Source organism: Microcaecilia unicolor, chromosome 8 (genome assembly GCF_901765095.1).
Source record: "Microcaecilia unicolor chromosome 8, aMicUni1.1, whole genome shotgun sequence".
Lineage (NCBI taxonomy): Eukaryota > Metazoa > Chordata > Amphibia > Gymnophiona > Siphonopidae > Microcaecilia > Microcaecilia unicolor.
Window position 1 is genome coordinate 165,650,372 of NC_044038.1, and position 1,112,090 is coordinate 166,762,461.

At 44.6% G+C, this 1,112,090-nt stretch overlaps 7 protein-coding genes across 22 annotated transcripts; 5 read left to right on the plus strand and 2 right to left on the minus strand.

Annotated features, from left to right (window-relative positions):
- Window positions 1-8,910: 8,910 nt before the first annotated feature.
- On the plus strand, window positions 8,911-50,804 carry CLK4 (CDC like kinase 4). Of its 2 annotated transcripts, none has more exons than XM_030212778.1 (13): window positions 8,911-9,052; window positions 13,717-13,877; window positions 23,836-24,037; window positions 24,949-25,039; window positions 25,369-25,435; window positions 34,984-35,100; window positions 35,229-35,395; window positions 35,476-35,570; window positions 42,636-42,765; window positions 43,462-43,544; window positions 43,753-43,832; window positions 44,336-44,426; window positions 50,453-50,804. In XM_030212778.1, the coding sequence occupies exons 2-13, from the start codon at window positions 13,717-13,719 to the stop codon at window positions 50,579-50,581; spliced, it is 1,413 nt and encodes a 470-aa protein (XP_030068638.1). In that variant the 5' UTR covers window positions 8,911-9,052; the 3' UTR covers window positions 50,582-50,804. The 2 variants fall into 2 exon arrangements, with proteins under 2 accessions (XP_030068638.1, XP_030068639.1); XM_030212779.1 differs by lacking the exon at window positions 8,911-9,052 and adding an exon at window positions 9,098-9,780.
- A 19,440-nt stretch (window positions 50,805-70,244) lies between these two features.
- COL23A1 (collagen type XXIII alpha 1 chain) lies at window positions 70,245-533,932 on the plus strand. Its single transcript, XM_030213109.1, has 31 exons — window positions 70,245-70,790; window positions 81,104-81,173; window positions 389,611-389,655; window positions 410,223-410,230; window positions 417,391-417,417; window positions 462,191-462,217; window positions 463,151-463,177; window positions 464,814-464,840; window positions 473,543-473,614; window positions 476,615-476,731; window positions 479,190-479,225; window positions 484,200-484,226; window positions 485,585-485,611; window positions 489,161-489,205; window positions 493,007-493,069; window positions 497,337-497,378; window positions 499,771-499,848; window positions 503,558-503,629; window positions 505,242-505,286; window positions 506,249-506,329; window positions 508,102-508,164; window positions 509,363-509,413; window positions 511,138-511,164; window positions 515,663-515,725; window positions 515,812-515,865; window positions 517,345-517,371; window positions 518,697-518,750; window positions 522,589-522,675; window positions 526,798-526,875; window positions 529,409-529,447; window positions 532,716-533,932. The coding sequence occupies exons 1-31, from the start codon at window positions 70,518-70,520 to the stop codon at window positions 532,767-532,769; spliced, it is 1,806 nt and encodes a 601-aa protein (XP_030068969.1). The 5' UTR covers window positions 70,245-70,517; the 3' UTR covers window positions 532,770-533,932.
- A 14,362-nt stretch (window positions 533,933-548,294) lies between these two features.
- On the plus strand, window positions 548,295-619,280 carry LOC115476954 (5-phosphohydroxy-L-lysine phospho-lyase-like). 6 transcript variants are annotated; one of them, XM_030213553.1, is made up of 14 exons: window positions 548,295-548,387; window positions 549,934-550,072; window positions 555,076-555,194; window positions 570,187-570,346; window positions 573,806-573,880; window positions 575,650-575,737; window positions 575,828-575,944; window positions 583,215-583,297; window positions 605,801-606,026; window positions 606,741-606,895; window positions 609,750-609,839; window positions 610,864-610,994; window positions 616,021-616,089; window positions 619,195-619,279. In XM_030213553.1, exons 2-13 carry the CDS (start codon window positions 550,014-550,016, stop codon window positions 616,059-616,061), a joined length of 1,344 nt encoding a protein of 447 aa, XP_030069413.1. In that variant the 5' UTR covers window positions 548,295-548,387; window positions 549,934-550,013; the 3' UTR covers window positions 616,062-616,089; window positions 619,195-619,279. The 6 variants fall into 6 exon arrangements, with proteins under 6 accessions (XP_030069413.1, XP_030069409.1, XP_030069414.1 ...); XM_030213551.1 differs by lacking the exon at window positions 616,021-616,089 and adding an exon at window positions 548,818-548,851 and having other exon boundaries at window positions 548,315-548,387; window positions 619,195-619,280; XM_030213549.1 differs by lacking the exon at window positions 616,021-616,089 and having other exon boundaries at window positions 619,195-619,280.
- On the minus strand, window positions 608,977-680,881 carry HNRNPAB (heterogeneous nuclear ribonucleoprotein A/B). 7 transcript variants are annotated; one of them, XR_003943247.1, is made up of 10 exons: window positions 635,713-635,814; window positions 635,146-635,320; window positions 632,792-632,960; window positions 632,548-632,706; window positions 630,258-630,389; window positions 621,220-621,352; window positions 620,925-621,080; window positions 620,761-620,846; window positions 610,604-610,690; window positions 608,977-609,068 (listed from the first exon to the last, which is right to left on the minus strand). XR_003943247.1 is itself a non-coding variant. In XM_030213557.1 (9 exons), the coding sequence occupies exons 2-8, from the start codon at window positions 635,295-635,297 to the stop codon at window positions 620,776-620,778; spliced, it is 972 nt and encodes a 323-aa protein (XP_030069417.1). In that variant the 5' UTR covers window positions 635,298-635,320; window positions 635,713-635,814; the 3' UTR covers window positions 610,284-610,690; window positions 620,761-620,775. The 7 variants fall into 7 exon arrangements, 6 of the variants coding, with proteins under 6 accessions (XP_030069417.1, XP_030069420.1, XP_030069421.1 ...); XM_030213557.1 differs by lacking the exon at window positions 608,977-609,068 and having other exon boundaries at window positions 610,284-610,690; XM_030213560.1 differs by lacking the exons at window positions 608,977-609,068; window positions 610,604-610,690 and adding an exon at window positions 614,866-615,208.
- A 6-nt stretch (window positions 680,882-680,887) lies between these two features.
- On the plus strand, window positions 680,888-698,173 carry NME5 (NME/NM23 family member 5). The gene is made up of 6 exons (XM_030213562.1): window positions 680,888-681,139; window positions 684,408-684,579; window positions 685,421-685,626; window positions 692,084-692,184; window positions 696,047-696,165; window positions 697,445-698,173. Exons 2-6 carry the CDS (start codon window positions 684,451-684,453, stop codon window positions 697,523-697,525), a joined length of 636 nt encoding a protein of 211 aa, XP_030069422.1. The 5' UTR covers window positions 680,888-681,139; window positions 684,408-684,450; the 3' UTR covers window positions 697,526-698,173.
- Window positions 698,174-757,478: 59,305 nt separating this feature from the next.
- On the minus strand, window positions 757,479-767,633 carry WNT8A (Wnt family member 8A). The gene is made up of 6 exons (XM_030212865.1): window positions 767,563-767,633; window positions 767,434-767,467; window positions 767,127-767,265; window positions 765,860-765,985; window positions 763,547-763,689; window positions 757,479-758,042 (listed from the first exon to the last, which is right to left on the minus strand). The coding sequence occupies exons 1-6, from the start codon at window positions 767,631-767,633 to the stop codon at window positions 757,479-757,481; spliced, it is 1,077 nt and encodes a 358-aa protein (XP_030068725.1).
- Window positions 767,634-841,584: 73,951 nt separating this feature from the next.
- Window positions 841,585-1,083,940, plus strand: FAM13B (family with sequence similarity 13 member B). 4 transcript variants are annotated; one of them, XM_030211346.1, is made up of 25 exons: window positions 841,585-841,869; window positions 857,741-857,906; window positions 873,028-873,138; window positions 873,708-873,767; window positions 881,880-882,071; window positions 896,945-897,157; window positions 913,588-913,765; window positions 933,915-934,056; window positions 953,033-953,196; window positions 963,862-963,903; window positions 967,012-967,167; window positions 971,548-971,695; window positions 985,453-985,538; window positions 989,329-989,380; window positions 997,816-997,960; window positions 1,019,470-1,019,674; window positions 1,019,959-1,020,088; window positions 1,020,745-1,020,826; window positions 1,023,321-1,023,541; window positions 1,024,718-1,024,801; window positions 1,034,230-1,034,325; window positions 1,037,546-1,037,629; window positions 1,041,826-1,041,998; window positions 1,067,269-1,067,370; window positions 1,082,200-1,083,940. In XM_030211346.1, the coding sequence occupies exons 5-25, from the start codon at window positions 881,915-881,917 to the stop codon at window positions 1,082,321-1,082,323; spliced, it is 2,784 nt and encodes a 927-aa protein (XP_030067206.1). In that variant the 5' UTR covers window positions 841,585-841,869; window positions 857,741-857,906; window positions 873,028-873,138; window positions 873,708-873,767; window positions 881,880-881,914; the 3' UTR covers window positions 1,082,324-1,083,940. The 4 variants fall into 4 exon arrangements, with proteins under 4 accessions (XP_030067206.1, XP_030067208.1, XP_030067209.1 ...); XM_030211348.1 differs by having other exon boundaries at window positions 873,031-873,138; XM_030211349.1 differs by having other exon boundaries at window positions 857,741-857,884.
- The last annotated feature ends 28,150 nt before the right edge of the window (window positions 1,083,941-1,112,090 follow it).

Genomic DNA, 1,112,090 nt, shown 5'->3' on the forward strand with positions numbered 1-1,112,090 from the left:
AGGACCAAAGTCCACCACCCTAACCATTAGGCCACTCCTCCACTCCATTACTAGCATTATTTAGGATTTACAGATCATCATATTCTATAATGATCCATGTGTAAATTTTTTTTGGGGGGGAGAACGTGGCTAGGTGTGTTTCGAGGGCATTCCAAAATTTTACATGCATAAATATAAAATTCAGCTGAACTGTGCCTAATTTAGGGTCAACATTTATATCATCTGTTTCACACAACCCACACATGTATCACCTACACACACAAATCCAAGATATCTCTCAAATACACACAGACCCACATCTGTAAATGCACATACAACACATAAAAACACAAACTTAGCCTCCTCATGTCACACACACATATATACTCACTAGGGAAGGGCATTTGTTTGCAGTAACATGGGATATGTCAACGACATGGTTGTTATCGAATGAAAACAAGCAGAAAAAACATGAATATTAATTATTAGCATTTGTATAGTGCTACCAGATGCACGCAGCGCTGAACACCTGATACAAAGAGACAGTCCCTGCTCGAAAGAGCTTACAATCTAAATAATACAGACAGACAAGACAGTTACGGGTGAGAGAAGTAATGGGTGAGAAGGGAGGAAGGGACAAGAGGAGTAGGGTTACCATTTTGTGTCCTCTGAAAAAGAGGACACGTCACGCCCCCCTACCCCGCCCCCGCCACGCCTCATGCCCCACCCCACCACGCCCCTTCGGGTCCTCATTCCGCCCTATTCCCCGCCCCCCATCACATAGTCTCCTCCCCCCCCCGTCACATTTCCCCCCCTCACTTACTATCTAGCCCTGGTGGTCTAGTAGCGTCTTCTCTTCGGGGCAGGAAAGAGCCCCCTCTTTCCTGCCCGGAGCGCTGCCTGCCCTTGCCTGCTGCATCCTCCTCGGTCTGGCTGGGGATTCAAAATGGCCACCAAGAGTTGAAGCGGCCTCGCGAGAGTTCAACTCTCGGCGGCCATTTTGAATCCCCAGCCAGACCGAGAAGGATGATAGACAGGGAAGGCAGCGCTCCGGGCAGGAAAGAGGGGGCTCTTTCCTACCCCGAAGACGCCACTAGACCACCAGGGAACATGGTAAGGAAGGGGAGGGGACAGGAGACCAGACCCATGGCGCCGATCGCCCGCCCACACGCCCACCGCACGCACGCGCCTGCCCGCACCCACGCCCACGTTTGTCCAGAAATCCGGACAAACGTGGATGCGGGCAAAATCCGCCGGACACCCCGGACATGCCCTCAAAAAGAGGACATGTCCGGGGAAATCCGGACGAATGGTAACCCTAAAGAGGAAGGCAATTGTGGCTAGGAGCTAAAAGCAGCAGTGAAAAGGTGGGTTTTTAGCATAGATTTGAAAACAGGTAGAGATGGAGCTAGACGTATAGGTCCAGGAAGTCTATTCCAGGCATAAGGTGCCGCGAGAGAAAAGGAGCGAAGCCTGGAGTTAGCAGTGGAGGAGAAGGAGGACGACAAGGTAGACTTGTCCAGTGAGCGGAGTTCACGGGGAGGAATGTAGGGAGAGATGAGAGCGGAGAGGTAATGGGGGGGCTGCAGAGTGGTCAGTACGAGAAGTTTAAACTGAATGCGGAAGCGGACAGGGAGCCAGTGTAATGACTTGAGGAGCGGGCTAGTGTGTTTTATCATTTGTCAATAATAGTGCACACTCTTTCAAGAGAGTGTGCGTGATTTGCAAAGACGGCACTCGCTGCACATGCAAACTACTTTGCATGCACACACTACTGAACATGCATGTATTGTGCGCCTTCTTTCAAAGGAGTGCATACTCAATGACTTTGCTTCCATGACGAAAAAAAGTGGCCAAACAAAAACAAATAAAATCAACATTCCCAGAAATATGGAAACCAAAACAAAAAGAAAACTTTCTTGCTGCCTGTCCCTAATACAATCATGTATACATTGGTGTGGCTACAGGTGGGCCTGAGTGGGCTGGGGCCCACACAATTTGGACTCAGGTCCATCAACAATTGTGGTACTCTTGCCAGCTAAACCCTGACAGCTATAAACTTCCTAGTTCCTCCTCCTCAGGCAGCCAGCATTCTTCCAAATGGCAGCTGACAGCACTTGCCTTGAGCTGAGGTCAACACTGGCCCAGAAACCTCCGACACCATCTACCTTAAACCAGCCCTCTCTGGAAACTAGGTCCAGAGCAAGAACAACGGTAAAGGATTTTCTGCAAGAAAGCAGGCTCACCAGCGTAATTACTACTAATATGTCCAAAGACAATACATGTTGAAAAGTATCTTTATTCTATTTTCATCTGTAAATAGCTATACTAAGAATGTGTGTGCTTCCCCTTTGTCATTCAAATTAAGTAAACCCCTTTGTTTGGAATTGCACCATCTGGATGGCCTTGATTCACTGGATGGACTGAGTGTGCTGTATAAGAGGACTTACTGTGCCTTCTGGCCTTCCAGCCCCACAAACCATTCCTTTAAAAAAAATCACGTAACCTGCCTGATGCTCACCAGACAAACCAGGGTTACTCTCATTTCTCTGAGGCTGGCCCTGGTGAGGGTTCTACAGCACCTCCTCATTTTGAGGCAGCTTTTAGTGTACTCTTGCTTTTTTAACCACAAATAACCACCGGACCAGCAGCATAGCTAGGTGGGTCGCCAGGGGAGCGACCTCTCCCCAAAACGGACTTCTGATGACACCGGTTCCTATTTTTAAAGCAAATTGTTGTGTGATAAATAAGCGCTGGCACCATTAGCTCCCTCCGACAACTCAACCTGGCTATGCTTCTGCACCGGACACCATGACATGTTTAGATGATAACATCATATGTCATCATTACATATCAAGCTATGTTGTACTCCACATTGGGTGAATCTCTTCCCAAATAAGTAAAGGACAGAAGGTAATATGCAGACAAAAACACATTTGCTGTTTATTGGAGATAAGCACAACCCTACATCCCCTGGATTCTATATAAGTGCCCAATGTAGTGCACCAAGATTTGGGCATGTGTAACTTAATTAATGAGCCCTTAACTAGCAATGATTGGGTACTAACAACCAATAATAGCAGGTAATTGGCATCAATTAGAATTTGCACGCTATTTTATAAGGCTCAGCGCATAACTCTCATCGCATATATCTGAAAAGGGAGTGTGACCATGGGAGTGCAAGGGACATCCAGAAATGTTGCGCACATAATTACAGAATAATGTCTTACCATGCCTAAATTGGTGCCATCATTTACACCAGGTTTGAGCATATGTAAATGCAGTGCCCAAAAGTTAGGCGCAGGATCTTTATAAGGCACACACTCTTTATAGAACTTACTTGCTATTTTGTTGGTGACAGCTATGTGGGTGGGGGATAGTGCCTAGTGGGTGAGGAAAATATCCTAAGGGGAGGTGCTGTCAGGGGTCTCAGGACTTCTCAAAGTGAGAAAGACCCCAAACAATGATAAGGACTGAGAAGAGCATAATGTGCCCCACCAGATAGAAACAACAATAAGAACTTTATTTCTTTATGTTTGGATGAGAATGGCAGAGCTCTGGAAAGCCCTGGACTGAACTGAGCACCAGAGGATCGGATTGCATTTTCCCTACTGCCTCATTTGCATATACTGTGTGTGTTACTCAAACCCTTAGATTATAGGTAGTATATCTGAGAGTAATCCAGACAGAATGGACATTATAGACTAATGCAAACTTCCTCCACGAAGCCATAGTGTATCTGGTGCTCTAATTTATGTGCCTGATTGTTCACTCTGAGTGAGAAGGATACCAAGAATTAGGACCTTGCAGGCTAAGAAGTAAGAGTGGAGGAGAGGCCTAGTGGTTAGGGTGGTGGACTTTGGTCCTGGGGAACTAATTCCCACTTCATGCGCAGGCAGCTCCTTGTGATTCTGGGCAAGTCACTTAACCCTCCATTGCCCCATGTAAGGCACGTTGAGCCTGCCAAGAGTGGGAAAGCGTGGGGTACAAATGTAACAAAAAAAAAAAAGAAGTAGGTTGTCATCACATAACCAGCATGGTCTCTTGGAGTTGAGAATTTATCTGTGAGAAGAATTCTCTATTTCTTGAGTACTGAAACTGATCCATGACATGCTAAAATAAGCATATAGGACTGGGGGGGGGGGGACCTCAGGATTTTACATATTTAGGAAAGAGTTCAATAAATATTACTGAAACTCATGAAAAAATTGAGTGCTGCTATTCCTATCTACAGCTGAGATTCAGCCTGTTCCTTTCAAATTTCCATACCTTGTGGTTCCAGCAGAGCTCCTGCATCAGTGCAGACCATATATGCAGGTTCCTCAAGCATTGCTAATTCTATACTCTCTTCAGGCTGTTCAGCATAGGCCGAGCAGGCATATAACCCTTGGGCCCTTCGAGGTCATCTCCAGCAACCTGGTAAGCAAACAGGGAATATTGCCGACTGATATAGTAGGACATATATAACATATACAAAGAGCCACATGGATTGGTCCCAGTGTTGCTGGTTGTATACAAGAGATTGTGTTTTTTTAATACTTTTGTGGAAGAAAGGTCAGTGGGAGATAAAAAAAATCAACAAAAAGATCAGCCTGGCTGCTGTTATTGTTATGTGATTCTGCTGTTAGCTGTGTAGCGAGAAGGAGCCCCATACCCCTTACTTTCTACAAAAGCCCTCTATGCAGCATTCTTCCCCCAAAACCTCTCATCTCACCCTCGATTCCTCCTGTTGACATGCCATCCTCGATCCACTTCAATCCGGCTTTTGCCCCCTACACTCAACAGGAACGGCACTATCTAAAGTCTGCAATGACCTGTTCCTTGCCAAATCCAAAGGCCACTACTCCATCCTCATCCTCCTCGACCTATCCGCCGCTTTTGACACTGTCAATCACAATTTACTTCTTGCCACACTGTCCTCATTTGGGTTCCAGGGCTCTGTCCTCTCCTGGTTTTCCTCTTATCTCTCCCACCGTACCTTCACAGTACATTCTCATGGTTCTTCCTCCACCCCCATCCCACTCTCTGTTGGAGTTCCTCAGAGATCTGTCCTTGGTCCCCTTCTTTTTCAATCTACACCTCTTCCCTGGGCTCCCTGATCTCATCTCACGGTTTCCAATATCATCTTTATGCCGACGACACCCAGCTTTATCTCTCCACACCAGACATCACTGCGGAAACCCAGGCCAAGGTATCAGCCTGCTTATCCGACATTGCTGCCTGGATGTCCAACTGCCACCTGAAACTGAACATGGCCAAGATCGAGCTTATTGTCTTCCCACCCAAACCCACTTCTCCTCTCCCTCCACTCTCTATCTCAGTTGATAACACCCTCATACTCCCCGTCTCATCTGCCCGCAACCTTGGAGTCATCTTCGACTCCTCCCTCTCCTTCTCTGCGCATATCCAGCAGATAGCCAAGACCTGTCGCTTCTTCCTCTACAACATCAAAATTCGCCCTTTCCTCTCTGAGCATGCCACCCGAACTCTCATCCACTCTCTCATTACCTCTCGCCTTGACTACTGCAACCTACTCCTCACTGGCCTCCCACTTAGCCATCTATCCCCCCTTCAGTCTGTTCAGAACTCTGCTGCACATCTTATCTTCCGCCTGGACCGATATACTCATATCACCCCTCTCCTCAAGTCACTGCACTGGCTTCCGAATAGGTACCGCATACAGTTCAAGCTTCTCCTACTAACCTACAAATGCACTCGATCTGCAGCCCCTCCCTACCTCTCTACCCTCATCTCCCCCTACGTTTCTACCCGTAACCTCCGCTCTCAAGACAAATCCCTCCTTTCAGTACCCTTCTCCACCATCGCCAACTCCAGGCTCCACCCTTTCTGCCTCACCTCACCCCATGCTTGGAATAAACTCCCTGAGACCATTCGCCAGGCCCCCTCCCTGCCCATCTTCAAATCCTTGCTCAAAGCCCACCTCTTCAATGTCGCCTTCAGCACCTAACCACCATACCATACCATATTCAGGAAATCTAGACTGCCCCAACTTGACATTTCGTCCTTTAGATTGTAAGCTCCTTTGAGCAGGGACTGTCCTTCTTTGTTAAACTGTACAGTGCTGCGTAACCCTAGTAGCGCTCTACAAATGTTAAGTAGTAGTAGTAGTAGTAGAGAAGTCGAAATCATGCAACAGCTCATGACCTCCGGTAAAACTTTCCTCCTGAAAGGTAGGCGGTCCTTTCTGCGCATCACTCGGAAACAGCTGTACATCCTTTGGAATGCACATTTGAATACAAGCTCATTTAAATAAATTTGCCTCTGATTCTCATTGTCTGCTGCCATGAATGATAAAAAGCTCGCAGTCCCTTTGTGCATTTCCCACTGAAGACTGTGCTTGCTAAACTGGCTGGAACTGGTCATAAACGCACGTTGCTGGCCCGGTAAGTTTTGTGCATCTCCCAGTGAATGGAAGGCTTGGGGGCTGTGGCTACACACTAGAGTTAAGAGGGAACAGTGTTGCACCCCCTTATGATCTGGACCTGGGGTGGGGCCACCTCCACCGCCCTGCCCTTGGTACACCACTGTCTGTGGGCCACATGACTCTTAGTACATGCTAATGTCCATTAATGTAGCTAAGCTTTAGTAAAGGCCCCCAAAGTTAACAAAAATAAAATATGCACAATCAAAAAACAAAGCAGCATACCGCATCCTAATCTAATCTGAGAGAGCCAATGGCCTTATATGCATATTGCGTATTGGATAGTTTTTTTAAATTATTAGAAATTAAATTATTTTTTTTTTCACGTGGTTTCTCCCTTCATTTCCTATTTTTGATACTTACATGTTGAAGTGGGGTTCCCTCCCTCCCTTTTAATTTTTGACTATTTAGGATTCTGTCAGGTACTTCTGACCTGAATTGGCCAGTTGGCAGGCAGCAGGAAACTGGGCTAGATGGATCATTGGTCTGACACAGTATGGCTATTCTTATGTTGTTACCACAGAAGCTTACTCTGGAGAGGGAAAAAAAGGAAAAGGGAAATGATATACCACCTTTCCAAGGTTTTTGCAACTACATTCAAAGCGGTTTACATATATTCAGGTACTTATTTTGTACCAGGGGCAATGGAGGGTTAAGTAACTTGCCCAGAGTGAGTCACAAGGAGCTGCAGTGGGAATTGAACTCAGTTCCCCAGGATCAAAGTCCACTGCACTAACCACTAGGCTACTCCTCCACTAGAAGGCTGAAAAAGCTTAATATGCATATGCAGGACTTTTTAGATACATGATGATTAGGGTTACCATATTTGCGGAGACAAAAAAAGAGGGCAGAAAAAATAAAAAATGGTTGCTACCTTTTCTAAAGATATATTTAATTGTAGTTAATGAACACAGATCAAACAGTGACTTACTTACAGTACAGCAGAAGACATTCTACTTTTCAAGAACTTCTGGATTTGAGTTTGACTGATTCTGAGCCTAAGCGCACATCAAAAGAGCACATATCCCTTTAGCTGGCTTCTGAGATACATGTGAAAGTCTTCGCATGACATATGCTTAAAATCATGCTGCACAAACAAAATTCCTTTGATAGATTCAACCAGCAGGGGAGCAGAGAGGGGATCAGCAATGCCCTTTTCTCTCTTTAGCACCCCCTTGTGTCCAGACTGAGATGGTTTCTCTCACTATGTGGGTAGGTGTGTTGGGCATCAAACATATAAATGGCAAGAGGCTACTCACTCGCAAATGCGCAGTAAAGACCCTCTCTTTCCCGCTCCCGTGTCAATACGTGATGACGGGGGCGTGACAGAGAGGGAACCTGTGCACCTGCGAGTTACGGAACCGCCGTCGCCACCGCTCCCCCCACCCACCCACCCACCCGAAGTCGCTGCCGCTGCCCCTCCACCCGGCCCGGGTACCTGGCTTCACTATTCAAACCGCTCGAACGCAGCACACAGCTCATCTGAGCTGCCGTTGGCCTTCCTTACCTGCCTGTGTCCCGCCCTCGCTGACGTTACATCACACGAGGGCGGAACCAGTGTTGCCAGGTGGGCGGTTTTACCGCCCAATTGGGCGGTTTTCCGCGACCCGCCGCGGGAAATTTTTGCCCGCGGCGGGTTGCGGTTTTTTGGGCGGCTTTTTGGGTTTCTGTGCGGTTTTTCGGGCGGCTTTTTGCCTTTTTCGGCCGCGGGGGGGGGGGTTAGTGACGTTTTTTGGGCGGGGTTAGTGACGTTTTGGGCGGGCCGATGACGTGGGAGGCGGGGCTGATGATGGGGAGGCGGGGCCGGTGACGTGGGAGGCGGGGCCGGTGACGGCGGGGGTGATGACGCGGGGGTGGGGGTGTCAGGGGCGGGGTTTGTGTTTGGGCGGGTTTTGGGCTGGTTTTTGGGCTGGAATGGGCTAGAAAAAAATTTTCCACCTGGCAACCCTGGGCGGAACACACGCAGAGAAGAAGGAAGGCCGACAGCAGCTCAGATGAGCTGTGTGCTGCGTTCCGGCGGTTTGAATAGTGAAGCCAGGTACCCAGCCCGGGTGAAGGGGTGGCAGAGGGGACTCCTGGGGAGAGGGGCAGCGGCGACCTATCCGGGGGGGGGGGGGGGCTTTCAACCCCCTTCCTTTACTAGCCTGTTTTTACGGGCTCAACAGCTAGTAGGCACATAAAAGAAAAAGAGGACATTTCCCTAAAAATTAAAAATCCTGTAGGACAAATCTGAAGATGTCCAAAAAGAGGCCATATGGTAACCCTAATGATGATGTACTAGAAAAAGACTTCTAGAAAGAGTTCATCAAACTGGAAACCTTCCCTTCTGAAACAGTAGATCACGCGCGCCGCAGCTCGCCTAGTCGCCTCCCCCTCATCATCAGGCGGACACGAGCTCACTGCGCGCGCCTTTTGTTTGCTAGTCGCCAGCGGTGACGACATCACGTAGCACAATCGCGACGTCGACGAGTATGCTGGTGGAAGAAAGTGCGAGCTGAGCGCCATTTTGTGTTGAGCCACGGACGGACGTAGTTGATCTGCTGCGTTTGGCGTCTTTGTTTTCCCCCCCTCTCTCGGTTGTAGCGAGGAGGGAAAATATTCATACCGATTGTGAAAGCGTGCTTTGAGGCGGTGAGTACTAATCGGTCGTCTTTATGAGGTGGGAGAGGGGGGTTTCTTATTTTTGTCTGCTTAGGGCGGATCCCGCTTTCTTTTGCTGCGTCGTCTATTTTTTTCAGTCTTTGTAGCCAGAGGCGTCTCTAGTGATTTAGAACGTGCGCGAAGACTTTTAGCGTTGTGTGAAAACTACAGGGCCGAGGCTTAATCTTGGTCCGTTTCTTATAACTTTTTGTTTCTGCTTAGATGCGTGACGCAGGCGTTTGAGAGCCGCTGGGCGCTGTAGTGGAGCGGGCGCCATGTTCTTGTTGTTTTCTGTTCTCGCCATCTTAAGTGCAGAAAATGGCTCCGGCTGGGAGAACCGGAGAAGCAGTTTCGGTACCAGCCAGAACAGGAAATCCGAATTGATTAAGCTTATTTTCTGGCACTAACGCCGCGGAATTTTAAATACAGCCACTTGTTCTTTCTGTCCGCACATGGTGTTTAATTTGGGATCATTTCCGGGGAAATGGTGACTAAACAAAAACACGAGGTTTGAATGAATTATGTTAGAGCGAGCGAATTTTAATAAAGTTCTCGCAAACTAAGTCGGGGCCGCTTTGAGTTCAAATGAGCTAAAGGAGAGCAACCAAATACCTTCCCATTTGGAGGGGGGGGGGGGTCAAAATTGCTTACCGACACGTAACGGTGACATTCATGTTTTATTCGCGGGAGGGGGTGGTATCCTCAAGGAGGTGTGAAAGGTGAACTTTTACAAACGCATTTTTCTTATAAGAAATGCCTTGTGCTTCAAATATGCAGCTCCCCCATCCACTTAACCTTTCTATGTGAGATCTGGAATTGAGATGGTGAAGCAAAAACAGGATGATTGGGATGGGGGGGGGGGTGTTCCAGGAGCTGCCATTCCCCTCCCCCCCCCCCCCCCCCCCCCCCGGTCTTACATTGAAGAACACTGGCTTTTGGACCTCTGATGTGAAAAATCAGTTATTTTTTGAATTTGCCATGTTGCCTTTTCCCTGAGAGGTCATATTTAACCTGCAGTTCAGTACGGATCTTGGGAGCTTGTTATGCAAGGCACAATACTTATAAAGACAACATGGGGGGGGGGGGGGGACTTTATACTATAGTGTATATTATTATTATAACCAAGAGCTTTGGAAAAGCCTGACTTTGGTTCAGGATCTAAAAATGGCAGAAAAGCTTATTTCTATTCCAACCCTCCTCCCTTAGAATCCATATCCCATCTTAGTCTTATATTCGGGCTTCTATAGTTTTTTAATTATTTTGTTATGCAGTTGAGCTTGACAATAGAAATTCAAGGATAATATAGTTCTGAAACAAATGTTTCCGAAAAGCTTACACTATGTCCTGCCTACATTTGGCTTTTATGTTTGGGAAAATGGTGTTCATTTATAACAGTATTATTCACTCCCAGACCTTAAACGATCATTTTCCATATAGCTGTATCTCTAATGTTGTTTTGTCTGAGAGAGATGTATGCTTATCTCTATTGTACATTCATTAGGGGTAGGGGTGTTGCAGGAATTACCACTATTGTTAGCAGAATCTGTGGTACTTCAGGAGTCAAACACCACACACCAGAATGAGAGAAAAGTCTTCTTTATTTGCCAGCAAACAAAGTAGGACATCAGCTCTAGCTCTCTCTGTGTCCTGTCCTTCTGTGTCTCTCTTCTCAGCTCCTTCTCGCCTCAGCTCCTTCTCTAACGTAAGCAGTGTTGCCAGGTGGAAAATTTTTTTCCCACCCAATCCAGCGTAAAAACAGCCCCAAAACCCGCCCAAACTCGAACCCCGCCCCTGACACCCCCGCCTCTGCCGTCACTAACCAAAACGTCACTAACCCCGCCCCCCCGCGGCCGAAAAAACCGCCTGAAAAACCACGGAAAAGAAAAAAAAGCCTAAAAAACCGCGACCCACCGCGGGCAAAAATTTCCCGCGGCGGGTCGCGGAAAACCGCCCAATTGGGCGGTAGAACCGCCCACCTGGCAACACTGAACGCTGCTTCTGCTCTCCTTTATCTAGGGTCCTAAACCCCTCTAGCCCCCCTTTCTCACCAGATGGCAAAGAATCTCTCTATATAAAACGCACCTCCAACGTTCGAATGAAGCCTCACTTACCCAACGTTCCAAAAGTGAAGGGGGTGAGATCGCTTTGTGTCTGCCCCGCCCACGCGTCAAACTTGACGTCAAGGGCGGAGCGTCAGGGAAGGAGGCGGCGCTCCTGACGTCTCTAGCCTTCCCTTCGCTGTGTTCCGCCTTCTTCTGACGTCAAGGATGACGTCATGGATGCGAAGGGGGGGGGGAGAAGAGGCCGGGCCAGGCTGGGACATGTGAGAGAGAGGAGCATGGATGCGAGGGGGGTCATGGAAGGGAGAGAGGGGACTTGCTGGAAAAGGATGAATGGAGGCGGCAGGGGACAGAGGAGCATGGATTGGGAGGGCAGGGCTCAGGGAGAGAGGGGAATCGCTGGAAAGGGATGAATGGAGGGGGCAGGGGACAGAGGAGCATGGATGGGCATGGATTGGGAAGGCAGGGCTCAGGGAGAGAGGGGAATTGCTGGATAGGGATGAATGGAGGGGACAGATGGGCATGGATGGATATGGATTGCAGGACAGGGCTCAGGGAGAGAGGGGAATTGCTGGATAGGGATGAATGGAGGGGCCAGGTGACAGAGGAGCATGGATGGGCATGGATTGGGAGGGCAGGGCTCAGGGAGAGAGGGGAATTGCTGCAAAGGGATGAATGGAGGGGGCAGGGGACATAGGAACATGGATGGCCATGGATTGGGAGGGCAGGGCTCAGGGAGAGAGGGGAATTGCTGGAAAGGGATGAATGGAGGGGGCAGGTGACAGAGGAGCATGGATGGGCATGGATTGGGAGGGCAGGGCTCACACTCTCTCTCATATACAATGTCTTTCTGGCTCACACTCTCACACACTCTGTCTCACACTGTATTACATTCACTCTCTATGTGCCACACAGTCACTCACACACTCGCTTGGTCTCATACACTCACTCTCACAGAGAATCTGTCTCACACACACACTCTCTCTCTCGCACACACACACACTCTCTCTCACACTGTCTCACACATACACACTTGCACACACTCTCATTCTCACACACACACACACTCACAAACACACTCACACCCAGACTCACTCTCTCTCTCACACACACACACTCACACTTTCACTCTGTCTCTCACACAGTCACTCTCACATACACTCTCCTAAACATACACACTCCGAGGAAAACCTTGCTAGCGCCCGTTTCATTTGTGTCAGAAACGGGCCTTTTTTACTAGTAGATTGATATTACCCTGTCTTGAACTAATTATCTCTATACATTTATTCAAAAATATCAGTTACATAGGTTTGAGATATTTCCTAAACTGACCTATGATCTGGGGCCTCTCAAACCAGACAATGTGGCACCTATCTCCTGCATTTTATTATTATTCACATAATCAGATTCCCAGTTAACTTCATAACTTGAGCTGGGTTCATTGAGGGGCTAAGGGGCCAGTCTTGCTTAATGGCACACAGACATGGTTTGTTGTTACTTTCAGAAGACCAGTCCTACACTTAGTTATAATCCATCAAGGAGAAGACTTGACTTTCCCTGACCTCTTTCACCTAGCTAGGACTGTGGATAATTCAAACCAGATGATGACCTCTTAAACTGCAGACAAAGCTCACTTGAAAGTCAGACAAAGATGTAACACTGAATTGAAAAGATATTCTACATAGAAATAGAACTTATTAATTAAACAGAATAAAACATATTTTAAAATAAGCAGAAATCAGAATTCCTTATAAGACAAAATCTAAATTATCAAGAATATCTATATCTAAACTATCTTCTTCTAAACAACATTCAGCCTAATCTTTTGAACTGCCTGCGAAACTGTCCAGTATGCCTTGCTCAGAATGGCATCCAGATGTGGTAAATAATACCTATGAACAATCCATCACTCAAAAAGGGACAAAGAAAGTTTTACTTCTCTCTGACCTTTCTAACCTCTAGTCTAGCAAAAGCTAGACATTTGAGCAATCAAAACCAGATGGCATTCCACCACTTTACAGGACTGAACCAAAATTAAACAGAATTAACAAATATGATTTCTCTGCCCAGGCTGCCTCAGGGGTATCCTGAAAACCTGTGCAGTTGACTCTTGAGAACTAGGATTCAATACCACTGGCTTACATGGATTTTGAAGTTCTGATAAAATATTCTGACTTGTGTAGGAAACCCAGATCTCTGGTCACATAGTTTATAAGTCATAAAATTATATTGCCTTATCTGATTGCCCATCCACCTCTTCCCCATGCTTACTTATCATTGGAGTGTCTTTGTTTTAGTTATATTTTATTTAATAGTGTTTTTCTTCTCATTGGCCTAGCCTAAGAAAGTAGATCCTGCCATTGAAAGCTAGTAAAAAAAAAAATGTACTGTTAGAATTTTTTTTAAATTAAACTTCCTTTTCTTTTGTTTCTACCACAACAGTTATGATACTATTATAGCCATGGGTTTTGTTGTAAGCTTTTCACCTTCTAGGAGCAAAAAAGTTTTTGTGGGGTGGGCAGACTGAAGTGTGGATGGGAAGAGATTTTGCATATCCCTGGTGTAACTCATGAAAATGCTGTTTCTTTTTGACAGATGCGTCACTCAAAACGAACCCATTTTCCTGTCTTGGAGGATAGGGACAGCTGGGATCACAAGAAGTATAGCAGTAGCCATAAAAGAAAGAGAAGATCACATAGCAGTGCTAGGGAGAACAAATACTGTAAACACAGTCATTACAGTAAACTTTCTGATGGGTAAGTGAAATATAATTCTGACTGCAGTTTCCTCATGTTCGTATTCTACATAGGGCTCAGAACAGGTGCCTTAAATTCTGTACTGAATTTTGTAATCTTTTTTGATAGATCTTTGTGCATGGACCATAGAGGAGAAGGCTATAAGGTTATATATTGTTGGTCTTCTGTAGACTTGATGAAGGAATTGGGGAGACACTGGGGCTTTTAGTAAACTAAAGGGTGGTGCTGAGTGACTAGACTTTGTACTATACTGCACAAATAATCATATCAGTTATTTTCTGCTAGTAACAGCAGCCAAGAAATTAAGAAATGTTGGTCACATTGGGGAGGGGGGCAACAGGGAGAGAAATGGCGGTCGCTACAGGTGGGTGGGTGAGAGGGTAAAAATGGTGGGTGAGAGGGTAAAAATGCTGCACACCAAGGGAGAAATGCATAACACCACAGGGGACAAATGAATATACTTGAATTTCCTTAGCCTCTTCACAAACTGGTCGGTTGTATCCACCTACCAGCAGGTGGAGATGGAGAAAACTGAAATAAAGGCAGTGACCCTGGACGTCTAGCTCCTCTGCTTTTCAGTATATCTCTTATCTCCAGCAGGTGGTGGACAGGTTCCCTCCAGCTTCTGGATTCTGCCTAGTGGGCAGCTTCTGGGCTTGCCCAGTTGAGCCAAGGTGAATGTGTGTCTGAAGGTGCCGCCTTTGAGGGCATACTTCCCTGCCTTACCCCACATTTCCCCCCCACTCCCAGTGGTCTTCCGTAGAGTTCCTGGCTTGATGCCTGAGTCTTCCTAAAAAAAAAAAAAACACCTGCAATGTTTAGCTGGCAAGAAAAGAAACAATAACGAACAAGGAAGGGAACCCTGTGTTTGCAGTGCCTAGTTGTGGGACAGTGGAGTTCTGTTTGGGCTCCTGGGAGTTGCTGCAGTGTTAGGTGAGTGCCTTGATTTTATTTTTTCTAATTCGGCGGTCTGTGCGCTCAAGCACCGAGGGAGGTTCCATGGCGGCAGAAACTGTCCAGGTGTTCATGTTGCGAGATAAAACGCATCACAGTGGGCATGTGTAGTGCTGGTTGTTTGAATGGCTTGGGGGCTGAAGGCACAGTGGTGCCTTCCAACGGGGGAGCCTCTAGCATGGAAGATTTTTATTGCTTGCTCCGTTTTAGCAGCTGTTCCAGCTTTGGATCCTTCTCTGTTGGAGGACATTGGGTGTCTTTCTGCCCTGTCTTGTGGGAGCGCTACCGGCACTGGGGTTTCCTTGGGGACTGTTCTGGGTGTGGATGCAGGAACACAACTGGCTGGGGATTTTGTTCTCCTCCAATTTTATTTTACTCATCAGGCGTATTTGTTGAAACGGGGCCCACCCTGTGTTGCAGTCTCAGCTAGTCCCAGCTCCAGGGGTTCGGGTTCCTGTTTCTATAGATGGTGATCAAAGTTCTCCTACCTTTTTGCAAGATCCCACACAGGAGGATGGCTTCTGTGTATGAGGTGGGGTTGTTGGGGCTCCATTCCCCTCCTCCCTCCCTTTTTGCAGGTTCAGGGGATCCTCAGAGGAGGTGGAGGAGGGTGAGCTCCTCCAAAGAACAGCAGGATGATCCTACAGCAATGCATTCATCGGGATGAGCTGTCGTCCCTGATTCGGGTGCGTTGGAGGTATTGAATATTGCAGATCCAGGAGCTCCAATGGCTTCTACAGTCAACTTGAAAATGACCAGCACTAGGAAGCCCTCTAAAGCCTTTCCAGTTAACAAGGCCTTTCAGGAACTCATTACTGCCCAGCGGTCTGATCCACATGGTGACCTTAAGGTGACGAGGGCAGTGTCCCGTTTCTATTTGGTAGGAACTGCTTGTCTTGACAATTTCTCCCTAAAGTAGATGTGATTGTGGTCACCAAAAAGACCACTCTCCCAATAGAGGGAGGAGTGGCGTTGAAAAATATGCAGAGCCAGTGTCTTGGAGGCTTCTTTGAAGCACTCGTCTGATGTTGGTGCTGGTGTTTACAGGCTTCCATTTGTGGCCAGGGCGTGCCTTTCCTGGTTCAGCAAGTGCTGGAGCAGGACCAGGAGTCAACACTCATGACGACGTAGTTCACCGCATGGAGTCTGGACTCGCCTCTTTAGCTGATGCTCTCTGTGACTTGGTACGGGCTTCTGCCAAGCAGGTGGGCAGTTGCTTCCCGTTGTTTGCTGTGGGTCTGTCGGTGGACATGGCATCTCAACATCACCTTGCTAAGTTACCGTTTCGGAGGAAGTTACTTTTAGGTGAGGATCTGGAGAAATTAGTGAAGGCTTTTGGGTTGCCTTCCAGAGGACAAGCCCAAGTCTACTTCTAGGGCTAACTTCTTGAGGCCTCAGTTTTGTGAGGCTTTAAGGTATTATCCTGGATGGATTGTTGCGGCCTTTTAGCTTCCAGATTCCAGCAATGTTCTTCCTTTTGTTCGGAGAAATGACCATTTGTAGCAGCTGTACGACAGGGTGCTCTGCGCGATGATGGAGCACCAGCTCACTCTTCCATGTCTCAGATAGGAAGTCGACTGACCCTTTTCTCCAGAAGAGTGGGTCAAGATTACTTCGGACCAGTGGGCCCTCGAGCTGCTCAGCGGGTACAGAATAGAATTTTCCTTTCATGTAGGAGACACCTTTTTTGAGTCTTGGTACTTACCAAACGAGTGGCAGTAAACGTCACACTGCAGTATTTGCTGGACAGTGAGGGCTATGGTACCTCGAAATGGGGACTCTTTCAGGTTGGTGCTCAACCTCCAGAAAGTGAACGAGCTTCTACAGGTTCAGCATTTCCACATGGAAGCCTTGAGGTCTGTGGTGGTGGCAGTGCAGCCGGGGGAGTTCACTGCGCTGGACCTGAGAGAGGCTTATTTGCACATCCCTATTTGGCCTCCACAACCGTTTTTGTTTTTTTGGTTCGCTGTTACTAGAATGGCATTTTCAGTTCTGGACCCTGCCATTTGGACTTGCTATGGCGCCATACGTGTTTTCTAAAGTGATTGTGGCGGTGGCATTCCTGAGAAAGGAGTCTGAGTGCATCCTTACCTCGATGATTGGCTGATCTGAGCATATTTGGAGCAGGAGAGTCATTTTTACCAACCAGGTCCTCTAGCTGTTAGTCTCTGGGTTGGGTGATCAACTTTCCAAAAAGTCAAAATGACTTCCTCCTAGACTCTGGAGTATCTGGGGGTCTATTTCAACACAGTGCAGGGGTGTATTTTCCTGCTGGAGGGCAGAATGGTCAAGCTCATGTCTCAGGTGTGTGGGCTGTTGCTTGTATCATGCCTAGGATTGTGTGCAGGTTTTGGGCTCGATGGCGGCAACTCTAGGGGTGGTGCCGTGGGCAAGAGCTCACGTGCTTCCTGTGCAGCATTCTCTTCTGGGCAGGTGGTCTCCCATGTCCCAGGAGTATAGATGTTGATTGTGTGTGCCGCAGGCGAGGCGCAAAATGAGCTGGTGGTTGTGCGAAGCTACCCTTTGGTGGTGGATGCCATTGGCATCACCACAGTGGGTGGTGATAATCATATGCCAGTCTCACAGGTTGGGGAGCTCATTTCCCCAACCAATATGCTCGGGGACAAAGAATGGTGTTGGCAGCGTGGCCCATCAATCGGCTGGAGCTGTGGGCAGTGCTGAAAGCTTTGGCCTTTCAGAGGTTACTGGAGGGTAAGGGGTCTGCATTCATGACTGCGGTGGCCTACATCAACTGCCAGGCGGCAGTCTTCCGCAGTGGACAGAGACCTGCGTTCTGCAGTTGGCATTTATTGCTGATGAGAGCAATGTGAAGGTGGATTTTCTGTCATCTCGATTTAGCGGAATGGGAGCTGTCTTAGGAAGCGTTCCTTCAGATCTGCTGCAAGTGGAGGCCTTTAGAGATCAATCTGATGGCGTCCAGGGCATATGCCAAGGTGGCCAAGTTCTTCACCAGAAAGATTGGGTCAACAGGGTTGGATGCCTTGTTGCAGCCTTGGCCAGAGACTGCACTGCTTTGTGTTTCCTCTATGACCCTTAATCGGGTGGGTTCTTCACAGAATAGGTCATCACCGGGGTCTGGTCATTCTGGTTGCTCAGGATTGACCGTGCTGCCCTTTTTATTTGGTGCGCCTCCTGGTGGAGGAACCCTTTTGAATTTTGGTATTGCCGAGTCTGGTGTTAAGGCAGGATCCCTCCTGCTTTGGTCTTAACGGCTTGGTTCTTGAGAGGTTGAGTGAGAGAAAAAAGGGCTATTCTGATGCGGTGATTACCACTTGGCTTCGGGCTTGGAAGCCCACTACTATGGTGTACACCTGCGTATGGCACACATTTGAGGCATGGTGCACAACTCATGCTTGTTCATCCTTGTGGGGCGTCTCTGGCAGCTGTTGGCCTTTGTGCAGCAAGGTCTGCAGAAGGGTTTGGCTTACAACTCACTCTGGGTTCAAGTTGCTTGTTTCCGGGGGTGGGGGGTGGCCGATACTTCCTTGACGGCTTATCTGGATGTAGTGTATTTTCTGCGATGGATGTTTCATCTTCGCCCTCCACTTCGTAGCCCTTGTCTGCCTTAGAATTTGAGCCTGGTGGTGCGGGGGCCCTACAGAAGGCACCCTTAGAGCCATTGAGCTTAGCGTTGGATAAAGATCTTAACCCTGAAGATGGCTTTTCCAGTGGTTATGGCTTTGGTGTGTCGCATCTTTGAGATCCAAGCGTTGTCTCGGGATCCCGTTCTGCAGTTTTCAGAGTTGGGCATTAACTCTGTGGACAGTACCTTAATTTCTGCCGGTCGTATCTGCTTTTCATCTAAATAAGCCTCTCTATCTTCATTTTGGAAGGAGGCCTTTCCGGACACCTTTGCACTGCTGCAGCTGTTGGATGTTCGTAGAGCTCTTGTGAGGTATTTGCAGATGTCTAGTGATTTCCGGATCATCTGTTCATGCTTTTTTTCTGGACCCAGAAGGGGCTATGCTGCATATAAGGCGACTATAGCTCAATGATTGAAGGAGGCGATTGTCATTGTACATCTTGGGGGGGGGGGGGGGGGGGTCGATCCCTGCTGGATATGCTTTGTGGGTGGAGATGAGTGCTCTTTCTTTAGGGGGCATTTATCAGGCTGCTACTTGGGCCTTACAACATTTGTTCTTGAATCATTATAGAATTGATGGTGGCTGTGTGGGATGATGTGTGGTTTGGAGCAGCTGTTCTCTTCTGTGGGAGCGATGGCTTCCCACCCAGTTTAGGGGATTGCTTTGGCACATCCCATCAGTTTCTGGATTCATCTGTAGATGGTAAGGAAGGAAAGATTATGATTTAACCCGGTAATTTTGGTTCCTTTAGTTGCAGCAGATGAATCCAGGATCTGCCGCAGTTCAGGTGCCTATGTTTCAGATGAGATGGTTCAGAATTACTTTGGTTGGATATTGAGGAAGTCTTGTACGTTTTGTTCTTTCAAGTTCTGCTTTGTGATGCAACACATAACTGAAGGGCTGAGGAGGAACTAGACATCCAGCACTGCCTTCCTTTCATTTGTTGTCTATCGCCACCTTCTGGTAGGCGGATACAAACTCACCAGTTTCTAAATTCATCTGCATCTAAAGGAAAGAAACTATCAGGTAAGTCATGATTTTCTGTACCCCCCCCCCCCCTTTTTTTTTAATTTTTTTCACAGAGAATCTTAAATCTGCGTATGTTGGAGTAGGTACACTATGTAGAATTTTAAAATATTATTTGCTGTTACTTTGAGCAAAATTTCTATAGCAGCGAAGACAGAACTAAAACAATTGAGTATTAAAAGAATCTAGATAGTTGGATGTTAGTGAGAGATGGATGGTTTCATTTTTTTTCAACCCCTAAACCTTGAAATTTGCCTTGCTCTGTATTGTATAGAGTAATAAGACTTCTGATGCCCCCATGCAATGGGGTAATTCTACTATGAAACCCAGTGTTTTGTCAGTCACCTATGGCATTAATTGGTGAAAGCTACCCCAGGAAAGGAGTCGTTTTTAAAATAAATGTTGGGAGATATGGTTATCTTGGGTTCTTTCCACTGTCCGTGTGGTTGAACATTCCACAACCTGCCAAGTCAGTAGTGGAGGAAATTTGGAACTGTTGGCCGAAGCAGTCCCAAGTTAGGCTATAGGCAGGTAGTATGTTTTTGGCCCATGTTCTAAGGTTGAGGGTCTAAGAGCCAGAGACCTTGAGCTAGTTCAGGAGTTTGCTGTGCCAATGTTAGGCTACAGGATAAAATGATGTATGACATGGGAGGGAACTCTTTAAAGTGTGTGTGGGGGGGGGGGGGGGGGGGGTGTTGAGCAAAAAGTTGAGTAGTGGAGATGGAAAGGAGTGGTAGCAGTGAGTTGAATATTTAGTAGCAGAGAAAAGCGGACACACCCATGCAAAAAAGATGGTAATTCTAATAGAGCAATTGGACCACTACATCCATTGCATGCATATGCATCATGCCTGACTGGTACTCTTCAAAAATTAGAGTTCAGAACTACTGCAGTAATGGAGGTTTTCAGCTCCACAAATGAATATTCCCAGATCAAATTTAGGGATTGTATATAAACATGCATGAAACATACTTTTTCTTATTGTTCCTCTGGACTGGCCCAGCATGACTAGTGGTTTGTGCACGTCTTCTAGCAGGTGGAGACTGAGAACATTGAAACTTGAGCCAATAAGAGCCCAGCTCAGCCTGTGAACGACATGGTGAACCCTTCAATCTTGGTGCTTATTTCTTTGTCTAGTTGTTTAAAAAAAAAAAAAAAGTAGCTTTCAGGGTGGGTCTTTTATTCCTACATGCATGAAACATACTTTTGCAAAACACAACTGCTATGATCATTCTGCAAGATGCATTGTTTGGACAAGCAGTCTTGCACTTTTCTAGTACTTCTGACCCTGAAGAAATGATAATCTGCCACAAAATGTTTTCTTGGATTGCCTGCATCCCCCTGCTTGTTTGCAGAGAAAGCACAGTTACTTACTACAGGGTTCTCTGTAGATGACAGGATTGTAGTAACTCACCCTCATCACTTCAAAATAAATAAATAAAAACGTACATAGTACCCTGGCTGAGATTCAAAGAGGTCCAAAAGACTTTGTGCCAAAAGAGTGCTCTGGCACATGGGCTTAGTGACATCACTCATGTGGTTGTGTATCGTGTTAAATATTTTAAAACTTTTAGGCAGTACAGCAGCCATTGTTGGCATAATTCCCTTCGCAAGACAACATGAGATGTTTCCGGTAGCAACAAAAATTCAAATGAGTAACACAAGCGGATATTCTTTAAACCATGTATTGGTAGTTAGAGCCTTTGAGAATCTTTCAGCTTGTGGATGCTTCCCTCAAATCTCAGTCAGGGAATACTATTCAGTCAACATACCACCATTTCATTATCACTACCGATTAATCCGGAACAGACTTGGGTGCTCATACTTCCATCTGTTCTTTCCGAGGACATTGGTCCAAATGAAAATCCACCCTTGACATCAACATTCTAAAAATTATAGCAATTAAAGTAGATATGGAGCAAGGTCATTTTTTATCTGCAGACGGCCAGTGACTATTTCTGCATCTACAAAAGCAGGAGGTATGGATTACATAAGAATGGTCAGACCAGTGGCAATGGGCTTCTTCAGGTGATACTGTCTAATATGGTCTCACCATGCTTCTGAGACCTCAGGTTTACTGGCAAAGATTTGCATGGTGATATCCCCTGAAGAATCCTGTGGCGATGAAACGGGTCCCTCTTGGGTTCAGGATGAAGTCTGAGCACAATGAAGTGTGACCTGACATCATAAATGCAATTATATTTATTATGCTTGCAAGATTTAGAAGAAATTAGTGTGTTGGGAGGTTTTTTGCCAATGATTGAGTTGGAAGGAGCTGTGGTTCTTGTGCCACGAGTTTCCTGGTTAGATGAACAGTGCCCAGTTCCCACAGTATCAACCTGCAATTGCTGAGGCTTTATCTCCTCTTTTTTTTTTTTTTGTTTTAGCTGAGCTTTTTTTTTTTTTTTTTTTATAAATTGCTGGCACAGTGTTCATGGGTATTTACTATTTGAGGAAAGCATTCAGCCATTCTCCAAGCAACCAGACAGGAACCTTGTTGCTAAGACCCGATTCTGTTGAAGTTCTGGGCTGCTTTGTCTTGCTATCCTTGTAGAGGCCTTACTTTTTTTGCAGGAGAAGAGATTCTTAAGCAATATTTGCTGCTTGCTGAGAATTTAAGAACTCAACTTTTTACCGGGTCGGTTGCTTCAACTGATCGAGTCCCACAGGGGTCTTGTAATCTTGGTGGCCAGACTGGACTGGCCTTTCAGACCTTGGTATGCCGATCTCATGCACCTTTGCGCTGGTACTCCACTCAAGTCGCCGATCTCCTGCAATCTCCTAGTTCAGGGTCCTGTGGTGCATCCAGACCCTACTCAGTTTTGTATTAGTTTGGCTTTTGAACGGGCATGGTTGACAGAGGGGTTTCTCCTCTAAGGTGATTGACACAATGATCCAGTCATGGCGCCATTCCACTTCTCTTAATTACATTAGGTCTGGCGTGTTTTTGGTGTTCAGAGTGGGACATTTCTCCATTTCGTGCTTCGGTGGCGCACATCTTGGATATTTTTGCATAGTGCTTTTGATAAGTCTGGCGCTTCTCAAGATCCAGCTTGCAGCTTTGTCTTGTTTTTGAGGACACGTTCAGGTTAAGGCATTAGCTTGTCATCCAGATTTATCTCTGTTCCTTTGTGGTGTCTTATACGTCCTTATAAAGCCATCTTTCTGGCTTGGGCTCTTCTGGTTCTCTTGGTGCTTTATAAGGTCTCTCTTTGAATTCTTGTCAGCCTGTTCGCTGAAAGATTTGACACTTAAGACTATTTTTGGTAGCCATTGCTTTCGGCTAGGAGGGTGTCAGAGTTGCAGCATTTTGCGCCTCGTCCCTTCTTTCCCTAAGGTCTTGACACAATTTCATTTATCCCAATCCGTCATTTTGCCTGTGTTGGGCTTTCTCTGGTTCAGAGAATCAGCTGTGTTTGCAGACTCTAGACCTTGGAGTTCTGAGAATGCAAGGATCGTCTATTTCTAATTGGTGATTCCCTTAAAGGCTTAGTAGCATCTAAACCCACTATTTTCCAGGTGGCTTAAAGAAATGATTGCTTCTGCTTACCTTCTGTCTGGGCCATCACTGACCAGAATAGGTTTTCCATTCTATCAGAGCGCATGTGGGTCATGGGCGGAGCGCTTCTTGTTGCCTCCTTTAGAAATTTGTAAAGCAGCATCGTGGTCCTCGCATTCGTTTTCTAAGCATTACAATCTGGATGTCTAATGTCATAAAGTGGGCAAACGTTCCCACTGTGGGTTTGCTCAGGGTTTTTTTTTTGTTCCTGAATTTTTTTGGTTGGAGCTGCTTTTGTGCATTTTGTGTACAATACAAAAAAAAATTGTGCAGCAAGTATTTTTGCTTGGCTTAAGGCACGTTCTGTATATGTCACATACTTGTTTAGTGCAAGAGAGAAGCAAGTGGAAACAACGTTTCAAGAGATCAAACCAGGATCAGGGTTGAGATGCTCCAAAAAACTTTATTGAGGACCCAACACGGTCCGTGTTTCGGTTTTTATAAAAACCTTCATCAGGGGTCTCTCTCGCGTAGTCGCATTGGCGCCTATATGCGCATGCGCCGCTGCTGGCTCTGGTTGCTGCCTTCCCGTGCGCAGCGCAGTTCAACTCTGGAGGACTTGTTTAGTGCACATACTTGTTTAGTGGCTGCTCACGTTTACAGTTTCACAGAATGTTTCTTCACTTCTCCTTTGGTAAGACAATTCTGGATCTTTCTCTAGCTAGACAGGGCTCTTATTGGCTCTCTATATAGTTGAAATTCTGTCTCCACTTGCTGGAAGGCATGCACATCCCATTGGTCACATCTGGGCCATTCCAGAGGGACTAAAGGAAAGCAAATTAGCAGGTATGAACTAATTTTTTTTTTCCCTTAGCCATTATTTGGAAGATAGATCCATGATTGAAAGGGATGACTATAACCGGAGATATATCGAGTATCGAAGCAATAAGTACGATGACGACTTTGAAAAAAGCCACCATAGTCATTGCAGCCAATCTTCTGGTCAAAGTGGAAGTAGTCTTAAAAAAAGGCATAGGAAGCATCATCACTCTCATTCCAGTTATAAATCACATACGGTAAGAAGTGTTTTGTTAAAATATTTTGTGAACTTTATATTTTTTGTACTGGCAGTTTGTGCCCACATGTGGTTTAATTTTTTTGAAAGCATTATATGACCAATAAGGGGTGAGAAGTCTAAACATATTTGCTCACAGAATCGGTGGCAACCATACCCTTACAACACCCCCTCCCCATATGATATTGGTGAATGGTGTATCAATATTAGTAATCATGAGCCTTCTAATTGGGTGTCATTCATCTCTGTCCAGATTTCTGCCATAAGTGCACAGCAGCTGATAATTTCTTGAAACAAACTTTTACACTGTAAATAACTATGACCAGTGTATGTGGGGTATCTGTTGAGTTTGTTAAATGTTGACTAGTATGTATGCTGTCGATCAGGAAGATGATTATGCTTTGTAGTATAAAGTTTAGAGTGGGTGACAGTTATAAACATAGACTGTAGTTAAAATTAATTTAGTTTTTCCTAGAAGATGCTTCCAGACATTTGATAGTTTTTAACAATGCTTACTGATCTGGTTTTCACCTGGCCAGTGAACTGTTACAAACATTTAAATATTTTTATTTAAATAACCCCCATCATATTTATATTGTAAAATTTCAGTTACATTTTTCTCGGGGAAAGAACAAAACTGTTGTGTGTATTCTGTTTTTTCCGTTTTGAAAGTATTTATCTCAAATTGTTCATTGCCATGTTTTTCTTCTGTAACATACAAACTATGTGCCCTGTGAATTTCTGGGGGCTGAATTTGAAATTGCTCCTGCCAACTGTTCGTGGCCTGGTGCGTAACTGAATGCCCGAATATCTCCCCGGTGAATGAATGAAATGCGTGTTCTGCCCTGAATTCACATTGAATTGAATTGAATTGGCTGGACGATCTTGGTGCCGCTCACTTCCTGTTTCCAGAAGAGTCACCGCAGGAAAAGATCCAGGAGTGTAGAGGATGATGAGGAGGGTCATCTGATCTGTCAAAGTGGAGACGTACTAAGAGCAAGATGTATAGAATATTTTTCAACATTTTATATTTAGACAGAATATACTGTTTTAGAATAAGGTGGTTAGAGAGGGGGGTTTTGGAAATTTTTTTAACTTTTTTTTTTTTTTTAAACTTTAAAAGAGTAATCATTAGCATCTAAAATGTTTATTTAGAAGCAAGATAGAATATTCAACTGTGATTATGAATTGGCAATTTTTAAATTACATTCTAGTGCTGGCATGTTGTGAATTGTAGTAATAAAGCCTAGAATTATCTACGTTAATAGCCTTTGTCTGTCTTGTATAAAACAGACTTAAATTCTAATGAGACTGTTCAAATTTTGTTTCTAGATGAAGTTGTACATACTGTGGGTGAAGGGGCTTTTGGAAAAGTTGTGGAATGTGTCGACCGCTTGGGGTAAGAGTTGAACATTTTCTACTGCCATGTTGGCAAGACTACTTTGAGAACTTGTTAACAGGACAAAATGTAATAGAATGTGGTTTAGCCTTGGTGATTATTCTCTGTGGCATCTGTCACAATTTTCCTTTTGTTGCAGAATCCTGGTAAACTGCTTTACTCTTGTAATGACTTCTCCCTGTTTAAGACCCCATCACTATTCTTTCCCAGTCTTTATTCTTGCTTGGTGCTGACTTTTTCTTGCCATGTTGCTTCTGTAACTGAAATGCTGGCAGTGATGAGAAGAAACAACTAGGGTGCAAGGTAAATGAGGTGGGAAAGATGTAGTTGAGTAAAAATCCTGAGAGGAAATAGAGGGTGAGAGGATATTTTGTTAAGAGGGAAAGGAAGTGACAAGTGGAGCAGTGGAAGAATAGCACCAAGTAAATGCAAACAGAAAAATCAGAAGCAGGTACAATGAGATTCTTTTAGCATCCCCCCAGACCAGTTTAGTTGCTTAGGTTTTTGCACTTCTACCAGCAGATGGAGACTGAGAACTGCTGGTTTCAAAGAGCTAGAAGTATCCAGTGCAGCCTACTTCTGCATTTCTCAATCTACAACAGATGATAGGTGTACTCTTGTGCAGCCTGGATCTGGTTGAGGTAGGCAAAAAAAGTGGGAAAGGGGTCGTGGGTTGTAATTTATTTTTTTAATTGGAGGCAGCTTCTCTTTACAAAAAAAAAAAAAAGTAAACTTCTGAGGCAAGGTTAGTTCTCCATCCTAAACCATTTCTTGGATGGGGGGGGGGGGGGGGGCACATCCCTGGTTAGTGACAGCACCAAGATTTTTTTTTTTAATACAAAGTAATGGTTCTGGGGTTGCAATGGAAGGAAATTCTGGTGCATCCCTAATTAGACAATTAGCTAATCTGAATGCAGTTTTTCCAGGAGAGTGAATGGGTCACGTGTGAGCGGTGCAGTTTCTCAGGAAGTTAGGTTGGGTGATTAACCCAAACGAGTAAATTTCCTTTCAGGTCTTGAATATTTAGGCATGTGCTTCGGCATAAGGCAGGGCTATTTTCAGCTGTTGGTCAATGACTGTGATCTTGGAGATATCCCTCTGCAGGGACTCGCCATAGTGGTTGCAGTTTTAGGAGTTGGATGCAAGGCTGCCTGTTGGCAAGCGATACGTAGCCTGTCATGATGGCTTAAGGTCGCAACTTGGAGAAGGGGATGGATGCCAGACTGAAGAGCTGCGGGGGGGGGGGGGGGGGGGTGCAATTATTTGGTTCAGATGCCCAGAGACTTTGGTAGAGGAAGTAGCACGTTCACGTAACACTTTGGAAGCATTGTAGGCCTTCTGGATGGTGGTTCATGGCAAGGTGGTAAATAGTCCTGTCAGACAACGTCACAGTGGCAGCCTATGTGGATTTCAAGGATGACACGGAGATGCCACAGGTGGCAACAAATAATGGAATGGGTGGAGCTACACCTGGCAGCTCTGTTGGTGTGCCATGTATCTAGTACAAGACTCCTCAACTGTTGTTGAAGTGCTAAGGACGGCCAGTAATAGTCCTCATGGTGACTGCAGCCAACATGAAAGTTCCCATTCTCTTCAGTTGCAGGAGTGGCTTGGTTGGAGGAGATCAATGCCCTGATTCAATTATGTTCTGTTTTGACCTTTATTAGGCAGGGTCATACAACAGGTCATGACATCCTGGTCCTTGTAACTTTGGATTTGGCAAGGAGACTGTGGTACAGGAATCTGATGCAGTTAGCAGTGGGCATGCCACTGGTATTTCAGGACCAGTGCAGATGCAGGACCCATCCCCTTCCGTCTTATGGCTTGGTTCTTCAGAGTGCTAGGTTTCAGAAGAGGATATTCAGTAAGATAATACACATTTTTAGGTTATAGATGACAGTACGCATCCATGGCATATGTAAGGGGGTGGAGAGTTTTTGACGGAATGTGTCGAGAATGTTAGATGATGCCTCTGTTGTTGTCCCTGGCTGAGAGTCTTGGAATTCTTACAGGATGGGTTCTTAAGGAGTTGGCTTGGTTCAGGGGTTAACCTTCAGTCTGGATGTGGTGTGTTCTGTGATGGGAATGAAGCTACTGAGGCTTCCAGTAACTCCCCTATCGTATTTGAATTTTGTATTGTCAGCTTAATGCAGCATCTTTGAACTCTGGAGGAGAGTGGTGATGGATGGTACTCCTTGTGGCCATCTGTTTGGCTAAGAGGATGTCCGCTGCAGGCCTTGTTGGGAGCCTTTCTGTGTGGATAAAGTAATGTCCTTGTTCGATGTTAAAAACTCCCACTGTTGGAGAATGCAGGAGAGAGCAAGGAAGATAGGTGTTTGCTTTAGTTGGTTATCAGCAGAACGTTATGTGGTTAGCTTAAGAGGAAGGTGGAATTATGCTCAGATCATTTGTACTCATTGGTGGTGGACAGAAGAAAGGTGAAGTACTAAAGATGTAAAAAGACTGGAAGTGGTGGAAAGAAAAGTACAAAAATGATACAGGATTTACGTTGTAAACCATACGAGGAGAGACTTGCCAACCTGAACATGTATACCTTGGAGGAAAGGAGAAACGGGCGACGTGATACAGACGTTCAAATATTTGAAAGGTATTAATCTGCAAACAAATCTTTTCCAAGACGGGAAGGTGTAGAACTAGAGGACATGAATTAAGGTTGAAGGGGGTCAGACTCGAGAGGGTGGTGGAGATGAGGAATGCCTGACCGCGGGAGGTGGTGGAGATGAAAACAGGAATGGAATCAAAACGTGTGTGGGATAAACACAAGGGAATCCTGTTTAGAAAGAATGGATCCACGGAATCTTGAAGGAGATTAGGTGGCAACGCTGGTAATTGGGAAGCAAAACCAGTGCTAGACAGATTTCTACGGTCAATGCCCTGATCGTGGCTGAATAGATAAGGATGTGCTTGAGTGTAAATTTTAAGGGGTTTTGACATTAGCTTCAGAACTTTTAGTACAAGAAGAGTGCTGGGCAGACTTATACAGTCTGTGCCCTGAGAGTGGCAAGGACAAATCAAACTCTGGCACACATATAAAGTATCACATACCATGTAAAATGAGTTTATCTTGTTGGGCAGACTGGATGGACCATACAGGTCTTTCTCCGAAGACAAGCAGGCTGCTTGTTCTCACATGTGGGTCAGCGGCCCAGGAAACGGCAAATTTTTCTACAGCAAAATTTAAAGTTTTGCCAGAGCCTTCTAGTGCGCGAACTGCGTGCACCGCGCATGCGCGGACGACTTCCTGCCTGTCGCATGAGTGTTCCCTCTGTTTTCATGTCTCTGGTGAGGTGAAGAGGTTTTTCCCTGTTTGCTTCGCTGGTCCCAGGAAAGAGAGTCTTATTTTTTATATTCTTTTCTTATTTCGTTTTGTTTTTGTTTTTTTTAAACCCCGGTATTTTTCTCTTTGTTTATTGGCACTTTCTTTTCGACGAGACCGGCCTTAGGCCGCATGGTCGGGTGTTTCCCCTTTTGTGCCCTTTACTTTTTTGGCACAATCGCATTGTTTAATTTCGCCAAAGCCGTTTTTCCTTCCATGTCATCAGACGCCCATCGGCTTCAAACATTGTACTCGGTGTATTAACTGGACCATCTCGGGTACCGATACCCATGCTTGGTGTATCCAGTGCTTTGGGCCCGACCATAGCCCAGCCGCTTGCAGTCTGTGTGTTCGCATGAAGAAACTGACCCAATCGTCTCAAAGCCCAACGAGAAGCTTTTTGGTGCTCAGTCTGGCCCTTTGACATTGACATCTGTACCGAGGTCGGCGGCGTCAACATCGAGGGATGCATCGACGTCGGGCGTGAAGGTAATGGCTACGGAACGACTAACTCGTGCTGGGAGCAGTGAGGCATTGAGTGGGTCTCCATCTGTCTCAAGGCCTTCTGTTATGCAGGCCCCCCGGGACCGACCGACCCAAGGAGACGTGAGAATTCCACGTTTTCCTCATCGCTACTGAGGAGTCTCGGGTGTCGAGCAAAGGAGAAGAAGCACCGTCATTGTTCTCCTTCGACACACGGTGCCAGGAGCTTCGGAGTGTCGAGAGATTCGGCGCCGAGAGGATCGCTCTCTCTCTATTCAGGAGGTGCCGATGCGTCAGTCTAGCAGCCAGGTACCAGCTCCCAATCCTCGACAGATTCTGCCACTGGCTCCTTACCGACCCCGCAGCCTTGTCCGGCAGCTCTCGACAAGAGCATCAGGCTCTGCTTCCAGAGCTTCTGGAAGGGTTTGCTGCGCTAGTCTGCTTCGGTGTCGGGGGTGCTTGCGCCTTCCTTACCATCTGCTGCAGCAGCATCTGGTCCTTCGCCTGTGGTGAGGTTCCCGAGCTCAGTGCCGCCTGCGGACAACCTTCTGTCCCGGGTGTTCATGGTTCGAGCGTCTCACCAGGTCACGGCTTGACAGATGTTGAGACTTCTGGGGCATATGGCCTCCACAGTTCATGTCACGCCCATGGCACGTCTACATATGCGATCAGCTCAATGGGACCCTAGCTTTCCAGTGGTTTCAAGCTGCGGGGGATCTGGAGGATGTAATCCAACTGTCCACCAGCTTTCGAAATTCTCTTCACTGGTGGGCGATTCGATCCAATTTGACCATGGGACGACCATTCCAAGTTCCTCAGCCACGAAAAGTGCTGACGACGGATGCATCTCTCCTGGGGTGGGGAGCTCATATAGATGGGCGCCACACTCAGGGAGCCTGGTCCTTTTGAGGAAAGAGGTCTGCAGATCAACCTCCTGGAATTAAGAGCCATCTGGAACGCTCTAAAGGCTTTCAGAGATCGGTTGGCCAACCAAGTAATCTTAATTCAATCAGGTTGCCATGTACTACACCAACAAGCAGGGAGCACCGGATCTCGCCCTCTGTCAGGAAGCTGTCCAGATGTGGCTTTGGGCTTGTCACGGCATGTTTCTCCAAGCCACGTATCTGGCAGGCGTAAACAGCCTGGCCAACAGGTTAAGCAGGATGATGCAACTTCACAAGTGGTCGCTGAACATGGGCGTAGTCTGCAAGATCTTCCGAGCGTGGGGCACCCCCTCGGTGGATCTTTTTGCCACTCAGATCGATCACAAGGTCCCTCAGTTCTGTTCCAGGCTTTAGGCCCACGACAGACTAGCGTCAGATGCCTATCTCCTGCATTGGGAAACAGGCATTCTGTATGCATATCCTCCCATACTCTAGTAGGGAAGACGTTGCTGAAACTCAAACAAGACTGCAGAACCATGATCCTGATTGCACCCTTCTGGCTGTTTCAGATCTGGTTCCCTCTTCTTCTGGAGTTGTCCTCTGAAGAACCGTGGAGATTGGACTGTTTTCCAACCCTCATCACTCAGAACGAAGGGTCGCTTCTACGTCCCAACCTCAAATCTCTGATTCTCGCGGCCTGGATGTTGAGAGCTTAGAATTTGCCTCCTTGGCTCTTTCAGAGGGTGTCTCCCGAGTCTTTCTTGCTTCCAGAAAAGATTCCACCAAGAAGTGTTACTTTTTCAAATGGAGGAGGTTTGCTGTCCGGTGTGACAGCAAGGACCTCGATCCTCTTTCTTGTCCTACACAGACCCTGCTTGAATACCTTCTACATTTGTCAGAGTCTGGTCTGAAGATCAACTCCGTAAGAGTTCACCTTAGTGCGATTAGTGCTTATCGCCGTGTAGAGGGTAAGCCTATCTCTGGACAGCCTTTAGTTGTTCGCATCATGAGAGGTTTGCTTTTGTCAAAGCCCCCTGTTAAACGTCCACCAGTGTCATGGGATCTCAACGTCGTTCTCACCCAGTTGATGAAAGCTCCTTTTGAGCCACTGAATTCTTGCCATCTGAATTACTTGACCTGGAAGGTCGTTTTCTTGATGGCTGTTATTTCAGCTCGTAGAGTCAGTGAGCTTCAGGCCTTAGTAATGCATGCACCTTATATCAAGTTCCATCACAACAGGAGTAGTCCTCCACATGCACCCTAAGGTCTTGCCGAAGGTGGTGTCGGAGTTCCATCTGAACCAGTCAGTTGTCTTGCCAACATTCTTTCCCCGTCCTCTTACCCGCCCTGGCGAAAGCAGTTTGCACACCTTGGACTGCAAGAGAGCATTGGCCTTGTACGTGGAGTGGACAAAGCCCTTTAGGCAGTCCGTCCAGTTTCTTTTGATCCCAACAGGAGAGGAGTTGCCATCGGAAAACGCACAATCTCCAATTGGCTAGCAGATTGCATATCCGTCGCTTACGCCCAAGCTGGGCTGACTCTGGAGGGCCATGTCACGGCTCACAATGTTAGAGCCATGGCTGCGTCAGTGGCTCATTTAGCCTCCATTGAGGAAATTTGCAAGACTGCAACGTGGTCATCAGTCCACACATTCACATCTTACTACTGCCTCCAGCATCGGGTGATGGCGACAGTCGGTTTGGGCAGTCGGTGCTGCAGAATATGTTCGGGGTTTAGAATCCAACTCCACCCCCTAGGCCCATTTTTGTTCTGTTCCAGGCTGCACTCTCTTAGTTTATGGTTTCAGGTCAATCTGTGTTATGTCCTCGCTGTTGTGAGGCCCAATTGACCATTGTTTATTATTTTGAGTGAGCCTGGTTGCTAGTGATACCCCACATGTGAGAACAAGCAGCCTGCTTGTCCTTGGAGAAAGCGAAGATACATACCTGTAGCAGGTATTCTCTGAGGAGAGCAGGCTGATATCACAAACCCGCCCACCTCCCCTTTAGAGTTGTTTATTTGCTTTTTGATTAAACTGAGCGGGAACACTCACGCGACGGGTGGGAAGTCATGCGCGGTTCGTGCGCTAGGAGGCTCTGGCAAAACTTTTTAAATTTTGCTGTAGAAAATTTTGCTGTTTCCTGGGCCACCATGGATGCCGGCCCACAGGTGAGAAGAATCAGCCTGCTGTCCTCCGAGAATAGCTGCTAAAGGTATGTATTTTCGCTTTATCTGTCATTTACTTTGGAAAGGCTGAAGCGACTAGGGCTCTTCAGCTTGGAGAAGAGACGGCTGAGGGGAGATATGATAGAGGTCTATGAAGTAATGTATGGAGTGGAACGGGGTAGACGTGAATCATTTGCTCTTTCCAAAAATACTAGGCCTGGGGGGCATGCAATGAAGCTACAAAGTAGTAAATTTAATACGAATCGAAGAAAAGTTTTCTTCACTTAAAGTGTAATTCAACTCTGGAATTCGTTGCCTGAGAATGTGGTAAAGGCAGTTAGCGGGGTTTAAAAAGGTCTGAATGGCTTCTTAAAGAAAAAGTCCATAGACCATTATTATATTGACATGGGAAACTCTACTGCTTATTTTTGGGATAAGCATCATAAAATGTATTGAGCTTTTCTGGGATCTTGCCAGGTATTTGTGACCTGGATTGGCCACTGTTAGAAACAGGATACTGGGCTTGATGGACCTTTTGGTCTGTCCCAGTGTGGCAGTACTTATGTTACTATGGTTTTAAAAGCAGTGGTGGACAGATTTGAGACCATAGCTTCTGAAGGCTTATTCTACTAAGAACAGACTACTAGTAGGTCAGTGTGTGGGTTTGTTTTCCTCCTCTGAACATCTGCAGGGCAGCCACTTGATCGTCTTTACATATCTTTTATTAACCACTACTGTACTAATGTTTGGACATACAAGCTCTACGAGATGCAACATTTGGGGCAAATGTGTTGACCATGGGCTTGTTCAGGGCCCTTCTGTGGATAATTGCTTTAGTACTTCCCAAGCATTGGTGCTGGTCTGGTGGGATTCTGAGGAAGGAAAAATTAGATATTGCCATTTTTTGCCTCTCCTGACCAGACCCCACCCAGGATCAGTTTTTATTATGAGGTGGTTTAGGAGTTTCAAGGACAGCACAGATCTGGCAAATAAGAGTAGTTGTTCTATGGTCGGGGCTCAGTTTTCTAATTTTGTGTTTTGCTGATTGTGCTCTAGTTAGTGTGGGGTTGTAAGTGTTGGTGTTCTCCATCATCTGGCTTTGGTAAAGACATACCGGCTGCATGGGGGCTGTACAGGATATTTATAGGAGCTCTTTCACTCCCATAGTTCCTAGCTGCAAGTAGAAGTGCTTAAACGTGTTGCCTGGTCTGGAGGGTCTAAAGGAAAAATTGGCAGATAATATTTCTCCTATGAGAGGTTAATTGCTTATTAATAAACTTATAACTAGCAAGATACTTAAACAGAAATAGCTTAACTAGCGAAATTAATTTACTCATGCAAATTTCTGTAAGTGTGCTAACAAAACTTTTTGAATTCTGTGGGTCTTGTCACAGGATCTAACAGTGATGTGCCACAAAAAAAACAATTTATCCCAAGTCAGATTTGACAACTTGATATAGTTGGTTGTAGCTAATATGTACATTCGACACAGCTTAAGTCTGCCCTTACTGCTAACACCTTTGTCAGATTCACAAATGGCGAAAATAAAATTAAACTTAAGACTTGCCAAATGATAACTTGCGAATTGGTAAGGTAACCCAAAAATGATATCAGACTAACAACAACTCTGACCTGGGAAAAGGGAAAACCAAATTAGCCTTAACTTGTCTTAACCATAATACTAAATAAATTTCATATAGAATCTTTTTTTGTATATAAATGTTTTACTGCATCCAAATGGCAAATGAAATTTAATGTGGACAAATGCAAGGTTATGTATGTTGGAAAAAATAATACGAATCCTAGTTATCTGATGCTAGGGTCCAACTTTGGGGGTCATTTCTCAAGAAGAAGATCTGGGTGTCGTAGATAATAGTGCGACGGCGGCCAAAAAAGCAAATAGGATGCTAGGAATTATTAGGAAAGGGATGGTAAAAGACCAAAAATACTTCGGCTCCATGTTGCGTCTGCACCTCGAGTAATGCATTCGGTTCTGGTCACCACATCTCAAAAAAAGGTAAGGTTAAAAGAAGAGCAATGATAAAGGGGGCGGAACTCCTATAATATGAGGAAAGGGCTCTTCAGCTTGGAAAACAGAGACGGATGAGGGGAGATATGATTGAGATCAACAAAATCCTGAGTGGTGTGGAACGAGTAGAAGTAATTTTTTCCCCCCCAAAAGTACAAAGACTAGGGGACACTAAAATACTTTTAAAACAAATAGGAGGAAATATTGTTTCACTCAATGATTAGTTAAGTTCTGCAACTCTTTGCCAGAAGATGTGGTAACAGCGCTTAACGTATCTGGGTTTAAAAAAGGTTCAGACAAATTCCTGGAAGAAAAGTCCATAGTCTGCTATTGAGACAATCATGGGAAACAATTGTTTGCACACCTGGGATTTGTAGTATGGAGTGTTGCCACAATTTGGGTTTCTGCCAGGTAGTTGTGACCTGCCTTGGCCACTGTTTGGAAAACAGGGTACTGGGCAAGATGGACCACTGATCCGATCCAATATGGCTACTCTTATGTTTATGCATTTTGTTAAATTTGAGGGTTTTTGTATTTCTCTTTTGCTATCAAGACTGTAAACATTGCATTTGGCTTCTATTTCTGTGTAGTGTGTTTTCATGTGAAATTAGTTTAAACCCAACAAAGTTATAAGATCTCTCTCTCCTAGGAGTGATGCACATGTAGCTGTAAAAATCATAAAAAATGTCGATAGGTACCGTGAAGCAGCAAAATCGGAAATTGAAGTATTAGAACACTTAAATACACAGGATCCAAAGAGTAAATAGTAAGTAGAAGATTAGCATGTAATTTGTTGTCTTAATGTTTATTTTTGGATGGTCAGTGCCTTGATTTGAAACTTTTTAGCAGAAGAAACAAAAACTATTACTAATTTGTGCCCTTTTTATTTTTAAGTTTGTGTGTCCGGATGCTGGAATGGTTTGATCATCATGGCCATATATGTATCGTTTTTGAGCTCTTGGGGCTTAGTACATATGACTTCATTAAAGAGAACAGCTTTTTGCCATTCAGGATGGATCAGATTAGGCACATAGCATTTCAAATTTGCAAGTCAATAAATTGTAAGTATATGTTTGTCAGTTTTACTGTCAGTCGAGTTGGGTGAAGAGTAGCAAGTTAACTTTCTATTTCTTTGTTGTAGTTTTGCATCAAAATAAACTGACACACACAGATCTGAAGCCTGAAAATATATTATTTGTGAAGTCGGACTACACAGTTGACTACAATCACAAAAAGGTAGTTTTGCATTTTGAAATATTTAAATGTGTACTCAATGTTATCCGAATCTGTTTGACATCTAAATCTGTGTGTAAAATCATCTTGTAGTTGCAAGGATTGTTGTGTAGCTTATTTTCTGTTTCCCATAACAGATCACACCAAATAATTCAGCTGTCTTTGCATGCTTGGTAGGATGCAGGCACACGTCTGGTCCTGTAATTCCAGCATGACCCCACTTTCCTAGCATATTTTGGTTCTCACTCTGTGATCAGATTTAATTTAAATTTGGTAGGAAATCTAGAACTTCTGCAAATCCATTCAGAGTTGGTCTAATGTGTGACTGTGGTGGTACCCCAGTAATGGGGAGAGAGGGTTTGCTTAAAATTGTAAAGAATCTTTTCAAGTGTAACTTGTTAGACTAGGCCAAACTAAGAGGTTATGCCTTCCTGCCAGCAGATGGAGACAATGTAGCTTTGCAGTGACATCACTTTTACTAAGAGGAGTTGTCAGTATTCTGTCTCTAGTAGATGTTGGTGCATGCTGGTTTAGTCGAACAATATAGGTGTGCAGGTGTACTGATTCCCCCTTCTCCCAGGACAGAATATGGTTTAAATGGTTAGTATTCTCAGTGGAGAAAGATAGTGGGGTTCCCCGGGGGTTTGTGCTGGGACTGCTGCTTTTTAACATTTCTAAATGATCTAGAGATGAGAATAACTAATGAGGTAATTTTCTGATAAGTTATTCAAAGCTGTTAAATCACAAGAGGATTGTGAAAAATTAAATCCATAAACCATTACTAATATGGACTTAAGAAAATATACTGCTTATTTGTAGGATAAGCAGCATAAAATCTTTGTTTTGGGATCTTGCCAGGTACTTATGATCAGGATTGACCACTGTTGGAAATCGGATACTGGGCCCAAGTAGCACTCATGCAAATCTGTAATGTTCACGCACAAGTGCTGGTATTCCTTAATCCAAACTCACAAATGGCACATAATACTCATAGAATGAGGGAGTATATTCTTTATATCGTTAAATGTTGACTTTTGCTATTATGGCATGATAGCCTAACGGTTCACAAGCATTTCATTCACCTCTTTAAAAAACAAAACAAATTGTCCATCTGCACCTACATGAAATGTTCTATTTGCAACTGCATATCACCTGTCTTAGAAATTAAAATGACCTTTCCATATCATCAAGCTGATCAATCCATAGACTGGTGGGTTGTGTCCATCTACCAGCAGGTGGAGATAGAGAGCAAACTTTTGCCTCCCTATATGTGGTCATGTGCTGCCGGAAACTCCTCAGTATGTTCTCTATCTCAGCAGGTGGTGGTCACACACAGCAGCAGCAGCTCTGGCTAGGCCTCCAAGCCTAATTTTTAGGTTTTGTTGAGTGCCTGGGGTTGAGGGCTCTTTTGAGCAAGTGCAAACCTGGTGGTGCCAGGTCCCTCCTTTTCTCCCCCCTCCCGCTGGCTCCGTTAAAAAAAAAAAAAAAAAAAAAAAATTTTAAACGTCCTTAAAGGCGTTTATTTCGACGTTTATTTAAGCTTCTATTGCAGCTACTCACTGGGACACCAGGTCGTTACAACTCGGAGCGGACAGCAGGTAATTTACCTTTTTATAGCGGGCGGGGGTTCCCCGATTCTTCTCCTCGTGGCACATGGCGTCGGAGGGCGAGGGCGCAAAGGGTCGCTCCCCGGGTCGCTTGAGCGCTTCTAGAGGGGATGCGGGGGTCTTAAAGCCTGATTCGCCCTTGTTGGGTGGCAGTTTCGTGACCGATGAATGTCCCGGTCCTTCCTCCGGCGTGGCGGTTTTTCCCGCCATAAACGCCCATCCCCCGCTCCTCGCCTCCGCCATTTTGGCCGGCCACGCGGCTCGGACGGCTTCTTCTTGGGCCGCCCTTGAGGTTGGAGACATTAATGCCATGAACGCCCTTAATTTGGGCGACGGCACAGAAGCGGCTAAAGTTAAGAGCCGTTCTTCCCGCGCGGCTCCTTCGCGGAGTTTCGCGCCGGACGCCATTTTGGATGCGCAGCAGGCATCTCCCCCGCTGTTGCGAGCGCCGGTTGAGAGTGCGCCTAGGGCTGTTGCCCAGGCTGCGGAAGTGCACAGTCTGGGGGGTTTCTCCCCCGAGTTTGTTTTGCTGCTGCATCAGGCCTTCCTCATGCACAACGCTGCCCCCGCTCCCTCGTCTGGTAAAGAGGTTGAGGTTCCCAGAGGTAAACGCCCTCGGGTTGATTCCCAGGCCTTGGAGGAATTTGTCTCCTCCGATGTAGATGAGGGCAGCGTGTCTGAGGTCTCCCAACGGTCCTTTGCGGATTCCTTGGAGGAGACGGATCCCCGCTCGGATGGAGCGGATGACCCCTCTGCAGCGCGGCTTTTTCGCCCAGAGGATTTGCCCAACCTGTTGTTACAGGCCATGGACACTTTGAAGATTTCCTCTCCGGAGGACGTCTCTCCCTCAGCCCCTGTTGGCTCTGCCATTATGCTGGGGACGAAGCGCCCGCCTAGAACCTTCCACGTGCATGATGCCATGCACACCTTAATTTCGGCTCAATGGGATGTCCCAGAAGCGAGCCTTAAAGTGGCTAGGGCTATGTCCCGCCTCTATCCTTTGGCTGTGAGTGAACGTGAGGCCTATCTGTGGCCTACCGTGGATTCTTTAATCACTGCGGTGACTAAGAAAACGGCATTGCCGGTGGAAGGTGGCACGGCCCTAAAGGACGCCCAAGACAGGAGATTGGAGGCGGCCTTAAGGTCGTCCTTTGAGGCGGCTGCTTTAAGTTTGCAGGCCTCAGTTTGCGGCTCCTATGTGGCCAGGGCGTGCCTGACTATGGTGCAGCGGGCTTCCCCCTCGGATCATTCCTTGAGGGATGATTGGCCAGCCCTGGAATCGGGCTTAGCCTATGTGGCAGACTTGCTGTATGATGTCTTGAGAGCCTCAGCTAAAGGCATGGCTCAGACAGTCTCTGCGCGGCGGTGGCTTTGGCTGAAACATTGGTCTGCGGACCACGCCTCTAAATCCCGCCTGGCTAGGTTGCCTTTTAAAGGCAAGCTGCTCTTTGGGGTCGAGCTGGACAAAATCGTGACCGATCTCGGCACATCTAAGGGCAAGAAGTTACCAGAGGTCAGGGCTCGGGCTAGTGCTCGTCCCGGTACCTCCAGAGGACGGTTTCAGGAAGCCCGTCGGTACCGCCCGGGCAGGTCGGGTTCTTCTGCCCCCTCTTCCTTTAAGAGGCATTTCTCCCCCAAGCAGCGTTCCTTTCGCAGAGACCGCCGTCCCGGAGGTGCTCCCTCCGGTCCTCCCCCAGGGTCTCGTACCCAATGACGGGGTCTTGGTCCACGCCCCAGTGCAGATTGGAGGACGGCTGTCCTCGTTTCTGGGCGAGTGGACCACAATAACTTCAGACGCTTGGGTGCTGGAAGTCATCAGAGACGGCTACAAGCTAGAGTTCTGCCGACCCTTAAGAGACGGGTTTGTACTCTCTCCCTGCAAGTCTCCGGTCAAAGCTGTGGCAGTGCAGCAGACTTTGGACAATCTGATCCGCCTGGGTGCGGTCGTTCCGGTGCCAGGAAGTCAGCTTGGCAAGGGGCGTTACTCCATTTACTTTGTGGTACCAAAGAAAGGAGGTTCTGTCCGGCCTATCCTCGACCTCAAAGGGGTCAATCGGGCCTTGAAAGTGCGGCACTTTCGCATGGAGACTCTCCGCTCTGTTATAGCGGCAGTGAAGGCAGGGGAGTACCTGGCTTCCTTGGACATCAAGGAAGCGTACCTGCATATTCCCATCTGGCCTCCTCATCAACGCTTTCTGCGTTTTGCAGTCCTGGGCCGACACTTCCAGTTCAGAGCCCTCCCGTTCGGGTTGGCTACTGCTCCGCGGACCTTTTCCAAAGTAATGGTGGTCATAGCGGCCTTCCTGCGAAAGGAAGGAGTACAAGTCCATCCTTATCTGGACGACTGGTTGATCCGAGCCCCCTCTTATGCAGAGTGCGGCAAAGCTGTGGACCGGGTAGTTGCTCTTTTGAGCTCCCTGGGATGGATCATCAACTGGGAGAAGAGCCAGCTGCGCCCGACTCAGTCCCTGGAGTATCTGGGAGTTCGATTCGACACCCAAGTGGGCAGAGTGTTCCTGCCAGACAATCGGATTGTCAAACTTCAGGCTCAGGTGGACCAGTTCCTGGTAGCCTCTCCTCTTCGGGCTTGGGACTATGTGCAGCTGTTGGGCTCTATGACGGCCACGATGGAAGTAGTGCCCTGGGCCAGGGCTCATATGAGACCACTACAACACTCTCTGCTGCAGCGCTGGACTCCGATGTCGGAGGGTTATGCGGTGCGTCTTCCCTTGGATCCAGCAGTGCGCAAGGCGCTGAGCTGGTGGATGCAGGCAGACAAGTTGTCTGCAGGAATGCCTCTGGTGACCCCAGAGTGGATTGTCGTCACGACGGACGCCTCATTGTCGGGCTGGGGAGCCCACTGCTTGGGAAGGACAGCGCAGGGGCTCTGGTCTCCTGCAGAGGCGAAGTGGTCTATCAACCTCCTGGAACTCAGAGCCATTCGGTTAGCGCTTTTGGAGTTCATCCCGGTACTGGTGCTGAAGCCTGTACGGGTACTGTCGGACAATGCCACGGCTGTGGCCTATGTCAACCGCCAGGGAGGTACCAAGAGCGCCCCTCTAGCCAAGGAGGCTATGAGTCTATGCCAGTGGGCGGAAGCGAACCTGGAACAGCTGTCAGCGGCCCACATTGCCGGAGTCATGAATGTCAAGGCGGACTTTCTCAGTCGCCATACCTTGGAGCCCGGAGAGTGGCAGCTATCTGCTCAGGCGTTCTTGGACATCACGAAGCGCTGGGGCCAGCCGAGCCTAGATCTGATGGCGTCATCGGCCAATTGCCAAGTGCCGCGCTTCTTCAGCAGAGGACGGGACCCTCGATCCCTGGGAGTAGATGCTCTTCTCCAACAATGGCCGACACAAGAGCTTCTCTATGTGTTCCCACCCTGGCCCATGTTGGGCAGGGTCCTAGACCGGGTGGCAAGACATCCCGGCAGGATAATCCTGGTGGGTCCGGATTGGCCCAGACGTCCCTGGTATGCGGACTTGATCAGGCTCTCAATCGACGATCCTCTGCGGCTGCCAGTGGAGCAGGGCCTGTTACATCAGGGTCCCGTGGTGATGGAGGATCCCTCCCCCTTTGGTCTTACGGCCTGGCTATTGAGCGGCAGCGTCTGAGGAAGAAGGGCTTCTCAGACAAGGTTATCGCCACTATGCTGAGAGCGAGGAAACGCTCTACTTCTACTGCTTACGCCAGGGTTTGGCGTATCTTTGCAGCGTGGTGTGAAGCAGGCTCACTTTCTCCCTTCACTGCTCCAATTTCTTCAGTGTTGGCGTTCCTGCAAGAAGGTCTGGACAAAGGCCTGTCGCTCAGTTCCCTTAAGGTCCAGGTAGCGGCTCTGGCTTGCTTCAGGGGCCGCCTGAAGGGTGCTTCCCTGGCTTCCCAGCCAGATGTGGTGCGCTTTCTCAGGGGAGTTAATCACCTGCGCCCTCCTCTGCACTCAGTGGTGCCTGCGTGGAATCTCAACCTGGTGCTAAGAGCATTGCAGAAGCCGCCGTTTGAACCCTTGTCGAGGGCATCTCTGAAAGACCTGACGTTGAAAGCAGTCTTTTTGGTGGCTATCACTTCAGCCAGAAGAGTTTCCGAGCTCCAGGCGCTCTCATGTCGAGAGCCTTTTCTGCAGTTCACTGAGGCAGGAGTGACTATTCGCACAGTGCCTTCCTTTCTGCCCAAGATTGTTTCTCGCTTCCATGTGAATCAGCAGCTCTGTCTCCCTTCCTTTCGTAGGGAGGACTACCCAGAGGAGTACTCTGCTCTTAAATATCTGGATGTGAGACGAGTCATCATCAGATACTTGGAAGTGACCAATGATTTCCGGAAATCGGATCATCTGTTTGTCCTGTTTGCAGGTCCTCGTAGGGGTCTGCAGGCTGCTAAGCCTACAGTGGCAAGATGGGTCAAGGAAGCCATTGCAGCGGCTTATGTGGCCGCAGGGAAGGTGCCGCCTATCCAGCTGAAGGCTCACTCCACAAGAGCTCAGGCGGCCTCGATGGCAGAGGCCGGTTCCGTCTCCTTGGAAGAGATATGCAAGGCGGCAACTTGGGCTTCGGCCCATACATTCTCCAAGCATTACCGCTTGACTGTGGCTGCTCGGGCGGAGGCCCGGTTTGGAGCTTCAGTGTTGCGGTCAGGGATTTCTATGTCCCGCCCTGGGTGAGTACTGCTTCGGTACATCCCACCAGTCTATGGATTGATCAGCTTGATGATATGGAAGGTAAAATTATGTATAATCATACCTGATAATTTTCTTTCCATTAATCATAGCTGATCAATCCATAGCCCCTCCCAGATATCTGTATTGTTTTATTCTGGTTGCATTTCAGGTTCAAGTTTACTCTTCAGTTACTTCAGAAAGACTTCGTGTTCAAGTTTTTTCACTTGGATTCTTCAAGAGTTAAGACGAGTTTGTGTTACAGTGAGCTGCTGCATTCCTCTCCCCTCCGTTTTACGGGGCTGGTTTGAGACTTATAATTCTGCCGGCACTCCCTCCCGCTTCGTGCGGCTGTAGGGCAGTTTTGTACCCCTCCCGCTTCGGCGGTGTTCGGGTCAGTCAGCTCCTCCCGCGGTTGCGGTTGCAGGATAAGCCAGATCCCCCCGCATCGGCGGGTGTGGTGTCCCTCCCCCGCTCCGCGGGGATGAGCTGGACGGATTCCCCTCCCCCACTTGTGTGGGGATGAGCTGGGTTAATTCCCCTCCCCCGTTTCGGCGGTGGTGAGCTGGGCAGAGTGTCCCTTCGTGGGTGTAATTCTCTAAGTGCTGAGTCCTGCGGATGGAGCTTTGATATCGACATACTGAGGAGTTTCCGGCAGCACATGACCACATATAGGGAGGCAAAAGTTTGCTCTCTATCTCCACCTGCTGGTAGATGGACACAACCCACCAGTCTATGGATTGATCAGCTATGATTAATGGAAAGAAAATTATCAGGTATGATTATACATAATTTTACCTTGTTCACTTTCAGAAACGTGATGAGCGAGCACTAAAACACAGTAGTATCAAAATTGTGGACTTTGGAAGTGCTACTTATGATGATGAGCATCATAGTTCATTAGTGTCTACAAGGCATTATAGAGCACCTGAAGTTATTTTAGGTCAGTATATTTGATCACTGGACTGTAACATCAAACTTGTACCTTAATGTTTTTGGTTTTAGTCACTGTTGTAGGATAAGCTGCATAAAATGTACTGTTTTGGGATCTTGCCAGGTACTTGTGACCTAAATTGACCACTGTTGGAAACAGGATACTGGGCTTGATGGACCTTTTGGTCTGTACTAGTACGGCAACGTTTAATTGCTTATGTACATTTTACCTAATTCTGACAAAAAAGTGGTCTGGTCAGCATTGAAAAAGCATGGGATTTTCTAGTTCCTCATAAAACACAAAGGTCAAATAACTGTGGGTCCAATGAAGAAAGTCACCTCATATGGAGGTGTGCTGGAGCGTTAGGTTCAGAATGCAGAAGGGTGGTTGAGTTTGTGAGTTAATACAGCTTGCGGCCATGTCTTCAGTGTGAATTACCATGTATGGTATTGAGCTCATTTTGAATATTTTGTGTAGTACAGAGGGCTTTGACATCCTCACAATGCTGAATAATTTGTTGAGCAAATATTCACTGGAATCCGACTGCTTACGGATAACTGATGGCACATGTATCTTGAGTCTTCAGGGTGGAATATATTTTGTAATTTGCACATAGTGGGTGCATTTTTTTTTTCCTATCAGGTTAAAAACTAGATATTGGTAGCTATGAAAACTGAAAATAACTTGTAATTTTTTTCCCTCCAGAGCTGGGATGGGCACAGCCTTGTGACGTTTGGAGTATAGGCTGTATCCTTATTGAGTACTACCATGGGTTAACTATATTCCAGGTAGGTAGCTGTGTATATATTTTACCGTTATTAAATGTTAATAGTGAGTGAAGGTTTAATCTGATAAACTAAACACAAAATTTAGGTCTACCTGGTATGATTTGCATATGGCTGCATCTTTTAAGGATAACCCTAGGAATGTTATCCTTCATTGCCAAAGCATTAATGCTTAAGAATGACTGTTTCCAATGTCTTTAATTTTTACTAGACACATGATAGTAAAGAACACCTGGCAATGATGGAGAGAATATTGGGGCCTATTCCAGTTCATATGGTCCAGAAAACCCGGTAAGTATAAGCAAGTATGCAACTTTGAATTATGGATTTATTCTTTTCTTTTGCTTACTATCAGAAGTGTAGGGTTTTTTTAAATTACATAAAATCTTAATATTTAATTGTTCTTCAAAATCAATGTGAATGTTTGAAGTCACTCTGCGTAGAAGATCCAGAAACACTAACTACTCCCTATGCCCCTTGCTCCATAACAAGATGAAAAACAGCTGAATTGCAGTTAAATTTGGGCAACTGATTAAGGGACAGTAATATGTGTTGGATAACTTAAAGTAAATGAAGTAATAATTTAAAAACTTAGGTTCTTTTTTTACTCTGGTTCCCTTTGACTAATACATTTGTTAAAAGATCAGAAACTGTTCGGTGTATCGTATATACAGTAATGAGGGAAATCAGGAAGGGGCAAGAACTTTCTTGTTGCTGGTTTGTTTTCTGATACCAGTTAGACTATGAAATTGATACAGTTTAGATGTCTGTTCAATATTTCTTTTACGTTTCAGGAAACACAAATATTTTCACCATGACCGGTTAGATTGGGATGAGCATACTACTGCAGGTCGTTATGTCAAAAAACGCTGTAAGCCATTGAAGGTAAGAGGAATTATTTCTTCATATAATGTTTTAGAAAGCGCCAAAAAATGTGTTTGCATATTCTGTTCATATCTTTGCATATATTCAGCCAAGAAGTTATATGGATATCTTTATGCAGTTCCTGTCTTGCTGAATATTGGCCTTTTTGATGTCTGTATGTTTACAGAATGGTTTTGTGAGATGTGGTTTTGGAGTGACCTTGAATTTGATACTAATTTAAGGGGGCTAGGTCCTGAAAAATAATAGATTGAGGGAGATAAGTAGCCTAAGCATATCTTCCCTCCTGACTGGCCCTGAAAGTGACTGATGGGCTATTCATACCTTCCAGCAGGTGGAGACTGAGAACTGACTCAGAGCCAATAAGAGCCCTGGCTAGCTAGAGTTAGATTCAGTATTCCCAGTCTCCAGCAGGTGGAAGGTGTTGAGCTCTTCAGTCTCTTATTTTTCTTCTTCAGTAACTTGGAGACAGGTTTTTTTTTTTTTTTTTAAATTCTTTAGGTCTTTTCTGTGCACCGCCCATGGGGATTCTCTGAATTCCTCGGGGGTGTCACACTCAGGTGGCTGATTCCTTCTCTCCCTCTCCCTCCTGCTTCCTCCTGTTAAAATTTAGTTCTGGCAAGAGCTTGCTTAGCTATGTGGTTTGCACTAAAAAAAAAAAAAAAATAGAGGCACGAACAAGCATGGCAGCTCTACTTCCACCTTCACTATTTGTTAGTATGGTATTGAATTCTTCAGCTCTGGGTAAGGGGCGGTGGTCTTTGCTGCTTTAAACAGGTGCTCGTTTAGGGGGTGGGGATACACCGATGCTCTATGCCTGCGCCTGGGGCTTATGCCAGCTGGTATGTGTAAATACTGCACTGTGGTGGAAACTTGTCGGTTGCAGTTTTCTTCTGAGTCCACGTTTTCAAAGTGTAAGTCGCAGGCTCCCATTTTGGCGGGAAACTGCCATTTTAGAACAGCCCATCTCGGGGGACCTGCCTGCTTCTCTTCCACTGCACTTGACTGATAACTACTTTGGTATCAGTGGCTGAGCAGTTGATAATTCCTGAGGGGAGGATTCTTCTGAATTTGTTCTCCAGATGTATAAGACTTTTCTTTGCATAAGTTAGGCCCAGTCTCAGCTTCTTCTGGGTTGTCAGAGCAGCCGTTGTCCTCGGCTAAAAGGCCTAGAGTGTCCTGGGATCTGGAAGAGGACTGTATTCCACACACAGATCCAGAGGTGCACCATTTTCTGAGGATGCTGGTACAGTGGACCAGGGCGTGGAGCTGCCACTCCCTGGGGAAGACCCTTCAGTGGTAAGTTTTCAGGAGCTCATATCTTTAGTGTCTTCTACCTTACATTTTGAGGAAGAATCCACGGCCGTGGAGGGCCATAAAGTAGATCTTCTAGTGAAGGGTATTAGAAAGCATTGCAAGACATTTGCTATTTACCCAAGGCATCAGAGCTATCTTTCAGGCACAGGTGGGATGTATCGGATTCTACGTCCTGTCTCTCAAGGTCCATGATTCATCTCTATCCAGTTCCCGATGAGGACAAATCTTTCCTCGGGCCTCCAGTGGTGGATGTGGTTGTCTCTGCTGTTAACAAAAGAAATACAGTACCTGTGGATGGAGGCACAGTCCTTACGGTTTTTCAGGGTCATTGTTTGGAGAGACTGTTTAATCGTACTTTTGATGTGTCTGCTCTGGCTGTTCAAGCAGCCATTTGTGGTTCATTGGTAGCTAGAGCTTGTTTTCGCTGGTCTGAGAGTTAGATTGGACTTCAGATGATTTAGCCTCCTATAGACGCTGAAGTTGCTAAGATTGAGAGAGGTTCTGCCTTCTTGGTGGACACCTTATATGATTTGCTGATGGCTTCTTCTATGGCCTTAGGTATGGCCGCAGGGCGCTCTTTGGCTTTGAGGTTGGTCAGCTTCTAAATCTAAGCTTAGGAAGTTTCCCTTTTGATGATCTTTTTTTGTTTGGAGAGGAGTTGGACAAGTTAGGAATCTAGGGGATACTAAGGTGCCTTGACTCCCGGATGATTGTCCTAGGTTGTCGGATTGCGGTCTTCCTCAGGGCCTTGTCTGAGATTTTCATCTGTTCAGAGCAAGCAAGGTAGATACTGCTCAGAGTCTTGATTCTTTCAGCAATTTCAATCCATTCATGGTGCCCAGTGTGGAGGCAGAGATGCAGGTCTTCCTCCTCTCCTGGAGTCTTCCTGTCATTCTCGCCTCAAGGCGGGCACAGTCAGGGTTTCAATCCATTCATGGTGCCTGGCGTGGAGGCAGATATGCGGGTTGGGTTCCTCCTTCCAGTCCCAAACCCATCCCTCCCAATGAAGGTTTCAAGGTCCAACCTCTAAGTCCTGTGGGAGCTCGCTTATTATAGTTTTATTGGAGGTGGGCCCAGATTACCTCTGATCAGTGGGTTTTCAAGGCTATTTGCAACAGGTATGCCTTAGAGTTTGCACGGAGGAGGTGATCCATCGAGGTGGACGAACACTGACTCCCACGAGAGCACGACGGTTAGTGGGAAGTACATAATGCCATACTGGGAAAAGAGCAAGGGTCCATGGAGCCCAGCATCCTGTCCCCAACAGCGGCCAATCCAGGCCAAGGGCACCTGGCAAGCTTCCCAAACGGACACACATTCTATACATGTTATTCCTGGAATTGTGGATTTTTCCCAAGCCCATTTAGTAGCGGTTTATGGACGTGTCCTTTAGGAAACCGTCCAACCCCTTTTTAAACTCTGCTAAGCTAACCGCCTTCACCACTTTCTCTGGCAACGAATTCCAGAGTTTAATTATACGTTGGGTGAAGAAAAATTTTCTCCGATTTGTTTTAAATTTACTACACTGTAGTTTCATCGCATGCCCCCCCTAGTCCTAGTATTTTTGGAAAGTGTGAACAGACGCTTCACATCCACCTGTTCCACTCCACTCATTATTTTATATACCTCTATCATGTCTCCCCTCAGCCATCTCTTCTCCAAGCTGAATAGCCCTAGCCTCCTTAATCTTTCTTCATAGGGAAGTCGTCCCATCCCCGCTATCATTTTAGTCGCCCTTCGCTGCACCTTTTCCAATTTTACTATGGACCAATAGTGGACCAATGACTCCAGGGAAACAGGATACTGATGTATAAAGTACCACTTTATTCACAGACTCGACACAGTACCGTGTTTCGGCCAACAGGCCTGCCTTAGGAGTCTTAAATTATTCTGGTACTGATTTCCCTTTAACCTTAGAGTTTGCACAGCATCTTCCTGATTCTCTCTTGGAGTCTGTCATTCTCACTCAAAGGCGGGCACAGTCAGGAATACTCTGGGAATGCTCTGTCCAGTTCCTCCCTCAAAAATCGGACAAGGTCGTTATTCCATTTACTTTGTGGTCCCAAAAAAAAAAGGCTTGGACCTCAAGGTGGTCAGTCGGACCCTCAAGGTCACCAGCTTTCATATGGAAACTTCGCTCAGTCTTCGTAGCCATGCGAACCGGGAAGTTTTTGACCACTTTGGACTTAACAGAAGCCTATCTGCACATTGTAATTCATCCAAGCCATCAGCGTTTTCTTTGTTTTGCAGTTTGGGGCAAGAATGATCAGTTTTGTGCTTTGCTTTTCGGCTCGCTATGGTTCCTCATACCTTCACGAAAATCAAGGTGGGGATGGCGGCAGCTCTCAGAAAAGAGGGTATTATAGTGCAGTGGAGTGGAGGAGTGGCCTAGTGGTTAGGGTGGTGGACTTTGGTCCTGGGGAACTGAGTTTGATTCCCACTTCAAGCACAGGCAGCTCCTTGTGACTCTGGGCAAGTCACTTAACCCTCCATTGCCTCATGTAAGCCACATTGAGCCTGCCATGAGTGGGAAAGCGCGGGGTACAAATGTAACAAAATAAATAAAATAAAAATTCTTACCTTGATGATTGGCTGATCAGAGCAAAGTCGTATTAGAAGAGTCTGCAGGTCACTGCTCAGGTGGTTCAGTTCCTTCAGTCCCTCTGTTGGGTAGTCAGCTCTCTCAAGAGCCGCTTAGTAATGACTGACGTTCGACTGTCTCTGAGTGTCTTTCAGTACGCTTCAGGGTTGCGTGTTCCTTCCCCAGAGCAGTTTTCAAGCTTCAGGATCAAATTCAAGCTCTCCTTTGGAAACAGGTACTGTGTGAGAAATTATGTTCAGGTTCTGGGATCCATGGTGGCACCTGTGGTAACTTGGGCCAGGGCACACATGAGATCTCTGCAGAAGTCACTCTTGTCCTGATGGTCCCCAGAGACAGATTTCCTGACTAAGATCACCGCTCTGGAGCTCGGCAGCCTCTGTTGGTGGCTGCAGATGGCCAGTCTGACCAATGGAGTTCCTCTGGATTTGCCTCGGTGGACAGTAGTCACAACCGATGCCAGCCTCGGGCTGCAGAGGTCTCTGTCTAGGGCGCTTTCTGAAGGGCCTTTGGTCCTGGCTGGAGTCGGGCTGCTCAATCATTCTCTTGGAAACCAGAACAATCCAGTTGGCATTAGAGGCGTTTCAGACCCTTCTCGACGGAAATCTTGTGCGCATTCTCTTGGACAATGCCACAGCGGTAGCTTATGTCCTTCGACAAGCAGTTGTTTGTTTGGAACAGGAATCTGCCATTCTTGTGGATTGGGCGGAATGTCACCTCTCAGCATCTCATGTGGGAACGGTGAACGTTCAAGCGGACTTTTCTCAGTCGCCACACTCTAGACCCAGGAGAATGGATGCTCAGTGTGTCAGCGTTTCAAGCCATCATTGATCGCTGGGGGCTTTTGGTCATGGATCCGATGGCTACATCTCTCATTTCCAAAGTTACAAGATCCTTCAGTCACAGGAAGGATCACAAAGCGGAGGACATAGATGCTCTTCTTCAGCGTTGGCTGTCAGAACTTCTTTATGCATTTCCTCTGTGGCCTCTTCTAGTGTGAAAGGATCGAGGTGCACAGGGGTCTCATAATCTTGGTAGCGCCAGATTGGCTCGCAGACCTTGGTATGCCAATCTTGCGCTTCTTCTATTGGACATTCTACTAGATGTCAGGAGAGTCCTTAAGCAGTATTTGCAGTCTATGGAGGAATTTAGACGATCGGATCATCTTTTCCTGCTCATTGGGGGTTCCTGCAAAGGGTTGGCTTAAGGAAATGATTGTCTACTTATCTTCTTTCCAGGAAACCTGTTCCAGAAGGAGTGAAAGTGCACTCTACCAGAGGGCAAGTTGTGTCATGGGCTGAATGCTTCTTGGTGCCTCCTTTGGAAATTAAGTGGTGGTGTGGTCTTGTATTCCTTTTCTAAGCATTACAGACTGGATGTACAATGTCAGGATGCAGCTTTTGGCATGAGCGTTTGGCCCCTCCAATAAATATATTGCTTTACTTCCCATCAGTCACTGTCTGGGCCAGTCCAGGGGGATACTAAGGAAGGAGAAATTAGACCTTACCTGCTAATCTTCTTTCTTTTAGTCCTTCCAGACCAGCCCAGATCCCTCCCTCTGCTTTGGTGTTATGTAGTTCGGTTTTCGGTTCCGCGTAGAGCTGCTTTGTACATTTGGGGTTTCCCTTTTAAAACAAAAAAAAAAACCCAAATAAAAAGTCAGTGTAAATATACATAAGAGGCACATACCTATTTGTTCGCCATCAGTGGCTTTTCAAGTTTCCCCGTTGTACAGAAAATAGTTCTTTACCTTTTCTTCTGCTTTGTTAGGATAACACTGAATCTAACTCTAGCTAGCCAGGGCTTTTATTGACTCACTTGAGAATTAGAGTTCAGTCTCCACCTGCTGGAAGGGCATGCAATCATTCACTTTCTGGGCTGGTCTGGAGGGACTAAAGGAAAGCAAAGGAGCAGTTAAGGTCTAATTTCTCCTTAGCCTTGCACCAATACATCAGACCTGATAGAATATGTTCATTAGCCTGCTTTTAAAACAATTAATTTGAGTATCTGTCATATACATTTATGAAACATTGAATCTTTTGTTTTTGTGCATTGCAATCGTGCGCTGTGAAGTGTAACCTACCTTCTAAATTTTTTTTCTCCCTTCCCATAGGAATTCATGTGGTGTCATGATCTGGAACATGAGCAGTTGTTTGACCTCATTCAAAGAATGTTGGAGTATGACCCAGAAAAAAGAATAACTCTTGTAGAGGCTTTGCAGCATCCATTTTTGACAAATTAAAGAAGGAATAAGCCTAGGTGCCATATTATATATTTGAATAATTCTCCAGGGAAGATTTTATATAGACTGTGTCAGTCCATAAAACAAGCATATTTTAAATTATTTTGTACAGCTGAGTTTGTAAATATTGTTTTGTATCACTCTGTTTCATGTATATAACATTTGTGTGAGTCTGGTGATTAAAATTATAAAATAAGTTTAATAAACTGTCATTGTTTTACCCGTGTATTTGTTCTTACATATTCTTAGATAACCAGTATGAGCTGAAAATAGAATCTGTATGAAATACTACTACTACTTAACATTTCTAGAGCGCTACTACTATGAATAGATGTGTGCATATAGATGGGGAAATCTTTTAATTTTTTTTTTTTTTTTAATCTATTACGCTTGCATTCCAGTTTTGGAGTCTTAAAACCAAATAAAAACAGGGGGAAGCAGTTTCACACTTATTCCATCAGTCCAGATGCTTGGGTACGCCTTCTGCCAGCAGATGGAGACTGAAAACCATGAACTGATGACATATGTATTCTGTGCTGTCCCTTACGAGTGTAGGCTGGGTCTTGGAGTTAGTGTAGGTTATTGATAAGTTAGTTTTCCCCCTCCCTAGACAATTTACAAAAGGTTTTTTAAAAGTCTTTGGTCCAGCTGTGCTTCACATAACCAGAGTTCTGTACCCATGGTGCTGGATCCTTCCCTTTGCCACCTCCCAATCAGAGGTCAGGTGGATCACATATAGAAAACCAGCTAGTCATTTGGGGGGGGGGGGGGGGGGATCCATCAACCAGTTAACATGCTCAAATCTTATATTCCTTAGCGTCCCTCCGGACCAGGATTGGACTGATGGGTTGTGCTCGCCTACCAGCAGGTGGAGACTGAGAAAAAACTGACTTAGAGAGCCAATAGGAGCCCTGGCCATGTGACCTTAGCCTCAGTATTTTCTCAGTCTCCCAGCAGGTAGGAAGTGATCCCATTAGTCTCTCTCCTTTTCTCTTTAGATATTACAGATATTTGTGATAATTCTTCTGTGCCTGGAATCTTATTTAGAGGCTTGACAGGGTTTCCTTTCTCTTCTTTCTTTGACAGCCTCGGGGGTGTTAAACTCGGGTGTCTCGAGTCCACCCCCCTTCCTCCCCATCTCCCTGGTTTAGCAGGGAAGGGCCGTCCCTTTCTCTGGAAAGGTGTACCGTCTTTGGGAGAGGCAGCCACTTTTAACAGGCAGCTGCTTTAAAAGAATTAAATCAAATAAAAGGAAATTCAAAGAAGCAGCCTTTCTTTCCCCAGACTTCTAACGAGCAGGCAGCTCCAGTGTTTTATTATGATTGAGGGGTTATAAAAAAAAAAAAAAAAACCAGAATAATTCAGTGTCTGTGACTTTAAACAGCGATTTTTCTCGTCAGATTTAATTTCCTCCATTTTCTTGCGTTTTGGCGGCGGCAGTTTAAACAAATGGAAAAAAAAAAAGAAAGGTGTGAACTGCGTAAGCGCAGCCACCTGTTTTTTACGATATGGCTTAAAAGTTCAAACAGCTGCTGTCGGTCAGCGTCGCGCAGTTCACGCAGCCGGAACGTGTAAATTTTGCTCTCCCTTCAAGGTTTCTTTGGGTCCGGTGCTGCCTCCGTTTTTTTCGGGGCCTTTTTTGCTGGCTGTTGTTTCTTCACCGTTCCACTGGGCTCCGCTAGTTCGGAGGTGTCGGGCGCGCTGTCGACGATCGCCACGGGGCCAGTGGCGCGAACGGCAGCCATTTTGTTTCTCCCTCCGTCTTATCAGTCTGGGATCTCTCTGCTGAAGGTAAGGCTGCAGTTCATAGAGCAGTTCGGCTCCAAGATGTATACACTTTTGTATGTGCTGAACGGCGTATTCTAAAATGCTCTTCACATCAGCAGGCAATATTTGGTTGAAAGGGGGCTCCTTTCATATATGGATATATAACAAGCTTTTCTTGTTTTAAATTTCTCTGTATCACGGGGCTGTTAACACTAGTTTTTTCTGGTGCTCAGTCATTTTTCATTGGTGGAAAATCTACATCTTATCATAATTCATTTCAAGCATTTTCCTCAATAGCTGTAGTATTATACAGTGTTTTAAGAACTTTAGAAACTTTCTCTATAGGCATAGAGTAAATTTCTGTGTTTCTCATTCCCCGGTGAATAGGACTACATTGTCCAAGAGTCAATTGATTGGTACTTTGCAATTCTGACCATAATATCTTAGTTCCTTTCAAGCATTTTACTCCATGCCTATGATGTTATAAAGTGTTTTAAGAACTTAACAGACAATCACTCTCAATGGCTGTAGTGTTATACAGTGTTTTCCTTTTCAGACTTTAACCCTAGAACGCATGACGTTAAAAATATACATATTAACGTCATGGGGGCCTTTTAGGCCCCCATGCACATAATGTAGAAAAACACACTTAAATAACTTTCACAAGTTTATTTCAAAATTGCTCAATAAATATGAATAGTGGACAACATTTTAATTATAATTTTTCACAGAAACACCAAAAAATCTTTTTTTTTCCCAAATTTCACGCAAAGACATGAAAACACACAAAATGCATAGAAATCTATAGCAAACTAGCTGCAGCTACATTTTTATTCTAACTTTCTTTTCTATTATATTAATCTTCCAAACAATTCTGACATGTTATTTTTTCAGAAGAGTGTTCTTTGCAAACAGTTTCCTTACAAGTGGAACAATATCGCTCAGTTTTCCTCTCTGTTTCTTGGACACATGAAACAACGCTTTCGTTTTCTTTCTCCTGGCTCTGGAGTAATCTGAAACTGTACGCCACACCGTTTCATTGCTTCTTTAGTTTTCTTTGGCAAGCATTTCAAGTCGCTTCGCTCTATCATGTGAGGTATTACAAGTTCATGACAAAGGTCCTTCAAGAATATGCGTCTCCTGTCCTTCCTCTGTGCATGAAATTCAGGATGAGTTTCTGTATAAATAATGAATGAATTTAGGGCTGCTACATCAAGCATATTTGAAAATAGTACTACAGGCCATCGTTTTGTTTGCCTCTTACACGAATATTCTCCCCCATCTCATCCATTTTATCTACACCTCCTTTTGTTGCATTGTAATGCAGGATGATTTCTGGTTTCAATTTTGGTTATTGCTGTCAACACTGCAATCGTGATGCATGGTACTGAGTAAAATTACAGATTTCTCCTTCTTTGCCTTGTAAGATACCAAAGTCGCTTTGTTATTGAATCCAAAGACACTCTCATAAAGTGCTCGCTGACGATTGTGTTGAGTGCTGCTGGAATTTCTCGTCTGTTTTGCTTTATAGTACCAACAAGTGTAATAGCTTTTGCAAGCAGAAAATTGCCTAGTTCAACATGGTGAAATAATTGTCCATGGTGATGTTTCTACCTGAATTGAATATTGGAACAGCAAGAGTTTTGACTATTTCAGACCCCAGATCCTTCTGTACTGGTGCACCAACCTCTTTGCCACAGTAGATTACACCATTTATGCCATAATAATTTGCAGAATCACACATCCAGAAGATTTTTATACTGTACTTGGCTGGCTTGCTGGGCATGTATTGTATGAATTTGCAGCGTCCTCTGAATGGTACAAGTTGCTCATCTACAGTAACATTAGTACTAGGATTGTAAAGTTTTGTGCAATTTTGATAAATATGTTCCAGATATAACTGATAGGGGCTAATTTGTCTGTTTCAAACCTCGCTGCACGAGTTCGCTTATCATCAAAGCGAATGATCCTTCTAATTTCCTCATATCTGCCCACTGACATTGTCGCCTTATAGTGTGGATCAGAAAGTGGGTCCAGAAATAATTCTCGTATTGGGACATCATACGATTTTTGACTCCCTGCCAGCAGGAAAAGTCCAATATATGCATAAAGTTCCTCTTTGAGATATTTTCCAGGACTTATTTTTTGCTGAAGCGATACGTCTTCCTTCTAGGTTTGAACATAATAGGACCTCTTCTGCAATATTGTCAGAAAAATAAGTACAGAATACATCTTTAGGGGTAAAGTAACTGGGACTTCCCACAGCTCCTTGAGCCTGTCTCACATATTGTGTATTGGAGTACGTCCGACTAATGTAGGATTACTGTCCCAAAAAACATTCGTTTTGGATGTTCTACTTATCACTTCTTGAGGATCCACTAGATTCACTTCTTCATCATCAGAAGAATCACTGGATGAGGATGTTTGATTAGCTGGTGGCAGATATTCTTCATCAGACAAAGATAGTTCACTTTCATCATCGCTTTGAAACATAATCGCTTCAATCTCTTGGTCAGTCAGACACTTGGAGGAAGACTGTGCCATTGCTGACTAGATGTTAGAAAATGAAACAGATTTCCTCTCAACAGCTTATCTTATCACAGGTCCTTCAGCAATTAGCTCACAGTGTATACTGTCCTCAGTGTTCAGAGGACCTGAGGTGATGTCATGGCCTTATCACTCCCTCCAAAAATCACATGACATCCTCACATGTTATTATCCACACCCTGGCCCCTCCACCAGCATTACTGAGTACAAATAAAGTAACTTGAGACACAAACACTTCTGAGAACATGATTCGTACAGATGTAGTTTTCACCAAACAAGCATTGTTACACCATAATGCCTATGAAAAAAAATTATATGAACAACTGGATATTATCAACAATGACATACTTGAGTAATACCTTGAGTTTCAAAATTCTAACTAAAGTAATTTTGCAGATAATAGCAAAAATGTAAGCATGGGGGCCTAAAAGGCCCCCAATATGCGTTCTAGGGTTAAGAAGTCTTCTCTAGAGGCATACAGTAGATTGTTCAGATGCCATGGGGATATATCAGCTCTTTCATATTCTCTGAGGGACAGTCCTGTCTACCAAGCTCCCAATCACTCAGCTGCCTTAGCAGGCATGCTTTATTCATGTCTTCCATTCTTTTCCAACTGCCTTGAAGCCTCTCATATTTCATTTTAGCTTTCTTCTGGGTTTTACAGGACATATGGTCACTTAGAGAATAAAGTCATCCTTTCATTTTGCATATTTCCCACTTAAAGATAGTGGAAGGTCCTCAAACCATCTACTCGTGTTTGTCTCTACTCTATCAGTTCAGCATTGGCAGATTATAAACATCCTGGTTTGGTCCAGTATGCCTATACATACCATCTGCTATCTTCCTCTTCCTTAGAGACCTGATGTTATATCAAGCTTTCTTGAATTCAGATACAGTCTTGTCTACACTGCTTCACCAAGTGGCTGTGGCACAACTTCACTTTTTTCGTTTACAGGTATTTTCCAAGTTTGTCCTTTTTCATTTTCATTCTATGCGCCTTCACTCCAGAGTGTTCTTTCAATTGGAAGGGGATTCACTCACTTCCTGTGATTTATGCCATAGGTACATAAGTATGGTTATGCTGGGTAAGGCCTAAAGTCCATCAAGTCCAGCATTCATACTAATGGGCTAGGTACATAAGTTTTGCCATTCTGGGAAAGCTCAAATGTCCACCTTTCTACAACCAGAACAGCATTAAAAAAAAAAAAAAAAACCTCTCACGAGAGTATTGAACAGAATATCTGCTCCAAAGCAAGGCTTTGCAGTAATTCTGCAAACTAACGCATACAATATTTGCCATGGCTGTTCACCACTAGGAACACCGGGGACCCCGGGCCTAGGTTCGGTGTTTTAACCTGAAACAAGCTCAACATTCATATCTATTGGGTGTGAGTCTGGTACTACTACTACTACTTAACATTTCTAGAGCGCTACTAGGGTTATGCAGCGCTGTACAAATTAACAAAGAAGGACGTTCCCTGCTCAAAGGAGCTTACATCTCAGTGAGGGGAGGACGCATGACCGTGGTACGTGGATTAGTGTATGTGGATTAGGGAGGATCCAAGAAATTAAAGGCCAGTGAATCAGACGTTCATACTGGGACAATTTTTTTCTGTCTGGAGCGTACTACCATAGCTGGTGGACTCCTATATTCAGAACTTACCCAACTATGGAACGCCATAGAGATAGGGTTGGAGTTTGTAGCCCTATTTAACTGGTGTCCTGGTCACCCTTCCTCTTCTCCTCAGGATCCAGAGAATGGCTAGTTTTTTGCTTATGCATTAACCGGTCATTTTCAGCAGTACTCTCTCTTCCGTTCTTGTATAGATCTAAGAGGATGTTCATTGCGTTCTTAGGGTCATTTCATTCTTACCTAGACGACTGCCTAATTGGAGAAAGTCTTATCAGCAGAGTTCTCAGGTCACGCACCGGGTGTTGCATTTCTTACAGTCTCTAGGTTGGGTGGTGATTGTAGCCAGGCCTCTCATTTGATCTCTCATACAGATATCTCTGATTTTCCTCTTTGTTTAGTCAGGTGGGCGCACAGTCTTTTGTCTCCTCTGCAAACATCCCAGTTTATATTTTTCTTGGTGACCTTGGGCCTTCGGCCATTTCCTCGCTCTATTCTGCAGAATGCAATTTTACTTTCTAATGCCCAAGAAGGAATTTTCCTTCATCCTATTGTGAATCTCAGGGTCATCAATCGCGCTATTTAAGTGTTATCTAGTTATCTCAAGAACCTTAGTTCCGTCATAGGGATGCTTCGTGCAGTACACTTTTTGGCAGAAGCCTGTTTGTATATATTTTTTTCTGGGGGACCACAGCAATTTTACCTTCGGGTGAATTTTGTTTTCCCTACTGTCAAACAAGGCGGAGAGAGCTATGTTGGTCCTTGCCATGGCAATGGGTTATGTCATCCGCCAAGGAGGAGTTAAGAGTATACTCTTGAGTTTGTAGTCATTTTTTCTTAGTTGTCTCACCCTACATTTAGGTGAATGGACTCTCATTTTTTCAGCCTTACTTCCTCACTGCGACACTTCAGGGCTATCTCTTTTTGCCTTCAGGCTCACGAACATTTCTTGCTTCTTCCGTTCAGCAACTGTCTTGACGGAGACAGGGACAGATGCCAACGTCCAGCAGGGGTTTTTCAACCTTCTATATGCGTTTCTTCTGTCATCTCACTAGGTGTTCATGCAGAACCAAGGCACCTTTCTACATCCGGACCCCCAGTCACTCAAACTTATGGCGTGGTTACTGGGTCCGCAACGTCTTTGATATTTTCGCAGGAAGTACTTCAAGTTTTAATTGCTTCCAGACAGAAATCTACATTAAAGTCCTATGAATCAAAGGGGCGACGGTTCACTCTGTGGTGCTCCTCTCGCCACTTCATTCCACAAACAGTATCCATTTCACATGTTTTGGAATATCTTCTGCATCTTGCGAAATCTGGTCTGTCTTACTCATCCATTAGAGTTCATTTGGCAGCTCTATCAGTGATGCATGATACTGTTGACAACCGCACGCTTATGCAGCATCCACTGTCAAAGTGGTTTTCTTAAAGGAGTCCTGCACCTGTACCTCCCGCTTCGTCCACCAGCTAGGTGAACTACGTGAACAGACTCTTAAAGTTCTGTTTTCTAGTAGCCATAACTTTTTCTATAAAGTTTTCCTCTTCAAGCAGTGTTCCCTAGTAGCCATTGCAGCAAGTAGATCTCTGTGTGGAATACTTCTACGGTTGGTAACTTCTTTTCGGTCTGCTGTAGTTTAAAGTTTTCACTTTCCCAATCGTTTTTTTCTTATTGGTTTTGTCCTTCTAGCCAGTAGGCGTAAAAGTTTTTCATTGTTTCTAACCCGCTATATCTCGAAGGATCATGGAAATGAGAGTGTCTATTTCTCTTCTCGCTGAGAGGGCAGTTCCACAGCGTATTACAACATATTCCACAACTTCAGAAGCGGGCTCTATTCTTACTGCAGCGATTTTTGGTGCTCTCGGTGCACATTGGTAAGTTGGCAACTTAGTCCTAGTTTCATTTTATTTTGCTCATTGGGACACACTACATGTTAGTTGTCGCCAGGTGGCCTATGCAGCATGAACATTTCTCTGCAGTTTTCATAGGGTCCCTCCCTTCAGATTACTGCTTTGGTACTTCCCATCAGTCCAATCCTGGTCCGGAGGGACGCTAAGGAAGGAGCAATTAGATCTTGCCTGCTAATTTGCTTTCCTTTAGTCCCTCCGGACCAGGCCCCTCCCATGTTCTCTCTACTCTTTAGCTTCTTTTAAGTAGGAAGTGTATTCATTCCTTTACGATTTGTGGAACAATACTATATATATGCAGAACTTGACGTGGTCTATACCACTTCTCTGGTGGTTGCTGGTGAGCTCAATTGCTGGAATCTATCTATAAAACCTTAAATACGCCATACCACTTCTCTGGTGAGAGTTGTGGCTGAGCTCAGTTGCTGGAATATCTATAAAACCTTAAATATGATTTACCACTTTTCTGGTGAGAGTTGCCGGTAAGCTCAGTTGATGGAATATATAAAATCTTAAGTGGGCCATACCACTTCTCTGGTGAGAGTTGCTGGTGAGCTATAAGACAAGTGAGCCATACCACTTCTCTGGGGGAGAGTTGCTGGTGAGCTATATTACATGTGAGCCATATCGCTTCTCTGGTGAGAGTTGCTGGTGAGCTATAGTACAAGTGAGCCATACCACTTCTCTGGTGAGAGTTGCTGGTGAGCTGTAATACATATCGGGCCATACCACTTCTCTGGTGAGAGTTGCTGGTGAGCTCTGATACTTGGCATTGCCGAGTGCTTTGTGGCTGCTAGGATTCCATACGGCACAGAAGGTCTTTCTTTTCTTCCTGCTTTGTTGTTCAAATACTGAGGCTAAGGTCACATGGCCAGGGCTCCTATTGGCTCTCTAGAGTCAGAGTTTTTTCTCAGTCTCCACCTGCTGGTAGGCGAGCACAACCCATCAGTCCAATCCTGGTCCGGTCCGGAGGGACTAAAGGAAAGCAAATTAGCAGGTAAGATCTAATTTCTCCATAGAACTCAAGAATATATAAGTCCTGAATAAAACTTATGCTACCCACAAGATAGAACATTTGCCTAATACACAAAGGTAGAGTTACAGAGAAGAGCAGCCTGATATGAAAAAAAAGTTGTAGGTTTTGTATCTCCTAATAGAAAGGAAATTAAGTAAAACACAATCTAAAGAGTGAGATCAGACCTTAGTAATTTGACAACTCGAGAGAGATCCTTGAATAACAAACTTTAAAATCAATACAAGCTCACAGCAACCAATGCAGCTGTATTAAAAAAAAGGGGGGAGGGGTGGTAATGCATTCCTATCCATAAGGATTCTATGTTACTATTTCCTTCTGAATTACTTGGGCTTCTTCAAACATATAGCAGCACCTTCCCCTCAATTTGGTTTATTCTCTGTAATATAATTTGTACCCTAGTATCACCATGTACAATAAGTTGTCCTCTCACCAGGTCTCTGAGATGCCTATTATATCTACACTTCATTTTGTGCTATTTACTCTCCTATTTTTTTTAAAGGCTTCTAGCATTTATATAGGTATATTTCAAATTGTGTGTTTGTATCCAGTTGATTGGTAATTTGCATATTAACTGTGTTGTGTCCTTGCCTTTGTTGCAACATCTCTGTTGGCATTACCTAGCTTCCCTGTTTTTGATAGTATTCTTCAAAATTACCTTACTCTGAACCATACACTCCTGAGTGTTGGCTTTCCCTTAGATTCTAGTTTAAACGCTGTTCTTTATTTTTTATTGTTTGCACCAGCATCCTGGTTCCATCACAGTAAAGGTGGAGATCATCTTTGTGGCACAAGCTCCCTTCCCCAGAATGTTGCACAGTTCCTAACAAATCTAATTCTCTTATCCCTGAACCATAATCACACCGTTCAACAGAGAGTACTTTTTGAAAATGCTACCCTGTATTTTGACTTCCTAAAACTAAATGGGACTTCAGAACCTTACATATTTTCCTCCAGGGGATGCAATATCCTCTCGCACTGAGGATGTGCGTCTAGGGTTAGGATGACCACTAGTTAGTGACTTCATCATTGGGCATGTAGATAGGTAGCTAATGAATGTGAGGATTGCTCACCTGCCTGCCTGGTACAAAGGTGGCAGACCTTGTACGTCACCTAGTTAAGCTGCCCTGGGAGGAGCTGGCTGTCTTGGTACATGGGGGTATTGGTGACAACAAAGGTGGGGAGGGTGCTTCTGGAAACCAAGTTTAGATTCCTAAGGTAATCAATAGAAATCAAACAAAACATGGAAAAGAAAATAAGATAATACCTTTTTTATTTGACATAACTTAATACATTTCTTGATTAGCTTTCAAAGGTTGCCCTTCGTCAGATTCCTAAGGTAGAAAGTTGAAATACAGATCCTCCAGGTTTGTATGTTCAGAAATGCCCCCTGTTCTACTCAAAGGACCCAAGAGACAGAGTTCCAAAGTTGCGATATGTGGTTGAGCCAGTGCAGGGATGAGGGGATTTACATTTTTTAAAAAAAATCAAAATTATTCCCTTTTTAAAAATAACAGTAAATTTCCAAAGATCAGGGCTGTAGTTTTCTCCTCATCTGTTGATTTTCCAGCTTAATTTGGAATGTTATAATGTGTAATTTGAATGTCTATTTTGCCTGACTTCAGCAAAATAGTGGAAAGTATTATAAATAAAATTAGACCACATACACAAACATTTAATGGGACAAAGTCAGCATGGGTTCAACTGAGAGAAGCCTTGCCTCACCAATTTGCTCCATTTCTTTGAAGGTGTGAATAAACATAGTTAAAGGTGGGCAGGTTGATATCTAGATTTTCAGAAAGCTTTTGTCAATGTTCCTCATGAGAGACTCCTGAGAAAATTAAAAAGTTATGAGATAGGAGGCAATGTCCTGTGTATGAGGAATACGTTATTGGACAGAAAACAGGGTAGGATTAAATGGCCATTTTTTTCAATGAAGGAGAGTGAATACTGGAGCGCTGCAAGGATCTGTACTGGGACCGGTGCTGTTCAAAGTTGTGAAACATTGCAAGAAGACCTTAGGAAACAAAGACTGGACATCCAAATGGCACATGAAATTTAATGTAGACAAATTCAAAGTGATGCATATTGGAAAAAATAATCTGAATCATAGTTACCTGATGCTAGGGTCCAACTTGGACGTCAGTACTCAAAATGATCTAGGTGTCTGTAGACGATACGCTAAAATCTTCTGCCCAATGTGCGACAGTGGCCAACAAAGCAAACAGGATGCTAAGAATTTATTTATTTAGATTTTTGCTCACCTTGTTCAGTAGTAGCTCAAGTTGAGTTACATTCAGGTACTCTGTGAGCCCTCCTGGCACAGAGAAATATCCAATCTAAGTTTGTACCTGAGGCAATGGAGAATTAAGTGACTTGCCCAAAATCACAAGGAGCAGCAGTGGGATTTGAACCGGCCACCTCTGGATTGCAAGACCGGTGCTTGAACCACTATAATGTTTCTGTATCGCTCGATGGTGTAACCTCAGCTTTAGTATTCAATTCTGGTCATATCTCAAAAAAAAAAAAAAAAAGTGGAATTAGAAAAGGGATGGAACTTCTCTCGTAGGAGAAAAGGCTAAAGAGATTAGAGCTCTTTAGCTTGGAAAAGAGACGACTGAGGAAGGATATGATTGAGGTCTACAAAATCCTGAGTGGTGTAGAGGTAAAATTTTTCATTCATTCAAAAAGTGCAAAGAGCAGGTGACAATGAAATTGCATGGAAATACTTTTTTACTCGATAAGCTTTAGAATTTGTTGCCAGAGGATATTGTAACAGCAGTTAGCGTATCTGAGTTTAAAAAAAGATTTGGATAAATTCCTGGAGGAAAAGTCCATAATCTGTTATTGAGATAGACATGAGGGAAGCTACTTCTTGTCCTGGGATTGGTACCATGGAATGTTGCTACTTACTGGGTTTCTGCCAGGTTCTTGTGACCTGGATTGGCCACTGCTGGAAGCAGGATATTGGGCTAGATGGACCATTGGTCTGACCCAGTATGGCTATTCTTATGTTCATCTTATGTAATTGGCTGTCACTGGTCTACAGTGTTAGGTTTTGTTCCAAAGATCCTTTTCTTTATCACATTAGCATAAGTGCAATAATGCAGCTATGAAACCAACAATTTGGTATTTGACTAGCTGGTATATTTACTTTATGGATCAGGCTTTGATTATTTATTTGTTACATTTGTACCCCACATTTTCCCACCTATTTGCAGGCTCAAAGTGGCTTACATAGTACCGTAATGGCATTCGCCAATTTGGTTTATAACAAATACTGCTTGTATTGTGGTCTAATGAGGTAGGTTTGTATCAGGCAACATGAGGGTCGAAGGGAATGTAGATTGTATATTGTCCAGTAAGATCATTGGTTATGCTGTGTTGCTGGGTGTGGGAATTTATGGTGGATCAATGGGGTAAGCCTTTTTGTAGAGGTTGGTTTGTAGTGATTTCCTGAAGTTTAAATGGTGATGGATTGTTTTCACAGCTTTTGGGAGTGCATTCTATAGTTGTGCACTTATGTAGGAGAAGTAGGATGCGTAAGTTGTATTTAAGTCCTTTGCAATTAGGGTAGTGTAGGTTTAGTTATGATCGTGATGATCGGATTCTGTTCCTGGTGGGTAGATCTATGAGGTCTATCATGTATAATTACAGGGAGAGTTTTTGTTTTAATAATGCATAGGTGTACACTCATAAGAATGCTTCGGCATTCTGAATGCCATTTTGCCTAATTTAACACACCTAACAGCAAAAATGGCCTGCATTAGTTTTGCTATCTGCATGCTCTAAATGCATGATAGCTTTTTTAGGGAGAGGATGTGTTGGGGTGGAATAGGCAGGGAACCATTAACCAAGTTAGTACCCTAACATTTACCACATACTAACTGGTTAACACGGACTTAACATAGGAGCCCTGTCTCCTAAATAGGAGGCAAGTAAGGGATCCCAAGTTAATTTTTTTTTTAATGGCAGCATGCTAATGGTAACGGTACAGTCGGAAATGGAAAAAAAAGACTAATTTTTGGCCATACTAGAAATGGGTGTAGTATGTGAAAAAGAACCACATAAGGATGCATTAAGCCTATTTACTAGCGCAGCTTGGTAGAAGTGCTCCTCTGTTCCTAATTCTATCTTTCCTCTTTCTCCTATTAGTGCTTGCCTAGCTAATTGGCTGGTGTTCTTTTCTACTTGTGATTTGTTTGTTAACCACCTTCATAAGTAGGCATTCCTAAATTTCAGTGCATGCTATTTGCACACTTTTTTTCTGATATGCACCTGCAAGAACCAGTAAACATGCAAAAACCAGTGCATACTGTCAGGAAAGAGTCACTCTAAGAATAATGCACACTATCCCCTGGTTTCTATATATGGCACTAAAAATTGTTCATGTGTGCAATTTGAGTAATAAGCCAAATAGCGTCAGTTAATTGGGTTCTAACAATTAGCATTAATTGGCAATTATTTGGATTTGCATGTGCATCTTGCTATGTGCTACTGTAAGAACAGTGCCCAACTCGGAGTGCTGTTTATAGAATAGCACTCGGCATGCATTTTTTTCAGTGCCCAAATTTCTGTGCCATTTACTGAATCTAGTCCTATGTGCACATCCATTGTTGAACAATATTTGAAACAACTGCCCATCCCTACTGATTTGCATACACTGGCTCCATTATATGCAAATATCTTTCATGCATATTCATTGTGGATATACTGAAAATCTAACTGCTAAGGGGGTACTCCAGGAACGGACTTGGGGAAACACTCTCCTAATGGGTAGCACAGCAGCCTGAAAACCAGCGGAACTAGGTTCAAGTCACTGCAGCTCCTTGAGACTCTGGGCAAGTCACTTAACTCTCTGTTGCCCCAGGTACAAAGTACCTGTACATAATATGTAAATGCCTTGACTGTAAGCACAGAAAGGCAGTATCCCATAGGCCTTGGTGAAGTAAAAGGTTATCTCACAAGAATTAATGAACTAGATAGAACTTTTTCTTTTATTAAAGAGGATGTGGGGACAACCTAGCAAATACAATTTAACAAAATGACATGAGGCTGAGGTGATCCAGGTAAATGGAGAGGTGCCACAGCTCTGAAATTTAATTTATTCCAGTATTTATACCTGCATAACCATCAAGTTCAAAGTAACAAAATTTTAAGATACAAAAATGATTGGCAATGCACTCAACTGCAGAAATGTATATATCATACCAATAATATTCATAAGTACATAAGTATTGCCATACTGGGAAAGACCAAAGGTCCATCGAGCCCAGCATCCTGTTTCCAACAGTGGTCAATCCAGGTCACAAATACCCGGCAAGATCCCAAAAATGTACAAAACATTTTATACTGCTTATCCCAGAAATAGTGGATTTTCCCCAAGTCCATTTAATAACGGTCTATGGATTTTTCCTTTAGGAAGCCGTTCAAACCTTTTTTAAACTCCGCTAAGCTAAACCCTTTACCACATTCTCTGGCAATGAATTCCAGCGTTTAATTACACGTTGAGTGATTAAACTCTGGAATTAGTTCTGCAAATATCCACAGCGTATAACCTGATATTCACATGTGCATGCAATGCACCTTCAGGTCCCATTATAATCTCTGTGCAACATATTGATTCTGCTGTGAATGCATCTCCAATCTCTGTCTCCATGACAATTAGCATGGTCTCCCATGTTTGTGCACATATGGTTTGTTTTACTGGGGACCCTTTTACTAAGCTGTGTTAGGTGCTAACACATGCCTAAGGCAGCAAAAATGACCTAACGAGCTGTATTAAAGCATTTCCGCATTAGTTTTGCCATCTGCAAGCCCTAACCATGCAGTAATTAAAACAAAAGGGGGCAGGGGAATGTCAAGGGTGGACAGTGGCCATGGATGTGCTATTCAGATAGTGTAATGTCATTAGTGTATGCTAACAATAACGCAGACTTAACACAGGACCCAAAATAGGTGGTAATAAGTACTTAGGGTGAACAGCTTGTCCGGAGCCCACCCTTAATGGGGGGGATGAGCCAACTAATTTTTTTCTAGTGCTTGAACTCAGGCCGGGCCTTCTGGTGATTAGGAAGGGAAGGTGAACCTTCATCTGGGCTGTGTTTTGTATGTGGGAGCATGGTTAGCCCTTATTGGGCTGTCATATGCAAGATCTTGCTGGTGGGAATCATTTACCAATGGGGATGTAAATCCATTAGGGGGAGGTGGGTTTAGGATTGCCAATACAAGGCCGGCCCCTCCAAGGACTAGGATCTTTCCCATCCTTTGTTTTCCTAGGAGCTGGCAAGAATGAAGGTTGTTTAGCTTTGTCACAACTTTAGGGGGAGGGGAGTACCTGAGCTAGAGCCTGTGCAGAAGGAGGTCCTTCTGAACAGGGCCTCAATGTCCACACGGCGGTGCACATTGGGCCACAGCGCAATACAGATGTGGAGGTCCACGTCCTGACGGTTTAGCCTAGCTGGCATGGTGGGTTAAGGCATTGCTCTTAAGGCAGGGCCTCAAGGTTCCCTCAGCGGTGTACATTGGGCCCCAACTCAATACGGACATGGCGGTCCATGTCTTGTGGGTTAAGTCTTGTTGATATGGTGGTTAAGGAATTGTGGGCTTTAATGCTTTTGCTATGGCTTCTAGCTGTTAGATGATGGGTAATCAAGTGTTGCTATGGAATAAATAATGTTATTTGTTCTTTATTAGCTCGGGTTCAGTATGTCACCAATAAACAAAGCTGTGGCCTGTTGTACCCAAGCAAATTTCTGGTCTTAATTATTGATATATTGGCATTATATTTAATTGCATGTGATAATTATATCTGAGGAAAAGATAGGTGATAGTTCTCGTATCCCTCCATTAGTGCTTCCATGTTAATTTTTAAAAATGTCCCTGCACTAATTCTGACATTACTACTGCATCTTAGTAAAAGGGTCCCTGGATCAGGAGTAAGATTTTTGTTGTTAAGTGGCATTAGAATATGCACTAAATGTCAGTGCACAGCTCTAAAGCAGGGCCTATTACATTGCCCCTGGTATGGTCAGATTAGGGCTGTACCGAATATTCATATTTGATTTGATTTGGCCCCAAATAGTTCCCTTAATACATTATTCATATTCAGCCAAATAGTGATTTATATTTGAACTAGCCGTTAAGCCCGTTAAAACGGGCAAGTATTGGTATGCTCCCGCCCTTCCTCCTTCCCTCCCTCCCAGCTCCAAGGCCCGATTCCCTCCCAGCTCCAAGGGCCCCCCCTCCGTCCCTCCCAGCCAGCTGCAAGGCCCCCCTCTGTACATCCCTCCCAGCTCCAAGGCTCCCCTACTTCTGACCTCCCATGTCCAGCATCCTCCCTCCTTCCCTGCCAGCTTCAAGGCCCCCAGTCTCTCCCTCCCTCCTAGCTCCAAGGCCCCATTCCCTCCCCTCCCAGCTCCAAGGCCCCCCGTCCAAGCCAGCTCCAAGGCCCCCCTCCGTCCCTCCCCTCCCTTGCAGCTCCAAGGCCCCCTCTCCTCCTTCTGAGCATTTCTCCTGCCTTCCCCTCCCCCCCCCGAGGTCACTGCTATCGCCCCTCCCCCCCGAGGTCGCCACCGGCCCCCCACCACCCGGGCCCTCCCTCCCAGCTCCAAGGCCCGATTCCCTCCCAGCTCCAAGGGCCCCCCTCCGTCCCTCCCAGCCAGCTGCAAGGCCCCCCTCTGTACATCCCTCCCAGCTCCAAGGCCCCCCTACTTCTGACCTCCCATGTCCAGCATCCTCCCTCCTTCCCTGCCAGCTTCAAGGCCCCCTGTCTCTCCCTCCCTCCTAGCTCCGAGGCCCCATTCCCTCCCCTCCCAGCTCCAAGACCCCCCTCCGTCCCTCCCCTCCCTCGCAGCTCCAAGGCCCCCCTCCTCCTTCTGAGCATTTCTCCTGCCTTCCCCTCCCCCCCCCGAGGTTGCTGCTGTCGCCGCTACCGCTCCCCCCCCCCCGAGGTTGCCACTGGCCCCCTCCACCCGGGCTCTCCCTCCCAGCTCCAAGGCCCGATTCCCTCCCAGCTCCAAGGGCCCCCCCTCCGTTCCTCCCAGCCAGCTGCAAGGCCCCCCTCTGTACATCCCTCCCAGCTCCAAGGCCCCCCTACTTCTGACCTCCCATGTCCAGCATCCTCCCTCCTTCCCTGCCAGCTTCAAGGCCCCCTCTCTCCCTCCCTCCTAGCTCCAAGGCCCCATTCCCTCCCCTCCCCGCTCCAAGCCCCCCCCCCCATCCAAGCCAGCTCCAAGGCCCCCCTCCGTCCCTCCCCTCCCTCGCAGCTCCAAGGCCCCCCTCCTCCTTCTGAGCATTTCTCCTGCCTTCCCCTCCCCCCGAGGTCGCTGCTATCGCCCCTCCCCCCCGAGGTCGCCGCTACCGCTCCCCCCCCCCGGGCCCTCTGTTCTACATTTAACTTACAGCACCGAAACCGCAGGCAGATCAGCTCCGTCGGCCTTCCTTCTCTGCCTGTGTCCCGCCCTCGTGTGACGTAACGTCAGCGAGGGCGGGGGACACAGGCTGGGAAGGAAGGCCGACGGGAGCTGATCTGCCTGCGGTTTCGGCGCTGTAAGTTAAATGTAGAAGAGAGGGCCTGGCCTGGTGGAGGGGGTTGGCTGCGGCGACCTGCAGGGGGGGAGAGCAGTAGCATTAGTGGCAGCGTCGACGTCCGTGTGGCAGTGACTGCACTCCTCCTCAGCGCAGAGTTTCCCTCTCTGTTCCGTCATCACGTCTTGACGTGGGGGCGGGACAGAGAGGGAAGTCTCTACTGCGCATTTGCAGGTGAGTCGGTCACTTGCCATTTATATGTATGATAATCTGGGGCTCTACTGTGATAAATCCTACTGAAATAAACACTTGGTCTCTGATTTCACATTCCTTCTTCTATTATTTGTTATGTTAAAGCTCAATGCCCAGTATTCGGACAAATAATATTTTTCATTATTAGTGTTCGGCTGAATAGTAAAATATGCTATTTGGTTCTGCTCTAGGTAAGACATTTCACATTAGGTAGGGAACAGATGACCTTAGTTCCCCACACAAGACAATAAAGGCAGCTCTGGTCAGTGTACAAAATCTTTTATTGCAGGCATGGCTCCTATTCAGTGTCATTTAACAACAACAACAAAATTATCTGTCAGTTTCTACAACTAAGCAGATATAAACAAACAGAGCCTGGGACACAGATTACACTTCCTCTGTGGTGAAGAGTCTTTTTACTCTTCCTAGGAAATTTACTAATTGAACTTCAAGGGCTCCATTCAGTACAGATTGCAGTCATATCATATAGAAAAAAAAATTGCATTGGGAAAAAGTATATTTGGAGGGGAGGGCTATTTTGCACATATAGACTATGAAAAAATGAATGAAGGGACTGGATTCTTCTGTTTCCTAAACCAAGCGATCAGAGTCACTCTGTTTTATCAGCGCCCTGGGGACTCACAAAGACAGTTACTCCTTGGGAGTTTTAAGGACCAGAACGGGTGTATCAGCCTTAAGGCACAAGATCCACCCCCCCCCCCCCCCCCCGTCCAGGCTCCCCAGCATAGTCCATGGACATAGGACCCCACCACCACCACCACTTCCCAGATTCTGTTCATGTGAACACCCCACTGTAAACTACAGCTATCAAAGATATACATGTAGACGTAGTACACAGTAGGGAATGCTGAACTACCGGCATTTAGCTAAGTATGTGCACGCATAATTCTGGACATGACACCTAAATGTGGGCAACCACTTTCTAGAATTGCCCCATCATACACCAGATCTAAAAAGTAAGGTAACTCCTCTATTTCTGCTCAGAACGGAGAGGATTTTAAATGGGAATCGGGGAGTGTGTTTGATTTCCTTCCAGCACTGATACTGCATCAGTTTCTAGATGACTGGAGACGAGACTTTACCATTGCTGAGCGGTGTTTCCCCCCCCCCCCCCCCCCCCCCCCCGCCCACTTTACATACACAGTAGATGTATTTTAGCCATTCATAGTAACATAGTAAATGACGGCAGAAAAAGACCTGCATGGTCCATCCAGTCTGCCCAACAAGACAAACTCATATGTGCTACTTTTTGTGTATACCCTACTTTGATTTGTACCTGTCCTCTTTAATCCTATATATTGTAATGTCGTCTTCCCCTATTAATCATTTCATAAAAAGTTACAGTTTCAAATACATACTTCCGATTCACTCTGTTGCTCTCCATTCATCTTTCCTGGGACCATTTCCACCAGCTTTTTGTTTGTGGGCCAGGACAGAACAGACAGGAAAGTTGGACCTGTACTTTTTCTTGAGCTCGTTGTCAGCACTGTGGGACCAACAGCACCAGATCGAAAACCACGTCCCACCCAGCTACATCCCTTCCCTGCCCTGGCTGCTCACCCGCGGCATTCTCCGGCCCATAGGAGCCGACTCTGTGGGTACACTTGAGCACCCCCAATATTGAGAATTTCCTTGTTTGTGTCAAGGGAAGGGTTATTTCCACTGGGCTTAGCACCCCATAATTTTGAAACGTTGGCTCCTGCTCCGGCCAGTCCGGCAGCAGCAGCTTCCTTCACCTGAAAGGGGGTAGAAGTGGGTAGAGGCACTGGCAGCACGTGTTTGGCACGGGGGGGGGGGGGGGGGACAAAAAAAAACAGTTGTCTACTCTGCAATTTAAGAAGCGGCTGGCGACACTGTGCGCCCGCCCACCTTTGACAGGGAGCCTCCGACCCCCCCCCCCCCCCGCCCCACGTGGTGCTGAGCAGCGGTGGGGGGCTCCGCGGTCCTTCGCCACCGTCCCCTACCCCCCATCAGTCCGATTTGCATAGAGAAGGAAATGTGCTGGGGAGGAGGTGGAATTTGCAGTGAGTTTTACGAGTTCCCTCTCTCTTGGGCTGGTCTTCTCAGACACCTCTCCCGATTAATTGACCGCCAGTAGGAGAAATTCGGATTCGCTCGCGACAGTCCAACAGCAGCGCGAGCGCAGCAGCCTCCCGCGCGAGCTCTTAGCGCCCGCGCAGCCGGGCTTTTCTTTTCCCCCCTCAGAAGCTGGTGGGCGGCCGAGGAAGTTTCTTCACTTTTACCGCGCCGTCATGAGCGTTAGGGAGCAGAGCAGAACGCGCAAAGGCAACGCGGCGGCCCCGGCCGAGCTGTGCCGCTCTCGGGCGAGCTGGGCGACCGCCGGGTGTCTCCTGCTGCTCTCGCTCGCCTCGCTGTTCGCCTGCTGGCTGCTGAACGGGAAGACGGCGGAGCTGCAGAGCAGGGTGAAGGCGCTGGAGGAGCGGGCGACGGGGCTCCCCCAGTCCATGCAGGAGGGCGCGCTGCTCGCCGCCTTGCAGCCCCACATCGAGCGGCTTCTGCAGGAGGTGAGTCCAATGCGGCTCCCCGGCCCTCCCTCTTCTTTTAGCTTGAACTTTTCCCCGGTGACACTGTGAGGACTCGCCTCCCGGGCTTTGGGTCTCCAGGACTAGGAGCCAGCTCAGTGGGTGCCTGCTGTGCACCCCCAATATGTAGCAACCTCCTTTATACCCAGGAAGGGGTCTTTTGTGTTGTGTTTAGCATCCTCAATCGTTTTTAAAAGTTGGCATCTATGTCTCCAGGGTGATTATTTTCAATTCCATATGTGCGTTCAGGGAGGGGTAATTGGGTCTGGGTGAAAAAACCGGGGTGATTTGAGTTGTGTTTGTGTTTAGCAACCCCCCCCCCCCCCCCTAATCTTTTTTTTTTTGAGCTAGCGCTTATATTCCAAGAAGTGGTTAGTTTTGTGCATGAGCCTCATTCCTGCACCAGGGCAATTTTGGAGATGAGCCCAATTGCTCATTTAATAGCAGTAATTCCTGTTAGCAGTTTCCTGCGTTGCTGCTGACATTATTGATTGATTGATTGATTAAGACTAATTTGATATACCGCCTTAAACTAAAATACAGTAAAAACACAATTAAGGGGGGAAAAAAGAGAGCGTGTCAGATGTTTGGAAAATTTAGTTACAGTAACAGAGTGCATGGCAGAAAAAGATCAATTGATCCGTCCAATTTGTTCCGTTATCCCTGTCAACATGGGAGATGTGTGTGCAAGCCAAAGTCCTCCTATATTAGGGATCATGTAATGAACCACTAGCTGCAACACGTAATAGGGAACTCAACTGATCGCCAACCAATTAGTTCACCATCCAACTGGTCCAGCACTAGGTGGAAGGTGAAGTTACCTGCATTTCCATATGTGTATGGATGTGTTTTAAAATAAAGCGTTTAATATTGAGGAGAACACCGTGAGTTGATAGATATATTCTTTCTGTGATGGTCCTTTCTTAGCACCATACAATATTATTATTATTATTATTATTTATTGCACTTGTATCCCACATTTTCCCACCTATTTGCAGGCTCAATGTGGCTTACAAAGACCTGTTATGGCATCGCCATTCCAGGGTAAAAGATACAATTGGTGTTACATAGAGATTAAGGATAATAAAGAAGAACTAAGCAAACAATTATAGAAAGAAGGCATTCAGAGTCAGGGTAGAGTGGTGAAGTGTTATAATAAGCTATGGATTCTCATGGTAGGCCTTGTGGAAAAGATAGGTTTTCAGAGATTTGCGAAAGTTCATTATTTCGTTAATTGTTTTCAAGTTTGTTGGTAGTGCATTCCACAATTGTGTGCTCATGTAGGAAAAGCTGGTTGCATGTGTTAGTTTGTATTTTAACCCTTTACAGCTGGGGAAGTGTAGATTAAGATATGTGCGGGGGGGGGGGGGGGGAATATGTAAGAAAATAGGAGATCAAGACACTATTTGTCTGAAAGTCTTATGTAATGTAGTGGTCCTGAACAGATCTGATTAGATAGACACAGTAGGTGAATTGCCTTTTTGGTTTGGAGTACCCATTAAAAGAAAATCCCAGCCAAAAACTGTGAACCCTTTTCACATTCCTGCTCTTCAAATTAACTGGGTGATTTTTTTTTTCTTACTACATGCGTTCTTCAGTACCATACTAGTACTGGGGATCACATAGCAGCTCGGATATCTTATTCAGCACTTTCTAGATTTTCTTTCCTAGAGATAAAATTGGAGAAATCCCTTAAGACCCTTAGCAGATTTTGGGAAAAAAAACCCAAGACACAGGCTGTTCCAGAATAGATCTTCTCAAGAACTAGCAAGGCAGAGAGCGCAAGTCAAAATTGGCAAACCAGGGGGTCCTTTTGCTAAGCTGCAGTGAAAAGGGCCCTTCGCTAGTGGAGGGGGCCATTTTTGCCATGCACTGTGGCCCTTTTTACCACAACAGGTAAAAATGCCTGAAAATAGCCATGGCCATGTAGTAAGATTGCTCTTACCGCGTGGCCATGCAAGGGGGGACCACTTACCGCCACCCACTGAGGTGGCAGTAAGGGCTCCTGCGCTAACCCTGCGGTAACCAGGTAGCGCGCAGTGCTGCCCGATTACTGCTGGGTTAGCACCACACTAGAAAATAGCCAGCTATTTTTCCCTAGCGTGGCAAGTGGCATGTGCTGGGGTTGGAACTACCACTGGTGCCCTCGTTGGGCGACCAGTAGTTCCAGATTAGCGTGCAGTAAGCTCGCTTTGTAAAAGGGCCCCCAAGAGAGCTTATGGATTAATATTGGAAAGGCAGGTTCTTTAAAGTTTATGTACCACATTTCAAAATCGAGCTGATGGTCAGGATTACCTACTTGATTTCACAAAGACTTTTACATCTCATGTGGAATTTGTGTTAACCCCCGCTTTTTTTTTTTTTTTTTGCGTGGATGTTCTGGATGTGTTCAACATTGTGCATTGTGGCAGGGCACTGGGGGAAGTCTTTTTTGCAGAAAAGTGAGCTGCGGAATTTGTCTTTGCAATTGTTCACAAGGAAACCCGTAGTGCATAATACCTAATAAGAACAGAATTATTAAAACGCAATGAGCCAACATTTGTAAATACTATGTGCTCTTATTCTAAATAAATCTGATCATCCTAAATATTTTTTTTGTCGTATGAAATGGGAAAGCAGGTTAGACTTCACTTTGCAACTAGTCAATCAATGAAAACTGATTTTCCCTAATGTATCAGGGTTTTTAATCTAAATACTAGACTATTGCACCTATGGCTAATTATTGATATTTATTCTGGGGTTTACATCATTTGGTGATACATGATCTGTTTTGTTTCATTGTTTGACCAGTTGTTTGTCTAATTAGTCTTTGGCTGTTGTGAATATTCTCTGTGAAATGATTGTTTATACTGTGAGATTTTACTTATAAATGTCAATTACTGCAGCCACAGTAAAGCACTTTCATGTTCTGGAAATGGTTAGTGGGATACTTATCCTGGATGTTTTATGTCAAAGAGCTAGTTGGCTTGTGTGCTGGCACAGGATATAGTCTGTGTTAGCTGAAGCTCTCTTACAGTAGTTGAGTTGTAGAACAGTTTTTCCTTTTAAGGATGTGCATTCATTAGCCTATATTACAAAGCTGCGTTACCAGTACTGCCCCCAATGCGCGGCTTTTCTGGCGTGTCTGATTTTTTGTGTGTGTGTTGGGGTTTACCCAGCGGTAATTGGGCAGCACCGCTTGAGGTACTGCGGGAGCCCTTATTGCCTCCTAACTAGGTGGCAGTAAGGACTCTTCCCCTCCTCCAAAATGGGCACGCGGCAAGTGTTTCACTTACTGCACGGCCATTTCTGTCCTCTGCTTGGAATTTCCTTTTTCCAGGTGATGGTAAAAGGGGCCTATAGTGCCTGTAACATTATTAAACATAAGGACCCTATAAACATAAATATGTGAACATTTAACAAATGAATGTGCACACAACTGATTTGTACATGATAAAAAGTTTTAATGCATGTAAAAAAAATGTTTTATGAAGAAACTGAAAACTCAACAATTGAGACAAGACCAAAAAACTGAGAAGAAACCAAAAGAGTTTTTTTTTTTCGCTTGGCACATACCCACATCCCATTATAAAATGTGTTTCATTTTATAAATGTGTAAAACAGTATCAATAACTCAAATTTGACATGTTACGTGGTTGAGGAGTGGGCTGGCTATTTTATTATTCCCCCTCCTTAATCACTTGTTTATCTCTTAAAACAACTACAAAGGCAAGTTTCAAACTGAATAGTTTTCATGCTGTAGAAACAATCTAAATCCATTTTCTGTTCAGGACAACAGAATGGGGGGGGGGGGGGGGGGGGAAGAAATCTAGTTCCAAATTGTGAGACGCTTTTTAAAATGCTCTTACATATATATTAATAAATGTAAAAAAAAAAGATGCGAAAAGCATGTGGAGCATGGTTTTAGTCCTCTGTTTATGTTGCGTGTGTGGTTTATTTATTTATTTATTTATTGCATTTGTATCCCACATTTTCCCACCTATTTGCGGGCTCAGTGTGGCTTACAATAAGACTTGAATAATAGAAATATATTTGTTACGACTAGGTTATGGATTACATTGAACAGAGTTGTGCGAGACATTCGAATATCATTGGGAGTATAACAATGGGACATCACCATAGAAACATTGGTTGTGGTGGGGCGGAATGATGTTGCCTGTGTGTGTGGTGGTGGTGGGGGGATGTTGTTGCCTGTGCATTTGGATATGTGTTTCTGTGTTGTCTGTGAGTCAGGGGAAGGGAGTCTGTGTTACCTGTGTGGGTGTATATGTGTGCATGTATATGAGTATCTGTATTTAATAGAGACATAGGAGTCATCTTACTAAAGGGTGTTCAGCCCTTCCCCCCCGATTCTATAAAGGTAGACAAAAATTGCTTGTGCAAATGTATGTGTTCTCACGATTTTGTTGCACAATTTAATAGAATAATGAACCAATTAGTGTCCATAATTGGCTTTTTAACAAGTAATTATTGACACTAATTAGATTTAATTGGGACTTACGCACATAAGGTTAGGTGTGGGATTCACACCTAAAATTTACACATGGCCCGATAAAGGGGGAGGGGCGCAGAAATGGAGGTCATGGGCATTTCGGGGTGGATTCAAATGTAAATTTAGGTGTGGGCATCTGCACCATATTTTGGGCCCTGTTTACTAAGCCACGCTGTAGGCACATAAACGTTTTCAGCGTGCACTAATGCTAGAGACAACCATAGGAATATAATGGGTGTCTCTATCATTAGCGTGTGCTAAAATGTTAGCACGCCTACAACGTATGCATTGTGGATTTCCTAAAAATCTGACTAACTAGGTATGTCCCAAAGACTGGGTTGAGAAGCACTATCCAAGAGGAGGTATCGGCAGCAGTTAATACAGCACCATAGATAGAACACCAAACCACCTGATCCCCCTAGCTGCAATCCCCCACCCTCTGATCCTCCTTCCCTGAGTCACATCAACAACTCTTCCCTTCAAAGAGGCAGCCAACTCTGCCTGACCTTCTCTGGTGCCAGTTGACCCCTAGCGATAGTCTTACAGTATTACCACTAGGGGTCATGCTACCAAAAAAGGAGCAAAAGTAGTACTGTGGGACTACTGCTAGGGGGTCAGTTGATGCCATTTTGAACTTGATGTTGGAGAGGGCAGGAGCAACTGGGTATCATTGCAGTCCTTTGCACCTAGATGCCAAGAAGCCTCAGGTAGGACCTGTGGGTCTTTGGGGGGGGCAGTTAATTCTTTGGGAGGGGAAGAAAGATGCTGTTTGCACAGGTAGAGGGAGGGGGTTTGCCAACTTGACTCAGGGAGTTGAAGGGAGAAAGATTGCTGATGTGACTTGGTGGGATCGGATGTGGAGGGCTGCCAAAAGGGGGATTGAGTTGGTTTGGTGTTCTGTCACAAAATGCATAGCCATCCGCCTGGGGCTACACCAAAAAAGAAGGACAAATTCTGTCACAAAACATCTAGCCACTTGCCTGGGGCTACCTCGTGGCCATTTAGAGGATCTATCCCCTGCACAGCTCAGGTTCACCTGCACCTGCCACTTGTACTCTACACTAGCATCCTCCTCCCACTGACTGGGTGCCACCTGCTTCTGGGCAAGTCTCCCACTCTCAAATTATCCCCAGTGATTCCTAGATTACTGGGGCCACACTCCTAGTTCTCCCACAGTTCCTAGTAAGCACTCACAGACCCAACACACAAACCACCAGGATTCTTAGCGTTTTTTTTTTTTTTTTTTACTAAAGCTTAGCTCAAGTTATCTGCAGCAGGGCCCATAGGAATAAAATGGGCCCTGCTGTAGATAACTCGAGCTAAGCTTTAGTAAAAGACCCCCTTAGTCAGCCCAGACAAGCAGAGGCAATAAACTAAAAATGTTTATTGTCATGAGAAAAAATTTGAACAACAAACAGAAAAGGTGCAATCAACAAAACAGTAACAAGTAAGTGAAATATGGCTCAATTATAACACTATTTAAACATTTGTATACTACCTAAATAGTATCTGGGGAGATCAGGATATATAGCTGCTCACAAGTTATTAAATATAACTGTTTACAGGGCTTCAGCAAAGAGATCTTTCTTTCTCTTCTTCCTGGAAGAAACTGAAGGCAAAACTAGTAACTCCTGGTTAACTTCAAACTCCAGGCCAATCAGAGCCCAGAACAACAGCATTTGAAAATAGCTGGCCACATCACTACAGGCACTTCCTCTCTGTGCTTAAACTAAAGAAGGAATCATTCACCACCTGCTGGCCAAACTAGAGAAATACATTGCAGGAAAATATCAAAACAATTATCACAGGCTTAAAACCCACTGTTTTGTCACATGTTCTAGCTATGGGGCTGTGGTAAATGCACTGATGCACCTGTACTATCTGCTGAAGCATTTAACAGAGATCTGTGCTCTAAGTGTCTACCTTGTATGGTAAATGCAGGCGAAATAATGGCCACATTGAATGTTGTGTAGTAAAATAAAGTAAACTTTTTGTCATTTTTACTTTTACTTTTATTGAAGTACTAGTAAAAAAGGCCCGTTTCTGAGACCAATGAAACGGGCGCTAGCAAGGTTTTCATCGGAACGTGTATGTTTGAGAGAGTGTGTGTGATAGTGACTGTGTGAGAGAGACAGAGTGAATGTGCGAGTGTGTGGGTGTGTGACATAGAGTGAGGCTGTGTGTGTGAGAATGAGAATGTTTGTGTGTGAGAAAGAATGAGAGTGTGCGGCAGGGGCCCTCCCTCCATCTCCCACCCTCTTTCCCCCTCCCCCTTGTCTTCCCTCCCCCCTTCCTTCCCCTTCCCCTCTCCTTTTTCCTCCCCTCCCCCTCCCAGTTTCAGTGTCGTGGCCCCCCTCCCTCTGCCTTTCAGTGTCGTGGCCCCCCTCCCTCTGCCTTTCAGGGTTGTGGCCCTCCCTCCCTCCCACTGCCACGTTCAAGCTGGCTCCCTCCCACTGCCACATTCAAGCTGGCTCCCTCCCTCGCTCCTTCCCACGTTCAAGCTGGCTGGTTCGTTCCCTCCCTTCCTCCGACATTCAGGCTGCCTGCCTGCCTGACTCCCTCCCTCCCACGTTCAGGCTGGCTCACTCCCTCGTTTCCTCCCATGTCAGTGCGCCTCCCTGGACGTCATCACGTTGTTACGCAAGTGCGGGGCGATGGTACTCCTCCATTATTTCTTGCAGGCGATGCGTGTGACGCCACGATCGGATGGGTGATGCGATTCGTTGACCTCCCCCCTCCCAGCTTCACTGTTGTGGCCCCCTCCCTCCACCTTGTAGGGTTGTGGCCCTCCCTCCCTCCCACTGCCACGTTCAGGCTGGCTCCCTCCTTCCCTTCCACGTACAGGCTGGCTTGCTGGCTGGCTCGTTCCCTCCCTCTCTGCGACGTTCAGGCTGCCTGCCAGCCTCCCTCCCTCCCACGTTCAGGCTGGCTCACTCCCTCCCTCCCACATTCATGCTGCTTTCCTCCATCGCTTCCTCCCGTGTCAGTGCTCCGCCCTTGACGTCATCACGTTTGACGCGAGGGCGGGGCAAACACTCATGGAGAAAAAGCGATCTACATCATGACATTTTAGAATGTTGGGAGACTTGAGGCTTCATTAGAACGTTGGAGGTGTGTTTTATATAGAGAGATTAGTTTCACCAATTTTTACTACTTTTACCTAGTTACTTCTGATGCAGTTAAAAGTAAAAAGTAAAAGTGGCAGACAGACCTAAATGATGATTCCTCAGTAAACCAAATGAAACAGCAAAACATGGAACAGGATTTTGCAATTGCAAAGCTCGTCACACTAACAGTGGATCATCTCATCTTAAATTTAGCTGTTCATGGAATATAACCTATGAGAACAGTGGAGTTGCCTGTGCTTGTTGAATTAGTTACTGGTCTCCAGCCGAAACAGAACAGTGATGAGCTGGGTCTCTTTGAAGTGGAGATGAAGCAGAAGCTGGTTGCAATTCCTGGTGATCAGATATATGTCTCTATCACAACAGATTGCTGGTCATTCCATGGAAAATTTTACATTGGGGTGATTGTCCACTGGATTGATAGAGTCTTTAGAGAGGAAGTCTGCTTGTCTGGCTTTAAGACTGAAGGGTTCCCACACATTTGATGTTCTTATATCAGTTCTTGAAGATGTTCAAATAGAGCTTGCCATTAGATGAAAAATCCCAACTTTGTGAATGTCCTTTCTGTAATTGGACAGCATGACAATGATAACGAAGATGAAGATATTGATTTCGAGGATGATAGTAAAGTACATTAGTGGTTCTGCACAACACAGTCTTAAGGAGAAATGAAATATGTATATTGGTATGACTGACTCTTGGGTGAGTGTTTTCAGGCTTTTATATAAATGGAGTTCCTCATGTTTTATTGTATGAATATTTACTGTAAACCTCTTTGATAAAAGTTAAGCAGTATATTAAATTTTAAAATAAACATAAACATAAAAAGATGAAGGTGCAAGTAATGAATTAGACAGCACTACTTCTAATGCAGATGATAATGGCACCACCGTGGGTGAATCTGTTCATAAAGGTGGATAATAAATCCCCATAAATAAATGGCAATGCTGATGATAAGGTATTTTTTGCTTTATGGAAGTCAGTGTTTCAGACAGAGACCTTGTCCCTAAATTCAGCACTATCAAATGGAAAAATGTTTTTGTGTATAAATCTAGACTTTAGATTAAATATACCTGTACTTTAGTTCTGCATACAAACAATTCTTATTATTCTAGCATTTTTATCTGGATCTTCTCCTTTATTTCACATGAAAAAAATCATAAACTGTTCATCTTGGAAGCTTTCACTTAGTCTAGAACACATTGCTAGCTGTCAGCCTCAGAAAAAAACTGCACAAATGTTATTGTTGTATTATAAGTGTTTAAAGCGTGTTGGGATCTTATTTGAATGAAAAACACTGCATAAATCTTTTTAGCATTCCAGGCTCTGCTGAACATAATAAGTTTCAGTGTGCAGCTCAAAACTCAAGCCCTGTCCTGCAGACAGAAATATGAAAATGTTGGCTGAATAAACTTGACATATCTTCTGAAAATATGAACAGAAGCTAAGACTTAAAATGCTGAACATGGTGGAGAAATGTATTAATTCAGTGTAAAAACAATACAGTTAAAAGACTATCAATAAAGAGGTCAGGTATAAAGGATATGCTTATGAAATTAACAAATGTTTTTAGAAATAAAAACTTTAAGGACCCTCTTATGCAGTCTTAGTGTGCTGATAAAGGTTTACCGCAAGATGCACTAATGTGTCCTGTGTGTAATTTCCCTCTTTGCGTGTGGTAATCGCATGGTATTAATTTTTTCCTATTTTTTTTTAGGAGGGGGCATGGCATGGGTGGGAAATAGGTGGAGTGGGTGTGGAAACGTTAACCAGCTAGAGCATTTACATTACCACATTCTATCTGGTTAACACGGACTTATCACGGATGCCCTTAGCACCTCCTAAATAGGAGATGGTAAGTGTTCCTGTTGCCAATACCGTGCAATAATGGAAAAATTAGTGCAGGACAGGTAAAAAAATATAAAAAGTCCTTATTTTACAGCCGCTGTAAAAATGGGCTCAGTGCGTTTGAAAGTTCAGCATTAGGACGCACTAAGCTGATTTATAAGCACAGCTTAGTAAAAAGTCCCCTAAGTCTGATAAACGCCTTTCTTTATAAAGTCGGATGGAAAGTGGGCTGAATGCTAAATGTAAAAAAAACACATTACATAGAAATAAAAGTAAATAAATACAAAACAAAATGAACAAAAGAATATAAGGTGATACCTTTTTCTTGGGTTAACTTAATACACTTTTTGAATAGTTTTCAGAAGATAAAACTCTTTTCCTGAACTCTGGACTACCATAGTGTTCACACTATTTGATCTATTACATATCACTACCCTCCATTTAACCTCTTTCTTCCCCTTCCCCCCCCCCCCCCCCCCCCCCCCCACCCCTACTCAGTGGCAATCTCAGGTTATAGTATCCTTGAATGCATTATATTCTCTCCTTTTCACATAAGCTATGTTATACCTTTTCTGAAGTCTTTCTTTTTCATGCTATATCTTTATAGTCTAGCAGTGACCAAAACTGTCAGCCATCCTTCTAGGTGGCTTCTTTCTATAAATTGTTATGCATTGGTTCTTAACATGTATGCTATTTTCTTCAGCACCTTTTTGAGTAAAAATGATCGTATGTGTTTTTGAGGATTTGAAAGATTAGCTGCTACATTCTAACTTTTCCCATGCTGGAGAGAGAGAAAAACTAAAGCCTCCCCATTTTTTCTTCTGGCATAGAAACTGAGGGAAGGACTGGCCAAGCTTCGGACAGTACGAGAAGCCCCTCCTGAATGTCTCTGCCCACCAGGTAGGTGGAACAGTCAATTTCTCATTCTGATTAGGCCCACCCATGTCTTTAATTACATATTGTCAGCAACTTATAACACTTTTACTGGATCTTGACATATGAGCCCTTCTCTCCCCCTCCTCTGCCTCATATTTATTGGCACACATGTTAAACAGAGCATTAGCATAAGAACTTACATTGACTGGAGTACATTTGTGTGGAGACTATGTGGATCTGGCAGAATTGTGTCTAGATATTTTTAAACGCTGGCTGATGCCTGCTGATTTGATACTCAGTGCCAGCACCTGTCCAAGTACTGGCATGGACTGTGCAAGCAGTTGGTGGTCTGCCAGGAGTTACCTGGGTACCACCAATATTCAATGGCAGCACCCAGGTATTTACCTGGTTAACATAGGACAAACATTTTGCTGCCCTAAGTTAACTGGATAGTTAGCCGCTTACTGCCACTGAATTTCGGTGGTGCCTGGGTAACTCCTGAATCCACTCCAGACCACCACAGCACTAACCATATAGGACTAGATTCCATATGTGGCGTCTGAAAAATCGGCACCCAAAAAATTTCCACCTAGGCGTATTCTCTAAACTGTGCCTAAATCTAGGCATGGTTTATAGAATATGCCTATTAGCCATGTCTACACCTAATTCTAGGTGCATCCATTGGTGTAAATATAGACAGGTGCATGTAGATTTTCAGCCACGTTAAAAGTGGCCTCAGTGTGCAGGGAAATCCATGTGCTAATCATAGCGCATGGCCCCTTTTCCCACAGCTTAATAAAAGTCCCCTTTATCTGCTGTTATATTCTATACTTTTTATGGGTTTGTGGATGGGCTGGGGTGAGCCATATAAGGCTATCTCAGTGGCTTAGCTGTAGTGCAATGTATAGTTATCCAGGGGATTTGAGTTCAATTCTTGGGTCAGGTCTTTGGGCCCTGGACTGATAGACGTAGGGATTTTACAGAGGCAGTGTTACCAACCCCTGAGAAGAGGGAGCCTTAATCTAGGCATAACAGTGACATCCAGTGGCTAGATTTAGATCCCAAAATTGCAGGGTTCCAGCAGAAGCCATGATGTATGGATTCTTGCTGAGGGCTCTCACTGCAATGATGACTGGGTTAAGTGAACTGGAAGGGGATATAAAATAAAAAAGTGAGTATTTGCAAAAGGAATGTTCATGTTGCTCTCAGCTCTGCTTCCATTTGAGCTAGAAGCCCACAGGAGCAGGAGGTAAGTGCTGAGCTCTTCCACCAAATTGTGGTGAAGTCCTTATATTGTTCCTACAGAGTTATTTACCATTTTCCCACTTATAGGTTCTTTCAGCAGACAGATTAGAAAGCCATTTAAACAATGCCTATTTATGCATTTAAGTTCAGCAGATGAAGTAGTATACATACATTTATGTAACATCTAATCCAAAAATTACAATGTATCCGTATTAGAACCATTGATCCTAAGTACTAAAGCATGGTGAGTTCAGACTTGGGAAACTTTTCACAACTCATATGGATTTGAGGTATTTGTTTTAATCATTTCTTGTTATTTTATAGATTTATATTATTTGTAATGTTATTTTATTGCATGTGTTTTATTTTTATGTCTTTACTTTTTTGTTTTTCATTTGTTTTGCTTATTATTTGTGATCCATTCTGTACCTTGTTAGATTGAAAGGACAGACTACAGATGCTGATATTAAATTAAATCATGGTTATATGTGTACAATATGTTATTTATTCATCAGTACTTGCTATGTACATAGTGCCAGTGAATAATAAATAACTTGAAACATCTAGATTAGACATTTCAAATTAATCCCTCATGTCCTGCTGTTTATTAAGCTCAGTATTTACAAAATTAGGAAGGAATTTCTCTTATTCCCCCTTACATTGGCAAAACTAAGCTAAAAATCTGCAATTACCTGTTTTCGATCAGGTGCATGCTATCTGGATGACATTTGCTGTCCCCTCCCTTTCTTCTGTGCTCTCATATTTTGACTTGCTCATATCATGTAACTTGAGTATGATAACTATCAGATTGCTTCATCCACACCTCTAGTTTTTACTGCTCATCTGCTTTTCATGGTCTCTGAAAGCAATAAATCATGTATATAGTCCTTGCGTTGCTTTGACATGGGTCTTTCTGGATTTTGACTGACAGGCAAGGGTGTTTTTCTCCTATCTGTGATGAAACAGCATACTGTTTTCATGGTGTAAATACGTAATGGGTTTGTGATGCATTGGATGTGTTTTTCAAAGTCTTTGAGTGAGACTATAGCTGATAGGTTAGATTCTGTGAACAGATCAAAGCTAATAATAGATCAAAGGATTTGCAAATAGACTCCTAAGCATAGCTTCTCAAATTACAAAAGGCAGATAGATGGAATTCAGTGGCAACTGCTTATATGTGTGTGTGCTTTTTTCACTATAGAACTTCAAATTGGCATTAATGATCGTTCAGATACATTTCCACATTTTAGCTGACACAGAAGACTTTTATGGGTCTGCACAGTGGCAGTGTTGCCTAGTAAGAGATTTTTCAGCCCTGCTTCTGCTTTTCTGGCTGAGCTGAGCTGGAGATACTGGATTTGGATTTAATTACATGCCTTTTCCAAAGCAGAGTTCAAGGTGACTTAACATTTGAAGTCCAGTAGGTATTTTCCTGCACCAGAGAGCTTACAATCCAAAGTTTCTAGGCCAAGCATTGACTTGTCCAAGGTCACAAGGAGTGTTACTGGAAGAAACCTAGGGGCCCTTTTACTAAGCTGTGTACTACTTACTACTACTTATCATTTCTATAGTGCTACCGGACTTACGCAGCGCTTCACACTTGAAAATGGAGAGACAGTCCCTGCTCAATAGAGCTTACAATCTAATTATGACAGACAGACAGGACAATTAAGGGATAAGGGTTAGGTCAGACAGGACATATCAGGGATAGGGGACAGTTGAAGGTTTAGGAGTTAAAAGCAGCCTACGCATGCCAAGTTGGAGTTACTGCCCAGTTACCGTGTGGCCCTTCCGGTAATTTCAATTTTGGCACGCATCCACTACACGCGTCTGAAAAATATTTTTTATTTTCTGGCGCACGGCAGCTACGCGCATCAAGTGGCATTTGACACGTGTAAACCATTACCACCCGGTTACCACATGCGAACTTACTGCTAGGTCAATGGCTTACAGTAAGGTCTCAGACCCAAAATGGACACACGTCAATTTTCATTTTGCCGCACGTCCGTTTTCGGCAAAAAAAAGGCATTTTTTTGTAGGTGTGCTAAAAAAATAATTCTGCGCGCACCTAAAACACGTGTCTACACTACCGCAGGCCATTTTTCAGCGCACCTTAGTAAATGGAACCCCTAGCTTCCCTGGTTCTTAGTCTACTACTCGAACTGCTTGGCTAGTGTTTCTCAACAAAGTCCTGCAGGCTTTCCTGATGGACATAATGAATATGCATGGCAGAGATTTGCATAGTCTGTTAAATATCTTCAAATAGATGAGCCCCCTAATTCTATGAAACTGGATGCCCAACAAGAAGCATTACCAACAATCTACAGTTCAAAAAAGAACTGAAAACCTATCTCTTTAGAAAATTCTACAATGAAATAACTTAGCTATCGATGTCCTTCACTTCCCAATTGTAAACCATCTTTGTAAATTCAGCCAGAATGTAAACTGTCAAACCATCACTGTAACTTTCAACTAGTATGTAAATTGTAAGCCACTTTCAACCGAAACCTGTTTTTGGAAAATACTGGGATACAAGAATGCATAAATAAATAAATAAACTTTACATTTAGGACTAGATTCTATATATCATACTTAAAAAATCGGCACCAAAATGAAATATACCTGTGAATTCTATAAAGTACACATAAATGTAGGCATACTTCATAGAATAAGCCTAAATCTCCTTGTGGTTTATAGAATATGCTGAATGCCCATCCACTCGACTAAATATAGTTACAGGTTTAAATGCCGAGCCTAAATTAGGCGTGGACCAGGTGTATTCTGTAACAACGTGTATAGATTTTAGAAATGCCCATGACCTGCCTGTTCCACGCCCCCTTTTCAACTATGTGACTTAGAATTTATGTGCATCATGTTATAGAATACACGTAGACAGTTCTGTGCATAAATTTTAAATAATACCATTTAGTGTCAATAATTGCTTATTAAGCAGCAATTATTAGTGCTGATTGTCTTGTTAACTAATTAAGTTGTGTGCACAAATCCAGAATATGACTAGATTTGCACGCGCAACATAAGTCAAACTATATAGAATCCGGTGGTTTGTGTGTAAAGTAGAATGCCCAATTTATTGAATGAGGTCAGTTGCGCTTGCAACTTAATTTAATAACTGGCTGTTATTTGGAGTTAACAGCCAATTATTAGCTTAAATTGGTATTAACAATATATGGATGTATATACTCATTACATTAATGCTTAAACCCTGCATTTTTTCAATGTAAGCTCTTATGTCCTGTGTTATTTGTTTTGACTTACACGTTTTTACAATATGTTTTTTATTTTCACAACATCTAGTCACTTTTACAATATTATTTTTACGTTTAATCGCTAGATGTAGATAACAATCAAGCTCATTTTCAAAGCACTTAGCCTCCCAAAGTTCCATAGAAACCTATGGAACTTAGCCTCCCAAAGTGCTTTGAAAATATGCCTCTTTGTGAGTTTGTTTGAGAACCTTTTTAGTGTGTCATTTATTTGTAAGGTTTTATTGAGTTCAATACTTTTATGTTACATTGCTATTATTTTGTATATTTTAACACCTATTCATGTAATTTTAATTCATTTTTTATGTATAGACTCCTGAGGCAGGCCATTTGGCCGAAACACGGCCGTGTCAAGTCGTACTTGCTGATTAATAAATCTTCTAGTCCATACAGCATCATTGTTTAATTTTGTCACCTTTGCTGTCTACTACTACTACTTATCATTTCTATAGCACTACTAGTCGTACGCAGCGCTGTACACTTGAACATGAAGAGACAGTCCCTGCTCAACAGAGCTTACAATCTAATTGGGACAAACAGGACAAATAAGAGATAAGGGAATTACTAAGGTGGGAATGATAAAAATAAGTGTACTGAAAAAGTGAGTAAGGGTAAGGAGCTGTCGTGTCCCCCCCCCCCCATGCCATGTTTATGTGGATTTTCAAAGACAAAGTATGCGCATGCTTTCTCTTTGAAAATTAGCATCAAGTGCCTGAGCTATATGCAAATTGCTCCCATAATGTGCATGGTAAATTCACTGCCTTGGTTGTCATAGCTATCCAGTGATGCTGAGTTTCTAGTTGTTTAGTACAGAATGTATCACATGACAGCATTTGGAAACAAAAGTATGAAAGCAATGTGTTCTGAGGTCTTCGCAACATGCTTGACATTAAAACCTTTTCGAGTCTGACTCCCTGCGGTCTTCCTGACTAACAAGTTAAATATTATGGTTGACAATTCTGATCTAAACATTTATTTTGATGTCTGCCAGTCTTAAATTAATGTTTTTTTTTATGCCATTTTTATTTTAAAGAAGCAGTGCTTCAGGTACATTTTTAGTCTCCATGCTGATTACGAACACAACGGCTTATGGAAATTCTACTGATAAGGTGTTTTTTTTTCTGTAATAAAACTGTCCTGCAGAAAAGAAACCTGAAGAGCCATTATAATTCATGGTGATTGCTAAAATTGGATGACAGAGTGCCTGCCTGCTCCTCTGCTCTGTGCCATGGTCACTACTTGAATGTTTTTTGCAGATATTTATGCCAGCACTTTTGAGTGGCAAGCATAAATATAGCAGGAGACCTTATGTGACGATACTGAATAATTTGTAGCCATTTAATGCCTCCTTTCTCGTTAAGTGTGTCTGGAACCTTTTGCAGGAAGGTCATCTTTCCACTCCTAGCTACTGAAGTTACCTTATGCATCTGAACACACATACAGGAGATCAGTTTTCACAGAATCGTACGTGAGTTCTCAAGGTTGTGTAAGTTACCCTGAGAAGCCATCCTTGTCATTTCAAAAGCTCATATGCTATCTCTGTACTACTGGACCATATCGCAGTGTGCTAAGAATTCCGGGTTTCTTCAAGACTACTGGAATTACTTTAGGTGCATGAATCTGAACACATGCACAAGGATATCAGGTTTCAGAGCTCTCAAGGTTGCATAAGTTGCCATCAGAAGGCACCCTTATCATTTCAAAAGTACTTGAGCTATTTGTAAATTGCTCCCATTAATATGAAATACAACAAAAGTAAATATAGCTTAATCATTTCTTTCTCATTTATTAGGGAGTCTCAAACTGCAAAAGCTTTTCTCACATTTACAAAACGTTTTACCATGTGCTAGGTTAGGAAAACTCAGTGTTATAAACCTTACAAAGTACTGTGTACATACCAACATAATAAAACTTGTTTTTGAAATGTTGTATTCAGAATGGAAGGAAATGTAGGAGTCTTTCTTTTCTTTTGTTTTAATACACAATTTAGATTTAGCTCACAGCAAGTTACCTTCAGGAGCTATAAGTAGTTCCCCATCTTAAATGGTTTACACTCTATAACATAGAAACATAGAAAAATGTAGGCGGATAAAGACCATATGGCCTAGTCTGTCCATCCATGCCATCTACTATCCCTATACATAGTAACATAGTAAATGACGGCAGATAAAGACCTGAACGGTCCATCCAGTCTGCCCAACAAGATAAACTCATTTTACATGATATGTAATACTTTATATCAATCCCTTAGAGATCCTATGTACTTGTCCCAAGCTCTCTTCAATTCAGTTACAGTTTTCTTGTTCACTACCTCCGTTGGGAGGCCGTTCCGCAAATTCACCACCCTTTCTGTGAAGAAATAGTTCTTCACAGGGCCGCCGAGAGACTGAGCCGGGCCCCCGCCCTCATCTGATGTAACTTTCTGTTTCCACGAGGGCGGGACACAGGGAGGGAAGGCCCGAAGGGAAGCGATCTCCTGCTGCACTTTCACATGGAAGTGAGGCGCTGCCGAATCGATTCGAATGCAGGGGGCCCGGTGGCGGATGTTCGACGGAGCCGAGGGCGGGCAGGTGAGACTGGGGACTGGGGTGCTGAGCCCCCCTTGGAGGCCCGGGCTCAGGGAATTTTGTCCCCCCTGCACCCCATCTCGGCTGCTCTGGTTCTTCAGGTTACTTCTGAGTCTGTCCCCTTTCACCTTCATCCTTTGTCCCTTAGTTCCAGAGCTTCCTTTCCATTGAAAGAGACTTGCCATCTGTGCATTTATGCCACTAGATATTTAAACTTCTCTATCATTTCTCCTTCTCCCCTTCTCTTTCAAAGTATATATATTGAGTCAATATTTAAACTCCATGTTCAGTGTTTCTTCTAAATGTTGGCTACCATATTTAAAATATATCTTCATTCTCAGCAGCAGCTCCTCTCTGGATATTGGCAGTAGCAGCATTTTGGACTAGATTCTGTATATGATGCCTAAAAAATCGGCACCAAAACAAAATACGCCTAGGCATATTAACTATAAACCGAGCATGCCCTGAGAGGAAAGCAGCCGCAGGGGCAGGCAGTCAGCACTGGAGGAAGATGTCTTCTGCTGGCGGGGCCTTGGGATTCCTGCCAGTCAAGGTATTTAGGAAGTGGCAGCCATCGGGGGAGCAGCAGCGGCCCTGCTTCAGCCCCAGTTCAGTCTCTTGGCGGCCCTGGCAGTTTATAGATTACATCAAGTATCCATTCATGCGATTAACTTTAGTCGTTGGCAGTTATACCAAGTAAAACATGGTGTAAATGCCAATGCCTAAATTATGCGCCGACCAAGTGTATTCTATAACCATGAGCAAAGATTTTAGAAATGCCCATGACCACGCCTCCTTTTCAACTATGTGACTTAGAAATTACGTGCATCACATTATAGAATACGCTTAGATGGTTCTGCTGACTTGTTAACTAATTAAGTGGTGCACACAATTCCAGATACGACTGGATTTGCGCACGCAACTTAAGTCACGCAATGTAAAATCCCAGGGTATGTGGATAACAGCATTATTTAGCATTGGTTCCTAGATAACTTGGGATAGCGCTTTTGCTGTAGTGCATTGTCCACATATTGGTATTATCTGTATATTCTCTGCCTCCAGATTGCCCTGGTACTATCTGGATAGTGCCAGGATGGTCTACAATGATTTTCAGTGATATTATACAGATAATGCCCTGAGAATCAGTAACTGGCACTGGTTACTGGCATTTATCCGGGTAGTAGATAGTGCTACCTGAACATAACAATAGCCATATTGGGCCAGACCAATGGTCAATCTAGCCCAGTATCCTGTTTTCAACAGTGGCCAATCCAGGTCACAAGTACTTGGCTAAGTCCCAAATAGTAGCAACATTTTGTGCTACCAATCCCACGGCAACCAGTGACTTCCCCATGTTTGTCTCAATAGTAGACTATGGACTTTTCTTCCAGGAACTTGTCCAAACCTTTTTTAAAACCCAGATACGCTAACCACTGTTACCACATCCTCCGGCAATAAGTTCCAGAGCTTAACTATTCAATGAGTAAAAGAATATTTCCTCCTATTTGTTTTAAAAGTATTTTCATGTAACTTCATTGAGTGTCCCCCTAGTATTTTTGAAAGAGTAAAAAATCGATTCACTTCTACTCGTTCTACACCACTCAGGATTTTATAGACCTCACTCACATCCCTTCTCAGCCGTCTCTTTTCCAAGATAAAGAGCCCTAACCTCTTTAGTCTTTCCTCATATGAGAGGAGTTCCATCCCCTGGATAAATGCTTTTAAATATTGAGCCTGTTTGCACATGGGGCAACTGAGGGTTATACGACCTGCCCAAGGTCACACATAGCAATCAGCAGGATTTGAACCCTGGTATCCCTGGTTCTCATTCTACTCCCTTAACACTAGGCTATGCCTCTACTATAGTGGATACCTGCAAGACTCTAGATCAAGGGTAGGCAACTTGCTGCTTGTGGGCTGAATGCTGCCCGACATTGAATTTTATGTGGCCTGTGTGACCATGGGAAGTATACACAGAAAACACTATTAGCTGGAGTTTTAGTGATTTTAAATACTGTATTTCACATTATTATCAGAATAGACATCTATAAGTTTGTTTCCATTGTTTTTAGTTACATTTTTATTTATTTGCTTATTTATCATAGGTTGTCTATAGAGCACTATGCATTTCTAGTTCCAATATTACATAATATTCCAGCCTGCTAGGGATAGTACTGATATTCATGTGGCCCTCTATGTATAAAGGCTGCCCTCCCTTCCCCTAGATTCATATGAGGTCCTCTGGTCATACTTGTTAATATAGCAGACAAAGTAGAGGCTGAACAAGGACGAATCCAACACTGGAGATGCTCTCCAACAATCCTTTATTGATGCAGATAAGAGGGGACCTGATACGGTCTGTGTTTCGGCGTATGCCAACGCCTACATCAGGGGTCAAATTACTACCTTTATGACTAGAAAAATTGAATAAAATAATATATTTAAGAACTAACTAAATAAATAATTACCAAATACCAACAAATAAATAAATAAAGATAATTGAAAATGATCTTTGCTAAATACTTTGACATATATAGTGAATGCTGATGTTGTAAGTGGCGGAAAGAATGAATATAAAGAATGCTTCTCCGAGGACAAGCAGGCTGCTTGTTCTCACTGATGGGTGACGTCCACGGCAGCCCCTCCAATCGGAATCTTCACTAGCAAAGGCCTTTGCTAGTCCTCGCGCGCCAATGCGCACCGCGCATGCGCGGCCTTCTTCCCGCCCGAAACTGGCTTGTGCCGGCCAGTCTTCTTTTCTCCGCGCTCGGTACGGTTGTGCTTTACCGTTCGTGCCCCGAAAAGTCGGCCTCGCGCGTCGTTTTTCGACTGCTTTCTGTGAGAAATCCCAGAAATTATTTGGATTAACCACTTTTGTTTTTTCCTCCCTCTACTTCGAGTTTTTTCGCCCCGTTAAGTTTTCTTTCGTCGTCGGGGTAGGCCTTACTTAGGCCCCGGTCGAAATTTCCCCTTTTTCTGTGCCAAATTTCGCCATTTCGTCTTTCGATTTCGCCGGCGTGATTTTTCCGCCCATGACATCGAAGCCTTCCAGCGGCTTCAAGAAGTGCACCCAGTGCGCCCGGGTAATCTCGCTCACTGACAGGCACGCGTCGTGTCTTCAGTGTCTGGGGGCTGGGCACCGCCCTCAGGCCTGTAGTCTGTGTTCCCTTTTGCAAAGGCGGACTCAGGTAGCGAGGTTAGCCCAGTGGAACATTTTGTTCTCGGGCTCTTCGTCGGCATCGGCACCGGGGGTATCGAGTGCATCGACGTCTTCAGCGTCCAGACCTTCAACCTCGGTGGCCAGTACATCGAGTGCATCGAGGCATCGGCCCTCTGCATCGGCGCCGAGACATCGGACAGCTGCATCGACGTCGGTGGTACCGGGACCTCGTCTGCTGATGTCGTCGGACGGTGGTGCTTCGTCTGGAGTGCAGGTGAGGGCTGTCCATTCCCCTGCTGGTGGCGGTGAGCCTTCGGGTGGGTCTCCCCCTACCCTGAGGGCTCCTGCGGTACAGCCCCCCCGAGACCGACCTCCTTCGATCTCGGCCCCGAGGAAGCGATGGCTGGATTCTACGTCCTCCTTGTCAGTACCGGGAAGCTCCGGTGACATGCTTCGTCCCAAGAAGTCGAAGAAGCATCGTCACCGGTCCCCTTCCCATGTCGGTACCGAGAGCTCTGGGTCGCCGAAGGAGTCGGCACCCAGCAGGCATCGGCACCGAGAGGACCGCTCACCCTCTGTTCAGGAGGTGTCGATGCGCTCCACTCTGGACAGCCCGGAACAGCCTCCACGCCCGGAACAGGTTCTGACGTCGACGCCTGCATCGACCTCCATGCCTTTCTCTGCAGCCGCTCTGAACGAGAGCCTCTCGGCCGTTCTCCCAGAGATTCTGGGAGAGCTGCTGCGCCCTACCCCTCCGGTACCGGCGGTGCTTGCGCCACCGGTACCGTACAGCGTGGCGCCGGCTGTCCCATCGCCCGAGGTGAGGTCTCCGGCGTCGGTGCCGCGTGCGGTACCGGCTGCCGTCGCCTCCCAGAAAGGCTCCCTGACTACGTCGGCGGAGGGAGCTTCGCCGATGCGGGCGAGGGAGTCTACCTCTCGACGCCCCCATCGTGGACGTGGCTCCACGGAGTCGAGTCGGGCACGGTTGCAGACACAGGTCCGTGAACTTGTGTCTGACACCGAGGGTGAGGCCTCGTGGGAAGAGGAAGAAGACCCCAGATATTTCTCTGACGAGGAGTCTGAGGGTCTTCCTTCCGATCCCACTCCCTCTCCTGAAAGACAGCTTTCCCCTCCTGAGAGTCTGTCTTTTGCTTCCTTTGTCCGGGAGATGTCTACGGCCATCCCCTTCCCGGTGGTTGTGGAGGACGAGCCCAGGGCTGAAATGTTTGAGCTCCTGGACTATCCTTCTCCACCTAAGGAAGCGTCCACTGTTCCCTTGCACCATGTCCTAAAAAAGACATTGCTTGCGAACTGGACCAAGCCTTTAACTAATCCCCACAACCCCAAGAAGATCGAGTCCCAGTACCGGATCCATGGGGACCCAGATCTGATGCGCACTCAGTTGCCTCATGATTCTGGAGTTGTGGATCTGGCCCTAAAGAAGGCTAAGAGTTCTAGGGAGCATGCTTCGGCGCCCCCGGGCAAGGACTCTAGAACCTTAGACTCCTTTGGGAGGAAGGCCTACCATTCTTCTATGCTCGTGGCCAAAATTCAGTCTTACCAGCTCTACACGAGCATACACATGCGGAACAATGTGCGGCAGTTGGCGGGCTTGGTTGATGCGCTCCCCCCTGAGCAAGCCAAGCCATTTCAGGAGGTGGTCAGGCAGCTGAAGGCGTGCAGAAAATTCCTGGCCAGAGGGGTGTATGACACCTTTGATGTTGCGTCCAGGGCCGCTGCTCAAGGTGTGGTGATGCGCAGGCTCTCATGGCTGCGTGCCTCCGACCTGGAGAATAGAATCCAGCAGTGGATTGCGGACTCGCCTTGCCGTGCGGATAACATTTTTGGAGAGAAAGTCGAACAGGTGGTAGAGCAGCTCCACCAGCGGGACACCGCATTCGACAAGTTCTCCCGCCGGCAGCCTTCAGCCTCTACCTCTGCAGGTAGAAGATTTTTTGGGGGAAGGAAGACTGTTCCCTACTCTTCTGGCAAGCGTAGGTACAATCCTCCTTCTCGACAGCCTGCGGCCCAGGCTAAGCCCCAGCGCGCTCGCTCTCGTCAGCAGCGTGCGCCTCAGCAAGGCCCCTCGGCTCCCCAGCAAAAGCAAGGGACGGGCTTTTGACTGGCTCCAGCAGAGCATAGCCGACATCCAAGTGTCAGTGCCGGGCGACCTGCCAGTCGGAGGGAGGTTGAAAGCTTTTCACCAAAGGTGGCCTCTCATAACCTCCGATCAGTGGGTTCTCCAAATAGTCCGGCAAGGATACACCCTCAATTTGGCCTCAAAACCTCCAAATTGTCCACCGGGAGCTCAGTCTTACAGCTTCCAGCACAAGCAGGTACTTGCAGAGGAACTCTCCGCCCTTCTCAGCGCCAATGCGGTCGAGCCCGTGCCATCCGGGCAAGAAGGGCTGGGATTCTATTCCAGGTACTTCCTTGTGGAAAAGAAAACAGGGGGGATGCGTCCCATCCTAGACCTAAGGGCCCTGAACAAATATCTGGTCAAAGAAAAGTTCAGGATGCTTTCCCTGGGCACCCTCCTCCCCATGATTCAGGAGAACGATTGGCTATGCTCTCTGGACTTGAAGGATGCCTACACACACATCCCGATACTGCCAGCTCACAGACAGTATCTGCGATTTCAGCTGGGCACATGTCACTTCCAGTACTGTGTGCTACCCTTTGGGCTCGCCTCTGCGCCCAGGGTGTTCACAAAGTGCTTGGCTGTAGTAGCAGCGGCACTTCGCAGTCTGGGGGTGCACGTGTTCCCATATCTCGACGATTGGCTGGTGAAGAACACATCCGAGGCAGGAGCCCTGCAGTCCATGCAGATGACTATTCGCCTCCTGGAGCTACTGGGGTTTGTGATAAATTATCCAAAGTCCCATCTTCTCCCAGTGCAGAGACTCGAATTCATAGGAGCTCTGCTGGATTCTCGGACGGCTCGCGCCTATCTCCCAGAGACGAGAGCCAACAACTTGTTGTCCCTCGTCTCGCGGGTGCGAGTGTCACAGCAGATCACAGCTCGGCAGATGTTGAGATTGCTAGGCCACATGGCCTCCACAGTCCATGTGACTCCCATGGCCCGCCTTCATATGAGAGCTGCTCAATGGACCCTAGCTTCCCAGTGGTTCCAGGCTGCTGGGGATCTAGAAGACGTAATCCACCTGTCCACGAGTTTTCTCGAATCCCTGTATTGGTGGACGATTTGGTCCAATTTGACTCTGGGACGTCCTTTCCAAATTCCTCAGCCACAAAAAGTGCTGACCACGGATGTGTCTCTCCTGGGGTGGGGAGCTCATGTCGATGGGCTTCATACCCAAGGAAGCTGGTCCCTCCAGGAACGCGATCTGCAGATCAATCTTCTGGAGTTGCGAGCGATCTGGAACGCTCTGAAGGCTTTCAGAGATCGGCTGTCCCACCAAATTATCCAAATTCAGACAGACAACCAGGTTGCCATGTACTACGTCAACAAGCAGGGGGGCACCGGATCTCGCCCCCTGTGTCAGGAAGCCGTCAGCATGTGGCTCTGGGCTCGCCGTCACGGCATGGTGCTCCAAGCCACATATCTGGCAGGCGTAAACAACAGTCTGGCCGACAGGTTGAGCAGGATTATGCAACCTCACGAGTGGTCGCTCAATTCCCGTGTAGTGCGACAGATCTTCCAGGTGTGGGGCACCCCCTTGGTAGACCTCTTCGCATCTCGAGCCAACCACAAAGTCCCTCAGTTCTGTTCCAGGCTTCAGGCCCACGGCAGACTGGCATCGGATGCCTTCCTCCTGGATTGGGGGGAGGGTCTGCTGTATGCTTATCCACCCATACCTTTGGTGGGGAAGACTTTGTTGAAACTCAAGCAAGACCGAGGCACCATGATTCTGATTGCTCCTTTTTGGCCGCGTCAGATCTGGTTCCCTCTTCTTCTGGAGTTGTCCTCCAAAGAACCGTGGAGATTGGAGTGTTTTCCGACCCTCATCACGCAGGACGAAGGGGCGCTTCTGCATCCCAGCCTCCGGTCCCTGGCTCTCACGGCCTGGATGTTGAGAGCGTAGACTTTGCCTCTTTGGGTCTGTCAGAGGGTGTCTCCCGTATCTTGCTTGCTTCCAGGAAAGATTCCACTAAGAGGAGTTACTTCTTTCTATGGAGGAGGTTTGCCGTCTGGTGTGACAGCAAGGCCCTAGATCCTCGCTCTTGTCCTACACAGACCCTGCTTGAATACCTTCTGCACCTGTCTGAGTCTGGTCTCAAGACCAACTCTGTAAGGGTTCACCTTAGTGCAATCAGTGCATACCATTACCGTGTGGAAGGTAAGCCGATCTCAGGACAGCCTTTAGTTGTTCGCTTCATGAGAGGTTTGCTTTTGTCAAAGCCCCCTGTCAAGCCTCCTACAGTGTCATGGGATCTCAATGTCGTTCTCACCCAGCTGATGAAACCTCCTTTTGAGCCACTGAATTCCTGCCATCTGAAGTACTTGACCTGGAAGGTCATTTTCTTGGTGGCAGTTACTTCAGCTCGTAGAGTCAGTGAGCTTCAGGCCCTGGTAGCCCAGGCCCCTTACACCAAATTTCATCGTAACAGAGTAGTCCTCCGCACTCACCCTAAGTTCTTGCCAAAGGTCGTGTCGGAGTTCCATCTGAACCAGTCAATTGTCTTGCCAACATTCTTTCCCCATCCTCATTCCTGCCCTGCTGAACGTCAGCTGCACACATTGGACTGCAAGAGAGCATTGGCCTTCTATCTGGAGCGGACACAGCCCAACAGACAGTCCGCCCAATTGTTTGTTTCTTTTGATCCCAACAGGAGGGGAGTGGCTGTGGGAAAACGCACCATATCCAATTGTCTAGCAGATTGCATTTCCTTCACTTACGCCCAGGCTGGGCTGGCTCTTGAGGGTCATGTCACGGCTCATAATGTTAGAGCCATGGCAGCGTTGGTAGCCCACTTGAAGTCAGCCACCATTGAAGAGATCTGCAAAGCTGCGACGTGGTCATCTGTCCACACATTCACATCTCATTACTGCCTACAGCAGGATACCCGACGCGACAGTCGGTTTGGGCAGTCAGTTCTTCAGAACCTGTTTGGGCTTTAGGATCCAACTCCACCCCCCGAGGGCCCTGTTTGTTCTGTTCCAGGCTGCACTCTCAGTTAGTTGGTAAATTTTTTAGGTCAATCTCAGTTATGTCCTCGCCGTTGCGAGGCCCAATTGACCATGGTTGTTGTTTTGAGTGAGCCTGGGGGCTAGGGATACCCCATCAGTGAGAACAAGCAGCCTGCTTGTCCTCGGAGAAAGCGAATGCTACATACCTGTAGAAGGTATTCTCCGAGGACAGCAGGCTGATTGTTCTCACAAACCCGCCCGCCTCCCCTTTGGAGTTGTGTCTTCCCTTGTCTTTGTTTTGCTACATATGAGACTGGCCGGCACAAGCCGGTTTCGGGCGGGAAGACAGCCGCGCATGCGCGGTGCGCATTGGCGCGGGAGGACTAGCAAAGGCCTTTGCTAGTGAAGATTCCGATTGGAGGGGCTGCCGTGGACGTCACCCATCAGTGAGAACAATCAGCCTGCTGTCCTCGGAGAATACCTTCTACAGGTATGTAGCATTCGCTATATATGGTGAATGCATTCACTATATATTTGTTTTCAATGTATTTTTTTACGGTTTTATGTCACAAGTCTGCCCGACTAATGGACCTTCAGAAACTTGTTCGGACTCAGTTAGGCTTGTAACCTTGACCGCATTTGATCAAGTCTCAATACCAAATATTCTTGTCTACTTCACCGTAAAATATTAATATTGTATCCTTTGGCTGCTGTAAGTGACCTGGCTGCTAATGGAAATATCCTTGCAATTGAAAATTTGTCCTGCTAGAGAAGAAATGTATACACCATATATTTTCCCCTTACCTCTGCTCCTCTCTACCCTATGCAGTCCTCCTGCTCTCCTCCACTTTCCCTCTTTCTCTGCTAGCAGTGTTTCTTGGATGCAGCAGAGCGAAGACAGGCTTTGAGTTGTGGATACGAGATATAAGTATAACCCCTGACGCAGCATTCGCGAAACGGGGGCTCCCTGTCGGGTTGAAGAGCGGAGACCATCGAAATGAGCGGAACACTACAGCAGTTGGAAAAAGCTAAGTGATTTCTTGCGGGGTCCCCGGCTTTATCTCATATAAGCACTACAATCATTTGTGGGAATTTGGAATTAGGAGTGTACAAGAAACTGCCTTATGTGTTGGTTGAGACACACACAATTGCCAGTTAGGAAGTGGTCAGTCACTTTGATGGAGTTTTTGTGAAGCTATATGATGGCACGCCATACTTAAGCCTTATAGCCTGCTGTGTTGGGCTGGCTGGGTGGCGAAACTGAAGTTTTTTCTCCATCTATAAGATTGACCAGAGGTACATAGAGTGTGTTGCCTCACAGGTTTTTTACACAGTCAGTGTGAGGTTGTGTTGGGATTTTCAGATTAAATTTTAGCTGCCAGACCCTTCTAACATTTGGAGATCTCTTCTCACGGTTTCTACTCCCTCCAGAGTTTCCACTCTATTGGCTATCTTCGTGTCATCCACAAAAAGGCAAACCTTTTCTTCTAATCCTTCAGCAATATCTCTCACAAATATATTAAACAGAATTGGCCCCAGCACCAACCTCTGAGTTGAATGACATTGTTTTACTGTGTTTTAGCTCAAACATTTTTAATGTGCAAGAATCGCAAGGCAGTAACGCTAAGATGTCAGTAACATCAACATATCTTAAGATAATTAAATGTTGTTTAATAGTAATATGTAAGTATGATGACTAAATAAGCACATGAAATTTCTCAATGAAATTCAAAGTAGTTGCTGACAAAACTGCAAAAAGCTGTAGGGGGTTACTTTTTTTTTTTTGCTTCACCCATATTCAGGCATTTATTTATTTTTTTCCAGTTAGTCTGCCTTCCACAAAAACCTTGGCTAGGTTAAGCACTTTAGTATTTCCTAGAGTTTAGCTTCTCATGCTTATAGTGTATTAGTGTCAAGCTGTTCCACAGGCCATGACCCCTGAAGTATTTCAATACCTCGGGTGCTGGGGCATCACATTAGTTGCACCCCAGCTGTTTTCTAAAATAAATGTTATTGAAACTGAGACTGAAATCTTCTGATTAGGTGTGTCAAAGGCTACCTGATTGATCTTGTTTTTCAGTGCCAGCTTCTGAGAGACAGGGACTGATTAATGATTGTTATGACATACATGTTAATTTGGAACATGCAAATGTTGGATTACTCATATATTTCAAGAAGTTCTGAAATTTACCTAATCTCTCTATATATAATGCACCTAGTGGCAGCTGTGATTTCTGTTTGAAGATGGCATAGAGGGGCATAATTGAACGTCGTCGGTGAAATAGATCGCCGGTGATCTATTTTGGCAGCGGCACAACAGCTGGCCGGAACCGTATTATCGAAAAAGATGGCCGGCCATCTTTTTTTTCGATAATACGGTTTAACCCGGCCAAATGCCAGAGTTCGCCAGGTTTCAGATCGCCGGTTTTGTTTTTCAGCGATACTGGAAAAAAATGCCGGCCATCTCAAACCCGACGAAATCCAAGGCATTTGGTCATGGGAGGAGCCAGCATTTGTAGTGCACTCGTCCCCCTGACATGCCAGGACACCAACCGGGCACTCTAGGGGGCACTTCTAAAAATGTTTAAAAAATACACAAATAGCTCCCAAGTGCATAGCTCCCTTAACTTGGGTGCTGAGCCCCCCCAAATCCCCCCCAAACCCAATCCCCACAACTCTACACCATTACCCAGTGGCATTCCTAGGGTGGCTGACACCCGGGGCGGATCGCCGATGTGCTCCCCCCCGGGTGCAGCGCGACCCCCCACCCCCGACGAAAGGACACTCCCCGGGTACAGCGTGACCCCCCCCACCCCGGTGAAAGGACACCCCCCGGGTGCATTTTTACCTGCTGGGGGGGTGCCGCGCGCCTGTCTGCTTCGCTCGTTCTATGCTCCCTCTGCCCCGGAACAGGAAGTAACCTGTTCCGGGGCAAAGGGAGCACGGAACAAGCAGAGCAGACAGGCGCGCGGCACCCCCCAGCAGCTTGCACCCAGGGCGGACCGCCCCCACCGTCCCCCCCTGGTACGCCACTGCCATTACCATAGCCCTTATGGGTGAAGGGGGGTACAGTGGGTTTTGGGGGGGGGGTTGGAGGGCTCAACACTTACCACCACAAGTGTAACAGGTGAGGGGGGGGATGGACCTGGGTCTGCCTGCCTGAAGTCCACTGCAACCAACAAAAACTGTTCCAGGGACCTGCTGTCAGGGAGCTGGGTATGACATTTGAGGCTGGCATACAGGTTGGTAAAAAAAGGTTTTTATTTTAATTTTTTTAGTGTGGGAGGGGCGTTGGTGAGCACTGGGGGGAGTACGGAGAGGTCATCCCCCATTCCCTCCGGTGGTCATCTGGTGAGTTGGGGCACCTTTTTGAGGCTTGGTCGTGAAAATAAAAGGACCAAGTAATCCTGGCGAAATACTGCTTATCGCCGCTTTTTTTTTTCCATTATCTGTGAAAGCCGGCCATCTGGTAGCCACACCCATGCCCGCCCATGTCCCGTCTTCGCTACACCGCCAACATGCCCCTTTGAACTGTTGCTGGCGTGGCGACGGGAAAGCGGTGATGGTGTAAAAAAAGCCGCTTTCGATTATACCGATTTCGCCGCTTTTGAGAGAGCGCCGGACATCTCCCGATTTATGTCGGAAGATCGCCGGCGATCACTTTTGAAAATAAGCCTGATAGTGAGCATACATATGTTAGTTACCACAGTAACTGGCAGATGTAGAGCCATTGGGGCCCAGGAGGAGAGTAGTCAGTCATGCCCAAATGATCGAAAACTCCGTGCTGTTCCAAACAGTGCTGTAAAAATAGCGCTGGAACAGCGCAAGGCTTTACCACTCCTATGATCAGAGATAATAGCATGCAAATTTATGTTCACTATTACCTCTGATCACAGGGTAACGTGTGGGAGGATTGTGCCTGAGCACAATGCTTCCGCACTTGTTTGACAGGTCTGGGCTAAACAGCATGGTCCTGGTGGCCTAGTATCCCCTCCACGCCGAGCCCGGGGTTCCTGCTCCTGCGGGGGTGGGGGGTGCATTGGATGGGGATGGGGGCCTGCTAGCATGCAAATGCGTGCTGGATAGGGCTCACCATTCCTCCCCAATGGTCTGCAAACCGGCATAGGGTTTGGCGTGCTGCTCGCTGATCATTGGGGAGGAATAAGTTTAGCATACATTTGCATGCTAGTTGTGTTCAGAGCCCACAAACGCATTGTTTCATGCACTTGGGGGCTCTGATCATGGGGCAGTAGCAATCGCAGGCGCTAGTACGGCGCTAATAGCCTCTATCGCCTGCGTTTGCTTCTGATCACCTGCCCATGAATGAGGCAGCAAGAGACTGGATATGAAAGGAAGGGAAGGATGGCAGTTCTGGGTGGGGTCACAGCCTGGAAAGGGGAGGGGAGCAGAATAGAAATGAAATGAGACTAGGCTAAACTGGTTGGAACTGGGCTAAGCTTCAGAGCTATCATCTAGTATATGTTTAAATAACAAAATAATCACAAAGAAATAAATACCACACTTTTACTATTGGTATTAGTTTGTGTTTTTTGCTGTGAACCAGAGAAGGAGCTCAGTTGAAATTAGCAAAAAAACAAACAAAAAAAAACCGATGGTATTACTTCTGTTCTTCCTTCTGCTGCAATTGCCCTGTACAATTCCACAGCTTGCACAGTGGGTTGCAGTTGCACCAGCCCAGTCTCCAGGAAGTACATCTCCTGGTCACACCCATGTCCCTCCTCAACCGTACAAGTCTCAAAATGTGCTTATTAAACAATCTACCTAGAATTCCCACAATATTAAAGCATTAACTAGTTTCTTCCATTAAGTATATGTTTATTTTTGGCTCAGACATTACCTCTCTGCGTTTTTAAAAATCTTTCTTTGGTAGCAATACAATATATATTTTTGCTCTCTTATCCTAGCCATATCTTATTTAAAAACTGTCTTACCCAAAATCCACACGCTCAGTGCCTCACCAGGGGCTGTGTGAGTGGCACAGCTGCACAGGGCTACAATAAAGATTGTAAGCTCTGCCGAGCAGGGACTGTCTCTTCATGTTCAAGTGTACAGCGCTGCATACGTCTAGTAGCACTATAAAAATGATTAGTAGTAGGAGGGGCACAAAAGTTGCTCCCTACCTTACATCTCCTCTCATTGGCAGTGGAAAAGCAGTGAGGGGAGGGCACCAGTCTGTGAGTCGCACATGGCCAAACCCACATGGCAAAGTGCATAGGAGCCAACTTTTCAAAATTATTGGGGGTGCTAAGCCCAGTGGAAATAACCCCTCCCTGGACACATACAAGAAATTTTCTCAATATTGAGGGTGCTCAAGCATCCACAGAGTTGGCTCCTATGGCAAAGTGTATAACTTCTACTGAGCATGGGTGAGCTTGTCTCCCCTCTCTGCTATTGTAGCAAAATAATTTTAAATATCAAACATATATTTTTTTCAATTGTGTTGTTGGGAAGTTGTTAATTTTAAGCTGTTAGATGTTCTTTTGTTCATTTACAAAATATGTTTCTTGTTAAATGAACTAACAGAATTGGTAAAAGAATGCCAGAAATATAATTTATATATTTAATCAGGAAATGGGAGTTTTTGCCTATTTGAAAAGATACTATCATCGAAGGACAGAGCCACTTCTAAATCCAGAAAATGAAAAGTAGAAAGCAACAGATAAAAACTTTCCCAGGAAAACTGGTATATCTGCAGAAGCTATGTTAATACAATATCTAAAGGAAATTTTGAAACTACCTGAAGATAAATTGCCATCACTGAATATGTTTTTAAAAATGTTCCTCCAGTGTCTAACGCTAATAGGTTGTTGTATTAATTTGCAGTAAGCTCTGGTACGCTTACCGCAACTTAAAAGGGCTTAGCTCAGGAGGTCCTTTGGTAAGTCTGAGGTTAGCGTGCATACAGCGGGCTAAAAGATATTTTCTGGTTTATCACAGAGGGGATGTGTCAGTGGGCGGAGATGTGGCAAGGGCTACACAAGAGAGGTGCAGACTGTTTTTGTTACTCCGACCTCAGGGTCTCCATTTCTTTTTATATTTAAATTATTAGATTTTGTATTTCTTTTAGTAAAGTGGGGGGGGGGGGGGGGGAGGGCAAAATACACTTATTTTGAATTGCTTTATATTTTTGATTTTCTGAGTTTTCACCTATTCCTATTTGCTATTGAATTATATACAAGATGGGATAATCTTGCAATGAGGCACCTATGTGAAAAGTCCTTAAAAGTACCTACTTTGGGCTTATTATTGTAAAATAGGGTCATACAGTGACCTCCAGCAGTGCATAAATTCTCTCACACAAATTTACATCTGCTCTGAAGATGCAGTAAATATGAACACAAATATAGCTTGGTATGTGGTCCTTATCCACACTATTGACCATTTTTAATGATGGTTGACTCTGGGGCCCTTTTACTAAGCTGTGGTAAAAACGGCCCTGCGCTAGTGGCGACAGCTGTTTTTGCTGCGTGTTGAGGCCCCTTTTACCATAGCGGGTAAAAAGGCTGAAAAAAGAAATGGCCATGCGGTAAGATTGCATGGTAATTGCTGTGTTAAAAAAAATAGGGTGTTCTTTTCCCTAGTGTTGGAAATGCCAAGTGCTAGGGGTGGAACTACCGCCAGCACCCACGTTGGGCAGGGGCCGGCGATAGTTCCAGATTGCCACTACTTAGAAAAAGGGCCCCTCTGATTTTTAATCAAGGGAGTGGCTTGGGTTAAGTCAGCCTTCAGAAGCCTTCATCACTAATATCGCTAATATGAAACCAAACATCAGAATAAAAAACAGAGTCTCCACAATGATGTTTCCTATTAAGTTGCCAATTGGGTTATCTAAAAATGTTGGGGGTCCCTTTACCAAGCTTCGCTAAAAAGTGGCCTGCAGAATGACTAGCGTGTGAGTTTCCCCGCATGCTGAGGCCACTTTTAGCATGGCATTTTCTATTTCCCCCATTAATGGCCATGTGCTAATTTCCCAATTAGTGTGGGAGCCATTAACACCACCTATTTACTAGACAGTAAGGGCTCACACACTAACCATGCACTAATCAGCATTCAGCAATACAGCTGGGCTAACCAATTAGTGCTGTGCATGCCTACTCTCCACCCCCAAACACACCCCTAGCGCTAAAAAAAATCATTTTTATTTTTTTAAGCGCATGAACAGCGCATCCTGAACACAAAACTACTACGTAACGCTTCAGTGCACCCTGTGGTAGTGGATTTTAACCTATGGTAATGCTTACCACCTCTTTAATGCTTACCACCTCTTAGTAAAAGGACTCTGTTATGAGCACTGTTGCTTTAATACAAGAAGTCTGGAATATCAAAGTCATGGCTTATCAGAAAATGTGGAACTCGCTGCCAATGACAATCAAGGGTCAGCCTGATTACTTGGTGTTTCGCAAAAGACTGAAAACTTTCCTCTTTGAGAGGTTTCTACCCATTGATGGAGTGTGTTACATTGTAACTGGCCATCAATGGTTTATTATTTAGTTCTTATTTGTATCTTATTTGTGCTACTCTGCTCTTACTGGATATTTTGTTTATGGTATTGTAAACCTTGCCTGTCATTTTATTTATTGTAAGCCACATTGAACTTGAGTATGTTCGGGATAATGTGGGGTATAAATGTCAAAATGAATAAAAATAAATAACATGTATTCTATTGCTAGGCTCAGAGCATTTATTTATATTATAATATGGCAGAGTTGCTGCTAAAGTTTTTCTATAGCAGAAACCATGTATAAAACAAGAGGAATTCTGAGATATTAGACTAGTATACAGTTTTTGTTTCTGAATGGCACAGAGCTCCTAGGTTTGTCCTTCATTACTATTTTTTCCATTAACCATGCTATTATAAATTTCTGGTGTAAATTTTAGGAGTTGCTGAAGTCCACTCAATGCAATTTTATTTTTTTTATTTCCTCTGTTGTCTAATTGTCCTAGATGGGCAGGGAAGATATTTTTTTATTCCAAAAGAGCGGCAGATACTTTTCTAGGCTGGCGTTGGAATACTTTGCCCTGCAAATGACCTTTTATGTGTTCCCTAATTAGAGAAGGGAATTTTGAGGACCTCTGTGGAGTGATATCTACCACCATGCGTGTAGAGTTCCTGTGTGAGTAAATGCTTGTTATGACTGGTTCCATACAGATGGTAAAGTAAGAGAATGGGGGTACCTTTTTAGCCATTGAAAGCAGAAAGGGTACTTTAATGATTAGGCATTGTGACAAGCCTTTGGTTTCCTGTGGGAACTTGAAGATAGATTCTATAGAAAGGCACACAAACTTCTTACCAAAGTTTTAAAAATCCATGGCCAATCTTTTGCATATCAGTGGTACAAATTAAGTCTTTCTCACTCTGCACATTAAGGCATTTGAGAAACTACTGCTCATGGAAGAAACATGGGGGGCCCTTTTACTAAGCTGTGTTAAGTTAAGCCCCTAATGCACAATTAGTTCAGAAAAATAGGGCTACTGCAAAATGTGTTAAAAGCATTTTGTGATATTTTGCCTGTTAGCACACTCTAACTCCTGCATTAAGGAGGTCTTTTACTAAGCCGTGGTAGCATTTTTAGCTCGTGGAAGAAGTCAACTGGTTTATATTCCTATCAGCGTTTACCACCAGCTGATTTATACCGCAAGCTAAAAACGCTACTGTGGCTTAGTTAAAAGACCTCCCAAGTATCTTTTTTAAATTCCTTTTTGAGGGGGTATGTCATTGATGGAGAATGGGCATGGAAGTGTTAACCAGCTAGCATGTTCACCAGAGGCATAGCTAGGTGGGTTACCAGGGGAGCGGCTGCTCCCCCAAACAGACTTCCAACAGCGACGGCGCCTATTTTGACACAATCTGTAGCATTTAAATTAAGCGCCGGAGCCCTCGGCAGTCTGCTCTCTGCTCCTCCCGCACCCTCAATCTAGCTACGCTTCTGATGTTCACATTAGCTCATGCTAACTGGCTAACACAGAGGTAATGCGGGAGCCTTGAGACGGTAAATGCTTCTGCATTAATTTTCCCCTGGTAATGCGAGCTGACAAATCACCCGTTTTACAAAGCCATCCTAGCGACTACCAGTGCGGTAATGCCGACAGCCTGAAGTCTGAACACTAACCTGTATAAATATATCAACATCAACCATTGATTGACAGCCCTCTCAACTTATCATAGTAACATAGTAGATGACGGCAGAAAAAGACCTGCACGGTCCATCCAGTCTGCCCAACAAGATAAACTCATATGTGCTACTTTTTGTGTATATCCTACCTTGATTTGTACCTGTCCTCTTCAGGGCATAGACCGTATAAGTCTGCCCAGCACTATCCCCACCTCCCACCACTGGCTCTGGCACAGACCGTATAAGTCTGCCCAGCATTATCCTCGCCTCCCAACCACCAGCTCCGCCTCCCACCACCGGCTTTGCCACCCAATCTCGGCTAAGCTCCTGAGGATCCGTTCCTTCTGAACAGGATTCCTTTATGTTTATCCCACGCATGTTTGAATTCCATTACCGTTTTCATTTCCACCACCTCCCGCAGAAGGGCATTCCAAGCATCCACCACTCTCTCCGTGAAGAAATACTTCCTGACATTTTTCTTGAGTCTGCCCCCCTTCAATCTCATTTCATGTCCTCTAGATCTACTGCCTTCCCCTCTCCGGAAAAGGTTCATTTGTGGATTAATACCTTTCAAATATTTGAACGTCTGTATCATATCACCCCTGTTTCTCCTTTCCTCCAGGGTATACATGTTCAGGTCAACAAGTCTCTCATACATCTTGTAACGCAAATCCCATACCATTCTCGTAGCTTTTCTTTGCACTGCTTCCATTTTTTTAACATCCTTTGCAAGATACGGCCTCCAAAACTGAACACAATACTCCAGGTGGGGCCTCACCAACGTCTTATACAGGGGTATTAAAACCTCTTTTCTTCTGCTGGTCACACCTCTCTCTATACAGCCTAGCAATCTTCTAGCTACGGCCACCGCTTTGTCACACTGTTTCATCACCTTCAGGTCCTCAGATACTATCACCCCAAGATCCCTCTCCCAGTCCGTACCTATCAGACTCTTCCCGCCTAACACATACGTCTCCCTTGGATTTCTACTCCCTAAATGCACCACTTTGCATTTTTTCACATTGAATTTTAATTGCCATACGTTAGACCATTCTTCTAGCTTCCACAGATCTTTTTTCATGTTTTCTGCTCCCTCCGGGGTGTCCACTCTGTTGCAAATCTTGGTGTCATCCGCAAAAAGGCAAACTTTATCTTGTAACCCTTCGGCAGTGTCACTCACAAATATATTGAATAGAATCGGCCCCAGCACCGATCCCTGAGGCACTCCACTATTCACCTTTCCCTCCTCTGAGCGAACTCCATTTACCACCACCCTCTGGCGTCTGCCCGTTAACCAGTTCCAAATCCAGTTCACCACTTCGGGTCCTATCTTTAGCCTGTCTAGTTTATTCAAGAGCCTCCTGTGGGGAACCGTGTCAAAAGCTTTGCTGAAATCTAAGTAGATGACTTCCATAGCACGTCTTTGATTTAATTCTCCGGTCACCCAGGCAAAGAATTCATTGAGATTCGTTTGGCACGATTTCCCTTTGGTGAAACCATGTTGTCTCGGATCTTGCAACTTATTTGCTTCTAGGAAATTTACTATCCTTTCCTTCAGCATCACTTCCATTACTTTTCCAATAATCGAAGTGAGGCTTACCGGCCTGTAGTTTCCGGCTTCTTCCCTATCACCACTTTTGTGAAGAGGGACCACCTCCACCGTTCTCCAATCCCACGGAACCTGTCCCGTCTCCAAGGATTTATTAAACAAATCTTTAAGAGGACCCGCCAGAACTGGCCTTACTTCCTAACTGTGGAGTGGCCCTTGAAGCGCCATTTAGAAGAGTTGACATTCAAAGTTCATGGCTCCCCTTTTGGAAGGAGGCTCCCGGGCTGAACGCCTGGACTCTGAGCCTATGGACTCGTTTTCCTTTCTGCCAGTCTCTGTCGACCCGCCTCTGCAGCGGCGGTGGCAGGGGGCGTCCGGGAACCGAGTTCCATGCCCCTCCACCACCACCGCCTCCGCGACATGCCAGTTATGCAAGAGACCACCAATCTATTTCTAAATTTAACCCACCAGGATATTTTGTATTGGGTTCGTATTAAATCTGAAGGTCAGTTACCTAACCAAATGTGGTGGGCTTATTTTATTTATTTATTACATTTTGGGAAAAGTCCTCAGTGGGAAGGTCAAGTTGCAGTGTCCCAAAGACCAGAGTGTGGTAAAGCCTGAGGACCCGGAAGATAATTCTTCTTCCCAAGTCTCAGGATCCTCTTGGGGATCCCTACAAGCAAATTATGCTACTTTGGTAAGTGTTTGTTTGTTTAAGTGACTGGGGAAAAGCAATGTGGCATTCCTTTCTGGTGAAATGATTGAGCCATTCTTTGTGACATCATGACAATGCTTCCTATAGTGCATCACTGACATTTTTATTTGAGCAGGAAGCAGCTGTTAAAATGCATCCTGTTAAGGATTTTGATCTGGCATTTTACTGTCTAGTGGGACTTCAGATAAACCATGTAATCTTTCAAATTCATTACCTGACACTGTTTAAAAAAATTAGCATCCTTTAGGCTGGGTGTTGGCTATATGTTATCCTGTAATTATACTGAAATTGTTGAACAGATGCATCATTTGTGCCCAGACTGCCAATTATGTAGGTAACAACCAGGTTATGTTTAGATCAAGAATGGCAGCTGGGTGAATCACTCATAAAACTGAGCACTTAACAGTCAAAGATGTGCATTACAGATAATCAGCATAGGGTTAATATACTTTCAAAATATTAAACTTGAATTGACTAAATAACAACTTGAAACTTGAATGGATTAAATGGAAAATGATGTGACCAAAGATATCCATGTACGGAAACCCCTTTTCCTCAATCAGTACCACAAATAATTGTACCACAGCCATGGATTTTTGGAGACAGCAAAGATGAGTGCAAATATGCGGAAGGGAAACCTCAGCTGTTGACCCAGGGACTTGCCTGGAGCTCAATTTTAGTCTTTTTTTCTGAGAGAGAGAAGGCTTTTGAGATCACAATGTGTTTGCATACCTCCCCTGCCCCAAATAACTGTTGTATTTAGGAGGGAAGTTAGCAAGCTGCGTTAGGGCTTTAAATCTCGTTATTTGCCCCTATAACACAACTTAAAGAGCCCTAATACAGTTTGATGTAATTTACTATGGTGATATTTAAGTTGCTACAGGTTAAAGCGGCATTTGCATGTTTTGCATGTCATTACTATGCAAATACCCTAACACGACTTGTAGTGATACACCACAGGTCGCGTTAGGGCCAAAAAAAATCACAGTAAAATAAACTCAGCTTTTTGCTGGGGTTATTTCACTACCTGGGAGTATTGGACTACAAAGCTGCAGCCTGATACTCCCGAGCCAGCAGAGCAGGGTCCTCCTATGGCTCCAGCCACCCTGACTCAAGCACCCCCCCCCCCAAAAGATCCAAACTCTCCCTCTCCCCACTTCCCAGATAGCCCTCCGGCCCCTGAAAGGGCTATCTTTTTTATCATTAATGATCCAGAGGGGGGTCTTCAGGCAGGAGCGATGCCCAGTCGCTCCTGCCAAGTCTGTCACCAACCTCAAAATGGCACCCCTAGTGGTTGGAACTTGCATTAAACTCTTCTCAATACTTCTCGACATCACTTCCTTGGCAATAGTATTTTGTTCTATTTTACACTTAACACCAAATCACCTGACAACAGAAAGAACAGATCAATTCATAGTGTTATTAGGCGGATCGCTTTCCTTTATAGATAGTCCATGCATATTGTATTATCGAGTGTGATGAGTTCCAGATAGGCAGCTTCTGCTTTGATTTGCAGCATCTGTATTCACCTTGATTTAAAAAAACTTTGGGTATATTAGGGGTAATTTTATAAAGTTATTTTTGTATGTGGCCACAAATGTGCGTAAATGGCCTCTATAAAATACCAAGTGTACAAAAGCACACAATTTGATGTGATGGTCCATACTTTGCATATACAGGGCAGAGTATGAAGATGGGAAGTGTGTATGAGCATAGATTATACAACTGAATGTGTCCAAAACCAAATTCTTATGGATTCGTAGAGGTAATAGTCAGTTTACTTGTCTATCTGTCTCATGCGTATTCATTAGGAATATCCTAAAAACCTGACTGGCTAGATGTGTCCTGAGGCCTGGGTTGAGAACCCCTGGAATAGCATGTCACTTGGTGCAACTAGGCGTGCCAACTTATGCCTGCCATTGTCATGGCAAGAGGACGCACCTACACACGGATGCACCAATGCCATCCTTATGCTGGTATTCTATAATGAAATCATGGTGTCAGGATGCTGTTATAGAATTGGCACTAAGGTCTAGATTCTATATATGGTGCCAAAACATTGGTGCTAAAGAAAGTGCTATTCTGTAAACCACCCTTAAAGTTAGGCATAGTTTATAGAATAGCACTTACGCCCAGGGGTCATGCATACATTTAGGCACTGCCATGTGCACCCATGAAAACATAGTAAAAATACCTGTGCCTAAATTTACACGCAAAAGTTCTAATTAAATCTAATTAGTGCCAATAATTGCTTTTTAAAAGGCAATTATTGGCACTAATTGACTCATGTAATTAAATTGCACACACAATGTTTTTTATAGAATTCAGGGGTAAGTGCACAGCATTTGGGTGCCCTACACTTAGACCCTGATTTATAGAATTCCCCTTGATAGTTGTGGACATTTACACATGCTTTGGGGTGGATATAAATGTCCATGCCTGGAAAATAGGCGCAATTTCTGTCACTTCCACTAGCACTTTATAAAGACAAGTAGGCGCCTACCTGTCATTTAAAAATTGACCTTAAGATAGGTGCCTAAAAATGCACTTGCACTTGGCATCCCCTCCACGAGTCAACCATCACGCTTCACGGCAGTGACAATCCTAGGTTGGCTGCCACCCAGGGCAGATCGCCGATGCGCACCCCTCCCCTGGGTGCAGCACGACACCCCCCCTGGTGCAATGACACCCCCCCCCTGGCGCATCAACCCCCCCAGGTGCATTCTTAGCTGCTGGGAGCAGCTGCGCAGCTCTCGGCTCCCTCTGCCCCAGACCTGTTCTGGGGCAGAGGGAGCAGGGAACCAGCGGAGCCGAGAGGCGCGTGGCTGCTCTCTGCATCCCTCCAGCAGTGTGCACTCGGGGTGGACCGCCCCCACCGCCCTGCCCTTGGTACGCCGCTGCTTCACGGTGGTGTCAGTGACTGTGCTTGCAAATGCTTCAGGGATGACTTCAGCAGGAGACATTTTTTCCTTAACTATGAAGTTGACATGTAGGCAGATGTGTGTCTGAATTTTCAAGACAAATTACTAGTTTTAGGAGAGGTTTGCTCAATAGCTCCCAGAAATTGATACTTCCTAGTACACTAATACTAGCCCACTGAGGTACAAAATTGCAGTGGTCTACTCTATAATGACAATAGTAACATGACATTAGCAAGGATGATAGTGCTCAAGGAGCTATTTTTCTTTAACAAATCTTGATTGTAGCCCCCTAAGGTGTGAGATCTATTTAAGTTCATTGACAGTTTGGGAAAGTTTTCCTTGATGAAGAATGCGTAGTGGGGCTGGCTAAGAGGCAGTGCTGTACACTGCCGTACAGAGGAAGCTGCATTGGATTCCAAAATCAAGGATATATATAGTTAAAAATGTATTTAATTTTTCTTGTATACCACAATTCCTGATATTTGCAATCAATGCAGTTTATAATAGACATTAAATAAAAAGAAAGCAAACACAATCTTCCCTACCCACTTAGGACTAGATTCTATATTGACCTGTCTGTTCAGAAAGGGTGGTACAGCAAATTTTAATAAACATAAATATAGTGCCTAAAAAAATCAGTGCCAAAATATTTCTGCCTAGGTGTATTCCGTAAAATGTGACTAGATTTAGGCACGGTTTATAAAATACACCTAGCTGGTTTATAGAATGTGCCTAGCGGCCATGCCTGAGCCTAACTCTAGGCACGTCCATTTATGCCAAGTATAATGGTGTAAATACCTGCGCCTAAGTTAGGCATGGAGTAGGTGCATTCTATAAGCGTGCACATTAGAATTTACACGCAACACTTTACAGAATACGCCTAGCAAGTTGTGTGTGTTAATGCCAATTAGTGTCAATAATTGTTTAAGTGGCAATTATCAGTGCTGATTGGCTTGTTAAGTAATGAAATTGCATGCACAAATCCACAATATGACCAAATTTGCACATGTAATTTCTGTTGCACTATATAGAATCCAGGAGTTGATTACTAAAAACAATATTATGAAAGGAAAACATTAAGATGGTAATTGTATAACAGAACAAAGCTGCTAGAATTGGGATAACCAGCTGGTACCCCATACCCTGAGTCTGGGTATGGAGTACTAGGTACCCCAGTGAAGGAAGGGAGTTAATAACAGGTCCATCCATGGCTTATTGAATCAAAGTTACTAGAAATAGGGTTGTGTACAGAGCAAAACATTTCAAGTTCATTTTCAATTCTTTTGGCCTCTTTTCTCAAATTGTGGATTTGTTTTTGTTTCCTACATTTGTTTTAATACAAACTTTTTAGCATGTTCAGGTCAATGTAACATGTTAATTTGTAAGTTAATTCATGTTAAATTGATTTTGCACACAGTAATTTTTTAAAGGTGTGATAACCCTAATGAATTTTTTAAAGGTGTGATAACCCTAATGATTGCTATCATAAGGGTTATCACACCTATCACAAGCTATCTGAGACAACCAGGACACTCAGATCCACAGGAACAGAGCATAACACAAGCATACAGAATCTTGGAGCTGTGCAGATGAAATAATGGACAGCTAATCCCCAAAACTAAGTGTAATCACTTGTCCATCTTCTCACTTAATATTCTGAGTCCTATCCACACCAGATTTTCAGGAAATGTTGGGGATGACATGTGACTTGGGCAGGAGAGTGTATATATTCTGGTTTAGGATATATGGTTTGTAATATGATGTCCCAGCTGGTCAGCAAGGTCCTTTAATCAACCCAAGGCCATGTCTCTCAGAACTCTCCTGTAAAAATACATATTTGATATATTTTTAAATATTGTACTGGCTTTCTGCCATCCTGACCCATATACAAAATTAAAGCAATTTTCAAGCAGCCATTTGGGTAAATGGTTTATTTACACGTGTCCTATATGGCTCTTGGAGTTAATGGGGCTGTCAGGAGCTAGATTTGCATACAACAGAGGTAGCACATGCAAATTTATTTCATGAATATTCATTGTGGGTATCCTGAAAACCTGACTGGCTAGGTGTGTCCTGATGATTGGGTTAAGAACCCCTGTCTTAGGGAATGGCTGCATTCTCAGGCTTGCACAGAAGGAGAAGTAAGTACTGGAAATTCCACAGTCTGACATTTAGGGGCCCTTTTACTAAGGCTCGTAGACGCCTACACATGTGCGTCAAATTGCAATTACCACCTGGCTACCGCTTGCCCAGGGCAATAATTCCATTTCTGATGTGCATCCAAAACACACAGTAGAAAATTTGTACCGCGTGGCGCTTACCTGGCAGTAATTGGCAGTGTACGTTTGCTGACGATTACTGACCGGTTAATGTGTGAGACCTTACCACTAAGTCAATGGGTGGCAGTAAGGTCTCATACCGAAAATGGATGTGCACTGGTTTTAATATTACCGCATGTCCATTTTTGCCCCCCCCCCCCACACAAGAAAGGCCTTTTTTTTCAGATGTGCTGAAAAATGGACATGTGCACGTCTCAAACATGTGCCTATATCAGCGCAGGCTGTTTTTTGGCGCGCCTTAGTAAAATGGCCCCTTAATGCCCCACCAGAGTAATTGAATAGCTTAATATGGTACTGTAAGATGGACCACCTCAACCAGGTAGGCAAAGTAGTGAGGAAAGCATGAGATTTGAGACTGGAGTGAATAGCTGGAAAGAATGAGCCCTCCTCCATACCCTAGAAGCAAATACTGAACATTATGACTGAGCTTTTCTCCCACAGGTCTGCTTCTTTCAGAGTTTAACTGTGTTCAGGAACATGTTTACATGAACTGCTGCTTTGAAATTCTATTTTAAACTTGCAAGATTGTATGCGTTCATTGTTTTGGAGGTTTTGTTCACTCAAAGTGTTCCAAATCAATTGCACGTGAGTATTTTGAAGTCATTAATGTATTGTATTGTTTTTTTGTTTTTTTTGTAATGGTTATGTTGGTCTTTTGTGTGTCTGCTTCCTTAGTAGTAATGCTTATCCTAACAATCTGCAAGTGCTCATTTTGTTCCCTGTGTGCTGCATGAATGGAGGCTTAGGAGCATTTAGCTACATCTCCCTGTGGGGCTCTGATTCTCAAGACCCTAATGGGTCTGAAGAGGCCTGTTGTCTGGTCATTTCTTTGCAAAGGGCTCATTTAGGTTTTCAGGAGCACATTTTTAAGGGCAACTTCTGTCCACAAATGAGGGCAGTTCAAAGCTTTTGAGGTTAGTGCAGTAGAGTTTGGATGGAAGACCTCATTAGGGACTGGGGAGCAGAGAAACTGAAATGGAAAAGATTCAGAAGAGGAAAATGAAATCATCCGGTGCTCTTCCACACTGAATGGAAGTGCATGTATTTCTTTTGTCTTAGGGCAACTTCTGTATGCTTTTGTGTAATTGTTGGTGGCATTTTGCTTGGAAGTCTAAAGTCATGAATGCTATTTTTTAAGGAGATGGGGCAAGTGTAGGAATGCATGATATCCTTAAAATAAAGTGAAGGTGAAAATGCTGCTTTTCTAAGGTAGAATAGATATAGCAACAGGTCTATCCTCTGTGAAATAATTTTGTATGTGCAACTGCTGGACATTGCATATCTGTGAAATTTGCTTCATGGTTATGGGTTGCTTCCTGGTGCTCTGAAATGCTGCATGTATTTCCCAAATAGCACAACTTCAAATTGCAAATATATACAGTAAATTCGAAAAGAGGTGTCCAGAGGTGGCCGGCTCAAATCCTACTGCTGCTTCTTGTGATCTTTGCCTCAGGTACAAAATTAGATTGTGAGCCCTCCATGGACAGAGAAATGCCCAGTGTACCTGGATATAACTTGCCTTGAGCTACTACTGAAAAAGGTATGAGCAAAATCTAAATAAATAAGAAAAGAGATGTTTCCTGTTTATCCAATATATCTAATGAATGCAAAATAATAATGCCATTATCACATATGCTCTTACCGTTGCTCATTTTGTAGGCGGTAAGGGCTCACGCTGTTCCTGCGCTAATCAGTTAGCTTGCAGTAATGTAGCTGCGCTAAGTGATTAGTGCAAGAATGCTCACTCTCCATCCCCAACGCAGCATACAGAGGGTATTTATTTATTTATTATTTTTATGTTTATTCTCATCTAGTATATTGGATATTATATTTGCATCTCTAATCTATCTATCTTACTAGTTTGATATTTCTTCATGTTTTATTTGTAGTTCATTATTACTTATTCATTATTGGTTACTTAATCGACACATTGTACCAGTTTTGTTTTTAATTATATTATTGTTTTTATTTGATATAGACCCCTGACACAGGCGCTGTGTGCCGAAACACGGCCCGTGTCAGGTCATTTTCTGAAGATTGCTTCCTAAGTTGTGTGAATAAAGGAATTGTGTCCTGTTTTTGAAGGTTCTTGGTGCTTTCTTGCACTAGTTGGACTTCACTCTCCATCCCCAGACATGCCCTCTCAAAAAAAAAAAAAAGTATGTATGTGTGTGTATATATATATATACACACACACACACACACCTTTGGCATTTACCTCAGGACATGTGAGTGTATCTCATAGTGCTCCATTTTCAGCTATATTAAAAAAAAAAAACATAAGAATAGTCATACTGGGTCAGACCAATGGTCCGTCTTAGTTTTAATTTTGTTTTGTTCCATTATGGTTGAAAAACGTCTAAGTCTTAGGAAAGCCCAAATCCCACCCTTAACACGCCCTGACATGCCCCCTTGAGATTTGGATGCACTGCAGACTAACAGCATAGAAAAATGTCTGAAAGGCAGGTTTCGAAAATACTGATTTGGATGTTTTTGTGAGAAAAAAGTCCAAATGCTGGTTTATGGCACTTTTTAGATGTTTTTCTCTTTCGAAAATGAGCCCCACAATGCATTAACTTTAATTACTGTGATGAAAATATAGGTGGATTACATTTTTGTCATCCAAAAATTATTTGAGAGTTTAATAGCCACTTGCAAGCGATAGTATTGGCCTTTGGAACATTATTTTATTGTCCTATTGAATGCTTCAGGAAGCCTGAAATTGGATTTTCTTCTCCTCTTACTTGGCTCATTACAGCAGCGTTGTCTGCCTATGGGCAGAATCAAGTTGTGACTAATGTTAGGAAGCAAAGCATTATTCATAAATGAAGGAATTTTGGCCACTGTGAAATTTTCCAAGCCGCACTGCCCAAACAGCCATTGTCCATTTCAAAATGGATACCTTTTGTGCAACACTTGTAAAGATTGTAAAAATGTGACCGATTTCTCTTTGGAAATATTTTTTCAGGGAATAAAATCTCCCATGTGCTCTGAAGAGGACACTTTGTTTGTTTCCATGTCTTCTGTTAGTGTTAAGAATGACAGTGCTCTGCATGTCTAGGCCTGTGTACTGAAGGCTCTGTCCACAAAAGAAGAGTGCAAATGTATTGAAATAAATAACTAAATAAAAATAAGAGCAAGGAATGGATAAGTGGCAGAGATAACTTCAGTAGTTTAATTCTAACAGATCAACTAATGGAAGGCCCTTTAGACAACATTCTAGCTGGATATCTGCTTGTGTTTTGTCTCAGGGTGCAGGTGTACTGTTAATTGTGACTCCTTGATTTACTTTGTAATGCTGACACTTGCGTATACTACATGTTCAATACCTTTGTACATTTCATTGGTTTAAAAAAACACAAATTTTCAAAGAACTTGGAGGTAATTTTACAGCTGAGTTCATGTACAAATAGTACACATGTTCATCTCCCCACCCCCGTGGGTAGAAATAAAATTTCAAAACAAAAAGTATTTCCAGTTTGAGAATTACGCCAGGGAATTTATATACTGATATTTGTACCTAATGGGTTATTTTTTACTCATACATCTGTGTTTTCCAACGTCTGCTTATAAATGCCATTCCTTCCCCAAACCTGCCCCTGGAAACACCTATGCTCAGTCCGGGTAAACTTATACTCATAGGGGTTCTTTTTTTTTTTTTTCTTTATTCGAACAATTTAAACAAGAACAGTCTTGTTATGGAATACAGCAAATAAAATATAAGCAAACAAACCTGTTAACAAAATAATTTTAAAGCTTCCTTAGACCACAACATTCTTTAGGGGGGGCCAAATGAAAAGAGAAGATTACATACTATATATATTTTAGTTAAACAAGGCCGTATACCTCCCATTATTAAAGTTTAATATATTATTTCAGTTGTCTCATTTCTAGGAATGATTTGAGCTGCTCTGGTGAATAAAATACATATTTCATCAGTCCCATTTTTATAATACATTTACAAGGGTAGGCTAAGAAAATGGAACCCCCAATCTGCAATGTCCCTTTTTTCAAAGCCAGAAATGCCTTCCTCTTTTGCTGGGTTTGCTTGCTGACATCGGGATAGATCCATACTTTTTCTCCTCCAAAGAGGGACCTAGCATTTTTGAAGCAGAGTCTCATAACAGAGTTTAAGTCTTGCTCGAATACAAAAGAGACTAAAAGTGTAGCTCTTTGTGTTGTATTTTCCAAAGATTGTTCCAGTAGAAGCGAGATATTACTCAAGTCCATTTGGCCATCACCTGCATCTCCAGTTCTTCCGGCTTCTCGTTTGGAATTTTCAATATATATTTTATTTATTGGGGGTATAGCTTCATTAGGAATTTTTAAAATTTTGTTAAGGTATCTTTTGAATAAATCCATCGGGGAATTTTCTAGGAGCTTAGGGAAATTCAGGAGGTGCAGATTTAGGCGTCTATTATAGTTTTCTATTTGCTCTACTTTTCGACGTAGCTCTGTATTATCTTTAATTGTTATCTTAGTCTTGCAATTGTTCAATATCTTTTTCTACTTTGGTTACTTTCGCTGTAAGTTCTTGTTTCACTACTCCCATCATATTTTTCATCTCTTCAAATTTCCTATTCAAAAGTTGTAACTCACCCGATGTCTTTTGTAGGGAACCTTCCATTTTATTCAGCATAGTCCAAATCATTTCAAGATTTACCTCCAAAGTTTTTCCTTGTGCTCTTGCCTCAATTCTTGGCGTTTCTTTTGGCAGCTCCAGTCCCTCGATCGACGGCTTTCCTACCGCACTTCTGGTGGCAGGTTGGGTCGTCTCCAGGGCTGTCGTCGATGCCGGACACGGAGGGAGTATCAACATTGGTGGTGAAAGGGAGATTTTCTCTTCCCGTGAAGTTTCCTCTTCTCCGGCTAACTCCACATTGGGATCCTTCCCCCGATTATTCTGAGAGGAGCCAGTAAAGAAATGCTCTATTCTCGGCTGCACTGGCGTAGAGGTCTTGGGGGGGCGAGGGAACCCGTCTCACCACTCCTTTCCGCTTAGTATGCGGCATATTTTAGAGGAAAAAATCAGAAAAATTGCCGAGTGAAGACGAGCGCTTTGCCACTGGTCGCTATGCGGCCATCTTGAAACGCCCCCTCCCCCACTATACTGTATCACTCATAGGGGTTCTACATTTATACATTTACCTATCGGGAGGGCAATATTTTAAAAGTATATTTTTGTGTGTAAAGAAATGCTTTTGAGAATTATCCTCTCAGTGGCTGAATCACTGAATATTTTGTCTCGTCTGTTTCTTTTAGAGGCCCGTTTACACTATAGTTATACTTTTCTTGATGTTTTCCTTTCCTTGAAAGATTGCGTCATTTCATTTTTCATTTATTGTGATTTGTATTCCACCCTTATCCAGAGTGGAGTACAAACAAACATATATAAACAAAACAAAATCATACATTATGCATATGGAACACTTAAGGTTCCTTATACTAAACTGTGGTATGCAAGGCCGACCCAAGGTAAGATGCCACCTGAGGTGGAGCTTACATGTGCCCCCCCCCCCCAGGTGTTTTACCTCCTCACGGTGATGCTCCAAACCCAGCAGTGGCAGCGATTCCCATACGCTGCCCTGCTGCCGCCAGCACCCGCCTCTTCCCTTTACTGAGGCTGCCAGAGCGAAACAGGAAGTTACTTCAGGCAACCACAGTAAAGGGAAAAACCCGGTGCTGGTGGCGGCAGGGCAGCGTATGGGAGTCGCTGCCAGGTTTGGAAAGTCACCATGATGAGGTAAAATGCCATGAAGCCGCCCCCCCCCCCCCGAGATGCCACTCCTGAAGAGTGTCACCTGAGGCCCTTGCCTCAGGTAGCCTAATGGTCAGGCCACACCCGGTGATATGCAATTACTGCATGAATTAGTGCATGAGTAACAGTAAATGAGTTGACATGACTGTGCATTCTAATTCACGTGCTAACTGCATATCCTGGAATGGGTGTGAACTGCCGCTTTCAGTCAGTGCATGGTAACTTAACGTGCACTGTTACCAATAACACAAATACACTTACTCTTCTTAAATAGGAGGTGGTGGATGCATCCATGCTGTCACTGCACTCACCATGTGGTATAGATAACTGCATGAGCAGGCGCTGGGAATGTCTCAACAGTTACTACATGGTAATTTGGTTACTTAAGCATGTGTAAATACAAAACTTGACTGTACTTTAGTAAAAGGCCCCTTAGCCTATAATCCCAGTTTTATGTAAGGTATGACTAGAGTGCTCTTTAAGAAAAAACATAGACAGTATTTTAGGGTTAAGTTTCTGCTTCAACACGGGCCCCTTTTGGAATTTCATACCATCTACATTTGGTTATTAACAACTTTGGCATATGGTGGCCACACTAAAAAAAAATTAAAAGACCCCATTCAATAAGTCTATTTCATGTTTGCTCAGGGCGGGCAAAATGTGTGTTTGCTTCTTTTAGGTCCAGAATAACGTTCTTTTTGACTTGGGATGGGGGGTGCAAAATATAGGACACAGCAACAAAAACTGGTGTGTGTCTTCAATGTAGGGGTGGTGTATGGTTGTTGGTGCAGGGAAACAGTTTGACTGAGGTCTCTAAGCGTGTAATGCTATCTTACTTCTTTTTCCACTGCACATGTGCTTCCGAGGGCCTTCAGACGTGCCTTTCAGCACCCCTTCTAATGAAAGTTTATTTTGAAACTCACACTACTTCCTAATTTGAACTAATTCATCAGCCTATAAACTTTGAGGTTTGTTTGTTACCCCTTGAAAGTCCTAAACCCAGTTAACATTGTGAGTTATTGAATAACTAGAGACAGAACAAAAGACGTATCCATGGTGTTGCCCGTCTCACTGCCAAAGTCTTCCATTTTTAATGAAAATAGAAATAGTTTAAATGGTGCAGAAACTCAGAATAGGAAGTGAATGGGGGAGGAAATATTTTCTAGTTATTGGCAGTTTATTCCAGGAGTGATGAACAAAATGAACTTCCTCTCCTTTGCTGGATGCTGTGGATGATCCAATCAGTTCAACATTTAATTCCATCAAGATGCGCTATAGGTCTTAGAGGTCCTTTTACTAAAGCTTAGCATGCACTAAGTTCCCATAGGTAGAAAATACAATCCCCAACTCTTAGCACAGGCTAAGCTTTAGTAAAAGGGCCTCTTATTGCATTCATTTGTCTTCTGTCGCCTGGATTATTGTAATGCCTTGTTTCTAGCTCCAAGGTTATCTGACAATTTAGCATTTTAAGCTTATCGAAAATATATGGGCCCTTTTACTAAGCCATGTAGGCACCTACGTGCACCAAATTGGAGTTACCACCTGGTTACCGCGTGGCCCTCGTGGTAATTTCAATTTTGGTGTGCATCCACTACGCGCGTCCGAAAAATATTTTAACATTTCTGGCACACGTCAAGTGGTATTTGACGCGTGTAGGTCATTACCACCTGGATACCGTGTGAAACCTTACCGCTAAGTCAATAGCTGGCGGTAAGGTCTCAGACCCAAAATGGATATGTGGCAATTTTCATTTTGCCGCATGTCCATTTTCAGCAAAAATATTTAAAAAAGGCAATTTTGTTTTGTAGGTGCACTGAAAAATAATTCGGCACGTGCCCAAAACATGCATCTACACTACCACAGGCCACTTTTCAGCTCACCTTAACAAAAGGACCCTATAGCAATTACACTTCTTTTTGGGGCAAAAAGATTTTGACCATGTAACACCACTATTTAGAGGTTCTCATTGGCTACCGTTATCTCATATAATAACATATTGGTATTGGTTTGTAAATTTTTTTCATACTGCCTGTCTAGACTGCTGATTCCATTTCTGCCTTCTTTAACCCTGCATTTTCTCAGTAGAGCCGATGGGTGATACTGTCTTTTCGGCAAATAGGGGGATCTTTTACTAAGGCATGCTCATGTTTTTAGTGTGCGCTAAAATTGGGCGTGCGCTAAATGTTAGAGATGCCCATAGGAATGCATTGGTGTCTGTAACGTTTAGTGCACACCTATTTTTAGCGCGCACTAAAAACGTGAGCGCGCCTTAGTAAAAGACCCCCTAGATTAGATGCAATCCAAAGCACAAACTTTTGCATCACTGGCCTCACATCTTAGAATGCTTTACCACTTTATCTATGCCTAGAAAAGTCATTTGATAAATGTAACATGGACCTTAAAACCTATTTATTTAGTGATGCCTTTGACTAATTGACTTTATTTTATTTAGAACTGGCTGCCTAGTTCATTTGTTGGCTCTTGGTGGTTTCCCGGGGAGTCTGCAAACATAGCCTTTTGCTTTCCTCTTCCTATTAGGAGCATATTTAATTTTCTTTAATTTTATGAATATATTTCATTATCTTTATTGTAAGCTGCCTAGACAGTCTCCAGTGGAAACCTGGAAACTTTATAATTCAATGGTTGGAATATCTCAATTACTTTTCTTTTTCTGTCTTTCACATTTCTAAGCTGGGTACAATTCACATACATAAAATCATATAAATTAGAACATTTAAGTAAAGGAATGCCTTTTTTTATGTGCTTGATGCAAAACTATGGACTTCAGCAAATGGGAAATAACTCCCCAGACTAGTCGGTGTGATTTTATTAATAGGAGCAGAACACCAGTGATTCAAGGAACCTTTAAATATGCTGGTTACATCTGTGCATGCCTGGAGTTTGATACTGGCAACAGGCAAATGCCTAGGGCTTCATATTTTGAAAGAATCAAATGTCTAGGTCAGGGGTTCTCAACCCAATCCTTAGGACACACCCAGCAAGTTAGGGTTTCAGGGTACCCACAATGAATATGCATGAGATAGATTTGCATGCCCTACCTCCATTGTATGCAAATTAATCTCATGCATATTCATTGTGGGTATCCTGAAAACCTGACTTAGGCACAGTTTATAGAATACGCCTAGCTGGTTTATAGAATGTACCTAGCGGCCATGCCTGTGCCTAATCCTAGGCACATCCATTTATGCCAAGTAAAACTTAGTGTAAATTCCAGCGCCTAAGTTAGGTGCGGAACAGGTGTATTCTATAACCGTGTGCATAGATTTTCAGAATGCCCACAGTCCGCCCATTCCACGCCCATGCCCCCTTTTTGGCAACGTGCATTAGAATTTACGTACATCACTTTAGAGAATACACCTAGCAAGTTGTGCGTGTAAATTCTGTTTAATGCCAATTAGTATCAGTAATTGCTTGTTAAGTGGCAATTATCAGTTCTGATTGGCATGTTAAATGCACAAATCCAGAATACAACCAGTTTTGCACGTGCTATTTCGGTTGCACTATATAGAATTCGGGGGACTGCACATACTGCAGCAGGACTTAACATTATCCACTCCTCTAGGTGAGATCATGTTTACAGGGCCACCAAGATACCAAAGCTGGGCCCAGGGCAAACAATCTTGAGGGCAGCCCCCCCACACACAGCCCCCTCCTCGCTGTCTCCCATACCTGGCAGCAGGTTACTCTTTGCTTGGTCTGTCTCTTGCGCCTGTGAGCCCCCCCACACACAGCCCCCTCCTCGCTGTCTCCCATACCTGGCAGCAGGTTACTCTTTGCTTGGTCTGTCTCTTGCGCCTGTGAGCCGAGTTGTCACGTTATCGCATTAACTGTATTCTGCCAGCCACAGGTTCTTTTTCCTGCCGTGTCCTCTCCTGTCTGTGTGGAAATAGGAAGTACTTAACATAGGAGGTGGGACTTGGCCAGCAGAGCAGAATTAACAGGAGCAGGAAACCAATCCAGTACCTGCCACCAGAAGCCTGAAGAAAGCGACTTTTCTATTGCTGGCGCTGGACCTCCCTTGGAGGCCAGGCCCAGGGAAATCTCCCCCCCCCCCCCCCCCACAGCGGCCCTGCATGTTCATGCACCCTTTGTGACTCCATGTGAAATTGTTCGTAGAGTTAGTCACCCCTTATGGGTGTTCCTGATTGGTTGGTTTAGAAGGCAAATGCAGAAATAAAGAAATAATCTCAGTTTGTTTGTTTTTCTATGATTTTTATGTTTTTAAATTTGTGCATGTTTTTGCTGTACCCCACCTAAGCAATAGGCCGGTTAAAAATGGATAACTAAATACACTTTTTAATTTTGTTATTATTGATTTGTATCTGTAGCACTGCCTGTAGAGATCTGTGATTATTCCAATTTAATTATTGACAGAGTCAGTTATTAACAATGGGGGTCTTTTACAAAGCATTGGTAAGTCCAATGTGGGGCTTACTGAATGTTAAATCGGGGCTACCGCCTGTCGAACACAGCCACCAACAGTCTTCCATCCTGAACATATGCCATTTCCAGGGAAAAAGAAAAACCCCTGGATATGGTTTGCACGACAATAACGCGTCGGTAATTGGGCATTGCCACCTGCTACTCGGTTACTGCCGGGTTAGCACAGGAGCCCTTATTGCCGCCTCAGTGGGTGACGGTAAGGGCTCCCCACCACATGGTCTTGTGGTAAGAGTTCTCTTACCGCGTGGCCATGATTGGGGGCTTTCTACCCGCTGCGGTAAAAAGGGTCCTGGCGCGTGGGAAAAACGTCCCCCACCAGTAGCTCAGGGCCCTTTTTCCCGCAGCTTGGTAAAAGGACCCCAATGCTTCCTAATGCCTTCAACATGCAGTATTGACTGCTGGGTGCGTTGCATAGAATGGGCCCTATGGCAAATAACGTGCTTTAACAGCAGTAGTTCATGCTGTTAGTAAACAATCCCCTAAATGCCAATTTGCAGTAAGGGGAACATTTGAGCCTATTCTATGGCCTCAGTGTAGAGTTAGGGGAGCCCACACTTTCAATATGGCAAGACATTTAGCAGTAGCAATTAGGGGCAACATCATTAGATATGGACATTGTAGGGCTTATACCCCAAGTCCATTTACCAATACCATGAATCTCCTCTTCCCCCTGGCCAGGTGCCTCCCTCATTTTCAGTTGCCACCCTCCTTCCTCCTCCTCTCCTTGTACTGGTGCCTTTAAATAGCTGACTGGACCTCCTCCAGCCAGTGTTGGTGCCTCTTTGGTCCTTTCTGTGGCCGTGTGGTTCAAACGTCAGTTGTATGAGCCATTTGGGGCTTCATAGCTTGATGTGGTTCAAACTGACTCTAGAATTGTTGGGGAAGGCTGAGGAAAAAAACAAGACTCAGGGATTTTGTTAGGGCAAGGGAGGAAGGAAGCAGAGGGATCCAGGGACTGGGGACAAGAACAGAGAAAATAAGGACTCAAAGACAGAGTGGGTGGGCAAAGCAAGAGCATGATGATGGGGGGGAGAGTTGACCCTTGGAAATGGAGGGGAGAAAATGTGTGGAGAGATTTACAGGAAATGTGAGGGAGGAAGACCATTTTGAAAGAGAGTGTTTCAGAACAAACTGGGCATTAAGGAGAGAGGTGAGACTGAACCTTAGATAGAAGAGAGATCAGGGGGTAGAGGGGAGAGGATGGACCTGAAATGCAGGAAGAGTGATAAAGGGAAAGACGATCAGGTATTGGGTCATGAGAGAGAGAGAACGTTAGAGAAAAAAGGGAAGAGAGGAGATTCTTGATTTGCAAAGTGGGGGTGGGGATAAGGAGTCCAGAGTGATAGTGTGTGAAACAAAAATGTGAGGAATGGGGTTGAGAACATAGGGAAAAGAAGAGGAGGATGGGAAAAAGGAAGCAGACAGGAGGGAGAGAATGGAGAGAAACTGAAGAAAGGGACAGAATAAGAGAAGGAAGAGAAAGTTTTATAAAAATATCTAGAGCTGAAGGAAATAAAAAGAAGAAAGAGAGAGAACTGGAAACAGAAGAATGAAGGGCACCATAGAGAGAGAGAGAGAGAGAGAGAGAGAGAGAGAGAGAGAGAAAAGGAAAATCAAAACCATATAATGAGAAAAGAGAGACACTGAGCCAGAAAATCAAGCCAGAGACATACAGTTTGGAAACTTTTATTGCTTCACAGAAAGTATTAACTCATCAGTGTAAAATATCTTGACCTGGACAAATCTCCTACACACACTACATATTCAGAATGGGAGGATTTTGTTGGCTATTGTGGCTTTTTTTCAGTGCATAATTCTTTTCTGTGTCAGTCTGAGGATTTTATATTAGAGCCAAGATATTTTATTTGTAAGTTAATGGATGTGCATTTAGATATATTTTGAGAGCAGGTTACTAAATTTTTTCCATGGGGACAGTCCAGTGGACTATAACCAGGTCTATGCAACATAATTTAAGTGCTCACATGTTGCTGGTACTGTGAGGAGCCAGTGTCCTAGACCTGTCCACCAAAAGTTTGGCTACTTTAATTCGTCTAGGGGCCCTTTTACTACGCTTCATTTGGTGCTTACGCAAATCTAACACAGCTTAAAATGGTGTATCGCTGGATGTACTAGGGCATCCTGCAGTAAGTGCCATATATGTATGCACTAAGGGAGTCTTTTACTAAGCTGTGGTAGCATTTTTAGCTCATGGTAGAAATCAGCTGGCGGTAAACGCCAAAAAGCCCATTATATTCATATGGGCAACTCTGCATCTACAGCCAACTGATTTCTTTTGTGAGCTAAGAAGGCTTAGTAAAAGCCCCCTAACTGCATAAAAAAAATTTCTAGGGGGGGTGGAGTTTGGGCATTCCTGTGCTTGAACCCTTACAGCCTACAAAATGGGTGGCAGTAAGTACACACATGCTAATGTTTTTTAATGGCCCCGCGTTAATGACAACATTAGCGCATGGCCATTAATACAACAAATGGAAAAAGGCCATTTTTTAATGCCTACATGAAAAACCTGCACAAGGCTGCAGCTTAGTAAAAGGACCCCTAATCTGCCATTCATTATGGAGCTCATTTTCAAAGCACATAGGTTAATATGGGGTTCATTTTCGAAAGAGAAAAACATCCAAAAAGTGTTATAAAGCAGCATTTGGATGTTTTTCTTCTCAAAATGTCCAAATTGGTATTTTCAAGACTATTTTGCAGATGTATGTTTATGCAATTCATCTGCAGTGCATCCAAATCACAAGGGGGAGCATCAAGGGCATTTTAGGGGTGGGATGAGGGTGGGATTAGGGCATTCCTATCACTTGGACTTTTTATAGCCATAATGAAGCAAAGCAAAAACATCTAGGGCTAAAACTTTAACATTTTGGACTAGACCTGTTTTTAGAATGCATAAACGTACCAAATTCCCACGCGCCAAATTTGAACTACCACCCGACTACTGCGTGCCCCAGGTTTTGATGCATGTCCAAAACATGTGATATAAATATTTTCTATTTTCTACCGCATGGCACTTACCTGGTGGTAATCAGTTTATGCACACTGGTCGCTTACTGCCCGGTTAGCTTGTAAGACCTTACCGCTAAGTCAATGGGTGGCGGTAAGGGCTCAGGCTGAAAATGGATGCGCGCTGGTTTTAATTTTGCTGTACATCCATTTTCGGCCACAAAAAATGCCTTTTTTCCAGGTGTTCTGAAATAATGACCTGCAAGCGTCCAAAACATTTGCCTACACCAGCGCAGGCCACTTTTAGGTGCACCTTAGTAAACGAGCCACCTATGTTTTTAGTGGATATAAAACCCCAGAAATTCAATGCTGGTCACCGGATACAGCTCAGGCATTGAATTTATGAGTTCACTGCTAACCACAGGAGTTAGGGCTCCCTCCCGCGGTCTCAATATTGGCCCCAGCGAAACCAAATATGTTTGGTACTGATCTAATCATGGACCCACTTTTTTGTGTTAGAACTTTAGGGGCACTTTCACTAAGCTGTGGTAAAAAGTGACCTCAGCGTGCCTTTATGTGGGTTTTACTTGCACACTAAGGCCATTTTACTGCTTTATTAATTTTTCTATTAATGGCCATGTGTTAATGTTGCCATTAGCATTCGGTCATTAAAAACATTTGTCTTGTGAGCGCTTGCTGCCACCCATTTAGAAGGTATCTGTGCTAACCAGTGAGTGCACACTAATGTAGCTGAAAAATGGGGTGCGCTAGTGTAGGCGTGTGTTTTGGGCACGTGCAGATCCACTTTTCAGCGCACCTGTAAAAAAGGCCTTTTTAAAATTTTTGCAGAAAATGGACTTGCGGCAAAATAAAAATTGGCGCACATCCATTTTGGGTTAGAGACCGGTAAGGTCTCATGCATTAACCATACGATAATCGTCTACACGCGTAGAAGGACGATTACCGCCCGGTTTATGCCGCGCATCAGAAAATAAAAATTATTTTCCAGCGTGTGCAGTGGACATGCGTCAAAAATGAAATTACCGCAAGGGCCACTCGGTAGCCAGGTGGTAACTCCAAATTGACGCAAGACAAGAGAGTTTAAACAGGACCCTGCCTTGCACAGGGAGCCAGTGAAGCTTCACGTAACAACAGGATACAGTATCAAACTTTATGCAGCTCTCAAAGTCTGAGTCTGGGAAACTGTGGCTTTAAACCAATAGTACTAAAGTTTTTTTTTTTTTGGATGAGGTGAGAAGATCCCTGGGAAAAGTTCCAAATACAGCAACAGATAATATGGAGAACAGAACGTAGCTTGATGTTTGTAGACCATTGAACTGTGGTGTTTTGCTGTAGATCTATTTTCAAGAGACCCCTGTGACACTGAGATCCAATAATGACCCATTTATTTCATTGGAAAGTGTTCAAATTGTGATTTATCTTGTATTTGGATTGGTAATGTCATCATTTACAAGTCATGTGGTTTTTATATGACGGACTTTAGAGAATCTTGTTCACAAGCCTAGAAATTAGTAACCGCTAAGCTAACTACTTTCCAGCTGTATAGAAGTCCAAGAATCCCTGTATTCATAGCTAATTCACATGGAAAGCAAGAGGCATGGCTAAAATCAATGCTTAAATTATTCAAACATTTTTTAAAATAAAAGATTCCTTTGGGGTAAAACATAATAACTTAGATAAACAAGCTATTATATGTGATATTCAATTACTGAATAACTTGGGAAATGCCTGTGGTTTCTATTATAGTGAAAATCATTTTATAACTTGGTACTTGTTTGACCAGAGGAATTTAAACTCCGGTATATACCCTTCACCTTTGCCCAGTTGAAATTTTCCTAGTAAGTGAATTAGAAACAGACTTGAAAATTCCCAAGAAAACGCTAGAAATTTCTCTCTTGCTTGATATAGAGATTTTAATTGCATTTCCTAGCATAATGGCAATCACATTTCACACAGGCAATTCATTTCTAATAAACTTTTGTTCTGAGGCTCATGAGAGATGGATTTTCAATTGGTATTGACTTGTGGCTTGGCAAGAATGTGTATGTTGAAAAGTCACTGAAGTTTAGCTTCATGTCAGCAGGCCCCTGTTGCTTTTAACAACTAGGGCAAAGACTTCCATTGGTAGCGTAGAATATTGCTACTCTTTGGGATTCTGGAATCTTGTTACTCTTTCGTGTTCTGGAATCTTGTCACTCTTTGGGATCCTGGAATGTTGCTATTGTTTGGGTTTCTACCAGGTACTTGTGACCTGGATTGGTCTATGTCCAACATTAAGGAGAACAGAGTACTTTGACTTTAGTGTTTAGGGGGAATTTAGATGTAGCTCATACTTTTTTCAGATTAGGGCTCTTCAGCTTGGAAAAGAGATGGATGAGGGGACATATGATTGATGTCTACAAAATCATGGGTGGTTTAGAATGAGAAGAAGTGAAACGATTTTTTACTTATTCCAAAAGTACAAAGGGGGACACTTTTGGGTTGGGAGGGTTTTTTTTGTTTTCGTCTGTGGTTTCAGCTGAAACCAAGCAGCCAATTTTGGTCACAGAGATGGTTTTGGCAGAAAGTGAAGATCTGGTTTCGGTGGGGCTCTTCTGCTTTTAGTGTGTTTCATCCTAACCCTTAGATTTAGGCGATCTATTGAGGGCAACTGGTAGGAGCCTATTTTATAAAAGAAAGTAGGTGCAAATATGCACTTAAGTGTGAGCATGCCTAGTTGTAGATTTCACCCATATGTTTGCCTACCTATGGCGGGGTGTATGTGTGTGTGTAAATAATACATATTTTATAAAATTACCCCCTTGTGACTGTCCAAGACTGCAAGGTATGTCAGTAGGATTTGAACACTTGTCTTCCCTGGTTCTTATCTCACTGCTCCAATCATTAGACTTAACGTTTGGGTTGGCATTCTATAAAATACATCAATAATATTTGGAATATCATCTCAAAAATGTGAGTAATTGTGGTTTAGAATATAGCTAGCAGATTTTTTAATTGCTGATAGTTATGCTATGGAAAGCAATTTCAGTTTGCTGAAAATCCTTTTCTTGTTTCAAAGCCCTGAGCCTTAAGTTGTAGATGGATGTAACAGCATAATTCTAATTCTATGGTTCAGTCATCAATGTTGCATAAGAAGCCTGGTTTGCATTTTCTAGAATAAACCACATACTTGTTATTGTATTTTCTTACCCAAATAGAATTTACAGCATAAATCCTATTGGGAATCTCAACTATGTTCCCAGACTAGTAGTGCAATAATATTGTATAGGGTGCTTTACCAATCTATGAGTGCTATGTGCATAAGTACAGTGGGCTGAGAACCTGGGGAACTGGATTCAGTTCTCACAGTGATTCCTTGTGATTCTGGGTGTCACCTAACTCTCCATTGGCCCAGGTACAAAAAAAAAATTCCTCAGATTGTGAGCCCTCTAGGGACAGACAAAGTATCTGCATATAATAAATGTAAACTGCTTTGGTTGTACCACAGAGAGGCAGTAGATCACATCTATGACACTTTATCAAAAGTCCTCTATTGCTGACAAGACCTTCATAGAAACCAGGGCTACTTCCTTTGAGACCCCAGAGCAGAGGGATGTTCTGTGCAGCCTCTCCCTTCCAGGCAGACTGTAGGGAAGGGAATCAGCCTAGAACAGATCAGGAACAGCCAATCCTGTTCAGAGAAGGGAGGAAGTGGCACATTAGCTGAGCCAAATAAGGCAATAAGCCAAGAAGAGACGGAAGGGGAAGGTGGTAATAGATGGAAAAAACTAAGAGGGAAAACAAAGTGCTACACAGAGAGGAGAAGAATAGGAATGAGGATTTATTTTGGTACAGGGAGGAGGCCTTTCCTCAAATTTTCAAAGGGGAGCTCTATAAATTGCTGTTACTGATACAGATTTAAGACATGCATACATTCAAAGCTGTTTCTGAATCACTTTAAAGTCCAAAGAAAGAGCAAGTCAGTCAGGACTGAGACTGCATTCAAGACAGATGTCTTTGATTGCTTTAAGTACTTTAGGTAGAAAAAGAACATATATATAATAAATGACATGCTAGCCTTTCCCTATGATGTGCATGTTAGCTGGGAAGGTTTCGGCTAACCCAAACAGCTGTTTTACATCAAGGAAAGACATGCCACTTGCACCCCTGCATAACTGACATGGTTTCCATAACTTGGTAGCAAATTGAAGGCCAGTTGGAAGAGTGATGTTGGTGGAATAAGTGGTTTGAGTATGAGGATAAGACCAAGAGGCACAATTTACAGGAATGTAGGTAGATTTTATATCAGGGCACCAATATGGAATGTCAGAAAAGGGGCCTACTGTAAATCTATTTTTGTAAAGGCAACTTAGGCACCAGAGCCAGACCCTCTAGTAAATAAATCCTCCAGCACAGAGAAGGCATGAATGTCTGTCTTCCTTATGCAATTCATCAATCACTATACACTATCACTGCATATATAAATTTAATGACTATTATATTAGACCTCAGAGGTGTTGTTAAAGTGAATTTCCACTTTGATGTTATTCACATCAGAAATCAATCTCATATGCCTCTCGTCATTGGTCAAATATCAATTTTTCTATGTTTTTCATTTTTTTTAAAACATATAATGATAAAAAGATTTACTTATCTTTTTGATAACTTCAGTTCTTATCGCTCCAAAAGCTCTCATCAATATAGCGTTAGTTGGTGGTTCTGCTTGTTAAGATGTTTATAACTCCAACACCTTCCAACTGCTCATATCTCAAACTGCAAATGATCTTGCGCTCTCAAAGCTCACGTTCAATTTAACGTCTATGTTTGTTTCTGTTTATGTGTTCTTTCTTATTCCTCCAAGCTTATTGAGGCGCGCATTCTGATTGTTGAGATATCTCTTACTCCAACGGCTCACACCAACTTTTTTTTACTGAAAATAATTCTTTCACTCTTAAGATTCACATCACATCGACACGTGTTTCGCCTTACGGCTTTTTCAAGATTATGTGCTCTCTCTCAAGATTATGTATTCTCTCTCGGTCCGAGTAGACTCTCCTTAGTCGCAGCTTATGCATACACTTGAATATTTTATAAAATGCACACACGTATCACAGCTCTGACCAAACTATAATTTTTTCTTTTCTGATATTTATGTTTTTATTTAGACTGTAATCCGCCTTTGGCTACAAGTTAGTAAAGGCGGTATAACTAGGGTTACCATTTTTGCCCTAAGGAAAAAGAGGACACATGCCTTGCCCCTGTCGCACCCCACCCACATGACTCCATTCACTACCCTTCCCCTCCCCTCCTGTTCCTTATTGCAGTGCCCTGGTGGTCTAATGGCTTCTTCAGGGCAGGAAAGAGCCCTCTCTTTCCTGCCCGGTGTGGCTGTAGACCTCTCATGCTCCCGGCACCAATTCAAAATGGCTGCCGAGAGTTCAAGCAGTGACCTTGCAAGGCTTCTGTGGAAGTCTTGCGAGGCCACTGCTTGAACTCTCAGCAGCTATTTTGAAGCATATGTGGGTGTCTCTAGCGCTAGCACATGCTAAATTTTAGCACAAACTAAAAACACTAGTGCACCTTAGTAAACAGGGTCCACAGTTGTTTAAAAAATTGTGCGTTCAATTTAATTGAATAATGAGCCAATTAGTACTGATAATTGGCTTAAGCAATTATTGATGCTAATTGGATTTAATTAAAATTTGCACTTATAAATGTAGGCACGGTATCCATGTGTAAATTTTAAATGTGGTTCCAAAAACGGGAGCACAGCCATGGGTGGGAGGGTCATGGGTGGATTGGGGGCATTCCCACAATTTCTGCATATTGTTATAGAATAACAGGGATCCACGCCTAATTTAGGCGTGAGAAGTTACACCAAGGTTTTGTTGGTGTAAATGTTGGTGCCTAAATATAGTCGCAATTCCGGCACAAAGTGCTATTCTATAAACAACCTCTAACTTTAAGCACCGTTTATAGAATAATGCTAAGTGACTTTTTTGTGGCGCCATTTATAGAATTTAGTCCTAAATGCTGCACATCCTATTTTGTACCCATAGGCCGCGTAGCACTTACTGCCAGATTCTATATAGCCTGCCTAGAAATCTGCATGGAAATCCAGGTGTATTCTGTAACTATGCGCATAACTTAATTGGCTTAACAAGCCAATCGGCATTTTTAACACCACTTAACAAGCAATAATGGGCACTAATTGGCAATAATTAGAATTTGCATGCACAACTTGCCAAGTGTATTCAGTAATGCAGTGCGCCTAACTTCTAACGTGCACAGGCAAAAAGGGGTGAGGTTATGGGTGGGGAAATGGGCATTTCATTGGCATTCCAAAATTTACAGGGTATTTATAGAATATACCCCAGTGCATGTAAATCTACGTGCAGGGATTTATGCCACATTTCCATTGGTGTAAATGGATTCGGGTAGTTTTAGGTGCTAGGATATCAACTAAGCAAATTCTATATACTGCACCTAAATCTAGTCGCAGCTGATAGAATACACTTAGGTGGAAATGTTTGCCACGTGGATTTTTTAGGTGCCATATATAGAATCTGACTCTTAGTGCATGCTAATGTCAATGCATGCTAAGTTTTAGTAAATGATATGCCTGGGAATGTCCACTTATGGTCCTTGTAAAAGTATGCACAATTTTGTTGAGCACCTGTTTTTTCTGTGTGTGTACCTACAAGCAATTTTTTTAAAGTTTTAGAAAATTATGCCCTTAATAATCCGAAAGAAAAATATCTCCAGACATGCCATGAATTACCTTGAATATTATCTCTTCGATACAGAGGTGCACTTATGTATTTTCAATTCATTTTCTAACAGTCCGTGCTATTTTGTTTAGTGTACTCCAAATACTGCATGCTATTCAGTAAGAGTGTGTGGCATTACAAAACAAAACAGCATGATATGAATTGAAAAACAAAATAAAGCAGAATGATATGGAAAATCAAACAAAGGAAAACAAGTTGAAGTAAATGTGTTGTGCCTGCACACCTGCATTATGCTCCTAAATAGGAGATGGAAAGGGATTCCCCAGGAAATGGCCGCACAGCAAGTTTGTACTTACTGCACAAATCCATGTGTCGATGCCACCACCGGGCCCCTTTTACCACAGCGGGGTTTTTATTTCAAAAAAGGAAATGGCTGAGCAGTAAAAGGGGGGCCAGGGCAGGTGTCGGCATGTGTTTTCCACACGTACCGAGACCCCCTTTTACCACAGCTGGTAAAAAGGAAGTCTCGCCTTCTTGCAGTAAAGCACTTGTCGCTTGGCCATTTTAAGGGGAGCCCTTACCACCACCCATTGAGGTGACGGTACCGCTGGGTACACTTTAGTGCCAGAAATGACAGTGCGCTAGGGGTGGAAAGTACTGCCGGGCTGCTACGGTAGCGCGGTGGTACTTACTGTATAGCGAGCGGTAAGACTGCATTGGGCTTACTGCCACTATGTAAAAAGAGCCAAGGCTGTGTTTTTGCCGGCTCCGTAAACCTGGAAATTCAATACCAGGGCCTGGCTTTGAATTTCTGGGGATAACGCTGGCCATGGTCAGCAAAAGAAAAAAAAACCTGGCCAAAGAAAATAAGGAACGAACAATGAAAATTGCAACAGCCAGTAGGAAGAAATGTAGGACCTCAGAGCAGACAGAGAGTATCCAAATATTCTGTCTGAAAACCTGAGTGAAGATGCTTGATACCCATGACCAGCTTTCTGGCGGCAGTATTGCTCCTGGAGAAATGATGTTTCTTAGACCAAGGATGTGGGGAGTTTTCTTGTCCCCTTAAATTATACAGGCACAGCAACAACTATGGGTAATTCTTAACTTGGTCCACTTAAAGTTCTCTCAGCCTACAAAGAATCTATTGGACCATAAATTAGGGTGATAAAATCAAGTCCTAAAGTGAAAGCATAAGATAAAAAGAACCTTTCCTTAAAGAAAGATAAGGAGACCCCCAGGTTAGACTGGGGGTTAATAACATTGTCTGAGACAGCCAGACAGGATTGTTTAGGGAAAGTTATAGGAGTGAGGGGGGGGGGGGGGAGGACCTTGTAGGTGAATGTGTGTGTGTGGGGGGGGGGGGGGGCTGGTAAAGTGAGGATGAGTGAGGTGAGGAAAGGTTAAAGGGTTCAAAAAAAAGTTGGAACGAGAGCAACAGTGAGTGGAATGTTGATTGGTGGAAATAGGAGACTTCTGATTGGTGGAGTGCAGTGAAGGGCTTGCAAAAGATACACAAGTTTTTGGCAGGCTTAGGGTCATTAGCAGGTGGGTAGGAGCAGGTGAGGATAGTTGTGGTAGTTTGGGAATTTTTCATATCCCTCCCTCCCCCACTACCCTCATTCTTCGTAGTGTTGTTTTTGTAATTTGTGTTGTTGCGGTTGTCTGGTTGTGTTTGTGGGATTGTGTTTTTTTCAAGGTCTTTGGGGTGGAGTGTTGCGGTTATTGGGGAGGTTGAGGGTGTAGGGTGGCGTGGGGGGGGAGTCGTTCACAGCTTTTGGGGTCGACCCGGCATATGGGGATAAAGAGGCACTACATTCGATTGATATAGGGGCCATTTTACTAAGGCATGTAGGCACCTATTCGTGTACAATGCGCGGAGAGTGGACATTCTTATACTAACCAGTTAGCACATCTACACTACCATATGCTAACTAGTTAGCGCACGGTTAACATGGGAGCTTTGCGGTAATTTTTTTTTTAATGGCCGCATGCTAATGCTAACATTAGCACATGACCATATAATGATAAAATAGAAAACAGTCATAGTAAAAATGGCCTTAGTGCGCAGGACAGACCCGTGTAAGGGCGCGCTAAGGCCATTTCTTACCACATCTTAGTAAAACGACACTTAGTGCGGTGTGAAATCACAAAAGAAAACTGACTTTCCTGCAGGACTCAGCCACTGAGCAAACTTAGGAGTCCTTTTACCAAGCAGCAGTGAAAAGTGGCCTGCGGTACTGTGGACACATGAAATTGGCGCACACTGGGCCATTTTTTTTACCGTGGCTGGAAAAAGGGCTTCTTTAATGGGGGGCAGTAAATGGTCGTGCGCTAAAATTAAAAGTAACGCATGGCTATTTACTGCCTGAGCCATTACGGCCACCCATTGACCTAGTGGTAAGGTCTCACACGCCACTTGTGCGGTAATCAGGCAGCATGCGCCGATGTGGCCACTTCCGATTACCACCTAGAGCGCCCCCCACAGTAGAAAATAGAAAAATATTTTCTACTGTGGGAAACAGCGTGTGCCAACTTCGAAACTACCGCAGGGTTCCTGCACTACCCCTGCGGTATTGCCGATTTGGCATGTGCTTACCCGCATGTTAGCCCTATCGCTGCTTAGGTAACATTACATGTGAAAGTGTCCAACTGTTTTAATGTGGGCTGCCTGACTCAGAACTGATGGCTTGCAAGTCTAAACAATGCTCAACTGTGTATATCGATGATGTGTTTTGTTTACTGGATAAAATTAGCTTTGTATATGGTCTACAGTATGTTTATGGTTGTGTTTGAGACTGATGTTTAATGTGGTTTTACAGATAACTGTTTCTGAAAACAACATTTTTAACGGATGTTTTGTGCACTTAACCTGAAATTAATTGAATCATATAAGTTCAGTATGGTCACATGTCTAGTACTTGCCAAAATGTGTTTTTTTCATTTGTAGTTTATAAAACAAATGATAACGAGGCACTGTTTGTAAAGGAGCTCTCTTGCTTTGGATCCGGCTATAGCTTCCCACAGTGATGAACAAAAATCGAGCACTACAGCTTGATTGTGTTGTGATGCATGTACAGTACTTCATGTCTCATAGGGGCCCTTTTACTAAGCCATGTAAGTGTCAACACGCGCACAATATGCGCCAAAATGGAGTTACCGCTTGGCTACCGCGTGGCTCTTGTGGTAATTTCATTTCTGGCACGTGTCCAATACGTGCATCCGAAAAATAATTTTTATTTTTGGCCGTGCATATCAGACACGCGCCAAATGGCATTTGACGCGCATAGGTCATTACCGCCCGGTTACTACATGATACTTTACCACTAGGTCAATGGCTGGTGGTAAGGTCTCAGACCCAAAATGGACACGCGCCAATTTTGATTTTGCCGCATGTTCATTTTCAGCAAAAATTTTAAAAAGGCATTTTTTTGCAGGCGCGCTGAAAAATAGATCTGCATGCGCCCAAAACACACGCCTACACTACCGCAGGCCATTTTTCAGCGCACCTTAGTAAAAGGACCCCATAATTTAAAAAGAAAATAGCTTGTTACACTACATAAAACTTGATTCTATTTTTGCTGCTCTTTTGTTCTGCTTTTTTTTGCTTTTTTTTTTTCTTAATCCACTTTTACAAATTACACCCCCTCTTTTTTTACATTATAAGTACATAAGTAGTGCCATACTGGGAAAGACCAAAGGTCCATCTAGCCCAGCATCCTGTCACCGACAGTGGCCAATCCAGGTCAAGGGCACCTGGCACGCTCCCCAAACGTAAAAACATTCCAGACAAGTTATACCTAAAAATGCGGAATTTTTCCAAGTCCATTTAATAGCGGTCTATGGACTTGTCCTTTAGGAATCTATCTAACCCCTTTTTAAACTCCGTCAAGCTAACCGCCCGTACCACGTTCTCCGGCAACGAATTCCAGAGTCTAATTACACGTTGGGTGAAGAAAAATTTTCTCCGATTCGTTTTAAATTTACCACACTGTAGCTTCAACTCATGCCCTCTAGTCCTAGTATTTTTGGATAGCGTGAACAGTCGCTTCACATCCACCCGATCCATTCCACTCATTATTTTATACACTTCTATCATATCTCCCCTCAGCCGTCTCTTCTCCAAGCTGAAAAGCCCTAGCCTTCTCAGCCTCTCTTCGTAGGAAAGTCGTCCCATCCCCACTATCATTTTCGTCGCCCTTCGCTGTACCTTTTCCAATTCTACTATATCTTTTTTGAGATACGGAGACCAGTACTGAACACAATACTCCAGGTGCGGTCGCACCATGGAGCGATACAACGGCATTATAACATCCGCACACCTGGACTCCATACCCTTCCTAATAACACCCAACATTCTATTCGCTTTCCTAGCCGCAGCAGCACACTGAGCAGAAGGTTTCAGCGTATCATCGACGACGACACCCAGATCCCTTTCTTGATCCGTAACTCCTAACGCGGAACCTTGCAAGACGTAGCTATAATTCGGGTTCCTCTTACCCACATGCATCACTTTGCACTTGTCAACATTGAACTTCATCTGCCACTTGCACGCCCATTCTCCCAGTCTCGCAAGGTCCTCCTGTAATCGTTCACATTCCTCCTGCGACTTGACGACCCTGAATAATTTTGTGTCATCGGCGAATTTAATTACCTCACTAGTTATTCCCATCTCTAGGTCATTTATAAATACATTAAAAAGCAACGGACCCAGCACAGACCCCTGCGGGACCCCACTAACTACCCTCCTCCACTGAGAATACTGGCCACGCAATCCTACTCTCTGCTTCCTATCTTTCAACCAGTTCTTAATCCATAATAATACCCTACCTCCGATTCCATGACTCTGCAATTTCTTCAGGAGTCTTTCGTGCGGCACTTTGTCAAACGCCTTCTGAAAATCCAGATATACAATATCAACCGGCTCCCCATTGTCCACATGTTTGCTTACCCCCTCAAAAAAATGCATTAGATTGGTGAGGCAAGACTTCCCTTCACTAAATCCGTGCTGACTTTGTCTCATCAGTCCATGTTTTTGTATATGCTCTGCAATTTTATTCTTAATAGCCTCCACCATCTTGACCTTGTTTACAAAGGCATGTTAGTGGCTGCCGTGCAGCAATTTCAAGACAGCTCATTCAAAGTGAATGGGCTGTGTCGGCGTTACCGTAACATCAGCCACTGGTGCGGCTTTGTAAACAGGGGTTAATATGTGTATTCTCCCTTGCAGTTTTGCCAGGAAATAAGACATTGCTCCGATGGTTTTCTTTGTAGTTTTTTTTTTTATGTGCTTTGTTTTGATATTATATTTCTGTTGAATTGCATTTATGTATGCTTTTAATGTGTAAGTTGCTTAGTTTTTTAGGTGGGCATAAATTTTAAAATAAATGCATAAATTACGGGTAAGGGTAAGAGCAATGCATTTGATATACTGCCTTTTTGTGGTACAACCAAAGCAGATTACACATATTATATGCAGGTAATTCCTCTGTCCCTAGTGGGTTCACAATCTAAGAGCCCTGTTTTTGCTAAGGTGCGCTAGAGACACCCATATATTCCTTTGGGTGTCTCTAGCATAAGCGCACACAAGAAACACTAGCACGGCTTAGTAAACAGGGCCCTGAGTTTTGTACTTGGGGCAATGGAGGGTTAAGTGATTTGCTCAAGATCCCATGGAGCAGCAGCACCTCAATAAAATTTTTATGTGCACGTTAAAATAAGCAAAATCTTTTACTGAGGATATCGTAAAACTTGCCCTCAGTACTGTGACCTCAGTACTAAAGTTGACATTAACATAAAAGAGTTTAGGAAGTAATTTTATAACCAACTGTATTGGTAAAAGTAAGTGCATATTTTTGTTAGGTTTTCAAAGTAAATGGGCTATCAAATTTTCACTGTTAAATAGGGCTGCATTTTGATTAAAAATTTAATCACAATTAATTACACAATTAAATGCATGTTATTTATTAATTTTCCCACTGCAGCTCCTTGTGATTCTGGGCAAGTCATTTCTCCGTTGCACAGAGTCACAAGGAGTTGCACTGGGAGAAAAAAATATCTTTAATCACGATTACAAATTTTTAATCGAAATGCAGCCTTAAAAAAATTTAAAGAATAAAAAGTAATGAAAAGATAAGAAATACAAATTGACACATTACAAATTAAAGAATCTAAAACAGCATGAAGAATAGCTATAAAGAGCCTTACAGTTTTCACAGCCTACTTCAGAAAAGCAAGCCTACTTTTAAAATGTATTCTAGGAGCAAGTGCCCACACACATTTATAATTGCTAATTTGTGCTTGTAAATTACGGAAGTCATTCTATAAATTAGCGCCTAGATGTACATGTCACTTATGCGTGTCATAGGCTGCAATAATCAGTTGCACTAGGCAGTATTCTATAAGGTAGTTGCCTCAGTGCTATAGCATTTAACTGTGGGGAGGCGTATGTGTATATATGTGGGTGGAGCATGGGTGGGCCATGGACGGAGCATGGGTGTATCTTCAAGTGATGAGCATAACATAAAATACTATCAGTTACGTGCATCAGTTGGTGCATGTAGGCTTGCCTATTTACACCTGCAATTGACATGGCATAAATGATCACGCCTAAACTTAGGTGTGCTCATGCCAACTTCCATTAGCATCTTGGCACACAGATGCTATTATAGAATTAGTGCACAGCACGTGGCATCAGCAAGCTGCATTATTCTATTTACATAGTAATGAGTCCCTCGGGCGTTCAACCTGGATAATCAGTGCCGGGCCATTTCTGGCAACTAGCATTGAATATCCAGGTTTTTCAGTGCCGGCTAGTGCATGACCGGTTAAGTTGATATTCAGACTTAACTGGCCGTGGCTTAGCGGGCAACGATAGGCCCGCTTTTTATGTGGCCTTATTTGGCCACTGAACCTGGCTGGTTAATTTCTGAATATTGAGACTTAACTGGTCACGCCCCTGAAATGTCCTCCAAATCGCCGGCTTTATTTTTGGTGCTAACCAAGCATTTTCAGCAGTGATAACTGGTTAAATGCCACTGAAAATGAGCAGTTATCCACTGGGATGAGACTTAATCAGTCAGTGACTGTTCCTGGCCAGATAACTCACACTGAATGTCGGGCCTGAGGTGTTTTGCATGTATTTAAATACTTTGCATCTCTTTAGTGTGCAACCCACAGTACCTTAGATTAGCATGCATTATTGATCTTTAACATGAATTAAGAGACCAGTAATACACCAGGGCCGTAATGCACCTTAAGAACTAAACCCCTAAATGTATGAGAGGCCTAATGGTTTAATCAATGGGATGAGAAGCCAGGGTTGAAATCCCACTCTTGCCCTCTTTCCCTCTACTTCTATAAACATTGCACATATTTCCATGCTTAGTGCATAAAGTTGTGCACACAAGTTTATGGAATAGTGTCAGTCACGCGCATGACTTAATTTAATAGTTAGAAGCTATTGGCTATAATTGTTGTTAATTGGCAATAATTAGTAGTTATGTGCGTAACGGCCCTTAATCGGGATTCTACAAGTAGTGCGCATAAAATCTATAGCATGCAACTACAAGGGGGGCGGAGCAGGGATGTGCCTAGCACTTATGCACATGGGTTATGCACCTTATTGGCAGCAGTTAGGCATGAGCATTTACACCAATATTAAGTGGCGGCCTTACCATTAGGCCACCTAAGGCAATGGCCTCAGGTGGCACTCCTCAGGGAGCAGCATCTCCCCCCCTTCCTTCTTCAATACCCTTCCCTGAGCCTACTTTTGATCATTAAAAGTCAGCAGCGGCAGTGATTCCCATGGGCTTCCCTGCCACTGGCACCAGCCTCTTCTCTCTACTGCGTCCCACCTCTGACATAGCTTCCTGTTTCCTCAGAGGTGGGCCGCAGAAGAGTCCGGTGCTGATGGCAGGGCAGCCCATGGGAATCGCTGCTGCCACTGCCTTTTGGGAAAAAAAGGTAGGCTCGGGGAAGGGGATTGAAGAAAGAAGGGCGGAGATGTGAAACCATGGCAGTGGGGGTGAGGCGCCATCTCAGCCCTCGCCTCAGGCAGCAAATTGCCTTGGGCCACCCCTGCCAATGTTAATATTCTATAATGGCATCTGTGTACGCGATTGTCATGATAGAAATTGTGCATTGTGTGCATCGTCCTGGTGGCTAACTTTAGGATTCTAGTAGAGAATTAGAGTTGCATATATCCAGTAGCAGTATAAAAATGATCAGGTCAATAATTAACAGTGCAGCTGGTTTTTCTCTTAAATATACCTGAATATTTAGAAATTATTTGGATAGTTATGCAGATAGGGGTGTTGAATATTGCTTCCATCCAAATAATCTGCTGCTCTGCCCAGCCTCCACACCCAGACTCAGCCAGTGCTATCTGAATAGTTCCTTTGTGCCCTAAAGAATTTGTATAAACCAGGGATGTCCAACCTCGGCCCTCACCAGCTCGGGTTTTCAGGATTTCCCCAATGAATATACATGAATCTATTTGCATATAATGGAAGCAGTTTATGCAAATAGATCTCATGAATATGCATGAGATCTATTTGCATACAATGGAGGCACTTTATGCAAATAGGTCTCATGCATATTCACTGGGGAAATCCTGAAAACCCAACTAGATTACAGTCCTCAGGGACCGAGGTTGGACAACCCTGGATTAAACTAATTAGAAATAGAATGATAATAGATATTTTTATTTTAAATCTTAACAGAAAGTAATAGCTGAATGAGGGTTGTGAGATGCTGCTTATTGCTCATTGACTTACTAATGTGCAAAAGATGAACATCTTTTAAGTATTATAAGAGCAAACATGGATGGGATTAATCTTTTTCGCAATTGTTGAAGGGGTTGTTTCACCCCTTCCCCTGCCACTACACATGCAAATGTATAGAAAACAATCTATTTGTGTGTTTTGGGGGGAAGTGGAGAACAGATGTGGTGATATAGAAGCATTTAGCCTGGGTGAATTAAGTCCATATGTAATTGAATCCCAGGGTCATCTTCACCAGTGTCCTTTTCTGAAAAAGTAAACACAAGGGTCAAATTAGCACAAGTTTCAAACTTGTGAGCAGTAGCGCCAATTATCAAGGGTTTCAACTTTCACCACTGACCAATCATGCATTTTTTAAATAGCGGTTCTGTTACATATCTTAAAAAAAAAAAACACAGTTATTTAAATCCTTACTGCAGCCTTAAAACTCAATCCCTCTTTTACCAATCCAAGCATGTGCTCAGTGATGGAAAGATTTACTTTTTCTTTTTTGATATTTTTATGGTATTTAAGGGAATTGAACTGTGACTGTTTATGAAAGATGCGCAAATGGTCAGTAGCTATGTTTGAAGGCTCGAGTGGCCCTTTAGATCAGAAGTTTAGCATATATTTTTATAGTCCAACGCATGTGGTTTTTTTTTAAAAGTAGAAATAAAGGTCAAGAAAAAAGCAGAAGTACATAAGTATGTAAGCATTGCTGTACCAGGACAGACCAAAGGTACATCAAGCCCAGTATCCTGTTTCTAACAGTGGTCAATTCGGGTCACAAGTACTTGGCAGAATCCCAAAAGAGTGAAATAGATTTCACAGGAATAAGCAGTGCATTTTCCCCAAGTCCACCTTAATAATGGTGCGATTTCTAGTTACTGAACCGAAAGAGGGCTTATGAGTTCACCATTCTGTGTATTATCTTTGTGTTCTCATGTCCTCTCCTCATAACGTTTCTCTTTGCTGTACTGCTGACACAAAATATGTCAGGGTGGAAGATTTGGATTCTGACTTGGGTGTTATTTCCCTGCATCAATACCTATATGTGGATCACAGATGTAGAACACCAATACGTGGTCATAAAGGTAATATAGAATAACCAGCTTTACACCAGTGGCGTAGCTAGGGTAGTTGACACCTGGGGCTGGTCATTTTTTAACATCCCCTTCCAAAATCCAGTGCTAGGCATACCGAGAATACAAAATACTCAGAACCTATAGAGCAATTCTAGCATACCATAAACAGTCATTTCTACAAGTTACACAAGGAAAAGGAAAGCATCTTAAACACTACAGTGAGCACTAGAACATCAATTCACCTATTGTAAAACGAAACCAGACAGAATAGTACAGATCGTCGATCCTGCACAGTCAATGCCAACTGAAAGCCATGTCTTTTTCACAAGCACAGATACATCCTAATCCACTATAGAATAAGTAATCATAAACTTTCTATTTAGACAAAAATTAAACTGAACCCCCAAGATGCCAGACTCTGCATACAATGCAACACCACAGAAACAGAAAATGTCCCCTAGTACTGTGCAAAATATAAAGACAGCAGATGTAAATTTGAAAAAACTAACAAATACCAATCACCACTTTACAAATTAACAAATAGAAATAAAACAAATATAGAAAATAAAATAATACCATTTTATTGGACTAATACATTTAGCTTTCAGAGGCCAAAACCTCCTTCCTCAGGTCAATACAGTATAGTGCTGTTACAGTATCCTATCTTGACCTGAGGAAGGGGATTTTGTTCTCCGAAAGTTAGTCAAAATGTATTAAAATTAGTCCATTAAAAAGATTACCTTATTTACATGTTCTATTTATAAATATTTATTAACACATCTACAATACTACCTTATCCTAAAGCAAAAAAATAAAAATATGTATTTTATTTACAGTTTGTTGTCTATGGTTTCTGCTTTTCTCATTTTCTTTTCACTGTCTTCCTTCCATCCAACATCTGTCTTCGCTCTCTCTCTGCCATCCAGTGTCTGCCCTCTCTGCTGTCCCCTCCATCCAGTGTCTGCCCTCTCTCTCCCTTCCATCCAAATCTGCCCTCTATTTCTGCCCTTCCATCCATCGTTTGCCCTCTCTCTCTCCACCCCTTCAATCCACTGTCTGCTCTTTCTATCCCTTCCATCCACTGTCTGCCCTTTCTCTCTGCCCCTTCAATCCACCATTTGCCCTCCCTCTCCCATCCATCTAGGGTCTGCTCTCCCTCTCGCTCCCCCTTCCATCCAGGGTCTGCGCTCCCTCTCGCTTCCCCTTCCATCCAGGATCTGTCCCCTCTCTCTCTGCCCCCTCTTTTCAACCCCATTATCCCACCTGCCCCTAGTTTCAGCCCCACTATCCCACCAGTCCCCAGTTTCAGCCCCAGCCCTTTTCTCCCACCAGTCCCAAGCTTCAGCCCCCAGCCACTTCTCCCTGTCCCCTTTTCAGTCCCCAGTTTCAACCCCAGCCCTTTTCTCCCACCAGTCTCGAGCTTCAGCCCCAGCCACTTCTCCCTGTCCCCTTTTCAGCCCCCAGTCCCCACAGTTTCAGCCCTTGCCCCTTTTCAGCCCCCAGTTCCAGTACTAGCCCCCTTATACCACCTACCCTCCTTTTCAGCCCCCAGTTCCATCCCCTTCATCCACATGCCTTGCATTAGGGCCCCCCTTTTTAGCCTCAGACCCATTCTCCCTCCTGCCTCCTTCTCAGACCCCAGTTCCAGCTCCAGGCCCCTTCTCCCATCTGAACCCCCCCAGACCCAGTCCCCTTTTTCACCTGAGCCCCTCCCCACCCCACCCCACCCAGACCCAGTCCCCTTCTCCCATCTGAGCCCCCCCCCAGACCCAGCCAGTCCCCTTCTCTCATCTGAGCCTCCCCCAGACCCCTTCGCCCATCTGAGCCCCCAGACCCAGTCCCCTTCTCCCATCTGAGCCTCCCCCTCCCCAGTCCCCACCTGCCTACCAGCTCTGTCGACAGACAACCCTCTTCTCCTGCCACCCGGTCGGCACCCAGCCTTTAAAAAGAAATCTGTGAAGCGCCTCGTGTCTGCTCTGCTGTAAATGAAGCAAATCGCCTCGTCGTGTCGGCCCTTCCCTCACTGTGTCCCGCCCTTGCGGAAATAGGAAGTTACATCAGAGGGCGGGACACAGTGAGGGAAGGGCCAATGTGATGAGGCGATTTGCTTCATTTACAACAGAGCAGATGCGCTGATTTTTTTAAAGGCTGGGTGCTGGCCGGGTGGCAGGAGAAGAGGGTTGTCTGTCGAAGGTGCTGGTGGTAGGCAGGTGGGGACTGCGGCACCAGCAGAGCAACCCCCCCACCTGCTGACACCCGGGGCGGACCGCCCCCACCACCCCCCGCCCTTGGTACGCCACTGCTTCACACAATATTTTCCAAAAAAAGTTATTTATAAACTATAGTCAAATATTTTTGTGGACCATCAGAATAGTGGGTGTAGTCGAGTGTGAGGCAGTACACCACACTTAAAATCCTCATCGGTCCTTTTGTACTTATATATATAAAATTTCAATATTCAAATAAGTCCATTTTAAACTCATTCTCAAAGCTGTACTTCAAAAACTTTTCAAATCCCTCTTATAGATAGTAGAAAACGTGTCTTAAATATATTTAGGCTAGAGCCGATCTTCAAATTCTTTTCACTGCCTCTTCCAGCCGGAACTCAAGGGGATTGCTCTCATATCCACAGGTCCTGACGTAGCACCATGTTTCGCTATCATAGCATAGCTGCTTCTGGGATTTCATTCTACAAAGGAGCAAAAAGTTGAAGGTCATCCTGAAGTTACACAAATAGAACGTAATGTCCACAAGCATTTTTTAATTTAGCAAAAGTTTGGCACTGCGTAAAATAAGACACAACTGAGCCGTGTTTGTTATATATTGTAACAGGAAGCAGTCAACTACACAGCATTAAGTGCTTGAAACAAAACAAGGATGTCAGTTTAGAAATGTGAAACAATAACAAAATCTACTGAACGTGCCACAGTATATTATAGCACCATCTGCTGGTGGGGGAATAAGAACATAAGAATAGTCTGTCCGATATTCAAAGGAAAATGGCCACTAAAACTGCACTTCAGCGGCTATCTAACTATATTCAGTGCTGGATAGCCGGCTATCTGGCACTGTTGCTGCTTAACAGCTTAAAGATAGTCAGTTATATTAGGCGATATAACCAGCTTATCCACCAATTTTTAAAGTGAGAGAGGCCAAGTTTGGCGCGGTAGAATAACTCTGGCTGGTCTCACTTTAAGTGGTCAGCAATAAATATCAGCATGGCCAGTTAAAATTGTACTGGCCAAAGTTAAACCAGATATTAAATGCCGGTCACCGGAAATGGACCAGCATTGAATATCCAGATTTATCCAGAAAGCTTTCACTGCCGGTGTCACATGAGTGGTGGACGCCATTTTGTAAGATATCGTGATTAGCCACCAGTTACTTGGCCCCCTGAGGAAGCTTACATTGTATAGTGAAACGGTGAGCCCCATTGGGCATTATTGATTAAGCTAAGTAACAACATTTTTTGGTTGAGAAATAGTTTAATATCACAATTTTGATTTTTTGCATATAGGGTAAAGTAACCCCCACTAGTAGCCTTTACATACATACAAGTGGAGTTTTTTGTCCAGTGATAAAAACGGAGTCAAAACTACGTTGGCATTTGAGTGCATTTTGCACATTGTTGCCTAACGGTGACTACTGAGGTCTTTTTCTCCACTATAAACCAAAAAAAGAAAAAAAGTAACGCTACGCCTTTGTTACCACACATTCTCTAACTCTTGGGTTAGTTTAGCTTTTTTCAGCTCATTACCAGTACTTTTGTTACTTTTGCTGAAAATTGTGTCCAGTATTTTCTGTACATCCCTGAATCTCTCCAGTGGTTATCTGGTCATTTAGGGCACCTTTTTGTGTCATATTTGTTAGAAAAACAAGTCTAGACCAAATATTGAGGTTTTCACCCTAGACGTTTTGGTTTTCCTCCATTATGGCTGTAAAACATCCAAATGTTAGATACACCCAAATGCCACCTGCGAAATGTCCCTGACATACCCCTGTGTGATTTGGACACACTGCAGATGAATTGCATCGATAAACGTCTGCAAAATAGGTTTCAAAATTACCAATTTGGACATTTTGAGAAGAAATTTGTCCAAATGCTGCTTTGACACTTTTTGGACATCTTTCTCTTTCGAAAATGAGCCCCATTCCAGCTTATTTTCGAAAGAGAAGGCCGGCCATCTTCCGACACAAATCGGGAGATGGCCGACCATCTGTCAAGCCTGGCGAAATCGGCATAATCGAAAGCTGATTTTGGCCAGCCTCAACTGCAGTCCGTCGCAGAGCCAGCCAAACTTCAAGGGGGCGTGTTGGCAGGGTACAGAAGGCGGGATGGGGGCGTGCTTAAGAGATGGCTGGCTTCGCCCGATAATGGAAAAAAGAAAGCTGGCCCTGATGAGCATTTGACCTACTTTACTTGGCCCCTTTTTTTCATGACCAAGCCTCGAAAAGGTGTCCCAACTGACCAGATGACCACCGGAGGGAATGGGGGATCACCTCCCCTTACTCCCCCAGTGGTCACCAAACCCCTCCCACCCAAAAAATAAAAAACATTTTTTTGCCAGCCTCTATGCCAGCCTCAAATGTCATACCCAGCTCCATGACAGCAGTATGCAGGTCCCTGGAGCAGTTTTAGTGGGTGCAGTGCACTTCAGGCAGGCGGACCCAGGCCATTCCCCCCCTACCTGTTACACTTGTGGTGGTAAATGGGAGCCCTCCAAAATCCACCCAAAACCCACATCTAGGTGCCCCCCGTTACCCTTTAAAGGCTACGGTAGTGTTGTACAGTTGTGGGGAGTGGGGTTTGGGGGGCTCAGCACCCAAGGTAAGGGAGCTATGCACCTGGGATCAATTTGTGAAGTCCACTGCAGTGCCCCTAGGGTGCCTGGTTGGTGTCCTGGCATGTGAGGGGGACCAGTGCACTACAAATGCTGGCTTCTCCCATGACCAAATGTCTTGGATTTGGCTGGGTTTGAGATGGCCGCCATTAGTTTCCATTATCGGCGAAAACCAATGGCAGACATCTCTAACGCTGGCGATCTCGAAGGGTGGCCCAAATGTTGAGATTTGGCCGGCCCCGACCGTATTATCGAAATGAAAGATGGCTGGTCATCTTGTTTCGATAATACGGTCGGGTACGCCGCTTAACGGGGCCGTCATTAGAGATGGTCGCCCCCGTTCGATTATGCCCCTCCACGTATTATACTGATTCCAACAAAGCCCTCCAACCCCCCCCAAAAACCCACTGTACCCACATGTAGGTGCCCCCCTTCACCCATAACGGCTATGGTAATGGTGTAGAGTTGTGGGGAGTGGGTTTTGGGGGGATTTGGGGAGCTCAGCACCCAAGGTAAGGGAGCTATGCACCTGGGAGCTATTTTTATTTTTAATTTTTAGAAGTGCCCCCTAGGGTGCCCGGTTGGTGTCCTGGCATGTCAGGGGGACCAGTGCACTAGAAATGCTGGCTCCTCCTATGACCAAATGCCTTGGATTTGGCTGGGTTTGAGATGGCCGGCCTCAGTTTCCATTATCGGCGAAAACCGATGCCGGCCATCTCAAACCCGGCCATCTCTGACATTTGGCTGGCCCCAACAGTATTATCAAAATGAAGGATGGCCGGCCATCTTTTTCGATAATATGGTTCGGGACCGCCTTTTGCGGCGCCAGCCATCTATATGGCCGGCGCCGTTCAATTATGCCCCTCATAGTAACCTATGAATGTGCTTTGAAAATGAGCCTCCATATGTATTTATTTATTGGAAACTTATTGTTTATTGGTTTCGAGCCAATAAAGACATTATATATAAAAGATAATCACAACATCCCAGCAACAAGATTGCTTCCCCCCCCTCAATTCCTCCCTCTCAATCATCCAACCCCCTACCCCATTCGGATCCACTACCATACATTAACTCCCACTTTAAGCAGGGTTTCAAGAACATTTGGAGATCTTCCCTCATTTATGTTCAGCGGGCCACACAGGTGCCCATAATTTCCTCACCTACCCCAACTTCCCCTTCACAAAAGCAGCCAGCAACTTCATTTCCATCACATTTACTCACTTCAGACCACCACTTCTCAATATCAGGTACAGCAGGCCCTCTCCGGCAAGCCAAACAATGCTCTTCTGGCAGCCTACGGCAGTCTCTTAGCCAGCTGCATCACATAGCCTTCCCTGCAGTTGGCTGGAACTATTGAAAACAGCTGAACTTGCGACTTCAGTAGGATTACTGGCTGAGTCAAAATTTTAATTTCCCTTTAAATCTGCAGCCATAGCCCTGAATAAAGGAGCACAAATCCAATCCAGGAAGCAGGGCTGAGTGGTTATTTTTAATGTCATTAACACCTTAGGAAAGAGGTACACAGATCATAATGTGTATAATGTTACTGCACATTGTTGGCAACGTATTGTAATGTGCATGCTCTAGATTCATCTGCTGTAATTCCAGGATTTACTTATTTAAGGACTGTAAAATAGGGAAACCTTTAACATTACCTTTAAATTTATGTAGTGGTAAGCAGAGGTCTGGAGATAATTTTTAGCAGACTGTAGTCTATACCTTCTTATAAACTAGCGGAACAATGCAAAAGTGCTTTGAGAGTTCCATTTCGTTTTGATAAAATTCCTTCAGTCCTAGGAGTGGGCTGGAGGATTTGTAATGTCATTAAAAATAGGCCATTGCCCTTCCATAACAACAATGTGTAACTTAAGTTGCTGAAGCTCTTTAAAAGCAATCTAATTAACTTCCTGTCTCCAAAGACAGTACTTAAAGTACAATGGGAAGACGACTAAGTCTTAACATACGAATAATTTTAGAAAATTACAATTTCAAAAACCAAACTATGTACATTGGGATAATTCAAAATACCAAAAGAAACAAAAAGGAGAAAAGCATGATAAAGTCCATATCAATGAGAAATTATGGGGCCCGTTTACTGAAGGGCATTAAGCCCTAACGTACGTGAGAAAAGGCTAACTGCAAAACGCATTGCCCAAGCCAACCTCCAATCACACAGTGAACCCCACAATGACAGTCTCAACCCCCTAATAAAAACCGGATGATTCTTAAATGTGAACATTATCACTTGGGATCTTGGTATAATTTCAAAATTGTATAATGATACCCAACCACTCTACAAATTCATATATGAAAGAAAAAATTTTTTTTGAACTTCAGCAGAGAGCCTTGATGGGAACCAATTCTTTTTTTACCCATCAAATGGTTTTCTCCTAAGTCACCATCGGTACTTATTATGTTTTTATATTTGTTTATACTTTTCTCTTATATGCATAAATCTTCATATCGTTCTAAAATTCATAACAATCTTGAAGCTTATAAGTTCAATAACTTAGCCTATGGTGTTGGTTGCGGGGGTTCACGTGGTCTGATATCAAGGGTTAGAGTCATTCCCAGAATTTAGGCTCGATGTTTATAAAATAGTGTCATTTACGCACTCAATTGCCATTAGTTAGGTGCCAGCATTTATACCAGTTTTTGGCAGGTATAAGTGCTCACGCCCAAAATTAGGAGTGAGATGCACACTAAAGAGGAAATTCTATATATGGCGCCTTAAAATTTGGTGCCATAAACCCTCACGGTTAGCATGATTCTGTAAACTACATTTAAAGTTAGGCGTAGTTTATAGAATATGCTCATGCACTGTTTCTTGCGCCTAAAATTTAGGCGCGCCCATTTAGGCCACCTAAAACCACCTAAAGCCTAAGTTAGGCACAGATCAGGTGTATTCTATAATAGTGCACATTGTTTTTGAAACGCACACAACCCACCCATTCCATGCTCATGGTCACACCCTCTTTTTGACTGTGCTCCTTAGAATTTACATGCACCGCGTTATAGAATATGCCTAGAAAGTTGTGCGCATAAATTCTCATTAAAACCAATTAGTGCCACTAATTGGTTAAGAAACAATTATCAGCACTGATTAGCTTGTTAATCAGTTAAGTTGTGCATGCAATGTAGACACGTGACCAAATTAGCATGCACAACTTAAGGTGCCGTATAGGGCCCTTTTACTAAGGCATGCCTAAAAGTGGCCTTCGCTGGTGTAGGCGTGTGTTGTGGACGCGCACAGGTCATTTTTTCAGCTTGCCTAGAAAAAAAAGGCATTTTTTTTGTGGCTGAAAATGGACGTGCGGCAAAATTAAAACCATCGTGCATCCATTTTCGACCTGAGACCTTACCGCCAGTCATTGATTTAGCGGTAAGGTCTCACATGCTAACCAGGCGGTAAGCGGCCAGCACGCATAAACTGCTGATTACTGCCAGGTAAGCACCATGCAGTAGAAAATAGAAAATATTTTCTACCACCTGTTTTGGACGCTCGTCTAAAATGGAGTTACCGCCCGGGGCACACGGTAGCCAGGCGGTAGTTCCAATAGGCGCCTATGCATCTTGGTAAAAGGGCCCCAGAATTTGAGGGATAAGCCAGTATTCTGTAAAGCACGTTCCATGCAGAATACTGGCTTAATGTGGATCTTCCCAGTGCCTGACTGTGGGCTTTACTGCCTCTACCCCTAAATGCTTTATTCTTTTAAAGTCTGCTGCTAATTCAGTAGAGATGTACAGTAGGGTCATGGAAGTGATGATGTGATCTGAGAATGAACACATAGGAGCAGTTACTGCTGTTGTCCAGTAAATAATGACTCAGTTGAACAAACTCTGTAAGGAATGAAAACTCTAGAACCCCTGAGGGACAGTTTCTTCCAAGCTCATATGTCTTGTTACACTGTTGCATGATACATGCTTTGTATGTTCTGCTAAGTGGTGAGATAATATCTAAAACTGGCTATTGTAAAATTCATTTTGTACATTTGGACCTAATAGAATATCAGATGGAAAATAACAGCAAAAGGTGACCTTGTGGGTTCATTACGGTCCTTGCAAGGAAGTGTTTTGGCTGAGGTTTTTTTTTTTCTGTTTCTTTTTATTCAGTAGACTCCAAGGTGTCTTAAGTTATACCAATCTATTTAAACCAATGACTTAATATTTTTGCACCAGAAATTTAATTATATTTTTTAGATAATGTAGGAATAAATTTAATTAGACATGACAAAAACCATCGCTAACTCCAGACTCTGTTCCTTTTATCTTGCTGTACCATATGCCTGGAATAGACTTCCTGACCCAGTGCATCAAGCTCCATCTCTGGCTGTCTTCATAGCTAGGCTAAAAGCCCACCTTTTTGATGCTGCTTTTAACTCCTAACCCTTATTCACTTGTTCAGTACCCTTATTTTATCACCCCACCTTAGTAATTCCCTTATCTCTTATTTGTCCTGTTTGTCTGTCCTAAGTAGCTTACCTGTCGAGCAGGGACTGTCTGTTCATGTTCAAGTGTACAGCACTGCGTATGTCTAGTAGCACTATAGAAATAAGTAGTAGTAGGAGTAGTAGGAGTAGTAATACTGCTACCTTGACAAAGAGCCATCGAAAGAGCATCCCAGTATGTTTATTATTGTTGAAATGCAACCTACAATTAGAACAACTGGATTATTTAACACAATTGTGGGTAAGTCGGTCCTCAAGATCTCTTCAGCTGGTTAGGTTTTCAGGTTATTCACAATGAATATGCATGAGATGTATTTCTATATAGCAGTAATGTAGCCACAGATTGGCCTAGGTGGCACACTTGTTATGGCTGATAGGGACCTCCACCAGCTGAAGAGGTCCTCCAGCAGTCAGAACAGGTCATTCCCTTTCTCACTGCAGCCAATGTACTTTCCATGCAATGTCACTGCTCTGGCATTCCCCCTCTGTGCAAAACCAAGCATGTGGGGGGGAGGGGTTTCAGCGGCGGCGGCATATGGACAGTGTTGTTGGCTGCAGAGAGAAAAGGAGTGACCTGTTCTGGCCACAGGAGGACCTCTTCAGTTGGCAGAGATTGAGATTATTTATTGGGGGAGGGGGCTGCTAGGGGTGGGGACAGAGGTGAGAGCAAGAGGAGAATTGGGTACCCACCCACCTTGAACTCAGGTCCACCCAAAGTGGCATGTCTGGCTATGCCAGTGCTATATAGTTGGAGACAGTGCATGCAAATATCTCATGCATATTCATTGTAGATACTCTGAAACTAGTCCTTGTGTCTTTGGAAGAAGGGGGAGAGAGAGTATATTCCTAAGGCTCAAGCTGAGGACTAATGAATTAGAGAACTAGCATCTTCTTAATGCACAGCTGGGAGTTCTCTTTACTATCATGGCAGTTTATTAGCAGATGTGTATATGTAACACTTACCCAAAATCCAGTGACTGGTCTTCATTTTTAATGTTTCCTATTCTAAAAGATTTCTAGGTGATATTTTGCCCTCAGCAATCAGCAGTTCTAACCTATTTTTGCTCAGTGTTCTAAAATTGGTTTAAAAATCTAGGGTGAAAATAAAAATTTGATAAAAATGAGTTAAAGTCACCGACAGCCATGGGCTGAATTAAACTTGAAGATATTCATTGCTGGGCCATGGCTGGGCACCAGCGTTGAATATTCAGGTCCTCAGGAGACCCAGAAGTTATCTAGGTGCCAGGCAATATTCAGTGCCCGGTACCCACATTCCTAACCAGGCAAAGATAGGATTACTTTTTGTGCAGGCATAAGAATAGCCATACTGGGTCAGACCAGTGATCCATCTAGCCCAGTATACTGTTTCCAACAGTGGCCAATCCAGGTCAAAAGTACCTGGCAGAAACCCAGAGTAACAAGATTCCGTAATCCCAAAGAGTAGCAAGATTCTGGAATCTCAAAGAGTAGCAAGATTCCATGCTACTGATCCCAGGGACAAGCAGTGGCTTCCCCATGTCTGTCTCAATAGCAGACTATGGACGTTTCCTCCAGCAGCTTATCCAAACCTTTTTTAAACCCAGATACATTAACTGCTGATACCACATTCTCTGGCAATGAGTTTCAGCTCTTAAGTATTCACTGAGTGAAAAAAACATGTAGGGACAACCCTGCAAGTGAGGGATTTAAACCCAGTAACCCTCTAACATAGAACAGGACCATTTCCCATGAGCCACCACTTACTCAGTGTAATCTGTCTGATTATTTATCTGGGCACTGGCACTGAATATCCCTGGAGCCTGCATATTATCCAAGTTTGTCCTGACTTAGCCCATGGACCACCCCAGCACTAACCAGACAGTGCCATGGTGGTCAGAAGGGATATTCATCAGCATAACCTGGTTAAGTGCCCTTGAAGATTCCCTCTCAGCCTGCTCATTTGGGTTAAAGCATGCAGAAGCCTCCTTTGCCTGCTGAAATCACTTTGAATATTTACCCTTTTAGTTCTTGGGCAGTGTCAATAGAGCACTTGAGGTCTGTTAAATAGGTTTTGGCTTCAGCCTGAGCTATTAAATTCAGTTTACAGGCACATCTGGTGATGGAGCCTTCTGTTTTTGGACTGAATAGAAAGGGGAGGCTATCTTTTTCTTTCTGAAATGGATAGCAGAACTTCTTTTGTTCTCCATTGTAGGAATCCAGATATTTATGTTTGTCCAGACCAAAATATTTCTGTGTAGGTTTACTAATCTTCCAGAGATGGTATGTTTTGCCAGAGCATTGAAAAATGTGACATCACTCAACAAAATACAATTCAAAATTACTGTTCCTTGTAGTCTTGTCTTTGCAATTTTCCAAATGCTTCACCACAGTAATTTTGTCGTGATGGATGTATTTTGCACAACTTCATGTTCACAATAAAATGTGACATGCATTTGCCCTGTATGCTGTGTAAATTCTTTATTTGCTGGTACAAATTGTTTATTCCTTTCACACATATGCTCAATTAGATCTCACCAAGTCATTTAAGAAGTTCACAATACTATTGCAGTGCCATTTTAATTTCATTTTACCTTGACTGTTCTGTTACATTTTATTATGAGATTTGGTCATGCTTTCACAGTTATGGCATATCTCCTTCACACTGCTTAAGAGTCAAACAAGTTCAAGTAAAGGATATTTCTCTTTTTTTTTTGCCGGCCAGCATGCTAGAGTCAGATTGTCAAATTCCATAGGAAATTGCCTAAATTAGGCTGAGTGCACAAAAATACTTTATGCTCTGGAACTCTTAATTCCAGATAACCAGAATCAGGGGCAACCCATGACAATCTGCTGCCTCTCTGCCTTCCCTGAAATTACCTTTTCTATTATTTTTTTCAAAAGAAGACGGTGACAGCAAATTCGATAGGCTGTCCTGCCGTCGGTCCAGGTCTATCTCTCCACTGCAGGCAGCCCGCCTCTCTGACATAATTTCCTGTTTCCTCAGAGGCGGGTGCCCACAGAGAGAAGGGAGCGGGACCAGTGGCAGGGCACCCTATGGGAATCACTTCTGCTACCTTCTTGACAAACAAGAAAAGAAATGAAAAAGGTAATTTTGGGGAAGGGGGTTGGGGAGGGATGGGCAAGGGGCAATGCTGCCTCACAAGAGTGGCACCTGAGGCCCCCGCCTCAAGTGGCCTAATGGTAGAGCCACCACTGACCAGAATTCATCAATTGTTGTGCATTATTTTCAGAATACATTAGGCCCGATATTCAAAGTGATTTAAGGGGGCAGAAGAAGCTCTTGTCCACTTAAATTGTGCTTAGCAGGCTGGCTGCTGATATTCACCAGGAATTAACCGTGGAGTGCCACTGAAGATTGACTTTAATCGGCCATTTTGAAAGTGTGAAGGAGAGGGGAGTTCTGGAGGTGGAGTTGGAAAGGAGCCAGGAGTTGTGTAGATGCTGGCAATATTTAGTACCAGTATCTGTATAGCTAACTGGCATGAAGGACTGGATAAATATTGGCTGGTAGCCACATAACTACTTGGTTGCAGCCTGATAAGTTGTAGTACTAGTGAAGCTGATTCCCCTCCCTCCTCCCCCCCCCCCCACAGCAATGTCCAATCCCCCTCTCTCCTGCCCCCCCCCCCCCACAAGATCTGACACCCCTCTTGATTCCTCCTCCAATAGCAAATCCCCCTCCCAGTACCCACCCCCCCAATTGTAGACTTCCTTCATGGCACCTCTGTTACCCACCCACCTGTAGCCCTTCTGGGCCTACCTTACACTTCCTCATGCTCTAATGGGGTAGGCTGAGCATGAACAAATGCCACTGATTCCTGCCTCTGTCGGCTTTAGCTGTAAAATGGCCACCAGCATCTCTAGTGGTAGTCTCGCAGTACTACCACTAGAGGTCAGCCTTCCATATGCCTCCAGATGTCTAGCTAACTGCATTCCATATTAGTGTTTGTACAACTAACGTGGCAGAATTGCCTACCCTGCATTAGTGGCATGGAGGCCTTCCACAGGACTGGTGCAACCTGGTAAGTGCAGTATGCATAGCAAAGGGGATGCCGATGTGTGTGAGGTGCCAAAGCCTCCACTGAATGGAAATCCATCTTATTGTGGATATACTGAAAACCTGACTAGCTGGGGTGCCTCCAGGACCAGTTTTGTGAACCACTGCCTTAATGTGTGGGAAAAACCCGCAAGAGTGCAGTAAGGCCATTTTCTACCACACCTTTGTAAAAGGACCCTATAGTATCTGAGGCAATATAGGGCTAAGTGAAATGCCCAAATCACAAGGAAGCAGTATCAGGATTTGAATCGGGCTTCCTTGGTTGTCCACCTGCATGCTTGAACCATTAGGCTACTCCTCCATTCTACCATTGCCTGTACTTGACTCTCTCAGTTGGTTTCCTTCTTTATTCTGTATTGCAAAGGTTAGTGCATAGAAAAAATAATGAAGTCTCATGCCACAGTGGATTATAGAACTAAGTGAAATGGAATGGAATTGACTGAGGGTTAAGAATAGATCTCCTGTTAGACTGGCTGTCAACGAGATGCCTACAAGCTGCTAACCTTGAGTATCGAATATCCTTTGCAGTACACATGTTCATGGACCAGCAACAGTAAGGAACAGTAAACACCAGCTTGCCAATGTGTTCAGCAACAATAATGAACATGCCATTTAGTTAGGATTTTGAACTAAGTGGCATTTTATTACATTTGTAATATTTTTAGGTCTGGTTTCCACAATGCTAAATCTTACCGAATGGCCATTTATTTTTTCAGCCTTTTTATATACTGTGGTAAAAAAGGGCCTCAGCACACAGCAAAAACAGCCCCCGCCATTAGCACAGGGCCCCTTATTACTGCAGCTTGATAAAAGGATCCTTAAATGTACCTTGTGGTAAGGCTAGTGTTAAGTTGTCTGTATAAGCTAATTTCAAAGAAAAGACGCCTTGCTATGAAAAAGCAAGCAATAATATTTCTGGTGCAATTTCTCCAAATGGGTTAGTTTTGCACATGCCATGGCAGGAGTGAACCTGACTCCTAAGCCAGGGTATGTGGAGTATTGTCTCATCCCCAAATTCTCTAAATCAGTGTGCCTAATTTTATGCTTAGGGGTTATTTCTATATATGGTGCAAAAAAAAAACCCTATTCTATAAGTAGCACTTAAAGATAGGCGCATTTTATAGAATAGTGCTTATGCCCGGGACTTGCACCTAACTTTAGGCGTGGCCATTTGCACCAACTGAAACCTGGTGCAAATGTACACACTTAAGTTAGACCGCATATCCCCGTTATTCTATAGCAACATGCGTAAATGCTAGGAACGCCCCTGTTCCGCCCATGACCCTCCCATTTCCACGCTCTTTTTTTCCTTACGTGTAAAATTTAGACATGAATCCCATGCCTAAATTTATGCTCAAGTTCCAATTAAATCTAATTAGTGCCAATAATTGTTAAAAAGCCAATAGGCACTAATTAGCTTGTTCAACTAAACTGCATGTGCAAATTGGGCGCATGCTCAAATTTGCATACGCAATTTTTGGCAACTTTTATAGAAGTAGGGGGTTAGCCTGCAAAGTTGTGCAAGCAAGATATAGAATAAGGTCAGTTCTGTTTGTAATTTTAATATTATAATGAACTAGTAATTGATGTTAACTAGCAATAATTGGCACTGTGATGGTAATTGGTGCTAATTGGCACCACTTAGCAGTTACGCACACAACTGACTTTAGTCTCTAACATGGGTGTGCAAAATCCGTAGCATGTGTACTGCTATGAATTTACAGCCTGTCTCACTGACACAGACTACTCAATAATTACCGTGGATTCTTTTGGATTCGTATTAGATAAATGAAACCTTTATTAGAGGTGCTAAATTCTACAATAATTAAGGTATATACAATGATTAGCTATATAAACACAATGAATAGCTATATAAACAATCATTACATCACTGGTCTCTACATCTAAGCAATGCTAAGAGTTCTTAGACCAGGAAAGGAAGCAATGGAGAAAAAACACTGTAGCAAAAAAAATGGAAGAGTGTACTGCACCGTTTCGATCCTGCCTCAGGGGGAGTTCACGGTAATGTCCACCTGCCCATGCCTCACCCATGTGCACGCCTCCAATTCTATATATGGCACCTAAAATTAGCATGTGGTATTTGAATAGGTGTAGTTCATAAACGTGTAGTTTCATAAACGTAAATCTATGTGCATCCATTTATGCCAACAAAAAGCTGGTGTAAATCCCCGCACATTGATTTACGCACACTGGCCCATATTTTATAACAACACATGTAGATTTTGGAACATCCACGAAACGCCCATTTTCATGCCTCTAAACATGCCAATTTTTCCCTTCGCACATTGGAATTTAGGTGCAGTACATTACAGAATACGCTTAGCAATGAACGCACATAAATTCTAATTTTTACCAATTAGTGCTCGTTAATTAGATTGTAAGCTCTGTCGAGCAGGGACTGTCTCTTCATGTTCAAGTGTACAGTGCTGCGTATGTCTAGTAGCGCTATAGAAATGATAAGTAGTAGTAGTAGTTACTGCTTGTTAAGAGCACATTCAAATATTTGAAAGGTATTAATCCGCAAACCAACCTTTTTCGTAGACGGGAAGGCAGTAGAACTAGAGGACATGAATTGAGGTTGATGTTGGATTATTTGTAGTAAATAATTAGCAGATTTTAGTACACACAGCTTCAGCTTTAGAAATGTTAATTTCTTTCTTCATCTCTCTCTCATTCACCCCTGAATAATTCACTGCTGAGTCACTTTAAAGTTGAAGTAACAAAACATCTGTTTACTCACAGTTTGTAGTTAGATTATAATCAGACAGGCTTATATATACATATTACTATACATTTGTATTATCAGCTCCTTCCATGTGCTTAGATGGTAATGGATGCTCACACCACCATAGATCCTCTCAGGTTAGGAGAGATCATGAGCTCCATGTGCTCCATGTGCTGCATGTGCTGCATCTAAACCCCCACAGGAAGTTGCATAGCAGTGTGACCTCTCTAAGTAATTCACATCAGAGGTCACAGAGTAATCACAGAGAAATAATAGGTGACAGGCAATGCATGTAAAATACAATTACATTCCAACAAACCCCTTCTCATGCATAACTGTCATGCAATTATTTATTCATACAAAGTCCAAGCTTTATACGCAGATTCACAAAATGTTCTCTGTGTAACGGTTTGGTCATGATGTCAGCTGTCATCTCACTGGTGTGACAATAGTGTAGACTGATGACCCCTTCTTTCACCAACTCTCGCACGTTGTGGTATTTCGTTGCGATGTGCTTGGTGCGTGACTGAACCTTGTCATTCTGTGACAGTCGGATGCAGCTCTGATTATCTTCCATTATCTGGATTGGTCTCTGTTCAGCTATTCCGAAATCCAGCAAAAGTTTTTCAATCCACATCAGTTCTCTGCACGCTTCCGATACGGCCACATATTCAGCTTCTGTAGAAGACAAACTCACAATACTTTGTTTATGACTGGCCCATGAAATGTGTACATTTCCATACATAAACACATATCCACTTGTGGATTTATAATCAGAATGATCCCCTGCCCAATCTGAATCACAGTAACATATTAGTTTTGGATTACTATTGGCTGAAATCTTTAATTTACAATCAATGGTACCCTTTAAATACCTTACCATCCTTTTAACTGCAGTCCAATCTGATTTGGTAGGTGAGCTGACCCTTCTGCTCAAAATTCCTACTGCATTTGCTATATCAGCCCTGTATGTGGTAGCTAGATATAAAAGCTTACCTATGGCTGATCTATATTGGATGTTATCTGGTAAAGGTTCTCTTACTGTTTCATCCTTCAGAAAATCAGTGATCATGGGAGTGCTTACAACTTGGGCATCTTGCATACCTAAACTTTCAATAAGCTCATTTATTTTCTGCTTCTGGCTTAGAAGATAAGAACCATCATTTTGTTTCTCAATTTCTATACCAAGATAGTATGACACATTACCAAGTTCTTTTATCTCAACATTGAGGTTTAAACACTTTACAATGTCCTTGTACTCTTGCTCACTTTTGCTTGCAATGAGCAGATCATCAACAAAAGCAAAAATGTATGCATATTGTCCATTTGTGCACCTAGTGTACAAACATTTATCTGCTTCACCTTGCTTAAATCCTAAACTTGTCAATATTTCATGCAATTTTTCATTCCAACATTTTGCACTTTGCTTTAATCCATAAAGACCTTTGTTTAATTTACACACTAGCTGTCTTTGTTTTGTATTTATGAAACCTGTTGGCTGTTCCATGTACAAGTCTTCAGTTATATCTCCGTGAAGAAACGCTGTTTTCACATCAACGTGGTTGACTTGCATGCCTTTTGAGACTGCAATGCTCAGAAGTGTTCTTATTGTCGTGTGTTTCACTACAGGTGCAAACACTTCATCAAAATCTTCTCCATAATTTTGAAGATATCCCTTTGCCACTAATCTGGCTTTATACCTTTCCACTTTTCCTTGTGCATTCCTTTTTAACTTGAATATCCATTTGCATCCTATAGCTTTCTTGCCAGGAGGTAATTTTGTAAGAATCCAAGTATTATTTTTATCCAATGCATCAATTTCTTCTTGTGCAGCTTTATGCCATTCAGCAGCTTCTTCTGCTGGCATTTTCTCAATCTCATCCCATGTTAAGGGCTCTTGAGCTTCTGCTGACTTTGTTAGGTAAGACAGTCTTGGGGGTGGAACACCTTTGTTTTCCCTGGATGAGCGTCTGACAACAGGTTGGTCTGACCTTTCCGCATCCTCTAAATCTGAGAGTTCTTCTCCAATTGATTCCCCTTCTCCAACTGTACTGTCTTCTTCAATGATCTTCTGTGTCTTTCCTCTGCCTGTTCCTCGTTAGATACAGATGAGTTGCTTTCAGACATCTGCCTTGGTATGGCATTTATATACACTGGCATGTCTATTATTGTTCTAGTTTCATATTCTGGATGATAAGGCTCATCTGGGATAATCCAGCCTTTATCAACCCTTTTGTTTTCATCAAAATATGTAACATGTCTTATGCCAACAATGCCAGTTTTCAGATTCAAAATTCTATATCCTTTGTGTCCTGGAGCATAGCCAACTAAAATGCCCCTTTCTGTTGTGGAATCCAGCTTATGCCTTCTTTGCTTTGGTACATGAGCATATGCTGTACTTCCAAATGTTCTTATGTGTGACAGGTTTGGCTTCCTACCATGCCATGTCTCATGTGGTGTGCGCTCAGCGCCTTTAGTTGGCATTCTGTTTTGTAGGTACACTGCTGTGAGAATGGCTTCCCCCCATAGTCTTTTAGGGAGATTGCTATCTGACAGCATACATCTGGTCATTTCCACAAGTGACCTAAATTTTCTCTCTGCAACAGAATTTTGCTCTGGTGTATAAGCTACTGTTGTGATATGTTGAATGCCTTCCTGTTCTAGAAATGTGCGCATGCTTTGTGAAGTGAACTCACCACCATTGTCGGTCTGAAGAACCTTTGGTTTTCTTTCAAATTTATTGCTCACCATGGCTACGTATTTCTTCAGCATGTCTGTGACTTGACTTTTCTCTTTCAGCAAATAGGCCGCACAATATCTAGAGAAATCATCCAAGAATATTAGCACAAATCTGTTATTTCCCAATGATGGGATATTAAACGGTCCACATAAGTCACTGTGTATTAAGTCCAGCACTTTATTACTCCTATTTCCTGTGTATGCAGGAAATGAGGGTCTCACACCTTTTTGAGTAACACAGTCTATGCATTTCTCCATTTTACCAGCATCTGCACTTATCTGAATGCCAGTGGCTAGTTGCTTACTGTAAAGATCCTGGATCACCTTAAAATCACGATGTCCCAGGCGGCGGTGCCAGATTTCCAGACTACATTTACCATCATTCTTCCTTACTTGCGCCATATGTGAGGCTTCACCTGAAATGTTCAGCTTATAAACATCATTATGCATAAAAGCTTCAGCATACACTTCATCATTTTTAGAGATTGTGCACTTACTGTTTTCAAAATGAATCACAAATCCCTTCTTATCTAATGTAGATACACTAAGCATATTGCAAACTGCTTGGGGAATATACAAGACATCACTTACAGGAATTTCTTTAACTTCATTAGACACTTTGCATTTTAAGAATCCAATACCTTTTGCTTGGATCTTAGCAGTCCCTGCGTTTGCAGTTTTAAGAATACCTTCCTCTGGACACATTTCCTGAAAGAAATCCTTACAATTGGTTAAATGGCATGTGCTCCCCGAATCCAAAATCCAAGTACTTTCATTTGAATTATTATTTACCATAGTCAAAGATTTTTCTGCCATTAGAAAGCCCTTGTGTTTATCTTTGTCCTTCATACATTTCCTGGTTTGAAAATTCTTTAGTTCCATTGGCTTAGGTGAGCTAGAGGGAGTGTTTTGTGTTTCCTTACACCATTTAGATACATGTCCCTCCTTTCCACATGAGTAGCAAATCAGCTTGCCCTTGGGTGGAGTTTTCCCATAGCTCCGCCTTCCTCTGTTCTTTGCCAAGAAATTTGTTTCATTTCTCTCTGACTTGCTTTGAGAACACATCTCCTCAGAATCATTTATTATGCATTCCTGCCTTAGTTTTGATGTTGCCTGTTCAAAAGATTGCCCTTCAATGGCCTCATTTACAGACCTAAAAACATCAAACTTCTTTGATAGTGAGGTAAAAAGAAATGCTCTTTTCAATGCATCACACATGGGAATTCCAGAAAGTTCTAGCTTTTGAAATGAAGACATAAGATGCATAATGTGATCATTACATTTACTTTTATCCCTTAATTTGGTTTCATTCAACTCTGCCAGCCAAATTGGTTGCTGCTTTGCATATGTAGTTGCATACATAGTTCTCAGTTTATATAAAATGTCCTTTGGTGTATCTTTTCCCTCCACTAATATGGCTTGTTTCTCTGAGAGAGCTTCCAAAAGCATGCACTTCACATAATAGTTTGCATTGTCCCATTCAGCCATATTTTCAGCTGTTCTGTCTTGGTCTAAGCATATATCTAATCTTTTTGCTCGAAGGAGACATATGAATCTTAGTTCCCACTGCCGATAATTAAACTCAGTTAATCTAGGCACCTTGAGAGAGTAGAACAATAGTGAATTTCTTCCCTCAGCCATTTTCTTAGCCTTCTGTCTGCTGTGTGGGGGGAGAGAGAGACAGACTGAATCTTTCCTTTAAAACTTAAGAGAAAAATGTGGCCTTTTTTTTTTTCTGCCTGGTAATATTTCTCTTCTTTTTCAATTCCTGGCCCTGGGCCCATAACCCTTTTGTTGGATTATTTGTAGTAAATAATTAGCAGATTTTAGTACACACAGCTTCAGCTTTAGAAATGTTAATTTCTTTCTTCATCTCTCTCTCATTCACCCCTGAATAATTCACTGCTGAGTCACTTTAAAGTTGAAGTAACAAAACATCTGTTTACTCACAGTTTGTAGTTAGATTATAATCAGACAGGCTTATATATACATATTACTATACATTTGTATTATCAGCTCCTTCCATGTGCTTAGATGGTAATGGATGCTCACACCACCATAGATCCTCTCAGGTTAGGAGAGATCATGAGCTCCATGTGCTCCATGTGCTGCATGTGCTGCATCTAAACCCCCACAGGAAGTTGCATAGCAGTGTGACCTCTCTAAGTAATTCACATCAGAGGTCACAGAGTAATCACAGAGAAATAATAGGTGACAGGCAATGCATGTAAAATACAATTACATTCCAACAGTTGAAGGGGGGGCAGACTCAGGAGTAATGGGTCAGGAAGTATTTTTTCACGGAGAGGGTGGTGGCTATGTGGAATGCCCTCCCACGGGAGGTGGTGGAGGTGAAAATGGTAATGGAATTCAAACATTCGTGGGATAAACACAAAAGAATCCTGTTTAGAAGGAATGGTTCTGCGGAATCTTAGCGGAGATTGGGTGGCGACGCCGGTAATTGGGAAACAAAACGGGAGCTGGGCAGACTTCTACGGTCTATGCCCTGATCGTGACTGAATAGATAGGGATGGGCTGGAGTGTAAATTTTAAGGGTCTTTGACGTTAGCTTTAGAACTTAGTACAAGAACAGTGCTGGGCAGACTTTTTACGGTCTGTGCCCTGAGAAAGGCAAGGACAAATCAAACTCGGGTATACATATAAAGTATCTTGTTGGGCAGACTGGATGGACTGTACAGGTCTTTATCTGCCGTCATTTACTATGTTACTATGTAATTGTTAAAACAATTAATTAGTGTGCGCTAATGCTAGAGACACCCATATACTTCCTATGGGTGTCTGTAGCATTAGCACATGCTAAAAACACTAGCGTAACTTAGTAAACAGGGCCCTATGTGTTTTTAGTATGTTATGTCATTCACCAGGATATTTTGGATGTTTAAATAATTTTATCTTTATTTATATTGTATGTATGTTCTTATGATTTGATTTATGTTTGCTTAACAGTCACTGTCCTTGAAGCTGCCTGCCTTAGGCGAAACATGTCCATGTTGTGCTATTTTAATAAAAGTTCATTCTTCATCTTGATCCATTGTCGTCTTCTGCTACTAAAGCTTGTGGTTCACACCTGCCTCTTTTGTGTCAATGCTACCTTCTTTTTACATGTAAGTGCAGCCAGAAAATTTAATAAAGCCCCTTTTCACATGTAAAACATAAGAAGAGCTGTATAAGATTGCCCATTGTCCCTCCCCCACTTATATTGTTAGGAGTGGAGGAGTAGCTTAGTGGTTAGAGCACCAGCCTTGACATTGAGAGGTGCCTGGTTCAAATCCCACTTCTACTCCTTGTGATCTTGGGCAAGTCATTTAACCCCCTATTGTCTCAGGTACAAACTTATGCCTATGTTTACAAAGGTGTGCTATAGGCGCATTAGCGGTTTTAATGTATATCAGGGGCGTAGCTACGGGGGGCCATGGTGGCCTGGGCCCCTGCAAATTTCATCCAGGCCCCTGGTTTGACTGGCGGGGGTCCCCAATGCTCGCCAGCGAAAACCTTCTTCAGCACCAGTCTCCAGCGCAGCCGCGTTCGCTGCCCTTCTCTTCTTTCTTCTTGCTCCTCCTGTGCACGCTGATGCTTCTTTACGTGAAACTGAGAAGGAGCGTCAGCGTACACAGGAGGAGCAAGAAGAAAGAAGAGCAGGGCAGTGAACGCAGCTGCTCCGGAGACCTGCGCTGAAGAAGGCTTCGGCTGACGGGGATTGGGGACCCCCGCCAGCAAAGGTATTTGTTTTTGTGGGGGAAGCGACGAGGAGGTGTGGCGGTGGGGGGCACTCAAAATGTGCCCCCAACCTCGGTCTCTGGCCCCCTCCTACTGTGAGTTCTGGCCACGCCCCTGATGCACATTAATGGTTTACACGCGTTAAATGCTGACATGCCCATAGAAATGTGTATATATATATATATATATATAAACATGTCCCAGACATCAATATGGAGCACAGGTCATGATAAATAACAATCTAATATCCAGAGAACATCAGATCTAACTGTCTCACACAACCATCAGAACAAACATTGTTTCATCACAGTAAGCGAAATGGTGTGGTGCAAATCCTCATGGGCTCTCCTCATTGTTTTACAAATATTTTTTCATTCTTATTTTGTTTTATAACAATATATAATTCTCATGAAAAATCTAGTGCTTCCAAGAACACTTATCTTAAAAGGCAGCAACTTAAAGATATCAGGGAACCCCCGCCGACATGGCCAAGTTTTGCGTGAAGCTTTTTCAAGGAAGAGGCTCACTGAAATATAAAACAGCCAAAATAAACCAACAATTTAACAACCCCATTATCAAAAATTCAATAAAACATTTTACACTAACTTTCTACTAACATACCTTTACATCCTGCAAGCGCTCCTGCATACTAAAGATGGCCGCAGCGTTTTCACGCGACCTTACCATTTAAATGAACCACAGCTGATCGTAAAAGAACTATACAGATTGGATACTCAGAAAAAAAACCAGCAGCCAATGAAACTACAAAAGAGACTACCAGTCTATTTCTGCATTTAAACCACCCGGAAACAATGTTTGCAACTGAAATATCCATCCATGCTCTTTCAAGTTTAATAAATGAGCAATGTTACCACCCTCCCATCCCATGTCCACTTGATCAATAATTCTCCATTTGAAGTCTGTTAACAAATGACCACAATCAGACCAATGTTGAACCAGAGGTGCAGAGAACGTTAAATTTTTGATACGCGATTTATGTTCATTCAGGCGTATCTTAATAGGTCTACTAGATCTTCCTACATACATTTTATGATAGGGACAGATTATCACATACACTACATTCTTAGAGAGACAGTTTGTATTTGACTTAGCATAAATAGGTCATGCCGTGTCTGAATATCTCCAAGCTGAACCTTCAATAGTAGATTCACACCACTGGCACGAGCCCCATTTGAAATGTCCCAAAGTAACAGAAATCGAATTCTCAATATCTAATCTTTTGTATGATAACAGTTCACCCAGCGTTTTACTATGCCTATAAGCTCCAATAGGCTGCTGTTCAAAACAATCATAAATCTGTAAAATATGCCAGTGTTGATGAATACTCGCCATAATTTTAGAGCTGAGTGGTGAGTATGGAAGTACAGCAGTCAACTTATCCTCTTGATCTTGAGATTGATATTGTAATAGCAAATCCCGGTTTGCAAATTTAGCTCTCAAGTAGGCTTTCTTGACTACCGATTTTGGGTAACCTCTCTCAAAGAATTTATGTATCATTTTTAGTGCTTGATCTTCAAACATACTTGTCTCTGAACAAATTCTCCTAATTCTTAAAAATTGACTGATCGGTAAGCTACTCTTCAAGTGGTATGGGTGAGAGCTAGAGAAATGTAGCAAAGTATTTCGAGAAGAGGATTTCTGAAACAAAGTAGTTTGTATCCAATTCGATGTTTTAAATACCCATACGTCCAAAAATTCCAATTCTTGATGATGGTAATGGAATGTGAACTTCAAATTTTGTTGTAAAGAATTTAGTTTCTCCATAAATTGCAAGAGTTCTCTCTCGGAGCCCTCCCAGATGAAAAATATGTCATCTAAATACTGTTTCCAGTATGAGACATTTCTGAATTCCTCTAATGTATATACCAAAACATCCTCAAATTTTGCCAGATACAACGTAGCAACCGAAGGGGCTAACGTTGCCCCCATTGCAATACCTATCTTTTGCTCATAAAATTGCTGCTGAAAGAAAAAATAGTTCTTGCCAATTACCAATTGAGCCAATTTCTAAGATATTCAGTTGATATACGATGGGGGGCAGGTCGTAAATCTAATATTTCTTTTATAACCATCAAAGCCTCCTCCTGCGGGATGACGGTATAAAGAGATGTAACATCAACCGTAACAAAGATTGAATTATCTGTGAGCCTCACATCTTGTAGACTACATAAAAAATGTGTATTGTCTTTCAAATAAGATTTTACATGCTGAGCCATAGGTTTCAAAAAAACATCCAGTAATATAGATAAAGGTTCCAATACCGTATTACACAATGCCACAATAGGGCGACCAGGTGGGTTAGAAATGTTCTTATGCACCTTTGGGTGCATAATGTTTAGGCATGTTAGCATTTAAAGCTACGTTAAAAACGCTAATGCACCTTAGTAAACATACCCCTTATATTGTGAGTCCTCCAGGGAGAGGGAAAGAACCCAGCCACACCTCCTAAAGGGAGGCTGTGCATAACCAGCCGATGGCCTGCGACGTTAGGGAGGGGTGGGGGGAGGGGAGGGTGCAGGGAGGATAGAAGAGTGAGATAGGCAGGCAAAGGGTTAGTGCGAGGAAGGGGAGGGGAGGGGCGGAGTGAAAGGAAAGTGAAAGGAAGGGAAAAGAAAGGGGAATTTCCTTTCAATCCGGACAGCAAGGAGAGAGCAGCGCTTTTGGTGTGGTGTTTGCGAGAGAGGCGGAGCAAGTGCCGAGTGCACGAGTTGATACCCAGTGTACCTGAATGTAGCTCATCTTGAGCTACTGCTGAAAAAGGTGTGAGCAAAATCCAAATAAGTAAATAAGAGGCCTTTTACAAAGGCATACTAGTGGTTTTAGTGCACGCTTAACGCTAGAGATGCCTATAGAAATATATAGGTGTCTCTAACATTTAGCGCGTGCTGAAAATGCTAGTGCGCCTTTGCAAAAGGACCCCTAAATATGGAAACCTCTTAAGATTCAGACCCTGCATAGGTCTCAGACGGGAGTCACGTGTTACCAGATAGATAAGCACAGATGCAAATGTTTATTTCTTTGTACCACCATTGCAGAGAAAGCAGTGCTCTAATTGATCTTCAAGAGTTGGAATACGGGGCTGGTGATCGTGTTCAGATGGAGTCCTTACTTTTTCTAATTGTGTTGAGAGAAAGAAAGAAGAGATGAAGTATTTTAAAAGAAGAAGAAAGGACGTTTTTCAAGAGAGCACCAGAAAAGGCCTGCATTGGACCATTTGTACAGAAAGAAATATCTGCAGCTTTCTTTGCACACAAGAAAACAGAATGACAAGAGGCTCCTTCTGCTTTCTGCTAGTGTCTACACTATTCTTCCCTATGTATAGAAGCAGACCTGGTGAGGTCCTTCAGAAAAAGAAATCCTAAAAACAATTTGAGTGCAAGGTGACCCAAGATAGAATTGCAATATGTGGGGGCGAGAGATTAAGGGCCTGTTTCTCTAAGTCTTTTCTACCTTATTGAGTCTGGGGGAGGGGGGAAGAAAGCTGAATGCGTTGAGCCCTGGAAGTTACAGTTCTTTGAAGGGTTTAAAACCAGCAGAAACAAATGACTGAGCTTAGTGAGTTCATAATAATAGTACTTTGTCATTGCAGGCACCATAATCCAAGGCTCCATACAAGAGTTAGCATATTCAGCAAAACAGAACACCAAATGTGGGTTCATGTTTACAGGAATTCTATGAGACACAATGAGCACACCAATAAATAACCTAAGGGGGCAGAAGAGTGGGTTGTAATCAGGTGCCAATTGATGGAGGAAGAAATGAAGTTTGAATAGAGTTTCTTCCAGTGAAAGGGAGACAAGCAGGTGAAGGCATAGTATGGGAATGCCCTCCCAGGGTGCACTGTAGCAGCCAAAAGGTAATGGGAGTTTAAGAGGGATAAGCACAAAGGATCCTTGGTTGCTAATAGAGGAAAGAGCACAACCCGTTAATATACCTTTAGATGTACATGCTCACTTGATTTATAAACTGGTGTTGGGGCTACCAGGCTATATCACAGAAAGGTTAATATGAAATCATACAAGCTCTAGTGGTAAACACACAGGGCCGCTGTGAGTCAAAGCTGAGCATGGGGCAAACAATCTTAAGGCCCCCCCCCCCCTGCTGGCATTGTCTCCCCCCTGCCGCATCCTCGGTCAAAAGTAAAGTAATTGGCTGGCAGACAGCAGCGATCGAGACAGCCTGCTCTGCCGATCATGGATCCTTCTTATTGCTGCGTCCTGCCTATGTGAAAACAGGACGTTACTTCATTGGAGTCATGGCTGGCAAAGCAGTCTCCATTGCTGCTACTTGCCAGCCAATCTCCAAGGCAAGTAGAGCACTGTGTGTATGTGGGGGGGGGGGGGGGGGGCAAGATGCTGGATCTGACGGAACAAGTCTGTCAGGCTGGCTGCAGCATCATTGAAAAAAAGCGGCTTTTCTATGGCCAGCAACAGGCCCTACTTGGAGATTGCGTCTGAGGAATTTTTCCTCCCGCCCCCTCTTGGCGGCCCTGGTAACACACAAAATCATGTGGCCAGTTGTCTGATTCTAGTATCACAGCCCACCAAATAAGAACTGGGGTTGCACAGGCATCCTTCAAAAAGGCGGTAAATAAATCCTAATAAATAAATAAATAAAATAAATAAACCTAGAAGGCTGGATATTTGAGCAATGGCCACATTATTGGTGGTGCTCAAATGTGTGCACATGAGCAAATGAATTACTTAACGAGCTCAATGACATCAATAATTGGGTGCTAACTATTGATGTTAATTGGAGCTCATTAATATTTGCATACACAGCTGGCTGCATGCTGTTCTATAAGGCAGTGCACCTAACTCCCATGGTGTGTAACTCAAAAGGGGGCGTGGCCACAGGAGGATCATGGGTGGGTCAAGGGCGTTCTGAACATTTGAGTGCATAGTTATAGAATACTGGGCCAGTGGATGTAATTTGGGCACCAGTATTTACACCAGGCTTCAGCAGACATAAGTCTGGTGCCGAAAGTTAGGCGTGAAATCTACGCTTTAGCGCTGTTCTATATTGGCCATGTGCCCTTTACAGAATAGCGCTTAGCACTGATTTTTTTTTCTGGCATTAATTTTGAGCACCATTTATAGAATCTGACCCAAAGTGTCCTCATTTGAAAGTTCTGCTGGATCATTTTCCTATCTAAGAACTGCAACAGTAACATTTTATACGTCAAAATATTTTTTATTGAGTTTTGAATACCATTGCAAAAGATACAGTAAGTGGCTGTAGAAAATAACAAACTATCATGCGCAAAAACATATCCCACGCATGAATGGAATTCAAACATGCGTGGGATAAACACAAAGGAATCTGGTTTAGAAGGAATGGTTCCATGGAATCTTAGCGGAGATTGGGTAGTGACGCCGGTAATTGGGGAAAAAAAAACGGGAGCTGGGCAGACTTCTACAGTCTATGCTCTGATCGTAACTGAATAGATATGGATGGGCTGGAGTGTTTAAGGGGCTTCAACGTTAGCTTCAGAACGTTTAGTACAAGAAGAATGCTGGGCAGACTTCTACGGTCTGAGCCCTGAGATATGCAAGGACAAATCAAACTCTAGTATACATATAAAGTAATACATATCATGTAAAATGAGTTTATCTTGTTGGGCAGACTGGATGGACCGTATAGATCTGCCGTCATTTACTATGTTACTATGTTACTATCAGGCTTATTTTTGAAAGAGAAGGGCACCCATCTTTTGACACAAATCGGGAGATGGGCGTCCTTCTCTCAGGGTCGCCCGAATCGGCATAATCGAAAGCCGATTTTGGGCATCCCCAGCTGCTGACCAAAATTCCCGGGGTCGTGTCGGCACCGTAGTGAAGGTGGGACTGGGGTGTGCCTAACAGATGGGCGTCCTCGAGCAATAATGGAAAAAAGAAGGGCGTCCCTGACGAGCACTTGGCCAACTTGGTCCTTTTTTTCTTACGACCAAGCCTCAAAAAGGTGCCCGACCTGACCAGATGACCACCGGAGGGAATTGGGGATGACCTCCCCTGACTCCCTCAGTGGTGACTAACCCCCTCCCACCCTGAAGAAAACAGCTTTAAAAACTTTTTTTGCCAGCCTCAAATATCATATTCAGGTCCATCGCAGCAGTATGCAGGTCCCTGGAGGGGGGGGAGGTGTGTGTGTGCCAGCGGAGGCATACGGAAGGCATGGACGCCCTTCTTTCAAACATTTTGGATGTCCTGAACTGCCCCCCCACAGGGACGGCCAAATTTCAAGGGAGTGGAGTGGAGGAGTGATCTAGTGGTTAGAGCACTGGTCTTGCAATCCAGAGGTGGCCGGTTCAAATCCCACTGCTGCTACTTGTGATCCAGAATCCAAATAAATAAATAAATAAATAAAAGGGGTGTCAGAGGCATAGCAAAGGCATGGACATCCTTCTCACAGAAATATCCACATTTTGGACATTCTTAACTGCCTGTCGCAGGGATGGAGGCAATTTATTTAAGGTTGTAGACGGCTATTATACACGCAGCTTGTCTGCGTGTTTGAAGCCGTCTTTGGCATGCGCAGAGCAGCCACTCATAATGCTTGGCTGCTCTGCCCTGGTTTCCCCTCCTTAGGAAGGAAATCGTATGCAACTGAGCTAACAGTGAGCACTCATTTGCATGCGATTTCCTTCATGCATGCCCGTTCCTTTTCGAATCGCTAAGGGATCGGTAAGGGAAGGGCTTTTTCTGTTCAGTTAGTGCATCGGTTAGTCCACTGCAGTGCCCTCTAGGGTGCCCAGTTGGTGTCCTGGCATGTCAGGGGGACCAGTGCACTATGAATGCTGGCTCCTCCCATGACCAAATGAGTTGGATTTGCTCAGTTTTGAGATGGGCGTCCTCGGTTTCCATCTCTAAGGTCGACCTAAATGTTGAGATTTTGGCGTCCTCGACTGTATTATCGAAACAAAAGATGGACGCCAATCTTGTTTCGATAATACGGGTTTCCCCGCCCCTTCGCGGGGATGTCCTGCGAGGACGCCCTCAGGAAAACTTGGGTGCCCCATTTGATTATGCCCCTCCACTTAATACAAGTCAGACAACCTTCAACTATTACACATTCTCTCTTGACTCATGCTACCCTCCTCCCAATCAACCCCCCTTTTTTTTGTTAACAAGACAGCACAAACAATCCTAAACATCCAAGTCATTGAGTATGATGGAACGCACATGTGGGGAACGTGTGTCCAAATACGGTGTCCAAAGGCGGAGGAACCTATGTTTCATCTTTATGCCTCTCGCCTCCACTGAGAGTCTCTCCATGCACAAGAGCTCATACATATGTTACTTCCACTGCATCAACATTGATGGATCTGGAGATATCCATTGAAGAAGCAGGCAACACTTGGCAATTAGAAATGCTTTTCTCAGGATTAATCTGGTACCTTTTTAAATCATTGTCACATTATCCAGCAAAGCTGCTTGTGGAGTGAGTCCGTGACAGCCGTACCTATGGGCCACAGTGTGCCATACAATCTGCAAGAAACGCTGAAACGGTGCACAGTCCCAGATACAGTGTTTATAGGAGATGTCTGGGATGCCACACTTCACACAGGTAGCATCAGATTGGAATCCCATTTTTCTAGCCCGAGAGGGATGACTATACATACGCATCAAGAATTTGTAATGAAGTTCATGCAATTGCATGCTCTCAATGATCAAAGGACAACAGTAATATTTTAATACATCTAAAATAATTAAACTGCATTCTTTATTTCAGACCTATCAAACTGGTTTTCAAGCCTTCTGGGAGTTAGACTGGGATTAAATTTGCCATCTGCAACAAGACATGTTAATATACTTAGGATCAAAAGAACAAAATAATGGACACGTTTAAGGGCTTAATTTAGGAAATCTGCCTGTGAAATGCTGACTATAGATATTTAAGTGGGCAGGCTGCCATAATATTTCATAGCATTTCCTGAAAATTCACCCCCTGCAGCTGGCAATGTTTTTTCCACAGCTTGACACATTTTACAGGATTTATCTAGGTTTCTTTTGAAATGGTTGTATGGTGTAAGTACTGTGGTCTGTTCACTTAGGGCCCCCTTTTACCAAGCTGCGGTAAAAGGGGGCCTGCGGTGGTGTAGGTGCATGGATTTGCCACTCACTGAGGCCCCCTTTACTGCTGCAAGTAAAAGGTTGTCTTCGGCCCCCCCCACACACACACACACAAAAAAAAGCAATGGCCTTGTGCTAATTACAGGGATTGGTGCACATCCATTTCCGGGAGGGGGGGGGGGCTTACCACCACCTATTTAGGTGATGGTAAGGGCTCTCACGCTAACCCAGTGGTAAACAGGCAGCACATGGCGCTGTCCGATTACTGCCAGGTAAGCCCTGACACTACAAAAATAAAAAATATTTCTATTGGGGGTGGGAACTACCGCTGGGTTCCTTCAGTAACCTGGTGGAAGTCCCGATTTGGCGCATGACAATGCCGCGGTAGCTCTACTGTGTTGTTAAATGGCCCCTTACTGCTTGTCTGTCTGGAGAAGGAAGAACAGTCTGAAATTTCTGCTATGTGTGAATCAAGTTGAAAATAAACTAGGACAACCCTGCTCTCAGCTCTTCAGATGGCTTGTAACTTTTGTCAGTGTTACTGAAGCATGTGGTATAAGGACAATGTTGGAAATCTAAGGGTCAAGTCCCATTCTCCATCTGCTTTTTTGTTTAACCTTTCACTGAATAAATGGTAAATTGTCAGGTTTTCTGGAATAGCAGCTGTTGTCATAGAGTCAATTAGAGCTGACAAAAAGATATTCTTGTAGTTTGAATAGATACATTCAGGTCAAACAGGAAGTGAAGTCATCATCCACACACACTATTATCTTCCTCTGCTCTGTCCTAATTCATTCTAAAAGTGCATAAGTACATAAATATTGCCCTACTGGATCAGATCAAAGGTCCGTCAAGCCCAGTATCCTCTTTCTAACAGTAGCTAAGCCAGGTCACAGGTATGTGGCAGAATCCCAAAAGGTGGCCCAATGTCATGCTGCTTACCCCTAGGGATAGAGTGACTTTCCTCAAGTCTACTTTCATAGTGGTTTATAGACTTTTCCTCTAGGAACATGATCAATCCTTTTTTTACCACATCCTCTGGCAATGAATTTCAGAGCTCAATTATGTGTTGAGTAAAACATATTTTCTAATATTTATTTTTAAATGTACTACTTAGTAACTTCATGGCATGTCTCATAGGCTTTGTACTTTAAAGATTAAGAATTGATTCATGTTTATCTATTTCACTCCACTCAGGATTTTGTAGACCTTTATCATATCTCCCCTCAGCCATCTCTTCTCCAAGCTGTATAGCACTAACCTCTTTAGCCTTTCTTCACAGGGGAGTCATTTCATCCCTTTTATCGTTTTGAATACCCTTCTGCCGTATCTTTTTTGAGATAGGGTGACCAGAACTGACACAATACTCAAGGTGCGGTCACACTGTAGAGCTATACATAGGCATTAAGATATTATTTGTCTTATTCTCTATTCCTTCCCTAATAATTCCTAACATTCTGTTTGCTTTTGGCTGCTGCTGCTGCTGCTGCACACTGAGCAGAAGTTTTCAACGTATTGTTCAAGAAGACACCTAGATCTTTTTCCTGGGTGGTGATTTATAATGTGAACCTAGCATCATGTAGCTGTAATTTGGGTTATTCTTCACTGTATGCATCAGTTTGCACTTGTTCACATCAAATTTCAAAAGCTGCCCAGTCTCTCAGTCTTGCAAGGTCCTCCTGCAGTGTCTCATAATCTGCATTTGATTTAATAACTTTGAGTAATTTTGTGTCATATGTAATTTTTATCACCTCACTTATTCCCATTTCTACATCATTTATAAAGATGTTAAAAACCACTGATATCAGTTCAAATCCCTATGGTACTCCACTATTTTCCTTTCTCCATTGAGAAAATCTTCATTTAACCGAACTCTGTTTTCTTTTTACCCGTTCCTAATCAGCAAGAAGCCATCACTTCCTATCTCATGACTTTTTAATTTTTCTTAGGTGTTTCTCATGAGGGACTCTGTTAAATGCTTTCTGAAAATCAAATACTCTCCAATCGTCAGCAGTAAAACCTTCCATTAAAATTTTTCTTAAACACTTAAGAAAATATTCTCATGGATCCAGAGAAATGTTTCAAAAGCCTTCAAAATCCAAAGTTACTTAAATCAGGAACAACTTATCTTTAGAGTTCTTGGCTTGATGAATTCTGACCTTAACTTGTGCATTAAATTCTCCACTTTTCCACAGCTGTCCAAGTCTGATGATGGCCAGTGTTTTGCCAGTCTGCTTCAAGGAGTCACATTCACGTATGAAGGACTACATTTATCTGAAAAGATATAAAAATATTCAATAAATACTCAAGTCAGAAACAAACAAGAAGGCCGTTCTCATCATGCTTTACTCACATATCAAATGTTGTGTATATAATTCCCATTACTCAGAACTCAACAATCATGATGACACTTTTAGTACTAGATGCCATCATTCAAATGATCCATTCAGAATTCAGTACTGAAAGTCAGCATAAAAAACTTCACTAGAGCAAACAAGAAAATGTTAGAACAAAATGTTGCCATTCAGTTTTACCATTCAGCCCAAAGGGCTCCAGAGAGTCCCATTGGAAACTGCATTTCTGTTCTCGTTGCAATAGAAGGTCTTTTCCGGTTCCCTCTTCTCATTGTAGGCAGTATGCAATCCAGCACAAAATATTGCAAAGATTGAAATGCATGTCCACTGCATATACAACGAGTAATTAGAGAGTTATCTTCATGGCAAGTTTTTAAGATACTTCAGTGCTCTTTCGTGAACTCTCTCTCTCTCTCTCTCTCTCTCTCTCTCTCTCTCTCTCTCTCTCTATATATATATATATATATATACTAGTAAAAAAAGACCCGTTTCTGACACAAATGAAATGGGCGCTAGCAAGATTTTCCTCGGAGTGTGTATGTTTGAGAGAGAATATGTGAGAGTGACTGTGAGAGAGAGAGAGAGAGTGAATGTGTGAGTGACTGTGTGACACATAGAGAGTGAATGTGATACGGTGTGAGACATAGAGTGTGTGAGAGACAGTGTGTGAGAGTGAGAGAAAGACATTGACTGTGTGAGAGAGAGAGTGTGTGTGTGACAGAGATACCTCCCCCCCCCTCTCTGGTGTCAGGCCCCCCTCCCTCCCTCTCTCTGATGTGAGCCCCCCCCCCCTCTCTCTCTGGTGTCTAAGCGTTACTGTGCAGGACGCTGAGCTCTGGCTGTGCTTCAAGGAACTGATCAATCCCATTTAATAGAATGCACCTCCAACATTCTGAAGCCGAGAAACCTCATGTGGTTGGTCACTTCTGCTTGTGACGAACCCAGAAGTACGTGATGTCAATTCAGGAGATGGATACAGAGAGCAGGAATGCCTCAGCCATGCAGTCAGCTTCAGAATGTTAGAGGTGCGTTTTATTATATAGGATGATATAATATAAATATATAGATATATATGCATGTGTTTGTGTGTGTGTGTACATGTCTATTACAAAACAAATCTGACTTGGATTGCAAGCAACAATGTACATCTTAGTATTTTTAACTAGATGCTGGTGGAAGAAGTTGTTCTTAGGTCAGTGATAGTGGTTCTTCAAAAGGATTTTCCTAACACTGCACTAGGCAGTGAAATGGAAATGAAACAAACCAGGCCTTGACCTGCACCTTTTTAAATCTTGCCTGGACCAGCAGAATTTATCATGATTGCTGAATTGTGTTCCTGCACTTCACTTGTTTATCTGAGCAGGAGCCAAATCAAACAAGACCAGAAAGTGTCTTTAGTCTTAAGTGATAAAAGATACCATTGAAAGGAAATGACATGGTGAAGCTTGAAGAGAGGGGCAATCTGAACACAGAGGGGGATGGTGGCAGCAGGTGGCTTGTTCCTCATTTTATTCCTTAACAAAGCAACACACTTTCTAGCATGCCTGATACATTAATAACATGGCATCCAGTGTTCACTGTTTAAAAATATTCATTCTTTTCTTTAGAACTCAGAAGAAATCTTTGCAGCTTATTTTTTAAATTATTGTATTATGGCCATACTCTGGGGCCAGTGACAGAAAGCCACCATGAGCAGAAGTGTGTGATAATAGACTAGTAATTCCACCACCACAAAAGGCTAGATGGGAATCTACTAGGAACTCAGCTTTTTTCTTTCTAGCTCCCTCTCATTTTTTTCTTTCTAGTTCCCTCTCATTGGAATTGCCTTCCTAAAATTATTAGCTTGGAAGAGTCCTATGTCCAGTTTCATAAACTTTTGAAAACATATCTGTTTCAAAATACTTTAGATAATAATCTTGGGATAAAAAAGGGGACAAATAGAATGAATACGCAGTAAAAATAATATGTTTGCTTATATAGTATGTTATGAATGGTTGTCCAATGTCTATTGGTATTAGTATCTTTTGGAATGGTTGTTTTAGTTTTTGCTGTGCTTTTCTATCAAATCAATGGATTTCTTATATGTTTTTAAAAATGATATTTTATTTTAAGATGTAAACTGTTCTGTTTTGTGAATGCAATTAGAAACTGTATAGTAAATAAATAAACGATAAACGATACTGCAAGGTGTACATGCATTTTACTGGCCACAGGGGTTCATTGTGGCAGTGAACTTGCATGGTGTACATGGATGCACCATATGGGGCCTTTTGATATTCCTCTACAATGCACAGAAGTAAACAGGGGATTTTAACATGATCACAAGGTGAGAAATTTATCGCCAGGTCAGAGAAGGGTTAGTCAAGAGGATTTAAAAATGCCATTAAAAAAAAATTATCTGTGACCATAGCAAGTACTTGCAACTTTAAAATACAAGAACAGAAGTAATGGCTGTGTGCAGAGGTATTAGCAGCTTCACTGTGCACATGTCCAAAGAAAGCAAAAGTACCAGTACACGTCTGCCTATGTTATTCTGCATATAACATATTAGCCTCGCAAAAATTTTATGTACAAGAAATTTTTGTAAGACTAATATTTAAGCGCAGATGTGCGCTGGCCCTTTCATTTTCATTGGACATGCAAACAGTGAAGCCACCCTTACCACAGAACCTGTGTCTGGCAGACTTTCCATGATTAGCATGCACGATCTGCGTCCTTTCAATTAGCATCTTATTAACTTGCTGTATTGCTGATGAATATTTTCTTGGTAATTTTACGGTAGAAGCCATATGCCCAGCCATCGTCGCATGGCTCTACCAAGTGGCTTTCTGCATCGGCCTCTCTGTTTTGCATGCTAGTCTCAGATGACAATCTCGCTTCATCCCCTGAGCTATGTGATAATAGCAGGCATGGTGCTGAGGTGTGAAAATGTCTGAAGCAAAAATGGCAAACGGTGGAAAAAGACAGTCTTTCTCGGAATTGTTTTTCCACAGGATTTTATGAGAATTTTATTTTGTGGCGCATGCAAAATAGAAGTCTAAGGGACCCTTTTATTAAGCTGCGCTAAAAGGGGCCATGCATTATGATTGGGTTTCCCTGTGCACCGAGGCCACTTTTAGTGAGGCTATTAAATGGCCCATTTCCATTTTTTTTCTATTAATGGCCATGTGCTAATTTTCAAATTAGTGCCTGTCCATTAGCACGTGAGCCCTTACTATTTAGTAGGTGGAAAGGATTCATGTGCTAACCATGCGCTAATTGGTTTGTGTGCGGCAATGTAACTGCACTAACCAATTAGCACTGGGGACGCCTACTCTCTGCCCTCCAAACATGCCCCCCGCGATAAGAAATACAAACTATTTTTTAGCACAAGGGAAGTATGCGCAGATACCTGACTACCTCAGGGTGCCTGAACGTACTTAAAACAAGTCCAGCTAAATTAAATAGCTTTCTCAGAAAAGTTGTTTACAGCTTTTTTCCCCCTCCATGGGTTACTGTGTGTGCTGAATTTGCATGATGCTAGTTTAACAACGTTGAAAAGATGCTTTTCTGGATATCTCCAGAGAAGACAAGTAAAGGACATAAAGCTGAATCATGGATTCTTTACTTTTCTTAAACTGTATCCTTCACCTCTATTTAGCTTAACAAGAAAGACATGCCTAATGCAGCTTGAAATGGGATGTGCTCAGGCATCCTGTGGTAACCGCCAAATCTGTGCACTCTAACAGCACACTAAAATTTTTTTGAAGGGGGTGTGTCTGGGGTGGAGACTGGGCCTTCCTGTTCTAACCACCTACAAAACAGGTGGCAGTAAGTGCTTCCGTGGTAAATTGTTTTAATGGCAACATTAGCGCATGGCTATTAATACAACAAATAGAAACAGGCCATTTTTATGGCTGTAGTAAAAATGGCCTTAGGGCTCCTTTTACTAAGCAGTGTAAACCCAATGCGGGCTTACCACTTTCTATACAGGAAGTACCGCCGGACTACCACAGCAGCCCAGCGGTAATTCCCACCACTAACACACCGTTATTTCTGGTGCTTCAATAATTTATTTATTTTTGTAGCGCCAGAGTGTACCCAGTGGTAATTGAGTAGGTGCTGCGCACTGCCTGGTTACTGCTGGGTTAACGAGGAAGCCCTTACCACACCCTCAATGGGTGGTGGTAAGGGCTCCCCCCCCCAAAATGGCCACATGGCAAGTGCTTTACTGGCCACCTGACCATTTGCTGTAGAAAAGCGAGACTTCCCTTTTACCAGCTGTGGTAAAAGGGGGCCTCGGCGAGCGTGTAAAACACATGCTGACAGCAGCGCCGGTCCCCCTTTGCCACAGCTTGGTAAAAGGTGTCCTAAGTGTGCAGGAAAAACCCGTACAAGGGCATGCTAAGGCCATTTTTCACCACAGCTCAGTAAAAGGACCCCAGAGTAACTTGGAGCAGTCCTTTAAATGAGTGGCGCCATCTGCTTAGGTTGAATGTTCACTTGGGAAAATAACTTTCAGAAGCGGATGACTTAAAAGATGACCTCAAAACTGAATCATGTACGATCTGCTGTAGGGTTGGAATGGGTGCTAGGTTCCTTAAATGAAAATGGAAAATAGCTCTTCAGCATTACTCCTGTTTATGTATTAAAATTTTTATAAGCCGCCTAGCAAAAAAAATACTAGGATCACTCAAAGCTGTGTGCAAACTTAAAAACCAGGAGTGGAGGAGTGGCCTAGTGGTTAGGGTGGTGGACTTTGGTCCTGGGGAACTGAGGAACTGAGTTCAATTCCCACTTCAGGCACAGGCAGCTCCTTGTGACTCTGGGCAAGTCACTTAACCCTCCATTGCCCTATGTAAGCCACATTGAGCCTGCCATGAGTGGGAAAGCGCGGGGTACAAATGTAACAAAAAAAACCCATAAAATGAACAATGACTTACAAATAACCCAGTTAGACCCCCACTGTACTAAACATTGATTAAGTTGTGCATCCTACCCACATAGGTAGAGAAAAGACAAATTTTAAGCTTTCTCTGAAACATCACGTAAGTCACTTCTTTTCACATATCAATGTTGGCAATCTAGAGCTGTAATTTCAGTCTTTAACCATTTACAACAAGCATAAAGCACACAAAAAAATATACTGCAATCCACCTCACCCAACATCACCCTGAATTCCAAAGAGACATTTAGAATGTTACATTTTTGAGAACCATTACTTTTGTACCATTTTAATAAGGCTTTTCTTCTGCTACATTACTTCTTTAGACATCAGTGCTAGATAAAATTATGTTGGTTGGAGAACCCCCATTAAGAATTCCAAGTCGACATGCGACTGTTAGGACTTTTTCTGTGTGTGTGGGCGCTGTGCTATTTTGTTTTGCATATTGCACAAATTATCCCAAAAGTTCACAATAAGAATAGCTCTTCACATCAAAAGAGAACAAAACAGATTTGTATCATCACAAAAATAAAATAACATTTCTTTAAAAACTTTAAAACTCTAGGACCTAAGAATGTGTGTGTATCTTTTGTAGACCTAAAGAGAGACAGAGATTATTCAGCTGCCTCCAACCCCATCACAGTACATTTTCATTAGTGTTCTGTCATCTTCGTTGTTGTTTTGTTTTGTTTGTTTTTATTTTAGAGATTTTCTCCACTGATGTCTTTACCAGAACTTCACACTGTACTCCTGGGCTCGTCACAGCAGGAAATTCTTGCTCAAATATTTTGGGTTTAGCAAATTAAATAAACCAATTGATGACCATTTATTGTTGCTAGTTATTAGGCATCTCTAAAGTCTTATGAAAACAGCAGACCAGTAACTGGATAAAAGTGGATATTCATGCAACATATGCTGTAGGGTACCGGCTGCACCTTGGCAATTCCTTCATCTGTTGGTTGCAGAGCAATATGCCTTTTGACTTTTAACAGGTGTCCGTACCTGTTGTATAGCAGGTTTCACAAGTAAAAAAAATAGGCGGGAGCTGATGAGGTACACCTCCATCTTGTGCAGGCTTCCTATTGCCCCTCCACATAGTTTAAAGAATGACCCAACCTAATCAGATGCTTATACTAGCTGGAGGGCAGTTCCTCTCTCCCTTTTCCTTCATTTCTGCTGGTTCAGTACTAATTAAGCAGTCATTAGATGATTCAGCTGTCTTGTATATGCCAGTGAGCATCTGTTGAATTAATACCACTTGTTTAATCAAATAAGTAAACAACCATCTATAGAAGCTGGGATTTTGCTTCCATTCTGCACGTAATATACAATTTCTGTATGTTGGCAATCACTTAAAAGTGAGGTCTACAATGTATTGTTTTTTCCCTTCTATTTAATATACACTGGGTGGCATCTAAATTAATTTCAATTGTTTTCCTGTAATTTCCTGCCTTGTACAACCTTGTTGTGGTCTGGTTGGATCATTTCCACAGTCATGCATGTATCCATTTTGGAATTCCTTATGTTGCCACTCTGAGATCTTTTCATTATGGGAGGGATTACAAAGAGGATCACGACATTTACAAAATCTGTATTTAGTTGAATTTTCTTATTTCTTCCATAAGCGTTATGGGTCAGCGCAGGGAGCAGCCTTTTCAGAGATTTTCCATCTGCTTCCTATCTACAAAAGTTGAATAGTCATTTTTTGAAAGCTTTCAATTGTACTGTTATATAGCTACTGTGTAAGTGTAATCAGATATTTAGCAGGGGCGTAGCTACAGGGGGGCTACAGAAGTCCAGGCCCCTCATTCTTGGCTCAGCCCCCCCCCCCCCAGTGTCCATGTGTATACTTGTCCAGCAGTCTCCCATCCCATAACCTGTGGGTATCATCTCTCTCCCTTCCCTCCTCCCCCCAAAGGCGCCCTGTAAAATGCATCTGTAACAACTTGAAGACAGCAGCTGTCATTGCATTGCCATTTATAGGCGATATAAAAAGTTTAATAAACAGAAACATAATAGATATGAAAGGTAATCTGAAAATTGTTGAGACTGCAGCCTCACCCCATGTCCTTTTAGCCATCTCCTTTTTTGTCCACTTTGCTGTATTTCATTAAAATATACCTCATTGCTTAATCCTTTCTGGGAATTGTATGTAGCCAAAGCCACCTCTAGGCAAGATAACCAAGCCAACAGCAACTTGGGTGACCTGCGCTCTCTGCTTGGATTCCCAGAAAAGTTTCATTTTATTTGGTGTCTGCAACCAGAGGGCAAACATATTTAGAAACAGTTTTTTTCAAAACGATCTTCTGTCTCCTCATGTGCATTGTTATAGCAATGGTCTTTGAGGACAGAGTTGACTATTCCTTAAACTTCTGATGCATTTGGATGCCTAGACGTGCATAGGACTTTCACTAACTACACCCTCTCCAAAAGACATTACACGATGTGATACCCGCAAGTAGGGTTACCATATGGCTCCAGAAAAAGGAGGACAGATTGAGCCAGTCTGGGTTTTACTTCCATTGCTTTCAATGGAAGCAAAACCTGGACTGGAACAATGTGTCCTCCTTTTTCTGGAGCCATATGGTAACCCTACCCACAAGCGAGCCTTCTCCGGAGTAGCCCCCACACTCTGGAATGCATTGCCTGAAAAGATCCGCTTAACACAAGACTACCTCTACTTCAGGAAGCAGGTGAAAGCTTGGCTCTTCAACCAAGCCTTTAATGGAAGAAGTAACTAACTTGTTAGTCTCACTCACACACACAAGGATTGACTCGGGCTGCACATACTGCAGTGGGACAAGTTTATCCACTCCTACCCTTGCTGAGATAATATTTAACCATCTCTCTGACCTCATGTGCAACTTTCTTCAAATCAGTCACCTTACTTTCAAATTCTTCCTACTTTCTTACTCATCTATATGTTACAACTTTGCCTTACCCCTCACTACCAATTATAATGTTCTAGTACATATTATTGTGTTGTCATTGCAAGTAGTATATCATGCCATATTTTGTATTGTTACTTGAATATTTTTACTGCTGTAATTGCCTATTGCTCATGTTTGATCTATTCTTACTGTACACTGCCTTGAGTGAATTCCTTCAAAATGGCGGTAAATAAATCCTAATCCTAAATAATAATTCTCACCTCCAATGTTCTATTGGTCTTGCTGCCTGTGTTTGTGACTTCTTCGGTGTTGGTCTGCTAGGCTCCATAGCACAGCCTGACATCAGCATACGCAGTATGACAGGAACAGAACCCTTGCAAAAGGGAAAAAAAAAACAACGCCTCACAGCTGATCTGCCCCCTCCCACAGGGAACGCCGGAGGCTAGCACAGGAGCTGCCGCCGCTGCCACATCCCCACACACACTTACACACCACCATCTGACACCTCAGACACCACATACACCGCCCTCACCCTCCTGCCAATGCCACACACCTTCTGAGGCCGCCACCACCGCCAATGCACCATACCTCCCACCCCGGCGACACCGACCAGCTTCCCAGGCCGCCGCACCATGAACAGCGGCTGTACCCAAACACAGGGCGAACCCAGAAATTGATGACACACTCCACAAACAGAAGCGCATAGAAGGGAGCGGCAGACGGCAGGAGCACAAGGCCGGTGGATATGGGATCGGGGGAGGGGGTCTGACCACGTGGCCATTGGACTGGTGGGCTCAGAGGCCTCGCCCGCAAACCCACACAGACAAGAGCATGGACAACTATAAATACGCTGCTACCCTCGCCCCCCAGACTGCCCCCGCAGAGCATCCACCGCTCCCCCTCCGTGCCCCTGGCCCCCCTCCAAAATTGTCTCCGCACACCCACCTCTCTCTCTCTCTCTCTCTCTCTCTCTCTCTCTCACACACACTCTCTCTGTATCTCACACATACACAGACACTCTCTGTGTCTCACACACACACACTCTCACTGTCTCTTTCTGTCACACAGGAACACACAGAGGAACGCATTGCACAACGTCAACATTCAAAAAAAAAAACCCATGAAGCTTGGGGGAGACACGAGGGTTGGTGAACATGGGGTGAGGGTACAAACACACAGACAAACCCATTGGGTGAATTACAGTTTAAAAATCAAAAAGGAGAAGGGCAGGGGAGAGAGGACGGTTGGTTGACGTGGGGAGGGGGTTGGTGCACATGAGGGTAGGACAGGGGAACACATGAATTACAATTAAAAAAAATATATTAACAACATGTCATACTCATGGACCATCTTCCTCATTATACACCCTTCACAATTATTCCTTCTCATTATAGCACTTTTCTATGAACTGTTTGGTTAACAACAATCAACATTTGAATATAACCTTGCTAGTGCCCGTTTCATTTCTTATAGAAACAGCCTTTTTTTACTAGTAAATAAATAAAATACTCAAAGCCAACTGCATGGGTAAAGATAAGAGTAAATTTATCACCCAGATTTTCAGCCATATTTACTTGATTAATTTTGCACCTAAATATCTAGCTACGAGGGGCATTTTCGATATGATGTCCAAATGGCAAAATAAACGTTTAAAAAACAAAGTCCATAATGGAAGAAAAACCCCCCAAAATGTTTCCGATATTCTGCTACTACTACTACTTATCATTTCTATAGCTCTACTAGACGTATGCAGCGCTGTACACTGAGCATGTAAGAGACAATTCCTGTACAACAGAGCTTACATTCTAATCAAGACAAACAAACAGGACAAATAAGGGATAAGGGAATTATTTAAGGTGGGAATTAAAAAACAGATATTGGTACAGAACAAGTGGATAGGAGTTAGAAGTTAAAAAGCAGACTCAAAAAGGTGGACATTTAGCCCAGATTTGAAGATGGCCAGTTGGAGCTTGACATACTTACTCAGGAAGTCTATTCCAGGCATATGCTTGCTTGCAGCAAGATAAAAGGAACAGAGTCTGGAGCTGGCAGTGGAGGAGAAGGGTACAGATAAGAAAGATTTACCCGAAGAATAGAGTTCCTGGGGAGGAGTGTAGGGAGAGATAAGAGTGGAGAAGTACTGAGGAGCTGCAGAGTGAATGCACTTGTAAGTCAATAACAGAATTTTGAACTGTATACAGAAATAGATAGGGAGCCAATGAAGTGACTTGAGGAGAGGGCTAATATGAGCATAGGGACACTGGCAGAATATAAGTCATGTAGCATAATTTTGAACAGATTGAAGAGGAGATAGATGGCTTAGTGGGAGTCCTGTGAGAAGCAAGCTGCAGTAGTCTAAGCGAGGGGTGATAAGTGTGGATAAGGGTTTTGGTAGTGAGCTCAGAAAGGAAGGGACAAATTTTGGTGATCTTATAGAGAAAGAAACAACAGGTTTTAGCAGTCTGTTGGATATGTGCAGAGAGAGGAGTCAAAGATGACCCCAAGATTACGAGCAGATGAGACAGGGAGGATGTGAATGTTATCCACAGAGATAGAGATTGAGGAAGAGGAGAGGTTGGTTTAGGGGGAAAGATAAGCTCAGTCTTGGCCGTGTTTAGTTTCAGATGGTGGTGAGACTTCCAGGCAGCAATGTCAGACAGGCAGGCTGAGATATGGGCCTGGATTCCTGCTGAAATTTCTGGTATAGATAGGTAGATTGGGAGTCATCAGCATAAAGGTGATACTGAAAGCTATGGGAGGAGATCAGAGCACCAAGGGAAGAAGTATAGATGGAGAGAAGAAGAGGTCCCAAGACAGAGTCCTGAGGTATACCAACTGACAGTGGGATAGAAGTGGAGGAAGATCCACCAGAGCATACACTAAAAGTGCAATGGGAGAGATAAGAAGAAAACCAGGAAAGAGCAGAGCCCTGAAATCCAAGTGAGGACAGTGTATCAAAGAGTAGGTGGTGAGCAACAGTGTCAAAAGCAGCAGATAGATCGAGAAGGATGAGGATAGAATAGATCTGGCCAGGAACAGGTCATTGGAAACTTTAGCAAGGACAGTTTTATTTGAATGTGGAAGGAGAAAGCCAGATTAAAGGGGATCAAGGATAGCTTGAGATGAAAGAAAGTCAAGACACTGACGGTGAACAGCATGTTCAAGAATCTTGGATGGGAAAGGGAGGAGGGAGATGGGATGATAATTGGAAGGGCAGCTAGGGTTCAATGAATGTTTTTTGAGGCATGGTATAATTATGGCATGTTTGAAGACATCATGAACAGTTGCAGTGGTAAATGAAAGGCTGAGGATTTGACAGATAGAAGGGATGACAGTAGGAGAGATAGTACTGAGTAGATGGGTGGGAATAGGATCAGAGGAACAGGTAGTCAGTTTGGCGGATGAAAAAAAAGTGCAGTTTCCTCTTCAGTGATTTCAGAAAAGGAAGGAAAGGAGGCATCACCACCACCTGCCTCCACACAATGTCTCCATGAGGGCATGGGGATCAATAAGGAGCAGCTTGGGAAGGTTTGGACGTTTTTCTGTTTTGAAAATGAGCTCCTAAATGTACCTGCTCAAAAGCTGAGCAAGTAGATTTTGAGCATCGATTGCCATGGCTGGACTTTTGCAAGTGAATTGAGCTAGTGCTGAATACCTGACTGAGGGCCCTGTTTACTAAGGCACGTTAGCATTTTTAATGCGCCTACAATTAGCACGCACGCTAACTGTGGAGGTGCCTATAGGGATATTGTAGGCACATACACAGTTAACACGCATACATGGTTAATGCATGTTAAATACGCTAATGCACCTATAATGCAGCTTAATAAACAGGGTCCTGAGAGAGTAACAAGGTGTTTAGGTTAATAGGGCATGAAGATGCCTACATTGTGGGGTGGTTATCAAGGTTCGGTGAAAGGCAGGCTTTTACTGCATCTCGATTGTGTGTTTCATTTGCCGATAATAGTGTGCAGCCTTTTGAAAGATATGTTTCTGATAAGCATACAGGCAGCAGAAGAGACGGTCCAAAAGTACACAAGTCCAATAAGCAACACAAACAAAGCGCAAAAGGGCCTCCAAGGTTGGAACAACGTAGCAACTTTATTTTATGACCTAGTTGTTGAATAAGTTTCCTCCCTCTGTGAGATCTTTTGGGATTTCATAAGGCTGTTAAAACTTACTTGTTTTAATCTAGCAATTTGATGAGTTGAAATGGAAATTGTCAGGCTGGAACTATTGTCTAACTATATTATGTTGTACTATTTTATTATATTATAAATGTAATTCTGAAACATTCTGGGTGCTGACGGGAGGACAATCTGAAAAATGGAATAAATAAATAAATATTTTTTCCATTACAAATATCTTAAACAAAATGTTGTACTTACCTTAGTAGATGAAGTATAAGTGAAGGCAGCCTCCTGACGGGATCATGTTTCGATTTATCTGCATCAGGGAAATGTACCTTAATACATCCTCAAACAATCTTCGTGAGTTGAATCAGCATATTAGTCAAACCCCACTACTTTGGGAGAATGGTGTTATGGGGGCACAACTTAATTTTTCCACCCAGGGCCCATTCAGACCTAGCTAAGCCACTGACCATAGAGAATGACTAGTGATGGATTTATAAGCTAAGATTGATTGCTTGTGGTCTCGCAACACTTTCATTAAAATCTGATGTGGTCATAAGGAGATCTTCCCCACGTACTTCTTAAATACAAATACATATATATGTATTTCATGGACATATATTGAGTGAACCGTTTACATTAAATCCCTATATAGATCTTATTGTTTACAGGTGAGTTTATTTTTAGAAGCTGGTGTTAGTTACTCCCTCTGGAGAGTTTTCAGTTTTTGAGATGTTATGTGATGCCATTTTTTCACTATAGCTACATATGGCACTTTTCAATTTATTTAAATATGGCACTAATTTTCAGCTCTCTGTAAAAGATCTTGACTTGTAAGACTTTGGGTGAGACTTTATAGTAAATCCATACCCCTCCCCCAATGACTCTGAGTGCTGTTTCTGCAGTATACTAGGGTCCAGCTGACCAGGGAGCAAAAGACCAGAGTCAGGAATCAAATCCAGATGGTTCTAAACTCAGCACTGCTACTGACCCATTGGGTTAGCCCCAGCATGCATTATTACTGTGAATAGATGCCCACTTGATTTTTATCTCAGGCATTTTTATCAAGGCTATCTTGAAAGCTACCCTTAACTTCCTCCTTTTAAAACTGATTTGTACACCACCTTGCTGTTCTACTGAAAAGTGGTTTATGAAATCTGCAAGTAAACTAAATTTGTTCCTACTTTCCCCACTTCCAAGCATTCTCCTTCTGTCCTTCCCCTCACTCTCACTCTTAGCTAGTATTTTCCCTTGGTCTAGCAACAGCACTCAAGCACTGAGGTGGTTCCCAACTCCCATCAGAAATATCAACTGAGTGTGTCCTGCTGGTAGCAGCTGCCACAGCATTCCACCACCTGACCCTCCTGGCATCTCTTCCAGTGGGCACCACGATCTGAGCTTTAGGTGCCTGCAATTTTTTTAGCCCTGCTGTGTTAGTCTCTATTGCTAGCCCATACCACACATGTAAAAGAAACTTTCTCTTGAACTCTGTCCTGGCCTTTATTGACCTTACCCTTCTAAACAACCCATGTGGCATAACCTGTCCAGACAAAGTAACCCTTACTGGTAACCTCTCGGGCGTAACCCTTGAGGATGTTCTTCTGAATACAGCAGAACATCTGTTTGCAATGAGACTTTCCCTAAAGACATTTGCTGGCCCATCATTCAATATGCAATTAGGCCTTTTCAATAAGCCTCTTAAACATGGGCTCTGTTTCAAAACAATCATACTATTCAACCTTTTCATAACATATACTAGCCTATTTTTGGCTATATTGCACCCTCTCTCAGTCTTATTCCTAATACATTTTATTTTTTATGCTTTGCAGGAATAATATGCTTTCTTGCTTTTCTTTATGGTGATGGTCTCTGTTTTGAAATATTTATTTCCTGAGTGTTTTCAGTTGCTAATGCTTTTTGCATGCATCGGTATGATACCTGAATAATGGTAAGCATAAAGATTCAATAAATTCATCATAAATCATACCTTACATAAGTACATAAGTATTGACATACTGGGAAAGACCAAAGGTCCATCAAGCCCAGCATCCTGTTTCCAACAGTGGCCAATCCAGGTCACAAATACCTAGCAAGATCCCCCCAAAAGTACAAAACATGTTATACTGCTTATCCCAGAAATAGTGGATTTTCCCCAACTCCATTTAATAACGGTCTATGGACTTTTCCTTTAGGAAGCTGTCCAAACCTTTTTTAAATTGTGCTAAGCTAACCGCCTTTACCACATTCTCTGGCAACGAATTCCAGAGTTTAATTACACATTGAGTGAAGAAAGATTTTCTCCGATTTGTTATAAATTTACTACATTGCCCCCTAGTCCTAGTATTTTTGGAAAGCGTAAACGGACGCTTCACATCTACCCGTTCAACACTCATTATTTTATAGAGCTCTATCATATCTCCCCTCAGCTGCCTTTTCTCCAAGCTGAAGAGCCCTAGCCACTTTAGCCTTTCCTCATAGGGAAGTCGTCCCATCCCCTTTACCATTTTCGTCGCCCTTCTCTGCACCTTTTCTAATTCCACTATATCTTTTTTGACATGCGGCAACCAGAATTGAACACAATATTCGAGGTGCGGTCGCACCATGGAGCGATATAAAGGCATTATAACATCCTCATTTTTGTTTTCCATTCCTTTCCTAATAATACCTAACATTCTATTTGCTTTCTTAGCCGCAGCAGCACACTGAGCAGAAGGTTTCAACATATCATCAACGACAACACCTAGATCCCTTTCTTGGTCTGTAACTCCTAACGTGGAACCTTGCATGACATAGCTATAATTCGGGTTCCTCTTTCCCACATGCATCACTTTGCACTTGCTCACATTAAATGTCATCTATCATTTAGACGCTTTGTCTCGTAAGGTCCTCTTGTAATTTTTCACAATTCTCCTGCGATTTAACGACTTTGAATAACTTTGTGTCATCAGCAAATTTAATTACCTCACTAGTTACTCCCATCTCTAGGTCATTTATAAATATGTTAAAAAGCAGCAGTCCCAGCACAGACCCCTGGGGAACCCCACTAACTACCCTTCTCCATTGAGAATACTGACCATTTAACCGTACTCTCTGTTTTCTATCTTTTAACCAGGTTTTAATCCACAATAGAATACTACCTCCTATCCCATGACTTTCCAATTTCCTCTGGAGTCTTTATTTATAGCATTTGTATCCCACATTTCCCCACCAATTTGCAGGCTCAATGTGGCTTACATTATGCCGTAATGGCGATCACCATTTCCGGGTACAGATATACTAATGGTATTACATTAAGGTGCATGCATGGTATAATATAATACAATATGGTATTGCATAGAGGTTCCTGAGTGATAGAGTAAATTAAAGCATTAGTTAGATAGTCTGTTTTGAAGAGTTCATTTCTGCATGGGAGATAAAGTGGTAGTACGTATTGTGTTTCTTTCATTAGTAGCCATTTAGTTATCAGTCAGGTGTAGGGGTAAGCTTCGGTCTAGTTCCTGTGGAGTCTGGTTGTCTCGTTGTTAGGATGGAATGTTGTGGTATGCCTTCTTGAATAGGTCAGTTTTCAGTAGTTTCCGGAAGATTGTTAGGTCTTGCGTTGTATTTATGGCCTTCGGTAGTGCGTTCCATAGTTGTGTGCATATGTAGGAGAAACTGGATGCATATGTGGATTTATATTTAAGTCCTTTGCAGCTGGGGTAGTGGAGATTTAGGAACATACGTGCTGATATTTTTGTGTTCCTAGGTGGCAGGTCTATGAGGTTTTGTGGACCAGGGTGCAGACCTTGAACGCAATTCGTTCTTTTAGCGGGAGCCAATGTAGTTTTTCTCTTAAGGGCTTGGCGCTTTTGTATTTTGTTTTTCCAAATATGAGTCTGGCTGCTGTGTTTTGGGCAGTCTGAAGTTTCTTGATGATTTGTTCTTTGCACCCTGCATAGATGGCGTTACAGTAATCTAGGTGGCTCAGCACCATTGATTGTTCTAGGCTGCGGAATATTTCCCTTGGGAAGAAAGGTTTGATTCTTTTTAGTTTCCACATCGAGTGGAACATTTTCTTTGCTGTGTTTTTTGCATGACTTTCAAGTGTAAGATTCTGGTCAATTGTGACTCCAAGAATTTTTAGACTGTCTGAAATATGAAGGGTATAGTCAAAGGTGTTTATGGTGGTAGTTTTATTCGTGTTATATTGTGAGGACAGAATGAGACATGAGTTCATTATTTGGAGACTGTGGTTGATTTCATTTGTGATTTCAGTTAGATCATTTCATGAGGTACTTTGTCAAAACACCTTCTGAAAATCCAGATACACAATATCAACTGGCTCACCTTTATCCACATGTTTGTTGCCCCTTCATAGAATGGAGTGGAGGAGTGGCCTAGTGGTTAGGGTGGTGGACTTTGGTCCTGGGGAACTGAGGAACTGTGTTCGATTCCCACTTCAGGCACAGGCAGCTCCTTGTGACTCTGGGCAAGTCACTTAACCCTCTATTGCCCCATGTAAGCCGCATTGAGCCTGCCATGAGTGGGAAAGCACAGGGTACAAATGTAACAAAAAAAAATGTAATAGATTGGTGAGGCAAGATTTCCCTTCACTAAATCCATGTTGACATTGTCTCATTAATCCATGCTTTTGAATATGCTCTGTAATTTTGTTCTTAATAATAGTCTCTACCATTTTGCCCGGCACCGACGTCAGACTCACCGGGCTATAATTTCCCGGATCTCCTCTGGAACCTTTTTTTAAAAATCGGCATTACATTGGCCCCCCTCCAATCTTCCGGTACCACGCTCGATTTTAAGGATAAATTACATATTTCTAACTAGCTCCGCAAGCTCATCCAACAAATTAGGAAAAAATGGTGGAGAGGTTTGTTTTTTAAAAACATTTTGTCTGAGCAGTTTCTTCATTTGAGCTTTTAACTCAATTAGATCAGCTTATACTGTGGCTATGGTTATGCCACAAAACTTTAGTAGAAAATATTCAAGCATTTTCCTTCTTCCAGCTCAGCTCAACTATCACAATAGGAATTGACCTGAGCTGAACACAATCGAAGGAGACAAGTCCAAGCAGATAAAAGAGAGATGAACCAGTATGGGACAAGACTCTTTCATTTGTAGTATTTCAAGGGGAGGTGAAACTACTATCAATTAGTGTATGGGGGTTATGCTTTTAAAGTTCAGGGCTGAGTAATAAACCAGCAGTTTTTTGTTTTTGTTTGCATAGTTACCCTAATGGATTGTGACTTCCCAGCCTTGTGCTTCATTTTAATGCTGTGTTTACATGATATGGTCAGCCATTCATCTTTATGTAATTTTGTCCTAAAGTACATGAGTCTCTTGAAGCAATTAAATTTACAGCTTTATTAGCGTCACTGAACCTCATCTAACCCCTAATTGCAAAATTTTCTTGTATTCTATGAACATTTGTATGAAATATATAAATGTGCAAGTTTTTTTATATTGAAAGGCAGGATGTGCAGTTTTCGTTTGGTGACATCAGCGAACACACACATATAATGGTGTTTAAAACTTCTGACTTTTAACGTGTACAGTTTCATACCTTGATTGACAGGTTGTCCTGAGACCTTTTCTTTGCATCTAAAATGTGCCTTTTGTATCAGAATATTTTCTTAATTGTTTGAACAAAGTCCTGTGCTTAACCTGCCCCTACCCATATGGCCCAAAATGTGTGCATATGTGTGTGGTCCTCACTGGGCTGATTTCAGATTGGAGCTTTACTGGCTATACAAAATATTATGCTTTGGAATGTTATTGCTTCCTTCTATTAACCCGCTTTTGATCCCAGAATGTTTCTTATTTTGCGGTTTCTGTGATTTTCATGACTTCCTAATGGGAATTTTTGGAGTTTTGATAACTGATTTGTGTGAATAAAAATAAAGTTATTTAGAGGACTTGTAATATTTTAGTAGGAACAGAGGAACCAAAAGGAATTCCCAGGCTGCAGAAAAGTATTGTTTTACTACTAAGGTGATCAGGAGCATAAGAAGCATTGATCAGTTTAAGCAGCTGTACAAACCCAATTGCAAGCTGATCATTAGAGTAGATCATCAAACAGTCTTTTTCCTGGACTTTACCATAACAGCTACTCTATAAATTCTGCCAAATTCCACAAGGTGCACCAAAATTTAGAGGCCAAAATGCAATGCATTGAGTGCAAATTCTATAAGGGAGTTTGGGCGCCGAGATTTCATTTTACAATACTAGCATAAATCAGCATTTACATGCTGGTATTTAGGTGCACCCACTTGTGCCATGTCAGTAACACGTGTAAATGTGCACGCCTAAATGTAGCACTTTAGGGCTAGATTCTATATAGCATGCCTAAAAAATTGGCACCTAAATTAAAAAAGCCTAAGCATATTCTATAAAGTATGCTTTAATTTAGGCATACTTTATAGAATAAGCCTAAATTTCTGCACAGTTTATAGAGTACACTGAGCACCTGTCAACATGACTAAATTTAGTCACGGCCATTTACGTCACATTTTACTTGGTGTAAATGCCGACACCAAAATGATGCGCCGACTGGGTGTGTTCTATAACAACGTGCAAAGATTTTAGAAACGCTCATGACTTGCCCATTCTACACCCGTGGCCATGCCCCTTTTCAACTTGTGACTTAGAATTTAGGAGCATCAAGTTATAGAATATGTTTAGACAGTTGTGCGCATAAATTCTTAATTATTGCCAATTAGTGTCAATAATTGCTTGTTTATTGACAATTATCAGCGCTGATTGGCTTGTTAACTAATTAAGTTGCATGTGCAAATACAGAATATGACTGGATTTGTGCGAGCAACTCAAGTCACACTATATAGAATCTGGGCGTTACTGTGCTATAACCTATGTGCACAAATGTTTGACATGACGTGCCCCACACATGCCCCTCCCTCCATTCGTACCCTCTTGCATTTACACGCTATGGGGTAAATTCTATAAATGGTGCTCAAATTTAGGCGCCAGGGAAAATCCGCATTCTGTGCTATTCTATAAAGAGTACTCCAAGTTCCTTTTATAAGTTAATGCTTAGAGGGGGCATTTTACAAACTGCTAGAGCGGAAGTACCGCTGGGCTACACCCCCAGTGTGCAACATTTCTGGAACTACAAAAATATTTTTATTTTTGTAGCACCAGTGTGTACCTGGAGGTCCCTGGGCAGTGCCATGTGCTGCCTGATTTACCACTGGGTTAGCATGGGAGCCTTTACTGCCACCTCAATGGGTGGTGGTATGTGCTCCCCCCCCCAAAACAATGGGTGCATAGCAAGTGCTTCACCTGCTGCAGTTAAAGGGGGCCTTTGCGTGCATCAAAAACACGCGCCTATGCCAGTGCAGGCCCCCTTTTGCTGCAGCTTCGTAAAAAGACCCAAGAGTAGACCTGGGGATCCCTTTGCCTCTTCCCCCCCCCCCCCCCCACTCCAAATACATATCAAGGAGATCCCTGGTAGGTGCTGGGGCTTTTTGATAAAGGATTAGGTAATTAGGGTAGGTTATGGGTTGTCAGAGCTTTCAGAAGGGATTGGGATAGGGGTATTTTTTATATAGCGCTCCAATGCTCCTGGGGAGGAGAGTTAAGAACAGCTCTGGAAGTGTAGTTAATTTTCTATGGATAATGCAGTTTTGTTACCTTTAACACAAGCTGTGTTATTCATTTTAAATAACAATAAGCTGTTGTGCATGCATTTATATACTTCACAGCTCATTATAATTTAAAGTGTATTGTTGTAAAAAAAATCTCATATTATGCTGTGTTTTGGGAAGGTAATGCACTTTATTGCCAATTAATATGCATTAATTGGCAAATAACACAACTTAACAAATACGACCCTCTACACTGTGTAAAATTTAAATGTATGACTTGTGAGAAACTATAAGAAACTAGATCATTCTGGCAGGGCTTTCAGAGGGATTTCTATAATTCATCCTTTAAATCTGTGCTACCCTTTTTTTAATGCTTTTCTTTTTATACATACCTAATGTCATCAACCATAAGAGTATGAAAAAAGGGCTATAGTCTCATCCAAGCCTGCAGAGGAATCCTCTCCGAGTCTTCACATGAGTCATTCAGTATTCCTTCCCCTTGCCAGAGGCTGGGGTTGTTGCCTTTGATTTGCTTACACATCTCAGTCCTTGGCAGCCTTATGTAGTGGAACAGCCAGTGGTTAGCTTCAAAGTCTTCCAGCTGTGGAAAACACCTGACTTTTGCATTAGCTATAAAGTAAAGAAAATAAATTTCTTTCAGTATGCTTTACATTCTTGACTGTGGAGCTTGAATATACGTGCGTGTGTGTGTGTGTGTGTGTGTGTGCACACACAAATTTAGATATAAATCGTACATGCAAGTCTGTCTCGTGCACATTCACTAGGAATAGCCTAAAAAGCTGAGCAGTTTGCAGGCCTTAAGGAATAAACTTGTGCACCCCTGATCTATATAGGAGCAATTCTATAAAGGGGCACCTAGAGGGCGCCTGTTTGGAGCCTGTTCTATAAAGGAGTGTAGGTACCTATTTTCTTGTACGGATTAAAAGATAAAGAAGACATGTGTGCATGCATATGTTTAGATGCAAACAGTTTCTCAGCCAAAGAACTGGTGTAAATGTTCACACCCAGATCCTATAAGTTATATGTGTAAATGTAAGCTTCAGACTTCACCCAGCCGCAAAATATGTGCTGTTTAAAATATGCATTTACCTCCAGAGTAGCATGGAGCTGGATTGTCATTTACAGGTATACACTTGTATATACACATGTAAATGACTAGAATACAGGCATTGACTGTAAGTGGTTCCTTAAAGAACTATAGATTTACTTCCAGGACTGAACTTGTGTACCTCTGTTCTATATGTATATATACAGTATACTTATATCTATATCCAGGACTCAGATTTTCTTAGGATATAGGAGCCAGCCTTGGAAGGCTTCTAATTTTATTTGTACATTTGCGATGAAGCTACAAAGTAGTAAATTAAAAATGAATCAGAGAAAAATTTTCTTCACTCAACATGTAATTAAACTCTGGAATTTGTTGCCGGAGAATGTGGTAAAGGCGATTAGCTTAGCAGAGTTTAAAAAAAGGTTTGGATGGATTCCTAAAGGAAAAGTCCATAGGCCATTATTAAATTGGACTTTGGCAAAATCCACTATTTCTGGTATAAGCAGCATGAATGTTTAGTACTTTTTTGGGATCTTGCCAGGTATTTGTGACCTGGATTGGCCACTGCTGGAAACAGGATGCTGGGCTTGATGGACCTTTGGTCTGTCCCACTATGGCAATACTTACGTACTTATTTATTTATTTATTTATTTGGTTGTTGCATTTGTATCCCACCTTTCCCCACTTATTAGTAGGCTCAAAGTGGCTTACATAGTTCCGGAGAGGTGGTTACAGACTCCAGTGTGAAACAAATACAGTGTAGGGGTACAATTATAGTGACAAATACAGTAAAGAAGTATCGTTAAATAGGTTGGGGTGTTTCAGACAAAATGTGTATGTATTTATAACTTGCCCATCCAGAATATGCTCAAGGTGATACATCAAATTGTTTATTACAGTAGAAAGGAAGGAGTGGATAAGAGGCTACTGCTCTCCTCCCCCCTCCCCCCCCCCCCCCCCCCCCACTAACCCACTCATCTGCAGTGTATCTGGCAATGGAGAGAGGCTTTAAGCTGTAGCTGCTAGGGGTGGAGAGGGGTTGCACACACTCACCTGCCACCAGCAGCTGCAGTTTTAGCCTCTACCCATCACTTGCCCACCTACTCCCAGTAACCAAGGCCTAAAATCTCTTTTCATCAGTCACACAGCCACCTCAGCAGCAACCTTGGTGTTGCACCCCCCCACCCCCATCAGTAGCCTCTCAGAATCACTTCTCTGTCTCACAAAGCTGTAGCCTCTCTATCCCTCCCCTCCTCATTGTGTGCTCTCTCCCTTCCTCTCTCCCCCTTTCGCTCACAGCATACAGGCAGCCAGCTCTTTCATCCCCTTTCCCCTCTAGTGGCACATAGACACCCTCTCCTCCTCTCTCTCTCTCTCTCTCTCTCTCTCTCTCTCTCTCTCTCTCTCTCTCTCTCTCTCTCTCTCCCTCTCCTCTCCTTCCCCCCCCCCATCACAGCACATAGCACCCAGCTCTCTCTCTTCTTCTCCCCCCTTTGCCATCACATCACATAGACACCCAGCTCTCTCTCTCTCTCCTCCTTTCCCCACCCCCAGTGGCACACAGGCACCCAGTTCTATCTTCCTCTCCCCCTTCCTCCACCACAGCACACAGACACCAAGCTCTGTCTTCCCCCTCTCCTGGCCCCTAGCGGCACACACCCTGCTCTTTCTTCCTCTCCTCCCTCACTGCACACAAAGTCTTTCTCTCCCATTCCCCACCCCCAGTGCACATAGCCATCTGGATCTTTCTTCCCCTATCCCTGTCCCCAGGGCACACAGACACCTAGCTCTCTCTCTCTGCCTCTCCCCCTTCACAGCACACAGACACCCAGCTCTCTCTCCCCCTTCCCTCATAGACATCCAGCAGTCTCTCCCTTTCCCCACCTCCTACAGCCTCAATTCGCCAGGAGTAGCCTAATGGTTAGTGCAGCTGAGAACCAGTGGAGCTGGATTTGATTCCCACTGCAGCTCCTCCATTTTTGAACCAGGTGCAAAATAAGTACTTGCATATAATATGTAAACTTTTGATTGTAACCACAGAAAGGTTGTCTATCAAATCCCATCCCCTTTCCCCTTTGATCATAAGTGAAAGAAAAGGGGAATGGTTGCACATTGGACCACATCTTCCTCCTCTGCTGCTTTGGTGTTGAATGCAAAATTTGAGCCTCCTGGTTCAAAGTTTGCATTCAGCGCTTGACAGCAGAAGAGGAGGAGGAGGAGGCTGTAGCTTGAAACACAACTGTTCTGCTTTTCTTCTGCTTGGGATCAACATTGGACTGGTGGGGGATGGGATTGAACACTTAAAAGCCAGCCACTGACTGTTTTTCACAGGCTCAACAGAGCTGCTCATATGTTCAGGCTGCAAAATCTAGGTGCCATGTTAGATTTTTTTTTTTTTAATTACCTTGGTGACCTGGCCCCTGGGGTTTGTTGAGCCCTGTCTATATCGATATCTATGCAGATCTATATGGTGCCCTTGAGTTGAACTGACTTCTGATGACCACACAGTGAGGGACCCAGCACGATAAAAGAGTGGTTTGCCATTGTCTTCTCCTGCAGCACGGAGGGTTAAATGACTTGTCCAAGGCTACAAGGGCAGGATTTGAACCTGGGTCTTCCTGTTCCTCGTATGTGTGTGTGTGCGCGCGCGCGCGCACACACACACACACATATTCTCTCTCCAACCCAGAGCATACATACTCCCACATCTGTCTTTAATAACTAACTGACCTCTACACCAGCAATGTGCTCCAATTTAAAGGGGGGGGGGGAGATTCTTCCATTTATTGTGCTTTTCTGTAAGCTGGAACTCATCTTTAAATTTAGAACTACAATTAAATGTGCAAAAAATACCTTGAGGGTTTACTTTACATCAGTAAGAGCTGCCAAGTTATGGTTTCTGGGAGGGAGACTTTAAATCACTGATTTCTGACTTCCCTTTACATGCATTTTGTTAGCCGTATTGCTCTGCTCATTATTAAGAGAACATAGATGACTGGAAAATGTTGACAGGAAAGGGCCACTTGGTCTGCCCATTTGTGCCTGTCTACTTTGCTGTGATGGTCTTAGTCCTTAATCTTCTCTTTCCCTCTGACACTGAGGAGTTCTTTAAGAAGGAATTAACCTGTACTAATCATTAGTGCCTGCTACACTTATAGTTAATGCAGCAGCTCGACACGTGGGTGAAACTCTGTAACATAGGTACAACATTTACAAACCCATTACATACCAGGGGCGTATCTGCGTGGGGCCACAGGGGCCTGGGCCCCCGCAGATTTCGCCCTGGCCCCCCTCCCCGCCGTCAACCCTCCCCCGCTGCTTACTTTTGCTGGCGGGGTCCGACCCGCAATCTCCATATTTCGGCTTCCTCCGTGGCCATGTGCTTCCAGGAAGTAACGCTGCAGTGCTGATTCGTTGAATCCAGTTCGGCGTCTGACATCCCAGCACGTCAGACGCCGAACTAGATTCAACGAATCAGCGCTGCAGCGTTACTTCCTGGAAGCACATGGCCACGGAGGAAGCCGAAATATGGAGATTGCGGGTCGGACCCCGCCAGCAAAAGTAAGCAGCGGGGGAGGGTTGACGGCGGGGAGGCGGCGGCGGCGGCGGGGGGGGGGAGGCAAAAATGTGCCCCCCCTCTCTGGCTCTGGCCCCCCCTACCGCCGGATTCCAGATACGCCCCTGTTACATACAGAAATGGCATTTGCATATGTATGTGCACACATGTGTGCATAAATGTCAAAATACGTGCTATTCTACAAATACCCACTTTTTTATTTATTTCAGAAGACTTGATATATACCACCTAACACACATAAAGATCTCCAAAATTTAGACGGGGATCCTAGATTCACACCTAAGCTAATTAGTGAATTAGGTGCCAACAATCAATTACTGGAGTTAATTGGCACTTATTATGAGTTATAGGGGCATCTGCCCTATACCCTAGTCTATAACATGGGCGTCTAAACTTCATAGCACACAATTCAAATGGGGGCGTGGCCATGAGAAGGTCAGGGGTGTTCCCAGAAATTAGGCACAATGTTATAGAATACTTGGATTTCTGTGTCCAACTGTCATAATTGGGCACAAGGATTTACACCGGGTTTCAGCGGGTGGTAAGTCCTCACGCCCAAAGTTCAGTGCAATGTGGCTTACCAGTTGGTACACAGGAAGCACCGCCGGGCTATCGCAGCAGCCTGACGGTACTTCCCACCCCGAGTACACCATCATTTCTGGTGCTACAAAAATGTATTTATTTTTGTCACGCTGGAGTGTACCCGGCGGTAATCTGGCAGTGCCACACGCTGCCTAGTTACCACCAGATTAATGCGGGAGCCCTTACTGCCTCCTCAATGGGTGGCGGTAAGGGCTCCCCCCTGAAATGACCATGCAGCGAGTGCTTTACTTGGCCGCATGGCCATTTGCTGCAGGAAGTTGAGACTTCCCTTTTACCAGCTGTGGTAAAAGGGGGCCTCGGCAGGCGTGTAAAACACACGCCGGCACCAGCGCCAACCCCCTTTTGCCGCAGCTTGGTAAAAGGGGCCCTCTAAGCCTATTATATAAAGGGGGCTTAATGCTAAGCGACCCAAAATAAGTACCTGTATATAATATGTAAAGTGCTTTGTAACCACAGAAAGGCAGTTTATCAAATCCCAGGAGTAGCCTAGTTGTTAGTGCAGTGGACTTTGATCCTGGGGAACTGAGTTTGATTCCCACTGCAGCTCCTTGTGACTCTGGGCAAGTCACTTAACCCTCCATTGCCCCTGGTACAAAATAAGTACCTGAATATATGTAAACCGCTTTGAATGTAGTTGCAAAAACCTTAGAAAGGCAGTGTATCAAGTCCAATTTCCCTTTCCCTTTCCCTTCCCTTCGAGTAGGTACTTAGGACTAGATGCTATCTAGGATGCCTGAAAAATCTGGGTGGAATAAATTGCCACCTAAGTGTATTCTATAAGCAGCACCTAGATTTAGGCACGGTATATGGAATATGCTTAGTTGATATCCCAGTGCCTAGAACTACACTCATCCATTTACACCAAGGAAAATGTGGAGTAAATACGAGCACAGAGGGGCATATTCTATAACAGTGCACGTAAATTTTGGAATGCCCACGAAACACCTATTTCCCCGCCCATAACCAGGCCCCTTTTTGGCTCTGCGCATTAGAATTTAGGTGCTGTGCATTACAGAATACACTTAGTAAGCTGTGTGTATAAATTCTAATTATTGTCAATTAGTTCTCATTATTGCTTGTTAAATGCTGTTATAAACCCTGATTGTCTTATTAAGCCAATTAAGTTTATTTATTACATTTGTACCCCGCGCTTTCCCACACAAGGCAGGCTCAATGTGGCTTACATAGTAACAATAAGAAGAATGATAAGTCGTAAGAAGAATATACAATTTGTAGTAAACGTAATATTAATGGGGTTAACAGATAAGTATATTGAACAAAGGAGGAATTAGGTGTATAAGTAAATTGAGCATAGGAGGAATGAGGTGTAGAAGGAAATGGGCGTTATGAGGTGAGCGTAGGAAGATGGAGAGGAATAGATGGAGAGGAAAAGATTAGGGATAGCAATAAGGATAATGGGAAACAAGATCAATATATAATAATCATTGGTAAGGATCATGTGGGCATGCTTTAGTTAGTTGAATCATTAAGGTAGGCTTCCTTGAATAGATGGATCTTCAATGCTTTTCTGAAGGGCAAAAGGCTGTTGATTATTCGGATTGGTCTTGGTAGAGTGTTCCAAAGCTGGCTACTCAGAAAGAAAAAATTGGTTGCATAGAAGGATTTGTACTTAATACCTTTGCAGTCGGGGAGGTGTAAATAAAGGTAAGTATGGGAAGACGTCAGACTGTTTCTGGTTGGGAGGTCGATAAGGTTATTCATGTAGGTAGGGGCTTCTCCATGTAGTATCTTGTAAATCATTGTGTGAACTTTAAAATTAATTCTTTCTTTGATGGGGAGCCAATGAAGCTTCTCTCGAAGAGGTGTTGTGCTGCCGAAAATAAGTCTGGCTGCCCTGTTTTGGGTAGTCTGGAGCTTTTTCAATATTAGGAACTTACATCCTAAAAAGACACTGTTGCAGTAATCTGCGTGTGTGAGTACAGTGGATTGTACTAGGTTCCGGAAGCTGTTGAAGGGAAGATAAGATTTCACTCGTTTGAAAATCCACATTATGTTGAACATCTTTTTGGTGATGAATTTAGTATGGTTTTCGAAAGATAAATGGCTATCAATCGCTATTCCAAGGATTTTCAAGTTGTCAGATATGGGAAGTTTAACCTCTGGGGTGCTAAGAGTAGTTGGGAGGAGTGGAGAGTATTGAGATGAGAGGACTAAACACTGTGTTTTCTCTTTATTTAGTTTCATCTTAAAAGCATCGGCCCAAGAGGTAAGAGTGGTCATGCCTGTGTTAATTTTATCGGAGATTTCAGATAAGTTTGATTTAAAAGGGATGATTATGGTGATGTCATCAGCGTAAATGAAGGGATTAAGGCCATATCTGGCTAGTGATCTGGCCAGAGGAATCATCATAAGGTTAAAGAGTATCGGAGAAAGCGGAGATCCCTGTGGCACTCCGCATTCTGATAGCCATGGAGATGACATGTTTGTAGGCCCTTGGTAGGATCTTGCAGTGATGAAGCTTTTTATCCAGTTAATGATGTTGCCACCTATCCCAAGTTTGTCCAAAAGTTTAGTTACGCACGTTGTTATAGAATATGCTTGGATTTTGGCGCAGAACACTAGGCGCGATATATAGAATCTGGCGGTTAGCATGGATCTTCACGGCACCTAACTTTGGCACCATTTCGTGAATCTGTCCCATAGTGCCACTAGGTAGTGTATAATACATAGAATAAAGTAACTTCCATAGTGGGTATTTGCATGGTGAGGGACACACGTGAGCAGAGCATGGACGGGCTTTCCACTTATGTGTATAACTTACTGAATACTCTAATTTAGTTTAATTCAGGCATTTATAATCCATTTAACCATCAAGTTTTAGTGTCTTATCCACAAGGTGGGTGAGCCCTTACGTCCTGCAAGGCCCAGAAGGACCTCAGAGGACAGCCATGCAACCCCAAGTCTTCACCCGCGGCGACCGCCGTTCACCAAGGGTTGAGCCCCCAGCTGCAGGTGGTCAACGGGACTTCAGGAACCACGGGGTTGACGGACTGACCTGGCTGGAACCGGGAGAGAAGCGGGCAGGTGGAAAAGAAATGTCCACAAACTGGCAGCAGATCAGGGCAGACAGCAACTGCGAAGTCGGAGTCAGGCAAGAGGTCAAGGCAGGCGGCTAATAGAGGGGTCAAAGTCAGGCTAGAGGTCTAGGCAGGCAGCTAGGCAGGGATAACCAGGAAACAGTCCAAAATCCAGAAACAGCAATACCAGGGAAACGACGAAACACAGGAACCACGGAGAATGGCCTCGGGAACAGAACCTGAAGCAAAGTGCTAGCTCAGTTCCCTTCCTTAAATACAATACAATATCAGCCGCCCCGCCCCCGTAGGTAAAGCCGACCAATCCGGCCCTGGGTATCGGCAGAGCCCCTCTGATTGGCTCTGTCCGATTTCCCAGGCGGGACCACCAACTTGGCCTCCCAATCCGGCGCCTCAGAGGCGGAGCTCTGGGCCCTCCCGCCCAGGAGGGAAGAAGACGCCGACCATCGCGCCTCGGCGCCGCCTCCTTCGGCGGCGCGAACATAGCCCCCACAGCTGGCGACCGAGAGACCGGCGGCTGCAGTCGCCGGCCTCCGGCCTCGGTCCCGGCCAGAACGGCAATCACCGCGGCGGCCCCCGGCTCCCCGCCGAGGCCTCCAGGCCGCTACCCCTCGCCGCGGAGGACGCTGGCTCCCGCCCCCCCGCGGCGGAGGAGCAGGTAGGAACGCGGGACGCGACAGTATCCCCCCCGGATGCCCCCCTCCTCCCGGGACCAGGTTTAAGAGGATAACGCTCATGGAAGGCCCTTACCAACTCCGGAGCATGTACATTGGTAGCCGGTTCCCAGGAATTGTCTTCGGGACCGAAATGCTTCCAAGATAGCAGGTAGTGCAGCTTCCCCCGCTGCCTCTTGGAGTCAATGATTTCTTCAACCTCATACTCGGGATCGGGGTCAGCCTCCGGAACGACAGATTCTTTATTCTGTGGATGCCATTTGGATCCCCGGAAACTCTTCAGCAGAGAAACATGGAAGGCATTATGAACCCACAGAGTACTAGGTAGCCGCAGGCGGTATGTCACCACTCCGATCCGAGACTGGATAGTAAACGGCCAGATGTATCGGGGCCCCAACTTCCGAGAGGGTACCCGGAGCCTTAGGTATTTAGTGCTTAACCAAACCTTTTGCCCCGGCTGCAATACCGGGGCGGGACGCCGGTGTCGGTCAGCAAACGACTTGTACTTGGCGGCCACTCTTTGTAGTTGTTCACGGGCCACAGTCCAGACTCCTTGCAGGTCCGCCAGAGTTCGAGTGACCATGGGCGTAGAAGAGTCAGAAGGAATGGGTGATGGAAGACGCGGGTGTTGTCCATATACCATGAAAAACAGAGATTGCCCCGAGGTGGAATGTTCACTGTGGTTATAGGCAAACTCGGCCCAAGGAAGAAGGGATGCCCAGTTGTCTTGCCGCTTGTTGACAAAGGCCCGCAAGAACCCTTTCAACGTTTGGTTAATTCGTTCCACCATACCGTTGGTCTGTGGATGATAGGCCGAGGAAAAATGGGTAACAACCCCCAGAGCGGAACACAGGGCTCTCCAGAATCGTGAAGTGAACTGGGTTCCACGGTCACTGATGATCCTGACAGGTAGCCCATGGAGCCGGAAGATATGCTGGATGAACTGCTGGGCTAACAATGCTGCCGATGGAAGCCCTGGCAGGGGAATGAAATGTGCCATACGGGAGAACCGGTCTACCACCACCCAAATCACGGTGTGTCCCTGGGAGCAGGGAAGGTCCGTAATGAAATCCATAGACAATTCCTCCCAGGGAGCTGCAGGAATGGGCAACGGCTGCAGGTCTCCCCAGGGGCGCCCCACCACAGACTTAGTCCGGGCACAGGTAGGGCAGGTCGTGACAAACTGAAGGATATCTTGCCTCATTTGAGGCCACTGGTACTGTTGAGAAATCAGACGAAGGGTCTTACGGAAGCCAAAATGTCCGGCCCATACGGAAGAATGTCCCCAACTCATTACTTTTCCCCGGTCCTGTGGAGGCACAAGCTTCCGCAACGGGGCGACCCCTCCAGGGGCCGCACTGAGGCAGGCTGGATCCAGCATAGGATGAAGCTCTTCAATGTCCTCTGGAGCTTCAAAGGCTCGGGAGAGGGAGTCCACAGGGGTGTTCTGGGCAGCTGACCGGAATATAAGCTGAAACCGGAACCTGGCGAAGAACAGTGACCAACGGGCTTGTCGTGGATTCAGCCTTTGTGCCTCCTGCAGATACAAGAGATTCTTGTGGTCCATAATCACCGTAAACCGGTGCTCTGCCCCCTCCAGCAAATGTCTCCACTCTTGCAGCGCTAACTTCAAGGCTAGCAGTTCTCTGTCCCCCACCGTATAGTTGCATTCCGCTGGGGAGAACTTACGGGAGAAGAAAAAGCAAGGTTGATGCCGGCCCTTGGCGTTAACTTGAGAGAGGACGGCCCCGGCGCCCAAGGCAGAAGCGTCTACCTCTACCACAAATAGCTTGTCAGGATCCGGAGCCTGAAGGATGAAGGCCGATTCAAAGGCTTTCTTCAATTGACTAAATGCTGCTTGCGCCTCAGCTGGCCAGTTCCGGACATCTGCAAGCTTCTTGGTAAGCACTGTCAAAGGAGCTGTCAGTTGCGAATAGTGAGGAATAAATTGACGGTAGTAATTCGCAAACCCCAGGAACCGTTGCAGCGCCTTCAGGCCCTGGGGTTGAGGCCACTCCCGGATAGCGCGAAGTTTATCTGGATCCATTTGCAGACCCCCTGGTAACAGAATATGTCCCAGAAAAGGCAGGGACTGCTGATGAAAGGAGCACTTGCTGAGCTTGGCAAACAAGCGGAATTGTCGTAGGCGCTGAAGAACAGTTCGAACGTGGGTCACATGCTCCATGGGATCTTTGGAGAAGATCAGGATGTCATCTAAGTAAACAATTACCGTAGTATACAGCAGGTCCTCGAGAGCGAAGTTTATGAACCTTTGGAACACTGCGGGAGCGTTACACAAGCCGAAAGGCATCACCCGATACTCGAAATGCCCCTCGTGTATTAAATGCAGTTTTCCATTCGTCCCCCTGCCGGATACGGACCAAGTTGTAGGCCCCACGGAGATCCAACTTGGTGAAGATCTGGGCCCCCTGCAACTGATCAAACAACTCTGGGATAAGAGGCAGAGGGTATCAGTCCTTCACGGTGATGGCATTTAGGCCCCGGTAGTCAATACAGGGCCTCAAGGAGCCATCTTTCTTGGTCACGAAAAAAAATCCTGCCCCGGCAGGGGACGTGGAGGGACGGATGAACCCTTTCCGGAGATTCTCCTGGATATAGGCTTGCATTACCTTAGCTTCCTCCCGGGACAGTGTATATAGACGGCCCCGCGGTGGCATCTTGTCAGCCATCAACTTAATAGCACAATCAAAGGACCGATGAGGCGGTAGCACATCCGCTTCCACGGGACTAAATACATCCGCGAACTCCCGGTACTCCTCAGGTAGAGTAGCTTGACAGGCTGACACAGTTCTAGGGGTAGCTACTACCACGGGACAGCTGGATTCCCGGCCCTTCAAACAGGCCTCAACGCAGGCGCCACCCCAGGCCTGAATCTTCCCTAAAGTCCAATCTATTACTGGGGTATGGCGCCGTAACCAGGGCAGGCCCAGAACCACCGGATGAATGGTGCGGGGTAAGATCAGAAATTGAGCTTCCTCACGGTGATCCTCCCCCACCTGAAGCCCCAAAAATGGAATCACCTCTGTGATCGGCTGGGGTAATGCAGTACCCTGGATGGATGTCACTTGCAGCGCAGGTCGGTAGGGCAGTGTGGGCCATTCCATCTGTTGCAAAAGCTCCTGGCAAATGAAATTCCCCCTGGCCCCGGAGTCCAAGAGGGCACGGGTGTGAACCATCGTCTCCTGCCATCGCAAAGTTACCGGAAGGGTTATCAAATCATCAGGTAGGGGAGTAGAATGCCCCAAGACCCCTCCCCTCAGGGCGCCTTGGGAGTGGCGTTTCCCGGCCTTGCGGGGCAAGTGCAAATGAAATGACCCGCCTCGCCGCAATACAGGCACAGACCGCCCCGCAACCGTTGAGTCCTCTCCGACGGGGTCAATCGCTGGCGGCCGATAACCATAGGTTCTTCGGAGGCCTCCCTAAGGTCTCGGGAGCCCCGGTGGGGAGACGGTCCCTGACCAGACCGAGACACATCCCTGGGTCCCTTCCGCCGGTCCGCTCAAGATCTAGCCCTCTCCTGGAAACAGGTATCAACCCGGACACAGAGCGAGATCAGGACATCCAGTTGCCCCGGGACCTCCCGGCCAGCCAGCTCATCCTTGATCCGATCCTGAAACCCCTCCAGGAAAATTGCGGATAAGAACTCTTGATTCCAGCGCAACTCGGTTGCCAAAGTCCGAAATCGAATAGCATAGTCTGCCACGGTCCCTTCACCCTGTTGAATCCGCAGCAGTTTGGACGCGGCGGAAGACGGCCTTCCTGGGAGGTCAAACACCATACGGAAGCGACGTTGGAACTCCGCATAGTTATCCAAGAGCGGGTCCTGTTGTTCACATAACGGGGACGCCCAGGCCAGGGCCCGCCCCGTAAGCAAGGAAATAACATAGGCCACTTTTATCTGGTCTGATGCAAAGGCCTCTGGTTGCATCTTGAAGTATAAGTTGCACTGGTTGAGGAAACCCCGGCAGCTTCTGGGAACACCATCGAATCGTGCAGGCTTAGGGAACCGAGGTCCCGGGAAGGACCCTCCCGGACGGGGAGCCGCTGTGGCACCTTGGACCGCAGCGGCCTGGTTCTGTACCTGGACCGAAGATAGCTGAGAGCATACGTTCTGGAGGACCCCCGACAGGGCGTTCAACTGCTCTTGCTGCTGCTGGAGAACTTTAGCCAGGTCCCGCAGGTCAGGTTGCGTAGGCGAGCTCATGGCTTCAGGTTCCTGTCTTATCCACAAGGTGGGTGAGCCCTTAGGTCCCGCAAGGCCCAGAAGGACCTCAGAGGACAGCCGTGCAACCCCAAGTCTTCACCCAGCGGCCTGGTTCTGTACCTGGACCGAAGATAGCTGAGAGCATACGTTCTGGAGGGCCCCCGACAGGGCGTTCAACTGCTCTTGCTGCTGCTGGAGAACTTTAGCCAGGTCCCGCAGGTCAGGTTGCGTAGGCGAGCTCATGGCTTCAGGTTCCTGTCTTATCCACAAGGTGGGTGAGCCCTTAGGTCCCGCAAGGCCCAGAAGGACCTCAGAGGACAGCTGTGCAACCCCAAGTCTTCACCCGCGGCGACCGCCGTTCACCAAGGGTTGAGCCCTCAGCTGCAGGCGGTCAACGGGACTTCAGGAACCGCGGGGTTGACAGACTGACCTGGCTGGAACCGGGAGAGAAGCGGGCAGGTGGAAAAGAAATGTCCACAAACTGGCAGCAGATCAGGGCAGACAGCAACTGCGAAGTCGGAGTCAGGCAAGAGGTCAAGGCAGGCAGCTAATAGAGGGGTCAAAGTCAGGCTAGAGGTCTAGGCAGGCAGCTAGGCAGGGATAACCAGGAAACAGTCCAAAATCCAGAAACAGCAATACCAGGGAAACGACGAAACACAGGAACCACGGAGAATGGCCTCGGGAACAGAACCTGAAGCAAAGTGCTAGCTCAGTTCCCTTCCTTAAATACAATACAATATCAGCCGCCCCACCCCCGTAGGTAAAGCCGACCAATCCGGCCCTGGGTATCGGCAGAGCCCCTCTGATTGGCTCTGTCCGATTTCCCAGGCGGGACCACCAACTTGGCCTCCCAATCCGGCGCCTCAGAGGCGGAGCTCCGGGCCCTCCCGCCCAGGAGGGAAGAAGACGCCGACCATCGCGCCTCGGCGCCGCCACCTTTGGCGGCGCGAACATAGCCCCCACAGCTGGCGACCGAGAGACCGGCGGCCGCAGTCGCTGGCCTCCGGCCTCGGTCCCGGCCAGAACGGCAATCACCGCGGCAGCCCCCGGCTCCCCGCCGAGGCCTCCGGGCCGCTACCCCTTGCCACGGAGGACGCTGGCTCCCGCCCCCCGCGGCGGAGGAGCAGGTAGGAACGCGGGACGCGACAGTATCCCCCCCAGATGCCCCCCTCCTCCCGGGACCAGGTTTAAGAGGATAACGCTCATGGAAGGCCCTTACCAACTCCGATTCCCAGGCGGGACCACCAACTTGGCCTCCCAATCCGGCGCCTCAGAGGCGGAGCTCCGGGCCCTCCCGCCCAGGAGGGAAGAAGACGCCGACCATCGCACCTCGGCGCCGCCTCCTTCGGCGGCACGAACATAGCCCCCACAGCCGGCGACCGAGAGACCGGCAGCCGCAGTCGCTGGCCTCCGGCCTCGGTCCCGGCCAGAACGGCCATCACCGCGGCGGCCCCCGGCTCCCCGCCGAGGCCTCCGGGCCGCTACCCCTCGCCACGGAGGACGCTGGCTCCCGCCCCCCGCGGCGGAGGAGCAAGTAGGAACGCGGGACACGACATTTAGGCAGAGAGCAATCCAAGTTAAGAGACAGCATTACACAATAAACACTCTGACTTAGAAACAAATATAGTGAACATGATATAGCACAGTATTGACCCACTAGCATTCATTCAAAACAATTTGGGACTCATTTTCAAAGCACTTAGACTTACAAAGTTCCATAGGTTATTATGGAATTTCGTAAGTCTAAATGCTTTGAAAATACACCTCCACATCAAACGATCAGGCTTATCAGGCATAACGTCACCTAGTTATTGGCCCCTAGGTCCCATCAAGTCTATTTATTAAAAGTATCCTGAGGTCCAGTTCCATAAATCAATTTATGTTCTGTAGCATTTCTAGAATAGCCAGGTTTTCACTTGTCAGTGAAAGCACAGGAAGTCCAACGTTAATCTGATCTGTGGAGGCAGAGAATTCCATAGTTCTGCTCCCCTTCTTTTTGAAACGACAGTACTGGTGAGTAGGTAGCACCAGCCTCATGTCTTTTATGGATTTGAGAGCCCTTTTTGTTTGATATACATGCACAAACGTTTGTAAATAATCAGTTATGTGTGTAACTCTGACATTTAGGCATGACCATTTACAGCAGCTCAATGACTGACGTAAGCGCTTGCAGCTAACACTTAGGCTAGCATTCCTTTACAGAACAGAGTCCTACCAGATGCCCTATTATGTGACCACATCCATGTGGAAATGACTAATATATCCCAAAGCAGCACATAGTTTATTGCCTGAATTTGACACATATTTTACAAAAGGCTCCAGGTTCAGTATAAACTTTTGCATGCGACTATCCCAACCCAAATGTCCCATTTCCCATTTTGAGCCCCTATTGAAAATAGGCCCTTTTGTTTTATTTTTATTAGAAAACAATGCTAATCCAGCACGGTGACTAGATTTAGCAGAGAACTGCTGTAAAGGGAAAGATTTTGACATTCTAGAGTGAGTATTAAATACAGCAGCGAACAAGTATTTCCCAACAGAAGACAGTTGTGATCGTCTTCGCATGCAACAGGATTCCCCTGATGAAGGAAGAGTTGATTCTCATCATTTAATGGCTGTTTCTGGGCTCTTTGCCCAACTTGGTTGATTATCTACTGTATCCAAGGATTTAGTTCAGTTAATACAACTATTGGATTTGTTTGAAGTTGTCATTAATGGTCTTTCCTTGTTGCGGTTTTTGTTGTCTCTGTAAGCACTTGAATTTAGTATAAACAAACACAAGTAATGAAGTGAAATCATTTAAAATTTTTTGCCAGTTTTAAGATTAGTAACATAACACTTATTGAGCAAGCTGTGTTTGTGTGTAGCTTAAATAGTTACTTTTTCAACAATAAATGTTATGTTGTATTGATGAATGTTAAGTTTTTAAGTTTACACATGTGGTATTTATGTACTATTAATAACAGTTATTCATAACTTCCTGTTACTGGCTGTGATTATCTCTTGTCCGGAGGCACCAAGAAGATCTAAGATCCACCCTAAAGTCAATACAAGAAGAAACTTTATGCCAACTAAATATGTTTATACTAACCCAAACTATTATTCAGAAATGCTTCCTAAAGGAAAAGTCCATAGACCATTATTAAAATACACTTGGGGAAAATCTACTGCTTATTTATTGCATTTGTACCCCACATTATCCCACCTTTTTGCAGGCTCAATGTGGCTTACAGAGTAGGTTATGATAAAGACAGTGCCTAATTTAAATACAATTGATCAAAGGCAGAGGTAAGAGAGGTGGTAGTTGGGCGGAAGCTTGTGTTTAGGTGTGTTTGGGTGAATTGGGTAAGCAGCATAAAATGTTTTGTACTTTTTTGGGATCTTGCCAGGTATTTGTGACCTGGATTGGCCATTGTAAACAGGATGCTGGGCTTGATGGACCTTTGGTCTGTCCCACTATGGCAATACTTATGTACATTATTTCTTATATACGCATGGGTAATAGCTTTTCTGAAAACAGCAGTATTGGGTTCCTTTTAACTAACCCTTAGTAGGTAGTAGCGCATGCCCACCATGTACTAAAAAGCACTGCTATGGGATGTACTGAGGTATCCTGCAGTAGTGTGCCGATCTGCATGAGCTAATCCCTCACTAAAAGTAGTTTCTATTTTTTAGAGCAGAAGGCGTGCCTATGGGTGGAGAGTAGGCGTGCCCAATTCTAATCAGCACAGCTGCATAGCCACGCTTTAACCAATTATCATGTGGTTAGGGTGGGAGCCCTTAATGCCTAGTAAGTACGTGGCGGTAAGTGCTCATGTGTTAATGGCCATGCACTAATTGGGAAATTAGCGTGTGCCCACTAATGGGAGAAATAGAAAATGTGGCCATTTTACTGCCACGCTAAAAGTGGCCTCAGGATGTGGGAAACCCACACACTAGTAGTAACACAGGCCACGTTTTAGCACAGCTTAGTAAAAGGACCCCTCGGTGTTTCATAATAAAACTCTGGGGTGCTAGGAGGTTTTCCTTTACCAGCTTGGATTTTACTTTGGTATAGATCATTTGTTTCTGCACATAAAGCTGTCTTACACACAGGAATGCTTTTCAAATTGCCTTCCCTGTGTGATGGCAGCTAGACTAAAGTTTTGTGTGCTGAAAGACACGTTTATTTGATATTTCTAAGTACTTCATTCTGTGTTTGTTCTCTAATACCTCCTCCTCCATCCCCCTAAAATCTGTAACATAGAAGGTTCACGCTTCAATTTCCTTTTACAGGCTTTTGCACTGAAAAGCACAAAATGGATGAATGTTAAATTGTCCGTTAAACTGACACCTTTAAATAAGTTTTCCATTATGACATTCACTATATTTCCAGACTGTTCTTGGACCCTGGGGATATTTGCAGCCCCGTTGGCCTCCTTATTTCATCACCTGAAGAGATGTGTGAATGTTTACGAAGGAGGTTCATGAACTAAGTTGAGCTTGTGCGAAATCTGTGACTTCTTCAAATAAATTTACAAATCTTTTTTTTTTTTAAATCTTAAAATGCACTATAGTATTAAAGTGCATTAGAATCTGTAGAAGTCCAGGACTGAGACACAGAAGTCCACATTAAATAATCTAATAAATTAACTTTTTAAAAGGATGTCATTGGAATCAGTGGATTATTTTTCATATTCAAGCCAGGCTGAAATTTGTTTTGTATGCTTTGGATTTATACTAGTTCCTTATCTCTTTGTTACCTATCCCACTCCTGAATGTCCTTGAATGTCAGAATTATCCCCGACTGTTCTCCTTTAAAGGAAGGTGTGTGTTTTGCCCCGAAATGTGATGTACAAGGAATCTAAACTGGGACTGAAACACTGTGATACTGTCTAAATAGACGGAAATAGGTTTTATTTATAATATTGATAGGGAAATCCATCTTTTCTCATTTAGTATATCTGTGACATTCTCAATTCCTTTTTCTAAATCAGTGACAAAATATGCATCTGAATTCACAGATTTTGTAAGAATCTGATGATGGCCATGATGTGAGCACTCCTGCTATGGCTCAAGAGTTGACCGAGACCAATTCGGTTTATGCAACTCACCTTTTTTTTTTAAATGTCCCTACAGACCTGAGTAGAGTTTGAACTGGTGACCTATTGGTGAAAGGTTTTGCAGTTCGATTGTAACTTCCTTTAAGCCAGCCAATTACCATGAAGTCTGAGGAGGTAATTCTGTCAAGCAGTGGTATAGCCAGATGGCCAATTTTGGGTGGGCCTGAGCCAAAGGTGGGTGGGCATGGAATTCCCCCCCTCCCGGCCCCTCTCTGGTTTGCTCCTCTCTCCACCACTCCCTGCCCACAAAGCCCAAATATTAAATACTTGAGCTGTCGGGGATCCCCAAACCCTGCCAGCTGAAGATTTCCTCCTCCTCCTTGAGCAGCCAGCAGTCTTCCAAACAACAGCCGGCAGCACTTGCCTCAAAATGATGCTGTTGCCAGCAGGCCGTGCATGCTCGCTGCTTTTGCATGTGCGAGAACTGAGCACGTGCAGAAGGTCTCAGTGTCAGCTCAAGGCAGTTTCCCTCCTCTCTCCCCCAGCATGTACTATTCTCAGGATATTTTAGTTGCAGAGGTGACAGAACACCAGCTGCTTGAGAGAGGGGGCAAACAAGCCGACCTCTATCCTTCTCAATAGCTGCGGATGCTAATTTAGGCAAAATGTTGGTCAAGTCATGACTTTGTGGTTCAGCCCATTCCACCGCCTATGTTTAGTTGGTCCTGTTACCCGAGTTGGATAAACTGACTGGATGTTAATACATTGTTCAGCACGCCAGTGTGTAAATCTCAGTCTTAAAATGCAATGCGTCAAGTCAAATGAGAATTTCTTAAAAGTTGGTTTCACATTAGCAATATATTCTAGGACTGTTTTGGCACCTGAACAAATAAAGTGCATGTAGGAAACCATCATTTTCATTCTCTCTCCAAACATGTTTTGCAGGAGTTTGAGCTGTTTGATCGTGTGAGTTGAGCTTGATAATTTTTTTCCCAACTCCCAAATGATAAGTATTTCAAGCCACTAAAAACTGCTTCAGTTACAATTTATTAGTCTTTGGCAGCCTCTGTGGGGGTGGAGAATGGAGAGAGGGGGATAGAGAAACACAGAGAGAGAAAGGGAGGGAGGGAAGGAGGGAGGAAGATAGAGAGAGGGGTTGCTATGCAGGAGTGGGAAGACCTGATAACTGTTTGAACTGATTTGGAGGAGGATGATCCTCTTGTTAAAATAGCAGGAGACCATTCCTGCTGGGGCTGTCTGCTCTGCACCTGGTCTTCTACTGATTAGAAACCTTCGATTTCATTTTCATACATCAAACTTTCTTTAGACAGAAAAGGCTTGAGCTGTTTGGAGTCTGTGCCTCATTTCTCTCTGCCAGTCTTTCTCTTTTTGTCTTTGGGGTGGATTTTCTAAGGGAGTTAGCCACCTAGATCGCATGGGGTGAAAAGTCTGTCTCCCCACAACCTCTTCTGGGCAGTTTTATCTGAGTGTTTACTAGAAGCTCCATTTGCAAATGCTCTAGGGATTTGGTAGGAGGCACAATTTAGCTGGTCACCAACTCATCTTTTTGAAAATTGTCCCCTTAGTGAGTACTGAATGAATGTTGTACTTTAATATTAATAATGAGGAATTGTTAGACTGAGTGGCAGCAAGGCATCTGAGGCTGGTAGGGGGAAGTGGTGATGAACCTTCAATGACACAGTCATCTGGAAAGGTTCCTCCTTATATGGAAACATAAACCCCGGCAGTACTTATACGAGACTACCACTAGAAGTGCCATTTTGCAGCTGGTGTTGAAATGGGCAGGGGTGATGGGCATTGCTTCTGCCCGAAGAACCTCCTGGACCACCAATGGTTACAAAGGTAGCCCTTTTAAGGGGTCAAAAGGGGGGAAGGGGGAGTGGGGGACTTGGATTTTTGGGGGTGGGAATTGAGCCAGGGGGCAAGTATAGCCTTTGAGGGGGGAGCCGTAAGCTGGGAGGATCCTGCTCTGCTAGCTTGGGAACATCAGGCTGCTCCTTTGCAGCCCGATGCTCCAAGGCCGCTAGAATAATGCCGCTTGTGAGGTGACTTGCAAGCGGTGTTACTCTTTTAAAATGGGATTCATTAACCTGTGGGACTGAGGTACCGCAGGTTGCTGAATCCCACAGTAAATCACGGTGCAGCAAAAGATCATCTTTTACTGCAGCTTAATAACTTCCCCCTTGAAGCCCTTAACGTGACTTTAGTACAGCAAAACAGACACCGCAAAATGCCTTAAAAGTAATTTGCAGTACTTTGCCTGTTTTCATGCACTAAGCACACATTTAACTATTTTTAAAACTTATATTTTTAGAGAGGGCATGTCATGGGCAGAGAACAGCCATTCCTATGTTATCCGGCTGACGTATACTGATAAGCGGGTGCTAACTGGATAATGCATAGTTAAAGCGGGAGCACGTAGCACCTCCTAAATAGGAGGAATTAAGTGCTCCCGCATTTTTTTGCAGGTGCCACTTCTAATTGGAACATTAGCACATAACCCCCTCCCACCCCCAAAGATGTAAATGTAATAGTATCTATGATAGCCTCAGATGTTATAGCCAGTCTTATTAGAGCAACACGCTGGTCCCTGGAGTAGCCTAGTTGTCGGTGCAGTGCACTGTAGAGAAGGGGGTCCCAGGCCCATATCCCACTCTAGCTGTTACACTTGTGGTGGAATGTGTCAGGCTTCCAAGACTCACCTACTGTACCCACATATAGGTGATCTCTTCACCAATAAGGGCTATTATAGTGGTGTAAAGTTGGAGGCAGTGGGTTTTGGAGGGCTCGGCAGATAAGACAAAGGAGCAATGGTGAGATGCGTACCTGGGAGCTTTTATATGCAGTCCACAGCAGTGCCCCATTGCTCATCTGGAATGTCTGTGTGGCCAGTCTACTAAGTATGTTGGCTCCTCCTACATCCCAATGGCTTGATTTTGTGCGTTTTGCACTTGGACTTTTTTTTCCCAAAAAAATGGCCCAAAAAGATAAACGCACAGAGCACAAAACCATTTAGCATGTGGCCAATTTTGGGGAAAAAAAAAGATAAACATTTTGCTGTTTCGAAAATGGCTATAATTGCTGTTCGGATTCTGGACATTTTGAGCAAAATGTCCAAAGTCAGACTTAGACATCATACCAAAAATGCCCCTCTTAGTCTGTCTGGCCTCTGTAAGAACAGTTATTTTTCCACTGCAAGCTGCTTTACATTTAAAAGTTGCACCTCCTTAATGTGAAAAACTGGGTAGGAAAATAGTAGAGAATAACCAGAGACTGCCACATGTCATCCCATGTTGGTGATAGGGCACACAAAACCCACAGCATTCCTTAGAGCTCTGGAGGTAAGGTCAGTGGGTTATTGCTGGTATTTGTTCTGGTTTGTTCCTCTAATTGCATTGTCTTGTGCTATTTAACAGTTCAGCCCCCTTCACGGGTTAGTCCAGCTGACTTTAACTTCGCCACCCTGTCTCTGCATCCAAGGACAGGTGCTGTCAAACACTTGCTTAATGTGGATGGGCACTGATCAAATTGCATATCTTTGATTTTACGTCGATGGTAATTTATATCACTGTGTTGTGGCAAGTTGACTTTGTCAGATTTTTCTCATACTTTTAGCCAGTAGCATATTCATGGACAGTTACTGGGGTTTTTTTTTTTCTCGTACTAGATGCTATTGTACAGTACACCAGCCATCCCTCCCCCCCCCCCCCACACACATTTAACCACAACCAAGTGATATCCACAGGGGGGCAGTGACTCCTGCCTTCCTGAAGGGGTATATTCTGGATGTGATTTGGGCAGATCTTCAAGGTGTACGTTGATTATGCATTTTGCAATAGCAATACTCATATTACTACTACTACTACTATTTAGCCTGAAACTTTTCTAGGTCAGCTATTTTGCCTGATTTAAGTCATGCCTAAATGGGGGTTAGCTTGTTTTGGCCTGGGTTTGGGAGGAGATCTTGGAAGGGGGATGGTGCTTACCTCTCTGGCACTGAAAACTACCTTGAATTTGCAAAATTGTTGGCTCTCCTTGGATGTGCAGTTTTGCCATTTATTACTTGTGAGTAGCAAAATCACCTTTGCTTATTGTCTTTTTTTTTTAATGGCTTCTTCTGGTATATAGTGCACCAAATAAGACTCTGACCCCTTTTTACTAAGGCGTGCTCACGTTTTTAGTGTGTGCTAAACGTTCGAGATGCCAATGCATTCCTATTGGCGTCTCTAACGTTTAGCACGTGCCCAATTTTAGCACACACTAGACCCCCTCTGTGTTTATTATAAAGTACCATCATTTCTATGCGCAAGCAGACCTAAGCATCCATTTTCTTACCTAGATGTGTTATGCAAAATTGTTCTGGACATGTTAAAATTACTACCTGCCACATTTGGCATTCTTAAAACAGTCTTGTATAAGTTTTCTAATTATACCAATAAATCACAGAAACTGTCACACAGCCCTGTTTTGCTGAATAAACCACAAAGCTGAATACATTTAAAATGACAGGCTCTTGTGTTTGAGAGCCACTCCATATGCACCCAGCCAATTTCCTGGGAGTGAAGAAAACATATCTCTTAGAAAGTAAGTTAAGAAACGGATATGCTAAAAACATCAGTGCTAGATGCTGGAGCCCTGTCCCATCAGAATGGGGACCACAGTCTAGCCTCAGTACCCTGCTGCCCACCACCCCTCTAAGCTGGGCGGGAGTCCTCCTCCTACTGTCTTGCCAGTGGAAGGCGCTGTTTCATAATCACATTTTCAATACTTTCTTAGTTCTAAGCGGATTACATAACAAGAGAATCAGAAAATTCCACTGGGAATTACAAAATGGGAAAATGTATTCATCAACACTGCTTTATACCTATAGTTTATTAAAACTTGCTATACTGCCCAAGCTGACTCGCAGAACTGGGTGGTTTATATACAATCAAAACAGTAGGTAAACAATGGAAAAAAGAACTACAAAAGTCAATAGGAAAGAGGGTAAAAAACAGTCATACCAAACAATTCACAACAAAGAAAACTGCAAAAGAGAGAGAAAGGGAAGGGAAAGAAAGGAGGGAAAGGTCAAGAAACAATTAGGTTAGAGAAAAAAAAAGTGACAAACTACATAAACTCATGGACACTAATAGATCATGCGAATGAGAAAGCCTGTTAAAAAAAAAAACATGTTTTAAAACCTATTTTAAAATTCTTAAAAGTTGATTCAGCCCAGAGAGAGAGAGAGAGCGAGGAAAAGAATCCCAGAAAACAGGAGCAGCAAAAAAGAAAGCATGGTGACAAGTGAATTCTAATTTTGCTGACTTAAAGTTAGGGAGAACCAATCTGTGATCATTTATAGACCAAAATAGGTGAACAGGGGAGTAAGATATAGTAAAAGAGGCAAGGCAATCTGGGAGACCAATTCTGTGAGCTCTGAAAGTGAGAGTGAGCAGCTTAAAGATAACATGCTGTTCAACTGGAAGCCAATGGAGTTTTTGTATTGGGGGGGGGGGGGGGGAACATTATCAAAGTTACATGCATGACAAATAAGTTTAATAGCTGTATTCTGGACAGATTGAAGTTTTTTTCAGAATCAGGCGTGAACAACCTAAATATGAGATATTACAGTCATCTGATCTGGTTGTGAAACAGGTGGGAAATCAGGAGACGAAAGGCAAATTTTGGTTCCAAACAAGGCAACTTTATTGCTAGCAAGTGAACAGCACCGAGTAGCCTCGGGACACTGTGTGTCATAAATCATCTGACGCTTACATTTATACTTCCCTACTGGGCCTGCGCATTTGGCCCCTTACACGTCACAACTGTCATGCGCAGTAAACATTTGTAGTTCTTACAGTACAAAATTGTAGTCCCAGTACGTACACACGTCATAACACTGAAATGATACTGGCAAGAAAAACGAAACTTAGCAGCTTATTCTTCACACACACACAATGCTCCTTTCTAGCACAGGAGATAAGGTGCGGCTCAGGAATGCAGGGGGGTGTCAGCACCCTCCAAGGTCGCCTATTCAGATGGCGTTGCTACGTGCAAGCTGGTCTTGTATAGGCCTTGCAAACTACTGTTACAAGCTATATATCTAATAGCCCTGCATTCTGTCTGTACATTAGTAAACAGCAAACTTGTCTTGTTAGTAAACAGTAAAACTGGATAAGGCACAAATGTCCAGTGCAGTAATAAGGTGTGGCCAAACAGCCAAAAGCAGAGGTAGAGTGCATAAGTAAAAGTCCATCAGTAGGCACAAAACATGAGGTTGTCCTGTTGCTCAGTAGTATTCAGGTAGTACCGGCGTTCCACTCCTTCATTCCCCCCTTTTGATACTTGAACATCCATTCTGGTGGAGAGTATCACCTCCATGAACCCTAAAAAGGAAAGAAAGGACAAGGATAGTTAGCGAGGGAGGCAACAAGCGAGCCCTAAGCCCTTGCGCAGCCGTTGGTTGCTTCGCCGGGGTTGAGACGGAGGGCCCCTAGTGGAATCCCCCCCCCTTTGTAGCCGGTCTTTTGCTGGCACAAGGGTGATGGCCCATTGAGTGACTCAGGGGGTTCAAAGTGCATATCAGCCACAAGGTGCTTCATCGTCAGCTTCATCAGACTGGGGAATGGGGGAGTACATCTGGAGAGCCATAAGTTGGGCAGCAGCACGGCGGTCAGCGATGCTTTCCATGGTGGAGCGGAGACACCTGAAAACTAAGGGGAGAGACAAAGGTATTATTAGGCAGGACAGCAAAAACAGGCCACCCATGACGAGGAGGCCTTGCAGGCTCCCGGAGGTTGGGAGCCAGCTGGTGAGGGAGGAAGTCCAATCCCACGCACTGTTCCAGGTCTGGACGGGGACGTGGGCTAGTTTGACCATCCGGTCAGTTATCTCCCTGATGACATGGCTCTGGTCATCAATCTGTAAGCAGCAATTACTGAGGTTAAACTTGCCACACACCCCGCCCTCCTGGGCTAAGAGGTAGTCAAGAGCCAAGCGATTTTGGTAGACGGCGGTAATGAGCTTAGTGTTCTGTCGAGCTAGGATATTGAGGGCCAGGGCAGAATCGTTAGTAAGGATCTCGAGTACGGCCTGTAGGCGAATAATGCGATTCAGCATGTAGATAGGGGTGCGGTACCCGTATGTACCATCTTCAGCCCATGTGGCCGGTCCATAGTAGTGAATGATACGTTCAGGCGGCCACTCGTTGTCCTTCCAGTCTCCAATCTGGACTTTGGGCTTGATGATTGGGAAAGACCGTTTTCGTCGGGTAGGGTTATCAGTCCCCTTTTCCACGTATAGGGGGATACCCAAAGTTTCGCCGACTTGTATGGGCAGAAGGAAAAAACTAGGTCGGACCGTGCCCAAGAGGCAGGTACCGTACCAGCGGGTCGGGAGTTGTTCATAGGCCCTGCGTCCGCAGATATAGTAGTAGCCCGCCGGGGCTACCCACTTGAGGGAAGCGTTCCCTCCGTATGTCCATGTCATGTTCAAGGTGGGTTCTGTCCAGATAGGCTCCGGGGCGGGCAGGTTGTCCGTTTGCCACCAGGTCGTCCGGCTGCCATTATACTGAAGAACCCCCGTACAAGCAGAGTCTCCCACTGGTACAGAGTAACGCTTCGATGGCGCTCGACTAGCGCAGAGGGTACCTATGATATTTGTTCTCAGGGCCCATTCGTACGGCTTCGGCCGTTGGGGAAAGGTAATGTTAGTGGTGTTGAGTGCATCCCATGTGTGTTGTCGGATCTCTCTCGCTTCCCAGGGCCATTGTTCACCCATGTCGGTGCCTCCACAGACGAAACAGTTGGCAATTCCGAGGGAGAGGGCGATGTTTTCAGCCAAATTGAGGAACATATTTCGGGCTTCTGGGGAAATGGGGAATTTAGTCTCGGTCTGCTCAGCACGAGCAATTTCATCAAATACGTCTTGGTAACCGACAACAGTAGTCTGGTAGTGCGTAGGAGGCTTCGTTTCGAGACTCTGATATATGGTAATATATGTCAACGGATCCATTCCTCCGCCGTCAATGCCGAGGCCCCACGTTCCTCTCCAGGGCATGTCGTGTCCTCGGATGGGCCAGTCTAGGGACACATAGTTACCAGAACCTCGACGAAATTCGCCCAGGCCGGCGCATCCGGCATATCCTCCTCCCGTATAAGCACAGACTCGGTCCCAGCCCGAGGCTCGAGTGTCGCCGGCGCATGGGAGCCACACCCACGGGGAGCAGCATCTCATGTCTGGACTGAAGGGGCAGACATACTTGTGGTCCTTAATGTACGCCTCTCGCCAACTCTGGCTACCACACTTGCGAGACCAAGGGTGCTTGTCCATGGCGGCACAGACGTCGAAGGTGAGGGTTGCTACAGTTTGGATGCCACCGACAAGGATACGAGTGGAATTAATGTAATACAGAATGCCATCTCCCTCGACTCCCGGAGGTCCGGCCACATACGCAGGGAGTCCTACGCTGAGGGTGACATTGTAGTATCTTGGTTTGGTAGGGCTGTGGCAGATAGTGAGATTTCCTTGGAGGCATCTGTGGAACTGTTGGAGGCCATTCGGAGTGATGAGGGCACAAGTCGGGAGAAACTGGCAATCGCCTTCCGGGGGCTGCGTCTGGTGAATGAGGGTAGTGACTAGGTGATATCCTCCCTCTATACGGTGGCGCACGAGGCGCAAACATTCAGTGCAATTCAGGCTCAAGGGGTAATAGCTCGGGACTGAGCAAAGGAGGAGTAGTAGGCTCAGCATCATATATGCGGTGGAAGGTATCCGAGCCTTTGCAGCAAGAAGATGATAAGGCCCACGATTATGGCTGCGATAAAGAGAGAGCCAAAAACGCAGTGGGTCCAGAAACTGAGTTCCTGTTGCTGGGCAGACATGAATCTGGTGGTTTACGTCTTTCTTAGAGTCAGCCGTAATGGAGCGTCAGGATGTTGGTGCGCAGTCCAACGCTTCAGGGTGCTGCTAGTGGGAGCAGCAGGCTTCAATCGGGTCCAATGTATCCACACTGGGCTTCCTGCAATTTTAACAGCGGTGGAGGTCGTTAGGAGAACAAGGGAGGGCCCCTTCCATTTTGGCTTTAGGCAGTCAGATTCATCCCACTCTTTTACCCAGACCTCGTCTCCCACCCTGAACCTGTGCGTAGGATTGGTGAGGACCAAGGGAGCTACTCTTTCAGTGTACTGCTGGATGTCTTGCACTACCTGGTGTAAGGCTCTCATCTGTTTCACTAAGGAACTCTCACCCTGTATCTGCAAGGAGTCGGGAAAGGAGGGTAGTGGTGGTGGCCTAGCATACATCATCTCGTAGGGAGTAAGGCCGGTAGCCTTGGGGGTACACCTAAGATGCAGCAAGGCCAGTGGAAGCAGGTCGGGCCATTTGGCTTTTGCTTCTTGGCATAGCTTGGCTAGCTGGTTCTTCAGGGATCGGTTAGCCCTCTCCACTACTCCACTGCTTTGGGGTCTCCAAGCACAATGCAACTTCCAATCGAGGCCCAGTCTGGTACTGAGCTGTTGTGTTACTTCGCTAGCGAAGGCGGGGACCGTTGTCAGAGTTTATTTGCTTGGGGAGGCCGTATCTGGGTAGGATTTGATGAAGCAGTAGGGAGGTAACTTCTTTAGCCATTTCCGTTCTAGTAGGCTGGGCTTCAATCCATCCGGTGTAGGTACACACGGCGACGAGGATAGCTTTATAGCCGCGCGCCGGGGGCATGTGTGTGAAGTCAATCTGGCACACGTGAAAAGGGCTGGTGCCTCGGAGAACATGTCCTGGCATAGGGCCGGGCCCCGTTCGAGGGTTGTTCCGGGCACAAGTCGCACATCGGCTGGAAGCGTTTTTGGTCCACAGGGATAGTTTGTTGATGTAGTAGGTCTTCTCAAGTAAGCGCCCCAGGGCGTCCCTTCCCAGGTGGGTGCGGTCGTGAGCCTCCTTGGCCACCGTCCAGGCCAAGGCTTCGGGTATCCATATGCGCCCATCCTGTAGTATCCACCAGCCATTGCGTGACTGTAGACCCTCTTGTTGGGCCCATTCCGTTTCTTGGGGGGTGTAAATAGGGGTCTCCGTAGGGAGCTGGACGACGAGTACGGGGTCAGGAGGGTGAGAGGAGTAGGGGAGCTGACTTGCCCTTTTTGCAGCGTCGTCTGCCCGCTGATTTCCCCGGGCGATAGGGTCTGTTCTTCCAGTGTGGGCCCTGCAGTGCATCACAGCCACCTTCTTCGGCTTCCATACCGACTCGAGTAATTGGCAGATCTCAGCGGCATTTGCAAGTCCTTTCCCTTCTGCTGTCAAAAATCCCCTCTCCTTGTACAAGGCTCCGTGCACCTGGAGGGTGAGGAAAGCGTATTTGGAGTCGGTGTAAATGTTAACAACTTTTCCTTCAGCCCACATGAGGGCTCTGGTGAGGGCGATTAGCTCCGCTTTCTGGGCTGATGTTCCGGGTGTCAGAGCCATAGCCTCGATCACATGGTCCTCAGATACCACCGCATAGCCAGCTCTTCGAATTCCCTCTATCACCTGGCTGCTTCCATCGGTAAAAAGGGTGATGCCCCCTTGCCAGGGTTGATCCTTCAGGTCAGGTCTGCTCGAGTGCACAGTGGCCATTACCTCTTCGCAGTCGTGGAGTGGTGGTTCAGGGGCCGGAAGGAGGGTGGCAGGATTGAGGTTGGTCGTGTCCAGGATCCGCACCTCCGGATTTTCGCACAGGAGGGCTTGGTATTTGACCAATCGGGAGTTGGTCATCCATCTGGGTCCGTGGCTCTCGAGTAGGCCGCGGATGGTGTGGGGTGTGGTCACAAAAAGTGTTTGGCCGAATGTGAGTTTATTGGCCTCGTGTATCAGGAGACAAGCAGCCGCAATGCTTCGTAGGCAGCCCGGCCATCCTCGTGCCACGTTGTCCATGCTCTTGGAGAGGTATGCTACAGGGCGTTGCCAGGTACCGACCAGTTGGGTAAGGACTCCAAGTGCCAATCCCTTCTTTTCGTCGATGAACAAGTAGAACGGCTTAGTCACATCTGGCAGTCCGAGCGCTGGTGGGGCCACAAGGGCCTCCTTGAGGTCCTGAAGGGCTTTCAGTTCGTGTTTCTCCCACTGGAGATTTTGGCCCTCGAGTTCAGGTCCTTTCAGTTTGGCGTACAAACTGTGGGTCAGGATGGCAAAATTGATAATCCAAATGCGGCAATATCCAGCGGCTCCGAGGAGTGCCCGTAGTTCCTTCTTATTTGCAGGAGTGGGTTGGTTGCGGATGGCTTGGGTTCGGGGGATACCGAGCCTTCGGGTTCCTTCTCGGAGGCGAAACCCCAGATACTCGACTTCGATCTCGCATATCTGCGCCTTCTTGCGACTGGCCCGGTACCCCTGGGCTTCCAGGGTCTTCAAGAGGTAGAGTGTAGCTTCAGCACATTCGGTGTACGTTTCACGGGCCACCAACAGGTCATCCACGTATTGGACGACCGGCCCATACTCGTCCTGATACGTCTTCAGGTCCTGGGCGAGTTGGTCGCCGAAGAGGGTAGGCGAGTTCTTGAACCCCTGGGGAAGACGGGTCCATGTATATTGCTGCTTGGTTCCCGTCTGCAAGTCTTCCCACGTGAAGGCAAACAACTTTTGGCTGTCGACAGCAAGAGGGATGGAAAAGAAGGCGTCCTTCAAATCAATGACACTGTACCACTTGGTCTGAGATGGCACTTGGGCTAGGATGGAGTATGGATTTGGTACGAGGGCAACTATGTCGGCTACCTGGTTGTTGACTTTCCTCAGGTCCTGGACGGGTCTGTACTCGGATGTTCCTGGTTTCTTAACGGGCAACAATGGGGTGTTCCATGCGGATCTGATTGGTTTAAGGACTCTCTGTTGAAGGAGTTTCTGTAGATGTGTATGCATACTATGCCGGGCTGCATAGGGGATGTGGTATTGTCCTTGGTTGACAACTTGAGCATTTGGTTTGAGCTCAATCCAGATGGGGATAGCGTTAACGGCCAGTCCGCCGGGGTTCAATTCTGCCCATACATCAGGCACTTCATCCATTATGGCCCGCCTCTGCTGGGCGAAAGGGGTGTTCTGGTCGTAACGGCAGTCGCCGGGTCCCACAGTTGGGGGAACATGTAGTCTCCATTCTTCTCTTACTGGACAGATAAGTGTTACTGGCCGATCTTCAAAGCGAGCTTCCACTTCACCCGTAGTCTTGAACTTCAAGGTGGCCTGGAGCTTACAGAGTAGGTCTCGACCAATCAAGGGGACCGGGCATCCAGGGATGTGTATGAACTGATGGGACACCATCGTCCCTCCGATCTGGACTTGGCGCTCTTTGAGGAGGGGGGCCGCAAGGGATTTCCCGGAGGCTCCCACAATTGGTATAGTTTCTTTCGTGGCTGGGGCTATGGCTGTGGTGATAACAGATCGCTGGGCCCCTGTGTCTAGTAAGGCCTTCATAGATTCTGTCCCCACCCGAATTTCCACCAGAGGGTCAGTGGGGACTCTGCCCTCCCGGTCTCTTCATGCTGTGCCGTCTCGGGTAGCGTCCACAGCCATCTGCCATTCCCTCCGGTCATCCCGTCCTCTCTCTCTTCGGCCCCTTCCACGTCCTCGCCTAGGGGCCCCCGTGCGGTCGCCGGTCTCCTCCTCTCTCTGCCGGTCCCATGATTCCTCTTCTCTCTGGTTGTCCCGTATCTCCTCTGGGCAATCAGCCCACCAGTGTCCTTCTTGTCGGCAATTTGCACACTGGTTACGCCCTATGGGGGACCGCGTTCCTCTTGTTCTCCTGCCCCTCCCCTTTGGTCTAGACCTCATTCGTTCTTCCAGCACCGTGGCCAAGACATCTGCCTTCTCCCGCATCCGTCTGGTCGATTCCTTCCGGGCCTCCACCTTTTCCTCTTGGTCGCGATATCCGAACACGCGATCAGCTATAGCTTTCAGTTGGCTGAGGCTCATCCCTTCGAACCCCTCTGTTCTCTGTAGCTTTCTTCGTATATCCGGTGCTGACTGGCTAACAAAACTCATAACCACGGTTGGGAGGTTCTTAGGGTCCTCGGGATTTATCGGGCTGTGCCTCCTAAATGCTTCCATAAGTCGTTCAAGGAAGTCCCCTGGACTCTCGTCCTTTTGTTGGACCACACTGTGGATTTTTCCCATGTTGGTAACCTTCTGCTTCCCCTTCTTTAAGGCGGCCAGGTACGCCTGTTGGTATCGGCGGATAAAGGTTTGGCCTTCGGCGGTTCGGTAATCCCACGTGGGGGCAGCGATGGGCGCCTCCGTTTCTAGTAGGTTCTGTAAATTGGCATGGGCCGGATTCGCATCCCGGATGGCTTGCTCCATATTTTGTTGTAAAAGGCGGCGTTCTTCAGAGGTCAGGATGTGGGCGCTCAACTGCCTAAGGTCTGCCCAAGTTGGATTATAACTGTATATAATGCCTTCCACCAGCTCTATCAGCTGCTCGGGTTTCTGGTCGTAGGACGGCCCATGGAATTTCCAGTTATACAAGTCGGCACTTGAGAAGGGAACGTGGCTATAGACTGTCGATTCGATGGGCTGGCCCCCCCCTTCTGCCGGGTTAGGGGTATAGGTGGTGGACTGTCGGACTGGGAATAAGTGAGAGGTTTCCCCTTTTCGGCTGGACGGAAGGGCCTGTTGCGGACTCGATTGGGGAAACCGAGTAATATTCTTCACAACCCGCTTACTCTTCCGTGTGGTTGCGAGGCCAGGTGACTCAGGTGAGGCTGGGCGGGACGTCTCCCCGGCATCCGACTCTGACCCGGAAGTCCCGGCGTCAGCGGGGCCTTCTGCTAGGCCCGTAAGGTCAGGGTACATAGGAGCATAGGGCGGCGGCGCAATGTCGTCTTCGTATGCTTCCGCCGTAGCAAGTATCGGGGCTTTTGGAGGCTTCTTCTCGGCCGAACCCTGAACTTTCCCTGCGGTTTTCTTTGGGGGTTTTTTCCTAGAAAGTGTGTTGGTAGTACTGGGCGTAGTTCCTGCCTTGACTCTGGTAGCAGGGGGCGTGGTCTCAGTGGCTTCAGTGCTAGGGGCGGTAGGCCGTATGGGGGCGGTCCCTGCGGCCTTCGGGACGGCAGCGGTTGCCGAGCTTTGAAGAGCGAAGGCATGGGTCGGCAGGGTTCTAAGCTTAGTTTTCCGGCCTTTTCTCTGCTTTACCAACATAAGGGCGGCCTTTTCTACCTTCCGTTGGGCCCAAGCCGGCGGATCCCGGACTACATCCAACCACGCTTCTATGTATGGAATGTCCTCGGGACAGCCTGGGTTTCCCTCAATTATAACAATATTCATGACCGCCGCCACTTTTTCATACTCGAATGACCCTTCCGGGGGCCATCCAGCAATTCCTAGCCCTGGCCACATAAATTGACATCTCTGTATCATCCCGGCCCTGCTACATTTATCTAGGTCGAACACTTCGCTAAAGTGTTCCGTCATTAAATCTAACGGTGAAGACCCACCCCCGCCCATCCTAACCTGAGTGCCAAAGGACAGGTGACGGACAAAGGGGGAAAGGGGAGGTGGAGGAGTAAGGGGTCTCGTTCCACCAGACACAGAAGGGTCAACACTCGGCCTGACTAGGACGCGGTCGCCCGGCCTGGAACTGCAAGCCCACTCACACACTTTCATACGCCACAAGAAACCCCCCCGTTCGTTCGCCGCTCGGTTTCGTCGCCGGAGCCTAGTGAGTTTCGGGACCTAGTCGGATACCAATAGTCCGTATTAGTCACTGGCTAAAAGAGGGTGATCACGCCTCTTCTTCGGTCCTTACTGGGCCGGTCACTACGTAGAGTATACTCGCCTGTCCGCCGGGGTCGCAGGCCGCGCCGTCGTGCGCTTCTCCCTGAAATGGAAAAAGGTGCCTTGTCGGAACCACACAGCCCCCTCTACAGTCAGGCGGAGTGGATCGGCCCTCCTCCGGGAGATGGACGCTGAAATCAGCGGTGGCCACTCACCACCTCCTCGGGTGGGAATCGATGACCCGATCCGACTGCAGTGGGGGAGGGGAAGAATATAATCCGATTCCCCTTTCTACTTCTGTCCCATCTGGGGTGCCAATGAAACAGGTGGGAAATCAGGAGACGAAAGGCAAATTTTGGTTCCAAACAAGGCAACTTTATTGCTAGCAAGTGAACAGCACCGAGTAGCCTCGGGACACTGTGTGTCATAAATCATCTGACGCTTACATTTATACTTCCCTACTGGGCCTGCGCATTTGGCCCCTTACACGTCACAACTGTCATGCGCAGTAAACATTTGTAGTTCTTACAGTACAAAATTGTAGTCCCAGTACGTACACACGTCATAACACTGAAATGATACTGGCAAGAAAAACGAAACTTAGCAGCTTATTCTTCACACACACACAATGCTCCTTTCTAGCACAGGAGATAAGGTGCGGCTCAGGAATGCAGGGGGGTGTCAGCACCCTCCAAGGTCGCCTATTCAGATGGCGTTGCTACGTGCAAGCTGGTCTTGTATAGGCCTTGCAAACTACTGTTACAAGCTATATATCTAATAGCCCTGCATTCTGTCTGTACATTAGTAAACAGCAAACTTGTCTTGTTAGTAAACAGTAAAACTGGATAAGGCACAAATGTCCAGTGCAGTAATAAGGTGTGGCCAAACAGCCAAAAGCAGAGGTAGAGTGCATAAGTAAAAGTCCATCAGTAGGCACAAAACATGAGGTTGTCCTGTTGCTCAGTAGTATTCAGGTAGTACCGGCGTTCCACTCCTTCAGTTGTAAGAAGTGACAGATCAAGAGAATGAAATGTAGATTGATCAAAATAACTACCGACGAAGGAGAACAAAAAAGCAAGATTTACATAAGCTTCAGATTTGTGTTGAGAAAGACAGATGAGAATCTAGGGTAACATCTAGATAGCAGAGTGAATCAACAAGACGAATATGTAAACCAAAGAGATTAAGTCAGGAACAGTTGCACCTGGACTAAACCAGCATGCAACAGTTTTCTCCTTGTTCAGGACTAATTTGTGATCATTTAACCAAGTTGAAATTGCACATTAATTTAGGACATATTCAGGATACCCTGAAAAACCTGACTGGCTCAGTATGTCCTGAGGACTGGATTGAGAGCCTCATTCACCTGAAATTTTCTACTGATGCCCTACATTATATATCTGACGTTAAGATGATTGAAAAAAAAGTAATTATATTGAGTACTCCACTCTATAGAACTTTGTGGAAAGAATGTGTGGTTCTAGGTGACAAAAATAGTGAAAGGATGGCAGGGGCGTAGCTAGACAACAAATTTTGGGTGGGCCTAGGTAAGAAATGGGTGGGCACCAAGTGTTCTACCCCCCCCCCCCCACCAAAAAATATCTCAGTTGGTGGGAAAATGCTTCTTTCCACCTTGGCAGTCTTCAGCAGGCATGCACTGAAAACTGAGCATGTGCAGATGCCAGTATCATGGAGAGTAGCATTTTTGTTACCATCAGGGGGAGGTCTTCAGCTGGCAGAGCTTGGGATCCCCACCAGCTACCGCTAAATGTGTGCTACTGTTGGGTGGGCCTGAGCCCTAAGCAGGTGGGCCCCGGCCCACCCAGGCCCAGCTGTGGCTGCGCCACTGAAGGATGGTATATACCTGTAACAAATATTGATGAGGAGCAAAATTAAGGTACTGGGAAAAGGCTAATGACATTTACAATGTGACCTGGTGGTTATGTTGTCTAGAAGCTGAAGGACTGCCAGCTTGAATCTTTGACATTGTTCCACTGTAGCAAAAATAGCTGAGCAGGTTGCATAGCTTCCCTGACAAGTGCACCAAAAGAAAAGATTTTATGATTGGGTGTTTGACTGATGCACAAGTGCTAGACAACTTGGGAGTAAGAAACAGAAGCTCACTTTCTCCTGTGTGTGTATGCTAAGTGTTACATCTCTGGTTATGTGCTCCTCATAAAACATTTTTTTACCCCAGTTTGTTCATGGTGGTTTTTCCAAAAGACAATGTCACCAGATTCACTTATATTTTCTGGTGTCATCTTTTGCCTCATTTTCTTCTGATCTTATTGGGAAGGGAGTGCTAGCTCCTGAAATCGGTCAAGGATTGCATTGATTTCTTCATTAATTTGTACCTGCAAACATGACAGTGCTATCAAAAGATGGAGACAAAATGACTGTTAGTTGGGATAAATAAGCTTAGACCTGCAGACATTCCATTCCCAACATGGCGACCCTTGTGGAGGAGTGAGGACAAGGGGATCATTTGCCCTGTACTTTAGTTTTTAATGACTAATTGGTTTTGTCACTATTTCTGTGATTTTGTTTTTGTACACCTCTGTTTGTGTGTGCTATGTTTCTAATGTTCTCCAGGCCTCCTCCCCCTCCCCCCCCCCCCAAATATGGCACTCCAGTTTATTTTTACGCTGAATCATATATTACCTGGTGCAACAGTGGTGGAGGCAGTGGAGCAGGAAAACAAGCTGACCTGGATGACACTGGTAATATACGAGTCCTTATCTGGACTCAGCTCACAGTCTGTGGATAAAGAAGAGCAATGAATCTGTTTAGTGTGTACAGTAAACAGATCTTGGGCTGCTCTGGAAACAATTATCCACAGAGCTCACTGCAGTTGTTAAGGTCACAGGTTGATGTTGTGGCCCAAATTTAGATTTTTCTTAGGCATTATTTCTTACTGTTCATTTTGAATGCATTTTATAATTCTAATTGGTAAACTGTATCATGGAGGAGTGCTTACCTATCAATCTATCAATTCCAAATTTTCCATACCTTTCATTCTAGCTATTAGGCCAGAGGTTTGCAAACATATCCTATTGGCTCGTGGAAATCCAGAAGAGGAAAACAAAACGTTCTGCAGAACATAGTAACATAGTAACATAGTAGATGACGGCAGAAAAAGACCTGCATGGTCCATCCAGTCTGCCCAACAAGATAAACTCATATGTGTATACCTTACCTTGATTTGTACCTGCCTTTTTCAGGGCACAGACCGTACAAGTCTGCCCAGCAGTATTTCCCGCCTCCCAACCACCAGTCCCGCCTCCCATCACTGGCTCTGGCACAGACCGTATAAGTCTGCCCTCCACTATCCTCGCCTCCCAACCACCAACCCCTCTTCCCCCACCTGCTCCGCCATCCAATTTTGGCTAAGCTTCTGAGGATCCATTCCTACTGCACAGGATTCCTTTATGCATATCCCACGCATGTTTGAATTCCGTTACCGTTTTCATCTCCATCACCTCCCGCAGAAAGAACAGTACAGTCCACAAAAGCAGAACACAAGTCTTCTAATAGTTAAAAAGGCTTTTATTTTTGCCACTTAAAACAGAAACCAATGTGGCCTCTCTAGAGGCCACATCAGAGATTATCAACTATTAGGGTCCCAAAGGGCACAAACACCTAATAGTAAATGTAGCAATGAAAACAGCTCAGCAGCTAGCAGCAGGATAAAAAGAGTGTCTCCTCCTTTCTCAACAGTATCGAGAAATGTGGCCATGTCGGGTTGTGTTTTAAAGTGGTAAGAATCAAAGCCTTTTTAACTATTAGAAAACGTGTGTTCTGCTTTTGTCTATTGTCTCATGGTGAGGCTTTTTTTTTTTGTAGGATATTCACCTTGAATATACATGAGATAAATGTTCTACATTCTAAGAGGCTGATATTCAGCTCACAGGAGGAAGCCCGCATAAGTGCCCCAATCGGCGCTAACCCGGATATTCAGTGGTGGGCCATTTCCGGTGACTGGCATTGAATATCCATTGGAGGGTGGGGGGGGGGGGGTTCCCCTTGGCTCATACATAACCAACTATGTCAATATTCAGCTCTGTTTGGTTAAGTTTATAGCGGCCAAAGATAGAACTTCTATTTAGCAGGTCCAATTTGGCCGCTAAACTTAGCCGGCTATCGCTGAATATTGCCTTTTTGACACTAACCAGCAATATTCAGAGGAGATAACTGGTTATCTCGTGCTGAATATTAGCGGTTAGGCACCAAAATACTATTTAACCGGTCAGTGGCCGTTTCTGGCTGGTTAAATTATGCTGAAGATTGGCTGGTAAGTCTCTATGGGGCCATTTTACAAAGGCATGGTAGACTCACTAGACTCTACACATGTGCAGCATGCGCCACAATAAGACTACTGCCAGGCTAGCATGACCCCTGGTGGTAATTTTGGATTTGGTGCGTGCCCATACACCAGGACAAATTATGTTTTTATTTCCTACAGCGCACGCCGTTTCCGGCGTTAATCAGCAGTTGTCACGCACCAAACGGTCACCACGTGTGTAGCATTTGAGCCCTTACCGCTAGATCAGTGGGTGACATTAAGGGCTCAGGCGACAAATAGACGCACGCTGGTTTCAATTTTACCGCAGGCTCTTTTCCTGGCCCATTGAAAAAAAAACTTTTACCCAGATGCGGTAAAAACTGGCCCAGCGTGTTCCAAAAACACCCACCCACACTACCGCGGGCCACTTGTTGCCACAGCTTAGTAAAAAGACCCCTCTGTAAATATATATCATGCGTATTCATGACTGATACCCTGAAAATTTGACTAGTTGTGAGGGCAGTAAGACTAGTTAGATCCCAGCAGTGCAAAATAATGGAGGTTACTTTAGAAGCCTTGCATAGCAGCATTTACACATGTATATTGCATACAAGTGCGTGTATTGTGTATATGTGTAAATAGCGATCTCAGAATGCTGCAATTTACATGTGTAGATGCCTTGGGATGCCCATCTCTTGGAGATGATTAGACTGGGCTAAAAAAGATTATGGGGCAATTCTATAAATTGGCACCTCAGTATAGGTGCCCGAATGCCATACACTTACCCCTGGACTCTATATATGGTGCCTGAAAATCCGCGTGGAAACCGAAGTGTATTCTATAACAATGTGCTTAACTTAATTGGTTAGCTGGCTAATCAGAGCTATTAACTGGATGTTAACGCACACAACTCACCAAGGGCTTCTTTTACTAAGTTGTTCTAGCAATTCCCATGCGGCAAATGAGAGGAAGCCCATAAGAATTGAACGGGCTTCCTCTCATTTGCTGCACCAGGAATCGCTAGCGAGCCTTCATAAAAGAGATCCTAAGTGTATTCTATAACATGATGCGCCTAAATTCTAAGTCGCATAGTTGAAAAGGGGGTGGGGCATGGACATTTCTAAAATCTACCCACATTATTATGGAATACACCCAATCTATGCCTAATATAGGCATCGGGATTTACACTTAGTAAAACATGGCCTAAATGGATGTGACCAAATTTAGTCATGTGATGAGCCGCTCGGCGTATTCTATATACAGCATGGAAATTTAAATCTATTCTATAAATTGTAGGCGTACTTTAGAGAATACACCTAGGTGTAATTTTTTTCTCCCCGTATTTTTCAGGCACCATATACAGAATCTTGCCCTTAGTGCCAATTTTACAGAATACTAGCATAAGGTCAACATTGCTGTGCCAAACAAAGTACCATGTTACTGGATATGCTAATGGGACTTACGATGCAGGATCTGTAAAGACAGACGCTGGGAATTCCCCCAATGCTTGCCATGTTATATTTCCAGCTACTGCACACTAAAGCCCTGTGTTAAGCCATGGTAACTGCAGATTTCTTTTACCTAACAGCAGTAAAATGAGCCCTGTGGTGGCATTGGTGTGTGGGTTTGCCGTGCACTGAGACCCCCTTTTACTACCACTGGTAAAAGGTTTTTATTTTAAGGAAGAACAAGGTTGTGCGGTAAGTTAAACACTTGCCACACAGCCATTTCCTTAGGCTGGAATTGGGCAGTAGTCAGAATTGGGGCGGAATTGGCATGCAGCGGGAGTCAGAAATACCACCGGGCTACCAGCCCACCTCTTCTGCCCTTCTGTAAAAGGACCCCTAAGTGCACTTTAGTAAAAGGGTCCTATAATGACTTAATTCCACCAGTCTTAACTGATAGAGGCTGGAGACTGCTACTTGTCATGCAACCTTCTATAAATTTGACAAGATATACAGTGTCTGGCTTTCTCGTTATTCCTTTCAATATTCAGTTTGGTTCATTTTTTTACTTGAATGACTGTTTTTTTTAATCCCCTAATTTCTTTGGTTTAATTTGCTCTTAAATGGATCAGTTTATTTGATGTGGATTTGCTAGCTCCATGACTTCACATCTTAGTTACAAACATGTCTTTTAAATGAAGGATGACAAGGGGTCAAATTCAGTTTTATGACTTGTAAATGATCATAGCCAGGGCAAAAGTTCAGGGAGCAGAGCTCCAGCTTTCTTGAACTCTTAGCTTGCTTTGAACTACCTTCAAGAGTTAATTAATATGCCGATGTATGCAATTAGGCGTATTGCAATTTTAGAACCGATTATTATGGTTTTTCAATGAAAGATAAATCTGAGGAACATTGATCACTATTTATATTTAACAGACACCACGACACGGAAGCTCATAGCTAAGAACATAAAACAAAATAAAATCAAAACATATAATCCACTTTTAAAATACAACAAATAACCAATTATATTAATATGAAGCTTTTCCTTAGTGTTGCATGCAAAGTTTTTTTCACAGAAGCAACATTATTGTCCAAAATGTAGTTCTGTTAGTATTAAGATAGCAACATTTTGTTTTATATTAGTAATCTAGTAGTTGAGCACATAACTTCATATTTTTCTGTTGGACTGATGTAGTAATATGTGAGATATACAGGGCCATATTTACTAAGCAGTATTAGCTGTTAATGCAGCAGATAAGTTTAAAGCCCTCCAGCTGACACACGAGGGTTTTTATACCAGTGACTCTTCCTATTTATCTTCACTTTGGATTCCTTTATCTTCATTTCAACCTACCAGATCTCAATATGAGCGTTCCTTATATCTTCCCTTGGCTAATGGTGCCTGTCTTGAATCCACACAATTTGTTTTTTTATTTCTCAGCCCCTCTTCTCTGGCTAGTAGGAAAAAGGAGGTGATGATGCCTTTGTAAGACTCTAGTGAGACCTCATTTAAAATATTTGTACAATTCTGTAGACCACGCCTTCAAAAAGATATAAACAGGATGGAGTCAGTCCAGTGGCGGCTACTAAAATGGTCAGTGGTCTTCGTCATAAAGTGTATGGGGACAGACTTAAAGATCTCAATATGTATATTTTGGAAGAAAGGCAGGAGAGAGGATATATGATAGAGATTTTTAAATACCTACACTGTATAAATGCACCGGAAGCGAATCTCTTTCAATTGAATGAGGGGGTATAGGATGAAGATGAAAAGGGACAGACTGAAGAGTAACCTGAGCAAATACTTCTTCATGGAAAGGGTGGTGAATTTGTGGAATGGCCTCCCGGTGGAAGTGGTGGAGATGAAAACAGTATCCGAATTCAAGAGAGCTTGGGACAAGTACATAGGATCTCTCAGGGAGTGATAGGGAGAGTAGATGGCATGGATGGGTATTCTGGATAGGCCATATGGCCTTTATCTGACCACATTTTCTCTTTTTCTATGTTTCTAACTGAAATGCAGTTAATATACAGAAAGGGAATTGTCTCTGTGTGAACTGTATAGGAAGATGCTGGGAATACCCCCAATAATTAATGCAGAGGCTTTGCAGTTAATTCACAATAATTTTGGCAATTACTGAGCAGTAACTGTGAATCCTTACCACTCTTTAGTAAATAATCCCCGCTTTGAAATGCTACCCTGACATTAGGATTCTTTTGAGCCTCACAGCTTTGAAACTGAACCTTATTTAGGTGAAGGATCAGGACACTTCTTTAAGAAAAAGGAGACAACTGAATTAAGAAAATAATTCCAGACATGCAGCCTAACCTTTGCACACAGAGTCCACCAACCTGCAAAGTGGTACATCTGGAAAAATCAACACACATTTGCAGTATACATAAAGCACTCAAATTGTTTTGAGACTCTTACTTATTGCATTCAAATATCATATTTATTATTTATTTATTTGGATTTTGCTCGCATCTTTTTCAGTAGTAGCTCAAGGTGAGTTCAGGTACACTGGGTATTTCTCTGTCCCAGGAGGGTTCACTATCTAAGGGCCCTGTTTACTAAGCCACGCTGTAGGCATGCTAATTTTTTAGCTAACAATAGAGACACCCATTATATTCCTATGGGTGTCTCTAGTGTTAGCGCTTGCTAAAACAAATGTGTGCACCTACAGCACGGTTTAGTAAACAGGGCCCAAAGTTTGTGCCTGCAACAATAGAGAGTTAAGTGACTTGCCCAAGGTCACAAGGAGCTGCAATGGGAATTGAACCCAGTTCTCCAGGATCAAAGTCCTCTGCACTAACCACTAGGCTACTCCTCCACTAGCAAGGTATCATATAGAATCTCAAATAGGGAAAGGGAAATGGGACTTGATATACCACCTTTCTGTGTTTTCTGCAACTACAGTCAAAGCGTGTGTCTGGTAGCGCTATACAAATGCTAATAATAATAATATACAGGCACTTATTTGTATCTGGGGCAATGGAGTTTTAAGTGACTTGCCCAAGGTCACAAGGAGCTGCAACGAGAATTGAACTGTGTATCTCTGGATATTAAGACTAGTGCTCTAACCAATAGGCCCCTCCTCCATTCTTTAATTAAATTTATTACTGGATATCATACATTTTTGTTCTAACGAGTTACACAACTTCAGTGTAAAGGCACTTAGAGGCTTATTTTCGAAAGAGAAAAACGCCCAAATTCCGACCTAAATCGGGAGATGGACGTCTTTCTCTTGTGGGTGCCCAAATCGGTATAATCGAAAGCTGATTTTGGGCGTTTCAAAACTGCACTCCGTCGCGGGAACGCATAAAGTTGACGGGGGCGTGTCGGAGGCGTGGTGAAGGCGGGACTGAGGTGTGGTTATCGGCTGAGCAGAGATGTGCGTGCTCGGCCGATAATGGAAAAAAGAAAGGCGTTTTCAGAGAGAATTTAGGTCACTTTTGTTGGACCCGTTTTTTTCACGAACAGGTCCCAAAAAAGTGCCCTAAATGACCAGATGACCACCGGAGGGAACCGGGGATGACCTCCCCTGACTCCCCCAGTGGTCACTAACCCCCTCCCACAAAAAAAAAAACGAATGTTAAACACTTTTTTCCCAACTTGTAAGCCAGCCTCAAATGTCATCCCCAGCTCCATGACAGCAGTATGCAGGTCCCCGAAGTAATTTTAGTTTAGTTAGTGCTGTGCGGGACCCATGCAGAGAGGAAAAATCGGAAGAAAAAAAAAAAAACAAGCAAGTGCAGTCAGGGACGTCTAAATTACCAGGATAGTAAAAGGGGGAATCAAACCAGCAGCCTTCTGATTACAAGCTCAGTGCTCTAGCCAGTGCACCACTGATTAGACGTCCTTCCCGTTCCATTAATTCTCTCCAAGTTTCTGTCAGCCAATCACCGTTGTTTAGCTGACACAGATGTCAGCTAAATGAGCTGTGATTGGCTGACAGAAACTTGGAGAGACTTAATGGAAAGGGAAGGACGTCTAATCAGTGGTGCACTGGCTAGAGCACTGAGCTTGTAATCAAAAGGTTGTTGGTTCAATTCCCCCTTTTACTATCTTTTAATTTGGACGTCCCTGACTGCACTTGCTTGCTTGTTTTTTTTTTTCTTCCGATTTTTCCTCTCTGCATGGGTCCCGCGCAGCACCAACTAAAGTAAAATTGCTCTGGGGACCTGCATACTACTGTCATGGAGCTAGGTATGATATTTGAGGCTGGCATAGAGGCATCTCAGGGGGACCAGTGCACTATGAATGCTGGCCCCTCCCACGACCAAATGCCTTGGATTTGGTCGTTTTTGAGCTGGGACGCTTCGGTTTCCATTATCGCTAAAAAACAAAAACGCCCAGCTCAAAAAACGCCCTAATCCAATGTATTTTCGAAAAAAAAGATGGACGTCCATTTTTTTCGAAAATACAGTTCGGCCCGCCCCTTCACGGACCCGTTCTCGGAGATGGATGTTTTTACAAATGGGCGTTCGTGTTCGATTATGCCCCTCTTAGTATACTACACAAAGTGAAATTCATCTTAATTTTAGATGTGCACTGAAACCCTCTCTTTAACAGTGAATTGTAAAAGAGCAGTGACTGCTTTTGTATGTTTTGCCCCATTGTGCCTGGTTTGTGAGCACTTGTATTGTGGCATCTCTATAAATAAATAAATAACTGCAGTGTGTATAAATGTACTGCCTTTACCACTTATTAATTTGGCAAATATTCAAAACAAAATATCACCCCGCTGCAGTAGATTCAATGTGATAGTGCATCATTAAAAAAAATCATTCACATGGAAAAGAGGCACAATTGACCATTTGTAATCACAGAAAACAAAAAAAACCCCATCATATTAAAAAAAAAAAGTAGTGGCACCACATTCCAAACCTGACAGCTGTGCTTTTACAGAGAAATTGCCTGCATCTGCATCAAATTTAAAAGCAGCAAAAATGCTGCAAGAAAAACGTTCTAAATGGCCTCTCGCCTCTACGTTGTTCATGCTGCTATTTTGTGAGAACACTTTTTACTTTTATTTATTTTTTGACCTGGCAGCTTCCTCCTACTTCTTCATACTTTCAACTCGGCTGGAACTAGGTCTGAGATCTGGTGCCCAGGGTTTTTATTTATATATGAGGTTTATAAACCACCTAGAGGGGCATAATCGAACGGGGCGCCCAAGTTTTTCTGAGGGCGTCCTCAAAGGACGTCCCCGCGAAGGGGAGGGGAAACCCGTATTATTGAAACAAGATGAGCATCCATCTTTCATTTCGATAATATGGTCGGGGATGCCCAAATCTCAACATTTAGGTCAAACTTAGAGATGGTCGTCCCCGGTTTTCAGCGATAATGGAAACTGAGGACGCCCATCTCAAAAATGACCAAATCCAGCTCATTTGGTCATGGGAGGAGCAAGCATTCGTAGTGCACTGGTCCCCCTAACATGCCAGGACACCAACTGGGCACCCTAGGGGGCACTGCAGTGGACTAACTGATGCACTCAGTGAATGGAAATAGCCCTTCCCTTACCAATCCCTTAGCGATTTGGAAAGGAACGGGCATGCATAAAGGAAATCGCATGCAAATGAGCTGCTCATTTGCACATGATTTTCTTCCTAAGGAGGGGAAGCCAGTGCAGAGCAGCCAAGCATTATGCGTGGCTGCTCTGTGTATGCCAAAGACGGCTTCATACATGCAGACAAGCTGCGTGTATAATAGCCGTCTACAACCTTAAATAAATTGCCATCTACAACCTTAGAAAAATACAAGTCCAGGTGAAAATGTCCAAGTGCTTGTCAGGGATGTCTTTTTTTTAGAGATGGTTGAGGACGTCCATGCCTTTGCTATGCCTCTGACACCCCGTTTTATTTATTTGGATTTTGGATCACAAGTAGCAGCAGTGGGATTTGAACTGGCCACCTCTGGATTGCAAGACCAGTGCTCTAACCACTAGGCCACTCCTCCACACCACTCCCTTGAAATTTGGCTGTCCCTGTGTGGGGGGGCAGGTCAGGATGTCCAAAATGTTTGAAAGAAGGACATCCACGCCTTCGCTATGCCTCCACTGACACACACATACCTCCCCCCCCCCCCCCCCCCAGGGACCTGCATACTACTGCGATGGACCCGAGTATGACATTTCAGGCTGGCAAAAAAAGTTTTTAAAGTTACTTTTTTTGGGGTGGGAGGTGGTTAGTGACCACTGGGGAAGTCAGGGGAGGTCAACACTGATTCCCTCTGGTGGTCATCTGGTCAGTTCGGGTACCTTTTTGAGGCTTGGTCGTAAGAAAAAATGGACCAAGTAAAGTCGGCCAAGTGCTCATCAGGGACGCCCTTCTTTTTTCCATTATCGCTTGAGGATGCCCATCTGTTAGGCACACCCCAGTCCCGCCTTCAATACGCCTCCGACATGCCCCTGGGAACGTTGGTCGTCCCTGCGACGAGAAGCAGTTGGGGATGCCCAAAATCGGCTTTCGATTATGCTGATTTGGGCGACCCTGAGAGAAGGACGTACATCTCCCGATTTGTGTCAAAAGATGGGCGCCCTTCTTTTTCGAAAATAAGCCTACTAGCAAGAAACCTTAATCAAGGCAGTGTACAATAATAGCACCATGCACAATAAACATAAAATGTCTGCATACAACAAAAAAAGACAATACATCAAAATAACTAAAAAAAAACCCACACTATCCAATGCATGCAGAAAATAAAAATTCCATTCCTGCAGAACCAAAATTAATTATCAAGTCATGTATCAAATACTTCCATAAAAAAGGCTTTCAATCCCTGTTGAATTTCATAGTCTTGCCCCACCCATAAGGGAAAAGGTAACGAAGTATACAGTTCGCGCCCCATGATAGAGCACATCCACTTCTGAGGTGTGGCCAGCTTTGTCACATACACCCTAGGTACCTTCAGTAAGTTTGTCCCACCAAACTGTAAGATCAGCCCAGTAGCATACCACTGCACCAAATCCCACAAATAGGGGGAAGGATAGGAAACAGAGAGTGGGGTTAAATGGGCAGTATTCACAATGGAGAATGGTAGTTAGTGGGGTTCCTCAGGGGTCTGTACTAGGACCGCTGCTTTTAATCAAACATATAAATGGCAAGTGACCGTACTCACTCGCAAATGCGCAGTAGAGACTTCCCTGTCTGTCCCGCCCCCACGTCAGTACGAGATGACGGGGGGGGGGGGGCAGGGCAGAGAGGGAAACTGCGCGAAGGGGAGGGAACCACCGAGGTCGCCACCGCTACCCCCCCCCCGGAGTCGCCACTGCCGCCACCCCTCCACCTGGCCGTCTCTTTGCTATTCAACTTACATCTCCACAGCAGGCAGATCAGCTGAGCTGCCGTTGGCCTTCCTTCCCTGCCTGTGTCCTGCCCTCACTGACGTTACGTCACACAGGGCGGGACACAGACAGAGAAGGAAGGCCGACGGGAGCTCAGCTGATCTCTGCATGCTGCAGAGATGTAAGTTGAATAGCGAAGAGACGGGCCTGGTGGAGGGGCGGTGGGGGCGGCGAACTCAGGGGGAGGGGGTGGCGACCCAACAGCCCGTTTTAACGGGCTCAACGACTAGTATATTTATAAATGATTTAGAGAAGGGAGTAACTAGCAAGGTAATTAAATTTGCTGATGACACAAAGTTATTCAAAGTCATTAACTCGCGACAGGATTGTGAAAAATTACAGAAGGACCTTACGAGACTGGGAGACTGGGCAGCTAGATGGCAGATGACATTTATTGTGAGCAAGTGCAAGGTGATGCATGTGGGGAAAAAAGAACCCGAATTATAGCTATGTCATGCAAGGTTCCACGTTAGGAGTTACGAACCAAGAAAGGGATCTGGGTGTCGTCGTCGATAATACACTGAAACCTTCTGCTCAGTGTGCTGCTGCAGCTCGGAAAGCGAATAGAATGTTGGGTATTATTAGGCTCTTTAGATTGTAAGCTCTCTTGAGCAGGGACTGTCCTTCCCCATGTTTAAACTTGTACAGCGCTGCGTAACCCTGGCAGCGCTATAGAAATGCTAAGTAGTAGTAGTAGAAAGGTATGGAAAACAGGTGTGAGGATATTATAATGCCGTTATATCACTCCATGGTGCGACTGCACCTTGAATATTGTGTTCAATTCTGGTCGCCGCATCTCAAGAAAGATATAGTGGAACTGGAAAAGGTGCAGCAAAGGGCGACTAAAATGATAGCGGGGATGGGACGACTCCCCTATGAAGAAAGACGAAGGAGGCTAGGGCTTTTTAGCTTGGAGAAGAGACGGCTGAGGGGAGACATGATAGAGGTATCTATATATATAAAACTCACCCTCAACGTTCTATTGGCTTCTGACATCACTGAAGCCAAGGTTCGTATGTTTGAAGCTCTGAAGCCTCGAAAAACACAGTCTCTGGGCCCCGCCCTCGCGTCAAACGTTATGACGTTGAGGGCGGAGGCGGAGCAATTCACCAACATCAACGATGGGTGGGGTGGGGGGCACAGGAAAGCCTTGCTAGCGCCCGTTTCATTGGCTCCAGAAACGGGCCTTTTTTTTACTAGTATAAAATAATGAGTGGAGTGGAACAGGTGGATGTGAAGCATCTGTTCACACTTTCCAAAAATACTAGGACTGGGGGGCATGCGATGAAACTACAATGTAGTAAATTTAAAACAAATTGGAGAAACATTTTCTTCACCCAACGCGTAAGTAAACTCTGGAATTCATTGCCGGAGAACGTGGTGAAGGCGGTTAGCTTGGCAGAGTTTAAAAAGGGGTTAGACGGTTTCCTAACGGACAAGTCCATAAACCGCTACTAAATGGACTTGGGAAAAATCCACAATTCCAGGAATAACATGTGTAGAATGTTTGTACGTTTGGGAAGCTTGCCACGTGCCTTTGGCCTGGATTGGCCGCTGTCGTGGATAGGATGCTGGGCTCGATGGACCCTTGGTCTTTTCCCAGTGTGGCATTACTTATGTACTTATATAGGCTGCTGAGTTTGCAAAGAACAGACCTTAGATTTAATTTGTTGGCTCACCACCAACCAATGCAAGGATTGTAAAACTATAGTAATCCTTTTGTATTTAGACAAACAAACCACCAGTGTTGCAGCTGGTGTTGCAGCAGTTGGATGATAACCTCCTTGGTCTGTCTTCTCCTGCTCCTGTGTGCCGGGTCACCCAGATTATTGCATTAATGCAACCATCCAGGTCTCAGCACATAGGAGCAGTAGGAGAAAGACAGACCCAGAAGCAAGAAGCAATGGACAAGTAAATCTATGTTAGTTGAATGCTCTAATGCATGCTTATTAGGTGTATCATTAGTATTATGCTAACATTGTATTATATCTCTGGTATTTGAATTCCAGTGCTGTCAAATGTGTATATTTTTGATACCGTTTCACAGTAGTTCTATTATTAGTTTTTTTTTTACTGTTTTAAAGTTTACTTCATTTATTGTATTTATGCTTATTCTTGGTTATTTTACTATTATTACGCTGTTAACAAAATTTTAAGTTTTATGTTAAACTGTACCTGCTGTACACTGCCTTGGGTGAATCTCTTCATAAAGGCGGTTAATAAATCCCAATAAATAAATATTAATGCTTAGTTTATAGAATTATCCTTCACATGTCATGACCCCAACTCCCTCCTCCTTTGGGACTGTGAATGCTGTTTCTACAATATCTCAAGCTCAAGCCAACCTCGAGAATAGAAGGTCTGATGTGGAACTGATGTGGAAACCTTCCAAACGGCAGTGCACAACACTTGCTATCTGAACTACCAAGTAGGCCAGTGAGTGCTTTTTATGATTGATCTGATTCCCTTTTGATTCTATTGTGATAGGGTGATTTTTTTTTCTATTTAGCAGGTTTTTTGCAATTTTAAAAAAAGTTTTACATGTTAATGCTAATTTTCTGCCTTAATTGATATTATTGTGAGCAGTTATTTATTTATTAAAAAAGCTTATAGACTACTATTGCATTATGTTTAGCTTTCACCCTTTCATTGGTAGCACAAAGCATGTTACATTTCAAGTGCAGTTAATATTCAAAAATATGGCCGCTGCTGTCCATGGATAAACTCAAGTTAGCACTTCAATTGCACTATGGACAACTCACATCACACAATTGAATCAAAATTGGAGGAAAATACCTCAGATATCGCTCTAGACCATGATTGATGCCCACAGTGTATGTGTTGAAAACTGGCCTCACTGTGACAATTCAGTCACTTGTCAAAAACCTCCAAATGTGCAAATGCAACCATTCTTCCTTATGTGCATTAATTCTTTTGTTGTGAACATCAGCTCATTTATTGGTTTTTAACTAAATATCTATTAATAACTTAGTAGTTGATGCTTCAACCAGTCTATCAACGATTCAACTGTACAAGAGCCATAAATAAACAGAGTGGCACTTATCTCTCATACTGAAAATCCCGACTGGCTGGGTGTGTGCCCTGAGGACTGAGTTGAAAACCTCTGTTGTAGGTGGTAAAGACTCACGTTCTAAACCTGAGCTAATTGGTTAGGACTCAGCAATGCTCACATGCTAACCAATTAGCACAGAGCACACCGACTCTCCACTCCCACACCTTCCCCAGCTCTAAAAAATAAATTTTATTTTTTAGCGCAAGGGCAGTGTGCATGCATCCAAAACTTTCCATGGGATGCCTCAGCATGCACCACGGTAAGCCTTGTAAAAGGGCCCCTTGATGAGGAAACGATCATAAACATTTCAAGGAAATGAATTAAAACATACTGTTGTAAAAGCTTCATATTAAAAAAATTACTAGCCTATGTCATTAAAAGTATCAAGAAATTTATTTATTTATTTACATCAATTTATATACCGTATCTTATTGCTACTGCAAAACAGAACGGTTTACAAGCCTATAGCTTGTGCAGTGTTTCAGTGCCATCTGTATCCTTCCCAAAATGCTTCTCCTGCCTTTTAATTTTTCTGAATAAACAATTTCCACCAAAGAGAAGACACACAGTGGCTTTGATGGATAATTCATTTACTGAATCATTGCTAAGTTCTTTGAACGTCTGTGAGTGAATTATAGAAGGTCATCGACAAGGAAAAAAATGCTGTGTCCACAGTCAAGCTGGCAGGTTCTGTTTATACTGTATAAGAGTTGTTTTGCTATGCCTCTTAGGGGTTACTGGAGCACAGTTAGATCAAAGGGAAGACTGAGGATGCATGAGCATACTTCTGCTGCTCGAATTGTCATCTTTCCGAATATTCATTACAATGTTCGTGGGTCTTTTAGAATAGCTAAGGGATATTATTTACTTTTAGGATAGTTAAGGGTTATTTTCTTCACTTCAATGCAGGGTATTTTCAATTTTTTTTTTTAATTTTTAGATCATGTGCTAATATTGTCATTAGCACATGGCAACTGAAAATAATTAATGTGGGAGCACTTTGCTGCTCTTATTTAGGAGGTGCTAAAGGCTCTCGAATTAACCCCATGTTAACTAGTTTGCACACGGTAATGTGAGCATGCTAGCTGGATAATACTTCCACACCCATTCTCTGTCATGCCACGCCCCCTCCAAAATAAATAAATAAATGGCACACGATTAGCACCTTAGGAAACTGGAAGACTGGGCATCCAAATGGCAGATGAAATTTAATGTGGACAAATGCAAAGTGATGCACATTGGGAAAAATAATCCAAATCATAGTTACCTGATGCTAGGGTCCACCTTAGATGTCCGTAAAGAAAAAGATATAGGTGTCACTGTAGGCAACACGCTGAAATATTCTGCCCAGTGAGCACTGGTGAAGACCAATAATATAATTTGCCTCTATATCACTCCATAATGCAACCTCACTTTGAGTATTGCGTTCAATTCTGTTTGCTATACGTCAAAAAAGATATAGTGGAATTAGAAAAGGTTCAAAGAAGGGCGATCAAAATGATACAGGGGATGGATCTTCTCCCATATGAGGAAAGGCTGAAGAGATTAGGTCTCTTCAACTTGGAAAAGAGACAGATGAGTCGGGATATGATTGAGGTCTATAAAATCCTGAATGGTCTAGAATGGTTAGAAGTGAATCGATTTTTCACTCGTTCAAAAAGTACAAAGGCCGTGGGACATTCAGTGAAAGTATATGTAAATACTTTTAAAACAAATAGCAGGAAATATTTGTTTCACTCATAGAATAGTTAATCTCTGGATCTAGCTGCCGGTGAATGTGGTAACAGTGGTTAGCGTATCTAGGTTTGGATAAGCTCCTGGAGGAAAAGTCCATAGTCTGTTGTTGAGATGGACATGGGGGAATGCACTTTCTGCCCCAGGATCAGTAGCATGGAATATTCCTAGTATTTTGGTTTCTGCCAGGTATTTGTGACCTGGCTTGACCACTGTTGGAAGCATGATACTGGGTTAGATAGACAATTGTTCGGACCCAGTATGGCTATTCTTATGTTTTTGTTGATTATAACCAGAGAAAGGTGATATATCAAATCCCATCCCCCTTCCCTTCCCTAAAGGACTGATAGTTTCCCTTCTTCCCACCCCAAAATCCAACATCTCTCCCTTTTTTAACCTTCTCTCTCTCTTTCTTTCCTGGGATCTAGTTTCTCTCTCTCTCTCCACCCCATGAGCAGCAACACAAATTTACCTTCTGTAAGGCAACATTATATTGTTATGAAAGTGCATACCTATTTTTTGTGATCTGTGTTTTGCTGCTCCTGGGGGAATAGTTTGGGTGGAATGGAGGCAGTTCAGAGTAGTGGAGTGCCTCAGGGATCGGTGCTGGGGCCGATTCTATTCAATATATTTGTGAGTGACATTGCCGAAGGCTTACAAGGTAAAGTTTGCCTTTTTGCAGATGACACCAAGATTTGCAACAGAGTGGACACCACGGAGGGAGTGGAAAGCATGAAAAAAGATCTGCGGAAGCTAGAAGAATGGTCTAACGTTTGGCAATTAAAATTCAATGCGAAGAAATGCAAAGTGATGCACTTAGGAAGTAGAAATCCACGGGAGACGTATGTGTTAGGCGGTGAGAGTCTGATAGGTACGGACGGGGAGAGAGATCTTGGGGTGATAGTATCTGATGACCTGAAGGCGACGAAACAGTGTGACAAGGCGGTGGCCGTAGCGAGAAGGTTGCTAGTCTGTATAGAGAGAGGTGTGACCAGCAGAAGAAAAGAGGTTTTAATATCCCTGTATAAGTCGTTGGTGAGGCCCCACCTGGAGTATTGTGTTCAGTTTTGGAGGCCGTATCTTGCGAAGGATGTTAAAAAAATTGAAGCGGTGCAAAGAAAAGCTACGAGAATGGTATGGGATTTGCATTACAAGATGTATGAGGAGAGACTTGTTGACCTGAACATGTATACCCTGGAGGAAAGGAGAAACAGGGGTGATATGATACAGACATTCAAATATTTGAAAGGTATTAATCCGCAAACGAACCTTTTTCGGAGATGGGGAAGCGGTAGAACTAGAGGACATGAAATGAGATTGAAGGGGGGCAGACTCAAGAAAAATGTCAGGAAGTATTTTTTCATGGAGAGAGTGGTGGATGTTTGGAATGCCCTCCTGCGGGAGGTGGTGGAGAGGAAAACGGTAACGGAATTCAAACATGCGTGGTATAAACATAAAGGAATCCTGCTCAGAAGGAAGGGATCCCCAGAAGCTTAGCCGGTGGTGAGAGGTGGGGCTGGTGGTTGGGAGGCGGGGATAGTGCTGGGCAGACTTATACGGTCTGTGCCAGAGCTAGTGGTGGGAGGCGGGGTGGGTGGGGGGCGGGGATAGTGCTAGGCAGACTTATACGGTCTGGGCCCTGAAAAAGACAGGTACAAATCAAGGTAAAGTATACACAAAAAATGGCACATGTGAGTTTATCTTGTTGGGCAGACTGGATGGACCATGCAGGTCTTTTTCTGCCGTCATCTACTATGTTACTATGATTAGCACCTTCAAACAGGTAAACCACTGCAGGTCATTTTAGCCCATTCTTTTTTCGGCATGCTAAACCTGCATTAGGGCTTAGCACACCTTAGTAGAAGGACTTTTCAGAGGCCCTTTTACTAAGGCACGTAGGTGCCTATCCAGCTTATAATAGAAAGTGATCGCCGGCCATCTTCCGACACAAATCGGGAGGTGGCCGGCGATTTCTTAAAAGCGGCGAAATCGGTATAATCAAAAGCGGCATTTTTGACAGCATCACCGCTTTCCCATCGCTTCGCCGGCGAAAGTTCAAGGGGGTGTGTCAGTAGATTAGCGAAGGCGGGACATGGGCGGGCATGGGCGTGGCTACCAGATGGCCAGCTTTCACCTATAATGGAAAAAAAAAGCAGCGTTAAGCAGTATTTCGCCGGCTTTACTTGGTCCTTTTATTTTCACGACCAAGCCTCAAAAAGGTGCCCCAACTGACCAGATGACCACTGGAGGGAATGGGGTATGACCTCCCCATACTCCCCCAGTGGTCACAAATCCCCTTCCAAACTAAAAAAATAAAACTAAAAACCTTTTTTGCCAGCCTGTATGCCAGCCTCAAATGCCGTACCCACCTCCATGACAGCAGAATGTGTTATATCCTCCGATAGCCTTTCCCTGGTTGCGATGTGGCTCTCGGGTGAGTGTGACACCTTTTCTGTTAGGTGCCCTGCAGAGTCACATTAGCAATGCATTGTGGTGGGTGTAGGGTACTGGGCTCTACTCCCATGGTACTTTTCCCCCCTGCTAACTGGGTCAGAGTGTTTGTTTCCTGTTTTGTTTCCTGTTGTAGTCCATGCGGTAGTGGCTATTTTTGTAAGCCAGTTTTAGTTCCCTTTCCTGTGTTACCCACGTTAGAGAACGTAGTTCTTACGTTGCATGGTGCTGAAAGAGGGCATTGTACACCATTGTGCCAGCTCTGACCTACTTCTAATCTTAGTACCAGGGGACTCTTTGCCAGTGGGGCACAACCTCTGATCTGCAGTTAACTGTGAGTAAACGTGGTTATTTCAAGAAAGGACTTTTTCAGAGAGATTAGTCTTCAGGTGTGAACTGGTGTGCCAAAGTTATACAGCAGCAATAAGTCCTAGAGGCTGTATGCAGGTCCCTGGAGCAATTTTAGTGGGTGCAGTACATTTGTGGGTAGTGGGTTTGGGGGATTCAGCTCCCGAAGTAAGGGAGCTATGCACGTGGGAGCTTTTCTGAAGTCCACCGCAGTGACCCCTAGGGTGGCTGGTTGGTGTCTTGGCATGTCAGGGGGGCCAGTGCACTAAAAATGCTAGCTCCTCCCATGGCCAAATGCCTTGAATTTGGCCGGGGTTTGAGATGGCCGACATAACTTTCCATTATCGCTGAAAAACAAACCCGGCCATCTCAATCCCGGTGAACTCCACGGCATTTGGCCGGGCTAAATCGTATTATCGAAAAAAAAGATGGCCGGCCATCTTTTTCGATAATACGGTTCCGGCCAGCTGTAGCGCCGCCGCCAACATAGATCGCTGGCAATCTATTTGGCCGGTGATGTTCGAATTTGGAACTACTGCCCGGCTACCACATGCCCCAGGCTATAATTCCATTTTTATACACGTCCGATATGCGTGGCAGAAAATATTTTTTATTTTCTACCACATGGCGGTAACTGGGCGGTAATCGGCAGTGTGCACGCGCTGATGATTACTGCCCGGTTAATGCATGAGACCTTACTGCTAAGTCAATGGGTGGCAGTAAGGTCTCAGGCCCAAAATGGACACACGCTAATTTTTTATTTTGCAGCACATCCATTTTTGGCCAGAAAAGGGGCCTTTTTTGCAGGCACGCTGAAAAATGGACCCGCGTGCTTCCAATATGCATGCCTACAAATTGCAGGCCATTTTTCGGCGTACCTTAGTAAAAGGACCCCTTAGTTAACTCAGAGTTGATGAACTCAGTCTGGCCCTGATGACATATGTTGTTTGAAACAAATGCACATCCCTCGTGTAAATATGTGTGATTATGCATGCAGTCTAAGCATGCACTTGCATATTTTATAAAATACACAGGAACTTCAAACCTTCATGCCTGTTCCATCTGAACTATGCCCCTAGAAATGTCTATGCATGACACACATATACCTGCCACCTTGTCAGTTCACATCTATATAGGTGCGTATTTGCTTCCACAATGTTATAAGAGCCATAGTCTATGGTCTTTTGCTAAATGTATTGAATGTAAAGGCTGCGTGCTAATTGCTGGGTGTGTGCCCAGCATGTCCTCTGGAATTAATGCATGGACATGGACATTAGTATGCCTTGTTCCTCTGTGTCCTTATTGTTTGGAGTTACATTGGCTCCTAGTAGAGGCCTGCATTTATTTTAAGTTAGGAATCACAGTTTGTAGGATGCTGCAGGGGGAGGCTCTGTTTTATTTAACTATAGTGATCAATGTATTCTTAAGGAGTAAATCTGACCAGTTACAAGGTCAATGTTTGCTATCTTTTCTTGCAGTCAGGAAGGTCAGGTATACTAGATTTTTGCATCCTCATTTTCCTATCAGGCGGAACTCATTGCCGTTGGAGCTAAGGATAAACACTGATTTTATTATTTTTCAGAAGTTGCTTAAGACTTTTTTGTTTAGGAACTATGTAGTGGGATTTTTTTAACTCAGTTGTTTGTATACTTTTTTTTTTTGTTTTTTGAGTGTGGTATGGTGTACTGAATTGTATTTCTGAACTTTGTGTTCACTCTTTTATTGTGTATCCTGTAGTGAACTGTATTGGCACTTGCAGGCTATAAGTTCTGTATAAAATAAATAAAAGAAAAATAGAACTTCCTATTAAGGAGGCACTAAGGGGTCCATTTCCAAAGGCATATTAGTGGTTTTAGGGCTTGCTAATCATTAGTGCGTTCTAAATGCTAGCAATGCCCATAGAAATATATGGGTAACTCTAATATCTAGCACAAGCTTATTTTTAGCACGCACTAAAAACGCTATTGCGCCTTAGTAAAAAAAACCTCTATGTGAAGCCACATTAACTGTACAAATAAATGTTAGCATGCATTAAGGGCTCCTTTTACCAAGCTGTGGCAAAAGGGGCCTGCGCTGACATCTGTGCATGTTTTTGACATGCGCCAATATCCCCTTTTATTGCAGTGGGTAAAAGGTAAGTCTTTCTTTTTTTCAGGAAATGGCCATGTGGCAAGGAAGCACTTGCTGCGTGACCATTTTGTGGGGGAGCCCATACCGCCACCTGTTGATATGGCAGTAAGGGCTCCCACACTAACCCAGCAGTAACTGGGCAGCACGGGGTACTGCCCAATTACCACCGGGTACACACTGGTGCTACAAAAATTTAAATATTTTTGTAGTGCCAGATATGGTGGTGTGCTAGGGGTGGGAACTACTGCTGGGCTGCTGCAGTAGCCCGACAGTACTTCCTTTTTTTCGAGCGATAAGCTTTTTAAAATGGGCTTTCAGTATTATGCACTCACCTCATTATTTATTTATTTATTTATTTATTTTATTTATTTATAGCATTTATATCCCACAATATTCCCACCCATGGGAGGCCCAATGTGGCGTACAACAGTCTACAAAAGCATACAACAATTCAACAAACAAACATACAATGTCATAAGAGCGTAAGAGAGAGAGGGTAATAGCTAAGGAGGGAAAAGGGGAAAGAGTAGCAATGAGCAGTAAGTCACTACGACAGTTGTAATTCAGAAGTAAGAGATGCCAGGCGGGTTTGGAGCGTAAGCTTTTCCAAAAAGAAAGGTCCCCGCCCATTCTCCACCCATGACTCGCCTAGTGCCAGCCCCCTAACACAATGTGCAGTTAACACGTGAATTTGTGAATGCAAACTGTCATGCCACTGCAGCAGTGGTTAGTTAAATTTTGTGGTAGCAGATAAACCACCTTAGTCCACGTGTTAACGGCTTAATGCATTTAAGTTAAAATTCCCCCTTAGTACAAAACATGCTTTACATGCGGAAAACACTTCACAGAATTACCTCCTACTTTCTACGTTTTCTGTGTGTAAGTAGAAAGTCTCCATTTACTCTATAGCATCATGTGGGCAGTAGTGCAACTGTACACCAGTGTGACAGCTGTAATATGACAGCTACTCAGGAAGTGTCTGTCCGAGAAACAGGTGGCTGTATATTATTTGAGGGCTTCAAATCTTTGACATCTTTTACATTGTAGATTATTTTGTGCCGGCTGAATCTGAACAGTCAGCTGTTTGGCCTCTTTGAAGTTCTAGTCAAAGAGCAAACTGGAGCTGTGGGTGTTAGACAAGTGCACGAATACCATGGCAAGACTCTCTTCAAGATGTCATGTTCAGCAAAAAAAAGTTACAAGAAAGCTGTTGGAGAGAAGAGGACAGCAGAGTTATTCTTTTAACACTGAAAAATGTGGTATACAAACAGTGTCAAAAGGGCAAATAGATTGGCTATCAGTATAAATCATTTGATTGTGTTTTATTATTTTAGTTGTTTGTTTTATTGTTCATTGTCAATAGTTGTAGATTGGTGGGTTATAAATTGTTTAAATAAATAAGCTAGGAAAAGAATGGAGAATGAAATTGAGAATATCATAATGCTTCTTTGTTTTTCCTGGGTACAATTCTGGTCTCTCCTTCTCAAAAAAGTTATAGTAAAGCTAGAAAAGGTTAAAAGAGGGGCAGCCAGAATGATACAGGGGATCAAGCTCCTCCTTTATGAATAAAGGCTAGAGTTTAGGGTTCTTCAATTTGGTGAAGAGACAGTTGAGAAGAGATATAATACAGGTCTATAAAACCATGATTGGAATGGAGCAGGTTAATAGGGAATGGTTGTTAACTCTACCAACAGCATTAAAACTATGGGACACTATAATGCTAATAGGTAGTGCTTTTAAATCTAATTCATCCAACACACAGTTAACTGAGGAATTTCTTGCTGGAAGATGTGGTAAAAGCAGTGAACATAGCTGGTTTTGTAAAGGGTTTAGATAAATTTCTGTAAAAAAAAAAAAGACAATATATCATTATTAGTCGGGTGTAAGAAACAAAGAGTGGATTGATTCTCTAAGATCCTACATGGTACTTTTGACCTCAATTGGCCACTATTGGAAACAGGATGCTGGACTTGATGAACCTTTGGTCTGACCCAGTACCACATTTTTATGTTCTTATCAGATATTTCCTAGTTGGGGAAAACATGGCATTTACTGAGTTTTGTATCACTGTCAAATCTGAATTTAAAAACTGTTTAGGTCCACATGCATAGAAATGATTCATTGCAAGAAAAAATTAACATGAGATCACTTACCACTTCTTAAATAGGAGGCGCTAAGTGCTTCTGCAGTAATATGCTGGACACACCCATCAATAGTTGTCACATTATATTTGCAGCTACCATGGGTTAAAGTCCTACATTAAGCAGCGGTAACTGCAAATCTTACCACAGCTTAGTAAAAAGGCCCATAATGAGATTATCTGAGCCAAGAAATAATTTAGAATCTAGTTGTTAAATAGAGATTGAATGCCAATGACCAAAATGCTAGACCTGAATTCCTCTTTCTTTCTAGCTTAGGGGTCCTTTTACTAAGCTGTGCTAAAAAGTGGCCTGCAGTAGTGCAAGCACGTCTTTTGGGTATGTGCCCGGCCATTTTTTTACCGTGTCTAGGAAAAAGGGCCTTTTTTAAGGGGCTGGAAAATGGGCGTGTGCTAAAATTGAAACCAGCGCGTGTTCATTTTTGGCCTGAGACCTTACTGCCACCCATTGACCTAGTGGTAAGGGCTCATGTGCTATGTGATCAGTCGATGCATGCCAACTGCCGATTAACGCTGGAAATGCCGCACACGGTAGGAAATAAAAAAAATAATTTGTCCCAGTGTTATGGGTGCACACCAAACCTGAAATTACCACCAGGGGTGTGCGCTAGCCTGGCGGTAGTCTCATTTTGGTGCACACTACACGCGTGTAGAGTCTACTGTGCCTTTGTAAAAGGACCCCTTAATTTGTTGGAAGAAAATGTTTGTTCTGGCAAATAAAAGTCCCATTATAATGACAAATATCTATGTGGTACAGGGTATTATAATGGGAGTTTTAAAAGCATTAACTAGTTATGATTTTTTATTATGTATGTTATATTTATTGTATCTATCTTTATAATTGGTTATTTTACTATTGTGACAATGTTAACAAAATTGCAAGTTTTATGTTAAACTTGACCTGCTGTACACCGCCTTGGGTGAACCTGTTCATAAAGGCAGTTAATAAATTCCAATAAATAAATAAATGTTTTCATATGTTTGCTTCAGTCTTTAATGCAAAAATAGCAGGGCTTTCAAATATGACTTAACCAATTGGACTACACATACCATCATGTGCAAGAACTCCCATCTAACAGGTTTTGCTCATTTTTCGGGCACAGGTCGCTGATGATGCTTCATCTAATATGCAAATTATTGTTGGGGAGACATTTAGGGGCTCTTTTACTAAGCCGCAGTAGGCCTACCGCACACTTAAAAAGCACTACCATGGGATGCGCTGAGGCGTCCAGTGGTAGGTAGTTTACTACTTAATATGTGCTAATCTCGCACTGGAAAATATTTCTTATTTTCCAGTGCAGGAGGTATGTCTGGAGGCAGAGAGTAAGCATGCCTGTACTAATCAGGTAGTGCGGGCACATTACTGCATACTATGCAATTAGTGTGGGGGGTAACGCGAGAACTCTTACCACCTCCTAAATAGGTGGTGGTTAGGGCTCCTGGTGGTAATGGCCATGTGCTATTGGGGAAGTTAGCGCGTGGCCATTTAAAAAAAAAAAGAGGCCATTATAGAACCGTGCTAAACAGAGGCAGGAGTGCACGGGAAATCCAGGCACTGTTCACAGCGCTGGCCACTTTTTAGTTTGGCTTAGTAAAAGGATCCCTTACTTATTTACAGAAACTTCTAAACTGCTTCCCCAAACAATATCCATGCAAAATGGTGTATAATAATAATAATAAAAGCTACAATTTAAACGTAAACTCTTATGAACAGCCAGAGCAAAAGTGAACCCAAGTCAAGAAATAACTAGTCCTCATACTGTCTTACTTCCCTTATGGACCCTTTTAGTAAGCTGCCTTAGCGCATGTTTATGTGTGTCATTCTTGTACACTAAGCCCATTTTTCCTATGTGGGTAAAATGGCCGATATTTCTATTTTCAGCATTAATGACCACGCTCTAAGTTTCCCATTAGCTTGTGGCCATTCGCGTGTGAGCACTTACCGACACCTATCTTGTAAGTGGTAAGGGCTCACATGCTAATCGGTTAGCATGTGGTAATGTAGCTCCGCTAACCATTTAGGAGGAGGTTTTATATATGGTACCTAAAAAAATCAGTGCCAACTAAGCGTATTCTATAATCGGCACCTCGATTTAGGCACCGATTATAGAATATGCTTAGTTTATATTTCAGCGTTTATATCTGCGTGCATTCCATTTACGCCAGTGAAAAACCTGGAATAAATCTCAGCGCATAGATTTAGGCGCACTGGGTCATATTCTATAACTAGGCGCCTAAATTTTGGAACGCCCATGAAATCACCCATTTCCCCACCCATAACCATGCCCCTTTATGCCTCCACGCATTAGAAGTTTGGTGTGCATCGTTACAAAATATGCTTAGTGAATTGTGCACCTAAATTCTAATCAGTGCCAATTAGTGCTCATTATTACTTGTTAAGTGCTGTTATCAGCGCTCATTAGCTTGTTAAACCAATTAGGTTATGCGCTGTGTTATAGAATCCATGACAATTTTGACGCCTAAATCTAAGCGCACTATATAGAATCCGGGGATTAGTGCAGAACACGCCTATTCTCTGCTCCGACCTGCCTGGGTAACGTACACACATGCAAAAATTGCAGCGGGTATACCTGAGCGCACCCCATGGTAGCCCTTTTTTGTGTAGTATGCACCCGTTAGTGCTTATCACAGCTTAGTAAAAGTGCCCCTTAGTAATCAGACAACAAAAAGATTTTAATCTTTTTCCTCAGTTTTTTGTCGATCAGAATCCTACTGTACTTAACGTTTTTCTCTCTCTTTTTTTTCTACCCAATGCTTCTGCCTTTGTCCATGTTTTCCTAACTACTCCTGAAATGCGACATTTCTTCTTGACTTTTCCATATTCAGGTAAGCTTCATTCTACATATGTTGGGCATGATTTTAAATATTTGACTTTTTTATGTTTGTGATTTGTGTAAAAACCAGAAATCTAAACCAGCTGTGAAATCACATTGTTTCAATCCCAGTTACCCTGAATAGAAGAAAACTGTAAAAGTTTACTGGATTGCAGTGAAAATAAAACCGTTGATTTAGTAACTCGTATTTGCTATATTAAAAGGGCTTTTAACAACGTCGGACTGTTTTTTTTTTTTTTTTTGCTAAATTCAAAGTATGCTGTTCATTTTGGACTTTCTGGTCAATTATCATTTCTGTCATCGTGTAAACAGTGATTGAAACTTGTGCATTCATTCAATTTTTGGCTTTAATGTGCAAAGTTATAGAGTAGTGTTAGTTGTACATGGAACTTAATTTAATGATTATCTGCTAATTGTCATTAATGACTAGTTATTGGCTATATACTTGGTCTTAACTGGCACTAATTGCTATTAGTTGGTATTCTATAAATTGTGTGTGCAGAATCCAGAGTGTGCAACTGCAAGGGGATGTGAACCCAGGAGGAGCATGGGTGGGCCAGGGACACTTACACGTGCAAATTATAGAACACTAACAGTTAACTTGCAGTAGTGTTCTATAACGGCAATTGTACGAGCAATTGCCATTATAAAATTCATGCTTAGTGTGTATCGTCCCAGCACTTAACTTTAGGTGTTCTATAGAGATTTACCCCATAGCCCGAATTTTATAAAAGTCACTAAAAATTGCATGCATGCACAATTTAATTGAATAATGAGCTAATTATCACCAATAATTGGCTTGTTAACAAGCAGTTGTTGGCACAAATATATGTGCTTAAATTTAGGTGTGGGATCCGTGCTTAAATTTTACACGTGAGTTCAAAAAGGGGGTGTTCCTGAAATTAACTTATGTAGTTATAAAATAAGGGAGAAACATGCCTAATTTAGGTATGAAGATTTGCACAGTGTTTCAGTTAGTACAAATGGCCGTGCTTAAAGGTAATGTGATTCCCAGGCATAAGTGCTATTCTATTAACCATGTCTACCTTTAAGCATGAATTATAGAATAGCGCTTTTTTTAGCACCATATATAGAATTCATCCCTATATGCTCATCTACCCAAGGTAGTAGAAAGTCAGGCAAAGTTTCAGTGAAGTAGGCTGGATGAACCGATTGCTCTTCATCTGCTTGTCATTTAGGAACACATGGGCATCTGGTGAATAGAATGAAGGAATACCATGTTCCAGACTCTTTGAGTTTTATTACAGGAGATGAGAGGGAAGAGCAATCACCTCTGTGGGCTGATGATTTAGTTGTTCTTTCCCACTTTGAGACTGTTGAGAGCAAGATAGACCTATGTTGCATGCATTTTCCATTTGCTTATTCGGTTGGTTGACTTGAGCCCATGCTTTCATTAGCCATATGGCTGCCTGTAGTTTCACAGCATACCGCTTCAGGAGAATAGAGACAAGAGTTTTTCTGTTCTGTGGATGGATTGTTCTACTAAGGGACATAGTTACCAACATGGGCTACTGTTAAGATATGTTATTTTACTATTTATGCAATGAGATCTAATTACGAATGATTGGGGTTAACAGTAAAATAACATGTTTTAACAGTAGCTCATGTTGATAACTCCCCCCTTAATTAAAGAAAAAAAAGTCTAGAAATCAGTATCACTGCTATACACAATAAAAGCGAACCAAGTATAGATCAATCAAACCATTGTGACAGCACTAATGTGGTTGGCTCATAGGCATTGATGGAATGAAGCATTATGAGATCACAATATCAGCTCTGGGGGGAAGTTCTTGGAGTCACCATAGATCAAAACCCCACTCTCGATGACCACGTGAAAAACACAACGAAAAAGATGTTCTACTCCATGTGGAAACTTAAAAGAGTAAAACCTTTCTTCCCGAGATACATCTTCCGTACCCTGGTACAGTCAATGGTAATAAGTCATCTGGACTACTGTAATGCACTATACATGGGCTGCAAAGAACAAACCATCAAAAAACTACAAACTGCCCAGAATACTGCCGCCAGACTCATATTTGGAAAAACTAAATATGAAAGTGCAAAACCCTTGAGAGAGAAGCTTCACTGGTTCCCACTTAGGGAGCGCATTACATTCAAGATCTGCACGATTGTGCACAAAATCATTCACCCCAATCTACATGCTAAACTTCATAGACTTACCTCCAAGAAATGCCACAAGATCATCCCGCAAATTTCTCGACCTGCACTTCCCTAGTTGTAAAGGACTAAAGTACAAGCAGATGCATGCGACCACATTTTCGTATTTAGGCACGCAAATGTGGAATGCACTGCCTACAGACCTGAGAACAATCGGCGAAACAACTATCTTTCGCAAATCTCTTAAGACATATCTTTTCAGCAAGGCATACAATGAGTACTAATAGCCACATAATTCACACGACAATCCAATCAATTAAGATAACTCATCTATTATAGCTACCTTAATCACTCCTCTCCTTCTTCTTCCTACCCTTATCTAACCTCTGCACAATATTTAATGTATATGTCACCTTGCAATGACAATGTTAACAAAACTATGTAAGCCACATTGAGCCTGCAAATAGGTGGGATAATGTGGGATACAAATGCAATAAATAAAAAATAAATAAAATGTGGGCTATTGTTAAGATGTGTTCTTTTACCATTTTATGCAATGAGACTTTGTTACTAATAACTGTGGTTAACAGTAAAATAATATGTTGTAAGAGTAGCCCACATTGATAATGTCCCTCATAAGTGGCAACAGATCACCACAGTACCATTGTATATCTAAAATATAGCTGGGAGTGAGGAGAGGGAGCTCCTTGCTGCTCTGAGCAATCTCAGGCACCATGAACTCTAACAGCACACTCAGCCAAACCTAGCACCCCCCACCATGACCCAGATTAACAGGACCCTCCACAATACACACAGGGAACATTTACTCTCAGTTACAAGTACTTTGATTCATTCTCATTGAGATAACTTCAGTGCTCAACACAAACGTGGAGCAGGGACTCCAGAAATCTCCTCTCTCTAAGACAGAGGAACATTTTGGGACCCTGCTATAGTGCATTTTGCAGTGATCAGAACATTACCGTGTATTTAAAATAGAACACACTATAAAATCACCAATAGTATGTGCAGCCCATGTGACTGCCCATTTTCTTCCTACTTTACTCCTTTTATAACAATGTTTTTTTCTATTTCTATATGTGAATATATAGATATAGATATATTACTACCTAGAACTTTATATTGCTGAGACACATTGTAAGTAAAACATTCTATAGCTTGAGGGGGAGAAATGAAACTAAAACGAAGTAATTGTATTAAATTGAGTAAGCGATAAAAGGAAATACATTGTGTATGCATCTAAGCAGTTTCCTTTTTATGCAGTGAATTTCAAAAGTACAGTAACTGCATGTTTTGAAAATGTGAAATGCTGGTGCATGGATGAATGAGTCTTCTTTATCTTTTGAGGTATTGTATTTGTGTCATGACCCAGTTTCAGACGATTCATCCGTCGATATAATTCATCAGCCAATGGAGAACAGAACAGATATAAACGAGGGCAAGAAATAAGGACACCTGACTGGCAAAAGCTAATTTCCTATTTCCATGGTGAGGGCAGTTGGTATGCAGATGTGGCCTTTCCTCGCGGTGATCTCATACAGCTTTGATTTTGCTAGGTTGGCCAGTGAACTTGCTTCAACTTGATCAGGTCAACTGGATTTATTTAACTTTCCAGGAGATGCAATGAGGAGCTCTTAGGTGATCAATTGCCCTTGGAGTTGATGTTTACAATATCTGTAGCCATCCCATTTCCAGTTAGAATGAGGCTGTGACCCAGTTTCAAGTTGCTTGTCCATTAATATAATTAATTGGCCATTGGAGAGCAGAACAGATGTAAATGAGGGCCAGAAAATAAGGACATCTGGCTGGCAAAAGCTAATGGTCCATGGTGAGGGCAGTTGGTATGCAGATGTGGCCTTTCCTCACGGTGATCTCATACAGTGAACTTGCTTCAACTTGGTCAAGTCAACTGCATTTATTTAACTTTTCCTGCATGAGTCAACTCTGAGCTGATCAATTACCCAAGGTACTGATGTTTGTAATCTTTTTAGCTGTTCCATTCCCAGTGTTCTTTTCTTTTGCAAGGAGGTTCATGTGATAGAAAACAGTTGGTAGCAGTGCCCCCCTGATGCAGCTCAACCTCCCTCTCACCTTCCTTTCTATACAGAACTGTTTTTGCCTTCTTCAAGGACAAAAGAAAACTGTTTATGTTGCATATTAGCAGTCAGTACATGCAGAGAGGGAGAAACAAAGCATGTACTAATGTGTTTTATTCTTTGAAACTTTAAATATTTATAACCTATATCCAAATTGTCTTGAGTGAAGTTAATTTCAAAGTTCAAATTAAGATTCTATAGGACCATATATTTTATAACAGACAGTAGGAGAGTGAACAGTTTCCAAAATCAAACAAAAGAAATTGTAAGTAAGGTACAAATTATTTTTATATGTGCAGGCAATCCCCCTAATTCTATAACTTGCACATTCAATTGCATGTTTAGTGCAGAAAGCTGTGAGCGCAAATTATATAATAATGACAATTGTGCACACTTTTGGCAGAAGCCAAAAATCTCCCTCTCCTTACATCACTCTCTGCTACCACAGCACCCCCTCCACAGAAAATGGGTTGCACTGTCTTAGCCCCCCCCCCCCCCCCACACACACACACAAGTTGCTTGACCCCCCCCCCCCTTTAGGCACTCCCCAGGCCCTTCGTAACAAATCCTGGTGTCCTAGTGGCCTTTTCAGAGGCAAGGATGGAGCCCACTCATTCCTGCCCACTGCCGCCACTGAATCAAGATGTCTGCCAAGACTTCCTGCGGCAGCGTCATGAGTCTTCCATGGAAGGTCCTGGCAGACATTTTGCCACTGACACCCAGAATATGCAGGAGTTGCACATTTATTTTTATTTTATCTTTTCTTTCATTAAAACAGCACCAGCACACACCTGGACCCATTCTGAGGCATAGACAAATTTTCACACAAACACATGCACACCCAACTGTCCCATCACTGCAGCTCTGACCTAACCTGAGTCCACCCCCAAATCCCCATTGGCACTGCCTTGAACCCTGGCATGGTATTTATTTATTTATTTATTTATTTATTGCATTTGTATCCCACATTTTCCCACCTATTTGCGGGCTCAGTGTGGCTTACAATACATTGTGAAGGATGGAGATATAGTGTTACAGTACGATTATGGGTTACATTGTGAGGAGTTATGGGAAGACAAAGTCAAGTCAGAAATCGTTAGGGCGTGGAAACCATGTGAAGTTACAATGGAGAAAAGATAAAGCGATAGAACAATTTCAGGAGAACATAGGGTATAACATTTTATCTGTGGGTGGAGTTTGAAGTGTGGTGAAGATACGGGGTAAGAAATTAAGGGGTCCTTTCACCAAGCTGCGGTAAAAGGATCCCTGATATTTTCATTTGAGGGATGTTTCCTTCAAAGCTTTAAAAGTGCAGAATGTAAAGTGGTTTCATTTTTTTTAAGTTCCTTTCGTGATTCATCTGTTTTATAATCTGAGATGAAGTCCATTAAAAAGCAAAAGAATGGAAGGCAGAGAAGTATGTCCTTTCCCCTGGTCCTTACTGGCATCAGCTAGCATTTGGAAGTGAAAGAAGAATGAAACAAAATACATATCTTAAAATATCTATCCGAGAACTGCCTTGAAGAGAGGCTCCCGAAATTTGATGATCCTTGCAGTGTTTGCTATAGAAATGATTCAAATCTTGCATGCTTGGGGGTGTGCAGTATTTTCTAAATCAATGAGATCTATTCATCACAAAAGATTGCAACAGGCCAAAAGCATTGCATGAATCCTGCATTTCAAGACTGTAAAGTCTTCTTATATGGCAATCTCCTGTCCTTCATAGTTTACATTAGATCACATCTGATATCTAACACAATTATCTTGATGTTATAAAGAAAGAGTCTGATGCCATCTTGTACATCAGTATGTTGAGGTATGAGCTTTTGAAGAAAGAGATGTGGACCTTGTCCTCAGAATCTCATACCTCAATAAATAGGCTGTCTACAAGGTGCCACCAATGAAGTAGTTAACTCCTAAGATTGTATGACCAGTTGGTATCAAGGGAGTATATTAAGATTGGAGTTGTGCTGTAAAAATCCAGTGTTTCACATGGTAATGATTAATCTGTAAAACAAAGGGGCAAAAACCAAGGATATTGTTTGTCTGTGGACTTTCCCCTAAATTCTATAAGCGGAGACTAAAAATGCGCTTGCAAATCAGTGCATGTAGCCACATGTACAACTTAATTGCTAACAACCAATTATTGGTGTTAATTGGCATGTATATTTTTGGGGTGTGGCATTCCAAAATTTTATGCGTGTAAATAAAGAATTTGGCTGAACCGTGCCTAATTTAGGTGGCAGCATTTACACCAGCTTTTAGCAGGCATAATTGCTGGTGCGTAAAGTTAGATGAGGTTTATACCTTAAGCGCTATTCTATAAAGGACACGTACCCTTTATTGAATAGTGCTCAACACATAAAATTTTCTGTGCTGATTTTTAGGAGCCACTTATAGAATTTACCCCTTATACCAGTTTTCAAAGGGAGTGCATACCTATGTTCCATCTGAAACATTGGGTAGAAAGCACGGTTTTCTCATGCTTTTTGCACCTGTTCCCCCCCTCCTCCCCATAGAGAGCACGCATTGAATTGTAAATACAATCTGCATGTGTTGTAATCCTTCCAAAATCACACCCCTAGGAATGCAGCCTCCTAAAAGTATGTTTCACATTGCACATACTTTTAGACATTCTGAGGCCCCAGTGCTCGGAGGTCTAGTGGTAAAGCCAACAGTGCAGACCCTATAGCACAAGAACAGTGCAGAAACCTAGCTCTCCAATGCTCAAAAGAAATGATATTCAAATTTATGCATGCACTATGAAACTGAAAGGAAGGGAGAGGAATGTGGCTGAGGCATACGCACAAGAGTTTTGCGGTAAGCGCAACTCTTGCGTGCATGCCTAGGCAAGACCAGAATTGCAAGCAAACATCAGGCACCATTTTTCTGCACCTTTAAATATAAACATTTCAAAAACTGTTTTTGCTTTAGAAACTTTTACTCAAGCACAGAAAAACAGGTGCTGTTGTGTGCTTTGCACTTTCTGTTGTGCTTGGATTCGCACACGTTTATTTCTCACTATCCGCGTTTATAGGCTGCACGGGCTTCCTTCTACTTCTAAAAGAAGACAAAATCAGAAGTTTAAAGGATAATTCATAGCTTAATATACATTTTTTGTGGAATAATGTCTTACAAATTCACAGATATTGTACAGCCACTACTGGTAATTTTCACACATCTAATCATAAAATTTGGTCACCTTTACAACAATTTTTGGATTCAAATCCAACTAACTAGCCACCTGAGCATAATATCTAAGTCTTTTCTTTTAAAAAAAAATATTTATATATTTATTCCCCCCCTTTTTTAACCTAATATTCATATAACTTCCATTAAAGTGCATGTTAATTTCATCTGCATATTTGTTGAGATTGTGTATTCATTCAATTCAAACTTTTGAACTACCATAACATTTTCATCCAGTTACATGTATTATTTTTCTACAGTATCAATACACTTATATGAACTCTATATTATCATATAGTTCTCATATGGAATGGAAGTTAGAAAACGTTATCATGTATTGTATTGGATGTTTGTTATCCTTAAAAATGTTTTAATAAAATTTACTTCAAACCAAACTAAAAAGAAAAAAGTGAGAAATTCTGAAGAAATCCTCTCTTTAAAACCTTCAACGCCATCCCCGAGCTGGCAGTAAGTTTCCAACCTTGAGGGCAGCATTTGTTTCTGCGTTGTTCTCTAACCATCCGTTTGAGTACATCTTTGGCACACGTGTTGTTTCCTGTGCTACAGCCCTCTGAACGTTCTGCACATATTAACATGCATGTTAGTCCAGCGTTAATTGCCTCGAACGCTGGTGTTAGGTTCTGAGCATCGACCCCTGAGAGAGGGCAGTTTTCAGACTGCCAGTTTACATGTTGCTATTTAGCTGTACAAGTAGCTTTGAAAATTTCCCTCACCATCTCCTTGCTATTCTACTCTTTCCATAAGAAAGCTGTCTACCTAAAAGGCATCACATCGCTGTTTGGTTCATTATTTTCTTATGAGCCTAGTAGGGAGCCTAGGAGGGAGATACTATCTTTCAGGATTATTTTTGTTAGCAAATGCTATTGTTTGAAATGGTTCTCTAAATAAGATGGTCAACAACAAGATGTTAATGAAGGGAAGGAGATGCAAAAGTACCGTGAACATTTCTTGCCTCGTGTGTCTTCTCCAGGTGATATGACTGGCCTGGTCCACATACAGACCCCTATCTCTCTCTTTCTCTCCTTTCCTCCCCCGGAGCTGTGAACCTGGATTTGAAAGATTTCCCAGGGCTTTATTCAGGAAGTCTAATGACAGGAATCTCCAAACACTTTTCAACAGCTCCTTCTTTCGCTCTTTCTCCCACCCACCAAAGCAGCTACTTTAGAGGCTCGCTAGACCTCTGAGATCTTTGTTGTTTATTTGGCTAAATCTATTGCTGGCAGTTTGGTGTAAATGTAAATAATAAAAAGGCAGTATTTCTTTCCTTGAGTGGTGCTGAAAGAGTTCCTTCTGTAGTTTTCATTGCTTCCCCCCCCCCCCCCCCCCCACTATTTAGAATTATGAATGTTCAAACTGTTCCCCATATATTTTAACTATCACAGCTTCTGAGAGTCAGGGGCACCAGGACACTTTTTCATTTGGGGGTGCTCAAGCTCCGCCCCAAACCAGCCCATAGTCCCCCCCCCCCCCAGGGAGAATGTCTTTCCTTCCCTACCTCTCACCCCCCCTCCACTGTGATCTCCAGTAACTCTCTTCATCTTTCCCCTCCCCTGCAAGGTGTTTATTTTCTTACCTCCCTCCCCTTTTGTACTGACTGTACCATCGCTGCCCAGGTGAGGCACGTAAGAAAATAAGTACCTCATGGGGGAAAGAAGGAAGGAAAATTTCGGGGTACCATGGCACCTGTGGCTCCCCCGTTATGACACCTATGCTAATAGTTGAATAGGTCTGTCACTGGATTGACCGTTTTCATTTACAGCAAGGATTTGTTTTTCCTTTGCTTGGTTCTCTCAAAATTTGTTCTGAAGGACTACAAAGATAGTTACACGGCTATTTGAAAGAGCTGAAGTGCTGAGCAGTGCACTAGTGATTTGTCCATTAGAGACTGTAACATTCTTCAATTCATGAGTAAACAGTGAAGTGCACTCTAGTGATAGCTGCTACATGCATTCTGTATATCAAAAAATGTTATGTTAATAATATTATGAAGTGGCTAGGCTGCTGCTCTTTTCAGGTTACCTGTATGCCATTGTTTAGGGTGGTAACTGCCACACTTTGCAGGCTATCCCTCTCTATACCATTGTTTAGGATGGTAGCTATTTTTCCAAGCTAACAAAAACAAAATGTGTGCCCCTTTCTTTGATAGCTGGTGTAAATTAAAGGGCCTTGCACTCTGAACTGCAGATATCCTGGACTCCCCAAAATGTTTTTGAACCTCCCGACTCCCTGAAAGCCTCACCCTTTCACCAAACTCAACAGGCTGACAGCTGATTGTCAGAGGAAGATGACAAAAATGATATGAGGTTGTACCAAAAGACATATGAGAAGAAACTTGACTTTCTAAAACTGTCACTTTTTTAGAGATTTACCTCCAGATTCTATATAACACGTGGTTGAGTAGCTCACATTAAATTGTGTGAACCAGTTAGTGATGGTAATTGGCCGACAACCAATTATCATTACTAATTGTCAATAATTGGGATTTGCATGCACTTCTTTTTAGACGAATTCTAAAATGAGGTGCACATGAATTCTAATGTGCGAAGCTGAAAAGGGGTACAGCCATGAGAGGAGTGTGGGTCTGTAAGGGGTGTCAATCACATTTACGAGCATTGTTACAAAATTCGGGGGACCACGCATACATTTAGGCATGGACATTTACACCAGGTTTTTCGGTGGCATAAAAGGCACCATGCCTAACTGTATGCATGTTCTCACAACCTATGCATTATTCTAGAAACCACATCTTTCTGTAGACTTGGTTTGTACAATAGCGCTAGAAGCATTTTTCCAACACACCTACATTTTGGATGCCATATACAGAATCTAGCCCTCACTGGTCATGCCAACTTATGCATCTGGCTCTAAAATTCTAAAATCAGCTCCCAAGGCATTTTAAGCAACTTTCATCCAAATACCCTGTTGAAATCTCACTTATTAAAGAACTATTTTAATATTCTACATACCTGCAGCCTCCGTGGCTGAAGTACTGCTCCCACATTGTCTTTCTGTATTTCAAGGTGATGCTCACCTTTCAGTCTGCTATTTTGAACACTCTCTCCCACATCAGATAGCAAAAATTTGGAACAATCTTCCAGATAAAATACATAGGACCAGAGATTGTATGTTGTTCTGTTGAAAGTTGAAAACATTTTTATTTCAAAGATTTTTACAGGCCTGAAATATGGGTTGGATGGATTTAAGTGGTATGGAAACATGGTTAATTTGTACAGTAGAGTCTTGATTGATTCATGTAGAAATGGATGCTCCTGCTGCACGTAACTGACGCATACGAGTTCTTTCCTAGATTTATTTTAGAACAGGCTTTACCCGTTTTAAAATGCGAGCAGAAATTGACACATGCTATCTTGGCCATCCAAGTCTGATGTTTGCATCCTTTCTAAAATTCACTTCCACATGAATTTTAGATGTATATAAAATGGTTTTATTGTACCAATGGTGCTATTGATATTGTCTCTGGCATTGTATGCTCTATGTTCTGCACATGGATTTCTTGAATTTCACACAGTACCCCATAAATTAGAAAAATAATTCCAAAATATGACTGTATACATTCAGCTTAATCTGCATGTCCTAATTGTTTGCTTTCATACTGGATTTGTAATGCAGACAAACTGAGATGTTTATAGTTCTCATTTCCTAAACTGAGCAGAGAACTCTATTGGATAATGCCATACACTTCAGCAGAGAGATTTTTAAGTGGACAGTGTCTGCTCTGATTTTCACTGTGCTGATGTTGCTAATTGAGTACTTTTGTAGTTTGTGGATGATCACTTGTTGCCATCTATCTGTGCTTATTTTATTGAGATAAACTGAACCTAACTCCCTAATTGGAGCATAAGGGACTCGTATTCAAAGCAGTTAGATTTATAAAGTTCTATATGTAACTTTGTAAGTCTAAATGCTTTGAAAATACACCTCCCTCATTTTAATGGGTGTTTGGCGGTTTGCTTTCAGATGAACAGTCCAGGGTTTATTGAAAATATAATCTAATTCAGATTGGGGCAGTTCTATAAAGTGCCTCAAAGGTTAGGTAGCAACATCGTGCTGACTTCTTTTTGGGGAAAAGATTTTACTGTTTTCCAGATTTATCAAGAAAGTCCCAGGAGTGGCATTGGCAGTTCTTGTTTCTGCCTACTCGAGTAATACAGAATGGTGGCTCTTTTTTTCTTAAGGTTTCCTGTGAAATGTTAGATTAAAATTAATAACATTCAGTGTATTGTCTTTGACCCCAAACAATTGTAAGTCTTTCTAGTTAATAGGTTTCCTGTACAAATTAGTGTTTTCACCTAGCTTTTAGGTTACTGGTAAGAATTCAAGTATATAAAATGAATGCAAGATGACTTTTCTTTTAATAGAATTTTCAGTTTTTATAGAATAGCACTTGGTGTAAATTTCTGCGCCTAAATTAGGAGCAGATCCCCTTTATTCTATAACAATGAGCTTAAATTGTGGGAATGCTCCCAATCCCCCCATGACCATCCCATGGCCACACCCCCTTTGTGGATCTACGTGCAAAATTTATGCAGAGATCCTGCTCCTGAACTTATGCAGGTTAATTTTAATTAAATCCAATTAGCACTAATAAATGCTGAAGATCTCAATTATTAGTGCTAGTTGGCTCATTATTCAATTAAATTGCATATGCAAATTGGGTACATGCACAAATTTTAGCAACTTAATAAATTTGGGGGTTAGTGGTCAAGCAGAGTGGAGGAGTGGCCAAGTGGTTAGAGCACCAGCCTTGATATCCAGAGGTGGCTCAAATCCCACTGCTGCTCCTTGCAATCTAGGGCAAGTCACCTAACCCTCCATTGCCTCAAGTACACAATTAGATTGTGAGCCCTCCAGGGACAACAAAATACCCAGTGTACCTAAATGTAACTCAACTTGAGCTACTACTGAAAAAGATGTGAGCAAAATCCAAATATATAAACAAGCCCTTCTGCACAAATATGTAACATCCATTCTAATATTGCATGCACAATTTAATTGAATAATGAGCCAATTAACACCAATAATTGGGCACTAATTAGCATCAATTTGAATTTGTATGTTCTTCTTTCTAGTCAGTATTCTATAAAGATACACACATAAATTTGTAAGTGCAGATCCAAAATGGGGTGTGGAAGGGGCATGGCCGGGTTAGGGGCACTCCTAGAATTTCACACAGTGTTATAGAATAAGGCAGATCCTCAGGGTTCAGGTGGAGTACATCCCCATGCCTAAAAGTTCTGCGTAGATCCCAGCTAAGCGCTATTCTATAAACAATGCCCAACTCTGAGTGCCATTTATAGAATAGCGCTTAGCACACATTTGTTGTTGGCGCTCAAATTTGGGCACCATTTACTGAATTTAGTTCATAACTTCATTAGAAAATGGAATCAAGTCTTTTTTTAAATTTTTTTTAATTTATAAATTTTACAAATTAAATCCAATTAATTAATTTGATGAATCAAAAGTCTTTTACCCAGAACCATCAAACAAACCATCAGATACTGTTCTTACCAAGCCCGACTTCTCCACTTAGCTGGTCACGACACTGGATAGGGTTTGATCTAAATCCTTTCAAAACAAAATGCCTCCAGTCCATGTGGCTTGGTATATTCTGTAATATTTAAAATTAGGTTAGAAGCATCCAAACTACAAACACTCTGTTTGGTTTTCAGTAGTATATTTGGTATTATAACATAAATTTCTTCCTATACTTTGGGGAATTTAGTAAATGGCATCCAAAGTTAGGCTCCGAAATGATCCACAGTAAGCTAGTATTTTACCCAAACTCTCATATGGTGACTGTCAACATTCTTCATATTCTGGATTTTTGAGCCAGCATATGCATGTCAGTGATCCTATTTACCTGGCCATTTTTGCTACCATTGAGGTTTCATCCTGTGTTGTTTTATTCACACCAGTCAGATATTGTTACTCCTGAAGCAGGCATTTCACGCTGAAACACAGATCTGTGTTGGATATTTGGATACAAATGTAATATCCTCTGATGGACATCTATGTAGCTAATAACTGTCTTTATTTGGACATTTTATGTTGGATTTTTGGATTTCCATTGTGACTGGCTTTTTTTAACGCCTTATTAAAGATTTTTTTAGCCTTTTACTTTCAGCTTTCTTTTGAGTGGATTGTTGTGGTCCACCATCCATATCCCTCCCGTGGCCACACCCCTTTGGAGTTGTGTGCTATCAAGTTTAGAATGTTATAGAATAGGGTATAGGACAGATCTGCACAAAACTTCTAATTACCACCTATTAAATGCATTGTTAGCTCTAAATTAGTTAATTAGTTTATCTGCAGATCTGTGATCTGCACCTAAAATTGCGTGCCCAACTTTGGGTGTCTTATACATCATCTGGGGGTAAGTGACATTCATGAAATTTGTTTGAAAAATACTTTTTTTTTTCAGGACAGTTGATTAGTTCACAGCCCTATTTTCAAGTGCAGTATGCACTAATATATATATATATATATATATATATATATATATACACATACATACACACACACACACACAGTGCAATCTGGGACCAAAGAAATGCATGCAGTTAACCAGAGCGTGCACTTAACCGTTGTGACCCAAAGAAGCTTGACATCTGATAAACATATGTACAGTATGGTTTATTATTATACGTACAGTATACAGTCTCAGTTAACTGACATTAGGCTGGCTTGAAGTAATCAGTTATAGTCCTCTGTACACTCTTGGGTCTGTGAGTTCCATAGACTACGTCTGCCAGATGGTAAAAACTGTCATAGCACTGATATCCAGTGGCCTCCATATAGGCTCGCACGGTGTTGAGACTCTCTAGTGCGCTTGCAAAAGTGATAGGAGGAGGTTGTTGAATTTCATCAGCATGTGCCTCGCTGCTCATTTCTTCATCTGTTCCATCATCAGCCGTTGTTGCCTGCGTGTAGGAGCATATCTGAAGACCAGTGCTGTCTTCAGCTGTTTGTAGATCGTAATCAACAGCTATGTAGTGATGGAACTCCTCTTCAGTAAAACCAGCTGGGATGTCAATAACCTCTTCATCTGACACGTTTACAACAGCTGCACCTGTTTTGTCCCTCTCCACATCCTTAACAAATCTTGCCCGCTTGCAGCAGTTCACAATGGTTGCCTGTGTAACATGATTCCAGGCTTCTTTCTGCATATTTAGGGAATCCAACAGTGATAGATTACGAGCCAGTTCAACAGCACGTTTATCCTTGCCAGATTGGTCATCCATAACGTTCATCAGACGACATAGCACAAGAGCCCGATAATGTTGTTTGAAATTGGCTATTTATGCCCTGATCCAGAGGTTGGATCAGAGAGGTAGTGTTTGGTGGCAGGAAGACCACCTTGACGTTAGACAGTCTGACATCATCCCTGTGTGCAGCACAGTTATCACAAAGCAGCAAAATCTGACGCTTTTGTGCCTGCATTCTAGTGTCTAACTTCTTTAGCCACTGCTTCCAAATTTCCCCAGTCATCCATGAATTTGCGTTAGCCTCCTATGGCACAGGAAGTCGCTTAACTTTCTTGAAGCAACGGGGCTGTTTGCTCTTTCCAATGACGAGGGGTTCCAACTTCTCACCCCCATCCATATTGCAGCAAAGGAGGATTGTCAATCGGTCCTTTGATGTTTTACCTCCAATATATATATATTATAATTGTAACAAGTCAGGAATGTAAGAATGGTATGGCCACTAAGCAAGAATGTTTCCACTGAAGCTTGTTACATATTAACAAGGTAGATAGATGCATTCATTCATTCATTCATTGTACTGAATCTCTATGTATCTATACTATTGCTACTAATAAACTTGAACATAGATTTCTTTTTTCAGCTGCTTTCCTCATTCATGGTTCTGGTGAAACTGAGCTCAAATGGCTCTGCAGGGTCCTTATACAATTTAACTTAGAAATATTATAATTCATCGAAGACCTTTCAGATATTCTATCTCTATTTGACACTATCTGTATGAGTTACTGTGGTTTGACATGAGCAAGTTAGAGGAAAATTGAACTGACCTGCGAGTTTTTGGCAGTTCACAAGAAGCAACTTCCTTATAGCTGCCAGAACTGAAGGATTCAAGCAATAGAGAACAAGACAAATTGCTTGTTACTTTTGGGAATAGGGCTATTAAAAAGAAGAAAGATTTTTTTCTTTTCCTCTCCAGATCTGAGCAAACCTGTTCACTGGTGTTTTGGATGCATTTGGTGTAAACAAATTATTATCTGATAATGTGGAATGGCATTTTAGAAAGGACATCCAAGTCTGTACATCACATGTAGACATCCATTTCTCTTATATTTTAAAACATGATCTGCTGACATACATGAGAAATGGATGTCTAAGTGCTGCCTACATTCAGCATGAACATTCATTTTAGAAACTGAAATGTCCAAACTGTGAATGAGGCAAAATGAGGAACATGGATGGTTATATGGCACATCCATATTATAAATGGTCATATGGATGTGCACGTGAATCCAACTTGAATCCCAGTACAGTACTTTGTAATTTTCTTTTTTTAAATTGCGAGCCTTCCAATGACAGAAAAATATCTACTGAGGCTTCCCTTACGCCGCTCAATCGGAGCATCTTTCTGTAACCTGGACATGCCAAGTAACAGGTCTAAATACAGACGGCCATCTTTTTAAGACATGGATGACCCAACTGCAATTGGAACTGGATGTCCTTATTTAACCCCTTCCCTAGTCCCACCCAAACCACCCCCAGACCTAGCCCCCTTGCCATATGGCTGTACAGCAGTTTTAGGTGTTCATATCCTGGCTTTATAAAATGAGAATTTGGACGTCCATGCAATATGGATGTCTTTCAGATGTCCAAAACACAAACAGAGCTTCTAAAATAAGCACCATAGCTTAGCAAGTAGCAGAAGTATTTCACATTAAAGTTTCCCTTTCTAAAAATAAGGGGGCAGCATTTAAAAGATTTAGATTTAGATTATTTAAAAGTTTTATATAGATAACATTTGATGTTAGCTGGACATGTTTTTGGGATACAAAACCCCCTTTCTTGCCATGGGTACACTTTGTCCAGGTAAATCATCGTCTATACAGATTTATCCACATTTGGGATTTACATTCATAAACACACGTGTGGATTGTTTGGGCACCTAAAAATTTAGGGCCCCTTTTACCAAGCTGTGACAAAAGGGAGCCTGTGCTGGCATCTGTGCATGTTTTTCATGCGCGGCAAGGCCCCCTTTCACCATAGCAGGTAAAAGGGAAGTCTCTCTTTCCTGCAGGAAATGGCCGGGAAGCAAGTAAAGCACTTGCAGCACAGCCATTTTCGGGGGTGCCCTTGAGGTGGGGGTAAGGGCTCTCGTGCTAACCTGGCAGTAACTGGGCAGTACGCAGCACTGCCTGATTACCGCTGGGTATGATGGCGCACTAAGGGTGGGAAGCAGGGGCGTAGCCAGACCTCGGCAGGAGGGGGGCCAGAGCCTGAAGTGGGGGGCACTGTTTAGCCACCACAACCGCAACCATGAGTTCACAAGACAAAATTTAAGCAGTGAATTTGAAATGACAAAATTTAAGCAGTGAATTTGAAATGACAAAATTTGTTTGCACAAATAGTAATACTATTGACCCCTAAATTACCTAGGTATATTTTCATATTCCAAGAGAAATATATTTAACTAGCTCAGCACTTTCTTCCACTTGTTGGGAGGCTCTGCTCGTTTTTTTTTTTTCTCTATCTGCTTTGTGTTCTCCTTCCATTGCTCAGCTGTTAGACTTGAAACACTGCTGGCTTCACCACCTGTGACATCATCAGAGCCCACGGGTTGAAGAAGAGGTGGCCCATGCTGGAGGTGCCATGCACTGAGGGGCCCTTTTACTAAAGGGTTGCCACATGGCAACCTGGAACTACTGGCGGCCCAATGCGGCTGCCGGCAGTAGTTCCTCCTCAGGCGCGTACCATTTCTGGCGCTATAGAAAATAATTCTGTAACTTCTAGCATGGTGCTAATCCCGCGGTAATCGGGCAGTACCGTGTGCTGCTCAGTTACTGCCAGGTTACCACGGAAGCCCTTACCACACTCGATGTGTGGCGGTAAGTGCGCTCCCCCTCCCCCCTCCGCATGGCCACGTGGTAAGAATAATCTTCTCCGAGGACAAGCAGGCTGCTTGTTCTCACTGATGGGTGACGTCCGCGGCAGCCCCTCCAATCGGAATCTTCACTAGCAAAGGCCTTTTCTAGCCCTCGTGCGCCGATGCGCACCGCGCATGCGCGGCCGTCTTCCCGCCCGGAACCGGCTTGTGCCGGCCAGTCTTCTTTTCTCCGCGCTCGGTACGGTTGTGTTTTACCGTTCGTGCCCCGAAAAGTCAACCTCGCGCGTCGTTTTCGACTCGTTTCTGTGAGAAACTCCTAAAATTGTTTGGATTAACCTCTTTTGGTTTTTTCCTTCCTCTACTTAGAGTTTTTTTCGCCCCGTTAAGTTTTCTTTCGTCGTCGGGGTAGGCCTTACTTAGGCCCCGGTCGAAATTTCCTATTTTGCTGGTGCCAAATTTCGCCATTTCGTCTTTCGATTTCGCCGGCGTGATTTTTCCACCCATGACATCGAAGCCTTCCAGCGGCTTCAAGAAGTGCACCCAGTGCGCCCGGGTAATCTCGCTCACTGACAGGCACGCGTCGTGTCTTCAGTGTCTGGGGGCTGGGCACCGCCCTCAGGCCTGTAGTCTGTGTTCCCTTTTGCAAAGGCGGACTCAGGTAGCGAGGTTAGCCCAGTGGAACATTTTGTTCTCGGGCTCTTCGTCGGCATCGGCACCGGGGGTATCGAGTGCATCGACGTCTTCAGCGTTCAGACCTTCATCCTCGGCGGCCAGTGCATCGAGTGCATCGAGGCATCGGCCCTCTGCATCGGCGCTGAGACATCGGACAGCTGCATCGACGTCGGTGGTACCGGGACCTCGTCTGCTGATGTCGTCGGACGGTGGTGCTTCGTCTGGAGTGCAGGTGAGGGCTGTCCATTCCCCTGCTGGTGGCGGTGAGCCTTCGGGTGGGTCTCCCCCTACCCTGAGGGCTCCTGCGGTACAGCCCCCCCGAGACCGACCTTCTTCGGTCTCGGCCCCGAGGAAGCGACGGCTGGATTCTACGTCCTCCTCGTCGGTGCCGGGAAGCTCCGGTGACATGCTTCGTCCCAAGAAGTCGAAGAAGCATCTTCACCGGTCCCCTTCCCATGTCGGTACCGAGAGCTCTGGGTCGCCGAAGGAGTCGGCACCCAGCAGGCATCGGCGCCGAGAGGACCGCTCACCCTCTGTTCAGGAGGTGTCGATGCGCTCCACTCTGGACAGCCTGCAACAGCCTCCACGCCCGGAACAGGTTCTGACGTCGACGCCTGCATCGACCTCGATGCCTTTCTCTGCAGCCGCTCTGAACTAGAGCCTCCGGGCCGTTCTCCCAGAGATTCTGGGAGAGCTGTTGCGCCCTACTCCTCCGGGTACCGGCGGTGCTTGCGCCACCTGGTACCGTCGAGCGTGGCGCCGGCTGGCCCATCGCCCGAGGTGAGGTCTCCGGCGTCGGTGCCGCGTGCGGTACCGGCTGCCGTCGCCTCCCAGGAAGGCTCCCCGACTACGTCGGCGGAGGGAGCTTCGCCGATGCGGGCGAGGGAGTCTACCTCTCGACACCCCATCGTGGACGTGGCTCCACGGAGTCGAGTCAGGCACGGTTGCAGACACAGGTCCGTGAACTGTGTCTGACACCGAGGGTGAGGCCTCGTGGGAAGAGGAAGTAGACCCCAGATATTTCTCTGACGAGGAGTCTGAGGGTCTTCCTTTCGATCCCACTCCCTCTCCTGAAAGACAGCTTTCTCCTCCTGAGAGTCTGTCTTTTGCTTCCTTTGTCCGGGAGATGTCTACGGCCATCCCCTTCCCGGTGGTTGTGGAGGACGAGCCCAGGGCTGAAATGTTTGAGCTCCTGGACTATCCTTCTCCACCTAAGGAAGCGTCCACTGTACCCATGCACCATGTCCTAAAAAAGACATTGCTGGAGAACTGGACCAAGCCTTTAACTAATCCCCACATCCCCAAGAAGATCGAGTCCCAGTACTGGATCCATGGTGACCCAGATCTGATGCGCACTCAGTTGCCTCATGATTCTGGAGTTGTGGATCTGGCCCTAAAGAAGGCTAAGAGTTCTAGGGAGCATGCTTCGGCGCCCCCGGGCAAGGACTCTAGAACCTTAGACTCCTTTGGGAGGAAGACCTACCATTCTTCTATGCTCGTGGCCAAAATTCAGTCCTACCAGCTCTACACGAGCATACACATGCGGAACAATATGCGGCAGTTGGCGGGCTTGGTTGATGCGCTTCCCCCTGAGCAAGCCAAGCCTTTTCAGGAGGTGGTCAGGCAGCTGAAGGCGTGCAGAAAATTCCTGGCCAGAGGGGTGTATGACACCTTTGATGTTGCGTCCAGGGCCGCTGCTCAAGGTGTGGTGATGCGCAGGCTCTCATGGCTGCGTGCCTCCGACCTGGAGAATAGAATCCAGCAGCGGATTGCGGACTCGCCTTGCCGTGCGGATAACATTTTTGGAGAGAAAGTCGAACAGGTGGTAGAGCAGCTCCACCAGCGGGACACCGCATTCGACAAGTTCTCCCGCCGGCAGCCTTCAGCCTCTACCTCTACAGGTAGAAGATTTTTCGGGGGAAGGAAGACTGTTCCCTACTCTTCTGGCAAGCGTAGGTACAATCCTCCTTCTCGACAGCCTGCGGCCCAGGCTAAGCCCCAGCGCGCTCGCTCTCGTCAGCAGCGTGTGCCTCAGCAAGGCCCCTCGGCTCCCCAGCAAAAGCAAGGGACGAGCTTTTGACTGGCTCCAGCAGAGCATAGCCGCCATCCAAGTGTCAGTGCCGGGCGACCTGCCAGTCGGAGGGAGGTTGAAAGCTTTTCACCAAAGGTGGCCTCTCATAACCTCCGATCAGTGGGTTCTCCAAATAGTCCAGCAAGGATACACCCTCAATTTGGCATCAAAACCTCCAAATTGTCCACCGGGAGCTCAGTCTTACAGCTTTCAGCACAAGCAGGTACTTGCAGAGGAACTCTCCGCCCTTCTCAGCGCCAATGCGGTCGAGCCCGTGCCATCCGGGCAAGAAGGGCTGGGATTCTATTCCAGGTACTTTCTTGTGGAAAAGAAAACAGGGGGGATGCGTCCCATCCTAGACCTAAGGGCCCTGAACAAATATCTGGTCAAAGAAAAGTTCAGGATGCTTTCCCTGGGCACCCTCCTTCCCATGATTCAGCAAAACGATTGGCTATGCTCTCTGGACTTGAAGGATGCCTACACACACATCCCAATACTGCCAGCTCACAGACAGTATCTGCGATTTCAGCTGGGCACACATCACTTCCAGTACTGTGTGCTACCCTTTGGGCTCGCCTCTGCACCCAGGGTGTTCACAAAGTGCTTGGCTGTAGTAGCAGCAGCACTTCGCAGGCTGGGGGTGCACGTGTTCCCATATCTCGACGATTGGCTGGTGAAGAACACATCCGAGGCAGGAGCCCTGCAGTCCATGCAGATGACTATTCGCCTCCTGGAGCTACTGGGGTTTGTGATAAATTATCCAAAGTCCCATCTTCTCCCAGTGCAGAGACTAGAATTCATAGGAGCTCTGCTGGATTCTCGGACGGCTCGCGCCTATCTCCCAGAGGCGAGAGCCAGCAACTTGTTGTCCCTCGTCTCGCGGGTGCGAGCGTCCCAGCAGATCACAGCTCGGCAGATGTTGAGATTGCTAGGCCACATGGCCTCTACAGCCCATGTGACTCCCATGGCCCGCCTTCACATGAGATCTGCCCAATGGACCCTAGCTTCCCAGTGGTTTCAGGCTGCTGGGGATCTAGAAGACGTAATCCACCTGTCCACGAGTTTTCTCGAATCCCTGTATTGGTGGACGATTTGGTCCAATCTGACTCTGGGACGTCCTTTCCAAATTCCTCAGCCACAAAAAGTGCTGACCACAGATGCTTCTCTCCTGGGGTGGGGAGCTCATGTCGAGGGGCTTCACACCCAAGGAAGCTGGTCCCTCCAGGAACGAGATCTGCAGATCAATCTTCTGGAGTTACGAGCGATCTGAAACGCTCTGAAGGCTTTCAGAGATCGGCTGTCCCACCAAATTATCCAAATTCAGACAGACAACCAGGTTGCCATGTACTACGTCAACAAGCAGGGGGGCACCGGATCTCGCCCCCTGTGTCAGGAAGCCGTCAGCATGTGGCTCTGGGCTCACCGTCACGGCATGGTGCTCCAAGCCACATATCTGGCAGGCGTAAACAACAGTCTGGCCGACAGGTTGAGCAGGATTATGCAACCTCACGAGTGGTCGCTCAATTCCCATGTAGTGCGACAGATCTTCCAGGTGTGGGGCACCCCCTTGGTAGATCTCTTTGCATCTCGAGCCAACCACAAAGTCCCTCAGTTCTGTTCCAGGCTGCAGGCCCACGGCAGACTGGCGTCGGATGCCTTCCTCCTGAACTGGGGGGAGGGTCTGCTGTATGCTTATCCTCCCATACCTCTGCTGGGGAAGACTTTGTTGAAACTCAAGCAAGACCGAGGCACCATGATTCTGATTGCTCCTTTTTGGCCGCGTCAGATCTGGTTCCCTCTTCTTCTGGAGTTGTCCTCCGAAGAACCGTGGAGATTGGAGTGTTTTCCGACTCTCATCACGCAGGACGAAGGGGCTCTTCTGCATCCCAACCTCCGGTCCCTGGCTCTCACGGCCTGGATGTTGAGAGCGTAGACTTTGCCTCTTTGGGTCTGTCAGAGGGTGTCTCCCGTATCTTGCTTGCTTCCAGGAAAGATTCCACTAAGAGGAGTTACTTCTTTCTATGGAGGAGGTTTGCCGTCTGGTGTGACAGCAAGGCCCTAGATCCTCGCTCTTGTCCTACACAGACCCTGCTTGAATACCTTCTGCACTTGTCTGAGTCTGGTCTCAAGACCAACTCTGTAAGGGTTCACCTTAGTGCAATCAGTGCATACCATTACCGTGTGGAAGGTAAGCCGATCTCAGGACAGCCTTTAGTTGTTCGCTTCATGAGAGGTTTGCTTTTGTCAAAGCCCCCTGTCAAGCCTCCTACAGTGTCATGGGATCTCAATGTCATTCTCACCCAGCTGATGAAACCTCCTTTTGAGCCACTGAATTCCTGCCATCTGAAGTACTTGACCTGGAAGGTCATTTTCTTGGTGGCAGTTACTTCAGCTCGTAGAGTCAGTGAGCTTCAGGCCCTGGTAGCCCAGGCCCCTTACACCAAATTTCATCATAACAGAGTAGTCCTCCGCACTCACCCTAAGTTCCTACCAAAGGTTGTGTCGGAGTTCCATCTGAACCAGTCAATTGTCTTGCCAATATTCTTTCCCCGTCCTCATTCCTGCCCTGCTGAACGTCAGCTGCACACATTGGACTGCAAGAGAGCATTGGCCTTCTATCTGGAGCGGACACAGCCCAACAGACAGTCCGCCCAATTGTTTGTTTCTTTTGATCCCAATAGGAGGGGAGTGGCTGTGGGGAAACGCACCATATCCAATTGTCTAGCAGATTGCATTTCCTTCACTTACGCCCAGGCGGGGCTGGCTCTTGAGGGTCATGTCACGGCTCATAATGTTAGAGCCATGGCTGCGTCGGTAGCCCACTTGAAGTCAGCCTCTATTGAAGAAATTTGCAAAGCTGCGACGTGGTCATCTGTCCACACATTCACATCTCATTACTGCCTGCAGCAGGATACCCGACGCGACAGTCGGTTCGGGCAGTCAGTTCTTCAGAACCTGTTTGGGCTTTAGGATCCAACTCCACCCCCCGAGGGCCCTGTTTGTTCTGTTCCAGGCTCCACTCTCAGTTAGTTGGTAAATTTTTTTAGGTCAATCTCAGTTATGTCCTCGCCGTTGCGAGGCCCAATTGACCATGGTTGTTGTTTTGAGTGAGCCTGGGGGCTAGGGATACCCCATCAGTGAGAACAAGCAGCCTGCTTGTCCTCGGAGAAAGCGAATGCTACATACCTGTAGAAGGTATTCTCCGAGGACAGCAGGCTGATTGTTCTCACAAACCCGCCCGCCTCCCCTTTGGAGTTGTGTCTTCCCTTGTCTTTGTCTTGCTACACATGAGACTGGCCGGCACAAGCCGGTTTCGGGCGGGAAGACGGCCGCGCATGCGCGGTGCGCATCGGCGCGCGAGGGCTAGCAAAGGCCTTTGCTAGTGAAGATTCCGATTGGAGGGGCTGCCGCGGACGTCACCCATCAGTGAGAACAATCAGCCTGCTGCCCTCAGAGAATACCTTCTACAGGTATGTAGCATTCGCTTTACTGCATGGCCATGTCTTTTTTAGGGGCTTGTTACCCGCTGTGGTAAAAAGGGCCCTAGTGCCTGGTAAAAACAGCTCCCACCACTACCGCAGGACCCTTTTTCCTCTAGCTTGGTAAAAGGACCCCTGAAGGTGGCATGCCGATGAAGGAGTATGACTAAAGATCCCAACTAAAGAGCTCCTTCGTGCGACCTGAGGGCAGTCTAAGGGTAGGATAACGTGTTTATTGGTCCGGCCAGTTTAATTTTTATTGGATAGCATTTATGCTGTTTTTGTGATTTCTAAGATTTTTAGTGTGCTTTTTGTAATATTTTGTGGTTAGGAGATTTATATTAGGAACTTCTGTTATGATGATTGGTGGGGAATGAATGGTGCTATAGGATTAAACATGTTAGGGGAATGTTCAGTGTTTCTTGGTTGCTGGTTCTGATGGTGTTTGTTGTCGTTGTGATAATGGAGAACTGTGGTATGGGCATATATGAGCTATGGGGTGAATTTGTCAACATGGGTTACCCAGTTAAAACCTTCTGACCATTGGGCCTATGAATCTTTAGAGACAAAACTTAAATTTAAAAGGTTGATATAAATCACAAAGAAGGACACAAATCTCCTATATCATCTTTCCAATTCCAATCTGAATTTTCTTGTCTCAGAAGTCACCATACCTGTCTTAAAGTACTGCTTTGGTAAAATAAGGCAGCTGACATTAAAATAGCTTTGAATACATTTTGTAGGTTGATCCTTCTGCACTTCAGAAATAACATGTTGCATGAGTAAAGTGGATGCACTGACTTGCATTATTCTTCTGAAGTAGCAGTACCAGCATTGCAAGCATCGTGTTGAGCTTGTTCCTGTTCCAGACATTTATTTCATGATGGGCATGAGGTTACCCAAGGCCAAGATGTTCTGGGGTATTGCAGCAGATTTGCTATTGGAACACACTTTCATGTTGTACAAACATGCGTAACTACAGTGGATTTATCTGCAGCTGATGTCAGATGGAGGGATTTAGTTGAAGTCTATGTTAGAAGAAAGTTAATTTTTTGTGACAGCAGGCAGGTCCCTGCATTAATATCAAACTATTGTGCTATTGGCATGATCTCGATTCTCGACATGGAGTCTGCCTGGCTGATGCAATTCATGCTTCCTACCACAGCACTTGAAAAAGTTCTGTCTGTGGGCTCATTGCAATCACATTCTATTCACTTGGGAGATTCTTAAATTCTCTCATTATGAAATGGTATCGTTGCCTGGTTTCAGTGAAGCATTAAGTTTCTTTGTGGTGCTAAACATATGTATTACTTGGATTGTGGTGGGAGTTTTGCTTATTACTGTACTTATTCTTATTATTGTACTTTGGAAGAAGCTGGCAAGACTTGATACTACTGAAACTTTGTTTTCCTTTCAGTTGCCACTGTTATGTGCACCCCAATGAAATAATTCAGCTTTAGAAATAGGGATATGCACTTCCAAGAAATTTTCTATTTATTTTAGCATTTTTCAGAATGTTTTTTTAAATTTTCAGTTTAACATAATAATAATAATAGGCAGAGTGAAGGATTGATATGAGGTAGGGTTAAAAATGAGTACTTTCATTTTATTAACATTCAGTTTTAATTTATGAGCGTTAAGCCATGTTGCAATCTGGTCTAATTTGCTGTTTAGTTGGATTATTGCCAAAGGTGAGGAGGGATCGGTAATACTTAAGATCTGTATATCATATGCATATACAAATGAGTTCAAATCAACTGGTTGAATCATTGGTCCGAGAAAGCAACAAGGCAAATGGTTTGCAAGATCCAATATGGTAATTAACAAAAAGAGCAGACCGTGTAGAAGATGCTGCTTTCCTTTATTTATTTAAAAAAACTTTTATTCCGCTTGATCCGTAGTTCTCAGCGGATTACAAAATTATATACACGTGTATAAGAACAAATTGACATTGCCAAGAAAAATATCACAGAATAATTATAGAATCAAAATCCCAGGTTTATATAAAAAGTGCATCTTCTACACAGTCTGCTCTTTTTGTTGATTACCACTAAGAAAATATTGCCTTGGAACCAGTTCCTACCTTGAGGCTTCAGTCCTAGAACCCCACATGAACTATAATTTCAGCTCTTCGCCCAGACTCTCCCATAGCCATTTCCAGTTCTGAAATCCAGTTCTTACTTGGTTCTATCCAGTATTTACCCCCTCTGGGGCAGCTCAGCTTCCACTGTGTATAAGTTTGTGGGCAAAGAATTCTGACATAGGTGCATATTGGAAAATAAAACAAGCTGGACTGTTATTGATCCTTACACAGAAGCTACATACTTGCAGAGTGTGTTCACATATGTACAACATAGATGAATATAGAATAAGGGGACAGTCTCCTTTTAGGCTCCTGAATGCCACTCAGTGAGAGCTTACACTAGCTTAACTGGGAGCTCTGCCATATCCTGTCCATGTTCCAGTATGTGTACACCCCTCTTGGAGTTACAAGCTTCAGCACTTACTTTTAGAATAGTGAATAGGGTGCTCACGTGTGTAGAAGTGATACTTTCCTGTACATTTATATGCGTAAAGGGGTGGGTAACCTCAGGTGCCTAGTTATACAATTGCCCTTTTTATTTATTGGGGTTATTTAACTGCCTTTATAAACAGGTTCACCTAAGGTGGTGTACAGCAGGTCCAGTTTAACATAAAACTTACAATTTTGTTCACATTGTCACAATAGTAAAATAACCAAATAGAAATATAGATACAATATATATAACATAACATAACATATATAATAAAAAAATCATAACCGGTTAGCGCAGAACTGAAAACTGGCTGTTTGGGGCATTCTTATGTTACTTTGGTCACATGTACAAACTGTCAAGTCAATCAAGGGTCTTGAATGTGGGGGTTTCAGATTTCTCGGTGCATATCCCACTGTTGGCAGCTTGACATTATTGGTCAAAAGGTTTAATGCAACAAGTTCAGTTAACACACTATTTTTTTTGTTGTTTCTAAATTGCATTTTGTTATAGGGTTACAATAATTCTAACCTAGGCTCAAGATATAATTCACATGCGAAAGGCCTCGGGTTAAATTTCCTTCCAGACTGGCCCATTTTTCCTTTAGGAGCTGTTGTGCTAACAGCTGTTTTCATTTTACTGACTTCATCCATCCAAGGCATTAAGGACAAAAAAATAAGTTGCCAATCTATTTGCTAAAACAACAGGGAGAGGAGGAGTAGATAAGAGATTGCTGTTCTAATGATACCCAAAGGAAATAATTAGGAAAGAAACACAATAGTTTGACAGTCTCCTCTGAGACAGTCACCTATCCAACCCAACTCTCATCACTTGCTGTGCATGTTTCTCTACCTCTCTGATTACTTCATTTAATCTACCTTCTTTCTGTAACACACTGTGCACACAGTCTCTGTCACCTTCCCCAGCTGCTAAGTCCTGACTAGAGACTCACTTCTATAGGGAGATAATACATTTGTTTTGCTTTGAGTGTTATCCTTCTCTCAGGCCGCTGCATGGATATTAGAAGCACTAGGTCAGGCTTGTCCAACCTATGGCCCATGGGCCAGAACTTGACCCACCAAGTGTTTTTATTTCTGGCCCTTGGAAGCTTAGAAATTCTTGTGGTGCATACAGCAGGATTCTGCATCCCCACCACGACTTGGCTCTTTGTAAGCATGCGTCATGCAGTGGCAGAAGTTTGGGTTGATTTTGAAGTTTCAAGTCTCGCAGGAATTGAAACCATGAGATCAACCCGAACTTCCTGCACTGCGTGGCTAAAGCATACAGAGAGCCAAGTTGTGGTGGGGAAGCAGGAATCCCACTGCTTCTTCTGCAGCTGAAATCAGGTGAGGGAAAAGAAACTGGGTGAAGGATGGCGAGGTTACACAAGTGAGAGAAACTGGGCAAAGGCTGGTGGTGGGGGGTTACATTAATGAGTGTGAGACTAGGTGAAAGCTGGGGAGCGGTCAATGCACTGTCACATTTTGCCACTATTTGACGAAACATGTGGCAAAATACAACAGAACTCAAATTAGAATCCTCTATAGCTTAAATGGGTAGGAAATTCTGAGGATAGTAGATCACATACAACTCAAAACAAATCCTCTCCAACTGAGTATATCTTTATATTTTGAATTATACTTCTCATAGATATAGGAGGAAAAGCCTCAACTGATTTTTACAGGAGTTCACATAGAGGGGCATAATTGAACGGCACCGGCCAAATAGATGGCCGGCCATCTATTTGGCCGGCGCTGCAAAGAGCAGTCCCAAACTGCATTATCGAAAAAGATGGCCGGCCATCTTTCGTTTCGATAATACGGTTGGGGCTGGCCAAATGTCACAGAAGGCTGGCATCGGTTTTCGCCGATAATGGAAATAATGCCGGCGATCTCAAACCCGGCCAAATCCAAGGCATTTGGTCATGGGAGGAGCCAGCATTTGTAGTGCACTGGTCCCCCTAACATGCCAAGACACCAACCGGGCACCCTAGGGGACACTGCAGTGGACTTCAAAAATAGCTCCCAGGTGCATAGCTCCCTTACCTTGGGTGCTGAGCCTCCCAAATCCCCCCCAAAACCCACTCCCCACAACTGTACACCACTACCATAGCCCTTAGTACAGTGGGTTTTGGGGGGTTTTGGAGGGCTTAACATTTACCACCACAAGTGTAACAGGTAGGGGGGGTAGGCCTGGGTCCACCTGCCTGAAGTGCACTGCACCCACTAAATACTGCTCCAGGGACCTGCATACTGCTGTCAGGGAGCTGGGTATGACATTTGAGGCTGGCATAGAGGCTGGCAAAACAATATTTTTTTTTGTTTTGGGTGGGAGGGGGTTGGTGACCACTGGGGGAGTAAGGGGAGGTCATCCCTGATTCCCTCCAGTGGTCAGTTGGGGCACCTTTTTGAAGCTTGATCCTGAAAAAAAAAGGACCAAGTGAAGCTGGCAAAATGCTCGTCAAGGCCGGCTTTCTTTTTTCCATTATTGGGAGAAACCAGCCATCTCAAATCACGCCCCCGTCCAGCCCCGTCCCACCTTCACTACCCTACCGACATGCCCCCTTGAAATTTGCCCGGCTCCGCAATGGAAAGCAGTTGGCGCCGGCCAAAATCGGCTTTCAATTAAACCGATTTGGCCGGGTTCAGGAGATCGCCGGCCATCTCCAGATTTTGTGTCGGAAGATGGCCGGCGATCTCCTTTCGAAAATGAGCTGGATAGTCATCATTGGCTAAAACACCTCCTAAAAAATTTTAATAATAAAATTAATCTTCTTATTACAGAAAGAACTTATTACTTAACTTTCTGTGTTTATCAGGTTTAGACTCCTTAAACTGATGGCTCTATTCCACGGTCAACTATGGCCAAGGTTTCGCGACCTTCATCAGGGTTCGTGAAAAGAAGCTCACTGCATTCTGTGGTAATACCTTCTGCATCGCTAACCATACATTAAAACATTAAAAGATATTTTGTGAGGGAGTGTGTCAGGAGGTGGAACGTGGGCATTCCTGCACTAAACACTTACTCCCAAATTCTATAAATGGCACCTTAAGTTGTGCACACTAGTTTGACTGCACGGTTAAAATACAACTAAACGTTTTCTGTTAGTTAGGGTGAAAAAAGACACCAGCAGTTCATTTGGATAAAACTTCTTGTGATTAGCATATCTTGCCTCTTAAAGATGCAAATAGTGACACCTGGCTTACATTGAGAGCATGTAAAAGTATTTTGTATAATTTGGAAGTTACTAGGAGAAGATTTTCATGGACTATTGAACTGTGGAATATTTTGGACTTTTAGTCCTTTGGATAATTGGGGTTTTTAATTTGCACGGTGATTTTGAATGGCATAATATTGTCTGAGAGGACCCCCTTTATGGATTTATTAGAAGATTTGGAGCACTGAATTCAACAGAACGCAATCTTCTTCTTTTATTTTCAGTGTCGTAAAGAATAAACACAATGCATTCCAGATTACAAACCCCATCATCAATATCCCCAACCTTGGAAATCTCTCCCCCCCCCCCTCAAATATACCAATGTTCCTTTATAAAAGAGGCTCCAACCAGATGCCCAGTTATAGAATTGTCCTTTAAGGACTAGATTCGATAAAATCGGTGCTGAAATAAAATACGCCTAGGTATATTGTATAAAGTACGCCTAAATTTAGGCGTACTTTATAGAATAAGCCAAACTTTTTGTGCGGTTTATAGAATAAACTGAGCGCCTGTCTGCATGACAAAATTTAGTCACGGGCAGTTATGCCAAGTAAAACTTGGTGTAAATGCCAACACCTAAATTAGGTGCAGACCAGGTGTATTATATATCAAGGCACATAGATTTTTAGAAACGCCCACAACCTGCCCATTCCATGCCCGTGGCCATGCCCCCTTTTCAACTATGCAACTTAGAATTTACCATTTTAGAATTTACAATTACCGCGTAGTTAACGCGTGAGACTTTACCGTTAGGTCAGTGGGTGGCGGTAAGGTCTCCGGCCCAAAATAGACGCGCACCAATTTTTATTTTGCCACACGTCCATTTTCAGCTTAAAAAATGGCCTCTTTTGTAGGTGCACTGAAAAATTGAACTGCACACATCCAATGCACGCATCTACACCAGCGCAGGCCACTTTTCAGCGCACCTTTGTAAAAGGACCCCTAAGGCTGTCTAACTGTGAAGTGTAACTTTATTATAAATGGTTGGATATGGCCACAGTATTTTAAATAAATAATATTTGATCGCATAAGCATGGCCAAGTATAATATGGCTGTTATTGCTTGTGTTATTGGGAATACAGAGGCTTTTCCCTCCAATAACACAAGCAATAACATCCATATTATACTTGGCCATGCTTATGTGATCAAATATTATTTATTTCAATAACTGTGAAGTGTTACAGTAATAGTTCAGTGAATGATTTATTTATCTACTTATGTTACCTTATGCCTTTTCACTAGAACCTCAATGTGAGTTACATTCAGTTACCGCGATATTCAGCTGGTGGTGGACAGCAGTTTTTTTTTCCTCTGCCAACGCTAAAGCCGGATATTTAATGCCAAGCTCTGTCCAGAGTTCAGCATTGAATTTCCAGCTTTTTTTTTTTAAGTCAACTAGTGCATGACCGATTAAGTTGATATTCAGACTTAACCGACTATGGGCTACTGGATAAAGATAGGACAGCTAATGTTGCAGTCTTACTTATCCACTAAACCTGGTCAGTTACATCTGAATATTGGACCATAACCATACTCCATCCCCTGAAATGCCCCCGAAGCAGCCCCGACATAGCCAACCTGAAGTTCGACGTTAACCAGTCATTTTCAACTACGCTAAGTGCTTAAGTGCTACTGAAAATGACCGGATAGCTGCAAACAAGTGAATTAACCAGTCAGTGACCATTTCCAGCTGGTTAACTCGCTTTAAATATCAGCCGGAGTGTGTGTGAGATGTCATCTACCATAATCTGGATCCTCTTTCCTTTCAGTCTGCCACAATATTCACAAGGCTATAGATAAAATCACTCAGTCAGATATAGGACTAAATCCTGTATATGGTGCTGAGAAAAATGAGCGCTAAGCACTATTTCTTAAAGGGCACACCGAGATAGAATTCGGCACCGGGATCTGCACTGAATTTTAGGTGTGAGAATTTGCACCCAGTTAGGTGTAAATTAGGCACGGATCAGCTTTATTCTGTAGCACTGCGTGCAAATTCCAGGACCGCCCCTGACCTGCCCATGTCCCTCCCATGGCCACACCTCCTTCTTGGATTCATGTGGACAAAGTTACGTGCGCATCTTTATAGAACAGCGACTATAAAGATGTGCATATAAATTTCAATTATTGGCAATTAACACCAGTAATTAATTGTTAGCGCCCAATTATTAGCACTAAAGGGCTCGTTAAGCAATTAAATTTACTTGCACAAATTGGGCACATGTGCAGGTTTGAGCACCATATTTAGAATTAGGGGGATAGAGTCCAATATTGTATGGAACATGGAGATGGGAATTGAAACTTCCAGGTTGGGATATAATCGATTCTAGTGGTATTTTAGAAAAGTCTCTGATGCAGATCCTGGCCCGCACAGTGGGAGCAGCCATTTCAAACACACCCCCTCAAAATCTCTGCACATAAATATCAGCTTTCTGAAATTGATAATTACTCGTGCATGCAATATACACATGTGTATGCCACTAACATGTGAATATGTTTCTAAAATAATGGCCTTAACTTGGTTGAAATTTGACATTAATATTTTATCTTGACACATTTGCTATACCATCAAAGGCTTACACATAGGCATCAAAGCGGTTTACAAAAACGCCAGACTGTAAGGAGGAAAGCAGGCAGGGAGGGGAAACTATGTAGTACTAGGGAAGGAAATAGAAAAGAGATGGGTCTTTAGAGCTTATTTGAAGGAAGAGAGGGTTGGCTGGTTGTTGATATGGAGTGATAGGTCATTCCATATTTAGGGCCCAGATATCTGAAAGTGGAGTCATGGGTGGTGGTGAGTGAAAGTGGAGGGAACGTATGGAGGTTATTATCAACGGAACGGAGGCAACGGAGGGGGGCACAGGGAATAAAGACTGGTAAAATATTCAGGTTATCTTAATTAGGCAGTGATAGACCTACATATTTCTGTGGTTAGAAAAAAGATCCTAAGTGAATAATTCAATCAATATGTGGACACTCGTTTAAACTAGAGGAAGGGGGTGGAAGACGGGAGAAAACAAGCTCAGAAAGTCACCTCAAGCAAAAGCATTATGGTGGTGGGAAAAATAACAAGAGAGATGATCTCAATACATATTGCAGTAGTAAGGGGAAAGAGGAAAACAGAATAAAAACGTTAACACAATAAAAATGAACGATCTCAAAACTGGTTCATCTAGTTCATATAATATAAAGCTTCCAACAGCTCTACCAGTGGGTTCAGATCAGCCAATTTAATCTAACGTAATCACTGTAAAATTGAGGTCTATGGGCAGTTTGTTACACCATAGTTGATCAGGCCTGTTTTAAAAGTTTATATTTTTCTTCCAGAGACAGTAAGAGGTACTTGACTTTCAAATAAACAGCTTCTTGTCTCTAATGAATTGGAAGGAACAAGGTCCAAGCAAAATAGGTCAGAGTAAAGAAACAACGGTCGGTTTGCTAATCTCTCCCCCCCCCCCTCAAATATACCAATGTTCCTTTATAAAAGAGGCTCCAACCAGATGCCCAGTTATAGAATTGTCCTTTAAGGACTAGATTCGATAAAATCGGTGCTTAAGAGAATGTAAACATTTTCAGAACAAGAGGAATGCTATAAGAAATGGAAATGGGTGATGCTGCAGTTATTTTGTAGCATTACAATGAATAATGCAAGAGAACAGTTTTCTTAGACTAACGAAGCCTTCCATAATCGGTGGTGTGGTGACTGAGCCCGCCTGGTTACGAACGTTCTGCTTTGAAGCAAATGTCCCAGAAGACACATGATGTGTGTAACAGGATTATGGGGGACAAGATTCCAGATCAAGTGCCTTTGGCGTCCAGTGTGTCAATTTTTGTAGTACATAAACTATAGTGTGTTAATGCACCAATAAAACAGTAACGTAACATATTTAGAGGGTAGTTACTAGTGTGTATTAAGGGACTAACATACAAGTTTTGCCCCTTAACGCACGTTAAACAGCAAAATTGTGCTTTGTTTTACCAAGATGCATATTAGTTTAAGGTACTGCAGGCTACATAATAATGAGATGCAAAGCATGCAGATGTATCCAGGATACCCCTATTATTATGTAATTGAATAGCACAGCTTGAGTTGAACTTTGCAAGCTGCATTATTCCGAGGAAATATAATGTCAGCTCAAACCTGTTTTTATTTTTCCTGCCTGGGAGCATTGGGCTACTAATGAGCTGTTTGTACTTCTGGACACCATCTTAAAGAGGCTGGCACTGTCCAAAAAAATGTGGTCTGGGGACACCCCTCCTGTCCCCCCCCCCCTCAGCAAAATCTCCCCTCCCCAAAGATACCCCAACATCTCCAGACCCCTCCCACAAGGACATATGCTAAGGGTTTAAACCTTGCCCCCACCCCCATTGGCCTCCTGGACCCTCCAAAACCCCTCCCCCCAAGGCCCCTCTTGGCCTAACAAGTAATTATTGGTGATCCAGGGGTTACGGGCCAGGAACGATTCCCAGTTGTTCCTGCTCCTGCTGGAGCCAGGTTCAAAACGGTGCCTGTGATCCCTAGCTGTAGGTCTCATGGTACTAATGCTAGAAATGGGGCTGCCATAAAAAGGCCTTTTGGTATTCGATTGATTTGAATTTTACTTTCTTAAAGTGAATATAATAACCAACATCGAAACAGTGAAATAAAAGGAGGAAGTAGTGGCCTCCACAAATTTGCGTGTCTTAAACTGGATTGATTAAGTAAAATAGAAGTGGATTCTTTTCAGGCAAAAGAGCTGCTGCTTTAGAGCAGAAGGATATCAGTAATGTAATCAGATATCCATAAAATGAAAATTAAATTGATGTGTGCCCAACCACCTACTAAGATTTTGCAAAAAATGGACTTCTTTAAGTGGTTTGGGAGTCATGAAATAGCTCTTAACCTTAATGACTCTCCCATGGTGACCACAAAGCCTAATGATCTTTATTTGGCTTTGCTGTTCTATGCTTTTTTGTTTAAGGCAGATAAGCTTTAATGGCTGTTGTGCTCTACCAGTTGTATTCATGGGTTTTTATGCCAATTATTATCACATAGCTACCCTCAATCCCTAGTGCTTGAAAAAACTCGATTTTATATGAAAACCCTTAGATGGAAGTAGAAGAAAACATTTGTGGGGGGTTTTTATTGCAATAAATTCTGATTGCTTAACTTTTTACATAAAGATTTTTATATACTTAGCTAGGGTCCCTCACAAACATTGTACAAAGAAAAGCTCCACAGTTTGTTATTGAGATCAACATCAGGGAAGCCACTGCTTGCCCTGGGATTTGTAGCATGGAATGTTGCTACTAATTGGGTTTATGACAGGTACTTTTGACCTAGATTGGCCACCGTTGGAAGCTGATACTGGGCTAGATGGACCATTGGTCGGGCCCAGTATGGCCGCTCTTATGTTCTTAGTAGCAAAACAATTCACAGTAGCAGAGTAACCTCAACATTCTATAAATGGCTCTTAAAATGGCATGCACAAATTTAGGCATGCACCCTATTTGAGTGTTCAAATTAATTGATTAACAAGTCAATTAGCACTGACAATTGGGTGTAAATAATCAATTATTGACACACAGTTTTAGTCATGTGGATCCGAAAAGGGGGTGCAGTCATGGGAAGGTCATGGGCAGGAGCATTCCTAGAGTTTTTGCATGCTGTTATAGAATAAGGGTTTTCTGTGCATAATTGAGATGTGAAGATTTACACCAGGGTTTACTTGGTATAAATCCTTATGTCTAAAGTTAGGCGCTAACCCCCAGATTCTATATAGGGTGACTTAAGCAAATCCAGTCATATTCTGGATTTGCGCATGCAACTTAATGAGTTAACAAGCCAATCTGTGCCAATAATTATTGATATTAATTGGCATTAATTAGAATTTACATGCAGAACTGTCAAAGCATATTTTATAGCATGGTGTGCATAAATTCTAAATCACATAGTTGAAAAGGGGGTGTGGCCATGGGTGTGGAATGGGTGGGTCATGGGCATTTCTAAAATCTATATGCATGGTTATAGAATACACCCAGTCCATACACAATTTAGGCGTTGGCATTTGCATCAAGTTTTACTTGGCATAACTGTCCGCGACTAAATTTAGTCAAATGGACGGGCGCTTGGCATATTCTATAAACTTAATTGAAATTTAGGCTTATTCTATAAAGTATACCTAAATTTACATGTACTTTATATAATACGACTAGGCATATTTTTTTCAGCATGGATTTTTCAGGCGCCATATATAAAATCTAGCCCTAAGCATATTCTATAAACAGCGCCTAAATTTCAGTGCTGTTAGAATAGCAATTAGCATGTTATGTTTTCAGCACCAATTTTTCAGTGCTATTTATAGAATTTGGCCCTAAATGACAACAGGTAAAGATCCGCATGGTCCATCCAGTCTGCCCATCAAAGGCAAAGCTGCACCCCTTCTCTGGGCAGGTTATAGTCATTCATGCTTAAACACAAATTTAGAGGAAAGTCTACTAATAAGGCTGGCAAAATAGAGCAGATTTAGGATCCAAGGAGCCATTTTTTAAAAATGTGGTTTTAGTCAATACTGAGAGAAAGGGCATCGTCAATATGATAAAGTGATTTACTTCAGCTGTAGGCAGCAAGTAGAGTAAGACCACAATGGCATACTTGGTTGTTCTAAAGACCCATTTGTTTCAGCTGCATTTACCGCTCAAAATGAAAGCTGCACTTGGGGCCCTTTTACTAAGCTGCGGTAAAAAGGGTCCTGCACTAGTGACGGGGGCTGTTTTGCCACCCACTGCAGTCCTTTTTACTGTAGTGTGTAAAAAAAGGCTGAATATAGCCATGGCCATGCGGTAAGATTGCTCATACCACGTGGCTGTACGAGGGAGAGCACTTACTGCCACCCTAGTGCTAGTGCTGTTTTCCCTGGCATGAGAAATGGTGCATTCTAGGGCTGGAACTACCACCGGCACCTGCATTGGGTCTGCAGTAGCTCCATATTGGTGCATGGTAAGCCTGTGTTGGGCCAGCGGTAGCTCCATATTGGCGCACAATAAGCTCACTTTGGGCCAGCTGTAGCTCTATATTGGTGCATGTTAAGCCCGCGTTGGGCCAGCGGTAGCTCCATATTGGCGCATGGAAAACCCGCATTGGGCCAGTTGTGGCTCCATATTGGCGCATGGAAAACCCGCATTGGGCCAGTTGTGGCTCCATATTGGCGCATGGAAAACCCACATTGGGCCAGCGGTAGCTCCATATTAGCACATGGTAAGACTCACTAGCTATATATTGGCGCACAGTAAGCCCGCGTTGGGTAGCTCCATATTAGCGCATGGAAAACCCACATTGGGCCAGCGGTAGCTCCATATTGGCACATGGTAAGACGGCACTAGATCCATATTGGCGCACAGTAAGCCCACGTTGGGCTAGCGGTAGCTCCATATTAGCGCATGGAAAACCCACATTGGGCCAGCGGTAGCTCCATATTGGCACATGGTAAGACGGCACTAGATCCATATTGGCGCACAGTAAGCCCACGTTGGGCTAGCGGTAGCTCCATATTAGCGCATGGAAAACCCACATTGGGCTAGCGGTAGCTCCATATTAGCGCATGGAAAACCCACATTGGGCCAGCGGTAGCTCCATATTGGCACATGGTAAGACTCACTAGCTCCATATTGGCGCACAGTAAGCCCGCGTTGGGCCAGCGGTAGCTCCATATTAGTGCATGGAAAACCCACATTGGGCCAACGGTAGCTCCATATTGGCACATGGTAAGACAGCACTAGCTCTTTATTGGTGCACAGTAGGCTCGTGTTGGGCCAGCAGTAGCTCCATATTGATGCATGGTAAGCCCGCATTAAGCTTACCGCTGCTTTGTAAAAGGGCCCCTTGATTTGGTGGGAAATCCTGCAAAATAGTTGTGTTTTTTTGGTGGGATTGCTCTTTTCTGTTCTTTTCTGTTTTCGTATAGTGTCCCTTCCATTTGGGGGTTTATTTTATTGTTTATAAATCGCTTAGACCTAATTTGATTGAGCAGTATATCAACTTTTATTAAACATATGATGAAATGGACTCTTATCCTCAAAAGCTCCTTGATTGGATCAGTAAATTGGTTGGTCTATAAGACGCCACTGGCTTCCTTATCACAGAAGTAATTGATGACCTGCCTGGTGCAAAGGATGTTTACACATGTGTGAGACTGAGGGACAGTGTGAAACATAACAGACAAGAAGGGAGCAGGAAAGAAGTGAGATCCTGAACATATTTGAATGTAAAAATCAAACGATTAAAGAACTAGTAGAAGAACAAACAAGGAGAAGAGAATGGCATCTTGGACATGTATATAAATGAATGGCATCAACAGGAGTTCACATATTTAATGGTACATTTTTAAATCCTGAATATTGGAGGTACAATATAAGGGGGTAATGGTGAGATGTGTATCTGGGACCTTTTAGGTGAACTCTACTGCAGTGCCCCCTAGGGTGTGCCACTGTTCTGCTGTGATGTGCCAGTCTACTCAGAAAGCCAGCCCCCCCCCCCCCCCCCCCAATATGTCCCAATGTCTTGTTTTTGAGCATTTTTCCCTTGGACTTTTTTTTTTTAAGTCACAAAATAAAAATATACTGAGCAGAAAAACATCTACAAAACGCCTAGGAAATAGCTATTTTTGAAACAAACAGACAGATGTTTTTCTGCTCCAAAAATTGCTGTGTTCGCCACTTGGTTTTTGGACGTTTTCAGCAAAACATCCCAAATCATATCAAAAATGCCCCTCCAAATAGACACCTATATTTCTTTGTAAAATGGGATGCAAATAGTTGCCTTTTGCCCTTTCAATCCATGGGGCCAGTTATAAAATTACCCACTTCTTATTTTCCTAAGCTACGTTCTCATTTTCTGCTTTGTGAAGGATCTTCCTGAGGTATCCAAACATTTAGAGACTTGTGTCTTTGCAGTGATATAGTACAGGTTCATCTATTGATGCAGAAATGACAACCTAGAAGCTGATTTTAATCACCTACAAAGGTGATTTGAGATGAACAGTCTGGCAGCTCATTAAAGTAAAGTAGTAATGTTGTTATTGGGCATTTGACCAACAATTAGATTGATGTCAAATACGATCTTTTGATATTGTACTAAATAAAGGTATCGGACATATGTCTGAAGTGGAATTAAAAATCTGAGTCTGGTTAAACTCTACTCTCCCCCTTAATCTTCAAGCTAGAAAAATTAATTTCTTCATTGAAAAATGCTGGATGCTTGGATTCAAACAAAAGGCGTTTTGGATTTTCACTGTGAAGTAGGAAGTTAGGATACCTGTTACTTAAATTTCCCCATAGTAGGCCTAAATAGAAGATGCTAAGGGCTAGATTCTATGGTGACATAAAAATTGGTGCCAAAAAAATGGTATTCTATAAGTCGCACTTAAGGTTAGGCACGGTTTATAGAATAGTGCTTGTGCCCAGGAATCATTCCTAACTTTAGGTGTGGCCACTTGCACCAACTGAAATGTGGTACAAATGTATGTGCCAACATTAGGTGCATATCCCCCTTATTCTATAACAACACACGTTAATTTTAGGAATGTCCCATTATGCCCATGACTCTCCCATTTCCGTTTCTCTTTTTTCAACTCATGCGTAAATGCCAATTAAATCTAATTAGTGCCAATAATTGCTTTGTTAAAAGGCCAATTATTGTTGCTAATTAGCTCATTTTTCAATTTGCGCATGCAGTTTTTGATGACTTTTATAGGATTAGGGGGTAAGTGCTTCCACACTAACTCCAAGCACAGAACCTGCATGCTGTCTGCAACTTTAACATGGCACCTGCATCAGCAAATGCTGAGAATTCCCCCAGCGGTTACCGTGTTAAATTTAAGCCCTGCATTAAGCCTCAGTAACTGCAGATTTTACTGCAGCTTAGAAAAGGGCCCTTTAGAATCTTATTTGTTTATAGAGCATACACTGCAATCACTTGAAATAGTTACTTGTTTAAAGTAAGTTTTTATATACCATTCAGTCATGTGAAGTGCAGTTCTTGCTGTCTGGTATCATACAGCGGCTGTGAGCCGTGTCAGCATCACTCCAAGGAGTGAGGAATATAAGCTCAAGCATGTTCAACCTAAGGTTGTACTATTGGTCCAGAGAGAGCGAACTTCTGAGCTGCTAAGACTTACCGCAAATCTGTCAATCACACATGGTTTAAACCAGATCAATGTGGATTTCAAATCCTCAAAAGCAAAATAAACTATCAGTCTATCAATACTTTTATGGAACAAAATCACTCTAGGAAAAATTAATGGTTCTCGTAAATTTTTAGAGCCTGATATTCAATGCTCCTCCCCATGAATGCCCCCCTTGCATGTATGCAGTAAGGCATTTACACACATACATTACAGAATGGAGCGGAGTGCTAGCATTTACACATGTCAGTGTATCTATCATCCAGTGGCGTAGCCAGAAGGCAATTTTTGGGTGGGCCAACAGGTTGGATGGGTGGGCATTAGAGTTGCCAACTTTTTTGAAAAAGAAAAAAACAGCAAACCTGATGCACCCATGCTCTGTCCCTACCCCACTCCCCATAACTTCAATGAGGGTTGCAGTGCAGGCTTCAGTGGCTGCAGGCCAATTGAGAGCTAAGGGAAGTACAATAGACTGCACTATTCAGCCCCACTGAGCCATGGTTCTCCAACACATATATGGTATTGAAGCCAAACACATTCTGCATCCAGAGAACCTCCTGGCCGTCCACCAACAATGGATACAGAGCACAGCAAGGACAATTCTCCATAAAACTCATCATATAAAGAAATTTTGTTTTCTAGTGTAATCTCAATTACAGACATATTATAAATTAACTTTAAAAAAATCTATAAAACAAAAGTCACTCAGAACCTAGAGCAAATCTACCATGCCAACACTAACTTCCAAAAACAAAGATCCTACCTATGAAAAAGAAGTGCCTTAAATATTATAGTAGGGCCCTAAAATACAAATACATTTATCAGGAAAGCTGAACAAGCCAAATTACTACAGAATGCTACATGGAAACTTCATGCTAACAGAATACCTCAGTCACACACACAAGACACAAATGCCAAATACAGAATAAGTGACCACAAACACTAGAAATATAAATTAAACGGAAACCCCAAGAAACTAGACCTTGCATGTAGTACACCACCAGAGAAACAAGAAAGAAAGGCACTTGCTCCTGTGCAAAATATAAAGATGGCACATGCCAGGGATGGTGTTAGGGGATGCAACTAGGGCAATTGTGCTTGGTTCCTTGGCCAGAGAAAGCCTGCATGCTGGAAGCTGAAGGAGCAGCCTGGTAATGGACTTTGGGGTCCTTTCCTAGATTTCTGTCCTGGACCCCAGCCATGTTTACCATCAACTTTGGCAAGCTGTACATTCCAAATCCAACATATTATATTCACAACATTGAAAATAAAATATTTTTTTTATACCTTTTTGTTGTCTGGTCATTTTTTCTCAAATCATATTGGTCCCAGTCTCTGGTTTCTGCTTCCCTCTGTCTTCTCTTAACTCACTTGCCAGGGTCTCCTATTTGACATTTCTTCTTTCTTCATGTCCATCATCCATCTCCCATCTCTGTTTTCCTATATTTCCTTGTTCAGTATCTCCCCTGTGTTCATATCCCCTCATCCATCATCATTCCTCTGTGCACCTATGCACCCCATGCCCAGCATATCCCTTCTGCATTCCTATTCTCTCCCTTGTCTGGTATCTCCCCCCCCCCCCCCCCCCCCGTGTCCATATACTCCCCTCTCCAGTGTCCAGCATTTTATCTCTATTCTATATCCCCCCCCTTGGTCAGGCATTACCCCTCTTTGCCCATGTGCCATCCCCATACAGCATCTCACATTTGTGTCCCTGTCCCCATGCTCCCACCTAATGCCCATCATCTCCCTTCTGTATCTGTATACTTCCCTAGGTCCCCTTTCTCCCTCCTCCACACCAATGTGTCCCTCTCCTCGCTGATCCCACCCCCAACCAGCTTCTCTTCCTCTCTTTCCTTCCCCTTATGCATCTGGCTCTTTCTCCCTGCATCTCTCTCCCTTCCCTCTGCATATCATCATCTGCATATCCAGCACCTCTCCTTCAGCCCCCCCCCCACACACACGTCCATCATCTCTCCCTTTCATCCAGCCCCCCTACATGTTCAGCACCTCTTTCCCTTTCATCCAACTCCCACACATGTCCAGCACCTCTCCCCTTCACTTCAACCCTCTGCATATCCAGCACTTCTCCCTTTTCCCTCCACCCCCCTGCATATCCAGCACCTCTCCCCTTCCTTCCACCCCCCCTATATATCCAAAACCTCTCCCTTCCCTCCAACCTCCCCTCTGCAAATCCAAAACCTCTCCCCTTCCCTCCAACCTCCCCTCGGCAAATCCAAAACCTCTCCCCTTCCTTCCAACCTCCCCTCTGCAAATCCCAAAACCTCTCTCTCTCCTTCCTGCCAACCTCCCCTCTACAAATCCAAAACCTCTTCCCTTCCCTCCAACCTCCCCTCTGCAAATTCCAAAACCTCTCCCCTTCCTTCTAACCTCCCCTCTGCAAATCAAAAACCTCTTCCCTTCCCTCCAACCTCCCTTCTGCAAATTCCAAAACCTCTCCCCTTCCTTCCAACCTCCCCTCTGCAAATCAAAAACCTCTTCCCTTCCCTCCAACCTCCCTTCTGCAAATTCCAAAACCTCTCCCCTTCCTTCCAACCTCCCTTCTGCAAATCCCAAAACTTCTCTCCCTTCCTTCCAACCTCCCCTCTGCAAATTCCAAAACCTCTCCCCTTCCTTCCAACCTCCCCTCTGCAAATCAAAAACCTCTTCCCTTCCCTCCAACCTCCCTTCTGCAAATTCCAAAACCTCTCCCCTTCCTTCCAACCTCCCTTATGCAAATCCCAAAACCTCTCTCCCTTCCCTCCAACCTCCCCTCTGCAAATCCCAAAATCTCTTTCCCTTCCCTCCAACCCTTACAAGTCCAGCACCCTTCTGTTCCCTCCCCTCCCTGCCTCCCCTTACTGGGCCAGCACGCAGCACCCCACTGACTTCCTCACCCTCTCCCACCCCTGCCGCAGCGCTTCATTTAATGTTGTTGTCGGCGCTGCTGTTACAGTTTCCCACCCCCGCGGCGGTGCTTTACACTTTACCCGACGGCAACGCTACAGATGCAGCGCTAACGTCCGACGTCCTGCTCCGGGGCCTTCCGCGTCCCGCCTCCGTAACAGGAAGTTACATCAGCGTGGAAGGCCCCGGAGCAGGACGTCGGACGTCAGCGCTGCATCTGTAGCGTTGCCGTCGGGTAAAGTGTAAAGCGCCGCCGCGGGGGGTGGGAAACTAACAGCAGCGCCGACAACATTAAATGAAGTGCTGCGGCAGGGGTGGGAGACGGTCACGGCAAGGATCTGCTTCTGGGCGGGCCTGAGGCTAAACTGGGTGGGCCTGGGCCCATCCAGGCCCACCCGTAGCTACGCCCCTGCTATCATCCCCCCATGGATGTGCTAGTCAGTGGCATATTTAAACTAGATGCTTCTGTTGCGTATGCACCCCCTGTCAGACCTGGCCCCCTGCCCCACCTTAAAATTCTCTCTGCTGCAGTCTTCACCTGGGCAGAGGCAGTGGCACTCATAGGCTGCCTGTGGCCTGCACCAGGACGTCCTCCCTGAACCATCCCACCCCTTATGACAGAACTTCCTGTTTTGTGAAAGGCGGGATGGTTCAAGGAGGAAGTACTGGTGCAGGCCGCAGGCACCTTATGAGTGCCTCTGCCACTACCTGGGTGAAGACTGCAGCAGAGAGGATTTTAAGATATTGGGGGGGGGGGGGGGGGGAAGATGGGGGAGCGAGGCAGGAGGGAGATGCATCTCCTGTAAAAAAAAAAAAAAAAGAAAAAATTGCTGGCTATGCCACTGATGCTAATGTTTTATAAATTTATGTATGCAAATGGTTCTTACTTTTAGGTGTCCTCTTATAGAATTAGGGGGAATATTTGAATATGATATGAGCTCCTACATCTTTTAATCTTCCCAACAGGAAATTGTCAGTTAAATATACAAGATAATCCAGTGCAGAAATCGAGAACTCTCACTGCTGCTAAATCATGGATGTTAAAGCAAAAAAACTCAACCAATGGGTCTGCATAAAATTTAATCTTGTGTATTTTTCTGTGAGGCCAGCCAGCCTTTAAGCATTGCTTTGTTTCACTATGTGTGCATTCAGTTTTTTGCTTCTTTATGGCGGCTTTCAGGTGGCATCAAATCCAAGACATGAACCACGCCAGAACTGAAGTGCATCCTTGCTATAAATCTCTGAGTCTGTCATGTGAAGGAGATCAGAGCAATGTGGATGTTTAGGTTCCCGTGAAAGAGCCCAATTTCCCTGGCATACTGGTTTTATTAAATCTCAATAGTTACTTTTTAAAAGAAAACCACAGAAAAGTCTTTAAAACTCAAAAACCAAACTAGGTCATTTCAGAATCAGTATTTTTCATTTGTTTGCAATTAAAATGTGATCTTTTGTTTTCTAAATGTGGCTTTCCAGAAAAGGCATGAAAGATTAGGTCATGTGGGGCAGCATTTGAGAAGGCATGTACAAAGATGATAACTTCACACAGCATTTCAGGTACGCAACCAGCAGCACAAAACAGGAAGTTGCATCAGAAGGGGTGGGATGGTTCAGGGAGGACGTCCCAGTGCTGGCCACAGACAGCCTGTGAGTGCTACTGCCACTGCCTAGGTGAAGACTGCAGCAGAGAGAATTTTAAGGTGGGGGCGGAGGGCCGGGTGTGACAGGGGGTGTGTATGCAACAGATGCACCTAGTTTAAATACGCCACTGACTAGCACTTCCGTGGAGGACAGTAGCTGCGTTACTGAAATGCTGTGTGAGGTTGCCATCTTTTGGCATAGACTGCTTTTTACCAAGGAGGTGAAGTGGCTTGTAAACACTGCTTGGTTACTTTAGCCTCTAACGCAGGCCTTGCATGGGCGAAACATAGCCAGTGTCAGGCTTTTTTATAGATCTCACATGAATAAATTATTTCTCAAAGGATCTTTTCCTGTGTGATCTGCTCCTTTCATACCGTCAAAGAGGAATTGAGACATCAAAGTTGGGACATATCAGTTCCACTAATATTTTAGAATAGAATCTGCTAAACTTATCCGGTTAGGCACAGAATGTCAGCACCTAACTGGATAAATCATGCGATATAGCTGGTCATGCATTCGGCACTAACTGGCAATATTCAACAGGAGATAACCAGTTATCTCCCGCTGAATATTACCGGTTAGGCGCTAATCCAATTTAACTGGTCAGCGGCCGTTCCTGACTGGTTAAATAGAACTGAATATTGGGGGGGGGGGGGGGGGGGGGGGTGTGCTAGAGAAGGATTTTAGAGTAAGTCTGGGGATCCTGGGAAGCCTCTTGTTAAAAACAGTCCATAAGACTGGAAGAAGCCAACCACATGTTTCAAGATAATCAACAAAAGTTTATTGTGTTGACAAATTGAAACCAACATGGGCTGTGTTACGACTTCCAAGCCTTCTTCAGGGGTTCTTATTAAGCCAACAAAATGAGCATAAATATGGATTATATATTAAACATCAGCACTTGACTCCGTGAGTCAGCATCACATACTAGAGAAAAGCTTCCCACAACGAGGGTTCAATTTGTCAACACAATAAACTTTTGTTGATTATCTTGGAACATGTGATTGGCTTCTTCCACTCTTATGACCTATCTTTGATTATCTATGGAAGATTTCTTTTCCTGGTTTGTTTGCTTTGGAAGCCTCTTGTTAAATCATCTGTATAGAAACATAGACGGTGATAGTAGAAGATCATCTAATCTATCAAATTTGCACAGTTATCCCGTCCACTTTCATAAGGATACAGCTCAGCTGCCAGCCCTAGAGAATCCCTTGCCATTTCTATTTAGTGCATGCCTCATTTGCATCTCATTACTGCTAACTGTTGAGCTGTGTCAAAGGCCAATTTTAATGCAGTTTAATACATTGGCCCCTAAACTATCAGAATTCAGGTAAACTGTTTTGTTGTCTGCTTTTCATTAGATTTGTGCAAAAACTAATGCAATTTTCATTTCTTATGTGCAGCTTTGAGAATCACATTAACCTGATGTTAGACATTGTGTTAAATGCAGCATAAATACATCGTTCAGACTTCTGAGTGAAACCAATATAACCCAACTATGCCATTAAAGTTAGTAAACCATAGCTGATGGCAATATTTTCTGCATTTATTTATTGATTTAATAAGGAGTTGGAATACAGAGTTACATAGCCCTTAAGGAAATAATCAGAGTTCATAACTTTGGGAACAAGACATTCAGAACCCAAGAAGCTTCTAACAGAAACTATGCATAAAATTACTTTTTTTTCTTTTTGGGCTGGGGAGTAATGCTAGCTTAACCATTAGGCCAGTAGTTCCCAAACCTGGTCCTAGAGGCACTCCAGCCAGTCAGGCTTTCAGGCATGCAAATCTCTCTCAGGAATATTCATTGTGGATATCCTGAAAACCTGACTTGCTGGGGTGCCTCCGGGACCAGGTTTGGGAATCACTGCATTAGGCAAACAAGGTGGTCATCTAGAAAGTTTCTAACAGAAACCAGGAGCGTAGCCAGACCTTCCATTTCGGGTGGTCCCAAGTTAACACGGGCAGGCCCTTCCCACAACTCACCCCTGTACATACACACTTTTTTAAAAACTTTCCCTCTGCCCCTGCTGTCATCATCTTTCTCCCCTCTCCCCCACCCAGCATCTGCTCCTCTCTCCCTCCTCCTCCCCCCTTTCAACATCTGTTCCTTTATCCCTCCTTGGTCTACCTCCAAGCCATCACTGACAGCGATTCTAGTAAGCAACCTGCGCCAGCCATGCAGGCTTCCCCTACTGTATCCCTACCAGTGAAGAAACAGGAAGTGATGTCATCAAGGGCGGGATGCGGTAGAGGGAAGCCTACAGGGCTGGTACAGGTTGCTTACAGGAACCGCTGCAGGCAACAGCTCAAAGGTAGATGGGTGGTGGGAGAGGGGGTTCAGTGCCACGAGAGAGAGAGACAGAGAGGCATCGCCAATGAGGTGCTTTGGGGGCCACTAGACTGGGTGAGCCTGAGGCAAGAATGGGTGGGCCTGTGCCAGTGGCATAGCCAGAAGGCAATTTTTGGGTGGGCCAACAGGTTGGATGGGTGGGCACTAGCCAGTGGTGTGCTGGTAAAAATGTTTAACAACAGGCTCTCTCCCCGGTCCGCCTCTGCACCTCCCCTCAAAATTGCAGAGCTGGCTATAGCCATGGAGAGAGCCAGGAAAAAAAATTAAATGATCCCAGGTTCCAATCTAATTCATGTTTAATGTGGGATGAAATGCCATAAATAAGTAAATAAATATAAACAAATATAAACTTTTAACGTTGAGCACCAGATTCTCAAAGAGGACATATTCCAAACACTATAATGAAAATAAAATGATTTTTTTCTACCTTTGTTGTCTGGTGACTTTGTTTTTCTGATCATGCTGGCCCAGTATCCGATTCTGCTGTTATCTGTCCTCTTAACTCTATTTTCAGGGCTTCCTTTCCATTTATTTCTTTACTTTCCTCCTTTCTTCTTCATTTCTTGCCCTACATCCGTAAGTAAAAGCTGGGTCCTCCGCAGACTTGACTGTCCAGTGGATTCAGCTTCTGCCTATTTTCTACATCCATGTGTAGTTTTTCTCCTCTCTTCCTTTTCCCTCATCTCATCTCCTTCTTCTCTCTTCCCTCCCCTCCATCCATGTCCAGCATTTCTTCTCTCTGTTCTCTCTTATCCATCCATGTCCAGCATTTTTCCTCTCCCTCCTCCATCCATGTCAAGCATTTCTCCTCTCTCCCCTCCATTCATGTTCATCTCACTTCCTCTCTCTTCCCTCCCCTTCATCCATGTGCATCTCCTTCCTGTCATACCCTCCATCCACCCATGTCCAGCAACTCTCCTCTCCCCTGCCCTCCAACCACCCATGTCCAGCAACTCTCCTTCTGACACACCTCAAGGGCTTTATGTGCCTGGAAGAGCGACTCATCTGCTACCTGCACTCAGGCCTCCAGCTCCCCTGTAAGCTGCTGCTGCTTTAAGAATTCACAAATCATGTCCTCTAACGGTCCCTGGACTTTTCTACGTTGGTCTTCAAGAGGCTGCAAATGCTTGTCCAGCAATGCCTCCATCAGCACCGCTGCTTCCGCAGCTACCTTAAAGAGACCTATGCGGAGCTGGGAGAAGGACCTGTCGGATTCGCAGGGCCGCCATCTTGTCACTGGGCGGTCGATTCCACTGCTAGTTTTACCAGCGTGTCTAGCTGCCATCTGCCCACCCACCCAACATCCCCTCGCCCGAGGTTTAAATCTCTTTTTTTACCTCCGTCGGAAGCGGCCGCATCACTGAAAGGCAAGCCCTGCCCATCAAGCCTTCTCTTCGTGAATGAGTTCCCTCCGACTCCCGCCCTCGCAGAAAGAGGAAATTACGTCTGAATGCAGGACTCGGAGGGAACTCACTCACGAAGAGAAGGCTTGATGGGCAGGGCTTGCCTTTCAGTGATGCGGCCGCTTCCGAAGGAGGTAAAAAAAAAGATTTAAAACCTGGGCGAGGGGATGTTGCGTGGGTGGGAGGGCCAAGAAGGTAAGCAAGGGGGTGGGCACTGCAGGGCCTGTTTCTAAAGAAAGGAGAAAAAAGAGGCGCGTGAAATTGAGGAAGATTCCTTGTGCCGTCTCTGGCCTCAGGTAACCTCCGCGAGACTGTGTTTAGCGCGAGATTACATGAGGCCCAGCGTTGCGCTGACTGAGGAGGAGCTGCCAGTTAGTGCTGACTGATGGGAAAAGGATGTGGGAGGTGGCTGAGTGAGCCGCAGCTCAGCCGCCGCCGTCGGGAAGAAATTAAGGCTGTGGCAACAGTATGGCTGCTCAGCTGCTTGGGTGGACCTGAGCTGTGATTGGGTGGGCCTGGGCCCACCCAGGCCCACCCGTAGCTACGCCCCTGGCCTGTGCCCACCCAGGCCCACCCGTAGTTACACTACTGACAGAAATTATTCTTACAATTATTTTTTTTTCTTCTTGGATTGGGGAGGAATACTTTCTTAACCATTAGGCAAACAAGGTGGTCATCTAGAGCAGCAGCTTTTAAGGCTCAGTAAAAAGCTGCTGCAATTAAAGCAAAACAAGAAGTCTCGATAGCCAAGCAAACTCAAAAATCCATCAGCACATATTCCCAGTGAGGTCAAAAACCCCATTAATTTGGGTATATATCCTTAACCCATGCAAATGGCTTTTTTTTTTTTTTGCTTCAACTTCTACGTAAATAACAAAATTTAAATATTTAAAAGTATGATGTCATTTACAGGATTATTCTGGGTAGGGTGGTGTTACCGTGATAAAGATTACTGAGTTTAATTATTAGATCCTTGTTGGGGGGGAGCGGGAGAACAAGAGGCCTCTGGAAAGTTGAAGGTTTGCTTAAGGTCCCTAATACCCTCATACCAGCCCTGGAAGCCAATCTTCTGTAATATAAAGATGGAATATTTTATTCCACGCTGGGACAGTTGGTAGTGAAAGAATTGCTGTGACAGATGATCTATTACTTTAGAAATTCCAGTCTGGAAAGTTGCCATGTTCCTGCTGGAGTTATTGTCATTGGACTGGATTCACTAGGGATTTTCCAACAAGTGCAGAATGGGAGAAAACCTTAGATAAACTGGTTCCATTGTTTGCATACTGGGGAAATTGTCTTTGTGATTAAAACCAAATCCAGCCTGTAAAATTAACTTTAACCTGGATCTTTAGAAACAACAACAGATGTATTCTGCATTTCTCCACTAAGAACCCCTTTTTGTAGTCTTTAATAAATTATCTTACCCAGATTTCTTTGAACGTAGTTCTATTTTTTAATAAAATGTCTTTCACTTAGATTCTTTTCTGTATTTGGCTCTTGAACCAAATACCTCTCATATCCAGAAGGCCGGTGCCAGAGTCACCATGGAGTTCTTTTCATTTCAGCCCATGTCTGTCCAAATGGGGTGTTCTTTACACAGAATGGGAATTGAATGCACTTTTGTCCATCTGAAGAATGCTTTTCTACTCTGCATAAGCTCACTCTCTGTCTTTGCACTTAATTGGACACCTTTCAACCACTGTTCCCTCTAAGCTGAGCAGGAGTCCTCCAACTGCATTGCTGCCAGTGAGGGGTGATGCTTCAATGTTGTATTTTCAATCGCTAGAGACAGGCAGGTGTCCTGGAGTCCTGCAGAGCTTGCCTGTCCCTCGAAAGTGATAGTGAAACAGCACCCTCTACTGGCAGGAGCGTAGGTGGAGGACTCCTGCTCAGCAAAGAGAGAACAGTGCCCCAATTATGAATCTTCTGAAATGAAAACAGTGGTGTAGCTATGTGGGGCCATGGGTGCCGCCCCCCCCCCCAAATTTCCTTTGGGCCCTGGTTTTGCTGATGGGGGTCCCCAACCCCCACCAGCTGAAGTCTTGTCCAGCGCCGGTCTCCGGTGCTGCTGTGTTGCCTGCCCTGCTCTGTCTTCCCCTCACGTCCGGCACGCTTCTTTTAGTGAAACTGAGCATACTCAATTTCACTAAAAGGAGCGTGCAGGACATGAGGGGAAGACAGAGCAGGATAGCCAATGTGGCAGTGCTGGAGACTGGCACTGCACAACGCTTCAGCTGGCAGTGGGTGGTGAGCGGCAAGGTGGCGGAGGGGGGGCAACAGACCAAATGTGCCCCACCATCACCACCACAAGGTCTGGCTGTGGCCCTGAATGAAAATAGTCCTTTCTATTACAGCAAAGTATGATTTTGTTTTCTTAACATTTGGCTGAGAGTTTTTTTTATTTTGAATAATTTCCTACTTGCCAGTTTACATAATGAAAGATAAGCATGCTGGGTTTTAATTTCTAGTTTTGCAGCAGGTTTTTTAAGAGACTGAGAGGGGAATTTTTTTTGTCCCTGCGTTTACTATCAACGTAGGAAAACTGGGCCCAGAGGACTCATTGAACCGGTACATCACACTTTTGTTGGTAAGGTTTCAGGTGTTGTTTCTGGGTGAGTCTTTATGGTTCTGTTTTGATTATGGCAGGGGTTTGTGATAAGCAGCTGAGAATTTTAGAGTGCAGCATGTACATGGTGTCTGGAAAAGACGGGAACCCTTTACGTAGTTTCAAATGCTTTGCAATTGTTTAAACATAAGTATGACCTTTGATAATTCATTAGTGCAACCTTTATTAGGAAACTCCCTTAGCAAACACTTTGCACCGTAAGCCTTATTTTGCCACAGAAAATTGAATCGCAACTTTATCTTCTTCGCTAAACTCCATTTTGCTAAAACAGATCTTAATGATCACTTTCTGGATGACGTCAGTTTGAAAACAGGGATCATCCAGTTTTTACAACATGTTGCAGTAACACCTGTCAATAATAGTAATATTTTTTAAATAATAGTACATTTGTTTTAGGGTTATTAGGAAAAATGTTGGAGGTTCCAGTTTTTCCACATACCGTGTATATAAATAAATGGGTATTAGAATTACAGCAGGAATCCTAGTCCAAAGCATGAAGGGAAGGTAGAGTGTAGGCTGGCATGGAGTTAGATGTGGAAGCATATTTTTGAAGCACTTGGACTTATAAAGTTACATGGAGACGGACTTCGGATGTTTTGCGCTAAACATACCAAATCTGAATAGGAAGTAACCCTCATTCACTTATAATTATTTTTGAGAGATAAATAGTGTGGTTGCCATGTTCACTTTAAAGATAATAGAAATAAACAAAACCAAAAAAGGAAGATAAGATGACCTGTTTTATTGACCTAACTTAGTACATTTTTGACTAGCTTTCGAAGGCAAAATGCTTTTTTTCTTAAGGCCAGATTTTCCTCTGTCTCACTAGATCTGGAATTACTTAAGGAAAAGATCTCTCTCCTTTTAACTTCTCTTCTATAGAAAGATCCAATACTTTCCCTTGTTTTCTTTTCATAAGTTTTGAGACAAATCTCTTTTCTTTCAAGGACATTCAGAATAGAATTCTTTTTATGTTTTTTTTTTTCATGTTGGGGTATAAATTTGGGACCCATAATGCAAGGTTAGCACGCGGAGAAAACAGGGTACCACAAACAAGTTAAAGCATTTGGGGGCAGTGGTTCCCAAACCTGGTCTTGGAGGCACCCCAACCAGTCAGGTTTTCAGGATTCCAATGATGAATATTCATGAGAGATTTGCATGCAGTGAAGGCAATGCATGCAAATCTCTCTCATGAATATTTCATGCAACCCTGGTTATTACCACTTGACAATATCTAATATATAAACAGTAATCTTTATTAAACAACATTTAAAACTGTGCACAATATTATAACTAACGCCGTTCCATCCCAGTTGTTAACCTCAGAAACATTCATCAATAATAGAACACATCAAATTAATTCTTCCCATAGCTAACAAACTCACCACCCACACCATACAAAAAGATGAACCTCAAGTCCAAACTGTGTTCCCAATCAATTTGCAGAATGCAACTACTGGTGTGAGTGTTCAAGCGTTCAAGTAAATGTTTCAATGTGGATATCCTGAACAACCTGACTGGCTGGGGTGCCTCCAGGGCCAGGTTTGGAACCACTAATTTGGGGGCTTGTTTTCCTGTGTTAACCTGTGCATTCTGTTTTTTTTTTTAAAGTTATTTTTCAGAGGGGGTATGTCATGGGCAGAGCATGGGCGTGTATGCTTTAAACCAGCTAGTGTGTTATACTTAATGCACACCAACTAGTTATGCAGAAGTACAAGTACGTCAGTGCCTCCTTAATGGGAGGCAGTAAATGCTCTCGCATTAACTCTATGCAGGTATCGTATGCTAGTGACAACATTAGTGCATGACCTACAATGAATATATTTTTTAAACCCTCCCAAATTTGCTATATTTAATCTGGGCTTAGTGCAGTAAAATTCTGTGTTACTACAAGTTAGCTCAGATTCTAGCACATTTTCGTAAAGTGGCCCTTTGTTTGCTCTCTCTTCCTGACAACTTCATGATGAACTATCCAAAGAGTTTCTTCTCCCTCTGCTCAGTGTGCATTTGCAGCTAAGAAAGCAAATAGAATATTAGGACTTATTAGGAAAGGAATGGAAAACAGAAATGAGAATATTACAATGCCTTTGTATCGCTCTATGGTGCAACTGCACCTCGAATACCGAGTGCAATTCTGGTCACCGCATCTCAAAAAAGATATAATGGAATTAGAAAAAGCACAGAGAAAATTATAAAGGGGATGGGAGAACTTCCCTATGAGGAAAGGCTAAAGTGGCTTGGGCTCTTCAGCTTGGACAAGAGACGGCTGAGGGGAGCTATGATAGAAATCTATAAAATACTGAGTGGAACAGGTAGACATGAATCGCTTGTTTACTGTTTCCAAAAATACAAGAACTAGGGGGCACACAGGGGTCTTTTTGCAAAGGCGCACTAGCGTTTTTAGCGCATTCTAAAAATAAGGATGCACTAAATGCTAGAGACACCCATAAGAATATATGGGTGTCTCTTATTTAGCATGCACTAAAAACACTAGCGTGCCTTTGTAAAAGACCCCTACAATGAAACCACTACGTAGTAAATTTAAAACAAACCAGAGAAAAATATTTCTTTACTCAGCGTGTTATTAAACTCTAGAATTTGTTGCCAGAGAATGTGGTAAAAGAAGTTAGCAGAGTTTTAAAAAGGTTTGGATACTTTCCTAAAAGAAAAGTCCATAAGTCATTATTAAGATGGACTTTGGAAAATCCACTGCTTATTTCTAGGATAAGTAGCATAAAATCTGTTTTATTGTTTTGGAATCTTGCTGGATTGGCCACTGTTGGAAACAGGATACTAGGCTTGATGGTGGACCTTCAGTCTGTTCCAGTATGGCTACTCTTAGTTCTTTTGTACTGGCAGAACATGGCCGCTGTAGTATTACATCACTCTTTGGGTAAAAAATATAATCTAAGAAAGCCAACCATGCCTTACACTTTAAAATAATAAATAGTTTCTAGTTAGAGGTGTACTCCCAGTGCTGAATACACTTCTTCACCATGTCCAGAGAGGGGTAATTAGTTTAGCACTCCTAATAGTTTTGAAAATTTGGCTCCAATATCCTAAAATTCTAGACAGATTACAAGTTAAAACATAAATAATAAAATAAATATAAAGCAAATACATCAGTAATATATAAACCAAAATTATCAACAATATAATACAGCCAAAAAGAATAGGTAAGCCTTCATAATAGCAACAAATCGCAAAGCAACACCCAGCAGCTCTTATAGTCCATCATGGAAGACCTCTTAAAAGGAGTGCCTTCAATGAACTTCTAAAGGTCAGGTAAGTAGATGAAGAACCTTCTCAGTGGTATACGATTTTCATAATGAGGTCTGGCAACATAAAAAATAGACAACTGGGACTCCTTAAGATGAATCTGTTTGAATGATGGAAACTTCTAAAAGTCTTTCTGAGATGAGCGTAAAGGCCTACATGGATAGTAAAGTCTTAAAGTAGCAAGCAAGAGAACTTGGAGATTCACCACACAGTACTTTGTAAACCAGAGTTAAAATCATAAATTGAGTCCACCAAAAATACTGGAAGCCAGCGTAGCTTTACTAAAATAGGTGAAACATGCTCATAAAGAGAAAGTCCCATTAATAGGCAATACCTTAAGATAGTCCGAAAAAATGTGTTAGCTTATAGCACTTTTTTAAATTAATATTTATTTCTGTTTATTTAGGTAGACTAGTATGGCAACCAAACTTCATTCAGATTTATTGTTGGACGTATCCTTCATCCGAAAAGTCCAAAAGAGCCGGTCTGAGTAATTCTCAGTTTTCTGGTGAATGAAGCTCCATGACATGGTTGTACAATAGTCCTTCATAAAAAATAATAATAATACTGGAGAATTTTTTTAAGAAATAAAAAAAACTGGACAGCTTTGTTTGGCAGTGCAGATCTCTCACATCTAACACAATTCTTTTCTACATGCACAAAGCAGTCCCATCAGATGTGATTTCACTCAGGCATTGAACAATGCCAAATTGTTTGTAAAGTGTTTGATACAAAAGCAGCCCCTCAAGCCACCTCTGGTGCTTATTGTGCTCTGTGATGTGTTCTTGAATGGCAAAATGTAATGGTTCTGGAAATGCATTCTCAGTTTTCAAGTATTTAATTGAAAACTAAAACTAATAGCTCACATTTCAAGCCTATAGCTCTGTTTATGAATTCCCCTGAGGTCACTACTGTGCATCCTCATCCGGTATGAACTCTTCACATATTGTCCTAGAGGTGCGGGGAACAGTTAGGTCAGAAGGGGTGAAAACAATAAAATAGCCTTCAAGTTAATTTCTCAAAAGCTGTCCATTGATTCGAGCTTCACTGGGGAAATATGCCCTTTCAGATTAACCCTTCTTTGGTATTCTTAACAAAGGTAAATTAGAGAACAACCAAAGGAACCTACCAAATGCCCACACACGAGCACATTAATTCTGCAAATCTGCAGACCCACTTTAATGCATGTATGATGGTAGGGATGTGCATAGGCCAAACTGTTCAGTTTGGCTTTTATTCTTGATTTGGGGGCATTTTTCCAATTCATTTTGTATATTATTTTAAAAAAATGTAAAAATGCACTAGAACGTTTTAATGTATGCAAATTGTATGTGTATTAATTTGTAGGCTAATGAACATTAATGGATTTTGCATGCACTAACGTTTCAAGATGCATTAATGAACCAAATTGCTCAGATCTATGCACATTCCTAACATCTTCAGTATAGAAAGGAAATTAACTTGAAGTTACACTCTTGGGAGAAATTCTAGAAATGGCACCAACATTAGGCGCCATAAAAATGAGCTCAGGTTATTCTATAAGGGTGCTCTGGGATGATGCTCTTTATAGAATAGCGTGAGTGCCAAATGTCCACACTAATTTGGGGTGCAAGGACTTATGCCAGCTGAAACCTGCGTGTAATCTGCAGTGCAACTTGGGTGCTATTCTGCAACACTGCGTGCATCTTTTGTGAATGCCCCTGACCCTCCATGCCCCTCCCATGGCCACATCCCCTTCTGAGTTGTGCACCTTGCAATTTAGGTGCCCATTATTACGGAATAGTGTGTCAGTGCCCAAATCATAATTAGTGCCAATTAAGGGGTCCTTTAACTAAGGCATGCTGAAAAATGTTTTGCGGTAGTGTAGGCGTGGGTTTTGGGCATGCACCGACCCATTTTTTAGTGTGCCTGTTAAAAAGGCCTTTTTAAAATTTTTGCCGAAAATGGATGTGTGGCAAAATGAAAATTGCCGCGCAGTTATTTTGGGTCTGAGACCTTACCGCCAGCCATTGATATGGTGGTAAAGACTCACATGGTAACCGGGCAGTAATGACCTACATAAGCCAAATGTCACTTGGCGCGCATCCATTATGCGCACCCGAAAATAAAAAATATTTTTCAGACATGCATATTGGACACACGCCAAAAATGAAATTACCACAAGAGCCACATGGTAGTCTGGTGGTAACTCCATTTTGGCGTGCGTAGACATTTACGCGGCTTAGTAAAAGGGCTCCTAAGTGCTTGTTAACTCCAATGATTAAATCATTGGAACCCATTAATTAGTTTGGGTGCCAATCTGGGATCCGTGCCCAATTTTGGGCACCCTCTATAGAATCTGGGGGGGGGGGTTCTGTTTTGGTCTTTGAAAATATGGGTATTTTCATGCCTGTAAAACATAACAAGCAAAAGGTGTTCTTTAATTTAGAAGGATTGTTAGACATTGCATTTTATATTTCTTTAATGTGCACAAACAAAATAGTCATTTTCCAGCATCAACTACCCCCCCCCCCCCTCTCTCCACAAAGAAAATACTATAATATGTTGCATAAACTATTTACCATTAAGTCAAGAGTAGGTCCTCCAAGTAAGAGTACAGAGCAAAAGAGAAGTGCAAATCATTACAAAATATTACATTAGAACTTTTTCATTTCAGCTATCTTGAAACAATTCAAACGGGAAAGAAAGTGCTACACTGAAATCTCTAATTAGCAAAACCAGGAGTTAAAATGTCAGGTTTTATACTCCATTGTAGAAGAAGTACTGAAGACACGAATTGTCTTTCAAGCACTCAGTCAATTGAACTGAACACAAAAAGATATACACATTTCCAGAATAAGCTGGCTGGATATGCTAACATTAAGGTGACACTCTCCCCTCCCATCTGTCTAAGACTCAAGAATCTCCTTCTGAATTGCACAAGCTGCATCAGCAAATTTAAGTATCTAAAGCTTTCTGTACAATATATTTTGTTTGCGCAATCTGTTTAAGCTTCATGAACAAGTAGACTTCCTCTTGAACACCTTGCCAAGCAGCATATGACATCATCTGAATTAATTTTGTTTTAAATACAACCAGAAATAAACTTGAGCACAAACAATGGAAATACGCTGGTAGAATTTACAAAATTCATTCTTTGATGGTCTTTGAAGCTTAGGAAACTACTGATCAGAGGAGGCACAGAAAGGAATTCTTTACGAAGACCAGTCAAGAGTCAGTGTGAAGCTAAAGGTCCAAAATATAGAATTGATGGAGCACGGGAAGGGCATTAGAGTAGGTGTCATTTGGGTCCATTTGAGAAGTCTTCTGTACTTCAAAGCACAGACAACTGGGTGTTTAGGCCAGTGGTCATTTCTTTTAGAAGAAAATATTTCCAGTTTGGAGTATAAAGTTTATAGTTGTAAATATTGGAAGGATTTTTGCATACAAAATATAAATGTGCCAATATATATGCAGGGAAAGATATTTGGCATGATAAGCTAGCTATTTCAGTTGTCAGACAGTAAGATTAAGGTATGCTGCGTACCTAACAGTATGTGAGACCTCTAGTGGCTCTGCTAGGTACTGTACATGAATTGATATTGTTTTAACCAAAGAACCTTCCAGAGCTGGGAGTGTTCACTTCTAATAAGGTATGAGTAGGAGGAAGTCCCCACCAAAATGGAAGGAGGTCTGAATTTATAAGAAGTACATAATATTGTCTTTGGCTGGCTAAGCCACTTGCACCACAGCATTTTTTTCTTTAAATCGTTCCATAACAAGAGCACCTAGTGAGGAGCTTGTGGCTGTAGTAGGCCTCAGAGAGAAAGAGTTGCTGTTCAGTCTTAAGGGCTGATGCACAAAGCTTATGTGCTAGGAATCTCCAATTTTGGCTGGTTCTATCAGTTTAGTGTGCATGTTATGTAGTGAGTAATGCACAAAGGGGTTCTGTATCCATCTTATCAATCGTGGTAGCAGGCAATGTGTGTGTGTGTGTGGGGGGGGGGGGGGGGGGGGGGGGGGGGTGACAGAGTACCAAAACTGTGGCCTATAAAGTTGAGCCAGGCAACTAAACACAAGTTTGGTTCTGCATCTGTCCCAAAACTGTGGGCTGTACTGGCAGCAGAGTACCAAAAGTGTGGCCTCTAAAGAGTAACGGTCATGTCACCACTCATATGAGAAGTGCTATCACTCGCAGATAGGATCAATGCTATGCAAAGACTGAACAATAAGGAATGTCAGGATTCATTGCAAAAGAGTATGGGGTGTATCCAAGCCAAATTCCACGCATCTACAAGCGAAAGAACAAGCTTCTTGAGGATTGGCAGAACAACACCAATCCTGAAAGGAAACACAAGATGTGAAAGAAGCTCTTCTTCACTGGTTTTCACAAGCAAGAAGCCATCAGCTTCCTGTCGGTGGTCCCCTACTTATGGAGAAGGCCAATCATTTGGCAAAAAACCTTTGATTGGACAGTTTCAATTCAGCTGTTGGATGGCTGGAGTGATGGAATGTAAGACACAACATCAAGTTTAAGAAACAGCATGGCGCAAAGCAAGATGCAGATAAGATGGGTGTGGAGAGAAGGGTATCAAGGGGCCATTTTACTAAGCCGCGTAAGCGTCTATGCACACCTAACGCACGCCAATTTGAATTTACCACCCAGCTAATGCATGGCTCCTGTGGTAATTTCATTTTTTGTGTGCGTCCAATACACGCGTCCGAAAAATAATTTTTATTTTCTGGCGCATGCCCTCTACACGCGCCAAGCATTTGATGTGTGTAGGTCATTACCGCTGGTGGTAAGGTCTCAGACCCAAATGGATGCAATCCAGTTCTGATTTTGTTGCACGTCCATTTTTGGCAAAAATTTTAAAAAGGCATTTTTTGCAGGTGTGCTAAAAAATAGATCTGCGGACACCAAAAACACGCACCTATACTACCGCAGGCCATTTATAAGTGCACCCTAGAGCTAATAGACAAAACACTGTACAGAAAATAATTATAGATTTTTTTAATACCTTTTAAATAACATTAGGTCTGTGTTGCCAAATTTTTATTTGTTTTATTGATCTTTTTCCGAAAATTGTTAACAGTCCAATAGCAGTATTGTAATAAATAAGTTAAGCTACACTGGCTCTGTGTGATTTCTTAAATAGTGGTATGAAAATGGTAACTTCGTTTATGTGCACGCTCCAGTTAAATGCAAGTAAAAATCCAGTCCAGAGCCCTTGCACTTAACTGAAGTGCACTGTAGTGAAAATAAAAGAGAGATCCCTCTTCCAGCACTTGCTGGTCCTGTACAAAGAACTATGATACCAGTGGCGTGTGCTTGAGCTTTGTAGTGAGCTGCAGCCCCTAAAGTAGGTAGCTTAGGTGTCCCTGCAGAGTGGGCTATATGGTGAGGGGTAACAGTTCTGAGAGGTTACAAGTATATTGGACAACTACTGTAGCTTAGGTAGGCTTAATACATTCTACAGAAAAGCAGTGGTTTCAATGAATTGAATCCAGAATCTCCTGTCATAGAAAAGTATCACTATTATATAGAAAACTGAACATTTTTTAACTAGAAGTCAATTTAATAGCCCCTGTGTTTAAAAAAAATGCATTTATATTTCAGTGTATGCAAACTTTTTGTTCTCTATTTGCAAGTTACACATTTCCTAATTTGTTTTTGATATGTAACTCGATGTTTATCTAGTAATTTTACTAATCAGTCATAGTTGTCTGGAAGAGTTAGAAAATTGTGTATGTTCTGCAATGGGGGATTTCATGTTCCTGAAACAAAAAACCATTATTGGAAGCAAAATATCATTCCAGATCAAGCAATGTTTTGTCATGTTTGAAAGTCTGTTCAGTGGGTGAGGGTGAAGGATCCATTACTGGGCAACAGTTTCAGGGAGTGTTTTCCATATTTTGTTTCAACTCATTAGAGCTGCCATTTCAGGCCATGTAATCTGATGCAGAACGCTACCAGATTTGTGGGTAATCAGGTTTCCTTTGTAACTCACATGGGTATTTCAGAATTTCATATCACATATAAACAAAACCAATCTATAATCCATAACAAACAGGAGAACATTTGTTTATAAATTGACTTTTTTGGTCAATGCTACACTTCTTGTTCGCAGCTTTCCCAAAACTACCCACAAGACGCTTTGGTTTGGGCCGTTATTAAATTTGTGCTTATTGCGCATCATCCCAGCACCTAAATTTTGGCTCTCTTTCTTGAATCTACCCTTTTGAGTTTTGTCATTTGCAGATGTTAGTATTTATTATTTGGAAATAGTTTTCACTATGAGGAAAGAAGACACAGCATTTCAAAAAGAGTACGCACTCTGTCCTGATAGTCGAACCGCCACTCATGCCTCAACCATTGTGCACATGTAAAGAAATGGTGTGCACAAACCCAGGAAAAGAATGCACCCTTTTTAAACATAGGACTAGATTCTATATATGGCGCCTGAAAAATCCGCATGGTCAAAAAATATGCCTAGACGTATTCTTTATAGTGTGCCTACATTTTATAGAATAGGCTTAAATTTCCATGCGATATATAGAATTACACCGAGCATCTCTCCATGCGACCAAGTTTGGTCATGTCTATTTAGGCCATATTTTACTTGGCATTAAACTCAATGCCTAAATTAGGCACAGAACGAGTATATTCTATAATAATGCGCATAGAAACGCCCCATGCTCCCTTTTCAACTATGCGACCTAGAATTTAAGGGCACCACATTACAGAATACACTTAGGGGGTCTTCTACAAAGGCACACTAGCATTTTTAGTGCACACTAATGATTAGCTTGCACTAAACACTATAGAGACCCCTATAGGAATATATGGGTGTCTCTATCATTTAGGACATGCTTATTTTTAGCAAGCCCTAAAAACGCTAGTGTGCATTTGTAAAAGGGGCCCTTAGCAAGTTGTGAGTGTAAACCTTAATGCCAATTAGTGCTGATAATTGCTTGTTAACATCCAATTAACAGTGCTGATTAGCTTGTTAACCAATTAAGTTACCTGCATTGTTACAGAGCATGCATCTATTTCCAAGCAGAAATTAAGGTGTGATATATATAGAGAATTTGGGGGATAGTTTGCACTGTTTCCAAAGAGTTTGCACTACTATTAGAAACTGACAAACTGGCTAGAAAAACATGAATAAAATTAAAATTCCCTTACTAGGACAAGAGAAATGACCATAAAACAAAAATTTTGTGGTTGTCCATCCCTGCTGAATAGCCCAGTGAACTGTTTAAGTAAAGCTCCATTTTTATCAAAAATAGATCAGAAGACATACTTTGAAGTTGGGGACTTAGGCTATGGTACAATAGATGAATTGGCTTATGGATCAGTGATTTGTGGTTGTTTGATAGAGAATGGGTCAAAGCATCAGGGAAAGCAGTATTGAAAGATTCGTTGAGCACAAAATAAATATATGGCTATAGATAGATGCAGTTAAAAAATACTTTGCTGAAAAAGACTGGATTAATTTTAAACATGTGTTCATAATGAGCAGCAAGGAAGGCTTGATTAGTGGATCACTAAGAAAATATTAATGTTTATAAACAAAATTGTTTTAAAAGATTTTGCTTGGTGTGTCCATATCTATACTTCAAAACGAAGTAATTTAAAATGTCCTAACTTATTATGTAGCTCTGGTTTGGCATTACAAATAGGAACCAGTAGACGTTGCTATAAGTAAAGCCAGACGGAATACAAAGGGAGACCTCCGAGGCCTCCCAAAAGCTTTGATTCATTATTTTTTCCAGAGTATGCAATGGTTAAGCAAAGCTCAGATTTAAATGCCCTGCTGTTTATGCAGGAACAAAAAAAAAATGTGTCAATGCATTTTTAGCATAAACTGCTAATTCAGGAATTGGAGAGGTGATGACAAAAACATAATATTGTCATTATATAAAAAGGTACCATCTTTCTGTAATTATCTAAATTTCTTAAGTTTTAAACCTGTAAATAGGTTTATGTCTAAAAACATAAATGCAAAGTCCCACCTCTTGGGTGAAATCTTACAACTTGTTGGTAGATTTCCAAAGATCCAAATGGAATGATATGAAACTGTCATATATATTCATAAATGTCTCTTTAAACTGCCTCCCCTCCCCCGTGGGAGTATTTTGATAGACAGCCAACGGAAGTTAGGTGGCAAGTATGCATGAAAATGACTAGAAGATCATCATTTACACATGTAAAAGACCAGTTTCCAGCTAACCACGTACTTTGCAGACGGGCATTCACATGGTTAGAGTCTGAGTGGATCATAGGCATGGCACATATATTTAAATGCACAAATTATAAAATGCTATGATTTATATTTGTACTGGCACCTAAGATATAGGTGCATATTTCACCTGTTATACTAGTAAGTCTATTTTTAAAAAATTAGGTGCCTACCTTTCTTTATAGAATAGACTCCATATAGACTTAGTCTTGGTGCCTAATAATAGGTGAATTGTTATAGAATTCCTCTACACCTCTGCAAATAGAGGATTTTGCAAACCTGCAACATACAGCGTAAGTCAACTAAATACCCAAGCTTTGAAACTCAAACATTTAAATTCTGGGATGCTTTTTAAGCCCAGAGAGCTAATGACCTTTCTCCTCCTGTTTTGAGTGCTGGCTCGTTGTATGTTGTACTTCTCTACTTTCCTGCCAACCAATGTAGCTCCTTCTATGTTTGTGTTTTGTTATTTTGATGTTATTTTTAGATTGTAAATTGGTTTATATGTTAATTTTTACTCTGTAAACCCCCTTGATTGCTGTGTAGAAAAGGTATATCAACTATTTAATAAACACAAACATATACCACACGATCCTGCAACCAAGTCGATTAGCAACATAAATACCCATGCAGGGGGAGAAGACAGAGCCTGGCAGCGCCTGTCAAAACACTCGAAGACAAGTAGCCCGGTGCTCAAGTTTTACTTCAAGCATGTCATTTCTACTGCAGCTGGCACAGGACAAAGGGCAAACCCAGAAGGAGGCACAGAAGTAATGCCCTGGCGCCTTTCAAAACTTGTGCTGGGGGTAATTACCTAAGTTGACTATGCCTGAATCTGGGCCAGTTTGTAGGCTGCAAAGTTTGAGAAAATCATCCAAATCTGTTCCGTGTTTTCAATTTGTATGCCTCTGCATTGAGCATAAATTAAACCTTGCACAGGCCCAGATGAAATCTGCATAACTCTTTCTTTCAGCTTTCCATGTCATACTTGGTAACATATCACTAATTTCTATGTAAACCTGAAGGCTTTTAAAGTGAGAAACATGACACAACCAAACCTTATTAGGGCCAGGAATAGGAGAACCAGCCAAAGAGTGGTTAGCGTGGTGGACTTTGGTCCTGGGGAACTGGGTTCAATTCCCACTGCAGGCATGGGCAGCTCCTTGTGACTCTGGGTAAGTCACTTAACCCTCCATTGCCCCAGGTACAAATAAGTACCTGTATATAATATGTAAGCCGCATTGAGCCTGCCATGAGTGGGAAAGCGCGGGGTACAAATGTAACAAAATAAATAAATAAAAAATGTCGTATGTGCAGCTCCAACTCATCCTCTTATATTTGAATAAACGCAAACTTCCTTTGATAAAGTTGTCAGCGATGCTTAAGCAAAAAAACAGCAATCATCTTCTGTGTGAGTATAAAAACATGGCTCATGGTATTAAAAAAAATAAAATTAAATGGAGGAAAAAATTTCTACTCTAGAGTGACTTAATATATATTGAGTGGCGAAGGCATTCACAAGTATAAATGATAATATTTAATTTGCCATTCCCTCTGTCTCTCACATGGAGCCTCATTTTGCATAGAAAGTAGAGATTGGAAGTGAGATGTCCAGATTGAGACATGCTCAGTTCCAGTGGTGGACTTTCAGACGTAGAGCCTGCAATACCTGCATTATGTGAGCACTGAGCAGGTACATGTATTTGCCTGCTCACACAATCAGAGCCAAGGAAGAAGTAAGGGTTGATACAGTGATTTCCAGTGGGAAAACTTAGGGCCCTGTTTACTAAGGGGCACTAGCGTTTTTAGAGCGTGCTAAAAATTAGCATGCACTAATGCTAGAGACAACCTTAGGAATATATGGGTATCTCTAGCATTAGTGTGTCCTAAAAAAAAACAGTAGCGTGCCTACAGTGCAGCTTAGTAAACAGGGACCTATGATTAGTGGAATTAAATTAAACGCCAAAAATGGAATTACTGCCTGGGGCACGTAGTAGCTAGGCAGTAGTGCCAATTTGAAGTGTGTTGGATGTGCATAGGTGCTTTTGTAAAAGGACCCAATGTTAAAACCATTATTTATTGAACAAGCACCACTACAGGACTCTGTACTTGGGTCCTGTAGTGGTGTTTGTTCAATAAAGATTGGTTTTTACATCAAGTTGGCCCACTGGAAATCACTGTGGGGCATAATCAAACGGGGCACCCAAATTTTCATGAGGGCGTCCTCGCAGGACTGCCCCGCGAAGGGGCGGGGAAACCCATTTTATCGAAACAAGATGGGTGTCCATCTTTTGTTTTGATAATATGGTTGGGGACGCCCAAATCTCAATATTTAGGTTGACCTTAGAGATGGTCATCCCCGGTTTTCAGCCATAATGGAAACCAAGGACATCCATCTCAAAAATGACCAAATCCAAGTCATTTGGTTGTGGGAGGAACCAGAATTCGTAGTGCACTGGTCCCCCTGACATGTCAGGGCACTGCAGTGGACTTCAGAAATTGCTCACAGGTACATAGCTATCTTACCTAGGGTGCTGAGCCCCCCCAAACCCATTCCCCACAACTTGTACACCACTACCAGAGCCCTAAGGGGTGAAAGGGGGCACTACATGTGGGTACAGTGGGTTTCGGGTGGGTTTTGGAGGACTCACATTTACCACCATAAGTGTAACATGTAGGGGGGGGATGGGCCTGGGTCCGCCTGGCTGAAGTGCACTGCACCCACTAAAACTGCTCCAGGGACCTGCATACTGCTGTCATGGAGCTGGGTATGACATTTGAGGCTAGCAAAAAAAAATTTTTAAGTTTTTTTTTTAGGTTGGGAAGGGGTTAGTGACCACTGGGGTAGTAAGGGGAGGTGATCCCCGATTCCCTCCAGTGGTCATCTGGTCAGTTCGGGCACCTTTTCACGGCTTGGTAGCAAGAAAAAAATGGACCAAGTAAAGTCGGCCAAGTGTTCGTCAGGGACGCCCTTCTTTTTTCCACTGTCAGCCGAGGACGCCCATCTCTTAATCATGCCCCAGTCCCTTCCTTCGCTACGGTGCCGACACCCCCCCCCCCCCCCCCCCCGTGAACTTAGGTTGTCTCCACGACGGGAAACAGTTGAGGAGCCCAAAATCGGCTTTCGATTATGCTGATTTGGGCGACCCTGAGAGAAGGACGCCCATCTCCCGATTTGTGTCAGAAGATGAGTGCCCTTCTCTTTCGAAAATAAGCCTGACTGTGTCAACCCTTACTTCTTCCTTGGTTCTTTTGATACAACGTAGGGTTTTTCTTCCTGCCTTGTTCTGTGCACACAATACAAATATGCATGTTAAAAAAATGAACAGCACAGACCCAGAAGCTTCCATGAGGAGTTGTCGACACTTAAATATGAATGTTGCAAATTCACAACCTCCATGTGTAAGTGGTGCAACTTCCACATGTAGCTGCCCCATTTTACAAACCTCCACATGTAACTGTCACCAATTAAACAGTGAGGCTGTAATTGTAACTTGGTTTTATTTGGGATTAAGAAGAATGATTCCCTTGATCCCTGGTCAAAATGTGCACTTTAAGAACATAAGAATAGCCATACTGGGCCAGACCAATGGTCCATGTAGCTCAATATCATGCTTCCAACAGTGGTCAATCAAGGTCACAAGTACCTGGCAGAAACCCAAATAGTACCAACATTTCATGCTACCAATCCCAGGGAAAAGCAATGGCATCCCTGTGTCTATCTCAATAGCAGACTATGGACTTTTTCTCCAGGAATTTGTCCAAACGTTTTTTAAACTCAGATATGCTAACTGCTGTTACTACATCCCCCCCCTCAACCATCTCCTTTTCCAATCTGAAGAGTCCTAACTTTTTAAAACCTATGTGTCAACAAATATTTTTTCACGGAGAGGGTGGTGGATATGTGGAATGCCCTCCCACGAGAGGTGGTGGAGATGAAAATGGTAATGGAATTCAAAAATGCGTGGGATAAACACAAAGGAATCCTGTTTAGAAGGAATGGTTCCGCGGAATCTTAGCGGAGATTGGGTGGCGACGCCGGTAATTAGGAAACAAAACGGGAGCTTGGCAGACTTCTACAGTCTATGCCCTGATCGTGACTGAATAGATAGAGATGGGCTTGAGTGTAAATTTTAAGGGGCTTCAACATTAGCTTCAGAACTTTTAGTACAAGAAGAGCGCTGGGCAGACTTCTACGGTCTGTGCCCTGAGAAAGGCAAGGACAAATCAAACTCGGGTATACATATAAAGTATCACATACCATGTACAATGAGTTTATCTTGTTGGGCAGAATGGATGGACCGTACAGGTCTTTATCTGCTATCATTTACTATGTTACTATTGTTACTATGTGCCTTTGAGCTGGTGTTAAACTTGATGTGGAAATTATTCTCCCTACATGTGTATATCCAGTTAGAGGTCTGAATATTGGTGCTAACTGGACACTACCACCGGTCAGCACTGATTCAAGATATTCAGTGATGTCCGATATCTCTTTATTGCTGCTGAATATCCATTTTTTCCTTAATCATGGCAGCCAGCATTTCGAGAAAATGCTGATCACTGTGGCTCAATATCACAAAGCATGTATATAAGGATCCGAATTTTTAAAAACAAAGGGTCCCTTTTACTAAGCCGCATAGGTGCCTATGCATGCCAAACGCACACCAAATTGGAGTTACCGCTTGGTTACCACATGGTCATTTCAATTTTGGCACGCATCCGCTAAGTGCGTCTGAAAAATATTTTTTATATTCTGGCACACGTAACAGACGCCCGCTAAGTGGTATTTGACATGCGTAGGTCATTACCACCCAGATTCTTTACCGCTAGGTCTATGGCTGGCGGTAAGGTCTCAGACCCAAAATGGATGCGCAGCAATTTTGATTTTGCCGCACGTCCATTTTCAGCAAAAAAAAGAGGTCTTTTTTACAGGCGTGCTAAAAAAATGGATTGGCGTGTGCCCAAAACCTGCGCCTACACTACCAGAAGCCATTTTTCAGCGCGCCTTTGTAAAAGGATCTCATAGTACTCATGCTGCCATTGCTGCTATAACTTCATATGTGTGTGTGTGTATGTATTGTTTTTTGTATTTTTTTGACTGTAGTCATCCATTCCTATCGATGACGACACTTTCTGACAAGAAGATGTTCAAACAACTGAGCAGTCTCTGAGATTTGTTTTTCCACAAGATAGTCATCAGAAACCATGGAGGAAACAAATGGAAACAGAGAAACCTTGAGCAGCAGGAGAGATGTAATGGAGAATACACGGCAACGTAATCCTTCTGTAAAGGGAAAGCTTGAGAACCGGACTGTGGGAGATAAAATGAGAAACATAAGAAGGAAAATAGCCTCATTTATCTCTGTTTTGTTTTTATGTTCCCTGGGTAGCACGTACAATGTCCACCTACATATCTTATTATAACCCAGGATCGCAGTGACCCTGACAGTATCATTCCACCAAATTTGATTTTGGGAATATCGCGCTTCTATGTTTTCTGTTGCTGTCCTTATACTCTGGAGCTCCTTGTCATATGAATTAAGGTTAATTTCTAGTCCAGAAGGTTTTGAAAAACAAATGAAGCCCCACTTATTTAGGCAAGCATTTTCCCAGGTGTTGATTTAACTAATGGTACATGTAACATGGACTTCTGTCTCTTTGACGTTTTGGTGTTATATGTATGCTGGTAACATGCTTGAAACTGAAGCAAGGATATTCTCAGTACATGAATAGCAGTAAAAGTGATTTGAATATTCTTAATTTTGATACAAGGTTATTTTTGTTTTTTTATGTTGTGTTATTGTTTTTATGATTTTATTATGTACATTTTATTGTTACTAGCCATGAATTGTAGATTAGCTGGATACACATTTTTAAAAAATAAAATAAATAATGATGAACCTCTGCTTAACAGACTTCATACACAACTATAAAGAATGTCTTGTTCAGCACTAGAAATCCTTCCCCCTATCCCTTGGATGTTTAGCACTTAAATATAATATCTTGCACCTTTCAAAAATACAGTTTTAGGAGCTCTACTTAAGGATTATTTTGAGCCCAGACAGGTGAACACCTCTTCTACATCAGAAATCTTAGTTCAGAGTCAGAGGGTTGAAAGCCCAAATCTTGAATTCCCTATCTTAGGGCCCCTTTTACCAAACTGCAGCAAAAGGGGGCCTGTGCTGGGGTCAGCATGTGTTTTTGATGCACATCGAGGCCCCCTTTTACCACAGCAGGTAAAAAGAAAGTCATTCTTTTTTCAGGAAATGACCATGCGGCAAGTGAAGTACTTGCCGCATGGCCATTTCTTGGGGGAGCCCTTACCGCCACCCATTGAGGTGGCGGTAAGGGCTCCTGTGCTAAACTGGTGGTAACCGGTCAGCGTGTGGCACTGTCTGATTACCGTCGTGTACACCGGCACTACAAAAATAAAACTTTTTTGTAGCGACGGACATGACGCACACTGGGGGTGGGAACTACCACCGAGCTGCCGCAGTATCCTGGTGGGACTTCCTTTTTAGCAAGCAGTAAGCCCACATTGGGCTTACTGCTGCTTTGTAAAAGGGGCCCATAATGTGGGGTGAGATGAGTGAAGTTGGGAAAGATGTTTCTCTGATGAACAGAAATGTCCAAAATCAGGCAAAGTGATAAACAAATAGAAACATTTAGAAACAGAAACTTAGAGAAATGAAAACAGATGAAGACCATATGGCCTATCCAGTTTGTCCATCCATGTCATCTACTAATCTTTCTCTCCCTAAGAGATCCTTGTCCCAAGCTTTCTTGAATTCAGATACAATTTTCATCCACTGGGAGGCCATTCCATGAATTCTTACTAATAGTGAGCTGAAATAATCTAATCTAACTTAATCACCATAAATCGTTGCATTTACACGTGATATCAAGTTAATAAAGTGGAGAAAAAGACCTCAGTAGTCACCAGTTGGCAGCTGAACAAATAATGTACTCAAAGCCTGCATCTTTAAGACTCTATTATTATCATTGGTCAAAAAACTCCACTTGTTCTTATATTCAATCATTGATAAATCCAAATGAATGTGAGTGAGTTGTGACTAGATTCCAGTTTACATAGAATCTAAATAATGTCACTTAGCTTTAAATCTGCCCAACGGGGCTCTCCGTTTCACTCTGTGGTTGAGCTTCCTCAGGGGGCCAAGTAACTAATAGCAAGTCACAGTACCTTACGAAATGGCGTCCATTTTCTCTATGACACCGGCTAGTGAAAACCCATCAATTCACCACCTATTCCATGAAGACATATTTCCTCAGGTTACTTCTGAGTGTGTCCCCTTTCATTTTCATCCCATGCCCCCTCATTCCAGAGCTTCCTTTCAAATGAAAGAGACTCGCCTCCTGTGCAATTATGCCTCGGAGGTATTTAAACGTCTCTATGATATCACCCTTTTTACAGCGTTCTTCCAATGTATACATATTCCCCCCAACATTCAACGCTATTTAATCAGTCAGTAACGGCTCCTGGCTGGTTAAATAGCGCTTAACTGGCTATCCGCAAATATTCAGCAGGAGATAGACAATTATATCCTGCTAAATATCTGGAAATGACAGTGCGGTAGGGGTGGGAAGTACTGCCGGCTTCTGCGGTAGCCTGGTGGTACTTCCATTATAGCAAGCGGGAAGCCCGCATCGGGCTTACCACCCCTTAGTAAAAGGAGCCCTGAGTGTCTCAATGGCAGCGCTGTGCATTGTCATGCAGCTGGCCCTGCAGTGGAAGAAGGAAGTCTGTAAATAGGTGCACGCTAGTTTTAATTTCAGTGCACGCCCATTTCCCGGCCCATTAAAAAAAAAAGCCCTTTTTTCCAGCAGTGGTAAAAAATGCCCCAGCGAGCACCCAAAACAAACTCTCACACTACCGCAGGCCACTTTTTACTGCAACTTAGTAAAAGGACCCCTTAACAGAACAACCTTTCTGTGTCTCTTGGCATGACTGTGAGGAGTAGAATTTGACAAGGGATTCGCAGAACCCCAAGAGTTGTCTGATTTAAAGAAGTCCGATCATTTAAAGCAGGGTTTCTCAATCCAGTCCTTGGGACACATCCAGCCAGTCAGAGTTTCAGGATACCCACAGTGAATGTACATGAGATAAATTTGCATACAGTTGAGATGGTATATGAAACGTTACCTTATACATATTCATTGTGATTATCCTGAATACCTGACTGGCCGGTTGTGTTTTCAGAACTGGATTGCGAACCCATGATTTATAGGATGGCAGGGCCTTTGTTTATACATGATCTTCTACAAAGTTTGTGCGTGCCTGAATTCATAATAAATAAATATCTGGTGTATACCATACCTCAAACTTCTGATTTATTCCAGTTTGAAGCAATTTACTGGCTGTAGGCCATAGACGTGTGAAAATCAGATGCAGCCTTATGCGTTTGACATTGTGCATAAACATCCCTGGTTTGTGTTTAGAAATGCTCTATTGGTTTAGTTAATTAAATACACGCCAGTTTGTAATAAGTCCAACTAATACTTTGTAAAGTCTGAACTAGCCGTGTAAAGTAGAATTTATGGTCATAGCTCAGTTTAGTTTTTAAAATTAATTTGGCGATGCCTTTGATCATTTATAACCTGCTGGATCTCCTGGGTGCCTGCATTGTTCCTGCTCTTCTTCCTCAGACCTCCTTATAATTTGAGTTAAACAGGTTATAACAGATAGATTACAGTGAGGATGGTGGTCCTATAACATTCAAATGTAAATGAGAGGGTCTGGTAGGGATTTCCAGAGGAAATGCCGTTGTAAAGACGGATGCAGGGAAAATATTTATAAAGTGAGTAACAGAAAAATGTTTATAATTATGACCTTTCTTAAAATTCTCTGCTGTGTTGTAATGTAGCCATTACTTAGGATAAACAGGTTTTTTTTAAATATAGAATTGTACTCTGCCCTCCTTATATTCTCTTTTGATGCTGCTTTAATTTCCTTTTTACTCTAGCGGCTCATCCATTTTATACAATGGAGTAGGTAATGTGTGATAACGCTGTTATTGCAAGCTTAAGGGGCTATATCTAGCCCAAGGTGGTCAAGGTTTAGCTGCAAGCTGAATTAGACCTGGATATTCAGTGCCAGGCCATGTCCAGGAACTAGCATTGAAAATCTTGGTCTTCAGTGGGTCCAGACATTATGCGGGTGCTGGCCAATTTACCCACATACCTAACCAAGCAAAGATAGAACTGCTTTTCATGCAGTATTATCTATCTGGTTAGGTAATTGGCTACCAGCACTGTGTATCATTGGTGCATGCATATCTTCTAGCTCCGCCCCATGCTTCTCACTTGGCCACACCCCTGACCCACCCATCCTCCTCTCTTGGCCATGCCCCCTTTGGAGTTGCCCCAACTCCACCCCCTGGACTGTCCCAGTGTAAACTGGATACTGTTGTGGCGGTCTCACTGGATTTTCAGTGACTCTGTGTGGTTAAGTGCCATTGAAAATCCAGGGATTACCCACTCACAGTGGTTTTAGCAGGTAGAAGCTTCTCTGTGTGCTTAAACCACACAGTATTGACCCCTTGGTGTTAAAAATAGGGACATTAGTGAATCAGGTTGATATGGTCTTATTCAGGCCAGAGCATATTCCCATTATGTGCTAAATGAATTTTTATTTAGTAGTGCTCTTCAACATTTTTGTAATGGGAGAGGTTCTGATCTCAGGGTGGTCCATAGCTGGATTCAAACCCCAGACCCCTTCCCCTCCCCCCCAAAAAGAATACTTTCCAGCCCTCTCCCCAATTCAGTCTCAGTGTGCACACTATCCTCCTAGGGAGCAGACTGATAAGAAGGGATTTTCCTTCAAGAAACTGGTGTAGAAATTTCCTCAAAGACCGACTTAATGTACGACTTTAAACATATGTTAAGCAGTTGGATACTTCATGTTTGAAATACGCCACCTCGGAAGGTCCTTGATAAAAAAATGTAAAAAATATATAAGAAGCACTACATATAAGAAATAGAAATGCACTGGGTTCTCACTGATTGAATACATGAAAAGGAAACGTTCATAAAGGACATATGATATTTATGGTTTACATTTCCCTGCAATTGAAATTGTGCCTAGCTAATCGATTAAACATCGATTTATGCATGTCCAACATGTGAATAGGGCTTCTAAAATACTCTTAATACATATGCAACTATTGATAAAAATGTGAAATATCCCTGAATTATGTATTTTAGGTTTGCTGATTGTTTCATATTTTTTGCTGAGGTTTTATTCTGCGCTGATAGCGATGAATCCAAAACCAGAACAAAGCCATCTTTTTTTAAAAATTTTATTTATCAATTTTCAAAATATTATAATCACATTATAACATTGCAACTAAGGAAATAAAAGAAAACAACAGAAAAGGAAAATATACATCATCATATATCATGAAAACATTATAATCTTTAGTCCACAGTTATTAGATAACCGAGCCAAGATATTAAGAAATTAAAATAAAGGAAAAAGGCAATTAAAGGAAAAAGAAGAACAAAGCCATCTTTAATGTGATATTATTTATTGGGTTGTGGCTATACCACCAATTGAGGGGACGCTCATGTTGGTTTACAGGCTAAAAATGAGAAAAGAATGCCATTAATTGATAGGAAAAGGAAGAAGGAGAAGAGAAGATAATAATAATAATAATAATAACAACAACAACAACAGAGATAAAATAGAAATATACTGGCAAAAATGCCTCTCTGCTATTAATTTATTAGCACATGTAGCAACTGCCCAGAAATTTAGGAACTTTCCTAAGTCTAATAAATGTTATGAAATGTAATGCAGTAGTGACTATTTTGTTATGCATCAGTGGCACTTTTAAGCATTTTGTTAAATCTACACAATGATACTTTTCTTTCACAGACGTTTTAAAATAGTTTTGCAGATCAAATTAATGTGAGAAATTTGGTACTTGGACACAGGCCAAAAAGCTATTTTATCAGGGTCAGTTTGAGTACTTGTATCTGTCATATACCATTTTCTTCTGAAGACAAACATGTAGATTAAGCTAAGATCATAGAAAGATAAGTAAAATGATATTTCTGTGCAACATGAATAACAGATTTTGATGAAGTGCGTCCTAGAGCCAGATGTGTAGGGTATACCCAGTGCATTTCTTCTATCATCACCCAGTGCTGTCTGACTTCTATATTTTTTTTCCCTTTTTTTGGTAACAGTATATTTAAAAGCTCTGTGAAACATGTCTTCACAACACTTATGTTTCGATTTGAAATTTCTGAACAATCTCTTTTAAGAGTTTCCAGTTTCACTTCAGACAGAGGAGGTCGTGAGCGTTCATGCAGAGAGCTGGAGGAGGTTTGCTAATATGAAAGAATGGCTAGAGCACAGGCTGTCTGTTTCACCGGTTAGTGAAATGCTCACCAGAACACATCTGCCTGCAGCTGGGAGTTGACCATCTACTAAACTGACCTATCATCCTAGGAGACTGGAGTTTATTTCAGAAGTACTTGATAAGGAAATGAAATTGTAAAAACTTTATGACAGGTCTAACTTCCTCTCACTTTTCTAGACAGTCAGCACTTTTTTATTACACACCCCAGGAGGATGAAACCTTCAGACCCTTTTAAAAGCCCAATAATGTCAACATTGACACTCAAATTGCAGTGCTTAACACAGTCAGGGCCAGGTTTACACACATCTCTTTATAGAATACGTCTAAAAAGGTGCACGCATAAATTATTGCCAATTAGTGCTGACAGTTGGTTGTTCTTACCCAATTATCAGCACTGACTGACTTGTTATTCAATTAAGTTGCACACTCAAAATGGACACGTGTCCAAATTTGTGTTAACTCAATCTACCATATATAGAATCTGGGGGTCAGGACTAGGTTCTATAAATGGCACCTAAAAATCTGTAAAAATATTCACAAATAGGTACTCCAGATTAATATTGAAACTGTATCAAACATATTTATTAACACACATTAATACACGTAATCTCACCCCTATCACATTCATACCTCTCAATCATACTACTAACAGCCAAGTGTAATTTTTGCTGAAGATAATAATACAAACATATAGCCTTACAGGCCTAAATGATAACACATTCGAAAGAAAATAAATGTTATCAAATCCACAGGTAAACGACAGAAGGCTTCCCGATCATGTAGCTTCAGTCATCCAATGAATCGTCACAGTCACAAACCAAACACTGGTGCTGCCTGCCTTCCAAACTGCTAATTGACACTGTGTTCTCTCGCTGGCTTTAAGTTCTTCAAATCCACCAGAATGGATGAAGAACTTAAAACCAGTGAGAGAACACAGTGGAGGACATATTGAGGGGAATTAATTAAAGGCTGCCCAAAGTTAGGTGCTGGGGAGACGCACACTAAGCACGAATTCTGTAATGGCAGTTCTATATAGAATAGTAGCTTAAATCTGTATTTTCATGCCTACCTGGAGGTATGACCATTTACACCAGCCTAAATACTTGCACCAAACTACTGTCAGGTGTGAAAATGTAAGTATTCTATAACACCGTGCCTCAATTCTGACTGACCCGTCCATTCTCACTTGGCCACATCCCTAACTTTCCCATGCCTCACACCTAGCCATGCCCCAGACCCACCCATGCTCCTCACTTGGCCATGCCCCTGACCGACCCATGCTCCTCACTTGGCCAGCCCCTGACCCGCCCATGCTTCTTACTTGGCCACGCCCTGACCCACCCATGCTCTTCACTTGACCATGCCCCCTTTGGAGTTGCATGCAGTACAAATTGGGCATGCTAGTTATAGAATAGGGGCATGGGTGAGATACACCAGCCAAGGCCATTTGTTGGCGCACCTTAGTAAAAGAGCCCCTTAGTTCTCTTAGCCTCAGCAAAAAAAAAAAGGATATTCAATGCCAGTCACCATTGAATATCTGGGGTCAGTGCTGACCATGGCACATGCGGGCTGCCTCCCGCCAGCTGAATATCGGCCCCATTGTGTTTACCCTTTGTTTGCATATTTTTTGATGCACAGTTATTCAAAAAAACTTGAGAACTTATCTAATTATCAGCATGTATATACTGTAAATCTACACAGGGCAGCCGAGAGACTGGGCCAGGCCCGGGACAAGGCCGCCCATGGGCCCCCCCCACCCGAGGTCGCCGGGCCCCCCCTCCACCCCCCACCGGGCCCTCTCTCCACCCCCGGGCCCTCTGCACTGACCTTAAGCGCCTCACCTTCAAAAGCGCAGCAAGCAGCGGCAGACCACTCCTTCCTTCCGTGTCCCACCCTCGCGGAAGTTATGTCAGGCGAGGGCAGGACACGGAAGGAAGGAGTGGTCTGCCTCTGCTTGCTGCACTTTCGAAGGTGAGGTACTTAAGTTCAATGCCAGGGAGCGACGGAGGGCGGGCGGGCCGGACTGTGGCAGCGGTGCCGGCTCCCCCCCTGGAGGCCCGGGCCCGGGGAATTTTGTCCCCCCTGTCCCCCCCTCTCGGCGGCCCTGAATCTACAATCCTAAGTCACTTCCAATATGACATATTTATTTATTTCATCAAACTTGATATACATAGATAAAGGGCTAGATTCTATATACCATGCCTAAAAAATCAGTGCCAAAATAAAAATTCGCCTAAGTGTGTTCTATAAAGTATACCTTAATTTAGGCATACTTTATAGAATAAACCTAAATTTCCACGTGGTATATAAAATATGCCGAGTGCTGGTCTGCATGACTAAATGAAGTCACTAGCAGTACGTCAAGTAAAACTTGGTGTAAATATCGATGCATAAATTAGGCACGGGCTGAGTATATTCTATAATAACATGCATAGATTTTAGAAACACCCACAACCCATGCGCTCCTCACCTATGGTCATGTATCTATGCAACTTAGAATTAACATGTAGCACGTTATAGAATACGCTTAGACAGTTCTGCACGTAAATTCTAATTAATGCCAATTAGTGTTGATAATTGCTTCTTAATTTGCAATTATTGACACTAATTGGCTTGTTAACTAATTAAGTTGCACATGCAAATATAGAGTACGCCTGTATTTGTGTTCACAGCGTAAGTCATGTTATATAGAATCCAGGGGAAAGCGGTTTATAAACGCAAAATTAAAACAGAAGGAAACGGGGAACGTCATGTAGTTGTGGTGAAAGAGCTAGGGAAAAGATGGGTTTTCAAGGCTTGCTTAAACAGAGGAAGAGAGATTTGATTTTTGACATGAAATGGAAGGCTGTTCCAAAGTTTAGGGCCCAAGTAACTGAAGGCATTTTCACGAGCGGAGGAGAGTTGTATAACAAATACAGGGGTCCTTTTACCAAGCTGCAGGAAAAAGGGCCCTGCGCTAATGGAGGGGGCCATTTTTCCCCAAACGCCAGGGCACTTTTTACCGCAGCGGGTGAAAAGACCCCAGGCACACATGACCATGCGATTAGAGAACTCTTACCGCATGGCCATGAGACCCTCATGCGACCCTCAGGCGACCCTCAGGGGGAGGAATGCTGGCTTCGGCCTAACCCCTGATAAGCCTTTCCTCAGCTGAGAGGTGCCCAGCTCTACCACCGGCTGCCTTTCAGGTGCTGTGGAGGACTTGCAGCTCATCTGCATATCCTTACAGCCTTCTCCGGGGTGACACCCAGGTCCACTCCGATCCACTCAGGGCCTCCGCTCTAGGTGCACAGCGCTCCCACCAGGTGCTGTGGAGGACTTGCAGCCCTTCTGCATTTCCTCACAGCTGTATCCGGGGTGACTACAGTTCCACCCCGATCTTCCCAGGGCCCTCGTTCCAAGTGCACAGAGTTTCCAGGTGCTTTTTGGCTAGGATCAGGCGACCCTCAGGGGGAGGAATGCTGGCTTCGGCCTAACCCCTGGTAAGCCTTTCCTCAGCTGAGAGGTGCCCAGCTCTACCACCGACTGCCTTTCAGGTGCTGTGGAGGACTTGCAGCTCATCTGCATACCCTTACAGCCTTCTCCGGGGTGACACCCAGGTCCACTCCGATCCACTCAGGGCCTCCGCTCTAGGTGCCGCGCTCGCGGGGCATTTTTCTCTTTACATCTAATCTTCTTCCCAGTTGCTAAAGTACCTCAGTCATTTATGGCCCCTATTTACATTCTCTTCCTAGCCCTGTCCCTTCCTAATCTTTTCCCTCACCCCCTACCTCTCTCCGCTACAGGAACTCACTGCCCATCCATCGACTTCATCACCTCACCTTCTCCCCTACCCTCTTCCTCCCTCTTGGCTTTTAATCTCCGCCTTTTTCTTCCGTCCATTTTGCCTTCCCCATTCCACCTAAATACCTCTCGCCTTCGACGCCACACCTCTCCTACTCTCCTCCGCTCTCTTTTACTCCTTCTCTTACTCTCAGCCGGTGACATCAATCCCAATCCTGGCCCCCCTCACCAACTATTATCCCAACTCTACAGATCTCACCACGACCTCTCTAACCTCATCTCTATTTCTCTACTCCCCTCCTCGTCTCTGCCCTTCTCTTGCGCCCTATGGAATGCCCGCTCTATCTGTAACAAACTCGCCTATATCCAGGACCTCTTTATCTCACGTCACCTCCATCTGCTCGCCATAACAGAAACCTGGCTCTGCCCTGATGACTCTGCTTCAGTCGCAGCCCTGTGCCATGGCGGTTATCTATTTTCACATACTCCTCGCCCTGCTGGCCGTGGGGGCGGTGTTGGACTACTTCTCTCTCCCTCCTCCAGATTTCAACCCCTTCTTCCACCTCAATCTCACTGTTTTTCCTCCTTTGAAGTCCACTCTATCTGCCTTTTCTCTCCTCTGCCTCTTCGAATAGCGGTCATTTATCATCCCCCTGATAAATCCCTTTCATCCTTTCTCAGTGACTTTGACACCTGGCTTGCCTTCTTCCATGATCCTTCCTCCCCCTCTCTCATCCTTGGTGACTTTAATATTCCTGCTAATGATCCTTCCAACTCTTATATTTCCAAGTTACTCGCTTTAACATCCTCCTTTAATCTCCAACTATGCTCCACCTTCCGCACTCATCAAAATGGTCACTGTCTTGATCTCATCTTTTCCTCCAACTGTTCACCCTCTAGTTTCCTTGCCTCTGATCTTCCCTCCTCTGATCACCATCTTATAACTTTCACACTTAAATCTCCTCCCTCCCAGTCCCGTCCTATCTTATCTAATTTATCTAGGAATCTTCACGATATTGACCCTTCATCTCTATTCTCCCATGTTTCAAACCTCCTCTCTACTGTGGCACCATCCACGTCTGTCAACGAGGCTGTTTCTTCTTACAACAATACTCTATCCTCTGCCTTAGACAATCTTGCTCCTTTGATGACCCGCCCTGTAAGACGTACAAAACCCCAACCTTGGCTGACTTCTAATATCCGCTACCTACGTTCCTGTACCCGCTCCGCCGAACGCCTCTGGCGGAAATCTCGGGCCCTTGCTGATTTCTTACACTTTAAGTTCATGCTGACCTCCTTCCAATCTGCTCTTTTACGTGCCAAACAGGATTATTATATCCAACTGACCAACTCTCTTGGCTCTAATCCTCGACTTCTCTTCACCACATTGAACTCTCTCCTCAAGGTGCCCCCTCCCCCAACTCCCCCTTCATTATCTCCTCAGACCCTTGCTGAATTCTTTCACAACAAGGTTCAAAAGATAAACCTTGCTTTCTCTACCTCACCACCTCTCCCTCCACTAGTCCGTTCCCCTCTCTCTCCTTCCCCTCATTCCCTTTCCTCCTTTTCTGAAGTTACTATTGAGGAAACTACACTTCTCCTTTCTTCCTCAAAATGTACCACCTGATCCCATTCCCACCCACCTTCTTAATGCCATCTCTCCTGCTCTTATTCCTTTTATCTGTCACATTCTCAACCTCTCACTTTCCACTGCGACTGTCCCTGCTGCCTTTAAACATGCTGTGGTCACACCTCTCCTTAAGAAGCCTTCACTCGACCCTACTTGTCCCTCTAATTACCGACTCTTCTCCCTCCTTCCTTTTCTCTCCATATTACTTGAGCGTGCTGTTCACCGCCGCTGCCTTGATTTTCTCTCCTCACATGCTATTCTTGACCCACTACAATCTGGTTTTCGCCCTCTCCACTCAACCGAAACAGCACTTACTAAAGTCTCCAATGACCTATTACTGGCTAAATCCAGAGGTCAATATTCCATCCTCATTCTTCTTGATCTTTCCGCTGCTTTTGACACTGTCGATCACAGCATACTTCTCGATACCCTGTCCTCACTTGGATTCCAGGGCTCTGTCTTTCCTGGTTCTCTTCCTACCTCTCCCTCCGCACCTTTAGTGTTCACGCTGGTGGATCCTCTTCTACTTCTATCCCTCTGCCTGTCGGCGTACCTCAGGGTTCTGTTCTTGGTCCCCTCCTCTTTTCTACACTTCTTCCCTTGGTTCATTAATCTCATCCCATGGATTTTCCTACCATCTCTATGCTGATGACTCCCAAATCTACCTTTCTACCCCTGATATCTCACCTTGCATCCAAACCAAAGTTTCAGCGTGCTTGTCTGACATTGCTGTCTGGATGTCTCAATGCCACCTGAAATTAAATATGACCAAAACCGAGCTTCTCATTTTCCCCCCCAAACCCACCTCCCCGCCCCCCCCGTTTTCTATTTCTGTTGATGGCTCTCTCATTCTCCCTGTCTCCTCAGCTCGAAACCTTGGGGTCATCTTTGACTCTTCTCTTTCCTTCTCTGCTTATATCCAGCAGATTGCCAAGACCTGTCGTTTCTTTCTTTACAACATCCGTAAAATCTGCCCCTTTCTTTCCGAGCACTCTACCAAAACCCTCATCCACACCCTTGTCACCTCTCGTTTAGACTACTGCAATCTGCTTCTTGCTGGCCTCCCACTTAGTCACCTCTCCCCTCTCCAGTCGGTTCAAAACTCTGCTGCCCGTCTCGTCTTCCGCCAGGGTCGCTTTACTCATACTACCCCTCTCCTCAAGACCCTTTACTGGCTCCCTATCCATTTTCGCATTCTGTTCAAACTTCTTCTACTAACCTATAAATGTACTCACTCTGCTGCTCCCCAGTATCTCTCCACACTCGTCCTTCCCTACACCCCTTCCCGTGCACTCCGCTCCATGGATAAATCCTTCTTATCTGTTCCCTTCTCCACTACTGCCAACTCCAGACTTCGCGCCTTCTGTCTCGCTGCACCCTACGCCTGGAATAAACTTCCTGAGCCCCTACGTCTTGCCCCATCCTTGGCCACCTTTAAATCTAGACTGAAAGCCCACCTCTTTAACATTGCTTTTGACTCGTAACCACTTGTAACCACTCGCCTCCACCTACCCTCCTCTCTTCCTTCCCGTTCACATTAATTGATTTGATTTGCTTACTTTATTTATTTTTTTGTCTATTATATTGTAAGCTCTTTGAGCAGGGACTGTCTTTCTTCTATGTTTGTGCAGCGCTGCGTACGCCTTGTAGTGCTATAGAAATGCTAAATAGTAGTAGTAGACAGGGAGCCATTACCACCACCCATTGAGGTGGCGATAAGGGTTCTCACGCTAACCCAGTGGTAACCATGCAGTAAGCGGCAATGCCTGATTACCGCCATGTTATTGCTGCGAAAGCCATTTCTGGGGGATTTCTTCCCCCCCCCCCCCGAAATGGCGCACGCTCGGGGCGGGACTACCACCGGCGGACACGCTGGGCCAGCGGTAGTCCCAGAAGAGCGAACGGTAAGCCTGCATTGGTCTTCTTCTGCTTTGTAAAAGGGCCCCACAATCATCAGACAAAATCAATAAAACAGGACAGTAGAAACAATAAAACACATAAAACTATCTACTGCAATGAATATTCAAAGCAATCTAAACCAGTTTTCCATTGGTGAACTTTGCTTAAAACCAAACCCATAATAATAAATTTTTGAAATTGATTCTTTCTGTCGGTCCAGCAGTGGTGAAAATTCCATTAAAAGGAACCTAGTCAAGAAGGGGGTCCAGTGACCCCTGAATTGCAAGAATACAGACAGAGCATGGTAACTCTGTACTTACTTTTCAACACTGTTTTTACTTTCAGCAGTGTTGATGTGGGGTTTCCTGGCATCTTGCTTTAATAAATTTAACAGAAATACCTCCCTCTCCACAGCAGGAAGGGAAGTGCTTAGGCACATCTCCTACTGCCCAGAGCCAAGTCTCAGAGTAATAGCTGAGAAATTACGCACTTGTCATCATGAGATTTGGACACAGGCTGCTGAAGTTGAAGCATTAAGCACATATCTGGCTGCCCAGAGGTAGCATTCAGCTAATTTTTTATAAGCAAGATGTTGGGAGATCCTGCAGCAATATTGTTGAAGGTAAATACCCAACATTCTATTCGCTTTCCTAGCCGCAGCAGCACACTGAGCAGAAGGTTTCAGTGTATTATCGACAACGACACCCAGATCCATTTCTTGGTCCGTAACTCCTAACATGGAACCTTGCATGACGTAGCTATAATTCGGGTTCTTTTTTCCCACATGCATCACCTTGCACTTGCTCACATAAAACGTCATCTGCCATTTAGCCGCCCAGTCTCCCAGTCTCGTAAGGTCCTCCAGAGTTTAATTACATGTTGAGTGAAGAAATATATTCTCTGGTTTGTTTTAAATTTACTACTCAGTAGCTTCATTGTGTGCACCCTAGTCCTAGTATGTTTGGAAAGAGTAAACAAGTGATTCATGTCTACCTATTCCACTCCACTCAATATTTTATAGACCTCTATCATATCTCCCCTCAGCTGTCTCAAGCTGAGGAGCCATAGCCGCTTTAGCCTTTCCTCATAGGGAAGTCATCCCATCTCCACTATCATTTTTGTCACCCTTCTCTGTACCTTTTCTAATTCTGCTATATCCGTTTTGAGATGCAGTGACAAGAATTGCACACAGTATTCAAGGTGTGGTTGCACAAATGGAATGATACAGAGGCATTAATAGTCTCAGTTTTGTTTTCCATTCCTTTCCTATTAATTCCTAACATTCTATTTGCTTTCTTAGCCACCGCTGAATACTGAGAAGAGGGTTTCAACGTATCATCAACGATGACACCTAGATCCTTTTCCTGGGCGGTGACTTTTAATGTGGAACCTTGCATCACAAAGCTATAGTTTGAGTTCCTCTTTCTCACATGCATCACTTTGCACTTGCTCACATTAAATGTCATCTGTCATCTGGGAGACTTAAAACCAATTGACTGTTTAAAACGCCATTTTTATTAGTATAACATAAAATTTAAAAGCATATGTAAATAAATAGATCCATTTATTTATATATACTTTAAAATTTTGTTATACTAGTTTTTTGTGTTTTTTAAGCATACGCATGCACAGTTTATTTCTCAGCAGGGTTATGCTTTTTAAAAGTGTTTAATTATGCTTCTGTTTATAGAATTACATTTTCCCTCAGGGAGACTGAGCCCTGCAGTGTTATTGTCTGTGCACACAGACATAAAGATGGGGAACATGTGTTCTGTTTAAAGCAATAACTCTCATCAAAGAGATAGCAGAAAACATTGACAGTGCTTTGAAAGTGTGGACTTAAGTTTGGGGTTTTTTTTAGACCTCTAAAAAAGCAGTAAAACTGAGTTTTCATGGAAACACAAGTCCAAGAACACCCAATATGAAAAAAGTATAACTTGTTCCATAACCAGTCATGGTGTATTTTTTTGTTTGTCTATTGGGACTTATTAACTGACTTTATGAAGAGATTCACCCAAGATGACCTCCATGGAGGACATAGCTACCGAAAGAGTGGAAAAATTCCTTGGTGAGGCCACACTTTACATATTGTGTCCAGTTTTGGAGAAATAAAAACAAAAGAAAGGGGTAGACCAATGAAATCCAAACCAGTGGTTTATTAAAGGCAATCAAAAAAAGGACTCAACACAGTTTTGGAGGCCATATCTCTTCAAGGACATAAAAAGACATGAGGCGTTTAAGAGGAAGGTGACAAAAATGATACAGGGTTTGTGCCAAAAGCCATATGAGAAGAGACTGGAGAACTTGAATATGTATATGCTAGAGAAAAGGAGCCTTGTAGCACTATAGAAATGATAAGTAGTAATAGTAGTAGAGAGAGAGAGGTGATATGATACAGACGTTTAAGTACTTGAAAGGTACTAATATACAGACCTCTTCCAGAGACGCAGGGATGGTAGAACTAGAGGACGTGAGGTTGCAGGAAGGTAGACTTAGGAGTAACGTCAGGAAACACTTTTTCACAGAGAGAGTAGTGGACACCTGGAACACCCTTCCAGGAGAGGTGGTAGAGTCAAAAATGATGACCCAATTAAAAAATGTGTGGGATAGACACAGGGAATGCCTAAATAGAAAGAGGATGGAAACACAACATGGATGTTGATATTTATCGTTGGGCAAGAGTAGTGGAAACTAAGGCTAACGTCAGACAGACTTCTGCGGTATGTGTCCCATGAATAGCAACAGACTGGTGAAGATTCGGCAACTCCAGCGTTGGGACAATCAGACAGACTTCTACAGTCTGTGTCTTGCAAATGGCAAAAGACAGGTGAAACTTCAACAATTCCAGTGTTGCAGATCACTTTATTGTCACATGCTGTACGTAAATTCTAATTAATGCCAATTAGTGTCAATTGCTTGTTAAGTGGCAATTATTGGCACTGACTGGCTTATTAACTAATTAAACTGCATGTGCAAATCCAGAATATGACTGGATTTGTGCATGCAACTTAAGTCACATTATATAGAATCCAGGGGTAAGCAGCCAAGTTTAGTGCATAAATGGGATTGTATAAAAGTCTGCCCTAACTTTAAGTGCTAACTCATGGCCACTTAAGTGCTGAATATTGACAAGTGGCTATGGGGCCCTTTTACTAAGCCACATACAGGCTTATTTTTGAAAGTGATCGCTGGCCAGCTTCCGACATAAATCGGGAGATGGCCGGCAATCTCTCAAAAGCGACCAAATCGGTATAATCAAAAGCGGCTTTTTTGATAGCATCCCCGCTTTCCCGTCGCCTTGCCTGTGAAAGTTCAAGGGGGCGTGTCGGCGGCGAAGCAAAGGCAGGACATGGGCGGGCATGGGCATGGGCGTGACTACCAGATGGCCGGCTTTCGCGGATAATGGAAAAACAAAAAGCGGCGTTCATCAGTATTTCGCCGGGTTTACTTGGTCCTTTTATTTTCATGACCAAGCCTCAAAAAGGTGCCCCAACTGACCAGATGACCACCGGAAGGAATCGGAGATTACCTCCCCTTACTCCCCCAGTGGTCACCAACCCCCTCCCACACTAAAACAATAAAACTAAAAACCTTTTTTGCCAGCCTGTATGCCAGCCTCAAATGCCGTACCCATAGCAGAATGTGTTCTATCCTCTGACAGTCTTTCCCTGGTTGTGATGTGGCTCTTGGGTGAGTGTGACACCTTTTCTGTTAGGTACACTGCACAGTCACATCAGCAATGCATTGTGGTGGGTGTAGGGTAGTGGGCTCTACTCCCATGGTGCTTTTCCCCCTGCTAACTGGGTCAGAGTGTGTCCAGGTTTGTTTCCGGTAGTCCATGAGGTAGTGGCCATTTTTGTCAGCCAGTTTTAGATCCCTTTCATGTGTTACCCACGTTAGAGAACTTAGTTATTACCTTGAATGTTGCTGAAAGAGGGCATTCTACACCATTCTGCAGCTCTGACCTACTGCTCATCTCAGTACCAGGGAGACTCTTTGCCAGTGGGGCACAAGCTGCAGTTAACTGTGAGTAAACGTGCTTATTCAAATAAAAGACTTTTTCAAAGAGATTAGTCTTCAGGTGTCAACTGGTGTGCCAAGGTTATACAGCAGAAACAAGTCCTAGAGGCCTGCGTGTATGCAGGTCCCTGGAGCACTTTTAGTGGGTACTGCAGTGCACTTAAGGCAGGCGAACCCAGGCCCATCCCACCCTACCTGTAACACTTGTGCTGGTAAATGGGAGCCCTCCAAAACCCACTGTACCCATATGTAGTTGCCCCCTTCACCCCTAAGAACTATGGTACTGTTGTACATTTGTGGGTAGTGGGTTTGGGGGGGGGTTGGGGGGCTCAGCACCCAAAGTAAGGGAGCTATGCATGTGGGGGCTGTTTCTGAAGTCGACCACACTGACCCCTAGGGTGCACAGTTGGTGTCCTGGCATGTCAGGGGGACCAGTGCACTACAAATGCTGGCTCCTCCCATGACCAAATGCCTTGGATTTCGCCGGGTTCGGGATGGCCGGCATTTTTTTCCATTATCGCTGAAAAACAAAACCAGCGATCTCAAACCTGGCGAACTCTGGCATTTGGCCGGCCTAAACCGTATTATCGAAACAAAAGATGGCCATCCATTTTTTTCGATAATACGGTTCCGACCAGCTGTTGCGCCGCCGCCAAAAAGACGTTCTATTATGCCCCTCATAGGCACCTACGTGCACCCAACACAATGGAGTCACCACCTGGCTACTGTGTGGCCCCTGCAGTAATTTCACTTTTGGCACGTGTCCGCTATGCACATCTGAAAAATATATTTTTATTTTCTTGCACACTTAGTGGAGGTGCGCCAAGTGGCTTTCTATGTGCGTAGGTCATTACTGCTCGGTTAACGTGTGAGACCTTACTGCTAAGTCAATGACTGGCAGTAAGGTCTCAGACCCAAAATGGACACGTGCCAGTTTTGATTTTGCTTCATGTCCATGTTCTGCAAAAAATGTTAAAAAGGCATTTTTTTACAGATGCACCTAAAAATGAATCTGTGCATGCCCAAAACCCACGCCCACACTAGCGCAGGCCATTTTTCAGCGCACCTTAGTAAAAGGACCCCCTCAAAAACTGGATATTCAAAGCCAATACCTAGACAGGACCGGGCTTTGAATATCCAGGAATAACTCTGTCAGTGGTGAGCCAAATGTTCACTGCCGCCAGCTGAAAATCAGGCCCATAGCTCTTAAGCTCCTAAATTAAGAGGAATTTTCAGCTGAAAAGTTATGCTCCTAACTTTGGCTGAATATAGGGCACAAACGTAGGATACTAACTTAGGATCATAAATTTAGGAGCTCAGCATTTTCTGATATTTGGCCTCGCATGTCTAAGAGATGCAAAAGTAGCAAATCGTGTAAGATTTTAAGTGACCACATGCTGTAGTGGGCCTAGAAAATGATAATATGCAAGTAGGAAGTGGAGATGGTAAATATTTATTATTAAGAAGGGATTCATTATTCAGTACTGTATGAAAGCTGAAAATTTTTATGAAAGCTAGGGTATATTATCATAGGTGTTATCTTTTTAAGTGCATATGTTGTTATCTTAAGTAGGGTTTGCTATGTCTTTCTAAAAGAAAACAGTGAAGATGCAAACACCATTGTGTGGGCTGTTTTGTCCTCCCACATGTAAAAGTGTTTGATCTGGAGAAAGAACCTTGCTTAACAACCAAACAGCTGTTCACTTCCAGCTCTCAGACACTCTGTTTTGATACTTATGTTGAAATCTCCACAGGCTGTGGCACATTACTATGATTATCAGAAAGCTTAAAAGTGCTTAGCTGTGTTTTACAGACAGCTGGATGAATAAAAAGCACAAATCATGAGACTGAGTTTCAGGTTCAAAGGAAAACGCAAGATAATTCCCTGCTCTTTATTTAGCTTTCTTGAAAGGCATTTCACATTCAAGTTTATCTTCTGCAAGATATGCAGAGCAGTTTACTGAAACGAGTCTTGCTATGTTTTAGAAGTTGACTAAGAATACTTGCACATACTGTTCCAAGCATATCACTCCATTGTAGAACCAAGGAACAATGACCTATAAAACTTAGGTGCCCTTTTACAAAGGTGCGCTGAAAAATGGCCTGCGGTAGTGTAGACACGTGTTTTGGGCACGCACAGAATCATTTTTCAGCGCACCTGTAAAAAATATCTTTTTAAAATTTTTGCAGAAAATGAAAATTGCCACACGTCCATGTTGGGTCTGAGATCTTACAGCCAGCCATTGGCCTAGCGGTAAAGTTTCACGCGGTAACCGGGCGGTAATGACCTATGCACGTCAAATGCCACTTGGCGCACGTCCGATACGTGCGTCTGAAAATAAAAATTATTTTTTGGACACGTGTATCGGACATGCGCCAGTAATGAAATTACTGCAAGAGCCACATGGTAGCTGGGCGGTAACTCTATTTTGGCGCACGTTGGGCACATGTAGACGCTTACGCAGTTTAGTAAAAGGGACCCTCAGTAACTTTGGCTTACTGTTTATCTGTAGCAGGCTTCTCTAATCCACTTAATAATCCTTTGCAATCTGTATTCAGAATCCTAAATGTCATCTTAACAGCTCAATAGCCATGAGGTCATTTATGAGGCAGGAGTGGACTCTTGACAGGCAGCTCCAGTAGTTAGGAAGTAAGGCCAATGTCTGGCAGACTTCTACAGTCTGTGTCCCAAAAATGGCAACAACAGATCAGGATTAAGTGCAAGTATTTTATACCCTCATTCTGTGTATCTCAATGAGGGAAGGGAAGACATATATGTAATGTATGCAACTATGCTGAGACTGTAACAATAAAACTACTTTTTACATTACATTACATCATTTCTTGTATTCCGCAACTACCCTGGGAGTTCAGTGCGGATCACAAAAGAATAAACAGGCAAACCCTGAGAATTAACAACAAGTAAACAAATGCATCAATTTTAAAATACAATAATCAAAAAAGAAAGCTGTACTAAACTCAACCTTGAAGAAACTTCTTTAAAAAGAAGAGTTTTTAAAGTTTCCTAAATTCAAGATAATTTTGGGTTTCCTCAGACCTAAAGGAAGTGGATACCATATGATAGAATCTCTCCTTTGTTGTGAGACCTCTACTGATTTTCAATGGAAGCTCGGGCTCAGTTTAAAGTTTGCACAATGGTTAGTTTATTTATTTATTGGGATTTATTAACCACCTTTATGAAGAGATTTACGCAAGGCGGTGTACAGCAGGTTCAGTTTAACATAAAACTTACAATTTTATTTACAGCATAACAATAGTAAAATAACCAAGAATAAGCTCAATACAATAAGGGGTCCTTTTACCGAGCTGCAGGAAAAATGGCCCTGCGCTAGCAGCGGGGGTCATTTTTCCCATATGCCAGGGCCCTTTTTACCATAGTGGTTAAAAAGCTCCCATACCCACATGGCATGTGGTAAGAGAACTCTTACCGCATGGCCTGAGCCCTTACCCGCCACCCACTGAGGTGACGATAAGGGCTCCTGTGCTAACCTGGTGTTACTGGACAGTAGTGTGGTGATGCCCAATTAATGCTGGGTTACCGCCATGCAAGCCATTTCTATGGGTTTTCTTTTTCCTCCTGGAAATGGGATGCGCTTGGGGTGGGAATAGCGCCAGCAGTTACTTGGGATCCAAATGGTGGAATCAAATTCTAAATGGAATAAGAGGTATAAATAGATTATAAGGAGTTTCGGTGGCAGAAGCACTCCTTTTACCACTAACCACTTCCCTCCTCCGTGGCCTGCTTTTTTCCTGCCTGAAGTGCTATATGGATGTTTCCACACAGTATACAATACGTTCCTTTTCGGTGTTTGTGGATTTTGTGCACATATAGAACTGTGGCATCCCTTGAGGAAATGGAAAGAAGGAATGAGCACTACAGTGAGATGTATTCCCTATATATTCAAACTCTGACCTCCGTTGTCATCACTGATGGGAAAATGACGGCAGAAATGTGTTTTTCATTACACTTGCCTGAGTGAAGTGTTTACTTTTAGATACTGAGTATCTGAGTCCTATTTACTGTTTCCAGTACACAGTAGTCCTTTGCTTTCAGATGCAGTGGGAAGATTTCAAGCAGTCAGCTATCTGATATAGCCTTGTACTATACTTAATAAACTTTGATGGGTGGTCACTATAAAACTCAGGCATGGTGGTGGCAAACCTGGCAAACTGCAACCAGTAGACGTGTTTAGCAGGAATTACAAATTCATTAAACTGGAAAGCAGATCATTAACAATGAGAATAATTGCTTTTATTTATTTGTTACATTTGTATCCCACATTTTCCCACCTATTTGCAGGCTCATTGTGGCTTACATAGTACCGTAAAGGCGATCGCCAATACCGGTATGAACAAATACAGAGTGATGTTGTGGCAGATTAAAGTCCATGTGTGACAGATACATTGGGGAATCGTAAGGAAGAAGAGTTAAGTTATGTTCAGTACGAGCTTTGGTTTCGTTGTGTTGCAGGGGTTAAGGCATTTAAGTTGGATCATTAGGGTATTCCCTTTTGAACAGGTTAGTTTTTAGTAATTTCCCAGAAGTGTAGGTGGTCGTATGTTGTTTTCCACGGCGCTTGGTAATGGCGTTCCATAGTTGTGTGCTTATATAGGAGAAGCTGATGCATAGGTTGATTTGTATTGAGTCCTTTGCAACTTGAGTGGTGGAGATTAGGTATGTTTGTGTTGATGTTTGATGTGTTTTTTGGTTGTTAGGTCATGAGGTCTGTCATGTATCCCGGGGCTTTCGCCGTAGATGTGGTAGGAACCAGGTTCTGTAATGGAATCTACGATCATAGAACATAAGAATAGCCATAGTGGGTCAGATCAATGGTCCATCTAGCCCAGTAATCCTGCTTCCACAGGGGCTAATCCAGGTGGCAGAAACCCAAATAGTAGCCTAGGTCCTATTATAGACTAGTAGCATAACCCAGTATCGATGTGCCTAATATTTAGATACTTAGAGCTGGTACAAGTATGATTGCCTACGTATCCTTTTAAAAAGCTTTGGTAAGCCCTAGTACATGGATTAAAAGGGCTTACCACAGGGCAAGGTTCAGGTGTCCTGCAGAAAGTTCTGGGGTTAGTATGTGTGTACCAAGTGCGAAAAAAAATAATTGTATTGTTTACCACGGGGGGTGTGTGTCTGGGGGGGCAGAGAGTGGGCATTCTGCAATAATCACGCAGCTACATGTGCTGATTAGCATATATTAACACATGAGCTCTTATTGTCTACAAAATAGGTGCAGTAAGGGCTCACATGCTAAGCTCTTTTTGTCATGGCCATGTACTAATGGCAATATTATGTGTGTCATTAATACAAAATTTCAAAAATTGTCTCTTTTAAATGCTGCACTAAAAATGGCCTTAGTGTGTGGAAAAAGTACTACTACTACTACTACGATATCTTATGTCTATAGCACTACTAAATGTATGCAGCGCTATACACTGAACATGTAAGAAACATCCCTGCTCGACAGAGCTTGCAATGTGATCAAGAAAGAACAAACAGGACAAACAAGGGATAGGGACAAAGAGTAGCAAGATTCCATGCAAGAATCCCAACCAGCAGCAAGATTCCAGATCTCAAAGACTACTTACACTATTACTTATCATTTCTATAGCACTACTAGATGTACGCATGCTGTACACTGAGCATGTTAAGAGAAAGTCCCTGCTCAACAGATCTTACAATCTAATCAAGACAGACAAATAGGACAAATAAGGGATAAGGACAAAGAGTAGGAAGATTATGTGCAGAATCCCAAAGGGTGGCAAGATTCCGGAATCCCAATGACTACTACTACTAGTACTTATCATTTATAGCACTACTAGACGTACATACACTTGAACATGAAGAGACAGCCCCTGCTTGACAGAGCTTACAATCTAATCAGGACAAATAAGGGATAAGGGAATTACTTAAGGTGGGAATGATAAAAGAGATAAAAGTACTGAACAAGTGAGTAGGAGTTGGGAGATAAAATCAGCCTGAAAAAGTTGGGCTTTTAGCCTAGATTTGAAGACTGCCAGAGCCGGAGCTTGATGTACTGGCTCAGGAAGTCTATTCCAGGCGTATGGTGCAGCAAGATAAAAGGAACAGAGTCTGGAGTGTGCAGCGGAGAAGAAGAGTATGGATAAGATAGGTTTACCGGATGAACAGAATTCCCGGGGAGGAGTGAGGGAGTAAGACCTGAGTAAAGATGTGCTAAGGCAACTTTTTAGTGCTGCTTTGCAAAAGGCCCCCTAAGTGTGGTAGGATTTGGGTGGCTCTTTTTTTCATGGAAGGTGGTATAAATGTAAAATAATACTATGTGAGTGGAAGCCCCACCTATGTCCTCCCATGCTCCTCCCCTGTGTAATCCCTCTCGCAAATATGCTCTACATGCCCTGATGCTAATTTTATAATATTTTAAAAAGAAGGATCTTATAATGTGATCGCCTCTTTGAAGTGATCACTGCTGCTGACTCTGAAGTCTGGTTAACACCAGATCTAAAACATTTGTAAATTGTACTCAATATAGGACAACTTTTCTTCATGTCTATATTTATTACTGTGAACGAAGACCAGAAAGCACAATGATTCATAGAACAGGTTGAGTCTTGTCAGTACAGATAAGATAAATTGGCTTGGCAGAATTTTGAAACAATCAGTGTGCTGCCACAAGTTTTCATTTGAATAACATTGGATTCCTTCAGAATGAGCAATGTGAGGTGGGGTACAAAGGTTTCATCTGTTTTCTTTGAAAATTACCTTTTCAGCAGAATTTGTAAAGACCTTGAAAGTTGATCCTTGGCAGCAAATGTGTGCTTGCCATAATTCTGGTGCAGCGTAACATTGCAGTTAATAACGAGAACTGGCACAATGCAGTTCATTTCCTAAACAACCTCATATTATCAGATATTATCGCTTGCTCAGTTTGGTATTTCTCCTTCTTGTAGATGAATATAGTGACTTATAGAAAAAGAAAACAAAGGTCTTTTTCACATTATAGAGTCCTAGATCCTGTGCATGAAGTCCTTGAATGACTTATATTATCTGTGGTCTTCTGCATTCCTATAAAATTGAGGGACTTAAGAAGCTTAGACTCTGAGGTTCTACACTACAGAGGTCAACCAGCTGGTTGTTTTATAGCCTTGGCAAATTTTCATGTCAGCAGTGACTTCTGGAAAAGGGTAACCTTGAGTTCTGGTCCTGATCTGATGTGTGGACTTTTGTTTGGGTCATTGGGCTGCACAGTAGGGAAGCCAGATAACTAGAGTACTAATCATTCATCCCTGATCAAAGTGAAAAAATGTATTCCACTGGAGAATAGCTGCAGTATGCAATAATAGCAGAAACTGACAAAAAATTTAACATTTGGAACATGGGACCTCAACAATTGTATAATATAGTCAATGACGGCAAATAAAGACCAGTATGGTCCATCCTGTTTGGCCAGTAAGGTGACTAGAGTGTTTTCTTCCATTCCATGCAGGTTGCATCCCTATATTCCCATCTTTAAAGTGTAACAGTCATTTTAGTTTTGCTTTGATTCCATCCTGTTGCTATATGGAGATCTTCTATTATAAAAGATGTAGTTTTCTGATTTGTGGATTTGTAGAACTTCAGATTGTCTAATGCCCTACAGAATGTGCAATATCCGTCACTGTAATCTAGAGAAAGTTCTTCTGAGACTGGCTTTTAGAGCTTATGCCCTGTTCAACCATCTACATGTAATTACTTTCTGATGCATGGAAATAAAGGTTAACATACATGTTCTTTGTGTCTTTGGGGGCAATTCTATAAGTGGGTGTCTTCTTTTTGGTGCCCCAGTGCCACATGGTGAGAGCTCATCCTATAAGAGCATCTGAGGCTCAGATTTCATTATGGAATACTAGTGTAACCCAGCGTCGGTGGACTTTACATTAATGAACTCACAGTTGCACCAGCCATAGACCTGGTATTCTGCAGATTTGTTTATTTATTGGATTGTATAGGCTGTCCTATCAACAATGCCCAGAATGGGTTACATAGCTTACATCCCTAATAAAAACACAATACACATAAACATAAAATCAATTAAAAACATAACAAGCATTAAATCAATTAAACCAATCTGCCAGCTTAATGACTGAACAGTCCATCAAAACCCATTAAAACAAATGAGTTTTTACAGCCTTACGGGAGCTTAGAAGATCATTAATGGATCTCACCACAAGAGGCAGCTGGAATACATAAGTGCAGCTGCAGCACCACCCATGCCCCTCCTATGCTCCACCCCTTTGAATTCCCCCCTTGCCACTTACACACTATGCCACTTACAGAATAATGTTTGCTCTCTTTGCTGAAGTTATGCACATAAGTGAACACATACTATGAAAGTAATGTGCATAAATGTGAGCCCTGGCCAGACTCCAGACTGCCCCCCCCCCCATGTGTGTCCTTCTGTAAAATACATGGTATGTATACACAGAATAGCACATAAATGCACATCTGACATGTACATGTGTATATTGCACATACATGCATATGTGCTAGTATTCTGAACATTTGCACACGGAATTATCCTCTTTGGGGGGGACTCTATAAATAGTGCTAAAAGTTAGATGCCAAAAAACTTGGTGCTAAGCTGGTATTATATAATGACAGAGTTGCGTGCCAAATCCATTATAGAATACTAGCGTAAGTCTGCGCCAAACTTTAGGCAAAATCACTTTTTAGCCATGTGTATAGCTGGCGTACACCTGGTGCTTAAAATCAGCAGTCGAGGCACCATAAATGCAACCATTCTATAAAGTGCGCATATGAATAGTTGAAATGCCCCTAACTTGCCCATGGCCCTGAGGTACACACAGAAGAACAATGACCTTTTGGAAAGTACAGGGTTTTTTTTTCCTGGTGTACAGTATTTCCTGCAAGATTTAAACTAGTGAAGGATATATTCTATAGTACATCAATCAGCAGCATTTATTTGAGATTGCACAGACCACTCCAGAAGACTCCTGAGGTAGGCCAGATAGGCCGAAACATGTCGAGTCTTATTTTGGACAATAAACTTTTAGATCCTTGGAAGCATCATATGTGTATTCTTTTTGAGTCACCTTCGCTGTTTTATGTGTAAGCCCACATTAACGTTCCCCTTTCAAGTTGCACGCTACGGAACTTGGACATTCAGGCCCTGATACTGAGACAGCAGGAGTAAGACCGGCTAACTCCCGCTGTTGCCAGTGACCTAGAAATTCAATGCTGGGGTCATATCTGGCCACCAGCATTGAATGTCCAGGAGGTTTTTTTGGTGCCGCAAACATAATGGTTAAGCCAATGTTTATCAGCTGACCGGTTAGTTCTAGTGCAAAGATAGATCTGCTATTTATGCGGATCTATCTGGCTGCTAATCTTAACCGATCAGCCGCTGAAAATCAGTGGGTGGACCGGGCTAGCCACTGATTGGGATATTTAGTGGATTATAGCTGGTTATCTCCTGCTGAATATCGGCGGCTTGACCAGCTTGCGGGTATTTAACCAGCAGGTGACATTCCTGGCTAGTTAAATACTTTTGACTATTGGGCGGTCAGTATACAGAATAAGATCCTCATTCAGTTATATGTGCAGCTGCTAATTAGTGCTTGTTAATGCCTGTTATTGGTACTTTTTTCCAATTAAGTGCCATTTAATGCCAATTAACTAATTATATTATGCGGTGTAACTGACTGTATTCTATAACTGGGCATATAGTTGTGCTTCTAACTTAAGGTGCAATTTATAGAATTGGGGGGGGGGAGGTTGTCTAGGGGAAGCATCTTTGGTGTACAGGACCATTTGAACCTTTAATTTAAAATATAGTTTTCCTTGTCAACTATACATGAAAATAACTAACAAAAAGTAGGAGATTTAATAGCCAGACTTTAGTAACTTCTAGCCAAATTTCTGGCATTTGTGGACATTTTAGACTTTTTGCCATTTGGTGGAAAACAAGGGATAGTTGAACTACTGTGTGTAAAAACCTATAGTACACAGTCATTGGAGATATGACAGACACCAAATAACAAAGAATGTGGGTAATAAGTTTATTGCAATATTGGATTGTCTTATAAAAGCATGTGGGTAACTAGATTATTGTAATATTAGATAGTCTCTCTGTAAAAGATTGTGTCTAATAAGGTTATTGTAATATCGCATTGTCTCTCTGTAAAAGCGTGTGGTAATAATGTTATTGTAATATTGGATCATATCTCTGTAAAGGTATTGAGTGCTGTTGGCTTTAGGTTTGGATTGGGTTATGTGTAGCTTTCACTGTTTATAAGCAGGAAATGGCATTCCAACTTCTGTAATCATCTGTTTTTATTAAACTGTGTTGTTCCCACAGCTTTAATTGGAATAGCACTGTGGCCCCAGGAAATTAATAGGGGGCCTCATTCTTATGTTAGCATTCAGCAAGGAAATATTTCAATCTCATGTTCAGAAGAACTTGGGTAACGTGAAAAAATGTGCGCCTCCTGCTTATTCTTACTTCAAAGTGACCAAGTCATACTGGGTTTAATTATGCCTGTGTTCCAACTTACTAAAGTAATTAACATCAGTAAGTTTTTGTTTTGCAACAACTGATTTTGTTGACACACTGAGATTTTGCCATTAGCAAGACGTTCCTATTCTCATGACTTCATCTCTAATAGAACAGACTGTAAAGACACGGAAATTGAGTCCTGAGGACTAAAGCACTAGATAATAATTCCTACTTCTGAGTACTTGGACATGAGTTTGATTTGCCTTGCTAATAGCTAATATGACTTTGGGAACTAGAGGGTGCTCTAGTTGTGGGATCTAGCTGACAAAAAGTACATTTGACTTTACTGTGGCTTTTCTGATTGATATTTTATAGTTTTAGAAATTTACTGCTATGAGATGCTGCTAGCATTATGCTTATGTTGAGTGTCATAAAAGCATCACTGTCTTAATTTTATCATTTTATAGATGTTTCAGAGTAAGGATGACCATAGCTGGATGACTAGAATGTAGAACTCTCATTTTGACATGGGAGTGAAATATATAGACCTTTCTTCCTACAGAGCTATCCCAGGTAGAACGTGCTTCAAGAAAAATGATGTACTTTCCTTGTCGTACAGTTCAAAGGGAGTAGAGGCTGACTGTAGACTAAACCAACTCGGGAGGTGATGTATAAAAAACACTTTATTGAATATTCAAGGGACCCGACATGGACCGTGTTTCGAGGCACAAGGGCGTCTGCCACAGGGGTCACAAAGGATGTCTAAAAAATAGTATACATGAATATTATACATTTAAAATAGAGAATTCTAAAAACAAATTTAAAAGATGATTTAAACATACATATTTCAATAAAACCAAATTTTAAAACATGAAAATGGAATCAAAACTATGTATTATCTTTGTATTCAACAGCAGACATATTGAAATTATATAGCATACTTTTAAACTAATAAAATGAAATATAAGAAATCAATTATCAGTGGATTATGGAAAACCCTATCGAAACTGGTTTAGTCAATGGAACATTTTTATAGTTCTCATGTGAAGGAAATGAAACTTACCACAGAGTACACATGTAAACCAGAATTATAACCAAAGGTGAACTCTATGAAATTTAAATCAAGTTTCCTCCATGTACGAACTCTAAAAAATGAAAGGAACAGTTATGGTGCAGACATTGCTAAAAACATAAAATATCGATTAACACATGTACCTTAAAGGGATAAAAACATGTACTTTCTTTGTCTACAGAATGTGACTAACCTTGAAGATATACATGCAAGTAAAGACACTTTCAAATCAATCCACCGTAATCCTGGGAAGCAACGTAATCCTGCATGTGCCCTTAAGGATCAACTTCAAGCTTCTAATCATGATGTTTAAAATTCTTTGGAAATTGCCCCCACACCTTTATCTCAGCTATTTGATGGCAATCACCACTCCTGGATCTTACTCTGAAAATCCCCTCAGTTAAGGAGATTAGGGTTTCCTCTTCCAGATCATGCTCACTGAGAGGGTCTTCTCCTGCGAGGGTGTGCTCCTTAGAAAAAGCTGTTCACTGTAAGGATCCTATAACATCAACCTGATATAAACAATGGTAATTTGGCCTGTTAAGGCAAGTTTTCTGGTAAAAACAACAGTTTTAATGCACAGTCAGATCCATAGTTAAATGAAATGCTTCAGACCATTTTTTTTCTTGGAGCAAATGCAAGCAGGAAAGCATGCAGGGCTATGGCTTTGGGAATGTTATTCAACATAGATTATAGAAAGGATGGCTGTAGGTAGATTGTGAAAGGGTATGATGCAATCTGTTTGGAAATAGATGGTATGGATATGTTGGTGTATATGTGGAGTGGATTGGGGATGTGGTGGGAGAATATGAGGAATGGAGGGTATGGATTTGTGGGGGTATAAGTGAAATGGTGATAACATGGAGGGGATAATCGAACGTCACCGGCGAAATAGGGTCGCCAGCGATCTATTTTGGTTGCGGCACAACAGCTGGCCGGAACCGTATTTTCAAAAAGATGGCCGGCCATCTTTTTTTTCGATAATCGGTTTAGGCCGGCTCAAATGCCCGAGTTCGCCGGGTTTGAGATCGCCGGTTTTGTTTTTTCAGCGATAATGGAAAAAAATGCCAGCCATCTCAAACCAGCGAAATCCAAGGCATGTGGTCGTGGGAGGAGACAGCATTTGTAGTGCACTGGTCCCCCCTCAAATGTCCAGGACACCAACTGGGTACCCCTAGGGGCACTTCTAAAAGTTAAAAAAATATATACAAATAGCTCCCAGGTCCATAGCTCCTTACTGGGGTGCTGAGCCCCCCAATATCCCTCCAAAACCACCTCCCCACAACTCTACACCATTACCATAGCCCTTAGGGCGAAGGGGGGCACCTACATGTGGGTACAATGGGTTTTGGGGGGTTTGTAGGGCTCAATACTTAGCCCCACAAGTGTAACAGGTAGGGGGGGGGGGGGATGGACCTGGGTCTGCCTGCCTGAAGTGCACTGCACCTATTAAAAACTGCTCCAGGGACCTGCATACTGCTGTCAGGGAGCTGGGTATGACATTTGAGCCTGGCATACAGGCTGGCAAAAAAGTGTTTTATTTTTATTTTTTTAGTGTGGGAGGGGGTTGGTGACCATGGGGGAGTATGGAGGTCATCCCCCAATTCCCTCCGGTGGTCATCTGGTCAATTGGGGCACCTTTTTGAGGCTTGGTCAAGAAAAATTAAAGGACAAGTAAACCCGGTGAAATACTGCTTAACGCCGCTTTGTTTTCCATTATCCGCGAAAGCCGGCCATCTGGTAGCCACGCCCATGCCTGCCCATATCCCGCTTTGCTTTGCCGCCGACACGCCCCCTTCACTTTCGCTTGGCGCGGTGATGGGAAAGCGGCGATGGTAGGCCAACAAACGCCGCTTTGTCGATTATACACGATTTCGCTGCTTTTGCGAAATCGCTGGCCATCTCCCATTTATGTCGGAAGATGGCCGGCGATCACTTTCGAAAAGTAAGCCTGATGGTCTCCAAAGTGTTACCAGATATGTTGCTTCTTTTAAAATCATATTATTTGTAATATATCGGACAGAATTAGGTGTCTAAATCTCTGGGCTTCAAAATTGCTCCAAATAAAATAAACAGTCAATTAGACCCCCCCCCCCATGATCTCATGATCCCCCTACCAACAGTTAATTGCGACCCCTCCCCCCCCTCCCCAAAAAAAAAAAAAAAAAAAACCCAACCTTGATTGCTTGAACCCTAGTGAAAGTACTAGTGCTGGGGCTCAGAACAGCCATTTGAACCTGGAACTGGGACACAGCAGGGCTAACTTTTCATTCTTGAGATTAAAATCAACCAGTAAATTCAGCTAATTCTAGGGCCCAGTTGTATTTGCCAATCCGCCCTGTACTATTTAGCACTGGCACTGTGGAATTCTATGCCCCAATACCTCAGAACTAAAACTTCTCTTCCAAATTTAAAGTGAGCCTTTAAACTTATTTCTTCTCAGTTTCATACAATGATTAACTGCATAATGGGAATGGAGGAAAGACTGTCTGTGGGAATGTGCTGGCGCTGAGGACGTTCATTTGCTTCTATTTCTGTTTTTTAATACTTGTTTGTGTAAATCAGTTTGATACATTTGAAGAATAGCAGTATAGTTAATTTTAAATAACCCTTTACCAAGCGGTGATAAGCCCTACGCGGGCTTACCCGACAACGCTACTCTGGAAGCTACTGCTGACCAAACACAGGCACCAGTGGTAGTTCCTCGGCCCAGTGTGTGCCATTTCCTATGCTGGGAAAATAGGGCTGTATTTTTTAGTGTGGAGCTAACCTGGCATAATCGGGCAGTGCCACATGCTACCCATTATCACCGGGTTAGTGCAGGAGCCCTTACCGCCACCTCATTGGGTGGTGGGTAAGTGCTCCAACTAGCATGACCATGTGTGGTGAAAGCATCTTACTGCATGGGCATGGCTATTTCCAACTTTGTTTACCCACGTGGTAAAAATAAAAGGCCACAGCGTGTAGCAAAAAACAGTCCCCATCGCTAGCGCAGGGCCCTTTTTACTGCAGCTTAGTAAAAGGTCCCTTATGAGTATAAACAATGCTTAAATAATGAGAGTAGTTTCCAAAAATTATTTACCCAGTCAAATAGGCCATTGGAAAATTACCCACCCTCACTGTGAGTAAGAGTATATGACTGCCTAGTTGGCCCAATGGTCATATTTGCCCTGATTAGAGAATTTGTCAATTGCCCAATGGTTAGGTAGAAATAAAGCTTTCCAACACCATTTGCATTCTGAAGGCTTCCTGTAAGTTATTACTAAATAGAAAGGTCTACAATCAACTATAAATTCTTTTTTGACTAGGCTAATTCCCTCTGGCACTATCCACTCAATGCCAGAGAGAAAGAGAAAGATAACGATGGATGCTTCAAGATGGAGTTGGTATGAATGACAAGTGTCTGGTTCCTTCCTTCCTTTCATCAGCATTTCATTGGTGTCCACCCCCCACCCCCACCCCAGTCTTCTTATAAATTAATTTGTAACCAGCATTGTATTCTTCAGTATTGCATTTTCCCTTATTCCAGGGGCGTAGCCAGACCTTGACGGGGGGGGGGACAGATCCCAAGGTGGGGGGGGGGCACTTTCCTGCCGCCGCTCCCCCCCCCCCCCCCACCACCACTTTGAAAGTACCTTGACTGACGGGGATCCCTAACCCCCATCAGCTAAAGCGTTTGTCCCACGCTGGTCTTAGATTGCCTGGCTCCCTTTTCTGTTTTCAGTCGCTGTGCACACTTGTTTTAATGAAACTGAGCATGCGTGAGCCAAACCAGGGCCCCCCCCCCCCCCCCCCCCCCCCCCGTAGCTACGCCACTGCCTTATTCATTAGTACATTTTCCATTATTTCTCCCCCTTCTTTTATTTTCATTTAATTGTAAACCACTTAAATCAGTGGTGGGCGACCTTTATACACAGGAGACTGCATGAATATCAGTATCACCCGTAGTGGGCGCAACATTCCATACTGTTGGAATCAGAAATGTATAGACCTCCATAGAACCTTTTGTGATAAACAAATAAAACTTAACTAAAACAATGGAAATAACTGCTAGAGTGGCTTTTCTAAACATTTGTGCAAATACAGTATTTCAAGTTGCCAAAACTCTAGTTTAATGGCATTTTCTGTGTATACTTCCCATGGTCTCGGAAGCTGTCATAAAATTAATGGCATGCTGCTGTTAGGCCTACAGGCTGTAGGTGACCCACCCTTGGGCTTAGATACTTCAATGATGGGCGTATATTAAATAAAGGTGCACAGAAAACTATGAACTATCTAGCTGCAAGGCCGTAACTATTTTTTTTTTTGGAAAGACATTTCTACTTTATTGCTCTTGCCCCAGTGAAAGACCTCATTTAATGAATAAAATCCCTAGGAAAGCAACTGTGGACTACATGCAGTGAAGAGACTGTGGTAAAACCAGAAGATAAACTACTAATAGGAATATGCTGTACATCTGGAAAGTGAGCAGTAAAAGAATTAGTCATAGCCACACTGATCAGGATATCAGCTTGCAATGCCCATAGTCAGACATAAGAGCTGTAAGCACCTCAGACAAAGAAAATAACTAATTAGATATACATGGACTAAGGAAGGATATTAAAAAGTATCACAGTAATAAATGAGTATATTAAATACAAACCGCTTCGAGGTGAATCCTTCCAAACCGGGCAGATGTGCATTAATTGATCTAATCAATCTGCCATATATTCAGAGAAGTGTTTGGTCTAAAGTAAATATTTCTAATGTTACTCTGGTCCTAGCAGGGGCTGCAAGCAGGGTGACCACCTCTAGTTGCACACTCTAAGGTGAAGAAAATAAAAACGTGAATGGGATGCAGGTCCATCATTAACACTGTCCAGAATCTTCTTTACATTGCTTCAGATCATAGCACCAGGGGCAGATTAGGCTATCGGTAATGCAAGGGTTTCCCAGTGTGCCTTGATGAGCTGATGCCTGTAGCAAGTGGGTTCCTTGAGGGGTGGCATGCAGTGGGTACCTGAAGGGCAGCCTGTGCTGCTCTGGCTGCCCTCTAGGGGGACCACTACTTTTTTCTTTATGTATTGTTTTCCAGGGTAAATTCAAATCTGAGCTCAAAAACTGCCTTTTTCTGGCAGGCTTTGGGGCCTTATGTGCCAGGGTGGCCTTTTCCCCCCAGCCCAACTTGCATCCCCCTATCTTTCCTTCTGTGTGTGCATGAGTATTTGTATAGCACGTCAAATGCAGAAATTTATTTTAGCTTAATGAAGGGGTTGGGAAAGGGATGGGGAGGGTGGACTTGGCGTTATTGTTCATTACTGACAGGGCAGGTAGAACTGTACCTAAAAGTTGCAGTTAACCATTTCTGTGTTATTTGCCATTGTGTTATCACAAGTTACTGTGGCAGCTGTTCTTCCCCACATGCTGGGAATGCCTCTGTTCGTGACCACACCTTAGCATTCAGATTTTGAAACTAACGTGCATCAAATTTTTTCTCTTAGCACATTAATGGCAAAATCTTACCGGAGGTTAGTAAATAGCCCTCTAAGTTTGTTTTCTGTCATACACCTCCACGTATATTGCCCATGGGGCAGAGTAAGTGTAACTACCTGTACCTGCAAGAGAGGCACCATTTCTGCCACTTGCAAAAGAATTCTTCAGGGGTACATATCTGTGGCACAGAAACAAATCTCCTCCTTTGGCTGCTTGATTTTTTCTCTTATTATTATTATTATTATTGGAAGCAGTCTGGGTTGTATGTTTTAAATTTTCATTGGCTGAGAGAGAGAGGTGGGTGATAATGCTATGAATGAAGATAGTCTTCGTTCCCCGTATATTTCCCCCTCCCTTCATCTCCTTCCAATACCAGCACCTGCACTCCTACCCCGGAGGAGGGACGGAGAAAAGGAAGGAGCTTGCAATCCCAGACCGGACGGGGGTGAAGCATCCAAGACAAGGGAAAACAAGTAAAGAAGATGGCCAAGTCAGTGGAAGAGTGGGCTATGATATAGTAATAGTAGATGATGGCAGACAAAGACCTGTACTGTCCATTCAGTCTGCCCAACAAGATAAACTCATAGCATAAGACTCCTAAGGCAGGAACGTTATATACTGAAACACGGTGCCGTGTCGAGTCTAGATCATTGATTTTACATGTATTCAGAAATGCCGATTTTTAAGTACTGATATTATTTTCTGTGGATTGTTTTACATACATTGGATTTTGTGTTGTGAATTTATGTTTATTCTATTTATATATACACCAGAGCAATAAATATTTGATTTTATTAATCCTGAGGTTTGTCTAGCTTTCCTAAGTTCCCACTTCCTTTGTACACTCAAAGAAGTTTTGCACAGCATGAAGAAAATATGCTGCCTGCAAAATATGCCCCGGTGTTCAGCCATTTAAAAGCTCAGGAATTGTTGGAAAGCCTGTGGGACTTGTGCGTCTCAGCAATGCCATCAGCATTCTAAGTGTTTGGGTCGGATTGTGCAGAACAGAATTTTCCGTTATCCGTAGATGGTAATGCTGCTATGGTGAAATTGGAATGTTTATTCAAGATCCAGCAATTGAACTGATTCATATCTTTCTAGGACAGGGGTTCTCAACCCAGTCCTCAGGAAACACTCAGCCAGTCATGGTTTTCAGGATACCCCTAATGAATATTTTGGTTTCTTTATTGTTTGATATACCGCTTAAGGGCAACAGCCATCAGAGTGGTTTACAAAGGCATACAACTAAGAGAGTTTGTGTAAAGAATTACAAAAGGCATTACTACTACTACTACTTGACATTTCTAAAGCACTATTAGGGTTACGCAGCGCTGTACAATTTAACTAGAAGGACAGTCCCTGCTCAAAGAGCTGCCAATCTAAAGGACAAATGTACAGTCGTCAAATAAGGGCAGTCTAGATTTCCTGAAAGGTATAAAGGTTAGGTGCCGAAAGCAACATTGAAGAGGTGGGCTTTGAGCAAGGATTTGAAGATGGGTAGGGAGGGGCTTGGCGTAAGGGCTGAGGAGTTGATTCCAAGCATAGGGTGAGGCGAGGCAGAATGAGCGGAGCCTGGAGTTGGGCGGTGGTGGAGAAGGGTACTGAGAGGAGGGATTTGTCCTGTGCGCGGAGGTATGGGCGGGAACGTAAGGGGAAATGAGGTAGAGAGGTAATGAGGGGCTGCAGACAGTGCAGTTGTAGGTAAGAAGGAGAAGCTTGATCTGTTTGCGGTATCTGATCGGAAGCCAGTGAAGTGACTGAGAAGAGGGGTGACTATGAGTATATCAGTTCAGGCGGAATATAAGACGTGCAGAAGAGTTCTGAACCAGATTGAAGGGGGGATAGATGGCTAAGTGGGAGGCCAGTAAGGAGTTAGGTTGCATTAGTCAAGGTGAGAGATAATGAGAGCGGGTTGGAAAGAAAAAGGAGTTAAGAGGGGGAAAAGGAAGGGGCAAACAAGAAGATACGGGAGGAGGAAGGGGGTATGAAAAGGTAATGAGAGCATAGGAAAGAAAAGGAGTTAAGAGGGGGAAAAGGAAGGGGGCAAACAAGAAAGATAAGGGAGGAGGAAGGGGTATGAAATAGATTACATAAGTACATAAGTATTGCCATACTGGGACAGACCAAAGGTCCACAAGCCCAGCATCCTGTTTCCACAGTGGCCAGTCAGGTCACAAATACCTGGCAGAATCCCAAAAAGTACAAAACATTTTATGCTGCTTATCCTCAGTAATAAGCAAGTGGATTTTCCCCAAGTCCATTTTAATAATGGTCTATGGATTTTCCTTTTGGAATCCTGGCAAAATCTTTTTTAAAACGCCCGCTAAGCTAACTGACTTTACCACATTCTTTGGCAACGAATTTCAGAGTTTAATTACACGTTGAGTGAAGAAAAAGTTTCTACGATTCATTTTAAATTTACTACTTTGTAGCTTCATTGAATGCCCCCTAGTCCTAGTATTTTTGGAAAGAGTAAACAGACGCTTCACTTCTACCCTTTCCACTCCACTCATTATTTATAGACTTCTATCATATCTCCCCTCAGCCTCAGATTGGCAAGCACTACCTCCATTTTATCTCATGCATATTCATTGTGGGTATCTTGAAAAACCTGATAGCTGGGTATGTCTGGACAAGTAAATCTATGTTAGTTGAATGCTCTAATGCATGCTTATTAGGTGTATCATTAGTATTATGCTAACATTGTATTATATCTCTGGTATTTGAAATCCAGTGCTGTCAAATGTGTATATTCTTGATACTGTTTCACGGTAGTTCTATTATTAGTTGGTTTTTTTTACTGTGTTAAAGTTTACTTCATTTATATTTATGTTTATTCTTGATTATTTTACTATTATTATGCTGTTAACAAAATTTTACGTTTTATGTTAAACTGTACCTGCTGTACACTGCCTTGGGTGAATCACTTCATAAAGGCGGTTAATAAATCCCAATAAATAAATAAATGTCCCCAGATCCTCTACTCTAGGTGGTAACATGTTCTTAAAATTCAGTATGAAAAAAGTGGCATTATACAGGTTGCTTAAAAGCCATCTGTACTACTTCTTTAAAAAGTATTTATAACTAATCTCTCTATTGTATGCAGCCAACATCTGTGTGATGCTTTGTAATAATGTTTTTTATTTTATTATTTATTCATTTAAACAATATTTACAAGAAACATCTTGGTTAAGATAGAGTCAATAATAGGAATTACACAAGTGAATATAAGAAAAAAAAGCAAAAAGGGAAAAAAAAGTAAATAAATCTTTACTTTTCAAAACCTTATGACTCTCAAATCCATAAATGGAGATCCAAGATTAAATAATCTAGGGGAGAGATATAACACAGGAACTAATTAAATGGCAATTCTTGCTCTGCTAAGAAATTGTACATCTTCTTCTTAGTGCTTCTCCATTTTAACTGAGGTTATCAGTGTTGAAACGTGGACAGGGTCAGTAAACATGTATTTTTTACCCCCAAACCTTATTATGCACTTGCAGGGGTATCTTAAAAAGAAGGTACCCCCCAAGTGCAAAACCTCCGGCTTAAGGAGCAAAAATTGTTTCCTCCGTCTTCTTGTCTCCTTAGAGACATCAGGGAATAGCATTATTCTGAAACCCAAAAAGGGTTTCTCTTTATTTCGGAAAAACAGACGGAAAATCCAGTTCTTATCAGGCATCAATGCGACAGTCGCCACCAAAGTAGCGGCCGTCGCCAAGTCAGAGTCAGAGGTCTCAAGCAAAAGAGAGACATCTATCGATTTGTAATAATAATTTTGACTCCATATATTTTGTCCAAAGTCTGATTATAGCATTACTTTCGAAGGTCCTTATGTTGGCTCAATAGTGTGTCTCGTGTAAAACTCTATTACACATATGGTAGCAGTTCACTTCAGAGAAAACTATTATATAGCCAAAAGCTGAGAATCTCTGTTGACACTGATTTGGCAGGAAATCCTCATGCTCAGATATATCACACGGGACTTCCAGAAGAGCAGTTTAGAAGGAATGGATCCAAACAAGTTTAGCGGAGATTTGGGTGGGCTGGAGTGGAGCTTTTCAGGGGCATCAACGACAACTTCAGGCCAGTGCTGGGCAGACTTCTATGGTCTGTGCCAGGGGCATAGCCAGAAACCCAGATCACAGTCCACACATAACGCCTATTAAGATAAGTCTATGCTTAGAGTACATTACTGACTACAGCACTTTGGGCGAGTAGCTTGAAGTGTGAATGTGGGAAGAAGGGAAGGAAGGGCGTGTGCGATGACGTTTGGTGACTGTGTACCCTATCCAGATTTACTTGGTTTTATGGGCACAACAGAGTTACTGAGCACAGCATATTAAAAATTTATAAAAATTGGACTATAGTATGTAGTAATCGTGTATGCTGGTGATATAGGCATAATATTTAGTCTGCTGCCTGGGTAACATATCTGGCTAACTTAGGCCAGCCTGACTCAACCCACACTCCACCCCGGTACTATCCATTAGGAGGCACTGTACTATCCAGACAGTACCTCAGAATATCATAAGAACATAAGAATAGCCATACTGGGTCAGACCAGTGGTCCATATAGTCCAGTATCCTGTTTCCAACAGTGGCCAATTCAGGTCACAAGTACCTGGCAGAAACCCAAATAGTAGCAACATTCCAGAATCCCAAAAAGTAACAAGATTCCAGAATCTCAAATAGTAGCAACATTCTATGCTACCAATCCCAGAGCAAGCAGTGGCTTCCTCATGTTTATCTCAATAGCAGACTATGGACTATCCCGATCAGTGCTTACAGCAGGTGCTGTTATCCAGATAAATGCTTTTGAATATTGACCACAAGGATTATAGCAGAAAGGTTTGATTTAAAAGATGAATCATCTACATAGTTTTTCTGACATTCACTCTTTTATCCCTCAGCATTTCTTCACATTTACCAACCGCTTGTATAGGGATTCAGGGCTGTCAACTGACTCTCATTTTTAAAGACAGGGTATAAACAGCAGCCGGATGTTTAAGTGAATCATTTGCTTCTCAGTTCCGTAATCTCCCAGTCTTAGGAGAGAAAGCACGAAGCCCAAGATTGGAGGCTGAGGAGGGAGAGCATGGCAAAGCCTTTTCCACCCCACCACTTGGTGATCATCCATTTCAACAGCTCCCCTGACAGCATCCCATTTTTTCCTAGCTAAAAGTAGAGGGGATTGGCTTGACTTGACAAATTACCAAGTCTTTGACTCCCTTGTGCATTACTTGACCTGAAGAAGAGTTATTTGTATTAGAGATGTAGACCTATCAGAAGGGAAGATTTCTTTGTTAAAAAATAGCTTGCCATTTTATAGCAGGGTTTTAGACAAACTACTATGTATAGGAGTGGAGGAGTGGCCTAGTGGTTAGGGTGGTGGACTCTGGTCCTGGGGAACTGAGTTTGATTCCCACTTCAGACACAGGCAGCTCCTTGTGACTCTGGGCAAGTCACTTAACCTTCCATTGCCCCAGGTACAAATAAGTACCTGTATATGTAAGCTGCATTGAGCCTGCCATGAGTGGGAAAGCGCAGGGTACAAATGTAACAAAAATAAATATTGCTTGACATCTGCTTTTGGTACCTGATGTCATATCCAGGATAGTAAGGCTGTATCACTTAGCATCCTGGCACACACATCTGGTCCTGGTAAACTTACATATGGAGCAGACAGTCATAAACATCGAGCCTTCTGTTTAATTACATGGGTTAGAAACATGCAAATCTGATTTCTCAGATCTGCAAAATTAGAGCATTACAAAACCTTTGGCTTTAGTTCCAAGGATTTATTTAAAATCCTTGGTTATGAAGGAAACTGGTGTAGTATTACTAATGACTGCAGACTGACTGTGCATTGCAAAATGTGTTTATGTTATATTGATGAGAATAATGGGTAAAGTGTGAACTGATTCCCTTTTGCTCCCTCAGGTTCGATTATCTGTTCCTTTTACTTTCATGTGTAAGTCAATGATTTAGTATGCTGAGGGGATGAAAGGTGTGAAATCTAAGCTTAAATGATCTCCTTTGTCTCCTATGTGTAATGCAAGTCTTGGCAGCCCAGCTGTGCAGATGTGGAACAGAAGCAGGGCTGCTTTAAATGGGTAGTGTAATTAAGGATGCTAACTAGTTCCATTTCTGCTGGTCAGATTGATCCAGTTTTAGTTATAGGGGGAAAATCTCTACAGGGCATTGAAAGTTAGGCGCCAGGATGCTGCACGCTTAGCACAAATTCTCTATCGTCCATCTTCTAACCTTAAGCAGTTCAAAACCCTTTGCTACTCTTAAGGGTTCTGGAATGTTGCTACTCTTTGGGCTTCTGCCAGGTACTTGTGACCTGCATTGAACACTGTTGGAAACAGGATGCTGGGCTAGATGAACCATTGGTCTGACCCAGTATGGCTATTCTTATGTTCTTAAGTTCTTAAATGTCTATATTATTTCTGCTGCTTATGCTAGTATTTCATAAATATAAATAAATGCCTCTTAACCTTCAAATGTTTAGAAACCATTTTCATTATAACCTAATATGAAATAGTTTTTACACTCATTCATTAAAGCCTTAACTATTTTACAATTGGAATAATCAACCCTGTGGTCTTTATCCATTATTATATTCTATTCTCCTGAAGTGATGAGTCTTTTAGGACTCTCCCCACAGACATACAGGGGTTACGAGGTTGCAGTCCATGACCTGGAGGGCAATAGGATATGTGGGCTTTCAGGTGACTTTCTAAAGACATGATTTGCAATACATAAATTGCAGTAAATTGGTAACAGAGATGGAGAAAGACTCATGAAGATGAATTGCCTTACAGTTGACACTGGAGGAAAGGACTAAATCTCTTTGCATAAGTGACATGCCAAGGCATTTGTTGCTGTTGTATTTTCTTCCTATGAGCTTAGATAAACATTTTTATTTTTATTATGCTAGACAGACTATTTGCCAAATTTGTGTTGGGATGGAAAAAGGCAAAGCATCAAAAAGAGGGGTCTGCGTTTGCCAGTTTTGTATAGCTATCAGCTTGCTGCACTACTAAGTGTGTTAGACTTGCTTCATAAGACAGATGAAGTGACATGGCATGAAGTAGAACAGATGTTTTGTGGTCCTTTCAAGCTAGAATACCACCTTTTTTATATGTGTCTTAAAGTACCAAACTCTGATATTGTCAAATGAACTAAAACTGTACTCAAGGTGTTGGCAAAGGTTCAAGAAAAGAATCAGTAACACAGTTACAAAATAAATGATGGCAGATAAAGACCTGCACGGTCCATCCAGTCTGCCCAACAAGACAGCCAGAGCCTCACCTACCACTATGTGTAGGTTATAGTCATTCATTATTAAACACTGGTTGGCAATTTGCCATCATGCCAACCACTTATAGCAGTTAAATATGATGCAGTCTTGGAACAATATATGTCAAAATCAAAAATATTGCTAGCAGTATTTAACTTGCTAATTTCAACATTAAGATGTATTCCCCTCCCCCTTGAGATGCACAGCACCCTCATTCGTAGCATATAATATTAAAGTGATATACAGTATATGGACTTGATCTTCATCACTGTCCAGCAATGGCCTTAGTTCCCAATTACTGGAGTTGCCAAATCTACATCTGTCTTTTGCCATTTGCAGGACACAGACTGTAGAAATCTGTCTAGCACTAGCCTTAGTTCCAAAATCTACATCTATCTTTTGCCGTTTCTGGGATACGCATCGTAAAAGTCTGTCCAACATTAGCCTTAATTCCCTAATCCTGAGTTGCCGAATCTACATCCGTCTTATGCCATTTGTGGGACACAGACCATAGAAATCTGTTCAGCACTGGCCTTAATTCCCAATTAGGAAGAAAGCTAATATGCTAGGATACACCTGTAATTCACAAAAATTGATCATTTATAACTGAGGTTGGACTCAAAAAGTACCTCCTGCGATAAATAGTGGTCTTCTGGCTAAACCTGGAAAGTCCTTCAAACGATTACAAGAAAAGTCTGAGTTACAAAAGCAAGACTTCGCTGAACACCCTAAAATACAATAGTATTCAATCTTGCACGACTCTCAATCAGGATTTCGATCAAATCACAGCACCGAAACTGTTCTAGTGTCCGCAATGAACTCATTTAAACAAACAATCGCAACTGGTAACAACATACTCCTTCTACAATTCGACATGTCCAGTGCCTTTGACATGGTTAATCATGAAATACTGTTACATATACTAGAACTAGCCGTTAAGCCCGTTAAAACGGGCGCGTATTGGAATGTTTTTTTTTCCCCAAGGCCCCCCTCCCGTTGCAGCTGCAAGACCCCCAGCCATCCTCCTTCCCTGCCAGCTCCAAGGCCCCCTCTGTCCCTCCCTCCAAGCTCCAAGGCTCCAGTCGTCCCCCCTTCCCAGCTGCAAGGCCCCCTTCCCTCCCTCCCAGTTCCAAGGCCCCCTGCTCTCCCTCAGAACTGTAAGGGGCCCCATTCCCTCACAACTGTAAGGGCCCCCCTGCCCTCCCTCCCAGTTCCAAGGCCCCCTTCCCCCCTCCCCGTGCCTTCTTCCCAGCCAGCTGGAAGGCCCCCTTCAGTCCAGCCCTCCCAGCTCCAAGGCCCCCCTCCTTCTGAGACCTCCCATGTCCCCTCCCCCCCAAGATAGCCGCTACCGCCCCCCCCACCCCGGAGTCACCCCCGCACCCCCTTTACCTGGCCAGGGCCCTCTCTTCGTTATTCAACTTACAGCAGCGCCAAAACAGCAGCAAGCAGCAGCTCCCGTTGGCCTTCCTTCACTGCCTGTGCCTCGCCCTCGTGTGACGGCACGTCGGCGAGGGCGGGGCACAGGCAGGCTGTAAGTTGAATAACGAAGAGAGGGCCCGGGCCGGGTGAAGGGGGGGTGGTGGCGACTCCGGGGGTGGGGGGCGGTAGCGGCTACCTTGGGGGTGGAGCGGTAGCGACGTCAGCGGTTCCCTCCCTCCCCTTCCGCGCAGTTTCCCTCTCTGTCCTGCCCCCCTCCTCCCGTCATCACGTCTTGACGCGGGGGCGGGACAGAGAGGGAAGTCTCTACTGCGCATTTGCAGGTGAGTCGGTCACTTGCCATTTATAGGTTTGATACTTCAGAATAGGAGGTACAGTTCTCAAATGGTTCAAAGGATTCCTGACCACAAGATCATACCAAGTAACAACGAACGTGGAAACATCACCCCCATGGACACCCGAGTGTGGAGTTCCCCAGGGATCCCCCCTCTCGCCTACTTTATTCAACCTGATGATGATACCTTTAGCCAAACTGCTAGCTAATCAAAACTTCAACCCCTACATATATGCAGATGACGTCACAATCTACATCCCGTTCAAACATGATCTAAATGAAATCACCAACGAGATCAACCGAAGCCTTCAAATAATGCACACCTGGGCAGATGCATTCCAACTAAAACTTAATGCAGAAAAAACACATATGTCTTGTACTCACCTCACAACATAACACAAAACACTTTTCCACCATAACCACATCATACTGTTCTCTCCCTGTCTCAAAAAAACTTGAAAATTCTTGGAGTCACCATTGATCGAAACCTCACCCTCGATGACCACGTAAAGAACACAACCAAAAAGATGTTCTACTCCATGTGGAAGCTTAAAAGAGAAAAACCTTTCTTCCTGAGGTACATATTCCACACTCTGGTACAGTCAATGGTAATAAGTCATCTGGACTACTGCAACGCACTATACGCTGGATGCAAAGAACAAACTATCAAAAAACTACAAACTGCCCAGAATACTGCCTCCAGATTCATATTTGGAAAAACTAAATATGAAAATGCAAAACCCTTAAGAGTGAAGCTCCACTGGCTCCCACTTAGGGAGTGCATTACATTCAAGATCTGCACGATTGTACACAAAATCATTCACGCAGACGCCCCAATCTACATGCTAAACCTCGTAAAGCATCCCACAAATTCCTCGACCTGCACTTCCCCAGTTATAAAGGACTAAAGTACAAGCAGATACACGATACCACATTCTCGTACTTAGGCACGAAACTGTGGAATGCACTGCCTACAGACCTGAGAACAATCAACCAAACAACTATTTTTCGCAGATTTCTGAAGACATATCTCTTCAACACAGTGGCGTAGCCAAGGGTGGGCTTGGGTGGGCCCAGGCCCACCCACTTTGGGCTCAGGCCCACCCAGTACCAGCATAGCTCTAATGTGGCTGGCAGGGATCCCCAAGCCCCACCAGCCGAAAACTCCCAACAACTGTCCCTCCTGCATACCTTGTAAATAGCAGATTTTTGCCTGCAGTGAACAGTGACTGATGCATACTGCTTGCACTGGCCCCATAGCCTTCACATTGATGTATTCTTGCCTAGACAGAAACAGGAAGTTGCATCAGAGGGAAGGGTATGGAGCTAACATCAGCAGTATGTATTAGTTGCTGCCCGTTGCCGGTGAAAATCTGCTATTTGAAAGGTGTGCAGGAGAGGGAGGCTATTTGAGAGACCATATGGCATGCAGGTGAGAGGAGAGACCACATCATCTGTGGGATGAGGTGGGGTTCTTCTGCCCACCCATCTTGGGCCCAGGCCCACCCAAAATTGGGTGTCTGGCTACGCCCCTGCTTCAACAAGGCAACAATGAGAACTAACAGTCACACTAATCCACCCAACAACTCACTCAGTCAAGATAGCTCACCTACTTATAACTACCTTAATCATCCCTTTCCTTCTTCCTTCTACCCTTACTTAACCTCAGCATAATATTAAATGTATCTGTCACCCTGCAATGACTTTGTTAACAAAACTATGTAAGCCACATTGAACCTGCAATGACTATGTTAACAAAACTATGTAAGCCACATTGAGCCTGCAAATAGGTGGGATAATATGGGATACAAATGCAATAAAATAAATAAAATAAAATATTGGCACAGAAACCAACTATATGGATGTTAACAAAAAAACAAGCAGAAAAACACATGACATTTTCTGTTTTTTCAGTTGTCAATAATAGTGCCACCTGGGGACAAGCTAATGTTAATTAAGGCCGGGCCCTGTTTACTAAGCTGCGCTATAGATTCTCAAACTTTTTAGCACACACTAATGATAGAGACACTCATAGGAATATAAAGTTTGTGTGCCTACAGCACGGCTTAGTAAACAGGGCTATACAAAATATAGAAACAGAGAAAAATAAGGCATATAAAGACCATATGGCCTATCCTTTTTAGTTGTTATAGCATTTTTAATTTTATATATGATATAACGTTTTGATTTTTTGATTTGTTTGATGTTGGACTGTTTTATTTGTCTTCCTTTTGTGGTTTTTTTTATTATTTTTCAAATTTGAAGATGTATGTTTGAATGTTTATTTGTCTATATTTTGTAGACTCTGGCTGAAACACAGTGCCATGTTGAGTCAATATATTTTATGAAATAAACTGTTTGTAACTACTATCGTCTTCCTGGAGTGTTTGGACCAAAGTGGAGGATCTGGGACCACTATGCAAACAAACAAATCAACCAATAAAGTAGTTTGGTCAACGTTGACTACATTACTTTATTGGTTGACTTGTTTGTGTGCGGAGTGGTTCCAGCTCCTCCACTTTAGTGGCTGATTTTTACTCTCCACAAGAAAGCAAGATAGCATCAGAATTCAATATTTAAACTTGTAGGATGACTTAACATCAAAATTAATGTAGCATTGTGGAATGAGATGTTTTTATCTAGACTGCTGTTTTCAGCCTGGTAGATGAAGTCCCTAAGAAAAGTCATACACAGATATTGGTACATCCCCAAGAAGAGCCATGCACAGGTATTGGTGCATCCCAGTTCTTAAAAGCAAATTGAATATTTATTTGGATTTTGCTCACATCTTTTTCAGTAGTAGCTCACGGTGAGTTACATTCAGGTACACTAGCCAGCTTATTTTCGAAAGAGAAAGACACCCATATTTTGACCCAAATCGGTAGATGGGCGTCCGTTTCCCATGGGCGCCCAAATCGGTATAATCAAAACCCAATTTTTGGCGTCCTCAACTGCAGTCCGTCACAGAGACGAACAAAGATCACTGGGGCGTGTCGGAGGCATGGCGAAGGCGGGACTGGGGCGTGGTTATCGGCCGAAGAGAGATGGGCATCTTTAGCTGATAATCGAAACAAGAAGGGCGTTTTTGACGAGAATTTGGTCAGCTTTATTTGGACCCTTTTTTTTCAGGTCCAAGTCCCAAAAAAGTGCCCCAACTGACCAGATGACCACCGGAGGGAATCAGAGATGACCTCCCTTGACTCCCCCAGTGGTCACTAACACCCTCCCACCAACAAAAACCCACTTTACAAACTTTTTTCCCAGCCTGTATGCCAGCCTCAAAAGCCGTACCCACTTCCATGACAGCAGAATGTGTTCTATCCTCTGACAGCCTTTCCCTGGTTCTGATGTAGGCCTCGGGTGAATGTGACACCTTTTCTGTTAAGGGCACTGCAGAGTCACATCAGCAGTGCATTGTGGTGGGTGTAGGGTATTGGGCTCCGTGATTCCACTAGCTTGTGTTAAATGCTCACGATGTTGGTAGTTGGTAGGCTCTACTTCCATGGTGCTTTTCCCTCTGCTTACTGGGTCAGAGTGTGCCGTGTTTTGTTTCCGGTAGTCCATGAGGTAGTGGCCATTTGTGTAAGACACTTTTAGATCCCTTTCATGTGTTAGCCACGTTACAGCACTTAGTTCTTACCTTGAATGTTGCTGAAAGAGGGCATTGTACACCATTCTGCCAGCTCGGACCTACTGCTAATCTCAGTACCAGCGAGACTCGTTGCCAGTGGGGCACAACCTCTGATCTGCAGTTAACTGTGAGTAAAGGTGCTTATTCAAATAAAGGATGTTTTCAACGAGATTAGTCTTCAGGTGTGAACTGCTGTGCCAAGGTTATACACCAGCAACAAGTCCTGTCCCTGGAGCACTTTTAGTGGGTACTGCAGTGCACTTCAGGCAGGCAAACCCAGGCCCATCCCCCCCACCCTTAATACTTGTGGTGGTAAATGGGAAGCCTCTAAAACCCACTGTGCCCACATGTTGTTGCCCCCTTCTTCCCTAAGAGCTATGGTAGTGTTGTACATTTGTCCCTCCCATGACCAAATGGCTTGGATTGGGACGTTTCTGAGCTGGGCGCTTTTAGTTTCCATTATCGCAAAAAAAAAAAAAAAAAAACGCCCATCTCAGAAGGGACCAAATCCATGGCATTTGGTCCGTCCAAACCGTATTTTTGAAACGAAAGATGGACGCCCATCTTTTTCGATAATACGGTCTGTCCCGCCTCTTCACATACCCGTTTTCGGACACAGATGCCCATGGAGATGGGTGTTCGCGTTCGATTATGCCCATCCACGTATAGCATAATTTTTGACACATGCTGGAGGGGAACTACTGCTCCTGGTGCATGAAAGTCTGGAAACTGAAATGATGCTCCACCAGTAAGTCCTGATACATTGGTCCTCCTATCAGTGTTTTGGCCATTTGGGTTTCCAGATGAATTGAAACTGACCTACTGAAGTATTGCAAGGCTGCCACTAAAGGTCGTGGTAGCAATTTTGAAGAGCAGGCCACACCAGGCAGGAGCAAATGGGCATCGCTCCTGCCCATTTGCCCCTAGGCCACCAAGGACTGGAAAGATAGGCCTGGGGGGGGAGGGGCTGGGACTGACTTAGATTTTCTTCAGGAAATCATGACTGCTGTTTAGTAAAAGGGTCCTTATAAAACTTATACTTTTCGTGAGCTAATCGAGAAGTACTGCCTCTGTTCGTACTTTAAATGACATTATACATAATGCATTACTTTTTGTTAGCATGATTTTTTGAATCTGGCTTTGTGGAATTACTGATGCATACTCTGTAAGGACATGGAACACTGTCTCTGTCCTCCTCCCCTGCCAAAGCAGAGCAGAATGATTTGTAAGCTGTGCTGTACGATAGGGGTTCAGTTTCTCCAAGTGCAGGATTAGAAACTAGATGTAGTCTGTAAGAAGTGAGCTGGGGCATATTTTTTATAGCACAGTGTAAGGGACAGGCAGTGCCAAAGAATTACAACTGTCTTGTTGTAACTTGGCATGTATATGACCTTCATTAACCTATCCATGTTGACCTGTAGGCGATAAGTTTTAAGAGCATATAATTCATTCCTATATTTCATCTTTTATCTCTGTAATGGTATGTGGGTTGCTGGTGAACATCCTTCTGTATTAATTCTACACAACTTAACGACTATTACGCTTTTAATCCCACATTAACTGCTTAGTACACTCTAGTAAACAGGACCCTCTGTGTCACTTCAGATTTCAAATGACAAAATCTGATTTTGCTTGTTTGTTTTAGGGCTCACTTTTCATAAAATGTGTTCCAGATTATAAAAATATACTGGTCAATGCTTAGTCTCCATGGACAGCGTTTCTTGTAAACACTGGCTGCGGCATTAAAAAAAAAAAATCCGTGCTGGCTGCTATTCAGATAGCACTGCTGAACATCCGGGAATGCCGCAGACAGCCAGAGTTGTTCATCAGGCACTATCTGAATGACTTCAAATAGGTTAGGGCAGTAATTTTTCTGTGCTCAGTTATCCACACCGAATATCGCTCATCTCCAGTTCTGCCCCCAGCGCTGCCCATGACCTGCCCACTCTTTGTTTGGGTGGTCAGAGGGGATATTCAGCGGCATTCTCCGGTTAAGTGCCGCTGAATTTCCTTAGTTAGGGGCAGGAAGAGATTTAATCAGGCAGGAACCCCTCCCGCCCGCTTAAATCGCTTTGAATATCGGCCCGAATGTCTTTATGGCAGTTTACTTCTCCCATTACACATCTGTACTCCTAATTTCTTACTAGTATATTGGAACAATACTTGTTTTTATAGGTTTATCAGCTACACCTCACCCTATTGGACCACTTGTAGAGTCAAGACACGAAAGTGTGTGGGGGGGGGGGGGGGTGGCAGATGGAAGAGAATCCCATGAAAAGTATTGGGTTTAGCACCAGGGAGGACAGATGGGGTGTACTGGCTGCACCGTAAGATTTTGCGAAGCAGCTCTGGCATTAAATAATAAATGAGGGTCCATGCTAAATAGGTTCAAACTTAATGCAGGTAGCCTTGGCCTCATTATTTGCAAGGGAAGCAAGGAACAGATGGTGACCAGCTGCTGTGCGTGACGTGTACTGGTGGGAAGAAGAGTCAGAGACAGTAAATACAGTGTGTCTACAGTGATTTGGAATCTGCCTTCTGCTATGGGCTTAAGCTTACTGATTCTCACAGACTTCACCATAGAAGAAGCTTGATAAAAGTCCATTTTTATTCAAGATAATAGCTGCACAAGAGATATGAGCAGTGCTTGTTTGTTCTGCCACTGGAAGAAATTTTTTAAAAGATACAGAAATTGGGTGAACCGTCTTCCTGCAAACTCTCAGAGAGGAAGGGTAAAGGCCTGAAAAATACCAGTTGCTTAGCAAGATCATTATGCAGCATAATTTATACTTGAGGATTGATTCCAATGCATTGTCTTTAAACAAAAGATAAAAAGTGATACCACTTTAACTTCTGATATTAATTATTGTCTGTTATCTGTACTGTAATTGAACCACAGACTAACTAATGTGCTATCCTTGCTTCTAGTAGCTTCTATAAGAATTAAGGGGTAAAGTTTTGCATGTAATTGCCAAAATTAGCGTCTGGTAACTGCAAAACCTTGAGGACATTCCCAGCATCTTCACATATAGTTAACACAGAGAAAAGTTCTTTACAGCACGTCAACTGTATTGTAAATAGCTTGATGCATTTAGCTACATCTTTTGAGGCTGTGTTAACTGCACCAAGTTATCTGCCTCGCCAACCAGTAACACGTGGTTACTGCTTCTGTATTAACTACAAAGTACAGACCCTTTTCATTCTCCACCCATTATTCACCCCCATCCTGCATTAACTTGTCAGCATGTGTTAAAACTAGTACAGTAAATTGGACCTTAAGGGGTCTTTTACTTATCTCAGGGTTCCCTGGTAGTCTAACGGCATGTGATGGGAGTGGCCCTCCTCTGTTCCTACCCATATGGCTTTGAGTTTCAAAATGGCCATCCTGACCTCTAACAGTAGTCTCACAGTACTACCACTAGGGTTCATGCTTACATCTAGGAAGCAATTGCCTTTATATGGAAGGAGGACCCTTAGTGGTAGTACTGTGAGACTACCACTAGGTGTCAGGGCAGCCATTTTGAAACCCATAGCCATATAAGGTGGGACCAGAAAGGGAAAGCTCTTGCTCTCATGCTGTTAGACTACCAGAAATCCCTAAGATGAGTCCTGGGGAGAGGGGGGTTGAGGTTGAGGGAGAGGGTCAGGGGCTATGGTGATGGGAGAGGTGCTTCAAGGGAGGGGTGGAAATTGTCTAGGGGAGTAGTTGCTGAAGTTCCAGTTGGGATCAGAAGAGGGGGAAGTGCCAGAAGGGGAATGGGAGGGGGACAATTGTCACCTTGGATCTCGATTTTACTGTAACTTTGGGCTGCAGCCACACTACTGGACTGCTGGTAGCATGGCTGCACTTAGCGCCATCTCTTGAGGTGGTCTTAATTGCAGCTGTATTATTACCAGTCATGACAGCTCGCAGCAGCAATCTGCACCCTAGCTGACATGGCCGGCCACGCCCTACTCAAATTAAGCAGCTGTCATGGGTCTTTTACTGAACTGGGCAAGTCTGTGTTAATGGCTACTGCAGGTCAAAATCAATACTAGCTGCTTAAGTTTTATCTTTATTTGCTATATCGCCTCATAGACATACCATCCAGACAGTTTACAATGTAAATAAAATATATTAATGTATGTATATTCAAGGTAGAAAAATGACCTATGTACATGTGCAAGACAGCTTTTGAAAGATTTTCCTTTTGTGTGGGCTTCTAATAAGTTAAGTGTATGGTTCATTAACACTGTGAGGGCTCTTTAAAAATGAATAAGGTTACTCTTTAATAAGTTGTCGATGATCTTTCCTTGAAGTGATCACCTTTGTGTTTATTTTGCTTGGAGCGGTTGGATGTAGTTAAGATGGTGCTTGCACCCAAATAGCTTTAAGACACCTAGAATAGCTTTAAGGAAATTGAAATTAATAAGGAAAGGGTTGGAATTAATTTTCTAGATTTTGAGTTGTACTCTGATGCTTATCTGATGGCCACTGCCATCTGTCTACCACTTCATATTAGAACAGAACAATCTCTCAAGAAATGTAAGAGTATTTTAAAAACTAATTTATGCTCTAGTGCATATTCATGATTTAGGATAAGTACTTTGAGAACAGGTTGATACCTTTTAATCAGGTGTGCTGCTGCTCAGTGCTGTTATGCTTTGTTATTATAATTTGAGGTACATTTTATATGATGCATATGCTTTTGTTTTGAGTGTGATTGTATTTTTATTGTACATGGCTTTGACTTATGCGTTAAAAAGCAATTCAAAAATTTTAATAAACATAAAACATACATGGTTTACAGATAGCCTTGATGGATTGAACATGGGGTGTCTATGGTAAGAAAGGGTCTAGCAAGTCCCTTTTCTTTGCATAGCTTGATCATGGCTTAAGCTGAAAGTATTGTGTCTGATTTTCTGATAATGCTACATCGAAAGTACTATGAGGTATGGCCAAATGTTTGAAATTGCCTTAGTATGATATGGGAATTATTTTCTTTTGGGTCAGTCCTGACTTGAGGACACAAGATAGTGTTTAGTTGGCGTAAATGGCAGTATAGGGGTATTTGGTACGTACATCAGTTTTTGCATGGTGTTGAATTTAAGCCATCTGAGGCACTTAGTAGGGAGTATAATTTACAGCTTAAGCATTATTATCAATGGCTGCAATTGAGGCATCATTTACAGTGTTCAAAAGTAGATGTTCGGTCACTGAGCCCGACCTCTGAGTTAAGTGATTTTGCCTTCGTTGTCGTCAGTAGTCACTCCGTCTTTGTATTATGTAGCCCATCGAGCTTTGTGAATCCCTTTAAGGGTTGTAAAATTGACTGTAAGTGGATCTCATAGATACTGGTTTTGTGGGTCTGCTGTGGGTACTTTGTCTCATACGTTGTATGCTTGTGTGAATTTGAAGCAATTTGGAGTTCCAATGTGAGAGCGGATTATTTATTTATTCATTTCTGACATACATATCCCACATTATCCCAAACAAGTTTGAGTTATGTATCCAATAAACAGTATAGGATACATAACAAAGAATAATGCATAAGAAAGTAATTTCTTGTAAGAATCCAATTTTACAATACAGTATCATATCAAAACAAATCCGCAATCAAGCTGAGAACTCGAACGCCCCATGGCGTTGGTTGTATGATTTTTACTTGGTTTTTTAATTCAAAGTCTTTTATATTTGCATTTTGAAGACAGCTTGTTTTACTTCTGTATGTCTTCCTTGTTTCAACATAAGCTGTGCGCGTATTTGTATGATGCTGCTTTTATGATATGATTTAGTATATATAGGTTTCCATATAATGCCTCATGGATATTTTATCTATTGTCCTTCATATATGCATGTATTTTAAGATAGTATGATCTATTTTTACATGTTTTGAATGTTTAGTCCTTCCTAAACTTAGTCCCTCTTACAATTATTTATTTATTTACACGACCATTTTGTGTAATTTTTTGGTGATATTATAACATCCCACATATGCATAATCTGTGTATACGTCACTTAGAGACTTTACGTTCATCATTATTTATTATCACTATTTTATTGTTGTATTTTATTATATGTTGACCTCTTATTGTATATTATTACTTATTTGAATGTTTTATTTGATTATTTGATTCTGTATATGTATTTGTTTGAAAGATTTATTTGATTTATGTTTTTATAGACTCCTGATGCAGGCCTGTAGGCCGAAACACAACAGTTGTGTCGAGTTTTTTCTTCAATAAAGAAGTTTTTATGATATTGTCTCCAGGATTTGTATTTCCGTGGTCATGTAATGGTATCAGTTTATTTCTTGTAACAGTCAAACATCCCACTTTTTACCTATAACAATACAGTATCATAAACATATTGGGTTAACTATGGATGTTTAACATTTAGGATTACTGTTTATCTCGTTATTTTTTTATTTTTGAAGATTGAATTGTTATTGTGGTCTGTTTTGTTTTATGTTTTGTGATATGAATAGTGTGAATGTTCTTTTGTAAACCACCTAGTTATAGGTGGTATAGACATTTTTAAAATAAATAAATAAATTACTAATGTGCTAGAAATTGTCTGACTTATTTATATTTAGCTCACACCCTTTTTATTAGTAGCTCAAGGTGAGCTACATTTCAGGTACACTGTCCCTGTCCCTGGAGGACTCACAAACTAATTTTGTACCTGAGGCAATGAAGGGTTAAGTGACTTGTCCAGGATCACAAGGAGCAGCAGTGGGATCTGAACTGGGCACCTCTGGATGTCAAGACCAGTGCTCTAACCACTAGGCTACTCTACTCTGAAAGAGTTGTTTGGAGGTCAACTGCTTTATCTCATCTAATAAGTAAAGAGAGGCTAGATTGTGTTAATATCGATCTTTAATTGGTGTTCAGAATGATATTTTAACGTATCACAGTTCAAAGTTCCTGGAAGAAAGTTCCATAGGGGTTTTTCTTGTAATGAATTTTAGTCATCATTTTGTTATATATTGAATAGGTTAATGCGTATTCTAGGAACTGGGTTGGTGGGGGTAGAGGGAGGGAGTCTTCAAGTCTTTGCTTAAAGCCCACCTCTTCAATGCTGCGTTCGGCACCTAACCCTTACCGTTCAGTGAATCCAGACTGCCCCAATTTGACTGCCCCTATCGGACCGACCGTTCACTTGTCTATTAGATTGTAAGCTCTTTGAGCAGGGACTGTCTCTCTTTGTTAAATTGTACAGCACTGCGTAACCCTAGTAGCACTCTAGAAATGTTAAGTAGTAGTAGTAGTACAATGCTGGTCTTCATAATTTTTTTTAAATTTATTTGTCTTTTGGGTGTTTAACATCCTACTATAAAAATGATGAGTGACCGACGTGCCGCACATGCACTGTTCTGCGCATGTGCGGCACGTCAAAGAACGCTTCAGACATTATTAGACACTGTAACAGCGCAAAACAGTGATATACACACAGGTACACACCGCACAACATCCTACCTGCAAGCCCCTTTCAAATGAAAACACTGTGGAACACACACACAGCCAGCTCCCGGCCATGAGTGGCAAGTAACACATCGCCGCCCCGCCCCTGCCCCGCCGAGGTCACTACCGCTCCCCCCCTGAGGTCTCCGCCGGCCCCCCTCCAACCGGGCCCTCTCTGTTGACCAGTCTTGACCACACCAACCTCCCCAAACAGCATCTCTTCAGTGCCCCAATCACCAATATGCACAATGCTACACACCACGCAAGATCCTAACCTCAAGCCCCTTTCAAACCAACACACTGAGGATGAGAACACAAATAACTCCAGCTACAGCCCATGTGCGTCACGTCACACATCGCCGCCCTGCCGACAACGCTACCGCTCCCACCCTCAGGTCTCCGCCGGTTCCCCTCCAACCGGGCCCTCTCCGTTGACCACTCTTGACCACACCAATCTCCCCAAACAGCATCTCTTCAGCGCCCCGATCACCAATATACACACTGCTATACACCACCCAAGATCCTAACTCCAAGCCCCTTTTCTAACCAACACACTGAGGAACACAAACACCTCCAGCTACTGCCCATGTGCGGCACGTCACACATCACTGCCCCGCCCCGCCGCCATCGCTACCGCTCCCCCCCTGAGGTCTCCACCGGCCCACCTCCTCTAAAACTAGATTGGCGGGGATGCAAGGCCAGAACTGACTTGAGGTGGGGTTACAGTTGTGAAAATACTACTTTCTCAAGAAAAGCAAGGTTGCAAATTGGCTGATAATGTGCAGGAACAGATTGATCAGTTCTAGGCTTTTAAAATATTGGATGAATTATTGCAGTTTTTAATGCAGCAGGAACAATGCCTTCAGATGAGTGGGAACTTAACTGATGAACTAATGGCAGAAGATCAAGGGAGGGGTGTTTAAGCCAGTTTGAGAGAATAGGATCTAAAGTGCAAGTAGCCATGTTCATTCTGGTTAGAATTCTAGAAATGGCCTCCTTTTGAAGGCAGGTTGAAAAAGAGGACCTTTGAGCAGTTAAGTATGAGGTTGGAGAAGGAGGGTTAAGAACATCCACAGCAGATGTGTGAAGGCTGCCTGCAGGGAATTCCAGTGAGGGGTGGGTTTGTGTCTAAGGCTTTTTACCCCTTCTCTATACTGAGCTGTAATGGTATATGCAGACAGCCTGAGAGCTAGATTATTAGGCCGTTGAAGCGGGCTTTACGGCTTGTTATTATTATATATTAATAGTCACATTTTTAAGGTACTGTTTTAAGGTTATGTTACTGTTTATATTCCTATTGTGTTATTCGGTTTGCTAGTATCATCTTTTTGAATTTGTACTTGTTAATTTTAAAATAATAAAAAATGTTGAAATAGGAATTTCAAATAAATGTTTCACATTTGGTTTGCAACCAAAAATAAATGTGCCTACTTAAGTATGAACGTTATGTTATCATTAACAAAGGAACTTTCCCTAATGTAAATATTAGGTTGAATGGAATTGTTAGTGATGGGAATAGATGATAAATATTCATGCAGGTGATATCTGGTTTATGGCTATAGAATCTGAAGTTATAGTCAGCCTGTGTGTAATTGGCAAACAATGCTGCATGCTTCATTAACTGGAACCAGCAGAAACAAATGGTTTTCATTGGTTTTCTTCAGGGCTTCTCCCATTTGACAAACTATGCAGAAAATCAGATTTTAGTTTTATAAATTGAAAACAGCAACCATTTTGAGTTGCTTAGGTATTTAATGATTGTTTTTCTAGGGTTAAAGAAAATTGTTAAATTTATTTCAACATTTAAGGGTGAAAAGAGTGAATAAAAGCAAGACTATCTCTGTTTATGAATATTAACCTCTTGGAAGATTTGAGCAAAAGCTTCATATTAGGCCAGTGCCTAGGTGGTCCTTATTTCATTTGTAGAGTGAACTAAACATGTGAAGGGCATTGCTATACTGGATGCCTGCGTTCGTGCATCCCTTGCACTCATTAATTTATGTAATACTAGCATTTAAGTGCATAGTTACCCGCAAAAGTTTCAGGAGGGTATCTATGTGCTGTTCTGTATTGCACACACAAGTAGCAAAGCACATACATGTAAGGAGGCACTCACACGGGCAGGACATGGGCAGGTCTCCCAATTACGTGGGTAATGTGCAGAATACTGTAAGTTAAGTAAATTCTTGCCGCATTTATGTGACAACAGTTTCAACAGGTTTATGGCTTGAGCAACTGCGAGTGTGTAAATGTAACCTTTACAAAACACCGCCGCTACCAAGCTGCAGTAAAAGGGTCCCAGTGGTGGCATCAGCACATGGATTTGCTGAGCACCAAGGCCCTCTTTTACTGCAGCAGGAAAAATGAGTTGAAAAAAAAAAAGACGAAATGGTCATGCGGCAAGTTAAACACTAGCCATTTGGCCATTTCCTGGGGGAGCCCTAACCGTCTCCTATTTAGGAGGCGGTAAGGGCTTCCACGCTAACCTGCGCTGCCTGATTACCATCGGATAAGCTCCCAGCACTAAAAAACTTAAAATAATGTCCATGTGCCAGAAATGGTGTGTGGCACATCCTGGAACTACCGCCGATAGCCCGGTAGTACATCTGACTTGCCATGTGCCATTGCCACGGTAGCCCTACTGTGGCTTTGTAAAATGGCCCCTTAGAGCCTTACGCACTTGTCTCCCCAATTATTTATGTACCCTCACTATTCAATATGTCCCAGCTCGTTTTCTCTGTTCCTTGAACGATCATAGACTGGTTTTGCCTGCTCCATCACAGGCGCATTTGGGAGTCTATTCAACATAATTCCTTTTTCTTTCTGGCTCTCTTTCATAGAAATAATTAGAGCTATTTTATCAAAAATGTAAATCTCAACAAAACTCATTTCTTTAACATTGCCTTTAACACATAAGGTTCTTTTTTTTTTCTCCGGATCGATTACAGCAGGCTATGCTGGAGGATGAGAGACATATGCAGTCACTTACTTTTTGTTTTAATTATTCTTGTAAGTTTCGATTGAGTCTTTTCTGTTTTTTAATGGAGTTCTTTTTCTTCTTTGGACATGTTTAGTATATTGTACACCGCCTAGATTTGTTCTCAAATTACGCGGTATAATAAATTAAAATAAACATGGACACATAGAAGACTTTACTTGGTTATATAATGGTATCTGGGCTTCCAGATGCCATTATAGAATAAGTTTTCATCTCAGGGCATCAGGGTACAAAAATGGAGGCACCCACTTATCCAGTTGCCCATTGTTGTTGTTCCTTTGTCATGGAATAAAAGACAAGAAGCAGACCTTGGTGACAAAAATGCAGCTTTAATAACTCACACTAATGCTCCCAGGATTCACAGTCAGATGCCCGACATGGCCATGTTTTGCCAAGAGTACAGGCTGCGTCAGGGACATAAAAACCAAGTTGGTGCAAACTTAAATACTCCACCAACATAGGTCAACGTGTATCTTCCTGGGTCCTGTATTCTTGGCGAAACATGGCCATGTTGGGCATCTGACTGTGAATTCTGGGAGCATTAGTACGAGTTATTAAAGACTGCATTTTCTTCAGCAAGGTCTGCTTCTTGTCATGTAGTCCATGGTGGATATTGTGGACCAGTTGTCTTCTTGTTTTCTCATTCCTTTGGCATGAACAATTAAAACAATATCAAGCATGACTTGGGATTTGGGAGTTTTTCTGTGTAAATTTTCCATAGTGCCCAAGTGTATGTTGATGAGTTAACCTCAGGCTACTCCACACTCTATAGGGGCACACAGCAAGGTTTCCCCCTGCAATTCTTTTTTGCTTTGATGGTAGAACCTTTTGTATCTTTCTGCTGTATGTCATGCTATCCTTGTGACTCTAGATATTTGGGGTTTTTATGCAAGTTTGTTGGTTGATAAAATCTGAGATTATTTTCGTTGAAAAGGGGAGTAGTGCTGAACTTCTCCATTCAGAATGTATTTTGGTGGAAAGTCCATAAAATAAGATATCATAGGATACTGGTGTCTCTTAGACCTGTGGAGCTATATCAGTTGTCTGGAGAAAAGGTTCTGTACAAGAGAGTCCGAGGAGTAGTGTAGATGGACTCTTCCAGAAAACCAAGGGACACATAGGTTCAATAAGGTGATCTTTATTGAGACAACTTAAAAGACTGAGACTCAATAAGTTGTCTCAGTAAAGATCACCTTATTGAACCTACGTCTCCCTTGATCTGGAAGAGCCCACCTACCCTACTCCTTGGACTCTCTCTTGCTGGTGTACGTAGGAACTTTGTGTTCCACCACCTTGTGTGAAAAGCTTCTGTACAATATATTCTCGATTTGTCCTGACACTCTTCCTCATATTGATATTAGCATGAAACCTCTTTGTGAAGTCTTCTTGCATAGTTTTAGGTCAGACGTGAACTTGTAACACTGAGAAAGGAATCATGCAGCGAAGAATTATAGAAAAGCAACAAAAAAATTCCCTGAATTTCAGCAATGGAGGTGGGAAATTTGAATCTGGCTGCATTGTGGGAAACATAATCCAAACTAATGCTGAACTTGAGGTCAACCAATTCCTGTTTTCGTAAGAGATAGCATTCCTCTGTCCGCTCCAGAGCTGTTTTTTCAGCATCAAGGAAGAGGACAATAGGGCCTCAGCAAACATTGTTTCACATCCAGCACCCAGACACTGCGTGATAGAATTGTGTAATTTACTTTTTATTTTTAGAAAATATTTACTTTTCTCAGGATCAGAAGAGAAATTTGCCCAATACTTTTGGAAACCTAATCGGCCAGCAGTCAAGTCTTGGCTGTGAACAGGCAAATAATTTCTGACCCAGTTCAGGCTTGCATACTTGGAGCTGTTGGCTTCTTCCATAGCCCCCACCCCCCACCCCCACCAGCCCTTTAAAAAGGTAATTCTATAACAGAGCACCTAGTAGAAGTGTTAGTTGTGATGCCTATTTTAAACCACTTCTATAATGAAAAGTGGACATCTATTTTAATTTGTAGAATACTAGCTCAAGTGACAGAAAATGCATTTCAGGTGCGAGCAGTTATATCATCCCTATAGCTGGTGCAAATGCCTGTACCTAATAGCCAGAATGCACATAAATTACACTCCTGTCACCTAAAACTAGGCAGCTTCTTATAGAGTGACTCCCATAAATGACTTATTTGTGCAAACATGTACATTCATCTGAGTTTTATACAGAGACAATATTTTAAAGACAGGATTGTGGGCCACCTAATTGATTCTTGATAGGGGACATTCGAGGAAGTTACATGGAAATACTTCTAAAACAAATAGGAGGAAATATTTTTTCACTCAATGAACAGTTAAGTTCTTGAACTCTTTGCCAAAGGAGGTGGTAACAGTGGTTAGCGTATCTAGGTTTAAAAAAGGTTTGGACAAATTCCTGGAGGAAAAGTCCATAGTCTGCTATTGAGACAGACATAGGAAGCAACTGCTTGCCTTGGGATTTGTAGTATGGAATGTTGCTACTCTGAAATTCTACATGGAATCTTGTCACTCTGTAGGAATCCAGAATCTTGCTATTCTTTGGGGTTCTACATGGAATGTTGCTACTCTTTGAGATTCTGCATGGAATCTTGTCACTCTTTAGGATTCCAGAATCTTGCTATTCTTTGGGGCTCTACATGGAATGTTGCCACAATTTGAGTTTCTGCCAGGTACTACTTAACATTTCTAGAGCGCTACTAGGGTTACGCAGCGCTGTACAATTTAACAAAGAGAGACAGTCCCTGCTCAAAGAGCTTACAATCTAATAGACAAGTGAACGGTCGGTCCGATCGGGGCAGTCAAATTGGGGCAGTCTGGATTCACTGAACGGTAAGGGTTAGGTGCCGAACGCAGCATTGAAGAGGTGGGCTTTAAGCAAAGACTTGAAGATGGGCAGGGAGGGGGCTTGGCGTAAGGGTTCAGGAAGGTTGTTCCAAGCATAGGGTGAGGCGAGGCAGAATGAGCGGAGCCTGGAGTTGGCGGTGGTGGAGAAGGGTACTGAGAGGAGGGATTTATCCTGTGAACGGAGGTTACGGGCGGGAACGTAAGGGGAGATGAGGGTAGAGAGGTAGTGAGGGGCAGCAGACTGAGTGCATTTGTAGGTAAGAAGGAGAAGCTTGAATTGAATGCGGTATCTGATCGGAAGCCAGTGAAGTGACCTGAGGAGAGGGGTGATATGAGTATATCGGTTCTGGCGGAATATGAGACGTGCAGCAGAGTTCTGAACAGACTGAAGGGGGGATAGATGGCTAAGTGGGAGGCCGGTGAGGAGTAAGTTGCAGTAGTCCAGGCGAGAGGTAATGAGAGCGTGGACGAGAGTTCGGGTGGTGTGTTCAGAGAGGAAAGGGCGAATTTTGCTGATGTTAAAGAGGAAGAAGCGACAGGTCTTGGCTATCTGCTGGATATGCGCAGAGAAGGAAAGAGAGGAGTCAAAGATGACTCCGAGGTTGCGGGCAGATGAGACGGGGAGGATGAGGGTGTTATCAACTGAGATAGAAAGTGGAGGAAGAGGAGAAGTGGGTTTTGGTGGAAAGACGATAAGCTCGGTCTTGGACATGTTCAGTTTCAGGTGGCGGTTGGACATCCAGGCAGCAATGTCGGATAAGCAGGCCGATACCTTTGCCTGGGTCTCCGCGGTGATGTCTGGTGTGGAGAGATACAGTTGGGTGTCATCAGCATAGAGATGATACTGGAAACCATGAGATGAGATCAGGGAGCCCAGGGAAGAGGTGTAGATTGAGAAGAGAAGGGGTCCAAGGACCGATCCCTGGGGAACACCAACAGATAAGGGGATGGGGGTGGAGGAAGATCCATGAGAGTGAACTTTGAAGGTGCGGTGGGAGAGATAGGAGGAGAACCAGGAGAGGACAGAGCCCTGGAACCCAAATGAGGACAGTGTGGCAAGAAGTAAGTCATGATTGACAGTGTCAAAAGCAGCGGATAGATCCAGGAGGATGAGGATGGAGTAGTGGCCTCTGGATTTGGCAAGGAACAGGTCATTACAGACTTTAGAAAGTGCTGTTTCTGTCGAGTGAAGAGGGCGAAAACCGGATTGAAGCGGATCAAGGATGGCATGAGAGGAGAGAAAATCAAGGCAGCGGCTGTGGACTGCGCGCTCAAGTGTCTTGGAGAGGAAGGGTAGGAGGGAGATGGGGCGGTAGTTGGAGGGACAGGTAGGGTCTAGTGATGGTTTTGTGACCTGGCTTGGCCACTGTTTGGAAAACAGGATATTGGTCTAGATGGACCATTTGTCTGACCCAGTATGGCTATTCTAATGTTCTTATGTTCTCTACTAGTTCTGGAAAACTCAAGCTGTAAAATAAGTGGATCTATTGGAGTGAGAGCTGTAGGGACTGCTGATGTATCATGACATGGAATGAATGAATATATATATATATATATATATATATATATATATATATATATATATATAATACTAGATGCCTACTGTTCTTTATAAAATAAGTTTCAATAGGCACTTTCCTAATGCCTAAGGGTCCCCATGCTCTGAAACAAAAGCAGATGCTAGAGGCCATTAGCATTTGCTGACACACCATGCTTAAAGGCCCCCACCATGGGGAATAGCAAGTGTGCCAAGGAACAGCTCAACAAGCATGCAGATGAGCTAATTCCCTATTCCTCCACAATGTTCAGCGGCAACCGCTCCAAACAAGGGTGTTCTTGCTGCTGAAAACCCTATGCCAGCTCAGAGCTAGTGTTAGGGTGTCCCAAGAAGGGAGGGAGTCCAGTTAGCAGGGGAGAGACCACGTCAGTCTTGGTTACACAATCGCTGATGGTACCAAAGTCTGCAGCAGGACGCAGTAGTGAAAAATTAGCTTATCACCAAAGGTTTGGGGTATTGAAAAACTCCCGATCTCGTTTGTATGACACTGGAGAAAGAGAGAGACGCATTGTTATTTCTGAAGATGTCATCAGAGAGTTTGGGGCTGCTAAGGAACTGGCAGCAATCCCGAGTGGGTGCTGGGGAGGGGAGAGGGATCAGAGCTGCAGTAGCCTGGAAACTCCCCAAGCCTCCTTCTCTCCTCCTCCCTTTGGTGTTCTGTGCATGCGTTCAAGGTCTGTGCCGAATGCACAACTCATGAGTGCATGCACAAGGCACCATCGTCCTCTTGGACTCCCTAATACTCAACGGTAAAAACGTTCCTAAATTTCCATGACAGTGTTGAGCATTACAGAATTTTGAGTATCTTGCCATCAATTTGGAAGCCCCCTTATAGAATTGCCCTCATAATGACCCAAAGAGCTTTTGGATGGCTCGTTATTGTGAAAAGAATTATAGTTTACTCATTCCTTCTTCAAGTAATAATCTAAAGTAAGGTCATAGCAAGCGAAATCTTCAGAAAGCAAGAGTGCTTCTGCAGCCTTTTTTTCTATTATCTCCTTTGTAATTAAAATAAACCCCAAAGCGGTCTGAGATGTAAGCTGTCAATTACAGACAACTGTTTTCTTTAGATTTCAAAACTGTGGTCTGGATGTCTCAACCACAAAATGCATTAGCATGGAATAAGAGATGACTAATTTTAATTGGGTGATTACAAGTAAATTAACAAAAGAAAACAGAAATCTGAGGCTTCGTGAGTAGTAGCAATATCATAAATTAGGATATGTTTTCAGCAAGGGATGTTTTATTTGGATATCAAGTTTATTTTGTGTGAGCAAGATACTTTTTTGCCTCTGTCAACAGATGTTTTCCAGTTCTTATCAGATAATTCACACAGGGATCGGTTTTCAAAGATCTGCTAAGTAAGCAAGATCATCTGGTTAATTTTAGCTAGTTGCCCTTAGATCAATTTTGAACTGAACCTAACCAGCTAAATATGTTACTTAAAATCCTCCTAAATCTGCTGGTCCAGATTTCACTGACTTAATTTAGGACGGCTATTTGTACAACAAGGGTTAGGTAAAACTCATTCAAAACTGGCTACGTTGTAATTCAGCTGCTAGCACTGCCCCTTTTTATCTGGATGAATCTGTTTGCCTTACAAATTCAGGGGAAAAGTTATCAACATGGAATACAGTTAAGATGGGTTATTTTACCACAATTTGTGCTATTTTAGCACAGGTCCCATTTTATGCAATGAGATATGGGGCTAAATATTCAGTTGGCAGCGGTGAGCGATTGTTTTTTAGCCGCTGGTGGCTTTATGGCCCGATATTCAATGCCAGGCCATGTCCAACTACCAGCACTGAATATCCGGGTATGCGCTGACATATGGCACTTATCTGGTTAAGCCAATATTCAGAATTAACTGGATAGGTGAAATTGGGCTAAGATAGTTCTGTGTTTTATGCAATCCGATTCATCCGTAAGTGCCGACTCCATCCTTGAACCACCCCCAACATAGCCAGTTTTTGCTTAAGCGGTTAGAAGTGAGATTCAGTGGAACTATCCAGTAAAGTGCCACTGAATATCAGTGGATAGGCTCACACAGGCGACTTAACTGACAAGTGCCTCTCCTGCCCTGTTAAATCGCTTTGAATATCAATCCCCTAGTTACTAATAACCCAGTTTAATGGTAAAATCACCCATCTTAATGGTAGCTGACATTAATAACATCCTCCCTTAGGGGCCCTTTTACTAAGATGTGGGAGGGTTAATGTGTGGGTAGCTCGCACCAAATCGGCAGTACTGTCGGGCTAGTGCATGCAAGCCAGCGGTAATTCTGTGTTTGGCATGCACCGAATTCTGCAGTAGAAAATAATTTTGCTATTTTCTACCATGGGGGGTGGGCGCGTTTCCTGGTGGTAATTTGCAATTGGTGTGCACTGCATGGTTACCGCGTGAATAGCATGTGAGCCCTTACCGCTAGGCAGGGCCACTGAGAGACTAGACTGGGCCCCGGGCAAGGCCGCTGCTGCCCCCCATCGCTCCCCCCACTGCAGCAGTCACAGATCGTCTCTCTTCTGGCCTTCCCTCCCTGTGTCCCGCCCTCGTCTGATGTAACTTCCGGTTTCCACGAGGGCAGGACACAGGGAGGGAAGGCCCGAAGGGAGGGGATCTGTGACTGCCGCTTTGAATGCAGGGGGCCCGGAGCCAAGGAGGCAGGCAGGTGAGACCGGGGACTGCAGTGCCGGCGGTCCCCTTGGAGGTCCGGGCCCGGAGAATTTTGCCCCCCTGCCCCCCCTCTCTGCAGCCCTGCCGCCAGGTCAGTGGGTGATGGTAAGGGCTTATGCCGTAAATAGGTGTGCACTAATTTTAATTTCAGTGCACACCCATTTCCCGGCCCATTAAAAAAAAAGCTCTTTTTCCCAACCGCGGTAAAAAAAATGGCCCCGCGCATGCCCACACTACCGCAGGCCACTTTTTACCGCAGCTTTGTAAAAGGACCCCCCTTACATTGGTTAAAATTAGAGCCTTATATCTATTTTAAAGTCATTTGTCTAGTATATAAAGCTTTTATGGCTTCTACTTAGAATCAGTAGGTAAACTTCTTTCATATATGAACAATAAATTCCCAGTCATTGGGAATATGTAATTTGTTTAATCAGAAATTTTACCGACTAACTCTCAATATTAGCTTATTAAATATGGCATCTCTTCTACTTTATTGTTAAAGAACAGGACTTATGAAAAAGGGCACTGAACACAATGAATCTTTTCTATATCTTATAGATATCCACAGCAAGGGCGTAGCCAGACAACAGATTTTAGGTGGGCCTAGACAAGAAGTGGGTGGGCACCAAGTGTTCTCCCTCCCCCCAACCACCACCAAAAAAATATCTCAGCAGGCGGGAAAATGCTTCTTTCTACCTTGCAGTCTGCAGCAGGCATGCGCTGAAAACTGAGAATGCGCAGATGCTGGTATCGTAGAGAGTAGTGTTTTCATTACCATCAGGGGAAATCTTCAGCTGGCCAAGCTTGGGATCCCCACCAGCTACCGCTAAACATGTGCTACAGTTGGATGGGCCTGAGCCCTAAATGGGTGGGCCCTGGCCCACCAAGGCCCACCTGTGGCTATGCCACTGATCCACAGTGAATTTGCATGCACTGCTCCATTGTATACAAATATATCTCATGCATATTCATTGTGGATAACTTGAAAACCAGACTGGCTTGGAGCTCTCTGAAGACTTGGTTGAAAAACCTTGTAAATGTGTTGGGTTTTGGTACTGGCAATTATTATGGAATCGCCTCTCTGCCCACTGGGTTGTTATCTTGAGTACTTTCTTTCTACATGTGAGTACAACATGTGAGCTAGAGAGCATTCCAAGGTGAACAAATGAACTAACAAATGCATTCTGTCTTGGTTGTAGGTCCTCCGGGGCGGAGAGGTAAGGCAGGAAGACGAGGAGATCCAGGTAAAGCTCACATTTCTTTCATTATTATTGTTTTGTTCTGTTTTTCGTGTAGTGTCCTCACGGAGGACTTATGGGGGCATTCTATAAAGGGTTCTAAAAGTTTAGGTGCCCAAAATCTGTACACTAACATAGAGACCCTTTTACTAGATGCTGTAGGCACTAGCGCATGCCTACAGGGTGGCAAAAAGCTCTCTTACAGGACATGCTGAGGATTAGCATAATGGTTAGAGCAGTGGGCTTTGATCCTGGTGACCTGGGTTCAATCCCACTGCAGCTCCCTGTGACCCTGAGCAAGTCACTCAGGGGTCCTTTTACTAAGCCATAGCAAAAAGTGGCCTGCAGCAGTGTGAGCACGTCTTTTGGGTGCACACCAGGCCAGTTTTTGTCATGTCCAGGAAAAAGGGCCTTTTTTAAGGGCTGGAAAATGGATGTACAGCAAAATAAAAACCAGCAAGCATCCATTTTCAGTCTGAGACCTTACCGCCACCCATTGACTTAGTGGTAAGGTCTCACGTGCTACCCAGGTAGTAGGCATGCAGCACACGCCCACTGCCATTTACTGCCTGGGAAGCGTCAAATACCACCCGGGTCCCACGGTAGCCAGGTGGCAATACCAATTTGGCATCTGCTGGACATGCGTAGGCCCTTATATGCCTTTGCAAAAGTGCCCCTCAACCTTCGATTGCCCAGGTGCAAAAACTTAGATTGGGAGCCCTTTAGGGACAGAAAAAGTATCTGCATATGTGCTAGTAGTGCTATAGAAATGAGTAGTAGTAGTAGTAGTAGTAGTAGTAGTAGTGTGCTTATCAGCACATACTAATCCCTTGCTGAAAAATATATTTTTATTTTTTTAGCTTGGGAGGTATGACTGGGCGGAGAGTAGGTGTGCCCTGTGCTGCCCGATTACCACAGGGTTAGCGTTGACATCCTTAGCGCCAACAAAATAGGTGTCGGTAAGGACTCCCACGGTAACGGCCACGCACTAATTGGGGAAGTAACGTGTGGCCATTACAGGAAAATATGGAAAAGCAGCCATTTTACTGCTATGCTAAAAGTGGCTGCAGTGCGCTGACAACAGCGCCGGCCACTTTTTAGCACAGCTTAGTAAAAAGGGCCCCGCAGAATTCTAAAATGGCATTAAGAGCCCCAACATGCGGTTAGAGTCTAACTGACATTTACCTCCATCTCGGTGCTTAAATTCTATTTGAGGGTGTTTTTAGGTCTATTTACCCACCCCAAATTGGGCTGCTTTGATAACTCAGCACGATGATGATACAGCTTGCGGATATTTATCTTGGAGTTTTACCTATATTGAACTGGGATTTGCATCTTGTGAAAAGGGACTAGTGACTGCTGCTACTGCTGTCTTGAAATTGTACAGTTATATACCTCATTAATAGTTCATACGATGTCAAGTACCTTCTAGAAAAGCATATTAGTCATATGACTCCTTCACGATTGCATAAATATCAAGTTGTACTCCTTAGTATTGCTCACAGAATACAACCCCTTACCTTGGCAGATTTGCAATGTTTGGATCCCTTGATTACTGTATGTGAAAAGTCTGCCTCATTTCCTCACCAGTGTACTGCGCAACTACCCCCATTGCCCGCTCCTTTGTGCATTCAATTTGAGATTTTACAAACGGGACCTGTATGGTTTATGGATTGTTCCCACCAAAATGGCAACGTCGGCTTTGCTGCGGTATATTACACTGCCGATGAAATACCTATTGGCATTGTACAATTTAGACTCCCAGACACCTATACTGCACAGACTGCTGAATTAGCTGCTGTACTATATGTATTACAGTTTAAAGCATTGCAGGAAGATGTGTCCATTGTTACTGATTCCAGTTATGTTTTTTCCTCCTTACACTCACACATTCGAAAGTGGAATCAGAGAGGTATGATTTCCTCTACTGGTCACCCTTTAAGCCATACCACCTTGTGGACTAAAGTGTTTGAGGCGTTGCAGAAGCGCCATAAGAAAGAGTTGCGTACAGCCATTACATGGTTTAAAGCTCACCAAGAAACTGTGTTTTCATTTGAAATCAATGGTAACCACTTGCAGATGATTTAGCTAAAGAAATTACGGAAATCTCCTCCAATCCCATTGTTGATAGAATTTAAGACATAATAGTGTTTGTTGATACTCCCAAACAAAATACAGATTTGTATGAGGCTTTACAAGCTTCTACAACTCAGGCTGAGTTGCGATCTTGGGAACTAGCAGGATGCACACGGAATTTACAAAGCCTGTGGGTGAACCCTGCCAGACAGATTTGTGTAACGCAAAAACATTGTTTTTTATTATTACACTCTTTACAAGGGCCTCCAATACGGCACCTAACTTGTGACACACAATATAGAATTAGGGGGATAAGGCCAGATTCTATATATGGCGCCTAAAAAATCCACATGGAACTAAGCATATTATATAAAATTTAGGCACAGTATATAGAATACACTTAGTTGATAACATAGCGCCTAAATCTACTCATATTCATTTACACCAATAAAAACCTGGTGTAAATCCATGTGCGTAGATTTAGGTGCACAAACCCATATTCTGTAATTACACGTGGAAATTTTGGAACACCTGTAAATATACCCATAAACACAGCCCCTTTAAGCTACGTGCATTTATTTTGCACTTAGTGCTTTGCAATTTAGGTGCCGTTCTTTATAGAATACGCTTAGTGATTTCCACGTATAAATTGTAATTATTGCCAATTAGTGCTCGTTATTGCTTGTTAAGTGCTGTTAAAAATGCTGAGTAACTTGTTCCGCCAATTAAGATGCGTGCGTATCTCTGCGTGGAATCTAGACGCCATATATACGGAAACCCAGGAAGACCAAAAAACTAGCAGTCTTGACTGAATAGGCAGCAGCACAACATGTACCACAGGTCTGTGGGTACTAGTGTGTGACACAAAGGTTTGGGTCATCTACAAATTGGGATTGTGCACACACACTTGTGCATCAATGTTAGCTTGCTAGAGGAGAAGATCTTCCAAACATATACCTGGGTAAAATAATTGAAGGAGTCTCTTAAGAATCATAATCAAAGGGGTCCATGATTAAAAGGTTTTACCTTCGACAGTCAATAATGCATAGCTGTGTTGCAGTTTGGGGGTATTTAATGTTCAATTCAGGTTCCTAATACTTCCATCTTGGTATCTCCCTCTGGAATCATAATTAAAGGAAAATACAATAAAATGAATTTTTCCTTCTACATATTTTCCACAAATTCATGCATATGCCACACTTAAGAAAGAGCACAATTCATGAAGAATTTGTTTTTGTGTGTTTTTACAGTTTTTATGTATGTACTTTTGTAAGCCATCCTGGATAAGGGTGGGTTAAAAATAATAAATCCAATCCAATTCTTTCTGAAGATAAATGGTCAGGTATTGCATAACAGTGGATATAAATGTCAAATTGATCAATATATAAACAAAATATATCTATGCAGTTAACAGTAAAATTAATATAAGGGGGAAGAAATATAGGAAAAGAAGAAAGTAACAATATAGGAAGGATACAAAAAGAGGACAAGCATAATAATAAAATTCAAATATATCAGCTATGAAAAGTCAGGACCAGCAATGGGGAGAGGGGGTGAAACCAGAGCAATTGCCCTGGGCCTCCGTTTCACAGAGGGCCTCAATACTGCCCAAAGCTGAAGGAAGCACAGCCTGCTGGTGACCTTTGGTATCCTCTTCCAAATTTCTGTACTGGTCTTGCAGAAGTACACACATTGCATGTGAGTCTGAGAGATGGCGGATTCCAGGATTGAGAGGAAGGGCAGGGCCGTGAGTGAACGTACATACCTGCCTTCTTTGTGCCTATTAGTTCTGATGGACCATTCTTCTAGTTATGGCTACATTTACCAGGCTTATAGAAAAACATGGCAAAGAGGATGGATCTATCAAAGGGAATGCATGCCTTATCCTCAGAATTCCTTGAGGGTGTAAGTAAGTGTATGGATAAGGGTGATTTGGTCAGTATAGTATATCTGGATTTTCACAAGACATTCGATAAAGGCCTTCATGAGACAGTCATAGAAGAAAATTAATGTCATGAAGTAAAACTACAGTAGATAGTCCTTAGAGAGTCATTTTTCTATCATTGTGGCATAGGAGGTTGAAGGTAAATATGAGAGATATAATTTATTATTCAGGCAGATGGAGCACATGCCATGTTAATGAGATACTGTAAACTGATACCTGGTTCTGAAATACAAATAGAAGACATTAAAAATGAGATCACACACAGTTAATGTACTGAAGACCTAACACTTGGAAACTTCCTGTGCACATTATACACAAGTGTTCTTTACCTATACATCTCCTTTCACCTCTCACCCTATCCTTGAGGAAAGAGCAGACTTCTCACACATTAGGTTTGGCTTAGCTGCCAAATATTTGTTTTCATTTCATCTGAACATATTTATGTATTTGTTTCAGGCACTTAGCACACATAAACTAGATCCTTTTTCCCCTAGTACAACTGATAAATGTGAATACAACTTTGTTGTGCATGATAGCATCTGTCCCTAAGGGACAGTATGTGGTAACAGCTTCATACAATCCAGATGAATGTTATATCTGTGCCAAGAAGGTCAATGCTGTTCTTGCTCATTCAGTGAGGCCTTTCTCTGGGGACTGCAGAAATGATCGGTTTTAAAGATGGACTCCTTTGAAACCTTTCAATGTTTAAAGAGAAACAGGCTAGTTGCAGCTTACTTACACCCTAACTTAATCCTTTAGGAGTAGAGCTCAGAGTAAACTAGGGTAACTAGAGCAGCACTTGAATTGCAGAGTGTATCAGGATTTTTTCAGAAAGTACAAGGCTATGGAAATCTTCCGTATGATTTGAAATCTTTTAGCAAGCAAGTTAGGGAAAAGCCAGTCCCTCCGATATTGAAAACCATTTAACTGGCCAGGAACGGTACCTGGTACTTAGCCGGCAAAGTGCTAATATTTAGCATGAGATAGCCGGCTATCTCGGCTGAATATTAGCACTTAGGGCCAGATTCCATATATGGCGCCTAAAAAATCCTTGCAGAACTAAGTATATTCTATAAGATTTAAGCGCAATTTATAGAATACACTTAGTTGATACTGTAGCGCCTAAATCTACGTGTACCCATTTACACCAATAATAACCTGGTATAAATCCATGCATGTAGATTTAGGCGCACTGACCTGTATTCTGTAATTACGTGTGGAACTTTTGGAATGCCCATAATCACGCCCAGTGGCATAGCAAGGGCGGGGCGGTGGGGACGGTCCACCCCGGGTGCATGCTGCTGGAGGGTGCAGAGAGTAGCTGCGCGCCTGTCGGCTCCGCTGGTTCCCTGCTCCCTCTGCCCCGGAACAGGTTACTTCCTGTTCCAGGGCAGAGGGAGTAGGGAGCCAACAGGCGCGTGGCTACTCTCTGCACCCTCCAGCATCCAAGAATGCACCCGGGGGGGGGGGGCTTGATGCGCAGGGGGGGGCTTGATTCGCCAGGGAGGGGGGTGTCATTGCGCTGGGGGGGGTGTCGTGCTGCACTCTGGGGGGACGGACGCCACTGCACCCGGCGGGGGGGGGGGGGTGCGCAGCAGCGATCCGCCCCGGGTGGCAGTCGACCTAGGAACACCACTGATCACGCCCCTGTTAAACTAAGCACATTTAGTTTGAACTTTGCGCTTTACAATTTAGGTGCAGTTCTTTATAGAATACGCTTAGCAATTTCTGCACATAAATTGAGATAATTGCCAATTAGTGCTCATTATTGCTTGTTAAGTTCTGCTAAAAGCTGATTGGCTTGTTACGCCAATTAAGTTACATTCGTATTCCACATGGAAATCTAAGCGCCATATATAGAATCTGCTTCTTAGCGGCTAAGCTGGGTGACTCGCGTGACATAGCCAGTCAGTGCCGATATTCAGCGTCTGGTCAGCTATGTTTGACGGCCAAATATGGCCGCTTCAATAGTTGGAATATCTTTGGCTGGTTCCAACTCAACCATCCAGCACTGAACATGGGCTTGGCTGGTTAAATTCAACTGGCCAAAAATAAACCGGATATTCAATGCTGGTCACCAGAAAATGGCCTGGCATTGAATATCTGGGCTCAGCACCAACTGTGGGGGCAGTCCCGCTACCTTCCACGACTGAATATCGGTCTAGTGTCTTTAGAGAATGGTGAGATCGGATGCATCCAGAACATAAGAAAAGAGCCATGCTGAGTCAGACCAGTGTCCATCGAGCCCAGCATCCTGTGTCTAGGCAGCGGCCAGCGTCAAACAGACACCAGAAAGTAGATCTCTTTCTCATAGCTCATATCCAGGGATAAGCAATGGCTTTCGCAGTCTGTCCAGAGTCCAGAGAAACTGAGAAGGGTTCTACAAAGACCCCTCTCAGTCAGCTAGAAACTAGCAGTCCCAGTATTCAGCAGTGCCGCCGAGAGGGGGGGGGAGGGGGAACAAAATTCCTCGGGCCCAGCCTCCAAGGGGCAAGCACCAGGGTCTGTCTCTCTCCTGCTCCTGTTGGGACCCGGTAATTGTGTTAATGCAATAACTCAGTCCCAGGCACACAGGACAGGAAAGAGACAGACCCCAAGCGCCAGCTCACCTTGGAGGTTAGGGAGGTGCAACACAATGATGAAAAAAAGTAGGGTGGTGGGGCGGTGGCAGCCTGAGCAAGAAAGCGAGTTAGGGGTGGCAGCAGCAGCAGCTGCGTCCCCGAGTTGGGGGGCAAGCGCTTGCGTCCTGAATGGGGATGTCAGTGGCTGCGACGGCACTGCCTGGGCCCAGCTGTGTCTCTTGGTGGCCTGGCATTCAGTCTCAGAGGTCCGACTATTTTTTAAAATCATGCATTGAGTGAAAATAAATATTTCTCCTATTTGTTTTAAAGGTGCTACTGTATAGTCCCCACAATAGATTGAGTTTATCTATTCCACTCTGCTCAGGATTTTATAACCCTCAATCACTTTGCATTGTGGATGAAAGCATCTGTGTTGTGTCACATCATGAGTACTTTTACCTGCAGAGGGAGAGGAGAGTTATCAGCCCCCAATTTTAACCAGGTAACTGCTTAGTTACCCAAGGGGGAGATGTTATCAATGTGGCTACCATTAAGACTGATTATTTTACCCAAGTCATGCTATTTTAGCACAGGGTCTGTTTCATTCAGTGAGACCCTGTGCTAAAATAACACGATAATTCCCCCCCCGCCCCCAAGTTGTTTTTAAAATTGCCCTCCCTATGTTCAGTACACATACAGTTGCAGTTCTCTGGCCCACTAAAATTCTCTTGATTTTTATGTCAAAGGTTTTGGTTTGCATTTCACTTCTTCTGCCTTTTTCATGTATAACACTTCACATGATAAACACGAATAATGCATAGCTTTGTCATTGCCAGTACAGTTAAACACAAGCTTCAGATTTATTGGAGCCTTTGAGTCTTTCTGACCTAGTCTCTTTATTTCTGAAGTCATCTGGTTCATGTTTTTAATTGCTTCCATGTCTCGGACAGAGGGGGAAACTGCTCTCACTACTGTCAAGAGAAAACAGACCTCAAGAGATGTTTACAACAGAAGAATCACCTTCTTGCCCATCTCTCAGATGGTTTAGCTTCCTGGAGGGAATGACTTCTTCACTCTACGATCATGCAGAAAGGTCCAAGTAGGATTCCCTTTGATCACGCATTAAATGTTCCCTTTCAGAGCTCACACAAGCTACGTTTTGCCAAGACATGCAGCACTGCTCATTCCTACACAAAAACACATCTTCTCATTTTTAGCCCCCTCCTTCATTTTTTTTTTAGTTCAATATCACAATAAGAATTTGGACTTACATAACTACTTTCATTCAAGTGCAACATCTTACCGTGCTTTTTCAGTTTACATTTTTCAAAATTGCACATGCAACCACGTCTAGAAGACATAGAGGGGGATAATCAAACGCGGACAAGCCATCTTCATGGACGACTATCTCTGAGGACGGGTCCGCGAAGGGGCGGGACAGACCGTATTTTCGAAAAAGATGGGCATCCATCTTTTGTTTTGATAACACGGTTGGTGCCGGGCAAATGCATCGGATTTGGGCGGATTTGAGCTGGGCGGTATCGGTTTTCAGCGATAATGGAAACCGAAGCCGCCCAGCTCAAAAACTAACAACTCCAGGCATTTGGTCATGGGAGGGACCAGGATTCGTAGTGCACTGGTCCCCCTCACATGCCAGGACACCAACCGGGCACCCTAGGGGGCACTTGTAAAAAGTTAAAAAAAAATTTTAAATACCTCCCAAGTCCATAGCTCCCTTATCTTGGGTGCTGAGCCCCCCAAATCCCCCCAAAACCCACTGCCCACAACTCTACACCATTACCATAGTACTTATGGGTGAAGGGGGGCACCTAGATGTGGGTACAGTGGGTTTTGGGGGCGGTTTGGAGGGCTCCCATTTACCAGCACAAGTGTAACAGGTAGGGAGGGGGAATGGGCCTGGGTTCACCTGCCTGAAGTCCACTGCACCCACTAACAACTGCTCCAGGGACCTGCATACTGCTGTGATGGAGCTAGGTATGACATTTGAGGTTGGCATAGAGGCTGGAAAAAAAAGTTTTTAAAGTTCTTTTTTTTTTGTGGGAAGGGGTTAGTGACCACTGGGGGAATCAAGGGAGGTCATTCCCGATTCCCTCCGGTGGTCATCTGGGCAGTTGGGGCACTTTTTGGGGACTTGTTCGTGAAAAAAAAAGGGTCTAAAAAAATTCTCACTACTGCCGCCCTTCTTTTTTCCATTATCAGCCGAGGGCGCCCAGCTCTCCTCGGCTGATAAACACGCCCCAATCCCGCCTTCACCACGTTTCCGACACGCCCCCGTCAACTTTTGTTCGTTCCCGTGACAGCTGCAGTTGGAGGCGCCCAAAATCGGCTTTCGATTATACCGATTTGGGCGCCCATGAGAGAAAGGCACCTATCTCCCGATTTGGGTCGAAATATGGGCGTCTTTCTCTTTCGAAAATAAGCTGGATAGCCTGGGAAATTTTTTATTTGTCCCTGAAAGCTTCTGAAGGGCAAATGGACCAGTATTTTTATTATTTTGGGGCTGATATTCAGTGGGAGATAACCAGTAGGAGAGGCTTCTACCCAGTTATCGCCTTCTGACAGGTGATCCCCAGATTTTCAGAGGCACATCACTGGATAGTGTGGTGGCAATCCGGGGATATGAACACAGAAGTCACCTGAGCACTGCTGATATTTAGTGCTGGAGTCGGATAACTATCCATTCAGGTAGGGCTGCAAAAATAGCTGTCCTAAGCTGGATACGTATCTGGGTTACCACTCTGAATATCAGCCGGCACCCGGATGGCTTCCAGCAGCCAGGCAAGACCCAGATGTGCAGTGCCAGTATGTGGAGTAGGCCTGATATTTATTTTATGTATTTTATTACACTTGATATACTTCCAATTGCCATATGGCAGGTAGGCAGTTTACAATTAAAAGCTCAAGGAAGCAAGGGGAAATAGAAAGAGAGGAACAGAACTCAGATGAGAAGTAAAGGGGGGAAAAGGGAGAGAAAATGGGGGAAATGGAAATGAAACAAACAGTATCAGGGTGCAGGGAAAAGGGCTGGGTAAGGGAGTTAGGAAGTTTCACATGAGAAGCTTGAGTAGAAAGCCAAGGAGTTTCTTGAATTCAGATTGGTGCATATTTGATTTGATGAGGAAAGCTATTCCACAGTTAGTAACCGAGGTAAGCAAAGCCAGTGGTATGGGTACTATCTAGACGTATAACAGAGAGAGGAGGAGACATGGAGGAGGGATTGTTGAGAAAACTGGAGAGATCATGGGGGGGGGGGGGGGGAGTATGGAATGAGTAGCTGAGAGATGTAATCAGGGGTGGAGTGTAACAGGCCTTTATATACAAGGGAAAGTAGTTTGTAGTAAACCCGGTAGGACTTGGGAAGCCAATGTTCTTGCTTTAATAAAGGTTTAACATGAATATCAAGGTCAAATTCTGCTGACTACCATGGCTTGAATATTTTTGTTTTATGAATTTTTATATAGCACTCTATTACTGTTAACCCTTGCATGCCCATAATATTTCCATGCCCATAAATGCCTTAACTTATTTCAGTTGCCATGTGGCAAAAAGGGCATAAAAAGGGTTAAATAAGCAAATGGGAAGGATTAAAGCACTTCTTGAGGACACACTAAATCCAGTGAGAGAAAAGAGCTGAGCTGATATTTATGCTCAAGTCCTTAGAATATACCACTTTTTTCTAACAGCACTGCACCACATCCAGAAGCACCATACATCAGTGGCATACCAAGGGTGGGGCAGTGGGACGGTCCACCTCGGTTGCAGGCAGTAAAGGGGGTGCACTGAGCAGCTGTCGACTCTGCCATTCCTCTGCCCGTAACAGGAAGTTGACGTCAGAGGGATTAATGGTACCGGCAGAGCCAACAGCTACGTGAAGTGCACCCACTTTATTGCTTGGATGGAGGGGTGGAGGGAGGGCGGGGATGGCATGCCAGGAGGAGCGGGTGCTCCACCCCAGGTGGCAACAAGCTAGGTACACCCCTGCCATACATATATAAATACTAATAAAGCCACACACATTTATGGCCACCTACACAAACGTCAGGATTACACCTGCTCCTGGGGACATCTAGGTCAGAGTAAGTTGATCGTTCACACAGCATTCCACTGGAAGGGTTAGGGGTGGTCGCACCCTTAATCCTCCAATATTTTGACCCTCCTAAAAACGATATTGGCAAAGGATATCAGGTGCTTTGACAGCTTTGGATAGATGTGGATGATGCTAAAATGATTGATATACACATGTATATTCTGAACTACCAGTAAAACAAAAAAAAAAGTAACCCAATACATTTTGGAGAGATTCCATGTGGCAACCAACTATACAACCACTCAAAATAAATAATAATAATAATTAGTGATTCAGGGTGTCCTCAGTGTCCCTTCCTCCATTCTCTAAATAGAGGGGATAGGGTAAGTGTCACAAAAAAGGTCTAAACCTGCCAATAAGGGGTCAATATAAGTGCAACCATTAAGACAAAGCAGGCAAACCAATGTGTACATTCACACCATCATCAACACTCCCAAAGTGTTTAAGATGTGCCTAAATAATAAGTGAAACCTTCAACATAACTCACTTGCACACCATAACTCTCATCAAAATTCTAAAGATTTGGATGTTCTAACTTTGAAGCAGTATCTCTAAAAAATGATTTTAGTAGGCAAAATAGTCCAAAATAGGCCTCCTTGTGCTCTTGTCTGCAGACAAATGACGTTACAGTTCATAGTCCATATGCTGCATCTGTGTCGGAGTTCTACAAAGCTTTGTTTTGAAAATCCTTTCTCAGGAACTCCCCTTCGGCATTATGTGTCGTAGAAATTGTCTTTAACTCAACATCATTCTGCTTTCAAAATGATCGCATTGAATCTCACCAAAATTCATTGAGTTACTTTCTTTTTTGTTTTACTTGTTGTTGTATGTTTCCCTCAGTGGGTTTTTGGATTACCAACATACACATGCATGTGTTTGACACATAGATGTGTATGTTGCTGGGTTGACCCTCTTGATAGTTTAAATACTGCTGCTTGTAAACCGGATGCCCCAGCTACACAATAACTAACACATACACATCTGTTCCTGCCTGTATTTTGCCTGCCTGTTGGCTGATCCTGTTCTAATGGAACTTAACATGTCCCAGCCTGGACATCTCAATTCTGATGTGCCTGCACGATATCGGATAGACTGATCATGTGTGGATACTGACAGGCAAGACTGAAAAAAGCAGGCAGCCTAGCTGTTAGGAGAAATACACATATTTTATTTCAAAACAAATTTTAAAATATGTCAAAATAAATCATTAAATAAAACAAAATCTTCAGATGGGAATACAAAAGAAAATCTATGGATGAGACCAAAAGAAGGAAGAACGAAGCGAAGAAATAAAGAAACTGATATTTTAAGGAATCTGGGAGGGGAGGGTGATGCTTTAAATAAAATAGTCTCCAGTGAGTGCCGCCCTCCTCCCCATAAGACTCAAAGGAAAAAGGGTTCAAGCTTTGCATGTATGCTAAAATATTTACACACATAGGAATGTCCATTAATCAAAGGATTCCCCTAATTTAGGTCACTTATAAACATAATTCCAAACTGTGCGTGAGTTCAGTTGCTGGATTTTAAGTGGTGCATGGGAAAGAAACTATGGTAAACAAAAACTTTGCTCATTTTTACTTAGAATTGCAAAAAATGTTTTGGTTCTTTCTTTGCCAAAAGGAAGTCTAGCAAAATAAACAAGTTTGTACTACATTCTGTATGGTATATGGTGTAAGTTCTGCAGCAGGGTGGGTTGTTTTTTTTTTCAGTTACTGCCCCTACCCTACCGGCACCTTTACCATTGTGTTCAGCTAGTCCCCTGATATGGTAGGGCTGAGAGTAGAGGTGGATACACATGTTTTTGTTTAGTGTCTGGGGCTATAAACCCCGTTTCCTCTAAATTCTTCTCTCAAAGCACACAGAACATGTATAAAGCATCAAATATACTCATCAATTCAAACCTCCCCCACAGGCACAGGAGTATAAAACTATGAAAATAATGAGGCCAACAGTCCATAAAAACAAAGAGGAACCATGGCAAAAGAATTAAGTGTACTCAAAGTATTAACAGTCCTTAATCTGCTCTGAGGTGTGCTCTGTCCTCTATTCACCTGCTGCATCTCCTGTACACCTCCACTGGTAGATGAGTTTTAAACCCTTTCTGCTCCTTGGTAAGTGCCTTTTCATTATCAGGACTTTCAGCAACCCCATTCTCCTTTTCCTAGATACTAGGCAGTCTGTTTTTAGGGCATGGAATGAACCCTGATTGCCAATCTCTCCCACACTCTTCACACACTGTGTAGTCTTTCAGTGCTTAGAAAAGATCCTTCTCTCCTGTCTAGGACTTAATTCTCATCACTCCTTAACACATTCTCCTCATGGTCAACCTCTCTGAACTAGGCAAATAGGATGTAGCTGGGACTTGAATCCCACCTCCTGTCACACAGGCTTCCAGCATGTACTCACACTGCCTCTGTGTTCCAATCCTTTGTACCTTTACTTTACTTTTCCCTGAGGACAGGATGAGATCTCCCTGATGAATCCTCCTTTCTCCTCCTTAAGGCACAGTATATCATTAGTATTATGAAAACATTGTATTGTATCTCTGGTATTTGAATTCCAGTGCTGTAAAATGTGTATATTTTTGATACTGTTTCATGGTAGTTCTATTATTAGGTTTCAATTTACTGTTTTCAAGTTTACCTCATTTTATTGTATTTACAAGCCGTAAAGCCCGTTACAACGGGCAAGTGTTTTTGTTTCTGAAATGTAAAGAGTGAGAGAGAGAGTGTGTGTGTGTGTGTGTGTGTGTGAGAGAGAGAGAGTGCGTGTATGAGAGAGAGACAGAGAAAGTGTGTGTGTGTGTGTGCATGTGTGTGTGAGAGAGACAGTGTGTGTGTGCGTCTGTGTGAAAGAGAGACTGTGAGAGTGAGTAGAGAGAGAGACTGTGAGAGTTTGTATATGTATGTGTGTGAGAGAGAGACAGAGTATGTGTGTGTGTGTGTGTGTGAGAGAGAGTGCGTGTATGAGAGAGAGACAGAGAAAGTGTGTGTGTGTGTGCATGTGTGTGTGTGAGAGAGACAGTGTGTGTGTGCGTCTGTGTGAAAGAGAGACTGTGAGAGTGAGTAGAGAGAGAGACTGTGAGAGTTTGTATATGTATGTGTGTGAGAGAGAGACAGAGAAAGTGTGTGTGTGTGTGTGTCTGTGTGAAAGATTGTGAGTGAGTTCAGAGAGTGAGTGTGTATATGTGTGAGTGTGTGAGAGACAGAGAAAATGTGTGTGTGTGTGTGTGTGCGTCTGTGTGAAAGAGAGTGAGAGTGAGTTGAGAGAGAGAGAGAGAGAGTGTGTGGATGTGAGAGAGAGATAGAATAGGATAAAGTGTTGTGATATCAGTACTGTAATTAAAATGGGCAAGATTTTTTATTTCTGTGAGAGAGAGAAAGAATGGTAGGAGTCCCTGTAACAGTGGAGGGTCAGTCACTCATTATAGGCAGTTGTTTATTGTTCTAATATTTTGTGTGTGTGTGTGAGAGAGAGAGAGTGTGTGTGTGTGTGTGTCTGTCTGAAAGAGAGAGAGAGAGTGTGTGAAAGTGAGTTAAGAGAGAGAGAGAGAAAGAAAGAGTGTGTATATGTGTGAGAGAGAGAGAGCTGGTAGGAGTCCCTGTGACAGTGGAGGGTCAGTTGCTCCTTATAAGCAGTTTTTTATTGTTCTAATATGGTGTGTGTGTGTGTGTGTGTGTGTGTGTGTGCGTGCGTGTGTGTGTGTGTGTGTGCGTGCGTGTGCGCGTCTGTCTGAAAGAGAGAGAGAGTGTGACAAATCATTTTCCCTCTAATCAGTACCAACCATTCCGAGTACTACAGCATCATAAACCTTCGGTCATAACTACAGTACTTGCTATCATAGGAATCAACTCTGTGAGTGCTCAAGCACCCCCCCCCCCCCTTCAAACTGAGCAACCTCGTTGACTGTGTCCAGGGAAGGGTGATTTCCATTTTGTTAGCACCCCCCCCCCCCCCCAATCGTTCTGAAAAGTTAACTGCTATGCTTACTATTGCACGAATCCCTCCTCCATAAATCACGCATATCTAATCTGTGGCTCGAACAGAGCTTCCCAAATCTGTTCCGGTGGCTATTGTCAGTGAATGAGATTAACTGCATACACAGGTTGAGTAATGTATGCAGTTACCTCATGCATACCGTGACCAAAGCTTGCGACCTTCCCCCAAACAGTTGCAAAGAAGCCCTCTCCCTGCACGCAGTGCCGAGACAGCCTCTAGGTGCGGGGTGAAGGAAGAGACCCGGGGTGTAGTAGGGGGTTGTGAACGCAGCTCAACAACATCCATAGTCAGAAACCACAGCAAGCTCCCATGCAGACCCTCCTCTCAAATATCGGCGCCTCTTTTCTCCCCCTCGCAGAGCTGTGACTGACACAGAAAACCTTGGGAGCAGCACTACCATGTGCACAGAGCCAGAACCGAACAGCTCTTCTCATCCCCGGCCGGGATTAAAGCACTGGCTGTTCTTGTCAGCGATGTGGTCGGGATGCTTGTTGGAGGGGGCGTCGTCGGGAGAGACCTGTGACGTGCCACGCATGCACAGAACAGCTGTGCTGTTCTGCGCATGTGTGGCACGTCGGTCACTCTTCATTTATATAGTAGGATGCTTACTCTTGGTTACTTTACTAATGTTATGCTGTTAACAAAATTGTAACTTTTATTTTAAACTGTACCTACTGTACACCGCCTGGCCCTTGGATGAATCACTTCCATGTAGAATCTCAAACAGGGAACGGGAAATGGGACTTGATATACCGCCTTTCTGTGGGGTTTATAGAGTATATACTGGTACTTACTTGTACCTGGGGCAATGGAGGGTTAAGGAGCTGCACCTCAGCACTATCCAGCCACTGCCAGGGTGGAGTTTGGGCAAACCCAGGAGATACCTGGTTACTAGTGATATACAGCCTGATAATCAGATAACTCCTGAATAAAATCAGGGCAGCAAAAAGGCTGTCTTAACTTTACCCATGTACCTGACTAGGTAGTACCACCCAACCTATACCCTGATATTCAGTGGCAGCTGGTATCTGGGTACCGGTGTTGAATATTTGAGTATTAAAACCCCACAGTGGCCAGTAGTTAAACAAACGCCGTGGGTTGAATATTGACCTAAATATATTTATACATGTGCAAATATGCACTGTTTCTTAACCCCCCCCCCCCCCCCACCTCCTTCTTGTGTATATGCTTGTGCAAATGTCATTATATAAAGAATTCTTAGCATAGTTAATTTTCATGATCCCTCCTTCCCTCACTGCTTTTCCCTGATTTCCTCTTCTCAGCCACAGGAGGGTGTACTCAGAATGTATTGATCCCTCAGCCTGGTGTGCTGGAGTTACTTTCAGTAGAATTTTTGTGGTTTCAAAAATTTATTTGGAGAAGCCATTGACTGCAGTCAGTTCAGCATTGCCTAACAGCATTCCCTGCTAAGATTTTCGGCTTTCTGATTTTTATTTGTTTTATTCTTTTATCTTTTATTTGGAGCTGACCCAGGAGAAGCTGTGACTGACCATAATTTTTTTTCTTCATCAATTCCAGCTAAATCAATATCAACACAAGCCTGAGGTTTGGTATTTTTGAGTTGTATCACATTGTTCAATCTGGTATGTTAGGTAGAACCAGATTAAGGGCCACTTTTACTAAAGCTTAGCACACGTTAACCCCCTAATTCTATAAAAGTTGCCAACAATTGTGTGCAAATTTGGGCGCATGCCCAATTTGCGCATTCAATTTAATTGAATAATGAGCTAATTAGTGCCAATAATTGGCTTTTAACAAGCAATTATTGGCACTAATTAGATTTAATTAGAACTTAACGTGTGTAAATTTATGCATGGGATCCATGCTTAAATTTTATGCTTGAGTAAAAAAAAATGGGACGCAGAAATGGGAGGGTCACGGGCAAAACAGGGCATTTCTAGCATTAAAGTACATTGTTATAGAATATGGGGGATATTTATTTATTATATTTATATGCCACGTTCATCCAAAGCGGGTAACAATAGTCGCATATATATTCTTAAACAGTAGTCACATACATGGTCCTAGACACATAATAGTCGCTAAGCAAATGATGATGAAATATGATCAATAAAATGGCAGTAACCACAAAGAGAGAAAAAATAAAACAAAAAAACCCAAAAATCAAATAAGTCCTCATGAAGCCAAAAAAGGCTTTTACAAACAGATGCGTTTTTAGCAACCTCTTGAATTGTCGAGTATCTGCACATGATCTCAAGTATCCAGGTAACACATATCATAAGGATGGAGCAGCGATAGAGAAGGCCCATACTTTTGTCTCTATGTAGTTATAGGACTTTGCGGAAGGTAAACAGAGCTGATACGATGTCTCGGATCGCAGTGCTCGTTTCGGTTTGTATGATTGCAGTGTAGTTCGAAAGTAGGCTGGAACAGTCCCAAATATACGTTGATGAGTCAATACAAGAGTGTTGAATTAAACTCTGTACGTGACAGGGAGCCAATGTAATTTTTTTAATTTGGATGACCTGCAGAGCTTGGATTCGGGATGATGGTATTCCCAGAATGCGCCCCAATTTAGGCGCATACATTTGCACCACATTTCAGTTGGTGCAAATGGCCACCCTACAGTTAGGAGCGATCCCTGGGCATAAGTGCTATTCTGTAACACGCGCTTAACTTTAAGCATAGCTTATAGAATAGTGCTTTTTTTCAGCGCTGATTTTTATGGTGTCATATTTAGAATTCACCCCTAAATGCTAAGGAGTCCATAATATAAAATAGGCTTCTTAGCATTTAACGCACGCTAACGAAATTAATGCATGCTACGCTTTATTAAAAGGGTCCCAGGGGACAGTTCTATAACTGGACACCACAAGTTGGGCGTGCTAATGCTGCGTGCCGAGTGCTGATTCTATATCGGCATCTATGTGCCCAGATTCATTGTAGAATACCAGCGTAAGTCCGTACTGACACGCCTAAATGTAGTGTGAACTGTATTCTTTAACTTATGTGCACAACTGGCACCTAACCTTAGGCACCAAGTTATGAGGGGGAAGGATTGTAACATAAAAGTTTGAAAGCCAATTTTGCATAGGAGGTCTAGCTAGGAATTAGGCTGTCCAACATGCACAGTTTCCTGAATATTTTAGAAAAAGCATGCTGAAAATGGAGCCTTTTGTAAAATACAGGGAAATATATCAAAAATACCCACAGTACGCCCCTTTGGGTACTGTGTGTGCTGCAGACATATACATGCAAATAGCTGCTTTCTGAATAGCTAAATACTGTACATTTCTTGGTCATTTACCTGTATAAACTTTGCTGTTTACATAGCCATGAAAACTTCTAAAATGACCTACTCAGTATTTTTTTGAAGGTCATCTTTGCATATGCTTAAATATTTCAGATGTCTGGTATCTTTATTTCTTTAACTACATTAGTGTTAATTGAAACTAATTTAAAATAAATGCAAAACTGCTCTTCGTAAAGAATCGTGGTTGTATTAAAATCCAGTAGAGCCAGCTCATGACTTCTTTTGCAAGGGGTAGGACTCTCCATCATATACAAGCTGTTCAGGTGTCGACAGGGCGGTTTCTTTTAATATAAAGCTATCAACAGCTAGCAAAGAGGCTGGGAAGATGAAATGATGACTGCCTGGAATCACCAACCAGTGCAGATGGATGATAGCAAGTAAACTGGTGACAGAATTCAAGAATGCGTTGGACAAGAACAGTGTGTGTGGATGTGTGGGGTGGGAGGTGGGAGGTGGGGGTTGACCTGAGATAATGAGAAGGCTCTGCAATGACACTCTAGGCAAGGGTGAGCCAGCAAATCAAGAGCTGCTAGCAACTACCATCTCATTAACAATTCTTTTTATTCTTACACTACTGTAGCTGTCTTCTCATTGTACCTAGTTTGGGGGGGGGGGTGCTTTGGAACAATTGTATAAGTGGACACCTCTGTTTAGATGCCCCGATTCTGCACAGTGAGAGCCTATTCTGAAACAGCATGTGGGCAACCAGATTTGGTTATAGAATGCTGAAATAATCATCTGTGTGCCCACAGTTACACCAGGATAGCAGGGGAATGCTTCCCTGTAACCCCATATAAATGTTATTGATCCTTTGGGTGAGGTACCAGAGGGCTCTCTGACAGAGGGTCTTCTTGTGCTGAGGTCCAAGACCAAAGGTTCCCTGTACCTATGGGATCTTTGACTGCTGTTGTGACTAAAAGAGATCTTAATTTTATTCCCAGGAGTAAGGGACAGGAGTATAACTAAAATGATTAAGCCTAACAAAACATAAAAATATAAGCACAACTACTACTACTACTACTACTTACAACCCAGAAATATCCTAGCAAAGATACAAATGGATATGGTATTTTACTTAAACTATTCATTGCTTTAAAGAGATTACCTTCTGAAGGATTTTTCTCATGTATAAGCCTTTTTATATGTTAGGGGCTAGATTCTGTAAATAATGCCTGATGCGTGCTAATCTTGTATTCTGTAAAGAGTGCACTGTGCGGAATGACATTTACAGAATACTAGCTTAGCTTGCATTTTGCCCATAACTTTGGGTGTGAGCACTTATGCCTGCTAAATCTCTCATCTAACTAATGACAATTACCCAGTGTACCTGAATGTAACTCACTTTGAGCTGCTAGTGAAAAAGATGTGAGCAAATCTAAAATATCTTGTTAAGCCAATTAAGTTACACATGCTATTATAGAATATGCCTCGATGTTGGTGCAGATCTTTAGGCGTGCTGTATAGAATCAGGGCTTTTTTTGAGGGGATAGTTGGGGGTACTGAGTACCGGCACCTTTTCCATTGTCTGCTTAAACTGACCTATGGAACCCAAGTTTTAATGAAAGAGTTCAGGCTCTACACACCAATTCTGCCTTTGTCATAGATTCTGTGACTGGTTGCAGGGGGCCTGGCCATTGTGGGGTGGGTCCCTCAGTGATCTCCCCACCCCTGAAGGGTGGACTAGCATTTGAGTACCGGCACCTTTTTTGCTAGAAAAAAAACACACTGTATAGAACCCAGGGGTAAGTGGCAAGTTGGGTGTGCAAATTTACAGAATGAGGGGCTCAAATGAGTTTTCTAAAATTACCATGGCATTAGGCATGTAAAAATATGCACAGCGACAAGGTGCATACATTTATGTGACCCGTGTAGAGGGATAGAGTATGGGCAGTGTGTGGGAGGAGCTGCGATTTACTTACATATTTTATAAAATCTGTGAGTATGCCTGTACTTTACACACTAGCATTTACACCTGCTTCTCAGTGTCTGGTGTGGCATTAGTGCAGTGGGCTCAGAACTACTGCCACTAATCAATTGTATAGCACTACTAGACATACGCAGTGTTGTGCACACTATATGCAGGTCCCTTCTCTGTCCCTAGAGGGCTAACAATCTTAAGTTTTTGTACCTGGGACAATGGAGGGTCACAAGGAGCTGCAGTGGGAATCGAACCCAGGAAGCCAGGATCAAAGCCCGCTGCACTAACGATTAGGCCACTCCTCCACTCAATTAGGCTGCTCCTCCACTCAGGAAGCAGTGAATCCCATTGTGGCTTCTTGTGACCCTGGGCAAGACAGTTAACCCTCTGTTTTCCCAGGTACAAAAACTTAGCAACAGAGAAAGTGCCTGTATATAATACATAACCTACTTTGATTATACCACAAAAAGGTAGTATATGAAGAATCTATGAATAATAAGTGCAGCTTTGATCTAGCCACAATTTCTGCCAGTTTACCCCCTAGTAAAGACAAATAGGTGCCCAGTTGTAAAATAAAAAAGCCAAGATGGTAATCTCATGCTATAATGTACTTTTGAGTGGGGATTTTATTCCCATCAGGATAAATTATTTCTCTTTGTTCTCTTTTGCAGGTCCTTCCGTAAGTACTGTGGATTGTAATCTTGAAACAACAAAGCTAAGCCATCTTGTCCTTTTTCTCTGTCCTTTCGCAAGAGTCCTGTTATGTTTTACTCAGGTGGCATGTCTAGCTTGAAAATTGGTAGCAGATGCTCCTTTTCTTGTGGTTTACATAGATGCTCATGTTTGCCTTAACAAAAAAAAAGTGTTCAACTAGCTGCCCTGAAGCAGATTAAGTTAATGAAATCCACCTAACATTCAATCACAACATGCTTCTCTGTGAAGCCATGTTCAACTAATCTAGTTCATAAATGTCTGGGAACTGTGATGATATAATTTTGGCATTTGAGCCTCTTTAACACATTTGTTTCTGACTATTCACTCAACTCAATTATCAGGTGCAAAGTGTTGATAATCGAGCATTGGTCCCCATCATCATTACAACTGGACAGAAATAACAGAACTGTCCCTTTCTCATTTTATTGTTGCATTTCCAGTTGATATTTTTATGACATGATTATGAAGAAAGAATCCCAAAATACAATGAAATTCAAAATATTGAAAAGTAGTTTCACAATTTCATATGAAGGCACAACTACAGAAAAATTTCAGTATCAAGTCAACATCTTCATCATTAGGCCCTTAAAAGAATCTGAACCAGCCATATTTAGCCTTCCAAGTTGGGTGTCGGCCTCGAACCTAGGCAGGCTTTGCTGTTATTGAGGTCCAAATGAAAGAGGCAGCAAACCAAGCAGTCAGTAAGATCTCAGAATCAGAACCATTAGTCATACTTCCATTATCTAGAGCGAGATTAGATTCTACACGTGAGTGCGCATTTTTTTTTTTTTTAAATAGCCCTGGCTCTATAAAACAGTCTTCCAGCCAATCTTTGGCTAGAGACAAATCTTCAAAAATTCAAGAAAAACTTAGCCATATTATTTTACATTGGGCATGTTAGGTCTTCAGGTCAATGGACTATGCTTCCACATCCTTCACAACTGGAAGGACAATTCACTTTTCCTTTTATTTGTTTAAATTTGGGGGCTGGACCTGGAATTGTGAACTGTTTTGATGGGCATCTCCTGAGAGAAAATTTTATTTATTTAAAATACTAATAACCCACACTATTTATTCTAGGCGGGGAACAGATAAAAGATACACAACATAAATTACAAACACAATCACAACACATGCAATAAATAAATAAACATGCCGGAGCCCAGGGCAGAAACTATGAATTGGGTTTAGCTGCTATCAGGTGCCCAGAATCTCTGCCTGATGGCATCATTGAGCTTGCCAAAGGGGCCTCTTGAAGTACTGGAGCCCTAGAAAACTGCTGTGTCTGCCACCCCGCAGAGCCAGACCTGAGTACCAGTGCCATCCTTCTTCTCTGTTACCTTTTTTGTGTCACATAGAGCATATTACACAGGGAAGCCATTTTATTTATCTTCTATGCTCATTCCTCACCACCCTTCCAACTCATTACTGTCCGCAAATGCTAATCTAATGATTCCATAAAATTAAGACTAAAGCCCTTGTACTCCTCAACCTTCAGTTGCCTTGCTCCTTCCCTATGGAATTTGCTTCCGATGGATATCTGCATAGAGCCTCCTGCAAAAAATTTAAATCTGCCTTTAAAACTTGATTTTTTCATTGGGCCTATTCTTAGTTCTTTGTTTTTTTTTGTATTTCTATAGGCTAAATTTTGAAATTTTGCCTACAAACTGTATCTCCAGGGTGCCCATCCCAAACGTCTGACAAATGAAAGAAATTAATTTCTCTGCATTGCTATCTCACCTACATTTTGTAAAGTAGTTTGCTTATCAGGTTTATATCTTTCCATAATGAATTTTACCACAGAAATTTGTATTCATAATTGTGTTTAACATCTTTATGTTGTGTGATGCAAAGTAAATAGATCATCAGGGGTCCTTTTTCCGTACTATAACAGAGTGGTGGTACGTGTTAATTTTCGTAAGTGGTAATTGATCAGAATTTCCTTAGATTAGTCACAGAGAAAGCGACAGTGAAAAAAACCCAACTGCGGAGCTTGTGAAGTTAATATTGTGCAACTCAGTAAACAATGCTCAAAGTTCTTTTGCAGTTCTAGCTTCTTTCCAGTTACATTAAAAGAAGAAGTTTTCCCAAACCACAGAGATGCAATTGTAAATGTAGTCCCTAAAAACTTTGGTTTCCAATGAGATGTTTCTATGGATAGATATACTATAGGTTTTCTCCCATTTTCAGTCCATGAAAACCATCTTTAGCACATCTGGACCATAGTTCAAGTTGTAAACAATCAACTCTTTCTATTTTACAATACATAAAACGTCACACCACTGTACTGTAGATGAATCATTGATGTTTTTCCATAAAGAATGAGTAAATCATATGATTTTTCACTTACATGAAGCATTAATGTATCAGATACTTTTATTAACACTATGAGAAAGATGTAAGTATGGAGAAACAGTAACACAATATCATTTGGAGAAGACCAGTGGTGTGCTGGTAAATTTTCAACAATAGGCTCTCTCTCCAGATGTAGCCAGCCCTACAATTTTTTTTGTGGGGGGGGGGGGGGGAGACTGGGGGCAATGCATTTTTCTCTTCCCCTCCCCATGCAGGTGCACTAGATATATCTTTGCTGACAGGGATGCCGAGCCCTGCCGATCAAATAAGTGGACTGCCGCCAGTCCCCGCTGCTTGTTTCTGGTTCTGAGCAGCATTCCGGGTCTTGTGTATGCTCTGATTATACGCAACAAGTCCCGGGCATGCTGCTCAGAGACGGAAACAAGCAGCAGGGACAATGGCAGTCAATTTATATGGCTGGCGTGACTTGGCTTCCCTGCCAGCAAAGTAAAAGGGAGTTCAGGAGGGGGCCTGAGCCAAAACTTTGGGAGCCGGTTGTTAAGTAGCCATGGGAGACCTACTTTAACAACCGGTTCCCAAAATTCTTAAAAACTTAACAAACAGCTGTTGCGAGCGAGTTCTAGCAAAACACTGGATAAAACACACAGAGATATCACCTGAGAAGATTCAGTAGACATGAGTCTATCCCTTCCATTTCTGAGATTAAACATAAAAATGAGCTTGTGGTACTCATTGTTTGTATCTTTTAATCTAATATAGATAAGAAAATGATACCTAAAGACTAAAGTCAAATGTCTAATATTTCTGGAATGCAAAGTTAATATCTGAAATATTTGTATGGTTTTAGGCAAAGATTTCGACATTTCTAGGGTGTCAATGTAAGATTCCAGCCTTCCAAGGCTACTAAACCAAGGGTGTAATTGTTTTAACTACTACTACTACTACTTAACATTTCTACAGCGCTACTAGGGTTATGCAGCGCTGTACAAATTAAACAAAGAAGGACGGTCCCTGCTCAAAGGAGCTTACAATCTAAAGAACGGAATGTCAAGTTGGGGCAGTTTATATTTCCTGGGTAGAGGTGTAGTGGTTAGGTGCCGAAGGCGACATTGAAGAGGTGGGCTTTAAGCAGTGATTTGAAGATGGGCAGGGAGGGGGCTTGGCGTATGGGCTCTGGGAGTTTGTTCCACGCATGGGGTGAGGCGAGGCAGAAAGGGCGGAGCCTGGAGTTGGCGGTGGTGGAGAAGGGTACTGAAAGGAGGGATTTGTCTTGAGAGCGGAGGTTACGGGTAGGAACATAAGGGGAGATGAGGGTTGAGAGGTAAGGAGGGGCTGCAGATCGAGTACATTTGTAGGTTAGTAGCAGAAGCTTGAACTGAATGCGGTACCTGATCGGAAGCCAGTGAAGTGACTTGAGGAGAGGGGTGATATGAGTGTATCAGTTCAGGCGGAAGATAAGACGTGCAGCAGAGTTCTGAATGGACTGAAGGGGGGATAGGTGGCTAAGTGGGAGACCAGTGAGGAGTAGGTTGCAGTAGTCAAGGCGAGAGGTAATGAGAGAGTGGATGAGAGTTCTGGTGGTGTGCTCAGAGAGGAAAGGGCGGAGTTTGCTAATGTTGTAGAGGAAGAAGCAACAGGTCTTGGCTATCTGCTGGATATGCACAGAGAAGGAGAGGGAGGAGTCGAAGATGACACCGAGGTTTTGGGCAGATGAGACAGGGACGATGAGGGTGTTATCAACCGAGATAGAGAGTGGAGGTAGAGGAGAAGTGGGTTTGGGTGAGAAGACAAGAAGTTCGGTCTTGGCCATGTTCAGTTTCAGGTGGCGGTTGGACATCCAGGCAGCAATGTCGGATAAGCAAGCCGATACTTTGGCCTGGGTTTCCGCAGTGATGTCTGGTGTGGAGAGATAAAGCTGGGTGTCGTCAGCATAAAGATGATAGTGGAAGCCATGAGACGAGATCAGGGAGCCCAGGGAAGAGGTTTAAATAGAGAAAAGAAGGGGTCCAAGGACAGAACCCTGAGGGACTCCAACAGAGAGCGGGATAGGGGTGGAGGAAGAACCATGAGAGTGTACTCTGAAGGTACGATGGGAGAGATAAGAGGAGAACCAGGAGAGGACAGAGCCCTGGAACCCAAAAGAGGACAGTGTGTCGAGAAGTAAGTTGTGATTGACAGTGTCAAAAGCGACAGATAGGTCGAGGAGAATGAGGATGGAGTAATGACCTTTGGATTTGGCAAGGAACAGGTCATTACAGACTTTGGATAATGCCATTTCTGTCGAGTGTAATGGGCGAAAGCCAGATTGAAGCGGATCGAGGATGGCATGGGAGGCGAGAAAATCAAGGCAACGGCTGAGAACAGCGCGTTCAAGTATTTTGGAGAGGAAAGGTAGGAGTGAAATGGGGCGGTAGTTGGAGGGACAGGTAGGGTCAAGTGAAGGTTTTTTGAGGAGAGGTGTGACTACATGCTTGAAGGTGTCAGGGACAGTTGCAGTGGAGAGAGAGAGGTTGAGGATATGACAGATGGGGGGGGGTGATAGTAGGAGAGATGGTGTTAAGTAAGTTGGTGGGGATGGGGTCTGAGGAACAGGTGGTGCATTTCGAGGAGGAGAGAAGATGGGCGGTTTCCTCTTCGGTGATATCAGGAAAAGAGGAGAAGGAGGCCTGGGTTGGTTGGTTGAGGGAGTGGGTGATAGGATGAAGAGGAGGAGAAGGTTTAGTGGTGAATTCGAGGTTGATCTTCTGGACCTTGTCGCGGAAGTAGTCAACCAGTGATTGAGGAGAGAGTGAGGGGGGGTGGGAGCGGAGGGCACTTTGAGGAGGGAGTTGAGGGTGGCGAAGAGACGACGAGGGTTAGAGCTGAGGGAATTAGTCAATTGGGTGTAATAGTCCTGTTTGGCGAGGAATAGGGAGGACTGGAAGGAGGATAGCATGAATTTGTAGTGAATGAAGTGAGTATGGGTGCGAGATTTCCTCCATAGGCATTCAGCCGATCGGGTGCAGGAGCGAAGTTAACGGGTGCAAGGGTTAAGCCAGGGCTGGGGATTAGTGCGCCTTGTGGGACGGGAAACGGACGGTGCAAGGGTGTCTAGGGCAGAGGAGAGAGTGGCATTGTAAGTGGAAACAGCCTTGTCGACAGACTCAGAGGACATGATGGACGGGAGGAGATCAGAGATACTAGCGGATAAGGTGGGGGGTCAACAGCCTGGAGATTCCTGGAGGTAGTGGTTACTGTTGGGCGGGACTGAGGGGGAGGATGATGAAGTGTGAATGTGATCAGGTCATGGTCAGAAATGGGAAGAGCAGAGACGCAGAAATTGGAGGGCGAGCAGGTAGAAGAGAGGACGAGATCAAGACAGTGACCAGATTTGTGAGTAGGGGTGGTGGAGCTCAGTTGGAGGTTGAAGGAGGAGGAGGTTAGAGTGAGGAATTGAGAAGCATATGAGTCGGAAGGGTTATCAGTGTGTATGTTGAAGTCACCAAGAATGAGGGATGGGGATGAGGGCTCAATAAAAACGGAGAGCCAGGCATCGAAGTCAGTAAGAAAGGAGGGGAGGGACTTATCAGGGGGGCGGTAAATGACTGCAACTCGGAGTGGCAGCGGGTAGAATAGACGGATGGAATGGACTTCAAAGGATGAGAAGCAGTGAGACTGTGGTAGGAGGAGGGGTTGAAAACTGCAGGAGGGCGAGAGTAGTAGGCCAACACCGCCACCATGGCTAACTGGGCGGGGCGAATGGGAGAAAAGGTAGCCTCCGTGGCAGAGGGCTGCGACTGAGGCAGAGTCGTCGGGGGTGAGCCAGGTTTCGGTTAGGGCGAGCAGTTGAAGGGAATGGGAGATGAAGAGATCATGGGTGACGGTAAGTTTGTTGCAGATTGAGTGGGCATTCCACAGGGCACACGAGAAGGGGAGGGAGGAAGGGGGGAGGTGGGGAATGGAGATGAGATTGGAGATATCGCGGGAACGTTTGCATAGATGAGACGAGGTTTACTGTTTTAAGGCAGTAATCCTAAGATATCAGTATCAGGCTCCTTAATGTACATCAATGACTGTATTAAGACTGCAGAACATACAATTCCAGCATTTGTTCAATAGCAATTAGATTTTGTCTTAGCTGCAACCGTTCATGCTCACATTCGACAGACAGACCCTGCACAAATAAAGGGGGCCTTCTACGAAGCGGCAGTAAGCCTAAAGTGAGCTTCCCACTAATCTGGAATTGCCGCCGGGCTACTGCAGCAGCCTAGCCTGGTGGTAGTTCCCACCCACAGTGCGTGCCACTTCCAGCGCTACAAAATATTTTTATTTTTGTAGCGCCGGTTTTTACCGCGCTGCCCAGTTACTGCCAGGTTAGCGTGGGAGCCCTTACCTCTACCTCAAAGGGTGGCAGTAAATGCTCCCCCCCCCCCCCCCCCCCAAATGGCTGCATAGCCATTTCTTTAAAAAAAAAAAAAGACAGCCTTTTACTCACTGCAGTAAAAGGGGGCCTGAGCGCATGTGAAAAGCACACACTGATGCCAGCACATGCCCCCGTTTTGCCACAGCTTGGTAAAAGGACCCTAAAATGAGTTGTCAGAAGTTGTTGTTATGTTTACCATGGTGTCTGTTGTGTTACTGATTTTCTAGAAAGTGCTATTAAAATGGTGAACCAGCACTTTGAATAACTCCTTCCCATTTGATTTGTGTTCACTTGACCAATGAGATGTGTTGTGAAGGGAGCCACAAATATTAGAATGCATTGTCAAATTGTGAGTATTGTACACCTTGACTTTTTTTTTTAATATCTTAATTATTCAATCATCATAGGGGCAACCAGGACGCGACGGTTATCCGGTAATCAGCCATTCTGTTTATTTTTTCACTGTTCCTTCAATCTGTATTTCATATTTCCTGTACTTAACTGTCAATCATCTTCTTCAGCTTCTCCTTCTCATTCAGCATGTCAGTATTTATGTAGTTCATGTAGATTTTCTTGCTCCAACTGCCCTAGATATTAACTGCTTATTTTCAGACTTCAGTGGGCGTTGTTTTTTAAATGCCATCTGCAACTGGTTAAAAAAATCCAAATATTCAGTGACAGTGCCTGGATAATGGCTGCTACTGAATATCTGGATCCTGGCGTGACTGCTCAGTCCTATCTAGTAGCGTCAATATTTGGCCGCTGTACGGACTGCTTACCTGAATGCAACTGAAACAGCATTTTTGCTGTCCTAAGGTATCCGGGTCATTATCCAGATAGCAGTGCTGAAAGTTGCTGCTACCTAGATAATTTTGACAATGCCCTCAGACCACCCTGGCATTATCTTATTATCTGGAGGGCAGAGGTGCCATTTTGGAGGACAGCATCGACCCAGGTAGCAGCGGAGGAGAGAGGGAAGGGTCTGGCACTTCTACTTTTGTTGAGGGGTGGAAGAGAGGGAATCAGAGGCTTTGGAACATGTCAAGGGTGATCAGGGCTGTGCTGCAGGAGGAGGGTGAAACAGAGGGGGGGATAAAGTGCCACCACGGCAATTGATGTACCTTTCCTGGGTCCACATTGCGTTACAGCTGGTGTCTGATAGTGCAGTGCTCTGATGCCTCTGTGATAACCATCTGCCATGTGCACTCAATGCAGGGCAAATGCAGGGCAGATGCAAGGCAACCCCCCCCCCCCCCTACATTTAATGCGCAGGCTTTGCACTTACCACACAGTAATTTTAGATTAACTGTGTGACAAGTTCACAATTTATTGCATTTTAGTTAAAGGGCCCCTATAAATTCAAGTTTGTTAGCTGTATGTCCTCATCTGAATGCATTCCCTTGAAAATAGTGCATCTTTCCTCTGTGACCATCCCAATGTCAGGGTGCCCTTTTCTAGCGTGCAGATGGGAAGCACTAATTAGGGGTGAGATCAGTTCAGCTGTTTGTCATGAAGTAAATAGAGCTGGATCTGTTTGAGAGATTTTCTGTATTTACACTGCCTGGAGTTTTCATAATAAGACAAACTCCAGAATGTGCTGTCATGCGTTTAATAAGAAGCAGGACTATGGCGAGCAAAAACATTGACCATTCTTTCATGACATGATGAGAAGGCGCCTCCATCTGCTCTGTTTCAGAACAGCTTTCAGCCACATGTGTCCCTGGTGTCACCTCTGTTATAACAATGATGCTTTATTCCTAAAGCACTATCAGCATGGAAAACAGAGCACAATTGATTACCCTACTCTAGACCCCAAAGAGCTTCAGTGTTTAAAATTGCAGACATTGGTGCTAGTGCATAGAAAAATCAAGTTGAAGCTTTGGGATTGCAGACTGTTTTCTGACCATTAAAGTATAATTAGGGCTTCTGATTTTAGGATTTAACTAATAAGCACCAGTAAAAAAAAAAAACCCTCAATGCAAAGAAATTTAGGGGTCCTTTTATTGAAGTGCTTTAGATTTTGCAGTTACTGCTCAGGGCCAGCGCTAGGGTCTGTGGCACTCCTCTACAAACTATCGGTGGCGCCCCCCCTAGCTATCAATCACCCCCGCCCCCCTGTCTAGCATCTCCTTTCTCTATTCTTCTGCCCCCCCCCCCTTCTCCCACCTGCCCCTTTTTCAGCCCCAGCTCTATTCTCTCACCTGTCCCCTGGATCAGCTCGCACCTCAAGCTCTGTCTTTAGTCAAACAGGTATGGTGTACCGGCAACGTATGCTCATCCGAACCACAGATTAACTACTTCTGGCTTCATAAAACCGGAAGTAATTTATTTCATGACTCAGAAGAGTACACGGTCCTGGCGCACCAGGCCATTAGACTAGACGCAGAGCAGTGGCAGTGAAAAAGAGCAGGGCCGCTGGGGAGGCCTAAAGCCAGGCCCCTCTGCCCTGCGTACCCTGCTTACTGCATTCCCGCGGCCCTGTTACTGCAGCTTAATGCAGAAAATTAATGCACAGTAAGTGCAAATCTAACACGGCAACTATTGAGAGCATGCTCAGAATTTTTGTTTGCAGTTCGTGCATTAGCAGTTGCATTAGCATGCATGAGTCAGGTTGCAATTACCATGGAGGCACTTAGGAATAAATTCCATATATGGTACAGGAAAAAATCAGAATGGAAAAAACCACGCCTAGTGCTATTTTATAAATTGCACCTAACATTAGGCGTGGTTTATAGAATACACCTAGCGCCTTGACCCGTTACTAAATTTAGGTGCAACCATGTATAACAACTAAAACTTGGTGTAAATGCCCACTCCTAAATTAGGTGTGGAACAGGTGTATTCTATAACAGTGCATGTAATTTCTAGAATTATCTTACTGCATGGCCATATTTTGGGGGGGATTTTTACTTACTACGGTAAAAGGGCCCTGGTGCGTGGGAAAACTGCCGCTACCGCAGTGTCCTTTTTCCCGAAGTTATGTAAATTTAAGTCACTTGGGGGTCCTTTTACTAATTTGTTTCTACAAAAATGGCACAGAAAAGTCACAACAACCCCTAAATTTAGAATTTATATAAAACTAAAAATAGAAGCGCTAATTTATAATGTCAGCTCAGTGCTGAACCACATGTTTGGGAAAAGTTTATCCCTTCTGTATACCCTAATTTACTGGCTTATTATCAATTAATCACTTTTAACTAAATATTTCACATTCTTCATAATTACAATAAAACTCGTATATTATCAGTTTACTGGAACAACTGTTAATATATGTTCTAGTCCATACCATATCAAGATTTTCTTTAACCCTTATAATGAAGGTTTCTAATGATTTTCTGGTGCTCCCAGGGTTTTATGTGAAGTTTGCCTTTTCTAGGAGAGAATGTCTTGTGGAAATTTAAGAATATTGTATACATTCTGGGTGTCATTTAAAAACAGAATATTCCAGCTGATCTACCAACCATCTGCTTTCCATTTCTTCACTTCCAAAGATAATTGTTTATTTTTTTTTCTTAAAGAAATCAAGTGTTATAAATAATCTCTGTACTGAGAATTTTATTTTTGTTTTCGCTCTGGAAGTTGGAGCTGTCAAATGCAGTTTTTAAGATGAGGCAATGTGAAAATATAGAGAACAATTAACTTTCTTGTGTTAAACACAGCCTTGGACCACAAACTGTCCCTTTAGTTGGTACCAGTAAGCTGTAAATTAGTGGATCCATATTTAAACCCTGCTGTCAGCATTTTTTCATATGACAGTCGCTGTGTTTAATCATTCACATAGATTCAGTGCTGCTAAGCTTGCAGTCAGTGGCACTGACTGAATATACTATACTATGGAGGTGATTCTCTATATGTCACCTAAAGTTAGATGCTAAAAGTATGTGCACTAAGGGCCAGATTCTGTATAAGGCACGGAAAGAGTGCGTTAAATTGTGCATGCAGCCCATATATGCGTGATACTCAATTGAGTAACAAACCACATCGGTGATGACAATCACTAATTGGCAATAATTGGAATTTACGTGTGTGTAAATAGGTGTGTGTAAATTCCAATGTGTGTATCTGAAAAGTGGGCATGACCAAAGGAGGAGTGTGAGCGTGTCAAAGGTGTTACTTGAATTTACGTGAATGGTTATAGAATTCGGGGGAGTGCACCTAAATTTAGACACGGGCATTTAAACCAGGTTTTCAGTGATGTAAACAGCTGCGCCTAAACGTAGGCACATTCCCCAGTCCTAAACACTATTCTATACACTGCGCCTAACTTTAGGCAGTTTACATAGAATAGCGCTAGGCGCATTAATCAGACACATCTAGATTTTGATTGCATATATGGAATCTGGCCCTAAGTGTGATTTCAATAATGGCAATTACATATGTATCATTAGGCATGAGCGCTTACGCTTGCTCTATGGCTGGTGTAACTTAATAAATGAATTTGGCTTTTTTACATTTGCGATTTTAGTTTGGTCTTTCTGTACATCTTCCGTTTTTGTTGTTTTTTCTGTTTTTTACGGGAGATTTGGACTCTCTTTGTTGTTGGTGTAACTTCTCGTACCTAAATGCAGCAGTTATGCACGTGACTGACAGTATTATAACAGCTTAAGTGGGCATTCTATAAATAGCGCTTTAAAATGGGCACCAAAAGCATCAGTGCTACGCATTACTCTATAAAGGGCACATGTCTTCTATAGAATAGCGTGTAGTGCCAATTCCCACACCTAACTTTGAGTACTGCCAGACTTACGTCTGCTGAAACCTGGCCTAAATCCCAGCACCCAAGTTAGGCACTGTCCAGATAGTACAGAGGGGGTCTGAAAGCTTATTCCAGAGGGCCTATCCGGATTATAAAGAGGGGTCTGTAAGGATATTCAGAGGCCCTATCCAGATAGTACAGAGGGGGTCTGAAAGGGTATTCAGAGGCACTATCCAGAGGGATCTGTAAGGATATTCAGAGGCCCTATCCGAATAGTACAGAGAGGGTCTGAAAGGGTATTCAGAGGCCCTATCCAGATAGTACAGAGGGGGTCTGAAAGGATATTCAGAGGCCCTATCCGGATAGTACAGAGGGGGGTCTGTAAAGATATTCAGAGGCCCTATCTGGATAGTACAGAGGGGGGGTCTGAAATGGTATTCAGAGGCCCTATCCGGATAGTACAGAGGGGGTCTGAAAGGATATTCAGAGGCCCTATCCGGATAGTACAGAGGGGGTCTGAAAGGGTCTGTCCGGATTATATAGAGTGGTCTGTAAAGATATTCAGAGGCCCTATCCGGATAGTACAGAGGGGGGTCTGAAAGGGTATTCAGAGGCCCTGTCCGGATAGTACAGAGGGGGTCTGAAAGGGTATTCAGAGGCACTATCCAGAGGGGTCTGTAAGGATATTCAGAGGCCCTATCCAGATAGTACAGAGAGGGTCTGAAAGGGTATTCAGAGGCCCTATCCGGATAGTACAGAGGGGGGTCTGTAAAGATATTCAGAGGTCCTATCTGGATAGTACAGAGGGGGGTCTGAAATGGTATTCAGAGGCCCTATCCGGATAGTACAGAGGGGGTCTGAAAGGATATTCAGAGGCCCTATCCGGATAGTACAGAGGGGGTCTGAAAGGGTATTCAGAGGCCCTATCCGGATAGTACAGAGGGGGGTCTGTAAAGATATTCAGAGGCCCTATCTGGATAGTACAGAGGGGGGTCTGAAATGGTATTCAGAGGCCCTATCCGGATAGTACAGAGGGGGTCTGAAAGGATATTCAGAGGCCCTATCCGGATAGTACAGAGGGGGTCTGAAAGGGTATTCCAGAGGGTCTGTCCGGATTATATAGAGTGGTCTGTAAAGATATTCAGAGGCCCTATCCGGATAGTACAGAGGGGGGTCTGAAAGGGTATTCAGAGGCCCTGTCCGGATAGTACAGAGGGGGTCTGAAAGGGTATTCAGAGGCACTATCCAGAGGGGTCTGTAAGGATATTCAGAGGCCCTATCCGGATAGTACAGAGAGGGTCTGAAAGGGTATTCAGAGGCCCTATCCAGATAGTACAGAGGGGGTCTGAAAGGATATTCAGAGGCCCTATCCGGATAGTACAGAGGGGGGTCTGTAAAGATATTCAGAGGCCCTATCTGGATAGTACAGAGGGGAGTCTGAAAGGGTATTCAGAGGCCCTATCCGGATAGTACAGAGGGGGTCTGAAAGGGTATTCAGAGGCCCTATCCGGATAGTACAGAGGGGGGTCTGTAAAGATATTCAGAGGCCCTATCTGGATAGTACAGAGGGGGGTCTGAAATGGTATTCAGAGGCCCTATCCGGATAGTACAGAGGGGGTCTGAAAGGATATTCAGAGGCCCTATCCGGATAGTACAGAGGGGGTCTGAAAGGGTATTCCAGAGGGTCTGTCTGGATTATATAGAGTGGTCTGTAAAGATATTCAGAGGCCCTATCCGGATAGTACAGAGGGGGGTCTGAAAGGGTATTCAGAGGCCCTGTTCGGATAGTACAGAGGGGGTCTGAAAGGGTATTCAGAGGCACTATCCAGAGGGGTCTGTAAGGATATTCAGAGGCCCTATCCGGATAGTACAGAGAGGGTCTGAAAGGGTATTCAGAGGCCCTATCCAGATAGTACAGAGGGGGTCTGAAAGGATATTCAGAGGCCCTATCCGGATAGTACAGAGGGGGGTCTGAAAAGATATTCAGAGGCCCTATCCGGATAGTACAGAGGGGGGCCTGAAAGGGTATTCAGAGACCCTATCCGGATAGTACAGAGGGGGTCTGAAAGAGTATTCAGAGGCCCTATCCAGATAAGTGCTTTTGAATACTAACCCAAGAGATTCTTTCTGAAAGTAGATCTTATAGGCCCCGATATTCAGACCATGGGAGATAGCCAGGCTGTCTCCCGTGGTCCGCGCTGAACCCGGATATTCAATGCCGGGCCATTTCGGGTGACTGGCCTTGAATTGCTGGGGGGGGGGGGGGGGGTCGGCCAGTATGAAGATAACCGACTATGTCGATATTCAGACATAACCGGTTATCTTTAAATCGGCCAAAAATATACTAGGGGTTGATTCGACCAAATAATTCAGTTTAAAAATCAATGGATAACCAGTTATATTGCATGTTATAACCGGTTATCTGCCAGCTGCTGACCACGGACATTCAGCAGAGGATAGCCGGTTATCCCTCCACTGAATATAGGCAGTCAGTTAAGCATTATTTAACCAGTCAGCATCAGTTCTGACCAGTTAAATAGTGCTAAATATCGGGTAGATAGTGTATTTATCATTGAATAAATGAAGTGCAGAGTGGACCATTTGACAGCAGGGAGCAGTGCCCTAGAAAAACAGCAAGGGTGACAAACTAGAGTAAACAATGAATTTGAGGTTAGAAATATCTTTCAGCTACTAGTTAGTTCCAGAGCAAAATTCCAAGTGCAAAAAAGTTGCTGGACTGATTATCATGCAACTCTCCTGGTCCAGCAATTTTGAGAATTATTATTAGTATTATTATTATTATTAACTTAGATTTAGCTCATACCTTTTTCAGTTGTAGATCAAGGTGAGTTATATTTAGGTACACAGTAGATAAAATATGATATCACAATCCCCCCCAGAAGGTTTCTTAATTTCAAATAGTAGCCAGGGAGGACCCACTCCTTAGTCATTTTAGGCAACTAGACATTACCAAGTTATTAAAGAAAAGTATTCTCTAAATATGGTTTAATATTCTGAGTCTTATGGGTAATAAATAAATCTTTCGTTGATTATCTGTATATGTGTTGGAAGACTAATAGATAACCCTACTTTTTTTCCAATTCCTTTAATATTCTGGACTCGGGGAGCCCAATACTTAGTCTTAAACAATGACAAAAAATGTATTTAGACCACACATAACACTGCATGAACCAGAGTCATTAACCAACTGACACTGGCCAGCAACCAGAATCATTTTTGTGGTGTTCTGTGGTTCCGTTATGGACACTTAGATGATGAATGTTTCTTAATGGCACCAAGCCGAAGGTGCTTATTGGAAAAGAGAATATGCTAAGACAGTACCTAATCTAATCAAAACCAGTGCTGGGCAGACTTCTACAGTCTGTGCTCTGAGAATGGCAAGGACAAATCAAACTCGGGTATGCATATAAAGTATCATATACCATGTAAAATGAGTTTATCTTGTTGGGCATACTGGATGGACCATAGAGGTCTTTATCTGCCGTCATTTACTATGTTACTATCAGGCTTATTTTCGAAAGTGATTGCCTGCCATCTTCCGACATAAATCGGGAGATGGTCGGTGATTTCACAAAAGCGGCAAAATCGGTATAATCGACAGCGGCGTTTTTGACACCATCGCTCCTTTCCCGTCGCCGCGCCAGCGAAAGTTCAAGGGGGCGTGTCAGCAGTGATGCGAAGGCGGGACATGGGCGGGCATGGGCATGGCTACCAGATGGCCGGCTTTCGTGGATAATGGAAAAAAAAGCGGCGTTAATCAGTATTTCACTGGGTTTACTTGGTCCTTTAATTTTCACGACCATGCCTCAAAAAGGTGCCCCAATTGACCAGATGACCACCGGAGGGAAATGGGGGATGGCCTCCCCATACTCCCCCAGTGGTCACCAACCCCTTCCCACACTAAAAAAAATTAAAATAAAACACTTTTTTGCCAGCCTCTATGCCAGCCTCAAATGTCATACCCAGCTCCCTGACAGCAGTATGCAAGTCCCTAGAGCAGTTTTTAATGGGTGCAGTGCACTTCAGACAGGCAGACCCAGGTCCATCCCCCTTACCTGTTACACTTGTGGTGCTAAGTGTTGAGCCCAGTGGCGTAGCCACAGGTGGGCTTGGGTGGGCCAGGGCCCACCCATTTATGACTCAGGCCCACCCAACAGTAGCACATGTTTAGTGGTAACTGGTGGGAATCCCAAGCTCCGCCAGCTGAAGATTTCCCCCTGATGGTAACGAAAATGCTACTCTCCACAACACTGGCACCTGCGCATGCTCAGTTTTCAGTGCACGCCTGCTGCCAAAGTGGAAAGAAGCGTTTTCCCACCAGCTGAGATAAAAATTTTTTTGGAGGGGGGAGAACACTTGGTGCCCACCCAATTCTTGCCTAGGCCCACCCAAAATCTGTTGTCTGGCTACGGCCCTGGTTGAGCCCTCCAACCCCCCCCCCAAAACCCACTCTACCCACATGTAGGTACCCCCCTTCACCCATAAGGGCTATGGTAATGGGGTAGAGTTGTGGGGAGTGGGTTTGGGGAGGAGTTGGGGAACTCAGCACCCAAGGTAAGGGAGCTAAGCACCTGGGAGCTATTTGTGTATTTTTTAAACATTTTTAGAAGTTCCCCCTAGGGTGCCCGGTTGGTGTCCTGGCATGTGAGGGGGACCAGTGCACTACAAATGCTGGCTCCTCCCACTACCAAATGCCTTGGATTTCGCCGGGTTTGAGATCGCCGGCATTTTTTTCCATTATTGCTGAAAAACAAAACCGGCCATCTCAAACCCGGCGAACTCTGGCATTTGGCCAGGCTAAACCGTATTATCTAAAGCAAAGATGGCCGGCCATCTTTTTCCATAATATGGTTCTGGCCAGCTGTTGCACCGCCGCCAAAATAGATCGCCGGCGACATTCAATTATGCCCCTCCACGTTAATCTAATCTAAATAGACACTTTTAACCTGCTTGTTCCCCATATTGGTCCAAAGAGACTTATAATATTAAACTATATAGTTACAAGCACTTAAAAAACATACATAATTAAATCTATTTAAATATCTGAATTCACAAATTTCTTAAATTAAAAAAAGATTTCAAATTCTTCTGAAACAGAACATGGGAAGGTTGATACTTAAGGACCAAGTGATATATTATTCCAAACCTGAGGAGCCTGGTGTAAAAAAGAAATCCCCAAAACCTTTTTGAATTTAATACCTTTAAAAGAAGAACATTTCTTTTCCTGTTTTAAAAGAAACCCTGATTGTGCCTGGTTTCTGGGACAATTCGCATGCTATCACTTTTCTTGTCAGCTCAAATAAATTAATTACAAATGATTACCATATTTTGCTCAGAAAAGAACAATTACACAGCATGTTTGAAGAAGAAGAAAGCACAGTTCTTATGGAAAGGTTTCATAGTGCTAATGTGGTGGTTTTGTACAAAAGATCCAATGTCAGCGCTTGGCTTCTTAAAGATTTAACTGATGCTTTCAGAGAGCATGGCTTCAATTAGCAGCTGAGCACAGTGAAATGAAGCTTTAGACTGTGCAAGCTTTTCTTGGCCCTCAGTTTTTCAGTACAGTTGAACTTTTATCATGGAACTGCATTAAGACAGTTAAAGAGGGCTGGTGCCTCCCTGTGAAGCATTTGGATACCAGACATCTAATAGATTTACAATGGTTCTTATTTAGGTCATACATAATGACTCAGACATGATTAGTATTATCTAAACTGTGGTTATGGTAGGATGAACTTACTTTAACTTGTTTTACTTTCTTTGGCACTATTTTTGTTGTTTTGTTATTTTCTTTTGTTCTGAAACCTGTGCTGGATTATATTCTTGCTTTTCCTTTACAGTGTCCTGTGATCAAAATTGAATACATTACGACAATCAGTAGGATCAATGAATATTGCCATTATAAATCATCTCATTTCAAAAATATTGTGTATATGTTCCAAAATTACCAACAAAGAACAGATATCAATTGCATAGAAGGTAAAAGGATAGTCTATAAGCCACAGCCACGTTGCAAAATAGATACTAGAAGTTATAAACATATAGGGGAAGACTTCCCATACCTATTCCAGTGCCCTTAATAAATATGCATATCATAAATTTCCAAACACTGAGGGGTCCTTTTACAAAGGCGCACTGAAAAATGGCGTGCGGTAGTGTGCAGAATCATTTTTCAGTGCACTGATAAAAAAAGGCCTTTTTTCCTTGGAGCAGGGACCGTCCTTTTTGTTAAACTGTACAGCGCTGCGTAACCCTAGTAGCGCTCTAGAAATGTTAAGTAGTAGTAGTAGTTTTTCTGCAGAAAATGGCCATGCAGCAAAATCAAAATTGCCGCAGGCCCATTTTGGGTCTGAGACCTTACCACTAGCCATTGACCTAGCGGTAAAGATTCACGCAGTAATCAGGTGGTAATGACCTATGCGCGCCAAATGTCACTTGGCGTGCATCTGTTATGCGCACCCGAAAGTAAAAAATATTTTTCAGACGCACATATCAGATGTGCACCAAAAATGAAATTACCGCAAGAGCCACTCGATAGTCAGGCGGTAATTCCATTTTGGCATGCATTGGGCGTGCGTAGATGCTTATGAGGCTTAGTAAAAGGACCTCTGAGTTTTCATTCTATGCAAATTTATCTCATTGAAGTTAAAAGCTCCAGAGAGCTCCTGCTGCTACCTCAGTGGCATAGAGTCTACCTTCTTTACTCACCTCTTCAGACTGCCTTGGTGAGAAAATAGACCAATGAACTGCCACAGGGATCTGAGCTTGCTCTGACCTTGTGTAACAATTATTCTAATGGCCTGTCACAAAACTCAGCTTTGGAAATTCATCTACATGCATAGCATCTGCTGAAGATTCCAGCCTCAGACTTTCTCAGGATTAGAATGTGCTCTGAACAGTCATGATGCAGACCTTAGATGGTTCTTGCAATTCAAACTGTCTTCAACCATTTATCAACAATGTCTTCCAGCTGCATATTGCCAGTGACTTGACCTAACTTGCTGTTTTTTTTAGCTACATTGTTGCTAGATATTGCCAAAGGGTTTCTCTAACTGATTTGTCTATCATGGCTCCCAATTCTATGATAAACTGGTTCCCTTCATTTCTTATATGAGGTTGCAGCTATCAAGGTACTGGAGGAGCCACCTTCTTACTGCAGTATTTTAAATCCACCTGCTGCTCATTGGCCATCATGATATCCACCCACTGTAGTCCAAAGATTATATAGCCTTCTTGTCAATGACTACCAACTGGCTAAATTCAGCACTGAATTACCAGACCTGCATATGGCCACTTAGGATACCATATCATAGCTTGTGTAATGCACATATTGAACGAATGACTGCACAGAACAATTTGGATTGTAAAAATAACCTGGATCAAAAGATATATATTACATTAACGTAAACTCTTTATGCATTGGATTCTCATGCATTTAAAAGAGTACAGTTTAAAGCTGTTTCAAATGTTTATAAAGAACATGAAAAACATGGTATTATCAGATTTTCCATGGTAAATAAGAGAATTTGAGAGAGAGAGCTTTGTTAGATGCACAATGATACAAGCCCTGGCGTTTGCTTCCATTTTAGGCAGCACACACACCAGCTGGAAAGTGAAAAGAACACTGTAATGATTTGTTGTCCAGCATGTACTAACCTGTGACCTCTTTCTGTAATTGCACTCCTTATGTGTTTATACAAACACTTCTCAAATGCAAAAAGACCACATGGTAACAAGTGAATGCAGGTGACATATAACAGAGTCAGTGACGAAGGGAGAGGAACTCTCAAAAGCTAGTCACAGGTGTTTTAACTTAGTCTAATACAAAGATGTCATCTAGTAGCCATTGGCACATGGCTGCCTGGTGATCTTAAGGCTCTGCAGTACACAGTGCAACCGATTCCACTATCGATTGGCTTTGTCGAGTGGTATGTAGAGATGGGCGTTGATTTGCAATGAGATGGGAAACGTTAATGACGTATCCTGTGCTATCGCATAATCATTATCAGATGAAAGAAAGCAGAAAAAAAACATGAAAAATCATGATTTTCATTTGTCAAAAATAGATTGCACTGTTTTGAGAGAGCGCACACTGTTTGCTAAGAGGGCATCCATTGAGCTTGTGCGAACTATGGTGCATGCGTGAACTCCTGTTCATGCATGCCTAGGGCTCGCTCTTTCAGAAAGAGAGTGCGCTCAATGACTTTGCTCTCATGATGAAAAAATAGCCTACCGAAAATGAATAAAGTGAACATTCCCAGAAAATACATGAGAAATGTATCAGGTCTGGTACCGCTATACAAATGCTAATAATAATAAATGAGACAAAACTAAAATATTTTGGTTGCCCATCCCTAGTGATAGTTCCAGAAAACAACAAGGCAAACAATCCGCAAACTCCAAAGTGGAAGACAAAAAAGCAGATCAGTGGTGGATATACAAGATCTTTATTAATAAAATTGCATATAGCATATATTGCCCGACACAGGCCATGTTTCACTCAGCAGAGCTGCGTCAGGGGCTATTTGGTAATCCTTACTTTGAGATACACATAAAAGGATGTAACAATTGTTATTGAAACCCAACTGTACACAGGTCAGAAAAACACAGCGTAGGCTATATATACAGTGGGGGAAATAAGTATTTGATCCCTTGCTGATTTTGTAAGTTTGCCCACTGACAAAGACATGAGCAGCCCATAATTGAAGGGTAGGTTATTGGTAACAGTGAGAGATAGCACATCACAAATTAAATCCGGAAAATCACATTGTGGAAAGTATATGAATTTATTTGCATTCTGCAGAGGGAAATAAGTATTTGATCCCCCACCAACCAGTAAGAGATCTGGCCCCTACAGACCAGGTAGATGCTCCAAATCAACTCGTTACCTGCATGACAGACAGCTGTCGGCAATGGTCACCTGTATGAAAGACACCTGTCCACAGACTCAGTGAATCAGTCAGACTCTAACCTCTACAAAATGGCCAAGAGCAAGGAGCTGTCTAAGGATGTCAGGGACAAGATCATACACCTGCACAAGGCTGGAATGGGCTACAAAACCATCAGTAAGACGCTGGGCGAGAAGGAGACAACTGTTGGTGCCATAGTAAGAAAATGGAAGAAGTACAAAATGACTGTCAATCGACAAAGATCTGGGGCTCCACGCAAAATCTCACCTCGTGGGGTATCCTTGATCATGAGGAAGGTTAGAAATCAGCCTACAACTACAAGGGGGGAACTTGTCAATGATCTCAAGGCAGCTGGGACCACTGTCACCACGAAAACCATTGGTAACACATTACGACATAACGGATTGCAATCCTGCAGTGCCTGCAAGGTCCCCCTGCTCCGGAAGGCACATGTGACGGCCCGTCTGAAGTTTGCCAGTGAACACCTGGATGATGCCGAGAGTGATTGGGAGAAGGTGCTGTGGTCAGATGAGACAAAAATTGAGCTCTTTGGCATGAACTCAACTCGCCGTGTTTGGAGGAAGAGAAATGCTGCCTATGACCCAAAGAACACCGTCCCCACTGTCAAGCATGGAGGTGGAAATGTTATGTTTTGGGGGTGTTTCTCTGCTAAGGGCACAGGACTACTTCACCGCATCAATGGGAGAATGGATGGGGCCATGTACCGTACAATTCTGAGTGACAACCTCCTTCCCTCCGCCAGGGCCTTAAAAATGGGTCGTGGCTGGGTCTTCCAGCACGACAATGACCCAAAACATACAGCCAAGGCAACAAAGGAGTGGCTCAGGAAGAAGCACATTAGGGTCATGGAGTGGCCTAGCCAGTCACCAGACCTTAATCCCATTGAAAACTTATGGAGGGAGCTGAAGCTGCGAGTTGCCAAGCGACAGCCCAGAACTCTTAATGATTTAGAGATGATCTGCAAAGAGGAGTGGACCAAAATTCCTCCTGACATGTGTGCAAACCTCATCATCAACTACAGAAGACGTCTGACCGCTGTGCTTGCCAACAAGGGTTTTGCCACCAAGTATTAGGTCTTGTTTGCCAGAGGGATCAAATACTTATTTCCCTCTGCAGAATGCAAATAAATTCATATACTTTCCACAATGTGATTTTCCGGATTTAATTTGTGATGTGCTATCTCTCACTGTTACCAATAACCTACCCTTCAATTATGGGCTGCTCATGTCTTTGTCAGTGGGCAAACTTACAAAATCAGCAAGGGATCAAATACTTATTTCCCCCACTGTATATATATATATATATATATATATATATATATATATATATATATATATATATATATATATATGACTGCAGGACATCTAATGGTTGCCATGCACCAAAGTGTCAGAGTATTGTGGGGTATCTCACTATAAGGATTACCAAATAGCCCCTGATGCAGCCCTGCTGGGTAAAACATGGCCTGTGTCGGGCAATATATGTTATATGCAATTTTATTAATAAAGATCTTGTATATCCACCTCTGATCCGCTTTTTTTGTCTTCCATCCCTAATGATAAACACGCGCCAAGAAGAATTGGGGCGACCCATACAGCATCTACAACACTTGGCAGTTTTTCCAATGTTGTCCCCTTTTAATCATAGGTTTGATCTCTACAGGCGGATGATAGAGGAACGGCTCTTGAAAGCTGGTCACAGATCTGTTAAGTCACTCCAGTGGAAAAGAATCATTAATGGTGGAGGGAGGCTGCGTGAGAGACAGCTGTAATGTGCTCACGCTGCTGAGTTCTTGATTTTCCTTTCTTTCTTTTGTAGACAATTTTTATTCAAGCAGTGTGCCTGTTAGGGAGAGTGCGTCTTTCTGTCTGTTTATCCGTTCATCCCTATGCATACTATTTGGGTTTCTGCCAGGTACTTGTGACCTGGATTGGCCACTGTTGGAAACAGAATACTGGGCTTGATGGACCTTTGGTCTGTCCCAGTATGGCAATACTTATGTACTTGGGATTCTGAATGGAATCTTGCTACTCTTTGGGGTTCTTCATGGAATGTTGCTACACTTTGAAATTCTGCATGGAATCTTGTTATTCTTTAGAATTATAGAATCTTGCTACTCTTTGGGGTTCTACATGGAATGTTTCTACTATTTGGGTTTCTGTCAGGTACTTGTGACCTGGATTGGCCACTGTTGGAAGCAGGATACTGGGCTAGATGGACCATTGGTCTTTCCCAGTATAGCTATTCTTATGCTCTTATGCATAGGTTTGACTGTGCATCTGGTAAGTCAATTTTATTTGTGCCAGTTCACTCTTTCAACCTTGCTGCATCATTTGCATGGACAGACTTCCTGAGTCACTTTGTTGTGCTCCTTTGCTGGTTGCCACTGGCTGAATTGTGCTGGGTTCTGTCCGGGAACTGGCGTTCAATATCCAGGCACAAGGCAGCCACTGGGAGACATTGGCATTCCTAGCTTGTTCGCCACCTGGGTTGAGTTGCTGATGTGCCCCCTGGTGCGTTACCCCCCCCCCCCCAAGATTCGCCAACCCCCCTTGAAGTGCATCACCCCACCACCTTTCCTCCTCCTCCTACTACTACTACTATTATTAAACATTTCTATAGCGCTACTAGACTTACGCAGCGCTGTACAAATTAACATGAAAAGACAGTCCCTGCTCAACAGAGCTTACAATCTAAATTGGACAGACGAACAGACAGCTAGGGGTGGGGAAATTGCAGTGGTAGGGGTGATAAGTGAGGGTGTTGAGTAAGAGAGTCATGGTTAGGAGTCGAAAGCAGTAGCAAAGAGGTGGGCTTTAAGCCTAGACTTGAAGACAGCCAGAGACTGAGCCTGACATAGTGGCAGCACAAGTCATAAAAACGTCCTCAGTCTTTCTGAGCTCTAAGAGAGCGGATCTGGTGAATACTTATGACCCATTCTGGACATTATTGGAGACAGAACGTTGGGCTCAGTGGACCTCAGTCTGGTCTTGATGTGGCTTTCCTTATGTTAATAACAGCTACATACATACATTCAAAAACCTAAGAATGGGGTGCTTCAATGTTGTAAGATTTATCAGTAACACTAAAAAAAACCTAAAGGTTTAGCACATCGCTCACAATCATTGAATAAGTGGCCTGGAAGGGCTTAATAAATTTCACTACTCAAACTATATACACCAAGTAAGAAATAAGTATGTCATTTAAACCTCCACTCTGTTCATCTGTACATTGTGGCCATCGCTGCAGACTAGTTTGAAGTCACTGCATTACATAATACAGAAAATAGCAGCTACCAAGGAGGTGCACAGATCAGGCGTGTGGCTGTCGGCTCTGCTGGTCCTGTGCCCTGGAACAGAAAACAGATAGTGCCTCAGTGGTCTGCATGGATTTTCAGTGGCACTATCCAGTTCTTTGCCGCGGAAAATCTGGGTACAACCAGGTTAGTGTGGCAACCCAGGAGTTCACCAGGCACTGGGCGATATGCTCTCCAGGGATAGAAAAATACCTATTGTATCTGAATGTACATTACTTCGATAGCTTTTGGGCTTGCAGTCAGTATATACAAACAATAATAATAATGATGATGAAAATACTATCAAGGCCATAAAAACCTGGGCCATTCCAGTAGTCTGATACAGAGATGGAATTGTAGACTGGACCCAACTAGAATTGGATAAACTGGAAAACTCAAAAGCTGATGTCAGTACATCATTTTTTGCACCCTCAAAGTGACATTGACCAGTTATATTTATCATGAAAAATTGGTGGTAAGGGTTCACTCCAAGTTAGACAGACTGTCGAGGAGGAAAAACAAGAACTGAATGGTTACATGAAGTCCAGCAATCAGAAAATGTTAATCGAAGTTTGCAGAGAGAACACCATTAAGGTGAAAGAGAAGAAAAATGAGTGGAAACCCATTTGGCTAAGGGGAAATGCCAGGGGCTTTACACGGACAATATCTTAGAAGAGAATAGTGTGGTCAGCATCAGGAATTGGCACAGGCTGCAGTTGGGTCCCCTCCAGAAGGAGACAGAAGGATTCATTTTTGTGGCTCAGGAACAAGCTTTAGGAACTAACTGCGTGAAAGCAAATATTCAACATATTTCGACTTCTAGCATATGCAGACAATGTAATAAAAAAGATGAAATCATTGACCATTTGCTTAGTGGATGTAGTAAAATTGCCCAGACTGACTACAAATAATGTCATGACAAGGTAACCACAATAATCCACTGGAGCTTGTTCAGGAAGTACAACTTTAGAGACAACAAATACTCTATAACCACCAAGTAGAAAAGGTCGTAGAAAATGAAAGAGTGATTTTATAGGACTTTCGAATTCAAATGGACCAACATTTGGAACATAATGCACCTGTTATTGAGGTAAATGAAAATAATACTATGAATTTCATCAACATTGTGGAACCAGGAAACACAAGAATTGCAGGCAAAGAACTGTAAAATAAATAAATAAATAACAAAGTATCAAGACTTAACAATAGAAATGGCAAGATTCTGGAACAAGCCATGTTGAGTTATCCCTATTATTGCAGGAGCCTTAGGCTGGAGAAATTTCTGTAGAATCTTGAAATTTCAGATTAGACAACAGTGGACTTAGAAAATACAGTTTTGCTGGGCTCAAGCTACATTGGCAATACCTGGATAATTCCTAAGTTTCTGGATGAAGCTTGAATTCTCTAACGATACCAGAAAACCTAAGGGCCCTGTTTGCTAAGGCGCATTAGCATTTTTAATGCACCTACAATTAGCACATACGCTAACCATGTAGGCGCCTATAGGGATATTGTAGGCGTATACACGCATACATGGTTAACGAGCGTTAAAGATGCTAACACGCCTATAACACGGTTTAGTAAACAGGGCCCTTTGTGTTATGTGCCATGTATAATACTTCTAATAATAATGCTTCTAGAAACTGTGCATGAATGGCATATACTTAGGTGCACACTTACACCATATAGAATAAGTATGTTACCTAAGCACTGTTCTGCAAATACCGGCTTAACTTACATGGTGCATATTTGCAAGGGAAGCATTCACCGGGACAGAGCATGGGCAGAACATTGGGCTCCCACTTATGCACATAGGGCCAGGTTCTAGAATATGGCACTGAAAATTTGGCACCGATAAAATTCTGCGCTTAATACTGTTATATAAAGGGCACTTCAGGTTGAGAACCCTATATAATTTTGGGATTGAGATTTATTAACTGCTTTTATGAACAGGTTCACCCAAGGTGGTGTACAGCAGATCCAGTTTAACATAAAACTTACAATTTTATTAACATTGTCAGGATAGTAAAATAACCAAATATAAACATAGATACAATAAATATAACATGCGTAATAAAAAATCATAACCGGTTAATGTTGAACTCAAAACCGGCTATTTCGGGGCATTCCAGAGGGTGGAGTCAGCACTTGGCCAGTTAATTGCTGATATTCAGAACTTAACCATCCAATTTAACCACATAAATAGGACCACATAAAAGTCAGTCCTACTTTGGGGGGGAGGGGGTCTTTTACTAATAGCTTTGAGCACCGAATTTGACGCTCAACTTTGGGCGTGAGGACTGAAGCTAGCTGAAATCTGGTATAAACCCTGGCATGCAAACTGAGCACAGATCCCTTCAGGATGAGCACCCTATATAATATTGGGATTGAGATTTATTAACTGCTTTTATGAACAGATTCACCCAAGGTGGTGTACAGCAGGTCATGTTTAACATAAAACTTACAATTTTGTTAACATTGTCACGATATTAAAATAACCAAATATTTAAAGTGGGCAACTGGGAAATTTCGATACTTAGGTACGCAGCTAGCAATGGATACCTCCACGCTTTATAAGCTCAATGTAGCAAAGTTATTGCAGGAGACGAAAGCCCAACTGGTAAGTTGGTCAGTCTTGCCGGTGTCATTTCTGGGCAGGGTACATCTGTTTAGGATGATCATTTTCCCGAGGTGGCTTTATGTCATGCAAGTGTTACCTTTGTGGCTTACTCAACGAGATTTAGAGGCATTCTATAAAATGGCAGCAAAGTTCTGTTGGGGGGGCAAAAAAGCAAAAATGAAATGGAAATTGGTGGTGGGTAATGTGAAATCTGGAGGGTTGGGGTTCCCTGACCTTAGAAGATATAATCAAGCATGTCTGCTCCGCTATTTAAGGGACTGGCTGTTGGGAACCAGTAATTTTACGGATATGGGATTAGAGCAGGATTATTTTGCACCATGGAGTGTGGTCTCGTTGCTTCATGTTCCTAGAGGGCGACTGCCAGAGTGTCTCCGGGACAGTGTTTTGTTGCGATCCCTGTGGCAGCTATGGAGAGCAGTATTGCCGCTATGGCGATAGACTCCGGTGAGTAGCGTGTGGCTGCCTCTTCAGGGGAATGTAGACTTTGCGCCAGGAAGAGACTCTAGGGTGTTTCACCAACTGAAGGATAAAGGAGTGAGTAGGTTAGAACACTTAATCCAACAGGATGGTTCTCTAGTAGATTTTCAGACTTTTGCTGCACTGGGAGGGCGGGGGCCTTTGAGCATATTGGCATTTGGACAGTTGGCTCATTATGTACGATCACTGCCGTCGAATAGCTTATCGATTAGTTTTGGGGAACAACTCCGGGCGCTGTTGGAAGGAGATGCTGCTGGCCAAGTCTCAATTGCCTGGTTCCATAGAGAATTAGGCAGTAGAGAACAAGCTCGGGATTTGCAGCTGGTTGCGGATAGATGGAGTAGGGAGGTGGGAGTGCCGGTGGCTGCAAAAGTGTTATTGGCGGCCCTTCAAAATGGTACTCAGTTGGTACATAATGCGGAACTCCAGGAGTGCCACTTTAGGACGGTGCATAGGGCTTATATTTCACAGAGACAGGCTGTTTATGTAGGGGTCACGGAGACAAAAAACTGTCTTAAATGTACGAGGGATGAGGCCACGCTTTTCCATGGCTTCTGGAAGTGTAGAAGTATCGCCAACTATTGGGCTGCGATCTCCCGGTTTCTTCAAGAGGTTTTGGGAAGAACATTTCGGCTCACATTTGAAAGAGCGATATTTAGTGCCCCAGGACAGTGGAGTGTAGGTACACGAGGGGAAAAGTTGTTTTTAGGGAAGGCTTGCATTGTGGGGAAGAAATGTATACTAATGTATTGGACACAAGAGTGCCCTCCCTCCTTTTGGCAATGGCGGAATAAACTGCATGAATTAATGATCTGGGAAGCTAGGGGTGCGGGTGTGTCTCCGGGAAGGCAGCGGAGGTTTCTGGCAGTATGGGGGTCATATTTGAATGTAATCTCGCCACGGGCGCGCAGTCAAATCCTGAACAAACTCCCTTGGCAGAAGTAATATAGGTAGTTGGGCACTTTGACCGTGGCATGGGGGGAAGGGACTGCTAGGAGGGGGTGGGAGGATGGGAGGACTAGGGTGGATCGGTTTATTGGGAGGGTTAGGGGGGAAGAGGGAAGAGGAGAGGGGGGAGTGGAGGATAACAATACTGGGTAGGAGGGAGGGAGGATTAGGTACGAGGGGGGAAATGTTACAAAACGATTGATGACGGATCATTTCGTCTTCTTGCTACTATGTTTGTTTGAAAAGGAGCCCGGTGTTTGGGCTAATTGTTAATTGCATAGAATTTTATTTGTCATCAATACCAATGTTGAAATATAGGGTTGAATGACTATAGTATATCATGGGTATCCGAGCATGTACTTCACCACTAGTTGAAAGGGGGGGGGGGGGGGTAAAATGTAAAATTTGATGCCTAGCAACATTGTTGTGTGTTTGTGGTGTTTTTAGCAAATATGTTATTATTGTGTTATAGTGAATTTGTATTTCTTGATCTGTCATCAATAAAAAACCGTTGAAACATTGAAATAGGTTAAAAAAACACCATGTGTTCTACCCCATGCATTTCACTGATATTGTCATGAGTTTCAAAATTGGGGTAAAGCCTGGACCTGACATAATTGGTATGCAAAAAGTGGAATGCATGGCATTTTTATTTATTTTAATGTTTTTTACAGAGTTCTTGAGGCTTAAAAAAAAAAAAAAATAAATAACCAAATATAAACATAGATAGCCAGCTAAGTGCCATTTAATTGGCCAGGTGCCATTCCTGGCCGGATAAATGGTTTTAAATATCAGGGGTATGTGTTTAATCAAGTTGAAAATCATTTTAACACATTAGGAGGGGCATAATCGACCAGAAACGCCTATCTCCATGGGCGTTAATCTCCGAGAACGGGTCCGTGAAGGGGTGGAGTGAACCGTATTTTTAAAAAAAAATAGACGCCCATGCTTTATTCGCCAAGGTGTGAGCTGGGCGTTTTTGCTTTTCACCGATAATGGAAAATGAAATCGCCCAGCTCAAAACGAATAAATGCAAGGCATTTGTTCGTGGGAGGGGCCAGGATTCATAGTGCACTGGTCCCCCTCACATGCCAGGACACCAACCGGGCACCCTAGGGGGCACTTTACAAAAACAAAAAAAAAGGTAAAAGAGCTCCCAGGTGCATAGCACCCTTCCCTTGGGTGTTGAGCCCCCCAAATCCCCCTCAAAACCCACTGCCCACAAGTCTACACCAGTACTATAGCCCTAAGCGGTGAAGGGGGGCACCTACATGTGGGTACAGGGGGTTTGGGGGGGTTGGACGACTAGTAGCATTAAGCAGCACAATTGTAACAGGTAGGGGGGGGATGGGCCTGGGTCCACCTGCCTGACGTCCACTGCACCCCCTAACAACTGTTCCAGGGACCTGCATACTGCTGCTTGGGAGGAGGGTATGAAATTTGAGGGTGAAAGTAAAAAGTTGTGAAACATCATTTGTTGTGGTGGGAGGGGGTTAGTGACCACTGGGGGAGTCAGGGGAGGTCATCCCCGACTCCCTCTGGGGGTCATCTGGTCATTTAGGGCACTTTTTGGGGCCTTATTCGTCAAAAAACAGGGTCCAGGAAAAGTGCCCTAAATTCTAGCTACAAACGCATCCATTATCGGCGAAGGGCGCCCATCTCTGTTCGGGTGATAACCACGCCCCAGTTCCGCCTTCACCACGCCTCCGACACTCCCCCGTCAACTTTGTCCGCATCCGCGACGGAGTGCAGTTGAAAGCGTCCAAAGTTCGGCTTTCGATTATGCCGCTTTATTTGTTTTTGTGAGAAGAACGCCCATCTCCCGATTTAGGTCGGAACTTGGGCGTTATTCTCGTTCGATTATAAGCAGGCAAGGGCCCTATTTGTTTGTTTGTTTGTTTGTTTATTTATTGCATTTGTATCCCCCATTATCCCACCTTGTGGTAGGTTCAATGTGGCTTACATGGAACAAAGTAACGGTTACAAGGTATCAAACAGCTTAACAATTCGATAGAACAATTTGATTCTGAAGGATTGTCTGGGTATCTCTAGCATTAGCGTGCGCTAATGCTAGAGAGGATGCTCCTACCTTTGGCAATGCACAGAACACATATGCAAGACATTTGTGATAAAGGACACATTTTCAATTTTCAGTATTTTTGCCCTCTAATAAACACTGTTATACATACAATAAGAGCTTGAAGATCAAATACAAAGAAAATGAAAGTAATTGCCATTAAGGATCCTAATTTGAAAGGCTTTTGCCATGCACAGGAAACCTTTCTGGAACTGAGTCTCAAATAGGTTTCTTTAAGATCCAGAGAAAGGGACAATTTAATCCAAATGTTCATAGTCATTCAAAGTCTCTGATTGCCCTGGATAATGATTAAGAATGTAAAATAATCCAATTTAAATACAGTGTATAAACAGGGAACATATTCTCTTTTTGTATTATTATTCAAAGAAGTTTAATCCAAAAGTCTCCATCCATCTAACTTTTGATTTATGAAGCTAGTGATCAAGGAGAAGAAAGAGGCATCTGCCTTGCTTAATTCAGAGAGCATGTGCTAATAAAATGGACACTTGAGCAGTTCTTTTTACAGGGCACACTGGAGCCTTTATTACAAACATGTTCGGGATAGTTACCCAAAGTTTCCAACTCATTTTATTCAGCTACTCCCTCTTCTTTTAAGTAGCTCTTGGACTGTAGCCAACATGAAAGCTTCTGGTGCTTTTTGATGTACTTGCACAGAATCTTTTGTTATTTTAGTTACATCAATTTTTAAACTAAAGGCCTGGGTATTCAATGGCTCTATCCAGATAATACTGCAAATATCTTTACAGACCACCTTGGCACTATCTGGATACAACTGGGGTGGGGTGGGCAAGGCCACCTTTACCAATTGCTGACCCTGTATGGACCATTGGGGGGGGGGGCTCATCTATACAGTATGTCCCCCTGTGTCCGAACTCCCCCACTCATCTTAAAACGTGAGTTTCTCTGTAGAGTGCTCAAGGAAGAGGCAGCTATTCATATAGGCCATCTGCTGACAACCCTGGAACCTGCTCTCTGCTTCATCCCGCCCCCTTCTGACATAACTTCCTGCTTTCTCAAGGGCTGGATGCAGGGCAGGATGCAGCAGAGAACAGACTCTGGAGTCCGTGGCAGATAGCCTATGCAAACTTCTGCTGCTGTCCTGAGCCTTCAATGGAGAAATGCTATATTTAAGGAGGAGGGAGTGTTTGGAGACAGGGGGACATGCCAGGGTAGGGCCCCTAGGAGAGCAGTGCCCTGTGCAGCCGCCCCTGTCTCCCCTACTTAAAACTGGTACTGGGGATGGGGTGTCCAGAAGGGGTGCTTGGGTGGAATTAGGCATTATCTAGTTAGCAGAGATATTCAGTCCACTAACTAAACAACTATCTCAATAAAGTTAGGAGAGCAAAAAGGCTGCCCTAGCCTTATCTGGTTTACTACAAGTCAGCGGTAACATAGTGCCATAGGAACATAACAGAGGGCAAATAAAGAACAAGGTAGCTAGAATCATACCTACCATTCCATGCAGAATATGTTGGTTACCTCTTTTGTGTTTGTGTTTAGCATTGTACCTGCCGCTCGATGGAAGTTATACCTGTAATCCCCTATGGGGTTGGGGATTACTAGAAGAGTAGGCCCTGAGGAGAGTCACTTAGGGGAGTGACTGGGTGGGCCCTGAGTGGGAGGAAGCACAGCCCATAGGAGTGTTTATGAAACAAAATACAGAGGAAAAGTGCCCCTGGAGAGAAAAGTGACAGTGGAGGTGGAGTTAATGCAGAGGCGTAGCCAAGGGTGAACCCGGGTGGGCCCAGGCCCATCTAGTAGCAGCACACCTATGATGTGTCTGGCAGGGATTCCCAAGCCCCACCAGCTGAAAACTCCCAACAACCGTCCCTTCTGCATACCTTGTAATTAACAGATATTCACCTGCAGCAAGCAGCGACTGTTACATACTGCTCGCAATGGCCCCACAGCCTTCCCTCTCACATATTCCCACCTATGTGAAAACAGGAAGTTGCATTAGTGGGAATGCTGTGGGGCCAACATGAGCTGTGTGTATTAGTTGCTGCTCGCTGCTGGTGAAAATCTGCTATTAAAAAGGCATGCGGGAGAGTGGGGATGTTTGAAAGACCGTATGGCATGCAGGTGAGAGAAGGAGAGGCCAAATCACCTGTGGGATGGGGAGGGGTTCTGACCACCCATCTTGGGCCCAGGCCAACCCAAAATTGAGTGTCTGGCTACACCCCTGAGTTAAGGGATAATGAACGAGGAGATTTTGAGCGGGAAGATGTCCTTGGTTTTACCTCTGACTAAGAGTGCCTAGTGAACTCCGATTGTCTGCAAGCCCCTGCCAAGTGACCAGCAAGGAGAAGGGGAATCCTGGAAAGACATTTACAACTGGGCAGAAATTAAGGAGTAGTTATTGCCGTTCTCACAATAACTGGAGAAGGAGTAAGAGCCCTGGTGGGATTGGGGAGTTCTATCCAGGAGCGGAACAGAAAAGCATCTGCTCAAGGCCAGGGTGTGACCCAGTGAGGTGCACTCGTGGAAGGAGGACAGACCAAAAAGGGGTCTGTGCCTGATCGAAAAGAAGAGATCAAGGGCAATAGAAACTTAGCCCTTGTAAACTGATACTTGGCTGCAGAATAGGCATTATGCAGATGATGTGTGAATTAACTTGCATCAACTGCTACTGCCCAACAGCCCTTTCCACAGTGCTTTAGCAATTGGTGCATACTAAGGGGTGAATTTTATAAATTGCACCTAAAATTCGGCACCAAAAAAACCGCGTAGGCGTGGCTTATAAAATAGTGCTTAAGTACTAGGGGTCACCTGTAAATTTAGGCGCATCCATTTGCACCAACGAAAACGTGCTGCAAATTCCCCTACCTAAATTTACGCACAGAACCCCCTTATTCTATAATTGCACACGTAACCCAAAAGCACGCCCATGATCCATCCCGAACTGCTCATGACCCTCCCATGTCCATGCCCCCTTTTTCATGACGTGCATAAAATTTAAGTGTGGATCACGGGCCTAAATTTATGCTCATACATCTATATTGATTCCAATAAATGCCAATAATTACTTGTTAAAAAGCCAATTATTGGCACTAATTGGCTCATTATTCAATTAAATTGCATGTGTAAATTGGGCATGTGCCCAAATTTGTGCACACAATTTTTGGCAACTTTTATAGAATTAGGGGGTAAGCCATTCTGGATAAGGGCGGGTTAAAAATAATCCAATCCAATTAAGTTCATTTTGTGTTAGAGCAGAAACTAGACAGAGCTTGGGCAGAGAATGGGCATGGATAGCATGCTGCACTTAATACGGGGTACAGCCCGCATGCTGTCACTTGCACAGTTAGCGCAGGTTCACTTAGTGCATGCTTAATAGAAGGTGCCGAATACATCCGCACTAATTGCGACCAGAGTTAATGCACACAATGAACATTTCTGCACTGGAACTGCAGAGAACATGCTGGACATGCCCCTAACAGTTGTCATAATATACTTTAGTAAAAGACCTCATTAGTACAGGCATCAAGTCAGTGAAGATAGGATGCTTAAATCCATATGCCATGGAATCTCTGTTAGGCTGTGCTAAAGTGACCGGGAGATCAGAGCAATTACTAGGGGTGACCTTGCTACTGGGCCTTAAACACAGGTTGATCAGTCTTAGAGATCCTAATGCTGACCATGTTTTTGAGTATTCCTGAATATTTTAATTTATTGTTATGAAATTTCAAGACAATCTTTTATCTCTCCAGCAGTGGACTACAAGGCGTGGCCTCACAGTTTTACCTATCTAAAAATGATGCTATTGTAGTACAGGACCAAAGAGAGTGGGGAAGGTTTGATGAGCGTGGCTATAACACTGTTCTCATAGGCTTCCGTAGCTGGCATCATGATTGTTGCGGTTGTCCAGGTCTTGCTGCGTCTTAAGTAGAACTGATGTTTCAGTCATCGTGCTGTGGTTTTCTTCAGGATATGCTGAAGAAACCCACAGCATGATTGCTGAAACATCGGTTCCACTTATTCTGCAAGACCTGGAAAACCAGAACAATGATAACAAACAGCTTCCCGAGCATTGTCAGTTCTTAACCCAGCAGCGTGCTAATCTGTTTAGAATAGTGCTGCATAGAGAGGGGTATAACCAGCAGAAGAAAGGAGGTGGTGAGGCCCCACTTGGAGTATTGTGTTCAGTTTTGGAGGCCATATCTTGCTAAAGACATAAAAAGACTGGAAGTGGTGTAAAGAAAAGCTACAAAAATGGTATGGGATTGGCATTGCAAACCGTACGAGGAGAGACTTGCCGACCTGAGCATATTTACCTTGGAGGAAAGGAGAAACAGGGGTGACATGATACAGGCATTCAAATATTTGAAAGGTATCAATCCGCAAACAGACCTTTTTCGGAGATGGGACAGTGGTAGAACTAGAGGACATGAATTGAGGTTGAAGGGGGGCAGACTCAGGAGTAATGTCAGGAAGTATTTTTTCATGGAAAGGGTGGTAGATACTTGGAATGTCCTCCCGCGGGAGGTGGTGGAGATGAAAACGGTAATGGAATTCAAACATGCGTGGGATAAACACAAAGGAATCCTGTTTAAAAAGAATGGATCTACGGAATCTTAGAAAAGATTGGGTGGCAACGCTGATAATTGGAGAGTAAAACCAATGCTGGGTGGACTTCTATGGTCTGCGCCCTGACGTGTCTGAACAGATATGGATGGGCTGGAGTGTAAATTTTAAGGGGCTTCGACATTAGCTTCAGAACTTTTAATACAGGAACAGTGCTGGGCAGACTTTTACGGTCTGTGCCCTGAGAAAGGCAGGGACAAAACAAACTCGGGTATACATATAAAGTATCACATACCATGTAAAATGAGTTTATCTTGGGCAGACTGGATGGACCATTTTTCTTCACCCAATGCACAATTAAACTCTGGAATTTGTTGCCGGAGAACGTGGTGAAGGCGGTTAGCTTGGCAGAGTTTAAACAGGGGTTAGACGGTTTCCTAAAGGACAAGTCCATAAACCGCTACTAAATGGACTTGGGAAAAATCCACAATTCCGGGAATAACATGTATAGAATGTTTGTACATTTGGGAAGCTTGCCAGGTGCCCTTGGCCTGGATTGGCCGCTGTCGTGGACAGGATGCTGGGCTCGATGGACCCTTGGTCTTTTCCCAGTGTGGCTTATGTACTTATGTAGGTCTTTATCTGCCGTCATTTACTATGTTACTATGTTAGCTTACTGTATACGTATCAGTGGGCAGCACACATCTGAATAATAACTTTGATAAAGGTAGAAAACTGCTGTTTTTTGGAAACAGCTCACTTCAGCATTTAGTGGTGCAATAAAAATGTGTTTTTCTCTGTGATGCGGCTTCTGTTAAATAGTTAATTTGAGCCTTCTTGCAGCTGCCTGAAGAGAGAGCTTGTACATTCAAACTACTGTACATAAAACATCACAAGATTAATACCATGCAGGTAATGAAGTGACTTGAGGAGAGGGGTGATGTGAGTATATCGGTTCTGGCGGAATATTAGATGTGCGGCAGCGTTCTGAATGGATTGAAGGGGGGATAGATGGCTAAGTGGGAGGCCGGTGAGGAGTAAGTTGCAGTAGTCAAGGCGAGAGGTAATGAGAGCGTGGACGAGAGTTCGTGTGGTGTGCTCAGATAGGAAAGGGCGAATTTTGCTGATGTTGAAGAGGAAGAAGCGACAGGTCTTGGCAGTCTGCTGAATATGCGCAGAGAAGGAGAGGGAGGAGTCGAAGATGACTCCGAGGTTGCGTGCAGATGGGACGGGGAGGATGAGGGTGTTATCAACTGAGATGGAGAGTGGAGGAAGAGGAGAGGTGGGTTTAGGTGGAAAGACGAGGAGCTCGGTTTTGGACATGTTCAGCTTCAGGTGGCGGTTGGACATCCAGGCAGCAATGTCGGATAAGCAGGCCGATACCTTGGCCTGGGTCTCCGCGGTGATGTCTGGTGTGGAGAGATATAGCTGGGTGTCATCAGCATAAAGATGATACTGAAAACCATGAGATGAGATCAGTGAGCCTAGGGAGGAGGTGTAGATTGAGAAGAGAAGGGGTCCAAGGACAGATCCCTGGGGAACTCCAACAGATAGTGGGATGGGAGTGGAGGAAGATCCATGGGAGTGTACTCTGAAGGTGCGGTGGGAGAGATAAGAGGAGAACCAGGAGAGTACAGAGCCCTGAAACCCAAAAGAAAACAATGTGGCAAGAAGTAGATCATGATTGACAGTGTCAAACGCAGCGGATAGATCGAGGAGGATGAGGATGGAATAGTGGCCTCTGGATTTGGCGAGGAGCAGGTCGTTGCAGACTTTAGAGAGTGCTGTCTCTGTCGAGTGTAGAGGGCGAAAGCCGGATTGAAGTGGATCTAGGATGGCATGAGAGGAGAGAAAATCAAGGCAGCGACTGTGAACGGCGCGTTCAAGTATTTTGGAGAGGAAGGGGAGGAGAGAGATGGGGCGGTAATTGGAGGGGCAGGTAGGGTCAAGTGATGTTTTTTTAGGAGAGGTGTGACTACGGCGTGCTTGAAAGTGTCAGGGACAGTTGCAGTGGAGAGAGAAAGGTTAAGGATGTGACAGATGGGGGTGTGACAGTATGGGAGATGGTGTTAAGTAGGTTGGTGGGGATGAAATCGGAGGAACAGGTGGTGCATTTCGAGGAGGAAAGAAGGCGGGAGGTTTCATCCTCGGTGATCTCAGGAAAGGAGGAGAAAGAGGCAATGGTTGGTTGGTTGTTGGATAGGGCTACAGGCTGAGGAGGAGGTGACTTGGTAGTGAACTCAAGGTTGATTTTTTGTACCTTGTCGCAGAAGTAGTCAGCCAGTGATTGAGGAGAGAGTGAGAGAGGAGTTGGAGCGGGGGGCACTTTGAGGAGGGAGTTAAGGGTGGTGAAGAGACGACGAGGGTTGGAGCTGAGAGAATTGTTCAATTGGGTGTAATAGTCCTGTTTTGCAAGGAATAGGGAGGAATGGAAAGAGGATAGCATGAATTTGTAGTGAAGGAAATCTGAATGGGTACGAGATTTCCTCCAAAGGCGTTCAGCGGATCGGGTGCAGGAGCGAAGGTAGCGGATGCAAGGGGTCAGCCAAGGCTGGGGACTAGAACGCTTCGTGGGACGGGAGGTGGATGGAGCGAGGGTGTCCAAAGCAGAGGAGAGAGCGGCATTGTAGGCGGAGACCGCTTTGTCTGCGTAACCCTGGTAGCGCTTTAGAAATGTCAAGTAGTAGTAGTAGTAGTAATGATGCTTTATGGACCTGATGATGTTGCTCATAAAACAGACAAACTTGTATTTCCATATGCAGGAATAAAGCTTAATGAAAATGCACATTACAGGAACCTTCAGAAGTGACACAAATTTTCAGTTCAATCTGGATAAAGTTGTCATTTTTGCTGTAAAACAAAACAACTGACTTTCTCATTTTATCATGCCTGACCGAGAAAAAAACCTTAAAATTCATGGCATGTTGTTAAATGGGAAGAAAGGCTCAGACCTGGCCGCCGGAGATGAATGTTGTGCTAATATGAAAGAATCACTTTTCAGAAGCTTTGGTCTCACTGTTCGCCCGAAGCAAATATGTCTTGTCTTTCTTTTTTGATATTTTCTTATTTTACATCAAACACATTGAGGAGATTCAATATTTACCTCAAGGCTCGAGAAGCACATATGGTTCTTGTACATCAGCCATTTTGTGAACTTTGCAGTCAGAATTTTAAGCCAGCAAAAACCAGAATGGGACAATATTTGCCTTTAAAAGTTAAAAGAAGCTGTTGGAATGTGACGCATACCAAAATTCAAACACATTCAATGTTCTTTTCAAGTCATGCGATCACTTCCTGATCTCTGATTCTTGCAAGGCACCAGAGTACTTGATATCAGGAGAATATTGGCATTGCCTCTGCCCACTTACGGTTCCCGTTTCTGCAGGTCCTAAGCCCTGGCATTCTACTTACTGTGTCATTGGCTAACCAGTTTTACTAACCTCTAAAATAAAGCTAGAGTAAGGAACTGTCTACAGGAAGGAAGACAAAAGACCTGTGGGGAATAGAGACACAAGAAAATGAAGGTTAAAAAAAAAGAGAGGAGGACAATGGGCAGAGTAACAATGAGGCAGAAGATATAACTGAGAAAAGGGGGAGAAGAAAAGAGATGAGTGGAAACGGGATCATGGAGGATACAGATGATGAGATGATGCAAAAGAGAGATGGGAGGCACATACTGTCTCTATGTAAATGTGGGAAGTGATGAGTACTGGGTGCATGGATGCACTGTAGAAATAAGTAGCAGTAGAGGGAAATGACTGGGGAAAATCAGATACTAACTGAGGGTTTAGTAAGAAAAAAAGGAAACAGAAGCTAAGAAAATGCAAACTTAAGAGACAATACAAAAGAAAGAAGTAAGAAATTCAGCAAAGAGGTAAGCATAATAATGGTACAATAAGAAGGTCAGTGAATAGCTTAATCTGCTCTGTAACATACAAAAAGAGAAAATTGCAAATAAAAATATATAGCCTATCCAGTCTGCCCATCCATGCCATCTGTTCTACCTATCACTCCCTTAAAGATCCTATGTACTTGTCCCAAGCTTTCTTGAATTAAGTTACAGTTTTCTTCTCCACCATTACCTCTACCAGGAGGCCATGCCACGAATTCACCACCCTTTCCATGATGACGTATTTCCTCCAGTTACTTCTGAGTCTATCCCCTTTCACCTTCCTCCTATTCCCTCATATTCCAGAGCTTCCTTTCAATTGAAAGAGACTCATCTCCTGTACATTTATGCCGTGTATATATCTTTTTAAAGGTGCGATCTCCAGAATTGTACACAATATTCTAAACGAGGGCACCCCGACATAATAGCCTGGACAAAATAGCCCTGACAAAACAGCCCTGTAGCAAAATATCCCTTGACAAAATAGCCTTTGTAACAAAATAACCCTTTACAAAAAATAAGAAGTACAGTAAAAAAAAACTCTTCCTCCCTCTGGGGGTCCAGCATTTCTTCACCCCCCTCTATCCTCCACTCCCTCGTCTGAGCTCTTTCTTCCTTCAACTCCCTGTCCAGTGCAGCATCTTTCTCTCCCCACCCCCATGTTCTGTCAACTGTGTCCTACTACCCCTTTTCCTGCATTCTGTCATCTCTCTCCTTAGATCCCTTTCCTGGTCGGTGACGCCTAATGTGGAACCTTGCATCATGTAGCTATAGTTCGGGTTCCTCTTTCCCATATGCATCACTTTGCACTTGCCCACATTAAACATCATCTGCCATTTCAATGCCCAGTCTCATAAGGTCCTCTTGCAATTTCTCACACTCCTCTTGTGATTTAACAACTTTGAATAACTTTGTGTTGTCAGCAGATTTAATTACCTCTCTAGTTACTCCCATCTCTAGATCATTTATAAATATGTTATACTACACTTTAGTAAACAGCCCCTTAGTTTTTCCAATTTAACCTTTAGATTTTACTCTTTATACCTGGAAAAGTTTGCACAGTGAACCTTATGTTTCACTTCTCTGTTGCTCTAGATTTCCAGATATGGTATCAACATGAGCAGCCCGCAGAATTTTCAACCGCTTGCAGGAAAAATGTATAGCAAGTTCATAAGTAAATTATGTTCACAAAACATTAGGCCATGTTTTAACTACCACATTACTGCTCTGCTGTCATGGGAGGTCTGCCAAAGAGCTCATGGGATTTTAAAAAGTAAAGAAAGTGAGAGTGCCAGTAATTGGCAGCAGTGGGAGCTCATCTGAAATTCCTTCAGGGCATAGAACCTGCACTGAAATGGTAGAACTGGAGTATGTTGTGCAGATCACAGATATATCTCTCTGTAAACTCCTGCCAAGTACACATTTCTTTTTTCAAAATGTGGATTCATTTCAATAACCTGGCAGATTAATGTGCTTTTTCAGTAAGCAAGGATATGGGGGGGGGGGGGGGGGGGTGGGGTGGGGCTGGTTGGGGTCAGGGATGAGCTGTTACCCTTTTACCACTTTTTCTGACCTGGCATCTCCTGCTCCTTTGCACTTCCAGAACCAGGGCTGGGGTCCTGGCACCTTAAGCCTTCATCCACAACTATGTAGGGATTTTCCACCTAGGCAAGATGAGGAGTTGTAGTTAATATCACTTAAAGGAAAGCTTATTAACAGGGCCGCCAAGAGGAAGGGGAGGGAGCAAAATTCCCCAGGCTCGTCCTCCAAGCGGGGCCTGGCAAGTCTCTTCCTGCCAGTGCCTGCCTGGCCTGCCTCCTGCTTCCGGGTCTGTCTCTTCTGCGTCCTGCATGCTAGGACCCAGATGACTGCATTAATGCAATATCACGTTAATACAATCATCCAGGTCCCGCCACACAGATGCAGGAGACAACAGATCAAGAAGGTTGGATGAAACTTCCTTGCGACAGATCGAGGGACGAGGAGGAGCAGTCAGACTGAGACATAGCAGTAACGGTAAGGGGGCAGGTGCACGTGTATGGGGGGACCGTGTGGGGAGGGGGGCACTAGGATGGTGGTATGAATGGGGGGAGTGCGCACATGCCACCAAGGTGAGGGGGAATGGTCCTGGCCTAGGTCCAGCTGTGTCTCTCAGTGGCCCTGCTTATTAACCTGACCTTTCAAAGAAAAGAGGCAGCAGTGCCTGTTTATATTTCCTGAGGCCAGTGGTATAGCTACGACCAAATTTTTGGAGAGGCCTGAGGTCAACAAGAGTTGGCACTAAGCAGCGTGGATTTGGCAACGCCTCTGTTCTCACTGACTTATGCTAGTACCACTGACTGAGTGGATCTGACTCCAGTGGTAGGGTCATAACCCAGCCATACCCACCAGTGACAAAGCCCTTGCATGAGACGATTTCTGCCACAGACCTCAAGGATTCTATTTGGTTTCATGCCTTGGCCTCTGACCTATAACATTATACATTTTAAAGTGATCCCTATAAAAAGTGTACCCCAGAGGGACATTCTGTAATTTATCCATTAGCTTTGATGCGGCTGTAAGCAATGTACAGATTGTTTTTGATTGTTTTATGTGTGTTCTGCTTTTATGTTTTAGTGTAGGTCCACTTTAGTTTAAAGCAGGATATAAATGAAATCCTATATAATAATTTGCACCTCCAACATTCTACGTCTGGATGCCTGGGTTTGTAACATCCATTCCCACTCATTGCCCCGCCCTCGCGTCAAAACGTAATGACGTCAGAGGGCAGACCAATAAGGGGAAAGGGAATGCTGGAGATGAAGTGATGTCAGGAGGAGAGAATCGCGGGACATTGAGGGGAGGGAGGAAGGGAAGGGGAGGGCAGGGCAGAGGAGAATTGATGGACATGGATGGGATGGGAGGAAGTCATAGGCACCCCTTATAAGAGGCTTGGGGAGGCTAAGCCTCCCCAGCCCAACTGTGACCTTCCCTTGGCTGAGGGAGAGCAGGGAGAATCGCTGGACATGGATGGGAGGGCAGGGGGAGAGAAGAGATGGCTGGAATTGGAGAGGAGGGCAGGGGGAGAAGAGATCGCTGGACAGGACAGGAGGGGAGGGCAGGGGAGAGAGGAGAATTGCTGGACATGGATGGATGGAAGGGAGGGCAGGGGAGAATGGAGAGTTGCTGGACATGGATGGATGGAGGGGAGGGCAGGGAAGAGAGTAAATTTGCTGGATATGGGTGGATGGAGGAGAGGGCAGGGGTAAATGGAGAGTTGTGGGACATGGATGGATGGAGGGGAGGGAAGTCAGGAAGGAGATGCGCATGGATGGAGGGGAGGGAAGAGAGGAGAAATGCTGGCCATGGATGGAGTCTGCGTACTCTTTATCTTTTAAAAAATACTATAAATAAAAATCACAAAAAAAGAAAGATTAAAACAAAAAAACATAGATAAAACAATCCGTATCTCATACCCCTGGAGCATATTACTCATTATACACCCTTCCCAATTATTACTTATCATGACAGAACATTTCTCCTAAAGGTTCCCTTAAAAACATAATCACCATTATATGATAACCTTGCTAGTGCCCGTTTCATTTGTGTGAGAAACAGGCCTTTTTTTACTAGCAAATAAATAAAAACCCTTACACGTGTTGTGCATGTAATTATTAGCATATATTCATGTATGTGTGTATATGCTGCCATGCTGCTTAAGTGCTATTCTGCAAAACTCCGCATACCTTGCATGAGTAGGAACTAGGCAAGGCTTCCACTTACACACATAACTTTCAGAATACAGAATAGTGAGTGTAAGTGGGAGCCCTGCCTGTGTCCATGTCTTAGGAGTATCTCACTGTAAATATCGATATTCAGAAGGGTATGGCTGCTAAAATGGCACTTAGGCAACTATCTGGCGATATTCATTGCCGGATAGCTGGCTATCTGGTACTGAATATCGTCGGTGAACAGCTTAATCCTTCAGAACTTCCAGTCCTACAGAGAGGTTTTTAAGGACTCAGTATTTAAAAGCTTTATAAAGTTATCTGTCTGGGCACTGTCAGCTACTCTCCTCTGAATCTGCTAGAAAATTTTAAAAATTGCACCTAGGCCAGTGGGGGTGAAGAATGAGTCATCCTTTAGGTTCAACTGTAAATTTCTTTGGGGTAAGTTTGTCGGATTTCTGAGGGGATGAGTTTTGTAAATTCTTTTATGGTGCCAGGGTGAGGGGTGAGGGGACTTGGATGTGTTTTTAATTTTTTTTTTTTTAAGAGAACCTAGGTAATTAGATCTGATTTTCAGTGCTAAATCTGTCTGTTTAATGGGGCAACCCAAGCCACCTAGACTTGAGTTAAATGTAGTGGGTCAAATTTTGACCAACCAGTTAGCCAAATTTTCAGTTGAAAGCCTAGTTGAAAATTTTCCTTAAAATACCTGGATAGAATTAACAGGTGATCTTTGACCTTTCAGTGGCTGTTTGAAAATTGAACCCTAAGTCACAGAGCTTACAATTAATTCAGTCTCTAGTTCACCTTGCTTTCTTCTTCTGGTTAGATAACAAGCACTTACGAGCTCTTTTACTAAAGCTTAGCATGTGCTAACTGAATTAGCACAAACTAAATTCTAAGAAGCCCATTTTATACCATTAGCACATGCTAAGCATTAGTAAAAAGGCCCCTTAAAGGCATATTCCCCTTCCCCAACCCCCATCCCCCCCAGCTTCAAACAATCTCTATACCTTATTTTCCTACTCATATTTATTAAATGACACCCAACTTCTCAGACAATTTATTGTCCTCTCCTACACAAAAATGTGGAATTGTGTGGATCCTAGTTTATGATTCTTGCCTTCATCCCTTTTAAGCAACAATCTTGAAAGACAGCAAACATTATATTTCCGCCATAAAACCAACATAAAAACCTTGGAGTCTTGCGTTAGCTGACATATAGTCATTACTCTGTCACATATGGCATTTGATACTTCCTTTCTGATTGGTATCTACAGCCTAGTCCTCATTTAATTTTTACTCAAATCAACTTCAAATGCTTCCTGTTCTGGCTTTAAGTACGTTTACACAACTGAGCCCGACAGTGAAAACGAATAAATTCCACATCCTGTCTGAGGGAACATGAAAGCCAGCATGTGAAGTCTATTGGAAATAATTTCACCAATGCACGATCCTGTAACTCCCAAGTGGCTCCAAAATTATTAGGTTCCTCTATCGTTTTAGTGAAGCAATTTAAATACTTGGGTGTTCTTATTGATTATGAACTCTCCTTTGCACCTCGGATATTATCCCTGGTGAATTCCTTTTATCTGTTCTACAACAATTTCGAATTTTCCATACTTATTTTGATGCTTTATCCCAAAAGACCATACTTTATGCTCTATTTTCTTCTAGACTGGATTACTATAATATTATCTATTCAGGAGTTCCACAATATCTTCTCAAATGTTTACAGTCAGTGCAAAATACTACCATATGGATTCTTTCCCGTACCAGCAAGTTTGATCATGTGACTCCATTTCTCATTCAACATCACTGGAATGCCTTCCCCAAAACCCTCCACCCAGAACCCGTCTTTTATTAAGTTTAAAATCAACCCTCAAGACCCATTTGTTTAGAGAAGCTTTTGGTGAAGGATTGGCTTGAGATGCTTCCACTTGGACAATAGCCTCTACCTACTTAATATATTGGCTGGATTTTTCCTGGCTTTTGTTTTTATCTCCTTGGATTCTGCTGTTCTGTCTCTGTATATGGTATTCAGTTCCACTTTGTTGTGCTTGTCATGAAAAGTGGTATATCAAATCAATAAATCCTAATAATAAATAAATAAATAACCCATATAGTTGGAGTCTTTTCTGGTTGTGATAACTTGTGTTGGGGTCAACATAAGACTTATTCAAAGCTGCAAACAGACGTGAGAATTTTAAACAAACAATGGGCAGCACAAAAATTTTCATTTCATTTCCAATGTCGTTTGTAGCATTGTTCATTTTGATTTGTTTTGGTTAGTCTTCATTTTTGTTTTGGGAGCAATGTTGTTAAGAGTGCATCCTCTTTCCTATCATTGCACTCTGTTATTGGCAAAAAAACACAAATTTGTTTTTTTTTCTGCTCGTTTTCATTTGTTAATGACCTGCAATGACAGCCCATCCCTATTTTAAATCATGTGGTTCTCTTTTATCTGTAAGACAGTTTCTCTTTTAGTTATACATCCATATAAAATATGGCAGCAGCAGAGGACCATAAGGGTCACCTAGCCTGCCCAATTCTCAGCTTCCTTGGCAGCACCCTCTACATTAACAGGCATTGCTCCTTCTAATGGCTGAAAATAACATTTTTAAAAAATCTCACTTGTTTGAACTGACAGTGTAGAAATGGTTTGGATCTATGGATCGTTGACGTATGAAATATAGTATGTAACATTCCTGGAAACAACTTGGAAAGTAGCAATGAGATGCTCTGACAGTGTCAAAATAATTCAAATTTTAATGTATGCTTGAATATTCTTTTCCATGAAGTTCTGCATTCTCTGAAAGTAGAGTGCAGAAGAACATCTGGTTATGCCAAAATTGTAACTTTTATTGCTTAAAGTGGTCTCTTCTAACTTCTAGAGATCATAAAATATCAAATTATTTTACAAATATGCTGCATCTAAGAATATCTATGTTCCCTGATGCTCTTATCTTTGAAAATATTATGCATTTTTTTGCTGCTACCATTTTTGTTCTGAAAAAGCCCACAACATGATGGCATAACACTAATTACTGCAACACCATGGCACTAAGCTGAATAAGAAAGAGGCAAACAATTACAGAAAATCAATAGCTAGCTCAAAACAACATGATCGTGGCATGCCTTCCAAGTTTAAAAGTGAAAATATGGGACTTACCAGGCATTCATTGATCCATTTTGTTGTTCCTAAAACCCATGAAGATCCACAATGATTGGTTGGTTGATTCATTCATTCTTCCACAACAGAGAGCATTCATCACAGAAAAAACTTTGTTGTATTAGCTCCGTAGTGATTTTGTTGGTGAAATCCAGGTTGAATTGATAACGTACAATGTTATTTTTTTAATTTCTTGGAGTAAATGAATGTGTGCATATTTGTATCAGCCAAAAATAAACACCTGATGCTCCTGTGTGATCATTCTATCATAGTGAAGAGAGGGTAGCAGTGCTGAAAAGCAAGGTAAGCAGAAGGTTAGGAACCATTTAAAGAATCCTGGTTGGCTTGGCTGTCATGATACAGCACACTGCGAATGAGCCAGTGAGGGGGAAAGTTTTAATACTTCTTTCTCATAGGCCTCCACTTTGTGCCCTGCAGCAGGAATGACATTGGAAAGACTAGATGGGCCTTATGGTCTTTGTCTATGAATTTAATTAGAGCTGCCTGAGATTTATTTCTAAACAATGATGGTGTAACTGAAGTCCTTCTCCCTGTTTTGATGTGACTGTGAAGCTCATTGTAAAAGATGACTTGAGTGAGACTGCTTGGTAATGAAAGCTTGAAGAGTCCTAGCTTAGTGAAAACTATAAAGAAAGCCAGTCATGTTGCAAACTACTCTGAAAGAAAGTGGATTATTTCCATTCAAACTGCTCCTATTTTAAATTAAAATAATAATACTCTATACAGTTCCTTGGGAAATTCTCAATGATTGTGACTAGTTCCGATGGTCTTTACTCCGTTACATGGAAATTGATTAAAAGAGAGATTATGGTACCTCCGTAGCCATCTGCTCACCAGAACATGATCACTTATCACGAGGAGCAAAATCATTTCACAGCATCGGGTAGGCAAGACTTGCCCAGGGAATATTATCTAAGTTCAATCAGGCCAAGATTTAAAACAATTTATCCAGGCAAGAGAGGTTTCTGCCTGGTTAAATCATGCTGGTCGAGTGATCCCCAGATTTTCACATGACCAGACAGCACTGTTACCGCTAAGCTGAGCGGGAGTCCTCCGACTGCATTGCTGCCAGTGGGGGGCGGTGCTTCAATATTGTGTTTTCAATTGCTAGGGACGGGCAGATTCCCTGGAGTCTTGCAGAGCTTGCCTGTCCTTCACTATTTAAAATGTGTCAGTGAAACATCACTCAGGAGCACACAGGGGTGAGGTGAAAAAAAAATGCAGGAAAACCCAAGGTCACTAAAGAAATGTTCTTCATTTGTAGCTTATATAGGTACTGTCCTGAGCAGAACTGGGTATCAATCCAGGGTCCCAGACAGAACTGCACTCAGCACAGGCCGTGGTTTGGCTTCTCCACCTTCCTCAACAGTCCAAACAGATTCTGCTCATCAGTAGTGTAATAAAAGCAGCGCAGAGAATGTAATAATGAGTAGTCGCATTTAAAGAAGTCACAATCTGGGGTCAGCGATTCTAGCTTAACAAGGCGAGAAAAAACTGCGACAACGGACTTCTTTAAATGTTAGTCACCATTACTACATTCTCTGTGCTGTTTTTATTACACCGTTGACAAGAGCAGAATCTGTTTGGACTCCTGAGGAAAGTGGGGAAGCCAAAACATGGCCCATGTTGAGTTCAGTTCTGTCTGGGACCCTGGATTGAGATCCAGTTCTGCTCAGGACAGTACCTATATAAGCTACAAATGAAGAACATTTCTATAGTGACCTTGGGTTTTCCTGCATTTTTTGTAACACCCACCCCTGTGTGCTCCTGTTTGTTGTGGAAGTGCTGGTTTTCTCCTTTCTTGTGGACAGTAAAACAGCACCCCCTATTGACAGGACTATAGCTACAGGAACCATGCTTAGCGTAGAGGGAACAGTGCTGGACAGTGCCACTGAACATTTAGGGAGACTGCCATGGCACTATCCACTTAGTGCTAGGATGGTTCAGGGCAGAGCCAGGATTTACCTAGGGGCCCTTTGACTAAGCTGCGTAGGCGCCTACATGCATCCTCAACGCGTCAGTTTTGAACTACTGCTTGGCCTGGGTGGTAATTTCATTTTTACACACATCCACTAAGCGCGCCGGAAATTTTCCGGCAAGCGGAGGTAGCCAGACATTGCACGTGCGTAGACCATTACCACTAGGTCAATGGCCCGGTTAACACGTGAGACTTTACCACTAGGTCAATGGGGTTGGCAGTAAGGCCTGAGGCCCAAAATGGACACGCGCCAATTTTTATTTTGCCCCACTTCCATTTTCAGCCCCCCAAAAAGGCCTTTTTTGCAGGTGTGCTGAAAAGTGGACCTCCGCACGTCCAATACACGTGTCTACACCAGTGCAGGCCATTTTTCAGCACACCTTAGTAAATGGACCTCCTCTTTAGCAGTGATTCTCAGACTGCTAATCGGGTAAGTGCCCAGATAGTCAGGGCAACAAAATAGCTGCCCTAACTTTATCCGTCCAGTTATCCAGCCAGCCCCCTGATAACTTCTGGCAGCCAAACAAAGCATGGCACAAGCACAGAGGACCTCTGAAGCAGAGAAAAGAATTGTAGACCTAAGAAATTGGTGTGGATGTGCCGACTGGTGGATTTTATGGTCCTCTTCTGACATCTCTTGCCCTATTTTGACTCAGTCATTTGCTCCATTAATGCTGATGGTAAATGGTGAAAGCCATTGAGGGACATAATCGAAAGGGGCGCCCAAGTTTTCCTGAGGACGTCTTCACAGTGACATGAGGACGTTCCGGCGAAGGGGCGGGGAAACCCATATTATCGAAACAAGATGGGCGTCCATCTTTCATTTCGATAATACGGTCGGGGATGCCCAAATCTTGAAATTTAGGTCGTCCCTAGAGATGGTCATCCTTAGACTTGGTCGTTTCTGATTTTCGGCGATAATGGAAACTAAGGATGCCCATCTCAGAAATGACCAAATGCAAGCCCTTTAGTCGTGGGAGGAGCCAGCATTCATAGTGCACTGGTCCCCCTGACATGCCAGGACACCAACTGGGCACCCTAGGGGGCACTGCAGTGGACTTCAGATAAAGCTCACAGGTACATAGCTCCCTTACCTTGTGTGCTGAGCCCCCCCAAAACCCACTCCCCACAACTGTACACCACTACCATAGCCCTTACAGGTGAAGGGGAGCACCTAGATGTGGGTACAGTGGGTTTTGAAGGGCTCACATTTACCACCACAAGTGTAACAGGTAGAGGGGGATGGGACTGGGTCCGCCTGCCTGAAGTGCACTGCACTCACTAAAACTGCTCCAGGGACCTGCATACTACTACTACTACTTAACATTTCTAGAGCGCTACTAGGGTTACGCAGCGCTGTACAGTTTAACAAAGAAGGACAGTCCCTGCTCAATGGAGCTTACAATCTAAAGGACGAAATGTCAAGTTGGGGCAGTCTAGATTTCCTGAATAGAGGTATGGTGGTTAGGTGCTGAAGGCGACATTGAAGAGGTGGGCTTTGAGTAAGGATTTGAAGATGGGCAGGGAGGGGGCCTGGCGAATGGGCTCAGGGAATTTATTCCAAGCATGGGGTGAGGCGAGGCAGAAAGGGCGGAGCCTGGAGTTGGCGGTGGTGGAGAAGGGTACTGAAAGGAGGGATTTGTCTTGAGAGCGGAGGTATGATATTTGAGGCTGGCATAGAGGCTGGCAAAAAATATTTTAAAAAACATTTTTGAGGGTGGGAGGGGGTTAGTGACCAATGGGGGAGGCTATCCCCGATTCCCTCCGGTGTTCATCTGGTCAGTTTGGGCACCATTTTGTGGCTTGATCATAAGAAAAAAAGGCCCAGGTAAAGTCGTCCAAGTGTTCTTCAGGGACGCCCTTTTTTTTTTCCATTATGGGTCGAGGATGCCCAAGTCCCGCCTTCACTACGCCTCCAACACGACCCCAGGAACTTTGGTCTTCCCCGCGACGGAAAGCAATTGGGGACGCCCAAAATCGGCTTTCCATTATACCGATTCGGGTGACCCTGTGAGAAGGATGCCCATCTTGCGATTTGTGTCGAAAGATGAGCGTCCTCCTCTTTCAAAAATAAGCCTGATTGTCACTTCCCACATGATTACTGCCAATACCACACAGTGGGATAAAGGGCCAGGCTTTCATATTTTTCTGTCAACACGACAGGAACAGAAAACCAGATGTCATTCAAAGCATGAAAAATTGTTCTTCAAAATTATAGCCATACATTTCCTTCGCTTGGTAAAATGTTGGCTTAGTTTTTATTAGTGTTTTGCCAGCTGCTTAGTGTATATTTCCAGACTTTATTTTTCTCAGACTGCTGCCAGGTGACATCTGCAGCATTACATGTGAGCTGCTTTGCATGAAACACTGTCACACAATGTGGTGTCCTGGAAGACTCTGAAAAGTGGAAGACCAGCCTAGTAGACACAAACGAAGAGGCACAGAAAATGCACCAGGGATGTTTCTGTGACTGTCAGTATTCTGAGTATTTTTACCAGAAGTTGTAACTACGCTAAGGGGTTCTTTTACCAAGCCATGCTAAATGTAGCCGACGCCGCTGTTAATGAGTGGGTTTTTAGCGCAGCAGTAAAATGGCCACCGTGTTCTATTTTATTGTACTGGCCATGCGCTAATTTCCCCATTGCCTCTGGAGCCTTTACCACCACATATTTAGAAGGCAGTAAGGGCTCCCACGCTACTCCTGCGCTAATCAGGTAGTGCTCAATAATGTGCGCACACCAACAGATTAGCATAGGCACATCTACTCTCAGTCCATGGGCACATCTCCCACACTGGAAAATAAAAAATAATTTTCAGGGCAAGATTAACGCACTCTGAGTAAGAAACTACTGTGGGATCCGTGGCATAGCTAGGTGGGGCACAGGGGAGCGGCCGCTCCCCCAAATGGAGTTCTGTTGGCGCCTATTTTTTTCTCGGCATCTTGCATTAAAAATGTGCGCCAACGGAAGTCCGTTCTCGTGCCGCTTTCGCTCCCCCCATGCCGTCAACTGTGCGGGATGCCTCAGTGCATTAGTAAAAGGGCCCCTAAGACCTGAGTCACATGAGAGGGGCTTATAGCAATTGTCTTCTCTGGGTTCATGGGAACTATAGAAGGTGTTATATAACTTTACAATGAAACTCCGTGGTTATAAAGTATAGGAGATATGGAGGGGCATAATTGAACGAAAACGCCTATCTCCATGGGCGTTTATCTCCGAGAATGGGTTCGTGAAGGGGCGGACCGAACCATATTTTCGAAAAAAATAGACGCCCATGTTTTATTCAACAATGTGTGAGCTGGGCGTTTTTGTTTTTCAGCGATAATGGAAAATGAAAGCGCCCAGCTCAAAAACGAATAAATCCAAGACATTTATTCGTGGGAGGGGCCAGGATTCGTAGTGTACTGGTCCCCCTCACATGCCAGGACATCAACCGGGCACCCTAGGGGGCACTTTTACAAAACCAAAAAAAAAGGTAAAAGAGCTCCCAGGTGCATAGCACCCTTCCCTTGTGTGTTGAGCCCCCCAAATCCCCCTCAAAACCCACTGCCCACAAGTCTACACCATTACTATAGCCCTAAGGGGTGAAGGGGGGCACCTACATGTGGGTACAGTGGGTTTGGGGGGGTTGGACGACTAATAAGCATTAAGCAGCACAATTGTAACAGGTAGGGGGGATGGGCCTGGGTCCACCTGCCTGAAGTCTACTGCACCCCCTAACAACTCCTCCAGTGACCTGCATACTGCTGCCAGGGAGCTGGGTATGACATTTGAGGGTGAAAATAAAAATTTGTGAAACATCATTTTTTTGTGGTGGGAGGGGGTTAGTGACCACTGGGGGAGTCAGGGGAGGTCATCCCCGATTCCCTCCAGTGGTCATCTGGTCATTTAGGGCACTTTTTGGGGCCTTATTCGTGAAAAAACAGGGTCCAGGAAAAGTGTCCTAAATTCTAGCTAAAAACGCATACTTTTTTCCCATTATCAGTGAAATGCGCCCATCTTTGTTCGGCAGATAACCACGCCCCAGTTCCGCCTTCGCCACACCTCTGACACGCCCCCATCAACTTTGTCCGCATCCACGACGGAGTGCAGTTGAAAACGTCCAAAAATCGGCTTTCGATTATACCGCTTTATTTGGTTTTGTGAGATAAACGTCCATCTCCCGATTTAGGTCGGAACTTGGGCGTTTTTCTCATTCGATTATAAGCAGGATGGTAGCATAGATAACACCACAAGAGCTCCAAACACTTGTGTTCTTGAAAAGTCTGTGCTTGGATATTGTGCATATCTAGAATCCTATATTACAAGTTAGCATGTAATTGAGTCATTTTGTTCTACAGGCAGAGAGACCTGCCAGATGTTTGTTACCTTGGAGCATTCAGTTGAAAAAGCTCATATTTGGAAATGGAAGAGGGGCACCCAAGTAGCAAATTCAGTAACCACACCAGGAACTGGACTTTCATAACGAGTATATGGAGGGGGGGGGGGGGGGGACAGCTGAAGAACTTTCCATAGCTTTTCTTTCCCTTCCTCCAACTTCCTCTAAATATTATTGTTTTCCTTAAAGAACATATTATTACTCCTTACTCTACATGCATGACCATCCCTATTTACTACTACTTATCATTTCTATAGCGCTGCGCTACTAGACGTATGCAGCGCTGTGATTCTTCTTCTATAACTTCATTCCTTTACTTCTGAAAATACTTGATTTAAATGTGTTGCCTGCGTTTTCTTTATATCTATGATATTTTATACTGTTTTGGGTAAATTTGCTTTTTTTTTTCTCACATCTTGACTCTTCTTTTTAGGGACCACTTGGTTTGGATGGCAAGCCAGTAAGTAGCCAATAAAAATCATGTTGCCATTGATTTTTATTTTCACGGACAACATGAAGTAGCTGAGCATTGATGAAGTAACATAAGCCCATATTCAAGAATGTGCCTTGAGAATTCACCATTCTATAAGGAATATGTCAGAATAATATTTATCAATATGGCCCCACTAAAGAAATCTTAACATCTCCTAAGGCTCTTTCCTCATCTTAGGTCCCTTTCTACTAAGATGTCCTAAGATCTTGCAGTTACCATGCTTCAATAGCCAAAATAAATTTGCAATAACTGCAAAACCTTTGCTTTATCTGTTGGGGTATTCACAGCATTTTGAGGAGGGTCACCCTGCTGTCAACAAGGAGAAACATTTGTTACCATGTGGTAACTGCAAAGCAGATAATATCATGCTGTTATTTATACCTCTTGAGATGGCATTAACTGCTCTGTGTTATCTGCCTCATTAACAGTTAAATGTGCAGTATTAACCCATACATCAAAGGTAAAGATGCAGTCCTTACCCATGCCTCTCCATTCGCCTCCCCAGAATGGTGTTATATGCTTTGGTTGTCCAATGTGAAAATTAGGTCACACAGTTTAGCAAATATACATTCTTGTGAATACTCCAGTTCAGCAGAAGTCAAAGGGCTGAAGAGCTATGAAGAGGGACATAACCCTTTAAAATAAAACTAGTAGTTAAAGCCATATTTTTCTTGGATTGCCTAGTAAATATAAACCTCTTTTGTTTTTTAGTTAAATGTTTTCTTACACCAGCTTTAGAAAATGATATCTGAAAATCATGTGCTTCTGTAAGTTTTAAGGTGCATAAAATTACTGCTCATCAGAAACCACAATTGTTAAAAGTGAATACAATTTGGTTAAATAGATGATGTCTTTAAAGCTGTTACAGTTCTTTCTTATGATTTGCTTTTTATTTTGCAGGGTCCTCCTGGACCAAAAGGGGAAAAGGTAAGATTCCATTGCACAAAACCTTTCCAAACTTAGGAAATATGAGAAAATAAAAACAAGAACCAAGTGGCATCTTCATTTTCTGACAATATAAATATTCTGGTTAATATTTAGCTGGCAGCAATCAGTATTATTTTAAATACAGGCTGAATTAGATATGGATATTCAGTTCTGCCCCTTATCTGGATGCAGGCACTGAACATCCAGGTATTTGGAGACACCCAGAATTTATCCGGATATGGCTGATATTCAGTGGTGTATTCAGGTAACGAACCAGGCATCGTTAGGACTGCAATATATGCTGTCCAATGTGCCCAATTCATTAAGAGGCACTTTTACTAAAGTGTGGCAATTCGGAAGTAGATCGGGAGCCTAGCAGTAGTTCCGGTCCCCACCAGGCACCATTTCCTTCCGGAAATATATTTTTTGGGGTTGCATGGCAGGGGCACACCTGGTGGTTATCACTCCCTGGTTATCGCCGGGCTATTGCGGGACCCCTTACTGACTCTCCCCGGAAATGGCCACATAGCACAGCCAGTTCCCTTTTGAAAAAGAAAAAAAAACCTTTTTACTGGGCGGCGGTAAAAGAAGTCCTTGGCACGTGGCAAACCAGCACATCAATGCCACTGCAGGGACCCTTTTACGCTGCATGGTAAAAGGGGTCCTAAAGACCTCTTCCACTAAACTGCACTTGCAGTTAATCAATCCCAATAAATAAATAAATTTTGAAACAGCATGGCAGGCTTCTAGCTTATTTTCAAAGGGAAGCTCCCTGTGAAGCAGGATCTAAGCAGGCCCTGGAAAAGTAAGTGCAGCAGAGATTTTAAATTGAAATTACCACATGTGCTTTTTCTTCCCAATCTAACCCCGTCCCTTTTTCAACACAGACAAAGGAACAATTTATTTGATTTCTTTCTTTTATACTACACCTCCAATACACAAGTATTGCCCAGTGTAAAATTTGCATAATTAAAATCACAAACATTAAAACAACCCAAATAGCAATGTGTATTGTAGCTTACAGTAAGGGGGAGGAATTTTCAAAGGAGCACTTACTAGGGGTAAACCTTTGAATACTGCTGCCCGATTGTATATAGTCTGATATTACTGTATAATCAGTTGTAGTTTGGCAACTTTAAATTCAGGAATTGAATGATTTGCCCAGGGTCACATAGTTTGTGGGAATAACAGGAAAAGACTAAAGTAGAATATCCAGCTATCACATTCTTTACTTCCCCACAGCAAACACAAAGAGGGGATCTGCCAAGATGTGGAAATAAGACCATTCGTATGTAAAGACTAAAAATGTATGGTACAGTGGTGACCTTAATTCCTAATTATATGCTGGAAATCATTGTTCTGAGGAGGCTGCCTGCATCTAGACTTTGATGTGTTTTCAAATCTGCTTTGGAAGACAAAGCAAGTAAATGAAGGAATGGCTTTTTACATGATTATGATCTTCAGCTAACATGGCAGCTTCTTATCAATTGAAGTATGAGTTTTCAGTTGGGATTACTTCAATAGTTGCTCCTAAATTGAACTACAAGTACTTGAAAGGCACATTAGCAATAAACTTGGCCAAATACTACAGTAACTTGCTCTGAAATTAACCATTTCTCTATTGTGTGGCATTTAGGGGGAACAAGGAGATGCTGGCCCAAGGGTAAGTATCTGCTGTAGAACATCATTGAATGTGTGATATACTGGTATTATCAATAACAAATAACAATGAAAGAGTACACCAAATTTTCCTCTTTAAAGAGATTTTTTAAGTTATAATGGTAATCAATAGAAATAAAACAAAATAAAACATGGAAAAGAAAATAAGATGATACCTTTTTTATTGGACATAACTTAATACATTTCTTGATTAGCTTTCGAAGGTTGCCCTTCTTCATCAGATCGGAAATAAGCAAATGTTCAGCATTCTTTTATTGTCTGGATCCTTTTGCTTTCAGGGGTTAAAAATGTTGAAACATATAATACATTTACTTAAGGCATTTGTTAGCACCATATATAGTACTTGGGGGGGGGGGGGGGGGGGTTAATGGACAATGTTCCAGGCTAATAAAATAGTTAGGATTAAAGTAATTAGTTATAGTTTATCCATATTGCATCTTTAGAAACGATGAATAGAGTTCTAGACTCGTATTCAAAATAGGTATTTATCAGTTATAACAGTGAGTAAATACAAATGAGCAGATTCTTCAAACAAAAGACAGTGCAGATTCAGGGAACTAGTACAAAGCTGATGGAAAAACAAGGGAGCAAGATTAACAGGTGTAGTTATCAACATGGACTACCATAAAGATGGGTTATTTTACCACTAACTCATGCTGTTTTAACACAGGTCCCATTTTATGCAATGAGACCTAATTACTAATAACTGAAGTTAACAATAAAATAACACATGTTAAGGTAGCAAACCTTGATAACTTCCCCCCTTAATTACAGAAAAAAGAAATGTCTCTAGAAATTGAAATCACTGTTATATGTAATAAAAGTGAGCCAAATATAGGGCAATCAAGCCATTGTGACATCACTGATGAGGTTGGCTCTTAGGCATTGGTGGAATGAGGCATTATGACATCACAATATCAGCTCTGGTTATCAGAAACTGAAGTACCTCATTCTTTGGGGGAGGGGGGAAAGTTATCAACAGTTAAGAAAGGGAAAGGGGAGGGAAGGGAAATGGGACTTGATATACTGCCTTTCTGAGGTTTTTTGCAACTATATTCAAAGTGGTTTACATATATTCAGGTTCTTATTTTGTACCAGGGGCAATGGAGGGTTAAGTGACTTGCCCAGAGTCACAGGGAGCTGCAGTGAGAATCAAACTCAGTTCCCCAGGATCAAAGTCCACTGCACTAACCACTAGGCTACTCCTCCAGTGTTATTTTACCACTAATCTGTGCTATTTTAGCACAGATCCCATTTTATGTAATAACACCTAGTTACTAATAACTGGGGTTAACAGTAAAATAACACATCTTAATGGTAGCTCATATTGATAACTATGCCCCTCAACCAAAAGTTGGTGATTCCATGTTAGCAAAAGCAAAAAGGTTGACCTCCAAATGTGCTCCCATGCTGAATCATTTACTAGGGCCATGATTTTAACTCTACAAAGTTTACTGAAGCTTTTTGCCTGACAGAGCAAAGCTGCTAAGAACTATGGATTAAGCAGAATATAAGTTTTGTAATATAAAAATAAATAAATAAATAACAGTTACACTATTTTTTTTTTTTACAATGGCATTTCAGTATAAGCTGAAGATGAATGGCATTTTCTTCATGTTTTAATTACCCAAATTAACTTTTATGGGCATTCCAAAACTAACTATAATATGTTCTGTCTTCAGAGTGGGCAAAGTTTAACCCATGGGATAGTGGTTTAATTGCACCATTAATGACAGATGTGCCCTTTGATGTTAAAACTCCCTTAAATCAAACAGATGTTTCCTTTTTGATCATTCTTTCTTGTTTGCTTCCTTCCTTCACCTTTCTTAGTATCGTGTTGTGGATTTCTTTCTTTCAGGTTGAAGCCATTTTGGGAATTTTGAATTCTAAGTTTTATAACCCAAGTGATTCATCCTATCTTGCATTTCAATCTCTTTCTGCTGTTAATCATTCCAGGCAACTAAAAGTTTGGAGTGATTTAATGCCTTTTATTAGATTGCAATCATCTTATAAGTCATTTCAGCGAAAACTAAAAACTATTTTATTTGACAACTATTTGAATAGCCTTGCTTGGATTTAATGTTTATGTTAATTAATAAGTTCAATTTGGTATGTAAGCTTTATTTAGTGTAATATGCCAGTGGTTTCTTTTGCTGGCTTCTTTATTATGTGGAAACAGGAAGAAAAGGAGGTCCACGCCTTCCACAGAAATACAAGCACTACAGACCAAGGGTGGAAGAAAACCAAATCCAAATGACCAGCCCTGACAAAGGAGTAAGAGCTTCAGAACTAGTTTATTGGGACCCAACACGGTCCATGTTTCGGCAACAAGCCTTCCTCAGGGGTCTAAAAACATAATATTTAATATACAAAATTAAAACATAAAATCATAAAACAACACTGAAAACCATATAAATATAAAATAAGATTTTCAGTGTTGTTTTATGATTTTATGTTTTAATTTTGTATTCTCAATTTTGTATATTAAAGTTTATGTTTTTAGACCCCTGGGGAAGACTTGTTGCCGAAACACAGACCGTGTTGGGTCCCAATAAGTTTGTTCTGAAGCTCTTACTCCTTTGTCAGGGCTAGTCATTTGGATTTGGTTTTCTTCCATCCTTGGTCTGTTGTTCTTTATTATATGATCAGCCCTGGACTCTTTGGGAATGGGCAGAATACAAATATCAAGGTTAGACTAAATTAGTTTAGATCAAGGGCTGAGAGTGAGAAAACATCAGGCCACTAATTAATTACAATAGTATTATGCTGCTTTCCATGGCTTTATACATTGCTCCCATCTAATCCTCATCTACCTGTATGAATTACACATCAAGAAAATGCTTTTTGTAAGTGGATAGAAATTTCATTTTCCCTTTATAGCAATCTGTCTTGGATTCCTTGCTATCTATTGAATGGCAGGCCCAGCCACCTACAGAAACCCTTGAAAGCGTGAGGGATGTCTCTTCATGTATTACTACACAGCTGGAAAGGGTCACCAGTTCCTCCCTGGACATGAGCCCATGCCATCTCTGTGGCATATCTTGTCCAAGCTGACTCTAATGAATGGGGGGGGCCTATCCCTGTCTGTCCACAAGCTGCTTTTGGAAGTATTTCATGTAGGGGCCCTTTTACTAAGCCGTGTAGGTGCCTACGCGCACCCAATGTGCATCAATTTTGAGTTACCGCTCGGCTACTGTGTGGCCCTTGCAGTAATTTCATTTTTTACGCACGTCTGCTAGGCGCACTGGAAAATATTTTTTTTTTTCTGGCATGTGGGCGGTAATCTGGTGATAATCGTCATTCTACGCTTATAGACCATTACTGCCCGGTTACCGTCTGAGACCTTACCGCTACGTCAATGGTTGGCCATAAGGTCTCAGACCCAAAATGGACGCACAGCAATTTTAATTTTGCTGCATGTCCATTTTCATCAAAAATTTTAAAAAAGCATTTTTACAGGTGCACTGAAAAATGATTGTGCACGCGCCCAAAACATGCATCTATACTACTGCAGGCCATTTTTCAGCGTGCGTTTGTAAAAGGGCCCCTTAGTGTGCCATGTTATTTAAATTTGGTTGGTGTTATTTATTGTGTATTTGTGTTATGTTTTATTGTTTGTTATAATACATTTTGTTGTAACCCCCCCCCTTTGGGAGTTAGAGCGCAAAGAGGTAGAATATTACATTGAAGGCATAAAAGAAAATAAATCTGAGAGCTGTAACTGTGTCATGACTTCAGCAACAAATCCCAGTGTCTTCAGCATCACTAAAACTGGCAAACCCACAGAATTAAATTAATTAATATTTCCAGCTTGTCTAGGTATGTTTTCTACCTCCATGTTTGTCACTAGTTTTTATGTTCATCCAGTGTAATAGGGATACAGCCACTGATGGAGAATTAAATACCAACACGTTGAAATGATCGTGACAAAACTGTTGGGCAGAGCACATGTTTGAATGTCACAAGTACACTGTTCTGTTTGTTTTAATATGTGCGCATTACACAGCAATGCTAAAGTGATAATGTGTTTGTGCCCCAATCTTTTGATGTGTTATGTCCATAGGGGTTTCCTGGTTCTGGTGCTTCAGCAGGGCTGTTGAGTAACCAGATTCTTACTGTAAAGGTTGGTGGTTCATGAATAGCTGCAATTTGCTTGGCTGCACAGACACTTGTTCCCTGCTCAGTTCTTCTGCTCCTGTCGCCATTTTTAGGACATGCTTTCCTTTGGTACCATCTGGCCTGGATTATTCTTATTTTCTTGCCATCCAGTTTTGACTGCCCATTGATCTTCTGGAGCTGCCTTTGTTTCCAAACTCTTCTGTTTTCTAGCTTAAGATGAGCCATCAGTGCATCATATTAGACAGAACATGTAAATAATGATTACCTGATAAGATATTCTATGATAAAATGAGTACACCGGGGTGTGCATGGAACATAATTTCATTTTGATTTGGATTTGTCTTTTATATTGTTTATATTCGTGTTGTTTATATATGTATATCACTTGTCTAGATTGAGAAGGTGGTTTATAGAATCCGGGGGGGTGGGTACTCCCTCCCCCCGGATTCTATATAGCGTGGAAGGAACAGTGGCATACTGCATCAGTACTACCGAGAGATTATTTTCTTCCTTATAATCTGATATTGAAGAGTTTGAATCCTAGAGAGAATTCTTGCTATAATATGACCCTTATTTTAGAAGCTCCTATTCATGATTTATATGTGTAAATCACCCATTTACAGATGAATATCCCATACATGTGAAAACCCCAATTTCAGAAAGCTAAATCTGCACTACGTATAGATTACAAGGAGCTGTGATTTGGGCCAAACTTAAATCTATACATGTAGTTCCCATTTCAGTAAGGAAATGCACGTTTATGTCCCACTATATCATCATTGGGATTTACAGTGCTCCTTTGCATGAGTAGATTAGTAAAATGTGCTCATTGGGGCAAGCCTTCTACAGGAGGGATTAAGGGAGTTCTGGAGTTCTCCTCCTTAATTCCTTGTTGCTTATTTCCCCCTCCAAAAGAGCTTACAAAAAAATAAAAATAAAATATATATATATATATATATATAGTGTTTACTAAGGCGTGCTAGTGTTTTTAGTGCATGCTAAAATTTAGCACATTCTAACTCGAGACACCCATATATTCCTATGGGTGTCTCTAGTATTAGTGCACTCTAAATTTTAGCGCATGCTAAAAACAATAGCGCGCCTACAGCGCAGCTTAGTACACAGGGCCCTAAGTTTTTTAGCTGACACAATGAGGTCCCAAGGAGCTGCAAAGGAAATTTAGCACAGTTTATCTGTTTTGTCAGCCCATTGCACTAACCATTAAACTACACTCATTCATTCAGCAAAAATGTAAGTCAGCAAAATGGCAGGAAAGCATGTGTAAGTAGAGAAACACCAATTTGCATATGTAATATACACATGTAGCTTTGTAAAATGACTGTTCCCATTCCATGTGCAGGTAGGTACACATGCAGTCCTCCTAGATGTATCTTAGGTAACCCTCACAAAAGAAAGCAAATTCCAAACAAAATGCTCCAAGGACAATTCTTTATTCAAACCAAGTACTCAACGTGGTCCACGTTTTGCCTACTCAAGGCTGCCTCAGTGGTATAAACACAAATGGGAGTTCCAAAACACCTGCATCCCAAATGCTCAGTTACACACAGCTTGCAGCAGCATAATCACAGAGTTCCTTTGCTGTCAGTTGATTGTCCTTGGAGTATTTTGTTTAGGATCTGCTTTCTTTTGCATCGGTTTGGTGCAGATCTGAACAGCCTCTCTGGTGCATTTTAGATAACCCTCTATGTCAGCAGATCCTTTTCTAAAATACTCCCTGAATTGTGCACTTACCAACCTGAATGCATCCCTTCCGATTTCTACATTCTATCTAAAATGAGTTTCACATGTTTTAAAGCAGTAATGTAAAACTCATTACTGCAGTCTTCCACTGGGTTACAAGTATTGGGTTTTGCTGTCCTCTGGTGGTTGAATGTAAAAGTTCATGCAGCACATGTTTGTAATTAAGGGGCCCTTTTACAGAGCAGCAGTAAGCCCAACACAAGCTTACCACTCACTTTTCCGGAACTACCGCTGCCCCAACGTGGCCTCCAGCGGTAGTCCCTCCCTGAGCATGCGTAATTTCTGGGGGGGGGGGGGGAAAGAAAACCCCAGGAAATGGCTTGCGCAGCGATAACCCGGCAGTAATCGGACATTGCTGCACGCTACCTGGTTACCACCGGGTTAGCAGGGGAGCCCTTACTGCTACTTCAACGGATGGCGGTAAAGGCTCCCCACCGCATGGCCATGTGGTAAGATTTTTTTTTTTTGTAATTCAATATATCAGCTCTGAGCATACAGGATCTGATGACTGGCAGTATATTAAGAACTATAATAAACATAAACATTGAATCCAGTTCTGCTATCATTTCTAGGGCACATCCAGGTCTAATGTGATGTGCATAAACAGATTCAGTCGTTCACTGCATTACACACCTGCTAGTGTCAAATACCAGTTAGTGTCAGATATTTCCAGCTGTTTTGCAAAAGAAAGGCTGGCTTCATAAGAACATAAGAATTGCTATACTGGGTTAGACCAAAGGTCTATCAAGCCCAGTATGCTGTTTCCAACAAGTACCTGGCAGGATTCTGAAAAGTAGCAAGATTCCATTCTACCTCCCCCCCCCCCAGAGACAAGCACTGACTTTCCCCAAAGTCTTCCGTAATAACAGTCTTTGGGAAAATGGCCTAATACAGGATGCACTAAAGCATTCTGTATTAGTTTTGCCATCTGCATGTGCTAAGCATGTAGTATTTAAAAAAACAATTTTGGGAGGAGATATGTCAGGGGTGGAGAATGAGTGTGGAAGCATTATTCAGCTACTGTGCAGTTTAAATTAATCTCCATTAACTAACCTCGTGTAGATGACCTTCTAATCATACCTTTGGTCCAGTTCTGCTGGATGAGTTTTTTTCAGCCCTTACCTTTCTCTACCTGTCTTATTCAAGAAGTGATGTGAAGCCACCAGACTCTGTATAGCCCATTCCATTGTCTCAGTCTTTTACCCAATGGTCAAATGACTGCATGGTGTAGCAGTCAGTTGTTTCAAAAGTAAATTTTACGTTACAATCCCCCTACACTGATTTTTTTTTAACCCAGATATTCTCAAGAGCATGTGTTTTTGTCATTTGGTTTAATCAATCTTGCAGTGGGATTTGCTTATCAGGGTACTAAATGTTGGAACTCCTTACTTAAATCTGTCCATGGTCAATGTGATTACATGACATTTTGAAAAATGCTAAAGTCCTTCCTCTGTAGCAGATGTCAGGAAGCAGTCTCTGATCTTCTTGCTCAGGGTGATCTGATCACTCTTACCTTTCTGTCTCCCTGTCTGATCCAGGCATTGTAGTGTTTTTTATTCTCTGTAATACTGTATGGTATAGTTGTATTCACTATGTTTTGCGTACTTTAACCTTGATTATAACTGTATTGTTAGCCACATTGAACTCAGGTTGCTGGGATAATGTGGGGGTTTAAATGTCATCCTATATAATAAAACGCACCTCCAACATTCTGAAGCTGACTGCATGGCTGAGGCATTTCTGCTCTCCGTATCCACCTCCTGAATTGACATCACGTACTTCCGGGTTCATCAGAAGCAGAAGTGACCAAGCACACGAGGTTTCTCAGCTTCAGAATGTTGGAGGTGCATTCTATTAAATAGGATTGGTCAGTTCCTTGAAGCACAGCCAGAGCTCAGCATCCTGCACAGTAATGCTCAGACACCAGAGAGAGAGAGGGGGGGGGGGGGGGGGGCCCTGACACCAGAGAGAGGGAGAGAGGCGGGGCCTGACACCAGAGAGGGGGGGATGTATCTCTGTCACACACACTCTCTCTCTCTCTCTCTCTCTCTCTCTCTCTCTCTCTCACAGTCAATGTCTTTCTCTCTCCCACTCTCACACACTCTATGTCTCACACTGTATCACATTCACTCTCTGTGTCACTGGGAGGCATATTTTCAAAGCACTTAGCCTTCTAAAGTTCCATAGGTTTCTATGGAACTTTGGAAGGCTAAGTGCTTTGAAAATATGCCTCACAGTCACTCACACACTCTCTTGGTCTCATAACACTCAGTCTCACAGAGAGTCTGTGTCTCTCACACACTCTCTCTCTCGCACACACTGTATCTGTGTGAAACACATTTTCTCTCACACTGTGTCTCACATACGCACTTGCACACACTCTTATTCTCACACACACACTCTCTCTCTCAAAGACACACTCGAACCCAGACTCACTCTCTCTCTCTCACACACACACACTTGCACATTCACTCTCTCTCTCACACACAGTCATTCTCACACTCTCTCAAACATACACACTCCAAGGAAAACCTTGCTAGCGCCCGTTTCATTTATGGCAGAAACGGGCCTTTTTTACTAGTAAATAAATAAACACGGATTCTGTGTCTTGGGGACTGCTGGGTTCCAGAAAAACAAGCAGACCGATCTCTAGATTAGGTACAACTTGGCACCCTGATATTAAGTACTGCTGTTCTTTGCTTTCTCTTTCTACTGTCATTCTTTTCTTTCTGCTATACAGAGTATATTCTGCTGACTTTTTCCCTTGATCTCTTCATCTTTCCTGTGACTTATTCTCCTGGCTAGATGGTCTTTCCACAACTCAATCATGGATTTCTCTCTAATGACCAGCATGTCTTTAAACGACGAATCCTTAAGGTAGATAGACAGAACATCTGTTGCTTCTGCTTTGCAATGCTCCCATCTGATGCTTTCCTGCACTGCTAGAGGCCTGTCTTTAATAAACCAGAGTTTGAATAAAAATCATGTAATATGCTACCAGCTAGACAGAGAATATAGCTCTACTACTACTACTTAACATTTCTAGAGCGCTACTAGGGTTACGCAGCGCTGTACAGTTTAACAAAGAAGGACAGTCCCTGCTCAAAGGAGCTTACAATCTAAAGAACGAATTGTCAATTTGGGGCAGTCTAGATTTCCTGAATAGTGGTTAGGTGCCGAAGGCGACATTGAAGAGGTGGGCTTTGAGCAACGATTTGAAGATGGTCCTATGGCATCATTTTAGGAGGAGACATAAGAGTCAACTTATAAAAAAATTATTGAGAGTGCTAAACCCAATGGAAATTACCTCTCCCTGGACACAGTCACATAGCAGATGTCGGCAGAAAAAGACCTGCACGGTCCATCCAGTCTGCCCAACTAGATGACTCATATGTGCTACTTTTTGTGTATACCCTACTTAGATTTGTACCTGTGCTCTTCAGGGCACAGACCGTATAAGTCTGCCCAGCACTATCCCCGCCTCCCAACCACCAGCCCTGCCTCCCAACCACTGGCTCTGGCACAGACCGTATAAGTCTGCCCAGCACTATCTCCGCCTCCCAACCACCAGTCCCGCTTCCCACCACCGGCTCTGGCACATGAGTCAATCAGTCAATGAGTTGGTTTAATATTGGGGGTGCTCAAACACCCACAGAGCTGGCTTCTATAGGAGGAGGGAGGGAGAGCTGCTACTCCATCCAGATGTTACAATATTTATAATCCTGCTTTTCCATGTGGTTTACACTTTTGAACCTACATGAATACAAAATCTAAAACGTTAGACCCTGGTTTGTTAAGGCTTTTCCCCCATTCCATGCCTTGCATTTAGAAAATGGTTTTGTAAATCAAGCCCTTTGTTACAGTTAAAGCTATGGGCTGACAGACTTCTGAAAAGTGGAAATATATTTTTCTTTAAATTGGATTCTTAGCCTGACTGTTGCCTTGCCATTCACTTGGCAATTTAATATTCAACTTCAGTAACAGGAATCAAGGGCATTATTTGTACTCATTATCCGAGTATGGGTGCAAGTTGTGTATTTTCCCCCATAGTGTCACAATAACTGTGAAATTAGATAATAAATTCCTTTCTGAAGAGCAGTTTTATAATGGAATGCTTACAGTTATCTGCCACTTGCACCTGTTAATGTACAGAAAATCGTCACTTACATGGCAACAAACTGACTCAACACTGTTGTGAAAGGATGTGCATGGGTGGCATAGTGTGGAAATGCAAAGGTGGGGTTCATATGGGAAGGGCTGCCCCTTACACATGCAACTTACAGGAGGGATAGGGGGGATATAATACAGAAGTTTAAATACTTAAAAGGTATTAATATACAAACTAACCTTTTTCAGAGATGGAGAACCAGTAGATCTAGAGGTATGAGTTGAGTTTGCAGGGTGGGAGACTTAGAAACAATGTCAGGAAATACTTTTGCACAGAAAGGGTGGTAGATGCCTGGAATGACGTAACTCAAGAATGCTTTGGATAAATACAGAGGATCACTATATAGAAGAAGGATGGAATCCAATTAAAGCTAAACTTAAATGACCTCATAACTGGAGTGAGCTTTGGCTGCAGCTTCAGAGGTTGGGAAGTAAGACCAATGTCGAACAGACTTCTATGGTCTGAGTCCTGTAAATGGCAAAAAAACAGATTAGAATCAGGGCTGGAGAGGGCTTCAACTGCAGTAGTTGGGGAATATGACCGGTGCTGGGCAGACTTCTACAGTCTGTGCCCCAGAATTGGCAGGGAAAGATAGAGATTACGTATACCAGTGTTTAATCACGACAAAGTGGAACCTGTGCAGAGCGCCAGATTCAACTCTGGCCCCCTTGTTGGGCAGACTGGATGGACCGTGCAGGACTTTATCTGCCGACATTTACTATGATACTATGGGGCCCTTTTACTAAGCTGCGTAAGCGTCGATGTATGCCCAACGCACACCAAAATGGAGTTACCACACGGCTGCCGCTTGGCTCTTGTGATAATTTCATTTTTGCCACGCGTCCGAAAAATCATTTTTATTTTCTGCCGCACATATCGGATGCGCACCAAGTGGCATTTGGTGTGCGTAGGTCATTACCACCCAGTTACCGTGTGAGACTTTACCACTAGGTCAATGGCTGGCGGTAAGGTCTCAGACCCAAAATGGATGTGTGGCAAATTTTCATTTTGCTTCACATCTATTTTTGGCAAAAATTTTAAAAGGCCTATTTTACAGGTACGCTGAAAAATGATTCTACGTATGCCCAAAACCCGCACCTACACTACTGCAGGCAATTTTTCAGTACACTTTAGTAAAAGGACCCCTATGTAAGCTATGCACGACCTTGTGACATTTGGGTGCCTGCAGTTCTAGCAGGTCTATGCCTATATGTTGCTGGGTTATGCTATATTCTGGGCATTCAGATGCTGCTCTAGAAGAGACTGTTACCATGCAGCATCAGGGTGCTTAAAAGGAGGCTCCCACATATAAAGTTACCCCCATGGTTCTACCAGGTATCCACAGCACTGCGCAGGCACAAGTACAGTAATAGACAGTCCCTGGTTCTTAAAGGTTACAATCTAATAAAGACAAGAAGCAGAGACAAAATATATATGGGGAGGAGGCATCTTTGAGTTAACAGCGGGACCCAGCAGCAAGGTGTGAGGCCTCTTGGAAGTTTTTATGAAGAGGCAACACATGGGTGAGTTGAGGAGGCCATGAGCAGAAGCAAAAGGGCCCTTTGAAAGGAGAAGTTCACCACAGGAGGAACTGTAGTACACTAGGACTGCATCTATCTTTTTGCTGTATGTGCGTTGGTTTTGTGTGTTGCACCATGTTCTTTAGTTTCTCTCTTGGCAAGTAATGACGTTGTCTAATTATTTTACAGGGTGATCAAGGTCAAGCAGGATCCCCTGGTCTGCCTGGTCCTCCAGGTCCACCGGGTGCCAGAGGACCCCCGGGAGACACAGGCAGAGATGGCCCAAGAGGACCACCAGGTCTACCTGTAAGGATTGTTCATCTGTAAAGTTTAAATAGAAGTAGAAACATCTCTAGTCTCCAGGTGGATCTAGTTCAGAAATTGAGTTTTATCACAGCAAAATGGGAGAAAGGACACAGAGAAGCAGGGTATTTGACTGCATAAAGGACGCAAGTAATTTGTACGGAGCTTAGTACAGATATGTATTTTCTGAAAGTAGACCAGGATTGTCCTGTAGAGCAGGAGGCATTTTTGGTGATTAGTGCATCTGTATGACTTATTGGAGGTAGTTTTATAAGGGGCTGCCTAATGAATGAACCTTTTAAAATGCATATGTGACTCCTATTTTATAAGTGGCAGGAGTGGACATTTACACCAGCTGGTCTAAATATCTGTGCCAACAGTTGGCAAATACATGTTTAAATCATAGTGTATTTTATAATATGCATGCATATTTGCATATTGTGCCTATGCTCCACCCACACTCCACCCCTGTGCACGCCCACCAGCAAAGTGCACATCATCATATCAAAGCGTATATTTGGTCAGTATGTCATAAGAGGTCATTTACAGATGTGTGTGGCCATATCTGAGCATAAAGGACCAAAATGCCACCAAAGTGGCCTATGTACTTTATCATTTAAAGTATATACCCCTTGATAAAATTACCCCCCTCATGGGGATATCACTCAGTTGGACCTCACAGATGAATTCTCTTAAATAGTTTGGTGGAGCTGTGAGTGAACACTGGATGGATATCAATGTTATATTAAAAATTGGATTAGGCCCATCTTCTAATAGAAAGCATAGCTCTTCAGCTTAAGTGTCATGGCTGCTGCTTTTTTTCTTCGGTAAAAGGTGCTTACAGTTTTTAAGTTGGTATTTCTGTAGCTAGGGCTGCATTGTGCTCTTCACAGAATAGAGTTCATGTAAATAAGATGTGTATGGACCTCCCACTTGTATGTCAAGTTTATGCCAGGTGTGATATGTGAGAGCCAGATTGTAAACCTTCAGGATTCAGGCTTATCACAACAGTGCAAATTCTGTCGCCATTGTTTCTTGCCCTTGGTTGTTCTTCTTGACTAAAGTTTTGCCTGATCTGTACCGAGTATCTGTTTGCAGGTTTCCATTTACACAGGAAAGTAACTGGCATAATAGCACTGTTTTCTGCTAGGGATATGCAACCTAAACATTTTTGTTTTGTTTAGTGTCCTATGTCATTTATGATAAACTCCACAGAAGTGGAGGAACATAAAACACTACAGTTACAAACGCAACCAAAAAATAATGGTGTAGTCAACACAACACTTCCAAAGGAGACAGAATGACGTAGCTGTTTCAAAATACTTTAATTATATAAAAGACCCAACAAGGCACCAAGTTTCGGCTGTAGTGCCTGCCTCAGGAGTCTGAAAAATAAAATACATACGTAAAAAATGGAAAATACATCAAAACAATATGATAAAATGAGGAAGTTATATAACTATCAATAAATATGTTTACATCTGTTTAAGATTTTATTACCCTGGTCTTTTAATTATTACTATTATTTTATTTTGTTACATCTTCTATTATAATCCAAGTAAAATATATTTATAACAGAAAATCAATCATCAAATAATACAAATTCAAGGAAATAATACATAATAGAAATTCAATCATATGATAACCAAACCAGTCCACTACAAAAGAGGGAGACAAGAGATAAATGGAAAAGGAAAAAATATATTAATATATGTATATAACTTTCTCATTTTACCATAAAGTTTTGATGTATTTTGAAACATCTACATCGTTCTGTCTCCTTTGGAAGTGTTGTGTTGACTACACTATTCTATTTTTGCCATGTCATTTATGGAAATTCTCATTACGATTTGTTTGTTTTGTTATTCCTTTTTTTTCAATTTGGGGACAATGTTGTACATGGTGCACACACTTTCCGAAAAATTTGTGCTATCAATAGTGAGCACATCCATTCGCTGTGTTCTAAACAGTGAGCACTCTTTCCCAATTTCAGATCTTTTCCTGTCCTTTTGGAATGAATATGACATGAAATGACATTTCCAATTCCATTTCAAATGAATGCACATCCCTGCTTTCTGCTTCTCATGCTGACCATGTGCACTGTTCAGGAGTTAATTTAGCAATCCATAAGCTACAGTAAAAGGTGGCTTGTGTTATAACTAGCACATGGGTTTCCCCGTGCGCCGAGACCACTTCTGGTGCAGCTGAAAAATGGCTGAGTTTTCATTTTCTCAATTAATGGTTATGCTTTACTACTTAATTCCGATAGAGGCTTGCTGAAAACCAGAGACTTCAATGGCTACAATCATACAATCAGTTTGTTTGGGTTTTACAGACATTTCACCAGTACACTGACAGGATAGTAGAGATATATTTTAGCTTTGTTTGGATTCTAGTTAAATGTTCAAGAGCAGAGTTACTTAATTGTTTAAAACTGTACATAATATGTCATTTTCTCTAGGGTGTGCAAGGACAGCCAGGGGAGGATGGCATAATGGTGAGTATTTACCCCAGATGTCTGCTAGACTTCAACTCTGCTGACTGACCATGTATGCTAAGCAAGTAATTGCTTCTGGTCTCCAGGTTCAATGTGTGTTTTTCCTCTGTTTCTGCCTCAGCTGGCCTCTCTCTGACCCTAATACATGTCCATAATTCCAGTCAAGGTGCTGTGAATAACTGCAGAGAAATACATGTCAGAACTTAATGAACAACTTAAGTTCAACTTTGTTTAGCAACCCATACTTTTACTTTTGCTTTGTCACTTTCTGCTTAGGGGTATTTTATTCTGCAGAGTATCTTCGCTCCCTCTATAAACATCTGGTCTTGTGGTGCAATCAATGGATTGCTTGCCTACTGTACTCATGACCTAAGTTCAAATCCTGCACTTTGATTTCTGTCAGGTAGCTGGCCTCTGTGCAACCCAGCTGTCCATCTGATGGTTGGTAAATGAGTTCCCAGTGTTAGCTGGGGGGGGGGGGGGGTTAAAGGTGACTGGGGAAGGTAATGGCAAACCACCCTACTAAGTCTGTAAGAACTCATCATGCACTTTCAGAAAAGAGTACATACCATTGACAGAATGCAAAATTTCTTCCCAATGACATGAAACAACATTTCTTATATCATTTCAAATGAATGCAGGGAGTCTATCAAAGTGACTGAAATACAGGGGGACTGGGGAAAACAAGAAGCGATATAGATTGCCTTCAAAAGAGAAGACGGAACCTCTGTCCACATGGGTGTTGTCTACAGACCTCCAGCACAATCTGAGCAGCTCGATAAAGATATGGTTGTAGATGTACAAAAGTTGGGAAAGAAAGGGGAAGTGCTGTTACTGGGAAATTTCAACTTGCTAGATGTGGACTGGAACATTCCATCTGGGGATTCAGATAGGGAAATAGTGGATGCCTTTCAAAGTGCTCTGCTCAGACAAATGGTATTGCATTCCATGAGGGAAGGAGCAATGCTGAATCTGGTGCTCAGAAATGGGGAGAGTGTATCTAATGTCCAAACAAGTGGCTGAGATATTAACAGCAAAAGAGGTGGCATTCAAGAAATACTGGAAAAATCAAGAAGAGGAACACAGAGAAGAATACTGGAAGAAACTGAAAGAAGCCAAGAGGGAGATACGTTCAAAAGCAGAAGTGAAGGAGCAGATGACTAGAAATGTAAGGAAGGGAGACAAAAAATGTTTCAGGTATATTAGTGAAAGGAGGAAGGCTAAAACTGGAATTGTGAGACTGAAAGATGCTGTGGACAGCTATGTGGAGAGCGATGAAGAAAAAGCGAATGTGTTAAACAAATACTTCTGTTCTGTGTTCACAGAAGAAAATCTTGGAGAAGGACCACAATCAGCTGTTAAAGGAACATGTGAGAATGGAGTGGATATTGCACCATTCACAGAAGAATGTGTTTATACACAACATGAAAAATTGAAGGTGGACAAAGCCACGGGACAGGATGGAATCCATCCCAGGACATTGAGGGAACTTAAAGAGGTTCTTGCGGGTCCTCTTAAAGATTTATTTAATAAATCCTTAGAGACGGAAGAGATTCCATGGGATTGGAGAAGAGAGGATGTGGTCCCTCTTCATAAAAGTGGTGACAGCGAAGAAGTGGGAAACTACAGGCTTGTAAGCCCAACTGGTTATTGGAAAAGTGATGGAAACGTTGCTGAAGGAAAGGATAGTAACGTTCCTGGAATTCAATAAGTTACAAGATCCGAGACAACATGGTTTTACCAAAAGTAAATCATGCCAAACCAGTGGCGTAGCCAAGGGTGGGCCAGCACACCTATGATGTGGCTGACAGGGATCCCCAAGCCCCACCAGCCGAAAACTCCCAACAACTGTTCCTCCTGCATACGTTGTAAATAGCAGATCTTTGCCTGCAGCCAGCAGCGACTGTTACATACTGCTTGCACCGGCCCCCAGCCTTCCCTCTGATGTATTCCCACCTATGCGGAAACAGGAAGTTGTATCGGAGGGAAGGCTGTGGGGCCAACATGAGCAGTGTGTATTTGTTGCTGCTCGCTGAACGTGAAAATCTGCTATTTAAAAGGTATACAGGGGAGAGGGAATGTTTGAGAGACCATATGGCATGCAGGCGAGAGAGGGAGAGACCAAATCATTTGTGGGACAAGGTGGAGTTCTTCTGCCCACCCATCTTGGGCCCAGGCCCACCCAAAATTGGATGTCTGGCTACGCCCCTGTGCCAAACAAATTTGATTGAATTCTTTGACTGTGCGACCAAAGAACTGGATCGGGGACGTGCGCTAGATGTAATCTACTTGGATTTCAGCAAAGCCTTTGACAAGGTTCCTCATAAGAGGCTCTTAAATAAACTTGAAAGGTTGGGGTTAGGACCCAAAGTGGTGAATTGGATTAGGAACTGGTTGATGGACAGATGGCAGAGGGTGGTGGTCAATGGAATTCACTTTGAGGAAGGAAAGATGAGTAGTGGAATGCCTCAGGGATCGGTGCTGTGGCCAATTCTGTTCAATATATTTGTGAGTGGCATTGCCAAAGGATTAAAAGGTAAGGTTTGCCTTTTTGCTGACGATACTAAGATTTGTAATAGAGTGAACACCCTGAAGGGAGCAGAAAACATGAAAAGGGATTTGCAAAAGTTAGAAGAATGGTCTAATGTTTGGCAATTTCGCCCTTTAGATTGTAAGCTCCTTGGAGCAGGGACTGTCCTTTAGGTCAATTTATGTTCATCTGTACAGTGCTGCGTAACCCTAGTAGTGCTCTAGAAATGTTAAGTAGTAGTAGTAGTAGAAGTGCAAAGTGATGCATTTGGGGAGTAGAAACTCAAGGGAGCCATATGTCCTAGGAGATGAGAGGCTGATATACTCAAACAGGGAGAAGGACCTTTACTGCAATGCACACTACATAATAATGAGATGTAAAGCATGTAAAACATCTCATTATTTTGCAAATTAAATAAAACAGCTTGTGTTGAACTTTCCAAGCTGTGTTTTTCATAGAAAAATCGTACCAGTTTTATTTTTTTCTCCCAAGAGTACCAGGGAGCTAACACAGGCTCGATGCCTCAGGAGTCTTCTTAAAGGGGCCAGTGTCTTAAATAAAACCCTTTCACTCCCTCTCCTCAGCAGAATGCACTCCTCACCCTGGAACCCTCTTCTCCCTTCAGAAGAAAACCAGAAGAACTGTTCTTCTAGGGCTGTCCCAGGAAGGTAGGGAGGAGACCTTTCCCTTTCACAAAGAGAAAGAGCCTCTCTAAAACGCTGAGAGGAGTCAATAGGTGGCTCTGTAGAGCAGTCAACTGGAGGTGACCCAGACAAAGGAAGTATTGCCCGGGTCATGGACCACTGTTTGCTAAATGGTATCCTGTGGATTTCCTGTCTTTGAAGAGGGAGATAAGAGGTTTCTCATTTTTCTGATGTTAGAGGAAAAGAAACCCCACAGAACAAGCAGTGGGAATTAAACCCCAAATCTCCAGACCATGAGGACTTGAGAAGCTTGAGATGTTCTTTGAATGGTACTTTTTTTTTTTTTTTTTTACTTTGGTGATGGATTTTCACTGAATTCTTGAAGTGTAGGCTTTCTAAGTTTCATGATTCTGTGCTCTTCTATCCTTCTGCTGTGCTCTGGTTTGGAACAAAGACCCCAGAGTGGGCTATATTTTTGTGAGTGGAGTGAGAATTATAGTGGCCAAGGCCTTCCAGCATCTGTTGGACCCACCCTATTCAGAACACTGCAGAAGTGTCTGTAGCCTCTGAAGGTGGACCCCCTGCATTAACCTCTACCTGGGATGTACCCCACCAAGGCAGAAAATAAGGTTACAGGAAGAAAAACATTCACTTCTATCTTCTGTTTCCTTTTATTTATTTATTGCATTTGTATCCCACATTTTCCCACCTATTTACGGACTCAGTGTGGCTTACAATACCTTGTGAAGGATGGAAATACATTGTTACAATACGATTATGGGTTACATTGTGAGGAGTTATGGGAAGACAAAGTCAAGTCAAAAATCGTGAGGGCGTGGAAACCATGTTAAGTTACAGTGGGGAAAAGATAGGCGATAGAACAATTTCAAGAGAACATAGGGTATAACATTATATCTGTGGTTGGAGTTTGAAGTGTGGTGATAATGCGGGGTGAGAGTAGTTCAGAAGGGAGTGTATTGATGCATTTCTATTATTATGTATGGACTTCATGTGTTTTGATCCTTACAATAAATTTTCTCGAAGAGATGAGTCTTCAGTTGTTTGCGGAAGTCAGTTAATTCGTAGATCATTTTCAGATTGCGTGGTAGTGTATTCCAGAACTGCGTGCTCATATAAGAGAAGGTTGATGCATGCAATACTTTGTATTTTATGCCTTTGCAATTAGGGAAGTGGAGATTGAGGAAGGTTCTGGATGATCTTTTAGCGTTTCTGGGTGGCAGGTCTATTAAGTCAGACATGTATACAGGGACTTCACCGTGGATGATTTTGTGGACCAAGGTGCATACCTTAAAGGTGATACGTTCCTTGAGTGGGAGCCAATGTAGTTTCTCACGCAAGGGTTTTGCGCTTTCGTATTTTGGTTTTCTGAAAATGAGTCTGGCTGCTGTATTCTGGGCTGTTTGAAGTTTCCTCAGTATTTGTTCTTTGCAGCCTGCGTATAGTGAGTTGCAATAGTCCAGGTGGCTAAGTACAAGTGATTGCACTAGGCTGCGGAATACGGACCTTGGAAAGAATGGTTTTATTCTTTTCAGTTTCCACATGGAGTAAAACATCTTTTTGGTTGTGTTATTCGCGTGAGTCTCCAGTGTTAGGTGGCGGTCAATAGTGACTCCAAGAATTTTTAAAGTTTCAGCGATTGGCAGATTTAATTTAGGTGTGTTGATAGCAGTAAATTTGTTCATGTTGTGTTGGGAGGTAAGTACGAGGCATTGAGTTTTTTCTGCGTTCAGTTTTAGTCGGAATGAAGAAAGGTATTAATACTTTTTTGTTTCTCAACAGGGACCCAGAGGACCCCCAGGGCTGAAGGTATGCTTCAAAATGAGTTTTGTGACTGCGGTTCCCTCCTCCTCCTCCTTTGGGTTTTCACCAAAATGGGAAATATAGCTGGTACCTTTTACCTTGAGCCTTCATTTGTAGCTAATTTTTGTCCCCTCCAAACTTGCATTAGTTCAATCGTTGCAGCAACAGTCCTCATCCAGAGAGACAGTGCTGGGCCCAGGGCAGGGCCGCCACAGCCACCGCCCTCTCCACTCAGTCTGCCGCCCCCCACCCCTTACCTTCCTGCGTCTGCTCCTCCCTTGGTCTGTCACTCTCCTGCTCCTGTGTGCCTGGTCCTGAGTTATCACAATCACCTGGGTCCCAACACACAGCAGCAGGAGAGAGACAGACCGAGGGAGAAGAACCTTCTGCCTGCCTCCAGAAGCCTTGCCGGCACTGGACCCCCCCCCCCCCCCCCCCCTTGGAAGCCGGGCCCAGGGAATGTTGCTCCCATGCTTCCCTTTTCAGCGGCCCTGGTCAGGGGCCATATATTAGGGCTCCTTCCAGAACCCTGCAATTTTAAATCTAACCACTAGATGTTGCTCTTTAAGATGACCGATTCTCTTCCCTCCACCCCAGCCCTGGCCAACCCAGGGAGCAGAAGGTCTGAACCAGGAACTGAACCTAGGTCCTTCATTGTGGCAGTGCTACTGGGTCTGTCCAAAATGAAATAATTGCATGGATTGCAGCATATCAACAGTTATAACAATGTTTTCCTAGGGCAGATATGTACAGGCATGTTTGTCACCAGCTTGATAAAGTCACTATTGCTAACGTAAGATTCACATTTAATTTTAAGGTAGATGAACCTTCTTTATTCACCCCTGCATTATGGCAGCATGACATCTAGGGGAAAATTCTATAAATGGCGCTTAAAACTCTATAAAGTGCATTCCAAGATTGACACCCTTTATAGAATAGCATGTAGTACCAGGATTCGTGCTCAACTGAAATTGGGTACAAATCCTAGCATGCAAATTGGGTGCAGATCCCCCAAATTCATTAACACTGTGCACATTTTAAGGGAACGCACCTAGTCTGTCCATGCCCCTCCCATGGCCAAGCCCCCTTTGCAGATCCACACAGAAACACTTATGTGCTATTCTATAAATGGGTGTGTAAATGTGATTTTGTGCAGATCTGATGTTTCTTGCAGCTGTTAGAATGCTTTTTTCACTCTGAAATTTCAGCATGGAAGTGGCACCTAACATTTAGCACCATATATAGAATTTCCTCCCTTATATGCAGTAAGGATTATAGGTGTGATTTCATGAGCTTTTACGAGAAAATTGCTTTAATTCTTTTCTTAGTTTCTCTGAACATGAATGTTTGTTTTGTTTTGCAAGGGTGAATCTGGTGCTACAGGGAAACCGGTAAGCTGTCATTTCTTAAATGCTGCTCTTCCAATGTCTATTGGCAAAAATAATATTTAAAACAATCTAAGGCCTCTGCCTTGTGTTCCTTTACCTCTGTTTCCTGTAACTTCTGGCTACTAAGAGTTTGCACTTGTAGCCCTACATATTCCCCCCTCCCCCCCATGAGATCTGTTGAAACTCCTTATTAATTATTTTGGCAAATGTTCCTTAGATTTATAATGGATATGTTATGTGATTTTATGGAATGATCTGCAACTTAGATCATGAGGTGATACAGCTGTCCATGCACCTCGAGCCCATGTTGCCTTTCTGATTATCAATTTCTGGTGGTTGAAAAGCCGGGGAACTGGAGGTCTTCTCCTACATTCTTTGATTACAGACGGAATGGAAAATAGCAGTGGCGTAGCTAGGGTAGTTGACACCTGGGGCCGGTCATTTTTAACACCCCCCTCCAAAATCCAGTACTAGGCATACCGAGAATACAAAACACTCAGGATCTCTAGAACAATTTTACCATACCATAAGCAGTAATTTCTACGAGTCACATAAGGAAAAGGAAAGCATCTTAAACACTACAGTGAGCACTAGAACATCAATTCACCTATTGTAAAACGTAACCAGACAGAATAGTACAGATCGTCGATCCTGCACAGTCAATGCCAACTGAAAGCCGTGTCTTTTTCACAAACACAGATAAACCCTAAACCACTATAGAATAAGTAATCAAACTTTCTATTTAGACAAAAATTAAACTGAACCCCCAAGAGGCCAGACTGCGCATACAATGCAACACCACAGAAACAGAAAATAAAATACCACCATTTTATTGGACTAATACATTTAGCTTTCAGAGACCAAAACCTCCTTCCTCAGATCAGATCAGTACAGTATAGTGATTTTACAATATCCTATCCTGGCCTAAGGAAGGGGGTTTTGTTCTCCGAAAGTTAGTCAAAATATATTAAAATTAGTCCAATAAAGATTACCTTATTTCCATGTTCTATTTATTAACACATCTACAATACTACTTTATCCTAAAGCAAAAAAATAAAAATATATATTTTACTTGCAGTTTGTTGTCTCTGGTTTCTGCTTTCCTCATCTTCTTTTCACTGTCTTCCTTCCATCCAGCATCTGCCTTCTCTCTCTCTCCCTGCCATCCAGTGTCTGCCCTCTCTCTCCTGTCCCCTCCATCCAAAGTCTGCCCTCTCTCCCTGCCCCTTCCATCTAGGATCTGCCCTCTCTCCATGTGCATCTCCTTCCTTTGTCTTTCCTTCCCTCCATCCTTGTCCAATATTTCTCCTCTCTTCTCTCTTCCATCCATGTGCATTTCCTTCCTGACTTTCCTCCCCTCCATCCATCCATCCATCCATGTCCAACAACTCTCCATTCTTCCCTGCTGTCTCCTCCATCCACCCATATCCTTCAAATTTCCTCTCTCCCCTGCCCCCATTCATCCATCCATATCCAGCAATTCTCCATCTATAACTCTCCATTCTCTCCTGCCGTCTCCTCCATCCACCCATATCCTTCAAATTTCCTCTCTCCCCTGCCCCCATTCATTCATCCATGTCCAGCAATTCTCCTCTCCTCTGCCCCTCCTCCATCCATCCATATCCAGCAAATTTCCTCTCTCCCCTGCCCCCTCCATCCATCCACCAGCAATTCTCCTCCCCTGCCCTCCCCTCCAGCGATCTCTTCTCTCCCCCATGCCCTCCCCTCCAGCGACCTCTTCTCTCCCCCATGCCCCCCCTTCTTTCACCCATGCCCTCCCCTTCTCTGCCCCATGTCCAGCAATCTGTTCTCTCCCCCTGCTCTCCCCTCCCATCCATGTCCAGTATTCTCCTCTCTCCCCTGCCCTCTCCGTTCCTTCCTTCCCGCCCATGGCAGCCCTCCTCCTCCTCCTCTCTGCCCCCCCCCCCCCGTATCATAACCTTTTACTTCCCGTGGTGGCAGCGGCGTCAGTTCCGTTATGAAGAAGGCACTGCAGGTTCCCCTCCGGCTTCAGCTTCTCCCTTCGCTCTTCACACAGTGAGTGTCCCGGCTTCGTGGAAACAGGAAGTGCGTCATCGCGAAGGCAGGACACTCAATGTGTGAAGAGCGAAGGGAGAAGCTGAAGCCGAAGGGGAGCCTGCTGCCTTCTTCGTAAGTAACTGATGTCACTGCCACTACGGGAAGTAAAAGGTTATGATACGGAGGGGGGCGGAGAGGAGGAGGAGGACTGCCGAGGGCGGGAAGGAAGGAGGAGGAGGGTTCTACGAGGCGCCCATGGGGGGGCGGATTTTGGGTGGGGGGTGCCTGGAAGCAGCAGGAGCGACCGAGCATTCCCCCTTGTGCTGACACCCGGGGCGGACCGCCCCCTCCGCCCCCCCTTGCTACACCACTGGAAAATAGCTAACAACAGAGATACCCAGGCCAAGACTAAATGACAGGAATTAAAACTAGCTAGCTAACATTTCTCTGTAACAGACATAAAGAAAACAAAAAGATTGAATGTATGAAAACATAATGTTAAATGATATTTGGTGTGTTTGACAGATGCGATTGGTTAACCCTCTTGTCCTGTGTGCATTATTCCTCTAGTAATTCTATCTTGGGAAATACATTTAGGGTTTTCATTTGGGTTCTGTTTCTATATGACCCTAATTGTGAAATAAATGTGTAAATACTGGCTGATACACATGTAAAATTCAATTTTAGAACATCAGCATTTACATATGCATATTTGCACTATGTGTAGATCACGGGGGGGGGGGGGGTTGCGTGGTTTGGGCATGAGTGAAGCTAAAATCTACACTTATATACCTTATTTCATAAAAAGAATCCAAACACAGCTCTCTAATTTCACCTTCCTGCCACAAGACCAGGGCCGCCAAGAGACTGAGCCGGGTCCAGGGCAAGGCCGCCCCCCCCCCAATCACTGCCAGTGTCACCTCCCTCTCCTGCTCTCAGTCCCCAGTCTCCACCCGCCCACCTCCAGCCCCCCTCCGTCACCTACTGGACCCTGCATTCAAATCGGCAGCACCTCACCTCCGTGTGAAAGCGGCAGATTGCCTCCCTTCGGGCCCTCCCTCGCTGTGTCCCACCCTCGCGGAAACAGGAAGTTACATCAGGCGGGGGCAGGACACAGTGAGGGAAGGCCCGAAGGGAGAGGTGATCTGCCGCTTTCACATAGAGGTGAGGCGCTGCCAATTTGAATGCAGGGGCCCGGTGGCAGACGGAGGGGGGCTGACGCCATATATTTCCTAGCATCCCAGTATCTGTTTTACAAAAGACTTCATGTTTAGCAAGCCTTTTATAAAATATTTGGAGAATCATGCACATCCTGATCTGGAAATTCAAATTCCTACCCTGATGTCCTATTCAAAACTGGGCTTATCATCTCATAAGAACATAACATAAGAGTAGCCATACTGGGTCAGACCAATGGTCCATCTAGCCCAGTATCCTGTTTTCCAAACAGTGGCCAATTCAGGTCACAAGTACCTGGCAGAAACCCAAACCCAAATCTTGGCAACACTCTCCTTAATACTTCTGTCTCATTAGGGTGAAGATGGTGCACCAGGGCAACCCGGACCAGCTGGATTTAAGGTACTGTGTGTATCAGGAGTCTTTATGTTCTTTTGTAATGGTCTGTAGAAACAGCTGTATCTGTCAATTTGGTTTCAGAAAGAAACCTCGTTTATGGAGCTCAATGCTCAGGATTCTACATTGTGCAGGATTGGCAGTAAAATGTCGCCTGTTCCAAAATGGCCGTGTCGAGTCTACTACTACTACTATTTAGCATTTCTATAGCGCTACAAGGCATACGCAGTGCTGCACAAACATAGAAGAAAGACAGTCCCTGCTCAAAGAGCTTACAATCTAATAGACAAAAAATAAAGTAAGCAAATCAAATCAATTAATATGTACAGGAAGGAGGAGAGGAGGGTAGGTGGAGGCGAGTGGTTACGAGTCAAAAGCAATGTTAAAGAGGTGGGCTTTCAGCCTAGATTTAAAGGTGGCCAAGGATGGGGCAAGACGTAGGGGCTCAGGAAGTTTATTCCAGGTGTAGGGTGCGGCGAGACAGAAGGCGCAAAGTCTGGAGTTGGCAGTAGTGGAGAAGGGAACAGATAAGAAGGATTTATCCATGGAGCGGAGTGCACGGGAAGGGGTGTAGGGAAGGACCAGTGTGGAGAGATACTGGGGAGCAGCAGAGTGAGTACATTTATAGGTTAGTAGAAGAAGTTTGAACAGGATGCGAAAACGGATAGGGAGCCAGTGAAGCGACTTGAGGAGAGAGGTAGTATGAGTAAAGCGACCCTGGCGGAAGACGAGACGGGCAGCAGAGTTTTGAACCGATTGGAGAGAGGAGAGGTGACTAAGTGGGAGGCCAGCAAGAAGCAGATTGCAGTAGTCTAAACGAGAGATGACAAGGGTGTGGATGAGGGTTTTGGTAGAGTGCTCGGAAAGAAAGGGGCGGATTTTACGGATGTTGTAAAGAAAGAAACGACAGGTCTTGACGATCTGCTGGATATGAGCAGAGAAGGAGAGAGAAGAGTCAAAGATGACCCCAAGGTTTCAAGCTGAGGAGACAGGGAGAATGAGAGAGCCATCAACAGAAATAGAAAACGGGGGGAGTGGGGAGGTGGGTTTGTGGGGGAAAATGAGAAGCTCGGTTTTGGTCATGTTTAATTTCAGGTGGCATTGAGACATCCAGACAGCAATGTCAGACAAGCACACTGAAACTTTGGTTTGGATGCAAGGTGAGATATCAGGGGTAGAAAGGTAGATTTGGGAGTCATCAGCATAGAGATGGTAGGAAAAGCCATGGGATGAGATTAATGAACCAAGGGAAGAAGTGTAGATAGAAAAGAGGAGGGGACCAAGAACAGAACCCTGAGGTACGCCGACAGGCAGAGGGATAGAAGTAGAAGAGGATCCACCAGAGTGAGCACTAAAGGAGCGGAGGGAGAGGTAGGAAGAGAACCAGGAAAGAACAGAGCCCTGGAATCCAAGTGAAGACAGGGTATCGAGAAGTATGCTGTGATCGACAGTGTCAAAAGCAGCGGAAAGATCAAGAAGAATGAGGATGGAATATTGACCTCTGGATTTAGACAGTAATAGGTCATTGAGACTTTAGTAAGTGCAGTTTCGGTTGAGTGGAGAGGGTGAAAACCAGATTGTAGTGGGTCAAGAATAGCATGTGAGGAGAGAAAATCAAGGCAGCGGTGGTGAACAGCACGCTCAAGTAATTTGGAGAGAAAAGGGAGGAGGGAGATGGGTCGGTAATTAGAGGGACAAGTAGGGTCCAGTGAAGGCTTCTTAAGGAGAGTTACATTATTGGTTTGGACTCAACAATAAATTTTTACTTTTTACACATTGTCTTAAGACCATATCCTTGTGTCTTCTTCACTGTGTTCTTTGTCGTTTTGAGTTTGCAAAGACTGTGTTCTGTGTTTACATTGATAGCACAGTGAGCCTTCATTCACAAGTACCTGGTGATTTTCTCCTTTTATAACCCCTCCTTCTTGCCTTATCCTGCACAGCAATTGCAAAAACAGCCCTGGAGCAGTGGTTGCAAACAGCTCCTTTCAGAACTCAGTATGCAAATGCCCAGAGTCTGGTTATGTTGCTGTTGTACAATGGTTAGGACTATCTCCTTCCCAATTCAAGTCAGTGGCTTTGAGGACTCAGATCAAAAGACTGAGAGTTTTCATAGAATTAGCCAAGCTGATTGGTCGATGGACACTCAGTTCTACATCTATGTGGATGATGTGTATTGTGTAGACATTGTAATGTAGTATACTATGCCATACTTTGTACTGTTATTTGAATATTTTTATTTCTCTGTCTATTGCTTATGTTTGACTTATTCTTGCTGTACACTGCCTTGAGTGAATTCCTTCAAAAAGGTGGTAAATAAATCCTAATAGATAATAGATAAATTAGGATCCCACTTGTGCATGATTGATCTATATTTCTCCCACCTGAAATTTTGTGAAAGGTTATAACTGAATACATATTTTTGGCTCTTACACTGGACTGTTGAGTAGGACTCTTCTAACAGTGTTACCTACATTATTTGAGAACTGAAGCAAAAAATAAAGATTATGTAGGGAATGGCTAACAAAAACCATTGATCTTTCCAAGTTCAACTTGATTTGTATTTGTGCTTTGCCCAGTGTTCCTCATTGTAAAATAATTTGCGTCATAATTTTTAGTGTGATGAAAGTTTACTTTCTAGGACAGTTTGAGGGACATAATTGAAAGGGACGCCCAAGTTTTGCTGAGGACGTCCTCGCAAAACGTCCTGATGGAGAGGCGGGGAAACCTGTATTATCGAAACAAGATGGAAGTCCATCTTTCATTTCGATAATACAGTCGGGGATGCCCAAATCCTGAAATTTAGGTTGTCCTTAGAGGTGGTCGTCCCTAGACATTGTCGTTTCTGATTTTTGGCGATAATGGAAACCAAGGACGTCCATCTCAGAAACAACCAAATGCAAGCCCTTTGGTTGTGGGAGGAGCCAGCATTCATAGTGCACTGGTCCCCCTGACATGCCAGGACAACAACCGGTCATCCTAGGGGGCACTGCAGTGGACTTCATAAATTGCTCCCAGGTACATAGCTCCCTTACCTTGTGTGCTGAACCCCCCCAAATTCCCCCCAAAACCCACTCCCCACAACTGTACACCACTACCATAGCCCTTACGGGTGAAGGGGGCACTTAGATGTGGGTACAGTGGGTTTGTGGTGGGTTTTGGAGGACTCACATTTACCACCACAAGTGTAACAGGTAGGGGGGGGATGGGCCTGGGTCCGCCTGCCTGAAGTGCACTGCACCCACTAAAACTGCTCCAGGGACCTGCATACTGCTGTGATGGACCTGAATATGACATTTGAGGCTGGGAAAAATATTTTTAAAGATGTTTTAGGGTGAGAGGGGGTTAGTGACCACTGGGGGAGTAAGAGGAGGTCATCCCCGATTTCTCTCCGGTGGTCATCTGGTCAGTTCAGGCATCTTTTTGTGCCTTGGTCATAAAAAAAACAGGACCAGGTAAAGTCGTCTAAGTGCTCATCAAGGATGCTCTTTTTTTTTCCATTATGGGTTGAGGACGTCCATGTGTTAGGCATGCCCAAGTCCCGCCTTCGCTACGCCTCCGACACACCCCCGTGAACTTTGGTCATCCCCGCGATGGAAAGCAGTTGGGGACGCCCAAAATTGGCTTTCAATTATATCAGGCCTTTAATCACAATCAGAAGTGAAGGAATAAAACAACACCCATGTTAAATTTTTAGTGCCTGATTACTGAACGTGAATATAGATGGTACTGAAACAACCTATTCAAGCTAGAGTTTCATAGCCATAGCTAACTATAAATTATTAATTCTAATTGTTTTATTTTAAGGGTGAGAAAGGCAGCACAGGTTCTGCCGGAGAAAATGGAAGAGATGGGTTGCCTGGAGCAAAGGTACAGCCAGTAAAATTATTTTTTTTCATTTATTAAAAGAATTTGCCTTTCAGAGAAACATAACCCAGTAAAATGGTTTACGCATAAAATATAAAAACAATCAAAACAAAACATTTAGCATTAAAAAAACTAATCAATAAACCAACAAGCTACACCTCTAATCTCCAACCGAGGCCCAAGCCCAAGCACAGTCGTCTGTGGAATGAGGAAAAGCATGCTCGAAAAAAAGAAAATCTTTCCTCCTTTTTGAAATTGCGGCAGGGAATTTTCTTCTAAATATATAGAAAGAGCATTCCAAAGGACTGGTGTGAGGAATGCAAAGGAGGAGTGATGAGTGCAGAGGAGAAAATCTCAGAGAACATGTGGGAACCTAAGGTACCAAATGATCTGAAAGATACTGAGACTGCTTGGAATGGAGAACTCGATGTGTCATGACAAGGATCTTAAATTCCTCATTCCAAAAGGCAATTTGCTCGGTAGTTGCTTGGATTATTTCACCTTTGTTCACTTAGGGCAAGGTCTCTCTTTTCACTATTGCTGTATTTATATCAATGTAGCTGGAACTGAAAGTCATGAATAAGTACCACATGAACCGGGCTGGTTCTAGACCAGAGATTCCTACATTGTGAGTCACAAAACCTGCATTTGGAGTCACAACCTGGATGGACTCTACCTATGTGCATCATTATTCTGCATCTCTAGTGGATCAAACAATTTTATTTATGTTGGAAAAGGCAATGTTCTTACTGCTCTGTATGATCTTTTCTACGCCTAGCTAGGGCATAGGTGCAATGAACCATTTTGTGTACAGGTCTGGCTTTTGGTATGTGCAGTTGTACAGGGTCCACAAGATAGCTGAAAACAAAGATCTCAAGAAAAATGCACAAAATTTCAATTGAGCGGGAAGAAGAAGAAGGCTCGACAAACAAGGGAACTCAAGGAGGAACAGTACTTTTATTCAAATGTTATAGTCGTATAAATGTCCTCCAAAGCACACCAATCATGTTCTTTTTAGAAAAGGACATTTCTTTAAAGTACTTTCCAATTCTCTTTGAGGATCTATTTTAGGTCCACATTCAGATTCCATGCAAGGTCTTTTTAAAGACCAACCGAAGCTGTTTTTGTGCATCTCTCAATTCTCATTTATGATTGGAGAGATACTCGCAAGACTCCTGAGGCAGGCACCCTGTGCCAAAACACGGAGCCGTGTCGAATCATTTATACAACCGTTACATTTGAATAAAAGTACTGCTGCTCCTTGAGTTCCCTTGTTTGTTGAGCCTTCTTCTTCTTCCCGCTCAGTTGTACAGGTGCCATTCATGGGAGATTCTGCCTTGTATAAGGGGTTATAAATATGCTGGTACCCTCACATATACACTCCATGTAGGTGGAGAGGAGGAGATGGAGGAATAATGGTTCTGGGTAGGAGATAAAAAGGGAGAAGAGGATGGTAGAAGGCAAGACAGATGCCACCATTCCTGCTTAGTTTCTGGATACCTTATATCCTTCATTCCTTACACCAGCACATAATACTTGTGATTTCCTCTCATCCACAGATCCATTTTCATCAAGCTAGGACTACTTGCTTCAGTTTCACAGCCTCTATGTTGTGGAATTCTTTGCCATTGGATCTTTGGAAAGAGAATTCACTGAAGAATTTTAAGGCAGTGCTTAAGACTCACTTTTTTTTTTAAACAGGGCTATCCAAATGCAGTCAATATTAAAATGTAATGGACTGTGTCCACAGTTATATCTGTATGGCCATGTCTTTAGCACGTCCTACCCTCCTTATATATCTTAGTTGGATTTTAACTTCTTCACTCTATCCCCTTTCTATTATAATACCAAATTTGTATGTTAGGTTTTGTTATGTTCTATCTCAATTTTCCTTTGTTCCACACCCCCCTTCATTATTTAGAATTTTAAACAGCTTAGATGTTTTTAACTTTCTACGGTAACAAATGAACTGAATTGTGAACTGTAAAAGAGAAAGGGAATGCTGAAGCTACTGCCAACACCAAAAGAGGGGGCATCCCACTGAAGGGAAATGGAGGTGCCAATTTCAGTTTTCACATGGAAGCCACTTAGCCTAGAACCAGCCCGGTTCAGGTGGTACCTATATATGACATTCAGTTCCAGCTGCATAGATATAAACTGAGCCATAGTGAAGAGGGAGACCATGCCCTAAGTGATGAAAAATGAACTTCAGCTTCAATATAGCCCTACATGGCCTCCTGATAGATCATTTTCTGTTTGCAATCAATGTTCTAGATCAGGTGAGAACTGAAGTCTTAGCAGGTTGTGATAGTTTTTATTAGACCAACATAATAAAGATGTCTGTATGTGAGTTCTTGAGATGAAAAGATGATGCAATCTCTAGCACTCATTTACTACATCCTTCCAATAAAAACTCACCACCAGCAAAACTACCTGTTCAGACGGAGATGTTGTGTTTCTTGAATAGCAATGGTGGGTTTGTTTAAATTATTTCTTTAACAATGGAGAATAACAACGAGTGATCTGCAGGAGACTACCAGCTGCACTGTACCTATATTAATACAGAAACAAATATTTTCCAGAGAAGGGAAAGTGGTAAAGCTAGAGGACATGAATTGAGGTTGTGGGGTGGTAGACTTAGGAGTAATGTCAGAAAATTCTTTTTCACGGAGAGGGAGATGGATGCCTGGAATGACCTCCCGAGGGAAGTGGTAGAAACAAAACTGTGGCGTAATTCAAAAAGGCATGGGATGACCACAGAGGATTTCTAATTAGAAAATGAATGATATAAAAAACAAAACTTAAAGGTTGCATGTCAAGTGGTGCTTAGATGGTGACTCTGGCTGCATCAACTATGGCCAGTGCTTAGCTGCCTTATACGGTCTGAGTTCCACATATAATTATCCGGTTTAGGATGGGCTGGAGAGAGCTTTGACGGAAATTCCAGTGGTTTGGAATATGAAGACTGTGCAGGGCAGATTTTTACAGTCTTTGTCACACAAACAATAAGATGGATTTGAATAGGCTGGAGTGGGCTTTGATGGAACATAAGGACAGAGCTGGGCAGACTTCTATGGTCTATGTCCCAGAAGCACCAAAAAAAGATCATGACTATTCAGGTCTTTATCTGCCGTCACTTACTATGTTACCTGATTCTTTCCAAAATACTACTTTGTAATTGCATGAACATTCGATTATTTCCATCCCTCATCTCAAACTTATTTTATTACGTCAGGGAGCTTTAACCCCCTAATTCTATAAATGTCACCACAAACTGCGTGTGCAAATTTAGGCATGTGCTTAATTTGTGCGCACAATATAATTGAATATAATTGGCTTTTTTAACAAGCAATTACTGGCAACAATTAGATTTAATTAGAACTTATGCACATAAATTTAGGCGCAGGATCTGTGCCTATATTTTACAGAGAAGTGAAAAAAGGCACATGGAAATGGGAGGGTCATGGGCAGAACAGGGGCATTCCTAGCATTTACATGTTGTTCTAGAATACAGGGGATATGTTGCCCATTTGCACCTCGTTTCAGTTGTTGCAAACGGTTGTGCCTAAAGTTAGATGGAATTCCCAGGTTTAAGCGTTATTCTATAAATTGCATCAAACTTTGGGGTCCTTTTACCAAGTCGCATAGATGCCTATGTGCACCTAACATGTGTCAATTTGGAATTACTGCCCAGCTACTGTCCACTACGCGCACTGGGAAATAATTTTTATTTTCCGGCTTGCGGCGGAAACTGGGCGGTAATCTTCTTTCTATGCGCAAAGACCATTACCGCCCGGTTAACACATGAAACCTTACCACTAAGTCAGTGGGTGGCGGTAAGGTCTCAGGCCTAAAATGGACACACACCACTTTTTATTTTGCCGTACGTCCATTTTCGGTCCCAAAAAAAGGTCTTTTTTGCAGGTGCACTGAAAAATGGACCTGCGTGCATCCAATACACGCGTCTACACCAGCGCACGACATTTTTCAGCGTACCTTAGTAAAAGGGCCCCTTTAAGGGTTGTTTATAGAATATCACCTCTTTTCGGGCCATATAAATATTTATTTATTTATTTGGATTTTGCTCACACCTTTTTCAATAGTAGCTCAAGGTATATAGAGAATTCACTCCTAAATGTGCCGCATTGATATACCAGTGGCGTTTAAGACTTAGCATTAAAAATGCACTTTGTTCACCTGGATCTTGATATATTTATGAATAACTTAGGAGTAAAGCATTCTTTTTTTTTTTTTTGCATCTTATATCCAGGGTGAAAATGGAGAGAAAGGAGAAGGCGTCGTGGGTGCTACAGTAAGAACTGGTTTGCACCCCCGTAGACCTGCATGTTTGTCTCTGCTTCCTGCTTTCATTAACTCTCTGTAGCTTTTATCAGCAAACTGCATGTGAGAATAGTTTCTAAATTAATGTACTAATAAAGGGAAGATGCACTACAGTTCAATCCAAAGAACTGATAGAGAAACTCTTAAGCTGTTAGTGACATGAAAGGGAATGTACCTCGACTACCTTTCAATGTCAAGCCATAAATGATGCAACATCATGGGAATAACCATTTTTCTAAAAATGCAAAAATATACACAGTTGTATAGAGAAAGCACGAGAGAGGATCACAAGTCCTTACTGCACACTAAAATCTAAGACCCCCTTTTACTAAGGTACGCTCACGTTTTTAGCACGCGCTAAACGTTAGAGACGCCAATGCATTCCTATGGGTGTCTCTAATGTTTAGCCTGCCTTAGTAAAAGACCCCCTAAAATATCACTTAAATAGCCAAAAGTCCATAGCACACACACTTGGTCATATGGGGGGAGGGGGAGTTTATAAGGAGCCATCTAGTTTTAACAGCAAGAACATTTATTTATTTTTAAAATTTATACCCCACCTAATTCTAAGTGGCTTACAAAAGAAAATAGACATAAAATTATCCACTCACAAACATAAAATGAAACTAAAACATTAAAACTAAAACAGAGAAAAAAGAATGGATAAATGGTGGTATTCTAATCATTCACATATGTAAGTACGTAAGTAGCAGGGGCAGACTGACAGCGATCTGGGCTTCCCCCCCCCCACCTCAGCTGCTGCCTGTCGTGGTGCTGCCGCCCCCTACCACTGCAGCTGATGCCCCTTCCCACACACCACAGTCCCCTAAGCTTCAGTGGGCCCTTCCCGGTCCTTCATTGAAGGGCCCTGGTGGTAAAGTGGCTTCTTCGGGGGCAGGAAAGAACCCCACTCTTTCCTGCCCACTACCACTATTCTGCCTGGCCTCCACTATGTTTTCAAAATGGCAGCCAAGACATCCCATGGTGGTCTTGCAGATCTAGATAATCTTGCAAGACCGACAAAAGGAGTCTCGGCAGCCATTTTTAAAACATGGCAGCACCAGGCAGAATAACAGCAGCAGGCGGGAAACAGTGTTGTTCTTTCCTGCCCCACTAAACCACCAGGGCCCTTTAAGGTAGGACCCGGGGGAGGGGGGTTGTAGTGTACAGTGGGCAACTGGGTGGATCCTCTGGAACCCCTAGAGCCTCTGGGCCCTCAGGCATTGCCCAGTTTCCCAAATGGTCAGGCTGCCCCTTGTAAGTAGCCTCTTATACAAAACCAACCAGAGGGAAAATACTGCTATGTTTTGATGGCACGTAATTTGCTGGTGTGCATTCACATGGGCAGAATATACAAAGAAGGGGCATTCTTTATTATACTTGCTATACTGTTTCAATTGACACACGGAACTAAGTGGTTTACATATCAAAACCAATATGAGAAAAATAGAAAAGAACTACAATATGAAATAGAACAGGAGGGGAGAAAGGGGCAAAAACTACTACTGTAACAAACCAAGGGCAAAACAGTAGGTAAATGAAGAAAGAAGAAGAGGAGGGAAAAGGGGTAAATTGTAGCGTAATCTACGCGCTTTCTGGGTATCATCTAGGTCCAGCATTTACACCAGCCAAAAGTCTATTGTAAGTGATCAGGCCTTAAATGTAAGCACGTCTTCTGCCATTTTGGTAGTATTCTGTAAAAAGAATGGGCATCTACTTTTCTCTATAGAGTAGGCTTGAAATAGGTGCCTGTTTACCCTTTTATCCTAGGTGGGTATCATCTAGGGAAGGGTAATCTGTAACAGTGGGCACAATATTTAGCTGGCCGTATCCAGTGACTGGCGTTGAAAATCTGAGTTTATTTTGGCTGCGCTGATATTCAGAGCTAACTGGTTGAGGGCTAGATTTACTAAACGGGGCTATGGACGCATTAGTGTTAAATGCTAATGCGCCCATAGAAATGTATAGGCGAGTTATCGTTTAATGTGCCTTAAATTTACAGGTGCATTAAAAATGCTAACGTACCTTTGTAAACATATCCCTAAATATTTAGTAGTCAAAGATAGGCCTGCTATTTAAATGGCCTATTTGGACCGCTCAATATAGGTGCTGAATATCCATGCCTAACCGGCTGTGTGATATAACTGGTTAGCAGCTAGCCATTAACCCAGATATTCAGCAAGAGATCACCAATTCAGCTAATTACTTTACACACATATCTGCGATCTGCACCAAAAATTACACACCTAACTTTGGGCGACCTAAACAGAATTTGAGGGATAATGGTTTCTGTGGCATCCTATTTTTTAGATGCAAATACACTCATTTGTCCCTAAAATGTCCACATTTTTCTTTATCTAAAGGGTCCACCTGGCCAGAAAGGTGAACAAGGAGATACTGTAATAATTGACTATGATGGCAGAGTTCTGGATGCGTTTAAGGTAACCTTTGCAGGGCAGGCCATTAATTTGGCTTCCCTGGGTGGCTTGAGAGGAGCACTGCTAAAGAAACTCGGAATCCGATGATCGTTGATGATCTCGTGTTCCCCTTTGGAATTCTGCCGTTCCAGGCTGAAGCCAAACCCTACTTCCTTCTCTCACAGATGAGTGGCTGAAAGTGGTTATAGGATGGGGAAGAAATTCAGTTTTAACTAGAGCTTTTCATGGAAACTGGCAGTTGGGCTTTCTAAAACTAGCATTAGACATTGAAAGCAACATGAATCTGTTTTATGGCTAAAGGTTGCCAGTTTTCTTAGACCTTCAACAATGATTTTTACACAGAATTACAGAAATCAGGAAGCTACAATTTCCAACCATACAATTGTCTTTTATACAACAGAAAATGGGGGTAATTCTATAACTTGGCACCCCCCAGTTAGGTGTGCTGATGCCTCACACTGAGTGCCAGTTCTATAATGGTATCTGTGTCCAAAGATGCTGTTATAGAATACGTTCAATAAATTTAACTCCACATCGTCCATTCTTTCAAGTTATTTAGAGTAATCACCCTGTTCCATTTACTATACTATTATTAGTTATTAATAATTTCTTCTCAGATTATCAGAAGTGGCTGAAATTCACTGTCTCTACTCAATCCGGGACTACAGTCCGCTATATTTCATCATCAGTCTTCAAAAAAAACATTTTTTTAAAATTTTCTATAAACGTACTCAATACTTTATAAATAATTTGTAAATAACTTCAGACTTATCTGGTTCTGACTGCACTATGAGGAATATATGAGTTTGGAGACCATTTGCTCTGAAGCAGAATACGAAACATAGCTTAGTTGGCAACTGGTGCTCCAGAGCGTTCCAGATAAGTCTGATGATGAGTTTCATATCTGTGAGTTTTCAAATTTAGCATTACTTTTATTGTAAAAATGAGCATAGAATTATGTGAGTTTTCAAATTTAGCATTACTTTTATTTTAAAAATGAGCATAGAATTATGGTTTTGGCTAATACAGTGGTTGGTATATGCTCAAAAATCAACGCAAGTATTTGGAAAGACTAGGGTCATTTTTGGCTTTGGTAGCAACATATTTGATCCAAAACAATAGTCAGCATTTAGTGATGTTTTCCTGTGTTTATAGACAAAGAAACTGCACTTTATTTACAATCTGGATTGTGATTTCTGAGAAGTTTAACAGATTGCCTTACAAAATTGCAATGAAGTCTTATCATTTTATATTCATGTAGGTTTGTGCTTGCATGGACTAAATGATGTGCTATCCTCAGGGATAGACGCAATAGCGGTACTTCTGTGTGCTGCATGGATGAGTGGTGTAGAAAGGCGCAGCATCCATCTTAACATTTACTCAAGGAAACTGGGACAAATTTTCTTGAACATAAAAACCAAAGGCACTTAAGGTTACTTTCAATAAATGGTGTCCAAAGTTGGGTGACAGGATGATCCGTGCTACACTGGTATTTTGTAAATAGCGCTCTGCATAGAATGCCCTTTATGGAATATTAGCTTAGCATACATTTTGAGCTAGATTCTATATATGGCACCTGAAAAATCTGCATATTCTCTAAAGTGTGCCTAAATTTTAGAGAAGAGACTTAAATTTCCATGCGGTATATAGAATATGCCAAGCGGTTCTCCACGTCACCAAATTTGGTTGCACCCATTTAGGCCATATTTTACTTGGTGTAAATCCCAATGCCTAAATTAGGCGCAAATCGGGTGTATTCTATAATAATGCACATAGATTTTAGAAACACCCACGCCCCGCCCATGGTCACACCCCCTTTTCAACTACGTGACTTAGGATTTAGGCGCAACACGTTATAGAATACACTTAGCGAGTTGTGCGTGTAAATCTCAATGACAATTAGTGCTGATAATTGCTTATTAACATCCAATTAACAGTTCTGATTAGCTAGTTAACCATTTAAGTGATGTGCATTGCTATAGACTATGCTTCGGTTTCCACGTGGATTTTCAGGCACCATATATAAAATCCAGGGGATTGCACCTAACTTTAAGCATTTACGCCTGCCAAAAGTTGGTGTAAATGCTGACACCCAACTGATGGCATTTAGATGTCCAAATGCAGGTATTTTCTAACGTCACACCCCTGACTCACCCATGCCCCTCCTATGGCTGCGCCCCATCTGGAGTTATGCACTATGAAATATTAGGTTCACATGTTACAGAATAGAGCATAGGGCAAATCCGCACACAACTCCTAATTACTACCAATTACATTAACTCCAATAATTGATTTTAGTGTCTAATTAATTTATGCTCAGATCTGAGAACCTTGCCCAAATTTGGGGAACCTATGCATAATCCAGGGGTTAAAGACAACACAGTTTCCTGCTGGTGATGCTGGCACACTTTTAGAGAGCACATGAAAGCCTGATATTCTAAACATATTTGTGGTAAAATCTGTGATGTTTGGCTTCCCACTATTTGAATTAATTGTCTGAAACCATTTAAAAGGTATTCAAGGTTGAAGTCGGTGTATTGGTGCTGTGATCCTTCATCACGGAAGCTTTCTTGTTATTTGGTCCATTGTAATATAATAAATTAGAAAAGCCATATTTCTTCCTTTATTGAGGGGTTGCCTCTTTCATTCATTTATGCCAGCACTGTAATATAGAACTCCCTCCTATGCCAACTGATGTGCTGTAATTACCATTTGATCAAGCCAAGTGAATTGAAATATATTTTTCACAAATAAACATCTCCACAAACGCTGCTGGTTAGTTGTATACACCTGTGGACTTATGCTTATTGTTTGCTAGTAAACCCTTCCCTTCGCTCTGCACTGCTCTGTTGACTGATAAGCCTTGGAATGGCTGTGTCTTTAATACTGTGTCAGCAGCGGCCATGTTTGCTGTGGGCTTCCTTCTAAAACATTGCTGACAATAAGCGATCAACACACAACCTTTCATTCTTGATAACCAAGTGCTAAGTTAATGCAGCAATACTGTTAAACTCCAACACTTAAGGTTAGATCATTTAAGCAGCAGAACAAAATCATTGAGATTTTCTATCCTGAGGGAACAAGTTTCAAACTGTGCATGTAGGAACAAAGATTTTATATCTAATTTAAAAAAAAAAAAAGTTTCATACTTCCTTTACCTTTGAAAACTGCCCTGGATATAATGTACTTGCATACTTTTGCATCTACTTTTGTTGGGGAGCAAAAGTTATCTGGAAAATAACATAGATTTGAAAATACCATCTGTGCATGTTATTTTTCAATCCTGTCCAAAACACACCCATGAGGACACCTGCCCTCAGTCTAGTTAAACTGAGCTTGCTATAGAATCATGTGCTTCTAGCCATTTCCAGACATCTGGTTTACCCAAATAAATTACTGTTTTCCTGGGGAACTGGCTTTGAAAATTGAACTCTCAATGTCAAAATATGGGTGTTGCAACTCAGTTTCTGTGCATCTGATGTATCAATATTGTATAAAGATATGGATGACCCCTGGGATGGAGAGATAGCATAGGAGATGTAATTATAATTAAAGATGCATGGAGATAAAATATATTTTCATAAAGCAGAAAAGAAACCTAGTGTGAAGAATGGAGTTTAAAAAAAATTTAAATGAAAAAAATCACCTTATTTTAATGGCTGCAAGCTAGACGTCTGCTTTAAAGATGCTTTTATATTTGAAATCTTCACAGGGTCCTCCAGGTCCTCCAGGATTACAAGGGCCTGAAGGTCCACCAGGTCTTCAAGGAGCACCAGGATCAAAGGTTAGATGAGTATAATTTGCATATGCAATTTAATTGAATAATAAGCTAATTAGCTCCCATAATTGGCTTTTAACAAGCAATTATTGGCACTAATTAGATTTAATTGGAATTTTACGTGCAAGAAAAAAGGGGCAAAGAAATGGAAGGGTCATGGGTGGAATGGAGACATTGCTAGCAGTTACACATGCAGTTATAGAATAAGTGAGGATACGTGCCCAATTTAGGCACGTAAATTTGCACCACGCTATTCTATAAACTGTGACTAACTTTAAATGTGGCTTATAGAATATCACTTTTTTCAATGCCAAATTTTTCGGCACTATATATAGAATTCACCCCTTACTGTATTATTGTTAGGGGAGTTTCACGCAGGGCTGACATTTAAGCATGTAATTATAGAGCACTGTAAATTACGCTTCTGTAACCACTATATTACTCTTCCTCTACTCAATTTCTGAAGAGAACTCCCCTCCGAACTCTGTATTCAATTATTTCACTTCAGTAGCACCAAGAGTGGTGCAGTTTGGGAAAGAGCAGATTGATTCTGATTGATTCTTTGGTTACATTGATTCACTTTACCTGGATTTTTCTACAACTTTGAACATCGACATTACTTGTTCATCTGTATTGTTCTAGACTCCTGACATAGGGGCCATTCAGCCGAAACACGGCCCGTGTTGAGTCTGATGGAAGAGAATCATTAAAGTTTCCTTGCATCATTTATATTTTTGTGGTTTCTTGTCATCTCCACTGTCTCCTGTTCAGAAATATGCTAAACATTGCAAACTTTGGCAGTCACTCATATCAGAAGGCCCATTTAAGGGAAAGAGAATGGGATTTGATGTACTGCCTTTCTGTGAAAGCAGTTTACATATTATATACAGGTACTTGTTTTGTATCTGGGGCAACAGAGGGTTAGTTGACTTGCCCAGGGTCACAAGGAGCTGCAGTGGGAATCAATCCTGTTCCCCTGGCTCTCGGACCACTGCAGTAAGCATTAGGCTACTTCTCCATTCCAAGTATTAGAGTTCTACCATGTTCCCTAGCTGGGCTGTGACCAGCTATTAGAAATCGGGACCCTCTTAAGATTCACTTTTGGCTCGACACCACCCAACAAGAACTGGAAACTAGATTCAGAGCTGTGCCCAATCCTTGTTTATTGCTACACAGCCCCTTAACAACAATTCATAAGACTAACAGGAAGAAGCAGGGTCAAAGCCAGGCTGGAATTAAGGACCAGGAATTTGAAAGAGATCAGAATGTAAACAGGAGCATCATAGGATAATGCAGACATCTCCAAGCACAGATGCAATAATGCTCCAGCCAGGAACACAGTCGAGAGTAGGGACAAAATGCACCAGCCAATCCGAACCGGGTACTGCTGGGAAAATCACAAAACACAAACGCATTAACAGAGAGAATGCAGCTTAGCAGAAGGCGATTCCTGTAGATGCCAGATGGGTCATACTGAAAGAGTGAGCCCCAGAACTCACCAAACATTTGGGTCAAGGCTATCCAGGTCCTAACAAGTTATGCAGTAACTAGGACGTTATTGTGTCCTCTCATGCAAGATAGTTCACTTTATTACCATGCTGTTTTTATACCAACACAGGGAGAACTTGGGTTACCTGGCCCTCCTGGAGTGGATGGAGTGAAGGTATAGTCATCAGATGAAATGTTACCTTTTAAAGTATTTTATTGCTTCATTCATTATTTGTATTTTAATAATTTATGTGCAATATGAGTGGAACGAAGTGCTCAGTGATCAAAGGGAAATGTGGTGAAGTTCTTGCGGGTGGTGATACCCTTTAAAGGGCCAACCGAATGCACATGTACTGCAACATTTCATCTTATTGGTGCTTTAAAAGTTATCACAGATTACAAAGATCCAGGTTTTTTTGTGTACTCAGCACTTTGCATTAAATAAATCTACAGACGACAGTTTACAAAAGTCACTGAAGATAATTTAAACAAAACACTGGCCAGTTTTTGTAATGTATTTGAATGTTTTTGGTTAGTGTGGCATGCCTAGCTTTTTCTTTGCTACAGTTTTAGAAGATTATAGAGCTCTGTGTTGTTGCTAATACCTAGAATATGCTATTAGTGGATAATTTTGCAAGTTGTCCAAGCTAGCAGTATCCATGGGTGACTCCAAAGATGACAAACAAATGTAACTGATTTATCAAAAATTCTATACATTTGTGGAAGGAAATCTTCTCCCTTATTAGTAGGGATGGAAAGATTACCATGATATTTGATCATTTTCTAATAGCAACAACAGTCGGCCAGCTGTATTATATTTATCTTGATACAATATTAAAACATTTACTCAAAACAGAATTTCTTCAATCATATTAATACATTATTTTCCCACTGAGGACCTGATTTACCAAAGTTTGTTAACGTGTTACATACAGTAATGTAAATTAATGTACATTAATGCAAGTTCTGTGTTGTATTAAGTAAACAAGGCTATTGACAATAATGGGGCTTGTGTTAAGTAAGGCGAATTAAATCACATTAACACAAGTTAGTAAATCTAGCCCTAAAAGGGGCAAAAAAAGGTTCCTATATTAGTATCTCCCCTTGCCTAATAAAATTCTGTTGTGTTATCTCTAGGGTTCTAAAGGAGATCCAGGAGACATGGGGACACCCGGACCAAAAGGAGAGAAAGGCGAAATGGGTTTATCAGGTCCAGTGGTACGTTCATCTTTCAAAGTAACCGTAAACTTTGTATGCTTACCTTACTGCTTGGTTGAACACTGTCCTGCACTTTTGAGCTGTAATGACAAAATACAGGCAACCCAAAAGTAAGGATGTTATAATGCCTTTGTATTGGTCCATGGTGCGACCGCACCTCGAATATTGTGTTCAATTCTGGTCACCACATCTCAAAAAAGATATAGTGGAATTAGAAAAGGTACAGAGAAGGTTGATGAAAATGATAAAGGGGATGGGATGACTTCCCTATGAGTAAAGGCTAAAGCGACTAGGGCTCTTCAGCTTGGAGAAGAGACGGCTGAGGGGAGATATGATAGAGGTCTATAAAATAATTAGTGGAGTGGAACAGGTAGATGTGAATCGTCTGTTTACTCTTTCCAAAAATTCTTGGATTAGGGAGCATGCGATGAAGCTACAAAGTAGTAAATTTAATACCAATCGGAGAAAATATTTCTTCACTCAACGTGTAATTAAACTCTGGAATTCGTTGCCAAAGAATTTGGTAAAGGCGGTTAGCTTAGCGGGGTTTAAACAGGGTCTGGAAGGCTTCCTAAAGGAAAAGTCCATAGACCATTTTTTAATTGACTTGGGGAAAATCCACTGCTTATTTCTGGGATAAGCATCATAAAATGTATTGAGCTTTTCTGGGATCTTGCCAGGTATTTGTGACCTGGATTGGCCACTGTCGGAAACAGGATACTGGGCTTGATGGACCTTTGGTCTGTCCCAGTATGGCAATACTTATGTACTTATGTAGGTGACTGTGCTCTATTTAAATCCAGTGTACCCATTTTGTTTCCTCACTGACCTGATGAGGGGAGAATAACTCTTGAAAGCTAAACACATATTTATTAAGTCAGTCCAATAATAAGGTATTGCCTACAAATTATTAAAGACTAATTTTACACTGTATTGTGAAAGACTTGCTAGGTATCAAATCTAGTTTCCTATCGAAGCTGAAAGAGAAAAATGAACAGCACAAGAAAGATAATATAGTGATCCAGAAAGAAAGATGAGTTGTGATTCTGAACAAATGTTCTTTTATATTGCATTCAAGTGCAATGCTTTGTTTTAACATTTCTTGATGAGGCAATTGTGGCATTGTTCCCCAAAATAGGTTTAAAATGGTGCAAAATTAAGAAGGAGCTAGCCAAATAAGTTCTGTTTTCTAATATTAATATTTAACCATCTCTTTGACCTCATGTGCAACTTTCTTTAAATTAGTCACCTTACTTTCTAACTCTTCTTACTGTCTTACCTACCTATATGTCCCATCTTTGCTTTACTCTTCACTATCAATTCAAATATTCTATTACGTATTGTGTTGACATTGTAAGTAGTGTACTATGCCATACTTTGTATTGTTATTTGAATATTTTTACTGCTGTAATTGCCTGTTACTCATGCTTGATCTATTCTTACTGTACACCGCCTTGAGTGAATTCCTTCAAAAAGGCGGTAAATAACTCCTAATAAATATAAATAAATAGGTCCATTTATTGCAACTGTCACAGGCCTGGCCATGGCCAAAGAGTCAGCTACATTTGTAGACGATGATCTTTCCCTTTCACAGTTCTTTTCTCTCCCACGACCATTATCCTCTTGATTAGAAACACTGCAGTCGCTCCATTTTCTAATTGTTTTTGTTCCTTTGTCATCTTAGCAAGCTGACAAAAGATGTGCTTTCTTCCTGTTCTTCCTTTTAAAAATTATAAAAGTATTCCCAACTTTTAATATTTTATAACTTTCAGGGAGTGGATGGACCAAAAGGGGAGAAAGGAGAAGCTGGAATTGCAAGTCTGCAAGAGACTCTAGTAAGGTTTATCAGCCTTAGTAAACTGCTCAAGGGACACTGTGTAAATTACTAGAATGGAAATTTGCAAGTTGTTGGCTCATTTTGAACTGTAACCATTCAGTTTGCTTATGGCAGTAACATTGTTGGCTTATCCTATTCAGCTGCTGCTGGATCTCAAACAAGGAGTCCAAGAGTATAGAGGTGAAAGGTAGATTTCACCAAAAAGAGGCTAGCTGAATTCACTTGCAGGGTAACACAGGAAGCAAATGTGGAGTGTGGTAAAAATGTTCTCATTTCTCTCACCAATAACTAAGGGACCCTTTTACAAAGGTGTGCTGAAAAATGGACTGCGGTAGTGTAGATGCATTTTGGGCAGGCACAGAATCATTTTTTCAGCGCACCTGTAAAAAGTGTCTTTTTAACATTTTTGCAGAAAATGGACGTGTGGCAAAATGAAAATTGCCGCGCGTCCATTTTGAGTCTGAGACCTTACCGCCAGATATGGACCTAGCGGTAAGGTCTCACGCGGTAACCGGCGGTAATTTTTGTAGCGCCGGAAATGACGGCGTGGTAGGGGTGGGAAGTGCCACCAGGCTGCTGCGGTAGCCTGGCGGTACTTCCGGTATAGCTAGTGGTAAGCCCATGTTGGGCTTACCGACACTTAGTAAAAGCAGCCTTAAGGGCATCCTTGGTCTTACAGAATATATTAATGGAAACATATAAAAACAGCGCTGTACCATATAAGAAATGTACTTTTGAAAATTCAATTCTCCATCAATACTCCCAGAATCTTAACAGATTGCACTATTGTAAGAACAGAGCCCATTAATTTAATAAGAATAACAGGAGTGGGGTAATCTTTTTGTGAAAGCAGTAGGACTCCGGATTTATTGGGATTTAATCTTAATTTATGTTGTTTGAGCCAGTCTGATATGATATCAAGTTTGCTGTGGAGGTAGCATGCAGGCATTTACAGTCAGTTATGATTCAGGATAAATATTTTCAAATGCAAGGAATAAATTTGTAGTTCATAAAGCAATATTAACTAATATTTCTACTACTATAATTGTCCAGTAAAGGGTTATTCAGTTAAATTAAAGACTACTTCCTTTTATGCTGCTACCCCTCTCGATTGAAATAAGCTTAGTGATCAAACAGCAAATAATTCCATTTCAGATAGAAACAGTTTTAATTAGTAATTCATTTCTTTGGTGTAGATTATACCGGAGCAAGGACCACCTGGACCACCAGGGCCTTCAGGTCCTATGGTAAGTTGATAAGTAACGTTTGCTGTTGCTAACATTGGGCTAAAATTTTAGTCCCAATGAATATATTGATTTAAGCACCAGCATTTAAATTAATACATGTATTCAGTACCATTATCCTTATAGATAGCAAAGTTGAACATATGAATAGTGCAGTCACCATGCTAGCACTGTCCATTTAGTTTAGTCCTGCTATTCAGGAGTAACTTGGATCACTTCTGCCTAGGACGGCTCCAATCTCAAAATGGCTGCTGCGATCTCCTGCAGCAGACTGGCGCGGGTAGCCACAGCAGCCGTTTTGACTATGGAGCTGGTATCGGCAAGAGCAGCTGATGATCGCTCTTGCCCCAACTAGGCCACTAGACTACTAGGGTTTGTAAAGTAGGCTTGGGGGAGCCTACAGATGGGGGGCTGATTTTGTTCAGAGGGTCAGGAGTGGGGCCTGTTGTTGCTTGGGGGGGGGGAGAGGGAGAGAAGGCCACTTTTGTTCAGAGGGAGGGGGAGTTTTGGTTTCAGCCAAAAATGTACTGCCATTTTCCACCATAACCGAAACAAGGCCAAATTCGAATTTTGGGCCGGTTTCAATGCTGAGACTGAAACTGCAACTTCGTCAACCTCTAATGTGAGGTAACGTGACATTATTCTGAACATTACTATTCACAGGTCACTATGAAACCTTAATGGAGCATCTTAAAGAATTTTAAAGAAATGACTTCCTGATACAAGTTTTTTTGCTGTATGTACTTATGGAATTTTGCACAGTACAGTAGAAGTCCAGACCACCCAAGAATCCGAACCCTTCAAGTGTTCTTGCTGACCACCCAAGGACCCGTAAAACTGCCTGAGAGTCTGGAGACCCCCTCTGCCAGACTTGCACACTCTCACTCTGCTCCCGGTCCTTCAATCACTCTCCCAAGCCCCCAAGGATCCCCCGTGGCTATGCCTCCCCCTCCTTCCCTCCCTTCTCCTCCCCACACAATCTGGTGTCTTTCCTCCCACTCCCGGCACTGCCTGCTTGCTTCCTCTCTAACCTGGTCCTGAAGTCTTTACAATGTCAATGGGGACAGCAGCCTTACTCACTGGCTGCCTCCAGCATGCACCAGGCCTTCCCCCTCTGACCTGCACCTGGAAAGGGCAGTATAGGTCAGAGGGGAAAGGCCCGGTGCATGCTGAAGGCAACCAGTGATTAAGGCTACCACTGGCACTGCAAAGACTTCAGGTTAGAGAGGGAGCAAGCAGAGAGGGCCTGGGGTGTGGAGTGGGGAGGGGGGGAAGACGCTGGATCGGGCAGGAAGGGAAAGAGGGAAGGAAGGGAGAGGTGTAGCCATGGGTGGGAGTTGATGCTCCTATCCCCATCCTGCATCAGCAACGGGAGAGAGAAAAAACTGCTTTCATGGGGAATCACCAACCCATCACTAACACACCATTTAAGTGAGGCTGGATTCCTCTCCCCCCCCCCCCCCCCAAAAAAAAAAAAAATAAATAAAATTGAGAAACCGAGAGGGAGAGATCAATCACTGACTGAGAATCCAGTAAATCCAAAAATCTAGACTGACCTGAAACCCAAGCAGTTCAGACTTTTGGACTTATCTCTTGGGAGCAATGTTTCCAAATAGTATGGGATTCTCTGGATGGTGCTTGGTATTCTTTCTTTTGATCAGAAAAAAATGTTTGTTTACTCTATTTAAATTTCTGTTCATGAAAGTGTAAAATTTTCTGTTTTCCAGGGTCTTCCAGGAGTTCAGGGGCCTAAGGTAAGCGAAGGACGACATGCATGAGTGAAGAAACATGCCTTCTTGATGACAGCCTCCACACTGCGTAACAAATCTCCCAAAGGAGATTAGGTTTTAAGGGGGGAAGTTATCAATATGCACTACTGTTAACTGAGTTATTAGCATAAAATGGGACCTGTGCTAAAATATCCCGTTATAACAGTAGCCCACATTGATAACTTCCTCACTAAATAAACTATTTGGCGCTAAGTACATAAGTACATAAGTACATAAGTAGTGCCATACTGGGAAAGACCAAAGGTCCATCTAGCCCAGCATCCTGTCACCGACAGTGGCCAATCCAGGTCAAGGGCACCTGGCACGCTCCCCAAACGTAAAAACATTCCAGACAAGTTATACCTAAAAATGCGGAATTTTTCCAAGTCCATTTAATAGCGGTCTATGGACTTGTCCTTTAGGAATCTATCTAACCCCTTTTTAAACTCCGTCAAGCTAACCGCCCGTACCACGTTCTCCGGCAACGAATTCCAGAGTCTAATTACACGTTGGGTGAAGAAAAATTTTCTCCGATTCGTTTTAAATTTACCACACTGTAGCTTCAACTCATGCCCTCTAGTCCTAGTATTTTTGGATAGCGTGAACAGTCGCTTCACATCCACCCGATCCATTCCACTCATTATTTTATACACTTCTATCATATCTCCCCTCAGCCGTCTCTTCTCCAAGCTGAAAAGCCCTAGCCTTCTCAGCCTCTCTTCATAGGAAAGTCGTCCCATCCCCACTATCATTTTCGTCGCCCTTCGCTGTACCTTTTCCAATTCTACTATATCTTTTTTGAGATACGGAGACCAGTATTGAACACAATACTCCAGGTGCGGTCGCACCATGGAGCGATACAACGGCATTATAACATCCGCACACCTGGACTCCATACCCTTCCTAATAACACCCAACATTCTATTCGCTTTCCTAGCCGCAGCAGCACACTGAGCAGAAGGTTTCAGCGTATCATCGACGACGACACCCAGATCCCTTTCTTGATCCGTAACTCCTAACGCGGAACCTTGCAAGACGTAGCTATAATTCGGGTTCCTCTTACCCACATGCATCACTTTGCACTTGTCAACATTGAACTTCATCTGCCACTTGCACGCCCATTCTCCCAGTCTCGCAAGGTCCTCCTGTAATCGTTCACATTCCTCCTGCGACTTGACGACCCTGAATAATTTTGTGTCATCGGCGAATTTAATTACCTCACTAGTTATTCCCATCTCTAGGTCATTTATAAATACATTAAAAAGCAACGGACCCAGCACAGACCCCTGCGGGACCCCACTAACTACCCTCCTCCACTGAGAATACTGGCCACGCAATCCTACTCTCTGCTTCCTATCTTTCAACCAGTTCTTAATCCATAATAGTACCCTACCTCCGATTCCATGACTCTGCAATTTCTTCAGGAGTCTTTCGTGCGGCACTTTGTCAAACGCCTTCTGAAAATCCAGATATACAATATCAACCGGCTCCCCATTGTCCACATGTTTGCTTACCCCCTCAAAAAAATGCATTAGATTGGTGAGGCAAGACTTCCCTTCACTAAATCCGTGCTGACTTTGTCTCATCAGTCCATGTTTTTGTATATGCTCTGCAATTTTATTCTTAATAATAGCCTCCACCATCTTGCCCGGCACCGACGTCAGACTCACCGGTCTATAATTTCCCGGATCTCCTCTGGAACCCTTCTTAAAAATCGGAGTAACATTGGCTACCCTCCAGTCTTCCGGTATTACACTCGATTTTAGGGACAGATTGCATATTTCTAACAGTAGCTCCGCAAGTTCATTTTTTAGTTCTATTAATACTCTGGGATGAATACCATCAGGTCCCGGTGATTTACTACTCTTCAGCTTGCTGAACTGACCCATTACATCCTCCAAGGTTACAGAGAATTTGTTTAGTTTCTCCGACTCCCCCGCTTCAAATATTCTTTCCGGCACCGGTGTGTCCCCCAAATCCTCCTCGGTGAAGACCGAAGCAAAGAATTCATTTAATTTCTCCGCTACGGCTTTGTCCTCCTTGATCGCCCCTTTAACACCATTTTCGTCCAGCGGCCCAACCGACTCTTTGGCCGGTTTCCTGCTTTTAATGTATCTAAAAAAATTTTTACTATGTATTTTTGCTTCCAACGCTAATTTCTTCTCAAAGTCCTTTTTTGCCCTCCTTATCTCCGCTTTGCATTTGGCTTGGCATTCCTTATGATCTATCCTGTTACTTTCAGTTGGTTCTCTTCTCCACTTTCTGAAGGATTGTTTTTTGGCTCTAATGATTTCCTTTATCTTACTGTTTAGCCACGCCGGCTGACGTTTAGTCTTTTTTCCCTTTTTTCTAATACGTGGAATATATTTGTCCTGAACCTCCAGGATGGTGTTTTTAAACAGCATCCACGCCTGATGCAAGTTTTTTACTCTGCGAGCTGCTCCTTTCAGTCTTTTTTTCACCATTTTTCTCATTTTGTCGTAATCACCTTTTCTATAGTTAAACGCTAGCGTACTTGATTTCCTAGTTTCACTTCCTTCAATGCCAATATCAAAACCGATCATATTATGATCACTGTTATCAAGCGGCCCTCGTATCGTTACCCCCTGCACTAGATCATGAGCACCACTAAGGACTAAGTCTAGTATTTTTCCTTCTCTTGTCGGCTCCTGAACTAGCTGTTCCATGAAGCTGTCCTTGATTTCATCAAGAAATCTTATGTCCCTTGCGTGTACAGATGTTACATTAACCCAGTCTATATGCGGGTAATTGAAATCCCCCATTATTATTGTGTTGCCCAGTTTGTTTGCGTCCCTGATTGAAAAACTTACCGGCTTCCCCAAGGTTGAACTAGGATTAGGAGTTGACTTGTTTTAAGTTAGGGATACAGGAACTCAGCCCTCAAGTGCTGCAAGCAGACAGTTTTCAGGATATCCCTAATGAATATGCATGAGATAGATTTACATACACTGGGGGCAGTATCCATGCAGATGTATCTCAATGCATATTCATTAGGGATATCCTGAAAGCCTGGCCTGTTTGCGACACTGGAGGCCTGAACTCCTTTATTATCCCTGTTTTAAGGGGCTAGGTGAATTAAGATTCATAGATTTACAAGGGGAAATGGAGAAAATTTGACAATTTTTCAGTCTGTATATGGTTTACCCTTTCTGCTGTGTAAACTTGAAGCTTAGTGTGGGGGGGTGAAGATGTTGGATTGGGGAGGATGCCTGGCATAGCTGAGTTGAGTGACCGGGGAAGGTAGTTAGATTGGAGGGAAGGAAAAATAGCAAGTAAGTTGGGAGGAATAGAGGCAGAGTGGAAGAAGGAAGGAAGGTGGATCAAACGGAGAAAATCTTAGTGGACTGAGGAGATGTTGGGAGCCTAGTAAGATGATAGTTAAGAACAATGAGATGCCACCTGGGGATACATTGTGGGCAAGATGACAGCGCAGAATTATGAATGGTATAAAGTTGAGCCAGAAGAGATGAAACATAATAGTGGCCAGTCCTGGCCCCGAAAAGTACTGTAGTTAGCTAGTGTAGAGTCCATCTGGCCTATTCCAGGGATAAACAGTGGCTTTCCCCAAGTCCACCTTAGTAATGATTTATAGACCTTTCCTCCATGAATTTGTCCAAACCTTTTCTCAAAACATTAAAAACAAAAAAAAATCAAGATATATCTACCCTCACCCCTCTTCCCCTTAGCCTAATTCTCACCCTATACAGCCAAATAAAAATAAAACAGTATTATCTAGTAGGGCAACTATCCAATAAAATGTTGCCTCCAGTATTAATAAAATGTCATGTTTAATTAGCTGTAGGATCTACAACCTCTAATCTCGGGTACAAAGGCTAGTTACATCCCATGAAGTTACTAAGTAAAGGTTTAAAAACAATCTCTTTATAAAGGAAGTTAATAAATCCTAATAAATACATAAAAATATATTTGAGAACATATTTCTTTTCATGCAGCACATAATTAACCTCTGGAACTTGATGCCAGAGAGCATGGTAAAAGCAGTTACCATAGCTGTGTTTTGAAGGTATTTTTTCTTGTTTGTTTTTTGTTACATTTGTCCTTTGTCACAAGATTATTTTTTTAGTCCTCACTCCTTTATTCAGTCTGACCTTGAGACTTCCCTGACCTTTCCCTCTTTAATAAAGGTTGGGGGGGAGCAAGATCTGGTCCTCTTGAGCTTCTTACACACTGGGATCACTTCAAAGCAATTATATGGATATCTTCTCTTTAAATCTAAGCACAGAGACCTTCTTTCATTCAGCTGCAAAATTAAGAGGATTCAAGTAGCTCAGATTGTGACAAGCTCCAGGCCCAAATCCAGACCCGCAGCACAGGAACACCCAGCTCTGCCATGGACTCAAAGCAATTCTCCAGTTTGTTTATTGGTGTATAAAATTTACAGCCCCACAATCAAGACCTTCTTGACTGGTGATAATCCTAAATGGAATCCTCTTTCCTGCAGGGTCTGGACGGTGTAAAAGGTGACAAAGGTGACACTGGTGAAAACGGTTACAGTGGGCCACCAGTAAGTAAAACCTAATATTATTCTTGTAATTGTAAATGCTTATATTTGTAAAAGGTTTTATCTAATATGGTGAATGTTCCTTTCAGGGTCCACCCGGTCCATTGGGGCTCATTGGTCTGCCGGGTACTAAAGGAGAAAAGGTACATCATCATCTTTTTTTGTGGTGGTGGGGTTTATGGCTGGACTCTGAGTCTATTTTAACCTACAAATATTTAAGGCTAGATTCTATATATTGCGCTGAGATTTTCCATGCGGAAATCAAAGCATATTCTATAAAGTACGCTTTAATTTAGGGATACTTTATAGAATATGCCGACCGCCGGTCCACGTGACTAAATTTAGTCATGATCAATTACGCTAACTAAAACCTGGTGTAAATCCCGACGCCAAAATTAGAGGCAGAGCGGGTGTATTCTATAACAACGCACATAGATTTTAGAAATGCCCATGACCCGCCCATTCCACACCCACTTTTCAACTATGTGACTTAGAATTTACGCGCACCACATTACAGAATATGCTTAGCAAGTAGTGTGCGTAGATTCTAATTAATGCCAATTAGTGCTGATAATTGCTGTTAACATCCAATTATCAGCACTGATTAGCCTGTTAACTAATTAAGGGGGTCTTTTACTAAGGTGCACTCACGTTTTTAGCGCGACTAAAGTTGGGCATGCGCTAAACGTTAGAGACGCCTATAGGAATGCATTGGCGTCTCTAACGTGAGTGCGCCTTAGTAAAAGACCCCCTAAGTTATGCGCATTGTTATGGAATACGCATCGATTTCCGCATGCTTTCTCGCAGAATGAGAAGGAATGAGAAAGACTGGCCCTCTCTGTCTTTGGGAAGAGGGGAGGGTCTGCTTGAAAAGACAGGCAGCATTTACAAGCAGCCTCAGATTTTGCTGTATTGAGAAGAGGTTGAGGGGAGTTATAATCAACTGAGATCTAGGGAAGATTAGGGGAGGCAGCAGCTCAGCTGCTGTGAGTTAACCTGCAATTTATTTTTGAGGAGAGACTGGCACAGAGGAGTGGCGTGAGGAGTGGCCTAGTGGTTAGAGCACCAGTCTTGACATCCAAAAGTGACTGGTTCAAATCCCACTACTGCTCCTTGTTATCTTGGGGAAGTCACTTGACCCTCCATTGCCTCGGGTACAAAATTAGATTATGAGCCCTCCAGCAACAGAGAAATGCCCAGTGTATCTGAATGTAACCCCCCTTGAGCTACTACTGAAAAAGGTGTTGAGCAATTCCAAATAAACAAACAAAGCAAGTTTGTTAAAGCATCAGGCAAAAAATGACACAAAACATGAGAAATATTGCTGACACTTCCTGTGTTCTTTCTAGTGAATGCACATCACTAGCAGTTAATTATCCAGATAATTTTACCAAATATCATCCTGATGAATATTGACCTTTAAGTATGCAAGATGTCAGGCATATAGGATGGTCCAACCCTCATATTTATTGTATATTGTAAGTAGTACACATTTTACAAGAATGAGAACTAAAACTTGATTGTTGAGATTGTTTCGTTAGGTTGATTATACCTGACTGATGGACTTTGTTGTATTGGCATTTAATATAGAGTATCATGCTGTGTTCTTTCTTTCATGTTAGGGAAGACCAGGTGAACCAGGACTGGATGTGAGTATTCTTTGACTTCTCACACTTGTTATTTTTTAGAACAAGTTGAGAGAGTGGGGTGGGCAGTAGAACTTTGAAAGGGGCAAAGACTTATTTATCTACAAGGTGGGCAAAAAAAGAGGTTTTTGCTGTTTTCTCAGCAACCGCTCTGAATTTCAAAGTGAAATTTTACAGCTTTATTACTTGTTACTACCTACGTTTATGTGCCGAGTGGAATGAGATTATCTTTAAATACGGCGAAGTTAACTCCGTGTTAACGCTAGTTCCCTTTACTGCGGCCGCCACTCTGATGTAACTTCCTGTTTCATTAGAGGCTCAGGCAGCCGCGGCAAAGGGAAAAGATTGGTGCCAGCAACAGTGCAACACCAGAAACGGGCTGGAAGAAGGAAGGGGGCAGCATCTCGGCCAGGGGGGGAGGGGACGGCGTCCTAGCTCTGCCTCAAGTGGCATCTTGCCTTGAGCTGGCCCTGAGCACATGTGTGCATGCACTCTGGAACACAAGCCCCCTCCAGATCCGGGTAGAGCTTCTTGTTCTCAGACAGCAATTTGCTGCACTTGAAATAATGAATTATACGTGCATGTAGTCAAAGTATTTTAACTTTACAGAGTACAGAGTATTTCAATCTAGAACTCATTAACATTAGAAGGTCCATATTCAGCCCATGGCTGTCAGCATTTTTTTTAAACACTGGCCGTTCATGGGTTCTTTATCCCTGGATATTCAGCGCCATTCTGTGCCTGGATATCGGAACTGAATATCTGGGAGCGGGGCCGCCGAGAGACTGGGCCAGGCCCGGGACAAGGCCGTCCCCGGGGCCCCCCCTCCACCCGCCACCTGGCCCTCTCTCTACCCCCGGGCCCTCTGCACTGACCTTAAGCGCCTCACCTTCGAAAGCGCAGCAAGCAGCGGCAGACCACTCCTTCCTTCCCTGTCCCGCCCTCGCGGAAGTTACATCAGGCGAGGGCGGAACACGGAAGGAAGGAGTGGTCTGCCGCTGCTTGCTGCGCTTTCGAAGGTGAGGCGCTTAAGTTCATTGCCAGGGAGCGACAGAGAGCGGGCGGGCTGGACTGGGCCCCCCCCCACCCCCGGAGGCCTGGGCCCGGGGAATTTTGTCCCCCCTGTCCCCCCCTCTCGGCGGCCCTGTCTGGGAGTTCGATTGCCACCAGGCACTGGCGATATTCAGACTGGTGACATAGTAAATGTGGGCAGATAAAGTCCTACATGTTCCACCCAGCCTGCCCAACAAGGCAGTATCTTAGATCTGATCAATTAGGTTTTTGATAGAACAGAAATAAATCATTTTGTTTATAAATCTCTTCTACAGGGCTTCCCAGGCCTTAGAGGAGAGAAAGGAGAGAGAAGTGAAAGAGGAGAAAAGGTTGGTTTCTTTTCCTAGTTCTTTCCGGACTGGCTTAATCTGTCCTCCTTTTTCTGGACAAAAAAACAGCACCACGGGCCTTTAAAATGGAACAAAGTTCTTTAATGAATGAGCCTTGACCCGACACGGGCCGTGTTTCGGTGACTAGCACCTGCGTCAGGGGTCTACATAAAATACAAAACATAGAAATAATATATTTTTAAAAATTGTTAACATATAATGAATAAAACCAAGAATTAAAAATAATATTTAGACTCATCAAGCATACATATATAAGCCTATATAAACACCTAAAGCATTTAATATTTTAACATTGCATTTAATAATTTAACATTCTCATATATTATTATATAGTAATTTGAAAATAAATGGATAATTAATCAAAACAAAATGGTAATGGTAACTCACCACAGTGATGACGTGGAAAACTTGGGGAATAACTCGAATATTTTCATCTACAATATTCCTTACTTTTGGACAAAAAATTTTTCATATATTAATATATGTTTAAAATGCTTATTTTAATTATTAATAATATATTTTATAGAAAGGCCATATTATATAATACTGGCTATAACTGAATTTAAAAATAATTTTTTAAAACATTTTAAAATATACAACAAATTTCAAACATTACACTGATAATAGTATTTGCTGCCTCATGATTTAACAACTTTTATCAATTGCACAATCTTTTTGGTAATGTCTGTGGCATTATGGTTTGTTATACTCATTGAAACCCTTCTGTTTGGCAATATAGTTTGAGGTATACAGATTTTTTTCTTTTGACACTTGAGTTAAAATGAAAGTCAGTATTTTATTGTTTATGAAAATCATCTTTGCTATGTTTTAAAAGATATATTGAAGACATTTTATTAAATGAATGCTGATGTGAGAAACATATATATGTGAATTAAAGCCCTGTTAATCCTTTGCCACTATTCAAGATGCCATTTGTATAATTAATTGTGACTGGTAGATAACAAAATAAATGCAAATTTTTAAGGTATTTTGTCATTAGCTAAAATACCATTATAGCAGTTACAAATAAAGTTTACATAATTAATTGCAATTGGCAGATAACCAAATAAATATACCCAGAGCTTCAAAAGATAATAGAAGCCCTGTTTATGCTATAATATATAGATATACATATACACAGATACATATGTATATATATGCATATATATATATATGTATATATATATACACATATAGTGACAAAATGCTGTTTTTTCAAAATTAAGATCAAGTAATGCCACTAGATATTATATTTTTGGCTTTTATATTTGAAGATGTATATATCTATTTATTCTGTGCTGATTTGAATGTTTTTGAAGGCTCATGATATTATCAGTGTAATGTTTGAAATTTGTTGTATATTTTAAAATGTTTTAAAAAATTATTTTTAAATTCAGTTATAGCCAGTATTATATAATATGGCCTTTCTATAAAATATATTATTAATAATTAAAATAAGCATTTTAAACATATATTAATATATGAAAAATTTTTTGTCCAAAAGTAAGGAATATTGTAGATGAAAATATTCGAGTTATTCCCCAAGTTTTCCACGTCATCACTGTGGTGAGTTACCATTACCATTTTTGTTTTGATTAATTATCCATTTATTTTCAAATTACTATATAATAATATATGAGAATGTTAAATTATTAAATGCAATGTTAAAATATTAAATGCTTTAGGTGTTTATATAGGCTTATATATGTATGCTTGATGAGTCTAAATATTATTTTTAATTCTTGGTTTTATTCATTATATGTTAACAATTTTTAAAAATATATTATTTCTATGTTTTGTATTTTATGTAGACCCCTGACGCAGGTGCTAGTCACCGAAACACGGCCCGTGTCGGGTCAAGGCTCATTCATTAAAGAACTTTGTTCCATTTTAAAGGCCCGTGGTGCTGTTTTTTTGTTTGGACTTTAGTTTGTACTTTGTTCCCTCTCTTTTGTTATACTCCTTTTTCTGGAGCCATATGGTAACCCTACTCTTTACAGTCGGGCAGTGTAACTTCAACTCTACAACACAAAATCACTTTGTATCAGAGTATTTACAAACAAAGAAAACACAGTGAACCTTCTAGTTAAGATGGTTTTTTTTTCTTCAGGCAGAATTGGAACCAATACTGGGATCCCAGTGCTTATTTTAATAGACGCTCCCCCCTTTTGTTCCTAATCTGATCATTGCAGCAATGGTTCTGAAGCAGGGAGCTATGCACCAGGTCCCTTTCCAGAACCCCATATCAGGTGTTCTAAATCTGGCCACTGGGTGTCACCCTGCTTGATAAGCATAACTTACTTCTACCCCCTCAGCTTCCCTCCCCTGCAGACGCACCGAAGGGCTGATACAGAAATGCTCATGGTAGAACCACATCCAGATTTCTGAGTGTGTGGCTTCTACCACGAGCGTAATACTGTGTCATGCAAAAGGTTGATGGCATGCAAATTTTGTGCACAGAAACTTGCAGGTAATAATGAGAGGGAGTGTGCCGGACACATGTGCACAAAGATTTTGAAAGTGTCAGCACACATCAGCACCTGTGCTTCTGCGCCTAAATATGAGCCTAGCAAAAATTGCATTTTGCAAGGCTCATATTTAGTTGCAAATGAGCAGGTGCCATTGGATGCTTTCATATTTGTTTTTGCTCGGACACAGGTAGATATCTGTTACATCCCATTTGCCTTTGAACCTTGCAGGGGCTTCCTTCTGATTACAAAAGGAGACAAAAACTGGCAGTTAAATCTCAAAACCTGGCATGAAACCCTCTTTGCAAACCCTTGCAGGCAGCCCTGGACCTGGAGAAAAAATTCTCATGGTAACCATGTGCCAAAAGCCCCTCCTTACTTTTCTGTATTGTCCCGGAATATTCAGTGGCCTGATTAGCATTTATTTTAATTATTAATGTGGCCATGGAGTCTGCCTGAGCTAACACCTGTACTCAATTCCTCACTGCATTGCTCAGAATGTACAACCCACTTCAACCTTCAGTAACCGATAGGCCCATGGTATCTTTCTGCATCAGCCCTTTAGTACTGTCTTCACATCATCCACAACTGACCTTGGCTACAAAGGACCCAACTGGAGTGGAGAAGTAGCCTTATGGTTAGTGCAACGGGCTTTGACCTGGCAACCAGAGTTCAAGTCCCACTGCAGCTCCTTGTGACCATGGGAAGTCACTTAACCCTCCATTGCCCCAGGTACAAAGACTTAAATTGTGAGCCCTCCAGGGACAGAAAACGTACCTGCAAATACTACCAGATTCTATATATTTCATTTAGATTTAGATGGCATAATCGGCATGGATTCTATAACATCGCGCATAACTTAATTGGCTTAAGCTAATGAGCGCTGATGAGAGCACTTAACAAACAATAGCGAGTACTGATTGAAATTTAGGCACACAGCTCACTAAGCGTATTCTGTAATGATGTGCTCCAAACTTCTAAAGAGAAGAGGCAAAATTTAGGTGCCTAGCTATAGAATATGGCACAGTGCGCCTAAATCTACGCAGTGTATCAGTATTATGTTAATATTATATTATATCTCTGGTATTTGGAATTCCAGTGCTATTAAATGTGTATATTTTTTATATTGTTTCACGGTAGTTGTATTATTAGGTTTTAATTTACTGCTTACAAGTTTACCTCATTTATTGTATTTATGTGTATTCTTGGTTATTTTACTATTGTTATGCTATGAACAAAATTGTAAGTTTTATGTTAAACTACCTGCTGTACACCACCTTGGGTAAATCTCTTCATAAAGGTGGTTAATAAATCCCAATAAATAAAACATGTGTTCACTGTGTTCACAGGGAGAGAGGGGAATGCCAGGTCGGAAAGGAGCCAAGGGAAACAAAGGAGAGCCAGGTCCTCCTGGACTGGACCAGCCCTGCCCCGTGGTACGATTTTATGAATTTTTATGATTTTTTACTTTCACATTAAAAGTATAATTCATCCTTTTCCTCTAGGTGAGGCATCACCTATATAACAGGAAAACTCATGGTTGGACATGCCCAAATTAGCCAGCTTCTGGGTTCACGTTTCCAAGTGTAAAGCTGTAACACCCGTATGTTACATGTTTCTAGAAAAGTTTTAAATCCTGTCTATAGCCTGAGATACCCACACGCATGAGACAGAAAGCCAGTGAAAACAAAAGGATATTTGCATCTTCTAGGGGACAGTATTTCAAGGGAATTATGTGGGTAAAAAAGTTTTTATTTACCTCTGGAGAAAGTTCCACTGAAAGGGATTTAATTTTCAAATCCTAGTGTCTGCTTTGCACCACTTTACCTCGTGTACATTGCATGTGCAGAATAATGACTCAGCAAACAGGAACAACCTGTACGACGACGAAACAGCACAAGCAGAAGAGAGTAGAGGCTGGCGAAAGGGCAGCGATTAAGGCAGTTGTAAGCACCATTTCCTGTGTAGGATAGTCCTTTGGCCAGCCTCTACAGCAGTGTTTCCCAAACCTGGTCCTGGAGGCACCCCAGGCAGACAGTTAGGTTTTCAGGTTACCCACAATGAATATTTAGGAGAGAGATTTGCATGTACTGCCTCCACTGCATGCAAATCTCTTTCATGAATATTCATTGTGGATATCCTGAAAACCTGACTGGTTGGGGTGCTTCCAGGACCAGGTTTGGGAACCACTGCTCTACAGAATAATGACTCACCATAGCAATGGCCTATCATATAGACAGATAACAGGGTGACTTAAGGAAAATGTGAAGTCTGAAAAGGTTCATGAAAATGGTGTTAGCTGGTATTCCTGAACACTTTCAAAAAGATATAAACAGGATGGAGTCGGTCCAGTGGGCAGCTACTAAAATGGTCAGTGGTCTTCATCATAAAAGTGTATGGTGACAGATTGAAAGATGTGAATATGCATACTTTCGAAGAAAGGCCGGAGGGTGATGAATTTGTTGAACAGCCTCATTTTGCAGGTGGTGGAGATTAAAACAGTATGGAGTCCTTTTACTAAGCTGTGGCACAAAGTGGCCTGCGGTACTGTGGGCATGTATTTTGGCGTGCGTTGCGCCAGTTTTTACCACATCTAGGAAAAAGTTGTTTTTTTTTCAATGGGCTGTGAAAAGGACCAGCGGTAAAATAGAAACCAGCGCACGCCTATTTATGGCCTGAGCCCTTAATGCCACCCATTGGTCTAGCGGTAAGGGCTCACACACTACATGCACAATGACTGGTCAGTGTGTGCCAGCTGCTGAATAACACCAGAAACACTGCGTGAGGTAGGAAATAAAATATAATTTGTCCCGGTGGTATAGGTGCATGCCAAATCCAAAATTAGCGTCAGGGGGCATGCTAGCCTGGCGGTAGTCTCATTTTGGCTCGTACTGCACGTGCGTAGAGTCTACTGTGCCTTTGTAAAAGGGCCCATATATGAATTCAAGAGACCTTGGGACAAATCCATAGGATCTCTAAGGGAGTGATGGGGAGAGTAGATGGCATGGATTGGCAGACTGGATAGGCCATATGGTCTTTATCTTCCTACATTCTTCTATGTTTCTATGTAAATATATTTGAATTTGTTGTTGATTACTAGTATGAGAATATGACCCACAAACAAACTGTTCTCAATGCTGTGCATGGGAATGATCCATGTATACAATAAACCACGGCTTGATGAACAGCACAGTACTGATATAAGTCTGTTAATCTAGTGATGGATTTTGTGGACTGTGGATCAAATCAACACCTTATCTTTCAGCTCTGTTATTAGGAATTTATTCATCTTGTTCAGCAAGATATCTGCTATATGAAATACTTAGGCGGTAGAACTGTTACAGGGGTAACAACCACGGTCTTTGAGGGCCACAACCCAGTTGGTTTTCAAAATTTCCTCAAGGAATATGCATAAGATTGATTTGCATTCAATGGAAGCAGTACATACAAATCAATCTCATGCATACTCATTGTGGAAATCTTGAAAACTCGAATGGTTTGTGGCCCTAGAGGACCGTGGTTGCCCATCCCTGATTTAATTAAGGTTAAACTCCACCGAGTATAAAGATGATTTTGATCACTGATATCTAAACATGTGAAATAAATAAATATAATGAACCCAACATCCTAAAAAAGTTGAGCTCCTAAATTTTGAAGAAATATGTTAGCCTTGCTAGCCCTTGCTCTCAGTAAAATACAGGCCAATGGACCAGGCTAAGAGCTAGGCCTCTTAAAATCCAAAAATCATTTGATACAAAATATATTTCACTGCAGCTCAAGCTGAAATGAGTTCCCAGAGAGCTAGGCTTTTTGACACAGTTATATTTCACTGTAGCAAGTGCTGAGCTGGCAAGGGAGGGGGCATTTGCTCTTGTCCACAATCCTGAGACTGGCACCTACAAGACGTCATGAGCAAGATTGTTGTGGTTATGTAGAGATAATACTGGGTCAGCTGCACCCCGGGGCTAGGGGAGAGTTTGGGGAACATGCAAAGTCATCTAACAAGATGCGTTCTGAGCATATCTTGTTTATACTTAGAGCTTGATAACATGTGAAGTCATTCTGATCAATTGATAAGGGCCAAGAGCCCTGGTGACAAAGCTGGGGTCCATTGAAATGAATAGGGTTAAAATAGTATATAAGGAACAGTCTGAGGGGTATTAAATCAGAAAAGAGCAGAAGCCTTCAGAAGGCTGGAGAGAGAGACGTGTCGTGGACTGCTGCTCAAACCATACGAATACCTGATTTGCCTGTACTGCTATAGGTGAGATTGAAATAAACTATCTTCTTATATCCCAGTGAGTCCTTCTGATTATGGAGTTTGTTAATTCCTAGACTGTGTAAAGAGCAGTCTGGGGAGGATGAGGTCAGAGTAATTGGTGGGAACACGCAAATTAATTACAATTTGTGTCCTATTTTCAGCCAAACTTAGGAGCCTTAGCTGCTCATTTTCAAAGCACTTAGGGGCCCTTTTACAAAGGCACGCCAAAACGTGGCCTGCGGTAGAGTGGGTGCGTGTTTTGGACACGTGCTGGACCATTTCTCCACCACATCTGGAAAAAAGGTTGATTTTCTTGGGCCGGGAAATGGATGTGAGGCAAAATTTAAACCAGCGTGCATCAATTTATGGCCTGAGCCTTTAATGCTACCCATTGACTTAGCGGTAAGGGCTCACACATTACCTACGCGGTAACCATTCAGCATGCATCAACTGCCATTTACGTCCGGGAACACCTCTGCTGTAGAAAATAGAAAATTATTTTCTACCGCAGGTTTTTAGCACGCGCCAAACTCGGAATTACCACCAGGCGCATCCGCTAGCCGGGCGGTAATGCCAATTTGATGCATGCTGCATGTGTGTAGGCCCTTACGCACCTTTGTAAAAGGGCCCATTAGGCTTACAAAGTTCCATAGTAACCTATGGAACTTTGTAAGTCTAAGTGTTTTGAAAATACGTCTCCACGTTTTCAGCTGAAAACTCATCTTAATTTAGGAGCTTAAAAGTTACTCATAAATATAGGCCTAAGAAAACAGCACAAAGGGCTATCAAGACTTGCACAAGTGTATTTTATTATTGACCCAATAAAATACATTTGTACCAGTCTTGAGAGTCCTTTGTACTGTGTTCTTTGGATTATTTGCGCTGTGTACTTTGACCCTCTCTCTGTTCTATTCTGCATAAATATAAGCCTGTCATTCTTTTCTCTAGATTTATGTCTAGTAGTGAAAATCAGTGAAACGCCACAAACTTTTTACCTGCCCTATTGCCATCCATTTTTTTGTATTGAATATCTACTAACCTGAATGTACACCACTTCAATAGCTTTTGGGCTTGCAGGTGGTATATATTTAAAAGAAAAACAAATTACAAGAAAACTATACTCCTAAATGTAGGAGCTTAGTGAAATTTTGAGTATAAATGTAGGCATGCAGCATAAATTCTTTGAATTTTGCTAAATTAAATAATGACTTTATACAGATAATGTGCCAGTCCTATCTCTACTAACATATGTTTATTTGTGTCATGTGTATCAACAAGTGGTTACATTTTAAAACAGGAAACTCATGATTGTAAAGGAAATAAAGGGGACTCAGGTGTTCCAGACCTGGGTGGGGTGCATGCCCCCTGCCCTTTGGTACAGTATCTCATCTGCTTGCTTCCGAATTTCCCTTTCTTTCTTGCACGGAGCCTGCACTTGCTTGTTTGTGTATCCCTGCCTGCAATAACCTTTTTTCAGTTTGAATGAAAGGAAAGCAAAATCTACCAGGGGAGTAAATATTCAGATATCAGTAGTGAGCATTTTGCTGACCGCTGCCGGTGTTATTCCCAGATAGTCAATGCCGCCCATATCCAGGCTTTGGCATTGAATATCCGGATTTTGCAGAACCAGCTACTAAGTTGACATTCAGCACTTAAACAGCTATTGGTTACCACATAAAGAAAGGACTGACTTTTATGTGATCCTATTTATGTGGTTAACCTGGCCAATGCTGAATATGGGCATTTAACAAGCCAAGTACTGAGTCTGCCCCTGGAATGCCCCCAAAACAGCTGGGTTTCACTTAGGAATCAGTTATCACTGCTGAAAATTAAGTGCACTGAGAATTAGCAGGTAGCCCTGGACAAGTCATTTAACTGGTCAGTGGCCATTTCTGGCTGGTTAAATCATCTTGAATATTGACTCCCAGATATTTATAATTTTAACATGCCTTGATCAATTTATAATTGCTCTTGACAATTTACAGTGAGAAATGCTCAACATATCAATAAAAAAAACATTACATACTCAAAAACATAACATGTTATTACCCCAATACAGCACAAATTGTTTAATAACAACAAATTCCACCAAAGTTTCAGCTGAAACAAATATCCTGATCCTTCAATGACAACCAGCAGAACTAATTATGCCATAACTCATCCCTGTTTCAAAGATCTATTTCTAAGTCCAACCTCTTCCTCAGGAATGCCCCACTATCCTGCTCAACAAATTAAGAAAATGTAAGGCAGAATAGCTTGGATTTTAGTTGTTTACGGAGCGTGGAGTAGCTATCCCTCCGCATGATATCCTTAGGGAAGCCAATCCACAATTCAAAAGCTACTATGAAGAAGGGCTCATGCACCAGTCTACTAAATTTGAGAAGATTTCAATGAGATGGTGGATTAAAAAGTTATCTTGTGAATCATGTAGGCTGTGCAATGGAAGATAACTGTAATTCAGGGCTGCTGAGAGAGGGGGTGGGTGTGGCAAAATTCCCCAGTCCCGGGCCTCCAAGAGGGGCCCGACTCCGGGGTCTCTCTATGTTAATCAGAGTCTCATCACTGTTCTCTCTAAGCTGAGCAGGAGTCCTCCAACTGCAGTGCTGCCAGTGGGGGGGTGCTGCTTCCATACTTTGCTTACAATTACTAGGGACAGGCAGGTTCCCTGGAGCCCTGCAGAATTTTTTTTTTAATTTGTAAAGTTTATTAAACATGCCACAGAGAGAAAAACATTACAATTCCATAACCCCCTCTGCATTAACATCCAACTTTCCCACAACCTAACCTTGGGGTACATACATATGACACCGAGATAATCTCGTAACCTGTTTCCACTCCTTTCCCCCCCCCCTTATTCCTCCCCCTCCCCCCTCCCTCTTTCCCTTCCCTCCCCCTTATACCTTTTTACCCCTTATCTCGGTCATTTCCCATTCACCATCCCCTCTCCCTCCTCCCCATTCAGGTCTTTCCCCAGTATCCAGTCTAATTGCCTCCATTCTGCTGCTTCTGAATTATACCTCCCCCGTCTTTTGTCCGTCAGTTCTTCCATCATTATAATTCCCCTAAGTCTCCCCTTCCAATTTTGCACTGTGGGCCCTTTCTCCTGCTTCCAAAATGCTGCTACTAAAGATTTTGCAGCTGCAAGACCTATCTTCTTAAACCTTTGCTCCCATTTCGCCCCTTTTTGATTTCCCCAGCCTAAGCACCATTTAGGGTCACATGGGAATGAAGTATCCAGAACCTCAGCCAATAATCCTGTTAGCCCTGCAGAATTTGTCTGTCTCTCACTATTGAAAATGTGGGAGTGAAACAGCACCCCCCACTGCAAAACTATAAGTGGAGGACTCCCACTCAGAGAGGACAGTGACTTATTCAGGGAAATTTATAGCCCCTAATCCCATGATCTATTGTCTGAAAAAGAAACACACACACACACACACACACCTCCAGTTAACAGATTTTTCTGATAAGAGTGCGCCACTGAACATTTATTTCAGTACGCTCCGCCAACCAAGATTTAGGAACCAAAGGGCATTACATTCATATTTTCCCAAAAGGAAAAGATGCTCTGCCCTTGCCAAAATCATTTTTTCAAACTGGCAGATTTCAGAAGAGGTTGAGCTGTTTGTTTTGTTTCTAGTGTTAACTCACCATGACTGACGGGATGCAATGGATTGGTGCAGCATTTTCTGCCATTAAAATAGTGCTTACACATTGGACAACTGGCTGCCGCTCTTTGTGGCAGTTCAACACATTTTTATGTTGATGGATATGGCATTTGCATGTTGCTCCTTGGTTTAAGCTGAGTTTGAGAATGGTGACATTTTTGTATTTGTGTGGTGGTTTTCAGTGTGATATCTACTCTGCTGTGTATGGGAAATTAAGCTTCCTTTCTTTCCTTTGGACAGGGACTTGATGGCCTACCTGTTCCAGGATGCTGGCATAAGGTTTGTATTCATTGATGAGAGCATTTGACATTGCTGTGTGCTTGTGTCTGGCCCTTATTAATGCAGCAGCATTTTCAAGAATAATTTAAATTGACTATTGATTCATTGTTTAAGTTTTACAATAAAGCTAAAATACAATAACTGACATCAAAAAAGTGTATCCCAGCTTGGCTATTCATACCATCGAGTAAAATTAGCCAGTGCTTTATTGTTCCTCATGAGACAAATCCATTGGAGTGCCAACCCGATGCACTGAGAATGTGAATGAGGCTTGAACAAGTGACCACAAGGAAGGATATTTTTTTAAACCATGAGTTTCATGGTCTTATCTAAAGATGCTAGCATTTTATTTTTAAAAATACTTTCATCCAAGAAAAGAACTATAGGGCCCTTTACTAAGCCGCGTAACCGCCAATACATGCCCAATGAGCGTCAATTTAGAATTACTGTGTGGCCCAGGCGGTAATTTCATTTGTTACGCTGGTCCACTACGTGTCACAAAAAATAATTTTTTTTGAGGTGAAACAACTGAATTCCTTTTTGGAAGCTAAGCTGAGAGACCCACAGTCTCCATTATTAGGGACTTTAGCAACTTCAACCCCATAAATAATATATATATTACCTGGCCTGCCTATACTAACTGCCAAGTTAAATTTGGAAGTTGATTTCTAAATTTCATTTATATGTTTTTCCTTGAAATTGTGATAACCCCCAATATTGTGGACTATAGACAAGTATTGATTTCCTATCCTATATTTTTTATATTCTTATCTTTTTCCTTTATTGATATTCTTATGAAAAAATGTGGAAACTAAATTGTCTTTTTTTCATATTTCAAGATGTAATGCTTGATATCTAAAAGAAAATTTATAAATAAAAAATTTAAAAAATAATAATAATTTTTATTTTCTGGTGTGCGGCACTAACTGGGCGGTAAAGGCATTCTACGCACATAGACCATTACCGCCTGGTTAACGTACGAAACCTTACCACTAAGTCAACGGGTGGCAGGAAGGTCTCAGACCCAAAATGGACACATGCCAATTTTCATTTTGCCACACGTCCATTTTCAGCCAAAATTTTAAAAAGGCATTTTTTACAGGTGTGCTGAAAAATGGATCTGCGGGCATCCAAAACGCACGCTTACACTAGTGCAGGCCATTTTTCAGCGCACCTTAGTAAGAGGACCTCTTTGTGAAAGCATTGAAATGGATATCTTGTGGAACATTAAAAAAAATACAGTTGCTGTGTTTTAAGGGTCAGATTTAAGTTCCAGACAAAAGAGTGAAGGTACTTGTAAGTTAGTTTGCACAGTCTTGGCACTGCCCAAAGACTTAGGGGTCAATATTTAAAATGATTTAACCAGGCAAGAGAAGCTCCTTCCTGGTTAAACACATTGGTGAGCCCTAAAGCAATATATTCTGTGGCACCAGATGATGTTCCAATGGCTTTGAGCTGTGATATCTAGCATGGTATGTATAACGGTAAATAACTAATGGACCACTGGTTGTTTCATTAGGCATCTTTATCTCAGACAGCAAGGTGTATGCCTACAGCATTGAATCAATACATTTTAGGGGGATATTTTTTTTAAGGTGCATTACAACCATAACCCACATTATTTGCCCCCTTAATGTGATTAAATGACAGTAATGTGTGTTATATTAATGGGACACGTCAATTACTACAGGATACACAGTAATGAGATGCAAAATATGCAAAACACCTCATTACTATGTAAATCGAATAATTTCCTGGAAAAATAATGCCAACTAAAAGCTGGCATTAATTTTCTTGGCTTGGAGCATCGTGCATCTTTAGGGGCCGCCACATCTAATGTCCAGGCCACCTCTTCCTATTAATGTCCCCCTCATCGCACACCCCTTCCTGATACTCCCAATGCCTCTTCTCATTGTAACCCCCCCCCCCCCCACACACACACACACACACACACACACACAAACACACAGATCCCTCCTTTCTACAAAAAAAAAAAAAAAAAAAAAGCAAACAAAAAAACCCCAAAGACCCTTATATGGCAATTTAATCTCTAGAGGTAGTACTGCAGGACTACAAGTAGAGGTCACCAGTACTATTTTGAACCCAGAGCCAGCAGGGGCAGGAATGACTGGGGATTGCTCATCTCCTATATACCTTAGACCGCAGAAATTTCTCAAGGTAGGCCAGGGGGACCTAGAGGAGGGTAGGGTTTAGTTTTTGGAAAGGAAGAGTCTGTGGGGAGGTTACGATGAGGGGGACCTTTACATTAGATTGGTCAGCCCCTTTCAGACATGGCTATGAAAGTGACTCATCTGTGATATTGAGATACTGTACGTTAACCCCCTCCCTCCCAAAGTGTGATAATGGAGTCTCCCATCAATGACGAAATATAAGAATATAAGCTTTCAGCAACTCCTTTCAACTGTTGATGGGACATAAGACCAATCCTTGACCCATAACATTATTGTTATTCATGACTCACAATATTAATGTTATTTTTAAGTACCATTGATTGACAGCAATGCCAAAAGCTATTATAAAACCAATTTTTCTGTTCTTGGTTATACATTGCTGAACAATGTGTTCGAACCATTCCAATATTGGAACAGACCTAACACTGGTTAATATACACGAGAAAATATAGACCAAATTTATCTCATAATCTATTTGCATTTAAAATACACTGATTCCATTCTGCTAACTTTTCTTGTTGGTATTTTTTATGCCCTATTTTGTTTTATGCATGTTTTGAAGCTAGAAAGATCAAGGGCTTTGTAATGTGAGAACGAGCATTTACTTCCATTTGAAAACAGTATCCTGTTATGTGAAACGTGGCTTATTGTGAATGGCATTTCCTGTTTTAACGCTTTGACTGTGTTCTTTTCCAGTGATCTCTAACCATTGGGCATGGAGTGTGTACATATGACTGTGATATATTTTTTGATCTTTGAATCTTGTGTACAAACCAAAGCAGTAATATATTGATTCTTTGATACTGGATGCAGTAATGTTCGGACCTTTAATAATACTAAGTCTCAAGATTCACAAGAAGTTAAATGTGTGCCTTCTGGACTGGTAACCAGCATATCTGCACGTGGATGCGACTGTCACATTCAGCTGCTGCTACATGAACTAACAAGTCAAATAACATTACAATAACATGTTTTGTTAAAAGAGTATCTTGTGCTGCATGGAGAAAGCTGCCAAACAGTGTGAACAGTTCTTCTGAACTTGACATTTCATGATGTATTTTTATCCCTCCAAAAAGGGTGAAAAACCTAAGCGAAGAGGTAAAAAGAAAAAAACAGCTGTAGTGCCATAGAGAAGACAAAGGGCTGTGAAGTGTTTGCATCAGGCTGACAGAGGCGACCCTCAGAATGCAAGAGAAGGGTGAACTGCATCTCGCTGTTAATAAGCCAAAACTGCCAGATCCCTGGATGCTAAAGTTACAGCTACAGTTTAAAATGCATTGCAAGTCGAAAGTTGTAGAAGGGTTAATTATCTTGCTACCAGTTTGATATTCCTCTCCACATGGTACCATCATCAACTCTTCTAAGCTGGAGTTTTTAGGGCGGTGGTATGAATGCCCTGGTGTATGTTTCAGCCTGTCAAAGGTTCTTCTAAGACTTGCGTTCATTCTACGCAGGTGAACAAATTACTGCATAATTGTAAGTGTGCAGCACAGGAGTAGAAATCTGGAAAACTTCCCAGCAATAAGCAGCTCTTTTTGTTTCATATGTTGCAAATCTTCCAGATTCTGCCTGCCTCGAGGAGAACGAGCAACACTTAATAATGAGCTGTCACAAATTAAAATGGGCTTTTTTTTTCTTTTTTGGTATAGTTTTTCATTGGGAGAAATCAGATAGTAAAGTTTTCATGCTCTGAGAATCCGCACTACCTTGGTTAAGTCATCCTTTTCCTCGGTTATATCCCACTGGAGCTTATTAATTGTAACCCAAGCCTCTTTATTTTGTTCTTCTGTGGATTTTCACTAGATTGTAAGCTCCATAAGGCAGGGACTTCCCCTTATATGTATCTGTAAAGTGCCACTCACAGCTTGTAGCAACACAGAAATGTTTTATAATGGTAGTAAGAGGAGAGTAATTCTATAAAGTAAGCGCTTACATTTATACACCAGTTATATGCATACATTTATTTAGAATAGTACAAAATAAACCCAACACCTATAGATTTTCTAAACATTTTCCGGCCACAACTACCCTTAACCTCAGCAGTGACTTTTTTCATACTGAGACACAGCCCAATCACTGAACTCGTCATTGGTCCATCAATATTATTTTATAATCTTTAATCCCTTATAAAACTTACTATATATTTTAAATATTTTTTATAAAAAAAAGGTACTTAGCACTATCAGCTATGGGTCCTTCTGCAATATGTCATGCTGCTGATAAACCCCCCCTGTTTACTAAGCTGTGCTATTGGTTGTGAATGCGCTAATGCTGACACAGCCCTTTCACTTTGAATGGCCTGTTGGCAACCGCTAGTGTGGCTTAGTAAATGGGGGGGGGGGGGGGGGGTGGAGCTAAGTAGCTTTTTTTAATACAAATATTTAAAACTAGTAAAAGAGGCCCATTTCCAACAGAAAGGAAACGGGCGCTAGCAAGGTTCTAGGGCCTCTTCCCCCCTCCTCTTCCCCCCTCCTCCCCCCTCCTCCTCCTCACCCGACACCCCTCTCTTGTCTCAGGACCCCCTCCCCACTGTAGTCTGACCGCCCCTCTGCTGTCAGAGTTCCACGCCCCCCTCCTCCCATTTCTGCACCCCCCTCCTTCCATTTCCGCCACCCAGCGCCTCCCTCCCTCTGTCTTTGTGGCCTCCGAGTGCAAGGAGGACGTGTGCGGGTGCCCCAGCCCTTCGTAAGTGGCAGCTGTTTAAAATGTTTTACCTCCTGCAATGCCGGCAACAGTGAAGTCCAGCAAGTACAGACGCCGCTTCAGACAGCCTTTGGTTTCGCTTCTGTTTCACCTGTTCCTCTGGTCCCACCCTCATTTCCTGTTTGCACCTGCACACATCCTCCTTGCACTCGGAGGCCACAGAGACAGAGGGAGAGAGGCGCTGGGCGGTGGAAATGGGAGGAGAGGGGGGTGCGGAACTCAAACTCGGACGGACGGATGGGCGGGGAAGGAGGGAGGGAGGTAAGGGATCATGGAACGGGGGGGGGGGGGGGCGTTTGTTTACTCACCTTCAGTGGCTGCTGCTGGGTTCCCTTCCCTCACGTCATCCCCAGGGCGGACCAATAGGAACTGTGTTACAAACCCAGGCAGCCAGACGGAGGTGCAAATTATGATATAGGATATATAATAAGTTTTGTAAGGGATTTAAGACTATAAAAGAATATTGGTGGACTAATGACGAATTCAGTGAATGACCAGGCTGTGTGTCAGTGAAAAGAGTCTCTGCTGAGGTCAAGGGTAGTTGTGCCTGGAAAATGTATAGGTGTTGGGTTTATTTTGTACTGATTTCTATAGTACCCCCACGGTGAAAACTGTAGACAACTAAAGTAAATATTTAGAATACTAGCATAGATACACAATGTGTGCATATATGTGTTTACATACTGGATATGTACTATTCTATAACTATACAGATATCCGATAGGGTTTAGTGTGTAGGCAGATGCACCATGAGTGCAGGCTGGGCCCCAAAGTTACATGTGTAACTTACAGAATTCTAAGTGCACATATCTCTGGAACATACGTGTATACACTCATGTGTCTATTTTTTTTTATATAGAATATGCACCAATCAGGCACCAGTTCAAGTATATTTTGATATATTTTCTAAAGAAATGACGTGCTGTCACCTCAGCTTCACATCTTGTCTTCCACAGTTTATAACGTCAGTTTTCTAGCCCTGGAGACAGAGTGTATGGTTCCTGGTCCTGTAATTATTATTGGCAATACAGGACAATCAACTTACCATACTGCTATTTGTCCATCAGCATAATATGACCGTTGAGCTCCATGACACTGTTCACTTTACTCCAAACAAAAAAACAGCACCACGGGCCTTTAAAAATGGAACACGGTTCTTTAATGAATGAGCCTTGTTTCGGTCGGGTCTTTTTGTCAAGGCTCATTCATTAAAGAACTGTGTTCCATTTTTAAAGGCCCATGGTGCTATTTTTTTGTTTGGACTTTAGTTTGTACTTCGTTCCCTCTCTTTTGTTATATACTGTTCACTTTACTGGAATTGGTCTTTTGAGGAGAGGAAACTGCCTGACCTCAGTGTGTTCTTGTACCCCTTAACAGGACCCTATATTATTAACGACTGAATTATGTCATGTCCCACACAAAGAGGAAGCATTTCTTACTAGCCCCACCCAACGCCACTCACGGTAAAATGGGGGTGTCGCTGTCCTGTTCCAGGGCGAGCCTGCAGCACACTCTAAGGGGGAAGAAGACAAGGCCATTTCTTTGGTTGCTTCAACCAGATTTAAGGAACTCATGCTACTTTTGCATTTCTGGCTCTGGATAATTCATACACGTGCCTTTGAAGTGCTATTTCTGGTAATGCCTTTCGTATTATTTTGGTTGGCCAGTTGAAGACCACTTTTCCAAAACTCAGTCCATTTCTGTCAGTTTTGAATTATGACATTAATTTTGCTCAAGGCAAAATTCATTTACTGTAGCTTATTCCTGTGCCCAAACTCACTAAGCCCATGCTATTTTAATGACTTTGTGTTGAATACTCTATGCAAATCTCATTCAGTCCAAAAGCTGCTACCTGGACTGAGTGACTTTTGGAAAACTGCTCTTCAGTTGTTATTTTTGATGTTCCTGGTTCCACATTGGTACCTGGATAACTTTAAAATTCCTTTCTTTATTGTACACAAAATTCTTAAATTTCAGGAATGCTGATCAGACAACCCTCTTAGTTTATTACAGAAAGAAATAGCTATTGAGCGAAATAACCATATTCATCTTGTCTGTCATAGTCCCCAGCCATTACAAGTCCCCTTCCACATTAGCTGTTGACCCCCAAATTCTATAAAAGTTGCTAAAATTGCGCACGCAGATTTTCACGTGCACCCAATTTGCACGGGCAATTGAATAATGAGCTGGTTATCGCCAATAACGGGCTTGTTTACAAGTAATTGTTGGCACTAATTAGATTTAATTGGAATTTACATGCGTTAATTTAGGCATGAGTTTAAAAAGAGGGTGCAGAAATAAGGAGGGTCATGGGCGGAACAGGGTCGTTCCTAAACTTAACATGCGTAGTTATAGTATAAGTGAGAAATGTGCCTAATTTATGTGCAAAGATTTGCACCACATTTCCGTTGGTGCAAATGGCCATGCCTAAAGTTAGGCGTATGCACTATTCAATAAACCGAGCCTAACTTTAAGCTCGGCTTATAGAATAGCGCTTTTTGTCAGCACCATATTAAGAATTCACCCCTTAATTTGGGAATGACCACTTGCTATATATTTTCCGGCATGTGTAGTGGGCGCTTGTAAAATATGGAATTACCACCTGGGCCACGCGGTAGCCGGGCAGTAGTTCCAAATTGGCGCATGTTGAATGTGCACAGGTGCCTACGTGGCTTAGTAAAAGGGCCCCTAGATGCTTCCGAAAAAGCACTTAGTGTTATTCCATATAACGCGCCTAAAATTAGCACATAGGGCCAGGGATTGTGCTGATATTTAGGCATGGCCTTTTACGCCACTGAAAACCTGGTGTAAATACCCATTCCTAAATGTAGACACATTCCCCTGAATTCTATAACAACTTGTATAAATTTGAGTAATGCCCCTGACATGCCCACACTCCTCCCATAGCTGTGCCCCCTTTTCAGCTACATATGTTAGAATTTACGCATCAGTCTTTTTAGAATACACCTATAAAGAAGCGCATGTAAATTCCAAATATTGCCAGTTAGCGATGACAAGAGTGGAGGAGTGGCCTGGTGGCTAGAGCACAGTGGCCTGGTGGCTAGAGCACCAGTCTTGCAATCCAGAGGTGGCCAATTCAAATCCCACTGCTGCTCCTTGTGATCTTGGACAAGTCACTTAACCCTCCATTGCCTCAGGTACAAACTTAGATTGTGAGCCCTCCTGGGACAGAGAAATATCCAGTCTACCTGAATGTAACTCACCTTGAGCTACTACTGAAAAAGGTGTGAGCAAATCTAAATAAATAAAATAGGTCATTGGCCAATTATCATCACTGATTGGCTCCTTACTCAGTTAAGTAGCACATAAACTGGTCACACACCCAATTTAACACACACTACTCACCAGATCTTATATAGCTTCTACAGCCAAACTTTACTTTGAAATACGTTTAAATATGCGAGTTTTTATGAACATGCCATTTAATATGTAAATGAGCCTGTAGCAATGTTGCCAGCTAGTCTATCGTATGGAAATGCAGAGTTGCACTGGTTATATATAGTAATAAGACTGGTTCTGTTATATCAGTTCTAAGAGACATGCCAAACGCATTATTATTTTTATAATTTGATGTTTACAGATGTTATACACTTTGATGTTGCATTAACCTTTGCTTGTACTAAAGTACATGGTAGCAGGACAAATGGCATAAGGTTTTCATCAGATAAGAAATAAAACTCACTGTATTTTCTCCCTTGTTTGACATCCAATAATAACATTTGTATATCTGGCAATGATCTATTGATACCAAATTATAAATGCACAGTTTTTCTTTATTCTAAGAATAAAGAGACGTGCTCCTTTAAACTGCAGCAGATGTATGAAATCATTTGAAGAATTTTCTTATTTCCATAAAAATCACAATGATGTTCCACCTTAAGGTCACCTGTGATAGACACTAAATGAAAAGGGATATCTGTTGAGAAGGAACTGCTTTACATAGTCAAGGAAAGAAAAGGTCAAAGGTAAAATTATGTATCATACCTGATAATTTTCTTTCCATTAATCATAGCCGATCAATCCATAGACTGGTGGGTTGTGTCCATCTACTAGCAGGTGGAGATAGAGAGCAATCCTTTTGCCTCCCTATATGTGGTCATGTGCTGCCGGAAACTCCTCAGTATGTCGATATCAAAGCTCCATCCGCAGGATTCAGCACTTAGAGAATTACACCCACAAAGGGACACTCTGCCCAGCTCACCACCGCCGAAACAGGGGAGGGGAATCAACCCAGCTCATCCCCACACAAGTGGGGGAGGGGAATCCGTCCAGCTCATCCCCGCGGAGCGGGGGAGGGACACCACACCCGCCGATGCGGGGGGATCTGGCTTATCCTGCAACCGCAACCGCGGGAGGAGCTGACTGACCCTAACACCGCCGAAGCGGGAGGGGTACAAAGCTGCCCTACAGCCGCACGAAGCGGGAGGGAGCGCCGGCAGAATTTAGGTCTCAATCCAGGGGAGAGGAATGCAGTGGCTCACTGTAAAATCGTCTCAACTCCAGAAGAATCCAATTGAAAAAACGTGAACACGAAGTCCTGAACAGGAACTGAAGACTAAACTTGAACCTGAAATGCAACCAGAATATAAACAGTACAGATATCTGGGAGGGGCTATGGATTGATCGGCTATGATTAATGGAAAGAAAATTATCAGGTATGATACATAATTTTACCTTCCATATCATCATGCCGATCAATCCATAGACTGGTGGGATGTACCGAAGCAGTACTCACCCAGGGCGGGACATAGAAATCCCTGACCGCAACACTGAAGCTCCAAACCGGGCCTCCGCCCGAGCAGCCACAGTCAAGCGGTAATATCTGGAGAAGGTATGAGCCGATGCCCAAGTTGCCGCCTTGCAAATCTCTTCCAAGGAGACGGACCCGGCCTCTGCCATCGAGGCCGCCTGAGCTCTAGTGGAGTGAGCCTTCAGCTGGATAGGCGGCACCTTCCCCGCGGCCACATAAGCCGCTGCAATGGCTTCCTTGACCCATCTTGCCACTGTAGGCTTAGCAGCCTGCAGACCCTTACGAGGACCTGCAAACAGGACAAACAGATGATCCAACTTCCGGAAATCATTAGTCACTTCCAAGTATCTGATGATGACTCGTCTCACATCCAGATATTTCAGAACAGAGTATTCCTCTGGGTAGTCCTCCCTACGAAAGGAAGGGAGACAGAGCTGCTGATTCACATGGAAGCGAGAAACAATCTTGGGCAGGAAGGAAGGCACTGTGCGAATAGACACTCCTGCCTCAGTGAACTGCAGAAAGGGCTCTCGACATGAGAGTGCCTGGAGCTCGGAAACTCTTCTGGCTGAAGTGATAGCCACCAAAAAGACTGCTTTCAACGTCAGGTCTTTCAGAGATGCCCTCGACAAGGGTTCACAAGGCGGCTTCTGCAAGGCTCTTAGCACCAGATTGAGATTCCACACAGGTACCACTGAGTGCAGAGGAGGGCGCAGGTGATTAACTCCCTTGAGAAAACGCACCACATTTGGCTGCGAGGCCAGGGAAGCACCCTTCAGGTGACCCCTGAAGCAAGCAAGAGCTGCTACCTGGACCTTAAGGGAACTGAGCGACAGTCCTTTTTCCAGACCTTCTTGCAGGAACGCCAACACTGAAGAAATTGGAGCAGTGAAGGGAGAAAGTGAGCCTGCCTCACACCACGATGCAAAGGTATGCCAAACCCTGGCATAAGCAGTAGAAGTAGAGCGCTTCCTCGCTCTCAGCATAGTGGCGATGACCTTGTCTGAGAAGCCCTTCTTCCTCAGACGCTGCCGCTCAATAGCCAGGCTGTAAGACCAAAGGGGGAGGGATCCTCCATCACCACGGGACCCTGATGCAACAGGCCCCGCTCCGCTGGCAGCCGCAGAGGGCCGTCCACTGAGAGCCTGATCAAGTCCGCATACCAGGGACGTCTGGGCCAATCTGGACTCACCAGGATTATCCGGCCCGGATGCTTTGCCACCCGGTCTAGCACCCTGCCCAACATGGGCCAAGGCGGGAACACATAGAGAAGCTCCTGTGTCGGCCACTGTTGGAGAAGAGCATCTACTCCCAGAGATCGAGGGTCCCGTCCTCTGCTGAAAAAGCGCAGCACTTGGCAATTAGCTGATGACGCCATCAGATCTAGGCTCGGCTGGCCCCAGCACTTCGTGATGTCCAAGAACGCCTGAGCAGTATTCATGACTCCCGCAATGTGGGACGCCGACAGCTGTTCCAGGTTTGCTTCCGCCCACAGGCATAGCTTCATGGCCTCCTTGGCTAGAGGGGCGCTCCTGGTACCTCCCTGGCGATTGACATAGGCCACAGCCGTGGCATTGTCCGACAGGACTCGTACTGGCTTCAGCGCCAGGACTGGGAGAAACTCCAAAGGTGCCAACCGAATGGCTCTGAGTTCCAGGAGGTTGATAGACCACTTTGCCTCTGCAGGGGACCAGAGCCCCTGCGCTGTCCTTCCCAAGCAGTGGGCTCCCCAGCCCGACAAAGAGGCGTCCGCCGTGACGACAACCCACTCCGGGGTCATAAGAGGCACTCCTGCGGACAGCTTGTCTGGCCTCAGCCACCAGCTCAGCGCCTTGCGCACCGCTGGATCCAAGGGAAGGCGCACAGCATAATCCTCCGAAGCTGGAGTCCATCACTGCAGCAGAGAGAGCTGTATAGGTCTCATATGGGCCCTGGCCCAGGGCACTACTTCCATCGTGGCCGTCATAGAGCCCAACAGCTGCACATAGTCCCAAGCCCGAAGAGGAGAGGCTGCTAGGAACTTGTCCACCTGAGCCTGCAGCTTGACAATCCGATTGTCTGGCAGGAACACTCTGCCCACTTGGGAGTCGAATCGAACTCCCAGATACTCCAGAGACTGAGTCGGGCACAGCTGGCTTTTCTCCCAGTTGATGATCCACCCCAGGGAGCTCAAAAGAGCAATCACCCGGTCTGAAGCTCCGCCGCACTCTGCATAAGAGGGGGCTCGGATCAACCAGTCGTCCAGATAAGGATGGACTTGTACTCCTTTCTTGCGTAGGAAGGCCGCGATGACCACCATTACTTTGGAGAAGGTCCACGGAGCAGTAGCCAACCCAAATGGGAGGGCTCTGAACTGGAAGTGTCGGCTCAGAACTGCAAAACGCAGAAAGCGTTGATGAGGAGGCCATATGGGAATATGCAAGTAAGCTTCCTTGATGTCCAAGGATGCCAGGAACTCCCCTGCCTGCACTGCCGCTATAACAGAGCGGAGAGTCTCCATCCGGAAGTGCCGGACTTTCAAGGCTCGATTGACCCCTTTGAGGTCGAGGATAGGCCGGACAGAACCTCCTTTCTTTGGTACCACAAAGTAAATGGAGTAACGTCCCTTGCCAAGCTGATCTTCTGGCACCCGAACGACCGCACCCAGGCGGATCAGATTGTCCAAAGTCTGCTGCACTGCCACAGCTTTGACCGGAGACTTGCAGGGAGAGTGCACAAACCCGTCTCTTAAGGGTCGGCAGAACTCTAGCTTGTAGCCGTCTCTGATGACTTCCAGCACCCAAGCGTCTGAAGTTACCCTGGTCCACTCGCCCAGAAACGAGGATAGGCGTCCTCCAATCTGCTCTGGGCCATGGACCAGCGCCCCGTCATTGGGTACGAGACCCTGGGGGAGGACCGGAGGAGGCACCTCCGGGACGGCGGTCTCTGCAAAAGGAATGCTGCTTGGGGGAGAAGTTCCATATGAAGGAAAAGGGGGCAGAGGAGCCCGACTTGCCCAGGTGATACCGACGAGCTTCCTGAAACCGTCCTTTGGAGGAACCGGGGCGGGCACCACCGGCCCGGGCCCTGACCTCCGGTAACCTCTTACTCTTAGACGTGCCGAGATCGGTCACAATCTTGTCCAGCTCGACCCCAAAGAGCAGCTTGCCTTCAAAAGGCAACTTAGCCAGGCGAGACTTAGAGGCGTGGTCAGCAGACCAATTCTTCAGCCAAAGCCACCGCCGTGCAGAGACTGTCTGAGCCATACCTTTAGCCGAGGCTCTCAAGACATCATACAGCAAGCCTGCCAAGTAGGCCAAGCCCGATTCCAGGGCTGGCCATTCAGCCTTCAAGGAAGGATCCGAGGGGGAAGCCCGCTGCACAAGCGTCAGGCACGCCCTGGCCACATAGGAGCCGCAAATTGAGGCCTGCAAACTTAAAGCAGCCGCCTCGAAGGACGACTTTAAAGCCGCCTCCAATCTCCTGTCTTGGGCGTGCTTTAGGGCCGTGCCACCTTCCACCGGCAATGCCGTTTTCTTAGTCGCCGCAGTGATTAAAGAATCCACGGTAGGCCCAAGAAAGGCCTCCTGTTCACCTTCAGGCAGAGGATAGAGGCAGGACATAGCCCTAGCCACTTTAAGGCTCGCTTCTGGGAAATCCCATTGAGCCAAAATCAAGGTGTGCATGGCTTCATGCACGTGGAAGGTTCTAGGCGGGCGCTTCGACCCCAGCATAATGGCAGAGCCAACAGAGGCTGAGGGAGAGACGTCCTCCAGAAAGAAAATCTACAAAATGCTCATGGCCTGCACTAACAGGTTGGGCAAATCCTCTGAGCGAAAGATCCGTGCTGCAGAGGGGTCATCCGCTCCATCCGAGCGGGAATCCGTCTCCTCCAAGGAATCCCCAAAGGACCGTTGGGAGAACTCAGATACGCTGCCCTCATCTACATTAGAGGAGACAGAGTCCTCTAGGGCCTGGAAGTCCACCCGAGGGCGTTTGCTTCCGGAGGCCTCAACCCCTTGATCGGAGGGGGGAGCCGGGGCAGCGTTTAGCATAAGAAAAGCCTGATGCAGCAGCAAAATGAACTCAGGGGAGAAACCCCCTAGACTGTGCACTTCTGCCGCCTGGGCCACGGCCCTAGACGCACCCTCAACCGGCGCTCGCAAGAGCGGGGGAGAAACATGCTGCGCATCCAAAATGGCGTCCGACATGAAACTCCGAGGAGCCGCGAGGGAAGAATGGCACTTAACTTTCGCCGCTTTCTTGCCATCGCCTGAATCAAGGGCGACCATAGCATTAACGTCTCCCACCTCGAGGGCGGCCCAAGAAGAAGCCGTCCGAGCAGAGTGTCCGGTCAAAATGGGGGGGGGGGGGGGCGAGCAGCGGGGGATGGGCGCTTATGGCAGGAAAAACCGCCACACCGGAGGAAGAACCGGGACACTGACCGGACTCCAAACTGATGCCCAAAAAAAGGCGAGTCAGGCTTTGAAACCCCCGCATCCCCGCTAGACGCACATTGGCGGTCCAGGGAGTGAATCTTCCCGCTAGACGCACACTGGCGGTCCGGGGAGCGAATCTTCGCGCCCTCACCCTCCGACGCCATAAGCCACATGGAGACCGAACGGGGAACCCCCTGCCCACTATAAAAGGTAAAATTACCTGCTTCTCGCTCCGAGCTGTAACGAACTGGTGTCCCAGTGAGCAGCTGCAATAAACGCTGATATAAACATTGAAATAAACGCCTTTAAAGGACGTTCAAATTTTTTTTTTTTTTTTTTAACGGAGCCAGCGGGAGGGGGGAGAAAAGGAGGGACCTGGCACCACCAGGTTTGCACTTGCTCAAGAAGAGCCCTCAACCCCAGGTACTCAACAAAACCTAAGAATTAGGCTTGGAGACCTAGCCAGAGCTGCTGCTGAGTGTGACCACCACATGCTGAGATAGAGAACATACTGAGGAGTTTCTGGCAGCACATGACCACATATAGGGAGGCAAAAGGGTTGCTCTCTATCGCCACCTGCTGGTAGATGGACACAACCCACCAGTCTATGGATTGATCAGCATGATGATATGGAAATGGATATTCTTAGAAGACTGGGAGTTTGAAAGATTTCTTTTCATGCAGGTTTATATTTATGCCACAGCTGGTGAATAAATTTTAATTTATAATTTCAACCGAGGAACTGGAAACTATGGGCCAAGATAATGGGTGTCTACTAATGTAACTTTATCAGGAAAACACTTCATACCTCTGGCTCCATGCCTGCAATAGAAGATTTTTTATTTTACAGTATAATATTCAGTTTAAAAATCATTTGCATCAAGCTTACCATGTATTTAATGATTTTTTTTCACACTGTATGTATTCCAATCTTTTAGAGCATAAATATTTTTCCAGATATTTTCATCACCGTAAAAAAGCCCACAAAAGTTTGAGTCCTGTTGGGCAGTAAAAGTCTCCACACCTAAGCATGAAAGTGAGACGGAGTGCTCCCTGAACCAGCCAGTCATTTTGGCTTCCCCAGGTCTTCATCGCTATTAAAGTTGCTCGAGTTATCATATAGTCATTCTTCACTAGGGAGTCCTTTTATTCAAGTGCATTAACACTGAGGGATAAATTCTATAAGCAGCGCCTAAAAATCAGAACTGAAAATTTAATGTGATTCAGCGTGATTATATAAAGGGAAAGGCATCCTTTATAGGATCACACTTGTGACCAGATTCTATACATGGCGCTTAAAAAATCCATGAGGAGAAGATTTCTACCTAAGGGGCCCTTTTACTAAGCCGTGGTAGGCTCTACGTGTGTGTAGCGTGCACCCAAATGAGACTACTGCCAGGCCAGCATACCCTCCTTGCGGTAATTTCAGATTTGGTTCTGTGCATTAAAATTTAGGCGCAGTGCATTACAGAATATGCTTAGGGAGTTGTGCGCATAAATTCTAATTATTGCCAGTTAGTGTTCATTAGTGCTTGTTAAGTGCTGTTAACGTTGATTGGCTTAAGCCAATTTAGTTACACGCGTTGTTATAGAATATGCTTGGATTTTGGTGCTGAATGCTAGACGCGCTATATGGAATCTGGGGGTTAGCGCATAACAGCGCCTAACTATAGGCCCCTGCAATTAGGCCTTCTATGAGCAGGCCTAGTTGTAGGCCCTAATTAGGCACAATTCTATATGTACACGCATAAAATTTAGGAATGCCCCTAGCCACGCCCCCAAATAGTTACGCATGTTAGTATTTACGTGCAGGTCATGGTAGAATAAGATATGCACATAAATCCTAATTAGGGCCAATTAGTGCTGTCTGGCTTATTATTCAATTAAGTTATGTGTGTTAAGTTGAGCTCACGCCCAATTTAACATGCTTAACTCTAGGCACCATAAATAGAATTTGGGCATGAACGTGCAAATTAGCATGCATTGTACCGCATGAGCGTGGTAACTATTACTGCGGTGGCATGACAGTTAGCGTGTGCTAAGGGGAACTGGGTGGAGAACGGGCGTGGATTGCACACTGCAGTTAGCACACAGTATTTATCACGCACTGTCACTTATGCAATTAGAATGGGTGCACTTAATGCTCCTTAACCGGAGGTGTTGAGTGTATTTGCACTAATTGCAGACAGTATTAATGCAAGATAAAGAACATTTTACTGTAGTAACTGCAAAGGACAAGCTGGACGTGCCCCCAACAATTACCACACTGCCTTTGCACATACTACGCATTAATATTTGCTGTTAAAGCATGGTAGGTGCAGAAACCTGCCTCCTTGAATAAAAGAGCCCCTAAGGCACTTGGGGGATGATTCTATAAGGAGCCCCCTAGATTTAGGTGAAAAGAATGCATGTAAATGCCAGTATTCAAGTCATGATCATTTTCCAGCTATGTGCATGGGCCCATATTCGATTATATGTACTTTGCAGGTGAGCAGTCATATGGACAGGGTATGGGTGGAGCACAGGTGGGGGAAAACATATGTTATAAAATACTGTGGCACACGTGTGTTCCTTAATCTAAACACGAGCACCAGCTCTATAGCTGCACCTGTTACATTAGTATTCTATAATAGCGTCTACTTTTCCTCATGAAACAGGCTGCAAATAGCCGCCCCTTGATAGAATGACCCTCCTACTATATGAAACAGCGCCCCCCCCCCCCCCCCCCCCCAGTGAGAGGAATGAGAGAACACAGCATTTGCCCAGTGTGGTGTTTGATTTGTTCACTTGGGTATCATACACACTAAAAGATCATGAGACTGATTCCCTAAAGTTTTATCTCCTTTCCCTGTTTATGGAAAAAGATGTGAACGGATCAGGCCATTTTTGTTTCTGCAGCTCAACTGCCTTAAACTTCTAATGGTAAACTGTTTGTTTTTCATAGCAAATGGTGATCTGTGGGTTATCACAAACACCTTTTCTGTTTAGCTCTAACAGGAATTCGCAATTACCCACTACTGTAGCAGTCATACAGCTGAGGGGGCACAATCCTAAATATACTGTAGTCATTAAAAACTTAACTTGTGTGTATATATATATATATCAATTATCAGTGGTTCATTTTTATTTTTGGGAACAACCATTTTGAAACAAATGAAGGTATTCATACAGTGTTTCTTTAATATGTTTACAGTGGACTTTCCCTGCTTCTCCTCTAGTTATTTTAACTTGTAATGGAGAGTGCAGTGTTTTAGCTTTATTTTTATACATATATATTATTGAGATTGTTCTATGGTATTTTGTTTTACTTTATTCTGTAATAGACATTGGCTTTTTTACAGAACTGCATAATTGTACAGAATGATTTGTGTGAATATGTATCATATGCTGTAACATCTGTCATTTGTAATCATGAATAAACTTTAAGGTGTACACGTCTAGCTGTATGTTCAATCAACTGGGGTTTTTTTTTAACTGCCACCACAAGAAAATCAATGAACCAAGCACAATTTTTTCAACTGTCTGTTTTTTTTTTTTGTTACATTTGTACCCCGCGCTTTCCCACTCATGGCAGGCTCAATGCGGTAGGCAATGGAGGGTTAGAGACCCCCTTTTACTGCAGTGGGTAAAAGGTGGGGGGGGGGGGGGGTTCAAAAAGAAATGGCCATGCGGTAAGTGAACCACTTGCTGTATGGCCATTTCCAGGGGAAGCCCTTACCATCACCTATTTAGGTGACGGTAAAGGCTCCTGCGCTAATCTGGTGGTAACTGGACAACATGCAGCACTGTCTGATTACCGCCGGCTAAGCCCCCAGTGCTACAAAAATATCAAAAATTTTGAAGCACTGGAAATGGCATGCGCAGGGGGTGGGAACTACCGCTGGGATACTTCAGTAGTTTTGGACTGTTGTGTGCCAACCCTTTAGTAAAAGGACCCCTTAGTTTGGTTTCTTTTAATTAAAAAGGTATTTTTGTTTTAACTAAAACTGTTTTTTGGTCTCCAATATGCATAATTTTGGAACAGTAGATACTCTGTACCACTGGGTTTTAATTCTTTTTTTTGTTATTGGACTTTTATTCGCTGCACACAGTGTGCTCCCTTGACCTCATGTTTGTTTCCTTCTCTCTTAACTGGTGCATATTATGTGCAATTTCTATTATAAAATGGGAAAAACAGAAGTAAGTAACCACTGGCTTTAAAATCTCTGTATGGACTGGATCCCATCAGTTTACACATGAATGTCATTGACACTATAAATGCCTCTTCACTACCAGCTTGGTAAAAAGGACCCCCAAACAAGTACTCGTCCACAACGCGCACATTTTTACCCCTGAATTCTCCAATGACGGTGCGAAAGATACGCACGTTCAGCAGAAGCGCTGGAGAAAGTGCGAAACGCTACAGCCAGCTGTCGGGAAAGAAATAGATCGCTGCGCCCCCTAGTGGGAGGAATGAAAGAAGACTGACAGACCGTGTATGCTGGGAGGAGATGGATGCGACGTGAAGCTACATTAAGAAAAAAAAAAGAAACTTGGATCCAGTAAAGGTCCAGAAACCCAGACCTCCAAAAATTGCGATTTTCGAACTGCCTCTTGCCTCCCGCCCCGTTTACTTTTTCTAGCTTTCTATGGCCTCCCCTCCCCAATCCCCATTCCTTCCCTCCCCGCACCAGCCAGACTGTTCCCGGCCGGCCGGCGCCCTCTAACTCATCGCCCCGCCCCTTCCGATGGTGTCGGAAGGGGCGGGACGGACGGGTCAAAGGGGAAAGGCTTAGGCACTGTCAGTACATGTGGAGGCAGCCTGTGAGTAAAGTAGCTGTTGTCGCCGGACTCGCCGCCTCTGGAGCACTGGAAAGGTAAGACTGAGAGAAAGAGCCGCGGGAGTGTGGAGAAAGAGATGTATATCCACCAAGGGGGTGCCTGGGTCCCTCCTTTGAAAACTGAAGAAACTGGAAGGGTAAAAGGCGCTGGTTCCCCAGCCAGTCAGGATATAGACAATGAATATTCATATGTGGGATTTGCATGCAAATATCTCTCATGAATATTCGTTGTGGATATCCTGAAAACCTGACTGGCTGGGGTGCCTCCAGGCCCAGGCTTGGGAACCACTGGTCAAAGAAATGCTAGAATGGAGAGGGGAGGGGAGATATTCACAGAAAACTACTCGTTTACTGTGTATCTATATAGCATCTCTCTCTCTCTTTTTTTTTTTTTTTAATTTAGTATTGTTTTTTTTCCATAATTGTTTTTATAATTCTAATTTATTTGAGCATTTTTTTTATTTAGATTTTGCTCACACCTTTTTCAGTAGTAGCTCAAGGTGAGTTACATTCAGGTACTCTGGATATTTCTCTGTCCCAGGAGGGCTCACAATCTAAGTTTGTACCTGAGGCAATGGAGGGTTAAGTGACTTGCCCAAGATCACAAGGAGCAGCAGTGGGATTTGAATCGGCCACCCTTGGATTGCAAGACTGGTGTTCTAACCACTAGGCCACTCCTCCACATGTAATGTATTTCTCGGATCAAGCATCATTTTGTATACATGTTTTTGTATACAAGATTTGAACTCTAACTCTAAAGTGGAGCCTACAGCTCTTTCTACCCAATGCTTGCAGTCCCAGCCTACCCTGCATCCAGTCAGCTGAGTCTTCCCTCCCTTTCCCTGCCCCCCCTATCCTGGAGGTATGGGAGGAAGGGGGGTTGCACTTTGAGCTAGTTGCCTGGCAGTGTTGCTTTCTTTGAGGTATTTCTGGGGCTAAATGTGGGGTTGAGTTCTTGCTGCTCCTGAATTTCATTGGGATGCTTCTTGCTGCCTGCAGAATTTGGATTTAGTTTAAGTGCTGCTTGCTGTACATAAGAATAGCCATACTGGGACAGACCAATGATCCATCTAGCCCAGTATCCTGTTGCTAACGGTGGCCAGTGGCCAACCAAGGTCACAAGTACCTGGCAGAAACTCAATAGTAGCACCATTCTAGGTTACCAATCCCAGAGCAAGCAGTGGCTTTCCCGTGTCTATCTCAATAGCAGATTATGGACTTTTCTTCCAGGACATTTTTTAAACCCGGATACACTAACTGCTGTTATGACATCCTCCTGCAAAAAGTTTCAGAGCTTAACTATCAGTTGCATGACAAAAAATATTTCCTCCTAACAGTAGCAAGGGTTGGGTTCTGTTGCAGCATGCTCGCACATCTTTCACCCTGCTGTGCCTAAGGCAGAATTTAGTTTCAGATCTATTGTTTACAAAACACTGGATTATTGTACCTTCTTCTTTTTAAATAATTTTGCTATCTTACTGTATATGTGTGATGCACATTTTCCATTTTAGCCTACTGTAATTTGTTATGCAAAAAATATATAGTTTTTGTGATTTCATAAGTCTGCATTTTGGCAAGGAAGAAGAGACAAGACATCCTGCACAAAGACTGAGCCTTCTATGTTTGCCTGGCTGAGAGGGGAACTTTGTCCATACACCAGCCATGAGTGCGGAGTTATACAGCAAAGAGGAGACACTAGATCTACGCAAGCGATTAGTTGGGTAAGCTGAGTGTTTCCAAGAGCAGATGTGAGACATGTTTTCTGACTTCAGGCCTTTACCACCAGGTAATGTTGTGGATCTTTGTACCATACGTCTAAGTAGTAGAAATACTGCTATAAAACACTGTATGGTACCACCCCCCCCCCCCCCCCCCATTTTTTTTTTAATTTAAATGAAGTCTCTTGCTTTTCTCACCGTTTTAATGATTAAATATTAAGAATCAAGAGGAAAAGACCTCATTTAGACCTTAAACCACACTCTTGGAACTTATTATTTCCTGTATAAGTAGTTGGTCAAATAAGTCATCATTGGTCTAAAAATCATATGCTTTAAAATCATTTGAAGAATTTAAACATAAGAGATCGTCAAGTAAAAGGTGGTGTCTCCGGAAGAAGCCATAACGAAACGCGTCCCTGTTGGGACCCCTACCGAGCAATTGACAATGTCTCACAGAAAAATTTGGAGCTGTTCAAGAGCAAGACTGCTCAACCTAAGTAACAATTTTTACATATACAGTTGTTGAACGAAAGTAATTGTGAATTAAAGCAGATATATTTTTTGTCAACAGGAGGTTTTTTAGACCAATGATGACTTGTTTGACCCCTAAAGAAGTTACCAAGCAGAGAAAACCATCCAATCTTTGGAGTAGAACAAAATGATATGTACCACAATCTCCAACGTGCCAAAGCTGAAGGAAATTAAATTTAACATATAACAATTATGAAATATTTATTTATCCCACACAATCTACAACTCTGAGGTGTACAATAACAATATACATAATAAAGGTGTCCTTTAAGCTACATTAAGCGCGACCAACGTAGGACATGCTAAAAGCATCATGTATTAGTGTTTGCATTTGCACAGGCTAACCACGCAAAATCTTTTTTACAATGTGTGTGAGGGGTGGATAACATTCCTGCCCTAACCAGTTAACACATCTACATTGCCATATGCTAACACACAGATACCACAGGAGCCCTTTCCGCCTACAAACTAAGGGCCCTGTTTACTAAGGTGTGTTAGCGTTTTTAACACGCTAACCATGTAAGTGCCTATAGGGATATTGTAGGCGCGTACACAGTTAACACGAGTTAAAAAGGCTAATGCGCCTATAATGATCATAGTAAACAGGGCCTTAAGTGGTAGTAAGTTCTGGAAACAGCGCACGGCCATTAATGAAGTAAATACAACATTGGGGGGTTTTATGGCCACGCTCAAATTTAGCCTTAGTGCATAGGGAAAGAGCTGTGTAAGAGTGCACCAAGGCCAGTTTTTACTGCAACTTTGTAAAAGGACCCCAAAACTAGCTAACAGGAAACACCATTCTCAATTTGGAGCATATACTGTGGAATTCTCTTCCGTCCGACCTTCGATCTGAGCAGTCCTGTATCAAATTTCGTGCACCAAAATCCCATCTTTTTTTCTCTGGCTTTCTGCCCAGGCACCTCCGGATAGCGGCGATTACCCTCTGAAACAACTGGAAATCTTTCCTCGTATTCTCCTTATTTTCTTTCTTTTACTGTCCTGTTAAATAATGGAGATCCTTTCTGGGTTTTTTGGAATCCATTCTGGCTCCTAGTTTTATAAACCACTTTGGTTGTATGAGTGAAAAGTGGTATGTCAGGCTGTGACGAAACAGCGTGTTTTAGGCCTGTAAAATGTATTGTATATTTTCCTGTTTTAATTATGTTTGAAATGAATTTCTCCTATTTGGCCAGCAGATGGTGCATGTTTATGCTTAAAGCTGTTACAGAGGACTGACATCTTTCTTTGATTTGGCACACAGATAATAGGAAGTGCCTATAGTGATGTAACCAGTTTTTATTTGAAACTTGACTGTTCTGGGCTCTGATTGGCCTGGAGTTTTGAAATTATCCAACAGTGGCTGGCTGCAGTGTTGCCAGGTGGGAGGTTTTCTCGCCCAATTGAGCAGGTTTCCGCGACCGTTTGCAGGAAATCTTTGACGGCTGCGGGAAATTGGGCGGCTTTTTCTCGGCCACGTTGCGGGTTTGGGCGCTTTCCGGTGGGGCTTCTATTGTCCAATTTGGTCCAATAGAAGCCCCGCGGAGGCGGGGTTAATGACATCGGGGGCAGGGTTTGCCTTTGTGCGGTTTTGGGCGGTGAAAATGTTTTCAATCTGGCAACCCTGACTGGCTGTTGCTTTAGTCTTAGCCAGGAAGAAGAGGGAGACAGATCTCTTTGCTAAAGCTCTGTGAACAATTATATGTCCTGATCTTCCCAGATACTGTTTAGACAATATATAGATGTTTAGTTAGTTTTCTAATTGATTTTTTCAGTTACTTGTTACTGTTTACTATTTGCACATTTTTGTCCACTGCTCAATATTTTTATGAGAATAAACACAATTGTTTCTTCGTTCTGCCTGTCTGGCCTGATAAAGAATCCTGATGTTTTGTGTGTTAGGCCTGTGAGTGCTGTTCTGGGAACTGGCCTCCAGTAACCTAGAAATCACAGGGGATAATTAGAGAGCGGGAGACTCGCCCAGAGACAGTTGTGCTCTATACTAGCACCCTCCTCCCACTGATTGGGTCACAAGTGGCAGGTGCAGGTGGACCTGAGCTGTGCTGGGGATAGACCCTCTGAGTGGCCACAGGGTAACCCCAGGCAGGTGGCTAGGTGTTTCGTGACATGAGCATTACATAAATATATTTAATAAGACATGATGATGTTTTTAGTATTTTTAATATGCTTTCAGCTACTGTGGGCTAGATCTATTAAAAGGGGCTCACACGTTGACATGCATTATTTATCACAGGTATCATTTATTAATTACATTCATTACGTGGTTATCACAGGCTAACACAATAATGCACAAAAGCTCTATAGTTATGTAGTATACAGTTAAAGTCCAAAAATCCAGAACATGTGCGAATCCAGACCTCTCAAAATTGCAAGTTCTGGACTGCCCGAGAATCCAGATTCTCTCCCACCCCTCTCTCAAACACTACTTGGTGCTTCTTTCCCTGCTTGCTCTCCGAGGGCCTGCTCCCCATGACACCTTCCTCCTTCCTTCCTTCCTTCTTTCCTTCTCTTCCTGCACAGTCTCGTGTCTTTTCCCCGCACCCTGCTCTGCCAGCTTGCTCTCACTTTTTCCTGAAGTCTTCATGCTGCTGCAGCAGCCATACTACTACTACTACTACTACTATTTAGCATTTCTATAGCGCTACAAGGCATACGCAGCGCTGCACAAACATAGAAGAAAGACAGTCCCTGCTCAAAGAGCTTACAATCTAATAGACAAAAAATAAAGTAAGCAAATCAATTATTGTGTACAGGAAGGAGGAGGGTAGGTGGAGGCAGGTGGTTACGAGTCAAAAGCAATGTTAAAGAGGTGGGCTTTCAGTCTAGATTTAAAGGTGGCCAAGGAAGGGGCAAGACGTAGGGGCTCAGGAAGTTTATTCCAGGCGTAGGGTGCAGCGAGACAGAAGGCGCGAAGTCTGGAGTTGGCAGTAGTGGAGAAGGGAACAGATAAAAAGGAATTATCCATGGAGCGGAGTGCACGGGAAGGGGTGTAGGGAAGGACGAGTGTGGAGAGATACTGGGGAGCAGCAGAGTGAGTACATTTATAGGTTAGTAGAAGAAGTTTGAACAGGATGCGAAAACGGATAGGGAGCCAGTGAAGCGACTTGAGGAGAGGGGTAGTATGAGTAAAGCGACCCTGGCGGAAGATGAGACGGGCAGCAGAGTTTTGAACCGATTGGAGAGGGGAGAGGTGACTAAGTGGGAGGCCAGCAAGAAGCAGATTGCAGTAGTCTAAACGAGAGATGACAAGGGTGTGGATGAGGGTTTTGGTAGAGTGCTCGGAAAGAAAGGGGCGGATTTTACGGATGTTGTAAAGAAAGAAACGACAGGTCTTGGCGGTCTGCTGGATGTGAGCAGAGAAGGAGAGAGAAGAGTCAAAGATGACCCCAAGGTTTCGAGCCGAGGAGACAGGGAGAATGAGAGAGCCATCAACAGAAATAGAAAACGGGGGGAGTGGGGAGGTGGTTTTGGGGGGAAAAATGAGAAGTTCGGTTTTGGTCATGTTTAATTTCAGGTGGAGTTGAGACATCCAGATAGCAATGTCAGACAAGCACGCTGAAACTTTGGTTTGGATGCAAGGTGAGATATCAGGGGTAGAAAGGTAGATTTGGGAGTTATCAGCATAGAGATGGTAGGAAAAGCCATGGGATGAGATTAATGAACCAAGGGAAGAAGTGTAGATAGAAAAGAGGAGGGGACCAAGAACAGAACCCTGAGGTAAGCCAACAGGCAGAGGGATAGAAGTAGAAGAGGATCCACCAGAGTGAACATTAAAGGTGCGGAGGGAGAGGTAGGAAGAGAACCAGGAAAGGACAGAGCCCTGGAATCCAAGTGAGGACAGGATATCGAGGAGTATGCTGTGATCGACAGTGTCATACTCATAGGCTGCCTCCACTATTCACCATGCCTTTCCCCTCTGACCTGTCCCGTCCTTCCAGCAACAGGAAGTTGAATCAGAAGGGGGCGGAACGGGTCAGAAGGGAAAGGTATGGTGAATGCCGGAGGCAGCCTGTGAGTAAAGCTGCCTTGGGGAAAAAGTGAGAGCAAGTACATTGAAAGGATGTGTGAAAAATCTTCTTGAGGAGCAAAGTTGCAGCTTTTATTATTCTTATTGATAGGATGCCAAATGATTAATTCTAAGCTGAAAGCTAGTACTGGTTTCACAGTAGATTCTTCACTCTACCTTTTTCCTTTAAGTATCCTCCCCTGAGGTAATATGGGGGGTTAGAGACCTGCCCAGGATCACAAGGAGCAGCAGTGAGATTTGAACCCTGGCTTCCTGGCTGTCATTCTAACCACTAGGCTACCTCTCCATCCTTTGGGATTTGGTAAAATAATTTTAGTGTTTGAGATCTTGCAATGAACCAAATGATGGAGTTAGAGAAGGGTGAATCTGGGGTTTAGTATTTTGGATGAAAATGTTTGGATTTATTTAGATGTTTGTATGCTTTCTGTAGGCCATCCTGCAAGCTCTTTTTCCCAGAGGATCCCGTGAAAATTGTAAGGGCTGAAGGCCAGTATATATATGACGAGAAAGGAAGGAGGTACCTTGACTGTATCAACAATGTTTCCCACGGTAAGTAAAATCTCCTTAGTGGCTGGATCCATATGTCCTGTCTGACAGAAAAGCATGCATAGGAATGTCAGAGGCTTAAATGATGATGCAATAATCCAGTGAATTGTGGGTAAGATCAGACAAGCAGTGAGCTCCCATTTTCTGCACAAGGAGTATCAGGGCCACGTCTAATCTGCATTATAACAAGAACTTCCAATTTGCAAAGTTTTTCTAAGTGGTTGTGCTGTTTTAGTAGGGTTCTGGAGTGTGGTAGGGTTCTGAAAATAACTGTTTATCTGTGCTCTTGTGGCAGAAGGCTTTACTTTTTAGATACATATTGTGGTGAATTCAGTTTTTAAATGCTTTTGAGTCACTTGAAATTGACAAAAAAAGGGCATGTTAAATGAATCCTGGGTTTCAGATGAAATTCCTGACGTGTACAACACTGTGTTTTAAATCTTAGCTTCCTCTGCAACCCTCCAGACCGGTCAAGACACGTGGGTTATGTCCTCCTACCAGCAGAGGGAGACTGAGAAAACACTGAGCTTTTGACTACCGTATATATAACCTGTGCAGTACACCACTAGTCAGTATTTTCTCAGTCTCAGCAGAGGTAGAAGGACAGCCTGTGCAGTCTTCAATAGTCTGGTGAGGTAGTTTTTGATATAGGATTCAGGTCTCATTGGAGTTTTCTTTCCAAATTTCTAGTTTGATACCCTGTACGTGTCAAGAATTTAAAAAAAAAAAAAAAAAAAAAAAGTGCTTCGGGGCCCTGGGTCCGGTGGGGCCCAGTTTTTCCCCCCTGGGGTGTTACACCCGTTTTCGGGTCCCTCCCCCTGTGCTGCTCTCTCTTTCTGTATTGGCAGCTTTGTGCCTCGGCTGCTGTCTGTGTACTGTAGCCTTGAGTGCCTGCAATTGTCAGCTGCCAGAATTGTGTTCTGTGTCTTTAAGACCGAATATTTATTTATTTTAAGCGGACCGAAAGGAGAGTTCAGCTCCTTGTCGGAGCGGGAGAGCAGTGAGCATTTTGGGCCGTTTGTTGGCTTAGCGCTGAGTCAGAGCAGCGTTATTACTTCGGGGGTGTTATGGCTGGCAAGCTCCACCGATGTCGCGTGTGCTCGCGACAGGGGGTTGAGAAGCCGGGCAGTCCGTGTCGCCTTTGCGGAGATCCGAAACAGTCCATTCTTCCCCCCCCCCCCCCCCCGAGTTGACCGCGGAGGGGCCGTCTGTGGCGGCAGTTTCTGGTTCAGCGGGAGCGCAGGCAGGGCCGGCATTTTGGATCCAACGTGGTCCTCTGAGTCAGCTGTTTTTGGGCCTGTTGTCTCTGTTTTGCCGCAAAAGGCGCCTAATCAGGGTCCGGGAGGGGTTGGTTTCCTCCCGGATTTTGTGTGGACCCTTTATCAGGCCTGGAAGGCGGGTCCCCCTCAGACGGAGGAGGGGGCTAGTCCCGTGCTGGCGAAGAGACCACTTGTAGAGTGGTCAGACGACGGGGAGTGCTTCTCTCCTATGGATTCGGACGGGGCCCTTAGTGAGGTTGGTGATTTTGAGGGCTTTGAAGGCGCTCAGGCTCCGGATTGTTTGATGCCTGGGGAGGATCCCTCAGTAGTCAGGATTTTCCACAGGGATGAGCTTGAGGAGCTCATAGATCAGGTTTCTTCTACTCTTAAGTTTGACCAACCGGAAGTGGCTTCGGGTGAGACTAAACAGGTGGATCCCTTGGTGAAGGGGATTCAGCGTAAAGCGCGGTCCTTTCCCATGAACGCGGATATACGGGATATGATTTGTCAAGAATGGAATTCGCCGGAGTCACTGTGTAAGGTCTCTAAGGCAATGACGAGGCTTTATCCTTTACCGCAGGAGGATAGAGATTCGTTTAGGGCTCCCACAGTAGATGCGGTGGTTGCGGCGGTTATTAAAGCTACGGCTATCCCGGTAGACGGCGGAACCGCTCTCCGTGACCCTCAGGATAGGAGGTTGGAATCATTTCTCAAGCGTAGTTTTGATTTGTCTGCTCTGGCCCTGCAAGCCTCAGTGTGTGGGGGCCTGGTGCCTCGAGCTTGTTTTCGCTGGGCCGAGAAACTTCTGGATGATTCGGTGGATGTTGGAGCCTCAAGGGTTCAGGAGTTAGCCAAGTTGGAGATGGGATCGTCCTTTTTGTCTGATGCACTTTATGATTTGTTGCTTGCGTCAGCCAAAAATATGGCTCTGATTGTGGGGGCGGCCAGGGCCCTATGGTTGCGAGGTTGGGTCGCGGATGCGGCCTCTAAGGCTAAGCTATGTTCTCTGCCTTTCAAGGGTTCTATGCTCTTTGGGGAGGACTTGGACAAATTGGTGCGAGGTCTTACTGATGCCAAGGTTCCTAGACTTCCAGATTTTCAGCCCAAGGCGGGTGCCAGGGGTATTTCCTCTCGAGGTCGGTTTAAGGAGGCTCGGCGGTATAGACCGGGGAGGTCTAGTGGGGCTTCCAGAGGCCGGTTCTTCCAGCACACCCAGTCCTTTCGAGGGAGTCGTCGCGGAGGACGTGACTTTTCCGCGACAGGTCAGTCCTCGGGACGAATTTCCCAATGAAGGTGTGTGGGTCCAGGCTCTGGTGCGTGTGGGGGCTCGGCTGAGTCATTTTTACCAGAGCTGGGCCCAGATCACATCGGATAAGTGGGTTCTCGAGGTGGTTCGGGACGGGTATGCACTGGAGTTCGAAAGTTCACCTCCCGAAGGTTTTCTGGAGTCCCCTTGTCATTCGAGGCTCAAACGAAGAGCAGTACGGGACACGTTGCGTCGGCTTCTCAGCCTGGGGGCAGAGGTTTCTGTTCCTCTCGCTCAGCAGCGCTCGGGGTGTTACTCAATTTATTTTGTGGTTCCAAAGAAGGAGGATGTCTTTCGTCCTATCTTAGATCTGAAGCGAGTCAATGCAGCGCTCAAGGTTCTCTCTTTTCGCATGGAGATGCTGCGGTCCGTCATTGTCGCCGTACGGAAGGGAGAGTTCCTGACCTCGCTGGACTTGACAGAGGCTTATCTTCACATTCCCATTCGTGTGGCTCATCAGCGTTTTCTTCACTTTGCAGTCTTAGGGAAGCATTTTCAGTTTTGTGCCCTTCCCTTCGGCCTGGCAACAGCTCCCCGCACCTTTTCCAAGGTGATGGTTGTGGTGGCGGCGGCTTTGCGGAGACAGGGTATTTTGGTGCACCCGTACCTGGACGATTGGTTGATTCGGGCCAAGTCCAGGGCCGGAGAGCGAGGTGGCTACGTCTCGAGTGGTTCAATTCCTGCAGTCTCTGGGCTGGGTAGTGAATTTCAGCAAGAGTCACCTGGTCCTGTCGCAGGCCCTGGAGTATCTGGGGGTTCTCTTCGACACAAAGAACGGCCGAGTAGTTTTGCCGGATCTTCGAATTCGGAAGTTGCAGGATCAGATTTGTCGTTTTCTTGCGGACACGTCTCCGACGGCCCGGTCTTATCTGCAAGTGCTGGGGATGATGGCGGCAACCATAGAAGTAGTTCCGTGGGCCAGGGCGCACATGCGTCCGTTGCAGTCAGCTCTTCTCAGTCATTGAGCTCCTCTGTCGCAGGAGTTGGAGAGGCGTCTGCCGCTGTTGTCTACCCCTCGTCTCAGTCTCCGGTGGTGGCTCAATCCGTGCAACCTGCGGAAGGGAATGCCGTTGGAATCCCCCGAGTGGGTGGTTCTAGTCACAGACGCCAGTCTGCTAGGTTGGGGAGCACATTGCCTCAGCCAGGTAGCTCAAGGTCGGTGGTCGCGGACAGAAGCACAGTGGTCCATCAATCGGTTGGAGACTCGGGCCATTCGTTTGGCGCTTCAGGCCTTCCAGTCTCTGCTTGTCTTCAAGGCAGTCAGAGTGCTATGCGACAACGCCACGGCAGTGGCTTATGTCAACCGGCAAGGCGGCACAAAGAGCCAGGCGGTCGCGGAGGAGGCGGCGCAGTTGTGCCAATGGGCGGAAGTTCATCTTCAGGCACTCTCAGCGGCTCATGTGGCCGGCGTGGACAACGTGGATGCAGATTATCTCAGCAGACATACTCTAGACCCCGGAGAGTGGTCCCTGCATCGGTCAGTGTTCGATCGCATTGTGTCGGTCTGGGGACTTCCAGTGATGGATCTTATGGCAACGCACCGCAATGCGCAAGTTCAGAGATTTTTCAGTCACCGGAGAGACCCTCGAGCGGAGGGACTCGATGCTCTTCTGTTGCCCTGGCCTCAGAGGTTTCTGTATGTTTTTCCTCCTTGGCCGTTAGTCAGACGAGTAGTTCAGTGCATCGAACGTCACTCAGGCCGGGTGATTCTGATAGCTCCAGATTGGCTGCGCCAGCCGTGGTACGGAGATCTGGTGCGGTTGGCAGTGACGGAGCCTCTTCCGTTGTCGGACTCGGTAGTCTTGTGTCAAGGTCCGATAATTATGCCAGACCCGGCTCGGTTCTCGCTTATGGCTTGGCTCTTGAGAGGTACAGGTTGAAAAAGAAAGGGTTTTCTTCTAGAGTCATCGATACCATGTTGAGTTCCTGCAGGAAATCTACTTCCTTGGTGTACGTCCGAGTCTGGAGACTCTTTGAGCACTGGTGCGGAGATCGTCAGGTTATGCCTTTTCGCTCTTCGGTGGCGGACGTGTTGGAATTTTTGCAGGATGGTTTGGACAGAGGGCTGGCCTTGTCTACTTTGAAGGTGCAGGTAGCAGCTTTGTCCTGTTTTCATGGGAAGGTTCAGGGGAAGTCGTTAGCTTCTATTCCTGAAGTAGTTCGTTTTTTGAAGGGAGTTAAGTTACTGCGTCCACCTCTACGGAAGTTTGTGCCTCCGTGGGATTTGAATCTCGTCTTGGATGCGTTGGTTGGGCCTCCGTTTGAGCCCTTGGTTTCAGTCTCTTGTAAGGATCTTTCATTAAAGGCGGTCTTTTTGGTTGCTATTACTTCCGCACGGAGGGTTTCGGAGCTCCATGCTTTATCTTGTAGAGAGCCATTTTTGTCTTTTTCCAAGGAAAAGGTCTCGTTGCGGACGGTGCCTTCCTTTGTGCCCAAGGTGGTGTCCGAGTTTCATGTAAATCAGGTCATTTCTTTGCCAGTTTGGGTAACTTGAAGGGAGATTCAGAACAGCGTTGTCTTGCAAAGTTGGATGTGCGGAGAGTCTTGCGTTGTTATCTGTCTAGAACTCAGGAGTTTAGAGCTTCGGATCGTTTGTTCGTTCTTCATGGTGGGCCCAGAAAGAGTGCAGCGGCTTCCAAGGCGACTATAGCGAGGTGGTTGAAGGAGGCGATTGCGTCTGCTTATTTGGTGAAGGGTCGTGTGGTACCCAAGGTCTTTTCTGCTCATTCCACTAGGGGGATGGCGGCCTCGTGGGCGGAGCATAGTATGATCCATCCGTCGGATATTTGTCGAGCGGCGGTTTGGTCTTCGTTGCATTATAGGATTGATGTACATGCAAAGGAGGAGGCATGCTTTGGGGCAGCAGTATTGACCTCTGGCCTTCGTAGGTGCCGCCATAAGATTCTTACTGCTTTGGTACGTTCCATGCGTCTTGACCGGTCTGGAGGGTTGCAGAGGAAGGTGAAATTAGGGCTTACCTGCTAATTTTCTTTCCTCTAGACCCTCCAGACCGGTCAAGGGCCCTCCCTGTTTAGTCTGTAGGCCAGGAGATAGGCTTTGGTATTTTGGGGACATTTTTTGGCAGCTGCTGATTGTTGTTCCTATACTGTCAGACTCCCATTGGCTCGTTCTGATTGGTTTAGTCTGTACCAGGTGAGGCTGTGTTGGGTTGCCCGCCTGTGGAAGCACATTTGAAGAAGAAGAAGCAATAGGAACAGAAATGCATAATGTTATTGCTGTTTGCAGTGACCACGTACAGGGTTACTGGTTCTAGTTAGTGTTTTGTTCTCTGCTTTGTTAGTGTTATACTGACTAGTGGTGTACTGCACAGGTTATATATACGGTAGTCAAAAGCTCAGTGTTTCTCAGTCTCCCTCTGCTGGTAGGAGGACATAACCCACGCGTCTTGACCGGTCTGGAGGGTCTAGAGGAAAGAAAATTAGCAGGTAAGCCCTAATTTCACCTTCCAGAAGTGGTTAAAAGGGGATCTTTTGGGTGTATGCACATGAAAATTAGGAATCTGATAGAGAACACGTGCACTCCCTGAGTCCCTGTTGTTTCCTTGCTGTCCCTGTTCTTCCTCCCCTCCCCCCACCCAAGTATTTTCTCTCTTTTGTCTCCCAGCTAGCTGAATTGAACTCTCTCCTTTTGGCCCTGCACCTCTAAGCTGGTCTGACTGCTGCCGCAAACTTTGGTCTCTTTACTCCTCCGGCCATGAGGTTGAAACATATACACTATAGTTTGAACTGCAGAACCCAGTACCTGTGGAGCTCCACACAAATTGGAGATCAGCCATTTGAATCGCGCTTGGCCCACACATTCAAACAACAGATTTCTGAGCCATGTGGGGCTCCATAGATTGAGCCCTAAGGTTCATGTTACAGCAGATGTTTTAAACCCAGGGATGGAGTCGGGAAGAAGTTAGAGGTCTGCACTGGCAGCAGAAACAGCCAGATCTCCCCAGAGCCAGTGCAAGTTATTGGTGCCCTAGGCCAGTGCTTCTTAACCCAGTTCTTGAGGCACATCAGGTTTTAAGGATATCCACAATGAATATGCATGAGAGAGATTTACATGCAACAGAGAAATGCATAGAAATCTTTCTCATGCATTTTCAGTGTGGATAACAGTAAAGGAAAAGATCTGAAGAAAATCATATATTTAAATGTATTTTATTCACCACAGTAGATAAAAGTACCAGATGCCTGATGCAGGCTGTCTTTTGCCCTTTTCAGGGCTGCATCAGCGGTAGTAAAGACTGTTAATAAATGTATAACAAATCGTAAAAAACAAGTACAGTACATAAGTGATTGCATAATAAATGTATGGACATATTTAACTAGCCATAATCAATACAGTATGTGCTTTATTAGTGATTTTTACATTTAATATTGCTGTAAAGGACATAACTGTATTGATTATGGCTAGTTAAATAATTACGTTCATACATTTCTTTATTATGTAATCACATATTGTACTTGTTTTTTATGATTTGATACTATGTTTTTATATTTTTATTTAACAGTCTTTCTCTGAGGACAAGCAGGCTGCTTGTTCTCACGACTGGGTTGACGTCCACGGCAGCCCCCACCAACTGGAAGAAAACTTTGCGGGCGGTCCCGCACACATGGTATGCCCACTGCGCATGCGCAGCCGTCTTCCTGCCCGTGCGCGACCGTTCCTGCTCAGTTTTTTTCAATTCCGCGCTGGAGAGAGATGTGTTATCGTCTCTCTCTCTGTCAGCCCTGGAAACCGGTTCGCAGCCTAGCCGCGGTTTTTCTCCTTCGCGTATTTCTTTTTTTCTTTGATTAAAAAAGAAAAAGAACAGTGTCCTCGTCGTTCTTAGCCGCAAGGGCGCTTCGTTGCGGCCTTGTGGCTGCGCGATCGTTTTCTTTTTCGGGTGTGCTTTTTCACCACCACCATCGACGGTTTTGACTTCGCCGACGCGATTTTTCTGTCGATGTCCTCGAAGGTCCTGAGCGGATTCAAGAAGTGTGGTCGGTGCGGCCGGCAGATCTTGCAAACTGATACCCACGCTTGGTGCCTCCAGTGCCTCGGTCCGGAGCATAATACCAAGACGTGCACCTTGTGTCTCGGCTTAAGGAAGCGGACACAGGTGGCGAGGCAAGTTCTTTGGCACTGTCTTTTCGGAACTTGCGCCGGCCCTTCGACGTCGACTTCGACAGCATCGGTGTTGACAGCCGGATCTTCGGTACCGGTACAGATGTCGGCAAAATCGGCGCGGACTCTGGCACCGACCCCAAGAGTACAGGTACCGTTGGCCCGCCGGCCTGCTGGTGACGGCGGGGGTGAGCGGCCGCGCGGGCAGTCAGCCCCGGCCACTCCCTCTACCCAGGGCCATTGGGACCGAACCCTGTCGGATCTGATTCCTCGAGGCCGGGGGGGGGGTTCTACCTCCTCTTCATCTCTGCTGCCGAGCACCGATGATGGGCACCGAAAGAAAGCCAAAAAGCACCGTCATCGGTCGCCCACGGCGCACACAACAGCCAGCTCCGGCACCTCGAAGGAGGACTGGACGCCAAGGAAGCGGCAGTGCCGAGAGGAGCGTTCTCCCTCGGTTGAAGAGGTGTCGCTGCGCCAGTCCGCGGGTGCTTCGGTACTGTCTCCTGGACCCGAGCAGCTTCCGGCACCGACACCCACACCGGCCCCCCCTGCCTTTCCCGACAGCGGGCCTGGACGAGTGCCTCCGAGCCATCCTTCCGGGGATTCTGGAAGGGCTGATGCGCCAGGCTCTGCCAGCACCAGGAGTCCACCGCTCGACGCCATCACCGAGGACGTGGTTCCTCGCAGTCGAGACGGGCCCGGTTGAGGTCTGAGCTACAAGAGCTCATGTCCGACACCGAGGAAGAGGCCTCGTGGGGGGAGGAGGAGGACCCCAGATATTTCTCCTCAAGGAGTCTGAGGGCCTTCCCTCTGACCCCACTCCTTCACCAGAGAGGAAGCTCTCGCCCCCTGAGAGCCTCTCCTTTGCCTCCTTTGTCAGGGATATGTCTATTTGCATTTCCTTTCCAGTGGTCCCTGTGGATGAGCCGAGGGCTGAGATGCTCGAGGTCCTCGACTATCCATCACCACCTAGAGAGTCTTCCACGGTGCCGTTGCACAATGTCCTCAAAGAGACACTGCTTCGGAACTGGCTGAAGCCATTATCTAACCCCACCATCCCCAAGAAAGCGGAGTCCCAATACAGGATCCACTCTGACCCAGAGTTGATGCGGCCTCAATTGCCTCATGACTCGGCGGTCGTGGACTCTGCTTTCAAGAGAGCACAGAGTTCGAGGGATACCGCCTCGGCGCCCCCGGGGCAGGAGTCTCGCACTCTGGACTCGTTTGGGAGGAAGGCCTACCAATCTTCCATGCTCGTCACCCGCATCCAGTCATACCAGCTCTACACGAGCATTCACATGCGGAACAATGTGAGGCAACTGGCGGACCTGGTCGACAAGCTCCCTCCGGAGCAGTCCAAGCCTTTTCAGGAGGTGGTCAGGCAGCTGAAGGCGTGCAGAAAGTTCCTGTCCAGGGGTATCCATGACACCTGTGATGTGGCATCCCGAGCTGCGGCCCAAGGTATAGTGATGCGCAGACTCTCCTGGCTGCGTGCCTCTGACCTGGACAACCGCACCTGGCAGCGACTGGCGGATGTCCCTTGCCGGGGGGTATAACATTTTCGGTGAGAAGGTCGAGCAGTTAGTGGACCAACTACACCAACGGGAAATCGCTCTCTACAAGCTCTCCCACCGGGCGCCTTCAGCATCCACCTCTGCAGGTGGACGTTTTTCCCGGGCCCGGCAGGCTGCTCCCTACGCCTACAGCAAGCGTAGGTACACCCAGCCGGCCCGAAGGCCTCCTCAGGCACAGGGACAGTCCCAGCACGCTCGTTCCCGTCAACAGCGTGTGCGTAAGCAGCCCCCTGCGCCTCCACAGCAAAAGCCGGGGGACGGGCTTTTGACTGGATCCATGGGAACATAGCCGCCATCAAAGTGTCTGTACCGGACGACCTGCCGGTCGGAGGGAGGTTGAAAGTTTTTCACCAAAGGTGGCCTCTGATAACCTCCGACCAGTGGGTTCTCCAAATAGTGCGGTGCGGATACACCCTGAATTTGACCTCCACTCCACCAAATTGCCCACCGGGAGCCCAATCCTTCAGCTCCCATCACAAGCAGGTACTTGCAGAGGAACTCTCCGCCCTTCTCAGCGCCAATGCGGTCGAGCCCGTGCCACCCGGGCAGGAAGGGCAGGGATTCTATTCCAGGTACTTCCTTGTGGAAAAGATAACAGGGGGGATGCGCCCCATCCTAGACCTGAGAGGCCTGAACAAATACCTGGTCAAAGAGAAGTTCAGGATGCTTTCCTTGGGCACCTTTCTACCAATGATTCAGAAAGACGATTGGCTATGTTCCCTGGATTTAAAGGACGCTTACACTCGCATCCCGATACTGCCAGCTCACAGACAGTATCTCCGATTCCGTCTGGGAACACTGCATTTTCAGTATTGTGTGCTGCCCTTTGGGCTCACCTCTGCACCACGGGTGTTCACGAAGTGTCTCGTGGTGGTTGCGGCATATCTACGCAAGCTGGGAGTGCACGTGTTGCCGTATCTCGACGATTGGCTGGTCAAGAGCACCTCATAGGCAGGAGCTCTTCGGTCCATGCAGTGCACTATCCACCTTCTGGAGCTGCTGAGGTTTGTGATAAATTACCCGAAGTCCCATCTCCAGCCAGTCCAATCTCTGGAACTCATAGGAGCACTGCTGAATTCTCAGATGGCTCAGGCCTTTCTTCCCGAAGCAAGGGCGCAGAACCTTCTATCCCTTGCCTCTCAGACCAGAGCGTCTCAGCAGATCACAGCTCGGCAGAGGTTGAGACTCCTGGGTCATATGGCCTCCACGGTTCATGTGACTCCCATGGCTCGCCTTCACATGAGACCTGCTCAATGGACCCTAGCTTCCCAGTGGTGTCAAGCTACCGGGAATCTAGAAGATGTCATCCGTCTGTCCATCAGTTGCTGCAATTCGCTACACTGGTGGACCATTCGGACCAATTTGACCCTGGGACGTCCATTCCAAATTCCGCAGCCCACGAAAGTGCTGACGACGGATGCATCTCGCCTGGGGTGGGGAGCTCATGTGGATGGACTCCACACCCAGGGACTGTGGTCCCTCCAGGAACAAGATCTTCAGATCAACCTCCTGGAGCTCCGAGCGGTCTGGAACGCACTGAAGGCCTTCAGAGATCGGCTGTCCTACCAAATCATCCAAATTCGGACAGACAATCAGGTTGCAATGTATTACATCAACAAGCAGGGTGGCACCGGATCTCGCCCCCTGTGTCAGGAAGCCGTCGGGATGTGGCATTGGGCTTGCCAGTTCGGCATGCTTCTCCAAGCCACATACCTGGCAGGTGTAAACAACAGTCTGGCCGACAGACTGAGCAGAGTCATGCAACCGCACGAGTGGTCGCTCCATTCCAGAGTGGTATGCAAGATCTTCCGAGAGTGGGGCACTCCCTCGGTGGACCTTTTCGCCTCTCAGACCAACCACAAGCTGCCTCTGTTCTGTTCCAGACTTCAGGCGGACGGCAGACTAGCGTCGGATGCCTTTCTCCTCCATTGGGGGGCCGGCCTCCTGTATGCTTATCCTCCCATACCTTTGGTGGGGAAGACCTTGCTGAAGCTCAAGCAAGACCACGGCACCATGATTCTGATAGCGCCTTTTTGGCCCCGTCAGATCTGGTTCCCTCTACTTCTGGAGTCGTCCTCCGAAGAACCGTGGAGATTTGAGTGTTTTCCAACTCTCATTTCGCAGAACGACGGAGCGCTTCTGCACCCCAACCTTCAGTCTCTGGCTCTCACGGCCTGGATGTTGAGGGCGTAGATTTTGCTTTGTTGGGTCTGTCCGAAGGTGTCTCCCGTGTCATGCTTGCCTCTAGAAAGGATTCCACTAAAAAGAGTTACTTTTTCAAGTGGAGGAGGTTTGTCGTTTGGTGTGAGAGCAAGGCCCTAGAACCTCGTTCTTGTCCTGCACAGAACCTACTTGAATACCTTCTGCACTTATCAGAGTCTGGTCTCAAGACCAACTCAGTAAGGAATCACCTCAGTGCGATTAGTGCATACCATCATCGTGTAGAGGGTAAAGCCATCTCTGGAGAGCCTTTAGTCGTTCGATTTATGAGAGGCTTGCTTTTGTCAAGGCTCCCTGTCAAGCCTCCTGCAGTGTCATGGGATCTCAACATTGTCCTCACCCAGCTGATGAAACCTCCTTTTGAGCCACTGAATTCTTGCCATCTGAAGTACTTGACCTGGAAGGTCAGTTTCCTGGTGGCAGTTACTTCAGCTCGTAGAGTCAGTGAGCTTCAAGCCCTGGTAGCTCATGCTCCTTATACCAAATTTCATCATAACAGGGTAATACTCCGCACTCACCCTAAGTTCCTGCCAAAGGTGGTGTCTGAGTTCCATCTTAACCAGTCAATTGTCTTGCCAACATTCTTTCCCAGACCGCATACCCGCCCTGCTGAACGTCAGTTGCACACAATGGACTGCAAGCGAGCGTTGGCCTTCTATCTGGAGCGGACACAGCCCAACATGCAGTCCGCCCAATTGTTTATTTCTTTCGACCCCAATAAGAAGGGGGTCGCTGTCGGGAAACGCACCATCTCCAATTGGCTAGCAGATTGCATTTCCTTCACTTACGCCCAGGCTGGGCTGGCTCTTGAGGGTCATGTCACGGCTCATAGTGTGAGAGCCATGGCAGCGTCAGTGGCCCACTTGAAGTCAGCCACTATTGAAGAGATTTGCAAGGCTGCGACGTGGTCATCTATCCACACATTCACATCACATTACTACCTCCAGCAGGATACCCGACGCGACAGTTGGTTCAGGCAGTCGGTGCTGCAGAATCTGTTTGGGGTTTGAATCCAACTCCACCCTCCAGGACCCGGTTTTATTCTGTTCAGGCTGCACTCTCAGTTAGTTGTTCTTCATAGGTCAATTTCTGTTATGCCCTCGCCGTTGCGAGGTTCAATTGACCTGGGTTCTTGTTTTGAGTGAGCCTGAGAGCTAGGGATACCCCAGTCGTGAGAACAAGCAGCCTGCTTGTCCTCGGAGAAAGCGAATGATACATACCTGTAGCAGGTGTTCTCCGAGGACAGCAGGCTGATTGTTCTCACCTACCCTCCCTCCTCCCCTTTGGAGTTGCGTTTTACTCATTCCTTTGCTTGTCATTCAACTGAGCGGGAACGGTCGCGCACGGGTGGGAAGACGGCCGCGCATTCGCGGTGGGCATGCCCTGTGTGTGGGACCGCCCGCGAAGTTTTCTTCCGGTTGGTAGGGGCTGCCATGGACATCAACCCAGTCGTGAGAACAATCAGCCTGCTGTCCTCGGAGAACACCTGCTACAGGTATGTATCATTCGCTTTATTGTTCCTGACACAGCCCTACAAAGGGTGAAACACGGCCTGTGTCAGGCATCTGGTTCTTTTATCTATTGTAGTGAATAAAATATAAGATTTTCTTGAGATCTGTCCCTTTGCATCTACCACATTGGATCTTGCAGATCGTCTGCCGTATTGTTTTTTTGGATATTCATCGTGGATATCCTGAAAAACCTGACAGGACTAGGTGTTCCTTAAGGACGGGGTTGAGAAGCACTGCCCTAGACAACCCCCACCCCCTCAATTAACTTTCAGGTCTCTAATTTGCACTAGAGATATGCATGGGAACGGGATTCAAGGGAATCCCCTCTGGGGCTGTGGGGTTCCCGTGGGGACGGAAACAGTTCCTGCAGGGTTCCTGTGGAAGTCTAAGTTGCACCTGCGCTAGCCTCTCACCTACCAAGTACCAAGTTCTTTGAGTGCCACCTCCTGCTCTTGTTTTAACAGCGCAGATGTAGAAAGTCTTCCATCGAGCCTTTCTGCTTCTGGGCTGATGCACAGGCTTCAGCTCTGACACAGGTTCAAGCATCAGAGTCACCTGCATGTGGCAACCTCTCAGCACACAGTGACAGCAAATCAGAGCTGAGGCTTACATGTGCACACCAGAGTGTTCCAACTTCCATTTCTTACTTGCTTGCAGTGCTGCGGCTCGAATCCAGAGACTGAGAGAGCTGCCCATAATTTTTTTTTTTTTTAGGGGATGGGTGGGGACGGGTTACATTTCTGTTTCCATGCAACTCTCTAATTTGCACCCCCTCTGAAAGACATCAAGTTACTATGTTAAATATTTTAAAGACAAGTATACACACGCACCCAAACAATGAGGGCGATTCCCAAAAGTAATTTACCCAGATAAATGGGTATTTGAAAATCGCTCACCGCTCCTGCAGGTAAAAGTACCCATTGGTGGCTCTTTGAGAAATCGATGCTCAGAACCAAACATGGGTGCTAGAGGCCATTAGCGCCAGACTAGCACCAGCATTAGTGAGCGCAGAATGCTTAGAGGCTGTAGCGTGGGAGACAGCGAGCACACCAAAGATTAGCTCAAATAGCGTGCTAATGTAGTCAAACGGACGTTAATGAGGTCATTTCCTATTCCCTCCCAATGCTCAGAGAACAGCGCACAAAACAAAGCCGCCCTTACTGCTGAAAAAATAATTCCAGCTTGGAGCAGGCATTAGAATTGTGAGAAATCCTCTCTTCATTCTTTATATTCTGCCAGATTTTCTTCAGTTTCAAAGCAGAAGGAAGCCCCTAAGCACCACTAACGAGAAACAAATGTGCGTGAATCTGAGCAAACATGAAAATGAAAGAACACATTGGCGCCTGTTTCCTGCGTTTAAATATAAGCCTTTCAAGTAAAAAATAAATTGAAAAGCTTGTATTTAAAGGCACAGAAAATGGACGCAAGTGTATGCTTCATGTTGCCTGGTGCATACACACAAGAGCTAGTCTTCCCACAAAACCCTTCTACGCAAGCACCAAGCCCATCCCCCCTCCTTGCTTTTGCTTTAACAGCGTGCATATAATTTGCATACCATTTCCTTTGAGCATTGGTGAGCTAGTTTTGTGCACTGTTGGCTTGCCGCAGGAGTTCTGAGCATCGGGGCCTGAATTTGAGCGACTGTCGGGACCAAGTACTGCTGCTCTCTGCTGCCCCCACCCCCCACCCCCACCCAGGGCAGCCACTTAATCTTGATAAATGTTTGGGCCAGCTCTGGACCTCACCATAGTGATGATGTCCCTGCATTGCCCTTGTCTTTTTTGGGCAAGCAGGGCTTGGTGGTCCCAATGGCATCACCAGGATGTGAGGAGTTTTTCAGTTAGAACCCAAGCCCCCAATTTCCCCATCAGAGATGTTTTTATCAGGGGTTTTGGTTCTAACTGAAAATCGAATCCCAAGTCATACTAGCTGCAAGTGAGGTTGGAGAGCATTGTATAAGAATAAGTGACCTGGACCCTGAATTTTACCCCTGCTTTCTTTCAGTTGGGCACTGCCATCCTGTTGTGGTGAAGGCAGCACACGAACAAAACAAGGTGTTAAACACAAACACACGCTATCTCCATGACAATTTGGTAGAGTATGCAACGAGACTTTCCAAAACGCTGCCAGAAAAGTTGTGCATCTTCTATTTTGTGAATTCTGGGTATGTCTACAGAATTACATGTGCAACATATTACCTGCTGTCTTCTGTAGCCGATGTCTGGTGCATATTAGCTAGTGGTTATCTAAAATTAGGGCTTCTCTTTTAGGTGTTTAAAATTGTAAATTTAAAGGGTGAATATTCAAAATGATTTAAATGAGCAAGAGAGGCTCCTGGCCATTTAAACCGCTTGTCTGGCACTAACCAGGCACGTAACTGGATAGCGCAACTGAAAATGTCCGGTTAGCACCAAAGCTGAAACCGGCTATTTTGTGAGCGGTTCAGGGACAGAGTCGTCACTGAACCGGTCAAGTGCTAATATTTGGCAGTTAACCAGCTAAGGTGACCACATAAAACACAGTCCTGTCTTTATGCAGTTCACCTTAGCTTGTTAAGTGCAGAATATCGGATATTTGGTGCCAGTGTCTGGACATAGCCCGACACCCAAGCATAAAGCTGGCAGTGACAAAAAAATCCCACTATCCAGTGCCAGTTGAATATCTTCCTCAAAATGTTTCTTTTCCAGCTAATTACAGGGTATGGCAAAATCACCGTTTATCTGCGTTTTTATGGCACAGATATGTTTCATTTGAATCAAATATTTACACTTTTGTGCAGCTGAACTCATTGCAGGGAAAGCAAGAAAGGGGAGAAAAAGATCCAAGACAGGCAGGAGAAGTGATTCTGATCAAGGGAACACATTTTATTGTATTAACTAGTAAAAAAGGCCCGTTTCTGGAACGAATGAAACGGGCGCTAGCAAGGTTTTCCTGGGAGTGTGTATATGTTTGAGAGAGAGAGCCAGAGTGAATGTGCAGGTGTGTGACAGAGTGAGACTGTCTGTGTGACAGTGTGTGTGTGAGAATGAGAGTGTGTGACAGGGCCCCTCCCCTGTTCCTAATGCCCCTCACCCCGTTCCCTCCCCTCCTTTTCCTCCTCCTTCCCACACTTTGGGTTCCTTAAGGCTTTCAAAAGTCTATGTACCCCCGTGGCCCTAACGCCCAGTATCCGGATACCCCACCGCTTTCCTCCAGATGTAATACTTTCACGTCCTTCATTTATTTTAAAAAGTGTCCTATCTACCCTGTGTACAAATGCCCGGCATTCAGATTGTGTTCCTCTCGTAAATTTTCATTTCTTTCATTCATTCAGAACTTGCCCCCCCCCCCCCCCCCCCCCCGAACACTTTTGGTTCCTTCAGTCTTTTAAAACTCTCCTATGTAACTTGTGTGCTAATGGCCAGCATTGAGATTGTTTTCCTGTCCCAAATTTGCATGTCTTTCAGTCATTCACAACTCCCCCCCCCCCCCCCCCCCCAACACTTTCGTTTCCTTCAGTCTTTTAAAACTCTCCTATCTACCCTGTGTCCTAATGGCCAGCATTCAGATTGTTTTCCTTTCCCAAATGTTCATGTCTTTCAGTCGTTCAGAACTCCCCCCTCCCCCCCATTTAACACTTTCGGTTCCTTCAGTCTTTTAAAACTCTCCTATCAACCCTGTGTCCTAATGGCCAGCACTCAGATTGTTTTGCTTTGCCAAATTGTCTGTCACTGATGTCACTGAGGTCAGTGTGCGTGCCTGCCTAGCAGACCACTTCCGGCAGGCACGGTCCCAAGCACATCCTGTTGGAGGTGAGAATTATTATATAGGATTTGTTCATTTTATGTATTATTTGTGATGGTTTATGAAACAGCTGTGTATGGGGTCCTTTTACCAAGTTGTGGGGAAAAAAGGCCCTGCACTAGCGGAGGGGGCCATTTTTCCCCGCACGCCAGGGCCCCATTTTATCGCAGCGGTAAGAGAACTGTTACCGCATTGCCATTGAGGTGGCGATAAGGGCTCCCAAGCTAACCTGGCAGCAACCAGGCAGCGCATGGCGATGCCCGATTACTGCCGCGCAAGTCATTTCCGGGGGTTTTCTTTTTCCCCCGGAAATGGCGCATGCTTGGGGAGGGACTACTGCCGGCGGCAGTTCCGGAAGAGTGAGTGATAAGCCCATGTTGGGCCACAATGAATATGCATCAGATCTTGAAAACCCAACTGGGTTGTGGCCCTCAAGGACCCTGGTTGCTCACCCCTGAGATAGTGGAAAGGAGCTCCAATACTTTGACGGGACAGCAAGGAAGTGGTAAAGTGTCCTCCATTAGTTTTTGAATTTGTGCACGCTAACAGTGTGCTTATATATATATATATATATATATATATATATATAATATATATATATATATAATATATATATATATATATATATATATATATATATATATATATATATATGGGGGGGTGGGCATTCCTGCAGAAACCAGTTGGTGCATCTACATTACCACAAGCTAACTGGTTAGCACACAGATAACACAGGAGCCCTACAAAGGAGTTAAGACCACCTGCAGTCATTTGAGAAAATGGCCACCCACTAATGGGCGCATGAATACTCAACTCACTTCTTCACCCTCTAGCAACACATTAGTGTCTACCGGAGGACAAGGCCTCAGTTTTTGTTGAACATGCACTTTGTTTTTATTCTGGAACTTATTCAGTGTCCAGTTTCATTTTCATCCAGCCATCTTCTTTCTATCATTGACCAAAAACCTCTGAACAAATTGTTTAATATTATCCACTGCTTTCTTATTGACTACTCTTTTTTTTTTTTTTTAAATACATTTTATTGAAAATTAAAAATTATAAGTGTAGAGCTTCCAAAGTCATCACACTCGTTGCTTCCCTAATACAGTACATGATATTCTTAATCCATTAACTTTTCTTCATGTGTGGGAAGAAAAGAAACACTTAGCTTTAAAGGATGATCCCGATGGGGACCTGTTTCACCATTAGCTTCTTCAGGGATGTCTTTTCGTGCTTTTTACTTTTACATGCTTCTCTTCAAAGGTCGTGTCCCGTAGGATAATAACATTTTGAATTTTTTGAGCAATGATAGAAAGATGATGACTGGATGCAAGTGAAACTGGACATTGAATAAGTTCCAGAATCAAAGACGGTACATATTCGGAAAAAAAAAACTGAGGCCTTTTCCCTCGATAGACACGAGTGTGTTGTTACATGGTGAAGAAGTAACTTATTCCATTGTTTTGAGAGTGGAGTATTCATTGCTAGTTTAAGTGGGACATTTTTCTCCAGTTTGGGGTTGTACTTAACGTTAGCGCATGACCATTAATAGAAAAAATAGGTAATAGACCAGTTTTACAGCTGCAGTAAAAATGGCCTTAGCACTCGGGAATGACCCACATAAGGGGAACCCCAAGGCCAGTTTTTACTGCAGCTAAGTAAAAGAAGTTCCCATGCTCTCTGATGGCAAGCGTGGGTTAATAGTATTCTTGTCCCGATACTGTATGTATTGCAACCTCTGGAATCTTTTGTGTTCATTTATTTTCCTGATTGGCTGAAATTCAAACCTGAATTATAATGTCAGCGATGGAACTTGCCTTCCTTTCACTTTGTATCACAGATCCGAAGCGAATGACCTCGCCCTGCGTCTAGCACGTCAGTATACTAAACATCAGGATGTCATCGTTTTAGACCAGTAAGTGCAGTCCAGTAATACTTAGGACTTTCACACTTGAAAAGCTGTTCAGGAGGACAGTTGGGACTCTGCTCCTGTCAGTAGTATTTAGCCCAGTTTGCCGTAAGGAAAGGGAAAGGGGATGGGACTCAATATACCACCTTTCTGTGGTTACAATTAAAGCATTTTACATATTATATATAAAATCCCTTCAGCAGAAATGTCCAAATATCAAACCAGTTTAACTTTATTCATGAACACAATGTGATTTTTTTTTTTTTGTAATGTTATTACTCTGCATTGATGGAATTGTGTGTGGGAGAATTACAGATAATCACATTTAACATATTTGATACTTGGCTTAGTTGTGTTCTGTGTATTTCACAGAGGTGCAGAATGTTTAGTAGCTTTGTTTCACGTGTAAAAATGTTAAATAGCTGTCTAAAGCAATGGTATTCAAACGGGCCAGGTTTCCTAGCTATCCCTTATGAATATGCATGAGAGAGTACCACCTGTGTCTTGTGCAACTCTGTCATTTGTATTCATTAGGAGTAGCCTGAAAACTCAACCTTTTTCTGGTCTTTGAGGATAGTCTGAAGCATTAAAACCACTGAAAGAGTTCTCAAGTACAGGCTAGGGATGTTTATTCTCTGAGAACCTCTTTCCTAGCAGAGCACTGATAAGTTCCTCTGAGCCAATAGAGGTGGTGTGGTTTTTTAAATGTACTAAGTCAGCCACAGGTTACTGGCTTCATCCTAGCGTAACTGCTAGTGCTCTTAAAGATATCGAGTCCTCCTTGCTACTGTTTGGGTTTCTGCCAGGAACTTGTGACCTACTACTACTTAGCATTTCTATAGCGCTGCCAGGGTTACGCAGCGCTGTACAAGTTTAACATGGGGAAGGATAGTCCCTGATTGACCACTGTTGGAAACAGGATACTGGGCTAGATGGACCATTAGTCTGACCCAATATGGCTGTGCGGGGCAGTGTAATCAAGTTCAGGGCATTGTCAAGGGGCCTTAAAGGTTTGCATGTTTTCCTCTGTTTCTATAACAGGAGTCTTTAGAACACTCCCAGCCAGTCAGGTTTTCAGGATACTCACAATGAAGATGCACAAAATTTTCAAGTCTTAAAAACCTGACTGGCTGGGTGTGTCCCAAAGATTGGGTTGAGAAACCCCTGTTCTAGAGAGAGCCCGACTGTTGATAAAATTTGGAGCCCTCTTTAATGGGATCTGCTTATCCACTCCTACCCTAGCTGGGATAACATTTAACCATCTTTCTGACCTCATGTGCAACTTTAAATTAGTCACCTTATTTTCTAACTTCTCTTACTTTCTTACCTATCTATATGCGCCTTCTTTGCTTATACCCTATGCTGTCTGTTAAAATGTTCTGTTACGTACTGTGTTGACACCGTTAGTAATATACTATGCCATACTTTGTATTATTATTATTTAAATAGTCTTACTGCTGTAATTGTCTATTGCTTATTTGATTCATTCTTACTGTACACCACCTTGAGTGAATTCTTTCAAAAATGCAATAAATAAATCCTAATAAATAATGGCCCCTCCTACCTACTGCTGCCATGGTAATCATCTCCTGGTAGGGATACTGTCTGGGCCTCATGTCTTTGCAATGCAAGTTCAAGGCAAAATAAATTCAGGTATAGTAGGTATTTTATCTCATGGAATTGTTGCTAGACAAGGGAAGATTTAATATTATGCAGAGTATACTTTTTAGATACAATTTCATTTTTTTAGAATGTGTGTGTGTGTTCTTTTTAAGTGCTTATCATGGACATCTGACATCTTTAATCGACATAAGCCCATATAAATTCAGAAAACTGGAAGGACAAAAGGAGTGGGTTCATGTGGTATGCACTGCAGCACACAAAACCATTGCTAATTTTAGCCTAGTCTTGGAAGAAGGCCCTGTATGCTAATTGTATCATGCCTCTACGCAGGTACCTCTCCCTGACTCTTACAGAGGGCCATACAGAGAGAATCATGAAGATCCAGGTGCAGCCTATGCCAATGAAGTAAAAAAATGTATCGATGAGGCTCACAGAAAGAATCACAAGGTGAGCAGCAGACAGAACTTGTGAGACTGTATTGAATGTGTTATGTTGCAGTTTGGGATTTTCTGTACATGACCCACACACACACACAGCCCATGTAACACAGGTTACTTAATACAGGTCCTATTGCATTGGAACCATTTACTAATAGTGTATGTTAAAGCGTTAATGTAGGTTAGTAATTGAGGCTTTTCTTTAAGGCTAGGTTTGTGGGGGTTGAAGAGGAGGTGACTTCACTTTTCCCATGAGTGATCCAAGGGAGAAGGGGCATAGGAGGAGGGAAAGTTGACTTTTTTTTTTTTTTTTTACTGTTTAAATATTTTATTAGGTAACATCACATTAGAAACATTGGAAACATGAACAGTTTTATCCCAGACATTTCTCCCTTCCCTCCCTCCCCAACCACCCCCCCTCCCCATCCCACCCCCTCCCCCTTATTCCAACTGTCCTGCTTGGGTTAAATGATGAAATCGAGACCACAGTTCAGAAGCTGGGTTGTACATGCCCACTCTTTTGTCCGTAAGCTGCTCAAATTCTCCAACTATGGAGAGTTTCAAAATCCAGTCCAGTTGTGATGGAGCCCTTTGCTTTTTCCAGTGCAAAGCAATAATGCTCTTAGCCGCTGTTAAGCACATCCTCTTAAGACGCCTTTGCCATTTGTTACCTCTCCTGTTACCTAGTCCTAGCAGACACCATTGCGGCGTACACTTGAACTGCTTATTCGTGTTTTCAGAGATTTTTTTCGTAACAAGTGTCCAAAATGGTCTCAGAAGTCGACAAGACCACCATATATGTAGAAAGGTCCCCTCCTCGTCACCGCATCTCCAGCAAAGTGAGGAGACCAGGGGAAACATGGCATGTAAACGCTGTGGAGTATAGTACCACCTTGTCAATACCTTAAAAGCATTTTCCTTTAACAATACACAGTTTGAAGCTTTTTTAACTTCTGTTACTATAGCTTTCCACTCATTTATCGTGAATTCCTGCTGGAGGTCATGTTCCCATTGCATCATGTAATTACATTTCTCAAAAGATCGACCTCTAATAAATTTGTACAGCAAGGAGATAACTCGGCCCATTTTCCCCAAGGACCCCCACAAATTTTCCAATTCTTCATAATCTTCCGGATCCCTCCTCAACCACCCTTGTTGGCTCATGTAATGTTTGACTTGTAGATAGAAGAAACTATCCCCCGCTCCACCCCCACATTGTTCCTGGATCTCATCTAGCGGCCTTAACTCCCCAGCATCGAAAAGATCCCTGAAGCATAACAACCCCTCCTCCGCCCACCAGCCCGCAACCCGATGTCCCTTACCTGCTGGGAAAGCTGGTTCCCCCCCTATAAATGCTAATGTGGAGGTGTGTCTATTCTGCCAAAACCGTGTTCTAAAGGAGGCCCATAGAGACAACAAGTGTTTGACAAATGGGTTCGTTGTCATCGTTCCATATAGCCTCGTCTCCATTGAGGCCCAGAGAACTGATTTTAGATTGTGTCCCCTTACCATCCCTTGGTCTAATATAGCCACCACCGATGGAGACTCTTGACTCCATGCCACTACAGATTTCACCTGTGCAGCCCAAAAATACCATTCCAAATTTGGCACACCTCTACCCCCCAGGTCCACCGACCTCCACATCAATTTCTTATTTAATCTATGTGCTCTGCCCCCCCATATAAATTTCAAAATCTCTCTCTGTATCCTTTGTAATTCTTTTTTAGGTATCTGTATGGGTAAGGTTTGAAACAGAAACAAGATTCTGGGCAAGATATTCATTTGTACTGAGGCTATTCTTCCCCACCAGGATAACCCTTTCCAACCCACCATGTCCCTACAAACCTGTTGAAATAAAGGATCATAATTAAGATGGTATAGTTGGCTCAGTTCCGAGGGTATCTGAACCCCTAGATATTTGATGCTCCTCTTATTAAGGCGAAACGAAAACCCCCTAATGACCTCGGAAAGTCGATCTTGTGATATAGCCACCCCCAGCACTTCAGATTTATCATAATTAATTTTATAGCCCGAAATCTTACCAAATTGATTTAGCTCCTTTACTAGATTTGGAAGGGTCAGTATAGGATTCACAACAAAAAAGAGGATGTCATCAGCAAATAGAGCCAACTTATGTTCTCTGCCAGCTACTGTAATTCCTTTTACATCTCTCATCTCCCTTATCTTTTGTGCCAATGGTTCAATCGCCAACGCAAATAATAAGGGAGACAACGGGCAGCCTTGCCTTGTCCCCCTCCTTACTTGAAAAGCTTCCGAATAGCCCCCATTCACCTTAATCCACGCTATGGGTCTCTCATATAGGCGTTGTAACCATCCTATCAAGCCCTCCCCAAATCCCAGATGTTTCATGACCTCACAAAGATAAGACCACTCCACCCTGTCGAAGGCCTTTTCGGCGTCTGTACTTAACAATACCAAAGGCCTCCCTCGCTGTTGGGCCTCCCAGACAAGATGGAGTGCCCTACGTATATTATCAGCCACCTGTCTCCCCTCCACAATCCCTGATTGATCTGGGTGTATCAACCTTGGTAGTATCCTCCCCACCCTGTTTGCAAGGACTTTGGATAAAATCTTGACATCTAAATTGATTAATGAAATTGGTCTATATGACCCACAGACTGATGGATCCTTGCCTGGCTTCAGGATTAATGATATACCCGCTTCGTGCATACTGGTTGGGAGTGAGCAACCTCGAAAGCATGCATTACCCACTCTCATTAATAGGGGACCCACCTCTCCAACAAATATCTTATAAAACTTGGCAGAATACCCATCCACCCCCGGGGCTTTCCCCCCTGTTTAATTTCTTCTATATGGAAGGGAGCCTCTAATTTTGCGCAATCAACCTCTGATAGCTTAGGCAGATGAAGATGACGCAGTACTCTTCTGATTTCGTCTTTTTCAACACCTAATTCACTAGTATACAATGTTTGATAAAATTGCAGAAATTGATCCCTGATATCCTTGTCTTTATACAACAGCTGATCACCCTGTCCCTTAATTTTCGTGATCAGAGAGTCTCGCTGTCTGTGGCGCAAACAATTAGCTAACATCTTCCCCGATTTATTCCCAAACTCAAAGAACTTTTGCTGGAGGCGCTTTCGCATAAACTCCACCCTGTCTACTTGTATTTGATCCAGGACCCCCCTCCACTTGCGAACCTCCCGCAGCTCCTCCTCCGTACCCCCCTCATGATGTCGGTGTTCCCAATATGCTAACCTCTCCCTGGCCTCCAGTTCCTTAGCCTCCCTTTCTCGCTTTTTCCTAGCCCCCCATTTAGTTAGATGCCCCCGTACTACTGCCTTTAAAGCATCCCATAATGTTCCCTCTGAAACTACCCCTACATCATTCGTATTACAGTAATCTTTAATCACCTTATGAATGTCCTCACATACCTTTTTCTCTCCTAAAAGCCCCTCGTTAAGTCGCCAATATCGCTGCCTATCTTCTACTCCCAACCCTTTCAGGTCTATTTCCACTGGAGCATGATCTGAGATGGAAATAGATCCCACATCTGCATCCTTAATATGTTCCCAGAATGAACGGCTACACCAGATCATATCTATCCTCGTGTAGGAGCATTGAGAATGCGAGAAGAATGTATAAGCCTTCTGAGTCGGGTGCAAAAGTCTCCACACCTCCAGTAAATCCAGTGTCGAGGTGAGCGACTTCAGTCTCCGAGCATGGGACATATGTGGAGTGGTGGACCCCTTTGAATGATCACTGGCAGTATTCCAAATGTTAAAATCTCCCCCCCTTTGAAAGTGAAGGAGCTCTTCCTTAATATGTGCAAAGAACTCTCCCTGTCCTGAATTGGGTGCATAAATATTTGCTATGGTCACAGCTATTCCATGCAGTCGCCCTCTAATTGCTAAGCATCGTCCCAAATCATCTCTATAGATGTCTTCAATTTCAAATGCAACCCCTCGTCGAATATAGATGGCTAATCCACCCACTTTACCCCCTCGTTTATCAAAGTGCATTATACATTCACTATATGCCCTCTGGTTTAAAAGATGGGCTTCCCTGCGCCTAATATGTGTCTCCTGCAGCAGGGCAATATCCCAGCCGCTTCTCCGTAGTTCCCGAAACACCAAATTTCTTTTCCTTTGTGAATTTAACCCATTCACGTTCCAAGACCCAACCCTCAACCCTCCCCGTCCCACCCCCCTTTGTTGCTGAGCGGTGTTGCTATCCGCCAGCTTAGAGACCTGAGGAAATAACCCCTCGCCAGAGCTGTCGCCCACAATCCTCCCTGTTTCTCCTTCCCCCCCCCCCCAAAAAAAAACCCTTCGTTCCCCAGCCTCCAACATACAACATAACTCTTTCACATATCAAAACAGTGCAGTGCAGTGAACAGCCAACATTTCAACTCAAAACAGATTATTTCAAATAAGAGCTCGCCTTGTGGCCTTTCTGGGCCTCATGCCGCTTGAAACTTTATCAGACTAGAACCGGCAGTCTCACATACTTCCCTTCAGGGCACTCTGTCCTTTTCAGGCCTCTGTGGACCAGATTTTTTACTAGGTCCCGCCTTCTGCCAAGAAGTTCCTCTCCGTCCATTAGCTGCAGTGCCTGGATTCCCTGTCTCGTCCTCTGGAGGCATGTTAGTACATCCCAGCTCTTTCAAACATCTCCACGCTTCCTTCAATGTAACCACTCGCCTCGTCTGGCCCTCCACTGTGAATTGGAGGCCGAAGGGGAACACCCAGCGGTATCTGTAATTTGACTGTTGAAGGTATTTGGTCAGATCCCGAAACTCCCTTCTTTGCAGCGTCCCCAGAGCCAGATCCTGGAACACTAGTACTTTTTGATTGTCCCACGGGATCTCTCCCAGCTTGCGTGCTTTGCGCCAAATCATGTCTTTAATCCGATAATCCTTAAAGCATACCACTATATCTCTGGGCTGCTTATCTCTTCGAGGTCCCAGGCTCCTGTGCGCTCTGTCCAGCAATATCACAGTTTCATCACCGGGTATTGGTGCCCCCTCAGCCGCTGCCATAATAGTTGCACAGATTTCTTTAACAACTCTGGCACAGTCCATATTCTCATCCGTTTCAGGGACCCCTTTAAATCTTAAATTGTTCCTCCTGGACCTATTCTCTAAGTCCTCAAGATCCAGTTGCATTTTTTTCTTTTTCTGCACGCAGTGTTTTAACTTCAGATTGTAGTTCCACTATGTCCCCTTCCACGTGCTCCAGCACCTCCTCTGCCTGCTCCACCCTGGATCCGATATCTCTCACCTCCTTTTGAATATCAGCCACTGCTTCTTTAATCGTTTTCCGCACTGCCGCCATCTCTGCTTTAAGCGCTTTGAACCACCGCGTTACCTCCTGCTTGGATAGCTCGGATTCGCTTTCCTGCTGCTCCATCAACCCCTCTGTCTCGGAGCCCGAGTCCGCATCCGCCATTTTGTCTTTTGCTTTGCGCGGTGTGCGGCTCGAAGTCGCCGCTCCGTCCCGCTGATCCGCTACAAATTTAAATTTTTCCAGGCGTTTGCGGGTCGCCATCGGTCCCCGATCTCCGCCGCTCAATTTCGCGGTTGCGATCACGGTATTTGTGGGGGAATTCACTGTTTTCTCCGCTGCTCCGACGGAGCTTAAAACTTAGGCAGCCATCTCTGCCGATGACGTCACTTCCTCCCCGGAAAGTTGACATTTTAAAAGAAATGCATGGGGTACAGTTGAACTAAGGCTATCTTGAATGTCATTCTAGCTCACACTGAGTGCAATCAACCCCACCCACAGTTCCTGAAAATGGTGCCATTTTTAGATTCCAATAAGGCTTTTCCTGTTTAAGTGGAATTTAGTACGAACGGCTGTACTGAAAGGGGAAGTTCCTTCCCAGGTCTTTTTTTTTTGGGGGGGGGGGGGGATTTTGCTCCTACCTTTTTCAGCAGTAGCTTGAGTTACGTTCAGGTACACTGGGTATTTCTCTGTCCCTGGAGGGCTCACAGTCTAAAATTTTGTACCTGAGGCAATGGAGGGTTAAGTGGCTTGCTCAAGATCACAAGGAGCAGCAGTGGGATTTGAACCAGCCACCTCTAGATGTCAAGACCAGTGCTTTAACCACTAGGCCATCCCTCCGCTCCACTTTCTGCAGGACCCCAGCAGTGTGCCTCACCTCTCCTTAATCGTACCCAGGCCAGCTATGCTTGTCCAGTTCAACGTTGACTCCAGGGCTGCAGCTACAGTTTGGTTCCTTCCTGCCAGAATGCAAAAGAGAAACCTCAAAAGTTCAACAAGCCAAAGGAAATGTAAATCTATAAAATATTAAACACCTCAATGCGTGGCAGTAAGAGCCCCCCCCCCCCCCCCCCCCCCCCGAAATGGCTGCATGGCAAGTAGTTCACTTGCCGCACAACCATTTCTTTAAAAAAAAAGAAAGACCTACCTTTTACCCACTGCAGTAAAAGGGGGCCTCAGCAAACGTCAAAAACATGCTCCGATGCCAGCGCAGGACCCCTTTTGCCGCAGCTTGGTAAAAGGAGCCCTGAATGTCTTTATATATCCTTGGATGTGAGGTTTTTTGACCTTGGTCCTGTGGTTTCATCCATCCACCTTCCATCATATGTTGATGTTATGATGCACAGGCATAAAAGCACAACATTCAGTTGGAGTAAGTTACTCTGAAGAGGCAAATGGGGGTGTAGGGGAGATGGTACCCCTTTTTGGGTGTTCCTTGGGGACTAAGTTTACATTTAATTGTTGGGGTGCTTTGTCAGGATTGGTGATTGCAAGTTAAGGATTTTGTAGTATGGACTTGTTTTGTCATATTGCTGCATTTTTGTATTGAATATTTGGTTTGCTTATTACATATTATAAAATACTACAATTTTATATACATCAAAAATATAACATGTGAGTTCAGGTTCTCCTTTAGAAAGGCATGACCCAAACTGAATTAGTGTAGAATATTCATGAATATCTAGGATGTGCAAATCTCGCACATAACCATTGTGGATTTTCCTAAAAGAGTTTCCCCCACTGCTGGTGTCAGAAGCAGATGTTGCTTGTCTGGACCTGAGCCTCAGGCAGGGGTTACTTCCCCCCCCCCCCCCCCCCCCCCCCCCCGTGACATCTAAAGGCACACTGGTTGGGAAACGCTGGATTAGAATGATTTTCTGTTAGTGTAAATGTTTGCATTTTAGATATTGCAATGGTTATCATATACTGTAATTTGTACTTTGAGCTCTTGGGATCAAGCGGTATAGAAGTATAAAAAATGAAATTCCTTACAGTTGTGCTGTCACTTTACAGATTGCTGCATTTTTTATTGAGTCATTGCCTAGTGTCGCAGGCCATATTATTCCACCAGCTGGCTATTTTCAGAAGGTGGCAGAGTAAGTAGAATCTTTGATCAGTTTTTTTTTAAATATTTTTTAATATTACATTATAAATTTAGGGAAGTTTTTACTAAGCTTCTGTTTAAAGAGGCCTCAGGTGCCTGTATACAGGATTTACCCACGTGCTAAGGCCATTTTTACCACAGCAGTAAAATGACTAATTTTCCTTTTTTTTACCTTAAAAAAAAAATTACCACATTAGTACTTACACCTGTTTTGTAGGCGGTAAGGGCTCGCATGGTAATTTTGCGGTAAGCACTTAGCGCGTGGTAATGTAGCGGTGCTGATTAGTGTAGAGAAACCCCCTCCATGCAAAAAAATAATTTTTAGCACACGTAGATCAGGAACTTACCTCAGGACATCTATGTCCCACGGTAAGTCATTTTCAGTTGTGGTACGTGAACACGAGCGCTTACTGCAGCTCAGTAAAAGGACCCCTTAGCCTGAAGCCGTCCACAACTATCATGTATTCCTGTTTTGGTTAAACCCAGGCTATTTTGATTGGATTTAGGGAATGGGTAGAAATGTAGACGAAGGTTTTAAGACGCAGCTTTTCTATTAGTGAAATGGGGTTTTACAGAAACAATTAAAAAAAAAAAATATATATAAAAAAAATAACCACTACAAGCCTAATCTTTTACTAATAGGCTGCTCAGACCTGTGGTTTATTGTAAAAATGTTTTCATCTCATTAAACACTAACAGTGCTAAAATACATCTTAAAACCAATTGATCAGTAACCAGTGCAGTTTTTCTAGCAAAAAAGGTGCCAGTACTGAAATGCCAGGCCACTCTTCAGGGGTGGGGTGATCACTGAGGGACCCACCCCACAATAGCCAGGCTCCCTGCAACCAGTTACCGAATCTATGACAAGGCAGAATTGGTGTGTAGAGCCTGAGCTCTTTCATTAAAACTTGGGGACCATGGGTCAATTTTAGTAGACAATGGAAAAGGTGCCGGTACTCAGTACCCCCTCAAAAAAAAGCCCTTTCAGTAACCCTCTTCAGCTTGGAAAAGAGATGGACGAGGGGAGATTGAGCTCAACAAAATCCTGAGTGGTGTAGAACGAGTAGAAGTGAATGGATTTATTTTTGCTCATTCCAAAAGTACAAAGATTAAGGGACACTCAAGGAAGTTACATGGCAATATTTTTTTCACTCAGAGACTAGTTAAGCTCTGGAACTCTTTGCTGGAGGATGTAGTAACAGTGGTTAGCGTATCTGGGTTTAAAAAAGGTTTGGACAAGTTCCTGGAGGAAAAGCCCATAGTCTGCTATTGAGATAGACACGGGGAAGCCACTGCTTGCCCTGGGATTGGTAGTGTGGAATGTTGCTACTATTTGGGATTTTGCCAAGTACATGTGACCTGGATTGACCACTGTTTGGGCTAGATGGACCATTGGTCTGACCCAGTATGGCTGTTCTTATGTTATGTTCCTGCAAATAAATACATCCAATAACTAAGGGACCCTTTTACTAAACCAGTAAAATTTGTAGTTACCATGGCTTAACATGGGTTTTTACCACGCAGTAGCTGCAAATTTAATACAGCAGCTATGGGGACATTCCCATTATTTTATTATTGTAGGTCATGTGTTAACATTCAGACGCACAGTATCTGCTCCTGTTTAACATGGAAGCACCGTGAGTGATTCTGCATTAACTGTGTTAGGCAGTTCGCCCATGGTAAATACAGTGTGGCTGGTTAAATACACTACAACCAGCTATCTGTGAATTTTCAGCAGGACATGGCTATGACCCTCTGAAAATTCAAGGCTAGCCGATAGCGGGTTTATTATATTGCACAGTTTAACAGGCTAGCTGCCAATTTTCAGCACAGGTTTTGCGGCCGTATTTGGTATCGTAAATACCACGCCTATCTTTGGCCGGTTCAAACTTAACTGGCCAGTGCTGAATATTGGGTGGGCCGGTTAAATTTGAACCAGCCAAAAATAAACTAGATATTCAATGCTGGTCACCAGAAATGGCCCGGCATTGAAGATCCAGGCTCAGCGCCGACCGCGGGAGTTAAACAAGCCCTCAGTGTGTGGTAAACCATGCATTAACTGAAAGCACTAACTACAAAGCAGCTCTGCGTTAGAAGTTAATGCGGTGTAAATCAGGCATTGTGCTTAAGGTAGCTTAGTTAAAAGGGCCCCTAAACTAAGCAAAATAGGATAATGCAATTTTCTTGAAAATGCATGATCAAAAAAAAATTCACCTGCTTTCAAAAATCAGCAGGTGGCAGAGATTTCAAATACTTGATAGTCATTTGTAATACTTCCATGGAAACGTCCCAGCAACACATGAGTTGCTGCATTTGTGTGGCAAAATCTACATGTGGGCATATTTAAAGTGCATTATATCATGCTTTCAGACGACTCTGCAAATAAGATGATAAATGAACAAATGAGGGGCCAGCCTGATGGTTCAATTGACAAGTGGCACTTTCCATTTTTTTGGAAGGTCCTTAGTTTGATTTCCAGATCGAGTCTGCAACCAAGGACCGATGACTATTCATAGCCTTGGTAGGGAGGTGGGGAGAGCTGTAAGGTGAAATTAGGCCTTACCTGCTAATTTTCTTTCCTAGTCTAGATCCTCCAGACCGGTCAAGATGCTTGGTTATGCACGCCTACCAGCAGAGGGAGACTGAGAACACTAAACTTTGAACACTGTACATATAACCTGTGCCTAATCATATCCATCCAATATACGGCTAGCAAAGCAGAGGAAAAAACCAACTGGCAACTGAAAATTGAAAACCCAAAGACGATCCCTGTACTTGGAACCCCATTGAATACAGAAATGTGCTTAAGCAGACCAAACGCATACAGCATCCCGTGCTGCACCAGTCCAGAGTCAGGGAAACGCCCCTGACATCGACCAGACCAGAAAAGCATAGAAACATACTATAAAACAGCAACAGAAGAACACAGGCTCAAAAGACATCTGATACAAGATGGGCGGGACCTTGACCGGTCTGGAGGATCTAGAGAAAAGAAAATTAGCAGGTAAGGCCTAATTTCACCTTCCTCAACAACCCTCCAGACCGGTCAAGATGCTTGGGAAGTACCAAGGCAGTATAAAATTAAGGGCGGGACCCCCGAAACCTAGAGGTCAACACAGCAGCCCCAAAACCAGCATCCTCCCTTGCCTGGACGTCAATCCTATAATGCCACATAAAGGAATGCATAGAAGACCAAACAGCTGCCTTACAAATATCCCGTGGAGGAATAAAACTACTCTCCGCCCAGGAAGAAGCTACCCCCCCCCCCCCCCCTGAGTAGAATGGGCCTTAAGTACCGATGGCACCACACGCCCCTTCAGTAAATAGGCCAAACCAATAGCCTCCTTTAACCACTGAGCTAAGGTTGCCTTGGAGGCAGCCAAACCTTTTTTAGGTCCTCCAAACAAAACAACTTATCAGAGACCCGAAAATCCTGAGTTCTGCGCAAGTAAGCACACAAAATGCGCCTAACATCCAACTTGGCCAAACGTTGCGTAGCATCACCTGATCTATCACCCAACACTGGCAAAGAAATCACCTGATTCACATGAAAAGAGGACACAACTTTGGGCAAGAAGGAAGGCACTGTTCGCAATGCCACTTTCTCCTTAGACAAGAAAGGCTCCCTACAGGACAAAGCCTGAAGCTCCAAAATTCTCCAGGCTGAAGAAATGGCCACAAAAAAAAACTGCCTTCACCTTACAGGTGCTCAAATCCAAAGGCTCGAACGGAGGACCCACCAGAGCCTCCAAAACTAGGTTCAAATCCCACGGAGGAACCATTGGACGTTGCGGCGGACGGATCAACTTCACTCCTTTAAAGAAACGCACCACGTCCGGAGAGGCAGCTAAGGATCCCCCTGAACCTTACCCCTGAAGCAGGACAAAGCCGCCATCTGCAATTTCAAGGAAGACAGCGCAAGGCCCCTGTCTAGTCCATCCTGCAGAAACTCCAAAACTTCTGCTATCGAGGCACACAAAGGGAGATAAGCCCGCTCCTGACACCAATTCTCAAAGATTCTCCACACATGGACATAAGCCAACGAAGTTGACCTCTTACGGGAACATAACATCGTATCAATTACCCTGAGAGAAAAACCTTTCTATTTGTGCCGCTCAAGAGCCAGGCTGTAAGCGAGAACGGAGAGGGATCGGCCATCTCGATCAGTCCCTGAACCAACCTCACCGTGGACCCCAACAGAATCAGCTCCTGGACTGCCAGCCACATTAGATCTCCGTACCAAGGACAACGCGGCCAATTGGGAGCCACCAGGATTACCGGACCCGAGTGATGCTCGATTCGCTGCACTACCCGTCCTACCAATGGCCACGGAGGGAACACATACAGCAACTCGTGAAGAGGCCACAGAAGAACCAACGCATCGATCCCCTCGGACCGAGGATCTCGCCTCCGACTGAAGAAGCGAGGAACCTGAGCATTGCCGGCCAGCGCCATCAGATCTATCACTGGTCAACCCCATTTCAACACTATGCAGTCGAAGATCGACTGATGAAGGGAAGGGAACTGGGACTTGCTACACCGCCTTTCTGAGGTTTTTGCAACTACATTCAAAGCGGTTTACATATATTCAGGTACTTATTTTGTACCAGGGGCAATGGAGGGTTAAGTGAAGCCCAGATTCACAAGAAGCTGCAGTGGGAATCAAACTCAGTTCCCCAGGATCAAAGTCCACTGCACTAACCACTAGGCTACTCCTCCACTCCCATTCTCCGGGATCCAACGTGTGCCTGCTCAGAAAATCTGCACTCACATTATCGACACCAGCAACGTGAGCCGCTGAGAGACTTTGAAGATGCACTTCTGCCCAGGTCAGTAACTCTGCTGCCTCTTCGGCCAGCACTCTACTTCTCATTCTCCCCTGCCGATTTACATAAGCTACGGCCATTGCGTTGTCGGAAATAACAGAACAGAAAGGACTGGAGAGCCAACCAAATCGCCCACGTCTCCAGCCAGTTGATGGACCAGCGAGCTTCCTCCAACGACCTGGGCCACCTGGCCGAGGCAATGACCTCCCCAACCCCCCAGACTCGCCTCCGTGGTTAGAACTACCCAATCCGGAGGATCTAGAGGCATGCCCTTCAGTAGATTCGGAGTGTGAAGCCACCAGCGCACGCTACGGCGAGGAGCCTCTAACAGAAGTTTCTCCTCTAACTCCTGAGTCTGAGGAGACCAGCGATCCAGCAGAGCCACCTGCAGTTGACGCATATGGGTCCTGGCCCATGGGACTACCTCTTTCGCTGCTGCCATCAAACCCAGAACCTGGAGGTAAGAACGGGCCGAGGGAGCCCTCTGCGCACAGAGCTGCCGAATCTGCCCCTGCAGCTTGGAAACTTGAGTGGATGTCAGGAACACTCGACCTTTCTCCGTGTCGAACCGTACCCCCAAGTATTCCATGGACTGAGAAGGGACTAGCTGACTTTGGCCGGATTCACCACACAGCCCAGCAGCTGCAAAAAGGACACCACCCGTGCGGTCTCCTTGCTTTATGACCTCAATTTGGCTCGAATCAACCAATCGTTGAGGTAAGGATGAACCAAAATGCCTTGCTTCCGCAGAGCTGCCGCCACAACTACCATTATCTTGGAAAAGGTGCGAGGAGCCGTCGCAAGACCGAAGGGAAGCGCACAAAACTGGAAATGCTTCCCTAAGACAGCAAATCAAAGAAAACGCTGATGCGCTGCCCGGATGGGAATGTGCAGATATGCCTCTGTCAGGTCTAAGGAGGTGAGAAACTCGCCTTTCTGAACTGACATGATAACCGAGCATAAGTTTTCCATCCGAAAGGAGGGGACCTTCAAAGCTCAGTTGACCCTCTTGAGGTCTAAAGTGGGCCGAAAGGAACCCTCCTTCTTAGGCACCACAAAATAAATCGAGTAACAATCCGTCCCCCTTTCCCTTGGAGGAACGGATACCACTGCTCCTAGGTCAATCAAACGTAACAGAGTGTCTCGCACTGCTCTCGCCTTGCGCCGAGTGTGACAAGGAGACACTAGAAAGAAATCTGAACGAGGACTGTCTAACTCTAGCGCGTAACCATCGCGTACTACCTCCAGAACCCACTGGTCTGAAGTAACCTGGACCCACCTGGTAAAATTGATTCAACCGAGTGCCCACACGTACCAGAGGCTGGGCTCCCACACCATCATTGGGAAGTAAGGACCGATCCGGGAGCTCCCGAAGAGGAATCCCGTCCACCATGTTGTCCACCCCAAAAGGGCTGGGTCCTCTGGAAAAAAACGACCTCTGGACGCTCCACTAGACCTACCCAGCCTATACCGCCGCACTTCTCAAAAACGACCACGCACAGATGTCCCCATGGAATCTGACTTGGTACGTAGCTCTGGGAGACGCGGAACCTTAGCTTCACCAAGTCCCCACACCAACTAATCAAAATCCTCCTCAAAAAGTATAGAGCCCTTAAAGGGGAGCGAACAGAGCTTGGACTTAGAAGCCACGTCAGCGACCCAACCCCGTAACCAAAGGGCTCAACGGACTTCTACCGCTAGAGTCATATTCTTAGCCTACGCCCGTAACAAATCGTACAGTGCATCCGCCAAAAAAAATGACCCCATTTCCAACTAGTCAACTCCTGAATCCAGAAAGCCCTAACAGACCCTGGACTATCCAGAAGCTTCTCAGCCCAGCGGAAACAAGCGCGGGCCACCTGCCCTCCACAAACCGAAGCTTGCAATGCCAAGGCTGACAAATCAAAACTCAGCTTAAGAAAGGATTCCAACTTCCTATCCTGAGGGTCCCGTAACGCGGCGCCACCATCCACCGGAATAGCTGTGGCCTTAGTGACCGCCGTCACCACTGCAGGAGGTTTCAAAGAATCCCTATCCTCCTGGGGAAGAGGGAAGAGCTTAGCCACAAGATTCCCATCAGAGCGTGGGAGAAAAAAGGTCTCAAGATCCTCTAACCACTCTAAGCGAGGCCTCTTCGCTAGCACATAAGCACCACCATACTGGGAAAAGACCAAGGGTCCATCAAGCCCAGCATCCTGTCTATGACAGCGGCCAATCCAGGCTTCAAGAACCCAGCAAAAACCCATTAAAAAAAAAAATATATATATATTTTAAATTTTTAATAATGTTCAATGGACTTTTCCTCAGGAATCTGTCCAAACCCCCTTTAAACTCCATAAGGCCAGCTGCTGTCACTACATTTTCCCCTGCCCCTTCACCAGGGAGCTCCATGCAGGAGGGACCCGCCTTCCAGGCCTGGAACATGGACCATATAAATTCCGGGGGAAAACCCAGCCCCCCAGAGGAGTCTGAAGCTGAAGATGGTCCCGGAGCAGGGATTTCCTGAGCAGACTGCGTCAGATCCACAGCGCGGGGCGATTCCAAAATGGCTGCGATTCCTGCCAGCACCGGGACTGACACCGTCACGCTCACCTGAGCTGCCGACTCAGCCCCATCAGAACACGCGGCAGGAACCTCCGCCACTAACAACTGAGGCATGGAGGAAGGTGGCTTGGGCTCCCCACAAAACCTGCACTGTCAACCTAGCGCTTCCAGACTTCGACGTGCGCAAAAACAGCAACGGAGGAGTTTCTCTGACGTAAAAAAAACTGTAAGTCAGCCTAAGACCCAAGCACACGTAGACACACACGGCTCATCACCAGCCTCGACTCTCCCGGACAGCCAGAAAGATGCCGGTTCAAAATCGGAGGAGCAGCTGATTTCTTTTTTTTTTTTACTTTATTTGAGCCCATATGCTGTTGGCTGTAAGGCACTCAAGGCTGCTGCCCTAAAACGGCAGCCGAGGCACAAGGCTGCCCAAGAGGGAGAGCCGGCTAGGGGGAGGGACCCGGCTACCAGGGAGTACACGGTAAGGGCCCCACAGGACCCACCACCCCAAGCACACTGAGGAAACCAACCACAGGGATTCTCTTTTTTTTTTTTTTTTTTTTTAATATATAAACAAATGGAAAGGAACTAAAATAGAGAAAAATAAGGCAAACTAAACCCTAAGAAACCCCTAGAGCCTACCAGACCAGACAAGCTGCATGTCTACACTCTGCTGGAGACTGAGAAATACTGGATGGATATGATTAGGCACAGATTATATGTACAGTGTTCAAAGTTTAGTGTTCTCAGTCTCCCTCTGCTGGTAGGCGTGCATAACCAAGTGTCTTGACTGATCTGGAGGATTGCTGAGGAATACCTCCTTAGCTTGATTTACAGCCCATTGTACAGAGTTCTGGACGGAGCCTTGTTGTATGGATCCCTGTCTCAGGATCACTGATGCAATGACCAAACTAGAAGCAAGGAGAAGGTCTGTTAAGATCATCCGATGCACTTGTAAAATGAAAGATTATGTCACCAGAATTCAGCCTTAGTTCTTTGCTTCAGTTTCCTTGTAAATGTTTAGTTACGTTTCAGAATAAGCACTATGTCTTTTTTTGAGCCAATTCAATTACGTTCTTTTCTAAATGCTCACCGTGTTCCTTTGAAGTGATAGGGGTTTATTAGGTTAGTAACCTCTCTTTGGATACAGTATAGGTAAGTTGCCCGCCTTGTATTTGCATTGTACTTGTACTCCCTTTCACTTTTCTAGTTAAGTTTGCCTCCCTTCATTTCCTTGTGGAGCAGAGGTTTAGTTTGATTTCTCAGATTATACTTATGTATAATTTTGTAAATTTATGTTACTTTTTAGTTCCTTTGCATGTTGTATTCCTGATGTAACTCATTTGAAATTCTGTAAATAAGGATGTTCTGACTGCTTGAAAGAGGAGGGAATGACTTGGGCAACTCCCCCTCCCCCCAAAATACAGAAATGATCATGAATGAAACGTAACATCAGTATAATCTGCATTAGATCAGAAGTGTGCAAAAAGGTGAAATTAGGCCTCACCTGCTAATTTTCTTTCCTCTAGATCGTCCAGACCGTTGAAGACGCTTGGGTTATGCACTCCTACCAGCAGAGGGAGACTGAGAACACTAAAACTTCTTTATACAAGTAGCCTGTGCAGACCTTCTACTAACCAGTAAAACAGTAACAAAGCAGAGGAACAAAACACCTCCACCTAAACAAAACCACTAAATCCACACTCAGATCTCCTCCCCTTAAGACGGGGGAATGCAACTGCAGATGGGCACAAACGGTACCACAAACTGCCCTTAGGAGAACTCCAGGACCCAAATCACAGGAGCTACTAGAAATATCAGCAACTGAAGTCTAAAGAAATTATCATACTGAACTGTCCGATACACTGGGTGGGCTTTTGAACGGTCTGGAGGATCTACAGGAAAGAAAATTAGCAGATAAGGCCTAATTTCACCTTCCTCAGCAATCCTCCAGACCGTTCAAGACGCTTGGGATGTACCAAAGCAGTAAACACATCTAAGGGTGGGACCTGCGAAGCCCAGAGGACAGGGCTGCAGCTCCAAAACTGGCATCCTCCCTTGCCTGTACATCCACTCTGTAATGTTTGACAAAAGAATGCAGGGAGGACCACACTGCCGCTCTACAAATGTCCACCGGTGGAAAAAAACTACTCTCTGCCCAAGAAGCCGCCATCCCCCTAGTGGAATGCGCCTTGAGCCCCACTGGCGCACCGTACGGCTTAGAAGCAGCCGCTCCCTTCTTGGGCCCCACATGAAGGACAAATAACCTGTCCGAAGACCTGAATTCCTCCGACCTGCGCAAATAACCCTTCAACACTCTGCGCACATCCAATTTCGAAAAATGACGCTGAGAAGCATCCCCTGTCCAGTCCCCCAAGACCGGCAATGAAATCACCTGATTTCACCTGATAGGAGGATACCACCTTAGGCAAAAACGAAGGCACTGGACGCAGCGAAACCTTTTCCTTAGAAAACCACAGAAACGAAGGCCTACATGAAAGAGCCTGAAGTTCCGAAATCCTGCAAGCCGACGATATAGCTACCAAAAAGACCGTCTTCATAGTAAGGTCTTTTATCAAACAAGACTCCAAGGGCTCAAAAGGAGAACCCACTAAAGAGTCAAGAACGATATTAAGATCCCACTGAGGCACTATCAGCCGCTGAGGAGGACGAAGCAACTTCACCCCCCCTCAAAAAACGGACCACATCCGGGGAAGACGCAACCAACCTGCCCTGCACCTTACCCACGAAAACAAGCCAGCTGCACCTTCAAAGATGACAATGGAAGGCCCTTCTCAAAACCATCCTGTAAGAAATCTAAAGTGCACGACACAGAAGCTGTCGAAGGGACACACACCCGGTCCCCACACCAATCTTCAAATATGCGCCACACACACACACATAGGCCAAAGACGTCGAACGTTTGCGAGACTGCAGCATCGTCTGAATCACCTGAGGGGAAAACCCTTTCCTTCTCAACCGTTTCCTCTCAAGGGCCACACCGTAAGAGAGAACCGATCCGGATCCGGCATGACAGTTGGACCCTGACACAATAGCACCGAGCCCCCCAGCCACAGAGGCCCGCCTTCTAACAAGCGCATCAGATCCCTGAACCACGGCCGACGCGGCCAATTCAGAGCCACCAACAATACCGGACCCGCATGACATTCTACCCTCTGTAGGACTCGACCTATCAAGGGCTACGGGGGAAATACGTACAGCAATACCCACTGAGGCCACAGAAGGACCAACGCATCGATCCCTTCCGCTCGCGGATCCCGATGCCAACTGAAATACCGAGGAACCTGAGTATTCTGTGCCAACGCCATGAGATCCACTACTGGCATTCCCCACTTTAGAACTATCTGGTCGAACACCGACCGGTGCAGAGACCGTTCTCCGGGGTCCAACATGTGTCTGCTTAGAAAATCCGCATTCACGTTGTCCACCCTGGCCACATGCGCCACCGAAATCTGCACTAGATGCCTTTCCGCCCAACTCATGAGCAGAGCCGTCTTGATTGCCAACCGCTGACTCTTTGTACCGCCCTGCCAGTTGACATACGCTACCGTTGTCGGACATGACTTTTACCGCCTTTCCAACCACACTTGAGCGAAATGCCAACAGAGCTAGCCGAATCGCCTTCGTCTCCAAACGGTTGATAGACAACTGAGCTTCCTCTGTCGACCACCGCCCCTGCGCGGACCGACCGAGACACTGAGCTCCCCAGCCCAGCAGACTGGCATCCGTTACCAGAATCAACCACTGAGGAGTTTCCAAAGGCATGCCCTTTTTCAGATGGGCCGAGCACAGCCACCACTGGAGACTGCACCGAGGAGCCCCCCTCAATGGCAACTGCAACTCCAAACTGTGTACCTGAGGAGACCACCGGGACAACAGAGCCGCCTGAAGCTGACACATATGCGCCTTGGCCCATGGTACTACCTCTATTGTCGCTGCCATGAGGCCCAGAACCCGAAGGTACATTCGAACCGTCGGACTCTGAACGGACAGTAACAGCCGGACCTGCTGCTGAAGAGAGGCGATCCGAAAATCCGGCAGAAACACACGACCCACTGCCGTGTCGAACTGCACTCCCAAGTACTCCAGACTCTGCGATGGGATCAACTGACTTTTGACTACATTCACTACCCATCCGAGCGATTCCAGAAACGCGACCACCTGAGCCATCGCTGCCACACTGTGAGCCCGAGACTTCGCCCGGTTCAACCAGTCGTCCAGATACGGATGCACCAGAAGACCCTGCCAACGCAAAGCCGCTGCTACCACCACCATTATCTTGGAGAAGGTGCGTGGCGCCGTTGCCAGACCAAAAGGCAGAGCACAGAACTGAAAGTGCCTCCCTAAAACAGCAAAACGAAGGAAACGCTGATGGGCCTCTCGAATCGGCACCTGCAGATACGCTTCTGTGAGATCCACTGACGTGAGAAATTCTCCCTGATGAACAGCCACTATGACTGAGCGCAGAGTCTCCATGCGGAAGGATGGCACCTTGAGCGCCCCATTGAGATCTAAAATGGGTTGAAACTAGTCCTTCTTCGGCACCGCAAAGTAAATGGAATAACAACCCATTCCCATCTCGTGCCAAGGAATGGGTACCACAGCTCCTAACTGGATTAAGCGACCCAGAGTCTCTTGAATAGCCTTTAACTTGACTCGAGAGTGACAAGGAGAGGGAAGAAACAGATCCGGCAGCGGGTGCTCAAACTCGAGCGCATAACCGTCGTGAACGACCTCCAGCACCCACTGATCTGAAGTAATTTGGGTCCACCCCTGATAAAACAGACGAAATCGCGCCCCGACCTTCACCAGAGGCTGGACCCGCACACCCGCACACCATTTCCGGCACCTCCGAAGGAGTTCCGACCTCCTCGAGGACCCCCTCGAAAGGACTGCGTCCGCTGGAAAAACCGGCTTTTAGAAGGAGACATATCTGCCCGGCCTGTACCGCCTCGCGTCCTTAAACCGACCTCTAGCCGAACCACCTCGACTAGCCGCCTTAGGCCGTAACTCCGGCAACCGTGAGACCTTGGTATCCCCAAGACCACTCATCAGTTTATCCAAGTCCTCTCCAAACAACATAGAACCTTTGAAAAGTAGAGAACACAACTTTGCTTTAGAGGCCGCATCTGCCACCCAGCTCCTAAGCCAAAGAGCCCTATTCTTAGCCAAAGCCCTTAGCAAATCATAAAGGGTGTCTGCTAAAAACGAAGACCCCATCTCCAATTTGGCCAGCTCCTGAACCAAACCAGTCCTATCTAACGCAGGCTCATCCAAGAGCTTCTCCGCCCAATGGAAACAAGCTCTGGCTACCAAGCCCTCATACACAGAGGCTTGCAAGGCCAAAGCCGACAAATCAAAGCTGCGCTTCAGAAAGGACTCTAGCTTCCTATCCTGAGGATCCCGTAAGGCTGTACCGCCATCCACCAGAATGGCTGTAGCCTTAGTAACCAACGCAGCCACAGTAGGTGGTTTCAGCAGAGCCAAATCTTCCGGAGGCAAGGGATACAGCCGTGCCATAGCCCTAGACACCTGACAAGCAGCCTCCGGCACAGACCATTCCTGAAAAACCATGTCCCTAATGTCTAAATTCATGGGAAAGGAACAGGAGGCTCTCCGAATCCCCTTAACCAAGGGATCTACCTGGGGTCCCTTCGCAGAGGGAGTGGCCGCCGGAGTAAACTTCAAAGTAGAGATCACCTGATCAATGAGGTCTAAAATGCGAACCACTGAAGAATCTTCCCCAGGCCTTAGCCCATCCTGATCCTCTGACACAGCTAAGAGATCCTCTCCTGGGTCACTCCAAACGTCCGACCCAGGCAGAGAAAGTATCTATCTCCATAAGCTCTGAAATATCCACCAGTGGGCGCTTAACTCCCACTGAGCTAGCAGCCTCCGGGGAACAAACAGCCTGAGAGGGGCCAGCTCTCCAGGCATTATACAGAGACCAAACTCAGGGGGGAAGCCAGACCCCCCCCCCCCCCCCAACACTGCTGAAGCCCCAACACTTCCCGCAGTCTCCACGACGGACCCCCCCCCCCCTCGCTCCCAAGGCGGCAGGTCCATCGCGTGATCCACGGCTAAACTAGGCGCGCTTCCCGCCACACACGGGTCCCCCGGCGCCGGTACGGAATGCGCAGCCAAAAGGGCCGCACTTCCCGCAAAAAACGGCTCAGTCGAGGCTGACCCGGGACGCGCAGCCAAATGGCCGCATTTCCCACCAAAACTGGCCCCACCGTTGCCGGGCCGAAATGTGCGGTCAAATCACCGCCCAACACCTCCGCCAACTCGGGAAAGCACGGGGGCAAAAGCGCCAACAACGTAGGCTCCCCACAAAATTTACATTGGCCACCTTTCACTTCAATGCCGCGCTTCATGCAAAACCAACACCTCACCAGCTTACACATAATGGCCGCGAACACAATAAAAACAAACAGTTGCTTTGTGCTCTGACAGACTAATAGGCAAAACTGCCTAAGGCAAGAACGCCCTTGAAGACGTTTTATCTCTGGACTGCCACAAGAACGGCCAAAATAGCCACCTTTTAAAAACTTTTTTTTTTTAAACCTCGTTGCTGATGCCTAAACGCCTCAAGGGTACAAGGTCTGTAGCCGAGGTCAAGCAGTCCTCCAGAGGAAGAGCACAGGGGGAGGGACCAGGCCACCCTACAGGGAATAAGAAGCCCCTTAGGACTTAAACCCTGTAATAGAGATCCAAGTGTGGGTTCTCTAACATTTACAACCCAACCTAGAAACCCCAAACGGGCCTACCACACTGAGTACACTGCACAGGCTGCACACATCTACCCTCTGCTGAGACTGAGAAAGGAGAAATTAGACCTTACCTGCTAATTTGCTTTCCTTTAATCCCTCCGGACCGGCCCAGGATTGGACTGATGGGTTGTGCTCGCCTACCAGCAGGTGGAGACTGAGAAAAAACTCTGACTCTAGCGAGCCAATAGGAGCCCTGGTCATGTGACCATAGCCTCAGTATTTGAATAACAAAGCAGAGAGGAAAAAAGGAGAGAACCATATTCTGTGCCATGAGAAATACAAGCAGCCAGAAAGCACCAAGACAAAAAAAGTGCTTATACTACGGCTGAGCCGTAACACTGGACTCACCTACAATTCGCTTCAGAGCTGAGGTATGGTCAACTATGTACAGACTTATGAATTTGCTTCAATTTGAACATATATAACTTCTGAACTTGCAGAACATTTGAAATATAACGGAACTTCAAGTATTATCTTACTACTGTCTGAGCAACAGAACAGGACTGAAGATGACAGATAAAAGCCTGTACATAGTAACGGAGACTATCTCTTGAAATATAACCTGACAGCTGAATAAAGACGATTCTGTGTACTGGAATATCCCGGGTGGGCCCTGGGCCGGTCTGGAGGGATTAAAGGAAAGCAAATTAGCAGGTAAGGTCTAATATCTCCTTCCTTAGCATCCCTCCGGACCGGCCCAGGATTGGACTGATGGGACGTAACAAAGCAGTAGTCCTAAGGGAGGGATCCCAGTAAACCCACTGTGAGAACCCGTGATGCGAAGATGGCTTCCCGACGACACTGAACATCCAGTCTGTAATGCATAGAGAAAGAATGAAGAGAGGACCATGTCGCTGCCTTACAGATCTCCGCCGGTGGCACCAAGGAGCACTCTGCCCACGATGCTGCCTGTCCACGCGTCGAATGAGCTTTCACTGCCTCCGGAATTGGCCTGCCGGACAACAGGTAAGCCGATGCTATCGTGTCCTTGATCCAACGCGATAAAGCGGGCTTAGAAGCCAACAGACCTTTGCGGGGCCCCGCAAAGAGAATAAAGAGACGATCCGAGCGACGAAATTCTGCAGTAACCGCAAGATATCTTTTAAGTACTCTCTTAACGTCCAGCGTACGCAACTTCTGTTGCTCCTGAGTTCCTGAGGCTGTTCCCAGAACCGGGAGAAACACAGACTGAGCCAAATGGAAACGCGATAGCAACTTAGGCAAAAAGGAAGGGACTGGCCGAAGTACCACTCGTTCTTTAGAAAATTGCAGGAATGAGGATCTACAGGAAAAAGCTTGCAACTCCTAAACTCTCCTAGCTGATGCAATAGCCACCAAGAACACTGCCTTAAGTGTCAAATCCTTCAAGGAACAGGCTTGTAAAGGTTCAAACGGAGGTTTCGATAAAGCCGTAGAACCAAATTGAGATCCCAAGCTGGAAAGGACGCTCTAACCGGAGGGCGCAGAAGACTCACCCCCTTCAAAAACTGGACGACATCGGGAAGACTAGCCACCAACTTACCCCGAATCCGACCTCTGAAGCAGGCCAGAGCTGCCGTCTGCACCTTGAGTGAAGAAAGAGAAAGTCCCTTATCAAAACTGCATTGTAGAAACTCTAACATCTGAGGCACTGTCGCCCGCAAAGGAACAATGCCCGCATCTGAACACCAAGCCTCAAAAATTCTCCAAGTACGAATATAGTTCAGCGAGGTGGAACGACGACACGACCGAAGCATGGTGGAAATCACAGGAGCCGAAAAACCCCTCTTAGCTAGATGAGCTCGTTCAAGAGCCAAGCCGTAAGACAAAATCGAACCAATCTGGGTGACGTATTGGGCCCTGTACCAACAAGTCCTCGAGAACTGGATGACAAAGAGGCGTCCCCACCGCCAGACGTTGTAGATCTGCGTACCAAGGCCGGCGAGGCCAGTCTGGAGCCACCAAGATGACCGGTCCCTCGTGCTCTTCGATCCTTTGTAGGAGGTGACCTATTAGTGGCCAAGGAGGAAAAGCGTAAAGCAGTCCGGCGGACCACTGCTGCAACAGGGCGTCTACCCCTGCCGCCCTGGCATCTCTTCGGCGACTGAAGAAACGAGGGAGTTTGGAGTTGAGACTGGAGACGAACAGATCTAGAACTGGAGGACCCCAGCGCTGCATGATTAACTGAAATGTCCGATGGCAGAGGGACCACTCCCCGGGATCGAGCGTGTGGCGACTGAGAAAATCTGCCTACACATTGTCTATTCCTGCCACATGCGAGGCTGATATGGCTGTGAGATGAACCTCCGCCCAGCTGAGGAGACTCTCTGCCTCTCGATACAAGAGATGACATCTCGTCCCTCCCTGGCGATTGACGTAGGCCACAGCCGAGACGTTGTCTGAGAGGACTCGCACCGCCTTGCCCTCCAGGAGCAGACCGAAGTGTTGGAGAGCTAGCCGAATCGCCCTGGTCTCCAAGAAGTTGATGGATTGCGTTGCTTCCAGCGGAGACCAGAGTCCCTGGGTGTACTTGTACAGACAGTGAGCTCCCCAGCCTCGGAGACTGGCATCTGTCGTTAACGGTATCCAGCGAGGAGGCTCCAACGGCATTCCCGCCGAGAGATTCTTTATCCGCAGCCACCAGGCCACAGAGTTGCGTTCCGGATGACGGAGGAATAACTTCATTGTGAGGGGATCTCGCTGAGAGGACCAGCGGGAAAGCAGAGACCACTGAAGAGACCTCATGTGAAGCCTGGCCCAGGGTACTACCTCTATCGTTGCTGCCATCGAACCTAGAACTTTCAGATAATCCCTCGCGGCCGGAGCCTTCTGCTGGAGGAACCCCAGAATCTGCGACCGGAGCTTCACAATCCGTCCCTGCGGGAGAAAGACTCGACCCTTTTGTGTGTCGAAGGTGACTCCCAAATACTCTAGCGACTGAGAGGGAACCAACCTGCTCTTGGCTACATTCACGACCCACCCTAGGGACTGCAAGAAGTCTACCACTCGTTGAGTAACCTGGCAACTTTCCTGATAAGACTTCGCCCTGATCAACCAATCGTCTAGATAAGGATGAACTAGAATTCCCTGTTTCCTGAGAGCCGCTGCCACCACTACCATAACCTTGGTAAACGTTCGCGGAGCCGTCGCCAGAGCGAAGGCAGAGCACGAAACTGGAAATGCTGCCCTAGAATGGTAAAACGTAAGAACTTGTGGTGAGCCGGACATATCGGAATATGCAAGTAAGCTTCCGTGAGATCCAATGCTGTTAAAAACTCCCCTTTGCGAACTGCTACTATGACAGAGCAAAGGGTCTCCATACGAAAGCTTGTGACCTTGAGAGCTCGATTGACGGCCTTGAGATCTAAAAAGGGACGAAAAGCGTCTTCTTTCTTTGGGACGACAAAATAAATGGAATAGCGCCCCCGCTTTTGCTCCGACAGAGGGACTGGACAAATTGCCTGGAGATCCAGGAGCCTCTGTAGAGTATCCCGAACCGCTGCCGCCTTGAGGCGAGAGCAACAGGGAGACTCCAGAAAGGCTTCTGAAATAGGCCTTGCGAACTTTAAAGCGTAACCGTCTCGAATAACTTCTAAGACCCACTGATCTGAAGTAATGTGGACCCACCTCTGATAAAACTGCGAAAGACGAGCTCCCACAGGGACCAGAGGAGAGCCCTTCGCACCTTCATTGGGAAGCACGCGACGGGGAGCGAAAATTCGCAGAAGAAAATCTACCCCCTCTGCGGTAACCTCGGAAGGACTGAGTTCTGTTAAAAAACCGAGAACTCTGCGTTTGAGGGCCCCTATCAGATTGAAACCTACGGAAAGGGCGAAAGGTACGCCGACCAAACAGCGCCTCTCGACTAGCCAGCCGAGGCTTATCTTCCGGAAGACGAGGAACTTTAGCCTCACCTAGAGAATTTTCCAACTTATCCAAATCTTCTCCAAATAAGAAGGAACCCCGAAAAGGTAATTTACTTAGCTTAGATTTGGAGACCGCATCTGCCGACCACCCCTTCAACCAGAGGGAGCGACGAGCCGCGACCCCCAAGGCCAAGGACTTAGAAGACGCCCTCAACAGATCATATAAAGCATCAGCCAAAAAGGCGGATCCCGTCTCAATCTTGGCCACTTCCACATCAATTGCACCCATATCATCCGAAGATCTATCCAAAACTTTTTCCGCCCAACGAAAACAAGCCCTGGCCACCAGAGAACCACAGATGGCCGCCTGCACTGCGAGAGAAGAAACATGAAAACTATTTTTTAGAAGAGTGTCTAACCTCCTATCCTGAGTATCCCGCAGTGCCGTACCTCCATTCACAGGGACTGTATTTCGCTTAGTAACAGCCGAAACCACGGCATCCACCACAGGAATGTTAAGTAGCGCTCTATCAGCTTCCGGGACAGGATAAAGACGAGACATGGCTCTGGAGGGACGAAAACCCACATCCGGGGCCTCCCATTGGGCTTTAATAACATCCCAAATATCCTGGTGCATGGGGAAAGTCTTACCGGAAGCCCTAGACCCCTTAATCAATACATCAATCTTCCGCACCTCAGAGACAGGGAGCGGATCCTCAAAATGCAAAGTAGAAGCTACCATAGAGATGAGGTCCTGTAAATCCTCTTTATGGAACACCCTAGCTACGGAGGGGTCTTCCTCCTGCGGCAAAGGCACAGAGTCTGGGTCTAAGGAAGCCAAATCCTCCCAAGAGTGATCTGCCAAATTCTGCAGACCCTCTTCTTCCTCCAACAAGGGCATCTTATGATCCTGGGGGAAAAAAACTTCCAATTGGGAGTCACCCTCCCTAGGTCTTTTAAGAGGGAGAACAGAGCGAACAGGCTCCCCTGGCACTGTAGTCCCTGCAGTGTCATTTTGCATAAGAAAGGCGCGATACATCTGCAGGACAAACTCAGGAGGAAACCCCCCTCCCTGAATGCCTGCAGCCTGTATCAAGGACCCCGAGTCAGTACCACCCAAAGACAGGGAACCGCGGGCCCCAGCCGCCACTGCTGAAGGAGAACTCGGAGAAGGCAACAAAATGGCCGGCGTTCGCGCCAAATTCCCCGCGCCACCCCCCAAAACCACGCCTGAGGCCTCCACACTCAGCGCCAACGTTAGCGAGGGGGATGAAAGGCCAGCCGCCGCACCGTTCCCAGAAACCGACGGAGGGGCTGAAGCCTCGTGTGCGGTGCAGTATTTACACGCGCCGAAGGAATTAACCCCCCGACGCTGACAAACCGCGCATCTCTTCAACTTCTCCGACATGTCGGAGGCTAAACTCGTGCATGCGCCGGCGCAGTTTGCGCGTCTTTTTTTTTTTTTTTCTCTGTTTTTATCTTTCCTTGCTAAATAAATTAATCATCAACAGAAATCAAATTAAATTCAAAATACTGCAAGTTCTGGTCAAATCTGTGTGCCCCTTCCTTCAGCTTGCTGTAGGTTTTTGTTTTTTTTTTTACAGCTACTATCAACAGAGCTGAATGCTCGTTAGGTCTGTGGGGAACAGAACTTTTTCTTTTCCTTTTCTCAACAATACTGGCTGCCTCTCCCAAAGGCAAACACCTTTCCTCAGAAAGGGTGGCCCTTCCCTCTGCGCCTCTCTATCTATCTATCTATATATATATATATATGTGTGTGTATATATATATTTTCCTCTTTTTTTTTTTTTTTAAACAATTAATTAGCCATAAATACTTCACCAGAGGGAGATGGGGAGGAATGGGGGAGGGACCCGGATCCTCCGAGTGTAACACCCCAGAGGCTGCAAACAATGCACAGAATTTCTGAAAAGCCTCTAACAAATAATTCTCAGGCACAGAAAAGAAGACAGATCACAGATAAGAATCATATAAAAAAAAAAAAGAGAGACTAATGGGCTCACTTCTTACCTGCTGGGAGACTGAGAAAATACTGAGGCTACGGTCACATGACCAGGGCTCCTATTGGCTCGCTAGAGTCAGAGTTTTTTCTCAGTCTCCACCTGCTGGTAGGCGAGCACAACCCATCAGTCCAATCCTGGGCCGGTCCGGAGGGATGCTAAGGAAATACTGGTTAGTAGAAGGTCTGCACAGGCTACTTGTATAAGAAGTTTTAGTGTTCTCAGTCTCCCTCTGCTGGTAGGAATGCATAACCCAAGCATCTTGAATGGTCTGAAGGATTGCTGCGGAATAGTAACTTATTGTATTTAAATGTTTTAATTTTCGCATCTGTATGATGTCACTATATCTTCATTGAATGGGATATGATTAATGCTGTGTGATATTTATGCCATCAATCAATACGGAGAGAATTTTTGTTGTGCTGTCCATATTCAGCTAGAACTGCAGCCTGTGTAAGTTTATATGTACTTGAAAATTACAATAACGAGAAGTTTCACTCCGATTTGATGGAACTTACTCTCGAGAACAGGTACATGTGTATACATACAGTGGTGGAAATAAGTATTTGATCCCTTGCTGATTTTGTAAGTTTGCCCACTGACAAAGACATGAGCAGCCCATAATTGAAGGGTAGGTTATTGGTAACAGTGAGAGATAGCACATCACAAATTAAATCCGGAAAATCACATTGTGGAAAGTATATGAATTTATTTGCATTCTGCAGAGGGAAATAAGTATTTAATCCCTCTGGCAAACAAGACCTAATACTTGGTGGCAAAATCCTTGTTGGCAAGCACAGCGGTCAGACGTCTTCTGTAGTTGATGATGAGGTTTGCACACATGTCAGGAGGAATTTTGGTCCACTCCTCTTTGCAGATCATCTCTAAATCATTAAGAGTTCTGGGCTGTCGCTTGGCAACTCGCAGCTTCAGCTCCCTCCATAAGTTTTCAATGGGATTAAGGTCTGGTGACTGGCTAGGCCACTCCATGACCCTAATGTGCTTCTTCCTGAGCCACTCCTTTGTTGCCTTGGCTGTATGTTTTGGGTCATTGTCGTGCTGGAAGACCCAGCCACGACCCATTTTTAAGGCCCTGGCGGAGGGAAGGAGGTTGTCACTCAGAATTGTACGGTACATGGCCCCATCCATTCTCCCATTGATGCGGTGAAGTAGTCCTGTGCCCTTAGCAGAGAAACACCCCCAAAACATAACATTTCCACCTCCATGCTTGACAGTGGGGACGGTGTTCTTTGGGTCATAGGCAGCATTTCTCTTCCTCCAAACACGGCGAGTTGAGTTCATGCCAAAGAGCTCAATTTTTGTCTCATCTGACCACAGCACCTTCTCCCAATCACTCTCGGCATCATCCAGGTGTTCACTGGCAAACTTCAGACGGGCCGTCACATGTGCCTTCCGGAGCAGGGGGACCTTGCGGGCACTGCAGGATTGCAATCCGTTATGTCGTAATGTGTTACCAATGGTTTTCGTGGTGACAGTGGTCCCAGCTGCCTTGAGATCATTGACAAGTTCCCCCCTTGTAGTTGTAGGCTGATTTCTAACCTTCCTCATGATCAAGGATACCCCACGAGGTGAGATTTTGCGTGGAGCCCCAGATCTTTGTCGATTGACAGTCATTTTGTACTTCTTCCATTTTCTTACTATGGCACCAACAGTTGTCTCCTTCTCGCCCAGCGTCTTACTGATGGTTTTGTAGCCCATTCCAGCCTTGTGCAGGTGTATGATCTTGTCCCTGACATCCTTAGACAGCTCCTTGCTCTTGGCCATTTTGTAGAGGTTAGAGTCTGACTGATTCACTGAGTCTGTGGACAGGTGTCTTTCATACAGGTGACCATTGCCGACAGCTGTCTGTCATGCAGGTAACGAGTTGATTTGGAGCATCTACCTGGTCTGTAGGGGCCAGATCTCTTACTGGTTGGTGGGGGATCAAATACTTATTTCCCTCTGCAGAATGCAAATAAATTCATATACTTTCCACAATGTGATTTTCCGGATTTAATTTGTGATGTGCTATCTCTCACTGTTACCAATAACCTACCCTTCAATTATGGGCTGCTCATGTCTTTGTCAGTGGGCAAACTTACAAAATCAGCAAGGGATCAAATACTTATTTCCACCACTGTAGGTCCCTTGGCCCTTCTGATGTACTGAAATGTTTGGAGACACATGTCTATAAGCTAGATTCTTGTGACAAGCTTGATCTAGACCTGGGTTTTCCTTATTGCATGCAGGGACTTGTAGTTCTGATTTCCCCATTTCATTCATTAAGAAAAACAAGACTGCAAAATCCTTGCATGCATTGGAGTAAACCCAGGACTGGTTCAACTCCCTATCAGGCCAATCTAGATCCAATTGGCAACCTTACTTTTGAAAAGCAGCTTAACACTGGTCATACTGTAGAACTGGAGTTCTGTCGTTGCATGTGAAACTTTATTTCATTGTAGATATGTACGAGGAGCTGGAGGAGTGTTTGTTGCTGATGAAATTCAAGTTGGTTTTGGCAGGGTTGGCAAACATTTTTGGGCATTTCAACTTCAAGGAGAGGACTTTGCGCCTGACATTGTGACTATGGGCAAACCAATGGGCAATGGCCACCCCATAGCCTGTGCGATAACAACAAAAGAAATTGCAGATGCATTTACAGGAACTGGAGTGGAATATTTTAACACAGTAAGTGAAACAGCACTCATATGATGATGATTTTTACCTTAATGTGTACACTTACAAAATCTTCCTCAGTTTGTATAACTTGGTGCTTTTTAAGTTTTATATATATGGATGTTTTCAAAATAAGCACATTAACATCTGATCTACGGCAGTTTATTTGTATTCTTGATAGCCTGCTCTTTTTAAAAAAAGAAAAAAAATCTTTTCACTGGGGCTATAATTTCCCCAACTCTTAGTGGTCTTTTTACTAAAATGCAATTAAAATCTGGGCTTAACACATTTTAACATAGGATTTGCCCACATGCTAAGCCCAGATTTAGCCACCTCCTGTTTAGGGGGTACTAAGTGCTCCCCTGTTAACTCTGCGTTATTCAGTTAGCATGTGTTAATTATAATGCACTAGTTGGATAAAGCACGAACCCCCACTCTCCATCCATGGCACACACAGTCTAAAAAAAAATTCTGTAACGTGCGGGTTAGCACGTGCATATAGGCAAAGCATAGCAAAACACTGTAACTTGTTTGTGTGGTAGCCTGTTTGCACATGCTGTGTGTTAAGGGTTTAGTAACCTTTAGTAAAAGGTCCCCTTAGTGCTTAAATGCTCTATGAAAACTGCCGAATTCAAAGTGGTGTAATGCTGAGGAGCCCTTTTTTTTTTTTTTAATTTACTCCGTGTTAATCACTGCCAATGGCTGTGCTTTTCTTTTTGTATCCAGTTTGGGGGAAATCCAGTATCTTGTGCAATAGGTTTAGCTGTGCTTGATGTCATCGAAAAGGAGAATCTTATGCATCGTGCCACAGAAGTGGGGAACTACATGATGGAATTACTAAATAAGCAGAAATCCAAGCATGGGATGGTTGGCGATGTCAGGTGAGAACCTCAGCAAATGAAGTTCTAATAGATCGGTCTTGCTTTGCACCTAATTGTTAAATACAGTGTTTTGAGCCAGAAGGAGGCCACCATGCCTGTGTGGAAGTGATCTTCAAGCACTTCCTGTTTCCAAAGAGACTGAGCAGAACACTTCTGCAAGAGTTAATTGCTGGAGTCCCCCCCCCCCCCAAAAAAAAAAACAAAAAAAACAGATATATATATATATTTTTTTTTTTTTAGCAAAAACCTTTTTAACCCTAGAACAGGGGTGTTAAACTCATTTCAATGTTAGGCCATTCCGGAAAGGGAAATACATTGTAATTGTGCTGATTGATGGGAGGAAAGAGGATACCCCTCCTAAATGTTGCAGCCAACTTGGCAAAGGTACGCATAGTTGTAGTTGCATATAAAAGGTTTTGTAAAAGAGCCTGTGAGCTGTTTTGAGTTTCTCTGCTTTATCACAGCAGTCACCAAACCCTAAAGCCAGCTCTAACCCCATTTGATCCCTCTTAGACCTAGCACTATGGTTTGGGGGTATATTGCCAGCCTCCCCCCCCCCCCCCCCCCCCCCATGACATGCACCCTGAAAAAAAAATTTTTTAAAAGTTTACATGCAATTACTGTGTGCAGAGAAATTAATACTAGACACTTTAGTGTACCGTGCAGTAAGCCTTTTTGAGCACATAAAGCTACATTTAGGGCTTAGCTACATTAGTAAAAAGGCCCCTTTAATTTCTTTTATTTACTTTTAGTGCCAAAAACTTATTTTACGAGATTCAATCCCTTTTGCCCAGGCAACTGCAAGCAGGAGGGTCTATTTTGGAAGCCAGCAGAGATTCTGCAGTTCAGACAGAAAGCTCGTTTTCAAGAGGAAACATTGCAAGACAAATAAATCTCACATGCTTTTTGCACTGGCAAAGTTCCCACCAAGATCTGAAAACAAAATTTCTGCATGTACTCCCCAGATCAAAACAAAACATGTATTTTTATGTGTATAGTAGGGGCAGGGTCATCATCAACCCATTTTTCTACAAGAATAAACAAAACTGTGCCCTCAAATTGTTTTACTGTGCATCTGTTTACAGGCATTCCTAACAGTTTGACTGTTTTATGGAAACTTGTGGGCTAATCCAGTAGCAGTAATGATCTTCAACTGACATGATTTAGTTTGTGTTATTTTCCCTACTACTAAATTTTATACATATGAATCCTTTAGATCAAATTTTAGGATTATATATTTTTAGAACAAGTAACATTTTGTATTTCAGTTAAAGTAAGGAAAGGCATAAGACTTTTAATAAGGTGACTACAGTGGGTCTATAAAATACTGAGTGGAGTGGAATTGGTAGATGTAAATCACTTGTTTACTCTTTCCAAAAATGAAGCTGCTAAGTAGTAAATGTAAAACAAACTGGGGAAAATATTTCTTCATTCAACATGTAATTTGTTACTAGAGAATGTGGTAAGAGCAGTTAGCTTAGCAGGATTTTAAAAAGTTTTGGATAATTTCCTAAAAGAAAAAGTCCATAAGCTATTATTATTAGGATGGAAGGGAAAATCTGAGCAGCATAACATCTGTTGTACTGTTGTGGGATTTTGTCAGGTACTTGTGACCTGGATTGGCCACTATTGGAAACAGGATACTGGGCCTTTGGTCTGTCCCAGTACGGTAATGCTTATGTTCTTATGTGCACATGAATCACAGTACAGCAAGCACATATCTCTCCGTGTACATCCGTGATGAGCTAATCCAATCAGAATTTTGAACCACCATGCATGCAATAGTCATAGGAGCACAACTCAGGGGGTGTTTGAGCACCCACAATATTTAGAAAACTCCTTCAGGTTGTCCAAGGGGGAATAATTTCTACTGGGTTTAGCACAGTCATTTGAAAAGTTGACTCAGAACTGAATCACTGTCTCATTGGATGTGAAGCTGAATTACCACTAAAGTCAGAATTCTAAACATTATTACAGCAATACAAATTAACCAAGCCTCACTTCTCTTATACAAAGAAAATAGAGAGTCAAGAATAAAAGCTTGAGTCATGAGGGCTCAACAAGTGTGCTGGAAGCCATAGTCAACCAAAGTTTCTGTTTATTGAAGTGGATTTGATTTCAAGTTTTAACAGTACGCTACACATCTGAGATCCGGCGAGCACCAATGGCCATGCTGAAATGAGAAAAAGAATCTGAATCGGTTGATGGTTAAATATAACTTTGCCCCTGCAAAATATCATGTGCACTCCCAAGAAATTGGGTATTACTATTTTTATAACCTGCATCATCTAAAATTCTAGGCAATTTACAAAACACAGACAAAATCAGCATAAAATAATAAACAACAAACCATAAACTCGTTGGAAACAAAATTGTAACTATGTGTATCGCCAAACACTGCAGTAAAATGCGATATTTTTTTTCCTGATTATCCATTCTACTAAAATATATTAAGGTTTGGGCTTAATGTGCTATAAAACTGAATTTTAACACACGACAAGCCGAAAACTAATGTTGTATCAAGGAGGCGCGGTCCCACTATATTTTATTGCAGGTTGTGCGTTAACATTCAGAATAATGCACAATATCGCCAGGTTAACGCAGAAGCACCTACTACTTCCTATATAAGGCACTAAGTGGTCCCATATTAATTCCTGCGTTAGCCAGTTAGCACACAGCTAATGCACTAGTTGGCTAACGCTTCCACCCTATCCTCCATGTATGGTATGCTCCCTGACAGTCAGTAACATGCAGTTTAATGCATGGAAATGGGCAAATCACTGCAAAACCCTTTAACTATATGACTAACTTGATCACATGACACTGCATCAGTTATATAATTTTTTTTTTCCAGGGGCGTTGGATTGTTTATCGGTGTAGACTTGGTAAAAGATCATGAGAAAAGGACACCAGCTACTGCAGAAGCTGAATTTATCATCAGAAGGTATTTTTATTGGGACTGTACCGAATATCTGTATTCAATTTGATTTGTGCCCAAATCGCACCCCGAATACATTATTTGTAGTCTGCTGAATAGTGATTTATTTTAATACAAGTAACAGGGGGCTCTACTGTGCTAAATCCTACTGAAATAAACACTTGATCTCTGATTTCACGTTGCTTCTTTTATTATTTGTCATGTTAAAGCTCTGTGCCCGTTATTTGGCCAAATAGTAAAATATGCTAGTCGGTACAGCTCTAATTTTTAAATTTTATTAAAACTCGCTTAAAATTCGCTCCCCAAAACTACTAGTTATGTCATGAGAGAATGTCCAGTGTCGGGCAGATTTCTGTGGTCTTGGCTCTGCCTTGAAAATTGTAAGGACCGATGATCATGTTATGAGTTTATCTCATTGGGCAGACCGGATGGACCATACAGGTCTTGATCTTTAATCTATAAACAGCTGCAACCTTACAGTAGCAATAGTAAAAAAAAAAAAAAAAAAACCCAGATCTATGGGCCTATATATTAAACATCTTTCCCCCTCCCCCAGACTCAAAATGGGAACAATCCTTTACTACATTTGCCCTTCCTGGAGAGGGGGAACCGGACTTATATGGGACAAAGGATGATAGTGGTTTAGCGAGGACTTGTCCAGGGGAGCAGATTCCTTTCCAAAATCAACAGAAGATTGGCACTTGGTGCACTACTCTGAATCAAGTTAAAAAAACAATGCTTTTCCTCATGCAGGAAAGTAATTACTTAACTGATGTAATTGAAGCTCCTGTATAGCCAGTTCTCCCATTACTAAACCGCAGAGAAAACCCGGCTGCGTCCAGTGACTCCCATTATATCTGTGGAAGAAAGGAATTATCAAGAGCAGTAAGAAACACTAATTTATATTGAAAAACATTAAAATACTATTAAAAAAAGATTCACTTAAGAGCAAGGTGGGTTTTTTTTTTTGTTTTGCATTGTAAGAAATGCTGACTCATGAAAGGTCTGTTTCTTTCTTTTCCCCTCCCAGGCTAAAGCAAGAACATATTGTGGTGAGCACTGATGGGCCACATGGGAATGTCATAAAATTCAAGCCTCCAATGTGCTTCACGAAAGAGAATGCAAAGTTTGTAGTGGACGCACTAGATAAGATTCTAACAGGTAAGAAGGGAATGGTCTTTCCTGTATGTTAAAATTAAAATTCCAAGAACTGCCAAGATCAACTGACCAGCTATGAATTTGACTGAAGCTTAAAAGTAGTAAAAATTGGAATTTTTTTGACTGACAATTTCAGAATGTATTAAATGTAGGGATTTGCTTCACTGGTGTACACAGCACACTTTCCTTTCAATTTGAAGAGGTCAAAAAGTCGATTGCACAAGTCTTCATAGCACAGGGGAAGACCCTTTTGCAACAGCAAGAATTGTGAGTCATTTAAGGTAAGTGTCTGCCAACTGGAGGGCTACTGAACAAAAGTGAGCCCCACTGAATCCTCACTCAGCTTCCCACCTCATCCCAGGCCTGTCTTACCAACCCCAGTGGTCTTGTTGGGGCAGAAGCAGTCCCCTGTTGCTCCGGTCAAAATGGCAACAGCAGGAACTCATGCAGCCATTTTGAGATTGGAGACGGCTTGGGCAGGAGCCACTGGGTATCACTCCTGCTCTAATTAGAAGTCCTAATGGTCTAAGGTCATGCCTGGGGAAGACCTAGGGCTAGTGGGAGGCTAACAGACAGCTTGCTTGGGGGGGGGGGGGGGGGGGGCATGCCACCCAGGTTTCGGCAAAAATTGCATGTCTAATTTCAGCCAGATTTGGTTTTAGTGAAACCGAAAAATCCAGTTTCCTAATACTGAAAGGATGGTGCAAGTGCGATGCGCTGTCTTTTTTTTTTTTAACACCACATATAACTTAGCAATGAGACCAAAAGATTCCACGTTGGTCTCATCAGACCATGCAGTCTCCTTCCATGTGTGTGTGTGTCCCCTGGTTCTTTGCATATGCTATGCTGCGCTTCAGATGGCTTTTCTTTGGCAGTAACTTTACCAGCTTCCCCCTACAGCCTGTATTTGTGAAGTAACCTTGTAATTGTTTACCAAGATCTTTGTAGTTCTTGTTAAAGTAATCTTAAACTTTGGAGGAACAGCCTAGCTGAGGCAGTGTTCTGGTAGTGCCAGATTCTGTTTCCACTTCACAGTGATTGACATGACAGTACCCCAAGAGAGATTTTTTTTTTTTTACTTTGAACAGTAGCCTGGAGTGTGACAGGTCAGTGTTTAACTATGTTTAAGACTTTACAACAGGAACAGCTTGATTCTTCAGTCAGTTGTATTTATATAAATTTGGCTATAGGGCTTGAACTTTTATGAGCCTTCTTAAAGCAGTTTTTGTTGATTGGAGCTAATTTGGGTTTCCTGTGATAAAGGGGATGAAGACTTGTGCAATTAAAACTTTGGTTTCTTATTTTGTTATCTTTCTTTAATTGTTCTTTCACATTGAAAGTGTAGAATATATTGAGTAAATAGTGAAATTCACTTACAATTCAAAATGTAAAAGGCTGTGAACATTTTTGTAAAGCACTCTGCCTGGGGATTTTTCTTAACCCCCTGGAGGGCTGTAATTGATGCTGTTCTACTATCCCTACCTTCACAGAGGGAGAAAGGCTCCAGGCTTGCTTTGAATGAGGCCTTCTTATTGCACAGCGCAGCACTGTTCCTGCACTGCTGGGTCAGCCGAGCAGGGCAGGACGCTATTGTGCATCAGGGTCCCCATAATGAATATGCATGAGAGAAACTTGAATGCACTACCTCCAATGCATGCTAATCTCTTGCCATCCAATTCAGTGTACGTACCTTGACATGAATTCTCTTAGCTTAGATTTAGAAAACTATAAACACTTCCATTTAAAAAGTGATTTTCAATTTATAATCAAAAATCTTACATTTCTACAGGGATAGTTTCCTCCTCCATACTTTTAGTAATTAATTCCAGACCTTTATGTTACAAAATAAGTACCTTGTATATATTGTACTGTATTGACTGGTTAGGTTGAAATCCCTCCTTTAAAGCAAATCCCTCCTTTAAAGATAGCAGATAATCAACTTTTCTTTTTAATACTTAGTTTGGGGCCCTTAACGCATTGTTAGCACACACAAACACACTTGAAGTGGTTGGTGGTATTTTGCTCATTTGTGTACTAATCCTCATGTTACTGTTTTTTGTTACATTTTTCAGTGTGTCATAGGTAGAGTGGGAATTCCTGCATTATCCAGCTAGTATGTTATATGCACCAATGCAGTTAACATGGGAGCACTTAGCACCTCCTGAATAGAAAGTGGTTAAGTGCTCTCAGGTTAACAAAGAGACAAGTCTATCAGTCTGCCCCAGTAAGGTGGTTAGTGCCACATAGTACAAGCCAGTCATCCATGCTTAAATGCTGGTTGTCAAGTCTACCCTATAAGCAGCAAAACTCTATATACAGGTACTGTGTGCTAATGACAATGTACTGCATGTCATGGCACTGGGGTTTAGTGTGTAGTAAAATCCTGCATTACCACACACTAATAATCCCAGATTTGAGCCCATGGTCCCTTTGTTCCCTAAGCATATGAAATCTCTCACCCAGAAGATGCACATAAACCTGTTATCAGTTACTATATGACCAGCAAAGTTTTCCTATGGATACAGAATGTAAAAACAGCACCCTCACTTATCACCCCTACCACTGCAATTTCCCCACCCCTAGCTGTCTGTTCGTCTGTCCAATTTAGATTGTAAGCTCTGTTGAGCAGGGACTGTCTTTTTCATGTTAATTTGTACAGCGCTGCGTAAGTCTAGTAGCGCTATAGAAATGTTTAATAGTAACAGTCCTAGAGGTCATTATCCTAAACTGCAATAAAATCTGGGCTTAACACAGTACTTTCCTTTTGTTTTAATTACAGGTTCTGTGCTAATGCTGCTGTTAGCACACAGTACCTGCCAAGAATTTAATGCAAAAGCACTTACCAACTTCTAAACAGGAGGGTAACCCTAGTTATCTGGTTCATGTGCACTAATCATAACGTACTTTCAGTAGATAAGGCAGGCATACCCACTCTCCATGACATGCTCCTTTTGGAAAAAATTGTTAAATTTGTAACATGCAAGTTAGTGTGTGCAAACAGGGAATATACCACAAAATGCTTTAATGTGTTTCTGCAAGGAGCCTGTCCATGTGTGTTAACAGCCTTTAGTAAATTAGACCTGTAATAAATCTACAACTGTGTTTGAAAATGTTTCATCAGAAACAGTTTGGTTGTGCTGATGGGGGCAGTCCTGTTCTGGATCACTGCTACCTTAGCTATGTATTGTGCTCTGCTTTTCAACCTTCGCTCATTTGTAGCCTTGAGGAACTCAACCTTGTGCTTGGTTGTCAGAATCTCCTCTATAGATTTGCATGCATTGCCTACATTTTTGACAAATCTACTTCAATGTATATGTGAATGAACACATGTAGGGGGAAAGAATAAAGGCACAAAAATAGGGGAGACCAATTCTGAGAATTTAAGATGGATTTTGATAACTTATTATAATCCACCTTTAAAAAAATCATAGGAGAAAAATTAAATATAGGGAGTTGAGGATGAAGCCAAATATTAAAATGTAAGCTGTAACATCACTTCATATAGGGGTGGGACACCGCCAGTTCATAAGGATCACACATAGCAATTTGCTTTTTGGGATAGCAGTAAAGCTTTGGCTGTATACTGCCTCTTCCTTAGTGTTGCAGGGCTTAATTTCTGGGGGAAAGGGCTTGGAAAGCAGCTCCATATGACTAGGTTCAGCATTACAGGAGTTTTGTTCCAACCCTTCCCTTTGAGCACTAGCAGGAGGAAAGCTTAAGCACCATTACTCTACTCCCATTTTGTCTACACCTTAAACCCTTTTGAGTCCTCATGCACAGCACCTGTTAAATGGTAGTGTATTTTGAATTATTTACTTGGCCAAAAAAACATGGGGAGGGTTGGAGTTGCTTTTAAGTATGGAATTTGTTTTTATTATTGTGGAAGTGTAAATACTCACAAATATCCAAACAACTTACTTTTACAAGTGGATGGAATGTATAAATATAAGTTACAAAGAAAAAGAGAAACTCTTCACTAGAATTCACTAGAAAAGGAAAAACAATTATCACCAAACCACTAGAATCCACAATAATGGCAAAAGGCCATTACAAAGAAGAAAAAAAAATCATTCTAAGCTACAAGCAAAAAGAAAAGCAGTTTTAGTGCAGATAAATCTCCAAGAATTTTACAATACAAACATTATATTGAGCTGATAGATGGAGCTACTTGTTCCGCTCCAATTTTTCTATTAGCAACCAGGAACGATGTTAATTGTCTAGGATGAAAAAAAACATATTTAACTGACCAGTATTTAATACATTTACACAGAGACTTTAAGAAATAGAGCACCTAATTGAATAACACCAGATCTTAATAAAAGAAATTCCTTCCTACATCTGTGTAGCCCTAGCAACATCCACGTATACCAATTATTCATTCAAAAACCTCATCTCTATTTTTTAAAGAAAATACACAGAACCAAATCCCTGTTTTCAAAGCAAAAATCAGAAGTGTTGTAAACTCTTTAATTTGTAAGAAGGAATAAGGAAGATAACGACCTGGAAGAACTAATTGTTTAAACATGAAAACATATGCACAAATAGATAAATGAGCCACAGCAGCTGTCATCATCCACTGTGTATCAAACTAGAATTACTAGCATTTAAGTTCTAATTTAAACCTAGCAAATTACCAGAACTTGTCATTTAACTGCTTTTGTTTTCGCAGCAATGTGCTCATCTTGCATATTCTGTAGTACAATGCAGCAAACTAAAATGCAGAAATAAAGCTGATGAAAGCTAGAATGGCCTTGCTTAATAGAGCCTGTTGTTCCTGAGACTTGTTACCATAACACCATGCATTATTTCAAAACTATTAAAATTTTGTAAATAGAATGACAGTGTAAAATTGATACCTATTCAAACTATTTTTGCAGTACATACAGCTGTCTTTACAGCTCTATAGGTCTAACTGAATCTTGTCACTTACAGTTCAACTTTGGGTCCTATTATCATTGCTAGAGTGCTATGGTAGAGTATGCCTTTTAATAGATATATATATAACTGACCTAAATTGTTTATATACTAGCTATGGAAAAAAATTGGGACGGATGCAAAACAGATTGCTAAACATCAGTGGTCACCTCTGTCTGAAAAAGTAAGTACTGTGTAGTTTCTTTTAAATACTGCTTTTGAAAAGCTATTGCCTGTATAGAAAGTTAAGGTACAAATATTTTCAAATAGTGTCAAGCATAGGCCATGGTAGAGAGGCCCCTCAAAGTGGGGTAGAAAGTGAATTTGCTTAAAAGAAAAGCAGAGGGGTTAATACTTAAAAGGGGTTTTCTGGACAGGCTCCTGCCTGGCTGCCAGTATCCAGTCTGAGAAGCAGCTGGTGCTTGGCTATTTTCTGTACCAGCACATACTGTAGATCTAGATATTCAGTGGCAGGAGTGTGTGTCCTGGCATTGAATATCTGGAGTTAGTCAAGCCTGGGACTTATGGCGCTGTAGGCCAAGTACTGCGTAAATCCCAGAGTAGAAAAAGCCAAATTTTCAGAACTATGGCCTGTTTTGACTGAATGGTTTTTGTACATTAAAAAGTGGAAGAAGGGTGACTCTTATTTACTCTGTTCAGGTTATAATAGTGGTTCCCTGGCCCTGGAGGTACAGCAGTCAGGGTTTTAGGATATCATCAATGAATATTCATTGTGAAAAACCTGACTGGCTGGGGTGCTCAAGGACCAGGTTTAGGAACCACTGGGTTACTCTAATACTTCACTAGATGTACAAGAATGCCCATGAAATATAGGATCAAAATGGTTGTGAAGGCTACAAGTTGCCTTTGCTCCTTGAAGCATTAGTGTTAGTTTTCATATATTTGGCCCCTTTGAAAAAGGGAAGTGTTAGGATTTGATATACTGCCTCTCTGTGGTTAGAAACAAAGGAGTTTATATATTATAGACAAGTACTTATTTTGGACCTTGGCCAGTAGAAGGGGGGGAGGGGGTTAAGTGACTTGCCCAGTCATGAGTTGCAGTGGGCATTGAACCCACACCTGGATCTCAGGCCACTGCACTAGGATACTCTATAAATTTAAAATCCTAAAATGGGCAGCTACAGAATTGGAGAGAAAAAAAACCCGTGAATGTTTAAAGCTGATTTTCAACACTAGGCACATCCACACCCCCCTACTAAATTTAATTGAAAGATATGCATAGGCACTGGATCACTATATGAGAATTTGACACTTGTAGGATTCTGTGCTGGAACTAGAACTAGAATGCCCCACCCCTATACATACGCCCTAAAAGAGGGATTCTTTTTCTCTGGATCTTATACCCCTTTAACCACATCCACTACTGGCAGCTATATATGGCACCGTTAGCCATTACTATGACAATGTTGCTAAAATTACATTAGTATACAGTTATACTACCAGTCTAGAAAGTTTCTAGAAATTTTCCAATTTCAAGACCCTCCTCTCCACTGTTTTTCACAGAACAGGGAACCACCACCATACCAGACTGAGGGCAGGCTGCTCCACTATCATCTGCTGGCTATACACTTCTCAGAAATTGTTCAGTCTCCATCTGCTGGTGGGCAAATATAACCCATGTATCAGCAGCTGGACTGGTCTGACTTTAGGACCCTTTCCACTGTTTTGACAGAACTCTTTAGCTACTTTTGAGCCAGAGTACCATGGTGGCTTAACTGGTAGTAAAAATGGTAGAGAAATGGCTAAGCCAGGGAGCCCTTTGTAAGCCTGCTCAATGCTGCCTTCCAGCCTTGTTGAATTGCAATTAGTTTGGTTGGAGAGTCATACTCCTTAACCAGAACTAGCCACCTACATGCTTATTGCAAGAGATCAATACAGGATGAGACATTAAAGCAACTGTGTTATAGAAATTAAAACTGACGAACCCCAAACCACTAGGGGCTACATGTAAAAAGACTATAATGTACCAATGCTATGGAATTTCTTTTAAAATCAGGTTATGGCTTTTACCCTCCTCTTCACACACACACACCAAACAAAACCAAACTTACCCCCTTAGCTCATGGTTTTATAGAACTTCAGTAACAAAAGCAGAACATGAGTACCAGTGAGAATGTCTTACTGCAATAAAATGACACATTTACAGCGACTGTTTAAAGGAAAGAATGACAACCAAACTAAACTTGATTTTGTAGGCAAATTTAATTTTAATCTTTAGTATCAACTTGCTATATCACCTTAGCATTCATAGCAAAAGTACAGTCTAAAAGCACCACTTATTTATTAACAGAGTAACAAAAAGTTTCTGTATTTTTCTTTGAACTTTGCTTTATTTCACCTTAAACCAAGTTTACTTAAGTGAAAGATCAATTACCAAATTAAAGTAACCAAACTGATATGGAATATCAAATCACTGTCCTGAAGTCCTCTCTTCACTAAGTGCTGGCCTTTATGTTTTGAGAAAAATGCTTTTTCCACTGACAGCAGTTATAGTGAATTACATTTTTACAAGTATAAGTTTGTGTGACATAACACCATGAAATGTCAACACAGCACAGATTAACTTTTTATTAACTAAGCAAACTGTCTATATTACTTCCACAGGGCACAAAGGCAGCATGAAAAGCTGGCAAACCAAAACTACCCCCACCCAAGTATCATAGCTCCTAGAAAAAGCTACTTGCTTAATAAGGAAGTAAATTTACAGAGAAGCCAGTAGGTGTGTAGAAAACCTTAAACTACAGGGGCTACATGAATAGGAAGCGCTGATGAGAGGTCCAGAAGATGTCAGCACAGGCGTTCAGTAGAAAAGGGAGAGACTGGGACGAAACCTTTCTACAGACTACAGCAAAAAAAAAAAAAAAGAGGCCAAAATACACAGACAGAACACAAGACTTTTGTTTATAGGTTTCTGGACTCCTACAATGGTCCTTCAATACTTTCCAAATTACTGAAGGCCAGCTCTGTATTGGGACTTGCTGTTCACAATCTTCTCATTTCCATCTTTCCAGAAAACACAAATAGTATTGGCACTGGCCTGGGGTTTTTTTTTTTGCTTAGGCCCAAGCTTTTGTGTACTGAGAGAGAGGATGAAGGCAGGCTCAGGAAACTCTGCAAACCATCTTGTGCATCTTAAGGGGGTTCAAGGTGGAACTGCTTCTAGCAGCTCCTATTTAAGTAAAGAAATGTAACCTTTATATCAGAAATTGTGATTTAGGTTATGCTACACAGTAGTTATTAACCCATTTCTCCACTTTTACCATTTTAGGAATAGTGTGCCAACTGCCCTCATCAGCAAATCAGAAGACTGTGATAAAAGGTATATTAAGTGTTCAATAAAGATCCATCAAGTGATGAATGATTTTAGTCAATTTTCAGAGATATATTGAAATATCCAATAAACTAGTTACCACCTCTAACTTGTTTGATACTTTGATATTGATATGAGCTCAGCAGCACAGTACTTGCAAGTTTTTGAAATAGCTTATGCAGTTCATCCAAAGCTCCTACATAATCACCATCTTGGTGGCTCAGCAGGCCCTAAGGCGGCTTCCCATATTCTGTACCTATGGGATAGAAGCTTAGTGAATCAGTGTGCAAGCCTGTTGTCCCTTTCAGTCTGTGGCATGTTATGATTTCAATATGCATATTTTGTTCAATTCTTTTCCTCCCTCCCATTTCCCATTGAGGAACCATATTAAATGTGGGTACCACAGGAAAGAAAGCTTTTAAAAGTAGTTTACATGAGGGTTCAGCTTTCTGTTCAAAAATTAAGGCCAACTTCTTTAGATCATTGAACACCCAATAGTTAACTGGCCAGTTCACCAGAGGCATATGCAATAGTATTTGCTATAGTCACTGTGAAAACTGTCAAGATAATTCAAAGTTGATAGCACATCTCTTTTAACACCTCCTCATTTTGTGGTCAGCCACTTTGTAAGATTTCACAATTTATACATTATGCCTCAAAAGCCACCGAGGGAGGCTTTCACACTTAAACCCTATAATTGCTTAATTTGAAACTGTCCAAATCTCTGACTCAAGAAATATTTTAAAGCAGACTTCTGGTACAAGACCACTTAAAGCCATCAATTCCATGTGGGGAGAAAAACTGAATAAAAAACAAAAAAAAAAAAAAAAAAGAGAGTAAAGTCAATTTATCCACTGCTTATTAAATGCAAATGCTACACTAAATACTGTAGTCAGACACAATGAATTCAATGATACCACATCACACTAGCTGCTCAATTTTTTTTGTTTTCCGTTTTTTTTTTTTTTTATTTCAAAAGCTAGGATAGCTTCAATATCCATGTTGGTGAATCAGAACACATGTAAAATACCTTACAATACATTAAGTTCCAAAAAGGTACCAAAAAGTACAGTAAAATTAACACTTCCGTTACAGGAAATGTATGACACAAAACAATACAAAATAAAAAAAAGGTGGAAAAGTGACACTGGTTCCCTAAGATGTATTTTATTCTGTACAAGTGGAGTAATGCAGAGTCCATACTTAATTCCAAGAAGAGGCAGTCCCTAGATGCTGAGCTGCAGCTTTAAGCAGACCCTCAAAATCTGTTTAACCTATTAATAAAATCATTAATTAATATCTTCCTTACAAGACTGGCATTTCAACACCACACGCAGCCTATGACAAGCTGTAATAACACTTTAAAAAAAAGTCATGTCCAAGGGGCTTTCCTTTTTACAATGAAGCATGTTTAAAACAGGCCATAAAATTTGTACAAATTTAGATTTGGTACATAATTTCCATATCAGCGTGGTTTACAAAACCTGTGCCGTTTTGTAAAATACTGAGCGTGCCACTGCATACCTGAAGAAGTTTTGTTCAATATGGCTTATAATTGTTCTGGTGGCCTCCACGTCTTGGAGTCTTTCCATAACTTGCACTGCCCTGACCTGAAACAAGAAGCACAGTGCCTTAAACCTGTCTGCTGCACACATTCATTTCACTTTTTAAAATTAGTGTCTACTTACTGTAATCATATCCTGGTCCATATCCGTAATACCCATATCCAGAATAATCATAGCCTCCATAGCCACCATAGCCCTGCTGCCCATAGCCATATCCTTGATTCCCATAACCTTGGCTCCAATAGTTGCTGTAACCTTGATTCCAATTTTGGCTTTGAGCTACAAAGACAGTCACAAAAAGGTAAGTACAATTCTAGTTTATACAGCAAGACTGGTTTATACATTTTAGAATGTTTTTGTTATAAAATTCTCCTCATTAAGAGACGCCAGGTGTCTACCATTTGTTCTGGATACAGACCTAGCTTACTACCACCTCCTCTTCCACCTCGGCCTCTTCCTCCAAAACCAGAGCCTCTGCCACCACCACTGCTACCACCACCATACTGCTGCTGCTGGTAAACCTCCTTTGGCTGTGCTACTTTAATTTCACACTAGGGGAGGGAGAGGGAAAAATAAAGGAGATGCAGTTATTGCACAAGAAACTATCAAATGTTTTATAACAACTGCTCTTTACGCTGCCTGGATCAACTAATTTTAACCATGAAAAAAAGAAACCACCAAGACAGCGATAGACCCCTCTCAGGTTATTTATAAGTTATTAGTATTTTTTACAAAATTAAACTTCTGCTCTCCTGTAGTTTAATACAGGGGTTCTCAGTCTTCGAGACACAGCCAGCCAGGATACCCACAATGAACATACTGGAGCTAAGTTTACATACAGTGGACGCAGTGCATGCAGACTTCTCATGCATATTCTTTGTGGGTACCCTGAAAACCTGACTGCTGGATGTCCCCCGAGGATGAGGTTCAACACTGCTGGTTTAACAATTTAATTCCTTGCTCCAACCAAAATGAAACTGGCTTCTGTGGATCTCCTTTTTTCTACAATAGCCAGAGTACCTTGCCAAAACATTCTGTACATATCCTTGAACAGGGCACTAAAGAATATTCAGGCACTTTTATAACAGACAATACAAAATAGGACATTAGCTAGCAGTTTCCTGCTCTGATCACTGTACCAGCAAATTAGCCTTAAATTAATGGCAAGTTTAAGTGCCATTTCCTTGAGGTTCTCTAGTAGTGCCTCTTGAGAATTTGCTTTCTCCTTTTAAGAAAGTTCAGCCTCCTATGACTAAAGAGGAGACTTGTTTTTATTGATAAGACCAAGGGTGTTTCAGTTGGGGGGGGGGGGGGGGGGGAATCTTTTTTTTTTTTTTTTTAAGTACCCATGCAAATATCTAGTTACGGGACACCTTTTATATATCTATTTCTCTTGAACCCTTGCAAATAATTTTTTTTGCACGATCAGGTGGTCCAAGAAGAGATGCAGTGGGAAGCTAATCAACTTCCAAAAGAGAAAGCCCTTAACTGAGCAGTTTTTGGAACACCCCACAAAATGGTGGTTCTACATATTTGATGACTTGGGAATTATTTGGCCAGCCAGTTTTTGAAAACACAATAGGATTTACAAAGCTGTGCTACCAATCAAATGGGCTTCTTTACATTCAGCATGCTGTTAAATCAGTAGCGCAGCTTTGGAAAATAAGTCAATTTTTTCCCCCTAAAGGAAAAAAAAAATTAAAGGTTTTCAGTACCTTTAACAGATAATTATTAGTCCTGAAAACACGTAGCAGCACTCAGAAGGAAAAAGGAAAACCACCATCTTTTAGTGGAGGAGTGGCCTAGTGGTTAGGGTGGTGGACTTTGGTCCTGGGGACCTGAGGAACTGAGTTTGATTCCCACTTCAGGCACAGGCAGCTCCTTGTGACTCTGGGCAAGTAACTTAACCCTCCATTGCCCTATGTAAGCCGCATTGAGCCTGCCATGAGTGGGAAAGCACGGGGTACAAATGTAACAAAAAAATAAAAATGTCAGTAAGAAAAGACTACTGAACATTAACTACAGGTGGGTTCTGGACTGGAGGGATTCTAGGATACAGAATTGACACAGGGACAAAGTTTGTCCCCTGTCATCCCCGTGGGATCTGCCCTCATCTGCAGAAACCTTGAACACTTATGATTTTATATTTAAATCTTAAAAGTATAAAATAAGAATATGCTGTTTAACTATTGAGTACAAAATTACTAGAAAACAATAGCTATAATAAACTTCCCCACCCCCATAGCTGACTTCTACTACCCCAAGGAATCCTAATCCACCCTGATAAAATGTCCAGGGGTACAAAATACAACCCATTGTGTGCCCTAGAGGGGAGAAATATGCCCTAAAGCACTGCTATGGTTTTTTTTTTTTTTAAATAGGTGGATGAATAAGAAAATCAACACTCTCAGGATTCAGTCTAGTGCTTCCGTCTTCCAGTGTCACTTCCTGTAATAGAAATCTTCTGAGAAGAGGCGCAGGACGAAAGTAGAGGCTAAACAAGGACAAATCCAACACTGGAGATATTATCCAACAGTCTTTTACTAATGCAGATAAGGGGTCAAATTGAACTCTTCTCCTGTGCTTTCCACTCCTCTCTGCGCAAGTACAGGAGAAGAGTTCAATTATGACCCCTGATGTAGGCGTTTGTACATGCCAAAACATGGACCGTATCGGTTCCCTTCTTATCTGCATCAATAAAAGTCTGTTTGATAATATTGCCAGTGTTGGATTTGTCCTTGTTTAGCCTCTGTCATAGAGGTATCCCGCTTCGTTTTTTGATTCCTGGTAGCATGATGTACAGGATCTCACATGCAAATTTTGCTAGTTGTGGCCAATGTATTTGCTCACTTTTCAAAAAAAAAAAAAATATATCATCTGCATCACCCAAACAGTCCAGTTCATTAAAAGGCTTCAAAGTAGATGACCCAGGGACAAAGTTTGTCCCCATGAGCTCTGGCCACAACCCTGTTCCGTGGGATCTGTCCTCATTCCTGCCCCATCCCCATGGTTATCGCAAGTCCTTGTCCTCGTGTCATTCTCTACTCAAGGAAAGAAAATTACCAAGACAGACCTAAATATCTTCCTTAACATCTCACCAGACCAGTCCAGAGACTTGGGACAAAGCCTTCAAAACCTTGGCCCCAAGGGCTACATCATATCTAATGGTAGTGAAATGTAAGTTGTGTTCCACCCAATAAGCTGGCTAACCCCTAGTAGACAGCTTTTAAAGCTGAAGGTACTGGATGCCCATTGAAAATATAGGCCGACAAATCACTTCCTTAATACAGTGAGCTACAATGGCTTTAGACATTGATTCTCCCTTACTAGCTCCTACAGACAAACCAACCACTCTTAAAATACTCCCAACAGTTGGCCCACATCCAACATACCATAAAAACAGGCAAAGAGATGGAACTGGTTTAAATGAAAACTGGAAACCAATCTAGGAAGAAAGGATGGTACTGTCAAATCAACTGTCTCATTGGGGGGGGGGGGGACAGTTCCCTACAAGATAAGGCTTGCAACTCAACTGCATCGAGCAGCAAAGAATGGATACTTTCCTTAAAGATTCAAAGGGCAGACAAGACGGTTCAAATCCAGAGGAAAAACAGGATGAGGATTATGAGGATTAATTGATTTTACTGCAAGAGCCGATTCCTTACCCAGTCCATCCTGCAAGAAATCTGAAAATGTCAGAAATGAACAACTGGAAAGGATCTAAGCCTTTTAATGCACACCAACCTTCACAGATCCTTCATATCTTAACATTGCAAGATAAAAGGGTCAAGATCACACGAGTAACCTTTCTTCCTTAAATCAAGCCAGAAGACAAAATGGAGACACGTCCCACATGCCAATTGGACTTTCTACCAAGAATGGAGAATATCAGAGGCTCCTCCATCTTCATCCTCCCCAGATCTCTATTAACGAAGCCTCCTGTGCCAATTCAGAGCCATGAAATCTCCTGGTCCTGATTGTACCCGTATCCGCTATAATTCCCCCATGGCCCTTGATAAGCAGGGTAAGGGCCCATCTGTGGCTAGGGTTGAATCCAAGTATTAATCCTGCAGACTTTGGATCTTTTCTGAAAGTAAAAGCGGATGGTACATTCACATTCTGTGAAGTTGTCATCAGATCTAGGACTGGCAGGCACCAGCAATACACCATTTGGAAAAGTCTTTCTCCACGAGTCTCCATTCTCCTGGATCCACCATACTTCTGCAGAAGTCTGCTTGTATATTTTGGCTTCCTGCTACATGAGCTGAAGTGTTCACCACATATTTTTTTTTTCTGCCTATTCCATCATATGCCACTGCCATCAGAATTTTGACTGCTCTGCAATATTAGATTGCAGATGTGAGATATTCATCCTAACAAGTGAGGAAACACTAGGCTTCCTCTAGCGACCTTGAGTCCACCTGTCCCCACAATATACACCACCCCCCCCCCCCCCAATAAGGCTTGCCATCTGTTACTGGAATCCAGTCTGGCATCAGACTTCTCTGAAGAAACAAAGAGCAACCACCACCAAAATCAACAGAATTTTTTTTTTGAGTCAATGGTAACGGCCATAATCCTGCAACTGAGGCAGCGGAATGGACAGACTGTGCAGGTCTTATCTACCATCATCCAAACAGATCTTTGCAAGGGGCATATGTGCATCCTGGCACTAAACCCAGGGTCACACCATAGATCAACAACTATAGGTAATATCATACAATTGGTTGGTTTGTGGAGTCAAGACAGATTTCTGATCAGTGACTAACTTCCTCATTCTTTTGAGAGGACGATACACTCTAAGGCAATATTCCAGAAAGGAGCAATATTGCTCTTGGAAAAATTCATTACCCAAAGTCCTGCAGAAATTGAATTACTCCAGCAACTACTTCTCCAGTCTTTTCCTTCTGAAGCAGCACTGGAACCATCACTTGTAAATGAATGTCTTGTTAGGGTCTGCTTGACTGCCATTATCTTTAGACAACAGCAAAACGTCGAGTCTAAAATGCCTCGGGGAAAAGGACAAGCAAATGCAAGTGCAAATCCATTACAAAATCCACTTGTGCTCAATGATCTGTAGTTACTTGGATCTACCATCAAAGAAGGATACCAGTCACCTCCCGCCCCCACCTTCACTGTGAACCTTTGGGTTCCCTTCTACAGATTCAGGAAATCCTTTTTTGCATCTGCAGGAACCTTGAGAGAACTGCCATCTCGTTCTCTGCGTAGAACTTACTCTGCCCAAACTATATTCTAGCCTCTGGAAAATGCCCTGTCAGAAAATATAGGCACTCTCTCTTTACCAACTTCACTAAATCTTCAAACAGTAAACTTCTTTTAAAAAGCAATTTACTAAATCTAGCCTTAGAATTATAGCACTGCAGCTATACCTGGCATTTATATTCTGCTTTTATCAACTAGGAGTCTAAACAGCTACAATAAAAAAAAAAAATACAAGAATTCAAAGGTGATCATATGTGCAATTACCAGATCATATGAGTTTTCAAAGCTTTACAAAACAAAAAAGTACCCTGAAAAAATGCAAATTTGTAGGTTGCCCCAAGATGGCTGCCGTTGCGAGAGTCAGATGTACCTGCTGCTCCTCCGAATTTCCGCCTTCACTGTTTGCGATGCCAAAGAGAAGGGGCCGGCCCTCCTCCACGACAAAGCCTTTCCTCCCAACCTACTTTACAGAACTTTATTCGGAGAACACGCTTCCAGAAACGCCGGAGAGTGGCCCGCTACTCCGCTCCGGGGTGGAGACCCCATAGCGCTCCTTGGGCTAGAGCTCTCGCTCAGCCCCGACGCGAGAACTCCGCCCCCTCAGCCTCCTGGCTGGTAGGATCCCTCGGATGGCGTCCTCAACCCCGGAGTCCGGAAGTGTAGCCGGGGCAGAGGGTTTGGCGGTGCAACCAACTGGGGAAACTTGGACCGAGGGAAATCCAAATATCCAGCGGGAAAGAATAGCTTCGGCTACTCCTGGAACAGCGAATGAGCCCTTAGCCGTGAGGGAGGAATACGGTCTTGTCGCTACTACAGAGGTGGTAACGCCTTTGTTTCCTATGTTATTAGAAAAGCCAAGTGAAGTAACACTGGACAGTTTATGGCTACTGATAACACATCTTGAGTCAGTTTTTTAATCTGTGGTGACATTACTTTCCCCAGTTCAGTTAACTATAGATCAAAAGATAAAAGATGTTGAATTTAAATTGGATACAATAGCAAATAAAAATGAAGTAAAAAAAGACGCAATTGCTTCAAGAAGCCATGACAGCTCTCAGAAGAAAAACTGAATCCCTGGAAAATGCAGTAAGAAACAATAATTTGTGATTTTTAAATTTTCCTCAACAATCTACGATAACTCCAAGGGATAGGTTAAGAAAATATATAAGATATTTTGGGAGTGGCTGAGGCGGTAATCCCTCCGTTTTCACAAATATATTTGCCAGCAAAAAAACAGAGGAATTCAAAGTCATGAACTTGATGTTTCAGAGATCCTAGAGGCGTCAGATAGTGAGATGGTGACACCATCAACTTTACTTGCAACTGTAGCATTAACGCCAGATAAAAACTGGTTAATGAGACTATTCTTTCAGAATAGGGAAAAAATGTTCCTAGAATTAAAAATAAGAATTTTCCCAGATGTTACTAAAGATACCCAGAAACGTAGGCAACAATTCCTTTTGATGAAATCCAGAGTTATTCACATTGGTGCAACTTTCTTTCTAAGATACCCTTGTAAGTGCGTTGTTAAATACCAAGCTAATAAGTATGTTTTTTATGACCCACCACAACTCACTGCTTTCTTAACATCTAAAGAGCCTGTTGGGAGGGGTGAGAACAGTTCAGTTTAATTATAAATGGAAACGTTTTAATGGGTACTAAACTCAGCAAATTCCTATTTTCCTGTGATAAATATCCATAGAAAATGACCTTCCAGGTGAATCCAGACTGCCCCTATCGGACCAACCGTTCACTTGTCTATTAGATTGTAAGCTCTTTGAGCAGGGACTGTCTCTCTTTGTTAAATTGTACAGCGCTGCGTAACCCTAGTAGCGCTCTAGAAATGTTAAGTAGTAGTAAGTAGTAGTAAGTACTTCAGATGACAAGAATTCAGTGGCTCAAAAGGAGCTTTCTTCAGCCGGGTGAGTACGACACTGGTGGAGGTTTACAGGGGGCTTTGACAAAACAAACTTCTCATGAAAAATTACAGAAGGACCTTACGAGACTGGGAGACTAAATGGCAGATGACGTTTTAATGTGAGCAAGTGCAAGGTGATGCATGTGGGAAAAAAGAACCCGAATTATAGCTACATTATGCAAGGTTCCACGTTAGGAGTTATGGACCAAGAAAGGGATCTGGGTGTCGTCGATAATACACTGAAACCTTCTGCTCAGTGTGCTGCTGCGGCTAGGAAAGCGAATAGAATGTTGGGTATTAGGAAAGGTATGGAAAACAGGTGTGAGAATGTTATAATGCCGTTGTATCACTACATGGTGCGACCGCATCTTGAGTATCGTGTTTAATTCTGGTTGCCGCATCTCAAGAAAGATATAGTAGAACTGGAAAAGGTGCAGCGAAGGGCAACTAAACTGATAGCAGGGATGGGACGACTTCCCTATGAAGAAAAACTAAGGAGGCTAGAGATTTTCAGCTTGGAGAAGAGACGGCTGAGGGGAGACATGATAGAGGTATATAAAATGAGTGGAGTGGAACAGGTGGATGTGAAGCGTCTGTTCACGCATTCCAAAAATACTAGGGCTAGGGGGTATGCGATGAAACTGCAGTATAGTAAATTTAAAATAAGAGAAAAGTTTTCTTCACCCAACGCATAATTAACTCAAATTCGTTGCCGGAGAACATGGTGAAAGCGGTTAGCTTGGCAGAGTTCAAAAAGGGGTTAAAACAGTTTCCTAAAGAACAAGTCCATAAACCACTACTAAATGGACTTGGGAAAAATTCACAATTCCAGGAATAACATGTATAGAATGTTTGTACGTTTGGGAAGCTTGCCAGGTGCCCTTGGCCTGGATTGGCCGCTGTCGTGGATAGGATGGTGGGCTCGATGAACCCTTGGTCTTTTCCCAGTGTGGCATTACTTATGTACTTATGAACTAAAGGCTGTCCAGAGACAGGCTTACCTTCTACACGCCGATAAGCACTAATTGCACAGAGGTGAACCCTCGAGACCAGACTCTGACAAGTGTAGAAGGTATTCAAGCAGGGTCTGTGTAGGACAAGAGAATCTAGGGCCTTGTGACACCAGACGGCAAACATCCTCCATTAAAAAAAAAAAAAAGAGTCACACCTCTTCGTGGAATACTTCCTGGAAGCAAGCAAGACCCAGGAGACACCCTCTGAAAGACCCAAGGAAGCGAATTCGAAGTTCTCAACATCCAGGCTGTGAGAGCCAGAGACTGGAGGATGGGCTGGAGAAGCGACCCCTCGTTCTGAGAGTTGGAAAGCACTCCAATCTCCACGGTTCTTCGGAGGACAACTCCAGAAGAGGAAACTAAATCTGACGTGGCCAGTAGGGTGCAATCAGGATCATGGTTCCACGGTCTTGAGTTTCACCAAAGTCTTCCCTGGGAGGATACGCATACAGAAGGCCTGTTCACCAATGTAGGAGAAAGACATCTGACCTTACTCTGTTGTGGACCTGATGCATACAGAACTGAGGGACTTCAAGATTGATTTGAGTGGCAAAGATTCATGAAGGGGGTGCCCCATGCTTGGAAGATCCTGTGGGGCAACACCCATATTCAGCGACCACTCATGAAGTTACATTACCCTGCTCAGTCTGTCGGCCAGACTGTTGTTTACACCTGCCAGATAGATGGCTTGGAGAAACATGCCGTTATGGTGTGCCCAAAGCCACATCTGGATAGCTTCCTGACACAGAGGATAAGACTCACTTGTGAGAATAATCAGCCTGCTTGTCCTGAGAACAAAATTTTGTTTTGTTTTTGAAAAATGAGGTTATTAGTTGAGGAAGCAGATAAGAATATCCCTGCCGAATTCTGAATACTATACAAGCAACCTTAAATTCCACTCGTGCATGAATCCACAGCCAATATAAATAACTCTCTCAGCAAGGTGTGACAAACTGAGCAGCCAAATAGTTTTGCTGCAGTATTCTGCAAAAACTGCCATCTAATGAAGAGTTTTGAGTGCAGACCCACATACAAAACCATTACAGTAATCTAACTGGGATAAAACAATAGCCTGCACTAACACACAAAAATCAGGGAAGAAAGATCCAATTGCTTTTAAATTGATGTAATTTAAAAATATATATTTTCTTAAGTGATTTATCTACAACTGCTCTCCTGAGTGTATTTTAACATAGGATGGTTGTTGCCTCAATTTTTCTACATTCAGTTCTTTTCTAATTCTATTTTGAAATTACAATTAAAAATAAAACGACTAAATTTGATTTTAAAAGTGTTCAATACCTTGCTACCGCTAACATTGTGGTATTTCTTTTCGAGGATCTTCTTGACAGGATCTTCTTCCTTGAAAGTGATGAACACAAAACCTCTCCTCTTGTTGGTTTTTGGGTCCATTGGCAGTTCAATTGCTTCAATCTAATATATTTATAAACTACATTCAGGATACATATTCTTATGTTCACATTTCTCCACATAAATTAAATAACCTTGTGGTTTTTATAATGGAATTGTAATTAACCAGTTTACATGAACATTGAAAATAAGACTACAAATGAGCTAAGAGGAACTAAAAGTGCAGCCCTCACAAAAATGAAACCAGAAGTCTTTGCAGTCCTTAAAGTACAGAGCATGTGTACGATTTTTGTTGCTTTTTTTTTTTTTCTTTTAAATTAGCTAGGCTTTATATATTTAAAAAAGTCTAAGTCAGCCCCAATCATATGTCCAAAGGAATACAATGCTAAAATTAAACAGTCTCCCCCTAGACTGAAACTGCTTCCCAATTACTACTGAAATAATGGAAAGTAATGTGTTCAGAGCATAAGGTAACACCTTCATGTAGCATAGGCTGATGGAAGTAATTTTGTAGGCTGTCTTTATATCAGAGAAACCAACACAGTGGGTAGATGGAGTCACCTTGTAGAACTAGTCTTTATTCCAAACAGCATGAGCACCACAAAATTGATGACCCGACATGGCCATGTTTCAGCATAGAAAATGCCTGTGTCAGGGGTCTCATCACAAACTGCTAGTGTAATAAGGCAGTGTTCACACATAAAACTGCTCCAAACAACTGCTTATAAAAAAGTGGCAATTTTGCAAAGAAATGCATGAAACTTCAGAGGTTCTCTGAAACGTGACCGTGTCAAGGCATCAATTTTGTGCTGCTTATGCTGGTTGGAATAAAGACTTTGGTTCTACAAGGCAACTCCATCTCCTGTTTGGTTTCTCTGATCTTTTCCGTGAGGTGTTGTTCCTTTTCTCGTCTCCTTGGTGTCTTTATACCACCTGCTAATTCACTGGTATCTGAAGCAGCTTTTAGGGCTGGTGAAATAAGACCTCTTGATGGACACAAATACTACTAGTACTAACATGTTTTGAAAACCTGAAGCCTTATCTATAAAATTATGAATCCCTGAGAAGCTTCACAATAAAGCTTCCTAGAAACAAGGCGCTGTCCCCCCCACCCAATGAAAAACCACAATCCTCTTTCTACTTAAGGACATCTACACATCTGGCCTTTGTTTGAAAAGGGGGCAAGCAGATCCTTCCACTGGGTATCTCCCCCCCCCCCCCCCCCCCCCCAAAAAAAAAAAAACCTGAGCTGTTTTTCTGTTAGCTCTCACCTACCACTCAATTTTGATCTTTGCTTAACCCTCCTACCCCTCAAAATACCATCTTTTTCTATTTTTATCCCTTGGCAGCAACAGCTCTCAAGGATTGGGATCCTGTACTGCTTCTCATCTATGCCAGTGCTAGCATAGACTCAGACTAGTTCCCGTGCAGCTCAGCGCACACTGAGAACACTAGTCACCACCAGGATTGTGTCTGAGGCCCCTGAAGCACAGGTGAGCAGTATGCAACAAGTTGGCTTTATCCACAAACGTATCAATTACAGACTTCACTATCTTTCCCCTCGTTATATCAAGTCTCAACTATGCCTGCACAATACCCAGGTATGTGTTTACTTCAGAAATGGGTGCAGCTATTTTCTCATGTGGTTTTTATATCCAGAACATCCTCTTTTTTGGTTTTGTTTTACTAAACCAAGATCTCAACCACGCACCAGAAATCCACATTTCAAAAGACCCAGACTACTAGGGATGCTCTATCTGCCCGACTACATCCCCCTGCTGTAGTGAGCCTGCCTTTGGCTCAGGACTTCCCTAAGTGCTCTGAAGTGAGCATCTACTTCAGTTTCACCATCTGGCTGCACCTCCCTTTGTCTTTTTTCTTTTTAAAGTTCTGCAGCTGACTTGTGAAATCTAGACTTTTGTGTCTGTTCCTATATATATATATATATATATATATATATACACACCTTGTTTAGAACCTTATTTTAAGTATTTAGGTAATTATGCGATTACTAAATGTTTGTAATCCACTGACTATGAGGACCAATGGAACATATTTATTAAAACCATCATCATGAACACCTGAAGCAAACCAACACAAGAATCCAAAGCAAATGTGCTTGAGTTGAACAAATTTATACATTTAAAAAACATTCCATTAAAAAAAATTAACGTCTAGTGAAAATAGAAATGCAAGCGATCAAGTAGGCATTGCCTTTTACCTCTCCAAAACCTCCAAAGTATTCACGGATCTTTTCTTCTGTGGCTTCTGGGTTAAGACCCCCAACAAAGATTTTCTTCACTGGGTCCTTTTTCATTGCCATAGCTTTCTTAGGGTCAATCAATCTTCCATCTAATCTGTGTTCTTTCTGCTCCAGCACCTGTTGAGATACACATCAAGATTACAAACACTTGATACACTAAGACTGCATCATTGTCCCTGTAGGTACATGACCAGTCATTTACCTTGTCAACACTCGCAGCTTCTTTAAAGAGAATAAATCCAAAACCTCTAGACCTTCCTGTGTTGGGGTCCATCTTGATTGTACAATCCACTACTTCACCAAATTTAGAGAAATAATCTTTCAAATCTTTTTTGCTTGTGTCCCAACTGAGGCCACCAACAAACATTTTCCTGAAATTGTACAAAAGGAAATATTTTAAATTTTAATTTACAGCCTCTGGAGTATATCAAGATCCACTTTTACTGTCGAAAAGGCAGCCATGTATAACCAAAGTGAAACACCAAGTACAAAATGTTTTGTCTACGTTTTAGCCTACTGTAGAGTGGCACTACATTGTAGAAGTTACAGAATATGACCTGCTATTAGATGCATAATTTATACTGGACAAATAGACGAAAAACGAAAACAGGGTGAAAACTGGTGTACACTCTATTGTGGGATCATATTCCCTTGCTACTAATAAGGCACTACCCAGTGAATGTATCAGACAGAACTGACATTAGCAGCCACCACTTTTGCATTACCAGTCAGCTGCAGGAAATGAAAGATCTAAGGATCTCTTACAATGGAATCTTAGAAATGTTAAGTAGTAGTAGTAACAAAAATGGTTCAAACAGTATCAGCACTAATCTTTACATTTGAATGATATATCGCTGGGTTAATCACATGATACTATCAGCTGGTTTATAACAAAAAAAAGCCTAGAAATACACTGGGGGGGAGGGGGGACAATGATTTCTACACAAAAATTGGACAGTGTACTCCCACATGCCTTGTCTAAAACACTTCTGCTGCGATTAAAGCTACAGAGACTACATGAAACCAAGATTTTGTATTGGTATTCCACAGAGGTCACACTGCCTTTTCAGTTTCATTAATTCAACTCCCAATCTGCTCAAATTATGTAAATAATATGCTGCAAGCATTCTGTTTTTTGTAGGTGTTATGATAACAGCAATTAATTTGTGAAAGGCCTCAGGTCTGCCATACATAAAAACAGATCAGAGCATCACTGAAAATGTATGACAGGGTTGTGCAGCATCTTGCACAAAGTGGGTCCCTGGTGTCTAGTGTAATATACAGCCAGAGGGCTATAAACCATTAGGAGTCTCATGCTGGGACAATGAGTGAGAGAATTTGCACAAACCACCACTATAGACTTCAAGAGTCTAGACAGCTTTTAGGAAGTGTTAAATATAAAACTCTAGGCTATATTGGGGGGGGGGGGGGGGGGTGGCGGTGGCATTAGAGAAGATTTGAACATCCCACTACAATATCTGACTCATATCTACAGCACCTGTCAAAGGTGAAGGTTTTATTACTAGTATCAGTCTTATGCAGGAAAAAAGTTCAATTTAAACCAAAGTAAGACAGTCAAACAGCCTAAACAGAAAAAGGCAACAAATAGCAAGTCGCATCTTAATACATAATCTAGCACTAGAATTGTATTTCTATGATATTAACACATTTAGGGGCCCTGTTTGCTAAGCTGCATTAAGGGCACACTAATGTTTTTAGCGCATGCAAAACACTAAAGACACCCATAGAAATATATGGGTGCATTATGTTTAGCTCGCGCTAAAAGCACTAGTGTGTGTTAGTAAACAGTGCCCTTAAATTATTGGCTCAATTGCAAGAACAGAACAAAAAAAACAAAAAAAAACACTATAGCTTCTGCAAACACTTTTTAAGCATCAACAGTGGCCTCAGACACAAGAAAAAGAACCAAAACTAATTTTTAGTCAGTCTTAACATTAGCAATTCAGACTGTCCCAATACTTGTGAATTAAGAGGCATGTTCACAGATCTCAGAAAAATAAATTGACAATCAGTAACATTAGCTGCCATTACATTAAAGACTCAAATAAGTTTCATCCTAATCAAAAAGAATGGATCGTGAAATAGTTCCTTATAAAATAAGAAAAACATACTTCCAACTGATGGCAAACTTAGGAAATTCTGAATGAGGTGAAAGTCACAATCATTTTAACATAATACTGAAACCAACGCCATGACACTAAAAGAAAATCAATGTGCTTGGAAAGAATTCAGTACAGTAAGCCCTGTTAAATAAAACATCGAATATAAAGTTTCATATATGCAAATGATAACACCGCCAATATTATGCACAATTGAGATCCAACACTAAGATATTTTAAATGATTAGAAAAGAATTATACTGTCCTTCCCCCAACCACCACATGGCGCCAACAAAAGAAATCGGAACAAAGGAGGTGCTCATTGTATCCTTCCCGGCTTCCGCTCACCTCCAACATCGAGTACTAGACACTGTAATAAACGTAAAATCAGCCTCATGTTATTTTGTTTAAATGGGAAAATTTACCAGCTACGTACCCTGCATCTTCCTCGTTCTTACTGGCGTTAATCTGACCCCCTTCGCCACCGTTCTGGCCCTCGGTCGCGGCGCCCTCCGCCGCCTGTTCGCCAGTTTCCGCCTCCTCGTGTCCGTTCTCGGTGGTCTCCATTTGCTGCTCACTATCCGACATCCTTCTGCGGGATGAATTCACACCTGCGTGGGGGGGGGGGGGGGGGGGGGGGAGCGGAAAGAGAAAGAAAAGCAAAGAATGAGAATTAGGATTCCCGCGGCCTAGATAGGCCTAGACCTAGGCCTCACCCATACCGCCAACTTATCGCCTCGGCACCAAACTCTATACCAACCCACTGGGCTTCAAAATGAAGGCGGAAATATCCTAAATCAACACAAACGTACAACACCGGGCAGCCACAATTTCGCAAAAAAAAAGAAAAACCACCACCTGCGGAATTATATAATTCATTTTTTTTTTTACATCGGCTTAAAACAAACTAAAATCATATTATTGTACAGATAAAAATAGATAATTTTATATGTTACGCATATGTGAAAAACACGATAATTAAACACGTTCTCGTGCTGCTTACACAAGTCTCTACGAACGTTAAATTCCCTCAAGATGGACTCTCCCGCTTCAGCCAGCTCGTGGCAGCCTTTATACTGCCGGAACAGCACCACTTAAAAACAAGATGCCTCCTGATTGCCCGATGAGGAGTGTCGATCACTTTGATCGGGCACGCTGATTGGATAAGGGCTCCCGAAGGTGGCCTCACTGCCTCATTCTACCTTCCTACTTTGCGCGTTTGGGCCTCCAGAACGTCTGACGTCAAAGCAAGGCTGTCCAAGTGGCGGCCTGCCTGATAGAAAGAGCATGAAAACACATATCGTGTAGCAATCTGAGGTTATAGATTGGTGTATCGCCTAGAGTACAGTACATAAAAAAAAAAAAAGGAGGGGAGGGGCAAGCGTTAGCAGTAAATTTAAAAGACAGTTATGAGTTTTACGCCTACGATGGTATGCAGAGACCCAACAGTGAAAGGCAGTGGCATTGGAGATGTTTCCTTATTGTTTGGTGGTGCTCTAAACCCCATATTGCGAAGGGAAGATTCAAGGCTTCCTCCTGAGAGAAGGTCCTTATTTACTCTCAAACCTTTCCGTTCTCATGAATAAGAGAAGCAAAATGGAACTAACCAGTATAATTATTAAAATCTAGAATGAATATTTGAAGAGTTACGTTCCTTATGCATACATACCATGTTAACTATTACAAATCGGCTCTATATGATTTTGTATTATTGTAATGTTAAATAACCTTAATAAAGAAATTAAAAAAAAACTAGAATGAATAGTAGAGGAGTGTCTTTACTTACTAAATAACCTTTCCCCACCCCTTAAAAAAAAACCAACAACTCTGGAGTGTAAGCATTGTAACTCATACCACTGTGCCTACTTTCTTAAAAGATGAGCTTTGCCGTTATTTACATGTGAAAGAATCAATACTGCAAAAGCTCATCCATTACAGCCACAGCTAATTCAAGAGTATAAGGCACCCTAAGCAACCCTTCAATTTTGTGCACCTGCCTACCCACCCGCCCGCCTTCGTACCCCTTACCACTTAACCATTAAGCCACTTGAGAACACCATCAACCATGCTCACCCCCACACCACTCAGAGCCAGTTTTGTGGTTGACAAGGGGTGCTGAGCACCTGCAATATGAGCAAGTTTCTTCGTTATGGCTAGGGAAGGGTACTATGTATTGGGTTTGGAATTCCCAATCATTTTGATATATTAGTTTGGAAGGGGTAGTGTCTGCAGTGCCAATCTGGCTAAGTAGTTTGAAAACAGCTCACCCTACTTGCTGATAAAAGAAGCCCCTGTTTCTTTTACCACAGCTGCTCTTTGCCGCTGCTGTCACCACCCCACTTATCTGCTATTTAATATTAAGTGGACACACACAAAAGAGAGGGTAAAACAGCATACAAAATAATACAGAAACAAAAAAGCAACACTGGGCCTTCAGGATTGAGATGATCAGTCTCTTGTTTATTAATTGACGGATAGACCCGACACGGGCCGTGTTTCAGCGCACTGGCGCCTGCCTCAGGGGTCAGCTAATCCTGATCAAAAATTGTAGGTGGTACTGTCACAGTGTAGCACCTTTGATATGGAATAGAGTCTCAATTGCTCCGAGAGCCTGCTATGAGTGGGAAAGCGCGGGGTACAAATATAACAAAAAAAAAAATCAGCTGTTTTTTTAGACTGACAGCGTTGTCCATGCTGATTACGCTCTCGGAGCAATTGAGACTCTATTCCATATCAAAGGTGCTACACTGTGACAGTACCACCTACAATTTTTGATCAGGATTAGCTGACCCCTGAGGCAGGCGCCAGTGCACCGAAACATGGCCCGTGTTGGGTCTATCCGTCAATTAATAAACAAGAGACTTTGATCATCTCAATCCTGAAGGCCCAGTGTTGCTTTTTTATTTAATATTAAGTGCCATGTTTTAACACTGTCGGTTATTTAATCTGGGAAATTTGCCTATGCAATGCAAACAGTTAACAGTTTAATAGGGGAACTGCCAAGTCCTACTATTTTTAACAGAAGACACAGCAAAATCCATTGTGAGGTAAGCATTGCGACTTACCCTTAACATGTTATTACTGTATGTTAAGTGTGACAGATCATACAGATAATACTAACTTAATTAACACAGTCAATTCTGTGTTAACCTAGCAGCCCTTCCAAAGATATTGAGAACATCCCAAAAATGAAAATGGCATTATCTTTTAGAAGGCCCACCCAAAACTGAAGCATGTTTGCTGAGGCTGGCAGGGTAGACCAAGGCCTACAAACTGAAGACCTCCTCCAAAAGCAGCCAAAATGTTTTTCCCCCTCATGAGTCACCACATGCTGCTGGCCCTGGCCCCTTTGCACATGCTCAGTTTTCATGGATATGTGCAAATTGAGGGGGCAAGGAGAGAGAGTTGGGGCCGGCATTAGCAGTGGCTCATGTATACTCCCAGAAGCTGCCAAGGTGAGAAAACCTTTTGGCTGCTATTGGAGGTGGTCTTCTGCTGGCTTAGTGATTGCTGGCAGCTCAGGTATTTATAGTTTGCCAGGGTGGGGAGAATTTTGTGATCACACACTAAGCACTCATGCCCATCCAAATTTAGCCATCTGACTACACCACTGGCAGTAAAGTGAAATAAAAAAAAGGAAAAGAAATTAACAGGTATGACTAATCTGTCTGTACCACCTTGAACAACCAGGTGTTACTCCCTCCTGCCAGCAGATGGAGGTAAAGAAACCAATCTTTTCTAGTAACATCACTAGTATAAAGAGGGCTGATACTCACTGGAAAACTCAAGTATGCCTCTGCCAAAGCAGCAGGCAGTCCCATAAATTAAAATACCCCAACCACTGCAGCTACGAATCATAATTATAGTTTTGTTGTTTTTAGCGTTGGCTTTTGGTTTGGACCACCATTGAAGAGAGAAAGAGATGCCCAAGAATTCCAATAACTGCAGTCTTCTGAGGGAGGGTCTCAGAATGGATGGTACAGCCTGACTAAAGGAAGGGAAATAAAAGCTGGTGAAATTTAGTTATACCTGTTTAGCAACTAGGCTGTATCATCCTGAACAAGTGGGGTGTACGAAGCATTCACTGGTGGGGGAAGACAAGGCCCCCTGCATTACAACTCTGCCAGAGTCTAAATGAGCTCTGGCTAGCACATCCAGTCTGTAATACTTCATGAAAGAATGGAGCAACAACCATGTTGCCACCCAACATGGTCCTCCACCCAGACGGTCACCTGCACCCGAGTTTATAGAAATGAGTGACCCAGGTTCTTAACAGCCTCAATAGCTATTTTCATCCAACATGCAAAAAAGGCCTCGGATGCTGCCTGGCCCTTCTTAGGACCATGGAAGAGGATAAAAAGGAAGATCTGAGCGGTAAAACTCCCCTTTGCACAAGTATCCGAGCAAAACCCTGCAAACATCAAGTTTATGGAGCCTCCTAGCAGTAGAGTCTGATTCCCCATCCACAAAGAAGGGCGGACATACTTCCTGGTTTACATGGAACCCGGGGGGGGGGGGGGTTATCACCTTGGGCAGAAAGGAAAGAACAGATAGGCACTAGGTCCTCCACCCATGAAAGATATGGGTCCTGAAAAGGCAACAGACAAATGTACATTTTGTAAGGAAGAGATGGAAATACTCATGTGTAGCTGGTCGAAGTTTTAAAGGCAAAAAATATAGGGAAAGGCACGAGGTAACCCATCTTATCCATTGGAGACTTTGTAAACACTATGGCATTGTTGTACTGGAAAAGCATTAGGATCATGACCCTAAGAGAATCACAGATAATGAAGAGAGTTTGTGAGCACCTGGGATATCCCCATTCCAACAGATAAAAACTTTGAGTGCCAGGAATCCTGATATAATGGTGAAAGAGAAACACCAGAACCGCCTTGATTCAGGCCCAAGCAATTACTTGGTAAATCATGTAGAGAGAAAAGATCTTTAAACATCAAGAAATGCAGTATGAGAACAAGAAAATGTAGAAGATTCAGAAATAATTCCCATCATTTCCATCATTTTGGGTGCCAAAGGCTTGATCAAACAATTTCCAAGCGCACCTGAAAAAGTTGCCTATTCATGTTACATCTTATGAACTCCAGAAAGAGCTCTCTTTGGCACAATGAAAGCACTATGGTGAGTGTTAGCAGTGCAGTTGAGAGAACAAGATCATACTCCACATGCCCTGTCTTAGGAGTGAGGTTTATTCCCATCATGGTACGCTTAAAACTAAACCTACTTAGATAAATACAGAAGAACAAAATCCTCAAAGACAAAACACAGTGAAGGAGACAAAAAAAAGTCAGAGGATGCTCTAAAAAGTCCAAAAATCTCTTTGACATCCAACACTCGACACAGCTGTGTTTCAGCCCAATAAGCCTGCCTCAGAAGTCTTCTGAAGGAAGGTAACCACATAAGTCTTACAGTTCAAAAAAACTAAAAGCTTGAAAATTGTCAGTGACAAACCAAAACTTGCTGCAGGGTCAAAATAATATATATCATACCAACAAATAATATGTAACTCCTCTAGCACCAGTTGAAGAAATGCCCTCCCCACCATCGAGATATATGGGTCCTAACAAGACAGTCTGCAATTCAAACTCTCTTGGCTGACAAAATCACCACCAGGAAACTGTTTTCAGGGTGAGGTCCTTAATCAAGGCTGACCTCAGAAGCTCAAAAAGAAAACCTGAGAGAGCATTCAACACTAAAATTCAAATCCCAGAGGGAAGAGACAGATGCGCAGGTAGATGCCAATGAGTAACCCCATTCAGAAACCAAGTGATAGCCTCATGAGCAGGAAGGGAAGACCCAGATTTTAATGCAGAAATGAAGAGAATCGCCAACTAAACCTTAAATGAGTTCAGTGCCAAAACTTGGTTGAACCCTTGCTGCAGGAATGCGAGAGCATCAGGAATTTGTGTCTCCAAAGGGAAAAGTGAGCGTTGACAACACGGCTCTCAAAAACCTTCCAAACCCAGACATAGGCCATGGAAGTGGAGGACCTAACAGAACTTAAGCAAGATGGAGATCACAGTGAGCAAAAGCCCTTTCCTTGCTAAATACCACCTTGTCAAGGGCCAAACTAAGTCAAAAGGGATCCAGATGCTCCATTTCCACTAGACCCTATCTGAGCAAGTGGGTCATCTACCAAAAGACAAACCAGATCCACATACTATGGTTTTTTATGCCATTCTGGGCCCACAAGAAAGGGATGTTGTGCTATCCTGTGTACTACCTGGCCTATCAGAGGCCAGGGTAGGAAGACTTTATGAGGGCTCCTGCCTAGGCCACTGCTGAACCAGAGCACCTATCCCCTGTGAACCCGACCCTCCAGCAACTGAAGAAGGGCTCTGCTTTGGCACTGGTGTTCGAGGCCATGAGGTGTAAGGCCAGCTAGGCCCCACCAGTCCATGAGGAGCTGAAAGGCTACCTACTCTAGTTCCCATTCCTCTGAATTGAGCAGAGATTGACTGAGCAAGTCTACCTGAACGTTGTCTTTGCCGGCTATTTGGAATGCCGACAAAGCGAACAGATTTACTTCTACCCAGCAGCAAAGGGATGTCACCTCTAGGGCCAACGCCTGACTTCTGGTGCCACCCTGTTGGTTGATATAGGCCACTGCTGTGTCATTGTCCGTCACTACACCAACAGTCCTCCCCCAAACCAGGAGGAGGAACTCTACCAGAGCTAACCTGACCCTCCTCCAGGCACCGACCTGGAAGCCTCCAGTGGGGTCCAACACCTATCTTTTTGCCCAGGCAGTGAGCGCCCCAGCTGAGGAGACTCGCATCTGTGGTACCCCCACCCAATCCAGTGTGTCCAACAGGACCTCCTGGAGAAGATGATTGGGTCTGTCCCACCAGTCCAGACTGTGCCGCACTCTGGAAGTGGTAACCAGTGGTCAAAGCCCTGATGGGCCGTTAAGAGGGCACAAATCCACACCCAAGGTCACCACTATGGCACCCAATAGTAGAATATGGTCCCAAACCCAAGGAATCCTAAAGCTGCAAAGGCTGAACCTGGAGTTTTGCCATGTGCTCCTCTGGAAGGAAAACTGCTCCCAGCACCATGTCAAACCAGACTCCCAGATACTGCAGGGTCTGGGTGGTAGACAGACGACTCTTTGCTCAGTTCACTACCCAGCTTAGGTGCTCCAAGAGCAAAATGATCCAAGTTGTAGCACCCACTGAATCCTCCAAGTCAGCACAGATTAACCAGATTAACCCCTCCTTGTCCCTTATTATTAATAATTTTTATTATTATTTGCAAAACTTTAACAGGTATAATACTGTCAAGTTAAACACAGCCATAATAATCAAACAAGCATAAGTCATTTTAACCTTACAATCCAATACAATCTGGCTTACTTAGACCTCAAAAACAGGGGGTAGGAATTAGTGAAGTTTAACCATAAACAAATTATCAAATAATTATCCAAATTGGAGTCGTTTATCTCTACATTTCTTTTAACTCTGACTCTGTTCTACTTCCAGAAAGGATTTAAGCTGATCAGGAACATAAAAAACATATTTAGTCTGATTAAGCCTTATAAGACATTTACACGGGTAAGCCAAGAGGAAGTTCCCCCCTTTATCAACAACTTTGGACCTCATAGATAGAAACATTTTCCTTTTTTCTTGGGTTAATTTGGTTACATCAGGGTAAAGCCAGATCTTTTGACCTGCACCTCCTTGTCCCTTAAAAGACCTGATGTGGACTGTACAAGAAAACCCATGGCAGGCAAAATGGCCGCTATTTCTGCCAAAGACATTAGCACATAAATGTCAACTTACCTAGTACTCTATGATGGCAATTACAAATGTATTGCCAATACAGAATTCGTGCTTAGTGCTCAGCATCCAAATTCCTAAATTTCAGAAACCGTTTCAGAATTACCTGCTTAGTACTTTTCAATACAGGAAGGTCAATTTAATCAGTTCTGTTTACTATTTAACATGAATTATTGGGAGCTAATGCAAAAAACACCATTTTTGGGGTTGTGTGTTAAACATGTCATTACCACATTAACTTTTCTATTAACTGCTTCTGTTAAAAGTTTATGCTACCTGAAGTGGTTTACAGCTATGCAGTTAATGGGTTTTTTTTTCATGTTTACTATATGGCAGCCCTACCAAAAATGCTGAGAACACCCTCAATAGTTAACATAGGGGTTCTGCCATTTACTGTACAGTGGCTGCAAAACCTTACAGTGTTTTAGTTAATAGGGGCCTTAATGCACTAATTTCCTTGTAAAAAAAAAAAAAAACCTTTCCTATATAAATACGCATAGAATTTTGATTTACAAGATTTATTTTATACTTTTGGAAGATATGATCTTTTAACATTTGAAAATGGCAAGGACAGATCAAGAATATGTATGTTATACTGCATCATATGCAATGAGTTTACTTTATTCGGCAGACTAGATGGACCGTGCAGGTCTTTATCTGCCGTCACCTGCTATGTTACTATGTGAGTCATTAATTGAAATGTAGAAAATAGACCACTGTAAGTGGTGTGATTAAACCTCATTCCTGAATTTATTTACTATGTGGGCCTTTTACAAAGGCATGCTAGCATTTTTAGTGCGTGCTAAAAATGAGGATGTGCTAAACGCTAGATGTCCATATATTCTTATGTTCAATTTAAAAGACCTTAATTTTATCGATGTGGGGATGATCATATATATAGCACAGTTATATCCCGAACATCCACTCTTTATATATTCTATGCATATGTCAACTTCACTTTCAAATATATGTAAAGAAGAATAGTACTTTTATGGGGATCATCAGAATCTTCAACAGCAATCCCTTACGGGTACAGCGTCCCTCATATTTAGGGCGCCATATAACTCCTCACAGATCAACCCAGTGTTGTATATTTTTTCCTTTTTTTTTAAATTTATTTAATTTTAAGTCTTCATTTTTCATTGAACAATTTCAATAAATATTAAACTCTTCAACTCTTCAATTTAGAGTAACAAATGGCCGCCATTTTTTGTAGTTGCAGAGCAGATGGTGAAATGCAAACCTCTACCCTGACAAAGGAATTTGAAACCTGGCCATGTTGGCGGAGGTTTGGCTTTTACAAAATTTGCTGCGAAAAAGTTAAGTATTTTGTTACTCTAAATTGAAGAGTTGAAGAGTTGAATATTTATTCAAATTGTTCAATGAAAAATGAAGACTTAAAATTAAATAAATTCAAAAAAAAGGAAAAAATATACAACACTGGGTTGATCTGTGAGGAGTTATACGGCGCCCTAAATATGAGGGACGCTGTACCCGTAAGGGATTGCTGTTGAAGATTCTGATGATCCCCATAAAAGTACTATTCTTCTTTACATATATTTGAAAGTGAAGTTGACATATGCATAGAATATATAAAGAGTGGATGTTTGGGATATAACTGTGCTACATATATTCTTATGGGCATCTCCAGCATTTAGCGCAAGCTAAAAATGCCACCGCACCTTTGTAAAAGACCCCCATAATTCCTAATTGAAATGCCACAGTACAACAGAAAGCTTGAAGTGATGCCTGTACTCTATATCAACTTTAGTATCCTTCCACTCTGGAAGGGATGAGCAGCTGCAAAGTCCCTCTCACTGGTCACTGGAAAGTCATGCAAAATGGGACTGGCTCCTTCCCCCAATGTACCCGATCTACAGAAAAAATAGCGAGATGTAATGTAGAACACAAAAAGAACATGCACTCAAGATCTCTGCAGTTGCTTTTTCCTCCGCACAAACTTCCTTTATGAATAAAAGTGTGTGGATATAGACACATTTTAACAACTTCTTTAACATTCAAGGGTATCCATTGTATTGTATAGGATCCTTCAGATTCCTCTGTCACCACCACACAGGCTAATAACGTGAGCCAGGCACTTTTATGGTGGGCAGATATTCTTCATTTGATCCATATAATTTAATTCTTTTAAATAAACTTTTTTTCATATTTTTATCTTTTTATATATTGAATACAAGCACTTAGCTTCAATCTGTAACGTCGCTACGGACTCCTTCTCATTTCAAAAGCTTTAGTAAAACTGATCACTCATCTCGGAGATCTCAAACCGACATGAATTCACGTTTCGCAACTAGTGCTGTATTAAGCTATATCTCCTCAAGCAAGCCTGAAAACGATTTCCTGCTTGCTTGAGGAGATTTCCTGCTTTCTCAAATGGATGAGAAAGCAGGAAATCGTTTCCAGGCTTGCTTGAGGAGATACACCTTGATACAGCACTAGTTGCGAAACGTGAATTCATGTCGGTTTGAGATCTCCGAGATGAGTGATCAGTTTTACTAAAGCTTTTGAAATGAGGAGTCCGTAGCGACGTTACAGATTGAAGCTAAGTGCTTGTATTCAATATATAAAAAAATAAAAATATGAAAAAAAGTTTATTTAAAAGAATTAAATTATATGGATCAAATGAAGAATATCTGCCCACCATAAAAGTGTCTGGCTCACGTTATTAGCCTGTGTGGTGGTGACAGAGGAATCTGAAGGATCCTATACAATACAATGGATACCCTTGAATGTTAAAGAAGTTGTTAAAATATGTTGAGAGCTGGGTAATGTATTGTGATATATAGTGATACCCCCTCTATTGAAATAGTGATACCATATTCAGTGGATACAGACAAGGCAGGAGGGTGAGAAAGAAACAACTAGAACAAGGAACACAACCTCTCCCTCTGACCGCACATCAGAGATGGATGTCGCAATAAGAAAGCCAGCTGAAGGTTGTCCAGCAGGGTTACACTCTAACACAGTTATGGAATCAGGCCTTGTTTAGAGTTCTAAAGATTAACATGTTAATGTTTGCTTTCATTACATAACACATCTGCTGTTTTCATTTGTCCTAGGTCTAATAATTCTGACGGTTAGTTTAGAATTAATATTGTATATGGAACCATAGGATGGCCACCTGTAGAGGTTTACTGTCAATTCTTAACCATATTAAGCCTCTACATGGCTACAAAGTTTACAATCTGTATCCTTATTCACAACCATTTTCTTGACCTTGCCTTAATATACTCAGATTATAAACAGAAATTATATAAAATGTACCTATTCAGGAAATTCAAATTTAGGTAAAATACCTTGTTTTCAGAATAAATCCTAGAGAGACAAAAACATTAGGGGCAGAAGTGATTCTAATGGCCCAGTCCTACCCATAGTCCAATGCTCCACCTCGGCTGCTTCTGAGCGAGTACAAGAAGTTTGTAAAAAAGGAACAGCAACATGTGTCTTGTTTACGTTATAAGTGAAAGAAAACAAAATTTTTAACAATGCCATAAACCTGTAAACTATATCTATGTTATATTCACAACAAGGCAATCAACAACACTGTTGCTGTTGACTGGGTCTTGCCTCCTCTGGCTAAGTGAAACCAACGTTTCCACCATTGTGCTGTGGTTTTCTTCAGGGTATGCCGTGAAGTCTGCAATTTGTCTTAATATAATGGGTTCTTGAACCTGATCTGTTGGGGTTTGAGGTAGGTGGTTTCCTCACGAAGGTAGATTTTGGCGGAAAAGTCCATTGGTCGCAAACAAGTCCAGAGTCAGAACTGTTCCAACAAATTTCCAGTTTAATTTCTCATCAGAATTTAAAACGGACCAGCAAAACTTCTCCACCAAAATTCATAATTTGTGACCAATTAACTTTCCCACCAGTCTCCTGCCTTCCTGAGGCAGCCACCCATCTCAAACTTCAACCAATCAGGTTTGAGAACCACCAAATAAAAACTGCAGACTTCACATCATATCCTGAAGAAAGTCACAGCACAGCGGCTGAAACATCGGTTCCACTTACTCAGACACGGCAAGACCCAAACAGCCGCAACAAACATGAAGATCAACACTTATTCCCCCCCCCCCCCCCACACACACACACATTAAAAAATAAAAAATCACAACAGATACACAAAAGTCTAGATTTCACAAGTCTCTTTAGGCTAATATAACAGATTTATATCCTACATAATTTGATTACAATACACCTAGAAGAGAATAAGAACTGATTTGCAAACAACTCTCTAAAACTGGAAAAGTTTCCCAGCAAGAAAACAAAAAGCATAGGGCTGTATTTCAAGTAATATTTCAATAATGAGTAAAGGTGCATAAGAACATAAAAGAGTTGCCATACTGGGTCAGACCAATGATTCATCTAGCCCAGTATCCTGTTTCCAAACAGTAGCCAAGCCAGGTCACAAGTACCTGGCAGAAACCCAATTAGCAGCAACATTCCATGCTACCAATCCTGGGTCAAGCAGTTGCCTCCCCATGTCTGTCTCAATAGCAGACTATGCACTTTCCTCCAAGAACTTGTCCAAGCATTTTTAAAACCCAGATATGCTAACCACTGCTACTACATCCTCCGGTAAAGAGTTCCAGAGCTTAACTATTCGTTGAGTGTAATATATATATATATATATATATATATATATATATATATATATATATATATATATACACACACTCAACGAATAGTTATACACACACATACACACAGTGCAATCCGCTTAAATGCAAGGGTCTGGGACCAAAGAAATGCATGCAGTTAACCAGAGCGTGCACTTAACCGTTGTGACCCAAAGAAGCTTGACATCTGATAAACATATGTACAGTACTGTTTATTATTATACGTACATTATACAGTCTCAGTTAACTGACATTACGCTTTACTTGAAGTAATCAGTTATAGTCCTCTGTACACTCTTGAGTCTGTGAGTTCCATAGACTATCTGCCAGATGGTAAAAACTGTCATAGCACTGACATCCAGTGGCCTCCAGATAGGCCCGCACAGTGTTGAGACTCTCCAACGCTCTTGCAAAAGTGGCAGTTGGAGGTTGTTGAATTTCATCAGCATGTGCCTCGCTGCTCATTTCTTCATATGTTCCATCATCAGCTGTTGTTGCCTACTTGTAGGCACATATCTCGACATCAGTGCTGTCTTCAGCTGTTTGTAGATCGTAATCAACAGCTTTGTAGCGATGGAACTCCTCTTCAGTTGGGATGTCAATAACCTTTTCATCTGACACGTTTGCAACAGCTGCATCCCCCTCCACATCCTTAACAAAGCTTGCCCGCTTGTAGCAGTTCACAATGGTTGCCTGTGTAACATGATTCCAGGCTTCTTTCTGCATATGTAGGGAATCCAACAGTGATGGATTACGAGCCAGTTCAACAGCACGTTTATCCTTGCCAATTTGGTCATCCATAATGCCCATCAGACGACGTTGCACAAGAGCCCGATAATGTTGTTTGAAATTGGCTATTATGCCCTGATCCATATGTTGCATCAGAGAGGTAGTGTTTGGTGGCAGGAAAACCACCTTGACGTTGGACGGCCTGACATCATCCCTGTGTGCAGCACAATTATCACAAAGCTTTTGTGCCTGCATTCTAGTGTCTAACTTCTTTAGCCACTGCTTCCAAATTTCCACAGTCATCCATGAATTTGCATTAGCCTCATATGACACAGGAAGTTGCTTAACATTCTTGAAGCAACGGGCCTGTCACGTTCGTGACTTTTATTTCCCTTGGGTTGTGCTCCTCTCGCCCTCTGGTGGCCAGAACCGGTGGATGCCATAGACTTTCTAGACTCTTTTCATTCCGGTCCAGATATTTTAGCCTTCCAGTCTTGTGTGGAAGTTTGGCAGCTAGCCTCACCCATAGCTGCCTTGTGATTGTTGCAGCTGAGCTCAGCTGTGATGAGCTTATTAGCCACCTGGGAACTTGCTGCCTTTGCAACATTTTGCTTTAGGTCCAGGTTGGTGTAGTGTGCACTTTTGATTTATGTGTTTAGCTTCCCTACTTTCTCCTTGTGGCTCACCTGCTTCTCCTTTGTTAGTTTAGTACTGTGGAGCACTGCTGTAGCTTGGTGCATAGGAGCACCTTTGTTAGTTTATGTGTTTAGCTTCCCTACTTTCTCCTTGTGGCTCGCCTGCTTCCCCTTGGTTAGTTTAGTGCTGTGGAGCACCAATGTAGCTTGGTGCTTAGGAGCACCCCTGTTAGTTTAGTGCTTAGGCATTCCTCTGTTAGTATAGTGCTTAGGAGCACTTCTGTTAGTGGAGTGCTTAGGAGCACCTTTGTTAGTTTATGTGTTTAGCTTCCCTACTTTCTCCTTGGGCCTCACCTGCTTCCCCTTGGTTAGTTTAGTGCTTAGGAGCGCACTTCTGTTAGGGTAGTGCTTAGGAGCGCACTTCTGTTAGGGTAGTGCTTAGGAGCGCACTTCTGTTAGGGTAGTGCTTAGGAGCGCACTTCAGTCTGGTTACGCTATAGGTACACTTCTGAGTTGCTGGGTTTCCCTGATTTCCCCTGTGGGCTTCCCTGCCTTTCCCTTTGGTGCTTGGGAGCACTTCTGTCTTGTCTTGGCCCTGTGTTCCTGGTTTGTGCAAGCTTGCGTGGTATTACAGGGTCTGAGGTGGTCCCTCAGCCCTAGTCCCATTCCTGGTACTGTCAAGCTTGTTCTAGTATCCCAGCCCCTGTGTTATCCTGCATCCGGTAAGTCCTGCCAGACGCTTGAACCCAGGGGCTCAACTCCTGGGGGACAGTGGCTAAGTGCAGGTGAAGCAGTGCGGACCAGTTTGGTATACTCCAGTCCGGTGTGAACCAGTCCGGTGCACTCCGGTCCGGTGTGGACCGGTCCAGTGCAGACCAGTCCGGTGCGGACCAGTCCAGGGGGTTCCAGTCTGTGTGTTCCAGCTCGCTGGGTGGCGCCTGCAGTCCTTGCCTGTGCCGGTGTGCTAGCCCAATGTTTGGTTGGTTTTGCCTGCTGCTGTCGCTCCTCGTCAGCAGCCCAAGGGCTCACGTTTGCTCCAGAGCCCATCCCCGCGGGCTCTGAACCTGAGAACCTGACAGACTGTTTGCTCTTTCCAATGACAAGGGGTTCCAACTTCTCACTCCCATCCATATTTCAGCAAAGGAGGCTCGTCAGTCGATGGCATGTTTGAATGCAAGTGTTCCACCAGGAATCGCTCGCCAGTAGAGACCATTTTCGTCAGCATTGAAAATGTCACGAGGTGCAAACTCGTTCAAGATGGTAGGAAGAACTGAAACAACCCAATTTCAGCACCAAAGTCATCAGGGTCTTGTTTCTCACCGTGCTGTTTCTTGAATTTTATGCTGTTCCTCTCCTTCCATCTTTCCAACCATCCAACAATGGCTTTGAATTCAGTTTGTCCAAGACTTTCAGCTAGCTGGTTAGCTTTCTCCATAAGCAGTAGACCACTGACAGGAAACTGTCTGCTCCTGGCTCGAGAAAACCACCGAAGAAGAGCATCTTCTACCACCTCAGCTTTTCTCGCCCGTTTTCGTTGTGGATTTGTATTGTTTTGCCAGTCTTCCAGAAGCTGGTCTTTCTGCTTCAAGACACGTGAAATTTGACTGGGATTGACACCATATTCTTTAGCAGTAGAAGCTTGACTTTGTTTTCTAATTTTTTTAAGAACTTCTATTCGTTCAGCCAGTGTTAAAGTCTTACAGTTCCACCACTATGACGACGACCCCGGTGCACACTCTAACAGCATTCTTTTGCTTATTCTGCCTGTGGCAGTTAAAGAGGCAGTAAATTTGAAATCTCGTTGGTTGTCACGCGCCAATCGGCTTCCATATGCCATGCGCACGCTTATGCGGAGTCTTTCCGGCAGAGGAGCGGTCTTGAACCATGCACTTAAATGGCGTGCACTGTATATATATATATATATATATATATATATATATATGGAAAAATTATGTTCTTATGTTCTTACCTGATCATTTTCTTTCCTTTAATCATACCAGACCAGTCCAGACTAATGGGTTATGTCCATCTACCAGCGGAAGGAAGGAGACAGAGAAAATAGTTCCAAGTAAACCGCCCCTTAGGGGTATCGGGCAGCCTGGAATGTTCAGTATTTCAAATAGCCAAGCAATGGTGCTTTGAAGTCTAGAAGAAAACAGTTAATACCAAACAGGCAAACTCTTGGAGCCAATATGCAGAACTTCACTGTTCCTGCTTGGCCAAAGGCAACTGCAACCTCCCCTCACAGTAAAGTAAGCGGGAGGGAATGGTCCATACTGAGCTTGCTCAAGCACATAGAGATCTACTCCTGAATCCGGGGAAAGAACTCCGTGATCCCAAGTAACAGGAGTCATACACAGCTGGCACAACAAGTGGCAGGAGATTGAATAGAGAAGATGAAGTAGGCAGTGCTGTAGGATATCCCACCATACTGAATCGTCGTGCAACAGCCAGGGATACCTAAACGAAACAACACTCTGACAGACATTAGCCAGGGAGGGCATCTGGACTGGTCTGGTATGATTAAAGGAAAGAAAATTATCATCAGGTAAGAACATAAATTTTTCCTTCCCTGTCGTCTATACAAGACCAGTCCAGACTAATGGGATGTAGCAAAGCAGTTTCTCAAAGACGGGGGGGGGGGGGGGGGGGGGGAGAAAAGAAGAATACAGAAGGTTGAAAAATCAACAAAGCTATATACACAGCAAAAACCTGATCAGCAGAAAAGGATTCGAATATCTGAACCATCATGCTACCAAAATGGAACAGAGTTAGACACTAGAAAAGGAACTGAAGCCGTAGGACGTAAAACAAATGTCCTGAGCAAAAGAAAAATTACATACCTCTGTCCCGAGAGTAGTAAAAGAAGCAGCAAAAGATACTCATGCTAAAGGAGGAAGACAACAGTCGTATCAGAGCAACAAGAAGAAGAACTGTCTCTCCTAGAACAGGATCCACTTCTCCAAATCCTGACAGGACAACCTGCCGGTCTGCCTTGAGTGCAAGATGGTCGGATGAAGCAACCCTAACAAGTACTAGGAGTACGCAACCTCAAACACTGCGGAAGCAAGGCCCAGGAACCACCCAGACTCGCGCCTAGGGAGAGAAACAAACTCCACAGAACATGGCATGGATGGGAAAATTAGGTTCTTACCTTGGTAATTTTCTTTCCTTTAGTCATAGCAGATGAATCCATTACAAGTGGGTTGTATCCATCAACCAGCAGGGGGAGATAGAGAGCACTGAAAAACAATAGTGCCTCATGGCCAGCTAGCTCCATCTACCTCTTCAGTATTTGAAGCTTCCAACAAAGCAGTGTGACACCGCCACATATAATAACATGAACTTTCCTCACAGCGGATGAACGCCCCAGAACAGGAGCAACAATTCAAAGAAGGGACGAACTCAACCTCTTTTAACAGAACAGAAATCCTGAAGACTGTTTTCCAACTTCTCCCAATGAGGGAACATATCTACAGGAAAAACTGAACATAAAACAACGTCACTCACATAATGAATCACTGAGGGAGGGTTCATGGATTCATCTGCTATGACTAAAGGAAAGAAAATTACCAAGGTAAGAACCTAATTTTCCCTTCCTTGTCATCAAGCAAATGAATCCATTAAGAGTGAGATGTAACAAAGCAATCCCTAGATAGGGTGGGAACAAGCCACACCACACGCCAGCACTTGTGCTCCAAAATGCGCGTCTCTCCTAGCAGCCACATCCAGCCTGTAATGTCGGGCAAAAGAGAGTTTAGAAGCCCAAGTAGCTGCACTACATATCTCTTGAAGAGAGAGTGATCCAGTTTCAGCCCAGGAAGAGGAAATCGCTCTTGTGGAATGTGCCTTAAAGGCTTCAGGCGGAGGCCGGCCAGACAGCAGATATGCTGAAAAAATAGCTTCCTTGAGCCAACGGCCTACAGTGGCTTTAGACGCTGGAGACCCTCTGCGCGGACCTGATAACAGAACAAAAAGATGATCAGAAGTCCGAAAGGCATTTGGCATGCGCAGATACTTCAACAGAGCCCTTCGCACATCTAGGAGGTGCAATCGCCCAAAGGATTCTGGAAACTCCTCTTTAGAAAAGGAGGGAAGGAAAATAGGTTGGTTTAGGTGAAACGCTGAAACCACCTTAGGCATGAAGGATGGCACAGTACGTACCATAACTCCGGACTCTGAGAATTGCAGAAATGGGTCTCGACAGGACAGTGCCTGGAGCTCAGACACCCGTCTCGCCGATGCAATGGCCACCAAAAAGACCGTCTTTAGAATCACATCCTTCTCCGAAGCTCGCCTAAGTGGTTCGAAGGGCGGCCGGGCACGGAGCTCGCACGGGAGGACGGAGCCGAAGCAACCCTCTGAGAAACCGTGCCACATCCGGACAAGCAGCCAGAGAGAGGCCAGAGACCTTCCCTAGAAAACATGATGAGGCTGCCACTTGAACACGCAGGGAATTATAGGCAAGGCCTTTTTGTAAACCATCCTGAAAAAAGTCAAGTATCGGCAAGACAGAAGCCCACATGGGTGTGATCGCTTTAGAAGCACACCAAGCCTCAAATCGGCGCCAAATCCTGGCATAAGCCACAGAAGTGGAACGCTTGCAGGCCTGTAGGAGAGTGGAAATGACTTTACTGGAATAACCCTTGTCTCTCAATTGCGCCCTCTCAATAGCCATGCCGTAAGGCCAAAGCGGCAGGCGTCCTCCATGGTTACTGGTCCCTGTGACAACAGATTCGGTACCAGAGGTAACAGCAGGGGAGCCTCCACCAGCATCCGCTGGAGGTCCGCATACCACGGCTTCCTGGGCCAATCCCGGGCTATGAGAACCACCTCCTTGATGTAGCCGAATCCGCAGGAGTACTCGCCCTATCAAGGGCCACGGAGGGAACACATACAGGAGGCCCTGAGGCCAGGGTTGAGCCAAGGCATCCAACCCAGCCGAGCGAGGATTTCTCCATCTGCTGTAAAAGCACGGGACTTTGGCATTTGCGCTTGAGGCCATAAGATCCGCTACAGGTGTCCTCCATTTGGCACAGATCTGCAGGAATACTTCGTCTGCAAGTTCCCACTCCGCTGGGTCGATTTGATTCCTGCTTAGATAATCGGCTTACTACTATTATTTAGCATTTCTATAGCGCTACAAGGCATACGCAGCGCTGCACAAACATAGAAGAAAGACAGTCCCTGCAATGTGAGCTGCTGACAGAAACTGCAGATGTAACTCGGCCCAGTGGCATATCTGACTGGCCTCTGCGGCCAGTGCTTGACACTGAGCGCCGCCTTGTCAATTTATGTAGGCCACTGCTGTCGTGTTGTCCGACAGAACTCTGACAGCCAATCCTTCCAGGCTCAATTGAAAGGCCAGAAGAGCCTACAACTCCAAGCAATTGATGGACCACTCCGACTCCTCGGGTGTCCAGAGACCCTGGGCATGCCTTTCCCGGCAATGTGCACCCCAGCCCTTCAGGCTGGCATCTGTTCCCACCAGGCACCAAATCGGGGAGCGCTAGCGGCATTTCTCGCTGCAGCATGCTGTCTGAGAGCCACCACTCCATACTGAGCCGGGCCGCAGGGAGTCATGTGAGTCTACATTGATAATCCTGAGGTATTGGAGACCATCGTTGAAGGAGGGAACACTGCAGAGGTCTCGGGTGCACTCTAGCCCATGGCACCACTTCCAAAGTGCCCGTCTTTGACCCCAACAGCTGGACTATGTCCCAAGCTTGCGGGCGAGGCATCCTCAGGAGCAGACGGACCTGGTTCTGAAGCTTGCACCGCCTTTGCTCGGGTAGGAACACATACTCCAAGGCTGTGTCGAACAAGACCCCCAAATATTCTAGAGATTGAGAGGGGGTCAGGTGACTTTTGGCCAAATTGACGACCCAGCCCAGAGATTGAAGTACTGAGACCACTCTGGCTGTTATCTGATGACTCTCCACTGCCGAGTCCACTGTGATGAGCCAATCGTCTAGGTACGGGTGAGCCCGGATACCCTCTTGCCTGTGAAAAGCAGCTACCACCACCATAACCTTTGAGAAGGTTCGGGGAGCTGTGGCAAGGCCAAAAGGCAAGGCCCAAAACTGGAAATGTTTTCCCATCACCGCAAAACACACAAACCTCTGGTGCGGGGGCCAAATAGGAATATGCAAGTAAGCTTCTTTCAGGTCCAGAGATGTGAGAAACTCTCTTGGCTGTACCGCCGCAATGACGGAGCGCAGGGTTTCCATGTGAAAATGCCGCACTCTCAGGGACTTGTTGACTTCTTTTAAGTCTAGAATGGGCCGAAAAGACCCTCCTTTTCGCGGCACCACAAAGTAAATGGAGTAACAGCCAGAGCTGTGTTTGGCAGGAGGCACCAGGGACACCGCCCCTAGGTGCATCAAGCCTTGCAAGGTCTCCTCTACCGCCGCCCTTTTGGCGGCAGAACCGCATCGGGACTCCACAAACACGTCTCTCACCGGGGCACTGAATTCTATTCTGTAGCCATCTCTGATCAGGTCCAAAACCCATTGATCTGAGGAAATCTTGGCCCACTCCTCGTGAAAGAGGGAAAATCGTCATCCTATAAGGGAGCGAGGAGAGGGCCGGCGCACCATCATTGAGAGGGTCGCCCTTGAACTCCAGGCCTTGAGCCAGCTGCTACGGAACATTTGTCCGAGTGAAAGGAGTTCCTCTGCTGAAAACGGCCACGAGAAGTAAACCCAGCAGAACACCCTGGGCGGTACCTTCGAGCTTCACGGAAGCGAGGTCTGTAAGAGAAGGGAACCGCCTGACCCTTGGAGGAAGGCCGCAGCCTATCCTCGGGTAAGCGCTGGGGTTTAGCATTCTCCAGGCCTTTAACAATGTTCTCCAAATAGGAGAAGGCCTTGAAAGGGCAACTTCACCAACCTTTGCTTAGAGGCCATGTCAGCCGCCCAATGCCGTAGCCACAACAGGCGGCGAGCCGCCACCGACACAGCCATCTGCTTAGCCAAAGCTTTGACCAGATCATAAAGGGCGTCAGCCAAGAAAGACAAGGCCGACTCCATCCGCAGTGCCACCTCCGCAAGGGGCTCCTCTCCATCTCCGGGCTGTTCCACTGCCTGCTGTAACCAAGCGAGGCAGGCTCGGGCAGCGTAACAGCTGCATGCAGACGTCCGTAAGGATAGGCCTGAAATCTCAAAGGACCGCTTTATAGCTGATTCAAGGCATCGGTCCTGCATGTCCTTCAGGGCAACCCCGCCTTCAACTGGGAGGGTAGTTCTCTTTGTCACAGTCGTGACTAGGGCATCCACTTTAGGCACAGCTAGGCGCGCCAAATGCTCCTAGCCCTGGCGACCTTCAAAGGCCCCTCGGGGTCAGCCCATTGAGCCGAAATAAGCTCTTGGATGGAGTCATGCAAAAGAAAGGCTCGAGCAGGCTTCTTAGTACTTATCTTCGGATTAGCAGAGGAGACTTCAGCACTTGCAGGATCTTCAATAGAAAGGGCCTGCAATGCATTAGAAATAAGCGCTGGCAGCTCATCGCGGTGGAAAATCCTCACCGCGGAAGGATCATCTGGATCCAGTGGCAATCCTGCACCTTCCTCTGGCTCTCCAGACCACGAGGGCCTGCCAGACCCCTCAGACTCCTCACATCCCGACTACAGGGGGGAAAAAGGGAGTGCGCCACTCTCTGAAGGGGAATCCACCCTTCTGCGCTTGTCCTGCGGCCATCTGTCAGGGGAAAACGCACCTGAGGCAATCCAAGGCCGGGCTGCACTGGAGGGGACACAGGCATCAGGGAGAGCTCTTTTTAACATAAATGCTTTATGCAGCAGCAAAACAAACTCAGGGGAGAATGGCTCACCCTGGTCTCCCGGTTCCAGTCCGGGGGTAATAGCTCTCATATTAGCCTCCATACGAGGCTCCCCTCCAGGCTCAAACCCCTCCGCCTCAGCAGGGGTTGCGCCATGCTGTTCCAAAATGGCGCCCGCTGCCATCTCCACGGAGCGGGAAGAGACTTCGCTCGCCATGCTCGGGCCAGCTCTGACGTCAGAAGAGCACGATTTACAGAGCCCTGCTGCTGATCTGCGCCTGCCACAATGGGAACAGCGCTTAACAACCTCCGCAGCCATCGCTGAAAACGGCGGGAAATTCAAAATGGCGGATTCATGCCAAAATCGTCCCGAACGCAGGTCCTCCCCGGAGAAGCTACAAAATGCTCTTACCTCCCCAGACCGAGTCCACAGAGCTCCGATCCTTTGCACAATCAGAAGAAAACCTCTTTTCTGGGATTGCAGGGGCTACAGCGCGATGCAACTTTTTTTTTTTTAACGCTGTGAGGAATGTTTGAGGCAACAGCGCAAGAGGCACATTTTTTCCTCTCCGGAGGATCAGTAGCGTGGGAAAGGCAGGGAAAGGGTGAACCTATGTGCCTGCATCCACAGCGTGGGCAAAGACAGGGACAGGGCTAGCCTATGTGTCTACATCCACATCGGGGGCCGGGTAAGGCAGGGAAAGGGCGTACCTATGTGCCTTTAAAGTGGGCACCACCAGCCACAACACCCCTGCTACAACTGGCAACAGCACAGGAGCCACCCCAGTCAGATATTCTGAAGGAGCTGAATAAGCTGCGTCCACCCTGCTGGGGAGATAGAGAATACTGAAGAGGCAGATGGAGCTTGCTGGCCATGAGGCACTATGGTTTTTCAGTGCTCTCTATCCCCCCTGCTGGTTGATGGACACAACCCACTCGTAATGGGTTGATGACAAGGAATTTATTTTAAACTTTGCTGCACTTCTCCCCTTTTTCTCATTGTACCAAAACGACTGTCCCTCTTCTTTCCTCCCCCCAAACACTCCCCCCCCCCCCCGACCGAGCCTAGCAGACTAACACCAGAGCTTTTCCGCCCCTCTGACACAACTTGCTGTATACGCGAGAGTGGGGGGACCTGGCAGAGAGAAGCATTTGGCACTGGCTCAGTCAGGCAGCCTGTTATAGCTGCAGGAAAACAGCAGCAGGGAGGGGTTACTAGAGAAAGCAGGTTTGAGGGATGGAAGGGAAGGAGAAGGTTAGATTGAGAACAGAAGATGGTATCAGCCAAGGAAGTTGGATAAAAACAGAAGACAGCCAGTGTGAGTGAGCCTATCTAGCCCATTATATGAAATAAAAATTGAATATCACTACAACAGCTTTTTAAAAAATTAGTTTAGCTGGGAGAAACAGCAGTTAAAAACTCTATTTTTTTGCTCATTTTTCTACACTGTTCTATACAATGCAGATGAAATTTCAGTGAGGATATCCTGTTTCTTGACGGGTTCATCAATCTGCCTTGGGAAGCCAGGTGTTATAAAGTTGATGGAATATATTGAAATTAAATGGAAGTAAAATTAAACTCTCCTTTCATTGGGGCTCATGGAATCACATCCTCATGTTTTGTAGAAGGTTACATTTTAGATACACAAAGAGGTGCTGGACTTGGAAAGGTGGGAAGGGGTGGGGGGTTGAAGGAAGAAGAAGGTGCTGGACTCAGGATAGGGGTTGAGGGAAAAAGGAGCAGTGCTGGTCTCAAGGGAGGGCTACAAAAAAAGTGAGAGTGGTGCTGGATTCAGGAGACACCTGATAAAGAGAAAATGGTGCTGGAGTCATGGGGGAGGGGGCTGAGGGATAAAGAGAAAGTTGCTGGACTCAGGAGAGGCTGAGGGAATGAGAGGAAGAGTTGCTGGACTCATGGGGGGGCGGGTGCTGAGGGCAGAAGGAGAGGTTCTGGACTCCAGGGGGACTTAGGGAAGAAGAGTCAGCAGGGCTTTTGTATGGGGAAATCTTGCCTCACCAATTTACTTCAATTCTTTGAAGGAGTAAACAAACATGTGGACAAAGGGGAGCCCGTTGATATTGTGTATCTGGATTTTCAAAAGGTGTTTGACAAGGTACCTCATGAAAGGCTACAGAGGAAACAGAGAGTGGGGTTAAATGGGCAGTATTCACAATGGAGAAGGGTAGCTAGTGGGGTTCCTCACGGGTCTGTGCTAGGACCGCTGCTTTTTAATATATTTATAAATGATTTAGAGATGGGAGTAACTAGCGAGGTAATTCAATTTGCTGATGACACAAAGTTATTCAAAGTAGTTAACTCGCGACAGGATTATGAAAAATTACAGAAGGACCTTACGAGAATGGGAGACTGGGCGGCTAAATGGCAGATGACGTTTAATGTGAGCAAGTGCAAGGTGATGCATGTGGGAAAAAAGAACCCAAATTATAGCTACGTCATGCAAGGTTCCACGTTAGGAGTTACAGACCAAGAAAGGGATCTGGGTGTTGTCGTCGATAATACACTGAAACCTTCTGCTCAGTGTGCTGTTGCGGCTAGGAAAGCTAATAGAATGTTGGGTATTATTAGGAAAGGTATGGAAAACAGGTGTGAGGATGTTATAATGCCGTTGTATCGCTCCATGGTACGACCACACCTTGAGTATTGTGTTCAATTCTGGTCGCCGCATCTCAAGAAAGATATAGTAGAATTGGAAAAGGTGCGGCGAAGGGCGACTAAAATGATAGCAGGGATGGGACGACTTCCCTATGAAGAAAGACTAAGGAGGCTAGGGCTTTTCAGTTTGGAGAAGAGACGGCTGAGGGGAGACATGATAGAGGCATATAAAATAATGAGTGGAGTGGAACAGGTGGATGTGAAGCGTCTGTTCACGCTTTCCAAAAATACTAGGACTAGGGGGCATGCGATGAAACTACAGTGTAGTAAATTTAAAACAAATCGGAGAAAATATTTCTTCACCCAACGCATAATTAAACTCTGGAATTCGTTGCCGGAGAACATGGTGAAGGCAGTTAGCTTGGCAGAGTTTAAAAACGGGTTAGACTGTTTTCTAAAGGACAAGTCCATAAACCACTACTAAATGGACTTGGGAAAAATCCACAATTCCAGGAATAACATGTATAGAATGTTTGTACGTTTGGGAAGCTTGCCAGGTGCCCTTGGCCTGGATTGGCCGCTGTCGTGGACATGATGCTGGGCTCGATGAACCCTTGGTCTTTTCCCAGTATGGCATTACTAATGTACTTATATATGTAGAGGGAAAGGTCCTGGACTCATTGGGGAGAAGGGAGATGTGCTGAACCCAATGGGGGGGGGGGGGAGAAAGAGGGAGGGAGGAAGGGGTCAGGTGCTAGATCTGCAGGGGTATGGGGATAGGAGAGATGCCAGACTACGGGTGAAGGGACCAGGGAGAGAGGAAGAAGACGGAAGGTCATAGGCGGATGGAGAGAGTAAGTAAGAGAAGGGGAGAGATGCTGGACTCACAGGAGATGCAGGTACACAAACCTTGATGTGGTGCTCCTTCCTGGGTTGTGTAGGGGCTAAACCATGCTTAGCAGGCTTTTATTTTTACTGTGCAGTTTGCCACTTACACAACATGGAAAAGTACATGGCACTGGGATATGTGTAGCCACTTCTCTTGGCACCAGGCTGATTTCCTGAGTAAGCTCTCCTCTCTGAGCTGCTGCCCTGCTGAATACTGAAGCTTCACTTTGAGGTATGGGAAAGGGAGAGAGGGGACAGGGAGCTGCTGGACCTTAAGGGGGGAAAAGAAAGAGAGAGAGGACATGGAGTTGCTGCAGCATAGGAAAGGTGGAGAGGCATAGAGAGGACAGAAAGTTGCTTGACCATAGGTGTAGAGGGGATAGGGAGTTACTGGACCATAGGGGTGAAGGGAAAGGAAGAAGGGATAGGGAGTTGCTGGACAATAAGGAGGAGGAGGGGGGAGGATAAAGGGAATTACTGGACCATAGGGGTGGAAGAGAAGGGAGAGGGGACAGGGAATTGCTGGACCATATTGGTGGAGGAGAGGGGAGGGACAGAGAGATGATGGGCTACAAGGGTGTAAGAAGGGAGAGGGAGGGGGGATACTTGGCATGGCGAAACCATGTGGGAGAGACCATGGGGGATCTCAAGGACAGGAGTGAGAGGAGGATAATAAGTACAGAGGGAAGAATTGTACTAATGAGGAGTAGGTGAAAGAGAAGGGATGAAGTGACACAGGAGATGTAGAGGGGAGAGGAGGACATGGAAAGTTGATAGGTACTGGCAAGTGAAATATAGGTGGAGGACTGAAGAATGAGAAGGTGAAATTTGAGGAGAGAGACAGAAAACAGAGAGAGAGAGAGGAAATGTATCAGAGAGATATAGTGAGGGAATAGGAAACGATGAGTAACGTGGAGAAAGGGCAAATGGACTGCACTTACTGGAAATAGAGCAGAAGACATACATGAAAACAGAAAAGAAGAAACTAGAAACAATATGCTTGGAAAAATAAAGTACCCAGGCAACAAAGGTAGAAAAAAAGTGTTTTATCTGAATTTATTTAGTGGAATACGTTAGCTTTGAGAAATGTGCATCAAGAATGTCTTTGTATTTTTTTTTTCAGTACAAGAGGAAATGCATTTCTGTTCCTATGTTGTGCTACATATTGACTAATTCGGTTTCCAAGTTCAGTTTTTGTCTTTATATTTCTAATTTGTGATCCCTTGTTCTGTATTTGGTGTGTGACCGAGGTGTAGTATTCTGTTGGCAAATAGTTTCTGTATAGAATTCTGTAGCAGTCCCACTTGTTCTGTTGTACCAGTGGTAGGTGTATTGGTATTCTAGCGTCCTGTGTATTGTTTGTTGTGCTGCCTGTTCTCACATAGGGTTCTTGTTGTTTAAATCATAGGAATCAGTGGTACTGTTCTATGGTAGATTTTCTACATGTATGTTGAGTTAGGATTTTTTTTTCAAGTTTTGTGTTATTTCACAATGTGCCTGGTAGTGGAAAAATGTATTTCGCTATTACTGAGATAATGTGATAACTTCCATGGAGAAAATGTGCTAATTACAATCTGCATCTGTTGTTGTGGGAGGGGAGGATAGGGTTTTTCTGGATGCAGAACATGCTTACATTTAATATATAAGAACTGACATACTGTATCAGATCAAAGGTCCACGAGGGTCAGGTATGTAGTGTGTCATGGATGTGAGCATCATCCATCAAGTTTGTCCTCACTAAAAAAAGGATGAGAACCACTGGTGATGCTGGATTGGGGGGGGGGGGGGCGTTAGAGAGAGAGTGATGCTGGATTCTGACATAGAAAAAGATGGGGTGATGCTGGATGGGGAGGAAGAGTGAGAGATGCTGGATGGGGAAAGAGAGGCAGGCCGATGGGTAAAAAGAGAGATAGATGGGGTAATGTTGGATGGGGAGAAGAGTGAGAGTAATAGAGTGAAGCTGGATGGGGAGACGAGCAAAAAAATTTATTTAGTCCAATAAAAAGATATCACCTTATTTTCTGGGGGGGGGGGGGGGGGGGTTGTTTTATTTGTATTTGTTAATGTCTAATAAAGTGATTGGAATGTGTCTGTTTTTGAAATTTGCAGCTACTAACTTTGTTTTGCACATTACAGGGGGGACACATATTGTTTATACTTCTCTAGTGCTGCAGACTCTAGCTTCATGGGGGTTCAGATTAATTTGTCTACATATTTCTATTTTTAGGTTATGATTACTTATTCTGTATTTGGTGAGGGTCTGTGTGTGAAAGAGGCTAGGTATTCTGTTATGCACTGAATTTCTGTGTAGGATCAATCTGTACTAATCCAGCTTGCTCAGTTTTCTCAATAGATGTATTGAGTTCTTGTACCGACTGCAATATTTACAGTGCTGTCTTTTCCTAGATAGAACCTTGTTGTGTGATTCCTGGAAATTTAGTGCCATTATGGTATACTAGAGTTGCTCTATAGGTCCTGAATAACTTTTGTAGGGTTTTGTATTCACAATATACCTGGTACTGGTACCGGAGGGAGTGGAAAGCATGAAAAAAGACCTAGAAGAATGGTCTAACATTTGGCAATTAAAATTCAATGCGAAGAAATGCAAAGTGATGCATTTAGAGAGTAGCAATCCACGGGACACGTATGTGTTAGGCAGTGAGAGTCTGATAGGTATGGACGGGGAGAGGGATCTTGGGGTGACAGTATCTGAAGACCTGAAGGCGACGAAACAGTGTGACAAGGCGGTGGCCGTAGCTAGAAGATTGCTAGGCTGTATAGAGAGAGGTATGACCAGCAAAAGAAAAGAGGTTTTAATACCTCTGTATAAGACGTTGATGAGGCCCCACCTGGAGTATTGTGTTCAATTTTGGAGGCCATATCTTGCGAAGGATGTTAAAAAAATGGAAGTGGTGCAAAGAAAAGCTACGAGAATGGTATGGGATTTGCGCTGCAAGACGTATGAGGAGAGACTTGTTGACCTGAACATGTATACCCTGGAGGAAAGGAGAAACAGGGGTGATATGATACAGACATTCAAATATTTGAAAGGTATTAATCCGCAAACAAACCTTTTCCGGAGATGGGAAGGCGGTAGAACGAGAGGACATGAAATGAGATTGAAGGGGGGCAGATTCAAGAAAAATGTCAGGAAGTATTTTTTCACGGAGAGAGTGGTGGATGCTTGGAATGCCCTCCCGCGGGAGGTGGTGGAGAGGAAAACGGTAACGGAATTCAAACATGCGTAGGATAAACATAAAGGAATCCTGCTCAGAAGGAAGGGATCCCCAGAAGCTTAGCTGGTGGTGGGAGGCAGGGCTGGTGGTTGGGAGGTGGGGATAGTGCTGGGCAGACTTATACGGTCTGTGCCAGAGCCGGTGGTGGGAGGCGGGGATAGTGCTGGGCAGACTTATACGGTCTGTGCCAGAGCCGGTGGTGGGAGGCGGGGATAGTGCTGGGCAGACTTATACGGTCTGTGCCCTGAAAAAGACAGGTACAAATCAAGGTAAGGTACACAAAAAAAAATGGAACATGTGAGTTTATCTTGTTGGGCAGACTGGATGGACCGTGCAGGTCTTTTTCTGACGTCATCTACTATGTTACTATGTATTTAGCTCATACCTCTCATCGTAGTAGCTAGAGGTGAGTTACATTTAGCTACAAAAGGTATTTTCCTGCCTGTGGAGGCTTACAGTCTAAGTTTGTAGAGGAGGTAATGGAGCAGCAGTGGAATTTGAACCCTGCCTTCTCTGGTTCTTAGCTCACTTCTCTAACCATTAGATTCATCTAATACAGATAAATGCCTATTCCAAACATGTTTTGTAATTCTGCAGTAAACCTGGTGGCCATTTGGCAACTTACCAAAAATGTGATAGCCACAGGATTTCAGTTACAGTGCTGCTGAACATCACTGTTCACATGGCCAACAGGAAGATGCTGGACTAGAGAGCTAGGACTGACTGGGAGCCAAGGTTTAAAAGTACCTGCATATATTTACAGAATAGTGTAAATACTATTCTGTTTAATAATTAGTATTATGGTGGTACTGTATATGATGTTATTGGCACATAATTCCCTGGAGTGTATTCAGTGTAAATACCTTCTGTAGTACAGATGCTAGGGGGAAATGACTAGTGCAGGTGCACCAGAGACACAGTGAAGGGGTCCTTCATTGCTGTGTTCAAAAGTGCCCTCACTGTCCCTTTGCTGCTGACATAGGTGCTGCGTTCACCCTAAGGATTTTACCTACCCCTGCCCTGCCCCAACCCCACTCTAGGCCCACCTCACTCCATCTTAGCCTCCCCAAACAACTGAGTCACTGACCACACATAAATGCCTATGAGGATTTTAACCCTTTCCTCTCTCCTGGCCCTTCAGCCTTGCACTGGCGCCTATTTTACAAAAGTCTGCTCCCCCTGATGTCAAAACCTGGCTACGCCTCTGGTGAAATATGCTCCACAGTCAGAGACTGAACTGTGCTCAAGGGACAGAAAAGAAGCTGCGCTAATCAGGCAGAGAAAGAGTTGCACATCTCTGGCAAAGATAGAAATGCACTGAACAAGCAGAGTAAGACAGAGGATGAGCAGTGCCCCACTGAAAGAGCTGGATGTTAGAGGTACCTGCAGGACAAACTGCGGTAGCGATAGAACTGTGTATATAACGCAGACAAGGAGCAGCGCTCCTGACGCCAGCAAGGCGGGGACAATAAGGTTCTTACCTTGGTAATTTTCTTTCCTTTAGTCACAGCAGATGAATCCATTAGCTGATGGGTTATGTCCGCCTACCAGCAGGTGGAGATAGAGAACACTGAAAAACCATAGGAGGGACGATCTCAACCTCCTGTAACAGAACAGAAATCCTGAAGACTGTTTTCCGACTTCTCCCAATGAGGGAACATGTCTGCAGGAAACAACTGAACAAATAGACAGGGAGGGATCACGGATTCATCTGCTGTGACTAAAGGAAAGAAAATAACCAAGGCAAGAACCTAATTTTCCCTTCCTTGTCATCAGCAGCAGATGAATCCATTAAGTGATGGGATGTACAAAAGCACTCCCTAGTTAGGGCGGGAATCTGTCACTCCACGAGCAAGTACTTGCGCTCCAAACTGCGCGTCCCGCTTTGCTGCAACATCCAGCCTGTAATGCCGGACGGAGAGCTTAGAAGCCCAAGTAGCTGCACTACAGATCTCTTGAAGAGCGTGCTCCTGTTTCGGCCCACGAAGAGGAAATCGCTCTCGTGGAATGTGCGTTAAATGCTTCAGGCGCAGACCGCCCTGACAGCAGATACGCAGAAAAAATGACTTCCTTGAGCCAACGGGCTATAGTGGCCTTAGACGCCGGAGCCCCTCTTTGAGGACCTGACAACAAGACAAAAAGGTGATCAGAGGTCCTGAAATCATTTGACATTTGTAGATACTGCAAAAGAGCCCTGCGAACATCCAGAAGATGTAACTGCCCAAACAATTCCGGAAACTCCTCCCTAGTAAAGGAGGGCAGATAAAATGGTCTGGTTTAGGTGAAACGCTGAAACCACCTTAGGCGGGAAGGAAGGCACCATATGCACCGTAACTCCGGACTCTGAGAATTGCAGAAAGGGGTCTCAACAGGATAGAGCCTGGAGCTCAGACACACGTCTTGCCAAAGTTATGGCCACCAAAAAGACTGTCTTTAGAGTCACATCCTTATCTGATGCTCGCCTCAGCGGCTCGAAGGGCGCACACTGGAGCGCCTTCAACACCAGCCCCAGGTTCTAAGCCGGACACGGCAGCCTCACTGGAGGGCGAAGCCGGAGCGCCCCTCTTAGAAATCGGGCAACGTCCGGCATGAGCGGCCAGGGAAAGGCCAGAGACCTTCCCTCAAAAGCACTTGCACTCGCAGGAATTGTAGGCCAGGCCTTTTTGTAGACCATCCTGCAAAAACTCCAGTATCGGCGAGACTGTAGCCTTCGTGGGTGTGATCACCTTTGAAACACACCACACCTCAAACTGGCGCCAGATCCGAGCATAAGCAACGGAAGTGGACCGCTTGCGGGCCTGCAAGAGAGTGGAGATGACTTTGTTAGAATTGCCTTTGACTCTCAATTGCACCCACTAAAGAGTCACGCCGTAAGACCAAAGCGCCGAGCGAGGATCTCTCCGTCTGCTGAAAAAGCACGGAACTTTGGCATTTGCGCTTGACACCATTAGATCCGCTACGGGCGTTCCCCATTTGGCACAGATATGAAGAAACACTTCGTCTGCCAGTTCCCACTCCGCTGGGTCGATTTGATGCCAGCTTAGAAAATCGGCTTGCACGTTGCTCTGACCTGCTATGCGAGCTGCTGACAGAAGCTGCAGGTGTAGCTTGGCCCAGTGGCAAATCTGAGCGGCCTCCGCAGCCAGTGCTCTGCACTGAGTGCCGCCCTTTTATGTAGGCCACCGCTGTCGTATTGTCCGACAGAACTCTGACAGCCAGCCCCTCCAGGGTCTTGTGAAAGGCCAGAAGAGCCTGGAATATCGCTCTCAGTTCCAAGCGATTGATGGACCACCCTGATTCTGCGGGTGTCCACAGGCCCTGGGCATAGCTTCCCTTGCAATGTGCTCCTCAGTCAACCAGGCTGGCATCGGTTATCACCAGGCACCAAGAGGGAAGTGCCAGCAGCATTCCTCGCCGCAGCATCCTGTCGGAGAGCCACCACTCCATACTGAGCCGGGCCGCAGGGAGCCACGTGAGTCTGCGTTGATAATCCAGGGACATTGGAGACCATCGTTGAAGCAGGGCAATCTGCAGAGGTCTCAAGTGCGCTCTCGCCCATGGTACTACCTCCAAAAGTAGCCGTCATCGACCCCAGCAGCTGGACAAAGTCCCAAGCTCGCAGGCGAGGCAATCCGCAGGAGCAGACGGACCTGATTCTGAAGCTTGCACCGCCTTTGTTGGGTAGAAAGACAAACCCGAGGCCTTGTCGAACCGGACCCCCAAATATTCGAGAGACTGAGAGGGGGTCAGGTGACTTTTGGGTATATTGACAACGCAGCCCAGAGATTGCAGTACTGAGACCACTCGGCTGTGGCCAGACAACTTTCGTCTGCCGAATTCGCTCTGATGAGCCAGTCGTCGAGGTACGGGTGAACCCGGATCCCCGTCTCCTGAGAAAAGCAGCTACTACCACCAGAACCTTGGAAGAGGTGCGGGGAGCCTGTAGCGAGGCCAAAAGGCAAGGCCCGACACTGGAAATGTTTCCCAACCCCGCAAAACCGGAGAAACCCGTTGATGCGGGGGCCAAATAGGATGTGCAAGTAAGCGTCTTTAGGTCCAGAGACCGTGAGAAACTCTCCTGACTGTACCCGCCGCAATGACGAAGCGCGGGTTTCATGCGAAATGTCACACTCTTAGAGCCTTGTTGACTGACCTTAAGTCGAGGGATCGGTCGGAAAGACCAGCCTTTTCGAGTCACCACAAGTAAATGGAAGTAGCGACCGCAGCCACGTTCGGCGGGAGGCACAGGGGATCACCGCTCCAAGGATCAACAAGACTTGTAAGGTCTCCTCTACCGCGCCCGTTTGACGGCAGTACCGCATCGGGACTCCACAAACATGTCTCTCACCGAGGCGCTGAATTCCAATCGGTAACCTTCTCTGATCAGGTCCAGGACCCATGATCGCAGGTAATCTTGGTCCATTCCTCAAGAAAGAGGGAAAGACGTCCTCCTACTGCAGGAATCAAGGAATGGACCGGCGCCCAGTCATTGAGGGGGCCGCCCTGACCTCCAGGCCTTGAACCGCTGCTTGCGGAATGCTTGTCCGAGCGAAAGGAGTTCCTCTGCTGAAAACGGGCATGTTGAGAAACCTCAGCAGAGCGCCCCGGGCGATACCTTCTAGCTTCACGGAAGCGAGGTCTGGAAGAGAAGGGCCACACAGAATCCTTGGAAGAAGGCCTCGGCCTATCCTCGGGTAAGCGCTGGGGTTTAGGGTCCCCCAGGTCTTTCACAATCTTCTCCAGCGCCTCTCCAAATAACAGGTGGCCCCGAAAGGGAAGCTTCACCAGCCTGTGCTTAGAGGCCAAGTCAGCCGCCCAATGCCGAAGCCATAGAAGGCGGCGGGCAGCAACCGCCACAGACATCTGCTTAGCTGAAGCTCTGACCAGATCATAGAGGGCGTCAGCTAAAAATGACAGGGCCAACTCCATCCGCGGTTGCAACCTCAGCGAGGGACTCCGCACCATCCGCAGGCTGTTCCACTGCCTGTTGTAACCAAGAAGGCAGGCCGGGCAGCATAGGAACTGCATAGAGACACCCTTAAGGCTAGGCCCGAGATTTCAAATGACCATTTCAATGTGGATTCAAGCCGCCGGTCCTGTACGTCCTTCAGGGCAACCCCTCCCTCTACGGGGAGAGTGGTCCTTTTAGTCACCGCCGTGACCAAGGCGTCCACTTTAGGTATCCCCAAAGGGGCCAAGTGCTTCTCACTTAGAGGGTAAAGCGGACCCATAGCCCTGGCCACTTTCAAAGGCCCCTTCGGGTTCAGACCATTGAGCTGAAATAAGCACTTGGATGGAGGTCATGCACAGGAAAGGCTCGAGCAGGCTTCTAGTAATCACCAATCCTCGGATACCAGAGCAGGCCTCCCCCTTGGCAGGATCATCAATCGAGAGGGCCTGCAAGGCTGTCCGAAATGAGCGCTGGCAGCTCATCACGGTGAAAATCCTCACTGCATTGGGATCATCCAGATCCAGTGGCAAACTGGCACTTTCCTCTGCTCTTCAGACCATGAGGCCCTGCCAGAATCCTCAGAATCCACACCGCCTGACCACGGGGGTGGGGGGGGGGGGGGGGAGTGCGCCACTCTCGACGGAGAATTTACCCGTCTGTGTTTTTGCGTCCTTCCAACGCTCAGGAGAATCAGCCAACCCTGGGCCATCAATACCCGGGGGAAACCAAGGTAGCAGCACAGTGTCATACATGTGCGGCAGAGCTCTTTATGCATTAAAGCACAAACTCCGGGGAGAAACACTCACCCTGACCCTCCGTCTCTGAATCAGGAGAAACAAAAATAGAAGCTCCTCTAGTAGCCTCTAACCGAGGCGTCCCCCTGCACTCAGATTCCTCTGCAACAGTGAGGGTCGAGGCATGCGGCGCTTCCAAAATGGCGCCCACTGCCAGCTCCATTGAGCGGGAAGAATCAACACTCACCATGCTCGTACAGCTCTAGCGTCTAAGAGCCCCGCTGCTGATCTACGTTTATCACAATGGGAGCAGCGTTTAACTGCTTCAGCAGCCATCGTCCAACCGGACCAGAATTATATAAGTAAAATGGCGGCTTCTCGCCAAAATTTACCCCGATCAAACAGCGTCCGGGGACCTCCCTGGAGGAGCTGGGCATCACTCTCACCTCAAAAGACCGAGTCAACGAGCTCCGGTCAAGTTGCACGTGGAAAATAGCCTTAGAATAGCCACGCAGAACCAATGCGTATTCCGTTTTTTGTTTTTTTTTTTACGCTGTGAGGAAAGTTGCAGGCAGGCAGCAAAAGAGGTACTCCGGTAGGCAGGGGGACGGGTAAGGCAGGGAAAGGGCGAACCTATATGCCTTCAAAGTGGGCACCACCAGCCACAACACCCCTGCTTCAAGCCACCCCAGGCAGAATTTTTCCAGGAGCTGATTAAGCTACATCCACACCTGCTGGGAGATAGAGCGTCCATAGAGCATTATGGTTTTTCAGTGTTCTCTATCTCCACCTGCTGGTAGGCAGACACAACTCATCAGTTAATGCATTCATCTGCTGCTGATGACAAGGAACTATGCTTCCTACGCAGACATGAAGCTGTGTAACACCTGCAGTCATAGAGCTGTGCTCCACTTCACCCAATTTGCAGAGAGAAGAGTTGTGCTAAGCATACAGAGATGGAGCTACACTCAACAGGTGGTGGAGCTGCGCTATGCACGCAGACAGGGAACTGCATTCCATACGCAAAGAGAGAGCTGCATGCCACACACAGACAAGGAGCTGCGTTCCACAGGCAGACACAGAGCTGTGCCCCACGCTGAGACCTGCAGAGAAAGAACTACACAACATGTGAGAATGGAGTTGCGTTCAACATGCAGAGATGAAAGGTGCAGAATAAGCAGCCACGGAACTTCACTCAACATGCCATGATAGAGCTGTCCTCAACATACAGCGATGGAGCTAAAGCCAACCTGGAACTGTGGAACTGTGCCCAGAATGCAGCGATGGAGCCGTGCCCAACATGGAAACAATGGAACTACAGGAATAATGAAGCCCGCGCTCAACAAGTAAAATGCATAGATGAAGTCCCGGGAAACAGTCAGAGAAGAAGGGGCTGCCAGGAGGCCAACAGGAAAGGAACACAACTTGTGGAAATGCAGACCTGGCGCTGCACACCCCTGGCCCAGAGGGACTAAAACTACAAGAAGAGAAAGCCCCATGCCCCAAGAGACACTCTGGGCCCTCAAGTGGTCTCTGAGCCACAATGACCGCCCTCCTGGGTAACAGATGGAGCAGCAGTCAACGTAGAGAAAGAACTCCCGCCAAGAATCACGGAGCTGGAATCCTCAGACCATAGGGAGCAAAATGCAGCTATAAGGCAGGTGAGCAAGAAACAACTCTTGCCAGGCAGGAACAAAGAAGAAGCTGACCACTAACACCAAACTGAGGAAAAACCAGCTAAGGGAGAGTCAAACTCCAGACCTAGAACAGATCCACTTCCCTGCAGAAAAGTAGAGAAAAGCGCACAGCTAAGAGGCGATAATCCAGATGCACAGCAATAGATCTGCTAAGCAGGAAAGGACTGCGTCCCTTACAGAAAAAGGAAAGGAGTGCCAAATGTGCCAGGAGAGAGGGCGCCTGAAATTAGAAAAGGCAAAATCCACCTGTGCCAGGCTAAAACTCCCGCCCCAAAAGCAAGGAAGCAAGGAAGAGCTGTGGCAAACTAGTTCTAAAAAGGCACATTCCCATAAAGCGACACTGAACTAAGTCCAAGCAAAAGACTGGCAAGAATGGCGCTCCCGAGGGTACTCAGAAGAGGGATTGCACTAGCAGTTGCACACCCAAGGGCAACTCGGACCCCTACCAGAAGGGAAAGTACCCTGCAGACAAACCAGAGCAGACAGGAGGATCCACGGGGCCAAGAGAATCAGAACGTCCCTATGGAAGGGAGGAAAAAACTGCTGCCAAAACAAGAATCAAATAGCAGGGGCATCTCAAGCAAGATGCAGAAGCAGCAGAGACAGATGGTCTGAAAAAGAATGGACCAACTGCCGCATAAGGCTGACAGGAATGAAAAAATAGCCCTGGACTAAAAGACAGCCTGCAGCCAAACGTAGCCAGCGAGAGACTTCCCCCACTTTGTTAATGGCAGACTAAGACCTCTGAACCGCAAAGGTACAAGTTCCAGCAACGGGGCCGCCCTCTGAACCAGCTGCCATCTAGAACTGTGAAGAGGAAAAAAAACAACTGAGTTTCGTGATCCAGACACGAGCCGTGTCCCACCAAAAAAAACAAAATCAAAGCAACTGTACTAGCTCATAAGGGTCCAAGAATCAGAATCAGATGCCGGCCTGCAAAATTCAAAGAAACTTCGCAAGTGGCCCCTTAGAATACGTTGCCAAAGGCGGGGAAATAAATCAGGTAACAGGCAAAAGAAAGAAGGAAAAACAAAGTTTGTTGTTTCTTTTTTTTTTTTAAACAACCTTCCTCACTAGTGACAGGAATTAAAAAGGTTTACCTCAGAGGCAGAAAGGAGGGAAAAAAACAAAGTTTCCTTTTTTTTCTTTTTATAAACAATCTTCTTCACTAGTGACAGAAATAAATAAAGGCTTACCTCATAGGCAGACATTCAGATATACCTACCACCACAGAAGAGAAGAACCCCACAGGAGAGACAAGTTACTCCATGCCACAATCAACCATTACCCTGCTAGAAAGACAGCCAGGGGAGGAAAGAGAGTGGAGGGAACCTGGGTCAGTGGATATCACCCTAGCTGGCAGATGAGGAACTCAGGACCACTGAGTATCATCTAAAACTAGCCCCAACACGGCTACTAGCACACCCCTGGCTCCATTGTCACCAAAAGAATCTGGGACAGGAGCTACCAACCAGCAATCCAGAGCAGCTGCACGATCTGTCCACCATCTGCTAGGAGACAGAGAAAATACTGAACCAGGGTTGCCAGCTGGGAAAAATTTTCCCAGCCCGAAACAACCGTAAACCCGCCCCAAAACCGCCCGTAGCCAATCCCCGTCTTCCGTGTCACCGAACCCCGCCCCCGCATCACCTAACCCCGCCCCCACGTCACGAACTCTGCCTCCCACGTCACTAGCCCCGCCCCTACGTCATCCCTGACGTCAACCCCGCCCCTAAAAGGCTTCTATTGGTCCAATTTGGACCAATAGAAGCCCCGGAAAAGTTTCTATTGGACCGAATTGGACCAATAGAAGCTCCGGAAACGCCGAACTTGCACAGCGGCAACGGGAAAACCGCCCAAAAAACCGCATCCCGCGGCCGGTGAAATTTTTCCCGCCGCCCGCTGGCAAAACCCACCCAATTGGGCAGTAAAACCGCCCACCTGGCAACACTGTACTGAACCTTCCAAGCTGCACGATACCCTTAAGGGGCGGTTTACTTGGAACTATTTTTTTTTGTCTCCTTCCGCTGATAGATGGGCATAACCCATTAGTCTGGACAGGTCTGGTATAGATGCCAAGAAATATATATACTGATTTACTTCTATTCATTCTACACCACTCAGGATTTTGTAGACCTCAATCATATCTCCCCTCAATTGTCTCGTTACCAAGCTGAAGAGCCCTAACCTCTTTAGCCTTTCCTCATAGGAGAGGAGTTACTTCCCCTTTATCATTTTAGTCGCTCGTCTTTGAACCTTTTCTAATTCCACTATATGTTTTTTGAGATATGGTGACCAGAACTGAATGCAAGTACTCGAGATGCAGTTGCACCATGGAGCAACACAAGCATTATAGTATTTTCAGTCTTATTTGCCCCACCCCTTTCCTAATATTCCTAGCATCCTGTTTGCTTTTTGGCCACCGCCACATACTGAGCAGAAGATTTCAGCGTATTATCTACAGTGACACCTAGACCTTTTCTTGAGTGCTGACCCCAAGGTGGACCCTAGCCATCAGGTAACTATGATTCGGATTATTCTTTCCAATGTACATCACCTTGCATTTGTACACATTAAATTCAACTGCCATTTGGATGCCCAGTCTTCCTACAATATTTCAGTCTGCATGTGTTTTAACAACCTGGAATAGTTTGTATCATCTGAAATTTATCATATCACTCGTCATGCTGATTTCCATATAATTTATAAATATGTTAAAAAACACCGGTCCCAGTACAGATCCCTGTGGCACTCCACTGTTAACCCTCCTCCATTGACAGAAATTACCAATTAACCCTACCCTCTGTTTTCTGTCCAATAACCAATTCCTAATCCACACCAGAACCTTGCCTTCTGTCCCATGACTCTAATTTTCTCAGGAGTTTCTCATGAGGAACTTAATCAAAAGCTTTCTGAAAATCTTGACTAGATACACTACATCAAACGGGTCACCTTTATCCACATGTTTATTCACATCTTTAAAGAAATTAAGCAAAATTGGTGAGGCAAGAGTTCCCTTGGCTGAACCCATGCTGACTCCATCCCATTAAACCATGTTTGTCAATGTGTTTTGTAATTTTATTCTTTATCATATTTTCCACTATTTTGCCTGGCACTGACTTCAGGCTTACCAGTCTGTAATTTCCCAGATCACCCCTAAAACCCTTTATAAAAATCAGCATCACATTGGCCAGGTACTACGGATGATTTCCCCACTGAAGCTCCTTGTGACTCTGGGCAAGTCTCTTAGGGGATCTTTTATTAAAGATTAGTTCGAGTTATCTGCAGCAGGGCCCATAGGAATAAATTGAGCCCCGCTGCAGATAACAAGCTAATCTTTAGGAAAAGGCCCCCTTAATCCTCCATTGTACAGAGTCACAAGGAAATGCAATGGGGAAAAAGAAGTTTAACATACCTTTAATCACACAATTAATTGCAATTACAAATTTTAATTTAAATGCAGCCTAAAAAAATTGAATAAAAATACAAATTGAAAAATTACAAATGAAAGAATCTAAAGCAGCATGCAGAATGACTATAAACAACCTTACAGTTTTCACAGCCTAGTTCAGAAAAAGCAAGCCTAAAAAGAGAGAGTAGTGGCAGCCAGTGAAAGCATGCACTGTCAGAGAAGGAACAGACTCGATTAGATTAGCATCCTAAATTTTACATATTACAATATTGCTTCAGAAGACTTTAAAGTATTTAAGGAATCCAGATTGTACCGACTGTACAAAAAGAGATAAGGATCCCTTTTACTAAAGGGTGTTAAGATGCGCTAAACCCAGATTCCAATGCGGGACTTTGCTTTAAGCCCAGATTCAACGTGGCACAATTAAGGCATTTTTGAGTAACTTTGTCAGTTGTGCACTAAAATGTTTGCATTAACGCACACTACCTATAAAAAGTTAATGCAAGAATATTTAACGCCTCTTATTTAGGAGGCATCCACTGCTCTTGCATTAACTCGGCAATAACCAGTTAATATTCACGACTGCGAATGCACTAGCTGGTTAAAGCTTCCATGACACACCCCCTCCAAAAATACTTTTTTAAAATAGTTATCGTGCAAGTTAAAGCGCTCTATCATGCGTTAGGGCTTAACACTCTGTAGTAAAAGGGCCTCTAAAATAATAATGTTACTAATGTCTGAAAATAGTAGAGGAAAAAGACCTCAGCTGGCTGTGGCTGTACAATAAGCAGTAAGATTACTGATATATCTTCGAGAAACCAGCAATCTGCTGACAGCACTTTATATAAATGATTGGCCAAAACCTCCATGAAAAATCTCAGTCTATTCAAAACATTCTTAAATTTTTTAGTTTTTTTTATTTTAAATTTAAAATCAATGCCTACACCTTTCTTCTATTTAAATTCACAGCTTCTTCTCATTACTTCTTATACTTAACTCACTCACATTGACATCATATGATCAAAGCAGGGGAAAGAAAGCACTTAAACTGCACAGCGATCCCTACAGGGACCCGTTTCACCTGCATTGGCTTCAAGGGATCCTCATGGATCCTTCCTTGCTTCCCACCACATAATGCAACAGGACTAGGTATGTGCTGGGAGGCACAAGCACCCTTTAGCATGGAAGGACACATGAGAATCCCCTGAAGCAGGGGCATAGCCAGACCTCGGCGGGAGGGGGGGGCAGAGCCGAGGTGGGGAGGGCACTGTTTAGCCGCTTCCCCCCCCCCCCCCCCCCCCCGCTGTCGCCACCGCCACCCACCCTGCCGCCGCATCAGGTACCTTGTTTGCTGGTGGGGGTCCCCAACCCCCGCCAGCAGAAGAGTCTTCTTCAGCACCGGTCGACTCCGGCGCCTTTGTTGTGTGATAATCTATTTCTGATGCCTTACGTCCTGCACTGGGCTACATGCACGGTGCAGGATGTAACGCGTCAGAAACAGATTATCACACAACAAAGGCGCCGGAGTCTACCATCGCTGAAGAAGACTCATGGAAAGGGTTCCATAAGTCATTCTCTAAATGATTTCCCCAACTTAATAAATCCTAAACACACAAAAATCAAAACTCCCTCCTTTAAAACCTATTTTACACTTTAATCCCAACGTTATCTTACTCATCCTAAAACACTCCTAAGATGCTGATACTGTCTAAGAAAATGAATCATTTTTTATTTATTTTTGTTACATTTGTACCCCGCGCTTTCCCACTCATGGCAGGCTCAATGCGGCAGGCCATGGAGGGTTAAGTGACTTGCCCAGAGTCACAAGGAGCTGCCTGTGCCGGGAATCAAACTCAGTTCCTCAGTTCCCCAGGACCAAAGTCCACCACCCTAACCACTAGGCCACTCCTCCACTCCAGAATGAATCATACTACAAGGGGGAGTTATCAACGTGAGTTACCATTAAGAGGTGTTATTCTATTAACCTCAGTTATTAGTAACTAGGAGACATATTTTCAAAGCACTTAGCCTTCCAAAGTGCCATGGGTTTCTATTGAACTTTGGAAGGCTAAGTGCTTTGAAAATATGCCTCCTAGTAGGTCTCACTGCATAAAATAGGACCTGTGCTAGGTTAGTATGTTAGTGGTAAAATAGACCATCTTAATGGTAGCCGATTTTGATAACTATACCCTTAAACATGTTTTTTGTTTATTTCTCATGGTTTGTGCAGAGAAGTAGGTAGTTTAGTGAAACAGAATTCCATGTACAAGGCAGGGCCAGTGTTAGGGGGTGCCAATCTGAGCAATTGCCTTGGGCCTCAATACCACAGGGGACCCCCATGACTGCCTCAAGCTGAAGAACACAGCTTGCAGATGGCCTTGGAGGTCTCTCTCGTTTCTGCCCTGGGTCCCTGCATGTCTAACCCTGGCCCTAGTACAGGGAGAGAATATGGAAGAACATGGTTAAAGGAAATAATGGAAAATAAAGATTCAAATGCATTTCAAGTAGGAGAAAACAATATTTTAACATTTAAAAAATATAATTTAAGGACAACTTTTCCTTCTGCCGCCAGTGCATGCATGACTCACAACTCTCTTTAAACAGAACATTAAGAAATAAAATGACAGGGTGTGTGGGGAAATGGCAGCCACACCCTGCATACGGCTCAAGGTACACTGAATTCCTTCAGTGAATATCATGTTTTGTGCTCTCACTTTTAAACTAGTCTAGCTCCAAAGTTTTTCATATATTAAATATTGGTGCTTCATTTTTCTTTTTATAGTCTGCCCAACTCAAACACCATATCCATGCATGGCAACAAGAGAAACATATTTGTCATGAGTCAGGATTTGCTTCTAAGTTCACAATTGGAGTTATTGTATTAGCACATGGCTTTCGATGGGCTCTGCAGGGATACCAAGCATTCCCCAAATTATAAACCAATGGTTCCCAGATGAGGGTCACAAGCAAGTCTGCACAAGAAAAGAAAATGCATACACAGCTGGCAACATGTGGCCATTTGACTCATAGAAAGTCTGTACTTTCTTTTCAGCCATCTGTGAGAAGAGCAGGGAGGCAGTTATCTGTTACGGTCTGTACCCACTCCCCCCCCCCCCCCCCAAATACACTTGCTGCTAGGAGCTGAACACTTAGAACAGATCAGGTAAATACTGCTCAAATTTGCCACTCCTTTCCTCAACTACCAACATTGCCCGCCTGAACTTGCCATCCCTCCTCTGGATCTACTCTTCCTTCTCTCACCACCATCACTACCACAAGCCCAGGCTTGCTCAAAACAACATTATAGCTATCTTCTTGCTAATCTCATTGGCTGGAGCAGGCAGCTTTCAAAACTGAACTGGGGGTAGAAGAAGTAAGCCTGGGGAAAGAGGAAATGGTTGAATCTGGCATAGGTGAGCCAGGGAAGGAGGGTGAGAAAAGGTATGAGGAAGGTGGAAGGAAGGAATGAGCAAAGTTGGGGTTTTTTTTAGGGGGGGGGGGGCATGTAAGTAAAATGGAGTGTGTCAGGGGTTGAATGGTTAATCTGGGGGAGGTGATGTAATCTTGACAGGGAAGAGGAATAAAGCTGCACTTAAGAGTCAATGGAGGAAGAGGCGAAGAGGGAAACTGAAGAATGATCCCGCAGACATAAAGGGAATGAGTAACAGAACCATGCTGGCTTCCTATTGAAGAACATCACATTTAAGACAGACAGAAGAAGCCCACCACTAATTCTTGTTCTCATCCCCACAACGCTACCGTTCTCCTGGGTCTTAAACATTGTGGGATCTATCCACATGCGGGGGGGCATGCGATGAAACTACAGTGTAGTAAATTTAAAACAAATCGGAGAAAATTTTTTCTTCACCCAACGCGTAATTAAACTCTGGAATTCATTGCCGGAGAACGTGGTGAAGGCGGTTAGCTTGGCAGAGTTTAAAAAGGGGTTAGACAGTTTCCTAAAGGTTTAAGTCCATAAACCGCTACTAAATGGGGAAAAATCCACAATTCCAGGAATAACATGTATAGAATGTTTGTACGTTTAGGAAGCTTGCCAGGTGCCCTTGGCCTGGATTGACCGCTGTCGTGGACAGGATGCTGGGCTCGATGGACCCTTGGTCTTTTCCCAGTGTGGCATTACTTATGTACCCCTTACTCCACTCAAGAAACTGGGCAGAGGAGGACCACAAACAAAATTTTTTTTTTTTTAATAAGTAAAAATAAGATTCCCCTTCATGGCAACAGGGCAAAATGGCAACCTAATGGGGAAGAATTATACATGACGGAAAGTATTGGCTATAGCTTTCATTACTATATGGGGGGGGGGGGTCACACAAATTTTCAACTAATAAAATGGGTTACATCAGAAAGCATTTGGGAAGCATCTTGTTTGGGAAGCATAAGGTGTTCGAGTTGAATAAGAGGTAAACCATTTTGCTGTAGCAATAGTAAAGGTAGTATAGTAAGTCCTTGATAATAAATAATTAGGGGTGAAAATGGGTTTACTTGCTCCTCCCTTTGCATGTCTCTTCCCAGCACCAGTACCACAAGTCTACTGGCTGGAAGAGATGTTTAGGGATGAAATAATTGTGGAGACCAATAGCACAAGAAGAGCAGAGAGTTTTCACAAGTCTGTATTATCTGCCTTTGCATGGAAATAGTAAAGTGAGCAAACATAACCTGTTTGATTCATAAGTTTTTTGTTGTTGTTTTTGACTACCTTATATAAGACACAATGGTTACACTGTACTCTAAAATTCACATAATACTATACAAGAATTCAGATGTTTAGAAGGCTACACCCTCAAGAAGTTCATCTTTGTGCAACTGAAGAGCTTAGTTCCAAAACCTGTTGTGCAAAAAGCTGTTTTTTTTTTATAAATTAACATTTTTAATTTTCAAGAATTCTAATGAACACAGAAAATATTTTTTTCACTGAATATCATATACCTTACAAATAAAGGCCTTTTAGTATCAATTTCACCTCTCCTATGACTATCTATCTATGAAGGGAGTTTGTTTCCAGTATAAATTTACTTTTCAAAACAAAACAACCCCAGACAAAACTGATTGTTCTGAATGGATATCTTCTGCCTGGACAGTTAATATGGATGCTAAGGCCATGAAATATTTTGCTACTCTCCCACTAGTCTCAGGTGATAAAGGCCTAGTCACGGTGGAAGAGGCACAGCCTGGCACCCTACCCCCCCCCCCCCCCCAAGGGCTGGTCTGAACTCCTGAAGGGTGCAGTCTCAACCTTTCTGCACTTGGAAAAGGACTGCTTCTCAACATCCTTGGGGTTGAGGCGCCACCGTCCAGACTCCCACCATGTCAAAGTCTCTCTTGCTCTCAATGCCATGACTTGCCAGGTCCAAAATGAGCCAACATCTTTGGCCGGCCCTCTGGCAACTGCTGAGGCTTCGCCTTACCCAGATTTTTCACCAGCTTCTCAAAATCTTTCCTAAAAGAAAGACAACCCTGAAAGGGCAATTTACTGAACAGCGCCTCAAAGGTCACATCCTCTGCCCAGTTACAGAGCCACCACCAACTCCTGGCTACTATCACCAATGGGACCGACTGGATGAATCCCCTTCCAATAATAGTCAAGACCCCACATGGTCCCTTGCCAGCTAGCCCAGCAAGCTAGTACCCACAGGCTGAAACTAGGGGCAGGAAACTGAGCAGTAATCTTGGCTCTGCTGGACTAGGACCTTGTGCTGAACCCCCAGGGGCACACACTGGCTGTGGACACCCTGCCAGGGCTTCACACCTGCTTCCAGCATCAACTCAACCTTATCCTCTGCTGGAAAAAGAGAAACAAAAGAATTCCAGAAGGCACTAGCCCTTATTCCAGCGATATTACTAAAAGAGTTCAGATTCTCTACTTCCATCTGCTGGTCAGGAAGGGATATGACCCACTGGTGCAGACTGGTCAAGTCAAGGGATAAAAAAATTATTTTACAAAACAAAAATTTCAGGTTTTCTGTGTTGTTATTTGAGACTCAAGATATATTACACCTAGTTTTAATAAATAAATGCACAACTATTCCATTCAGGGTCTTTGTCTAGTTCATCATGGCACATTACCCCTTAGACAGGGGCAGCAGTTAATCTTGCATCACGAAGGGAGGAACATCCTTTAGAGTCAGATAGCTTTATTGACCTAACATGCGTTGCCAAAGTAATAGATGTGGAAGTAATTTTAGAACAGAGTATTAATAATTTTTTAAACCCCCACACTTCTATTTTATAAAGACAAGTTGTGCTTAGTTGCCTTTATATAAGAAGTTTCTACAATAATCCGCAGCAGTGCCAAATGCGGCCTACCACACAAATATTCTCATACAAAGTTACACCTGATTCAAGGAAAGTACAACTATGCACACATACTCTAATGCAGGCACATTACTATTTTAGAAACTAAAACACACAGGTATGCAACAACTCAACCTAAGTACAGACCTCTTAAAAGTGCACACAAAGCTACATACAGCCACAACCATTGCCACATGAAGAATACGCCCCACACTAGAAAATGCCAATTTTAATCACTTTGAATATAGTTTCATGATACAACATTAAATAAAGGTATAGGACATAAAAAGGCTTTGCGTTTAATAATTCAGAGACAGTAAGTGTAGGAATATACAACGCATGTTGTGCAAGCCTACAATGCGTTTAAACTCGAGTGCACAACACAGCAGTACAAGAGACACTCCGCCTCCTCACATATAAGACCTATCGCAAACTACGGCTCTGGATCTAACGGAACGGGCGCTCTCTTCTTAGGGAATTCCTAAGCAGCTCCCGGACAACCCCAACAGAGACGTTATGAGTTCGAAACCGGCTAGAGGCATCAACGTGTCCAAAAGCACAGGCTCAACAACCCGGCAGCCAGCGTTCCCCGTCTATCTCTTCCGCTTCTTCGATCCTAACCCCGACCCGCAGTCCGGCACCTCACCTCAAACTTTCTGCTCCCACATCCCTACCTTCAGACTTGTCTCCCTGAGGTGTGAGGTAGGTCACTACACTCACTCACACGCAGTCACGCTTAGTAACAACCACCAACCTCCTTCTCCGTCGTCCCGCCCTCTTATGATGCAACTTCCGATTTCAACCTCCTTGAGCAATGTAACCCAAGGAGGTTTGATCTTGGATCTAACCCGAGATCTAACTTCCTTGGGGCGGTTGTCCAGGGAAAAGTGTTGCGTCAGAGGGGGCGGGCCGCGGGACGCCGGGGAAGGAACGCGTCGGCGCCGGTGCTAGGCAACCTCCTGTGTGAAGCGCTGCTGCCAGTGCCATTGCCGGCGAGTGCGACCTCGAAGGTAGGATCGCGCCGCGGGCGGATAGGGGAGTGGAAGGCGAGATGCCGGTCAGAACGTGGACGGTGGCGGGGCGACACATGCTTGACCGGGGGCAGTTGGAAGAGAGAGAGGGAAAGATACTGTACCGATCCCCTGGTCCCCAAATGAATGTGAAGAGCAATGCTCCGCGTATGAGGGCTGGCAAATGAGTATGATGTGGTATCTTTGCAAGGATTCAAGACTTTCAGGAAATGGAGTCCGAGTCCACCAAACCAGTCTCACAGCCCTTTCTAGCTAGTGAATAGGTACCAGCTGGCCAGCCAGGTTCTAAATTCCTTCTTATATTTTCTTATTCCTTTTAATTAACTTCATCTTGGCTCCAACTCTCAATATTGTCATCGCTCCGCTTGATAACATCTTCCAGAGCTTGGGAATTAGCCCATATTTCTGTGCTGAGGACATATAGAGGGGCATTTTCAATATAATGTCTAAATCCGATTTTGGACACTTTGCAAAAAACGTCCAAAAATCCAGTAGTGAACACGGCCGTTTTCAAATCAGAAAAACATTTGACTTTTTGTTTCAAAAATGGCCATTTGCTGGATGCTTTTGTGCACAGTGCATCTATCTTTTAGGACCATTTATCAAGAAAAAAAAAGTCCGTGGGAAAAATGCACAAAAACAAGCCATTGTTGGGATGTATGGGAGGGAGGCCAATATTCTTAGTAGACTGGCCACACAGACATCTCAGCAGAGCAGTGGAGAACCCTAGGGGGCACTGCAGTGGACTTCACATAAAAGGTCCCAGATACACATCTCACTGTTATCCCCTTTTATCCTATGTTGAGCCTTCCAAAACCCACTAAAAACGTAATGTACCTAACTATACACCAGGGGCGTAGCCAGACCTAACCGTGGGAGGGGGCCAGAGCCTGAGGCTGAGGGCACATTTTGAGTGCCGCCGCCCCCCCACCACACCTCGCCCCCTCACCACCTCGTCTCGCTTTCTTGCCCCCCCCCCACTGCCTCGCCTCGCCTCCTTGCCACTCCCCCCACAAAAACAAATACCTTTGCTGGCAGGGGTCCCCAACCCCCGCCAGCCTAAGCTTTCTTCAGCGCCAGTCTCTGGCGCAGCCGCGTTCACTGCCCTGCTCTTCTTCTTGCTCCTCCTGTGCATGCTGACGCTCCTCAGTTTCACGTAAAGGAAACCAGGGGCCCAGATGAAATTTGCAGAGGCCCAGGCCCCCGTGGCTCCCCGTAGCTACGCCCCTGCTATACACCACTACAATAGCTCTGTTCCGGGGCACAGGGAGCAGGGAACCAGCGGAACCGACAGCCGTGCGGCTGCTTCCTGCACCCCTCCAGCAGCGTGCACCCGGGATGGACCGCCCCCATCGCCCCGCCTTCAGTACACCATTGGATGAAGTAGATAAAACACGGTTAGCATGCGGCTAATTGTAGGCATGTTAAAAACACTAACGCGCCTTAGTAAATAGGGCCCTATGTGTTTTTTTATTCTTGTCAGAGGAATTTTTGAAGGAACAGCCAGAATGAGTGTATTATTTGCTTTGCTCCGGGTTGAGATGTATAAATAGGGTGCTAGGTATAATATTTGCCTGCTAGATGACGATTTTTCTTTTGTTGTTATTGTAATTTGCTTTCCTATGCAGTTCCCTTAACATGGACCTATTACCAGATTTTGTGGTTTATTTATTTTTATTGTTTATCCTAATGGTTTACTTTGTGGTATTTTCAAGTAGTATTATCTTTATGTAATACAAGTTTATAAATGCAAAAAAAAATGGCTGTGGAGTCGGGGTCATAGAGTTGGAAGCAATGTTGGGTGGAGTCAGTAAAAATGTACCAACTCTGACTCTAGCTTCAAAATAAAAAAACATTTATCATTTTATATATAAATATTTTTGTCCTGGATCTAAAGTACTGGTAAATATGTCATATTTACCAGTACTTTAGATCCAGAACAAAAAATGTAAAGCCGTTAATATCAATAGGAGTCAGAGTCAGACAGTAGAAAAATAGAGGAGTTGGAATCAGAGTCAAAGGTTTGGTGTTCATTAATCTCATCCCATGGCTTTTCCTACCATCTCTATGCTGATGACTCCCAAATCTACCTTTCTACCCCTGATATCTCACCTTGCATCCAAACCAAAGTTTCAGCGTGCTTGTCTGACATTGCTGTCTGGATGTCTCAACGCCACCTGAAATTAAATATGACCAAAACCGAGCTTCTCGTTTTCCCCCCAAACCCACCTCCCCACTCCCCCCATTTTCTATTTCTGTTGATGGCTCTCATTCTCCCTGTCTCCTCAGCTCGAAACCTTGGGGTCATCTTTGACTCTTCTCTCTCCTTCTCTGCTCATATCCAGCAGATTGCCAAGACCTGTCGTTTCTTTCTTTACAACATCCGTAAAATCCGCCCCTTTCTTTCCGAGCACTCTACCAAAACCCTCATCCACACCCTTGTCACCTCTCGTTTAGACTACTGCAATCTGCTTCTTGCTGGCCTCCCACTTAGTCACCTCTCCCCTCTCCAGTCGGTTCAAAACTCTGCTGCCCGTCTCGTCTTCCGCCAGGGTTGCTTTACTCATACTACCCCTCTCCTCAAGACCCTTCACTGGCTCCCTATCCGTTTTCGCATCCTGTTCAAACTTCTTCTACTAACCTATAAATGTACTCACTCTGCTGCTCCCCAATATCTCTCCACACTCGTCCTTCCCTACACCCCATCCCGTGCACTCCGCTCCATGGATAAATCCTTCTTATCTGTTCCCTTCTCCACTACTGCCAACTCCAGACTTCGCGCCTTCTGTCTCGCTGCACCCTACGCCTGGAATAAACTTCCTGAGCCCCTACGTCTTGCCCCATCCTTGGCCACCTTTAAATCTAGACTGAAAGCCCACCTCTTTAACATTGCTTTTGACTCGTAACCACTCGCCTCCACCTACCCTCTTCTCTTCCTTCCCGTTCACATTAATTGATTTGATTTGCTTACTTTATTTATTTTTTGTCTATTAGATTGTAAGCTCTTTGAGCAGGGATTGTCTTTCTTCTATGTTTGTGCAGCGCTGCGTACGCCTTGTAGCGCTATAGAAATGCTAAATAGTAGTGGTGTACTGACTCCACAGCCCTGGTTATGATGAAGAGTGGCCAAACAAATACTATAAATACATATTTTTTATGTCCAAAATGATTTAAAAAAAAGTACATTGCAAGCCTGCTTGGATGAAAAATGTTCTGTAATTTAAGTTATTTGTTTGTTTCATTACAGATTTTGATATAAAGAGACTCTTGGTGTTACAATTAACATCAAAATGCAGCCTCAAATGCCTCTGCCTCAGATTTATGTAGAAAGAACTCTGGCACTTATTAAACCAGATGCCATTCATAGAGCAGAAGAAATTGAAGACATCATCCTCAGAAAAGGATTCACAATTATTCAGGTATAATTACATTCATATGGTTATACTGCACAATGACACATCTTCTGTGCTTTGCTTTTTCTTGATTTGATTTGAAACACCCTTTCTGCCCCCTTGCCAGACTTGTCTTGAATCTGCATTCAGTTGAAGAAGTCCAGAGGATCTCTAAGGGAGAGGAAATGAATCGCAGAGCTCAGTAGTGGTGTGGGTGGGTAGACCAGATTATCCGCATAGGGTCACAAAAGGACAATTTTTCTCTGTCAGTGGATGTAATTTGGCTTTGTCTGCTGCAGAAATGTAGTACTATGAAGGAAAGAAATGCTAAACTTTCCTAATAAAATAAGTGTTTCGGATAGTATTCACTATTCAACCAATGAGTGTTCCAGCTGTCTCTGTGGGCATTCCAAGCCTCAGTCTGGTGTTTCATCTGTGGGCATTCCAAGCCTCAGTCTGATGTTCCAACCGTCTCTGTGGGCATTCCAAGCCTCAGTCTGGTGTTCCAGCTCTCTCTGTGGACATTCCAAGCCTCAGTATGGTGCTGCAACTGCCTTTCTCAGTGCATTCCAAGCCTCATTCTGGAGTCTTCAGAAATCTTGATTCTTGACTACATTCCTGTGGGAATCCCATGGCAACTTCTTCCATACCAAGTTCCGCTGGATTCCCACAATCCCCATTCCCATACAACTCTCTAATTTGGATGTCCATGTTATATGGATGTTTAAATGCCAATTTTCAGATGTCCAAAACATGAATAGAGATTCTAAAATAAGGGCCATAATGAATATAATAATGAGAAAATGAAATGCTGAGATTGTGTACTCCAATTTGATATTTAGTTATTGTCTCAATTTGTGATTTATAGAAAAGGAAACTTCAGCTAAGCCCGGAGCAATGTAGTGACTTTTATGCAGAACAGTATGGAAAAATGTTTTTCCCAAGTTTAACTGCATTCATGAGCTCAGCACCAATAATTGCAATGACCCTCGCTAGACAACAAGCCATCTCTTATTGGAAAGAACTTATTGGGCCAACAAACAGCATAACCGCTAAAGAAACACATCCTTCAAGGTATTGTAACAACAAATTATACTTTAGAAAATAAAGAACAAGATCTCCAACAGGTATATTTCTGTCAAATTAATTTTCTTATAACCAGTGCTTTTTTTGTAGAAAAAAAGGTGCCGGTACTCATTGTGGGCGGAGTCACCACATATGACTCCACCCCTAGTATAGCCACACCCATGTTAGCCAAACCCCTTATACCAGCCATAGCGCATATAAACGGACATCATTGAAAATATTATACTAGTATAGGAGAAAAAAATAATGTGATTTTTTTTTCGTTATAAATAATTTCTGTAAGCTGTTACAGCTCTAGTATACCCAGTGCAAAATAAGACAGCAGATGTAAATTCTCAAATTGGCCATATTCCAGACACTAAAATGAAAATAAAAGGATTTTTTCTACCTTTGTTGTCTGGTGACTTTGTTTTTCTGATCATGCTAGCTCAGTATCCGATTATGCTGCTATCTGTCCTCTTAACTCAGTTTCCAGGGCTTCCTTTCCATTTATTTCTTAATTTCTTGCCCTACATCCGTAAGTAAAAGCTGGGTCCTCTGCAGACTTGACTGTCCAGTGGATCCAGCTTCTGCCTATTTTCTACATCTGTTACAAGGAATTAATTTATCTTGGGGGAAAGAGCTCTAGAGCACTCGCTAATGTTTATAATTTTATATATATATATATTCTCCACCAGTTGCCGATTAAAGCGACAAGATTAACAATTGCAGTATTCTGTACTGCAAGATTTAAAAGTATGTACTCAGAGGATGGCACTAAATTTTAAAAGTGACCATGTGCTATCAGTATAACTTTAAAAGATACCATATACTCAGAACACAGAGACTATATTTTTAGCTTCAAAAGGGTTTATCTACTATAATAAAACGCACCCTCAACGTTCTGAGGACACTGAAGTCACTCACACACCAGTTCGTGGTTTCATGGTGGTGAAGCCACAACATCTTCATGACCCGCCCTCGCGTCAAACGTGATGACGTCGAAGGCGGAACACGAAAACAAGGCTAATTAATGCACGGGGAGACTCCTCCCCTTCCAAAAAATCCCAGCCGCCCACGACGTCCACGTCAACCTGGCCCCTTTCGCCACATAGCCCCGCCCCTTAGAAGTTACCGCCCCACCCACGGTACCACACTCACCCTCAGCAACGACCCTCCCCCCCCGTCACCTCCCCTCCCCTTCCCTTACGCGTGTCTCCCTGGTGGTCTAGAGGTACCTGTTCGGTCGGGGCAGGAAAGAAAGAGCCCCCTCTTTCCTGCCCGTACCGGTGGTGGTAGCTTCCTTGCTGCATCGTGTGGGAGTCCAGCTCTCGGTGTTTCAAAATGGCCACCGACAGTTCAAGCTGCATCGCGAGACTTCAACTCTCGGCGGCCATTTTGAAACGCCGAGAGCCGGACTCCCACACGATGCAGCAAGGAAGCTACCACCACCGCTACGGGCAGGAAAGAGGGGGCTCTTTCTTTCCTGCCCCCACCGAACAGGTACCTCTACACCACCAGGGAGACACGCGTAAGGGGAGGGGAAGGGAGTCCCCTGCTCGCTAGCGCCCGTTTCATCGCCACCAGAAACGGGCCATTTTTACTAGTTTAATATAAATAATATTGCAAATGAGAGATAGCTTTTAAAAGGATCTTAGAACAGAGAATTTGTGCATAAAATAGAACAAAATAACAGGCTTAAATCTTAAGGTTATAGTTTAACTTACAGGAGAGTCTTTGTTACAGAGCATGCTGTGGTCCAGCTGATTGATGAGCACATGGTCAGGAGCAAGGCGTCAGCAGAGATGGATCTGGATTGCAGCTGAAGAGAAGAACCTGTGTCTTGGGGAAACAGCTTTTGCTTTTATACTCTTAGTTTGCAGGGAAGAATGAGTGCATGTCCTGTGTGCATTTTCTTCCTGGTTTGCACACGACACTGAGTAGTTGCAAAGCATTGTGGTATCTTGGTCTCATGTCTTATGACATCACAAGACTTCCAGTCTGGATTTTGCTGACAAATGGTTTATTGAAGTGCAAGGCTTCCTGCTTGAATCTCTGTGATAGATACTCCTCTGATAAGATTTGTCTGGGGCGGCCAGCAGGTGTCCTTTGTCTTTAGTAGCTGGATTTTACACCTTTCCCGCCTGCCTGTCTCCTTGCCTCTACTGGTTACCTTTGATCTTTGTTGTGTTGATCAGCCAGGATTTTTTGATCAGAGGAAGAGAGTCAATTTAAAACTTTGAAGCAGTCTCTTACTTGAGAATAGTATTTTGTTAAAGGGGGAGGAAGGGGGAGGTGAGGTCCTTGCAGCAGTACCTTTTTGTCTTTGTTAAGTGTTTGTCAGAAGTTTCCCAGGAAAAAGGGAGGGGGAGATGAAATTCAGGCTAGCAAAGCTGAATTTTTATATTGGTATCTGATTCAGCACAATTCTACATATTTCAATAATTCTGCTGCATATTTAATTCTGACAATTGAACTGACATCATGTTACACATCCATGTGCGGTTTTTCTCCTCTCTTCCTTTTCCTTTACCTCATCTCCTTCCTCACTCTTCCCTCGCCTCCATCCATGTCCAGCATTTCTTCTCTCTCCTCCATCCACCCATGTCTAGCAGCCCTCCTCTCCCCTGTCCTCCCCTCCATCCACCCATGTCCAGCAACCCTCCTCTCTCCCCTGCCCTCCCCTCCATCCACCCATGTCCAGCATTTCTTCTCTCTCCTCCATCCACCCATGTCTAGCAGCCCTCCTCCCCCCTGCCCTCCCCTCCATCCACCCATGTCCAGCAACCCTCCTCTCTCCCCTGCCCTCCCCTCCAACCACCCATCTCCAGCATTTCTTCTCTCTCCCTTCCCTCTCCTCCATCCACCCATCTCCAGCAACCCTCCTCTCCCCCCTGCCCTCCCCTCCATCCACCCATGTCCAGCAAGCAATCCTCCTCTGCCCCCTGCCCTCTCCTCCATCCACCCATGTCCAGCAACCCTCCTCTGCCCCCTGCCCTCCCCTGCCATCCACCTATGTCCAGCAACCCCCCTGTCCCCCCTCCCCCCATGTCCAGCAACTCTCCTCGTTCCCCTGCTCCCCTCCCTCCCTCCATCCACCCATGTCCAGCAACCCTCCTCTGCCCTCTGCCCTCCCCTCCATCCAACCATGTCCAGCAACCCTCCTCTGCCCCCTGCCCTCTCCTCCATCCACCCATGTCCAGCAACCCTCCTCTCCCTCCTGCCCTCCCCTCCATCCACCCATGTCCAGCATTTCTTCTCTCTCTCCCTTCCCTCTCCTCCATCCTCCCATGTTCAGCAGCCCTCCTCTGCCCTCCCCTCCATTCACCCATGTACAGCAACCCTCCTCTGCCCCCTGCCCTCTCCTCCATCCACCCATGTCCAGCAACCCTCCTCTCCCCCCTGCCCTCCCCTCCATCCACCCATGTCCAGCATTTCTTCTTCTCTCTCTCTCTCTCTCTCCCTTCCCTTTCCTCCATCCACCCATGTTCAGCAGCCCTCCTCTGCCCTCCCCTCCATTCACCCATGTACAGCAACCCTCCTCTGCCCCTGCCCTCTCCTCCATCCACCCATGTCCAGCAACCCTCCTCTCCCCCTGCCCTCCCCTCCATCCACCCATGTCCAGCATTTCTTCTCTCTCCCTTCCCTCTCCTCCATCCACCCATGTCCAGCAACCCTCCTCTGCCCTCCTCTCCATCCACCCATGTCCAGTGACCCTCCTGTCCCCCCTGCCCTCCCCTGCCATCCACCTATGTCCAGCAACCCCCCCTGTCCCCCCTGCCCTCCACCCATGTCCAGTGACTCTCGTTCCCCTGCTCCCCCTCCCTCCAGCCACCCATATCCATCTGAGCCCCCCTCCCGACTGAGCCCCCCCCCTCCCCGACCCAGTCCCCACCTGCCTACCAGCTCCGTGCCGCCAGACGACCCTCTTCTGCCACCCGACCCAGCTGGCACCTGACCCAGCATTTTAAAAAAATCTACGAAGCGGCGGCGCGGTGCTTCGCGTCTGAGAGTAAAAGAAGAAAAATTGCTTCGTCGGCCGGCCTTCCCTCACTGTGTCCCACCCTCTGATGTAACTTCCGCAAGGGCGGGACACAGTCAGGGAAGGCCGGCCGACGAAGCGATTTTCCTTCTTTTACTCTCAGACACGAGGCACCGCACCACCGCTTCGTAGATTTTTTTTAAATGCTGGGTCAGGTGCCGCCCGGGTCGGGGGGCAGAAGGGTCGTCTGGCGGCACGGAGTACGCGGAGGGACCCTGTAGGCTAGCTCGGGGGAGGGATGGAGGAGAGCCGGCTCCAACACAACATCGGACCTACAAAAAAGGTGCCGGTACGCCAAACCGGCGCGTACCAGCACAAAAAAAGCACTGCTTATAACTAAGATATTGTGTTATTTTCATGTTTTGTTCTGTTTTGTTTCTATTTATTACCTTTAAAAGTGGATTAACAAGGCTACCAAACCTTTTTTCTTTAACTGAAATATTAGCTATTTTCTGTAATTTTTGTGTGCAATTAGCATGTGGGGGTGGGAAGGTAATTTTATAAAATGCACCCAATTTTATACCTATTTTGTAAAGACACATTTGTTTATTTAAAATTCTTATGTAGCACCTACTTGTCACCTAAGAGACCATCAAAGTGATTAACAATATTAAAAACAAGACATATGAGTGGAGGAGTAGACTAGTGGTTAAAACAGAGAGACCAGGGTTCAAATCCCACTGACATTCCTGGTGGCCTTGGGCAAGTCACCCAACCCTCCATTGCATCAGGCACAGTCTTAGGCGCCCTTTTACAGAGCTGCACTAGTGGCTGCCGCCCAGCAATGCCAACACAGCCCGTTCAAAATGAATGGACTATGTCGGCATTACCGCACCGACAGCTGCTAGTGCGGCTTTGTAAAAGGGGTCCTAAGATAGTATGGGGACAGAATTTAACTCACCTTGAACTATTTCCAGGAAGTATGAGCTAAATACTGAAAATAAAATAAATAAATCATGATTCAGGGTCTTCAAAATTAAATACACAACCTTCAAGTGAATCTGCACTTGTGATAGTAATCAGTGTCATATCTGAAAAGTCAGGCCAGGGTTCTGGTGATCAAGTCCAGGGACCAGTTGTTCTCCTGTAGGTCCATAGACCTTTCCCTGGTTGTATTAGAGGTAGTTTTTTAGTATCATTCTGAGCCCTTGCCTGTGAACGTCCCCTCAGTGGAGCAGGCTGGCACAGGCCCCACGGTATCCCTGCCGCAGCCAGCAGCTCTCGGTCGACTGTGGTGTAGAGACATAGGGAGCAGGAGTGGTTGGTGTTGGGTATGCCCCAGAGGTAGCAGCAGGCTGCATGTTGGGTTTAGAGCATTCCCCCCCCCCCCCCCCCCCCCCCCCCCCCCGGCTGTACTCGATGTCTGAGGACACATGGGTTTCAGCAGGAGTGGCACAGTATTGCATTGAGACCTGCTGTTTTCCCATGGGTGGACCGTCTATTTCAGGACATCCTCTGGGGGACACTGTGGGAGAACCTTTGAGTACTGGTGAGGCCTCTCTTCCTCTGTGGGGGTCCAGCATTTGATTTTGGGCCCCAGTTGGGAGGAATTCAGTGAAGGCAGTGGCCCTAGCAGCATTCCCTTGTCGGGGAGGCATCCCCAATATTCCCCACCCCCCAGCTCTTTAAGTGGCCTAGGGCAGCTAGTGAGGGATCTGTGGAGAAGCATGCCCAGTCTTCATCCCTCTCTCCCTATGGGGACCTTGGCTTGGAGGAAGCATCCCTTTCCCCAGCACACTCAGACTCCTTGGAGTTTGGGGAGATATCACCCCACAAGGACTCATCTCCTGTAGCGTGCTTGTGTGGACAGAATGAGCTCTCAACTTTGATAGATCAGGTGATTATGGCCCTGCAGTTGGAGGATCCTGCCCAGGCGGGTCCCATAAGGTGGACCTTATCCTCAAGGGTTACCAGAAGCTGGCCTAGACTTTTCCCCTCAAGGAAACCCCTGGCATATTCCTGAAAGGATCTAGTTTCGTAGAGAACTTAGAAACCTGTCTATTATTTTAGATAGTGTGCGATATTAAATATTTTAAAATAAATAAATAATTTTGAGATATTGTTGACTAGCTTGGACTGTCTGGCAGGTGACAAAGAGGGCCCAGGAAGCCAGATGCTTGGTAAATAACAGCACTAATATTGCTAATTATTTAGACTATTACAGAGTTATGTATTTATGGGAATGTTAGGTATTGGAGGGGAGGGAATTAAATGGAGATCTCGTATGCCTTTCTGCCCAAGATGGTGGGCTGCAAAGGAAGAGGACAAAAAAGATTGTTGTGGATAAGAAGATGTCTTGCAAGCTGTCACATATGGGATTAGTAGCAGTTTGGACAGTATAACTAGGCAAACTGGATTGGCCAGGTGGTCTTTCTGCTGTTGGTTACTCTCTTACCATCACTAATTTCAAATTGTTGATTTAAGCTTAAGAGCACTCTATGGGACTGATGACCTCAGGAATGCAGTTCATGGCAGTTCATCTTTTAGTTCAGCTGAAAGAGAAATTCGATTTATGTTTCCTAATGGTAAGTTAATTTAAGATACCGTTCAGTTATGTTACTAGAGTTCTCCAAGATACCTGTCTTTAAAAAAAGCTCATGTGGGGCTCAGACATGGACTTGATTCCCAGGTCAGATCTTTTGTCCTCTGGGCTGGCCATGACTAGAAATGCTGCAGAGGCAGTTTTTACAGCCCTGGAGAGAGAAATACCAGTCATTGTCCAATGGTAATACCTAGTGGCAAGATTTAGAGTAGAGAATGGCACGGGGACCGGGACCCACGGGGATGGGGACGGAGGACACATTTTGTCTCTGTGTGAAGGAGGTTAGCTTAGCAGAGTTTAAAAAGGGGTTAGACGGTTTCCTAAAGAACAAGTCCATTGCCCCAGGTACAAATAAGTACCTGTATATGTAAGCCGCATTGAGCCTGCCATGAGTGGGAAAGCGCGGGGTACAAATGTAACAAAAATAAAAATAAAAAAATAAGTAAACCACTACTAAATGGACTTGGGAAAAATCCACACTTCCAGGAATAACATGGATAGAATGTTTGTACGTTTGGGAAGCTCGCCAGGTGCCCTTGGCCTGGATTGGCCGCTGTCGTGGACAGGATGCTGGGCTCGATGGACCCTTGGTGTTTTCCCAGTGTGGCATTACTTATGTACTTATATACTTCGAAGGCTGTTAATGAATTGGACAGTTATTTATGTTCAAGTGATGCAGACAATGATGTTTTCATTTTTGGGAAAAACAAATAAAAGTGCTGGCCACAACTGGCAAAATTTGCATGGAGGATCCTATGCATTCCTGCTACCAGCACATCTTCTGAGTAGACATGTTCTATTGCAGGAAGGACTGCAGAAGACAGGAGAGCTAGACTAAATCCTGAGATTGTTGATGACTTATTATTCATCCAGAGATTAAAAAATCATAACAGTTTTCCATAGGGCATATTTGTCCCCTGCTAGGGAGTACAAAGCAGGTTGTATTTTGTATCCCTGTTCATTTTAACAGGGTGAATTAGGGTTCTTTGGGGTAGTAGAAGTCAGCTATTGTTGGGGTTGGAAAGGTAGAGGGTATGGGGGGGTATTATAGCTGCTCATTGTTATTATTGTTTTCTATAAGCGATTTATAAACAACAGATGCACAGAATATTGTTCCTTTTTATACTTTAATAAAAAGATGTAAATATAAAATCATAAGTGATCAAGGCTTCTGCAGATGAGGACAGAGCCTGTGGGGACGGAGACAGGGCCCGTGGGGATGGAGACAGAGCCTGCAGGGATGGGACAGGGACAGAGCCCATGGAGACAAACTTTGTCCCCGTGTCATTCTCTAATTTAAAGTTCCATTGTAGGGTTCTGGAAGGAGCTACTGGCCAAAGACTAGAACTAGAAGTTGAAGCAAAGAACCGCAGCAGATCTGTCATTCTGTCCTTGGAAAGAAAAAGGATCTGCGATGAGACCAGTGGTGTGCTGGAGCCGGCTCGCAAGAGCCAGTTGTTAACTTTGCTCGGCTCTTGCTAGCCGGTTGTTGAAACGCGTGAGCCGGCTCTCCTCCCTCCCTCCCGCCCTCCCTCCCTCCGGATCCGGTCCCGGTCCCTGTCCCTCACGTCAGCGACCTCACGAATTCTTCGGGGCAGGCAGTCTTGCCTGCCCACTGCAAGTGCTGACTCTCCCCCGCTGGCGCTGCAGGTTCGCGCTTTAAAAATGGCCACCGAGACTTCCAGAGGCGGCCTCGCGAGACTTCTGCTGAAGTCTTGGAGGCCGCCCTTGTAAGTCTCGGCGGCCATTTTGAAGTGCGAACCTGCAGCGCTAGCGGGGGAGAGTCAGCGCTTGCAGCGGGCAGGCAAGATTGCCTGCCCTGAAGAATTCGTCAGGTTGCTGACATGAGGGACTGGATCCGGAGGGAGGGAGGGAGGGAGGAGGGAGGGAGGAGAATTCACCGAACAACTCGGGAGGGGGTGGCAGGGGAGAGAAGGGAGTCGCTGGGCATTTGTGGATGGAGGGGAGGGGTGAGAAGGGTCGCTGGGTATAGGTGCATGCAGGGCAGGGCAGGGGACAGGAGGGTCACTGGACATGGGTGGATGGAGGACAGGGGAGAGGAGGGTCACTGGGTATGGGTGCATGCAGGGCAGGGGAGAGGAGGGTGGATGGAGGGCAGGGGAGAGGAGAGTTACTGCTGGACATGGGTGGATGGAGGGCAGGGGAGAGGAGGGTCACTGCTGGACAAGGGTGCATGCAGGGCAGGGGAGAGGAGGGTCACTGCTGGACATGGGTGCATGCAGGGCAGGGGAGAGAAGGGTCGCTGGGTATAGGTGCATGCAGGGCAGGGCAGGGGACAGGAGGGTCACTGGACATGGGTAGATGGAGGGCAGGGGAGAGGAGGGTCACTGGGTATGGGTGCATGCAGGGCAGGGGAGAGGAGGGTCACTGGGTATGGGTGCATGCAGGGCAGGGGGAGAGAAGGGTCACTGGACATGGGTGGATGGAGGGCAGGGGGAGAGAGGGGTCGCTGGACATGGGTGGATGGAGGGCAGGGGAGAGGAGGAGAGAGAGAAGAAATGCTGGACATGGATGGAGGGGAGAGAAGAGTGAGGAAGGAGATGAGATGAGGGAAAAGGAAGAGAAAAACTGCACATGGATGAAGAAAATAGGCAGAAGCTGAGGACCAGAAATGAAGAAGAAAGGAGGAAAGGAAAGAAATAAATGGAAAGGAAGCCCTGGAAACGGAGTTAAGAGGACAGATAGCAGCAGAATCGGATACTGGGCCAGCATGATCAGAAAAACAGTCAGCAGACAACAAAGGTAGAAAAAAATCATTTTATTTTCATTATAGTGTTTGGAATATGTTCACTTTGAGAATCAGGTGCTCAACATTAAAAGTTTATATTTATTTACTTATTTATGGCATTTTATTGCACATTAAACATGAATTAGATTGGAACCTGGGATCATTTTGTTTCCTGGAGTAATGCATTGCCACCCCCCCCCCCCCCCCCAGGCTCTCTCCCCGGCTATAGCCAGCTCTGCAATTTGGGGGGGGGGTGCAAAGGGGGACGGGGGGAGCGCAGAGGGGGACCAGGGAGAGAGCCTGTTGTTAAACATTTACCAGCACACCACTGGATGAGACTGTAATGGAAGTAGTTGATGTTTTCACAAGCTGGTAACTTGAATATAAGATTTTCTTACAGAAGTAAGATGATCTTAAGTGCAATGGGTTAAAAAGTGTCTGGCTGCTCTTTTCATAGTCCATAGTTTTCCCTTTGGTTTAAGTAGTGTACAGCCCTGGTTTCAATGTTTGCTGAATCTTTTTCCATACATGTAACAAATAAAATATCACAAAGCATACACATTTTCAGACTGCTTAAAAATGATAAATGCATTTAAGGTATTTTCTTTTGTCTTACTATCTATAGAGAACAGAATACTTGTGAGGATATTTGGGGGGTCCTTTTACTAAGGTGCGCTGAAAAATGGCCTGCGGTAGTAAGGCATGCAGATCCATTTTTCAGTGCGCGCTGCAAAAAATGCCTTTTTTAAATTTTTGCCAAAAATGGACGTGCGGCAAAATCAAAATTGGCGTGTGTCCATTTTGGGTCTGAGACCTTACCGCCAGGGGTAAAGACTCACGTGGTAACCGGGCGGTAATCACCTCCACGCATCAAATGCCACTCGGCATGCTTCCGAAAATAAAAGTTTCAGACGCATGCATCGGACGCGCACCAAAAATGAAATTACCGCAAGAGCCACATGGTAGCCAAGCAGTAACTCCAGTTGGGCGCGCATAGACGCTTACGTGGCTTAGTAAAAGGGCCCCCTGATTTTGTTTTTTAAACGGGAAGAAAAATGCTTCTAGTAACACCATAAACATATTTTGTTGCTTCCAGCTATCATTGAACCAATTCCTGCTGGGCAAGCAGCAAAGGACTTCCTGGCCATCTTTGTAAACCCCACACTCCTGGTTGGACTCACAGAGCTTTGCAAGCAGAAGCCAGCAGATCCAATTGTATGTACTAACTGTTCACAAACATTAGCATTATTATCATTTTCTTGCTGGTGTTTATTACTGTTAAAACCTTTCAGTGTCTTGAGTGTTTTGCTGTTAGGGATTGGATGTAAACGCAAAACCATCACAGCTCAAATAGAAACGACATTCCTCAAGCTCACTTATTCATTAGAGTTGAACAGTAAATTAGAGAAGGTTTTACAGAAATGGATGTATATAGAGGCAGAAGAGTTAGCTACCTAAGGGGTCCTTTTACTAAGGTGCGCTGAAAAACGGCCTGCGGTAGTGTAGGTGCATGTTTTGGGCGCATGCCGATCCATTTTTCAGCGTGCCTGTAAAAAAGGCCTTTTTTAAATTTTTGCCAAAAAATGACGTGTGGCACACGCGTTCATTTTGGGTCTGAGACCTTACCGCCAGCCATTGACCTAGCGGTAAAGTCTCACGCGGTAACCAGGTGGTAATGACCTACATGCATCAAATGCCACTTGATGCGCGTCCAAAAATAAAAATTATTTTTCAGACACACGTATTGGATGCACGTCAAAAATGACATTACCACAAGAGCCATGCGGTAGTCTGGCGGTAACTCCATTTTGGCATGCATTGGGCGCACATAGACGCTTACGCAGCTTAGTAAAAGGGCCCCTAAATCTTCTTAAATAAATATTTTCCTCTGCTAGTCATCTGAATTTAGGAATCTAAAAAGGGGAGTGATCAAATTGGTGAAATGAAGTTAGATATTCAGCACTCATTACCATTTGAAAAAAAAACATCATAGTCTATTCCAGTTGAGTCTATTAAATTCACAAAGAGTAATTCTCTAAACTGGGTGCTAATATTTATGCATTCACTTTATAGGTGCGCATAAATGCCAACATTCCATCCAAAAGATATTCTTTAAATATGCACATATTTTATAGGTAGGCGGAGTCTGGACATGAGTAGGACTCACTTATTTGCACAGCTCATAGAATACTATAAATGTGCCTATAGTCTTTGATATCACTGTGCTGTTGGCTCAATGAATTCTGGGGTTACATTAGTTAAGAGCTCAACTGTTTTGCGAGTTCAATGCGCTGGAGCTCCATCTTGTAGAAAAATAAAGTGCTTAGAAATATCCTGAATTTAAGGCAGATGTTTCTGCTGCAGTAGGAAGTTTTGGGTTATTTGGAAAACTGTGGGGGGTCCTCGGTTTTTCCGGACACCGTGTATATTGTGCTTTTATTAATTGGTGCATATCAGAATTTGCCTAATAATTTAGTCCTCTTTTCTTCTACAGGTTTGGCTTGCTGACTGGCTGCTTGAACATAACCCTAACAAACCCAAGGTAATGGAAAAAGTGATTGTGGAAGAGTCTTGATAATAAAACAGGACTGAAAATGTGGTCAATTGTTGCATAGGTTTATTGTAAGTAAATTAAAGGAGAGACTTTTCTATTTTATGACAGGGCATCCGTTGTATTGAATGTTATTTGTTCTTAATTTTTAATTCTTCGGTGCTGTCCTTATTTTGTGGATTTTTTATTTCCTGCTGTCTTTATCTTGACCATTGAATTGCAAATGCTTGACATATTTTACTTTAAAAGTACAATTATGATATATTTTAGTAAGAATACAACAGAGAGCAGGGGTGGACTGACATTGATCTGGGCCAAAGGTCATTGGGCCCCCACCGCTATGCTGCCTATCGTGCCCCTCCCACACACTACAACCCCCCCCCCCCCCCCCCCCATACACATACACCTACCGCCACAGCTGCCACCCTCCTTCTGCACACTGCAGTCCCCCGAGCCTCAGTGGGCCCTGCCTGGTCCAACCTTGATAGACCCTGGTGGTAAAGTGGCTTCTTCAGGGTCAGGAAAGAACCTCACTCTTTCCCGCCTACTACTGCTATTCTGCCCGGCCCTGCCGTGTTTTCAAAATGCGTCCTGAGACTTCCCGCTGTAGTCTCGCAGGGGCATAGCCAGGCACCCAATTTTGGGTGGGCCTGGGCCCAACATGGGTGGGCAGAAGAACTCTGCCCTGTCCCACAAGTGATTTGGTCTCTCCCTCTCTTGCCTGCATGCCATATGGTCTCTCAAACATTCCTCCTCCCCCGCATACCTTTTAAGTAGCAGATTTTCACCGGCATGAGCAGCAACTAATACACACTGCTCATGTCAGCCCCACAGCCTTCCCTCTGATGCAACTTCCTGTTTCTGCATAGGCGGGAATATATCAGAGGGAAGGCTGTAGGACCGGTGCAAACAGCATGTATCAGTCGCTGCTTGCTGCAGGTGAAGATCTGCTATTTACAAGGTATGCAGGAGGGACAGTTGTTGTGAGTTTTTGGCTGGTAGGGCTTGGGGATCCCTGGCAGCCACTTCATAGGTGTGCTGCTGCTACTGGGTGAACCTGAGCCCAAAGTGGGTAGGCCTGGGCCCATCCTTGGCTACACCACTGCAGGTCTCGATTGTCTCGCGAGACTGCTGCAGGGAATCTTGGCAGCCATTTTTAAAACACTGTGGTGCCGGAGAGAATAGCAGTAGTGGGCATAAGAGTGTTGTTATTTCCTGCCCCCGCAGAAGCCACTAGACCACTAGGGCCCACTGAGGTTCGGGGGTCTGTAGTGTGTGGTGGTGGCTGGGGGTGGGGGAGCCTGTGGGTCCCCTTGAGCCTCTGAGCCCTTGGGCAGTGCCTGGTTGCCTGATTGGTCAGTCCACCAGTGGCGTACCAAGGTCCCCAACTTGACATTTCGTCCTTTAGATTGTAAGCTCCTTTGAGCAGGGACTGTCCTTTTTGTTAAACTGTACAGCGCTGCATAACCCTAGTAGCGCTCTAGAAATGTTAAGTAGTAGTAGTAGGGGGGGGGCGGTGGGGGCGGTCCGCCCCGGGTGCACGGCACTGGGCGGTGCCGCGGCGCGCGCCTGTCGGCTCCGAGTTCGCTAACTTCGCTCGTTCGCTGCAGCTCCCTCTGCCCCGGAACAGGTTACTTCCTGTTCTGGGGCAGAGGGAGCTGCAGCGAACGAGCAAAGTTATCGAACTCGGAGCCGACAGGTGCGCGCCGCGGCACCCCCACCCAGCAGCGTGCACCCGGGGCGGGGGGTGTCATTTCGCCAGGGGGGGGGGAGTTGTCATTTTGCAGGGGGGGGGGCGCATCGGCGATCCGCCCCGGGTGTCATCCAGGCTAGGAACGCCACTGCAGTCCACTCCTGACAGAGATCATAAATATGTAATTCACCTAGGTAAAATGAATTAAGACTGTCTTTAATAAAAAGTAATTGAAAGTGGAAATGGGCTCTGATTTTGATTTTCACAAATGAAAGATACAGATACTTAACTCCGAATAATGGAGTTTCTGAGCTATCGGCTTGTTTTGTAAGGTCCTTTTTCTCTGCCAGCCTTTGCTCCAAGTTCTTATTCTTGGTAGGACATTCTGTTAGCAAGTCTATCTTTTATTTGTCCAAGTTGTGCCTCTGTGTGTTGGCAACTGTATTATACTAATGTTCTGCCATAGGGGCTGATTCACTAAACTGGGCTAAATATCAGCCAATGACGCTGTGTTGCATAGTAACAGACAGTTTTAATGCAGTTTACCATGCACTAAAATGCATTAATAACGCACATTAACATGGTGGCACATTTACTTGGACTCATGGCAGCAGCAGATGATGCTCTTAAATGTTGCTCCTATTGACAGGCCGCGTAGGATAATTAGAAAAATAAATCTGGAAGTAGAGGCTGACCAAATTTCGGTTTCGGATTCAGCACCAAAATCCGGGTTCGGTCTTCGACCACAAATGCCTGTGCATTTTCAGCTGAAACCAAAATTCTCCCCCCACCGCCACGATCTCTCTCCATCCCTTCGTATCCTGCCCGACCACCTGTGGGCCCTACCTGAGCCTACCTGAAGAAGCACTGATGGTCTAGTGGCCTATTTGGGGACAGGAACAAACTCCTCGTTCCTGCCTGGTGGTGCTGTTTTGTAGAAATGGCCATCGAGACTTCCTGTGGCAGTCTCGTGATGTTGCCATGGAAAGCCCCGATATCCATTTTGAGATTGGAACCAGCATGGGCAGGAGCGAGTGGGAGGCTACCCACCAACGACGAAGTAGGCCGAGGAGGGGGCCACCACTTGGGGGAGGCTTAGAAAGGGGCTGCCTCTAGGGATGGGCTTGGCAAGAGGGCTTTTTTGGTCTGATGAGGGGAGGGAATAGGGGCTGTTGTGGGGGCAGGTTTGCTTTTATTTTTGGTTTCTGCCGAAACCAAGAGGCCAATTTCAGTTGCAGATTTGGTTTCAGCCGGACTCTATCTGGGAGGCAGTGTGTCAGCACTGCAGAGGAGTAACCTAGTGTTTAGAGTACTAGGCTGACAGCTAGGGAACCCAATTCAAATCCCGCTGCTGCTGATATTCTTGGGCGAGTCACAACTCCAATTCCCCCCCCCCCCCCCCCCTTCCCTTACAAACTTAGGGTCCCTTTTTCTAAAGCTTAGCATGTGCTAAGTGCCACACGATCCATAGGTATAAAATAGGATGCATACAACACTAAGCTTTTGTAAAAGGGACACTTAGATTATAAGCCCTCTGGGAGCAAGGAAGAAGCTATTGTATCTGAACTGTAACTCAGCTTGATCTACCACTGAAAAAAAGTTTGAGCTAAATCCAAATAAATAAACATTACTGGAAGTAAGTGCAGTATGTGCCACACTCACCTTTTCTCTTTGCAGCTCTGCCACCCTCAAACATTTTCCACCTGAATCAAGTGCCTCGGGTAGGCTAATAACAGAACCACCCTTGCACACATGTTGCATTGTTAAATCTAGTTGCATGCTTATTTTAATTTTTAAAGTCTACTATTCAGACCATTGAACTTTTCAATGAAAATACATTGCATTTTGCACATTGTGCCAGAAGATGGCACCGTTTCTTTTCGATGCAATGAGCTGAACTTGAACAATAAAGTTTTATCCAAGGGATTGCACTGGGAAAGGGAAAGGAAATGGGACTTTTGGTATACTTCCTTTCTGTGGTTTTGCTACTACATTCAAAGCGGAGTATATACAGGTACTTACTTGTACCTGGGGCAATGGAGGGTTAAGTGACTTGCCCAGAGTCACAAGGAGCTGCAGTGGGAATCAAACCCAGATACTCAGGATCAAAGTCCGCTGCACTAGCTGACAAAGGGAGCAGCACACTGAAAACTAACCACCAACATATTAAAATTATTGCTAATGCTGGATAGAGAAATAAAGGTCCTTACAATCTAACACTACTAGGGTAGATAGTGGGGTTCCACAGGGGTCTGTGCTGAGACCGCTGCTTTTTAAAATATTTATAAATGATCTACAGATGGGAGTAACTAGTGAGGTAATGAAATCTGTTGATGACACAAAGTTATTCAAAGTTGCTAAATCGCAAGAGGATTGTGAAAAATTACAAGAGGACGTTAAGAGACTGGGAGACTGGCCATCCAAATGGCAGATGACGTTTAATGTGAACAAGTGCAAAGTGAACATTCCTTGTCATCAGCAGCAGATGAATCCATTAACTGATGGGCTGTATCCGCCTACCAGCAGGTGGAGATAGAGAACACTGAAAAACCATAGTGCCTCTTGGACAGCTAGCCCCAACTGCCTTCAGTATTTCTCTATCTCCCACCAGTAGGTGTGGATGTAGCTTGATCAGCTCCTGGATTTCAGACTGCCTGGGGTGGCTCCTGTGCTTTGCCAGTTGAGCAGGGGTGTTGTGGCTGGTGGTGCCCACTTTAAAGGCATATAGGTTCGCCCTTTCCCTGCCTTACCCATTCCTCCCGCTTCCCGGCGTCCCACTGTTGCTGCCTGCCTCCAACTTTCCTCACAGCGTTACTGTGTGGCTATTCTGAGGCTTTTTCCAGTGATTCTGGTTCTGTGCAGCTTGACCAGAGCTCGTTGACTCGGTCCTCTGAAGTGAGAGTGGTGCCCAGCTCCTCCGGGGAGGTCCTGCGGACGCCGTTCTGATTGGGGTAAGTTTTGGCGCGAAGCCGCCATTTTATTGCTATATTTCTGTCCAGTAGGACGATGGCTGCTGAAGGAGTTAAGCGCTGCTCCCGTTGTGGTAAACGCAGATCAGCAACGGGGCTGTGTAAAACATGCTCCTTAGTATGAGCATGGCGAGCGATGTTTCTTCCCGCTCGATGGAGCTGGCAGCGGGCGCCATTTTGGAAGCGCCGCATGTCTCGACCCTCGCGGTTGCAGAGGAGTCTGAGTGCAGGGGGACGCTTCATTTAGAGGCTGCCAGAGGAGATCCTACATCTGTTTCTCCTAATTCGGAGGCGGAGGGTCAGGGTGAGTTTTTCTTCCCTGAGTTTGTGCTTTTAATGCATAAGGCTTTCATGCTGAAAAGAGCTCTGCCGCAGGTGTCTGACACTGTGTTGCATCCTGGCTTCCCTCCGGGTGTTGATGCCCCGGGGATGACTTCAGAGGTTATTTCCTTCCCCGAGCGTTGGAAACACGCTAAACATAGACGGGTATATTCCCCGTATGAAAGTGGCGCATATCCTTCCCCCCCACCCCCACCCCCCGTGGTCGGGCTGTGGAGAGTCTGAGGGATCTGGCAGGCCCTCAGGGACGGATGATCCAGAGGAGGGTGCCTGTTTGCCACTGGATTTGGATGATCCCAATGCGGTCCGGATTTTCCACCGCGACGAGCTGCCAGCTCTCATTACTGACGCCTTGCAGGCCCTCTCGATTGATGATCCTGCTGAATGCGAGGTCTCCTCTGTTAATCTTAGGATGGTGAGTACTAAGAAGCCTACTCGGGCCTTTCCGGTGCATGACTCCATCCAAGAGCTTATTTTTGCTCAATGGTCTGACCCCGATGGGCCTTTGAAAGTGGCCAGGGCTATGGGTCAGCTTTACCCTCTGCGTGAGGAGCACTTGGCCCCTTTGGGGATGCCTAAAGTGGATGCATTGGTCACAGCGGTGACAAAAAAGACCACTCTCCCAGTAGAGGGAGGGGTCGCTTTGAAAGACATGCAGGACCGGCGACTGGAGTCCGTGCTGAAGCGGTCCTTTGAAATTGCGGGCCTTGCCTTGAGGGCGTCTATTTGCAGTTCCTATGCAGCCCGGGCATGTCTTTCCTGGCTACAGCAGGCGGTGGAACAGCCCTCCGATGGTGCGGGCCCCCTTTCTGAGGTTGCCCCGCGGATGGAGTCGGCCTTGTCATTTTTGGTTGATGCCCTTTATGATCTGGTCAGAGCTTCGGCTAAACAGATGTCTGTGGCGGTGTCCGCCCACCGCCTTCTTTGGCTGCGGCATTGGGCGGCTGACATGGTGTCACGGTTGTGTCCCGGTCCCTGGCTCGCAGTCACCTCAGTCCCTGGGGTTTAGACCTGGGGAATGCTGCGAAGTGATGGTTTACCGTTTCCTGTGTTCCAGAAGATATGCTGGTCCGGTCTGGATCTTCCAGCTCTCCAGATTGTTTGGGGAGTTTTTTGGAACCAAGCAGCACCCATACCTAGTGAACTCCCTTGTGACCTGCCTTTATTAACCACCTGGTAAGGTTCTTAGTTGCCTTGCAGGGCCAGTCTTAGCAAGTGCGGGGCCCTATGCAGACCAATTTGATGGGGCCCCGCCCCTAGCTCCGCCCCCTCCCTAGCTCCAGGGCCGGCCACCCCTCCCTCCAAGCTCCCAGACCGCTCCCTCCGAGCTCCAAGGCCCCCAGCTCCAGGGCCTCCCTCCCTCCCAGCTCCAGGGCCCCCCTCCCTTCCTCCCAGTCATTTTTTAACATCCCCCTCCAAAATCCAGTACTAGGTATGCCGAGAATACAAAACACTCAGGACCTATAGAGCAATTCTACCATACCATAAGCAGTAATTTGTACGAGTCACACAAGGAAAAGGAAAACATCTTAAAACACTACAGTGAGCACTAGAGCATCAATTCACCTATTGTAAAATGAAACCAGACAGAATAGTACAGATCGTCGATCCTGCACAGTCAATGCCAACTGAAAGCCATGTCTTTTTCACAAACACAGATACACCCTAATCCACTATAGAATACGTAGTAATATTAAAACTTTCTATTTAGACAAAAATTAAACTGAACCCCCAAGATGCCAGACTCTGCATACAATGCAACACCACAGAAACAGAAAATGTCCCCTAGTACTGTGCAAAATATAAAGACAGCAGATGTAAATTTGAAAAAAAAAACTAACAAATACCAATCACCACTTTACAAATTAACAAATAGAAATAAAACAAATATAGAAAATAAAATAATACCATTTTATTGGACTAATAGATTTAGCTTTCAGAGGCCAAAACATCTTTCCTCAGGTCAATATAGTATAGTACTGTTACAGTATCCTATCCTGACCTGAGGAAAGGGGTTTTGTTCTCCGAAAGTTAGACAAAATGTATTAAAAATGTATTAAAATTAGTCCAATCAAAAGATTGCCTTGTTTACATGTTCTATATTATAAACATTTATTAACACATCTACAATACTACTTTATCCTAAAGCAAAAAAATAAAAATATATTTTTTATTTACAGTTTGTTGTCTCAGGTTTCTCCTTTCCTCATCTTCTTTTCACTGTCTTCCTTCCATCCAGCATCTGTCTTCGGTCTCTGCCATCCAGTGTCTGCCCTCTCTGCTGTCCCCTCCATCCAATGTCTGCCCTACTACTACTACTACTTAACATTTCTAGAGCGCTACTAGGGTTACGCAGCGCTGTACATCCACATCTGCCCTCTATCTCTGCCCTTTCCATGATCCATCCACCATCTGCCCCTGTCTGCCCTCTCTCTCCCCCCCATTCATTCACTGTCTGCCCTTTCTATCCCTTCCATCCATTGTCTGCCCTCTCTCTCTCTGCCCCTTCAATCCACCATTTGCCCTCCCTCTGCCATCCATCCAGGGTTTGCCCTCCCTCTCGCTCCCCCATCCAGGATCTGCCCCTCTCTCCGCCCCTTTTTTTCAGCCCCCAGTTCCAGCCCCACTATCCCACCAGTCCCCCATTTCAGCCCCAGCCCTTTTCTCCCACCAGTCCCGAGCTTCAGCCCCCCAGCCACTTCTCCCTGTCCCCTTTTCAGCCCCCAGCCCCCAATTTCAGCCTCCAGTCCCAGTACTAGCCCCCTATCCCACCTACCCTCCTTTTCAGCCCCCAGTTCCAGCCCCCTTTATCCACATGCCTTGTATTAGGGCCCCCTTTTCAGAACCATTCTCCCACCTGACCCACGCATGCCCCATTTTCCCACCAGCCCCATATGGCCCCTTCTCAGACCCCAGTGACAGTCCCCTTCTCCCATCCAAGAACCCCAGTCCCCTCCCCACCCGTCCCCTTCAACCATCCAAGAACCCCCTCCCCGCCCCCTTCTCCCATCCGTGATCCCCTCCCCAACCCCAGTCCCCTTCAACCATCCAAGAACCCCCTCCCCACCCCCTTCTCCCATCCGTGAACCACCTCCCCATTTGAGAACCCCCACCCTACCCTTCCCCCACCTGAGAACCCCCACCCCCCACCCTTCTCCCATCTCCCCTATTCTTCTGTCTACAGCCTGCCCCGACCCGGCTTGTTTCTGGATTGTTCGTTTGCCGTCTGTTTTTCCCGGAACCCAGTGTGTTTCTAGTGTTCCTGTTATTTGTCAGCCTGCTGCTGTGTCCTGCCTTGTCCTGCAAGTCCTACCGGCCGCCTGAAGCCCAGAGCTCAACTCTTGGGGAAAGGTGGCCAAGTGTAGGTGAAGCCTTACTCCAGTCCACTGTGTTCCAGTTCCGGTCTGCCTTATCTGGTGTTGGGGTGATTCTCCTGCCGCTGCTGCTCCTCGTTGGGAGCACGTATGGAGCAGCTAGAGCGACTGATGGCGGCCTCTATGGGGGCTGCAGCGGACGCCTCCGGGGTAGCACCGGCGAGAGCTCCGGCCACATCAGGAATCCGTCTAAAGTCACCTCCTAGATATGACGGTAATCCCAAGGGCTGTAAAGGGTTTCTTAACCAGTGCAAAATAATTTTTGAGCTCCAGGCCCAAGATTTTCCTACGGAGAGAACCCGGATAGCTTATATAATGTCCCTGCTGTCCGGCCAAGCCTTAGATTGGGCGTCCCCGCTTTGGGAAAAGAACGATCCAGTACTTCAGGATTTCCGGGGCTTCGTGGAGCACTTCAAACAAGTGTTTGAAGAACCAGGGAAGGTTACTTCAGCTACTTCTGCACTCCTGAGACTTAAACAGGGAACCCAGACCTTAGGGGACTATGCGATTAGGTTCCGCACCTTGGCCTCTGAATTGGACTGGAATAATGAAAGTCTGCTCGCAACCTTCTGGCAGGGGCTGGCACCGCAGATTAAGGATGAGCTGGCCAGACGCGAACTTTCCACCAGGCTGGATGACCTGATTAAACTGTGTACTAGGACTGATATTCGATTTCAGGAGTGGGGCAAAGAACGGCGTTCCATTGAAAGGATAGGTATGAAGACGCCGAGTCAACAAGGGCTACCACCGGCTCCTCGTACAGGGGAGATTCCCCCGCAACCACCGGCAGAACCCATGCAATTAGGTCATACCCCTCTCACAAGTCAAGAAAGACAGCGACGTCGGACCCTCTACCTCTGCTTGTACTGTGGTGAGACGGGACACTACGCGGTCAACTGCCCACAGAAACCCGGCTCTTTAGGGCCAGGATTAACTGCAGGAACTGTAGTAAGCCAATCCTCTAACCTTCTGCGCACTCAGTTTCTCATGCCAACGGTTCTTGACCTAGGTCATAAACAGGAGCATACTGAGGTCTTTTTGGATTCTGGGGCAGGTGGAAGCTTTATAACCGCATCTCTAGTCCAGCAACTGAACATTCCTACACAAGAACTACCTAAGACCATCCCGCTTTTTTCGGTGTATGGTAGTATCCAAGGCTATGTAAATACTCAAACGGTGCCTGTGGGCCTACAGATTGGCGATCACCAGGAGGATATCTCTCTATATGTCCTTCCTTCAGCAGTACAACCCATCGTTTTAGGTCTTCCCTGGCTACAGAGACACAACCCGGTCCTAGACTGGGGTAAAGGTGAGATTGTGGACTGGGGCGAGTCATGCCGAAAACTTTGTTTCATCCCTGACACCGATAGTGTGGTCGGCGAACAGTTGGACCAGGATTCAGATGCTTGGACGGACATCAGTGACTCTCAGGACTCTAAGACTTTTACAAGGGGGATGACCTGTGCATGTGCCGTACTCCCGATCAGCCAGCGCCAAGTGGAATCCGGTAACGGGCCCAGGTCTCCAGATCTTGCCAACAGGACTGCTGAGACGCCTCCTTGGGGCCAGGGATCACGCACTTTACGTAAGAAGTCGACCGCAGGACCTAAGCTTCAGGACAATCCAGAGCGCCGGATATCTAAGAATCAAAAGAATAGTTTGCAGCAAACCATGGCCTGTAGCTCCACTCCAGTGCCAGGCTCTCAACACCGCTTGGTAAACAAAGCCCAGTCTCGCCCTCAACTGGCCAGCTCCCGGCCGGCGCCTAAGGATAGGGACATTGGAAGACTACTTTATCGTGCCAGCCGATTTCACCCAGAAGATCCAGGGAAACCCAGACCTCCCGAGAAGCCCGGGGAGGCCTTAAGGGAGGGATACTGTCATGGTTGTGTCCCGGTATCACGTTTGTGGCCGTGACCCCTCTCAGACTCACCTTATTTCCTGTGGTCAGCTTCTGAGCTGGCTTCTGTCTGTTCTTTGTGAGTTAGCTCTGTCTCTGTCTCTGTGTGCTGGCTGTATTAGATTGTCGGTGTGCTGTCACCCATTCCAGATTTCAGCTCAGTCCAGTCCGGATCTTCCAGGCTGCCCGACCCTTAGTTGCCTGGTGATTGTTGCACCTGAGTCTGAGCTGCCTGCTGGGCTTATTAGCCATTTGGAACCTCTCTGCCTTTGCCTTTGCATTGCGTCTAAGGCCCTGGTATGTTGGTGCTTGTTGCACTTCTGCTAGTCCAGTGATTTGTCTGAGATTCTTGTCTTGATTCTTGCCTGTTTCTAGTTAGTCTGTGTTTGGTTTAGTTTAGGTTTTACTTGTTTTCCTAGCCTTGTTTCTTGTTTGTATCGCAGTGTTTAGTTTCTGTTTGTGTGCTGGCTTTGTGGCTGCTTGCAGCTTTTAGTTCTGTGTCTTGTTAGTCAGTGTTTTGTTCCCTGTTTCAGTGGCTGCTTGCAGCTTCCAGTTTCTGTCCCCTAGCTTGTCCTGTCCCTGCCTTGTGTTGTATTGTCTAGCCCAGTTTTCTGCCTTGCTGCTCATGTTCCTTCCTTTCCCCTCTGACACTCAGTCCCTGTGCTGCCTTGCTGTTATCCAGCCCTTCCCTTTCCTGCAAAGTCCTGTCGGCCACCTGAAGCTGGGAGCTCAACTCCTGGTGGAAAGTGGCCAGGTACAGGTGAAGCCTAACTGCTTGCCTGAGATTTGCCTAGCCTCCAGTGTGGGGTGGTTTTGCCTGCCACTGCCGCTCTGCGGCAGTGGCCCAAGGGCTCACAGCCCAGTTCCTGCTTTGAAAACTTGACACCCGGTCCCTGGCTCGCAGTCACCTCAGTCCCCGGGGTTTAGACCTGGGGAATGCTGTGAAGTGATGGTTTACCGTTTCCAGTGTTCCAGAAGATATGCTGGTCCGGTCCGGATCTTCCAGCTCTCCAGATTGTTTTGGGAGTTTTTTGGAACCAAGCAGCACCCATACCTGGTGAACTCCCTTGTGACCTGCCTTTATTAACCACCTGGTAAGGTTCTTAGTTGCCTTGCAACAGTGTTCTTCAGAGGCGTTCCTTTGGTGTGAAGTGTTGCAGTGCCTTTGTGCTTTTCGTGTTGGTGACTTTTACTCTGCTTGTTTTTTGGACTATTCTTCTGCCTGCCGCCTGCCCAGACCCGGATTGTTTATTGGACTATTCTTCTGCCTGCCGCCTGCCCAGACCCGGATTGTTTATTGGTCTATTCTTCTGTCTACAGCCTGCCCTGACCCGGCTTGTTTCTGGATTGTTCGTTTGCCGTCTGTTTTTCCCAGAACCCAGCGTGTTTCTAGTGTTACTGTTATTTGTCAGCCTGCTGCTGTGTCCTGCCTTGTCCTGCAAGTCCTACCGGCCGCCTGAAGCCCAGAGCTCAACTCTTGGGGAAAGGTGGCCAAGTGTAGATGAAGCCTTACTCCAGTCCACTGTGGTCCAGTTCCGGTCTGCCTTATCTGGTGTTGGGGTGATTCTCCTGCCGCTGCTGCTCCTCGGCAGTGGCCCAAGGGCTCACAAACCCAGGTTCCTGCTGTGTATACGTGACACATGGCTTCTAAGCAAAGACTGGTGAGGCTACCCTTTGGGGGCCTCCTGTTATTTGGAGAGGAATTGGAGAAGATTGTGAAAGACCTGGGGGAATCTAAACCCCAGCGGTTACCTGAGGATAGGCCGAAGCCTTCTTCCAAGGGTTCTGTGTTTGCCTCCTCTTCCAGACCTCGCTTCCATGAAGCTCGCAGGTATCGCCCGGGGCGTTCTGCTGGGTTTTCTCAACATGCCCGTTTTCAGCAGAGGAACTCCTTTCGCTCGGACAAACGTTCCTCAGGGGCCGGTTCAAGGCCAGGAGTTCAGGGGCGTCCTCCACAATGATGGGACGCCGGTCCACTCCTCCATGCCTGCAATAGGAGGATGTGTTTCCCTCTTTCTAGAGGAGTGGACCAAGATTACCTCAGATCAGTGGGTCCTGGACCTGATAGAGAAGGTTACCGACTGGAATTCGGTGCCCTGGTGAGAGACGTGTTTGTGGAGTCCTAATGTGGCTCTGCCGTAAAACGGGCGGCGGTAGAGGAGACCTTACAAGTCTTGCTGCGCCTCGGAGCGGTGATCCCGGTGCCTCCCGCCAAACGCGGCTGCGGCCGCTATTCCATTTATTTTGTCGTGCCTCGAAAAGGCGGGTCTTTCAGACCGATCCTCGACTTACAAAGAGTCAACAAGGCTCTCAGAGTACGACATTTTTGCATGGAAACCCTGCGCTCCGTCATTGCGGCGGTACAGCCAAGAGAGTTTCTCACGTCTCTGGACCTAAAAGAAGCTTATTTCCACATTCCTATCTGGCCTCCACACCAGCAGTTCCTCTGCTTTGCGGTGTTGGGAAAGCATTTCCAGTTTCAGGCCTTGCCTTTCGGCCTAGCCACAGCTCCCCGTACCTTTTCCAAGGTAATGGGGGTCGTAACTGCCTGTCTCAGGCGAGAGTGTATCAGTTCATCCTTATCTCGACGACTGGCTCATCAGAGCGTATTTGGCAACCGAGAGTTATCTTGCCACAGCCAGAGTGGCGATCCTGCAGGCGCTAGGCTGGATGGTCAATATATCCAAAAGTCACCTGACCCCCTCTCAGTCTCTCGAGTATTTGGGGGTCCGGTTCGACACGGCATCGGGGTTTGTCATTCTCCCTGACCAAAGGCGGTGCAGGCTTCAGAATCAGGTCCGTCTGCTCCTGCGGATGCCTCGCCCGCGAGCTTGGGACTTTGTCCAGCTGCTGGGGTCGATGACAGCCACCTTGGAGGTGGTGCCTTGGGCGAGAGCGCATATGAGGCCTCTGCAGATTGCCCTACTTCAACAATGGTCTCCGATGTCCCAGGAATATCAATGCAGACTAACGTTGCTCCCTGAGACCTGGCTCAGTATGGAGTGGTGGCTCTCCGACAGGATGCTGCGCCAAGGAATGCCTCTTGCGCTTCCTTCTTGGTGCCTGGTGATAACAGATGCCAGCCTTCTAGGCTGGGGAGCGCATTGTCAGGGAAGCTATGCTCAGGGTCTGTGGGCACCCGTGGAAGCGGGGTGGTCCATCAATCGCTTGGAACTGAGAACGATATTCCAGGCTCTTATGGCCTTTCAAATGACTCTGAAGGGGCTTGCTGTCCGGGTTCTGTCAGACAACACAACAGCGGTGGCATACATAAATCGTCAGGGAGGCACTCAGTGCAGGGCCCTGGCCGCGGAGGCCGTCCAGATTTGCCACTGGGCCGAGCTACACCTGCAGCTTCTGTCGGCAGCTCACATAGCAGGTGAGAGCAACGTGCAAGCCGATTCTCTCAGCAGGCATCAAATCGACCTGCCAGAATGGGAACTGGCAGAAGAAGTTTTTCTTCAGATTTGTGCCAAATGGGGGACTCCCGGAATGGATCTAATGGCGTCAAGTGCAAATGCCAAGGTACCTCGCTTTTTCAGCAGAAGGAGAGATCCTTACTCGGCGGGGTTGGATGCTCTGGCTCAACCCTGGCCCTCAGAGCTCCTGTATGTGTTCCCTGCTTGGCCCCTGATAGGACGAGTCCTACTGCGGATTCGACAGCACCGAGGTCTGGTGATTCTCATCGCTCCAGATTGGCCAAGGCGTCCATGGTATGCGGATCTCCGCCGGATGTTGGTGGACGCTCCAGTGCATTTGCCCCTGGTGCCGAACCTGTTGGTTCAGGGTCCGGTGTCTATGGAGGATCCCTGCCGATTTGGTCTTATGGCCTGGCTATTGAGAGGGCGCAATTGAGAGATAAGGGCTACTCTAACAAGGTCATCTCCACTCTCTTGCAGGCCCGCAAGTGGTCCACCTCCACAGCTTATGCTCAGATCTGGCGCAAATTTGAGGCGTGGGGTGTTTCAGAGGCGATCACACCCACGTGGGCTACAGTCTCGACAGTGCTGGACTTTTTGCAGGAGGGCTTACAAAAAGGCCTGGCTTACAATTCCCTGAGGGTGCAAGTGGCAGCATTATCATGCTATCGAGGGAAAGTCGCTGGCTTGGCCCTTGCTGCTCATCCGGACATTGCCCGATTTCTCAGAGGGGTGCTTAGGCTCCGTCCTCCTGTCCGGTTGCCCTGTCCGGCCTGGAACCTGGGGCTAGTGTTGAAGGCTCTTCAGTGTTCGCCCTTCGAGCTGCTTAAGCAAGCTTCGGAGAAGGATGTGACTCTTAAGACAGTCTTTTTGGTGGCCATGACATTGGCTAGACGCGTATCTGAGCTGCAGGCGCTGTCCTGTTGGGACCCTTTTCTGCAGTTCTCGGAGTCCGGAGTAACGGTACGTGCAGTGCCTTCCTTCCTGCCTAAGGTGGTTTCAGCGTTTCACCTGAACCAGCCCATTTTTCTTCCTTCCTTTTCTAGGGAAGAGTTCCCGGACTCCTTTGGGCAGTTACATCTTCTGGATGTCCGCAGGGCGCTGTTGCAGTATCTACAGATGTCAAATGACTTCAGGACTTCTGATCACCTTTTTGTCTTATTGTCAGGTCCTCCGTGGAGGCCCGGCGTCTAAGGCCACTATAGCCCGTTGGCTCAAGGAAGTCATTTTTGCTGCGTATCTGCTTTCAGGTCGGTCTCTGCCTGATGCGTTTAGGGCGCATTCCACGAGAGCCATTTCCTCCTCGTGGGCTGAAACGGGTGCACCCTCTCTTCAAGAGATTTGTAGTGCGGCTACTTGGGCTTCTCAGCTCTCTTTTGCCCGGCATTACAGGCTGGATGTTGCAGCGAAACAGGAAGCTGTTTTTGGAGCTCAAGTATTGGCTTGTGGTGTGGCCTGTTCCCAACCTATTTAGGGCGTGCTTTTGTACATCCCATCAGTTAATAGATTCATCTGCTGCTGATGACAAGGAAGGGAAAATTAGGTTCTTACCTTGGTAATTTTCTTTCCTTTAGTCAAAGCAGATGAATCCATGATCCCTCCCTATCTTTGTTTTTTGTTCAGATCTTTCATGCAGATATAAATCTCATTGGGAGAAGTTGGAAAACAGTTATCAGAATTTCTACATGATGTTCTACTACAGGAGGTTGAGATCATCCCTCCTTTGATGCTCCTGTTCTGGGGCGATTGTTCGCTGTGAGGAAAGTTTATGTTATTATACCTTTATGGTTCACTTTGCTTTGGAAATCTGAAATACTGAAGACATTTGGAGCTAGCCGTCCAAGAGGCACTTTGTTTTTTCAGTGTTCTCTATCTCCACCTGCTGGTAGGTGGATACAACCCATCAGTTAATGGATTCTTCTGCTGTGACTAAAGGAAAGAAAATTACCAAGGTAAGAACCTAATTTTCCCATAGCTTTGTGATGCAAGGTTCCATATTAGGAGTCACCGACCAGGAAAGGGATCTAGGTGTCATCATTGATGATATGTTCAAACCCTCCGCTCAGTGTGCGGCGGCAGCTAAGAAAGCAAATAGAATGTTAGGTATAATTAGGAAAAGAATAGAAAACAAAAATGAGGATGTTATAATGCCTATGTATCACTCCATGGTGCGGCCACACCTCAAATACTATGTGCAGTTCTGGTCACCGCATCTCAAAAAAGATATAATGGAATTAGAAGAGGTACAGAGAAGGGCAAGAAAAGTGATAAAGAGGATGGGACGACTTTCCTATGAGGAAATGCTAAAGCGGCTAGTGCTCTTCAGCTTGGAGAAAAGACAGCTGAGGGGAGATATGATAGAGGTCTATAAAATAATGAGTGGAGTGGAACAGGTGGATGTGAATCTCTTGTTTACTGTTTCCAAAAATACTAGGACTAGGGGGCACGCGATGAAGCTCCAAAGTAGTACATTTAAAATATTTCTTCACTCAACGTGTAATTAAACTCTGAAACTCGTTGCCAGAGAATGTGGTAAAAGCAGTTAGCTTACGAGGTTTTAAAAAGGTTTGGATAGTTTCCTACAAGAAAAAGTCCATAAGCCATTATTAAGATGGACTTGGGGAAAATCCACTGCTTATTTCTAGGATACTCCAAAAAAAAGTTTGTTATGGCAATGTACCACCTATATCTTATGAATCATACACAACCAGCAATTGGTGGAACAAATAATACTCCAAGCTGCTATCTTGTATAAGGGGACTTCTCATACAGTCACTTAGTCTATTGCTGTCCTTTAAATGGTCAGCCTACTCTGTGTGACAGTTTATAATCATTGACTGCCCCCAGCTTTCCGTAGTGCAACAAACAAACTAATGAAAAATCTAACTGGTGCTCAACTCATGTATTTCATATCTTGATTCACCACTTTTTTGGGGGTTTTTTCCCCCAAATTATCGTGGTGAGGTGCACTCATATATCAATAGCATGTCTTTCAGCAACACACTCCGTGTGAAGGCTGCAGCGTTATTCATGGAGCTTCAAAGAGTTGCAGGAAACGATCAATTAGCTGCAAACATTCAACTTTAAACTGCCATAGTCTTATTGCAACCATTCAATATAAATCCAAACCAAACTGTGTCACTTATCTGCGTGTGGTTCCCAGTGTACACTTAATCCCGACAGGAGCCTGTTTCGCATTAGCTGCTTTATCAAGGGAATATTGTCGGTGTACCTGTTGAAACACAGCATATATAACATCAATAACTTCACTATTGTATCCTTTCCTGTGTCTTAGCGAACTTATCAGGACTTACAGTCTCGTTTCCTTAACAGCAGATACAGACTGGGCAATACAAAATGGCGCTAGCGTTCTATTTAAAAGATAAGTTCCACCCCTGGACCGAAATATGTTATCATCAGCTGACACTTATTACATGAAACATCCCCAGTGGCAATGCGTATTTAGACCCTTTGGCTCCATCGTTTCCAACTGATGTATCCCATATGTCTCATGCTGTAATAACAATCTATCAATGTTGCCCCCATGGGGGTTCGGTGTTATATGATCTATTACCATGCACCGCATGGATTCTATCGAATGTCTGTTGCTAATACAGTGTTGAACCAGCGGAGCCCCAATGTTACCTGCTGTTCTCCGAGGACAAGCAGGCTGCTTGTTCTCACTGATGGGTTGACGTCCTCGGCAGCCCCCTCCATCGGAAAGTTTACTAGCAAAGGCCTTTGCTAGTCCTCGCGCGCCCATGCGCACCGCGCATGCGCGGCCGTCTTCCCGCCCGAAACCGGCTCGAGCCGGCCAGTCTTCTTTCGTCCGCGCTCGGTACGGTCGTGTTACGCCGTTCGTGCCCCAGAGAGTCGACCTCGCGCGTCCTTTTCGACGTGTTTTTTGCTGTTTTTTCCTTGAAAAAGTTCGGGAAGCGCTCCGGTAGTGTTCCGGAAGACCCTTTCGGGTTTTCTGCCCTTCCCGTATTTCTCAGTTTTTGCCCCGTAAGTTTTCTTTCGTTGTCGGGGTAGGCCTCTTTTGGCCTCGGTCGAGATTTTTCTCCCTCTAAATTTTGGTGCTTCAATTTTCGCCATTTCGGCTTTTGATTTCGCCGGCGTGATTTTTCCGCCCATGACATCGAAGCCTTCCAGCGGCTTCAAGAAGTGCACCCAGTGCGCCCGGGTAATCTCGCTCACTGATAGGCACTCTGCGTGTCTTCAGTGTCTAGGGGCCCAGCACCGCCCTCAGAACTGCAGTCTGTGTTCCCTGTTACAAAGGCGGACTCAGGTAGCGAGATTAGCCCAGTGGAACGTTTTGTTCTCGGGCTCTTCGTCGGCATCGGCACCGGAGGCATCGAGTGCATCGACGTCGTCAGCGTCCGGACCATCTTCCTTGGCTGCCGCTCCATCGACTGCATCGAGGCATCGGACCTCTGCATCGGCGCCGAGGCATCGGGAGACTGCATCGACGTCGGTGGTACCGAGACTTCGTCTGCTGATGTCGTCGGACGGAGGTGCATCGTCAGGAGTGCAGGTGAGGGCTGTCCATTCCCCTGCTGGTGGCGGTGAGCCTTCGGGTGGGTCTCCTCCTACCCTGAGGGCTCCTGCGGTACAGCCCCCCCGGGATCGACCCTCTTCGGTCTCGGCCCCGAGGAAGCGACGGATGGATTCTACGTCCTCCTCGTCGGTGCCGGGGAGCTCCGGTGACATGCTTCGGAAGAAGTCGAAGAAGCATCGACACCGGTCTCCTCCCCATGTCGGCACCGAGAGCTCTGGGTCGCCGAGGGATTCGGCACCCAGCAGGCATCGGCACCGAGAGGACCGCTCACCCTCTGTTCAGGAGGTGTTGACGCGCTCCACTCTGGACAGCCCGGAACAGCCTCCTCGCCCGGAACAGGTTCTGACGTCGACGCCTGCATCGACCTCTCAGCCTTTCTCTGCAGCCGCTCTAAACGAGAGCCTCCGGGCCGTTCTCCCAGAGATTCTGGGAGAGCTGTTGCGCCCTACCCCTCCGGTACCGGCGGTGCTTGCGCCTCCGGTACCGTCGAGCGTGGCGCCGGCTGGCCCATCGCCCAGGTTGAGGTCCCCGACGTCGGTACCGCGTGCGGTGCCGACAGCGGCCACCTCCCAGGAAGGCTCCCCGACTACGTCGGCGGAGGGAGCTTCGCCGATGCGGGCGAGGGAGTCTACCTCTCGACGCCCCCACCGTGGACGGGGTTCCACCGAGTCGAGTAGGGCGAGGTTGCAGACGCAGGTTCGTGAACTTGTGTCTGACACCGAGGGTGAGGCCTCGTGGGAGGAAGAGGAGGACCCCAGATATTTCTCTGACGAGGAGTCTGAGGGTCTTCCTTCTGATCCCACTCCCTCTCCTGAGAGACAGCTTTCTCCTCCCGAGAGTCTGTCTTTCGCTTCCTTTGTCCGGGAGATGTCTACGGCCATCCCCTTCCCGGTGGTTGTGGAGGACGAGCCCAGGGCTGAAATGTTTGAGCTCCTGGACTATCCTTCTCCACCTAAGGAAGCGTCCACTGTTCCCTTGCACCATGTCCTAAAAAAGACATTGCTTGCGAACTGGACCAAGCCACTAAGTAATCCCCACATTCCCAAGAAGATTGAGTCCCAGTACCGGATCCATGGGGACCCAGAGCTGATGCGCACTCAGTTGCCTCATGACTCTGGAGTTGTGGATCTGGCCCTAAAGAAGGCTAAGAGTTCTAGGGAGCATGCTTCGGCGCCCCCGGGCAAAGACCCTAGAACCTTAGACTCCTTTGGGAGGAAGGCCTACCATTCTTCTATGCTCGTGGCCAAGATCCAGTCTTACCAGCTCTACACGAGCATACACATGCGGAACAATGTGCGGCAGTTGGCGGGCTTGGTTGATGCTCTTCCCCCTGAGCAAGCCAAGCCTTTTCAGGAGGTGGTCAGGCAGCTGAAGGCGTGCAGAAAATTCCTGGCCAGAGGAGTTTATGACACTTTTGATGTTGCGTCCAGGGCCGCTGCTCAAGGTGTGGTGATGCGCAGGCTCTCATGGCTGCGTGCCGCCGACCTGGAGAATAGACTCCAGCAGCGGATTGCGGACTCGCCTTGCCGTGCGGACAACATTTTTGGAGAAAAAGTCGAGCAGGTGGTAGAGTCTCTCCACCAGCAGGACACCGCATTCGACAAGTTCTACCGCCGGCAGCCTTCAGCCTCTACCTCTACAGGTAGACGATTTTTCGGGGGAAGGAAGACTGGTCCCTATGCTTCTGGTAAGCGTAGGTACAATCCTCCTTCCCGACAGCCTGCGGCCCAGGCTAAGCCCCAGCGCGCTCGCTCTCGTCAGCAGCGTGCGCCTCAGCAAGGCCCCGCGGCTCCCCAGCAAAAGCAAGGGGCGAGCTTTTGACTGGCTCCAGCAGAGCATAGCCGACATCCAAGTGTCAGTGCCGGGCGACCTGCCGGTCGGGGGGAGGTTGAAAGCTTTTCACCAAAGGTGGCCTCTCATAACCTCCGATCAGTGGGTTCTCCAAATAGTCCGGCAGGGATACACCCTCAATTTGGCCTCAAAACCTCCAAATTGTCCACCGGGAGCTCAGTCTTACAGCTTCCAGCACAAGCAGGTACTTGCAGAGGAACTCTCCGCCCTTCTCAGCGCCAATGCGGTCGAGCCCGTGCCATCCGGGCAAGAAGGGCTGGGATTCTATTCCAGGTACTTCCTTGTGGAAAAGAAAACAGGGGGGATGCGTCCCATCCTAGACCTAAGGGCCCTGAACAAATATCTCGTAAAAGAAAAGTTCAGGATGCTTTCCCTGGGCACCCTTCTCCCCATGATTCAGCAAAACGATTGGCTATGCTCTCTGGACTTGAAGGATGCCTACACACACATCCCGATACTGCCAGCTCACAGACAGTATCTGCGATTTCAGTTGGGCACACGCCACTTCCAGTACTGTGTGCTACCCTTTGGGCTCGCCTCTGCGCCCAGGGTGTTCACAAAGTGCCTAGCTGTGGTAGCAGCGGCACTTCGCAGGCTGGGGGTGCACGTGTTCCCATATCTCGACGATTGGCTGGTGAAGAACACATCCGAGGCAGGAGCCCTGCAGTCCATGCAGATGACTATTCGCCTCCTGGAGCTACTGGGGTTTGTGATAAATTACCCAAAGTCCCATCTTCTCCCAGTGCAGAAACTCGAATTCATAGGAGCCCTGCTGGATTCTCGGACAGCTCGCGCCTATCTCCCAGAGGCGAGAGCCAACAACTTGTTGTCCCTCGTCTCGCGGGTGCGTGCGTCCCAGCAGATCACAGCTCGGCAGATGTTGAGATTGCTGGGCCACATGGCCTCCACAGTTCATGTGACTCCCATGGCCCGCCTCCACATGAGATCTGCTCAATGGACCCTAGCCTCCCAGTGGTATCAGGCCGCTGGGGGTCTAGAGGACGTGATCCACTTGTCCACGAGTTTTCTCAAATCCCTGTATTGGTGGACGATTTGCTCCAATTTGACTCTGGGACGTCCCTTCCAAATTCCTCAGCCACAAAAAGTGCTGACCACGGATGCGTCTCTCCTGGGATGGGGAGCTCATGTCGATGGGCTTCACACCCAAGGAAGTTGGTCCCTCCAAGAACGCGATCTACAGATCAATCTTCTGGAGTTGCGAGCGATCTGGAACGCTCTGAAGGCTTTCAGAGATCGGCTGTCCCACCAAATTATCCAAATTCAGACAGACAACCAGGTTGCCATGTACTATGTCAACAAGCAGGGGGGCACCGGATCTCGCCCCCTGTGTCAGGAAGCCGTCAGCATGTGGCGCTGGGCCCGCCGTCTCGGCATGGTGCTCCAAGCCACATATCTGGCAGGCGTAAACAACAGTCTGGCCGACAGACTGAGCCGGATTATGCAACCTCACGAGTGGTCGCTCAACTCCAGAATGGTGCGCCAGATCTTCCAAGCGTGGGGCACCCCCTTGGTGGATCTCTTCGCATCTCGAGTGAACCAAAAAGTCCCTCAGTTCTGTTCCAGGCTTCAGGCCCCCGGCAGACTAGCATCGGATGCCTTCCTCCTGGATTGGGGGGAGGGCCTGCTGTATGCTTATCCTCCCATCCCTCTGGTGGGGAGGACTTTGTTGAAACTCAAGCAAGACCGAGGCACCATGATTCTGATTGCTCCTTTTTGGCCGCGTCAGATCTGGTTCCCCCTTCTTCTGGAGTTATCCTCCGAAGAACCGTGGAGATTGGAGTGTTTTCCGACCCTCATCACACAGGACAAGGGGGCGCTTCTGCATCCCAACCTCCAGTCTCTGGCTCTCACGGCCTGGATGTTGAGGGCGTAGACTTTGCCTCTTTGGGTCTGTCAGAGGGTGTCTCCCGCATCTTGCTTGCTTCCAGAAAAGACTCCACTAAGAGAAGTTACTTCTTCCATTGGAGGAGGTTTGCCGTCTGGTGTGACAGCAAGGCCCTAGATCCTCGCTCTTGTCCTACACAGACCCTGCTTGAATACCTTCTGCACTTGTCTGAGTCTGGTCTCAAGACCAACTCTGTAAGAGTTCACCTTAGTGCAATCAGTGCATACCATTACCATGTGGAAGGTAAGCCGATCTCGGGACAGCCTTTAGTTGTTCGCTTCATGAGAGGTTTGCTTTTGTCAAAGCCCCCTGTCAAGCCTCCTACAGTGTCATGGGATCTCAATGTCGTTCTCACCCAGCTGATGAAACCTCCTTTTGAGCCACTGAATTCCTGCCATCTGAAGTACTTGACCTGGAAGGTCATTTTCTTGGTGGCAGTTACTTCAGCTCGTAGAGTCAGTGAGCTTCAGGCCCTGGTAGCCCAGGCCCCGTACACCAAATTTCATCATAACAGAGTAGTCCTCCGCACTCACCCTAAGTTCCTGCCGAAGGTTGTGTCGGAGTTCCATCTGAACCAGTCAATTGTCTTGCCAACATTTTTTCCCCGTCCTCATTCCTGCCCTGCTGAACGTCAGCTGCACACATTGGACTGCAAGAGAGCATTGGCCTTCTACCTGGAGCGGACACAGCCCACCAGACAGTCCGCCCAATTGTTTGTTTCTTTTGACCCCAATAGGAGGGGAGTGGCTGTAGGGAAACGCACCATATCCAATTGGCTAGCAGATTGCATTTCCTTCACTTACGCCCAGGCGGGGCTGGCTCTTGAGGGTCATGTCACGGCTCATAATGTTAGAGCCATGGCTGCGTCGGTAGCCCACTTGAAGTCAGCCTCCATTGAAGAAATTTGCAAAGCTGCGACGTGGTCATCTGTCCACACATTCACATCTCATTACTGCCTGCAGCAGGACACCCGACGCGACAGTCGGTTCGGGCAGTCAGTTCTTCAGAACCTGTTTGGGCTTTAGGATCCAACTCCACCCCCCGAGGGCCCTGTTTGTTCTGTTCCAGGCTGCACTCTCAGTTAGTTGGTAAATTTTTTTAGGTCAATCTCATTAATGTCCTCGCCGTTGCGAGGCACAATTGACCATGGTTGTTGTTTTGAGTGAGCCTGGGGGCTAGGGATACCCCATCAGTGAGAACAAGCAGCCTGCTTGTCCTCGGAGAAAGCGAATGCTACATACCTGTAGAAGGTATTCTCCGAGGACAGCAGGCTGATTGTTCTCACAAACCCGCCCGCCTCCCCTTTGGAGTTGAGTCTTCCCTTGAAGTGTATTGTCTTGCTACATACTGGACTGGCCGGCTCGAGCCGGTTTCGGGCGGGAAGACGGCCGCGCATGCGCGGTGCGCATGGGCGCGCGAGGACTAGCAACGGCCTTTGCTAGTAAACTTTCCGATGGAGGGGGCTGCCGAGGACGTCAACCCATCAGTGAGAACAATCAGCCTGCTGTCCTCGGAGAATACCTTCTACAGGTATGTAGCATTCGCTTTATCCTGGATCTGGGTTCCACCATCCTCACATTTAAAGACCTGCTGGATTTGCCTATGTATATTTTCTAGCAGGGACAGATGATATAATAAACTATGTATGCCGTCCTGCATGTCGTTTGATGGCTAAGATGGTAAGTCCGTCCATTATGGCTAAAACTGGTTGCTTCAACTTTTGTCCCAGGACAGATGTATGCAGTGTTCCACAGGTGGAGGAGACGTGGAATAGTGTATTTATTGCAAGTACTTAACAATGAGGGGCGTATAAAATCCTTTCCTGATTTGCAGGCAGAATATGGGATACCCCAAAAAGAGCAGTTCTTTTATGAACAATTGAAACATTATGTGACCTCATTGCCCTGGGAGTCCTTGGCGGAGGATGTTCAGGAAGAGCTGTCTGCGGCATTCTCCCTGGGGGCTCAACAAAAAGTGCCTTTATCTTATCATCACCGTCATATAAAAGACACAGTGGAGGAACCTGACTATGTACGTTTATCCAGGCAATGGACAACAGACTTGCACACGGAGATTAGTGCAGGCCAGATCAAGACCCATGTGTTGGCAATCAGACGAATTACATATCAATCCAAGCACTGGGAATTACAATATAAATTTGCACTGCGCTTACATGTACCCCCCAAAAGAGCATTCTACATGGGCCTTTCCCCTTGGGGAGAGTGCCCGAAGTGTAGAGCAGAAGGAGCAGATTTGGGACATATGTTCTGGCTATGCAAAGCAGTGGAGAAATTCTGGAAAGAAATAATCCAATACATAAACTCAATCTGGAAGCAGGGCTGGACTTATCACTCGACCCTTCTGTTTGGACAACTAATAAATAGTCGACCCACAGTAAAAGGCTTTACAGCATTTACCCAGCGCGCAGTAATTGTGGGCAAACATGTTATATTGACAGAATGGTTGTCAACAGGGGGTCTGACATTGCAACAGTGGAGGACGCAAATGCTACAGACGTTGCGCACAGAAAGGACCGGAGTAACAGACATCAATTCACAAATTAGAGAACAATTACAACAACGGTGGACCCCCTTTTGGAACACTCTAACTCCTCAAGCACGTAGTCATCTTTTAAACTTGTAATGAACACATAAACTCAGAAGGCAGACTGTCAAGAACAAGGGAAAGGGGAGGGAAGGGAGTTGGGGGGAGGGTTTTGTTGAGGGAATAAAAAGAAAATGGATTGTGAACAGTTGTAAATGTTGTATAATTTTGTTTATACTACTTGTCACATCAATAAAAATGACTTAAATATAAAACTGGTTGCATCAATCGTCAATGCACACGTTTTGCAACCAGTTTTATTACATCTAGAGTGACCCGGATTGGTGACAGTATCTGTGGTCTCAGAAATGGAGAGATCTGCTGGGCTCAAAATTTCCTTGAGATTCCTCGCCCGAGAAAAGGCAGTTCTGACTCGGTGCACCTTAAAAACTGGGTGGGCCTTCATTATGTCCCAGTGTTGCCTTATGACCTTAGCAGCTACCTCTTCCCCTGGTGCATAGCGCATAATGAAAGTCATGATGTTCTCTTCTGGGTCTACTTGATCTCTACTCTGTAGGAGCAGATCTCGGTTATTAAATTTGGCCCTCTGATATGCACGTTTGAGGACTTTCTTGGGATATCTCCGTTGGATCAGTTTAGAGCCAAAGTTCTGAGCCTGCTGGTGGAAGTCTGAATCAGCAGAGCAAATCCTCCTAAAATGCAGAAATTGGGAGAACAGGAGACTGTCGCGTAACGATCTTGGATGACAGCTCCCGTAATCCAAGATGGTATTCCTATCAGTCGGTTTAGTATACACTTTTGCCATGAAGGAATACTGGACTAAGGTGACTTCCACGTCCAGAAAAAGTGAGCATCCCTGCCAGAAAATATGCATAGGCAAATCCGGCAGGTCTTTAAATGCGAGGATGGTGGAGCACAGATCCAGGATAACAGCGGGTAACATTGGGGCTCCGCTGGTTCAACACTGTATTAGCAACAGACATTCGATAGAATCCATGCGGTGCATGGTAATAGATCATATAACACCAAACCCCCATGGGGGCAACATTGATAGATTGTTATTACAGCGTGAGACATATTGGATACATCAATTGGATACGATGGAGCCGAAGGGTCTAAATACGCATTGCCATTGGGGATGTTTCATGTAACAAGTGTCAGCTGATGATGACGTATTTCGGTCCAGAGGTGGAGCTTATCTTTTAAATAGAACGCTAGCACCATTTTGTATTGCCCAGTCTGTATCTGCTGTTAAAGAAATGAGACTGTAAGTCCTGATAAGTTTGCTAGGACACAGGAAAGGATACAATAGTGAAGTTATTGATGTTATATATGCTGTGTTTCAACAGGTACACTGACAATAATCCCTTGATAAAGCAGCTAATGCGAAACAGGCTCCTGTCGGGATTAAGTGTACACTGGGAACCACACGCAGATAAGTGACACAGTTTGGTTTGGATTTATATTGAATGGTTGCAATAAGACTGTGGCAGTTTAAAATTGAATGTTTGCAGCTAATTGATCGTTTCCTTCAACTCTTTGAAGCTCCACGAATAACGCTGCAGCCTTCACACGGAGTGTGTTGCTGAAAGACATGCTATTGATATACGAGTGCACCTCACCACGATAATTTGGGGGGAAAAACCCCAAAAAAGTGGTGAATCAAGATATGAAATACATGAGTTGAGCACCAGTTAGATTTTTCATTAGTTTGTTTGTTGCACTACGGAAAGCTGGGGGCAGTCAATGATTATAAACTGTCACACAGAATAGGCTGACCATTTAAAGGACAGCAATAGCCTAAGTGACTGTATGAGACGTCCCCTTATACAAGATAGCAGCTTGGAGTATTATTTGTTCCACCAATTGCTGGTTGTGTATTTCTAGGATAAGCAGCATAATATGTATTGCACTGTTTTGGGATCTTGCCAAGTATTTGTAGCCTGGATTGGCCACTGTTGGAATCAGGATGCTGGGCTTGATGGACCTTCAGTCTGTCCCAGTATGGCAATGCTTATGTTCTTATGTAACAAAATGTCAGCCTTTTTGATGATGGAGTTAGGACCCAGGTTAATATAAATCGGAAATCTAGTCAAGCCTTGTTTTTATTAACCTGCATGCCACGGCATTTTAGGATTAGAGGTTCTATTAGGTTTGGACGTGGTGGAAACAAAGACCGTCTCTGAATTCACGAAAGCCTGGGACAAGTACATAGAGGGTAAATATTCTGGCCATTTAAATCACTTGTCCAGGACTAACTAGGCATATTCAGCAGCACTTAATTGGACAATGTAATTGAGTGGAGGAGTGGCCTAGTGGTTAGGGTGGTGGACTTTGGTCCTGGGGAACTGAGGAACTGAGTTCAATTCCCACTTCAGGCACAGGCAGATCCTTGTGACTCTGGGCAAGTCACTTAACCCTCCATTGCCCATGTAAGCCGCATTGAGCCTGCCATGAGTGGGAAAGCGCGGGGTACAAACGTAACAAAAAAAAAAATGCCCAGTTAGTGTCTAAGCTGGAACCGGCTATTTTGTGGATGGATTCAGCACTGTCACGATTGTGACATTTTCTTGGTTTGTGCTCCTCTCGCCCTCTGGTGGCCAGAACCGGTGGCTGCCATAGACTTTCCAGACTCTCTTTTCGATCCGGTCCAGATATTTTAGCCCTCCAGTCTTGCTTGGAAGTTTGGCAGCTAGCCTCACCCTTAGCTGCCTTGAGATTGCTGCAGCTGAGCTTCAGCTGCTGATGGGCTTATTAGCCACCTGGAAACTTTCTGCTTTGCCCTTGCAACGCCAAAGGTCCAGGTTCGTGTTTGTGCTTAGTGCATTTCTGCCTTGTCTTGTTTAGCCTTGTTTCTTAGTTAGTGTCCTTATTCTGTATTCCTTGCCTGTTTGAGACTCTGTACCTTGTACCCTGTTCTAGCCAAGCTTGTGTTTGTGTCCTGCCTGTTTGAGACCCTGTATCCTGTACCCTGTCTAGTCAAGTTTGTCTTGATCCACTCCGTCCAGTAAGTCCTGCTGGCTGCCTACACCTAGGGGCTCAACCCCTAGGGAACGGCAGTCAAGTGCAGGTGAAGTATTGTTCCAGTCACGCTAGTTCCTGTATCCTGCTTGAGAATCCTGTATCCTGTCCAGTCCTAGTTGGTGGGTTTTTGCCTGCTGCTGCCGCTCCCCGTCAGCAGCCCAAGAGCTCATGATTCCAGACTCCTCCCGTGAGAACCTGACAGATTGCAAAGGCCATGATCTCGGCAAGATCACCCTACCATCTGGGTTCCAGCTCAGTCATTGCTTGTGATTCTTTCATTACACTTCATAAATATCAGGGTAAACTTCTGTCTCATCCGGTTTGGAAGAAGACTCCTGAAGCTGCAGCAGAGAGGAGGCGCATCCGGCAGCTGCCTCTCGGTGGAAATCCAGTTTCTGATATTGACCCTTTTATCACGTTCTCTGAATATCGCCGCAAACTTGTCTTGAATCCAGCTTTGTGGGATACTCCTGAAGCAGTTGCCGAAAGGAGGCGTTTTGGAAATCCAGGTTAGCCCACGCTCTGGGCTCAGCTGGAGTCCAGCCCCCGAGTGGCGCTTCCAGCCAAGCCTCTGAGTCCGGTCCGAGTGGCGTTTCCAGCCAAGCCTCTGAGTCTGGTCCTATTGGCGCTTTCAGCCAAGCCTCTGATTCCAGTCCAAGTGGCGCTTCCACTTAAGCCTCTGAGTCCAGTCCGAGTGGCGCTTCTAAATGAGCCTCTGATTCCAGTCCAAGTGGCGCTTCCAGTCAAGCCTCCAAGTCCAGTCTGAGTGGCGTTTCTAACCGAGTCTCCGATTCCAGTCTGAGTGGCGCTTCTAACCAAGCCTCCGATTCCAGTCCCAGTGGCGCTTCCAGTCAAGCCTCTGACTCCAGTCCGAGTGGCGCTTCTAACCGAGCCTCCGATTCCAGTCTGAGTGGCGCTTCTAACCAAGCCTCCGATTCCAGTCCCAGTGGCGCTTCCAGTCAAGCTTCTGACTCCAGTCCGAATGGCGCTTCTAACCAAGCCTCCGATTCCGGTCAGAGTGGCGCTTCGAACCGAGCCTCCAATTCTAGTCCAAGTGGCGCTCCCAGCCAAGCCTCTGATTCCAGTCCGAGCGGCTCTTCTACCCGAACCTCCGATTCCTGTCCGAGTGGCACTTCTAGCCGAGCCTCTGCCGAGTTCCAGTTCCAGCCGAGATGCTGTGTCTACCCCGAGTTCCAGTTCCAGCCGAGATGCTGAGTCCACTCCGAGTTCTAGTTCCAGCCGAGACGCTGAGTCCATGCCAAGTTCCAGCTCCAGCCGAGATGCTGAGTCCACTCTGAGTTCCAGTGCCAGCCGAGATGCTGACTCCACTCCGGGTCCCAGTCCCGGTTCGTCTCCTGATTCCAGCCCAAGTTCCAGTCCTGATTCCAGTCCTGATTTCACTCAGGGTTCCAGTCCCGGTTCGAGCCCTGGTTCCAGTCCTGACTCCAGTCAGAGTTCCAGTCCTGAGTCCAGTCCGGGTCCCAGCCCCGGTTCGGTTCCCGAGTCCACTCCAGGTCCCAGTCCAGCTACCCATGGTCACGTTTTGAAACTCCTCCGTAGGTTTCACCATTGTTACCCATGGAGACCTGAATCACCCGTGAAGACTGGGGGGACCTTGAGGAGGAGGTGCTGTCACCATTGTGACTTTTTCTTGGTTTGTGTTCCTCTCGCCCTCTGGTGGCCAGAACCGATGACTGCCATAGACTTTCCAGACTCTCTTTTCGGTCCAGTCCAGATATTTTAGCCCTCCAGTCTTGCTTGGAAGTTTGGCAGCTAGCCTCACCCTTAGCTGCCTTGAGATTGCTGCAGCTGAGCTTCAGCTGCTGATGGGCTTATTAGCCACCTGGAAACTTTCTGCTTTGCCTTTGCAACGCCAAAGGTCCAGGTTGGTGTTTGTGCTTAGTGCACTTCTGCCTTGTCTTGTTTAGCCTTGTTTCTTAGTGTCCTTATTCTGTATTCCTTGCCTGTTTGAGACCCTGTACCTTGTACCCTGTTCTAGCCAAGCTTGTGTTTGTGTCCTGCCTGTTTGAGACCCTGTATCCTGTACCCTGTCTAGTCAAGTTTGTCTTGATCCACTCCGTCCAATAAGTCCTGCTGGCTGCCTACACCTAGGGCTCAACCCCTATGGAACGGCGGTCAAGCACAGGTGAAGTATTGTTCCAGTCACGCTAGTTCCTGTATCCTGCTTGAGAATCCTGTATCCTGTCCAGTCCTAGTTGGTGGGTTTTTGCCTGTTGCTGTTGCTCCCCGTCAGCAGCCCAAGACCTCACGATTCCAGACTCCTCCCATGAGAACCTGACAGGCACTTAGTTGGTTAAGAGCTGATATTCATTTCTTAAGCAGCTAGAATAACTGCATAAATAGGACAATATAAAACACAGTCCTATCTTTATACAGTTCACCATATTGAGTTCTGAATATCGCACTTAACTAACTATAATTTTATTGCTTGCCTGCATATACCCAGAAATTCAGTGCCGGAGCCTGGATAATGTTTGGATAACTTCATATAAGAACTGTCCATAAGCCATTATTAAGATGGACTTGGAGAAAATTCACTGCTTATTTCTAGGATAAGCAGCATAAAATGTATTGTACTATTTTGGGATTTTGCTAGATACTTGTGACCTGGATTGGCCACTGTTGGAAACAGGATACTGGGCTTGATGGACCTTCAGTCTGTCCCAGTATGGCAATGCTTATGTTCTTATGTAACAAAATGTAAGCCATATTAAGTTCTGAATATCGCACTTAACCAGCTATGAGTTTACTGCCTGCATATACCCAGAAATTCAATGCCGGAGCCTGGATATTGCCTGGCATTGAATTTCCAGGAATAACGCCAGCAGCGGTCAGCAAAACACTGAGCGCCACTGGCGAATGTCTAATCTAGGGTGTCTAAGGAAGAGCGAGGGATAGTAGGTGGTACAGATGGGCAGGCTGAATAAGCCATATGGTGTTTCTCAGCTGACATTTTCTCAGTTTAACCGAAAAGTTCTTGTGAAGTGGTTCATTCGACAAGCAGCCCATGAATCATTTGAATTCTGCTTCTGCCGCAGATGATTCTTTGTGATCACGGGCAAGTCACTCACTCTCCATTGCTTTAGGTACAAACTGATATCCTCGTTTATTAACCTGTATTAATATATTAACACATGTTAATATGAATTAATGCACATTAAATAATGCAAGCTTCATAGGACCTGTTCGCTCATTGTGTTTTAACTCTAATTAATACGTGTTAGCTCGTTACTCACATAAATAAATGAGGCCCTTAGATTTTAAGTCCTCTGGAGCAGAACCCATCAGCTGTACCTGACTTTGGGACCCTTTTACTAAGCCGCGGCAAAAAGTGGCCTGCGGCAGTGCGAGCAGGTAGTAATTTCGAATTTGGTACGCACCGAATCCTGTGATAGACAATAATTTTCTGTTTTCGACCGCAGGCCGCTTATCTGGCAGTAAACGGTATTTGGCGTGTGCTGCAAGCTTTCCGCACAGGTAGCACATGAGACCTTACCGCTAGGTTAATGGGTGGTAGTAAGGTCTCAGGCCGAAAATGGATGCGCACTGGTTTCAATTTTTGCGCACGTCCATTTTCCAGCCCCTTTAAAAAAAGGCCTTTTTTCGTAGACGCGGTAAAAAATGGCCCAGCGCACTCCCAAAAGATGCACTCGCACTACTGCAGGCCACTTTTTACCGTGGCTTAGTAAAAAGTCACCATAATGTGTGCAGTGTTGTGTATATGTCTAGTAACGCTATAGAAATGATTAGTAGTAATAGTATGAAGCTAAATGCTAAAGACACCCATTATATTCCCATGGGCGTGTTATCATTTAGCACACACTAAATCCGTTAGCGTGCCTTAGTAAAAGGCTCCTTAGATTGTAAGCCCTCCAGGGACTTGGTAATACCTGGAGGCATATTTTCAAAGCACTTAGCCTTCCAAAGTTCCATAGGTTTCTATGGAACTTTGGAAGGCTAAGTGCTTTGAAAATATGCCTCCTGGTGTATTTGAATGTAACTTGAGCTACTACTGGAAAAGATGTGAGTTAAATCCAAATAACAATTTCAGAAATCCTATAGAGCTACTCCCTTCTTCCGTCAAACTGGATCTTTGTAGTTTTTAGGGAATTGATTTTATAAGTCATCAAACTGTGAAGGGCGATCAAAGGAAGACTTATTTATTTTTCTTTTGGTTGCTTTAGGACAATAAAATAATAAAATATTGAAGCTCTGATTTCCTTCTGAAGAAGTAAATTGTTTTCTTTGGCAACTCCTAAAATGTGATATTTGGATGGCCGGGAAATGTTGCAATTCTTAAGTGTTATTGTTTCTTATCTCCTGTAGGTGCTGTAAACCTTATCTTGCTGTGTGGCATTTGTGTTGCAGCATGAATGACAGCTATGTTTTGAATTGATTAAGAACTGTCCTCTCCCAGTGTGAGAAAATTCTCAAGAGTTTTTAACGTATGCATGTGGAAAAATCTGAATGCATCATAAAACGTTTACTTGGGTTGGCTCTATAGCAGTGATTGCTCACTGATGTTCAGGTTGCTGAGAATAGCCTCCAGGATTAACACATTCTTTTAGTTTCATGCCATTGGTTTTATAGCTAGTAAATTAGTGAAATGAACCTTGAAGAGTAATTGGCATGCCATAAACACCTTGAAGGCATCATACTGCACTGAATTGACAATATTTTGTAACAAAATTGATTTTCAAATGTAATCCAACTCTTAAAATGTATCTGCTATAATTTGATTAGCTGACCCTCAGCTCTTCTCGAACTCCATGCTCCTCACCACCGTGTGTCTTAAAGCAATAATGCTAACCGAAAAATGCATTATAAAAAATGTTTTAGTCTAAAATTATAGTTTTGTCTCATTTGCTGGCTTACATCTATTATCATGCATTGTTTGAGAGCTGGAAATGGTTCTGGTAGCCAGCAATGGTGCTGCAGGAGGTCCCCAGTAAGCCTAGTAGTACAGGGGCTCCTGGAAAGGTTAGGGCTGATGCGTTTGGGGATCTCCAGATACTGAGTGGGAGGAGATAAGGGTTTGGGGGAGCCCATGCATTTAGCAGCACTGCCAGCTTCTACTGCCCCATCTACGATGTGTGCAGCTCTGGGGAGCTCCAGCAGTCACTGTCTATGCAGACTGCAGAAGTTCAAGCTTCAGGGCCCATAGGAACAAAGCCGATTTTGACACAAACAGTGTCTATTTTGCCACCAGACTACATGGCTGCTGTGCAGGCCCTGCCAATTCAGACCCTTCCAAGAGAGGGAAGGTTCTTCTGCTCTGCTGGTATTTACAATCCCTGGATGAGCCCAAGTTTATCCAGGCCCTCTCTGAGGGCATTTGTGCAGCTATTTCAGGGCTCCACAGGGCATTGCCAGGATCAAAGCATGGGCACCTAGAAATGGCTTCGGGAGCCCTTATGGGGGGAGGGGGTCGGTCCAGGGGAGTAAACATCCTAGAGACACCAGTAGGGGGGGGGAGTTGGTCAAGGGGTGTGCTCTAATTCTAGCCACATCCCTCTGGAGGAAAATTGGGGGAGCTGGAAGATGATGAAGGGTCCCCCCTGGGTGATCTGGAACTGGGTGAACTTTCCCCAGAGGAAGAGGAGGATTCTCAGAGAATGATTGTTGCTTTGAAGCACCAAGATTTTGGATAGGCTATATCCTGTCCCAAGTGAAGACATGGACAGGCTTCTCTGTTTCCCTAAAGATGAACAACTTGATTACAGCAGTGACAAAGAAGACGGCATTGGCATTCCCAGGAAGGACAGTTTGGCCCAGAAAGATGTGCATGATAGGAAGGTGCCTGTCTTTATAAAACAGGAACTTTCTTGGCCTTCTAACCTAGAAATGTCATTAAAAAATTACCTTAAGTGAGGTTTTAGGGGTACCTAATGTGTGTTTTCAGGTACCTATTTTAGGTCAATTTTTGTTAAGATAACTAGGCTCCTCCTTTTCTCTACCAAATATTTAGGCAGGTACTATTACTATAGTTCGACCTGTCAAGTGCCTTTGACTTAGTAGATCATACAATTATTATGACAATTTTGCAAGATATCAGTATAGGGGACAAAGTCAGCAAGTGGTTTACAGCGCCTCTTTCTTTGAGAACTTATAAAATAAAAATGAACTATGAACTCTCAGAAGATGGTGAGCAACTTGTGGGGTCCTTCAGAGGTCCCCATCGTTACCAATATTGTTTAATATATTGATTGCATCTCTGGGTGCCACCTTATCAGAAATGAGAGTTCAACTGTTTCATTTAGACTGATTATATTACAATTTATATCCCGTTTACTGGATCTATTGGGAATATTGATGAAGATGTGATGAAAAGTATTCAGGCAAACAATGGATATGTACTCATCGTCTGAAATTAAATAAAGAGAAAACCATATTTTTGGTATTAGGAATGATACATAATATCGACCTTAGTCCTCAATTAATAGTGGAGAATCAGACATTTAAGTTGGAAACTTGTCTGAAAATTTTGGGGGTTATGCTAAATAGATTTCTGACTTTTGATCAACATATCAAGAATATTACTGGAAAGGTATTTGGGATATTAAGAAAATTAAGACAGGTGAAGAATTGTTTTCAACAAGAAAGTTTTAGAATTTTAGTACAATCTTTGATTTTACCACAGATATGTAACCTGTCATTAAAATCATCCTTAGTACCTGAAGGGCCCCTAAGTTCGTACCTGAGGCCATGGAAGGTTAAGTTACTTGAATTTGAACCAGGTTTCCCTTTTATCAATCTGTTGCTTACCTCTACTCAATTATACATTTTCTACTTGTTTCATTTTGCTATTTTGAGACTAAGAAAAATGTTTAATATATCTAACCTTTATCTGCTTTCATTTTCTTTGTCTTTGTGACAGATTCCTATATTTAGTTTGCCCTATTAGGTTTGGTTCTTCATTGAAATTATACCTTCTCATTTTGAGTTCCTTCAGTAATCCTCTCTTTCAGGTAAAACATCTTCTACTAGGATTTTCCATACAAAATAACTTGCAGACGTTGTTCCATGCTAATGTGTGTTATTTTTTTCATTCTTTGTTGCCCGCTGAGCATTTCTGACTAAATCTATTTCTCATTTTCCCAAAATGCCCTTCCCTAGAACAGAATTGACCAGCAGCTGAGTTTTGACCGTGACTGGCTTTTGTTTTGCAAACGTCATTTGTAAACAGGCCCCCATGCTGACTTGTTGAATAGACCCAGAAGCTCTGTTCAACAAAGGCAACAAAAGCTTAGGAAATGGAACCACTTTTCAATTTCCTATTCATGTAAATGATACCTTATGGTGCACGGGTTATGCTGGAGCCCTTTGGATCAATATGTGACATTTGTACAACTTTTAGTGCTTTTTACGAACCGCAATAAATAGTCTTGTGAAAGAATGCTACCAGATTAGGAAGCCAAATCTTGCTCTTTGTCATTTCAAACCTCAGTGCAAACTTGTCCTATTTCTCACATTGACAAATTGTTATGAATTCACTTTAACAATATATTATGCTGATTTCCAGGTTTGGGTTAAATGTTTCTTACATTTATAATAACCGGGTCAGAATTTAACACATGAAAGTTGCCCATTTACTCCCTTGTTCTTTGCTTTATGATGTTTCATAGTAATATAGTAAATGATGGCAGATAAAGACCTGAACGGTCCATCCAGTCTGCCCAAGAAGATAAACTCATTTTACACGGTATGTTATACTTTATATGTATACCCGAGTTTGATTTGTCCTTTCCATTCTCAGGGCACAGACCGTAGAAGTCTGCCCAGCACTATTCTTGTACTAAAAGTTCTGAAGCTAATGTTGAAGCCCCTTAAAATTTACACTCCAGCCCTCCATATCTATTCAGTCTCGATCAGGGCATAGACCATAGAAGTCTGTCCAGCACTGGTTTTGCTTTCCAATTACTTATCAAAAATACTAGGACTAGGGGGCATTCATTGAAGCTACAAAGTAGTACATTTAAAATGAATTGGAGAAAATGTTTCTTCACTCAACGTGTAATTAAACTCTGGAATTCGTTGCCAGAGAATGTGGTAAAGGCGGTTAGCTTAGCGGGGTTTAAAAAAAGGTTTGGACGGCTTCCTAAAGGAAAAGTCCATAGACCATTATTAAAATGGCCTTGGGGAAAGCCTGCTGCTTATTTCTGGGATAAGCAGCATAAGATGTCTTGTAGTTTTTTGGGATCTTGCCAGGTATTTGTGACCTGGATTGGCCACTGTTAGAAACAGGATGCTGGGCTTGATGGACCTTTGGTCTGTCCCAGTATTGCAATACTTATGTACTTATCTACCGGCATTGCCACCCAATCTCCGCTAAGATTCCATAGAACCATTCCTTCTAAACAGGATTCCTTTGTGTTTATCCCACGCATGTTTGAATTCCATAGTTTCTTGCTATGTGGATATTCAAATCAGCTTGGACACTACAGAGTACAATGATGTTACACGATTACTAACAGTGTTAATGTAACACAATTCTGGCAGTGGCACACTGTCTCCGATGAATTGTACCAGTCTGGGTGGAGCACAGTTTTGATCTGACTGATAGGGCTATCTTAATGGCTTTTAGATAGGCAGTTGAGGTAGATAAATCAAGGAACTTGCATTACAAATTAAACAGAGCCATCACTCATCCATATGTTGTGCTTTTAATTTAGGCCTATCAGTTCCAGCAGCCTGCCCTGCAGGAAGCTAAGAACCAGGTTTTTTCTTTGTCTGATTCTGCTAAGACCTAGTCACTAGGCCCATCCTCCATGGGGAATTACTCTGTAGGGAAGATCAATTCTTTCCCTCCTACAATCCATCCTCCTTTTACTGCTGCCAGTTTGTTTGACATATGTATGTTATGTTGTTTGAAAGATTACCTGTACTGTACTGTCACTTACTGGCATTGCCTTGACGAATACTAAAGTACAAAGCTGAAATATTTCCCATTTCTGTCAACTCACAATGCAGGCTGAAACTTTATCATAATGAAGCCATTATTGCATCCCTAATCTATCAAACATATAACTGATACCGGCAATATATAAATTGTGACATAAAATATGTACATTTTTGAATGCTTTTTTATCAGGCCCTTTATATTGGCCCAAATGTTATAACTTTGATAAGCAACAATAGACTTGGATGGCTATTGTAGATATAAAACAAAAGATGAGTCATTAAATTGAATAACAACAACAACAAAAACAAATGTAAAAAAGCAAAAGAACACATCTGTATAAAAACCTGTGGAAAATATTGTTGTTGGATGCTTATATAACTTCTGAGTATTATGTTTTGAAACTTCAGGTTGTTAAAGACTGACCAAGTTTCAGTTTTGGTTAGGGTGCCGAAACTGGCCCAAAATCCTTTTTCTCTTCCTGGTTTCAGTTTTGGCCAAAAGGCTATGGCCATGGTTTCAGTTTTGACCAAAACTGACCATGTGTTTTCAGTAGAAGCTGAAAATGTGTGCTTTGTCCTGTTTGTCTCCCTCTCTCCCCTCCCCTCTGAACAGGAGTTGCCTTTCCCCCCCTGTCCACCTGTAAGTGCTCCCCTTGGGCCTATCTTACAATCCCTGGCAGTCTAGGGGTGTAGTCGGGGCAGAAGTGATCCCTAGTCGCTCCTGCCCATGCTGGCTGTGCTCTCAAAATGGCTGCCATTACCTCTAGTGACAATCTCACGATACTGTCGCAAGAGGTCACAGCTAGGGTTACCATATGGCTCCAGAAAAAGGAGGACGGATTGAGCCAGCCGGGTTTTACTTTCATTTCTTTAAGCAATGGAAGTAAAACCTGGCTGGCTCAATTACTTCCATTGAAAGCAATGGAAGTAAAACCCGGCTGGCTCAATCCGTAACCCTAGTTACAGCAGCCATTTTGAGTATAGCTGACATGAGCATGAGCGACTGGGGATTACTCCTGCCCTGACCACACCACTAGACCACAAGGGATTGTAAGGTAGTCCGGGGGGTGGAGGGAGCTACTCTTTGCATTCTTTTGTGAGTGTTTGTAATGCGATTGAAAAAAATGCAGTTATGGTCTTGCATTGCAGTTTATATGGTAAATAGAGTAATCCAAATAAATCAGGGGCGTAGCCAGACACCCAATTTTGGGTGGGCCTGGGCCCAAGATGGGTGGGCAGAAGAACTCCGCCCTGTCCCACAAGAGATGTAGTCTCTCCCTCTCTTGCCTGCATGCCATATGATCTCTCAAACATCCAACCCTCCCCCGCATACCTTTTAAGTAGCAGATTTTCATTGCTCATGTTGGCCCCACAACCTTCCCTCTGATGCAACTTCCTATTTCCACATAGGCGGGAATACATCAGAGGGAAGGCTGTGGGGCCAATGTGAACAGTACGCATCAGTCGCTTCTCGCTGCAGGCGAAGATCTGCTATTTACAAGGTATGCAAGAGGGACAGTTGTTGGGAGATCTCAGCTGGTGGGGCTTGGGCATCCCTGCCAGCCACATCATGTGTGCTGCTACTGGGTGGGCCTGAGCCCAAAGTGGGTGGGTCTGTGCCCATCCGGGCACACCCTTGGCTACGCCACTGAAATAAATGCTTTTGATACAATAGTTTAGCAGGAATTTAAGTCTGTAAATTTAGGATGATAAGCTCCTTTGGAATTAGCCTCTTGTGGAGATTTGACATCAGCTGTGAGGTCCATGTGTGCAGAGGCTATTTTGCTTGGAGGTAAAACACAGTCTTTCATTATTTAAATTATTATATATGTTCTGGCTTGGATACTATTTGGGTGATTTTAAAGAATTTCCAGGCTCTGTTGGGTATGATGAAAATGCAGAGTTTTAATCAAATGCAGAAGCTGGATTCTGTGAGAAAGGAACCTGAAGTGATTGTTTTCAAGCACAAGTACTGGTCAGCTTATAGTGTTAGTAGGGAAATGATATTACAATGAAATGAGGTTTTTATATTAGAAAATAATTTGAGAAATGTATTTGCTCTTGATTGTAATTTTTCAGAGCATATAGTCCTTGCATTCAGACACATCAACAGGCTTTTTTTATTCTGGATTGTGCATCAGGCGGGTATAATGTCCATAGTATAGACCAGTGTCTGGACTGTTTTTTACCTTATTTTAGTAAGAATCTATATCATGCTTGTCCTTAATCATTTTTATAATTAATACAAGTTGGGAAACATCTCAGTCTCTTGTTACTTGTGCACAGTTTGGGTAAGCATAAATAGCTGGTAAGCATGATTTTTTTTTTAACATGTTATCACAAAGTTCCTGCATCAGAATTTATTTAACTACATCTGCATTGACTTGAGAACCTACATGTGCCAGTCTTGTTGAGAAGTCCTTGTTAAAATGGCTCTCCCAGTTGCCAGCCTGTGCTTACAGTTTCTGGGACTGGAGGGTAATAATCTCCTGTGGGTTCAACAGTGGGCTGCCAACTGCAAGCTCTGACAATCTCATTGGATTACATCCACACGACCAAACTTTAGGTTTCAGGTTCGGCTTTGTCCGAAACCAGGTGATAAATTTTGGCTGCAGTTTTGGTTTCAGCCAAAAGTGTTCAGATGATTTTGGCCGAAACAGAAAAAAAAAACTGTTTCAGTCGGCCTCTACTTTCTAATGTTATAAAAAAAATACTTAAAATCATATCACCATTGTATCCTGAAAGAGAGAACACTTTATTAAAAGTCCTCACTTCAAAACCAGAGAAAACTGTATTGTAAAACCTTTGCATGAGCTCCATGTTTCACCCAGTTGGGCTGCTTCACCGAAGAGTTAAGTTCATGAAGATTAGTGAAAGCAAACCCTTCACAAAATGTATTGATTCAGAAATCATACATATTTATTTAAATCCAGAGAAACACACAGAATGGCATTTAGGAAGGACATTCAAATTGGAATTGACACATCTACGCCAGGATGTCTTCAGGTTCCACTAGTATTTTAAAATGGAATCTCCTGTCATAGAGACGGCTCTAAAATAGATGGACAACCAGACTTTTATGCACTGATTACATGTCACATGAACATACATTTTAGAAAAAAATAAATGTCTACATTATCAATGGCTCATGTAAATGTTTATATTGTATAATAGCAAGGTTAACATTTCTGTGCCAGAACATAAACATTTATCTGGGCCATTTTACAAATATAAACATTTATTTTTCCTGAAGTTGTCACAGAGCACCATAACCCTTGCCAATTTGGCTTTCGAGGGCAACATCAAGCACTGAGGATTAAGGGCGAGGCCTCCCCTTATCCCTGGTGGAGCATTGCTCAATAGAAGCACTTTTCTGAAACCTAGATGTCCCAGGTAACAGGTGAAATTTCCAGTGTCATTCTGTTAGGATGTAGACATTCATTCCCCTTCTGAAATGGGGAATAAGCATTAATGTTTTAAGCCCACCCTAGCTCAAAACATGCTGAAACCACACCCCAATGCCATTTGCAGGTTTATTTATTTATTTATTGCATTTGTACCCCACATTTTCCCACCTATTTGCAGGCTCAATGTGGCTTACATAATACCGTCAAAGGCGTTTGCCCAGTCGGTGGATAACAAATACAAAGTTGTATAGTGATCGTATGAGGTATAAGTGAAGGGTCAAAATGGATGAAGATTGTGTGTTGTCCTGTGCGATCATAGTCATGCTGTGTTGGTAGGTGAAGAGGGTTACGTGGGGTCGTTGAGGTAGGCCTTTTTGAAGAGGTTGGTTTTTAGTGATTTCCTGAAGTTCAAGTGGTCGTGGATTGTTTTCACAGCTTTTGGGAGCCCATTCCATAGTTGTGCGCTTATGTAAGAGAAGCCGGCTGCATAAGTTGTTTTGTATTTCAGTCCTTTGCAATTTGGGTAGTGTAGGTAGGATCTTGATGATCTGACTTTGTTTCTTATTGGTAAGTCTGTGAGGTCTGTCATGTATTCTGGGACTAAGCCGTATATGATTTTGTGGACTAAGGTGCAGATTTTGAAGATGATCCGTTCTTTGATTGGGAGCCAATGCAACTTTTCTCGGAGGGATTTGGCACTTTCGAAGCGTGTTTTGCTGAATATCAGCCTGGCTGCTGTATTTTGGGCGGTCTGGAGGTTTTTTTTTTCAGCTTTAGACGTGTATATTCCAGCTTTGTAAACTGAATGTGGACAGAGCTGGAGTAAATCTTTGTGTGTACTTCATGCATGTACCTGTGTATGTTAGAATACGTGCACACATTGCAACTCTGCCTCCTATCCACTGAAACTATGTACTAACCCCTCCCCCCTGAATGCCTACACATATCGTATAGGTGCACATATAAGTATGCATGTGAACAACTCTGCAATTTTAGGCTTCTTCTGCAGTAAAACCAGCTTTACGCTTGGAGAATCGTATATAAAGTATCCCCCCCCCACCCCCACCAGACACACACACATAAACTTTAGACAATATTATTATCATGGGAAACTTGCAGCTTTAAATGAAGAAAGCCACTTGTAGCATCCCAATATACCTGAAACGAAATATAGCCTAGGAGCAGTGAAAAAGTGAAAGCAAACTCAACACATGGTGTGACCATTGGAAGTAACATAGTAACATAGTAGATGACGGCAGAAAAAGACCTGCATGGTCCATCCAGTCTGCCCAACAAGATAAACTCATATGTGCTACTTTTTGTGTATACCTTACCTTGATTTGTACCTGTCCTTTTCAGGGCACAGACCGTGTAAGTCTGCCCAGCACTATCCCCGCCTCCCCACCACCGGTTCTGGCACAGACCGTATAAGTCTGCCCAGCACTATCCCTGCCTCCCAACCACCAGTCCCGCCTCCCACCACCGGCTCTGGCACAGACCGTTAAGTCTGCCCAGCACTATTCCCGTGGCGTAGCTACGGGTGAGCCTAGGTGGGCACAGGCCCACCCATTCTTGGCTCAAGCCCACCCAGCGGCAGCACCACACATTAACATCTCTCCTCCGCGGCATCCTGGCATCTGCCCACCTGTCACTGAACCCCATCCCTCCTTGGTGTACCTTACAGGCGTCCCCAGCGCCTGCAGTGATTCATTATTGCTGCCTGCGCCGACCCTGCAGGCTTCCATCGGCCGGGTCCCACCCCCACGCTCATCATTTCCTGTCTGGCAGAACCCTTCCGATGAAGCCTGCGGAGCCGGCACAGGCAGCAATAATTGAATCACTACAGGCGCTGGGGATGCTTGTTAAGGTGTACCAAGGAGGGACTGGGTTCAGCGATGGGCGGTCAGATGCTGGGACGCCACAGAGGAGGAGAGATGTTGATGTGGGGTAGGTGAAAAAAAATCTGTAATCTTTTTTATATCTCTGGGGGAGGGGGGCTATGGAGTGCCGTGCCGTGCCATGGAAGGCCCCATCTAAGTTAGCTTTGGGCCCATCCAAAATACTGGGTCTGGCTACGCCACTGGGAAGTAAGATGGGCTATACATTGAATCTGATAGAGCTTCAGGGCACCTGACTGCATGAGAAAGGACCTAAACCGGACAGGTCAATATGGGGTGTGTGCTGTCTTTTATTGCGGGGTGAACACACACACAAAGTATATGCAAATGTCTGCCTAGAGAATGAGATACATTCCTGATTTTGTAGAGCCCTGACAAGGGTGAAAAGCACAGAAGACAGATCTGTCTCCTGGCCCTAGTCAACATGCAGATTGATGCTGCAGGTTCCAGCCATCTCTAGTCAAAAGGTTGCAAATGCTTGTTAAGAATTCAGGCCTGCCCAAGCCATCTCATCTGATAGTTTCTCTTTATGTGCCTTCACTTCCAGGGGGTAATGTAACCCTTCCCCAAGCCTCCACAAAACTCTGCTGTTTCAGCATTTTCACTTGAAGCTCTTTGTCTGTTATAGATAAAGTAGTATGGTTGCTACTTTAAGGTGCTTGAGTGCACAGAAATAAGGTGAATAAACAAAGTACTGGACTAACTTAATGCATTGTTTGGAGCTAAACTTCCCACTGCGTTGTAGTCAAGAAATGTACTAAGGTAATCCAGTAAAAAGTAGCACCATAAATCATTTGTTTTTTTAACTGTATTTCCATGCATTTGCTATAGCTCAGTTCATTTTCGTAAGAGCTGCCACATGCTTTGCTGAGAGAATCCTGTAGAACTTGAATCACGGAATAGCTAGTAGGATATTGGCTTGGTACTTGTTGAGGCAAATAAGATGACTGGCTTCTGAAAGGGGTTAGACACATTTTTGGAAATTACATTCCTGATTGAATAGATCACTGATAAGGATGAAAAACACAAGACAGATTGTTTGTCCCCTTCTAGTGGTTAGAGTAGAGTAGGTTGAGATTTGGGGGAACTGGAAGCCAGGGTTCAAACTCCTTTTGATCTTGGACAAGTCATTAAACACTCTAGAGGTAATATTCAATTGGTGGCACTCTGTGGGTTTTTTTTAACACTGACCATAGCCGGCTAAATTAACCCCAGGTATTCAGTGCTGAGCCATGTGCAGGCACTGTAACTGAATATCTGGGACTAAATGTTCCAGTGCTGGCCGCTGGAGCTTATACAGGCCTTGGCTGAATATTGACTGGGACCCTCAGAACTCAAAAACCTCTTAGAGGCCTTTCAATCCTGCCTCTGATTCTGATTCTAATTCCCCCCCTCCCAATGCAGAAGTCCTCCAATCCCCCCTGACCTGGGAGCCCCACAACCCCACCCCTCTCCCACCCTTCCAACATGCAGGATAGGCTGACCTACCTGCAAACTCTGGTGGTCCAGCAGGGGCAGTGGGGACAGGAGCAAAACCGACCTGCTCCAGCCTCCAGCGGCTGCCTTTCCAAAATGGCTGCTGCAAGTTTCAAGCCCCAGCTATAATTTCTTTCCAACATTTTATTGGTTTGGAAAGAATAGAAAGATTCAAAGTATGAGAATGGTCCAGCTCTGAGGTTCATCAGAAGCACTACGGACTGCCATGCAGAGGACCTGGATTTGATTCCCAGATCAGATATTTCACTTCCTAGGCCAGCTGCTGGGGAGAAGGAACCCCAGTCGCTGTGCAACAGTGACACCTAGTGGCAAGATTTATGTCCTAGCTAGTACATGACCCTTAGCCTAAGACAGTCAGGGTGTCTTTTACAGTAAGGCACGCTCACGTTTTTGGTGTGCGCTAGATATTAGAGACACCCATTAGCATTGGCGTCTCTAATGTTTAGCGAGTATGCTAAAAACGTGAGCACGCCTTGGTAAAAAGGACTAAGTGTGATAGTTGAGAGGGGATATAAAAGAAAGGAAATAAGAGTGACTAGCAATATCAGCTGTTTGTCAAGCAGCATATGTTTTTAATTTATTTTACTTTTACTTTACCAGGTGCTTATATTCTGCTCACACCTAGAAAGGTTCGGAGCAGATTATGGAGTAAAGAGAATTCAACAAGATTGCATTGGGAAGACAAGTTTCATAGCAGATTACAGAGTGGGTTAGCAGGTAGATAAATCAGTCTAATACATAGATGCAGTGAAAAGAATTTCAGTTTGACGTTAGATGTATTGAAAAAGTAATTTTGGGGAACCAGATTTGCGAAGAGTTTGGTAATAGATTGGATTTCATTTCTGCTTCAAACATTCTTCTATGGTATTTGATGTTGGCGATCCGGGGGGGGGGGGGGGGGGGGTTGGTTTTTCTTTTTGGTGAGTGTGGGTGTGTGCATATAGAGATAGATAGATAGATAGATAGATAGATAGATAGATAGATAGATATGGTGTCTATGGTATATGTTGCATTAGGCAAGCAAAGGAGACAATAGCTTTCAAAGTGAGAGACCAATGCTCAGAGGTTCACAGTAGAATCCTCACTCTACAACAAAATTATTGCAAAAAAAAATAGCTGCAGCATGTTCAATTTAATGAGCATGCAAATTTCTGCCACATTAAAACTGCGGCAGTAATCTAAAATGTTGCTTAAATGTCAACTTTCCTGTCAGTGAATAGTGATTGGCTTAGGCACTGAGAGGAAAGTTGACATTTTGAAAAAAAAACACATTCCATGGCATGCTTACCCCCAACCCGCCACCTCTTACCAGCACCACCAAAAATATCCCTGGTGTCTAGCAGCACCCACCATGACCCAGCACCTTTCTTCCTCTCCCTCCAATATATATATAAAAAAGATTCCTGGGTGATCTAATGGCCCCTTCCTTCCCTGCCACACAAATTCCCTGGTAGTCTAGAGTCTTCTCCCTCCCTCCCTCCCCCCCCCCCATCCTATTAAAGAAAACCACAACCCCAACTCAATGCCCCTTGACCCCGTACCTGGAAGGAGTGGTAGGCAGGCCCCATCCAGTGCTTCCCAGGCTGCACCGAGCGAGGTGGGGTACCACCATCCGGAGGTAGGAGAGAGTGGGCATCGCTCTTGCCTCCTTTAAGGTACAAGGGGTCTAGGCTTGGGGTGGGTGGGGATCCTGCTAGACTACCAGGGATTTTGGAGGGAGACTTGGGAGGGAGGGAGTCCACTAGATCACCAGGGCATTTTTTTAACGCTAGGGGATGGGGGAGGTTGGGTCGGGAGGGGATTGGGAGCCCACTAGACCACAGTGCATCTATTTAATATTTGGGAAAATGGGGGGATTGGGTTGAGTTAGGTCGGGGGGGGGGGGGAGGACTGAATTTAGATTGGGTCCACTGCACAAAGTAGTCCAAGGCAGGGTGGTCAGGTTGGAGGGAGAGAGGGGCGCTGCTAAGCATCTCTCCTCTTAACCAATCCTTCTGCATTTCTCCAGACCTGGCAACAAGTTTCCCAAGCTAAACACACATGAGAAACATTTGAGCAGGGCTGCAGGGTGGGTAATGACCATCTTAACATGAATTTAAATTCATGTTAATGTGGTCTGCAGTAATCATTACAGCATGAATTAATACCCACGCTGACAGTAGTTTTGAGTATTGGCCCCTGAACTGCTGGCACTGCTTTCCTGCCAGTCAGACAATCTGAGACCAGTGGCAGATTTTATTAGTCTGGCATTTTTTTTTTATTCAACCACAGGAAGTTTGGAGCTCCCCTATCTTTAGTCAGTATCTTCTCTGCTGGCATGTACCTTGTATCTGTAAATATAGGAGGCTTCTGGATACCAGGGATGTAATTTACTAGTGCAGACTGCCAATAAGGGCTTGTTTATCCTGTGATTTCTTACAGTTGCCTGCTGTGTAATGAGATAAAGCCACCAGGCTGATACCTTACAATTAAACAGAGAAAGGACAGCTCTGGTTCTTGCAATTTAGATATGCAAAACTGTGCATTTCATATGGATGCTTTACCATGAATGACATCTCAATATATTCAAACACATGCCTTTTATATTAATGGGGTGTGAGCTCTGTGCTTGAAGAGATGCTTCAAATTATCCTAGAAGAAAGAGAGTTGTATCAGCAGGTGGGCAATTAAATGTTTATACATATTTACTAATGAAAATTGCATATTCAAAGCACCATTCTTTTGGTTCCCAAACTTAAAACATTTATCAGGATAGCAACACTTACAGTGTATGAACACTCTTTGCCAACAAAGGGGCCCTTATGTTTATATCTTTTTTATTGGTGAACAGAAACATAGAATCTCTTAACACAATTATTGACTAACTGTCATCCAACTGTTAACCTCCTCAAAGGGGCCCTTATATAAACAGGACGATGCTCAGAACCAAACGCGGGCGCTAGAGGTGATTTGCGCCAAACTAGCCGCTCGCATTAGTGAGCACAGAATGCTTAGAGACTGTAGCATGGGAGACAGCGAGCACACTAGAGATTAGCACACATAGCATGTTAATGTAGTCAAATAGATGTTAATGAGGTCATTTCTTGTTCTCTCCCAAAGCTCAGAGAACAGCGCACAAAACAATAACAGCGCTGAAAAAATAACGCTGGCTTAGAGCAGGTGTTAGGGTGTTTGAAGAGAGGATTTCTCCTGGTTTTTTTCTTTAAAACTTGCCAGTTTTTATATCATTTTGAAGCAGAAGGAAGCCCTTGCAAGCCCTTAAGCGCTGGTAGTGAGAAACGAATGTGTGCAAGTCAGAGCAAACCCAAAAATGAAAGCACACTTTGGTGCCTGTTTCCTGTGATTAAATATAAGCATTCAAAAGGTTTAAAAGAATTGAAATGCTTATATTTATGTTTAAATCATCTTTATTGATAGCAATAAAACACTTTAACAGTACTTCAAAAAAATGGTAGTATTCATATACATATAAACTTCTGCATACGATTCTAGCTCCCAGCGTTTAATTTTCCCCCCCTCCCAACTTCACTACCCTACCCCAACAGTAATGCCTATATCCGTAGTGGACTTTGCCTTATTTGTGTTTATCCATTCATTTTGCGAAATAAGGCCTGCAAGCCACATTATACAACTAAGAAGCTCTTCGTCTATAGCATAACAGTCATGATATGATCCCTGGCCCTCCCCCCCCTCCCAACCCTCCCCCTTTTTATTGCTAGCGCCCCAATTTTAAGCAAGTGATTTAACAACCAATCCCCATAATCTATCCCTAATTGAAGAGGACACATTTTATACAACACCTAGTTCGGTCATCTCCTCTATCAGAAATTCAGTATAAAGCTTCGTCCTCCCGGGGGAAGAGTTAACCACAAAGGTTCCCACTGTTTCCAAAATTGTTCCCCAGGTTCACTGTCCCATGTTTTGACCTGACATCGGTCCAGTCTCATTTGTATGATCATTTGGGATCTCCAATAGGTTATGGAGGGTTCCCGCTCCGAAATCCAAAATTTTAGAATGGTGGCCAGCCCAAAATAAACGGCCATCTTTATGTACCCTTTGAAACCTGCTGGCGGCGAAGAGGAGTAGCTGTATTTATGAAATATGATAAGGGGATCCCTCAACAGAGTGCAACCCCATTGGACCTCCACCGCTTGTAGCATCCCCTCCCAAAACCGTTGCACCCACTGACAGTGCCAGAACATATGGCCCAAATTTGCATTAGCTATACCACACTTCAGGCATGTACCGTCACACTGGGCGACGAACTTAGCAGCCCTCCTCGGAGCTATATACATTCTAAGTAAAATTTTGTACAGTCGTTCCCGTTGTGGGATCGAAAGGCTCATTTTATACAATTGTTTTATTAGGGATTGACATGCCTCTACTGTCACTTCACATTCCAGGTCTTCTGTCCACCCACGGGCCAAGCGCGCATAGTCTATCTCTGTCGCTGTGTCCCTCAACTGTAGAAGATGAAATTTAAGTGGCACCGACAATTGTGCTCCCAAGGTATACATTTCCGCCAAAACCTCCTGCACATCTTCCGTGAGGTCTGTCCAGCAGAGGGAGGCGACATAATGCTGTAGTTGAAGATGTGCAAACTGATGACCCACCCCCGTTCCTATTAATTCTGTTAGCTCTGTAAAAGGCCTCACCTTCCCCTCCCCCGTGAGCACCTGAGACAAGTAGATTACCCCCTTCCCGGCCCACCGCGTGAAAATACTTCTACCCTGACCTAGTGGAAAATCCGGGTTATCGCAAAGGGGCAGGAGAGGAGTCACCCGTGCCGTGAACTGGTGTCTCCTGCAAATCCATCTCCAGGTAGCCCGGAGGGCCGATAGCATGGGATGAAGCCGGAGCGCCCCCCGTGGCATCCCCCGTCCCCCATGCAAAAGGCAACTAAAATGCCACCCCGGGAACCACGATACCTCTACGGGGGTCAGGGAAAACTCAGATGTGCCTCTAAACCAATCGTTTATATGTCTCATCCCACAGGCCACGGAGAGGAGCTTTATGCTAGTTAGTCCCATCCCGCCGCTCTCCCGGGGCGTGACCAGTGTCGACATCGGGAGGCGAGGTCTTTTCCCCTGCCAGAGAAACTGTTGTAAAAGCTTATTTAGGCCCTTCTCCTCCTTGCCTTGTAGGAATATCGGCAATTGTTGGAATAGGTATAACCATTTAGGGGCTAGCAACATATTGACCAGGGCTATCCTCCCCCAAAGAGACAAAGGCAGCGCCTGCCAGAGTGACAGTTTCTGTTTTGTCAGTTGCACCAAGGGTTTGACATTACATGAGTATAACTCTCTTAAGTCTCTAGGAATTAGAACCCCCAAGTATTTCAATTGTCCCTCCCATCTCAAAGGAAAGTCCCCCCTCCATTTATGTTGTATTGTCTGATCTAAAGCCATGGCGCAGGATTTTTGAATGTTTAATGAGAAGCCAGAGAGTCTCCCGTATTCCTTAATTAAAGATAGGGCCTTCTCTAGCGAGGGTTGCGGATCTGTCAGAACAATCACAATATCATCGGCATAGGCCAATGTTTTAACAATTTCAGGGCCCAGATTCACCCCTTTTATTTCAGTGGAGCCATTCAAAAGTCTAAGTAAGGGCTCTAGGGAGAGGTCAAACAGCAAAGGCGATAGGGGGCACCCCTGCCGTGTCCCTCTATAGATAGGGAACCGTTCAGATCTGCCCCTATTAACAGCAATCCTTGCTCCCACATCAGTATATAAAACTTGTATGAATCTTCTAAACCCTCTCGGCACCTTCATCCATTCCAGCACATGAGAAAGGAATTCCCATGACACGCGGTCAAACGCCTTAGAAGCATCCATACTGGCTAGTATCATGGGATCTCCCTTGGCTGCACACTGCGCCATGGCCAAGAGTATTCTGCGCACATGTAACACCGAGTGTCTCTTCGGTATGAACCCCACCTGCGCCTGGCCCACTACCTCAGGAATATGCCTAATCAGTCTATTTGCCATCACCTTAGACAGCAGTTTAATATCCACGTTAATGAGGGAAATAGGCCTATATGATTCGGGGTCCTCCGCCAGTTTCCCCGGCTTAAGGAGCATTACTATTAAAGCCGTGTTCTCGTGTTGTGGGAACTCCCCTGTGTCCAACACTGCATTATAGTACTCTAGGAGTGATCCCATTTTGGGAAGTTGCATTGCTTTGTAAAATTCCCCAGAATATCCATCCATCCCCGGCGCAGAATTCAATTTTAGTCCCTTTATTGCCTTTTGTAATTCCCTAGGGTGCAGGGGGGCGTCCAGAAAATCCTGCACCTCGTTAGAAAACTTCTCCAACCCTGCCCTGTCCAAAAGTGCAGTAACTTCTTCTCTGTCAAGGGAACTCCCACTAGCATACAATTGTTGAAAGTGCTCTTGAAATATTTTCAGAATCTCCTGTGTTTGGTTTGTGACCTGACCATTATCCCCTTTCAAGGCAGCTATGGTCCTATTGCCCCCCCCCCCCCCCCCCCGACTTTAACCATTTTTGCCAAGAGGCCACCTTGACGGTGCCCATATCTATGAAACCTATAATTCTGGAAAACTAGCTGCCTTTTTGTTTGTTCGTGTAGCAAGGAGTTAAGTGATGCTTGTATAGATAGGTAGTTATCCTTTGTGTTTTGTGTTGGAGACGTCAACATTGCCCGCCTGGCCCGCCGCAGACGACCAGACAGATTTGAAATATTGACCGCCAATTTTTTGCGCCTTGTGACTGTATATTGTATAATGTCTCCTCTTAAGACGGCCTTGGCAGTACACCAAAACAACTTTGGGTTTGTCTTATGTTGCCCATTATTGTGCAAGAAATCCTCCCACCTCTCTTTCAGGAATTTAATAAATTCAGGGTCTTTCACTAAATAATTGGGAAATCTCCATTGTCTCACTGTGAGACTACCCTCCGGGGCCTCTAATTCCACCCATATCGGCGCGTGATCTGAGACCACCACTTGTTCTATTTTTGCCTCTGTTACCCCAGGGAAAAGCGAGGGAGATACAAACACGTGATCAAGTCTCGCCCAAGACCCATGCGCCCTGGATCTGTGTGTGAAATCCCTATCTTCAGGGTGCAACAGTCGCCATGTGTCCATTAATCCCAGGGATGTGGCAAATGTCGATAACACCTCTTCGCCACCCTTTCTCCTTGTCCCCGTGTTCCTACTACCCGTGCAATCCACTTCAGGGTCCATCAAGGCATTCATGTCACCAGCTAGTATTAGATGTTTGCCTTGATATGGAAGCAGTTCCTTTAAAAGATGAGAGAAAAAACCCGGGACCTGAGGGGTAGGGCCATATACAGACAGTAAATAAACCTCCCTTCCCTGGAGACATATCTTTAACAGGAGATATCTACCTTTGTCATCTTGAAGAATTTTTTCAGCTGAGTATACCAAAGAGCGTCTAAATAGGATCGCCACCCCTCCTTTGCGTTCTCCCGAGGAGGCCCATTCTACCCCTCCTACCCACATTCTCTTTAACTTTTTATGTTCCGCCTCTGACAGTCTTGTCTCTTGGAGACAGGCCACATCAGCCTTAAGCCTGTTCAAATGGGTCAAAATTTTTGTTCTCTTTATCGGAGAGGAGATCCCCCCCACATTCCAGGAAACTATTTTACAGGACAGAGCTACTTGGTCTTATGCTCCATAAACCAAAGATCTTACTTATATATGTGGAGACTAGGGGCCCAGCCCTCCCCCCGTCCTCCAGATACCCTTTTACTTGATACCACAAACAGAATTGGCCTCGCCGTCTAGTTTTGAGACACTTGCTCTTATAATGCCCTCCCACCCAGTCCTCCCTTCCCCCCTCCCTACCCAAGGCCCAGACCCTTTGTTTTACGCAATATCCTCCAGCCTCCCCCCTCCCCCCCTTCCTTCCCCCCTTCTGCAATTTATAAACCAATGATGAGCCTATGCCCATCTAAGAAATCACCTTAATGCAGAGAGCCCCCGCTCCCTCCCTTCAGGATCACAACCATCCCAATTATAACATTACCTAATATACAAACTTATAAACCTTGACCTGTCATACACCACTGCATGCATCTTAAGCCCGGTGCACCAGATTGATACTCCATCAACGTCCTGCACCCACTGTCCCAATGTCTGCACCACTCCTTACTCATTCATGGTGAATCTGCTTTGTCCTCTGTCATCTGATTAACAAACTCTGAGGCCGTCTTGATCGAGTCAAACACCTTCCATCTGCCATCTCTGTGTATCTTTAGCACTGCCGGGTAGGTTAGTGTAAAACGGATCTTTTTCTCCACCAGCTTAGTGCACAGGGGATGAAATCGTTTCCTCTTCTCCTGGACGCCCGCAGAGTAATCTGGGAAAATCAGCACTCTATGCCCGTCATATTTCAAAGAGTCTCTTTTTTCTTTAAAGCCACGCAGGATCTCCTCTTTGTGCAGGTAATTATGAATTTTTATGATGACTACGCGTGGCTTAGACTGCTCCACGTGCTGCCTGCCAATCCTGTGTGCGCGTTCCAAACATAAAGCTCCGTTGCTGTCAGAGAGAGCAAATTCTTGCTTTAGCCAGCCCTCTAGCAGCGGCCCCAGGTTTCTCTCCGCCACAGACTCTGGGAAACCCACAAGCCTCAAATTGGAGCGACGGGCACGATTTTCCAGGTCCTCGAGTTTATCGTTTTGTTGTTGTAGTTTAAGCTCCAAGTCTCGCAGTCTGGGCCCAGCCGTGCTCCACGTGTCCTCCACCGCCGATACCCTGCCTTCCAGATCCAGCGTGCGCTTCGCCAGTTCGGATATAACCGTATCCATCTTATCAAACTTGCCTGCTAGCGCTGCCAGTCTCGGCTCCAAGGCCAGCCCCACCGCCGCTGATATCTGCTCCAGCTGTTTCTCAGAGAACTCCGATTGAGTTCCCGCCATGCCGCCCGCCATCTTAGCGTCCGCGTTTAGCGGAGCGATTTTTTTCCTTTTCCATTTTTTGGTTTTTTCGAGCTGCACCTGATGGCATCTGGAGCGCAGCCTGTGTCGACCACTATTTAGCTGTCAGGGTCAAGGTTCCCCGGCGTTTAAGGGTTCGTTTTCACTAAGTTTTTAACGGAAAGGAGCGAGGGGCTCAGGAGCACAGCTACGATGCAACCGTTGCCCTCAACGCATCACGTGATCTCCATCTGAAATGCTTATATTTAAAGGTGCAGAAAACAAATGGCAGTGTGGGCTTCACTTTCGGGTTTGCCAGGCTGCCAGGCACATGCGCACAGGAGCTGAGCTTTGTGCATGAGCTAAGCATATTCCCCCCCCCCCCCCCTCCTTGCTTTCACTTTTACAACACACATATAATTTGAATTACATTGCCTTTGAGCATTGGTGAGCTGGCTATCCACATAGTAACATAGTAGGTGATGGCAGAAAAAGACCTGTACGGTCCATCCAGTCTGCCCAACAAGATAAACTCATATGTGCTATTTTATATGTATACCTGACCTTGATTTGTATCTACCATTTTCAGGGCACAGATCGTAGAAGTCTGCCCAGTACTAGCCCCGCCTCCCAACCACCGGTGCTGCCACCCAATCTCTGCTAGGCTTCTGAGGATCCATTCCTTCTGAACAGGATTCCTTTATGTTTATCCCACGCATTTTTAAATTCTGTTACCGTTTTCATGTCCACCACCTCCTTTGGGAGGGCATTCCACATATCCACCACTCTGTCCGTGAAAAAATACTTCCTGACATTTTTCTTGAGTCTGCCCCCCTTCAACCTCATTTCATGTCCTCTAGTTCTACCGCCTTCCCGTCTCCGGAACAGGTTCGTTTGCGGATTAATACCTTTCAAATATTTAAACGTCTATATCATATCACCCCTGTTTCTCCTCTCCTCCAAGGTATACATGTTCAGGTCAGCAAGTCTCTCCTTATACGTTTTGTAATGCAAATCCCATACCATTTTTATAGCTTTTCTTTGCACCGCTTCAATTTTTTTTACATCCTACTACTACTAAACATTTCTAGAGCGCTACTAGGGTTACGCAGCGCTGTACAGTTTAACAAAAAAGGACAGTCCCTGCTCAAAGGAGCTTACAATCTAAAGGATGAAATGTCAAGTTGGGGCAGTCGAGATTTCTTGAATAAAGGTATAGTGGTTAGGTGCTGAAGGCAACATTGAAGAGGTGGGCTTTGAGTAAGGATTTGAAGATGGGCAGGGAGGGGGCCTGGCGTATGGGCTCAGGGAGTTTATTCCAAGCATGGGGTGAGGTGAGGCAGAAAGGGCGGAGCCTGGAGTTGGCGGTGGTGGAGAAGGGTACTGAAAGGAGGGATTTGTCTTGAGAGCGGAGGTTACGGGTAGGAACGTAAGGGGAGATGAGGGTAGAGAGGTAAGGAGGGGCTGCAGATCGAATGCATTTGAAGGTTAGTAGGAGAAGCTTGAACTGTATGCGGTACTTGATCGGAAGCCAGTGAAGTGATTTGAGGAGAGGGGTGATATTTTTTTATTTATTTTAGTTACATTTGTACCCTGCGCTTTCCCACTCATGGCAGGCTCAATGCGGCAGGCAATGGAGGGTTAAGTGACTTGCCCAGAGTCACAAGGAGCTGTCTGTGCCAGGAATCGAACTCAGTTCCTCAGTTCCCAAGGACCAAAGTTCACCACCCTAACCACTAGGCCACTCCTCCACTATATGAGTATATCGGTCCAGTTGGAAGATAAGACGTGCAGCAGAGTTTTGAACGGACTGAAGGGGGGATAGATGGCAAAGTGGGAGGCGAGAGGTAATGAGAGAGTGGATGAGAGTTTGGGTGGTGTGCTTAGAGAGGAAAGGGCGAATTTTGCTAATGTTATAGAGGAAGAAGCGACAGGTCTTGGCTATCTGCTGGATATGCGCAGAGAAGGAGAGGGAGGAGTCGAAGATGACTCCGAGGTTGCGGGCAGATGAGACGGGGACGATGAGGGTGTTATCAACTGAGATAGAGAGTGGAGGGATAGGAGAAGTGGGTTTAGGTGCGCTGTTGGCTTACTGTGAGTGTTCTGAGTTTTGGCTTAGCACATCTTTAATGCAGGACTTTCCCTTGTGCTAAGCCCAGATTCAACACAGCACAATTTAAGACATTTTTAAATATTTTTTTCAGGTTGTGGACTAATGTTCGCATTAGCACATGTTACCTTTAAAAAGTTAATGCTGAAAGTAGGCGGAGTTTCCCGCCTGGCACATGCGCACAAGGGTTTTGCGGTAAGCAGGGCTCCTGTGTGCATGTCCAGATGAAACCAGAAGTGCAGGCACATATCAGGGCTGTTCTGCACTTTTGATATGAGCCTGTTAAAAATGATTTGCACTTTAAGCAGGGGCGTAGCCAGACCTCATGGTGGGAGGGGGCCAGATCCCGATGTGGGGGACACATTTTAGTCTGCTGCCGCCCCTCCCCACCGCCTCGCCGCTTCCCACAGCAGCAAATACCTTGGCCGGCGGGGGTCCCCAAGCCCCGCCAGCTGAAGCCTTCTTCAGCGCCAGTCTCCTGCGCCGCCGCATTCCCTGCCCTGCTCTCTCTTCCTCCTCACCTCCTGCATGCTCCTTTTAGTTTCACTGAAGGAGCGTGCAGGACATGAGGAGGCAGAGCAGAGCAGGGAATGCAGCAGCACCGGAGACCAGCGCTGCACAAGGCTTCAGCTGGCAGGGGTTGGGGACACCCGCCAGCAAAACCAGGGGCCCAGATGAAATTTGGGGGGGCCCAGGCCCCGTGGTCACACCTAACTACACTATTGCTTTAAGGCTCATATTTAAGTGCAGATAAACAGGCACCAGTGTGAGCTTTCACTTTCAGTTCTGCATGGGTTTGCGCACATGTTTGTTTCTCGCTATCAGTGCTTCCTTTCTCTTACAAAAGAGGACAAAAGTTCCACTTTAATGTGCCAAATTGACAAGAAATCTCCTCCTGAAAACATTCAACGCCACCCTGGAGCTGGCAGTAAATTTTCAGCGTTAAGGCCAGTGTTTGCTTCTACGCTGCTGTCTGAGCATTGGGAGGGAATCATATCAATTCTTGTATACCACTAATATCCCCTTTCCAGGGTTCGGTGCAGTTTATGTTCTAGGTGAGACAAAAGCCAATAATGTTAGTGTAAGGTATGAGAACAATTAGAGAATACTGACTGACCTCATTAACAGCCATTTGAATGCATTTAAATACAATTTGTGGCCATCTTCGGCACACATTAATACTCATGCTAGAGCCCTCTGAACATTGTGCGCACACTAATATGCGTGCTAGGCTGGCGCTAACTGCCTTTAATGCTGGCATTGGCTTTTGAGCATCAACCCCCTGCAGAGGTGACATTCACCACTTTTAGGAGATGGGAGTCTAGTCATTGCTCAGTGGTGACACCTAATGGCCAGGTTCAGCATCAAGGTTAGCCAGGTTTCATAGGGAGCCAGTTTGAGACCCCTGATCAAGTACGGTCACATCAAGTTGTTGGCTGTGCTGAGTTAGCAGGGGAGCGGGTGCTCAAACCCAATACAGACCAGTTCTGGATTAGACTGGAAACCTAAAGGAACAGAATAAACTACTGGAGGTGAGGGGGGAAGAAAGCTGCTGGGACACCCTGTTGTGGATAAGAAGCAGCAGGGATTTACATTCACACAGTGAATATCTGCATAGCCCATTCACAGCTTTCACTCACTATTTCAAGTTCAAAGGCTGATCTTGTTCCTGAAGAAAATGAATGCACAACATGCCCTGATATTACCACATCAAAGCACAAGAGACTCCTCTCATTGTTCAAGCAAAATTAGCAAGTAGCCAAAAGACTTGACAGGGCTTAGAGAATTTACTTTAACAAGCCAAATAAGTTGTCTGTCTTAGGTGAGCATGAGAACCTGCCATAGTAACCAGGGAGGGAAACAGGACTAGTGGTTCAAAGAAAAGACTGAACACATTTGGTATGGTGGGAATCCTTTTTTGGTATAGTTGCATCACCTTCTCTCAATGTAGCACTACTTTTGTGCAGTAGATAAATAACCCTGTATAGGGTGATGTGTAAAGTTACTCTGCTAACATAGTTTGAGTTTAAACCAGCTGTGAACACTAGGTATAATACACTTCACAGGCAATTCTTTAAGTGGATCTCTTTAGATACCCCGATGTCTCATGGTGACAGCCTGTTCTATACCAGCATCTGGGTGCCCAAATTCCTCTACTGAATCCTAGTAATACCCGGGATCAGTGTGCCATTACACCAGGAGTGGAGGATTACCTAATGGCTAGTGCAGCAGTCAAACAACCAGGCGAACTGGATTCGGTTACTTGGTCGGCTGCCAGCAAGGGTGGATCGCCGCGGGCCCCCCTCGGGTGCAACGTCATCTACCCCCCCCCCCCCCCGAGTGCAGCATGACACACCCCCGGCACATCACCACCCCGTCCCCCCCCCACGCATCACCTCTAAGCCCCCACCCGTGGTGCATTCTTCTTACCTGCTGGGGTGCTGTGAGAAGCCGTGCGGCTGTTGGCTCCACTGGTTCTCTGCTCCCTCTGCCCCAGAACAGGAAGTAACAGCAGAGGGAACAGGGAACCTGCAGAGCCAACAGCCGCGTGGCTGCTCCGCAGCGTGCACCTGGGGTGGACTGCCCCCACCATGCCACTGACCCTCTGTTGCCCCAGCTACAAAATAAGTACCTGTATATAGTATGTAACTGCTTTGAATGTAGTTGCAAAAACCACAGAAAGGTGGTATATCAAGTCCCATTCCCTTTCCCTTCCCTATAAGAGTGATATTTATGCACACAACTTACAGAATACTGTAGGTTACATGCATACCTGATGCATATAGGCACAGTAACATAGTAGATGACAGCAGATAAAGACCTGCATAGTCCATCCAGTCTGCCCAATAAGATAAATTCATATCATGTGTTGCAATATAACATATATATTCTTTTATGCCTGCCATCCTTCTGGCTTATGTGGTTAGACGTGTTTCTGCCAACTTATGCATTCTATAATAGCATTTAGATGCACTGATGTCATTATATAATTGGTGCCCAGCACATGGCTTCAACATGCCTAACGGAAGGCATCTAGTTATGGAACTGCCCCCTATTCGCTCAAGCAGTGTGTTCATGTAGGCATTCTGTCATGTTCTTCATGGGACTTTAGTATTTAATACTCAATAGAACCCCAGCCATTCCGTATTTTCACAGCACAAATAAAAACAATTAGACTTTGTATTCAGACAAGGCTATTTGCATATTTTTTTATACAGTCCTTTCCCATACAAAACAGTTTGTATCCTTTCAGAAGAACAATGGAGATATACTACAATTTTTTCCCTAGATTTTACAACATTTCTTAAGTTCAAAGCAGAGCATATTCAGCTCTTCATGTCTCTTGATGGATGTCAAAGACAAGCCAATAGGCAGGAGATGGAATCTAACATTTGCGCCCCAAATGAGTTTTGAACACTAATTCTCCTGAATTCATTGGTACCTTCTCGTGTTGGGTAATGTCTCCAAATGGGTTACTTTTATTCATGCCATGACTTCAATGAGCTTCACGCGTAAGGAAGGGCATGTTGGCTATGATCCCAGTCTCTCGTATTTACTGCTACTTTTCTGTGTATGTATTTACTGAGGTGTAAAACAAGTGAACAGTGCAACAAGGCAGTGGTGAAAGATGAAAGAATGTTCAAGTGTGTAGGGAGAGGTATTATCAACAGAAAACAGGAGGTGATAATACATCTGTCCAAGTCATTGGTGAGTTTTCATCCAGAGTAGAGTTTCTCATTTTGGAGGCCGAATCTGAACTGTAAAATAATATAGGCAGAGTACAGGCTGAACAGAGAACTGCCAAAGTCCCATACAATACAACAAGGTCTGAACAAGTTCTTGAAGGAAAAGTCCATAAACCATTATTAGCAAGATAAACTTGAGAAAAACCACAGTTTATCCTGGGTGTAATCAGGATGGAGTCTATCTACATTGTTGGAAAAACTACAGCTTATCCCTGAGTATAATCAGCATGAAATTTATCTACATTTTGGGAACAACCACAGGCTATCCCTAGGTGTAATCAGGATGGAGTCTATCTATGTTTTTGGATCATACTAGGTACTTGCGACTTGGACTGGCCACTAATGGAAACAGAATACTGGGCTTGATGAACCTTTGGTCTGATCCAGTATAGCAGTTCTTATGTTCTAACTTAATATAGAATATAATACAGACATTCAAATACCTCATATGTATTAATAATACACACAAAGCAATTAAAATAAGTTCTAAAACAAACTCAGTAGTAATAAAGGAAAGATGTCTTCAAAGATAGGTTTGTGCATACATGAAATGCCTTATCGGGAGTAGCCAAACTAGGTGGACCTTGTGGTTATCTGTCATTTATTCTGTTTCCATGTAATGTATAAAACACGTTAAAAGAAGTGGAAAAAAAGCAGTGGCTACATCTACAGTTACTTTATCACACTTCGAAAAGTGCATTCTTTTCTCATGAGATATTCACAGTTATGAGCAAAAGATTCACACAGTTTATATATTTTCTATATATGTCATGTAATGTATCCCTTATCCACATGATACATTAATCCCTCTTCTGAAATTTCTTGAGCCAGCAACCACCCTCACATATAAAGGGTTTGCTTATCAGAAAGAGCTGAATTGACAACTGGATTGGTCAATCTAACTTTTTCTGCTGGTATCTAGGGAGCTACACATCAACCTAGGATTTCTCTTTCAGTGAATTACAAATGAATGTGATTACACTGGAAGTTCTGGAGCACACTGAAAGGAAGGCTCAAAACAATTCTTGAACTTTGTGTGTGTAGATAGTGGATCCACTTTTAACAATACTCTTTGGACTAAACCAGCAATCTTCAAGTTGAGGCCGCTTTTGGCAAAAGAATTTCAGTGGGAGAGCGAAGACCATCACTGGACAATGCAACCAGCACATGCATGTGGGGCAAAGGAGAATTTGCCCTCTGATGACACAGCTAGTGTGGGCAAAGGAGAATTTGCCCTCTGATGATACAGCCAGTGACTGGTCATTCTGCTCCCTCAAAAAATCTCTTTCCCTAAGCTCCTCTCCCTCACACATTATCTGATCTCATCCTCCAGCCCATCTGCTCCACACTGTTTCCAAACTACACACACTCCTCCAATACTACCCCAGCCAGCTTCAATACTCCCTCACCATTCTCAACATTCAGTCTGCATCATCCTGTCTTGTACTTCATCCTCTTCAAGCTGGCCCTCCTCCTCTCCCTCCCACCCCCATACTTTCTGTGGTTGCTTGGTGGTGGTGCTAACTTTGAACAGTTATTTTGTTTATTTTCACCATCATATGGCTCTCAAGAAGTTTTTACAACATGATGCCAGAGCTTCTCCACTGCTCAATCAATCATATGAGACTAGCCACATAGTTCAAAATAAATGTTATAGAGATAGTTCCTGCAACAAATTTCTGGAGAAAGTGGGCAGGGGGGGGGGGGAAGAGTCATGGGGCTGCACTTAAAGTAAGTGAGGGCCACCACTGAATCAGACCATAAAATGTCCTTAGAAAAGGAATTACTTCCATAGGAAGGACTATAATGGAATTTTGAGAAAACATCAGTGGTATGATATTTGAAAAGGAATCCACTGTGTATATGAAAAGTCCTCACTGTATTTTTTTTATCCAGTGTTATCTTTTGCTGGGCCTGTTTTTCCGCCTGGTATTGTTCGGAGAGGGGGTCTTTTCCCGCTTGGCACAACAGTGCTTGGTCACCACCTGCTTGCACTGTTCACATTTCACCGTGCAGCACCAGTGGAATCTGCAGTTGCAATTGCTGACAATCTCGATCCTTTTCTCCTCCACTTTCAGCCCGCACTCTGTGCACAGCCTCTTGCAACTCCTCTTCTCCCACTGGGACAGGTTCTTGCCACTCTGCAGACACTCCCGCCCCTCAGTGCCTTGGATCCCCAGGCTAACATTTTTGATGCAGTAATCCGGAGAGTCTTCCAAGAAGATGAGCTCTGTTGTTGCCACGGAAGTGAAGGTCTCTGCTATGGCCCCTCGATTGTCTGCGCTGTTCCCTGCTCTCATTCTCCTTTTATCCATCTCCAGCTTTTGTGCTTGGTCATGTTTGATCTTCAGATAATTTCCAATCTCTCGAAACTCAGCCAGTTGGAGCCAGCAGGTTTGGATACTGCAGCTGCCTGATACACCGTGACATTTGCAAGTCCTTTTCATGGTGGCTTTTACAGCCTGCAAAAGATAAAAAAGAGAAGACAATCAGGCCAGAGAGTAACAGCAAAGTCTCTTTCAGTCTCAGGTTCTATATAAAACAGGAGTTCCTAAATCTGGCCTAGTTTTTCAGGATATTGACAGTGAATATTCATGAGACAAATTTGCATGCACTGTTTCCATTGCATGCAAATTTCTTACATTAATATTTATTATGGATAGTCTGAAAACCTGACTGGGGGGTTTCCCCAGGATGGGAACCACAGATTTAAAGAATTACTTGAGCTATGACAATCTGTTGAGAAAACCTTCAAGGCTTCTCCTTCCCCATTTTACTAATCTCCTAGCTTTGGCCATGACACCAACTGCTTCAGAAGCACCTACAAAGATGGCAGATACTGCCTGGCATTTTCCCGGGTCCCAGATAGTTAACTTTTCTGGGCAATTTTTAAAAAGTGGACTTCAAGAAACACTTTTTACATTCCAATGCTCTGTCTCTCGGGTATAGCAACTTTGAAGTTCTGAAATGAGTAGAGAACATTGATTCAGAGACCACTTCAAGCTACAAGTCAGCCAATAAGAGTTTCCTCACTTGGGCACAGTTACGAAAGCCAACAAGATAGTTCCAATGACCAAATGGCAGAAATATGTTGAGTAAATTTGAACATGTTAACATTCCATTGAAGTAAAGAACATAGAATAAGCACTAGTCAAATACGCTCCTTCAGTCTACAAAAGGAACCTCATGGCTCCCTACCAGGTCTGTGATATGTTGATCCTTGGATCTAAACCTTATTCCAATACCAAAAAATCTTATTATAAAGGTTTTCTTTTCCTGTTCTGTGATTATAATAAAATTTGTAATGGTCAATTTACCCATTTTGACACCAGAAAGAAGACTGAGGTAGATAAATATTTGGGAAGGTGATGAATACAAATATTTGCTATTCAAAAAGTTGGAGGAGAAGCTACACAGGAGGCCAAATAGGGGAATTTGAGGTATTAAAAGAAAATAATGAAGCATTTTGGAACCTGCCTCCGCTCCCTAGGAATCAATGGGAAAAATCCTAACACACATATGCCAAAGAGTAGGGTTAAAAAAAAAAACATTTTAGCAAACCATCAATCATGAGAAACCACTGGCATGCAAGTTTAGCCTGTGTCCAAAAGCAAAAGGAACCTTTTTTCCATCTGTACAATACTCTACATCCTTGTCTTACCACTGTCCTCTCCACGATGCAACATCATTCACAGGATACTAGCCATACGCCTTTCCCTTACACTCAGTTTGCAGACAGGCTCCAGAATTGTCCTACAGGGTTGATCCAATCTTGGGTTCACCCCAGTGCATGCAGGGACTCGTAGTTCTGATTCTCCAATTACATTTCCTATGAAAAGCAACCCTTCATGTCCCTGCAGGCAATGGGTGAACCAAGGACTGAATCAACCCAATTAGATAAATCTGGAGCCAGTTGGTAACCCTATCCTCAATCCCTGTATAGGTGTCATAACCTTGCAGTCTCCCATCCCTCTTACATACATTCCATAACAACTAAGAGATACTGGGCACCGGAGCCTTAGTTGGCACACACATCACCTCTACCACTTCATCACCTTCTCCGCAGCAGTCATTACATACTAGAAAGGGAACTTTCTTCATATATCCCACTTTTGCAACCATCCTTCCACCTTATACCCACCATACATACTGGCTGGTATAGTGCTTTCAGTTTGGCCTTTCTGAATACAAAGAACTCTATTTGAACTTTACCCACACCCTTTTCTTAATCTCGTTTCCCATCTAGTCCTGCTTAATTATGCTGTCACCTATCCACCCTTACTTATTTGTTTGTTCTTGAGATAGTCTAAATCCCTGGTTACTAACTGCACATGTATTCATTTGCTTCTTGAAGTTATTGTAATGTGTGTTATATTCTGTACATTATTATGTTTTATTCACTTATTGTTTGTTTGTAAGCCACATTGAACTTGAATCTATTTCAGGCTAATGTGGGATATAAATGTCATAAATAAATAAATCAGCGTTGATAATTGCCGATTAACAAGCAATTATTGACACTAATTGGCGTTAATTAGAATTTACACACGCAACTGTCTAACCAGCTTATTTTCGAAAGAGATCGCCGGCCATCTTCTGACACCAATCGGGATATAGCCGGCAATCTCCTGAACCTGGCCAAATCGGTATAATCAAAAGCCGATTTTGGCCGGCACCAACTGCGTTCCGTCGCGGAGCCGGCCAAACTTCAAGGGGGCATTTCGGCAGGGTAGCGAATGCGGGACGGGGCATGGTTTCGAGATGGCCGGCTTCGCCTGATAATGGAAAAAAGATGGCCGGCTCTGACGAGCATTTCACCGGTTTCACTTGGTCCATTTATTTTCAGGACCAAGTCTCAAAAAAGTGCCCCAATTGACCAGATGACCACCGGAGGGAATCAGGGATCACCTCCCCTTACTCCCCCCAGTGGTCACCAACCCCCTCCCACCCAAAAAAAACCACTTTTTTGCCAGCCTTTATGCCAGCCTGAATTGTCATACCCAGCTCCTTGACAGCAGTATGCAAGTCCCTGGAGCATTTTTAGTGGGTGCAGTGCACTTCAGGCAGGTGGACCCAGGCCCACTCCCCCCTACCTGTTACACTTGTGGTGGTAAATGGGAGCACTCCAACCCCCCCCCCCAAACCCACTGTACCCACATCTGTGCCCCCCTTCACCCATAAGGGCTATGGTAATGGTGTAGAGTTGTAGGGAGTGGGTTTTGGGGGGCTCAGCACCCAAGGTAAGGGAGCTGTGCACCTGGGAGCTATTTTAATTTTTTTTTAATTTTTAGAAGTGCCCCCTAGGGTGCTTGGTTGGTGTCCTGGTATGTCAGGGGGACCAGTGCACTACAAATGCTGGCTCCTCCCACGACCAAATGCCTTGGATTTGGTCGGGTTTGAGATCGCCGGCATTAGTTTCCATTATGGGCGAAAACTGATGCCGGCCATCTCAAACCCGGCCATCTTTGACATTTGGCGGGCCCCAACCGTATTATTGAAACGAAAGATGGCTGGCCATCTTTTTCGATAATATGGTTCGGGACCGCTTTTTGCGGCGCCAGCTATCTAGATGGCTGGCCATCTAGATGGCCGGCGCCGTTCGATTATGCCCCTCCAGGCATATTCTATAACATGATACACATAAATTCTAAGTTTCATAGTTGAAAAGGGGGCGTGGCCATGGACATTGAATGGGTGGGTGGTGGGCATTCCTAAAATCTATGCGAGTTGTTATAAAATACACCCGGTCCACGCCTAATTTAGGCATTGGTATTTACACCAAGTTTTATTTGGCGTAACTGCCCATGATTAAAATTAGTAGCACAGACAGGCGCTCAACATATTCTATAACCATCTGGAAATTTAGGCATATTCTCTAAAGTTTGCCTAACTTTATTTTATAGAATACACCTAGGCATATTTTTTTTCAGTGCCGATTTTTTAGGTGTGATATATAGTAGGATCTAGCCCATAATGTGTGCAAAAAACACACATGTGTGACAAAGCATACACACCAGGGACGTCACTGCTATGGGGCCATGGGGGCCAAGGCCCCCGTAGATTTGGCCCTGGACCCCCCTACCGTCGACCCCCCCCCGCCCGCTCGCTCGCCGTCGCCTACCTGGGCTGGTGGGGACCCCATCCCCCGCCAGCTGAAGTCTTCTTCCTTCCTTTCAGGTTTCTGAGTCTGACGTCCTGCACGGCGGGGGGGTCGAGAGGGGCGGCGGTCGAGAGGGGCGGCGGTGGTGGGGGGGTGTCGGCGATGATGATGGCGGCGACGGCGGCGTGGGCGATGATGATGGCAGCGGGGGGAGTGGCGACGGTAGCGGGGGGGGTGGGCGATGATGCTTGCGGTGTCACTGGGGGGGGGGGGCTAAAATGTGCTCCCTCACCTCAGCTCTGGCCCCCCCCCCTACCGCTGAAGGTCAGATACGCCCCTGATACACACAAAGCAGAAAACCATAGAAAATCACAAAAACTTAAAGGAAAAACTAGCAAAAACCTTTTTGGTCTTGCACACCCTAGGGCCAAGTCCTGCCAACTCTAGTGGAGGAGGAACAGTAAATGCACATACTGATCCTTTGACATATCCAATGGTCCAAAAATATGTTTAAATTGTCTTACATTTTGGAATATTTAAATGAATGTGGATGCAGGTTTGCATTTTCATCAGCTCTGGTAAGTTTGGCATGTCTTATAACCTACTAAGGGGTTGTTTTACTAAGGTGCGCCGAAAAATGGCCTGCGCTGTTGTGTGTATTGGCCACCCGCAGGTCCATTTTTCAGCGCGCCTGCAAAAAAGAACTGTTTTTTGGCCAAAAATGGACGTGCGGCAAAATAAAAATTGCCATGCGTCCTTTTTGGTCCTGAGACCTTACTGCCATCCATTGACTTAGTGGTTAGGTCTCATGCGTTAACTGAGCACATGTACAATGTCAATTACCGCCTGGTTAGCGCCACGTGCCAGAAAATAAAATATATTTTCCGGCGTGAGTAGTGGACGCATGTAAAAAATGAAATTACCACCCAGGCCACATGGTAGCCGGGCAGTAGTTCCAAATTGGCGCACGTTGGGCACAGGTAGGCGCCTACGCGGCCAGACCTTAATGGTAGTGCTTCTATTCTGTGCTTTGACTGTGGTCCTCTATTGCCTGTAATGAAAACTGATGAGCTGTTTCTATCTTGACTAATACCAATCATGTCTTTTGTGTTTGACTTTCTTGGTTATACTGTATGTATTCTCTCTTCTTTGCAGTGGCGTTACTTGGTTGACTGCCACCTGGAGTGGTTCGCCGCTGCGCACCCTCCCTCCCCCCAGGTGCAGCATTGTCTATCTCCCCCCCCCCCCCCCCCCCGGGTGCAGCACGACACTCCCCCCCCCCCCCCGGGTGCCTCATCCCCCCTGGCGCATCACCACCACCACCACCGCCCCGGGTGCATTCTTCTTACCTGCTGGGGTGGTGGGAGCAGCCATGCAGCTGTCAGCTACGCCGGTTCCCTGCTCCCTCTGCCTCGGAACGGGAAGTAACAGCAGAGGGAGCAGGGAACCGGAGGAGCCAACAGCTGCGTGGCTGCTCCCTGCACCCCTCCTGCAGCATTCACCTGGGGCGAACTGCCCCCACTGCCCTGCCCTCGGTATGCCACTGCTTCTCTGTATCCTTCATTCTTCTTAATGTAACTGTTACCCCCTTATATCTGAGTTTCTTCCCACCTTTTCTCTATTCTGACTATCTAGGGCAGGCTGGTGACCTGCAGGCCAAACATGCCAGCAGCGGATGCATATATTGCCTGGAATGTATTTCTGTTTTGTACTTGTGTAGATGTATCTGCCAGGCATCCAGAGTGACTGTCCATTTTACCTCTTTCAGCCTCACTTGGACATGTTTATGTATCCCCTTTGAGAGTTCTTAGGGCCCAGGAAAGTTAAAAATCAAAAGTTTAGCCATACAGTCCTGCTTTTACTTACAAGCCTCCCTGCTTCATTGTTATGTAAATTCATTAAAGCCCTGGCATCATGTCCAGTCTCCAAAGCATCCACAAACAGCTTGGAAATTCTTTCTCCAAACTCCACATTATCACTGCAGCCTCCCCAGACCCATCCTCGGCCACCTAAAGCACAGTAGAAGAAAACAAACCAGAGACAATTAACCAACATCATGATTTTATGTTTCAATATTTTTTGATGACAGTTCACAATAAACACCCCCAGACAATAAAAGTATACCAAAATTTAACATCATGATTTTATATCTGTCTGTTAATAGTTTTACCTGGAAACAAATCTCCAGATGAAATGGGGATAAATTTGCTAACTAAAAAGACTCATTATGCTCAAGGATTACTGATTTTGGACTGGATAATCAGAGGAATAAGAAAGTGTTGGTTTTCTCTTGCCTTTCAGACCATGTTTTGTAGGTCTTGATCCATTTTTTTAAAGTTTAATTATATCCTACAAGCAACAAAGCCCATTTCGTGAAAAATGAAATGGGCCCTAGGAAGGCTCTCGTCTAAGCGATTTCTCCTCTCTTCCCTGCCCTCCCCTCCATGTCCAGCGATTCTCCTCTGCCCTCCCCTCCTATCCGTGTCCAGTGATTCTGCCCTCCCCTCCATGTCCAGCAATTCTCCCCTCCCATCCCATCCAATCCATGTCCAGCGATTCTCCTCTGCCCTGCCCTCCCCTCCCATCCATATCCAGTGATTCTCCTCTGCCCTGCCCTCCCGTGTTTCGCGATTCTTGTCTCCCCTCCCATCCCCATCCATGTCCAGCGATTCTCCCCTCCTCTCCTCGCCCTCCCATCCCATCCATGTCCAGGGATTCTCCTCTCCCATCCCATCCATGTCCAGCGATTCTCCTTTGCCCTGCCCTGCCCTGCTCTCCCATCCCATCCATGGCCAGTGACTCTCCCCTCCCCTCCCATCCATGCCCAGCGATTGTCCCCTCCTCTCCCCTGCCCTCTTCTCCTTCCTGCCGCCCTGCCTTTAAGCAGGTCATGTTACCTCAGCTTGCAGGTCATGTTACCTCAGCTCGCAGTGGCAGCAGGCTCGGCTCAAGTCGCCTCCAGCCTTCCCTTGCCTTCCCTCTCAGTGTCCCGCCCTCCTCTGACTTCATTTCATTTTTCTGAGAGGGCAGGACACTGAGAGGGAAGGGAACACTAGAGGCGAGCTGAAGTCAGCTCATTTGCATGCTGTTACGAACCCAGCCAGCCAGCCATCCAGGGAAGCAGCATGACCAATTATTATATAGATAAATCAGAAGAGCTCAACTTGTTGGGGATCTCTTATAAGTAACACTGTTCAGCAGCTCCAAAATAATCCAAGACACCAATCAATAAACATATAGGGGTCCTTTTACAAAGGTGCGCTTAAAAATGGCCTGTGGTAGCTTAGGCGCAGATTTTGGGTGCACGCAGAATCATTTGTCAGCACACCTGTAAAAAGGCCTCCCCCCCCCCCCCCCCCGAAAATGGACGTGTGGCAAAATCAAAATTGCCGCCCTTCCATTTTGGGTCTCAGACCTTACCGCCAGCCATAGACCTAGTGGTAAAGAATTTGGGCAGTAAGGACCTACGCTCATCAGATGCCGCTTGGCGCGCATCTGCATGCCAAAAATGAAATTACCACAAGAGCCACGCGGTAGTCAGGTGGTAAGTCCATTTTGGCGCGCGTTGGACGTGCGTAGGCACCTACGTGGCCTTAGTAAAAGGGGCCCATAGTGTCCAATATGCTAAATGTTGCATAAATTACCCCTTCCTGGGTATAGCAAATGTGCTTGCTCTGTTTTGGGGGGTGTTCAAGCACTCACTGCACCCACAGATCTGACACCTATGAATAAAGTTATTTTATTTCACACGGCATTCTCTCTAAAATTAGTGCTACAGAAGGTCATCTTTAATTTTCTATTGACATTCTCAAATTTAAAATGAGTTTCGTTTCCATAACCTTATGTAGTTGATATGTATATTTTAGTGTATATAATTTGCTATATTCTGTCTGTTGTATTTTCTTTGTGGTATTGGCTCATTACCCACTTTGAACACATCTGTTAAAAGCCAGGCTATAAAAATGCATAAATAAACTCCAGGGAACATCAATTGACATCAAAACCCCATGGTGCCCAGCATGTGAATGATTTATGAATAGTTTCTTTCTCAGAACATCCTGCATTTAAAAAAAAATATTGTAGTTTTAGTTCTGACAACTAAGACAAATGTAGAACTTTGAAACCCTAACGAAGAGAATATCTGCATACACAGAATTTTTAAAAATCCCCAAATCTTACCAACTCGGCCATTTCGGGAATCATCACATCCACAGTTATCAAAATCCCCCATGCTGCAGTTTCTGGTAAGAGTATGCATCACTCCTGCAGAGCTGACAGCGTGCACGAAAGATGTTTCCCGGGTAGCTGAAATGAAAAGAATGAGGAAAAAGAATCCCCTTTTGAAACTTAAAAAAATTTAAAAAGTGATGGATTTTCAGGCACATGGAAATACCAAACTGTACCTATTTAGAGTGTAAGCTCTTTGAAGTAGAGAATTTATGCAACTTGTCCTATAGTACCCTGGTTGATAAGAAAGATGAAATAATAAATAAAATTGTGAAGGAAGGTGACAATTATTTAACAGATAACCAATTCTAGATTCATGTTCTACATAGAATGTTAAAATCTTGGGCTATGTTGGAATGAAAGGAGCAACAGAAACAGAGACAGGAGTGGGCAGGTAATAGAGGTTTTCTTCATTTCTCTCATGGATAGCTTATGAAGGATCATGCTGAATAAAAGCAGAGAAAAACTCAGTCTCATCCCTAGACAAGGTACAACATCAGTTTTATAACATTATTGTTGCAAAAGGAAAATGCAGTCAGAGTTCACTTTTTCTAGTTCTTTTTTCACTGACACTTGCCTGGAATCTTCACTACAGAAAACCACCAGTATGTATGAAAACCATGCCGCACCATAGCACAACTTCCATTAATCCAGGACAGGCACATTTTATTGCATGGTCTGAGAAATACTGTGTACAGATCTGTGTCATGGTGTTGCCACCTTATTATACCTGAACACTAAAAATGCCAAAAGCTGTCTTGGGCATAATTTGGAAGTATGGGCTTAAATATCCCAAGTTTTTTATTAGTGTTGCCTTTTTGAATATGGATTTTGGAAGAGATTTTTTTTCGTAATCTGCCTTGGTGGCCTGTCCGATAAGGCAGTATATCAAGATCAACAAACAATCTTGTCAATTATATCCTAGTTGGTCCCTTAAGCTAAAGTATTATAGAAATCATTTCAACCTCAATGAAAACCAGTGCGGAGATAGAAGACCAGGCATGCATTAACTAAACACACACACACATATTGCATTCTACATATTACATACTATAGTCTCTGGTTTCTCTTCAGAATTAGATTGTAAGCTCTGTTGAGCAGGGACTGTCTTTTCATGTTCAAGTGTACATTGCTGCATACGTAGCGCTATAGAAATGTTAAGTAGTAGTAGTAGTAAATGCTGGAAGAATAAAAGAAGCCAGGTAGCATTCCCACTTACCACTTCTAAGCCGATTATGAGTAGAAAGTTGAAGGGCACTTTCTGGGCAGTTCCAGCGCTCCCAGGCAAACTGAAATTTACATTCCTCAATGCCATTCTGGGCACCTACTGCCACACTGGTAGAGTATGTTAGATATGCCTTCAATGTAAAAAGAAAGAAAATTATGCAAAAATTAGTTCTTTATAGTGTTTAAAGAAATACTACCTGGAGTTATTTAACCCTGTGGGTCAGTTTTCCTCTCGTGAATGCATGCATAGGGTTTTTAAAGATGTATAATGCAAATCTTACTCAAAATATGAAGCTTACCTTTGGTCCAGTCATCAAGAAGTTATTCACAGACCTAAAATTAAAGGAAAGAAAATAGAACTCATAATTAAGAAAAATAAATTAAATGAGACTTTTTCAGTTTTTTTTTTAAATTGTTTGCCATCATACCATGCAGAGGTAGTAAAGATGGTACAACAAATCCCCAGAGTGGTTAAGCTGAAAAGATTTGTGGTTCTCATGGCTGCAAATTCCTGTCCAGATATTGCTTTCTAGAATGCTGATAGTGAGTCAATAACTCCTTGCTAGGGAACTGGGCATAAACTAGAGGAGTGAGGTTACAGGACAAGAAACATCTCTGATATTTATATTGTTGAGCTTGAAATAACAGCAATACTGTTCCTTTGTTATCCAATGACCCAATGAGCTAAGCTAGTGCTGTAGCCAATAGGTGACAAGGCAAGGCAAGGAAACGCCTCCAGCTGCACTTCAAAAGGTGTTGGTCACCCCTGAGCCTCTAATGAATTAGCAGAATCTTAACTTACAATAGAAAACATCTAATTATATTAAACATTTTAAAGGATTTAGGTTTTTATTTACTAAGATAATTATCAGCCCCCCCCCCCTTTTTTTTTTTTAGTTTATCTCTCCTTCCCATCCTGTCCTTTTTTTGCGTAATGATTTGCACAGAATGAGTTCTGACATTAAGTGCTTTGTAGACTTGCAGCTCTACTTTCAGTAGAAGTAATAAATATGTTTCACAAGGCTCTGTGTGGTTCTTTATTTTGCAAAACTTAGGGCCAGATGCACTAAACCTAACGAGCCCACAACTTGCGTTTTAAACTGGTTCCAGCCAGTTTAAAACGCAAGTAGTTTACCGGGGGCATGCACTAAGGGCATTTTCCCTGCCACGGTAGCAGGCAACGAAAACGGAATGCAATTTATTCAAAAGCTATTATAATGAGCTGCACTACCGTTGCAGCCCATTATAATGAGATGCACTACCGTTTTTCCGATTCCCTTACCGTAGGAACCCTAACGGGAGGTCTGCACCTCTCGTTAGGGCTCCTGTGAGGGAATCGGAAAGGAAAAGGGCCCCCCAAAAAAGGTAAAAAAGAAAAAAAAAGCAGGGAGCGCATGTTAGGGGCGTCCTTTATGGACGTACTCTCCCTGCGCTTGTGAGAGACATCTTTTTTTTCGCCGTTTTTCGCTCTGCAGGTGCTCGTGTTTTTTTCCCCCTTCTATTTTGTCTTCACCGCGCCACTTACCCCTCCACAGCAAAATTTTTCTATTTTCCTGGTTGCCAGAGAATCAGGACGTCCCTTTCGATTATGCATCTCTTCCTGGTCTCTTCAGCCAATCAGAGCGTGTTTCGCTGACAACAGCCAGCTAAACCCGCTTTGATTGGCTGAAGAGACCAGGAAGACGTGCATAATCGAAAGGGACGTCCCGATTCTCTGACTGGCAACCGAGGAAAATAGCGAATGCAAGTGAGCTACAACGAGTAGCTCATTTGCATTCCCTATTGTTGATGCATTCCTGTTCCCTACCGATTCGCTATGGAATCGGTAGGGAACGGGAATTACCGACGACTTTAGTGCATCTGGCTCTTAAAGGGAAGTAGATGGTGATGCCCCTGAGTAGATCTCTATAGCCAGAGACAAATGTTCCCCTGAGCTGGCCTAGTGTCCATAGGATGAATATCATCACAATATTCAGCAGAGTCATAGAAACAAAATAAACAAATTACTAAAAATCATCAAATGTATTAAAAAGTTATCAATATAGAAACATGCAATCAGTTCTTAAAATGTAATCAAAGAAAAGACCTAATATGGCCTTGTTATAGCCTGTATCAGGAGTAAGTTATATCTAAGGTTTCTATGGCTTGTTATTTATAAACTGTAACATAGTAACATAGTAGATGACGGCAGAAAAAGACCTGCACGGTCCATCCAGTCTGCCCAACAAGATAAACTCATATGTGCTACTTTTTGTGTATACCCTACCTTGATTTGTACCTGTCCTCTTCAGGGCACAGACCGTATAAGTCTGCCCAGCACTATCCCCACCTCTCAACCACCAGCCCCGCCTCCCACCACCGGCTCTGGCACAAACCGTATAAGTCTGCCCAGCACTATCCCCGCCTCCCAACCACCAGTCCCGCCTCCCACCACCGGCTCTGGCACAGACCGTATAAGTCTGCCCAGCACTATCCCCGCCTCCCAACCACTAGCCCCGCCTCCTACCACCGGCTCTGCCACCCAATCTTGGCTAAGCTCCTGAGGATCCATTCCTTCTGAACAGGATTCCTTTATGTTTATCCCACACATGTTTGAATTCCGTTACCGTTTTCTTTTCCACCACCTTCCGTGGGAGGGCATTCCAAGCATCCACTACTCCGTGAAAAAATACTTCCTGACATTTTTCTTGAGTCTGCCCCCCTTCAATCTCATTTCATGTCCTCTCGTTCTACCGCGTTCTTATCTCCGGAAAAGGTTCGTTTGCGGATTAATACCTTTCAAATATTTGAACGTCTGTATCATATCACTCCTGTTTCTCCTTTCCTCCAGAGTATATATGTTTAGGTCAGCAAGTCTCTCCTCATACGTCTTGTAACGCAAATCCCATACCATTCTCGTAGCTTTTCTTTGCACCGCTTCAATTCTTTTTACATCCTTAGCAAGATACGGCCTCCAAAACTGAACACAATACTCCAGGTGGGGCCTCACCAACGACTTATACAGGGGCATCAACACCCCCTTTCTTCTGCTGGTCAAATCTCTCTCTATACAGCCTAACAACCTTCTAGCTACGGCCACCGCCGTGTCACACTGTTTCGTCACCTTCAATTCCTCAGATACTATCACCCCAAGATCCCTCTCCCCATCCGTATCTATCAGACTCTCACTGCCTAACACATACGTCTCCCGTGGATTTCTATTCCTTAAGTGCATCACTTTGCATTTCTTCGCATTGAATTTTAATTGCCAAACCTTAGACCATTCTTCTAGCTTCCTCAGATCCTTTTTCATGTTTTCCACTCCCTCCCAGGTGTCCAATCTGTTACAGATCTTAGTATCATCCGCAAATAGGCAAACTTTACCTTCTAACCCTTCGGCAATGTCACTCACAAATATATTGAACAGAATCGGCCCCAGCACCGATCCTTGAGGCACTCCACTACTCACCTTTCCCTCCGAGCGAATTCCATTAACCACCACCCTCTGGCGTCTGTCCGTCAACCAGTTCCTAATCCAGTTCACCACTTCGGGTCCTATCTTCAGCCCATCCATTTTATTTAAGAGCCTCCTGTGGGGAACCGTGTCAAAAGCTTTGCTGAAATCTAAGTAGATTATGTCTATAGCTCGTCCCTGATTCAATTCTCCTGTCACCCAATCAAAGAACTCAATGAGATTCGTTTGGCACGATTTCCCTTTGGTAAAACCATGTTGTCTCGGATCTTGCAACTTATTGGCTTCCAAGAAATTCACTATCCTTTCCTTCAGCATCACTTCCATTACTTTTCCAATAACCGAAGTGAGGCTTACCAGCCTGTAGTTTCCAGCTTCTTCCCTATCACCACTTTTGTGAAGAGGGACCACATCTGCCGTTCTCCAATCCCTCTGAACCTCTCCCGTCTGCAAAGATATATTAAAAAAATCTTTAAGAGGACCTGCCAGAACCTCTCTGAGCTCCCTCAATATCCTGGGGTGGATCCCGTCCGGTCCCATGGCTTTGTCCACCTTTAGCTTTTGAAGTTCTTCATACACACTCTCTTCTGTGAACAGTGCTCTATCCATTTCATTCTCATTTATACTTTTTCCAGTCCATCTCCAGGATTTTCTTCTGTGAAAACAGAACAAAAGTATCTATTTAGCAAATTTGCTTTTTCTTCATCATTATCCTCATAGCGGTTCACAGTATCTTTTAGTCTCACAATTCCCTTTTTAGTCATTCTCCTTTCACTAATATACCTGAAGAAATTTTTGTCACCCCTTTTTACATTTCTAGCCATTTGTTCTTCCGCTTGCGCTTTCGCCAGATGTATCTGTCTCTTGGCTTCTTTCAGTTTCATCCGGTATTCCTCCCTGTGTTCCTTTTCTTGAGTTTTTCTGTATTTCTGGAACGCCAACTCTTTAGCCTTTATTTTCTCAGCCACTTGCTTGGAGAACCATATCGGTTTTCTTTTTCTCTTGCTTTTATTTACTTTCCTTACATAAAGGTTCGTGGCCCTATTTATAGCTTCTTTCAGCCTGGACCACTGTCCTTCCACTTCTTGTACTTCCTCCCAGCCCATCATCTCCTTCCTCAGGTATTCCCCCATTTTACTAAAGTCAGCATGCTTGAAATCCAGGACTTTGAGTTTTGAGTGGCAGCTCTCCACTTTAGCTGTTATAGCAAACCAAACCGTTTGATGGTCACTGCTGCCCAGGTGGGCACCCACTCGGATATTTGACACGCTATCCCCATTTGTGAGCACCAAATCCAGCGTCGCTCCCTCCCTCGTGGGTTCTGTCACCATTTGTCTGAGCAAAACACTTTGGAAAGCATCCACGATCTCTCTACTTCTTTCCGATTCTGCAGACAGAACCTTCCAATCTACATCTGGCAGATTGAAATATCCCAGCAACAGCACCTCTCTCTTGTGTCCCAACTTTTGAATATCTGCGATCAGGTCTTTATCTAATTCCTCCAATTGTGTCGGAGGTCTGTAGACAACACCCACATGGACAGAGGTTCTATCATCTCTTTTTAAGGTGATCCATATCGCTTCTTCCTTTCCCCAGGTCCCTGTCATTTCGGTCGCTGTGATATCATTTCTCACATATAGAGCTACTCATCCACCTTTACAACCCTCTCTATCCTTCCTAAATAGATTATAGCCTGGTATGTTTGCATCCCATTCATGGGAACCATTAAGCTACGTCTCCGTGATTGCAACAATGTCTAAGTCTGCCTCCAACATCAGGGCTTGAAGGTCATGAACTTTATTGCTTAGACTGCGAGCATTTGTGGCCATCGCTTTTCATGTACATTTCCTGGTGTGTGCTTCAACATTTGTGATTTGGGGTTGTCTTTTCTCTTTGGGTACCTTCATATCCTTTTGTTCCAACTTCATTGCTTTCTCTTCTGCCTCAGTTCTATTTTCAGGATCATCACCGTGCTGTAATGGAGCAAAAGAATTCTGTAGGGGCAACATTTGTGAGGGCGGATGCTTTTGTGTCACATAACGAAGTCTGCCTGAGCCTACTGTGAACCATCTATTCTTAGGTAGTTTTATTCTTTGAGGCAGTGGTGAGAAGATGGTATGATTATGTGCAGCCTTAGAAGTTGCTTTAAGTGCATTCAATTCCTGCTTTACTTTACTGAGCTCCTGTTTTAAACTAGATAGCTGAAGACAGATAGGACAAGACTTAAGTCTCCAGATGATTGGCCTTGAAACTAAAGCACCACAATTATTACAGAGCATACAAGTCATCCTGATTGGTCGAAATGGGTATGAATAGGTGTACGATGTTGGGGTGAACAGTCTGTAAGATTGCCTGTGTATGACTGATGAGTAAAGTTAATTGTTTACTAAGCTGCGCTGTAGGCACACTAGTGTTTTTAGTGCGCTAAATTTTAGCGTGCACTAAAAACACTAGCGCACCTTAGTAAACAGGGCTCTAGGTGTTTCTTTTCAAGATAATTAGGGGCCCTGTTTACTAAGCCACGTTGTAGGCGCAATACCGTTTTTACTGCGTGCTAATGCTAGAGACACCCATATGAGTGCAAGCTAAGGGGCTCTCTTACTAAGGCACGTAGGCACCTACGCACATCCAATGTGTGTCAATTTGGAACTACCGCCTGGCTATTGCGTGCCCCGGGCAATAGTTCTATTTTTACATGCGTCTGATATGCATGGCAGAAAATATTTTTTATTTGCCACCACGTGGCGCTAACTGGGTGGTAATCGGTAGTGTACGCATGCTGACAATTATCGCCTGGTTAATGCGTGAGACCTTGCTGCTAAGTCAATGAGTGGTGGTAAGGTCTCAGGCCCAAAATGGATGCAAGCTGATTGTTATTTTGCCGCATGTCCATTTTTGGCCAAAAAAAGTCCTCTTTTTAGCGCACCTGCAAAAAAGGCCCCTTTTTTTTTTTGCTGAAAATGGATGTGCAGCAAAATAAAAATCAGTGCGCATCCATTTGGACCTGAGACCTTACCACCACCCATTGACTTAGCGGTAAGGTCTCACGCATTAAACAGGCGGTAATCGTCAGCTCGCGTACACTGCCAATTACCACTCAGTTAGCGCCACACGGTAGAAAATAGAAATTATTTTCTGCTGCATGTTTTGGACGCACGTAGAAATTAGAATTACCGCCTGGGGCACACTGTAGCTGGGTGGTAGTTCTAAGTTGATGTGCGTTGTACGCATGTAGTCACCTACACATCTTATTAAAAGATCCCCCCGAGTCAGGTGCCATTTATAGAATAACTCGTAGTGCTGGGATCTGCGCCCAGTTTTGGTGTAAATTTTCGTGCCTAAATTAGGCGTGAATCTGCCTTGTTCTATTATACTGTGCACAAGTTCTCTGGGATCGCCCATGATCAACCCATTCCCCTCCCACAGCCACACCTCCTTTTCAAATCCATGTGTAATAATGTATGCGTGCATGTTTATAGAATACTGACTATAAAGATGTGCACGTAAATTTTAATTATTGCCAATTAGCGCCATTAATTGATTATTAGCGCCCAATTATTGGTGCTGATTGGCTCATTATGCAGTTAAATTGTGTGTGCAAACTGGGCATGTGTCCAAATTTGCATGTGCAATTTTGAGCACCATATATATATTTAGGGGGAAAAGCGCTCTACAGTCCATGCAAATGACTATTCAGGTGCTAGAACTACTAGGGTTCGTGATCAATTACTCCAAGTCCCATCTCACTCCTGTTCAAAAGTTGGAATTCATTGGAGCTCTGTTGAACACAAAGACAGCTCGAGCTTATTTTCCCGAGGCAAAGGCAGACAACCTCCTGTCCCTGGTGTCCATAGTTCAAACATCTCAACAGATTATGGTTCGGCAGATGTTGAGACTTCTGGGGCACATGGCCTCCACAGTTCATGTGACTCCCATGGCACGCCTACACATGAGATCAGCTCAGTGGACCCTAGCTTCCCAGTGGTATCAAGCTGCGGGGAGTCTAGAGGATGTAATCCAACTGTCCACCGACTTCCGGAATTCTCTGCAGTGGTGGACGATTCGATCCAATTTGACTTTGGGACGTTCATTCCAAATTCCTCAGTCATAAAAAGTGCTGACGACGGATGCATCCCTCCTGGAGTGGGGAGCTCATGTAGATGAGCTTCACACTCAAGGAGCCTGGTCCTTTCAGGAAAAAGGTCTTCAGATCAATCTCCTGGAATTGCGAGCGATCTGGAACACTCTAAAGGCTTTCAGAGACCGGCTGTCTAATCAAATCATATTGATTCAGACGGACAATCAGGTTGCCATGTATTACACCAACAAGCAGGGGGGCACCAGATCTCGCCCTCTGTGTCAGGAAGCGGTCCAGATTTGGCTTTGAGCGCACCGTCACAGCATGTTTCTACAAACCACTTATCTGACAGGCATAAACAACAGTCTGGACGACAGACTGAGCAGGATAATGGAACCTCACTAGTGGTCACTGGACATGGGTGTCACCCGCAAGATCTTCCGAGCGTGGGGCACCCCCTCAGTAGATCTTTTTACCATTCAGATCAATCGCAAGGTCCCTCAGTTCTGTTCCAGGCTTCAGGTCCATGATAGACTAGCGTCAGATGCCTTTCTCCTGCATTGGGAAACAGGCGTATCCTCCCATACCTCTAGTAGGGAAGACTTTGCTGAAACTCAAGCAAGACTGCGGAACCATGATTCTGATCGCTCCCTTCTGGCCGCATCAGATTTGGTTCCCTCTTCTTCTGGAGTTGTCCTCCGAGGAACCGTGGAGATTGGAGTGTTTTCCAACCCTCATCATCCAGAATGAGGGGTCGTTTTTGCATCCCAACCTCCAGTCTCTGGCTCTCACGGCCTGGATGTTGAGAGCTTAGAATTCGCTTCCTTGGGTCTTTCAGAGGGTGTCTCTCGAGTCTTGCTTGCTTCCAGGAAAGATTCCATGAAGAGGTGTTACTCTTTCAAATGGAGGAGGTTTGCTGTCTGGTGTGACAGCAATGCCCTAGATTCTCTTTCTTGTTGTACACAGACCCTGCTTGAATACCTTCTACACTTGTCAGAGTCTGGTCTCAAGACCAACTCCGTAAGGGTCCACCTCAGTGCAATTAGTGCTTATGATTGGCGTGTAAAGGGTAAGCCTATTTCTGGACAGCCTTTAGTTGTTCGCTTCATGAGAGGTTTGCTTTTGTCAAAGCCCCCTATCAAACCTCGGCCAGTGTCATGGGATCTCAACGTCATTCTCACCCAGCTGATGAAAGCTCCTTTTGAGCCACTGAATTCCTGCCACCTGAAGTACTTGACCTGGAAGGTCGTTTTCTTGGTGGCTGTTACTTCAGCTCGTAGGGTCAGTGAGCTTCAGGCCTTGGTAGTGCATGCACCTTATATCGAGTTTCATTAGAACAGAGTAGTCCTCCGCACGCACCATAAGTTCCTGCCGAAGGTGGTGTCGGAGTTCCATCTGAACCAGTCAATTGTCTTGCCAACATTCTTTCCCCGTCCTCATACTTGCCCTGGCAAAAGCAGTTTGCATACCTTGGACTGCAAGAGAGCATTGGCCTTTTACGTGGAGCCAACAAAGCCCTTCAGACAGTCTGCCCAGTTGTTTGTTTCTTTCGATCCCAACAGGAGGGGAGTTGCCATTGGAAAACGCACAGTCTCCAATTGGCTAGCAGATTGCATTTCCTTCACTTATGCCCAAGCTGGGCTGTCTTTAAAGAGGGCCATGTCACAGCTGCGTCAGTGGCTCACTTAAAGTCAGCTTCTATTGAAGAGATTTGCAAGGCTGCAACGTGGTCATCAGTCCACACATTCACATCTCACTACTGCCTTCAGCAGGATACCCGACACAACAGTCGGTTTGGGCAGTCAGTGCTGCAGAATCTGTTCGGGTTTAGAATCCAACTCCACCCCCCAGACCCATTTTTGTTCTGTTCCAGGCTGCACTCTAAGTTAGTTCTTTATGGTTTCAGGTCAATCTATGTTATGTCCTCGCCATTGTGAGGCCCTATTGACCAAAGTTCATTGTTTTGGGTGAGCCTGGTTGCTATGGATACACCACATATAAAAACAAGCAGCCTGCTTGTCCTCGGAGAAAGCGAAGATACTTACCTGTAGCAGGTATTCTCCAAGGACAGCAGGTTGATTGTTCTCACAAACCCACCCACTTCCCCTTTGGAGTTGTTGTTAGATTGTTCTATGCTTTTTGATTTAACTAAGGGGCACGCTCGCGTGATGGGCGAGAAGTCGTCCATGCATGCACAGTGCACGTGATTCATGCGCCAGAAGACTGTAGGCAAAAAACTTTTTATTTTTGCTTCAAAATTTGTTCCATTTCCTGGGCTGACACGGACGTTGACCCACATGTGAGAACAATCAGCCTGCTGTCCTCGGAGAATACCTGCTACAGGTAAGTATTTTCGCTTTACATGCATAACTCGCAAATCGTATTCTGCAAGCACAGCACCTAAATTCTAATGTGTGGAGCCATAAAGGGGTGTGGTTATGGGCGGGGAAATGGTCATGCCAAAATCTACATGCAGTATTATAGAACTAGAGAAAAAGGCCCCCGTTTCTCTTAGAAATGAAACGGGCGCTAGCAAGGTAATCGGATTTTGCCATGAATGTTTTTAATGGAAGTGTTTTTAGATATTTCCTGTGATGCTAATGAATAATTTCCCCCTCCCTCCACCCCATCCTCCCTTTCGAGTTGCAGGACGCCCCCCCTCCCTCCACCCCCATCCTCCCTTTCGAGTTGCAGGACGCCCCCCCTCCCTCCTTCCACTCCCCTCCGAGTTCCACGGCCCCGCTTTCCTCCGAGTTCAACGCTCACGCGCCTCCCTCCCTCCCTCTGGCCCCCCTCCCCTTCAAGTTGCAGGATGCCCCCTCCCTCCCTCCCCTTCAAGTTGCAGGACATCCCCTCCCTCCCTCCCCTTCAAGTTGCAGGATGCCCCCCTCCCCTTCAAGTTGCAGGACACCCCCCCTCCCTCCCCTTCAAGTTGCAGGATGCCATTCCAGTTCCACGGCCCCCTCCCCCTCGAGTTGGAGGCCCCCCTCCCCTTCAAGTTGCAGGATGCCCCCCTCCCCTTCAAGTTGCAGGACGCACCCCTCCCTCCCCTTCAAGTTGCAGGACGCCCCCCTCCTTCCCTCCCTCCCCTTCAAGTTGCAGGACGCTCCCCTCTCTCCCCTTCAAGTTGCAGGACGCCCCCTCCCTCCCCTTCAAGTTGCAGGACGCCCCCTCCCTCCACTCCCCTCCGAGTTCCACAGCCCCGCTCTCCTCCAAGTTCAATGCCCATACGCCTCCCTCCCTCCCTCTGTCCCTTTCTGTCGTCCGAGTTCCAACCCCCCTCCCTCCTTCCCTCTGTCTCCGAGTTCCAGGCCCCCTCCCCTTTGAGTTGCAGGACCCCCCTCCCCTGCCCTTCCAGTTCCACAGCCCCTCCCCCTCGAGTTGGAGGCCCCTCTCCCCTTCAAGTTGCAGGACGCCCCCCCTCCCCTTCAAGTTGCAGGATGCCCCCCCTCCCCTTCAAGTTGCAGGACGCACCCCTCCCTCCCTCCCTCCCCTTCAAGTTGCAGGACCTGTCCTCTGGCAGCCCCTCGCCTTCCTGCGTGCTGGCTCTAATTTAAAAATTGTTACCTCGGGGTCCGGCGTCAGCATTGAAGGCGAGCGGCAATTCACACTGCTTTCCCATCTGTCTGAGCTCTGCCTCTGGTCCTTCCCTTCCGGAAACAGGAAATGAGGGCGGGACCAGAGGCAGAGCTCAGACCGATAGGAAGGCAGTGTGAATCGCCGCTCACCTTCAATGCTGACGCCGGATCCCGAGGTAACAATTTTTAAATTAGAGCTGGCATACAGGAAGACGAGGGGCTGCCGGAGGACAGGTCCTGCTTGCACTTCGAGGGAGGGAGGCGGGGGGGGGGGGGGCGTGGAACTCGGAGGGGAGTGGAAGGAGGGAGGGAGGGAGGGGGTGTACTGCAACTTGGACTCGTCGCGGTTTCCCAGGCAACATGGTGACGTCACCAGAAGGCTTCAGACATTACGAACCGGGCTTTAACTTCCTAGCAGTCAGCTTCAGAACATTGGAGGTGCAAATTATTATAGTAGATATGGCCCTCTGCACCTAAATCTACCCACTGTTATTTGCACCATATTTCCCTTGATGTAAATGGATGTGCATAGTTCTAGGCACTGGGATATTCTATATACCGCACCTAAATCTAGGCGCCACTTATAAAATATGCTTACGCAGAAATTTATACTGCACGGATTTTTCAGGCGCCATATATAGAATCTAGACCTAGACGCTGAGATGCCCACAGGAATATAATGGGCTTCTCAACGTTTAGCACCAGCTGATTTTTAGCATGAGCTAAAAAAGCTAGCATACGCTAATGTGGATGTGCTAATTGGATAACTCAGCCACGCACATTCCCTGCCCATGCCTTATCCCCTGTCTAGGAATGCCCATAATCTCTGGAGCTGTCATAGAGCCTGGTTTCTACTGTCACTGTCACATTTTTGGGAAGTGAGAGGGGGTCAGTGACCACTGGAGAATTAAGAGGGGGTCATGCCTTAATTTTTACAGTGGTCAGCTGGTCATTTGTGGCACCTTTTTCTGACTTAGTCGTGACTGAAACAGGTCTAGATAAAAACATACTTCTTTTCTGCCCTGGACCTTTTATTCTGTTTTATTATCGCAGATTGTAAGCCCACCCAAGTCCTGCCCAAAACACGCCTCCAAAATGCCTCCTTGCTATTTGGATGAACTTGGTGAAAAAGTCCCAATTCTACCTTTTTGAAAATCGCGATTTAAACATTTTGGTGAGAAAAATGTCCACCTGCCACCTTGTGCCACTTTTGAGATATTTTTGTCTTTTGAAAATGAGCACTACTGTTTCAAATGCTTATAGAAATTAAGGGTCCCATGGTGAGACTTTGCAGTTACCATGCAGTAATCACCAAAATTAACAGGCAGTAACTGAAAAATCTCTATGTTAAAGGGGGGGGGGGGGGGGGGGGGGAGGCATCCCAGCAGTTTCCTATTTAGTTAATGCAGAAAAACATTTAACCTGCATTAATTGCATGGCAGATAATATGATGCCGTTAGCTTCACCTATAGAGGTGATGTAAACTTCTCTGTGTTATCTGCCGTGTTAATAATTTATTTATTTAGATTTAGCTCACACTCCCATTGCACAGCAACTACCTAGGAATTAACTGGAAGGCACAATCCACGCTCTTTCACCATCCATTCCATGATCAAACTGGTCTATTACATGAACATGTTTTTAGAACTAGTTCTCATATTTATATCTATAACTTTGTGTCTCTATGATTACATTTTGGATGTTTGATTGATTTAGGTAATTCTTTTTACTCAGTTTTTACAGTGTTGTTTATGGTTTACTAGCCGTTAAGCCCGTTAAAACGGGCGAGATTTCCAGCTACCCTCCTCACCACTGCTCCCTCCCCCCTCTGTGCCGGGCCGGGCCCCCTGCACTGACCTGACAGCGCCTCTCGCCTCTGTGTGAAAGCGCTGCAGGCAGCAGCAGATCGCTCTGCTGCTGCCTGCAGTGCTTCCACACGGAGGTGAGAGGCGCTGTCAGGTCAGTGCAGGGGGCCTGATACGGAGGGGGCGGGAACGGCGGCGGGGATGGGGGGGAAGGTGGAGGTTGGTGCGCGCGATGTTCGTTTCCAGGCTGCAGCGGCAGCAGCCGACAGTCCGACTCCGTTTCCCTCTCTGTTTCACCCTCTGACGTCATCACGTCTTGATGCGAGGGCGGGACAGAGAGGGAAGTCTCTACTGCGCATTTGCAGGTGAGTCGGTCACTTGCCATTTATATGTTTGACTAGCCGTTGAGCCCGTTAAAACAGGCTAGTATGGGGTTTTGGCAAGGCCCCCTCCCCTCCCCTCGCCGCTACCCCTGCACCTGGCCCGGGCCCTCTCTTCGGTATTGAACTTACATCGGCGAAACTCAGGCAGCACGCAGATCAGCTGAGCTCCCGTCAGCCTTCCTTCTCTGCCTGTGTCCCGCCCTCGTGTGATGTAACGTCGGCGAGGGTGGGACACAGGCAGGGAAGAAAGGGCGACGGGAGCTCAGCTGTTCTGCGTGCTGCGTTTTGCCAATGTAAGTTCAATACCGAAGAGAGTGCTCGGGCCAAGTGGGGGGGGGGGGCGGCGGCGACCTCGGGGGGGGGGGAAGCGGTAGCGATGTCGGCGGCTTCGCACAGTTTCCCTCTCTGTCCCACCCCCATCACACGTATTGACGCAGGGATGGGACAGAGAGGGAAGTCTCTACTGCACATTTGCGAGTGAGTACGCTCACTCGCCATTTATATGTTTGATATTGATTGGGAGCCAGTGATAGTGCACAAGTAAGTGCGTTACTGAGTCAAATTTTTGGGCTTGATATAAACGTCTAATGGCCATATTCTGAAATGTTTGGAGACATTTTAAATTACAGTAGTCAAGGGGCATGTGTGGCGATTGGATATGGACTACACATTGCAGTTACTACATGGTAAACAGTGCGAGGTTATGGCAGCCATTTTGAAAGTGGAACCAGCATGGGCAGGAGCAACTAAGGATCATTCCTTCCTGACTGTATACCTCTAGGTCAGCAGAGATTGTAAGGTAGACCTGGGGAGGCCTATAGGTGAGTGGGGAGAGGGAGAAGGGCTACTCATGTTTGTGGTGGGGAGGGAGGGAGGCTACTCCTGTTTGGGGATGGGGAGGATTAAGCTACTGCCAAAAACAAGTGGTGGGTTTCAGCTAAAATGGATTTTGGGCCAGTTCTGGCACCAAAATCCAAACTGAAATTGAAATTTGGTTGCCTTAACAAGTAGCTTTTGGAATTACTGCACGTTCATTTTGACTGTATTTTAGTAAAAGGGCCCCTTTGCTCTGTCATTCTTTTATGGTGGTTTATCCTCTCATATAGATTTGTCTTTGTATGACATGAAGATTTTCAAATTGCCTTTTTTTTAGAGGCACTTTCATGTCCCCAGTGGGGTAGGGTGTAGGGTTACCATATGGCTCCAGAAAAAGGAGGACACATTGATCCAGTCCAGGTTTTGCTTCCATTTTGAAAGCAATGGAAGTAAAACCCAGACTGGCTCAATCTGTCCTCCTTTTTCTGGAGCCATATGGTAACCCTAGGTAGGAGCAGCCAGAGCATCAGCCTTCTTTCCTCTCCACATTCTCAGTTTCATTCAGAAGGACTGCTTAGGGACCACTGTTTAATCTGTCGAGCAGGGACTGTCTCCTTCATGTTCAAGTGTACAGTGCTGCGTACGTTTTGTAGCGCTTTAGAAATGATAAGTAGTAGTAGTAGTAATCTGAGCGGGAGTCCACCAACTACATTGCTGTCAGTGGGGGGTGATGCTTCAATGTTGTGTTTTCAAGTACTACAGACAGGCAGGTTCCCTGGAGTCCTGCAGAGCTTACCTGTCACTCACTATTGAAAATGTGATAGTGGAACAGCGCCCTCTACTGGCAGGAGCATAGGTGGAGGACTCCCACTCAGCTTGAAGGAAACAATATCAGGGACCATCCACAATTCATGGCTCAGACCTGCCACTTCATCGTGGCCCAAAAGACGCTGGGAAGCTCCAGCTGCTCAACAGTTTATACAGCTCAGAAATGTTATAGTAAGGATGATACATCATATCCCCAGGGTGCTTATGGTGAAAGGTCTTGATTCCTGATCCAGCTACTCTCCACTCAATATAAGTTTCATTAAAGTATTTATTTCTTTTTGTTTGTTTATTTTCAGCACTTTTTTTATACCACAAGCGATCTCTGAGGTGACTATGCAGTTTACAATTTCTATTACAGGTTCTTTGCGCTGTCCCTAATGGGCTCACAATCTATTGTACCTGGCAGTGGTGTACCAAGGGCAGGGCAGTTCACCCAGGTGCATGCTGCAAGGGGGTGCAGGCAGGGCCGCCGAGAGACTGGGCCGGACCCTGGGCAAGGCCACCCCCGGGGCCACACCCCCGTCACTGCCGCCACCCGAGGTCGCCGCCACTCCCCCCTCCACCCCCCCAGAGGTCGCCGCCACTGCTCCCCTCTCTACCCCCCCAAGGTCGCCACTCCCCCCTCCACCCCCTCCTGAGGTCACCGCTGCTCCCTCCCTCTACCCGCCCCCCTCCATCCGCCACCGGGCCGGGCCCCTTGCATTGAAATCAAAGCGCCTCTCACTTCCGTGTGAAAGCGCTGCAGGCAGCAGGGCAGCAGATCGCTTCCCTTCGGCCCTCGCGGAAGTTACGTCAGATGAGGGTGGGACACAGGGAGGGAAGGAGGCCCGAAGGGAGGCGATCTGTTGCCCTACTGCCTGCAGCGCTTTCACACGGAGGTGAGAGGTGCTGTGATTTCAATGCAGGGGGCCCGGCCCGGTGGCAGACGGTCGACGACGGAGGGCGGGTGGGAATTTTGTCCCCCCTGCCCCCCCTCTCGGCAGCTATGGGTGCAGGGAACAGCTGTGCAGCTGTTGGCTTTGCTGGTTCCCTGCTCCCTCTGACGTTACTTCCTGTTCTGCGGCAGGGAACTGAAGGAGCTGACAGCCGTGCGACTACTCCCTGCACCCTCAGGAGGTAAGAGTGATGGGCTTGGGGGGTGAAGGTGATGCGCCGGGGGGTGTTGTGATTCACGGCAGGGGGTACAAGTTTTTTTTTGGGGGGGGGGGGGCTTGGAAAAGGATGGAAACAAAAAACGTAGGGTATCAAGGCCACTAATGGGTGGACCTCTGTGGTCTGTGTCCCAAATATGACAAAACAGAGCAGACTTACAGTCTACCCCAACTACTACTACTACAAATCATTTGTGGTAAGACAGATCTGTATGGGCTGGAGTAGGCTTTGATGGCAATTCTAGTGACTGGGAAATAGGCCCAGTACCAGGCAGACTTCTATGAGAATAGTAGGGACAGATCAAGAACAAGTAGGCGTGTTTTTTGTGTCACATTCATATCACATGCTATGAGTATATCTCAGAGGGGGAGGGGAGACACCCTAAGTTTGACAGCGAGTAAAATATCACCAGTTTGTTACATTGTTGGAATGCTGGTTTAATCAAGTATTGACAATGAATTGATTCTGCTGCAACCCAAATCATAAAACCACTTTTCCACTGCCCTGTATGTGGTCAGTTCTTAATCATGATAGAATGTAACATGCACAGAGTGGCAGGTGCAGCTCTGGCACCTTATTGGGCAGGGCTGGATGGACCATCAAAGGACTTTATCTGTCGTCATATATTATGTTACTACCCTCCTACTCTAATCCCCCAAAGCGCTAAGCCTGAGGATAAAAAGTACCTGCACATGTGGGCAGTTTGATTATCTCCCATTAATGCACCAATATTTAACAATCAGGGGTAGGAAGTGCAGTTTCTGAAGATAGCAAATCACCAGACTACAAGGTCCTGCCCTCAGCCCTGTGAACATAGACAAGAGGCAGTACAGGTGGGATTCAGACTGGAGATCTTGGGTACTACAGCACTGCATTGAAAATTGCAAAACCAAAAAATGCAACAAGCAGACTTGTTTCACTTAGTTTCAAAACAAAGGGCCTTTTTTACTAAACCATGCTAGCGATTCCTGGTGCGGCAAATGCGCCACATGGGCTGTGTCGCATTTGCCATGTGGGAATCGCTAGCACAGTGTAGTAAAAGAGGCCCAAAATGTTTAAAAATGCAACAAATAAAACCCCCTTTTACAAAGCCGCACCAGCGGCTGCCGGTGCAGTAATAGGAATAACATGATACAAAAATATGCATGTTAAAACTACACAGTAGAACAGTCATATAAAGAAATATGATGAATATCAGCAGGATACAAATGATAACCATAATAGGCAACATGAAGGAACATTCAGATAATATGATTTGATGCCAGCACAATACAGTAGAACATTCAGATAACATAGATATGATGCTTTCAATGTCAGGAAAATGCAATGAAAAAGCATCTTAATAGTCAAATAACATAAGTACAATGTTCACAATGTCAGTACAATACAATGTGAACATCTCAATAGTCACACATTAGAGCAGCCAAATAACATAGATATGATGCTCACAATATCACATGTACAACAGTGGATCCAAACAAAGGTCCTCTCACAAGTGGTGTTTCCTAAATAAGATCTTTATTAGAATCAATAAAATGACCCGACACGAGTCGTGTTTCGGCCACAAGGGCCTGCCTCAGGGGTCTATAGACCTTTGGTGCAAAACAATGGTAAAACAAATGACTCACTAAAAAGGTATCGCATCTGATGCGCTGCTACTACAATCTACCTGCCAAACGTAGTGACGATACCAAGAAAATGAAAATGCTCACAATGTCACACAATAAAAATGAAACACTTAAAAGGCAGCCAAGGGGGCAATGGAGACATACAGGGGGTCTTTTACTTAAGCGCGCAGATGTTTTTAGTGCACTCCAAAAATAGGCATGCGCTAAATGCTAAAGATGCCAATGTATTCCTATGGGCATGTATAGCATTTAGCGCACGCTAAAAACGCCAGTGCTCCTAAGTAACAGACCCCGATAGACAGACAAGATGGGCGGGACAAAGTCATTGGGATGAATAAAGGGAATGATAAATTGAAGGCAAATTATATGTAGAGCTGAGCAAGGTATGTGAAACTGGCTTAGGTTACAAGGTATGTAGAAAGCAGGGGTGTAGTTATGGGGGACCACAGGGGCCTGGGCCCCCGCAAATTTGGTTCAGACCCCTGGTTTGGCTGGCAGGAGTCCCCAACCCCCGCCAGCTGAAGCTTTCCTCAGCGCCGGTCTCCGGCGTAGCCGCGTTTGCTGCCTGCCCCCTGCTCTTCTTTCTTCTTGTTCCTCCTGTGCACAGCAAAGGTATTTGTTTGTGAGGGGAAGCGGCAAGGAGGGGAGGCAGTGGGGGGGTGAGGAGGTGAGGCGTGGCAGTGGGGGGGGGGGCGACACTCAAAATGTGCCCCCAACCTTCGGGCTCTGGCCCCCTCCCACCCTGAGGTCTGGCTACGCCAGTGACAATTAATAGGATTGCATTGTTGTACCCTGATTCACACAGTCCCATCAGGTCTCTACTGTTAAAAAGCTATTCTTTGTTAATAATTAGAGGCCTCTTTATTCCCACCAAAGGACTTGCTTACATTTTTATTTTTCCAGGTCTTGGGGAAGGCTGGCAGCAGGAGGGGAGGGGAGGGAGTTTCTGCTTCTGGCTCCAGAGTTTATTAGCAAATAACAGAAGATGTTTATCACCCAGGCTCTCCTGAAAGGGAAACCTGGGGTTAGTCTGGCAAAGCTGCAAACTTTCAGAATCCAGAGGATTAAAGTAGTGGTTTGTTGGGAATGTGATGAATGCAAAATTCTGCTTAATGAGGGGGGTGGTGGCTGGGTGTTAGTGTATTCCTGCAGAGCTAAGCTGCTTCATCTCTACCACTTTCCCTTCCCCAACCTGTCAGCTAACAAGTAAAAAAAAAAAAAAATGGGGGGGGGGGGGGGGGACGACTCTGCATAAAGAAAAACAAAAAAACAACAACAACAACAACAACAAAAGAACAAGAATAGGAAAATATAATCACCACTCAACGGGTGAACTGCAAACTTCAGCCATAACTTCAGATTTGTTTTGCTCTTATATATAAGCCTAGGACTAATATTTTGAGATCAGTGGACATCACAAAATTAAAACTAAGGAGTATGTCTGCTAAAAGGCATGAGGAAATGGGCTTAGCGCTTGCTGACATGAGACTGTCCTGTGCACTAAGCCCATTTCTAACACACCCAGGATATAGGGCATTTTCAATGATTCTTTTTTTCAAGTCATGTGCTAATGTTTGCATTAGTGCAAAGTGCACATTACCTGAATAGAAAATAACAAGGGAGTGCTTACTGCCCACGCAGTACCTGGTTAAGTCAGTGTTAACCAGATAGTGCATGCTAATGTGGACTTATTATCTGGTCGCTTCCCTGCCCATTCCCTGCCTGTGCCGTGCTCTCAGTAAAAAATAAATCAGAACAAATAACTACCCTGTGCTTAGCGTGTGCTAAAAAGTTACCTACTGCAAAACACCAGCGCCATCTTTCAGCAAGCGTTTTCCTCCATGTTAAGCATGCACTATAGGTTAGGTTGGTGAGACCCCATTTAGAATACTGCGTGCAATTCTGTAGACCGCACCTACAAAAAGATATAAACAGGATGGAGTCAATCCAGAGGGCGGCTGCAAACCTGGGCAGTGGTCTCTGTCATAAATCGTATGGGGACAGACTTATAGACCTCAATATGTACACTCTGGAAGAAAAGGACTTTGGTCAAAAACCCCTTAATTTATCAGGTCCCAAGGTCTTTCATAAAATATTCCATTTTGCTCACTAAAAGAAATTATGTCTAGCTGTCAAGGTACACCTTTTCTGAATTTTCCCCTGATTTTTGCATATATTTTCAGTTCATTTCACATGTTTAATAAATATTTTGATATACTTCAGAACTTTCAAATGGAAGCAGATTGACTGTACATCATGCATTGGTGTGTAGGTTAATGCATCTTTTTGAATTGATTTTACATTCACTGCCATATTTAGGGCAACCTAATGAACCAAATGTGTGATGATAGGAATGCACATCCCTGAAAGGAAACAATACTTTCCTCTTCCCCGCCCCCCCCCCCCCCCCCCCCCCCCCCCCCCACACACACACACACACACAAAATGAAACTTCCTTGGCATTTAGCTCCTGGCTTTTTCCCAGGCAAGTTTGCATACAAGTACAGTAGGTATTTTCCCTGTCCCCAGGGGGTTCACAGTTTAAGTTTGTACCTGTGTGATAAGGAATGCACATCCCTAAAAGGAAACAACATTTCCCCTCCCCCAAACAAAATGTTACTTTCTGGTATGCACATCCCAGAGGCAGAAGGAGCTTTCCAATGCTGAACATGCAAATATATGTAGAGGTGAGAAACAAAGGTCAGGTGAAAAACAGGGATCCTAGTTATTTTAACTGCTCAACTGAAGAATTTATTTAAAAACATCTCCTCTTTGCCAGTAGATGCTATGAAATATTCCTTGAAGAAAAATATAAAACTCTAGGAAAAATGTCCCTTGAAAAATATTGGTGCTACTTCTGCCTAGAATGGAATTGGCAGGTTGACATTTCATTTCACTTTAGCATAATATCTTCCCTTCCATAAACTGTGAGGAGCTTTAAGAAAGAGGTTTCAGGGTGGGGATCATCTCCAATTCCCAGACTCTTTAATGTCCTCTAATGTCAAGTGTTTTGAAGTGGCCAGCAATTCATTAAGACCCCTAGGGAAAGCCCTTCCAGCTCATGCTCAGAAGCAAATGTGGGCAGTAAAAGCCATTAGCAACCTTATTTCCTAACACAGAATGCTGAGAGCTGGGGAGGCTGTGAACCAATGAGCTCGCCGGCTCCTGGTACAATGAGCATGCAAACGTATGCTAATAAGCTCATTCCCTATTCCTTCCTAATGCTCAGAGGACAGCACACCAAACAAGGGCGCTGTTGCCACTGAAAACTCAGTGCTGGCGTTAGGGTTGTGCCAAGCCATGATAGGGAAGGATGGAAGCAGTGGTGTGCTAGTAAATGTTTAACAACAGGCTCTCTCTCCGGTCCCCCTCTGTGCCCCCCTGTCCCCCTCTGTGCCCCCCTGTCCCCCTCTGCGCCCCTGTCCCCCTCTGCGCCCCTGTCCCCCTCTGTGCCCCATCCCCCTCTGGGCCCCACCCCAAATTGCAGAGCTGACTATATCCGGGGAGAGAGCCTGGGGGGGGGGGGGTGGCAATGCAGTATCCAGGAAAAAAAAATTAAATGATCCCAGGTTCCAATCTAATTCATGTTTAATGTGGGATAAAATGCCATAAATAAGTAAATAAATATAAACTTTTAATGTTGAGCACCTGATTCTCAAAGTGAACATATTCCAAACACTATAATGAAAATAAAATGATTTTTTTTTCTATCTTTGTTGTCTGGTGACTGTTTTTCTGATCATGCTGGCCCAGTATCCGATTCTGCTGCTATCTGTCCTCTTAACTCCATTTCCAGGGCTTCCTTTCCATTTATTTCTTTCCATTTCTCATTTCTTCTTCATTTCAGGTCCTCAGCTTCTGCCTATTTTCTTCATCCATGTGCAGTTTTTCTCCTCTCTTCCTTTTCCCTCATCTCCTTCCTCACTCTTCTCTCCCCTCCATCCATGTCCAGCATTTCTTCTCTCTCCCCTCCTCTCCCCTGTCCTCCATCTACCCATGCCCAGCAGCAGTGACCCTCCTCTCCCCTGCCCACCATCCACCCATGCCCAGCAGTGACCCTCCTCTCCCCTGTCCTCCATCCACCCATGCCCAGCAGTGACTCTCCTCTCCCCTGTCCTCCATCCACCCATGCCCAGCAGTGACCCTCCTCTCCCCTGCCCTCCATCCACCCATGCCCAGCAGTGACCCTCCTCTCCCCTGTCCTCCATCCACACATGTCCAGCAGTGACCCTCCTCTCCCCTGCCCTCCATCCACCCATGCCCAGCAGTGACCCTCCTCTCCCCTGCCCTCCATCCACCCATGCCCAGCAGTGACCCTTCTTTCCCCTGTCCTCCATCCACCCATGCCCAGCAGTAACCCTCCTCTCCCCTGCCCTCCATCCACCCATGCCCAGCAGTGGCCCTCCTCTCCCCTGCCCTCCATCCACCCATGCCCAGGGACTCCCTTCTCTCCCCTGCCACCCCTCCCACGTTGTTCGCTAAATAGTAGTAGTAGTAGTTCACCAGCGACTTCTCCTCCCTCCCTCCGGATCCGTCCCTCACCGACCTGACTCTTCTAATTCTTCGGCAGGGTAGGCAGTCTTGCCTGTCCGCTACCAGCGCTGACTCTCCCCTGCCGGTTCGCGCTTCAAACTGGCTGCCGAGACTTCAGTAGAAGTCTCGCGAGGCCGCCTCTGGAAGTCTCGGCAGCCATTTTTAAAGCGCAAACCGGCAGGGGAGAGTCAGCGCTGGTAGCGGGCAGGCAAGACTGCCTGCCCCGCCGAAGAATTAGAAGAGTCAGGTGAGGGACCGGATCGGGCGGGCGGGAGGGAGGAGAGCCGGCTCGCAGTGGGAAACAACCGGCTCGCAAGTTGGTACAAAATGTAACAACCTGCTCTTGCGAGCCGGCTCCAGCATACCACTGGATGGAAGGATGGAGGAAGAAAGGAGCCCCATACGCCAGAAAAATACCCCCAGAACACCTTAACATTCTCGTAGGAAGTGACATTTGTGGTGGCGGAGGTTGGTGTTTTAAAGCAGAGGCCGGAGAAAAGCACGGAGTCAGCACAGAGGAGCTGTGCATTATTTAAGGTACAGTGCTTCATGCTAGCTCTGATTAAACATGGAGAAAAACAGCAACAAGGTACCACCTGGTAAAAGTGGTCTTTCCAGTGGGCTTGTCGAAATCATAAGAACATAAGAGTAGCCATACTGGGTCAGACCAATGGTCCATCGAGCCCAGAATCCTGTTTTCCAAACAGTGGCCAAGCCAGGTCACAAGTACCTGACAGAAACCCAAATCGTTTCAACATTCCATGTAGAATCCCAAAGAACAGCAAGATTCTGGAATCCTAGTGACAAGATTCCATGCACAATCTCAGAGTAGAAACATTCCATGCAGAATCTCAGAGTAGCAACATTCCATACTACAAATCCCAGGGCAAGCAGTTGCTTCTCATATCTGTCTCAATAGTAGACTATGAACTTTTCCTCCAGGAATTTGTCCAAACCTTTTTTTAACCCAAATATGCTAACTGCTGTTACCACATCCTCCAGCAAAGAGTTCCAGAGCTTAACTATTCGTTGAATGAAAAAATATTTGTTTTAAAAGTATTTCCATGTAACTTCCTCGAGTGTCCCCCAAATGTTTGTACTTTTGAAACAAGTAAAAAATCGATTTACTTCTACTTGTTCTATTCATTCTACACTTCTTCCTCCCCCCTCCAGGCATTCTGTGCATGTGCTCAAGAGCTGTGTTTAAGGCACAGCTCTTCAGTGCATGCGCCAGACGCTGTCCTCCTGCTGAACTCCCTAATGCTCAACGCTATGAGTGCGTCTATATGTGCATTAGCATTGAGCATTAGGGTATTGTTCTGCACTGATCTGGCAGTATTTCTCCGGTGCTGCTCAGTACAGCGCTGGAGTTTCGAGCATCTAGGCCCTAAATCCTTAGTAGCCAGAGGGGATAAATTAACCTGCCCAATTGTTTTTTAAGCACAGGGCAACTGTATTTTCCTTGAAAACAGACTATTTGTATTACAACTCGTATTCCAAGGTAGCATAGCTTTTACAGACCAGTGTCATTTTAATTACAGCAGATTAGAGTCAATAGAATGTAACCCTCTTTAAACTACAGGTGAGCAACCTGATATAAAATAATCCAAGTGCCTACACAGAAGGGTAATTCACACAAGATCTATTTTCTAACAGGTTTCCTCCCAAGTCAGACCAGGCGGCAGGCAGAGAGTAGTCGAGATCCAGGCAGAAGTCAGGTCAAGCAGCAAGCAGAGAGTAGTCGAGGTCCAGGCAGAGGTCAGGTTAGGCAGCAAGCAGAGAGTAGTCGAGGTCCAGGCAGAGGTCAGGCAGCAAGCAGAGAGTAGTCGAGGTCCAGGCAGAGGTCAGGTCAGGTAGTCAGGAGAGTGAGTAAAGATCAAGTCTTCAATAGCACAAGCAAACCTATCGAAGTAGAAGCCGAAGCAAGTCTCGTAGGGAAACCCTGCTCCTTAAATAGCCCCTACCATCAGGGAGACACCTATCAGCTGGCAGGAGGCAGGGAGACAAGAGGGCAGATGACAGGAATCAGCAGGCAAGGGAGCCCGGATTGGCCAGCCAGTAGGAGGAGGTGGGGTCTAGCCACGAGTGGCCAATCCAGGTGTCGGAGGCGTGGCCCAAGTTCCCGGGCCCCGCGCCTGGAAGAGAAGATCCTCCCGGGATGCCAGTGTTGCCAAAATGGCCGGCGGTCCCAACTGCAGCAGGGCAAAAGCAGTGCGCCGGCGCCACCATGACGGCTGGTGGAAAAATCAAAGTGTGGCGTGGGATGTCGGAGCATCGGCCCAACCAGCCTGGCCAATGCTCCCCTTTACAGAGGCGGAGCTGGAGAGCGGTTTGGCCGTGAGGAGCGCATAGCAGGTGAGGGGTTGACACTGATGCCTAAATTAGACGCGGACCGGGTGTATTCTATAAAAAAGCGCATAGATTTTACAAATGCCCACAACCCGCCCATTCCATGCCCATGGCCACGCCCCTTTCAGCTATGCATCTTAGAACTTACATGCATTACTTTACACTTTACAGAATGACACTGTTAACAAAATTATGTAAGCCACATTGAGCCTGCAAATAGGTGGGAAAATGTGGGATACAAATGCAATAAATAATAATAATGTGCTTAGACAGTTGTGCGTGTAAATTCTAATTAATGCCAATTAGTGTCAACAATTGTTTGTTAATTTAGCAATTATTAGCACTCATTGGCTTGTTAACTAATTAAGTTGCGGGTGCAAATCCAGAATACGAACAGATTTGCGCATGCAACTTTAAGGTGCGCTATATAGAATCCTGGGGATATTGCTTTGTGCACAACTGTCAGGGGTGCGTACATGTGGGTGTGTCATGGGCGTGTCACCAAGTGATGTACACAGCTTATAGAATACTCTCAGTTATGCGCATTGCATGACGCACAGGCACATCCACATACGCCAGCCATTGAGTCAGTAGGGCGCCACCTAGCTTTAAGAACTGTCACCACAGTGTCACAGTATTAAAAAATGAATTATTGAGAGGTTTTGATGGTTATCTGTGAATCACCTGAAATTTTTTGTCTCACTTTTAATCATGTTCATTTATATAAAAATAAATAATCCTTCTTCCTGTGAGACTGTCATTGGAATGCGTTTATGTTTCACTTATATGCTTTCATATTTGTCAACATTTCCTCATTTCTGATCTAAAGAAGGTGTTAACTTCAAAAGCTAATCAAAAATGCATTGTTAGTCCAATAAAAATTGTATCGTCTTACATCCTTTTCTATGATTTGTTTTATGTCTATTTATTACATATAAAAATAATAAATGCAAAGACAAGCATAGATTGTACACTGTTGGGGACAGGGACTTGTCATAACATTGTGCTGTAACAAGACCTCAATCAATACATAAACATCACTAGATGATAAAATATTTTTTCTACCTCTGGGTCTGTGCTATTTATCCAGTACATCAGATGCTCTTTTACTTTGGCCCTGTAAATTCTGATGTCAGTAAACTCCCTTAGGTTCATGCATACAGTACCTATCAAGTGATTTGTAAAAACAGTTTTGCCTTGAGCAGCTTGTGTAGCTGTCAGGAAGACTCTTCAGATGGTACCATGCCCACTCCACTTCCAATGAGAACCCTACGGGTGGAAGGGGGGCGGGGGCTACCAAACTGCTAGGAGAAACAAGCCAAAGGCAAAGACCTCCCAAAGGCACCTGCTGCATTGCCCTCCTTCCTCAAGCAAGTGAGAAATTCACACCCTCAATGTCAAATCTGGCTTGCTTATCTGTTCGACAATAAAACTCCACCTGGATAACTAGAAGGATCCTGAGTGGAGGCAGAGAAGCTTCATAGCGCATTGCTCACCTGGATTTTGTACGGAACTCTTTTAAGTGAGAGAAGACCTTGTGCGCTGACAAGAATTGCTGGTGTGGCACCTGTTTCCACCACTATGTTTCTATTTATTGCGATTCCTATTGGACTTGAGAAAGATTGGCTCCATAAAATATTCATTTGAGAGTCATATTCAGGTTGAAAGCAACTTCATGCCAAAATTCATTAATTTATTTTCAGCTGTTTATTATATTAATCTTTGCTGATTCAGAAAGGTGGACCCATTTCTCCTTCTTTGCATTGTAGGGTCTACCTCACCCCAGTCCCATTAAAGAATGAAGGTGATAAGTTTGCTGGTTGTAACAATAACTAGCAAGGAAGCAAGTGAAAATGCTGTGCATTGATGGATTTCCCAGCGCTTTGTAATGTGACTTTATTGAAAATGACCTGAGCCTCTTTGGTCAATGATCATTTTCATTAATGTAAATTTCGGGCCCACAGCTGAGTTTCAACCAAAGTATTCAAAACAAAAAGTCCACTCAGAGGGAAACTATTGTATCTTCAGATGGCTGGACAGATGGATAGAGTGAATCATCTCACAAGTGTTTGTCTGCCATGTGTGACTGGAAATAATTTTCATGAGGCATGTTCTGCATGCTTTCCCCATCATGCACCTCCCAGTGTGGCCACACCCCTATCCTTTTTGGGCTGTTTCTTAATGATTCAGATACATATGGCCTTTCTTTATTGTAAATTCTACTGTGAAACCCTGTGACTGAACCATGCCACTTTCTTAATGGTTGTTATGGATGATGACACCTAGTAAATGAACTGTGCAGTTTGCTACTACTTGCTATGTGTTCTGTCAACTAGCGGTGGAGAAATATGGCAATTTCTATTGCTGTGAGACAGTGAGGTCCTGCAGTTAGACTGTAAAATTCATTGTTTGAAAGCTGCTGACAGTGGCATCTCATGATCTGATACATTATCACACTTGGTTTAGTTTTATTATCATTCTTTCCAAAGTACCACTCAATTCAGACTGCCCCTCCCATTTCCTCTCCATGTTAGAGACACATCCAAAATTACGCTTCTGTGCACGTGCAAAATGATGTAGCTCATGGAGTGTCAGCAGGATTCCCAATCTCTGCTGGTAGATGAGGAGCCAACAGAACACATGGCAATGTGGCTGTAGCCCAAATTCAAGGTACCAGCTGGGTTTCCAACCCTTCTGCTGGTAAAAGAAGAGGAAGATGATCTGGACCCATGAAGGTGCAAACAAGGTGAGATGGGAGGTAAGAGAAGTACAGCAGAAGAAAAGGTGAGAGGAGATGGGAGGGAAGGAACATCCCAGAAGAAATTGAAAGGAGGAAAACAGGATAAAAAGGAGAAAGGAGAAAAAGGGGGATGACTGAAAGGGCCCCTGACACTCACATCCCATCCCAACACATCCTCTCTACCACCCAACCACCCACCCCTACCCTTACATTCATGCTCCCTAGCTACTCATCTCACCCCTACAATCACCTCCCCTGCTACGCAACCCTGCTGCAAAGCTACTGAGCCCATCACTTACATCCCACACACTCAACCCCCCCTCCTCTTCCCCCCCCCCCACGCAGATACTCTGTTATGAAAAATTGCCTCTTTGCAATGTTTGTAGCATGCACCTTTCAACTTGCTGATAGGTTATCCTGCATTTTTCTCTCAGTGACATGACTAAGATGTATTCCTCTTTACCATGTATGTATACAACTAAATGTATTATCATTTGAAATTCTGTACCCGGAAATGGCGATCGCCATCACGGCATGATGTAAGCCACATTGAGCCTGCAAATAGGTGGGAAAATGTGGGATACAAATAAATAAATAAATAAAAATGCTACAAATAAATAAATATCCCACTGTCATGGCAACCTTGTGTACATCCCTTGTTCAGGCCAGAATCACCCCTCTAGTGTAGGTCATATATAGGCCTGTACCCTCAACAGTTCAATTCCTTAAGTCCTTTGACTTATGGCTGTGGTAACTCTGAACATGATGCACCAGAGAAACAAATACACCACCCCATGGTACCCTGAAGATTAGGAAACAGCTCTAAAGAAAGGTAACTCTTCAGTAGTGAAACTGAACCGATACGATAGTACAAAGGGGAAAATACCTTCACGATATTGTTGGAGCTTGTCGTATAGGGAAGAAGAGGATGAGAGCCCACAGTCCCTTCTTTGGTTCCCCCATTTATTACTCAGTGTGTGACCCTAAGCAAGTCACTTATCCCTGGATTCTATATAGGTTGCTAAAGTTGGATACCCAAATTTGGGTCCGGATCCCAGATGCGCGTGTTACCTAATTAGTCAATTAGGTGCTAACAATCAATTATTGTTAATAATTGGCAGTAATTAGGAGTTATGTGTGCATCTTCCCTTTGCTCTATTATATAACATGCACACCTAAATTTCATAGCATGGAGTTCTAAACATATATTCTGAACCTGGAATATGCTCCCTATGTAACCCTTTCTAACACATCCCTCTTCCTACCCCTCCCTATACATTCTACCATACTTAACAACACACTAATCCCAATATACACCCTTCTCCCATTCCCCTACCTTTACCATCCTCCTTCTTGCCCATCTTATCTATCCACATCTAAACGACCACCTCTTTACTTACTATATTACAGCTACATCCACTCTATGTTACTTTGTTAACCTGATATACTACGTAAGCCACACTGAACCTGCTAGTGAGTGGGAAAGCGCGGGGTATAAGCATTACAAATAAATAAATAAAGGGGGCAGGGGCATGGGTGGGTTGGGGTGTTCCCAGAAATTAGGCACCATGTTATAGAATACTTGGATTGGGCACTGGAATCCATGCTATTCTACAAGGGCTGCTTAGTGCTTTATAGAATTGGTGCTTAGCACAGATCTTAAAGGAGGAGTGGCTTAATGGTTAGTGCATTGGGCCTTAATCCCAGCATCCTGGGTTCAATTCCCACTGCAGCTCCTTGTGACCCTGGGCAAGTCACTTAACCCTCTATTGCCTCAGGTGCAAAAAACAAGATTGTGAGCCCTCTAGGGGACAGAGATAGTATCTGCTTATAATGTGAGACTGTTCTCTGCTTTGAACTTGATGGTTAAGTGGATTATAAATGCCAGAATTAAATAGTGTAGAACTGTGGGTGCCATTTACTGAATGACCTTTAACCTCCACTTGCTTAAGCTATGCCATGAACTTGTGAAATATTTGTTATAATGTTGTATAGTGTTTGAACAAAATGATTCAGATTCTCAATGTACAATTAGGTTTATGTAATGGAGAAAAAATGAATTCACAGCTCAACACTAAAGAAACTGAGGATGTCAAACCTATCGAGAGCTACATTCTTTTTTGTCAGGTTTGGTACATGCAGATTGATGACATTACATTACAATTGGTTTTATTTTGGGTGTTTATGATATTGTTTTATGTATGTTATTGTTAATTTTGATTTGTTTGCTGTTACCCACTCAGATGGTTGGATGGGGGCCTATAAGTTTTGACAAATAAATGTATTCATATAGTCCGCAACCACCAAGTTTTATGTGGATTACAAAAAAAAGAGCAACTGGGAATTACAAGTAATAAGTCATAACAATTACAAGATAGAAATTTCTGAAACAAAAATGTTTTAAAAAGTTTTCTAAATTGGCCATAGATGGTTACAATTCTTAGCTGAACCAGCAACTTATTCCAAACCCAAGTAGCCAGGAAAGAAAAGATGGTGGAAAAAGCTGATTTAAGAACATAAGAATTAGCTAACTGGGGTGTTGGCGCCACCTTGTGGTAACAGAAGGGATCCAGAGAAATTTATATTCTAATTTAAAGAGAGGAGAATTTTTTTTCCCTTCGGTAGGCTGTTGTATAGTATTCATTGCAAGGATGAATAAGTAAGGTTGCATTGTTTGAAACACAACTGTGTTACTCAGACAGTATTTTATTAAAAAGAAAATAAATACAGCCTCTGCAGCCCACATGGGGAGTGGAAGACCTGAACTGGGTTTACAAAGGAACCCAGGTTCCTGCATATGGCAGGGTGCAGCACTGATGCTGGCCCACTAGCTTTGCTGTTTATGACATTCTTGCTAAGATTTTGGACAGCAAGCGTGCTACTATGCAATTTTTGGAATTGCTTAGGTTGAAAAACAAATGAGAAATAACTTCTTAGAGCACCAAAAGTGCTGGCAGATAAATATATAGCTATAAACTGGGGGGGGGGGGGGGGGGGGGGGGGTTCTAACCATTTTAGTCGGAGAAACTGATAGATAAGTACATGTCATGGAAAGAGTAACCTATAATTTAAGGCAGCAATCAACTGCGTATGACACATTTACAAGATTAGTCTAGAAGAGTTTCACTAAAACGAGCGTGCACAGTGAGTCTGAGAAGAGCAGGGTAGGCAATGTGGTGAGACCCACACAGGACAAACGCTTCAACTGGCAGGGATTGGGGAGGCCTAGGTTACAGAACCGCCCTTTCAGGGGCTGCATTCAGGGCCTATGATAACAGGGTTCTGGAAGGAGCAGTGATGTAGTGAGGGCAGAGTGTGCCCCAGGAGCATGACCTACTCCCTCTGATGTTACTTCCTGTGTCGGGGCAGGGAACCAGTGGATCTGACATCCGCGACTGCTCCCAGCACCCCCAGGAGGTAACAGCAATGCACCCAGGAGAGGGGAGGGGGTTTGGGGGTGATGCACCAAGGCAGGGGAATGTGATGCGCGGGGGTGGGGGGGGGTGCACATAGCTGCGCTCCACCTTGGGTGGCAGCCGACCAAGGAACACCACTGGGAAGGAGCCCAGATGCCTACTTCCCAAAATGACCAGATGAAGTGCATTGTGGGAGAGAGAGAATATAAATAGTGGGAAAAATCATTGAGTAGTCAGTCATAATGGAAGGCTCATGAGGCCATATCCCAGTCCTGTTTCCAGCTGAGCTGGAAGCGGAACAAGCAGCAGGAAAACGTTGGATTAAACAAAGCAATGCAATAAAACCAGCTGACAGTTCTGTTTGCATAGTGCAAACAGATCCTGTTCCTGTACAGCACAAGCAGTGATTCTTATTGTCTGTCTCTCACCTACTTTATTGCTTGAACAAGAGTTTGCCTTGCAGCTGACCAGAAGAAAATAAATATGACTCACTGCTGGAGCCAGTGCAGAAGATAAGAGATGTTTTGTACACTACGATTTCAGAACACTTCTTGAAGCTGTACCTCGGAACTCATCTCCTTTGTGACCTCTGATAGGACAAGGAGGGAGAAAAGCATTTGGATGTGGTCTCACTATGAAGCGCCTTGACGGCAATACATATAAATGACATCATTTATGTGTATTGCTGTCGAGGCGCTTCATGGTTGACTTCTCAATTCTTGTGTTCTAAGGAAGTCCTAAAGTCATATTTTCCTTGGTTTTTTGGAGTGGAGTAGCCTAGTGGTTAGTGCAGTGGACTTTGATCCTGGTGAACTGAGCTCAATTCCCACTGCAGCTCTTTGTGACTCTGGGCAAGTCACTTAACTCTCCTGGTACAAAATAAGTACCTGAATATATGTAAACTGCTTTGAATGTAGTTGCAAAAATCTCAGAAAGGTGGTATATCAAGTCCCATTTCCCTTTCGAAAATGAGCCCAAATGTAAATTATATACGGTCACAAGAAGTGTCAGAGGCAACATTTGAACTCTGGTACACAGTCCATTGTTTTAACCACTAGATAGACCACTCCTTCCCCTCATTTGAAATAAATAAATGCAACATTACCTTGCGCTGCATTATGCAAAATATGAAATTGTGTTATATCAGGGGGCCATAGCTGCACAGACACGTGGGGCCTTATTCAATAAAGATTTTTTCCTCAGAATGAGAAAAATATCTTTCTAAGAAGGCCTGCGGAGCAGGATAAGTTCTTCCCTTCTTCCTCTTGGACGTTTTGCATGTGGAAAGGAGACTTTTCATAACATTTTGCATGTCTGTGGAATGCAGCCTCTTTGAATAAATATTTGCATTGTTGTGCTGTGTCAATCTCAGTCTTTTCAAATTGCGCAACTCATTGGACTGAATGGGTTTCTGTAGCACTTTGTCTATAATCCCTAAAAAGCTTCAGCTACAGCTAAAGCAGTTTAGTAACTAAAGGTCCTTTTTGGATAAAAGTAAGCGGGCTCTGATTCCAGCTCACTGAATAATTTCAGCTCCTAATGAAACTGCATTAAAAATCCTGGAATAAATTATAAGGTGGCGTGGCAAGTCTACTTTTCTCTAGCCTAAAGTCTGTTTTACTCTTTTGGGATCTTGCCAAGTACTTTTGACCTGGATTGGCCAGTGTTGGAAACAGGATACTGGTGTCGATGGACCTTCGATCTATCCCAGTATGGCAATGTTTATGTTCTTGTGTTCTATAAACTGGTGTCATAAAGTAGATGCCACTGGCTCTTGGTTGATTGGTCCTTTCCTATTTTACTCTGGCGTTCCTTTCCAATTTTGTGCATTGTTTTTTTATTTGTAGACCGCTGTGAGCTTTGTTTAGAAATGGCGGTATATTAAGTCTGATATAATAAACATAAATATAAAGCGTTCTACATTATTTTTGCCATCTACACACACTATTTATTTTTCCTTAATTTTTTGGGGAGGGGTCGTGTCGGGACAGAGAATAGAAATGGATGCACTAATCAGCTAGCGCACTGACATTACTACTGCGCCAACTGTTTAGCACATCAATAATGTGGGAGCCCATAGTGCAGGGGTCCTCAAATCTAGTCCTCGAAGTCCACAACTCAGCCTGGTTTTCAGGATTTCCACAATGAATCCACTGCATGCAAATAGATCTTATACATATTCATTGTGCAAATCCTGAAAACCAGGCTGAGTTGTGGACCTTCAAGACTAGGGGGCCCTTTCACTAAGCCACGTAGGTGCCTACGTGCACCCAACGCATGCCGATTCAGAGTTAACGCCCGGATACCGTGTGGCCCCTGTGGTGATTTCATTTTTTACATGTGTCCACTACGTGCGCTGGAAAATAATTTTTATTTTCTGGTATGCGGCAGAAACCGGGCGGTAATCATCATTCTACATGCGTAGACGATTACCACATGGTTAATGCGTGAGACCTTACTGCTAAGTCAATGACTGGCGGTAAGGTCTCAGACCCAATGAACGTGGCCCAATTTTTATTTTGCCGCACATCCATTTTCGGCAAAAATTTAAAAAAGGCCTTTTTTACAGGCATGCTGAAAAATGGATCTGCGCGCGCCCAAAACATGCGCCTACACTAGACCAGCCCATTTTTCATCACACCTTAGTAAAAGGACCCCTAGATTTGAGAACCCCTGCCTTAGCGCCTCCTAAATAGGAGACGATAAGTGCCCTTGCGGTCATTTTTTTTTATTGGCCATGCGCTTTTGCTAAATGAAACAGGAAAAAAAAGCCCTTTTTGATGGCTGTGCTAGAAATGTGCTTAGTTGCACAGGACAGACTTACATATGGATGCACTGAACCCATTTCTTAACGCAGGTACCAGGTTGGGGGTCAGCGAAGGGCCTACTACATTCCAATCCAGCTGCAATGAAGAAAAGGGAAACAAGTTCCAAAAAGTCTCAGGTTGGTAACCATCACCATCTTCTCCTCCTGCCACTCAGTCACTGCAGGAACAGCCCTCAGCAGGGGCTACACCCAGGGGGAAAGGGAATGGAGCTTGATATACTGCCTTTCTGTGTGTGTGTGTGTGTGTGTGGGGGGGGGGGGGGTTGTAACTACATTCAAAGCTGTTTACATAGTATATACAGGTACTTATTTGTACCTGGGGCAATGGAGGGTTAAGTGACTTGCCCAGAGTCACAAGGAGCTGCACTGGGAATTGAACCCAGTTCCCAAGGATCAGAGTCTGCTGCACTAACCACTAGGCTACTCCTCCACTCCTTCAGAACCCTACAACCTTGGGCTCTTTTGGGCAATGACTGGGACTGTGAATTCTGCCCCTCATAGGACATTCTGCCAGTGTGAGGAAAAGAGTCCAGGCCAAACACTGAACCTAGGTCTTCTACCTGGTACCATGCAATGCTTGGTACTGATCCATCAGAACAGCGCTCGTTTTTCTGTGTTTCTTAAGGTAACTGCATTATAAATGATCATGAGAGATAAAAATGGATATGAGGTAAGGTTGAAGTCTTGACAGTCATCACTGCTGCTGTTATTTTTTAAACCTGTATCCTCTCAACATATTTGCACGCGTGCCAATAATTTGTCTCTGTAATCTTCTCTCGTTTAAAACTTGACCCTGTAACAGGTTCAAAGAACAGCCCTTACTGTGCAAAAGATGCTGTCACATCACAGCCAAGCCAGACTGAGAAGGAATATTTTCATTTTTTTCCTTTTAATAAGTGAATTAGTACAACTGAAATGTAATTGGTAATCAAAGACAGAAAGCATTTGTAGTGAAGTCTGGTGATTATCTGAACAGAATATAAAATGAATTCCAGCAAAGCCTTTAATTATGACATGTATCGTTCCACCACAGTGCCCAAGAGAAGGTAAACCACTCAATTAAATCGAAACCAGCAAAACAGTGGATGGAAGGCCATTGTCAAGAGTTGAGAGCAGAATGCGTAACACATGGCATTCGCAGCTGGCACTTTGCGATCTGTCAGCTGAGCCTCAGTTAAGTGACTCCTTTCCCTGGTGAGAATCCTGCACGTGCTGATCTGTACTGTTGAACTGGCATCTTTCTTTGTTAATATTTATGTATTTATTGGGATTTATTCATTGCCTTTATGAAGAGAATCACCCAAAGTGATGTAAAGTAGGTACAGTTTAACATAGAACTTACATTTTGTTAACAGCATAATAATAGTAAAATGACCAAATATAAACATCAAACATATAAATGGCAAGTGACCGACTCACCTGCAAATGCGCAGTAGAGACTTCCCTCTCTGTCTCGCCCCCGCGTCAAGACGTGATGACGGAACAGAGAGGGAAACTGCTCTGAGGAGTGCACCACACGGAAGGGGAGGGAGGGAACCGCCGAGGTTGCTACCGCTCCCCCCCCCCCAGGTCGCTGCTACCGCTCCCCCCACCCGGGGTCGCCGCCGGCCCCCCCTCCACCCGGGCCAGGCCCTCTCTTCTCCATTGAACTTACAGCGCCGAAACCGCAGCAGGCAGATCAGCTCCCGTCGGCCTTCCTTCCTTGCCTGTGTCCCACCCTCGCCGACGTTATGTCACACGAGGGCGGGACACAGGCAAAGAAGGAAGGCCGACGGGAGGCGATCTGTCTGCTGCGGTTTCGGAGGTGAGGCGCTGTATGTTTAATGGAGAGGAGAGGGCCCTGCCCGGGTGGCGGGGGGGGGCAGCGGTGACCCCAGGGGGGAGCGGTAGCAGCAACCTCGGGGGGAGGGGCGCTGGTGGCGGCGATCTTGGGGGAGGGAGGGCAGGAGAAATGCTGGACATGGGAGGTCTCAGAAGGAGGGGGTTCCTTGGAGTTGGGAGGGATGGACGGAGGGGAGCCTTAGAGCTGGGAGGGAGGGGGCCTTGGAACTAGGAGGGAGGGAGGGAGGGCGGGGGGCCTTGGAGCTGGGAGGGGAGGGGGAGGGAAGGGGGCCTTGGAGCTGGGAGGGAGGGACAGAGGGCCTTGGAGCTGGCAGGGAAGGAGGGAGGATGCTGGACATGGGAGGTCAGAAGGAGGGGGGCCTTGGAGCTGGGAGGGATGGACAGAGGGGGGCCTTGGAGCTGGCTGGGAGGGAGGGACAGATGGGGGCTCTTGAAGCTGGGAGGGAATGGGGCCTTGGAACTGGGAGGGAGGGTGGAGGGCCTTGGAGCTGGGAAGGGAGGGGGAGGGAAGGGGGCCTTGGAGCTGGGATGGAGGGACAGAGGGCCTTGGAGCTAGCAGGGAAGGAGGGAGGATGCTGGACATGGGAGGTCAGGGAGGGGGGCCTTGGAGCTGGGAGGGATGGACAGAGGGGGGCCTTGGAGCTGGCTGGGAGGGAGGGACAGATGGGGGCCCTTGGAGCTAGGAGGGAATGGGGCCTTGGAACTAGGAGGGAGGGCGGGGGGCCTTGGAGCTGGGAGGGGAGGAGGGGAGGAGGGGAGAGGGACTGGGGCCTTGGAGCTGGGAGGGAGGGGAGGGACTGGGGCCTTGGAGCTGGGAAGAGGGGGGGCCTTGGAGCTGGGAGGGGAGGGGGGAGGGAATGGGGCCTTGGAGCTGGGAGGGAGGGAGTTAGATATCAAAAAAGAACATACCAATACTCGCCCGTTCTAACGGGCTTAACGGCTAGTAATACAATAAGGGATAGGTTTACTAAGCGGTGCTATGGGCGTGTTAGCGTTTTTAACGCGCATAAATGGTTAACGTGCGTTAAACGCTAATACACCCATAGAAATGTACTTTACAGGCGCATTAAAAATGCTAACGCACCTTAGTAAACATACCCCTAAATGAAGTAAATTTGGAAATGGCAAATTTAAACCTAATAATAGGACTACCATGAAACAGTATCAAAAATATACACATTTAACAGCAAGGGACTTCAAATACCAGAGATATAATACGATGTCAGCACATTACTAATGAAATACCCAATAAGAAACGCAATAGAACATTCAAATAACATGATGGTAATGCTTTTCTACAATACAGCTGACCATGTAGCCAAGAGGCCAAGTACAGAGTCAACTGGGATAAATAAATGGGTGGCTAAACTCAAGGCAAGTTCTTTGAACAGTTAAGCAAGATATAAGGAACTGATCTAAGTTACAGTGTGTGTAGTCAGCTAGTCCAGGTGCAGAATGAGTGTAGAGTCAGTCACCCTAAGTATTAAAGGCTTGGGAGAAGAGCCAGGCTTTCACCTGCTTCCTGAAGTAGAGGTAGTCTCAAGTTAGACATAGCCCCTCTGGGAGCAAATCCCACGGCGTGGGGGGCTGCTCCTGAGAAGGCTCACTGGTGGGTATCACTTCATACAATTTCTTTTGACGAAGGTACAGATTGAGGTGGTGGCAAGGGGCTCCTGCACTAACCCAGCGGTAACTGGGCAGCATGTGGCACTGCCCAATTACCGCTGAGTACACACCGGCTGGCGTGCACTGGGGGTGCGAACTACCACTGGGCTGCTGCGGTAGCCCGGCGGTACTTCCCTTTTAGCGAGCGGTAAGCCCGTGTTGGGTTTACCATCACTTTGTAAAAGGACCCCTTACTTTTGACTGTGTCTTGACCAACCATAAATGCCCAACTTTCTCAGTTTATTTGGTAACTTGTACTGTTCCATATTTTCTTAATAGACGTTCACCTTCCGATTGCTGATGTGCAGCTTCGTATAAACCTGCCACTCCCTCTCTCTCTGTACTAATAAATAATAACAGACTTAGAAGCCAAGAAGGGAAATTGTTCTGGGAATTCTATTAAAAGACTGTCATGAGGTTCTAAAATTCTCCACCACTGTTGCTAGAGCTAAAAGTGTAACACTGAAAAAGAAGTTTAAAAATAGATCATCAAAAAAACCCCAATGCTTCCCTTCCCCACCAAAAATTTCTTATTGGGAGAATAGGCAATTAAGAGATCCAGCTTTACACTGGAGAGAACATGGCAAGGCGGGGAGAGTATTTTTTTCTTATGCTCTGAGGGTTTTTGACAGTGAGGCTGGTTGTTTTCTGGTGGGGAAGAGCTGAGTGCAATTAGAATTCCCTGTAGGACCTGAACCTCTGAAGGGAAGATATTTCTATGGACAATCTGCTTACGAAACAGCATGCATTTGCCTTTTGAATGTTCAGAAGTGATAGCAGTTCTTTTCAAGCGACTTTACTGTGCTGCACATATTTTTAAATAACAAAGAAAAAAAAATCTCACCTTGAAATGCCCCTGTGTCCAAGATATCTAAATGATTTGGTAAACTTTAATGTAAAATTTGCATTTTGTTAAAGAGTTAAAAAAAAAACAGATGAATTAATGCCTCACCAAACGGTGAATTTATCAAGATTAGTGTTTTGGGGCAGAATATTTCACAGCAAGACCATAAGGACTTAGGGGTCTATTTACACAGGTGCGCTGAAAACTGTCTTGCGATAGTGTAGGTGCGGGTTTTGGGTGTGCACCAATCCTTTTTCAGTGTGCCTGTAAAAAGGCCTTTTTAAAAAAATTTTGACAAAAATTTTGCCACATGCCCATTTTGGGTCTGAGACCTTACTGCCAGCCATCAACCTAGATAGACTTCTTCTGTTTTGAATTTTGGATGTTTTTAGCTAAACGTCTACAGTTGGACTTTAGACGTCATATCAAAAATGCCCCTTTATAACTAGTAAGTCAACAAGAATTAAGACTAAAGAAGTCAAGCAGGACTATAAAGAAGAACAAGTAAGAAATCAAAAGAGAAAAGTAGCACGATAAACCACTGTGAGGACAGTACATTAAAAAAACAAAAGAAAGAAAAGTCGATAAATCCAAAATAAAGCCGTGCCTGAACAAAGAAACTGAAGGACTTATCACAGCACAGGAACAAGCTCTTCGAACAAATGCAATAAAGGCTAAAACTGATAAAACATCCACTGATAGCAAGTGCCGCTTGTGCAAAGAAGTCAAAAAGACTGTGGAACATCTAATCACTGTCTGCAAAAGGATCACCCACACTGACAACAAGGAAAGACACGTAAGTGCATAAGTATTGTCATACTGGGGCAGAATTTATATGCACAACGTGCTAAGCGTATTCTGTAATGCACTGCACCTAAATTTTAATGCATGCAAGCAAAAAGGGGCATGGTTATGGGTGGGGAAATGGGCATTTCATGGGCATTCCAAGTAGAGGAGTGTGGTAGCCGTGTTAGTCCACTCTTAAGGTTATCAATAGAAATCAAACAAAATAAAACATGGAAAATTTACGCACACTGTTGTAAAATATGGCCCTGTGTGTCTAAATCTATGCACCGGGATTTAGACTACATTTTCATTGGTGTGTAGTTTTAAGTGCTAGGATATTAACTACGCATAGTCTATATACCACGTCAAAATCTAGGCGCTGCTTATAGAATACAGTGGAAATGTTTTCAGCATGGATTATTTAGGTGCCATATACAGAATCTGGCCCTATATACCAGCGGTAAAAATGGCAGCGCGTGGGAAAGACCCAAGTAAGGGCGTGCTAAGGCCATTTTTTATAGCTGTTTGATAAAAAGGCCCCTAATTTAAGAACTGGAAAGATTCACCAACAAGGAAGATGAAATTACTAATTGAAATATAATCACTGGGAAACACTGTTCTGTATGAAATGGGCTCTAATACTTGATACCCTATTTAAAAACACATTCTATATAATAAAAAGCACCTCCAATGTTCTGAAGCTGACTCCGTGACAGTGAAGCCTTGAAGCATTCGTGCTCCTGCTGTATCCATCTCCTGAACTGACATCACGTACTTCCGGGTACGTCACAAACAGCAGTGATCAATCACTGGAAGGGAATGCTGCAGAGTTGCCAGGCCACGGAACGCGACGTCACACGTATGAGGGTGTCGTCATCCCTCCCTCCCTTCCAGTTCCAGGCCCCCTCCCTCCAAATTTTAAAAGTCATCTTCACTTACCAAGTTGGGTTTACGGCGGCCGGCAGCAGCGGTAAAAGGCGTGCCGACTCGGCCCTTCTCTCTCTCAGCTCTGGTCCCACCCTCATTTCCTGTTTCTGCAAGGGTAGGACCAAAGCTGAGAGAGAGAAAAGAGCCGAGCCTGCACGCCTTTTACCGCTGCTAACAGCCGCCATAATCCCGACTTGATAAGTGAAGATGATTTCTAAAATTCGGAAGGAGGGGTGCTAGAACTGGAAGGGAGGGAGGGAGGGAGGGAGGGAGGGACGATGACCCTGGAACTGGGAGGGAGGGAGGGGGACCCTGAAACTCGGAGAGAGGGAGGGAGGGACCCTGAAACTCGGAGGGAGGGAGGGAGGACCCTGGAACAGAGGGAGGGAGGGAGGGAGGGAGGGGACGATGACCCTGGAACTCGGAGGGAGGGAGGGAGGGAATGACCCTGGAACTCAAAGGGAGGGAGGGAGGGAATGACCCTGGAACTCAGGGAGGGAGGGAGGGGACGACCCTGGAACTCGGAGGGAGGGAGGGGGGCCCATGGCACACACTCTCATCCTCACACAGTCTCTCACAGACACACTCGCACCCAGTCTCACTCTCTCTCTGTCACACACACACATTCACACAATCACTCTCGCTCACACAGTCTCTCTCACACACACTCTCTGAAACATACACACTCCGAGGAAAACCTTGCTAGCGCCCGTTTCATTTGTGTCAGAAATGGGCCTTTTTTACTAGTTTATTCATAAAGGGCTCAAGCTACTCAAATGCTTTTTGACTACTGGAAGACAAATATGAGAACCTTCCCCCTCCCCCACAATACGCCACCTCTGAAAACATCTATCACAAATACATATATTAGGAAATAGTTTGCAAAATCGAAGAAGAAGTTAACCATGAAGCTGATTATTGCACGCCTCTAAGTAGAGATCATCGTAAAATCCTACATAAAGAGAGTTATTAGGTTTAACCAAGATATTCAGGGAGCCAACACAGAGCGTAATGGCAATGCCTTTCTGCTGGGTATTTCCTACATTCTGAAACTGAGTGAATTGAGCTCAAAGATTATATTTTATGAAATTCCAGAGCCATTGCATATGTGGACAGGTAATTAGTTTGGTGATGATCTTTTTACAGCAGGAGAAAAACAAAATTCAAGGCATCTGTGGCATGTCTTGCTGGGTCCTGTGAACATTCCTAGGATAATGTTTTACAAATGCCCACATTTTGTAGAATAAAGGCTATAATCCACATGGACAACATGAAACAGATGTAAATTCTAGGACGAAATCAATAGTGAATGCTTCTTGACTCCCTGTTTTGCTTCTCATTGCTTGGAAGTGCAACATTAAAGCTCTGTGCCACACCCATCCTGCTGTACAGTACACAAACTATTACTGTTTCTCGGTGTGGTCTTTTGTAGTCAAGCAAACAAAGATTATGCACAGGCTAAAAGAGTTGTGACTACCAGGAATTTATATATTTATTTGGTTCATTTGTATCCCACATTTTCCCAGTCTATGCGGGCTCAACGTGGCTAACAAAGTTACTATCATGAAATGTGGCTCACACATAACCCTGTTTACTAAGACATGCTAGCGGCTGCTGTGTACTTGGGGGTGATTGTGTCTGACGACCTTAAAGCTTTCAAACAGGTAGAAAAAGCCACGGCCAAAGCCAGAAGGATGCTTGGGCAGGGGCGTAGCTACGGGTGGGCCTGGGTGGGCCCAGGCCCGCCCAATCTCGGCCCAGGCCCGCCCAGTCTTTTTTGACCCTCACCTTCCATGACAACGACGACGACTTAGTTTTTTGCCCGCAGCGGCGAGTGGGCGTAAAAGCAGCAAGCAGCGAGCCAGTCTGGACTCCGTCCATCGCTTCCTGCCCTCTCAGCGTCCCGCCCAAAAGGAAATGACATCAGAGGAAGGCGGGACGGCGCAGAGAGAGGGCAGGAAGTGAAGGACGGAATCGAGACTGGCTCACTGCTTGCTGCTTTTACGCTGCAACTTCGGGAGTGGAGTGTGTGTAAGTGAGCCCGCTCGCCCATCCGCCCATCTAATCCATTGCAAGGAAGGAAACGATTTGGTTTCCACTCCCCCGCGCAGCCGTCGCCGTTCACTCAAAACACAGGGCAAGCAAACCTGTGAGCTGCTGCATCCACGTTGTCGTTCTTTTGAAGGGGAGGGGCGGGGGAGATGTCGGATAGAATGGGGAAGGGGATTGAAAGAAACAGGATGGGCAGGGGAGAGAGGAGAATTGCCGGACAACAGGGATTGATGGAGGGGGCAGGGGAGAGAGGAAATTTGCTGGACATGGATGGATGGAGAGAAGGGCAGGGGAGAGAATAGAAATTGCTGGACATGGAGCGGAGGGCAGGGGAAGGAGGAAAATTGTTGGACATGGATGGATGGAGGGGAAAGGGGAGAGAGGAAATGTGCTGGGTATGGATGGATGGATGGAGGAGAGGGCAGGGGAGAATGGAGAGTTGCTGGACATGGATGGATGGAAAGGAGGGCAGGGGAGAGAATAGAAATTGCTGGACATGGAGCAGAGAGCAGGGGAAGGAGGAAAATTGCTGGACATGGATGGATGGAGGGGAAAGAGGAAATTTCCTGGGTATGGATGGATGGAGGAGAGGGCAGGGGAGAATGGAGAGTTGCTGGACATGGATGGATGGAGGGGAGGGCAGGGGAGAGAGGAGAATTGCTGAACATGGATGGATGAATGCAAGGGACAGAGGACATTTGCTGGATATGGGTGGATGGAGGAGAGGGCAGGGGAGAATGGAGAGTTGCTGGATGGATGGATGGAGGGAGGGGAGAGAAGTCAGGGAGGAGATGCGCATGGATGGAGGGGAGGGAAGAGAGGAGAAATGCTGGACATGGATGGAGTGGAGGGCAGGGAAGAGAAGGAAAAATGTTGGACAAGGATGGAGGGGAGGGAAGACAGAGGAAGTAGAAGCACATGGATGGAGGGGAGTGAGGAGAAATGCTGGATATGGATGGAGGGAAAACTGCTGAGTTTAAGGGCTGGTTTGGAGCACGTTGAGGGCAGATACTGAAACTCGAGGAAGGCTACAGATGGTAGACAAGACACATAAGTACACAGGAGGATGGTGGACATGGTGAGAGAAAAAATATCAGATGGAAAGAAGACACTGCATAAAACAGAAGACACTGGGACCAAAGCGAATAGATCAGACAACAAAGGTAGAAAAAAGTATTTTATTCAGAATTTATTAATTGGAATATGTCAGCTTTTGGAAATGTGAATCTGCGATATTTTGCATGTAAGTTTCAATTTTTCTGGTATTGCTGCATGCTGAGTCTGACTTCTTGAGTTAACTTTCCAGTTCAGTATTTTGCCTTCATATTTTTTGATTTCTAGTTCCTTGTGTCATGTCTGTTGTGTCATGTGTTTTTCATGTGTGATCAAGGTGCAGTATTCTGCTAGCGCGTAGTATTTGCAGCCCTTTTTGTTTTGCTTTTTTTTTCACGAGGTAGTGTATTGGTGTTTTAGAGCCTACTGTAATTACAGTTCTGCCTTGTCAAGCATAAGGTTGTAGCTCGTCCTGTCCTTGGAATTAGTGTTGTTATGGTTTAGTAAGGATATGAGTGTGTTTTTGCACAAGTTTGTGTATAGCATTTTACAGTGGAGAGATTGTGGGATAATGTAATTATATTTAAAAATATCAATTTTTCCATTAAGTATGTATGTGGTTATACTGATGCAGGTCAGCTGTTAGGCATCAAGTGAATTCTAAGGCATTATTTTTGTAGGATCCCAAGAGACACTACTCATACTTATATAGACAGTGCGTGCCCACCCATATTAGCTCTGGGCCCACCCAAAATCTCAGGTCTGGCTACGCCACTGTGCTTGGGTGCATAAAGAGAGGCATGACCAGCAGGAAAAAGGAGGTGATAGTACCGTTGTATAAGTCTCTGGTGAGGCCTCATTTGGAGTACTGCGTGCAGTTCTGGAGACCGCACCTACGGAAAGAAATAAACAGGATGGAGTCGGTCCAGAGGGCGGCCATAAAATTAGTAAGCGGTCTTGAATGCAAAAATTTTAGGAGTGGCCTAGTGGTTTGAGTGGTGGACTTTGGTCCTGGAGAACTGAGGAACTGAGTTTGATTCCCACTTCAGGCACAGGCAGCTCCTTGTGACTCTGGGCAAGTCACTTAACCCTCCATTGCCCCATGTAAGCCGCATTGAGCCTGCCATGAGTGGGAAAGCGCGGGGTACAAATGTAACAAAAATAAAAATAGGGACAGGCTTATGAACCTCAACATGTATACGCTGGAAGAGAGAAGGGAGAGAGGAGACATGATAGCAACATTTAAATATCTCAAGGGCATTTATGTACAGGAAGAGAGCCTTTTCCAAATGAAGGAGAGCTCTGGAATGAGGGGGCATATGACAAAGTTAAGAGGGAATAGGCTTAGGAGTAACCTAAGGAAGTATTATTTCACAGAAAGGGTGGTGAAGGTGTGGAGGTGGTGGAGTCGAGGACTGTTCCAGAATTTAAAAAGGCATAGGATAAGCATGTGGGATTGCTTAGGAACAGGAAGAATTAGGGGTTACAGAGGATGGGCAGACTGGATGAGTCATATGGCCTTTATCTGCCGTCATGTTTCTATGTATCTAATGCGGACAAAGCCCATTCAAAGTAAATGGCCTGTGTCGGCATTAGCACACGGCAGTTGCTAATACGGCTTAGTAAACGGGGGGGGGGGGGGGGGGGGGGGGGGGATAGAATGTTAGTTACAACCTGGAAACTTTTAAAATCTAGGAAAAATGGCATGTTTTAAGGTCCAGAGGCAAATTCTCCCTCAACAACATAAATGAGTTTGGAAATGCTAAAGGTAGACCAAAGAAAAGGATATGTCCAATCACAGCTAACAGGAAAAAGGACATGAAATAAAGAGATTAAAGGAAGAACATAGTAACATAGTAAGTGATGGCAGAAAAAGACCTGTATGGCAGTGGCGTACCAAGGGGGGGGGGGGCGGTGGAGGCGGTCCGCCCCGGGTGCACACCGCTGGGGGGTGCTGCAGCGCACGCCTGCTCCGAGTTCGCTAAACTTCTTTGCTCGTTCGCTGCAGCTCCCTCTGCCCCGGAACAGGTTACTTCCTGTTCCTGGGTAGAGGGAGCTGTAGCGAACGAGCAAAGAAGTTTAGCGAACTCGGAGCAGGTGCGCGCCGCGGCACCCCCCACAGCGGCGTGCACCCGGGGGGGGGTATCATTTCGCCGGAGGGGGGGAAGGTGTAATTTAGTGGGGGGGAGGGCACATTGGAGCTCCGCCCCGGGTGCCATCCAGGCAAGGAATGCCACTGCTGTACAGTCCATCCAGTGTGCCCAACAAGATAAACTCATTTTTCTTGATATGCAATACTTTATATATATATACCCGAGTTTGATTTGTCCTTGCCATTCTCAGGGCACAGACAGTAGAAGTCTGCCCAGCACTGTTCTTGTACTAAACGTTCTGAAGATTCTGGAATCCTAAAGAGGTACAAGATTCCGGAATCCCAATTAGTAGCAACATTCCATGTAGAACCCCAAAGAGTAACATAGTGACATAGTAAATGACGGCAGATAAAGACCTTACAGTCCATCCAGTCTGCCCAACAAGATAAACTCATTACATATGGTGTGTGATACTTCATATGTATATCTGGTCTTGATTTGTCCTTGCCATTTTCAGGGCATAGACCATAGAAGACTGCCCAGCACTACCCTTCATCTAAAATTTCTGAAGTTAATGTCGAAGCCCCTGAAAAGCTACACTCCAACCTATCCAAATCTATTCAGCCACGATCAGGGCACAGACCGTAGAAGTCTGCCCAGCACTGTTCTTGTACTAGATTCCAGAATTCCAATTACATAAGTACATAAGTAATGCCATACTGGAAAAAGACCAAGGGTCCATCGAGCCCAGCATCCTGTCCACGACAGCGGCCAATCCAGGCCAAGGGCACCTGGCAAGCTTCCCAACGTACAAACATTCTATACATGTTATTCCCGGAATTGTGGATTTTTCCCAAGTCCATTTAGTAGCGGTTTATGGACTTGACCTTTAGGAAACCATCCAACCCCTTTTTAAACTCTGCTAAGCTAACCGCCTTCACCACTTTCTCTGGCAACGAATTCCAGAATTTAATTATACGTTGGGTGAAGAAACATTTTCTCCGATTTGTTTTAAATTTACTACACTGTAGTTTCATCACATGCCCCCTAGTCCTAGTATTTTTGGAAAGCGTGAACAAATGCTTCACATCCACCTGTTCCACTCCATTCATTATTTTATATACCTCTATCATGTCTCCCCTCAGCCGTCTCTTCTCCAAGCTGAATAGCCCTAACCTCCTTAATCTTTCTTCATAGGGAAGTCGTCCCATCCCCGCTATCATTTTAGTCGCCCTTCACTGCACCTTTTACAATTCTACTATATCTTTCTTGAGATGCGGCAACCAGAATTGAACACAATACTCAAGGTGCGGTCGCACCATGGAGCAATACAACGGCATTATAACATCCTCACACCTGTTTTCCATACCTTTCCTAATAATACCCAACATTCTGTTCGCTTTCTTAGCCGCAGCAGCACACTGAGCAGAAGGTTTCAGTGTATTATTGACGATGACACCCAGATCCCTTTCTTGGTCCGTAACTCCTAACATGGAACCTTGCATGACGTAGCTATAATTCGGTTTCTTTTTTCCCACATGCATCACCTTGCACTTGCTCACATTAAACGTCATCTGCCATTTAGCCGCCCAGTCTCCCAGTCTTGTAAGGTCCTCTTGTAATTTTTCACAATCCTGTCGTGATTTAACAACTTTGAATAACTTTGTGTCATCAGCAAATTTAATTACCTCGCTAGTTACTCCTATCTCCAAATCATTTATAAATATATTAAAAAGCAGCGGTCCTAGCACAGACCCCTTAGGAACCCCACTAACTACCCTTCTCCATTGTGAATACTGCCCATTTAACCCCACTCTCTGTTTCCTATCCTTCAACCAGTTTTTAATCCACAATAGGACATTTCCTCCTATCCCATGACCCTCCAATTTCCTCTGTAGCCTTTCATGAGGTACCTTGTCAAACGCCTTTTGAAAATCCAGATACACAATATCAACCGGTTCCCCTTTGTCCACATGTTTGTTTACTCCTTCAAAGAATTGAAGTAAATTGGTCAGGCAAGATTTCCCCACACAAAAGCCGTGCTGACTTGGTCTCAGTAATTCTTGTCCTCAGATGTGCTCTGTAATTTTGTTTTTAATAATAGCCTCTACCATTTTCCCCGGCACCGATGTCAGACTCACCGGTCTATAATTTCCCGGATCTCCCCTGGAGCCTTTTTTAAAAATCGGCGTTACATTGGCCACCCTCCAATCTTCTGGTACCACGCTCAATTTTAAGGATAAGTTGCATATCACTAGCAGTAGCTCCGCAAGCTCATTTTTCAGTTCTATCAGTACTCTAGGATGAATACCATCCGGTCCAGGAGATTTGCTACTCTACATTCCATGTAGAACCCCAAAGAGTAACATAGTAAATGAGGGCAGAAAAAGACCTGTATGGTCCATCCAGTCTGCCCAACATGATAAACTCATTTTACATGGTATGTGATACTTTACACCCGAGTTTGATTTGTCCTTGCTATTCTCAGGGCACAGACCGTAGGAGTCTGCCCAACATCCGTTTTGCTTCCCAATCACAAGCTTCGCCACTCAATCTCCGCTAAGATTCCATGGATCCATATACATTCAAATAAATAACACAGAAAAGAATTAAGGGGTCCTTTTACCAAGTTGCGCTAGCAGCGGAGGCCGCTTTTGCTGTGCGATGAGGCCCTTTTTACTGCAGTGGGTAAAAAGGCTGAGAAAAGAAATGGGCATGGGGTAAGATTTCACTTACCGAGGGGGGAGGGGGAACTACTTACCGCCACCCACTGAGATGGCGGTAAGGGCTCCCTCACTAACCTGGCAGTAACTGGATAGTGCATGAAGCTGCCTGATTACCGCCGGGTTAGCGATTGCAGAAATATATTTTGAATATTTTCACTAGCACCAGAAATTCCATGTGCTGGGGTGGAACTACTGCTGGCAGTAGCTCCAGATTGGCGTGTGGTAAGGGTTTATTGCCGCTTTGTGAAAGGGCTCCTAAGAGAAATACAAGCATACAGAGTTGTGGTACACGTGTAGACTTTGAGTCTCGGGTTGTTGGATATCAAAATATATGAGTGTAACCCTTAGTTGCAAAATGGGACATAAAATTCTACATGTAAGATGTATAACTATTGAACTGTGTAATTTCTGAGGGGTCCTTTTACAAAGGCGCGCTGAAAAATGGATTGCAGTAGTGCAGGTGCGGGTTTTGGGCACATGCTGATCCATTTTTTAGAGAACCTGTGAAAAAGGCCTTTTTATTATTTTTGCCGAAAATGGACTTGCGGCAAAATTAAAATTGCTGCGCGTCCATTTTGGGTCTTAGACCTTACCGCCAGCCATTGACCTAGTGGTAAAACTCACACGGTAACTGGGCAGTAATGACCTACGCACACCAAATGCCACTTGGCGCGCGTCCCTTACGTGCGTCCAAAAATAAAAAATGTTTTTCAGATGTGTGTATCGGATGCACGACAAAAATGAAATTACCACAAGAGTCACGTGGTAGTCAGGCGGTAACTCCATTTTGGCACACGTAGATGCTTACGTGGCTCAGTAAAAGGGCCCCTGAATACGAAACAATAGCAGCATCTCTACGATGGCCGTGTCCTGTGCAGTCGCACTGGTTACACAGTCTTAATGCAATGCTTGATGGTTGTAAAGTGAACACAGTCAGACTCCAAATACTGTAAAGCTTTTTTGCATGAAAACTAAGAGCTCACGTTAAGAGGGTTCCTGGAATATCAGCTCAGTGAATACATCTTTTATTTTCTGCAAGTGTGGGAGCAGCTCGTAGTAATCTATGAAATGTGCAAACTGTGTAATTATAAATTCTGTTGTTGTTGTTCTCCAATACCAGTGTGGACAGCAGTATAGTAATAAATAGATTTTTCTGCCATCTGAGGTGCCAGTCTCATCCTCTGGGAATCAATGGCCTCCCTGGTGTACGTTCTGTTTTTATACCTATCTTTAAAACAGCATGAGTCAAGAACAAGAAACAGGTGCATGAAACTCTTGTAACACCATTATTGAAGGAGGTGACTTTGATTAAAACTTAGCTTTGGTGGAACCTAGCTGGAGTCTTAAACCCATCTTTCTCCTAAATAATAATTATCATCATCATCATCATAAAAGTGTTATTTATTTTCAAATCTTAATAAAGTGTACCAGTAGTAATATATAATCTTCTCAAAGAGTCCATTCTAATGTGACAAACAGAAAAAGTACATATAAAGTAACAGTGATTGTTTGTTGGCCCTTATCATGAGTTTCTCATAGGAAAAGATAAAGGCACAGGTTCAGTAAAAAAAGGAGAACAAATAGACGCTTAGGGGTGAATTCTATAAGTTAGGCGTGGTTTACAGAATAGCCTGGAAATTGCAGCTAACTTTAAGCACAGCCATTTGCACCAACTGAAACCTGGTGCAAATGTACATGCCTGAATAAGGTGAGTATTCCTCTTATTTTATAACAATGCACATAAATGCTAGGAACGCCCACATGACTCTTCCCATTTCCATGTCCCCTTTTTGAATCCATGTAGGCGCGGGATACACACACATTTTTCAATTAAATCTAATTGGTGCCAATAATTGGTTAACAAGCCAATTATCAGCACTATTACCTCATTAGTCAATTAAATTGTGGCACATGCCCAAATTTAAATGCAAAATGTTTTGCAACTTTTATAGAATTTGAGGGTTAGTTGCACTGTCCCGGTGCCTAAATATGGCTGCTCTATACAGAATCTACTCCAAGTACAACCCTTATTTCTATATAACTTATACACCAATTTATAATTGAGATTTCAAGTACAACAATATTTTAACCAATATCCCTTTCTTACCCTTCTTTCCCTCCCCTTCCTCCCTCCCAAGATTACTAGGGAAAGAAACTGACAATAGCAGCCTTTCAATACCAAAAGAATATCAGCCAATATTGAGTAAGGCATTCCTAGCGCTATGTGGCATGGGGTTCAAACAGTGGTTCCCAAATCTTTTGGAACCTAGCCCAATGCTGATGTTTTGGAGATACTGCCATTTCCTCCATTATGATCATCTGGAATAAAATCTGTCTGTGAAGCTGTTGAGATGTTTTAAAAATGTCTGTCTCAGCTTTGGAGAACCTGACAGAAAATTCAACAGTAATCAGCTTCTGCCTGTTATAAATGACAGGAGGGAAAATATCTCCATTTCCCAGTACATAAAGTGGTCCCTACTTTCCTTTAGTATTCTATAAATTATGCACCTGTCAGTCAAGCCCGTGCTCTGCCTAGACTCCACCTATGTGTACGCCCAACTGTCAAATATGCGCTATATAAGATATGTGTATAGTTACACAATATTGCTTAATTTTGGCATTTATGCATGTATGTGCAAAAATGTGTATACATGTCATTATCATTTACACACATAATTGACACATAGGACTAGATTCTTTAAATAAAAAGAACATAAGAGCAGCCATACTGGGTCAGACCAATGGTCCATCTAGCCCAGTATCCTGTTTTCCAAACAGTGGCCAAGCCAGGCCACAAGTACCTGGCAGAAACCCAAATTATGGCAACATTCCATGTAGAACCCCAAAGAATAGCAAGATTCTGGAATCCTAAAGAGTGACAAGATTCCATGTGGAATCTCAAGGAGTAGCAACATTCCATGAAGAACCCCAAAGAATAGCAAGATTCTTGAATCCTAAAGAGTGACAAGATTCCATGTGGAATCTCAAAGAGTAGCAATATTCCATGTAGAACCCCAAAGAATAGCAAGATTCTGGAATCCTAAAGAGTAACAAGATTCCATGTGGAATCTCAAAGAGGAGCAACATTCCATGTAGAACCCCAAAGAATAGCAAGATTCTGGAATCCTAAAGAGTGACAAGATTCCATGCGGAATCTCAAGGAGTAGCAACAGTGGCGTTCCTAGCCTGGCTGACACCCGGGGCGGATCACCGATGCGCCCCCCCCGGGTGCAGCGCGGCCCTCCTGGCGAAACTACACCCCCCCCCGGGTGCAGCGCAACTCGCCCCGGGTGCATTTTTACCTGCTGGGGGGGTGCCACGCGCCTGTTAGCTCCGAGTCCGCTCGTTCCCTCCCTGCTGCTCCCTCTGCCCCGGAACAGGAAGAGGAGCAACATTCCATGTAAAACCCCAAAGAATAGGAAGATTCTGGAATCCTAAAGAGTGACAAGATTCCATGCAGAATGTCATAAGTACATAAGCACCGCCATACTGGGAAAAGACCAAGGGTCCATCAAGCCCAGCATCCTGTCTCCGACAGTGGCCAATCCAGGCTTCAAGAACCTGGACCCCCCCCCCCACCCAAAAAAAAAAAAAAAAATAATAATGTTCAATGGACTTTTCCCTCAGGAATCTGTCCAACCCCCTTTAAATTCCGTAAGGCCAGCTGCTGTCACTACATTCTCTGGCAACGAGTTCCAGAGTCTAACTACACGCTGAGTAAAGAAAAACTTTCTCCTATTTGTTTTAAATCTACCATATTCTAGCTTCATCTTGTGACCCCTGGTTTTGTTGTTGTTTGAAAGTGTAAACAAACGCTTCACATCTGTCCACTCTACTCCGCTCATTATCTTGTAGACTTCTATCATATCACCCCTCAGCCGCCTTTTCTCCAAGTTGAAGAGCCCTAACCTTCTCAACCTTTCCTCATAGGGAAGTCGTTCCATTCCCTTTATCATTTTCGTCGCCCTTCTCTGCACCTTTTCTAATTCCTTTATATCTTTTTTGAGATGTGGCAACCAGAATTGGACACAATACTCGAGGTGCGGTCAGAGTAGCAACACTCCATACTACAAATCCCAGGGCAAGCAGTTGCTTCCCATGTCTGTCTCAGTAGCAGACCATGGACTTTTACTCCAGGAACTTATCCAAACCTACCTTTTTTAAACCCAGATACGCTAACCACTGTTACCAAATCCTCCGGCAAAGTGTTCCAGAGCTTACCTCTTCGCTGAGTGAAAAAAATATTTCCTCCTATTTGTTTTTAAACTATTTCGATGTAACTTCCTTGAGTAGGAGAAAATCAGCACCAAAAAAGATAGCGCTAAGCGCTATTCTATAAACAGCACTTAAAGTTAGGCGCCATTTACAGAGTAGTGCTTAGACTTGAGAACCACTACTCCATTTAGGCGTGACCACTTGCAGCAACAAAACCTTGGTGTACATACTGGGACAAGCCGAAGGTCCATCTAGCCCAGTATCCTGTTTTCCAAACAGTGGCCAATCCAGGCCACAAGTACCTGGCAAGATCCCAAAACAGTACAATACATTTTATGCTGCTTATCCCAGAAATACTGCCAAACAACGCAGCTTTAACTCTACTTTATATCCCTAATAACAACACTAGGAAACAGTAGAGTGCTATGGGAGAAACACACAGGTGGACATTAAAGGCAAGGTCTCATATTTAAGTTGCAGCTAATTGTGGGTTAATAAGCTGCTTACGTTTTTAATCAGAGACTCATGCCTACCATCCTACCATTGATCTCAACTAGCAGCGCTACTGATTATCTTTGTGTCACTTTTTTTTATTTTCTTGTTTTCTTTTAATTTTTTATATTTGTGTTATTCTGACATGCTACTAGCTGATAAACTACTTAAGCAAATTTGCTTAAGTAATTTATCAGCTAGTAGCATGATTTGCACCCGCCATTTTTAGTATTATATAGAATCCAGGTGATAACGTTTGCACTCACACTATACAATTACCTCCCCCCCCCCCCTTATAGTCTTGCATTCCCTGAGTGGAGAAAAATGAGAGCATTCTCAAGGTAATCTTGAGGTCTCGGATCAGGATGACTCAGGAATAATTCTGATTTGCATGGTATCTTCCTTTTTAAAAAAAAAATGCTTGCCGTGCACCAGTCATGTTAATGGACTAGTGTTTGTTATCGATATAGTTTCCTAGTTACTTGGTTAATAATATACTCTGAGGCTAAAACTGATCCTGGGGATTACTGAACTGACAGGCAAGGTATCAGCTCTCTTTCTGCATTTGCAAAGGAACTTTGGAGTTGGAAAAATATATGACAGGTCTCTTTGCTTAGTGCAAAGGGTCTTAGCTCAGAAATATCAGTCTGTATTTTAAAATTTGTTTAATGATACACCCTATCAATTAGATATATCACAGTCAAAGCGCTGGTACTAAGTGTCCCCTCTTGAAATATCTTTCACCCCCTAGCATCCCTGCCCCAAGAGTTTGATATCCAAACTCAACAATTATGATCACCCCAAAACCATCTCTCCCAGAATGATGCTATAAAAATTCATATTTGTAACAGGATATCATACTTTTATTTATTGGGATTTATTAACTGCTTTTATGAACAGGATTCACCCAGGGCGGTGTACAGCTGGTTCAGATTAACATAAAACTTAATATTCTATTAACAGCATAACAATAGTAAAATGACCAAATATAAACATAAATACAATCAATGTGATAAACTTGGAAATGGCAAATTGAAACCAAATAATAGGACTAACATGAAACAGTACCATATATATAAACATTTAACAGAACTGTCAAATAGTCATATAACAGAAATATCATAAAAGTCTTTGAAAAAATAAGTGTATGATAAACATGTGAAAAAAATGTCCAGAAATTAAGGAAGTCAAACAAACTGAAAATGTTGGCCTGCATTCATCCCTCATTTCCAGTCTGGTTGTTGTTTGATTTCCTTCTCTGATTCTGTCTTCCTGTCAGGCATTTATCTACTCTTTTTTGCTTCCCACGCAGGAGGACAGCACCTTTAATTCTCCTGGGTTTTATCTCAGCCTTTTGCAGGGTGGACAAATCTTTTTGTCTTTTTCTGCTGCTTCTTTATTTCCTGTTTGGCCACCTTTCAAACCCATCTTTTGTTGTTTCTTGGAATGATTCATATACTTCTAGTTACTGTCTTTCTGTTGGCCTTTCCCAGGGTCTCAGTTCTTGCTCTGCTGCTTCTCTCCTGTACTAGTTTCCTTGCTGCTTTTTTCTCCCTGGGTTTTAAATATTGTAAGCATTCCCCCTTCTCTTTTTCCATCCATAGATGATCTCCCTGTTTCTTGTTCATGTTTTCCAGGCATGCCAACATTTTCTAAATCATAACCTTTCAAAGACTGAGTTCAGTGGTGTGCATTTTGCTTCATTTATATGAATAGATTTTGTATATGAGAAATTCAATTTTAAACACTTAAAAGCTGGACTTACATGCATAAAAACTTGTGCACTCAAATTTCCAACTAACACACAAATTGGAGCATGCAAGTTATAGAATAAGGTCAGTCGTGCACATAACTTAATTCAGTAACTGGCTGCCAATTGCAGTTAACATCCAATTATTAGCTATAATTGGCCTTAATTGACACTAATTGGCACCAATTAGCAGTTACACGCAACTGCCCTTAGTTGCTATTCTATAAGATGAGTGCTAAAATTCTGGAGGGTGGAGCTACAAGGGGGTGTGGATCTAGGAGGGGCATTGGTGGGTCGGGAAAGTGTCAGGCAGTTATGTGCACAGATTATAGAATATTATAATTTATGCGCCTAAATAACTACTGTTAGGCACATTTACCCCAGCCATTGAGTTGGCAATGTTCTCGTGCCTAAAGTTAGGTGCATAGGGGAAAATTCTATATATGGTGCACAGAAAATTTGTGTAGAAAAAATTTCTGCCTAAGCATATTCTATAAGGGGCGCCTATATTTAGGCGCGGTATATAGAATATACTTGATATCCTAGCACCCTGATGGCGAACCTATGACATGCGTGTCAGCACTGACACGCGTAGCCATTTTGGATGACACGCGGCGCCGCCGCAGTGTGGTCCACCCTCCCTCCTCGCTCCCGGAAACTAACCTTAAAGCCTCCTTTCACGTCGCAGCAAGCAGCAGCAGGGCAGGCCACTCCTTCCTTCCGTGTCCTGACCTCGCCTGACGTAACGTCCGCGAGGGCGGAGCACAGAAGGAAGGAGGAGAGGTCTGCCCTGCTGCTGCTTGCTGCAACGTGAAAGGAGGCTTTAAGGTTAGTTCCGGGCCCTGTAGCGGGTGGAGGGGGGGCCCAGCGACCTCGGGTGGGCAGCGATCTCGGGTAGGGAGGGCCCGGGGGGGCGTTCCTAGTAGCAGTGATTTTTCTTGAAGTGACACACCACCCGAGTTAGGCTCGGTTTTTTGGTGAATTTTGACACACCAAGCTCAAAAGGTTGCCCATCACTGTCCTAGCACCTAAACTATGTGCTTCCATTTATACCAACAAAAATATGGTGTAAATACCGGCACGTAGATTTAGACACATTGGGCCATATTCTATAACAATGTACCCCCATAACCATGCCCTGTTTTGCCTGCACGCATTAGAATTTAGGCGCAGTGTATTACAGAATATGCTCAGAGAGTTATGTGCGTAAATTCTAATTATAGCCAATTAGTGAACATTATTGCTGGCAGGACTATAGGCGGAGGATTCCCCCTCAGCTTAGAGGGAACAGTGTCTGTTATGCTAGTATTCTATAAAGAAAATTGGGTGCCTACTTTTCTTTACAGAATAGGCTTCAAATAGGCACCTTCTTTACATCTAAAAATAGCCACCCATTTATAGAATTGCTCTTTTAGCAAAATGAAATACATTTTAAAAAATAATGGGCCCGATATATTCAAAAAAGTTTAACTGGCTAGAGGCTCCTGTACGGTTAAACCATACTGAGTAAGCTGGGAGGGGATATTCAGTGGCATTTAATTGGGCAGTGGCACTGAATATCTCCTCTGATCGCTGTTGCACTGTGGTCAGTGGACCAATTAGTGCTGGGGCAGTCTGTGGGTGGAGCTAGCACTTAGGGGTCCTTTTACTGAGGTGCGCTGAAACATGGCCTACACTGCTATAGACGGTATTGGACATGCACAGGTCCACTTTTCAGCGTGCCTGCAAAAAAGGCCTTTTTTTTGGCTGAAAACGAATGTGCAGAAAAATTAAAAATGGTGCGCATCCATTTTGGGCCCGAGACCTTACTGCTAAGTCAATGGGTGGCGGTAAGGTCTCTCACATGTTAACCGAGCGGTAATCGTCTGCGTGTATACAATGCCGATTACCGCCTGCTTAGTGCTGCATGCGGGAAAATTTTCTGGCACACGTAGTGGACGTGCGTAAAAAATGAAAGTACTGCCTGGACCACGTGGTAGCCGGGCGGTAGCTCTGAATTGGCGCATGTAGGCGCCTACGTGGCTTAGTAAAAGGGCACCTTAACCAGTTTGTAGCAATATTCAGTCTGCTAATCAGTTAAGGGGTCCTTTTGTTGCAGGAATTACCACTAGTGTTAGCAGAATCTGTGGTACTTCAGGAGTCAAACAGCACACACCAGAATGAGGGAGAAATCTTGTTTATTTGCCAGCAAACAAAGTAGAACATCAGCTCTAGCTCTCTTCTTCTCTTCTCAGCTCTTTGTGTCTCGTGGCTTCTGTCTCAGCTCCTTCTCTTCTGCTGTCTCTCCCTCTTCTGTCTGTTCCTTCTGACGTAAGCTGCTTCTGCTCCCACTTATATACCGTTCTATCCCCCTCCTAGCCCCCCTTACTCTCCAGATGGTAAAGAATAGATTAATTACCCTGTCTGAACCAATCATCTCTATACATATATTTCCAAAATATCAGTTACATAGGTTTGAGATGTCCTAAACTGACCTATGACCTGGGGCCCCTCACATTAGACAATATGGCACCAGTCTCTTACATTTTATTATGATTAACTTAGGTTCATTGAGGGGCGAAGGGGCCAGTCTTACATTTTGCTATAATCCCAGTCATAGCTCAAACTGCTAACTGGACTCTGGCATTCATTAAGGGGTCAAGGGCCAATCTTACTTAATGGCATACATATCAGTTATTACTTTCAGAAAACCAGTCCTACATTTACCTATAATTAATCAAGACTTTTCTTGACCTCTTTCACCTATTAGCTTCCTTCACAGAACTAGCTAGGACCGTAGTTAATTCAAACCAGATGCTGACCTTTTCAACTGCAGTCTTACTTAGAAAGTAAGGCAGAGAGTTGAACAGATATTCTACATAGAAATATTAATTACACAGAATAAAACATATTCTAAAATAAGCATCCTTATAAGACATATTCTAAATACTTATAATGGTATCTATATCTATATCTAAGCTATCTCCTTCTAAGCATTTTAAACTATTCCTTTTAAAACTACAATATGTCTGCAACATGCCTTGTTCATATGTGTGGTAAGGTAATACCTTTGAACTAGCCTTAACCCTCCATCATTCACAAAGGGTCAAAGAAAGTTTCTCTCTCTGACCTTTTTAACCTTTAGCTTAGCCAAAGCTAGACTTTCTAAGTAATCTAAACCATCTGGCATTCCTTCACTTTACTTTACAGAACTGAGAATTTAACCACCAAACTTTTAACCAGAATTAACAATTAATATAATTTGTTATATATATAATTATGCCCATGCTGCCTCACTTTTACTAAGGTGTGCTGAAAAATGGCTTGCGGTAGTGTAGGCGCGGGTTTTGGGTGTGTGCTGATCCATTTTCAGCACGCCTGTAAAAAAAGTCCTTTTTAACATTTTTGCCGAAAATGGAAGTGCGGCAAAAACAACATTTCCGTGCGCCCATTTTGGGTCTGAGACCTTACCACCAGCCATTGACTCAGCGGTAAAGACTCATGCGATAAATGGGTGGTAATGGCCTGCGCACATATTGGATGCATGCCAAAAATGAAATTACCGCAACAGCCATGCAGTAGCCATGCAGTAACTCCATTTTGGTACATGTTGGGCGCGCGTAGACACGCAGCTTAGTAAAAGGGCCCCTAAGTAAGCATATAGAACAGCAAAGGGTCATTGACCCAAATACTCAATGATGGTACCTGGACATGGCCTGGCATTGAATATCTGTGCTTAATTCAGCCCATGGCTGACAGCAGCTTAAAAACTGCTGACCACCATGGGCTGAATATTGGCCCCAATAAAAGTTTAAAAAATAAAAAGCAAAATGAGATTTTTTTTTCCAGTGCTCAGCCCTTTTAGTTATTTCATCTCCTTCTTTTGTTTCACTTTCAATTCCTAGGCAAATTGACAACTCACTATTTTCACTTCCCTTCAGTGATGTCAGAGCTGACATTTAGTACTCACAGAAATAATCTGGCTGTTAAAACAAGTCACTATCTCCTGAACTTTGCTAAGAAACAGGGCCCCCTGAGAGACTGGGCTGGGCCCGGGTCAAGGTCGCCCCTCCAGAGGTCATCGCCGCCGCCACCGCCCCTCCACCTGCCTCCCTCCGTACACCACCGGAGCGGGCCCCCTGAATTCAAATCACAGTGCCTTACCTCGCTCCGTGTGAAAGCGCAGCAGCGGCAGTCTGCAGATCGCCTCCCTTCGGGCCTTCCCTCCCTGTGTCCTGCCCTTGCAGAAGTTACGTCAGACAAGGGCGGGACACAGGGAAGGAAGGCCCAAAGGGAGGCGATCTGCAGACTGCTGCGCTTTCACATGGAGCGAGGTGGTGAGGCACTGTGATTTGAATGGAGGGAGCCCGGCCCGGTGGCGGACAGTCGACAGAGCCGAGGGCGGGTGGGTGGGGGGACTGTGGCACCGGGCCCCCCTTGGAGGCCCGGGGAATTTTGTCCCCCCTGTCCCCCCTCTTGGCGGCCCTGCAAAGAAACACCTCTTTGTACATCCTTTATGCTGCTAAATTTCGAATTCATATAATTTTGATTTCTCACTTGGGAGCTGATGTGCTATTTCATGCAGGTTAGTAGCCCATTTCAAAAAGTTTCCTACGAATTCAGATGAGCTCCATAGCAAACACCTGTGAAAAATTTAGGGCCCCTTTTGCGAAGCTGCAGTTAAAGGGGGCCTGCACTGGTGTTGGTGCGTGTTTTTGACGCGTGCCAAGGCCCCCTTTTACTACAGTGGGTAAAAGGCAGGTCTTTGTTTTTTTTCAGGAAATGGCCATGCGGTAAATGAAGCACTTGCCGTGCGTCCTTTTCAGGGGAGGAGCACTTACCGCCACCCATCGAGGTGGCGGTAAGGGCTCCCATGCTAATCTGGCGGTAACTGGGCAGCACATGACACTACCCAATTACTGCCAGGTAATTTTGTAGTGCTGGATATGACACGTGCTGGGGTTGCTGCAGTAGCCCAGCGGTACTTCCCTTTTAGTGAGTGGTAAGCCCGCGTTGACCTCACCACCGCATTGTAAAAGGACCCCTTAGCTACAAGCCTGGCTGAAAAAGATAAGCTTTAATATTTGCAAAGAGTAAAATTTACAATTTTTTATTCTAAAATTAGGCTTATAAACTGAAAAATGTACAAAACACTTAAATGTTCACATTATATCTTAACTGTACAAAGAACTTGCCTTTATTTTAGCCACCCATTTATTTATCCCAACTGACTCTGTACCATGCATCTTGTCCCCATCTAAATATCTGCATTTGGCCCCTCAGCTATATGGTAAGCTGTATTGAAGAAAAACATTAGTATCATAGCAATGTTATTTGAATGTTCTAATTGTGTGTTTATTAGATATTCCATCATTATTATGATTGCATTGTATTATAGCTGTTTTTTTTTAATTTCAGAGCTGTTAAATATGTATATTTTTGATCCTGTTTCATGGTAGTCTTATTATAAGGTTCCAATTTGCTGTTTTCAAGTTTTCCTCTTTCATTGTATTTGTGTTTATACGTGTACATTTTAATATTGTTATGCTGTTAACAAAATTGTAAGTGTGATATTAAACTGTACCTACTGTACACCGCTTTGGATGAATCCCTTCATAAAGGCGGTTAATAAATCCCAATAAATAAATATATAAAATTTAATATATTTCAGACGTTTTTCATCCTTTACTTTTTTTCTTTTGCACATAGGCCATGTTTGCTTAGGATTACAATTACTAAGGTGCACTATTGCATAAGCGAGTTCTAACACTGTTAACACACTATTACTGTAGGGCCTGATATTCAGCAAGTGGTGATCATCGTTTTGTTGACCACCACAGTGCAAAACCTGGAAATTCAATGCCGGGCCATGTCCGGGCACCAGCACTGAATTTCCGAATTTGTGGAGTTGGCTAGCACATAGCTGGTTAATGTGATATTCAGCACTTAACTGGCTATGAGATATCGCATAAAGATAGAACTGACTTTTATGCAGTCTTATTTACGCGATTAACCTGATCGGTTGAATACAGGCTCTTAACTGGCGAAGTGCTGACTCCGTCCCCGGAACACCCCCAAAATAGCCGGTTTTCAGTTTAGTGCTAACCAGTTATTTTCAGTGGCATTAACCAGTAAAGCACCGCTGAAAATTAGCCTCAAACAGGCGATTTAACTGGCTGGGAGCCGTTTCTGGCCGGTTAAACTGCTTTAAATATCGACTCCACAGTTTTTTAACACTACAGTTTGGGCATATTTTAAGTATTATGATTTATTCAGTCAATTAATATTTCCCCAAGAAAAAAAGCTAGATTTCTTACAGTATCACCTTATAATTGCTTGATTTATTACTCAGGAACCTTCATGTAACACCATAATGTATTCTTCTTTACCATATATGTACGCACATGGTGTATATATATATATATATATATATATATACCCTGTTTCCCCGAAAGTAAGACATCCCCCGAAAATAAGACCTAGAAGAGGTTTTCCTGAATTGGTAGATATAAGGCCTCTAATACCAATAAAGACTGGTGAACAGCCAAAAAAACCCAAAGGGTAAAATGGATTAAAGTTTTCAATTGATGGGTATAGCCCTCAGAGACCAAGGATAAACCGAGGTCTGACCTGCCAGACTCCAATATCTACATGAGATTGTAGTGTCTGCGGTCCTATCTCATTCATGGGGCTGTTATATACCCATAATGATTTGCTTGCATACAAAAATCATTTGTTGTGCAATCATTCTTTTTGTTGAATATTGCAATCTAAATAAACGACAGCAAAAACTTCAAAAACAACACTTAGCTTTCACTGAAGTTACACAGTAACCCCTCTGGTAGAATAAACAACGGGGCCCATATCGTTTCGCCTTCTTACAGGCTTCTTTAAGATTTTGGGCCTGTTAAGAACGGGTCTCCATGTTCCTGTATGGTCAAGTGAAACCCCATTTAACATTGATACTGGGCAAAACCTGAAGAAGCCTGTAAGAAGGCGAAACGATATGGGCCCCGTTGTTTATTCTACCAGAGGGGTTACTGTGTAACTTCAGTGAAAGCTAAGTGTTGTTTTTGAAGTTTTTGCTGTCGTTTATTTAGATTGCAATATTCAACAAAAAGAATGATTACACAACAAATGATTTTTGTATGCAAGCAAATCATTATGGGTATATAACAGCCCCATGAATGAGATAGGACCGCAGACACTACAATCTCATGTAGATATTGGAGTCTGGCAGGTCAGACCTCAGTTTATCCTTGGTCTCTGAGGGCTATACCCATCAATTGAAAACTTTAATTCATTTTACCCTTTGGGTTTTTTTGGCTGTTCACCAGTCTTTATTGGTATTAGATTACGGAAGTAAAGGGGAACAGCTCATACTGTTTCTTTGCATTTATTAGATATAAGGCCTCCCCCGAAAGTAAGACCTAGCAAATTTTTGTTTGAAAGCAGGGCCGCCGAGAGCCGGACAAGGCCGCCCCCGGGCCGCCCCCCCACCCGAGGTCACCGCCCCCCCCCTCCACCCACCCTCCATCACTCCCAGAACTAACCTTAAACGCCTCCTTTCACCTTCGCAGCAAGTAGCAACAGGGCAGACCTCTTCTTCCTTCCGTGCCCCGCCCTCGCGAATGTTAAGTCAAGCGAGGGCGGGACACGGAAGGAAGGAGTGGCCTGCCCTGCTTGCTGCGAAGGTGAAAGGAGGCATTTAAGGTTAGTTCTGGGAGTGATGGAGGGCGGGCGGGCCAACCCCGATGTTTCCCCAAAAAATAAGACAGCCCCTGAAAATAAGACCTAGCACATTTTTGGGGGCAAAAATTAATATAAGACAGTGTCTTATTTTCGGGGAAACACGGTATATACCATGACCTATTCCATTTATGCTATGTTCCATGTATGTTACCATGTACGTTTGCACCTTAATGCAATACCATTTGTAATTCTGCTACCCGGAAATGGCAACAGCCATTACGGCAAATGTAAGCCACATTGAGCCTGCAAATTGGTGGGAAAATGTGGGATACAAATGCTACAAATAATAATAATAATTATACAACTTCTATATTCAATAATGCTTACTGTTAGAATGTTTAATTATTTATAAGTGGACTAGGTGACTGAGAGAGCACAGGGGAAGACAATGAAGCCATTCCCCCCAACACTTCAAATGTAGATGATCTGATCTCAGCACTTGAAATCCAGCAATAAAAGGGTTCATTAGCCTAGTACAAATATTTCCCCGAGGGCTAAGACTTCACTGTCCCCTGTCATTTTTTCCCATGTTAATATAAACCCAAACCACCAGAATGTAAAGAGCATATCAAATGCAGGGGAGCTCACAGGCAGCAACTCTATGGGAGCTCTGTGCTCACGGATCCCCAATACTGAGAAAAATGCTTCCCTGGGTTTTTTTTTTACACTAAGGAACGCTTACGTTTTTAGTGCGCACTAAAAATAAGCACGCGCTAAACGTTAGAGACACCCATAGGAATACATTGGCTTCTCTAACTTTTAGTGTGCACCTATTTTTAGTGCGCGCTAAAAACGTAAGTGCGCCTTAGTAAAAGACCCCCAAGTTAGGAAGGGCTAATTTGTGTTGAGCGCAAAACATCCCCAATTGTTTTGACAAGTTGCTCCTACGGTAAAGCTCACTGCTCACATCTCGACCTGTTGACACCATCTTGCCTGCCACAGATGTTTTCATGCGCATTTCCTTTGAGTGAAATATGAAATAATTTTAGAACAGAAGCCTCGTGCAATTGAGAGCAACTGAATGCTAGTCAACTTGATTTTAATCGGTATGCTATTAAGATCAGCTACAGAAAACATCTGCTTTATGATACCATAAATTAGGAAAGAAAAACCCCTTATCTGATGAGATATCAAAGATGACCCATTTTATGGAGGACAAATTCCAGATTATTCAATAAACAAGGCCGAAGCAAACAACATATGCAGTATGAGTGCAAAGGAAGAGCCTGAAGCTCAGCAGAATCTAGTAAAATCTCCGGCATCTTGTGCAGTCAGCAACCATGTTAAAGGAGCTGCTGAGAAGTCTACTGTAGCACAAGACAGATGGAAACTTTTCTGAAAGGGAAAGAAGTAAAAACTAAAGGGCCCTGTTTACTAAGCTGTGCTAGATGCTCGCTAGTGTTTTTAGTGCCCGCTAATTTTTAGCAAACGCTAAAAACGCAAGTGGCACCTTAGTAAACAGGGTCCTAAATATAAATACTTATTTGGTATCAATGCCTTCACCAAATCATAAACAGAGCTACAATCATGTAAATCACTATAGTTACACCTTCTGTCATGACTTCGTTCAATAGGTGTAAATCGCAAAGAACGTTCAGGACAATTCTTTAACTTAGGTGCACAATACATTTGTAAATTGTTAGCACGCTGTGTAAGTTCTACTTTGCAAACATATGCTTAACTTACTTGGGGGTCCTTTTACTAAGTTGTATTTGGTACTAATGAGCACCTAATAAAGCTCAAATTGATGTCCTGTGTGACGCACTCAGGGCCGCCGAGAGACTGGGCCGGGCCCGGGGCAAGGCCGCCCCCCCCGAGGCTTCCGCGCCGCAGTCTCCACCCGCCCACCCCCAGCCCAGTCGACATCCCCCCCTCCGTCCGCCACCGGGTCTCCTGCATTCAAATCACAGCGCCTCACATCCGTGTGAAAGTGCAGTGGCAGATTGCCTCCCTTCAGGCCTTCCCTCCCTGTATCCCCCCCTCGTCTGATGTAACGTCCTGTTTCCGAGAGGGCGGGGCACAGTGAGGAAGGGCCCAAAGGAGGCGATCTGCCACTGCGCTTTCACACGGAGGTGAGGCGCTGTGATTTGAATGCAGGGGGCCCGGTGGCGGACAGAGGGGGGCTGTCAACGGAGCCGAGGGCAGACGGGTGAGACCGGGGACTGTGGCGCCGGGCCCCCCTTGGAGGCCTGGGCCTGGGGAATTTTGTCCCCCCTGCCCCCCCTCTTGGCGGCCCTGGATGCACTCAGGTGTTCTGCAGTAACTGCCAAGTGTGTATGCGCTAACCGCACAGTTAAAAAAATTTTTTTTTTTGAGAGGGCAGAGAGTGGGCTTTCCTATGCTAATCAGTTAGGAGGCCTTTTACAAAACTGCGCTACCTTTTTTAGCTCACGGTAAAAATCAGCTGGCAGTAAACACTGAGACGCCCTGGGTGTCTCAGCGTTTACCACCAGCTGATTTTTACCGTGAGCTTAAAACATTAGTATAGCTTTGTAAAAGACTCCCTTGGAACAGTTACACTACCAGGCACTAACTGGTTGGTGCACAGATCACGGGAGCTCTAATTAAACTCTGGAATTTGTTGCCAGAGAATGTGGTAAAGGCGGTTAGTTTACAGGGTTTAAAAAAGGTTTGGAAAGCTTTCTAAAGGAAATTTCCATACACCATTATTAAAATGGACTTGGGGAAAATCCACTGCTTATTTCTGGGATAAGCAGCATAAAATGTTTTGTACTTTTTTGGGATCTTGCCAGGTATTTGTGACCTGGATTGGCCACTGTTGGAAACAGGATGCTGGGCTTGATGGACCTTTGGTCTGTCCCAGTATGGAAATACTTATGTACTGCCTACAAAATGGGTGATGTTAAGTGCACATGTGGTAATTTTTTCAAAATGGCCGTGTGCTAATGGCAATATTAGCGCACTGCAGTACTTTTCCCTTATTGACTTTGTAACAGTTCTCAGAAGGATAGTATTTGTCTACTTTCCTTTGAAAACTGCTGAAGGAAAATGTGCTTGCAATGATTTGCATCTGCTTTTACTGTGGTTACTTTTCCCATGAAAAAAGTGTAGTTTTGAAAATGCAAATCCCTGTGTGCTGTTATCTTCCCTGGCCTAACCCAACCCGCTCTACTTTTCATGCAGGTAGAAGCATGTGTATGGGAAAATTAGGTTCTTACCTTGGTAATTTTCTTTCCTTTAGTCATAGCACATGAACCCATTACGTATGGGTTGTGTCCATCAACCAGCAGGGGGAGATAGAGAGCACTCAAATTTCACAGTGCCACATGGTCAGCTAGCTCCACTGCCTCTTCAGTATTTGAAGCTTCCAAAGCAGTATAACAAACCGCAATGGGAATAACATGAACTTTCCTCACAGCGAACGATGGCCCCATAACAAGGGCATGAACTCAAAAGGAGGGAATGAACACATCCTCCTGGAGGGAATAAACTCGTCCTCCTCTTTGTATTTATGGAGGGAATACACACAACCTCCTGGAGGGAATGAACTCAACCTCCTACACATGAACTGGAGGGAATGAACTCATCCTCCTATAAGTGAACAAGAATCCTGAAGACTGTTTTCCAACTTTCTCCCAAGGAAGGATTAGAACTTCAGGAAACAAGAACAGAACCTGAAACAGATTCACATCATACAGACAATCATACAGGGAGGGCTCATGGCTTCATCTGCTATGACTAAAGGAAAGAAAATTACCAAGGTAAGAACCTAATTTTCCCTTCCTTGTCATCAAGCAGATGAAGCCATTACGTATGGGATGTATCAAAGCAATCCCTATATAGGGTGGGAACAAGTCACACCACGCGCTAGCACTTGTGCTCCAAAACGCGCATCCCTCCTAGCAGCCACATCCAGCCTGTAATGTCAGGCAAATGAGAGCTTCAAAGCCCATGTTGCTGCACTGCAAATCTCATAAAGAGAGAGTGCTTCAGTTTCAGCCCAAGAGGAAGAAATTGCTCTTGTAGAATGTGCCTTAAAGGCTACAGGCGGAGGCCGGCCGGCAAGCAGATAAGCTGAAAAGATAGCTTCTTTGAGCCAGCGGGCAATAGTGGCTTTAGACACTGGAGACCCTCTGCGAGAACCTGAAAGTAAACCAAACAAATGATCAGAGGTCCTGAAAGAATTAATAACTCGCAAATACTGCAACAGAGTCCTGCACACATCCAACAGGTGCAACTGCCCAAAGGATTCTGGAAACTCCTCCTTAACAAAAGAGGGTAGAAAAATAGGTTGGTTTAGGTGAAACGCTGAAACCACCTTACGCATGAAGGAAGGCACGGTACGAACCGTGACCCCGGACTCTGAAAATTGCAGAAATGGGTCTCGACAGGACAGCGCCTGGAGTTCTGACACCCGTCTCGCCGAAGTAATGGCCATCAGAAAAATGGCCTTTAGTGTCAAATCTTTCTCTGAAGCTCGCCGTAGCGGCTCAAAAGGAGAACCCTGCAGAGCCTTCAAAACTAGCCCCAGGTTCCAAGCTGGACAAGGTGCCCGCATGGGAGGATGGAGCCGAAGCACCTCTCTAAGAAACCGTGCCACATCTGGATGAGCAGCTAAAGACATGCCTGCAACCTTACCATGAAGGGAAGCCAATGCTGCCACTTGCAGCCGCAGGGAATTATAGACCAAGCCTTTTTGTACACCATCCTGCAAACAGTCCAGAATCGGCGAGACAGGAGCCCGCATGGGTATGATCGCTTTTGAAACACACCAAGCCTCAAACTGGCGCCAGATCCTGGCATAAGCCACGGAAGTGGACCGCTTGCGGGCCTGCAGGAGAGTGGAAATAACATTATTGGAATAGCCTTTGCCTCTCAATTGTGCCCTCTCAATAGCCATGCCGTAAGACCAAAACGGCAGGCGTCCTCCATGGCCACCGGTCCCTGCGTCAACAGGTTCGGTACCAGAGGTAAAGGAAGGGGAGCCTCCACTAGCATCTGTCGGAGGTCCGCATACCAAGGCCCCCTGGGCCAATCCGGGGCGATGAGAACCACTTCTCCTGGGTGCAGCCGAATCCGCAGGAGCACACGTCCTATCAAGGGCCACGGAAGGAACACATACCAGAGGCCCAGAGGCCAGGGTTGAGCCAAGGCATCCAACCCGGCTGAGCGAGAATCTCTCCGTCTGCTGAAAAGCACGGGACTTTGGCAGTTGAGCTTGTCGCCATAAGATCCATTACGGGCTTGCCCCATTTGGCACACATCTGCAGGAATACTTCGTCTGCCAGTTTCCATTCCGCTGGATCGATTTGATGCCTGCTTAGATAATCGGCTTGCACGTTGCTCTGACCTGCAATGTGAGCTGCCGACAGAAACTGTAGATGCAGCTCGGCCCAGTGGCAAATCTGTTCGGCCTGCGCGGCCAGCGCTCTGCACTGAGTGCCGCCTTGTCGGTTTATGTAGGCCACTGTTGTCGTGTTGTCCGACATCACTCTGACAGCCAATCCTTCCAGGGTCACTTGAAAGGCCAGAAGCGCCTGAAACACAGCTTTCAACTCTAGGCGATTGATGGACCACTCCGACTCGTCAGGTGTCCAATGACCCTGGGCATGATTCCCCTTGCAATGTGCGCCCCAGCCCTTCAGGCTGGCATCTGTCACCACTAGGCACCAATCGGGGAGCGCCAGCGGCATTCCTCGCCGCAGCATGCTGTCTGAGAGCCACCACTCCATGTTGAGTCGGGCTGCAGGGAGCCAAGAGAGTCTGCATTGATAATCCTGAGATACTGGAGACCATCGTTGAAGCAAGGAATACTGCAGAGGTCTCAGGTGCGCTCTCGCCCAGGGCACCAAATCCAAGGTGGCCGTTATCGATCCCAACAGCTGGACAATGTCCCAAGCTCGCGGGCAGGGCATCCTCAGGAGCAGACGGACCTGATTCTGAAGCTTGCATTGCCTTTGCTCGGGTAGGAATACATATCTCGAGTCTGTGTCGAACCGTGCCCCCAAATATTCTAGAGATTGCGAGGGGGTCAGGTGACTTTTGGCTACATTGACGACCCAGCCCAGAGATTGCAGTACTGAGACCACTCTGGCTGTAGCTTGATGGCTCTCTGTTGCGGAGTCCGCTCTGATGAGCCAGTCGTCTAAGTACGGGTGAACCTGGATACCTTCTCGCCTGAGAAAAGCAGCTACTCCCACCATTACCTTGGAAAAGGTTCAGGGAGCTGTGGCGAGGACAAAAGGCAAGGCCCGAAACTGGAAATGTTTTCCCATCACCGCAAACCGCAAAAACTTCTGGTGCGGGGGCCAAATTGGAATGTGCAAGTAAGCTTCTTTCAGGTCCAGAGACGTGAGAAACTCTCCTGGCTGTACCACCGCACTGACAGAGCGCAGGGCTTCCATGTGAAAATGCCGAACTCTTAGGGACTTGTTTAATTCTTTTAAGTCCAGAATAGGGCGAAAAGACCCACCTTTTCGCGGCACCACAAAGTAAATGGAGTAGCGGTCGCAGCCGAAATTGGCGGGAGGCACCGGGGGAAACCGCCCCAATGTGAATCAAGCCTTGTAAGGTCTCCTCTACCGCCGCCCGTTTGGCAGAAGAACCGCATCGAGACTCCACAAACACGTCTCTTATCGGGGCATCGAATTCTATTCGGTATCCTTCTCTGATCACGTCCAAGACCCACTGATCTGAGTTAATCTTGGCCCACTCCTCGAGAAAGAGGGAAAGACATCCTCCTATAACAGAAATCGAGGAGGGGGCCGGTGCACCCTCATTGAGAGGGTCGCCCTTGAACTCCAGGTCTTGAGCCAGCTGCTGCGGAACATTTGTCCGAGCGAAAGGAGTTTCTTTGCTGAAAACCGGCCACGAGAAGTGGACCCAGCAGAATGCCCCGGGCGGTACCTTCTAGCTTCACGGAAGCGAGGTTTATAAGAGGAGTGAACCGCCTGACCCTTGGAGGGAGGCCGCGGCCTATCCTCGAGTAAGCGCTGGGGTTTAGCATCTCCCAGGCCTTTCACAATTTTCTCCAACTCCTCACCCAACAGGAGAAGGCCTTGAAAGGGCAACTTCACCAACCTTTGCTTAGAGGCCATGTCCGCCGCCCAATGCCGTAGCCACAGAAGACGGCGAGCTGCCACTGCTACAGCCATCTGTTTAGCCGAAGCTCTGACAATATCATAAAGGGCGTCAGCCAAAAAGGACAAGGCCGACTCCATTCGTGGAGCCACTTCAGACAAGGGCTCCGCTCCATCACCGGGCTGTTCCACTGCCTGTTGCAACCATGCCAGGCAGGCTCCAGCAGCATAACAACTGCATGCAGACGCCGGAATAGTAAGACCAGCAATTTCAAAGGACCGTTTAAGTGCTGATTCCAGTCTACGGTCTTGCATGTCCTTCAGGGCAACACCTCCTTCAACCGGGAGGGTAGTTCTCTTTGTCACAGCTGTGACTAGGGCATCCACCTTAGGCATTGCAAAGCGAGCCAAATGCTCCTCACTCAGAGGGAATAATTGCTCCATAGCCCTGGAAACTTTCAAAGGTCCTTCGGGGTCAGCCCATTGAGCTGAAATAAGCTCTTGGATGGAGTCATGCAAAGGAAAGGCTCGAGCAGGCTTTTTGGTACTTGCCATCCTCGGATTTCCAGAGGAGGCCACGCCACTCCCAGGATCTTCAATAGAGAGGACCTGTAAGACAATCTGAAATAAGTGCTGGCAGCTCCTCGCGGTGGAAAATCCTCACCGCGGACGGATCATCTGGATCCAGTGGCCCTTCTGCACCTTCCTCTGTTTCCTCTGGCCACGAGGGCCTGCCAGACCCCTCAGTCACCACATCCCGACCACGGGGGGGGGGGGGGGGGGGGGGGGGGGAAGGGGGGTGTGCCACTCTCTGAAGGGGAATTTACCCTTCTGCGCTTCTCTTGCGGCCAGCTATCAGGGAAAAACGCCTCAGAGGGCAATCCCAGGCCTGCATCCACTGGAGGGGCAGTAAGGGGGGCCGTAGAAAACCTCTGTGGCTGAGCTCTTTTAAGCATATGTGCATTATGAAGCAATAATACAAAGTCAGGGGAGAAAAACTCACCCTGGGCACCCGGTTCCAGTCCGGGGCTACTAGCTCTTTGGCCAGCCTCAATTCGAGGGCCCCCTCCGGTCTCCAGACCCTCTGCCTCAGCGCGGGCTGTGCCATGTGGTGCTTTCAAAATGGCGCCCGCTGCCAGCTCCACCGAGCGGGAAGAATCATCGCTCGCCATGCTCGGGCCGGCTCTTACGCCTGAACAGCACGTTTTAAAGAGCCCCGCTGCTGATCTGTGCTTGCCACACTTGGAACAGCGCTTAACACTCTCTGTAACCATCGCCGAAAATGTCGGAAAATTCAAAATGGCGGCTTCGCACCAAAAACGTCCCAATCGCGGGCCCTCCCCGGAGGAGTCAGAAAACACTCTTACCTCACTGGACCAAGTATACAAGCTCTGGTTACGCTGTAGAAAGTGAAGAAAACCTCTTGCTTTATTTTTTTTTAACGCTGTGAGGAAAGTAGAGAAAACAGCAAAAGAGGCAATCAAATCAACTCCGGAGGTACAGAACAGTGGGAAAGGCAGGGAAAGGCGAACCAATGTGCCTGCATCCACCAAGTATAGAGTGGGAAAGAGCAGGGAAAAGTAAAACTAATGTGCTCACATCCACTGGGGGGATGGGTAAGGCAGGGACAGGGCTAACCTATGTGCCTTTAAAGTGAAGCTCCTATAGCCTCTAACACCCCGGCTAACAACTGGCAAGCCAGGAGCCACCCCCAGGCAGATTTTTTAAGGAGCTTGATCAAGCTGCAACCAACCTGCTTGGGGAGATAGAGAATACTGAAGAGGCAGTGGAGCTAGCTGACCATGTGGCACTGTGAAATTTGAGTGCTCTCTATCTCCCCCTGCTGGTTGATGGACACAACCCATACATAATGGCTTCATCTGCTTGATGACAAGGAACGTTAATTTTCACACCTACTTTTACCCTGTTCTGGGCAATTTTCAGAAAGTTTCTCTACTTGGGTAAATGGATTTGAAAATTGCCCTCTTCACATACTTATACCCAGGGGAATTTTACGCAACTGCCGAAATTTAGTCAGGTCGCCCCATTTAGCTGGCTAAAGAGAGAAGCACTGAGAACACCTGTGTGGCTGGTTGAACACAGAAACCCCGAGGTTGCCCGTATGGCTGGCTGAAGAGGGAAGTGCCAAGGTTGGTCCATGTGGCTTGAAGAACAGCGAAGCATCAAGGTTGGCTCATGAGGCTAGCCAAAGAGGAAAGCATGAAGGTTCTCCTGCGTGGCCAGAGCAAGGAACCACTGAAGCTGGCCCAGAAGATAAGAGTGGAGAAGAAGCAAGGTCAGTCCCACAGCCCAAGGATGAATCCAGATTTAAAGAAAACTCAGAAGGAGGAAGTGGTGAGGCCTGAGCTAGCTCCAGCAGAGTGATCTGAAAGAGGAGCCTTGAGGGGAAGGGAAAGATAGAGCTGGGGCATTGATTTTGGAGAGGGGGGGGGGGGGGGAAGAGAGAGCTTGATGGGGACTTGAGCCTGGAAAAAGGGAAGCAAGAATGAGCAGGAGGAAGGTGTAAGTCTGGGGAGGGGCAAGAGTGAGTTGAAGGGGAGTTTGAGCCTTAGGAGGGGTGGTAACGAGTGAGTTGGAGAGGATTTGAGTCTGGGGCAAGAGTACCTGATAGGGCTGAATGGGCGCAAAGTGAGCTGGAATCAAACAAGGGGTGGGTAGGAAGGACACGAGCAAGCTGGGATCAAATACTAGGGAGAGGGGTCAAGCCTAAGGAGGGGGAAGTTGGTGGGGGTTTCAAACCTAGCGGAGAGCAGCTGGACCATAAGGTGACCTTTTACAGTATGTGAGTAGATTCTGAAAAAAAGCATAAAACATACTGCATTGAGTCATAAATAATTTAAAATGCGCTAAAGGGGAAATGTATTACTCAAATACAGTGATTAAATTGTGTTATCCTGATATATAGAAGTCTGCAGAGTTTTGTAGAATCTTGAAATATTGTGTGAAGAGCACCACAGCAGCAATTCAGCAACTCAGACCTTGACCTTTGGGTTTATTTTAGTACTACACCAATGTCTGTAAACAAGTCAGTGCTTTTCAAATTTCTTCTTGACTAGCCTGAGAACATCTCTTTGAAGCCCAGAACTGTATTTTCTGGTGGTGGGCAATAATACTCTGTGTTGGAAGCACTAGAGAATGACACGGAGACAAAGTTTGTCCCCGTCCCCGTGGGTTCTGTCTCTGTCCCTGCAGGTTCTGTCTCCATCCCCGCCGGCCCTATCTCCATCCCCGCCCCTGCAGGTGTCTCCCCGCCCCATCCCCACAGGCCCTGTCTCCTTTCTTGCAGGTTCTGGCCCCTGGGGTTTTTTTTTTTTTTTTTTTTGGGGGGGGGGGCATTCCTGATTCCCTCCAGTGGTCATTTAGGGCACTTTTTTGTGCCTTATTCGTTCAAAGAACAGGTCTATACCAAACATCTTAGTTTTAGTCCTGGATGTTTTTTTATTTGTTCCATTATGGCTGTCAAACGTCTAAGTGTTAGGCATGCCCTAATCTCGCCTTCAAAACACCCGACACACTCCCTTGTGAGTTGGACGCTCTGCAGACGAATTGCGTAAATAAATGTCTGCAAAATAAGTTTCAAAAATACCGATTTGGACATTTTGAGAAGAAAAACATCCAAATGGTGCTTTATGACACTTTTTGGACGTTTTTCTCTTTCGAAAATGAGCCCATATGCCATACTTTGTATTGTTATTTGAATATTTTCACTGCTCTAATTGTCTATTGCATGTTTGATTTTTTTCTTACTGTACACCGCCTTGAGTGAATTCCTTCAAAAAGGTGATAAACCCTAACAAATAAATATAGCGGTCTGTGTCCTGAAAATGGGGCTAGTTCTGGGCAAGACTTCTACGATCTGTGTCCTGAAAATGGCAGATACAAATCAAGGTAAGGTATACACAAGAAGTAGCACATATGAGTTTATCTTGTTGGGCAGACTAGATGGACCGTGCAGGTCTTTTTCTGCCGTCATCTACTATGTTACTATGCTATATTTTGCACTGTTTGAATATTTTTACTGCTGTAACTGTCTATAGCTTATGTTTGAGTTGTTCTAGCTGTACATCGCCTTAAGTGAATTCCTTCAAAAAGGCAGTAAATAAATCCTAATAAATAAATAAAATATAAATCTGTGTTGAATGCTCAGGGGACTTTAGCATAAGAAACAATGTGTGCAGCAGAGGGCCACAAATTATATTTAAATGTAGGCATATATATGTTAATGACGTTCACTATGCCTTCCCAATGCTCAGAGTAAAATAGCACACAAACCTTGCTCTTACCACATGAAAAGTAGCACCAACTCTGAGCTGGAGGTGGAAGGTTTGAAGAGATTTCTTTTGATTTACAGTTTAAAATCTGACAGTTTTAATTTTCTTTTGGAAGATGATGAAAGCCCGTGCAAGCCTATAAGTGCCAGTACTTAGAAACATGCACAAGTCCGAGCACTCCCAAAAGTGAAAGCACACACTGGCACATATTTTCTGTGGTTAAACATAAGACTTCCAAGTATAGTAAAAAAAAAAAATATATATATATATATATATATATATATAAAAGTGTATATTTAAAGGTACAAAAGAGCAGCACCAATGTGTGTTTTATGGTCGAGCTTGCCTGGTGCATATGCACAAGAGCAGTGCTTATCATGAAACTCTTCTGTGTATGCACTAAGCACATTCTTCCTCCTTACTTTCGCTTTTACAACTCGCATATAATTTGAATCTCTCATTTGAGCATTAGAGAATTATTTGTGCCATTGGCTTTACCAGTAGGAGTCCTGAGACAAGGCCTGTTAGATTGGTAATGTTGAGTCAACAACTACAGTGGGGGTCCAGGCTTCCTTGTGGTCTCTATAGTTATATAGAGTAGAGAGGTGTATATAACACCTATAGTTATATACACAAAGCCATTTATTTATATCTGTGCATTCCTCTACACAATCTACATACACAGTTTCGATGGTGGTGCACCTTGCTACTTTAGGCCAAGAGATTATTCAGACATTCCTGTACTCACATTAACCCCCTGGCTGGCACCCTAAACAGAGCGGCGCCGGTAACGTCACAATTGACGGAAAGCGGTCTTCAACCAATCAAAAATCCCTAGCTATCTGCCGTCACCCGAAAATGGGATTTGAGTGGGCTCATAATAAGTTCACTGTCATTGGACCTTTTCTCAACACTCCGGCTATGGAATAGGTCTAGATATCGGTATTGGCTGCCTCATCCCTAAGTTCCACCTCTCTGCTCGCCAATTCTCTTCCGGGTTCTAAAACGAAGCGAAGCCGACATTCGCCATACTAAAAGCAATTCATGTACACAAACGCTTTCAAACAAAATGAACATCAAAGGCCGGGGTGTCGGTTCCCGTTTCCTCCATATTGGCAATTATTTCTGAGGCGGGGTAAATAGCATGAGATAATAGGGCCTAAAGCTCACCTAGTTACCATTAGCATTAATACAAAACAATAACAGAGAACTATAACGGAGCTCGGAAGAGCTAGTAGGCGCGCGCAAAAAAAACCTGCTCCACTTCCAGCTGACCGGAAGTGGCGCGCGGACGCTCGCTCTCATCCCCGCCTTCCCCTGCGCACCTTGTGCGCATGAGCAGTAACGGTAACTAGTGGGTGTGAGGCGGTGGCAGCGGACTGGTCCTCTTGTTTTCCTGGTGCCGACGTCGCTGCTGGACGCACCGGCTGAAAGGAAGAAGAAGAAGAAAAAAAATCCCGCTCCCTTCTTTTTCGCGGGTTCTTACGTAGGGGTGGGGATTTTAGCTTTACTGTATCAGGCGTAGCAGTAGCGAATTTTTTCGTCTCCTCTCTGGAGCCCCACGGTTTTAATGTGACTTGCTCCCATGCAGCTCTGCCGCTGAAGGCCGGGTACTGAGACGCCCCTGGAGCGAATCTGAGCTGGTAAGTGCTACTGCTCATTCATTCACTCCTCCCCCCCCCCCCCCCACCTGCCGCCGCCGCCGCCGCACTCCCAAGAAGCGTGACACTTATTCCCTGTACTTGTGTATCTTACTGCAGTGCAAATAATGCTATTCTGCTCACCTATAGTATTGCTTTCACTTCTTGGAGAAATCTGTCTAGTGTCTGGATCCCGCCAACCCAGTAGTTATTTTCCTTACGTATTTTTCCATTTTATTGTAATCGTATTTGATGTATAGTATCCGAGCGGTTCGCTTTTGCAACAGTAGTAGCATTGTTCTCTAAATTTGAATTTAATGTATCTACATCTGCTGCCAGCAAAATATGTCGCGGCTTATTGATCTTTTCTTTTAGGTATATAGGCTGTTCATTGATCTAATATATAGACTTAGGTTTTTTTTTCCTTCCAACCAATGCATGGTGTTTAATTCATTCTTTGGCCAGTATAGTGTTTCACCTTTTAGATGATTATTAAAGGATAATAGGTGATTATCATGTAGAAAATACTTGTGGTCGCCTACTTATTTATTTTGATTTTGTGGTGTTTTTAAAATAGTTATTAAAAGAGCAGGAAGATCTAGTGAATTTTGGGTTTCGCTGATACAGGTGGTGGTGGTTTTGTTGTTGTTTCTTGGGTAGTAACAAAGTTGAGCCATTTTCACCCAGTTATGTAACCTGAAATATTTGATTGCCACTGGGGATTGTTTTTCTTTTCTAGTAAAGGGGGGGGGGGGGTGAGGGACATCTTTGTACATATATTGTCAGATATATATATATATATATATATATATATATATATATGGAGAGAGAGAGAGAATCTATCTATCTATCTTGTAATTGGGTGTAGTTTATCACATTGCAAGATGTTTTTCTTCTGTTTTTATTAAATTGTAAATTAGTGTGATCGCCATTGTGTTTAAGTAAACAATATTTGCTGTAAAGATTGTACTAAGGGGTCTTTTACTAAACTGTGTTAAGCACTTAGGACTAGATTTTATAAATGGTGCCTAAAAATAGTTTTTAGCACTAAGCACTATTCTATAAACCGCACTTAGGTGTAGTTTATAGAATAGTTCTTAGCACCCGGAACAATGACTACATTCAGGTTCAGCCATTTTTTTACAGCAGTGAAAACCTGGTGTAAATCCCCACGTGTAAATTAGATGTGGATCCCCCTAATTCTATGACAACACACATAAGTTGCAAGAATGCACCCCCCCCCCCCCGTTTTTGGGTCTGCGCACTATAATTTGTCTCTATAGAATGTGCCTAAAAAGATCTGCATGTAAATTCTAATTATTGCCAATTAGTGCTGATAATTGCTTATTACCCAATTGTCAGTGCTGATTAGCTCGTTATTCAGTTGCATGCATAAATTGAGCGCGCACCGGAATTTACACGCATAGCTGAAAGCGCCATATATAGAATCCAGGGGTTAATGCGCAATTTACCACATGGTAACTGTTACGACACAACTGTGTTAAGGGCTTTGCAGTAGTTTTGCTGTTGCTGTGTGGTTGAACAGTGCGTTAAGTGTCTTTGTGCTAGGGGGGCATGCCATGGGCATGGAAGCCATTTGATAGTTAGTGGGTTGCAGGTATTAGGGGTCCTTTTGTTAAACTGTGGTTAAAAAATGGCTTTAGTGTGCCCTTGTGCAGATTTTTCCTGCAGCTGTAAAATGGCCTATGGTCCAATTTTTGTATTAATGGCCAAGCGCTAATGATGCCTACTAGTGCGTCGCCATTAAAAATTAAAATAAAGAAAATGAGTGCACGTCCACTTATGTTATCTATTTTGTAAGTAGTAAGGGCTTGCATGCTAAAGCTGCGCTGAGTAGTGTAGAAACCCACACCAACAAAAATTCAAAAATAGTTTTTAGTGCATGCTGATTTGGAACTTAATGCAGGACACCTGAGCGTGTCCCGTGGTAAGCCATTTCAGGCTGAGGTAAGTGCATGTTAGCACTTACCACAGCTTAGTAAAAATGCCCCATTGTGCACTGGGACAACTTACCACCTCTTAAATAGCAGGAGCTAAGTTCTTCTGCGCTAGCTTAAGCAAACTACTGTGCAGTAGTTGCAAATTTAACATGCCTCCAATTGTTGCCACATTAAATTTGCAGCTACTGTATGGTAAAGTCCTGAGTTAAGCTGTGGTAACTGCAAATTCTACCATGGTTGAGTAAAAGACCCCCTTAAATGAAGTTTTCATTTATTTGCATTTATGTGTGAATGCATCATAAAAATTTAGCTTGACTGTCAGTTGTGGTCCTTCTTAGGGTTCTTTTACTATGGTGTGCTAATGAATTTAGCACACACTAATCATTAGCACGTGCACACCTTATAAAATGACCATTAGTGCTCTTGCATCTTGACTAGAAAATATAACATTCTTTTTAAACTTGTTGAACAAAAATACATTGCACATTCTGCCTTGAAGAATTGGTATTGGTTATGCATTTGATATTCCACCTTTCTGTATTGTGCATATGTATAACACCAATTAGTAGAATTACCATAAGTCTGCTTGCACTGAAATTAACCTTAGTGTGATTAAAATTCTGAAACATCTATTTTACATTCCTGTTCAGCATTCATTTCAGGTTTTCAGAGGCTGTTCTTAAACTGTCATGTTTTGACAGCAGGATTGTCTTTTAACTTCATTGACTGTTGATGTTTTCCTATTGATACTTGAAAAGGATGTTAGTCATTTTAACATAATTCTGATATTGGCTGAGAACAGTTTAATTTTTTTTGGAAGGCAATATAGTGATTGTCTACTTTAGATACCAAGTTAAAATGATGTATATGCCTCTTTTCAAATTATATAAAAGCAGCTTACACTTGATAAGTAAAAATATATTGCCATTTCCAAACCAAAATTCCCCCCCCCCCCCATTATATCTCAAGATTTGGGTACCCCAAAGACCCTACCGTATCTTTTTTGGCTATGCACAGATTTTAATATTAAAATTAAAACATTGATCTAAAGCAACCATTATCAAAGCATTATCTATTCTATCCAAGTATGTACAACATTCAAAAATCAAGCCTCATGATCAGTTTTCTTCATTTGAGGCCTGGGGGCCAATACTCTAGCTGTTCCCCCTCCAACCAGCTCCCCCTTAGTATCCTCTCCAGAGGCTTGCTGCATACACTATCTCCATAACAATTCTGTTTGTTTGTTTTGCACTAGCAGCTCTCAGTTAGTTTGATCTATGTCTGCTGCTGCCCAAACTCCTGCACTGTTCTCAGGAAATTGAGTGAGAAGTGCAGTAGCTCAATGAGAGTCAAATGATAGAAGTATATCTGTAGTTGTGCTACCAGTAAGCTTCAATAGAAAGTATATGTGGGATTAAAAACCCAGATGGCAGAGACATAATGGTGGAGACTGAATGTTGCGTGACCTGTAGGCGTTGAACCTGGGATATGCTTGGAGGAGAGTTTGTACTTTGAAAAGAGGGGGAGAGGGCACTGTGTGGGAGAGATTTTGTGTGTGTGGACAGAGTTAGGGAAAAATAGTGGGCATTGTGTTAGTTCCTGCTGCTCAGGAGTAGAGTGACTTGCACATTATTGATAAGGTTCACAAGATTAAACTTGAATTCTCAACCAGGTCACCTCCACCTCTCCTTCCCTGAGTCCATTCTCTCAACCCTCCAACCCCTGCCTCCTTTTCTTCCTTTTCTGAAATCACTGAAGAGGAAACTACACATCTTATTTCCTCCTCAAAACTAACTACCTGTTCCTCTGATCCTATTCCCACCCATCTACTTAACACCAACTCTCCTATTGTCATCCCTTTTATCTGTCATATCCTCAATCTTTCACTGTCCACTGCAACTGTTCCTGATGCCTTCAAACATGCCGTAGTCACACCACTCCTTAAAAAACCTTCTTTGGACCCTACCTGTCCTTCCAACTATTGCCCCATCTCCCTCCTCCCTTTCCTATCCAAGATACTTGAACGTGCTGTTCACCGCCATTGCCTTGACTTTCTTTCATCTCAAGCTATTCTTGATCCACTTCAATCTGGCTTTTGCCCTCTTCATTCAACTGAAACAGCACTTGCTAAAGTCTCCAATGATCTGTTCCTGGCCAGATCCAAAGGTCTCTCTTCTATCCTTATCCTCGATCTACCTGCTGCTTTTGACACTGTTGATCACAGCCTACTCCTTGATAAGCTGTCCTCACTTGGATTTCAGGGCTCTGTCCTTTCCTGGTTTTCTTCTTATCTCTCCCAGCGTACCTTTAGTGTATACTCTAGTAGAGCCTCCTCTACTTCTATCCCACTGTCAGTTGGTGTGTACCTCAGGGATCTGTCCTGGGACCTCTTCTTTTCTCCATCTATACTTCTTCTCTTGGTACTCTGATCTCATCCCATGGTTTTCCGTATCATCTTTACGTTGATGACGCCCAGATCTACCTCTCCACACCAGAAATCTCAGCCGAAATCCTGGCCAAAGTATCAGCCTGCCTGTTTGACATTGCTTCCTGGATGTCTCAGCGCCATCTGAAACTAAACATGACCAAGACTGAGCTTCTCATCTTTCCCCCTAAACCAACCTCTCCTCCTCCCCCATTCTGTATTTCTGTGGATAACACTCTCATCCTTCCTGTTTCATCAGCTTGTAACCTTGGGGTCATCTTCGACTCCTCCCTCTCCTCTGCACATATTCAACAGACTGCTAAAACCTGTCGTTTCTTTCTCTATAATATCAGCAAAATTCGACCTTTCCTTTCTGAGCACACTACCAGAACCCTCATCCACACTTTTATCACCTCTCGCTTAGACTATTGCAACTTGCTTCTGACAGGTCTCCCACTTAGCCATCTCTCTCCTCTTCAATCTGTTCAAAATTCTGCTGCACGACTAATATTCCGCCAGTGTCGTTATGCTCATATTAGCCCTCTCCTTAAGTCACTTCGTTGGCTTCACATCTGTTTCCACATACAGTTCAAACTCCTCTTATTGACCTATAAGTGCATTCACTCTGCAGCGCTCCTCAGTACCTCTCCACTCTCATCTCTCCCTACATTCCTCCCCGGGAACTCGGTTCACTGGGTAAATCTCTCTTATCTGCACCCTTCTCCTCCACTGCTAACTCCAGACTCTGTTCCTTTTATCTTGCTGCACCATATGCCTAGAATAGACTTCCTGAGCCGGTACGTCAAGCTCCATCTCTGGCCGTCTTCAAATCTAAGCTAAAAGCCCACCTTTTTGATGCTGCTTTTAACTCCTAACCCTTATTCACTTGTTCAGAACCCTTATTTTATCATCCTCACTTTAATATTCCCATATCTCTTGTTTGTCCTGTTTGTCTGTCCTAATTAGATTGTAAGCTCTGTCGAGCAGGGACTGTCTCTTCATGTTCAAGTGTACAGCGCTGTGTATGTCTAGTAGCGCTTTAGAAATGATAAATAGTAGTAGTAGTAATTGTTGCATAAAGAAACCTTCTGAGGTTCCTGCACTATTTTTGCTCCATTATCTCAAACCAATCTCATTAAAAAAAAAAAACTTGATAACTGGAGTGAAGTAGAATACTAAAGTCTGTGTTGATTAAAATTGGGTCAAAAGTTCATTTTCAAATAATGGGGCTCTTCTACTAAGCTGAGGTATCATTTTTAGTTCGTGGTAGAAGTCAAGGGGTGGTAAATGCGGAGATGCCCATAGGAATATAATGGGCGTTTGTGTTTCCCGCCAGCTGATTTCTACTGCGAACTAGAAATGCTACCACTTCTTAGTAAAAGACCCCCAATGTGTATAGTCGGTGTTGAACTGCTGTGGATGAAGTTTTCATAAACCTTTTCTACAGCCTTTGGTCTTCTGATGTGATAGATGGAATCAGCTGATGCATGAGTTAGATATGACTTCGTTATTTAGTCATGCAGATTATTTTGAAAACATTTTACCCATGTTAATCAGATATCTGAAAATTGCTGTTCCTCTCTACTTCCAGTATATTGAGAGGAAGCAATCCTGAGATGTAGTTGGGTCTGGGAAGGAAAAATATGTACCTACACACAAAGTTCTGAAATTGGTGTCTGTTTCCTGCAGAAATATATCCACAGGAAATTAAATATTTTATGTACTCCACAGCAAGGGCCTTGTTTACTAAGCCGCACTGTAGGCATGCTAAAACTTAGGAATATACGGGTTTCTCTAGCATCAGCATGCGCTAAAAACGCTAGCTCGCCTTAGTAAGCATGGCCCCAAATTTGAAAGTGGAAGTGCATTCATGCTTTTGCAAATTGGTTCAGAACTTATGGCTAAAAAGTGTGTGTGGTCTTTGGCTTAATGCAGGATTGAAAATTTCTTCCTTGATGCCAACCTTTTGAATGTTTTATTGATAAAAGTAGCTTTGTTATATTATTTACCAACCTGTTCCTATAAATATACTTCCTCACCTCTCTCCTTAAGAGTACAAAGAAAAACCTTTGTTTCTGGTTTTCTTTGAATGTCTGTAGTTGGAGTTGCTTATAACTGCTTCGCTAAATTTTTATGTGCGCCAAGATAAGCAAATGCCATTAAGATTAGAAATCCAAACCTTGTAGTGTTACCATAGCAAATAATATGCAATAAAATTGTAAACCCCTTTTGTGTTTGAACTTGCATGCAAAAGATATTGGGTCTGATATTTAGTGCTATTTAACCGGCCAGGAACAGCACGAGATAGCTGGTTATCTTTGCTGAATATTAGTGCTTAGCGTATAGCTGGCTAACCAGCTATATTGTACATATTCAAGCGCTGGCCAGCTAAATTTTTAGTGGGCAAATTGGATCACATAAATAGCTGTCTGATCTTTGCCCACTATTAACCGGTCAGTGCTGAATATTCATATAGCCAGTTAAGTTAGAGCTGGCCCAAAGAAAGTCTGGGTATTCAGTGCCAGTCACTGGAAATGGACTGGCACTGAATATCTGAGGTCAGCGTTGGTGGCTGCAGCTAACCATGCTGTCTGCCACCAGCTGAATATCCGGGGGGGGGGGGGGGGGGGATTGGGTTTAGCTGCTTGTGCTAGTTGCAATATAGAAAGAAAGATTTAATGGATGTATTTTTTATTTTTCATTTTGTGGTGCTAATATTAAACGGTTACAAGTAACTTTGAAGAGTAAAACTGTAATGTAATTTCAAATGTAGTAGACCATCCTAACGAAAATGTTCTTAAACTACTTAGAAATAATGCCATACTATAAACATTCATGATTCTTGGTGGAATTTTTGTATGTGAACTTCATGTTTTTTGAAAAAAAATTTTTTTTTTTAACTTTTTAACGAGGAAGCTTAATCCTTTTGCCTTGGCTATCATCTTAAAATGTTAATTTCCCCAGTAAGGTCTGTTGATATTGCATATTTTAGAAGTTCTCATTTGTGTTAAAAGACCAAGTAGGGACTGCCCTCTGCACTTACTCAGACCTAATACATAGCCCCCCCCCCCCCAAAAAAAAAAAAACAAAACAGCAAAGAGGGAAGACATAGCCTAAATGGTTAGAATAGCGGGGCTGTGAAACGGGGAAACCAGGGTTTAAATTTTGCTTCTTCCACAGACAACTCTATAATCTTTGCAAAAGACATTTAATCCTCCATTGCCTTAGGTTCAGACTTGAGGATTTCATTTACTAACATGTCAATGGAATTTAACATGTTAAATAATGCAAACCTCATTTTCAGTGGGGCCTATTTACTAACAATGTGCTTATTTAGAAACAAAAAAAAATAACAGCAGATAAAGGCCATATCACCTATCCAGTCTGCCTATCCATACCTAATCTCAACTATCCCTTCTTTTCCCTTAGAGATCCTCTGTGCTTGTCCCATGGCTTCTTTGAACTAAGGTAGCTATGAAATTAACACATTAATGTACATCCCTTTTTGTCCTTCCAGGCCATCCCAGGAGTATGGTTTACAGTGTTCTCACCAGAAATGTTTGCTGGCTGGGTGGCATGAATGAGTAGCCAGGCAGAGGGAGTACTTTATTTGTTACATTTGTATCCCACATTTTCCCACCTATTTGCAGGCTCAATGTGGCTTACATAGTACAGTAAAGGCATTCGCCAATTCCGGTATGAACAAATACAGTAATGTTGTGGTACAATAAGGTTCGTGTGTACAGACACAGGGAATCGTAGAGAGGAATAGATGTTATATGTCCATTACGAGCTTTGGTTTCGTTGTGTTGCAGGGCACAGGCATAAAATTTTCTGTTAGCTGAGCAGTTACTAAAATCAGCTGAGTGGTATTCAAAGGGTCCTGGGAAGAACGCAACAGGTAGAGAGAGATCGCCAGACCTCTGCCATATAGCCTGCTGTGCAGTAGCCTCACTTCCAGTATTCTCTCTATCTCAGCAGATGAGTGGGTGCTAGCTCCTGGCCTGTCCATCAGATGCAGTCGAGCCTGGGGGGTTGGTGGTGCCAGGTCCCTCCCCTCTTCCTCTTCCTCCATATCCTGGTGTCTCTGGCATAAATATTTTTTTATCAGAGGTAGACAATCTCCTACCTCTTTAAGAAGATTAAAAAAAAAAAACAACACTTTTAAGGGAGCAGACTGCTGTCAATAGCTGTTGTGGTGAGCTGAGTGAACACCCTTTGGAATGTGCTGTGCCTCTGCCAGTGACTTAGCCTGAAAGCACTTCAGCTATAAGTGTCTCTTAAATTCTTTTTGGCTGCCTCTGCTGAATTGGTGAAGCGCTGCTCCTGATGTGGGACCCAATTGCAGCGTTGGGAGTTTTTGTTTTCTCTTTCTCCAGCCCCATCCCATCTAATCTTGGCGCTCAGCTCTCTCAGCGCCATCAGCAGGGCCTCAGGCAGAATATTTGGCAGGCTTTGCAGTTCCTTCTTCAACTCATGTGGCCGCAGCTGCAGTTTTTGAGACGCCCATGCGCTGTTCTTTGGCAGGACTGTTAGCAGCTTCCACTGCTTCGGTGGCAGTTTTTCCCCTAGTTTGCTCTCAGGGTAGAATTGCCTATTTTGGATGAGGGGAGGGGAGGTGCAGATTTAGCAGATAAAACTGTTTTCACTGGAATTTTGTACTTCTAAGGCACGAGGCATTTTTGCTGAAGCATCCTCTGGCTGCTCAGCCATCCGGTGCCCCCCCCCCCCCCCCCCCCCCGCCTTCTCTGGTAGGCTTCGCTGAGCAACATTTCAAAAAGGGCATGCTTGGAGGTCCATACAGATGTAGAGGAGATGTATTCTTATTTTTGCCTTCAGACTATGGGTCTTATATTCCTCTCTGGTGTCTCCTGCCATTCACTTTTGGACCCTTTAGAGGCTATAAGAACAAAATACTAGCCATACAGGATCAGACCAATGGTCCATCTAGCCCAGTATCCTGCATATAACAGTGGCCAATCCAGCTGGCAGAAACCCATTTAGAAGCAACATTCTGTGCTACCAATCCCAGGGCAAGACGTGGCTTCCTTCCATGTCCATCTCAATAACAGACTATGGACTTTTCCTCCAGAAACTTGTCCAAACCTTTTTTAAACCCAGTAATGGCGATTAGTGTATCTACATCCTCCAGCAGCGAGTTCCAGAGCTTAACTATTCTTTGAGTGAAACAAAATTTCCTCCTATTTGTTTTAAAAGTATTTCCATGTAATTTCATTGAGTGGTCCCTGGTCTTTGCACGTTTGAAAGAGTGAAAAATTGATTCACTTTTTTACCCATTCTACACCACTCAGGATTTTATAGACCTCAATCAATTCCTCCCTCAGCTGTCTCTCTTCCAAGCTGAGCTGAAGAGCTCTCTTGCCTTGCCTCATATGGGAGGAGTTCCATCCCCTTTTATCATTTTGGTTGCTCTTCTTTGAACCTTTTCTAATTCCACTATCTTTTTTTGAGATATGGCGACCAGAATTGAATTCAATATTCAAGGTGAGGTCGCACCATAGAGTGATACAGAGGCATTATAATATTCTTTATTTGCCATCCCTTTCCAAATTCCTAGCATCCTGTTTGCTTTTTTGGCTGCCACTGCACACTGGGCAGAAGGTTTCAGCGTATCGTCTACGATGACATCTAGATCTTTTTTCTTGAGTGCTGACTCCTAAGGTGGACCCTAGCATCTGGTAACTATGATTCGGATTATTCTTCCCAAAGTGGTTCACTGTGCATTTATCCACATTAAATTTCATCTGCCATTTCCTAAGGTCTTCCTGCAATTTTTCACAATCTGCATGTGTTTTGACAACTGTGACTAGTTTTTGTCATCTGCAAATGTAATCACCTTGTTCGTTGTTCCGATTTCCAGATCATTTATAAATATGTTAAATAGCATCGGTCCCAGTACAGATCCCTGGGGCTCTCCACTATTCACCCTCCTCCATTGAGAAAAACAGCCATTTAAGCTTTCTCTTGAGGAGGAGGATGATCCTAAGGTGGCTCGGCTTTTCCACAAGGAAGAGCTACCAGCTTTGATCACCAAGGCCTTGAAGATGTTAATTATTTCTTCCCTTGAGCCCCTCATTTCAGAGGCTACCTCGCACCCCATGATGGGGCACCAAGAGACCACATAAAACTTTTCACATACATGCAGCTATGCAGGTACTTATTTTTATGCAGAGGGACACCTCTGATGTTGGCTTGAGGGTGGCCAGGGCCATGGCCCAACTGTACCCTTTTCCTTCTGGGGAACTGGAGTCCTTATGGCTACCTAAGGTGGACTCTCTTGTTATTGCAGTGACCAAGAAAGCTATGCTACCTATGGAGGGCAGAACAGCTCTCAAGGATGTTCAGTCCTCTCTTTTGAAATAGCTGCCTTATGTTTGCAGGTCACGGTGTGCAGTTCCTATGCAGTCTGAGTGTGCTAGAGCTGTGTCCAGAAAGTGGCTACTGCTGGGGACCTGATCTGGTACCTGCCTTCCTTAGAAACAGGTGTAGTCTATTTAGTGGCTCTGTTGTATGATCTCCTGAGAGCCTCAGCTAAGGAAATGTCTTTAGCAGTGACAGCAGACGATGGTTTTGGTTCAGACATTGGGCTGCAGATGCAGCCTCTAAATCCAGGCTTGCATGCCTTCCTTTGCATGAAAAATTCCTTTTTGGGGAGGGTTTAGAGAATATGGTTAAAAATGTGTGGGATGCCAAAGGCCAGCATTTGCCAGAGGACAAGTCTAAGGCACCACTCCAGGACTCTCCGACTTGGACCAGGCTTAAGGAGACTAGGAGGTATAGGCTAAGAAAATCGGGTTCCTTTCAAAGATCCCGCTTTCAGCAAAGGTAGCAGTCCTTTTGGGGTGACAGTTGTCCCCAGCCTCCTCCTGTGGACTGCGCCAGCTGCCTATGCATCACAGTGATGGATGGCAGGTCCATGGGAGGACAGCTGTCTCTCTCTCAGGGAATGGACCAAAATTATTTCAGACCAATTGGTCTTGGAAGTGTTAAGAGAAGGTTAAAAATTGGAATTTGCTCGAACCCTCACAGATTTGTACATGGAGTTCCTGTGCAAAATGCTCAGCAAAATGATGGTGGTAAGATCATGCTGAGCAACCTGCTGTGGTTGGGCACTGTGCAAGCGGTGCCGGCCTCAGAGGAAGGGCAGGGGCATTATTCCTTCTGTTTTGTGGTTCTGAAGAAGGGTAGCTCCTTCCTCCCTGTCTTAGACCAAAACCATTGCCTTGCATGTCAACAGGGCTCTCAAGGTCTGACACTTACAGAATGGAAACCTTGTGCTCTATCATCATAACCGTTTGGTCCGGAGTTTTGTTTTTATTTTACCTCTCTGGTTCTCAAGGAGGCATATTTCCACATTCCAATCTGGCCTCCTCTTCAGTGTTTCTTTAACTTCTCAGTACTTTTAGTTTGGGCTCTCGACAGCCCCAGAACCTTCTCCAAGGTGATGGTTGTAGTCAAGGGCATCTGGGTCCATCTTTATCTGGATGATTGGCTTATCAAGGTGTCTTCACAGCAGGAGAGTGTGCGGGCCGCGGGCAGAGTGGGCCATGCTCCTGCAGTTGCTCGGTTTGTGTGGTCAACTTCGCTAAAAGCCATCTGACCCCCCTAATAGTAATATCTAGTTTGGGGGGGGGGTTGATACCTGGGCGGGGAGAATCTTCCTCCTGGAATCACGTCAGCAGAAGCTTTGGGTGCAGGTGTCCAGTTTTCACCAGTTTCTGGCTCCTCATGCTTGGGATTACATGCAGGTTCTGGCCACCATGGCTTCTGCTCTGAATGTGATACTATGGCCTTGATTTTACATGATTCTGCTCTAGTTGTCGCTTCTTGGTCCTCAGTTTCTGCCAACTATCAGGTCAGACTACTGTGGACCGCCAAAGCTAAATTCCGCATTTGCTGGTGGCTGAACCTATTCAACCTGGGGAAAGGGGCCTCCCTGTTGACCCCAAACTGGGTTGTGGTGATTACTAGCACCAGTCTCTTTGTTTGGGTAGCCCACTATCTGGGTCAGATGGCCCAGGGTCTTAGACCATAAAGCTCCCCCCCCCCCCCAGGGACCAATCAACCATTAGGAGTTGAGATGTGCAGAATGCCTTGCAGGCATTTTTGTATCTTGTGCAGGGAAAAGTGGTTTGTGTCTTGTCCAACAATGTGTAGATGGGGGGCACGAAGAGTGCCGTCTTAGTGTGGGAAGTGAACCTCTCTGTCAGTGGGCCGAGATCCACCTCACCTTATTCTCGGTGGCACACATAGCAGGTGTGCTGAATGTTCAAGTGGATTTCCTGAGCCGGAACCTGCTGGACCCCAGGTACTGGGAGCTATTCATGAAGACTTTTCTGATGATCTTGTCCCAGTGCGGGATTCCCATGCTGGATTTGATGGACACGGAGATCAATGCCAAGGCTCCCAGGTTCTTCAGCAAAAGGAAGGAGTTCAGCTCGGAGGCTGTAGATGCCTTGGTTGTTCAGTGCACTCCTGTATGTCTTCTCTCTGTGGCCTATGGTAGGCAGAGTGCTCAGGTGAATCTTGCAACATCAGGGCCCTGTAATAGGCCCAGGAGACCGTGATATGCGGACTTAGGATGCTCATTGATGACTTCATTCACTTGCCGTCTCACAGGGGTCTTCTGTCTCAAGGGCCAGTACTCATAGAGATTCCTCCCACTTTAGTCTTATGGCCCGGCTCTTGAGAGGGCGAGAATTAAAGAAAAAGGTTATCCGGAGGATGTGACTGCTACACTGCTTTGAGCCAGGAAGAGGTCAGCTTTTGTTTTGTATGTGAGAGTGTGTGGAGAACCTTTGAGTCTTGGGTGTGAATAAAATTGGCTGTCCCCTGGCCAATTAAAAGAACAGTTTTCATGTTAAATACATTTAATGACCACCAGTAGGAGTACATATGGGGAGAAGCAGAAAAAAGCAAGCAACTGCAAAAGAAGGGAAGTGCCAGCTTCATTATAAGCTGCTCTCATCTACCACTGCCTCGCACACTCCCCCTTTTGTACTAACAATGTTCTGAATGTCCCTAGCTCTAAATACGTCCTTACCTGTTATACCAAGCTCTCTTTTGCTGTTGTAGTTCTGAACACTGAAAAATATTGCTAATCTGATTGCTCAAAAATGTAATAAAAGAACCATGATTATGTAACAAAAAGTAAAATGAAATTGAAACCCAAACAAGATATGTCTCTTCCCTTCCTCCTGCTGGGGATGCTGGACAACAGTCCAGCATCCCCGTCTTCCCACCATAACTCTTTACTTCTAGAGGTCACCAAATTGATTTACACTCGCTGCCTGTGGCTTGCCCCAAAGCCTTTCCTCTGCCGTGTCCCTCCCATGTGGAAACAGGAAGTTACATCAGAAGGGGGCAGGACATGACGGAGGGAAGGCTTTGGGAGTAGCTGCAGGAGTGTATGTGAATTGCTACTGGCAACCTTTAGTAGTGAAGACTGTGTTTTAAGATTACATTTGGAGGGGGGGTTGAGAGAAAGGGGGAGATGGCTGGCTTGCAGGTGGGGGGAGAGAGGGATAGATGCTGGCCTGTTTGAGGGGGGGGGGGGTGTCCTTCCTCTGTCATTAAAAAGACAGATGTGATCTGGTGTAGCAAGGAGGAATTCAGACTCAGGGTAAGTTTAGGAGGTTGGGGGGAAAAAAGGGGGAGTAAAGTCACATGGCAGAGCATGAACACCTAAGATCAGTAAGCTTGGCTCTAGAGCGCAACCCTAAAAGATGGCACAAAACAATTATGATGTAAGAAAACAAGAAGGCAACTGGTTTACTAGATCCATCATGAACAGAAGAAAGAAGCAAGACTGTATGAAGAAAAAGTTCATTCATCGGTTCTTCAAAGCTCCCAGGATTCACAAACCAATGCCTGACACGGCCATGTTTCGCCAGAAGTACAGGCTGCATCAGGGGCAATGAAAACCAGCTGGTGTGAAACAAATGTCACCAGTGCTGTTATAAATGTGTCTCTGGTTTCAAACAGACCCAGGAAGCACTGGGAGCTTTGAACAACCAATACATGAACTGTTTTTCTTCATAAGTTCTGCTTTTTTTTTTTCTTCTGTTCCACAAAAGTTATGTCAAGGACCAGAGAAACCGGTTCGTGATATGTTTTGTGGAAGCCAGTGGCAAAATTCTGTTGTCTCCTTTTGCAGCCACTGTAGCCAGTTGCCTGACTTGAGCAGGACTATTAACCCAGCTCTGGAGAGACCGCCTGAAACAGAACAAGTAGTGGTTCTGTTAAATGTAAACCCAGAGAGAGGGTTGGGCACTGCCACAGTGGGAGGCAACTCCCTTTCTAAACCTGCTCTTGAGGGTAAGCAGGAATTTCTCTCTGACAAAGGCAGACAGTTTGGGGGGGGGGGGGGGGGAGGTGACTTTGGAGGAGTTTAGTGAATCCTTAAGAGGTTTTTCATTGAAATTTATTATACTTGTGTATAAAGCATGTTACATACTGCAAGGGACAGAGACTTTGACCAGTGGAAAGCCTGATGCTTTGGGAACAGAACAGATCCATTTCTGGGAGGAGGGGCTGAGAGACCAGAATCCTAGGCAGACTCAAGGAGCTGGTAGGGTCTTGTAGATACTTCTTCAAAGAAATAGCCCTTAGCACAAACCCTGGCTAGAGGAGGACTTGCCATGCCAAGTGGTCAATGATATAGAAGAGACATTTTGGGGAAGCACAATAAAAGAGAAGTCTTCAGCTATTACATACTTCAGAAAAGACAATCTGGGACCATGAGTTTCCCAAGTTAATAAGATATTGAAGATCTTTGAGGACCAGTTTCTACACGCAATGGCAGATGATCCCAGTTCGCTTAGTAATGCCAAAGGCCTTCCTTCTTCAACAAGCAGTTAAGCGTATGGGACATTGCCTATATATGCTTTTTTTTTTTTTTTTTAAACTTTATTTCAAACTATTCAAGAAAATCTTGAAATAAGAAAAATAAGTGGTCACACTGAAAACATAACAACAAAAGCATATATAATAAAGAAAATCATTACATGCTACTCATTACTCTAGTCCCCAGTATTAAGAGGATAAGAAGATCAAACAATTTAAGGGAACCCCCCCCCCCCCCACAATAAGCGGAAACCCTCACCTAAAGAGCAGATACAAACAAAATACTTTCAGAGAACGTGCCTATATATGCTTTTGTGATGGTCATGCATTGGTATGTAAAGGGATTTTAGCTATAATATTTTTTATGTATATGTTTAAATGTGATTGCTTTTTGATTATTACCCAGAGTACATCAGCATGATAGCTAATATTAGGTAGGATGCTTATGGTGCTTAAAATAAGAATAATGAGCATTCATTTTCCATTTTTTGTTGTATACATTTCTTTGATTTCACTCTGAATCTGTTGCTTAATATCTTTTTTTTTTTTTTTTTTTTTTTTAGATTAACTGCTGAACTACTGATCTTTCTGTTGCTTAATATCTTTTTTTTTTTTTTTTTAGATTAACTGCTGAACTACTGATCGAGTTGTGTATTTCTTCAATGAGGAACTATAGGCTGATCTTTTGCCACAATCTCAAACAACCATAAATGAGAAAAGAATACTTGCTCATTGATGGTAACTGGCGCAGAAAACTCTTTTAAACGTAGGTTTTCCAGTAAACTGAGGTAGGTTTTACTGGTATGAAATCACATTTTAACAGTTACTTGTAAAATATGCTTGAGATAGTGTTACTGTATATTTGCTTTGCTTAGCTGTATACTTAAGCAGTTATCTGACTGTTCTGGTGTTAAGGTCATTATTACAGTTGTGTGTCTTCTAAACATTTTATTATAAATTAAAAAATCATGTTTCCTTATTTTACTAGACCAGACCGATGGGTTGAGCCAGCCTACCGACAGATGGAGATAAAAATAGCACATTATTCCAGTGACACCGATACAAGGGTTGGTGCAGTCTGGAAATCTCCAGTATTTCTCTACCTCCAGCAGATGGTAGATCTGGTCTGGAGCAGCAGGTTTAGGTCTGCCTTCTAGCATACAGTCCATGGTCTGCAGTCCAAATGGTCAAGTCCTTGGGCTGTAGACACTCCTGGGATTCAGACCACAGTACTTACCCTAGTGGAGCAAGGAGGTGTTTCTCCTTCCTAAGCTCCAAGCTCTGGCCTGCATGCTTTAGCTTTTTGTGGCTGCTGGCAGTGGTCCACGTGGCCCTGAATCGCAGTCTCGTGCATCAAAATTTTTAAAAATAAAAATGTTCCCTCTATTTGACTGGTGCCTCCTTCTCCTTGCTTTTGTAAGGGGAATAATAATAAAAGGAAAGAACCAGCCAAAGAGATTGTTGTGGCTGTTAGAGGCAGCAGGACAAGCCTAGAGGATTCTGGTGAGATGGAGTCCCAGCAGGGGGGTGGGAGAACTCTATGCCTGGTGGCCAGGGGAGCCAGTGGCTCTGCAATGCTGATGGGACTGTTGCTTTTTAACATATTTACAAATGATCTAGAGATGGGAATAACTAGTGAGGTAATTAAATTTGGTGATGACACAAAGTTATTCAAAGTTAAATTGCAAGAGGATTGTGAAAAATTGCAAGAGATCCTACAAGACTGGGCATCCCAATGGCAGATTACTTTTAATGTGCGCAAGTGCAAAGTGATGCACGTAGGAAAGAGGAACCCAAACCATAGCTAGTGATGCAAGGTTTCCACATTAGAAGTCGCAGCCCAGGAAAAGGATCTAGGTGTCATCATTGATGATAAATTGAAACCTATGTAAGTTTAACTGACATTTTGGGAAATTCAGAAGTTATAGATTTATATTATTAGTGACTTTCGTCTTTGATTTAGATAGGAACAATGTTTTGAAATTGTATTTCTGATACATGGTTGATAGTTTTTTGGGTTCAAAGATGCATATATTTCCTGACACATCAAGGGAATCGCAGACTGGGAGGTGTGACGTCTTGGCTTTTAAGCCAGGAATCATTGCCCTAGGTGGGACCTTCCTAGCGCAATTCCCTTGTGTTTTATTTCCTTATTACTTATTTGTTTGAACCTAAGAAATTATAAGAGTTTGTGGAAGCAGATGAAGAAGCCTTTGCAGCAACTTCCTTCAGTTACCACTGTACCGGCTGCAATAACCAATTCTCCGAGGACAAGCAGGCTGCTTGTTCTCACTGATGGGTGACGTCCACGGCAGCCCCTCCAATCGGAATCTTCACTAGCAAAATCCTTTGCTAGCCCTCGCGCGCCGATGCGCACCGCGCATGCGCGGCCGTCTTCCCGCCCGAAACCGGCTCGTGCCGGCCAGTCTTCTTTTATCCGCGCTCGGTACGGTCGTGTTACGCCGTTCGCGCCCCGAAAGTCGACCTCGCGCGTCTTTTTTGGACTTCGCTAATAAAAAAAAAAAATCCTTTCGGAAGGAGACCTTTACGGTCTGTTCCCCTTCCTATATTTCTAGTTTTTGCCCCGTGAAGTTTTCTTTCGTCGTCGGGGTAGGCCCCTTTGAGGCCTCGGTTAGAAGTTTTTCTTCCCCTTTTTGTGGTGCCATCTTCGCCATTACAAGTTTTGATCTTGCCGGCGCGATTTTTCCGCCCATGACATCGAAGTCTCCCAGCGGCTTCAAGAAGTGCACCCAGTGCGCCCGGGTAATCTCGCTCACTGATAGACACGCGTCGTGTCTTCAGTGTCTGGGGGCTGGGCACCGCCCGCAGGCCTGTAGTCTGTGCTCTCTTTTACAAAAGCGGACTCAGGTAGCGAGATTGGCCCAGTGGAACGTTTTGTTCTCGGGCTCTTCATCGGCACCGGGAGTATCGAGTGCATCGACGTCGCCAGCGTCCAGACCTTCATCCTCGGCCGCGATTACATCGAGTGTATCGAGGCATCGGGGCTGAGACATTGGAAGGCTGCGTTGGCGTCGGTGGTACCGGGACCTCCTCGTCTGCTGATGTCGTTGGAAGGTGGTGCTTCGTCTGGAGTGCAGGTGAGGGCTGTCCATTCCCCTGCTGGTGGCGGTGAGCCTTCGGGTGGGTCTCCCCCTACCCTGAGGGCTCCTGCGGTACAGCCCCCCCGAGACCGACCTTCTTCGGCCTCGGCCCCGAGGAAGCGACGGCTGGATTCTACATCGCTTCGTCCCAAGAAGTCGAAGAAGCATCGACACCGGTCCCCTTCCCGCGTCGGCACCGAGAGCTCTGGGTCGCCGAGGGAGTCGGCACCCAGCAGGCATCGACACCGAGAGGACCGCTCACCCTCTTTCAAGAGGTGTCGATGCGCTCCACTATGGACAGCCCGGAACAGCCTCCACGCCCGGAACAGACTCTGACATCGACACCTGCATCGGCTTCCATGTCTTTCTCCACAGCCGCTTTGCACGAGAGTCTCCGGGCCATTCTCCCAGAGATCCTGGGAGAGCTGTTGCGCCCTTCCCCTCCGGTACCGGGGGTGCTTGTGCCACCGGTACTGTCGAGTGAGGCGCCGGCTGGCCCCTTGCCCGGGGTGAGGTCTCCGACATCGGTACTGTTTGCGGTACCGACTGCGGTAGCCTCCCAGGAAGGCTCCCCGACGACGTCGGCGGAGGGAGCTTCGCCGGTGCGGGCGAGGGAGTCTACCTCTCGACGCTCCCACCGTGGCCGTGGTTCCACGGAGTCGAGCCGGGCACGGCTTCAGACACAGGTTCGTGAACTTGTGTCTGATACCGATGGTGAGGCCTCGTGAGAGGAGGAGGAGGACATCAGATATTTCTCTGACGAGGAGTCTGATGGTCTTCCTTCTGATCCCACTCCCTCTCCTGAAAGGCAGCTTTCTCCTCCCGAGAGTCTGTCTTTCGCTTCCTTTGTCCGGGAGATGTCTACGGCCATCCCCTTCCCGGTGGTTGTGGAGGACGAGCCCAGGGCTGAAATGTTTGAGCTCCTGGACTATCCTTCTCCACCTAAGGAAGCGTCCACAGTACCCATGCATCATGTCCTCAAAAAGACATTGCTGGTGAACTGGACCAAGCCATTAAGTAATCCCCACATTCCCAAGAAGATAGAGTCCCAGTACCGGATCCATGGGGACCCAGAGCTGATGCGCACTCAGTTGCCTCACGATTCTGGAGTTGTGGATTTGGCCCTAAAGAAGGCTAAGAGTTCTAGGGAGCATGCTTCGGCGCCCCCGGGCAAGGACTCTAGAACCTTAGACTCCTTTGGGAGGAAGGCCTACCATTCCTCTATGCTCGTGGCCAAAATTCAGTCTTACCAGCTCTACACGAGCATACACATGCGGAATAATGTGCGGCAGTTGGCAGGCTTGGTGGATAAGCTTCCCCCTGAGCAAGCCAAGCCTTTTCAGGAAGTGGTCAGGCAGCTGAAGGCGTGCAGAAAATTCCTGGCCAGAGGGATGTATGACACCTTTGATGTTGCGTCCAGGGCCGCTGCTCAAGGTGTGGTGATGCGCAGACTCTCATGGCTGCGTGCCTCCGACCTAGAGAATAGACTCCAGCAGCGGATTGCGGACTCGCCTTGCCGTGCGGATAATATTTTTGGAGAAAAAGTCAAGCAGGTGGTAGAGCAGCTCCACCAGCGGGATACCGCTTTCGACAAGTTCTCCCGCCGGCAGCCTTCAGCTTCTACCTCTACAGGTAGACGATTTTTTGGGGGAAGGAGGACTGTTCCCTACTCTTCTGGTAAGCGTAGGTACAATCCTCCTTCTCGACAGCCTGCGGCCCAGGCTAAGCCCCAGCGCGCTCGCTGTCGTCAGCAGCGTGCGCCTCAGCAAGGCCCCTCGGCTCCCCAGCAAAAGCAAGGGACGAGCTTTTGACTGGCTCCAGCAGAGCATAGCCGACATCCAAGTGTCAGTGCCGGGCGACCTGCCAGTCGGAGGGAGGTTGAAAGCTTTTCACCAAAGGTGGCCTCTCATAACCTTCGATCAGTGGGTTCTCCAAATAGTCTGGCAAGGATACACCCTCAATTTGGCCTCAAAACCTCCAAATTGTCCACCGAGAGCTCAGTCTTACAGCTTCCAGCACAAGCAGGTACTTGCAGAGGAACTCTCCGCCCTTCTCAGCGCCAATGCGGTCGAGCCCGTGCCATCCGGGCAAGAAGGGCTGGGATTCTATTCCAGGTACTTCCTTGTGGAAAAGAAAACAGGGGGGATGCGTCCCATCCTAGACCTAAGAGCCCTGAACAAATATCTGGTCAAAGAAAAGTTCAGGATGCTTTCCCTGGGCACCCTTCTCCCCATGATTCAGGAAGACGATTGGCTATGCTCTCTGGAATTGAAGGACGCCTACACACACATCCCGATACTGCCAGCTCACAGACAGTATCTGCGATTTCAGCTGGGCACACGTCACTTCCAGTACTGTGTGCTACCCTTTGGGCTCGCCTCTGCGCCCAGAGTGTTCACGAAGTGCTTGGCTGTAGTAGCAGCGGCACTTCGCAGACTGGGGGTGCACGTGTTCCCATATCTCGACGATTGGCTGGTGAAGAACACATCCGAGGCAGGAGCTCTACAGTCCATGCAGATGACTATTCGCCTCCTGGAGCTACTGGGGTTTGTGATAAATTATCCAAAGTCCCACCTTCTCCCAGTGCAGAAACTCGAATTCATAGGAGCTCTGCTGGATTCTCGGACGGCTCGCGCCTATCTCCCAGAGACGAGAGCCAACAACTTGTTGTCCCTCGTCTCGCGGGTGCGAGCGTCCCAGCAGATCACAGCTCGGCAGATGTTGAGATTGCTGGGCCACATGGCCTCCACAGTTCATGTGACTCCCATGGCCCGTCTTCACATGAGATCTGCCCAATGGACCCTAGCTTCCCAGTGGTTTCAGGCTGCTGGGGATCTAGAAGACGTGATCCACCTGTCCACGAGTTTTCTCAAATCCCTGTATTGGTGGACGATTTGGTCCAATTTGACTCTGGGACGTCCTTTCCAAATTCCTCAGCCACAAAAAGTGCTGACCACGGATGCGTCTCTCCTGGGGTGGGGAGCTCATGTCGATGGGCTTCACACCCAAGGAAGCTGGTCCCTTCAGGAACGCGATCTGCAGATCAATCTTCTGGAGTTACGAGCGGTCTGGAACGCTCTGAAGGCTTTCAGAGATCGGCTGTCCCACCAAATTATCCAAATTCAGACAGACAACCAGGTTGCCATGTATTACATCAACAAGCAGGGGGGGCACCGGATCTCGCCCCCTGTGTCAGGAAGCCGTCAGCATGTGGCTCTGGGCTCGCCGTCAGGGCATGGTGCTCCAAGCCACATATCTGGCAGGCGTAAACAACAGTCTGGCCGACAGGTTGAGCAGGATTATGCAACCTCACGAGTGGTCGCTCAATTCCCGTGTAGTGCGACAGATCTTCCAGGTGTGGGGCTCCCCCTTGGTGGATCTCTTCGCATCTCGAGCCAACCACAAAGTCCCTCAGTTCTGTTCCAGGCTTCAGGCCCACGGCAGACTGGCATCGGATGCCTTCCTCCTGGACTGGGGGGAGGGTCTGCTGTATGCTTATCCTCCCATACCTCTGGTGGGGAAGACTTTGTTGAAACTCAAGCAAGACCGAGGCACCATGATTCTGATTGCTCCTTTTTGGCCGCGTCAGATCTGGTTCCCTCTACTTCTGGAGTTGTCCTCCGAAGAACCGTGGAGATTGGAGTGTTTTCCGACCCTCATCACACAGGACGAAGGGGCGCTTCTGCATCCCAGCCTCCGGTCCCTGGCTCTCACGGCCTGGATGTTGAGAGCGTAGACTTTGCCTCTTTGGGTCTGTCAGAGGGTGTCTCCCGCATCTTGCTTGCTTCCAGGAAAGATTCCACTAAGAGGAGTTACTTCTTTCTGTGGAGGAGGTTTGCCGTCTGGTGTGACAGCAAGGCCCTAGATCCTCGCTCTTGTCCTACACAGACCCTGCTTGAATACGTTCTGCACTTGTCTGAGTCTGGTCTCAAGACCAACTCTGTAAGGGTTCACCTTAGTGCGATCAGTGCATACCATTACCGTGTGGAAGGTAAGCCGATCTCAGGACAGCCTTTAGTTGTTCGCTTCATGAGAGGTTTGCTTTTGTCAAAGCCCCCTGTCAAGCCTCCTACAGTGTCATGGGATCTCAATGTCGTTCTCACCCAGCTGATGAAACCTCCTTTTGAGCCACTGAATTCCTGCCATCTGAAGTACTTGACCTGGAAGGTCATTTTCTTGGTGGCAGTTACTTCAGCTCGTAGAGTCAGTGAGCTTCAGGCCCTGGTAGCCCAGGCCCCTTACACCAAATTTCATCATAACAGAGTAGTCCTCCGCACTCACCCTAAGTTCTTGCCAAAGGTTGTGTCGGAGTTCCATCTGAACCAGTCAATTGTCTTGCCAACATTCTTTCCCCGTCCTCATTCCTGCCCTGCTGAACGTCAGCTGCACACATTGGACTGCAAGAGAGCATTGGCCTTCTATCTGGAGCGGACACAGCCCAACAGGCAGTCCGCCCAATTGTTTGTTTCTGTTGATCCCAACAGGAGGGGAGTGGCTGTGGGGAAACACACCATATCCAATTGGCTAGCAGATTGCATTTCCTTCACTTACGCCCAGGCTGGGCTGGCTCTTGAGGGTCATGTCACGGCTCATGATGTTAGAGCCATGGCAGCGTCGGTAGCCCACTTGAAGTCAGCCACTATTGAAGAGATTTGCAAAGCTGCGACGTGGTCATCTGTCCACACATTCACATCTCATTACTGCCTGCAGCAGGATACCCGACGCGACAGTCGGTTCGGGCAGTCAGTGCTTCAGAATCTGTTTGGGGTTTAGAATCCAACTCCACCCCCCTAGGTCCATGTTTATTCTGTTCCAGGCTGCACTCTCAATTAGTTGGATAAATTGTTAGGTCAATCTCAGTTATGTCCTCGCCGTTACGAGGCCCAATTGACCATGGTTGTTGTTTTGAGTGAGCCTGGGGGCTAGGGTTACCCCATCAGTGAGAACAAGCAGCCTGCTTGTCCTCGGAGAAAGCGAATGCTACATACCTGTAGAAGGTATTCTCCGAGGACAGCAGGCTAATTGTTCTCACAAACCCGCCCGCCTCCCCTTTGGAGTTGTGTCTTCCCTTCTCTTTGTCTTGCTACATATGAGACTGGCCGGCACGAGCTGGTTTCGGGCGGGAAGACGGCCGCGCATGCGCATCGACGCGCGAGGGCTAGCAAAGGATTTTGCTAGTGAAGATTCCGATTGGAGGGGCTGCCGTGGACGTCACCCATCAGTGAGAACAATCAGCCTGCTGTCCTCGGAGAATACCTTCTACAGGTATGTAGCATTCGCTTTAACCTTCCTCCCTCAGAAAATGTGAAGTGTAAGATTAACCATTTTGATTTTTCTTATTTTCTTTAAGATTGTTTTCCTGATCTTGGATCTTCCAATTGTGGACAATTATGTAAATATATATTGTTGAGAGAAAATGTTTTCCTTTTTATATTAATTTCTGTATTTCCTTACATTTATGTGATAAATGTGAATGTAATTAAGTAAAATGATAAAACAAAAAAAAAATTAAAAGAAATAAATTGAAACCCTCTGCTCAGTGTGTAGTGGTGGCTAAGAAAGCAAAGAGAATGTTAGGAATTATTAGGGAAGGAATGGAAAACAAAAATGAGAATATTATAATGCTTTGTATCACTGTCTGGTTCGACTGCACCTTGAATACTGTATGCAGTTCTAGTCACCGCATCTCAAAAAAGATATAATGAAATTAGAAAAGGTACAGAGAAGGGTGACAAAAATGATAAAAGGGATGGGACGACTTCCCTATGCAAGAAAGACTAAAGCGGCTAGGGCTCTTCAGTTTGGAGAAGAGATGGCTGAGGGGAGATATAATAGAGGTCTATAAAATGAGTGGAGTGGAATGGGTAGATGTGAATCACTATTTTACTCTTTCCAGAAATAGGACTAGGGGGCATGCAATGGGGCTCCTAAGTAGTAAATTTAAAACAAATCTGAGAAAATACTTCACTCAGCAAGTAATTAAACTCTGGAATTTGTTGCCAGAGAATGTGGTAAAAGCAGTTAGCGTAGCGGGGTTTATAAAAGGTTTGGTTAATTTACTACAACTACTTATCATTTCTATAGTGCTACTAGAAGAGACAGTCCCTGCTCACAGAGCTTACAATCTAATTAGGACAGACAAACAGGACAAACAAGAGATAAGGGAATATTAAGGTGAGGATGATAAAATAAGGGTTCTGAACAAGTGAATAAGGGTTTAGGAGTTAAAAGCATAATCAAAAAGGTGGGCTTTTAGCTTAGATTTGAAGACGGCCAGAGATGGAGCTTGACGTACCGGCTCAGGAAGTCTATTCCAGGCATATGGTGCAGCAAGATAAAAGGAACGGAGTCTGGAGTTAGCAGTGGAGGAGAAGGGTGCAGATAAGAGAGATTTACCCAGTGAACGGAGTTCCCGGGGAGGAATGTAGGGAGAGATGAGTGGAAAGGTACTGAGGAGCTGCAGAGTGAATGCACTTATAGGTCAATAAGAGGAGTTTGAACTGTATGCGGAAACGGATAGGAAGCCAGTGAAGTGACTTGAGGAGAGGGCTCATATGAGCATAACGACCCTGGCAGAATATTAGTCGTGCAGCAGAATTTTGAACAGATTGAAGAGGAGAGAGATGGCTAAGTGGGAGACCTGTCAGAAGCAAGTTGCAATAGTCTAAGCGAGAGGTGATAGGAGCGCGGATGAGGGTTCTCGTAGTGTGCTCAGAAAGGAAAGGAATTTCCTAAAAGAAAAGTCCATAAGCCATTGTTAGGATGGACTTGGGGAAAAAAAAACACTGCTTATTCCTAGGCTAAGCAGCATAAAATCTATTCTCCGAGGACAAGCAGGCTGCTTGTTCTCACGAATGGGTGACGTCCACGGCAGTCCCTCCGATCGGAGATCTTCACTAGCAATAGAGTTTGCCAGCCCTCGCGTGTGCATGCGCGACCCTTTTCCTGCCCAAACGCGAGCGTGATCGCCAGTCTTCTTTTTTCCGCGGCTCAGGATGGTTTTTCGGTCGGTCTGCACCCCAAGGAGACCCCTCACATCTTTTCGCCGCGTTCTTCCGTTCGGAAGTGTATGGAATCTTCTTTCCGTCGTGTTCTTCATTTTTTTTTTTTTTTTTTTTTAAATTCCTTTATTTCGAGTGTTTTTCCCGTTAAGTTTTCTTTCGTTGTCGGGCGCGGCCTTTTTGGCCGCCCGTACGGGTTTTTTCTAACTTGTTTTGGTGCTATTGCCATCATCACGAATTTTGACTTCGCTGGCGTGATTTTTCCACCCATGTCCTTGAAGCCTGCCAGCGGCTTCAAAAAGTGCACCCAGTGCAGCCGGACTATCTCGCTTACTGATAGGCACGTTTTGTGCCTTCAGTGTCTGGGGGCCGAGCATCGTCCCCAGGCCTGTACTCTGTCTTCTGTTGAAGAAGAGAACTCAGGTGGCGAGATTGGCCCAGTGGAACCTTTTGTTCGGGGCCTCATCCAGTGCTTCGACGTCTTCGGTACCGAGGTCATCGTCTGGTGCGTCGACGTCTACGGTACCCAGGTCATCAGCCAGTGCTCCAACGTCTGCGATACCGAGGTCATCGGTGGTATTGATGTCGTCGGAGGGTGCATCATCTTCCGGAGTGCAGGTGAGGGCTGTCCATTCCCCTGCTGGTAGCGGTGAGCCCTTGAGTAGGTCTCCGCCTGCCTCGAGGGTTCCTGCAGTACAGGCCCCCTGGGATTGACCTCTTTCGGACCCGGCCCAGAGGAGACGTTTGGATTCGACGTCCTCCTCTTCGGTACCGGGAGGTACCGGTGACGTGCTTCGTGTGAAGGCAAAGAAGCATCGTCATCGGTCGCCTTCCAGACGTGGTACCGAGAGCTCTGGGTCGCTGGTGGCACCGGCACCCACTAAGCGTCGACGCCAGGAGGACCGCTCACCCTCCATACAGGAGGTGTCGATATGCTCCACTCTGGACAGCCTGGTACTGCCTCCGCGTCCCGGACAGATTCTGAGCTCGTCGCCGGTACTCTCATGGCTGCGTGCCTCCGACCTGGAGAATAGGCTCCAGCAGCGGATTGCGGATGCTCCTTGCCGGGAGGATAACATTTTTGGAGAAAAGGTCGAACAGGTACATAAGTATTGCCATACTGGGAAAAGACCAAGGGTCCATCGAGCCCAGCATCCTGTCCACAACAGCGGCCAATCCAGGCCAGGGCACCTGGCAAGCTTCCAAACGTACAAACATTCTATACGTGTTATTCCTGGAATTGTGGATTTTTCCCCAAGTCCATTTAGTAGCGGTTTATGGACTTGTCCTTTAGGAAACCGTCCAACCCTTTTTAAACTCTGGTAAGCTAACCGCCTTCACCACTTCTCCGGCAACGAATTCCAGAGTTTAATTATACGTTGGGGTGAAGAAAAAGTTTTCTCCGATTTGTTTTAAATTTACTACACTGTAGTTTCATCGCATGCCCCCTAGTCCTAGTATTTTTGGAAAGCATGAACAGACGCTTCACATCCACCTGTTCCACTCCACTCATTATTTTATATACCTCTATCATGTCTCCCCTCAGCCGTCTCTTCTCCAAGCTGAATAGCCCTAGCCTCCTTAATCTTTCTTCATAGGGAAGTCGTCCCATCCCCGCTATCATTTAGTCGGTGGTAGAACAACTCCACCAGCAGGACACTGCCTTCGACAAATTCTCCCACCGGGCGCCTTCAGCATCTACCTCAACTGGTAGACGTTTTTATGGGGGAAGGAGGACTGTTCCCTATTCTTTTAATAAGCGTAGGTACAATCCTCCCTCTCACCAGCAAGGCCTCCTGTATGCTTATCCTCCCATACCTTTGGTGGGGAAGACTTTGCTGAAACTCAAGCAAGATCGAGGCACCATGATCCTGATCGCTCCCTTTTGGCCGCGTCAGATATGCTTCCCTCCTCTTCTGGAATTGTCCTCCGAAGAACCGTGGAGATTGGAGTGTTTTCCTACCCTCATTACTCAGAACGAGGGGGCGCTTCTGCATCCCACCTCCAGTCCCTGGCTCTCACGGCCCTGGATGTTGAGGGCGTAGATTTTGCCTCCTTGGGTCTCTCCGAGGGGGTCTCCGTGTCTTGCTTGCTTCCAGGAAAGATTCAACTAAAAAGGTTACTTTTTTCTATGGCGGAGGTTTGCCATCTGGTGTGACAGCAAGGCCCTAGATCCTCGCTTCTGTCCTACACAGACCCTGCTTGAATACCTTCTGCACTTGTCCGAGTCTGGTCTTAAAACCAACTCTGTAAGGGTTCATCTTAGTGCGATTAGTGCATACCATTGCCGTGTGGAAGGTAAGCCGATCTCGGGACAGCCTTTAGTTTGCTTCATGCGAGGTTTGCTTTTGTCAAAGCCCCCATCAAACCTCCTACAGTGTCATGGGATCTCAATGTCGTTCTCACCCAGCTGATGAAACCTCCTTTTGAGCCACTGAATTCTGCCATCTGAAGTACTTGAATGGAAGGTCATTTTCTTGGTGGCAGTCACTTCAGCTCGCAGAGTCAGTGAGCTTCAAGCCTTGGTAGCTCATGCTCCTTATACTAAATTTCATCATAACAGAGTAGTCCTCCGCACTCACCCTTGGAAGGTCATTTCTTGGTGGCAGTCACTTCAGCTCGCAGAGTCAGTGAGCTTCAAGCCTGGTAGCTCATGCTCCTTATACTAAATTTCATCATAACAGAGTAGTCCTCCGCACTCACCCTAGTTCTTGCTGAAGGTGGTGTCGGAGTTCCATCTGAACCAGTCACTTGTCTTGCCAACATTCTTCCCTGTCCTCATACCCGCCCCTGCTGAATGTCAGCTGCACACATTGGACTGCAAAAGAGCATTGGCCTTCTATCTGGAGCGGACACAACCCCACAGACAGTCCGCCCAAATGCTTGTTTCTTTTGATCCTAACAGAAGGGGAGTGGCTGTCGGGAAACGCACCTTATCCAATTGGTTAGCAGATTGCATTTCCTTCACTTACGCCCAGGCTGGGCTGACTCTTGAGGGTCATGTCACTGCTCATAGTGTTAGAGCCGTGGCAGCGTCAGTGGCCCAGTTGAGGTCAGCCACTATTGAAGAGATTTGCAAGGCTGCGACGTGGTCATCTGTCCATACATTCACATCTCATTACTGCGTACAGCAGGATACCCGACGTGACAGTTGATTCGGGCAGTCGGTACTGCAGAATCTGTTCGGGGTTTTAGAATCCACTCCACCCCCTATGCCCATTTTTATTCTGTTCCAGGCTGCATTCTCAAGTAGTTGGTTCTATTTAGGTCAATCTCAGTTATGTCCTCGCTGTTGCGAGGCCCAATTGACCAATGTTTGTTGTTTTGAGTGAGCCTGGGGGCTAGGGATACCCCATTCATGAGAACAAGCAGCCTGCTTGTCCTCTGAGAAAGCGAAAACTACATACCTGTAGAAGGTATTCTCCGAGGACAGCAGGCTGATAGTTCTCACCTACCCGCCCGCCCGCCTCCCCTTTGGAGTTGTGTCTTCCCTTGTGTTGCTATTTACTGGACTGGCGATCACGCGCGCGTTCGGGCGGGAAGAGGGTCGCGCACTGTGCATGCGCACGCGAGGGCTGGCAAACGCTGTTGCTAGTGAAGATCTCCGATCAGAGGGGCTGCTGTGGACGTCACCCATTCGTGAAAACAATCAGCCTGCTGTCCTCGGAGAATACCTTCTACAGGTATGTAGCTTTCGCTTTTTACTATTGTGGGATCTTGCCAAATACTTGTGACCTGGATTGGCCACTGTTGGAAACTGGATACTCGGGCTTAATGGACCTTCAGTCTGTCTGAATTTGGCAACCCTTTTATGTTCTTATGTGTTCTATTCTGCAGTTTGTGCTCAAACTGGTTCTGATTTGGGTTCTGTTGAACTTTGGGGGGTCTGGCCAGGGGAATTATGGTTCCCCCCCCCCCCCCCCCCCCCCAAACGCCTGGATCCTGATGGCAGGATAGAAGTGTATAGGACAAAGAGGACTCCTCCAGCTCCCTGGGTCCACTGGCAGGAGTGATTGGAACCACCATTTGTCTTGGGGGCTGATTTACCAAAGCCTGCCTCATGCAGGTAACAGCCTGTAGCCAGTCGAACTCCTGCCCCAGAGTAATCCTCCCTTCCTTAGGAGAATCCCTGTACTTAATGTCCCTGGAGATCCTCGGGCCAAATGCACCACAACTTTGAAGAGTAGACTGTCTCGGTCCCTTGTGGCAAAGTAGCTCAAAAAAAAAAGAAAGAAGTAGAGAAAAAAAAGATCTTGGAATTATGCTCTTATTAGCCCTCCTGCAAAATTTGTCTTTGGTTAGAAGATCAATATCCATCACTAGCCAGAAGAAAAACTTCACTCTTCCCCCCCTGGTTTACTAAGCTGCGCGGTAGTGCTGACACAGCCCATTCAAAGTAAATGGGCTGTGTCGACATTAGCTCTCGGCTTAGTAAACGGAAGGGTCTTTCTCAATATTAGTGATCATTGCATATTTAGCAAAACTATTCTTTAAAAACCCCTCATATACACATCAAACAAAGCCTGGGGAACCAGGTTCAATTCCCTCTGCAGCTCATTGTGACCCTGAGTAAGTCACTTAACCCTGTGTTGCCCCTGGTACAACAGTATTACAATGTACTACTTAGATTGTGAGCCTACTAGGGATAGTCTCAGTACCTGTAAAATGAAACTGCAAAAACCGCTTAGGTCTAAGTGGTATATAAATACTTAAATGAAATGGCTGAGAACAGTATACTCTTGAGAGGAAAATACCCTCACAAAGCCATAGTCATATAAATACGCTAAATATATTTTCACATGCATCAATTCATGTACTGATCCAACACTTGTTCAAAATACATTGTCCCCATCCAGCTGTATAGTGTATCAAAATCCGCAATAACAGAGGCTCTGTTTAGCTTGTGAACTGTTTCAGGGGAAGATCCAACCTCTCTAAATTTCAACAATGTGCTAAAAGTGGTCATGGCTCAAAAAGAGACTGGTATTTAAAAGCTGCAAGGATATATGGCTCTGCCCCAAAACCAGGGCTGTTTTTGAGGGGGTACTTGGGGGGTGCTGAATACCGGCACCTTTTCCAGTGTCTGCTAAAATTGACCCACGGACCACAAGTTTTAATGAAAGAGCTCAAGCTCAACACACCAATTCTGCCTTGTCATAGATTCTGTGACTGGTTGCAGGGGGCCTGGCTATTGTGGGGTGAGTCCCTCACTGATCACCCAACCCCTGAAGGGTGGCCTGGCATTTGAGTACCGGCACCTTTTTTGCTAGAAAAATTGCACTGCCCAAAACTAAATGTCATCATGCCACAGCAAGTCAGCCAAATTCCATCTTCCAAAAATTACTTCAAAAAGTAATTGAAAAATGCATTCCATTCAATGCTTTCCTCAGCTGTGCACCTTACTCAGTCTTAAAATCAGCAAGCCTTATGCACCCACCTGCTAATCGATCTACAAAACTGCTTTGACTATCAAAACTTTATACTTTTCTCTTTAGATAACCCCCTGACAGACAGAAGAACTGTCTTTTAAGATGAGTATCACTGATGTGATGTTATTTTAAAAGTAAATGTGTTAAATTAGAGAAATATAAAATAGTGTTTGTGGAAGTAAACAATTGAATGTCTCGTACTTCTTAAAGTAAGGTGGAAAAGTATCTCTGCTGACTAGCTTGTATTAAACTTTTTTTATTTTTTGGAACTTGTCCCAAGATTGCTGGAGAATTTATCAAAAAGTAGCTTCTGTTGTTGTGTGTGTAAAATATTTATGATTTAAGTAAACTTCAAAAGCCATTTCTTTTGTCTTCCAGCAGTGTGCAATGCAACACGTGTAAACGCGCTCATCTGTCCACCAATCCTAATGAAGCGGCACGTCAGGACGTGGCTTTAAGCAGCGTCTCTACTCATTGAAGAACACTAAGGTACAAAAGGTTTTTGTTCTTTCTAAACTAGAGCTATATTCCTAGATTTCAGGAAGTCAGACTTTAAGAAAATAAATGATTATGTTAAGGAAGCCTTGGTTGGGGTAAGCGATCTAAGATACAAAGAGGAAATTTGGATATCAGTAGAAGGGAACACTGAAATGGCAACAGATCGTTGTGCTAGAAATGTTAGCAAGAAGAGAAGGGCCACTCCAGTTGCCTAGGGACCATCTGCCATACCATATAGAGGAGACTTGCTTTCAATTTTCAGGTTTGTTTTCTACTCTCTGGTTTGACCGTGTTCACAACCCTTACATAGAAGTAATCAGTCAAGCAATAGCAACAACTAATGGTTGGATTTAGGGCTCATGATATTCTAGAGAGCCCTGGTGCATGGCCATTGACCAAGGACTGCTGATGCAATAATAAGGCTAAGTTGTAAAGGTATATAAGAGAAAAGTATTCCCAGGTATTTGTGAATGAAGTTCCAGCTCCTAGATTAAGTTTTGATTGCACCAGAAGCTCAGAGAAGCATGAAAGCCTGACTAAATTTGTGTTTTTTTTTAAAGATGGGGGGAGCAAGGAGAAGAGATTGAAGAGAACACCGGTTCACCAAAGAAGTAGAAAAAGTATGTGCAAAAAGAATAGCATTCAGGAAATAGACACTGAAGGGAGGGGGATGTAAAACAGCTAGAAGACCCAGATGGAGGTGCAAAAGGGAGGGGGATGTATAACAGGTAGAAGACCCAGATGAAGGTGCAAAGGCTTAAAGTAAAGAGTACATTTGTACCATCAGTAGAAGCAGAGGATAGAATTTTTTCAGATGCTTGTAGAAGACCATTAAGTAATTAAAAGTGAGAACAGATTTAGTGATGAGGAAGATCAAAGCAGGTATGCACAATATTTGAACGAGGAGAGGATAAATGGAGAACTAAAGGCAAAGACATGGAGTGAACACATTACCATTTACTGATAAGGTAGCATTCAATGTATTGGCACAATTAAAAGTAAGTAGTTATGATACCTTTTGGAGTATGTTGCAAAAGAACATGCCATAAGTTCGAGTCTGGAGAAGCGATGTAGTGATAGTGGAGCAAAGAAGAAGCAAAAATTAATGTTAAGTAGGCGTATTTTCAAAGTACTTAGACTTACAAAGTTGCATAATAACGTGTGGAACTTTGTAAGTCTAAGTGCTTTGAAATGAGCCCCAAGGTCACCTAGGCACCACTGAAGAATAGAATAGTGCAGTATTTTTTTTTTTAATTTATAAGAAGTCTATTGAATCTTTAATCCATACAAATAGTTCCACACAATAAAGCGCTAAAGAAAGCAACAAGGGGAAAATTGTACCAAAAATATTGTTAAATTTCTTTGAAGTGACAGTGTACTTAAGTAGACTTGGCCCATCAAGATAATAGTAAAGTTTTTAACACCTTTTCTTATAGGGTAGTGAGCAATGTAGTCAGTGTGGGAGTTGGTGGAAACATTACAAACTGGATTATTAAGCTTCCTGAATAAGAGGACTCAAGTGGTAATCCATGGGGTTGAACAAGAGGAAGAGAGTACAACAAAGAGAGCTGCACACGAAGTGGGTTAGCGGGAATCATGCAGTTACTGTGGGGATCCTGCGGGATGGACTTAGGTACTGCTGGATTCCTGCGGAAGTGCAGGCAAGCCTTCCCTTCCCCTGACCCTCAGGGGACCTTCCCCAAATGTACCTCAATGCACCCTGGTGGTCTAGTGGCCCCTTCGGGGCATGAAAGACCCCCACTCTTTTCTGCCCGCTGCTGCTGAACTCCTTGCTGCCGCCGCTTCATCAGAATGACTGCTGAGACTTCAAGTAGCAGCCTCACGAGACTTCTGCCATTTAAAGAAGCAGCATCAGCGAGCAGATCAGCGGCAGCGGGCAGGAAAGATTGGGGGTCTTTCCTTACCCAAAGAGGCCACTAGACATCCAGGGTGCATTGAGGTAATTTCTGGGAGAGCACCCTGACTTTGTGCAGGAGGGGAGGTGGGTAGATGAAATTGTGGGTGGGAGGGGGCTGATGGAGTGTGGGTGCACGGAGGGAGGGAAGCTGGAAAAAAGATTGGTAAGGGGGACGTACATGGGGGGAAGAAGAAGGGGAAATAGAGCATATGGGAAGAAGAGGATGAAGAGGGGGACATGCTCCTGGATGGGAGAGAAAGGAAAGGGGGACATGCTCATGGATGTTTACTTTTTTGAAAATGTACATATTTTTTAATTTTGTATTTAGCAAAGTGCAGAAGAAGATTCATTTATATTACTTTTACCAGTATTTTCAATGCTTATAGAGTCTGTCTTTCTCCGAGGACAAGAACGCTTACCATTCTCGTAAGTGGGTAGATGATGAGTGTCTCTTGGGAGTCGACACTCTAGCCAGCTAAGGAAAAATTTGGGAGCTTTCAGGGGCGGGTGCCGCGCCTCACCGCACATGCACAGAGTGCCTTCCTGCCAGTAGTACATCCGCATCTTTTCACGTGGTGGGGGGAGGGTTCAAGGTGATTGTGAGGCGTGGGCAGGGGTAGGGATAGAGGAGATTACTTGTGGTGTCTATTTGCAAATGCAATTGAGTACACAGAGGGCGCAGCAGGTTCAGTAGGAGAGACTTTAGCTCCTTGAAGGCTGACAGCATCGGAAGCATTGACCTTGATGACTGCTAAGACTTCATCTACCACTGGGAGTGCACCGGCATTGAGGTGGTCTCAACATTGGGATCTGAAAGTAGGCCTCCTGAGAACGTGTTGACAATGGATGCATCCATCCTGGGATGGGGAGCTCGTGTCGATAGGCTTCGCACCCCAGGGACATGGTCTGCTCAGGAAACATCTTCTTATCAACCTCCTTGAGCTGAGGTCCATTTGGAACGCTCTAAAGGCTTTCAGAGATCGGCTGCTACAGAACCAAATTCTTCTCATCCAAATGGAAAATCAGGTTGCAGTGTACTATTTGAATGGGGGGGGGGGGGGTTCTATCGTTTGTGTCAGGAAGTGATAGGGATGTGGTAGTGGGTCCTCCACAGGATGGTGATGTGAGCCATGTACTAGCAGGAAAGGACAATAGCCTGGCAGACAGACTGAACAAGGTAATGCAACCTCACAAGCGGTCTCTCGATATGGTCGTAGCCCACAAGCTCTTACAAGAGTGGATCTTTTTGCCATTCATCTCAACAAAGTTCCCCAGTTCTGTTCCAGACTCAGGTCACATGGTAGACTAGCGTCAAATGCCTTTCTTCTACACTGGGGAGCAGGTCTGTATACCTGTCATCCAGTACCTCTCATAGAGAATACGTTGCTGAAACTCAAGAAAGTCGGGAACTATGATCCTACTCTTGTGGTTTAGAAACATAGCTACTATTGTTCCTTCTCGATTATGCTGGTGAGTGATCAAGTTTTTCCAGTGAATCGGAATCAAGGGACTTGGGCTTGATACTGGATTCATCTTTGTATTATAATTTACAGATAACTCATTTATGGTGCAAAACTCTTCTTAATCTTAAACAATTACGCATATTGAGATCCTATTTTATCGAGATGCATTTGCTATATTAGTTAAAATGTTAATTTTACTACATCTAGATTACTGTAATGTTTTTCTACCTTGGTCTATCCTGCTGAAGAAGCTGCAGCTTATACAGAATACTTCTGCTGTTGATTTTTAGACTCTGTAAATTCAATAGTGCATTATCTTATTTGCCTAATCTTTACTGCTGGCTCCCCATTTAATCATATTTTATTTAAAACATTCTGCATGTTTTTTTCAAACAATGATGGCAATATGTTTGAGATACTGATAAATACAGTTTCTGTTACTTTCCGTAGACTGTCACATCATTTGATTAACTGGTTGGTACATCCTTCCTCCTTTTTCTCCGCAATATATGATGATTCATAGAATTACCAACTCGTTTTTTTTTCAGTTACGGAGATTTCCTTGAGAAACTCCTTCCACTATATATTGGAAATGAATTGCAATACTTCAGTATTTTGAATAAAAAAAATGATTTAAAACTTTTTTTTATTTGAGCAATCTTAAGATGTTACTAGACCGTTTTATTATGGATTTGTATTGAAGATTTTTTTTTTTGTACATCGCAATGAAACCTATCAGAGAAATTAGCAGTTTATAAATATTTTATTGGTATTGGCCGAGGCAGAACTGTTTTCCCTCCTCTTCCCCAGTAGTCCTCCCATAGAGCTGTGGAGATTGTTTTCACACAGAATGAGGCATCCCTTCTGCATTCCAGTTTCTAGTCCCTGGCCCTCAGTCTGGATGTTGAGAGCATAGGGTTTGCATCCTTGGACCTGCCTGAGGGTGTCTCCAGAATCTTGCTTGCTTCCAGGAAAGGCTCTACTAAGAAGTGTTATTCTTTGAAGTGGAAGTGGTTTGCCATCTGGTGCGAGGGCAAGGCCTTAGATACTTTAATTATCATAAGTACATAAGTAATGCCACACTAGGAAAAGAGCAAGGGTCCATTGAGCCCAGCATCCTGTCCACGACAGCGGCCAATCCAGGCCAAGGGCACCTGGCAAGCTTCCCAAACGTACAAACATTCTATACATGTTATTCTTGGAATTGTGGATTTTTCCCAAGTCCATTTAGTAGTGGTTTATGGACTTGTCCTTTAGGAAACCGTCTAACCCCTTTTTAAACTCTGCTAAGCTAACCGCCTTCACGTTCTCTGGCAACGAAATTCCAGAGTTTAATTATGCATTGGGTGAAGAAACATTTCTCCGTTTGTTTTAAATTTACTACACTGTAGTTTCATCGCTGCCCCCTAGTCCTATCCTACCCAAAAACTACTTGAATACCTCCTGCAGCTGTCTGAGTCTGGTTTGAAAACCAACTCTGTAAGGGTTTATCTCAGTGTAATAGTGCTACCATCGCCATGTAAGAGGTAAGCCCATCTCTGTACATCCTCTAGTTTATTTGTTACATGAGAGGTATACTGTTGACAAAGCTCCCCCCCCTCAATCAACCTTCCACTTTGTCATAGGATCTCAACATTGCTCTCACCCAGCTAATGAAAGCTCCTTTTCAGCCGCTTGACTCCTGTCATTTGACGTATCTGACCTGGAAAGTTGTGTTTTTGGTTGCGGTCACTTCAGCTCGCAGACCCTAGTAGCTAATCCACCTTACACTAAGTTTCATCATAATACAGTAGTTCTTCGCGCACACCCTAAGTTCCTTTCTAAGGTGGTGTCGGAGTTCCATCTTAACCAGTCAATCGTTCTGCCAACAGTTTCCTCAAAACCACATGCCCATCTTGGCGACAGCACATTGCGAGTCTTAGCCTTCTATCTGCAGCGGATTAAAGCCCATAGATAGTCCACCCAACTTTTTGTTATTTTAACCGAAACAGGGTCAGGGTAGCCATTGGCAAACACACAATTTCTAGTTGGATAGTAGTAGTAATAGTAGTAGGATAGCAGATTGTGTATCCTTTACTTATGTCCAGACTGAGCTGACTCTTGAGGGTCATGCCATGGCTGTTTTGGCAGCCCACGAGGTCAACCTCCATTGAGGAGATTTGCAAGGCTGCGACGTGTTCTTCAGTCCACACAAACGCATCTCACTACTACCTTGAGCAGGACATCTGACTTGACAGCCGGTTCGGTCAGACAGTCTTGCAGAATCTGTTTGGTGTCTAGAATCCAACCACCCTACTAGGCCCAGTTTTGCTTTGTTTTAGGCTGCATCTTCACAACTAGTATGTATATAATTTCAGGTTAATTGAATTTGAGGCCTTGATGTTTTGAGTCTTTATTGTCCTATTCTTGCTTTCGGTGAGTCTGATAACTAAGGATTCCCACAGGGAGAATACAAGTTGGCCTGCTTGTCCTCTAAGAAAGCGAAGTTACCTGTAGCAAGTGTTCTCCAGGGAAAACAGGCCAACTATTCCCACATAACCTGCCCACATCCCTAGGATTGTATTCCTTTAGCTATATTACCAGACTTGGGGTCCCGCGTATGTCTGGCAGGAGGGCACCTGTGTATGCATGTTGAGACACTGATAGAGTTTTCTTGAACATCTAAACACTAGCCGGCATCCGCACTGGGCTCCATCAGATGACTGTCACCCACATGTGAGGATACTTGGCCTGCTGTCCTCAGAGAACACTTGCTACATGTGAGTAACTTCGCTTTTGCTGAAGTGGTATCTTGATTACTTGTGAACCAGGTAGTTTCCCTTTCCTGCTTCCAAAAGTCTTGCAATCAAGGCTCAGAAAAGATTCTGCATAGGCGGGCATTTGCAGAATACGCCATCATCCAGTGGTTACCAATTCCTTCAGGAAGTCAGATAACGTTTTTTTGGTTATGCAAGGGCAGACATCCTCCAAGTCATTATTGGCATGCTGGATTATGGAGGCTATAGAGGAAGTATACATTCTCAACATGAAATTGGTCCCACAAGGGCTATGATGGGTTTTTGGGCAGAGGCCAGGGTAGTGACCTGGAGGGTATTTGTAGGGCAGCAACTGGTCATTCCTGCATTCCTTCTTTAAACGTACAAGATTGATGACAGTGAAGGCAGTTTTTTTTTAGAGAGGCCTTGTCTTCCTTTCCTCCCTTTAAGATAAGTTTTGGTACATCCTTTGGTCTGGAAGGGTTTAGCAGAATGATAGATAAATTTGGTTTTACATGATAATCGCTTTTAATTCCTGTTAGACCAGTCAAGAACTCACCTTGTGGTCTTTGGGAAACCTTGGGTCACCTGCTGGCATCTAGTTAAGAATTATTCATGTGTGCAGAGGTTCCTTAGGGAGAGATTGTTTTGCCTTATTCAGTTTTTCAGTGGTGGGGATTTGCTTCTGCTGTAAACTTTGGCATTAGTGTACTGGGGAGTTCAGGCTTCGCTATTCCTTGCTCCTGTGCCTCCACCTTGTGGTAGGAGGACATAATCATTTGCTTGGATAGGTCAAGCAGGAATCAAGTAAAGAAAATTATTAGGTAAGACCAAATTTTACTTTCTGAATGAATTTCTTTTCATCCATTAAAGTATTTTAGTGAAAAATGATTAAAATATGTAGTGACTAGTAAATAGGGCCCGTTTCTGAGAGAAATGAAACGGGCGCTAGCAAGGTTTTCCTCGGAGTGTGTATGTTTGAGAGAGAGTGTGTGTGATAGTGACTGTGTGAGAGAGAGAATGTGTGAGTGTGTGTGTGTGACAGAGAGTGAGTGAGTGTGGGCGCGAGTGTGTGAGAGACACTGTGTTTCACACAGATACACTGTGTGAGAGAGAGACAGACAGTGAGTGTGAAGAGAGGTGTGTGTGTGTGACAGCGATACCTTCCTTTCCCTCTGTGTGTCAGCAGCCCCTGCTGTGGTGTGAAGAGCAAATATGGTTTGCAGGGCAGTTGGGAAAGCAAAAGTGAAAATGTGGTCAGCCTGTGAATCCCAGCATGGTAAAAGCGCAAGTTTTGAACCTGGTGACTGCAGCTTGTTGATGTCTGTGCAAGGGGCTACTTTGGCATTCATCTTCCTTATGCAGCTGTTAGAGGGGGTGGAGTTGCATCATTTTTTGTGCTGTACTGTGTAGATCAGGTGTTGTCGCGTCAAGGCTCTTTGGATCAGTAAAGCCCTGCAGCCTCGGTTAGCTTCCTGGTGTAGCCACTTTGATATTGCTTTACACAGTATTTCGTGCAGTGGCTGTGCTGTGGCAGCACTCCCAGCAGTTTCCTGATCCGTTTGTATGCGGCGAGGAGGGGGGACCGTGATAGCTGGGTGCCTGGCAGTTGAGAAGCGATCCGTCGATCGCGTTTCCTGGAGTGCTCCGCCCTCGCCGTCATGACGTTGACGCGAGGGCGGACCAGCTCCGTGGATCACGTTGCCTGCTTTCCTGGATGGCTGGGGCCTCGTGTCAGTGCTTCCGCCGTCATCGATCGCGTTGCTCATTTGCTGGAGTGCTCCGGCCTCGTCGATCGCGTTTGCTGGAGTGCTCCGCCCTCGTCGTCATCACGTTGTGACGCGAGGGCGGGGCACACAGTAATGGCCAAAAAGTGGTCTCGACGCCTCAACTTCCGGTTGGAGGCTTCATTTAGAATGTTGGGGTTGCGAATTATGTCCGGAAGGGGCGTGGCCGAGGGCGGGTCTATGAGTGGTGCATGAGTGAGAATGAGTGTTGCTGACAGCCTAGCCTTCAGTGTTTCCCTCCCACAGAGTGAGCTTCAGATTGTTGCAGGTGAGAATTATTTATATAGATTAGACATTTTGTGGGTTTTGCATTCCATTTTAAAATGTCTTTTTCTCTTTATTCTTTGAGATATCATCTACTAGAGGTGCTGCAAAAGCCTCACTAATGGCTAAGCACTGACACAGTGATGCTTCCTTTAAGTAAGCTTAGAAATAACTATAGAGTTCTATGTCCTGATCTTTGCCTCACAAGGTCAAATATATGTGTAAAGGGAAAATACCTGAGCATGTTGGAACAGGAAGAGAGACCTTGTAGACTGAACAAAGTCAACTAGTAGGTGGATATATTCCTGCATATAATAAATGTAAACCGCTTTGGTTGTACCACAGATGATATATCAAATCCGTGACCCTTTATTTATCATATTTTAAGTTGATGTTTTAAGCTAGTTAGAAGTCTCCTTGGCATTCTCAGCCCAGATAGCACACAGGTTTTTATATTAGCCATACAGTTGCCAGGAACGGTCTTTGTTTTGTCTATCAACTTGTGGGTTGTTGTTATCCTAACTTTAATTCCTTTCATTAACAGAAAAGACAGCTGTGATTTCTGGCTGCAATAAAGATATGAGGAAGAGTTCCTCACCGTCCTTGGGTAACTGCAACTCCGATATTGCTAACAAAATATTTGGAATTGCACTTGATGAACTGCAGCAAGAAGGACATCCAGACAATGAGGTTCCGTTCATAGTCCGCCACATTGTGGACTATATTGAGGAACATGGTATGTATGACTTTTACTTAAGTTAAAAACTAATCACTGTGCCATTTTTATCTCTAGTGTATTGCTGTTGAAAATAATGGGATGTTTTAATAGATCTGTTGCAGTATGGCACAAAAATGAGCTTCCACGTTGTGAGTATGTTTGTTTATTTTAAATTTGATATACCACTGTTTGTCACAGTAGTTAGGTATGGAAAATATAGTTATTGATTATTTGGTTGTAGATATTCACAGGGTGGTGCATCTAGATAATTAAACTCTAGTTTCGGTCAAAATAACAAAAAATGGAGGAGTGGCCTAGTGGTTAGAGCACTGGTCTTGAAATCCAGAGGTGGCTGGTTCAGATCCCACTGTTGCTCCTTGTGATCTTGGGCAAGTCACTTAACCCTCCATTGCTTCAGGTACAAACTTAGATTGTGAGCCCTCCTGGGACAGAGAAACATCCAGTGTACCTGAATGTAACTCATCTTGAGCTACTACTGAAAAAGGTGTGGGCAAAAAAAATCCAAATAAATAAAATACTAATCTATGAGCATTGTCCAAATCTGATTGCCAAGATTTGCCTTGTTTACAAGAACTAAACAGTAGGACTGGAAGTATGAGTAGGATTCCGCAGCATTCGTTCTTCTATCTAGATTGATGGGAGATGTGTTTGAGGCAGGATTGGAAGAAGTCATCAAGATTATATTCTAAAATGTAGGCTTATTTTCCATAGAAAATTACTAAAAAAAAAAATCGCATGCAAAAGTCTGCAGCTCTCTTGGAGGCATCCTGTATGATGCAGAGTTTATGCAGGATTTTCTAAGGATGCAGGTTTTACCCCAGCCAGAGGTAAAGCCAGTACAGCTATCTGTAGTTGCAGAGAAACCATGCCCTTGTCATGTGCTGTTCTTATCAAACTTTGAAAACAGAACAGGATTTCAGGCTCCACATAGTTCTTGCTTTAAGGGAACTGTTTAATTCACAAAGAAAACCGAGAAAGGAGAAATGCCTTTAGCATTAAGAGATGAGCAGAAGAGGGAGGGGCTGCTGGAGAAGCAGAGTTGAGAGAGAGAATTGGTTAGGGGCTGCTGGAGGAGATGGGGAAAAATCAGGGTGCATATATGGGAGAGATCACAATTACAATCTAGGTCTCAACTCTATAATTAGTTACACATTATATTACAAATTACTCACTAGTAACTGTTTAACATTTTAAAATATATTTCTTTATTAATAGATCAATACAATTTTCCTAAAATAAAATTCATTCCCTTAACCCATAGTTATTAACCAATCCATACACCAATACATTTAAAACCAAGCAATTCTCCACATTACTCTTTCAATACACATTCAAATAGCATATATCTGGCAATCTTTTACATCAATGTGTGATCATAGCTCTTTAGTCATGTGTTAATCCACTGCTCCAGAGTCTCCCACAAGATTCAGCCTTGCTTCAAATCAGACTCATTGAATCACCAACTTGTAAAATAGTTCTGTCCTTTTTTCCAACAAACCATTGTAACGTTAGTGATAAATCTTGAACAACCATTGATGATGTCAGCAACATCCAAAACTGTCCATTTTCACCATTAGCAGTACCAGATATATATATTTCCTTAGCATCCCTCCGGACCGGACCAGGATTGGACTGTTGGGTTGTGCCCGCCTACCAGCAGGTGGAGACTGAGAAAAAACTCTGACTCTAGAGAGCCAATAGGAGCCCTGGCCATGTGACCTTAGCCTCAGTATTTTCTCAGTCTCTCAGCAGGTAGGAAGTGAGCCCATTAGTCTCTCTCTCTCTCTTTTTGTCTATAAGATATTACAGATATATTTATAATACTTCTTCTGTGCCTGGAATCGTAATTAGAGGCTTGACAGGGTTTCTTTTCTTTCTTTGACAGCCTCTGGGGTGTTAAACTCGGGTGTCTCGAGTCCACCCCCCTTCCTCCCCATCTCCCTGGCTTAGCAGGGAAGGGCCGTCCCTTTCTCTGGAAAGGTGTACCGTCTTTGGGAGAGGCAGCCACTTTTAATAGGCAGCTGTTTTTAAAGAATTAAATCAAGTAAAAGAAAATTAAAAAAATTAATTCAAATGAAAGGAATTTAAAGGAAGTAGTTTTTGCTTTCCCCAGGCTTATAACGAGCAGGTAGCTCTTCTGTCTTATTCTGTTTGAAGAGTCTTTATTTTCTTTTCTGGCGGAGCTATTTAAAAAAAAAAAAAAAAAGTGAAAAGTCAGCGGCTGTGACTTTAATCGGCGTTTTTTTTTTTTTTTGTTATCTTTATTTTTCCTCTGCTATCCGGCGTTGTTAGTGGCGGTAGTTGTAAAAAAAAAAAAAGAGAGAGAGAGGCGCGAACTGTTAAGCGCGTGCTCGCTCTTGGACGGGTCTGTATAGCTTGGGAGCTATATTGACGGTTCCTGTCGGGCCAGAGGCTAAACCATGTTTTGTGCGGCATCGGAGGTTATCTGTTTTTCGGCGGCACGGATTTCCTGCTTCTTCGTCGGTCCGGTCAGTGGTTTTCTCCCCCTAACTTTATTCTTCTCATTTTGGTGCGCTTGGCCGCCATTGTTTTGCCTGCAGCTGCAATTTCCCTTGACGCGGCAGCATTTTTCTGCTTTTACTGTGTTTGGCTGTTTCTGCAATGGAAAGGAGATATTGTTTCTCCGGTAGTTGGGGCAATTGGTAGTATATTTTCCCCGCAATTAATTTTTACATGTATTTTTCAAGCAATTTAAAAAAAAACAAAAAACGAGATGCTACGATGCGAATGGCGCTCATTTTGTTTTTCCCTCTGTTTTTTCTCCGTCGGGGACTTTTTGGTTGCTAGCAATGTTGTGAATTAAAGTGCAGCTCAGTTGGCAATTTCTTTGTTCTTGGCAAGACTCCGATTCAAAGTGCAGCTCAGTCGGGAATTCTCTGTTTTAGACATTGGGGCGAATTAAATTATATCTCAGCTCCAAAATAACCATTTTCCTATTCCTTTCCCTTGTGTGTGATGATTGGAGGAAAGGTCTTCGCTATTGTCTAGCGCAGTTTTTATGGAGGTCCAGTGTGCGTCACTCTGTGTCTTTCTCATTTCCTGGTGAATAGGACTACATTGTCTAATAGTCAATTGATTAGTACTTTACAAATCTGGCCATAATATCTTAGTTCCTTTCAAGCATTTCCCTTCATGGCTATGATGTTATACAGTGTTTTAAGAACTTAGCCTATGCCATAGAAAATGTTTGTTATCTGGTTCAGGTGCCATTGTTTGGTACTTTACAATGCTGGACATAAGATCTTAATTCCTTTCAGGAAATTTTCCTCCGTGGCTATGTTCTTATACAGTGTTTTAAGATCTTAACAAACGTTCTCTAGAGCGTAGGCTATATGGTTCAGATGCCATGTGCAATGAAATACATTGTCTGATACTCAATTGTTGCGTACTTTACAATTCTGGACATAAGATCTTACTTCCTTTCAGCAATTTTCTTTCATGGCTATGTGTTCTCTTTGGCATAGCAGATGACAGCTGCATAGGCTACATGGTTCAGATGGTTCTCGTATTCTAGGAGACTCAGTCCTGTCTACCGAGCACCCAGTTTTCTTAGCTGCTTTAGACGGCATGTTTTATTCACGTCTTCTCTACTTTCCAACTGTCTTGGAGTTTCTCATGTGTTATCTTAGTTTTCTTCTAGGACTTACAAGATATATGTCCACTTAAGGAGTAAAGTTATCTGGTCAATTTGCATTTTCTCCCACTTAAGGATAGTGGGAGGTCCTCACGCCATCTACTTGTATTTTTGTTTCCTCTATCTATTCAGCCTGGGCACATGGTAAACATTCTGGTTTTGTCCAGTATGACCATCCATAACATCTGCTATCTCTTTCGCTTCCTTACAGATTTTAGGGTCTTGTTTCAAGCTTTTTTGACGTCAGGTACAGTCTTGTCTCCTGTGGCACAAATTCACCACCTTTTCCATAATAGGTATTTTCCAAGTCTATTCTTTTTCATTTTATTCTTCCTCTCTCCAGAGTTTTTTTCTCTTGGAAGGAGATTCACTCATTTTCTGTGCATTTTTTGCCATAAGGGCATAAATGTTGCCATAATGGGAAAGGCCAAGAGTCCCCATCCTGTTTTCAGATGGGGTCAATCCAGATTGCAAATACCACATTCATATCTTGTGAGTGTGCGTCTGTTCATCTCTGTACATCTCAGTGAGGAAGGAGGCATGACATGATACGAGGTTTGGGGAGATCCGGTAATATTAAAGGCCAGTGTGTCTCAGTCCACGCTCAACATATGGTGATCCTTTCATTTTCATTCTATACGTCCTCACTCCAGACCTTCCTTTCAATTGGAAGAGGATTCTTTCACTTCCTGTGCATTTTTGCTATTAGTATATGAGTATTGTCATACGGGGAAAGTCTAAGAGTCCATTAAGCCCAGCATCCTGTTCTCAGTTGTGGTCAATCCAGGTTGCAAGTACCACATTCATTTCTTATGGGTGTGGGTCAGTACATCTTAGTACATCTTAGGACGAACAGACGGATGCGGAAATGTTAAAGGAAATCAGGGACGCAAACAAACTGGGCAACACAATAATAATGGGGGATTTCAATTACCCGCATATAGACTGGGTTAATGTAACATCTGTACACGCAAGGGACATAAGATTTCTTGATGAAATCAAGGACAGCTTCATGGAACAGCTAGTTCAGGAGCCGACAAGAGAAGGAAAAATACTAGACTTAGTCCTTAGTGGTGCTCATGATCTAGTGCAGGGGGTAACGATACGAGGGCCGCTTGATAACAGTGATCATAATATGATCGGTTTTGATATTGGCATTGAAGGAAGTGAAACTAGGAAATCAAGTACGCTAGCGTTTAACTATAGAAAGGTGATTACGACAAAATGAGAAAAATGGTGAAAAAAAGACTGAAAGGAGCAGCTCGCAGAGTAAAAAACTTGCATCAGGCGTGGATGCTGTTTAAAAACACCATCCTGGAGGTTCAGGACAAATATATTCCACGTATTAGAAAAAAGGGAAAAAAGACTAAACGTCAGCCGGCGTGGCTAAACAGTAAGATAAAGGAAATCATTAGAGCCAAAAAACAATCCTTCAGAAAGTGGAGAAGAGAACCAACTGAAAGTAACAGGATAGATCATAAGGAATGCCAAGCCAAATGCAAAGCGGAGATAAGGAGGGCAAAAAAGGACTTTGAGAAGAAATTAGCGTTGGAAGCAAAAATACATAGTAAAAACTTTTTTAGATACATTAAAAGCAGGAAACCGGCCAAAGAGTCGGTTGGGCCGCTGGACGAAAATGGTGTTAAAGGGGCGATCAAGGAGGACAAAGCCGTAGCGGAGAAATTAAATGAATTCTTTGCTTCGGTCTTCACCGAGGAGGATTTGGGGGGGACACCGGTGCCGGAAAGAATATTTGAAGCGGGGGAGTCAGAGAAACTAAACAAATTCTCTGTAACCTTGGAGGATGTAATGGGTCAGTTCAGCAAGCTGAAGAGTAGTAAATCACCGGGACCTGATGGTATTCATCCCAGAGTATTAATAGAACTAAAAAATGAACTTGCGGAGCTACTGTTAGAAATATGCAATCTGTCCCTAAAATCGAGTGTAATACCGGAAGACTGGAGGGTAGCCAATGTTACTCCGATTTTTAAGAAAGGTTCCAGAGGAGATCCGGGAAATTATAGACCGGTGAGTCTGACGTCGGTGCCGGGCAAGATGGTGGAGGCTATTATTAAGAATAAAATTGCAGAGCATATACAAAAACATGGACTGATGAGACAAGTCAGCACGGATTTAGTGAAGGGAAGTCTTGCCTCACCAATCTAATGCATTTTTTTGAGGGGGTAAGCAAACATGTGGACAATGGGGAGCCGGTTGATATTGTATATCTGGATTTTCAGAAGGCGTTTGACAAAGTGCCGCACGAAAGACTCCTGAAGAAATTGCAGAGTCATGGAATCGGAGGTAGGGTATTATTATGGATTAAGAACTGGTTGAAAGATAGGAAGCAGAGAGTAGGATTGCGTGGCCAGTATTCTCAGTGGAGGAGGGTAGTTAGTGGGGTCCCGCAGGGGTCTGTGCTGGGTCCGTTGCTTTTTAATGTATTTATAAATGACCTAGAGATGGGAATAACTAGTGAGGTAATTAAATTCGCCGATGACACAAAATTATTCAGGGTCGTCAAGTCGCAGGAGGAATGTGAACGATTACAGGAGGACCTTGCGAGACTGGGAGAATGGGCGTGCAAGTGGCAGATGAAGTTCAATGTTGACAAGTGCAAAGTGATGCATGTGGGTAAGAGGAACCCGAATTATAGCTACGTCTTGCAAGGTTCCGCGTTAGGAGTTACGGATCAAGAAAGGGATCTGGGTGTCGTCGTCGATGATACGCTGAAACCTTCTGCTCAGTGTGCTGCTGCGGCTAGGAAAGCGAATAGAATGTTGGGTGTTATTAGGAAGGGTATGGAGTCCAGGTGTGCGGATGTTATAATGCCGTTGTATCGCTCCATGGTGCGACCGCAGCTGGAGTATTGTGTTCAGTACTGGTCTCCGTATCTCAAAAAAGATATAGTAGAATTGGAAAAGGTACAGCGAAGGGCGACGAAAATGATAGTGGGGATGGGACGACTTTCCTATGAAGAGAGGCTGAGAAGGCTAGGGCTTTTCAGCTTGGAGAAGAGACGGCTGAGGGGAGATATGATAGAAGTGTATAAATAATGAGTGGAATGGATCGGGTGGATGTGAAGCGACTGTTCACGCTATCCAAAAATACTAGGACTAGAGGGCATGAGTTGAAGCTACAGTGTGGTAAATTTAAAACGAATCGGAGAAAATTTTTCTTCACCCAACGTGTAATTAGACTCTGGAATTCATTGCCGGAGAACGTGGTACGGGCGGTTAGCTTGACGGAGTTTAAAAAGGGGTTAGATAGATTCCTAAAGGACAAGTCCATAGACCGCTATTAAATGGACTGGAAAAATTCCTCATTTTTAGGTATAACTTGTCTGGAATGTTTTTACGTTTGGGGAGCGTGCCAGGTGCCCTTGACCTGGATTGGCCACTGTCGGTGACAGGATGCTGGGCTAGATGGACCTTTGGTCTTTCCCAGTATGGCACTACTTATGTACTTATGTACTTATGTACTAATAATGTCCATGATACGAGGATGATGAGAAGGTCCTCATTACCAGTTTTCTTGCCCTGCTCTTCGGTCTCGCGTCGGCTTCGCGCACTTTTTTCTTAAGTTATGGTCGTAGTAGCGGCGCTCATGAAACTATGTCTCGTCTTTTCATCCTTTCCATAGATGTCTGGTTCATTACAGACAGTCTTATTGGCAGAGTTGTCAGGTCAAGCAACGGGTGGTGCATTTCGGGCACACCCTAGGTTATGGGGTGCATGTAGCCAGGTCTCTCATTTGATCTCTCTTTTGAGCTCTCGTGTGATCTCATTAGATTTCGTAGCATGTCTCTATTTTTTCTCTCTTTGTTTAGTCAAGTTGGCGCAGACTGTTTTTGTCTTCTGTACAAGCGTCCCACTTTCTGTTTTCTCTGGATGTTCTTGGGCCTTCGGCCATTACCTTGCTCTATTTTGCAGAGTAAAATTTTACTTTCTAGCTTCCAAGAAGGAATTTTTTCTTCATTCGCTTTGGAGTCTCGGTTGTCTTTTTTGGGCAGCTTTTCACTCTGTCAATTTCGTGACCATTGAAAAAAAAAAAAAACAGTTCTCAGTGGATAGTACCTTAAGGGGAGGTCCCAGTTCTACAACTATTTCTTTTCGCTCTGACCTTCCATGTTCCTCGCTTACTCTCTTGCTAAAAAGACTTGTCAGCGGCAGAGATAGATGCCCTCTCGTATCCAGATATTTATCTCAGATGGAATCCCTCCGCTCAGTTGGCCTCTGTATTCTCACTAGTGCAGCACTTGGGTCTGGTGGTTGAGATTGAGCATTCTTCCTGCAAGTATGCCGGGAGCATATACACAGTGAGCAGTTTTTTTTATGGCTGCATCTGTGAAAATATATATGTATATTTATAGTTCTACTACATAAGTACATATGTAATTCCACACTGGGAAAAGCTTAAAGGTCCTATCAAGCCCACCTTTCTGTCCACGGCCAATCCAGACCATGAGCACCTGGCTAGATTCCTAAACGTACAAACATTCTATGCATGTTGTTCCTGGAACTGTGTAGTGTTTTATGGACTTCTATATGTATCTAACAGACGAAAGGTACTAACAAGTGTCTACTGTTGATTTATTCCCGTTTTCACTAATTGGGGTCTACGACAAGAGTCTCAGGTGATTGGCTTGCAGAGGCAACAGCTACAGATGATTCTTTCTCTCTCATTTGAATTGTGCTCTGAGATATGTTTTCTTCATGTTGGGTAACTGCAGCAGCTGTCAGTTTATTTGGACCTTCAGTCTAGTTTGCAGCAGGGATTTAGGTACCTTCTTCTTCTGCATAGTATTTAACTGCATTCTTGTTTTTACCTATTTCGCTTCTAGTGATCAGGTACTTTCTCACTGACAGGCTTTACATACTTCCAATCTGTTGCTAGGTCAGCAATAGTCTACGATATCTGTAGTATTGTACTTCAGGATTTCGGTTTCCACTTTCTCAGCTGAGGTAGATTCATTGCAGTTTTTTGTTGCCAGGCGGCTCTGCTTCTACCTTTGCCATCCTTCTTTCAGTCATTTTTTCTCGAGTCTCTCTGTCCTTTGCGGTAGGGGACAATATATAGCGGCCACTTGGTAGGGGACAATGTTCAGCGTCGCTTGGACTTTTCAGTTTCAGCTTTTTTGCTTTGTAGTCATTCTATTTAGTTTATTGGCGGTTCTTGGATCGTGAAGCTTTTGGCTTCGTATTCATCCTAGTTTGAGTGTCTTCAGGGACTCTACCGCATTCTCAATGTCTGTCCCTCCCGTAAGATTACTGCTTTGGTACTTCCCAACAGTCCAATCCTGGTCCAGTCCGGAGGGATGCTAAGGAAGGAGAAATTAGATCTTACCTGCTAATTTGCTTTCCTTTAGTCCCTCCGGACCGGACCAGGCCCCTCCCATGTTCTATCAACTCTTTAGATTCTTTTATTAAGTTTGGAAGTGTATTCGTTCCTTTACCACACGTGGAATGTTTAAAAAAAACAAAAAAACAGATGATACTGTATATATATATATATATAATATATATATATATATATTAAAAAAAACTTTGCGTGGTCCATACCACTTCTCTGGTGGTTGCTGGTGAGCTCGGTTGCTGGAATATATGTAAAACCTTAATGGGTCATACCACTTCTCTGGTGAGAGTTGCTGGTGAGTTCAGTTGCTGGAATATATATAAAGCCTTAAATATGTCATACCACTTCTCTGCCGAGAGTTGCTAGTGAGCTCGGTTGCTGGAATATATATATATAAAACCTTAATGGGTCATACCACTTCTCTGGTGAGAGTTGCTGGTGAGTTCAGTTGCTGGAATATATATAAAGCCTTAAATATGTCATACCACTTCTCTGGTGAGAGTTGCTGGTGAGCTCAGTTGATGGAATATATATATATGAAACCTTAAGTGAGTCATACCACTTCTCTGGTGAGAGTTGCTGGTGAGCTCTAATATGAATAGGCCATGCCACTTCTCTGGTGAGAGTTGCTGGCGAGCTCTAATACAAATGGGCCATACCACTTCTCTGGTGAGAGTTGCTGGTGAGCTCTAGTACTCGGTTTTGCCGAGGAATTTGTCGCTGCTAGGATTCCATACGGCACAGAAGTTCTTTCTTTCTTTCCTGCTTTGTTATTCAAATACTGAGGCTAAGGTCACATGGCTAGGGCTCCTATTGGCTCTCTAGAGTCAGAGTTTTTTCTCAGTCTTCACCTGCTGGTAGGCGGGCACAACCCAACAGTCCAATCCTGGTCCGGTCCGGAGGGACTAAAGGAAAGCAAATTAGCAGGTAAGATCTAATTTCTCCTTTTGAAAATGTAGTTACATTTGTATTAGAGTTTTCAATCTCTCCAATTCTTATAGTATTCCACCATACGACCAGGACCCAACATGCTCATGTTTCGCTATAAAAGCGTCATCAGGGGTCTTGAATTCTAAACACAATAACAGTGGGTTAACTCTAATTCTACTTAATATATATCATTGTTAAGAACACAATAACAGTGGGTTAACTCTAATTCTACTTAATATATATCATTGTTAAGAACTCTCAAAATTAAACATTAACATGCTATCATAGATACACTTACTGGCTCATCCAGGTGGTGGGGTAGTCAAATACCAGCGCATCGGTGGTGAGCTGGAACTGCTCTCCCAAACGCATAGATGGTTACCAACTAACACAGAGGTTAAATACTCTAGAGGTTTAACCACTCAATCTCTTTATTGAGTCCAGCTGGAGCTACCGTGTTCCATTGAAATATATAATGTTGCTCCTTCCTAAGTAATGCCTGAGGCATGTTACCACCCCTCTCTAACTTAACACAATCAAGGACAACAAATCGAAACTCCTCTAAATTGTGTTGCATTTCCAACCAGTGGGCTACAATAGGAGCTTCCAAACGAGCTGTACATATGTTACTTAAATGCTGTGAAATACGCAATTTAACCCTCCGAGAAGTCAAGCCAATATACCACAGACCACAAGGGCAAATCACCCCATATATACAATTCATAGTATTGCAATTTGTGTTTTCATAAAGATAATGTATTTTCTCAGAATGAGGAATTTGAATTTGAGTAACTTCCATAGCATACTGACAATATGTGCATTGATTGCATCTATGGTGGCCACTATTTCCCACTGAACTATCATGGTTACATCTTTTCTTAGCCAATTGTTCACCTAGATTCATACCCCTAGAAAAAGCAAACCGGGGTGTGACCTTAAATGCAGGATGAATATTTAACATGGGCCAATGTCGACGAATGATGTTTATAATATCATTAGATGCTCTGGTGAAAGGTAAAACACACGTTAAAGGTTTACATTCATTAACCCTATTCACCTTCCGTTCCCATTCAGGATGATAATTAAATACTCGCTTAGCAGCATTTTTCAAAACTTTGTGGGGATAGCCTCGAACCCGAAACCTACTGATCATCTGTTCTGCCTGAGTGCAGAATTCTTCCCTAGAGCTACATGCTCTACGTACTCGTAACAATTGACTTGTAGGAATACTATCTTTTAATGCTTTTGGGTGATGGCTACGGTAATGAAGCATACTATTTCGGTCAGTGTTTTTACGATATAGTCGGGTATGAAATCTATTGTTATCCAGCGAATGTTGATATCTAAAAAATTAACTTCACTGACTCCTATATAATGCACAAACTTAATGTGATCACTAATTTCATTTAATTCTTGCAAAAACATTTTTAATTCCAATTCAGTGCCTTGCCATATCAATAGTATATCATCAATATACCGTAGCCATTTAACTACCCCTCCAAAATATTGAGATGAGATAAAGGAAGGTGTTGGGGGTAGAAATAAGCTGTAGGACAGTAAGTAAGGGAATAGTTGGGGCGGGGGTGGGGGGGAGGTGCAGTGTTCTTCATTTTGCTTTCCACAGTGGCTGTCTATGTGCCTAGCTGCATCTCTAGCCAGTTCTTTCTTACTATTATGCTATCACTCAGTTCTTCAGCATAGCTGTGGCAATAGTGTGCTCTGTGGCATGTGCAGGGTACAACGAGTACTTTCCTGTAGTCACATCGGGAAATTCGTTTTTACTGATTTGCTCTGCTTCTAAGGTCTAGGGTTTTGTCCTATGCTAGTAGCCAGCCCTAGCCTTCAGTGGCCTCAGCACATGGTGCGGTTATTTGGTACTCTGGTGCTCATATAGCGAGCTATATGGCTTGGAGAGACTTGCTAATGATATGTCACAGTTGCAGCTTCAGGTTGTTAGATAAGGTTCTAGCACCTAGATCTTTCCCACATTTCTGGTGGACTGTCTTAGGCAGCCAGCGCTGAAGCAAACTATAGGATATGTCTGGGTTACCCACTGGCACGGTATGTCAATACTGGTTGGCTGAGGTCTCAACTTCTCTAGCCCATTAGCTAGGCTTGGCAGACATGGTCAGCATTTTGGCATTTAGGCTCTGGCCGCCTGGGGCCACAGCTGCTCGATCCACAAGTTCAGCCATTGTCTAGGCAAGTCACATGCTTGACAGCTGTGAGCGGCAATCTTATACAGTTTTACCTTTGTTTGGGATATATTTATTTATTGCACTTGTATCCCACATTTTCCCACCTATTTGCAGGCTCAGTGTGGTATTACAGAGATCTGTTATGGCATCGCCATGACAGGGTGAAGGAAACAAATTGGTGTTATAGAAAGATCAAGGATGACAGAGAAGAACTAAGCAGACATTTAAAGAAAGACGTTGTTTAAAATTGGGTGGGGTGGTGAAGTGTTATAGCTATGGGCTGTCAGAGACTTCCTTGTTAGTGTTGTGTCTCTATAGGTATTGTGAAAGTGGAGGATGAGGCATTTTGGTAGGGAATATTCTTTTTCTCTTCCTCTGCTGGGTCTATGGTGGGAAAGCTTCAGAGTTCTAATTGGTCTTTTATCTGCTCCTTTGCCAACCAGCACTATGGGATGACGGTATATTTCAGTTAAATTCAGTTAGCTAGGTCATTGGCATTTCTTTCACTGGGGCTGATTTCCTTAATCTTCTCTGTTTCATCTTTGGTCTTTTAAAGTCCCTGTTTGCCTCCTCTGGCTTGGTTCGAGTGAGTGGTATTTTCTTCAGTAGAGCTGCTGCTGAGGTATGGTTTGTTTGTTTTTTTAATAACTGGAAGTCAGTTTTGGTTTATTTCCTTCTCTGGCAGGGTTTCTTATATTCATAGTCGCTTCACTAGGCCATTTTCTATTCTGGGCAGTCTTCCTCAGCTGCATTTCATGTAGTTTGTTATTTCTTCTAGTCCTATCCTGTATGGATACTGCTTTGCTACATCCCAATGGTCTGGACTGGTCAGGTAAGGGAGTGAAGGATGGCAAAATTATGTCTCACCTGATGATTTTCTTTTCTTTAGTCCTACCAGACCAGTCCGGAGACCCATCCTGACTATTTGTTCTATTCTTCTCAGAGTTTATTCTCCATATTTGCTGGACTCTTTAGGCTTATGTCCATTTTGTCCCCTGATTTATTGGTCACGCTGCATGTCAGTGGAGCATATGACTCGCTTATCTCCTGATACAATGGTCTCACTGCATGTCAGTGGAGTGTATGCCTACCGGATTACTGCAGGCTTCCCAAAGTACATTACTTTGTTTTAACATATACACAAGTGGTAGGCAAAGAACCATTGAGTATAGTTGCTTGGTTATACGACATACTGAACTTCGTGTGGCTGCATGATACCCTTAAAGGACAACTCACAAGGAACTTTTCTTTTTGGTCTCTATCTGCTGGTTGACGGACACAACTATTCCAATGGTTTGGACTGGTCTTGTAGGACTAAAGGAAAGAAAATGATCAAGTGAGACATAATTTTTCCTTTTAGGCACTCTTAGGAAAGTGCAACATATACAGTTATGCCATGAAATCATAGATGCCCTTCCCGTTTATGTTGTTTATTATTATTTTCCCACCCATTTGCAGGCTCAGTGTGGCTTACATAGTACCGTAAAGGCGTTTACCAATTCAGTTGATAGCAGATTCAAAGTTATATTGTGGTCAGATGAGGTAGGTGTGGATCAGGCGTCATGGGGTTGAAGGAAGTGAAGATTATAATTGTCCAGTACGATCATTAGTTATGCTGTGTTTCTGGGTGCTGGGATTTATGTTGGATTGGTGGGATAGGCCTTTTTGAAGAGGTGAGTTTTGAGTGATTTCCTGAAGTTTAAGTGGTCACGGATTGATCTCACAGCATTTGGGAGTCCATTCCATAGTTGTGTTCTTATGTAGGAGAAGCTGGATGCGTAAGTTGTTTTGTATCTTAGTCCTTTTCAGTTTGGATAATGTAGGTTTAGATATGATCGTGATGATCTGATTCTGTTTCTGGTTGGTAGATCTATTAGGACTATCATGTATCCTGGGACTACGCCATAGATAATTTGTGGATAAGAGTGCAGATTTTAAAGATGATCCGTTCTTTGATTGGAAGCCAATGCAACTTTTCTCTTTGGGGTTTAGCACTTTCAAATCGTGTTTTACCATATATCAATGTGGCCGCTGTATTTTGGACGGTCTGGAGTTTTTTTTGTGAGTTGTACTTTGCATCCCGCATAGATTCCGTTACAGTAATCTGCATGGCTTAGGACCATTGATTGTATTAGGTTTTGAAAAGTTTCCCTCTGGAAACATTGCCATCCACATGCATTATTCTAGATCTAGAAATGTTTGTTTATTTTTTTCTTGATAGCTGGTAAATCTTATGAGCTTTGCCTACGTTCACATATTCTGATATAAAATTTATCACATTGTACACTACTTTTTCCTGAAGTCTAAAAAGTTGTTAGTTTTAAAATATATTAAAACCAGTAAATAAACATGAACATGACCAAAACAATTGAAAATCAGCTTAGAATAGCTAAGTTTTTCAGTGTGTACAGAAGAGATTCCTTCAACATTTTCAATTTGAATGGAAGTAAATTCTAAAGGAATGGACCCTTGCAGGGGAAAATTCTTATTATTTATTTATTGCATTTGTATCCCACATTTTCCCACCTCTTTGCAGGCTCAATGTGGCTTACAATACAATATGAATAGTGAATCTTCTGACTAATAGTTAATCAGACATCTGCTGGTACTTACAATAATGCTTGGCCAGTGAAACACAAGTTCTGGGTTAGAATATATTGTTGAAATATGTGAGCAAAGATGCAGAGGTGCATTTTCATTAATAGCTTTATGGTGAATTTCTGACTAATTAGGAGGTCTGGAGCAAGAAGGACTTTTTCAAGTCAATGGAAATGCTGAGACTGTGGAGTGGCTCCGTCGGAGGTACGATAATGGAGAAGAGGTGGACTTGGTCAAAGAAGCAGATGTACCCTCAGCTATCAGTCTTCTTAGATACTTTCTTCAGAAACTTCCTGAACCTGTGATCCCTGCCTGCCTACACATTCATTTGATGCAGCTTTCTCAAGGTAGCTTTACCGTTTTATTCATGTTGTTGAAATATATGCAAATGTTTTTGTTTCTATTTTGTTGGTTACGCATATATGTGTATATTGACACTCATTTACCACTAAGGACATGATTTATGTATGATTTTTTTTCATACCTCAGTATATTGAGGGATAAAACAGTGGTTTTACAGTATATTTCCTTTCCTGTTCAGACTGAATGTGTGGGTCTTGCAGTGCTTGGCTACTATTTATTTCTCTCTCACCATAGTGGGTCCTATAATACTTCCCCAGTTGAGCATTGCATGGGAATAGAGTTAAACACAGAAGGTAGAAGGCAGCTGATAAACACTGGCCCCTTGGTAGCAAGTAAAGATAAACTTCTCTTTATGGCTTCATGGAGTATGAAGTGCTAGAAACAAGTATGTTTTTCAACCTAATTGATTTTCTGGTTGTGTTAAGACACTGTTCTGAAAGTACACTTCTCGCTATCTGACATGTTAATTCCTGAATGCTGAAGATTGTCATTAGGTTATCTATGTGATTCTAGAAATTAGAAGGAAAAACATCCACCAACTGCATTCAGCTAGTAGCAAGTTGAGTTTGCTTTTTGTGATAGCTATGGCCAACCAAGTGGCTTATGCTGATAATGTATAATAAAAATTAACTTTAATAAAAGTTAGGAAAGGAAGGTGACTTCGTTACTATTGCTTATCATTTTACGAGAAATACTAGGAAGATTACTCGGGAGGTAGGAGCCAAGATGGCGGCTGTGTGCAGTTTGGCTGCTGAGTCTTAGCTTCATCTTTTCAAGTTTCCTATGGGAAAAGAAAAGGAGTGGCTTTTTCCCTTGGCAACCCATGCTCCAGGCAGGCAGCTACGGTAGGCTCACTGATCTCTGGGAACACGAGTTCCTTTTTCCCCTGAATTTGTTTTATGCTCCACAATGCTTATTTAGTGAAAAGGGCACAGTAGGCACCCCTTCTGCCTTTTTGGACTTTGGCGCCCAGAATTTGGCAAGTAGAAGGTACTTAGAGCAAATGGATGACTGGGGATTGCTCTTACCCATGCTGGCTCCAATCTCAAAATGGCTGCCACGACCTTCTGTGGCAGTCTTGTGAGGCAGCTGTGGGAAGTTGGCGGCAGCCATTTTGACTGCAGAGCTGGCATGGGCAGGAGTGACTTGGGTGATAGGAGGGCGGAGTTTGTCTTCAGAGGTGGGGTGGTGGGGAAAAGGTTTTGGTTTTGGCTGAAATTTAAAAAAACAGCTTTGGTCACCCTCTAATGCAAGGGTTGGTTTTTGGCCCGGTTCTTTTTAACATTTTTGTAGGCGATATTGCCGAAGAGCTGTCTGTTCTCCTGTCTGCGGATTATACCAAAATGTGCTATACGGTAGACACCGCTGAACGTGTGGATAACATGGGGAGGGACTTAGCAAAGCTTGGTCCAGAATTTGGTATCTAAGATTTAATGCTAAAAAAAAAATGCAAGTTTATGTATTTGGGCTACAAAAACCTGAAGGAGTAGTATAGTTTAAGGGGTGAAGTACTTCTGTGCACGAAAGAAGAGTGGCACGTAGGGATGATCGTATGTGATGATCTTAAGATGGTCAAATGGGAAGAAAAGGTGACAGCAAAAGCCAGAAAGTGCATAGGGAGAAGAATAGCCAGCAGGAAAAAGGAGGTGATAATGCTTTTGTATAAGTTTCTAAGGCTTCATTTAGAATATTGTGTACAATTCTGGTGACAGCACCTTCAAAAGATATAAATAGGATGGAGTCAGTCAAGAGGGAGCAACTAAAATGGGCAGTGTTCTTTGCCCTAAAGCGAATGGGGACAGATGTAAAGATCTCAGTATGTATACTTTGGAAGAAAGGCGAGAGAGGAGAGAGATGATAGACGATAGTGTGTATTTGGATTTTCAAAAGGCAGTTGACAACAAAGTTCCTCGTGAAAGACTCCTGAGGAAGTTAGAAAGTAGTGGGATAGGAGTTAATGTCCTATTGTAGATTAAAAACTTGTTAAAAGATAGAAATAGAGTAGGGTTAAATATCTCAATGGAGAATGGTAGATAGTGGGATTCCCTAGGAGTCTGTGCTGGGACCACTGCTTTTTAACATATTCCCATCCTTAGATCATTTATAAATAACTAGTGAAGTAATTAAATTTGCTGATGAAACAAAAAGTTGTTAAATCCAAGAGGATTGTGAAAAATTGCAAGAAGACCTTAAGAGACTGGGCATCCAAATGACAGATGGCGTTTAATATGAGCAAGTGCAAAGTGATGCATGTGGGAAAGAGGAACCCAAACCATAGCTACATGATGCAAGGTTCTACATTAGGAGCCACCATCCAGGAAAAGGATCTAGGTGTTATTGTTATGTTGAAATCCTCTGCTTAGTCTGCAGTGGCGGCTAAGAAAGCATATAGAATGTTCGAAAAAGAATGGAAAACCAAAATGAGAATATCATGCCTTTTGTATTTCTCTATGGTTCAGCATCACCTTGATACTGTGTGCAATTCGGCCACTGCATCTCAAAAAAGATATAGTGGAATTAGACAAGGTACATAGAAAATGTAAGCACATTGAACCTGGAAATAGGTGGGAAAATGTGGGATACAATGTAACATAAATAAATAAAGGGATGGAATGACTTCCCTAGTGAGGAAAGGTTAAAGAGGCTAGGGCTCTTGCAGCTCGGAGAATAGGTGGCTGAGGGAAGATAAGATAGAACATAAGAGTAGCCATACTAGGTCAGACCAATAGTCCATCTAGCCCAGTGCAGTCTGTAAAGTACTGAGTAGAGTGTAATGGTAGACATGAATTAGCTTGTTTACTCTTTCCAAACTACTAGGACTAGGGGACACTCAATGAAGCTAGTAAGTAGTAAATTTTTAAACAAACTGGAGAAATATTTCTTCACTCAACGTTAATATAACTCTGGAATTCATTGCCAGAGAAGGAGATAAAAACAGCAGGGTTAAATAAGGTTTGGATAATTTCCTAAAAGAAACGTCCATACGCTGCTATTAAGATGGACTTGGTACAATCCACCTGCTTATTTGTAGGATAAGCAGCATAAAATTGTGTTTACTACTTCTGAGATCTTGCCAGGTACTTATGACCTGGATTGGCCACTGGTGGAAACGGATGCTGGCTTGATGGACCTTCAGTCTTTCCAATATAGCAGTGTTTATGCTCTTTGGATATGAGGGCGTTTTAGGTTGAAGGAATACCTAAGGAAATACGTTTTCACAGAAAGGGTGATGACTGTGTGGAACAACCGCATGGTGGAGGTGTGAAGATGATTGAATTCAAGAAAGCTTGGCACAAGTATATGGATCTCTAATGGAGAGGATATGGGTAGACTGGAAATAGCGTTACATCCACTATTCCAGCACCTGTTGGGTATAGTTGTGTCCATCAAACAGCAGGTGGCGATATAGAACTGAAAATGAGTTGGAGATCTCTCTCTTGGCATCCAGTCCAGCTCCCTCAGTATGTTCTATTAAAGCAGGTGGATGGACACACTTTCAGCCTCTGGTTCTAACTGGTTCACAGTGAGCTTTGTGGGTGGCTTGAGTCTGCAGAATCATATCTGGAGTCTTCCAATCTGTCCGTGGTGCCCGGCAAATTTACTTATCTCCCCCCCTTCCCCTCTCCTGTGTTCCGTGTGAAAGCTCTGCTTGCCTTGTCATCAAGCAGATGAAGCCATTACGTATGGGTTGGGTCCATCAACCAGCAGGGGGAGCTAGAGAGCACTCAACGTTTCACAGTGCCGTCAGTGGCCAGCCAGCTCCACTGCCTCTTCAGTATTCTCTATCTCCCCAAGTAGGGTGGCTGCAGCTTCTTCGAGCTCCATCAAAAATCTGCCTGGGGTGGCTCCTGGCTTGCCAGTTGTTAGCCGGGGTGTTAGAGGCTATAGCAGCTTCACTTTGAAGGCACATAGGTTAGCCCTTTCCCTGCCTTACCATGCCCCCGTGGATGTGGACATATTAGCTTGCCTTTCCCTGCCTTTCCCACGCATCTGAGCCTCTGGAGTTCTTATTACCTCTGCTTTCCTCACAGCGTTAAAAAAAAAATAATAATAATACAGAGGTTTTCCTTGATTCTTCTATGGGACCGGAGCTGTGATACTCGCTCCGGTGAGGTAAGTGTTTTCTAACTCCTCCAGGGTAGGCCCGCGATCAGGGCGTTTTTGGCGTGAAACCGCCATTTTGAATTTTCCCGCCGTTTTCGGCGATGGCTGCAGAGAATGTAAAGCGCTGTTCCCAGTGTGGCAAGCGCAAATCAGCAGCGGGGCTCTGTAAATCGTGCTGTACAGGCGTAAAAGCTGGCCCGAGCATGGCGAGCGATGATTCTTCCCGCTCAGAGCTGGCAGCGGACGACATTTTGAATTCTCCGCATGGCGCAGTCTCCGTAAAAACGGAGAGCCCTGAGCCTGGGGGGGGGGGGGGGGGACGGGGGGGGGGGGGGGGGGGGGGACGGGGGACCTCGAATTGAGGCTATTCAGGGAGCAGCTAGCCCCGGACAGGATCTGGGTGCCCAGGGCGAGTTTTTCTCCCTTGATTTTGTGTTGTTATTGCATAAAGCATACATGCTGAAAAGAGCTCTCCCTCAAGGGTCATCTGAGGCCCCTTCTATTGTCCCCCCCCCCCCCCCCCCCCGGTGGATTCTGGCCTGGGACTGCCCGCTGAGGCTATTTTCCATGATAATTGGCATAAAGAAAAGCGTAGAAGGGCTAATTCCCCTTCAGATTGTGGTGCACCTCCTTTTTCCCCCAGTGGTCGGGCTGTGAGGATTCGGAGAGTTCTGGCAGGCCTTTGTGATCTGAGGAGCCAGAGTCAGGTGCAGAATTACCACAGGATCTGGATGATCCCTCCGCGGTGAGGATTTTCCACCGTGATGAGCTGCCAGCGCTTATTTCAAATGCCCTACAGGTCCTTTCTATTGAAGAGCCTGACAGTGGCGCGGCCAACTCTGTAAATCCTAGGATGGCTAGTACCAAAAAGCCTGCTCGAGCCTTTCCTTTGCATGACTCCATCCAAGAGCTTATTTCCGCTCAGTGGGCTGACCCCGAGGGACCTTTGAAAGTTTCCAGGGCTATGGGGCAATTATACCCTCTGCGTGAGGAGCATTTGGCTCGCTTTGCAATGCCTAAAGTAGATGCTCTAGTCACTGCGGTGACAAAGAGAACTACCCTCCCTGTGGAAGGAGGAGTTGCCCTGAAGGATATACAAGACCGTTGGCTGGAAGCAGCACTCTAAACGGTCCTTTGAAATTGCAGGTCTTACTGTTCGGGTCGTCTGCATGCAAGTTGTTATGCTGCTAGAGCCTGCCGGGTATGGTTGCAACAGGCAGTGGAACAGCCCGGAGATGGAGCGGAGCCCTTCTCAGATGTGGCTCCGCGGCTGGAGTCGGCCTTGTCCTTTTTTGGCTGATGCCCTTTATGATATTGTCAGAGCTTCGGCTAAACAAATGGCAGTAGCAGTGGCGGCTCGCCGTCTTATTTGGCTACGACATTGGGGCAGCGGACATGGCCTCTAAGCAAAGGTGGTGAAGTTGCCCTTTCAAGGCCTTCTTCTATTTGGTGAGGAGTTGCGAAAAAAAAAATTGTTAAAGGCCTGGGAGATCCTAAACCACAAGCGCTTGCCCGAAGATAGGCCGAGGGCCTTCCTCCAAGGGCCAGGCGGGTCCACTCCTCTTATAGACCTCGCTTCCGTGAAGCTAGAAGGGTACCGCCCGGGGCGTTCTGCTGGGTTCACTTCTCGTGCCCGTTTTCAGCAGAGGAACTCCTTTCGCTCGGACAAGCGTTCCGCAGCCACAGGCTCTAGGCCTGGAGTTTCAGGGGCGACCCTCTCAATGATGGTGCGCCGGCCCCCTCCTCGCTTCCTGTCATCGGAGGATGTCTTTCCCTCTTTGCCGAGGAGTGGGCCAATATTTCCTCAGATCAGTGGGTTCTGGACCTGATCCGAGATGGCTACAGAATAGAATTCAACGCCCCAGTAAGAGATGTGTTTGTGGAGTCCCGATGCAGTTCTGCCACCAAACGGGCGGCGGTAGAGGAGACTTTGCAAGGCCTGATTCAGTTAGGGGCCGTGTCCCCGGTACCTCCCGCCGAACACGGCTACGGCCGATACTCCATCTATTTTGTGGTGCCGCGAAAAGGTGGGTCTTTTCGCCCTATTCTGGACGTAAAAAGAATTAAACAAGTCCTGAGAGTGCGGCTGTTCCACATTGAAACCCTGTCTCCGTCATTGCTGGCGGTACCAGCCAGGAGAGTTTCTCACGTCATCTAGACCTGAAAGAAGCTTACTTGCACATACCAATTTGGCCCCCGCACCATAAGTTTCTGAGTTTGCAGTGTTGGGAAACATTTCCAGTTCCGGGCCTTGCCTTTTGGCCATCGCACAGCTCCCTGAACCTTTTCAAAGGTAATGGTGGTAGTAGCTGCTTTGCTCAGGCGAGAAGGTATCGGGGTTCACCCATACCTAGACGACTGGCTCATCAGAGCAGACTCTTAACAGAGAGCTATCAAGCTACAGCCAGAGTGGTCTCAGTACTTCAATCTCTAGGCTGGGTCGTCAATATGGCCAAAGGTCACCTGACCCCCTCGCAATCTCTAGAATATTTGGGGGCCATGGTTCGACACAGACTCGGGCTATGTAACCTACCCGAGCTAAGGCGGTGTGCAAGCTTCAGAATCAGGTCTGTCTGCTCCTGAGGATGCCCCGCCCGCGAGCTTGGGACAATGATCCAGCTGTTGGGATCGATGACAGCCACATTGGAAGTGGTGCCCTGGGCGAGAGCGCACCTGAGACCTCTACAGTATTCCCTACTTCAAAGATGGTCTCCAGTTTCTCAGATTATCAATGCAGACTTTCTTGGCTCCCTGCGGCCCGACTCAGCATGGAGTGGTGGCTCTCAGACAGCATGCTGCGGCGAGGAATGCCGCTGGCGCTCCCCGATTGGTGTCCTAGTAGTGACAGATGCCAGTCTGAAGGGCTGGGGCGCACATTGCAAGGGGAAGCATGCCCAGGGTCTATGGACTCCCGAGGAGTCGGAGTGGTCCATCAACCGCCTGGAGTGTGAAAGCGGTGTTTCAGGCCGCTTCTGGTCTTTCAAGTGACCCTGGAAGGATTGGCTGTCAGAGTGATGTCGGACAACACGACAGCAGTGGCCTACATAAATCGACAAGGCGGCACTCAGTGCAGAGCACTGGCCGCGCAGGCCGAACAGATTTGCCACTGGGCCGAGCTGCATCTTCAGTTTCTGTCGGCAGCTCACATTGCAGGTCAGAGCAACGTGCAAGCCGATTATCTAAGCAGGCATCAGATTGATCCAGCAGAATGGGAACTAGCAGACGAAGTATTCCTGCAGATATGTGCCAAATGGGGCAAGCCTGTGATGGATCTTATGGCGACAAGTTCAAATGCCAAAGTCCCGTGCTTCTTCAGCAGACGGAGAGATCCTCGCTCGGCAGGGTTGGATGCCTTGACTCAGCCTTGGTCTCCGGGCCTACTATATGTGTTCCCTCCGTGGCCCTTGATAGGGTGCTCCTGTGGATTCGGCTGCACCCAGGAGAAGTGGTCCTCATTGCCCCGGATTGGCCCAGGAGGCCTTGGTATGCAGACCTCCGACAGATGCTAGTGGAGGCTCCCTTCCTTTACCTCTAGTACCGAACCTGTTGTCACAGGGCCCGGTAGCCATGGAGGACGCCTGCTGCATTGGTCTTACGGCATGGCGATTGAGAGGGCGCAATTGAGGGACAAAGGCTATTCAAACACAGTCATTTCCACTCTCCTGCAGGCCCGCAAGCGTTCCACTTCCGTGGCTTATGCCAGGATTTGGCACCAGCTTGAGTCTTGGTGTGCTTCAAAAGCGATCACACCCATGCGGGCTCCTGTCTCGCCGATTCTGGACTTTTTGTAGGATGGTGTACAAATAGGCTTGGCCTATAATTCCCTGCGGGTGCAAGTGGCAGCGTTGGCCTCCCTTCGTGGTAAGGTTGAAGGCGTGTCTTTAGATGCTCATCCAGATGTGGCACGGTTTCTTAGTGGGGTGCTTCAGCTCCGGCCTTCCGTGCGAGCACCCTGTCCAGCTTGGAACCTGGGGCTAGTTTGAAGGCCCTGCAGGCTTCTCCTTTTGAGCCGCTTCGGCGAGCATCGGAGAAAGATTTGACACTAAGGACGTTTTTCTTGTGGCCATTACTTCGGCGAGACAGGTGTCAGAGTTCCAGGCGCTGTCCTGTAGAGGACCCATTTCTGCAATTCTCAGAGTCCGGGGTCACGGTTTGGACCGTGCCTTCCTTCATGCCTAAGGTGGTTTCACGTTTCACCTAAACCAGCCTATTTTCTTGCCCTCCTTTGATAAGGAGGAGTTTCCATAATCTTTTGGGCAGTTGCACCTGTTGGATGTGCGCAGGACTCTGCTGCAGTATCTGTGAGTTCTCCGAGGACAAGCAGGCTGCTTGTTCTCACGACTGGGTGACGTCCGCGTCAGCCCCCATCAACCGGAAGAAGCGCTTCGCGGGCGGTCCGCACGCAGGGCACGTCCAAGCGCATGCGCGGCCGTCTTCCCGGCCCGTGCGCGGACCGCTCCCGCCAGTTCCTTTTTTTCCGCGCCTGGAGAGAGTCGTGCCTTCGCCGCTCTCTCTGTTTCAGCCCCGGAAAAAACCGTTGCGTTTTATACGAACTTCTTGTTTTTTAGTTTATTAGTTGCCGCGCGCTCCACTTTTCTTTCTGTTAAAAAAAAAAGGAGCACGCGCTCCCATTTTTCCCTCGTTTCTAGCGGGGGCGTCGCGTTGCGGCCAGTGGCCGCACGGTCGATTTCCTTTTCGAGGTGTGATTACCGCCACCATCGACGACTTTAACTTCGCCGATGCGATTTTTCCGTCGATGTCCTCGAAGGTCCCGAGTGGATTTAAAAAGTGTGGTCGGTGCGGCCCGGCCGATCTCGCAGACCGACACCACGCTTGGTGCCTCCAGTGCCTCGGGCCGGAGCACAATATCAAGTCGTGTTCTCTGTGTCTCGGTCTCCGGAAACGGACTCAGGTTGCGAGGCAAGTTCTTCGGGACCGTCTTTTTGGAACTTGCGCCGGCCCCTCGACATCGTATCGACGGCCGTTCTCTCGGTACCGGTATCGATGCTCCGAGAAATCGGCACGATGGCATCGACCCCAGGAGCACAGGTCCCGTCGGCCCGCCGGTCCTCCGGTGAAGGTAGGGAGTGAGAGGCCGCTGTGGGCAATCGGCCCCGGTCACTCCCTCGGCCCGTGGCCCTCGGGAACCGAACCCTGTCGGACCCGGTTCCTCTGTGACCGAGGGGGATCGGACCTCCTCCTCCTCTGCTCCACATGGCGCCGATGACGGGCATCGGAAAAAATCAAAAAAGCACCGTCATCGGTCGCCCTCGATGCACCAGGGTTCCGGTGCCGGCAAGGAGTCGACGCCGAAGCGTCCTCGTCAAGAGGAGAGATCCCCTTCGGTTGTGGAGGTACCACCGCGTCAGAGTCCCAGCACTTCGGTGCCGTCTCCTGGACCCGAGCAGCTTCTGGCACCGACACCTCTACCGGCCCCACCGTCTTTCCCGGCAGCGGGCCTGGACGAGTGCCTCCGAGCCATCCTTCCGGGGATCCTGGAAGGGCTGATGCGCCAGGCTGTGCCGGCGCCGGGGGTGCTTGCCGTTGACTGTGGCGCCGGCGAGCTCTAGCCCGGTGCCGAGGCCGTCGACACCGCCGCCGCTTGCGGCGCCGGTCTCGACCGCCACGCAGGTGGAGTCCCCGTCGACGTCGTTGGAGGGAGCTTCGTCCCCGCCGGCGCGGGAGTCCACCGCTCGACGACATCGAGGCCTCAGTGCCTCGACGTCGAGCCGGGCCCGGTTAAGGACTCAGCTACATGAGCTTATGTCCGACACCGAGGAAGAGGCCTCGTGGGGGGAAGAGGAGGACCCCAGATATTTCTCCTCAGAGGAGTCTGCGGGCCTCCCCTCTGACCCCACGCCTTCACCGGAGAGGAAACTCTCACCCCCGGAGAGCCTCTCTTTTGCCTCTTTTGTCAGGGATATGTCTATCTGCATTCCCTTCCCCGTGGTCTCTGTGGATGAGCCGAGGGCCGAGATGCTCGAGGTCCTCGACTATCCATCACCACCTAGAGAGTCCTCCACGGTGCCGTTGCACAATGTCCTCAAAGAGACACTGCTGCGGAACTGGATGAGACCGATATCTAATCCCATCATCCCCAAGAAAGCGGAATCCCAGTACAGAATCCACTCTGACCCAGAGTTAATGCGGCCCCAATTGCCCCATGACTCGGCGGTCGTGGATTCTGCTCTCAAGAGGGCACGGAGTTCGAGGGATACCGCCTCGGCGCCCCCGGGGCGGGAGTCTCGCACTCTGGACTCGTTTGGGAGGAAGGCCTACCAATCCTCCATGCTCGTGACCTGCATCCAGTCATACCAGCTCTATACGAGCATCCACATGCGGAAAATTGTGAAGCAACTGGCGGACCTGGTCGATAAGCTCCCGCCGGAGCAGTCCAGGCCTTATCAGGAGGTGGTCAGGCAGCTGAAGGCGTGCAGAAAGTTCCTGTCCAGGGGTATCTATGACACCTGTGACGTGGCATCTCGTGCTGCGGCCCAAGGTATAATGATGCGCAGGCTCTCATGGCTGCGTGCCTCTGACCTGGACAACCGCACCCAGCAGAGACTGGCCGACGTCCCTTGCCGGGGGGATAATATTTTTGGTGAGAAGGTCGAGCAGCTGGTGGACCAAATGCATCAGCGGGAAACCGCCCTCGACAAGCTCTCCCACCGGGCGCCTTCAGCATCCACCTCTGCAGGTGGACGTTTTTCCCGGGCCCGGCAGGCTGCACCCTATTCTTTTGCAAAGCGTAGGTACACCCAGCCGGCCCGAAGGCCTCGTCAGGCACAGGGACAGCCCCAGCGCGCTCGTTCTCGTCAACAGCGTGCGCCCAAGCAGCCCCCTGCGCCTCCACAGCAAAAGCCGGGGACGGGCTTTTGACTGGATCCACGGGAACATAGCCGCCCTCAAAGTGTCCGTACCGGACGATCTGCCGGTCGGGAGGAAGGTTAAAATTTTTTCACCAAAGGTGGCCTCTCATAACCTCCGACCAGTGGGTTCTCCAAATAGTGCGGTGCGGATACGCCCTGAATTTGACCTCCGGGAGCTCAATCCTTCAGTTCCCATCACAAGCAGGTACTTGCAGAGGAACTCTCCGCCCTTCTCAGCGCCTTGCGGTCGAGCCCGTACCACCCGGGCAGGAAGGGCAGGGATTCTATTCCAGGTACTTCCTTGTGGAAAGGAAAACAGGGGGGATGCGTCCCATCCTAGACCTGAGAGGCCTGAACAAATTCCTGGTCAAAGAAAAGTTCAGGATGCTTTCCTTGGGCACCCTTCTGCCAATGATTCAGAAAAACGATTGGCTATGTTCCCTGGATTTAAAGGACGCATACACTTACATCCCGATACTGCCAGCTCACAGACAGTATCTCAGATTCCGCCTGGGCGCACGGCACTTTCAGTATTGTGTGCTGCCCTTTGGGCTCGCCTCTGCCCCACGAGTATTTACAAAGTGCCTCGTGGTGGTGGCGGCGTATCTACGCAAGCTGGGAGTGCACGTGTTCCCATATCTCGACGATTGGCTGGTCAAGAACACCTCGGAGGCAGGAGCCCTCCGGTCCATGCAGTGCACTACTCAACTCCTGGAGCTGCTGGGGTTTGTGATAAATTACCCAAAGTCCCATCTCCAGCCAACCCAGTCTCTGGAATTCATAGGAGCTCTGCTGAATACCCAGACGGCTCAGGCCTTCCTTCCCGAAGCGAGGGCCAACAACCTCCTGTCCCTAGCTTCGCAGACCAGAGCGTCTCAGCAGGTCACAGCTCGGCAGATGTTGAGACTTCTGGGTCATATGGCCTCCACAGTTCATGTGACTCCCATGGCTCGTCTTCACATGAGATCTGCTCAATGGACCCTAGCTTCCCAGTGGTTTCAAGCCACCGGGAATCTAGAAGATGCCATCCGCCTCTCCACCAGTTGCCACACTTCACTGCTCTGGTGGACCATTCGGACCAATTTGACCCTGGGACGACCATTCCAAATTCCGCAGCCCATGAAAGTGCTGACGACTGATGCATCTCGCCTGGGGTGGGGAGCTCATGTCGATGAACTCCACACCCAGGGTCTGTGGTCCCTCCAGGAGAAGGATCTGCAGATCAACCTCCTGGAGCTCCGAGCGATCTGGAACGCACTGAAGGCTTTCAGAGATCGGCTGTCCTGCCAAATTATCCAAATTCGGACAGACAATTAGGTTGCAATGTATTACGTCAACAAGCAGGGGGGCACCGGATCTCGCCCCTTGTGTCAGGAAGCCGTCGGGATGTGGCGTTGGGCTTGCCAGTTCGGCATGCTCCTCCAAGCCACATACCTGGCAGGCGTAAACAACAGTCTGGCCAACAGACTGAGCAGAGTCATGCAACCGCACGAGTGGTCGCTCCATTCCAGAGTGGTACGCAAGATTTTCCGAGAGTGGGGCACCCCCTCGGTGGACCTTTTCGCCTCTCAGACCAAGCTGCCTCTGTTCTGTTCCAGACTTCAGGCACACGGCAGGCTAGCGTCGGATGCCTTTCTCCTTCATTGGGGGAACGGCCTCCTGTAAGCTTATCCTCCCATACCTTTGGTGGGGAAGACCTTACTGAAGCTCAAGCAAGACCGCGGCACCATGATTCTGATAGCGCCCTTTTGGCCCCGTCAGATCTGGTTCCCCCTTCTTCTGGAGTTGTCCTCAGAAGAACCGTGAAGATTGGAGTGTTTTCCGACTCTCATTTCGCAGAACGATGGAGCGTTGCTGCACCCCAACCTTCAGTCTCTGGCTCTCACGGCCTGGATGTTGAGGGCGTAGACTTTGCTGCGTTGGGTCTGTCTGAGGGTGTCTCCCGTGTCTTGCTTGCCTCTAGGAAGGATTCCACTAAGAAGAGTTACTTTTTCAAGTGGAGGAGGTTTGTCGTTTGGTGTGAGAGCAAGGCCCTAGAACCTCGTTCTTGCCCTGCACAAAACCTGCTTCAATACCTTCTGCACTTATCAGAGTCTGGCCTCAAGACCAACTCAGTAAGGAATCACCTTAGTGCGATTAGTGCTTACCATTATCGTGTGGAAGGTAAAGCCATCTCTGGAGAGCCTTTAGTCGTTCGATTCATGAGAGGCTTGCTTTTGTCAAAGCCCCCTATCAAGCCTCCCACAGTGTCATGGGATCTCAACGTCGTCCTCACCCAGCTGATGAAACCTCCTTTTGAGCCACTGAATTCTTGCCATCTGAAGTACTTGACCTGGAAGGTCATTTTCTTGGTGGCAGTTACTTCAGCTCGTAGGGTCAGTGAGCTTCAGGCCCTGGTAGCTCATGCTCCATATACCAAATTTCATCACAACAGAGTAGTGCTCCGCACCCACCCAAAGTTCCTGCCGAAGGTGGTGTCGGAGTTCCATCTTAACCAGTCAATTGTCTTGCCAACATTCTTTCCCAGGCCGCATACCCGCCCTGCTGAACGTCAGTTGCACACATTGGACTGCAAGAGAGCATTGGCCTTCTACTTGAAGCGGACACAGCCCCACAGACAGTCCGCCCAATTGTTTATTTCTTTCGACCCTAACAGGCTAGGGGTCGCTGTCGGGAAACGCACCATCTACAATTGGCTAGCAGATTGCATTTCCTTCACTTATGCCCAAGCTGGGCTGGCTCTTGAGGGTCATGTCACGGCTCATAGTGTTAGAGCCATGGCAGCGTCAGTGGCCCACTTGAAGTCAGCCACTATTGAAGAGATTTGCAAGGCTGCGACGTGGTCATCTGTCCACACATTCACATCACATTACTGCCTCCAGCAGGATACCCGACGCGACAGTCGGTTCGGGCAGTCGGTGCTGCAGAATCTGTTTGGGGTGTAAATCCAACTCCACCCTCCAGGACCCGAATTTATTCTGGTCAGGCTGCACTCTCAGTTAGTTGTTCTTCGTAGGTCAATTTTCTGTTATACCCTCGCCGTTGCGAGGTTCAATTGACCTGGGTTCTTGTTTTGAGTGAGCCTGAGAGCTAGGGATACCCCAGTCGTGAGAACAAGCAGCCTGCTTGTCCTCGGAGAAAGTGAATGATACATACCTGTAGCAGGTGTTCTCCGAGGACAGCAGGCTGATTGTTCTCACCTACCCTCCCTCCTCCCTTTTGGAGTTGCGTTTTCATCTTTTTGCTTGTCATTCAACTGGCGGGAGCGGTCGCGCACGGGCGGGAAGACGGCCGCGCACGCGCGGTGGACGTGCCCTGCGTGCGGACCGCCCGCGAAGTTTCTTCCGGTTGATGGGGGCTGACGCGGACGTCACCCAGTCGTGAGAACAATCAGCCTGCTGTCCTCGGAGAACACCTGCTACAGGTATGTATCATTCACTTTACTATCTCTTTCAGGATCTATGATCATCTGTTTGTTTTGCTATCAGGTCCTCGCAGAGGGTCTGCAGCGTCTAAAGCCACTACTGCCCGCTGGCTCAAAGAAACTATCTTTTCAGCTTATCTGCTCGCCGGCCGGTATCCGCCTGTAGCCTTTAAGGCGCATTGTACCAGAGCGATTTCTTCCTCTTGGGCTGAAACTGGAGCACTCTCTCATCAAGAGATATGCAGTGCAGCAACATGGGCTTCCAAGCTCTCCTTTGCCCGACATTACAGGCTGGATGTGGCTGCTAGAAGGGATGCGCGTTTTGGAGAATGTGCTAGCGCGTGGTGTGACCTGTTTCCACCCTTTATAGGGATTGCTTTGTTACATCCCATACGTAATGGCTTCATCTGCTTGATGACAAGGAAGGGAAAATTAGGTTCTTACCTTGGTAATTTTCTTTCCTTTAGTCATAGCAGATGAAGCCATGAGCCCTCCCTGTATGATTGTCTGTATGCTGTGAATCTGTTTCAGGTTCTGTTCTTGTTTCCTGAAGTTCCTTCCTTGGGAGAAAGTTGGAAAACAGTCTTCAGGATTCATGTTCACGTATAGGAGGATGAGTCCATTCCCTCCAGTTTGTTTTGGAGGATGAGTTTATTCCCTCCAGGAGGTTGCGTGTATCCCCTCCAGTTATACAATAAGGAGGACGAGTTTATTCCCTCCAGGAGGATGTGTTCATTCCCTCCTTTTGAGTTCATGCCCTTTTTAAGGGGCCATCGTTCGCTGTGAGGAAAGTTCATGTTATTCCCATTGTGGTTTGCCATACTGCTTTGGAAGCTTCAAATACTGAAGAGGCAGTGGAGCTGGCTGGCCATGAGGCACTGTGAAAAGTTGAGTGCTCTCTATCTCCCTCTGCTGGTTGATGGACACAATCCATACGTAATGGGTTCATGTGCTATGACTAAAGGAAAGAAAATTACCAAGGTAAGAACCTAATTTTCCCTTTCCAACACAACAATGTTAAAAAAAAAAAATTTAATGGCGAGCATGGTACAGATTATCAGTCCTGATTCTTTGTCATCTGAGGTAAGATTTGTGGAGACTGAGCTTAGGGGGAGCAGCCAGCAATGGTAAGTCTGACTAAAGTTTGACTCAGAAGTACTTGGAGGGCTGTGAGTTCTACTTGGTGCAGGGGAGGGTTCTTGATTCACCGCTTGGGACGGCGTGGTGTGGTGCTTGTGACATTCAGGATGAATGGCAACTCTGTGGAGGCAGTTAAGCGGTGTTTCCTCTGTGGAATCATGCGGGATGTGGAGGAAACGGTCGGTGGCAGTACATCTTCGGATTTTGCGCATCAATTGAAACATTAATATTAAAAGCAGTAACTACTGTTATGTGTTTTTTTTTTAATTGCAATTTTGACGGCAGTAAGTTGACCCAAAAGCTAATAGAGAACTGCAGCATTCTTCACCTCTCATAGAAATGTGTAATTTAATGTTTATGTATTTACTTTCACTTTTTCAGCCAAGCAAATAATCAAAAATAGGAGTAAAGCAAAAAATATTCATGAAGATAAAACATGTTGGACTGTAAACAAGTTCTTTTATAATTGGAACCATTTTCAAAGTGAAGTGTGAGGGTAACAGTTTACCCCCTTGATGACTCCACATGGTAGCACGCAATGCTGCCACTAAGTCACCCATGCCTAAATGAGTAATTTTGAAGATGGTGCAAGAGAGGATACACAGTTTAGTCCTTTAAATATTTATTCTGTTTTTTAAAAAAACTGCTGTATTACCTAATTTTATATCCTGAGGGTCATTTAGTTCTGTTTACAAAGCTACAAAATTTTAATTTAATACAGAGGTTATTGATAGGCTAGACTTTCCAGGGTTTGTTCTCTACTGTAGTGATGGCATTAGCAACTAATATCCAAATGATGACAAAACATGCATTGAAGTATAAAATGTCTTTTTAGACTGTGCTTACCATATGTTATTGATTAATCACCTTTTCACAGACTATAATAATGAAGATGAATTTGGAAGAAAGTTGAAGTACATCATGCTGCAGCTTCCACCTCTTAATTTTAGTTTGCTAAAGTTTCTATGTAGATTTTTAGCCAATGTAGCATCTCATCATGAAGAAGTATGGTCTGCAAGTGCTTTGGCTTCAGTCTTTGGGCCAGATGTCTTCCAGTAAGTCAGCTAATTGTAGTCCTATATTTAAATTGTTTCAAATTGTGTTGTTTCTCGTGCTGTTTTGCTATTACTATGGAGGAGATAGTAATTTTAAAAAAAATCTTATTTTTAGAAAGTGTTTTCAAAGTTGCTTTTAAGCGTGATATATTTGCGTGTCTGTTTTGCATAACCGTGTTTCAAAATAATGGGACCCCTTTTCCTCTATGGCTCACAAATAGGCCTATGATTAGAGCTATGAAATGAGTATGCACCAAAATGTAGTGTGAGAAATATTCTTTACAAACATCATGTAATAAAGATAGTTTGAAACATCACGTGAATAAAAAAAAAAAATATGAATGCTAAGAAGGTTGTACTCAATATCAATTTGCAGACACAAATTTGCCGAATGTGTTATTTTGCACTGATGTGGTATTTTAAGTACTATTAAAATATTAATTTAAAATTTGCGGAATGAGGTCACGTGATGCTGTGCTAAGGAGAGGACGCTAATCATGTTCTCTTCTACCGCTTCTCCTAAAAACCCTGTTATTCCCTTGCCTACCAAATGCCAAAGTAAGAACACTCCCTGACAGTAATAGCTTGGTGAGGCTATACTTTAAAAGCAGGATGGCTTCCAAATTAGCACGCAAAGACAGACAAGGATTGGACCTGGCCAACAGGACAAGATGGTGGTGCCCCAAAGCCCTGTGGGCCTTTCAACGAGCTCTGCATGAGTTTCCAAGGTGGCTGTGGAGGTGGCAGTTCTAATGGAGGCAATGCTGGATAAGAGACTTTCCCAGCTTTTCATCTATAGGTGTATGTCCAAGGGAAGCTGGAGGAGCTCAGCTGCAACCAGTTTTTTTTTTTTAGCAACATACAGAACTGGAAGAGCTGGAGTATTGCTCCAGACAGAGCAACCTTGGATTGATGGGGCTGACTGAGTCTGTACTATAAAGGGAGCACATTGTAATTTTTGAAGGCTTGGTTCCCTTGCAAAGTGAAACTCTTGTAACATCTGGGCTTGTTGCAGGTTGAAAGAGCACACAGGATAGGCTTCCAATAACTCTCTAGGGTTGTGATACTTAAGATTCTGAACTATGCCCATTAGTTGGTGATATTACAGGCACTCCACAGTGGTAAATCCTTGATATATGAGAACAAAAAGGTACTGTGTTTTCAGGATTACTCTGTGGACATGTCTTTCAAATGGTGCAGTTTTGCGCCAGTGTGCTCCTGATTGTTTGAGCGTAAGATTCAGTTCGCACTGCTGTACCTGACCCACTTCAGAGTCTCTCATCAAGGCCAGACTCGAGTATTTGAAATGTTGGAGGTGTCTTGGAGCTTCCTGGAGAGATTGGACCATGATGGGAACACAGGAAGAGTTTTTCCTGAGGCCTCGATGGAGAATGGTGCCGGCTGTTTGGGAGTTATCACCTTACTGTACTCATTGAGCTGGCAACTTGTTTTTGAAGGCCTGTTTTTAGCCACTAGCTATTGAGCGGTACATGGATTAGTATACTTATAAGGCTGTTGGACTTTTGTCAAGTTAACTTAGTCTGTACTGTACCTTACTGTGATGAGTCTTATAGATAAGTGAAGAACAGGTGCTGATGTTTTGTGGGGGGGGTTTTTTGTTTTGTTTTTTTCCCTACTAAAACCTTGCCTATAGGTGTATCAAGTGCCCATCCATTCTAATTGGATTTGTTTCATTGTTATCAGAGGGGCTTATGGGGTCAGTAGATCACCTCTGAAGACTGTGCATTAAGGGTTTGATGCAAATGCTGATCCTTAAATGGCAAATTGCCTACCTCCACTCGGGGCACCAAGTATGTTCCTATTGCTATGAACACAGGTAATGTCTGGTTTGGTTGATTTTTCTTAATACTCTGCTATGCAAAATAGGGAGTGGCACTTTTCAGATGGGTTATTTGATTTGTTAATTTACTCTCATAGTTTCCTTGTACCAGACTGTGTTTGGTGCCACCTCATACTCTCGCCTACCTACAAGCCCCTTTAGGCCAGAGAGAAGCCTGGGACCTTACTGACCATCAAAAAGTTTTTTTTGTTTTTTTTTATTGATAGAAATAATTGTCCTTTCACTGATAAAACAATGTTATTAGCGGGGATTGCTTGGTTTAATTTTGGATGGGGTGGTGGTGTGAAGAAATAGCAGAGGGGTTAGATCTGTTCATTGCGGGTTACAGAGATATCAAATGTGATGGTTCCATAAATTGGACTGTTTAAGTGTGGGAAGTGGAGTGGCTTTATGGGCAGAAGCGAGGAAGGAGAGTTGAGATAGGGATTGTTTAAAGGGGGAAAGGTCAATAATGTATTGCTTAATAGCTTACCACTGGTATGCCATTTATAGTGTACTACTTTTGTTATGTTCTGTCCCCGGTATAGACTGGTTTGGGTCGTTATTGTTGGGGCAGCGTTTATACTGGGAACAGGCTTTGACCTTATGATTATCCATGTGGAAGGGCTGGTGGCTGGGACAGCCTCCTCCCTGGACTGGAATCTTTGTCTTGCACTGGTATGTCCAATGTTTAGACGTTATTTAAATTGTGGATTTTTACTTGGAATGTTGGGGGCTATTAACTCCCTGGTGAAGCGCACAAAGATATAACAACTGCAGTGGGCTAAAGCTTATATTGCCATGTTCCAAGAAAACACCTTATTACTACGGAACATTCTAAGTTTAAACGCTGGTGGGTGGGTGAGTGTGTAGCTGCTGCGGCTCAGGTGAAGAAGGGAGGGGGTGACTATTCTGATCTGCAAAGGAGTGATGGATCAGGTTAAGGTACTAGTGACAGACCCAGGGGGGTCGGTACCTGATTTGCCAACTGACAGTTCCCCAGCAGGAGCGGGTGATTATATTGTGCACCACATAAGCCCCTAACCAGTTTGATGGGTAATCGTTTTGTAAAAATTCCTAATTGCTGTTGCCACACCAGTCATTCCCTCTTATGATAGGTGAGGATTTCAGTATGGCTTAGGACCTTAACCTAGATAAATCCTCTAACCCCAGGTAGGAGAGGCTTAGTGGAGGAGTGGTCTAGTGGTTAGGGTGGTGGACTTTGGTCCTGAGGAACTGAGTTTGATTCCCGGCACAGGCAGCTCCTTGTGACTCTGGGCAAGTCACTTAACCCTCCATTGCTCGCCGCATTGAACCTGCCATGAGTGGGAAAGCGCGGGGCACAAATGTAACAAAAAAAAAAAAAATTAACACCTCTAGAGGTCTCCCAAATATGTGTAACTTATTGGACATGGTTGGTGTCTGGCGGGTTTTGCATCCCTTTGATAGGGGTTACACATCTTTCATGGGTACACGCCACACAATTCTGCTTTGACTATCTTCTGGTCTCTAGCACTTTGTTTTCTTCAGTTCTTAAAATGGAGATTGGGCCATATACTATCTCTGAACCACCCAATAAGTGTTGCTTGCACATTTATATCTAGATGGTTTGACCTTGCCATTTCTGCTTCTGCCAGACTTAGCTTTATTGAATGATCCTATTCAATCAAACAAGGTGGTATAGACTATTAAATGGAATCCATTGATGAAGGCTCTGGGGATAGATGGGTTCCTTGCCGAATTTTATAAACGTATGGATGAGGAAGTGGTGACACCCCATATTAGAATGTTTAATATCATGGTGGATGCAGAAGCTTGACCATTGATGCTTAATACAGCTCAGATCATAGTGTGCTCGAAGCCTGGCAGGGATTGCTACCTTGGACATCCTCCGGGCTGTTGGCATTGGATAAATCAACTCCACCCACTCACTAATTGAGAGGTGAGGGAAATGAGGTCTTTCAAAAGGGAAAAAAAACACTATTTAAAAAGTATGGGATGCTTACCTATGTACTTTGAGTCCGAGAGGATGTCTATTGGGAAAGGGAAATGGGACTTGATATACTGCCTTTCTGAGGTTTTTGCAACTACATTCAAAGCGGTTTACATATATTCAGGTACTTATTTTGTATCAGGGGCAATGGAGGGTTAAGTGACTTGTCCAGAGTCACAAGGAGCTGCAGTGGGAATTGAACTTCGTTCCCCAGGATCAAAATCCACTGCACTAACCACTAGGCTACTTATAAAGTACTGATTAAATCTTGTTAAAAGTCTAAGGCATACCAGGAATGAATATATATATTTATATTTTGGGGGGAGGGGGGTAGTAGCTGTTGCTTTAAACAGTATAGAGGATCTGGTGGTCAGGGGTCACAAGAACCAAGACTCTCAGATTCCTCAGTTGGTTTTATATAGGGTTGGGGTGGAGTTGGAGAACAAGGTGGAGGGATCTTCTGTTCTACAGAGTTTGATTATTGTTAGTGGGTGATAAGGATCTCTAACATACAGAGGAGAGCCTTGACAAAATCCTAAGACACCTTCGACCAACTACCTGCTCCCTCGATCTCTGCCCATCAAAGTTAGTGCAGCAGGCAAGTATGGGCCTTATAGAAGGCACCACAAAAATTGTGAACACCTCTCTTTCTAATGGGCAACTACCAACAGCATTAAAAAGGGCAGTGGTTCGCCCTCTGCTGAAGAAAAACAACCTTGACCAGGACAAACTTGAAAGTTACAGGCCAGTATCCAACATCCCGTTTCTAGGGAAACTCATAGAACAAACAGTCTGTGTACAACTTAATGAATGGCTAGAAAACAGTAACTGGCTAGATCTATGTCAATCTGGATTCAGACCTGGTTATGGAACAAACGGTCCTTGTATCCCTGCTAGATGATCTTCACAGAAACCGAGACAAGAGATTCAATGTTAGTACTGCTAGATTTCTCAGCAGCTTTTGACACTGTGGATCATGATATCTTGCTAGTACGACTGACAGAAACAGGTATCAATGGAACAGTACTTGCCTGGTTCAGATCCTATCTCAGACAGGCAACAATCCATAATGTTTGGCAGCAACTCATCACCACCATGGCCACTGACCTATGGAGTACCACAAGGATCGATACTGTCACCTATTCTGTTCAATATCTTCCTCAAGCCACTAGCTGAGCTGATTTGGTCAATGGATACTCAGTTCTACATCTATGCGGATGTTGTGCAGCTACTCATATCCATTGAACCTGACTTACCTACAGCCTTGAATAAACTGATTACTTGTCTAACATCAATTCAAGAATGGGCTAAACACAACAAACGTTGCCCGAACCCAAGTAAAACCAAACTTCTCTGGGTCCCTAACACAAGTGGATACATACCTGACATCAAAATCCCTTTTGGGAAGTATGAACTCCCCCTCAAATCACAAGTCAGGAACCTTGGAATGCAGTTAGATTCAACATTTACTCTGGTTCCCCAAATCTAAGCAACCTTCAAGAGCTGCTTCTACTATTTCCAACAGCTACGCTGCCTCTCTCCTTACATCGAGAAGGTAAATCTTATCCCAGTTGTGCATGCCATGGTAACATCAAGACTGGATTACTGCAATGCACTATACAATGGTCTGACTATAAAGGGGCCTGCACCAACTCCAGTTGATTCAGAATGCAGCAGCAAGACTCATAGAAGGTTGCAAGCGACGTGACCACATCACACCATTTTTGCAAAAACTTCATTGGCTACCAGTATAATACAGGGCTAAATTTAAATGTCTGATCTTCAAGGCCCTGAAAAGAAATGCCCCTGAGTATCTGAAGAATAGGATGATCCTCCACACACTGCCAAGGACACTAAGGTCCTCCCAAGGACTTTCACTAACTACACCCTCTCCAAAAGACATTACACGATGTGATACCCACAAGCGAGCCTTCTCCGGAGTAGCCCCCACATTCTGGAATGCATTGCCTGAAAGGCTCCGCTTAACACAAGACTACCTCTACTTCAGGAAGCAGGTGAAAGCTTGGCTCTTCAACCAAGCCTTTAATGGAAGAAGTAACTAACTTGTTAGTCTCACTCACACACACAAGGATTGACTCGGGCTGCACATACTGCAGCGGGACATGTTTATCCACTCCTACCCTAGCTGAGATGATATTTAACCATCTCTCTGACCTCATGTGCAACTTTCTTCAAATCAGTCACCTTACTTTCTAATTCTTCCTACTTTCTTACTCATCTATATGTTACAACTTTGCCTTGCCCTTCACCACCAATTATAATGGTCTATTACGTATTGTGTAGTCATTGCAAGTAGTATACCATGCCATAATTTGTATTGTTGAATATTTTTACTGCTGTAATTGCCTATTGCTCATGTTTGATCTATTCTTACTATACACTGCCTTGAGTGAATTCCTTCAAAAAGGTGGTAAATAAATCTAAATAAATATCTGGGGACTTATGCTGGTTGATACTGTTTTGGGGAAGGTATGGATGTTATGTCAAAATGTGGATGACAGTTGTTGTGTTCTCTTTTTGCTCCTGGTTTCTTTTGTTGTATTTAACTGTTTTTAATAAAATGTTTAAAACAAAAACTTGTGGTATGTCCTGGTTTAATACCAGGTCTTCAGCTTGGTCAGTGACAGCAGCAGTGTGTGCCCTTTGGAGTTGACCGCTACCAGCGCAGCATTTGAAATAGTCGTTAATATTAATTTTTTTATTTTTCTGTCCAACAATTGACCATTGTCTTTCAGGAAACATTTTGAGAAACTTTTTCACTCCATAACTTTTCATTTGTCTCAAACTTTATTATGCACTTTTCTTCTAGCGAAAAACCTATGTTTACCAACTGAAAATTACATCAAAATTTCATCATGACTTACAAAGAATATTTATCAATGCTGCTTGTTTGCTGTATGATCATTTTGTAGCTCTTTGTAGGCCTGTGAGCTGAGTTTTATTATTATACACTCATTTGTTATAGAGAAAAAGGGGTCTCAGTGTGTTTGTTTTTTCTTTTTTTTCTTTTTTCTTTTTAATCACACGTTTTGAATAATACATTCATATTTTACAAATGTGCAAAATTTAGAAATTCAAAACAAGGCAAAAGTCATTTTCCCCAATTAGGGAGGAATTTTAAATTCTTAAACATTTGACCACAATTGTGGGAGACAAGATATAGGAAATTATAACAGAAGAAGAAAAAATAATGTAATCTAGTCAGAGAGGAGAACAAAAATCTGCACGCTAATGGTAACAACAGCATGTTTCTGTGTGAAGATTCAGGTTGAAGTTGGCATATCACCCTTTTTCTTAGATAATATATATTCCAGCATTTTCTTCGGTTCAAGGAATAAGTAATTTATATTATTTATAGATACAAGACACCTGCAAGGAAATTTTAATACATAGGTACCATCTAAGGCGAGGATTCTAGGTTTTGAAGCCATGAATTCTCGTCTTCTTTTCTGTGTGTCTTTATTTAGGTCAGGAAATATCTGAATCCTTTCACCTAGGAATTTGTCACTCAAATGTCTAAAATATAATCGAAAAATATTATTCCTATCTGATTCAAATGCAAATGATACTAATAGAGTAGTTCGTTGTGTAACAACTTCCAATGAGCTTTTCAAGTATTCAGTAATATTAAGTTCAGGTTGAGGTTCCAATGCTCGAGTTTTGATTCCCATTATATATTGAGCTGTAATGATGGGAGGAAAGCCCTCCGTTGGAACTAGCAGAACTTCTCCAATATATTTTTTCAGCATATCAATTGCAGGCACCAAAGGTGCTTTTGGAAAATTAAGAAGTCTTAAATTATTCCTCCTTCCTTGGTTGTCAGGATATTCTAGTTTCCTAACCAGAATATCACTGTTCCTGTCTGACTTTGTAAATTCTTAATTTCTCCATTTATGAATTCAATTTTTTCTTCATTTACTTGCATTCTACCAGATAAAGAGTCATGAATTTGTTTTAAGGAAGAAACTTATTCCTTTAAAGAATTAGTAGCTTGGATATGGGTAGAGTTCAGTCCTTGAATAGCTTCCCACAGAGTATCCATAGTGACTACTGCTGGTTTTTTAAATCCTCCTGTTCCCTGAAAAGCAGCCCCCATACTAATAGGAGAAGTCGGGCCACTCATCGTCACGCCCCCCCCCCCCCCGATGGCATTAATGGGGTCAATGTAACGGCAGGTCCTCCTCCTGCTGCAAGTGGACTCAGCTCTTCTGGCGGTGTCTGCTGCTGCAACTCCGCCGACATCGATCTGCTTCCGGGTTGCAGGGGAACTGTATGCAGAGGTGGGCTCAACGAGGCTGCTTCTATGCTGCGGTCCGATCGAAATCGGTCTGATCCTACCAGAGCGAGCTGCTGTTGTTCAAGCTTCTGAATGGCACAATTCTCCAGCATCTGCTATCGGTAAGCGGGACCCTCGGGGTTGGAGGAGATATGTCGCCAGATTTTTCCCTTTCCTCTTCCCCATTATACTTAGGGGTAATAGAGGTGCTCACACGACGGTGTTTACTGGGAGTCGGGAGCTTAGTTGGCCAGATCCTCTCCAGTCGCCATCTTGTCTCGACTGTCGTTCCAGTGTGTTTGTAACACAGCTAATGAAAGCCCCCTTTAGCCCACAGTAGTTCAAAGTACGTGACCTGGAATGGCATTTTTCTGGTGATGGTAATGTCCTGCAAGGTCAGTAAGCTCTAGACCCATCTACTTCCTTTTACTGAGTTTCACAAAGTTGTGCTACACATATGTCCTATTTTTTCACTTTAATCGCTGATCATCCTACTAATATTTTTTTCCAAGGCCACATTCAAAGAGGTTCAGAAGTCCAGCACACTTTGAGGCAGTTTGCTGTGATCCAGTCTGTCATGGGCTAGGATCTTAAGTCATTACTACCTTGTTTGTTTTTCTTGTCAGTGTGCATGGGGGTATCATCTTTTTTTTTTGTACACAGTTAACATGTGAATTAGCACACACGAACTTAACTGTTCCAGCATGACGTGCCAGTTCACATGTTAACTGCTTTGTACCTTTACATATGCTGGCACAGTTAAGTTCGTGTGTGCTAATTCACATGTTAACTGTGTACAAAAAGAAGATACCACCATGCACACTGACAAAAAAAAAATGAAAAGAGGGAGACAACCAAATAGATTCCAGCACAAGGACTAATCTAATATAATAAAACGCACCCTCAACGTTCTGAAGCCAACGTTCTGTGAAGCCTTGAAGCCTTGAAGCCCTGAAGCCTTGAAGCCCTGAAGCCTTGAAGCCATCTGACGTCACTCCCAGCCGTCTCTGCCCCGCCCTCGCGACAAAACAAACAAATCCGGAAGCGAAACGTCAGGGAAGGAGGCGGCGCTCCCGACGTCTAGCCTTCCCTTCGCTGTGTTCCGCCGAACACAGCGAAGGGAAAGCTAGACGTCGGGAGCGCTGCCTCCTTCCCTGACGCTTCGCTGCACAAACCGCCACGGAGGTAAAGTTAAAAAGAATTAAAAAAAAAAAAAAGGGATGCATGGATGCGAAGGGGGGGGGGGCATGGATGCGAATGGGGGGGGGGGCATGGATGCGAAGGGGGGGCATGGATGCGAAGGGGGGGGGAGAAGAGGGCGGGCCAGGCTGGGACATGGGAGAGAGCGTAGCATGGATGCGAGGGGGGGGGGGTCATGGAAGGGCGAGAGGGGACTTGCTGGAAAAGGATGAATGGAGGTGGCAGGGGACAGAGGAGCATGGATGGGTATGGATTAGGAGGGCAGGGCACAGGGAGAGAGGGGAATTACTGGAAATAGATGAATGGAGGGGCCAGGTGACAGATGAGCATGGATGGGCATGGATTGGAAGGGCAGGACTCAGGGAGAGGGGAATTGCTGGATAGGGATGAATGGAGGGGACAGATGGGCATGGATGGATATGGATTGCAGAGCAGGCCTCAGGCAGAGAGGGGAAATGCTGGATAGGGAAAAATGGAGGGGCCAGGTGACAGATGAGCATGGATGGGCATGGATTGGAAGGGCAGGACTCAGGGAGAGGGGAATTGCTGGATAGGGATGAATGGAGGGGACAGATGGGCATGGATGGAAATGGATTGCAGAGCAGGCCTCAGGCAGAGAGGGGAAATGCTGGATAGGGAAAAATGGAGGGGCCAGGTGACAGAGGAGCATGGATGGGCATGGATTGGAAGGGCAGGACTCAGGGAGAGGGGAATTGCTGGATAGGGATGAATGGAGGGGACAGATGGGCATGGATGGATATGGATTGCAGAGCAGGCCTCAGGCAGAGAGGGGAAATGCTGGATAGGGAAAAATGGAGGGGCCAGGTGACAGATGAGCATGGATGGGCATGGATTGGAAGGGCAGGACTCAGGGAGAGGGGAATTGCTGGATAGGGATGAATGGAGGGGACAGATGGGCATGGATGGATATGGATTGCAGAGCAGGCCTCAGGCAGAGAGGGGAAATGCTGGATAGGGAAAAATGGAGGGGCCAGGTGACAGAGGAGCATGGATGGGCATGGATTGGAAGGGCAGGACTCAGGGAGAGGGGAATTGCTGCATAGGGATGAATGGAGGGGACAGATGGGCATGGATGGATATGGATTGCAGGGCAGGCCTCAGGCAGAGAGGGGAAATGCTGGATAGGGATGAATGGAGGGGGCAGGTGACAGACAAACATGGATGGCCATGGATTGGGAGGGAAGGGCTCAGGGACAGAGGGGAATTGCTGGAAAAGGATCAATGGAGGGGGCAGGAGACAGATGGCCATGGATTGGGAGGGCACGGCTCACACTCTCTCTCTCATATACAATGTCTTTCTGACTCTCACTCTCACACACTCTGTCTCACACTGTATCACATTCACTCTCTATGTGCCACACAGTCACTCACACACTCGCTTGGTCTCATACACTCACTCAAACAGAGAATCTGTGTCTCACACACACTCTCTCTCTCGCCCACACACACACACTCTCACTCACACTGTGTCTCACATAAACACTTGCACACACTCTCATTCTCACACACATACTCTCTCACAAACACACTCACACCCAGACTCACGCTCTCTCTCACACAATCACACTTTCACTCTGACTCTCAAACAGTCACTCTCACATACACTCTCCCAAACATACACACTCCGAGGAAAACCTTGCTAGCGCCCGTTTCATTTGTGTCAGAAACGGGCCTTTTTTACTAGTAATTTAATATAGTGCAGTCTGCTTAAGTGCAAGGGTCTGGGACAAAAGAAATATATGCAGTTAACCGAAGCGTGCACTTAACCATTGTGACCCAAAGAAGCTTGACATCTGATAAACTTATGTACAGTACTGTTATATGTACAGTATACAGTCTCTGTTAACTGACATTATACAGTCTTCATTAACTGATGATAGGCTTACTTGAAGTAATTAGTCATAGTCCTCTGTACACTCTTGTGTGTATGAGTTCCATAGACTACGTCTGCCAGACGGTAAAAATTGTCATAGCACTGACATCCAGTGGCCTCCAGATAGGCCCACACGATGTTGAGACTCCAGCGCTTTTGCAAAAGTGACAGGAGGTTGTTGAATTTCGTCAGCATGTGCCTCGCTGCTCATTTCATCATCTGTTTCATCATCAGCCGTTGCCTGCGTGTAGTTTCATAACTGGACATCAGTGCTGTCGTCAGCTGTTTGTAGATCGTAATCAACAGCTATGTAGTGATGAAACTCCTCTTCAGTAACACCGGCTAGGATGTCAGTAGCCTGTTCATCTGACGCATTTGCAACAGCTGCCTCTGTTTTGTCCCTCTCCACATCCCTAACAAAGCTTGCCCGCTTGTAGCAGTTCACAACGGTTACCTGTGTAACATGATTCTAGGCTTCTTTCTGCATATGTAGGGAATCCAACAGTGATAGAATACGAGCCAGTTCAACAGCACGTTTATCCTTGCCAGTCTGGTCATCCATAACGCTCATCAGACGACGTAGCACAAAAGCCCGATAATGTTGTTTGAAATTGGCTATTATGCCCTGATCCATAGGTTGAATCAGAGAGTTAGTGTTTGGTGGCAGGAAGACCACCTTGACGTTAGACAGCCTGACATCATCACTGCGTGCAGCACAATTATCACACAACAAAATCTGAGGCTTTTGTGCCCGCATTCTAGTGTCTAACTTCTTTAGCCACTGCTTCCAAATTTCCCCCGTCATCCATGAATTTGCATTAGCCTCTTATGACACAGGAAGTCGCTTAACATTCTTGAAGCAACGGGGCTGTTTGCTCTTTCCAATGATGAGTGGTTCCAATTTCTTACTCCCATCCATATTGCAGCAAAGGAGGATCATCAGTCGGTCCTTCAACGTTTTACTTCCTGTAGTTTCGGCTTGTTTGAATGCAAGTGTTCCGTCAGCAATCACTCGCCAGTAGAGACTGTTTTCATCAGCATTGAAAATGTCACGAGGTGCAAACTTGTTCAAGATGGTAGGAAGAACTTAACCAAATTTTCAGCACCAAAGTCATCAGCGTCTTGTTTGTCACCATGCTGTTTCTTGAATTTTATGTTGTTCCTCTCCTTCCATCTTTCCAACCATCCAACGGTGGCTTTGAATTCAGTTAGTCCAAGACTTTCAGCTAGCTGATTAGCTTTCTCCATAAGCAGTGGACCACTGACAGGAAACTGTCTGCTCCTGACATGAGAAAACAACCAAAGAAGAGCATCTTCTACATCCTCAGCTTTTCCCGCCCGTTTCCGTTGTGGATTTATATTGTTTTGCCAGTCTTCCGGAAGCTGGTCTTTCTGCTTTAAGATACATGAAATTTGACTGGGATTGACACCATATTCTTTAGCAATAGATGCTTGACTTTGTTTTCTAATTTTTTAAGAACTTCTATTCGTTCAGCCAGTGTTAGTCTTACAGTTGCGCGACGACAACGATGACAACTCCAGTGTATACTCTAACAACATTCTTTCGTTTCTTCTGCCTGTGGCAGTTAACCAACGAGATTTCAAATTTACCGCCCCTTTGTCACATGCCACTCGGCTTCCATATTCCGTGCATGCGCTTATGCAGAGGAGCGGTCTTAAACCATGCATATAAGCGAATTTTGCACTTATCAGTGGTGCGCTAAACCGAAGTTTGTCCCCATAGAAATTGATGGCGCCAAAAACGGGACTGGTATGGCATGCAGTTAAACAGAGCATGCGCTTATCTGACGTGCACTGTATTAACCAAACAATTGAAACTGTTCAACAAAGTTATACAGACTTCCTTATTGGAAGTATATCAATAAACTTCTGTATTAATAGTGTATTAGTGGTGCTCCAAGGACAAGCAGGCTGCTTGTTCTCACGACTGGGTTGACGTCCACGGCAGCCCCCACCAACCGGAAGAAAAACTTCGCGGGCGGTCCCGCACGCAGGGCACGCCCACCGCGCATGCGCGGCCGTCTTCCCGCCCGTGCGCGACTGTTCCCGTTCAGGTTTTTTCTATTCCGCGCTGGAGAGAGACGTGTTCCTGTCTCTCTCTTAGCCCTGGAAACTGGATTGTGGCCTAGCCGCGGTTTTTTCTCTTTTCACGTACGCATTCGCGTCTTATTTTCTTTTTAAAAAGAAACAGCGAAAAAGTTTTCCTTGTCATCTTAGCCGCGAGGGCGCGTTGTAGCGGCCTTTTCTTCTTTTTCGGGTGTGCTTTTCACCGCCACCATCGACGACTTTGACTTCGCCGACGCGATTTTTCCGTCGATGTCCTCAAAGGTACCGAGCGGATTCAAAAAGTGTGGTCGGTGCGGCCGGCAGATCTCGCAGACCGATACGCTTGGTGTCTCCAGTGCCTCGGCCCGGAGCATAATTCCAAGAAGTGCACCTTGTGTCTCGGCTTAAGACAGCGGACACAGGTGGCGAGGCAAGTTCTGCGGGACCGTCTTTTTGGAACTTGGGCCGGCCCTTCGACGTCGACCTCTACGGCATCGGTGTGACGGCCGGGTCTTCGGTACCACTCCCTCTGCTCAGGGCCATCGGGACCGAACCATGTCGGATCCGATACCTTGAGGCCGTGGGTGGGGGTGGTTCTACCTCCTCGTCTCTTCCGCCAAGCGCCGATGACGTGCTTCGCAAGTAAGCTAAGAAGCACCGTCATCGGTCTCCCATGGCGCACGGTACTGCCAGCTCCGGTACATCGAGGGACGACTCGACGCCCAGGAGGCGGCAGTGCCGGGAGGAACGTTCCCCCTTGGTCGAAGGTGTCGTTGCTTGAGTCCGCGGGTACCTCGGTACCGTCTCCTGGACCCGAGCAGCTTCCGGCACCGGCACCCACACTGGCCCCTCTGCCTTTCCCGACAGCGGGCCTTGACGAGTGCCTCCGAGCTGTCCTTCCGGGGATCCTGGAAGGGCTGATGCGCCAGACTGTGCCGGCACCGGCGCCATTGATGGAGGCGCCGGTGGGCTCTGACCCGATGCTGAGGCCTCTGACGCCGACGCCGCTTGCGGCGCCGGTGTTGACCGCCACACAGGTGGAGTCGACGTCGATGGAGGGAGCTTCATCCCCGCCGGCGCGGGAGTCCACCGCTCGACGCCATCATCGAGGACGTGGTTCCTCGCAGTCGAGACGGGCCCGGTTGAGGTCTGAGCTGAGAGAGCTCATGTCCGACACCGAGGAGGAGGCCTTGTGGGGGGAGGAGGAGGGGGGATGCGCCCCATCCTACACCTGAGAGGCCTGAAGAAATATCTGGTCCGAGAAAAGTTCAGGATGCTTTCCTTGATCACCCTTCTACCCATGATTCAGAAAGACGATTGGCTATGTTCCCTGGATTTAAAGGACGCATACACTCACATCCCGATAGTATCTCCAATTCCGTCTGGGGACATAGCACTTTCAGTATTGTGTGCTGCCCTTTGGGCTCGCCTCTGCACCACGGGTGTTCACGAAGTGTCTCGTGGTGGTTGCTGCGTATCTACGCAAGCTGGGGGTGCACGTGTTCCCGTATCTCAACAATTGGCTGGTCAGGAGCACCTCAGGAGCTCTTTGGTCCATGCAGTGCACTATTCACCTTCTGGAGTTGCTGGGGTTTGTGATAAATTACCCAAAGCCCCATCTCCAGCCAGTCCAATCTCTGGAATTCATAGGAGCTCTGCTGAATTCTCAGACGGCTCAGGCCTTTCTTCCCGAGGCGAGGGCGCAGAATCTCCTGTCCCTCGCCTCCCAGACCAGAGCATCTCAGCAGGTCACAGCTCAGCAGATGTTGAGACTCCTGGGCCATATTGCCTCTACGGCCCTTGTGACTCCCATGGCTCGTCTTCACATGAGATCTGCTCAGTGGACCTTAGCTTCCCAGTGGTGCCTAGCCCCCGGGAATCTAGAGGATGTCATCCGCCTGTCCGTCAGTTGCCGCAATTCGCTGCTCTGGTGAACAATTCGTACCAATTTGACCCTGGGACGTCCATTCCAAATTCTGCAGCCCACAAAGGTGCTGACGACGGATGCATCTCGCCTGGGGTGGGGAGCTCATGTCGATGGACTCCACACCCAGGGGGTGTGGTCCCCCCAGGAACAAGATCTTCAGATCAACCTCCTGGAGCTCCGAGCGGTCTGGAACGCACTGAATGCCTTCAGGGGATCGGCTGTCCTACCAAATCATCATCCAAATTTGGACAGACAATCAGGTTGCAATATATTACATCAACAAGCAGGGGGGCACAGGATCTCGCCCCCTGTGTCAGGAAGCCGTCGGGATGTGGAGTTGGGCTTGCCAGTTTGGCATGCTTCTCCAAGCCACATACCTGGCAGGCGTAAACAACAGTCTGGCCGACAGGCTGAGCAGAGTCATGCAACCGCACGAGTGGTCGCTTCATTCCAGAGTGGTAAGCAAGATCTTCCGAGAGTGGGGCACCCCCTCGGTGGACCTTTTCGCCTCTCAGACCAACCACAAGCTGCCTCTGTTCTGTTCCAGACTCCAGGCACACGGCAGACTAGCGTCGGATGCCTTTCTCCTCCATTGGGGGACGGGCCTCCTGTATGCTTATCCTCCCATACCTTTGGTGGGGAAGACCTTGCTGAAGCTCAAGCAAGACCACAGCACCATGATTCTGATAGCGCCTTTTTGGCCCCATCAGATCTGGTTCCCTCTACTTCTGGAGTTGTCCTCCGAAGAACCGTGGAGATTGGAGTGTTTTCTGACTCTATCATCGCAGAACGACGGAGCGCTTCTGCACCCCAACCTTCAGTCTCTGGCTCTCACGGCCTGGATGTTGAGGGCGTAGATTTTGCTTCATTGGGCCTGTCTGAGGGTGTCTCCCGTGTCTTGCATGCCTCTAGAAAGGATTCCACTAAGAAGAGTTACTTTTTCAAGTGGAGGAGGTTTGTCGTTTGGTGTGAGAGCAAGGCCCTAGAACCTCGTTCTTGCCCTGCACAGAACCTGTTTGAATACCTTCTGCACTTATCAGAGTCTGGTCTCAAGACCAACTCAGTAAGGAATCACCTTAGTGCGATTAGTGCTTACCATTATCATGTAGAGGGTAAAGCCATCTCTGGAGAGCTTTAGTCGTTCGCTTCATGAGAGGCTTGCTTTTGTCAAGGCCCCCAGTCAAGCCTCCTGCAGTGTCATGGGATCTCAACGTCGTCCTCACCCAGCTGTTGAAGCCTCCTTTTGAGCCACTGAATTCTTGCCATCTGAAGTACTTGACCTGGAAGGTCATTTTCTTGGTGGCAGTTACTTCAGCTCGTAGAGTCAGTGAACTGCAGGCCCTGGTAGCTCATGCTCCTTATACTAAATTTCATCATAACAGAGTAGTCCTCCGCACTCACCCTAAGTTCCTGCCAAAGGTGGTGTCGGAGTTCCATCTTAACCAGTCAATTGTCTTGCCAACATTCTTTCCCAGACCGCATACCCGCCCTGCTGAATGTCAGTTGCACACATTGAACTGCAAGCGAACGTTGGCCTTCTATCTGGAGTGGACACAGCCCCATAGACAGTCCACCCAATTGTTTATTTCTTTTGACCCCAATAGGAAGGGGGTCGCTGTCGGGAAACGCACCTTCTCCAATTGGCTAGCAGATTGCATTTCCTTCACTTACGCCCAGGCTGGGCTGGCTCTTGAGGGTCATGTCACGGCTCATAGTGTTAGAGCCATGACAGCGTCGGTGGCCCACTTGAAGTCAGCCACTATTGAAGAGATTTGCAAGGCTGCGACGTGGTCATCAGTCCACACATTCACATCACATTACTGCCTCCAGCAGGATACCCGACGCGACAGTCGGTTCGGGCAGTCGGTGCTGCAGAATCTGTTTGGGGTTTGAATCCAACTCCACCCTCCAGGACCCGATTTTATTCTGTTCAGGCTGCACTCTCAGTTAGTTGTTCTTCGTAGGTCAATTTCTGTTATGCCCTCGCCATTGCGAGGTTCAATTGACCTGGGTTCTTGTTTTGAGTGAGCCTGAGAGCTAGGGATACCCCAGTCTTGAGAACAAGCAGCCTGCTTGTCCTCGGAGAAAGCGAATGATACATACCTGTAGCAGGTGTTCTCCGAGGACAGCAGGCTGATTGTTCTCACCTACCCTCCCTCCTCCCCTTTGGAGTTGCGTTTTACTCATTCCTTTGCTTGTCATTCAACTGAGCGGGAACGGTCGCGCACGGGCGGGAAGGCGGCAGTGCATGCGTGGTGGGCTTGCCCTGCGTGCGGGACCGCCCACAAAGTTTTTCTTCCGGTTGGTGGGGGTGCCGTGGATGTCAACCCAGTCGTGAGAACAATCAGCCTGCTGTCCTCGGAGAACACCTGCTACAGGTACAGTGGTGGAAATAAGTATTTGATCCCTTGCTGATTTTGTAAGTTTGCCCACTGACAAAGACATGAGCAGCCCATAATTGAAGGGTAGGTTATTGGTAACAGTGAGAGATAGCACATCACAAATTAAATCCGGAAAATCACATTGTGGAAAGTATATGAATTTATTTGCATTCTGCAGAGGGAAATAAGTATTTGATCCCCCACCAACCAGTAAGAGATCTGGCCCCTACAGACCAAGTAGATGCTCCAAATCAACTCGTTACCTGCATGACAGACAGCTGTCGGCAATGGTCACCTGTATGAAAGACACCTGTCCACAGACTCAGTGAATCAGTCAGACTCTAACCTCTACAAAATGGCCAAGAGCAAGGAGCTGTCTAAGGATGTCAGGGACAAGATCATACACCTGCACAAGGCTGGAATGGGCTACAAAACCATCAGTAAGACGCTGGGCGAGAAGGAGACAACTGTTGGTGCCATAGTAAGAAAATGGAAGAAGTACAAAATGACTGTCAATCGACAAAGATCTGGGGCTCCACGCAAAATCTCACCTCGTGGGGTATCCTTGATCATGAGGAAGGTTAGAAATCAGCCTACAACTACAAGGGGGGAACTTGTCAATGATCTCAAGGCAGCTGGGACCACTGTCACCACGAAAACCATTGGTAACACATTACGACATAACGGATTGCAATCCTGCAGTGCCCGCAAGGTCCCCCTGCTCCGGAAGGCACATGTGACGGCCCGTCTGAAGTTTGCCAGTGAACACCTGGATGATGCCGAGAGTGATTGGGAGAAGGTGCTGTGGTCAGATGAGACAAAAATTGAGCTCTTTGGCATGAACTCAACTCGCCGTGTTTGGAGGAAGAGAAATGCTGCCTATGACCCAAAGAACACCGTCCCCACTGTCAAGCATGGAGGTGGAAATGTTATGTTTTGGGGGTGTTTCTCTGCTAAGGGCACAGGACTACTTCACCGCATCAATGGGAGAATGGATGGGGCCATGTACCGTACAATTCTGAGTGACAACCTCCTTCCCTCCGCCAGGGCCTTAAAAATGGGTCGTGGCTGGGTCTTCCAGCACGACAATGACCCAAAACATACAGCCAAGGCAACAAAGGAGTGGCTCAGGAAGAAGCACATTAGGGTCATGGAGTGGCCTAGCCAGTCACCAGACCTTAATCCCATTGAAAACTTATGGAGGGAGCTGAAGCTGCGAGTTGCCAAGCGACAGCCCAGAACTCTTAATGATTTAGAGATGATCTGCAAAGAGGAGTGGACCAAAATTCCTCCTGACATGTGTGCAAACCTCATCATCAACTACAGAAGACGTCTGACCGCTGTGCTTGCCAACAAGGGTTTTGCCACCAAGTATTAGGTCTTGTTTGCCAGAGGGATTAAATACTTATTTCCCTCTGCAGAATGCAAATAAATTCATATACTTTCCACAATGTGATTTTCCGGATTTAATTTGTGATGTGCTATCTCTCACTGTTACCAATAACCTACCCTTCAATTATGGGCTGCTCATGTCTTTGTCAGTGGGCAAACTTACAAAATCAGCAAGGGATCAAATACTTATTTCCACCACTGTATGTATCATTCACTACTTCAGCTCGACACAGTTCTGCATTTCGACCCAAGGAACGCCTGCTTCTGGAGTGACATGCAATTCAGTCTAGTTGATAGTACATGGATCTCATCAATGCAAAGATACCAGTCAATAATTCCAAGCAGAAAGGTACAACTATAGCACCATCAACAAAGTTGCAGTACAACATACTGGCTTTTTTGATGGTGGCATAGTTGTACCATGGTGAGCATGCCCCCTTTCAGTTTCTGTACAGCCTTTGCATTTTTACCATACATTAAGTTTTTACATTTTTCCCTTTATCTTTAGGAAGGTGTGCTACTGTCCATAATGTTAGGACCATGGCTACATTGGTGGCCCATCTAAAGTCAACCTCTGTGGAAGAGATGTGTAAAGCTGTCACGTGGAGTTTAGTCTACATGTTCTCATCCCGTGACTGTTTACATACTGACTCTAGAAACAAAAGCAGGGTAGAGCAGTCCATTCTTCAGGGTCTTTTTAAGGTGTTTGTGAATGGAGTTAGGCTGTATGTAACAGTCTTTTGTAATATAGGATTATATTCTGCTCTGTTTACCAGTCCACCGCCCCCCACAAGGATGATATTCTGCTAGGAAATCCATTCAAGTGACTGGTGGACTGCTTGTCTTCAAAGAAATGAAAGTTGCTGATCTCTAAAGGCAGTAGAAAGACAGCAGTTCACCAGTCATACACACACCTTCCTCCTCCTTCCCTTCTTGAGTTGTTAGCTACATTACACAGCCATAAGTGTGGGAGCTTCTGTTAATGTTTGGAAAGTATTCTCACATTTTCTGGAAAGCTTTGGAAATGTTTGATATTGAGTGGTAGTAACATTGTCCATGTGTGTGTTTGAACTGCTATTTAAGAGATTACCTGTTACAGGTAAGGAACTTTGCTTTCTAATTTTGAATTAATTTGCAGTTAGAAATCTTTATCCTCAGCATTTATACAGATGTGGAAGATATGAGGGAGCAAGAAACTGTCAACAGAATAATGGCTGTCCTTCTGGAAAACTATTATGAATTCTTTGAAATGGAAGAAGATTTTTCATCTACTAATGATTTAAGTTCAATAACTGAGCAGGTGGGAAAATCTTTTCTTCTTTGGGCATTTACATTCATTGTACATGTATGTATGGTAACTTATCAATTGGTAAATATGTGGAAGGAATATAGAGATGCTTCTGAACTGATGTGTAGTTACTTAAATGTACTTTTTATAGTTCATAATGATATTTTATATTTTATTTAAGTAATGCACTTGTTCATGAAAGGCAGATAACCAAATGTTAATATTAGTGGATGGTGAAATTATTATAAATCTGTTACTGTTATGGTAATTTTAAGTTTTCCGAGGACAAGCAGGCTGCTTGTTCTCACGACTGGGTTGACGTCCACGGCAGCCCCCACCAACCGGAACAAAACTTTGAGGGCGGTCCCGCATGCAGGGCACGCCCACCACGCATGCGCGACCGTTCCCGCTCAGTTTTTTCTTTTCCGCGCTGGAGAGAGCCGTGCTCGTCTCTCTCTCTGTCAGCCCCGGAAACCGGATTGCGCTTTTGCCGCGAGATTTTCTTTTCGTTGTTTTTCTTCGTTGTTTCTCTGTTTTATTTTTGTTTTCAAAAAAAAAAAAAAGAGAACTTTGTTTCCCTCGTACTTTTAGCGGGGGCGTCTCGTTGCGGCCTTGTGGCCGCACGGTCGATTTATTTTTCGAGGTGTGAATTTTACCGCCACCATCGACGACTTTGACTTCGCCGACGCGATTTTTCCGTCGATGTCCTCGAAGGTCCCGAGTGGATTTAAGAAGTGTGGTCGGTGCGGCCGGCATATCTCGCAGACCGACACTCACGCTTGGTGTCTCCAGTGCCTCGGGCCGGAGCACGATACCAAGATGTGCACTTTGTGTCTCGGTTTACGGAAACGGACACAGGTGGCGAGGCAAGTTCTGCGGGATCGTCTTTTTGGAACTTGCGCCGGCCCCTCGACGTCGACTTCGACGGCATCGGTGTCGACGGCCGGATCTTCGGTACCGGTACCGATGTCCACGAAATCGGCACCGACGGCACCGACCCCAGGAGCACAGGTCTCGTTGGCCCGCCGGTCTTCCGGAGATGGCAGGGGTGAGCGGCCGCGTGGGCAATTGGCCCCGGTCACTCCCTCTTCCCAGGGCCCTCGGGACCGAACCCTGTCGGACCCGATCCCTCGAGGCCGAGGGGGATCTACCTCCTCCTCTTCGGTACCGCCGAGCGCCGATGACGGGCACCGGAAAAAGACAAAAAAGCACCGTCATCGGTCGCCCACGGCGCATGTGGCTACCGGCTCCAGAGATGATTCGACGCCGAGGAAGCAGCAGCGCCGGGAGGAGCGGTCCCCCTCGGTAGTGGAGGTGTCACTACGTCAGGGCACCAGCACTTCGGTGCCGTCTCCTGGACCCGAACAGCTTCCGGCACCGACACCTCTACCGGCCCCCTCGCCTTTCCCGACAGCGGGCCTGGACGAGTGCCTCTGAGCCATCCTTCCGGGGATCCTGGAAGGGCTGATGCGCCAGACTGTGCCGGCGCCGGGGGTGCTTGCGCCTTCGGCGCCGTTGACGGAGGCGCCGGCGTGCTCTAGCCCGGTGCCGAGGCCTTCGACACCGACGCCGCTTGCGGTGCCGGTCTCGACCGCCACGCAGGTGGAGTCCCCGTCGACGTCGATGGAGGGAGCTTCATCCCCGCCGGCGCGGGAGTCCACAGCTTGACGACGCCACCGAGGACTCGGTGCCTCGAAGTTGAGCCGGGCCCGGTTGAGGTCTGAGCTACAGGAGCTCATGTCCGACACCGAGGAAGAGGCTTCGTGGGGGGAGGAGGAGGACCCCAGATATTTCTCCTCAGAGGAGTCTGTGGGCCTTCCCTCCGACCCCACTCCTTCACCAGAGAGGAAGCTCTCGCCACCTGAGAGCCTCTCTTTTGCCTCCTTTGTCAGGGACATGTCTATTTGCATTCCCTTCCCCGTGGTCTCTGTGGATGAGCCGAGGGCCGAGATGCTCGAGGTCCTCGACTATCCATCACCACCTAGAGAGTCCTCCACGGTACCGTTGCACAATGTCCTCAAAGAGACACTGCTTCGGAACTGGTTGAGACCTTTATCTAATCCCACCATCCCCAAGAAAGCGGAGTCCCAATACAGGATCCACTCAGACACAGAGTTAATGCGGCCTCAATTGCCTCATGACTCGGCGGTTGTGGACTCTGCTCTCAAGAGGGCACGGAGTTCGAGGGATACCGCCTCGGTGCCCCCGGGGCGGGAGTCTCGCACTCTGGACTCATTTGTGAGGAAGGCCTACCAATCTTCAATGCTCGTGACCCGCATCCAGTCTTACCAGCTCTACACGAGCATACACATGCGGAATAATGTGAAGCAACTGGCGGACCTGGTCGACAAGTTCCCCCCGGAACAGTCCAGGCCTTTTCAGGAGGTGGTCAGGCGGCTGAAGGCGTGCAGAAAGTTCCTGTCCAGGGGTATATATGACACCTGTGATGTGGCATCTCGTGCTGCGGCCCAAGGTATAGTGATGCGCAGGCTCTCATGGCTGCGTGCCTCTGACCTGGACAACCGCACCCAGCAGCGGCTGGCCGATGTCCCTTGCCGGGGGGATAATATTTTTGGTGAGAAGGTCGAGCAGTTGGTGGACCAACTACATCAGTGGGAAACCGCCCTCGACAAGCTCTCCCACCGGGCGCCTTCAGCATCCACCTCAGCAGGTGGACGTTTTTCCCGGGTCAGGCAGGCTGCGCCCTACGCCTACAACAAGCGTAGGTACACCCAGCCGGCCCGAAGGCCTCCTCAGGCACAGGGACAGTCCCAGCACGCTCGTTCCCGTCAACAGCGTGCGCCTAAGCAGCCCCCGGCACCTCCACAGCAAAAACCGGGGACGGGTTTTTGACTGGATCCATGGGAACATAGCCGCCATCAAAGTGTCCGTACCGGACGATCTGCCAGTCGGGGGGAGGTTAAAACTTTTTCACCGAAGGTGGCCTCTAATAACCTCCGACCAGTGGGTTCTCCAAATAGTGCGGTGCGGATACGCCCTGAATTTGGCTTCCCCTCCACCAAATTGTCCTCCGGGAGCCCAATCCTTCAGCTCCCATCACAAGCAGGTACTTGCAGAGGAACTCTCCGCCCTTCTCAGCGCCAATGCGGTCGAGCCCGTGCCACCCGGGCAGGAAGGGCAGGGATTCTATTCCAGGTACTTCCTTGTGGAAAAGAAAACAGGGGCGATGCGCCCCATCCTAGACCTGAGAGGCCTGAAGAAATATCTGGTCAAAGAGAAGTTCAGGATGCTTTCCTTGGGCACCCTTCTGCCAATGATTCAGAAAAACGATTGGCTATGTTCCCTGGATTTAAAGGACGCATACACTCACATCCCGATACTGCCAGCTCACAGACAGTATCTCAGATTCCGCCTGGGGACACGGCACTTTTAATATTGTGTGCTGCCCTTTGGGCTCGCCTCTGCCCCACGGGTGTTCACGAAGTACCTCGTGGTGGTCGCGGCGTATCTACGCAAGCTGGGAGTGCACGTGTTACCATATCTCGACGATTGGCTGGTCAAGAACACCTCGGAGGCAGGAGCTCTCCGGTCCATGCAGTGCACTATTCACCTCCTGGAGCTGCTGGGGTTTGTGATAAATTACCCAAAGTCCCATCTCCAGCCAGTCCAATCTCTGGAATTCATAGGAGCTCTGCTGAATTCACAGACGGCTCAGGCCTTTCTTCCCGAAGTGAGGGCCCACAACCTCCTGTCCCTCGCTTCCCAGACCAGAGCGTCTCAGCAGGTCACAGCTCGGCAGATGTTGAGACTCCTAGGTCATATGGCCTTCACAGTTCATGTGACTCCCATGGCTCGTCTTCACATGAGATCTGCTCAATGGACCCTAGCTTCCCAGTGGTGCCAGGCCACCGGGAATCTAGAGGATGTCATCCGCCTCTCCATCAGTTGCCGCAATTCACTGCACTGGTGGACCATTCGGACCAATTTGACCCTGGGACGCCCATTCCAAATTCCACAGCCCACGAAAGTGCTGACGACGGATGCATCTCGCTTGGGGTGGGGAGCTCATGTTGATGGACTTCACACCCAGGGACTGTGGTCCCTCCAGGAACAGGATCTTCAGATCAACCTCCTGGAGCTCCGAGCGGTCTGGAACGCACTGAAGGCTTTCAGAGATAGGCTGTCCTGTCAAATTATCCAAATTCGGACAGACAATCAGGTTGCAATGTATTACATCAACAAGCAGGAGGGCACCGGATCTCGCCTCCTGTGTCAGGAAGCCGTCGGGATGTGGCATTGGGCCTGCCAGTTCGGCATGCTTCTCCAAGCCACATACCTGGGAGGCGTAAACAACAGTCTGGCCGACAGACTGAGCAGAGTCATGCAACCGCACGAGTGGTCGCTCCATTCCAGAGTGGTACGCAAGATCTTCCGAGAGTGGGGCACTCCCTCGGTGGACCTTTTCGCCTCTCAGACCAACCACAAGCTGCCTTTGTTCTGTTCCAGACTCCAGGCACACGGCAGACTAGCGTCGGATGCCTTTCTCCTCCATTGGGGGACCGGCCTCCTGTATGCTTATCCTCCCATACCTTTGGTGGGGAAGACCTTACTGAAGCTCAAGCAAGACCGCGGCACCATGATTCTGATAGCGCCTTTTTGGCCCCGCCAGATCTGGTTCCCTCTTCTTCTGGAGTTGTCCTCCGAAGAACCATGGAGATTGGAGTGTTTTCCGACTCTCATTTCGCAGAACGACGGAGCGCTTCTGCACCCCAACCTTCAGTCTCTGGCTTTCACGGCCTGGATGTTGAGGGCGTAGACTTCGCTTCGTTGGGTCTGTCTGAGGGTGTCTCCCGTGTCTTGCTTACCTCTAGGAAGGATTCCACTAAAAAGAGTTGCTTTTTCAAGTGGAGGAGGTTTGTCGTTTGGTGTGAGAGCAAGGCCCTAGAACCTCGTTTTTGCCCTGCACAGAACCTGCTTGAATACCTTCTGCACTTATCAGAGTCTGGCCTCAAGACCAACTCAGTAAGGAATCACCTTAGTGTGATTAGTGCTTACCATCTTCGTGTAGAGGGTAAAGCCATCTCTGGAGAGCCTTTAGTCGTTCGATTCATGAGAGGCTTGCTTTTGTCAAAGCCCCCTGTCAAGCCTCCTGCAGTGTCATGGGATCTCAAAGTCGTCCTCACCCAGCTGATGAAACCTCCTTTTGAGCCACTGAATTCATGCCATCTGAAGTACTTGACCTGGAAGGTCATTTTCTTGGTGGCAGTTACTTCAGCTCGTAGGGTCAGTGAGCTTCAAGCCCTGGTAGCTCATGCTCCGTATACTAAATTTCATCATAACAGAGTAGTGCTCCGCACTCACCCTAAGTTCCTGCCAAAGGTGGTGTCGGAGTTCCATCTTAACCAGTCAATTGTCTTGCCAACATTCTTTCCCAGACCGCATACCCGCCCTGCTGAATGTCAGTTGCACACATTGAACTGCAAGCGAGCGTTGGCCTTCTGTCTGGAGCGGACACAGCCCCACAGACAGTCCGCCCAATTGTTTGTTTCTTTTGACCCCAATAGGAAAGGGGTCGCTGTCGGGAAACGCACCCTCTCCAATTGGCTAGCAGATTGCATTTCCTTCACTTTCGCCCAGGCTGGGCTGACTCTTGAGGGTCATGTCACGGCTCATAGTGTCAGAGCCATGGCAGCGTCGGTGGCCCACTTGAAGTCAGCCACTATTGAAGAGATTTGCAAGGCTGCGACGTGGTCATCTGTCCACACTTTCACATCGGTGCTGCAGAATCTTTGGGGTTTAAATCCAACTCCACCCTCCAGGACCCGAATTTATTCTGGTCAGGCTGCACTCTCAGTTAGTTGTTCTTCGTAGGTCAATTTCTGTTATACCCTCGCCGTTGCGAGGTTCAATTGACCTGGGTTCTTGTTTTGAGTGAGCCTGAGAGCTAGGGATACCCCAGTCGTGAGAACAAGCAGCCTGCTTGTCCTCGGAGAAAGTGAATGATACATACCTGTAGCAGGTGTTCTCCGAGGACAGCAGGCTGATTGTTTTCACCTACCCTCCCTCCACCCCTTTGGAGTTGCGTTTTTACTCATTTTTTGCTTGTCATTCAACTGAGCGGGAACGGTCTCGCACGGGCGGGAAGACGGCCGCGCATGCGCTGTGGGCGTGCCCTGCGTGCGGGACCGCCCGCAAACTTTTGTTCCGGTTGGTGGGGGCTGCCGTGGACGTCAACCCAGTCGTGAGAACAATCAGCCTGCTGTCCTCGGAGAACACCTGCTACAGGTATGTATCATTCGCTAACAGGTTGGATTAGTCCAAAAGTCTATAGAGACCAGTATTCTAACATTCTTCCAAGCCGACTAGAGAGTCAAACACGTATCAATTTTTATTAAGGAGATTCATTCCCAGCTACAGATTCTACAAGTAATACATATCAGTAATACATATCTGTCCATATGAGCTGCAACAAATTCCACAGCTTAATTGTGCATTGATAGAAAAAAAAAATACTTGTTTTAAATCTACTGCTAGTTAGTTTCTTGGTGTCCACTAGTCCTTGTACTGTTTGAAAAGGAAAATAATATGGATGTGCATTTGTTGGCAAACATTAGTATATCTTAAATTAAGTGCATACTGTCAGTTTAATGCATAGTAATCTACAAATAATGCACTGGAATTAGTGTTTGTGAAAAACATTTCTATGAAAATGAATGTGGGGAAAAAGGGCAAGCAAAAAACAAACAAAAAAACAACAACCCCAAAACAAAATCTGATAACTTCCCCTGTGTACATCTTGGCCTTTATCCCAACTAAGAGAGAAAGTTGGCTTAATGGTAGCCCATGTGGATATGTGTTACTGTTAACCCTAGTTATTAGTACCTAGGTCTCATTGCATAAAATGGGACCTGTGCTAAAATAGCATAAGTTGGGGGTAAAATAACACGTCTTAATGGTACTCCACTTTGATAACTACGCCTCCACGTATTATTCTGGTTCTATGACTCTTCCAAATTCTGGATTGATAAACTCATCAATTTCTTCTACATATTTTAGTAAAGGCGCATAGAAGCTTTTTATACATTTGCTTAAGAGAAGCAATTATGAAACTTGTAGGTGAGAAAACACCCCTTTCTCTTTCTGTCCTTTCAAAATAGGTTGTACAACTCCATGTACAGTCGCCCTCTATTAACCAACCAGAACCCGAATCATATCACCATTGCTTGTGAAAAAGCGCTTGAACAAACTGATTAAATCACTTTAATTCCTTCTTTGAGCAAAAGATTATAAATATTAGAAAAATATCTTGGAAAAGGAATGATAATCATCTAAGTATATAGAGTAGTTACAAAGGAAGAAATAATGGTTTTAAACAATATTAAAGTAATGTTTGGTTTTGTGTTGGATCGAGTTCCAACAAGTTTAGTTCAAGAATGTAAGAATTGGATTACTCCATTTATAAGAAGAATAACTCATTGATAGAAGATTGTATGCCAAGGACTCTAAAACAGTTTCTTCTAATGGAGGATTTCTTTGCATATTTCAATCTCTACCTTGGGTTTGGTTCTATCCATTATTTCTGTAAGGAATTATGGTTTATTGATTTTATTACCTGCTTTAGCTAAGGCAGGGAACAATGTTCACATACAAAATTCCTAACTGCAGACTAAAAATCACAACAGGAGGAGTAGCCTAGTGGTTAGTACAGTGGACTTTGATCCTGGGAAACTGAGTTTGATTCCCACTGCAGCTCCTTGTGACTCTGGGCAGGTCACTTAACCCTCCATTGCCCCTGGTACAAAATAAGTACCTGAATATATGTAAAGCACTTTGAATGTAGTTGCAAAAACCTCAGAAAGGCGGTATATCAAGTCCCATTTCCCGTCCCCTCCCCCCACAACAAAATATAGTGAGTATTCGTACAAAGATTATTCCTGCATATAATCACCACTGGAAAATTTATATACACTGCTGTAATTTTATCAGCCATAGTATTTATCTGTTCCAAAAACCCAAACATGTTTCCAATTTTTAAAAATCCCAGTATCTGTAACCATTCTCAACTGCATTGGTAATTGAGAAAATATGCCACCTGAATTCTTCCAAATGTATGTCCTCCTTCACAGACCGAAGAAAAAGGAGGCATTTCCCCTCCAATCTCAGTGAATGAACTGATCTATAAATCTGCAGTACTGATTGCAAATAAAAAGTTTTGTGTGATTCAAGGCTTTGTGTATCAGTAGAAGAATTTTAGAAAAAATTCTGTCCTTCATCACAGCTAATGCAACAAGGTGAAATATGTTCATAACGATCACCTGTATAAGTGTGGCCTCTGTGTTTAGGAGAACCTGCGAAGCCTGTATATCAGATATCAATGGACCCAATTACAGGGGAATTGCAGTAGTCCAATTTGCCAAGAACTAGACTTTGTATTACATTCTGAAAATCATCCTTGGAGATAGTCTTTCAATTTACTCAGCAGAGCTGAAAAAAAATGATGATCAAGGCATTCAGTTGAGCGCTGAATGATGATTCAGGGTTCAAAAGTATCCCTGGACTACAAAGTTTTTGTTTTATATATGATGATCTGGCCTCTAAGATTTATTTTTACAGGGGTTTGTTGATGAACACCTCCGCCTATTTATCATGACTTCGGTTTTGTAACATTCAATATTTATTATCGCTTAACCAATCCGCTAAGGAAGAGTTTGCTTGTTTGTTCTTATTTATTTGTTTAAAAAAATTATATACCATCTAAAAACCTAGGTGGCTTCCAAAATAACATACATAATATACCTAACAAGTCTAAAAGAGTAAAAATTATGCATAAAAGACATACTTCGACCTTAAAACAAAGAAGTTCATATCATCACAGACTGAAAAGAATGCCGCCGCAAACAACTATCTTCAGTAGCTTTTTGAATTGAACCACACTACTGTATAATGACATGTACCTGAAAAGGGCATTCCATAGTTGTCTTCTACCCACAGTAAAAGCAGACATTCTAGCCTCTTCGTTATGCGTTTACACTATTGGATCCAAAGGCAGTCTCATGACATTGTCTGATCCGAGAGACTTCTTTGGGCGATAAACTTTTAATGCTTGTCAAAAATACAGAGGAGCATCTGAGTAATAGTTTGATGAATAATAGTATTTTATACTTAATTCATTGTGTTACTGGTAACCAATGTAATTATTTGAGGACTGAAGTAACGTGAAGATTTTGTAACCCCAGAAATCTCTCAACCACATTTTGGAGAACTTGCATTGCTCTAAGTCTTGTAGATGTTATTCTAAGATATAGATCACTAAACAATATAAAAAAAAAAAACCCAAGGGAGAGATGATGTTGCTAGTCCCCAACATAAAACATAGCTTCTGAGGCTTTGTGCCGAAGGGGCATGCCAAAGGAGCACATCTTGCCCCTTCGTGCTCTCTACAGCAAGTTTTATATATTAATACGATAACTTGTTGCTGTTTTTTTATTCTATATATATATATTTTTTAAGCTAGTTCTATAGTCTAGAGGTTTAGACACTATGGAATGACTAAAGCTGGTAGTTTGTGTTTGAATGGATGGGGTAGTTTGTCTTTTTAATAAGATTCCTGTAATTCAATCGAATTTTAAATATTTTAAATTTATATGTACGGATTATCATACTAAGGAGTTACTGGATTGCTCAACAGATTGACCTAACAATAAATGGTCTGATGCTGAATTAGCAGTTGCTAAACAAAATTATAGAAAATTGGAATGGGTTTGGTATAAAAATAAGACCTTGACTTATAAAACTAACTGGAGAAGTGCTATTTACGAATATAAGATTATGTGTAAGCTGAAACAGAGAGAATATTATTCTATATTGTTATGTATTGATGTTTTCTCCGAGGACAAGCAGGCTGCTTGTTCTCACTGATGGGTGACGTCCACGGCAGCCCCTCCAATCGGAAACTTCTCTAGCAAAGTCCTTTGCTAGTCCTCGCGCGCACCGCGCATGCGCGGCCGTCTTCCCGCCCGAAACCGGCTCGAGCCGGCCAGTCTTCTTTTGTCCGCACTCGGTACGGTCGTGTTTTCGCCGTGTCGAGCCCCGGAAAGTCGACCTCGCGCGTCCAAATTTATTTTGACGTGTTTTTTCTTCGGAAAAGTCTTTTCAAGTGTCAGGAAGTGCTCCGGAAACCCCCCCCGGGTTTCGTGTTAATCCTCCCCGTACTTCCAGCTTTTTGCCCCGATAAGTTTTCTTTCGTCGTCGGGGTAGGCCTCTTTTCGGCCTCGGTCGAGATTTTCTCCCTTACAAATTTTTTGGTGCTCTTTTTCCGTCATTTCGGACTTTGATTTCGCCGGCGCGATTTTTCCGCCCATGACATCGAAGCCTTCCAGCGGCTTCAAGAAGTGCACCCAGTGCGCCCGGGTTATCTCGCTCACTGATCGACACTCGTCGTGTCTTCAGTGTCTGGGGGCCGAGCACCGCCCTCAGAACTGCAGTCTGTGTTCCCTGCTTCAAAGGCGGACTCAGGTAGCGAGATTAGCCCAGTGGAACGTGTTGTTCTCAGGCTCTTCGTCGGCATCGGCACCGGGATCTTCGAGTGCATCGACGTCGTCAGCGTCCAGACCATCTTCCTCGGCCGCCCCTGCATCGAGTGCATCGAGGCATCGGGCCTCTGCATCGGCGCCGAGACATCGGATAGCTGCATCGACGTCGGTGGTACCAGGACCTCGTCTGCTGATGTCGTCGGATGGTGGTGCATCGTCAGGAGTGCAGGTGAGGGCTGTCCATTCCCCTGCTGGTGGCGGTGAGCCTTCGGGTGGGTCTCCTCCTACCCTGAGGGCTCCTGCGGTACAGCCCCCCCGAGACCGACCTCCTTCAGCCTCGGCCCCGAGGAAGCGACGGCTGGATTCTACGTCCTCGTCGGTGCCGGGGAGCTCCGGTGACATGCTTCGGAAGAAATCGAAGAAGCATCGACACCGGTCGCCTCCCCGCGTCCGCACCGAGAGCTCTGGGTCGCCGAGGGAGTCGGCACCCAGCAGGCATCGGCACCGAGAGGACCGCTCACCCTCTGTTCAAGAGGTGTCGATGCGCTCCACTCTGGACAGCCCGGAACAGCCTCCTCGCCCGGAACAGGTTCTGACGTCGACGCCTGCATCGACCTCTTTGCCTTTCTCTGCAGCCGCTCTGAACGAGAGCCTCCGGGCCGTTCTCCCAGAGATTCTGGGAGAGCTGTTGCGCCCTACCCCTCCGGTACCGGCGGTGCTTGCGCCTCCGGTACCGTCGAGCGTGGCGCCGGCTGGCCCATCGCCCGGGGTGAGGTCCTCGACGTCCGCGGTACCGACTGCGGCCACCTCCCAGGAGGGCTCTCCGACTACGTCGGCGGAGGGAGCTTCGCCGATGCGGGCCAGGGAGTCTACCTCTCGACGCCCCCATCGTGGACGTTGCTCCACTGAGTCGAGCCGGGCGAGGTTGCAGACACAGGTTCGTGAACTTGTGTCTGACATCGAGGGTGAGGCCTCGTGGGAGGAAGAAGAAGACCCCAGATATTTCTCTGACGAGGAGTCTGAGGGTCTTCCTTCTGATCCCACTCCCTCTCCTGAAAGACAGCTTTCTCCTCCTGAGAGTCTGTCTTTCGCTTCCTTTGTCCGGGAGATGTCTACGGCCATCCCCTTCCCGGTGGTTGTGGAGGACGAGCCCAGGGCTGAAATGTTTGAGCTCCTGGACTATCCTTCTCCACCTAAGGAAGCGTCCACTGTTCCCTTGCACCATGTCCTAAAAAAGACATTGCTTGCGAACTGGACAAAACCTCTAACTAATCCCCACATCCCCAAGAAGATCGAGTCCCAGTACCGGATCCATGGGGACCCAGATCTGATGCGCACCCAGTTGCCTCATGATTCTGGAGTTGTGGATCTGGCCCTAAAGAAGGCTAAGAGTTCTAGGGAGCATGCTTCGGCGCCCCCGGGCAAGGACTCTAGAACCTTAGACTCCTTTGGGAGGAAGGCCTACCATTCCTCTATGCTCGTGGCCAAAATCCAGTCTTACCAGCTCTACACGAGCATACACATGCGGAACAATGTGCGGCAGTTGGCGGGCTTGGTTGATGCTCTCCCCCCCGAGCAGGCCAAGCCTTTTCAGGAGGTGGTCAGGCAGCTGAAGGCGTGCGGAAAATTCCTGGCCAGAGGGGTGTATGACACCTTTGATGTTGCGTCCAGGGCCGCTGCTCAAGGTGTGGTGATGCGCAGGCTCTCATGGCTGCGTGCCGCCGACCTGGAGAATAGACTCCAGCAGCGGATTGCGGACTCGCCTTGCCGTGCGGACAACATTTTTGGAGAGAAAGTCGAACAAGTGGTAGAGTCTGTCCACCAGCGGGACACCGCATTCGACAAGTTCTCCCGCTGGCAGCCTTCAGCATCTACCTCTACAGGTAGAAGATTTTTCGGGGGAAGGAAGACTGTTCCCTACTCTTCTGGTAAGCGTAGGTACAATCCTCCTTCTCGACAGCCTGCGGCCCAGGCTAAGCCCCAGCGCGCTCGCTCTCGTCAGCAGCATGCGCCTCGGCCAGGCCCCTCGGCTCCCCAGCAAAAGCAAGGGGCGAGCTTTTGACTGGCTCCAGCAGAGCATAGCCGACATCCAAGTGTCAGTGCCGGGCGACCTACCAGTCGGGGGGAGGTTGAAAGCTTTTCACCAAAGGTGGCCTCTAATAACCTCCAATCAGTGGGTTCTCCAAATAGTCCGGCAAGGATACACCCTCAATTTGGCCTCAAAACCTCCAAATTGTCCACCGGGAGCTCAGTCTTACAGCTTCCAGCACAAGCAGGTACTTGCAGAGGAACTCTCCGCCCTTCTCAGCGCCAATGCGATCGAGCCCGTGCCATCCGGGCAAGAAGGGCTGGGATTCTATTCCAGGTACTTCCTTGTGGAAAAGAAAACAGGGGGGATGCGTCCCATCCTAGACCTAAGGGCCCTGAACAAATATCTGGTCAAAGAAAAGTTCAGGATGCTTTCCCTGGGCACCCTACTTCCCATGATTCAGGAAAACGATTGGCTATGCTCTCTGGACTTGAAGGATGCCTACACACACATCCCGATACTGCCAGCTCACAGACAGTATCTGCGATTTCAGCTGGGCACCCGTCACTTCCAGTACTGTGTGCTACCCTTTGGGCTCGCCTCTGCGCCCAGGGTGTTCACAAAGTGCTTGGCTGTAGTAGCAGCAGCACTTCGCAGGCTGGGGGTGCACGTGTTCCCATATCTCGACGATTGGCTGGTGAAGAACACGTCCGAGGCAGGAGCCCTGCAGTCCATGCAGATGACTATTCGCCTCCTGGAGCTACTGGGGTTTGTGATAAATTACCCAAAGTCCCATCTTCTCCCAGCACAGAGACTCGAATTCATAGGAGCTCTGCTGGATTCTCGGACGGCTAGCGCCTATCTCCCAGAGGCGAGAGCCAACAACTTGTTGTCCCTCGTCTCGCGGGTGCGAGCGTCCCAGCAGATCACAGCTCGGCAGATGTTGAGATTGCTGGGCCACATGGCCTCCACAGTTCATGTGACTCCCATGGCCCGCCTTCACATGAGATCTGCTCAATGGACCCTAGCTTCCCAGTGGTTTCAGGCCGCTGGGGATCTAGAAGACGTGATCCACCTGTCCACGAGTTTTCTCGAATCCCTGTATTGGTGGACAATTTGGTCCAATTTGACTCTGGGACGTCCTTTCCAAATTCCTCAGCCACAAAAAGTGCTGACCACGGATGCGTCTCTCCTGGGATGGGGAGCTCATGTCTGGGCTCCACACCCAAGGAAGCTGGTCCCTCCAGGAACGCGATCTACAGATCAATCTTCTGGAGTTGCGAGCGATCTGGAACGCTCTGAAGGCTTTCAGAGATCGGCTGTCCCACCAAATTATCCAAATTCAGACAGACAACCAGGTTGCCATGTACTATGTCAACAAGCAGGGGGGCACCGGATCTCGCCCCCTGTGTCAGGAAGCCGTCAGCATGTGGCTCTGGGCTCGCCGTCAGGGCATGGTGCTCCAAGCCACATATCTGGCAGGCGTAAACAACAGTCTGGCCGACAGACTGAGCAGGATTATGCAACCTCACGAGTGGTCGCTCAATTCCCGAGTGGTGCGCCAGATCTTCCAAGCGTGGGGCACCCCCTTGGTGGATCTCTTCGCATCTCGAGCAAACCACAAAGTCCCTCAGTTCTGTTCCAGGCTTCAGGCCCCCGGCAGATTGGCATCGGATGCCTTCCTCCTGGATTGGGGGGAGGGCCTGCTGTATGCTTATCCTCCCATCCCTCTGGTGGGGAAGACTTTGTTGAAACTCAAGCAAGACCGAGGCACCATGATTCTGATTGCTCCTTTTTGGCCGCGTCAGATCTGGTTCCCCCTTCTTCTGGAGTTATCCTCCGAAGAACCGTGGAGATTGGAGTGTTTTCCGACCCTCATCACGCAGGACGAAGGGGCTCTTCTGCATCCCAGCCTCCGGTCCCTGGCTCTCACGGCCTGGATGTTGAGAGCGTAGACTTTGCCTCTTTGGGTTTGTCAGAGGGTGTCTCCCGCGTCTTGCTTGCTTCCAGAAAAGATTCCACCAAGAGGAGTTACTTCTTTCTATGGAGGAGGTTTGCCGTCTGGTGTGACAGCAAGGCCCTAGCTCCTCGCTCTTGTCCTACACAGACCCTGCTTGAATACCTTCTGCACTTGTCTGAGTCTGGTCTCAAGACCAACTCTGTAAGAGTTCACCTTAGCGCAATCAGTGCATACCATTACCATGTGGAAGGTAAGCCGATCTCTGGACAGCCTTTAGTTGTTCGCTTCATGAGAGGTTTGCTTTTGTCAAAGCCCCCTGTCAAGCCTCCTACAGTGTCATGGGATCTCAATGTCGTTCTCACCCAGCTGATGAAACCTCCTTTTGAGCCACTGAATTCCTGCCATCTGAAGTACTTGACCTGGAAGGTCATTTTCTTGGTGGCAGTTACTTCAGCTCGTAGAGTCAGTGAGCTTCAGGCCCTGGTAGCCCAGGCCCCTTACACCAAATTTCATCATAACAGAGTAGTCCTCCGCACTCACCCTAAGTTCTTGCCAAAGGTCGTGTCGGAGTTACATCTGAACCAGTCAATTGTCTTGCCAACATTCTTTCCCCGTCCTCATTCCTGCCCTGCTGAACGTCAGCTGCACACATTGGACTGCAAGAGAGCATTGGCCTTCTACCTGGAGCGGACACAGCCCCACAGACAGTCCGCCCAATTGTTTGTTTCTTTTGATCCCAATAGGAGGGGAGTGGCTGTAGGGAAACGCACCATATTCAATTGGCTAGCAGATTGCATTTCCTTCACTTACGCCCAGGCGGGGCTGGCTCTTGAGGGTCATGTCACGGCTCATAATGTTAGAGCCATGGCTGCGTCGGTAGCCCACTTGAAGTCAGCCTCCATTGAAGAAATTTGCAAAGCTGCGACGTGGTCATCTGTCCACACATTCACATCTCATTACTGCCTGCAGCAGGCTACCCGACGCGACAGTCGGTTCGGGCAGTCAGTTCTTCAGAACCTGTTTGGGCTTTAGGATCCAACTCCACCCCCCGAGGGCCCTGTTTGTTCTGTTCCAGGCTGCACTCTCAGTTAGTTGGTAAATTTTTTAGGTCAATCTCAGTTATGTCCTCGCCGTTGCGAGGTCCAATTGACCATGGTTGTTGTTTTGAGTGAGCCTGGGGGCTAGGGATACCCCATCAGTGAGAACAAGCAGCCTGCTTGTCCTCGGAGAAAGCGAATGCTACATACCTGTAGAAGGTATTCTCCGAGGACAGCAGGCTGATTGTTCTCACAAACCCGCCCGCCTCCCCTTTGGAGTTGTGTCTTCCCTTGAAGTGTATTGTCTTGCTACATACTGGACTGGCCGGCTCGAGCCGGTTTCGGGCGGGAAGACGGCCGCGCATGCGCGGTGCGCGCGGGCGCGCGAGGACTAGCAAAGGACTTTGCTAGAGAAGTTTCCGATTGGAGGGGCTGCCGTGGACGTCACCCATCAGTGAGAACAATCAGCCTGCTGTCCTCGGAGAATACCTTCTACAGGTATGTAGCATTCGCTTTAAATACCAAATATTTAAATTGGTTAATGATTTAAGATACCCATTTGCACTTGGGTGGCTCAGGTGATTAAAAAAAAAAACCCTCCTATCAATTAGCTGATTTATTTTCAAACTAAAATAACATTTATTTGTTCACAATTTGATAGTCAAAATACTTATTCCTTAGCGTCCCTCCGGACTGGCCCAGAATGCAACAGATGGGAGGTGGCGTGAATAGGCCAGGGAGAGTGTCTCCGGCGCAGAGATCTCGATTTTTTTCCATAGAAATTGGTCCTTTTCGGGAGCTCGAAGAGGGGGTGGAGACTCGGTTGCATTCTGGCTGGTCCGGAGGGACTAAAGCAAATTAGCAGGTAAGATCTAATTTCTCTTTATATACAGGAGTCTATCCCTGTCGATAGGCTTTGGTCAGACTTTCCTACTCTGAAGTAGGATACATTCAAGAAATTATTAGTCAAATACGCTAAATCATACTGTCAGTAGGACAGTTGCTCTGTGATCCTTATGAAAGTGGCTTCAGTGAACTTTCATCTCCATCTTTTTAATTGGTTACAGTTTTTATTATCTCGTGGTCTCTCTCCCTAGGAGAAATCACTGTTACTCAGTGGCGTCCATACCTTTTTTTTGTTAAACTATTAGAGGAATTAGTTGCATCTCAGATTACTGGTTATCTTGAACATTATAACATTTTAATGTATCTCAATCTGGTTTTAGATTGCGCATAATACAGAAACTGTTGTAGGTTCTCTAATGGACAAAGCACGTTGAACCCTTAGTAAGGGTAGAACAGCCATTTTTCTTCAGTTTGATCTTTCAAGTGCGTTTGATCTCGTGGATCATGATATTTTGTTATATACACTTGAAGATACAGGCATAACGGCAGATTTATAAGTGTTTCATAGATTCCTTACTAAGCACTCATATGGAGTTAAGATGTCTGGCTGTCAGAGAGCAGTGGTGTAACCTGTGTGGTGTCCCATAGGGCTAATCTTTGTCCCCGATACTGTTTAATATGTTTATGTACTTTTTGGATTTAATATGTAATTACATGTTTTTTTTTTTAATCCTATGGCTATGCAGATGACACCCCCATTCTGATTCCTTTTACGCATTCCAGTCAGTCAGACTTTGAATATCATAAAGGCCATCAAGTTAGTGAAAGATAGGATATCTGTAGGTAAACAAATTTCCTTAGCATCCCTCCGGACCGGCCCAGGATACCGAGAAAACTAAATTCTCTTATATAACTATTGATTGATCTGAATTTAAGCTTGAATTGGTTATTAAAATGCTGGGAATCTATTTGGACAGTACTTTATCATTAGAACATCAGGTTAACCTTTAAGAAATCTTTCATATTATTGAGAAAAATTTGTGTAATACATATATTATTTGAGGGAAAACAGTTTGTTTATTAGTACAAGCTCTTTTATTAAGTTAGGTTATTGTAATATATTTAGGCTGTTCTAAATTAGTACTGAAAAAGCTTCAATCCATTCAAAACAAGACTATAAGACTTATCTTTTCATTCAAAAGATATGGCAGTCTTTCATTTTTATATTATGTTACATTGGCTCCCAGTAGAGGCAAAGATTTTATTTAAATTGGCATATTTTTAAATTTAAGATTCTAAATGGATTAGCTTCTCATTGCTAGTATGACCATTTTTTATTTATTTATTTACTAACTCACTTAAGTGTTATAGGAAACCTAATTTTTTTCTTTTTCCTATTTCTAGAGGCATAAGGAGATTAAAGCTGTTTGAGAAAATTCTGTCGTATCAAGCAGCAAAATTTAGCAAGGAGATCTCTCTTTTAGCTATTACATTGACCTATAAAATGTTTAGATGGCACCTTAAAACATTACTCTTTCAAAAATATGTATTGGGTAACAATCGACAACAATGGATTAGCATAGAACAGTGATGTTAGCATTAGTTTAATGATTATACTGTTTTTGTATTTCCTGGTAATGTCCAGCTTGTGATTGCACTCCACTAAGAACTGAAAGGTATGGCGGACTATAAATCCAAAATTGTTATGTAATTCAGTAAATACTGTAAGATGAGAGAATATTTGTAGTGCCATTGTATTAATTTCTGATGTGAGTGCAGCCTGTGCACTGTGTACGGTTTTTGTTGACCCATTTCAAAGGTATAGTGGAACAAGCAAAGGTAAGAGAAGGGCTACCAAAATGATAATGGGGTGGAACAGTTCAGTTCATCTGTGAAGTAAAGTGGAACAGGTTAGGGCTCTTTAGATGACTGAGGAGAGATGATATTTAAAATCATGAGTGCAGTAGAATGATCACCCTTTTTAAATGGTACTAAGATTAGGATTCTCCACAAAATTAATAGGTAGCACGTGTGACATTTGTTGCAGGCTAATGTGGTCATTTCAGTTGACATAGCTTTGTTTAGAAAGGATTAAGGCGAGTTCCTAGAGTAAAAGTCCATTTTTGTTAGTCTTGAGGAAGCCACTGCCTATCTCTGGATGCAAGCAAGAAGGAATGGACCTACTGTTGGGGATATGACTTTACACAGGAAGCTGGGCTTGATGAATATTTGTCCTGACCCAATATGACACTTAAGTTTTTTTGTCCCCAAGAGAAAGGGGCCTGGGATTTGATAGAGACATTTAGATAAGGATGTTAGCAAAGGATAGGATGTCCTGCTACAAGGGCATAAGCTGAAGAATAATTTCAGAAAACATTGTTTCACAAAGAGGGTGGGGGAAGCATGAACTGGTCTGAGAAAGTGGTGTTGGCAGTAACAGAGTTTAAAGAATAGGCTAAGTATAGAAGGCCTAAAGAAATGAAGAAAGACAAAATCTATTGGGGTCTGTAATGTGTAAGGAAGCAGTTTGGAGACACTAGATGAGTTGCATTCCTTTTCATTTTCTTTTTCTGCACTACTGCATTATGAACAACCATGCCTTTTGTATTTTTGTTTTGCCTAGATTAATGATCTCTTAGGAGAAGAGGAAGAAGAAGATGAAAAGCTTGAGCCATCTGAAGAACTTCCAGAAGATACTATTGAAAAATCTGATGACACCCCAGGTGCAGTACACTTAGAAATGACAGAAAACATTTTGGAATGCAGCAGTGTTATAGCATCAACAAGGTAAGAATAAAACCAAAGGGATTTATTGGAGTTTTGTTTGCGAAATTGCTTAGTACAAGCCTTGACAAATTTTTATTTGAATCTAGGAATTGGCATAGACACTTAGGAGGAGATTCTATATATGGCGCCTAAAAACTTGGTTCTGAAATCAGTGCAGACTAAGCATATTCTATAATCTAGGTACCGATTATGGAATATTCTTAGTTGATATCTCATCGCCTAAAACTATGCATAGCCATTTACACCAACGAAAATGTGGTGTAAATCTCAGCGCTTAGATTTGCGTGCATTGGGCTATATTCTATATTCGGGTAAATCTCGGAACTCCCACAAAATGCCCATTTCCCCACCCATATTCCCTTTTTTGCCTGCACACGTTAGAAGTTCAGCGCACTCTGTTGCAGAATACGCTTAGCGAGTTGTGCATGTAAATTTTAGTTAGTGCCAATTAGTGCTCATTATTGCTTGTTAAGAACTGTTATGCTGATTAACTTGGTCATCCAATTAAGTTACACGCCTTGTTATAGAATCCACGCCAATTTCGGTGCGGATCTCTAGGCGCACTACGTAGAATCTGGGAGTTAAGGGGCAAGCTGCTGAAACTCTTGCTTCTTTTCCCTCCCACTCACTGCTCCTCCAGTCTTGTCCCCATTAAAGTACAAGAGTGAAGATTAAAAATAATTGGTCAAGATGGCGTCCGTGAGAGGAGGCGAGTTTTAAGAGCTCCTGAACCCTTGTGAAAAGCTCCAAAGAGAAGTACTTTTTTCCCTATACTAATGGGAAAAAGGAAAGGAAAAACCGGGACGAAAGCCTCTTCTAACCTCGGTGGTAGTCCTGCTGATTGGATCCCCTGGTTCACATGAGGATCACAGCATAGAGGCGGCATCGCTAAGTCCGCCTCTTCACACAGCACCTCCGAGACCAGGAGGAGGATCGGTGCCGACAGTTGAGCAGCTGAGTGACTTCCCAGACGTCGGAATGTCTACCCATGCAGCTAGAGGAGGCCCTGCTGCTTCCTCAACACCAGAAGAGGTAACATCTATTGGGAACGTGATGAGTGAAAACACTCTATTTTCCCCTATCGTGGTAACCCCCTCCAAAGGAAATGGAGAAAGACAGAGACCAGCTGTTGTAATTTTAGAGGCCCTTTGGGACGCAATTTAGGGCTTGAATACTTCACTACTTCAAGCGACAAATTCATTTAAATTAGAAATAGCTGATTTGAAACAATCCCAACAATCTCTGTCTGCGAAAGTACAAGTGCAAGAAGATAAATGTGAATTGCTGGAAGCAGAGATTTAAAAACTACAAAGTTCTATGGGTATTGTTAACGAAAGAGACATTACTCTAAGGAAACTGGAATAGATAATCAAATGAGGAGAAACAATCTAAGACTACTTAATTTTCCAAAATCACCATTGATTCCACCAGTAGAAATGCTAAAAAAATATTTTGTCGAAGTACTGGGCGTTAAGAAGGAAGTTTTACCTTCCATTGTGAAAGCTGCTTATATTACCGGAATTAGAACTGAGCCTACAGAACCCCGGCCGGAGCTAAACTTAACAGAATTTTTAGAAAGTTCATTAGAAGTAATTACTGAACGTACAACTCTCCTTGTAACTTTTGCATTCTAAACGGACAGAAATAATATATTCCGACTATACTTCAGATACATGACTGCACAGTTTCTCGGATCAAAGATACAAATATTTCCTGATCTAAGTAAGGATACACAAAAAAGAAGATGGTAGTTCATGGGCTTGAAACCAAGAATTCTCGCTTTGGGTGGAACTTTCCTTTTGAAACTTGCATGTAGATGTTTAGTATTCTTAAATTTGATTAATTATGGGTTTTTTTGACCCGAAAAAAATGCAGCAATTTATTATTTCAAAAGAAGGTGGTGGTGATTCCGCTCTGAATGTTCAGACAGGTTAAACATGCTGAAAATCGTTAGCTGGCCATCTGTGCTCCCCCTCTCACTTTGAATACTATTATAACCTTAGTACTGTTTCCTTGTATCTTGACTCAAATTGTGGACAAAATTAGTAGTTTAATTTCCTCACCTTGTTTTAAAGGAGAATATTTGTTCTAAATTTTATATTTTTCTCTATTGCACCTCATTTATGTAATGTAAATGTAATTAATGAAACTTATTAAAAAAAAAAGTACAAGAGTGAAAGAGGGGGAATGAAGAAAGAATCCCTTAAGATCTGCAGCAATTAGTTCAGAAGCTGATTTACTAAGGCTGCTTTTCCATTCTGTCTATGGGCAAGGAGTTTAGTGAATCTATCCCATAAGGTGCCACTGCTCATCCCTGGCAGAAGTCAGTACTTTACTTTCCCAAAGCATGCTGTGAGTTGTGTTGGAGAACCCCTTTGATAGGTGAAGCAGAGAGGTAATTACCTTTTTTGCATTACATATCGACATTGCCTTGTCCCTCCCCAAAGGGGTATCTCTCTCTCCTCCCTCTCCCTCATCTCCCCCATCCAGTTGCTTCTGATATACTGCCCACATCCAGGTAATGATCCCTCATTCCCAAGCAACTGCAGGCTTGATGCACCTCCCAGAATCTGCTTTTGCCCTATTTCCCCTTATCTTAGTTTCTCCAGCTGCTTTGTCACCATTGAAGAAACAGCATTCCCTTATACTCCCCATCATCCAATTTGACTCTTTGTGAGCCCAAGACAAGCAGGACATTCCTGCACCACATACCTCAAACTTAGAGAGCCAGACTGTGTGGTGGGGCATGTAGGAGAATGTTTGCATTGGCAATGTTCCTAAAAAAAATAAATTGAAGTCATAAAATCCCGGGCACTAGGGTGCAACTTCTAGGTGCCATGGCAACCTGGCTTCCAGGGTTTGTCAAGCACTGGGTTCATGTTTTTGCATTGTGATCTAAAATGTAAAATGTACAGTTGAGCTCTTAGAACTCCACCAATATCACGAAGAAGGTTCAAGGCAGCTTAGAATGTGGCCTCTTCTCCACCCCCCCCCAATCCTTGTAAACAACTTGGAGTCCAGTTGTACCTCCTGGCTAAATGTAGGTGTCTGTTGGTCAGCACTGTACTGCAGATGATTGATCAAACTCCTGTTGCTTGTCCCTTACACTTTCAGCCTATAAGAAAAAATGGAGGAGCAGAAACAACTGAAGAGCACAGTCGTGCATGTTTTACATCCTTCATCTTTGCCCCCCCCCCCCCCCCCCCCCAGTAAATTTCAGTAATATCTTTCTACCCTCTTCCCACAAAAAACATATTTACCCCCCAGGAAAAGCATCTGTCAGTGTACTGTTAATCTTTAGTTTAGCCTTCAGAACTTTATAAATAGCCTTAATCACTTCTATAAATCTCGGTCCAAAGTTTAAGGCCTCCAACAGGGTAAGCAGAAATTGCCACTACACCCTGTCGAAGGCTTTTTTTTGCATCCAGGGCTAAGAATAAAATAGGAACCTGTGACCCCCGAATGTACATGATGAACTACATATTAGATTCATGCCTAACATTATCAGATGCATTTCTACTACTAATAAATCCTGTTTGGTCCTTACGGATGACCTGTCTTATTACCCAATTCAGCCTTGTGTGCAATTCTGATCACTGCCTCTCAAAAAAGATATAATGGAATTAGAAAAGGTATAGAGAAGGGTGACGAAAATGGTAAAGGGGATGGGACAACTTCCCTATGAGGAAAGGCTAAAGCAGCTAGGGCTCTTCAGCTCGGAGAAAAGACGGCTGTGGGGAGTTATAATAGAGGTCTATAAAATAATGAGTAGAGTGGAATGGGTAGACTTGAATTGCTTGTTTACTCTTTCCAAAAATATTAGGAGTAGGAGGCATGCAATGATACTACAAAGTAGTAAATTTAAAACAAATGGGGAAAATATTTCTTCACTCAACGAGTAATTAAACTCTGGAATTTGGTAAAAGCAGTTAGTGGCATTTTAAAAAGTTTTGGATAGCTTCCTAAAAGAAAAGTCCATAAGCCATTCTTAAGATTGACTTGGGGAAATTCCACTGCTTATTTCTTGGATAAGCAGCATAAAATGTACTGTTTTGAGATCTTGCCAGATACCTGTAACCTGGATTGGCCACTGTTGGAAACAGGAAACTGGGCTTGATGGACCTTCGGTCTGCCCCAGTATGGCAACATCCTAATTAGATTGTAAGCTCTGTCGAGCAGGGACTGTCTCTTCATGTTCAAGTGTACAGTTCTGCGTACATCTAGTAGCGCTATAGAAATGATAAGTAGTAGTAGTACTTATGTTCTTCTCACTTAGGAAGTGAACCTTGGCTTTTTTTGCTATCTTTACCCAGGTCTTAATGATGTGACTTGCTTTGAGTCTCTGATGGTCCACTGTGAAGCAGTTGGTCCTCTGAGAGTTCACCTGCTCTGATTGTTCACCTGTACCTATTTTACCTTGCTATTGGAGTGGCCTTGTGAGGTTCTGTGCATCTTACTACTTTAGCTGTTCTTCCATTACTGACTTTGGCTTGTGTTTTGGTTCTGATCTTGTTCTGCCTGTTTTTGCCCATGTTTATATCTGTTGGTACTTCCCTGGTTGGTCTGACCACATCCCCTGTATGTCACTAGCCTTTTCCTGTTTATTGGCAACCTACATCTGTACCTTGTGCAGAACACTGTGTGTTGTGCTTTATGTCCTGGAAGCCTCCGAGTACCAGGGATGAAGGGGTGGAGGACTCCACCCAAATGGAAAAGGAGACTGCTAGAGGGGAACATGCACAATCTAGGTCCTGGACCTTTGGTGTTCCTCACAAAGTTGTTGTCCAGTCGTGAAAAAAGGTATATGTTGTCTTCTAATTCCTCTCAAAATCATTCTGCCCTCAGATAAGCAGAAAACAGTCCTTTTAATAAAGTTTGGAAATGCCAGCCATGTATTCAGAGCACCATGTTGGTGAACAGTCATTGACTTGGATTAGGCAATTTTATCTGACATCAGCTACACAAGGATATTTATTTATTTATTTATTTATTTATTTATTTAGTTGCATTTGTATCCCACATTTTCCCACCTATTTGCGGGCTCAGTGTGGCTTACAATACATTGTAAATGATGGGAATACAGTTTCTTACATTACATTTCGATTATGGGTTACATTGTGAGCAGATTAAGGAAGACAAGATCAGATCAGTCGCCTTAGGGGCGTGGAAACTAAAGGATGTGGTGTGGGGGAGTTACTACGCTGATCGAATAATAACAAGTGAGCGATGGGGTAGACAGTTTTTATCTGTGGGTAGATATTGAATGGGAGAGTACGGGGACGTGGAGTACGTGGGGTAATATCTTGAGGCATTGTTATGATGTATATGGGATTTATATGTTTTGCTCCTTGCGGTATGTTTTGTCAAAGAGATGGGTCTTCAATCGTTTGCGGAAGTCGGTCAACTCGTAGACCGCTCTCAGGCCGCGTGGTAGTGCGTTCCAGAGTTGCGTGCTCTTGTAGGAGACGGTTGAAGCGTGTAGTCCTTTATACTTTATGCCTTTGCACTTAGGGAAGTGGAGGTTGAGGAAAGTTCTGGATGATTTTTTGGCGTTTCTGGGTGGCAGGTCTACCAAGTCGGACATGTATGCTGGGGCTTCACCGTGAATGATTTTATGCACTAATGTGCATATTTTAAAGGTGACACGTTCCTTAAGTGGGAGCCAGTGTAGTTTCTTGCGTAGTGGTGCTGCACTTTCGTATTTTGGTTTTCCGAAGATGAGTCTGGCCGCTGTATTCTGAGCTGTCTGGAGTTTTCTCATTATTTGTTCTTTGCAGCCTGCGTATAATGAGTTGCAGTAATCCAGATGGCTTGATACGAGTGATTGTACCAAGTTGCGGAAGACAAATCTTGGAAAGAATGGTTTTATTCTTTTCAGCTTCCACATGGAGAAGAACATCTTTTTTACTGTGTTGTTCGCGTGAGTTTCAAGTGTAAGGTGGCGGTCGATTGTTACTCCGAGGATTTTTTAATTTTCTGAAATTGGCAAGTTTAGTTTAGGTGTGTTGATAGTAGTAAATTTTGTTGTATTGTATTGGGAGGTTAGTATGAGGCATTGAGTTTTTTCTGCGTTCAATTTCAGTCGGAATGCATCTGCCCAGGTGTTCATGATGTGTAGACTTTGGTTGATTTCATTAGAGATTTCGCTGATGTTTTGTTTAAAAGGGATAGATATCGTTACATCATCGGCATATATGTAAGGGTTAAGGTTGTGGTTTGATAGAACTTTTGCTAGTGGGGTCATCAGTAGGTTGAAAATTGTTGGTGAGAGGGGAGATCCCTGCGGTACTCCGCACTCAGGTGTCCATGCAGCAGATGTGGTTGAATTTGATGTGACTTGGTATGAGCGTGAAGTTAAGAATCCCTTGAACCAATTTATGAAACTCATTTTTAAGTTTAGGGCCAGTCATTGCTGTAACATAGGAGAAAATGCTTCATAAATAGATGTTTTTGGTTTTTGAATTGGAAATGAATGTTTTTAAGACTAGGTAGCCTTAGAAAAAAAAAAAATTGGTCAATCCAGGTCTTCAAATAAATACATGAAGCAGGAAATAGATTTTAAAGCGACCTAGCAAGTTCCACACCAGTCTTGATTTGCTTTTGGGCTTGGTTTCCAAGTCTGCCTCTCGCACTGGGACACATCCGTTTTTGTCCACTTTTCAAATTGTGATTGACAGTAACCTGAGCTTGTTAGGATAGCTCTTTAACTTGCCCCTGCAGGGTTTTAAAAGCACTTTATTTTCTTCATGTATTCATTTTCTGGAACTGTCCAGAGCTTTCTTAAATATAAGGAGAATATACAAGCTGTTGAGTGAAATACAATTTGCATCTTTAAGGAAAAAAATGTGATTTCATGTGTTTGCTGCAGAGAACAGCTGCAATAACTTTTTGTTAATGGTTTTACAGTATCTTCTTGGTACAGGACAGTAGTGATAATTTCTCTGCAGTGTCTGTACTGAGAGCCATATAATTTATTAGGAGCTAGATGAGCAAAATGTTTTTGCTTAGAAGTTTAAAACCTATCTCTGTTTTAATATGTGGAAAAATTCCGAAAGATCCAAAAGTGTGTTCATAATAAAAGGAAAATCAGAATGTAGAGGGAAATTCTGCCTGTGGTGTTAGTAGCTTCTTAGGCTGCTGCTGCTGCTGGATCTGGTTACTTGTGAGGAATGGCTTCAAAGGGGATTGGTGGTTTCTCACTTAAATAGTTGCGTCACATTGCAGTCTGTTTCTGCCTTGACTGGAGGCTTTGGCACAGGGCTCCACAGTGCAGTTTCCACCAGCACTGAAGTCTGACATCCACTATGTACAGCAAATATCATGCTGTACTGATTTCAATTTGAAGTCCTGTGCTCAGAAGAAATCGGGGAAAATGGCATGCAAACTTTTACTGCACAGGTAGATTGATTTGTTTCTCTCCGACATGTTTGATTTCTAAATTTGTTTCTTTTTAGCAATGTTTATTAATGAAATAATAAAAAAAATTATCCATGTTTTTCTATATGGGTTTTATTTTTACTTCTATGTAATCCTCATTGGTATTTAATGAGTCATCTTGTGAAGGCAACGTCAAACCATGAAAAAATCTTTAAAGGAAGATGGGTGTATTAGTTAATGAGCTATTTAGTTTTCTTTAGTAGCCTAGTGGTTAGTGCAGTGGACTTTGATCCTGGGGAACTGAGTTCGATTCCCACTGCAACTCCTTATGACTCTGGGCAAGTCACTTAACTCTCCATTGCCCCTGGTACAAAAATAAGTACCTGAATATATGTAAACCGCTTTGAATGTAGTAGCAAAAACCTCAGAAAGGCGGTGTATCAAGTCCCATTTCCCTTTCCCTTTTGAGGAACAGAAGTGTATTAATGAAGTTTGATATCAAATGTAAACTCATACAGTTGATATTTGTTTCTTTAAAGCAACATACTTAGATGTTACATTAGTGCCTGTTAATGAAGGGTAAACATGTAAATATGGGAGGTTTCATTTGGCAGAGTATTCAGGGCTTTTTTTTTGTTTTTTTAATCATGCCAAGTTAACCACATCGTTCGTTGTCAAATGTATTGTGATCATGTTAATAGTTTATGGTGGTATGCCTAAGTGAACATGGATGCAGGAAAAGAAAAACAAGTAGGTAACCTTTTTGGATACCTGTGTACTTTATTTTTAACCCTGATTTCTCTGTCTCATCATGGTTAGATTTGGTGTGCATGAGTCATAAAACTGTTTCTGATAGGGTACTTAGGAGCGAGTACCAGGCTTACTGGTGTGTTGTTTTTTTTGAGGGGGACCTACTTTTTATAACTTCTTGTATGAGAGTTTCTATGAAGTGTCTTTTTTCAAACAAAATACATATAAACACATTTACGACATTTATGCATACGGGAAAATGAGTAGCTTTTTGCAGGACTTTCACACAAGTTAATAGATTCTGCAGTGGGAAGAGAAAATGGTATTGGCTGTGCTCAACTGCACTTGTTTAAAATTTTCTTGAGACAGATTCAGTATTTGAAGTCCCAGGCTGGATATGTGGGCTATTAGACAGCTATTAAAATACTTAGAACCCTTTGATTTTTAACTTTAGTTGTTATGTACATTGCATATGGACATAATCAGATTGGATCCTTGGTTTAAGAGCCTAAAGATTAGGATGAACTTGGAACAAAATGCATTTTACATGCTCACTCTAGACTTTTTTTTGAATATCAAGCAGTGTCAGAAAGTGCCAGTTATTGTACTTTTCATTTAGGTGTTAAGCCATTGTCAGTTTCAATTTGGTAAGTTCGGGTGGTGACGGGGAGTGAACTTCTGGTGTGTAGGAGCTAGAAACTTGAACCTGAAACAGGAACTGGATCTGAATGTGGAGCTTCAGGTTCTGGTCTGAAGTCTGAGTCGGGAAATCAGGTTAACTGAAAGGATGGAGTGAGGACTGGTGCAGGTCTAAAAAGGAGTCAAGAGGCAGGCAATAGATCATGGCTTTAGAAACAAGCTGGGAGTACAGGCTAGGAGTGAAAAGGAAGTGGGCCACTGCCTTTTCACTGCTGTTTTCTCCATGAGATTTCGGCATTTTTCCGCCTGGCGGATTTTCACTGGACCTTCAACATAGTGCAGGCTAAGAACCAGACTCAGGAAGCAGGTTACCAGTTCTAGCAACACCTGTAAAGGTTAGTGCTGATGGCTCTGTAAGATAAGAATATCAGGGTGGACCATCAGATTGGGCATAAACTGCAATAAAAGTTCCCTCTTGAAATGTTTTTTTTTTTCCTGTGATGCATAATGCAGTTGTTTGCCTTAGCCAAATTGGCTGTTTTCATAGTGGATAGCCTTACATGATATAAGCTATGGAAGGAATGTGTTATCTAATCCCCCTAATCAGATTTTTTATCATTCATTTTTTTTTCTGTTTCACTGATTAAATAGAAAGACTACAGTTGGCTTAATGGAGAAAAATCTATCCTATAAGCTGAAATTGGGCAGACGTACTATTTAATTGTGTTGAAGCATATTTGCAACAACGTGTTTATTTTATTCCAGCTGGAATTTGGTCATTCAAATTTATTTTCAAAATTAAAACCATATGCTGGAATGTATGTGTTGATGAAAAGGAGCAGCCTGTATAGATTTAAAGAAAAAAAAAAGAGAAAAGGTTTCTTTTAATTTTAGCGTGTGAATTAGTTCATCTAAATAATTTTGACTTTGTTGGTTCATAGCACAGCTTAACTGATAGTGAACTTTGTATTAAGTAGATAGATTATGCTGTAGGTAACTGCTGACAGAAGAGTGTTGCATAACCCATATTTAATTTTTCCTTTATTATTTATATAGAACTGATCTGATTTAATCTCAGTGGGAGTCTGACTTTAGAGTGATGCTGTTCATTTTGAATGTGAATTTTTTATAATATGCAAATTTTAAATGGCCAGTTGCCACCCTGCAGAGTAAAACGTGCTACGCCTTTTGTAGATCTTTAAACACTGGGTGTGATAATGTTTGGAGACCTTAGTTTAACAGTGTTTGCTACACCTGTCAAAAGAGCAGGTGATCCTAAAATGTAAATAAGATTTAGCACATTTTGCTTTGAGCAAATGATTATACAACAGACTCCAGAGACTTAGTAGAAGTTATCATCCTACATAAATAGAAGGAAATTATTTCAGAGATTAACTAGCCTATAACATTTGCTGGTGAGTGAACAAACAATGATTCAACCTCCAAAATGAGATCAGTTCTGATTGAATGAGCAGTTGGGCAAATTGAACCAGGAACATTGCACACTCCTTTTGATTTTAAGTCATCTTAATTTTTGGTTAAATGAAAAGGAATGCAAATATAAGATGGCAATAAAATATAGTCAGAGGATATGTAGCAGCAGTAACCTGGGTAGTGTTTTTTATTTATTTTGTACTCTTGGTGTATGGTTTAAAAGCACTGTTTACTTGGCACACGTTTACTACTTAGGTTCAGGTCTCTTTTTTTTTTGTTTGTTTTTAGTTGCTCCTGTTTAATTGGAAATATGCATGTAATAGTATACTATATAAAAATATTCTTTTAGAACATATTTGTGCTTTCTGCAAATGAACTTCATTAATGGTATTCTTTTATTGCTTGTTTTTGTTGTAATATGCATTTCTTCTTTTGTAGATAACATTTTTGTTGTTGTTGTTACAGCTCTCGCATCAGCCCCATCAACATCTTGCCAGTATCTGCAGAGTAAGTGTTAATTTATTCTATAAATTAATGAAGAGATGGTTTAGAATTAATTTTCCAGTGGCAATATTGTAAAATTTCTTTTAATTAGTATTTAATTTTTGGGCTAGGAAATTTTACATTCCAAAGTATACCTAAGCATTATGTATATTTGCAAATCTGTCAGTTTCTATGTGGATTCCAATAAAACATAATAGGCCAATAATGGGGAGTGTGTGTGTGGGGGATGGGTATGTGTGCATATGTAAATATGTAGAATATTTCATGCACATATGTATGCATCATGATTATTAAACTGATTTTCACATATCTGCAAGTTTACTTCACTGTACACATTTTTCATAGCCTGTATGGATTGGAATTACACTGCCACAAATATTATATTTTGAAAGGTGTGCATGGGTTTGTTCATTTAATGCTACTTTTTTTGTTGAGTACATCTTAATCTTAATCACAGCTGAAATTGAAAGACAAAAGAGTGAGAAAAACAGTTATTTATAAATAGAAAAGACATAGGTTAATTTATTACAGTACTAACCGATTTATTTGCCACTATTTGGTGAGCACAGGAGAAATGGCCCGAGGTCTTGGGTCCACTAGCAGAGCCCATCAGACACAAACAGGCATGTGGGATCTTTTAGGGGGAGAAAGAGGTAGCAGATGAATGGATGGGCCATATGGCCTTCCTCTGCCATCATTTTCTTTGTTTAAGGGGCCCTTTTTACTAAGCTGTGATAAAAGGGACCCTCTGCTAGCAATGGAGGACGTTTTTGCTGCACGCCAGGGCCCATGGTGAAAATAGCCAAAATTAAAATGGCCGTGCGCTAAGTTCGCGGTGACTTGACGCACTGCCATTTCAGGGTGGGGGGGGGGGGGGAGCACTTACTTCCACCCATTGAGGGACGATAAGGGCTCCTGCGCTAACCTGACGGTAACCGTGCAGTGCACGATGCTGCCTGAATACTACCAGGTAACCCCCTGCGGAAATATTTTTTCAATATTTCTGCTAGTGCCAGAAATGTAGCGCGCTGGGGGCGGAACTACCGCCAGCACCTGTGTTGGGCCGGCGGTAGTTCCGGGTTGCCACGCGCAACCCTTTTGTAAAAGAGCCCTTAAGTAATGTACTTGTCAGGGCAGCCTTTGTTAGGAAGCGGTACTGAAAGCTTACCTTCCATCTTTCAGTCATTGGAGTCTTTAAAAAAAAATGTTTTTTTATGTCATTCAGCCATTGGGTGGGGACTGGGATGTCTGTGTTTTTAATAGAGGGGGGAGGACCTGGCTGGTTGCCTACTATATTTTCATTAACAGCAGTTTTGAGCTTTCTGTTAAATTGAAGGTGGAGAGTGTGTATTTTATAGACTGGTTAATTCAGATTTGTCTATTAGGTGTTTTTTTGTTTTATTTTAATATGTACAGTGGGGGAAATAAGTATTTGATCCCTTGCTGATTTTGTAAGTTTGCCCACTGACAAAGACATGAGCAGCCCATAATTGAAGGGTAGGTTATTGGTAACAGTGAGAGATAGCACATCACAAATTAAATCCGGAAAATCACATTGTGGAAAGTATATGAATTTATTTGCATTCTGCAGAGGGAAATAAGTATTTAATCCCTCTGGCAAACAAGACCTAATACTTGGTGGCAAAACCCTTGTTGGCAAGCACAGCGATCAGACGTCTTCTGTAGTTGATGATGAGGTTTGCACACATGTCAGGAGGAATTTTGGTCCACTCCTCTTTGCAGATCATCTCTAAATCATTAAGAGTTCTGGGCTGTCGCTTGGCAACTCGCAGCTTCAGCTCCCTCCATAAGTTTTCAATGGGATTAAGGTCTGGTGACTGGCTAGGCCACTCCATGACCCTAATGTGCTTCTTCCTGAGCCACTCCTTTGTTGCCTTGGCTGTATGTTTTGGGTCATTGTCGTGCTGGAAGACCCAGCCACGACCCATTTTTAAGGCCCTGGCGGAGAGAAGGAGGTTGTCACTCAGAATTGTACGGTACATGGCCCCATCCATTCTCCCATTGATGCGGTGAAGTAGTCCTGTGCCCTTAGCAGAGAAACACCCCCAAAACATAACATTTCCACCTCCATGCTTGACAGTGGGGACGGTGTTCTTTGGGTCATAGGCAGCATTTCTCTTCCTCCAAACACGGCGAGTTGAGTTCATGCCAAAGAGCTCAATTTTTGTCTCATCTGACCACAGCACCTTCTCCCAATCACTCTCGGCATCATCCAGGTGTTCACTGGCAAACTTCAGACGGGCCGTCACATGTGCCTTCCGGAGCAGGGGGACCTTGCGGGCACTGCAGGATTGCAATCCGTTATGTCGTAATGTGTTACCAATGGTTTTCGTGGTGACAGTGGTCCCAGCTGCCTTGAGATCATTGACAAGTTCCCCCCTTGTAGTTGTAGGCTGATTTCTAACCTTCCTCATGATCAAGGATACCCCACGAGGTGAGATTTTGCGTGGAGCCCCAGATCTTTGTCGATTGACAGTCATTTTGTACTTCTTCCATTTTCTTACTATGGCACCAACAGTTGTCTCCTTCTCGCCCAGCGTCTTACTGATGGTTTTGTAGCCCATTCCAGCCTTGTGCAGGTGTATGATCTTGTCCCTGACATCCTTAGACAGCTCCTTGCTCTTGGCCATTTTGTAGAGGTTAGAGTCTGACTGATTCACTGAGTCTGTGGACAGGTGTCTTTCATACAGGTGACCATTGCCGACAGCTGTCTGTCATGCAGGTAACGAGTTGATTTGGAGCATCTACCTGGTCTGTAGGGGCCAGATCTCTTACTGGTTGGTGGGGGATCAAATACTTATTTCCCTCTGCAGAATGCAAATAAATTCATATACTTTCCACAAAGTGATTTTCCTGATTTAATTTGTGATGTGCTATCTCTCACTGTTACCAATAACCTACCCTTCAATTATGGGCTGCTCATGTCTTTGTCAGTGGGCAAACTTACAAAATCAGCAAGGGATCAAATACTTATTTCCCCCACTGTATATTTTTACTGTGATCCGCCTAGAACTATGGGTAGTGTGGATTTTAAATTTTTTAAATGTGAGATGCCAATTTTTCACTTGCTAATGTCTTTTTCTATTTCAGCATTTTAGAAAGAACAATTAGAGCAGCTGTGGAACAACATCTGTTTGATTTGCAGAGCAGTATAGACCAAGATCTTAAAAATTTACAGGAGCAAAGAGTGGAATGTAACACTGAAGCAGGGCATATCAGCTGCGAGGGCAAAGAAAAGAACAACCAGTAAGAAGGATTTTACATTTCATATCACAAACCAGCTGAGATTTCCACAAATACAGAATTTCCAGATATTTTTTTATTAATGACTTTAAAAGGAATCAATTAAAGGGTAGATCCAGATGGCAGCAGTCCTCCATTTAGTATCCCCACTTCCTCTGGTGGCCTAATGGTTAGTACAGCGGGCTTTGATCCTGGATTCGATTCCCACTTCAGCTCCTTGTGACCTTAGGCAAGTCACTTAACCCTCCATTTCACCAGGTACAAAAAAACTTAGATTGTGAGCCCTCTAGGGACAGAGAAAATACCTGCATATAATGTGTACAGTGCTGCGTAAGTCTATAGAAATAATTAGTAGTGGTGCCCCTAGCTCTTCTACACTATCCTCCAAACCCCATCCCTGGTATCTTCTCAAATTCCCCGATACTAGTCCCTCCCTCTCTCACACATGTCCTTAATGCCACTTCTCCTCCTTTTCATCCATACACACTAAGTAATTTCCCTCTAACCTTCTCCTAGCCAGTCTTTCAAAATCCTCTTTCGCTCATACGTGTCCCCGATGTCTCATCCATTCTAGCTGATCATTTCTGTCTGCAGTGTTATTTTCTCTGGCTCAATACCCTACTAATACTACTACTACTACTACTACTTAACATTTCTAAAGCGCTACTAGGGTTACGCAGCGCTGTACAATTTAACATGGAAGGACAGTCCCTGTTCAAGGAGCTTACAATCTAAAAGACAGGTGTACAATCTAAAGACAATCTAAACAATCTAAAGACAAGTGTACAGCTCCCAGGGTACCTGGCATTACCCTGCAGACCACACTACCCCTGAAGCATAATGTGATGAATTTCCATAGCAGATGAAGCCTGCCTCTAGTGGTGCCCACTGAATGACTTGTTTGGTCTGCCTCTCCATTAATTCAGCCTACTGTAGCATAAACCAGTCTGCTCACCATACTGTACTGACGCTTCTGCAGTAATTCTGTCCATTTATATTACACTAGCCGTTAAGCCCGTTAAAACGGGCGCGTATTGGTATGTTCTATTTTGATGTGTAACTCCCTCCCTCCCAGCTCCAAGGCCCCCCTCCCAGTTCCAAGGCCCCCCTCCTTCTGAGACCTCCCATGTCCAGCATTTCTCCTGCCCTCCCCTCCCTCCCCCCCCCGAGGTCGCCGCCGCCCTCTCCTCTCCATTAAACGTACAGCGCCTCACCTCCGAAACCGCAGCAGGCAGATCGCCTCCCGTCGGCCTTCCTTCCCTGCCTGTGTCCTGCCCTCGCGTGACGTAACGTCAGCGAGGGCGGGACACAGGCAGGGAAGGAAGGCCGACGGGAGGCGATCTGCCTGCTGCGGTTTCGGCGCTGTAAGTTCAATGGAGAAGAGAGGGCCCGGCCCGGGTGGAGGGGGACGGCGGCGACCCCGGGGGGGGGGGAGGGGGGGAGCGACCTCAGTGGTGCCCTCCTTCCCCTTCCATGTGGTGCACTCCTTAGCGCAGTTTCCCTCTCTGTTCCGTCGTCACGTCTTGACGCGGGGGTGGGACAGAGGAGACTTGCCATTTATATGTTTGCTCCCACAGCCCAAAGATGCTGACTGCATTTAGACTGCATGTTCAAGTCAGGCTGCCTAGCTAACTTTTGTCTAGGAAATGCAAGAGGCTGCAGCTCTAGCAGTGGCCACTAGCCTGCAGTGTTTGCTGGCTGACACCAACTTAAGGGTATTATGATTGACAATACAGAACAAGGAGGTCCTTATTTGCCAATATTTACATTTACTATGAATTTATTTTATGTTTTGCTTAATCAAAAGATAATGTTTCAAGGCATATTACAAAGCAGAAAATCCATTAAGACCAAGAATAAATTAAAGAAGAATAGTCACACTTGGTATAACCAAAAACCAAAGTCAAAATAAAATATACAATAAATTATAGCTGTAAAAATCAGTCATCTCCAAATAGCAAGACCCCAACTATACCTACTACTCATATTAGTTCTGAAATGGCAAAGTCTTAAGATGCCTTCTAAACAAATATGAATCCAAGGTTCAGATACTACCTGGCAGTTCATTCCAATGTTTCAAGCCTCTGTAGCTGATAATTTCTCAAAGGTCAGTGTATAATGCAAATTTGTTGGAGATGTAAATTGAATCTTCCTAGAGGACATGGATCTGGTAAAATGAGTGGCTGAATCCAATAACAGTTCCAGCAAATAGACACGAGCCAAAGTATGAAGGATTTAAAAATAAAGCTGAGTAATTTTAAATATAGCATTAGCCAATGAAAACATTTCAAAAATATGTTGCATGCTTCTGTTTTTCTTTCCAAAATCATCTTGACAGTAGTATTCTGAATCACTTGTAACAGAGATTTTTATTTCAATAATCCCAGAAAAATGACACTGGAATAGTCTATCTTCAATATGATAACCTGGACAACATGTTGGCCATAACACAAGTTTTCTTCACCAGTGCCCCCCATTCGAGCTTCCAACGATAAAGCAAAATTCTAATACTATACCCAAGGCATGCAGAGACCACTAGGATAGGAGTCCCAGATATTAGAGAGATTTAGAGGGACAAACTTGGTCAGAATGCACCAATCAGAGAAAGTTACCCATAGTAAGATTTAATTTGTGTGCATCTTGCTATGCCACAAGTTAAAAAAAAATCATCCAAATCAGAATGAGAAGCAAAGTTTAATTTGCCTATGAGTACTATTTAACAACTAAACTAGAAAGACTGAAGCCAAAACTAGACAAAACATTAAACAGAACTGGTGAGAGTGGAAACTCCTGAGGAACTCAACAGGTCAAATACCAAGATTTTGAGGTATCGGTACCCCATTGAATCAAATAGGATCTGTTTGTCAATTAAATGCCAGACCAACTAACACAATATTGGTCAGTTCTTCTAGTACTACTACTACTTATTTCTGTAGCACTACAAGGCATACGCAGCACTGTACACCATACACAAAAGACAGTCCCTGCTCAAAGACAATCTAGATAAGACAGGTAAACAGAACAATTAAGGGTAAGGGAATAAAGAGTTGAGGATAAGGGACACAGGGCAAGTGAGTTAGGAGTCAAAAGCAGTGGTAAACAGGTGGGTTTTGAGTTTGGACTTGAAAACGGCTAAAGACGGGGCTAGACGTACAGGCTTGGGAAGTCTATTCCAGGCGTGAGGTGCAGCGAGATAAAAGGAACGGAGTCTTGAATCAGTCTAGTAACAATTGATGATTCAGCAGATCAAACACAACAGAAATATCTAATTGAATCAAGGTCCCCCTGACCTCCATTATCAATTAGGAAACATTCATGCAATAGAGCAGTGGAAGGATAGAAACTGGATTGTATCAGGTTCAGCAGATCATAGTGGTCCAAAAAGGACTGAAACTGTTGAGCAACTATAGCTTCAGACAACTTAACCAACATAGGTCCAGAGTTAGACGTATTTTGAGAATCTTTACTATTCCGCTTCAGTTTAGGGAATAAAACAATCTGGCAAGCTGTTTCAGAAGTTTTGCCTTCTGACAAGAGATCTAATATTAACTTAGCCGACATAGTACGATTTCATTAAAAGAGTAATAAAAACTCTTGAGAAGGTTGCCTATATTGGGCAAGCTCCCTTTGAAAATGTATTCTGTAAGGGCTTAAATTCAGCCAGTGAAATAGGATAGTAGCTAGCAGGTATGACATACATGTACGTATAGGCTTGCTTTTAGAAGAATTTCTGATAAATTATGAAATAAGTTATCCAATTTATGTAGACATTTGCACGAAGTTTTGAATAGCTTTTATCATGAAATACTTATTTGTATAATTTCATAAAATATTTGAATTTTATACTTTGGGTATAATTTGCGAAGTGATTTACATTTGTTTTAAAACGTATTTGTACTTAAATTTAGATTTGTTTTGAATGGTCAGTGTAGAATCGTTTTACTATATCATTATTCAGCTCCAGTTCAGATAGAACTTAGGAATCGGGACATGTACAATTCCAGTAGTATTGTAAGGAGGGATCTGCCGATGTAGCCTTTTCTAAAATACATGCATGAGTTCACATATATGTGCTGTTTCTTCTTTGAAGAAAATGTTAGAGTGAAAATGTTTATTTCTTGCCATCCAACTAGAACAAGGCTTAAAACTATGGTAATCCTTCAGGGGTTGAGGAGTGAGCACTTCTTGTACAGTGCACCAGCAAGGGCTGCCTACTGATGAGCTCACACTCGTGTAATTTGTTACAGGCCTTGATTGCATGTTAGCTGACTCTTTGGGTATTTTGCTGATTTGTTTATTTAGCAGGTAGAATCTGCAATTTTTTTTAAGTTTTAAGACAGGAGCCTCACAGTGTGATGTATTTTATTATTATTGGCTTGCTAGGGATGACCTTTCTGAACATAATGTCAAAACCACGGAGGACAGTAGAGACTGCTTGAAGACTATAACGTGCACTGATTCAAAAAATGAAGTTTTGTGTCCTGAGCCTGGAAGGCTGAATATTTGTTCTTACCAAGAAGATATAGAGCAGGTAGGAGAAAAGGAAAATCTATCTTTTATTTTGTTTCATTTTTATATTCTCTTGGCATTATGCCCATATATTTGTACAGTGTTTGCACACTACAGGTATCCTAATTAAATGGTACAATGCACAACACATTTATGTACTCCAAAGAACTTATACCATAGAAACAATTCTCCGAGGACAAGCAGGCTGCTTGTTCTCACTGATGGGTGACGTCCACGGCAGCCCCTCCAATCGGAACACTTTCTAGCAAAGTCCTTTGCTAGTCCTCGCGCGCCGATGCGCACCGCGCATGCGCGGCCGTCTTCCCGCCCGAACCGGCTCGTGCCGGCCAGTCTTCTTTTGTCCGCGCTCGGTACGGTCGTGTTTCGCCGTTCGCGCCCCAAAAAGCTGACCTCGCGTGTCGTTTATCGACTGTGTCTTTAAAAAAAAAAAAAAAAAAAAAAAAAGGTGTCGGAAGGAGACCTTTATGGTCTTCTCCCTTCCCATACTTCCAGTTTTTGCCCCGGTAAGCTTTCTTTCGTCGTCGGGGTAGGCCCTATTTAGGCCTCGGTCGAAGTTTTTCTTCCCCCTAATTTTTGCGGTGCCTTTTTCGCCATTTCGAGTTTTGATCTCGCCGGCGCGATTTTTCCACCCATGACATCGAAGTCTTCCAGCGGCTTCAAGAAGTGCACCCAGTGCGCCCGGGTAATCTCACTCACTGACAGGCACGCGTCGTGTCTTCAGTGTCTGGGGGCTGGGCACCGCCCGCAGGCCTGTAGTCTGTGTTCCCTTTTATAAAAGCGGACTCAGGTAGCGAGATTAGCCCAGTGGAACATTTTGTTCTCGGGCTCTTCGTCGGCATCGGCACCGGGAGTATCGACTGCATCGACGTCGTCGGCGCCTGGACCTTCATCTTTGTCCCCGAGTGCATCGAGGCATCGGCCCTCTGCATCGGGGCGTCATCGGAAGGCTGCGTCGGCGTCGGTGGTATCGAGACCTCCTCGTCTGCTGATGTCGTCGGACGGTGGTGCTTCGTCTGGAGTGCAGGTGAGGGCTGTCCATTCCCCTGCTGGTGGCGGTGAGCCTTCGGGTGGGTCTCCCCCCACCCTGAGGGCTCCTGCGGTACAGCCCCCCCGAGACCGACCTCCTTCGGCCTCGGCCCCGAGGAAGAGACGGCTGGATTCTACGTCCTCCTCGTCGGTGCCGTGAAGCTCCGGTGACATGCTTCGTTCCAAGAAGTCGAAGAAGCATCGTCACCGGTCTCCTTCCCGTGTCGGCACCGAGAGCTCTGGGTCGCCGAGGGAGTCGGTACCCAGTAGGCATCGGCACCGAGAGGACCGCTCGCCCTCTGTTCAAGAGGTGTCGATACGCTCCCCTTTGGACAGCCCGGAACAGACTCTGACATCGACGCCTGCATCGACTTCCATGCCTTTTTCTGCAGCCGCTCTAAACGAGAGCCTCCGGGCCGTTCTCCCAGAGATCCTGGGAGAGCTGTTGCGCCCTTCCCCTCCAGTACCGGGGGTGCTTGCGCCACCGGTACTGTTGAGTGAGGCGCCGGCTGGCCCATTGCCCGGGGTGAGGTCTCCAGCATTGGTACCGCGTGCGGTACCGACTGCGGTCACCTCCCAGGAAGGCTCCCCGACTACGTCGGCAGAGGGAGCTTCGCCGGTTTGGGCGAGGAGTCTACCTCTCGACGCTTCCACCGTGACCGTGGTTCCACGGAGTCGAGCCGGGCACGGTTGCAGACACAGGTTCGTGAACTTGTGTCTGACACCGAGGGTGAGGCCTCGTGGGAAGAAGAGGAAGACATCAGATATTTCTCTGATGAGGAGTCTGAGGGTCTTCCTTCTGATCCCACTCCCTCTCCTGAAAGGCAGCTTTCTCCTCCCGAGAGTCTGTCTTTCGCTTCCTTTGTCCGGGAGATGTCTACGGCCATCCCCTTCCCGGTGGTTGTGGAGGACGAGCCCAGGGCTGAAATGTTTGAGCTCCTGGACTATCCTTCTCCACCTAAGGAAGCGTCCACAGTACCCATGCATCATGTCCTCAAAAAGACATTGCTGGCGAACTGGACCAAGCCATTAAGTAATCCCCACATCCCCAAGAACATTGAGTCCCAGAGCTGATGCGCACTCAGTTGCCTCATGACTCTGGAGTTGTGGATTTGGCCCTAAAGAAGGCCAAGAGTTCTAGGGAGCATGCTTCGGCGCCCCCGGGCAAGGACTCTAGAACCTTGGACTCCTTTGGGAGGAAGGCCTACCATTCCTCTATGCTCGTGGCCAAAATTCAGTCGTACCAGCTCTACACGAGCATACACATGCGGAACAATGTGCGGCAGTTGGCGGGCTTGGTGGACACGCTCCCCCCTGAGCAAGCCAAGCCATTTCAGGAGGTGGTCAGGCAGCTGAAGGCGTGCAGAAAATTCCTGGCCAGAGGGGTGTATGACACCTTTGATGTTGCGTCCAGGGCCGCTGCTCAAGGTGTGGTGATGCGCAGACTCTCATGGCTGCGTGCCTCCGACCTGGAGAATAGAATCCAGCAGCGGATTGCGGACTCGCCTTGCCGTGCGGACAATATTTTTGGAGAAAAAGTCGAACAGGTGGTAGAGCAGCTCCACCAGCGGGACACCGCATTCGACAAGTTCTCCCGCCGGCAGCCTTCAGCCTCTACCTCTACAGGTAGAAGATTTTTTTGGGGAAGGAAGACTGTTCCCTACTCTTCTGGTAAGTGTAGGTACAATCCTCCTTCTCGACAGCCTGCGGCCCAGGCTAAGCCCCAGCGCGCTCGCTCTCGTCAGCAGCGTGCGCCTCAGCAAGGCCCCTCGGCTCCCCAGCAAAAGCAAGGGACGAGCTTTTGACTGGCTCCAGCAGAGCATAGCCGACATCCAAGTGTCAGTGCCGGGTGACCTGCCAGTCGGAGGGAGGTTGAAAGCTTTTCACCAAAGGTGGCCTCTCATAACCTCCGATCAGTGGGTTCTTCAAATAGTCCGGCAAGGATACACCCTCAATTTGGCCTCAAAACCTCCAAATTGTCCACCGGGAGCTCAGTCTTACAGCTTCCAGCACAAGCAAGTACTTGCAGAGGAACCCTTCGCCCTTCTCAGCGCCAATGCGGTCGAGCCCGTGCCATCCGGGCAGGAAGGGCTGGGATTCTATTCCAGGTACTTCCTTGTGGAAAAGAAAACAGGATGCGTCCCATCCTAGACCTAAGGGCCCTGAACAAATATCTGGTCAAAGAAAAGTTCAGGATGCTTTCCCTGGGCACCCTTCTACCCATGATTCAGGAAAACGATTGGCTATGCTCTCTGGACTTGAAGGACGCCTACACGCACATCCCGATACTGCCAGCTCACAGACAGTATCTGCGATTTCAGCTGGGCACACGTCACTTCCAGTACTGTGTGCTACCCTTTGGGCTCGCCTCTGTGCCCAGAGTGTTCACAAAGTGCTTGGCTGTAGTAGCAGCGGCACTTCGCAGGCTGGGGGTGCATGTGTTCCCATATCTCGACGATTGGCTGGTGAAGAACACATCCGAGGCAGGAGCCCTGCAGTCCATGCAGATGACTATTCGCCTCCTGGAGCTACTGGGGTTTGTGATAAATTATCCAAAGTCCCATCTTCTCCCAGTGCAGAAACTCAAATTCATAGGAGCTCTGCTGGATTCTCGGACGGCTCGCGCCTATCTCCCGGAGACGAGAGCCAACAACTTGTTGTCCCTCGTCTCGCGGGTGCGAGCGTCCCAGCAGGTCACAGCTCGGCAGATGTTGAGATTGCTAGGCCACATGGCCTCCACAGTTCATGTGACTCCCGTGGCCCGCCTTCACATGAGATCTGCTCAATGGACCCTAGCTTCCCAGTGGTTTCAGGCTGCTGGGGATCTAGAAGACGTGATCCACCTGTCCACGAGTTTTCTCAAATCCCTGTATTGGTGGACGATTTGGTCCAATTTGACTCTGGGACGTCCTTTCCAAATTCCTCAGCCACAAAAAGTGCTGACCACGGATGCGTCTCTCCTGGGATGGGGAGCTCATGTCGATGGGCTTCACACCCAAGGAAGCTGGTCCCTCCAGGAACGCGATCTGCAGATCAATCTTCTGGAGTTACGAGCGATCTGGAACGCTCTGAAGGCTTTCAGAGATCGGCTGTCCCACCAAATTATCCAAATTCAGACAGACAACCAGGTTGCCATGTATTATGTCAACAAGCAGGGGGGCACCGGATCTTGCCCCCTGTGTCAGGAAGCCGTCAGCATGTGGCTCTGGGCTCGCCGTCACGGCATGGTGCTCCAAGCCACATATCTGGCAGGCGTAAACAACAGTCTGGCCGACAGGTTGAGTAGGATTATGCAACCTCACGAGTGGTCGCTCAATTCCCGTGTAGTGCGACAGATCTTCCAGGTGTGGGGCACCCCCTTGGTGGATCTCTTCGCATCTCGAGCCAACCACAAAGTCCCTCAGTTCTGTTCCAGGCTTCAGGCCCACGGCAGACTGGCATCGGATGCCTTCCTCCTGGACTGGGGGAGGGTCTGCTGTATGCTTATCCTCCCATACCTCTGGTGGGGAAGACTTTGTTGAAACTCAAGCAAGACCGAGGCACCATGATTCTGATTGCTCCTTTTTGGCCGCGTCAGATCTGGTTCCCTCTTCTTCTGGAGTTGTCCTCCGAAGAACCGTGGAGATTGGAGTGTTTTCCGACCCTCATCACACAGGACGAAGGGGCGCTTCTGCATCCCAACCTCCGGTCCCTGGCTCTCACAGCCTGGATGTTGAGAGCGTAGACTTTGCCTCTTTGGGTCTGTCAGAGGGTGTCTCTTGTATCTTGCTTGCTTCCAGGAAAGATTCCACTAAGAGGAGTTACTTCTTTCTATGGAGGAGGTTTGCCGTCTGGTGTGACAGCAAGGCCCTAGATCCTCGCTCTTGTCCTACACAGACCCTGCTTGAATACCTTCTGCACCTGTCTGAGTCTGGTCTCAAGACCAACTCTGTAAGGGTTCACCTTAGTGCAATCAGTGCATACCATTACCGTGTGGAAGGTAAGCCGATCTCAGGACAGCCGTTAGTTGTTCGCTTCATGAGAGGTTTGCTTTTGTCAAAGCCCCCTGTCAAGCCTCCTACAGTGTCATGGGATCTCAATGTCGTTCTCACCCAGCTGATGAAACCTCCTTTTGAGCCACTGAATTCCTGCCATCTGAAGTACTTGACCTGGAAGGTCATTTTCTTGGTGGCAGTTACTTCAGCTCATAGAGTCAGTGAGCTTCAGGCCCTGGTAGCCCAGGCCCCTTACACCAAATTTCATCATAACAGAGTAGTCCTCCGCACTCACCCTAAGTTCTTGCCAAAGGTTGTGTCGGAGTTCCATCTGAACCAGTCAATTGTCTTGCCAACATTCTTTCCCCGTCCTCATTCCTGCCCTGCTGAACGTCAGCTGCACACATTGGACTGCAAGAGAGCATTGGCCTTCTACCTGGAGCGGACACAGCCCAACAGACAGTCCGCCCAATTGTTTGTTTCTTTTGATCCCAACAGGAGGGGAGTGGCTGTGGGAAAACGCACCATATCCAATTGGCTAGCAGATTGCATTTCCTTCACTTACGCCCAGGCTGGGCTGGCTCTTGAGGGTCATGTCACGGCTCATAATGTTAGAGCCATGGCAGCGTCGGTAGCCCACTTGAAGTCAGCCACTATTGAAGAGATTTGCAAAGCTGCGACGTGGTCATCTGTCCACACATTCACATCTCATTACTGCCTGCAGCAGGCTACCCGACGCGACAGTCGGTTCGGGCAGTCAGTGCTTCAGAATCTGTTCGGGGTTTAGAATCCAACTCCACCCCCCTAGGCCCATGTTTGTTCTGTTCCAGGCTGCACTCTCAGTTAGTTGGTAAATTTTTTAGGTCAATCTCAGTTATGTCCTCGCCGTTGCGAGGCCCAATTGACCATGGTTGTTGTTTTGAGTGAGCCTGGGGGCTAGCGATACCCCATCAGTGAGATCAAGCAGCCTGCTTGTCCTCGGAGAAAGCGAATGCTACATACCTGTAGAAGGTATTTTCCGAGGACAGCAGGCTGATTGTTCTCACAAACCCGCCCGCCTCCCCTTTGGAGTTGTGTCTTCCCTTCTCTTGTCTTGCTACATATGAGACTGGCCGGCACGAGCCGGTTTCGGGCGTGAAGACGGCCGCGCATGCGCGGTGCGCATCGGCGCGCGAGGACTAGCAAAGGACTTTGCTAGAAAGTGTTCCGATTGGAGGGGCTGCCGTGGACGTCACCCATCAGTGAGAACAATCAGCCTGCTGCCCTCAGAGAATACCTTCTACAGGTATGTAGCATTCGCTTTATCCTGGTAACCAGCAGTGATTTCATGTGTTTTGCTAATTCATTAGTTTTAAAAGCAGTATGGGTACTAAAAAAAAAAAAAAAAAGATGCTGTATATTTATGTACCAAATAGAATTGCAGCTGATTACTACTAATATAATGCCTTAAAAATAATTGGTTAGAAGACATTTGAATAGGATACCAGTCTATTCTTGTCCAATTCTTAGAGAGAGTGGAAATTGGGGATAATATAAATACCAATACCAGAAGCTCTTCTCATGCTTCTGGTATTGGTGGCTTCAAGCCAGATGAGTGAAGGTCACTTAGCAAGAATGACTAGGAACAACTTGACATGCTTTTCTTAATTTTGGACTGAGACCACTGTGGTGGCAACAATATGTAGAGAAGGAGCAAAGTATTAGCTATAAGAAAGTTGGTGGTGATAGAAATTTATGGAAAGGAGAGAAATCTGGGAGAGGTAGAAGACAAAAGAGATTGTAAAAGAACTGTATATATTGAATGGATTTAATATATGAAAAAAAATATATAAACCCAAGTGGTTACGAGATAATTTGGACTATTCTGTGCTTTTAAAGCAGATGGCCTTTGGTTTCTTGTTGTATTAACATCCCAAGCATCCCTTGATACCTTTAGATATCTTTCTTTATGATTCCCTTTATTTAATGAGTCTAATTTGTGGATTTTTTTTTGAAGTAAATAGGGTTGTCCAAGGAAATCATACAGTTTAATTAGTGATCATTAAGAGTACTATGTTCTGTCTTAAACACTTTTCTTAAATTTTCCACTCAGATTAGAACTTGACAAGTCTGGACATTTTTGTCTTAGTGAAAATGTCCAGTGATTTCGTTTTATATATTTAACATTTATTTGCAGTCACATTGTTATAGAATACAGTTACAGCCATATGTGCCCATGAAGGTTGTGGTGGTTTTTTTTTTTTTTTGTTTTTTGTTTGGTTGTTTATTTTTTTAACCCTTCTAGTATAACATCTAACACTCTTTCTAAAAAAAAAAAACATGATGGTGACATGACAGGTACCAGTGCTGAATTTTTATGCCTGTCAGCATTTTTGGTTGTTTATCAGCAGAGGTCTTTTTATAGCATTTTGTGTCTTCTGTGCAGGTGGGAAAAACAAGGCTACCCATGATTCATTGGTCGTGGAACAGCTGGTGTAATTTGTGGGAGTAAGTTTAGGGATTTGCTATGCAGTAACAGCATGAAAACTGTTAGAAGTAGTTGGGATGTGGCAAAGACTTAGCAAATAAGCATTACATTATCTCTCTTAATCTATCAGTCATATAAACTGTAGTTAATTAAAACAAGTTGTTAGTAGTATTTTATAATTTGATGAAACCTTTAGCAATATTGTTATAAGAGAATTCCATAAAAATAAACCTGCATCAGAAATGTGCAACTTGCCTACATACTTAGAGTAACTTATTCTTTTTTCTACAGTCATTTCCACTTATCAAGTGTTAAGGGTTTCCTAAAAATGACATGCAATCATTTGCCTTTGTTCTGCTTTGTCTTATTCCCCAAATGTTTGGTTTTTGAGACATGGTAAATAAATCTGCATCACTACTGTTTTCTGGCTTGGGACATTTACCACCACTATAAATGCTGAAACAGTGCTTTGCTGTGCATGTTCTGTGATTAGGAAATGTTTCAGCTCTTCCTTGGGATCCTGCCAGGTACTTGTGACCTGGATGACTACTGTTAGAAAGAAACAGGATATTGGGCTTATGGACCTTTGGTTTGTCCAGCACGAGAATTCTTAGGTACTTTGTCAAGCGTGGATATTATTCAAAAACACCATCCTGGAAGCCTAGACCAGATATTCCGCCTATTTAAAAAGGTGGAAGGAAGGCCAAATGACAGCTGGTATGGATAAAAAGTGAGGTGAAGGAAGCTATTAGAGCTCAAAGAACATCAGAAAATGGAAGAAGGATCTGACTAAAGATAATGGAAAACGACATAAGGAATGGCAAGGCAAAGCTCTGATAAGGAAGGCAAAGAGACTATGAAAAGAAGATTGCGTTGGAAGCAAAAGCACACAATGAAAACTTTTCTTAGGTATATTAGATGCAAGAAGCCGGTAGATGGACCACTAGATGACCTGGAAGACGTAATGGTGCAATTTGATAAATTAAAGAGTAGCAAATTGCCTTGGCTGAATGGTATACATCCCTAGAATACCGAGGGAACTAAAAAATGAACTTGTAGAGCTATTGTGAATAATATGTAATTTATCTTTAAAATCAAGCATGTTACTGGAAGATTGAACTGGCGATTGTAAAGCCAGTTTTTAAAAAGTTCCAGAGGTGACCTTGGAAATTTATAGACCGGTGATCTTGATGTCAGTACTGGGCAAAATGATAGACTATTATAAAGAACAGTATTACTGAATATATACATAGGCATGGATTAATGAAACAAAGCCAACATGGATTTAATCAAGGGAAATTTTGCCTCACTAATCTGCTAAATTTCTTTTGAGGGCTGAATAAACAAGATTTGCAACAGAGTGGACACCCGGGAGGGAGTGGAAAGCATGAAAAAGGATCTGAGGAAGCTTGAAGAATGGTCTAAGATTTGGAAATTAAAATTCAATGTGAAGAAATGCAAAGTGATGCACTTAGGGAGTAGAAACCCACGAGAGACTTATGTGTTAGGCGGTGAGAGTCTTATAGGTACTGAGGGGGAGAGGGATCTTGGGGTGATAGTATCCGAGAATCTGAAGGCAACGAAACAGTGTGACAAGGCAGTGGCCGTAGCGAGAAGGTTACTAGGCTGTATAGAGAGAGGTGTGATCAGCAGAAGAAAGGAAGTGTTGATGCCCCTGTACAAGTCGTTGGTGAGGCCCCACCTGGAGTATTGTGTTCAGTTTTGGAGGCCGTACCTTGCGAAGGATGTTAAAAAAAAAAAATAGAAGCGGTGCAAAGAAAAGCTACGAGAATGGTATGGGAATTGCGTTCCAAGACCTATGAAGAGAGACTTGCTGACCTGAACATGTATACTCTGGAGGAAAGGAGGAACAGGGGTGATATGATACAGACGTTCAAATATTTGAAAGGTATTAATCCGCAAACAAATCTTTTCCGGAGATGGGAAGGCGGTAGAACGCGAGGACATGAAATGAGATTGAAGGGGGGGCAGACTCAGGAAAGATGTCAGGAAGTATTTTTTCACAGAGAGGGTGGTGGATGCTTGGAATGCCCTCCCGCGGGAGGTGGTGGAGATGAAAACGGTAACGGAATTCAAACATGCGTGGGAAATACATAAAGGAATCCTGTGCAGAAGGAATGGATCCTCAGAAGCTTAGCCGAAATTGGGTTGCGGAGCAGGTGGGGGGAAGAGGGGTTGGTGGTTGGGAGGCGAAGATAGTGGAGGGCAGACTTATACGATCTGTGCCAGAACCGGTGATGGGAGGCGGGACTGATGTTGGGAGGCGGGGAATCCTGCTGGGCAGACTTATACAGTCTGTGCCCTGAAAAGACAGGTACAAATCAAGGTAAGGTATACAGATATGAATTTATCTTGTTGGGCAGACTGGATGGACCATTAAGGTCTTTTTCTGCCGTCATCTACTATGTTACTATATATATAAAGGTGAGCCGGTTGATATTGTATATGTGGATTTTCAAAGCCATTTGACAAAGTATCTCATGAATGACTTCTGAGGAAATTAGAAAGTCATTGGATAAGGAGGCAGTGTCCTATTGTGGATTAAGAACTGTTTAAAAATAGAAAACAGAGTAGGATTTAATGAGCAGTATTCTCAATGGAAAAGGGTAGATAGTGGGGTTCCCCAGGGGACTGTGCTGGAACTGCTGCTTTTTAACATATTTATAAATGTTCTAGAGGTGGGAATAACATTGCTGATGACACAAATTAAATCACAAGAGGATTGTGCGAAATTGCAAGAGGATCTTATCAGACCTGGAGATTGGACATCCAAATGGCAAATGACATTTAATGTGAGCAAGTGCAAAGTGATGCATGTAGGAAAGAGGAACCCACATTATAGCTACATGATGCAGGGTTCCACATTAGGTGTCACCACCCAGGAAAAGGATCTAGGTATCATCGTTGATGATACTTTGAAACCCTCTGCTCAGTGTGCAGTGGCGGCGGCTAAAAAATCAAATAGAATGTTAGGAAGGAAGTGGAAAACAAAAATGAGAATATTATAATACCTTTATATTGCTCCATGGTGCCACTGTACCTCAAATACTGTATGCAGTTCTGGTCACCACATCTCGGAGATATAACAGAATTAGAAAAGGTACAGAGAAGGGCAATGAAAATAATAAAGGGGATGGATCAAATTCCCTATGAGGAGAGGCTAAATTGACTAGGGCTTTCAGCTTGAAGAAGAGATGGCTGAGGGGAGATATCGATAGAGGTCTATAAAATACTGAGTGAAGCGGAATGTGTAGATGTGAATTTCTTGGTTACTCTTTCCAAAAATACAAGGACTGGGGGACACGCAATGAAGCTACTAAGTTAAGCTAAAGTTAAGCTAATTTAAAAGAAATCGAAGAAAATATTTCTTAACATGTAATTAAACTCTGGACTTAGTTGCCAGAGAATGTAGTAAAAGCAGTTAGCTTAGCAGGATTTAAAAAATATCCTAAAGAAAGTCCATAAGCCATTAAGATGGACTTGGGAAAATCCACTGCTTATTTCTTTGATAAGCAGCATAAAATCCGTTTTACTTTTGGGATCTTCCAAGGTACTTGTGACCTGAATTGGCCACTGTAGGAAACGGAATACTGAACCTTTGGTGTGTTCCAGTATGGCAATGTTTATATTCTCGAGCGTCAGGCACTCCCAGCTGCTCCAATTTATTCTGTAGCTGAAGTAACAGAGGAATCTTAGGCTATGGAATTTGCAGAAGCCTAAGCGATTAGTACTGCTTTCTTCTCAGATTTGTTTTATTATTACATCAAGCTCATTTGCTTAAAAGGACCCAGGGTCTTCAAGAAGCCCATTTCACCTCCAGAACAGAAAGGTTTTAGCTCCTAAGCACATTAGAGTAGTTGGAGTATTGGGATTTAGAGTCCCTTGGCTGCTCCTTTTGACCGGGCTCCTTTGGTGGTTTCCAGAACTGCTTCAAGACAGCGAGATCCTCATTTAAAACTTGCTATACTGCCTGCCAGAAAGGATCCTGGTGGTTTACAGTAAAACATTGGGAAGTGAATGACTTCACAGTGGTTTGAATCGTTTGTAGAGAGGATTATTATTATTTATTATTATTATTATTATTTATTGCATTTGTATCCCACATTTTCCCACCTATTTGCGGGCTCAGTGTGGCTTACAATACATTGTTAATGATGGAAATACAATTTGTCACAGTACGATTATGGGTTACATTGTGAAGAGTTTTGGGAAGACAGAGTCAAAGTCAAAATATCATTTGGGAATAGAACAATGGAATATAACATTGGGGAAATGATAGGGCGATAGAACAATAGCAAGAGAACATTAGGGTATAACAACTTTGTCTGTGGGTAGAGTTTTAAGTATGGTGAAAGTATGGGGGAAGAGAATTCAGAAGAGAGTGTATTGATGCATTTCTATTAGTGTGTATGGATTTCATGTGTTTTGATCCTTGCAGTAAATTTTCTCAAAGAGATGAGTCTTGAATAGTTTGCGGAAGTCAGTTCATTCGTAGATCATTTTCAGGTTGCGTGGTAGTGTATTCCAGAATTGCGTGCTCATATAAGAGAAGGTTGATGCATGCAGTACTTTGTATTTTATGCCTTTGCACTTAAGGAAGTGGAGATTGAGGAAAGTTCGGGATGATCTTTTAGCGTTTCTGGGTGGCAGGTCTATTAAATCAGACATGTATGTAGTGGCTTCACCGTGAATGATTTTGTGAACTAATGTGCATACTTTAAAGGTGATGCGTTCCTTGAGTGGGAGCCAGTGTAGTTTCTCATGTAAGGGTTTTGCACTTTCGTATTTTGGTTTTCCGAAGATGAGTCTGGCTGCTGTGTTCTGGATCTTCTCTTTGCTCTGAGTCCTGAGTAGTTTTTCTACTACAGCTCAGGAGCTTTCTGTTCTGGAAGATCTGTTCTGGAAATCTTAAAAAAGGGTTGGTACTTGGATCATTGAAGGTCCTGGTTTCCACTCATGCTTTAGGGGCCATTTGGAAAACTTTTCCTCATGCTGAAGAAACTGTCAGGATGCACAGCTATCTTCTTGCAAACAAGTAGGTGCTCTCCATACCTCTTGGGGATTGTGGGTAGTTACTCTGGAGGTCATTTGCAGACTGGTCCTCACTGCACACACTTTCAAAGCATTATAGATTTGAATGTTGCAGCAAGAGAATAAGCTGTTTTGCCGTTTCAGTACTTGGGGTTTATAATTCCCTCCCATCTTTGACTGCTTTGCTACATCCCACAGTTTCTGGACTGGTCTGGTGAAGATGCTAAGGAAGGAGAATTTGAACCTGCTAATTTCAATTGTGAAGCGCTGCGTACGACTGGTAGCGCTATAGAAATAATTTATAGTAGTAGTAGTAATTTTCCTTCCTTTAGTTTCACCAGACCAGTGCAAGTTCCTGCCCTTATTCAGTAGATAATTGCATATCTGGTTCTGTCTCAACAGTCTTGTCTGCCTAGAGTTCACATCCTTCTTATTTGTTAAAACATTTTTTTAAAGTTGATTTTAGATATGTTTACTGGATGCCTAAAGGCAGGAATGTTCTAGGTCTGATAGTTTTTAAAGGTCTGCCACTGCCTTATCAAAATGCTGAACTGCTACAGCTGCACAATAGTGATGGGCAGCCAGAAAATCTTCGTGTGATTTTTCTTTCTGGAGCAAATGTCATTGCCAGTGTGTATGCTTCTCAAACAATGCACATTCTTCCCTGATAGTGCATGCATACACAAACCATCACACGTGCGCTCTATTGCAAGAGAATGCACTCTTTACAGTGCATTCTTTATACTACACATAGTGTGCACAAGAGTGCTGCACAATGCTCTTAAGGGGCAGGGCACGCAATTCTGTATTCTCTGTCTCCATCTCCTTTTTGATGGGCGCAAAACCTGCAAATTCTGGACTGTGTGAGACTAAAGGAAAGAAAATTAGCATCTTAAGTTCCAGTTTCTCCTTGAAGACACCATGTTCTTATTTCCATCCTAATTTCAGAATCCAGCATAAACCATTCACAGGGTTAGGTTGATTTGGGCTTGACTGTCTTGTAATTAAGAGTATATGTTTTGTTGACTTTGAAAAATGTATTCTCCAAGGACAAGCACATGTGAGAATACCTGGTCTGCTGTTCTTGGAGAACACTTGCTACAGATGAGTAACTTTGCTTTACTGCTTTACAGAGTACTAGTTCTGTACTAGAAGACTTCTCCAGAAATGATTTAAATTTCTGTACTATTTTAAAATGTGATCAGTAAATTGTATTTACATTTATACTTTTATCAACAGGCTCCAGATATACTTTTGGAACTAATTAATGAAAGCACTGAAACAGATTCATTTATTGATGAAGAAAACAATGTTAAAAGTAAAAGGTACACTCTTTTCTGTAATTCTGCTTAGGGGATCTGGTCTCTTGGGCTTTAGTTAACCTGAAGGTAATTGAGTTTCTTTGATTGTAGAAGTTAAAATAATTTGTACTTATTGAGAATAGATAACATGAATATATCCTGTTATGCTAGTTGTTAGAAAAGGTACAGAAGGTACTCTGAATAACTAAATTAGTGCTAGTGGGAAAAGTAAAGGAATATGGAAAACATATGGTCCAGGCAACTTATGACATCTTTGAGACAGCATAGAGAGATTGTACTGTGGATACTGGCATGTGAAGAGTCATGACTATGACCCTCAGATCTAAGGTATGATGTGCAGGAAAAGCTTGTTAATGTGCCATGCTGGGGGGAGAAGCTGTTAGAAGGTAATGGTGAATAAGACTGAAAAATACTATAATGCCTCTGTATCGCTCCATGGTGTGACCTCACCTTGAGTACTGCGTTCAGTTCTTGTCAAAAGAGATATAGCAGAATTAGAAAAGGTTCAAAGAAGAGCAACCAAAATGTTAAAGGGGATGGAACTCCTCTCATATAAGGAAAGGCTAAAGAGGTTAGGGTTCTTCAGCTTGGAAAAGAGCTGGATGAGGGGAGATATGATTGAGGTCTGCAAAATCCTGAGAGGTGTAGAATGAGTAAAAGTAAATCGATTTTTTTTCCTCGTTCCAAAAGTACAAAGACTAGGGGACACTAGAAGTTACATGGAAATAGTTTTAAAACAAATAGGAGGAACTCTTTGCTGGAGGATGTAGTAATAGCGGTTAGCGAATCTGGGTTTAAAAGGTTTGGACAAGTTTTTTGAGGAAAAGTCCCTAGTTTTATATTGAGACAGACATGGGGAAACAACTGCTTGCCCTGGGATTGGTAGCATGGAGTGTTGCCGCGATTTGGTTTCTGCCAGGTACTTGTGACTTGGCTTGGCCACTGTTGGAAACAGGATACTGGACTAGATGGACCATTGGTTTGACTCAGTATGGCTACTCTTATGTTCTTATGTAGGTTAAGGAGGGTGTTTCTCTAACAAAAGGGCACAGTGATACCCTTGAATCCCTTTCCAGGCCCACTTCCAATCCATCCTCTTTAAGGAGGTTCTATTACTCTCATAGGTGTAGGTATTTGCCTCTTCTCAACTTTTTCACACTTAGCAGGCATCTTGCTCTCAAAGACGGCACAGGGCCCAGAATTCTATCCAGCTCTAAAGGCAAAACCAGGGTTAGGGTTTTGCCTGCCTCTGCAAGAACATAACCAGGGTTCTAGTATGTCTGCTGGGTAATCTTCCAGTAGGAGGAAGGATGAGTCTTTTTTGCAGATCATTGACTTCTTAATAACCTCCGATTAATGGGCTCTAAAAATCATTCTTGGATAATGTTGTCTTTTGTTCAAAATTCCACACATTACCCACTGAGAAATATCATGGTCATACCCTTCACATAGGACTTACCAAGGAGTTCTTTTCCTTCTTAGAAGTCGGTACAGTTCTGTGCACCTACCTTCAAAATGGAACTAGTTATATCTCGACGTCAAGGATGCCTACCCTTGTATAGAGATTCATCCAGGTCACCAGAAGTTTCTCAAATTCATTATAGTAAGTCACCACTTCCAGTATCAGATTCTCCCTTTCACCTCAAGTCGGCTCCTTGGGTATTCACAAATTGCCTTGCCATAGTAGCAGTATATCTACCCAGACTAGGAATGCAAGTATTTCCCTATCTTGACAATTGCCTGGTCAAAAGTACATCTGAGGAAGGAGCTCAGGGATCTATGCATCCAACCATTTGGCTGCTGGAGTCAATGGGGTCGTCGTAAATTATCCCAGCTAGGCCTGTCAACTCAATTGGAATTCATAGGAGTTCTGCTAGATACGACTTGGACAAAGGCCTTCGTCCTGCAGGAAAGGATTATCACACTGGTATCAGTAGTGAGAAATACAGATAAGTCAGCAGAAATCAATATGAGGCACATGGCATCGACAGTGCATGTAACTCTCTTGGCACTTCTCAGAATGAGATGGGACTAATGTACCCCTAGAGCATGTAATGGACTGAAACCACTCAAACTCCGGGACATCATCTGTATTGCCAAACCTTAATGGATCTTTGTCCTGGTGGATGAACCTGTCCAATCTGTCCCAGTTCCACCGGTTCAAATTGTCCTCACAGGTGCAACCAAAGTGGGCTGGGGAGTCCATGTAGATGGACGTCATACATTACCCAGTAGAAACTTTACCAAATTTCTTGGAATTAAGGGCAATGTGAAATGCTCTAAAGCCTTTCGGAGATAGGCTAGCCAACAAAGTAATTCTAGTATAGAACAATCATATTGCCATGCATTATATCAACATGCGCTGTATCTAGGAGTTGCTAAATCTAGGATGCAGGCATTGCAGACTATCCATAATGCTGCAGCCCACGAGTGAGGACTTGCTGTCCTTTTATCTGCAAAGAAATATGCAACATAAGTTTTGAGTTAAAAAAAAATTATCACAGCTTTCAATACCATCTCTATGCTGATGACTCCCAAATCTACCTCTCTACCCCTGAAATCTTAACCAGCATCCAGACCAATGTTTCAGCCTGCCTGTCTGATATCGCTGCTTGGATGTCTCAACGTCATCTGAAACTTAACATGACCAAAACCGAGCTTCTCATCTTTCCCCCTAAAACTACCTCTCCTCTCCCCCCTTTCTCTATTTCTGTGGATGGCACTATCATTCTCCCTGTCTCATCAGCTCGTAACCTTGGGGTCATCTTTGACTTCTCTCCCTCCTTCTCTGCTCACATTCAGCAGATTGCCAAAACCTGTCGTTTCTTTCTCTATAACATCAGCAAAATCCGTCCCTTCATCTCTGAGCACTCTACCAGAACCCTTATCCACACTCTTATCACCTCTCGTCTTGATTATTGTAACCTGCTTCTCACCAGCCTACCTCTTAGCCATCTCTCTCCTCTTCAATCAGTCCAAAACTCTGCTACATGACTCATTTTCTGCCAGAGTCGCTATGCTCACATTAGCCCTCTCCTTAAGTCACTTCACTGGCTCCCTATCCGTTTCCGCATTCAATTCAAACTTCTCTTATTGACCTATAAGTGCATTCACTCTGCCGCTCCCTAGTACCTCTCCACTCTTGTCGCTCCCTACGCCCCCCACTCGGGTACTCCGTTCTGTTGATAAATCTCTCTTATCTGTCCCCTTCTCCTCTACTGCTAATTCCAGACTCCGTTCCTTTTATCTTGCTGTACCTCACGCCTGGAATAGACTACCCGAGCCTGTACGGTTAGCCCCGTCTTTGGCCGTTTTCAAGTCCAAACTTAAAGCCCACCTCTTTACCACTGTTTTTGACTCCTAACCACTACTCACTTGCCCTGTCCTTTTATCCTCACCTCTTTATTCCCTTTCCCTTATTCTGTCTGTTTACCTGTCTTATCTAGAATATCAGCTCTTTGAGCAGGGACTGTCTTTTTGTGTATGGTGTACAGTGCTGCGTATGCCTTGTAGCGCTATAGAAATGATAAGTAGTAGTAGCTTTATTGAATAGTAACGTGTACTGGCACTCTTAGATAAGAGATCTAACTAATGTTTACATAGGTAAAGGAAGAGAGGGAAGAAGAATCTCTGCCCATCAGCTTGCCCCAGCCAGGCAAGACTATGTTTTATGTAGCGTAACCTAATTTGGGCTTTTCCAACCTGCCCTGTTTGAACATAATTTGGTTCAGCAGATGTGTTCCAGTTTTTACTTTCCCTGCTTCCTTCTAAAGCTCATTTTATTATTTTAAAGGCAAGAAAATGAATTATTTGATGGTGAGAGAATTGCTTCACTTTCAGCTCTGGTAAGACTGATTTAACTTTACATTTTTTTCCTAAATGTGTTGACAGTTTTTTTTTAATTAGAATTAATAATGCTGTATTAGTATTGAATGAGTTTCGCTGCTTTTCCTGCTGATATTCTGTAGGTACCAGTCAGCTGAAGTTTATGGATCACAAAATATGCATGAAATGATTTTATGAAACTTGTTGTCTACTTGGGGATTTTTAAATTTATTATTTGTTTAAAAAAAAAAAAAAAAACCCCTTTATATAACACCTAAAACCTAGGAGGTTTCTATAGACACACATAAGCTTATACAATACATAAGACACACATAATATTTAAGACAGACATATATAAAACATGAAAATTCATTTCTCCGTTCCTAGATTCTGTTAACAAAGGAACTAACAACTTGCAGGATATAGAACAATTCTTGAAAAAATGCTTCCACAAATAACTGTTTTCAAAAGCTTTTTTTATGCTAAGTCAAATGTACAGTAAATTTGAAAGAAATCCCATTGCTACCACCATACCAGCCTTACTAGATGAAGACTGCAGAGCTGATGTGGTGTACCAGTTTTTTTTGTACCTAAAATACTGCAAATCCTACTTGATTGCTGGCTGTTTCCTCACTTCCACACTGCTAAAGGGTCTCCTGTGCTTTCTTGGATTTAATTAACAATTTTGCTCCTTAGTGTCTTTACTAGATCAGTTTTTTGCATGCATTTCCCACACTTTCTTTGCTGTCATCAGTGGTTCCCAAACATGGTCCTGGAGGAACCCCAGCTAGTCAGGTTTTCAGGATATCCACAATGAATATTCGTGAGAGATTTGCATGCCGTGGAGGCAGTGCAGGCAAATCTCTCATGAATATTCATTGTGGAAAACTTGACTGGCTGGGTTGCCTCCAGAACCAGGATTGGGAACCGCTGCTATATACCAAAAATGTATAAATAGTGTGTTCAATGCGATCACTCAGTTTTGGTGCTGTTCATATAATAAATTTATCAAAGGGAACCTCAAACTTCCCAGTAGGGGAATTCTTACTGAATATATAACCCTTTACTACATCAGAAGTCCATTCCTATCATCTGTTTCACTATCCCTGGGAAAAGAAAAACAATGCAGAAAAGCTGTCATTAAGAGGGAAAAAAATCCCCCACTGATTCAACACCCCCCCCCCCCCCCCCCCCCCGATTTAAACTAGCACAAACTACCAGAGTGAATGTGCTTTAATAATCCCCAATTCAAATTTAGAAAAATTAGCAGGCATGCCCAAAAAAAGAGAGATTATACTTGGCTAGCAAAAAAAAACGCTACCGCGGTTCAATGTGTAGCTTCATGAATCCAGCTCTCTTCATATTACAAATGATGCAGTGCACTGCTGATCCACCGAGCTTCCTCTCCTGTCTTCAACAAGAGCACCTGGTTTTGCAATTTACTGCTGCCTCAGGAAGATGCCTTTCCATAGAACCTTTCTCAAAGCCAAGATGGCTGCGGAAATTAAAAGAACATCAAGCTGAAGACTGACCAATCTGGACCCCAACAAAATTTAAAGATATATTCCCTTCGATAGAATCCATTCCACATGTCAATTAAGTCCATTGGGTTCCGTTGTATTCAACCTGAGCCGTCTTCCTGAGGCAGCAGAAGATTGCAAAACAGGGTGCTCTTGTTGAAGACAAGAGGAAGTTCAGTGGATCAGCAGTGCACTACATCATTTGTAATATGAAGAGAGCTGGATTCAAGGTGGATTCATGAAGCTACACACTGGACTGTGGTAGTTCTTTTTTTTTTTTGCCAGCTAACTTCTCTTTTTTGGGGGGCATGCCTGCTGATTTTTCTAAATTTGAATTTGAACTAGGGATTGTTAGATAAAGCACATCACACCGGTAGCTTGTGCTAGTTTAAATCAAGGTTTGTTTGGGGTTTTTTTGCATTGTTTTTTTTCCCTTCGATAGTGGAACCAGTGATAGGAATGGACTCCTGATGTAGTACAGGGTTATATATTCAGTAAGAATTCCCCTACTGGCAGGTTTGAGGTTCCCTTTGATAAATTTATTATATGCGCAGCACCAAGATTGAATGATTGCATTGAACAAACTTTATTTATAGCATTGTTAACAGTGATAGTTTGTCTCATTTATTGAATTTGTATTAGTCAAGGGTGTTCATTTATGTTATTTATAACCTGCCTATTAACTAGATGAGGGACACAAAAAACCCACATATAATAAAATACATTGCAACATGAACTTGATTTGGTTGGACTGTGCAGGTAAGAAAGGTGAACAAAATAAAGGCAGCTCAATAAAAACCTAACAGTACATGTCTTGATGTGCTTTTGGGAAATTAACACTCTTTCTCGGTTTCAAACTGAATGAACCTTTTGTGTTGGTAATGCTTGCTTAACATAAATTGTACAAAGCAGTTTGACATTAGTATGACTGATACTATTTGTGAATTGATAACATTCCTACAGCATTATCAAATCTCAAATAAGAATGCAAATTAGTGTTGAGTATTCCTACCCATGTGTCGTATTCTCGAGGGCCTTGGCATACTGTCAGGTCCTCAAGGCAGCACTGGAAATTGTGAGCCCTTGGGCTCCTGCCGCGGAGCGGCAGAGGCAGGCAAGACCGTCTTGGAACTGGACGACCGGAAGGACCGGACCGGAACTCTGGACTGGAAGTAGGCAACTGAACCGGCAGAACAGGAACCGCTTCACCTGTACTTAGCCACCTTTCCGCTAGAGTTGAGCTCTAGCGTGCGGGCGGCCGACAGGACTTGTAGGGCAAGGCCAGAACTGAAGATCCAGAGGACCCACCTCGGGTTTAGGAAACACAGGGGAACAATATTAGACTGCACTAAGCGCTGCACGCAGCCGCTAAGCCAGGCACACCAGACAGACAGACAGAAGCTTATCAGGAGCAGGGACTAGGGCAGACATGCAAGCAAGGAAGAAGGGGAGACTGGGAATGCCCCCAGGGCAAACCTCACTAGCTAGGTCGAGGCAGGTAACAGGATAAATCCCCCAGAAGATACACGCTAGCTAGACAGATACAGGAATCAGGATACATAAGCAGGGATCCGGATAAGCACACAGGATATACAAGCAAGGTACAAGGTAGACACACGGGACAGAAGGTAGCTAGGCAGAGCGGAAAACCGGATAACACTAGCTAGCCAAAACCAGGACTCAGGACGAACAAGCAGGGACCAGGATGTGCACACAGGATATACAAGCAAGGTACAAGGTAGACACACGGGACAGAAGGTAGCTAGGCAGAGCGGAAAACCGGATAACACTAGCTAGCCAAAACCAGGACTCAGGACGAACAAGCAGGGGACCAGGATGTGCACACAGAATATACAAGCAGGGAGTAGGGCAGGCTGCAAACTCAGATGGGGAAACCCGGACTGAGCTGCAGAGGCTACCTCCACAGCGAAGGCAGAAGGACTAGCAGCCAGAATATGCACACAGGATATACAAGGTTCAGGATGTGCACACAGAATATACAAGCAGGAAGTATGGCCGGCTGCAAACACAGACGGGGAAACCAGGGCTGAACAGCAGGCTCTAAACACAGACTAAAGGCAGAAGGATAGCTGCCAGGATGTGCACACAGGATATACAAGACACAGAATATACAAGCAAGGAGTAGGGCAGGCTGCAAACACAGACTAAAGGCAGAAGGCTAGCAGCCCACGCAGAAGGGCAAGCAGCCCACAGGTACTGGGAACCGAAGGGCACTAGCCCACACAGAAGGGCAGAAGCCCACAGGTACTAAACAGAAGGGCAAGCCCACACAGAAGGACAAGAAGCCCACACAGAAGACAGGCTTAGAAGCAGCGCAGCAACACACTAACTAACCTGTCGGCCTCTGGGCATGACACCAGGCAATGACACCATGCGAAGGCCCTGACTGCAAGCACAGGCCTTCCTTATAAAGGAACTCACTGATGAGTCACCACCAGCAGGACAGAAGCAGGAAGTTCCTTGCCTCCAAACAGAGGCTTGACACAGAGGAAGTGAGCCCACAGGAAGGACAAGCAGGAGCCATCTTTGATACTGGCATAGAGGAGGCGGCAGCCTTCTTGGAAGAGGCATAGCCCACACAGGTGAGGTCCAGTAAGGCAATCAGCACACAGAGCCAGAGAGAAACTAAGACAGAGACAGACACAGAGACAAGCAGAAGCCAGCACAGCCACTGACTCCCAGAAACAGGGTAAGTATGAGGGTGGTCACGGCCACAGACGTGACACCATGTCTATTTCAAACATCTGCTGGTGTTGCATTTGGTGTATATATTCCTGTTAAAAAGCGTACTTCCTTATCTATACCAGACCAGTCCAGACTAATGGGTTGTGTCCATCTACCAGCGGAAGGAGACAGAGAAAATAGTTCCGAGTGAACCGCCCTTTAAGGGTATCGTGCAGCCTGGAATGTTCAGTATTTTCTCTGTCTCCTAGCAGATGGTGGACGGATCATGCAGCTGCTCTGGATTGCTGGCTGGTAGCTCTTGTCCCAGATTTTTCTGGTGACAGTAGAGCCAGGGGTGTGCTGGTATCCATGTTGGGGCTAGTTTTAGATGATACTCAGTGGTCCTGAGTTCCTCATCTGCCAGCTAGGGTGATATCCAGTGAGCCTGGTTCCCTACTTCCCCTGGCTGTCTTTCTAGCAGGGTGATGGTTGATTGTGGCATGGAGCAACTTGTCTCCCCTGTGGGGTTCTTCTCTTCTGTGGTGGTAGGTATATCTGAATTTCTGCCTCTGAGGTAAGTCTTTATTTATTCCTGTCATTAGTGAAGAAGGTTGTTTAAAAACAAAAAAAAAAAAGGAAGAAACTTTGTTTTTCCTTCTTTCTCTTGCCTGTTACCTGATTTATTTTCCCGCCTTTGGCAATGTATTCTAGGGGGCTGCTTGCGAAGTTTCTTTGAATTTCGCTGGCTGGCTTCTGATTCTGATCTTGGACCCTTCCGAGCTGGTACCAGTTGCTTTGATTCTTGTTTTGGCAGCAGTTTTTCCTTCCTGAGGGAGGTTCTGGTTCTCTCGTCCATGTGGATCCCTCCTGTCTGCTCTGGTTTGTCTGCAGTGGCGGGGGTCCAAGTTGTCCTTGGTGTGCAACTGCTAGCTCATATCCCTCTTCTGAGTACCCTCGGGAGTGCCATTCTTGCTAGTCTTTTGCTTGGGCTCAGTTCAGTGTCTTTTTACGGGAATGTGCCTTTTTAGGACTAGTTTGCCACAGCTGTTCCTTGCTTTCGGACGCGAATTTTAGCTTGGCACAGACTGATTTTGCCTTTTCTATTTTCAGGCGCCTCTCTCCTGCCACATTTGACACTCCTTCCTTTTTGTGTAAGGGGCGCAGTTGTTTCCTGTTGAGCAGATCTATTGCTGTGCATCTGGATTATCGCCTCTTAGCTCTGTGCTTTTCTCTACTTTTCTGCAGGGAAGTGGCCGTGTTCAGGGTCTGGAGTTTGACTCTCCCTTACTGATTTTTCCTCAGTTTGGTGTTAGTGGCCAGCATCCTCTTTGTTCCTGGCCTGGCGAAAGTTGTTTCTTGCTCACTGCCTTACGGCTGCATTTTGCTCCCTATGGTCTGAGGATTCCAGACCTGTGGTGCTTACCTCCCTCTTGGGGGGGAGTTCTTTCTCTATGTTGAATGCTGCTCCGTCTGTAACCCAGGAGGGTGGTCATTGTGGCTTAGTGACCACTTGGGAGCTGAGTGTCTCTTGGGGCATGGGGCCTTCTCTTCTTGTAGTTTTAGTCCCTCTGGGCCAGGAGAATGCAGCGCCAAGTCTGCATTTCCACAAGTTGTGCTCCTTTCTTGTTGGCCTCCTGGCAGCACTTTCTTCTCTGGCTGTTCCCTGGGGCTCCATCTATGCATTTTGCTTGTTGAGCACAACTCCATCGCTCCATGTTGAGCGCAGCTCCATCGCTCCATGTTGAACGCAGCTGGCTTTAGCTCCATCACTGTATGTTGAGGACAGCTCTATCATGGCATGTTGAGTGAAGTTCCTTCACTGCATATTCTGCAACCTTTCATCTCTGCATGTTGAACACAGCTCCATTGTCGCATGTTGTGTAGTTCTTTCTCTGCAGGTCTCAGTGTGGGGCGCAGTCCTGTGCTTGCATGTAGAACACTGCTCTGTGTCTGCCTGTGGAATGCAGCTCCTTGTCTGTGTGTGGCATGCAGCTCCCTTTCTGCGTGCAGTGCACAGCTCCATCCCCTGTTGAGTGTAGCTCCATCTCTGTGTGTTTAGCACAACTCTCTTCTGCAGATTGGGCGCAGTTCCTGGGAGGTATGTTGAAAGCCTGCAGGTGCTGCACAGCTTCATGTCTGCGTAGGAAGCATAGCTCCTTGCCGGTGTCTGGAAAGCAGCTCCTTGTCTGCATTTTATACATGGTTCCATCACTACCGCAGCTTCAGTTCTGCAGGTACTTCTAACATCCAACTCTTTCAGTGGGGCACTGCTCATCCTCTGTTACTCTCAGCTTCTCTGCTTGTTCAATGCATTTCTGTCTTTGCCAGAGGTGTGCAACTCCTTCTCTGCCCGCGGTGCGTGGCTCAGTTTGTGTGCTTTGAGTGCAAATCCGTTTGTTCTCGTTGAGCATGGATCCTATTTTGCCTGATGAGCTCAGCTTCGTTTCTGTCCTTTGAGCACAGTTCAGTCTCTGACTGTGGAGCGTATTTTCCTTTGCCTGTTGGGCACTGTTTCACCTTGTCGGTCAACCCCAGCTCTTTTCTGCGGGTTGGATATAGTAACTTCTGGGCAGCTGTGGCTTACCGCAGTTAGATTGCGAGACAAGGCTGCCTTGTCTCCTGTTAGGTGCCATTCCTGTGGCATCTTTTCTTGCCGTAGCCTCTTGGTGGCTGGTGAGAAGCTTCTCCATTGCTGGAGTTTGAATTCGTGTCTGTTCCTTTTGTCTTCTTGGCACCTTGGGGGTCTTTTCTCTGCAGTGTGACTCTCGACTCTCTTTCTTTTTGTCTCCTTTTGTTCTCTTGGCTCTGTTTTTTCATCTCTAAGTCCAGAGCGAGCTGGTTTAGGAGTACTCTCTTTCTACGGTTGTACCTTAATATGCTGTTGCCCTTTTCTTCATGGTTCTCCTGGAGAGACTAGTGCTCTACTTAGTTGGTTCTCTGGAGTCTCTTCTTCTTTGGAGTTTGATTCTCTCACTAGGCGCTGGTCTGGGTGGTTCCTGGGCCTTGCTTCCTTCCTTCTATGAAGTGTGACACACTGGGGTTGCGTACTCCTAATACTTGTTAGGGTCGCTTCCTCCGACCATCTTGTACTCAAGGCAGACCGGCAGGTTTGGGAGTTAGCCATTGTCCTGCCAGGGTTCAGAGAAATGGATCCTGGTCTAAGAGAGACTGCTTTTCTCCTTGTTGCTCTGATACGACTGTTGCCTCCCTTCCAAGGGGGGTCCTTTGGCATGAGTATCTTTGCTGCTTCTTTTGCTACTGTCGGGGGAAGTAGTTTTTCTTTTGCTCAGGATATTTGTTTTACGTCCTACAGCTTCAGTTCCTTTTCTAGTGTCTAACTCTGTTCCATTTTGGTAGCCTTGTGGTTCGGATATTCGAACCCTTTTCTGCTGATCGGTTTTTGTTGTGTGTATAGCTTTGTTGATTTTTTCAACCTTCTGCTTTCTTCTTTTCTTCCCCCCTCCCCCCCTTTGGGGAAACTGCTTTGCTACATTCCATTAGTCTGGACTGTTCTGGTATAGATGACAAGGAAGGAAAAATTATGTTCTTACCTGATAATTTTCTTTCTTTTAATCATACCAGACCAGTCCAGATGCCCTCCCTGGCTAATGTCTGTCAGAGTGTTGTTTCGTTTAGGTATCTCTGGCTGTTGCACGACTCTTCAATACGGTGGGATATCCTACAGCACTGCATACTTCATCTTCTCTATTCAATCTCCTGCCACTTGTTGTGCCAGCTGTGTATGACTCCTGTTACTTGGGATCACGGAGTTCTTTCCCCGGATTCAGGGGTAGATCTCTATGTGCTTGGGCAAGCTCAGTATGGACCATTCCCTCCCGCTTACTTTACTGTGAGGGGAGGTTGCAGTTGTCTTTGGCCAAGCAGGAACAGTGAGGTTCTGCATATTGGCTCCACGAGTTTGCCTGTTTGTAGTAACTGTGTTTTCTTCTAGACTTCAGAGCACCATTGCTTGGCTATTCGAAATACTGAACATTCCAGGCTGCACGATACCCTTAAGGGGGTGGTTCACTTGGAACTATTTTCTCTGTCTTCTTCCGCTGGTAGATGGACAGAACCCATTAGTCTGGACTGGTCTGGTATGATTAAAGGAAAGAAAATTATCAGGTAAGAACATAATTTTTTCCTTGTCTTACTGTTTTGAATATCTAGATATACTTAATTCCTCATGTTATTCAAATCTAACTTTGTCTGTGGTGTATCTTATAATAAACATTTCTGTTTAAATTCAGGACTCAGATGACAAGATTTGTGATCTTAATGCTAATTCTGAAGCAGAAGTGCAGGGAACTGGAAGTACTAGTTCTGATGACGGCACTGTGTGCATCCAAATTCCAAATCTAGAGTTGAAAAGCATTTCTGATGATAACTGTGAAGGTAATTTTAATCATTCCTTTTTAAAATTGACACTAGGATATCTGCCTATATTTGCTGTTGGCACAAGACATTTGCTGAAGGTAAAGCCTGTATTAGGTAGAGGGTGACTGAACCAAGAGTTTTTGATTTTAGCTGAAATCTACAGCCAAAATTTGCCACACAGTTTCAGCTGAAACTGTCACCCTCCTACCACCAGTAGGGCCCCTGTGGGCCAACCTTAGAAGCTCTAGTATTTTGGTGGTCTAGTGGCCTAGTCAAGGCAGGAGCGATCCCCAGTTGCTCCTGACTTTGCTGGGTCTGCAGCAGTTTCACGAGACTGCTGCTGGAAGGTACTGGCAGCCATTTTGAAATTGGAACCGGTATGGGCAGGAGCTACTGGGATCGCTGCTGCCCCGACTAGACCACAAGGGCTTCTAAGGTAGGTCCGTGGTGGGAGGATGGTGCTTTGGAGGGTGGGGGGGATCATTTCGGTTTATTTGAAACTGCAACTGCATTTTTCCCTGAAACAGAAACATGGCCAAATCCAAAACCGAAATTGTCTGCTCTAGTATTAGGTATACCACACAGATTATGATACACTAGGAAAAAATGCCCGTTTCTGAGCGCAATGAAACGGGCGCTAGCAAGGGGCCCCCTCCCTCCGTCCCTCCGAGCTACTTGCCTTGTTTGGGGTTCGCGTCGCGTTTTGGCTTTGAGTGTTATAGCTCCGCCCTCGACGTCATGACGTTTTGACGCGAGGGCGGTGCAGACACTCCAGGGCACACCGGATATCTCGGGCGCCTCAACTTCCGTGGAGGCTTCAGAACGTTGGGGTTGCCGTTTATATAGAGAGATAGGGGCTCATTTTCAAAGCACTTAGTCTTCCAAAATTCCATAGGTTTCTATGGAACTTTGGAAGGCTAAGTGCTTTGAAAATATGCCTCATAGGCTTCTAAGTTTATTCATTGTTGTAGCACAAAATGTGCTTCCACAGTCTGATGGTGTCAATATAGTTATTGTGAATTCCAGAGAAGACTTTTGACTGTTTTCTTTTGTAAGTATAATATGTTTATACTAGAAAGACTTTTTTTCATCATACAGCAATAGCGTTTATCAAGGCATATGCTGGAAGGTAGTGATGGTCAGATTTGTCTTTCAAAGGTTTGGTGTAAGTTAACCTTTGTACCTAACACAATTTATTACCAGATTTATTTTACTTAGTTTTTTTTCCACAACATTATTAGTTCCAGCTTCATTTTTTCTTGTCTTCCACTGAAATTATAGTGGTTAAGGAAGAAGAGGATTGACAAAATCAAATTTGTAGGCCAGTGAATTTTTTGCAGCTGTACAGTTAAAATTATAAATTGTGTGGGCTTATAAATGTATCTGTTGAACTTCTTGTTTTTGCTTAAGAGGTTGTTGAAATGGACAGAATAAAGCCTCAATTCAGTGACCATGATGCAGTCAGTTATTTGTGGATTCCTACTTCTTATCCATTTATATAATAAACTGCAGCATGTAAGTCTGTGTGTTATGGAATATGTAAAGAAGATGTTTCTAAGTGTGGTAAACATGTTCAACTTTCACATCAGTCTGTAATTGTGTAGCAAGTTGATTGTGGACCAAGAGCAACCATAAGCTGAGAATGTAAACTAAATTTCACAAGAGAAGCAATTACCAAAAATAATCATGTACAACTGTGTTCCTGTTAACAAGCAGGATAGAAATTGGCCACACTTGTGGGAACTGGCATCGGCCAATACCAGTATGGACTTCTGTCTCTGAGCTCAGATAGGCTAAAAGTCTTCTGAGCATGTGTGGAAGGTCGCATGGTTGTCATTTTGGCCACAAACACAAATTCACTTCTGCCTCTGTTTTTGGTATTTTTCCTCCTATTCTCCCTTTCTTGGTCTGTGACTCCTAACGTGGAACCTTGCATGACGTAGCTATAATTCGGGCTCCTCTTTCCCACATGCATCACTTTGCACTTGCTCACATTAAACGTCATCTGCCATTTAGATGCCCAGTCTCCCAGTCTTGTAAGGTCCGCTTGTAATTTTTCACAATCCTCCCGCGATTTAACGACTTTGAATAACTTTGTGTCATCAGCAAATTTAATTACCTCACTAGTTACTTCCATCTCTAGGTCTTTTATAAATATGTTAAAAAGCAGCGGTCCCAGCACAGAGCCCTGGGGAACCCCACTAACTACCCTTCTCCATTGAGAATACTGACCATTTAACCCTGCTCTCTGTTTTCTATCTTTTAACCAGTTTTTAATCCACAATAGAACACTACCTCCTATCCCATGACTCTCCAATTTCCTCTGGAGTCTTTCATGAGGTACTTTGTCAGACGCCTTCTGAAAATCCAGATACACAATATCAACCAGCTCCCTTTTATCCACATGTTTGTTCACCCCTTCAAAGAAATGTAGTAGATTGGTGAGGCAAGATTTCCCTTCACTAAATCCATGTTGACTTTGTCTCATTAATTCATGCTTTTGAATATGCTCTGTAATATTGTTCTTAATAATAGTTTCTACCATTTTGACCGGCACCGACGTCAGACTCACCGGTGTATAGTTTCCCGGATCTCCTCTGGAACCTTTTTTAAAAATCGGCGTTACATTGGCCACCCTCCAATCTTCCGGTACCATGCTCGATTTTAAGGATAAATTACATATTTCTAACAATAGCTCCGCAAGCTCATTTTTCAGTTCTATCAGTACTCTGGGATGAATACCATCCGGTCCAGGAGATTTGCTACTCCTCAATTTGTAGAACTGCCCCATATTACATCCTAAAGGTTTACAGAGAATTAATTAAGTTTCGCCGACTCGTCAGCTTTGAATACAATTTCCGGCACCTGTATCCCACCCAAATCTTCCTCGGTGAAGACTGAAGCAAAGAATTCATTTAATCTCTCTGCTACGGCTTTGTCTTCCCTGATCGCCCCTTTTACTCCTCGGTCATCTAGTGGTCCAACCGATTCTTTTGCCGGCTTCCTGCTTTTAATATACCTAAAAAAAAATTTTTTCAATGTGTGTGTGCCTCTAACGCAATCTTTTTTTCGAAGTCCCTCTTAGCTTTCCTTATCAGCGCTTTGCATTTGAGTTGACATTCCTTATGCTGTTTCTTATTATTTTCAGTCGGTTCCTTCTTCCATTTTCTGAAGGATTTTCTTTTAGCTCTGATAGCTTCCTTCACCTCACTATTTAACCACGCTGGCTGTCGTTTGGTCTTCCGTCCTCCTTTTTTAATACGCAGAATATATTTGGCCTGGGCTTTCAGGATGGTGTTTTTGAACAGCATCCACGCCTAATGTAAATTTTTGGCCCTCGCAGTCGCTCCTCTAAGTTTTTATTTTTATTTTTTTTCCTTTCACTGTTCTTCTCATTTTATCATAGTCTCCTTTTTTAAAGTTAAATGCTAACATATTTGATTTCCTATGTATACTTCAAAGCTAATATCAAATCCGATCATATTATGATCACTGTTATCAAGCGGCCCCTGCACCATTACCTTCCGCACCAGATCATGCGCTCCACTAAGGACTAGGTCTAGAATTTTTCCTTCTCTCGTCGGTTCCTGTACCCAGCTGCTCCATAAAGCTGTCCTTGATTTCATCAAGGAATTTTATCTCCCTAGCATGTCCCGATGTTACATTTACCCAGTCAATATCAGGGGAATTGAAATCACCCATTATTATTGCGTTGCCCAGTTTGTTTGCGTCCCTAATTTCCTTTAACATTTCTGCATCCGTCTGTTCATCCTGGCCAGGCGGACGGTAGTACACTCCTATCATTATCCTTTTCTCCTTTACACATGGAATTTCAATCCACAGTGATTCCAAGAAGTGTTTTGTTTCCTGCAGAATTTTCAATCTATTTGATTCAAGGCTCTCGTTAATATACAGTGCTACCCCTCCACCAATTCGATCCACCCTATCACTACGATATAATTTGTACCCCAGTATGAGTGTCCCACTGGTTAGGCTCCTTCCACCAGGTTTCAGAGATGCCTATTATATCTAATTTTTCATTTAGTGCAATATATTCTAACTCTCCCATCTTATTTCTTAGGCTCCTGGCATTCACATATAGACATTTCAACCTGTGTTTGTTTGCTCCTATTTACATCATGCTTAGTACTTGACAGTACTAATTTGCAATCTTTTGTCTGATTTTTATTTAGGGACACCTGACCTACTACGGTCTGTTTTGCAACCTCACTATAATGATACCCTATCTTCCCTGTTTTGGTGATATCTTTGAAAGATACCTTATCCTGAACCATGCGCTTTTGAGCGACCGTCGGCCTTCCCCCCATTTCTAGTTTAAAAGCTGCTCTATCTCCTTTTTAAATGCCGACGCCAGCAGCCTGGTTCCACCCTGGTTAAGGTGGAGCCCATCCTTTTGGAATAGGCTCCCCCTTCCCCAGAATGTTGCCCAGTTCCCAACAAATCTAAAACCCTCCTCCCTGCACCATCGTCTCATCCACGCATTGAGAGACTGGAGCTCTGCTTGTCTCTTGGGCCTTGCGCGTGGAACAGGTAGCATTTCAGAAAATGCTACCCTAGAGGATCTGGATTTGAGCTTTCTGCCTAAGAGCCTAAATTTGGCTTGCAGAACCTCTCTCCCACATTTTCCTATGTCATTGGTACCCACATGTACCAAGACAGCGGACTCCTCCCCAGCAATATCTAAAATTCTATCTAGGTGACGCGTGAGGTCCGCAACTTTCTCACCAGGCAGGCAAGTCACCAGGCACCTATATGCCTAATGATCGAATCACCAACTACAACAGCTGTCCTAACCTTTCCTTCCCGGGCAGCACTTGGAGAGGCAGGGGAGAGGAGAGTTGCTGGACATGGGTGCTTGGAGGGGAGGGCAGGAGAGAGAAGAGGGTTGCTGGACATGGGTGGAAGGAGGGGAGAGAGGAGGGTTGCTGGAAATGGGTGGATGGAGGGGAGGGCAGGGGAGAGAAGAGGGTTGCTGGACATGGATGGATGGAGGGGAGTGCAGGAGAAATTCTGGACATGGATGGAGGGGAAGGGAGAGAGAGAAGAAATGCTGGACATGGATGGAGGGGAGGGAAGAGAGGAAATGAGATGAACATGAATGGAGGGGAGAGAGAAGAAATGCTGGACATGGAGGGAGGAGAGAGGAAGAAGATGAGATGAGGGAAAAGGAAGAGAGGAGAAAAACTGCCCATGGATGGAGAGAATAGGCAGAAGCTGGATCCACTGGACAGTCAAGTCTGCGGAGGACACAGCTTTTACTTATGGAGGGCATGAAATGAAGAAGAAAGGAGGAAAGAAAGGAAGCCCTGGAAATGGAGTCAAGGGAACAGATAGAGAGCAGCAGAATCAGATACTGGGCCAGCATGATGTAAAAACAGTCACCAGACAAAGGTAGAAAAAATCATTTTATTTTCATTTTAGTGTTTGGAATATGTCCACTTTGAGAATTTACATCTGCTATCATATTTTGCAGTGTATAGCAACGTGTTTCTTTCTATTTTTCTAGTTTTGTGCTGCATGCAGAGTCTAACTTCTTAGGATTTCAGGTTAATTTTTGAAGAATTTGAATAGGGGCTATCTCTGTTCTGCATGTATGACTGCAAGGCCAAGTGTCTGAATAGGGATCTGTTTGTTAGGCTCTGAGATTTTGGTAGCACATTGTTTTTCAGAGTTGGCAAGACTGTCTGTTCTCCTAATTCCTGGTCTGTATGCTAATTTGGTTTGTGTAATTTTGGGTATACTGCAGAGATTTTCTTTTTCCTGGTAAAGGTCTTCTAAAACAGACATCATGTTATGAGAATCAGGTTCTCAACGTTAAAAGTTTATTTACTTATATATAGCATTTTATCCCACATTAAACATGAATTAGATTGGAACCTTTGAGGATTTAATTTTTTTTTCCAGGAGAGAGTAATGCATTGCTCCCCCCCCCCCTACCAGGCTCTCTCCCCGGCTATAGCCAGCTCTGCAATTTGGGGGGGGGGGGGGTGCAGAGGTGGACCGGGGAGAGAGCCTGTTGTTAAACATTTACCAGCACACCACTGTGTAAAGGGAAAAAGGATAGTGATAGGAGAGTACTAACGTCCACCTGGCCAGCATGAAGAGACAGATGTAGAAATGTTATCAGAAATTAGGGAGGCTAACAAACTGGGGAACACGATAATAATGGGTGATTTCAATTACCATGGTATTGATTGGATAAATGTGACATCAGTGCATTCTAGAGAGGTGAAATTCCTTTATGCTTTGTGGAGCAGCTGGGTTCAGGAGCCAACAAGAGGAGGAACAATTCTAGACCTGATGGTGCGAATGATTTGGTGCAGGAGGTAATGGTGCTGGGGCCTCTTGATAAGTGATTATAACATGATCAGATTTGATATAAGCTCTGGTGTAAGTACACACAGGAAATCCAATACTTTGGCATTTAACTTTCAAAAAGGAGACTATGATAAAATGAGAAGAACAGTGCAAAAAAAAAAAAACTTAAAGGAGCAGCTGCGAAGGTCAAAAATTTACATCAGGCGTTGATGCTGTTCAAAAATACCATCCTGGAAGCCCAGGCCAAATATATTCCTTGTATCAAAACAGGAGGAAGGAAGACCAAACAGCCGGCTGGTTAAAAAGTGATGTAAAGGAAGCTATTAGAGCTAAAAAAAAAAAAAATCCTTCGGAACTCGGAAGAAGGATCCAACTGAAAATAATAGGAAATGGCATAAAGAATGGCAAGTCAGATGCAAAGCACTGATAAGGAAGGCAAAGAGAGACTTTGAAAAGAAGATAGCATTGGAGGCAAAAACGCACAGTAAAAGCTTTTTTAGGTATATTAAAAGCGAGAAGTTGGCAAAAGAATCGGACTGCTAGATGACCGAGGGGTAAAAGGGACACTTGAGGTAGACAAGGCCATAGCGGAGAGATTAAAAGAATTCTTTGCTTCGGTCTTTACTGAGGAAGATGATGTGGGAGAGATACCGGTGCCAGAAATTGTACTCTATGCTGATGAGTCAGAGAAACTGAATCAAATCTCTGTAAACCTGGAAGATATAATGGGGCATTTTGACAAATTGAAGAGTAGCAAATCACCAGGACTGAATGGTATATATTCCAGAGTATTGATAGAATTGAAAAATGAAATTGCAGAACTATTAGTAATATGTAATTTACCTTTAAAATCAAGCATGGTACTGGAAGATTGGAGGGTAGCCAATGTAACGCGACTTTTTAAAAACAGGTTCCAGAGGTAATCCGGGAAATTACAGACCGGTGAGCCTGTGCTGGGCAAAATGGTAGAGACTATTATAAAGAACAAAATTACAGAGCATATACATAGGCATGGATTAATGAGACAAAGCCAACATGGATTTAGTGAAAGGAAATCTTGTCTCACCGATCTACTACATTTCTTTGAAGGAGGGTGAACAGCGTGGATAAAGGTGAACCGGTAGATGTTGTGTATCTGGATTTTCAAAAGGCATTTGACAAAGTACCTCATGAAAGACTCAAGAGGAAATTGGAAAGTCGGATTAAAAACTGGTTAAAGACTAGAAAGCAGAGATGTTTTGGATTGTAAGACACACCGGACCATAAGACGCACCTAGGTTTTACAGCAGGAAAATAGGAAAAAAAATTTTGAAGCAAAAAGTGTGGCGGAGATCTGCTGGAGAACCACAGGTTGAACACACTTGTATGGGGACAGCAGTTTTGCACAACTTGTGTGGCTCTGCAGTGGAATTTGTCCTCCCCTGCCATCCATGTCCAACGATTCTCCTATTTCCCCTGCCCTCCTCTCCATGTCCAGCAATTCTCCTCCCCTCCCCATGTCCAGCGATTCATTCAAACCCCCGCCCGCCTGCTGTCCGACCTCAGCTCCCCGACTTTCCGTTCGTGCAACCGTGCTCCCTGCCTTGAAATCTTTCATTTACATAACCGAAGCGGCAGCAAACCAGCAGTAAGTAAAAGCAGCAGGCAGGCTTGCCTCCTCGTCGCTTCCCTTCCCTCTCAGCGTGTCCCGCCCTCACGGAAAGGAAGTTACATCAGAGGAAGGCGGGAAGGGAAGCGACGTGAAGTCGAGCCTGCCTGCTGCTTTTACTGCTGGTTCGCCGAGACTTCGGGTTAATTAAAGATTTCAAAACAGGGAGCACAGATGCACGAACGGAAGGGAGCGGGCAGGTGAGCCGGACCTCACAAAAAAAAGCACTGGGTGGAGTTGAGGCGCGCTGCACGGGGCCCCTTTGAGCGCGAAGCCCTATGCGGTCGCAACGCTCGCCTCGGCCTAAGACTGGCCCTGGCCGCCCCCCCCACACACACAGCGCGAGCAGGTAAGCTACATTCGGACTATAAGACGCACCCACATTTTCCTCCCAAATTTGGGGGGGGGGGGGGGGGAAGTGCGTCTTATAGTCCAAAAAATATGGTAAATGGTCAGTATTCTCAATGGAGAAGGATAGATAGTGGGGTTCTGCAGGGGTCTGTGCTGGGACCGCTGCTTTTTAACATATTTATAAATGATTTAGACATGGGAATAAGGTAATTAAATGTTTTGGGATCTTGCCAGTTACTTGTGACCTGGATTGGCTACTGTTGAAAACAGGATACTGGGCTTGATGGATCTTCTGTCTGTCCCAGTATGACTCTGTTGATTCCAGTGGAAGTGGTGATGGGGAAGGTGCAGTTGTAAGCATTGCTCTTGTGGGGTAATTAAGAAGGAAGAGCCTAGCAAAAGGCACTATTCTTTGCTGCCTTCAGTGCTATTGATGACATTTCTACCTTCCCCAAATGTCAAAGCACAGCCACAGTAACTCATTGGCACCAAACAGGAACCACTAGTTTCCAAAGCTGAGTCACCAAATTTGGCACATGAGATTTCAGTGAGGGGACTCGGAGTTTTGGCACATGAAAGTTCCTGTTGCCAAGGTCAGTACACAACCCTGTACACCTGCCAAGCATGGCGCACTACTGAAGACCTCAGAACCCATTCTAATCCCAGAAGTGGCCAACACTGCCTCGGGGCAACTGCATCTTCAAATCTAGCAGCTTTGTCCCACTTATGATTAGTTCATTCATCTTGTGAGAACCTTGCTTAGGGACAATGTTGCCCATGAGGCTGGAGGATCTGCCTAGCTTGGAGGAGGCATTTGAGTCTAGTCTTGAATGCACCTAAAGAATGCCATTTTCCATCCAAGGTCTTTGAGCAGGAAAGGGAACTTGGTGCATGCTGCCAGCTGCATGGTGTCCTCATGGAGCAAGGAAAGAGGGATGTTACTGAGGGTACCACCCAAGCTACCATGCTTCTCATTAGGGGAGGGGAATTTCCAAAGCTTTAGCAATGAAAGTAAGGTCTAGTTCTCTCGATGCTCTGATGCTGGCCCTCTTCACTAGAATGGTCGCTGGAGGAAGATTCTACAGATTTCCCATTGGACCTCTCTATTTGTATGTTTGGCTGTTCTTTCACCTTTTCTCTCCCACAAGATCTGAATTTTGTAGAATTATCCAAAATATGCCAAGTGTCCCGCCCAATTTCATTCAGAAGGAACAGAACCAAGAACTGATGTATACAGCCATCTATTGGAAGAATCCAAAAATGTCTGTTTTAATTCACAGAATCTTCCAGAAGCTTGAGCCATTTTGCAGATGTCAGAACATGCCAGCATTGCAGAAACTGGACATGAAGTACAAAGACCAATCCTGTCCAGCCTTTGAGAAGGTCTAGTTCCCATTCTGTTTGGTAGTGGTAAAGTTTCATATTTAAAGTTTAAGTATTTGATATACTACCCATTAGCGATACCATATAGGCAGTTTACAATATCTTATTAAAGATGAAGAACTACAGAGTTCATGCTCGAGGGCAGTGATATCCATGGACCAGTGGGGGAAGAAAGTCTTTCAAAGCATCATGCTTGGTGCCAGAATTTTGGCCCACTGACTATGTAAAGTCCTCCACAAATGTTTATTTAAACTGACTACTTGTAGACAGCGCCCTCATGGAGAGTCTGGATACATTGCTTGACTGAGAGATAAAACCTCACATGCTCAGTATAATGAGGTATTCAGTACTGCCTGCACATTTAACTATCATGACCTGATCAAGTAACTAGACTAGTCTTATGCAACTGGACTTTAGGAAAGTCTTGCACAGCTGCCTAGATAAATTGACCAGCGAAAGGGTAGCAAATAACTTGGACTGGATGGCCATACCAGATATCATTTTTTCTTGTCTCTCTCAATTGTTTGTAGCTGCTCCATGGAAACTGGAGATTTTCCTTTTCCTCTTAACTGAACTGAGCAGGACAGTTCTGCAACTAAACTGTGAATCTCCAGTTCAAATAACATGGATGTTGAATGCCAGTTGATCACTCCACTCAACATATCCAAGAATATACTGGAGGCAGTAGTGGTCAGAAAACCTTCCTCTCGGAGTGTATGGTTTCAATATAGTGACGTAGTAAATAACAGCAGGTAAAGACCAGCATGGTCCATCTCAGGGCTCCATTCTTTTCCCTGTTTTATTATACTTTTGTTTCTAAGCCTTTTGGGGGGCACATAGAGGAATTTGAGATCAGCTTTTCCATATTTATTCTGATGATATTCTGTTGCTTTTCTACACTTCACTTACTAACCCTGATCTTGTACCACTCTAGTCCTGTTTGGATTTGGTTTATTTATTTAGATTTTGCTCACACCTTTTTCAGTATTAGCTCAAGATTAGTTACATTCAGGTACTCTGGATATTTCTCTGTCCCAGGAGGGCTCACAATCTAAGTTTGTACCTGAAGCAATGGAAGGTTAAATGACTTGCCCAACATCACAAGGAGCAGCAGTGGGATTTGAACTGGCCACCTCTGGATTGCAAGACCGGTGCTCTAACCACTAGGCCACTCCTCCACTTGGTAGACCACCACCTTAAGGTTAATTGCTCAAAAACGGTGTATTGGCTAACTGGTGGCCTAGAACACCCTACTCTACACACTGTTAAATATCTGGGAATGACGATAGGTTTTGCTTTCTCTTTTGACAGTCACACATTTCAAGTGTGATCAGATCAAGAGTTTTTTTGCTCCAAGGCAGTTGCGGTCTGTGCATGGTTACTTTAGCTATGACTCTGTGCATATGTTCTATGCTTTTTTACTTTCAGTATTAGATTGCAATGTAATTTATGTTCCTGCGTATCGATTAAAAGGCCTAGAAACCTTGTAAAATACCGCTGCATGATTTCTCTGCCAGGCCCCGTGGCTTGACCATGCTCAAGCTCTCATGTCGTCTGCATTGGCTGTCAGTCTTTTATCACATTCAATTTACGTTATTGCTGCTCGTATTTAGGGTCTTTTATGACAAAACATCAAGTTACTTGGCTTCCCTGGTCACTGTTTACCAGCTTTCCTGCAATTTGCTGTCCCCTTGTGATAATCGTCCGGTTCTCTTAAATTCACAAGGTAGAGTGCATTTTTTTTTCTGGGCCCCTGGTTATGGAACGCTTTCCCCCAGGACTTGTGTGCTGAAGAATCCCTTAGTAGGTTTCAATCATTATTGAAAACCCCATTATTTTTGCTCAGCTTTTGGATAGATAGAGCAGGAAGGCCTGACAGCGGTCGTGAGTATCCTTTTTGTCCCCCCATTTTTTTTTTACTTTATAGAATGCATGATTTTATTTTCTTTACTGTGATTCTTTGTAGTTCCTTTAACATTTTTTCATGTTATTGTAAACTGCCTTGGTCTGTGATATATCAAAATTAACCTAATCTAGTCTGCCCAGTAAGGTTGTGAGAATTTGATTTATTAACTGTTTATGAAGATTCACCCAAGGCAGTGTACAGCAGATACTTGCTGTTCTTTGCAGGTTACTCTCTATGTAGTGGTTCTCATTGTGATGTAAGAGGAAAGATCCAAGTCTGTTGCATTGTCCTCCAGTACTCTTGTTATGATATTGGTTGCAGGTGTTTTATTCAGGGCTCAGCACTTTTTAACCTAAGATGGGCCTTCATCAATAATTGCAGCATATAGCAGGAATTTCAGCGGTTGTCCTTTTGTCCAACACCCTCCAGTGTCCACATTCATGAAGGACCTCAAACTGAGTTCCTGTGTGTCGTTCATGTCATCCTTGCTGAACTCATAAAACCCCTCTTTGAAACTATGGCTTTAGTCTCTCTGAAATAATTCACATGGAAGGTCCTTTTTCTCATGGCTGTAACATCAGCAGGCAGGGCATGTGAATTTCAGATGCTAGTGTATGATCCATGTTACTTGCAGTTTTATCCTGTTCCTGATGCATCTTAAGTTCCTTCGGAAGGTAATTTCAACCTTTTACCTCATACAGTCTATTGTCGTAGCAGTGTGTTGGTTTTTTTTTATTTTTCCCCTCTAAACCATACGCTAATGAAATTAAAGGGGCCTTATGTGTACTCATTTGTAAGTGTGCCCTTGCCTTTTCCTGGACAGGGCCTAACCACATTGTCTGTTCAGCTGTGTGTTTTTGTTTTGTTTTGACTTCAGCAAACTAGTTGTGGCCATCTCTCAATGCATACTTTCCAACTGGTGAGTGGGCTGTGCAACTTACTGTTGAGTCTGCTGGCCTCCTTCAGGATGGGGCAAAAGACCACCAAACATGAGCAGTTGCATCTTCCATCACTTACTTTTGATCAATTCTAGTGGACAATGTCTGCAGTGCGACTACCTGATCCTCAGTTCATACTTAAAGTCCTACTACTGCCTGGGTACCATGCAGCCTAATAACAGCGGTTTTGGTCAAGCTGTACTTCAGGTCTTGTTCACAGTTTAATCAATTCTTTTACTTCCTTTATATGCCACTATCTGAACTAGCACCCTTTGAGATGGTGGATGTGAGCCTCAGCTATACAAGTGTGGCTGATTTCCACCCTGCTTGTTGATGAAGGTTGTAACAAGGATTCTCTGTAGATAGGATAAATCAGCCACTCATTCCCTCCCTTTGTACTAGAGAGTTAATTCTTTACCACCTTGTATGTGAAGGACTGAAAATGGGGGAATGAATATACTTTGAGCTCTGAGAGACTGGTGTCTGTGTTGGTTCCATTAGATGACCTTGCCTGTAAGTATGGCTAATTTGTCCTGCTGTCTACAGAGGACCTCTGTTACAAGTAAGCATCTGCATGTTCAGCTATCACTCCAGAGGTTGGAAAGAGGTGTTTGTCTTTTTTGCCTTTCAAGCTTTCTTCAATATTGCTTACATGTTATTAGAACACTTTTGAAAAAAAAATGTGCTTAAGTGTTTGTCATCATTGGGAGTGTGTTCATGGTAGTTTCCTTCTTTCTGTTATATGTATGGCTTGTTCAGACTGCTGTGTGTTCACAGTATTTCTGCCATTTTTTTTCCATTTTTATTAGCGTCATGCTCTATCACTATTCCCCTTATTGATTTCAAAACACTGCATCTGCAGAGAGATGGGGAAGGTAAGTATGGTTTGCCACAAATCTACATTTAGTAAACTCCTAATCACGTTCGTTTTTTGTTTTTTTTTTAATTCGTCCTTTTCTTAATTTTTTTTTTTTGTTTGGCTAGCCCTTCACTTCCATTATCTCAGAACAGTCAATTGTATATTTCTGTCTTATTAGAAATTATAAAGAGAGACCTTTTCTTTTGTTAATGACACTTATTTTCTGACTTGAACAGATTATGTTCCCAAAGCATGTAAGCTTTTATTTCTTTCTTTGATGGAAGCAGGTAAGAGTTTCAAGTTAGAGCTTACATTGTGAAGAGTCAGTCATCAGATTGCACATTCTGAATTTGATTTCCAAAAGTTAACCTTCTTCCATGGCAGATGGTTTTCATTTGAACCCTTTAGAGGGGCACTTCAAGTTGAAATGCTCCTTTGTTTATATAACATTTTTAATGTTTTTTTTAAAACATGTTAATACAGTGTAGCTTTGATCTAAATAAAAGCAGTGGCATAGCTAGGTGGGGTCATGGGGAGCCTGCCCCCCCCCCCCCAAATTTGCTCTGGGCCCCTGGTTGGCTGGCAGGGGTCTCCAACCCCTGCCAGCTGAAGACTTCATCCAGCGTTGGTCTGTCGCAGCACCGCCGCATTGCCTTCCCTGCTGTCTCTTCCCCTCACGTCGGGCATGCTCAGTTTCACTAAAAGGAATGTGCCTGATGCGAGGGGAAGAGAGAGCAGGGCTGGCAATGTGGCTGTGCCGGAGACCAGCGCTGGACGAAGTCTTCAGCTGGCGGGGGTTGGGGACCCTCGCCAGCCAAGGTATTTGCGGCGGTGCTTCAGCTGGTGGTGGTTAGGAACCCCTGTCAGCCACAATGTTACAGTGGTGGCAGTGGACGGCGACCAAAATGTTCCCCCCAACCTCTGGCTCTCTCCCCCTCCCACCTCGCGGTCTGGTTACGCCCCTGAATAAAACAACTTAGTTTTCTGTTGCACCTCACAGCAATTGTGGCTTGCGGTACTACTGCTCAAGGAGTGTAATTGGGACCAGCATCTTCAAATATCTTCTCCCTTTCTTCTTCTCTCTACCCTGTCTTTTGCCGGTCTCAGATACAGAAGACCCAGAGCAGCAGTTACTATGGTGTGCTTTATCTCTTTTTATTTGGGGGGGGGGGGGGGGGGGTATTTGTTTCTATGGTAGCTTTTGAAACTTGGCATCTGTATTGTTTGAGCGGGGTTCCCTGTGTGCAGCAGGCTCCTTGTAGCTGCCACTTTTTGAAAGTGGAGTGTGGCAGTTCTCTATGGGTGCCATTGGAACCATATTTTACTACTTGAAGAATCCATAAATAAAATAAAACTGTTTCTGTAATCTTAATAGAAATATATTTAAACATCAATAGTTTTGTACTAGTGAACTTTGTTTCTTGACAGCAAAATATCTTGAAAGCCAATTTTTTCTTACACAGTAATTTTCTGTTTCTCTGGAGACATGCAGGGGAGATGCAGACACACTTGCTGGTGAAAGCTGTCTGATCCTGTCTGCTGGTGCTCTGCTCTACCTAACTGGCCTGCTGGGCATTTGCAAGAGTCAGTGGTTTACCAAGGGCAGTGGGAGTGGTCCACCCTCTGTGCAAATCAATAGAGGGTGCTCCACTCCTGCTGCTTCAGTCCCTCTATTTAGGCCACTGCTGCCTCTCCTCTGGCTGGTTCTGCGCCTTCCTCCAGCCTCCACCCCTGCTGGGTCGCCTGCTGCTGCTGCTGCTCCTCCCACAGACTAGCAGCAGTGGTAGCAAACAAAATCTGGATGATCACGGGGGTTTGCACTACCTGTGACTGCCAATCCTGCCCCTTTGACGTCACTCCCAGTTTCTGAGCAGAGCTAGCAGCCACAGATAGGTAAGGCCCCACGATCTTGATATATTTATATATATATATTTTTGGTGCTGCTAGTTTGGAGCAAGACAGCAGTATGGGAGGGGGATTGGATCAGGTAAAAAGGAGAGAGGAGACACTGGATGGAAGGGAGAGAAAGAGGGCAGACATGGAAGGGGATGAAAGAAAGAGTGCAGAGAGAGAGGGGGGCAGGCAATGGATGGAAGGGAGAGAGGGCAAATGTTGGATGGAAGGGGCAGAGAGAGAGGGAGGGTAGACCCTGGATGAATGGGAGAGAAAAGGCAGATGGTGGAGGGAAGACCCTGGATGGATGGGAGAGAGAGCACACACTGGATGGAAGGGGCAGGGAGAGAAAGGGCACACGCTGGATAGAAGAGGCAGGGAGAGACAGGGCACACACTGGATGGAAGGGAAAGAGAGGGCAGATGCTGGATGGAAAGGAAAGAGTGAAGAGAAGATGAGGAAACCAGAGACAACAAAGGTAGATACAATAATTTTTTGGTGTGTGTGTGTGCTTTAGGATTAAGTAATATTGTAGCTGTGTTAAAAGTTTATAAATAGGAAATGGAAATAAGGTTTATTGGACTAATTTTAATACATTTAGACTAACATTCGGAGACCAAAACTCCCTTCCTTAGGTCAGGACAGTACTGCAGATACTGAAAAATACATTGCAGGTGTTTGGGTCCTGGATGATATTCGGAAGGGTTACTTCATAAAAGTTTCTACCCTGCTGAGGCACTTCTGTGACTGAGGATTTGGCAGGAAATTAGGAAGGCTGCTGCACTGTGTAAGACTCTTAATTGACGTATGAGAATGTAGGTCATAGCATCTATCCCTTTGACTACCAGCATGTTTACCAAGGTGTTGCCATTGTCAGGATGTTGGGCCTCAATTATCTTGTGGTACTTGGACAGCATATTTGTGAAGATAAACAAATCTAGAGTATTGCAAGACCCTCAAGGTGATTTCCTTATTGCAGCAAAGCTGGAGTTCTTTCAACTTGCCACAGGGATCGCTCTGTAACTTTTTATCAATTTGGAACTAGCCAGGTTACTGGATGAAAAAATCTGCATCCTATTGAAATTGTAGTACTATATGCTGGAAGCTATCTTTGCCTAGGACTCCAAGGACTTGTGCTTTCTAAAGGTGGTTCCATTGGGCAGCTTTCATATAAGAATAATTTTGTATAAGCTCAGATGCAGTTGGCCCGCTTCCAAATTAGACCTCCAGTTTCACTTCATCCTGAATATGGAGGTCAAAGATTCTTAGCTCTCGATGACCAGATCCAATTTAAACAGGTTTGATCTGTAAGGCATATGGAACTGCTCTCCTAATTTTGGTCTTTGCAAATGTTTTGAAAATGAAGACTGTCTTTTTTGGCCTTGACAGCTTGTCAGAGCAGATTGCAAATGCATGAAAATCAGTATGACTGAAAATTCATTTAAGGAGCTGACATGAATAGAACAAAATCTGGCCATCTAGAACAACTTGGACTGCTAGGGAATGGGAGCTCAGGATAGATGCTGAAGCTCATTTTGCTAAGTGAAGCATTGCAGTTATTGATCGGATGGTGTCTGGCCCAAGACATGATGCCTTAAAGATTCTTTTGTCTCTTCTAAGATAAGAGGTAGCCATAGGATGAACCTGCCCAAGAATGGAAACCATTCTATCTGTTTTCTCATTGTGCATTTCTATCCTTAGTACTGAAAAAAGGTGAGTTCTTGCAAATTAGAGGTAACTACTCACACCATTGTGGCCTTGGTTTATAGAATTCCTGAATCTGTTCGTGCAACAAACTTCAATTATCGACATTCCAGACATTTGTAAAACAAGAATCTGTTCAATCCTAGTCTACAGTTTCTGAAACTGATAACCTGGAGATTAAGAAAGATGTATTCAGGTCTATTGAAAGGATGGAAAAATTCTGCCAATCAAGTCTGTTATACTTCTTGGAATGATTTACATTGTGGTACATGGACTTCAGCATCATTTATTCTCCATTCTTTCTTTCTTTTTTTTCTTTTGTAAGTATTTTTATTGGTCAGTTGGAAAGGTACAATACAAACATTCAACTTTATATCTTAGATGCACCTCACTCAATCCTGTTTACAAGTAGGGTGTCCTCCATCAATTATCTGCATCTGACTGATTCCCCCCTTCTCTTTCCCTTTGCTCCCTCATTTATCTTTATCAACCATTCATTTCTTCACCCCCCCCCCCCCCCCCCCCTTTTCACTAACCACTGTTAACAAGCTTGATCTGCTTGTTGGAGAATCTTTCCTTGTAGTTCTTCCATAACTCTTAGTATATCTTCCTCTCCACTTTTTTCATTCTTTTTCTCAGTTTGGAGTTCCCAGTACACAGTTATCTAAACCTTGGGTCAGGGAGCTTCCTCTTTGGTCCAGTACTCTTTGGTCCAGTACGCTATGGGCCCCTTTTCCCCAGGAACAGTATCCCATAGGTCAACATAGTTGTCTTTTCCTTAACATGCTCTTCTATAGCAATTGTAGTCTAGCTTATTCTAAGGATGAGTGCATGATGGCACTAGTATGTGATTTTACATTTCCCCACAGGCATCCTCTTCCATAAAGTCATTTGTTTCTTGTAGATCGATCTTGGTTGTTAATTTCTGTAGTAACAATTTCTTAAATCTCCCTAGTCCATTGAGATGCTGAATCTCCTAAGAAGGTGGCCTTCTGCGCTTCTCTCCTTATATTGTTCACTGGTTTGGGTGTTTGCATAAACTTTTTGTAAGCAATAGGACCTGCACCCCCCCCCCCCCTCCCTTGCCTTCCCTTTTATTTAGAGTTGTAGTAATGCCATACCTGAAGGCATTGCAGTAATTGCATGTTTAGGATACCTCACTTTTCTTCATCTACAGTTTCTATCGGTAAAAGGTGTAATGTCCAAAAGAAAGTTTTCCTTAAGTATGTACTATCAAACTCCTCTTGCTATAACGCGTGTGTGTAATTGTGGGAGACACCTATGTCCCACCCATTTAACCCTCTCCCCCCCCCCCCCCCCCCCGCAGTACGCACTATGTATGTTGTGTGCTAAAATTATAGAATACTGCTTAGTGCCCACGCAAATCTGTGACATTGACAGAAGTGGCAGTATTCTATAACCTGAGTGTGCAAATGGCACAAGAATGGGGGGGGGGGGGGGATAAGGGGGTTCTAAAAATAAAATATGAAACAGTGTGGGTCACCTTTTATTTAGTTTTACAAACAGCTTAATGTCATTGTTCCTATACCATTTTTAAAGAAATGCACATCCATACTGGTTGGTTTGTTAAGTATGTAAACTAATATAGTACTAAAGAACACATGTCCATCATTTGTCCCCTAAATAACATTCTATCATCTTGCATGGTAAGCATCGGAGATTTTTATTTCAAACTATGATCTGCCATAAAAGTACTGAGACAGGATAGATCTATGATGCATTTTTAGGTATAACTTGTCTGGAATGTTTTTACGTTTGGGGAGCGTGCCAGGTGCCCTTGACCTGGATTGGCCACTGTCGGTGACAGGATGCTGGGCTAGATGGACCTTTGGTCTTTCCCAGTATGGCACTACTTATGTACTTATGCTAGCCCCCATTGCACTTCTTGAACAGTAGTGCTGCAGGCCCTGCAACCTGTAGGAATTGAGAGTAAGGAAAACTCCTAGCTTACTGATTTAGTGTAAAAAAAAATAAATAAATAAATAAAGCTGTCATGCCAGAAAAGCATGGTAAGGCTTGGCCACCAGCCTTGCCAGTGCCATCTTGTTGCTGTTGGGGATAATGACAGCATACAAAGAAAAGATGAGGGTGCAGGATACTCCAGGAGCAATGCAGGCTAAGCTGCCAGGAATATTTTTCTGGTACTTAACCTTTTGAGAAAATTTCTACAGCCATTATTAAGTAGTACACAGTAGTCAGCTTGACATTAATAAAGATAAACTTCAGTGTGTTTAAAATTTTCTTTTATTCTAAATAACTTTGATTTCCTCTGTAACTAAAGGTGATTTCATCAGGTCCCAATAAACAATAAATGCCACTTTAATGTTATACTGTAATGACTTGGTGCAGACGTAGACATTAAAGCTCTATTTGTAACCTAGAAAGAATTATTGGATAACAAGCAACCATTTACTATACCCTGTAACATGAATTAAACTAACATAGTAACGTGGAGGGGAATAATCGAACGTCGCCGGCGAAATAGGTCGCTGGCGATCTATTTTGGCGGCGGCGCAACAGCTGGCCGGAAACCATATTTTCAAAAAAGATGGCCGGCCATCTTTTTTTTTTTTCAATAATACGGTGTGGGCCGGTGAAATGCCTTGGATTTCGCCGGGTTTGAGATCGCCAGTTTTGTTTTTCCGCGATAATGGAAAAAACTGCCGGCGATCTGAAACCCGGCGAAATCCAAGGCATTTGGCCGTGGGAGGAGCCAGCATTTGTAGTGCAATGGTCCCCCTCACATGCCAGGACACCAACCGGGCACCGTAGGGGGCACTTCAAACATCTTTTATAAACAACCAAATTAGCTTCCAGGTGCATAGCACCCTTCCCTTGTGTGCTGAGTCCCCCAAATCCCCCCCAAAACCCACTGCCCACAAGTGTGTACCATTACCCTAGCCCTAAGGGCTGAAGGGGGGCACCTACATGTGGGTACAGTGGGTTTTGGGGGGTTTGGGAGGGCTCAACACCCACCACAAGTGGAACAGGTAGGGGGGGGATGGGCCTGGCTCTGCCTTTCTGCAGTCCACTGCAACCAACAACAACTGTTCCAGGGACCTGCATACTGCTGTCAGGGTGCTGGGTATGACATTTGAGGCTGGCATACAGGCTGGCAAAAAAGGTTTGTATTTTAATAATTGTAGTGTGGGAGGGGGTTGGCGACCACTGGGGGGAGTAAGGGGAGGTCATCCCCCATTCCCTCAGGTGGTCAGTTGGGGCACCTTTTTGAGGCTTGGTCGTGAAAATAAAAAGACCAAGTAAACCCGGCGAAATACTGCTTATCGCCGGGTTTTATTTTTCCATTATCCGCGAAAGCCGGCCATCTGGTAGCCACGCCCAAGCCTGCCCATGTCCCACCTTCACTTCGCCGCCAACACGCCCCTTTGAACTTTCGCCGGCGAGGCGAAGGGAAAGCGGCGAAGCTATCACAAATGTAGCTTTCGATTATACGCTTTTCGCCGCTTTTGCGAAATCGCCGGCCATATCCCGATTTGTGTCAGGAAATAGCTGGCGATTACTTTCGATTATAAGCTGGATAGTAACATAGTAGATGATGGCAGAAAAAAGACCTGCACGGTCCATCCAGTCTGCCCAAGAAGATAAATTCATATGTGCTACTTTTTTATTTGTACGGTCCTCTTCAGTGCACAGACCGTATAAGTCTGGCCAGCCCTATCCCAGCCTCCCAACTACCAGTCCTGCCTCCCACCACCAGCTCTGGCACAGACCGTATAAGTCTGCCCAGCACTATCCCTGCCTCCCACCACCGGCTCTGGCACAGACCGTATAAGTCTGCCCAGTACTATCCCCGCCGCCCAACCACCAGCCCCGGCACAGACCATATAAGTCTGCCCAGCACTAGCCCCGCCTCCCAACCACTCCCCCCCCCCCCCCCCCCCATGTGCAAGCAGCTCAATAAATGTGACCACCTCTCGGGAAAAGGTGACTGAAGTCTCCAGAAACAAAAAGAGGCTTTAATAAAGTCTGTTAGAGCAAACAATTTGTAACAGTGCGATCCCCATCCTTTTATGTGAAAAAAATTAAGTTACAGAAGTTCAAACATACAACTTTTTCGTACCTATTATGGACCCATGATGTGAAAAATTGGCCATTCTCAACATTTTTGATCTAAGACGAGTCACCTTTTCCCAGAGATGGTCACAAACTGTTCAAATTAAGTTACCAGTATGTGTGCACACTTTGTAAACATGCTGTGCTCAGATGTGCAAAAGGATATATTATGCTGACTTAAATATGAAGACAATTATTTTGTGTACTTTGGTCTCTTCTTTTGATTTGTTCAAACTGACAGGATTTAGAGCATCATACCGTGATCCACATCAGTACATCCCTTTACATTGTATAAATGTTACATACATGTTCGTCAACACGTTGAATTCACACATTTTGCACTTCCATTTTGATTTTCTCTGGTTTGGTACCATTCCCATGTGGCTATCATTTCTCATTTGTGTTTTGTAGAGCCATTCCCTGCTTTTAAATCATGGCAGGAGGACTGTGAATCTGGAGAGGCTCAGCTTTCACCACAAGCTGGAAGAATGAATAGCCCATTGGAAGATGACCTCCACCCCATACTGTCACATCGTTGCTTGGATTTTGGACAGAGTCAGCGTTTCTTGCATGATCCTGAGTCATATGATTCATCTAAAGCACTTTCTTTTGTTAGGTATGCACTAGTTTGAGTACAAAATGCAATAGTTATTTCAAGAACAATCTGTACGTAAACTGTTTTGCTATAGACCCAATTTGAACATAGAATTCCATTTCACACGCAGTTCAACATGGACTCAAACGATAGCTATATGGAGTTATTTCCAGAGGTATATCTAGTTCTACTTTTTAGTACTTTACATCATGAAGAGGGAAAAGTGATATAGTTAGTTTTGAAATAATTGTAATTTTATTGGATTGGTCTCTGTGGAAAATAACTTTTTAAAATTTTTCCATAAGAACTTGCAGAGCATCTTTTAGTTCAAATGATGATAACAAATGTGACAAGACGCCATATCAACTAGCTAAGAAGTTACAGAAGAAAATTAAACAATGTGAAGAACAGTTTGAAAAAGAGAACAATACTAAAGTAGGTTAACGATATTATTTTATCACTTTATACATACAAACGTTTGTAGTTTTCCTTTAAACATCTTTTTATTCTTCCCACATTAATTTGTTCCCTTGGAACTGTAGGAGTAGTCTCCTCCAAGATCTGGCCCTTCTGCACTGTTTTCTGTTAGCAGTTGTTTCCTGTAGTAGGCTTGGCCTTCTGCCCACCTGATTTACATATTTCTCAGCAATATGCCTTGGGTCTGATGGATAATCTTGTGGCAGTGTCTCCAACTGGGTTAATTTTGTGCATACTGTGACATAAGTGGACCACACATCTATTCCAGGCTGTTTTTAAGATGATCTCAGTCTCTCGGATTCTGTTAATGCTCTCAGCACTTCAGTTTTTCAAAACAAAACACTTCCTGGAGTTCACAAGGTGTAATATGCATGCAGCCAAACACAAGTCTTGCACCGTTCAAATACAATTCAGACTTCCTACTATTTTAACCTTTTCAATTGTATTTTCTCATCTGTGGATTATTATGCAACTTTTAAAAGTTGAATAAATGATTATTTTGGGAGAAGGAAGTTTTGTCCCAAAATGAGAAATTGTTTTATGGGGAAAAATGATTATGTATTTGGTAATCAGTTTCAGGTTGTTGATGACCTTTAATTTTTAAACTTTTTCAGCCTGCTTATAGTGATATTGCAGCCAATCCAAAGGTTATAAAGTGGATGACTGATCTTACCAAATTGCGCAAACAAATAAAAGGTATGAAGTGACTTTTGTTTTGTTCTGCAACAGAAACATCACATAAAAATTCTGATTAATACATTTATTATTAATCGTGATTAAAAACATGAATGATGTTGCAGTATCTCTTGTCTTCTCCAGATATTTCCTCTGTTTTTCCACTCCAAACCCCTGTCCTTGGCACCAATCCAGTATCAACCTCCCCTCCCCCCCTTAAAGGTGATCTTCTGTAGTCCTTGGCAGCATTGCACATACTGTGCCTGCAGCCTGGTCAGAAGGCAGTGTATGTGTGACACTGCCACTTCTGAGGAGCAGCAGAAGATCAGTTTGGGGGGGGGGGGGGAGATGGAGACAGATTGAGAGGAGGCAGCCCTTTAGGGAAGGGAAAGGGGATGGGATTAAGTTTACATATTATAATGCTTATTTTGTATCTGGGGCCCTGAATCACAAGGAGCTGCAGTGGAAAATTAAAAAAAAAAGCCTTTAGTTGTGCAATTAATTGTGATTAAAATTTTTGATTTTTTAAAAATCAGTTTGGTACCAGAGTCAGTTACATCGGAAGAAAGTGCATCATGCACTACACACTGCATGGCTGTGCGTCTAATGGTCTGGAGCAGCCCTTAAGAGAGTGTGTTCCTTATCGTCTGCTATACCAGTCCAGGCAAATGGGCTTTGTCCTTTACCCAACAAATGAGTTAGAGCTGCTAAACTATTTCAGTGACAATGAGTAAAAGTGCTGGTGCAACCTGGAACTTCCCAGAATTTCTACACGAGCAGATTTGTTGTGGCTGGTACTGGAGGTCCTAGTCCATGGTCTGCACTCCTGCAGTTGAGCCAGATAGCCTTCGCTCCTGGGGTTTGCTTCATGGACCTTACCCCAGTTGAGCCAAGAGGTATTTGTTCCCTAAACAGCCTGTGGACTACTGCATTGAGATTTCAGAGCTCTTCCTGCCTCTTGGGTCCTGCGTGTGGAACGAAGAACATTTTTGAAAATGCTGCCCTGGAGGATCTGGACTTTAGCTTTCTACCTAAGAGCCTAAATTTTGCTTCCAGAACCTCCATGCCACATTTTCCTATGTCATTGGTACCCACATGTACCAAGACAGCTGGCTCCTCCCCAGCACAATCTAAAATCCTATCTAGGTAATGTGAGGTCTGCCACTTTTGCACCAGGCAGGCAAGTGAGCATGCAATTTTCATATCCACCAGCCACCCAGCTATCTACAAGCCTAATGATCGAACCATCAACTGCAACAGCCATCCTAACCCTTCCTGCCTGGGCAAAAGTTCTTGGAGACATATCTTCGGTGTGAGAGAGTAGTGCATCCCCTGGCTACAGGAGTGATGCTGTCCTTTAAGGAGACCTTCCTCTTCCAAGGCAGCACAGGGGCTGCCAGACTGGAACTGGGACTTCTCTACAGCATACCTGTAGGTCTCTTCTCTGTCTCTCTCAGCACCTCTAAGTCTGCTACTCTAGCCTCAAGAATGGTCTTGTTCTCTGAGAGATAGGAGCTCTCTGTATCGTTCACAAGCATATAACCTCTCACCAACTGGGAGATAATCATACATGTGACGCTCAATACAAGAGGTTGGATAGCACCCCTCTCGCTGTTGGACTACTGTCTGCATCTTAGTATTATTGAGTTGTTTAAAACTTGCTAAGGTAGTAAGGATATTAGACTTAAAAGAATCTTTAGATTATATGATATATTGTGTGATATGTGTTTGTTTATTTTAAAGTAATGAAATGTAATTAAAACTCTGTAAGAGGACTCCTCTCGATATCACTGGAATAGTGTAGTATCTCTACCTCCATCTACTGGTAGGACAGGGACACACAGCCTGTTTGGACTGGTTTAGAAGGCTCAAGTCAAGGAAATTAACGGGTATGAATAAATTTCACTCTTCTTTGTTAGTCTCTTGGCCAATAACAGTAAACAAGACAAAACTGTATAAGAACAAAAAAAGAAATGGCTTAGAGCAATGGTCTGAGAACCAGGATTCAAATTCCACTTGCCCCCATTAGTATTCGTCATTACCTTGGGTGAGAGAATTTCTTTCCTGTTGCCTCAAGTACCTGCTTATATTGCAACTTCTTTGGGCCATGGACTTACTTGTATTGGAATGCCAAAATATTCAAAAATGGTTCAACATTTTCAAAGAAGATCTCAACATATTTGAAAATGCATATCTCTTTTTGAACATTATTCAACGTCTTTCTGGTTTGGATTTAAATATTTTGTTTGACCAGTGGCTGTTTTGTTTCCTTTGCCCTGCTTTCTATGAGCCTGAGGCAGAAGGGAATTCTCCTTTCAGACATTTTGTGCTCATTCTCCTAGTTCTTCTTTTACAATCATTCCTTGAGGGACAATCATCTTATACCAAAAGCAAATCATAGGTTCCCCTGAGATTATACTCGTTTCATCTAATCAGGCTTTTCAACACTTTAGTCAAGTCATCTCTCCCATACAGTTTTTCATATTTGTTGATAAATACGCTTTTTACTCTGTAGATTCAAAGCACAAAAGCTCAGATGGCGAAGTTGTACCTCAAACACGTCCACGAAGTAATACACTTCCAAAAAGCTTTGGCTCATCGCTTGATCATAATGATGAAGAGGATGATGAGGAATCCTTAGTTGAGAGAAAACCTACTCAGGAAGATACACTTGAACTCATACTAAAGAAACTGAAAGAAAAACGAGCAGAAAGAGGCCTTCCAGAGGAAATGAAGGTAAACATAGCCGAGGGTTTAAAGACAGTGGCTGACACAAACCGTGGATGCTCGTAAGAAGTAATAGGGGGAATATCCTTTTCAAATATAAGCTAGCTGTCAGATTGTCTCTAAAATGTATTGGATCAGTTAACTAACTGCAGCTGTCCCTTCAAATAAATGAAGTGTGATCACGTAGTGTTACTGTTAGATTATAAGGGATTTTTTGGATGCTCTGTCAAATCTCTTTTGTCACAAACATTTTATATGTACTTGAAGAATGTTTTACTTTGTTGCACTTTTTCCAGTTAAGATCCTTATTTATGTTTAATAAAAAGATTTAAACACCATATTCATAGTGAAAAAGCATTGCAAATTGAAACAAGGCCAAATACCATCCATCAAAGTGAACTAACCTTTTCTACACATTTATCTGTAAGCTTAACAATATCTGGAAATACCACTTTCTATGTATGTCGTATTTAGTAGTTGGTACCCCTTTTCCCTTCCCAAATTTATCCTTTCAATCCACTCCCACCTAAGAGCTTTGTTTAATAAGGATAATTTTCCATAGAACTGGAGAAAAGTCATTTTTGGATAATATCCTAGAACTGAACAACAAAGCAGCATCATTTATCCCCTCTAACTATTTAAGAATCCTTTAGAGGTTCCAGATTTACTTTCAGAGAAGTCTGCATCCATATTTGTATTTGGTTCATTTTCTATACCACTTTTTCCATATTAGCTCAAAGCAATTTACAACACAAATATTTGAATAGCAAACTTTCCCCACCACTGTGAAAATGTTTTAACATTTAACTACAGCCCATTAGGATGTTTTTTTTAACTTCCTAAGGGCAAATTAAATAGTTGGAATTCCATATTTTAACATTTTAGAAAAACATTATTTTGTTAATTCCTGTACACAGTCATTTTCTCCATTATATGGGAACATATTTTATGCAGCTCTATCCTCCAGTAACTACAAAGAACCAAGGCCTTGAAAATAAATGACTGTCCAGATCAGTGTTTCTCATGTACTTCCTAGAGAACCTCCTAGGCAGTCTGGTTTTTAGTATATCCCACAATGAGTATGAAAGAGATTTGTATGTCGAGGGATTGCTGCAGGACCAATTACAGACATCCTGGTCTAGATTTTGAGAGAACAGATTTTGAATTTGAATATTTTTGTTGTAGAAAATGACAAAGGACAATTTAGCGGAAGAGAAAACATCACTTCAAAAGTCTCTTCTTTACTATGAAAGTCTTCATGGACGGCCAGTAAGTAGCTGAATAATTTTATATGTGTTACTGCATTTCAGTGATTATATTGCTAATGAATCTGCTATGTCTTTCTGATATAATATCTGAGAGATCTTCATTTAAACACTGAATAATCTAAATTGAGCTGGCATAAGAATTCCATAGAATTTTGACTGTTCTACTAATCGTGCAGGTGGGTTAGTAAAGAGACCCAGGCCCTGACGCCATACAGTTTAAGGACATTGCCAATGTAGGGTACATGTACCTTTTCTGATTGCCTAAAAATGTAAATTCACATGCATTAGGTGCATTTGTAGTCTGCCAATTGCTGCTCTGTCTTTGTGATGTTGTACACTCAGAGCCCATATGATCTGCAAGAGCAAAGCCTTAATTTAGACTTGTGGTATAAGGAAAAGCTGTTTTCATGGCTCATGGCTATTAATACATTTCTTTTAAAATGTACTCTTAGTGAGATCTCCAGTGCCTTGAAATATCATTCTTGTCACTCTAGCCCCATTGGAAAGATCTAATGTGGTGTCAGACATTTGTAAATCATGTAACAGACCTTTTCAATCCCAAATTTCAAGGTAGATAAATCAGATTTTTGCACTAAAGGGAAAGAGGATGGGATTTGATGTACTGGCTTTCTGTGGTTACAGTAGATATATTGGAAATAAAACAGAGAAAAGAAAATGAGATACCTTTTTTATTGGTCTAACTCAGTGGTCCCAAACCTGATCCTGGAGGCACTCCAGTCAGTCAGGTTTTCAGGATATCTACAATGAATATTCATGAGAGAGATTTGCATGCACTGCCTCCACTACTTGCAAATCTATCTCATGAATATTCATTGTGGATATCCTGAAAACCTGACTGGCTGGGGTGCCTCTAAGATCAGGTTTGGGAACCACTGGTGTAACTTAATACATTTTTTGATTAGCTTTCAAAGGTAACACCTTTAGGTCAGAAATGAGCAAATGTTGACAAATATCAGAGTATATAAGAAATATAAAAGCATTTAAATGACAGTCTCACAGGAAGAGGGTTAGGATGGGTTAGGTGAGAAACAGGGAGAACTGGGTGGGTAAGAGATGGGGCAAGATAGATGGGAGTCGAAATATTTCATCATTTTGTCTTCAAAGGTCGTACGTTTCTGGATTGTCTTAAAATTTCCTTTTGCCATTCTCATCATGAAAGAATACCTCTTGATAGAGAGAACTCTCTTTGTGGAGAGTGGACAAGGAACCAAAGAGCGTTGTACAGCTTGTTTTCGGCAGCGGATTCTCTGTGACCACTTTTGCTGTTTGAGGCTGCTTCCTTTGCAGCTCAATATTCCTGCACATTGTGGGATTTTGAAGCCATGGGAGGGAAGGGCTAAGGGAGATTTGTTGGTTTTTATTTATTTATTTGTAGCATTTATTCCCCGCTCTTTCCCGCTCAATAGCAGGTTCAGTGCGGCTTACAAAGTATGGGTACAAAAGTATCACAGAAATAACATAGTTGTATAAAGTAGAACAATGTATGGGTACAAAAGTGTCACAGAGATAACACCGTTGTATAGAGTGGAACAAGAGGAAGAGATGTGGGGGGAAGAATTGGGCATGGGTAATATTAGTGGTGTGGGTTGTTTGTAAATTAAGTTGGGTTGTTTGGATAGGCTTGTTTGAAGAGGTAAGTTTTCAGCAGCTTCTGGAAGGGTAGGTGTTCGTTGGTTGTTCGGATGTGTCTTGGTATGGCGTTCCAGAGTTGGCTGCCTATAACGGAGAAATTGGATGCGTAGTAGGTTTTGAATTTGGGAAGGTGTAGATTGAGATACGTTCGAGAAGATTTGGACCTGTTTCTGGCTGGAAGGTCAATCAAATTGGTCATGTAGCTTGGAGATTCTCCGTGGAGGATCTTGTGGATCAATGTGTGGGCTTTGAAGTTTATATGTTCTTTGATAGGGAGCCAGTGAAGTTTTTCAAGGAGTGGTGTTGCGCATTCGAATCGTGATTTACCAAAATTGAGTCTAGCTGCTGTGTTTTGGGCGGTTTGGAGTTTTTTCAGAACTTGGATTTTACAACCAGTGAAGATGCTATTGCAATAGTCAGCGTATCTGGGTTTAAAAAAGGTTTGGACAAATTCCTGAAGGAAAAGTCCGTGGAGGGGCATAATCGAATGGAAACGCCTATCTCCATGGACGTTTATCTCCGAGAACGGGTCCATGAAGGGGCGGGCCGAACCGTATTTTTGAAAAAATGGACGTTTTTGAGCTGGGTGTTTGGTTTTTTTTAGCGATAATGGAAACTAAAAACGTCCTAATCCGAGCCATTTGGTCGTGGGAGGGGCCAGGATTGGTAGTACACTGGCCCCCCTGATATGCCAGGACACCAACTGGGCACCCTAGGTCAGTGTGGTGGACTTCAGAAAAAGCTCCCACATGTATAGCTTCCCTTACCACGGGTGCTGAGCTCCCAACCCCCCTCCCCCAAAACCCACTACCCACAAATGTACAACACTACCATAGCTCTTAGGGGTGAAGGGGGCACCTACATGTGGGTACAGTGGGTTTTGGAGGCCTCCCATTTACCAGCACAAGTGTTACAGGTGGGGGGGGGGGGATGGGCCTGGGGCCACCTGGCTGAAGTGCACTGCGGTACCCACTAAAAGTGCTCCAGGGACCTGCATACACGCAGGCCTCTAGGACTGGTTGCTGCTATATAACATTGGCACACCAGTTGACACCTGAAGACTAATCTCTCCGAAAAAGTCCTTTATTGGAATAACCGCATTTACTCACAGTTAACTGCAGATCAGAGGTTGTGCCCCACTGACAGCGAGTCTCCCTGGTACTGAGATGAGCAGTAGGTCAGAGCTGGCAGAATGCTGTACAATGCCCTCTTTTAGCCACATTCAAGGTAAGAACTAAGTTGTCTAACGTAGCTAACACAGGAAAGGGAACTAAAACTGGCTTACAAAAATGGCCACTCCCGCATGGACTACAACAGGAAACACAACAGGGCACACTCTGACCCAGTAGGCAGGGGGAAAAGCACCATGGGAGAAGAGCCTACCAACTACCAACATCGTGAGACTGTAACACAAGCTAATGAAATCACGGAGCCCAATACCCTACACCCACCACAATGCAATGCTGATGTGACCCTGTACTGCACCCGAGAGCCACATCTGACCCAGGGAAAGGCTGTGACAGGATCGAACACATTCTGCTGTCGTGGAGGTGGGTACGGCATTTGAGGCTGGCATACAGGCTGGAAAAAAAGTTTTTAAAGTGGGGTTTTTTTGGTGGGAGGGGGTTAGTGACCACTGGGGGAGTCCGGGGAGGTCATCCCCGATTCCCTCCAGTGGTCATCTGGGCAGTTGGAGCACTTTTTTGGGACTTGTTCGTGAAAAAAAGGGTCCAAAATAAGTGACCCAAAATCGCGGTAAAAACGCTTTTTTTTTTTTTTCGATTATCAGCTAAAGATGCCCATCTCTCCTCAGCTGATAACCACGCCCCAGTTCCGCCTCCAACACGCCCCCGTCAACTTTATTCGTTTCCGCGATGGAGTGCAGTTGGAAACGCCCAAAATCGGCTTTCGATTATACCGATTTGGGCGCCTTTGCGAGACAAACGTCTATCTCCCGATTTAGGTCGCACTATAGGCGTTTTTCTCTTTCGAAAATAAGCTGAATAGTCTACTATTGAAACAGACATGGAAAGCAACTGCTTGCCCTGGGATTTGTAGAATGGAGTGTTGCCACTTTTTGGGTTTCTGCCAGGTACCTGTGACCTGGCTTGGCTACTGCTTGGAAAACAGGATACTGGGTCAGATGGACCACCGGCCTGACCCAGAGTGGATACCCCTATGTTCTTATGATGCCGAAAACGTTTTGTGCAAAATGCTTGTGTACACATATCTAGGGATTAATGTGTGTACAATTGATTTGCACTCTTAAAATGTTTTAGTGTACACACAATGGCTCTTATTTTAGAAGCATCACTACATGCAAATAGCAGCTTTTACATGTGTTGGTTGACATACATGTGTAAAATCAGTTTTAGAAAGAGGACCATATACATGGGGAAGCTCACCTAGCAAGGGGGCATGGTTAGGGCAGGCTAAACATATGAGCACAAATTCCTCACTTTACAAGTGAACTACACATGGATTTGAAAAAAATGTCCACATAAGTGCCTGCTGGAAGGGCAGGGATGAAGGCTAAGAGAAAACTCAGAAGAACATAAGTGTTGCCATACTGGGACAGACCGAAGGTCCATCAAGCCCATGATCCCGCCTCCAACAGTGGCCAATCAGGTCACATGTACCTGGCAAGATTCCAAAACAGTAAAACAGATTTTATGCTGCTTATCCTAGAAATAAGCAGTGGATTTTCCCAAGTTCATCTTAATGATGGTTTATGGACTTTGGGAAATTATCCAAATCTTTTTTAAAACCCTGCTAAGCTAACGGCTTTTAACATATTCTCTGGCAAAGAATTCCAGAGTTTTAATTACTCCCCCTTCCAATTCTCCCCCACCCCACAAACACAAATATATCCATATCCTTGTCTGATCCTCCCTAACATGTCTACCCATCTGTTTCCTCACCTCATATACAGACGCTTTCTGATCCTTCCTAGAAAAGGATCCCAATCCCCTATCCCTGATCCCACCCACAGTTCTTTAGGGGTCTCTGGATTCTAGTGGGGAGCAGGAGTAAGCTCCATTTGCTCCTGCTCCATTGAAATCATGAGTTCAAAATGACTCTCATGTCCCCTAAAAGTAGTCTCCGGTAGTACTGCTAGGTGTCAGGATGCCATATAAGGTAGATAGTCCAAATAATTCATTTAGGGCCCTTTTACAAAGGTACATAAGGGCCTACACACGTCCAGTGCGTGCCAAATCGGCATTACCGCTTGGCTACTGCGTGCCCCGGGTGGTAATTCTGAATTTGGCGCACGCTGAAAATGTGCTCCACATTCAGAGTTTCTATCTATTTAATTACTTATTTATGAATTAGGTTGAAACCTGGGAGCATTTAAAATCTTTTTTTTTTTTTCTATGCCTAGGGGATGCTTGGATGGATGTAGTTTGGGGGTATTGCCCCCCCCCCCCCCCCCAAACGAGCTGCATGTCTGGAAGTGGAAAGGGATGTATAAATGTTTGGGTGGTTTGGGGGGGCATCCCCCCCCCCCCCCCAAAAAAAAAAATGATCTGTAAAGGGAAATTGTCCTAGTGTATTTTGCTTTGTTTTGTTTTTTGAGTTATGGGTGGGAATTGTCCTTCCTAGTGTGGTGGAAATTGGTTCAGTGGGAATGGTCCATATGGAAATTGATATGTGGTAACTGTCCAGTGGGAACTGACCTAGAACCCTACTCTCCACCCCTGACACACACCCTCAAAAAAATATAAAAAAATAATTAGCACACTGCTAGCATGCGCACTACCCAAAATCAATGCATCCCACATTAGCTCTTTTTTTTTTTTTTTTTTTTTTTTTTTTGCTGCTTTAGGCCTGCATTAGCAACTTAGCTTAGTAAAAGGACCACTTAATGCACAGTTTAGTGTATACTAACTGCTAGCGCAGTACTGCGTTAAGGAGCTTTGTGGTATTTTTGCAGTTAATGCATGATACACCATGCATTAAGTGCTTTTTGTGTTAGGACCATGTCATAGGTGGAGAATGGGCATAGAGGATGTTTTGTGGTTGGTGAGCTGCAAACAGTAGCTGACCAAAACTAATTCTCGATGTCAACTGCAACCAGTGACTGAAATTTGCAGTTCGGTTTCAGACAAAAAAGAACCCCGCTCCTCCTGCGATCACTCTCAGTGGCCCCTTGGCCCCCCTTGCAATCACTCTCGCTGCAGCCTGCCCCTGCTCCCCCCCCTATGATCAATCTCAGTGCCACCCTCCTTCCCTCTCACCACCCACACAACTGGAGATTACTCCTGCTTATGCTGTTTCCAATCCCAAGATGGCTGCTGGGACCTCCCGTGGCAGTCTCACGAGGCTGCTGCAGGATAGCCCAGCATCTGTTTTGGCAGTGGAACCCACAGGGTTAAGAGAAACTGGGGATCGCTCTTGCCCTGAAGACCCACTAGACCACCAGGAGGTTTAAAGGTAGACCCAGGAAGGGCCTTTGGGTGGTGGATGGTGGAAGGGGCATGGGGCGGAAAGTGAACATGGGTGGGAGGCACGGGGTGGAGAGTGATCGCAAGGGTAGGGTGGGGGGTTTGGTTTCAGTCAAAAACACATTTGCATTTTTTGGCCAAAACCTAAACCCAGATTTTGAGTTGAGCTCTAGCTGCAACTAACGTGGCACTTTTGCAGTTAGTGTGGGACCACTTAACACATCTTAAACAGGATGTGCTAAGTACTTCCGTCCTAACTCCAATACTACTGTACACTATCTGCAAATTTAACATGGAACCAAATTGAGGGGCTCTTTTAATAAACTGTGGGGAAAAGGGCCCTGCAGTTGTGGTGGTGGCCATTTTTCCCATGGGCCAGAGCCCTTTTTACTGTAATGGGTAAAAAGCCCCTAAAAAAATGACCATGCGGAGTTTAAAAAAGCTTTGGACGGCTTCCTTTTTTTTTTTTTTTTTTTTCCGAAATGTTTTTATTGGTAAGAGAAATGCACAAACATCCAAAACTCCTCCGCACAACAATATCGCGGATTATCGCACAAGTAAGGTACAATCTAAAAAAATACAGTACAATACAGTATTGGCACAAATAAATAACACTGTTTAACAAACCTTCATGTGCCAATTCCTCTCAGTTTTCTCTTTTTCAACCCCCCTCCCCTATCTATACCTCCCCGCCCTCCCCCTCCCCCTGCTTATGTTCATACTGACTCTGGAAGGAACGACACAGCTAGTTTATAGGCTCCATTAGGATTCTGTAGTTAACAGTTTCCACCCATCTGCTGGTAAAAGTGTATAACCCATCCATCTAGGCTGGTGTGGAGGGACTAAAGGAAAGCAAATTAGCAAGTAAGGTCTAATTTCTTCATTTCCTATACTGGAGCCTCCCATATCAGTACAAAATGGAGAAGTTTGCCAGATTGTGGATGTACTTGGGTTAATCATACCCCAGAGCTCTGCACTCTTCAGTGCGTCCATCAAATACGTTATTCCCTTCATTCCATAATGATTAGTAGAGTATATTCGTTATTTGTGCCTGTCTCCCAGGATTTTAGCATAAAACATATAGTTGTATAGAATTTCTCTAACCACAGTACGAAAAGATATTTCAAATATCTTGCTACCGTGCCCTGGTCAGTTTACTAGCTATTCATAAAAGATATGGGTACAGACTTAAAGATCGAGAGGGGCCTTCCTAGAGTAAATGCACAAGAGGTTAGCCTCTCGCAATAGGTAGATTGACAGAGGCAGGTGGCACATTTATTTGAGGCCTGAGCTTTCGGGGGACCAAAAGTCTACTTCATCAGTGGATGGATGCTCTAGAATAAGGGATTGTAGGATGAGGGTGAAAGGAGGTAAGACTTAGAGTAAGCTAAGGAAATATTTCTGTACAGAAAGGGTAATGGATACATAGAACAGCATCCAAGTTAAGATGGTGGAGATTACAGTATCTGAATTTAAGAAAATTTGGAATAAGCCCAAAGAATATCTGAGGGGAAGGAAGGATTATAGAGCTTAGTAATTGGTATGGACAGGCAAACTGCATGGGCCATATGGTCGTTATTTGCTGTCAGTCTCTTTGTAGGGAAAACTTCAGGCCTTGGTTTTTATCCAAATATGAGAGTTTATATTATCCATAATTGATGACAAAGCTGCCTGTTCCTGAGCATTTATTAAACCATGCCTGATTAGAATCGTCTGTCCTTATTCTCCACTTAGTTACCTATATGAAAAAGTAATTTTTCCTCTAGTATATTTGCCAAAAAAGGGAGATTTAAGATTGGTTGATGGATACCACATTGGGAAATGTGTAATCTTGAAAAATGAATAACAAATGAGATACATGAAGTGATTTGATGTGGATTCCCCGTTAAGTATAATTATTGGTGATCATTTGGCAGATGATTTAATGTGGACAGATGCAAAATGATGCACATTGGGAAGAATAATCTAAATCATAGTTACCTGATGCTAAGGTCCACTTTAGGGGTCAGCACTCGAGAGAAAAATCTAGGTTTCTTCGTAGACAATACATTGAAAATTTCTGTTCAGTGTGCAAGGGAGGCCAAAAAAGCAAACAGGATACTGAGAATTTTTAGGGTAGGGATGCAAAATAAGATCAAGAATAATATAATGCCTCTGTATCACTCCATGCTGCAAACTCACCTTGAGTATTGCATTCAATTAATCAAAAAAGATATAGCAGAATTAGAAAAGGTTCAAAGAAGAATGACCAAAATGATAAAGGGGATGAAACTCCTGCCATATGAGGAAAGGCTAAAGAGGTTAGGGCTCTTCAGCTTGGAAAGGGACTGCTGAGAGGGAATATGATTGAGGTCTATAAAATCCTGAGTGGTGTAGAACAAGTAAAAGTGAATCGATTTTTTTTTTCACTCTTTCACAAAGTACAAAGACCAGGGGACACTCAATGAAATTACGTGGGAAATGCTTTTAAAACAAATAGGAGGAAATATTTTTTTGCTGAAAGAATAGTTAAACTCTGGAACTTGTTGCTGGAGGATGTGGTAACAGCGATTAGCGTATCTGAGTTTAAAAAAGGTTTCGTGAAGCTCCTGGAGGACAAGTCCATAGTCTTTTATTGAGATGGATATGGGTGAAGCCACTGCTTGCCCTAGGATTGGTAGCATGGAATGTTGCTACTAATTGGGTTTCTGCTAGGTAGTTGTGATTTGGTTTGACCACTGTTTGGAAACAGAATACTGGGCTAGATGGACCATTGGTCTGACCCAGTATCGCTACTCTTAAGTTCTTAAATTTTATTTTCTTCCTTTCTTTCTACCATCTAGCTTCCACCCTCGGACAGCATGCCCAGATAGCTCAGATGACTTTTGGCTAGGAGGAACTGCCATAGTATGACAAAAGTTCTTCCTGTCTTTGGATTTGGCACTGGCATGCTGAGTTCTGGTCCCCTTTTCGGCATGCCCCAGTGGTTGTTAGTTTTACAGTATCATCATGTTTTTAAAAATTAGGATTCATTGTACATTGCCATTTTTAATTTCATCAATTCTGATAGTCCAGGATCAGACTGCTAGTGGGGCTGAAATTAGGAAGCTTATCCTATATATGAGCAAATGAAAAAAAAGTAAGATCAATTTTGTGACATTTTTTCATTCAGAATTAAAATCCATCTCTGTGATTCAGAAAGAAAGATTAAACTTGTCTCCTCCCCAAGCCGAGGTCTTCCACCGTCACCATGTTGATCATGTAAAGATTTCTGTTTTCATTTGATTGGAACGTCAAGAATAATTGAACAAGGGTATTTTTTTGACTTGCTTTAAATTTCTTTTCACTGTAGGTTACAAGAGAGGAAAGGCAAGTTGTTAAACCTCTTTATGACAGATATCGCCTTGTGAAACAAATGTTGACAAGAGCAAGCATTACTCCTATTCTTGTAAGTAAATGGTTGGTTATCTACAATTGATAGTGCAGAACTGAATGGGAAGACAGAAAGGGAACACAGTATGTGCCAATTAAGGCTTCAGGTATAAGGGGGTATAAGGGAATGTGGGTTTTCCGAAGAAAAAGCAGGGAACACATCATTATGAGAGACTTCTTATGGTAGTAGAATGCCAGATTTTTAATTCTTCAGCAGAGAAATTGTTTTTAGGATGCTACAAGAACATGAAAAACATCTCCTTTGCAGGGCATCTATACTGCTTCAGTTTTTTCTCCTCCCTTGATTTTCTGAAGCCCATATGTGAAAAGACATTAGCCCGAATTCATTTCTAAACATGAAATATGAGCTCTGTAATGCAGATGTGCGTTTCCCATTTATGGAATCTTGGATATCTGTTAGAGGCCAACTGAATTTCAGTTTTGGTGCGCCTGAAATTGATATTCAACTTTGTTTTAACCAAAAATGCTGGTGCATTTTTGTCCAAAACCAAAACTATATGCTTGTCTCCTAGCGCTCTGTCTCTCTCCCCCTACCCCCCCCCCCCCCCCCCCCCAGGCCTACTGTACATCCACAGTTGCTCCTGTCCAATACCGTCTCTGCTGCTAAAATGACTGCCGCAATCTCTAGCGGCAGTGTCACAAGACTACTGCTGGAAGTCGCAGCAGCTGTTTTGATTAGAGCTGGCATAGGCAGTAGCGATCCACAATCATCCCTTACTCATGCCAGCTCCAGTCTCAAAATGGTTGCCATGACCTCTAGCTGCTGGAAATCGTGGCAGCCATTTTGAGATTGGAGCCAGCGTGGGCAGGAGCAACAGAGACTCGCTCCTGCCTGACTAGCCACTAGTTCACCAGTGGAGGGGCCTATGGATGGGTCTGGGAGGGGTGCTCCTTCTTTTCAAGGGACTAGAGGGAGTAGTGACCAAGAAAATCAGTTTGTGTTGCTCCTTGTCTACTTTAACATCAAGTATCTAGCAATCTTAATGTCTGCATTAATGTTTATGTATGTTAAAAATTTGATATACCACCACTACTACAAAATATTGTAGCGGTTTAACCAAATTGTATTTACAAACTGTATCCCAGGCCTTATTACTCACCTGGAGTACTGTAATGCACTATATGTAGGTCTGCCAAAGGTGCAGGTTCACAGACTCCAGCTAATACAGAATATAGCACCTCATTTGGATAAGCATGTAATATCTGTTCTTAAGACCTTACATTGGTTACCATCCATCAGTGAATTGTGCCTGAATGCCCCTCCCTATTTTAAAATGCATCTAATTGATCCCTTCATTCTGCGGGTCAAGCTCTACTGGCTTTGCCAGGAAGAATTCATTTAAAATCTACCGACAACAGAGCAATTTCCTGTTTGGGCCCCTAATTGTGGGAACATCTTAAGAATTAGGAGAAATGAATGATCTTGTTGCTTTTCACAAATACTTTAGAGGCGGGTTATTTGTATCTGTTTTTATTGCTGCTGTAACCTTTTGTGGGTAAGGCAGTGTAAAAAATTGAGAAGAAATTGAAGATGAATGTAGTGCCGCGTTTGATGTATCTTTTCCAAGTTCTTCCAGTTAAGATATCCAGGGGCTTTTTGAAGGGGGTGCAGGACAGATTGGTTAGATTCATCTGGGCTAATAAGTTTCCTCGACTGCCGAGAGCTCTATTGTATAAGGACAGGGAGGAAGGGGGATCTGGGTGTTCCAAATGTGTTGTGGTACTATAGGGTGGATCAGGCCCATGAAGCATTTGAGTGGTATCAGGACCACTCGCACAAGTTATGGGTGAAGCTGGAACAGGCAGAGGTGGAATTCTGCCCGCTTAGGGATATGATGTGGCTTTCTCGTAAATATAGATCTTTAGATACAAATTTATGCCCTTCGATTTATTCCATGTTCTTTTATTGGGACGGGTTGTTCAGTGGGCCTGACGCAGTGTTATCTAAGCTGTCCTGATAGCTTTTTCATCCCGGGGTTTCCCAGGGACCCTTTTATTAGATGGAGATCACTGGGTTTGGTCTCTTGGGGTCAGTTATTTGATGATGGCTGTCTGATTTCATTTGAATCATTGCAGGAACAGTTCCCCGTGATGCCTAATGAGTTCTTTGCATATTGTCAGTTGAGATCTTTTCTTAGTTCAAGGGAGATACGGCCCACTATATTACGGGAAAATACGTTCCTGGAAGATTTATGTGAAGATTCTAAAACTACTAGGGGTCTTATTACATGTCTTTATTTTTATCTGCGTGGACAGTTGAGAGCAACCCAGGTTCATAGGGAGAGGTGGCATCAGGAACTGGGGGTGGTTATTGACGATGGGGACTGGTCCTTTTTTGAGAACAATTGGTCTAAGATATCTATTTCAGTTCCTTATGAAGAGAATGTGGTTAACGTGCATTATCAGTGGTATTTGACCCCGGTTAGACTTAATCACATGTTTCCTGGAGTTTCACCATTGTGTTGGCATGGCTGTAATCAAAGGGGTACAATGGGACATATTTGGTGGCTGTGCATTAAAGTTCGGACATATTGGAAAGCAATACAATCTAGGTTACAGCATTGGATTCAAAGACCTATTAAATGATCTCCTGAGTTTTTCATATTTGCTAAAAAAAAAAAAAAAACAGCAGGCATTACTAAATCGCAGGCTTTGCTGGTAAGGCATGCAATGGTTACGGCTCGAGTTGTGATTGCTGGGCATTGGAAATCAAGAGAGGTCAGTGACGAGATGGTTAAACAAACATTGGTTTATCTGTGAAATGGAGAGGCTTAGGGCTTTTCGAGGCCATATGGAGGTGAAATGGGAAGCAATATGGGAGCCTTTTCTGAAACACTGCACATGCTAAAGGGGGGAGGGTTCGGGTAAGTGGTTGGGGAAGTTAGTGAGGTAGGGGAGAGATGGGGGCGGGGAAGGGGGAGATGGGAGGAGGTCTAATAAAATCTTTAAAACCTGGGGTCAATCCTTGAGTTGTCAGTAGAATTGGATTTCCTGTGACTGTTGGCTTTTTTTTGTTGATTCATTTACATGAAACTTGTGTTAATGTTGATTTGTTTGAGTGCATCTCTATTCATGCTAAAGGTAATGAGTGTTTAGATTCCAATGCACAGGGATTCTTTGTCGTTCAATAAAGACGTCAATCTAAAAAAAAAAAAAATTGAGAAATAAAAGGCATGAGCTAAATCCAAAATAAATATATAGGATGACTGTTACAGGGATCACCATCAACAAAGCGGCGGGGTCAGATGTTGCAGCCAATCATAGAAGGGGAAACTGCACATTTCTTTGAAGAAATCAAGGTAAGTTTTTATGTTTTGTTTTGTTTTTTTAACCACGGCATCATTACATTATACTGTTCTGGTGACATACATGAAAGAATTGCTTAGCATATAGCTTTCTTGTATAGTATACAGTGGGGGAAATAAGTATTTGATCCCTTGCTGATTTTGTAAGTGTGCCCACTGACAAAGACATGAGCAGCCCATAATTGAAGGGTAGGTTATTGGTAACAGTGAGAGATAGCACATCACAAATTAAATCCGGAAAATCACATTGTGGAAAGTATATGAATTTATTTGCATTCTGCAGAGGGAAATAAGTATTTGATCCCTCTGGCAAACAAGACCTAATACTTGGTGGCAAAACCCTTGTTGGCAAGCACAGCGGTCAGACGTCTTCTGTAGTTGATGATGAGGTTTGCACACATGTCAGGAGGAATTTTGGTCCACTCCTCTTTGCAGATCATCTCTAAATCATTAAGAGTTCTGGGCTGTCGCTTGGCAACTCGCAGCTTCAGCTCCCTCCATAAGTTTTCAATGGGATTAAGGTCTGGTGACTGGCTAGGCCACTCCATGACCCTAATGTGCTTCTTCCTGAGCCACTCCTTTGTTGCCTTGGCTGTATGTTTTGGGTCATTGTCGTGCTGGAAGACCCAGCCACGACCCATTTTTAAGGCCCTGGCGGAGGGAAGGAGGTTGTCACTCAGAATTGTACGGTACATGGCCCCATCCATTCTCCCATTGATGCGGTGAAGTAGTCCTGTGCCCTTAGCAGAGAAACACCCCCAAAACATAACATTTCCACCTCCATGCTTGACAGTGGGGACGGTGTTCTTTGGGTCATAGGCAGCATTTCTCTTCCTCCAAACACGGCGAGTTGAGTTCATGCCAAAGAGCTCAATTTTTGTCTCATCTGACCACAGCACCTTCTCCCAATCACTCTCGGCATCATCCAGGTGTTCACTGGCAAACTTCAGACGGGCCGTCACATGTGCCTTCCGGAGCAGGGGGACCTTGCGGGCACTGCAGGATTGCAATCCGTTATGTCGTAATGTGTTACCAATGGTTTTCGTGGTGACAGTGGTCCCAGCTGCCTTGAGATCATTGACAAGTTCCCCCCTTGTAGTTGTAGGCTGATTTCTAACCTTCCTCATGATCAAGGATACCCCACGAGGTGAGATTTTGTGTGGAGCCCCAGATCTTTGTCGATTGACAGTCATTTTGTACTTCTTCCATTTTCTTACTATGGCACCAACAGTTGTCTCCTTCTCGCCCAGCGTCTTACTGATGGTTTTGTAGCCCATTCCAGCCTTGTGCAGGTGTATGATCTTGTCCCTGACATCCTTAGACAGCTCCTTGCTCTTGGCCATTTTGTAGAGGTTAGAGTCTGACAGATTCACTGAGTCTGTGGACAGGTGGCTTTCATACAGGTGACCATTGCCGACAGCTGTCTGTCATGCAGGTAACGAGTTGATTTGGAGCATCTACCTGGTCTGTAGGGGCCAGATCTCTTACTGGTTGGTGGGGGATCAAATACTTATTTCCCTCTGCAGAATGCAAATAAATTCATATACTTTCCACAATGTGATTTTCCGGATTTAATTTGTGATGTGCTATCTCTCACTGTTACCAATAACCTACCCTTCAATTATGGGCTGCTCATGTCTTTGTCAGTGGGCTCACTTACAAAATCAGCAAGGGATCAAATACTTATTTCCCCCACTGTATCTGCACAGAACCATACACCCATCAGAATAAAAACTTGTTCTTGCATATGTAAGGTTTAATTGGATCTACCCAGTCTCTTCTTCCAAAACCTCAGTAGTTCTAGCAGAGAGTTGTAAAGGAAACTAAGCATATGATAAATGCCAAAAGATCGGCCCACAAATTCCTCAACCTGAACTTCCCCAGCTGTAAAGGAATGAAATACAAACAGGCTTATGCTACTTCCTTTGCGTACAAAAGCACACAGTCTTGGAACACACTACCCATGGCCCTGAAAACCATACCCAATCTAACAAGCTTTCGCAAGCTTTGAAAACACATCTCTTCAACAGAGCCTACAAAAGTCACCCTCAATGAAACAAATCATTCCTTAAACTACCCAAGTACACCTAAAACACCTCTCACACGACCTTACCTAACACCTCTCCATCTGAATTCCTCTTTCACCTCAGCTTATGATTGACTGTTTTTTTTTCTTCAAATCATTTAACGACGTTTTCATTTCCATACTCTGTAAGCCACATTGAGCCTGCAAAAAGGTGGGAAAATGTGGGGTACAAATACAATAAATAATTAAATATAAACCACTTTACTCTTGATTTTTTAAGACAGGCCTGTAATAACCTATTAGAGGAGGTGATGGAGGCCTGCAGAAAATTTAAACCTAATGGGGATAGATAGAGCAGCAATAGTAATAGGTATAAAACAAGGTATTGACTTAAACATAGGAATTTGCCTTCTACCCAGAGAGGTAGAAGACCAGAGAGTAAACCAGCTGGGCAGATTGGGTAGCTCAGTTGATCTTTATCTACTGTCATTTACATTGTTACTATTTAAGATTTATTTTATAACCTAACTCCCAAAATTAGGAAAATATTTTAATTGAGCTTTTTTTTTTTCTGCTAGGGTGTGTGCAGGTGAGCTCAGATTGGGAGGGAAGATTGTCACTACTGTAGTAGCATCTGTGGACGGTAGAGTTGCATTGAGGGACAATTTGAAAAGAGACTTTCTTTAGCTGATGGAGTGAAAAAAATTCACATCAATTGTAAGCCCTCTGGGGAGAGGGAAATGTATAAAATGTAGCGCACAATGACTAAATCCAAATAAATACATACACATGTTGTAGGGCCTGTTAGCAGTTACAGGCTCATACAGATCCCATGGTAGTCCTGGTCCCCTCTGCAAACATGGTCTTGCTGTTACTAAGGTAATAGCTCAAAGAGCAGCAATGCTGCAGGACTTGGGCTGGTGATATTTAAAAAATTTTTTTTTCTTGTGTTGCTTCTTCAGTTGTACTGCAGCTTTATTTCTTCATTGCACTGAAAATACAAGCTGTTTCCTTGTCTACTTTAACATCAAGTATCTAACAATCTTAATGATCTAACTAGTCTAGAATGAAAGAATTACAATGTATACTTGAAAAGGCTAAATCTTTTTTTAACTTTAAAGACTACTGTGATCTGATGTAAATGAGAAATGCCATAATGGGTCATAATAAAGGTCCTTCAAGCCTCTCTCCAGCAGTGGCCAATCTAAAACATAAATACCCAGCAAGGTTACAAAGAATCAGTTATGCCAGGGTGTAAAACAATAAGGAAAAGCAGTGGGTTTGCCACTTATCTCTTTGTGAAAATCTACTGCAAGGATCAAAACACATGAAGCCCATACACACCAACAGAAATGAATCAATACACTCTCCTTGAATTCTCTCACCCCGCATTTCCACCACAATTAATACTCCACCCACAAATAAAATTGTTATACCCTAAGGTTATCCGCTATTGTTCTATCGCCCCATCTTTTCCCCATTGTATCATTCCATTGTTCTACGCCCCAAAGATGTTCTGACTTGACTCTGTCTCTCATAACTCTTCACAATGTAACCATAATTGTACTGTAACATATTGTATTTCCATCACTCACAATGTATTGTAAGCCACACTGAGCCCGCAAATAGGTGGGAAAATGTGGGATACAAATGCAATAAATAAATAAATAATCTGACCATATATGGTGGCATCCCAATTCACCCTACACTTGCTTGTTTGGAGTGAAACCTTAAAGACAGTTTTCAAAGTAACCTGAAGAAAATAAAAATTAATAATAATTTGTTTGCATCTGGATAAGACTTTCATGCCCATATTTGGATCTCAGGTTAAGAAGCCCTGATCTATAGAATTTTTTTTTTTTTTTTGTTACATTTGTACCCCGCGCTTTCCCACTCATGGCAGGCACAATGCAGCTTACATATTGTATGCAGGTACTTATTTGTACCTGGGGAAATGGAGGGTTAAGTGACTTGCCCAGAGTCACAAGGAGCTGCCTGTGCCTGAAGTGGGAATCGAACTCAGTTCCTCAGTTCCCCAGGACCAAAGACCACCACCCTAACCACTAGGCCACTCCTCATTTCAGTGTGAATGATTCTAGGTTAGGTTTTTTGAAACACTAACAATATATTGCGTGTAGTCTTTGACATGTCCTCTTTTCTTTAGGAGGAAGAGGAGGAAACCATCACTGTATCATCAGAGATGAATGATTCTTTAAAACCTGCTGTCCAACCAGAGTCTGTCTCAAGCCAAGTTGAAAGTGCAGAGCCTGATGCTGTAGAACATCAAGATAAAATAACCATGGACAACAGATTATCAAACACGCGAGCCTCTTCCATGTATGTAGAACCAAAGGCAAAAGTGTCATTTGTTAGAAATTTTAAAAGTGTAGTCAAATATGGTTGAGTACTTGGGTTTGTATTATGTAGTGTACATATCACAAAACTAGGAAACCTGAAGACCCAGCACTTCTGTAACTGGACACCCGCCTTTATGCACATATAAACCTATAGAATACTAGCACACACGTAAGTGCAAGCATGGCATCTAAGCGCCATTCTGTAGCATTGTGCATAAGTGGCATACAGTCTAAATGCAAGGGAGCGTACACAGAGTGCATTGGTGTGCCTCCCACTTAAGCACATAACTTACAGAATACTGCAAATTACGCATGCCCCTGCCGTATTTGCCTGATCACGATTACATCATATCTATGGCTGATGTAACTGCAGTTGTGTAAATGTAAGGTACACCATTACTGTCATAGAATAGGTTCTCACACTGCTTGACAGTGGTACCACCTTAAGCTTTGATCTCGGCATCTATTCTTCTAAAATTTAATGCAGGCTCAATAGAAGCAGAGTGTGATACAATTAAGACATTGAAGAATAAAAATGTAAACCAACCATATAAAGTCACCATCTCTGTAGCTTAGAGTAGAACTGCATGTTAATTGCTGTTAATGCTGTGATTAATGTGCTAATTATTAATTGTGATTTAAAAATGTAATTGCGCATGCTGCTCGTCTGCTGCCTCCCCCCCCCCCCCCCCCCACTGGTCCGGTATCTCTTCCCCCTCCCTCCGCAGCTCTCCTTCTCCACCTGTACCCACAGTACCCTTTTAAAATAGCAGATCTTCAGCCCTGCAGATCAGCAGCATCCGTACTTGAAGGCTGCATGTGCCAAGCCTTCACTCTGACCAAGCCTGCCCCTTCTGACACAATTTCCTGTTTTCAGAAGGGTGGGCCGTGTCAGAGGGAAAGGCCCAGTGCAGTTCACATGCAGTCTTTCAGTACATCTGCTGCCAGACTGCAAGGCCAAAGACTTGCTTTTTAAAAAAGTATTGTGTATGGAAGAGATTGAGAGAGAACCACGGGCACCATGTGGGAGTTGGGGGGGGGGGGGGAGAGGGAACATAACATGTTTATTTTTTAGAGCTCGCAATGCCTCATGGTTCGGTGCAGGTCACAAACAATAAATCTGAACAATCCAGAAATACAAAGTTACATGGATACTAATGCCAACAGTCAATTCCTGTTAAGATTCAGAAACAAGTGTGTCTTAAGCAAATGTCTAAAATGTCCATAGCTTGATACCTGTACTATTAAAGAAGAAATATCTTTACCCAGTTTAGCAGCCTGATAAGATATTAAAGTATTTATAATTATATTCCGTATTTTTCTCTTTAAAGGCAGAAAAGAAAACAGATTACCAGACTTTCCCTAAGACATTTAAATTCTTTATTTTTGGGTTCAACAGTAAGGGTTTTCCCAGATTTATCTAGGGAAACCCAAAAACGGCGTAAATTATTTCTTGCTTTGCGCCCAAGGGTAATTGCCCTGGGTGCAAACTTTCTTTTGAAATTTCCTTGTGTGTGTAGGATTCTACTTTACACAAAACATTATCAATTTTTTGAACCCAATCAGTTGGATGTTTTTCTAAAAAGTAAGGAGAGTATTATTGTGAAAATTTAGAACCGAATGTAACACTGTATAGCATCTTGGAGTGAGTCTACAGGCTATAGCGCAGTCTTTGATTTAATAGATGTTTAAGAGCTTGGTATTCATAGCTTGATATTTGTATTCCTTGATTCTTGGATCATTTCTTATTTAATTGTGGTCGATGAAAGCATATAGATTTTCCTTTTTAGTTAATTCTTCTGTGATTATTTTCAAATTCTTTATTATTCTCTTTTGAATATTATGTATTTTAAAATGCTTATAAATTAAATAAATAAAAAAGAAAACAGATTAGATGATCGGGTCTCGCGCATAGGAATGGTCAAAACAAAACAATTAGATATGAAGGAGTTAAACCATGAGATACTTTGTACATCAAACAGGCAAATTTCAAAACACGAGCTGCCACCAGCAACCAATGATCTTTGGAATAATACATTGTGAAAGCAAGATTTTTATTGCAGCATTTTGTCTAACATTTTATATTCAGCTTTTTCTAGTCATGTCGACCAAAATCATGCACTCACAAGATCTGCCTGTATAACTGTTTTATTTTGTTCTGGTTTTGCATGAAAAATAATGGAGTCTTTGTGCTGACTTTAAAACACTAAAATTATGAAGTGGTCATGTCCCTGTGCATAAATTCAATATATTCAACAAACTAAGTTAGGTTATTCAAATATCCATTATGTTAGGCTATTGAAATATCCATTATGTACCTAATAAGTAAATGAGACACTTCAAAGGTGGTTCCAACCTCATCTATATAAGATGTCAGGAGAAGTTACTGGCCACATTGCATCTTCATCTGTCTTTCTGAAAAATTTTAAATGTTACTACTTCCTGTACAGAAACATCCATCTATCAACGTGCACAAAAAACATATGCACGCTCTTCAAAAAATCTCATAGTTTCTTACGTCTCAACTGACATCAGTCCATTTGTCAATAGATACTTAGACCATGTGCTTGTGTTTTGATGAATTCGTTCTCTTGCCGAAGCTATTCTATCAATCAGCAGTGATTTACTAATTCTCCGAGGACAAGCAGGCTGCTTGTTCTCACATGTGGGTCGTCGTCGTCCACAGCGGCCCCAGGACGGAGATTTTGTAGTAAAATCTGAAAAAAAAAGGTTGCGACAGCCAGCAAAGCACGGGACGGATGCACTGCGCATGCGTGGCCATCTTCCTGCCCGCTCGCATCCGTTCCCACCTCAGTCTTTTCTTTTCAACGGTGGAGAGTGGCTGCTTGCGGTCTCTCTCCCTTAGGTCCCAAGAAAAACATAGGCGCCTTTTTCGCATGCTGTTGCTGCTTTTTTCTTGTTTCTAGTCGCCTTTTTCTTGTTTTTTATTTTCTAGTTAAAAAAAATAAAGTACATAAGTAATGCCACACTGGGAAAAGACTAAGGGTCCATCGAGCCCAGCATCCTGTCCACGACAGCGGCCAATCCAGGCCAAGGGCACCTGGCGAGCTTCCCAAACGTACAAACATTCTATACATATTATTCCTGGAATTGTGGATTTTTCCCAAGTCCATTTAGTAGTGGTTTGTGGACTTGTTCTTTAGGAAACCGTCTAACCCCTTTTTAAACTCTGCTAAGCTAACCGCCTTCACCACGTTCTCCGGCAACGAATTCCAGAGTTTAATTGTGCGTTGAGTGAAGAAACTTTTTCTCCGATTTGTTTTAAATTTACTACACTGTAGTTTCGTCGCATGCCCCCTAGTCCTAATATTTTTGGAAAGCGTGAACAGATGCTTCACACCCACCTGTTCCACTCCACTCATTATTTTATATACCTCTATCATGTCTCCCCTCAACCGTCTCTTCTCCAAGCTGAAAAGCCGTAACCTCCTTAGTCTTTCTTCATAGGGAAGTCGTCCCATCCCCGCTATCATTTTAGTCGCCCTTCGCTGCACATTTTCCAATTCTACTTTATCTTCCTTGAGATGCGGTGACCAGAATTGAACACAATACTCAAGGTGTGGTCGCACCATGGAGCGATACAACGGCATTATAACATCCTCACACCTGTTTTCCATACCTTTCCTAATAATACCCAACATTCTATTCGCTTTCCTAGCCGCAGCAGCACACTGGGCAGAAGGTTTCAGTGTGCTGCTGTGGTTCCCCTTTTTTGTGCCCTAAGTTGGCACAATCGAGCCGTTTGACTTCACCGCTGCGATTTTTCTGCTGATGTCATTGAAGCCTTTCAGCGGCTTCAAGAAGTGTGCTCGGTACCAGCGGTTTGTCTCGGGCACTGACCCGCACTCCTGGTGCATTCAGTGCCTTGGACCCGACCATTACCCAGACGCTTGCAAGTTGTGTCTTAGCTTGAAAGAGTGGACACAGGCATCGAAGAGCTCTTCGCGACCGCCTTTTCGGAGCTCCGACTGATTCCTTGGCATCGACATCGGTACCGGCACCGGGGATGGCATCGACATCGGGAGCGCAGGTAATGGCTGTCCGAACTTTCCCTGTAGGTGGAAGTAGTGAGCCGTCGAGTGGGTCTCCACCTGTCTCGAAGGCTCCTGCTGTGCAGGCCCACCGGGACCGACCGATGTCGGAGCCGACCCCGTGGAGGCGTGTGGATTCCATGTCTTCCTCGTCGGTGCCGCGGAATACCAGTGACATGCTTCGAGCGAAGAAGCATTGGCACTGGTCTCCCTCCAGGCATGGTACCGGGAGCTCTGGGGCATCGAGAGATTTGGCACCCAGAAAGCGCTGACGCCGGGAGAAGCGCTCACCCTCCATACGAGATGTCGGTGCGTTGGTCTTCGGACAGCCCGGTACCGCCTCCCAGACCTTCGCAGATTCTGACTTTGACTCCAGTACCGGCCCCACAGCCTTCCTCGACAGCGACTCTGGAGGAGAGCATTCGAGCCATTCTTCCAGGCCTTCTGGAAGGGCTGCTGCATCAACCTGTTCCGGTACAGGGAGTGCTTGCGCCCTCGGTACCGTCGATGGCAGCGGCAGCTGGCTCTGTGCCTGTGGTGAGGTCCCCGACACCAGGACCGCTTGCGGCCTTGGCCTTGGCTGCCACCCAGGTTGACTTACATAAGTACATAAGTAGTGCCATACTGGGAAAGACCAAAGGTCCATCTAGCCCAGCATCCTGTCACCGACAGTGGCCAATCCAGGTCAAGGGCACCTGGCACGCTCCCCAAACGTAAAAACATTCCAGACAAGTTATACCTAAAAATGCGGAATTTTTCCAAGTCCATTTAATAGCGGTCTATGGACTTGTCCTTTAGGAATCTATCTAACCCCTTTTTAAACTCCGTCAAGCTAACCGCCCGTACCACGTTCTCCGGCAACGAATTCCAGAGTCTAATTACACGTTGGGTGAAGAAAAATTTTCTCCGATTCGTTTTAAATTTACCACACTGTAGCTTCAACTCATGCCCTCTAGTCCTAGTATTTTTGGATAGCGTGAACAGTCGCTTCACATCCACCCGATCCATTCCACTCATTATTTTATACACTTCTATCATATCTCCCCTCAGCCGTCTCTTCTCCAAGCTGAAAAGCCCTAGCCTTCTCAGCCTCTCTTCATAGGAAAGTCGTCCCATCCCCACTATCATTTTCGTCGCCCTTCGCTGTACCTTTTCCAATTCTACTATATCTTTTTTGAGATACGGAGACCAGTACTGAACACAATACTCCAGGTGCGGTCGCACCATGGAGCGATACAACGGCATTATAACATCCGCACACCTGGACTCCATACCCTTCCTAATAACACCCAACATTCTATTCGCTTTCCTAGCCGCAGCAGCACACTGAGCAGAAGGTTTCAGCGTATCATCGACGACGACACCCAGATCCCTTTCTTGATCCGTAACTCCTAACGCGGAACCTTGCAAGACGTAGCTATAATTCGGGTTCCTCTTACCCACATGCATCACTTTGCACTTGTCAACATTGAACTTCATCTGCCACTTGCACGCCCATTCTCCCAGTCTCGCAAGGTCCTCCTGTAATCGTTCACATTCCTCCTGCGACTTGACGACCCTGAATAATTTTGTGTCATCGGCGAATTTAATTACCTCACTAGTTATTCCCATCTCTAGGTCATTTATAAATACATTAAAAAGCAACGGACCCAGCACAGACCCCTGCGGGACCCCACTAACTACCCTCCTCCACTGAGAATACTGGCCACGCAATCCTACTCTCTGCTTCCTATCTTTCAACCAGTTCTTAATCCATAATAATACCCTACCTCCGATTCCATGACTCTGCAATTTCTTCAGGAGTCTTTCGTGCGGCACTTTGTGAAACGCCTTCTGAAAATCCAGATATACAATATCAACCGGCTCCCCATTGTCCACATGTTTGCTTACCCCCTCAAAAAAATGCATTAGATTGGTGAGGCAAGACTTCCCTTCACTAAATCCGTGCTGACTTTGTCTCATCAGTCCATGTTTTTGTATATGCTCTGCAATTTTATTCTTAATAATAGCCTCCACCATCTTGCCCGGCACCGACGTCAGACTCACCGGTCTATAATTTCCCAGATCTCCTCTGGAACCCTTCTTAAAAATCGGAGTAACATTGGCTACCCTCCAGTCTTCCGGTACTACACTCGTTGATGGAGGGAGCTTCATCGCCACCAGCATGGGAGTCGACCGCTCAACATCGTCATCGAGGACATGGTTCCTCGGCGTTGAGACGGGCCCGGTTTCGGAATGTAGTTCGTGAACTCTTGTCCAATACCGAGGAGGATGCCTCCTAGGATGAAGGGGAAGACCCCAGATATTTCTCTTCTGAGGAGTCTTGTGGTCTTCCTTCTCATCCCACTCCACCTGAGAGGAAGCTTTCTCCACCAGAGAGTCTGTCCTTCTCCTCCTTTGTCCGGGAAATGTCTGTGGGCATTTCCTTCCCTGTGGTAAATGAGGATGAGCCCAGGACTGAGATGCTCGAGGTCCTGGACTGTCCTTCACCACCTAAGGAGTTATCCACTGCCCCTCTGCATAATGTCCTCAAGGAGACATTGCTGAGGAATTGGATAAAACCATTATCTAATCCCACCATTCCTAAGAAAGCGAAGTCCCAGTATCGGATCCATGGAGAACCTGAGTTGATGAGGTCGCAGTTACCTCACGACTCTGCAGTTGTGGATTCCGCTCTCAAGAGAGCCAGAAGTACTAGAGATTTCGCCTCGGCGCCCCCGGGGCAAGAAGCTAGGACTTTAGACTCTTTTGGGAGGAAGGCCTACCAGTCCTCTATGCTCGTGTCCAAAATTCAGTCCTACCAGCTCTACACGAGCATTCACATGCGGAACAATGTTAAGCAACTGGCGGACTTGGTGGATAAGCTTCCTCCGGAGCACGCCAGGCCTTTTCAGGAGGCGGTCAGGCAGCTGAAGGCGTGTCGTAAATTCCTGTCCAGGGGTGCTTATGACACTTTTGATGTTGCATCCAGATCCGCTACTCAAGGTATAGTGATGCGCAGACTCTCATGGCTACATGCCTCTGACCTGGACAATCGGACCCAGCAGCAGCTTGCGGATGTTCCTTGCTGGGGGGTTAATATTTTCGGCGAGAAGGTTGAGCAGGTGGTAGAGCAGCTCCATCAGCGGGAAACCGCCCTTGACAAACTCTCCCACCGGGCGCCTTCAGCATCTACCTCAACAGGTAGACGATTTTTCAGGGGAAGGAGGAATGCTCCCTATGCTTACAATAAGTAGGTACAATCCGCCTTCCCGACAGCCTTCTCAGGCTCAGCCCCAGTGCGCTCATTCATGTCAACAGCGTGCGCCCAGACAGGCCCCTGCAGCTCCCCAGCAAAAGCAAGGGACGGGCTTTTGACTGGCTCCAGCTGAGCATAGCCGCCATAAACATACCTGTGCTGGACGATCTACCGGTCGGAGAGAGGCTACAATTTTTTCACCAAAGGTGGCTTCTCATAACCTCCGACCGGTGGGTTCTTCAAATAGTCCGGTTGGGGTACTCCCTCAATTTGATCTCCAGACCTCCAAATTGTCCACCGGGAGCTCAGTCTTTCAGCTTCCAGCACAGACAGGTACTTGCAGAGGAACTCTCCGCCCTTCTCAGCGCCAATGCGGTCGAGCCCGTTCCACCAGGGCAAGAAGGGCTGGGATTCTATTCCAGGTACTTCCTTGTGCAAAAGAAAACGGGGGATGCATCCCATCCTAGACCTAAGGGCCCTGAAAAAATATCTGGTCAGAGAAAAGTTCAGGATGGTTTCCCTGGGCACCTCCCTGGGCACCTCCCTGGGCACCCTTCCCATGATTCAAAAAACGATTGGCTATACTCTCTGGACTTAAAGGATGCTTACGCTCACATTCCAATACTTCCAGCTCACAGGAAATATCTGCGATTCCGTCTGGGAACACAGCACTTCCAGTATTGTGTGCTGCCCTTTGGGCTCGCCTCCGCGCCCAGGGTGTTCACAAAATGCCCGGTGGTGGTTGCAGCGTCGCTACGCAGACTGGGAGTGCATGTGTTCCCTTATCTCGATGATTGGCTGCAGGAGCTCTACAGTCCATGCAAATGACTATTCGTCTCTTGGAGCTACTAGGGTTTGTCATCAATTACCCAAAGTCCCACCTTCTTCCAGTTCAACAACTAGAATTCATAGGAGCTCTGCTGGACTCTGGGCCTATCTTCCCGAGGCGAGAGCAGCCAACCTTCTGTCTCTCGTTTCCATGGCCAGGGCATCTCAGCAGATCACAGCTCTGCAGATGTTGAGACTTCTAGGCCATATGGCCTCCACAGGTCATGTGATGCCCATGGCACGCCTGCACATGAGATCTGCTCAATGGACCCTAGCTTCCCAGTGGTATCAAGCTGCAGGGAATCTAGAGGATGTGATCCAGCTGTCCACCGATTTTCGCATTTCCCTTCAGTGGTGGACAATTCTCTCCAATTTGGCCTGGGCGTCCCTTCTAGATTCCTCAGCTTCAAAAAGTGCTAACCATGGATGCATCTCTCCTGGGGTGGGGAGCGCATGTGGATGGCCTCCACACTTAGGGAGCGTGGTCCCTCCAGGAGTCAGGTCTTCAGATCAATCTCCTGGAGCTGCAAGCGATCTGGAACGTGCTGAAGGCTTTCAGAGATCGGTTGTCCAATCAAATTATTCAAATTCAGACAGACAACCAGATTGCCATGTATTACATCAACAAGCAAGGGGGCACCGGATCTTGCCCCCTGTGTTGGAAGGCCGTCCAGATGTGGCTTTGGGCTCGCCCTTGCGGCATGTTTCTCCAGGCCATGTATCTGGCAGGCGTAAACAGCAGTCTGGCCAACAGGTTGAGCAGGATAATGCAACCTCACGAGTGGTCGCTCAACTGCAGAGTTGTTCACAAGATCTTCTGAGAGTGGGGCACCCCCTCGGTGGATCTTTTTGCCACTCAGCTCAATCACAAAGTCCCTCAATTTTGTTCCAGACTTCAGGCCCACGACAGGCTAGCGTCAGATGCCTTTCTCCTTCATTGGGGAACGGGCCTTCTGTTTGCTTATCCTCCCATACCTCTGGTGGGGAAGACTTTGCTGAAACTCAAGCAAGATCACGGAACCATGATTCTGATTGCGCCTTTTTGGCCGTGTCAGATTTGGTTCCCTCTTCTTCTGGAGTTGTCCTCCGAAGAACGGTGGAGATTGGAGTGTTTTCCAACCCTCATCACTCAGAACGAGGGGGCGTTTCTGCATCCCAACCTCCAGTCTCTGGCTCTCACGGCCTGGATGTTGAGAGTGTAGACTTCGCTTCCTCGGGTCTTTCTGAGGGTGTCTCATGAGTCTTGCTTCCAGGAAAGATTCCACAAAGAAGTGTTACTCTTTTAAGTGGAGGAGGTTTGCCGTCTGGTGTGATAGCAAGGCCCTAGATCCTCGCTCTTGTCCTACATAGACCCTGCTTGAATACCTTCTACACTTGTCAGAGTCTGGTCTCAAGACCAACTCCGTAAGAGTTCATCTTAGTGCAATTAGTGCTTTCCATTATCGTGTAGATCTCTGGACAGCCCTTAGTTGTTCGCTTCATGAGAGGTTTGCTTTTGTCAAAGCCCCCTGTCAAACCGCCACCAGTGTCATGGGATCTCAACGTCATTCTCACCCAGCTGATGAAGCCTCCTTTTGAGCCGCTGAATTCCTGCCATCTGAAGTACTTGACCTGGAAGGTCATTTTCTTGGTGACGGTTACTTCAGCTCGTAGAGTCAGTGAGCTCCAAGCCTTGGTAGCCCATGCTCCTTATACTAAATTTCTTCATAACAGAGTAGTCCTCCGCACGCACCCTAAGTTCTCGCCGAAGGTGGTGTCGGAGTTCCATCTGAACCAGTCAGTTGTCTTGCCAACATTTTTCCCCCGTCTTCATGCCCGCCCTGCTGAATGTCAGTTGCATACATTGGACTGCAAGAGAGCATTGGCCTTCTATGTAGAGCGGACAAGCCCCTTCAGACAGTCCGCCCAAATGTTTGTTTCTTTTGATCCCAACAGGAAGGGATTCGCTGTCGGGACACGCACCATTTCAAATTGGCTAGCAGATTGCATATCCTTCACTTATGTCCAAGCTGGGCTGACTCTTGAGGGTCATGTCACGGCTCATAGTGTTCGAGCCATGGCAGCGTCAGTGGCTCACTTGAAGTCAGCCACATTGAAGAGATTTGCAAAACTGCAACGTGGTCATCTGTCCACACATTCACATCTCATTACTGCCCACAGCAGGACTCTCGACGCGACAGTCACTTCGGGCAGTCAGTGTTGCAGAATCTGTTTGGGGTCAAGAATCCAACTCCACCCCCCTAGGCCCATTTTTGTTCTGATCCAGGCTGCACTCTCAGCTGTTTCTTCGTAGGTCAATCTCAGTTATGTCCTCGCCTTTGCGAGGCCCAATTGATCTTCCTTTGTTGTTTTGAGTGAGCCTGGGGGCTAGGGATACCCCACATGTGAGAACAAGCAGCCTGCTTGTCCTCAGAGAAAGCGAAGATACTTACCTGTAGCAGGTATTCTCCGAGTACAGCAGGCTGATTGTTCTCAGCAACCCGCCCACCTCCCCTTTGGAGTTTTTTTTTATTCTTTGTTTGCTTTTGATATAAGTGAGGCGGGAACGGACGCACACGGGCGGGAAGATGGCTGCGCATGCGCAGTGTGGTTTTTTTTTTTTTTTTAGATTTTACTAGAAAATCTCCATCCTGGTGCCGCTGTGGACGACGACAACCCACATGTGAGAACAATCAGCCTGCTGTTCTCGGAGAATACCTGCTACAGGTAAGTATCTTCGCTTTAATTCACAAAACAATCACATCTGTGTATCCAGCTTCACTGTCACATTCTTGAAGGTTGAGTACTCATTAAAGTTTACCACTATTTGGGTAGGGCCTAATCTGGTCGTTCTTACCGCTTTTTGATCTTGACATTTTCCTGGCTAGTTGTCAGTAACTGTGCTTATCTGATGGAGTGTCTTTGGGCAGAAATCCTGATGAGTCATTAAAACAATTGAACGGTATATGTGGGCAGTGGTTTGTGTGGCTGAAAGAAACCTGATTAGTTACTGATAGCCAGAAAACAGAAGTAGTGTGTATGAAGGGATAGATTGACCATTGGATTGAACTAGATCTTTTTGATTGAGGTATTGATGATTTATCTTGTTGAGATAAGGAATTTAAGGGTGAGGTTTGATTTTATTTATTGGGATTTATTTTAGCCTTTATGAAGAAATTCAGCCAAGGCAGTGTGTACAGCAGGTACAGTTTAACATAAAACTTACAATTTTGTTAACAGCATAACAATAATAAAATAACCAAGAATAAACATAAATACAATAAATGAGGTAAACTTGAAAACAATAAATTGTAACCTAATAATAGAACTACCGTAAAACAGTATCAAAAATATACACATTTAACAGCAGTAGATTGTGATGGTTCTTTGAAATCCCCAGGTGGCTATGTCAAATTGCATTTCCATATCATCATGCTGATCAATCCATAGACTGGTGGGTTGTGTCCATCTACCAGCAGGTGGAGATAGAGAGCAAAGCTTTTGCCTCCCTATATGTGGTCATGTGCTGCCGGAAACTCCTCAGTATGTTCTCTATCTCAGCAGGTGGTGGTCACACACAGCAGCAGCTCTGGCTAGGTCTCCAAGCCTAATTTTTAGGTTTTGTTGAGTACCTGGGGTTGAGGGCTCTTCTTGAGCAAGTGCAAACCTGGTGGCGCCAGGTCCCTCCTTTTCTCCCCCCTCCCGCTGGCTCCGTTAAAAAAAAAAAAAAATTTTGGACGTCCTTAAGGGCGTTTATTTCGATGTTTATTTAAACGTTTATTGCAGCTACTCACTGGGACACCAGGTCGTTACAGCTCGGAGCGAGAAGCAGGTAATTTTTACCTTTTTATAGCAGGCAGGGGGTTCCCCGATCGATCTCCACGTGGCCTATGGCGTCGGAGGGCGAGGGCGCGAAGAATCGCTCCCCGGACCGCGTGTGCGCTTTTAGCGGGGATGCGGGGGTTTTAAAGTCTGATTCGCCCTTGTTGGGTGTCAGTTTGGAGGCCGGTCAGTGTCCCGAGTCTTCCTCCGGTGCGGCGGTTTTTCCCGCCATAAACGCCCATCCCCCGCTGCTCGCCTCCGCCATCTTGGCCGGCCACTCTGCTCGGACGACTTCTTCTTGGGCCGCCCTTGAGCTGGGAGACGTTCATGCCATGGCCGCCCTTGATTTGGGCGACGGCAAAAAAGCGGCTAAAGTTAAGCGCCGTTCTTCCCGCGCGGCTCCTTCGCGGAGTGTCGCGCCGGACGCCATCTTGGATGCGCAGCATGTTTCTCCCCCGCTCTTGCGAGCGCCGGTTGAGGGTGCGTCTAGGGCTGTGGCCCAGGCTGCTGAAATACACAGTCTGGGGGGTTTCTCCCCCGAGTTTATTTTGCTGCTGCATCAGGCCTTCCTTATGCAAAACGCTGCCCCTTCTCCCTTGTCCGACAAAGGGGTTGAGGCCCCCGGAAGTAAACGCCCTCGGGTGGATTCCCAGGGCTTATAGGACTCTGTCTCCTCTGATGTAGATGAGGGCAGCGTATCTGAGTTCTCCCAACGGTCCTTTGGGGATTCCTTGGAGGAAACGGATTCCCGCTCGGATGGAGCGGATGACTCCTCTGCAGCGCGGATCTTTCGTTCAGAGGATTTGCCCAACCTGTTAGTGCAGGCCATGAGCATTTTGAAGATTTCCTCTCCAGAGGACGTCTCTCCCTCAGCCCCTGTTGGCTCCGCCATTATGCTGGGGACGAAGCGCCCGCCTAGAACCTTCCACGTGCATGATGCCATGCACACCTTAATTTCGGCTCAATGGGATGTCCCGGAAGCGAGCCTCAAAGTGGCTAGGGCTATGTCCCGGCACTATCCTTTGCCTGAAAGTGAACGTGAGGCCTTTCTTTGGCCTACCGTGGATTCTTTAATCACTGCGGTGACTAAGAAAACGGCGTTGCCGGTGGAAGGTGGCACGGCCCTAAAAGACGCCCAAGACAGAAGATTGGAGGTGGCTTTAAGGTCGTCCTTCGAGGCGGCTGCCTTAAGTTTGCAGGCCTCAGTTTGCGGCTCCTATGTGGCCAGGGTGTGCCTGACGATTGTGCAGCGGGCTTCCCCCTCGGATCCTTCCTTGAGGGCTGATTGGCCGGCCCTGGAATCGGGCTTGGCTTATTTGGCAGACTTACTGTATGATGTCTTGAGAGCCTTGGCTAAAGGTATGGTTCAGACAATCTCTGCGCGGCGCTGGCTTTGGCTGAAACATTGGTCTGCTGACCACGCCTCTAAGTCCCGCCTGGCTAAGTTGCCTTTTAAAGGCAAGCTGCTCTTTGGGGTCGAGCTGGACAAAATTGTGACCGATCTCGGCACGTCTAAGGGCAAGAGGTTACCAGAGGTCAGGGCTCGGGCCAGTGCTCGCCCCGGTAACTCCAGAGGACGGTTTCAGGAAGCCCGTCGGTACCGCCCGGGCAAGTTGGGCTCCTCTGCCCCCTCTTCCTTCAAGAGGAACTTCTCCCCCAAGCAGCATTCCTTTCGCAGAGACCGCCGTCCCGGAGGTGCGCCCTCCGGTCCTCCCCCAGGGTCTCGTACCCAATGACGGGGTCCTGGTCCATGGCCCAGTGCAGATTGGAGGACGCCTGTCCTCGTTTCTGGGCGAGTGGACCAGGGTAACTTCAGACGCTTGGGTGCTGGAAGTCATCAGAGACGGCTACAAGCTAGAGTTCTGCCGACCCTTAAGAGACGGGTTTGTACTCTCTCCCTGCAAGTCTCCGGTCAAAGCTGTGGCAGTGCAGCAGACCTTGGACAATCTGATCCGCCTGGGTGCGGTCGTTACGGTGCCAGAAAATCAGCTTGGCAAGGGACGTTACTCCATTTACTTTGTGGTACCAAAGAAAGGAGGTTCTGTACGGCCTATCCTCGACCTCAAAGGGGTCAATCGGGCCTTGAAAGTTCGGCACTTTCGCATGGAGACTCTCCGCTCTGTTATAGCAGCAGTGAAGGCAGGGGAGTTCCTGGCATCCTTGGACATCAAGGAAGCGTACTTGCATATTCCCATCTGGCCTCCTCATCAACGCTTTCTGCGTTTTGCAGTCCTGGGCCGACACTTCCAGTTCAGAGCCCTCCCGTTCGGGTTGGCTACTGCTCCGCGGACCTTCTCCAAAGTAATGGTGGTCATCGCGGCCTTCCTGCGAAAGGAAGGAGTACAAGTCCATCCTTATCTGGACGACTGGTTGATCCGAGCCCCCTCTTATGCAGAGTGCGGCAAAGCTGTGGACCGGGTGATTGCTCTTTTGAGCTTCCTGGGGTGGATCATCAACTGGGAGAAGAGCCAGCTGCGCCCGACTCAGTCCCTGGAGTATCTGGGAGTTCGATTCGACACCCAAGTGGGCAGAGTGTTCCTGCCGGACAATCAGATTGTCAAACTTCAGGCTCAGGTGGACCAGTTCCTAGTAGCCTCTCCGCTTCGGGCTTGGGACTATGTGCAGCTGTTGGGCTCTATGACGGCCACGATGGAAGTAGTGCCCTGGGCCAGGGCTCATATGAGATCACTACAACACTCTCTGCTGCAGCGCTGGACTCCGGTGTCGGAGGATTATGCTGTGCGCCTTCCCTTGGACCCAGCAGTGCGCAAGGCGCTGAACTGGTGGCTGAAGACAGACAAGTTGTCTGCAGGGATGCCTTTTGTGACCCCGGAGTGGATTGTCGTCACGACGGATGCCTCTTTGACGGGCTGGGGAGCCCACTGCATGGGAAGGACAGCACAGGGGCTCTGGTCTCCTGCAGAGGCAAAGTGGTCTATCAACCTCCTGGAACTCAGAGCCATTCGGTTGGCGCTTTTGGAGTTCCTCCCGGTACTGGCATTGAAGCCAGTACGGGTCCTGTTGGACAATGCCACGGCTGTGGCCTATGTCAACCGCCAGGGAGGTACCAAGAGCGCCCCTCTAGCCAAGGAAGCCATGAATCTATGTCAGTGGGCGGAAGCGAACCTGGAACAGCTGTCAGCGGCCCACATTGCCGGAGTCATGAATGTCAAGGCGGACTTTCTCAGTCGCCATACCTTGGATCCCGGAGAGTGGCAGTTATCGGCTCAGGCGTTCTTGGACATCACGAAGCGCTGGGGCCAGCCGAGCCTAGATCTGATGGCGTCATCGGCCAATTGCCAAGTGCCGCGCTTTTTCAGCAGAGGACGGGACCCTCGATCTCGGGGAGTAGATGCTCTTCTCCAACAGTGGCCGACACAAGAGCTTCTCTATGTGTTCCCGCCCTGGCCCATGTTGGGCAGGGTACTAGACCGGGTGGCAAAGCATCCGGGTCCGGACTGGCCCAGACGTCCCTGGTATGCGGACTTGATCAGGCTCTCAGTGGACGACACTCTGCGGCTGCCAGTGGAGCAGGGCCTGTTGCATCAGGGTCCCGTGGTGATGGAGGATCCCTCCCCCTTTGGTCTTACGGCCTGGCTATTGAGCGGCAGCGTCTGAGGAAGAAGGGCTTCTCAGACAAGGTCATCGCCACTATGCTGAGAGCGAGGAAGCGCTCTACTTCTACTGCTTACGCCAGGGTTTGGCGTACCTTTGCAGCGTGGTGTGAAGCAGGCTCACTTTCTCCCTTCACTGCTCCAATTTCTTCAGTGCTGGCGTTCCTGCAAGAAGGTCTGGAGAAAGGCCTGTCGCTCAGTTCCCTTAAAGTCCAGGTAGCGGCTCTGGCTTGCTTCAGGGGCCGCCTGAAGGGTGCTTCCCTGGCTTCGCAGCCAGATGTGGTACGTTTTCTCAAGGGAGTTAATCACCTGCGCCCTCCTCTGCGCTCAGTGGTGCCTGCGTGGAATCTCAACCTGGTGCTAAGAGCCTTGCAGAAGCCGCCTTTTGAACCCTTGTCGAGGGCATCTCTGAAAGACCTGACGTTGAAAGCAGTCTTTTTGGTGGCTATCACTTCAGCCAGAAGAGTTTCCAAGCTCCAGGCACTCTCATGTCGAGAGCCTTTTCTGCAGTTCACTGAGGCAGGAGTGACTATTCGCACAGTGCCTTCCTTCCTGCCCAAGATTGTTTCTCGCTTCCATGTGAATCAGCAGCTCTGTCTCCCTTCCTTTCGTAGGGAGGACTACCCAGAGGAATACTCTGCTCTCAAATATCTGGATGTGAGACGAGTCATCATCAGATACTTGGAAGTGACCAATGATTTCCGGAAATCGGATCATCTGTTTGTCCTGTTTGCAGGTCCTCGTTAAGGGTCTGCAGGCTGCTAAGCCTACAGTGGCAAGATGGGTCAAGGAAGCCATTGCAGCGGCTTATGTGGCCGCGGGGAAGGTGCCGCCTATCCAGCTGAAGGCTCACTCCACTAGAGCTCAGGCGGCCTCGATGGCAGAGGCCGGGTCCGTCTCCTTGGAAGAGATTTGCAAGGCGGCAACTTGGGGATCGGCCCATACCTTCTCCAGGCATTACCGCTTGTCTGTGGCTGCTCGGGCGGAAGCCCGGTTTGGAGCTTCAGTGTTGCGGTCAGGGATTTCTATGTCCCGCCCTGGGTGAGTACTGCTTCGATACATCCCTTCGGTGATCAGCATGATGATATGGAAGGTAAAATTCTCCGAGGACAAGCAGGCTGCTTGTTCTCACTGATGGGTGACGTCCACGGCAGCCCCTCCAATCGGAATCTTCACTAGCAAAGTCCTTTGCTAGCCCTCGCGCGCCCGCGCGCACCGCGCATGCGCGGCCGTCTTCCCGCCCGAAACCGGCTTGAGCCGGCCAGTCTTCTTTTGTCCGCACTCGGTACGGTCGTGTTTTCGCCGTGTCGAGCCCTGGAAAGTCGACCTCGCGCGTCCTTTGTTTTCAACGTGTTGTTTTTTCTTCGGAAAATCGTTCAAAATTGTTGGGAAGTGCTCCGGAAGCCCCCTCGGGTTTCGTTTTCCCCTTCCCGTATTTTCAGACTTTGCCCCTGTAAGTTTTCTTTCGTCGTCGGGGTAGGCCTCTTTTCGGCCTCGGTCGAGATTTTTCTCCCTCAAAGTTTTGGTGCTCATTTTTGTCATTTCGGATTTTGATTTCGCCGGCGTGATTTTTCCGCCCATGACATCGAAGCCTTCCAGCGGCTTCAAGAAGTGCACCCAGTGCGCCCGGGTTATCTCGCTCACTGACAGGCACGCGTCGTGTCTTCAGTGTCTGGGGGCCGAGCACCGCCCTCAGGCCTGTAGTCTGTGTTCCCTTTTGCAAAAGCGGACTCAGGTAGCGAGATTGGCCCAGTGGAACGTTTTGTTCTCGGGCTCTTCGTCGGCATCGGCACCAGGGGTATCGAGTGCATCGACGTCTTCAGCGTCCAGAGCTTCATCCTCGGCCGCCAGTGCATCGAGGCATCGGCCCTCTGCATCGGCGCCGAGACATCGGATAGCTGCATCGACGTCGGTGGTACCGGGACCTCGTCTGCTGATGTCGTCGGACGGTGGTGCATCGTCGGGAGTGCAGGTGAGGGCTGTCCATTCCCCTGCTGGTGGCGGTGAGCCTTCGCGTGGGTCTCCCCCTACCCTGAGGGCTCCTGCGGTACAGCCCCCCCCGAGACCGACCTCCTTCGGCCTCGGCCCCGAGGAAGCGACGGCTGGATTCTACGTCCTCCTCGTCGGTACCGGGAAGCTCCGGTGACATGCTTCGTTCCAAGAAATCGAAGAAGCATCGTCACCGGTCCCCTTCCCGTGTCGGTACCGAGAGCTCTGGGTCGCCGAGGGAGTCGGCACCCAGTAGGCATCGGCACCGAGAGGACCGCTCACCCTCTGTTCAGGAGGTGTCGATGCGCTCCACTCTGGACAGCCCAGAACAGCCTCCACGCCCGGAACAGGTTCTGACGTCGACGCCTGCATCGACTTCCATGCCTTTCTCCGCAGCCGCTCTGAACGAGAGCCTCCGGGCCGTTCTCCCAGAGATCCTGGGAGAGCTGTTGCGCCCTACCCCTCCGGTACCGGCGGTTCTTGCGCCACCGGTACCGTCGAGCGTGGCGCCGGCTGGTCCATCGCCCGAGGTGAGGTCCCCGGCGTCGGTGCCGCGTGCGGTGCCGGCTGCCGTCGCCTCCCAGGAAGGCTCCCCGACTACGTCGGCGGAGGGAGCTTCGCCGATGCGGGCGAGGGAGTCTACCTCTCGACGCCCCCATCGTGGACGTGGCTCCACGGAGTTGAGTCGGGCACGGTTGCAGACACAGGTCCATGAACTTGTGTCTGACACCGAGGGTGAGGCCTCGTGGGAAGAGGAAGAGGACCCCAGATATTTCTCTGACGAGGAGTCTGAGGGTCTTCCTTCCGATCCCACTCCCTCTCCTGAAAGACAGCTTTCTCCTCCTGAGAGTCTGTCTTTCGCTTCCTTTGTCCGGGAGATGTCTACGGCCATCCCCTTCCCGGTGGTTGTGGAGGACGAGCCCAGGGCTGAAATGTTTGAGCTCCTGGACTATCCTTCTCCACCTAAGGAAGCGTCCACAGTACCCATGCATCATGTTGTAAAAAAGACATTGCTGGCGAACTGGACCAAGCCATTAACTAACCCCCACATTCCCAAGAAGATTGAGTCCCAGTACCGGATCCATGGGGACCCAGATCTGATGCGCACTCAGTTGCCTCATGATTCTGGAGTTGTGGATCTGGCCCTAAAGAAGGCTAAGAGTTCTAGGGAGCATGCTTCGGCGCCCCCGGGCAAGGACTCTAGAACCTTAGACTCCTTTGGGAGGAAGGCCTACCATTCTTCTATGCTCGTGGCCAAAATTCAGTCTTACCAGCTCTACACGAGCATACACATGCGGAACAATGTGCGGCAGTTGGCGGGCTTGGATGATGCTCTCCCCCCTGAGCAAGCCAAGCCTTTTCAGGAGGTGGTCAGGCAGCTGAAGGCGTGCAGAAAATTCCTGGCCAGAGGGGGTGTATGACACCTTTGATGTTGCGTCCAGGGCCGCTGCTCAAGGTGTGGTGATGCCCAGGCTCTCATGGCTGCGTGCCTCCGACCTGGAGAATAGAATCCAGCAGCGGATTGCGGACTCGCCTTGCCGTGCGGATAACATTTTTGGAGAGAAAGTCGAGCAGGTGGTAGAGCAGCTCCACCAGCGGGACACCGCATTCGACAAGTTCTCCCGCCGGCAGCCTTCAGCCTCTACCTCTACAGGTAGAAGATTTTTTTTTGGAAGGAAGACTGTTCCCTACTCTTCTGGCAAGCGTAGGTACAATCCTCCTTCTCGACAGCCTGCGGCCCAGGCTAAGCCCCAGCGCGCTCGCTCTCGTCAGCAGCGTGCGACTCAGCAAGGCCCCTCGGCTCCCCAGCAAAAGCAAGGGGCGAGCTTTTGACTGGCTCCAGCAGAGCATAGCCGACATCCAAGTGTCAGTGCCGGGCGACCTGCCAGTCGGAGGGAGGTTGAAAGCTTTTCACCAAAGGTGGCCTCTCATAACCTCCGATCAGTGGGTTCTCCAAATAGTCCGGCAAGGATACACCCTCAATTTGGCCTCGAAACCTCCAAATTGTCCACCGGGAGCTCAGTCTTACAGCTTCCAGCACAAGCAGGTACTTGCAGAGGAACTCTCCGCCCTTCTCAGCGCCAATGCGGCCTGAACAAATATCTGGTCAAAGAAAAGTTCAGGATGCTTTCCCTGGGCACCCTACTTCCCATGATTCAGGAAAACGATTGGCTATGCTCTCTGGACTTGAAGGATGCCTACACACACATCCCGATACTGCCAGCTCACAGACAGTATCTGCGATTTCAGCTGGGCACACGTCACTTCCAGTACTGTGTGCTACCCTTTGGGCTCGCCTCTGCACCCAGGGTGTTCACAAAGTGCTTGGCTGTAGTAGCAGCAGCACTTCGCAGGCTGGGGGTGCACGTGTTCCCATATCTCGACGATTGGCTGGTGAAGAACACGTCCGAGGCAGGAGCCCTGCAGTCCATGCAGATGACTATTCGCCTCCTGGAGCTACTGGGGTTTGTGATAAATTACCCAAAGTCCCATCTTCTCCCGGCACAGAGACTCGAATTCATAGGAGCTCTGCTGGATTTTCGGACGGCTCGCGCCTATCTCCCAGAGGCGAGAGCCAACAACTTGTTGTCCCTCGTCTCGCGGGTGCGAGCGTCCCAGCAGATCACAGCTCGGCAGATGTTGAGATTGCTGGGCCACATGGCCTCCACAGTTCATGTGACTCCCATGGCCCGCCTTCACATGAGATCTGCCCAATGGACCCTAGCTTCCCAGTGGTTTCAGGCTGCTGGGGATCTAGAAGACGTGATCCACCTGTCCACGAGTTTTCTCGAATCCCTGTATTGGTGGACGATTTGGTCCAATTTGACTCTGGGACGTCCTTTCCAAATTCCTCAGCCACAAAAAGTGCTGACCACGGATGCGTCTCTCCTGGGATGGGGAGCTCATGTCGATGGGCTTCACACCCAAGGAAGCTGGTCCCTCCAGGAGCACGATCTACAGATCAATCTTCTGGAGTTGCGAGCGATCTGGAACGCTCTGAAGGCTTTCAGAGATCGGCTGTCCCACCAAATTATCCAAATTCAGACAGACAACCAGGTTGCCATGTACTACGTCAACAAGCAGGGGGGCACCGGATCTCGCCCCCTGTGTCAGGAAGCCGTCAGCATGTGGCTCTGGGCTCGCCGTCAGGGCATGGTGCTCCAAGCCACATATCTGGCAGGCGTAAACAACAGTCTGGCCGACAGACTGAGCAGGATTATGCAACCTCACGAGTGGTCGCTCAACTCCCGAGTGGTGCGCCAGATCTTCCAAGCGTGGGGCACCCCCTTGGTGGATCTCTTCGCATCTCGAGCAAACCACAAAGTCCCTCAGTTCTGTTCCAGGCTTCAGGCCCACGGCAGACTGGCATCGGATGCCTTCCTCCTGGATTGGGGGGCGGGCCTGCTGTATGCTTATCCTCCCATTCCTCTGGTGGGGAAGACTTTGTTGAAACTCAAGCAAGACCGAGGCACCATGATTCTGATTGCTCCTTTTTGGCCGCGTCAGATCTGGTTCCCTCTTCTTCTGGAGTTATCCTCCGAAGAACCGTGGAGATTGGAGTGTTTTCCGACCCTCATCACGCAGGACGAAGGGGCTCTTCTGCATCCCAGCCTCCGGTCCCTGGCTCTCACGGCCTGGATGTTGAGAGCGTAGACTTTGCCTCTTTGGGTCTGTCAGAGGGTGTCTCCCGCATCTTGCTTGCTTCCAGGAAAGATTCCACTAAGAGGAGTTATTTCTTTCTATGGAGGAGGTTTGCCGTCTGGTGTGACAGCAAGGCCCTAGATCCTCGCTCTTGTCCTACACAGACCCTGCTTGAATACCTTCTGCACTTGTCTGAGTCTGGTCTCAAGACCAACTCTGTAAGGGTTCACCTTAGTGCAATCAGTGCATACCATTACCATGTGGAAGGTAAGCCGATCTCGGGACAGCCTTTAGTTCGCTTCATGAGAGGTTTGCTTTTGTCAAAGCCCCCTGTCAAGCCTCCTACAGTGTCATGGGATCTCAATGTCGTTCTCACCCAGCTGATGAAACCTCCTTTTGAGCCACTGAACTCCTGCCATCTGAAGTACTTGACCTGGAAGGTCATTTTCTTGGTGGCAGTTACTTCAGCTCGTAGAGTCAGTGAGCTTCAGGCCCTGGTAGCCCAGGCCCCTTACACCAAATTTCATCATAACAGAGTAGTCCTCCGCACTCACCCTAAGTTCTTGCCAAAGGTTGTGTTGGAGTTCCATCTGAACCAGTCAGTTGTCTTGCCAACATTCTTTCCCCGTCCTCATTCCTGCCCTGCTGAACGTCAGCTGCACACATTGGACTGCAAGAGAGCATTGGCCTTCTATCTGGAGCGGACACAGCCCAACAGACAGTCCGCCCAATTGTTTGTTTCTTTTGATCCCAATAGGAGGGGAGTGGCTGTGGGGAAACGCACCATATCCAATTGGCTAGCAGATTGCATTTCCTTCACTTACTCCCAGGCGGGGCTGGCTCTTGAGGGTCATGTCACGGCTCATAATGTTAGAGCCATGGCTGCGTCGGTAGCCCACTTGAAGTCAGCCTCCATTGAAGAAATTTGCAAAGCTGCGACGTGGTCTTCGGTCCACACATTCACATCTCATTACTGCCTGCAGCAGGCTACCCGACGCGACAGTCGGTTCGGGCAGTCAGTTCTTCAGAACCTGTTTGGGCTTTAGGATCCAACTCCACCCCCCGAGGGCCCTGTTTGTTCTGTTCCAGGCTGCACTCTCAGTTAGTTGGTAAATTTTTTAGGTCAATCTCAGTTATGTCCTCGCCGTTGCGAGGTCCAATTGACCATGGTTGTTGTTTTGAGTGAGCCTGGGGGCTAGGGATACCCCATCAGTGAGAACAAGCAGCCTGCTTGTCCTCGGAGAAAGCGAATGCTACATACCTGTAGAAGGTATTCTCCGAGGACAGCAGGCTGATTGTTCTCACAAACCCGCCCGCCTCCCCTTTGGAGTTGTGTCTTCCCTTCTCTTGTTTTGCTACATATGAGACTGGCCGGCTCAAGCCGGTTTCGGGCGGGAAGACGGCCGCGCATGCGTGGTGCGCGCGAGCGCGCGAGGGCTAGCAAAGGACTTTGCTAGTGAAGATTCCGATTGGAGGGGCGGCCGTGGACGTCACCCATCAGTGAGAACAATCAGCCTGCTGTCCTCGGAGAATACCTTCTACAGGTATGTAGCATTCGCTTTATGTATCATACCTGATAATTTTCTTTCCATTAATCATAGCTGATCAATCCATAGCCCCTCCCAGATATCTGTACTGTTTATATTCTGGTTGCATTTCAGGTTCAAGTTTAGTCTTCAGTTCCTGTTCAGGAGGACTTCGTGTTCAAGTTTTTTCAATTGGATTCTTCAAGAGTTGAGACGAGTTTGTGTTACAGTGAGCTGCTGCATTCCTCTCCCCTCCGTTTTACGGGGCTGGATTGAGACATAAATTCTGCCGGCGCTCCCTCCCACTTCGTGCGGCAGTAGGGCAGCTTTGTACCCCTCCCGCTTCGGCGGTGTTAGGGTCAGTCAGCTCCTCCCGCGGTTGCGGTTGCAGGATAAGCCAGATCCCCCCGCATCGGCGGGGTGGTGTCCCTCCCCCGCTCCGCGGGGATGAGCTGGACGGATTTCCCTCCCCCACTTGTGTGGAGATGAGCTGGGTTAATTCCCCTCCCCCGTTTCAGCGGTGGTGAGCTGGGCAGAGTGTCCCTTTGTGGGTGTAATTCTCTAAGTGCTGAGTCCTGCGGATGGAGCTTGGATATCGACATACTGAGGAGTTTCCGGCAGCACATGACCACATATAGGGAGGCAAAAGCTTTGCTCTCTATCTCCACCTGCTGGTAGATGGACACAACCCACCAGTCTATGGATTGATCAGCTATGATTAATGGAAAGAAAATTATCAGGTATGATACATAATTTTACCATATGTAAACATGGGCAAGCATTTGTGCTTGGTTACTGAAGTTACTCTGGCTACCAGTAGTTGAGTGAATGTTTGCAATGCACATATTAGTCTTTCAGCTATTATTGTAGATCAAATGAAGTGGTACTCTTCCCCCATCCCATTTTGTTTCCACTCTAACCCAGATATTGTAGCACCATTACTCAGCTGGGGGCTGACAGGCTGACTCGATCCAGTGCTTGTTCAGTACGTCAGGATCCAATATAGTGTTGGTTTCATGGGATAATTTGTTCCCCTTCCCTCAAGAACTGCAAATGCCACCTCTGCTTTTCCCCTAGCACTCTGTATAGCCTGTGGTTATGTGTGTTTTATGTTTCTTTTATTGTAAACCATATTGATATGGTTGAGTTTGAAGAGTAAGAAATGTTTTGAACAAATGAATGATTGTAGCCTGAAAACAGGGTACTGAGGGGTCAGTAGAGCCCCTAAGCAAGCAGAACTACATGAACTGAAGCTATGCTTACCACATTGCTCTTTGCTGAATATTTTCCTTTGTCTTTAATGATATTTTTGATATGCTATATGTTTTACAATGATGTACACACAGAAGAATCCTCGCAGACTTGAAAACACTCAGGAAAACAGCAAAGATGACTCAAAGAATAAACAGACAATGCTCCAGAGGATATAAGTTTATTGTTCACTCGACACAGCTGTTTCACAGCTGTTTCGGCCAATTAGGCCTGCCTCAGGAGTCTATTTGAAAGAATGTTAAAAACAAACATGAATATATAAACAGTCTATAAAAACACTAACCAATAAGGATTTTATTATTATAAACCTTCAAATAGATACAGATATATAGATGTAGATATATTGTTTATATTCCTACCATATATAGGTCCAAATATATAATAAAAACATGAATACATTTTAAAAGAATGACACAGTTATCTAGAAATGTCTACTACACATAGAATCTAAAAGAGAATCCAGTCAGAATCTAAAAAAAATCACATCAAAAACTAAATATTATGTTAGTCACAGGACTATATCTTTAAAAAAAAAAATACATAAAATCAAATGTCACACATGAAATTAACATAAGATTAATACAATAGCTATGATAATGTTGAATCGCACCATCTTTATGATAAAACTGAAAAACCAAAAAAATTTAAAAAGTATATACCTCCTTTGTTTGTCTGTGAGTTCCCAAAAGAATGTAGCTGTTTAATCCACTGAGAGAAACTGTCAGAAAATGTCAACACATATGACCAAAATAAGAAGTATATCTTGGAAGTTAATACAAAGGCAGCTTAATTACCAGTGAGAAGAGAACGTGATGTGTTTGAGAAAGACATATCATATAAGCAAACGGACAAAGGTGTGTGTGAAAACATAAGTGCCTGGAAAAAACTAAGATTAGAGTGTCATATAATTTGTCAAACAGAATATTACTAAACGCCGCATTGAATCTGTGAATAATGCAAATTACTGCCGTGATGTGAACTAGATAAAATAAACAACCAGGAATACCATGCCTCAGATTAAATAAAGAGAAATGTAAAAGAGCCAGGACTGGGTTTTCTTTTAGATTCTGTGTGTAGTAGACATTTCTAGATAACTGTGTCATTATCCTTTGGAGCATCGACTGTTTATCCTTTGAGTCGTCTTCGCTGATTTCCTGAGTATGTTTTACAATATTGTTTTTATTGGTTTGGTTTCATATTATCCTAGAGGAAGGGGGGGGGGGTGAAGTTGTGTCTGAAGAAATTATCCTTTTTTTTTTTTTTTTTACATTTTTTTTTTTTATTGTAGGCCTGAATTGTTGGAGCAACTCTGGAAAGCAAGAGCTGAAAAAAAGAAGTTACGGAAAACGTTACGAGAATTTGAGGAGGAGTTTTATCAACAAAATGGAAGGTTAGTTTTTGACACAGAATAGCACTTAGTATACACAGATTTTCCTCTTCTGTGTATTTGAACTTTGAAGATTTCTTCTGCCTCAGATACTTTTCATGTTTTATATCTGAAGTTATTGTCCCATTTTTATTATGATATAGAAGCTTATAGCCAAATGTTTGATCCCAGCAGATTATAAAGTAGCTTACCTTAAAGTCTTATTGCTTGTCAGAGCTTATTTCTGCTGCATTTGCAAGACAGTGAAGTCAACATATTTTGTAAAACATGGAAGACATGCTGGGGCTCTGGTGGTTGAATCCTAGGGGCTGCTCGTTGGGCTAAGGCTCATCTCCCAGTTGAGTTGTGGGTGATTTAGCTCCCTTCAGTCAAGAGTCCTCAACTGTAAGCTGTTTCTCCTCCTTTGCTGGCACAGGTCCCCAGGGGCTGTCCTGGATTCCCTAGAGTCTGGGAAGCTTTTTCGTGAGGATGAGCAGGAGTTGCCAATAGTACTGCTCTTCTAGAGGGAGTTTTCTGCCTTATCGTCCAAGTGGCAGAGGTCCTTGAATTGCAAGCAGTCCTTCTGGAGGAGACCACAGGGGGGATATCCCATTCTCTGTAATTGTCAGCCAGCAAAGACCTTTCATCTCAAGGAGTGAGAAACACCAGGCTTGGTTCTGTGGGGCTCTAAGCTTATGGGGCCTCTCTACCCCTTGCCCTAGGTGGATGTTGATTGCCTCTTTCCTCTCTTCAAGGTGCACTCCCTGGTCACTGCAGTGACCAAGAAGATGACAGTCCCTGTAGAGGGTGTGCTGCTCTCAAGAATCCCCATGATTGGACAGTGGAGCTGATCTTGAAGGAACTCTTCTGTTACGCGTGCAGGGAGGTACAGGAGGCTGTCTGGGGGTTATATGACCTGAGCTTGCTCCAGTGGGTGCACCAGCTTCTGCCCTCTGTTGTCGACCTCTGTGGAGTCCAGGGCCTCTGCCTTGGCAGATTTGCTTTGACCTGATTTGCATGTGGTCGATGTGATCGAACTCAGTCGCTTCAGTGATGGAAGCTTGCCATTGGCTTTGGCTGCAGCATCGGGCAGTAAATGTGCCATCAAAGGACTGTATTTGTAGACTACCCTTTAAGGGTAACTTGTTTGAGGAGGACCTTGAGAAGCTGATCAGGGGGAGGCTTGGCCCCAAATCTTCGAGTCAGAAAACAACAAGGCAGATGGTCTGCCAAATCCAGCATGGAAGATAAAACCAGGAGGCAGTACTTGTGAAGAACGCAGTCTTTATTTGTAAATTGAAAGCTCCCAGAAGTTCAACATTCAGTGCCTTTTGGGGAGCGGTGACCTAGTGATTGTGGAGGGACCTCTGGGCACCAGTTCCACTACTCAGAAGGGAGCCCAATGTGAATCAGGGAGGTCTCTCCAGGACAAGAGCAAATTGGATGTCGTCAGCCTTTTTGTCCGGGACTGGACCCTCATCACCTCAGACCAGAGATCTTGGATGTTGTTCCCGAGGGTTATTCCAAAGTTGGAGTCTCCCATTTCAGATGCCTTTGTGGTGTCTCCATGCAACTCCTTCCTCAATCGCAGAGCAGTGGAGAAGACTACGACCCACCTACTTCACTTGGGGGCCATGGAGCGGGACAAGGAAGATACTACTGTTTTGTGGTCCCCAAAAGAGAGGGTTCTTCTGTCCCATCTTGGATCTCAGGAGATCTGTGAGGCTTTATGTGTCCCTCTCTTTTCGAATGGAAACATGCTCAGTGATTGTGCCGGTCTGTCCCAGGAAATTCTTGTTCTTTCGGAATCTGGCTGAGGCCTACTTCCAAATCTGAATTCACCCAGACCACCGGTGTTATCTGAGATTCTGCATATTGGGCAGACGCTTCCAATTCAGGCCCTCCCATTTGGCCTAGCCATGGCACTTCAGACAAGGAGAGGGTATGGAGTGTACTCCTAATTGGATGATTGGGTAATTAGGGCTGACTCGGTGGAGGACTGTTGAGCAGTTACATCCCATGTGGTTCTTGGAGGAACTCAGTTGGATGATCACTTGTGTGAGAAGTTACCTTGAGCTTATCAAGGATCTGGAGTATCAGGGTATCTGCTTCCTCACCAGCATAGGGGGAGGGTCTGTCTGACTCAGAGTCCTCAAGCTCCAGCCATGAAAGGTGGCGTTTTGCACCCAGCTAACTCCCAGAGAGTGTTTGGATTATCTTCAGCTTCTGGGCCTCATAGAATACATACTGAAAGTGGTCCCTTGGGTGTGAACCTATATTGGTCCTCTTCAGAGAGCCTTGTTGCCTTGTTGTAATCTCACATAGCAGGACTTTGAGATCCACATGGCTCAGTGAGGAAGCTGCCTGATCCATCAATTGCCTGGAGGCCCATCAATTTAACTGGCATTGCAGGGATCCTGTCCCATACTTCAGGGGAAGGTGGTCCAGGTTGCCTTGGATATAGTGTTGGCATTTGTATATGTGAACAGGTAGGGAGGCACCAGGAGTGATGCTGTGACACCTGAGATTTGTTGGCCTTGCAACTGGGCGGAAGTTCATCGTGCTGCACTCTTGGCAATGCACAATTGCAGGGGTGGACTATGTCCAAGCAGAAATCTGGTTCATCGTGGAGTGCTGGGGAAGCCAGTTTTCGATCTGGAAAATGCCAAATGTTCCTTCTGCTTTAGTCATCAGTCCGTGCTGGGCTCAGCAGGAATCGGTGTTCTCTTCAGGGTGTGGCCCTTGCAGGACCTCATATATATATTTTCTCCCTGGCCTCTAGTGAGCCAGATATTGCACAGGATTCCACAGCACCTTGTGATCCTGGCAGTGCCAGGTTGGCTGTGCTGCCTGCCCTTGTTATTCAGATCTGATTCAGTTGCTGGTGGGAGATCCCCCTTCCTTTCCCAATAGGTTGTGGCCCCCTCAGGCAGGGGCTCATTGTCAGACAGTCTGGACTCCCCTTCTGGTTTACGGCCTGGCTTGTGAGAGGTGTTACCTGAAGCTTAAGGGATACCTGGCCCTGGTGGTTGAAACTCTGCTACAGGCCAGGAACATTTCCACTTCTGCTTATTTGAGAGTTTTGGAGAGCCTTTGATGGTGTCATAGGAGAGCTTTTTCCCCTTGGAAGGTTGAGGTTCCAGCTATCCTTTCTTTCCTCCAGGATAGGTTCTCAATGTTCAGGTCGTGACACTTGCCTGTTTTTTTTTTTTTAATTTTTTAACAAGAAGCTTTATTGAGGGAAACCACAAAGTACAGCTCAAAGCTTTACAGACATTTATCATACAGGTTCCTCTCACATTAACTTGCATAGTACATAAAGACTCCTAATGTAACTTTCATAAAGAGCAATAACATTTCTTGTAACATTTATACCTTTTATATATACCCATTTCCCCCAAAGAAATCCACCCCCTCCCCCCCTTCCCTCCCTCTTCTCCATATGTCTCATCCCTAAGGAAGATTCCAAGTTCCGTGTCTATGCTAAGGATTTGGTCACTGGTGCCCAAATCTTTTCCCATTTTGCTAGGGTTTTACTCTCCTTAGCCATTAATCTTTCCATAGTACTTACAGTGGTGGAAATAAGTATTTGATCCCTTGCTGATTTTGTAAGTTTGCCCACTGACAAAGACATGAGCAGCCCATAATTGAAGGGTAGGTTATTGGTAACAGTGAGAGATAGCACATCACAAATTAAATCCGGAAAATCACATTGTGGAAAGTATATGAATTTATTTGCATTCTGCAGAGGGAAATAAGTATTTAATCCCTCTGGCAAACAAGACCTAATACTTGGTGGCAAAACCCTTGTTGGCAAGCACAGCGGTCAGACGTCTTCTGTAGTTGATGATGAGGTTTGCACACATGTCAGGAGGAATTTTGGTCCACTCCTCTTTGCAGATCATCTCTAAATCATTAAGAGTTCTGGGCTGTCGCTTGGCAACTCGCAGCTTCAGCTCCCTCCATAAGTTTTCAATGGGATTAAGATCTGGTGACTGGCTAGGCCACTCCATGACCCTAATGTGCTTCTTCCTGAGCCACTCCTTTGTTGCCTTGGCTGTATGTTTTGGGTCATTGTCGTGCTGGAAGACCCAGCCACGACCCATTTTTAAGGCCCTGGCGGAGGGAAGGAGGTTGTCACTCAGAATTGTACGGTACATGGCCCCATCCATTCTCCCATTGATGCGGTGAAGTAGTCCTGTGCCCTTAGCAGAGAAACACCCCCAAAACATAACATTTCCACCTCCATGCTTGACAGTGGGGACGGTGTTCTTTGGGTCATAGGCAGCATTTCTCTTCCTCCAAACACGGCGAGTTGAGTTCATGCCAAAGAGCTCAATTTTTGTCTCATCTGACCACAGCACCTTCTCCCAATCACTCTCGGCATCATCCAGGTGTTCACTGGCAAACTTCAGACGGGCCGTCACATGTGCCTTCCGGAGCAGGGGGACCTTGCGGGCACTGAAGGATTGCAATCCGTTATGTCGTAATGTGTTACCAATGGTTTTCGTGGTGACAGTGGTCCCAGCTGCCTTGAGATCATTGACAAGTTCCCCCCTTGTAGTTGTAGGCTGATTTCTAACCTTCCTCATGATCAAGGATACCCCACGAGGTGAGATTTTGCGTGGAGCCCCAGATCTTTGTCGATTGACAGTCATTTTGTACTTCTTCCATTTTCTTACTATGGCACCAACAGTTGTCTCCTTCTCGCCCAGCGTCTTACTGATGGTTTTGTAGCCCATTCCAGCCTTGTGCAGGTGTATGATCTTGTCCCTGACATCCTTAGACAGCTCCTTGCTCTTGGCCATTTTGTAGAGGTTAGAGTCTGACTGATTCACTGAGTCTGTGGACAGGTGTCTTTCATACAGGTGACCATTGCCGACAGCTGTCTGTCATGCAGGTAACGAGTTGATTTGGAGCATCTACCTGGTCTGTAGGGGCCAGATCTCTTACTGGTTGGTGGGGGATCAAATACTTATTTCCCTCTGCAGAATGCAAATAAATTCATATACTTTCCACAATGTGATTTTCCGGATTTAATTTGTGATGTGCTATCTCTCACTGTTACCAATAACCTACCCTTCAATTATGGGCTGCTCATGTCTTTGTCAGTGGGCAAACTTACAAAATCAGCAAGGGATCAAATACTTATTTCCACCACTGTATATACCGAACCAAATTGTACCATCTCCGCACTGAAGGACATCCATTCTGTTTCCACATCCACGCTATCAGCAATCGAGCTGCATTGAAACAGTGTTTTGCCAACTGGCCACCCTGAATAGTGAGCCCCCTGACCGGTTTATTAAATAAAAACACTGCAGGATCCCAGGGTATGGTGCCCTCCACCCAACTCTGTATCCTTCCTCACACCGATTTCCAGAATGCTTGTACTTTTCTACAAGACCACAAAATGTGTCCCATTGTGCCCATCTGCCCACAGCCTCTCCAGCATAATTTCGATGTCCCAGGGTACATATGATGTAGCCTTGACGGGGTGAGGTACCAACGATATAGTACTTTTGTACAATTTTCTTGGATATTGATTGCTCGAGAGCTGTGAACTGAGGCTCGTTCCATCTGTTGCCATAATTCAGGGGTATATGTCACTCCCAATTCACTTTCCTACTTATCCCGGTGTCTACAACTAACCACCAGGGAGTCCCTCAAGTGGCTGTATAACTTAGAGATCAGTCCCTTGGTCACTTCAGTTTCCACACATAGTTGCTCTAAAAATGTAACTTCCCCACTTAATTTGTGCTTCAAACCTGCTGTCTGAAGAAAATGGATAATCTGATTATATGCATATCGATCTTGTTGAGGTAGGTCATATTCAATAGCCAACTCCCCAAATGTAATGAAGCGCTCATCTTTCATTAACTGCCCCCACCATATCAATCTATTTTTCTGCCATTTAATAAAAGGGGATATTGTGCATCCAGGAGGGAATGCCGCATTATAGGCTATGGGTGTTAAGCGTGATTCATAGAATCCCTTCATTCTCTCTAATTTGTCCCAACAGGAAAAGGTGTATTGAATGATTGGATTTAGGGGTTGAGGTAAATATCGATATTTAGGCGCCAACCAAAGTAGTTGTCCTAACTTTAGGGGGCTCCGAATCATAAACTGCTCTATTCTAATCCAAAGCTTATGGTCTGACTCATGGAACCACTCGATTGCAGTTTTCGCTTGGGCAGCTCTGTGATATAGCCCCAAATGTGGTACCCCTAATCCACCCTTACTTTTCCTAGCTGCATATAGAAGGGACCTGGGGAGACGGGCCCTACGACCCTGCCAAATAAAGTGTTGTAGTCTGGTTTGGAGCAAGTGAAGCATGCGGTTGTTAATTGGAAATGGTATAGACTGAAATAGATAAAGCAGACATGGGAGAATATTCATCTTCACTGTTGCCACTCTCCCAAACCATGAGAGATGTAATGGATCCCATCTATCTAGATCTTTCCCAATTTCCTTAATTAGGGGCAAATAATTGGCTGCACTTCTGTCTTCCAATTTGCAGGTAAGTACCACCCCCAAATACCGTAGTCCCTGAGTGACCCAGGTCAACGGGTAGGTCTGACAGCAGGTCTGATAGTCTCTTCCCTCCATCTCCACTGCCATTGCCTCAGTCTTTGTATAGTTAATTTTAAAGCCTGATACTTGGCTATAAGACTCAATTTCGGCAAACACTGCTGGCATAGATGTTAAGGGAAAGGTTAAGGTCAACAGGATGTCGTCTGCAAAAAGAGCAATTTTCGACTCCCACCTCCCTGCCGTCACCCCTTGGACTGCCAGATTGGATCTAATATTATGAGCTAAAGGTTCCATAACAAGAGCAAATAACAGAGGGGAAAGAGGGCAACCCTGACGAGTTCTTCGAAATAACTCAAAAAAGGGGGAAGAGTTACCATTAATCTTGACACAGGCCCTAGGTGTAGTGTATAACTCTTGTACCAGGCCTCTAAACATAGGTCCAAATCCAAACTTTTGTAAGACCGAGTGGAAAAAAGACCAGTGCACCCGGTCAAAGGCCTTCTCGGCGTCTATGCTAAGCAGACAGCACGAGGACTGTTGTTGCGCCAAGTATAAGACATCCATCTTCCTCCTAATATTATCAGAGGCTTGTCTGCCCATTATAAAGCCCACCTGATCGGAGTGTATTAAAGTTGGTAAAATATTTACTTACCTAGTGGCCATCACTTTAGCTAGGATACGTACATCAACATTTAGTATAGAAATCGGGCGATAAGAAGCACATTCAGTCACCTCTTTGTTGGGTTTGGGAATAACTGCTATCCATGCATCCTTCATGGTTGGAGGCAAATTCCCTCCTTCCCTTACAAAATTCAGAACCTCTGTCAAAATAGGCGCGAGATATGGGGCAAATGTTTTGTAATATTCTCCAGTATATCCATCCACTCCCGGGGACTTGCCTGTCTTCAATGTCTTGATGGCTTTGAGTACTTCCTTAACCTCTATTGGAGCCTCCAACATACTCCAATGCTCCGGGAGTAGAACTGGGAGATTCATTTCCTCTAGGTATGCCTGAATAGCAGTATTTTGTATAGAGGGATCTTTAGTATATAGTTCAGCATAGAATTCCCGAAATCGCTCCCTGATAGCCTGAGCTGTGGAAAGAGTTTTGCCCTTCTTATCTTTAATCCGGAATATGTTTCTATCCATCCTAAACTTACGTAAGCGAAGTGCCAATTGACGGTTAATTTTATTTCTTCCATTATAAGCATGGAGACGGAGTTTCTCATTAATAAAGTCAAGGTCCTTAAGGAGCAGCTCATCTAGTTGGAGCCTCGCTTCCTGAAGAGATCTATATGCCCTAGAAGAGCCTGTTCGCTTATGTATAACCTCAAACTCATCAATCTTGCCCCTCCAGTACCGTTTCAGCGATTCCCGGTGTCGCTTAAGGCGACCCGCCTCTTTCATAAAGTGGCCACGTGATACAGCTTTCAGAGCGTCCCAGACAACAGCAATGGAGGGGCCAGAATCCAGATTAAAGCTTAAATATTCTTTGAGCATTTTCACATAGTCTGCACAGATGTGTTCATCTTTAATAACACTTTGCTTAAAGGTCCACCTTTTCTGCCCATCATCTACCTCAGAGAGGGAAAGTAATACCTCACAGGGAGCATGATCTGAAATAGTAATATTTCCTATTTGCGTATCTTTCACTTGTCCCCCCAGTAATTTATCTAGAAAGAGAATATCTATACGGGAGTATGAAGTATGTACTGGGGAGTAGAATGAGTAGTCCCTGTCTGGGGGGTGCCCATCTCGCCAAGTATCAAAGAGCCCCATCTCTTCCACCCATGTAGCCATCTGACCTACTACTACTACTACTATTTAGCATTTCTATAGCGCTACAAGGCGTACGCAGCACTGCACAAACATAGAAGAAAGACAGTCCCTGCTCAAAGAGCTTGCAATCTAATAGACAAAAAATAAATAAAGTAAGCAAATCAAATCAATTAATGTGAACGGGAAGGAAGAGAGGAGGGTAGGTGGAGGCGAGTGGTTACAAGTGGTTACGAGTCAAAAGCAATGTTAAAGAGGTGGGCTTTCAGTCTAGATTTAAAGGTGGCCAAGGATGGGGCAAGACGTAGGGGCTCAGGAAGTTTATTCCAGGCGTAGGGTGCAGCGAGACAGAAGGCGCGAAGTCTGGAGTTGGCAGTAGTGGAGAAGGGAACAGATAAGAAGGATTTATCCATGGAGCGGAGTGCACGGGAAAGGGTGTAGGGAAGGACGAGTGTGGAGAGATACTGGGGAGCAGCAGAGTGAGTACTTTTATAGGTTAGTAGAAGTTTGAACAGGTAAGTTTGAACTGACCTGCCAGTGTTCTATCCGCTCGGGAGACAGATCCCGAACGATCTAAGTTCGGGTTCATGGTAACATAAAAATCACCTCCCAAAATAAGTTGGCCTCCTACCATAGGTCTAATATTCCTCTTTAGTGTTTTTAAAAAGGAGGTTTGGTTTGCATTTGGCCCATAAATGGATCCCCAGATGTACTCCTTGGATTCCAACATTCCCCGAATGAAAAGGTATCGCCCTGCTGGGTCTCTCTTAATGTGCTGAACTTGTATGGGTATACTGTCATGAAAAAGTAATGCCACTCCTCGCTTCTTACTATTTGCAATATCGGAAGCAAAATAAATTTTTGAGTAGGAGGCAGGGCGAAACAAATGTTCATGCGCTCGTTTCAAATGTGTTTCTTGTAACATTACCACCTGTGGACGCAATCTAATTAACTCTTGGTATATCAACTGTCTTTTTCTCGGAGAATTTAAACCCTTAACATTCCAGGTAATTATCTTTAGATCTGGTAGCATCTAACTCCCTGAAGTAGAGAAAGGCCTAGACCAAAGCATATAACGGCACCTGCAGTAGAACTTTCCCCACATACAGATATAGAAGAAGGATAACACCTCCCACCCACCCTCCACCTCCCCTACCCCAACAGTGTGTTCCATGTGGGGAATGTAGAAAAAAAAACTTCCCACACTTACCCACATTAAACTCCCAACAAGGTCAACAGCCTCTCTTACAGCCCGATCCCCTGACTTCCCTTCATCCCTAGAATACGACCATCCAGTGCAATACAGGCGCATCTTTCCTCTCACTTCTCTAGGTGCATTCTCATCGTGAATAACAAAACCTTAATATTGCCCCAGTTCATGTCGCAGATCGTGTTGTCGTCGTTCGTGGTTTCTTTGCTTTATTGAAGACTTGTTTCCATTGATGAACTTTATCCCGCGCCTTGCTGGCTGCTGTTGTCTCCTCAGCTTCCGTCTCCATCAGGCCCGCCAGTTGAAGGAGTTGTTTCGCATCCGCTGCTGTGCGTACTTGATGTGATTTGCCTGCTATAGCAAAGCAAAGGGCAAATGGGAAAGCCCATCGATATTTAATGTTGTGTTTGTTCAGGGCGTCCAGTATTGGTTTCATCTCTCTACGCCATTGCAACGTATATGCTGATATGTCTTGATACACCGTTATCAAAGTGTCATTGTACATCAGTTCTTTCTGCTGGCGTGCTAAGGCAAGTAATTTCTCTTTTTCAGAGAATTTCCAAAACCGAACAACAATGTCCCTTGGTCTGTTGGTCTGAGGATTACCCAGTGCTCTGTGGGCCCGTTCGACTTCTGGTAAAGGTGTATCTGGCTGCGCCGCTAGGAGTTGTCCACAGGACCTCTTCCTGGGCCCCCCCCCCCCCTCCTGGCACACCGCGAAATCGCAGATTTTTAGTCTACTGCGGTTTTCAATGTCATCTAGCTTATATTGTAGCTCAGACATCTGCGTTGTAATTCCTTCTTCTCGTTGACGCATTTGTTGTACTACTTCCACGTGCTCATCCATCCGTATTTCTAGATCTTCAATACGGGTACCTACTTCCTTAAGTTCACCTCGTAAATTATCAGTGCGTTCTACTATGTCCGCTTACATGTGAGCTAAATCTTTTCTCAATTTCATAAGCAGACGAGCAGAGTGTGACTTCCTCACACTGCCTGTGTCTTCTTCCGATCTCTCCGACTCAAAATCTGAGGCCTCTTCGAGGTGTGGGGAGACATGGTGCGAAGGTGTTTTGGATGTGTGCTGGCTGCTGCGCATCGCGCTTTTCGCCTCTTAAGTTCTTCAATTTTTGCGCCATGTTACCGTCTCACCTTTCGATTAAGGTTCTGTCAGCGGGGGAGAATCAAATTTCGTTGTATTTACCACTAAAGTTCGCTATTTTAGCTGGATTGTTCGGGAGCAACAAAATCAGGCTTCCATCGAGGACAGTGACGTCACCGGAAGTTGACACTTGCCTGTTTTAAGGGTTTTCTGGCAGCCTTGCTGGATGTGGTGTGATTCCTGTGGGGGAAGGGGGTTAAAGAGTTTCACACTCCCTATCCCCCATCTTCTTTTTTTCCATCCAGTTTTGCCTCAGTGGGACCTTTCTCTAGTGCTGAGCGCCCTGGTGGGGGGACCCTCTTGTAGCCACTGAAGTTGGTGTCTTTGAAAGATCGGTCCTTGAAGGCAGCCATTTTGATTGCTATTTGCTCGTGTCGCATTTCAGAACTGCAGGGTCTCTTGTGTACAGAGCCTTACCTTTCATTCTTGGAAGACTCTGGTATCCTTGCAGATGGTGCCCTCCTTTCTTCCAAAAGTGGTGTCCCCTGATCACCTGAATGAGGTGCTTTTACTGCGGCCTTTCCTTGAGAAGAAACGGATGATTATTCTGTGCAGATTGGATGTTTGGAGATCATTGATGAAGTATCTGACGGGTACCAAGAATGCAAGAAGTTGGATCACCTCTTCATTTTTCAGTGACCACAAGGGGAGGCAGCTTCTAAGACATCCATTGCCTGCTGGTTCAAGGCAGCCATTAAGGCTCCATATATTTTAGCAAACAAGGTAATCCTGACTGGGCTATGGGCTTGACTAGGACCCAGGCCGCCACCTGGACAGATGCTTGGGCACTATTTCTCCAGAGGATATTTGTTGGGCGGCGACTTGGTCCTCTCTCTCCATTCCTTTGTGAAGCATTACATGTAGGATCTGTGGGCCAGAGGCAACCACGCCGCGTTTTGGTAGGGCAGTTGTGCAGAGAGTCTCGTCTTCCTCCCGCCATGATTTATAGTTTATAAGGCCTACAAATGGCCCAAAATACTGCAGCTAGTCTTGTCCTCAACGTATCTCATTTTGATAGAGCCTCTCCATTATTATGCAAGCTACACTGGTTTGCCAGGATTATTTTTGAATTGTGTTTTTGTCTTTCAGATATTATATGGCATGATAGTGGGTTATATGCAGCCCTTAATAACTGTTCTCCTACACAATATAACCTCTGGTTCTAGGGACTACCATAGACTTCATCTTCCAGATTGCAAAAGAGCGCATTATAAGTCAATTCACTCTGCTGACTTTAGATACCAGGGTGCTAAGTGGTGGAATTCACTGCCAATGGCAATCAAGGGTCTGCCTGATTTCTTGGTATTTTATAAAAAACTGAAAACTCTCCTCTTTGAGAGGTTTCTATCCATTGATGGAGTATCTTAAATTGCAACTGACCATCAGTGGTCTTTATTTGATATTTTGTTTATAGCTTTGTAAACCTTGTCTGTTTGTTTATTTACTGTTAGCCACATTGAACTCTAGTATGTTCGGGATAATGTGGGGTATAGAGGTCAAAAATAAATAACTAAATACATAAAAATGCATTTTCGGGGGGGGGGGGGGGGGAGTTTCAAGATGGCGGATGCAGCTTGAGAGCGTTCGTCGAGTCTCCCTGGACCTCTCTCCTTTTCTGATTTAAAAACAAGATTTCTTCAACTAAAATGCCCCATACTAAAAGGAAAGGGGTGGTCAAGAGCTTACCACCCGCAGCGACGACCACTCGATCGGTCCAGTCGACCCTCGATGCTTTCGCCACAAGCATGCCACGGGTGATAGCTGTGAGGAGTTCCGCAGCGGAAGGGGTCGGAGGAGCGACGGCTTCCCTGGAACAGGATACCATCACTCTATCCTCACCGGATATTTCCCCACCTCCGTGTCCCGCGAACTACCGAGAAGCGGTGGAATCTCCAACAACGTCCGAAGTTGACATTGAGGATTATTCGGCGGCTGGCACTGCGGAGGCAGCGAGCGGGAGAGGTCTTCAACAACAAGAGCAGGAAGCTCGCAGTGAGGTAACCCTCGAGGCCATATGGGCAATGTTAAAAACTTTGAATCAAACAGTTCTAAAGGCAGCAGCTGATACAGCTTCTCTAGTGACTAAAGTAGATTCTTTGCAAGATTCTCTTGAAAAAATCAAACAAGATACTATTAAACAGAATGATATATTTCAACAAGAAATTTCTTCTATAAAAAATACAACTCTCTCCTTGATAAAGGATAAAACCTTTATTCATAGTAAAATAAATCAGCTGGAGAATTATAATAGGAGACTTAACTTGAGAGTATTAAATTTCCCAAAAATGGTTGAACTGAGTGGTTTAGAACTATTTAAGAAATATCTCACTGAGGTTCTCAATTGTTCCCCCGAGATGATTCCTCCTATAAATAAAATATATTACCTTCCAATTCCACAGAAGAAAATGGAGGAACAAAGGAGAAAATCAGAAGCACAGGGAATGCAAGAGGATGGATTACAAAATTTAACAGCTTTTCTTGAAAATTCATTGCCTGAAATTCACACCCGTTCAACTTTGCTAGTTTCTCTGTTTTTTGAGCAAGACCTTAATTCAATTATGAAACTATACTTTAAAAATGCTCAAAAAACTTTTTTGGGATCTTGCTTGTGGATCTACCCAGACGTCACTAGATTTACTCAGGAAAAAAGAAGAGAGTTTCTGTTACTGAGAGATGAAGTTAAAGCTTTGGGAGCTAGCTTTTTGCTAGCCTATCCATGTAAATGTCTAATCAAATACTTGGATAATAAGTACACTTTCTATGAACCTGAACAATTGAAAAGCTTTATTGGATCAAAGAAGATTGTCAAATGACCTCTTGGACTAAGGGAAATAATGAAGTATTGACTACCTGTGGGGCGGTCTAGGTCCTATTGCCTAAATAAGAAAAATAATTTGTTTTTGTTCTCCTCAAGTTCTTTGACTCCCCCCCAAGTGTTGGTGGTCTAAGATAGGAAAATATTGTTTCTACTGATATGAGAAATATTATTGTAATTTCTTCTGATTGATATTTCAATTCCGAGTTTTCTTTAACAAGTGTATCTTGTAATTATGTGAAATTATAAATAAATAAATTTTAAAAAAAAAATGCATTTTCTATATTGCCTTATCTGACCAACAGGTAAAGATGGTGTACAGACTGATCAGAGAGCTAAAGAATTCTATTTCAAGTAGGACAGTCTCATACAAAATAATTCAAATCAACCCCTGAAGAGCATATAAGCTTTGGTACATCCAGTTGGTTTGGACTGGTCTAGCTGGATGAAAAGGAAGGTGGAATTTACTCTTACCTGTTAATTTTTTTTACTTGAGTTCTGCTAGATCAGTTCAGGATCCTACCTTGGAAGATGAATGGTTGGGACTATCTGCTGACTGTTCCGGGCTATAGAGGCCCTAGTTCTCTGTGTGACTTCTGTTTTGTCTAAAGTTTATTCAGTGGTTTTCCGAAGAGGTTTTGGAGGACCTCAGAAGGGTTTTATGGGTATTTAGTCTTTGTTTCATACTAATTAACTCTAGACTACATCTGCTGTTAAACCATGATGTCACTGGAAACTGTTTCTCTAGTTCGATCTGGGGGTTGGAAGATAGAATCTATTGGTTTGGCTTTGTCTAGTAGGACTCAAGGAAATGGGTAAGAATAAATTTCACCATACAGATCACATCTGGGTCTTTGTTTTACTATTCATAGAGGATTTTCCAGTATGTGAAGTACATCTGTGGCCAAGTGAAACAAGTTTCTCTCATTGGCCGTGTTTGAAATTTTGAAAAAAACATCTGGAAAACAAAGAACTGAATTTATTAAATGTATAACAGTAAGATGCAACTAAGAATAAAGTTATATTTGAATTGAAAGTCACTACAAGAAGTGTGAAAGCTTTCTCCAAATTACTTGTGCTGTTCAGTGATTGATCATTAAATTTATTTATTAATTTTACATTTCTATCCCACATTAACCCAAGTGGAGCTCAGGTTCAATGTGGCTTACAATATAAACATAAAAGAAAAGAAATAAATTAGTTACATTTAAAGAATGCATCATAATTAATATTATATAGGAAGTGATAGGGGCAAATTCAGTGGGACGTCAGGAAGAAGGGAAATTGATGCTTTCTCCCACTGAAATGTGTTAAATGACATGGGACATCAAAAACAGTGTGTCTTTTAAATTGCAGGAATGTACAGAAGGAAGATCGCACACCAATGTTGGAGGAGTATAGGGAATATAAGAAAATCAAAGCAAAGCTTAGGCTTTTGGAAGTCCTCATCAGCAAACAAGATTCTTCAAAATCCATATGAGTTATGCTCTGATAACTACTGACACCCAGACCATTCACTGAAACCACCATAATACTTGCTTGGCATTTGCTTGTTTTGGTCTTGCACTGTTGAAAGAGTTAAGTCTGTGCATTTTAGTGTGGTACCACTACAGAATATGAAAAGGCAAGTAGGCCCGGTCTGCAGGGCAATTAAAAATGTTCCAAAATTAACTGACTGCTTTATTCAACTTTAACAAACACATAATTTTTCTCAGTGTTTTATATTACAGATTCATCTTGTTTTGAAGAGACTAATATTTTGTTCTTTAAAGTTTTGAGAACTTTTTAGAATTTCTGAACTTTTTTTTTTTATCCGCCATTTCCATTACTGAAGAAATTAAGATATTTATACTACACTGAAGTACTCCTAATTCTTTTTCTCATTATGGAAAATGAGGCAGCATCTTAAAATAAATTACACACAGTTTCAAAGAAACATCAAAACAGAGTGGAAATTCCTTTGAGGACCATCAGGGGACAGTTTACTGATTAAATTTCTGGCACTCCAAAGTCCATCTGCCTCATAGTAGATATTCTGAAATTCATGGATTTTCTATTCAGCGGTCACATCTCCTGGATTATAATGGTGGACAAGCTTAAAAAGTGACCTTGCTTAATATAGTTTTACTACTTGGAAAACTCTTTCACATGCTGCCTAGAGGACATAAAATTATTCACTTTCTCAGTTATTGTCAACCACTGGGTATACAACAAAGGAATGTGTTTTGACTGAACTGGATGCTGCACCTCCCCTAGTAATTACAGTTGTGTGCCAGGCAGTACTGGTTTGTTTTTCTATAATATATATAGCCAAGCTTACACACACATGACCAGTTGGGGAACACGATAAACCTTGTCTTTTCAGGTCATTGGGAACCTAATGATGCTTAGACTGTCATAGCTTTAGCAAATAGGAGCTGACTGAAGACAGTTGCACCGGAAATGAATGTGTTCTAATTAAGGGCTAACATTGTAGGTTGGTGTGCGTGCTGGGGGGACGCGCAGCAATTGTTTCAAAAGTATGGCTTGCTGCGTCAGAGGTTGTAGCATGCAGACCAGAAGTGGGTAGGACACAGACAAACCCAGTTTAGCTGTTACAATGCAGTCAGGTGGTTTCTCAGTTTTGCATGATTTGGCTACAGAATTTAATCCAAAACTTAGTTTTGGTTATTACTTTCACCTCACTGAATGACCGTTTTCACTGACATGTAAATAAAACTGTTTTTTTGATCCAGCAAAATCTAAGTGTTAATTTTTAACTCGGTGCTTTTTGGACATTAGTGTATCAGTTCAATTGTGGCCATGTTATGCATGGAATGTTTACACTAAAGGCTAATGTAAACATGAGTGTCATTCAAACTAATGAAAGACCAAAAAAAACCCTTCATTTTGTACTTCATTGTTTGAACTACAATCTTATTATGTGTTCAGTATAGGTTGAAAGTATTTATAGTGCTTCAAATTCCATCTGTATTTTATGTAGCATTTTTTCCTGTTACTGTAAGCCTGTAATTTGTGTCTTCAAATGAAGCCACAAAAAGTACATGAATACTGATGGTTACTTTTTATTTTATTTTTTGTACAAGAGGAACATTTTTTAAATTGTACCTTAAAAAAAATTGTGAGCCTGGAAACCAATCCCGAACCATTTTTCACTTTTCATTTGGTCCCATTGTAAGTATATAGTTTAGTTACTTTTCAGTCAGTCTGCAGACACACAGGTGTATCCAAACTTGAATCTGCTGTGTGTAGTGTTGTACATGAATGTTAAGTGTTAGATACCACATGAGAGGTCAGTATGCTCTATTTAAAAGTTTTAAATAATATATTCATCCTCTATAATACGTAAACATATATGATTCTAGGGTTTTTTTTTGTTTTTTTAAATAAGTGAATGGTCAGTCCTGGTTCAGAGTTGACCCTTTTGTGCTCATATGCAAGTTCCTTTGGTTGTTAGGTGTATTAAACAAGCATGGTAATACTTGTACTACTGGTGTGGTTTGTGCCATCATTGTAGAGCAGTAAATAGTAGATTTAGGAATTTCATGATATAACAATAGTTTCACTTCAGCACAGGCTAAACCTACAGGTAGTGCCAGATGTAATTGCATTGCTATGTCTGGCATTTTCACTGTATACACTTTTGTAATAAAAGTACTTTAACATTTGTTGTGATTGTACTTGTAATTGTTTCTTGTCCTTGATGTCATGGTCACATAGGAATAATACATTTTGTTAATTCTTTTTTGAATTTGTAGGTTTCATACTACATTTCTGCTTACTCAGACTTTTTGCAGTGTTAACAGTATGTCTGTGTTCAGTTCTGTAGTACTGTAGTTTGCATGTAATTTTAAAAATAGTTCAGTTCTACGTTTGTAACTTGATTGCATAAAAGTTCATAATCATCAGCTCACCTTCTGAAGATTAGGCTTATTGAAAAATCTATGTTAAGACCTTGTTGAATAAGATCCTGTGCCCTATATACTTGCTTCTTTGACCTGTTCATATACGTATGTAATGTGATCAAGGACTTTATTTTCAGGCTATTTTTATTACATGTTTGCTTCTAAATCTACACTAACATTTGTTATTATTTAAACCTAAGCTTAGAAGAGGTGAGGTGAAATTTATGAAAGCCTTTTAGTCAATGCCATGACTATCTACTGGTTGCTGGATGACAACACATTACAGAAGTGGGTATATTTTAGAATATTATGAAAATTCTCCGAGGACAAGCAGGCTGCTTGTTCTCACTGATGGGTGACGTCCACGGCAGCCCCTCCAATCGGAATCTTCACTAGCAAAAGCCTTTGCTAGCCCTCGCGCGCCGATGCGCACCGCGCATGCACGGCCGTCTTCCCGCCCGAAACCGGCTCGTGCCGGCCAGTCTTCTTTTGTCCGCGCTCGGTACGGTCGTGTTTCGCCGTTCGTGCCCCGGAAAGTTGACCTCGCGCGTCGTTTTCGACTCGTTCTTTCAAAGAAAGTTTGAAAAGTGTTTCGGGAAGATACTTTTTGGTTTTCCCTTCCCGTATTTCGAGCTTTTCGCCCCGGTAAGTTTTCTTTCGTCGTCGGGGTAGGCCTTAGTTAGGCCTTGGTCGAAATTTTCTTCTACCTATTTTTGTGGTGCCAGTTTTCGCCATTTCGAGTTTTGATCTCGCCGGCGTGATTTTTCCGCCCACGACATCGAAGCCTTCCAGCGGCTTCAAGAAGTGCACCCAGTGCGCCCGGGTAATCTCGCTCACTGACAGGCACGCGTCGTGTCTTCAGTGTCTGGGGGCTGGGCACCGCCCTCAGGCCTGTAGTCTGTGTTCCCTTTTACAAAAGCGGACTCAGGTAGCGAGGTTAGCCCAGTGGAACATTTTGTTCTCGGGCTCTTCGTCGGCATCGGCACCGGGGGTATCGAGTGCATCGACGTCTCCAGCGTCCAGACCTTCATCCTCGGCCGCCAGTGCATCGAGTGTATCGAGGCATCGACCCTCTGCATCGGCGCTGAGACATCGGACGACTGTGTCGACGTCGGTGGTACCGGACCTCGTCTGATGATGTCGTCGGACGGTGGTGCTTCGTCTGGAGTGCAGGTGAGGGCTGTCCATTCCCCTGCTGGTGGCGGTGAGCCTTCGGGTGGGTCTCCCCCTACCCTGAGGGCTCCTGCGGTACAGCCCCCCCGAGACCGACCCTCTTCGGTCTCGGCCCCGAGGAAGAGACGGTTGGATTCTACGTCCTCGTCGGTGCCGGGAAGCGCTGGTGACGTGCTTCGCTCCAAAAAATCGAAGAAGCATCGACACCGGTCCCCTTCCCGTGTCGGCACCGAGAGCTCTGGGTCACCGAGGGAGTCGGTACCCAGCGGGCATCGGCACCCGAGAGGACCGCTCACCCCTCTGTCCAAGAGGTGTCGATGCGCTCCACTCTGGACAGCCCGGAACAGCCTCCACGCCCGGAACAGACTCTGACATCGACGCCTGCATCGACCTCCATGCCTTTTTCTGCAGCCGCTCTGAACGAGAGCCTCCGGGCTGTTCTCCCAGAGATCCTGGGAGAGCTGTTGCGCCCTACCCCTCCGGTACCGGGGGTGCTTGCGCCTCCGGTACCGTCGAGCGAGGGCGCCGGCCTGGTCCATCGCCCGGGGTGAGGTCTCCGGCGCGCGGCAACCGACTGCGGTCGCCTCCCAGGAAGGCTCCCCGACTACGTCGGCGGAGGGAGCTTCGCCGGTGCAGGCGAGGGAGTCTACCTCTCGACGCTCCCACCGTGGCCGTGGTTCCACGGAGTCGAGCTGGGCACGGTTGCAGACACAGGTTCGTGAACTTGTGTCTGACACCGAGGGTGAGGCCTCGTGGGAAGGAGAGGGAGACATCAGATATTTCTCTGACGAGGAGTCTGAGGGTCTTCCTTCTGATCCCACTCCCTCTCCTGAAAGACAGCTTTCTCCTCCCGAGAGTCTGTCTTTCGCTTCCTTTGTCCGGGAGATGTCTACGGCCATCCCCTTCCCGGTGGTTGTGGAGGACGAGCCCAGGGCTGAATGTTTGAGCTCCTGGACTATCCTTCTCCACCTAAGGAAGCGTCCACAGTACCCATGCATCATGGTCCTAAAAAAGACATTGCTGGCGAACTGGACCAAGCCATTAACTAACCCCCACATTCCCAAGAAGATTGAGTCCCAGTACCGGATCCATGGGGACCCAGAGCTGATGCGCACTCAGTTGCCTCACGACTCTGGAGTTGTGGATTTGGCCCTAAAGAAGGCCAAGAGTTCTAGGGAGCATGCTTCGGCGCCCCCGGGCAAGGACTCTAGAACCTTGGACTCCTTTGGGAGGAAGGCCTACCATTCTTCTATGCTCGTGGCCAAAATTCAGTCCTACCAGCTCTACACGAGCATACACATGCGGAACAATGTGCGGCAGTTGGCGGGCTTGGTGGATGCGCTCCCCCCTGAGCAAGCCAAGCCTTTTCAGGAGGTGGTCAGACAGCTGAAGGCGTGCAGAAAATTCCTGGCCAGAGGGGTGTATGACACCTTTGATGTTGCGTCCAGGGCCGCTGCTCAAGGTGTGGTGATGCGCAGACTCTCATGGCTGCGTGCCTCCGACCTGGAGAATAGAATCCAGCAGCGGATTGCGGACTCGCCGTGCGGATAATATTTTTGGAGAGAAAGTCAAACAGGTGGTAGAACAGCTCCACCAGCGGGACACCGCATTCGACAAGTTCTCCCGCCAGCAGCCTTCAGCCTCTACCTCTACAGGTAGAAGATTTTTTTGGGGAAGGAAGACTGTTCCCTACTCTTCTGGTAAGCGTAGGTACAAACCTCCTTCTCGACAGCCTGCGGCCCAGGCTAAGCCCCAGCGCGCTCGCTGTCGTCAGCAGCGTGCGCCTCAGCAAGGCCCCTCGGCTCCCCAGCAAAAGCAAGGGACGAGCTTTTGACTGGCTCCAGCAGTGCATAGCCGACATCCAAGTGTCAGTGCCGGGGCGACCTGCCAGTCGGAGGGAGGTTGAAAGCTTTTCACCAAAGGTGGCCTCTCAGAACCTCCGATCAGTGGTTCTTCAAATAGTCCGGCAAGGATACACCCTCAATTTGGCCTCCAAACCTCCAAATTGTCCACCGGGAGCTCAGTCTTACAGCTTCCAGCACAAGCAGGTACTTGCAGAGGAACTCTCCGCCCTTCTCAGCGCCAATGCGGTCGAGCCCGTGCCATCCGGGCAAGAAGGGCTGGGATTCTATTCCAGGTACTTCCTTGTGGAAAAGAAAACGGGGGATGCGTCCCATCCTAGACCTAAGGGCCCTAAACAAATATCTGGTCAAAGAAAAGTTCAGGATGCTTTCCCTGGGCACCCTTCTTCCCATGATTCAGGAAAACGATTGGCTATGCTCTCTGGACTTGAAGGATGCCTACACACACATCCCGATACTGTCAGCTCACAGGCAGTATCTGCGATTTCAGCTGGGCACACGTCACTTCCAGTACTGTGTGCTACCCTTTGGGCTCGCCTCTGTGCCCAGGGTGTTCACAAGTGCTTGGCTGTAGTAGCAGCGGCACTTCGCAGGCTGGGGGTGCACGTGTTCCCATATCTCGACAATTGGCTGGTGAAGAACACGTCCGAGGCAGGAGCCCTGCAGTCCATGCAGATGACTATTCGCTTCCTGGAGCTACTGGGGTTTGTGATAAATTATCCAAAGTCCCATCTTCTCCCAGTGCAGAAACTCGAATTCATAGGAGCTCTGCTGGATTCCTCGGACGGCTCGCGCCTATCTCCCAGAGGCGAGAGCCAACAACTTGTTGTCCCTCGTCTCGCGGGTGCGAGCATCACAGCAGATCACAGCTCGGCAGATGTTGAGATTGCTGGGCCACATGGCCTCCACAGTTCATGTGACTCCCATGGCCCGCCTTCACATGAGATCTGCCCAATGGACCCTAGCTTCCCAGTGGTTTCAGGCTGCTGGGGATCTAGAGACGTGATCCACTTGTCCACGAGTTTTCTCAAATCCCTGTATTGGTGGACGATTTGGTCCAATTTGACTCTGGGACGTCCTTTCCAAATTCCTCAGCCACAAAAAGTGCTGACCACGGATGCGTCTCTCCTGGGATGGGAGCTCATGTCGATGGCTTCACACCCAAGGAAGCTGGTCCCTCCAGGAACGCGATCTGCAGATCAATCTTCTGGAGTTGCGAGCGATCTGGAACGCTCTGAAGGCTTTCAGAGATCGGCTGTCCCACCAAATTATCCAAATTCAGACAGACAACCAGGTTGCCATGTACTACGTCAACAAGCAGGGGGCACCGGATCTCGCCCCCTGTGTCAGGAAGCCGTCAGCATGTGGCTGTGGGCTCGCTGTCACGGCATGGTGCTCCAAGCCACATATCTGGCAGGCGTAAACAACAGTCTGGCCGACAGGTTGAGCAGGATTATGCAACCTCACGAGTGGTCGCTCATTCCCGTGTAGTGCGACAGATCTTCCAGGTGTGGGGCACCCCCTTGGTAGACCTCTTCGCATCTCGAGCCAACCACAAAGTCCCTCAGTTCTGTTCCAGGCTTCAGGCCCACGGCAGCCTGGCATCGGATGCCTTCCTCCTGGATTGGGGGGAGGGTCTGCTGTATGCTTATCCTCCCATACCTCTGGTGGGGAAGACTTTGTTGAAACTCAGGCAAGACCGAGGCACCATGATTCTGATTGCTCCTTTTTGGCCGCGTCAGATCTGGTTCCCTCTTCTTCTGGAGTTGTCCTCCGAAGAACCGTGGAGATTGGAGTGTTTTCCGACCCTCATCACGCAGGACGAAGGGGCGCTTCTGCATCCCAACCTCCGGTCCCTGGCTCTCACGGCCTGGATGTTGAGAGCGTAGACTTTGCCTCTTTGGGTCTGTCAGAGGGTGTCTCTTGTATCTTGCTTGCTTCCAGGAAAGATTCCACTAAGAGGAGTTACTTCTTTCTGTGGAGGAGGTTTGCCGTCTGGTGTGACAGCAAGGCCCTAGATCCTCGCTCTTGTCCTACACAGACCCTGCTTGAATACCTTCTGCACTTGTCTGAGTCTGATCTCAAGACCAACTCTGTAAGGGTTCACCTTAGTGCAATGAGTGCATACCGTTACCGTGTGGAAGGTAAGCCGATCTCAGGACAGCCTTTAGTTGTTCGCTTCATGAGAGGTTTGCTTTTGTCAAAGCCCCCTGTCAAGCCTCCTACAGTGTCATGGGATCTCAATGTCGTTCTCACCCAGCTGATGAAACCTCCTTTTGAGCCACTGAATTCCTGCCATCTGAAGTACTTGACCTGGAAGGTCATTTTCTTGGTGGCAGTTACTTCAGCTCATAGAGTCAGTGAGCTTCAGGCCCTGGTAGCCCAGGCCCCTTACACCAAATTTCATCATAACAGAGTAGTCCTCCGCACTCACCCTAAGTTCTTGCCAAAGGTTGTGTCGGAGTTCCATCTGAACCAGTCAATTGTCTTGCCAACATTCTTTCCCCGTCCTCATTCCTGCCCTGCTGAACGTCAGCTGCACACATTGGACTGCAAGAGAGCATTGGCCTTCTATCTGGAGCGGACAAAGCTCAACAGACAGTCCGCCCAATTGTTTGTTTCTTTTGATCCCAACAGGAGGGGAGTGGCTGTGGGAAAACGCACCATATCCAATTGTCTAGCAGATTGCATTTCCTTCACTTACGCCCAGGCTGGGCTGGCTCTTGAGGGTCATGTCACGGCTCATAATGTTAGAGCCATGGCAGCGTCGGTAGCCCACTTGAAGTCAGCCACTATTGAAGAGATTTGCAAAGCTGCGACGTGGTCATCTGTCCACACATTCACATCTCATTACTGCCTGCAGCAGGATACCCGACGCGACAGTCGGTTCGGGCAGTCAGTGCTTCAGAATCTGTTCGGGGTTTAGAATCCAACTCCACCCCCCCTAGGCCCATGTTTGTTCTGTTCCAGGCTGCACTCTCAGTTAGTTGGTAAATTTTTTAGGTCAATCTCAGTTATGTCCTTGCCGTTGCGAGGCCAAATTGACCATGGTTGTTGTTTTGAGTGAGCCTGGGGGCTAGGGATACCCCGTCAGTGAGAACAAGCAGCCTGCTTGTCCTCGGAGAAAGCAAATGCTACATACCTGTAGAAGGTATTCTCCGAGGACAGCAGGCTGATTGTTCTCACAAACCCGCCCGCCTCCCCTTTGGAGTTGTGTCTTCCCTAGTCTTTGTCTTGCTACATATGAGACTGGCCGGCACGAGCCGGTTTTCGGGCGGGAAGATGGCCGCGCATGCGCATCGGCGCGCGAGGGCTAGCAAAGGCTTTTGCTAGTGAAGATTCCGATTGGAGGGGCTGCCGTGGACGTCACCCATCAGTGAGAACAATCAGCCTGCTGTCCTCGGAGAATACCTTCTACAGGTATGTAGCATTCGCTTTATTTGATACTTAAAATATGTGTTCTAGAACTAGGCAGATTTTTGCATCAATAATATTGGATCATCTGTTGGTAACGTACATTTTGACATAAAAATAATCCTGCCTTCATTGCAGATCCCAAATACACTTACAATAAAAGCACAATTAAAGGAGATTAAAACTAGTTTGCAGGAATTAAAACAATTGAAGAAAAGAAGCAAGATAGCCAAAGTTTCCAGGCTGTTGCATATGAAGAAAACGTTTACAATATTTTTGAAATAAGGTACAACTAGGTACATCTCTCTCTCGGTATAATGCGGTACTTGGGAACCATAACTAGTACCGCCTTATAATGAAGGGCACATTATTAATGAAAAGCAACACCCGATCAAAAGAAGACTCAATTATTTGAGTCATTTTAGTGAACGTAAATTGAATTTGCAATGGCAAAACAGGTAAAATAAAATCCTTTTCCTGACTGCAAATCAAACTTACAAACCTTTTATGAATGCAATCAAATTACACGTTCACTTAATGAAAAAGTCTGTAATTCACGACTGAGTCTTCAAGACATATGATTGACGCTTAGCAAATTGTAGAATGCTTCTCAGCTGCATAACTTGGATGGGTTCTAGATCTAGAGCCTGAGTTTCAATCCATTTTAGAGCAGTTTCTAGCGCATGTACTGCCTCAGATGAGTTGGAACAAAATCATCCGGCTTCAGGTAACTCAAGTGCATTATCTTCATCTGAAGCATTGTTCACGAGTTAACATGAATATCCTGGTCTCATCTGCATTGTAGACCTGTATTTCTGTGTAGCTTCCAACCTCTGTGTCTTTCTGTTTCTGTCAGTAGGAACAAGCAGCTTGCTCATCTGTAGATCTTTTTTCACCTGCAATTGCTATTGTGCCTTTGTTGCCATCTCCATAGCCAACCATCGCTTGCTTTGAATTGACTGGATTCGCTATTAAGTTCTCAGGTGACTTTCTCTGCCTACATGCATATTATATGCCCTGAGATTGGAATTCCCTTTTGCTGTTGCTAACTTAGTAAGTGATGGCAGATAAAGACCTGAATGGTCAATTCAGTCCGGCCAATAGTCACATTCATTATCAATTCACAATTGAATCAACAATGAGCATGGTATTATGTACTTGATCATGTTCTTTCTTTTGTGTTTCTGGGTCATAGATTGTTGAAGTCCACATGGCTCTCCTTATGTTCCCCAACTACTGGAGTTGCTGTCAAAGCCCACTCCAGCCCATCCGAATCAGTCTGGTCATCGACACAGACCATAAAAGTCTGCCTGACACTTTCCACGTGAACAGTGCTGAATCCACATCCACTTCTTGGATGTTTTCGTTTGAGAGCATATTCTTGGTTGATTTTGTGCAGGTAATCTGAGGTCTTTGGTCTACTTTTCAACCAGCCACCCAGAGTTGATTCAGAAACCTGTAGGTTTCTGGAGACGTTTGTTTGGGGATTCACAGTTATCAATTCGCTGTGTTGCCCTTAGTAATGTATGCTATTTGCACTTCAACGAACTGCCATTTTCTGGAATAATTAGCAGTGAGCTGGAACCACGCTTCGACCAGAAGTGTGCTTCAACCATGCGAGCTGGAGCCATGCTTCAACTGGAAGTGTGCTGGAACCGCTCCTCAATGATGTGAACTTGGGACGGTATGTGTCAACCATGAGAGCAGGGAGGACGCTTCAACCATGTGATTTGCATTCAAAAAAAATTGCCATCCTCAAGAGCTACGATCAGGAACCACCCTTCAACCATGTGCGTTGGGACTGCTTGTCAACTGTGTGACTTTTTTTATATTACGCTTGTACAGTATAATCTCAGAAAAGGTTCAGAAGTTCTGGGAGTCATACAAGTTATATACAGCAGGGGCGTAGCTATGGCCCTGGAGCCCCCTGCCGACCCCTCCCGCTGCCAACCTGTCGCCTACCTTTGCTGGCGGGGGACCCCAACCCCCACCAGCCGAGGTCCTCTTCTTCCTTCGTTTGAGTCTGACGTCCTGCACATTGTAAGTGCAGGACGTCAGACTCTGAAACAGAACGAAGGAAGAAGAGGACCTCGGCTGGCAGGGGTTGGGGTCCCCCACCAGCAAAAAGGTAGGCGACAGCAGGGGAGGGTTGGCGGCGGGAGTGGGGTCGAGAGGGTCGTCGGCAGGGGGGAGTCAAGTTGGTTGAGGGGGTCGGCAATGGTGGGGCAAAAATGTGCCCTCTCACCTCGGGCTCTGGACCCCCCTCCTGCCGAAGTCTGGCTACGCCCCTGATATACAGAATAATCAAGCAAAAAATTTTCTGGGAGCCTTATTGCTACCATGTTATAATTGAATTTGTGATATAACCATGTGCGTTATAATGAAGGAGCGGTGTATATGTTGACTTTTATTTCTACATATTTAACTGGAGTACATGGTAGCAACAATAAGAAAACAGTTATTGGAGTTCCTTATTTTATGCTCTGATGAAGAGGACTTAGCAATCATCTAAGCAGCCAAGTAAGGGCAAGTTAGAGATAGCAATAAAAAATGCAGTTTGGTTATGTAACCACCTAAAATCCAATAATAATTCAGGATGAACTCAAAACCTGACTCTCATTTTTGATAACAATAGATTAGTGAGGTCTACTTTGCTTCCTAGCAGGCAGTAAGAGCTATCCAGGGCGTTAAAGTATGAACAGGGTATAGGAAGATAATACATTCTGATGTAGAAATAGGTACCTTAACTAAGTTTGACTTCACATTAGGCTTACACAAATGCTTTGTCTTAAGAAAAAGAAATATCCTAGTGCTAATAACTTGGATAGAGCAGAGACGAATGGCCCGCAATCGAGCAAGGCATTATAACTGTAAGGGGGTGAATGCAGAGTGCACAGTGACCTGTAGGGGGAAATGATTACCGGAAGCATTCTTTAGTTCAGTAAATTTCAGAGCTTTTCCACTCGCCATAAGGAAGACCCAGCACATACCAAGTCAACCACCTCGTAATATCCATTTTTAGAGTACATTTAAAAAGCCTCATTAAAAAGAAGCAGTTAAACTCCTGGCTTTCAATCAAGTGATATCTAAATTAAAACTTAATTACAAAGGCAGAGCAAATTTCTGTATCTCAGAAAAATCAAACTTTTCCCTGGGCTGGGACAGATGGTAAGATAATATAGAAATAAACAGCACAACAGTCTCCAGTCAAAGGGCGCTTACAGGTAAAGGAACAGTGCAAATCAGAATGCCATAAGATGGACAAATCAAGGTGACAATCCCACATACAAACTGCTTAACTGTATTAAGACGCTTCAACCACTTAAGAGGAAGTAGCGCAGTACAAAATGATAGGAAATGATTGTTGGACAATCAAGAGTAGCAAATATGCATGTAGAAGCTAGCACGTTCATATACTAAGCCATAACAAATGCAGAGAATACTGATCCAACAAACTTTAAATTTCCCACGGGGCATTTTCAAGCAGATTGCAAGCACAATTGCTTTACCAAATTTCCTCTTGATGCCTTCAATAAATTAACCAAGAAGCAACAAAGTTCAACAAAAAATTGTAATAAACTAGGGCAGTGACTTTCCAGGGGCTCGCTAAGGGGCATTTGCCTTCTCGCGCCTTATGCAAGCTGTCAGCCATGAGCCGCTTCTGGTGTCTCACCAGGAAGAAATAGAGGTGGAAACTGACATCAGCAAGTTTTGTCCCTGAGACTCTTCCCACTCGACTTTGATGTTGAAGGAAATGCCATTAGAGTAGAAACAAGGCAGGGAAGCAGTGAACAGCTCTAAAATAGATTGATAACAGTCCACAGCACTGGAACATGTTGATAGGCAGCAAAGCTTCCTCTCAGCTCAGAGGAAAAGGTTTTTCACCTTAGAAACATAGAAAAATACGGCAGAAAAAGGCCATATGACCCATCCAGTCTGCCCATCCTCTGTAACCCCTAATTCTTCCTGTTCCTAAGCGATCCCAAATGCTTATCCCATGCTTCTTTAAATTCTGGAACAATCCTCGATTCCACAACCTCCCACACCCCACCACCCTTTCTGTGAAATAGTCTTCCTTAGATTACTCCTAAGCCTCTTAACTTTGTCATATGCCCCATCATTCCAGAGCTCTCCATTTGAAAAGGCTTTCTTCCTGTACACAAATGCCCTTGAGATATTTAAATGTCTCTATCATGTCTCCTCTCTCCCAGCGTATACATGTTGAGGTTCATAAGCCTGTCCCTACAATTTTTGCATTCAAGACCGCTTACTAATTTTGTAGCCGCCCTCTGGACCGACTCCATCCTGTTTATATCTTTCCGTAGGTGCGGTCTCCAGAACTACACGCAGTACTCCAAATGGGGCCTCACTAGAGACTTATACAATGGCACTATCACCTCTTTTTTCCTGCTGGTCATGCCTCTCTTTATGCACCCTAGCATCCTGGCTTTGTCGCTTTATCTACCTGTTTGGAAGCTTTAAGGTCATCAGACACAATCACCCCCAAGTCCCGCTCTTCCTTCATACACTGAAGCATTTCACCCCCTATATTGTACTGTTCCCTCTGATTCTTGCGACCCAAGTGCATGACCCTGCATTTTTTGGGATTAAAGGTGAAATTAGGCCTTACCTGCTAATTTTCTTTCCTCTAGATCCTCCAGACCGTTCAAGACGCTTGGGTTATGCACTCCTACCAGCAGAGGGAGACTGAGAACACTAAAACTTCTTATACAAGTAGCCTGTGCAGACCTTCTACTAACCAGTAAAACAGTAACAAAGCAGAGGAACAAACACCTCCACCTAAACAAAACCACTGAATCCACACTCAGATCGCCTCCCCTTAAGACGGGGGAATTCAACTGCAGATGGGCAGAAATGGTACCACAAACTGCCCTTAGTAAAACTCCAGGACCCAAATCACAGGAGCTACTAGAAATATCAGCAACTGAAGTCTAAAGAAAATATCATACTGAACTGTCCGATACACTGGGTGGGCTCTTGAACGGTCTGGAGGATCTAGAGGAAAGAAAATTAGCAGGTAAGGCCTAATTTCACCTTCCTCAGCAATCCTCCAGACCGTTCAAGATGCTTGGGATGTACCAAAGCAGTAAACACATCTAAGGGTGGGACCTGCAAAGCCCAGAGAACAGGACTGCAGCTCCAAAACTGCCATCCTCCCTTGCCTGTACATCCACTCTGTAATGTTTGACAAAAGAATGCAGGGAGGACCACACCGCAGCTCTACAAATGTCCACTGGTGGAACAAAACTACTCTCAGCCCAAGAAGCCGCCATCCCCCTAGTGGAATGTGCCTTGAGCCCACCGGGCACCGTACGGCCATGCAATATGTAAGCCGAAGAGATGGCATCCTTCAACCACCGAGCTATAGATGCCTTAGAAGCAGTGCCTCTCTTCTTGGGCCCCCCATGAAGGACAAATAACCTGTCCGAAGACCTGAATTCCTCCGAACCTGCGCAAGTAAACCAACACTCTATGCACATCCAATTTTGCCAAACGACGCTGAGAAGCATCCCCCGTCCAGTCCCCCAAGACCGGCAACGAAATCATCTGATTGACATGAAAGGACGATACCACCTTAGGCAAAAACGAAGGCACTGGACGCAGCGAAACCTTTTCCTTAGAAAACCACAGAAACTGAGGCCTACATGAAAGAGCCTGAAGTTCCAAAATCCGGCGAGCCGACGATATAGCTACCAAAAAGACCACCTTCATAGTAAGGTCTTTTATCGAACAAGACTCCAAGGGCTCAAAAGGAGAACCCGCCAAAGAGTCAAGAACGATATTAAGATCCCACTGTGGAGCTACCGGCCGCTGAGGAGGACGAAGCAACTTCACCCCCCTCAAAAAACGGACCACATCTGGGGAAGACGCAACCGACCGGCCCTGCACCTTACCCCGAAAACACGCCAAAGCAGCCACCTTGCACCTTCAAAGATGACAATGAAAGGCCCTTCTCAAAACCATCCTGCAAGAAATCTAAAATGCATGACACAGAAGCTGTCGAAGGGACACACGCCCGGTCCCCACACCAGTCTTCAAATATGCGCCACACACGCATATAGGCCAAAGACGTCGAAAGTTTCTGAGATTGCAGCATTGTCTGAATCACCTGAGGGGAAAACCCTTTCCTTCTCAACCGTTCCCTCTCAAGGGCCACACCGTAAGAGAGAACCGATACGGATCCTGCATGACAATTGGACCCTGACACAACAGCACCGAGCCCCCCAGCCGCAGAGGCTCGCCTTCTAACAAGCGCATCAGATCCCCGAACCACAGCCGACGCGGCCAATTCGGAGCCACCAACAACACCGGACCCGCATGACGTACCCTCTGTAGGACTCAAACTATCAAGAGCCACGGGGGAAACACGTAGAGCAATACCCGCTGAGGCCACGAAAGGACCAACGCTTCGATCCCTTCCATTCGCGGATCCCGACGCCGACTGAAATACCGAGGAACCTGAGCATTCTGTGCCGACACCATGAGATCCACTACTGGCATTCACCACTTTAGAACTATCTGGTCGAACACCGACCGGTGTAGAGACCATTCTCCGAGGTCCAACATGTGTCTGCTTAGAAAATCCGCGTTCACGTCGTCCACCCTGGCCACATGCGCCTCCGAAATCTGCACTAGATGCCTTTCTGCCCAACTCATGAGCAGAGCCGTCTCGATTGCCAACCGCGGACTCTTTGTACCGCCCTGCTGGTTGACATACACTACCACTGTCGCGTTGTCGGACATGACTGTTACCGCCTTTCCTACCACACGAGCGAACGCCAACCAGAGCTAGCCGAAGCGCCCTCGTCTCCAACCGGTTGATAGGCCACTGAGCTTCCTCTGTCGACCACCGCCCCTGCGCGGACCGACCGAGACACTGAACTCCCCAGCCCAGCAGACTGGCATCCGTTACCAGAATCACCCACTGAGGAGGTTCCAACGGCATGCCCTTTTTCAGATGGGCCGAGCACAGCCACCACTGGAGACTGCACCGAGGAGCCCCCCTCAATGGCAACCGCAACTCCAAACTGTGTACCTGAGGAGAACCACCTGGACAACAGAGCCGCCTGAAGCTGACGCATATGCGCCCTGGTCCATGGTACTACCTCTATTGTCGCTGCCATGAGGCCCAGAATCCGAAGGTACATTCGAACCATCGGACTCTGAACGGACATTAACAGCCGGACCTGCTGCTGAAGAGAGGCGATTCGAGAATCCGGCAGAAAAACATGACCCACTGCCGTGTCGAACCGCACTCCCAAGTACTCCAGACTCTGCGATGGGATCAACTAACTTTGACTACACTACCCATCCGAGCGATTCCAGAAACGCTACCACCTGAGCCGTCGCTGCCACACTGTGAGCCCGAGACTTCGCCCAGATCAACCAGTCATCCAGATACGGATGCACCAGAATTCCCTGCCTCCGCAAAGCCGCTGCTACCATCACCATTATCTTGGAGAAGGTGCATGGAGCCGTTGCCAGACCAAAAGGCAGAGCACAGAACTGAAAGTGTCTCCCTAAAACAGCAAAACGAAGGAAACGCTGATGGGCCTCTCGAATTGGCACGTGCAGATACGCTTCCGTGAGATCCAGTGACGTGAGAAATTCTCCCTGACGAACAGCCACAATGACCGAGCGCAGAGTCTCCATGTGGAAGGATGGCACCTTGAGCGCCCCATTGACCCTCTTGAGATCTAAAATGGGTCGAAACTGGTCCTCCTTCGGCACCACAAAGTAAATGGAATAACAACCCATTCCCAGCTCGTGCCGAGGAACGGGTACCACAGCTCCCAACTGGATTAAGCGACCCAGAGTCTCTTGAATAGCCTTTAACTTGATTCAAGAGTGACAAGGAGAGGGAAGAAACAGATCCGGCAGCGGGTGCTCGAACTCGAGCGCATAACCATCGCGAACGACCTCCAGCACCCACTGATCTGAAGTAATTTGGGTCTACCCCTGATAAAACAGACGAAGTCGCGACCCGACCTTCACCAGAGGCTGGACCTGCACACCTTCGTAAGGAGGACTTATTACCATTTCCGGCACCTCTGGAGGAGTCCCAACCTCCTCCACGACCCCCTCGAAAGGACTGCGTCCACTGGAAAAAACGGCTTTTAGAAGGAGACACAAATCTGCCTGGCCTGTACCGCCTCGCGTCCTTAAACCGACCTCTAGCCGAACCACCTCAACTAGCCGCCTTAGGCCGTAACTCCGGCAACCGTGAGACCTTGGTATCCCCAAGACCACTCATCAGTTTATCCAAGTCCTCTCTAAACAACAGAGAACCTTTGAAAGGTAGAGAACACAACTTTGCTTTAGAGGCCGCATCTGCCACCCAGCCCCAAAGCCAAAGAGCCCTGCAGGCCGTCACTGCCAGAGCCATATTCTTAGCCGAAGCCCTTAGCAAATCATAAAGGGTGTCTGCCAAAAATGAAGACCCCATCTCCAATTTGGCCAGGTCCTGAACCAAACCAGTCCTATCTAACGCAGGCTCATCCAATAACTTCTCTGCCCAATGGAAACAAGCTCTGGCTACCAAGCCCCCACACACAGAGGCTTGCAAGGCCAAAGCCGACAAATCAAAGCTGCGCTTCCGAAAGGACTCTAGCTTCCTATCCTGAGGATCCCGTAAGGCTGTACCGCCATCCACCGGAATGGCCGTAGCCCTAGTAACCGCCTTAACCACCGCATCCACAGGTGGTTTCAGCAGGGCCAAATCTTCCGGAGGCAAGGGATACAGCCGCGCCATAGCCCTAGACACCTGACAAGCAGCCTCCGGCACAGACCATTCCTGAAAAACCATGTCCCTAATGTCTGAATTAATGGGAAAGGAACGGGAGGCTCTACGAATCCCCTTAACCAAGGGATCTACCTGGGGTCCCTCCGCAGAGGGAGTGGCCGCCGGAGCAAACTTCAAAGTACAGATCACCTGATCAATGAGCTCTAACAACTCCTCCTTATGAAAAATGCGAACCACTAAAGAATCTGCCCCAGGCCTTAGTCCATCCTGATCCTCAGACACATCTAAGAGATCCTCCTCTCCTGGGTCACTCCAAACGTCCGACCCAGGCAGAAAAAGTATCTCCATAGGCACTTAACTCTCACTGAGCTAGCAGCCTCTGGGGAACAAACAGCCTGAGAGGGGCCAGCTCTCCAGGCATTATACAGAGACCAAACAAACTTTTCCAAGTTCCTTAAGCACCCTCAGGTGTATCCCATCTGGCCCCATCGCTCTGTCTACTTTTAGTTTGGCAAGCTCCTCACGAACACAGTCCTCCATAAACGGGTCTTGGTCTACCATACATCCATCCACTTTAGCCTTTGTTTTCTGCAGCCCTACCCCTGAGCTAAAATAATTGTTAAGCAGTTCAGCTTTATCCTTATCTTCCACATATTTCTCTCCCTCAGCTTTGAGCCTCACGGTGCTATTATGTCACTTACATATCTGAAAAAGGTCTTATCTTCCAATTTGACCATATTAGCTATCTCTTCCTCCATTTGTCACTTTGCATTCCTGATAGCTTTTCCAGCTTCTCTTCGCTTATTCAGGTATTCTGTCCTGTCTTCATCTTTCTGAGTCGTCTTATAACGTGCGAAGGCTAACCTCCTTACCCTTATCTTTTCAGCTACTACATTCGAGTACCAGAGAGACCTTTTTTTCCTCTTGTATGTAATTTTCTAACATAAAGGTTAGTTGCCTTTAATATAGCTCCTTTCAGTCTTGTCCATTGCTGTTCTACATCCTTTAGCTGTTCCCATCCCACTAACTGTTCCTTGAGAAATTCCCCCATCTCGGCAAAGTTAGTTCCTTGAAATCCAGGACCTTCAATCTTGAATGAGTCCTGTTTTCTGTTTTAATATTGAACCATACCATACAATGATCACTGGATGCCAAATGGTCTGCCACCTTGACATCAGAAAACTTGAAGGATGAAGTTTTAAAGTTGGAAGATACTGTACTTATGCACCCTGCCATGTGTTGTATTACCTGGAAAGTTAGAACATGAGTAGCCATACCGGGTCAGACCAATGGTCCCTCAAAGCCCAGTATCCTGTTTCCAATAGTGGCCAAGCTAGGTCACAAGTACCTGGCAGAAACCCAAATTGTGGCAACACTCCATAGTACCAATCCCAGAGCAAGCAGTTGCTTGCCCATTTCTGTCTCAATAGCAGACTATGGACTTTTCCTCCAGGAACTTGTCCAAATCTTTTTTTTTAACCCAGATATGCTAACCACTTTTACTACATCCTTTGGCAAAGAGTTCCAGAGCTTAAGCAGTCGTGTGAAAAAGTATTTCTTCCTATTTGTTTTAAAAGTATTTCCATTTAAGTTCCTTGAGTGTCCCCTAGTTTTTGAACTTTTGGAACAAGTAAAAAATCGCTTTACTTCTACTCGTTCTACACTCTGGAACAAGGGGCATAGGATGAAAGTGAAAGGGGATAGATTTGGAAGTATCCTGAGGAAATACTTCATGGAAAGGGAGGTGAGTTCATGGAATGAACTCCCAGTAGAAGTGGTGGAGATGAAAACAGTATCTCAATTCAAGAAAGTTTGGGACAAGTAAATAGGATCTCTAAGGGAGTGATGAGAGTAGAGGGCATGGATGGATGAGCAGACTGGAGAGGCCATATAGTCTTTAACTGTCTACATCTCTGTTTCAATAATACACAGTTTTGGACAAACTGAAAAAAATAAAATATCCCAAAAAGACTGATGGTGGGGATTTACACTTGCTACTTGAGACATTGAGATTCAGAAAAGTGCTCCTTTTGAACAGCACTGCATTGGAGGCATTAGGGGAAGTTGCTCTCTTACTTGCCCAGTACTTGATGTCCTCCCTCCCCTCCCTCCCCTCCCCTCCCACTCCCCCAAATTTTAAAACTGTTCTTTTAAAATAATGTTTTTATTAACAAGAGTAACAGACAAACTTTTCCAACTCTTCTCAGGAGCAACACACCATGACCCTGCATTACATTACATTGTTATGGAGCAGGGAATTGCCCCATGTTCAGCTAAGGGACCAATACAATGCGATGTGTTACATGTTTAATACAATATGTGCAACCCCAACACATTACCCCTCCTTGTTTCTGATCCAGTCCTTTAAGTTCCGCACAATCCTCCCACTCATGTCCGCTCTCTTGATTTTCTGTTTATTCTCCCTGCTCCCCATCCCTCCCCCCAGGCTTTGTGGCAGCGATTCCCGCCGCCTCTACTCATCCTACGGCGACTCTCCCTCCTAAGGACTGTGTTAAGCATTGAAAGCTGCTTTGCCAAACACATCTTCCTGGCGGTGGTCTGCTCCACATGTAGTCAAACTGACCTCCCCCCTCCCAATCCGCCATTTGTTTCATACTACTACTATACCACTTATCAAGGGGAGGGGGGCGGGTGTTTGTCTTTCCAGTGCTATAAAATGACCTTTTTTGCCAACACTAATGCCAACAGGACGAACCTACATTGATGTAGCTTGAGCCCCTGGGCGCTTAAATCAGACTTAGAACCAATTAGCAATGTGCTGTAGTTCCATTCTAAGGGTTGCTCTACCACCGCTTCCAGATGCGCCATTACCCCTGTACAAAACCCCTGCAGTGTCCTGCACTCCACAAATTGGTGTGCCAATGTGCCCTTTTGGTTTAAGCATTTTTTGCAGGCCTCTGACTCCCACAGCCCCATTGCTTTACCCCTGCTCCTCGTAATGTATGCCTGGTGCAAAATCTTAAACTGAGTTTCATGACAACTCACATTAGGTGTTATTTTGTAGGCTAAGTCAAAGCAGTGCCGTAGTTCTTTACGTGAGACCTCCGATTCTATTTTACTCCATTGCCCCGCCAGAACATGCACGTACGCTGCAGGCCTCCAGGATTTCCCCAAATAGTACCAGCGAGATAGCTTGTTACACCTGGCGGGAACCTGCTTGAATACCACATCTAGTGCTGTAAAAGTAGGCAGCCTGACATTTTTGCCTCTCAGCAACAGCATGTAATGTCTGAGTTGTGAGTAGGAAAAAAATAAACTGTGTGGAATATGCCACCTGGCCTGGCATTCTGCGAAGGAGTAGATCTGGGCTCCCCCTACTGCCACCACCTGCCCTATATATTTGCATCCTCTTTGCACCCACTCCTTAATATGGGTGTGTCCCACTCCTGCTGGAAAACCCGGGTTGTCCTGAAATTCCAAGAATGGAGAGGGCCCTTCCATGACTCCTATCCTACAGCACCACCACTCCCATGCTAACCTTAATGGTCTCACGAGAAGGTTCAGTCGAACCTGCGAGCCCCTAACTTGCAAGGCGTTGAGCACCAAATAGGGCCAGGTGGCACCCCCCCCCCCCCCCCACACACACACACCTCCTGTGGCGCAAACACATAGTAGCCTGAATGTAATTCATGAATCCAGTGCATAAGTGCTGCAACATTGTGTAACCTGAGATCAAGCAAGTTAGCTCCCCCTTCTGTAGTTGTCCTCGATAACTTTTTATGCCTTATCCAAGCCCTCCTACCCCCCCATATGAAGGATGAGATAGCTCCCCTATAAACCCCTTCATCTTTACTATGCACCCACAAGGGCATCATTTGCAATGCATACAAAATTTTTGGGAAAAGCACCATTTTGACAAGCGCAATCCTGCCCATCAGCGATACAGGCAGGTCCCTCCACTGCCCGCATAATCGTTTAACCACCTCCAACTTATCACTCACGTTCCTCTTGTACATAATTTTAAAATCTAAGTGCAAGAACACCCCCAGGTATTTCATAGGGCCCCGTGTCCACGTCAAGGGGAAGCCGAGACTACTTCTGCTTGCACAGTTGGAAGACAGCGCCATGGCCTCTGATTTATCGAAGTTAATGCACAGGCTGGAAAAAGTTCCAAACTGCTGAATGAGATCAATCAAGGTAGGAATCCCCTTGCTCGCCTCCCCCAGAAAGATTAGCATATCATCAGCAAAAAGGTTGATTTTGTATTCTACTTTCCCTATCTGGATTCCCCCCAACTCCCCTGTCTGCCTGATTTTACACGCCAAGGGTTCCAGTGCCAGCACAAAGAGCATTGGTGAGAGCAGACACCCTGTCGCGTACCTCTCTGCAATGCGAATGGTGATGACAAATCATTATTAACCAAAATTTGCGCTGTGGGATTCTTGTATAAAGCTCGCACCCCCTGCAGGAATTCCCCATATATACCAAACTGCGGTAGTACCCAAAAAAGATAGTCCCACAGTATCTTATCAAACGCTTTTTCTGCGTCTAGACTGGCAATAATATTGTCACCCGATTGGTTCCCCTTGGCCTGTATAACACTTAGGGCCCTAAGAATGTTGGTGGAAGCATATCTGCCTGGCACAAAGCCAGTCTGATCTGCATGCACCAAAACCGGCAGTAGCTTTCCCAGATGGGCAGCCATGATACTAGCGAAAGTTTGATATCTTGGTTTAAAAGAGATATAGGCCGATAGGATCCCAGAAGCTCCTTATCATGACCCAGTTTGGGTAATGCTATGATTGATGCATGAGTTAAAGTTCCCGGTAGTTGTCCATCGCAGGCACAACGCATCACAGACTTCGCTAAAAGGCCCTGCGAGATGCCCTCCCAAAATTTGTAAAATTCAGGTCCTAGGCCATCAGGCCCCGGGGCCTTGGCTAATTTAAGCATCTTTAATGCTGCCTGGATTTCAGAGCCCTTAATACCCTCATTTAAAAGCTGTTCTTGGCTCCTGCGTCAGTGAAGGCAACCCAAGATGTTGGAAAATCCTGTCTCTCTGTTCCCCACCACATGACCCCTTATCATATAAGATTTATAAAATTCTACAAATGCCCCTTGAATCTCCTCAGCCTTAGTTGCCACTTGCCCCGTGGATGTTTGATACGGGAAACTACTTGTTTGGCTGCCCTGTTACGCACCATGGCTGCCAGTTTTATTGCCCCACCGGTGAAGCTTGTATTTATAAACCTGAATGTCCCTTGCCCCCCTGTTGTGCAAGATATTGTTAATCTTGCTTTTCAAATCTCTAAATGTTGCCCATGCTTCTTCATCTCCCCGTGTCAACTTGGTCCTAGCGTCCTGCAGCAGCCTCAGGTGTTCCAACAACTTCCCATCCCTCTTTTTCGAGTTCTCGCTGTGTATTCCATAATTTTACCCCGCATCACTGCTTTCCCTGCCTCCTAGAGCTTATGGGATTGGCTACAGAGGAAATGCTATCCATTAGTGTTCCCATTCTGTCAGCAGAAAATTCTGAAATTCCACTTCCTGGTATAAAGTAGGATGCATTTTCCTCCCCCTTTTCCTTACCCCCATTGAAGTTACACTCCACCCACACCATACTATGGTCCGAAACTACTTCTGCTTCGATCTCTGCTGCCCGGCTCACCGTGAATAAGTTCTGCGATACTAAAATGTAGTCTAGCCTTGCCCTACATTTATGCACATGGGAGTAAAAAGTGTACTCTTTTTCATCTGGATGCAAGACCCGCCAGATGTCCACTAATCCTAATCACGCTGCAGTAATCCAGACCCCTTTCCCTGTGCCCTTTAGGCCTCGATTTAGGTGGGTTGCAGTCAATTAGTGGGTCCGCTGTTATATTAAAATCTTCTCCAAGTAGTTTATATTCTTTCTTAGGGGCCAGAGTCGCCATCAACTGCAAAAAGAATTTTTGGGAATAAATATTTGGCGCATAAACTGAACATAATGCTGCATCTCCCCCTGGAGTATGCCTGCCCAGATTACAAATCAGCCCTCAGGATCCTGAACTACCCTGTGACAGGTGTGAGCTATCCCTTTTCTCAGTAAAATCGCTGCTACTCTCTGCCTGTTGTTGAAGGAGGTGAAGGCAAGTTCCCCCACCCAGCCCTGCTTGAGATGTTCTGGCGAGGACACGTGTGTCTCCTGCATCATTAACACATCTGCTTTGAGCTGCCTACTATATTGTAAGATCTTTTTGCATTTTATAGGGGAATGTAGGCCATCTACATTGAGGGAAGCCACTCGCAGACTACCCATTACCCACACCACAGCCATGCTTATGTGATACCTCAATGTCAAAAGATCTCCCCAAGGCGACATCCCAGCTGTGTCCCCCCCCAATCGACATGCATCTGTCCCTGCCGGGTAGAGCCGCTTACACCACAGCCTCATGAACCTTGTAACCCCTATATATCCTTTATAACCTTTTTCCCCCCACCTACCTCTTCCCCCACCTTCCTTCCTCCTCCGCTCCTGCCTTCCCTTCCCCCCCCTGCCATCCCTCCCACCCCTTTCCTCCCCCCTGATCCGTCCCACCTCCCACCCCTCCCTCATTCACACTGCCAGTCACTCTGTCTTCCTTCCCCTCCAACCCCATTCATACCTCCATGTCCTCCACACCCCTCCCCCTTCCTCTCTGATTGAGGCACCTCCCCCCTCAACCATACCCCTAAAGGCTTGGCCACAGTCTCCCTCTCCCCAACTCACCCCTTATCCCTCAACACAAGATGGAAATATAACAAATTTAACCTATAACCATGGCATAACGATAACTCTTCTTTTCATGAAATTAAAACTCCTAGGCCAGCTCAAAACATTGAACTATACAGCCTGAAACAATACAAAAGCATTATGTACTACACTTCACTTTCCGCTTGCGCAAGTCTATCGTTCTTTTAGCCAGCTGATGTCTGTCGTGTCTTGCTGAGTCAATCAAGTTCTTATACTCGAAATGAGCCAAAGAGTGGTAACAGGAATCATACTCCGATCTGTACTTCAATCCATACTGATCTCAAATCTTGGGCGTTGGGCTCCCATTGTAGTGTCGTCTCAGCTATCATCGAGTCCACCACACAACCACATAAATGGTGAATGCCTCCTCCAATACTGCACAATGCTGTGCAGGGGCTGCCCTTGTTGGATCTCCAAAAGTCAGCGCGCACCCCAGCGATGCTACCATCTCTTGACATCATTCCACTTAACCAGCCTGTAGTTTTTATTGAGTTCATAGTGCTTTAGCACCATTGTCTGCCAAAGTGAAGAGTTGTTCAACTCCCATGTCTCCAACAGTCTACCGTCTCTGCTCTGCAGTGACCTGGGCCGAACTATAACTTGTCCATAAATGCTTGTAACTCCTCTGCCTTGTCAAAGTGAGATTTGGTTGTTATGTGAGATTCTCACTTTAGCTGGGTACTGGAGCGCAAATTTAATATTTTTCTCGAACAAGCTGGGTGCAATACGGTGTTAGCACCCTCCTCTGCTCCCTAACTTTGAGGGAGAAGTCTTGGAACATCAAAATTCTCTTTTCCTTTGTAATCCACCTTTCTCAGCTTCTTATATTGTTCGAGAAGTTTTGCCTTAACGGCATAATTCAAATAGTGGGCTATCACCACCCTTGGCTTGTCTGTATTTTCTCTTGTCTGACGATTCTGTGGATTCTTTCCACTTGTCCTTGGGCCAGATCCGGTGCCAGTCCCTAATTGTCTGGGATTTCTCTCTCCGCTAGCTCTTTGAGCTCTGCCTCAGTAGGCCGATTCATGGACCCCCAGTAAACCTGATATTGTTCTGGGCATCCTCGGTTCTCCTGATCTTCCACCCTTTCGATCAGGGTGCGCACCTGAGGCCTCCAGTTCCACAATGCGCCCCGTTGCTCGCACCATCTGATCTTCTTGTGATGATATCCGCTCTTCCATTTGCGGGATGGGGATGCCATAATGGCTAGCCATCCCTTCCTTGATATCCTCCATTCCCGCGTGTAGCTTGGCAAGCTTCTCGTCTAACAGCGGGGACATGTGCTTGAGAGACATTTGCACAGTTCCTCCTGTGTCGGCAATAAATTTGGAGTGCTGGAGCTGTGGCAGAGTGGCGTGGTGCTCGGGGCCTGTGACGCCATTTTGTTTTTCACCACGCTGCTTTTCTCCTTCCCTGATCGCAGCACTTTTTCTGGCATTCCGTTCTGTGTTACCTCCAAAGAACCTCACTACCCTTTCTCCACAACTTTTAAGTACCGGACTCTGGCTATTGGGAGTAAGATTATATTTCAATCAGCGCTTTTAAAATCTGGATGTTTAGTCAGGGGCAGGGCGCTGAGCCAGCAGGCTTCCGCTCAGATCTCGCTCATCACGTGACCCGCCCCCCCCCCCCCCCAAAAATGTAAAACTGTTAAGGGATATCTGGCTTTGTAACAGCTTTGCAAAAAAGTAAACATGTTTCCAAAATGGCTAACATAAATGTTTGCATTTCACCATATAAATGTTCATTGTTATTCCATGATCTCAATGTTTACGTGCCAGCTGATATTAGACATTTATGTTTCTAAAATGGATGCTCCTGCGCCATAACCGGTGCATAAAACATCCATTTCTCTGTGTTTTTTAGAACAGGCAGATCCTGTTCTAAAATAGTAGGCGATCTTGCGATGTCCTGACCTGGAAAGGGAGACCTAGAAGTATAAGGAAAAAGATACTACAGCAATTAGACACAGAGAATAGTTTCCATGTATGCCTCTTGTTTCTGAAAGATGTCTGTTTTTTACTGAGGGCCCTTTTCCTAGAGCTTAGCACGCGCTAATGGGACATTAGTGTGCGCTAACTGCCACATGACCCATCGGTATAAAATAGGACGTGCAGCATTAGTGTGCATTAATGTCAGTGCATGATACAGCTTTAGTAAAGGGCCCCTGAGCTGATCTTGCTGAGATATTCTAGATAAATCCAATTATCTGTCTAAATAAAAAGGAGAGCTGAAACAGCTCAAAGGTTTTCAAAATAATTGCTGTCAGCTTTTTTTGAGTTGTGGCTCACCCTAGGAATCAGCATTAAAATTAAAAGTAATGCATCTCTTCCTATTAAATGAAGAAGAAAATACCTCTGAATGTGGCGCAATCTACAGCTTTTATTTTAACATATTTTTCTGTTAAAGGTAATGTAAAAAAAAACATGCACAAAAGCTTGACAACATAAAAGCAAGCATCTGCCATGGTTAACCATTCACAATATTAGTAACCTCAATAATTCCCTGAGTTGCTATTCTGGTCCAAGTACCTAGCAGTAAGTAACAGTTTCTTTTACCTATTACATATTACATTGTAGCCTAGATATAATGCAGATTCATTTATAATATGGGCCAATTATCTTAGACCCCAGCATCAGTATTCTATGGGGTTGGTAGTGTAATACATAATTTTTCAGACTTTATCTGTTTCTTGTTTCTCAGTCTCTGTGGTTCCAGTAGTTAAGGGATGTTCCATAGGGTAATGTATTACAAGAGAAGCCTTTGACCTTGCAGTTGTACCGCAAGCAATTCCTTTAGGTCCTAAAAAATGTGATCTGGAGATATTTTGAATGATAAGTCTTCTGAAAGTGTGTGCTACTCTTTCCCATTAGTGTGCACATGTGAGAGGACACAATGAAGTTAATGGAAATGCTTTTAAAACAAATAGGAGTACATATTTTTTCATTCAACAAGTCTTTAAGCTCTGGAACTCATTGCCAGAGGATGTGGTAAAAGCAGTTAGCATATTGGGGTTTTAAGTAAGGTTGGAAAAGTTCCTGGAGGAAACGTCTATACTGTGCTATTGAGACAGACAGACATGGGGAAGCTGCTGCTTGCCATGGGATTTGTAGCGTGGAACGTTGCTATCTGGGTTTCTGTCAGGTACTCGTGACCTGGTTTGGCTACTGCTGGAAACAAATACTGGGCTAGATGACACATTGGTCTGATCCAGTATGGTGGTTATTTTGTTAACTATCATGTATGGCTGCACTATCAGGGATGAGTAAGCTTGCTGTCTGCATAGTTTTGCAATGCAGAGGGTGGTGGATGCTTGAATGCCCTCCCCGCGGGAGGTGGTGGAGGTGGAAAACGGTAACGGAATTCAAACATGCGTGGGATAAACATAAGGAATCCTGTGCAGAAGGGATCCTCAGGAGCTTAGCCTAGAATGAGTGGCAGAGCTGGTGGTTGGGAGGCGGGGCAAGTGCTGGGCAGACTTATACGGTCTATGCCGGGGCTGGTGGTTGGGAGGCGGGACTAGTGCTGGGGCAGACTTATACGGTTCTGTGCCGGGGCTGGTGGTTGGGTGGCGGGGATAGTGCTGGGCAGACTTATACGGTCTGTGCCAGAGCTGATGGTGGGAGGCGGGGGATAGGGCTGGCCAGACTTATCTACGGTCTGTGCCCTGAAGAGGACAGTACAAATAAAAAAGTTAGCACATATGAATTTATCTTCTTGGGCAGACTGGATGGACCGTGCAGGTCTTTTTCTGCCGTCATCTACTATGTTACATGTGCTTTCGAAGAGTTGTGCTCGTTCCAAATAAACATACGTTCTTAATCATGTAGATCTGTTTGTTTTAGAGCCCATTATCCTTGCACTCTTAGGGATATGCTTACTAAGGTGCGTTACCATGTTTAACACGACTTTAAGTTAAGGTGCGTTACCTACGCTAACGCATCTATAGTGCACCTTAGTAAACGTAGGCACTAATCATGTAGATCTCCACGATGACAGAATGGAATAAAATGAACATAACTAGAAATAACTAAAACAAACATTTTCTGGCTGCATACCCCTAGTGTTTTGCTCCTGAAAGCTAACCAAATGTTGTATGTAGTTGTCTAAGAAAAAGCTAGCACTTTTAAAAAACATTTTTTATTTCTTAACCATGTTTTGTACACCTAGAAAATGCCCTTCTATAAATCCAAATGTGTTATGTTTTTGATTAAAGTAATTTAAATAATTTTCCAGTCAATAGAGAACCTGTATTTTAAAGACTTTAAAAAGAGTAGTCTTGAAACTACAGCCCTGATACTACAGCAAGATAGCTTCTGGTCTCTGCCCTCTAACTTGAAAATGAAACAAGATTCCAAGTAATGAAATGTTTGCCAGTGTTAAGTCATGTTGCCATATGATATTTTCCACCTCACTAATAATTAACTCTGTATGAGCTGAGCTGGGACAATTAAAAATGTATTTTAAGCAAACTGACCGATCAGGCATGTGCTGTAACATAACTCAGCAAACTGAAATGCCAGAGTAGAGGACGTCTTCTAGCATAAAGGTCATTACCAATGCTAGTGCACCATCCCCAGTTAAACAGACTTATTGTGATAAACAAAATCTTTTCTTTTTTTTTTTATTGTAATTTCAAATTGCTTAAGAGAAACAAAACTTAGGGTTGCCTCCTTACCTGAGTCACCCTGCCACTCATTTCTAGTTCAGGTTCTGTTCCACTGAGCCTGTGGAATTGGAGTTAATTTTTCTAGGAAATGCTGGACCACAATGGGGTAAAACCAGAACAGATCAGTGTGTTAAGGTGATCTGAATGTGTGGCAAACCTATGTTTTAGAGCCCAGTATCCTAAGTCCAATTCACCCACATAATTGAAATGTGTGAATTGTGCTACTGGCAGGCACCAGGCCAAGTGGGTTGTGTAATTAGTAGAGGATGGCCTTTATATCCTAATGGCTCCGGCTGTCCGTGCGCTAGTGCCAACATAGCCCATGTAAAGTGAATGGGCTGTGTCGGCACTAGCGCATGGACAGCTGCTAGCGGTGCTTTGTAAGCAGAACCCTAAGTGCCATTCAACACTAAGGATGAGTAAGGTACTATGGCAGTGGTTCAGAAACTTGTCCTCAGGTGATGTTCAGTAGATGGAGTTTTAGACTATCTTCACTGAATATGATGTAATATATGTATCGTGTATGTTCATTGTAGAAGCGCTGCGTACGACTGGTAGCGCTATAGAAATGATTTGTAGTAGTAGTAGATATTCTTAAAATGGTAAAAGCTGGTTCACAAGTACGCTGACCAAATAATGCAAAAGTCGGCGCAAATGGGCCTTCAAGATTGAGACAAGCAAGAGTTCTTTATTAAAAAGACCTGTCAGGGGCCCTTTAAAGATCTTA

What these genes read in the sequence shown, in the direction of transcription:
- HNRNPAB (XM_030213557.1), bottom strand. Translation starts at nt 635,297, where the DNA reads ATGTCGGATAGTGAGCAGCAAATGGAGACCACCGAGAACGGACACGAG. An exon ending in AAGCTGCGAGTGTTGACAAG is followed by an intron (nt 632,707 to 632,791) that starts GTAAATGACTGG and finishes GTATCTCAACAG; the next exon opens with GTGCTGGAGCAGAAAGAACA. An exon ending in ACAATGTTAGCGGTAGCAAG is followed by an intron (nt 621,353 to 630,257) that starts GTATTGAACACT and finishes TCCCTCCCCTAG; the next exon opens with TGTGAAATTAAAGTAGCACA.
- WNT8A (XM_030212865.1), bottom strand. Translation starts at nt 767,633, where the DNA reads ATGAGAACCACAAATCTTTTCAGCTTAACCACTCTGGGGATTTGTTGT. An exon ending in ATCTTTACTACCTCTGCATG is followed by an intron (nt 767,468 to 767,562) that starts GTATGATGGCAA and finishes CTTTAATTTTAG; the next exon opens with GTCTGTGAATAACTTCTTGA. An exon ending in ACAATGAAGCAGGGAGGCTT is followed by an intron (nt 758,043 to 763,546) that starts GTAAGTAAAAGC and finishes TATCTTTTGCAG; the next exon opens with GCTGTAAAAGCCACCATGAA.
- LOC115476954 (XM_030213549.1), top strand. Translation starts at nt 550,014, where the DNA reads ATGAGTGCGGAGTTATACAGCAAAGAGGAGACACTAGATCTACGCAAG. An exon ending in TTCTATTTTGTGAATTCTGG is followed by an intron (nt 570,347 to 573,805) that starts GTATGTCTACAG and finishes TTTGTATCACAG; the next exon opens with ATCCGAAGCGAATGACCTCG. An exon ending in ACTAGATAAGATTCTAACAG is followed by an intron (nt 610,995 to 619,194) that starts GTAAGAAGGGAA and finishes TTACCATTTTAG; the next exon opens with GAATAGTGTGCCAACTGCCC.
- NME5 (XM_030213562.1), top strand. Translation starts at nt 684,451, where the DNA reads ATGCAGCCTCAAATGCCTCTGCCTCAGATTTATGTAGAAAGAACTCTG. An exon ending in AAAGAAACACATCCTTCAAG is followed by an intron (nt 685,627 to 692,083) that starts GTATTGTAACAA and finishes TGTTGATTTAAG; the next exon opens with CTTAAGAGCACTCTATGGGA. An exon ending in TCGATTTATGTTTCCTAATG is followed by an intron (nt 692,185 to 696,046) that starts GTAAGTTAATTT and finishes TGTTGCTTCCAG; the next exon opens with CTATCATTGAACCAATTCCT.
- FAM13B (XM_030211346.1), top strand. Translation starts at nt 881,915, where the DNA reads ATGAGGAAGAGTTCCTCACCGTCCTTGGGTAACTGCAACTCCGATATT. An exon ending in TAAGTTCAATAACTGAGCAG is followed by an intron (nt 934,057 to 953,032) that starts GTGGGAAAATCT and finishes TGTTTTGCCTAG; the next exon opens with ATTAATGATCTCTTAGGAGA. An exon ending in ATTGCGCAAACAAATAAAAG is followed by an intron (nt 1,020,827 to 1,023,320) that starts GTATGAAGTGAC and finishes TTTACTCTGTAG; the next exon opens with ATTCAAAGCACAAAAGCTCA.
- CLK4 (XM_030212778.1), top strand. Translation starts at nt 13,717, where the DNA reads ATGCGTCACTCAAAACGAACCCATTTTCCTGTCTTGGAGGATAGGGAC. An exon ending in TTGACTACAATCACAAAAAG is followed by an intron (nt 35,571 to 42,635) that starts GTAGTTTTGCAT and finishes GTTCACTTTCAG; the next exon opens with AAACGTGATGAGCGAGCACT. An exon ending in AACGCTGTAAGCCATTGAAG is followed by an intron (nt 44,427 to 50,452) that starts GTAAGAGGAATT and finishes CCCTTCCCATAG; the next exon opens with GAATTCATGTGGTGTCATGA.
- COL23A1 (XM_030213109.1), top strand. Translation starts at nt 70,518, where the DNA reads ATGAGCGTTAGGGAGCAGAGCAGAACGCGCAAAGGCAACGCGGCGGCC. An exon ending in TGAATGTCTCTGCCCACCAG is followed by an intron (nt 81,174 to 389,610) that starts GTAGGTGGAACA and finishes TCTTGGTTGTAG; the next exon opens with GTCCTCCGGGGCGGAGAGGT. An exon ending in CAGGACGCGACGGTTATCCG is followed by an intron (nt 417,418 to 462,190) that starts GTAATCAGCCAT and finishes TCTTCTTTTTAG; the next exon opens with GGACCACTTGGTTTGGATGG.